We start from the raw sequence: 1,153,433 nt of genomic DNA, 5'->3' as shown, positions 1-1,153,433 counted from the left end.
AGTGAATCTGAAAGCTGGTTTGGCCTCTTGGTAGGATTCATCATCTGAATCTACCTCATCAATATAAGTAACAGGAAGCCCTGGTCTACTGGGCTCTTCATGAATCTGGGTAACTGAGGAACTGAGGGATGTGTCAGAAATCTCAAAGCCTCCACAAGGCTCTTGTTTGGAAGGTCTCTCTATAGAGGGGGATACGGATACCTCCCCCTGCCACTTGTGATTCACCTCTGAGAGAGCTGTGGCTATTTGTTTCTGAGGATCCCCTTCCTCAGCTGCCTGCAGGGCCTCACCTCCCAAGTGATTCCTGTAGGCAGGCACAACTTCCTGTGGGTGCTGGCCCCCATTTTCCAGAGGTATGTGGGTCAAGTGGCCAGACTGAGAACCAACACTGGCCTTTCCCTTTGGCTGCTCACAGGTTTTGCTCCCCACTGGATGACCAGCCCTGGAGCCTAGCACTTCCACCCTGGGCTTGGGGATGAAGACAAAGGAGTTTTTGGAGTTCATCCTGAGGTTGGCCAAGGCCTTAGCCTGGATATCCTCATCAGGGATGGTCTCCATATCTGGCTTGGGAGCAGGCTTGATTTCAAAAGAGTCATTGGTGCTGGTGGCTGCAGAAACCCACCTTCTCTGACTGGGAGTGGCACTGGCCAGGCTGTGTTTGGGAAATGTGGAAGGGGCAGATGGAGTGGCACTGGGTCCCCCATTGGCACTACCCACCGGGCAAAGGCCAGGGGAAGAGTGGAGGTTAGGTGCCTCCTCCTCAGCATTTGGCTTCCGATTGTCGGTGCCTTTGGAAGTACTGGAAGAGGATGGCACAGGCCCACCCACTGCAGGGAGGCCATTGGCAGGACCCAGACGGGGCTCCGGGGTGGCCTCGATGGCAGGTCCATTTGGTACTATCCCGCTTCCTCTGGCCAGACCCCGGGGGTGGACAGTAAAAGAGTTGCTGCCTGTCTTCTGGAGGAAGTCACTGAGTCGGGATGGGACAGCGGCCGATGCCTGCTCCCTCTGGAACCAGGCAGCTCTCTCTCCTACGCTGGGACTACGGGGTCCGGGGCTGGGCAGGGACGGGGAGGTCGCTGAGTTCCGCTGCTCGACGGCAGAAGGCTTTGGCACCAGAGGCCGGCTCCGCTCGGGGCTCCCGAGACGCCGAGGGGGAGACGTGGCCCGGGCCCGGGCCCGGGGCTCACCGCTAGCTAGCGGAGGATCGAACTTCTCCAAAAGACGGCTGACTCTGCCGGGCTCCGCGGCCGCCTCCGCGGCTGCCCGGGGCGTCTCGTAGATCACCACCTCGGCGGCCCGGATCTCCGCCACGGAGCAACCACGCTTGGCCAGTAGCTGCTGCAGGGGGTCCGGGCCCGGGCGCTGGCCGGCGGCACTCACCTCGTAGGGCCGTTGGCCGGGCAAGAAGCCAGGCTCTGACTCGATGATGAGGATGTTGTCGGCACGAATGGTACGGATGCCCGGGACGCGGCTGTAGAGCTCCAGTAGCTGCTGCACCGGCCGCCCCGTCGAGGACCGGGCCCCGGGCGCCGCTCCAAGCCCCCTCCGCTGCCGCTTGCGCTCGGTCTCCAGCCGCATGAAGGGGTTCTCCCGCAGGGGGCCCAAGCTATCGGCCAGCACCAGCCGCTCCGTCGCCGGGGCTGGCTCCCCGAGGCACTCGCCCCCAGCCCCGGCCGCGGTCCCTGCAGCAGCCTCGACTCCAGCACCAGCGTCGGCCCCCCCGGCCAAGCCCCGGGGCCCGGCCCCCAGGCTCGCCAGCTTGGCTCGCTTCCTCTCCAGAATCTCCCGTTTCCATGCCGGCAGCACGGAGCGCGAGCTGGACCCTGCCAATCCATCGAGGCCCGGCGGCCGCCGAGGTTCGAGGCTCGTCATGGTGCCGTGCAAGGCAAGGTGAGGCGAAGCCGGGCAGATCCGCCCTAGCATTAGTGGCCCGGCAACCTGCCTGGCGGGCCGGCCGGCTAGCGGACTGATGGAACGGCCCCGGCTCTCCAGTCGCCCCACCGCGGCCCGCCTTCCCGTCCGTGACCACGCCCCTATTCTCGGGGCCGCCGCCCATTGGGGAAGGCCCCTCAGGACCCGCCCCGTGTGTTTCAGGGCCACCTATGACAGACGGGGAAAGGTCATTTCGGTGCCCACGGGGGGGAGGGGGGAGGAGGAGCTCTGTTTATTGGCCAGTGACCTTTTTTGCTCCGCCCCCTGAGATAAAGCCCTGTTCCCTGGGGAATATGATCATCACCAAGGCCGGTGCTTATTGGGAAAAGACCCCAAAGACTCGCCCAGTATGTGCCCGCACCACCTATTGGGAAGACTGTGGGCGGGGCGAAAAGGGAACGCCCCTTTCCGTACCCCTCCCCCCGGAAAAGGCTCTTCCTATTGGCTAACGATTACCCTCGCTCAACCCCCTGGGGAAAAGCACCCTTAATTGGGTAAGACATCATCACCCCGGCAGGCGCCCAATTGGGGAAAGGCACCTTAGACCCTCCTCTTGGGTAGTCATGGTGTATTGTAATTACTTTCTTCCTCCTGCTATTCCCTTGGAAGACACTCTAGTATAGGCAGTAATGTCCCTACAAGGGTGGAAAAGGGAGGGTCCTGGCCCGCAGCCCAGACACTTGCATCAGGAAGAGAGCTCCGAGCTATGAATGACTAAACCAGGGTTCCACCTCGCCCTGTGACCAAGAGCCTAGTTCTTGCTGATCCAAAGAGGCAGCCCTGGTTAAACTGGGAGAAATAGGAATGAGCCAAGTCTTCTGACATGACACTAGCACAAATTCCCTCTGCTGTCTCAGGTAGAGGTGTATGTGGCTCCAGTGTGGACTCCTGGGTGGGAGGGAGGCAAAGGTTTTTGCTGTTCAGTCGTATCCTACTCTCGTGGCCCATGGACTTTGTCCATAGGATTTTCTTGGCAAAGATACTGGAGTGGTTTGCCATTTCCTTCTTCAGTTTGTCATTTTACAGATGAGGAAATGAGGCAAATAGGGGTTAAGTGTCTTGCCCAGGCAGGATGACACAGCAAGTGTCTGAGACCGAATTAGAACTCAGGTCTTCCTGACTGCGGGCTCGGTGCTCTAAGGTTAGGCCAAATTATTAAACCAGTTTAAGAAGAGTGGATCTTTCACTTTCTCGACAAACTTACCTCTTTTTTACTTTCATAATGAAATATACGCGATGACTTTTTGCACAGGTCATAAAATCATAGACTTAGAGCTGGAACAGACATTGGGTGGTCATCCAACCCCCTCATTTTACAGATATGGGGAGCTTCCAAGATCCTAATATTTGAGCAGTTCACGATGCCCTCTGGGGTCCCCTTTAATCCAGAGAAAGAATAACTTGACCAGAAATTAGGTTTATTTCCTTCAGTTACCCCAAGTGAAATCCAGCTGGGGAAAAAGCCCGGGATTGTCAACTATGGGACTGATGTGAGGGGAACCTAAGCCAAAAGAAGCCAAAATAACTAATGCCAGCTATGCTACAATGGCTAACTTTTCATCTCATTTTCTTGGAAGTCTTACCCTTACATTACAGTCAAGAGGAATTACTTATCTCCCATTCCAAAGTCCTAGTAGTAAAATGAAATGGCCACATAGTGACTTCCTAAGTATCTGTCTCCTGCCAGGATCACTGGTTGACCAGGAAAACATCCACACCCAGGGAGGGTTGCAGTAGCCTGGATGCCCTGGACCTCACCAATTTTTTTTCGAGGTTGCAGTAGTACGTTTACCTGATTAAAGTGGCCTAGTTGAGAAAAGTAATGAGACATGGAAATATTTGAGTAAAAGAAAGAGGGATTGTGAAAATTTTGGTGGACCGACATGGGATTTATATAAAGTTTTTAAGATGTGCAAAGTACTTTGTATACATTATCTCATTTGAACCTCACAACAACCCTGTAAAGAGCCATTCAGAAATATGCAAATGTACAAATATATAGAAATGCACATTATGTAATCGAAGTCATCAGTACTTTTAGTAACAAGGCTGCTGTCCTGTTGATGTTACCAACCTTTAAAATAAAGGGGAGCAAGGACTCAGCTGTTACCTTCATCTAGGATTACTGAAGGTGGATCACTCCCAAATCACACTACAATTCCCAGAAAGGTTAAGTGGGGCAACAGTAAGGGGTGAAGAATGAAAATGGGAATGCAGAAATTATGGGAGCTGGCAGGAAAATACAATTCTAATTCTAGATTAACAACCAACTAAAATAAAAACTATGTCTCACTAATCATGGGGCAAACTAATCAGAAGGATATCTAGCAACTGGAGTTCTAGGTCCCAATCTTTGCTCTAACCTCAGGAATTAGGTTTCTCCATTTTCTCTTTAGGAAGGGAGAAACAAAAAATATTATGCTTAGTAAGCTACAACCATCCAATCTTTGACCAAGTCAATTTGAGAAATGAGCTTTGCTGTCAACACATGGCCTGCAATCAGGGCAGCTTCCCTAATACAGCTATCCCTGATAAAACACCACTAACCACAATTAAATTCCTGCATTTAGCAATATAGCCGAACTACATATTCTCGCCAAGTCCAAAGAAATACTCATTCCAACAGTACATTTTATTAAAAAAGCAATTTCTAACAGCAAACTCCTTTACAGTTCTGGTGATTAAACACTGTCCAAACCAGAACCCATCTTAAATCAAGGAGAATGGAAACAAACAAAAGAACTCAAAGCAAACAAACAACAAAATACCTTTATTTAGGGCTCAGTATTTTTTTCCCACACATCTGCCCACCCGCCTGGAGTTAGGTTGAGAAAGCATGAAGAAAAGCTTAGGACGTCATAAGCAAATGGGTCTGACTCCTCTTTGTCGGAGTTCCTTTCTTTAAGTACAACGCTAGCTAGAGATAGCGTCCTTTCTTTCTCCCTCCCCTTCGAGCAGGGCTAATTGACACGACAGGCCCGGATCATGAGCAGCTGCAGAAGAATAAAGACTGGGGACATGATCAGGCCAAACCAGAGCTCTCTCGTCTGCTCCACCAGCTTCTGGCAAAGCAGCATCTCAAAAACAAACTTGAGACTGAGAATGGTGAGGATCCAGAAGAGGCGGAGCACAGCCAGTCGCTTCTCCCCGTCTTGGAAGAGGCGAACGGACACGATGGTGGTGAAGTAGGTGCTGAGCCCATCTGCGGCGAAGAAGGGCACGAATACATTCCACCACGACAGGCCCGGGGCCAGCTCATCCACACGCAGGGCCAGGAGCACAGAGAACACGAGCAGCGCCAGCACATGCACAAAGATCTCGAAAGTGGCGAAGCCCAGCCACTGCACCAGCTCCCGCAGCGAGAACAACATCGCGCCGGCGCCGGCTCGGGGGCCAGCGGGATCCAAGGCCCCACTTCTGGAAGGGCCTTGTCCCGCCTACCCGACACTGCGCAACCCGGCGGGGCCGCTCCTCAGCGGGGACCCGGCGGCGGCGGCTGCAGCTGCGAAGACAGTAGGGTCAGTGGTGAGGGGGAAGGGGGCCAGTCCGGCCGCCTTCCCCCTCACTCACGCCGTCCCAAACCTCACAGTCGCACCTGGTCCCAGTCCGCCCGCTGACAACCGAACCTCCACATCCGGTGTCAGACCTCCCAGTCGAACCCAGACCCCTGCACTCACTTCAGTGGTCCCAGCGGCTCCGCCCGCTGCAGCCGCCGCTGCCGCCGCCGCCGCCGCCATGGTGTGCCAGTCGCTCACCGATGGCGTCACTTCCACCGGCACCGGAAGTCAGCCCCTGGAAGTTGCTGATAGAGGTGATGGTCCTTTCTCTATCTCCCTTTCCTTCCTTGGCCTGCGCTCACTCTCCTCCCACCCCTACCCCCCTCCTCACCCCAACTCGTCCTTGCTTTATCCCGGCCTCCGCCTCGCCCAAACACCTGAGGTCCCACACTCGTGTCCTCCCCTAGCCCAGAATCCCACCCCTCTACCCCGCAGCCCCTCAAGCGCCTGCCTCTGCTGTCATCCCGTCTACTCTGATCCAGTTAACTTTGACTTACCCCGACTCTGACTCCACAGCTCTAACCCTTCTTCGTATCCTGCCTTCCTTCTCAACTCTGACCCTAGCTTCAGTTTTAACCCCTTCCAATTATACTGACTCCCCATAGAACACCCCCTCCCTCAATTCTGATCTTCTTCACATCTCTGACACCCTCCCATTTCCCCCAGTTCTCCAAATGTTGACCCCAAGCCTCCTCATCCTGTTTGGGAGCCAGACGGGGACTGCCCAGGATGTGGCAGAGAGGATCAGTAGGGAGGCCCGGCGGAGGCGGCTCCAATGCAGGGTTCAGGCGCTGGATTCCTATGATGTGGTGAGTAATGTTGGGAATGCCGCGTGCGCCCAGACTCCCCAGCTTTCTATTGAGCTGTGCCGCATTGCTGAAAACAATTTGTGCCCCTGCTTGGCAGAAATGGGCACAGTCCTGTACCTGGGTTTCCTATGTGGGATGATTTTTGTGTGTGTGTGAGGCAGTTGGGGTTAAGTGACTTGCCCAGGGTCACACAGTTTGTGTTAAGTGTCTGAGGTCGGACTTGAACTCAGGTCCTCCAGAATCCAGGGCTGGTGCTCTATCCACTGCGCCACCTAGCTGCCCCTGTGGGATGATTTAAAGAACTTCGGGAAGAGCACCTTAACCAAAAATCTTACTCCCTCTTAGCTGTCATGGGGCTTCAAATGACACCATTAGAACTTCATATCCTCTGCTCCTGGAAGAAGTAAAACATTAAGCCATTAGTTACCAATCCTATATCGTAAAAGTAGGTTGTCAGACTTTTCCTCTGTGATGAGTATCTGAAAACAAGCCAGTTAGTTAAACAATACAGTACAATTAAGTAAACCTTTAATAAGGGTTTTCTATGTTCAGAGGACTATACTAGGTACTGGAGGACATAAGATGCAACAAATCTTACGAATCAATAAGATGTAAAGCTTAAATCATGGCAGGATACAACACAAGTATAATAATAATACACGATATTACATTAAACAAACATTTGAAAACTGCAAAACAAAGTGTTATGTGATGTCTGAGGAGAAAGGTTTTGTGGAAGAAGTGGCATTTGATTTAGTCTTGAAGGATGGGTAGGAGTTCATCAGGTGAAGAATGGGGAAGGAATGCATTCTTGTCATAGAAAACAATATAAGAAAAGTTACAGAGGAGTGAAAGTACCAGGCAGGTTACTCACTGACAGCAACATACCATGTGTTAAAGAGAGTAATACTTGATAATGTTGGAAAGATAGAGTGGCACTCGATTGTGGAGGCCTTTGAATAATGGCAGGGAGTGGGAAAGAGAAAACATTTGGGAATGTAGGGTACTGTCTTGAGAGCTCAGGGTTGGAAGTGTTTTAGCAGTAAGAAAATAGAGCTAGAACATGGGAGATATGCTATGGGAAAAGAGATTAAAAATGAGAAGTAAGAGAATGTCAAACACAAACTCATTTGTGTTCACACCATCTGCTCACATTAATCCTCTTTTCTCCACAATAACCAGAGTGAATTTGACCAGTGAGGACAGATTAAAGAGTAACATTTAGGGACTCTTATCAATTCTTATTCTTCATCTACCTGGGCAACCAGGCCTGATTCTGTGAGTCTTGCTTGTTGAATAGAATAGGCCTTATAAGATGCCACAAGCCATGTCACAAAGCCAACTTTCTTTCCCATGTATCTACCAGAAAGGAAAGGAAGGGAAGATTTCTCATGCTGACACTATGAGAGATTCTTATACTTCTATCTTTTATATTGAGGTGAATCTGATTAATGAACCACTGGTGATATTTGTTTGTGCAACTACAGGCCAAGGAGACCCCCCTGACAACATGAAGGTAAGGTTTCCTGAATACTTGTAAATGTACCTGGGGCCTTAAGAATTTGTCCTGGTCAGTTAAATTCAACAAACATATTGTTAAAACTAGTCAGGTTACTGGGTCCATAAGACTTAAAGACATAAGAATTACCGTTCTAGGTCAAAGCTTCTTAAATTGTAGGTCGCAACCCCATATGGGGTCACAAAACATCTGACAACAGTAAAAGGTTATGTATACCTATTTTATATATCTAGATACCCAGGGTCACATAAAAATTTCTTGGGCAAAAAAGGATTTCAAGTGGAGAAAGTTAAGAAGCCCTGATCGATCTAGATCCATCCAGCCCAGGTCTATGTCTCTACTTGGGTCAATACAATGATGGGTTTGGGAGGGTCATAGGTCATTCTTCCTGACATCACTGCACAGATTAGGGACATCTGCAGCTTCTCTTACTGACCTGCTATAAGTCTGTCATCTCAGGGTTCATCCAAAGTCAAGGTCTGAATTGTATTTTTATCCCATATCATCTCTAAGGTAACAAATTCCAAGCTATTTAAATCAAGACAACTTTGGTTTGGCTTATATTTACCTCTTTCCAGCCTTATGTTATCGTAACAGACTGATTTTGATCAAGTCTGTTCTTCCTCTCCAATTCCTCCATGATTTTGTAAACTTTTTCTCATTGTTTTTCAGAGGGTAGAACTGGTGAGTAGAAGTGACAAAAAGGCAAACATAGGTTAGATGTCATTAAAACTTCTTAACAATTAGAGCTGTCCCAAAGTAGAATGGCCTACCTTAAGAGGTGGGGTGTTCTCCCTTCCTCAGAGGTCTTCTAGCAGAGCTTAGAGGACCACTTATCAGGCATGTTAAAGGTGGAGTTCTTCCAGGTGTGGGTTGGACTAGGTTCCTTCCAACTCTCAAATTCTGTGATTCTGTGATTCTAGACTACTTCCATCTCTTTTCATTCTCCATCTATGAAGACTAAAGAGACCTTATCGCCAATGATTTGTCACATGAGCCACCCTTCTCTGGACTTTGCCTGCTGTGTTATGCCAGTCCTGAGATCCAGCATCCAAAGCTGGACCCAGAATTCTAGATCCAGACACACTTTTATTGGAAATGCTTACCCCACCCAAGAGCTGAACTACATGAGTTGTGCCATATTTATCAGACCCTGACATGAAGTTTTTCTCAGGAAAAGCAAATTAACCTAGAATTCCCCTAGATGAGTGTAGCAGTCTGTTACTTGGGTGACACTTCCTAAAGTTGGAGTGTTCACCCAGACTGCCCTAACAGACTACACTATTGACTTAGACCACCTGAATCCATGTACCTGGAGCCCAGATCAGGAAGATCTGCTTGCCCTGAGGGATATGCTATGTTATGAGCTCCTCAGTTATCTGGACCTGTGGTATCTAATGAGTGATTCTAATTTTAGAACTTCTGGAAGTTTATATTCCGAAAAAACCTGCCTCCTACCTCACTCTGTCAGATGGATTATGCTGTTCTGGGTCTCGGTGATTCCTCCTATGCCAAGTGAGTAGAGTGGTTTGGAAGTGGGAAAAGATAGAAGGCAGTCTATCTTCTGAGGTTGACCCCACCCTGTGACCTACTTGTGCTCCTCAGAGAAAGATGGACTCTGTGCTAGATATCTTTGGCAAGATGACCAAGCACCCTCCTCTTACCCCCACCCCTGCTAATTCTTTGAGGTTTTCTAGCCTTCTGAAGGCCTAGAAACTGACCAAGAAATCAGGCTTCTCCATACACTGAAAACCAGTGGCACCTTACCATCTGGGATCCAGACCCCTTCTTTCTCTAGTCTTCTGACTCCTAGTCTCCGGGTTGTCTTAGCCTGAGAGTTTGCCCATTTCTTTTGTTTTGTTTTTTGTTTAAGTTTGCCTGTTATTAACACTATTACCTAGAACAGGTTTGGTGACCTGGCTCTAAGATGACTCCATTGAAATCAAACTTCATTAAAACCCCTGTCGTAGGGATTCCCTGATCATACCCCAGCAGAGAGTGCCCAGAGCATGGTAATAAGAAGAAACACTGGGCTGGGACTCATAGGTCCTGGACTCTAGTCCTGTTCTTGCCCTGACCCTCTTTGAACCAGTTCTGTAAAGATGGGAATAATAACCCCCCACACACACCCAGACTGAGACCCTGCTGAAGGAAAAGGCTTTTTCTGAATAATGATAGGGTTACCTTGTAGGGGGGATGGACTGGGAGTAGGGAGTTTTACATTTGTTTACATATGGGTTTCTTAGTATAGATTATCTCTCAATAGGTTTAATTTTGTTGCCAAGAAACTCCACCGGCGCCTGCTACAACTTGGGGGTAATGTGCTCTTGCCCATTGGCCTGGGTGATGACCAGCATGACCTGGGGTGAGTGGGAACCCCAGTGCTTCACAGACTGGGGATGATATTCCAATCATACAATGGTCAGTCAACAGGTATTTATTAAGTACCTATTATGTGCCAGTCATTGTGAATACAGACAAACACAAAACAGTCCCAGTTTTCATGGAGTTTACATTCTATTGGGGGAGACAATATAAGTATATGCAAAAAGTAGAAATCTTCAAGGAGCTTTAGATAGGGCAAGTAGTGGGTTGTCTGCCCACAGACTACTGTGCTCTAGTGAAAGGTGTCTGAGCCAAAGTTCAACTTAGACCCCAAGACATGCCTACTTGGGCCTCTTCCTTGCCTACAACTTCTCTCTTGGTCCTGTGGAGTACATAGTGTGTCGATGAGTGAGTCTTGGTTTGGGACTAGGATCAAGGGGCAAGGAAGAATGATATTGAACCAAGCTTCTAGCATATGTCAATTACACCTCCCTGCTCCCTAGAGTCCTGGTTTGAATGACCCTTAGGAAATGGTGATAGTTATAAGGCTATCCTTAGTTCAGCTGCCCTCTGATATAAAAATGAACTAAGACAGTCTTTCCTTCTGACATTGGGTATTCTAGGTAGGCCTGGCCCAGAACCAGACTAGCTTCAGGGGGAAGGAAGGGAACATAGATGGAGTTAATATGGAGTTGTTAGAAGGGAGCATGCTTGCTTACCCTGGATTTTCTTGGTTCTCTGACAGGCCTGATGCAGTTATTGATCCCTGGCTTCTGGACCTGTGGGAAAAGGTTCTGGGGCTATATCCTGTGCCTTCTGACCTTAGTGTGATACCTGCTGACACACCGTAAGGATCAAATGTTGGGGAGAGCTGCCAGCTCTTTTCTAGAAGGTTTCTATGTGACTCCCACCCCCTCTTCAATCCCTCCTGCAGGAAGTTAGCATTTCTAGATCTCCTCCATTTCAGTGGCTGAGTCTAGTATCTCCCTGCATTTGACATCACTGATCTAGGTAGCTTCAAGGCTTTTCTTGGGATGAACTCTGGTCAGGAATAAATCTGTAACTGAGACAGATCCAAACACATTTCCCCTCTGGATCAATGTAGGTACTCCCTCTGCTGGTCATTAGGGAAAAATTCATCATGAAAACTACCCCACTGCCTTTTGTGTGCTCTCTTTGCTCCCTAGCTTAGGCAGTAGGGAGAGAAAGCGTGGCATACCCTTAAAGATTCTTGGGGGGAAAGAGGGTCCTTTAGCGGCTTACTTCATTAAAATGAAGTTCTTTCCCTCCTTCCCCCTCTGCTGCTACCAGTCTCCTAATACACTGGCTTCCTTTGCCACCTTCTCATTCCCTTTTCTAGTTTACCTTCAAGGTTCATTCTGAACTTTTGTGATGAAGCTCCAGGGATTTCTTATGAGGAACAACATTCAGAGAACCAAAGGCCTGATCAGCTCCCTTCTGACCACAAGCCCTTCCTGGCTCCCATGGTCTCCAATCAAAGAGTGACTGCTGAGTCACACTTCCAGGATGTTCGGCTAATTGAATTTGATATCACAGGCTCTGGAATAAGGTGAGATGCATCTGTCCCACAGATCCAACAGAGGCTTCCCAATTTCTTTTTTTGCACACCCCAGACTTTCATTGGGATTCTCCCTTTGTCGCCCAGAGGAGATCTTGCCAAGTTGGACATTCATTCAATAAGCACTTATTAAGTATGAAATATGTTAAAGATGGAAAGAGATATCCCTTCTACCCTAATAGGTGAGATACATAAACAAACAACTGCAGTACATCACAGAGAACAAGCAATGTGTGAGTAGTGCAGATAATAAATGCTAAAGGAATTCAATGCTGGCAGAAGATTTTGTGGGAGGGATTTGAGCCTGTACCTTGAAGGTGAGGTTTGCAAAGGCAAATTTGGGTGAGGAGGGTGTTCCAAGAGGAGGAATGACAAACAAAATCACAAAGTCAGGAATATATGGGGTACGTTTGGGAGACAATGAGAAGACCGGTTTGGCAAGAGTACAAGGTTCAGGTAGGGAAAGGAATGGGGAATAAGGCTAGAAAAGTATGCAGGGGCCTACCAAGCTGAGGAATTTGAACTTCTATTTCATAGTTTGGAGCTACTAAGCAGGTTAGAGCTCTGTTTTAGGAAGAATATTCCGGCAGTGTTATATAGAATGGAGAAGCCAGGAGAGCCTTTAGGACTTTTATGCAGTGCCCCAGGTGAGAGGAATAGTAGCCTGTGGTAAGGTGGTTAGAGCTAGAAAGAGAGGAAGAAGATGGGAATGCAAGTGTTTTGGGGATGTAGAATCAACAGACTTAGTTTCTAGTTAGATGTGGAGGACAAGGGAAAAGGAGGCAAAGGTGACTTTCACCTTGACTTTAGCCCCTTGTTTTTAGCAACTCATTTTAGGGCTGTTAATTCTGAGACCCAGAATCCCAAAGAGCTACTTCTTTTTTTTTTTTTTGGTGGGGCAATGGGGGCTAAGTGACTAGCCCAGGGTCTCACAGCTAGTAAGTGTCAAGTGTCTGAGGCTAGATTTGAACTCAGGTCCTCCTGAATCAAGGGCTGGTGCTTTATCCACTGTGCTACCTAGCTGCCCCCCCAAAGAGCTACTTCAACCCTTGTCCCCTCAACTTAGGACTTTCTTGCCTTTCCTAGTTATCTCTCCATAAAGTTTCCACCTCCTGCTCCCAGTTCCCCTAGTCTCACTGCTTCTGCCTCTCTACTACCATACCCAGATGTCCTCATAGCCAGGCCAAAGGGAAGCTTCTCTGAAGCTTCCATAGGCAGGTGCCATAGGGTAACTGGAGTAGGGTCCTTTCCCTGCAGCTTTACCGCCGGTGACATTGTGATGATTCAGCCTCAGAACTCAAGCAGTGACACCCAGCAGTTCTGTCACCTGCTCAGTCTCGACCCAAACCGACGTTTTGTGCTGCAGCCTCGGGAACCAGGTGTGTGCCTCTGTTTCTCTGGCCATTTCTTCGTTTGGCTTTTCTTTTTTCCCTATCTTTCACTGCCTCTCTCCTCTATCCATCTCTCTCTTTCCCCTCTCTACACCTGGCTCTCTTTTCTTCTATCTTCTCTCTTTTCTCCCTCCAAAAACCAGAGACATTTAAGTATCCTCTCAGGGGCTTTGAGATATAGTTGGGCTTCAGAGCCTCAGCTCAGTTTCTACAGAGCCTCAACTTAGTTTCTAGAGAGAGCCAGCCTGCCCTCACCAGATGCTCCAAGATTTGGCTGTGAGTATGATTACCCTCAAAGCAAGGGTCAAGCACCTAAGGATGGTGGGACTCTGCCACCACCACCACCCCCTTTACTCACCATAACCCAAATTGGATTCCCTGCTTTTTGTTTCAGATCACACCTGTCCAGTTCAGCTGCCTCAGCCCTGTACCATCCATCACCTTGTGTCCCACTACCTGGACATCAACCGTGTTCCCCATCGCTCCTTTTTTGAGATCCTGGCTTGTCTATCTCAACACCAGATGGAACGTGAGAAGCTTCTTGAGTTCAGTTCTGCACAAGGCCAGGAAGAGTTATACAATTACTGCAATAGACCTCGAAGGACCATCTTGGAGGTGAGGGATCAGGATGAGGACCTGGTTCTAGACTCCCCAGGGTAAGGGAGGCCCCATAGACAACAAGGGATTTGGCCCCAAGGTACTGCCATGTTCTCATGCCCCCAACCTTCAGCATCTGAGAGAAGCTGACAAAAGTCAGGCTGCTCTGCTTCCATTTCTAGGTCCTGGGGGACTTCCCTCACTCAGCAGCTTCCATCCCACCAGACTACCTGCTGGACCTCATCCCCCAAATCCGGCCCAGGGCCTACTCCATTGCGTCTTCATTGCTGGTGAGAGATAGGTTCCACCCCAAGGGGTCTGAAAAAGAGGAAGGTCAGTGGTAGCGACTTTTGGGGAGGGAGGGCGGGGAGTAGAAGGCATGTCTCCACTTTGAGAAAATCCACAGACCGCTCATTAACATCAGTTAGAAGCATCTTTAATCCTTAATTCCTTTCTTGAAGCTTTAAGTGCCTATTTACAGTTTTAAAACAAACATAGTAGCATAAATAAGAAAAAAAGAATTTACTATTTTAAGTCATTCATCCATCCCTTTTCAGGAACACAGCTGTTCTCTAGAAAGGTCAGTCTAGCCATAGTCTACACACTCCCCAACCAGAGAGGTCTGAACAGAGGTATGAACACAGTAGGAGCCCTGAAGGAGATGAAAAAACAAATCCCTCCCTACCCCTCAGTCTCTTTCCCTGCCTCTTGCCCCTTGCTTCCTCCCTGGTTTTAGAGGCATATGTGACCTTTCCAATTTGACCAATAAAGGTGAGGCAGGAAGGGAGCAGCTTTGTAAATTCTGTGAAGCAGATTGATCGGCTTCCTACCCCTTAGCCCTTCCCTGTTACTCCTCAGAGCATGATGTGATCCAGCTTGTTCCCTCCCCAAGGCTCATCCTCTGCGGGTGCAGATCCTCGTGGCTGTGGTACGGTACCAGACTCGTCTCCGTAAGCCCCGTCAGGGCCTCTGTACCTCCTGGCTGGCCTCCCTAGATCCAAGGAGAGGTAAGGCCAGCAGCACACCATGCTCAGGCATAGTCTCAGGGACTCTCCCTTCCTTGCCACCCTAATCCTACTCTCCCCACTCAGCTGAGCTAGTATATCACAAGGTATGGGAAGTATTGAGGGACTCCAAGGAAGGCAGGAGAAATTTAACACAGGTGTTAAACATACCACACGCAGGCAAAACACTTTGTCCCCTCTGTTCCTCCCAATGCTAAGAGTATATCCTAGACTTGCCTTAGCCTGGGGCCACCCTGTTCTGGTGACTTTTCCCTTCCCAGCCCCCTCAGACAAGATTAAAAACTTAGAAACTCTGAGGGACTGTCCTGTTTTGGATGTCACCTCAGCTTCTTCTTCCCTATCCAGGACCAGTAAGAGTTCCTCTTTGGGTTCGAAACAGTGGGCTGACCTTCCCTTCAGAACCTAACACCCCTGTGATCATGGTGGGTCCTGGCACTGGAGTGGCCCCCTTCCGTGCAGCCATCCAGGAGCGTGTGGCACAGGGCCAGACAGGTGAGCAGGAGGGGCAGCATGGATTGGGAGGGCACTGGACAACAACTGCATATAGAAAATCTCCATGGAATATGATATTTTTGTGTCTCCCTGCCTTACTGTGGTTACTGTCCCCACCAGAATGTTGTCAGGCCTTTGAGGGCCAGATCAGGTAATTTTCATCCTTGTACCCCCAGGTACCTAGTAAGTCAGATCGAACAAGTCAAAATCCCAAACCAAAACAAACAAATCTCCCTGACTGGCCTAATGGAGAGGGATCCAGAATGATCTCCTTGGCCAGCAGGGAGGAAAGGGTCAGTGGATGAAGGTCAGCCTTAAAGTGATCTCCCAAAAGATGACCTCCGTCCTCACCCCTTCTGAATCCCAAACCATAGAGATGCAAGGCTAGAAAGATTGGGAAGGGGAATTGAAGTGGCTTTTCCAAATTTCCCAAAGGCCCTAGCTAGGGGCTTTGCCCAGGCACCAAGATCCTTCCAGTTGGCAAGTCCAGTGTACTATTGTTGTCTTCCCTTTTTCTTTTCTTTTTATTTTGGAGGCATTTGGGGTTAAATGACTTGCCCAGGGTTTCACACCTACAAAGTCTTTGAGGCCAGATTTGAACTCAGGTCCTCCTGAATCCAGGGCCAGTGTTCTATCCACTGAGCCACCTAGCTGTCCCTCTGTCATTATCTTCTTTATCCCACTCTGACCCCATTTGCCAACAGGAAACTATCTATTCTTTGGTTGTCGCCAGAAGGACAAAGACTTTTACTGTGAAGCTGAGTGGCAAGAACTCATTCAGAGAGGCTTCTTGACCCTCATTACTGCTTTCTCCAGGGACCAAGTGAGTGGGAGTTGGGAGGGGGAGTCATGGGAATAAGGGCATGAAAGATGATGGAAATCATAGGAGTTGGGGTGGGGTACAGGAGATCAAGAAGTGGGGGCTGAACCCAGCAAAGGGAAGGTGACTGCCATGGCCCCAGATGGTTGAGATAACAATGCAGCATCTCTGCAGGAGGAAAAGATTTATGTACAGCACCGTCTCCAGGAGCATGGGGCACTGGTGTGGGAGCTGCTGAACCAGCACGGAGCCTACTTTTACCTAGCTGGGTGAGCCACCCCTCCCCCTCTTTGCCTGTCTTCTCCAACAGGTCCATCCTATGTTTCTTATTCCTGTGGGTTGATAAGCCAGATTCATACTTTGGAGTAACTGGGCAGATGGGGGCCCAAAGTGGGCCTGGGAGATCCACAGGGATCCTGGAGTAACTCCCTCCCTCTTCTTTCGCTTTTCTTTCCATCAGCAATGCCAAGTCCATGCCAGCCTCTGTCTCAGAGGCATTGACCTCGTTATTCCAATCAGAGGGTGGACTCTCCAGCCCTGATGCTGCTGCCTACCTCACCATGCTGGAGCGGGCCATGCGCTTCCAGGCTGAGACCTGGGCCTGACAGACTTCACAACCCCGCTTCCCCTACAAGGGCTCAGGCCTGAGACTGACCATGTACCCTTCACTCCTTGGTCTTGAACACATTCTCCAGTCCCTCTCTACCTACCCTTCTCTTCCCCATTCTGTGACTAGATCCTACCACCTTTACCCTGTCCTAAGAGCTGGATGTTCTCCTTTGCAGCTGGGGAAGCTGATGATCTTCAGTTGCTATGAGAAGAGAATGACTGAGGGGGTGGAACAGGGTCAGGGTATTTGATTTTGTGATTAGCTGGGGAAATGGGATTGAGATGTGATAGACAAAGCAACAATAACATGGCAAACTGATCACCTGCAGGGTCCTTAAAAGGGACCAGGGACTGGGACTGGGAATAGTGGGAGAGGATGTGTATTCACACACACACACACACACACACACTCTCTCCCCCTCTCTCTCTCTCTGCCATTAGAAGTCAACATGAGGAGGGGCAGCTAGGTGGCGCAGTGGATAAAGCACCAGCCCTGGATTCAGGAGGACCTGAGTTCAAATCTGGCCTCAGACACTTGACACTTACTAGCTCTGTGACCCTGGGCAAGTGACTTAACCCTCATTGCCCCGCAAAACAAAACAAAACAAAAAACAAAAAAAGAAGTCAACGTGAGGGCCTGGTGAAAGAAAAGGCTAGAGATTGATCTAGAACTCAGGGAATTAATGATTATGAGTGTTGGCTTTGGCCCCAGAAGTCAGCCAGATAAGGGTCTCAAGCCATGGAGATCCAACTTTAGCTAGAAAAGAAAACTATTTTCCTTCAGGCTTCCTCTGAAGTTCCAGATCTAAGAGCAGCTGGCCAGTGGGACAGAGTTCCCCTCTCTCACCTACTACTGCAAAAAGGAGAGGAACCTGGGGAAATGGCCTTGGGGGGATATAGAATAAAAGAAGGGCTTCAATGGGAAAATTAAGGAACTCTTCCTGGAGGAAGTTCTTAATGATCACAAATTGATGGAAAGACCAGTTTTAATGTGGGGAAGGAGAGTGGAGGGAGAGTGTGGGTGAAGGAACCAGAAGAACCAGAACTCTTAGAACAATCACTGGTGTCTGCAGGACTCCTAGTCCCCCAAGGCTCACCCTGAGGGAACATAGGCTTTGGACAGGGAGTCAGCTCATTCTCACCTGATCCCAAATGCCTTAACCCCTGTACAGGTGTACACTGATGAAGTCCAGTCATCTGGAGTAGGGAGAGGGCACCTCTGCCCTCAGGAAAGAGCATGGTCCTCTGACCTGGGCAGGACCTTACCCGCATTCTGGTCTGACCAGCAAGTAGGGATTCCTTGCCCTGACTCAACAGGGAGGGGTAACTCCAGGAGGCCGGCCTGCTTGCCACCTGTATTCCTTCTGGGACATGATTTGGGACATTCCAGGGGCCCAGGAAACCTACTCTCTCCATCAAGCCATAGTGAAGCCATGTCTTGCCACTTGTAGGAGGTATTCCCAAATTAACTGTACCCCCAGATGAATCCCTGCTTTTTACTACCAACATCCCCCCAGTCTTCCAAAAGATACTGACAGAGTTCATTGGCATCTGCCCTCTTGTCACTCATTTCCTGGAGTCACTACCTTCTCCCCAGGCTAGAAAGGAGTCCTTACGTTTAGAGGATTCCCAGGCTTAGTCGGGGCTATTTTGTGTGAGTAGTTACTCATTATCAACTGGGTGGGTATAAAGATGAGACTATTTCAGTTTGAAGAGTCAGAGACTGGAAATGGAATCAAAATCTGTAATATCCTCACAGAATAAGAAAAGAAGCATTTGTACCTAATCAGTGCTTATATTGAGAACTTGGAGATTGAGGGATTTTTATAAATAAGTCCCAGAAAGTCCTAGAGGTCCTAGGTGAAAAGGAAGCCTCAGGAACTAAATTAGAAAGGCTATTTCCCTATCATGGCCATGCCCAGGAAGTGACTGGGACCTGGTTGGGAACAAAACTACCACCCCTTCCCCTGGGGTTCTTTGGAGCCAAGTGTCCAGTCATCTCAAAAACACTCATTGGGTAAAGGGGTAGTAATGTTGATGCCTACCTTCCCACCCTCCCAGGCCTATCACAAACCCTATCAATGCTGCCATTTTAAAATGACATCAGGTTGTAGTCTACAATTTTAGACTAGAAGGATGAGAAGGCAAGATACTACATAATAGATAAGGCTGCCCTGTTCCTCCTGACCAGGCCAGACTCCCAACTAGGGGATATTAAGCCTATTCTTACATTTCCTTTTCTGAGATATTAAATGGTCACAGCTTTATCAAAGGGTTCTGAAGGATAGAGTGGAAGGTCAAACATCCCTGGGAACCCACCAAGTTGACATTAACCATTAATGATTACTCCTTGAGTCCTACCATTCAACCAGTTTCAAATCCATCTAATTATCCTTTAGTCTGTATCATTCCATTTTTTCCACACAAAAATATGCCTTCATTTTCTTACCTCACACAGTTCTCAACCCCTTGCAATTTGGCTTCTATCTCAATCAATAAACATTTATTCAGTGCTTACTAAGTGCTAAGCACTGTGCCTTAGCACAAGAAAAGTCTGGGGGCAGCTAGGTGGTGCAATGGATAAAGCATAGGTTCTGATTCAGGAGGACCTGAGTTCAAATCCAGCCTCAAATGCGACACTTAACTAGCTGTGTGACCTTGGGCAAGTCACTTAACCCTCATTGCCATGAGGGACAAAACAAAAGGAAGCTGAAAAGTGGGGTGGGGAAGAGGAGGAGGAGTACTCAATGAGGGGGTGTTGTGGATAAGTCAATCAGAGGAGTCCCAAAGTATTACACAGCCAGGTGAAAAATGAGGAAAGAGGTGTGTTCCTTGTCCTGAGAACATGCAACTATGTAAATGCAAGTGTGACACATGAATCTAGTTGTGCATTTTCCACCCTGTCTTCCTGAAAAGTTGTGTGTAATAATCTATGTAATCATTTCTAATGGATATTTGGAATGGGTATCTGAATACTTTAGAATAGAAATCTTCAGCCCTTCTTAATACCTATAAATTTAAATGTACTAGATTTCGAGTTTTAAAAGAATCATTTGGTGCTAACCTAAGGAATTCTTGGTCATTGAATTAAAACATCTATTGAGAACCTATTAGGTTAGGGATGAGCTTAACATGCTCACAGGAAAAGTTAAATGATAACATGGTTAATGCAGGAGTTTGTTTTGTGTATCTATACATGTATTGGTTTTTATTTTTTTTATTTTCTCGGGTTGGAAAGGAGAGGGGATGAGAGAATTTGGAACTGAAAAATATTGAATTAAAGCTAAAAAAAATTAAAATCATACCAGGCATTAGTTTGATTGGTCAATGTTTAATTGACCTTGAACTTTAAATAAGTGGTCCTCACATCAAGTGCCATCGATATTTAAAAGAAAGATTACTACTTAGTGAAGGCTTTCTAGGAACATAAACTCTTTACTAGTATAATTATTTCATTCTTTGTACTTTTATCCACAGTCAGGTATATAGTGATTAATAAATGTTGATTGATGGAGAGGCAGGAATTGATATAAAAATGAAATAATAGGGGGTAGGGGGAGAGATTGAAGAAAGCTCTGAATGCCACATTGAGAAATTTTTAAAAATATATATTTCCTGGCCTGCCCAGTATAGGCAGAGGTGTCTCTAGTTTATCTTTTAGGAAATGAAAAAAGATGTACTGGCTGGGTTGGGGGAAGATCGATGTTAGAGAGGTCAATGAGAAGACTAACTTGTAAATAATCAAAGCACCAGCAACTTTGGGAAATTTTGACATATTCAGTCTGTATTCAATTTGGGTTCCCTGGCAGTCTTTAAAAACTACTCATTCGTTCATTCAGAGGGAAGAAAGAATAAAGACAAGGATCTGAAAAGGCCAGTGAATAACTTAGCATTGAATTTGGAGAGCTGATTAAGGTGTTTACCTGTCCTGTGTCACTTTCAGTCAAATCAGCTGATTGGATTACAAAGTTAATCAAACTTTTATCAAGTACCTGCTATGTGCTAAGTGCTGGAGATTAAAAAATTGCAATTTAATATTTTTAGTGACTCTCCCCCACCAAAAAAAAGAGCAGAAACGTTCTTCTGAATAACATTTCTCCCCTTTCAACTCCTAAAAAGTCAGCTCAGGGGCAGCTAGGTGGCGCAGTGGATAGAGCACCGGCCCTGGAGTCAGGAGTACCTGAGTTCAAATCCGGCCTCAGACACTTAACACTTACTGGCTGTGTGACCCTGGGCAAGTCACTTAACCCCAATTGCCTCACTAAAAAAAAAAGCTCAGAGTCATCTTCCCCTGCCTGACAACCCCCATTACTTGACCTCTAGTGCCATGTCTTCATTTTCCTAGGATGATAGATTTGGCACTGGAGGGGACTGAGAGATCCATTTTTAGGTGAGGAAGCCAAGACCCAGAGGAGTGACTTCCCAGGTCACACAGTAAGTACAAGTGGAAGATCTGGAGTTTTAAAGCAGCTCCTCCAAATCTAAACCTAGTTCTTAGAGTCTATAGTCTTACTCTCCTTTCCAAGTCTCTTCCCAACTAGACCATGAGCCTCCAAACAACAGTAGCTTTAGGTATCTTCCTGCCTTCCCCACAGAATAAGGTTGTTATAATAAGGAATTGTAACTAGGCAAGGTGTAGGGTGCCTGATAAAGGCAAGTTAATTAAATGCTTTCTCTTTGAAGGTCTTTTCTCCCCTCCTATTCTCAGAACCTGGAAATCCTGACAATGGTTTTCTAGGATTTGTGCCTTGAACAGATTCAAGATGGGGTTGGAAGAAGTCTGAAGAGGCCCAAGTGTCAGAATCTGTAGGTTTCAGGTTTTCTGGGCCTCCTCCCAGGCCAGTACTCACCTGGCTAGGGAGGGGCCTGCCCACCTGAGGCTGTCCCTTACCTGCCCCGCCCCTAGCCCTGGGAGGAGTCTGAATTCACAGTCAGCTGAGCCACTCCAGAGAGAAATACTACTAGAACCTGGGCTCCGACAGACTTCTCCCCGGCCTGCCTCATCATTTGGTCTCTCTGGATTTGGCAGGAGGAAGAACTGGATCTGGATGTGACCCAAGAACGAAGAGCTCAAAGCCAGAAATTAGGAACCCAAACTCACCAGGAATCAGGACTACCAGGAGCCAGCGCTACCCAGGTGTTTGGGACTACAAACTCTTAGAAGTTTGCTCTAATTGTGGGGGAGGGTAGTGCTGGGACTCTGGGGAGGGCCTGGCATTGTCAAGTACTAGGAGTGTGTGGTCCCCACAGGAGCCTTGGGACCCTGCCAGGCTGAGCAGTCAGGTCTACTACCAAAGTCTCACAGGAACTGAAGTAGTCAGCCAGCAAATAGTAAATGTTTTTGCTTTTTCCTTCTGAATTTTGAACTCCTGAAACTCCAACCCCTCATCTCTAACCTTTAACGCTGGTCCTGCCTTTCTAGAAAGATATGGCTGTGAGCAGCCAGGAGCCAGAGCCAACTGAGCCTGTGTCTAGGTCCCCAGATGAAGAGGAGGGAATGGAGAGCTTGACTCCTTCAGCCCCTTGCCCTTCTGAGGCTGTCCCCATGGACAGTGAGCCCCTATTGGGGGCTGGAGCCCAGTGGACTTCGCAACTCCTGGAGGATGTGGAAGATGAGTGTCCTATCTGTACAGAACCCTACGGGGTAGATGAGCACCTCTTGGTGTTGCTGAACTGTGGCCATGGCCTGTGCCAACACTGCCTAAACAGGCTCTTGGGCATAGCTCCCAGCACTGACCTGGGCCGTGTGCGGTGCCCATTGTGCCGACAGAAGACGCCTATGTTGGAGTGGGAGATCTACCAGCTGCAGGAAGAGTTGCTCCAGGCTGATGGGCCCCAACCCCCACCACCTCCCAGTCCCCCAGCCCTTCCTCCCCGAGGGACAGGGCTCTGGTCTTCCCTGGAGCACCGTTATCAACTTCATGGGAACCGAGGTTGCCTCCCCTTCTTGCCCTGCCCACCCTGCCTGATTGCCAGGCTCTGGGCCCTTCGTGAGAGGGGGCCCTGCACCCAATGCCTAATCATGCTGATAATGGTAGCCCTGGAGATGTTTGGACTGGTACTCATCTTTCTGCCCCTCCTCCTGCTTGCATTGCTCTTTATCCTGCTTAACCATTCAGGCCACTGACCCTCCAGCCAGCACTAAAGGACCTTTTGAGGGGGTGGGCCTGCTTACTACTCACTAATGATTTGCTCATCAAAGAAGTACTGAACAGAGACTGAGCCATGCCACAGCCTATCACTGGAAGGATCCTGAAGCGAGTGAAGTGACATTATCTGAGAAATCTGGGGCACAATTCTTCCAGGAGCTAATGGACACTGATTAGAGAGCTTAGACTTTGCTCACAACTCCCTCAGCTGCCCGCTATGATCGTCAGGACTGAACGGGGGAAGACAGAACTGGATGACTAACAGAAGTAAGTTTGCAACCTGGATAATTTATAGAAATGATCATTTGCATTAGTGAAAAGAAGTGGGGGGAAGACAATAAACACACTGAGATGGTGGGTATAGAAGGGGCAGGTGTGGGCAGCCTGAGTCAAAAGACAAGTGCCCTCTTGGTATGGAAGGCAGAGAGGTCGCTGGGGGGAGGGGCAGAAATGCCCTTCTCTGCCCCTCTCCTTGTCTGGAGGCCTCAGATAAGGGCCCTTCGGCTGGTCCCTGAAGGTCAGCCAGACTTGGGCTTGAAGGTAGGGAAATAGAAACTGCTCCCACCTAATTGTAGTGGAATCTCAGGCCTCAAACCAGCAGATGGGAGATCTCTGGGGGAAGAGCTGGACTCTGACCATATGAGCACCTGCCTTCTCTACCAGGGACATGGCCAACTGTGGTGAACACAGCACTTATCTGAGTGTGAAAATTCCAAGGGGTGTAAATGGACCTCACCGAATTCCAGAGTGACCCCTTCTGCAGCCACCTAAATTCTACTGGAACTTGTCTCCCACACACATACACACACCCCAGGCCACAAAGGGGAGCCCATAAAAAGCAGAGCCCACAAGCACTGGGGACAGAGACACAACAGTGCTCGACCAGAGAGAGCAGCAGTCCAAGGCTCCAAATGAAGGAGCTGGGTCCAGTTTGTACCCTGCTCTCATCAGACTACATCTTAAGAACTACATTGAGAAGGATGGTGAAAAGTTGGAGCGTGCCCAGAAAAGGGAGACCAGAGGTTATGAGAGGCCTGGAGACCATGTCCTATGAGAACTGGTTGAAAGAACTGGGTATCATCCATTGGGAAATGGTTAAACAAATGATGATACATGAATATAATGTAACATATCACTGTGCTGTAAGAAATGACCTACAGAGAAACAGAAAGATTTGCTCAATCTGATGCAGGCTGAAGTTAAGAAGAGCCAAGAAAACAATATAAACTAGCAATTCTCAAACTTTTTGGTCTCAGGACCCCTCTACACTCTTTAAGTTATTGGGGCCCCTACTGAGTTTTTGTTTATGTAATATCCATTGATATTTATTATATTAGAAAGTAAAACTGATCAATTAAAAAATATTTATTCATTTAAATAACAATAAACCTGTTACATGTTAATAAAAACTGCCTATTTTCTATGAATAATAACTATTTTACAAAACAAAAATGTAGTGAGAAGAGTGTCATTGTTTCACTTATTTTTGCAAATCTCTTTAATGGCTGGCTTAATAGACAACTGGATTTTCATATTTGCTTGCATCTTCAGTCTGTTGTAATGTTGTTTTAATTGAAATGTTTTAAGAAAATTCAGCCTGACAAAGATGTGGTTGAAATAGGGAGGAGTATTTTAATAGGCAAATAATGTTTTATTATTATTATGAAAATAATTTTGACTTTGCAGATCCTCTGAAAGGGTCTCGGGGACCCACAGATATCTGTGGATCATGCTTTGAAAACTGCTGAAATACACAATGACTACAACAGTGTAGATGGAAAGAACCACAAAACAATCAAGTGTTACAAAATTACAAAGAACAAGCATGGCCCCCCAAAAAAAGAAAAATGAAGACATCCCTACCCTACTCCTTTGCCAGAAGTGGGCTGTACTCAAGTGTGGTACACTGCATATTTTTCAGACTTTTTAGATGTATTAATCAGTTTTAATGATTTTTTTTCACTTCCACATTTCCTTTTAAAAATAGTATTTATTACAAGGGACAACCCTCCAGGAGAGGAAAAAGAAAGAGAATACTAAGAGAAATTCTGGTGATGTACAAAACCTATTGATGTATTTTGTATTGATGATTTGTATTATACAAAAGACATCAATAAAATTATTTTTTAAATGTTAGAACTAGAAAAGACTGCATTAATATCATTTAGATGAACCCCTTCATTTTTCAAAGGAGAAAATTGAAGCCCAGAGAGAGAAACTGACCATTTGGGGGGGCCATGGTTGCTATCTTGGGATGTCTAAACCCTTCTTCGGAAAGAGTTTAGGCTTACTCTGTCCAGACTAAATGTTTGAGAGAGGCGTTTTTCAAATCAATATAAGAATCTTCTAAAAAGCAGCTGTCAAGAATAGGCAATCTTTGAGGTCACCTCTATCATGGAAAGCATTTAAACAGATACTGGATAAAACCTCCTCCAACAAGATGTACAAGGGAAGGTGATTAGACTCAGTGGTCTCCAAAGTCACTCCATACAGTGAAATTCTATGGCTTCTTGGCTGCACCCAGTCTCCTTCTGCCCTAACAGATGCTCTGGTTTACACTTAAGAGGGTGCAAGATTCAACCAACTGCTTAACATCTTGGCATTAGCTTCAGGGTAGAATGTATTTTTTTTTTTTTTTGGTGAGGCAATTGGGGTTAAGTGACTTGCCCAGGGTCACACAGCTAGTAAGTGTTAAGTGTCTGAGGCCAGATTTGAACTCAGGTACTCCTGACTCCTGGGCCGGTGCTCTATCCACTGCGCCACCTAGCTGCCCACAGGGTAGAATGTATTAGGTGAGTACAATGCCTGGAGTATGAAAACCAGGCCTGGGTGCACATGATTTCCACCCTCCAGAGCAGTCATGGTCCAGCTCCATGTGGATTCCATGGCTTCTTTGTCCCCCTATGACTCCTATCCAGTCTCCCACCCTTAACAGCCCAAAGACTCTTGTGATTCCCTCTCCCTATCTGGACCCAGTTCCCGCTACCAAAAGGTAGCCGTAGGGTACAAAAAGCCTGGCCCTAGTGTGCCCAGGGATTAGAGGTGAGGTCCAGTCAGAAAGAGCTTGGCATGTATCAGCGATTCAGTTGGACAATAACCCCCTGGGGCTTCCTTTCTCCCTCTGCGATGTGATTCTCACTGGCCTTAGAACCTGTTCAGTCCACCTGCCATCCTTATCCCCAGTCATCAGAGCTGCATGGACACCTTCCACCACACCCTCCCACCCTCTTCTCCCAAGTTCAGGCACCGACAAGGTTCGAATTTTTCAAAAGGAGTCTTTACTAGGAAACTCTGGGGCAGAAGAAGGAAAGAAACACAATAGCAGAGAAGCAGATGAGTTTGAAGAGCACGCATTCCTGATCAGAGCAAATATTGGGCCCCAGAGCAGCTTATATGGAATAACTTACAGATCACCTGCTCCTGGGGGACAGCAAAGGGTAGTGGAAGAAGCGCTAGACTTAGATGATTGGGGTTCAAGTCCCTTGGGCAAGTCATGTCACCTCTGAGCCTGTTTCCACATTTGTGAAATGGGGATAATACTTGCATTGCTTACCTCACAAGGTTGTTGTGAGGAAAACGCTTTGTAAACGGTAAAGTGCTATAGAAATATGAACTGTCCTTAGGAGTTTTTGTCCTTATTCTTGCCCCTGACACTATCTGGGCTGAACGCAAATAAAAAGGTTTACCGCACGTGACCCCGGGGAAAGACGAGTTCAGTAGGTCTCAAGCACAGCAGCAGTTGAGGACCAGAGTTCCAAGAAGGGTCACCCCAGCAGGAAAGGGCTAGGTTGCTGTCATCTCTTCCTGCTGGGGAATCCTTGGCTGATGGAACCAGCCCAGACATGTCCATTTACTGCAAGGCCTCTGGACCCAGCTGTCCATGCTTCCCAGGCTCACACACAAAGCCCAACTTAGCACAGCACACAGACGGAGCCTTAGCTGCATGCTGACCTGAGACTCCAGGGGACCATGTCTTCACTGTTGCAAGAGAGAACCTGGGACGGAACCCTGGGCAGGAGGGTAAACCTGTTAGGTTGAAGGGGCTCTGGGTTGGGCCTCATGGGCCTTTCTCCCACGACTACTCTGCTGTAAGGGAGAAGAGAGAGGGGAGACTGGGGGTGGGGTTCAAGTCCACCTGGGGAGGAGGGTTGTGCTGTTGAAGATGGTTCCAGTTAGCAGTTGAAATGGCAACTTTGGCAAAGAGTTTTAATGGCAAAAACTGGCTGCAGAGGAATGGGAAGCAGCAGGGCAGGGGCGGAAAAGGCTTCTTCCTAGGGCCTAGTGTGGCCCCACTTCTAGGAGAAGCAGCTTCAGGGGGTAAGCAAACATCCAGGGAGGTCAGAGGAAGTGAGGATCCCAGGACAGATGGAGACAGGGAACATCTGGGTTGTAGTCCTTTTCTGATGAGTCTTCTAGCATCAGTCTGTGCCTGGGATCTGGGGGGACCAAGGGGAGCAGAAGTCCTAGCATGGGGGATGAGGGGGCAGCAGGTATAAGGATGGGAGGGGCACTACATGATGGCGCAGGAGGACAGCGGGTTCCTCACGTGGCAGGTGCAGGCAGCCCCACAGTACTGGCGGAAGGTCTGGTAGCAGCTGCCCTCAGCCTCGCCACCCCACTGGCCAGGTGGAGCAGTCAGTGCCTCTGGTGGCAGACGACTCAAGATGGATGTATTGACAGCAAGGGCAGCCAGCCCATAGTCAGTGAAGAGCACAGTCTCCCTGCGGCAAGTAGGGCAAGAGATGAATTTGTACTTGGGGCAGGACTCGTAAAGGATTTGCAGACACTGCTCGCAGACTGAATGCAGACAGGAGAGCACACGAGGACGCCGCTGGGTCAGGTTGTATGTGTGCCCACAGGTCGGGCACTCCAGTGGCTCCCCGGCTGGGCCAGGCCGTAACACGTATTGGTTCACAATGACCTCATCACCAGGAGCTACCCGGGGGAAGCCCAGCTCAGCACTGCTCTTCCGGGGCCTCCTGGGTGGAGGTGGTGTACGAGGCACCCCTTCGAGGGCAGGCACATCTCCACCACAGGCCTGATTGACAATGATCTCGGTGTCAGAAGGCCAGGCCCTCTTGGGGGCCAGGGCAGGAGCAGGCCTGGGGGTAGGCGTGTAGCGGGGAGTACCCGCTTGGAGCTCTGGGAACTTCTCAGGGTGGACGATCTTCATGGTCTCCATCTTGAGGATGACCTGTGGGCCCTTCAGGCAGGACATGAGGAGGCCGGGCCAGCCGCTCGCCTCGGGCCCAGGGGGCGCCGGCATCCGGCTAGTGGCACTTAGGCCGGTTGGGCCCTGGGTTGGGGGTGCTGGTGAGGACCCAGCATCGGGGACAACATCCTGGCAGTGCCAGGATTGGGATGGTCCCCGGCCGCCCCCCTGACTCCCAGGGGCGGCCGGTGGGAATGTATGGGGACAGATCTGGGGGGGAGACCCCCCCAGGAGCCCCAGCTTCCTCCCAGGGCAAGGGTCAGGAGAAGGGGACGTGACAGGAGGGGTGGATGTAGGGGATCCCCAAGGTATAGATGCCTCCCCCAGGGCCCCTGTCCTCGATCTGAGGAGGTATGCAGGCGGCTTCCTCTCTGGCCTGAGTCAGTGGTCCCAGCAGCCAGGCAGCTGGACGCCCAGGCACTTTGTGGCTGCCATGGCTCCAGGGCGGGGCTTCCCAGGGGGGTTGGTTACCCTACCCTCCCACCAGTCCTGGGGCACTAGGGAGAAGAGGAAAGAAACTGAAAACAGAGACCAAAGGGTAAAGGAGGTCACCGGGCTGAAGGAGACGTGACCCTAGAATGAACTGGCTGACTCCTGAACCACCTTCATCCCCAAAGCTGGAACCTGACCTCTGACTCCCAAACCGGGTCCAGAAACCTAAGGCCCCCTCCCCCGCCTCCGGCCCAGGTGTGTGCTCCGCCCCCAAAGCCCTTGGAGAAAAGAGGGGATAGAGAAGGGACAGGGAGGGGTTAGCAGCGTCCCCCCTCCCCCGGCAGACAGCCCTCAGGCCAGGGCAGGCGAGAGCCCGCAGGGTCCAGCCGCTATGGGTGCCCTTTCCCCAGGCCTCCCTCCGCCCCGTCTCCGGCCCCGTCTGTCACCTGGCTCGGTCCCCCGAGGCTCCGCTGCGGCCCCAGGCCCGGCCAGCCCGGGCGCGCCTCCGCCGAGGTTATCTGAAAGGCAGAGACAGGGGATGCGCCGCCCGCTCCCCGGCTCGGCCCGAGGCGGCTCTCCGGCACGGCGCGCTCCGGCGGCTGCTCAGAAAGAGAGAGGCAGGAAAGGAGGAACAGGGCCCGGCGGCGGGGGATGCGGCGGGAGGATGAAGGGGCCCGGGCCCGGGGCGGGGGCGCGGGCGGGGGGCGCGGCGCGGCTGGCTCAGCTGGGCTCGGCGGCGGCGGCGGCGGCGGCGGCGACGGCGGCAGGTGCGTGCGGAGCGGAGCGCGCTCTGCGGCGGAGACGCGGGGACCGCAGTGAGTGCGCGCTGCGCCTCGCGTTCCCCTCGCTCGCTCGCTCCGCGCGGCTGCAGCGCCTCCCCCGGCCCCCGGGCCCCCGACCTGACCCCGCCCCCAGCTCTCCCAGCCAGACCCTCCTCGCCTCCCCCGCTGCTCTGGGGTCCTCCCCACCCCAGTCCCCCACTGTTCATAATAGTAGGGAAGGTGACTCAGGCCCCTCCTGAGGCTGGAGAGTTGAGGTTCCCAGGCTGAGTCCCCACCCAATACACAAACATATTTCATGTCCCCCAATTACAGCGAGGGGCCATCAAGTGTTTCCGAGGGTCCCCCTCCCCCTCTCTCCAAGGCTAGCCTAGAGGTGGGAGGTGTCAATGGGGGTACATGCTCGTAGCAGGAGCCCTAACTGTCACAGCACTGGCTCTTCCATATTTTCTCATCATCAACGACTGCACCCTTAGTTCCATGAAAGAACAGACACACACGCTATTGGGTGTAACGAATGACACAGGAGCCCCAGCCTCAGGGACTCTAGTTCCCACTCCCAGGCAAGGCCTCAGTCCTTGGGGGTCAGCTCCAGGCTCTGGGAGCCAGGCTCTGGCACAGGAAATCCGGGCTTTCTCCTCCCAGGCCTCAGGCCCTGCTCACACACAATGCGGCCTGGGGGAAGGGGAGGAATGACTGGGGGAAAGGGGACACTTGGCCAGAATGGGCTATTAGGAATTTGGGGGTGTGGTTTAGTGGAGACAGCAATTGTATCTCCTGGGATGCCAAGCCACAGGTGATGCCAGGCCACCAGGAAAACTCGACTGTCCTCATCTGCATTTCTTCCATCATACCTGAATGATCCATTTGCTGAATTCAAACTTCCACCCTTTCTCTGCTCCCCTGGTTGTTTCACAAACACATTGCATGACTCACCATAACCCTCTATATTGATTTCTCCTCTGCAGCCTTTAAATCCAAATCTACGTTTTTTACCTCTGAACTCTGGGGCTTGTCGTTGTTGTTTGTCCTTCATTTTCACTCTATTTCCCCCCCCCCTGGTGGGGCAATGAGGGTTAAGTGACTTGCCCAGGGTCACACAGCTAGTAAGTGTCAAGTGTCTGAGGCTGGATTTGAACTCAGTTCCTCCTGAATCCAGGGCTGGTGCTCTATCCACACCGCCACCTAGCTGCCCCCTGTCCTTCATTTTCAAAGAGGACCATGACATCGGGGTGATGTCGTGACTTGCAGTGAATTGGATTTAAGTGAAGGAGGGCTGTGCAAGGTCATCAGCCTCACTCCTCCAGAGCCATCTGGGTCCAGTGGTAAGATATACATCAGGATGACTGGAGATGGCCCCTGATGTTTAAGGCAACTGGGGTTATGACTTGCCCAGGATCACACAACTAGTAAGTGTCTGAGGTGAAATTTGAACTCAGGTCCTCCCAACTTCAGGGCCAGTGCCGTATATACTGCACCACCTAGCTGTCCCTACTCTAGGGCTTAGAGACTAGCCATAGGGGAGCCCATAGATCCTAGCAGGGTGGTCAAGGAAAATGCCTTCTCTCAGGCCAACTTGAGGAGAAAGGTTTACCTTAGGAGAATTGGACCCAGGAGTCAGTGAGTTGCCTGCAGACTCCAGAATCTGAATTTAACTCATACATGGTCCATCTGGGGAAAAATAGAATTTGAACTGAGAGAAAAAGGGAAGCTATAGGAATTAGAGTAATATTTAGAGCTAGAATTATCACCTAACCATCCTCCTCCTTTTACATATAAATCTACCCCTCTCAGACACACTGCTACAAATAGAAGCCCAGAGAGGTTATGGTCCCCATCTATGGTCAACCAACGGTTCTACATCCTCAAACTTTTCAGCCAATACACCTACCCCTTTCCCAATTTAATTGAAATCAAGTTTTCCTCCAAGGACTCCATATCTCTTTCAACCATCTTCATTAGAGACACTCCTCCTACTGCCCCAAATTAGAGACCAAGAGGAATGGTCAGCATATCCCTCACTCCCAATTGCATTTCCAGAGTGTATCTCCCTACCATAAACCCCAGATGACCTCCTTTCTTCTTTCAAAGACCTTTCAATTCCCATGCACTCCCCTCTCCCATCTTGGTGACTGGCACCTTCTGACTTCCAGATCATTCTCCCAACTTTTTCAATTATTTAAAGTCCTTCTAGCGTTAGTCTCTTTACAGCTACTTTTACCTTCACCATCCTGTCAGTGATCATAATTTCACACCTTGCCCCAAACATAAGGCTCTACCTCATCTTTACCAAAGGATGCCTTTACTTCTTAGAGGAATATTATCACTTGTTTGTGTAACCCAAAGCCTATTGGCACAGGATTCTCACCTGGCTTATGGTCTTTCTAACCTATCTTCTGCCATCATCCTCAGTGATTTTAATATTCATGTTGACAATGCCACTAGGAACCTGATTTCTTAATTTCTCTACAACCTCCACGCCAATGATTTTCTCCACCCAAGAAGGACATACTTTAGACTTTTCTTCTTTTTTTTTTTTTTTTTTTGCAGGCAATAGGGGGTTAAGTGACTTGCCCAGGGTCACACAGCTAGTAAGTGTCAAGTGTCTGAGGCCCGATTTGAACTCAGGTACTCCTGAATCCAGGGCCGGTGCTTTAACCACTGTGCCATCTAGCTGCCCCCCCATACTTTAGACTTTACAATCATTCAGAATTAAACCATTTCTAAGATTCTAAGACCCTTGGAATTCCACTTTTCAAAAACAAGTTCCTATCTTTCTATCTCTCTCATTCATATTCTTCATTTTTGTAACCTTCAGTTCCTTGAACCTCTCCTATTCTCCCATTCCATATCCCCTACTCTGGTTTTATTTGCCTCCATACCCAAGCCTTGGTCCCATGATTTGCCTTGCCACTAACTACTTATCTTAGGAGCCCTTGCCTCCTTGACATTCCCTGTCCTTGGGTAACCTTCAATGTCTGGTTTTTAAATTTGTTTCATTTTGCTTTCTTGCTTCTATTCCAGAGCTGCTGAAAGTGCTTGCAGAAATTTGTGACATTTATTAGATCATAGGTTTAGTGCTGGAAGGAATCCTAGAGGTGCCTTAATCCAACACCTCATTTTACAAGATAGGGAGATGGAGATACAAAGAAGTTAAAACAGCTTGCTTAAAGTCACACAGGTAGTAACTGAGCAAGGATTTGAACTTCTTACTGCAAATCCAGATCTTTTTACTCCAAAGCAAGAGCTCTTTTCACTGCACAATTTAGTTAATTTAACCCACTAGAAAATGATGATATGTGTACTAACAAAGCTAAAGAGAACATTCCTATTGTCTGTTAAAAATTATGAACTTGGGGCAGCTAGGTGGCACAGTGGATAGAGCACTGGCCCTGGAGTCAGGAGTAGCTGAGTTCAAATCTGGCCTCAGACACTTAACACTTACTAGCTGTGTGACCCCAACCAAGTCACTTAACCCCAATTGCCTCACCAAAATAATAATAATAATAATAAACAACTTATTGTTTTGAAGGATTGTACTTTGCAGGGAATTTTTTATATTTCTTCCAAAATGTTTTGTTAAAATGTATCAATACTTTTTTTAAAAATTTATTTATTTATTTATTTATTTTTTGCGGGGCTATGGAGGTTAAGTGACATCTAGCTGCCCCCATGAATTTGTTTTTTAAACGTATTGAAGGGGCAGCTAGGTAACGCAGTGGATAAAGCACCGGCCCTGGATCCAGGAGTACCTGAGTTCAAATCCCGCCTCAGACACTTGACTAGCTGTGTGACCCTGGGCAAGTCACTTAACCCCAATTGCCTCACTAAAAAAAATGTTTTAAAAACAAACAAAAAACCAAATTCATGGTACATAATTTCAGCTGACAGTTTAACAATCCTGTTCTATCTTTAGCGACTCTTCGTTAATTCCCAGCAGCAAGTTCCTTCTATCCTCTCACCACCAACCACACTGTCACTCTCCACAATCACAGAAGATGATTTAGCCTCTTTCTCCCTTGAGGAGGTTGAAGCCATTCAACTGCCTTTCTTCAGCTCTCCTTTATTCCTCAAACCTTCCTGGCATAATTGCCTTTTCTTCTTTCCCTCTGGCCACAGAAGTTGAGATGTTTCTAATTTTCAAGATGGTTAACCCTTCTTCCTGAACCCTTGACTTCATTCTCTCCAGTTTCCTGCCCCAGCAGTCATCCCTCCCCTTTCATTCATTCTCAATCTCACATTCACGAGTGACATGGACAGATATTCATTTTAAGAATATCAACTTGGCAACTGTATAGAGAATGAACTGGAGAGGAGACTAGATGCTAAAGATGATAATCCAATAGTCCAGGTAAGAGGTGACTAGTCCAGGTAAGAGTTAATTATGTGATGAGCAGGAGGAGTTCAGAGAAACCTGGAGGGTCTTGCGTGAGCTGATGATGAGTGAGATGAGCAGAACCAGAAGAACATTGTACACAGTATCATCAACATTGAGTGTTGATCTACTGTGATGGACTATATTCTTCTCACCAATGCAATGGCACAGAAGAGTTCCAGGGAACTTGTGATGGAAGAGGATCTCCAAATCCAAGAAAAAAAAAAAAGAACTGCTGAGTATAGATGCTGAATGAACCATACTATTTCTTTTGGTTTTGATGCTGTTGTTTTTTTCTATTTTGAGGTTTTTCATCATTGCTCTGATTTTTTCTCTTATAACATGACTAATGCAGAAATAGGATTAATGTTATTTTGTGTATATATATATAACCTATATCACATTACCTGCTGTCTAGGGGAGGGGGAGGGGAGGGAGGGAGAAAAATCTGAAATTGTAAAGCTTGTATAAACAAAAGTTGAGAACTATCTTTACATGTAACAGAAAAAAATAAAATACTTTATTAATTTAAAAACAAGAGTTAATTATGGGGGCAGCTAGGTGGCGCAGTGGATAGAGCACCAGCCCTGGAGTCAGTAGTACCTGGGTTCAAATCTGCCCTCAGACATTTAACACTTACTAGCTGTGTGACCCTGGGCAAGTCACTTAACCCCAATTGCCTCACTAAAAAAAAAAGAGTTAATTATGTAGTTGTGGTTTAAATGGTGAGAAAGAGATGAATAGGAGAGAAGTTAAGAAGGTAGAATTAGCAAGATTTAGCAACTGATTAGATAAAGGGTGAGACAGCTAGCACAGTGTTGACAATTCTTAAATTTTGAATCTGGATGACTGGGAGAATGGTAGTGGCCTTAGCAGAAGTAAAAAGGAAGCATGGGTTTGGGAGAAAAGATAGTAAGATTTTTTTTTGCAGATAATGAGTTTGAGTTGCCTGTGGTCATGCAGTTGGAGATGTCCAGTGAAATTGCTGGTAGGAAGCAGTCCCAGGAAAAAGATAAGAGCTAGAAGTGTAGATCTGAGAATTATCTACATAGAGATGATAATTAAATTCTTGGGAGCAGATGAAGTCAAAGAGAGAGAGAAAAGAATGAAAAGGAGAAGGCCCAGGAGGGAGCCTTAGGGTATACCCATGCATGGCAAAGAAGGGGAATGGATAACAATTTGACAAAGAAGACTGAAGATTGATCTGTTGGGAAGGAAGATAAGCACAAGAGAGAAGTATCATAAAAACCCAGGGAAGAGAAGTACCCCAAAATAAGGGATGTTCAACAGTATTAAAGACTGCAGAAAGATCAAGGATGAGAGTGAGGACTGAAAAATACCCTTGGAAGAGGAAGAGGAGAACAAGAACAAGAACAAAGAATCATTTGGAACTTTAGAGTAGTTTCATCATCCTATAAGATCTCATCAGTCTTAGTATTCTACTTCATCACTACCCTCTAGAGGGTAGGGCTGTGAACACCAAACCTTCATTTAAGGAAAGAGAGAGCACTGCTCAGATATCTGATTTCTCATATGGCTAAACTACTTTGGTACTTCTCTCATGGACTTTTTCCATGAAAGCCCCTCAGATACCTTTTCCTCCTCCCCTTTCACCCTAATTTTCAGGTTCCTTTTGTGTTTTTCCCTCCCCCCATTAGACTGTGAGTTCCTTGAGGAAGAGACTATCTATTTTTTTTTATTTAGCATTTTACACAATGTTTAGCACATAGTAGGCAGTAGTAGGTTTATTGATTGATTAGAATCCAGTCTCAAGACTGTGCAGCTCTGCCTCACTTAATTGCAATTCACTTACAAGTCAAAGCATCACCCTCCTGATGGTTCTCTTCAAGAATGAAGGACCTGGGGCGGCTAGGTGGCGCAGTGGATAAAGCACCGGCCCTGGATTCAGGAATACCTGAGTTCAAATCCGGCCTCAGACACTTAACACATACTAGCTGTGTGACCCTGGGCAAGTCACTAACCCCCAATTGCCTCACTAAAAAAAAGAATGAAGGACCAACAACATCTACAATCTGATTGATTAAATGACTGAGTGAGTGAGTGATGGAAATAGAATCCAGATCACAAAGGTTTGAGAACTGTGTGAGGTGAGAAAGTGAAGGCATATTTTCTTGTAGAAAAGATGGAATAGGGGCAGCTAGGTGGTACAGTGGATAGAGCACTGGCCCTGGAATCAGGAGGACCTGAGTTCAAATCCGGCTCAGCCATTTGACACTTAATAGTTGTGTGACCCCAATTGCCTCACCAAAAAAAAATTATACCCGGGGCAGCTAGGTGGCACAGTGGATTAAGCACCAGCCCTGGAGTCAGGAGTACCTGAGTTCAAATCCAGCCTCAGACACTTGACACTTACTAGCTGTGTGACCCTGGGCAAGTCACTTAACCCAAATTGCCTCACTAAAAAAAAAAAAAAGAAAAGAAAAGATGGAATAATATAGACTAAAGGATAATTCAATTAGATGGATTTGAATTGGTTGAATGGCAGGACTCAAAGAATAGTCATTAATAGTCAATGTCAACTTGGCAGAACCCCAGGAATCTATGCTTGGTCCTGTGATATTTAACATTTTTACCAGTGACCTGAGTGAAAGTATAGATGAATGAATGAAAAAACATTTATTTATCACTTCTTATGTGCAGAGCACTATACTAACTCAGAGATACAAAGATAAAAGAAAAGATGGTCTCTTACCTCAAGGAACTTATGATTTAAAGGAGAAAATAATACACAGAGTGGTGGTGTTCAGGAAGAAAATATTTTGGAGCAGAAAGCTACAGGGATCAGAGACAATGAGTAGAGGGGGGCCATAAGGGATTAGATTGTCTTTATCTTTATATATATTGCAGGGCAATGAGGGTTAAGTGACTTGCCCAGGGTCACACAGCTAGTAGGTGTCAAGTATCTAAGGCTGGATTTGAATTCAGGTCCTCCTGAATCCAGGGCTGGTGCTTTATCCACTGCACCACCTAGCTGCCCCTAGATTGACTTTATTTGATCATGGTTCATGTTTCCAGAACTGAAGAGAGTAAATACACACATGACTGTGAGGCTGTTGATGAGGAGGCTTATGAAGGAAGGGGCCAAAGAGGAAAGAGAAATTTGGGTTGAGTAATGGGTTCAGAAACCAGATTGAAAGGGGTTGAGAAGTTATTGTGAAATGAAAAAATGGAGGTTTATTTAATTGTGAAAAAGAAAGAAAAATGTGGACAAACTTGTGATGACAAACATCAGTTTGGCAGATAACACAGAGATAGAAGGATTAGCTGACATGATGGATGACAGTTTAGACAGGCCAGAGCATGAATCTAATAAGATGAAATTCAAGGTACTAATTTTCTTTGCCATTTTTTCCTCCCCAACTATTCCATTTTGTATCTATAGTTTAATTTCTTCCAGATATTCTTTTAGTCCTCGTAGGGAGGGCATTCTTCTTTTTTTTCCCCTGAGGCTCTACTTGGATTTGTTGTGGTATTACCATCTTCTGGATTTTTCAGTTCCACTCTGAGTGTGGCCATCTTTTTCTAGGAGTTAGGGTGTGAAAGAGAGGAGAGACCCAGAATGATAGCTAGAAGTGATGGTAGGGTCAAGTGAAGGTTTTTGAAGAATGGGTGGGGGAAGGAATCTGGACAGGTTTGTAGGCAACCAGGAAAGAGCCAGTGAACAAGGAGTGGTTGAAATTAGGGAGTGAAAGGGAATAATTTATGGGGCAAGCTGCTGGAAGAGACAGGAGGGATGGGATCAAGAAATCGTACAAGTAGTTGGGCTGGTATTGACAAGGAGAAAAGCCACCTTATCCTGAGACTGAAGTAAGTGGGGAGAGAATAATGAATGATGTTGAAGTTATATAAAGCCTAGGTTCTTAAACTGTGGGTATAGGGTCATGTAGCTGAATATGGGAGTTGCAAAAAATTTGGCCACAGTAAAAGGTTATGTATATCTTTTTATATACCTATATACCCAGGGTCACATAAAAATTTCTTGGGCAAAAAAGGGTTGCAAGTGGAAAAAATTTAAGAAGCCCTGATTTAAAGTATAGAATTCAGAAGAAAAGGGAGCTCCCAATAGAGGACCTCACCTTTTTCACTAAAGTATATGTTTAAGTTCCCTATAGAGAGAGGGAGACAGAGACAGAAACAGAGATGTAGGCAGTGGTGTGCTGAAGCCAGCTTTAATTGTTTGGGCTAATTGCTAAATTTAAGCATTTGCACCTCAGAAATAAGCAAATATCCCAAATCAGGGATTGGTTTATTGTTTTATTATCTAGACTTAAGAAAGTGATGGAGAAAATGTAAATAAGGTAATCACTTAAGTGTCTTGCATGCTTTTTTTTTCTAGCACACTTCTGGTTTGAAACAGTCTCAGTGGGAAGTGAGAGAGAGTCTAGGTAAGACTTGATGTGCAACAGTGAGGGCTGAGATTCTAAATCTGACAAATACCAAATAATCTGTCTGTTTCTAAACTGCCTTCTGTTTTCTTCTGCATATTTTAAAATATTTCATTGATACTTCTTTCTTTTTTCTTTTTCTTTCTTTCCTCCTTCATTTCCTTTTTTCTTTCTCTTCTTCCCTTTATTTCTGCAATGCTACCACTATCGTGTGTCCTCCTCTCCACCCCCAAAATAAAAATTAAAACTCCTACCAAATTAGGAAGTCATGCAAAACAAATCCATGAATTAACCATGTATGTCTCATTTTTCACCTCTGGTCCATCACCTTTCTGTCAAGAGGTAGGAAGCATTTTTCATCTTAGTCTTATGCATCCATGGTTGGTCATTGAATTATCAGATTTTTTAAGTATTTCAAAGTTGTTTTTCTTTACAAATGTTGTAGCCATTTATATAAATTATTGTCTTGGATCTGCTCACTTCACTGTGCATTAGCTCATACAAGTTTTCCCAAGTTTTTCTGAAGCCATACTTTCATTATTTCATTTTTTTCACTTAATAGTATTTTATTTTCCCAATTACACAAAGATAATTTTCAACATTCATTTTTGTAAGATTTTGAATTTCAGATTTTTTTCCTTCTCTTCCCCCTCCCCAAGACAGCAAAGCATTCTTATATGTTATACAGTACAATCATGTTAAACATTTCCACATTAGTCATGTTGTGAAAGAAAAATTAGAACAAAAGAGGAAAACCATGAGAATGAAAAAAACAACAAAAAAGTGAAAATAATATGCCTTAGTCTTTAGACTCCATAGTTCTTTCTCTGGATGTACTTCCATTCTTTCTTTCTTTTTTTTTAAATAATAAACATTTTTATTTATAGTTTTGAGTTCCAATTTTTATCCCTCCTTCACTACCTCCCTTTCCCCCTCCCTGAGGCAGCAAGCAATGAGATATGGGTTATACATGTACCATTGTGTAAAACACTACCATATTAGTCATTTTCTACAAGAAAACCTGAATAAGAGAAAAAAATGAAAGAAAGTGAAAAATAGCATACTTCAGTCTGTGTTCCATCAATATCAGTTCTTTCATTAGAAGTAGATAGGATGTTTCATCAATAGTTCTTTGGGATTGTCTTAGATCATTGTATTGTTGAAAATAGTTAAGTCATTCACAGTTCTTCATCAAACAATATTGCTGTCTCTGTGCAAATTGTTCTCTTGGTTTTGCTCACTTCACTGTACATCAGTTCATACAAGTCTTTCCAAGCCTTTCTGAAGTCATCCTGCTTGTCATCTTTTATAGCACAATAATATTCCATCACCATTATATGCCACAGCTTGTTTATCTATTCCCCAATTGATGGGCATTCCTTTGATTTCCAATTATTAGTTCCCACAAAAAGAGCTGCTATAAATATTTTTGTACAAATTAGTCTTTTTCTCTTTTTGGGGATGTCTTTGGGATATAAACCTAGCAATAGTATAGCTGGATTAAAGGGTATGCACAGTTCTATAGCCCTTTGGTCATAGTTTCAAATTGCTTTCCATAATGTTCGGATCTTTTCACAACTCCACCAACAGTGGATTATCATCCCAGCTTTCCAACATCCAATATTTTCCATTTTTGTTATATTTGCTACTCTGATAGGTATGAGGTGATACCTCAGAGTTGTTTTAATTTGCATTTCTCTGATCATTAGTGACCTAGAGCATTTTTTCATATGATTAAAGATAGCTTTGATTTCTTTGTCTAAAAAAATGTAGGGGGCGGCTAGGTGGCGTAGTGGATAAAGCACTGGCCCTGGATTCAGGAGGACCTGAGTTCACATCCGGCCTCAGACACTTGACACTTACTAGCTGTGTGACCCTGGGCAAGTCACTTAACCCAAATTGCCTCACAAAAACAAAACAAAACAAAACAAAAAAAGACTGGTTTCCTTTGGGGCAGCTAGGTGGCGCAGTGGATAGAGCACTGGACCTGGAGTCAGGAGTAGCTGAGTTCAAATCCGGCCTCAGACACTTAACACTTACTAGCTGTGTGATCCTGGGCAAGTCACTTAACCCCAATTGCCTCACTAAGAAAAATAAAATAAAAAGAACAAGCATTAAAAAAATTTAGTTATATTTGATGAACATTTCTATTTTTTTCAAATAAAGGGATATTGTACCATAACATTAATTTCAATCCATTTCTTAAAGATGAAGCAAAAGGAATAACATTGCTCCAAGTAAGTTACTTTAAATAGGAACTTTGTGGGGCAGTGGGAAGTGCCCTAGATTTGGCTTCAGAGGGTCAGAGTGGGTCTCCTGGCTCAGCTATGTGACTTTGAACAATGCTTTTAACTTCTTGGGTCTTCACGTTCCTCATCTTTTTATGCTTCTCCAGGGTCTTGTATTTGAAAGTCACATTTTCTATTCAGTTCAGGTTTTTTCATTACAAATGCCTGAAGTTCTTCTTTTTCATTGGAAGTCCAATTTTTTCCCCTGAAAGATTATATTCAGTTTTGCTGGGTAGGTGATTCTTGGTTGTAATCCCAGTTCCTTCACCCTCCGAAATATCATATTTCATGTCCTCTGATCCTTTAATGTAGAAACTGCTGTGTTATCCTGACTGTGGCTCCACAGTACTTCAATTGCTTCTTTCTAGCTGCTTGCAATATTTTCTCCTTGACCTGGGAGCTCTGGAATTTGGCTATAATATTCCTGGAAGTTTTCATTTTGAGATTTCTTTTAGGAGATGATTGGTGTATTCTTTCAATTTCTATTTTGCCTTATGCTTCTAGAATATTAGGACAATTTTCTCTGACAATTTCTTGGGAAAATGATGTCTAAGCTCTTTTTTCATCATGGTTTTCAGGTAGTTCAGTAATTTTCAAATTATCTCTCCTGGATCTATTTTCCAGGTCAGCTGTTTTTCTAAGGAGATATTTTACATTGCTCTCTATTTTTTCATTCATTTGGATTTGCTTTATTGTGTCTTGATTTCTCATATAGTCATTAGCTTCTATTTGCTCAATCCTAATTTTTTTTTTTGGGGGGTGTTTTTGGTTTTGCGGGGTAATAAGGGTTAAGTGACTTGCCCAGGGTCACATAGCTAGTAAGTGTCAAGTGTCTGAGGTCAGATTTGAACTCAGGTCTTCCTGAATCCAGGGCCAATGCTTTATCCACTGCACCGGCTAGCTGCCCCCTCAATCCTAATTTTTGTGTGTGTGTGTGAGGCAATTGGGGTTAAGTGACTTGCCCAGGGTCACACAGCTAGTAAATGTGTGTTAAGTGTCTGAGGCCGGATTTGAACTCAGGTACTCCTGACTCCAGGGCCAGTGCTCTATCCACTGCGCCACCCAGCTGCCCCCCAATCCTAATTTTTAAGCAATTATTTTCTTTAGAGAGTTTTTGTGCCTCCTTTTCCATTTGGCCAATTTGGCTTTTCAAGCTGTTGACTTTTTTTTTTCTTAAAGTGCAATAATATTTCAGTACATTCATAAACCATAATCTGTTTAGCTATTCCCCAGTTGATGGACATCCCCTCAATTTCTATTTCTTTTGCTATAATAAAAAGTGCTTAGGACAGCTAGGTAGCACAGTGGATAGAGCACTGGCCCTGGAGTCAGGAGTACCTGAGTTCAAATCTGGCCTCAGACACTTGACACTTACTAGCTGTGTGACTGTAGGCAAGTCACTTAACCCCAATTACCTCACACACACAAAAGAAAAGTGCTTGAATAATACAATGAATATACTTGTATACATGGGTTCTCTTTCCTTGATCACTTTGGGGTACATGCCAAATACTGGTATTGCTGGGTCAAAGGGCATGTGCATAGTTAAGTGACTTTTAAAAATGTAGTTCCAACTGCTTTCTTGAATGTTTGCACCAGTTCACAGGTCCACCAGTGGTGCATTACTGTGCCTGTCCTATATCCTTTCCAACAATTGTGATTTTCTATTTTTGCTATCTTTGCAAAATTTAATTGGTATGAGATGGAAACTCACAGTTGTTTAAATATGCATTCTTATTCTTATTAATTATTTGGAGCATTTTTGTACATAGTTGTTATTAGCTTTTGTTTTATTTGTGAAAAATGCCTGTTCATGTCTTTTGACCATTTACTGGGGATTGGTCGTTGTTCTTATATATTTTAATCAGTTCCCTAAATATCTTGGATATCAGGCCTTTGTCAAGATTTTTATTTTCCCAGTTAACTGTTTCCCTTCTGATTTTAGCTGCTTTAGAGAGTTGAATAACAACACATGGCTAATGTGGAAATATGTTTTGCATGACTTTATATGTATAATGTTCATTACATTTCTTGAAGGAGGGAGAAGGGAAGGAGAGAATTTCAAACTGAAATAAAATTTTTTTTTTAATTTATGACAAAAAAGAGATCAAATTCCATAGATTTGTAGTGGACTCAGTCTGTACAGTTATATAAATTCCTCCAGTAGTATTCTAGAGAGCATGAAAGCAGGAGCAGAGAAGGTAGGTATGAGTAGTAATCCAGGGTTTGTTGCCTGGAAAGGGAGCCTGGGACAAGGAATTCAAGAGTATAGAACAGTATTAAGTTAACTGAAAGGTCAATATTTTGAATGTAGAAAAGTTAGGTTGGAAAAGGGAGAATGGCCTTGTGTGTAGTTGAGGGGGACTGAGGGTGATGATCATGGCAGATTAAGGAGGTAGATGAATTTGGAATCAAGGACTTCTAAGGGCATAGATTGTACAAAGGATAGAGCACTAGGCCTAGAGTCAGGAAGACCCAAGTTCAAATCCGGCCTTACATACTTACTAGCTGTGTGACCCTGGGCAAGTCTTTTAATCTCTGTCTGCTTTGGTTTCATCTGTAAAATGAGCTAGAGAAAGAAATGGCAAACCATTCCAGTAATCTTTGCCAAGAAAACCCCAAATGGAGTCATGAAGAGTAGGACATGATTGAAATGGCTGAACAACAACATAAAATGGGGATAACAATAGTACCTTACCTCCCAGTATTGTTGGATCAAATGAAATATTTGTTCAGTGCTTAGCACAGTGCCTGGCACATAGTAGGTGCTTAATAAATACTTAAAAAATATATCAAGGGGCAGCTAGGTGGTGCAGTGGATAGAGCACCGACCCTGGATTCAGGAGGACCTGAGTTCAAATCCAGCCTTAGACACTTAACACTTACTAGCTCTGTGACCCTGGGCAAGTCACTTAATCCCAATTGCCTCACCAAATTTTATATATATATATCAACATGTAAATTGAAGTTCCTAAGTATAAGGTCAAATGGGCTTTAGAGGAATTCTGTGAGCCAGATAATGAATTCCTAGAGAAAGCTGAGGAGCTATCATAGGCAACACATCTGGATGAAGTGAATTTCAAAGAAAAAGAGGCTACTGTTTGATGGTGGTGAGGGAAGGGCTGAGAAGTGCTTGTCAGGAGCAACAAGCACACCTTTTCCTTCTCTTGGCCTAGTGTATCATGACACACATCAGACAAAGTATATCAGTGAGACAAAGTACACCCAAGAGGGTGGCTTTCTGGGGAGAAGGGGGAAAGGAAGGGAATAGGCATTTGGATAGCACCTACTATGTGCCAGACACTTTGCTAAATCTGAGAGAGCCAGATTTCTGTGATTTTGAAGAGACAGTGTGAGAAGAAGTAGTCTAATACTAATTACAGGTGGTTTATTAACAATATAACAGGAATTCCAAAGAACACAGTGGAAGGGGAACATGGGATGGATGGAGCTAACCTAGATGGCTATGAGGGAGAAGGGAGTGGTGGTGAGGAAAGGGAGCCTCTCTAGCTTTCCTTTGATTTTGAGTCACAGGGATTCTGAATAGAGCATCAATGGTAATGTTGAGTTGTTATTTCTTAGCCCTCTTTTCTTATTATAATTTCTTCCTTAGAAAGCTCATTCACTTCCCCGGCCTTCCCCCTAGTTACCAAAACTTCAATATGATATCAAAGGGATAGCCACTGGTAAGACTAGCCTCTATCATTTTCTTAAATTTATATAATCAATAAGACAATAAATCAAGTCCCAATTTGTGGCATTTGCTGATTTCTGAGGTATAAATTTAACAATTGGATTTCCCAATTCTGTACAAGCTGGCTCCAACACACCCCTGTGTTATCCCTCCCCTTCTCCCTATTCTGCTATCTCTCTAGTTTCAGCCCTTTTTAGGGGATAGATTGGAATGGGTGAGCAAAATATAGCATGATTACTGTACCTGAGCAACAATGCAGGGTCGCCAGGGGGAAGGCCTTTTACGTGACTCCAAGGCTATAGCCAGGATACTTATTAACGAACATATTAATTAAATAGTATGCACTGAACAATGTGTTTCAGTTAAAACTAGCCATTCCCTGTAAAGAATATTTTGTTCCTGTATTCATCATTGTGAAATTTCTATGCTACATTGTTTAAGTTTGTTCCACTGCATAGGCACACTGACCATCTGAATGAATCTGAGTGTATATAAACTCAGGATCTTGTGATTAAAGTTTGTCTGCATGGATTGAGACCCCTGCTCTTCTCATTTGTGACTCTGGGAGCCCTTATTACCACTATCCTAGAATACTGAAATAGCTTTCTACCAGGTCTTTTGACCTCAACTCCCTCCCCACTCCAAAGCATTCTTTATACAGAAAAACCTGGCAGAAAAATCTTTCTTACCTATAGATCTGGTGATGTTACTCCTATGCTCAAAAATCTTCAGTGAGTCCCTATTGCTTCCATTCATACACTTCTGCCTAACAATTAACATCCATAATGCTACCTTACCTATCTAGCCTGAGATCTTCCCTGTCAGACCTCAGACAACACATAATTTTGTAAATTTTCTATGCACCATGTAACATTGTTTATTATAGCTGTGCTGGTATTTCACCCCCATATTATACTATAAATTCCTTGAGGGGAGGGATTGTGACATGTAAACTTTGTTTTTCTCCCAGTTCCTGGCATAGTGTTCAGAACTTAGTAGATGCTTAACAAATGTTTGTGGGTTTTTTTGTTAATCATGGAGCCTAGAGGCAAGACAGGACCATCTGGAGCCAGATTCTGGAGTTAGATATGATGAGTGCCAAGCAGACAGAAGTGTGTAAATGGGGTTAGGGACTAGGAGTCAGGATCCCTAGGCTCTGGTCCTGGCTTTGACACTCATTAATGATCTATCCTTCACATTGTCTGAGTATGTTTTTCCCTCTTTCAGTAAGAGTTAATACCTGCCCTAAATATCCTGTCCTCTTTTTAGGCTGGCAGGAGATGATGTAATAGGAAGGGGCTGAGACTGTCCTGAAGGATCCTCCCTTGGAAAAGGCCCAAACTCTTCATGTTCTTAACCAACTCAGGATCTTTTTCCTTACTGGTATCTGTAACATTCTGTGACTGTCAGTCAACTAGATCCAAAGCCTTTCTATGTGCCTGGCTATGCATTGAAGAAGACAGGATGAGACACAAGTTCTGTCCCTAGAAGAGTTCATATTCTTTCTGTACCAGAAATAATTCTTTCAGGAGCTCTGACAAGGAAAAGATCACTATGTGCTGAAGAAACATAATGTAGAAGGGGTGGCTAGGTGGCGCAGTGGATAGAGCACCGGCCCTGGAGTCAGGAGTACCTGAGTTCAAATCTGGCCTCAGACACTTTACATACTTACTAGCTGTGTGACCCTGGGCAAGTCACTTAACCCCAATTGCCTCACTAAAAAAAAAAAAAAAGAAACATAATGTAGAATGAATACTGGAAGACTGAATTTGAAGGTGACATTTGGACTGCTGACATTGACAGCTTCCTAGTCATATGACTGTGGGCTTTTCATTTGGAGACATCAAAACCTCCTTGTTCTGGCTCTACAACTGAGTTTCTGACACTCTGTACCTCAGTTTCTTTATCTTTAAAATAATACTACCTATTTCACAGGAGTGTTGTGAAGATAGGGTGTTTTTTTAAAACTTTAAATATAATAATGTGGACTATCATTATTCACAAAAGGGTGGTAAAACAAAAACCTTGCAGGACAGTTAGAATCTGGATAGGCAGAGAGGAAGGGGAAAGAAATTCTAGGTTAGAAGAAAATGAGTCCTAGAAAGGTTAAGTAATTTGCCAAAGGTCAAACAGTTGAGCCTCAGTCTGGGTTGAAATTTAAACCCTGGTGAGAGGTAGAGGAAAAAATGGAAAGAGAAATGAGGGGGATGCAGGAAAGACATGAGAAAAAAGTCAACAGCTTGAAAAGTCAAATGGAAAAGGAGGTACAAAAGCTCTCTGATGAAAATAATTGCCTAAGAATTAAGATTGAACAAATGGAAGCCAGTGACTTTATGAGAAACCAAGACACAATAAAGCAAATCCAAATGAATAAAAAAATAGAGGGCAATGTGAAATATCTTCTGGGAAAAACTGCTGACCTGGAAAATAGGTCCAGGAGAGATAATTTGAAAATTATTGGTCTACCTGAAAACCATGATCAAGGAAAGAGCTTAGACACTATCTTCCAAGATATTTTCAGGGAAAATTGCCCTGAAATTCTAGAAGAAGAAGCTAAAATAGAAATTGAAAAAAATCTACCAATCACCTCCAGAAAGAGATCCCAAAAAGAAAACTCCTAGGAATATTATAGCCAAATTCCAGAGCTCTCAGGTCAAGGAGAAAATATTGCAAGCTGCCAAAAAGAAAGAATTCAAGTACAGTGGAGCCCCAGTCAGGATAGCACAAGATCTAGCAGCTTCTACATTAAAGGCCCGGAGGGCATGGAATATGATATTCCAAAGGGCAAAGGAAATGGGATTACAACCAAGAATCACCTACCCAGCAAAACTCAGCATTATCTTTCAGTGGAAAAAATGGGACTTTAATGAAAAAGAAGACTTTTAAATATTTGTGATGAAAAGACCTGAACTGAATGGCAAATTTGACTTTCAAATACAAGACCCTAGAGAACCATTAAAGAAAATTAAATTGGAACTGGGGGACATACCTGGGGTCGTACAGTGGGCGACTGTCTTGTGTCTGAGGCCAGGTTTTGGCTGGGATCCCCCTGGGTCCAGGGGTGATGATTTGTGCTAGATGATAACATCTTTAGGGTTAAATTGAGGGGTGAAGGGAATTCATTGGGGGAGGGGGAAGGGCAGAAGAGAAATCCTACATGAAAGTAACAGGAAAAGGCTTATGGAGTAGGGGAAGAGATGGGAGAGGAGCAGGGCAGTAAATGAATTTTACACTCATCAGAAAAGGCTCAAAGATCTTAAACTCATTAGAGCTGCCTCAAGGAGCGACTAATAGACACACCCAACTGGGTGGAGTAATCTATTTAATCTGGGCAGTAAATGAGCCTAACACTCATTAAAATTGGCTCAAAGACCTCAATCTCATTAGATAGAAGGGAAACAGTTAACAATAGTAATCATGAAAAAGAGAAAAGGGGGGAAAATTGTACAAAAAATATTTATAGCAACTCTTGGTGGGGGCTAAGAATTGAAAATCAAGGGAATGTCCATCAATTGAGGAATGATGGAAAAAGCTGTGTTATATGATTGTAGTGGAATGGACTTGTGCTACAGGAAATGACAAACAGGATAATCCCAGAAAAACCTTGAAAGACTAATGAACATTGATGTTTGGTGAAGGGAGAAGAGCTGAGAGGACATTGTGCATAGTGACAGCAGTATTGTTCAATGAGTAATTGTGAATGACTTAGCTACTCTCAGCAGTACAATGATCCTGGACAATCCCAAGGAACTAATGAGGAAGCATACTATACACTGCTATAGAAAGAACTGATAAAAAGAACACTTGTGTAGGGGGCTGCTAGGTGGTACAATGAATAAAGCACCAGCCCTGGATTCAGGAGGACCTGAGTTCAAATCTGGCCTCAGACACTTGACACTTAACTAGCTGTGTGACCCTGGGCAAGTCACTTAACCCCCATTGCCCCGCAAAAAAAAAAAAAAAAAAGAAAAGAAAAAAAAGAACACTTGTGGATTGTACATATATAACCTGATTGCGATCTTGTGGAGGGGAGAGGAAAGGGAGGGAGGGAGAAAAAATTGGAACTCTAAATCTTATGAAAATGAATGTTGAAAACTACCCTTACATGTAAATGGAAAATAAAATAAATGTTTGTTGAGAAAAAAAGAAATTTAAACATTGGTTCTTTGACCCCCAATCTAAAGCTGATTCCATTTTGCCCCTTCATTTCTGCCCTACATCTATTATAGGGCTGCTGTGAGGACTAGTCATTCAAAAGCATCAAGCACCTACTATGTGCCAGGTACTATGCTAAGCTCTGGGGATACAAAAAGAGGCAAAAGACAATTCTTGCTCTCAAAGATCTCACAATCTAATAGGGAAGACAACCAGCAAATATGTTCAAACAAGCTCTTTGCAGGAAAAATAAGAAATAATTAAAAGAGAGAAGGCACTAGAATTTAAAAGGGGTTGGATAAAGCTTTCTACAGAAAATGGGATTTTAGATAAGAGTTGAAGGTAACCAGGGAAGCCAGCAATCAGAAGAACATTCCAGACATGTAAATGTAGTGAGCCAAAAGATGGAGTGTCTTGTTTGTGGAACTGTAGAGACCAGTGTCACTAGATTAAAGAGTATCTGTCAGGGAGTAAAGTGTAAGAAGAATAGAAGGGAATAAACTACTAGCAAAAAAAGAAGAATAGAAGGGGAAGGAGGTAAGTCACAAAGGGCATTGAACATCCAACAGAAGATTTTTGTATTTGATCTGAGGCAATAGTGAGTCACTGGAGTTACTGAATAGGAAGGTGACATTTTCAGACCTATTTTTTAGTTGTTTTTTGTTTGTTTGTTTGTTTGTTTTTGCTGGGCAATGAGGGTTAAGTGACTTGCCCAGGGTCACACAGCTAGTAAGTGTCAAGTGTCTGAGGCCAGATTTGAACTCAGGTACTCCTGAATCCAGGGCTGGTGCTTTATCCACTGCGCCACCTAGCTGCCCCAAGACCTATATTTTAGGAAAAACACTTTGGTGATTGGAGGATGTATTAGAGGCAGACTGACCAGCAGGCTATTGCAATAGTACAATCATAAGGTGATTAGAACCTGCACCATGCAGAATCAGAGAAGGGGACTTCTTGTTCAGTCATATGACTCTTCATGACCCCATCTGGGATTTTCTTGGCAGATACTGGAGTGGTTTCCCTTTTCTTTCTCCAGCTCATTTTACAGATGAGGAAACTGAGGCAAAGAGAGTTAAGTGACTTGGCCCAATGTAAGAGTCCAAGGGTGGATTTGAATTCAAGTCTTCCTGACTCTAAGCCGGGCTCTATCAACTACAACACCAAGTAGCTGAAGGAGGCTTATTAGAGAGATATTGCAAAGGTGAAATGGACTACCCTTGGCAACATATTAGCTATTAGGTGGTGACAGGGTGAGATAGTGAGTTAAGGATAACAAAATGAGATAATGGCTGCAAAGACCTGAGTAAACTGTACTATAGAAAAGTCCTCTTTCTGTTATTGACTGGCTGGCTGTCCTGGTCAGGTGTTAGGCTGCAACAAGGCTGAAATTTCAGTCCTAGAAAAGATGAGGTGCAAGGTAAACTGAGTGTGCAAGCTTCTTCCATGGTGATTTGTTTTCTATGCGAGGGATTCCTCCTCCCTCCTGCCTCCAGGGTACATACAGTACAGCACCTGGCACATAGAAGGGACTTAAAATAAATGCTTTCCCCGCCCCCAGTTCATTCCAATGCCTCTAGTAAAGCTTCCAGAGTCCAAAAAGCCTGACGAAAGAACTGCCCCCGGCGGGAACTGGTTTCCCCACCATATAACTAATAGGCCAGACTAGGATAACCTTTAAGGGGTCTGCTAAAGCTGACCCCGTCTTCCTGCCCCTCCCACGCACCCAACAGGATAGTGACCTCCCAGAAATCCAAACCCCACCCATAGTAACCGTGCCAAGGCACGGCGCAGGGCGAAGAACCCGCCCCCGCCTGGCTTAAGGCCTTAGATAGGCGCGGGCCCTTCCGCTCAGAGACCAAGGCTCGGCTCCGCCTTCCTGGCGCCCCCCCCTCCTTCCCCGTAGGCCTTTTTGTTAAGAAGTCTCCCATAGACCCCGAACCTTCCAGACCCCCAGCTTTTTTCCCCTCAGGTTGTGGAAGGGCCTGGTGCATCGGTACCAAGAACCTGGGAGCACTGGAGAGAGGGCGGGGGCAAAGGGGAAATGTGTCCTTGACAGAGTGGCTTCTGGGAAAGCGAGTCTGCATGCGCGGAGGCTTTTGGGGAATGAAGTCTCAGTCCCTGCCACTTTCCGCGCTGTTCGCGACGCTCTTGTCCTGCGCAAGCGCACAGAGAGGTTGGGGAGGGAGAGCGCCTGTTCAGATAAGTTGCAGAATTTGCATTTACCCCTTGGGGGCGGGGTGAGGCTGGGAAATTGTGCCTCCCACCCGCCGGGGGACATTCCTCTTCCTTGCCAATTTCTGTAGAATAAGAGGTCACACTGAAATTTAATTATCGGATCTCCCAATCCCGTACGAGGGGGCTCCAATTCACCCCCTGTGCCCCAGGACATACCACCCTGGGGATGTCTTTTCTTTCCCATCCCCATATCACCCCCAAGCTCTGGGTCCCTCCTTATCCAGAAAGAGTGACCTCTGATTCTGGGGCGCCCCTCTGACCCTGACCCTTAACTTTGGGAGCGATTTTCCTCTCCCTCACCTCCTGAGGCACACCCGTATTAGACCCTTATCCTAAAATTGACTCTGGAACTTACTCCTCTTACAGTGGGGCTGCACTTCCTCCCCCTCCCCACATCTTTGGACCTGATCTCTTGACCTTTAAGGCTAACCCTGGGGCTGATACTCCCTGACCCTGAAAGACCCTGGAGCTGACTCCTCTCCAATGGGGCTGCACCTTCCTTCTTCCCCCCCACCCTTTGGGCCTGATCTCTTGACCCTAAAGCTAACCCTGGGGCTGACTCCCCTGACCCTGGAGATGACTCCTACCACTGGGGAACTGGTCGGCTTGGAATATTGTGTCTGTGGGGATCCTCCCTATTTGAGCTGGGAGGATTTCCTACTGGCTTTCCTCCTTCCTCCAGACCAAGGGTGCAGACCTAAGGAGGAGTAGGTGGTGCTGAGGGTTCCAGCAGTCTATGCCTAGCCTGAATCAATCTTCCAGGGTTATGGAACCTTTGGCAATCCTAAGGGAGGTTCCTTCTTCTTTGCATTTGACTCCTTCCCTTCCTTCAGTTCTCCCCCCTCCATTCTCCCTCCCTGTCCTCCTCCCTAGTCAGCCTCTCCCATCCTTGTCTAGCTGGCTAAGCCTCATTCAATTGTCTCCTCCACCTAGAGGAGTTAACTGGGTGGGCTCAAGGGCCATGGATTGACAGAATGGCATGCCAGGGAGGGGCTGGGGATGCCTTAGAGGTGAGCCAGCTCTGTGGGTCACCAGAGACCAAGGACTTGAAGCACAGGAAACCCCTTCTGTGCTGAATCTACTCTATCAGGCACTAATGTAGGGGAAGACACTCCTGATCCCTTAAAGGACAGCTGGGAGCAGCTTGGCAGAAGAGAAGAGGAAAAGGCTCTCTTTGGGACTGCCACTAGGAATCCACTTCTGAGCCCCCCAACTCTCTATTCCTAAGATTCCTGCACCCACCTCCCTTAGCCCCACTGCGCTTCTTCTGCTCCGCCCTGGCCCAACCCCTCCCAGGACCTCCCCCGCCCTCCCCCAAAGGGAAAAGGAGGAGGCCCCACAGAGTTCAACTCAGCAGACACCTATCCTGATCCCAAGAGTGTCACACCGGACAGGACCCACAGAGAACACTTGCCTCTTTCAGCAGAAGGTAGGTTCATAAGCTAGTCTATGTTTGCCCTCCCTGGGACTCAGACCAGGTGCTTGGGGCATCCCTGGGGTTGCTAAGCTCTGAGAAGAGGGTGGCTCTGTTCTCTCTCTCTGTTTCTGCTCCAGGTAAGTGGCTGAGGACACAGGGACACAGGGACTCGGGGACTGGGGGAAGTTGCAGGTCAAGAAAAAACCTTCCCTTGGGAGCTGGAAACTCCTTGCTATGTAGACCTCACATACTGTGGGGTGGGAGGGTGAGGAGAAATGGGGGAAGCTCTCTTCTCTTTTAAAGAACCAGATGCTCAGTTAACCAACCATTCAACACAGGATTTCATTCCGTTTCTTGGTTGGCCCATTTCCCAGATTCCTAGCTCTCATCTCTGACTTCCCTATAGAACTTTACATGGAGGTAGAATGAAGCTTGGCATTTTGGGGTGCATTCCTCATTTATTATCTAACTCATACACTGTCACACCTGCATCTGTATAATCATACTCATATATCCTATCCTGTCACACTGTCACACACTCTTGCGTTGTCCAACTTTCACACACATACGCTCACATATAGTCACACGTGGTCACATGCATACCTTCTTATGCTCAGATACTTACATGATCTGTCTTACAAAGCTGAGTGGTTCTACTGAGAGACCTAAGGCTCTGATTAGGGCTGGGAGCCCTTGGTGAGCAACTTGGGACTGGCTGGGAGTTAGGTCTGTCTCCAGGTCTGGGAAGCTCTGGTCTGGCTGCCCTTCCCCCCCTCTGTACTGGGTAAATATTTGTGTCCTTCCTCAGCAGGGCCAGATCAAACTGCTCCTCCCTTCCTCCCTCCCTCCTTCCCTGCCACTTCCCAGCAGCTCCATGGACCCCCTTGAATCTGTGGTGAAGAACCCATACACCAGCATCAACATCCCCCGAGCCCACCTTCGCCCAGACCTAGAACAGCAGCTGGAACAAAGCCAGGACACTCCATACCCAGGGGCCAGGCCTAGCCCTGTGCCTGCTTACTCCCCACCAACAGTGGGTGGGTGGACCCAGGAGGAAGCCAAAGGAGGGTCTCAAATCCCGACCCAGGCAACTTGGCAACAGCCAGGGAATCCTTACGCTGGCCTGCAACAGACATCAGGGACCACAGAGCCACCTTATACGACTGTACCACCAGCACGACCCGGAGACGACATCGCCCATCACTGCTGCTGCTGCCCCTGTTGCCGTTGTTGCCGCTGCCCTCGCTGTTGCCGCTGCCACAGCTGTTGCTGTGTGGTCTCTTAGCTCCTCTGAACACCTAGCCCAGAGGAACCCAGACTGAGGGAGACCTGTCTATGCCACGATGCAGTCAGGTTTGTTGTCATTCAGGGGTAAGGAGGGTGGTTCCCTCCCTCTTGGATGTCATTAAGCCACCTCCAGCCAAAGGAACTGGAGCTCAGGATAGAGTCTGAAGTCATTAGGATTTGATGCATTTGAAATCTTCTTCCTATCTCCCTCTCCAAATCACCCATCGTGACAGGACAGAGTCCTTGGCAGAATCAAGAGCCCGGGCATCACAGAATTTCTGACCTCAAATGGACCAAAGAGATCCTAACTTCAGTCTGTACCTGAACAGAATTCTGTGATCTTGATAAATGAATATCTAACAGCTGCTGAAAAATCACCAGTGGCTGGTAGCTCACTACCTGCCACAGGAGCTCATTCTGCCTTTGGCTGACTGTTAGGAAGTTTTCCCTTTCACTGAATGGAAATTTGTCTCAATATAAGTTCCATTCACTGACTTTTATTCTACCCTTTGGGGCCAAGTAAAACAAGTCTGATCCCTCTTCCCCATCACAACTCTTCAGATATTGGAAGACACCTGTCATCTTTATTCTTTTCTTCTCCAGGATAAACATACCTCGTTTCTTCAACTGATCATAGTATGTTATGGTTTCCAAGCCATTTGGACTCTTCCTCCTTGTTGATGTCCTGTCTAAAATGTGATACCCAGACCTGAATACACTGCTATAAAATTTGGGGGTGAGTCCAAGGTCTATCGTGAGGAGCTTGTTGAGTGGGATGTCAAGGAAATCAGAAACCAAATTTGGGAGAGGAAAGATCTCTACCCAAGACTGAGGAAGGTATTCAAACCTCCCCTCAGAATTATGGCAGCCTAAACCCTGTGCCTATTGAAAGCCATCATCAGCACTGTTGATACTTATTAGTATCCACTATCTATCCACCAGAACCCTGAACCAGTGATGAGGATCAGTAGGAATGATTCCTATCCTCAAGAGTCTTATCAACCATACCCCACATCACCTGGGGCTAAGGCACCTGCATTGATGACCACCCTCAGAGAACACTTCACTTCTTCCAGTTACCTCTGTTGTTCCCTTGACAATAAACCTAAATAATTTGTTCAGGTCTGTCTTCACCGATGTTTTGTTGTGATTATCCAGAGGCCATATCTGGAGGCCATATCTGGAGGCTTGGAAGGGCTGGGCTTGGTGTCTAGGGTCTGGGAAGGTTCACTTGGGGCTTAGAGATGTGTAAGAATTGGGTCTATGGGGGCAGCTAGGTGGCACAGTGGATAGAGCATCAGCCCTCGATTTAGGAGGACCTGAGTTCAGATGTGGCCTCAGATGCTTGACACTTACTAGCTGTGTGACCCTGGGCAAGTCACTTAACCCCCATTGCCCGGCCAAAAAAAAAAAAGAATTGGGTCTATGGTCAGAGAGAAAAGAATTCTTGGGTTTGAGAAATATAGCTCACATTCACATAGCACTTGAAAACTGGCATTGGGCTTTCCTGTAAGGTAGAGTAGACCATGTATTATTGTTTTTGTTTTTGTTTTTTGCAGGGCAATGGGGGTTAAGTGACTTGCCCAGGGTCACACAGCTAGTAAGTGTCAAGTGTCTGAGGTCAGATTTGAACTTAGGTCCTCCTGAATCCAGGGCCGGTGCTTTATCCACTGCGCCACCTAGCTGCCCTCTAGACCATGTATTATTATCCCCATTTTGAAAATAAAAAAACTGAGACTCTGAAGCACTGTATCTTACCCATGGTCACATTGTTAGTGTTTGAGCTGAGAATCAAACCCCTCTCTCCTGATTCTAAGTCCCATATTCTCCACCACAGAAGCACATTCTCTAATCCCTACCCTTCAACCTTGTTTCCCATTTGGCATGGGCTGGACCAGCCTGAATGTAGAGGTGGGTTGAGAAGATGGCCAAAATTCTGTTTCATGTCATTAGGCTGAATCTTGGACCCTATAGCTCTCAGCCACCCTTTCTCTTCTACTAGCTGGCTAGGTAGTAGAAGCTCTGAGGAGGGACCCTGTTCACCTCCACCTCCCCTGCTCCATCCCCAGGTCTCTTATGCTTGTCTCTGCCTGACCCTGTGACCACACTGCCTTTGGCCTAACCTCATGACCTGTCTCTCAGCCTTGGTCTCAGCAGTGAGGAAGGGATTGGAGATTGCACCTAACCAACCATCCATTGTGAGGAATTAGTGGGGCCAGTGTCCAACCAGGGCCAGTATCTAAAACCTGGCATATGAATGTGGATGAAGAACACGTATGAAGTGTTCCATAAGTGGAGTGTCAGATTCACAAGGGACAAGTAAAGTAGTACAGGCCAGAGACCCAGGGGTCCTAGAACATAGAAGTGAAGAGTTGGTGAGGTCAGACTTGGAAGGCTTTCTGAGGGGGGTGAGTTTTGTGCCAGTTTTGGAAAGAAGCTTTTACATTGTTCTCATTAAGGTCATGAGGGAAAGAAGTTTCCTAATGGTAAAGAAGGACAGGAATTGGCAAGCAAGGGTTGAAGGACTGAGGGTGCAGAAACCAGAGTAGAGCCCGGCTAGGCCAGTGACTCATCTTCTAAATCCTCAGCCTGGGTGGAGAATGATTTCCTAGTTTCCAGTGAAACCTTGGTTTCCTCTGACCTACAGTCAAGTGGTCCCACCTACTCCCCAAAATACCCTTGCCCCACCCACCAGCAGCCTCTGCTTCATGCCCTCTTCAGTTTCCACCCTCATTCCTCCCATTCCTCCCAAAGTGGGCCTAGGACCCACTTTAAAAGGTGGAAAGAAACCTGAGAGATCAGCTAATTGAACCCTCATTTGACAGACAGAGAAACTGAGGCCAGAGAAAAGTAAAGTGATTTGTCCAAGGTCACACAGATAGTGTTAGTGGCAGAAGGCAGATTTTTTTTTTTTTGCAGGGCAATGAGGGTTAAGTGACTTGCCCAGGGTCACACAGCTAGTAAGTGTCAAGTGTCTGAGTCTAGATTTGAACTCAGGTCCTCCTGAATCAAAGGCTGGTGCTTTATCCACTGTGCCACCTAACTGCCCCATGAACCCAGATTTTAAAAAATTTCAAATCCTTTTTCTTTCCCTAGAGATGACAATCATAGGGCAAACATGCCCCCCAGTAGGTGAGTTACCAAACCACCCCTTCAGGGTTTTTATAGACATTGTGTGAGCACCCCCTTGCATACCCATCTTCATTGTAGCCACTACTCAAGAAACATGGAGAAGCACTGGGGGGGGGGGGCAAAGGGATCATGAAATCTCTTGACTCCTGCATGGTGATAGGTCTTGAACTACATCTTAAAGGGAAAGAGAGAGGGGCAGCTAGGTGGTGCAGTGGATAGAGCACCGGCCCTGGAGTCAGGAGTACCTGAGTTCAAATCCAGCCTCAGACACTTAACACTTACGAGCTGTGTGACCCTGGGCAAGTCACTTAACCCCAATTGTCTCACTAAAAAAGAAAAAAGGGAAAGAGGCAGAGAGGAAGGAGGAGATAGAAAGAGAGAGAAGAAAGGAAGGGCATTTCAGAGGGGAGAATAATAGATATTATCATAATAATAGTAATTAATATTTATATAGCACTGACTATGTACCAGGAGCCAGCTAGGTGGCTCAGTGGATAGAGCGCTAGGCCTGGAGTCAGGAAGACCTCAGTTCAAATCTGGCTTGACACTTACTAGCTGTGCAACCCTGGGCAAGTCACTTAACCTCTGTTTGCCTTAATCCACTGAAGAAGGAAATGGCAAACCACTCTGGTAATCTTTGCCAAGAAAACCCCATGGTCATTATTTGGTCCATGGGGTTATAAAGACTTGGACGGGACTGAACAACAGTTATGTGACAGGCGCTGTGCTAAGCATTTTATAATTATCTCATTTATTCCTCATAACAACCCTGGGAAGTAGGTGTTATTATTCTCATTTTATAGATGAGAAAACCAAGGCAGACAGGTGAAGTGACTTGCCCAGGGTCACACAGCTAGTACATGTCTGAGATTGAATTTGAACTCAGGTCTTTCTGACTCCAGGCCCAGCTAGATCTGATGTTTTAGGAATGCAGCGTACATTAGGGGAACATTGAGAGATGAAGCTGAATTTGGAGCCAGATCATAGAAGGCCTTGAATGCCAGACGGGAGTTTGGACTTTATGCTGTGAGCAATAGGGAGCTGCTTACATTTCTTGAGTAGTAGAGGAACACCATGGAAGTAGGATATGAGACCAATTAGTCGAACAGGACACGCAGGATGGACTGGTCTCTCCACATCTAACAGTCATCAGGAAGCAATCACTGCCCAGAGGTGCCTGGTATGTGTGAGGTATTCACTGTGTATGACCTAGGTGTTGGAATCTTAATGGATCGGGGCCCAGAAGACAGACTCATATGGCTCTGCCAACATTATAGAGAAAGTACTATGCATTCCTCCTCCCTCCACACACACCATCCTCTCTCACCATGGTCTTGGGTGCCCCTCTTCTGCCTGCCTTGCTCTGGTCCTCATGACCCACTCTACTGCCTTTCTAGGCGGGAACTCCCTTCTCACCCCCCCACCCCAAGCCCAACCTGGAAGAGAAGCAGCCCCACCCAAACTGAGCCACAAGAACTAGTCAGACCAGTTTGGGGAGAGTTTTGGGGGCAGGCTAAGGGAGGGGAAACTGGGGAGTGGGGGGGGACAAGGAAGGGGAAGCCATTCTTCCCCTTCACTCTCTGCCAAATTCAGAACAAAGTTGGCTCAAAACAACTCTTCAGTTCCCACTACAGAAATTCCTTGAGTTAAACTGAAACGCTGACTTAGAACCTGACCCTGACCTTATACCGACTGCTCTTGGAACAAGCACACTATATATGATTTGAGGAAGGGATGGCCAAGGGCAGGGGCAGGGGCCCACCCAGAGCTGACCCATGTTCACAAGCCAAGAAGTAGTGATGGTGTATTGCTTAGAATCAGAAGTGGATTCAAGCTGTCTTTAACATTGGTTATGTAATCATGAGCAAATGACTGTAACCTTTCTGAGCCTCGGTTTCCTCATCTATAAAATGGGCACGATATTGTTTACCCTCCCTCATCACCTCATGCAGCTAGTGTGAAAAAAGCACTATAGAAATGTTAGCCATGATGATGATGATTCACTATCTCACCACGTCCACATGTTAAGGGGATATGCCCCAGTCACATTCAGCTTTTACCATGGTCATACATGACCCCTCCTCATGCTCCACACCTAACTAGTGCCCACTCTGGTGTCTTCCCCATCACAACCTTGCCATTCACAAGCTCTCCCCATCCCTGCTGCATGGAGTGATCCGTGGAAGGTTCTGCTGATTGTGTTTTTCCCTTGTTCAGGGAAACAAGCAGAGGTGGGCAAGCACCTTAGACTTAGGCAAGGCCCGAAGACTCTTATCTCTCTCAGGGCCATGTGTCTGGAAGCTGTGGTGGGAGATCTCATTGCAGGGCTTTTGTGACTGAAAGCGGAGCTGGCTCATCCTGAGCTCCTGGGTGGTAATGTGAGCCCCCACTGGGGGAGGGGGAGCCCTGGGCACCTTGAGTACCCATCAGACTCCCTGGGATCTGGCCCTGGGGCTGGACACATGCAGGAGCACAAGATCCAGACCAGTGGTCAGGGAGCAGGTAAGAGCTGGGAGTGGAGCTGGGGCTGGGGGACAGGGAAAGAAAGGGAGGGAGAGAGCCTGTGAGCTGGTGTCTAGGAAAGACTGAGATGGGAGAGATAGAAGCACAGAGAGACTCAGAGGTTGGGCCTATAGTCAGGAATTATCTGGTACTATAGCAGTGCTATAGGGTTGGGCCCTGGTGTGGGGGGGATGGTGAAAGACTGATGTGAAATGAATTATAGACCCATGCCCTGGACCCTGATCAGCTTTGTAAATACCCTAGGTTAGAGAACTGGTTTGTCCAGGAATCCAGTGAATGGGCCAAAGTAACTGATGATCCAAAAAGTTTGTCTCTGAATTGGCCATGGGTGGGTTGCCTGATAGGTGAATCTCCTCTGCCCCCAGCCCCATTCTAGGCAAACCCCAATTCAGGGAAATGAGTTCAGGAACCAGAGACTCAAAGCATCAGCTGAAGGTGAAACTCTTAGAGCCAGGGTGTCACCTCTCCTGGGCAAAATTCAACAGCTTGAGGATCTAGCCCTGGACAGCTGAGAGAGATGGACTGAGCTGGAAGGTTGAGGCATTGAAGGACTAAGTGGAGGAGAGAGAGACAAAGTTCCAGGACTCTGAGGAGAACCTAGTAGTCTCACTAAAAGTGGCCCAAAGGCCAGCAGATGAGGAGGGAATCAGGTGGGAGTAAGCCCTTGGTATGTGAAGTCTTTCAGGACTCTGAGGAAGCACATGACAGAGATAGATGCTTGGAGGAGCTTCTTAAGGGAGAAGCAACTTGTTGGATTAGGCTGCAACCAGCAAGGCCCAGAGGCCACTGACAGCAGAGGGGCTCCTTATCAGGATACTACTGATATATTCTACCTCAGTCAAGGCTCACTGGCCTTCATTGTGCCATGGAACATGGGGGGCTGAGGGGACAATGGGGGTGAGCAGGTAAAGGAAAGTGCAGTCATGGTTGTCTCCCTTGGCCATGCTGTGGCCCAAGCACCAACCTCCTGGGAGAGAAGTGGAATGGGACCACTGGGGGTTGGGTCCCAACGCCTACCAAGGGAATGGAGGTGTCTACACTGCCTACATGGAGACCCATGACAAAGGCCCAGCAAAGAACTGTGAGGTATAGGAGTACTCTAGTGGGGGTGAAAGGAAAGAGGGAGCAAGTTCTCCTCTGGATGTCAAATGCCATGAAGTAAAACCCCAGTTATTCCTCCCCATGGGATTCTGTGCATCTGAATAGGGTAGAGGAAGGACCCAGAGGGGGAAGACAGATTCCAGAAATTTAATGTTAGTTCGGCATTTGGGAGAGTCACATTTGGAGACTAAGGGTTCTCTAGAGTGAATGTCAGGGTGAAGGGTGGTGATTTTGCCAAAGGTGAGAGAGGACAAAGGACTTGCATCAATCTGACCTGGGAGACAGAGAAGTGTGTTCTGGTGGGAAAAGAGGTAGAACATTCAAAAAACACATGGCAGATCAGTTACTGGCCAAGTGGAGGTCCCAACTGAGCAAAGATTTTGTGAACCCAGCTCCCATTCTCAACATGTGAATTCTCCTGAGGACGGAAGCAAGGTGGTCAGTCACCAGGACTGTGGTCTCCTCCTTGAGGACAAACCAGAAAGAGGATGTCTCTGTTCTTATCTTTCTTCATTCTACTTTCCTACCCTCCCTCTACCCCAACAAACTGCCTTTAAAATGGCTCTGTCAGAGGCTCCATAACCATTTCCTCCCCAAACTCCCCCCGCCCCGTCCCTGCCCCCCATTTTGGCTATCCCTGACCTTTTCGCTCCTCAGCCTTGCAGGACTGAACAGAGAGGAGCCGGTGGCTTTCTTTCCTCACCTCTGGAAATAAGATATCCATGGTCCCTCATCCAAGATATGTGTCTTCTAGTTGTTGTTGTTGTTGTTGTTGTTGTGTGTGTGTGTGTCCTGTGCATATCAGAGGATATAGAACTGGAAGGGCCTTTAGAGGCCATGGAGGCCACCCCCTCTTATTTTATTATTATTATTTTTTTTTAGTGAGGCAATTGGGGTTTAGTGACTTGCCCAGGGTCACACAGCTAGTAAGTGTTAAGTGTCTGAGGCCAGATTTGAACTCAGGTCCTCCTGACTCCAGGGCCGATACTCTCAAATACATCATTTAACCTCTCTCTTTTCCAATTTTCTCATCTGTAAGATGAGAGTGATTGTGTGACCCTGGGCAAGTAACTTAACCCTCATTGCCCTGCAAAAAAAAAAAAGATGGAGTTGACGCTTGTAGTGCTTCCTGTTTGTAAAAAGCATTGCAAACAGGAAATGCTATATAAAAGAATAGCGGTGGTGTTTCTTTAATATGAGTATCTTTGACTCCATGGCTGCAAAACCGTTGTCTGTACCTGTGTTCGTCCCCTGAGAACAGAGCCAGAACATAGAGATGTAGTTAGGGCTTTTGGGGGTAAAGGTCCGTTCCAGGGCAGGGGGGGGTCTGATGAAGTCAGGACCTTGTACCACCTCTCGGCAGTACCCCCTTTATTGGCCCAGGGATCCAAGGTCGCTGGTGGAATGAATCCCGGAGTGCCCAGCCTTGGTCCTTCTTTCTTTTCCCAGAATGTTGCATATGGAGGGAGCCACTGAAAGTGAGACCCTTCCCGCTAAGGAGAAGCCTTCTGAAGTAGGGGCCCGCCGAAATGACTGCATCATCTGCTATTCCTCCTATGACCTGGCCGGCCGCCTTCCACGCCGTCTCTACTGTGGCCACACCTTCTGCCAGGCTTGTGTCCGACGACTAGACACACCCGCTCACGAACAGCGATGGATCCCCTGCCCTCAATGCCGCCAGAGCACGCCCACGCCAAGGGGTGGTGTGGCCATGCTGGACCTCGATCTGGCTGCCTTCTTGGCTGTGAAGGCAGAGCGGGAGCTTCCCCGGGGAGAGCCCTGGTCCCCCACTCCCCACAAAGGCAGCCCTCCCAAGCCCGGCTCGGTGATCACCCAGCAACCAGGCAGCCACTGCCCAGCTCTGGGCCCTCAGCCCAGCTTCCCTCAACAGGGTTGCTGTTGGGGCTGCTGCCTATGCTGTGAGCCTGAGGGCACCCCTGAAGTCTAAGTCCTGGCCATAAATGTGCCCACCCACCAAACATATCCTGCCATGGAATAGTCCCTGGCCTCAAGATCCCGAAGGTCTTCATGGGGAGCCGAGGCTCCTCCTCTCCATCTAGACCCTTGAATTGGCCTGTGTTGGGGGAGGGGGGGCTGAAAGTGGGAGTTAGAGCTACATCCTATGACATGTCTCATCACAGCTCCCTCACTCTTCTCACTAACCCCCAACTCCTTTGCCAGTTGCTTCCAACCTCTTCTCAATGCTGATTCCCATCCTTAGCTTGCTAACAGGACCCTGAGTTGTGGTTGTTTGGTAAGTTCTAGTTTTTTAAGGTGGCAAAGAGCCTCTGGTTGCTAGAACCCACAGTGGCTTCCTTGGCTGCCTGGTTCCCCTAGAAAACTTGGACCCTGGAACTGAAGCTCCTGAAAGAGATAGGGCTCTGGGCCTGGTACCTGAACTTGAACTCTATAAATAGCACCTGGATTAAAGGCTATGCTGATTTGTGATCCAGAAGAGGCCACTACCTGGAGCATAAGGGTAGGGATACCTAGGACCACAACTGAGATGCCTGCAGTTTGGTATAGGGCACAAAGGCTGTGTTTACAAACATTTGTTCTGTTGTTTTTTACTAAAGTGTGACCATGTCCTCTGGTATCTGTCCCCCAATGGCATGTTTGTCTGAAGTCACAGAATTTGTTTCTGATGGCCCCAGTGCTTCACCTCATTGGGGCTCTTTTTGGGAACAAGAACCGTAAAGCCATGAATGACCCCTTCTGGCCAAATCTGCTTTCCCATCTCAGCTTCCTATAGGAAAGCTTTACTGATAGACAGGACTGGTATCTAACCTTGAACTCTAGATGCTGACCCCTTGGACCCTGACCCCTAAATCAGGACTTCTTAAACTTTTTCCCTTGAGACCTTTTTTCCCTAGAAATTTTTATGTAACACCAGGTATATGGGTATATAAAATAGGTATACATAATCTTTTACTGTTGCCAATTTTTTGTTTGTTTGTTTTTTTGGTTTGTTTTGGTTTTTTGCAGGGCAATGAGGGTTAAGTGACTCGCCCAGGGTCACACAGCTAGTAAGTATTAAGTGTCTGAGGTTGGATTTGAACTCAGGTCCTCCTGAATTCAGGGCCAGTGCTTTATCTACTGTGCCACCTAGCTGCCCCTGCCAATTTTTTTTGCAACCCTCACATTCAGTTATGCCACCCCATATGGTATTGCAACCCACAGTTTAAGAAGCTAGGCCCTAGGGGCAGCTTGGTGACGCAGTGGATAAAGTACTGGCCCTGGATTCAGGAGGACCTGAGTTCAAATCCAACCTCAGACACTTGACACTTACTAGCTATATGACCCTGGGCAAGTCACTTAACCCCAATTGCCTTACCAAAAAAAAAAGAAGAAGAAGAAGAAGCAACTAGGTCCTAGGGGACAGCTAGGTGGTGCAGTGGATAAAGCACTGGCCCTGGATTCAGTAGGACCTGAGTTCAAATCTGGCCTTAGACACTTGATACTTACTAGCTGTGTGACCTTGGGCAAGTCACTTAACCCTCATTGCCCAACACCCCCCCAAAAAAACCAAAAACCAAGAAGCTAGGCCCTAGAGGCAGCTAGGTATCTCAGTAGATGGAGCACCAGCCCTGGAGTCAGGGGGATTTGAGTTCAAATCCAGCCTCAGATACTTGACACTTACTAGCTGTGTGATCCTGGGCAAGTCACTTAACTCCAATTGCCTCCCCCCCAATTTTTTTTTCATTTCTTTTTTTTTGGCAGGGCAATGGGGGTAAAGTGACTTGCCCAGGGTCACACAGCTAGTAAGTGTCAAGTGTCTGAGGCCGGATTTGAACTCAGGTACTCCTGAACCCAGGGCTGTTGCTTTATCCACTGCGCCACCTAGCTGCCCCCCCCCCAATTTTTTTTAAAAACTAGGACATAACTGACTCCTAGACACTAACTCTCAGACACAGTGACTCCTCAGAAAGTGATCCAGGATGCTGATTCCAAGGAGGACATTTAATCAGTTCCTGTGTTGTCCAGAAGGGGATAGTACTTCCTCTCCTTTGGCAGGGCTTTGAACCTAGGTCCCAGGATGATGCCCTAGGCTGCCTGGTTGTAGAGGGGAGGGGAAGGCATCCAAGAGAATGTGCTGACCCAGGAGGGACACAGATCTGCCTCACCCACCAAGTCCAAAGTCTCATATGCCCACAGGGAACATGCAGAGAGTGGGGACTCCCCACAAGCTGGCCCCCTGGAGAGTACATCTAAACTTGACCCTGGCATGGGGCATGCCCAACCGTTGATCCTGCTGCCCCCAGATAGGGGACTGCCCCTAGAAAAGGGAGCACCTACCAGAGATGGTTCCCCAAGGTCATAGGTGAGGTCCGCAACCAGGCTAACAGGCAGTCTCAGTCAGAATTCAGTCTGTAACCAGGGTCAGGGTTCGGTCTGTGGTCATGGTTCCAAGTCAGTCAGTAGCTGGGATCAGGTCTCAGTTTGGGACCATGGTTAAGCACAGAACCATCGAATCTCAGCACTGCAAGGAACCTCAGAGACTGTTCTGTTCTAAACCTTCTTTCTCCAGGGGTAGAGAGAGACGGATTTCAATCTAATCTTGGCCCCAGCAAGACCCAGCTCTAAATCTGATGCTGACTCACTGAGGACTAAACCTGGTGGTGGGGGGGCACTGCAGGCACAGATATTCACCTCGATTTTCCTTTCCTTTCCCTTGCCCTCCTCCAAACCATAAGCCATTCTTGCCTCACAATGATCCTGGCACTCACTCTCTGATATCCTTTGCCCTCTCTTACCCCAACCAGGGCTCTGGGAGCACAAGCTGCCTCTGGTTTGCCCATCCTGCTCCCATTATCCCTTCAAGAAAGTGGCCTTGGATTCAGGAGGACCCGAGTTCAAATCTGACCTCAGACACTTGACACTTACTAGCTGTGTGACCCTGGGCAAGTCACTTAATCCCAATTGCCTCACCCACACACACACAAAAAAAGAAAGAAAGTGGATGATGCCCTTGAGTGGGGGGACAATACACAGGGAGATAGTGAGAAGGAAGGGCACACAGGCTATTCAAGATTAGGCATCTGTTTATCAACAGAGTGCCCTGAAGCAGATGAGATATGTGGCCGTCTGCCAGCCCAGAACGCAGGCACCTCACAGCTGGGGTGCCCAAATCCAAGTTGTCCTCTTCATCCAGATGTTCCAGGGTGGTGTAGGGAAAACCAGACTCAAAGGAAGAGCTGAGACTGGGACCTGGGACTCCGGAAAATCAACCCCAGCTTCGTTGGCCCTCCACCTTCCATTGGGGTAGGGGGGTAGAAGCCAAGCTCAGTGTGGTACACACGTCCCCATTGTGTGCGCTCATGATCCTGGTTATAGATATGTGTCCATTGGCTTCTCCAGGTTGGGGAAAGGGAGAAGTGTCATCAGACAGAGATGATGTGTCAGATATGGTCCAGGAGATACTAGTTTACAGGAAAGGGGAGGCACCCAAACCGAGGGAAAGTAATCTTCCCACTAAGAAGGGCTTAGGGGTAGGGAGCCTGGGCCCTTACAGGTGTCTGTGGCTGGAGTATCATGTCAGAAATGTGGTGTCCTCACCCAGGGAGTGGGGGGCAGATTAGCTCCTGGGTAAACATTAATGGGGTGGTGCTTATATCGGGTCATGTGTGAGCCAAGCTGGATCTTTGACCTGAAGCTGCTCCCCTGGGCTCAAGGCACTACCAGCTTCTTCCACAGCCTCCTAATCACTTCTCAGAGGGTGCCTCGGGGCCAAGAGGCTGCTCAGGTAGGAGTCTTCAGGGCCAGGGCTTGGGGCTTAGCAGGTCAAGGAGATTGTGTGCCGGGGGGAGAAAGGGTGGGCTGATTTTTCTCTGCCAGGATACAAGGGTTTATCCTCTCATCTCCAGCTACCCCAGTAGTTGATGGCAAGAAAGAACAACAAGGGAAGGAAGAGGTGGCCGAGGAGAAGGGTGACAGAAGAGGGGAGCAGGACATGTTTCTCCATCTCTCCTCTTCTTATAGCATCTGAGAACAAGGGTGGTGGTAACAGAGGAAGTGTACCTCCCTCCTTACTTGTAAAATCTCAGAATCAGGCAGGAGGGAGCTGCTAACTGTGACATGATATGATGTGATGTAGTTGTGTGTGAGTTGGTGGGGAGGAACTGGACTATGGGCAGGATTGGGTACCCAAGAGAACTGGAAATATTTGGAGGCAACATGGTCCACCGGAAGAGAACATTGGTTGTAAGGTCAGAAGACCTGGGATTGAATCCCACTTCTGATGCTTATCACCTGTGTGACCTTAGACAAGTCACTTAACCTCCTTGAGTCTCAGTTTCTTTATCTGTAAACTGAGGGAATTGGATTAGGAGGCCTCTGAGTTTCCTTTCAAGTCCAGATCTCTGATCTTATGAATCTTGTGGGAGTATGGAGGTTAAGCAGTTGCCTCGGGGACCAACTAGAAGATAGAAATCAGTAACTATTCTCAGCGATACAATGATCCAAGACAATCCCAAAGGACTAATGATAAGGCATACTATTCACCTCCAAAGAAAGAACTGATATTGATTGAATACAGATTGAAACATGCTATTTTTCACTTTTTTTTCCTTCAAGTTTTCTTACACAAAATGACTAATATGGAAATGTTTTACATAATTGCACATGCATAACCTATATCCAATTGCTTACTGCCTCAAGGAAGGGGGAAGGCAGGGAGGGAAGAAAGGATAGAATTAGGAACTCAAAACTTTAAATAAAAATGTTTATTTTTTTTTTAAAGAAGATCTGGGCAGCTAGGTAGCACAGTGGATAAAGCACTAGCCCTGGATTCAGGAAGACTTGAGTTCAAATCCGACCTCAGACACTTGACACTTACTAGCTGTATGACCCTGGGCATGTCACTTAACACTCATTGCCCTACCAAAAAATAAAGAAGATAGAAATCAGATTCTGGGGAAGCCAGGGTTAAGATTAAAGATGAAAAGTATGGCTTTCTTTTTGGAGGGGGATTGAGTTTTGGGGGATTAGGATCTTGGCTTTCTGGCAAATGAGTAGGGGCTCTGACCTCTAGGCTCCTTGGTGTCCCTCCATATCATTCTTTTTTTTTTTTTTTTTTTTTAGGTCAGGCAATTGGGGTTAAGTGACTTGCCCAGGGTCACACAGCCAGTAAGTGTTAAGTGTCTGAGGCCGGATTTGAACTCAGGTACTCCTGACTCCAGGGCTGGTGCTTATCCACTGCGCCACCTAGCTGCCCCCCATATCATTCTTTAGCTCTAACCTGTGCCCCTTATTGAGCACACAATCTAAGAATTGTGATGATAAACCATCACCATTCATCATCTCAAATGCCAAAGTCTAATCTGAAAGCATCTATGGTGTTAATGACACAAGATAGGATGGGTCACTGAGTTCCTTCACTCAGGGCCAAGTCCTAATGCTACCTTCCCACTTTGTTCCCCATGCCCTCTTCTCCACCCTAACCCTTGTCCCAACTTGAAGATAGCTTGATCTGACTATGTACAGGCTGGAAGAATTGGCAAGAGTAGTTTAAATAAAGGGGCATCTGGATGGGCCCAGACTCTAGGAAGACAGAGGGATGGATGGATGGATGAGGCCATGGGTTTACCTGAAGCCTCTTATTTGCCTCTTGTAATATAGCATCATCATTTCTACCATGGGTGTGGGTTCTGACTTGGAAGGGTATAATTTTAATGAACTGGAGGGGAAAAAAACACAGACCTGAGGCCAATGTAGTTATCCTTTTGTGGAGGTGAGGAGCAGACAATTCAGGATTTCTGACTCATCCATTCCCTGCCAAGGAAAGAAGGAATCCTTCCAACCTTGTCCCATTCTTTTCATTCCCCATAGCCAGCCTGGGACCTGGCCCTGCATTCACCCCTGCCTCATGTCTCACTCTCAGTCTGGCCACAGGGCCCCTGCCACAGTCAGTATCAGCCTTGAAGGCCAGAGAACTGGAGATGCAGGTACAAGAATATTCTTCTTCCATGTCCTCCCCTCTCCCTTTTCATTCTTCTCAGCTCCTTATCCCCAACTGCCGTCCTGTATCACATCATTGTACCCCCACTCCTTCTCAGCTTCTGCCCCTTTTGGTCCCTTCCCTGGACTGTCCTGGAAGGTTTGAAATTTCGGGTAGTCTTTGTCCTGGGGTGCAGCTCAGCCACCCAGCCTACCCCTGACTCAGACCCTCCACAGGGATGGAAGAATTCAGAACTCAGGTCCCCACCTGGGTCCCAGACCTGGAAGAAGAGGAAACAGATCCTTGGGCCCTCCCACAGCTGAAAGCATCTGGCCTGTCATGGAAAGGTGAATTCTGTTCTTGTTTAGTCTCTGTAATGGAGAAGGGCAAAGCCCTATGCCAGACATAGACAAGGAATTAAAAGGGGGCAGGGAAGCATCTGACAGGAGAAACATCTTGGGGCAGCTAGGTGGCTCAGTGGATAAAGCACTGGCCCTGGATTCAAGAGGACCTGAGTTCAAATCCGGTCTCAGACACTTGACACTTAACTAGCTGCGTGACCCTGGGCAAGTCATCTAACCCTCATTGCCCTGAAAAAAACACAAAAACAAAAACAAAAAAACCCACAAACAAACAAAAAACCCCCCAAGAAACTGAGGATATGGGGATGGAGTGGTTAAGGTTATTGAATTGGGGTGTGGAATAGGCATCTAGGGATTCAGGTTAGTAGATGGAAACATGAGGCAGGGTTTAGGCTTGTGAAGTCAAAACAGGGAATGGGAATAGAAAGAAATGGATTAAAGTTGATGAATAGAGGTGTGGCACAGGGGTGCAGGGATTAAATAGGGATGTCAGGATTGGGATGTTGGAATTAAGATGATCAAAGAGAGGGAAGCGTGGGAGCTCTGGACAAAAGGAAAATGTCTACTTTGTTCCCTCAGAGCTAAACTGGGCGGGTCGGCTACGCTGCGTGGTCATTGGTGTCCTGAAGGGCTTGGCACTCCTTGGTCTCCTCTATCTCTTCATTTGTTCCCTGGATATCCTCAGCTCTGCCTTCCAGCTGCTGAGCAGTAAGTGACTATGGATGTGACCAGGGGAGGGTCAGGAACCGCTCATTTAAAAAATTACATTTTTTTCATTTACAAATTAATATCCTCTCCTCTCCCCACCCTCCACTCCCACCCTCACCCCCACTGAAAAGCAAAGAAAAAAGAAACCCTTGTAATTTAAAGATGGAGAGTCAAACAGGACAAATTTCTGTGTTGGCCACTTCTGCCCTGAGCCCATCCCCTCTCTATAAGGTGGTGGGTAGCCTGCTTCATTATGGGTCTTCTGCAATCATAGTTGGTCACTGGGTGGATCAAAGTTCTTTCAGAAATCTTTCTAAGTTGTTTGTTTTCACAGAGTTGTTGCTATTGTGTACATTGTGCCTGTTCTCACTTTACTCTGACAGCTCAAGCAAGTCTTCCCGGGTCCCACTGGGATCATTTCAGGGATTGCTTCTTTAACACTGTCAGACCCTTCTCTCCCCCCCTCCCTCTTTCCCTCCCGCCCTTTATCTCAGGCAAAGTGGCTGGGGACATCTTTAGGGACAATGTAGTCCTGTCCAACCCTGTGGCTGGTCTGGTCATTGGCGTCCTGGTCACTGTACTGGTGCAGAGTTCTAGCACCTCCTCCTCCATTGTGGTCAGCATGGTGGCCTCAAAGTGTGAGTGACTCTGCCTTCTACTGTGCTCTCAGGTGGCTGGGCTTCTAGTTTAACAGAAAAAATGGATGGATGGGGAAAAGGTTTGGTAGGAGGATTGGGGATGGGGTGGGGCAGAGGCCCCGTGCTCATGACAATCTCAGGGCTGGGGGTTCAAGAAGTTGAGCTGGGTTTTCTCTTCAGTGTTGACCGTTCAAGCCTCGGTACCGATCATCATGGGAGTCAATGTGGGCACATCTATCACCAGCACCTTGGTTTCCATGGCTCAGTCGGGTGCCAGGGACGAATTCCGGAGGTGACTGGGGAGAAAGGCTGGAGAGGGGGAAGGTGGGAGGTCCAGGGACTAAGGAGGAAGAGATTGGAGCAGAGACTAAGGTTGGCGTTTCCTAGGTCCTGGGTGGGAGGTCTATGGTGGAGACTATTACACAGGGTCATGTGAACTTGATATTGCAGAGCCTTTGGCGGCTCTGCTGTCCACAGCATTTTTAACTGGATGACAGTGCTGGTGATGCTGCCACTGGAGATTGCAGCCAGAGCCCTGGAGAGACTCAGCGGTCTGGTGGTGGGAGCCTTTACTCTCAACCCTGGAGAACAAGCACCTGACATCCTGAAGGTGCTAACACAGCCCCTCACCCATCTCATTGTGCAGGTACCTTCCAGGAGAAGTGGGAGAGAGGGATCAGAATATCAGGGTTACTGGGTTCCTCTTTGAGGTTTCATTCATTTGTTAATTGGATGGCTTCCATTTCATTTTTCCTTGCCCTCCTAAGAGACTTGTAATGAAAGTAGCTTTAATTCAATGTCCCTAAAGTCAACATTGATAAAGTGCTATCTTGATTTTCAAAGAGAGAGAGAAATATTTACAATTAGGGTTACTAAGTCATTGTCTGGGTGATAAAAGAATCAGGGAGTTTCTTGAAGTTACCTTGGCTTCCATGACACTGCTCTGTACTCATTATCTTCCTGTTCATCTGAATTCAACCTCCTTTGGTTCATCTTTGTTCTCCTGTCTTCTGTGGGGGTCCCCCCCACCAAGGTTCTGTTCTTTACCCTTTTCTCTTCTTTCTATGCTTTATTCCTTGATGATTCCATCTCTTCCTGTGGCTTCAATTTTCGACTCTATGCACATGACTCTCAAATCTATATAATCTGTGTTATAGTATTCGTGAAGGTGAGAGCTATGTCATACTTCATGTCTATGTTCTTATCATCCAGCAAAGTGCCTTGGGCATAGTAAGCCTTTAACAAGTGTTTCTTGAGTTGAATTGTTTATCCAGTTCTGATTTCTTCCCTTAAGCTCCAACCCTATGCCAGCAACTTGAACTAAACATGTCCCAGACTGAACTCATCATCTTTCTCCCAAACCCATCCTTTCCCCTGGCATCTCTGCTTTTGTTGATGGTACCACCATGCTCCTGGCCAGCCAGACGTTAAACCTCAGAGTCGACTTTAACTCTTTCCTCTTTTCTACCTCCCATATCCAATCTATTTCCAAGTCCCATTGATTGGAACACTATCTTTTCTATCCATTTCCTTCACTTCTCTCTATTCCCACCACTGCTACTCTTTTTTTTACTGTCCCATTATCCCTATCTTAGGCTATTGTCATAGCCTTCTGATTGGTCACAGGTTCTCCTGTCTCCCTTCTTCACACGGCTGACCAAGGCATCTTCTTTACTTATTGCAAATGATCTTATTTCTCCTCTGTGGCATTTTCCTGTTTAGAGGATCAGATATATACTCCTTAGCCTTGGCATTCAAATCCCTCCACAAACACTATTCCACCCTACCTTTTTTTTTTTTTGGATGGGGCAATGAGGGTTAAGTGACTTGCCCAGGGTTACATAGCTAGTAAGATTCAAGTGTCTGAGATCCGATTTGAATTCAGGTCCTCCTGAATCCAGGGCCGGTGCTTTATCCAACGCGCCACCTAACTGCCCCCTACCCTACCTTTCTAGCTTTATTTCTTTTTTTTTCTTTTTTTTTTTTTTTGCAGGGCAATGGGGCTTAAGTGACTTGCCCACGGTCACACAGCTAGTAAGTGTCAAGTGTCTGAGGCTGGTTTTGAACTCAGGTCCTCCTGAATCCAGGGCTGGTGCTCTATCCACTGCGCCACCTAGCTGCCCCTAGCTTTATTTCTGTCGCCAGTATTTCTGTCACAAGCTCTAGGCTTACACAGACCAGGTTGAGGTCTAGAGGGATCCCTAAAAAGGTCATTTTCTCCTTTGGCTGATGCCACAACCCAGAATTTATTCTGGGAAAATTTCCAAATACAGCTAAGGCAGATAGGTGGCACACTGGGCTTAGAATGAGGAAGACTCATCTTTCTGAGTTCAAATCTGGCCTCACACACTTACCAGCTGTGTGGTAAGTGACCCTGGGCAAGTCACTTATCCCTGCTTGCCTCAGTTCCTCATTTGTAAAATGAGCTAGAGAAGGAAATGGCAAACTGCTTCAGTATCTTTGCTAATAAAACCCCAAAATGTGGCCACAAAGAGTTGGACTGAAACAAACCAAACAACAAAAAGGTTTGTTTGATTCTGATTTGGAGCATTATGTGAGAAGTCATCTTGTCCAGAATTGTGCTACATAGGTATATTCTGAGGGATGTCTCCGGCTTCATGCTAATTAGAAGACCTTCACCCCATCTCAGCTGAGAGATGTGCTGGCTATGGCTTTTTATATCCTCTCCTTCTTCTGAAACTGCAGCACAAGTCAATAGGTAGATGTGGCTTTCATCCAAATATCGACAGGTCAGTGAGTTCACTCTGGAACATAAGCCAACCAACTCATGAGAGACAGCATGGTGTGGTGGGGAGGGTGCTAAATTTGAAGTTGAGAAGATTGGGTTCATTTCTCATCTCTGACACTTACTAGCCAGTGGAGAACTTACTCAACCTCCCCTAAGCCTCACTTTCCTCATCTGTAAAATAAGGTCGTTGGACTTGCTGATTTCCAAGGTCCCTTCTGACTCTGTTTATTTTTTTTTTAAATCGAGGCAATTGGGGTTAAGTGACTTGCCCAGGGTCACACAGCCAGTAAGTGTTAAATGTCTGAGGCCGGATTTGAACTCAGGTCCTCCTGAATCCAGGGCCGGTGCTCTATCCACTGCATCACCTAGCTGCCCCCTGACTCTGTTTATTACAGAATGATCTTGAGGGTTGCCCCAGACACCAAAATCCATCCCTTAGAAGGCATGTAGGGGTGGCTCCAAACCAACCAACTCATTTTGGAGGCCACCCCAAAATCACTAAGACTGAATCAGAAGTTGTCTTTTTCCCTTTTAAGGTGGCATACCTCTATTGAGAGGGGTGGTGGTGGGTGTAGTGGTTGTTCAGTCATTTCAGTCACATCTGACTCTTCATGATTCCATTTGGAGTTTTCTTGACAACAGTACTACAGTGGTTTGCCATTTGCTTCTCCAGCTCATTTTACAGATGAGGAAATGGAGGCATAGACGATTAAAAGTTTAAAACAAAGCTCCTCTAGTTGATTAGTAAGCCCTCCTGATTAATCTCTTACATTTCATACATTTACATATTCTACATTCCAACAAATGGGAACACCAAATATTCCCTAACCTCTTCCTATATTTTTTTATCTCTGTGAATTTACTAAGATTCCTCCCCTACCCACTTCCAGCTCTCCCTGGAATGAGCTGTTTTTCTCAACTTCATCTGTCAAAATCCCATATTTCTTTGAAGGTTCATTTAATTTAATTTTAATTTAATTAAATTTTTTTTTTTTGGTGAGGCAATTGGGGTTAAGTGACTTGCCCAGGGTCACACAGCTAGTAAGTGTTAAGTGTCTGAGGCTGGATTTGAACTCAGGCCCTCCTGAATCCAGGGCTGGTGCTCTATCCTCTGTGCCACCTAGCTGCCCCGAAAGTTCAATTTAAATGTTACCTTCCCCATGGAGCCTTCACTCATTCCCCAGATGAAAGTGACCTTTTCTAATGAAAATTTTCTTGGAGTACTTTCTCTGAATCTCTTCTTTAAAGTTATCACATTTATCTCTTGTTTCATATTTATATGTATACCTGTCTTTGAACTGTAAGTTCTTTGAGGGCAGAAGCTATCATTTTTCATCTTTGCATCCCTGTTGCAGAACACAAGGCCTTGCATGTAGTAGGAGCTTAGTTGAATGAATGACTAAATGAATGGGCAATAGAGTCTTATTGTATTTACCCACAGGTTTATGGTTTTAACTGGCAAAACTAGATTCTTTTTTCCTCCTTTGAACTCTTTAAACAAAGTGTGATATTTGGTCAACTATGCTGGTTATCTTTCTCAAGGTTGCTGGTGGCTAGCAGGGGGAAGTTTTGGGAATCATGGTGTGTGTGTGTGTGTATGTGTGTGTGTGTATGTGTAACAGGAGAGGGAGGGGGAGGGAGAGAGAAGGAGAGATTGAGAGGAAAAAGGAAGGAGGATTGGAGTGATCCAGCAGGTAGCTGATGCTAGGGACAGGACTAAGGCTGAGGCTAGTCTGTCACTAAGCTCTCATTTATTCACTGTTCTGGCCTGGACCTCCACAGCTGGACTCGAAAGCTATCTCAGATAGTGCTACAGGCAATGTGACCAAGAGCCTCATCAAACAATGGTGCGTCACCAAAGAGGAGATGGTAAGGACACACTCTGAGTCACAAACAGACCCCTATCTCCCAGGTATCATATGTCAAAGAAAATGTACTTCCTCAGGATCCCTCTAGCTCAAGTTTCTTTTCTTTTCTTTTTTTTTTTTTTTTTGGTGGGGCAATGAAGGTTAACTGACTTGCCCAGGGTCACACAGCTAGTAAGTGTCAAGTGTCTGAGGCTGGATTTGAACTCAGGTCCTTCTGAATCCAGGGCCGGTGCTTTATCCACTGTGCCACCTAACTGCCCCTCTAGCTCAAGTTTCTTAACCTGAGGTCCATGAATCCCTAGATTTCAGGGGGTCCATAAATTTCAATAGGGAAAAAAATTACATCTTGGGGCAGCTAGGTGGTGTAGTGGATAAAGCACCGGCCCTGGATTCAGGAGGACCTGAGTTCAAATTTGACCTCAGACCCTTGACACTTACTAGCTGTGCCCCCCCTCCAATACATCTTTATTTTCACTAATCTCTAATGGAAAATATAGCATTTCCTTCTATTTAAAATACCATTCTGAAAAGATCCATAGGCTTAAACAGATTGCCACAGCTCATCCTGTCCCTTTGACCCCTGGACCCCTTCTCAGTATAGCTCTGATCCCTGACCCTTATAACCTGGCCCTCTGACTCAAGAACTCTTCCCAAACCCAGCTTTATGAACCCTGACCCTCCCAATATTGCCCTCTGACTCATTCCTGTTTTTGGTTTTTGGTTTTTTGGTTTTTTGAGGGGCAATGGGGGTTGACTTGCCCAGGGTCACACAGCTAGTAAGTGTCAAGTGTCTAAGGCCAGATTTGAACTCAAGTACTCCTGAATCCAGGGCCGGTGCTTTATCCACTGTGCCACCTAGCCGCCCCACCCCCCACTCATTCCTAATCCAAATCTATGACCTCTAACTCCTTCTGTGACCCTTTGACTTGAACACAGACTGTGGAGACTATGCCTGTGAAGAACATTAGTGAATGCAGTATGCAGCTCTGCTTCCCCTGTGGGGCCCAGCTTTGCCAAGAGAGGAATGTCACAAGCACAGTCAACGTTCAACCTTGTGAGAAACATCCCTCTTTGAACATCTCTTTGACTCTCTTCCTCATCTTCCTCCCCCTCCCCTCTTCTGTCCTCATCCCCACAGGCCCCTTTTTCAGCCCTAGCCCAGTCCTTGCTGACCCATATGTTGCTGGGGGGGGTGGGATATGCCTCTCTTAGGTCACCACCTTTTTGTGGGCTCATCCCTTACTGACCTGGCCATTGGCTTCATCCTCCTGGCTGGCTCTTTGCTCACCCTCTGCTCTGGACTAGTTCTCATTGTCCGCCTACTCAACTCAATCCTTCGAGGTCAGATTGCTCAGGTCATTCGGAAGGTCATCAATGCCGGTGAGGGGGACCTGGGATTGGAGGGGAGGGGGTAGTTGGACAGGGAGAGATGGAGGGCAGGGACAAGGCATAGAGAGGGGAGTCAGCATCACAGAGGGGAACATAGGAGGGAGAGATGGGAATTGGAAGGAGTTAGTTTAGGGATTGGAAAGAGAGCAGAAAAATCAAGGCAGCGTGGTATATTGGTAAGAATAGGGGACTTTTTGAGTCAGGAGACTTGGGCTTAAGCCTTCTGCCACTAAACCCACTCTGTGAGGTTTGGGAAAGTTACTTGACCTCTCTGAAGATCATCTGTAAGTTGGGGATGATAGTAATTGAACAATCTGTCTTGAAGGAGTTTAGTGAGAACCAAAAACAATAATGTAAAAAACATCATCAATTCCAAGGTTCAGTGTCTGGGATCATTTCTATCATTATTACTACTAATAGTGGTAATATACTGTTGCTAGTTTTGTGAATGTGGGCGTTCTCTGAGCCTCACTTTCCTCCTTTACAAAACGGGGAAAATAATACTTACACTGATTACCTAATGGGGCTGTTTTTAGGAAAGTGCTTTATAAACTGTAAAGTGCTATACTAATTGCAGATTCTGTAATTAATATTCTGATAATAACTTTGGTGTTTTCTTCCTCTTGATCCCTGCAGAATTCCCTTTCCCCTTTGGATGGCTCAGCGGCTACTTGGCCATTGTGGTTGGTGCTATTATGACCTTTGTGGTCCAGAGCAGCAGCGTATTCACTGCTGCTATCGTTCCCCTGATGGGTAAGAGGAGAGGCCTCACTGCCGTGTCAGTGATAGCACTTGGGATGGGCTGGGAGAGGCATGTGAGATTCTGGTTCCATTCAGCTCAACAAACACTAACTGCCTATTACGTATAGACACTATACTAGGTGCTGAAGATAGGAAGACAAAAGTCAGTTTTCTTTGGGCAGAGTACCCATAGGTAACGGTATGATTCTCTGTATGGAGAGAGGGAGAGAAGGGGGAAGGGAAGGGAAGGGAAGGGAAGGGAAGGGAAGGGAAGGGAAGGGAAGGGAAGGGAAGGGAAGGGAAGGGAAGGGAAACTGATTAACAGACAATAAAAGATAAAGGGACTGAAGGTTGTAGTGAGAATGAAGAATGGATTCAGAAGGAGGCAAAGGTAGGGATAAAAAGATAGAAGGTTATGTTTAGATAGGAATTTCATAGATCATAGAAGTAGCACATAATGACTGTTGAAGAAATGCTAGTTGAATTGAATTGAATGACTGTTGGTAAGATCCAAGATTTGTCCCTCCCTGTGGGTGACTGAGGTAGAGTGAAGATACAGGTGACAGAAGTTGAAAGAATTAATGATCTAGGATGCCAGGGTATTTAAAGGGGCATTAAGATATATATTGAAGTCTCTAGGTAAGAGGGCAGAGGTTGGAGTAGAAAGAAAGTGTGAACCAAGAAAGTACTGAATTCCTTTGAGGAAGCGGAGAGAAAGATCCAGAAGCTGATGGGTAATTGTGACCAGGTTCTGATCAGGGTGATATAGATAGGCCTGGTGGATGTCAAAAGGAGAAGAGGTTGTTGAAGGGATGTCTGGAAGAGACACTGAGATGTAATAAGCTTGTTTTTTTTCTTTTGAGACGAGGACTCCCTACTCGCCCAGTCTGGGAGTGCAATGGCCACTTGTGGATCTGATTCCCAATACTGATCAGGGCAGAAGCTTTGACTTGCTCAGTTTTTTCCCATTGAGCCCCCTTTCCCCACCCTCAGCCTAGTGGCCCTCTGCTCCTGAGAGCTCACTAGATTGGTACCAGACAGTGATGACACTTTAAGCTCCTTAGTATAGATTTTAGCCCTATTGCAGCCCAGAACTCCCACACTCAAGCAATCCGAGAGAATCAGATTCCTTGGTAAAAAGGACTACAGGCAAAAAAAATTAAAAAATAAAAAATTTTTTAAAAAAAGGGGACGGCTAGGTGGCGCAGTGGATAAAGCACCGGCCCTGGATTCAGGAGTACCTGAGTTCAAATCTGGCCTCAGACACTTGACACTTACTAGCTGTATGACCCTGGGCAAGTCACTTAACCCCCATTGCCCCACAAAACAAAAAACAAACAAACAAAAAAACAAACAAATAAAGGGAATGCCTAGAAAAGAAAGCATGGTTTCATCATGAACAGGTTTTGCCAGGCTAAAGTAATTTCCTTTTTGACAGAATTATGAAACTAGTAACTCCTAAATTTTAGCAAATCATTCGAAAAGGTATCTCTCAAAATTTTTTTGTGGACAAGATTGAGATTCATGGACTAGATTAGGGTTCTTAAACTTTTTTTGTGCCATAGACCCTTCTGGAAGTCTAGTGAAACCTGTGGACTCCTTCCCAGAATAATGACTTTAAATGCATAAAATAAAATATACAGGATTACACAAGAAAGCAATGATTCTGATCTACAATTAGTTTTTTAAAATTTGTTTAAAACAAGTTCACAGATTCCTAAGAATTCCTGGAAATGAGAGTACAGCCAACTGGACTCAGAATTGGTTGAATGCCTAGACCCAAAGAATGTTTCAAATAGTTTGATATCAACATGGAAGGAGGTATCTAGTGGAGGGCCTTCAGTACCTGGATCTTTGCTATTGAATGCCCCCTTTTTTCCTTTGGTACCTAGCCTTGGATTTGCAGGATGTCATTCAGGGTTGCAATTTTAGTTCCTCTGCTTTTTAAATGTGCCCAACGGCATGAAGCTCAAATAGAAACAAATCCTTTGGGGTTGTATATTGACTTAGAAAACCACAAATGAACCTTATTTTTTGGTGGTGTATTTTTATTTATTTTGTTAAACATTTTCCAATTACATTTTAATTCCGTTGGGCTGCACTCAGGAGTTTTGTTGGCCTATAGGCTGAAAGTCTGACCCCTCTGTGCTAACCCATTCCTTTCTATTATTTCTAGTGGAGGTACAATAATTGTGTATTATTCTAATTTTCTGTCCTTTATATTTGTTTTAGGGGTTTTGTTTTTTGGTGTGTCTTTTATAATTGAAGGTATTTATCTTGGCCACTTATAGAATTTGTTTGTCATTAGAATTGTTCCATTTGACCACTAATGTAAGTGTATTACAGTTTGAAGGGTAGGTTTTTGTTGTTGAGTATTTTTCTGGAGACAATTTGTGAACTCTTTCAATTGGTGCTTTGTTTTCTGTATTCAGAGATTGGGGGCAGTTTTCTTGTATTAATTCTTTCATTATAGTATTTAACATTTTTTATTTGTGGTATCCTTCAGGGAGACCTATGATCCATAAGTTGTTTCTGCATATACTGTCTTCAAGGTCAATGACTTTAGCTTGGGTGGAGATTTCCCTCCATTTCAGTATTCCTTCATTCCAAATCTGTTCAATCTTTTTTGCTTCCTTGGGGAAACTCTCCACTGTGGATTTGATTTTTTTCTAATCTGCTAATTGGATATTTTATTACTTGCATTGAGAACTATAACTTCTGTGATATATTAATTCCTAATTTCTTTTCTAATGTATTTTATTTCTCTTTTGAACCATTTTGGAATTTCTTGTTCTACAGAATTCTGTGTTTCCTCAGGCATTTCTGAGGCAGCTAGGTTGTGCAATGGCTAGAGCAGCGAACCTGGAGTCAGGAAGATCTAAGTTCAAATTTGGCCTCAGACCTTTACTATCTGTATGACCCAAGGCAGGTCACTTAACCTCTATCTGCCTCAGTTTTCTCCTCCCTAAAATTGGGATAATAATAGCTCTTGCCTCCCAGAGTTGTTGTAAGGATAGAATGAGACAATAGTTTTAAGGGGCTTTGCAAACTTTAAAGCCCTGTATAAATGCTAGCAGTTATTGGTTAACTGTCATTTGTCTTGCAATATTTATTTAGAGCTCTGTAAGCTCTTTGAGGGTTTAGTATTCATCTTTCCTTCTAGTTTTAGGCTCCTCTCTATTAAATTTTTTTCTTCAAATCCTTTAGTTTCAGCCTTTCTCCTTATAATTCCCTGCCATCTACTTTCTGATTCCTCTTCCTTTCCTAGAGGGTTTCCCATTGCTGGGATTGGACTGCAAAGGTGCTTTGACCTCCTTCTCCATGGAGGGGGGACTTAGGTTTCACTGGCCTTGGTCCCTGCTTTAGGTAGCCTTTTAGAGAAGAGGACTGACCTCAGCTAAGTTTCAGTCCCCTTTCCTCCAGACCTGGTAGAGCCATTCATACTGGTTCCTCCCTTGGCTCTTCTTTTTTCTGGCTGAGCTGAATCAATACCTTTCACTTTTTGTAGGGTAGAAAGAGGGTCTAGAGGCTGTTCCTAACAGTCTCTGTAGCCTTGAAGTATCCCCAACCTAGGTGCCACCACAAACAGAAGGTAGTAATCTTCCCCTCCTTTCCCCTTCCCTCCTCTTCATGTAGTGGAGAGAATGGGTATTTGAAGTGAAGGAGATGGGCAGGGGCCTGAGATGTGCCAGACCAGTCTCTATAGCAAGAGGGAATTCTAATATGGGCCCCAGATCCAAACCTATGGGTCAGGTCAATTTGTGTGTCCCTGCTGGGAGGGTGGAGTTTTGTGGTTAACTCTTTAAAGAGTAACATTCTCGGGCTGTAGATAGCTTTCATTTTTCTTTCTGGGGGCAGCTAGGTGGCACAGTGGATAGAGCACCGGCCCTGGAGTCAGGAGTAGCTGAGTTCAAATCCGGCCTCAGACACTTAAAACTTGCTAGCTGTGTGACCCTGGACAAGTCACTTAACCCCAACTGCCTCACCAAACAACAACAACAACAACAACAACAACAACAACAAAGAATAACATTTTCCAGTATGAATTCATAGGGATTCATGTCAAAGTTCTCTCTTTTTTTCGGGGTCCAGCTGTAGCTGCTCTGTAACTAATGTGTAATTGCTTTTTTTTTAGAATTAGTGGGGACTGAGGAAGATGTTCAGTTTGCCATCCTATTGGTCTCATGACCAGAAATTTGTATCTTTGCTTTTTAACATTTTTGCAATTACCTGAACCAAAGAATGGATGGCCTGCTTATCAGATTTGTAGACAGTTCTTCAAGCTGGGAGGAATGGCTAACACATTGGATGACAACTTCAGGGTTCAAAAAAATCCTGATAGGCCAGAACATTGGTCAAAGCTAAAAAGGTGAAATTCAAGAGGGGTAATATACTACCCAGGCAGGTAGGTGGTGCAGTGGATAGAGTACTGGGTTTAGAATTAGGAATACATTCATCTTCCAGAGTTCAAATGCAGCCTCATACACTGACTAGCTGTATGACCCTGGGCAAGTCACTTAACCCTGCTTGTCTCAGTTTCCTCATCTATAAAATGAGTTGGAAAAGGAAATGGCAAACCACTCTAGGATCTTTGCCAAAAAAATCCCAAATGGGGTCAAGAAGAGTCTGACATGACCATTATAACTGAACAACAACAATAAAAGTAAAATATCAAATTAGGGTTCACAAACCAACATCAAAAGTCTAAGACTGGGCAGCTAGGTGGCGCAGTGGATAGAGCACCGGCCCTGGAGTCAGGAGTACCTGAGTTCAAATCTGGCCTCAGACACTTAACACTTACTAGCTGTGTGACCCTGGGCAAGTCACTTAACCCCAATTGCCTCACCAAAAAAAAAAAAAAAAAGTCTAAGACTGAAAAAATGTTGCTAAGTAGCAATTCATCTGAAAAACTTCTGGGGAGTTTTAATGGACTATAAATTCAATAAGATTCCATAGTGTGATTTGGCAGCCCCCACAAAAAATAATGTTAAAGCAATCTTTTCCTGCAATAGGAGGAGCAAAGTGTCCAGGACTAGGGTAGTGTCAGTTCCTCTGTATTCTGCCCTGAGCAGAGCACATCTGTAGTACTGTTTCATTCTGAGCAACACTTTTTGTTAGGTCGTTCACAAACTGGAAAGGGTCCAAAGAAAGGCAACCAGAATGATAAGGGGTTGAGTTCATGCCATATGAGAACTGGGGATGTTTACCCTGGAGAAAATAAGACTTGGGGGGTGGAGGTGGGCAGGAGAGTTATCTTCAGGTATTTGGGCTGTCATGTGGAAAAGGGATTATTAGACTTGTTCTGCTTGAGTGCAGGCCCCAGAGTTCAGAACTAGGAGCAATGGGTGGAATCTACAGAGAAAAAATTAGGCCTGATGTAAGGGAAAACTTCCCAACAGTTATAGCTAGTCAAAAGTAGAATGGGTTTGGAGCAGCTAGGCGGTGCCGTGGATAGAGCACAGGCCCTGAAGTCAGGAGGACCTGAGTTCAAGTCTAGTCTCAGACACTTACTAGCTGTGTAACCCTGGGCAAGTCACTTAACCCCAATTGCCTCCAATTAAAAAAAAAAAAAGGAATGGTCTGCTGTGAGAATTAGTGGCTTCCCCCTTAATAGAGGGCTTCAAGTGAATGCTGGAGGACCTCTTGTTGGGGATGTTGTACATGATGTTTTTGTTTACCTGTAGGTTGAATTAGATGACCTCTGGAGGTCTCTTCCAACTCTAAGACCCTGAGACAGTAACTCTCAACTACAGTAATTAGGGGAAGACGGAATGGGAGTTTGCTAGCCTTAAGATGAGGAAAATATTAAATAACTGATACTCCCACCATCCAGTGTCTCATGATGAAGCAAGGTGGCAGCAAAGAGATCTGGTTCAGAATTTGGTCAGTGAATACCTGAGTGAGTTGCTCAGGACCCAGCTGAGCTCACACTTGCTTTGCCTGATCCCAAGGGGATGCAACATGCAGAAAATTTGGAACCTTGTGACTGAAGAATTTGAGAGTCGGAAGGTACCTCCACAATGATCTAATCATGCACAAACAGAGGGGGAGCCCGCTACACCTCAAGTCACTTCATTTGACTTTTGAACAGCTCTGAGGGGTTAGAAGCTTTTCTTAACTTTTCAGACCTGAATTTGCTTCTTTGCAGCTTCTACCTTCGTACTTCTGGTCCTGCCCTCTGGGGCCAAAGAGAACAAGTCTAATAATCCCCTTTCCACATGATAGCCCTTCAAATATTTTAAAGACAGCTATTACCTCCTCCCCCAGGTGTCTTCTTTTCTTTCGGCTAAATATTCTCACTTCCTTTCAACAATGCCCTTAGGACATGACCTAAACCTTGCTTTACCATACTAGTTACCTTAAATTGTGGCAGGTAGAACTTAACATAGCTGTGTGACCCTGGGCAAGTCACTTAACCCCAAAAGCCTCACAAAAAAAAAAAAAAAGAACTTAACACAGTGCTGGTCCAGATGAAACTTGACCAGGGCAGAGAATAGTGGGACTACTGCTTTCTTTCTTTCTTTCTTTCTTTTTTTTAGAGGCAACCAAGGTTAAGTGATTTGCCCAGAGTCACACAGCTAATAAGTTTCTGGGGCTATAATTGAACTCAGGCCTTCCTCACTCCAAAACCGGTGCTGTAGCCATTTGCACCACCTAGCTGCCCCACCAAGTTCTTTTTTTTTTTTTTTTTTTTTTGTGAGGCAATTGAGGTTAAGCGACTTGCCCAGGGTCAGACAACTAGTAAGTGTCAAGTGTCTGAGGTCAGATTTGAACTCAGGTCCTCCTGAATCCAGGGCCAGTGCTCTTTCAACATAAACTGACCAGATGAGCTCTCCTCCATATAGATTAACCAATTTATACCAATCAGCTTTCACAAAGCAACATTTACTGAGAAGGCATAACAAAGGCTGAAGTACAATAATCTCCTAAACCTGGAACACTCTCTTCTCTCTACACATCCACTCATCCCCTGGAGAGAGTGATCTCCAGCTCAATATTCAGCCTACCAAATCCACTTCTGGGCATGGCATAGATGCTGGACAAATCACTCCCTTGCTTGAAGGACATCATGTTTTGACTGTTTAGTCAATTCACTGTTGAACTGGGTCCAGCAGGTCTCTCCTCAGGGCTGGCTGCTTCACTGGACTCAGCTACTGATGCTGCTGGAAGATTCTGCTTTGGACTCCAGTCTCTGGACTTCTGGTAGCTCTTCCAACTTTCTGAAGCTCACAAGGTCATACATGAGTCAGTTCTGTCTCTGATACTTACTCACGTAAGGCGAGAAAAGAACACATAGAACAGAGGTAGAAAGAGGAGTGAGGGGCAGCTAGGTGGCCCAGTGGATAGAGCACCAGCCCTGGAGTCAGGAGGACCTGAGTTCAAATCTGGCCTCAGACACAACACTTACTAGCTGTGCGACCCTGGGCAAGTCACTTAACCCCAATTGCCTCACCAAAAAGAAAAAGAAAAAAGAAAGAGAGGTGAAACCATGTATTCATGGCAAGGTGACCATAGAAGACAGCCATTAGCAGGAGGCAGGCCAAAGCCACTAATAGACCTGCCACCTCTCTCCCAACCCAGGGGCTTACAGCAGTTTTTGCTTTGTTTGACATTAGCAAAGAGGGAGTCAGTTTCCCGACTTTTGTATGTACTCAATTCTGGCTCAGCATCCAATTAAAATGCCTTCTTTTTTTTTTTTTTGGTCACCACACAGTAAGCAGACAGGCAACAACTAAGAGGATACCTGCACATTTAGTTCAGTCATTTTCCTCTCATTTTGGGGTTTTCTTGGCAAGATCCTGGAATGGTTTGCCATTTCCTTCTCTAGCTCATTTTACAGATGAGAAAACTGAGGCAAACAGGGTTAAGTGATTTGCCCAGGGATAATATATAAGTATAATATATAGTATAGTATATAAGTCCCTATATAAAATATAAGTATCTGAGGCCAGATTTGAACTCAGGAAGATGAATATTCCTGACTCTAGGCTCAGCATTCTATCCACTGTGCCACCTAGCTGCCCTGCATACTTTGAAGCAAGGGATGGACCCCTCTGTTGTATTTCTAGAAGTAAGCTCACCATGTTAGGCAGAGATATATTACATGACCTAAGGATTTGGTTTTCAGAGCTCACTTTTTTTTTTTTAATTTTTGCAGGGCAATGAGGGTTAAGTGACTTGCCCAGGGTCACACAGCTAGTTAAGTGTCAAGTGTCTGAGGCTGGATTTGAACTCAGGTCCTCCTGAATCCAAGGCCAGTGCTTTATCCACTGCGCCACCTAGCTGCCCCCAGAGCTTACTTTTTAAAAAAATGATACTATATTCAGTTTTTGAAAATTGTCCCTGAAGCACACATCTTGGGGTGTTTTTTTTTTCAATAAAAGTATTTTATTATTTTCCAGTTACATATAGAGATAGTTTTCAGCATTTGTTTATATAAGATTTCCAATTTCAAATTTTTCTCCCTCCCCCCCTCCCCTAGACAGCAGGCAATCTGATATAGGTTATATATATATTCAGAGCTTACTTATGAAGATAATACTGAAGTGTAAGACTTTCCATATATTCCTATTGACTTTCATCTACTTTGATTCAGTCCAATACTCTAACCTGTAAAGATCTTATAGGATCCCGATGCACTCATCTATTGTGTTAGGTATCCCACCCTGCTTTATGTCACGTACATTTAATAAGCATAACATCTTGGCTATGCAAATTATTGATTAAAAATGTTAAGTAGCACAGGCCCAAGTACAGATTCCTAGGCTATTGTACTGGAGACCTCCTGCCTTATTGATGTTGACCTGCTAACAACTACTCTTTAGTCAGGTTCTCTAACTAGTTCTGCTCATCTAATTAAATTATTGTCTAGTTCACACCTCTCCACCTTCCTCATAAGAACATTACGAGTGATGTACTTTATTCAAAACTTTACTAAAATCCAAGAGAATTCCCCTCATCTACCAGGTTGGTAATATTATCCTTTTTTTTTCCTTTTTTTTGCGATGCAATGAAGGTTAAGTGACTTGCCCAGGATCACAAAGCTAGTAAGTGTAAATGTCTGAGGCCGGATTTGAACTCAGGTCCTCCTGAATCCAGGGCCAGTGCTCTATCCACTGTGCCACCTAGCTGCCCCCAAGGTTGGTAATATTATCATAAATGGAAATTGGATTAATTTGCCATAACCTGTTATCAAAGAAATCATTCTGGCTCTTTGTATTCAGTTACTGCTTCCCTCTCTAGACATTCGTTACCTTTTTAATGACATCCTCTAGAATTCTCCCCAGAATCAATGTCAGTCTCACTTAGCTATCATTTGAAGATCATTCTCTTCTATTTTTTGAAAATCAGAATAACATTTGCCTTTCTCCAATCCTATGATTCCTCTCTTATTTTCCATGATCTTTCAAGTATTATTGACCTTGGTTCAGCAATTACATCAGTAAGTTCTTTCAGTATCTGAAGATGTTCATCTGGACCAGATAATTTAAATGTATCAAGGAAAACAAAGTATTCTAGATATTAAACTAGATATTAAATCTCCTTACTTATCTTGGATATTAACTCTGTTAGCTATTTTGTTCTATCATTTCCAGTTCAAAGGTTATTTGCCTTGGCAAAGAAATAAGAATTGAGCAACTTTGCTCTCTCTTGTTAGTTTATCATCCTCCCATCCATTCTTTGATGCTCCCTTTTCTCCCAGTATGGTTTTCTTCAGCTTTCCTTGCCAACCTCAGCTCATTATGAGGTTTAACAAGTCTTGGCAGTTTTTTTTAAGACCATGTCATGTTCTTCGATCTGTCCTCTGTAACCTGGCCTTGTTTCTATCTTCTGTATATTTCTTTTTTTTTTTTTAATTAAAAAAAATTTTTTTTGGTGAGGCAATTGGGGTTAAGTGACTTGCCCAGGGTCACATAGCTAGTAAGTGTTAAGTGTCTGAGGCCACAGGACCAGTGCTTTATCCACTGCGCCACCTGGGTGCCCCTGTATATTTCTTTTTAAAATCTAAGTTGGTTGGCCAGTTCCCTGTGCATCCATATCATTCTCTTCAGATAAATCCCATTTTTTTCCTCATTGGAATCGTTTCCCTTTGTTTCATTAGATTTTATTCTTATGCAGCTTCTGTTCCTTCTGGGCTATCTTCCCCTAAAGATTTTTAGTTATCTGCACCCTTTGAGACCTGCTTTCCTAAAATCTAGGGAGCACATTAGACTATGCCCAGATTTCTCTTCCTTCTCTATCAAAAACTCTAGGAGAGAGTAGTCATTTTTCTCCAGTCTCCCCATCGTTCCCACCCCAATATTCAGTTCCTCCCTGTTAGTGAGAATCAGATCCAGAGTAAAATTTCACCTTTTTGGTTCCTCCACATTTTGATGGATGGAATCATCACCAAGGCAAGTCAAGAAGTTATTATCGTCTCTGGACTCATCAGGAGAGAGAGCTCCAGCCAAAGTCTGGATCATTTAAGTCCTATGTCACTACTATATTAGACCTCTGTGCCAAGCTTGTAATCTCTTTCCCAAACTCCTTACCTATTTACTCTTCATTTCCAGGTGGCCTATAGTCAATGACCAAATCACTCCCAGTTTTCCCTCTATTGAGGGAAATCACCCAAATACTCTTCCTTCACCCTCTGGTCTCTGGATTTCCTCACATACCTTCTTTTTTTTTTTTTTTTTTTTTTTAGTGAGGCAATTGGGGTTAAGTGACTTGCCCAAGGTCACACAGCTAGTAAGTGTTAAGTGTCTGAGGCCGGATTTGAACTCAGGTACTCCTGACTCCAGAGCCGGTGCTCTATCCACTGCGCCACCTAGCTGTCCCCGTCACATACCTTCTTAATATGCATTGCTATCTTCCACCCCACTTTTTATCTATCCTCTTTCTTTTTGGATGAGCAATCCCTTTCTAGAACCTTATTCCACACATCAGTTTCATTAAACCAAGTCTCAGAAATACCTATGAGGTCAAATGTGCTTCCTCACATTAAGACTTCTAGTTTCTCTTTTTCCCACCTAAACTTTGTTGTTGGGTTTTTTTTTGGGGGGGGTGGCAGTGAGGGTTAAGTGACTTTCCCAAGGTCACACATAAGTGTCAAGTGTCTGAGGCCATATTTGAACTCAGGACCTCCTGAATCTAGGGCCAGTGCTTTATCCACTGTGCCACCTAGCTGCACCGCTCCCCTAAACTTTAGGCATTTGTATATAGACACTAGATGCCATAGGCTTAATTATTTTTTCCTTTCTTGAATTTTGAGTCTTATGAACATCTGGGAAACTGCCATTCTTTCTTTATTATAACTTCCATGATATCTAGCTTCAAAGGTAGCCTTTTCTCTTCCCTACCACTTTTTTGTTTAAAGACCTTTTGATTAGATTTGTAAGATACCCAGTAAATACACCCTTACCAGTCTCGGTTAGGTGTACTCCATCACTGCTTGAGAATCTGTCATCCTGATATCTTAAGCAGTGGTCCAGAAGTCTCAGTCCCATTCTCAGACACCATCTTCTTGTCTAGTTATTCACTTCCCCGTATTAACTTTTCTCTTCTTCATCCTTTACCTTCAATGGCAACAGTATGGAAAGACAACACAACCTGTGCCTCTGTTGTCTTCAGTTTCTTGCCCGAGGCTTCATAATGGTTGGCAATACTCTTTAGATTCTTCTTGGCAGCATCATTTGTGCCTGTGTGAATCACCATAAGTGGGAAAGAGTCATCTGTTTTGTTAAGTCTGGGGAGGTTCTCTATTATGCCTTGGATATATGCCCTGGGAGGACAACAGATCCGTCTGTTGTTGCCCTTGGGTGCACAAACAGTGGCCTCAGGACCTCTGAGTGGGTAATCACCACATAAAACCACACTTCTCTTCTTCCTCTGGCCCTCAATGGGACCTCTCTCACCTGATGGCTTCTAGGGTTCTATGACATCATCCTTGAGAGGACATGCGGATGCTTCCTCCCCAGAGCATCCAGCTGGATCCAGCATTCTGGAAGAGCCTCAAATCTATTTTTAAGCTCTGGGCATACAGCTGTCCTTTCCCTTTCTCCTCCGTGCAACATTCCTCTACTCTAATATTCTAACAGAAGTCAAATCTTCCTTCTTCCGTCTCTGAGCCTCCACTGCCTCCAATTCCCACCCCCACCCCCCACACACACACATACAGGAAATGTTTCTTTTTCCTTTAGAAACATTTCATTGTCCCTAACAGCCTGGAGTGAGGGGACGGATTCATCAGGCCCCTTATCTTCTCCCCCAGGAGGGAGATCAGCCTTCTCTTGGAGTATGGATTATAGTCACTCAACTGGATCAGAATTACAAACATTATTTAACTGATTCAAGTCATTACACATTTTCACCTATTTTCCATTCTGGTTGAGATGTTCAGCTTTATTTTTTAAACTACTTGTGAATATTTATGTTTCACTTGATTAAAACTTTTATTACCTATCATCTCATTTTAATAACTTAACAACCCTATTAAACTTCCTTTCCTTAGTCTCAATCACAACTGCAAAACTGAACCTCATCTCCCCTTTACTCAACCTGTTTTTGGCCATTTTCCCCATCCACTAATCCACTCTGTCAATTTGCTTTACTACTGATTGCTCAGATTTATTCTGCTTACCTTTTCTTTCTTGCTTTGTCTTATACTGTCAACTACTTTCTTTTTCTTCTTGGATTTCTACCTTCAGGTCCTACTCCCCAAGCCTCCTTGATACCCTGCCTTTGGAGGAAATGCTTGGCTCCTGGTTAGGATTGGTATGTGAGGCCCTAGTCTTGAATGAGGCACTTGGAGCTTGGGCCCATGACTGATGTAGAGGGCTAAGGAATTGTTACTTACCTGACATGGTTTGGTGAAACAGGGTTGAGTTGAGTTATGTGTGGAAATAAATTCAAAAAGCCTCCAAATTCAATCCCTGTGCACTCAGTGATAATGAAGTATGGAAGTATTATTATTATTGGACGATTTGTTGTGGCTTCTAAATATAGTTCCCTCAGGAGGACAACTTCACTTTCCTGTATACTGTCAAAAAAAAAGGAAGGAAAGGGTGCTGAGCCAGGAGACTTGATGTCATGAGTAGCCCTCACTTGCCTAGGCACTTGTCTTAGAGGAAGAAGTGATGGGATAGGAGTTTTGCTGTCAGGGACAGCCTTTTCCTACTTGGGCATGTGGCGGTAATGGAAGACTGATGGAGAAGGAAAGAGGTGAGTAAAGTGAAATGAGTCGGTGAAGACCCTTCTGTACCCCAGGTGTATGTAGGGGAACACCAGGGCAGGTCCTTGCATGCTTTCTCCCAGGGATGGCAATTCTTAGGTCTAACCTCCAAGTGACTCCCATGTTCTCCTCTAGGAGTTGGAGTGATCAGCATGGAGCGGGCATATCCCCTCTTCCTGGGTTCCAACGTTGGTACAACCACCACAGCTTTGCTAGCTGCTCTTGCCAGCCCCTCTGACATGCTACTTAGTGCTGTCCAGGTATCTTACTGTGGCTCAGCCTAGGACCCTATGGATTCTCTCAAAGCCCTTCCTCTCTAGGAAAACCCTTTCCTTTAGTTTACATTCCCAAAGTAGGGACAGAATCTAGGAGGAGAGGGATACCAGTCTTACAGTCAGCAGGATGTTAGTTTACTAAACCCCCAGGATGCCCCATTCCATATTTGACATGGGCTTTCCCTATTATGTGCAGAATTTGACTGAGGAGCCTAGACATGGGAAACCCTCCATTTGTGCACTGAATTCTATCCCTATTAGCACTCATCTCTTCACCCTTCAGCATCTTCCATTTCTCTCTCTTCTCCAGCTCCTTTCCCTTGATCCTGCTACCACTTGTATTTCTTCCCCTCTTTTACCACCAAATTTATCTATTGCATATGCCAGCAGATGAGGGGCAGGAATGAGAATGAGGCCCCAGACTTTGCCCGAACCCGTCACTGATTCACCCTTAACCAGAGTCAATCCCAGTCTCATCAACCTCTTATCAGGCCCAGTTTGTCATGTTTGTCCCAGTTTATCATGAATTGATTAAGGAATTATCAGAACATCCTGCCTCATAAATATCAGGAAAAATTCTGGGTGGGGCAGGGGTCCAAGAGAAATGCCCTTAGTAACTCCTTGGCTAGGGCAGATTAAGACTAGGTAGGAGGGGCAGCTAGGTGGCACAATGGATAGAGCATGGGCCCCGGAGTCAGGAGTACCTGAGTTCAAATCCGGCCTCAGACACTTAACACTTACTAGCTGTGTGACCCTGGGAAAGTCACTTAACCCCAATTGCCTCACTAAAAAAAAAAAAGAAAGACTAGGTAGGTCTTTGTATAACCCAGTCACCAGGGGCCCCCTCACCTAATGGGTCTTTGTACTCTGGTTGGTTCTGCAAAATGCCCCCTTTGCGGTCCCTCAAACCTGGGCTCCCTGGGACAATAGCCCCTTGTGCTATCATGTGAATGCACCCTTGCCTAGAATGCACCCTTGGTCCTGGATAAGCAATACTATTCATGGAAAATTAGCTGGGGATCCTTTTGAGAGGCTTCCTCCTATTCTGTCCTAACATAGATTTCCCCCTAGGTCTCACTCATCCACCTGTTCTTTAACATGGCTGGCATTTTGCTGTGGTACATGGTACCTCTCCTCCGCCTGCCCATCCCCTTGGCCAAGAAGTTTGGGAATGTGACTGCCCGTTACCGCTGGGTGGCCGGTGTCTACCTGCTTTTCAGCTTCTTCCTGATACCCTTGGCAGTCTTTGGGCTATCAGTGGCAGGAGGTGTCGTACTGGCAGCCGTGGGAGGGCCCCTGCTTGGGCTCCTAGCCTTGGTCATTCTCATCAACCTGATGCAGCGGCATCACCCCACTTGGCTACCCCAATGCCTGAGGTCCTGGGCCTTCCTCCCCCTCTGGCTTCACTCCCTTCAGCCTTGGGACCACGTCATCACCAGCTGCTGCAAGTGCTGCCCTCAGGCCCAGGACCCACCTGCAGATCCCACAGTCAAGGAAGCCCACTGCTTTGAAAACCCTGTTGTACTGGCCTCCCACAGACTGTGAAAATCTGAGTTCTTATTACAGCCATACTGGGTCACTAAGCTTGAGGGAAGAGTGTGGAGGACATGGAGAAGTGCCTATCTTGCCAGGGTGGGGTCCACTCAGCATGGGCTCCCCATGTGCACAAATTCATACAAAAAGACTGCTCCTTCTCACTTGGAGAGGCCAGCCCTTCTCAGGGCTTCTAGGATACTACGGTGTCATATTTATACCACACACACACAAACACAACCATTCTCCACAGACCTATCTTCAGAATCCCCTTTTATTCTTACAGAATAAATGGAGCTCTGTATCATACCCTCCTTTTCCTGGCCCTAGGCTTCTGCTTTCCTGACCCTACTGGCTCCAGGGTTGGGAGGCTGTTTAGACAAGATTCGTACCTCTGGGCTGCCAGTAGCTGAATGAGAAAGGAACAAGGCTGGCTGATGCTGCCCCTTGCTGGTCACTTAGGGACTCTTCCAGCCCAGTGTAAGAGCTGCAATACTGCTGAGTCCTTAGTATTTGTAGTATGCAGCTGATGGATGACCCTGCTCCAGGAGCTGCCTGGAACCAGCAGCTCAGAGACACAGTCCCTTCCTCAGGAATTTATTGGTCCAAGGGGTCCAGGAGTGGGAAGCTGGAGATGATCTGGCAAAAGCCAGTCTAGGACTAGTGCTACTGAATGTGGAAAATCCAAGTGTTCTTGGCTAGGAACAGTTTCCTGGGTAGGTCTTTGTGGGCCCAACAAAGAAAGGAATGAGAGAGAGAGAGAGCCTTGGAATCAGGAATAGTTTCATACATGATAGTCATAAAACCATCATCATCAATCAATAAGAATTTATTAAGTGCTTACAATGCACCAGGAAACTGTGCTAAGCACTAAGAATACAAGAAAAAAGCAAAAACAGTCCCTGTATTCAAATAGTTTGTGTGGTCGATATTTATAGAAGACTTTAAGGTTTACAAAGTGCTTACATCACTGGATCCGTTCAACAACCCCATGAGTTAGGTGTCACAAACTTTTATCACTATTTTATTGATGGGGAAATTGAGACAGAGAAATTATGACAACTATCCTCAGAGGCAAGACTAAAACCCAGATCTTTCCAGATACTGGGTCCAGCATTCTCTATAATACGTACCCTAGGATCTGGAGATGGAAGAGATTTTTTCTTTTCATAACAGTATTTTATTTTCCAGTTACATGTAGAGATAGTTTTCAACATTTGTTTTTATAAGATTTCTAGTTTCAAATTTTTCTCCCTCCCTCCTCTCCCTCCCTCCTCCCCAACACAGCAATCAATCTGATATAGGTTATATATGTACAATCACATTAAACGTATTTCTGCATTAGTCATGCTATGAAAGAAGAATTAGAGCAAAAAGGAAAAACCTAAAAAAAAAAACCCCAAAAACAAACAGAAATAGTATGGTTCAATCTGCATCTAAATTCCACAGTTCTTTTTTCTGGATGTGGAGAGCATTTTCCATTATGAGTCCTATGGAACTATCTCTGACCACTATTGCTGAGAAGAGTCAAGTCTATCACAGTTGATCAACACACAATGTTGTTGATACTATGGACAATGTTCTCCTGGTTCTGCTCATCTCACTCAGCATCAGTTCATGTAAGTCCTGATGGAAGAGATTTTTAAAGACAAGTCATTGTCAAAGACTAAGTCCTACAGAGAGGAAGTAACTGGTCCAGTTTTACATAGGTAGTAAGTAGCTGAGCTAAGATTCAGACTTCGGTCTTGATTCCCAAATCCAGGACCCCCTTCGACTAATTTATTCTGAATCAGTGCACTGACTAAAACCACCCACCTTCCAGGAGCCAATTCGAGCTCTTCCCTGAGTGCTGTTCCGCCCCCCCCCCCCCGTTTGCAAATTTCCCATTTCTCTTTATGTGGATATTTACCTCATCTCCCCAGCTACATTTCTGGCTTCTCTGGACTTGCTTCCCCACACACATATACCTTTACAGTCTCTGGCCTTCCTATTGGGGGAGTTCCTCTGGGTAATATAATAATAATAATAATAATAATAATAACAAAAACAACAGCAGCAGCAGCATTGAAATAGCACTTTCTGTTGTGCTAGGAACTGTGTTAAGTGCTTTACAAATATCCCATCTGGGGGCAGCTAGGTGGCACAGTGGATAGAGCACTGGCCCTGGAGTCAGGAGGACCTGAGTTCAAATCTGGCCTCAGACACTTAATACTTACTAGCTGTGTGACCCTGGGCAAGTTACTTAACCCCAATTGCCTCACTAAAAAACAAACAAACAAATAAAAAAACAAATATCCCATCTGATCCTCACACCACCTTGGGAAGTAGGTGCTAATATTATCCCCATTTTTACAGATGGGGAAACTGGGGTTAAATGACTGGCCCAAGGTCACATAGCTAGTCAGTGTCTGCGGCTGGATTTTAATTTAGGCCTTCCTGACTCCAGGACCAGCATTCCATCCACTGAGCCACCTAGCTGTCTATTGTATGTGTTGCCAATCAGAGGTTACACTGGTACCCATCATGGGCCATGGTCAGAGAAAGGCAGTATGTTGGTTCAAGAGAGAAATTGGTGGTCTATTTTGGATAAAGTGCTTGGGGAAGAATCAGGGAGATAATCCAATCATTGTGAAGATACCCCTATTCTCTGCTGAAGCATTCATTCCGTCTGTTTGGGTGGACCACTTAACCTCTAGGCTTGTTTCTTTTTTTCTTTTTTCTTTTTTTAGTGAGGCAATTGGGGTTAAGTGACTTGCTCAGGGTCACACAGCTAGTAAGTGTTAAGTGGCTGAGACCAGATTTGAACTCAAGTACTCCTGACTCCAGGGTCGATGCTCTATCCATTGTGCCACCTAGCTGCCCCAGCTTGTTTCTTCATATGTAAAATAAGGGGTCAACATTCTTAGGTGATCTCCAAGTACCTTCCAACTCTAAATTACAGTAACACTATTATTTTTCTCTCTACCTTTGTCTTTCCCAGAGCTGACCCTCCTAGGGTCCAGGCTGTGGTCCTGAGAAGGCCATTCATCATCATGTGTAGTCTGGAATCACTGAGAAGAAAGGGTGATGCCCCCCGAGGCATTTCTTATGATCTTTCAACCCCACAGACTCTAATTTGAGGGGCTAGCATTATTCTAGGTTCCTGTTTTCCCACAGACACTAATTTGAGTAGCTAATATTGCTCCAAGTTCCTGGATTTCCCCAACAGCAGAGGGCCCCATTCTACACAAAACAAGTCCAGAGCAAATTTAGCTACATGTCTAGAAAACTAGGTCCCCAAATCAAGACTCCCTTATGTTTAACCTGTCCCTGTTCTGTCCTTTCAGTCCACCTCAATGCATCCTGTTGTGGGCAGCAAAGATTAGCCACTGGTCACAGGTCTCTGCAGATTAGGCTCTTGGGAGCTGGTTTTCTCCTTTCCTTCTGTATTTTGTGGCCATAAGTCTTTGCTGAGTGAGCTTGGAAGTTTTAACTCCCTGGATGTGTGGTCGGAGGGAGACCTTTCTGCACCTGTGTTCTCATTCATAACATAGAAGAAGAAAAATAGCCCCGTGTTCTGCCAGGCTGGAACAGCATGAGAAGAAAACAAGGTCATAAAAGGGAGAGCCCCACCAAAACTGTTGAAGGTGCTTTTAAAAAGTTTGAGAGCTTGTTTTAAATTCTTTAATCACCTCTTTTGTTTTCTCCTCTGGACTATCTTTCAATTTTCCACAGTTGGGTCCAGCACTGGAACTTTGTACCTGGTATGGGGTGTGTGGAGCTTAAGTGAAAGATGACCCTCGGATAGGGGTGTGTTAGCTTTACAACCAGCTCTCCCCCACAAAGAAAAAAATATCCATAACACATTTTAAAGTTTAATCGGCATTTTTAACATTTCTCTATCGAAAGTCTAAACAATCAACAAACTAACCAATCAAACCCTAATTGGTCATATTTGCTGATTTCTAAGGTATAATTGCTTCCACTGAAAATTTAACAACCAGCCCTCCCAAGCCCATACAAGCAGGCTTCAGCACACCCATGAGTCAGGAAAAGGGACTCCATACCATGAAGAACCAGTTCCAGATAAGTCATAATAGGAATAGATTTCCCCTTCCTCTTCTGCTCAGGTAAAGGGCTGAGGAGGAGGCTTCCCACAGTTCTCCAATCTTCCCACTGTAGCATGAAGTATGTTTTACTTAGCTATGTGCAGGTCTCTCTCCTTTGAAAAAAAAGTCAAGTTTGTCTTCAGTCATCCTCCTTTCCATCCCCCCTGGTCCCCTATGTCCAGGTCCCTGAACTACAGAGCCCTTCTTTGCCTCATCCAGACCATGTCCTTTGCTTTGGAATTTTGCCGACCCACCGCCTCCACCATCAAAACTTCCCAGTTGGGGCAGCTAGGTGGCGCAAGTAGATAGATCACCGGCCCTGGAATCAGGAGGACCTGAGTTCAACTCTGGCCTCAGATACTTGACACTTACTAGCTGTGTGACCCTGGGCAAGTCACTTAACCCCAATTGCCTCACCAAAAAAAAAACCCCCAAAAACTTCCTAGTTAATTCTATTCAGCTATTTCACATTGAGCACCTCCAGCATGTCCAGTCCTTTGTACAAGTAACCCACAGAGGGAAAAAAATCAGAGAGCAAAACAAGACAGTGTGTGATCAATCAGAAGGTGGATTGAAACAGTAGGAAGTGAGAGAGTTAGGGCTGAAGTCATTTGTGAAAGTTTTGTGGCAGAGATAGAATTTGAACCTGAAGATTTTATTGGATTTGGATCGTCAGAGAGAATGGGAAGGATGAGTTGGGGACAGCTTGAGCAAAGGAAGGGATGTTAGTGGCAGCATAGGAATTTGTCTTAGTAGAGCAGAGGAATTGTGTTCCATTCAACAAACATTTATTAATCACCTACTAAAGGCAATCAAATGAGATATTTGTAAAAGACATTGCTCAGTACCCAGCATAGAATAGGCAATTAATAAATGCTTGTTTCCTCCCCTCCACTACAGGCAAGTCCCTGTGCTAAGCTCTAGGGATAAAAGTAAAATAACTTGCTCTCAAAATGCTTCCATTCCATGGGGAGGATATAACATATATACTGATAAATAAATACAAAGTAATGAGGGAGGGGGCACTAACAATTGGGCAGGATAGGGCCTCTTATGGAAGAATGCACCTGAACTGGGCCTCACACAAAGCTAGGATTCCACGAGATGGAAGTGATGAGGGAAAACATTCAAAAAATAGGTGCAAAGACCTGTAAGTGAGAAAGGGAATGCCATGCACAGGAAGTAACAGCTTGGCCTTTTTGACTAGCATGTAGAATATACAAGGAAGGGCAGCAGAAACCAGATTATTTAGGTCTTCAAATGCCAAGCTAGAGAGTTTGTATTTTGTGCTGGAAGTAAATGAGGAGGAGGCAGCAGTGAATAAAGCATGGGTCCTGGATTCAGGAAGACCTGAGTTCAGATCCAGACTCAGACACTTGATACATACTAGCTGTATGACCCTGGGCAAGTCACTTAATTCTCTTTGTCCCGCCCCCCCCAAATAAGTAAATGGGGAGCCATTGAAGATCCTTGAGCAAGGAAAGGTTATGATCAGCCCTGTATTTTAGAAATTGTAATTTAGCCATTGTGTAGAGACCAGATTGCTGAGTAGGAAAACAATTGGGAGGCTCTTGTAATAGTCCTGGCTAATAATAATAGCTAACATTTATGTAGTGCTTACTATGAGCCAGGAACTGTGTTTATCAATTTACAATTATCTCAATCCTCACAATAACCCTGGGAAGTAGATGCTATTATCCCAAATTGCAGATGAGGAAACTGACGTTAAGTGACTTACTCAAGAGTCACATAGCTAGCAAGTAACTGAGGCTGGATTTGAACTCAGTTCTTAATTCCTGGGGCAGCTAGGTAGGTGGCACAGTGGATAGAGTGCTGAGTCTGGAGTCAGGAAACTCATCTTCCAGAGTTCAAATCTGGCCTCAGGCACTTACTTCCTGTGTGACCCTAGGTGAGTCATTTAGCCCTGTTTACCTCAGTTACCTCATCTGTAAAATGAGCTGGATAAGGAAGTGGCAAATCACTCCAGCTTCTTTTTTTTTTAGTGAGGCAATTGGGGTTAAGTGACTTGCCCAGGGTCACACAGCTAGTAAGTGTTAAGTGTCTGAGGCCAGATTTGAACTTGGGTACTCCTGACTCCAGGGCCAGTGCTCTATCCACTGTGCCACCTAGCTGCCCCATTCCAGCTTCTTTGCCAAGAAAACCCAAAATGGGATCATCAGCCATCAGTCATGCTTGAAACAACTGAACAACTTCTTGACTCCAAGCCCAACACTGTATCCACTGTACCACCTAGCTGCCCTTCTAGCTGGCTTGAACACCTGAGCACCTGAACCCAGGAGACTGAGACAAGAAATGGATGTAGAACTGACAAGATTTGACAATTGACTGGACATAAGGCCTGAGGGACAGTGAAGAACTAAGGATAACCCTGAGGTTGTGAATATGAGTGAATGGAAGGAGTGTGGGGTCTTGGACAGAAAGAGGGAAAGGTGGTAGGGAAAGAGGAAGGTAGGTTTCAGGAGAAAGATCATGAGTTGCATTCAGACATGTTGAGTGTGCTATACCTACAACAGGGCTGGGTCGAGCTGTCTGGCAGACAGCTGGTGATACTGGACTGAAACTTAGCATAGAGATGGGCGCTTTCTGTATCATCTACATGGAGATGATAATTGAACCTGCAGGATCAGAAGAGCTCACAGAGGCAGAAGGGAGATTGAGAATAGAAACCAGGATAAAGCCCCTGAGGTAAAGCCATGAGGAAGAGGTTGGAAACAAATGACAATCTAGTAAAAGAGACTGAGAGGGAGCAGACAGTGAAGAGCTAAGGGTCAGCAGCATCACAGAAGTTAAGGGAGGAGATAGTGGGCGATGACCTTGTACTAGAGGGATAAAGTCAGACTGTGGCAGGCCTGGAATAGGACAGAGCAGTTTCAAATTTGATTTGGTAGGCCATTTTAAGTTCTTGATCAGACGAGTCAGAGGGGAAAGCTGAGTCCCATTAAATATAATCAATATTTGAAGTATTGCTGAAGATTTTAACAGCTAACAACGGTTTAATGGCTAAATACCTCATCCCAGGCAAAAATCTGTATTTTTAACAGGGGTCTTACTAGTTCAAAGGTAGGGAGTTATTTGGGGATATGAGAACTTCTTATACTCCTAAAATCACATCTTTGTTTCAGGGCTATGCCCTCTACCAGAGTATGACTGGCCCTGTTGTGTGTATGTATGTATGTGTGTCTGTTTGTGTGTGTCCCTGACTGTGTGGGAGCCAGAGAGAGAGAAAGAGAGAGAGGGAGAGAGCACATACATTTATTATCCAGATCATCTCAAAGGGGGAAGGAAGTAGGAAGAGGTGATACAACATGTTTAAGGGAAGCCAGGAAGTAACCCGCTTACCAGGAGCAGAAAAGATATCCCCTAAAGGCAAAACACAGCCTAAAATCTCTTCGTGCTAGGGAGGAGAAGCAATCTCACTACTTGGGGCAAAGGCGTGCTGTGGGTAGGGTGAGGCCTTTGGGGATTATGGACTGATTATGCATCTCCTGCAAGTTCTAGATCTTTAGGAACTCTAGTGCAGGAAGTCGCCTCCTCCTTGAGTCATTACAGTAATGCGTGTGTGTCTGGGAGGGGCACCAGAACCCTGCTAGGAAGATACTTCAGAGATGACCCTGAGTACTGCTGACCACTGTTGTCCTTGTGGACCTGAGAAGCCTTTACACTCTGTGCCAAGTATGACATGCAAATTCTACGATTCTTAGAGGTATGGGGCTGCCTCAGCAGCTACAGGTGTTTGCTCAGCTATCTTGGTGGGAGTTGCTATATAGAGGGAGAACAGCAGAGGGCCCTTTGCCAAGCTCTGGGGACTTGTAGCAGCTTCTTACTAAACTGGCACTTGGGTCACCAGCTGAAAATGTGTCATTGAGTGTCAGAGGGCTCAACCCTGGGAAATCAGCCTGCTGAAGCTGGAAGGCAAGGAGTGCTGGGGTGAAGGGGGGTGAGGCTGGCAAAGGGAATGAGACACTCTATTCATTGGCAGGCCCTGAGGGCTCTTCATTCTGACTCCTAGTCAGAGCAGTCAATTTTCCCAAATACACAGTTGTGGGCATGGATAGTTGTTGTTCAGTCCTGTCCACTTTTTGTGACCCCATTTGGTGTTTTCTTGGCAAAGATCCTGGAGTGGTTTGCTATTTCCTGCTCCAGCTCCTTTTACAGATGAGGAAACTGAGGCAAACTGGGTTAAGTGGCTTGCTCAGGGTCACCTAGCTAGTAAGTATCTGAGGTCAGATTTGAACTCAGGAAGATGAGTCTTCCTGACCCCCGGCTTGGCATTTTATCCACTGTACCACCCAGCTGCCATGTTGGGGCTGGAGGGAAGGTGCAGCTTTGAGGAAGAAGCTTTCATTTTTTATTGTGAGAAATGTGGTGAGAAGACCTGCCTTCTTTAGGCAAAGGTGCATTTAATATCAGCGCTCCAGAGATCCTCTATCATCAGGGCACACAGATCATCTGCCTTTATATCAAGTCTAGTCATCTAAGATTTATTTGTGGGAGTAAGAGGCCTCTAACATTGAGAGCTTAGAACTGGCGTAGAGGGCCAAGAAATGATCTGGGGCAGCTAAATGGTGAAGTGGATAGAACATAAGGACTGGAATCAGGAGTTCAAATGATCCTCAGACACTTACTGTATGACCCTGAACAAGTCACTTAACCCTGTTTGCCTTAGTTCCTCAAATTTAAAATGAGCTGGAGAAGGAAATGGCAAACCACTACAGTATCTTTGCCAAGAAAACCCCAAATGGGCTCACAAAGATCTGGACACAACTGAACAATAATAATATATAATAATGATCTAGTACTACTAGTAATGTTCTCATTCTGAGAAATCACAAACTTGATTGCTTATAATATTTATGTTCATTAATATTAATAGTTTCACGGGTCACCAAAGCCAAGAACAAAACCAATGTTTTACATAAGAGGTGTCAAACAACTACCCTTGCTCCCAAGAGCGGCCTGAACCAGTTTAAAATGCAGTGGGAAAATATTTAACAAAATAAATTAAAAATACAGTGGCAGCTAGATGGCGCAGTGGTTAAAGCACCGGCCTTGGATTCAGGAGTACCTGAGTTCAAATCCGACCTCAGACACTTAACACTTACTAGCTGTGTGACCCTGGGCAAGTCACTTAACCCCCATTGCCCCGCAAAAAAAAAAAAATACAATAGAACATAGATAATGTTAATATGTGGATTTCTAAGTTGCTTTGCAGCTGCCGGGAACCTTATACATGGTTTAGGTACCCCTGTTTCTTTTTTAGTTTGCTTTACATCATTACATTACTTTTCTTTTTTAAAAAAAAGTTTTGATGTCTTTGTTTTTTTAATATCATTATAATTTCCCCCAGTGTGTCCCCCTACTTTCATCCCCAGCCAGCCATATAGCAAAATATTTTTTGAAGATAAAAAAATCAGCATAACTGATCAATACATTAAAAAAAAAAGTCTGAAAATATGTTTGTTGGGCAGGGTGGAGAGCCCCATGTCTCTTCAGCACCACTGAGGTGAATTGATTTGTTGTCTGTGTCCTAGGGAGCTGATTTCTAAACAGAATTCTGTTCAATGTATCACTTCCTCCTGACTGCTGAGAAAAGGAAGCATGAGCTTAAGCACTTGCTTAGATGGTAAGGAAAGAAGACAAAAGAACAGGTAGTGTGAAATTACTGAAGAAGGGTCGCTGGTTCCCCTCTGCCTTCCTGGGAGTTCGGCAAAAGCTTTCATCACAGGGTTATTGGCCAGATCTTTTGAGGCCAGGTGGTGGCAGGGCCTTGTCTGTCAGCCCCTACCCCCCTCCCACCCTCCCCTGCAGGGATAGGAAGGTAACTCACCCTCCCTTTGGGACCTCCTTCCATTTAGTAAACAGAGCTACTGTTGTGGCTTCCATAGCGCCAAATCAACAATTGACTTGCTATGGTTACAGAAATGCTGCAGGCCCAGACCCAAACCCTTAGCTACAGAAGCCTAACACTGGGGTGGTTTTTTTTTGTTTTGTTTTGTTTTGTTTGTTTGTTTTAAAGTATTTTATTATTTTCCAGTTACATATAAGGATAGTTTTCAACATTTGTTTTCACAAGATTTTTAGTTCCAAATTTTTTTCTCCCACCCTCCCTTCCCTCCCTCCTCCCCGAGACGGAAAGCAGTCTGATATAGGTTGTATATGTACAATCACATTAAACATATTTCTACATTAGTCATCTTGTGAAAGAAGAATCAGAGCACAAGGGAAAAACTTCAAAAAGAGAAGTAAAAAAAACAGTCTAAAAGTAGAAACAGTATGGTTCAATCTGCATTCATAATTCACAGTTCTTTTTTCTGGATGTTAAGAACATTTTCTATCATGAATTCTTTGAAACTGTTTTAGATTGGTGCACTGCTGAGAAGAACCAAGTCTATCCCCATTGTTCATTACACAATGTTGCTGTTACAGTGTAGAATGTTCTGTTGGTTCTGCTCCTTTCAGTCAGCATCAGCTCACTCAAGACCCTCCAGGTTTCTCTGAACTCCTCCTGCTCATCATTTCTTACAGTACAATAGTATTCCATTACATTCATATACCACAACTTGTTTAGCCATCCCCCTATTGATGGGCATTCCCTTGATTTCCAATTCTTTGCCACCACAAAGAGAGCTGCTATAAATATTTTTGTACATGTGGGTCCTTTTCCCTCCTCTGTGGTCTCTTTGGGATACAGGCCTAGTAATGGTACCACTGGGTCAAATAGTATGAACAGTCCCATAGCCCTTTGGGCATAGTTCCAAATTGCTCTCCAGAATGGTTGGATCACCTAACACTGGGTTTAATCCTGTCCCTGCTGAAAGGACTGTTTAAAAATTTCTCCCCACCCCCCTTATTATGCGATTGTGAGACCTGGATTTAAATAAATCATTGGTATTTAGACCTTTTCATTTGGGATTGTAATTTCTCAAGTGATATAGGCTATATGTATCTCCTCTGGCTACATGGTACCCCCTCCCATGAAGCCTAGCCAAAGGGCCTAACTGGGGCAATTGATAAGAAGTTACTGCCCCACCCTCAACCTAAGATTACCCTGGGTAGGTCTCTTGTCTTGGGAGATGAGCTGAAACCTTCTTTACAAAATAACTCTCCAGCAGGATAGGATGCATAGGTGACTACCCTTAAAAGTCTCCTAAGAGAACTTAGATTCCTCCAGACAGCATGGTTTAGTGCAAAAAGCAGTGAGTTTGGGGGTTTTCTACTTAATACTTGTAGGACTGGGGGGGGGGGAATTATTTGACCTTTCTGGGACTTAGTTTCCTCATATCTATATAATTATATAATCTACATTATATACATCTATATAAATAAAGAGGCAGCTAAGTAGAATATAGTAGCTAGAACACTGGAGCTTAAGTCAAGAAGATCTGAATTCAAATCTAGCCTCAGACACCTTATTAGTCATGTGATCCTGTCATTTAACCTTTGTATCCCTCAGTTTCCTCAACTGTAAAATAGATTTGATAATGGTAGGATAGCCCTACCTCCTGGGGCTACTGAGATGAGATAATATTTGTAAAGTATTTAGCACTGTGCTTGGCACATGGTGATACTTAGTGATCCTTCCCTCCCTCCCTCCCTCCCTCCCTCCCTCCCTTCCTTCCTTCCTTCATTCCTTCCTCCCTCCTACCTTTATTCCTTCATTCCTCTCTGCCTTCATTCTCTATTCTTTCCCTCTTTCCTTCTTACCTTCCCTCCCTCCCTCCTTCCTTTCTTCTTTGCTATAAAATAAAAAGATTGAGCCAGGTGATTCTTACAATCCCTTCTAGCTCTAAACCCTAAGATTTCAGGTTAAAGGAAATCAAGCATTTTCCTCAAGAACCTGGTTTTCCTCATCAGTTCTCCTCTTTATAATCAAGTTCTAAAGTAGTAAAGTAGCTCACAAACAAGGCCAGAGTTTTAGAGGGAAAAAGGGGAATCTCATTATCACCAGTTTTAGAAGTACTTACCCAGCTCATGTCAGTCAAATCAAGGAAAGGATGTAGTATATTCAGTCCCTACAGAAAGAAACTAAGATTTCTGGTCATGTCTTCACAAGTGTGCAAGTGTAAGGGAGGCTAGTGATAAATCAAACTTAAGAATTTGAAAGGATAGCTGAATAGCCAATCTGGTCTTCAGCCCCTGTGCTCCCCAGTGGAATTGCGTTTGCTATTGTTGCTTCTGAATTATCTATTAAAATTCATCAGCAAGGAGAAGAGCCCCTTTTTCTTTATTTTTTGGGGGGCAGGGCAGTGAGGGTTAAGTCACTTGCCCAGGGTCACACAGCTAGTAAGTGTCAAGTGTCTGAGGCTGGATTTGAACTTAGGTCCTCCTGAATCCAGGGCCAGTGCTTTATCCACTGTGCCACATAGCTGCGCCTCTTAATCTATTAAAATGTAAGCTTGCTCTGACCTCCTTCCTCTCACTTGCATGAACTTCTCTTTCTCCAGCTTTTTACTATTAAATATGTCCTTGCAACTCTCATCACCTGTCCCCTGGACTATTTGATCTCTGCCTCAAGTCTTTCCCTATACCAATTTATCATCTATACTGCCTCCAAAGTGATTTTCCTGTAGCACAAATCTGGTTATGTCACCCCACCTTAATAAACTCCAGTAGCTTCTTGTTACCTCTAGGATCAAATATAAACTCTTGTACAAAGTCCAAGTTGTGATACGGTTGTGACGTCTTCTTCCGCATACTCCCACCTCTGTGCCTTTGCCCTGGCTAACCATCATGCCTGCTCTCCCTCTTTGTCTCCTGTTTTCTTCAGGATCAGTGCCAAGTCCCACCTTCTGCGGTAGGTGTTTTTCTAGTTCTGTTAGACACCTGTGCTTTCCCATTGTCTGCCTTCTATGCACTGTGTATACACTTATATATGTACATCTCTTCCCCATTAGAATGCAAGCTCTATAGGAGCACTTTTGTTTTTGTGACACCAGTGCTTATCACAATAACTTTGCATAGAGTAAAATGACAATTAGTAAAAACTTGTTGCTTGAGGGGCAGCTAAGTGGTGCAGTGGATACCAGTCTCAGACACTTGACACTTACTAGCTGTGTGACCCTGGGCAAGTCACTTAACCCCCATTGCCCCACAAAAAAAAAAAAAAGAATAAAAACTTGTTGCTTGAAACTCACCTGCCCCATTTGCTTCACTTACTTATAATTCATGCATATTCTCCAATTTTTTGAGGCATTGACTTTCTTTTCTAGGATAAATGTTTCAGGTTATATTTGGTTTTGTTTGGGGTTTTTTTGGTTGTTTTTTTGGTTTTTTGTGGGGCAATGAGGGTCAAGTGACTTGCCCAGGGTCATACAGTTAGCAAGTGTCAAGTGTCTGAGGTTGGATTTAAACTCAGGTCCTGAATCCAGTGCCTGTACTTTATCCACTGTGCCACCCAGCTGACCCAGGTTATATCTGTGTATCTCAAATACTGAATAATTTTGACCTCAGGACATAACAGGGCATCGATGTGGTGTAGTAGAGTGCTGGCCTTGGAATCAGGAACACTCATCTTCCTAAATTCAAATCTAGACTCAGACACTTTACTAGCTGTGTGACTGTGGGTATGTCACTTAACCCTGTTTGCCTCAATTCCTCATCTGTAAAATGGGGTGGAGAAGGAAATAGCAAACTACTCCAGTATCTTTGCCAAGACAACCCCATATGGGGCCACCAAGAATCAGACACAACTGAAATGATTCAACAACAGGACACAGTGGGCTAATGGGGCACCTACTTTCTCCTGAATATTCCCTGCCCCAGTCCAGCCATGAGAGAAAACAGGGTTTTTTTTGGTCTATGAGAGACCACTGAAAGGAACCTCAGTGGCCAGCTAATCCGATTTATACCTAAAAGGAATTCTCATTATTAACAGTATCCTAAGGGTTCATCTAATCTCTGCTTGAAGATCTTCAAGAATGCAAAACCCACACAACCTCCAGAAGCAGCCTATTCAACTCCAGCTGTCTAATTGGACAGTTTTAATTGTTAGGTAGTTTTTCCTGACATCAAACCCAAATTCATTCATTTTTGACCTCTATCCACTGACCAGATTTTAGAACTAGAAGAGAATTAGATCACTTAGTCCAACCCCTCCCCTCTTATTAATTTTACAGATGATGAAATTGAGCTGAATAGAGGTTAATTGACTTAGCCAAGGTCACACAAGCAGGAAATAGCAGAGCCATGATTTGAACACAAGTTTTCTGATATCCAAACCCAATGCTTTTCCCACTATATCATACTACCTCCCCTCCCCACCTCACTTTTAAAAAATGCATCCCACCATTCTATTCCAGACACTGGGAGGGTGGGGATGGGGGTAAGGCAGGAAGGGCAGAGGCCAGGGAGATGGAGGAAGAGGGTCTAGAATCCTTGTGCCCCCTTCAGATCTTCCCAAGATCTGCATACTCTTGTACAGGGAACATATACTACAGTGAATGTTTCAGGGGCCCATGTCCTCCTCATATCTCTTCACAGTCTTGGCGCAAGACTTATGAAAAAAATCCTAGAATTTCTCTAAACAGTTGTGGGTCTGGGGGCAGCTAGGTGGCACAGTGGATAAAGCACAGGCCCTGGATTCAGGAGGACCTGAGTTCAGGTCCAGCCTCAGACACTTGACACTTACTAGCTGTGTGACCCTGGGCAAGTCACTTTACCCTCATTGCTCCACCAAAAAAAAAAGAGAGAGAAGAAGAAGAATAACAGTTGTGGGTCTGGTTCTGGTTGATGAAGCACAGAGTCCAAGGGTTCTTTCCCACATCATTTCCTTCTCTTAGCCAGTCCCCCTCCCCCATCTGTCTCACCTTGACCACCTTGACAGCTAGAGTGCCCAAGGGCAGAATCTCTTCCCTTTTTTTTCAAGAAGCAAGATTGGTCTGGCATTAGAATATATCAGAGATGATTTCCAAGACAGGCTCTGCCTTTCTTCCTTGCTCTTGCCTACAGCAGTGTGTGTGTTTAAATTACTGAATTCCCATCACCCGAATGTGAATTATTTAGCCTATATGCTGAGTCACTCTCCAGAGGACAAATATTGTCCAAATAAATAATTAATTTAGCTAGCTGCAATCCATTCCCAAGGTTGGAGCTGAATCTGGAATACTAATCACATTTCCTGTCAACTGTTCCAGAATAATACTCTCCAAAGATATAATACAGCCTTTTGTCCAAGGTAGGTACACATATTTCATTCGTTTCTCAGGCAGTTTCATTCTCTCTAGGCAAAGAGAAATGGAGGAACATGTATCTAAGGGATTACTTGCCCTTAATTCCCTGAGGTGGAGGTAAAAGGAAAAAATGCAGGAAACAAGCCAGTCTACCAACTGACAACAGCACGATTCTGCAGTAGTCTAATAGTTTTCCTTTATCCCTCTTCCCTCTGCTTCCCTTCTCCACCCACCCAGCTTTGTGTACTCCACAGAAGCCTGAAGGTACCAAGGTAACAGGAACCAGGCCAACAGGCTGCATAGTATACACAGACATGAGAAAAGAAGGGCTCTCTGGCCACCATGAACTGCCCAGATAGGAATCCCCAAAACAGCAGTTCCAAGTCTTGACTGGAACTTTGGTGTGATTTGCAAGTAAGCTAACCAACCAGTTTCTCCATTTCCCTTCCTGCAAAACAGGCGGAATAATCCTCTCAAGCAGCACGGGAGTACAGGGTTTTCTTCAGTTGGGGAGCAATGGAAATGATGAGTCTATTAGTAAAGCAAAGATCAGTGCAATAATCCATCAGTAATGTAGACTCCTGGATTCATCGGGCCAAGTTACAACCCACGGCTTATATAGGAGCCAGGGAGGGACAGCCTAATTTCTCTGTGCCTCCTCTAAACTTCTATTGAATTCATTTTTGCACTCATTCTATTTTGTGTAATGGTTTATCTCCCTACTACATACAAACTCCTTGTTTATCTTTGGATTTCTCTTAGCTCTAGCTGAGAGTCGTGCACAGAGTAGGCAGTTGAATTTTAAGGTAGCATCAGTGACTTGGGCTGCTCAGAAGTGCTGAGCTCTAAACAGGAAAAGTTTCTTAAGCTCAATGACATTGGCAGGGTAGGTGGGAGTTCCAATTTGTACCTCTTACAGATGCAGTTAAAAATAGCTTTCTGCAGAGGCAAGGCAACCATGGCGTAGCTGGTTACAAGCACAGCTTATTCCAAAGATCTGCATTATATTATGTGTTGGGGGTGGGGGGCAGGGAACCAGTGCTCCCTACTCTGATCCTGGTAGTCAGGAAGTAGGAGTATCAAAACCCCTTCAGGAATTTTCTCCCCTAGCTATCTTTACCCTTTAATAGACTTGTTTCTGCTGCCACCTCTATTTATTTCATGCTGTAGGGGTTTGGCGGGGGGGGGGGTTGCTGCAGGGGGTCGTGCTGTGGGGTGCAAGCCTGGAACCTCCCTTCACCTAATCCTTTTGCCTCTGGGCCCGGGTGAAAGGGAATTGGATTAGACAGCTTCCGAGATGCCCTTCCTGGTTTAGATGTCCCGCTATGCTGCCCACTTCTAGAGTGTGTGGGAGTGGTGTGTGTGTGTGTGTGTGTGTGTGTTTGTGCTGGGTAATGGGGAAAGGGTATAGGGCCAGTGTGAATAAGTGAATAAGATTACAACTTTTGGAAGAACAAGGGCTTTAAAAACAGCAGCAACACGGGGGTTAATGAGCATAGAACTCAATCTACACCCTCAGTCCTATTTCGTACTGTCTGCTTGAGTACCCCAAGGCGGCGGGGATGCTGGGGCCCACGATCAGCGACCCCCCCACACCAGGACAGTTTCCCTGACGAAGCTTCAGGACACTGTCGGGGGATGGAAGAGCTGAGGAGCCCTTCGGTCTTTGCTCAGCCTTTACTCCAGCCAGGGCTCGGCCGCTCCTAGGACCCCCTAGAATCACCCAACAACTCAGGCCAAGTCCTGGCGGAGAAGACCTTGCCGCCCCTCCAGAGCCTGGCCAGCCCCCAACTTAGAGGCCGTCTCCCCGTCGTCTCCCCCCGCCCCCGGTTGCCCAGGGCCACGCGACTCTACACAAACAGTTTCCAAGAGGGGCGCGGCCTCCGCCACTCTTCCCCGGAGGAGCCTCAGGAACCCAGAAGCAGAGCCTCCGCCCCCACACGAGGCCGAACCCGCCCGCTCCACCCTTCTGCGCGCCTCCCGCTGCAGTGCGGCGGTTACTAAGACGCTAGCCTCTATCAACCAATAGTTTGAGCCCCTCGGCGCCCTCGACTGAGTCGGCCAATGAAAAGACAAATCAATCATTTGAAACAGCCAGTGGAGAATGCACTGCAGCGCGAGGGGGGCCTCCTGATAGGTAGACGTGAAACTATCATTCACCAATAAAGAAGGGGAATCGTCAGGAAGGCGGGAATTGAAGCCGTAGATTGACACGGTTGGAACCAATGATCTATAAAAACTTGTGGCCTCGTTCTAGTTATCCAATAAATGGCGAGAGGAGGCGGGTGCTTGTGGCTATATAAGAGTTCGGCAAACGTCGGTTGCAGCAGTCTGCGCGCCCGATCTTCTTCCGCTTCTGTGTGTTTGTCTCCGTCGCCGCAGCCGTTACCATGAGGGAGATCGTACACCTCCAGGCCGGGCAGTGCGGCAACCAAATCGGCGCAAAGGTGGGTAGTCCTGGCCTAGGTGGGAGGGTTCTTGGGAGATTGGAGCCGACCCTGGGAATCGCTAAGGGTGGCGGCACCGGGAAAGATGGCGCCGGGAGGGTCTGGGCCAGCTCCGCATTGCGGAGAAGGGAAGCTGCTGCGCTTCGGGTGTATTTGAAGGGAATTCGAAGAGGGAAGGGCTGGCTGTGATTGGGGTGGGGGGAGGGCGGGTCGTGATCTCTGGGGTGCTCTGGCTGCTTGAGCTTCCGGGCCCAGCCCTGGGTGAGGCCCCTGGGGAAAGCGGGGCGGGGGCGGAGGAGAGGAAGGAGGGAGGGAGAGAGGATAGGGAAGAGCAGGACGAGGACTTGGCCTCGGCCTCCTCGCCCGCCCGGAGCCCGCCCGGGGCGTGGCCAGCTCCGCCCTCCGCTGCACCGGCTGCACCGCCAGCCCGCCCTCGGTGACTCAGGTCTAGCTGTGCTTGATCAACCCGCCAATGTCTTCCAGTTCTGGGAGGTGATCAGTGACGAACATGGTATCGACCCCACCGGAACCTACCATGGGGACAGTGACCTGCAGCTGGAGAGGATCAACGTCTACTACAATGAAGCCACCGGTACGTGGTTTAAACTCAGTGGTTCCCCTCCTCCTCCGCTTTATGGTCTTGCTCCTCTCCCTTGGTTGCTAAGGGCAGGGCCTTTCCCTTTTCCCTGGGCTGCCTTGCTCATCAGGCCTCCCTGACTAATGCCGTCTCAATTTCCAGGTGGGAAATATGTGCCCCGAGCAGTTCTGGTCGATCTTGAGCCTGGAACAATGGACTCTGTCCGGTCTGGACCTTTCGGACAGATTTTCAGGCCAGACAACTTTGTCTTCGGTAAGCAGTTTTTATTACATTTTCTTAACATCTCCCTTAGATCATTGAGCTATTAAAGCCCCTTTGGGAAACAGCTGGGTGTAGCCCCTAGCTTTTGATCTTGAGTTTAGGTTATGTGGGGAGAAAAGGGGGAGAGGAGTTGGCACTGGTTCCCCTGGTACCTGGCAACAAGCTGCATGACTCAAGTCTTTCATCTCCCTCACACCCTCCTCCCCCGTGGCATTTAAGGAATTCATAAGGGGCAGCTAGGTGGCTCAGTGGATAACGTACCAGCCCTGGATTCAGGAAGACCTGAGTTCAAATTCAGCCTCAGACACTTGACACTAGCTGTGTGACACTGGGCAAAGTCACTTAACCCTCATTGCTCCACCCCAAAAAATTAAATCTAAAAAATAATTCATAGAATATTAAAACTAGAAGAGAACATAAGAGAATCAATTTGTATATTTTATACCAGAGGGAAATTTAAGAGTCAAGTAAAATAACTTGCCAATACTCATTGGCTTGATGCCAGCTGGGTCTGTCACTTTTTCTCTAACACTTTGACAAGAGCAATTATGGTTCTTTCTAAGGGTTCCTTTTCACATTAATAGGCATCTTATCAAGATGCTTATTAATTAAAGTGACTGGGGAAGCTGGGGTTTTTTGTGCTGTAATGCTTGGATTTGGGGGGGTCAAACTTAATTTTTGACATTATAATATTTTAAACATTAGTAGCTTTTTTGTTTTTGCTATTTAAAGTGAGGTTTGATCTTAACAATGTAAAGTGGGGTTTTTGCATTGCTTTTGTTATTCTTAAGAATTGAGACCCTGATATACTTGGGATATCTCTTGAGGTAGGTAGGGTTGGGGGGGGGGAGCATATTAAGAGTTGTAGATACTAGGATGGTCTTAATAGCCATTGATCATGAAAGGAATGATTAATTACATTTCTTATTTTCAGGCCAAAGTGGTGCTGGAAACAACTGGGCAAAAGGCCATTACACAGAAGGTGCGGAACTGGTTGACTCAGTATTAGATGTTGTAAGAAAAGAAGCGGAAAGTTGTGACTGTCTCCAGGGCTTCCAGCTGACACACTCTCTGGGTGGTGGGACTGGGTCTGGGATGGGCACTCTCTTAATCAGCAAGATCCGGGAAGAGTACCCAGACAGAATCATGAACACTTTCAGCGTTGTACCCTCCCCCAAGGTATCGGACACTGTAGTAGAGCCCTACAATGCGACCCTCTCTGTACACCAGCTTGTAGAAAACACAGATGAAACCTATTGTATTGATAATGAAGCCCTCTATGATATCTGTTTCAGAACCCTGAAATTGACCACTCCCACATATGGTGACCTGAACCACCTGGTGTCAGCAACCATGAGTGGTGTCACCACCTGCTTACGATTCCCAGGGCAGCTTAATGCTGACTTGCGTAAGCTGGCAGTGAACATGGTTCCCTTTCCCCGTCTGCACTTCTTTATGCCTGGCTTTGCTCCACTGACTAGCCGTGGTAGCCAGCAGTACCGTGCTTTAACTGTGCCAGAGCTCACCCAGCAGATGTTTGATGCAAAGAACATGATGGCTGCTTGTGACCCGAGGCACGGGCGCTATCTTACAGTGGCAGCCGTGTTCAGAGGCCGTATGTCCATGAAGGAGGTAGACGAGCAAATGCTCAATGTTCAAAACAAGAACAGCAGTTACTTTGTTGAATGGATCCCCAACAATGTGAAAACGGCCGTTTGTGACATCCCACCCCGGGGCCTGAAAATGTCTGCCACCTTCATTGGTAACAGTACTGCCATCCAAGAGCTCTTTAAGCGCATTTCTGAGCAGTTTACAGCCATGTTTCGCAGAAAGGCTTTCTTACACTGGTATACTGGAGAGGGCATGGATGAAATGGAATTCACTGAAGCAGAAAGCAACATGAATGATTTGGTTTCTGAGTATCAGCAGTATCAGGATGCCACAGCTGAGGAGGAGGGAGAATTTGAGGAGGAGGCTGAAGAGGAGGTGGCGTAAAGCTGTGCATCAGTTACTCTGTAAATTATGTTGAAAGCTGTATGAACTCTTTTTATTCACTCACAAACTTGTTTTCTGATGTTCATGTCTCGCTGCATTCTGCACTTGCTGTTTTCCTGTTCTTTGACATCGAATGCTGTACAGATAACACCATTAAAGCATTTTTCATAGTGCATTGTTTCGTCTTTTCTGTTCATTTCGATAAGCTTTGCGAGTACTGCTGCCAAATGTTAAACCATAAGTTTGTCTCAAAGCTGTAAAAGAGCAGAAGGTGGACTGAAAAGATTATTGGTGATAATGTCAAGGCTTCCCAGAGCAAAATGTTTCTATGGCCCTGTGTTTTAATTGTCGGGGAGTTTCCCTAATAAAATGGTTGCTTTCCCTTAAGGGGAGATCCTCAAATGGTCATTAGTGGTGAATAAATAAGCTTTTTAGCTAATGGCAGCTAAAAGACTTGCCTGAGTTTCTTTGAAGATTTTAAAAGCCTTGTTTTAAAATTTACACATGGCTTTATGGCTTTAAGGTTTGTCATGGACCTTAATTAGCCTGCAAAGCTTTTCTCTTAGGCTTTCCCATACATGCTTCAGTCTATGGCATAGTTTACCATCTGGATTATAGTTTGAGCACAGCCTGTGTTTGTTAGATTGGCAGTCACCTATTTGGTGCAAAGTCCAGAGGGATTTTTGCCCAAAGGTTGTACCTGCTTCTTAACTCTTGTCATTGCCACTAAGAAAATTCCTTAGTAGTTCCCAAACTTGTTATAAAACAAGTGTAAGGTTCACTTTCTAATAAGCCCAAATCTGTTTATATTAGTTGAGAGTGACAAAGCTATTAATACTAAATCTTTAGTAGCACCCGTTTATAAAGATGAGCAAAACTGCTGGACCCTGCTAGGGAATGTAGATGTTTTAGGAGAATCAGTGCAAACACTACACTAGGAAGAGGGGTAGGGGCGGGACTAAGAAGTGAATGGGTTTTGTTTTTTCGTTGAGGCAATGAGGGTTAAGTGACAGCTGGTGTCAAGTGTCCGAGGCTGGGCTTGGATTTGAACTTGGGTCCTCCTGAATCCAGGGCCTGTGCTTTATCCACTGCCACCTAGCTGCACCACCCCCCCATCTCCCCCCAAATGGTGTCTTTTTTTTGTTTTTTGTTTTTGGGTTTTTTTTTTTTAGTGAGGCAATTGGGGTTAAGTGACTTGCCCAGGGTCACACAGCTAGTAAGTGTTAAGTGTCTGAGGCCGGATTTGAACTCAGGTACTCCTGACTCCAGGGCCGGTGCTCTATCCACTGTGCCACCTAGCTGCCCCCAAATGGTTTTTAAAAGGAGTTAGGAGTCAGGGACATTACTGAATCATTTTCCCATTACCCTTCTTTAATATTTCAAAACTATTAATAGGTGCAAGTCAGTTTCTTAATTCCTATATAGCTTATTTTTCTCAAAACACTTGTCATTTTAGTTACAACTTACATACTTGGTATGAATCCTGTGTAGAAAGGTATCAGTCCTTGACTGTGGTAAACTTTGGTGTCTGGCCAGTGTTGTTTTGGTAGTCTCTCTCCCAGAGCGTAAACAGGGTTTCTTATTAGAAACTGGGAAAATATTCTTTGTTACTTGCAAATGCAGAAGTTTTTCTGCTCAATAACTATTAAAGAAAGCCAACATATTTAATTAAGCTTAACTTGCCTGCCTTTTGGTAAATTGTGTTTCCTGCCTTTGTGTAAATGATAACTTGACATTAACATTTCTTTTTACTCCAAGGCCCTGTTGGTGCCAGATTCCTATCAGTCTGAGGAAATTTAACTAAAGGCAGCCTGTGGAATGCTCTCACCCATTTTGGCTGTGGTACATTGATGTTTATCAGGTTGGAATCTCATTGTCCTGCCAAATGGGAGGACAATCAAGAGTGGTGCTTAGGCCCCATTGTTAGTGGGCACCAGGTGCCTGATGGTGTCAGATGCTGCAAGGCCTGTAAGAAGTGAGTTTCTGTTCAGGTGCCATCTAGGAAGCACAATAATTCTCTGGCATCTAGAAAAGAAGGTTGGGAATAGTAGAGAAAAGAGTAGGAGCTGTCAGTTCTCTCCAACCAGCAAATTAATTAGCTGGGAAGAAAAAGGCAGTGGAATGGTGGGAGGCAGGGGTTGTCCGGACAGAACTTCAGCCATAGGGATTGAAACCTTGGGGAAAAGGAGCAATGATGTGAAACATGCAGTCTTTTGGCACTGGCATTCTCCTGTACCATCTCTGGGTGCCCTAGCTACCTGTCCTGTCTACCTGGTACAAGCATACTCCACCAGTTTTTGGCCCAGGCAGGGAAGCAATAAAGTTGTTAGTGTATTTTTCATAGGTTCTCCTAGACTTTACAACTCTCCTCAATTCCACATACCACCCCCTTTACTTCTCTGCTGTACTTTAAGAATTTCCTCCCCATCAGGGTGGAGGCTTCCACAATTAGAAAGTTTTCCCTTTCTGTTGTCTTTATGGAAATATTTAGAAGCCAAGCAACACTTGGTGACTCTCTGACTGGTGTTTTTGCAGCCTCTGCAGTTCTGACATTTCAGAAGATACTTAACTTTAGCTAAACCAATATTGCTCAAAGTCATTGGGAAAGAGGAGGGATGAGCAACTTCTCTGCCTCAGAGAATGCTGAGAAATGAAGGCCTTTTAAACTTCCTTGCTTTTGGGGTCTTCCAAGGCAGCTTAAACCTGTTATTCTAGCTCCTGTCTTATCCATGAGCTAGCTTCATATTAAGAAGCAGGCAATATCAAGGTGAATGGCAGAGTTTTTAGTGCTATTCCATTTAAAGTAGCCCCTAACTTTCCCAGAACACCAGCGATTCCATGTGTTTCCTGAAGCCAGTGCTTTAGAGAGTCTTTAGGGAGAGTAGCATCCCCGCAATTGTGGCACTGAGTAGAACTGAAGGAAGGGGGAAGATTTTCCATGAGTGTGATAGGTTCTCGTGGGGAGGCCTGCAGGGAGTTCAAGGTCCAGAGGGAAATGCACTTGCAATCCCTTGTCACCCTTCAAGGCTGTTTGCTTTTGGCTTGGACAATTTTTCCCTTCCTATGTTTTTTGATTGCTTTCAGTCCTCAGCCAAAGTCTTACGTGGCTGGTCCCAGGACCCAAGCAGCCCCAAGTAGGACACATTGCAATGAGACATGGCACTTCATTTAACACAGTGGCTATACCTGGGAAGGAGCTCTATGACTCTCAGATAGGTCTCATTTACCTGACTCTTATCGAATTCGTCCATGGCCTGCTGGACACCATCTCGATAATTCATTCCCATCACCCAAGTGAATCGTGGTACGAATCCAGCGTACCCTGCAAGGGGCAGATGAAAGAATGTCACAAATCCAGGGAATATTGAACAAGAAACCCCAACTTCACTTTTGCAACTGACTGGAACACCTTTTAACCTGCTTGTGGGATTTAAATTCTATGTGTACTCCACCCTGTAGTTTTTAACCCATTGGTACTCCCCCTATGTAGCAGGGCAATTGGAATGGAAGGAGCACTGGACCTTTTTTTTTTTTTTTTTTTGCCTTTCTTCGTATCTGTAATTATTTATTTAGCCCAGTGAAATAGAAAGCCCTTCATAATGGCTTGTTGACTGACTAAGAGTCAGGAGCCTTGGGTTTCAGTCCTGCCTTTGCCATTTGCTGGCTGTATGACCTTGGGCAAATCATTTGATTCTCTGAGCCTCAATTTCCTCAAAAGTGAGATCAGAGTGCTCCCACCTGTTCACCCCACAGTCTTGCTATGAGGAGGAAATATATGTGCAGATGTGTAAACTGCAAAGTGCTATCTTGGTAGAGTTATTGTTGATAAGCTTCAGTGCTCTCTGATAGAATGCTAGGGACACGTACAGGAGAAACAAGAGTGGAAGGTTTTGTTCAGATGTTGTTTTCTCTGCACAACACAGTGGCCTCTTGGGGCAAGAAGAGAAAGGTACGTTTTGTTAGGAGACTGAGCGTCTCTCAACATAGCTGTCGCAATCTTGTGAATAAGCCAGGTTTGGTGTTGTGATTCTCAGGAGCCAGTCCAGCAGGCAGGTGTGAAAGGATGCCCACCACATGACCCATCAGTCAGGGCTTGGCCTCCCGCAGTAGCACTTTCATCTTCCTTTTTGAGTCATCTCTCTCTCTCCCCTTCATCCACTGGCATAGTTTTGAACTCTGGATTTCCATGGAGCCAAAGTTATGTGTCACCAGGATGACAGACAGGACTTCAGGTTTTGCATATCTCTCTAGTGTGAGAGGGATGGTAGCTGGGACCTAATGCATCTGGTCTGTTCCAGGGCCTTTGGTGTCTCTCTAATACCCACTTCTGGTGGCAGAAGCTTGGAGTACACAGGAGCAATGGTCTAAGTGTGGAGGCAAAGGTGAAGCCCTGAAGGAATGAATGCTAAGGGAGAGAAAAAAACCTCTAGCTTAGAATCAGTGTATTGGTCTCTGAAAGGACCCTAAAGATCAGATAAACTAATACTTCATTTTACAGGTAAGACACTTGAGGCCCAGAGAGGTGAAGGGACTTGCCCAAAAAAGTCTCAGCAAGTTCATGGCAGAACCAGGACTGTAAGCCAGTCACGGCTTCTGGGCTCCGGCCACCCACCCGAGATGGCTTTGTGCTGGATCAGGTTGGGCTTGTCTAGCTTGGGAAGCCTCTCAAACCTGCCGACATCTAGCGTCTCCGTCTGGGGTTGCAGAGGGGGATACACATCTCTCCGGAAGTGGTGCAGCTAGAACAAGGAGGGTGAAGCTAGAGTCACCTCCTTAGCCTGGCTAAACAGGCTATTCTCCACCTCCTCCCCCATTCCCCTCTCAGAGCTCCCTTGGATACTCCCCCCATTCTCTCCCCCCCAACCTCTTGCATTTTGGATCCTTGGGGGAGGAATCAACTGAATACTAACAGGGAACCCTCTGTGTACCTGGGGATATACAGGGGCCTTCTGGAGAGAGGGTGGGGTTTTCCACCCTTCTTTTCCATATGCCAGTCGGAGACCTGGATGTCCAAATTCAGGTTCGTTGACCTTCTTGCTTGGTGGACATGGTGGGTAAGGATGGTAGGGCATGGTTTCAATGCCTGTGCCTGTCGAAGGCATGTACCGATCACTGTCTGGCATAGGCATGTTACGTTGCTCTGTCCCAAGGAATGGATAGTGTCCTCTGATCTCAAAATCCTTAAAGGGCTGGAATCCTGAGTAGACATGGAGGTGAAAAATGTGAACAGGAGAGTCCCTGAGCCAGACACAAGTGAAGGAGGTGCATATCTTAGCTTCTCACCTGTGTAATGGGGGATGTAAGGCTGGTTCGCATCCATATATTTTGCATGGTTTGTTCTACCTTGGCTATAATCCTCAATGAACTTGGGTTTGCTGAGCGGTGCCAACACAGAACATGGGCTCTTATTCACTGTTGGGTCCGTCAGCACCTGTGCAGTGGTCCGGCCATAAGTGTATCCCACCTGGTACCGTAGTTGGGGATAGAAGCCGGCATAGCTAGGGATAAAGAGATGTAGTCAGAGAAAGAAGGAGAGATACCTGGTGAACCGGACAGTGGGGGATACTGTCACAAAGAAAATGATGATAGAAAACAGCCAACATTTTCTCAAGTGAACCAAATTCAGATTTAAAAGCCTTTGGACATACGTGATTCCCCTCAATGGGGATAGGAAATGAGTTCCAGATGTGGGAAAAAAGAACAGTAATCAATACTAGAATCTCATTCATTCTTTCTAAGACATTGGGGAGGATTATGAGTCTGAAAGGAGATGGATGTAGACCAGAGAAGGCAAGGTGTTACTATGTGTGATGTTCTTCACCAGAACCTTCCCCAGGGGCTCTCAGTCATACCACTCCTCAACCAATGATAGCCTAGTTTCCCTACCTATTAATTTGCTTACCACCCAGTCTCTGACCCACCCCCACTCAACCATTTTCCCTCTCCAGTCCTCCCCACCAGCCATTTCCCCAGCCCAGGGTGCCCCAGTCCCCCAGCCTCCAAACTCCTGAGCCCCCTGTCCCCAACCCCAGTCCTTAAACAGGAGACATGGTAGAATTCTTACCCAGGAATATAGTGTGGCTCCGGTGTGAAAAGGCTGTGACTCTTAGTTGCTATCATTGTAACCCCAGTAGATCCTGAACTGGATGCAGCCTGGCCAGGACATCAGACCCTTCTGCTCAGAGGAGATCGTTACCAGGGCAACCATTGTGAAGAGATGGTACCAAGACCAGAAATAACCTCTAAAAGCCTGATGCTCCCTTTCCCCCACCTCAGATACTCAGAAGCCAGACCTCCTGGGTGCTGCTTTAGCCTTAATCTCTAAAGTCCCCAGGTTTCCGTGGCCACCTGAAAACTCAAAACTTGATTTTCTTCCTCCTTACCTGATTTCTCCTTGCACCAGAGCTACAGAATCACAAATCTCATGGTAGCTTTGGTTGGGGGTGAATGGTAGAAGAACCCCTATCCCCACCGGATATACCCCATCTTGCTTGATCGGTTACCACATGGTTCCTATCTCAAACTTAAAGTCTTTGACTAGGGGGCAGCTAGGTGGCACAGTGGATAAAGCACCAGCCCTGGATTCAGGAGGACCTGAGTTCAAATCCAGCCTCAGACACTTGACACTTACTAGATGTATGACCCTGGGCAAGTCACTTAAGACTCATTGCCCTGCAAAAAACAAAAACAAACGAACAAACAAACAAAAAGCCTTTGACTAGTGGGAAATTTATACTACCTTGTTAGATGACACCTCTGTCTGCAGCAATCAGTGATTTAGGTTTTGTGGTCAGGGATCTGCCATAACATAAGTCATTCATTCCTCTTCCAAGAAGCCTTCCTTTGACTGTTTTTAACTCTTCCTTTTCTGAATTCTTTGGAATTTCTCTATACCACCACTTACCATATACAGCATAGTATCTCACATTGTGATTTGGGCAAAAATCTTGCTATTATTATTGCAGTCGTGTCATGGGAGCAAGTTCTGATGCTTATACTGATGGCTTTGGGCAAGTCACTTCTCTAAGCTTCAGTTTCCTCATCTGTTAAACAGAATTGAACCATATATCTCTAAATTCTATGATGTTGTACTTAACCTTTGAGCCCCCAGTGGGCAGAAGACCACATCTTAATTTTCTATCTTTCCCCATAGTGTAGCCATGTACATACGGCAATAGGCACAGTCTCTTTAAGCTCACTAAGTTCCCTGAGCTACCTCCGCCCTGCCCCAGCTTTGTAGAACATTGAATTACTGCCGTGGGAGATCCCTCTGGGCGTTCCTAGTTGATGGTGCCAAAGAGGTATGTCTCCCAATGATTCTGGTGTCCAAAGGGAAGCCTGGTGTGTATAGGACAGGAAGGAGGGCAAAAGAGCAAGAGGAGTCATTCATTAAGAGACAGACTCTGGGGCAGCTAGGTGGTACAGTGGATAGAGTACTGGTCCTGGATTCAGGAGGATCTGAGTTCAAATCTAGGCTCAGACACTTGACACTTACTAGCTGTGTGACCCTGGGCAAGTCACTTAATACTCATTGCCCTGCCAAAAAAAAGAGAGAGAGAGAGACAGTCCCTGAACCAGTGAAATATATTGGTTGAGACTGACTTCCATTAATGGAAGTTCTATGTGTCATAAAGGACAAAAGAGAATTAGAAACATAAAATAGACTCTTAAGACTGGGCTAGGGTGGGGTGTCACTAGGGCGCTAAGGGTACTGCCTGGTGGGTGCCCTCCCCAAGAGCCTCTCTTCCTTTCTGCTTTTCTCTCCTCTTTTCTAGTTACCTAGTCTACTGAGTCCTCAAGATGCTCCTGAGCACATACTCCTCTAAAAAGAGAGGTTGTTGGCCCTGACCTAGATTTTCTACAGTGAAACAAGGGGTTTGGGGAGTCAGGAATCCAGGGCTGCAGTAAAAGGGAAGTGAGTGAACAAGGAAGCAACATAAAAAGAGAGGAAAAAAAATGAAGACTATTGGGACCAGGAAGAGGTGAGAACTCATTATGAGGACTTTCTTCACCCCCATCCATAGAGTCATGAGCCCAGGAAATAAGCTACAGCCCTTTAGTCAATTTTGGGATCCTATGAAGCAATTAATTGTACTCTGGAAATGAAAAAACCTTAGTGGTGAGAAAATTAGGCTGTGATTTGTATTGTTCAGCTCTGTACCTAAATCCACACCCAAGTCCCTGCATATCAACCTTCCTCCCCATCTCATTCTCTCCAGAACCAGGAGAACACCCTTCCCCCATTCTTCACCATGGCAACAACAAGAGTGTCCTTGTGATGTGACCATGATGTCTAGCCTGGGGAAAGTCTAGACTAGCCAACACGGAGGACACAATATTTAGATCGGAAAAAAGATGAATTTTGACCAGAAGGCTGTCAAGTTTTTGGCAAATTTTTATATGAATGGAGGCCAACACTGGACCCATGGTGGTATACAGACAAGGCAGCCAGCACCTCCCAGCAGCCGGTAATTGGCCCCAGATTTGGGAGAAAATTGAGGGCCATTAAGAAGGTGGTGAGGAATGGCAATGGGAAGATATGAAAATATAGGTCTTTGAGGAATCAAGGACCAAAGTGGGATTGAGGAAAAGTGGGGTTGAGAAAAGAGATGAAAATGAGGTTGGGATAATAGAGAGATGATGGGAATAAAACTGGAGTATCATATAGGGTTTGGATGAGGATGGGGGAGAATGGGGATGAAATAAGGAATGGTTGGGTGTGGAAACGAATGGGATATGTTTGGAGTTGGAAAGAGGATAGAGGTAAAGATAGGATTAATATTAATACTGCACATTATAGACCATTTTATTTATTTTTTTTGTGGGACAATGATGGTTAAGTGACTTGTCCAGGGTCACATAGCTAGTGTCAAGTGTCTGAGGTGGGATTTGAACTCAGATCCTCCAGAATCCAGGGCTGGTGCTTTAGCCACTGCACCACCTAGCTGCCCCATTATAGACCATTTTAAAGGACATATAGTTAAGATTGAAATAGGGTCATGGAGTGATGGTCCCCAGGTAAGGAGTGGAATAGGGTAATGGGACTCAGAAGGAAAGAGACTGGCATAGTTATGGATGCTAAAGTTCCATTATCTATCCTGTCCCTTGGACAGGAGGAAGTTGTCTCGGAACCATCCAGTCCTACCCATGCACCCCCAATCTATAGAAAGGTGGGAATCTATGAAGCATTCATCATCCCAGGAGCTTCAAAAACTCCCTTTGGGGGGAACCAACCTGATACAGGAACCACAACTTCGGATCAGGAATATAAAGGAATTCAGTAAGTGCAGAGCCATGTAGAATGGCAGTGGGGTAGGAGGAATGAATGGTAGCCCTACCTCCAGGTCTGAAACCAGTTCAGTTCTGACCATGTGGGAGACTCAGGGTGGTCTAGTCTGAACAGTCCATCCATTAACCCAGAGGGTGGAGTTGGGAGGAGGGTAGCCACAAGGAGAAAAGCACACACACACATGTATACATACATACATATATTTTATATACATATCATATACACATATGTCTATATGCACACACACATACTGGAAATGGGGGAGGGGGTGTTCCTGAGAAACTCAGTTCCATCTCCTGTGCCTAGGCTTAGAAAGACGACCGCCAATCCTGATAGACATGGATACTCCAGGGCCGACCCAGTACTCTGCACCTGATGTGAGCATCCGGGAGTCTTCACCACATCCCCACTACAGCATTAGCTGCAAGGCACCCACTCGGGGTACGGCCCCCCTATCCATTCTCAGCAACACTGCCCCCTCCTGAGCAATTCACTCGTCTTAAGACATAACTGCTCTCAGCCCTGAACCTTTTGCATCTGTAGGAAGGAGGCAAAGAAGTTATGCCCTCAGTTGGAGGAGAATAGGGTAGACAAGTGACACTGTGTAGAGGAAGAAAGGAGCTCATCCCGTGTGTATCGTCTGGTAACTTCCAATCCAAACAATTAAGTATCTCTTGAGTTTCTGTTTGTACAAGGGCACTTTATTGGGCACCAGTGATACACTTTTTTTTTTTTAGTGAGGCAATTGGGGTTAAGTGACTTGCCCAGGGTCACACAGCTAGTAAGTGTTAAATGTCTGAGGCCGGATTTGAACTCAGGTCCTCCTGACTCCAGGGCCAGTGCTCTATCTACTGTGCCACCTGGCTGCCCCGAGTGATACACTTATAAAATGAAGAACCGGTCCCTGACTTGAAGAAAGGTTTCCTTAGAGTGCTACATGAGTAAGCCTCAAAGGAAGCTAGATATCCTTAGAAGAGGTGATGAGGAGCAATTGTATCCCAGGCCCAGGGAATAACCTGGGCAAAGGCCCAGAGGTGGGGGATATAACAGTCCAGTTTTGGCTGGGATAGTGAGAGTATAATGTGCAATAAACTTAGCAAAATAAGCTGTGTGAAAGGCTTTAAAATGACAAACTTGAAATGAGTTTGTATTTTAGAAACTAATCGTGTGCTTCAAGAAGGTTATTTGCCAGGGGCAGCTAGGTGGAGCAGTGGATAGAGCACCGGCCCTGGATTCAGGAGGACCTGAGTTCAAATTTGGCCTCAGACACTTGACACTTACTAGCTGTGTGACCCTGGGCAAGTCACTTAACCCCCATTGCCTCACAAAAAAAAAAAAAAGGTTATTTGCCCAAAAAAAAAAGGAGGAAGAGGAGGAGGAGGAGGTGGTTATTTGGCAGCTGGATAGGAAAGGGGAAAGACTGGAAGAAGCCAGGAGTTCAGGAGTTCAAGAGATTACTACAATTCAGAAAAGAAGGGCTAGAAACCTACATTAGTGACCAAGGGAGTGGAGAGAAGGGGAATGATTCAGGAATTGTTACCAACAAAGAATCCATGAGAGTTGGCAACTGATTGGATATGGCAATGTGAAAGAGGTTGATGAATAGAAGGAAAATGGCACCAAGGTTGTGAAAACAGGCAACTAGAGGCATGGTATAGTGTATGGAGGAGTAGGTTCAAGGGATTAGGAAGAGATGTTGTTCTTGAGTAGGTTCCAGGTGGAAGCTTAGTTCCATTTTTGAATACGTGGAATTTGCTACACTTCCGGGACATCGTGAAGATATAGAACTAGACTAGCTCAAGAGAGATATTAGGACCAAATATATTCATCTGAGATAATCTGAAAAGATTGATCATTGAACTAGGGGAGTAGATGTGAAGGGCAGAGCCTTGAAGAATATCATATCCACACTTAGGGAGTAGATGAGATTGTAAAAGAGTAGTCAGCTAGGTTAGAGAATCAGGAAAGAGCAGGAAGGAACATCTGAAGGTGAGTAGGATCAAGAATGATGGTCAACACTTTCAAAAATTGCAGAGAGGTCAAGAAAGATGAGGACTGATGAAAATGTTAACTCTTGTTCATCAGTAGTCTGGGAGAGAATCAGTTTCATTTGGAATGGTGGGCGAGGTTGGAAACCAGATTGCAAGGAGTGAGTGGGAGAAAAAAAAGATGGAAACAACAAGGAGGGAGATTACTTTTTTTAGATATTTGGCCGAGTTCCAGGAAAGAGACTACAAAATTTCCTATTTCAACCAATTTTGCTTGAACTAGGCACTAGCTAATATTTGCTCTATCCAGGGCTCCCAGGACAGTGGGAGTAGGAGGAGGTGTTGTTCTTAGCCCCTCCACCACCGCCATCTCCGCTCATGACAGAATCTTAGGCATGTCTTGATGGTGAGTGAGGTCTCTAGCCCAATGCAAGAGGGTGGCAAAAGAACAGAATCTTCCCCTAAGGAGTGGGAAGGAGCAGGAACTTACTCCAACACAATTCAGACCAAGGAGATGTGAGGGGGCGTGGTGCCAACCCCCACCCTCTATATGTTTCCCTTCATACCCACAGGGTGTGTGTGTGTGTGTGTGTGTGTGTGAAGGGAAATGTAAAGGGGTGATAGAAAGGCATTGTTGCTGGCCCATTGTGGTTCTCTCCCTCTCCCAACCTATAGGTACAACCCTTATCACCTCTTGCTCTTTGGGGAGGCCCACTGGGTAGGAGCCTATGGTGGCCACCCTCAATACCAATAGGATGCCCTATCACTTCCTGCCCCTCCCAAAGTCCTCTAGGCCTGGCTGTCCCTCGAGTTGGACCTCCCTTGAGGAGGTCATGAGCCAACAGGGCCCAGGTCCCACATGGTGACAAACAGCTTGGAGGAGGGGGAAACTCCCTACACCCCCTCCCATCCCTACCTCTGTGCACAGGTACCTACCTATCACTTTCCCTATTCAGAGATTTAGATTGCCCTTGTTCCTGCTCCTGAGACCCCTCTTGGTCTCAGCTGGTTGAGCAGCACCCCAGGGTGGTGGGCCTAAGGGAAAGGGAGACAAATCTCAGATACTATAGGACTGGTACTCACATCTGCCAAAGGAGGTAGGAATGTTGGAAGTCTTAGTTAGCCCCTCCAGCCTTCACCTTCACCACTTTCCAGCCCTCAGAGGGCCCTATTGGGTATTTTATAAATTCAGTCTTGCCTGCTTGTCCCCTACTCTGGTTACCACCCTCCTCCCTGGCCTCCCCCCTTCCCAGGATTCCTGCCCCAGCTTCCTGTCCTCTTTTCCTTCATTGGGATCTGCTTGACTCCCAACATGCCCTGCAGATGGTGGTGGACGCAGGGCATGGCAAACCACCTGGTTCCAGAGTGAAAGCCCTTTCACGCAGAAGGCTGACTTCCTCAGTGAGAAGAAGGTACACATTGCTTTTTTGTCCCCTCAGTCCTAGCTCCCAGATCCCTGGCGGGACCCTGGCCCAACAGCTAGGCCTTTGCTTTGTCTAATGACTCTGCACTCAGCTAGATGGATTCACTCCCCCAGACCTTGGCCTAACTCCCCAACTGGAAACTCAAGGGCTTCTGTGGTCCTGACAGTGTGGTCCCGACAGTGTGGGATGCTCCCTAGAGCTTCAGGGTCCCCTTGTGCAGGTGTAAAGCAAATAGAGGGAAGGGTGGCAATGCAGGCTGGTGTGTGCCCAGCTCCAGCCCCAGCACCCATTCTGCTGACCTTTTGTACCCTGTCTGATCATCCCTGCAGTGGCCATCCCCGTTCCACTACACACAGCCCTGCAGTCTGGGGCCCCAGCAGCCAAGCCGGCCGAGCTTTCCCGCCTTCACCTTCGGCCACAGGAGGCTGGTTAACAAGGCCAGTAAGTGCAGCCCTATGCCTTCCAGGGGACCTCCTGCAGTAGCCTACAGTCATTCTAGTCTGGGATGGTAAGGGGTAGGGGGAAAGGAGATCTACTGGTACTTTAATGCTGTTGCCTCCAGGCCACTCATTAGACTTCTAATCTCACAGAGGAAACAAGGCCCAGCCCGAACACCTACAATGTTATCCCAGGCTTTCAGCTCAAGGGCCCTCGCTCTCCTGCCTTCTCCATGAGCCGGGCCCAGGCTCTCAACAGTTGGGTCAGTCCTGGTAAGGAGAAGGGTATGCGGTGTAGTCCCCAGGGTGAGAAGGAGGGTCTCTGGGGAAGCAGGGATCTGGGAAGAAGGGTCTTAGGGGTCAAGTGAGAGCAATGAGGTATCTGGGAATGAGAAGGGGAGGAGAACTTTGGAGGCCAAGAACAGAACAGAATTGGAATCTTTCAGGGTGATGAAGGGGGATGGGATCTCTTAAGACCAAGTAGAGAGGGTTTCTGTCGCAGAAATAGGAGACTGAGAACTTTAGGGTTCTAGTGGGAAGACTGCGGTCTCTGAGAGTTATCAGGAAGATGGAGACTTTGGAAGAATTAGGATTTCTGAGACCAAAGTAGGGGAATGGAGGTCTCTGGGACCTGAGAATGTGGAAGGAAGGTCTCCAGGGCCTAATCAGAGGGTGGCCAGTATCCAGCATCAGCTCTCCTCCTCTTTGTAGCTCATACCCCAGGACCAGCTGCTTACTATGTTGAAGATTCCTACAACTCCCGATTCCCATCAACGCCTGGAGTCCTCATCCAGGGTGAGCGCAGGCCTAAGCGGCATGAGACCGGGCCCTTCTGCACCCTCTAGAGCCTGGAAGCCTAGGCCCTTCAAGCCACACTCTTGAACCTGGATCCCCTGATGGCCTGTGCTATATACATTAGAACTCCAGAATCCCAGGGCCCTGGGCCACTCGGTAGCAACCAGAGGTTCCAAATCTCCCCTGGGTTCTTTCCTATCCTCTGGAATGAGAGGCCTCCGTCTCAGAGCCCCAGCCCTGTCTTTGGTCCAAGTCTTCTTGCCTGTCTTGTTATATAGTTATACGTTTTGCTTTTTCCTAGACTCTCTACTCCATTCATGGCTCCCACTCCACACACAGATTGACACACAACATTCAGAATAAGCAAAGAGTACACAAGAACACACTCAGCATTAAGAGCCAGTCCCACACAGTTACAGACATGATAACGCACTGGACACTACTTCCATCTTTGCTCTCCTGCTTTCTCTTTTTGCTCTTTTGTTATTTCATTCTGTCTCTGTATCAGTTTCTCTCTCTGTCTTACTCCAGCCATGATCTCTTTCTAAAGCTGAGGTCAGCAGACTTTCAGGGCGACAGACCCTCACTGAAGAGCAGAACTGCCCCGAGGGATCCTCTAGAGCCAAGGGGGAAATGACCCGACTGGGGAGTGGGCAGGATATAGCTGAGGCTGGCAGTCACACTCCACGGTGGAAGGTGCTTGCTTTATGTGCACTAGATCTAGCCCAAGGCAAAGGCCTGTATATTCCCCAGTTGGAGACACTAGATCATCCATCTTTAAGACACTATCCTTCTCTCCCCTCATGTGACTCTTCCCTTTCAGGAGACTGGTTCCCAGAGAGGTCAATTAGTTTGACCCCTGCCTCTGGCATCCTTGGGTGCTACTTTTGGCTTGGCTTGCCTTAGAGTAATCTCAAACTCCCTGGGGAGACTAGGATGGGGAACTGGGGTTTGGCTTTGCCCAAAGTAAGGGGAGGGACCTCATGATGAGGGAGTTTGTTGGTAGAAGTCTGACCTCTGTGTATGTCCATGTATGAAGTTTATGTGTGTACAGATGTGTACATAAGTTGTTGGCATGCTGTTTGTGTTCAGTATTGAGTAAAGTACACATCCATCACCCCCAAACTGCCCCTCAGGCATTATGGGATTCTGCCCTACCCATAGCCCCATATAACACTGGCCTAGCCCAGGAGAGCCCTGAAATAGACCCAAAAGGCAGCAGGCCTGCCTGCCCTCCATAGGAGAGAGCGAGGGTTTGGGGAGGTATTGGGTGGAAGTTCTGTTCTCAGCCAACACAGTCCAGACTTCTTACAGGGAATTGTTGGGTTGGTCCAAGCTCATTGGAGGCTTGTTCTGTGGACAAGGAGATCCACAATCCCTTTAAGTCCTGGTTCACCTTTCTTGTTGTGTTCCCTTGGGGGTCTGGTTCCTTGTCCATATCATCCTGTCTGACCCTGCCTGCTCTTGGCTGGGGGTGCTGCTGTGTGCTTGGGAACAGGAGTGTTCTGGGTTCTGCTGGCGTTGGATAGGTGAGAGAAGCATGGTTGGCCAATTTTGAAAAGGTTTAGGACAGCAAGACAGCAATCCTGGGGCAACCTGCCACATCTCAGTCCTGGTCTCATCTGAGGATGTTCCATCCCAAAGTGGGCTGCACCAGCCCCCTCTCATTGCCCAGGATGATAGGGAAGGGGCTCTGGAACCACTTTGATTCCCTCCCACCCTGCCTAGTGTCTGCAGGGGCTGTGACCATCACCCTCATGCTCCAAGGGGAAAAAAGTCAAAGTGGAAATCTTTGGGAGAAATGACATTGAGTGAAAGTTTATGGAAAAAGTGGATATATTTTAAACATAAAATAATCTTTTCCATTTTGGTTTGAATAAGTTATCCCCAGTGAAGCCGTGACGATACAATCTATACATATCAACTTGGGTGTAAATGGGAACCAGTTGCATCATCCATAGAAGAGACAGGGAACCTGTCAGGGGCTCCAGATTCTGGAGTTGGGGTAATAATGCTCACCCTTTGGTTAGTGGTGATCATAGTGACCATTACATCATAGACTTTGACCTGGAATCATTTTACCCAAGAGGGAACTGAAGCCAAGAGGTTGTGATTCTAGTTGCATAAAAGGGGCAGAATTGGGATTTGAACTCAGGCCATCAGACTCCATATCCAACATTCTATCCCTCAGGCACATGCATGGGGCTCACAGGCCCCTCCTAGAGTTATTAGAAAAGAGTGATCCCATCCCCCCACACACACACTGTTTTAAGAGAACATTTTGTCTTCTGAGTGGCTCTGCTGTGCTATAGAGCTCTTGTAAGGCCATCCAGTCTTACTGTGGGAAAGGTCATCTAGTCCAATCCCCCTGCATGGAATAGGAATCCCCTCTACAATATCGCCAGTGAATGGTCATGAAGGCTTTCCCTGAAGACCTTCAATAATGGGAGGGGTAGCTGGGTGGTGCAATGGATAGAGTGCTGTCCCTTAAGTCGGGAAGATCTGAGTTCAAATTTCACCTCAGACACTAGTTGTGTGACCCTGAGCAAATCACTTAACTCAGATTGCCTCAAACATCCGGAACCATCTCCAGTCATCCTGATCTATATCTCGCCACTGGACCCAGATGGCTTTGGAGGAGAGAGTGAGGCTGGTGACTTTGCACAGTCTCCCCTCACTTAAATCCACTGCAAGTCCTGACATCACCGCCCCATGTCATGGTCCTCTTTGAGATGGAAGGACCAACAACCACCGCCACCAGCAATGGGAAACCTGTAAGCTGTCCATTTCACTTTTGTCCATCTCTAATCACTAAGTTGTTTTTCTTCGTATTGAACTGAAATCTACTTTGATTTTCCTGTTTTCGTTTTGCCTCCTGAAGACCAAGCAGAACCAAGTGAATCCTAATTCCACGTGACAATCTTTCAAATACTTGCATGCGTGGCCTCCCTCCATTCCACGCTAACTATCCTGAGTTTCCATGGCTTCTGCTTTTGGCCTGGGCAGACTCTGGGCTCCCTAGCTCCATGTCCAAGTTCTATGGATGCTCTTATTTCCCCCAAGAGGCTGCCTTAAAGCCAGTCATTGCTCTTTCCACAGTATCTTTGAGGAATCCACCAAAACCCTCTTCTCCAAGGCCAAGGCTAGAATACCCCATAAGAATATATAGAATTTCTCTGCCTGAGATGTCTGTTTGCAGATGTTATAGCTCTACTGTCCCATTTCAACTCTTCTGGGCCTCCAAGGTGGGTCCTGAGTTCCCAGAGGTAACTAATCCTTTAGGGGACCAACAACCTAGCTTGACTCAGCAGGCCTGGAAAGTAGCCTCAATGTCCATAGCTCTTTGGTATGGTTGGGCCAGCTGGTAGAAAGCAAGTCCTCAGAAGGCAATACATACTTCCTATCTTGGGTGTCTTTTGGGACCCTGCTCCCAGACTAACTGTGTGACACAGATCCGCCTGTGTGGAGTCCTCTGCTAAGATCTGCAGAAATAAGTGCATAGCAGGAGCCACTCATGGGCAGTGGCAGCTGGGGAGTGGCCTGAATTGGGGCCAGACCCAGGTTCCAGGTCAATACAGGACCCTCTGGAATTTCCTGACTCTCAGGGATCTGTGAGCCAGCCTATATCTGTGCCCAGGAAACACTGTAGGGCCCCTTTCCAGGCTGAAGCCTCAAGGACAGTGACTTTCCTGGAAGGCCTTAAATATTGGATTCCCACACATTTCCTCCTTGCAAGTCTGTTCCTCTTTGGTGCTCTGGGGTCAACTCAGCAGGAATCCAAGTGATCCACTTGGAGAAGTGCTTTTATCTGATGCTCCCTGGGCTATAAATACTTCAGGGTAGGAATGAAGTCATCTTGGGAGTGGCTGGTATGGTGCTGGGAGGGGCACAGCCTTGGCTCTCCTTCCCATGCAGAAGCCCTGCATGAAGAAGCTGGAAAAGGACTGGTGGATAGAGGAGACATGGGCTGGACCCATATACTTGAGAGCTCCAAGTAGCCATCCCATAGCACAGATAGATAAGCAGATGATTCCATCCTGTGTCTACCCATTTCTATTCCACAGTCAATCCTTTCAATTCACCACCCCCCTAACCTCCAGTCTGTATGGCACCAGGGCGGAGGGTGGGGGTGGGGATGGGGAGGAGGGGGGTGTCTGGAACAGGTGCCCAGAAACAGAAGGGTTCTGGTGTTGGGTAAGTGGGAGGAGCCTGGTTGGTCAATCTTGCAAGGGTTCAGGGGAGCGAGAGAGCAATCCTGTAAAATCTTGCCTGATCTCAGTCCAGGCCTCATGGATGGACGTGTCCCATCCCAGAGTAGGGTATACCAGCCCCTTCTCAATTTCTCCACCACCAGGTTTGAACATCTAGTTACCCTGGCTGCCTCTGGGCCAGGGCTATTGCTCCCTTTGATGACTTCTGCCTTGGCCAGAACTGGCTATGTGGGAAAATGGTGTATGTACAGCCCAAATATACCTGCTCATTAGCCCCTGCACAAGCACACATATTCGTTAAGGTGCACTGTTGCTCTGATGGCTGGGCCAAAGACTAGTTTTCTCCTTACTTGGCTATGGAAAAAGAGGCTATTGTACTCTCTCCAGCTTGACCCTGAAGCTCTAGCATAAACAGGAGAGAAGAAAGGAGAGATGGGGGCAGGAGGAAGGAGGAGGGAGAGAGGAAGAGAGCGATGGGGAGAGAGAAGAGAAAATATCCAGGAGAGGGACAGGGAGAAAAGCTGTGTGAATCCTCTCAGCAAAGGAGCCAATGACTAGGCAGATTAGTGGAGATAATTGCCTGCCAGTTTGGATGTAGGTAGATAGAGAAGGACAGTCTCCTTAGTGTCTCAAGAGATAATAGATTCCTTAGAGAGAACTTGGGAAAAGCTGCCAGGGGGCGTTAATTGGATTTAAACTTGTCTCTGTAGTTTTCCTCTCATTCTCCAGGATTTTTCCCTTCCTAATGTAGAAGGAACTCATGCTCTGTGAGAGGCCATGCTCTGGGTAGCTCAGGTTGGCTTTGCGGGGCTAGGTCAGTGCTTGTGGTTGCCTCCTGAATTGTCAGCAGGGGGAAGAACATCATAATAAATATGATAATGGCTAACATTTATATAGCTCCTGCTATGTGTCAGGCACTATGTTAAGCACTCTATACTATTGCATTTGATCCTCACAACAATCCTGGGAGGCAGGTGCTATGATCTCCATTTTACAGATGTGAAAAGGGAGGCAGAATTTTAAGTGACTGCCTCAACCCTCAGGAGGCACAAGGCCAAGAGAAGTTGTGTTGACAATTGTGGGGCCCTTGGGAAATGTTAGGACCTTGCCTATACAACAGCCCTCAAGGTTCAAGGCATTTTACCTTGGGAACACTGGCAAGGCCTTGTGGTGCCAGTGGTGGAGAAATAAAGATAGACAAGCAATGTCTGTTCCCTTAGGTAGTTATAGTCTAACAGAAGAGAAAAGAATATAAAAATCAAGTTTAATTACAATGCAAGGGTATTCTGTACTATGTTAAATACCAAGCGAATGAGATGATAAATCTATAGGAGTTCAGAGGCTAGAAGAGATTTCGGCAGGTTGGGTGGTGTTGTGGAAGTAGGCCTGAACCATAACAAATTATCCAGGTCTGATTGTATCAACCAAGCTTGGAATATGCTCTGCTGAATATTTTCAGGCTGAGCTCAAGCCAAGTCCCTTTGCATTATGAACCTTGATCTAAGCTACCTATTAACCATTCTCTACCCCACCCTGCCCCTACAAAAAAAAAAAAAGAAGAAGAAGGAAAAGAAAAGGGAAAGAGAAAGAGAAAGAAATTATGAGGTTCCTCAGCTCTTGTAGAAATCCAGATCTACATGGAACAAACTTCCAGCATTGGCCATCACACACACCTCCCCGCTTCCTTCCCCAAGGGTCTTGCAGTCGGTGGAGCCACATAGATCATCTGGCTTCCTGCTCAGGCTGTCTAGAAACTACTAATTTCTGTCTCTGTCTAATTTTCAATAAAGCTTATGCAAACAAACCAATAAGACTATTTGTCAGACCTTTGAATTCAGTACTCAGACCAACACAGGTGGTCCTAGATACTTCCCAGCAGAGGTAAGACTTAAAGTGACATAAGTAGGGGCGGCTAGGTGGCGCAGTGGATAGAGCACTAGTCCAGGAATCAGGAGTACCTGAGTTCAAATCCGGCCTCAGACACTTAACACTTACTAGCTGTGTGACCCTAGGCAAGTCACTTAACCCCAATTGCCTCACTAAAAAAACCCAAACAAACAAATAAACTGACATAAGTAGAATTAAGATAAGGAATAGAACTTATACATACATATGTGTGTGTGAATATGGCTGTATGTATATCTAGATGGATGTGTATATATGCATATCTCATAGCTAATCACATATATGTATATGTTACAAAGAATGTGTATATATAATACATAACATTATATAGACAAGTATGTGGTTGGCCATGTAACATATGCCACATCTTAAAGTGGTATGGATGTCTGATCTGGGATCTATCTATCTATCCAAGGATGTGCTAGAGCTACCTCCTACCTAATTGTTGGAGTTTTGTTTGTTTTTTGGTTTTTTGTGAGGCAATTGGGGTTAAGTGACTTGCCCAGGATCACACAGCTACTAAGTGTCAAGTGTCTGAGGTCATATTTGAACTCAGGTCCTCCTGAATCCAGGGCCAATGCTCTATCCACTGCGCCACCTAGCTGCCCCCTACCTGATTGTTAAATTTTCATTGTGAGCGTCTCTACCTCAGTCAGCAAAGGCTACAAATGAGGCATTGATTTATTATTTTGTTGATTATCCATACCTAACAGAAGTGTTAATAAAGCAGATCAAACTTAAAAGTTGTCTTTTAGGGTTATGTGTTTTTTGTTTTTTTTCTGCAGAGCTGGTTGTTAAACTTTTACCAGTATACTGCTAGATCAAGTTCACCTGTCTCCAAGGGAAACTACCATTGCCACCTTTGTGGGGAACAGGAGAAAGGCTTGCTTCTTTATGTATCTAGCTCCATGAAATATACATATACACAGGTATCCATGTATTCATACTGTAAGGTGCTAAAATTCTAGTTATACTATCTAAAATCTAATGAGTGGTCACCAATAAATTATAAGCTTTAGCAAGAGTATTTAAGTGTTTAAGTATTTAGTAAAGAGCATTAGGATCAGAGAGAAAGGTAAAAATCTAACTATTTCTAAGAGACCCCATCATCTGACCCACCATGGTGAGGTCAGGAACCAAAAGAAGAAGAACACCTCCGCCAGCATCTGCTTCCTACTTCATGTTCTCCTCCCAGAAATAGGAGACTCCTCAAGTTGATTGGCTGATAGTTTTGATAGACAGTACCCACGAGCAAACATCACTTCCTGACACCAAAGAAAGGCCACATGGCTTGCCGCCAGACGCCTTCTCCCCATGGTGGGGCTTTCCTACAGTAAGTCTCCAGCAGGTGATGTCATTCCAATCTTTACAATACACATATACATAAACATATATATGCAAAAAGAAAAAAAAACATTTTTGTTCATTCAAAATTGCATACATGTATGTATATAAAAATATTATCTCGGGGCAGCTAGGTGGCTCAGTGGATAGAGCACCGGCCCTGGAATCAGGAGGACCTGAGTTCAAATCTGACCTCAGACACTTAACACTTACTAGCTGTGTGACCCTGGGCAAGTCACTTAACCCCAAATGCCTCACCAAAAAAACCCCAAACATATATATATATATATATACACACACACACACACATATATATATATGGCCATCAGAGTGAGTGGGATGGGAAGTATACCCACTGACCCCTGTAATAGAGACTCGAGGAGAAAGGAGGCCGAAGCATTGATTTTATTTCTTTCGAAAGAAAGGTGTACCACACTCACTGGGACAACCAGGAGGTGTGACACACCGGGATTAGAAATCAAGCAGTTTTTATACTTTTTACAGACATCTAATTTGAGCAAAATGCGGTAATTGGGTTCAGCAATAAATCTTTCTCCTGGGATGTTCAGCGATAAGTCTCTCTCCTGGATCAGAGTGCCCCAACCTCAGGGGTTCAGCCATAGGTTATTTTGCAAAATTTCATGTTTCAGCAACAATTTATCATATCTATATAATGTCTCGGTGCAGACCCTATGAAGCAATTTTTAAGTTGATATGCCTACATTTAGAAAGGGGGATAGTAGCTTCCCGTTATTGCCTCTCTCTAGAGAAAAAACAGAGAGAGAAATAGGGGGCTTTAAGGGGCTTTAAGACTTTGAGATCAGATCACTAGGCCGAAGGGGGGGCACTTTCCATCTCAGTGGAGGGTCATATCCATATGTCCCTCTCAAGAGCTACAATGCTCCTTTAAAGATCATGTCTATTTTTGCATGTGCATGAGGTATATACACTGTATGGACATGTATGTATATATACATGTACATATGTGAGTATACACACATATATGATATACACACATTGTTTTTATACACATATATATACACATACACGTACACATACATACATACACATATATAACTTTTTGTTTTGTTTTGGTGGGATAATGAGGGTTAAGTGACTTGCCCAAGGTCACACAGCTAGTAAGTGTCAAGCGTCTGAGGCCAGATTTGAACTCAGGTCCTCCTGAATCCAGGGCCAGTGCTCTATCCACTGCACCACCTAGCTGCCCCTGTATAACTTTTTAATTAACAAAAATCTGTTTTCCTCTCATATCTCTCATTGAAGAAAAGAAAAAAGAAAACAAAAACTGATATAACAAATATGCATAGTCAAACAAAGCGAATCTCCACATTGGCCATGTCCAAAAATATTTCTTATTCTGTACTCTGATGTTATCACCTTTCTGTCAGGAGGTGGGTAGTATGTTTCAACATGAGACCTCTAGAACCACAGCAGGTCATTGTTTTGGTCAGTGTTCTTAAATCTTTCAAAGGTGTTTATCTTAACAATGTTGTTATTGTATAGAATGTACTCCAGGTACTGCTCAACTCACTTTTCATCTGTTCATATAAGTCTTCCTACATTCCTTGAAACTGCCCACTTCATCATTTCTTATAGCACAGCACAATAGTATTGTATTATATTAATACACTATAATTTGTTCAGATATTCCACAATTAATGGGTACTCCCTTAGTTGCTGGAGTTAATATCTACTTACCACACCTCAAATATTGGTAGTCTAGGGATATAATACTTTAGAGCTCAGAATAAACACTACATTCCCTTATGACTCGAGGAAAGGGTTAATTCTTGACTTGCTATAGATAACTTAGCTCCCTCCAATAAAATGCTGGTTACATAAAAGACTATTATGAAAAGCAAGCACACCTCTTTATCAAAGTAAGAAGTAAACTGAAATCAGAGAAGTTATGTAGATTAGAATAGAACAAAGAATATATGAGTAAATAAGTCCTTCATCTTGGGAGAAAGATAAAATGCCTCAACTTAAGCAAGGAGAGAATGATCTCCCAGGAGTGTTAGGGATGTGTTTTTGGGGGTGGTGGGGAGGGAAACAGTCTTAGCAGTTTTTAGGGTTAGAAGCTCTTAAGTCAAAAGATAGATAGATGGCTTGCTCCTCACATGTCTGCAGCTTCAGGGAGATCCCTCTGCTATACAAAAGTCTGAGCTTGTTAAAATGGGTATATGATTTAGACATAAAGGGTGACATCATAAACAAATTAGAGGAGCAAGGAAGACATTACCTGTTAGATTTATGCATAGGGGAAGAGTTAATGACCAAACAAGAGATGAAGAAGGTCATAGTAGATAAAGTGGGCAATTTTGATTGAATAAAATTAAAAAGGTTTTTTTATAAGCAAAAGGCAGCAAAATTATATACAAGGCAGCCAAAATTAGAAAAGAAGCAGGGTAAACTGGGAAAAAAATCTTCGCAGGAAATTTCTGATAAAAGTCTCATTTTTAAGATATATAGGGTACTTATTCAAATTATAAGAATAAGAACCACTCCCCAATTCATAGTCAAAGGATATGAAATCAATTTTCAGAGGGAGAGCCAAGCTGTCAATAACCACATAAAAATGCTCTAATTCCCCGATAATTAGACAAATGCAAATTAAAACAATTCTGAAGCTAAAGGGGTTGTGGAAATATTAATACATTAATGTAATCTTGGTAGAGCTGGTCCAGCTATTTTGGAAAGCAATCTGAAACTTTGATCAATGTGGTGTTGTTGTTGTTTTTTTGTGGGGCAATGAAGGTTAAGTGACTTGCCCAGAGTCACACAGCTAAGTAATTGTCAAGTGTCTGAGGTTGGATTTGAACTCAGGTCCTCCTGAATCCAGGGCCAGTGTTTTATCCACTGCGCCATCTAGCTGCCCCAAATGTGTTTTTTAATTAATTGATATTACACCAGTTTTGGCAATAAGCATTTGTTATTTTATTAATACTAATCTATGTGTGTGTATGTATGTATAGGATTTATGAGTCTCATGGTCTTAGGCCACATGGTAGAGAAAGCTTCAGCAGAAGAAAAGCCCCAAAAGCCCCAAAGCCTCAAGAAGACCCAAGGGAGTTCACAAGACTTACACTATCCTAAGAGGGAGAGCAAAGCCAAAAGCTTGGGATGGGGAAGGGGGGGAGAGAGAGAGAGAGAGAGAGAGAGGGGAGGGGAGGGGAGGGAGGGAGAGAGGGAGAGATGGAGAGAGGGAGAGTCTTTTCCAAGAGTTTTTATCCTCTTTTGATAGATACATTGATCAAAGCTAATTGGTTAGCATCATTCAATTCCATTGGTTGACATGATTTGAAGGTGGTCTAAATTAAAATGAACTCTACAGATAACATCAGGGAGAAGAATGTAAAAGACCCCCCACTGAAGTTAGTCAAGGCAAAGTCCATTATCTAGGTGTGGTTTGATCAGTCCTTCTTCACTGAGCTAGAGAAAAGAATCGATCTCCATTTCTTTTATTCCCTTGTGTTTGTCCCAAATAAGATGAAGGAGAACAACAGGACTTTTAGGGGGGCGGAGGGATACTGAGAAGTTGATCTCTGCATTCCCCAAGAAATTCATTATTAATAATTATTTTCTCATACCAGAAAGATATTAAACTATGCATAACCTTTGACCTAGTAATACTACTACTAGAACATTTTTCATCATAAGTCTTTTGAAATTGTCTTGGATCACTGTATTGCTGAGAAGAGCTAAGTCTATCACAGTTGATCACACAATGTTTCTGTTACTGTGTATAATGTTCTCCTGGTTCTGTTCACTTCACTCAGTTCATATAAGTATTTCCAGGTAAAATGTAATTTTTAAGAAGTCTGAATTTGCATTTCTTGACAACCTCTCTCAAAATTCTCCAACCATCTCTTCATGATGAGACTCAGTATTCTCTCAGTCAGTCAGAAGTCACATTCCCCTACATGTGTAGTGTGGTTGTTGATAAGGGCTATTGTTAAGGATACAGCTGACAGCTTGGGAATAAAATAATATTAAAGAAGGAACTGGGAGAACACATGAGATCAGATATGGCATTAACAAAGACCAAAAAGTAGGAACGAATTAGGTTCATGTAGGGAAGCACCAGAAGCTAAAGTTGGAATGGCACAGTATGACCTAAACTACATGAACAGAAAGATAATGTCAAAAATATGGGAAGTTAAAATCCTGTTGCAGATAGGATCTTGGATTGAGGACAATTTTCATTTTAGGCTTGAGAGCAAGTCTTTACCAGAAAGGTGGGGGAGACCTATAAAGTAGGAGCTGCCATTGATGGGGAAAAAGGCAGCTAGGCTTTCCATTGGCATGTCCAGGGTTGTAGGGATGGGTACTGAGTCAAGCTCATTCCTACCTGTTTGCCAGTAAGGCAAAAGGTGAGGGTTGAAAATTATAGTCCAACACTAAAAATAATTGAGCCACATAATTAAGGAAAATTCACTAGTCTGGGATATTCTAGATTTGCCAAAGTATTTCCTCAGATAACAACAAATTCTACAATTAAGACTGAGGCTTTAGTTTTAAAATCATCCCTAAGAGTTGATGAGTCACTTATGAACTATAAAAGAAAAGTGGAATTGCAAACATTCTTCATTTTATGTGACAGATGCTGGAAAGTAACTTCTGTAAAGAAAACCCCAACTTCATAATGGAAGGGAAGCTCTATTCCTAGAAAAAATTAATTTCCCCAGTGTACTCTAGTTGAACATTTTTGGTGTAATGTATAAAAAAGTTTGAGAAAGTTTCTGGGTAATCAATCATTTTATTCATCATGCTAACAATAATTAATAAAAGGGTTCAGTGGTACTCCGGAATGCCAAAGACCCTCATGGACCTCACTCAACACTTATATGCCCTTGGAAGAGTGGATATTCCTGAGAGTATTTCTGATTGGTTAGCAAGTAATGAGAGAATGAATATCAAAATAAGAGGTGAACCTATTCTAATGAGGGGCTGGGGGATGTGACAGATTATGTCACTCATGGACAAAGAGAGACTATCTCAAACAAGACTACCCCCAGCCTCAACAATTATCCTCCTTAAGTGGAACACAAAGGGCCAAATTCATCTTAGATTGAATTCTTTGCAAGGTTCTCTAGTTGGGTGGGGGCAACAACTCATTATCTGCCCTGCCGGTCAGAGAATTAAACTTTGATCTAATCTCCAAATGAGAAAGGGAAAAATTCTTGGGTCTCCCCAGTATTAACAATTAGTTATACAGTGTCCATGGAAAGAGTGGACACAAACTAATGGTAATGAAGCACAAATGTAGAGAATATGTGTGTCAAGGGTAAAATGCCTAACTTTTACACTGAAAGTCCAATTTTCCTTATTTAAAATCTTCATAAAGTTCCCTTTAGGTTTAGCTCTCCACTAAGGGTCAGTGCCTTTTAAGAGCCCATTGTATTATGTAAAAGTAATTTGAGAGGCAGCTTGGCATAATGGATAATGAGTCGGCCTCAGTCAGAAAGTCTTGGGTTCAAATCTGACCTCTGACACATACTTCCATCATGTGCCTGGGAAAGTGACATCTCAGTATCCCCAAATAACTATCAAATATGGTAGGTTACAAAATAGGTGATGGTCTACTTTGGTAGAGTTTCCTCTGCAGCTTCTTACACTGATGAAATCATAGGTCTGAGCCCCCTCCCCCCCCACCAGAATGTATTATTCCATCCTCAACCAGTTTTCTAAATTTTAAATTTGTAACTTTTTGTAAAATTGTAAATTCTAAATCAGTAAAATGAGTTTTCTTTGATAGAGAGATACTTGTATAAACCCTATCACACTTGGATTAGGCAGATTTGGACTGAAATGACAGACTCACTGTGTAGTTCATTGTCTGAGAGTGAATAAGGTTTCCTCGGATGTCACCAGTCTTTAAGATTTCTGTCTCTGAGATCCCATGGGAGTTCCTCCATTGTCCCTGTAACTAATCCCAGACTGGAGTGGGGTTTTGGCAGCTGCCCTCTTTTGAAAGGAAAAGGGAAAGTTCTCCAGAGGACACACTGGCCAAGTAGCCTGAGAAGGGGATCCTGGAGGTATGGGCAGGGGAGGAGAGGGGGCCAGACCTTCTCCTGGAGCATCTAGCTAGTAGTGTCCCCCTGAAGAGCTGGCCCCTGGCAAAATAACCTGCCCTCTCTGTCTTCCTCCCTCTCCTGAGATTCCCCTTGCCCAGGCAATGCCGGAACTTCTGTTCACAAAGGAAAGATGTAATAAAATTAACCTGCTGGAAGGGGCTAGGAGCTGACTATCTTAAGTCCCTTAGGTGTCACTTATTAAATGGAACCTGAAGAAAGCAATGCTTCTCCCCTCAAAATGGAGATTTAATGATAGTTTTGTTTTGTTTTTTAATATATACACTAGAAACTGGTGGTTGCAGAGGATAATTCTGGGAGGAGATCAGGAAACCACCTTCTTTATACCCAGAAGTGTGCTGGTAAATGTTTAACTACCGGGGGCAGCTAGGTGGTACAGTGGGTAAAGTATCGGCCCTGGATTCAGGAGGTCCTGAGTTCAAATATGACTTCAGACACTTGACACTTACTAGCTGTGTGACCCTGGGCAAGTCACTTAATCCTCATTGCCCCACTAAATAAATACATACATACATACATACATGTTTAACTACCAGCTGTGTATGTGACACACTTTTAAGCTTAATTTGCAGTACTAACATTTTCTCTATCACATAAGTCTAGAAAATCAACAAAACAAATCAAGTCTTGGTTTGTAGTCCTATTTCTGAGGTATAAAAGTTCACCCTGAACATTTAACAATCAGCCCACACTCACCCTCTTTTCCAGCCCAGACATTTTGAGCTGGCTCCAACACATGCCTGCTTACAGCCCCCAAATATGAACCATATCCTTGGCTATTCCCTACTGGACTCAAACATGTGCATGGGTTGGAGCTTTGGGCCTGTGACTCTGCCATGCAATGTTCACAGAGATGAGGTCTGGGACAGTGAGGCTGTGTAATGTGATCAAACACAGGACTTGGAGGCAGAAAAACCTGAGTACAAATCCTGCCTGAGATACTAACTGTGGGGCCCAGGGCAAGTCCTTTAAGCTCACTTTCTACATCTAGTAAATGAGGTTGCTGGACTTGATGGCTTGTAAGCTTTCTTCCAGCTCTAAATCTAGGATGCTGCGTGCCATTAGGAGATCGAATGACCCCAGGCTGGGCTGGCAGATTTAGTCCCAGTCTTTGAGGTGTGGGTTGGAGTTTTCAGAAGGTCCTGTCTCTGCTTGTAAGGCCTCACAGGTATTTGAGCAGCTGAAGCAGGCGTGGTTATAGATTTCCGGTTTTCTTCATACTCTCTTAACGAAACAAAGAGTCACTGTGTAAATGTGCATCACTGGGGCAGCTAGGTGGTGCAGTGGATAGAGCACCGGCCCTGGAGTCAGGAGTACCTGAGTTCAAATCCGGCCTCAGACACATAACACTTACTAGCTGTGTGACCCTGGGCAAGTCACTTAACCCTAATTGCCTCACTAAAAAAAAAAAAAAAGTGGTAAATGTGCATCACTGAGTCTGTGCAGTGTTGCTCTTGACTAGGCACAGTGTGGGGAAACAAAGGGAACAGCAGATGAGATCCTTGACCTGGAATACCTCATTGTCTATGGGGTCATAGTACTCATTAAAAAAAACAGCTAGAGAATGACTTCCCTAAAAAGTCAAGTCAGTATCTGAACAAAAGTAAGATAATATAACAAAGAGGTACAAATTACAGGTCAGCTTTGAGTCTAGTTGGGATGATGAGACACCTACACAAATGTGTATCTTTCTTTTATTTATTCATTAATTGGGAAAAGTGTTTGTCCTTTAGATAGAGCAGGGCCCTATTCTTCTTATTGAGTGGAGACAGAAATGAATGGGACATAGTCCCTACCTTCAAGGAGCTCACCACCCAGAAAATAAGTAATAATAGAAGCCATAGTGGATAATACATAGAGGGTGGTTAACCCAATGTCGAAGGGCAGCTTGTACCTTGAGTATCCCTGGTGTGCACTGTTTTGCCCAAGGGCCCTACCTATTCTTACTCTGTCTCTGTACAGAATTCTACCAGAGCTTAGGGGAGAAATAGGGGGAAAGCTGTTGGTTGGGATTGGAGCTGGAGATTAGACCTCAATGATAGGGAGATTTCAATAGGTGGAGACAGAGCTGGTACTCAGAGTAAGCAAGGCACTCCATTACACATCAGGGATGGGGGATATAACAAGGAACATTTTTTCACGATTTATAGATTCAGACCTGGAAGGGCCTTTGGAGGTCAAGTCCAGCCCTCTCATTTTACATATGAGGAAACTGAGGCCCAGAGAGGGCAACTTGCTTAAAGTCACACAACTGTTAAGTATCTGAGGTAGGATTCGAATCCAGGTCTTCTCAAATTCAAGCATAGTGCTTGATCTACTGTACCATACTGCTTCTAATGTTACTAAATATACTTGAATACTTCTAAAGGTCTGAGCTGTGTGTATATATTTTTTTTGGTTTTGGTTTTGGTTTTTTTTTGAGGGGCAATGGGGGTTAAGTGACTTGCCCAGGGTCACACAGCTAGTAAGTGTCAAGTGTCTGAGGCGGGATTTGAACTCAGGTCCTCCTGACTTTAGGGCCAGTGCTTTATCCACTGCGCCACCTACCCGCCCCCTGTGTGTATATGTTTTTAAAAATAAATTGCAGGGGCAGCTAGCTGGCACAGTGGATAGAGCACTGACCCTAAAGTCAGGAGGACCTGAGTTCAAATCCCGCCTCAGACACTTGACACTTACTAGCTGTGTGACCCTGGGCAAGTCACTTAACCCCCATTGCCCCACCAAAAAAAAAAATTTTTTTTAATTGTAAGTACTGTACCCATTGATGTAGACAGCAGTCCTTCTATGTTAAAACAGACTATTTCAAGAGTTGCTATAGCCGAAAAAATTCATTATCAGGTGGCTGACCCTGTGGTTATGAGCCTCCCTCTCTTGAGCCAGCCTGATCTTCAGGCAACAGACACAATCTTTCACTGTACTGGGCTCCCATTTGAAGCCTTTCCAGCTTGGAAAAACCTGCCAAGGGTTTGCACTCCACTGACCTAAATTTCAAGAACCAAGGTCACCCATAGCCTGGCATTGGAAGAAGACTTCAGTGGAATATTGGTTTGTGGTTTCACTGGTGTAAGGAACCTCCAGTGAGGAAGCTGCCTTTACTTTGGGGTTTGTGAGTACCAAAGGTTAAAAGACTTGGCCCAGAATTTGAACACAGGTCCTGCTGACTCTAAGGCTAGCCTTCTATCCAATATGCCAAATTACATCAGTTTTGTTTTGTTTTTGACTCTTTTGAGACTGGCTCTCCCTATCTCACTCAAGCTGGCAGTGCCCAATTCTAATAATGATCAAATGAGATGCTATTTTTCTTTTCTTTCCTTCCTTCCTTCTTTCCTTCCTTCCTTCCTTCCTTCCTTCCTTCCTTCCTTCCTTCCTTCCTTCCTTCCTTCCTTCCTTCCTTCCTTCCTTCCTTCCTTCCTTTCCTTCCTTCCTTCCTTCCTTCCTTCCTTCCTTCCTTCCTTCCTTCCTTCCTTCCTTCCTTCCTTCCTTCCTTCCTTCCTTCCTTCCTTCCTTCCTTCCTTCCTTCCTTTCTTTTTTTTGGTGGGGCAATGAGGGCTAAGTGACTTGCCCAGGGTCCCAAATCCAAGGCTGGTACTTTATCCACTGCGCCACCTAGCTGTCCCAAACCAGCTTTTTTTCCACCCAGGGTTGCTTTACTCCTCTTTAGGCATCCTGACATCCTTGTTGTCTCTGGGTCTGCCATATTGGTGCTGGATTTAATACAGATACCCAATCCCATTGGTCCTTACTGCAGGGCAGAACTGGAACTCAAGCAGAGATTACAGTAAATGAGTTTACTGTAAGTTAATTGTGTCTATTAACTATTAATGGTTGAGGTACTTAAGCTATAGTTTTAAGAGTCCTAACTGATAAAAGTACCTTGAACCAGAGGTATTCATCCTTCCCCATATCAACCCACAAGTGCAAGGTGGGGGTAACCCCAAGCTATAATAGCTTATTTCATAACTTGATCAAAGGGCTCAGCTCCCATTCCAACAAGATTCTTATCTCCTGAAATTCACGTGAACCAAAATATTACATAATCTCATTACAGATATTTGCTGAATGGAAAAGAAAACAAAAGATACATCTCTAAAGCTTCCAAAAATGTGCAAATTAACCTGCTACCAGGGCTACCAAAAGTGGGTTCAGAAGTGGTGAAAACCTTTTTTCAGGCTCTCCAGCAAAGACAGAAAAGAGGAGAAGGAAGGAAAGGAAAAGGGAAATGATTAGAGGTGAGGAGAGTATAGGAGAGTAGAGGGGAGGAGAGGGGAAGGAGGAGAAGGGAAAAATAGAGGATCTCCAAGATTAAAAATGTGTACATAAGATGTGTATTGATATATAAGAATTCCAAATATTCCCTGCTAAATAGAAAAAGAAAACATTTATTTTTAGAAAATAAAAATTGTAATTAAAACACTATAATTTAAAGAAATTTAAAGAAAAATTTAAAAATAAAAATTCCATATATCACATTAAATCATACTGCATAAATACACACAAAATGCAACCTTGCAAATTGTAACTTTTTTCAAAATGTAACTCATATTTATATTTAATTAGAATTTAAATTCACTAAAAAATGGAATTACTTTTTGTTTTTCACGAGAATTTTACTTTTTATAATTTTGCCATGCGATCTTGTTTAGCTGAAAACAGAAAATACAGCTAGAAAAAATTTTTAAATATATTTTTTGATAAAATATGTAGTTAGGAATTTAACCTATGTAATTGTAGATAACTAAGATTTTAAAATACATTTTTATTATACAATATGTATAAAATATATACTTCATCATAATAAAGGAAAACTGTACTCCCAAATCCCAGGTAACAACTTTATTCATAAAAAACTATATTTTGAGAACAAGCAATTCAGGAGGAAAGTTGCAATTTCATATAGTGAGTGCACTCATACTGTCAATGAAAAACAAATGTTCATTTGCAGTTGGAGATACTCAGAAATGCTCTATTCAGAGCATAAATTCACAAATTGTTATTTAGAATTGTACTTGCAATGAAAATAATCTGAATATATAGATAAGAATTACACAGGTTGAAAAGACACGGATTGGGTGGGTCTTAAAGGAGTGATGGGAGTAAGAATACAAATAAGACTGTTGCTATACTTCACATTTCAAAAACTGTATAGCATAAAGTTTCCAAGCACTTTCATCACAGTTCAGGAAGGTAGGTAGTGAAAGTAATATTCTCTGTTTTATAAATGAGGAAACAGATTGAAAGTGACTCAGCCAGGGCCACACAGCCAGAAAGTAGCCTGTGTGTTATCTGTTTGGAGCACTTACAGAAAGGAAAAGAACAGAACCAAGACTAGAAGTAATAAAGGTCAGTGGAAAACTCCTTTTGAAAGGAATTTGGGGCAGCTAGATAGTACAGTAGATAGAGCACTGGACCTGGAGGCAAGAACTGAGTTCAAATCTAACTTCAAATACTTACTAGCAGCGTGACCTTGAGCAAATCACTTAACCTGTTTGTCTCAATTTCCTCATCCCTAAAATGGGGTAATAGCACCTACCTCCCCGGGTTGCTGTCAAGACGAAATGAAATAATAATAATTGTAAAGCACTTGGCACATAGTAAGTATTATATAAATATCAGATATTGTTATTGTTCCCATAATTTCCAAAATACCTTTCTTTCTCTCCTCCACCTCCTTTAGATTTCATTATCTTCCATCCACTCTGTATTTATCTTGTACGTTTCGATTTATTTTTTTGTCCTCGCCATTAGAATGTAAGCCCCCTGAGGGCAGGCCCTTTTTCTTTTTATTCCCACAATTAGAATGGTGCCAGGGCTTAAGAAATGCTTGTCGGGTGGTAATTCCACGGACCCACAGAATCACCAGGGTTGGACGGGGCCTTGGAAGTAATCTCGCCCATCTCGTCCCTGAATGAATGCTATGGGTGACAGAAGTGCTGGGCTAAGGGAGACAGGGAGCTCCTGTGAGTAGGAGCCCCAGTGAGTCTGGCGGGGGTGGAGGGAAAGCCAGCGCCAGAACGTTAGACATCGTCTAGTCCGACGAGGGCGTTTTGCAAATGAGGAAACTGAGGGCCAGGGAAAGGGAAGTCTCATGGGAAAGTCAGGGGGCTGAGGCAGAACAAGGAAGGAGCTCCTGATTGTTGGTTGAAAAGGTTTGGGGTAGATACACAAACAGCTTTGAAAGAAACTTGGAGTAGAGGTGAAGAGTAGGCGGAGAGTCGGTGACGTCAGAGGAAACGCCGTGAGAGGCACATCCGGGTGCTTGTGGGCGGATCGGGAAGGCCGCTCCCAGGAACCTTGGTGCCGTGGTGGCGTTTCCAGGCGGAAGCGCGGAGGAAGGACCGGAAGCTCCGAGAAGCGGGACGGAAGGGCCGGGCTTACGTGGAGCGGGCACTGGTCGAACTGGAGGGAGCCGGGGAAAAATCTGGTCCCGGGCCCGGAGCCGGGGCCGGGGCCGGGACTGCGGGTCCCCGAGGGCCGGGAGAGAGGGGTTCTGGGGCAGCGACGGCGGCAGCCGGAGGCGAACGGGCAGATGGGGCGCAGGAGACGAAGGCCCGCACGGGGACAGGGTCGGGGGCTGCGGGGGGAGCCGGGGCTGGAGCCGGGGCTGGAGCCGGGACCACCGCAGCCTCAGGGGCTGGAGCCGGGGCCGGGGCTTCCTCCATGTTCGCCGGGTTGCAGGACCTGGGGGTGGCTAACGGCGAGGACCTGAAGGAGACACTGACCAACTGCACCGAGCCCCTCAAAGCCATCGAGCAGTTCCAGGTGCGGGATCCCCAGGCCCCCCAGTACCGGCCTCTCAGTCAGTTCTTCCTCCCTTTCCAGACCCAGAGCCCAGAGCCCAGAGCCCAGAGTGACAGGACCTCCGAGGTGTAAGAGACCTCGGGGCTCAGTCTTCCGGGCCAACCAGGACCTGAATTCTCAGTACTACATAACCTAACGTGACCACCCAACCGTTGTACCTGAAGACCTGTAACGAGGAAGAACCCACTGCTTCCCTAGTCCATCCAGTGCACGTTTAGTCAGCTTTAGTTGTTAGGAACTTTCCCCCTTACAGCCTAAATCTACTTCACTTCCATTCATTGCTTTTAATTCTGCCTTCTGATTCCAAGAAGAACACACCTAATTCCTCTGATAGATGCCAGCCCTTCAGACACTTGAAGATGGTTCTGTTCCCTCTTTTTATTTTCTCCATTCTGAACATCCCCAGGGACTTCAACCAATTATTGTTATGACATCGTTTCCAGGCCTCTGTCATTTTGGTTGCTGTATGGATGCTTTCCAGTTTATTAATCCCCTTCCCAAAATGTGCCCAGAATTGAATGCATTATTTCAGATGTGATCTGACCAGTGCAGAGAGCATCATGGTATTGTCAGTCCCCTCCTTTTGGACACTATCCTTTTAAAGTAGTTTAACATTAAATTTCTTCACATTCCCTTTTTTTTCCTGCTGTGTCATAATACTGAGTTTACAAATCCACTAAAGCTCCTAGATAGTTTTCACATGTATTAAGGGGCAGGTAATGGAGGATGAGTTAAAATTAAAAAAAAAAAAAAAAGCTTGGTTCAGTGAAGTGAGGATAGTTTCAGGACAGAAATTCTATGAATACCAAAATTTTTGTGTTTTAGCTATATTGGACAAAAAAGGAAGGTCAAAGAAGAGTTAAGACTTGCTTAGGTTAGCTGCGATATTGAGCATAGAGAATAGGAAAGGCAGTACTATTCAACTCTTAGGACAGATCAAAAATTTTACTAGGGAGTTGAAGCTTGAGATGTGTAGAGAGATAGTAAGGAAGGACCAAGTTGCCCTTGTTCAAATCACAAGGCCTAAATGAAATACGATTCCAGAGTACTTAAAAACTGATAAATATGATTAAGTTACTGTCAGTGATCTATAAACAACCGTGGAGAAAGAGAAAACATGGGATTAGTGATGTCCCAATTTTTTTTTTAATGAAGATTTAATTTCTAGATAAGCTTTTTAGGAAAGCCAAGGGAAGCTTTACTTTGTTTCCCCAGAAGAGAGGGAACTTGAGGTCCAGAGATGCAGCCCAGAGCAAAGAGTTATTAGATAAAGGAATGTGTAAACTGATAGGCTGTGTAGTAGATGGAGTAGTAGATCCTGACCCCAGGCAACTCAACTTCTCTGGACTTCAGTTTGGACAGTGGCTTCCTAACTCCTGGTCGGGCTCTTAATCTATGATTATGTGCCCCAGAGCTAGAGGTTTGCTTTCAAATCGCCTTTGAAGGAAGAGGGAATAAGCCTTTTCCTTTGTAAATAGTACGACTGAGTGGCCTGGGGGACTAGATTTAGGTTCTGGTCACTTCACAAGTATGTTTGAATCCTTCCACTACCAGACAGCCTTCCTTCCTTCCTTCCTTCCTCCGCTCCCAAGAGTTCATAGTATAAAGATTGACTCATATAGAGTGTTAGAGCTTGAAGGGCCCTTAAATACCATCTAGTCCAATACCTTCATTTGGCTAATGGGGAAATTGAATCCCCAGAGAAGGGAAATAATTTCAGGGTTACACAGTTAGTGCAAATGTCAGCCAAAAGTAGAGAATCAAGTTTCCTGATTTCCAATTTGGTGCTTATTCCACCACACCAAGATTCAATGAATGAATGAACTCCCCAGGGGCAGGATTTAAATCCAGGTCTTCCTGATTCCAAGCCCAGCACTCTATCCACTGTATGACCTAGCAAATATTCATAAAGGGTCTATTTACACCTAACCTTGTGCTCAAGATTAGAACTGTGGACTAGACATTAGGAGACCTGGATTAAAATTGCAGCTCTATTACTGTTACTTTGTTATAATGTAGGCATCCCATTGTCTGTTGTTGAGTTATTTTTCTGTAATGTCCAGCTCTACATAACTCCAATTGGGGTTTTCTTAGCTAAGATACTGAAGTGGTTTGCCATTTCCTTCTCTAGCTCATTTTTACAGATGAAAAACTGAGGCAAACATAGTTAAGTGACTTCCCCAAGGTCACATAGCTAGTGTCTAAGACCAGATTTGAAATCAAGAGGATGAATCTTCCTGATTTCAAGCCCATGCTTTTCACTGTGCTATCTACTTACTACATAGAGAGCTAGTATATATAGACCTTTACATTTTATAAAGCACATGACATACATTATTTTCTCATTTAATCCTTATAACAATTAGATACTGTTAGCTTTATTTTACAGATGAAGAAACAGACTCAGATCATGACTTGCCCATAGTCCCACAGCTAGTAATACAGAAGGCAGGATTAGAACCCAGATCTCTGTTTCCAAGTCTAGTACTCTTTCTGAGTTTGTTGCTAGTTATTTGGATTATTCAACAAGTGTTTGAGAAGATTTGGGAAATAACTATTCTCAAAAGACTGTTTGTAGTTCATATTGGGTAGAGTTAAATGTATTTGTTTCTCTCTTTTTTTTTGGTACCTCCTCTATAAGATGAATTTTATTTAACACCAGCCTTTACTTTACTAGACGGAGAATGGTGTCCTACTGCCATCATTACAGTCTGCTCTGCCTTTCTTGGACCTGCATGGTACACCTCGGCTAGAATTCCACCAATCAGTTTTTGATGAGCTGAGGGACAAATTGTTGGAGAGAGTGTCTGCCATTGCTGCGGAAGGAAAGGTTGAGGAAAGGTAAAAGTCTTGAGAAAAAAACAGGCAGGGGTATATGTCTTTAGAGTCACTACTGTTGGATTGGCTATAAACACAAAAGTCTTTACTGTCTTCAGACTCTTGTTTTGGTTAACCTTGAAATCTGAGTGCAGACATAGGGAACAACTTCCATTTTATTGATTTTGTTCTGTGGTTTTACTCACAAACTAGAATGAATCTATTAAAATTTTTTTTTTTGCTGGATTTCATATTTTTTTCATTAAATATTTCTCAATTACATGTAAAAACATTTTTAACAATCTTTTTTTGGGGGGGGCAAGGCAATAAGGTTTAAGTGACTTGCCCAGGGTCACACAGCTAGTAATTGTCAAGTGTCTGAGGCTGGATTTGAACTCAGGTCCTCCTGAATCCAGGGCTGGTGCTTTATCCACTATACCACCTGGCTTCCCCCTTAACAATCATTTTTTTTTAGATTTAAATTACAAATTCCCACCCTCTCCCTTTCTTGAGAAGGCAAGAAGTTTGACAAGGATTATACCTGGGAAGTCATGCAAAACATTTCCATATTAGCCATGTTAAAAAAAAACCAACATAGACAAAAAAAAAAGTTAAAAAAAGTATTCTTCAATCTGCATCAGAGTGGATAAGTCTATTCTAATATCACCTGTGTATATTTCTAGGTACAAGAAGCTAGAAGATCTCTTGGAGAAAAGTTTTTCCCTGGTGAAAATGCCCTCTCTCCAGCCAGTGGTGATGTGTGTCATGAAACATTTGCCAAAGGTAAAAGCAAGTAGTGTACTTGTGGTACATGGTAGTCACTTCATCAGTGCAAGCTGACTGGCACGTCTTTTTACTTCTTCCAAACAGAGGGTCTCAGTATGTCGGTGTCCATTAGGTTTATGGCACAGGCCCAATTTCTCATTTAGTTTGTTTTCACTTGCTCTGTGAGAACATTTATTATTGTCTGGCTCAAAGAATGCCTTATTTTTTCCACTTCTTAAAGTAATAGGGAGGTAGAATACGTGTATTCTTGTATTTACTTTGGGGTTTTGGGGGTTTTTGGGGGGCAGTGAAGGTTAAGTGACTTGCCCAGGGTCACATAGCTAGTTAAGTGTCAAGTGTCTGAAGTCAAATTTGAACTCAGGTCTTCCTGAATCCAGGGCCGGTGCCTTATCCACTGTGCCACTTAGCTGCCCCTTGTATTTACTTTGAAAGAAAAATTACAGCTTTCCACTCCATTCTATATTTCCCTTCAGCTACGTAAAATCCAAAGGATTTTGAATTTTGGAAATTAGAAATTTGGTCTGTAAGCCTTCTGGGAACAAAAAGAAGATTATTTTAAGAAGTTCTTTGATTTTCATTTAAGAAATGGTAAAATTGCTGCTGTTATTACTGTTAGCATTATTTTACACTCTGGACACTCCACAGGTATATATGTAAGTTTTAGGAGAAAGGTTAGCAACCTTATTTGGAAATGGATTGTTGTGTCAACTGGATTCATAGTATTTAACATAAAATATGATCAAGAAAAAATGTTGGTACTTGTGTTCTTGCAGGTTCCTGAAAAAAAATTGAAACTGGTGATGGCTGACAAGGAGCTATATCGGGCATGTGCTGTGGAGGTAAAGCGACAGATTTGGCAAGATAACCAAGCTCTGTTTGGTGATGAAGTTTCTCCACTGCTCAAACAGTACATCTTGGAGAAGGAGAACATCCTGTTTAGCAATGAAGTATCTGTCCTGCACAACTTCTTCAGTCCCTCTCCTAAAACAAGACGTCAGGGGGAGGTGAGGACCAATGGGAATTGTGTATTTATGCTATAATTCCTTACCCTGCTTCTCTTCTTATGCAATACTTCCTGTGTGGTATTCTGTCCCCTGCTGTTGTCCATTAGCTTGGCCTTAAATGCCCACAAGGTAGCTTTTCTGGACCTCATTCTGAGCTAATCTGCTACACTGATTGGTGGTAATGACTGATCATAAAGCTGCTTTAACACATACTCCTCCTTTAGGGAACAGATGTGATTTTTAACTAGGAATTTGACTTGATTCAAAGGAGTGAGTCTAATTGTGGGAATTTCAGGCTCCATGCTGAACATTGGGAAAGATGAAGTAAGGTGGGCTGCCAAGCTGGACATGCTTCTGAGAAAATCCCATGGAGGTGTGTGAACAGATCACTCACTAAACCTGGAGAGGTACAGCATCCAGAATGTGGGAGGCAGTAGCCCCCCGCCCCCTGCTGTTCTCAGATGCAGACAGGCCACCTCTGGAGGGGGGTGTTGAGTTCTGGTGCCATGACCATTGATAGGCTAGACATTTATCAGAGGAAGGGACCAGGATGGTGGGGCCTTGTCTTAGAAAGATCATTTGAAGAAACTAGGGATGTTTATTCTGGCAAAAAAGAAGGTATAAGGGGGACATGGTAGCTATTTTTAAGTATTTGAAGACCTGTCATAAGGCAGAGGGATTAAACTTGTTTTATTCTTCCCCATAGGGTAGAATTAGAAACAAATGTAGAAGCAGATTTTGGCTTTTTGTTTTTGTTTTTCAAATTAATTTTTTTTTCAGTTAGAAAGAACATATTTTCTGTTTCCTCTACCACATTGGAAAAAAAAGAAAGAAAAATCCCAGCCTCAGACTGTGTGACCCTGGGCCAGTCACTTACTTAACTGCTGCCTACCTCAGTTTCCCCATCAGTAAAGTGGGGATAATAGCACCTACTTTCCAGGGTTGTTGTGAGGATCAAGTGAGATAAAGTATCTGGCTTTCATTAGGCACCATATAAATGCTAGCTATGGTTGTTATTATTATCAAAATCAGGTTTAGATCAAAGAATCTTGGAACTGGGAGGGTGTGGTGATGCCCTTCATCTTGTCATTACCTGCAAGCATTCCACTTCCTTGTCATGAACCCTGAAATTCCTATAAGATCATAACCTTTTGGCATTCCATCTTTGCCTATGTGTTAAAACCACTGACCCTGTGCTTTCTCCTCACTCTGGCTTCTTTCCACCCCATAGTTCTTTCTTGGACCCTTACCCCTGGACCAGTTACATACTCCTCCCTTCCCTCTCCTAATCCCTTGTCAAGTGAATCAGTTCAACTGTGCACTATTCTCCATACCAGTGGTGTCAAACTCAAAGAGACATATGGATTCCTAGAAACATTATTTATGTTCTATTGTATTTTCAACATTTCCCAGTTACATTTTAATCTGCTATGACACTTGTGTTCTACATTCCAGCTTCCCTGTGGCCTCACTATATGACCAGACTACCACTTTTTCTGTGACATGCCTCTTGCTAATATGTTGCAATCCATTTAAGCCTGCAGCACATTTTTCTGTTGTCCTTTGGGTCACTTCTTTTTTTTTTTGTTTTTTGAATTTGTGTGTGTGTGTGTGAGAGAGAGAGGCAATTGGGGTTAAGTGACTTGCCTAGGATCACACAGCTAGTAAGTGTGTAAAGAGGCTGAGGCTGGATTTGAACTCGGTCCTCCTGAATCCAGAGCCCGTGCTCTATCCACTGCACCACCTAGCTGCCCCGGGTCACTTCTAAATTACATGGGCATTTTTCATTTTTTCACAATCATAAAATGAATTAATAGAAACCAAAACAACCATCTATCTAGTTGATGTGAGGTAATTGAGAAGTTCAAACTTAATGTGTTACCAATGCTTGTTTACACATTAGGGGATAGAGATAATACATCACTTAGTAAACATAAAGAAATTGAGATTAGGGGGCAGCTAGATGGCGCAGTGGATAGAGCACTGGCCCTGGATTCAGGAGTACCTGAGTTCAAATCTGATCTCAGAAACTTAACACTTACTAGCTGTGTGACCCTGGGTAAGTCACTTAACCCCAATTGCCTCACAAAAAAAAAAAAAAAGAAAGTAAGAAAGAAATTGAGATTAGGGTAGTAAGAGATGTCTGAGGACAGTCTGGAGGCCTGTGTGACTCCTCCCCTGCATTGGAATGGTTCCCATTGGTAAGTGAGCAAACACAGGTAGGCCCCCTGCTGTCAGCCGCATATTATGTTGAGCAATATCAGTGACTTCTTTTAAAGGAACGAATCATTTCTTTTTCTTTTTTTTTTTTGGATGGACTTTGAACTTAGGTAGTACAGAAACTGACACAAATGATTGGGAAGAATGTGAAACTCTACGACATGGTATTGCAGTTCCTTCGGACCTTATTCCTGCGGACGAGGAATGTTCATTACTGTACCTTAAGGGCAGAGCTGCTAATGTCCTTACACGACCTGGACATCAGTGATATTTGCATGGTGGATCCCTGTCATAAGGTACCAGATGTGAACACTATGGAACCTCCATCAGTTTTATATTAATATGTCAGCACATGCCACATGCAGGCTTTTAAGCATCTGGGGGTCCTGTCATATGACCCCAAACAAGGGAGAATGCTGATACCATAGCAATCACATGTCTGATCACAGACAAGATCGTAATGACATCTGCCCTTTCTATTTCTGACTCACCAGGTCAGTAAAGATTTTCCTAGACTGATTGGACTTTCATGTCACCTTTCTTAGATCTTGGCACTTCTGGTAGTTTTAAGCTTAATGGTTATGGTGAGCTAATTAACATTGATGAGAAACAAAATCCAGTTGGGAGCCATCATTTTAGTCTTTGAATTGCCCATAAGTATTGAATTTGAAGAACACTTATGTGGGGCTCATTGCTCAGATGACAGCAGCCCAAACAGATGAGAATGATAGTTACTGGGTGATATAATGTTGCTCAAGCCAAGCCCCTGCACAGGAACTTGTTCAGGAGTTGTAGGGAAAAAGGGCCCACTGCTCGTGAAATTCTGTTAATTTTAAAGAAAGCAAGGTGTCCAGGAGCCCTTCCTAACATTTGTCCTTGGGAATCTATGCTACAAAATTTGGTTCAGCCAGTAAGAAAAGGGTGTCTTGTGAGACTTGATTACGTTTAGAAAAAGGCATGTATATAACCCTGTAATTAGAAGACATATCCTTTGAGTTTGTCTCTATGGTTTATTCACTGTACAGTTCACCTGGTGTCTTGATGCTTGCATACGAGAAAAGTTTGTTGATAATAAGAGAGCTCGGGAGCTGCAAGGATTCTTGGATGGAGTGAAGAAAGGTCAGGAGCAAGTGCTTGGGTGAGTAGAATTATGTCAGGTACATATAGCACAAACAGCATTAATAGTATGATACAGAGGAATGAATCTGAAGCCAGAAGACTTTAGTACGAATCTTGGCTCTGCCTTGTCCTACTGTGGTGATTTTTGGCAAGTCACTTAACCTCTCTAGGCCTCAGTTTCCTGATCTATAAATTAGAGGGCAGCTAGGTGGTGCAGTGGATAAAGCACCAGCCCTGGATTCAGGAGGATCTGAGTTCAAATCTGGTCTCAGACACTTGAAACTTACTGCTGTGTGACCCTGGACAAGTCACTTAACCCTCATTCCACCCTGCACCCCCCCAAAAAAAAAAAGAAAAGAAAGAAATAGATGACCTCTGAGGTTCTTTCCAGATCTGAACAATGATTCATTCAAACTCTGCTGTCCTTATAATAGTCTATGAAGTAAACTACTTCCCTCCCACACCTTTCCCTAGCATATTGTCACTCTTAATTAATAAATTTATTTATGGGGTTTTATCTTAGGCTTTACTTCCTTTCAAACAGGGACTGACAAGACCTTGCCTCTTTTTTAGAGTGTTTATCTACCTGATTCTAGTTGTAAGAAGTAGATTTTGAGCTTTATTGTGATAATTAGGGGGGTTAGGTCCAATTATGTTGCAATTCTTTGTCTTTTGCACATTTTTACAGTCTTGCAAGGGGAATTTTTATAAGGCGTTTTCCATGCCATTAAATATTCTATTAAATAGGGCGTCCTCTGTGGGACAATGCTTGATAAATGTTCACTTAACTTTTATGTTTTCCTCTTATCATGATTACTGGAAGGATTTAGAATTCAAGGTACCTAATTTTTACCTAACTTCAAACCTGGGTAAGGTTTTTAGAACCAAAGTTTGACATAGTAGGTGATCAAATTAAGGAGGTTAAGTAATTCTTATTTTTGTCTCTTAAAGATTCTTTGCATCAGTGATAGACTATACCTATTAAGATTTTTAAAAAATAAATTTCAGGAACACAGTGGGTTGGGTTTTTGGGGGGTTTTCTTTTTGTTTTAGGATAGCCTGATTATTCTGTCCAGAAATAATAATTCTAGCTGGTGCAGATGTGTTTACTTGAAGCCCAGTTTGTAGAATATAGATTAATGATTCAGAAAGAACAATGTGATGTAGTAGAAATATCTATCAGATAACCACAAGTCAGGAAATGTGTGTTCTGGTCTCAATTCTGCCATTAACTAACTGTGTGATCTTGAGCAGGTCACTTTTTCTTTGGGGACTTCTCATTGTCTTCTGTAAAAAGAGGGAGCTCTTTTAGAAACTCTCTGAAGTCCTTTAGAACAGAGGTGTCAAACACACAGGCAGCCCAGACAAGGTTAGAATACAATTGGGAAATATTTTAACAAAATAACTGAAAACACAATTTGTAATTAACATGTGATTTTCTAAGTCAATACATGACTACAGGGATCCTTATTTTTTGTGGCCCCTACTTCAGTTTGACATAGATGCTTTATAGAATAACTTTCTATGAGTCTTAGTTTAAGTGCTTTTTTTCTCCTGGGGCTGTGTTAGGACCAATAATTAAAAATGAAGTATTCTTTAAGAAGATGAATAGATTGGTTGTTAGCTCTGTGTGGGATGTCTTTAATCTGGGAATATAAATTTATCACTTATTCCTTTCAGTGATTTGTCTATGATTCTGTGTGATCCTTTTGCGATTAATACGCTGTCCTTGAGCACCATAAGACATCTGCAAGAACTGGTGGGTCAGGAAACCTTACCCCGGGTGAGTGGCAGAAACTGATGACATAACCTGAGTTAGACTTGCCCTTGTTATAAAAACCAAACTAGCTGATAGAAGCTAGTTGGCAAATGCCTACAGGGTTATTTGGGAGTAAATATTTTAGGTATATACTTCCCATGTCTACTATAGTGACTTAAAATAAAAGCCCATGTATAAAGAGGAAAAATCTTTGCAGCAAGTTTTTTCTAATAGAGGTCTCTTTTCTAAGATATATAAAGAACTGATTCAAATTTAAAAGAATAAGAGCCATCCCCTAATTGATAAATGGTCAAAGTATATGAATAAGCAATTTTTAAAAGTTGAAATCCAAGCTATCAAAAGCCATATAAAAAAATGCTCTAATCACTAATAATTAGAGAAATGTAAATTAAAACAGCTTGAGGTTCCACCTCACCCCTATCAGATTGGCAAAGATGACCAAAAAAAGAAAATCACAGATGCTGCTGGGGCTATGAGAAAACAGGTACATTAAGGACTAGCTTCAGGTGTATAACTGAATGTGGGAGTCACAAAAAATTTGGCAACAGTAAAAGGTTATGTATACCTATTTTATATACATATATACCTGGGGTCATGTAAAAATTTCATGGGTGAAAAGGAAAAAGTTTAAGATGCCCTTCATTAATGTACTGTTAGTGGATCTGTGAACTGATCCAACGATTCTAGAAAGCAATTCGTTACTCTGCCCTAAAAGCTATTAATCTTCCCTTTGACCTAACAATAATATTACTGGGTCTGTACCTTAAAGTTTACTAAAAAATAGGAAAATCAAAATACTTATACTAGCTCTTTTTTTGTGGTGGCAAAGAACTGGAAACTGAGGGTGTGTCCATCCTTTGGAGAATGAACAAATTATGGTATATGAATGTGATGTAATATTATGTTTTAAGAAATTATGATAGGGACAGTTTCTGAGAAACCTGAAAAGACATGTATGAACTGATGCAGAGGCAAGTGAACAGAACCAGGAGAACAATTTATACCATAACAAAAATATAAAAGCAAATGACTGGGGCAGCTAGGTGGTGCAGTGGATAGAGCACCGACCCTGGAGTCAGGAGTACCTGGGTTCAAATCCGACCTCAGACACTTACTAGCTGTGTGACCCTGGGCAAGTCACTTAACCCCAATTACCTCACTAAAAAAAAAAAAAAGCAAATGACTTTGGAAGATTCGAGAATTCTGATCCACCCAATGATTAATCACAGTTTTAGGGGACTCATGATGAGACATGCTGTCTACTTCCTTACAGGATTTAGTATAGACTGAGATAGATTTATTTTTTGAACATGATCAGTGTGGGAATTTTGCTTGATTATACATATATATTATATGTTTTTCTTTATCTTTCAATTAGAGGCAAATAGGAGGGAGAGAAAAAGGATTTTTGTTAATTGAAAAACATGTAATAAAAAAATGAAAGCTCATATAGAATAATTCACCTGACTTGGTTGAAAGGTTGATTTTTTTTTATTGAAATAACCAGTGCATGTGAATACAGGGTGAAGCTGACACTTTTTTGATTGAACTGAAATTTTTTCTTCTTAATATTATTATCACTTCCCAATGATACCTCCTGCCTCTTGAAGAATGTTCCTTTATAACAAAGAATTGTTGTAGTTAAGCAAAATTGAAAGGACACATTGACCTTGTCTGACAGTAGTACCTCATTAGTCTTCACCATCACCTCTTTGCCAAAAAGTGGGAAATATATTTCCCTGTCAGTCTTCTGAAGTCACTCTATTGATTAATGTTTGGATGTCTTTCATTGTTGTCATTATATTATGTGGTCAAATAGACTTGTTTTCTTAATTTTAAAGTTTTTTTCTGTCTTTACAGGAAAGTCCTGATTTGCTTTTACTGCTAAGAATGCTCTCCCTTGGACAGGGGGCTTGGGACATGATTGACAGTCAGGTCTTCAAGGAGCCAAAGATGGTAATTTGTTTTAATTTAAAAGTTATCTTAGTCTTCTCTTTAATTAGGTTTGGGATAGGATAGAAAGAATACTGCTGGGATTTAGGAGACTTGTGTTCTAGTCCCAGCTTTGTCTAGTTATATGAGTTTGAACAAGTCACTTCCCTTTTCTAAGGCTCTTTAGCTCTCTCTCTCTCTCTCTTTAAATCTCTTTCATGGGGGCAGGAGGTTAGAGTAGAATCACATCATCTTTAAGGTCTCTTTTAGCTATAATATTTTGAGTCGAATTTTATGACTAGCGTCCTGATTGGGCCCATGGTGGGGCATGGGACAACTCTGCCTTTGGAAGTTGATTTCTCTCTCTCAGAGGACAGAACTTAGAGTAATGGAGTGAAGTTGCAGAAATAGACTGGCTTAATAGAAGGAGCAAATTCCTAACTATTAAAACTACTCCTAAGTGGAATGGGCTGCTTCCAGAAGGAAGTAAATGTCCTATCACTGACTGCTTCAAATGGAGGCGTGCTGACCACTTGTCAGGGATGGTGTAAAGGAGATCACCATTTAGGTGCGGGTTGGACTAGATGGCTGCAGTAGTCCTTTCCATCACTCTGTGACTTTTGTAGAATGGTTACCACATGTATAGGCCCTTATTTACAGTAAGTTGTCTCTCTGAGTAACAAAGGAGATATTGCTAAGTGGTTAATCCTTTGAACTTCTTGGTCAGGCAGAATCATTCTTTAATCAATACACTTTCTAGTGCTACCATTCATGTTGAGGATGGCTTGATATGAGTACCATTTGGAATTTTTGAAGCCCCTTATATTAGAATACAACATTTCATCAAAAGAAGAAGCCCATTTATTCTAAAATGAAACTTGCACTTGATCCCACTCTGCCTTCTTGGCTTTTCTGTCAGCATAAAGCAAACAGTTACCTTGGTATTGTGCAGTTATAGTAATAAGTAATGATAACAATTGAATTAATTATACAACGAGTATTTTTATAACATAATTTTGATGTTTTAAAATTATTTAAGTATTTTTGTGATTCTTTCTATGAACCATTTAAACAGAAGTTGGCTCTGTCCTCATTTATGAAATGTGAAAACTGAACCCTTGAGAAATTAATTATCCAAAGTGACAAAGTACGTTGCCGGCAGAGACAGGTTTTGAACTCTTAAATTGTTTTGCTGGTGGGCTGCTTACTTGTGATTACAAAGCATTGTTTGTTCCTTTGAACGTGTTTGTCATACATAAAATTCTAATTTGGACAGTATCAAGGGAGCCTGCATTAAAAACTTACATAAGGGGCAGCTAGGTGGCACAGTGGATAAAGCACCGGCCCTGGATTCAGGAGTACCTGAGTTCAAAAACGGGCTCAGATACTTGACACTTACTAGCTGTGTGACCCTGGGCAAGTTACTTAACCCCCATTGCCCCACCAAAAAAAAAACAAAACCAACCTTACATAAGCATAATTTGGATCTTCTTTATAGTCAGTTTTATTTTGTAAAATTAACATTTAAGTTCACTTTAATCTTAATTGTGCTTTGAAGAAGTCTTTATTAAGCATTTATTATAAGCTGTGCCTTGTGGTATGCTGTTATGAATTCAGAGATGTGTGGCTCTCTGCCCTGCTCTCATAGTTCACAGTTTTGCTGGGGTTTACTACTCCCACAAAACAATTAGAAAACTTTCAAATACCACATACGTGGTCCTGGAATAAGGACTTTAGGAGTGCAAAAATGAGACAGCTAGAGTATTCTGGGAAGACTTCCTGGAATGAATGTGGTTTGTGTCTGAAGGATAAGTAGAATTTGGGTGGGAGTGGCATAAAGGGGAAGACATTCTAGATAGGTAGCAACAAGGTACTTGCTGATGAGAAACCAGCCTGAGTGGAAGATATGTGTTAGGAAAAAATAGAAAATAAAGTTCTGGGGGAAAGGATGGAATGAGATGGAAGATCTTCAATGCCTGTGTGGGGAGTTTGGACTTGAAAAGGATTTTGCTATATTTCATTTGGGCTGAAAAGGACCTTTAATCTAAACCTTTCCCTTTCTTCTCCAGGAAGTAGAGCTGATCACTAGGTTTTTGCCAATGCTTATGTCTTTTGTGGTGGATGATTATACTTTCAATGTAGATCAGAAACTACCAACAGAAGAGAAGGCATCAGTCACGTATCCTAATACCCTTCCTGAAAGCTTTACCAAGTATGTCAATCAAATGATCACCAATGTTGAAAAGAACATGTGTATAAAATAATGATAAGTTTTTAGGCAATAAGTCTTATAATTATTCATCTTTAAAGGCATCTTAAAAATCAGCCTTTTAAAAATATACTTAAAGATATGGGGGAGGGGCAGCCAGGTGGCGCAGTGGATAGAGTACCGGCCCTGGAATCAGGAGGACCTGAGTTCAAATCCAGCCTCAGACACTTAACGCTTACTGGCTGTGTGACCCTGGGCAAGTCACTTAACCCCAATTGCCTCACCAAAAACAAAACAAAAAGATATGGGGGAGATGGAGCTATTCTTTAAGTGGATTCTAGATGGAAACGTGTTGTAGTGATTAAATTCTCTAGTCCTAAAGATTCCCTAATGCAGTTATTTCATATAACTTGTCAGAAACCACAGAAATGTAATCTCTGTAACCAATAATATGTTATATCATTGGGTATAATATAATATGTAAGGTTCGTTGGGTATCACTATGGACAAATGAATCAAGGTATTGATGATGTGATCTCTTGGTTGATATCAGGTTCTTGCAGGAGCATAGGATGGCCTGTGAAATGGGGCTTTATTATGTCCTTCACATCACAAAGCAAAGGAATAAAAATGCTTTTCTCCGACTTCTGCCTGGATTAGGTGAGTCTTAGCTTGTTCAAAGTATTATAGGTGAGGACAAAAAGGAATTTGGATCAGAGACTGATGTCAGAGGGCTCTAATGGAAGGTACATTCTGGGATAGGGAATAGCACATTATGAAGAGGAAGAGCTGACATTTATAGTGGTGTAGTGGAAAGAGTGCTATGGACTTGGAATCAGGAAGCCTTGAATCCTACCTCTAACGCTCGTTGATTACAGAGTCTCATTTTCAAAATCTGAAAAATGGGGATGATAATACCTGTAGTACTTACCTTATGGGGTTCTTGTGAGGATCAAATTAAATAATGTATGTAAAGTGCTTTGTAAATGATAAAGCACTATATAAATACCAATTAATATTATACAGGACTTTGCTTGTAACATTGGCAGTGTACGTATTATTTTCTCTTATTTTACATAAAATAAAACAGAGGCTCACAGAGGTTTGACTTGCTCAAGGTCACACAATATTAAGTGGCAGAATCAAGACTTGAAACCTTATCTTTCGATTCTTAAGTTCAGCACTCTCCACTATATACTATTGTGGAAAGAAGACTCAAGGAGAGAAGAGTACAAGGCCACGACTCTTGATATCAGGTGCAGAGGTCGTGTCCTTGGGGTCATGCTTGATTTGGGGTTTGTGAAGTCATGAGGAAGGGGGGAAAGGGAGCAGCACTGGTGTCTGAAATGTAGGTACTCTTGAATATCTGGTACCAGCTATTCAACCCAAGGTAAGGCAGAATTTATCTTTATTTTTTTTTGGTGAGGCAGTTGGGGTTAAGTGACTTGCCTAGGGTCACACAGCTAGTAAGTGTTAAGTGTCTAAGACTGGATTTGAACTCAGGTCCTCCTGACTCCAGGGCCAGTGCTCTATCTACTGCACCACCTAGCTGCCCTGCATTTATCTTTTATTAACACTTACTATGTGCCAGGCACTTTGCCTAGTACTAATACAAGCAAAAAGAAAGACATTTCCTGCCCTCAAGAAATTTTATATTCTAGTGAAGGGACATAACACAACAAAGGTAACTGAAAGTGGACTAGGGTGGGAAAAAAGGCGTCCAAGTTGGGGCAGGAGTGTCAAAGTCTGGAAAATCAGAAGTAGGACCAGAAGGGAAATGAAGATTGGCTAGACTGGTTCCCTCAGGGCAGATGAATCTTCTAGGATTGAGAAGCCCACAGGAGCAGGTGGATTTTCTAGAAAGTCTCAGGCAGTAAGAGGAGTTTCAGGGTGATACTGCAGCTGAGGTACATTTCAAAGTCTAGACAGTCAGAAGCAGAGCCTGGAAGGAAAGATAACTCACTCTGACTTTAAAGACTTTTTCTGCCATGGGAAGGTTGGGGGAAGGGATATAAATGGATATTATGCAACCTAATTAATTTTCTGCTTATTATAGAGTAATTATTAAGAATTAGTCTCATAGATTTTTGGACATGACCAATGTGGGAATTTGTTTTTCTTGATTATGATATTTATTATAAAGTTTTATTTTTTCAATGGGGAGGGGTGTTATGGAAATGGGGGAAGGATTAGCAGTAGGAAGGCTTTTTTTTTTTTTGGCAGGCAGTGGGGGTTAAGTGACAGGGTCACACAGCTAGTAAGTGTCAAGTGTCTGAGGCCAGCTTTGAACTCAGGTACTCCTGAATCCAGGGCCGGTGCTTTAACCATTGTGCCATCTAGCTGCTCCCAGAAGGCTTTTTTTTAAAAAAGCAGCAAAAAAGGGCCATTGAAGCAGTTTTTTAATGCACAGAAGGAAGTTTAGAAGGAAACAGACAAAAAAGTTGCATGTGGAATTTATTATGGTACTTAAAAGGAAAAGTAGGGGCAGCTAGGTGGCGAAGTGGATAGAGCACCGGCCCTGGAATTAGGAGTACCTGAGTTCAAATCCGGCCTCAGACACTTAACACTTACTAGCTATGTGACCCTGGGCAAGTCACTTAACCCCAATTGCCTCACTAAAAAAAAAAAAAAAGGAAAAGTAAGCTGTGTACAATAGAGAGGGTCAGTTTTGTGTATAATCATCTTTTTTTGTTCTACTTTACATGCAAAAGTATTTGTTTTCTTTGGTGTTTGTTAAGTTCAGAATTTAAAATTTATTTTTTATAGAAAGGAATTGATTTCTTGAAGACTCTCTGGTTGATTAACCCTCTGTTACTATTGCAGTGGAGACATTTGGAGACCTGGCCTTCAGTGATATATTCCTTCACCTACTTACTGGGAACCTTACTCTGCTGGCAGAAGAATTTGCTGTGGAAGAATTCTGTACCAGTTTATTTGATGGATTCTTCCTAACCTGCCTCTCAAGGTAACTTAGTTGTAGAGGTGTTTCTAGAAAGCTTTTCCAGAAAAGTTCATATTGCGTCCTTTTCAAGATCATTTGTATCATCTGGCATAATTCTTTTTTTTTAAATTCTCAGTAATTTATAATTTATGCTACCAAACTGGTTTTTAAAAAAAAATTTTGTTCTGTCATAAAAGTATTTTATTATTTTCCAGTTACATGTAAAGATAGTTTTCAAGATTTGTTTTTATAAGATTTCTAATTCCAAACTTTTCTCTTTCCCTTCCTCTCCCCCGTCCCCAAGACAAAAAGCAACCTAATATAGGTTATATATGTACAGTCACATTAAACATATTTCTGCATTAGTCATGTTGTAAAAGAAGAATCAGAAAAAAAGGGAAGAACGAGAAAAAAGAGAAAAAAAGTAGAAACAGTATGGTTCAATCTGCATCCAGAAGCCACTGTTCTTTTTTCTGGATGTGGAGAACATTTTCCATCGTGAGTCCTTTGGAATTGTCTTGTATCATTGTATTGCTGAGAAGAGTTAAGTCTATGACAGTTGATCATTATACAATGTTGTTGATACTGTGTACAATGTTCTCTTGGTTCTGCTCATTCCCACTTAGCATAAGTTCATGTAAGTCCTTCCAGGTTTCTCTTAAATCCACCTGCTCATCATTTCTTACAGCATAATAGTATTCCATTACATTCATATACCACAATTTGTTCAGCCGTTCCCCAATTGATGGGCATCCCCTCAATTTCCAGTTCCTTGCCACCACAAAAAGAGCATCTATAAATATTTTTGTACATGTGGGTCCTTTTCCCTTTTTATGATCTCTTTGGGGAAAAGACCTATTAGTGGTATTGCTGGGTCAAAGGGTATGCACAGTTTTATAGCCCTTTGGCCATAGTTCCAAATTGCTTTCCAGAATGGTTGGATCACTTCACAACTCCACCAACAATGCGTTCATCTGCCATAATTCTGATTGGTTTTAATTCAACCTGTTGAATATTGTTCATCTAAAATGCCCTTATAGGACTCTTTTCAGGAATAATACTTTTTTTAGATATTTGAGGACTAGAAAGAATTAATACCAATCAGTGTCATTGAAACATGCCTTTCATGAGAGACTCCAGAGTTTGCCAGAGTGTGAAGAGCAAGATGTTTCTGAATAGAGAAAAGTGCAACAGACAGAAGCAGCCCCATATTAGGTAGCACAGGTTTTACTTCCATTCTTCATTTTCCTGAAAAGTCAGCCAGTCTGCCTTCACTTTCTTGGATGCCTGCCTAGTTCAGCCACCTATTCCATCCTTTGGGGAGGAGAAATGATACTTGGTTCTTTTTTCTCTAGAAAGGAGAATGTACACCGCCATGTTCTCAGGCTCCTGATTCACCTCCATCACAAAGTAGCCCCTGCTAAATTGGAGTCCCTCCAAAAGACTTTGGAACCTACCAGTCAGGTGAGCCTGTTCGTCTGCCCTTTGTTAATTATGTTTTTAAAAGCTACAAGAAAAGTGCTTTTAGACTTGAAATCCAAATCCTGTCCCCAGGCTCCTGCTAAATGGAGAAAGTCTGCTCTATTTAGATAGCAGCTTCTGAAGTGTAATTACTTTCAGGTTTTAATTAGATCTTAAGCACATCTCAGTTGTCTGTGTTAAAACACTTGGATAATAATAAGATTTAGTGTTTTTAGTAGTAACAACCTAAAACCCAAAGTAGGACTTTTATCTTCTCTTACTTCTTTTTCTGCAGAGTGGCGAGGCTGTGAAAGATCTTTACAACCAGCTTGGAGAGAAACTGGAACACCTGGAACATTGCAAGCCCAGTCCAGCCCAGGTGGCGGAAGCTCCTGCTCTAGAGCTACCTCTTCCTGCTGTCCCAACCCCAGCAACACTTTGAGGTGTTCAGAGCCCGGGCTCGGCCTTGCTTATGGTACCCGATGACATCCAGCTTTCTATAGCCCTTGGAGCTGGGGAATTATTTGTCATCACTACACTGTGAAGGATTTCCTGAGGACTTTAAATGGAACGCTGAAGTTTTGTTAGTGTTACAAAGTTTGTGCTAGCAGATCCTCACTTCACTGAGGCCGGTGGGAAGGGTCTGAAGAGAGTGTGTATGTGCCTACATGGAAATCCAAGAGGTTCCCTCCTCATTAGGGAATGACTTGATGGAAGAGCAGAATCATTCACCTCTCTTAGTCTGAGTTATTCAGAGTGGTCATGAGGGTTGCAGTGGAATGCTGCGTGAGTGTCTGTGATAAAAAACAAAGTGCCAGAGGGTCTCCATGAACCTCTTGGATAGATGAGTATAGAACTGAATAATCCTGTAGTCTTGGCTTAGAGGGATTGGAATTATTTGTTTAGAATTCTATTCATTGTTCCATCTCTGGCCTACTAGGTAACCTTTTTATAGGCAACCTCTGTGCCTTAGTTTCTCCATTAGTGAGATGAAGATGATAATGTGTGCCCCTTTAGAACTAGGTCATTTCTTTTAGTGGCTGATGGATTTAGAGAACTCCCCTCTCTCTGACACCCTCACCCCCTTTTTTTTTTAATCCTGAGGAGGCTTCTCAGGTCAGGAGGAAAGTATTTCAAGAATTTCTTACCCCCACCCCCAGTCTTACTATTGCTGCTGGATTTCTTGAGTTGTTGGGTCATAGTACCAGAAGATACTTTAATTTTTCACTCTCTGGCAGATCTCTTTAGACCTCAGGCTTGATGTTGTGTTTTTAATTTTTAGCCTCAGAAAAGGTTTGGTTTTTTCCTTTTTTTTGTTTGTTTGTTTGGGTTTTTTGTTTTTGGGGTTTTTTTGAGACTTGATCTCTCTGTCTCACCCAGGCTGTAAGAACAGCAGCCATTCACAGACCTTACCTTGCTGCTGATGAGAATGGAAATTTTGACCTGCTCTGTTTCCAACCTGGACTGATTCACCTCTCCTTAGTCAGCTCTGTGGCTCTCTCCTTCCAGGGACTCACCATATTGGTGCCAGACTTAGTGCAGATACCCATCAGCTTTAGCCCGTCCTACTGCAGCTCAGAATTCTGGAACTCAAGTGATCCACCAGCCTCAGCCTCCCCAGCAGCAGGGACTATGGGTGGGTGTCATGGCGCCCAGCCTTTCAGAAGTCTGACATATTTTCTAATATTTTTAAATGCCTTGGAAAACATCTTGGCTCCTATTTGCTTTGTTGTTTTTTAATTACTGTAATAAAGGTGAAAGAACAGTAGTTACATTGGTTAAAAAAAAAGGCAGCTTCTATTTTGAGCAAGAGTAGAACCAACTATGTGCTCACACAGTGACCTCCATCTTGGACATGCTTCCTTTAATGAAAGAGGATTTCAATTCTTAGGCCTCTCTAGAAGGACTTCCCTGAGAACTGTACCCTGCCTCCTGAATCCCCACGTTAGCAGCTGAATGGGACTATTCCAATCTCATTCCTCAAGTGAAAGATAGGACTTTGGAATTCACAGTACAGTCAAAACACATTAGTTTGGGTGGGGAGTATGCCTCAAATTAGAGAACATTCAAATTATATATTCTATCAAAGAAATAGTCTAGTATTTTCCAGTAAATACTGGAACTAGTGCTAAATTTTGAGGCACTGGTAAGATGGTCATTAGGAAATTATTTCTATAAAAGCAAGTGTTTCTATAATAATTGAAAACAATTTGTTCCCAGTTAGGTTGGTCATCTCTCTCTGTCCCTACCAAACAATCTTTTTTTTTTGGCCCCAATAGTTTGCTCAGAAAGTCCTTCAAAGGTTCTACCAATTGATGTATCATAGGCTTCATTTCAGGCCCAGTCATCCCAAACAGAAAAGGCCTAAGGCCCAAGTGACTGAAGTACTGTACTTGGCAGCCTGTGCAGTCACGACAGCAATTCTGCTGCCAGTTGTAGAGCTAAAAACAGCCTAGAAGCTGCTTTCCTGGGCTGCCTGTGAAGAAAATCGGAGTCTAAATGACTGTACCAGAGGCTCTGGATTTGTCTGAGCTTGCACTTCTCTGTGCAGTTGCTAGGCCACCTGTGTCCACCAGACGTGTGGGAGGAGCGGTAGCAGAGAGGGAGTGGGGGGGCTTTCCACCATGAAAGGTGGCAGGACAGTGACTGCTGGACAGGGGCTCCTGGGGGAGGGAGGGCAGTGAGGCAGAGCTTGGTGGACTTAAGAATATCAGGTATCCCCAGGAGCAGCCACTCTGCTGCCCATGACCAGATTTCCTCTCACCTTTCAGATTCAGAAGCCCTCAAAGCTCCATCCATTTGAGGCTTTACTATCTTGGCTTCTGCCCAGAGTAGTTCTCCTGCAGCAGTGTGTTCCCCGCAGCCACTGTCTGCTTTATTCCTAGGCCTGAGATCCTGATAGAGAGGACTGGACCTTTGATGTCATGGGATAGGGAACCTCAGGTGAGGAGACTCCTACCAGGGCAGGTCTGCCCCTTCTCTGCAACTTCTAGAATTCGAGTCACCTTCAGCACTGACAGGTTCAGTGACATGTTCAGGGTCACACAGCCAGTAAGTGTCAGAGGTAGAACTTGAACCCAGGTCTTCTTGGCTTTGAGGTCAGCACTATCCACTATACCACACTGCCTCTAGAGTTCCAAGTACACACTGTAAAAGCTGAAATGCTTATTCTCTCCCAGCCATGTAAATGGATGTTGATGTGGTTTTATTTTAAAACCCTAATCAGCAAGGCCACAGGAGAAAATATACCAAGTATATTCTTTACTTTGACTTTTTAGATTGTTTTGCACAGGTGCCTGCTGTGAATAAATAAGGGCTTCCCCTAATGTTCTTGTGGCATCTTGTGTAGATGATGAGACAATTTTCTGAGGGGAAAGTTGCTAAATTGATTTTTTCATTTATGGAGATAAACGTCATTTTAGTAAATAACCTACAGAAAATGTTTTTTCTTAGGCATGATAATCACATCAGACAGGAAAGCCAGATGTTTTGGGGGAAAGAGGACTGGACCAGTTTCTAAGTGACTTCCAAGTTCTGGGCCTGTCACTGCTTCTCTGTGATCTTTGGTCCTATCCCTCTAGTGCTCTGGGCCTCAGTTTCCTTTGCTAAAAAGTGATATTGGATGGGGAGGTGGAGCAGGTTGAAGAGCCCTTCCAGCTTGGACATTTTATGACCGTGAGTTGGAGAGTTTGACTGTGGCTAGCAGAAATTCAAAACCAAACTAAACCAAACCTAGGATAGCCCTCTAGCTTGCATATAGTGGTTAAATGCTATCATGTAAACTATTTAAAGTGTGCCTGTGTTTGTAAGTGGGCACGTGCTGGCTTGTGCATGTGTGATTATCACCCATCATTAATAGTTCCTTCCAGACTGCCAGGGTCTGCATGATACATATTTTATTTTTCAAGACAGCCAAAGATTCTAGTCCCTAAGAAGGCAGACTACAAGGGAGAATCTCAGTTCTTTCCATGATAGTTGTGGGGGAAAAAATTTTGTGAACATGGAGATAATTTACTTTTTGTTTGTTTTTGGCGGGACAATGAGGGTTAAGTGGCTTGCTCAGGCTCACACAGCTAGTAAGTGTCTGAGGCCAGATTTGAACTTGGGTCCTCCTGGATCCAGGGCTAGTGCTTTATCCACTGCACCACCTAGCTGCCCCAAATAATTTACTTTTTAAATTAAATTTTTAAAAAATTTTTATAAAATGCTTTTCATGAAAAAAGACAGCATGTAGAAATACATATCCAAAGTCTTAGTACTACCTTGTTTTAAACAAATAATACTGTCATTACCACTTTAATTAGGCTTCCTCCAAAGGTCGTGAGCCCCCAGCATTAGAACTGTTCAATCAAAGCCTGGATTCCTGGTTCACCAGATGTTAAAGCTAGAAGACCTCTCAGAAATCTAGTCCCTCTTCTTTGTGCTTTGTCCAAGGTCACACTTCTAGTAAGTGGTGGAACTGAGATTTGAACCCAGATGTCTTCTCTACTATAGCACCCTTCCTGGTTGGGAAATTTAAGGGAGGATTCCCACATCCAGGTAGGAAGGAACTTGGGCTGGATGGTGTGGTCCTGTGGGATTCGGTGTTGCTAGTTTTATTTCTTTTTTTTAACTCTGTGTGTGTGTGTATGTGGCAGTTGGGGTTAAATGACTTGCCCAGAGTCACACAGCTAGTAAGTGTCAAGGGTCTGAAGCTGGATTTGAACTCAGGTCCTCCTGAATCCAAGGCCTGTGCTCTATCCAGTGAGCCACCTAGCTGCCCCCCAGTTTTATTTCTCTTAAATATCACATGGTGTAGACTGCATGAGTGACCAAGAAGCTTTTCTTCACCCCTACCTGATGATAGAAAGAGCATGTGGCTGGCTTGCTAGTGGCTGGAAGTCTGTCCACAGGACATTCTTCATTTTAGAGGAGCTACACAGTCAGGTGATTGTTAACTGATGTTGCTAGTTAGAACAACAAACTTCTTCCCCTTGGGAGAAAACATGGAGCCAGCATTGTTGGCGGTGCCCTTAATAGTCTTTACCCTGAGGCCTTGCTCCTCCTTGATGTTCTCTTGCCGTGCGATGTGCTCTCTGCCTTTGCTTCCTGATCTTCACTTGTGATAAGTCTGTGAGACGCCAAACTGACATGAGTATAAAGACTTCCCGTTGTCTGGATTGTGTGAGCATAGCAGGTAGCCGCCCTGCTACCTCTTCAGGGGTTCACTGTAGGACTTAGCACTGAGAAACAGTTTCCCACTGTCTTTCATAGTGCCAAAAATTACCACCATTAGAAATTTGTTGCTTTGGGTTAAGACTGCCTGCCTTCAGGAGTCCTCTGTTAAAATGCTGGCCAAGAGCAACTGGGACAGAATGAAAGTGCAAGGGCTGGCTTAAAGGGTGGGAATGGAGGAGGTCTAGGACATGGGCCAGTACCCTCAAGGGAAACAAGCATAGGATGAGGAAACCCTGGTGTGATGCTAGATGCTAGAAGGGAAAGATTGGTAAGAGGGAAAAGGGCTATTGAGGATGAGGTCAAAAGATGTCAAAAATAAATGTAGACGCCCCCTTCCCCTCCCCAGTTTTGCCTCTAACCATATGGAAAATGGGTTTCCTGTCCATGTGTGAATAGCATGGTATGAGCGGAAAGAACTCTGAACTTAGAATCAGGACCTGACCTGGACTAGAGAACCGATTCTGACACTAAATTGCCATATGACCTTGGGTACATCACTGACCTCTTTGAACCTCAGTTTACTAATGTTAGTATTTGTACTACTTATAGGATTGCTATGGGGAAAAGCACTTTGTAAATCTTAAAGCACTACATAAATGTGGGTTATTTTCTTACTCTTTATGGTTGAAACAATTATTAGAATGTATATAGCAGTAAAGGTGTTTGAGAGTAGCACAAGGCATTATTGCTTTAAATATCTGGATTAGGTATAGGGCTATACTTTCCTGAAGATCCAGCCTTACCTTTAGTCCCTCTACCTTCAGCAGTGCTTTAGAGTTTACAAAGCACTTCAGTGTCACCTGGTCTCAGACCCAAATAACCAAACAATAAATTGGTAAGGCAGCTGGCATTATCCTCATTTTACAGATGAAGAAACAGGCTTGGGGAGTTTGTAGCTTGTTCAAGATCAAATAGTAAGTGGTAGCACTGTGACTTGAACCCAAGTGTCCTGATTCCATGTCTGGTTCTCTTTTTGTTGTTGTTGTTGTTGTTGTTTTTGTTTTTGTTTTTTCTTTTTGTGGGGCAATGGGGGTTAAGTGCCTTGCCCAGGGTCACACAGCTAGTAAGTGTCTGAGGCCAGATTTGAACTCAGGTCCTCCTGAATCCAGGGCCAGTGTTTTATCCATTGAGCCACCTAGCTGCCCCCATATCTGGAGCTCTTAACTGTCATTCACCATCCTTGGGTAGAAATTGACTGGGGAGGAGATTGTCACTTAATCAGAAGAGAAAACTGCCTGAAGAACTCATTGCCTAAGCATTAATTAGGACAATGATAACTGTCTTGTTTCTGTATGCCCTTTGCAAAAAAATGTATCATTGAATTCGATGCTAAGTCCTTAGTAATGAACATCTCACAAGGAACAGAACTGGAATGACTGACTCAGAGCTGTTATTGTCTACATTCACTCATCCGCCTTCAGTCTTTTTTTTTTTCCTCGGAGCAATGAGACTTAAGTGACTTGCCCAGGGTCACACAGCTAATAAGTGTCAAGTGTCTGAGGCTGGATTTGAACTCAGGTCCCCCTGAATCCAGAGCCAGTGCTTTATCCACTGGGCCAGGTAGCTGCCCCACCCCCTTCAGTCTTAATGAGGACTTGTGGCACAAGTAAGTCAACCAGGCCTTGGGCCATTGTTGCTGTTGCAATCTTGGTTACAGTGTCTGCACCTCTTGAGTTACTCTCACTTGTTCATTCATTCAGCAAACATCTACTGACCCTTCTATGTGCCGGGACCTCTTATAGGCCCCAGGAGGGGTTTAGAGATAAAAGCAGGGCATTCTGTAAAAATCATACAATATATACCAAGGAAGATAAGACACACATGTCAAACTTATTGAGGCACAAAGGACTAGGGGTATCTAGTAAGACCACTTTTAACTGGGGACATTGGCAGAGATCATAAAAGAAGATGCAATTTGAGTGCTGGAATTGGTAAAACAGGCAGAGATAGAAGTAGGGAGCTGGATTCTACATTCAAGGAAGAGCAGGAGCAGAGTCAGCAAAGAAATGGGCATGACCCGAGAATGTGAAGAAATAAGTGGAGGGTTCATGTAGGGGAACAAGTCTAAGGAGGTCAATAGACAGTGAAAAATGTTCTCTATCTTATGTCCTTTTGTTGACTAGCAGTTCATAATGTCAAAAGTGGGAGAGCACTCCAGATAATCTAGTTGCCACACCTCTATTTTGCAAATCAGAAAATGTCACCAGAGAGGTCAAGTGATTTGGCCATAGTCACACAGGTAAGGCAAGTCATGCAATCTGTTTTTTCATGTGTAAAATGAGTTATCTGGATTATTTGCCTTCTGTATATGACAAGCAACTTTATATAGTTGAATAAATACTAAATTTGTATTCAGGAGACCAGGATTCTGATATCAGTTGTGAGCTCTTATCCAAATCACTTCATTTTGGGGGTTATTTCCTCATTTTTTTTTTGTTGTTTTTTTTTTTTAAGTGAGGCAATTGGGGTTAAGTGACTTGCCTAGGGTCACACAGCTAGTAAGTGTTAAGTGTCTGAGGCCAGATTTGAACTCAGGTACTCCCGATTCCAGGGCCGGCGCTCTATCCACTGCACCACTTAGCTGCCCCTATTTCCCCATTTGTAAGGTGGGAGCAATGCAGAAGTCTGATAAATAGCTTCCACCATCCTCCCATTCTCCTGGGCTCACAACCTAGGTGTCATCTTCAAATGCTCACTATCTTCTCTCCTCTATCCACCCCCCAATCATATTCAAACTGCTGATTTCACCTTTGCAACCTTTCTCAAATATGCCCCCTTTTCTTTTCTGACACTGTCCCCACTCTGGTGCAGATCCTCATCACCTCATGCTGGTGGGTCTGCCTGCCTCAAATCTTTCCCCAGTGCAGTCCAATTTTTTTTTACTGTTTTTTTTTTTGGGGGGGAGGGTCAGGGCAGTGAGGGTTAAGTGACTTGCCCAGGGTCACACAGCTAGGTAAGTGTCAAGTGTCTGAGGCAAATTTGAACTCAGGTCCTCCTGAATCCAGGGCCAGTGCTTTATCCACTATGCACCTAGCTGTTCCCTGCAGTCCATTTTCTGTTCAGCCACCAAAATGATTTTCCTAAATTGAAGATCTGACCTTGTCACACCCCTAAACTCCAGTGGTTCCCTATAATTTCGAGAATCAAATACAAAATCTTCTGGCATTCAAAGCTCTTCATAACTGAACCCCCCCACACACACACACACATATCCCTTTCCAGTCTAAGACTCTACACCTTCCCACCATGCATTCTTCAATCCAGTGACACTGGCCTCCTGGCTGTTCCACAAAAAAGAAACCCCATCTCTCAGCTCTGAACACTTTCACTGGCTCTTCCCCATGCCCGGGATGTTTTTCCTCCTTGTCTCTGCCTTCTGGCTTCTATAGCTTCCTTCAAGCCCCAAATGAAATCCTGTCTTCTACAGAAAGCCTTTCCCAGTCTCTCAATTCTAAAGCCTTCCCTCTTATTTTCTATTTAATCCTGGTTTTTGTAAATATTTTTTTTGTCTCCCCCATTAGACTGAGTGAGCTTCTTGAGTTTGTCAAAGGCTGTCTTTTGTTTCTTTTTATATCCCCAGCGATTAGCACAGGGCCTGACAGATCGAACCTTAATATAAATGTATTGCCACCTCCAGTCCCTGGGCCCCCAGCCTCAGTCAGGGATAGTATTTTTTAGGCCTGGAGAACAAACCTGTTGATCTTTCCACTGACCCATCTTGCCTCAGAGGGGTCTTTATGGAAATTCACACTTCTTCTGGAAATGTTCCCTAATCTCTTCAAATCAGAGCTTTGAGAAAGAGCAGCTACCTCTTATGATCTAGCTGTTGGGGGAGTGAAGAATGGAGGATTGACTTCTTGGTATATGACTTTTGGCCTGGGTCCCACTAATCAAGTGGCCAGCTGATGCCTCCCTCTGCCAAGATTATATATTTCCAAAAAGGGTTTGTGTATTAGGTGCTAGACATTAAAAGCTGGAGCAGCTTCTGGTTTTCTATGGCAGTAAATGGGGACTGGAAACATCTATTGTTTTAGATGCATAATTCTGAGCACCAGTAATCTTTGTGGCTCTATTAAATGCAGAATCAGATGTGGGCCATAAATGGCCATGGGTCTTAAATGCCAGGTATTTAAAGGAAATCTTTGTATTCACTTTCGTAGCACCCATACTAAAGGATATCCTTTTTGGTCCCTAACCATCATGGGCTAGGGAGTGGGGCTGAGAGATTTCCCTTTCTGGATGTAGTCACTGCCAGAGATAGAATACCTTCCCCTGTGCCCTCTAGCTTTGAAGAAAACACAGGATGAGGTGGAGTGGTGTGTAGAGAAAACTGTCTTCTCAATTCCATGCTTCCCAGCCAAGAAAATGACTGGTTCTTTTTCCCTCGCTTATGTTTTCATTACACATATATATTCTCCATCAGAAAGACACACACACCAGGCACTGGGATCTAGGGGCATAATGGATGCTTTTCCCCCCTGCTAAGGCCTTGACCTCCGGCAGAAATCTCAGTCCTGGTTTCTCTTATGGGATATAGTTTCCATTCCTCTAACCCAGCTCAGAGCCAAGGACCAAGATCTGAGTTTAATTTGAATTGCTTTGGGGCCTATTTACTGGAACCAATCCCATCCCCTTGCATCCAAACAACAGCCTCTGTTGCTATAACAGCTACTTGTCCCTCTACTTTCTTCTTGGGCACACAGGAGGGTCGTCACAATTCCACAGGTGTTATCAGGCCAAGCTTAGCTGCACAATTCTGAATTCTTGGTCCCTGAAAGTTGAGTTTCATGGGATAGTCCCTAGCTTCCAATCCCTGCTATGCTTCTGTGGGACTTTGGGGAAGCCACCTTTTCCACATCCTCATCCGTAAAATGGTGGGTAAGGGAGTGGGACCAGATATTCTCCAAGGCCCTTCCAGTTCTAACATTCTGTATTTCTAGGTTGCAACCATCTGTAACCAAGAAAACGCACGGGCAACGACGCCCTTTGGCTGGTCAGTTTGCAGATTTGGCGGACCTGGGGTCCAGAGAGTAAGGAATCCACGAAGTTTGAAATCGGACACGAGCTATCGCTGTTCCTTGACAGCTGGGCTGGTAGCTCAATACCGAGCCGGGTCACAGCACCGGGAAGGACTCCCTCCAGGTTCGCCAGGGCGTTACGCATGAAGAGAGCGCGCACCAAGGAGGGTAGTGTGGGATGTTGGTGGCGCGTGCGCGCGCGCAGACCAAGGCGAGTTCCTGCGCCAGCATCCTCTGCTGTGGCTGCAGCGCCCATACCCTCCCCTTCCCCCCTCCCTTTTCCCCGGCACCCCCTTCCCCTTTCAGTGGGCATCTCCAGCCCCAGCGGCCATGGAGACGGAGGTGCCCCGCATGGACCCCCGCCTCCTCCTCCTCCTCCTCTACGCAGTGATCCTTCAGGAATTGCTCTGCGGCTGGATGGAGCTGCAGCGGCAGCGGGCCAAGCCCAAGAAACAGGCGGGGCCCTTGTGGTCAGCCAGGTGGGGGAACGGCATTGCGGTGGGAGGGAGGGGGGGAAGGCGCTTCCAGGGGAACAGGGCCCCACTATCATCCCTCAATTTCAAACTTCCCATACGGGGATGGATGGCTCAGGGCACCCGGGCATAATTTGAGAGCTTTATGATGTGAGCTTTCTCCGAACGTGCTTTGAAAGATAAAAGCCTAAGAGGAGCTTACTCTGATAGAGGATGAAGGGAGGAAGAGGAAGATAGAAACCGAGCCCCCTTTCTGGGCGAGGGTACAGGGAATGCTCTCGAGCTTAAGAGAGAAAGACCAGATGCGGTCTCTCTCTGGGTGTGCTGTTACCCTCCATCTCCTCATTTGGTGGAGTAGTTAGTGAACAGGTGCAATTAGAGCACTGTCTCATTCATTATTTTGTTTTTAATCAGGGATTAGGATGAAAGCATGAAAAGCTCTGATGGTTTAGCAGATTTGCAAGTGCCCGCAACCTGGGGGCAGACAGGCAGATGCTGGATGACAGAATCCTTAATCTGGAATCGTAGAAAATTTAACTGGAATAAATCTAAAATCCTGCACCCAAGTTAAAAAAAAATCAGCTGTCCCAGTGCAGGATGGGAAAAATGGACTAGACAGCAATTGGTATGAAAAAAGACTTAATTTATCATAAATATAATTGTAATTGAATGTGCATTATGAGGAGGCACCTTAAAAAAAGCTAATGCAAGCAGATTCCATTCATAGATATCTAATGTGCAAAATGATCATTTTTGTTGATTTTTGCCCCAGCCAAACCCCAGCTGGAGGATTGGGTCCCTTTTTGGACACCACATTTTAGTGGACTGTGTCCAGACCAGGATCATGAGGGTAATGTGAACCTATGTCATACCCAAATCAGTTGAAGGTATCAGAGATGTATATCCTGAAGAAGGGACAAATTTGGGGATGACACAGTTATCTGCAAAGGTGTGAAGGGCTAGTATGGAAGGGGCACAGACTTGTTTTATCTGACTCCTAAAAACTGTTTCTTTTTAGCCTGCCCCTACCCCCCTTCCTGGCACAAGTTCTATCAGCTCTATCCGTTAGGGAAAGTAGGAAGTCGGATAGTGCCAAACTTATTCCTGTCAAGCTTCAAGGGCTCCTCAGTTCTAGTGTCAAGCAAGGTCTGAGAGGACAAGCTCTTATTCCAACCCCTCCTCCATCCTGCCTGTGATGTTCCAGTGATTGATCTTGCCCCCTCTCCCCACATCAAAGAAGCAGCACCTTGTCCACCTGTCTTCATGTGGTCATTTCCACAGCCAGCTTCATCCCTCAGTCTCTGTGGCTGTTGTTCTGAGACCTTCCCTGCTTTGTTGGTTCTGGCTCCGAGTGTATTCCACAGATCTGTGTAGAGCAGCACCGTTGCATGTAATATAAGGGGAGAAAGATATTTCTGCCTTGGGGGGCTCAATCCTACTACGGGATACAGAGTGGTTTGAGAGGCATAGAGACAAAAGGAAAAATTAGCAGGTATAGACTTTGTTGGGCTCAAAAAAGTTGCCTAAGTGCAGTATGGTGGTGACAATATAGCATGGTAAGGCAATTTTTGAGGAAAGGGCCTTAGGGTTTTAGTGGACCCACTCAAAGCCGAGGATGAGGCCCAAAAGCTTTGGTTTTAAGATTCCTGAACCAAAGCAAAGTGTCCAGGACAAGGGAGCTGGTTGTCCCTCAGTTCTCTGGCCTGGTCAGACCCCCTTTTCATTATTTTGTTCAGTTCAGGGTGTCATATTTTAAGAAGGAAAACTAGAGCACGTCCAGAGTAAGGTAACCAGGATGGGGAGGGAAGACATGCTGTATGAATATTGATTGATTGATTGTTTACCTTAGAGAAAAGACAGTAGAAGGAGCCATCTTCAAGTATTGTGGGAAGAGATTAGACTATTTCTCCTTGACATTGGAGGACAGAAACAGGACCAGATGGGTAGAAACTTCAGGGAGGCAGATTTTGGTTTGATGTAAGGAAAGACTCCCCAGCACAGTTGTCCATTAATGGGATAGTTGACCCTGCTAGGTAGTAAGTCTGCTGTCTCTGGTGGTGTTCAAGTAGAGAGTACCGCTTGTTGGTGATGTTATACAAAGCATTCCTGCTTTGGGTAAAAGCTGCCCAACATTCTTTAATGAAAGGCACAGTGGAAGAAAACAGAGCATGTCATAGTTGGCATTTCTATAGCTGCTTCCTGGTTTACAAAGGGCTTTCCATTCACCTTCTCCTTAGATCCTCCCAACAACACTGGCAGATGGTTGCTACTGTTATTTTACATATGAGGAAACCTCTCAGTTTACAAATGCCCGAGGCAGGATTCAAACCCAGAACTTCCTTGATTCTGAGTCCTGTGAAGCTCTATCTCTCTACACCAAACCAAAGCCACTTGGGAGGCCAATTGCTTGGCTTTAAAGGCTTTGGGGATTTTGGGTGCTGGAGGACGCCCAGTGACTGGGTCTCTGTCCACTGCAGCTTTTCTAGGTCTCGGTCAGGTCGACCTGGTTTCTCTCGGCCGCTGGTGTATTCTCTGCGCAGGGAGCGGCTGCGGGACTGGCGGAAGGCTGGCAGGATCATCCGAAAGGCCTGAGGGACTCCCCCCCAGTGCTTCCAAGAACCTGCATGTAGCTTCCCCGGGCCTGACGGAGGATGATGAGGCCTGGAGCCCAAGAAGAAGGCTGTTCATGTGGAGGATGAGTTTACCCAGAGAACAAGGCCCTGCCCCGTTAAGGAAGCAGAGACAGCACCTTCCCCTCCCCCAAGTCCCTGTCACCCACCCCAGGGCTGGTATCCATTGGCCCACAGGCCTTTGCAAAGCAAGAGCTTCCTATCTTCATGGAAATGCGCAAGCACCTGGTATCTCCTGGAGTTAGTGTTTTGGGGGAGGAAGGAGGTTGTCCTAGACATGGGAATGGAGGGACCTGAGACTTTACTGTTCCCAACTAGGAGGGAATGTGTATGGAAGGTCAGGGGAGGGAAGGGGAGGAGAGGAGAGAAGAAGGCTCAGATGTGCTTACCATCCTGAGTCTTAATTTGGAAAGCTGGGAGTGGCCAGCTCAGAAAGATATGGAATACTGGTCCTTCCTTCCTCCACCAATCTGGGTCAAGGTCTTCAGACTTCTAGATTTGTGGTCTTGATCTTATGGAATGGGGGAGCGATCTTGGGAAATGAACTGGGAAAGACTAGGAGGAATGTCCAATGCAAAGAAAGGAAGAGTTGGGGTCTAGATATGCCCTACTCCAAGATCGCCGGTTCTGTGAGGAGATAGTGGAAGACCAGACCTAGGCCCTGCCCTCAGGGAACTCACAGTTCTTGGGAGATAGGAGGAAGCCCACACTGAATCTTGCCCCAAGGGAGATCTTCCGTGAGGTGAAATATAGATTCTATATATTCATGCAGCAGACTGAGTTGTGTACCCCATGGTACTGACATATCTGTTGCACTAAAAACAATTTCTATAATGTTTAGTAAATAGTCCTATTTATGTGTTAGAGAAAACTTAAAACCTGTACTAAGACTTTTGGGACACCATATCTCATTATTATTTGTTTTTGTTTTTTTGAGAGGCAGTGGAGGTTAAGTGACTTGCCCAGGGTCACACAGCTAGTAAGTGTTAAGCATCTGAGGCCGGCTTTGAACTCAGGTCCTCCTGAATCCAGGGCTAGTGCTTTATCCACTGCGCCACCTAGCTGCCCCTTGCTATTATTTCTTTATATATGCACACACATATATATGAGCACACATACAATATTAGACCCAGCCCCCAAACTGAGGTTTAAGATCAAGAGATCCTCCTCTCAGGTGTTCCCTGTCCCCAATCTCCTCTCCCTACCCCCATGGATTGATCTAATTTAAAGGCTAACCACTGGCTCCTCCCTACTTTCACCTCTCCCTTCCCCCCCCCCTAAAAAAACCAACCACCTTTCAATGTTTCCTTTTTGCATACAAGATAAAGTCTGAACTCTACTCGGTCTTTTGTATTCCCCACCCTCTAGCTCACTTCTACAGCCTTATCACCTAACTACTTTTCTATACCACTCCCAGCAAACCTAGCTCCTCACTTTCTCTCTCTCTCTTTTTTTTTTTTTTTTTGCGGGGCAGTGAGGGTTAAGTGACTTGCCCAGGGTCACACAGCTAGTAAGTGTCCAGTGTCCGAGGTCAGATTTGAATTCAGGTCCTCCTGAATCCATGGCCAGTGCTTTATCCACTGCACCACCTAGCTGCCCCCTGTATTATCTCCTTTAATCCTCACAGTGACCCTATTGTTCCCATTTTACAGATGAGGAAACTGAGGCAGTCAGAGGTTGGGGCCTGCTCAGACTCACGAAGCTAATAAGTGTTTGAGGCAGGATTTGAATTCAGGTGACGTGTTGTGAGAAATTTAAGGAGGAAAGAGGTTTTTTGTTTTTTTTTTTTACAAGGGGCTGATGTTTGGGAAAGACTTCATGGAGTATGTAAAATTTGAGTTGGACTATGAAAGAAAGAGTGAGGAGTCGGGTGTGAAGGCTTATTCCAGGAATAGGGGAGAGTGTGAATAAGGACACAGAGTTGGGAGAGGGAAGGGTGGGGAACAATGGGACAGAAAATTGTCTGATTTAGTAAAATTTAAAGCATGTGAAAGAAAACAACATTTAGAAAGGTAGGTAGAAGCCAGACTGTGAAGACCTTCAGATGTTAGGATCGGGACTCTGTACTTCACTTGTTAGGCAATGAAAGTTTTGAGTACTGACAGGATCAGTGTTAGAAAGATTATTGGGGGCAGCAATGTATAGGATGGATTGTCAGGGAGACCAGTTATCTATCACAGTAGTGGAAACAAGAAATGAGGGACTGAATTGAGGTGGGGGCAGTGGAAATGAGGGGGATGGTTGTGACAACTGAAGCGCTTTCTCACTCACAGAACTCTGGAACCCTTAACGTCTGTGCTGCTTATTGTGACTTGCCCGGGCTCACCCAGCTGATAATTTTCTTTGGCAGGATTCGAACTCGGGTCTTCCTGCCTCCAAGTCCAGCATTCTCCTCACTGTTGTCTGTGCTGCTTATTGGATACCTAGCACCATTACCTTTTGTCATTTTCCCCCCATGTGTTTATGCCGTGTCTCCTCAACCAGATTCAAGGGCAGGAATCGTCTTCTACCTGTATGTATCCCCACTGCCGCCTACAGCTCCCTATGTGTGAAAAACACTAGAGAAACATTTCTAGCGCAGTTAAGTCTACTTTTCCACTGCTGGGTCTCGCTGGCTTGAGATGTTAGGGTGGGGAGGGAGGGATGGGACCCAAGAAGGAAACAGCTGCTGTCTGGAGGAGGAGAAGGAACCGCTGGTTCTATATTATCAGCAGTGTCCAGGACTGGGTGGGATGGGGTGCAGTAGGGGGGTGGGGTGGTAACAGCATGCAGACTATATATAAACAGACTAATGGAGTGAGTTCAAGAGCAGTCTTTAGCCAGCTTATAGGAGTGCTTCCCTTTGGGGGTTAATAATAGAGGCCCCTTCTTCAGTTACTAGACATCTCGTCTGTGGCACCCATCCTAACCCTGGTCCTATCACTCATAGCAGGGACTAACAATGATATTAATATTATTATGTCACACTTTAAGGTTTGCAAAACACTTCACAAATGTCTCCTTTTTTTAACCTCACAACAGTTCTGGGAGGTAGGTGCTATTATTGTATGTATTTTACAGATGGGGAAATTAGAGACAGAGGTTAAGGGACTTGCCCAGGGTCACCAGGCTAGTTAGTGTCAAGTGTCTAAGGCCAGATTTGAACTCAGGTCTACCTAATTCCAGGTCCAGCTTTCTACTTAAACTAAATCATCCAGCTGCCTCCTGCCTAGGATTTTTGGGTATAAGGATGAACAAAAATATCATTGTGGCCATGGTAGAGATAGAACCTCAGCTGAACTTTGTAGAGATTTAGGGTCTAGAGCAGTAGAAATAAGAAGGGGGCATTTCATGGAAAGGACAGGGCATGAAGAAACAGAAACAAGTACGGTCTGTTTGGGGCAGGGGGCGGGGAGGCGATGAAGAGAGCAGCCTTTCTGGAGGAAAGAATTTGTATAAGGAAGCCCTTGGGAGATATTTGATGAAGCAGGGAGAGAACCTGATTACAGGGGCCTTGAATGCCAGCCCGAAGAGATCTAATAAAGAATAAGGAGTTTGCTAAGCAAGGGAGTGAGGCGATGGAAGAGGAATTTTAGGAAGACGGGTCTGCCAGCAAGAGAGGCCGGGTGGCTAAGGGGGTAAAGAGCCAGCCTTGGGGTCAGGAAAACGGGGTCAAGTCCTGCTCCATCGTTTCAAGGTTGTATGGCCCAGGGCACACCACAGCCTCTCAATGCTACCAGCAGCTCTCTGAATTGCAGGGCAGGTACTGACTGCATAGGCAGACCCGGCTTCTTCACTTGAGTTCTCCTAGTCAGTAGAATCAAAAATCCAGTCCAAAACCAAAATAAAACAAAAATCTGTCAGCATCTTTAAGACAAAGTGGGGAGGGGGTAGGGTTAGGAGGCTGCTGAGGCTGTGGTCTGGGTGAAGGGGGGTGATGGCCAACAAAATGGAGGACAGAACAACGGGAGAAGAGAAAGAGGAGGAGGGAGGGGTGACACTGGCTTTTCCATCCAGGGGACTGGGAGGGGTGGGGTGGAGGTGGGGGTGGGGGTGAGGACACTACCAGGAACAAGGAAGTTGGGAGAGCTATACAGTTTTCATGGGGAAGGTCATGACTCTCTTTCGGGGCATGTTGAGTTCCAGGTGATGATGGAGCCCATGTTCCCGAGGCAGCTAGCCATGTGGGGCCCAAGTGCTGATACAGAGGTGATGACATTCGGAACAGCTCACTGGGAAACTCCCAGAGGGTCAGGACCCTCCAGCTCTCAATACCATGTGGCCCAGAGGTAGGTGTAGGGCCCTTCACTGGCACCTGATGTCATCAGCACTGGTTTGGTAAGAACTACCCAAAGGACATGGGGTTATTTGTAGAAAAGCAGGTACTTCCTGGTCTTCAGCCTAAATAAAAGAATGACAAGGAAGTTGGGAGCAGATACATTTTCTAAGGTAAGAAGCCTGGCTAATTCATTGATAAACTGGAGACTATCCATTGGAAGAAATGGAATGCTGAAGAGCCTTGATTTAATGCCTTAGGAGGATCAACTGAAGGAGCTAAGGATGCATTACCTGGGGAAGAAAAGATTCCCTGGGAAGCCCAATAGCTGTCATTAAGAACTTGAAAAACCATCTAGTGAAGGAGGATTAGATTATTCTGCTTAGGCCCAGAAAGCAGGAGAACTATGGGTAGAAGTTACAAAGAAGTAGATTTAGGCAGGATAAAAGGTAGAGTTGGCCCAAAGTAGAATGGGCTGCTAGGGAAGATTGTGGTTTTCCAACCTTGGGGATCATCTAGCAAAGGATGGATGACCACTCATCATTCATGTGGTAGTGGGACCAGGTTTTTTTTGAGGGGGGAGGGAGTTTGGCTTATACAAGATGGCTCAAGGTCTCTCTCAACTCTGAAATTGTTATTCCTTGACTGTATGGAGAAGTGCAGTGGTTTTGGACTATCTTACAGAAGTCTAGGATGACACAGGGCTCGGCAGAGGCAGCCACATGAATAAAGACCTGGAGCCAAAATGGCAGCTGGTGTGGGCTGGGCATGATGGTGAATCTGGCTTGGCAGAACTGAATGTATCAGACAGAGCCAGGAGTTAGTGAAAACAGGAACACACCTGTGTGTGGTGCTGCCCTTTTTTGTGTGTGTGTGAGGTAATGAGGGTTAAGTGACTTGCCCAGGGTCACACAGCTAGTAAGCAAGTGGTACTGGGAGAACAAATCCAGATCTCCTGACTTTGAAAGCCCTGAGCTTTACCCTAGTGCACATGCCTCAGTGAGTATTTGTTGACTGAAGGGCTGAGTGTCGGGGCTAGTTTGTGGAAGTTGTGAATATATATGACCTAGGAGATGGGGTGATTCCCTACTGGGCCTGGGGATCTGGCTCCCCCAGGGCTCCCCTTACCGCACAGTAGAGGACCCACAGACTCAGGCACCTGCCGAGGCAGAGAGGGGAGGAGCTCCTTTCAGACAATGGAGGGGGTAGAATGAGGTGGAGACTGGAGTGGGGCAGGGCCAAGAGAAAGGGAGGGACAGAGGAACAGGTGAAGAGCCAGAACAGGGATGGACCTTAGATGGTAGAAGCTCATAGGAGAGGACAAGGGAATGAGAGAGAAGGGGAATAAGGGGGTCGAAAGACAGAGATAGAGACAGACAGAGAGACAGAAAGACTGAAAGAGAAAGGGAGGGAGGAAGGGAGGGAGGGGCAAGCCAATGGAGGGAAAATGGGGGGGGGGAATCCCTGAATGATGCCCGCCCACTGCCAGCCCCCTAGAGGCAATAGCCCTTGACCTTGACCTGTGCAGGAGGAAATGTCCATGAATCCCACGGCCGGGGGGGGGGGGATCACAGTTAGGGCTCTACACTCTCCTAGACTGTAGACAGTGTGGTTCTTGCCCCCCTCCCCAAGTACATGACTTCTCCTTCCTGACCTCCTTGGAGGGGGGAGGGAAGTGGGAGAGGCTGAGCCAGGTGTGGGGGAGTGGTCTCAGGGTGTCAGGGGAAGGTCTCCAAGAACATCCCTGGGCCAGAGAAGGAGATGGTGAAAGGAGAAGCCATCCCATCTGAACAGACGGGAGTGATTCCCCAGGGACAGGGATGCCTCCTCCCTCCTGAAGTGAGGGCTCCGAGGCCTCGGTTCATTCCTCTGCGTCCTGCCCGCCCCCCCTGACTCACTTCCTTTGCATAGAGGCGGAAGCCTCTTCATCAGCTTCCTCTCCCTCCTGGCTCTCTCCCGACAGGCAGGTGTCCTGGTCCTGGGTCTTGGCTGGAGATTTCCTGAAGCCCATCTCGCCTGATGCCCCTGAATGCAGTCTCCTGACCTTTTCCCCTAGAGCTCTCTCCTCCTTCCACAAGACGGCCTGGGAGCCCCCAGCCCAGGGAGGCTTTGGCATTTCCTGCTTCCTGAGCAGCTGGAACGACTGGCCTCTTGGGAGGAGGGCAGAGCAAGGGGCCAGAGCTCCCTGGGGTGGCTGGCTCAGGGCCTGACATTGATCACACAAGGTATGGACTGGTTGGGGCTGGGGAAGGCCTCGTGGCTGTCTTGTCTCTTCCCCAGCTAGTCTCTTGCTGTCTGTGTGTGCCTCTTTCTCTGTCTGCCTCTCTTCTGTCTCATTCTTTCTTTACATCTCATTCTGTATCTGCCTCTTTCCTTGTATCTGTCTCAGTCTCTCTTTGTCCTCTTTTTTTCTTTGTCTCTTTTTCACCTCTCTTCCTTTTTTAATCTCTGTATTACTCTGTCTCTTTCCATCTCTCTCAGTCTCTCTCTCCTCTCTCTCACTGTCTTTCCTCTCTTCATCTCTCTCTCTCTCCTTCTCTCTCCATCTCAGTCTCTCTTCTCTCTGTGTGTCTTTCTCATTCTGTCTCTCCTTTTCTCTCTCCCTCTCTCTGTTTCTCGCTGTGTCTCTCTCATTCTCTCTCTGTCTCTCCCCTCTCTCACTCTGTTTCTCTTTCTCCATCTCTGTCCCTCCTCTCTCACTCTCTCTCTCACTCTGTTTCTGTTTCTCCATCTCTGTCTCTTTCTCTCTCACTCACTATCCTCTCTCCATCTCTCTCTCCCCATCTCTTTCTCTCTCACACTCTCTGTGTGTGTCTCTCTCTCACTCTGTCTCTCTGTCTCTGTTTCTCTCTCTCTCTCCATCCTCCCCACTGAGCCTGGCTCTATGTGTCTGTCTCTCCTCGTAAAGTAGTGTCTCCATCTCTCTCCCTGTGTCTGCCTCAAGTGGGGGGTGGAGGAATTGTGTAGGATTTCTCCTACCCTCAGTGTCTATGAGTGTGGGAGGTCCAGGGGATTTCAGGAGAAGGGTCTGTCCTGGGGGTGGTTCAGAGCCCCTCACACTGAGGTAGCAGATTAGATTGCATCCCTGCCTTCTTCTAGGCTCAAGAAATGCCCTAGGGTCTTTCTTCCCCACCCCCTAGGTCTAGGTTCTCTGGAGTCTGATTGTGGAGGAGCTAATATTGTTCTCCCAGTGACTATGGTCAAGGAAGAAGACCAGTTTAAGCAGGAAACCCAGGGAGACAGTGCTGGATCATCCAATTTATAGGAGTTGGGAAGCTGGAACTTTCATGGGAAGGGAGTTTGCAATGTGGTTTTAGTCCTGGGGCCTTGCTGCCCTCTTTCCCCCTGTCTATATGCTACCTCCATGCCCCTACCCCAAGCCATGGACCTCTTTCCTAGAAGCCCAGTAATCATAGCCCCGGATGGCCCTGGATGGGAGAGGAGTTGGGGTCAAAACCTTATCTGCTCCTGGACCCTGCCACTGACCCCTCTCTCAGGAAGCCCTCTAGGCTAGCAAAGCCACAGAACCACCCACCCCTCCCACTGTCAGGCCTGGCCACTTCCTCATTCATTAGGCAGAGCTGCATTTATTCCCTTCTGACCTAAAGGATTTGCATGTGGGGCCCAGGCATCCCGATGGTGTGATACCCACTCCCACCGCACCCCCCTGCCTTGCTGAGAGACTAGTGGCCTCCTCTAGGAAGGACACTGCTGCTTCTCAGGATAGCTCTGGGAGATGATCTGAGATCATTTGTGATTTCTAGGAACAACGAAGGTTACCTGCTCTGCCCAGTTCAGGAAAGCCTGGGATTGGGGAATTTGCTTATCCTGTCTGTCCAGTGGAAGGGGCCTTAGAGATTATCTAGTCCAATTAACCCTATCATTTTACAGAGAAGGAAATCCAAGCCCAGATAGGAAAATGAACTTGTTCAGTGTCTTCAACAGGAGAACCAGGATTGGAACCTAAGGTCCTCCTTATCCAAATCGAATTCTCTAGAACCATACCACTTCTTGTAGGAGGAATAGCAGGGGTCAGGGACAAAAGAAGGAAAGAAACAAGCTTAAATTAAGCACTTACTATGTAGCAGGCACTGTGCTAAGTGCTTAACAAATATTTCAATCAGCTGTATGACCCTGGGCAAGTCACTTAACCCTCATTGCCCAGCAAATAAATAAATACATAAAATTTTTAAATTAAAAAAATAAACATATTATTTAATTTTAACTTCACAACCATTTTGTGAGGTCCGTGTCATTATTGACCCCCTATTTTACAGTTGAGGCAGACAAGTTAAGTGACTTGCCCAGCGTTACATAGCAAGTAAACATCTGAGGCTAGATTTGAACTCAGACCTTCTTGCCTCTAGGCCCAGGGCTATATTCACTGTGCCATCTCCCTTTGAAATGTCCTTCTCTGCTCCCTTCCTCTCTACATCTGGGGTTTTGGAAAGATGGGATCAGGTTGGGGTGATTCGAAGTGAGAGCTAATGATCTTCAAATTCCATCACAGTTCTTTCCTGAGCCTCCCTTTAGTAGATCTGTTATCTGTTTTCCCATTGGTTGTGAGCTGTATTCCTGCACCTAGCTATGGAGCTGCTTAGGGATGAGATGGTCAGGAACACAGGGTACAAGGTACCAGTGTGACATCTTGAGATATCCGTGGCAGGCCTCTGAGAAGGCTCTTTTTTTTCCCCAATCTTAAAAGTATTTTATTATCTTCCATCTGAGAAGGCTCTTGACGTGATCTTCCTGTTCTAGGAAAGACAACCTGAATGGTGTGTCATCGAGAGCGATGGAAGGAGGTCAGCCAAGCCCCCAACCTGCCCAGGTTCCCTCAGGGGGCATGGTGTCCTCACAGGTGAGGGCTGTCATTCGCCTACGACGGAAATTCCGGATCCTGCGTAAGAGCCGCATGCGATCCAACCTTCCCCCCGGGGAGTCACCCCTGACTCTGACCCCATCCCCATCGAAACTGCTGCAGAGACAGATCTCCCTAGACCGGGCCAAGCTGAGCGGCGCCCCCGTGTCCCACCTCTACCACCGCAGCAACTTTGAAAAGCCCCAGTACTTCACCTTCGAGCCCCCCGTGGAATCATCCTTCCGGAGGAAGAAGAAGCGCCGTAGATCCCGCGTCGTGCTGTACCCGGAGAGTTCCCGGAAGTACCTCCCGACCGAGCAGAAGAGCAAAGCCAAACGCTGCCTCCTCCTGCTGGTGGCCATCGTCTGCTTCCAGATCCTCAACGCCATCGAGAACCTCGATGATAACCTGCAGAAGTACGACATAGACGGGCTGGAGAAGGCCCTGCAGCGGGGCGTGTTTGGCCAGAAGGCTGCCATGGACAGCGTCATGGAACTGTTGCGGGATTATCTGGCCACACACATCCACAGCCAGCCGCTGGTCATCTCGTTCAACGGCCCGAGCGGAGTGGGCAAGAGCCACGTGGGCAGGCTGCTGGCGAAGCACTTCCGCTCAGTGATGGAGGGGGATTTTGTGTTTCAGTACTATGTGATGCATCACTGCCCAGACCACCAGGAAGGCCTGGCCTGCCAGCAGGACCTGTCTGAGAGGATCACTGACATGGTCACCCGGGCAGAGGTGGAAGAAAAGATTCCCGTGTTCATCCTGGATGAGGTAGAATTCATGTCCCCTGGCCTGCTGGACACTCTGCACGGCTTCCTCCAGCCTCGGCAGTCCAATGAGTTCCTCAATGCCATCTACGTGCTCATCAGCAGCATTGGCGGCAGTGAGGTCACACGCTTCGTTCTGCAGAATGGCTCCAGCGAGCTGACCCCCCAGCGCCTCAGGGACGAGCTCAGCCAGTCCCTCCACACCCTCCTAGCGGGCACCCACCCACTCTGGGAGACTGCTGAAGTAGTCCCCTTTGTCCTGCTAAAGAAGTGGGACATCATGAACTGCTTCCTGGATGAGATGGTGGGGGAGGGCTTCTACCCGGACCAGAGCCACATCGAGAGCCTGGCGGGGCAGCTCAGTTACTACAACACCAAGGGAGGGGAGTTTGCTGTCACCGGCTGCAAGCAGGTGGTGGCCAAGGTCAACTTATTGTAATGGACACCTTGCTCTTCCTGTACCCATTCTAACCTGTCCCCTTCACTCTTCGGTGGACTTTGAATATACCATAGGGCATGGTACCAAAGGGCTTGGCCAGTCGCCCCTATCCTCCTCCAGGCTCCCACATTTCCTGCCTTGCCGGTGTGGTTCCCGGCTTGGACAGTGTTCCCAGGCTTATCCTCAGGAATCCTGCATCTCAGGATTTGGGGGAGTCCAAAGTACTGCTCATAGGAGGAAGGCCAAGGCCTCTATTTATACACAGGACTTTAGAGCCACTTCCTCGAAGGTTTTCCTCTAGGCCAGGGCAGCAGGCATCTACATTGCTGGCTTCTCTGCTAAGGCATGGGACATGTGAAGGAACTTCAGGAGCAAAAGGAAGGGCTGGTGCTGGAGGCTGCTGGTCAGATTGGGGGAACTCTTCCCTATGCCCCCTAACCCTCCACCTCCTAAGACTGACTTTCAACACCTGCTTGCTCACAGTGCCAGATGTTCTGCCCCACAAAACACCAAACCATGTGGAGGTTATGGAAGGAGAGATGCTTCCTGGAAGCTGAAGCCCCGGGGAGGGGGGTGGTTGTCCAGACTCTGCCATGGCCTTCAAGATTCCTAATAAATGTCTGCCTGGTTATCTGCTTGATTATGTGAATGATATACATGGCTTCAAACTTCCACCTTCTTTCCCTAGCCGCACACTTTGACCTAAGCCCCACTACAGATGGATCTGACCCAGCTAAAGAGAGACCTGTAAACCTGACCACAGACTAACAGAGAACCCCTCTGCCCCTAGGCTGATCTGTAACCTCAGTCACAGACTAGCCTTGACTATACATTGAATCCTGACTGTGATCACAGCCTGGACCCCGACGCTAAATAACCACCTCTGAGTGGGGTGAATGTCAGAGTGCAGTCTGTGCCCACTCCCTGACAGGGGTCAGCAGTAGTAAGGGCATCTTCATTAGCCAAGGGTGGATATGTGATTCAATGGGCTATTGGTAGGTCTGGAAGCCTTGAACAGGGTCACAGCCCTGTACTCACATCATCCTTCTAATTCTCCCTTCCACCCTGACAGATGAAGGCTATGCTGATCCATAGTCAGGCAGTCAATCAACAAGCATTTATGAATCATTGTGTTCTGGCTCCTGTGCTAAATTGGGAATACAGAGAAATGTAAAAACAGCGTCCCTCCCCTCAAGGAGCTTACAGTTTTTTGGTTTGTTTGGTTTTTTTTGCAGGGCAACGGGGGTTAAGTGACTTGTCCAGGGTCACACAGCTAGTAACTGTCAAGTATCTGAGGCCGGATTTGAACTCAGGTCCTCCTGAATTCAGAGCCAGTGCTTTGTCCACTGAGCCACCTAGCTGCCCCTGGAGCTTACAGTTTAACAGGAGACAACATGCAAACACCTATGTGTATACTTTATACAGGAAGCTTTCCCCAACCCTTCTTAATTTTAGTACCTTCCTTCTGTTAATTATTTATTACTTATCCTATATATAGCTTGTTTTATATGTATTTCCTTTTCTTGCCATTCGATTGTAAGCTCCTTGAGAGAAGGGACTGTCTTTTGCCTCTTTTTGCATCCTCAGAGTTTAGCACAGTGCTTTGCAATACAAAGGCATTTAATAAGTGTTTATTAATTGACTGATCATTTGATTCATATATACAGTGTAAATGGAAGTAATGTTAAAGGTAAGAGGATAGGGGGCAGCTAGGTGGTGCAGTGGATAAAGCACCAGGCCTAGATTCAGGAGGACCTAAGTTCAAATCCAGCCTCAGACACTTGGCACTTACTAGTTGTGTGACCCTGGGCAAGTCACTAAACCCTCACTGACACGAAAGGGGAAAAAAAGGGTAAGAGGATGGAGGTCAAGAAGGGGCCAGGAAAGATACCCATCCTCCTGATAGTGGGATTTTAGCTGAATCATGAAAGAACAGCCATGTGAAAAGACAGAGCAGGGAGACTGAGGGTTGTGTTGGAGGAACAGCAAGTAAGCCAGTGTTTATAATGTGGAGGGAAGTAACATGTAAGAAGATTGGAAAGGTAGAAAGGGTTTATGAAGGATTAAAATGCCAAAGTGTTTTATAGTTGATCTTGGAGGTAAAAAGGAGCCCCTGGAGTTTGTTAATTATTTATTTCATATTTTCCCCCAATTAGATATTAAAACAATTTTTTAACATTTGTGGGTTTGGTTTTTAAGTCTTTAGTTCCAAATTCCATCCCTCCCTCCCCATTCCTGAGATGATAAGCAATCAGATATAGGTTATACGTATGCAATCATGTGAAACATCTCCTGGAATTTATTGTGAAGGGGTGACATATAGCACTTCACAGCTAAGTAAAGTATGAATGACTAAGCTGGGGCCTGCCCTGACCACAGTCATGCCCATTTGGCCGGGCCATATGTGGTAGTGGGTTACTGAGATCTCCTCAGGTACCTCTGGGACCTTTCACAAGCTTCTTCAAATATAAGCCTCAGTTTCCTCATCTGTAAAATGAGGGATAGGTTTAAATGACTTCCAAGGCTCTTTCTTCTGCTCAAACTTTGTATCTCTTAACCTCTGCCTGCCTCCCTTTCCTTAAATGTGAACTGGGGATAATAATAGCACTAACTGGGAGAACTGTCGTGAGGCGCAAATGAGATAATATTTGCAAAGTGCTTAGCACAGTGCCTGGCATATAGCAGACACTTTAATAATCTGTCCAGAAGCTTGTGGGGGAAGGGCCATAGGCTTCACTGAGCAGGAGGCTGGGGACTGGAGGAGTGGGGCTGGACCCCTGGCCACTCAATCCCCTGCTTTGTACTTTCTCTCTGGATAAGCTGAGCTGGGCGAAGTGGGGATGGAGTGGAAACCTTTACCTTTCCGAAGGAGCAACCTAGGGAGGCCAAAGCCATTTTCTGGAGCCCATCCTACTATCCAGGACCTGGCCTCCACCCATGGGGAAGCAGCTCTGCTCCCCACACATCCTCCCACCCCCACAGTAGAGTATCTGGTGGCCCTCCCCACGCACCCCCAGCAGCGCCGTGTCTGCTGTCCGCCCCCCATGCCCCCTCCCCAGCAGTAGCATCTGATGTCCTCTCCCCATGCACCCTCCCGCAACACCGTGGCAGCTGTCCATCCCACCACGCACCCCTCCCCAGCAGCAGCATCTGACATCTCCTCACGCACCCCCACTATGCACTCTGAAGGCAGCAGCTTGTTTTCAAGTGCGTGCGGATGCCTGGGCTTCAACCAGGACTTTCAGCGAGACCGGAAGGGCAAACTTCGCGTAGCCCCTTTCTCCCCCACCCCCCACCCCCACTTTTATCTCCACTTTGAGCCAACTGGAAAGACGTCGGGAGCCAAGTCCTTAGAGGTGTAGCCTAGATGGAGGTCAATAAAACCTGGGCCACATTTCTTCCCCCTGCTATGGGGATGGGATGTCGGAGAGTCGACTTGCTCCGGCGCCCCGCTCCCGCCCCCCGAGTTTTTCTGTTCGCGTCACAGCTGCACCCGCTGCTCCAAGAGCCACGTCTCTGTTTAAACCCCCGGATACTACTTGGCTTCTCCCGGTCTGGCCCACTCCTCACCCTCACCTCTTTGCCCCTATAGACGCTTCCAGGCCGAGCCCGAAGGTTGGGTGTGGGGGAAGGGCACTAGTGAAGCTCGGAAGAAATGAAAGAGTCTAGTAAACACTTAATGATGTTCCTCTTTCTGTCTAAACCACCCTCGCCTCTTAGGCTCCCCCGGGGTACGCAGATCCACTAGTAACCTTGAAGGGATGAAATCTTTGTAGTGGCTACTCCGGGTCAGCACTCTGTGGGTCAGAAAGGGTGGAGATGGGTAGGGTTGGGGGAGTCAGAGGCTCTTAGATGCTGACTCTGGCAAAAAGTGGACACTATCAGATCCTACCAAACATGAGGGAGGGGAAAAAAAAAAGGAAGCATGCATTTATTAAATGCCTACTATATGCTATGCACTCTACAAATATTACCTCATTTGATCTTTAGAACAACATTGGGAAGTAGGTGCTATTATTATCCTCATTTTATTGTTGAAAATGAGACGGACAGCTGTTAGGCACCTCCGCCTAGGATCATATGGTTAATTAATGTCTGTTAATTAATTAAATGTCTGAGGTCGAATTTGAACTCAGGTCTTCTTGATTCCAAGCCTAGAACTGCAGCACATAGGTAGGCACTGTAGTTGGAAAAGGACAACCACAGTTCTCACAGTACCCACGGGGGTAGCCCAGAGCCCTGAACAGGGATATGGAACTAAAGACAGAGAGGAAGTAGACACTTGTCCAGATAGAGAGGGAACCAAACATATTGTAGTTTTTTGGGGTTTTTTGTGAGGCAATGAGGGTTAAGTGACTTGCCCAGGGTCACACAGCTAGTAACTGTCAAGTGTCTGAGGCTGGATTTGAACTCAGGTCCTTCTGAACCCAGGGCTGGTGCTTTATCCACTGTGCCCCCCAGCTGCCCCCAATAGTGTTGTTGGTTTTTTGTTTGTTTGTTTGTTTGTTTTGGGTTTTGTTGTTTTTTTTTTCTTTCCGTAAGGCAATTGGGGTTAAGTGACTTGCCCAGGGTCACACAGCTAGTAAGTGTTAAGTGTCTGAGGCCAGATTTGAACTCAGGTCCTCCTGACTCCAGGGCCGGTGCTTTATCCACTGCGCCACCTAGCTGCCCCTAGTGTTGTTTTTAAGAGATGGAAAGTACCTTAATGATCATCTAGCCCAACTCCCATATTTTACACATAGGGAAACAAAGGCTCAGGGAGGTTCAGTGGAGCCTTAATTTGAACCCAGGTCCTCTGACTCTAAATCCAGTCCTTTTTCCATTGGACCATATTGCTTAGACTTCTTAGGTAGGTCAGAGAAAGCTTCAGGCTGGGGAAGGGCTATCCCTAGGACTTCACAAGTAACTTTAGGTCAGTGCCTCCAGATTGAATTCCTTGATCATCACACTCCTGTACCTGCACCCCACCCTTATAGGACAGGTCTCATCTTGGAGAATACTGGGTGAGATTCTGCCAAATAAGCTTTGTTCTCTTTCCCCCAAAGGCTTTGATGCCACCTTAATTTTGCAACTTGACCTAAGGACCAGGTGCATCCATGGTAGGACCGAAGCAGGGTGGGGGCTGGCAAGCTTCTCTGAGAACAGACAGTTCTCAGTTCCCTGGGAGGGGTAGGGAAGACAAGGACAGAGGATCTATCTGGGAAAGGTTACCTTCAAATCTTCAATTTCACTGATGCTGATGGAGTCAATCAGTCAATCAGCAAACATTTATGAAGTCACTCATTGCTGAGCAACAAGAAGGGTGGATAGGAAGATCCTCAGAGCATAGGTACAAGAGTGGTGTGACCTTACCACCCAGGTCATCTCTCTGGCTCTATCATTGAAAAGAGGCCAGGATGTTGTGCTATCTATCTCCCTCATTCAAAGTCAAGTCAGAATCAGAGGCTTGAGAGTTAGAATGGACTTCAGAAGCTGTCCAAGCCAACCTAGACCTGACCAAGAATCCCCTCTGCAACTTACCTTTGCTTGAAGATTTCTAGTGAGAGGCACTGCATTACCTCCTAGGGCAGTCCCATTCCAATCATTAGAGACAAGGTGGTACAGTGGCTAAAGTACTGAACCCAGAGTCAGGAAGACCTGAGTTCAAATGTGGCCTCAGATACCTAATAACTTGACCCTGCACAAATCACTTAACCTTAAGACCATAAATTGACTAGCTATTATTAATTTTATTTATTTTATTTTTTTATTTTGCAGGGCAATGAGGGTCAAGTGACTTGCCCAGGGTCACACAGCTAGTACGTGTCAAGTGTTTGAGGCTGGATTTGAACTCAGGTCCTCCTGAATCCAGTGCTGGTGCTTTATCCACGGTGCCACCTAGCTGCCTGGGCCTGGTAGTATTATTAACAAGATTTCATTTACATTAAGCCTAAATCTACGTTGCTGTAAATTCTATCCATTGTACTTTAGGGTTAAAAAAAATAAGCCTAATCCCTCTGCCACAAAAATCCTTCAAATGCTTGAAAACAATTATCATGCTCCCCTTAAATCTTGTCTCCAAATTAAATGTATACATTTCTTTTCCCTATTTCCTTCAACTCCAAAGTGCAAGTCAGTAGACATATGGCTTAGCAAGTTTGAGGTAAAGCCTCTGGTATCACTCCTAGTAGCTGAGTGTAATGTGAAACTACATACCTGCATAAGGAACTAACAGAGCTTCTTGGGCAAGAGTTATGTGTATTTTCAGACACTTCAGATGGCAAGAGAAGCATCAGACATCTAGGGGCCCTTAACTCCTCAGCATTCCAGTTTGTCTCCTGGAGACTGTTAGAATAGACCTCCTTGAGCAATTTGGAACTATGCCCAAAGGGCTACTCTGCATACCCTTTTTTTTTTTTTTTAGTGAGGCAATTGGGGTTAAGTGACTTGCCCAGGGTCACACAGCTAGTAAGTGTTAAGTGTCTCAGGCTGGATTTGAACTCAGGCACTCCTGACGCCAGGGCCGGTGCTCTATCCGCTGCACCACCTAGCTGCCCCTGTGCATACCCTTTGATCCAGCAATATCACTGCTAGGTTTATATCCCAAAGACATACAAAAAAAAAAAAAGAGAGAAAAGGACCTATTTGTACAAAAATATTTATAGCAACTCTTTTTGTGGTGGCTAAGAATTGGAAATCAAAGGAACAGTTGGGGAATGGCTGAACAAGCTGTGGTATATGATGGTGATGAAATATTATTGTACTATAAGAAATGACAAGCAGTGAGTTCTGGGGTGGGGAGGGAGGGAGGAAGAGAAATTGGAACACAAAGTTTAAAAAATTATGCAAAAATTTGTATTTTACATGTAATTTGGGAAAATAAAATTCTAAATATATCTATATAAAAAAGAAATAACAAGCAGGATGATTTCAGAAACACGTGGAAAGACTTATATGTATGAATTGATGTATAGTGAAGAGAGCAGAACCAAGAGAACATTGTGCACAGAGACAGCAATATTGTTTGATGAAGAACTGTGAAGGACTTAACTATTCTCAACAATACAATGATCCAAGATAATGCTAAAGGACTAGCGGTGAAACATGTTATCCACCTCCAAAGAAAGAACTGATATTGCTGGAACACAGACTGAAGCATGCTATTTTTCAGTTTCTTTCATTTTTTTTCTTTTATTCAAGTTTCCTTACACAAATGACTAATATGGTAATGCTTTATGTAATCATACTTGTATAACTTATATCTGATTGCTTACTACCTCAGGGAGGGGGAGGGAGGGAAGGAAGGATAAAAATTGGAACCCAAAACTATAAATAAAAATGTTTACTACTTAAAAAAAAAGACTAGATCTCCTTGGGTAAGATCAATTCCCCTCTCTTGGCTTGAGCTGAGATGTTATCTCACTCTAAACTGAAGGCCTAAGGCCTTGTGTATTTTCTTTTTTTCTTTTTTTGTTTGTTTGGGTTTTTTTGCAGGGCAATGAGGGTTAAGTGACTCGCCCAGGGTCACACAGCTAGTGTCAAGTGTCTGAGGCTGGCTTTGAACTCAGATACTCCTGAATCCAGGGCCAGTGCTTTACCACTGCGCCATCTAGCTGCCCCCCCTTGTGTATTTTCTGATGGGTTTTAAAATAAATTTTTTTTTCTGATGGATTTTAATCTATAGAACATCTTCCAATTTGTGTCTACTGTTTTGCTTAGATAAATGGATTTATTTGCTATTAACTATTTGAAATGGTCTTTCGTGTAACTGACATTGGTTGGGAAGGTGCTAAAGTGGTGAGTGTAAGCTAAGGGCTCCTTTCCCCCTTAAGAGCAACCAGGGAAATGACTAAGAAAAAAAACAAAAACAAATTCAGACTCATACTTGCAGACCAGAGCTATTTGGGGAGGAGGGATGAAAAAGATAGACATGATTTAGCCCAATAAACCCTTGAGGCAAATTCAAACCTAGGCAGGACCAACCTCCCTTGGAGTGGCCTGGGGTATCAGGAAGCTGTCCCACTTGAGATTTAAATGTGCAAGAGATCTTAGAGGTCTTCTAATTTAACCTCCTCATTATACATATGAGGAAATTGAGGAATAGAGAGATTACGTTACTTGCCCAGGGTTACACAGGTCACAAGTAGGAGAGTCAAGATTTGAATCCAGATCCTCTGATTCCAAATATAACATTCTTTCAATTACCTGAAAAAAAAAACCAAACCAAACAAAAAAAAAAACCCAAAAATCAATTACCTGAGGGATATATACATTAAGTGACTAGCCCAGGGTTATACAACTAGGGGCAGAGGTGGGATTTGAACTCATGTCATGCTGCCTGCTCATGAGAACAGCAACCAAATTGCACAACCCTCTGATGTTTATAAAGCATCTTTCTCAAAACCACTCTGGCATATTAATCAGGCTGGGTTTCTTTTGTTTTTTGGTTTTTTTTGAGCACCTGGTGTTTTTTTATTCCAAAAATACACATTTTTCCTGGGTTTCCATCAAGAAACTTTTAATAGACTGCAGGCTGCCAGGGAAGTATTGTCTTTTAATCTGTCTCTCTCCACATTTTCCTAAAGCCTACACTCTGTCCTCCTTTTTTTCTCTAACACTGAACCTAGAGCTGTCACTCTGGCTCACTCTCCCACAAGAACATGGGGGTGAATTAGCTGTGACACTCCCAGTTAGGTCCTGCACTGGGAACCCACTTATGATGGGACAAGAACAGATCTTTGGTGACCCTGATGAGAGCAGGGTCACCTAGAACTATGGGAGGCAGCTGATTATTTGGGTTTAATGAGGGAAGGAGCACTGCAAAATACAGACAGCAGGTGAAGCCTCTAATCTACTCAGTCATATATGACAAAACAGGATCCTCTAATTCCCTTGATGAGTGATGCAGCCATGGTGAAAGGTATTGACTGATGGTGACCATTGAAGAACAGAGGCATCTAAACTAGCTGTGACAGCTGTGCCCAGGAACACTCCATATATCCCCAAAATTAACTTTGCCTTTTAACAATATGCCTTTTTGGGGCAGCTAGGTGGCGCAGTGGATAGAGGACCGGCCCTGGAGTCAGGAGTACCTGAGTTCAAATCCAGCCTCAGACACTTAACACTTACTGGCTGTGTGACCTTGGGCAAGTCACTTAACCCCAACTGCCTCACTAAAAAAACAAAAACAAAAAAACAATATGCCTTTTTAATTTTAAAGTATGGATTGTTCTATTATGCAATAAATGTGCAATTGTATAATATAGGTGTTATAAAAATGTATAGTCTATTTGTTTTTAGCATTCATTCTCCCTACTACAGTGCCATATTATCATTGATCTTCCCCTTCCCTTCCAACTATTTTTCTAGAAAATTATTTGCAAATTAACTTTGGCACTATTGTTATTTTTATTATATTGACATGGCCCAGCCAAGAGCACCAAATATTCCTCCAGCTATTTGTTTTTGTTTTTGTTTTTTGCAGGGAAATGAGGATTAAGTGACTTGCCCAGGGTCACACAGCTAGTATGTGTCAAGTGTCTGAGGCCAGATTTGAACTCAGGTCCTCCCAACTCCAGAGGCAGTGCTTGAGATTTAAATGTGCAAGAGATCTTAGAGGTCTTCTAATTTAACCTCCTCATTATACATATGAGGAAATTGAGGAATAGAGAGATTACGTTACTTGCCCAGGGTTACACAGGTCACAAGTAGGAGAGTCAAGATTTGAATCCAGATCCTCTGATTCCAAATATAACATTCTTTCAATTACCTGAAAAAAAAAAAACCACCTACCTTCCCTCTAGAAAATTATTTGACCTATTTGTTGTTTTGTTCAGTCCTGTCTGACTCTTTATGATCCCATTTGAGATTTTCTTACCAGCTCATTTTATAAATGAAGAAGAGGAGGCAAAAAGGTTTAAGTGACTACCCCACACAGCTAGTGTCTATTTGACTTATAGAAGCATATGTTAAGTACACCCAGTGAAGTGTCAGGTTTGTAATCTTTATCACATGTACTCCCTGAGATAACATAAGTTCCTATCTTTATATTTTTATTCAATTACATGATTTGCCTTTTCAATTTTAAAATATGGATTGCCTGTTAGAAAAAGAACAGATAAACTGAAATGTAATAAATGTGCCAATAGTGTTGTATATACCTCAGATGCCTTAATTAAAGATTTATGTGATAATGCTGTTGCCAGTTCTGAGTGAAATAAACTGAGTTTATGACCAATAGAAATACATTTTTCTGTATTTTTTTAGGCAATTGGGGCTAAGTGACTTGCCTAAGGTCACACAGCTAGTAAGTGTTAAGTGTCTGAGGTCGAATTTGAACTCAGGTCCTCCTGACTCCTGGGTCAGCACTCTATCCACTGCACCACCTAGCTGCCCCTATCTTTTTCTTTTTAAAGGTTTTTATTGACATTTTCTGTTTCTTACATTGTTTTGTTTTTGTTTCTTGTGGGGCAGTGAGGGTTAAGTGACTTGCCCAGGGTCACACAGCTAGCAGGTGTCAAGTGTCTGAGGCTGGATTTGAACTCAGGCCCTGAATCCAGAGCCAGTGCTTTATCTACTGCACTACCTAGCTGCCCCTGTTTCTTTCTTTCTTTCTTTCTTTCTTTCTTCTTCTTCTTCTTTTTTTTTTTTTGGTGAGGCAATGGGGGTTAAGTGACTTGCCCAGGGTCACACAGCTAGTAAGTATTAAGTGTCTGAGGCTGGCTTTGAACTCAGGTCCTCCTGAATTCAGAGCCAGTTCTTTATCCACTGCACCACCTAGCTGCCCCCTATAATAAATGTTTAATACCTAAACTGTTAAAACTGTTGTCTTAGCTAGCTTTCCCCACAGAGGGGACAGGTAAAGTGACCACAAACATTTAGTTTTACCCATCATATCGTTACACATAAAATCTACAGTACCATAAATACTGTACAGCAAATACATTTTTTTCTTGGTAGCATTTTGTTTTATTTTCTAATTCCATGTAAAGATTGTTTTCAACATTCATTTTTGTAGGATTTTGAGTTCCAAATTTTTCTCCCACTCTCCCTTCCCTCCACCCTCCCCAAGACAGCAAGCAATCAGATATAGGTTTTAGATAGATAGATATAGATATAGATATAGATAAAGATATAGATATATACACATACATACATATGAACACACACAAAATCACGGTATACATATTTCTATATCAGTCATGTTATAAAAGAAGAATCATAACAAAAGGGGAAAATCACAAGAATGAAAAAATAACAACAACAAAAGTGAAAATAGTATATTTTGATCTACATTCAGATTCCATAATTCTTTTTTCTGGATGTGGAGAGCATTTTCCATCATAAGTTTTTTTGGAATTGCCTTGGATCATCGTATTGCTGAGAAGAGCTAAGTCTTTCACAGCTGATTATCACACAGTGTTGCTGTTACTGTGTACAATGTTCTCGTGGTTCTGCTCACTTCGCTCAGCATCAGTTCATGTGAGTCTTACCAAGTTTTCCTAAAATCTTCCTGCTCATCATTTCTTTTTTTAATATTTAGAATTTTATTTTCCCAAATTACATGTAAAATACAAATTTTGACATCAATTAAAAAAAATGTTGTGTTCCAAATTCTCTTCCTCCCTCCCTCCTCCCCCAAGAACTCAAGCAATTCAATATAAGCTATATATGAGCAGTCATGAAAAACATTTCCACATTAGTCAGGTTGTGAAAGAAAACAGACAAAAACAAAACTTCAGATAAAGGAATTAACAAAAAAATTATGCTTCAATCTGTATTCATATGCCATCAGTTCTCTCTCTGTAGATAGATTGCATTTTTTATAAGACCTTCAGAGTCATCTTGGATCATTGCATTGCTGAAAATAAACAAGTCATTCACAGCAGATCATCTCACAATATTGCCGTTATTTTGTATACAGTACATTTCACTTTGCATCAGCTCATGCAGGTCCTTTCAGGTCTCTCTGATAGCATCCTGCTCATCATTTTTTTTATAGTAAACTACATTTATATAGTACTTTAAAAAGAAATTTCCTTACAATAAACCCATGAGGGTGATTATTGCAACAACAGTAAGAGACAACATTTATATAGAACCTTATACCTGACAAAGTAAACACCACACATTTTGTCGTCATCATCAATCATTCATCATCCTCCTCAATCAATTCTCCTCCTCTTCCTCCAATCATCATCAATCCATCAGTCGTCTGCTCATCACTTCTTACAGCACAATAGTATTCCATCACATTCATATACCACAGCTTGTTCAGCCATTCCCTAATTCTTCAGCAAATAAAATTCTTAAAACTAAAACATTTTTTAACCTGAATCTCACCTTCTACTGTGTCAGATGGTTATGTGAAGGCATTGTACTGTATACTATACTGCTGTAAACCTCTCTACCATAGCCACTCTCTGAAAACCAAGGGAGAGGTTGCTGGGGCTTTTGTCACTGCTTTCGGAAGATGTGGAGACTGGCATGGTCCCAACATCGCCTTAGAACTTAAAGGACTTGCACTACACTTTCCGGGTATACTTGCAACATAAAACTTGAGTTTTAAAGTCAAACAATGAAAACATGCAATGAATGCATGGAGAGCTCTTAACCCTACAACAGTAGGGTGAACAAGACCCCAATGAAGTGCCTGGTAGAATACCAGCTGTTCCACAAACTTGCGCTCGTGGTGCTTCTCATTTTTAACTGTATTGCTCATACCCCTGAATGTGTGAAGTTGCCAATTGAAAGTGAAAATAAGGTTACTAATAAAAGCATGGGAACGCTTGAATTCGTGAAAGTTAAATGCACAAATGTTAAGGATTGACTGTATTCCATTACGTTCATGTACCAGATTTTGTCAGCCATTCCATAATTAATGGGTATCTTACCTTGTTTTTAATTTTTCTTTGTTATCGCAAAAATGCTGCTATAGGGGTAGCTAGGTGGCGAAGTGGATAGAGCACTGGTCCTGGATTCAGGAGGACCTGAGTTCAAATCCAGTCTCAGACACTTGACACTTACTAGCTGTGTGACCCTGGGCAAGTCACTTAACCCCAATTGCCTCAACAAAAAATTTTTTTAAATGCTGCTATAAATATTTTGGAATATGTGGGGAATTTTATCTTAATGATGGGTTCCTTGGGGTATCAGTCCAGTAATGGAGCCTCTGGGTCAAAAAGGTATGGACATTTTAGTCATTTTCTTTGCATAATTCCAAATTTCTTTCCCAGTTAGCTGTGCCATTTCATAGCTTCACCAACAGTATTAGTGTGTCCATCCTCCCATAACCCCTTGAACATTATCTATTGGCATTTTGGGGTAATTTTTGCCAATTTGCAAGGTGCAAGGTAAAGCCTCAGGGTTGTTTTGATTTTCATTTCTCTTATTATTGGTCATCTAGAACATTCTTTCATGTGGCTGTGAATACATTGCAATCCTTTTTTGGAGAACTGTTTGTTCATTTCTTTTGACCATTTATTTATACAATTTTTCTCTTAGTTAAGCTCAATGTAGTTCCTATTCCAAGCCATCTGATGATGCAATTTGTTATATTCCAAAAAACAGATTTGACCACTAGTTTCAATTATCTAAAAGTCCTAACATCCTAAATTGAGTATATTTCCTTGAAGTAAAATAGGGAATCACAAGTTTTTGGGCTGATTGGTATGAAGAGTATAAGTGGCTAATATAGAGTTCATCAAACAACAAAGCATTTTGCTTTTACAATTTCTTTTCCTCTAACGATACAGCAAAGGTCACATTAATCCAACATGTACTAACAAGTAATCCAGAAACTGGCCTTGGGCTAATTGGTGTTTTAAGAACTAACAACTGTCAAAATTTAATGTGTACTGGAGTTCTTCATGAAAAGTTTTAATAAGGTCAAAATATTCATGTATTAATTAATGAAGGCAAATAGGCCTATCTGCCTAAACTAGAAGAATGATACTATAAGCAAAGAAAAAAGGAGTAACTGATTGATCTTGTTGGTATGTTTGGCAAAAGGTAGGACATTCAAGGGTCATAATAAGCAAATTTACAGTTCTGAGAAAAGTTTTTTTCTAAATCTTTTGAATATGCTCTAAAAAATAAGATCCTATTAATGGCAAAACAAGTTCAACACTCTCAAAAATGCAACCTGATTAATCAAATCCAAAATGGCTTAATTAGATCTTTGAATAATATTGTGTAAAAACAAGGTTGTATCTCCTGGAAAGACTTAAAGTGGACTGATGCTGAGTGAAGTGAGCAGAATCAGTAGAACATTGTACACAGTAACAGCAGCATTGTGTGATGATCAACTGTGATAGACTTGGTTCTTCTCAGCAGTGCAATGATCCAAGACAGTTCCAAAGAACTCATGATGGAAAATGTTCTCCACATCCAAAACAAAACAAAAAAAAGAATTGTGGATTCTGAATGTGGATTGAACCATACTGTTTCTATTTTTGTTTTTGTTTTTTCTTTTTTGAGGTTTTCCCCTTTTGTTCTGATTCTTCTTTCACGACATGACTAATGCAGAAATATGTTTAACATGATTGCGCATATATAACCTATGATTGCTTTCTGTCTTGGGGAGGGGGAGGGAGAAAAATTTGGAATTAAAAATCTTATGAAAACAAATGTTGAAAACTATCTTTCTATGTAACTGGAAAATAATAAAATACTTTTGATGTAGGAATTTTTTTAAAAGTCTGTATCTTCACTAAATGGAATAATTGTTTTGATAACTGCCAATGGTATTACTGTAGACGAGACTAATGTGTTATAGTATTTCTTTTTTACTTTATTTTATTTTTTGTTTGTTTTTGTGGGGCAATGAGGGTTAAGTGACTCGCCCAGGGTCACACAGCTAGTAATTGTCAAGTGTCTGATGCTGGATTTGAACTCAGGTCCTCCTGAATCCAGGGCTAGTGCTTTATCCATTGTGCCACCTAGCTTAGTATTTCAAAAATGAAAAAACAGATTTGTTGAACATTTCATATATATTCAGAGACTATTTGCAACTGAAGCTCAGCCCATTTTTGACCAGTTAAATGCCTGTCTGTTTTGATGGCATGTCTGCTGTGTCTGGATATACTGGGGTGAAAAAAATTAAATGCAAAGAAAAATATTAACATGCTTTTTGTGTAAATGATGTACATCATTTGAACCTCATCCTAGGAAGGAAAGAAGGAAGGCAGGCAGACAAGAAGGAAGAAAATCAGCATTTATTAAGTGCCTAATATATGCCAAGCACTGTAATAAGTGATTTACAAATATCTCATTTGATCCTCACAACAAGCCTGAAGGTTGTTCAGCTATTCACTCATTTCAGTTGTGTCTAACTTTTTGTGACCCTTCTGGGGTTTTCTTGGCAGAGAAACTGGAGTGGTTTGCCATTTCTTTCTCTAGCTCATTTTACACAGGAGGAAACTTAAGGCAAATAGAATTAAATGACTTGCCCAGGGTCACACATTTAGGAAGTGTTTAAGGCTGGATTTGAACTCATGAAGATAAGTCTTCCTGACTCCAGTCCTTGCACCATTTAGCTATTATCATCCTCATTTTACAGCTGAAATTGTAGCTGAAGCTCAGTGCATAGACTTCAAGTAAACACGACAGAATTGTATTTGATTTTGGTGTTATTCAGACTCTTCTTGCCTTTAGAGAGGGCAGTCACATGTGACATGTCTTAATGTAGATTTCACAAGTAGGATTCCAGTTGAAGATCCACTGCTAGACGTAAGATGGATGCAGAGAAGAAGCGGTGCCTGCTATTTAACAAAACCACTCCATCACTTCATAAGTTTTATAAGAGATTATTAAAACAACTCACTTTGCTGATGCTGAAACAGAAGTCAGGGGCCCTATCATGGATGAAAATCCTTTAAGTTTAATTTTGTCCTTCACATGATGAACTCTGTTCCCCAGACTATGGTAAAAGTAGGACTCTTCAAACTCTAAATCTTAATTTGATGTTACGACAAAAATGAAAAGTTGACGTAATTCTTTTATTGTGATAAGATGTGGCCTAGAATATGTTCTTTTTATAAAATTAAATTTTGTTGCTATCTTTTTTTATATTGCTTCAAATCTCCTTTGCATTTTCTCCCATTCCCAGAGAGCCATCCCATACGACAAAGAATTTTTTAAAGGAACAAAAAAAAAAAAGAGAGAGGAAAACATCAGCAAAACTGATCAATACATTAAAAAAATCTGGAAACATTACAATGTTCCACATAAGTAAAGGTGGATTACATTAGGTCAGAAGGACTGAGTGTCCCCTTGATTCAGGACAATATCTCTCTATATGGTAATCAATCCAAAGAACTCCAACCCTACCCAGTCTGACCCAACACTTGGGCTACTATCTGGGTGTGGTTCTGAGGGGGACAGTGAATCTGGCTGACAGCAAGTAACAAAAAAGGGAATCTGAATTTCCTCATATACTGGTCATCAATAATTATTTTCTCACACTTACTAGCTGTGTGACCCTTGGCAAGTCACTTAACCCCAATTGCCTCACTGAAAAAAAAAATATTTTCTCACGACTTACAAGTCAAGGCATAATTCTTGATGCCTTTGGAGAACAGAGGACAAACAACAACTGGAGAGAACACACTAGAACAGGGGCTGAAGCAGATAGCACTAGAGAAGAACCCCATAATCCTTCAAGGTACCCCTATAACTCTGTGTGTGCAGAAATATAGCGAGCTGTAACCCCTCTGGGGACCTAACTCCAGTGTGAGAGGGAGTTGGGTTAAGGGCTCCCGAATTTATAATGCTAAATATTGATTCCCCAGTTAAGAGAAGAAGATCTACTCTTGTTGATGACACATTTGAGTCTCAGCTTTACTTTGATTAAAAAAAAATAGGAGCGGGGACAGCTAGGTGGTGCAGTGGATAAAGCACCGGCCCTGAAGTCAGGAGGACCTGAGTTCAAATCCGGCCTCAGACATGTGACACTTATTAGCTGTGTGACCCTAGGCAAGTCACTTAACCCCAATTGCCTCACCAAAAAAAAAAAAATAGGAGCAAGAGAGCATAATTTCATTTTACCACTCCTGGACTCAATGATTACTAGCACTGACCATCAATTTGAATATGAAATTAGTAAAATTGTGATTGCAGTGGAATGGTTGCAGGGACTATCAGCAGGAATGATATTTGAATTGTTGCTGCGAACTTTAAAATGTCCTTAGATGAATAAGAAACTGAAATTGAACTGCTTTGAGGTTAAGATAGTTCTGTCCCTAAAGGCTGCAAGCATTACAGACACCAGCAGAGCTGACTTGACAGCTCTGGGATGAACCTTTCCCATTCCAGGCTTTTGACAAATCTACTCAATGCCCAGCAGTCTTACCTGTTGAGAAAGTTGTTCATGTGAAAGTGCATTTTTTTGAAACTAGTAGATGTGAAAAACAAAGTACAATGTCCCAATCGCTCTTCAGTTCTCTAGTGATGTTGCATACTGACAAAATGTACTTTGCTAAGTACTGTGATTCACTGGAGGAATTTACGTCCATAATGTCTGGCAAGCAACATCTCGTTCTTCAGGAGAGAAAGATGAAGACACCTTGATCCTGTTTTGGTCAGTTTAGGTTAGTGTTTTATCTGGTTAAAGATAAGGATCGTGCAAAATGAGATAAAAAATCAAAAAGTTAAAGGACCTATATGTATAAAAATATTATTGGCAGCCTTTTTCTGGTACAAAGAATTCGAAATTGTAATGGGGAAATGGGGTACGGGTTTGGGTTAGGGGTGGGGTTCTTAGGAATTCCTCTTTAAAAAATTACACCCTCTTGCACACAAAAGTAGTTAGAAGGGGGCAGCTAGGTGGCGCAGTGGTTAGAGCACCAGCCCTGGAGTCAGGAGTACCTGAGTTCAAATCCGGCCTCAGACACTTAACACACACTTACTAGCTGTGTGACTCTGGGCATGTCACTTAACCCCAATTGCCTCACTTAAAAAAATAAAGTAGTTAGAATAAGGTGGTGGTTTATTTAGGAGCAAGGGAAGGGAAGAGGGGGGGGAGGGAAACCATGAAAGAAATCCTTGGACTTCTCATGGGGAGAAAGGCACAAAGCACATGGCTCAGAGGTACCAAATCTCCTCGAACAGGAGACTGGAAGGTACTTTTATAGAGGACTGATGGGAGTGGACCATCTGCCCGTGAAAAGTTCCTTTAGTGAGGGAGGACCATCCCCCACTGGTGGTAGCTGGGGGAATTGGGTGAGGAGTAGAGGACCATCCCCCACTTGTAGTGACTAGAGGAATTCGGTGAGGGGTGGCTCTCTCTTCAGGACCCAAAGGCCGCAGCCACACCCAAGGGAGACCAGAATGAAGAGTAGGAATCCGAAGCTAGCTCAGTCCGATTTGGTTCTGCTTATCTCTAGGCGTTATCTGCCCTCTGGTTTAGTTTCTCAAGGAGAAGATTCTTTGATGTGCCCCAGAGAACTTCTGGGGTGCTCTGTACCCCATGACAAAATTGAGGAGATGCCCATCAATTGGAGAATGGCTGAACAAATTGTGGGATGAAATTATGATGGAACACTATTATGCTGTAAGAAATGATGAGTAGGATGCCCTCGGAAAAACCTGAAAGACTTACATGAGTTGATGCAAAGTGAAATGTACTGTATACAAAGTAACAGCAATATTGTAAGATGATCAGCTGTGAGTGACTCGGCTATTCTCAGAAATGCTATGATCCAGGACAACTCTGAAGGATTTATGAAAAATACGATCCAACTCCAGAGAAAGAACTGATTGTGTCTGAATACAGATTGAAGCATATTTTTTCTAGTTTCTTTTTCTTGTTTTTCTTGTCTGTTTTCTTTCACAATCTGACTAATGTGGAAATGTTTTGCATGACTACACATGTAGAACTTATATTGAGTTGCTTGTGTTCTTAAGGTGGGGGAAGGTTGGAGAGGGAGGGAGGAAGAGAATTTGGAACACAAAGTTTTTAAAAATGGATGTTAAAATTGTTTTAACATGTAATTGGGGGGGAAATACAATTCTAAATAAATGAGAAAAAATAATTTGTTTTAAAAGATAAGGATCAGGAAAATTGATTGCACCTTTGTATATGCGTGGTAATCACTACAGCAAAAGTATTTTATATCTTTTTAAGCTTGTTTTTTTTTGTAAAGTTTAGGTGCTAATTTAAAAGATAGATGAGTTAAATTTTTGTTTTTTAAGTTTGTTGAATGAATATAATGCTCTTTATGATTGAGAATTCAAAAATGTTTCCCTTTAAAAAGAAGAAATAAAATGTATGGGGTGCATAACCTAATGGAATGGGCTACCCACACCTTTTGCTGAAAAGGCAAAGGACTTCGATGTCTCATGAGGCATGCTTGGGGTACCTGGGGAGCTCATGTGGAGCTGGGAACCTAGGGTCTGCAGCAGGGATGGAGGGGCTTTGGAAGGTGGGAGGGTATGAATGTCTGGAAGTCTTAGGATAGGGGATTAGCAGGTCCAATGGGGGGTGGGGATGGGAAGAAGACAAGGCAACAGGGAAGAAGGTTGTGGTGGGAGAATTGGGACTAAGGACTGAATTTGATACCTCAGGAAGGGAGCAGAGCTGTGCATTGGCCACATGGCATGTGATGTGGCATTTGTATGCCCTCCTTTTCCCTCCCCTCTCCCAATCTGGTTCCAACCATCCTCTCCTCTCTTTACTCTTTTCTCCATCCACTCTCAGTTCCTGTCAAATTATCTCATCTCTGAGAAGGATCATGAAATCCTAGATCCTAGACAGCAGATGAACAGGCTTCCTGATCAGCTAGGTGGCTCAGCCGATAGAGTGCTAACCTTGAAGGCAGGGAGACCCGAGTTCAAATCCTGCCACAGATGGTTATTAACTGTGTAACTCTGGGTGAGTCGCTTAGTCTCTCCCAGTTCCAGCTTCCTCATCAGTATAAATGGCAGGAGTAATAGTACCTACCTCATAAATGAGATAACATGTAAAGTGCTTTGTAAAACCTTAAAGTGTTGTTATTATTATTATTATTAAACATTCACTAGAATTGGAAGAGACTTCATCTAACAACAACAACAACAATAATATACATGGTCCCAGGGTAGGTAGGCAGGGACTGTACCAAAAAGGATTAAGGACCGATCCAGGAAAAGCTGACCTCAAAATTGGCAAAGGCATGAACACCGTCCAGACAGAAACCCATCTAGAAAAGGTAAAAGACTCCTTGGGATACACACATAGCAGTAGTGATTGTTTACTGGGATAATATAAACAGGTGTTATGGGTGGACTCCCAATAAAAAGAAGTAGAGAGGGGCAGCTAGGTGGCACAGTGGATAGAGCACCAGCCCTGGAGTCAGGAGTACCTGAGTTCAAATCCGGCCTCAGACACTTAACACTTACTAGCTGTGTGACCCTGGGCAAGTCACTTAACCCCAATTGCCTCACCAAAAAAAAAAAAAAAAGAAGTAGAGAAAGTAAACAGTGGTCCAGAATTGGCATTGGAGAGCAAAGAGCAAGCCAATGGCTATAGAAGTAACAGAATAAAATTCAGTTAGATCAGAAAAGAAAGTCCTAACATTAAGGGTTGCTTGACCAGGGAATCATTCGGGAGAAGGTGTGTCCTCTAAAGGGAGAAAAATCATCTGTCAAGAAAGTGCTTAGGTAGGTGTAGCCTGAAAGCAGGGAGAGGGACCAGGTGACCCCAGTGCTTGGAGACTCAGTCAACCCTGAGATTTTTCTCACCCCTGGCATCCAGTTCTGCAAATGTTCTGACGTCTCTTCTGCTTGTCAGCTGGTATTTGAAAGATTGGAATTTGCAACAGAAGAATTAAGGTACAAAGCCTTTGATACACTTCTAGCTTTCCCCTCCTAATCCTTTGTACTTAACTTTCTCCTGCCCATTCTAATGTATCGCACCCACAAAGCCCTCCTTGGTTTCTCAGAAGGGAACCCCAGAAATGACTTTTTGGGAGGTTAGGGGGTGGTGGAGGAAGGAAAGTTTGCCAATCAGGAAATAATGGGAATTAAAGGTGATTTTCTAATCCCTAGGCACTTTGTGGCTAGAGGCTTGGGACAAGGTTATGTATTTTGGTCGCTGCAGTAAGGAAGTTCTACAATAGATGAAATGCCTATGTATTCTTTTTTTTTAAAAAATGTTTGGTGAGGCAATTGGGGTTAAGTGACTTGCCCAGGGTCACACAGCTAGTAAATGTTAAGTGTCTGAGGTCAGATTTGAACTCAGGTCTTCCTGACTCCAGGGCCTATCCACTGTGCCGCCTAGCTGTCCCTATGCCTATGTATTCTAATAAGCTCTTTGTCCTGTATTACTAAAGAGCCTGTCTCTTGGTAGCTAAAAACCTCCATTTCCTCCAGAAGAAAAAGCTATTGTAGGCCTGTCCTAATTCAGACCTGTCTGATGATGGTACAGGTTTGGAATTGGGATGAAATGAGACACTGGTAGATCTTTTAACAACTACAAAAAGAAATGTACTTAGCCATAGTATTGAAAGGCCACTCAGCAAAGATATAGCTTTGATTTGCTAGAGAAGGGTTTTCCTGCTTCTTTGTGAATAAAACAGGCTCATAGAGCAATGACTACCTCCCCTGGGGCTGGCTTTTGTACTTAGGTCACCCGCAAGCTACTTCAGTAGCCCAAACATTCCCCTGAGTTAAATAAATGTCTAAGACAAGTTTCAATACCTTTTAAGAAAAAAGTAGTCTATCTTATATAACATATATTGCTCCTAACACAGCTGTTGTCCCCTAGTTCATTGACTTCGTGTCTGTATGAAGACCCAACCTTTCCAAAACAGCTGATCCTTATTCTCTAGGCTCTGAAGAGAGAAGGCAAAGCCCACTCCTCTCATTATGGGGAAGAAAATAGCCCCTCAGCTACCGGTATAATTGAAGACCCCTATGCTGGAGCAGTAAAACTGTCCAAGCAGTGGAAGGGAGAGGAATAGCCCAGAGGCATGATACAGCACCCAGGAGGGGGCAGAGGGAACATGGTGCTCAGCAGGCGAGTTGGAGAGCAGCAGTGATAAGGTGCCCAGTGAGAAGCAGATCTAGGGAGAGGAGTGTGGTTAATGTCACCAGAAGGAATCAGCAGCTCATAATATCAGAGGCATGAGTTGCCCCTCAGCAAGTGTGCCACTGGACACACATGTTCTCTCATACAAAATAAAACAGAATTTTAGAGTTGGAAGGGATCCTTACCCAACCCAGACCCCAGAAGGAATCCCTACTACAATATATCTGATCATTCAGCTTCTGCTTGAAGACCCCCCTGCCCAGTGAGTAGAAGCCCAAGGCCTAGCAACACATCCCATTTCCCTTATGCTTCACCCTAATTGTTAGGAAGCTTTTCTTGATATATAGATATTTTGATGGGGCTATGGAAGGTTAAGTGACTTGCCCAGGGTCATACAGCTAGTAAGTGTCAAGTGTTTGAGGCCGGATTTGAACTCAGGTACTCCTGAATCCAGGGCTGGTGCTCTATCCACTGTGCCACCTAGCTGCCCCCAGCTTTTCTTGATATTAAACCTAAATTTTCTTCTTTTAAACTTCCTCCAAACAAACAAACAAACAAAAAACTCCCACTCCTTGTTCTTGGGTTATACTTTCTGGGGTCAGATGAAACAAGTCTGATTCATTTCCCATATGACAGCCTTTCAAATACTTTAACATAGCCAGCACAACCCACCCCACCTCCAGTCTTCTCTTCATCCAAGCCAAACCCTTCCCTGTCCCCTTCCTGTTCTGTCCACTGATCCTCTTACACATGGACTCAAAGCCCTTTACCATCCTGATTACCTTCTTCTTGGGTGTTCTACAGCTTTTAAATATCCTTTCTATACTGAGGTATGTAGAAATGAACACTTAATACTCCATCTGTGGTCTGACCAGGGAGGACTCACTATATATGGCAGGACTGTCACTTCCTTATTGCTGGAATCTATGTTTCTTAATGCAGCCTCAAATCTCTTTAATTTTTTTTGGATGCTGTATTGACTTATAATCCACTAAAAACCCATAGTCCACTAAAACCTCCGGATATTTTTCAGACAAACTACCATCTAATCATGCCCTTTCTAACTAGTACTGGTGAAGCTGACTTTTTAACCCAAATGTAAGACATTTATCCTTAATAATTTCTATCCTTAGATTTAGCCCAATGCTCTAAGCCTGTCAATATCATTTGGGGTTTTTGTTTTTATGACAGTATTTTTAAAAATTAAATTTATGTTTTTAAATGATTAAGCATATATATATTTTTTCTCCTTCACACCTGCACTGAAATAAAGAAGAAAAAAAAATCCTTGTAACGAAGAGGCATAATCAAGCAAAACAAATATCCATGTAGGATATATCCAAAAAATGTATATCTCATTCTTCAAATTTAGCCCATCCTCTTTCTGTTAGGAGGTAAGCAGCATTCTTCATCAGTCTTCCGGAACTGTAATTGATCATTGAATAGATTAGTTTTTAATCCTTTCAAATATTTTCATTTTTACAATGTTGTTGGTATAGTATAAATTTTTTTTTTGGTTCTGCTCACTTCACTCTACATCAGTACATATGAATCTTTCCAGGTTTCTCTGAAACTCATAATTTCTTATAGCACAGTAGTACTCTATTACATTCAAATGCTATCAATTTCTCTTTGGACCTGGATTCTGCCATCTAGCATATTAAGTCTCCTTCCTATCCCTATGCCATCTGCAAATTTAATAAATCTGTGCCTTTATCCAAGTCATTGATAAAAACGTCAGGCATCACAGGACCCAAGCAGAGATCCTGGGACACTCTACTGTAGCCTTCTCTGACAAGTTGATATCAGATCATTAACAACTACTCAATATGTCTGTGTGTATGTCTGTGCGTGTGTGTGTGTGTGTGTGTGTGTGTGTATACACACATACACATACATACATATATAATTTGGCACATATTCTTATATGGATACTTTCTCTGACTTCCGTTTGCTATCTAGGCTGTTGATTATGAATAGAATGAAGGGAACACATGTGAGATGTAAAGATAGAAATGGCAAGGTCTGACAACAGATTGGATTTGTGAGGGGCCCAGGATAACAGGGAGTGGAAGGATAGTGGTGCCCTCAGCAGACTCTTGCTGTGTGATCTTCTATGGGTGATCCCATTGTTTGTCTACTCATCCCACTGATAGGGTAGATATTTGTGGGTGACAGTTCACTAAGTTTATGAGGGTAAAGAATGATCTACGGATACTTTTCTTACTATGTCAGAAAAGACTTCTGCTTTGAACTAATTGTGTCCTCTGGATGACTAGTAAAAGTAAATACATCAGGGGGCAGCTAGGTGGCGCAGTGGATAGAGCACCGGCCCTGGAGTCAAGAGTACCTGAGTTCAAATCTGATGTAACGATTGGAATGACGCCACCTGCTGGATACTTACTGTAGAAGAGTTCTGCCCATGAAGCGAAGGTCTTTGAGGGCAAGACCAGGAGTCTTTTCTTTGGTGGGAGGAAGTGACGCGGACTAGTGGGAGGAGGAGGAAGGAAGAGACTGGCGCTGACTCTGGGTCTCTTTCCTGAGGACGCTGGCGGAGAAGGGAGCTAGAAATGTGCTCTCCCTTTAATAGATAGGAATCTAGGCCTTTTTCTCTCTCTTTACCAAATTCTTATTCTCCTTAATAAATGCTTAAAAGTCTAACTCTTGCTAAAGCTTATAATTGATTGGCGACCACTCATTAGATATTTTAGACAGTTTAGCTAGAATTTTACCCCTTAACACCGACCTCAGACATTTGACGCTTACTAGCTGTGTGACCCTGGGCAAGTCACTTAACCCCAATTGCCTCACACACACACACAAAAAGTAAATACATCAGCAGGGATTTGAGTTGTGCTTTTGAATGGGTGTGGGCCCACAGAATATATTGAACCTCAGGGTAGTTTTTCTGTGGGGCCCATATGTGAGGAGAGCCCCATGTGTAAGAGGGGGAGCTCCACGTGTGAGAGGGAGAGCCCTAGGCTTTACACATATGTAGGCCTCCTATTTCTGCCCTACCGTACCCAGATCAGAAATACACACATGGCGAATAGAGACAGAAATGTATAACCCCTTTTGCCCAACTCTTCTTCCTCCTCCCTACTCTCCCACCTCATGTCCCCTTCATTCAGTCAATCAATCAATAAGCTTTATTAAGTGTCTACTCTGTATCAGGCACTGTGCTACATGCTGGGGATACAAAAACAAAAGACAGTTCCTGCCTTCAAGGAGCTCACCATCTAATGGGGAGATGACACGCAAGCAACTATGTATGAACAAGCTACAGACAAGACAAATAAAAAAAATCAACAGAGGGAAGGCAGCAGGATTAAGGGGGAATCAGAATAAACTTTCTGTAGAAGGTGGGGTTTTAGTTGGGGACTGAAGGAAGCCAAGGAAGGAAGGAGGCTTCCTTTGTACATTATAAATAGGGGAATGGGGATGGAGGTGGTGCTGGGAATTAACTTCCTGACCCTCCCACCTCTCTCCTGAACCCATCAACACTCTATGTCTACTTTTTTTTTTTTCCAGGGCAATGGGGGTTAAGTGACTTGCCCAGGGTCTCACAGCTAGTAAGTGTCAAGTGTCTGAGGCCAGATTTGAACTCAGGTCCTCCTGAATCCAGGGCCAGTGCTTTATCCACTGCACCACCTAGCTGCTCCCTCTACGTCCACTTTTTACCACTGCCATTCCACCTTCTTATCCCCACTCCATCCCATCTCCACTCCTCCATGCTTCCTGCCTCCTTTGGGGAGCATGGTGATGAGAGGTAACCCGAAAGCTCCTTGTACTTTTACCTGTGGGCATAGCTGACACTGTGCCTTTGGTGCCTAGGCATAATAAGCCCTGCTACTCAGCTTCTCATTCAATTTATGTTGGACATCATGTGTGCTCAGCACTGAGGGGAGCACAAAGGAAGTAGGAAATAAATTCCTGATTCTTAGGGAGTTTACCTTGGGGGAGGTATGACAGATGGGACAGCTAGCTGGTGAAGTAGATAGAGTGTAGAGCCTGGAGTTAGGAAGACTCATCTTCAGGAGTTCAAATCTGGCCTCAGACACTTACAAATTGTGTGTCTGTGGGCAAGTCACTTAACCCTGTTTGCCTCAGTCTCCTCATCCGTGAAATGAACTGGAGAAGGAAATGGCAAACCACTCCAGTATCTTTGCTGAGAAGACCCCAAATGAGGTCACCAAGAGTCAGACATGACTGAAATGACCCAACAACAACTACACAAGGCATGACAGACACAATTAAAATAAAATGACTTTAATTTAATTATTCAACACACATCTCTCTAGAGGCCAGGCCAGTGGCTAGTTGGTCTTACTCCCCTTGGAACTCCCTGGAAAAACGAATGAGGAATTACTCTGGGGCAGCTGCCCTTGAGCACAGGGCACAGAGAGCTTCGGGTTGAGCCATTAGTGTTCAGGCAGCCCACCAAGGGACAGACACATTACTATAAATTGCACAAAACCTTCAGGCAGGCACGCACCTTGGGTGGCCCTGGGAAAGGCAACACCCACCGGGCTCTGTGGGTGGTAGTGCCTTTGGGGTACAGTCAGGGTAAAGATTCTAATGCTAGAATTTCTTTCTGGTGAAAGCAGATGAAACAAAACGCTTTGGGATCTTTCATTTTATGTCTTCCCCTCCACTTTTTCCACTCCCGGTGGCTGAGGAGTCACTGAGGCGGAGGAGAAAAGCTGAATTCTATTTCTTTGTTTCCAAATGGATCCTACCTCCTCCTCACCTTCCCTCGCTAAACTATAAATTCCTTGAACGAAGGGACTGTCATATTTACTGTCTTCTCTCTCTCTCTCTCTCTCTCTCTCTCTCTCTCTCTCTCTCTCTCTTTCTCTCTCTGTCTCTCTCTCTTTCTCTCTCTCTCTCTCTGTCTCTATCTCTCTCTCTGTCTCTCTGTCTCTCTCTGTCTCTCTGTCTCTCTCTCTCTCTCTGTCTGTCTGCTTCCCCCCCTCCCCCCTCATAATTAAGCACTGAGCTTTGCATATAGTAGGTACATGGTACTGAGTCTCATATTTCACTGAAAACGTTGGGAGGCATGTGCCAAGGGCTGCCCCTTTTCCTGACTCCTCATGACTTAGATGCCTCCCCCCACCTTCTCCTCCTTTAGCTCTATCTCACCAAGGCAAACCCCTCTCCATGCACAAGTGATCCCATTCCATCCCGCCTTCTCTAGTAGGTTTCTTCATCTGTCACCGCCCCCCCCACCCCTCCCCGCCTCTCTCTCTCTCTCTCTCTTTTTGCAGGGCAGAGAGGGTTAAGTGACTTGCCCAGGGTCACACAGCTAGTAAGTGTCAAGTGTCTGAGGTCGGATTTGAACTCAGGTACTCCTGAATCCAGGGCCGGTGCTTTATCCACTGCGCCACCTAGCTGTCCCCCTACTCTCTTACTAATCTTCAGTCTTCTCTCTGTGTGCTGCTTCCTTGTTCCTATAAATATACCTATGTCTCTCTATCCCCCCAAAACTCTCACTTGATCCATCCATCTATCCCCATTAATTATCCTCCTGTATTTCTTCACCCTTTCATGAAGAAATTCCTAGAGTCTACACTACTGTCTATGGTAGGCTGTCTACACTAGCTGCTTCCACTTCCTTTTCTCTTAAAGCTTTGCAGTCTGGCTTCTCATCTCATCTTTCAAAACCAAAACTGCCGAAGAAGCCTTAGCTGCCAAACCTAATGGCCTTTTCTCAATTCTTGTCTTTTTTGTCCTCTCTGCAGATGTCAATCACATTTTCCTTTTTGATACATTCTCTTTTCTCTGGGTTTGCATAACATTCCTCGCTCCTGTTCTTCTCCTACCTATCTGACCATTCTTCAATTTCCTGTGCTGTATCTCTAGTCAGGTTGCACCTGCCAGCCAAGAGTGTACCCCAAGTCTCTATGCTGGGCCCTCTTTGCCCTCCATACCATTTCACTTTGTGATATCGTGAGCTCCTTTGGATTCAATGATCATTTCTGTGCAGATAATTCTCAGATCTAAGTATCTAGCCCTAACTTCTCTCATGATCTCTAATCTCATATGTCTAATAGCTAAGTGGCACCTGTGGATAGAGTGCTGGGCCTGGAGTCAGATAGACCTGAGTTCAACTCCTGTCTCAGATATTTATGAGCTGTGTGACCTCTGGCAAGTCACTTAACTGCTGTCTGCTTCAACTATAAAATGGGGATAACAGCACCTACCTCCCAGGGTTGTTTTAAGGAACAAATAAGATAATATTTGGAAAGTACTTAGCACAGTATTTGGTACATCTTTCCAAAGGTTTGTCATGCCGGGGTGAGAGTGGGGATAAGCTCCCACTCTCTATAAAATGCTCCAATAGCGTGAGTCTCAAATAGCCTCTGACAATCGAAGCCCAACTCCTGGCCTTCTCGTGATGGAACTGTTTCCACTAACAGGAGAAGGGGCGAAGGCTAGTCACTGGCGCCTTAAAAACCAGTCTCTTCGGGCAGGTGGGGCTCATTAGCCTTGGCAGGCAACCCGCCTAGGGGAAGTAAACCCTGATTTTAAACCTCCGCTGCCTTGAGGCTATACCCATATATGGGAAAGGCTTCGGGAGTTAACCCTGAGGAAAAAATCAGGAGTCGGAGTCCCTTAGGCAGTTGGATGTTGGACATCACATCCCTCTGGCAACTCCTGCGGTGGCACTGGTGCCAAACTGTACTGGCTCTGCCTCTCCTTTGGATCTACCAATGTCGAGGAGAGGGGAAACCTGCTGCATGGGCAACAGCTTGTTTTCCATATTGATCCGCCCAGGCCAGCGCCCTGGAGAGGACACTCCAGCTACTCCTCATGGTGTAGATACAACACAGGATGCATCAGTTACCAGTTATAAGTCACTCAGGAGCTTCAGCTCCCATATCGGGCTGCACAGCCACACTGTGGCCTGTGGCTCTTCAAGATGCTGATCCATGGTCGTCCAAGACTGGTGGAGGCCTACCACTACTATTCCCTCCCCTTCTCCTTACTCTTCCCCACACTCAACATCTTGAACTGAATGTCCCATAGACATATTAAACTCAATATATCCAAAATGGGGGGCAGCTAAGTGGTACAGTAGATACAGCACTGGCCCTGGATTCAGGAGGACCTAAGTTCAAATCCGGCCTCAGACACTTGACACTTACTAGCTGTGTGACCCTGGGCAAGTCACTTAACCCTCATTGCTCAGAAAAAGAAAAAAAATATATATATATATCCAAAATGGAACTCATCTTTTCCCCAAAGATCTCTTCTCTTCCTTACTTCTGATGATTGTTGAGGGCACCATTATTCCTGCCCCATCTCTCTCACCACCCCCTTCTCTCATATCCAATCTGTTAAGTCATGAGGATTCTACCTTGGCAAGATTTCTTTAGAGCCCCCTTCTCTCCTCTGACACTCTAGGTAGGCCTTCATCACAGGCAATAGCCTGTCTTAAATCCATTCTCCACTCAGGTATCAAAGTGATCTTCCTGAAGCACAGGCCTGATAATGTCACACTGTGCTCTGCCCCTATTCAATAAATTCTGTCAGCTCCTTATCACCTCTAGGATTGAATACAAAATCCTCTGTTTGACTTTGAAAGTCTTTCATACCCATGCTATCCACCTTCAAATAGAGAGTTGGTAGACTCAAACTACAAATTAAACCCATTCATTCTTTTTTTGTTGTTGTTGTTGTTTTTTGGTGGGGCAATGGGGGTTAAGTGACTTGCCAAGGATCACACAGCTAGTAAGTGTCAACTATCTGAGGCCGGATTTGAACTCAGGTCCTCCTGAATCCAGGGCCAGTGCTTTATCCACTGTGCCACCTAGCTGCCCCCAACCCATTCTCTTTTTTTAAAAAAAATTTTTTTTTGGAGATGGCTAATGAGGGAATTTGTTTTCTAAGACTATAATATTTATAATAGGTTTTTCTTGCCTTCTCGATGAGTGGGAGAAGGAGAGGATGAAGGGAGAGAATTCAAAACTCAAAAATAAAATAAAATGGAATTTAAAATATAAAGTCCTTCATAACCTTGCCCCCTCCTACCTGTCTAGTCATCCACCTTATTTGCCCCTGTCTTCTCTGTGGTCTAGCAGCATTGGCCTTCTTGAGGCTGCTTATATAAGACACTCAATCTTCCGACTCCTGATGTTTTTATTGGCTCTCTCCTCTACTTAGAATTCTCTCCCTCCTCATCTTTACCTCCTGGTTTTCCTGCCTCCGTTCAAATCTGAGCTAAAATCTTGTTGGTATTGTTTAGTCATTTTTTCAGTTGTGTCCAACTCCTCAGAACCCCTTTTGGGGTTTTCTTGGCAGAGATACTGTATTGGTTTGCCATTTCCTTCTCCAGCTCATTTTACAGATGAGGAAATTGAGGCAAACAAGATTAAATGACTTGCCCAGGGTAACATAGCTAGTAAGTGTCCAAGTTCAGATTTAAAATCAGGTCTTCCTGACTCCCCCAGCTGCCTCAGCTAAAATCCTACCTTCTGCAAAAAGCCTTTCTTTGTCCCAATTAATGCTACTGCCTTACCTCAGATTATCTCCAATTTATCCTGTATATATAGATATATATATATAGAGAGAGAGATAGTCTGTCTATAATTTGGGGGGGGTGGGGCAATGGGGGTTAAGTGACCTGCCCAGGGTCATACAGCTAGTAAGTGTCAATTGTCTGATGCCGGATTTGAACTCAGGTACTCCTGAATCCAGGGCTGGTACTTTATCCACTTTGCCACCTAGCTGCCCCTTTCCATAATTATTTGCATTGTTTCCCCTATTAGATCATAAGCTTGGGGGGGAGGGGCACAGCTAGGTGGTGCAGTGGATAAAGCACCAGACCTTGATTCAGGAGGACCTGAATTCAAATCCACACTCAGACTTGACTAGCTGTATGACCCTGGGCAAATCCTTAGCCCTCATTGCCCTGAAAAAAAAAAATCCCCAAAATAAAGAGGTATCCTGAAATCTGTCTACAGGACCCCAAATTAAAAACCTTTGCCTTAAGGGATTGGCTGCTATTACTTCCTCACCAACTGTTTTTGCCTGAAGATATAATTCCTAGTTTCAGCTTTACTTATTTCTTTTACTTCCCCACCTCAAGATAAGAAATAGATAGGCTGCCAGAAGTACACTTTAATGAGGCTGGTAATGTCCAGATTTGGATCCTGGAACCACTATTGTAACCAAACAACAGTAATAATGACTGACAATTATATAGAACTTTAAAATTTGTAAAGCACTTTACAAATATTATCTCATTTGAACTTCAAAACTTTATTAGATTGGTACTAGAAGTATAATTATATACATTTTACAGATGAGAAAAACTGAGGCCCAAAGAGATTAAATGATTTGAACATGACCACACGGTAAGTGTCAGCGATGGAATCCGAATTGAGACCTTCCTGACTCCTAGTTCAGAATTCTTGTCAGTTCAACATCACCTGAATTTTATAAGATAAAACAAATTATAGAGAGTGTTACCTGTAACTCCTGAGGCCTTTTCCCTGGTACCCTTGGGTCCTAGGTTGGGTATGATTTTCCTTAAGTCTATTAACAGATCGCACATCATTATAGTAATTATTCATCAAAGGAATGCAATATCTGATCTGACTTGAAACACCAGCTGGGTGTCCATGTGTGTATCCTCGCTAAACCTTACTTTAAAGCTGCAGTCTCTCCTGTAGTCACTAGAGGGCAGTCAGCCTGGAAAAATTTAGGCTGCTCCCTCCCAGGTCTGGAATTAATCTAAGGGATGAAATGGAGTCTTTCTCAGACCATGGAAAAATGAAATCTAGGGTCTGTACACAGTTCTAGCCCATCACCCAGTTTGCTGCCCATGGCGAATATTCCCTGAGACACATCCTGGTGATGGAGGGAAGCTCAGATGTCCTCTGGTGTGCCCAAATCGTCAGAAGCAGCGTTGCCAATCTCTCTGTCCCTGAATCATTAGCCCTCCAAGCCCAGAGGAAGGTGATACTTTGAAAAGATAAGATGTGGGCACCGGTTACAGAGGTATTTTTGTTTTCAGGAAAGGATTAGACAAAGTCCACTCTCTCTACTCCAGTTAGCCTAACTGCCCCTGACTGAGTAGGTATCTGAGCTAGTGCTGCCACTTTGTGGCTCTAGGTAGGGATTGCATCCTCCCAGGGACATCGAATACCTTGACAACAATCCCATTACTCAGCATGGACCTGATCTGGCGCTGCCGTTTTACTATTCTGTGCTGCCTGTGGAATTTGCGGAGTCATAGGGTTGAGGGGTGGGTGCAAATGGGAAACCAAAACCTGCCCACAGAAATAAATATGATACAAAGACCTGGCAGAAACAGATATGTACATTCGTTGCTTGTGGCATTGCAAATTTGTAGGATATTTTTTAGAGAGCAATCTGGTATTACACCATATTCAGTTTTAAAAGCCCAACATTTATTGTGTCCATTATGTTCCAGGGAAGGCAAAAGATAATCCCTGCCCTCAAAGAGCTTACATTCTTTTTTTTTTTTTTTTTGCGGGGCAATGGGGATTAAGTGACTTGCCCAGGGTCACACAGCTAGTAAGTGTCAAGTATCTGAGGCCGAATTTGAACTCAGGTCCTCCTAAATCCAGGGCCGGTGCTTTATCCACTGCACCACCTAGCCACCCCACCAGAGCTTACATTCTAATGAGGGAAGACAACACACAAAAGGAAGCTGAGGGGGCAACTAGGTGGTGCAGTGGATAAAGCACTGGCCCTGGATTCAGGAGGACCTGAGTTCAAATTCGACCTCAGACAGTTGACACTTATTAGCTGTGTGACCTTGGGCAAGTCACTTAACCCTCATTGCCTGGCAAAACAGCAACAACAAAAAAGAACAAACCTCCCCCCCAAAAAAAGGAAGTTGAAAGGGGGACAGGGAGGAAGGAGTCCATTGGAGTGCAGCCAGGTGGGAAATGATGAGTTATCTTGCCTGGGCACTCTCCTTAAATGGAAGTTCTGGGAGGAACTATTCATTTTTCCAATCAGGAGGAGCACCAAGGGCAGAAGGTACTGATGAGGTGTGAATTCCAGGGCTGAAGTGACCTTCTAATATGTAGAGGTTCCTGGAGCATGATGGAGTAAATGCAGAGCAGTACAGCTGGATGGGAAATTTTGTAAACCTAACAGTTACAAAAATTATTATATCCTTTGACTCAATAATTCCCTTGTTAGGAATATGCCCTGAAAGTATTGTCAAGAATGACTCAAAAAAGAGCTATTTGTTCATAGCTGTATTAAATATATTTGCAAAAGAACTGGAAGCAATTTAAATGACCAACAATGGGGGAATGGTTAAATCAATTATGGTACATTAATATAATGGAAAACTAATGCAATTAAGATGTACAAGTATGAGTAATTCAAAGAACTTTGGAAAGACCTTTAGGAAATAATTCAAAGTAAAGAAAGCAGAGACAGAAAAACAAAGTAAACACTAACTAAGACCATATAAATGGAAAATTGAATGAGAAAGAATAGACAAAAAAATCCTGATGAGACTTAAGAGTGACTGAAAAGTTTTAAAGATACTTAATGCATTGACATTAATTGATTTAAATTTGTTTTCTAGTTTAAAGTGGATGATTTATTCAAAATAAAGAGGAATCTGAACATTGATATAAATGGTTACTTAGTTTAGTTGTTATTTATATCCAATATTATTTTGGGTTTTTTGTTGTTGTTGTTTTGTGGGGCAATGGGGGTTAAGTGACTTGCCCAGGGTCACACAGCTAGTAAGTGTCAAGTGTCTGAGGCTGGATTTGAACTCAGGTCCTCCTGAATCCAAGGCTGGTGCTTTATCCACTGCACCACCTAGCTTCCCCCTATATCCAATATTGTTTTAAAGAAAAAAATTATCAAAAAATCTTTTAAAAGTGTATGATAGATTCTAAGTGGAAGCTGGAAAGTGACAGGCGTTCTGCTGCATATTCTCAGCTGATTCCTGGGCGGTGGTATTTTTTCAGGTATTATAATTTCCCTTTCCCCATTTTATTTCCTTTCCCTTGATCCTACTGATCCTGTTTGTGTTTTTTTTTTTTAAGTTCGTTCTTGTTAAAATAAATCTTGTTCTGTTTTGAGGGAGGCTAAAAAAAAAGAAAAGTGTATGATAGAAAGAAGTATATACCATAGATGACTGGGTGGTTGGAGAGGATGGCACTATTCCCTTCCTTTTCCAAGTCTCCACCAGACATCTAGATCCATACATTTCAGAACCCCAAACTAGAGTCATATGTCCTTTGGTTCTGAGTAGTAACAGCCAGGAAATGAGTTGTCAGGGAGCTCCTTGCTTCCTCTCTATTCTCCCACTTTCAGTCCAGGGTCCTGGTGCTGAGAATCTGCTCTAATTCCTCAGCAGCCTCCCAGTACATCAGGCCCATTACTTCACAGTAGTCTTTGATTCTTCCCTCCCCCTCATCTCCTGCATCCAAACAGTCATCAAAATAACAGATCAGATCAAAATAGCTCCTTTCTTTTTCATTCTCATTATTTAGGCTTCATATCTCACTTGGCATATTGTTTTGTTGTTGTTTAGTCATTTCAGTCATGTCTGACTCTTGGCGACCCCATTTGGGGTTTTCTTGGCAAAGGTACTGGAATGGTTTGCCATTTCCTTCTCCAGTTCATTTTACAGATTGGGAAACTGAGACAAACAGGAATAAGTGACTTGCCCATGGTCACACAGCTAGTGAATGTCTGAGGTCAAATTAGAATTCAGGGGGAGCAGCTAGCTGGTGCAGTGGATAAAGCACCAGCCCTGGATTCAGAAGACCTGAGTTCGAATTCGGATTCAGACACTTAACACTTACTAGCTTTTAGTAAAGACTAAATGATCATTTGCCAGGTATGTTAGAGAGCTGACCCCTGTTCAAGTATGGGTTGGATTAAATGTCCTCTGAAGTCCCTTCCAACTGAATTTCTATGATTTTGTAATTCTTGTTTGGTTTTCTCAATATGGCACCCATCAGTTAACATGTGGCCACCAATCAGAAAGTAAAGAACACACCAGACTAATTTGTTCTGCTCACTCCTGCTTCCTCAGCATGGGTCCCAGGAATCTCTGTATAGCCTATTGGGGAAACTCAATGTTCCCCATCCTCCTCACCCTTTAAATTTTTTTTTTTAGTGAGGCAATTGGGGTTAAGTGACTTGCCCAGGGTCACACAGCTGGTAAGTGTCAAGTGTCTGAGGCCGGATTTGAACTCAGGTCCTCCTGAATCCAGGGCCGGTGCTCTATCCTCTGCTCGGTGGCCCTGGATTCAGGAGGACCTGAGTTCAAATCCGGCCTCAGACACTTGACACTTACCAGCTGTGTGACCCTGGGCAAGTCACTTAACCCCAATTGCCTCACCAAAATAAATAAATAAATAACAGGAAAGGGGCAGCTAGGTGGTACAGTGAATAAAGCACCAGCCCTGAATTCAGGGGGAACTGAGTTCAAATCCGACCTCAGACACTTGACATTTAATAACTGTGTGACCCTGGACAAGTCACTTAACCCTCATTGCTCTGCCCCCCTCCAAAATATTATAAGACACAATTTCAAACTATCTCTACAAGTAACTGGAAAATAATAAAATATTTTTATGGGAAAAAAAACAGGAAAAAAGAAACAGAAGAAAATGTACTTCATTCTGCACTCCAACTATATCAGCTCTCCATCTTGAGGTAGAAAGCATCATGTGTCCTTTGGAATTGTAGTTGTTCGTTGTGTTGATCAGAGTTACTAAGTCTTTCAAAGTTAATTATGTTTACAATGTCGCTATTACTGTGTAAATTATTCTCCTGGTTCTTCTCACTTCACTTTGCATCAGTTCATATGTCTTACCATTCCCCTCCCCCTGAAAAAAACCCTACTGATGGGCTTCTTCTCTCCAATTCTGTGGCACCACTAAAAGAGCTGCTATGAATATATTTCTGTATATAGATCCTTTTCCCTTTTTAAATTTCTTCATACTATAAACATTGTAGTAATATTGCTGGGTCAGAGGGTTTAATAGTTTAGTTTAGTCAATTTAATAGATTTTTGGACATAGTTCCAAATTGCTTAAATTGCTTTCCAGAATGGTTGGGCTAATTCAGAGCTCCACCAACAATGCATTAGTGTACCTATTTTCCCATATCTCTTCCAGGATTTGTCATTTTCCTTTTTCCATCACCTCAGCCAATTTGGTGAGTGCTTAGTTTGCATTTCTCTGCTGGTGAATTAGAGCATTTTTCATACGGCTATTGACAGCTTTTATCTCTGAAAGCTATTTATATATCCTTTGATCATTTGTTAATTGATGAATGACTTATTCTTATAAATTTGACCAATTTCCCTATATATTTTAGAAATGAGACCTTTATAAAAGAAACTTGCTGCAAAAATTTATTCCCAGTTTCCTGCTTTTCTTCTCATTTTAACTGTATTGGTTTTGTTTTCAACAAGCATTTATTAAGCAACTTCTATGGGCCTGGCACTGCGATAAGCATTGTGTCTCTTCCACATGACAGCATAGCAAGTATGTTAAGACACCTATCATGTCTTCCCTAAGTCTTCTCATCTTCTCCAATTCCTTCATTTGATTCCCATACAGCATGATTTCAGGGCACTTCACCATTCTTTAACCCTTTTCGGGATGTCCTCCAGGTAAAGGAATTGAATTTAGTCAATAGGCATAAGGAAGTCACCAAAGACTTCAGAGTAGAATAGCAAGACCAGATCTTTTTGTAAGAATGATTATTCAGGAGAGAGAACCCGGATGAACCGGAAGCTGGTGTCGGCGTAACCTGGTAGGTGAGGAAGTGGGACTCCCAGTGGAGGGGCTGACATGGCGGAATTGGCGGAGACCGATGAGGCTGAACTGAAGTGTTTGGTGGCGGCAGAACAGCAGAAGGCGCAGTTCACTGCACAGGCACACCATTTCATGGATTTGTGCTGGGATAAACGCGTTGAAAAACCAAGAAGCCGTCTAGATTCTTGAACTGAAAATTGCCTTGCCAGTTGCATGGACCAATTCATTGATACTACTCTTACCATCACAAGCCGATTTGCTCAGATTGTGCAGAAAGGGAGCCAGTAGGCTAACCCTTAACACTAACCCAAGTGGGGCAAATGAACGGAAGAACAAAAAGATCTGTAACTGGACAGTTGATATACCATGGCAGAGGTCTTTTGAAAGGGTGAAGAATATATAACCAGAAATAACTTTGGGCTGTGGCCAAACCTAGTGTTTAAAAAATAACAAGAGATGTTCGACAAGTAAAATTTATTTATTTGGAATTTGAGGTTTTGGAATTCCAGATTGTATTACATCATTTGATAAATATGACTCCCCCAACCCTGGTCTTAATTACTTTTATTTTTTTAGTGAGGCAATTGGGGTTAAATGACTTGCCCAAGGTCACACAGCTAGTAAGTGTTGTCTGAGGCTGGATTTGAACTCAGGTCCTCCTGAATCCAGGGCCGGTGCTCTATCCACTGTGCCACCTAGCTGCCCTTGATTACTTATTTAAAAAAAAAAATTCTACCTCAGGATTTAGAGAAAAAAAAATGATTATTCAGGGCAGCTAGGTGGCGCAGTGGATAAAGCACTGGCCCTGGATTCAGGAGGACCTGAGTTCAAATATGACCTTGACACTTAGTAGTTGTGTGACTCTAGGCAAGTCACTTAACCCTCATTGCTGCGCCAAAAAAAAAAAAAAAAAAAAGAATGATTATTCAATACTATTGTGCTATAAGAAATGATGAACAGGCAGATTTCAGAAAAACCTGGAAAGACTAAAGTGGACTGATACTGAGTAAAGTGAGCAGAACCAGGAGAACATTGTACACAGTAACAACAACATTGTGTGATGATCAATTGTGATAGACTTAACTCTTCTCAGCAATACAGTGATCCAAGACAAATCCAAAGGACTCATGATGGAAAATTTTCTCCACATCCAAAAAAAAGAACTGTGGATTCTGAATGCAGATTGAACCCTATTGTTTCTACTTTTGTTTTTGTTTCTTTTTTGAAGTTTTTCCTTTTTGTTCTGATTCTTCTTTCACAACATGACTAATGCAAAAATATGTTTAATGTGATTGTGTATGTATAACTTATATCAGATTGCTTTCTGTCTTGGGGAGGGGGAGGGGAAGAAGGGAGAAAAATTTGGAACTAAAAAAATCTTATGAAAATAAATGTTGAAAACTATCTTTACATGTAACTGGAAAATAATAAAGTACTTTTATGATTTAAAGAATGATTATTCAAAGGAGACAATGAGTGTAAATGTGCTTTGGAAATTCCAAAGCACTGTAAAATGTAATATTTTAATTCAATTTAATTCAACAACCATTTATTAAGCACTTACTGCGTGTCAATCACTGTGCTAGGTGATGGGAATACATAGACAAAATTTTTTAAACACCTCAAAGTGTTTACATTCTATTGAAGTATAATGTACATGATATATTAGTAGAAGCAAAATACACTTTAAAAAATTGCCCAGGGGGGCAACTAGGTTGTACAGTGGATAAAGCGCCAGCCCTGGATTCAGGAGGACCTGAGTTCAAATCCAGCCTCAGACACTTGACACTGACTAGCTGTGTGACCCTGGGCAAGTCACTTAACTCTCATTGCTGTGCCCCTTCCCCAAATTGCCCAGAGGGGAGGGGGAAGAGGGAGGGTAGGTCAGCGATAGGGCACAATTCTATTATGAACCACAATTTGCTAACAATAGAGCAGGGATCTATAAGGTTCAAGGGAAAAGAGGGAAGAATAGTATTGAGATGTGGAAGAGATGGGGATGCCTCAGATGTATATGAGGGAGAAGGGAGTGCTGTTTAGGGAAGGGGGCTTAGGCTTATGACACCTAAAGTTTAGAAGCACAATGATTCTGAATAGTACCATAGTATCATATGCTTCATGATTGCCATGGTAATATTGGTTTAATTACCAGTTCTGGAGAAAGAGGTGATAGGGAGGGAGTATCACACAGTATCAGAAATGGGAATTGAACTCAGGTTCTCTGCCTTCAAATCAGGCCATCTTTCTACTATATTATGATGCCTCCTGCGGTGTCCTAGAAATATGATAGGCCACATGAATACTCAGCTTTTCTCTCTCTTTTTCTTCCTATATAGTCTTGGGTATTGTTGTTGTTGCTGCTGCTGCATCCTTTTTCAGTCATGTCTGATTCTTCATGACCCTATTTTGAGGTTTTCCTGGTAAAGATACTGGAGTGGTTTGCCATTTCCTTCTCCAGCTTATTTTACAGATGAGGAATCTGAGGTGAACAGGGTTAAGTGACTTACCCAGGGACACACAGCTAGTAAGTGTCTGAGGCCAGATTTGAACTTGGGTCTTCCTGACTCCAGGCCTATCATTCTATTCATTGAGCTACCCAGCTGCTTCATAGTTTGAGATACAAAGGGTGTAAATGAGCAATGTACCCCAACCCTCTACTCCAACTAGTCTCCTAATAAGGATGATGCTCTAAGCCCAGCTCTGCCACTTACGAGCTATGTGACACTAGGCGATTCTCCTGTTTGGGTCTTAGCTTCCTTGTTTGTAAAATGAAGGGGTTAGAATAGAACCAGTTCTAAATCAAGGATGCTATCACAAATTTTCCTTTGGACTACACCATGAATGCTGTGTCTACTTCATGTCTAATTGATTCTCTCACTCTCTTCTTGGGAGATTCTAGTCCAAGATTGACAGTGATCCAAAGAAAGAAGAGGAAGAAGAAGGTTAATCCTAGAAAGACCAGGTCTTGAAGCAAAAATATTTTTGGTTCTTCAAGATATTCTGGTCCTTCTAGTGAAGAAAAGGTTTTTAAAAGTAGAAGGCTAGGATAAGAGAATCTTCATGTTAGAAGGGACCTTAGCAGTAATCTTGTGTGTCCAATAGCCTGATTTTATAGATGAGGAAATTGAGCCTCAGCAAGGGGGAGCAACTTGCCTAAGGTAACACAGCTAGTGACATAGTCAATACTAGAACCCATCATGTTTTTTGTTTGTTTGTTTTTTGTTTTTTAGTGAGGCAATTGGGGTTAAGTGACTTGCCCAGGGTCACACAGCTAGTAAGTGTTAAGTGTCTGAGGCCGGATTTGAACTCAGGTACTCCTGACTCAAGGGCCGGTGCTCTATCCACTGCGTCACCTAGCTGCCCCCCCATCATGTGTTCTGACTCTATGTCCAAGAAGAAGAAAAAAAAGTACAACACAACAGCACAATAATGCACACACAGCAGCAGCACAACACATTCTCCGATGAAGCAGATCACTGTACTAAGTTTTGGGGAAGATAAAGGGGAAAACTTGAAAGGAGAGGGGGGGAAATGGAGAGAAACTGGAAATCCTAGAAATTGAGGACAGCTCGCCCCTTTGCAACCCAAGGCTCTCCTGGGGGGAGTGTCATATATAATTTCGGCCACGAGATGGCGATATTGTCCACCCCGTCCCTGACTGGGCGCTCCCTCTATTGCCCCCTCTCGGTTTAAGGTATACATGACACCTTTCTGGCTCTAATCCCCGAGGGATCCACCCTGGGGAAGCCGAGGGTGTGAGAACATCAAGGCGGAGTAAGCAAGTCACCGCCAGGTCTGAGTCCTTAACAGTCACCCATTCAGGGGCCGTAAATTTAAATTGTAGGTCAAACCAACCAATTGAGAACAGGAGAAGATGTCACAGCCAGGGAGGCAGTAGCCAATGAAAATGGGAAGGGGCGGGGCGGGGGAGGGTTTTTTTGTTTGTTTTTGTGTGTGTGTGGCTTTTTTAAAAACAAACTCCTTAGAATATTAGCAGATCTTTTCAAACCACCCTAGTTCTGCCTGAGATCCCTTCTGTTCTCTGTGTAGCTTCAGTTCTAGCTGGACATTTCCACTGGCCACCAGGAAAGCCCCATCACTTCACCTTGAACTTGGGGGGGGGGGGCTGGAATTGGAACTGAGAAATTTGCTGTTGCAGGAGCCAGAGGTTGAAATTTCTCCATCTGAGGGTGCCAGGGTCACCTGGACAAATTTAGGACCCTTTACTCGGCCCTTCTTCTCCAATGCTGGCTTGCAGAACCTCCCTGCTCCCGCCCCGGACTGGTCTGTCTGCAAGCTTCCATGGCACTACCTCCTTGCAACACACACATAACCCAGTGTTGAAGCACCCTCTACCTCTGAGGAGTTAAACCCCATTCCTGGACCCGATAAAATCTAACCATTCTGCTGTCGCAATCGGGGGACCTACCTCAGAACCGCCTTAGCTTTCTTTTGTAGACCCCCTCCCTTCCCAAGTCAACGTTTAAGTAACCCAAACCACAATTTCTATTCTCTTCCCCAAAAGCCCCTTAACCTGAGAAGGATGGGTTGGGGGTGGGAACGTGGGACTACGGAGGCGGGGATAGTGGGCGAAGTTTTTCGGTTAAACGGAAAAAAATGAGAGTTCAGGTGAGATGGAGCTGAACTCTGCGTTCTGTCTGTCTGTCCCCCACCCCCATCCCCCTCTTGCTTGGACCCTGTTTATACATTCCAGCAGGAGGGTCCAGGGCAGGGGGGGAAGACTGGATGCTGGTCTATTGCCTATTTGGGTTGGAGACTTGCAGCTATTTTCTTTGAGGCTTTGAATAGCCCTGTTTAATGGATTTGAATGTGAAAGGGTGCTGGTGTTGGGGGAAAAGGGAGGGGCTCGGGCTGGAGACCCCCTTTGTCAGAGAGGGCCGCCTCCTCCCTCCATGGGGACTTATTCAGCATTTGGAGAGCTCTGGGCCTTTCTCTCCTGGCTCCTTCTCTTTCTCCTCTGGGTTCATTAGCATAGCAGCTGCTTCCCGAGAGGGGACCAGTCAAGGAAAAAAGGGCAGAGGCCCCTGGGAATGAATAGGGAAAAAATAGCTTTAAAGGAAAAAGGAGAAAGAAGAAAGAATGAGGAGACTGAATTGGGGAGTTTGAAAGAAGGGGGGGTAGGTGAATGAGGAGGGGGAGGGGCCTAAAGGCGGTCTCTGTAGCTCTGCATTTGGTAAGGCCCAGTGGCGCAGGGTGGGCCGGAAACTCTCAGGGGGAGGTGGGAAACCCGAGGCCCAGGTAATCATAGTGTGATATTACTTCAAGAGACTTAACTTTGGCAGGGACTTCACAGAACCAAACCTATTGCACTTTATTGTAAGAATAACAGAGTTCCGGTGAGAAGGGAACAAACTGACTCAGGTAACGCAGGTAAGTCTTGGCTCAGAGACCTTCAACCTGCCTTGCGTTTATAGTCCTTCACTCTGCCCATCCTGCACCAACCCATCCTGCACCAACCCCTCCCTTTCCAACCTGACTATTTTGACTCATTTACCACTTACACCTCCACTCTCCAAGGGAATTTCACAGCTGGCTCCACCCCTTTCCGTCATTGGTCCTCCTTCCTATGACCACACCCATTACCCTTCTGTTTCCTCCCATCTCTAGGCTAGCAAGTCTCCCAGCCTTTAGTCCCTTAATGTGTAAACTCCCCCAACCCTACAAAGACAAAGTTTTCTGCCTCCCCTACCACTTGTTATAGTATTATAGATCCAGAACTGGAAAGGACCTTAGAGACAATCTAGCTCATTTTACAAATGAGGAAAGTGGGATTCAGTGGAGTTAAGTGATTTGCTCAAGATTGCACAGGCAGTGAGAATGCTACAGACTAGTTATTTAGAATCTGCTTTCTTTAGCAGATGGATACTTAGGAGAAAGGCCAAGAGCATTTTGGAACAAGGAATGGGAACAATGACCATGAAATGGAGTAAAAACTTAACTTCCACATTTTCATACTGACTGTGATCATAGGACATTTTTAGCTATATAACATTTTTTACATCAAATTTTTAAAAAATTAATTTCTCAACTTAAATAACACCCATCTCCATCAACTGCGTGAAGGAAATAGAGGAGTTTGGTATCAGCTCATTGGATAATGTTCATCAATCTGTCCTGGGAATGTAGGGTCAAAGATACAGAATTGGAAGAGACTGTTCAGGAAATCTAGTCCAACTCTATCTATCACTTTACAAATGAGGAAACTGAGGCATAGAAAGATTAGGTAACTTTCCCAAGGTCAAACGGGTATCATTGGCAGAGCCAGGGTTCTTTTTTTTTTCCTTTTTTTTCAGGACAATGACAGTTAAGTGACTTGCCCAGGGTCACACAGCTAGTAAGTGCCAAGTGTCTGAGGCTGGATTTGAACTCAGGTCCTCCTGAATCCAGGGCTGGTGCTTTATCCACTGCACCACCTAGCTGCCCCCACTCCCACCCAGAGCCAGGATTCTAATGTAGGTTGCAAGACTCAAATCCTCTACTGTTTCCACTTCTCCCTGCTACATTTAAAGAAAAGTTTCTTAAACTGTGGGTTGAGACCCCATATGGGGTCATGTAACTGAATGTGGGGGGGTCATGAAAAATTTGGCAGTAAATGTTTGATTAGTATATCTATTTTATATAATACCTATATACCGGGACTCTGTAAAAATTTCTCTGGTGAAAAAGGGTCATGAGTGGAAAAAGTTTAAGAAGCCCTGATTTATAGAACCCCTAACAAGAGCAAATAACCATACCTTTTCCTCTTCTATCCCCCTCACATATACACAACTATATATACTCAAAAATCCATGCATGCACATGAAATCACACCCGCCCTCTAATAGCAGATGAACATTGTAATCACAACCCAGTACTGGCTCTCCTTTCACTTAGGGAGCATGCATATCAGTCAATAGCAGTTTTTTCCAAAATAGAGACCATTTCTTTCTTTCTTTGACCAGATTGTGCCCCAAAGTGCTGCTTATATGGGAAGTCTGCATGTCCAGAGCTCTGGCAGCTAGAGTGCTTCAGCAGAAGCCCTAGGTCTTCATCACCTGCTGTGACTGTTGCTCCTGCCATGGTTGGCTGATTCCTGTCACTCACTGCAGGATGCTATCCCAGCAGCTCCCAAGGTGACCCCTCTGCCTTCCAGGGTTTCCTGTTTTCCAAAGGACATATATATTTGAATGGGGATGCCTGGAGAGGTTGGCAGTTCTTTGGAAATAAAAACAATTCACACAGAATTAAGAATTTGTCAGGATGTGTGGGGGTTTTTTTCTCTGATGTAGGACTATGAAAGGAGAATTAGAACAACTCTAAAACGTGCGCATAGGGCAGTGTGATTATTTCTTTCCTGAAGAAGGGAAAATCATTCTTAGCCATCTGCATCTGCATGAAAAGAAAAGAAGTGAATCCTTCAAACTCAGAACTTTCATCTACTGTATAAAAACACTGCCTTTTATCATTTAAAGCAAAAGCATCAGTGGAGAGAGTTTTCTCAACTTCAAACGCCAGTTTCACAATATTTTTCCATCAATAGGAAAATGCTGAGGACCGTCCCTTCCTCCCTCCACCCCACAAGAAGAAGAAGAAAAAAAACATCTTTGTATCACCCCCCCTGAGAGGCACAAAGGCTTTCTCAGTCAAATGTGTCTTTCAGAAAAGAAAACTTAATTAAAGGAGATGCAAATAAGTCTATTGTTTTGAGATAAAATGACTTGGGGTAGACCCCAGATAGAAGCCCATCTGCCAGGCCCTTTCTCCTTTCTGAGGTGCTGAGCAAGAGACCAGGGCTGCCAGCTCTCATGGCCTTGCTAAGATGAGACTCTCAATGGAAATTCTCCAGAATAGGATATATGTAAGGGGAATCTAAATATGAGTTTGACCTAGGAATGATTGAACCCAAATTCCCTTGCTACCTATAGCACAGCATCTTTTACCCATATCGGCTTCTTTGGTTGTTGTTTATGAGAGGCAACTGAGGCAGGATGGGAAATGTCAGGATTTTAGTGCTAGGAGGTACCAAAGACTTGATCATTTAGACTAGTTCCCTCATTTTACAGATAAAGAAAGAGAACCCAAGAGGGGAAATGCTTTGCCTGTGGTCATTGATCTAGCTAGTAACAGAGCTAGGGTCAAAACTGGTGTGGACAGAACCAGAGTTCCTGCTTTGGAGTCAGAGGACATGAGTGTGAATCCTGACTGTTACCTACTACTTGTGTGCCCTTGGACAAGTCACTTAATCTTTTGAGTCTTCATTTTCTTGAGTGTAGAGTAATGAAGGAATTGGCTTAGTCAATTCTAAGGTTCTTTCCTTTCTAGCTTAAATCTATGATCTGGTGAGATCACAGGCCTCCCTGAGTCCAGGGCTTTGTCCTGTATCCAATTACTGTCACTTGGGCCAGAGGCATTTGAACTAATGACATGTTTAGATATGGTTACTAACTGGCCACAGTGAGGACATTTTCTCTTTGCACAGAAGTCTATTTTCACATAATAGTTAAATCTCTGTAATCTCCCAGTAAAGCCCTATGAGAAATGCATGTGTTAAGCAATCTGTTTTTGTATATTTTAGTTAGTTTCTTTTTCCTTTCCAGAGCAAATCCTAACTTTTTAAAATTTGTTTGCCCTAGAAGGGAATAGTGTAGAACAATGCTCACTGAATATCTTCAATGTTAAAAAGGATAATAGGGATATAGATTTAAAGCCAAAAGAGGTCATAGAGGCAACTGAGTTTCTAACTCCTTCCTTTTAGAGATGAGAGAACGGAGTCACTGAATGGTCAAATGACTTGCCCAGGGTCACACAGCTCATAATTGTCTAAGGACAAGATTTGAGCCCACATCTCCCTGACTTTAGGTCCAGAAAACCCTATCTATGACATCATGCTTCCTCTAAAGTCTCTCAGTCACTCCGTAAGCATTTATTAAATGCTTATCATGTGCTGGGCACTGTGGATACAAGAAAGAAAAAACACTTTCCTTGACCTCAAGGTGATTTCATTCTAATGGGGGAGACAACATGCACAATTATGAGCACACACACAATATCTATATCTAATGTGTATATGTATACACACACAATATCTATATCTAATGTGTATATGTATATATACATGTGTGTGAATATATATGTACATGCACATGTTTATATATACACATACCTATGTACATATATGTGCATATATAAAACAACTGAACAACATTAATCCACACACAGAGTAAATGGAAGGTAATCTCAGAGGGAAGGCTTTGTGGGGAATGGGATGAGCAAAACTTTCTGCTGAAAGTGAGATTTGACCTGAATCTTGAATGAAGCCAGAGAAGCTGAAGTCAAGATGAAGAACAGAATATTCCAGGTCTGGGGCACACTCAGTACAAAAACAGAGAGGAAAGAGTGAGGGTCATGTGTAGATGAACCACATGTAGGCCAGTGAAAGTAGATATCAGAATTTGGGAAGGGGAGTAAAGTGTAAGAAGGCTGGCGAGGTGGGAAGGGTTCTGGCTATGAAGGATTTTCAATTCCAATTTGTTGTTCAATAATTTCAGTTGTGTCTGACTCTTTGTGACCTCATTTGGGGTTTTCTTGGCAAAGATCCTGGAGTGCTTTGCCTTTTCCTTCTCCAGCTCACCTTAACACATGAGGAAACTGAGGCAAACATGGTTAAGTGACTTGCCCACAGTCACAGCTAGTAAGTGTCTGAAGCTAGATTTGAATTCAGGAAGATGATTCTTCCTGGCTACAGGCTATGTACTCTACTGTGCCACCTAGCTGCCCTATTCAGCTCCAGACAGAGGACTTTTTTAATCTTAGAGGTAAATACAAAGTCACCCAAGCTTTTTTTTTTTTTTGGTGAGGCAACTGGGGTTAAGTGACTTGCTCAGGGTCACACAGCTAGTAAGTGGTAAGTGTCTGAGCCAGGATTTGAACTCAGGTACTCCTGAATCCAGGGCTGGTGCTTTATCCACTGCGCCATCTAGCTGCCCAAAATAAGCAATTCCTGACTTCCAGAAACTTTTTTTGGGGGGGGGGGGGGGCAATTGGGGTTAAGTGACTTTCCCAGGGTTACGCAGCTAGTAAGTGTTAAGTGTTTGAGGCTGGATTTGAACTCAGGTCCCCCTGAATCCAGGGCCAGTGCTTTATCCACTGCACCACCTAGCTGCCCCTGAGATATCTCTAACAAGGCACTAACCCCTCTATTCTTTAAGGGACCCCATTCCATCCCATTTAAAAGATTGCCTCTTCTGGGGCAGCTACGTGGCGCAGTGGATAGAGCATCGGCCCTTGATTCAGGAGGACCTGAGTTCAAATCCGGTCTCAGACACTTATCACTTGCTAGCTGTGTGACCCTAGACAAGTCACTTAACCCCAATTGCCTCACCAAAAAAAAAAAAAATGCCTCTTCTGTCAACCTCACTCTTACTTATTTTCAATCTCTCTCTGTCTACTGGCTCACTCCCTATTGCCTACAAATATGCCTTTGTCTCCCCCATCCTAAAAAATCTATCAACTGATTTTTCTATCTCCACTAATTATCATCCTATATCTCTTCTGCCCATTGTAGCTCAACTCCTCAAAAAATATCTTCAATAGGTGCCTCTACTTTCTCTCCTCTCATTCCCTCCTCAATCCCTTACAATGCAGCTTCTAGACTTATCATTCATTCCACTGAAACTGATCTCCTCAGAGTTACCAATGATCTCTTCATTGCCAAATCCATGGCCTTTTCTCAATTTTCATTCTCCTTGGCCTTTCTGTAGCCTTTGAGAGAAATTAGTATTATACTATTGTATTAATAACTAATTAAATTGCAATCCAGGCTTTGATCCTTCTATTTTCTCTCAAGGACCAGATCTTTTAAAAGGTCAGTCTGAATACCACTACTAGGTGTGTATCCCAAACAGATCATAAAAAAGGGAAAAGGACCCACATGTACGAAAATATTTCTAGTAGCTCTCTTTGTGGTGGCAAAGAATTGGAAATTGAGGCGATGCCCATCAACTGGGGAATGGCTGAACAAGTTGTGGTATATGAATATAATAGAATACTGATGTGCTATAAGAAATGATGAGCAGGCAGATTTCAGAAAAACCTGGAAAGACTTAAGTGAACTGATACTGAGTGAAGTGAGCAGAACCAGGAGAACATTGTACATAGTAACAGCAACATTGTAAGATGATCAACTGTGATAGACTTAGCTCTTCTCAGCAATACAATGATTCAAGACAATTCCAAAGCACTCATGATAGAAAATGCTCTCCACATCCAGAAAAAAAAAAAACAACTGTGGAATCTGAAAGCAGATTGAACCATACTGTTTCTTTTTCTTTTTTTCTTTCTTTTTTTTTTCAGGGCAATGAGGGTTAAGTGACTTGCCCAGGGTCACACAGCTAGTGTCAAGTGTCTAAGGCTGGATTTGAGCTCAGGTCTTCCTGAATCCAGGGCCAGTGCTTTATCCACTGCACCACCTAGCTGTCCCCATACTGTTTCTACTTTTTTTTGTTTTTGTTTTTTGAGGTTTTCCCCTTTTGTTCTGATTCTTCTTTCACAACATGACTAATGCAGAAATATGTTTAATGTGATTGTACATATATAACCTATATCAGATTGCTTTCTGTCATGGGGAGGTTGGAACTCAAAATTTTATCAGAACAAATGTTGAGGGGGCAGCTAGGTGGCACAGTGGATAAAGCACTGGCCCTGGATTCAGGAGGACCTGAGTTCAAATCTGGCCTCAGACACTTGACACTTACTAGCTGTGTCACCCTAGGCAAGTCACTTGACCCTTAATGCCCCACAAAAAAAAACAAACAAAAACAAAATAACAAATGTTGAAAACTATCTTTATGTGTAACTGGAAAAAATGACATGTTTTTACATTGAATTTTTTAAAATAAAGTTTTGTTTTGTTTTGTTTTTTTGGGTGAGGCAATCGGGGTTTAAGTGACTTGCCCAGGGTCACACAGCTAGTAAGTATTAAGTGTCTGAGGTCAGATTTGAACTTAGTTTCTCCTGAATCCAGGGCCGGCGCTCTATCCACTGCACCACCTAGTTGCCCCAATAAAGTTTTTTTTAAATAGAAAATAAAAAAAGGTCAGTCTGTCTCTGAAGGACATGACTTGATGAGATTACTCCTAGGCTGCAAGGAACATGTTAGTCGATCTTGGGCAGGACTCCATCCAACTAGGAGACCTATTTTCTGTTTAGAGTATAAAGAGAATCCAGTTTGGAAGAGCCTTTGCCCTGCGGGAAGGAACCCCTGTCCTTGTTCCCCTCCATTAGAATTTAGGGTGACCCAGCTCATGAAGGAGAAAACCAGCCAGAGAGGTTAGATGGAGATGGATTCCCACACCCAGATTGCTGGAGCCTAAGGAGTCTCATGATCAAACCCCACTCTCAGCAGGAGGAGCTGATGACTTTTAGGCCACCTCCTCATTAAATGTCCACTAATTAGGAGTGATTTTCACAAGTCAGAGGAATTTCCTTTCAGAAGGGTTACTTAAGGCTTTCAGGGTCTCCTCTGGGGGTCTTGGCTTACCAAGAGAAACCACTGATTATCAATTTATTGATTTTTAGCTAGTTTAATTAATAAACTGATTATTAGTTACCCAGAAACCCCATCTCTTGTGGTTTTCATTAGTCACACCTTTGACACTGTTAACCACTCCCTCCTACTTCAGGCTTTTCTCTCTAAGTTTTTGGGACCCCATTCTTTCCTGGTTCTCCTCCTACCTGTCTGATTGATTGTTCCCTCTGTCTCCTTTGCTGAATCCTCTTCCAGATCATTCTCTCTAACCCTAAGTGTTCCTCAGGGTTCTGTCCTATGCTCTGGGTTTTTTCTCCCTCTATAGTACTTTATTTGGTGAGTTCAACATCTCCTATGGATTGAATTACTATCTCTATACTGATGAGTCTCAAATCTGCCTCTTCTGCCCCAAATTTTCTGCTAAACTCCAATCTCTCATCTTCAACTGCCTTAGTAGGCATCTGAAACTCAACATGTCCAAAACAGAACTCATTATCTTTCCTCATAAGCCCTCTGCCCCCTACCTTCCCTTGTTACTCTAGAGGGCAAACATCACCTTTCCAATCCCTCAGGCTCATAACCTAGGAATCATCCTGGATTCCTCCCTATCTTCTACTCCCCTTAGCTAATGTGTTGCCAAGGCCTGTTGATTTCATCATCTCCAACATCTCTTTAATAAGCCCCCATTCTCAAAAAAATAAATAAACCCCCATTCTCTCCTTTGACACTGCCACCACTCTAGTGTAGGTACTCATGACCTCCTGCCTGCACTATTTTTGGGGGGAGGGGGTGAGGCAATTGGGGTTAAGTGACTTGCCCAGGGTCACACAGCTAGTAAGTGTCAAGTGTCTGAGGCCAGATTTGAACTCAGGTCCTCCTGAATCCAGGGCCAGTGTTCTATCCACTGTGCCACCTCTACCTGCATTATTTGTAATAACCTGCTGGTTGATCTGCCTGCCTCAAGTCTCTCCTCAATCCATCAAGTACTCTATTTAGCCACTAAAGTGATTTTCCTAAACCATGTGTCCAACAATGTCAACCCCCTATTTAGCAAACTCCAGTGGCTCCCTATTGCTTCCAGGATCAAACACAAAATGCTCTGTTTGGCATTCAAAACCCTTCTTAACCTACTCCCTTCCTACCTTTCCGGTCTTCTTACACCTGACTCCCCAACACATATTCTTCAATCCAGTGACACCAATCTCCTGGCTGTTCCATGAACAGCTCCAGTCATTTTCTCTAGCTATCCCCCAACCTTGGAGCACTCTCCCTCCTTAGCTCCACCTACTGACTTCCTTCAAGTTCCAACTAAAATCCCATCTTTTATCACAAGGCTCCCCTAAGCCCCCCCCTTTTTTTTTAAGTGAGGCAATTGGGGTTAAGTGACTTGCCCAGCATCACACAGCTAGTGTTAAGTGTCTGAGGCCGAATTTGAGCTCAGGTACTCCTGACTCCAGGGCCGGTGCTGTATCCACTGCGCCATCTAGCCCCCCAAGCCCTTTTAATCCCAGTGCCTTTCTTCTGTTAATTATTTCCTATTTACCCTGTATAAGCTTGATATATGTGTGTGTATATGTATATATATATATATATATATATATGTGTGTGTGTGTGTGTGTATGTATGTATGCACATGTGTATATATGTATATGTATGTATGTACCTGTCTCTCTCTCTATACATATATATATATATATATATATTTGTTTTCATATTGTCTCCTCCTTTAGATTGTAAATTCCTTGAGGGCAGCTTACAATAAACCAAGCTTACCTAGGGGATTTTAAAAAAGTTGATAAATTTGGATTGAATGACCTTCACAGGAGTATAGGTTGCCAAGATTGTAGAGTGAGAGTCTGGAAGAGGATCAAAAATAGCATTCTCACTCCCCTATGATCCAGAGTGTATGGGAATATGGATGAAAGTGTAGTCTACACTGGAAAGGGGGGTGAGGGAAGAAGTGTGACTAGGAGGGAGTCAGTTCTCACTGAGTGCCAGAAGATGAAAGAACTAAAAATAAAAATAAAAAATAAAAGATTTAGGATGAAAGCAATTACTTCCTCTACAAATCCACTTATTCCAATCTCTTCATTTATAGATAAAGATGTTGAGGCCCAGAAATGTGAAATGTCTGACAAGGTCACACAGAAAAAGGCCCAGATCTAAACCATAGTCCTCCAATTTCCAACACACATACACACACACACACACACACACACACACACACTCAGTTCAACTCCCCCTGTTTCCTTGGATCCTTCCAGGGAGGTCTGATGAAAATACTAAAAAAAGCACACAAACAAAGAATACCATATAAAAGAATACCACACTTTACATTTGATTCTAAAATAACAGCACAGGGAGAGCGATGGTAACTGACAGGAACGTGGTCTGGAATTCCAGAAATACTCTGTGAAATTCCATCTCTGGGTAAAGAGTCTTGGATCCTGGTCAACAAGAACAGCATCTGTTACTTACAACTTAGGAACTTCTGAAAACAGACAAACTTGACAAATTACAGGTATATTAGAGTTATCAAATCATACAAAACCTTTAAAATTATTACATTAAAATGTGTAAATTACCCAGAAAAACTAGACTGTTTCTTTAAATCAGTACCAGAGCTTGGGGGGGGGGGGTCACTAGTGTATCGATTCCTCTTTAATCTAGCTAGGTAAAGCTCCAGAGATGGATAAATTATACATCAATATAAGGCATGACAGGATTAAGGCCAAGTCCTCTCTTGGAGTCCTGTTTCAGATTTATATGTTCAACTTGTTCCCAGGGCACCCGGGGAAGATACTCTTTGGAAGAGCCTTTCAACCCAAGTCTACTGTGGGTTAACCGCTGGCTCACATACACAGTCCTCTTATGGGTCTAACTATAAGAGAATGATAAGTTTCCTGTTATCCACTCTGCAGAATCAGAGCTTCTGGGATCAATCTGAAAATCATTTTGATGGTAGATCCTTGAAGTTGTTTGTGGCTGGGGATCTTCCTGGTTCAAATATAACTGTCTTCAATATGCAATTTCCCAGATGTTTGGGGTCTTACAAGACTAGGGAAAACCCTTCATGTCAGCCCTGAGTCTCAGAGCCCTTTTCTGTTTTCTATTAAAACACAAATCCCTCTTTTATGTACTTCCTCTAGACAAGTGTATACTGCTTACTTTTGTTCCCCTTGAGGCCACTGAGCTTGGAGGGAGTCAGTGAACTACAGGCTAGGGTAGCCTCAGGCTTGCTGGCTGATGATTCTAAGAATGTGTAAAGCCCTAAGAAAAGTAGAGCAATATAACGTGCTTTCTGCAAGGGACCTCATACAACAATACAGGTTTGCTATGGGGTTTTTAAAGGCAGAAGTTGTATGCAGGAGAAATAATAATCATTATCTGCCTAGTAGTGCAAACTGGGAGACCGCCAAGTCCTTAGCCATAAGACTTCTCTAGTGGTTTGGAAAATCTTTTTTCTTTGTGTTGGGCAAGTTACCCTGGGTGTCAAGCTCATTTGGCTCCTCCTTAAATATATATGTGTGTATATACACTTATATGTATATATGCATATATTTTCCACACACATATGAAAATATAAGTTGCTCAAGAGAAGTAATGGTTTTCAAATAATCCCTTTAATATTTAGAAATAGCACCTTTGTAGTTTGTTATTCTATCCTTCCCCACCCCCACCCTCAGGTAAGATCCCATTTTAAGGTTTAAAACCAGACAATGTTGGGGGAGGGGAAGGAACACACCCCAAAAAAAGGCCAAACTTTTTTTTTATAAAAAGATCAATGAAAAATTTATTTATAAATTTTTCACTCTGGGACTACCAGTCTATATCATACACTCAGGAAGATGCTGTGCTGTACAGACTTCATCCAGTTAGAAATGATCATATAGTGACCCATATACAGCTTCAATATAAGCCTAAAATTCTTAACATTAATTAACATAATTAAAAAGGTATTCGCATCTAGAGAAAAAAATCTACAGAAAAACTCCTTTCTGGAGCAATCTGTGCATCAGCTTTCAATGTCTGCTTAACTCACTGACATTATCTTCTTCCAAAATAAAATCACCAGGGATGACTGCCAAAGATGACCAGTCATGCACACACACAAAAGCCTCCCTCCACCTGTCTCTTCTCTCCTACCCCTCATTTTGGCATGAAGGGTCAAGCAGCACTATACGCCAAATAAAGGGGAAATCTCATTTAAATTTGAATTATTCACCATCCCTTTTATTTCTCAGAATCAAAACAATATGGGGTGTGGGGTTGCATAGAAAATTGAAACTATAGGGACTAGGAAGGGCAGCAGCTTTTCAGGACAGAAGTGATGCAAAAAAATACATCAGCTCATACATTTTCAGAGCAACCCCCCCTCCCCCCCTTCCCGAGGTCTAATTTTCCATTTCTAATCAGGTCTACAAAGCTCCAGGAGGCTGAAGAGGAACAATACTTTTCTTAAAACTCACTCAGCAATTAACACAAGAGATTCACAGTCTTATAGGTATTTTATAAAAATATAAATATGGGTTAACATGTTGTTTTCACAACACTGGACACAACTCCCTTAAGAACTGGGTTTATAACCAAGATTTCTTTTAAAAAAAATCATCTAGAACTTGGCTTAATATATGTTCATATTTTATATTATGTCATAAATGTTATGACATTTAATTGTGGCAAATTCATTTATCTTTTAAAAATGTGCAACCATCTGGTAACTATAATAAAACTCACTAGAAAAGATATTGTTCCCCCCTCATCACTACAAAAGAGAAGCACCAAAATGCTGGAATCGTCTCCACTGCTCACACAGAAAGTTTGCAAACCAAAAAAAAGTTCAGGTAAATTACAGCATTAAATGAGAGATGCTTCCCAAAGGTTTTTTTTTTAAACTGGAGCTTTTTTCATTATAGCCAAAGTTTTCCAAAGAGAAAACTGCCCGTGAAAGCCATTAGCCAAAGCAGTGTTCAGTGCAATGAGAAAAACCGGCAGACTCAAGTTTTTAGTTTAAGACTAGAAAAAAAAATGCATATTTTTCCCACAAACCACATTGACCACTCACAATATTTCCAAACAAAAACCAGGCTCACAAACCTCACCCACAAATATACAACATACAAGATAAATAGTTTATAACAATTTTAACACCTCCCCCCCAACCCAGTACATAGCTATTTTGTTCCTTTAATCGTCATGGTTAGGGCCAAAGGAATAGTGGGGGGCGGGGGGGGGGGAAAGAAAAGGTTATATAGCAAGGAGATGGCAGTGATCTATCTCTTCTCTTAGTGCAGACACTCGGGGTGAACACACACACACACACAAAACACACGGCAGGGGGCCCCAGTTTGAATTTCTGCCTCCCCGCTGTCCTTGTGCCAGGGCAGTTAAGAGCAGCATTGCCAATTGGACGTGCAGGCCACTTTCCCAAGGCGACGGAAGGTGGTTTCTTCTTTCCTCCTGTTTCAGCGTCAAAGAAGAACGATCCCAAGTCACCAGATGGAGAAACCCATTCATTCGCTCAGGGCTTCCAAGCTGTTTGCGAAAGCATGGGCAGTAGGGGGAGCGCGTTCCTTGCCGAGTGCGCCAGTCTCTCCTCCTCCTCCTGTCTTCAAAGTCGGGCCCACTTCTTCCTTCCAGCCCCCTTCCCCCGTTTTCCTAACCCTGAATTCAGTTCCAGGACTTAACTAAACCCCATTGGATTTTTTCCCTCGGAATACATTTTAAACTTTTTTTTTAAGGAGGACCTGACTTCGCTTATGTGACTTCTTGCTAAATTCAGGTGTACTGACTGGGGAGGGGCTGAGTTTTACGACCCTCCCCCAAGATAACGTCCAATCTCCCCACCCCAACAACTTAGATCCAGAATCAGAGATCCCAGAGATTTGGATGCTGACGATGGAAAGAGGGTGCCCTAGCCCTCCAAACATACATACTATAATCAAGGAAAGTTCTTGGTCTTAAGTTTTAAACCGTGGGAAAAAAAATCTTCCAGGTGGAAGCCACCCGCCCCGTGGACGTAAGCAAAAGATGCAAAATCCTGTCTCGGTTTTAGATCCTAGGGAGGATTTTTGTTTCTCTTTTACATTTTTTTAAAAGGAAGAAAAAACGAAACCCTGATAACAGCGACCAGGAACGTTTAAGTGTGGAAATGGGATCAATCTCTGTGCCAGAATACTTTATAAAAAGGACAACATCCGGGGCTGGCTGGCCGGAGCCTCCCCCAGCGAGTCTGGAGAGCGAGAAGAGCGGGTGGCGGGAGAGGGGGCCACTCGCGGCAGCAGACGGAGTGTTCCCAGGAGGCCGAGGGGAAAGTCCATTTTTAAAGCATCTGACCAGATTTCTAACTGAAACGGCAATTACTCCTATGCTAGCACAGCCGAGGTAGATGGCAGACAATTTTACAGTAGAAAACAAAACCAGAGTCCAGCCCCAGACACCCGCCGAAGAGAGGGCTCCAGACGCAATCGCGGGTCAGTCACCAGGGGGATGGATGGGGAGTGGGGAGGGCGTCTTGGAAAGGGAGAAAAAGGAGTCCAAGCAGCTTTTGATGTTTAAAATGAAAATATTAGGATTTTTTTTACAAAAAAAAAAAAACAAACAAAAAACCGACAAAACACAGAGAAATTCCCTCCCCCCTCCCCCATGTCTCTTGCGCGCACACACACTCACGCACGCGCATGCACACACACACTCACACACACTGAACGCTCTTCGCTGAGCCACAGCCTGTTCCGCGACCTCGGACCCCAGGGGGTCCCCTGGGCGCTTGGCTTAACGGATGTGGCCCGCGGGCCTCCAGCTTTCCTGTCCCCTGCTCCCAGTGTGCCTGCGCCCTCCCGGAGCCGAGTCGTGCGAGAGAAGAAGGGCGCAGAGGAGTTGCGGACAGGCGCCCAGGCGGGTGGAGAGTGCAGTGCGCGGCGCCTTCCCCGGTTCTGCCCCCGGCCGGGCGGCGCCGGCCATCACCGGCCACTGGCCGAGTACTTGGCCTTGGTGATGAGGTATAACACGATGTCCTGGTGACCCCCGAAGGCGGCGATGTGCAGCGCGCTCCAGCCGTCGCGATTGGCCAGGCGGATGTCGGCGCCGAACTTGACCAGCAGCTTCACCAGCTCCAAGTTACCGTCGATGACCGACTGGTGCAGCGCCGTCTGGCCCTCGGGCCCGAACGAGTTCACGTTGAACTCGCAGTTCGTCATGTTCTGTAGCAGTGACTGCAGCTCCTTCGTGTTTCCCTTGCGCACCGCCTCTTGGAAGATTCGCTGGCTCTGCGGGGCCGAGCAGGTGGACAGCTCCGCCTGGCTCATGCTGCCGGGCCGGGCCCTGGGGCCTGGGACTGGGAGGGGCGCGGCGGCTGCGGCGGGGCCCTCCTCAGCTCCGGGGCGCGCGGGCTGGGCGCGGCCCCAGCAAGTCTCCAGGGCCGGGAGCTCGTTCAGGCGGGTCGCGCTTCTCGACCCTGCGGCTGCTGTGACTCTTCCTGTAGCGGCGGGTGGCAGCGGCGTCGGTGGTGGCGGTCGTGGCCCCGCAACTCGAGGGCTTCGGCTTCGGCCCCTGTCTCCCTCTCGGGATGCAGGGGCGCATGGAAGAACCCCGCCACTCAGCGCTGTCGTCCTGGACACGGGCCCCCGGCACCGGCCGGCGCTGCCCGGGCCCCTGCGTTTGGGGGCGGGGGCCGGGCTCCCAGCCGGCTCGCGCCCGGGGGGAAGCCGCCTCCTGCCTCCACGGGGACCCGCCGCTGCATCCAGCCGCGCCGGGGGCCGAGCGAGGGGGCTGCTGCCGGGCTTCGCTCGGCCGGGAGAAGTCTAGTGGGGCCGGGAAGGTGGGGGCAGGCTGGAGGGGAAGGCGCCTCCTTATTACAACGCGGGGAGCATGTCCTGTCGGGTCAGATTCAGATACAGCCCCACGCGGCCTCGGCTCGGCTCTGTCGCAGAGATGCAACCTCGGCGCCTTTTAGGCTGCTTATATTTGCATAACAATAGTGCACCCGTGACGCGACCGCCGGGCTGGGAGTGGGGCTGCTTATTGGGCTGCGACCCACGTGGGGGTGGGAGCAGGGGGCGGAGGGAGCGCGGTTAGCCTTTGGGGGGCGGGGTCACCCCCCAGACTGGCGGCTGGCGGGGAAGGAAGGAACGAAAGTGGAGATCTTTTAGGGGGTGGGGCTGGGCCCGGAGGCGGGAGAGGAGACCCCCCCCCCCCAGCCCCCAGTCCTAAGGGCCGAGGAAGCATGTAGCCCCTGCGCCGGTCCTGCCCTTCCTTGCCAGACCCTGGGGACCACGACCCCTAAGTTGGAAATGGCCAGAAGATTGGCCGCTGCCCAGCTACTCGGGGTGTCAAGTCCCTGGATGCAGAAAGGACAAGGGTCCAAGAACTGCGGGAAAACCCTCTGGTGTCGATTTCATTTGCGCGCTGCACAGGCAGAGGGAGCCAGTGAACAAGACAGCGGAGCGGGGCGGACCGAGGTCCCCCAGAAGGAGAAACGAGTGTGATGAAGGTAAAAAGAAGTCCATTTATTTACCAGGCTGAGGAAGTTACACACGCGCACGCGATACACACACACACACACACACACACACACACACACACCTTCTGAAGTTGTATGCCTCTTTCTGATATTTCCTCGCAAATCAAGCAGAGTGAGTGGGAAAAGCCACATTTTGGCGTTTTACCTTTAGATGCTCACAAGATTGGTTTGTGTTTGATGATCTAGTGTCCTGTTGGATCCTTATGAAGTCAGAGGATGAGGTCTAGAAGTATTGAGGGGAAAAGGCCTAGTCCACCCACTCTTATAATGTTCAGTAAGAATATATTCTGAGGCAGGAGGAAGGAAGGGAGAAATGCAGGACAGGTTGGGGAGAGGTTTACTTCATTAATGAGTAGCATCGTTTTTATTGGGTAGGGAATCATGATCTAATTAGCTTAGCTCCATTTTGAGTAAGGAGGTATGTGTGCAAGTGTCTAGTGTAGGTATGATTCTGAAATACCTATCCCTGGAAAATGAACAAAAATAAGGAGCCTCTTCCTAAGAGGCAGTTTGGCAAATTGGATAGAGAGCCAGGAAGAACCTGGATTTGACACCTAGTGACTTTGTGACCCTGGGCAAATTACAACTTCTCAGTGGCATAGGGCCTAGATTCTGGGCTGCTTTTTTTAGACCTCTAAATTGTAGGAAAGGTTCTTTGGCCTACCTTCAGCTGGTAGTTCTTTGTACCCATGAAATCATAGGTCCAGTCTCAGTCTCTATTGACTCCTAATTAAGTCTCTGAGATTAGAGGACGTTGAAGATTTTTAAAGCATGCAAAAAGTGGGCCTGTAGGGGCAGCTAGGTGGCGAAGTGGATGGAGCACCAGCCCTGGAATCAGGAGTACCTGAGTTCAAATTTGACCTCAGACACTTAACACTAGCTGTGTGACCCTGGGCAAGTCACTTAACCCCAATTGCCTCACTAAAAAAAAAAAAGTGGGCCTCTAGTCCTAGGCCCTAGAATACTTAGGCTCCAGGCAGGCTGACCTGGAGTCTATTTTGTCCAAACCAAAACTGAACCCATTGCCACTGGAGCTAAAAGCATCATCCACTTTTCTCTGTTGAAATTTCTTTCTCAAGGTAAGTCCAGAGAAAATGCTTACGGGTGAGATAGAATTCTGAAATGACTCATTTCTAAACAGTTTTTTTTAACTGACCAACATAACAGTCAACCTATTAAAACATGTTTGCAGGAGGAGACATTACCTGTCAAATTTTCTCATTAGGTTTTTACAGTTTATAGCTTGTTCTGTGGTCGCTGGAAATTAAAAAGGAATAATTTCTCAGAGTTTACAGAGCAAGATGCAGTCCCTTAATTGTCTGACGAGTTGTAACTTGTGTTCACTTTGAAGCCAGTTCTGGAATTCATCTTAACAAGGTACCTCTCAAGTCCCCTGTGGGTTTCCTAAGACAACAATTTACACAATGGAGGAGTCGTTGCAGAGGATAGGAAATATAGGAAAGTGAACATTTTTGGTGGATCCTGAAGCCAGCATTCAGAAGAGCTGGGAAAGGAAGCAGCTGGTGTGTGCAGGCCAAGGCCTGGTTTTGGCTCAGTGCTCACTCACTAGCTTCCTTCAACTGTGTCCTAATTTAACTCTCCTGATGGTGAAATTGAGGAGGAACTCAGTGTAGTTCTAGAACCCAGTGACTTCCTGGGTGAGGTGTTATATAAAGTAGCATCTCTAGGGAAGATTATTTAAGAGCTCGTCTGAATATTGACCCTGGATCCCAAACTGCCACCATCTTGTCTGATCTGGGATACATACAACTGATTTGCAAAGACCAGGGAGAATTCCTCTGGGATTTTGCAGGAGGATGCAATAGTGTATGCATGGCAAAAGATTGGGTTCATAGATTTAGAGTGGGGAAGGGACCTTTGTAGTCATTTAATCCAACCCCTATGGATGCTGATAAATGTTAAATGACTTGCTCAGAATCAAACAGTGATAACAGAGGAGAACCTAGGTCATGACTGCTGCACCATTTTCATTGTACTACAATGCCTGCTATTGGGTTGCATGCATTCATTCATTCATTAGTTCCTTCATTTATTAAGCACTGACCAAATGTATATAGGAAGACTTAAAAGTATTGCCTGATAGATAACTTTCACTAATACTTCTTATTTCTGGTGTCCATGTCCCAATTAAATAATTCAGACTTCACTTGGGGGCCCCCTTTCTTCAGAACAGAAGTGGAGGATAGGGGCAGCTAGGTGGTGCAGTGGATAGAGCACTGGCCCTGGATTCAGGAGGACCTGAGTTCAAATCCGGCCTCAGACACTTGATACTTAACTATCTGTGTGCCCAATTGCCTCTCTCTCTCTCTCACACACACACACACACACACACACACACACACACACACACACACACACACACACCAAAAAAAAAGGAATTAGATGGTAGTCTAAGACCAATGTCTATTCAAAGGATACCCCTGAAATAATAGTAATCCCATTTTTGATGTAAAGACCTCTTTGCCATTTTGCACTAAGTCCCTTAACCTCTTCAGGCCTCAGTTTCCCTTCATCTATAAAAGGAAGGGGTTGGACTTGGTGGCTTCTGAGGTCCTTCCAGCTCTTTAATCTGCATTTTTAGCCTTCTTTTCTAAGCAACATCCCATCCATTATCTCAATTGATATTCAAAATGTGAAGAAGTGGACAAGGGTTGAATGACCCCATTTAAGTGAAAATCAACCTCATTTTACAGAAAAGGAAATTAAGGCTCCTGTGGAGAAATGTCTTGCCTTGCCTAGGGTGAATTCAACTGAGTCTGTAACAGAACCAGTACTAGAATTCAAGTCTTCCAGTGACTGAATTTGCAAGCTATACAGAAGAAGCAATATAAAATAAGGAACATGAAAGAAAGGATAGAAGAAGGAATAAAAGGAATATAAAATTGCATCAGGGCAGAAATGTCAGAATAAATGAAATGCCTAAAGAGAGGACACACTAAAGGTGCCTCCCCTCCCTCCCAGAGTCTCTGACTTGGGAAACCATCTCAGCATGTGGAAATGATGTATCAGGCCTTGGTCCAAAAGGTGCTGCTATGTTAGTTTTCTAGCTTTTTCTGTCCACTACTGGGGGTTGGACATTTGCCCTGGGGAGAAGGATGTATCACCCCTGCTCAGATTTTAGCTGGAGGTGAGGGTCTAGGACCAGCCTGTTTGTGGCTCTGATTGCAAAAAATCTGCCTGGAGGGATTGAAAGCTTGTGGACCACAGGGTTCTCTCATCTCTTGCCCCTCTCCCTACACCTCAGGCCCTTAGGGTTGAACAAATTCTTGTGAGGCAGTGTGGTGTGGTGCAAAGAGTACTAAATCGGAACTAAGAATATCTGTGTGACCATTGGCAAAGTCACTAAATCTCACTGGGACTAGGTTTCCGTATCAGTAAAATGATCTCCAACATCCCCTTTAGCTAAATCTAGCTATTTATGTCCCCACCAAAATCCAGGGACAGTGGGGGAAGCCAAGAATCTAGCTGGAGAAGGGATCCCAAAATGATTTGGCAGGTCAGACAGAAACGCCCTGTCTCTGATGTATTGGAATGTTTCTGATACAAAGGTTGGGGTGGAAGGTAGTAGGATACTGAATGAATGATTTCCCTCTACAAATTTCAGAGGTCTGTGGGGTGGCAATAGGGTCCTTTCCCGATCACCACCCAATATGGAGGCTTGATGCCTTTCTCTCCCCGCCCTTCCCTCCCATCCTCTGCCTCCCCCCCCCAATTTTGAGAAATGACCTGTCTTATACAATGTGAAAAGGGGGGGGGTTCCTCTATCTTGTGCACTTCTTGGTGAAATATAACAAGCCTTTGAGACCTGGCCCCACCCCATTAACTAACTCGTGGTTAATCTGGGATAAATGTGAGAATGAAATGAAGAAGTCATGACTGAGGTTTTCTAAACTCAGAGGGAACCCAGCAGGATAAAGACTTTCAAATTTAGTCCTGACCACTGACTCTCTGAGCTCTTCGTGCACTGTCTTTTCAGACGAGCAGGAGAATTTGCCTTCTAATTAGTTCCCCTTCCCAGGGCCAGTGCTTGGATTATCTTGATGGCCAGTAGCTACTTCATAGGAAAAATTCTCTTCCCAGCCCCGCCCCCTTCCCTCCATCCCATGTCTGACCAATTGAAAATCGCCTCCATCAAGTCACTGCAGCTTCTATCTGTGCTTGGCCAGAACTAACCGCCTTCTAATAGTTTTGAATGTTATTCCTCTAATCCTTGTTACTAACCTATGGACCACAATGGCCCCAAGGGCAGCTCAAGCAACACCTAGTGGTTGAAACAGTAGCCAACAATAGACACTTTGGTTGGACCAAAGGAGATATTAGTGAAATTGGAAGCTACAAAGTTTTCTACTGAGCAAGTCACAGTGGTGCCTTTATTGCTTTGAGTTGGCAGAATGTGTTTTGTGAATTATTCCTCACACAAGCCTTGTGTCTCTGCTAAACCCTTCTCTGATGGTTGTCCGTGACATGGATGGGAGCCTGGCCTCTTAAAGGCTCTATCTCAAAATACAACATCTGGCAGTGTCTACCAGGCTGGAAGGGCTTCCTTTATTGGCTCTACAATAGAATGGGATAGTGTATCTGAGGACAAGCCTCGATAAAGAGTGGAGAAGCTGCTCTCCAGAAAGTTAGCCACCAGGGGATATTTTTCTTTTGACCACAACAGGCCATGAAATTGCCTACAAAGATGTGTGTGTGTGAGAGAGAGAGAGAGAGAGAGAGATATAGAATATCTCCCACACCTGTCAAATCACAGAACTTGGAAGTGAAAACCTTTCAAGATTGAATTTTATTATTTAATTTGATTTATTTTACATTTTATTCTAGTTGCCCCATTTCACAGATGGGAAAACAGACTGGGAAAGGTGAAAATGTTCACACCAACATAATGAATCAGAGTCAGAACCAGGACTTGAACTTCCTTCCCATTGCCATGCTTTTGTATTCTTTGAGTCCCAGTCCAAGATTAGAGGAAAAGGTTAGCCTTCATAGAACCAAGTAGGAAGTGCTTCTGTCTAAAGAAGGCCACAGATTAGTAAGTAGTGCAGCAAAAGGGCCTGCAGGCTGTCTGTCCTGCCCAGTGCTGCTGGACACTGAAATGAGCTACAATGATTTGGTGGATGTGGCTTTCAAATTGTCACAGATTCCTGCCTGAGTCATTATTTGATGATGGAGGCACTGGGAAGAAAGAGATCAGACCCTGAGTGACCCAGATGCCTTCTCCTGGGATTGTCCACCCAACAACAGGAGGATGAATTGTAAAACTCTTAAACAACCCAGGATGATCCACCCACCTACCCACCCCCAGCCCTCTGAACCCCACAGCACTCAAGTGAATCTCCCAACCAGGCCAAATGGTCACTGAACAACTGGCAAATGAGGACAAAAAGAAGGCAGTGTGGTCAAATGGCTATTAGCATAGGTGAAAGAGGACTGAATCTTCTAAGACCTTGGAGCTATTATGGGAGTCCACAGACTTTCCTTGCAAATCTCTGAAACTGTCCCTAGAGTTTGGCTACTGTATTAAGAACTATGTTTCTGATTGGGAGCATTTTTCTTCTTATTTGGTAGGGTTTCCTTGAACTCAAAGAAGACTCATGGGTTTAGTAGGGGCTGATAACCCACTGAGTGCATTCCCAGGGGAGTGAGTTAGAGAAAATCATCTGGTTATTTAATTTGTCAAGGGGCCCATGAGTGAATGTAGAAGCACTAGCTATGCAGAAGACAGAGGGAAGAGCCTGTTAATAATGCAGATTAACCTAAAAATGTGTTGGGTTACTTCAGGGTGCACACCTATGAACATAAAAAACTCCCACTGGTATAGGCACTGAGGTCCCCTTGGAGTCCACTGATTATCTGGCTGCTAAAGAAATTACTTCAGCTATTTAAAGTCTGGGGGCGGGGGGCAGCTAAGTGGCACAGTGGATAGAGCATTGGCCCTGCATTCGGGAGGACCTGAGTTCAAATCCGGCCTCAGACACTTGACACTTACTAGCTGTATGACCCTGGGCAAGTCACTTAACCCTCATTGTCCCACAAAACAAAACAAAAAATAAATTCTCCAGGGCCATGGTTAGTTTACTTAGTTAGCCAATCATCTTATTCCCTTCTTGACCCAACCAAAGAAAGAGGTTTATATCTTATAAAGAGACCACAGGGCAAGTATCATGTTACATATTTAAAACTTCATCATACCCTGGTTATTAGATTTCTCTGGCTATTCGATAACAAAAATACTATAGTTCTCATTTTACAGGTGAAGAAACTGAGGCTGAGAAAGATGGAGTGACTTGCCCAAGGTCATACAGCATAGTAGTAGTTGTGAGTCTCAGGTTTTTCTCATGACATTACATTGCTTCTTATTACTTTGTAAGAGGCTCACCCAATTTCTCTGGATCATACTAATAATTGAAGTTTAAATACTTTTTTATGTGGAAGCTAGGTGGTGCAGTAGGGAGGGTGTTGGACCTGAGTCCATGAGTTCAAATCCTGCCCCAACATTTAGTTGTGTGCCCCTGAGCAAGTCCCTTAAACTCTCTCATTCTGAGTTTCTTCATTTGTAAAATGGGGATAATAATAGCACCTACCTCTCAGAGTTGTTGTGAGGATCAAATAAGTTAATGTATCTAGAGCTTTTCCAACCTTAAAGTGTTATATAAATGCTAACATTCATTATTGTGGTTTGTTTTTATATCACATTTAATTCCAAATATAGCCTTTCATCCTCCTCTCTTTTTGTAGCAAACAATAAAAAAAAAGAAAAGAAAAGAAAAGAAACAGGGAAAAAAAAGAACTCAGCAAAGCACATTAGCTGAACCTGTCAGTCTATGGGACATTACACACCCAGAATCCCCTACCTCAGCAAATAAAGGAGGAAAGTGAACATTCTGTGATCTTTGGGAGACAAGCTTGATCATTATTTACATTTAGTTTCTTTTTTTTCTTTCCATTTATAGGTTAGGCATCATGAATATTGTTTTCCTGGTTCTGTTAACTTCACTTTGCATCTGTTTACCTCTCTCTTCCTGAGCTTCTTTGCATTCTACATATTCATCATTTCTTACAGTATTCCATCATGTTCATGTACCACAATGGATTTATTTGCCAGTGTCTCAACTGACGGGCATCTACTTTGTTTCTGTTTCTTTGCTTCTAATGTATAAAAAGGTCAGCCTCCTGTTATTATAACGGCTAACACTTTATATCACTTTACCCACATTATCTCATTAGATTTTCATGACAACCTTGTGAAAATAGGTGCTAGCCATATCCTTAAATTACAGATGAAGAAAAAAATTAAATTAAATTTTAAAAATTAAAAAAAAATTACAGATGAAGAAACTAACACTAAGACTTGCCCAGGGTTACAGAAATAGTAAGTTTCTGCGATGAGTGGTGGGATTTGAATCCAGGTCTTCCAGGGTTCCCAGGTCTTCCCATCCCTTTTTTTTTTTTTGCAGGGCAGTGAGGGTTAAGTGACTTGCCCAGGGTCACACAAGCTGGTAAGTGTCAAGTGTCTGAGGCTGGATTTGAACTCAGGTCCTCCTGAATCCATATATGTATTATCCAAAGCTGGTGTTTTGTTCACTGTGCCACCTAGCTGCCCCCTTTTTTGGGAGTGGGGTGGGACAGTGAGGGTTAAGTGACTTGCCCAGGGTCACATGGCTACTAAGTGTCAAATGTCTGAGGCCATATTTGAACTCAGATCCTCCTGAATTCAGGGCTGGCACTTTATCCACTGAGCTACCTAGCTACCTCCGGGGTTTTCCCATTCTTATGGAAGCCCTTTGAAAGCAGGGTCTGTTTCTCTTTTGCCTTTTGATCCCAGCATGTAGCACACTGCCAGGCACATTGTAGCTGCTTAATAAATACTTATGGGACATCTACCCATTACCACCTTCTGCAAAAAGCCTCTCCTTAACCCTCCTTAATCTTAGTGCCTTCTCTCCGAAATTATCTCCCAATTTATCCTGTCTGTATCTTATATGCACACAAATGTTTTTGCATGTTATCTCCCCTTATGTGAGCTCCTTGAGAGCCCGAATGGTTTTTGTTTTTTTTGGTTTGGGTTTGGGCCTTTCTTTGTATCTCCAGTGCTTGTCACAGTGCCTAGCATATCATAGGTGCTTAATAAATGCTTCTTGCCTTGCCCTGCCTTGCTACTAAGCTTCCCATAACCAATCAGATTGTCCTTGCTAGGTGTGGGAAAGGCCAAATAGTAAAAGACACAAGAAATATGGCACAAAAAGGCAAAACTAAACACTTGGACAGCAGACAGACCAGGAAAACGTGTTCAGAATAATGTGTATTAGGCTTGAGATGAAATAATGGCAACATCTTCTGAAATGAACAAACAATAGTCATTTGAAAATATCTAGCAGCTATGAACTTTATTTTTCTTGCAGGGCTAGTCACGTCATTTTACACAATTTACAAAGCAAGTAACAAACACACCACAGAATCTAATACTACGGACAAGTGAACTCAGCATTCAGTTTGAACAAAGGTCATTCTCACCAGGAGGAGGACACTCTGGAAGACTCTTCCTAAGGGCTTGAGTGAAAATTGGGAAAGGGGAGAAAAACTCCATTTAGGTCCATGCTGGGGTGGGCAGAATTGGTGCCTGCAGACAAAGGCTGTTCTGTGATCTCAGTGTGGGAAAAAACTGTCACTGACAATTACAGAAACTCAGGCTATTAAATCAGTGAGGTCTCCCAGCTAAAGTTCCTTGGCTCTGGCATGCAATAGTTAGGGGCTTGGCTCCTGGATGCTCCTGCCTGGCCCATCTGTGAGAGCCCACACAGCCTGGGTGAGGGCCTGGTGGCTGGTTCATATAGATCCCTATAGATCCAGTATCAGTGGTGAAAGATGAAGACATGATCAGCCCCTCTGCCAATGACTGATCAGTAGCTACTCAGAGATGATGATAATAATGGCTGACATTTCTATAGAGCTCTGCAGTTGACAGAGCTTTCTTTGAAACAGGCCTTTGAGGTGGAGGATATATGTATTGTTGTCCCCATTATACAGAGGAGTAAACTGAGGCACAGAGCATAGCTAATAAGTGGTGGAGCAAGGATTCAGATTAGGTCTTTTGGCTCTAGATTCAGTGCCCTTTCTCCCTCTGCACAGCTGTGACCCAAGCAGCCAGCTCGACAGGATACTCTGTTCCCAAGTGCCAGTTGGCCACAGCTGGCAGAACCCAGTTCCTGTCCCCAAGGAGCTGGGTTGTAGGATCACAAATAGCTACAACATAAGGCCACATAAAATATATGTATATTCACCTAAATAGGTAGCTTGTCTGATGTGGGTGGTAAGAGGGATTCAGACAAAATGCTCTGTTCCGAGGAGGGAGGTCAGGAGGCCTTCCCAAAGGTGGTGACATTTGAGCTGGTCCTTGAAGGGTGGGTAGGACTTAAGTTGGGGGTGGGAGAGTGGGAGGCCAGGGAAGGCATTTCAGACAGAAGGAACAATGTGAACAAAGGCAGGCAGGAAAGCATGAGTGATGTTTAGGGAATGGTAAGATTATAGTTGAGTGTGGGATGTGTGTGGGGAGCAGCGGGAGGCAGAGCTGGAAAGGCAGGTTGGGATCACATTGGGAAGGGCCTCGAATACTAGGCCAATAGGTCTGTGCTTTACCCCTTTGCTTTCCCAGTGCCTAGTACGCGTTACTTAATAAATACTCGTTGAAATATTATACTTATCATAAGACATGTACCAGATAAATAAAATGCATTAAACAAAACAAAACACTTGTTGAATTTAATTAAAACTTGTGGGCAATGGGGAGTCATTGCAGTTTCCTAAGCAGGGGAAGAATATGATTAATCCAGCAGCCTGGGTATGGGATAGATTGGAAGTGGATGGAGATGCTCAATGAGTCTCTCCCACTGGCTCCCTGGTCTGCCTCCTTGGGTAATGCATTGCATTTCTCAGCTTCTAACTCTTCAGTAGAGGGTCCCATTGTTCTTCGGGGCGACTATGTTTCCAAATCTTCACTTCTGATTTGTAATCTTGGGCTGGTGGAACTCCCCAGCGCTTGGATCAAACAGCCTTTGATAAGCTTTCCCTTCTCAGCTCCCCACACCTGGATTTTCCTGCCCATCAGACACTATCAGCAACCACTCAGGAGAGGCTAGAGGTGAAGAGTACTCCATATCTGGGGAGCCTCAGATCCAAAGGAAAGACATTTGTTCCAAAGGCATGGGCACAGGCAGGTGTACCTTTTATTTGCTTTTTCACTCTTTGCCCTTCAGTCTTCTAGGAATCCTGATTAATTTGCCAGCCTCAAGACAAAAGAACATCAACAACAAGAGCCCCTGTGGTGTGTGTGTGTGTGTGATATGGTGGAAAGAGGACTGGTTCTGGGGTCGGAGGAACTGGTTCAGATCCTAGCTCCACCCATTATTACCTGTGTGTGATCTGGGGAGGTCACTCCCTTCTCTGGGCTTCCTTTGCTCTTTCGTAAACTGAGGGTGGCCCCTAAGCTCCCTTCCAGCTCTAAAGCTCAATGATCCTATGAACCCCAAACATATTGTGGTGTTTTGTTGTTGTGGTGGGGGTTTTTGGGGGTTTTTTTTGTGTGTGTGAGGCATTTGGGGTTAAGTGACTTGTCCAGGGTCACACAGCTAGTAAGTGTTAAGTGTCTGAGGCCGGATTTGAACTCAGGTACTCCTGAATCCCGGGCCAGTGCTCTATCCACTGCGCCACCTAGCTGCCCCCAAACATACTGTTTTTAATAAAGAAGAGTTCAGTGCCACATTTTAGGAAGAATATTGGTGTGTCCAGAGGATGGGGGCCACAGTGATGGTGCAGGAGCTCAGGCTGAAGCCTGACATCCTTTTAGACCTGGGATGAGGAGGAAGGACATGCCAGCCGGCTTCCAGCACTTGAAAGGACCTCTGTCCCAGAGAGCAGAAGTAGGAATGACAAGGGGAGAAGTGCAGAGAGACAGTACTTTTTCAACAACCCTGTTGAAAAGTGGAATCGGCTGCCTGGAAAAATAATAACTTCCCCATCAACGGGCTATGAAGGAGGGAGCTATTCTGGGGGTGGGGAGGTTTCTGCTTAGGTAGCCTGTGGGGATGATGCATTCTGGGATTCCAAGAGTGATTCTTTACTGCTCGGCAGAAGCAGTTTTACCTCTGGGGCTGCTGAAAAATGGAAGAACACCAGACTTATTGCCCAGGAGCCCCAGAGCAGAAGGACATTGAAGCAAATCTCAGCTGTGTTTTCAGGGGCAGGTTCCTTATTCAAGAAATCTTTTATCACAGCTGAGTTCAGAACAGAAGGTGAACCCAGAGGGTGAAAGCTCTTGTTCTTTCCCTACCACTTACTAAATATTTAACCTTCACGAAGTTGGGGGCTCCAGTTATGAAATTGGTTGTGTCCTGCCTGACGTGGGGCAGATATTTTCTAGATGAAGTTTCCTTCCCTTAAGAGTTTGTTTGTGGTTCCTAAAGATTCCGGTTTGGTGACCTCCCCCTTCTGTAATCAGAGACATCCCTGGACACCCCTGCTCCACAAATGCTCCCTTCTCACTGGAGATACTCCTTTAACCCATTTCTTCCTGTGCCCTCTCCCTCACAAGGGCCAGGGGCAGCAGGAGGTACAGGTAGTGTTGGGGAAAATGTATTCTCTGATAAAGTTTGTATAAACAAAAGTTGAGAACTATCTTTACATGTAACGGAAAAAATAAAATACCTTATATGTAAAATTTTTTAAAAAAAGAAAATGTATTCTCTGAGAGGCACCAAGTACAGGAAAAGCAGCCAGCAAAGTGGATTGAGGGCTAGCCTAGGAGATAGGAAGACCTGGGTAGTGCCCGGCCTGGCAAGTCAGTGAACCTCTCAGAGAGTGCTCGGGCAAATTTCTAAGACTCCTGAGTTACAGATGAGTTGCTAGTCTGCATGTGTGGAGGGAGGTGCTGCACCAGAACTCCCCACACTGCCCAAACTCCCGCTTTCCACACCTTTGGATTTATTAGATTGTAAGCTCCCTGAGAACAGGGCTAAAATCACATGTTTGTACCTCTACAGTCAGCCTTACACATTGTAATGAGCCTTTAATGAATGTTTGTGAAATTGTTGTTGAATTCTCCTCATGCCCAGACATATGCCAGTGGCCCACAGCCTCGGGTAAATCAGGCGCCACAAGGGGTGGGGGGAGTGGGTGGGAGCGGAATTCTGCAGAGCAAACCCCTGGAAACCCAGAGAACAGGCCGTCTGTGCTGAGGTTCTGGAGAAGGGAGTACCTGGAAGGTCTTTTCCTCTGATTACTTTTTATAATTCGTAATTCAGTTTTGCCAAAACAACTGTTCAATTTGATGAAAATTGCCTTGTGAACCTAGCACCCTCCCTCCCCTGGTCTGTTTCCCTTCAGCAAAACTTCATGCTCAGACCACACAGACAAAAACCAGCCCCGGAGAAGAGAAGCCGGACAAGAGCCAGGAGCGAACAATGAGGCCTGCAGGCCACCTTAAAGGATTTCTGCCACTGGGGGAGGGGCCCGAGGCTGCCAGGAGGGGGCGGGGCTTCCAGTTAATTCATTAAAATGTGTCGGGGAGCGTGGGAAAGAGGAGAGCTTTTCTTCCCAGCAGCACAGAAACCCGGTAGAAAAGGCCGAGAGAGGATAGAGATCAAATAACAAACCGGCCCAGCTCCGAGCGGCAAACCCGGAGAGGAAGAAGAACTGGACGAAGATGTGGAGCTGGGGCAGACGATCCCTGCCTGGCCAAGTCCTGCCCCCTGCCCTGTGCCCCCAAAGCCCAATCTGCCTCCCTCCCCCCGAGTCCCACCGCTGGCCGACCCTCCCTGTATGGCCCACTGCCCCTTGGGGCTTAGCAATAGAAATCGGTTCTAAGATGATGCCCCTGTGCCTCTAGGGACATTCCTTCAGTGGCCTTTAGGCTTGTAAACTGTGAGCATTCATTTCGCGCCTTTCCAGGAAACAGGTCCAGACAGAAGATGAACTCCCGGACCCTGTGAGGGTGCAGAGGCTGGAAAGGCTTGAGGCTGGCAGCCCTGGGCACTCTGGGATTGAGCCCCCAACTGAGAGAAGCCAGACTGAAAACCAGCCCCCGGGCCCAGCCCTGACCTCCCAACCTGGGTGTCAGATCCAGATTTCACACTTGTAAATACATTTCAGAAAACACCGAGTGTGGGAGGGAAGGCTGGACGAGAAGAGAGGGGCGCCAGCCCTCTGAAGTCCTGCTTTTCCCATGGCAGGAGGCAGGCTCTAATGAGAAGGATTCCCCACAGCAACCAAACTAGCTTAGAGGTGACAGCTCTGTGGGCTTTGTCATCATCAGTGCTCATATTTACAAGCACTTTCCTCATAGCAGCACTGTGGGAGTAGGTAGGGAAAGTACAGTAAGTATCATCATCGTTTTACCGATGAGGAAACAGTCTCAGGCAGATGAACTGACATCCACCATTACACAGTAAAGATCAGAGCCAAGACCTGATATGCAGATCTGACCGTGTCAGCTCCCTACCCCCATTAGATAAATTCCAGTGGCTTCCTACTGTCTCCAGAATCAAATATTAGCTCTTCTGTAGGTTATTTGAAGCCCTTCACAACCTGGCAACCCTCTCCTACCTTTCCAGTTTCTTATACCTTACCCCACGTCTTCCTCTCACGTACTCTGCTTGCTATCCAGTGAGTCAATGACACCAGCCTCCTTGCTCTTCCTCCCACAAGTCACTTCATCTCCAGCCTTCAGGCATTTTCACTGACTGTCCCCTCCCAGTGTCCCCCAACTCTCCCATCTCATCTCTGCCTCCTGACTTCCCTGAAGTCCCAGCTAAAATTCCATCTTCCACTAGCGCTTTCCTATTGATTATCTTCAGCTTATCTGGTATATATCTTGTTTCTACATAGTTGTTTTCAGAGTCTCCTCTATTAGGCTGTGAGTTTAAGAGTAGGGACTGGGGGCCGCTAGGTGACACAGTGGATAGGGCACCAGCCCTGGAGTCAGGAGGACCTGAGTTCAAATCTGGCCTCAGACACTTAAACACTTACTATCTGTGTGACCCTAGGCAAGTCACTTAACCCCAATTGCCTCACCCCCCCAAAAAAAACAAGAGTAAGGACTGTCTTTTGCCTTTCTTTTTATCACCAATCCTTGGCATGGTGTCTCACACATAGTGGGTGCTTAATAAATGCTTACTGACTAACTGACCAAATCTCCTGACTCTTAACATCTAGGACTCCATCACACCCAGCTGCCTGGGCCACACTGGCCTTGGGGAGGCAGCTCCATGGTGTTTTGTCCAGTGATGGTCCTGTGAAGAGGCCATGATTTAGCCGTCTAAGAGGGGTGTGTGAATGTGCTCATGTCTGTGGGAGTGTATATGAAGCTGAGTATGTGGATGTGTGGATGACTGTATGGGTGTGTGTGAGAGTATATCGGTGTAGAAATCATGTATGTGGGGAGTAGAGTGCGAGGGGTATAGCACAGGGTTTCTTAAACTTTGTCCGCTCTCAACCCTTTTTCACCTGAGAAATCTTTACGTGACCCAGGTATATAACATAGGTATACAAATCAAGCATTTACTGACAATTTTTTTTGCCACCCCCACATTCAGATATGCCCACACTTTAAAAAGCTTTGGTCTAGCAAACTGGACATAGAGTCGTCAGAGAAGTTAGAATCCCACCATTCAAAAGTCCCTTAATGTCTCAGATTAAGTCCTTGTATAGAAAGCACTGTCTAAATGTTAGTTATTATAAATGTGACTGGATTGCATGTGTGTGAGCACAACTGTAGAGGCACAGACACCATGTAGTATGAATAGATGTGCTGCTAAGTGGTCCAGAGACCTGGAGTCATGAAGACCTGAGTTCAAATTTGACCCCATAATCAATGATCCTGGGCAAGTCACTTAGCCTCTTTTTTTTTTTTTTTTGGCGGGGCAATGAGGGTTAAGTGACTTGCCCAGAGTCACACAGCCTCTTTTTTGCCTCAGTTTCCTCATCTATAAAATGAGGATAATAATAGCTCCCATCTCCCTGGGTTGTTGTGAGAATCAAATGAGAACATATTTGGAAAGTACTTTGCAGACCTCAAAGAGGAACAAAATACTGTGTTTAGAGGACTCCAGTCAAAGAGTAGACTGGCTGGTCACTCTAATTTCAAGGTCAGTGTGTTTGGCTTCCTGAACACCTCAACCATCCAAAAATGACAGTAAAACATTCAGCTAGATTGAGAAGAACCTTAAAGCTAATTCGACTTCTTATTGCTGTTGATAAGAATTCACTTTTAGATAGCACTCTAAAGTTTTTGAGGGGTTTTCTTTACAACAAAGCAGTGGTGAGTGTGTAAATAATTCATGTAGTTTATCTCCATCTTACAGATGAGGAAACTGAGAGGTCATGGACCAGACTAATTAGACTCTTGGCTCATTAAAACTAGAAAGGACCTTAGAAGTCAAATCCAACTGTCATTTTACAGATGAACAAAATGACAGTGAGCCAGTTCATGCCCTTCCCCTCCCCCACATTGCACAAATGAGGAAACTAAGGCTCACCCCCAGCCACAGCATGGGCAGGTTTGGAAGGCAAGGCTAGGCCACGTTGAGAGCAGGGACTTTTCAGGATGCAGCTGGGGGAAGTTGACTTTTTTCTACTCGGTTTTGTTGGCCATTGCTGTTGGGAATGATTTTAAGTCCAATTTCCTCCTGATATTCGTTTGGTCAAGGAGCTATTTCAACAGACAGACCTTTCTCCTCTCAGAAGAGAAGAGCTGGAGCATAAAGGTTTATAGCTGGAGAAGCAGCATTCTGGATTAAAATGTTACAAGTCTCTATCATAAAGAGTGTACTCAGGTCAGAGTCCAGACTTGGAACTAGAACTTGAAATTTTAAAAAATTAATGTTAAAATGTGCTTTTACATGTAATTGAGGAAAAATAAAATTATATACATGTATATGTGTACATAAGCATGTGTGTGTGTGTGTGTGTGTGTGTGTGTGTGTGTATTCCAGGAGTGATGTCCAAAGAACTCAAAATGGTAAAAAGATGAAGCCAGAATTAAGGATAAAACAAAACAAAAACTTCTTTCAGGGAGAAAAATTAGAAGCTTAGGACAATTCTTACATGTGTGTCTTTTCTAAGGATGACTAAGTCTAAGATTAGGTGAAAATCAGCTCAATTGGAGAGTGATTATGTGTTATGCTTGCATACTGGCATACGTGAGTACATATGGGGACTGCCCCCACCAATGCACTTGGGTTTTATACTATTACCAACATTCTACCCTGTCCTCCCCTTTCCCTCCGCCTCTTCTTTTAAATATCTTCCTTGTCTCCATTTCCCTTCCCAGGGGAGTATGGGATTACTCACCATGAGCTGAGGGCTGAGGGGTCAGACTACATCTGGAATACCATGTTCAGTTTTGGGTACCAGGTTTTAGGAAGGACACAGACGGAAGCAAGTTCAGAGGCCAGTGGCCAGGAAGGTGAGGAAATTGGAGACCATTCCATAGGAAGTTAAGCTGAAGGAATTGCCCTTGGGAAAGACCCTTCCTGCCTTCATTAGGAGGAAGCAGGGCGTAGTATACAGGATCGGGGGAGTGAGATGGCCTGGGTTTGAAGCCTAGTACTGCCACCATTGTTGTTTGTCCTTCATTCTCTAAGAAGACCATGACAACACCCTGATGTCATGACTTGCAGTGAATTGGATTTAAGTGAGGGAGACAAAGTCACCAACCTCTCTCTCTCAGAGCCATCTAGGTGGCAAGATATAAATCAGGAGATATATATAGCTCCAGACATAGATATAGATATAAATATAGATATAGATGGAGATGGAGATGGAGATAGAGATAGAGATAGAGATAGAGATAGAGATAGAGATAGAGATAGAGATAGAGATAGAGATAGAGATAGAGATAGAGATAGATGTCCCTGGATGTTGCAAAAGGCAATTGGGGGGAGGCTAGGTGGCGCAGTGGATAGAGCACTGGCCCTGGAGTCAGGAGTACCTGAGTTCAAATCTGGCCTCAGACACTTAACACTTACTAGCTGTATGACCCTGGGCAAGTCACTTAACCCCAATTGCCTTTTTTTTTTTTTTAGTGAGGCAATTGGGGTTAAGTGACTTGCCCAGGGTCACATAGCTAATGTCTGAAGTTAGATTTGAACTCGTGTCCTCTCAACTTCAGGGCTCTATCCACTGCTCTATCCACTGCACCACAGTGCTCTATCCACTGCACCATGCAGCTGCCCAACTACTCTCTGTATGATCTTGGACCAGTCATTTCTCTGGGCCTCCATTTCCTCATCCATAAAAAGCCCTCTGGGACCAAATGACTGCCAAGGCTGCAATTTAGGCTTCTCTAGATCACTGATGTTGAGGGAAAATTCCTTAGAATTAGAGCCATCTAAAAGTAGGGTCCCTCTGGAGATGAGAGGTTCTCCATCCATGGGTGCCTGTACTTGGAGGCTTGACATGCTCTTGTAGAGGAGATTTTTGTTCAGGTATGGGTTGGGATTAAGTAATATTTGAGGTCCCTTCTAATTCTGAAATTCTGGTCCTTAATCCTGGATCTCGTGTGAAGGTGGAAGAAATCTCTCTCCCTGGACTTGAATGGGGTTGCTGGCAAAGAGAAGTCAGTGTTTGTCTTGTCTAGAAAGAGCGACTGTACTTTCACTGCTCCTAATAAGCAGGTAGGATGGCAATCTGACTGAAATGAGGCTCAAGTTTATAGTGTAGTGGAAGGAGTACTGGACTTTTCTCCAGTGTACTAGTTGTATGACCTTGGGCAAGTCACGTAAGTAACCTGGGCCTTAGTTTTACCATCTACAAAATAGGGATAATGATATTTCTACCACCTGACTTATGTAATATATGAATTCTGGTTTATTAGTATTAATAAACGATTGGGTTAAGCTCATCCAGTCATTAGCCATGTTGGGAATGGGAACTCCTGATAATCTAGGGGCACAGGGCTCTAACCTTCAGGTTCTCTTGTGGATGGGGCCTGAAGGAGGCCTCTAGTCTGGTACACAGAGGTGTATCTGGTGCTCAGGTAGTCTTTGCATTCATGGGGATGAGGGAGAGCAGTTAGGTGGTGGGAGGAAGGGACCCTCCTCTGCCCCTACATACACATTCATAAATGTGGAGCTGAGCCCCACACCTGAGAAATCTTGCTTAGGAAAAAGACCACAGTTCATTGGGAACATCAGCAAGGGAAGTGCTGGCCCTCCCTCTGTCTGGGTCCCTTGAGAAGCAGCTGAATCACGGAAGGTAACTTCAGGCCGAGCTATTAAGCCACTGACCCAACAGAAAGCCAAGAGGCTTTCTCCCCCCCCCCCCTTGGGGAGCCAGCCAAGTACACAGTGAGGTTTGTTTCCGATCCAGATTACACCAGGAAGGAAGTGTGCCCGGAAAGGGATGTGTGGGGAGGGGAGAGGAGACACATTCCTGGTGGATGAGAAATGGTGCTTGTACATTCATTTGTAAAGTGCACTGAGAATCAGTGCCAAATCCTGCTCAAGGGGAGACCTTAGGAGGGGAGGTGCGTGAGGCAGAGGCAAGCTCATCTGGACAAGCAGTTCCATCCCTGTCACCTTGGAAAGTGACAGGCAACTGGGAGACCCCTCCAGGCAGAGGATGTGTTTCCTGGGCAACCAATTTTCCAGCATCTCTTAGATTCTAATAGACGGAGTCAATCCCTCAGAAAACAAACACAGAAAACCTCTTGCAAGCACAAGGTAGTTTGCAAAGACACATTTCCCCTCTCGCTTTAGGCTCAAAAAGCATCTCTTAAAATAGCTGATGATTCTTCAGAGACCCAGAGGGTATCACAGCCACTGAGAAGTGTCTGTGATGGCAAGGTGTTCAGTGTAAAGAGCATCGGAGCGATGACTAATCACAAATTCAGAAGACTGAAGATAAAGCAAGCCTCCGGGTCTTTCAGCATTAGGGTGGTGGACTGTGAGTAAACCAGGAGGCGTCCATTCTCAGATCTGGGCAATATACTAATTGTTAAACTTCACTTATTTGTTACAAGAGAGGGTTCCACTTAGGCTGGGAAGGAGGGAGTCATTGAAAAACGACAGTGATTTTTTTTTTAAGAGCATCAATAAAACATTTCAAAGAAACAGCATTGGATTGGAAAGTCTCTGCTTGCATTTCAGGCCTCATTCATAGAATTCACATAGAGAGCTACAATGGATCTTAGGGATCATTTAGTCCAACTTTCTTTGGCAGTGTAAGAAACTTTGGTCCAGGGAAAGGAAGTGACTTGTCTAAGGTCATAAAATGCCCCAGTGCAGACTTAGGTTCTCTAAACCTCAGCTTTCCCATCTTCGAAAGCAGACAATAATGCAGTTCTTGTGCCATGGTGGGTTTAAAAAGCGCTAAGTAAATCTAAGCAATTAATATTATTTTACACTGTCCCATTGAAGGCTTGATGCCTTTATATGAAAACAAACAAACAAACAAAAACCCCTAAGGCCTTGAATTAGAGTAAAGCAATCCCATCCCACCAACATTAGACCGATTAGGGAGGGAGGCTGATTCCCTTTGATGTTTACCCCTTATTCAAATCTAGACAATTTATTACTTCCTTGAGGACGATCAAGGCCAAGTTTCCCGGCTCTGGGCTTGGGCGCCCTGTTTATTGTGGCAGATAATGGGAACCAGGCACTTACTTCTGACGAGCCGCCTAAAGGTGGGGCCCTAACGAGAAAAGAACTGAGCTCAAGGACTTAGACAGGTCAGGGTGCAGCTATCTCCTTCAGTGAACTGTTAGAAAATAAATGATACCTCAGGTCTTTGGGCAGGCTAGAATGGCCCGGGTCTTCCATTTTCCACAAGGGGAGGAGAAATAGGAATGTGGTACGGTGGGGAAAATGCCTGATCCTTGAGTCAAGAGACCTGGGTTCACATTTGAACTCTGATCCTTGACAGTTGCGTGGCTGCAGGCAAGTCCTCCTGGATCTCGGTTTCTTCACTGGTAAAATGTGGATTAATCAACCAATGAGCATTTATTAGGTACTTGGGTGATGGGGGATCTAAAGACACAAATGAAACTGTGCCTGTCCTCCAGGACCTTACATTCTGGTGGATAATAAGCCATCTCACAGGATATTTTCGGGGAAGTATTTTGTTAACCTTAAAACATAAGATCGTAGATCCAGAGCTGGAAGGGGCCTGGGAGACCACTTAATCTACCTGGCCCCACCCTCAGTTTGCAGATGAAGAAACCAAAGATCCAGGGACTTAATTAACTTGCCCAGTATCACACAGGTAATGAACTTGGTCTTCTGACTCTTTCCTCACTCCTCCAAATACTCTATTATTATTATTATTATTATTTTTTTTTTTTGCGGGGCAATGAGGGTTAAGTGACTTACCCAGCCAGGGTCACACAGCTAGTGTCAAGTGTCTGAGGCTGGATTTGAACTCAGGTCCTCCTGAATCCATGGCCAGTGCTTTATCCACTGTGCCACCTAGCCGCCCCTACTATATTATTCTTAATCTGGGGAATCCCCTCCCACAAGCCCCAGTCTGACTTTGTTTCCCACAAATGCTACACTCCAGTCTAGTTATAGTCCCCAAAGTCCTTGGAACAAACCATGTTAATGGTAATTTGTATCTTTAGGCAATTCTTCATTATCTATGTGTCCTTCCCCTACCCCAAATCTTTCCTTGCCCCCCCCAAATCCTTCTAGACTCTTACTAACCCCTAATTGTGGTGGTCATAGTCTGGTTCAATTTATTTCCACAAAATCTTCGAGAATTTATAAACATTTTATAAAATTATAGAATTTTAATGTAATTTCAGAGCAGGAAGTCATCTAGTCCAAATCATGCCTAAACAGGAATTTCCTCTGGCAATATCCTCAGCAAGTAACCAGTCCCCTTCCCCACCCCCCCACCCCCCAAGAAAAACCTCCTGAGATGGGAAATCCACTGTCCTCCCAAGGCTACTTCTTTTACCTCTGCATGACTTAAATTGTTAAGACCACCTCCTCTGCCCTCTCACATATCAGTTTATTTCTTTATTTTATTTCATTTTGTTTTTGCCTCTCCAAACAGGTTAGTTTCTTTCACACATTTGATGGAGATGGAGAAATTTGAAGGAGGTGACAACCAAAGAACAGTCCAGAGACTGTGTTGTGCACAGGCCATGTGATAGGCTGCCATCAGGCTTCAAGAAGGGTATATTTGGGGGCAGCTAGGTGGCGCAGCACTGGCCCTGGATTCAAGAGGACCTGAGTTCAAATCCAGCCTCAGACACTTGGTACTTACTAGCTATGTGACCCTGGGCAAGTCACTTAACTCTCATTGCCTCCCCCACTCCCCACAAAAGGAAGGGTATATTTGGCAGAATCGGATTGCCTTCCTGGACCCAATGCCTGAATGTGTTTTCTATTTTGCAACTTCTGAAAGGGCCTTTCTAAATTCAAAGTCTTAAGCTGCTAACTTGTTTGTAAAAACCAGTCAAATGTGTAGGACCAGAGCTTATTGAACTATTTTCTTTAGATGTCTGCTTTTGAATAAATGAAAACCACACCCTCTCTCAGGTGGGGTAATCTAACACAAGCAGTCCAGTGTAAGCAAGCTTCTGAAGGTCAGGGACTATTTGGTCTGGCCTTTGTATCTTCTGAAGCCTACCATAATGTCTCAGTCCCCATCCGTTTTTTAACTTGTCTGCGGTATTTAACACTTTTCACCACTTTTTCTTCCTGGATACTCTATTCTCTAAAAGAGTTTTCAGGACACTGGTCTCACTTGGTTCTTCTTCTGTTTATCTGATTGCTCCTTCTCAGGCTCCTTTGCTGGATCATTATACACATTGTGCGCTCTAACTGTGGGCCTGCTCCAAGGCTCTGTCCTGGGGCCCATTCCTCTCCTCTCTTCTCTTTCTACTCTCTCTGGTGACCTCATCAGCCCCTGCCCCTAAATTTGATTATCTTTTTTTTTTTTGCTGCTGACTCCCAGATTTATACATCCTGCCCTTGTTTTTCTCCCAAGCATTATATTACATTATAACCATGAACCCATTTGCCATTTTGAGCTGGATTTCCTGTGGATAAAGCATCGGTCCTGGATTCAGGAGGACCTGAGTTCATATCTGGACTTAGACACTTGACACTAGCTATGTGACCCTGGGCAAGTCACTTAACCCTCATTGCCTCCCCCCAAAAAGACCTATTTGAACTGGATTTCCTGTAGGCAACTCAAATCCTTTATGTCCAAAACCAGATCTTGTTACTTTTCCCCCAAGACCCACCTCTCTTCTGCATGCCCCTATTTATTTCAAGGACAGTGTCTTTTCTGTTATCTGGGATGCCTCACTCTTCCTCAGTTGCCAAGGCTTTTCAATTCTTCCTCCAAGTCCCTTGCATATGTGCCCCATCTCACTACTCCCATGGCCACCACCCCAATTCAGGCATCAGTTCTTACCTGGGCTAAGGCAGATTTCCTAGCCCCCAAGTCTCTTCCTTCCATCCATCTCCACATAGTGGTCAAAGTGATTTTCCTAAAGCATAGATCTGACAAAGTCTTCCTTGCTCAACAAACTCTAGCAGCTTCCTATCACCTCCAGGACCAAATAATACTAATTTTGTATTGGCTTTAGGACCTTTCATGACCTGGCTCCCATCTATCTTCCCAGCCTCTTCATACATTCTGCCCCTTCATGCCTTCTATCCTTCCTGACACATTGGCTGTCTTGCTTTTTCTTACATAGGACCCTCTGCATGCTCCCTGCCTGGGTAGTCAATCCCCCACTGACTCTCTCTTCATTTCCTGGCTGTTGCATGAACAAGACACTCCATTTCTCAGCTCTGGCATTTTCTCTGGCTGTCCTCCATTCCTGGAAGGCTCTTCCTCCTCCACTCTGACCACTGACCTCTAAGGTTGCCTTCAAATCCCAACTAAAATCCCACCTGCTAACCCCTCTTCATTCTAGTGCCTTCCCACTTTTAATTATTTCCTATTAATCCTTGCTTGCTGTAATATATTTGCTTGTTGTATATATATTGTATATGGTTAGTGTATTATTTTGTGTATAAATTGTATATCGTTTGTGTATCGTTTTGTGTATATATCATATATAGTCTGTGTATTGTTTGTATATATATGTAGCGTGCTGTATATATACTTATTTGCTTGTTGTCTCCCTGTTAGATTGTAAATTCCTTGAGGGCAAGAACTGTCATTTGCCTCTTTTTGTACTGCCAGTGTTTAGCACAGTGCCCTGCACATAGAAGGTACTTAATCAATGTTTACTGAATTGAATTGAAATTGAACCTCTTAGAATTCCTAGTTTCCAGTACTTGCCTGATCTCCTCAGTTGCTAGTGCCTCCCCCCTTCATTATCTTCTATATTTTTTGCATAGATTGTCATACTATATGTTACTGTCCTTGATAAAATATAGATTCCTGGAGTTAAGGGACTTTCCTCTTTGTCTTTCACTGCTTGTTTGCTTGTTTGTTTGTCTTTTGTGGGGCAATGAGGGTTAAGTGACTTGCCCAGGTTCACACAGCTACTAAGTATCAAGTGTCTGAGGCCAGGTTTGAACTCAGGTCCTCCTGAATTCAGGGCCAGTGCTTGATCCACTGCACCACCTAGCTGCCCCCTGTCTTTCACTGCTCCTGGCAAATGTAGGCAGGTAATACACATCTAGTATGTGCAGAGGCCTGTGCAGAGGGGACACAAAGTTTAAATGAGACATAATCTCTTCGCTCTTGAAGCTTAATGTCTGCAACTGAGCCCTAAAGTGGCCAGAGACTGAATCTTACTCTTGACTACAGGCCACAAACATTGATCCCTAACCCTGGCAACAGACTGACTCCCTGACCATGCTACAACTCCTACCACAGACTGACTTCTGAGCCTGCCCACAGCCCGGGCCCTAGTCCTGACCACAACCTCCCCACGGTGCACCAACCTCAGCCTTAGATCGACTAACTTGTGGACAAATAATGATCCCTCTTTGACTCCATAGACCCTTTCCCCTCCTGGAATGTATGCGTCCGCCATTCACCAAGTGCATCAGAGGATTTATACAAAGTGTTTCCTTTATGTTCCCTCCCCCTATCCTAGAATGACAGTCTCCCCTGACTCACCCTTCCTTGGCAAATGGCTGAGTGTTTCCCTGTGACCCAGAGACAGCCCATCACCAAGAGCAATAAAGTTCGGAGACGGCAGTCTGGTCTCAGCTTCTTCCCAGAGGCATGGAGAACAAATGGACCCAATAAGGCGATGACCCATAGCCAGGGAAACATATGGTGACATTCTACCTATACTGGCTAATCCAAGTGGTCATTAGGGGTGGTCGATTAGCCCTTTTCCTGCCTGCCCCTATTGTCGGGGACTATAACATGAGTATAACCGTGGCTTGACCTCTATTATAGGTCTGCTCGATGATATTAACCCAGGAGGGGTGGGGGGCTCATATCTGCAATGGTTCCAGGTTTTTATTTCAGGCCTCAGTAGTGGCAGAGCAGCCTTTACTTTTCCATAGATTTAAGGGCCCTCTCTTGGAGGGAGAGGTTGTGAATTGGTTCTCTCGTAGATGTGGCAGAATGTGCCAAACATGCTGGGTTTCTGGGAGTGGAAGTGAGCAATAGGAGGGACAAGGAATCTCTGAGGTCTGGGAGAGGGTGGCCAAAGAGACGGTGAAAACGAGGATGCTGTCTGTTCCCAGGGGTTTTGCGTCATTTGTCACAAGTTCCGGGACTTTGATGCCTAAGAGATCTGGGCTTTAGATAAATAAGACCACTGCCAGTTTTACCACAGAGCCTCAGTGTTCCTTTGGACCAGGGAATCTGGTGGGCTGGCTGGCCTGGGGGAGGGTGGTGGTGGGAGCAAGCAAGATTGCTAAGGTCAAACATTACCAGGCCATTTCTCCATAGATGTTTTTTTAAAGATCTGGCTAGTTTGTGGGCCATCCTATTTGGAGGGGAATGAGTTTGCTTTTGGACATAGTTCATAGCCGGGAAGAAGTGTAGACATCTAGTCTAACCTCACTTTAGAGATGAGGAGAATGAGGTCCAGAGTGGATCATAGAGTAAGTAGCAGGGCCACACTGAGCCTGTGGTGACTGTGGAACATCCAAGTAGAGGTGTTCTGGTGGCAGCTGGAAATATGGACCGTGGTCCCAAGGAGAGATCAGGGTGGGTGCATTGCCTAAAAAGAAGTGGGAGCTGAAGCTGGGAAAACTGAACTGAGGGCCAAGGACTGGGCTGTGTGAGATGATTCGCAGATGAGAAAAAGTCATCAAAAGATTGGGGGGGAGGGAACAGAGGTACTGTGTGCCAAGCCAGGTGCTAGGTGCTTTACAAATATCTCAGCTTGATCCTGGTGATTGGCAAGATGGGTCAGAGAGAACCAGGAGGGAGGAATGTCATAGAATCTATCGAGTCCAAGAATATCAAGCAAGGATTGGGGGGAATAAGTGAATAGTGTCAAACACTCTAAAGAGGTCAGAAGGATGAGAACTAAGACAAAGATGGTGGTCACCTTGGAGAGGGCATAGTATCTGGAAGAAGAGAGGTGGACAGTCCTAGCAAGACCATCACCTTTAATTCTGGATGCCATATTTTAGGAAGGCCATTGGTAAGTTAGGAAGTATCCAAAGGAAGATCGCCAGGATGAGGAAAAGGCCTTGAGATCTTGCCATATGAGCGACTAGTAATGTTTGACCTGGAGGAGAAAACACTGGCGAGGGGATATGATAGTTGTCTTCAAGTATCTGAAGGGGAAAAGAATCAGATTTGTCTTCTTCAGCCCCAGAGGAAAGAAGCAGAAATGACAGATGAAAGTTACAGAGAGACACATTTAAACTAGATGTCAGGAAAAACTTCCTAACAATAGTTTTTCAAAAAGTAGGTTCCCTCTCCCTAGAGATCTTTAGGTGAAGGCTGGATAATCACTTACCAGGTATATTTTAGAAGGATTTTTGTTCAGGTACAGATTAGACTTGATTGTCTCAGAAGTCCCGCCCCCCTTGTCCCCCCCCAAACTGGGAATCTATATGAGAGAACAGGTTAGATTGATTGGGTGGGGCTCAGGCCAAGTCCCTCTGTGTTCCTTCCATCTCCAACATGCTGTGAGGGAAAGGGAAGAAGGTTTACCATAGGAAAGAAGAGGGGGAAAGGAGAGAGAGGAGGAGAAAGAACTGTACTGAGATTGATGAGGCTGTCCTGCCGGGTCCTGTAGATGGGGACACTTGGTTTCTGTGCTGATGAGTAGACCTGTGAGATGTGGGGGCACACGAAGACATTCGCTCTGCCACACTCTTTTTTTTTTTAGTGAGGCAATTGAGGTTAAGTGACTTGCCCAGGGTCACACAGCTAGTAAGTGTTAAGGTCTGAGGCTGGATTTGAACTCAGGTACTCCTGACTCCAAGGCCAGTGCTCTATCCACTGCACCACCTAGCTGCCCCTGCCACACTCTTTTCACATCTCTCACTCTGTGTGCTGGAGAGAAGTGTTGATGTCTATGGAAAGGGAATGGGTGCTCAGAAAAGCAATGGTCAAATCAGTGGTGTTCATTTAGGTAGATTTAACATAGGGTGACTCTAAGATAGGATGGGCTCCTTAGATTGAAATTCCTTCTAAAAAGAGGCAAAACCTCTTTTTGAAACCAAACCACCAAACCCCAAAGTCACTTTACAAAGGCCAAGGACAGCAAGTCCAAGGCAGCCCAGACTAGAGGATAAGCCCTGTCTCCAAGGTGGCTGAGGGAAAGGTGTCAGGCCAAGGGAGCCAGCAGGTCTGGGGTATACAGCCCAGCAGGGGGCAGGAATCAGGGTCAGTTCTTCCAAAGGAGAATGTTAAATAAGGGGTTATTAGTGGGCAGCTAGGTGGCACAGTGGATAAATCACCGGTCCTGCATTCAGGAGGACCTGAGTTCAAATCTGGACTCAGACACTTGACACTTCCTAGCTGTGTGACCCTGGCTGGGTAAGTACTTAACCCTCATTGCCCCGCAAAAAAAAAAGAAAAGAAAAGAAGGGGTTATTAGAAAACACTACCTAGAAATGTCAGATCTAGTGAGAGGCTCAGTCTTTCAGCTCCCCTCAACCTGGGGCCTGCTCAGGACCAGGCAGGATGGGGCTGTTTCACTAAGAGCTTCCTCACCTGTAAAGCAAGCTTTTTTCAAAGACCAGCTTAGGTACCACCTCAGAATGCGGCCTTTCTGGATCTCTACCCACTTCCTCCCCCCACCTTCACCATAGTTAATAGTAGTAACTCTCTCTTCTTGGATAACTTTGTGCTTGTTTACTTGTACATATTCTGTATTTCTCCCCATTAGAATGTAAATTTATTGGGAACAAAGACTGGGTTTTTTGTCAGGGTGATCCCAGGCTAGCACAGTCCCTTGCATACAGTAGGTATCTAATAAATGTTTGTTGAATTGAATTATCTCCCCTTCCCTAATACATCCTTGGGGAAATGCTCTTACTTTGTGGTTCATTTCAATCATTCAGACCACAACTGATCTTGGATGTGGTCAGTGGAAGGAGTGCTAGACTTGGGAGATCTGGGTTTGAACTGAGGCTTCGGCAACTTATTAGCTATATAACCTAAGGGAAAGATGTTCCCCTTAGCCTCAGTCTCATTTGTAATATGATGATGATAATATTTGCCTTACCTATCAATAATGCTTCTATGAGTATGTTGTAATGAAAACAAAATTCTATATAAATGTGATTATTATAACCACACTCATAGTATAGACTTAAGAGCTGGATAGGATTTTATTTTATTTTGGGGAGGAGGTGATTGGGGTTAAGTGACTTGCCCAAGGTCATACAGCTAGTAAGTGTCTGAGGCCAAATTTGAACTCGGGTCTTCCTGACTCCAGGGCCAGTGCTCCATTCACTATGCTACCTAGCTGTCCCTGAACAGGACTTTAAACGCCACTGAGTCCACCTTTTGTTTTACAGATGAAGAAACTGAGGTAACAGAGTGGTGAAGTGACTTGCACAGGGTCATAAAGGTAGTAAGCATCCGAGGGAGGATTTGAACTCAAGTCTTCCTGTCCTAAGCACTATCCCCTACACTAGTGCTAGCTAGCTCTATTCATTGTACACTGGGAGGAATCCCTAAGGGATCAGAGATCCCCCTTTTTTTTTAATTTTTTAGTGAGGCAATTGGGGTTAAGTGACTTGCCCAGGGTCACACAGCTAGTAAGTGTTAAGTGTCTGAGGTCGGATTTGAACTCAGGTACTCCTGACTCCAGGGCCGGTGCTCTATCCACTGCGCCACCTAGCTGCCCCCAGAGATCCCTTTTTAACTTTCCCTTCCAACTGTTTCCTCACCTTTGTCTTTTCCCTTTCTCACCTGCTCCTCTTGCACTTTCCTCTGCTTCCAAATCAGCCTCTTCCCTTCCCATGCTCCCTTTGAGCAAACTTTGACTGTGCTCAAAGAAAGACTCCTAGAGTTTTCCTGGAATCAGAAATCTGTCCTCAGGTGAGTGAACCCAAAGCAAAGCCTGGAGGCAGAAAGAGGCAGGCCGACTGTAGCATTCTGTGCTGTGGAAACCCTAGACCACACCATTCACCTTGTCTCTACTCCAAGGAGACTCTTCCAGAGAGATGAGCCAAAGCAACTTAGGCTTTGGTCAAAAAGGCCTTGTGGGAAACCATAACAAGGGTCCGTGTTAGCATTCTATTTTTTTTTTAATAGAATAAGTGTTTCATAGAAAGAGTCCCCTCTCTAGGGGGTGTGTTTTACCCAGCATGTGCCATACACACACACACACACACACACACACAAGGCAGTATTCTTACACCACATAGCTTAAAACGAATAGCAAACCAAACTTTCCACCTTGTACCCAGGAGCAGAGTATGACCAGGAGAGGACAGGACAGGACAGGACAGGACAGGACAGGACAGGACAGGATGCAGTTCCCTCTGCCTGGGGCTCATCTGTCTCCTTCATAGGGAGGGTTAAAAGGCTGCATCTGTGTTTGGTGGCTCACTCCCACCAGGGAAGGAAGCCACACTCGGGCCTTCCAGCCCAGCCCAGCTCAGCTCAGTTCGTAGAAGCTCTGTGTCTGTGGCTCGGAGCCGTTTAAGATCTCCTGGAACTGAGAGACCACCCGCCCAAAGTGGGAGCCTTCCCAGAAGACTTTGCCGCACTGGGTGCAGCAGTAGAAATGGGACAGGTTTGTCTTCTCCAGTACCCCCAGGGGGATGCTTCTGATCTGCAGGGTGGTCCCATTTTTCAGGGTATGGGACCCTGCATGCAGGTCTGAGTCTCCCAGCCAGCGGCAGTTTGGGTTATAGGCGCAGCCTGACAGCTGTTCTGTGATGGTGTCTGCTAAGGCTGAAGTCTCTGCCTGGGGTTGTAGCTCCCACTCTTCTTCAGGGCTCTCTGGGAGGCCTGTAGAAATAGAACAAAAAATAAATCAACTTGGGAAATGACTCACATCCAAAAGGCTCCATTTAAATCCCACCTTCTCCAAGAAGATTCCTTGAGCCCAAGCCTCCATCATCCTCTGCTCCTGGACTATTGCTTACTATTACTATAATTACTATTGCCTTTAACTGCTTCCCTCCTTTTCCCATCTTTCATATGCCACCAAAATAATCTTCCTAATGCACATAGGGCTGATTAGGTGATTCTCTTGCTCTAAAAACATTATGTTTTCCCCTATAGGATAAAATACAAATTCCCCGTTTCTCCCAATCTATCTCTAATTTTCCATCCTTATTTTGCTCTCTTGCCCCTGACATATTCTATGACCCAGGTAAGCTAGTCTACTTAGCTCTTCTGGGAACTCATTCTGCTTTGTTCAAGGCTCTGCTCAGCTACCAGCTCCTCCAGGAAACACTCTCTCCTTTTAGATTCCTCTCCCTTTTTCAAATCTTCCTGGAGCATTTGGCTAAATCTCTCCTTTCCCCCCATCCCTCTCTAACTGGTACTATTCTCATGTGTATTTATGTATATCTCATGTGTATTTTAATGTATTTATCGTATCTTCTCTAGAGTAATCAATCAAACATTTACTAAGGGCTTATAATTCATAGGCATTGAGTTAGGTGTTAGCTATATGAAAACAGCACCTGCCCTCAATGATAGATATGCACAATATGGAAAGTGGACTTAGAGGGAATGAAGCTAGCAGCTGGGAGACCAGGAAAGGCCTCATTAATTTTGCTTGTTATTTATCATCTATAGTCTATCTATCTATCTATCTATCTATCTATCTATCTATCTATCTATCTATCTATCTATCTATCTATCATCTATCTATCTATCCATCCATCCATCCATCTATCTATCTGTGGGTGAGTAAGCTCCCTGAGGGCAGGTACTCTTTCATTTTGGTCTTTGTGTGGTATTTGAGCTGAGTTCTGAAGGAAGCCTTCCATTGTAAGAAGCAGTGATGAGGAGGGACAGGGGACAGTCAGACCAGAGACACAGACTCCTGAGCACTGAGGCTGGAGGAACAGCAAGTAGGTCAGCGTGGCTCGACTACAGATTATGTGGAGGGGAATAACATGGGGAAAAAAAAGGCAAAGGTAGGAAGGAGCCAGGTTGAGGAGAACTTTAAATGACAAGGATGATGACAAGGCTGACAAGACCTTTTATTTAATCCCAGAGGTAAGGGAGCCACTGGAGTTTATTGAGTGGGGTCAGATCTATGCTTTAGGAAAATCCCTTTGACAGCTGTGAGATAAACTGGAGGGGCCAGTGACTTGGGGCAGAGGGCCCAATTAGAAGACTATTTCAGTACTATAGGTGAGAGGTGTTGAGCACCCGAACTAGGGAGGTACCTTCGTGAATGGAAAGAGTGGGACTTCCTCGGACATGTAGACATGACAAGATTTGATGCCTGATTGGATATGGGGTGAATGAAAGTGAGTGGTCAAGGAGGATGCCAAGCTGGAAGACCTGGCTGGCGAGGACAATGGTGGTGTCAATAATGGTAATAAGGATTTCGGATGGGGGGTGGAGTGGGCAGAGTCAGAGAGAAGAGAATGAATTCTGTTTTGGACATATTGTAAATTTCCTAAGGGCTAGCAGGGCTGTGCCGGTTTTCATCTTTGCATTCCTAGTGCTGGTGCACAGTGCCTGGCACAAAACAGTTATTTAATAAATATCTATATGCAAATTAAAACAACTCTGAGGTACCACCTGACACCTATCAGATTGGCTAAAATGACAAAAAAGGAAAATAATAAATGTTGGAGAAGCTGTGGGAAAATTGGAACACTAATGCATTGTTGGTGGAGCTGTGAACTGATCCAACCATTCTGGAGAGCAATTTGGAATTATGCCCAAAGGGCGATAAAGCTGTGCATACCCTTTGACCCAGCAATACCACTTTTGGGTCTTTTTCCCAAAGAAATCATGGAAAGGGGAAAGGGATCCACATGTACAAAAATATTTATAGCTGCTCTTTACGAGGTAGCAAGGAATTGGAAGTTGAGGGGGTGCCCATCAATTGGGGAATAGCTAGACAAGTTGTGGTATATGAATACAATGGAATACTATTGTGCTGTAAGAAATGATGAACAGGAGGAGTTCAGAGAAACCTGGAGGGTCTTTCGTGAGCTGATGATGAGTGAGATGAGCAGAACCCGAAGAACACTGTACACAGTATCATCAACATTGAGTGTTGATCTACTGGGATGGACTATATTCTTCTCACCAATGCAATGGTACAGAAGAGTTCCAGGGAACTCATGATAGAAGAGGATCTCCAAATCCAGGGAAAAAAAAAAAAGAACTGTGGAGTATAGATGCTGATTGAACCATACTATTTCTTTTGTTTTGGGTGCTGTTGTTTTTTTCTATTTTGAGGTTTTTTATCATTGCTATGATTTTTTCTCTTAGAACATGACTAATGCAGAAATAGGATTAATGTTAATGTTTTCTCCCTCCCCCCTCCCCTAGACAGCATATACATACATAATGTTAATGTTATTATGTATGTATATGCTGTCTAGGGGAGGGGGAGGGAGGGAGGGAGGGAGAAAAATCTGAAATTGGAAAGCTTGTATAAACAAAAGTTGAGAACTATCTTTATGTGTAATGGAAAAAAATAAAATACTTTATTAATTAAAAAAAATATCTATAGAACTGAACTGAAGTAGAGGTGAGAGGGAACCTCAATGGAGAGAGCATCTCTGATGACTTGGATGCTGGGACAATGGCAAGAACACCTTGGCTGTGGATTCTGAGGACTTGGCTTCAAATTCCCTCCTTTGATACGCGCTACCAGTGTGACATTGGATGAGTGACTTTACCCCCATAGGCCTCAGTCTCCGCATCTGTAAAATCAGGGTGTTGGACTAGGTGGTCTCTGAGGTTCCCTCCAGTTTTGGAGCAATGATTCTCTGATGGCCCCTCTCATCCTCTATGGGCAATGGTATTCACACGGCTACCCCTCCTATTCGTCTTCACTCCAGATATGTGTTTAGCTTGCATATGTAAACTCATATGTGTTTATAATGTTAGTACTTCTAGGCCTAGATGCCTGTATTTGCTCCGCATTTTTATTGGTTCTATTTATTTGGGTTTTATTTATTTATATTCATACATCCCCCTACTGGACCTATGTTATACTTAGTCACAACCGCTGGTGCCTGGCATAGTTTTACTTTGATATAAGTATTGGGCAGCTGGGTGGCCCAGTGGATAAATCACTGGGCTTGGATCAGGAGGACTCATCTTTCTGAGTTCCAAATTGTCCTCAGACACTTACTAGCTGTGTGACTCTGGACAAGTCACTTAACCCCGTTTGCCTCAGTTTCCTCATCTGTAAAAGGAGCTGGAGAAGGAAATGGTAAGCACACCAGTATCTTTGCCAAGAAAACCCCAAATGGGATCACAAAGGGTGGACAGGACTGAACAACAACAAAGTGCTTCATGGTGAGTCCTTTGAGAAAATGAAAAAGGCAAAGGTAATTAAGGAAAGTACATAATGAAAGTGGCAAGTGTTTTCCCCTTAGATACTCCCACCTCAGGGCAGCAGGCCATTTATAAGGACTCCATGAGGGAAAGTTAAAAGTAAACTGATGAGGACTATTATCACAATACAAAATTTATAATTTCGCTCAGGAATGTTTGTAGCCTGAGGGGATTTAAGATAGGCTAAAGTTATAAACTTCTTGCTAATTAACCTCAGACAGACCAGCTCAGTCCATGAAAGAAATTTTTTGATAACGACTTCAGTAGAGTTGGTTTTCCTTGTAATCCTTTGTATTTTATTTGATGCATCTAAGAACATTATTCTGAGAAGGGGTCCAAAGGTTTTACCACTTCACTGAACTGCCACAGGGATCCATGACATGAAAAAGGTTAAGAACTGTTATAGACTTAACTCTTGGTTGTAGGTAGGCAAAAAAGACAAAGACCCCTACGGTGGGACTGCTGAGTCTTGGGAAGTAGTTTCAAACGAGGGCACATTCAACATTGCCTCCATGCAGCTCAGAAAATCTCCCTTCCCCTTCCTCTCTATCTGCCCTCATCCTAAATTATAACCATCAGTAGGCCAACACACAGGAGTTCTATTCAGAGTGATACTGGGCTGGGTAAGGGTAGTGGATGCCAGGGTGGGATCTAGGGGAAGCCAGTGGTCCTCCACTGACCAGCACAGCTTCAAGATTCAAGGGCAAGGGGCAGCTAGGTGGTGCAGTGGATAAAGCACCGGCCCTGTTTTCAGGAGCACCTGAGTTCAAATCCAGCCTCAGACACTTGACACTTACTAGCTGTGTGACCCTGGACAGGTCACTTAACCTTCATTGCCTCACCCCAAACCAAACAAGATTCAAGGGCAGAAGCACCATGCTCCCAGTCCAGACCGATCCCTTGGGAATCCAGAGAGACAACCATGGGAATCAGATGAAGACCCAACTCTCCAGTCTGGGTCTCCAGCAGGCCCCTGGTTTTAGAACAATGACAGCAGAGCCAGGACCTGAAGAGTTAACTTGGCTAGGATGCTTTGGGGGCCAGGGCTCTTTCTGGAAGGGATGGCTCTCACCCCCTGCACAGAGCAAGTGCCTGTGTTCTGTGCCTCAGAGCTTCCAGGAATGCTTGGTATGTTTCTCTCTTTACACTGGGGCTCCCCATTCTCTCCAGTCCGTCCTGGTGATTCCTAATCTGAAAGAAGACGAGCTACTTCACAGTGCTGGCCCTGCATCTCCCTCTGGGACTCCTCACACCCCGCCCCACGCCCCCTCCCTCTGGAAAAGCCCACAATCCTTTCCAAACACTGTCGGAAAGGGCCGTCTGTGTGTCCCGTCTGTTCCCAGCCCCGGCTCAGTCTTTCCCTGCTCCGGCTCTCTACTCTGAGCCCCCCTCACCTCCCTAGTTCTCTCTTCAGGCCTTTCCTGGCTCTTCTCCTTCCTTCTGGCTCTCTCCTCTCTCCTCTCCTCCCCTTTTCTCCTCTCCTCTCCCCATCTCTCCTGTCTGGCCTCCTATAACTCTCGGCTCAAGTGCTGGCCTTGCTGAGGCTGAGCTCCCGTTAGGACCTGCCCGGCCCCTTTCTCCCGGCCATTCCAGCCGGCCCTCACAGCCTGAAGCGAAGTCCAGCTCTTTGCCCTTCCCTCCCGGCCCCCTTTAATTGTATGCTTCAAAGGGTAGAAAATGCAACATCACTTCAAAGTAACCATTTTTCAATGGGAGCTTGTAAAACTTTTTCCCTCCTAGGACGGGATCCTTTTGAAAGGCTTTTGAAGACACCCGCCCCCTGGTCCCAGCGGTTTGAAAAGGCCACAAGGAGCCCAAGAGCAGGGTGCCAACTAGACAAACAAGCTTACAGCGAACACAAAAGTTGCTGTGAAAAGGTCATCAGTCCCTCGGGGCCCAGCCCCAGAGGGCGTTTTAAGTGGGGGGCGGGGGTGGGAGGGGAGGAAGCTGCCTTATCTATGGGAGCTAGGGGAAGAGCATACTACACAGTGGGGCCTTGTCGGGAGTCAAGGCAAGGTGAGCTGGGGTGCCTGGAATGTGGGCACAGGAAGGGGCACCCGCCCAGCCCAGAGGGCAAACTGGCACTGACACTGGCATTGCAGCCCTCCGCTGCTTGCCTCCCCTCCCTTCACCTCCCCTCCCTCCCACACTCCCTCAGCCTCGTTCTCTGCCTCACTCACACACTTCATCCTCTCACGCACCCTCGGTCTCTGACTCCCCTCCTTTCTCACATTTGGCCATACTGCTAGAAATGCACGTACTTGCTGTGCCACAGTCATAGGACAGGATCACCGCAGAGGAAGACAAGAAGCAGTGGGCAGATAGTGGAGTGACCTCCCTGACAGACAAAGCCCGCCTGGGGGAGTCTCCACTTGCTTGGGGGTTCCTGGAAGGGAAACCCTGAAGAATGCAGGAGCTCTTAAGAAGCACCCAGAGCAAGGATTTGTCGCTCCACTAAAATGAAAAAACCCCACATTTAATTCCCAGATTAATCAGAGTCTGCTTTAAAAAAAAATCCCCCAACCTTACACAATACCCTGCCCCAACTCCTGAGAGGGCCTGCTTCCCCAGACACAGGGTGCTCCGGGGAGAGGCCCCTTTGGCCGGCCACATGTGTCTGCCCTCCTCCTGTTCCCACACCTGACCAGTGCTGAAGCAAGTGGGCAGGGGAGGAGAGGGACAGACTGTGTGACTTTGACCCCAGGAATACTTGGAACTGAGTTAGGGAAGTAGCAGAGAGGGGAGCAAGGTCTGCAAGGGAAGAGAAGGTCCACATCGTCCCAGCCAGAGTAAGAGCTATTTGGGTAGTATCTACGCCCCACCCGGAGCTCACCCCTTGCACCTTTGCTGCTGGCTAGTGGAGGGCAGCCTCTGAGACTGCAAGGTGAAGGTGAAGCCAAGAGGTGAAATCAGGACTGCCAGAGGACCCAGAAAAAGACAAATGGGAGGATCTAGGGAAAGCCCTCTGCAAACCCGAACGTGCTGTATAAATGCTATCCCATCATTGTGGTTATTCGCCTCTCCTCTTCAGCTCTCCAGAGCTCTATCCAGCCTTCTAGGTCCAGCCTGAGTCTCACTTCCTCTAGGAACCCCTTGCAGCCTGACCCCAGGACACATCCATCTCTAGTTCCCCTTACAGCTCAGTCTGAAATATACCTTTCAGCCCTGGATCTGCATCAGATTCACCCCTGGCCCGGGAAAGCTTTAAGCTGCTCCTCCTGCTCCTTGGCTCCAGTTTCTTTGCTACCTTTATTATAATTCTGTTAATTTATAAAATTGTACCTTCTTGATACCTAGGCCTTAGGGCCCAAGTGTGGCATTCAATATAAATGGACTTCAAAAGGTCCCAGGTAGAACAGACAGCATTAAAAGGTTGGTTATAAAGAGCTGCATTTTGCACTGTGCCCTGGGGGAGTGGGGAGGGGCATCAACTGGATGAATCTGCCTCCCTGGACCTTCTCTCCTGGCAGGGGTCAGCGCAGGGGTCATCTTCCTCCCCAGGTGTGTTTGCCCTCTTCTGCCTCAACTTCATCTCTGTGTATGGGTTCCAGCCCTGCAGTGGAGTGTTCAACCACTGTGTCTTTTTTTTATCTCGACTGCCTTTCACATACTAATAAACGTTGAATCGAATTTAATATTAGCTTTGAACTGGTTGAATTAGACCATGGCGCTTAGAAGACCAACATCTGGGGGCTGATCCCTATCCAGGCCCTCAGAGCTCCTCTCTGAGGAGGTGTGTAGTGGAAAGAAGAGAAACAATAATAATAATGGTGATAGCTAACGTTTATATATAGTGTCTTCAAGTTTTGCAAAGTGTTTTATATATTTTAATCTTGGTTGACCCTCAAAACAATCCCGTGAAGTAGGTGCCATTATTATTCCTACTTCACAGACAAGGAAAGTGAAGCTGAGAGACTTGGTGGGGGTTGGGGGGGGGGGTGTTCTAGCCACTGAGCTCTCCTAGCTGCCTCTAAATCCTCTGATACTAATCATGGCCACAGACTGAACCTTAACTCTGTCTTAAGACCGAGTCCTTATCCTGGGCCAGAAACCAGAACCAATTCTGGCTGACCTGTTACTTTTGTGCTGTTTTTTTTTTTTTTAAAGTGAGGCAATTGGGGTTAAGTGACTTGCCCAGGGTCACACAGCTAGTAAGTATAAGTGTCTGAGGCAGGATTTGAACTCAGGTACTCCTGATTCCAGGGCCGGTGCTCTATCCACTGCGCCACCTAGTTGTCCCTGACCTGTTACTTTAACCCCACCAGCCTCTGAAAAATGTCTCCAAGAGAAAGAGGGAATCACAGAAATGATCATAGGTTTAGTGCTGGAAGGGACTTCAGAAGACATCTGTTCTGACCCCATCACTCTACAGGTAATGAAACTGAGGTCCTGGACAATGACTTGCCTAAGGTCATACAGGTTATATGTTGGGGATCCAGGAACGGAACCCAAGTGTTATGACTCCAAATTTAGTGCTCATTCCACGGTATCATGGTACCTTGTAGCTACCTCCATGGAGCTTCTTACCACGGCTAAAGACACAGCTTAGCCCCCATTTCCTGCTGACTGGAGTAGGAAAGTTGGCATATTGTTATCCTTGAGGTGTCTTGTGCACTGACAGGACAGTGGGCTCCTAAGGCTTGCTCTGGCTGCCCTGTCCCTGCTGAGGCATGTGGCTAAGACCCCAAGGACCTGCACAGTGGGACAGCCTAGGGAATGGGGAACCTGTCTCCATAGTTCTCCCTGGATCCTGTTGTGCCCACATGTCCCTAAGAACCCTGGCAAGGACTTGACCTACTTGGGTACTCCCAGAGTGGCAGAACCTGGACTATAAAAGACTGTATAGGTTGGAAAACACACCTAAGGAACGTTCTTGGGGCTCAAAGGTCTCTGGGAAACATGTTCTTGGTTAGAGATCTGATGATAAGGAAAGTTACAAGGCTGAGAAATTGTCCGGGCTACAGGGAGGCAGGGAAGGTGGCTGCTATCTGTCACAGATACTCCAGATAAGACAAGGAGGACAAAGGAACAGGATTATGCAACACCCTGACTGGGGAGAGGAGAAGAAAGGGGGCAGGCAGAGATCTTTCAGCAGTTCTCAGCTTGGGCCCAGGGCAGGATAGGGTAGGGCAGGGAGGACTTGGGGGGGGCATGTAGCATACTTAAACCTCACTAATTCTGATGGAAGAAAAGTCCAGTCTGAGATAGTGAAAAATTAAAACTATCACAGGACATCTGTGAAGAAATTGTTTCAGGGGCAGCTAGGTGGCACAGTGGATAGAGCACCGGCCTTGGAGTCAGAAGTACCTGAGTTCAAATCTGGCCTCAGACACTTAACACTTACTAGCTGTGTGACCCTGGGCAAGTCACTTAACCCCAAATTGCCTCACCAAAAAAAAAAAATTTTTGTTTCAGTATTTCCAAGGAAATCCAGTAATGCAAAATAAAAAGCATTAGCTTGTCTGCTTTAGTGGCTCTTTTTGCACACACATGGGGTGCTGCTATAAATGATGGAAAAGATTGAAAACAGTGATCACCAAAGCAGAGGAGTCAATTCAGCTGAGCTCCAAGGGGCAAGAAAGCAGCAGACGCGGCCAAACAACCTTGAGGCTTGAACCAGCCTCATTTCAACTCAACAAATATTTAATAAATACTATGTTTAAGGCACTAGAGCCACAGAGACAAAAAAGAAACTAGCTTTCCTCAAAAAGCTTATGTGATGTTTTCTCCCATGCTGGGGCTGGCTGTGATTCACATGAAAGTTCAGGGAAAAATGGGGATTTCACTGCAGGGGAGGCCCCTAGTGCTGCTAGACAATAAGGACCTGGGGCGGCTAGGTGGCGCAGTGGATAGAGCACTGGCCCTGGAGTCAGGAGTACTTGAGTTCAAATCCGGCCTCAGACACTTAACACTTACTAGCTGTGTGACCCTGGGCAAGTCACTTAACCCCAACTGCCTCACTAAAAACAAAAACAAAAAACAAAAAGACAATAAGGACCCGTGTGCAGGGGAGATGACCGACCACTGGAACAGCAGGGAAGCACGGCTGCCTGGGTTTACTGGTACCTTCCCCTTCTGGGTACATGTGTGTTCTACCTGAACTCCTCTTGTCAAGGAAAGGGTGACCAGTGGGATGGGTCCTGTGTGTTCCTGGGGCTTATTTTGTGTGTCTGTGACCAATCTGCTCTAGCATCCCAGCCCAGAGAAGGCACCTGGGAAATTAGACTCTGATGATCTGGTGGCCAGGTTCTGAGGGCTGCATCCCTGCCCATGGGCTGCTACAAGGACCCTCACCATCATTGTGTACCTGTGGAAAAGCTAGCCAAAGGGCCCTGTCAACATTTTCTCCTCATTATTGTTTATGCTATTAATTTTCAAATCAAACTTTTTTCTATCCTATATTACAAATATAAACTTTTCTCCACTGTAAATATTACTTCAACCGTGGGTCAGAATTAATAAGGTTTTGTCTTTTTTAACTGTGGTAAAAAAATATGAAAGTTTTTTAACAGTCGGTTAGGATAACTGAAAGACGCCAGTTTTGTGTTTTTTTTTGGGGGGGGTGAGGCAATTGGGGTTAAGTGACTTGCCCAGGGTTACACAGCTAGGAAGTGTTAAGTGTCTGAGCCGGGATTTGAACTCAGGTACTCCTGAATCCAGGGCCAGTGCTTTATCCACTGCGCCACCTAGCTGCCCCTAGGGCAATGAGGGTTAAGTGACTTGCCCAGGGTCACACAGCTAGTGCCAAGTGTCTGAGAAACTAGAAAACCAGAAGCTTCTTCCATTTACTAGTCTGGGAGATAAATTAAGGGAAAGGTTAAAGAGGGGAGATTTATGATCTAATATCCAATTTTAAATCTTTCATTCCTACTGAATACTGCATACCACCTATTCCCTTAGGCCTAGACTACCGAAGGAATATCCTGACTGGTCTTAGGGACTCTATCTAGTCTCTCCTCTTCCTCTTCTTTTTTTTTTTTAGTGAGGCAAATTGGGGTTAAGTGACTTGCCCAGGGTCACACAGCTAGTAAGTGTTAAGTGTCTGAGGCTGGATTTGAACTCAGGTACTCCTGACTCCAGGGCGGGTGCTCTATCCACTGCTCCATCTAGCTGCCCCTCCTCTTCCACTTCTACAATTCTTCCTACATGATGCTGTCAGACTCATCTCATGATAGAGGCTGGAGGGTTGGACTTGGCTCCAAGTCCCTTCTCAGACATTTACTAGTGGTGTCTTATTTGAATCTCCATTTCTCCATCTGTAAAATGAGATGATAATAATAGCTGTACCTCATAGGGTCATTATGAGATTCATGAATGATAATGTGTGTAAAGTACTTTGCAAACTTTAAAATGCTATCTGTCACCCATCATCATCATCATCATCACCCTCCTCCACTGTTCAGAAACCTTCTATGGCTCCCCATTACCTAATAATAATTCCATATATTTGTAGAGTGCTTTGTAGTAATTGAGCACTTTAACATCCATGATCTCATCTGACCCCTACAAGCAAGGGCTTATTATTATTTCTTTTTACACATGAGGAAACTGAGGTTCAGGAAGAAGTGACTTGTCAGTAGTCATTCATTTCCCTTTTGGAGAGTGCTTCAGGGCCTCTACCTGAGTCAGACTCTGGCCTGTGACATCCATAGGCTGTGTATGCCATGAGGGCTGAGGAGCCAAGTGGAGATTCCTCTCTCCCTAAGGGAGGATGCTGCCTCTCTAGCAGACAGACTGACTTCACAGATGCCAGGGACAAGACTCAGTGCCTAAGGGGGGCTAAGTGCCATGGGGCAGATAGAAGGCCCAGGAGAGCCAAGGAGAGGACAGCCGAGGGGAGCAGATTCCCAGAAGTTCCTGTCTTCCCAGTTTTGGGTTGAGACAAACCTTAACCACAAGTTAGAACTTGCTGTCTTATGAGCCTCGTTGCAAATTAAACTGCCATCCTTGGGAGCCAAACCAGTAAATACACTGACTGACAGAGGTAACGTGGGCTGCCTTTTCCTAGTTTTAAAGTGGTTTGTGGGCTGAACTCCTGCAGAGACCCATCAGTGCAGGGCTCTTGGTAGGAGAGGAGGGAAATGACACCTCCCTGAAGGCTGCCATCAGGAGAAAGGGGTGCCTGTCCTGGCTCCCCAGGCTCTGCACCGAGGAGGCCTATGTGGGGTACAGAAGAAATGGGTGGCCCAAATGGTCCAAGGACCGGTGCCAGTGGGGGATGTTCTGCTGGGTTATATGCCCAATGCCCAGCCATAAGGGGCTAATAAGCTTCTCTCTCAACTGGGTCATACAGTATGCATACTGTGTCAAAGGTATTTACGATAGATAGGTAGATAGATGATAGCAAGATAGATAAATAGAGATGATAGATAGATATACAAATATTCACATTATATAAATTGAAATATATGAATATTTATAGCAAATCCTTTGCAAACCATAAATATGTAAATATGAGCTACTATTTTTACATGATTTGTTAACACAGGACATGTGTGTATGTGCATATGTTGGGATTTGAACCCAGGGTGAAGCCACACTAGCCCAGAGCTGAGCAATTTCAAAATGAGAGGAAACAGAGACGGAGGGATGAATGAATGAATGAAAGCAAAGCGGTTAATGACAAAGGCCGCACAGCACAAAGACCCCTGGATTTGGACAAGGAGGGTCAGGGCTGCCCAGCCAGGCCTGGGAGTACAAAAGCCTTGTCCTGGAACCAGCCTGTTCACAGGGGATGGTGACAAGCATCAGGGAGTGTGACCTATGCCCTTCTGACAGCCTTGAGAATGCCCACAGCTCACTTCCCATGGACCTGCTCCTATCCTATTATTAACTGACAAAGCGTTTCTGGTAGGAGCTGGGACTAGGATTTGAAAACTATGGCTATGGAGGAGACTCTGGTGGCTTTGGTTGGGAGGAAGAGGATAATCTAGTTTGGGCAGAGGCAAAGAGGAGGCAGCCATTAGCTAACCCCTTCCTATGTCCTTGCCTGGCCTTCCTTCCATCCCTAATCAGTCACCTGCCAGAGTAGCCAAGAGATCACAGATTGAGAAGCCTTCTAGTCCAGCTCCCTAATTTTTCATATAAGAAAACTGAAGCCTTGAGAGGTTAAGTGACTTATCCAAAGTCACAATGTGTTAAGTTGTTGTGAAACTGGGAACAAGGATTTGAACTCAGGTTCTGACTCCAAATGTACCTCTCTTTCCGCTGTATCTAACCCCTTCAATGGCCCCTGCCTGAGAGAATTTCAGTTTGGCTGAAAGTCTGCACTCACCAGGCAGGCTTAGCCCAGGCCCAGGCCCAAGTCAGCCCCAGGGAGAAGTACATGGGAAAGAGGGGTGGGAATGATGGTGGGGATGTCCTCCCTCCCAGCAGGACTCCCTTCCTCTCCTCTTTTGTTATAGCCCAGCCCAGTCTGGGACTCTCAGGAAAAGACTGGGGACAACTGTGCCAAATGCAAAGAAACAAATGGTCACCCTGGGATTGCCAGAGGGACCCAAATGTTCTTTGTGTGGAAACAGGACCTGTGGGGTAGTGTGGTTGAGGGCTGGAGCGGGGCGGTACTGAACATTCGCCCTCGGATAAACCCAGTATAAGGTGCCACCGCTCTGGATGCATGAAACCTCCCTTCCTCCAACTGCCTGACTTATGAGGGTTACAATCACAACTTCCTGGGACTTTGAGTCTATTCCTTTTTCGCTGTGAGTGAGGTTTGGAGGAAGGCTCAATCCTGTCTCACCTTGCTCTTCCCCTGATGTTTTGGACGCAGCCTGGGAACTGAGATTCTCCCTGTCTCATGAAGGTGCAGTTCAATAATGTGGCAGAGAAGTGGCTCCCACGTCTCCACAGTGAGAGGAGTTAGGAGTGGGTTTTCATTTTTAACTTTTTCAAACGGCTTCCTCCACAACACCTGACAACTGCACTCACACTCTTCCATCTTACCCAGAGTTCCATTAGGAATGTTAATATGATAGCTAACATAATTTAAGGTTTGCCAAATGCTTTCCATGGAAGAGCCCCTGGTAACTCCCAGCAGACCCTAGTTTTCCACTTTTTATTAATGTGCTGTTGTTTTTTTATCCTTTGTTCTTTTTTCGTTTTGTTTTGTTTTTTGTGGGGCAATGAGGGTTAAATGACTTGCCCAGGGTCACACAGCTAGTAAGTGTCAAGTGTCTGAGGCTGGATTTGAACTTTATCCACTGCACCACCTAACTGCTCCCTATCCTTCGATTCTCCATGAGGACCATGACATTGGGGAGATGTTATGACTTGCACTGAATTGCACTGAAGTGAGGGAGGGTTGTGCAAGGTCACCAACCTCACTCTCTCCTCCAGAGCCATCTGGTTCCAGTGGCAAAATGTTCATTAGGAGGACTGGAGATGGTCCCGGATGTTTAAAGCAGTTGGGGTCACACAGCTGCTAAGTGTCTGAGTTCAAATTTGAACTCAGATCCTCTCAACTTCAGGGCCAGTACTCTATCCACTGAGCCACCCAGCTACCCCAATTCACATGCAGTGAGCTACTTTCATCTTTTTTTTTCAAAGCAAGATGGAGAGTGAAGCAAAGATTGCAGTTGGTATCTGGGGACTTGGTTTTGAATCCCAACATTGTCACATAAATACTAATTTGTGTGGTCTTGGGCAAGTCACTTTTCTTTTGGCAATGGTTCTCTTCATCTGTCAAATGAGGGGATTGTCCTGTAGGATTTCTAAGAGATCTCCTAAGATTCTGTGATCCATCAGCATCCAGGATAGAGTCCAGATCAGCAGATCTGGGGGCCCAGGCACAGAGTTAAAGGCAGTACTAGAGAAGAGATTCTCCTAGCTCTCCTCTATCCAAAGCCTACACTTCTCCATCCCCCAGACCCTTGATTGGACCACCATGATAGGAACTCCCTCCCTCAAGCAGAGCTGTCTGGGCTTGAAGACTTTCCTAGAGAATGAGCACAAGTCCAAACAGCCAGGGTGGAAAGTGTGCCCCAACCCTGGGAAAGCTCTCAGTGCCCCAGGTGCAAAATGCAAATGAACGATTAGACAACAATTAATTGTCCCTTTAATAACACACCAGCCTAGCCATAAAACAAAGGCACTGGAGCAAGGGTAGGAGGGCAGCCTGCCTAATCTCCCTACCTGGCCTCTTGGTCCCCAACTCCTTGGCAGTCCAGACTCAGTGTTGGGACAGCCAAGTCACTGGTGGAGCTACGGGAGAAAATGGGCCACAGCTGGAAATGGCCTAATGGGCGGCAGCTGGGGAGAAATTTCTATCTTTCACCAGACTCACCCACTCTTGTCCCAGTCCTTATCTGGGACAGAATTTGTCTTAGGAAGTACTAGGCTCCCTATGAATAAGGCTGGGGTCCTAGCCCCTAGTAATGGGGCAGTAACAGTCATGGCAAGGGTTCCCACCTTCCCTTCCTCTCCCATTTAGTTAAAAACCAGCAGCATGGAAGGTTTGGGTTTAGTTTCAGTTGGAAGGTGAATTATGTAGAATTTCTTTTTCATAGGGGAAAAAGGCAGTTACATGGAGGCCCGGGGCCTATTCACTGAAATGGAAATAATTTAGTTCCTAAGTCCCTTCTCTCTAATCATCCTTCCAATTCAGACTCTCCTGGAAGTAGATCAGAGTTCAGACCTGCTCTTCTCTAGAATCTCCCCAGACTAGAAGGCCCTCAGGCCTGCAATGGGAGAATTTTTGGAGCAGGTCACAGTCCTTGTTTCAAACTCCCTGCGCCCCCCCCCCCACCACCAAGTACATCTCTACCTTGGGAAAGTGCCCTTCTGCCCCCTCTACTCCCCACTGCCAAACTATGGGAGGAGGTTTGCACGGGGAACACACCAATGCTTTCCAATTCTGATGATTAGAATGAGAAAGCCTTTCATTTTCAGTGTGATCAACTCAAGCATTTATTAAGTGTGGACAGGCACTGGCTATCACGACAAAGTAGGCTGCCCTCCAGAAGCCTGCTCTGAACTAGGGGAAACCACATTTATAAATGGGTCAGACAATACAAGGTGATTTGGGGAGGGCTAGAACACTAATGGCTAGGGAGATCAGCAAAGGTTTCTTTTAGGTTACACATGAGTTGACCCTTGCAGAAAAAAAGCTAAGAATTCTGAGAGGTGGAGATGAGGAGAGAGAGGGCAGGCGTGAGAGATGGCCTTTGTAAAGTCAGGGAGGAAGCAGAGGAACGCTGAGTGTGCCTGTCTGCAGGAAGGGGAGGGAAGGGCAATCCACCTGCAAAGGGAGGTAGTGTGAAGGGCTGCAAGTGTGGATGAGTTTGTATTTTAGCCCTCAGCAAGAGGAATCCACTGACCATTGGTGAGCAAGGGAATGAGAGACCTGCCCAACTTGAGATAGGTTATTTGGGGAGTTGGGTGGAGTGGAGAGAGACTGGAAGAAGGCACCTGAGAACAGGGCCTGAATTTAGATGGTGGCTTCAGAAGGAAGAGAAGAGCACAATATGGGAGATATTGTGGAAGTCGGATCAACAAAACTTGGCAATTAATTAGATATGGAAGGGGGAGACTCATGAGGAAGAGAGAAGAATATAAGATGACTTTAAGGTTGCAAACCTGGGCGATTGGAAAGATGGTTGTGCCCCAGCAGAAATGGAAGTCTGGAGGGCAGGTGGGTTGTAGGCGAGAAGATAATGATTTCTGTCTTAGACTGCTAAATTTGAAATGCCAAAGGGACCTTCTGGGAGAGAAGTCTAGCAGGCGGTAGATGAAATGGGATTAGAATTCAAGAGAGATCAGAGTTAAGTATATATATTTTAATCAATCGATCAATATATATTTATTTATCACCTACTAATTGGGGGTGAGATACAAACACAACAACAAAAAAAGCGTCCCTACCCCTCAAGGAGTTTGTAATCCAAAGGGGAAGACAACACACAAAAGGAAGCTGAAAAGTGGGGGTTGGAGGTAAGGGTTAGAAAGGTACCTTGGGGTGGGGCAGCTAGGTGGTGCAGTGGATAAAGCAGCGACCCTGGATTCAGGAGGATCTGAGTTCAAATCCGACCTCAGACACTTGACACTTACTAGCTGTGTGACCCTGGGCAAGTCACTTAACCCTCACTGCCCCGCAAAAAAGAAAAAAGAAAAAAAGAGAGAGAGAGAAAAAAGAAAAAAGAAAGTGAGAAGGAGCAGAGAGGTAGAAGGAGAACCCGGAAAGAGAGAGAGCAGTTTCATGAAGCCAAGGGGGTGGAAGTGGGGGATTGCTGAGAAAAGTCCAATATCAGTTTTAGCCATGAAAGGATTTTTGGTAATGCTGGAAAAGATCGCTACAGTCAAATGGTGGGGTCAGAAGCTTGATAGTCAGGGGTTAAGAAGTGAGGGAAGGTGATTAAGTAGGGACTAAGAGTGGAGAAAGCTTTTTCTGGTAGTTTGACTGTGAAAAGGGAGGTGAGCTCTTGCATAGATAGCCCGAGGCAATGGCAGGGTCAAAAGGTTTTTTTAAGGGCAGGGAGTGACCTGTGAATGTTTATAGGGTGAAGGGAAGTAGGCTGAGGATGAGGAGGGACTGAACTTCCCACACCTCTTCCTCCCTCCACCTTCAGCTAAAGACTTAGACTCTTACTTCACTGAGAAAATGGAAGCCATTTGCATTGAGTTTCCCTCTTCTCTGCTTCACTTCTCAAAATTCCTTGATGTCATCCCTGAATCTCTCCTCCTTTGCTCCATTTTCTTATGATTGCCAAGGTCAATTTCTGCATGTACCCTTTACACTCATCCCTTCCTGTCTTCTCCAGCAGATTGCTCCTTCAGTCATTTCCCCTTTCTCAATCTTCAGTCACTTGCTTTCTTTTCTTGCTGCCAAAAAACAGGCCCTAGTCTCCCCCATTCGTTTTTTTTTTTAATTTTTAGTGAGGCAATTGGGGTCAAGTGACTTGCCCAGGGTCACACAGCTAGTAAGTGTTAAGTGTCTGAGGCTGGATTTGAACTCAGGTACTCCTGAATCCAGGGCCGGTGCTCTATCCACTGCGCCACCTAGCTGCCCTCCCACCTAGCCCCTCCCCCATTCTTAAAAAAATTAATCAGGGGCAGCTAGGTGGCGCAGCGGATAAAGCACCGGCCCTGGATTCAGGAGGACCTGAGTTCAGATCCAGCCCCAGACACTTGACACTAGCCGTGTGACCCTGGGCAAGTCACTTAACCCTCATTGCCTTGCAAAACAAAAACAAAAAAATTCATCAGACCCTACCACCCCTGGATGCTATTGTCCTATACATTAACTACTTTTCACAGTCAAACCCCTAGGCTATGCTCATTGACTCTATTTATTCTTCTCTGGGTGCAGCTAGATGACTCAGTGGATAGAGGGCTAGACCTGAGTCAGGAAGACCTGAGTTCAAATCTTGTTTCAGCAGCATACTAGCTGTGTGACCTTGGGCAAGTCACTTAACCCCTAGAGAAGGAAATGGCAAACCACTCCAGTACCTTAGTCAAGAAAAACCCATGACCAGAATGGTCTACAGGTTCAAAAAGAGTAAGATAAGACTGAACAACAACACTCTTCTCAGACAGCTCAACCTTTCATAATCTGGTTTCCAACATCACTTAACTGAAACTGCCCTCTTCAAAGTTACCAATGAATGAGCTCTTCATCGCCAAATCCAATGACCCTTTCTAAGTCCCCATCATCCTTAACTTCCTTATTTCTGCCTCGTGGCTTCCCTGGCTTCCCTTCCATCTTTGACAAGAAGCTTTTTCTGATCCCCCTTTAATGCTAATGCCTTCCCTCTGAGATCACTCCCAATTTTGTACTTTATCCGTTTGTATATGGTTGTTTGCATGTTGTTTCCCTCATTAGACTTTGAGCTCTTCGGGAGCAGGGGCTGTTTCTGCCTCTCTTCACATCCCCAATGGTTAGCACATAGTTGGCACTTAATAATTGATTGTTGACTGACTGTAGATTGGGAAACTGAGGTTAACAGGTTAATTGTTGAAGTATTAAAGTGTTCTCTGCTTCCTCAAACTTTCCTGGGGCATATTGCATCCAGATCTTTCCTCTGTCCCTTTGACACCATGCCTTGGATTATGCTTATTTGTGTATGGGTTGAAATATTTTTTTGTGCCTTGGTGTTCTCATTAGTAAAATGGGCATGAAAATACTTTCACTGCCTTGTAGAGTTTTTTGGAAAGCACTTTTACAACCACATACTTGGTGCTTTCCCCAGCCTTCATGAGGGTCAATAACTGGCTGAACTGAGGCTAGGAGACCATGGCAGGAGTGTGTGTGTGTGTGTGGGGGGGGGTTGTCAGTCTCACAGGGGCCAATAGCACAGAGTGTACCCAGGATGCCATCCAAAGCTTGCTGTCTATTCACCTGTGTCATCTTCCCCTGACAGGTAACCGCTGATCTTCATCAAGTGTCTGATCTTCTCTTTGGAGATTTTCAGGTACTTATCACAGTTACACACCTAAGGAGACCAAGACAGAGGGGTTAGATGGGATTCCAAGTAAAACGTGTGAGCATTGTAGATGGCAGACAAAACCACAGGCTGAACCACCCACAAAACTAACTTGCCATTAACAGTGGTCACTTCCCCTTTTGGAGCCTCGGTTCCCCCATCTGTAAAATGGTGGGGGGCTAGCTGAGAAAAATCTTTAAGACTTTGTCCAGCTTTAACAAGCTATGATTCTACTTTGAGTTCCTTTAATGCTGTATAGTGCGTCTCTATTACTCTAGCCGGCCCTCGGTTCAGTGAGGTTGTTTCACTGCATTCTATCCCATTCTATTCCCTTCCCTTTTAGGATTCCGTGGCCCCTTCTGTGTGGCCTGTACTGACTGCTCTCTGCTAGTCCAGGAGGAGTCCTCTAGGTTGGTCTCTGTTCACAAAGCCTCCACCGCCTCCTTGTGCAGGTGCCTGTCTCCTGGCGCTCCAGCCTGTCTTCAGGGTCCCACAGACTTAGTCACTACTTGGTGTGGGAGGTCAGGGTACATAGGGCTGAGTCATCTCAGGGGAACCAGATACGATGGCAAGGGAGCTAAATGTGGAGCAAGAGGGAATGGAGGAAGGAGATAACCCATAGGTACGATGCATCACCAGTGCTCCTCAATGACACCGATCTGAGCTGGACCATCGGGGGCACGTGTGTGCTGGGGAACACGCGCACATGCTGGTTCTTGATTGTAATCATTTTGTAGGTCAGAGCTCTGCTAGGAGCAGGCAGGGAATTAGCCAAGAGGAGGTACTCAGGAAGGGAAATTCCCCACCAAGAGAGGGAGAAGGATTGAGGGAGGGGTGTGATCACATGGAGTGAGCCCTGCTGGCATCTTCCTCCCGTCCTTTGGGACCTGGAGACGCTGTTGCCCCTCTGTGGGCAGGGGGATTTCATGGAGGAGGAGGGGAAGCACCCCAGAGAGTGGAAGCCCTGGGCTGCCCATGTAGAGAGGAGGGGGTTGTGGGCCCTCACTTCCCTGCCACACCCTTCTCCCACGGGCCCTAAGAATTGCAACATTTGTGATGCTGCTTCATTGTGTGACCGTGGAACAGTGTGACTTACTGATGCAACTGGCCACCCACACACTCAGGGGCTGTGGCAGCTTTTTCAGGGGAGAAGGAGAAAGGTAGGGAGCAGCTGGGCTGGCACTTCTGGATTTCACCTTCTGGTTAAGGGACTGAACAAGGCCCTGCATTGTGTATGTGGGGGCCTGTACTAGGTCCTCTGGCTTGCAGCCTTCCCTTCACCTCCTGCTAGGACCTGTGGCACTGCACAAATTCTGGGGTCTGCCTCCTACTCTGTTGTACACAGGTGCGACCACAGGGCTCCTAAGTAGCACTTTCAATTAGGTCCCTTCCCTGTTTGGGCCCAAAGTGGCTCCTCGGTATTTCCCCTCTCCCACCATAGCTACCAGGCCAGGGGGGTTGGTAGTCCTCCTTTAGCTTGCTGGCCAATCATTGCTAGGAAGCAGCCGGTCAAGCCTCCTTTGGCCCCGTCTGCTTTAGCCAGAGAAGCACAGCTGGATTCTGCCCCCCCCAACCCCCCAGGAGCACTGAGATTGAGCTGGCTGCTTCCAGACCCGTGACCTGTTAATGGGGTACATTGCAAGGGGGACCCATAGCTGATGAGGGAAAGCCAGACCCTCCATGCCTGAGCCTTACTGCCACCCCCCCTCCCGTTCCACTAAAGGGTTTGTTTTCCCCTGAACTGTCATGTTAAGAAGAAGAGTGGGGGTGGGGAAGAGGGGGAAAGGGCTCTAAGAAGGAGGTACTGATACAATTAACACCAAATTCATGGGAACATTCTTCCTTTTCTTGTTAAGGATGATGACACAAAGCCTTTTCGGTGGGAAAATATTTGAAGGGGGCTGGGAGACACCTCCCAGCCCCACGGCTTGCCAGTGGCTATCCAGCCAATGGGGAGTGCAGCTTGTATCTGAATACAAATACAGTGCAGGTGGCAAGGCACAGGTTGCAGGTGAGGCAGAGCTGCCCGTACCCCCATACTCCAGCGCAGCTTCACCCTCAAAGCGCTCAGCAGCAGGGTCAAAGCCAGACCATTTCTTTCCTCCCTCCCTGGCCTCCTCCCCCTGGTGACCTTCCTGGCATTGAAAGAGTTCTATGGGCAGAGCTAACAGAGCATTGTTCTGGCAATGGTGGTAATAAGAGCTAAGGCGAAAGGGGAACAGGGGTGGGGAGCCCTGATGATGATGATGAGAAGGGAGTGGGGGGGAGGGAGGAGACCAGAGCTTCCACGCCTGCCCTTTCACAACTGGCCCCTCCGCTGTGAGAACCCTCTCTGTGGGGGGGGTGTTCGATCCCCTGGTCAGGCTGAAGGTCTCCAGCATGGCCTGGCAGGCCAGAGGTGCCCTCAGAGGCTGAGCACTGCTCCGCTTCAGCCCCGACTCAACGATGGCCCAAGGGACTGAAATTAGTTGGTCAGGGAGAGAGAGATCTAGCTGTCGTCGTGTGCCAGGGGAGCATGCTCCTGGGGGAGGGGCCACCTGTACCAGCTCATACTGAGTCACCAGGAGCTCCTAGACGAAATACTCATTGCCCATTCTGAAATGGATTCTGGCTCAATCATCCCCACCCCTCGGGAATTACAGGTAGTGGTTTTCCCACGGCAGTGCCACTGTTGGCCTGGGAGTGGGAACCAGCTGGTCCAGGGATGTTGGCTGGGGGACTGGGGTCAGCCTGGCCTCAGGTGACAGCACTGTGGGTTTGGGCCCGTACCAGCCAACTGGCAGCTGAGATCTCTTTCAAAAGCTTGAAAAGCAAGTTCTGCCCTGCTCAGAGCCTTTAATGGCTCTTTTCCTGACTTCCTCTTAACTTTCACACCATGACCCTGCTGCGGGTGGTGGGAGAAGTCTTGTCTAGGGGGTGCTGGGCCAGTTAGTTCAGAAACTCACCTGGAGACTGGGGTGCCTGTTTTTTGCCTATCAGTCTGCACACCTAAATTGCTCTTCCCTTTGGATGACATTCAAGCCAGGAGGATTCACAATGACTCCTGGACAATGTCTCACTCTGAGTACTGCCGTGGGAGACTGCCCCACCTCCTCCACTCCGTGCCTCCTGTTTCCCTCGATGTTGTCTCTCTCTATTTTCCCCATTCTCGATTCAATTTAGCAAACCTTTCTAAAGTACCTATCACGTGAAAAGACACTGAGTCAGCTCTACAAACCTATGTCTTATGGTCAGAACAGGAACAGTTGCAAATGAAACATCACAGATCGCTGGTTCCAAAGAAGAAACAAGGAAATGTCATTGGTGTTTGCAACTGGCAAAGCCTATGCCAAAGGATGGCCAAAAAGTTTTCTTTCCCTACTGGAAATCTAGACTAGTAGGAGCCCAGAAGATGATTCTCACATCAGTGAGAAAGGGAAAGGGTATGATTTCTCTAACAAGGAAGAATTCCACACACCCTTGGAACAAGTACTTAGACCCCCTGCTTTATAAGAGTGGAAGTCACTGTCTTCTAGCTCAGCTACTCTACTGATCGATTGATCAATAAACATCTCTTAAATGCCTGCTATGTGCCAGGCATTGTGCTAAGCACTGATCACCCTCAAAGAACAACAAAGAACTGCAACTCACATTTCTACGGTGCTTTAAAGTTTACAAAACAGTTATTCTTACAAAAGCCTAATGAAGATAAACATAGCAATATCTCTATTTTACAGATGAGGAAACTGAGGCTCAGAAAGGGTAACTTGCCTATGGTCACACAGTGACAATGTTATGGCTGAGATTTGAGCCCAGGTCTCCTGACTCCAAATCCTGTACTTTTCCCACTATGCCTTTCAGTAGCATAGAAGGACTCTTCTCTAGGAATAATATACCTGGAGTGCTTGTGGGAAGGGTGCTGAGGTCACCCCTGGGCATCAAGGGAATTGAAATGAAGGGTCACATGGCCCTGTAGCACCTATGCCTTGACCATCAATCATCCTATCTCCCAAGAGAATCATTCTCTCCCTTCCTTCCTCCCTGTTCTCTGATTCATCCTTGGCTCTTCCTCTTTCTCACCAGGCAGGTGGGGTAACCAGAGCTAGGAAGGGCGGGCTGTTCCAAAGCACCTGAGAGCCTGAGCCATGAAGCAATCTGGCCTGGGTCTCAAAGAATGGGCAGGTACTATTCCCATGAATACTTCATCATCCCTGCTTTGTTCCCTGCTTCCTGCACGGCTCCCCAGGGAGACTGTGTGCTTCCTCATGGCTCTCTATCTGCTCTTCTCCCATCTCCCCTACTGTACGCCCCATGATGGGGCTGGGCACATAGTAGGCACGACATACAAAACTGCTGAAATGAATTGACTCTAAGGGTAAAGATAGTGATGGTGGGCAGACGCATGACTGACATTACATCATACAGATGACCCTGGCAAGCATCTGGTCCTCTCTGGGTGACCCCAGATAAAGAGGCAGGTGAGCTTCTGGGAAAGAATCCTCAGTCTGGTGGTTCTCAGGCCATGTGTCTGCCTGCCTTGCTCCCAAAGTTCTCACGAGAAGGCAGCAGCACAGAGCTCTCGAGAAATGATGCAGAAAGCAGGACCTTATCACCAGCTGCTTCCTGACCGGGGAAAGCCCCGGTCTGAGGCTGGAGGCCCTGGATTCTCACCCACCAGGGACACCCCAGCAGATCCAGAGAGCCAGGGCAGGGCTCTTCCAGGGTCCTGCTACTCCCTTTTTGGGGACTGAAAGGAGCTTAATAAGAAAGATCAAGCCACGGTTTTAATAGGAACCGCTTAGGAAAGGGAAGCCTTTCTTTTCAATCCCTGTCCTGTGTTATTATATCAGTCTCAGCTATGTTTGCTCCCCTTCCTGTGACCACCTCTTTGAAGGGAGTGAGGCAATGGGATGGATGAGATATAAAGTAAAATGCAAATAATACATATCTGTAGTCTTTGAAAGTTTACAAAGGGCTTTTTGAGCAGTAATTCTGTGAAGTAGGTAATGCAAAGTACTATTACAGCTAGGTGGCACAGTGGATAGAACCCTGGGCCTGGAATCAGGAAGACCTGAGTTCAAATTTGACCTCTGACACTGCTAGCTGTTTGACCTGTGGCAAGTCACTTAAACTCTGTCTGCCTCAGTCTCTTCAACTGTAAAATGAAGATAATAATAGCATTTACCTCCTGTGAGGATCAAATGAGGCAATATTTATAAAATAACACAATGCCTGGCACATAGTAGATAATAAATGCTTGTGGTTTTAAAAATATTTCCATTTTATAGAAGAGAAAACTGAGGCTCACAGCATTTAAATGTTTTGTTCAAAGTGACGCAGTTATCAAGTGTCTGACTCTAAGATCCAGATCTGGTTCCTACTGGACTATAAATAAGCCTGTTAAGTTCCTGGAGAGTAAGGAATACATCTTATCTCAATAGATGTCTCTCTCCTTAAGTCTAATTGGTCTACAAACAGTAGGCACTTAAAATATTTTTTCTATCTAAACCACAGGACAACGGAGGGCCCTTTTCACTCTGAAAAAAAGTACATCTTTTTAGTCTGAAATAATCGCACGTGACTATACATATTACTTACAAAGACTGTGCTCCCAGCACCCCATCTCAAGGGAAGAGGATGGGAGGATGAGGGAATAGGGATGGGGGGGAGGCAAAAAGAAAAAAAGTCTGAAATCCAGGGCAAGTTCCTGCTCCTCTCAACACCCACACTTTGTATTCACTTCTAAAATGTGATGGATCCACTCCCAAAGATGAGTGAGAAGCTGAGAGATGCTAGGGACCATGATGCTGTCTGAAAGTCTTTCCTTGGGACATGGGAAGGCGCGTGAGAACAGCAGGGATGACACTTTACATCCATTTCCTTTGGATTTTAACAAGCTGCTTGTTTCAGGTTCATGGCTCCTGAAGGGGTCCCACCCAACCAGTGCTGCACAGGAGGGCCCGAGGGATGAGCAACCTGACCTCAGGAGGGGTAACATGCAACAGCACCTTCTGAAAACACAACTAGCCTGGGAAACACACCCTTGAGGAGTGTGGGAAAGTCCTGCCACACTGGGCTGGGGCTGCTGCCCAGGCGCAGGGAGGCCCTGCTCACACCTTCTTTCTGAGTCATAACTAGAACTTTCACATCAGCTCACTCACCTGTGTGAGAAGAAGGGGAGGAGGAGGCAGGGCTGGGGTGGTGTGTGGGAGGCAAGGAGAATTGGTCCCAGGCAGGGAGACTGACAAACAGGCCAGTGCTGCAGGAGAAGGGAATGAGGGAAGGAATAGATGGAGGGACGGAAGGAAGAAAGAAAGGGAGGGAGGTAAGGAAGGAAGAAAGGGATGGAGGGAGGGAAGGAAGGGAAAAAGGGAGATGTGGTTAGCTGAGGGAAAGGTGACAGGCTTTGGAGGAACATGGGAGATTTCAAGGCTCAAAGGGAAAATACCAAGGGGTATCAATTCTGTCCAATGGCTTCTCCAAAACTATTATATATGTGTATTTGTGTGAGTGTGTGTGTGAACAAAGTGGGAAGCTGGGCTATGCCCCTTATAGAATTGGAGAGAATCACCCCCTGGAGGGGGAAGTGAAGGTGGATCAGAGAAGGTAATTCCCAAGGGAATGGGGTACTGGTTTTTGGCAAAAGTTTAAATTTGGACCCTTGGTTGGAAAGGAGCCGTAACAATGGGCCACAGACTGGTGAAGGTTTGTGTCGATTTAGAAAGGAAGGACGGTGGAGGTGGGGGAGAGGTCTTCTGAGCCCTGAGGGCTCAGTCGGGTGTCACACCGAAGGGGTCCAGAGGGGCCCTCAGCCGACCGGGGATGGCCTCTAATCTCTCCACCACTCCACCCCTTCCTCGGCATTTCTGCTTTGCCAGTTCACACACATACCCTGGTCCTCCAGCAGTAGCCATTTGTCCATGGGGAGGGGGGTGGGGGGGAGGGAGGGAGGGAGAAGACTGTTCCCAGAGTTTAGCTCCGAGAAAGAGAGGCAGGGGGCGGGCCAGGGGGCGGGGTGGGGGTGGCCCAGCTCTGGGAACTCACTGGAATTCCCAGCAACGCCCCTGCCTGGGGAGAGTGAGTCTGATCGGAGAGAAGAAAAGAGAAGGGAGAGGGGAGAGGAAAGGGAGGGAGGAAAGGGGGGAGGGGGAGGGAGACGGCCAAGAGAGTCAATGTGTGATTATGTATATTTGAATGTAGTCTATATGCTCTTTGAAAGACTTCAGAGCAAATCAAGAGAGAGAGCTGAGAGCCCTTCCAAAACCTTCCTGCCTTGTCATTGTCCTCTCCTTAGTTTCTCAGTCTATAAAAGGGTCTTTTACCTTAGAGATCCTTGGGGGTGCTCCTTTATGCAAGCTCTCTGCATCTTTGTCAACCCAGTCTTCTTCTGAGAGTTAGTGTAACATTTCAGAAAGAGGATTTGGATTCTGTAGGGACCTGGGTTCGAATTCTACCTCTGACATTTACTAGCTAAGTGATCTTGGGCAAGTCACAATTTTTCAACCTCTTATCTGTAGAATATTTGTGCTATATACCTCACAGTTTTGTTATGAAAAAGGCATTTTGAAAACCTTAAAGTGCTACATAAATGCTAACTATCCTATATTTTTTCCACTGAAGGCTAGTTCTTTTTAGTTCTTATGGCTCTCTGCTGGTCACAGTTTCCCTGTTATTCCTTCAACAGGATTTAACATGCACACAAATACTTAAATGCACTAAAGGAACTTTGCTCATGAACAGATATTGGTCTTTTGTGAGTTGAACTTTGTAAGTCTTAGTATTGCAGTTGGGCTAGCTTCCCTGAGTCTGGGAAGCTTGTTTCTTGTGTCTGTCTTCCTTTCAGCCTATGGCTAGGCACACAAGAGGCATCAGTAAGTTTCTACTGATGGAAAACTAGAAGGTAATGGAAGGTATCTTAGATTCAGAATCAAATGGTCTGGGTTCAAATTCCAGCTCTTCCATTTACTACCTTTATGACTTTGGTTAAAGTAGCTTTATCTCTATGCTTCAGTTTTCTTATCTGCAGAATGGGCTAGATTATCTCTAAGGCCCATTCCTATTTTAAATCCCTTAACTACACCATCATGTTCACAGACAGTCAAAGGACTGGGGAATTGGTCCGATGGGGACCCCATCTGTAGAAAGGTGAAGTCTCTATATAGCTTCTGCCTCCAGAAGTCCAGATGAAAGGATTGGGTAGCCTGTTTACATGTGGCTCTGGGACCCCAGTATATTAAGAGAATGAGGGCAAGGAGGGTGGGAATGGGAGGCAGGAGATAACATTGAAAAGGTCATCAAAAAGGGCAAGAAACCATATAAGCAATCCACTTGTGAACTAAAAAAGAACTTTGTGAAACTTGACCGCATACAAACTAGGTTAATTTAATAGAAAGCTGTCACTTTTGTAAGTAAAATGTAGGGCAATAGCCAGTACACATAAAACAATAGTTTGGTCTTTAACTTAGACTTCTCTGGCAGGACCCAGCAGAACCCATAGAGGCCCTTACAAATCCAGCATTCATCCCCCAAAGCCACCAAGAATTCAAGAAATAATCTGAAAAAAAAAAAAAAAAAGAAAAGAAAAGAAATAATCTGGCTTCAAGTGAGTGAGATGCATCCTTGGCCTGCTCTTCCAAATGGACATAAAATGCTATTGTCATTAGTAAATGAATTAGGGTAAGCAATTTGAAATTCTTCCCAAAGGGGTTCTCCCCCATTCACTGAGTCCTCCTAAAAGAAGGGGCCCTGGGAAACTGTGCAAACAGGAAAACAAAGAACTCAGCCCAAGATGGAGGTTTCCTGGAGATATCCCCATAGATGTTCCCCTAGACAGTAAACTTAGCTCACTCCTTCCCCTAAGAGTTAGGAAAGGTTAGGAATATAAAAAGGCTTGTACATTGAGTCAGGTCCCTAGAATACTAAGCCGATGTAAATTAAGAGAAGCTTAGGCGTATTTGAGGATCACTATGGACTGTGAACCATATCTGAGAGGACTACTCCATGTCCCAAACCCCTTGTGGGCACCCGTTTCCAGCCTGCACATCTCCACAACATTAGTTCTTCTGTTGATACAGTAGAAAGAACGAAGGAAACAGCTCTAGACAACTGTTCTCATTTCTAACTTGAGACCCCTTCCAACTCACATGGAGGCCCTTGAGCCCACTAATAGTGCAGCATCATTCAGATTCAGCTTGGGGAATATTCTGATCCAGTTTTGTTTTTTTTAAACCATAGTATCTATTGGCCTTTCGTAGAATTTAGAACTGGAAGAAGAACCCTTATAAGTTGTCAAATCTAACTTCTTATTTTACAGGTGAGGAAACTGAGACCTAGCAAGGTGAAGTCCTTTGTTCAAGGGCACAGGGATAATGAATAAAAACATTCTGATGAAACTACAGATCCTCTGACCCCACCTCAAGGGCTCCGGAGAGGTGTGTTGTTGTTAACTGATTTTTGGAGAGTGTTTTCATCAGATTAGTACATTTACCTTTAGTTCTTGGTTTGACTTAAATCAAACTTTGTCTGCAGCCCCATTTCCAGAGCTTGAGTGACAGTGAAGGTTGTTGGTAATTCGCCTGCTGTTATATGGGTGTTTTTAGGGTGGTTGCCACCCAACCCTTTTCCTCTGCTCTGTCTGACGGCTCCCCACCAACAATATGAATATCTGTCAGCTTTATTCAAGAACTGATAGCAGTCCTCACAGGTCAGTGACTCCCTGGGTCAGGAATGGCTGTCTGTCCGTCTGCTATCCCCAGCTCCCTCAGAGCATCCATCAACATCCCCCACCTCAACAACGGATTGTTGGCCTACTATTCACTCCCATTCCACAGCTGTTGATTTATTAGTCTGTCTGCCCTTTCCCCAAAGGACTAAAATGTCAAACAGGTGTTGGGGTTGATCCTGGACCAAAGGGCTGGGGATGAAAGACAACGCTCGGCTCATTAGGCCCAATGGTTGGAGCCAAATGCTCCCCTTAGCACCTTGGGCAGCACCTCTGGCCTGGGTTAGGTGGGATCCAAAGGAAAGGAGGCAATTAGGAGGTGTGTGAGAGAAGGATTGAGGAGGAGAGGGGAGGGGACACAGGAGGTGACTGGAGCTGAGTTAGAAGTAAACCTGTGGCTGCTGAATCTGAAATCTTTGGGAACATCCTAAAGCCGAGGGATGGCTCTGGTGTCATTATCTTCACTGGTCTCCCCTTCTAGGAACTCTCAACTGTTCGTTGCTCCTACACCACTCCTTTACCCACGCTCATCTCTAATGCACCCAGAGCCCCTGTCTCAGGAAGACCTAGGTCATCTCAGAGATGGAGAGAACGGCCCCCTAACCCCCCTTCCCGATGACTGTGGTGGGCAGCACCATCCTGGATTCCTCACTATCTCTCATCCCCATATCCTAGCTGTTGTCAAAGCCCCTCTGTCATTTGCCAAGAAGTAGAACAATTTCCATTTTGAAAGCCTGTTAACAGTTTACAAAAGTGACTTCTGGCTAATGCTGGGTGTTAGATACAACAAGTATTGAGCCTTGGAGAAGTCAAATGGCTTATCTCTGTTTACACAGATAGTAGGTGTTAGGGCTAAAATATAAACCTGGATTTTCAGACAAGAGTTGTGGGGTCACTCACTAGCAAAGAGAGTCAAAGTGTCTTTGAATCCCCTCATTTGAGAAAATGTTCCTTAAAATAAAGTGAGATTACATCAGCTAAAATGTTGTGTTAGAGAGACTGCCTTGATCTGACTTTAGTGAACAAATCTGTTTGCTCAGACAGCAACTGGATATCCCCGTCTCACATGATGAATGGCCTTATTCCTTACTAAGGCTAACCCCCTCTACTTGTTCAAGCAACCCTCTTCTATCCTGTCTCCTCTAACAGATTCCCCCCTCTGTCATTCCCACTCTTTCACTTATTTCAGTCTCTGTCTTCTGGCTCATTCCCTACTGCCTATAACCATGCTCATGTCTCCCCTAGCCTGAAAAAAACTCTAGCTTAATCCTTCCATCACTGCTAAAAATTGCCCTAAATCTCTTTTACCCTCCCCTATCTAAACTCCTCAAAAAGGCTGTCTGCAATAGGGGCTTCTACTTTCTCTCCTCTCACCCTCTTCTTAACCCCTTACAATCTGGTTTCTGACGTCATTCCACCAAAACTTCTCTCTCCAGAGTTACTGATGAACTCTTCGTTGCCAAATCCAATGGCCTTCGCTCACTCCTCATTCTCCTTGACCTCTTGACAGCCTTCAGCACTGTTGGTCCCTCTCTTCTCTCTAGGTTTTCAGGATACCACTTTCTCCTGGTTTTCCTCCTAACTCTCTGACTGCTCCTTCTCTGTCTCCTTTGCCGAATCCTCTTCCAGATGATGCCTTTAACTATAGGGGTCCCACAGGGTTCTCTCCTGGGCCCTCTTCTCCCTTTATGCTACCTGGTGATCTTATTGGCTTCCATGGCTTCCATAGTGATGAGTCTCAGATCTGTTTATTCTGCCCCAAACTCTCTGCTGACCTCCAATCTCGCATCTCCAGCTGCTTTTCATCTAGAACTGAATGTCCAGCAGATATCTCAAACTCAATAGGTCCAAAACTCATTATTGCCGGCCCCCTAACCCCCCTTCCCGATGACTGTAGTGGGCAGCACCATCTTCTCAGTCTCTTAGCCTCACAACCCAGGAGTCATCCTGGATTCCTCACTATCTCTCATCCCCATATCCTAGCTGTTGTCAAAGCCCGTTGATTTTTACCCTTGCAGCATCTCCTGAATAAGCTCCCTTCTCTCCTCTGATACTAGTGCAGGCCCTCATCACCTCACACCTGGATGACTGCACTAGCCTGCTAGTGGGCCTGCTTGTCGCAAACCTTTCCCGCTTCCAATCCATCCACCATCCAGCCATTAAAATGATTTTACTAAAGTGCAGCTCCAAGCACATCAGTCCCTCTCCATCCCCTCACTAAGCTCCAGTGGCTCCTCATTACCTCCAGAATGCCACGCAAAATGCTCTACTTGGCATTCAAAGCCCTTCCTAACCTTGCCCCCTCCTCCTTTTCCAGTCTTCTTACACTGTAGCCCCTGACATGTACCCTTTGATCCAGTGACACTTCCCTCACCCCTGCCCCCAAGCTGTTCCACAGACAACATGCTCCAGCTCCAACTCTAGACTCTGGCCCTTTTCTTTGGCTGTTCCCCCCTGCCTAGAATTTTTCCCCTCCTCCACTCTGACTAGTGACTTCCTTTAAGCCCCAACTAAAACCCCACCTCCTATGAAGCCTTCCCCAACTCCTCTTAATTCTAGTGCCTTCTCTCTGTCAAATAACTCCTATTTATCCTGTAGATAGCTTGCTTTGTATGTATTTATATAGATGCTGTGATTAGACTGTAAACTTGAGGGCAGGGACTGTCTTTTGCCTCTTTTTGTATCCCCAGTGTTTAAGCACATTGCCCGGCACACAGTAGGTACTTAAAACATGTATATTGGTCCACTGAACGATCATCATAACTCAACAAACTATTATTATTAACTATCTGCTACTTGGTAGGTACTTTGCCAGGCATTGGGGATACAAACAATTATTGTTCTGGGAACGTATATTCTAGCATCACTTGTTCACATATGAAATGGATTTGGCCTCTTTGTTGTAGTTTGTTTGGATGGACATTCAATTCAACAAATACTTATTGTTTATTTGGACATGAGCTTGACACTGGAAATAAAAGGATAAATACAGTGTCTGACCTCAGAAAATTTCTAATCTAATATGGGAGTCTGACACATAAATAAGTAAGTCCTGTTAAAAGGTAGAATTTTTCAAGGGCAAAGATGGGGTTATACAAAATACCAGAACAAATAGCAAGAGGGAGAAGTCCTTCTCAGCTGGAGATGATGGATGAGAGGTCAGGGAAAGTTTCACAGAAGAGGTATCAAATGCAATGAGAAAGGTAAGTGATTTACCCAGAGTTACACAACTAGTATGTTTCTGAGGCAGGATTTGAACTCAGCTCTTCATGACACTGAGTCCAGTGCTCTAGCCACTGTGCCACTTAGGAAGCACAATTCATCCTTAGCCTTCTGATTGTTTCCTTCATTGATAAGAATTCTTAACTCTTTTTTTTTTTTTTTTTGGTGGGGCAATGAGGATTAAGTGACTTGCCCAGGGTCACACAGCTAGTGTCTGAGGCTGGATTTGAACTCAGGTCTTCCTGAATCCAGGGCCGGTGCTCTATCCACTGTGCCACCTAGCTGCCCCCAATTCTTTTTTTGTTTGTATGTTTTTGTTTTTGTTTTTTTGGCCAGGCAATTGGGGTTAAGTGACTTGCCCAGGGTCACGCAGCTAGTAAGTGTCAAATGTCTGAGGCCGGATTTGAACTCAGGTCCTCCTGAATCCAGGGCCGGTGCTCTATCCACTGCGCCACCTAGCTGCCCCCTGCCCCCAATTCTTAAGTCTTTTAAGGTTGTTTTTCTTTTGAGTATTGTAGTAACTGTAGTAATAGATTGTTCTCTTAGATCTGTACATTTCACTCTGTATCACTTCATTCTTCCCAGCTTTCTTTGAAATTGTCTCTTTCATCATTTCTTACCGTGAAATAGAAAAACAGGGTCTGCTTTGTCTTTGTCTTGATATTCTTAGCATCTAGGACAATGCTTGGCACAAAGTGCTCCATAGCTCATAGTTAAAGCCTGGAGGAGATCTCAGAGACCATCTACACTAACCCGCTCCTTTTACAGATAAGGAAACTGAGGTCCATTGAGGCTAAAGTAATTTGCCCAAGATCATATAGACAGTAAGTATTTAATAAATGCTAACTGAATGAATGAATAAATCCTGATTGAGAATAGGGCTACAGTGAGTCCAAAGGGACACTTCACTCCCAGAGTCATATGTTAGTGGACTAGGGAAAAGAAATATTTTCTTTGTTAAGTGCTTTGAGTTCCCTTTTTGCATGGTTAAGATTCTGAATTTGTATTCTAATCATGTCACTTTCCTCTCCAGCTGGCTTCCTTGGGAAAACACCCATTCCCTTGAGCAATGGGGAGCCTTTAAGACATCAGCTTTAAATCTGAACCCAGAGCCAAGAGAAAGAGCAATTCTAGTGATGTCATGTCCCTGGCACAGGGATGAAGAAAGCAATGATTTCATCTTGATATGGTGATGAAAGGGAAGTAGGGGTAAAGAAGGCCCCAATTAGCATTATGCCCCCAAATCTTCACTATTTTGGAGAGTTATGGGGAAACCCACAAAGGCAGAAAAGACAGTGCTGTTTAAGACAGTGTTGGTTAAGTCATATATTTTTTTTTAATTCAAGGTATGGATCAGATCACAGTTCATAGAATCATAGAGCTGGAAGAAATCTTAGGGGTCCAACCCCTTTATTTGATAAAGGAGGAAACTGAGGCCCATAGGAAGAAAGTGGTAGGTAGAAGAGGGACCTGAATTTCGGTATTCTGATCCCAAATCTTGACAACTTCTATTAATTCACAGTGACCACACCAGCATCTCTTTTGGAGTCCGTTGTCCAGGAATCCTGTCTTTCTTCCTCATTTGGCTTCACAGCACCCAAATGAAGAGGAAAAGGCATTGTTTCTGAGTTACTCAATGAATCTCTCAGGATTAAGAGATCAAAGAGTTTGTGATCTGACACAAGTGAGCTAGCATGGGAAGGGATGGTGTGCCTTGGAGGTATACATTCCTCAGAAGTGACTTCAGTGGGGTCTTTCGGCAGAGTTCTGTGAATCCTCCCTTCTTGCCAAGAAGAGTGGTAAACTGCTTTAAGATGAGACCAGCTTCAATTGAGAATCACAGCCTACACTGAGAGGCTACATGGGTTGGTGAGAGAACAATAGACCTGGAATCAGAGGCCCTGGCTTCCTGATTAACTGTGTTTTTGTTTTTGTTTTTTTTAATTTTTGCAGGGCAATGAGGGTTAAGTGACCTGCCCAGGGTCACACAGCTGGTTGTGTCAAGTGTCTGAGGCTGGATTTGAACTCAGGTCCTCCTGAATCCAGGGCCAGGGCTTTATCCACTGCGCCACCTAGCTGCCCCCCCCCAATTGCATTTTAATCTGATGTACTCTTCTGACTTAAGGTCATTGGGCTTCAAGTTTGACAGCTCTGGACCGGGTAGATAAGAAGGTCCCTGCCAGATCTAAATCAATGACCCTATGAAAGACCCAATTTGTCAGCGTCCTAATTATGTCACTGAACCTGTCCAAGCTTGGATGGGCCCATGTGTGCAATCGGAATGCGGAGATTCTCACTGGTGAGAGATAGAGGCCAGGTGCTTGGGCCCAGCAGCTTGTCCTTACTGTACACAGTAGAGGCAGATGATATGGACACCCTGAGCAAGAAGGAATTACAGTAGGTTTAGGGATTGAACTGGTGGGAGCAGGGGATCCCAGGCCTGAAGAGTATCTTAGGAAAGTCATTCTGTCCCTGTTTGTGATCAGAAAAAGGGATTTGTTGTTTCTGGTTTGGAGCACAAAAGAAGAAAAAGTCCTGAGATTTACTATTTTTATTTCAGAGCAATTTGTAAAGCCTCCGGGGCTTTAGGACAATATTCTTGGGCAGGGGTGGGGGTTGGGGGGGTGGATTAAAGGAAGCTGAAGCAGTTAATCTGGCTCATACACAGTCACAGGGGTCGGAGAAAACCCTTTGAACCAAAAATAAGTGTAACATTTGAACACATAGAGATGAAATATGCTGGGCTGAAAGACTGAGCCCCTTCCACTGCATGCCCCAGTGTGGGCATCCTGTCTCCTTGTCTATATGAATTCACACCTCCGAGGCCAACCTATTCAGCCTCCCTGCTGAAGGAAACACTGATTCCTCAAGTCTCCTTCCCCTCTGGGACAGTGCGTGTCCTCCACCCCCTTCCCAGCCTATCCTGCCACTGTTTCTTTCTTTCTTTCTTTTTTTTGGCGGGGCAGTGAGGGTTAAGTGACTTGCCCAAGGTCACACAGCGAGTAAGTGTCAATCGTCTGAGGCTAGATTTGAACTCAGGTCCTCCTGAATCCAGGGCTGGTGCTTTATCCACTGCGCCACCTAGCTGCCCCTATAGGCTAGCCCCTTGTCAAGGGAGTCTCTGGAGTATGTCCCACCCCCCACACCTCAAGCTATTCCTTCAGTTAGTCCATGTAGTAGAACAAGCATTGCACCTAGTGCTGAGAGACTTAGGTTCAGTTCTGCTTCTGACACATCACAAAATAATTTAGTAGCTATATGAGCCTGGTCACGTCCTATAACTTCACTGACTCACATTTTCCTCATCTGTAAAATGAGGGAAATAGAGTGTCCATATCTCTCCAAGAAAAGTGCTTTGTAAGCTTCAAAGTTACATAGAAACACCACTAAGTGTCATTTCTATTTCCTTCAGAATGGCTTTCCTTTTTTTTTTTTTTTTTTGGTGAGGCAATTGGGGTTAAGTGACTTGCCCAGGGTCACACAGCTAGTAAGTGTTAAGTGTCTGAGGTCGGATTTGAATTCAGGTACTCCTGACTCCAGGGCCGGTGCTCTATCCACTGCGCCACCTAGCTGCCCCATGGCTTTCCTTCTTGCAACAAGTTCCATCAAGCTGTAGGGAAGAAGGAAGGGAAGGGATCCTTTCTCAGCAGTCTCTCCACAGCCGGCCTCTCTGTCTCTGTCTCTCTCTCTCTCTCGGGGCTAGGCTCCCTGGGCTCCCACATCCTCCTCTTCAGTAGGTGATCCACTTCCATAAGAATTCAGCTCCCCCCCCCCAAGTGGCCTCTCCTCACACACAGCATCTCTTCTCTGAATGCAGCAGGAACCCAGCCCCACCCAGAGCCAGCTCCAGCTACCAGGTGCCCACACTCAGCCAGCTGACCCAGTTTCTCTTCCTGTCTCACCTACTTACTAGTAGCAGAAGACACTTTCAAACCACAACAAACTCCTCCCGTGCATCCTTGTCCCACTGCACTGTCTCCTCCCTGCCACAGGTCTCCATCTCCCTTTCTGATGCTGGGCTGAACACTTTCCTGAGAATCTCCTGAGATGGTTGGCTTCTCAGCTGTCTCTGAGAGATCATCCCAGTCTGTTTGTGGCTTCTTCCTTCCCGCAGGTGGGGGAAGAGAATAGAGATGGAAGAGAGATGGAATAAAGAATAGAGGGTCAGGGGACAGCTAGGTGGCGCAGTGGATAGAGCATGGACCCTGGATTCAGGAGGACCTAAGTTCAAATCCAGCCTCAGACACTTGACACTAGCTGTGTGACCCTGGGCAAGTCACTTACCCCTCATTGCCCCGCCAAAAAAAAGAAAAAAAAAAAAGGAGGGTTGAGATGAGCCTGCCTCAGTGGATTCTGAAACACCTTGAATATCAGGAGCTTTCATAAATACATGTTTAGGGTCTGGCTTTTTGCTTACCAAAGTGACAGACAGACAATCTGACAAAATCATCTCTTTTAATGTGTCTTCTAGTATTAAGGATTTAGCTTCCATGACTTAACCTATTACTGCTCCTGACAATACACTAACAGGGACCTCTTGGAGATACACTGCCTTGGCTAAAAGAAAGCAGAGTTACATATTTGAAATCACACTGGATTTGGAGTCAGACAACCAGGTTTTTGTTCTGGCTTTGCCACCCCCTGTGTGACCCTGAATGAATATCTCTGGGCCTCGGTTTCCTCATCAGTAAAAGGAATGACTTGATCTCTAAGGTCCTGCTCAGCTGTACATTGATGATCCTATAAAGTCGATTTCCTTTCCACATGGGACTCGTTTTCCTCATTTGTCCAATGAAGTCGCTGGACTATGGTGGTCTCCCGAAATCCCATCTAACTCTTCGGTCCTGACACATATAGCAGGGTGCCCTGGAAAACAATGCTGCATATGGAGCAGGAGGACTTGGCACTTAGGATCACAGATCTAGAATTGAAAGAGGCCTCAGAGGCTGGCTAGTCCAACCCGATCGTCCTACATATGAGGAAGCTAAGACCTAATGGGGTTAAGTGACTTATCTAAGGTCACACAGCAGAGACAGGATTTGAACCCAGGTTCTCTGATCAGTTGCAACCTCTCTGGGCCTTAGTATATAAAACGAAGAAGTTAGACTCATGATCTCTAAGGTCCCTTTCAGCTTGAACTCCATGATCCATATCATTCCCCCTAAAGTCCAGTGGCTCCCTATCACCTCCAAGATCATATATAAAATCTTCTGGCATTCAAAGCCCTTCAAAACCTAGCCCCCTTCTACCTTTCTTCCACTTTATTCCCTAACATGTACCCTTCAATCCAGCGACACTGGCCTTTGGTGGCTCCCCAAACAAGATCCTCCATCTCCATACTGTAGGCATTTTCTCTAGTGGTCTCCCATGTCTGGAATGCTCTCCCGTCTCATCTCTGCCTCTTGGTTTCCTTCCCGAGTAAATCCCATCTTCTAGGAAGCCTTTCCCAACCCCTCTTAACTCTAGTGCCTTTCCTCTCTCAATTATTTCCTGCTTTTCCTTCATATAGCTTGTTTGTATACATTTGTTTGCTTGTTGTCTCCTCCATTAGACTGTGAGTTCCTTGACAGTGAGGACTGTCTTTTGTCTCTTTTTGTAACCTCAGAGCTTAGAACAGTGTCTGACACACAGTAAGCATTTAATCAATTTACCGACTGACTTTAATGTTATGAGCGACTGACAGAGGGACTTTCAGGTCTCGTAGAGGGCCCAATTGGGGAGGGACAGGAAGAGGTGATGGAATTTTCATCAGTGGCTATCTTCTTGGTCTTAGATTTTTATCCCAAATGAGTTCTAGGTTACTGGCGCACTGCTGCATGCAGAACCAAGAACATGCACATCTGACGTTTCTAAATTGCACCAAAGGCTTGTCTCTAAGCCAGGGTGAAACAGAAGCTTCTTTCACCTCAGGCCTGGCAAGGTCCCAAGGGGCTAAAGCCTGTAGGAAGAGCCTAAATAAACACTATCTTGCTACACTGGCAAGACTGTGGCTCTGAGGAACAGGAGCTGGTTAGCAGACCAGCGATGGGTCCCCACATTGAAGGACCATGGGCCACAAGGAAGGTTACCTATGCTTTGTGATGGGAGGGCTGAATGCAGATATTTTCTTTAGCCTGCTTGAAATCTGTACCCTTTCAGAGAAAGAGAGAGAAAAGAAGGAGGATGAGGAAGAAGAAGAGGTGGAGGAAGGGAATAAGTAGGGAGGGGAGGGAGGAGAGGGAGATGAGGGAGACAGTGAGAGAGTGTATGGCATGGCAAGCTTTGTACCAGGGAAGACAAGTCTGACACTCCTTTGCTTGGCTTTCAAGACTCCAAACAATTGGCTCCTGACCTACATTTCCAGTCTTTTCCAGGTACTCTACACTCTAGTCATATAGTACAGGACTACTCACTGTGCAGAGCTCCTCACAAAGTACCCTTGGCTCTGCCTCTATGTTTTTGCCCATGCTGTCCCCTCTGCCTGGGATGTTTCACTTGTCCTCATTTTCTCTGATCTGCCTTGTGTGGTATGGATCTTCTCTTGGAACTCCCATAGGTTGTTTTTTTTTTAATTTCTCTAAGGCACTTAGTGTTGTTATGATATACATAGAGTTATCTGCATTTGTGGTTTATCTACTTGCTAGACTGTAAGCTCCATGAGGGTAAGGCTCATTTTTCATCTAAATTTATATCAATTCATATAAACATCCCAGCATTTACAACAGAGCTCTCCACACAGCTAATACTTCAGACGTTTTTGTTGAATGAATGGACAGGACACTGCAGGGGGTGGAGGGATGCTGAAGAAAACTGTTGCCTGACAGTGCTGGTCAGGGTGCCTCACAGGAAGCAGACAGTGTAGGGCTGCCTGTTTTTTGGGGTCTAGCTCCTGGTACCTCTGTGACTGTGACGTGGCTGTGAGCTGAGCTGGGGGCCTGAAAGAGAGGGCTTCTGAGGCTAACAATAGCTCTTTTCTGTCCCCGTCAATAGAGATCATGATACATGCTGGGTTGATGGGACTTGGCCCTACAAAAGCCAGTGTCCAAGGGAATCTCCCCCGGCCGGCGGGCATGGCTCCTGCTCCGGCTCTCTGTGTGACCTGGGGTTAGCCCGGACCCTTTTCCCTGTGTCCTGGATCTGGTTCCCACGGAATCCAACCTGCTCCTCTATTTAGCAGGGCTATCCCCTAATCCCCTTTGTCAGGTCTGATTCAAGCTCTGGACAATGTAGTAGGGGGAAATATCCAAAAGGGGAGTTGTGGGTAGGCAGTGGGGAGGGGAGAGAAAGGTCACCCAGTACCTTTTCTGGGCCCTGGCTGGGGTGACTGGTGGGCTTTACTTCCTGACAACTTCAGGGACAATATGAGTTTGGGAGGACCCTGAGGTTGCTCTCTAGATGGGAGGGGTACAATCTTAAAAGAAAATGGATTATCTCCTTAATGATTTTTTCACTGGGTCATGTAGGCTGAGTAAGGATCTCTCCTGCCCTGTATTGAATGAGACAGTGTATTCTCAAAATCAAAATGACCTGGGACTTTAAGATGTACATTAAGCTCTCATAAAACTGTGACTCCTCCTTCCAAGTTAGGGAATGTAGATATAACATTGAGAGACTATATGGCAGAGAGGCAGAGACAGGGAATGACAGGGGAAGGGAAGGAGAGGAGAGGAAAGGAGGGGGGAGGTAAAGCAAGCCAGGGCAGGGGGGGAGACAGAGAGACAGAGAGAGAGAGAGGAGGAAGAGGGAGAGAGGGAGTAAGACAAGTAGAAAGGGAGAAAGAGAGGGAAAGAAAAACAAGGAGAAAGAGAAAGTCAGACAGCAGGAGAGAGAAAAAGAGTAGCGGGAGGGAGGGAAGAGAGGGAGAGGGAGGGAGGGGGAGAGAGAGAGAGAGAGAGAGAGAGAGAGAGAGAGAGAGAGCACAAGTCATGTGCTGGTACAGTGAGCAGTCTGGAAAATTCTTAAGGTGCCAAACCTGCTCTTTCAGAGAAGTTTTTGGTGGGGCCAGGGATTGCTTGTTTACTTTAGCTCTAATAGACACACATGCAGGAGGGAACACCACCATCAGAAAGCAGTTTACCCTTTTCTCACTGATGCCATTCAGTTGAATGAACACTTATTTAGTATTTACAGTGTGTATGTGTTTGCTAGGATACAAAGATGAGACAAGGCAGAGTCCCTGCCCTTGAGAGGCTTACAATCTCATACTCCATCTGTGACCATTTCTGCACTAGGTGCTAACAGGGCCCAGAGAATGGATTCCCTGATCTTAAGGCCCCAATTTCCCAGCAGCTCCTGAGCTCAGAAGACCCAGAGGTCCCCAAGCTGACATCGGAGCTTCATTTCTAGCAGAGAGGATAGGGCCCTCCCCGCTCCCCCTTCCCCAGCAAATGAGGTCTGGAGCCCATTGTGAGGACCCTAATGCTGTTTTCTTTGCAAAGCATTCAAAGAAAAAAGGGGAAAGAGACAGAACTCCTTCAATGCTAATCTTGTTAGGTTAAACTGTTCTCTAAGCAGATGGAGATAAGGCAAAGGCAGTTTTGTCTTTCCTGGCCAAGGGTTAGGTTTATAGGGCGCAGAGGTCAGGCCAGAGACCCAGCAGCACTGGGCTTTGTGTCCCGAAGTGAGCAGGGAAAAAAAAAAATTATGTCCCACATGTAGAGCTAAACCTAAAGAATTCATTGAGACAGGGTTGAATCTTGGAGAAAAAAATAAAACATGAAGTTACTTAGTGTTTCTAATCCTTGGTTCCCTCTCACATCCTCCATGGTTTGGCTTCCTTAGAGAGGATCCAGAGAAATGGCCACCAGCTCTAGGAGAGGTAAGGAGCTCTTGATACTGCGAGTATTTCTACTCTGCAGATTGCTACCTCTCTGTTTCACCATTTGAGAAGCTAAGAAATGGAAGCCTCAAAGACAGATGAAAACCAAAAAGACACAGCTGATTCTGCACTTTTATTCTCTGTGCCCAAAGGGTAGAAACAAAAAAAAAAAAGAGAATTCCCAGGAAACATCACTCCCCAACTTTTGGTCTCATGTTATGGTCTATTTCCTAGCTTCTTAAAACTGTGGGTCGCAACCCCACATGGGGTCATGTAACTGAATGTGGGAGTTGCAAAAAAATTGGCAACAGCAAAAGGTTATGTATCCTTATTTTATATACCTATGTATTTCTCAGGTGAAAAGGGGTAGGGAGCAGAAAAAGTTTAAGAAGCTCTGGTCTATTTCACAATATACCTCATCCAAGAGAGAGTCCACTGAGGGGAAAGGCAAGGTCAAGACAGGTCCTGATAATACTAATAATTTACATTTTTATAATTGCCTTAAAGTTTGCAAAGTGATTTAGATAACATTATCAAAACTTCAATCTGGAGAGACAAGTACTACAGGTATGATTAGCAGATGGGAAAACTAAGGCTCAGTCAGAGTTAAGTGACTTGCCCAGAGTCATTCCCAAGTATGTGCCTGAGGTAGGATTCATATCAAAGTGTTCTCAATTTCAAGCCCAGGGCTATTTATTCATTATACTAGGAGTTTATTCAAAAACCCCAAGTTTAGGTTGTTTTCCCCGGTCAATGCATATGTAGTTAAATTTCCCACACCATTTATACTTTCCTACTATTGAATCTTGAGGCCCTAAAATAACTCTTTTTTTCCCTAGGGCAATGAGATTTAAGTGACTTGCCCAGGGTCACACAGCTAGTAAGTGCCAAATGTCTGAGGCTGAATTTGAACTCAAGTCCTTCTGAATCCAGGGCAATAATATTAAGTCTTTTTTTTTTGCGGAGCAATGGGGGTTAAGTGACTTGCCCAGGGTCACACAGCTAGTAAGTGTCAAGTGTCTGAGGCTGGATTTGAACTCAGGTACTCCTGAATCCAGGGCCGGTGCTTTATCCATTGCGCCATCTAGCTGCCCCCAATAATATTAAGTCTTAAAAGATTTTCTCATGGTCAGCTGGCAGAATGAAATGGGAAAGGAGCCCAAGACATTTTAGGACAATTTTTGACTATAAGGGATGAAATGAAAGGGGCTTTTGGGTTAATCCACAGCTTACAACAAGACTATAAACTCTCTGACATCAGGGGTCATGCCTTATAGAAGCACAGAAACTTGAATGTAGAAAAAAGCCCTCAGAGGTCACCGAGTCCAACCTGCGCTTAATTAAGGAGGCATCCCTTCTGCATCGTCCCTGGCACAGGGTCATCCAGTCTCTTGAAGACATGCCTCTTTCTCACTGCCTCTCAAGGCCACCCATTCTACCCTTGGATCACTTGAATTCCTAGGAAGTTCTTCCCTCTGTCAAACCTAAATCCACCTTCTATCCAGCAGGTTCTGCCTGCTCCTTCTCTCTTCCTCTTTCCTGGCTTAGCAGCTCATCCCTCTCCCACATGCCGGCGCTTCAAGTGCACAAAGAGCTTTCGTCCACAGTACCTGTCCTCCCTCTGCACAGGAGGTGCTCACCATTTGCAGATCAGTTGCCTGACCAGACAATTCAATTATCCAGTGAGCCCCTGGCTCCGGTTTCTCAGGTTTGCTGCTACAATATTCCAGCCTGAGTCTGACAGTAAAAAGATGAGAGGTAAAAAAAAGGGATTTGTCCTGGATAAGCTGGTGGGTATTCTTGGCACTAGCCATGGGCAGGTAGATATGGTAAGCTCAATTATTATTATTATTATTATTTTTTGGTTTTGGTTTGTTTGTTTTTGGTTTTGTGGGGCAATGGGAGTTAAGTGACTTGCCCAAGGTCACACAGCTAGTAAGTTTCAAGTGATCTGAGGCTGGATTTGAACTCAGGTCCTCCTGAATCCAGGGCTGGTGCTTTATCCACTGCGACACCTAGCTTCCCCAGTAAGCTCAATTTTAACCATCTTGATTTCCATGTGATTTTCCTCCTTTTCCTACTTTCTTTGTAATGGAATAGAGAAATAGCCATATTCAAGCATATTGTGTAATAAACTTTTGGAATCATCTAGTGTATTTTCCTTTAAACTGGGGTATGTGAACTTGTTTTACAAATTTTTTGAAAAATTGGTTTGCTTATGTATTTTATTTTATGCATTTAAAAATATTATTCTGCGGGGCAGCTAGGTAGAGCAGTGGATAAAGCACCAGCCCTGGATTCAGGAGGACCTACATTCAGATCTGACCTCAGACACTTAACACTTACTAGCTGTGTGACCCTAGGCAAGTCACTTAACCCCAATTGCCTCCCCCCCCAAAAAAAAATATTCTGAGGAGTCCACAGGCTTCCTTAAATTACTAGAGGTGTCTATGGCACAAAAAAGGTTAAGAACTCCTGGTCTAAATTCTAAGTGCTGCTCCTGATGTCCCTAATACTACCCCCTGGTCAGTGCCATCCTTGTGGGATGAGCTGGGCAACTATAAGAGCTAACCCTTCTGATATGTGCACCTCTTGTCCCACCCTCTCTCATGTGTTTGTCTTGTTTTTGAAAATACACAGCTTTGTGGAGTATAATCTCAACTGGTACTTGTGATTCATGGAAGTTTGGAAATACAGGGTGTGGGGGATCATGTTCCAAGTTTCCTGAAATTTCTGTCAAGTCTCATGGAGGAAGATTGTACCATCTCTGTTTCCAAAAAGTGGCTGTTATTTGAAGGGAGAAGGGCAGGAGACTGAAATTTTGAACTTTGTAAGTCGGTATAGTTTGAATCACTGTTATTCCTTCTCCCTAACTCCCCCCCCCCCCACTGTTAATTATATTTCCAAACTCTCTAGGTAAATGTATGCTTCTCTCTTGCAGTATGTGCAGTTTTTGCAGAAAGACAGGGGTAGAGGAAAAGAAGAGAAAGGTAAGAGGAGAGGGGAGGGGATAGAGAAGAGAAGGGGGAGAGGGGAGGGGAGAAGGAAAAGGAGGAAAAGAGAAAAAGGAGAGGAGATGGAGGGGGGGAGAGGAGAAAAGCGGGGAGGAGAGAAGGAGCAGATATAGACAGCTGGATTCAGAGCTAGCCATGGAGCTCAAGGAAGAAAGATGAGAATGAAAGAGAAGTAGGCAGAGAGGCATCGAAAGGAAGCCCCGGGTCCTTCTAGAGAAGGAGGGGGGGCAAGTTCCCAGACTTGGGGAAGCTGAAGGCCGGGCAGGCCTGCCTGCTTGCTTAAGCAGACTGGGCGGCCCTTGGGGGGTGAGGTGAGGGGGGAGTGAGTGTGAGAACTTGCTGATTGCTAAGCAGTGTGGGAAAGTGGGAGGATGGGCAGGCTGGCGGGCGGGCAGGCAGGCAGGCAGGCAGGCAGGCCGGCGGGCTCGCTTTAGTCACAGCAAAGGCAGTGGGAAACAAACAGCCTGAGAGAGCAAGAGTGAGCTGGAGAGAGCCCGCCCAGCCAGGCAGGAAGGAGGGGCTAAGGCTGGGAATTTCTCCGAGTGTGTGAGCCAGTGCCTAACTGCACAGAGAGAGATGGGCATTTGAAAGAGGGGTACTCAGATGAGAGTGATTAAAACAGATTCAAAAGGAAGCACTTCATTTGCCCCTTAGTGACTGAAGCATCTCTATCCTTTAGGGTCCCCGGGCTCCACACACTGGGTGGGGGCTGCCTCCAGCCTGGCTACCTGGGATGGGAATTGGTTGCGACACCATTTTTTCCCTTGAAAGTGAGACACCGCACTCTGCCAAGGGCTGAGCCTGCGGGAGGGATGACGTGGTACCCCTTCCCCACCCCCCACCCCTGGGGTGCCATCCCAGACAGTGACATCTACCCGAAGATGGCCAAACAGAAGCAGGGAAAGCAAGCTGGCTATGCCCGTTTAAATCTCCTCCCTTGATTGAGGCTGCAGTGCCAAGGGTGGTTTGCTTCCCAGTCCTCCAAGGCAGTGTTTACACAGGGGACCAGAGACCGCCTGAACCATAGGGCAGGTGGGGGACTGCACCCTAGGAAACATGGGAGCCAAGCAGTAGAAGCTGATCTTTTGGAAGATGAGGGAAAAACACTGATTTGGGCAACAAAGGTGGGCTGAGGGCCTGAGCCAGTGTCTCATTTTACTCGGAGGTAGCCTTAGGTCACTTGCCTTTTTTCCTGGTATAGTGATTCTAGGAAGATTGTACTCACTAGGAGGGATAACTTGGAGGGCGAGAAGGGCTGCTGGGATGATGACCAGCTTTGGAACCAGACAGCTGGCCCCTTAGGGGAAGAACTGCAAATTCTTCAGGAAAGGAATTCAGTCCAAATGGTAGGTAGTCTGAGAAGATCCTCTGACTTGGGGCTTAGCCCATCAGCCAGTTCTGTACCCCTGCAAACAGGGCATGGACTCAGACCAAGTGGCAGAAAAAGATGCTGGAGATGGAGGGAAATGGCATTCAGGGTCCAGTGCAGATGGGGAAGTTGTGTACACTCAGCCCAACCTTTCTCCTCCTCCATGGCAGCCCAGTCTACAGAGAAGCCTGTGTGTATGTGGAGAAGACAGAGATAGAGAGAGATAGAGACAGGGAGACAAAGAGAGGGAGACAGGGAGGGGGCAGAGGGGCAGAGGGGTCGTGGAAATGCTGCCTGCTGTCTGTCCCAGGGGCCAGGCCCTCACACAGAGCGTCTAGGCTGGGGCCTCACACGCTAAATGGCCGAAGACAGGCTGTCCTTGGGGACTGGGGCCATGGCTATGGAGAAAAATAGCCCAAGGTGATGCTGAAAAAAAAAAGTGGCTTCCTTTGAAAAGAAAGACCACAGGGCCCAGGCAGGCAGGCAGGCAGGCAGGCAAACCCTCAGGCAATGCCCAATGTTCCTGAAATTCCCTATTTTGAGGATGACATCTTTGTGCACTAGGTAGACAGTGGGACTTTCTAGGCTTACTAGGTTTATCTGCTGGGTTTGCCTTGTCCTTGCTATACTCGGGCCCACATTTTCTCTAAGAGAGTCCATACCCCTATAGCAACTGTGCTTATGGCACAGACTCCTTTAGATCTTTCATAAGTGATATCACCAGTTTCTTTTTTTTTTCCCAATTTTTTTTTCTTTTTTCTTCTTTTTCCCGGGGCAACGAGGGTTAAGTGACTTGCCCAGGGTCACACAGCTAGTAAGTGTCAAGTGTCTGAGTTCAGATTTGAACTCAGGTTCTCCTAAATCCAGGGCTGGTGCTTTATCCACTGTGCCACCTAGCTGCCCCTTCCCTCAGTCATTTTGCACTGTAGGCTGCTGTCTAAATAAAGGCCCAGCCCTCTGCCAAGCCTGACAAGTGAGGGATTTTTTTTTGGGGGGGGGTTATGTGTGTGAAATTTATACCTAGCTATTTCAGAATATTGTTTAGTCACCACTTGGTGGTTTTTGTTTCCTACACTAAGGGGCTGAGAATTGATAGCAGCAAAATTGTTCAGAGCTCAGAAAAGGGACATAAGGTTAAAATCACTGCTGCGACTCCTCTTGGGAGAGGCAATCCAGATGTGATATCTGGGAGCACACAGAACCTTACAGGTGCCCAATGAAGTCTTCTGAATGAACACCTGAAACTGGTGATGGAGAGGGCCCAAAGCAGCAGAAGCAGTGATGGAGAATGAAACAGTTTTTCCCTCTGATTTGAATGTGGGTGCTCAAACCCTGCCTTAGATGCTGTGTGACTGAATAAGCAAATCCCTTAACCTCTCTCTGCCTCAGGACCCTCTGGAAAATGAGGGGGTTGGGCTCTCTAGGGTCTCTTCTAGTGTTAAATCGATGATCCTGACTTATTATTCCGGTGGCTCTTTGTGGCATGAATGTGACCGTAGCTTCTTGAAGGCTCAAGGGAATGAATTGTGGCAGGTCCCATCAAGCTGGGAAGAATTCCAGTATGGTAGAAGCCTGGTTATATTTTTCATCCAAGCACCAGCTCAGCTAGTTTCAGAGAAACTCATCAAAGGTTGACCACAGGATGATGAATTTTTTGACCACAGCAGCTCACAAAGACTGCCTACCAAGGAACAGAAATGCTGTGGTCTGTGCTGTCAGAGGAAGTATCCAACAACTATGAAATCACGGACTCATGAAACACTGAACACGGGACACTAGTGACATAGAGGGGAGCAAGGTTTTTCACCCTTAGAGCTAAGAGATCATTTGAAAGGCCAGCAGGGAGAATGGTGGGAAGGAAAGAGACAAAACAGAGAGTGTGGAATTTCATTAAAGAGGTGGGAGCGAGGAGCATTGCTATGTGTCAGTGGGCCAGACTACGTGACATTAAACTAATCCCGAAGCGAATACTCTGAAGCTAGTGGGGTGAGAAAAGCTGTGCTCTCCACTGGTGGCTATCCCTACCATTGTGATAAAGGAGAAGACAGCCTGGAGGGACCAGAAGGGGTACAACTTGAGCAAAGCTATGGAACACACAACAGACTATATGTCCTCCTATATGGAGGTGGGGGACAAGAGGCATTCTGAAAGTAGACTTGCCCATCCTTTCCCCACTGCTCTGCCCATACCTTGAGTCCAGAAATATGATAGGAGAGTGTTCATTTGGCACAAATCCATATTTTAACATTTCACATTTATATCTTACTTTAAGATTTACAAAGCACTTTCTTCCTAATAGGTATGTAGCAGATTTCTAGGTTCAGGGAGATGCAGTGATTTACCTGGTCACAACAGCCTAGGATCTGAACCCAGGTTTCCTGACTCCAAGTTCAGAACCCTCCCATACTTCCCTTCTACACCTCTCTGCCTTTCTGGTTTGTTTGTTTGTTTTGTGTGTGTATGTTGTTTTTTTTTTTCCAGGGCAATGACTTGCCCAGAGTCACACAGCTAGTAAGTGTCAAGTGTCTGAGGCTGGATTTGAACTCTGGTCCTCCTGAATCCAGGGCCAGTGCTTTATCCACTGTACCACCTAGCTGCCCCTGGAGGTTTCTTAATGTCCTGACTGAGAGGGCTCCAGCAACAGTGGGATCCCAGTAATGTAACGGGGAGAATAAGCCAAGGAGGGTATAGTAATGAACTAGCCTGGGATGGGCTACACACCATGTTTTATCTTCAACAAACAAAGCCTCTCTACCATTTCTGGTGCCTCGAAAAAGACAGACATTATTGTCTTATTAAATTTATTGTTTTCCTCACTTGCCTGTGTTTTCCCAGCCTGGAAAGCAGAAGTGGTCCCTGAGAACCAAACTAGGCTAGACATCAAGCCTTGGACCAGAGGGAAGGTCGTCGGCCCCAGCCTTTCCCCGACAAAACCCCAAAAGGGGAATCAAGTCTGTGTACTTCCCGGACCACTTGAAAAGCATGGTTGGGGTCAAGGCAGAGGGATTCTGAGTGTGGGTGTGGAGGCCATTCCTCCTCTGACCTCACAAAGCACTCTGCTTGCCTTTCTAATGTTTGTGCCAGTTCTGTATTATGGTTCTTGGAATGTGTCTTATTTAGACTATTAGCTTCATTAGGAAAGGGCCCTATGTCTTATCTAAACTGTATTTACCCCTAACCCAATCCAGTGCTTTGTACAAACAGGTGCTTAATAAATGTAGACTTGAAATTAAACTGAATGTCATCCTTCAATTTTTTTCAAGACTCCAAAACCCCTTGCTTTCAACCCAAGGGAAAGTTGCTTAGGTTGGTTCACATTCCATTCCAACAGTATTCAAAGCTCTTCAGAGTCTGCTGTTCCTCACCTATCCAGCCTTTTTGATAACCTAGGAATAGCCATGCTTTCTGTCTATTCAAACCCTACCCATTTTTCAAGGCCCAATTCAAGTTCTGCCCCTCCTGGAGGCCTTACAAGGCCATTTCTGTTCAGACATCTTGTCCTGCCAGGGGCATATGGGATTTATGGTCCAAAATACTAATTTAGCCATTATTTTAGGGCAGCTAGGTGGCACAGTAGAGTATCAGGCTCGGAATCAGGAAGATCTGAGTTCAAATTTGACCTTAGACACTTACTAGCTATGTGACTGTGGGCAAGTCACTTAACCTTGTTTGCCCCATTTTCCTCATCTGTAAAATGAATGGGAGAAGGAAATGGCAAACCGCTCCAGTATCTTTGCCAAGAAAATCCCCCATGGGGTCATGAAGAGCCAGACATAACTAAAAAATGACTAAACAACAAAAACAAGCACTTATCTACTGCTTTGTGACTTTTCCTCATTGTTGATAAATATTCTAGGTTCTCCTATCTTCCTTACAAAGACTGTGAACTCCCTGAAGGCAGAGACCCTGCATTTTACTTGTCTGAGACTTCTCTGTGCTATGCATGCACTAGAAACTTCAGCATCCCCCTTAAGGAAACAATTACTTTGAGAAGAGGAAAATGATCAGCTCTATACCATACACAGCCCCTGGTGTCTCACTCTTGTTTATGTTACTGTTAATCTCCAGTCCCTGTGCCTTTAATCCTCTATGCTCAACTCCTGCCATCAGATTAATCACTTTAAAACACTCATCCTGTCACTCTCCTGCCTGGGGCATCCTCAGCCTCCTATTTAAGGCTATTCAGAATCTGCTGCTCTCAGTCCCTCCAAACTCCAGTCTCCTGGATGGCCCAGGAATCCACCACTGTTCTTTCTCACCTACAGTTCCCCCACCCCCATCAGCTACTCCCCTTTATTCCCAGCGTTCCTCTTCCCTTTCTGTCTTCCCGGTTTCAAAGCCCAATTCAACTCTCACCTCCTCTTGTGTCCAGAGATTCTTAAAGCATGAATCATACAAGTTATTATATGTCTTCTTTTGTTCACTGTTTTAGGTGCTTTCCCAATTAAACTTCAAGCTCTATCTTTTCCTTATCATAAATTTAGAGCTGGAAGGTGCCCTCAGACAGGGTCAAATCCAACATTCTTCATGTTACAAATGAACAAACTGAGACACAGAGTAATTAAGTGACTTGCCCAGGGTCACACTGTAAGTGTCTGAGGAAGGATTGGAATCCATGTCTTTCTTGCTGTAATCTCGAAACTCTATCCACTATACCATGCTGCTTCCTGGCAAAAGAAATAGTGGCAAAGACCTGTTCAATCAATATTGGCTACATTTTCATTGAACAAAACTGAATCAGGGTAAAATCAGATTCCCTTCTCTGCCATTCTCCTAACCAATTTCCCGAGGTCTCAGGTCCCCAGACCTTCTTTCACTGCACAAATGGCAGTCCACAACTTTCTATACCCTGCCGGGGTCCCGACTCCCTCATCCTTCTCCTCCACCTCTTCCTGGTCTTGGTGTGAGATCTAGCACGACTGCCCAGGCCCAATTCCCCATTCTGGGCTTTGGTGGAGCTCAGCCTCCACCCTGCTTCTCAGGCACCACTTCTGCTTTCTGGGCTGGGAAAATGTACCAAGAGAAAAATAATAAATTTCAGAAGACGACAGTTTCCATCTTTCCCAAAGGTAGAAAATAAACTCATTGTTTGGCTTTCTGGCAATCCTAAAGATGATTTAAATATGCCAACCTGTCCACCCCACCCTTTCTAAACAGAGAGAAACCACCAGGCTGGTAGTTCCTTCTATATCCCCTTCTTCCCCTCCCAGACCACTTATTCTGGGGGCAGACAAGATGAAGCGAGGAATCCCCACTGGTGTATGAAGGGCCCCTTACTAAGGGATGTGGTATGAGTTGATGATTTTTTTGGGGGGGAGGGCAGATGATGGGCATCAGACTTTGTAGACTAGTATCTTCAATGCCCTTGGATAATAACAGAGCATGTCAGGATGTATGATAGTGTGTCTCCTGGGCAGATTTTTGGCTATAGAATGAAGACTGGTGCCTGTGGCGTTCCTTACTAACAGGGACTGTCAAGGTTTAATCTGGTGAATTTCCTGGGTAGATTATAGGATCACAGATGGAGAACTGTAAAATGTGGGGCTCTGGGTTGAATGGATTGGCTTCCTGCTCTGGAAGCTGTAAAAAACATAGAGATTATTTGAGGAGAAAGTGCTGAATAAATCAGGCCAGGTCTTCTCTAAGATGAATTCTCTACCTCTTTCTTTCTTTCTTTTTTTTGGTGGGGCAATAAGGGTTAAGTGACTTGCCCAGGATCACACAGCTAGTAAGTGTCAAGTGTCTGAGGCCGGATTTGAACTCAGGTCCTCCTGAATCCAGGGCCAGTGCTTCATCCACTGAGCCACCTAGCTGCCCCTCTACCTCTTTCTACAGATAAATATCCCAGCTCAAGAAATCTGACCCCAGGATGATCTAATGAAATTTACATCTAACCCTCCTAACTTGCCCTGGTCTCCACCAATTCTCTTTCCTTTCACTAGAAGGATAAATGAATGGTGCTCTGCCTCAGCATTCCCCCACCTGGACTGAGGGTGGAAAAGCAGGTGCTCTGAGTAGCAGAACACTTTTTGGCCTTACTTCGTTAGTCTGTAAAATGGGAAAACAATGTTAACCCAGTTGGCAGGGCATTTCTAGGGATATCTAGAAATAAACAAAGCACTTCACCAGATGTTCAAAGACATGGTAATGCTCAGATGCTGGAAAAGACAGGTAGCATCACTCTGACAACCCCAGGAAACATTTAAACCAGTACACGTGGCTGTGTCTTCTCCAAGGATCTCTGGTACTCTGGTAGAGTGGATGGATGATGTATTTAGTATCAAGACCAGGGTTTGAATATTGGTCACCTGTGTGACCTCTCTGGACCTTTGCTTCCCCCTCTGTAAAATGGGGGAATTACTATAGATGACCACCAAGTTTCTTTCCAGCTTCAAATCTATGGTTCAGTGACCCTATTAGTCAGAGACAGGGTCAGCTCTGTGTGGCTGGGGCCTTTGCTCTATGACCTTACTGTTCAGTGACTCAGTGGTCAAGCCTGGGGGAATGAAGTCAATTGGCCTCAAGCTCAATATGAGTCAACAGAGTGACATAGCACTTAAAAAACCTGAAATGATCTTAGATTGCACAAAGTCAGGTGTTTAGAATGTGAGAGGCGATAGTCCTCCTGTATTCTGCCCAGTCAGACCACATCTGAAGTCTAGTGTCCAGTTCTGGGTGCCTTGGTGTAGGGCAGGCACCGATCCTCTAGCACATGCCCAGAGGAAGCTGACCAGGATGAAGAGGGGGCCTGAAACTATGCCATATAAGGATCAGTTGAAGGAACTTGGGATGCTTAGCCTGGAGAGGAAAGATAAGACATGTGTGTGTGTGTGTGTGTGTGGGGGGAGTGCATAAGAACTGCCTTAAAATAATTGAAGGGTTGTCATCTGGGGCAAGAGTTAGATGTATTCTGTGTGGCCCCAGAGGACAGAACTAGGATTAGTGGGTAGATGTTACAGTGAGTTAGATTTCAGTTCAGTATAAGGAAGTTTGTTTTTAAACAGCTAAGAGTTGTCCAAAAGGAGAATGGATTGTTCAGCAGTTGGTGAATTTTCCAATCACTTGACACGTATGGAGAGATTGAACCTGTGGGAAGATTGACTGCTGGAAGGGCAGAAGAAATAACAGAAAGGAATGCTCTGAACCTAGGTGTGACTCTTTGGATTATAGCCTATAAAGATTTCAGGTAAATTGTGTGAGGAAGGCTTAAATTTGGCAGACAGGTTTGGGATACCCAGGGTCCATCATGCATGTTATCTCCCACTACTCAAAGCCCCTGTGGTCTTCACTGTTCCTGTTGAGGCCATGCCTTACACCTGCAGGTTGAATATAGAATGATAGCTAGCATTTATATAGGTTTGAAAAACACTTAGCAAATATTAGTTCATCTTATCTTCACAATTCCCTTAATGATGTAGATGCTATTTACTCAAGTCTATTTTATAACTAGGGCAGGGGGGCAGCTAGGTGGCGCAGTGGATAAAGCACTGGCCCTGGATTCAGGAGGATCTGAGTTCAAATCTGGCCTCAGACACTTGATACTTACTAGCTGTGTGACCTTGGGAAAGTCACTTAACCCTCATTGCCCCACCAAAAAACCCCCAAACAAACAAAACCAAAAAAAAAAAAACAAACCAAAAACCCAACACCCAAATAAATAGGGCAGGCAGGCTAAGTGACTTTGCACAGTCAGGGATTATTTGAGGCAGTTTTTGAACTCGGCTTCTGACTCGACATTCAATGTTTTTGCTACCACGTAGTGTCCACAAGTCAAACCCAGACTGGTGTCTTCTACCTAAGGAGCCCCTACGCTAAAACAAGTGTTAGTCTTCAGAGCTTATCCAGCTTAGCTCAGGCATTTTAAGATTTTAAAACCCAGTCTAGGTTACATCAATAGCTTTTCACTGAGAGCTGGGCAACAAGGTATGAGAACAGAAGTTATCAAAGGCCTGACCCACTGGTTTACCCTGGACTATTATATTGACCTTCTAGACTGGACCGCTCTGAACTTAACCTTTTATCATGGTCTGCTGTGACATTCCCATCTCTTGTCCAGATCTCTCCTTCATCTTCAGGGCCCTGTAGCTCGTCATCCACATGCCTAATCGGGGGGTTCTGATAGCCAGCCCTTTCAGGGACCCTCCACAATCTGCTACTTCCTTTCCTCTCAGAGAGATCCCAGACGATGTCTAACATAGTCGGTAGGTCCTATGCTTCTGCAGGGCCAATAAAATGGACAAATCTAATCTTTTAGCAGCAGCAAATTGTAGCCCGGCCACTATCAGGGAGCTGGCTGTTCTGGGGAGCTTGTCAAGACCACGTTGTTATCTTGATATACAGCTGACACAGGAAGCGAAGTTGGCTTGATTTTAATGAGCAGATTCTAGGCCATGGGTTTTCTGCCTCATAATTTGAAGCTACTCAGATGTGGAATTCCTATTTTAAGAAGGACACTGATAAAGTGAAGTCCCCCCCAGAGGAGGGCAGCTAGGATGGCAAAGAGCCTGGCAAACAGACTCCCTGTCACTGGAGGTGCTCATGGAGAGGCTGACCACCCATCAAGGGTGCTGAAGAGTGAACGCCTGCCCTGGCTAGGAGGCACAGATGACAGAGCGCCATCTGAAGACCCTCCCAGCTCTGAGCATATGATTCCAATATGCTAGATTCTCTACTCTCAGTGAAAACCAACACAGGTACCTAAATCCCTAAGTGCACAAAACAAATAGGTAGGGGCAGCTAGATGGCGCAGTGGTTAAAGCGCTGGCCCTGGATTCAGGAGTACCTGAGTTCAAATCCAGCCTCAGACACTTGACACTTACTAGCTGTGTGACCCTGGGCAAGTCACTTAACCCCCATTGCCCTGCAAAAAAAAAAAAAGAAAAAAGAAAAAAAAAACCAAATAGGTAAATTCAGGCTGGGAAGGTCTCGATCTAGCTCAGATTTCATCCAGCATTACCGCAGGCAGCTGAGGACCCTTGCCACTCAGTACCTACACACACAGATGCAGAATCTGGGCTCTCTGTGGCAGAACGTTGGTTTGCGATTCCCTATAGTCTTTAGATGAGGTCATGGATGGTGGGTTACGGGACAGATAGTTCCAAGCTTCAGAGCACAAGCCTTTTGAGGAAGGAGGATCACTGGGGAGGGAAAAGTTCTAAGATGGCATAATGAGGTAGCTGTGTTGGGTCCTCCCACAGTACAAACATCCTCCTGATCATTGCCCAGCATGACTGAGGAAGAAGGGCTCTGTGTTCAGGTCTTTAATTGGCTGGAATTTTAAAGATGCTCCCAAGGGTCTGAGTAATTGATTCCCTTCTAATTATGAGAAAATAGGATTTGCCAGATCACAGAACCTGAGAACTGTTCCTGTTACTTTAGTCACAGCCTATTACTTTGGGCATCGCCTGGTAAGGAAGAATACCCATCAGATAGGTGCTGTCTGTATAGGCAGCAAGATAAGTTCTTACTGAAATCAAGGCTTCCTATGATTCTGAAGTAAAGTATCAGTGAGCTGGAAAACACAAAGAAGCTGATGGTGCGGGGGATAGAGTGCTGGGCCTGGAGTAAAAAAGACCTGAGTTTAAAAAAAAAAAAAAAGACCTGAGTTAAAATCCATCCTCAGACTCTTTATTAGCTGTGTGTCCCTGGGCAAGCCACTTAACCTCTGCTTATCTCAGTTTTCTGAACTGCAAAGTGGGGACAATAACAGCACTCAACTCACAGGCCTGGCACAGAGCAGGGGCTATATAAGTGCTTATTCCCTTCCCTTTTTCTGATTGTTCTCCCTGCCTCAAGTTCCTCCTCACTCCATTCCATCCCCCACTCTGGTCACTGACTTTTCAGTATGGGTCTGACCATGTCACCCTCCCTCCCCCTATTTAGTAAACTTCAATAGCTCTCTAATACCTCTAGGATCAAATAGAAAATCCTATGTTTGGCTTTGAAAACCTTAATACCTGGCTCCTTTCTACCTCTCTAAGCTCCTTATGCCTCATCTCCTTCCACTTACTGTGGGATGCAGGGACACTGCCTCCTTGCTGTTGTGCATGTCCTACGTTCCATCTTCTGACCACAGGCATTTTTACCCCCTCGCTGGAACCCATCTCCACCTTCTGGCTTCGCTGGCATGCTTCAAGCTCTAGAATCCTAGACCTCTGTGGCTCATCGTTCAGGTTTTTGATGGTTTTAGAACGAGTGTAAATAACAATCATCTTCTGTTCTGGCCAGAAACTCTAAGAGTCTTCCCCTCCCAGATGGATATTTCTGTGTTGGTAAATTAGGTCATCTTTTGTCTCAACCCTTACCCAGCCCTTAGTCGTTGAATGGGCAAGGCCTGAGACAAACTGAGACCTGGGAAAGACCTTAATTTAGAAAGGCCAAGGTCCCCCGCTGCATCCTGGGTCATGGCCAGTCCATTCTTTTGTCTTGCCACTGGACTTGGATGACTCTGGAGGAGAGGGAGGCTGAGGACTTTCTGGAGCTCTGCCTCACTTAAGGCCAATTCAGCTCGAGTCATCACCCGCGGGATGTCACTGGTCCTCTTTGAGGATGAACAATGACAACAACAGGATGAAGGAGTTATGGACTAAAGGAGACAATGCTTCCTATAACTTGAGAGAGAAGGAAAAGGCAGTTGCCATTTAAGAAGCCAAGATCCAGGAGCTAAATACTGGCTGTTTCTCCTGTGACTTCTGGTCCTGAGGACTATTGAAAACAGCCAGATTCCTGAAACACTCTGACCAGGCCAAAGCTTGGATGGACAGCTGTCTATGGATGTGTGTGTTATGTACATGCTTGTCAAGCTTAGTCCAAATCTCACCTAGCAATGGGGCTGCCAGCAGATGGCAGCTCTTAGACCCTCGGGGCATTCAGAATCACACTGGGGGTGGGCATAGTGCAGGGTACTGCTCTGACCTTCTGTGAGGCAGGCCTCTAGAATATGTTTCCTAGGATTATCTAGGTATAAACCTGCACCCCATGTTGGTGCTCTAGACCTTGTGTTCCCACGGTACTTCCAGGACCTGCCTGAGTTCCTACAGTATCTTCCTAGGGTTGGTTGTACACATAAAACTATGGAGTGAGGACAGAGGGACTAGGGTAGGGGGTTGCAAGGAATGAAAGGAAGTCTTTGAGTGAAGGCTGGATGACTTTATGGGGAATGTTGTAGACAGGCTTAATCATTTGAGAACAATCTGTGAGGAACCTTCCAACTTGCAAGGAGTCATTCATTGCTATTCTGAGTCTAGGGATCCAGGGAAAATGACTACTTAAAGCAGCATGCAGAGTCTTTTAAATCCCACCCCAAATTGGTAAAATAAGCCATTTAAAACTCATTCTACTTATATTTATTTGAATATACGTCCACATTCTGCGTGCCCCCCCCAGCAGACTGGAAAGCTGGTGTCATATTTCAACTTTTTCTCCTTACTGCAGAACTGTGAATATAGAAGGCTCTTGATAAATGTTTGCTTAATTGGACTGTATTGAATGAATGGCCTCCCAGAGTAAGAATGTCAGTGCTTGGGTTTCAACCAATGCAAAGTGTTTAGTAAAAGCCCCTAAAAGAGGTACAGGACACAAGGATGCCTCCTGGCAGGGAGTAATTGTCCCAGGATAGCCCACCCAAGAGAAGGAGGCTCCCTGCAGAGGCCACCATGGTCTGAGAATGGAATGGAAGAGGTCTCAGAGACATTGACCAAAGAAACAAAACTGAGCACACCGGTCAGAGCTGCTCTTTGAAGTGCCTCCTGGCTTTGGCCCAAGAAATGAGCCTTCCTTCTCCAGGTTCTGCTAGAGAGTCTTGAGCTGGGACTGAGGAAAGGAAGAGAGAAGGCCCGGTGCAACGGGGAGGCAGCTGGGCCGGTTGTTGCTACTATGGCACATATGGTCCCAGATCACCCCCATGGGAAGGGGAGGGGATCAGGCTTTTGGAGTAAAACAACAATGCCCAGAAATGCAAGGGCCCTAATTGTGAGTCTCCTCCCTTCTCCCACCATCACCCCAGCTCAGGAATCACACACCTTACGGATTTAGCAGATTCCTTCAAACAGAGAGCTCTTGGTGAGCAGGACGGGATGGAGAGGGCCAGATGGAGGCTAATTGAGGAAAGGGAGGGAGAGGTTGAATCTTGGTACAAACAGGAAACCAGAGGCCAACCCCCTCCATTAGCACCTCCTCATATTAACCCTTAACAATGCTTCTCTTCCTACCTTCTCTAAGAGTACTTAAGAATTGGGTGGGAATCAAAAGGTCCCTCTGTCAGGAGCAGCCCAGTCCAGCTTGCCTTCTCTGTGTTCCCACAGCCCACAGGGTCACGAGAGTCTAATTCTGTATACATTTATCAGGAGCCTATCAGAGAAGACCTAGGGAAGGATAATCATGAGAATCACTCACATTCTGTATAGCATGTAAAAACCTTACAGCAGCCTTGTGAGGTAGGGAATGAAAGAACTGTTATCCCCATTTCAGAGATTAAAAAACCAGAGGTTCAAAATGACTCCTCCATAGTCACTCAGCTAAGTATTAGTGCCAGTCAACTCCTTTTTGACTCCATAATGTGCTTCCCACTACAACATACTCACTGCCTTTCTTACAAAGATGAATGAGGGTAAATGCCCCGCCAATCAGGAACTTGCAGTCCAGTAGGGGAGATAAGATATACACACATATCACTATAACACAAAGCAGTATAATAAAACTAGTAACTCAGATTTATGGGGTGCAGAGTAGTCTCCTCCTGACAACTCTGTGAGTATTTTTTTTTGGTGGGGCAATGGGGGTTTAAGTGACTTGCCAAAGATCACACAGCTAGTAAGTGTCAAGTGTCTGAGGTCGGATTTGAACTCAGGTCCTCCTGAATCTAGAGCCAGTGCTTTATCCATTGTACCACCTAGCTGCCCCTCTAAGTCTGAGTATTATTAATGCTGTTTTATGGAAGAGGAAACCGAGGCATGGAGGGGACTGGGTCAGAGAAGGGGCTAATACCAGGGCTCTTTTCCTGCCCTGAATGCTGCCTTCCACCCTTAGCACAGTGTGTGGTAAATGCAGTCAAGAAAAGGACGCATGGTGGCACTTTAGAGTACCTTTGGAGGCTAATGTGTTGGAGCTCCGGGGAAGGAGCTTGCGTTCTGGGAGCAGGTGGAGAAGCTGGTGTGGCCTGAGAGCTCATTTTAGGCTCCATCAGTTCTGTTAGAAGGGGAGGGCGATGGTATTCAGGTACCAAACAACCCATGTTCCTGGAAGGGCTGAGGACTGGGTGGTATAGCCCGATGCTCTCGAGCAAAGACACCGAGCATGCCCCAGATTCCCAGGGGGAGCTCAAGAAAGCAAGTGCCAGATCTCAGAGGCTCTTCATTGCTTTGGTTAGCTGAGATCAAGCCGCTGCTGGGCTTTGCAGTGAGTGGGAGCAGCTTGCTCTCTCTAGCAGGTGATGCCATGGTAATTAGAGAAGGCCCAGTGTCCAAGGCTGAGGGTGGCAAGATGCCCAGCTTCCAGGAGCCCTTTTCAAAGGCTTAACACTTTGTGGGCTTCCCAGGCAGGCTTATTCAAAGGCAAGGGCTCAGGCTTGGCTGTTCAAGACCAGAAAGGGGTCTGCAGCATTATTGTGACTGCTTCTCGGAAGCCCTGCCTGCCTGCCAGCACTCTCTCAATCAGGGTTGAAGGGGTCTGTTAGAAGGCTGGGCATGCATGTCCTGAGTGGAGAGCTGGGGCATCTTGCAAACACCCATTCTTAGCAGGCCTGTTGGGAAGGAGTCTAGGCTTACTGAGGAGGAAGGGGGAGGGCACTGAAGGACACAGAGGACTTGGGAAAATGGCTCCTTGACAAAGTTTTCAGCAGACTATGCAGGGCCTAGCCCAAGAGGTGACTGTGCGAGGATCCAAGTGCAGTAAGACTTTCTCCCGCTTGGCTCCTGACAGGTCTTTTCCAGTTCAAGGACTCTGGAACTTGTCAGGAAGGAAGTACTTAAGGAGACTGACCATTCTGGTCCTTGCCCTTGGGGAGCTCACAGTTTTAGCTGGAGAGATGACACACACAGGGAAAGATAAGGGAACAGCAGAGTCCAGCATATGATTAAGGGAGAGCCAGTATGGTTTGTTTGGAGATCAGAGAATGAAAGATCAGTGTGAACTACGCAGGGGGAAGCCAGAGAAAGCTCAAGGAGCTGGGCTGGACCTTAAAGTTTTAGTACAATTTAGAAAGAGAGGAGAGGGGGGCAGCTAGGTGGCACAGTGGATAGAGCACTGGCCTTGGATTCAGGAAGACCTGAGTTCAAATCTGGCCTCAGACACTTGACACTTACTAGCTGTATGACCCCGAGCAAGTCACTTACTCCCCATTGCCCTAAAAAAAAAAAAAAGAGAGAGAGAGAGAGGAGAGGATAGGGCATTCCAGGAAGGAATTTACAATTTGGAAGGAGTAGTAATGACCATGGCAGCTGAGAGCAGCTTGGTGGGACAGAAGGTGCATGTACGAGAGCAGAAGAATAATTCTTTGAGTAATAGCTTGTGAAATAGAGTGTTAAGACTGGAAGGGACCTAGATAGAGATCATCTACAACCCCTGAATTTTATAGATAAAGAGAATGAAGTCCCCAAAGGTAAAATGACTTTTCCCCCATCATGGTGAATTAGCAGCAGAACTATTAATTCTTGACTCCTTAGTCTTTTCTTTCTTTCTTTTTTTTTTTTTTTGCAGGGCAATGAGGGTCAAGTGACCTACCCAGGGTCACACAGCTAGTAAGTGTCAAGTGTCTGAGGCTGGATTTGAACTCAGGTACTCCTGACTCCAGGGCTGGTGCTCTATCCACTGCGCCACCTAGCTGCCCTCCAGTCTTTTCTATTAGACCACAGATGGTCAGTAGGCCTGCTCTGGCTGGATAAGGCAATCTGCAGCATGTACCTAAGCAGCCCTGAGACAGTAGTAATATGACTGGGCCAGACCAGACTCTGGTAGACAAACTCCCAGCAGATGAGGTATATGTATTGCTAGTGGAATGCCCTTTATGGCAAACTCCAATGCTGGGAAAACCCAGGGACTCTGAGGTCTTAGAGATATGCTTCTGAAAAATAGCTCATTACCCAGGGGACACCAGAATGAGGCCTTGTCTCTTTAATTCTAGGATCTCAAAGTTGACAGGACCTGTTTGGAGGAGGGAGGCTTTGACCTTAGGAGGAACAGCAGCCATGGCCATCTCTGCCAAGACAGGGAGAGTAAGTGGAGTGTGGCTGACGGCCAAGCAAAAGCCAGTATGCAGGTAATTCTTAAAAGATGAACCCTGTCCCTTTCCCCCTCTTCCCCTCTGCCCCCGGCAGCCATCCCTGTATGAACAACCACCACAGACTGCATTCCCTGATTTAGGTGTGGTTTGAAACTGAGGGTCTATACTAGCATCACTCCATGGACAGGCCTAGTTGCAGCAGACCCCACTGTCTGCAACCTCTAAAGTTAAGTCTGTGCATCCTTCCAGGAGGGGTGGGACTCGGCTTTCTGTAGAAATAGCTGGATATTTTCTGACCTGGGATTGACGAGGCTCAAATGGATGGGGAGAGTAGGAGGAATGTGCATCTTTACAGGATCCCTTTCCAGAGTCCAGCCCTGTGCTCGGCTGGGCTGTGGGGAAACAGCAAGGGAGAAGACCCCCGTGGACCTCAGTCTATGTGGAAAGACAAAGTTCATGGATATGAAACAGAATGATGCCACACACTAATAATCCTATGGGATGTTATATAGCTCTGGCTCTGAATGTACCTGGAGGTCAGAGAAGGACATTGGTGTGGGTTGGGGCCATTCTTGTGGAAGAGAGATGCTCCTCACTCTCTTTCCCACCATCAGGGAGCATTAACAGAGCTGAAAGCTTGGCCTTTACTCAGAAATGGTAGAGTTGGACTTCTTAGTGACTCCATGGTGGGAAGTTGGAGAGAAGTAGTCTGCTTAATAGGAAGAAAAGCAAAGGGTCATAGGGACTGTAGCACTTTCCTGTTTTGTCAAGGAAACACTCTGTGTTCCTCAAAGAAACAAAGGGGGGACTGTAACGATTGGAGTGATGCCACCTGCTGGAGAGTTACTGTAGGAAAGCTCCACCATGAGGAGAAGGTGTCTGAGAGCAAGCCATGTGGCTTTTCCTTGGGGTGAGGAAGTGATGTTTACTGAAAGCTACCATCCAATTAGCTTGGAGCTGTGTGTGCATGTGGATGGGATGTTTCCAGTTTCATAGGAGGCTTCTGGAAGGAAGGAGGAAGTGTTGGGTCCTTTTTTTGGTTCCTGACTTTGCCATGGCAGGTCAGATGATGGGGTCTCTTAGAAATAGTTAGATTTTTACCTTTCTCTCTGATCATTAGATCCTAATGTTCTTTAATAAATACTTAAATACTCTTGCTAAAGCTCCTAATTTATTGGTGACCACTCATTAGATATTTTAGATGGTATACCTAGAATTTTAGCCCCTTACACTCTCAAGGTGACCACAAAGCATTATGGGAAAGCCTTTTTAGGATTTTATCTGGACTCAGTGGATGGGGGCGAGGGGGGGCTGGACTCCAGGAACTGCCAATGAGCATTCACTGAAGCAGGGCTGGCTACAAGGGCCACGGGACACAGATGGCTGTGCAGGTAGATGAACACCGTGGCTTACACTTAGTCCATGATTCTCTGCTGCTCTCACCTGTTTTGTGCCCAGAACGTCTCTGGTTGTCACTGTTGTATAGATAAGGCACTCTTGTGATTAGAACAAAAGGCTGCTAAAGCCAAAGCATAAGATCTATACCTGCCTATACACACTCTTCCATAGCCATAAGCTAACATTTAACCCTGCCCACAGACTGACCTTTGACCACACAATGAGTCCTAACCCAAGCCACAGACTGACTTTTTTTTTTAAATTTATTTTATTTTTTTAACAGGGCAATGAAGGTTAAGTGCCCAGGGTCACACAGCTAGTGTCAAATGTCTGAGGCTGGATTTGAACTCAAGTACTCCTAGATCCAAGGCCAGTGCTTTATCCACTGCGTCATCTAGCTACCCCCCACAGACTGACTTTTAATACTGAACGGGGTGGATCAGACAATCTCTGTGGTCTCTTCCAGCTTTAAATCTATGCTCCAAGAATCTATGAACTGATTACTGGGAACAAAATAAATCAGCTGCCATATGTGGGACCCATTTCCTGGGAATAAAAGTGGATGTTTGCGGAGCAACATGATTTGTAAGGTCCCTAAGACAGTGACTCCACATGCAGCTCTATCTGCAAGGTTTATGGGACAATTTGAACGGGATTTATGGGGCTCACTCACAAAACTTTTTAAATGAGCAAACAATTGGTGGTTTAATACCTATGATCTGTAGCCACTGAAGTTTCATATTTAACAGAAGTTACAGCATCAGAGAATTTCATAGCGAGGCGGGGCCTTAGTGGAAATCTAGCCCAACCCACCCCTGGAAAACAATTCTTTTTACAACACACATCACAAGTGGTCACAAAGTCTTTGCCTCCAGATATTTAATAATAAAGGGAAGAGGTCGCCCCACCACTTCCCAACCCAGCCCCTTATGCTTCTGATCAGCTCTAATTGTTACTAGTTTTTCCTGACCTCAAGCCTAAATTTGCCTCTTTACTGCTTTTCTATTGTTTTAAAATTCTGCCCTCTGGGGCAAAACAGAACCAGTCTAATCCTTCTTCCAGGTGACAGCCTTTTAAAGGGTTGAAGTAAATAGATAAAATGTGATTCAGGATGTTGGCTGGAGAGGACTGCCACCTGAATTGTAGGTTGGGAGGGTGGTGTGTGGAAGCAACATTTCTAGGCCGCAGGCCAGCATGGTCCCTAGGAGCCTATCTCCCAGAGAAGATGATTACTGTCCCAGTGGGACAGTGCAAAGGTACTTAATGCCTATGGAAAGACTGAGGCAGGCAGGAGGGTTAGCAGAACTTCTGGGGGCACTCAGAGAGACGCTGCTAACAGGCTTTAGTGACCAGCAAAGAATATGCTAGGTGGCTCCACCTCCAGGTGGTATATTTCAGAGACAGAGGGACAAGAGGGGGTGGGGAGCCTTTCTCCCCTGCGCTCTTCAGGACCCAGGCATCAAAGCTGGGGGGATGCCTGTTCTGTTCCCTAGCTAAGACAACAAAGGAAGCCAAGATAGTTTCTTGGGGAAAGTTAATAGTGTAGAGGAAATGGATTTGCAAAAATTGAGAAGGGGACACAATCCTTTCCCAGCTGACAAAGCAAAGCATACCATTTCTAAAATGTGCCTCCCCAAGGGAGTCCCCAAGGGAAATGGTGATCCAGAGCAAGATCAGGCCTAATCAGGAACTTTCCCAGGTAAGCCTCATTTAGGTAACTGATAGGCAAAGGACGCTTAGCTCAGTTTGGGAGCAGGGACAAGGGACTTTGAAGGAACAGGGTCTTAGGACACAAGTGGAAGGAGACCCATTTGATTGACAGCACCAGTCACTTAGGAGAAGATGAACTGGACATGCCCAGGGTAGCTGAACTGATGGAGTCTGAGTGAGGGCTACTAGTTAATGATGGGAAGTACAAAAATGGGACCTGAGAACTCTTGTAAGCTCCATGTGCCCTTGCTCTGGCCTTATTATTTCATCAATGTAGGGAAACTCCAGTGAGAAAATATTCTCTACAAAAGCAGATCTGCCATTGTTCTGTGGCTTATACAGGGTGGGCCAAAAGTCACGAAGGGCTCTCATGTTTTAATAACTTTCTGAAAATTATTTTTTCTTTATTTCCCATATATATATTTATTTCTTATATAAATGTATGTGATGCTATGGTACTGTAAATTAAAAAACAAAAAATAAAGGAATTATGAAATCTCTTCATGACTTTGTGACTTCTGGCCCGCCCTGTAGTTTCAAAGAACTTCCTGGGATACTAAGAGATTAAATAACTTGTCCAGGGTCACACAGCCAGTGTTTTTATCAGAGTCTGGGCTTGAACTCAGGTCTTCCTGACTTTAAGCTGAAAAGGAGATAGGGGACAAGGATAGAAATAGTCTCTATGTCCAACTTCCCCTTGTTTCCCCTCCAACATTGCTGTCCTGATGGATTTAGCCTGTGATATATTCAACACGGGGGTCAGGTAACATTAATGTCATTTCCTAAAACAAACCATTCCCCACAGAGCCAGGGTCAGGAGACACAGGAAGGACAGGGGGACGGTTATGTCAATAATGAGCAGGGTGAACTTCCTCTGAAATGGCCTTGTCAGTGGGATTTGGACTTCGATTCTGGATCTCCAATGTTATTTCTAGAAGTTTGAAAATACCCAGGGAGCCACTTTCTCTTTTATCCATGTGAGTTGTTACTGATGAAGGTGAGGAAGGGAGCCAAAAGAGAGGAGGTACCGGCCCAGTCAGGGTTCTGAGCACAGCCCCTCGTCCGCTTTGATTGCCAGGCCTGGTTTGGAGGGTGGCGTGGGAACTGGTGGGCCAGCCGGGAGTGTTGGAAGATTTGGCCCACACTGACCTTGAGATGCTGCCAGCCTCAGAGGCCACAGGAACAGGTCACAAGCCAAAGAGTACATTTGGAGTGGATGTGGGAGTCCTACACTGCTCCCTGAAACCACAGAGTAATCCAGGGAAGACTTCTCAGTACTCAAACTGTCTCAAGTCCACCCAGGTTTCTCCTCTGCTCAGCATCCTAGCTTAGGAATTGAGAGGCTGACTGTATTGGGTGATCCATAACATCTCTCTATTGTCCAGCTGGGAACTAGCCCAGGCATAGCTTTGTCCCAGCAATGAAAAGGTCTGGGATGGATGGGCAAACAAATATATCTTGTGATTCATTTAATAGAGAGCTGTTCTATATGCCACATACCCATTACAGATTTTCAAAGAAAGAGAATACTATATGATAGCTTCAGACTACAGCTATGAAAGTATACTTATATCTTTCTTTTCTGATCCAGAAGGCACCTCAGAAGTTTCAGGACCTCCTTCCTTCCTTCCTTCCTTCCTTCCTTCCTTCCTTCCTTCCTTCCTTCCTTCCTTCCTTCCTTCCTTCCTTCCTTCCTTCCTTCCTTCCTTCCTTCCTTCCTTCCTTTCCAGGGCAATGAGAGCTAAGTGACTTGCCCAGGGTCACACAGCTAGTAAGTGTCAAGTGTCTGAGGTCAAATTTGAACCCAGGTCCTCCTGAAGCTAGGCTTGGTGCTTTATCCATTGCACCACCTAGCTGCCTCCATTCAGCACCATTTTTGGGGGGAACTTCAGTTGTCATTATGCTATAAATGTGAAAAAGTGCTGGTCCTAGTGTTCTGGGTGACAGAAGGGTACTAGTTAAACTAGTTTTTGCCTTATCAGATACTTAAGCCATGTCTGTAGCCACTTTTTTACCTGACACACTAAGCCATCCAGGAAATTCACTGAAAAATATTAGACAAATTAGCTATTTCAGTGTAGGCAAAATAGGCTGAACTGTTTCATTTTTCAATCCAATATTTTGTGCTGATAGATTTAATCTCTTATTGGACTTCTGTGCCTGAGAGGATGATAATGTAGAGGAGCTGGGGAAGGGAGGTGAGTAGACAGGTACAGGGGTAAGTAGTCAAATTTACAGATGGATTTAAAGAGACCTTCACAGACAAGGTTAGGGTCTTGGGAGTTATATGGGTTGGAAAGGACTTAGAGGAAAGGTCCATCCTGGGGGGTGGGGGTTGAGAATGGTGCCTAGCTATTCACAAGCTCCACTGAGGATAGAGCAAGAGGAAATGAGCTCATACTTCAGCAGGGGAAATGGGGGTCACAGATAAGAAATAACTTCACCTCTGGAGAGCAGAGACACATCTCTGGGGACTATGTTGAGGCAAGAGGAAGCGCTGTGATTCTGTGACCTCATGAAGGGGCATCCTGGGTTCTTTCTTTTAATTCTTTGATTAGGAGGGAAGGGGAATGCCTAAGAATGGCCTTCTAGAGACCTCAGAAATTGAGCAGTGATGCAAAGAGCATTGCAAGGCTGCCCAGTGAAGTACATGCTGGTAAAGGATTGTATGCTTAGAGGTGACCGAGGGGACCTTAACTTAAAAGGCATGACCACAATCTTGGGCACAATTCTCTAAGGCTTAAAATACTCATACTTAGGTCCCGGGCTCCATATAGAGTTGACTTCCAAAAACTCTCTTCCTAGGAAGTCAATTGTTTGGAGGCTAATCCTAGAGCTTGATTCCAAGGATGCTTTTTTCTTTCAAGGCAGAGGATCCTGCTCACCACTCTGACCTAGGATATCTGGTTATGCCCCTGGTCCAGAGGTGTGCTGGTAAATTATTTAATAACAGCATTCCAAAAGAAAAAAAAGTCCATATGACATACTTTTAAGTTTAATCTGCACTATTAATATTTTATCTATCACTTCCTCAAGTCTAGACCATCAACAAATTGATAAATCAAGCCCTGATGTGTATGTAATATCTGCTGATTTTTGAGATGTAAATACTCACACAGAAGATTTAACAATCAGCTCTCACAAAAGCTGGTATGAACAAGTTCCAGCACATTCCTGCCTTGGTCCCATTTCCCTATTCATTGTTCTGTTTGTCTGCTTGGGCAAGAGAAAAACACCTTGGGAGAAGCTAGGGAAGGAACTCAGTTTGAAGTACTTACTATGGATTAGTAAGAGCCTGTCTCTATCCAGGGTAAGGGAATAACAACAATTTGATTGGTTGTGAAAGTTTTCCAGAATGGTTGGACCAGTTCACAGCTCCCCTGGCTTCCCATGGCCCTTCCAACATTTTCCAGTTCCATCTTTTGGTCATCCTTGCCACTATGATGAATGTGAGGTGAAATCTCTGAGTTGCTTTAATTTGCATTTCTTTTATTATTAATGATTTGGAGAAATTTTTTCATATAGTTGTTGATATTTTGCATTTCTTCTTTTAGAAACTGCCTATTCATATTCTTTGACCACTTATCTGGTGAAGACTCCTATTCACTTATATATAATTTGTACGGAAGTTTTATATATATGTCTTATCCTTTCATTTTCAGTCTTTGGTTTGCATGTTCCCTGAATTGCTTCCACGGTATATGATTTCCTATGCTCAATTCCAAATAAAGAGGTTTTAATTCTGCTGCATTTGGTTGGTTTGTTTATTCTGGTCTACTCTGTTCACATTTCTATTTTCTGCTTAGTAATAACCTTTCATTGGTTTGGAGGGTGCGCATCTTGTCTCCCTAGTCAAATTGTAAGCTACCCAAGGGCAGGGGCCTCATCTGCTCCTTTTTTAGCCACCATCCCAGGGTAGCCAAACATAGGACTTGACACACATGGGACTCAGGACCCGAGGAGGAAACTTTGGGGGGGGGCGGGGCAATGAGGGTTAAGTGACTTGCCCAAGGTCACATAGCTAGTAAGTGGCAAGTGTCTGAGGCTGGATTTGAACTTAGGTCCTCCTGAATCCAGGGCCAGTGCTTTATTCACTGTGACACCTAGCTGGCCCCGAGGAGGAAACATTTGGAAGCTTATGTACAGAAAGCAGAGAAGGAAATGAGATATTGCTGCCAGGCAATGGGGGCATGGGGAGAACACTCCAACAGAAAGAAGCAGCAGCTTTAGCTCCTTTATTTTTAAAGGGCATGACCAAGGTTATCTTACGACTCCCAACCCTGCCTTCCAGATCCTAGTGCCTTTGCCTGGCTCCTGGACTCTTGCCACCTCAGCCTGGAGACTTAGCCCTCTCTTGTTCCCAGGGAACACCTAGAGACACACAACTTTGGGAAAGCTCAAGGCTCCACACTAACAAGCCACTCTTTCTACCACCTCCCCCCACCTCTCCCATGGCTCACACCCCCAGCACCCCTAGCACCTACTATTCACAATTTTCCCTCTAAAGCATCATTTGGGGGAGGGAGTGATGGAAGGAAAATGGCTAAAATCCATGGAGAAACAGAGTCACAGAGGAAGAAGAAGAAAATGAAGACTGCCTCAGGAGAGGAGGGAAGATTAACGAGGGGGGTGAGCATAGGGGATAGGGAAGAAGGTCATCTTCAGTGTGAGAGTAAGGTAGAGCCAATAAAGCTTGGGTTAAAAAAAAATGATTGTGCTGCATCTCCTCCTCCTCCTCCCTCCCTCCTTTCCCCTTGCAACCCCCCACCAAGCTAGGGCCGGAGAGCACAGCAACCCCTTTTGTGTCTCCTGTGACCCAGGAATTATGAGTGTGGGAATGAGGTCTGGGGGGTGGAGCCCTCCCCTAGCACTCCTCCCTGGGCTGGGGGGCCTGACAAAAGAGGGAGAGGAGGAGGCAGGGGAAGAAAAAGCCAGCGTGAGAACCATTCTCAGCAGAGTTTTTAGAAAAGGAGAAAGAAAGAGAAGCAGGAGGAAGAGAGAGGTCAGTTGGTGAGGCACAGACATGTCTTGCTTTTGGCCTCTCTCCATTTTTAGGTCATATATTAGAATTACAAGTGTTTCAGAGGCAGCACCAGACATAAGAGGCAAACAAAGGGGGAAATGGGCCTCCCACCTTCCCCTTCTTCCCAAACCCTGCCCTACTGGTGGGCAAAACTCCTGGGCTTTGGGTGACAATGCCATTCTTAATCTCTGCACCCTCAATTTGGGAATCCGATCACAAAGTATGAGGACGAGTTTTGTTAACTTTAAGAACATGCAGTTTAGTCCTGCAGGAGAATTGTAAAATTCTCTTCTCTGGGTCCTAGGAGTCATTGGAACAGGTTTCCATTATCATTTTCAAAGTTGCAGACCAAGAGTTCCTCGAAATCCTTTGCTGTCTCCAAGGTAGAAGAAGGGAGAGAGTATCCCAGGGGCTTTTTCAGCCTTTTCATCCCCTGGCCCTTAGCCCGTCCTGGTCTGGAACATAAGGACAAGAGGTATACTATCCATAATCACTCTTCTTCTTTTTCTTTTTCTTTTTTTTCCCCCCAGGGCAATGAGGAACAGCTAGTAAGTGTCAAGTGTCTGAGGCTGCATTTGAACTCAGGTCCTCCTGAATCCAAGGTCAGTGCTTTATCCACTGCGCCACCTAGCTGCCCATAATCACTCTTCTTTGGTCCCTGGGGCCCCCATTTAGCTATAGAACCCTCACCCTTGGCTATTCATTCCTATAGAAGGTGGGATTTTTTTTTTAAGTGAGGCAATTGGGGTTACGTGACTTGCCCAGGATCACACAGCTAGTAAGTGTTAAGTGTCTGAAGCCGGATTTGAACTCAGGTACTCCTGACTCCAGGGCCGGTGCTCTATCCACTGCGCCACCTAGCTGTCCCGGCTATTCATTCCTGTGTGGGGCTGCAGAGATAAGAACAGCCAGAATTGATACTGCTTCCAAAGAGGATGGGACATATGAATTTGCCTTCAGTTAATTAGCTATCTTAAACAAGGTTTCTATCCTATCTCCTATTTTCCTCTCTCAATCTTCTCTCCTTTCCTGTTCCTCTTCTTTTCTCCCTTCTCCTCCTCTCTTCTTCTCCTTCTCTCCTCCTCTTCCCTTCCCTGGCCTTCTTTCCTCTCTTCTCTTCCTCTCCCTTCTCCTTTGCTCTCATCTCATCTCTCTCTGTGTCCGAATAAACTAAAAGGAAAGAGGGAAAGCAGAGGAATCTGTGCACTTCGTGGGCCATGTTCTCAGGAATTATGGTTGGAGAAAGGAAACATGATCTGCATACATGTTGGGAAACAGTTCACATATAGCCATAACCAGGGTTTGCAGATACTTTCTTCATTTTCCGCACAAATTTCCAGCTCTCTATTTTTAAAAGCCCTGTCATAGGGGCAGCTAGGTGGCACAGTGGATAAAGCACCGGCCTTGGAATCAGGAGTACCTGGGTTCAAATCCGGTCTCAGACATTTAACACTTACTAGCTGTGTGACCCTGGGCAAGTCACTTAACCCCAATTGCCTCACTAAAAAAAAAAAAAAGGAAAAGCCCTGTCATATACAAATTACCAGCACCCTCACTGAGTAATCAAAGAATGGGCCAGGAATCCAGGCTCAGACCTTGGAGGGAGCTGTCAGGGTCTCTTTAAATGGTCCAACTGCCCATCAGACCACTCAAAAATAGAACAACAGAGCTGAGTGACTGACTCATCCACCTGCTTCTAAGCTATATGTCTATGCTATTTGGCAAAATTTCCACAGAGGAGGATTCCTGAGCCACTCAGAAGAGATCAGAGTGGTGGAGAGGAAAGAACCCTGGATTTGTTGTCAGAGAACCTGAATTCAGACTTTGGCACTATTCTTACTATCTCTGTAACCTTGGGAAAAACATTTCCTCTCTTGGTGCCTCATGAGGTTTTTCCTCTATAAAATAAGTGGGCTGGATAAGATAATCTCTAAGTCTTTCTTACAAACTTTAGATCTGGAAGGGTTTTAGAGAGAATATGATAATAATAGCTAACCTCTATAGAGGTGCTTACTACGTGCCAGGCACTGTGCTAAGTGCTTTACAATTATTATGCATCTCATTGGGTCACACATAGTCTAAGTCATTTTAGAGATGAAGAAACTCCCACAGAGGTGAAGTGATTACTTGTTAGTCAATGTTGGAGGCAGGGCTGGAACGTGGCTCTGTCTCCTGTCTCCCAGTGCTGGCTCTTCCCACTTCAGCACGTTCATTTTATCTTCTTCCTTCCTGATATCTCCCAGGGTCTAAAAACTAGGCTCCTGGGAAGTTCACCCCAATTTAACCCTAACCTCAATTCCTCTTTACAGTTTCAAAACACGTCCTCTAGCCCTTCTCAGTGGAAAGGAACTTAGCAGTAATAAGAGCTCACATTTTTACAGTAGTTTGTGGTTTCCAAAATGCTTCTTCATGACAGGACTCTGAGCTCAGTTAGTACATTATCATCCTTAATTTGACAGATGAGGAAAGTGGGTCTCAGAAGTGAAGGGATTTGTCTAAGGTCACTGAGATGGTGACAGAAACCAGGATTCTGAATCCAAGCCCAACTTTCTTTTCATTTTAACATGCTATTCCCCATCTAGTGCCAAGGAGGGATTCTGGCAAGTAGATCCAGAATCTCTATCATTAATTCTTCCTGCCTTTCCTCTTCTCTTCTTTCCCTGGGTATGTATATACACACACAACACACATACATACATACACACATACATATGCATACACACATACATACATACATACATGTGTGTGTGAGCTAGGTAGTGAAGTAGGTAAGAGTGCTGGACCTAGAGTAAGGAACACTTAATCTGTGTGAGTTCAAATTAGACCTCAGATACTTACTAGCTGTGTGACCCTGGGCAAGTCATTTAACCCTGTTTGCCTCAGTTCCTCATCTTTAATATGAGCTGGAGAAGGAAATGGCAAACTATTTTAGTATCATTGTCAAGAAAAGCCCAGGGCGGCTAGGTGGCACAGTGGATAAAGCACTGGCCCTGGATTCAGGAGTACCTGAGTTCAAATCCGGCCTCAGACACTTGACACATACTAGCTGTGTGACCCTGGGCAAGTCACTTAACCCCCACTGCCCTGTTAAAAAAAAAAAAAGCCCAAATGGGGTCACAAAGAGTTGGACACAACTGGAAGGACTGAATGACAACCACATATATATGTGTGTATACATACACATACACATACATACATACATACATACATACATACATACATACATACATACAATACAAACGCCTGCTTCCACAAGTACAAACAGTAGAGGAGGAGGAGGGGAAGGAGGAGGAAGAGGAGGTGAAGTTCATTCCCAGGTAATGTTAGGTCAGGACTGGCCAATTAGATAAGAGTATAGCTCTCATTGTCAAAATGGCATCATAAGGGGCAGCTAGGTGGCGCAGTGGATAGAGCACCGGCCCTGGAGTCAGGAGTACCTGAATTCAAATCCGGCCTCAGACACTTAACACACACTTACTAGCTGTGTGACCCTGGGCAAGTCACTTAACCCCAATTGCCTCACTAAAAAAAAAAAAAAATGAATGTTAAAATGGCATCATAAGCTCCTTCCTGTCTGCTCCTTAACCTGCACAGAGGGAACCATTAGACTCTCCAACAGAACCTCACATGCATGGTTAGAGACCCAGTGTCCAGAATGATCTTCTCTGCCCGGCTCATCTCTGGACTGTGGTGTTCAGTTTGGAGCAGCACATTTTAAGAAGGACATTAACAAATTAAAATTGTTTCAGAGGGATATGACAAGGAAGATGAAGGGGCTGGAGACTAGGCTAAACAAGGATCAGCTGAATGAATTGGGAACATTTAGCTTGAAAATGAGAAGACTTCAGGTCGTCTTGTGGATTTATGAGACAAATTTGTGGTTCTCAGTGTAAGAAAGTCTCTCTCTATAACTTGGACAGGATTGCACATACGGTGTCAGGCTCCCCATCTAAGTTTCCTAAGAAGAAAAAGCCTCTGGTAAGAATGCCTTCCATGCCAAAGTCATGCCTGGGAAATAGCTATGGCAGGCTTCTGGGATCTCCTAGTCTCTGTAGGGTCACCATCTACCAAAGAACCACAAAGGGCCAGTCGCTCTCAGCAACAACAACAACAGCAACAGTATACACACAGCAAGGAAAACAAACTCATTTGGAATGGACCTATGCCATTCAGGCCACATCCTATGCTGAATGGACTAATTATTTTCCAGCTCGCTGTGTGCTGGAAGTTGATATTTGGATCATTCATCTAAGAATCATTTCATTCTTGTTCTATTCAACATTAACTAAAATACTGGGAAAATAATGGCACATGGTCCTGAACCCTCTTTCCTCTCCATTTACTGGTATGCTTTGCACTCTTTTAATTTCTCCTGGGCAATCTGAGAATTTCAGGGTGACCTCAGACTGCACAGTTTGGTAGTCATAATCTGAGCCACATATAATGGCACATACAAGGAGAAGAGTGGGCATAAATTCCATAAAAGAAAAGGATCTGTTAAAACAAAATTCGTGATTCCCCCCTAAAGCTGACCACAGTGCTCTGAATATAGTAGATGATTAATAAATGTGTGTAGCACTGAATTGGATTGAGTCTTGCTGACATTTCAGCCCCCTGTGCCAATGATGTCCCACAGTAATAGCCGAGGTGGCCTACCCAACCTCTGACAGTTGCTTGGTGGGCCTGGCTACTCTGGTAGAATGATCAGGGGCCATGCTGGCCCATTCCTCATTGCCAAGGACTGATGTAGCCCGTATGAGAGTCTCAGCAGCACTTAGCTAGGCTTTGGGGTACAATTGGGAACCAAGATCCTGGTGTTTGGCTAAATCTGTCCTGTTCTCAGAAAACATCACCTTGAGTAACCGTAAACATCCCCTGCTACATGCTGATGTTTGCTTCTTAAGCATGCTGCCTCTGACCTCCAGTACTCCACTCTGTCCAGGATACACAGGGTTGATGGTGTGTCCCTTTGCCTCCTTTGGTACTACAGTGTTAAAGAAGGCCACAGGCCTGATACCAGGCTAGGGGAGGAAGGGGAGAATGGCAACCTCCTGAGTTCCATTAGGAAGGTGCTGGGTGTGTTTACTTGGCATCACCTGACTTTGGGCCCATATCCTCAGCTGCAAAGCAAGGGTAATGAATGTTACCATGACACCACTGTTATTACCAGTCCCCTAGTTCAGGCTCCTACCGCCTCAAATTTGAGTTATTACAACACACTCCTGCTCTCTCTGGTCTTTCCTGGCCTCCCTAACTTCATTCTCTTCCCACTCCAACCCACCTGGAAAAGCTGTCAGAACAAACTCCCTAAATACTGCTTTCTTGTCATTACCTTCCACTGCCTACAACAAGAAGTCAGAAGCTTTCAGAGCAGTACTGAAGGCCCTCCTTCATCTGGTCCATCCTCCTTATCCAATTTCATCCTCATGACAAATTCTGACATCTTTTTGTTGTCTATCACTCATGCTCTATTAATTCCCACCTTTGTGTCTTGATTTCATGCCTTTCTACTCACCATCTCCTATGGATCTCAATCATACTTGGCTTTCTTGGAAACCTGGACCATAAAATTCAGCACTAGATAACAATCTTCTATCTATCACTGATTGTTCAAGGGTGTGAGGCTTGTTTTTCCCCCCAGGCTCTGACCTCCTTGAGGGCAAGGACTCTGTCAACTTGTTGGCTGGGTTTGCTATAGAATCTTGCTGAAGCGAACGGTAATTGCCAATCAATCAATCAATCAATCAATCAATCAATCAACAAGCATTTATTAAGCACTTACTACAAGCTAGGCACTGTACTAGGCATACAAATACAATGAATGAAAGAATTACTACTTGGAAAGAACTTTCATTCTAAAAATCCTTGAAAAGCACATGGTAATTAGGAACTTGCAAATACAGCTTGAGAACACAGCAGGCTTGTGGAATGATCCAGGTTTGAAATCTCAGTGCTTGCTCTACTTGCAGGTATCTTCTGGGTGTGCCTCATCACCTGATACCTCCCTCCTGCTGAGTGGGGAGTCTGAACACCAGTTATTTATTGACCTAGATAATATAGCTAGCATTTATATAGCACTTTGAGATGCGCAAATTGCTTTCCATGCATTAATTCATTTCATTCTCACAAAAGTCTATGATGTAGGTGCTATTATTATCCCCATTTTGCAGGTGGCCCAGAGAAGTTGACTTGCCCAGGCTCACACAGCAAGCGTCAGAGGCAGGATTCAAACTCAGGTCTTTCTGATTCCAAGTCTTTTGCTAGCTTCCAGATGTGTAGACAGAACTACATGCTACCTCCATCTGTTGCCAACATCCCCAGGTTCCTGGTATTTGGAATGACCAGCTATACTGTAGAAGCTTTTACTCCTGCCCTCGCACTAATGCCAAGCTCAGTTATCATAATACACTGGAGAAGGAGACCCCAATCAACTGGTTCTTGTCTTATCCTATAGTGTTTAAACAGCCAGGTTCTTGGTCCTATTATTCCTGTGATTTTGTCAACAGATGAGGTGAAAATCCCTCCCTCCTTCGACTTTTCCACTTATTTTTGCCCTTATTTACCTTAACTTTACTCTTCTACAGTCTGTATTCTCTACCTCCTTTCTCATTAGAATGTCTTATCATTCCATCTCTTGCTCTGACTCCCTCTTCTTAAATCTGGTCTTTGCCCTCACAGTATGATCCACTCCCTCCACCACTGCCTATTTTCCCAGGCTGTCATCTCTGTTGTAGTCTCATTTTTTTTTTCTCTTTACAATACTGATCCTTTGATTGACCAGTTCAACTATACCTTATCTTGTAATCTTGGACCACTGGACTCTTGGTGTTATCACCACTCTCACTTGCCTTTGCTGATTCAATTTGGCATGCTGCTGAAAGTCTAGCAACATTACTACCTAGATCAGTGATCTATTTTAATGATCTAATCTTATTTGTTTGCATGATGCTGCATAACAATCCTTTTATTCTCCTCTTATTGATTCTCTATCATATTCTCTCAGTAGCAGTTATTCCTTTTTTTGGGGGGGGCAGGGCAATGAGGGGTAAGTGACTTGCTCAGGGTCACATAGCTAGTGAGTGTCTGAGGCTGGATTTGAACTCAGGTCCTCCTGAATCCAGGGCTAGTGCTTTATCCACTGTGCCACCCAGCTGCCTACAGGTATTCTTTTATTTTGGTGAGGCAATTGGGGTTAAGTGACTTGCCCAGGGTCACACAGCTAGTAAATGTCAAGTGTCTGAGGCCAGATTTGAACTCAGGTCCTCCTGAATCCAGGGCCGGTGCTTTATTCACTGCGCCACCTAGCTGCCCCCAGGTATTCTTTTAAAAAACATTTTTTCCTCACTTTGAACCTAACAAATACCCAATAAGAAAAAGTCTTTCAATGTACAAAGCAGGAGAAAAAGATGACTATACACGAAACTGAAAATCTGTACCATATACACTTTGCTTCTCTCTCCAAATAACAAATTCTATATGCTATTTTCAAAGCTGTCTTGACTTTTTCCTATGTCTGCTGTTAGTTTGGATTATTTTGAGAACTGCCTGCTCATATCCTTTGACCATTTGCCTACTAGGGAATGGCTCTTATTCTTACATATATTTGAACCAGTTCCTTGGATATATATCTTGGATATCAGACCTTTCTTTATCAGAGAAAACTAATACAAAGGTTTTTTTCCCTGTTAAATGTTCCACTTGTAATTTTAATCGCATTAATTTTATTTGTGCAAAAATTTCCAAATTTATGTAATCAAAATTAACCTTTTAATCTTGTGATCCTTTCTATCCCTTGCTCTGTTAATTTGCTTATAATGTGAGCTTTATATATATATATTTGGAACTAATACTGGTATAAAGTATAAGATATTGGTCTATAAACCCAATTCTGAGACTATTTTCCTGTTTTCCCAGCATTTTTTTGTGGAATAATGAATGGGTCTTTATCCCAATAGTTGAGGACCTTAGGATAACTGAACATTATGTTTATCTGTTTCTGTATATCAACTGCCTTTTCTACTCTTTTTGTTGTTGTTTCAGTTACACTTCATTCTTCATGACCCTATTTGGGATTTTCTTGGCAAAGATACTGGAGTGGTTTGCCATTTCTTTTTCCAGCTCATTTTACAGATGAGGAAACAGATGCAAGCAGGGTTAAATGACTTGCCCAGGGTCAACTAGTAAGTGTCTGAGGTCACAGATGAACTCAGGTCTTCCTGACTCTAGGCCTAATGCTCTATCCACTGCGCCACCTAGCTGTCCTTTCTATTTTTTAACTAGTACCAGTACCAAATAGTTTTGCTCTACTGCTGCTAGACTGCTTTGTACCAGTTTGAGAACTGGTACTACTGGGCTCCCTTTCCATTTTTTCCCATTATTTCCATGATATTCTTGACCTTTGTTTTTCCTGATGAATTATTTTTCCTAGCTCTACAATTTAATCCTTTGGTAATTAAATGGTATGATACTGAATAAGGAAATTAGTAAATTACTACTTGGGTAACATTTTAATTATATTAGCATGGACTAATCATGAGCAATTAATGTCTCTCCAATTATTTATATCTGTATTTCTGTAAAAACTGTTTTGTAGTTGTATTCATAGAGTTCCTGTGTGTATCCTGGTGTGTAGACTTCCCAAAATTTTATAGATTGTATACTTATTTTGAATAGTGTTAATTTCTTTTTATATTTCTTCTGGCTGGATTTTGTATGGAGAAAAGTTGATTGGGGGAGAGGAGTATTTTATATACTGCTAATTTGCTGAAATTATTTTTCAATTAATTTTTAGATTGACTCTATATGGTTCCCATAGTAGTTACTCCAAATGTTCTCTCTTCAAGCTCCCTATACCATTCTTTTCCTCCTTTCAGCAAAAGTTTTTGTTGTTTACTTTAATTTAAAAAAATAGAGGCCATCTGTTGCCAGTTTCTTTTCTCTCATATTCCACACTTCAGAATGTTTCTACATTGTCTACAAGTTTCTCTTCTTTGTTTCAGTCAGAAAGATAGACCTTAAGGGGCAGCTAGGTGGCACAGCAGATAAAGTATGGGCCCTGGATTCAGGAGGACCTGAGTTCAAATGTGACCTCAGATGCTTCACACTTACTAGCTGTGTGATCCTGGACAAGTCACTTAACCCTCATTGCCTGACCAAAAAAAGAAAAGAAAGAAAGACCTTCTCCTTGCTAAGGCCAATCCTTTTATTGCCCTGGATCTCATCCCCTCCTGTCTCCTCTAGAAGCAGGTCTCCTATATCATTATTCTTCTCTCTCATCTTTATTTTCTCTTCATCCAGGGTCTAGAGTTAGAGTTGATAAATATTTATTAAGTGCTTACTATGTGCCAGGCACTGTACTGAGTCCTTATATATCCTTCTCTGCTGTCTAAAGACAAGTTGTTCATGGGTTTGTCCCAGTTCTTAACTTTCATACAAATGACAATAATCAAAGTTGGTCCAAGAAAAGAGATGAGAAAATTAATCTCTTTTCTTTGCAGAAGTGAGTAACTGTAAGTGCTGAACACTGCATATAATTGCCAGATTCCATCAATGTGTTGGTTAGTTTTGCTGAACTATTTTTTTCCTTCCTTCCTTCCTTCCTTCCTTCCTTCCTTCCTTCCTTCCTTCCATTACATGGGATAGCTCACTAGGTAGAGAAAGAGAAATAGACACATTCAGAAATGAAGGTGATATTAAAACAAAAGATACCAATAATAACAAACTTTTTTTTTTTACTTAAACCTCTCATACATTTAAGAGATTATCCTATATATCTTCTTTTCGTAGCTAAATGAGAAAGAATTGGGGCAGGTAGGTGGCACAGTAGATACAGCACTGGTCCTGGATTCAGGAGGACCTGAGTTCAAATCCGGCCTCAGACACTTGATACTTACTAGCTGTGTGACCCTGGGCAAGTCACTTAACCCTCATTGCCCTGCTCCCCCCCTCCCCCCCAAAAAAGAGAAAGAATTGTATACACAAAATAGGTCATCTTCTACTTACTTCTTGACACATTACAATTAGGCTTCCTACACCTTTTACTCTAATGAGACTTTCCAAGGTTACCAATGATTGCTTAACTACTAGATCCAATGACCCTTTCTTAACTGTCATTCTACTTGAGCTTTGAGCCCTCTGCATCTTTGGACACTGCTGCCTATCACCACCTCTTGGATGCTCTCTTTTCCCTTAGCTTCCACAATTCTGCTATTTGCTACCTATTGGCCTCTTGCTTCTCAGGCTCCTTTGCTGGATTGACCACTAAGACTAAGTGTCCCACAAGACTCTGTCCTAGGCCCCCCTTTCTCCTATTGTTATAGTCTCTCCTTTGGTGACATATATGTTTGTATGAATATATTTGTGTACATCTCCCTCCTAGATGCTAGTCCTATATCACCAACTACTTGCTGAACATCTCTACCTAGATGTTCCTTAAGTAATTTAGATTTGTTGTTCTTTACAATGTTTTTATTGTATAAATGGCTTTCCTGCTCCCGTTCACTTCACTCTGCAATAGTTTATACAAGTGTTCCTAGGTTTGACCATAAGTATCTCAAATTCAATATATTCAAAATGGAACTTACCTTTCTCCTAAACTTCTTTTTCTAACTTTTCTCTGCCAAGCGTACCATTGTCCTTTCGGTCAGTCAATCAACAAGTATTTATGATGGACCTACTATGGGCCAGACAGTGTGCTAAGTGCTGGAGATACAAAGAAAAGCAAAAACAGTCCCTGCCCTCAAGGAGCTCCCAATCTAATGAGGGAGAAAACATGTCAACAAGTAGGTATATAAAAGATACATGCAGAGCAGATGGAAGGTAGTCTCAGAGAAGGCTAGTGCATTTGGCAGCACTAGGAAGGTCTGCAGGCTCTGAGTCATCCTGAATTCTCCCTTCTCCCTTCCACCTCAATTTTAATCAGTTGCAAAGTCTTAATTTTCTCTCCACAATATTTCTTTTCACTAACCTTTCTCTTTAAACACACAGCCACCATCCTGGTCACCTCTTACATGACTACAATACCCTTTTACTTGGACTTTATTCTTTCAGTCTCTCCCCTCTTCAATCCATAGCTATCAAATTAATATTCCTAGTACACAGGTTCAATCACATTACTTCTTGCCCCAAAGTCTTTGGTGGTTCCCAGTGGCCTTGAGGTCATTGGGAAATAAAAACCCTTTAGTCTTAGTAAGTGGTATTACAAACCCTCTACAATCTAGCTCCTACCAGTCTTCAAATTATTACCATTTACCCATGCCACATTTCAAGCCAAACTTGCCTACTTGCCAATTTGGCATTCTGTCCCCATGCCTGTGCACAGTGGTTCCCTCATCCCTGGGATTTGCTCATTCTTTATCTCTGCCTCTTAGAATTTTTTCAAGCCTAATCTGCAGGCCTTAGAAGCCACCTTCTATAGGAAGCCTTTCCCAATCACTCCAGATGTTAGCATTCTCTCCTTTCTCAAGTATCTTGACTTAACTGTGTACATATTGTTTCTCCCAAGAAAACACAAGCCTCTTGAGGGCAGAAGCTAGTTCACCAATTCCTAGCATAGTGCCTTACACATAGTAGGCCCTTAAGAAATGTTGGTCAAGGGGCAGCTAGGTGGCGCAGTGGATAGAGCACTGGCCCTGGAGTCATGAGTTCAAATCCGGTCCCAGACACTTAACACTTACTAGCTGTGTGACCCTGGGCAAGTCACTTAACCCCAATTGCCTCACTTAAAAAAAAAAAAAGAAAAAAAAAAGAAATGTTGGTCAAGAAAGGCAGTGAGCTCCCAAACTCATGACATGATCACTCCAAAAAGCATCCAAATAACGCCATAGGAAAATGCCCAGAGCAGCAAAACTCACAGAAGAATGTGCTGAAATCATCTTCTAACCAAGAACAGCTTGGAAGGTCAGAAGGAGGGAGCTGCTGTGCTGAGACAGGAGTGGAGCCCAACCCCACAGTCACCCTGACACAGATCCAGTCCCAGAAAGGCCTCACCAGAGAAGCAGACCCCCCAGAGCCTCTGAATCAGCTGAAGCACCAGTGTTGTCTGGAACTAAGCTCACAGTCTGGTGAGTGGGCTGAGCCCTGGGCAGGGGGGAGACTACATGGGTCTATGCTGGTGCTGAGGCAGAACTTGGATTTTACACCCCTGCTGAGAACCAGGAGGTAGGCTCAAGTAGCAGTGGCCCAGTTAGGGGAGGGGCACAAGCTCGTCGGAGCTAACAACCACAACACACAAAGCTGGTTGATTAGCAAGTTAGTCTGGGATTATCTAAGGACCAGGGAACAGGCCGGGTGAGTGAAGAACCTGATTCTCCTTAAAACATACCACCTGGGACTTCTTCTTCTTCTTCTTTTTTTTTTTAGTGAGGCAATTGGGGTTAAGTGACTTGCCCAGGGTCACACAGCTAGTAAGTGTTAAGTATCTGAGGCCGGATTTGAACTCAGGTACTCCTGACTCCAGGGTACTTTATCCACTGTGCCACCTAGCTGCCCCATGTGTTGTTTTTTTGTTGTTGTTGTTGTTGTTTTTTTGGTGGGGCAATTGGGGTTAAGTGACTTGCCCAGGGTCACACAACTAGTAAGTGTCAAGTGTCTGAGGTCGGATTTGAACTCAGGTATTCCTGAATCCAGGGCCAGTGCTTCATCCACTGTGCCACTTAGCTGCCCCCACCTGGGACTTCTTAAGTTTGGGATACTGCAGCCTGGAAACAGTGCCCCACTTTAAGGAGCTAAAAATCAAGTAAAAGAAAGGCAAGATGAGCAGACAGAGAAAGGGGAGGACCATAGAAAGTTTCTTCAGTAACAAGGAAGACCAAGGGGCACCCTCAGAGGAAGATGTCAACATCAGGGCCCCTATATCTAAAGCTTCCAAGAAAAATATGAATTGGTCTCAGGCCATAGAGGTGCTCAAAAAGAACTTTGAAGATAAAGTTAGAGAGGTAGAGGAAAAAATGGAAAGAGAAATGAGGGAGATGCAGGAAAGACATGAGAAAAATGTCAACAGCTTGAAAAGTCAAATTGGCCAAATGGAAAAGGAGGTACAAAAGATCTCTGATGAAAATAATTGCCTAAGAACGAGGTTTGAACAAATGGAAGCCAGTGACTTTATGAGAAACCAAGACACAATAAAGCAAATCCAAATGAATAAAAAAATAGAGGGCAATGTGAAATATCTTCTGGGGAAAACTGCTGACCTGGAAAATAGGTCCAGGAGAGATAATTTGAAAATTATTGGTCTACCTGAAAACTATGATCAAGGAAAGAGCTTAGATAACATCTTCCAAGATATTCTCAGAGAAAATTGCCCTGAAATTCTAGAAGAAGCTAAAATAGAAATTGAAAGAATCCACTGATCACCTCCAGAAAGAGATCCCAAAAGGAAAATTCCTAGGAATGTGATAGCCAAATTCCAGAGCTCTCAGGTCAAGGAGAAAATATTGCAAGCTGCCAAAAAGAAAGAATTCAAGTACTGTGGAGCCCCAGTCAGGATACCACAAGATCTAGCAGCTTCTACATTAAAGGACAAGAAGGCATGGAATATGATATTCCAAAGGGCAAAGGAAATGGGATTACAACCAAGAATCACCTACCCAGCAAAACTCAGCATAATCTTTCAGCAGAAAAAAATGGGACTTTAATGAAAAAGACTTTCAGATATTTGTGATGAAAAGACCTGAAATGAATGGCAAATTTGACTTTCAAATACAAGACTCCAGAGAACCATAAAAAATTGGAGCTGGGGGAACATACCTGGGGTCATACAGTGGGTGACTGTCTTTTGTCTGAGGCTGGGTTTTGGCTGAGATGTCCCTGGGTCCAAGGGTGATGCTTTGTCCACTGTGTCACTTAGCTAGGTGATAACATCTTTAGGGTTAAATTGAGGGGTGAAGGGAATTCACAGGGGGAGGGGGAAGGGCAGAGGTGAAATCCTACATGAAAGAAACAGGAAAAGGCTTATGGAGTGGGAGAAGAGATGGGAGAGGAGCAGGGCAGTAAATTAATTTTACACTTATCAGAAAAGGCTCAAAGACCTTAAACTCATCAGAGCTGCCTCAAGGAGGGACTAACAGACACAGCCAACTGGGTAGAGTAATCTGTTTAATCTGGGTAGTAAATGAGCCTAACACTCATCAGAATTGGCTCAAAGACCTCAATCTCATTAGAATTGGCTCAAGGAGGGAATAATGTACACACTCAATTGGGTGGAGTAATCTCTATAACCCTGCAGGAAAATAGGAGGGGAAGGGGAGAAAGAGAGAGGGGCAAAAGGAGGAAGGGCAGAATGGGGGAGGGGACAGACAGAAGCAAATCCCTTTTGAAGAGTGATAGGATGAAAGAAGATGGATAATAGAATAAATATCATGAGGAGGGAAACAGTTAACAATAGTAATCATGAAAAAGAGAAAAGGGGGAACAATTGTACAAAAAATATTTATAGCAACTCTTGGTGGAGGCTAAGAACTGAGAATCAAGGGAATATCCATCAATTGAGGAATGATGGAAAAAGCTGTGCTATGTGATTGTAGTGGAATGGTCTTGTGCTACAGGAAATGACAAACAGGATGATCTCCGAAAAACCTGGAAAGACTAATGAACATCAATGTATAGTGAAGTGAGCAGAGCTGGGAGGACATTGTGCATAGTGACAGCAGTATTGTTCAGTGAGCAATTGTGAATGACTTAACTACTCTCAGCAGTACAATGATCCAAGACATTCCCAAGGAACTAATGAGGAAGCTTACTATGCACTCCTATAGAAAGAACTGATAAAAAGAACACTTGTGGATTGTACATATATAACCTGGTTGCAATCTTGTGGAGGGGGGAGGAAAGGAAGGGAGGGAGGGAGAAAAATTTGGAACTCTAAATCTTATGAAAACGAATGTTGAAAAGTACCCTTACATGTAACTGGAAAATAAAATAAATGTTTGTCGCTGAAAAATAAAAAAAGAAAGAAAGAAATGTTGGTCAAATTGAATTATGTTTCCAGAATACAAGCACCAAACTTATGCCTAAGCACACAGTAGGCACTCAGATTGAATTGAATGGACTTTATTAGTTAGATTATTAATAAAATAAAATAAATTAATCCAACTGAATTTATTCAGTTTCTTAGATCCCCAGTGTCTCAGAAACAACCAGGAAAGTGACTATTATTAGATACTTTCAAGAAAGTTCAGTCCTACCCTCTTATCAATGATGGTATTTGAATCCATGTTCCTTCTGGGTTTCAGTATGTAAATGCTAAGGGGAAAGGAATCAATGGCTTATTTGTCTGGAGCCCTGGGATGTACCTTTCCCTGGATTTGACATCACTGTACATTTTGGGAAATTTGAGTAATCTCACTACTATGAAAGCTGCGGCATGCCACTGGCCATGGTGAAGAAGGAGCTGAAGGAGCTAGAAGAAAAATTAAAAATAGACATTATGTGGTCCTGTGTCAAGGGTTCATGTTTAGATTTTTTTAAAACCCAAGTTTCTTTGATAAAGTATTTTCCCATGCTGAAAATCACTGGGAATGTCCCCTTCTAAAGGACATTCCTACTTGATGATCCCCAATTTCCACTGCTCTTCTGCCATCTAGCTTGTCATCCTGACACGTTGCCTTGTCAGTCCCCTCACCCCCAGCCCCCACCTTCCCAGGGATGGAGTTGTGAGTGGCTGTGGGTCATGGGAGTGCCTAATGCCAGGAAGGGATCAAAGAATTCTTAGGCATGTCTTTTTCCTTTCAGGTAGACAGTCCTTACATTCTCACCCATGCAGTTTTGGATCAGTTTTTCAACACTCATTCTTTTTCTTTAGGATGATGACATCAATAAGGGAAACAGAGGAAAAAGGGAAGAGAGTTCAGGAAGAAGTCTTGGGGGACACATGTGGTTAGTGTGCACAACCTGGATGATGATACAGCAATGGAGACTGAGGAGTGGTCACATAAGTAGGAAGAGAACCAGGAGAGAACAGTGTCATGAAAACTCAGAGAGGAGAAAGGATCAAGAAGAGGGTGATCAACTGTCAAAGGCTACAGAGAGGTCAGGAAGGCAGATTAAGAAAAAGACACAGGATTTGGCAATTCAGAGATTATTGGTAATTTTGCTTCTTCTGTTTCTACCATAGCCCTCAGCAGAGGACTGGACAAGTAGCAGATGTTCAATGAACACTTACTAATTGACATTAATTTGTTGGGAGTACATTTAGAGTTTGTACCCCTAGCTTTCTTTTCCTGGGGTTCAAAGAAAAATGATTACTTCAATCTGACATGATTCTGCCACCAACAGTGGGGCTTGGGCCTTTAGAAAGACTCCTATCCCCTTCTCTGAAAAAACAGGGATCTCTTCAGGAGATTACTAAAGTTAGACCTTAGAAGAATTTTTTTTTTTTTGGTGAGGCAATTGGGGTTAAGTGACTTGCCCAGGGTTACAGGGTCATACAGCTAGTAAGTGTTAAGTGTCTGAGGCCGGATTTGAATTCAGGTCCTCCTGACTTCAGGGCCAGTGCTCTATCCACTGCGCCACCTAGCTGCCCCCTTAGAAGGATTTTAAAGCACCATTAGGGAAGATAGAATAACCCTGTTATAGGCTAGGAGCCTTCGGTAGAGGAGAAAGCTGTGGTTCTCAGTAACCATGCTGCCTCAGCAGCTGAGGTGTGCTGAAGAATCACACCAAAGGACCTAGAAGGCTTGATCAGTAAAGACTCTTTCTTAAGCTGTCTAGATAGTTGCATTTTAAGGAGAAAAGTAAATGTTTTTAGCCCAAAGACCTGATTTTGCTTTAACGCAGCATATTGATTTTTTTTCTGCCTTCCTCACCCCTTCCTTTCTTTTTATTTCATTCCATCCCATCTCAGCCACCCTTACTATCTCCTAATCCAGAGGTGTCAAACTCACTGCCTGCAGAACTCCCCAGCCAAACCAGATGAAAATGTAACTGAAAATGTTTAATGAAATAAGTAAAAACACAGCACAACATATATAATGTTAATTTGTGTTTTTCTAAGTCAATATGCCACAGCAGGGATCCCTATTTGAGTTTGACACCACTGCTTAGTAAACCAACAGAATTCCATCTTGGTTTTGCTGATGGGAATCCTTTGCAAACTAAGTAGATTTCCCACTGGAGAATATCACCAAAATAACAGAAAAGGAAAACAAAGTGGAAGCTAAGTTTAACTTTGTCTGGAATCCTCTAGGGAAAAACAACCTTTCCAGTGATGACTCTCAGAAACAGGCTTACTCCTCTTGGCTAATATAGTTTTGAGCAGCTCAGCAGCAAAGAAAGACACTTTGGGGGGGGGGGATTTTATTGCCCACAATCATATAATGTTCCAGCTTATCAACTCTTCTCTTTGCATATGGCTCCAGGGCCTTATCAGGTTACTAAGACTTGGGGAAGCTCCCCTGTTACAAAGGGAGGCTTATATCAACCCATTAATGGAAGAGGGTTTCTATAGGATTGGCTGAAACACTAGGAGCTTTGAGAGTCTAAGTTCTAGGGATGGGATTGTGGGAGAGAGGTGTACAAGGCAGAGGGGAAGATGGGGAAAGAGCAGGGGGGTGAGTGAGCCTTACTCTCATCAGAATTGGCTCAAAGAGGGAATAACATATACACTCAAGTGGGTATAGTAATATATTTTGCCCTGAGGGAATGTGGGAGGGGAAGTGGACAAGGAAGAGAGAGGCAAAGGAAGGGAGGGCAGACTGGGGGAAGGGGCAGTAAAAAGCAAAACACTTTTGAGGAGAAATAGGGTGAATGAAGATAGAAAATAGAGTAAATATCAAGGGGAGGGAATAGGATGGAGGGTAATACAGTTAGCAATAATAACTGTGAAAGAAATGATGAGCAGGATGCTATCAGAAGGACATATGAAAAATGCAAACCAACAACAGAGAAAGAACTGATGGTATCTGAATACAGATTGAAGTACAAGGCAGTGGGTTAGGATGGTACCATTTATAGATCTTTCCTCCACCAGGTACCACCAGGGTCTGAAATGCTTATTAACAGCGCTGAGGAATGGAAGAAAGGAAACCTTCAGCTCTGGTTTGGTTCTTGAAATATTTCTTGATCATATTTATTATTATTAATTCTTTTGTTCTTATTTTTTTCAATGGGATTCATGTAGAAACAGTTTTGGAACAAACCAGTCTCCTGTAGTTATTCTTTTATTGTTAATATTGAAAAGGCTAATATACAGGTGAATAAAATAACAAGGCAACACCATGGTATAGTGGAGAAAGGAAAGGCCTTGGAGTCAGGAGGACCTTGGTTCAAATCTTGGCCCTGCTGCTTTCTAGCAGTATTAACACTAGAAAAGTTACTCTTTCATATCAGTGACATGAAAGGGTCAGACTACATGGTTTCCAAGGTCCCTTCCAGTTCCAAATCTGTGATCTAGTCACTGTCTTTTGTTTTTCAATCTTAATAGTATTTTATTTTTTTCCAGTTACACGTAAAGACAGTTTTCAACATTTGTTCTTATAAGATTTTGTGTTCCAAATTTTTTTCCTCTCCCTCCTTCCCCAAGATAGCAACCAATCTGATACATGTTTTGTTTTGGGAGGTGGGGTGGGGCAATGAGGGTTAAATGACTTGTCCTGGGTCACATAGATAGTGTCAAGTGTTTGAGGCTGGATTTGAACTCAGGTCCTCCTGAATCCAAGGCCGGTGCTTTATCCACTGTACCACCTAGCTGCCCCCTGATACATGTTAAACATACTATTTACCATCTTTTGAGTCTGAATAAAAGGATTAGTACTCAAGCTTGTTCTCTATAAGGCTCACAGAAAATATTCTCAGTTAAACTCCAGTAGCACTCCGGATGTATGAATTTTATCCTTTCCTTTCCTTTTTTTCTTAAATTATTTTTCATAGGCTCCACCTGGAGGTAAGCCACTTTTGGTTCTATTCAACAAATCCAAGGGTTTATACTTATTATTTGGCTATACTACTATCAGTCGGCCTGTCAACAAACATTTATTAAGCACCTACTAAGGACTGTGCTTTTTTTGTACTTAGGGTACAAAGAAAGGCAAAAGATAGCCCCTGTTCTCAAGGAGCTCACAGCCTAACTGAGGGAGCAACTTGTAAACAATATGTACAAACAATGTGTATACAAGTTAAATTGGAAATAATCAAAGGGAAACACTAGAATTACTGGGGATCGAGAACAGCTCCTTGTTGAAGGTGAGATTTTGGTAGGGACTTGAAGAAAGTCAGGAAAGCCAGTAGGCAGAAATAAGGAGGGAGAACATTGCAGGCATAGGAGACAAGCCAGTGAAAATGCCCAGAACTGGGAGATGGAGTGTCTTGTGCATGGAACATCAAGAAGGCCAGTGTCACTGGACCAAGCATATGTTGGGGGGAGGGCAGGAGAAAGTATAATAAGACTGGAAAGGTGGGGCAGTGGCTAGGTTATGAAGCATTTTAAAAGGCAAGCAGAGGGAGCAGCTAGGTGGTGAAGTGGATAAAGCACTGGCCCTGGATTCAGGAATACCTGAGTTCAAATCCAGCCTCAGACACTTGACACTTACTTAGCTGTGTGACCCTGGGCAAGTCATTTAACCCCCATTGCCCTGCAAAAAAAAAAGGCAAGAAGAGGATTTTCTATTTGATCCTGGAGGTGATAGGGAGCCACCGGAATTTATTCAGTATCAGGGGGTGATGTGGTCAGCTTTAGGAAGATCACTTTGACAGCTGAGTGGAAGATGAACTAGAGTGGGGAAAGACTTGAGGCAGGGGACCTATCGGCAAACTACTGTAATAGTCCAGGTATGAGATGATGAGGGCCTGCACTCTGGTGGTGGCAGTGACAGAGGAGAGAAGGGGGCATACATGAGATATGAAATCAACAGGTCTTGGAAACTGGTTGGATATATGGAGTGAATGCAAGAGAGAAGTAGAAGATGACACCTAGGTGGGGAGCCTAGGTGACTGGGAAGATATTGGTACCCTCAATAGTAATAGGGAAGTTAAGAAGAGGGGAGAATTTGGGAAGGGGGGAATGAGCTCAATTCTGGTCATACTGAGTTTAAGATGTCTACGGGACATTCAGTTTGAGATGTTTAATAGGCAGCTGGGAGATATGAGACTGGAGGTCAGTGGAAGGGTTATGACTATATAAATAGATTTGAGAATCAAAGGCATAGAGATGATAATTGAATCCCCGGGCACTGATGAGACCAGGTGAAATAATATAGAGGGAAAAGGAGATCCCGGACACCCATGGTTACTGGGCATTAATGGGATGAAGAACCAACAAAAGAAACTGAGAAAGCATAGATAGTCATGTGGGTAGGATGAGAACCAAGAGAGTAGTGACCTGAAAACCTAGAGAGGAGAGAGAATGAAAGAGGGTGATTGACAGTGTGCAAGGCTACAAGAGGGGTCAAGAAGGACGAATAAATGTCATCAAATTTGGCAATTAAGATATCAATAGTAGCTTGAAGAGAACAGTTGGTACACTGATGTCTATTTGTTCCAAAAATATTTCTGCAGGTTTTTGACCTGTTTATCATGTTCCTTAAGGAATGTATATTAAGCCTTTCCCATTTTTTCTGGACAGGAAGTATTCATCTTTTTGAAGCTATCTTAGCGGGATAATCCCTGTGTTTTGTTTATATTATCTGGGTTTTTATTTACTTTTTCAAATCTCTTCTGGTCTGTTTTGTAGTTGCAAAAATGTACATTAAGATAAGTATTAATTGATTTAAAGATGCGTTTTCCATTTAGCTTTAATTTCATAATGCCAGTAAGTCTCTTTAATATACTTAACCATGGTCTTCTCTTTAATATTTTCATGCTCAATGTGTTTTGACTAAGGGAGACCAATATATGTATGTAGGTATCATCTCTCAACATAGTCTCAACAGATTCAAGCTTGAAGAGTTCAATCTCTATCTTTCCTTGGAATATGTTGATAATTTAACACTTACTGAGTCCAAAATGACATTTTAATGTCATTGGGGAAAAGTTCTGTGGGATGAAGAGGCTGCTTAATGTGTTTTTTATTGGAGTCACATAGCATATAGTTATACGTGTCAAATAATTAATAAAGTGTCTTTGATTTAATTTGTAATTCTGAAGCTGAAGTTAAGTTTTACTTAGGAGAGATGATCATAAGGCTAAGCATAACCATAATGGCCTGGAGCTGAAACAAAACTGAACCAAACCAAACCAGAAACTATGACCCGCCCCCTCCTACCCCCACTGTGTTACATCAACTGTTCTTGACATTAAGTTGGTTGCATGTTTTAGAAAGAATCATTTTTCCATGTGAAAATCAAATACTTTAATGGCCTCAACATACTTGGGGCCAATTTATATATTTGTAGTGCAGGTTTTGTGAGAATGAACAAAGAGAGTTTAAACATTACAGTGCTTTTGGGCGGTTTGTTCAATAACTATCGGATCAAATTGTTCTTTATAGCCCCGGGCCGTTTTGGTATACTCCTTATATTCCTTGGTCAATAGGTTGTCTTTTTGCATTTATAGATTTTCTAGTGCACGCTCTGCATAAAGTACATAAACATGTAGCTCATATCAGGAGAGGCTACTGGTGTTCTCAACAATAGTTATACAGTGACTTCTATTAAAAAAAAAAGTTGAATCAGGCTAATGTGTGAGAAGAGCTGGTAGAGTATGAAATAATACAAGGTCTCCAATGAGATCCATATCCATTCATAAGAAATTAGGATAACAATCCACATTTAAAAAACAACAAGAACAAATGGATAAAAACTGAATATTGCCTAGATTATGAAATGATGTTGGCTAAGGCAGGCATCTGAGTTATTCCATTATTACAAACATCTTGGATAGGTACTATAGGTTGACAGCAGAATGAGTTTAGAATTGAATGTGAAGAAGTGAGTGGATGGAATAGTATTTGGGAAATTATGTAACACCTTCAGTGATCTCAGATTTCTCCCTGACACAAAACCCTATATTTTTTAACAACAATATTCTCCTTTATTAACTCTTTTTTTTTTTTTTTGGTGGGGCAATGAGGGTTAAGTGACTTGCTCAGGGTCACACAGCCAGTAAGTGTTAAGTGTCTGAGGCTGGATTTGAACTCAGGTACTCCTGACTCCAGGGCTGGTGCTCTATCCACTGCGCCACCTAGCTGCCCCCTCCTATTAACTCTTAATAAACTTAAGTATGACTTCAAAATTAAAAAGGGAGTCAAACCAAGACACATTATTAATCTTTTAATGTACATGACATCAAGCTATATGGCTCCACTAAAAAAACCCAACCACATTAAATAACCTCTTTATTGCATGGAATCTCTCCCCAGTATTATCAGAATTGTCTCAGTAAGTGAGATGCTCTATGGTTGCATATTATAGAATACTATAAAAGCTTCAAAAAAATTAAAATTGTGGCTAACTAAAAAGGCAATAGAAAAATGCATGGTGGAGTAAGTATATCACAGCACATAGTTAGAAGTAACCTAAAAGATAATGTCAAAGTAATGTATGAACAGAAAAGGAGGTGGTCCAGTAGTAAGCAATAATAGATGGACACCCAAAGTGCTGTACTGGGACCTTCAAAATGCCCCCAAACCCTGAGGAAGACTTTCAGCAGGGTGGCTAACCCCTCTATGAAGGATCTAGGAAAGTACATGTCTGGGAATCACAAGGGATGAACAGGTATGGGGGGGGCAGGGGTGGTGGACTTTGAACTGCCTTGGTAAAAAATGTACATAGGAGGGGGCAGCTAGGTGGCACAGTAGATAAAGCACTGGCCCTGGATTCAGGAGGACCTGAGTTCAAATCCGGCCTCTGACACTTGACACTTACTAGCTGTGTGACCTTGGGCAAGTCACTTAACCCTCATTGCCCTGCCTTTAAAAAAATTTACATAGGAGCACAGAAGAAATCATGTATTCATCAAAGTACTAAAGTACAAATGTATTCAGATGAGGTTTTAAGGTTTACAAGGTGCTTTATGAAGAGCCTTGGCTCTGACTAGCTACAGCAATATCAGACCTCTGAACTGGGATATCAGCTAGCTCCAGGGGGAGTGCTCAGAGGTCTTCTCCAGAGATCCTGCCCAGTGCTTACTACATCAACCAGCGCCTCCTGGTCTTCTGCCCCTGTAGGCAAGCCACCATTCTGACTGCAGTAACACAACTACTATACTAACATTGGGCAGGAACCTTGTCTTATTTAATCATTCTCCTTTATTATTTAGTACAGTGCTCTCTAGCCAGCCAGTCAGTAAACATTTAGTAAGCACTTACTATGTACCAGGCACTGTGTTAAGTGCTGGGGATACAAAGATAGGTAAAAGATCGTCCCTGTCCTCAAAGAGCTCACAATCGAATGGGGAAGACAAGAAGCAAAGCAGTATGCACAAATAAGCTATATACAGGATAAACAGGAAATAATGGAGAGGAAAACCAGTAGAATTAAGAAGATTTTCTTTTTCTTTTTTTCAGGGCAATGAGGGTTAAGTGACTTGGCCAGGGTCACACAGCTAGTAAGTGTCAAGTGTCTGAGGCCGGATTTGAACTCAGGTCCTCCTGAATCCAGGGCCAATGTTTTTATCCACTGCGCCACCTGAATTAAGAAGATTTTTAAAAGGTTTTCTATAGAAGGCAGGAGGTTAGTTGGGATCTAAAGGAAACCAGGGAGATCAGCAGATAGAGTTGAGGAGGAAGAAAGAGCATCCATCCCATGAATGGGGCATAGCCGGAGAGAATGCCTGGAGCATAGAGTGTCTTATCTGTGAAACAGTCAAGGGGCCAGTGTCACTGGATCCAAGAATAGGAGTTGAGGTAGAAGGTATAAGAAGACTAGAAAAATAGGAGGGGGCTAGATTATGAAGGGCTTTGAATGCCAGAAGATTTTGTATTTGATTCTGGAGTTGATAGGGAACCACTGGAGTTTACTGAGGGCCTGCGCTAGTGTCAGAGGAGAGAAGGGGGAACATTTAAGAAATGTTTTGAAAGTGAAATGGACATGCCTTGGCCACAGATTGGATATGGAGGAGTGAGAGACAGAGAGGAATCCAGGAAGACTCCTAGGTTGTGATCCTGAGGGACTGGGAGGATGGTGTTGCTCTTGACAGTAAGAGGGAAGATGAGAGGTTTTAGGGGGAAATATTGAATTTAAGATGTCTACTGGACATCCATTAGTTGGAGAGGAGAGATTGGAGGTTAGCAGACAGATTGAGGCAGGAAAGCTAGATTTGTGAATCACTGACATAGAGATAGTAATGAAATCCATGGGAGTGGATGAGATTGCCAAGTGAAGCAGTATAAAGGAAGGAGAGAAGAGGGTCCAGGTTAGAGGGTGTGATCTGGAGGAGGGTCTAGCAAAGGAGAATGAGAAGCATAGATCTGACAGGAAGAGAACCAGAAAAAGAGTGGTGTTTCAAAAACCTAGAGAGTAGAGAATATCAAGGAGAGAGTGATCAGTGCTGTCAAAGGTTGCAAATAGGCTAAAGAGAATGAGGATTGAGAAAAGGCCATTGGATTTGGCAATGAAGAGATGGCTGGTCACTTTGGAGAGAGCAGTCTCTGTGGAATGATAGGGTTGGAAGCTGGGTTATAAGGAGTTAAGGAGAGAGTGAGAGGAGAGAAAGTAGAGATACCTTTTGTAGATGTCCTTCAAGGAGTTTAGCCACAAAGAGCAGAAGAAATAGAAGAAGATAGGGATGGAAGGATTAAGTGATGGGGTTGGGGGAAGACATAGGCATGTCTGCAGGCAGTAGGGAAGAAAACCAGTAGACAGAGAGAGACAAGCTAAGTGGCAGTGGTGATAAGAGATGGGGCAATCTGTTGGAGAAGATGGGATGTAACTTGCTTGTATAGGTACAGGGGTTAGCCACAGTAAGGAGTAAACCCATCTCTTCCTGTGAGACAGGGGTAAAGGAAGAGACAGTAGCAGAAGGTACGAATGAAATAAGTTTAGGAAAAGGGAAGGGGGAGCTCGTGGTAAATGGTCCCAATTCTTTCTTTAAGATATGAGGCAAAGTTCTCAGCTGAGAGGGTGGGGGAAGGGGAGCTATGGGAAGTTTGAGGGGGGATGAAAAGGTTCAGAAAAGCTGCTGTGGAGAGTGGGGTGGTGAGTTGGTATAGTAGGATTGCCTAGTAGCCATGGGGGTCCAGATGGCATTGTGCAACGTAAATCACAATGGTTGTGTGACTTTCTTTACTTCTGTTTTGCAGCATAAATGTAGACGTGAAGGCAGTGGATGGTGGGAGTAATCCAAGGCTGATGAGGATAGGCAGGGTGCAATTAGCAATATGAAAAGGGGACAGGGACTCAAGAGAAAAGGACAATGTAGAGCAGAACTGGTTCACCAACGGGTCAAGATGAAGAATAGAGTGTCCAGTGTAGGAATGATGGCCTGGGAGAGAACCAAGGGGTCAAAAATTGAGGGTTTGGTTAGTGAAGACAGAGAGGAAGAAATTCAATTGATTATGGTCTGATAAAGGGATTTTGGGATTTTTTCCCCCATATAAATATTTTATTATTTTCCAGTTACATTTAGAGATAATTTTCATTTCTTTTTTTTTTGCAGGGTAGAGATAATTTTCAACATTTGTTTTTATAAGATTTCTAGTTTCAAATTTTTCTCCATCCCTCCCCTTCCTCCCCCCTCCCCAAGACAAGTAATCTGCTATAGGTTATATATGTGCAATCACATTAAACATATTTCTGCATTAGTCATGTAATGAGAGAAGAATCAGAGCAAAAAGGAAAAACCTCAAAAAAGAAAAACAATGGTAACAAAAACAATAGAAATAGTATGGTTTGATCTGCATCCAGATTCAACAGGTTTTGGAATTTTTTTTAAACAAGAAAGTGGTAGGGGGGCAGCTAGGTGGCGCAGTGGATAGAGCACCGGCCCTGGATTCAGGAGGACCTGAGTTCAAATTTGACCTCAGACACTTAACACTTACTAGCTGTGTGACCCTGGGCAAGTCACTTAACCCCAATTGCCCCACCAAAAAAAAAAAAAAGAGAGAGAAAGAGAACAAGAAAGTGGTACGTCTGTGGGAGATGGCAAGATTAAAGTTATGACTGTCTATGTATGGCTGAGGTGGGATGAAGGAATAGCTCATGGGAAGTGAGTAGGTTAAGGAACTGAGTGGTTAAGGTGTTTGAGGGAGAATCAATACGTATGCTGAAGTCCCCAAGAATGGGGGCAGGAGTTGGGAAGGAGAGAAAAACTGTGAGCTAGGTATTGAAGTCATTGAGAAAGGAAGGGGAATGAGCTAGAGGCCTATAGACAAACAGTTACTAGGATTTTGATTGGGTGGTAGAGATGAATTGCATGAACCTCAAAGGAGGAGAGTAATAGAGGTAGGGGGAGAATCTAGAAGTGGCAATGGGGAACAGGGAGTATTCCAACTCCCCTGCCTTAACCAGTGAGCTGAGGAGAATGAGAGAAGGTACAGACAAGTACTGGAAAGGGTGGCCAGGGAGGCTGTCACCAGGGGGGAAGCCAGATTGCAGTAAGACCTAGAATACAGACTGTATGTGGGGGGAGGGGGCGTGTTTAATTAATGTTGTTGAATGATTGAGTCAGAGGACCATCTTAACACTGTCCATCTCCCACAGCCTCTGAGTTTGGGTGCCTATCTATCCTCCCATATGCCTTTTGGGGCTATATTATGTTCCAGTCTGCTGGAGGAGTCAGTGCCTGGGGCTGGGGTCAAGCTGGATTTTGTTTTGTGGCACTTCCCACCTCTGCCATCACAGCTGCTAATTGCATTGCCCAGATCTGCCTAGATCTCCTGGCCTGGCCCTTCCTTTCCCCTGGCCAGGGGGTGGGGGCAGCCCTGAGGGGTAACAAAGGCCTGGTAGCTACGAGCCATCAGATACTTCCTCTGCTCCCCCAGGTGCCAAGAACCTTGCTCTTTTCTCCAGTCCCTTCTCTGTAGTCACTTATCCCTTTCCTCCTAAGTCCTGGCACCACGTTGATGGAATCCTACTATAATGCTGGTCTGAGATTGGAGAGCACTATGAGGATGAAAAGCAGGGTTTAGGGTGGCAAGGCAGAGGGAAAGGTGGAATGATAACTGATTAGGATGAGATAAGGGAATTTCACAGATCATGAACATAGAAGTGATACATTTTGTGGGTGATGACTGGATCAAACATATGACTGTCTTTGTGTAGAGGAGTAGAGTAGTAAGTTGAGAACCCAGGAGGTTATGATGTTTGCAGGAATATCGATATGTATTTTAAAGCCACCTAGTATGAGGCAGAATTGAGGAGGAAAGGAAGACTATGTGTTAAGCAATGAATTTCACTGAGGAAAGAGGAGCTTGGTAGACAACAGCAATCAGAATTTTGGTTGGCAGGTGGATATGGATCGAGTCAAGGGGGAGAGGTTACTGATTGATGGTGGCAGAGAAAAAGCCTAGAAACTGCAATGGGGAAGCAGCTGGAAGGGATGGCCAGCGAGTCTGTGTCATCTAGAGGCATCCAGGTCTCAGTGAGAACCATAAGATGGAAGGAATGGGAAAGATGTGAGATGAAAGCAAGTTTGTTTCCTATGGAATAAGCATTGCAGAGAGCAGAGGAGAAGGGGTAGGTAGCTTTAGAGTAGAACACTGAGTGGGTGGGGGATGGTGGGGTGCATCCAGGATACTGTGGACTACTATGAGGATGTTAAAAAACCAAAAGGCATCAATAAGAACCTGAAAAAAAGGGGGCAGGTGGTGGTGAAAAAGATAAATCACACCGCACTTTACCAAACACATCCATGGCCACAGTCACCAACATCATTACTGGCAGGGAAGCAATGAAAGCACCTCAAGTGGGTATAATATATTCCTTTCTAGTCTGGGCTGCTTTCCTCTGAAGATTCAAGTCTGCTGTTGACAAGACCAGATTTAGAGTTTCCATTTCTATATGGCTGCATGACCAAAGTTCTCAGCACTCTGGGAAAGAACTGTTCTCTGATGGCAGACTGGTCCCCTAACTCTGGCCAGTCATCTCACAAATCCGTGCTGTCGGTACCTGAGGACAGGGTAACAAAGAGCTGCTCAGTGCTATTCTTTCTTACTCTTGGAGACACATCTCATTGTCAAGTCAGTTCAATTAGGTAAGGACAGCCGTCTGATTGTTTTCTCTGTGCACCTCTTGGCGACTCCAGAGAGAGGGTTCTCACTGATGGGCTAGCCTAGGCACATAGAACACTCATTGGCTGGGAAACCTTCACCAATGAGAGACCTCCCCCTGCAAGGAGTCCAAAAAAAATCCCAGGAGTCGTTCTGTGAGAACATTCTCAGAGGGCAGCGCACTTTGTATTTGAAATAATTTTCCATTCCATTTATATATATAACAGGAGGCAGCTCTGGGGTCCCAGTTTTCCAGGATTTCATTTCTCTGCTGAAGGATGACCCCATGTCAGCTGCCCTAAGAATAACAGACAAAATTTCCAGGGAAAAAGCAGAAAGGAGGAAAACCATGCCCTCCCAGTGCCCCTGGGGTTGCTTGGCCAGTGGCTCTGCACGCCGGGGCAGAAGAGGCCCAGCTTGGTGCACAGTGTTGGCTCTGCAGCAATGCTTTATTTCAATACCTGCTCCCTCAAATCTCAGGGAAGGATATGAGAACCCTGGGGTGCTATGGTGAAGTATTTCCAAAACAGAGGTATCTTAAAGTGGGTGGCCACATCTTACTATATGGAGGTAACCAACCACTTCAGACATATATACTAGTGGAATGAGACTTAATCTCATTTAAGCCTTGATTCTCAGGATGGAAAGTCTGTGGCCAGAAATGAAAAAGGGTTGAAGGTAGCTGCAGGACTATTGACATCTTCATATTGGATTTTCTTAACTAATATTTAATAAATTGGGGGGACTTAGAGATTTTCCCCTTCTTTCTTTTCTTTTCTTTTTTTGGTGAGGCAATCAGGGCTAAGTGACTTGCCCAGGGTCACACAGCTAGTAAGTGTCAAGTGTCTGAAGCCCAATTTGAACTCAGGTACTCCTGACTCCAGGGCTGGTGCTCTATCCACTACGCCACCTAGCTGCCCCCTTAACTTATATTTAAAATCTTCCTGGTTTACTTCCAAGGCCTCTAGGCAGAGAGCTTCTTCAAACTCTAATAGTCACACAATCAGCTAGGCGGAGCAGTGGATAGAACACTGAGCCTAGAAGCAGAAAGACCTGAGTTAAAATCTAGCCTCAGATACTTACTAGCTGACTAGTAACTAGTAAGTGACAAGCTTATTAGTGACCTGACTGGGCAAGTCACTTAACCTCTTTAAGCCTCAGTTTCCTCATTTGTAAAATGGGGATAATAATGGCACCTCCCTCCTAGGGTTGTTGTGAGATCATTCCAGGAAAGTGATTTAAAAACCTTAAAGTGTTATACAAATTCTGGCTATTATTAGCTACATGGTGATTAAAGTTTACAAAGTGTTTTCTTCACAACCACCAGTCAATCAGCAAACACTAAGTGCTTACTGTTTGCTAGCCATTGAACCAGAGATGTTAAAGACTTGCTTCAAGTCTCATAGCACAGCTAGCATGTTTCAGAGCCTAGATTTGACCCCAAGCCCCCCAACTTCAAGCCCGGCATTCTTTCCACTATACTATCTGTTGCCTTGCCTAACATCAAAGGTAGCAGTCATTGGAGATGTCTGTGGAAGGCTGCTGGGGTTCATACCATGTGGGTGACTTTTTTTTCTGAACCACTCCACATGTGGTGTGGTAGGAAAAGTGATGAGTTGGGGGTAGAGGATCAGGTCTGGAAACCTAGTTTTGCCTCTCATTACCAATGTGATCTTGGACAAATCACTTCCCCTCTCTGGGCCTCGGTTTCCTCTTCTGGAAAAGAAGGGAAGTGAATCAGCTCATCATCCAGCCCTAAATCTAAGCCTCATTGTTTCAGGATTAATTCCATCCCCTGAACTCCCCCTTTCACATTCCCTTAGGGAAGTCCCTTTGTAAGGGACTTTAAATTGATCATTAATATTCTGTAAAAATTAATATCACAGGGGGCGGCTAGGTGGCGCAGTGGATAAAGCACCAGCCCTGGAGTCAGGAGGACCTGAGTTCAAATCCAGCCTCAGACACTTGACACTTACTAGCTGTGTGACCCTGGGCAAGTCACTTAACCCCCATTGCCCCGCAAAAAAACCAAAACAAAACAAAAAACAAAACAAAACAAATTAATATCACAAGATAATAGAATTATAGACTTGGAGCTAAAAGAGTCTTTAGAGGTCCTCTTGCCTGCCTCACTTATTTCACAGATCAAGAAGCAGGTTAAGTGATATATCTAAGGTCACACAGGTATTAAGTGACAGAACTGGGATTTGAATCAAGGCTCTCTGACTCAACAATTCTCTTTCCATTGAACCATATTCCCTGTGCTTTTTTTTCCCTGCTTTGTTAATAACCAAAAATAGTTCACTTTTACATAGCACTTTCCTGACAAAAATCCTGTGAGGTACATGTAGTATTCTCATACCCTTTTTTTCCATAGGAGGAAACATTCCCAGAGAGTTCAGCCTGGCTCCCCTGATTCCAGGCCCAGGACTCTTTCCACCACACTATTCTGCCCACATAGGAGCTCTGGGCTGTGTATGGGATAGGACCAGGGGATATGACTTTTCTCTCTTCTAAGCTTTTCCTGGAATTTTGATGGTCTCATGTCATTTCATATATTCAATAAACAATGCTGAGCTACAAACTCATCCCTACTGTTGAACACTCCAGGGGAGATACAAATAGGAGCAAACCTGCCTTCAGGGCACTTAGAGGGTTGAGAAGATGTATTGATTCTTTTTCAGATCTGAAAACTCCCCCCATCTGCCAATCATACAGCTCCTCCCCTCTCTCTAGAGCTCTGCTTGAGTATCATGTTATCAATCTGTTTTCAAAGCCAAGTATCCCCAGTTGGGCCCACTTTGGCCTTAGCCTGGCCCCCTCCCCTGCTTTATTTCTCCATAGCCTCAGCTGTTTTCTAAGAGGCCAGAGTGGTTCCAGGTTATAAATTCAGACAGGCTTGTAGCTGATCACCCATGAGATGGAATTTTTGCTTCCTAATGGGATTGCTCTGGTGTCTCCCTCTCAAATCCCATGCCTCCCATTCCCAGTTGTTAACTTGGCCTGGACAATTTCCATGTTGTCCAGGCCAAGTTAGGCATGGAAGTGGACTGCTCTGACGGTTCTGCCCCTGTGTTATTTGGAGCAGACCACCAATTCCAGGCGAGTGAGGAAGGCAATCTGGACATTCCTACCCAGGGCCAGCTGGGGCAATGGGGCCTGTGGTCTGTGGTCTGAGAGGGAGGGGGAAGAGACCCCAAAGCATACTGTCTTAAGTCCTCTGGGAGAGCAATCTGTGGGAAGCCTATAAGGACCTACTCCTTTTCACATTTTCTGCCTCAGTTCTCCCACATGAATGGAGGCTTCTTACTAATGAACTGTTTAAATACTCCTCAGAGGCCCCTGCTAGATGGACAGAGCTATCTTGTGGGTACCAGGAACATAGAGAAAGGCCTGATAAAAGGAACAGAGTCATTTTCTCTCCTGGGATCTTGTCCAAAGAGCAATTATCTCCTTGGTGTCAGGCTGCTCAAAAAGGAGTGGATTGAAACAATCTTTTACAGTGACTGGAGATGGATGGACCATTTTCTTGGGATGCAACAAGGAAGACAACGATTTTCTAGGCGCCTGAGAGGTGAAGGCCTATCCAGACGGCAGCTATCAGCTCTTTAACACACAACAGTGAACAGTGGCCTCCCCAAACAGCCACCTCCTTTTCCAGTCTCCTGACAGGCACTGGATCTCTTCTCTGGTTGGTTTCCCCTTCCCCTGGGGCTCAGAGGCTCAGTCTAGGGGGAGCCTGAAGTCTTGAGTGGAGAATCTCTTGTGAATCTAGACTGGGAATGAGTTAGGGTTCTTGCATTCCAGTCCAGAAGAGTTCAAGGCAGGGGCATGGGGGAGAGGGGACCAGGGGTGAGTCAGGGGGTTTAGGGGTACCAAATTCAGAACAGGGAGGCTGAGCCTGGGTCCAGGTGGTTGGAAGGCCCCCCCTTGCTCCGACAGTTCTGTATGTCTTTCCTTTTGGGGGTTTTGTCTTGCTGGTGAGTTGAGCAGGCAGGAAGGCTAGAGGTTATCCATGCTCATGTAGACGGTGCCTTAGGGTTTATGGCAAACTCACCTCAATTTAACCAACACTCACTAAGTGCCTAACTCCCTGCAAGGGACCCTTCCAGGTGCTGGGAAAGCAAGGACAAAAACATCCCTCCAGGAGCTTATATTCTACAAAATACTTTCTTCACGACAACCCTGTAGAGGATGTAGAAAAACAGCATGGGCCTTATTTTACAAATAAGGAAGTTAAGAGCCTCGCTCCAAATTGCCCAGCAAAGAAGTGGAGAAGCCAAGACTCTCTCAGCCACCTCTGCCCTTCCTTGGGAAGCTTCCTCACTCAGTCCAGCCTTGCCAGGAATCTTCTTGAAAAGGCCTAGCAGGAGGCAAAAGCCTGAATTAATGTATTCAGGAAATATCAAGCACCCGCCATAGGCACGGTCCTGTGCGGGCACTGGGCAGGCCAAGAAGGGCCAGCAATCCTTTCGAGGCTCTGCTCCTTCCCGCCACTGAGGGGAGTCATTGGCAGCATACACAGCTCCTGTGCAATGGTAGGAATCAGCCCTGGGCTTCACACAGCACTTGTGCAGACACCGAGGCTTCTCTGCAGGAGATGACCTAATGCCAAATACACCGAACCCTGACACGGCTCGGAAAACCAGGAGGAAAGCAAAGATGGAAGGCGGGAATAGGGTCCAAGCATGTCTGGGCCAAAGCCAGCTGATCCCCAGGAGGGCAGACAAAATATACTCAGAGAGGTGCAAAGTGGGAGGTGGACAGGCCTTGGGTGTAAAACAGATTGGGGGGGGTACAGTTTAGTTGACTGGGGGAAAAATCCTTGAGACTCAACATCAAAGTGATGTTTCCACAGAAGCCAAAAGATTTCATTCCTGAGAAATGACTCATGAGAGGTTCCTCTTTGGCACAGACAGGGCCCCACTTCCACTCATAGTAATGCCAAGAGTCCCGGGGTCTCCACCCTGAGCTGTCCTGCCTTCTGGGCATGGATGCCACAAAAGGAAAGATTCTTTTATCTATCTTTAGGGGGCAATGGCATGATGGGCTGAGTTGTGGGTCCCTCCATTGCTGCTAGACCATTCAGGGTTTCCCTACGGTGTCCCACATTCTTTCTCAACCACAGTCCAGCCATGCCCAATCCAGAAGAAATGCAGATGGGAGATTTTATGAAGATCTGGGCTCCCATATTTTGTCTGATTTCATCTCCGGTGAAACCACTAGACACCCACTCTGTGCAACCAATTAAACCCGTGGTTTTGTGAGCTGGAGGATCCTGGTGACTAAATCCTCTATCAAAGTGGCAAGCAGCCAAATCCCCTGTACAGCTGCCTGTTGCTCCCTGGAGAGACAGGATGGCCCCAGGAGAGAAGTCTTAGAGCACTGGCCAGAGTAGAAAGAGAGAAGAACTGGCAGAGGGGGCCAGCATCTTCTCTAGGGAAAAAGTCACAGCTGATGAAGAAATCTAACAGAAGCGGTCTCAAGCCAAGGCTACTGAGAGCAGAACACAGCGAACCAATCACCAGCCTACAGCATTCACACTTTCTGCCCTGTTGATCGCCCCTCAAAAGTACTTCCAAATCTACTCAGGGAACTATCAGTGAGACGCTGGGAAGAGGAGATCATGGATGGGGAAGAAGAGACAGCAGACGTCTCTTCTACATTCAGAGGTCCACAGAAATGAAGGGATAGTGCTTGGAAGGATGTAAGCATTACTTTACAAGAGTAGTTTAATGCAGCCTACAATTTCATTAACTTTTTTTTAAAGCAGCCATGTCACACTGCTGAAATTCGTATTAAGCTTGTAATCAGTTAAAATTCTGCATTGGAGGTTGAAAGAACTGGCAGCTATCTAGGCGTGATCTCACTTTTGATGTGTACTTAATGTATGCCCATGGGCAAGTTCTGTAACCTCTCTGAGCCTCAGTTTCCTCATCGGTAAGATAGTCCCTACATACGGACATGGAATCACTGGGAAAATTTCTCTCCTTCCCTGCTGTGCACCCTGGTTTGACTTCTTGGCAGTAGAAGAGCACAACTCTAGTCTCTTCCACTGAGCATCTCTCATCTTCTGACCAACGAGGTCAGGAGTGAAAAGCACAGGAGAGAACTGGTGAGGTCAGTTGCACAGACTGCCCGAGTCCAGGGGTGAGTATTTGGACTGGCAGGAAGCCAGCATCTTGGAGAAGAGGAAATGCTAGCAGATCTGAGACCACAGTTGATAGCAGCTTCTTGTTGGACTTCCCAGTGGCTGACCCCAGGGTACCAATGTTTACTCATGGCCTTCCTCTTAAAGAGCTTGAGCAGCTCTCTAGCCAGACACACACTGTTTCTTCCGGAAACTTCTTGCACCTGTGGAGCAGAGGAAAGGGACTGCAGAGGGACCACTGTTACCATTCTCCCTCTTTGTTGGGAAGTCTGAAGCATGGGTCAAGGTGAGAGAATCACACCTAAACAGGAAACAGCTCCCTCCAGAAAAGGCATCCCCTACACTGAAGGTTAGTGTAGACAGAAAACAGATCCGTCCTCTGCCACACTGTGGGCTCACTGAGAGTGAGAGCCAGTAAAGGAGAAAGATGTAACAGCCACACTGTATTCAAGTACTAAATACATGCTCTGGCTGCAGTCCACTGACAGAGCTGCCGCCTCTTTTTCCAGAAACAAAACCTCCTGGTCAGAAACCTAGAGAGCCGGACTGAGGCTGTCAAACTGCCACCTTTTAAAAAAAATTGTATTTATTTTTTTTGGTGAGGCAATTGGGGTTAAGTGACTTGTCCAGGGTCACACAGCTAGTACGTGTTAAGTGTCTGAGGCTGGATTTGAACTCAGGTCCTCCTGAATCCAGGGCCAGGGCTCTATCCACTGCAGCACCTAGCTGCTCCCTACACTGCCACCTTTTATTATCAATGCCAATCGTAATGTTTCTATAAACTTGTTTAGCGTGTCTTAAGTGCTCTCCCATTAGTTCTTGCAGCCTTACAACAACCAGCCTTGTCAGTGCAGTATGGGAATGCTGGATCTGGAACCAGAGGATCTGAGTTCAAATCCTAGTTCTATCATTTACTATGTGCATGACCATAGGCAAGTCATTTAACCTTCCTGGGCCTTAGTTTCCTCATCTGTAAAATGAGAGGGTTGGACTAAATGACCTCTAAAGACTTCCTAAGAATCAAATAAGAAAATATTATAGAAAGCGTTTGGCACAGTGCCTGGCACTGTAGCAGGTGCTACATAAATATTTATTCCTCCCTTCTAAGTTCCCTTCCAGTTTTCTTTTTTTTTGCGGGGCAATGGGGGTTAAGTGACTTGCCCAGGGTCACACAGGTGTCAAGTGTCTGAGGCTGGATTTGAACTCAGGTATTCCTGAATCCAAGGCCGATGCTTTATCCACTGCGCCACCTAGCTGCCCCTCCCTTCCAGTTTTAAATCTATGAACTTTGTGATATTAACAGGTGATTAGTATTTTTCCCATTTGGTATATGGGAAACTGGGGCTGACTCAGATACTGGCAAAACTAGGACTAAAACTCAGGTGTCTCGACTCACAGTCCAAGTCTAGAGAAATTGGACAACGTTTTGGTCATTTAGTTCAACCTTTTTCACTTTACAGTGAAGGGAACTGAAACCCGGGGAGGTTAAATCTGGCCTGAGGTCATGCAGGTAGGAAGCACCCAGTACATCTAATTCTAGAGCCAGCATTCTTCCCCCTGTACCACTCTCGCTCTAGGGATGGCCACAGATGACCTATAATACCCCACTGCCCATTTCCCACACTCCTTAGAGACAAAGAGGATCTGAGATGACCTTCTGTAGTCTCTTCTGGTTTAGGAGAGTTTGGGGCTCTTCCTTTCTTGTGAGGCTAAAGGCTCCTTTGGAAATAACACACTAGCTACTAACTACTGTCTAAGCTTCCTTTCTCCCAAGAGTCTCCTGTGCAATGCTTTTTTTCTCCTTCCTACCCTATCTCCAACACCACTATTTCCTCCTCATTTAGTCTGATTCATGCTTTGAAAAGTGATTACCTTCCAAAGTCACTAAGCTAATTTCAGTAGCCAGCACACATGCCCCTTTTCCTTTGTTTCCTTAACATGTTAAGGAGCCACTTCTGGGAGGATATTTGTAGAACACAGCTAAAAGATGTGAGATTTATACTTCTGTGAAAGCACATGGCATTATAAAAGTCATGATCCCTTCCTAGCCAAGGGCTAGCAGTATTAGCGACTGGTATTGGCTGTGACCTGGATGGCTCTACGGTTAAGTCACTCCTACCTCAAATATTTCCCTCTCCTGCCTCTATTTTTATTATCACAAAGGGTAGCTAGCATCTGTGTGACAATTCTTGTTTGTTTGTTTTTTTTTAGTGAGGCAATTGGGGTTAAGTGACTTGCCCAGGGTCACACAGCTAGTAAGTATTAAGTGTCTGAGGCCAGATTTGAACTCAGGTACTCCTGACTCCAGGGCCAGTGCTTTATCCACTGCACCACCTAGCTGCCTCGATTCTTGGGTCTTTTCATTGAGGCTGCATTTCCATCTCAAAACTACACATGAGGTGAATATACTGGAGAAATAGGAGTATCTCTGAACTTGCTCAGGTTGGCCTGCTATGCTCTGACCTGTCTCCCTAGGCTGGATAGGGCATCAAATTCCACATAACAGGAGTTTTCCCACATGGTTTAGGGGTTGTGCCCTGGGTTGAATTTTCTTCCATCAGCAGGACTGGTGTGGGAAAAAATTACAATGGAGACGATTAGGCTAGAATAGATCCAGGCCCTTCTGTTCTCCTTGTTGTTCTTTATTCCAGTCCATGGAAGACGACTCCAAGAACATAGCTCAAAATGGAGGGAGCCTGTAGTGGGTGATCCCTCACTGGCTCGGGGTGAAGATGAACTACTCATAGCTTTGGGGCTATGCTAGCCACTAGGGTTTTGTAGTTTATCAATTGTTGGCTTGGCAGTGGAGTGACAAGACTCAGTGAACCAGCTCAAAGAATTAACATGTGTTTGGCTGTGTAGATGTCTACGAACTGTTAAACGTCTCTCTGTACAAGGCTTCAGGAGATGGACAACTGAATGAGGCAAGTGAGAAGTGTTGGGAACTTCTAAGTGTCACAGAGAAAGTCTGGACTGAGCTGTAGGGACTACGTATTTTCCTACCTAGACCTACCCAGGGGCTTTGTGAGGCAGTTGTCTTTTGGGCTAGGGTCCCCTGGTATTTGGCAGGATCTCTGTGAGAAATGAATCAAGCACCTAACCCAGTGCCTTGTGCATAGTAGGCCCTTAATAACATGTTCATTGAACTGAATCAAGGCTTTTCTAACAGATATAAAAAAGAGGCTGAGAGGATGTGAACCAAGAAAAGTGAAGTGTGGCTAGGGAACGGCTCTTCTCTTTGCCCTCCTTTACCCTTTATTCCAGGAAGAGTTGGGGTCACTAGGGAATGCTTCTAGGGTCCACAGTGCAAACGGTTTCTCCAAGAGCAGAGGAGGCTCCCACAGAGCTGAGCTAAGAGCTAGCAAACACAAACATGTATTTTTAGAAGCATCACATTGTGCCACTTAGAGAAGGAATATTTCCATGCAGGGTTTTTTCCCTCTTCCCTTATCTCAAATGAGGTATTAATAGCGTGAGAACTCTACCTCACAAAACGACTCATTCACAGGATGCCTCATGGGGTTCTGGAGCCCAATTTGAGACATGACCCATTCCTAATATTGCACTCTGTAAAGAGGCACTCTGCTGGTCAGGCTGCCCAGGGTTAAATGGCATGGCGAGGACTATAGAATCAGGAGGCAAGAAGCCACACATCTCCCTACAGAAAGGAAAGGCCTGTCCACACAACAGGTTACTAGGACACTGGAAACACTTACGCCCTTTATTTGGGAGACAGATTCCCCCCAAAGGTTATCCAGTCACTTCTCTATTACCTATAGGTGAATGAATTATCCATTCTAATTTAATCCAATAAGCACTTGTTAAGTGCATTCTAGTACAACAATAGGTAGAATTTATATAGTGCTTTAAAGGTTTGCAAAACACTTTACATATTCTCTTTCATTATCACAACAACCCTAGAAGACAGATGCTCATATTATCCCTTTTTTATGTATGAGAAAATTGAGGCAGAAGAGGTTAGGTGACTTGCCAAGGGACATATAGTTATTAAGTGTCTGAGGCCAGACACTCCAGGAAGTCTTGTACTGATCCAGATCCAGTGTGCTGTGAACTATACCATCGAGCTGCCTATGTATGACTATGTGCTAGGCACTGGGGATATCAGGACAAAAGAGAAACCCTCCCAGTTCTTAGGGAGTTTACCTTCTAAAAGGGGAGAATGTACACACATAAATATATGCAAAATAAATACGTTGGTTTTTGGAGAGAGGGCACCAGCAGCCAGGGAGATCAGAAAAGAAAGGTAGGACCTCAATTGAGTCTTTTTATTTTTTTGGCGGGGGAATGAGGGTTAAGTGACTTGCCCAGGGTCACACAGCTAGTAAGTATCAAGTATCCGAGGCTGGATTTGGACTCAGGTCCTCCTGAATCCAGGGCTGGTGCTTTATCCATTGTGCAACCTAGTTGCTCTCCTCAACTTGAGTCTCGAAGGGAAACCAGGGATTCCAAGAGGTAGGGGGGAGAGGGCTGTGTATGCTGGGCATAGGGGATAGTTGATGGGAAGGCACAAAGATGGGAAATGGCATACCATATGTGAGGAACAGGAAGAAGGGAAGTTTGGCTATACCATAGAGAGTGTAGGGGGTAGTAATACGTAGCAGAAAGCTGCAAAGGTAGGAATGGGTCAGACTGTGCAGAACTTATTCAAAAAGTGGAGTTTATTGAGTAAGACAATTTGATCTGTGCTTTAGGAAAAATCACTTTGGCAGCTGTATAGAGGATGGATTATAGAGGGAAAATATTTGATACAGGGGAAAAAAATGAGAAAGCTACTAGGGTATTAGGAGTGTGAGTAGAGAGAAGGGGATAGATGTGAGAGACACGGAGCCAGAATCAATAAGATTTGGCAACTGTTTGGATATTGGAGGTGAGGAAGAGTGAAAAGTTAAGGGTGATTCTGAGGGTGTGAACTTGGGTGAGCAGAAGGCTGGTGGGGACCCTTCACAGAATTAGGGAAGTTAAGAAAAGAGATGGGTTTGAGGTGAAAGAGAGTTCCACTTTGGACATGTTGAGTTTTGAGGTGCCTATGGGCACCTCAAATGTCCAGTAGGCAACTGGTGATGTGGGACTGAAGCTTAGAAGAGAGAATACAGCTGCATATACAGATCTGGGACTCATCAGCATAGAGATTACCAAGTGAGAAAATAGAGAGGAGAGATGGGAGTCTTGGACAGAGCCTCAGGACACACCCTTAATTTGGGGGCAGGATATGGCTATTGACTTAGCTAATAATAATTTTTTTTAAAAAGCAGAGAAAGAGAACCAATAGAGTAGTGTTATAAAAACCAAGAGGGGAACAAATAGGAGAAGGTGATCAGTGGTGTCAAATACTGCAGAAAGGTCAAGAAGAATGAGAACTGAGAAAAAGCCATCAGATATGGCAAGTAAGAGATCACCAATAAGTTTGGAAAGAGCAGTTTTAGTTAAGAGGTCAGATGGAAAGGGGTTGAGGAATGACAGAAGAGGAAGTAGAGGAAATGAATGTAGATTTTTTTTTCTAGGATTATGGCTATGAAAGGGAGGAAAAATATAGGATTATAACTTAAAGATGTGGTAAGGACCAGTAAGAGTTTTTGAAAGGTGGGAGAGATGTGGGTATGTCTGTAGGCAGCAAGAGGGGGCTGTTGGAAAGGGAGTAAAGATTTGGGGGAATGACTGTGGGAGAAGCTGCTGGATAGAAGAGGGGATGAAATCAGGATGTCCCTGAAGGTAAGAACCTCCTCTTCATCAGAGGCACAAGTGAAAAAGGAGTCCCCAGGTCCATGTCTGTTGCAATGGACTCAGAGTCCAAGGATTCAAATAAACCACTTTAAAAATAAATAATATCCAACAAGCTCTGAGGAAAAGCAATTCCCAACATGATTAAAAAGCAGTTCATGGAGGTAAAAGCATATAAAAGCTGCCAGCAGGGAGCCATTGGCGGGGGAGTTCCCTGAGGTCTCAGAAGCTTCCTGACAAAATTCTTAAATTTTTTTTTCTTTCTTTTTTAAAAATATCTTTTCCCCCCAATTTTATTTTAATTTTTTTCCAATTACATATACAGGTACTTTTTTGAGTTCCAAATTTTTCTCCCAACCTCCCTTCCCTCCCCACTCTGGTGGCCAGCAAGCAATCTGATATAGGTTATACATTACAATCATGTTAAATGTATTTTCATATTAGTCATGCTGTAAGGACCAGAACAAAAAGGAAAAAAACCGCAGAAAGAATAGACAAGAGGGGCAGCTAGGTAGCGCAGTGGATAAAGCACCGGCCCTGGATTCAGGAGGACCTGAGTTCAGATCCGACCTCAGACACTTGACTAGCTGTGTGACCCTGGGCAAGTCACTTAACCCCCATAGCCCCGCAAATAATAATAATAATAATAAAGAATAGACAAGAACAATAACAACAAAAAAACATAATGAAAGTGAAAATATTATGCTTCAATCTGCATTCAGATTCCACAGTTCTTTTTCTGAATGTGGAGAGCATTTTCTACCATAAGTCCTTTTGGCATTGTCTTGGATCATTGTATTACTGAGAAGAGTTAAGTCTATCATAGTTGATCCTCACACCAAAACTGTTTTTCTATCTTCCTTTGCAAAAGTCTATAGAGGGGGGCAGGTAGGTGGCACAGTGCATAGAGCACTGGCCCTGGAGTCAGGAGTACCTGAGTTCAAATGCAGCCTCAGACACTTAACACTTACTAGCTGTGTGACCCTGGGCAAGTCACTTAACCCCAATTGCCTCACCAAAAAAAAAAATCATATATATATAATATATATTATATATATATATATATATATATATATATATATATATATATATATATATATATATATATATATATATATAAAAAAGTCCATAGAAGGGTCCAAGATCAATCCACCTAGGGACAAAGTTAATTCTAACTGGCCCAAGTCTGTTCCATAAAATCTTGACTTGTCAGAGTGCTTGTTGGTATTATGAGAGTATGGAGGTTAGTTCAGGCCTTCCCAATTCCACTCATGTTCTAGCCTATAATGAGGAGAGAATGGTGGGTGATCTCAATGAATTTGGAGATGAAGAGTAGGGGAGGGGGTGAAAGCTCTTTGCAAATGGACTTTATTTTCTCAGTCAAGTATGAGGTGAGGTCCTCTGCAAACAGGGATTATTATGAGTCTGTGGCACTAAGAGAGAGGCAGTGTTCAAAGTAGATAATGAACTGGCTTTGGAATCTTTGCAGAGGTAGGAGACTCTGGGTACCGGATACTGCATATATTGACAGATTTGGTTGATTTATTGCTTTGTTCTGCTGAACTGCTTTATAAAAGTTCTTTGTTATAAGGGATTGACTGCTAAGGAAAAGAGAGATCTGTTCAGAAATGAAGGTAATATAGGGGGCAGCTAGGTGGCTCAGTAGAAAGAGCACTGGCCCTGGAGTCAGGAGGACCTGAGTTCAAATCTGACCTCAAACACTTGACACTTACTAACTGTGTGACCCTAGGCAAGTCACTTAACCCCAATTGCCTCACCGAAAAAGAGAGAAAGAGAGAGAGAGAGAGAGAGAGAGAGAGAGATGAAAAGTAATATAAAACAAAAGATATCAATAAAATAGTATTTAAAAACACAAGAAAGATGCTACTAATGTATTGCAGAGGAGATGCCATTTCTCCTACAAGGACCAATTTTATATCTTTATTAAAATATCCCAAATCCCAGGGCAAGTTCTTATTAATAATAATATTCCTTAGCAATGGATAGTCTTCTACCCATTTTACTGGCACAAATTTTTTTTTTTTTAAAGTGAGGCAATTGGGGTTAAGTGACTTGCCCAGGGTCACACAGCTGGTAAGTGTTAAGTGTCTGAGGCCGAATTTGAACTCAGGCCCTCCTGATTCCAGGGCCAGTGCTCTATCCACTGAGCTACCTAGCTGCCCCTACTGGTACAAATATTGAAGCACAGCCTGGGAGATGACCTGATTAAGGTGACTAGCAAGGATAGAATGAATTAGGAATGGATGTCTGACACTTTAGATGACAGAATTTATGTCAATCACATTTGACTTTTGGATACCATGATAAAAAATGAGCCACAATGGGGACAAATTTATTTTCAAAACCAGTTTACATTTTTTTTTGTACAAGAAAGCTTTAATAAAAGAAAAAAATGAAAGAAAGTGAAAAATAGCATGCTTCGGTCTGTGTTCTATCAATATAGTTCTTTCTTTGGAGGTGGATAGTATGTTTCATCAATAGTCCTTTGGGATGGTCTTGGATCATTGTATTGTTGAGAATAGTTAAGTCATTCACAGTTCTTCATTGAACAATATTGCTGTCTCTGTGCACAATATTCTCTTGGTCCTGCTTACTTCCCAATACATCAGTTCATACAAGTCTTTCCAAGTCTTTCTGAAATCATCCTGCTTGTCATTTCTTATAGCACAATAATATTCCATTACCATCATATACCACAATTTGTTTAGCCATTCCTCAATTGATGTGTGTTTCTTTGATTTCCAATTCAAAAAGGATGACTTCAAAAAAGCTTGGAAAGACATGTATGAAATGATGTATTGGGAAGTAAGCAGGACCAAGAGAACACTATACACAGAGACAGCAATACTGTTCAATGAAGAACTGAGAATGACAACTATTCTCAACAATACAATGATCCAAGACCATCCCAAAGGACTATTGATGAAACATACTATCCATTTCCAAAGAAAGAACTATATTGATGGAGCACAGACTGAAGCATGCTATTTTTCACTTTCTTTCATTAAGTGACGAATATGGTAATGTTTTGTATGATCATATACATATAATATGTATAAATATATATTATATATGATATATATAAAATATATATCTTATATAATATATAAATATATATATAAAACCCATATCAGATTGTTTGCCGCCTTGGGGAGGGGGGAGGGGAGGCAGGGAAGGAGGGATAGAGATTGGAACAGAAAAATATAAATAAAAATGTTTAACCTGAAAAAAACCCACACAATACAATGATCCAAGACAGTCCCAAAGGACTATTGATGAAACATACTATCCACCTCCAAAGAAAGAACTGATATTGATTGAACACAGACTGAAGCATGCTATTTTTCAGTTTCTTTCATTTTTTTCTTTTATTCAAGTTTTCTTATACAAAATGACTAATATGGTAATGTTTTACATAATCATGCATGTATAATATATCTGATTGCTTATCGCCTCAGGGAGTGGGAAGGGGAGGGAGGGAAGGAGGGATAAAATTGGAACCCAAAATTATAAATAAAAATGTTAATTACTGTTAAGAAAAAAAAAGAATCCCCAACTCTGAAATGTTCTTTTCTTGCTTTCTATTCCCATATCCTAACACAAGATACTTCACATTCAGATATACTGATTGCAGCATCTTCATTTGGAACACTGAGTTTCACGGTGTGTGTAACTTTCCTGATATCAGAAGTGATGGTTTGTTCAGTGAAATGGTAATGGCTGGTATTAGTGTAGTTAAAGAAAATTCCCTTCCCCACCATAAAGCTCTCTTGGTAGGGTTCACCCAAGAAAGTCATAATGAAACTGTAAGTCAACAGACTTCCTGGAATTTTCTGGAATAGGATGTTTGCTTTGCCAGAGAGAAATTGCCTATCAGTAGGAGTTCAATGTGGATTTTGGCTGTGACACTGGCTCAACCTCTGGATCCAATTGGGAGAGGAAAAAAAAAAGAAAAGGGTAAAAGAGAACAGAATATGCTGGTTCTCATGTAAATCATCAGGGAGGTATGAAACCATGGGCAGCAGCAGGGCCAGGGAGATAATAAGACACAAACATATTCTGTCTGTCTAAGCAAGCTCATGGGACAATTTCTTTGGACAGCCTTTACCCTGTACAATTTCTCCCACCTCCTGCTCCCTCTGGCTGATTTCACAAGGGTCAGCAGGGCCCCAGCATGTCCTGGTAATGGGCTAACATTCTTCACACCTATTCCATCCATGGTGCTAGTTTACTGTCACCACAGCAATGGCCAGTACTCCAAACAAAAGCTGTTATCTTTTGATTTTATCTCTCACCAGATGTTCCTCAACAGTGATTGCAGACAAGATTTGAGCCCTGTCACTAATGCTGGAGTCCAACGAGGCAGTCTATCTATTACCACCATGCCTTGGGGACCTGCAACAAGTAAAGCCTAGTTCATGACCATATGGAAGCATTGCCAACTCTTCTTATTTAGGCCTTCCTTTCCACAGTGAGGCTGATTCTACTGTGTCTCTTTATGTTCATCAAACCCTAGCCATGTTTGGGAATTCAGCCTCAGTGCTCTTTATGGTTCAGTGAAAAGACACAAACAACCCCCTTACCCCCCACCAATAAAAAGAGTAGATTTGTCCATGCTTCATTTACATTTAATTAATCACCCATAATGTATTCACCAGGTACTTTATTCCCCTTGCACTCATTTCCTGCCCACAAAGAGCTGAGAGTCAATGATGAGAGACAAGATTAACACATATGAAACAAGGTGCAAACTTCGATATAATAAAACATGTATAACACATTTAGAGATCAGGACAGCAAATAATAAGGTGCTAGTTATGTGGCATAGGCTGTAAGTATAATTGGATTTAGGGAAGAGAAGGAGTGAGGTTGAGTGGAGGCATTAGGAAAGATTTCTCAGGGGACATCTCTATATGAAACCTTTCCAGACTCCCTCCCATTCATATTTCCTTGTATTTATTTTGTACATACTTACATATGTATGTGTTGTCTCCTCCCAGCTGAGCTCTTAGCTGAGAAACTTGCCTTATTACTTTACAAAAAAAAAAAATGAGGCCTTTCTCACAAGTTTTCCCTTCCCCCCTTCCTCCTCAGTCTTCCTCTATTATCTCCTCCAATCTGGTCTTTGATGGAAAAGTGGCCTTTCTCCTTGACATGGCCAACTTCTCTATATGCAGCAATGATCCCATCCATTTCTGTCTTTTCCAGAAGACTGTCTCCACTATCTTTTTTTTTTTTTTTTGGCGTGGGGCAATGGGGGTTAAGTGACTTGCCCAGGGTCACACAGCTAGTAAGTGTTAAGTGTCTGAGGCTGGATTTGAACTCAGGTACTCCTGAATCCAGGGCCAGCGCTTTAACTACTGCGCCATCTAGCTGCCCTAGACTGTCTCCACTATCATCTACACACACTTTTTCTCTTATCTCCAATCTCTCCCTATCAGGGCATCTCCTTGATGCCTATAAACATGTCCATGTCTCTTCTATCCTTAACCTTCTCTCCCCTTCAACCCCCCCACCCCATGAACCATCATCCTATATCTCTGCTCTCCTAGGCTAAATTCCTTGAAAAAGCCATCTATAATTTGTGCCTCCACTTCTCCTCTCTCTCTCTCTCTCTCTCTCTCTCTCTCTCTCTCTCTCTCTCTCTCTTTCTCTTTTTTTGACAATCTGGGGGGGTTTATTCCATAAGCGAGTGTCCGACTTAGGGCTATGTCCAGGTCAGGGTTTATTTGCCCTTTTGGGCCTTGATCTTTCTCAGGTAGAACTCCAGCTCTTTGCCCTCCAGCACGTAGCCATTTGCTCAGCCACCCTGGCCCAGCCTCGAAGCGATACAGGCAAGAAGCTTGTCCCGCTGAAACTGCTCTTCCAGAAGAGAGCTGATCTTGGCATTCTTCTTCCGCTCCTCATATTTCTTCTGGATCTTTTTCGACCGCTTCTTATTTAAAATTTCTTCCTCCTCAGGAGTCAGCTTTGCTCTCTTCTTCCGGCCCAGGGGCAGGGCATAGCGGGACTCATACCACTGGCTGTATGAGGTGCTGTCGATGAGCACAATGCAGTTCTTCATCAGTGCCTTGGTCCGGACCAGCTTGTTGTTAGATGCGTTGTAGACCACATCAATAATCCTTGTTTTGCGGGTGCAGCACTCGGAGCCCCAGGAGAAGTTGCCCACGTCCAGCCTCAGCGCCCGGTACTTTTTGTTGCCTCCTCGGACGTGCACGGTGTGGATGCGGCAGGGGCCGATCTTGGTGTTGGCGGGGGTCCAACTTATACTTGGCTTCTTGTGGTAGGGCTTGCACTTGCCCCTGGTCTTGTGGCGCTTGTGCCAGTTGTCCCGGAGATTCCCATGGTCAGCATGAGCTGCAAAGATAAACCTCTCACTCTCTCTCTTTTTTTTTTTTTAGTGAGGCAATTGGGGTTAAGTGACTTGCCCAGGGTCACACAGTTACTAAGTGTTAAGTGTCTGAGGCCGGATTTGAACTCAGGTACTCCTGACTCCAGGTCTGGTGCTCTATCCACTGTGCCATCTAGCTGCCCCTCTCACTCTCTTTTAAACCCTTTGCAATCTGGCTTCCAACTTCAGCCTTTGACTAGAATTGTCCTCTCCAAAGTTGTAAGCAATCTCTTAACTGTCAAATCTGATGGTGTTTTCTCAGTGCTAATCCTTCTTGATCATCTGCTCCTGGATACTCTCTGCTCTCTGGGTCTTTGTGACATTGCTCTCTTCTGGTTCTCCTCCTAGCAGTCTGACCAGTCTTCCTCAGTCTCTTTGGCTGATTCATCATCTGATGCTCACTTTGTGTATTCCTGAAGGCTCTGTCTTGGGCCCTCTACTCTTTTTCCTGTATGCTCTCTTGGTGATCTCATTAGATCCCATGGCTTCAACTGTCATCTCTATGCAGGTGATTCCCAGATCTATTTATGCAGCCCTTGTTTCTCTGCTGACCTTCAGATCTGCATTACCAATTGCCTCTTAGGCACCTTCCCACAGGAATCTGAAACTTAGTACTGAAAAAAGAACTCATTATCCTTTGCCCCAAATGCTTCTTTCTTTCAAACTTTCTTACTACTGTCAAGGGCACACCATCCTCTTTATCACCCAGGCTCATTCCTTTTATACTCACCCCTCTCCCCTATATCCAATATGTTGCCAAATGTTTTTGCTTCTCCTTTCACAACATCTCTTGTATATCTTGTATATATTCATACAGCCACCACCCTAGTTCAGGTCCCATAAACTTTTGCCTGGACAATTGCAAAACCCTTCTAATTGGTCTCCCTGACTCAAATCTTTCCCCATTCTAATCCATCAACCTTTCAGCTAAAAAAGTGATTTTTCAAAAGAAATATAGATCTGATCATGCCAGTTTCCTGCTCAATAGACTCCAGTGGCTTCTGGCTACTACCTCCAGGATCAAATATGTAGTCTTTTGTTTGCCATTTAAAACTCTTTAGAATAAGAGGAGGTGGAACCAAGATAGCGAAATAAAGGTAGGGAACTCACGTGAGCTCTCCCAAAGTCCCCTCCAAACAACTTTAAAATAATGCCTCAAAATGAATGGCAGAATCAACAAAAAGATAGCGTGAAACAATTTTCCAGTTCAAGACAACTTAGAAGGTTGGTAGGAAAGGTCTGTTTAACTGGGGTGAGTACAGTGCAGTCCAGCACAAGCCATGCTCCAGGAAGCCAGCAGTAGGCCTTGGGGAAGTGATGGCTTCCAGAGCTCTCAGCCTACAGATGGTAAGGGGGTTGGGCAACTAGTCAGAATGATATTATAAAGAACTCTTTGCTGGCACTGTGTGTAGGGCTCTGTTACATTGCCCATAAGCAGTTCTGGGTCAAAGTCCTAGGGAGAAAAAGTATACTCATAGACCAGAGCACAGGCCAGGACAGAAGTGACCACACTTCTCCTTAGATCATACCAAATTGGAAAAACTGAAAACTTACAGACCCCCAGAACTAGCTCTGAAAACATATGCAAAAAAGCCCTGAAGCTTGGGATAGAAAGTTCCCTCCACCCCAAGAGGAGAGTTCAACTTTAACATAAAGTTAAAAGTCAAGAAATAAGCTGGAAAAATGAGTAAGAACTTAACCATAGAAAGGTACTATAGTGACAGGGAAGACTAATATACAGATGTAATGTCAAAGAAGACTAATATACAAATATAATGTCAAAACAGCTATATTCAAAGCCTCAAAGAACAATATAAATTGGTTTTAGGTCTCAAAAAGAATTCCTGGAAGAGCTCAAAAAGGATTTTCAAAATCAGATGAGAGGTAGTGGAAAAACTGGGGAAAGAATTGAGAGTGATACAAGAAGACCATTAAAAAAAGTCAATTGTTTGGTACACACACACACACACACACACACACACACAACCTGAAGAAAATGACACCTTAAAAAACCAGAATAGGCCAGATGGGTTTTTTTGAAAGGCACAAAAATCCATTGAAGAGAACTCCTTAAAAAGCACTTTTGGCCAGATGGAAAAAGATGTACAAAAGCTCACTGAAAAAAAGAATTACTTAAAAACTAGAAATGGCCAAATGGAAAAGGAGGTATAAAAGCTCACTGAAGAAAATAATTCCTTAAAAAGTAGAATTGGGAAAGTAGAAGCTAATGATTCCAAGAGACATTAACAAACAATAAAAACAAAGTCAAAAGAATGAAAAAAAGGAAGAAAATCTAAAATATGTCATTGGAAAAACAACTGACCTGAAAAATAGATCTAGGAGACATAATTCAAGAATTATTGGACTAGCTGAAAGCCATGTACAAAAAAGGAGCCTAGATATCATATTTCAAGAAATTATCAAGGAAAACTGCCTTAATATCTTAGAACCGGAGGGTAAAATAGAAATGGAAAGAATGTATTGATCACTTCCTAAAAGAGATCCCCAAATGAAATATTATAGCCAAATTCCAGAGATCGCAGGTCAAAGAGACAAACAGCTAGAAAGAAACAATTCCAATATCAAGGATCTACAATCAGGACAACAGATTTAGCAGCTTCTACATAAAAGGCTTGGAATATGATATTCCAGAGGGTAAAGGAGTTAGGATTACAACAGAATCACCTACTCAGCAAAACTGAATATAATCCTTCAGGGGATAAAATAGACATTTAATAAAATAGAGGACTTTCAAGCAAACCTGATGAAAAGACCAGAACTGAATAGCAAATCTGACTTTCAAATACAAGACTCAAGAGAAGCATAAAAAGGTAAACAGGGAAAGAGAAATCATAAGGGGTTTAATAAGGTTAAACTGTTTACATTCCTACATGGGAAGATGATACTTGTAACTCCTAAGAACTTTATCATTGTTAGAGCAGTTAGAAGGAGTTGACTATGATGGGATGATATCCAAAAAAAATAAAATTAAGATGTGAGAAATAAGAATGCACTGGGAGAAGGAGGAAGGGAGAGGTAGAATAGGGTAAATGATCTTACGTAAAAAAGGTGTGAAAGAGCTTTTACAGTGGAGAGGAAAATGGGAGTGGTGGTGGCAGGCAATGTTTGAACCTTACTCTTAATAGAATTGGGTCAAAGACAGTAACATATACACTCAGTTGGATATAGAAATCTATCTTATTCTACACAGAAGTGGAAGGGGTGAGACATAAGAGAGGAAAGAGGCTGATAGATAGGAGAGAGTATTTGGAAAGGTAGTGATCAGCACACTTTTGAGGATGAAAGGAGAAAGAGAAGGAAAAACAGGGAAAAATTAGGATGAACGTAAATATACAGTAATCATAACTGTGAATATGAACGGGATGAACTCACCCACAAAATGGAAGTGGATAGCAGAGTGGGTTAAAAACCAGAATCCTACAAAAACTGGGAACATTTTTTCACAGTAAATTTCTCTGATAAAGCCTTATTTCTCAAATATATAGAAAATGGAGTCAATTTATAAGAATAGGACTCATTCCCCAATTGATAAATGGTCAAAGCATATGAATGGGCAATTTTCAGGTGAAGAAATCAAAACTATCTATAGTCATATGAGAAAATTCTAAAAATCACAATTGATTTGAGAAATGCAAATTAAAACAACTCTGATGTACTAGCTCACACCTGTCAGATTGGTTCATATGATGGAAAAGGAAAATGACAAATGTTGGAGAGGATGTGGGAAAATTGGGACACTAATGTACTGTTGGCAGAATTGATCCAACCATTCTGGAGAACAGTTTGGAACTATGACCAAAGGTCTATAAAACTGCATACCTTTTGACCCAGTAATATCACTAGTAGGTCCATGTCCCAAAGAGATTTTTTGTTTTTTGGTGTTTTTTGTTTCTGTAAGGCAATGAGGCTTAAGTGACTTGCCCAGGGTCACACAGCTAGTAAGTGTCAAGTGTCTGAGGTCAGATTTGAACTCAGGTCCTCCTGAATTCAGGGCCAGTGCTTTATGTACTGAGCCACCTAGCTGCCTTTCAAAGAGATTTTTTTCATAAAAGTATTTTATTATTTTTCCAGTTACATGTAGAGATAGCTTTCAACATTTGTTTTCTTTATTTTTTTCAACATTTGTTTTTATAAGATTTCCAGTTTCAATTTTTTCTCCCTCCCTCCCTTCCCTCCCCACTCTTCAAGACAGAAAACAATCTGATATAGGTTATATATGTACAGTCACATTAAACATATTTCTGCATTGGCCATGCTGTGAGAGAAGAATCAGAGCAAAAATGAAAAACCTCAAAAAAGAAAAGCAAAAAAAAAAAAAAGAAATAGTATGGTTCAATCTGCATTTAGCTTCCATAGTTCTTTTTTCCTGGATTTGGAGAGCATTTTCCATCCTGAGTCTTTTGGAACTATCTCTGACCACTGTATTGCTGAGAAGAGTCAAGTCTGTCACAGTTGATCAACACACAATGTTGTTGATACTGTGTACAATGTTCTCCTGGTTCTGCTCATCTCACTCAGCATCAGTTCATGTAAGTCCTTCCAGGTTTCTCTGAAATCCACCTGCTCATCATTTCTTACAGCACAATAGTATTCCATTACATTCATATACCACAACTTGTTCAAGCATTCCCCAACTGATGGGCATCCCCTCAATTTCCAATTCCTTGCCACCACAAAAAGAGCAGCTATAAATATGTTTGTACATATGGGTCCTTTTCCCTTTTTTATGATCTCTTTGGGGAAAAGACCTAATAGTGGTATTGCTGGGTCAAAGGGTATGCACAGCTTTATAGCCCTTTGGCTATAAATTGCTCTCCAGAATGGTTGGATCAGTTCACAGCTCCACCAACAATGCATTAGTGTTCTAATTTTTCCACAGCTTTTCCAACATTTATTATTATCCTTTTTTGTCATATTAGCCAATCTGATAGGTGTCAGGTGGTACCTCAGAGTTGTTTTAATGTGTATTTCTCTAATCAATAGTGATTTAGAGCATTTTTTCATATGGCAATAAATAGATTTGATTTCTTCATCAGAAAACTGCCTGTTCATATACTTTGTTTTGTTTTTGTTGTTGTTCATATCCTTTGAGCATTTCTCAATTGGGGAATAACTTGCATTCTTATAAATTAGATTTAGTTCCCTATATATTTTAGAAAAGAGGCCTTTGTCAGAAATGTTGGCTTTCTGACTCCCTTCTAATTTTGGCTGCATTGCTTCTGTTTGTACAAAACCTTTTGAATTTAATGTAATCAAAATCATCCATTTTGCATTTCATAATATTTTCTATCTCTTGTTTGGTCAAAAACTGTTCTCTTTTCTATAAACCTGAGAGGTAAACTATTCCTTTCTCTCCTAATTTACCCATGGTATCACCTTTTATGTCTAAATCATGTACCCATTTTGACCTGATTTTAGTATAAGGTGTAAGATGTTGGTCTATGCCTAGTTTCTGCCATATTATCTTTCAGTTTTCCCAGCAGTTTTTGTCCAATACTGAGTTCCTTTCCCAGAAGCTGCAGTCTTTGGGTTTATCAAACAGTACATTACTAAAGTAATTTACTACTGTGTTTCCTGTACCTAACCTATTCCATTGATCCAACACTCTATTTCTTAGCCAGTACCAAACAGTTTTGATGACTACTGCTTCATAGTAGAGCTTCAAATTTGGGACAGCTAGCCCACCTTCCTGTGCATTTTTTTTCATTACTTCCCTTGATATTCTTGACCTTTTGTTTTTCCAGATGAGTTTTGTTATTATTTTTTTCTAGCTCTATAAAATAATTTTTAGGTAGTCTGATTAGTATGGTGCTGAATAAGTAAATTAATTTAGGTAGAACTGCCATTTTTATTATATTAGCTCAGCCTATCCATGAGCATTTGATATTTTTCCAATTATTTAGATCTGATTAGATTTGTGTGAAAAGTGAAAAGAGATTTTTTTTTAAAAGGGAAAGGACCTATCTGAACTAAAATGTTTATAACTGTTCTTTTTGTGGTGGTAAAGAACTGAAAATTGAAGGAATCAATTGGGGAATGGCCGAAAAGTTATGGTATGGGATTGTGATGGAATACTATTGTGCTATGAGAAATGATGAGCAGGATGCTTTCAGAAAAATCTGGGAAAATGTAAATGAACTGATGCAAAGTGAAGTTAGCTCCAGCTCCTGGGATAGGAACTCAGTACAAAAACTGCTGGGAAAACTGGAAGATAATATGGCAGAAACTAGGTATAGACCAACATCTTACACCATATACCAAAATAAGGTCAAAATGGGTACATGATGTAGACATAAAAGGTGATACCATAGGTAAATTAGGAAAGGAAGGAGTAGCTTACCTCTTAGATCTATGGAGAGGAAAACAATTTATGTTCAAATAAGAGATAGAGAATATTATGAAATGCAAAATGGATGATTTTGATTACATTAAATTCAAAAGGTTTTGTACAAACAGAAGCAATGCAGCCAAAATTAGAAGTGAGGCAGAAAACTGGGAAATAATTTTTATAGCCAGTATTTCTGACAAAGGCCTCATTTCTAAAATATATAGGGAAGTAAATCAAATTTATAAGAATGCAAGTCATTCCCCCATTGAGAAATGGTCAAAGGATATAAACAGACAGTTTTTTGATGAAGAAATCAAAGTTATCTCTTGCCATATGAAAAAATGCTCTGAATTACTATTGATTAGAGAAATACAAATTAAAACAACTCTGAGGTACCATCTGACACCGATCAGATTGGCTAATATGTTTTTTTGTTTTGATTTGTTGTTGGTTTTTTTGCGGGGCAATGAGGGTTAAGTGACTTGCCCAGGGTCACACAGCTAGTGTCAAGTGTCTGAGGCCAGATTTGAACTCAGGTCCTCCTGAATCCAGGGCTGACACTTTATCCACTGTGCCACCTAGCTGCCTTCCAGATTGGCTAATATGACAAAAAAGGAAAATAATAAATTTTGGAGAAGCTGTGGAAAAATTGGAATGCAAATGCATTGTTGGTGGAGCTGTGAACTGATCCAACTATTCTGGACAGCAATTTGTAACTATGCTCAAAGGGCTATAAAGCTGTGAATACCCTTTGACCCAGCCATACCACTATTAGGTCTTTTTCCCAAAGAGATCATAAAAAAAGGGAAAAGGACCCACATGTCCAAAAATATTTATAGCTGCTCTTTTTGTGGTGGCAAGGAATTGGAAATTGAGGGAATGCCCATCAATTGGGTGTAAAAAAAGATATTAACTATAACTGCTAATCTAAAAAATATATTAACTGTAAGCTATATGAAAAATTATATCTGGGCCATAAGTCCCTTTGTGGTCACCATTCAATGTAAAAATATATATTTTAACTAACTGGTGCTAATCTGTGGACTCCTGGCTGGCTATCTGACTGCTTTTAGCTGGTAAAGCTATAGCTGGCTATTAGCTGTCTACCTGCCTGGGGGTTTAAAAATTCCCCCAGGTTTGTTAAGCCCTGTACAAGGACCCAACCTGCAATGGCCTGCCCCTTCCCCTACTGCCTCTCCAAGCCTGATAAGAAAAAAAGGATTAAAATGCTGTGTTTAATTAAAGCAAATACGGGGTTTATTTAGGTGAATAAACTTAAAAATAAGGATAACACAAGAAATACGACCTGACTGCGTTTTAAACTTTCTCTCCTGCTATTGAGTCTCTTGCCTGAGGGTATGCTGGCTGCTGTTGCTGCAGCCATGTCTCCCTTGGACAGGTTCACCTTCAGTCCTCTCCAACTTTCTCAGTCCTCTCCCTTTCACTCTTTTTTTTTTTAGTTTTGTTGAGGCAATTGGGGTTAAGTGACTTGCCCAGGGTCACGCAGCTAGTAAGTATTAAGTGTCTGAGGCTGGATTTGAACTTGGGTTCTCCTGAATCCAAGGCCAGTGCTCTATCCACTGTGCCACCTAGCTGCCCCTCCCTTTCACTCTTTAACTTCTCTCTCTGTAGCGACCCCCTGTGTCTCCTACCTTCTCGCTAACTCTCCTCCCTTGTCTCTTCCTATGTCCCCCTCTTCTAACCTCTCTCTCTCTAGTGACCCCCGCTTCACCGTAGTGACACCCCAGTGTCTCTGCCTCCCAGGCTATATATCCCTTCTTTCCCCTCAAACCTCGGGCTGACTACAACCCCCCACGCCAAGTTAATTCATTGGCTATGCCCAGGGTTCGAGGGGGCTGTGCCCCCCACTGTGTACCAGGGGCTGGCTGGGGTGAGCCCAGGATCTCCAGGGTATATCCCCTTAGGGTGGAGGGAGTTGGGGCTTTCCCCAGCCATCCAGCCAGGCTGGCTGCCCCCAAAGGTTCCAAGGCCCACGGGGCTTCTCAGCTCAGCCCCTGAAGTGAAGGGGGAGGGGCGCCAGCCTGGCTCAGAGAAAAAAACCTGAGAGCCTGGGGCTACTTTTAGCTGCTCACATGGGGAATGACTAAACAAGTTGTGGTATGTGAATGAATGCTATTGTGCTGTAAGAAACGATAAGCAGGTGGATTTCAGAGAAACCTGGAAGGACTTACATGAACTGATGCTGAGTGAGATGAGCAGAACCAGGAGAACATTGTACACAGAAACAGCAACATTGTGTGATGATCAACTGTGATAGACTTGGCTCTTCTCAGCAGTGCAATGATCCAAAACAATTTCAAACAACTCATGATAGAAAATGTTCTCCATACCTGGAAAAAAGAACTGTGGATTCTGAATGCAGATTGAACCATACTGTTTCTACTTTTTGGCTGTTTTTTTCCCCTTCCTTCCTTCCTTCCTTCCTTCCTTCCTTCCTTCCTTCCTTCCTTCCTTCCTTCCTTCCTTCCTTCCTTCCTTTCTTTCTTTCTTTCTTTCTCCCCCCTCGGGGCAATGAGGGTTAAGTGACTTGCCCAGGGTCACACAGCTAGTAAGTGTCAAGTGTCTGAGGCCATATTTGAACATAGGTCCTCCTGAATCCAGGGCCAGTGCTTTATCCACTGTGCCACCTAGCTACCCCCTGTTTTTTCTCTTTTATTAAGTTTTCCCCTTGTGTTCTGCTTCTTCTTTTACAATATAACTAATGCATAAATATGTTTAATGTGATTTTACATATATAACCTATATCAGATTGTTTTCCATCCTTGGGGAGTGGGGAGGAAAGGGGGGGAGGAAAATCTGGAACTAAAAATCCTATGAAAACAAATGTTGAAAACTATCTTTACATGTAACTGGAAAATAATGAAATATTTTTGTGATAAAAAATAATAACACCTACTTCCCAAGGTGGTTGTGAGGCTTAAATGAGATAATTGTAAACTGCTTAGCATAGTGCCTGGCATGTAGTAAGAATTTTCTGTTCCTCATGTTTGGCATTCCATTTTCCACCTCCATGTCTTTTCCCTATCTGTCTCTGATGCCTGAAATGTTTTCTTAACTCACTTCTGCCTTTTGCTTTCCCTGACTTCCTTCAAGACTCAGCTCACATTCTACCTTCTTTAGGATACCGTTCCCAGTCCTCTCAGGTATTGAGTTGTGCCTTGAGATTACCTCCTATTTATATCTAGTTATTTTCATGTTTGTCTTTCCCTAATCCTTGAGGACAGGGACTGTTTTTGCCTTTCTTTGTATCCCTAGTGCTTAGCACACAGTAAGCATTACATACAGGCTTGTTGATTGACAGATATGCAGATTTCAATTGGGTATTAGAGTACAGGGAAAATATGTTTAAGAAGAGAGCAGCAGAAAGGAATCCTGGCTACAAGGAGCGCCAGGAATAAAGGTACAGAGGTGGTAGTGTGCACAAGGATCAGAGATGGTAAAGAGGTGGTTCTGATTGAAGTAGAGGGGGTCATCTTTGGGAATAGTGAGAGAAAGGTGGGTTAAGTAGGTTGGTGCCGAATTATAAAAGGTCTTGAATGCCATTTTAAGGCACATGGCCAATTTGGAAGTCAATGTGAAACCATTCGAGGTTTCTGAGCAAGGGAGTGGCATGATGAAAAGAGTGTATGAGGAAGACTCTGGCAGGATGGGCAGGTGAATTAGAAGGGGAAAGGTGATTAGTGAAAACACTAGTTAGGAACCTACTGTGGTAATTCAGGCATGAAGAAATGAGAGTCTGGATTAGGTTGGATGTCATGAGAATGGAAAAGAGCCTGAGGGACACTGGAGAAATAACCAATGGCACTTGATTGGATTCAGAGGGTGAAGTAGAAGAATAAGCCAGAGATGACTGAGGATTATACCCAATTACAGTAAGAATGGTAGGGCCATTGACAGAAACAGGAGGCTAGAAAGGGGGCTTTGCCTACCATGACTCCATACACCTTACAACAACAACAATAGGTAACATCTATACAGTGCTTACTATGTGTCAGGCACTGTGCTCAGCACTTTACAAATATTATTTCATTTGATCCTCACAGAAACCTTGCAAGGTAGGTGCTATTATTATCCCCATTTTACATATGAGGAAACTGAGGCAGACTGATTAAGTGACTATTCCAGGGTCACACAACGATCAAGTGCCCGAGACTGGCTCTGGACTCAGGTCTTTCTGACTCCTGCACTATAGCACCTTCTATCTGCCCTTTCTCTTTAAAGCTGGGTCTTTTCCCAGTCCCTCACATTGTTCTCATGGGGTGTGGGGACCCTAGCTCTTGTTTTTGACAGCCTCATTTAAATTTTTTTTGATGACTATAGAAAGGCACTAATTTACTTCTCTGGGACACAATTTCTTTAATTGTAATATGAAGGCATTCGACTTGATAACCATGAGCATATTTTTAACTATTATTACCCATAGTAGCCATTATTATTTGCAAAGCCCTGTGCTTGGAGTTTGGAATATAAAAAGACAAAATAAACCCTGCCTTATATGAGCTTACAGGGTTTCTTTCAATCCTGAAAGTCTAGGAATCTATGGCTTTCCAAAATTCTATTTCTTCCCTGGAACAGATGAACTCATCTTTATTGAGAAGCCCTTGTCCCAGAGACCTTGGAAATAAACAAATTCCTGCTCATTCCTTCTCTTCGAGATTTTTTACTTCATCCCAGACTAAAGGAGGAGACTGTAGCAAATGAAGGCAACCCTGCTGTAGAAAAACCACCACTGTATTTTCCAGGAAGTGTTTCAAACGTTGAGTAGCAGGCTCTGTAAGAAGACATAGAGCGGTGAGCTGGGGCTGGCCAGATCACTCATCTAAAGCAAACATTTCTGTGAGGCACTGCCAGGAGAACCAGGCCCCCTTCCCTCCCTGCTCTCTCCACAACTGGAAGCAACAAACAACCACAATAAAAAGGGGAGCTTTGTGCCAAACTTTTTCCTCCCATGTCTGCGGCCAAGTTGGCTGCAATGCTACTCGACTTAGGCGCATTATGAATGGGCTGTCCTTCCAGATGCAAGGATCCTGGCACCAGGCTGCAAGCATACTGCACGAATCCAAGAGAAGAAACTGAACTGGAATGGGTGAGCCAGGAAAAGCAGAACTGTAATCCTGTTGAAACTAGAAGTGGTTTTTCCAAGTTACTGAAGTACACAAAACTTCAGGAGGTAGGCAGGTCCCAAACTGGAAGTCACTGTGGGGATCTGCATCTATGCGTTGCTCTAATGAAGCAGGACTGCAAAGTAGCTTCAACATCTAAGGATTTTGGAGTTAGAAGATCGAGGCTTGAGTCCTCACACCAGTACTTGTTAAGCATGTGATCATGGGTAAATCTCTGAACTTCAGAGAAGAATGTAGTTTGTAAACTATAAAGTGCTATATAAAAATGGAAGCTATTATTATGAGAGACTGTGAGCAAATCTCTGATCTGGGCTTATTGTGGGGCAGGAGCAAAACCATAACCTTCTACCTAGTCTGCGGTACAATGGAGCACATTTCAAAATATCAGGAGGGCAGAAATTAAATGTAAATAGCAAATTACCAAGGGTTTTACTTATCCTATATTAATATCAAGTCCAATATGTAACATATACAGCATATTACAATCTGGGAATAAACATTTTCCTCATAAAAGATACCACCAAGATCTTCATGGATGGGTAGGTTAGTTTCCTTCTCTATGGGTACTTGTGTGGCAGCATTCGTTCATGGGAATATTTCAGTTCTTACTGGTCAAATGAAACAATCTGCTCAGTCCCCAGTCTCAGCTATCTCCTGGCTCAGCACCTATCTGTAGTGGGACACTTGCTCTGCCAAGACCAATTCCACATCTTCTTTGTCAGAGACCTTCAGTTACAGCTGGTTATTAGGATCCCTTGGCTATGGATTGAATGTCTTCAGAAAACAGGATGGCACCCATAGCCTGCTGAGTTGCTAGACTCTCTGTCATCAGGTCACATGGGCCTCTCATCTAGTCCCACTCAACTCCTCTGGAAATGGGTAGTGGGTCAGATAAAGGTCTGCCCACTTGGCTGGAAACGACCACACTGCTGGGGAGGAACCTCAGGATATGATGGGGAAAGACCTTTTGGGGGTAGAGGCCAGTTCTGCTAATGTTGCCAAAGGCTTCACAAAGTTGGTCCACACAGTTTGAAGATCTTAGATGTTACACAGTCATGAGAAAGAGGGTGCAATGTTTGGCATAAAGCTTCAGAGCTTCCCACATCTTCAGCATACCTCCACTAAAAAGCCAAGATAATTCAGAAGCCTGCAAACAGGTAACCCAGTGACAGGTGACCTATGGCTACTGAGAAGATTATGCAAAAATGGCCTATGGACATATAACTGTTTACAGAGATGTCATCTATGTATATCTGATGCAGAACAAGGGCCAAATGAGCCTCTGCTCCAACATTAATGTATCTTCAGTAGTTTACAAGTATAACAGGAATCTATGAAAATGATTTTGAAAAATACATATAGGCTTCTCACCAATGCAATGGTACAGAAGAGTTCCAGGGAACTCATGATAGAAGAGGATCTCCAAATCCAGGAGAAAAAAAAAACAAGAACTGTGGAGTATAGATGCTGAATGAACCATATTATTTCTTTTGTTAAAAAAAATTACATATAGGGGGCAGCTAGGTGGTGCAGTGGATAAAGCACTGGCCCTGGATTCAGGAGGACCTGAGTTCAAATCCAGCCTCAAACACTTGACACTTACTAGCTGTGTGACCCTGGGCAAGTCAATTAATCCTCATTGCCCCACCCCCCAAAAAAAAAACGAAAAAGAAAAATACATATATATATATATATATATATGTAATAAATGAAAGGTACACAATAAAAGGAAATAAATGGGATACCTGACCCATGGAGAGAGGGATCTACAGAGACATAATTCATAGAAACATAACTTGTGGAGCTGAGCCCTGTTATAGATGCTCAGCTGTTCCCAGGAATGAGTTTATGAGCCTCCATTGGCAAAGCCTGATAAGAGTCATGTTGCCTGGCTGCTGGCTTAGTTCAGATGGGGTTGAAGAGGAGGGAGAAAAACAAGACAGAAGAGAAAACACTACTTAATCCATGGCTTCATTCTTGGCCTATTTCATGCAGTACTTTTCTCACAAAGCCTACTGGGCCTAAAGTTATGAGGTTCATTTAGTTTATTTAAGGGAACTGACCCAATATTCAGGAAATCTGATTAGAGAGATTGACAGAAGATCCTCTTGTTAGATAAAGACTTGAGAGGTCACCTAAGTAATTCACTTCCCTCCACCAGTTGGGCAGACACTTATTCTTTTTTTTTTTTTTTTTTTTTTTTTTAGCAAGGCAATTGGGGTTAAGTGACTTGCCCAGGGTCACACAGCTAGTAAGTGTTAAGTGTCTGAGGCCGGATTTGAACTCAGGTACTCCTGACTCCAGGGCCGGTGCCAGACACTTATTCTTTCCCAGAGAGATCCAAACCTGTCATTTTAAATAACTCTCTAAAAGGAGACTATACTCATCCCTGATCGGCTATTCAGTGCACTACCATTTTCTCCTTATTTCTTTTTTGTTTGTTTGTTTGTTTTGTTTTTTGTTTTTGGCGAGGCAATTGGGGTTAAGTGACTTTCCCAGGGTCACACAGCTTGTAAGTGTCAAGTGTCTGAGGCTGGATTTGAACTCAGGTCCTCCTGACTCCAGGGCCAGTAGTGTATCCACTGTGCCACCTAGCTGTCCCTCCTTATTTCTTTTTTGAAGAAAAAATCTCTAGACTTTGAAGTTCACACCTCATTCCTTTTTCTGTGACCTTAGGGTTAATTGATGGATCTGAAATTAATTCTGTCCCTTTGCTCTTACACTGTATGAGAAAGTTAGGCTTCCAGCTGTTGCCAAAACTCTGGGGAGAAGGGGGATACCTATATTATTCCCTCAGCTGACTGGTTTTGGTGAGCCTTTACCTTTAAAGATAGAGGGGCTGAAGTATAAGTACAGGGGAGCTGTCTGTTCAGAACAAGGGAAGACATTAATTCACATTGGAATGCTCTGGAGAAGGGTGAGATGGGAGGCTTCTCCTACAAAGCCCAAGCTGATAATGCCTGAATTCTGGCCGGCAGGCAGGCAGTGCTAGGCAGAGCTGCAGAAAGTCAGACCAAGACCAAGTATCTCTTGAGCAGTGAGGTACTGTTCTCTCAAACTCTAAGTTCTTTAGGAGAACCAGGCAAGGAACCGTCACGGTGAAGAAGTCTGCATTACATGCAAGCCCTTTGACCCAGGAGTTCTATGCTCCTTCCCACAGCAGATAAGAGAACTCAGTTTCATGGCCAGTTCAGGCCTGACTGGGTATGCTATGATGTGTATCAAAGGGATAAGAGTTCGTGTTCTGCAGGGAACAGAAAATACCTGATGATTGACATTTCCACTGATTCTAGCAGTGGGTTTCTGGAAGAGAGGTGTCTGATCTGCAAAAGGAGCAATAAGAAGGTTGCTGGTCGTCATTTCCAGGAAGCGACTGAGTGAATCTGGAACTTGGGAGAGATTCAGGCCTTTTGTTCTCTAAGCATATGACTTCTCCTTTCATTATCATGTGGTGTCTGGGGAACCAATATTTTGTGACTGAGATTCTCAGAGTCTGTCTCCAGCAGGGCAGAAGTCTTGTTGCCAGCATTTGAAGAACCCACCCCACCACAAGGCTATCTCGGGGGATTAGAGTGGGCTTCCTCTCGGCCAACTCAACTTCCTGTTTTCTCAGGAAAAAAAAAAAGAGTAAGTCAAAGTTCTGAAAAGCTCATTAAAACATCTCCCAAGGCGTTGGGGACATCCTGGGGTCTTTATAATGCTTGCTGGTTTTAGTGCAAAGAGATACAAGGAGATTAAAGTTCTGTCAAATTCTGGAGGGGAAAAATAAAATTTTTAAAAATCACAAATGTATTTCAACCTTAGATGCTCAAAGAATTCCACGTTTCTTTCATGGAAAGTACAAATAGCAGCCTATTAAGATGTAGTGACAGACTGGACCATTATCAGAAATCACCTGTAGGAAAACTTTCACTCACCTGATTACCCTGTAGGATAGGAAGTAGCACTGGGCCTGTCTTTGAGGAAGCCTTTATATTAAGCTCCCTAAAGGTTCAAATGAGGATTTTACCTGTAATTCCCCTCATGAGTCTGGGATAAAGGCACAGACAGGGTGAGACATGGTTGCAGTGTGAATGCCTAGTGCCCTGTTCTGCTCACGCTGAGAACTTAATACAGGTATACCTTTGTATTTATTAAGCTACTTTAAAAATTATGTGTAATGTGAACTCTCATAGTATTAATCCTTGTTTTTTTTATGATTTTCATTATGAGATAGGTTTGTATTTTGAAAATCACTAGTGAGAGATAAAGTCTGATCATATGTCACAATAGACAGTGGTGAATTCTGTAAGTGGTTTCCTGCTAGAAAGTGGTTTCTACAAGCAGTGTACTCCAGTTTCTGAACAGTAGTTAAAATAACCACTGCCAGAAAAGGACAGGTCCTTACCCATAGTAGGTACTCATTAAATATGTATTAAGCAGAATAAAACTGGAAATATTAGTAATAATGATAACAGGCACAACAAATTTGGTCTACCAGATCAAGTAAATCATGGGCTAGCCTGAGCCTCAGAGTCTTATAAGTATGATATCATTATCTCCATTTTAGAGATAGGGAAATTGTAATTTTGAGAGGTAAAGTAATTTACTTGTAGTTACACAGATAAGTATCTGAGGCAGAATTCAAACCCAGGTTTCTTGATTCAGAAATTAGTGGTTTTTTCCTACAATACCATGCTGTCTTTTTTTTTTTTTAATTTTTTTTAGTGGGGCAATTGGGGTTAAGTGACTTGCCCAGGGTCACACAGCTAGTAAGTGTTAAGTGTCTGAGGCCAGATTTGAACTCAGGTACTCCTGACTCCAGGGCTGGTACTCTATCCACTGCGCCACCTAGCTGCCCCAATACCATGCTGTCTTAAAGAAAATTCCAAATGAATTTGGGAGAGACCTAAGGCATGAAATGGGGACAATTCCCCTTCATTAGTTTCTTCATTTTACCCCCAATCTTGGATCCTCTATTTCCAGGAGCACAAAATTGGTCATAGTTTCTTCTGCTCCAGGCTCAGTGACACCCCAGGTTGCCCTAGGTCAAGATACCCTGTTTGGTCCCAGACCTGAACCTTGAGGGAAAGACTGTAGAGAAACATGGGTTTCTTTTACTCTGGAATTTCCCCTTGGGGATAAGAAACTTTCTGAATAAGGTTTGAGGAAATGACCCTGGGTTGAATGCCTGGGCACATGTGAATCATAGCTGAATTCAAGGAAGACTAGCAGATCTCTAGATCCTCAGCTAGGAATCTACCAGCCCTTCTTATCTTGGGGGTCCCATTCACCTTGGAAGGGTCTTTAAAAATGGAGCAAATATCTCTCTGTCTCCAAATAATTTTCCAGCGAGATAGTTCAGTCCCTTCTTTCTTTTTTTTTTTCCCCAGTCACTTATTTCTACGGGATGGTCTGCAAAACAGCTGCAATCAGCGTTACCTGACCACGAACTGCTAACAGAAGGAGGAAAGAGGGAGACCCTAAGAGTATATGTGGTCTGCCCCACTGCATCTCATGATTCACTCCAATGCTGCGTTGCTGATGTATGTACAAATCCGCTACTGGGGACTACTGAAGGTGATTACAGGTGGGGCTTTGGGGTGAGTGATCTGAAGAGAAATAGTTGACAATCTAGTCTGCTTAGGGACAGATGGGATGTTACGGAGGGTCAAAGGACCCTAACTGAGGAACACATTATGTACGTGTGAAACTCCATCTAGCATTCTCAGCCTCCCAAAGTGGAAAGAGCAAGCCTAGAACCTGAGGAAAGCCTTTTTTATCCATGGGAAATCACAGAATTCCTCTTAGGCCACTTGGAGACATCATTATCCAAGGCCCTACTGTAGTTATTGTAACCTGAATCATAGAGATGACTTTCTCCACAGATCTCTCAAGATCACTGAATAGGGCATCTGTTTCCTTCTTTTTTTCTGATTTAAAAGAAACTATATTTCATTTTTCATTACTCTTATTCTGCTATGTACATAGTGTTTTGCTAAGCAATATGGAGCAAATTGTGCAGGCATGTTCCTTAATCTCAGGGAATAAAAAAGTAAAATGTGAAAATATAAAATATAGATTCAGGCACAAAGATAAATTGATATTTGAATGAACACTAACAATCTGATAATCTAAATACAATTTTCCACTGAGACGTTGGACAGCTTGTCATTCTGATGTAGGAAACTGAATTGTCAGAAAGAAAACCAGTAAGGATATGGGTAACTAGTTCAAGCTTTCCCTACTCCTGCCTGTGACCTTGACAGACTGACAAATATCCAAACAATTGTCTGAGGTTCTCTCACAGGTGAGTGAAGGCTACGGATAACCTCTGGCTACTGGGGGAGATGAGCAGTAGTTGTAAACTGCATAATTCATTTGCTAAGTGCCTACTATGTGCAGAACATTCTGTTAGGTACTTTAGTAGAGTTGGAAAAAAATTTTAGATAAGACATACTCCTTGACCTGGCAAAGCTCAAATCTAGTAGGAAAAGAACATACAAACACAGATGACCATGATCCAGGATAGTATCACATGAGGCTTCCTAACAGAATCTTTAGAAACACACATTCTCCCTAAGTTACATCATTCAGTCCATTTGCACTACACCTCACCTATTGAGTTGACCAGGAGATTTGCCAAGGTTTCCATATTCCCAGACCATAGAGTTCAGAGGAAAAGTTAATTAGAAATCGGTATTTCTGCTGATCTTTCTAAACCAGAGGAGAGTCTAGATGAGAGAAGGAGGATGACAGTAGGAACAACCTAGAGGATATGAAACATCAGGAAATAGTAAGCCAACAAGGATTTCACAGCATGAACATCAATGCTGTTGATGACACCACTGGAAGGTTCTGTTTGCGTCTCAGTGTCTTCACCCTTCTTGGTCCTAGACAATTTGATAGCTCTCCTTCAGGGGTATGTATACTGAGCCCTTGCTATAACACTGGCTTTATATTTTATTATGCTGAACCACTTGTAATGTGGTCCCTTGGGGATTTCTTTAATCAAACCGTCTTTGCAGGGCCCTATTCTGAATCTGGCAAGGTTCTACCCTAGAAGTACACCTCCTTCCTGCCAGAAACAGACGTTATCAGTTCATCCAACTAACGATGTCTCAGTGCTAGACACTGATAGTGGCACTCAGACTTCTTATTCATGCACTAAAATAGCTGCAAAAAGATCAGTGAAGTTTCCAGGTCGGATCATGGGGGTGGAGTAAGAGAGCAATAACAGTGACAGATGGTTGTGAACAGGAATAACAATGGGGAATCACATTAGAACATGACTGAAGAAATCCAACTCTAGCTCTGTCCTAGAGGGGGAAAAGTGTGTTTCGGATACTCTTGGCAAAACTCCCTATGATGAGCCAGACCTGCTGTCCAGTGATGGTGTTAGTCTCTGTGGGAGAAACTGGGTCATATCAACTTAATGTCTAGTGACTTACCTCTGCTCTGTAGAGAGCAGGTCACTGTGGGACTCCTTAGCTGGGGCCTGGTTTTTGCTAAGCAAGCACTGAAAGCCAGGATGCTCCAGGAAGGAACAGAAACCCAGAACCCAGGAAAGAAGAATCAGGTCCTCAATGTGGCTTGATTTAGAGGATCCAGTTTTGAAGTGAGGAGTGAACACTTTGCTTCTGATTCAAGGAGGGGCTCTGCCCACGAATAAGAGAAGGTCAGCACCTTCCACAATGAGAAGCTCTTCCAGCACACTAAACGATGGTTACAGAGGCAAGGGGCATCACCATGCTCAAGGTCTTGGGTGGTACAGGAGCACTGCCAATTCTGAGATGGGGGGATCTAAACAATTCCTTGCACTGAGTCACACAGAACAGTGCAGGGGCCATTTATTCAAAAATCCTGTCCAAGTTTTATTGTCACAGACATAGGGAGACTTCTTTTTCCCCTCAATGCCTGCATGCTAATTGAACAGAAAATCCTGGGGAGAAAAATCTCTTCTTTTCACAAAAGGCAGGATGAGGTCACTCCCCAAAGCACATCGCTTTATGCCCCCCAAGTGGCTCCAGAATGATCAGGCAGTGAGAAAAGAGACACATCCTCCCATGGGAGAGGTAGGGGCCTATGTGACAGTGTTGCATTGGTGCAAATTCTATACCTCATTCTGAATGATGTCTGTCTACCTTGGGCTCCCCTCTGCTGGGGATCTTTGAAGAGGATGACAGCAATGATAACGACTGCTCTGTGTGACATTTATGCAGCCCTTTAGGGTTTGCAAAGTGCTTTGCATATATTATTTCATTTGAGCTTCACAACAACCCTGTAAGACAGGCACTTTAAGTATTACTATCCCTATTTTACAAATGAGGAAACTGAGGCTCCAGAGAGGTTAAGTGACCTTCCCACAGTTACACTACTAGTGTCAGAAGAAAGACAGGAAAACAAATCTTCCTGACTCCAAGTTCAACACAATATCTACTATTTCACAATGCTGCAGAAAACTTTGGACCCACCTTCAAAACTGAGAGCAAGTTTCTGCCATTATTTTATCCATTTGCAATTCCTTTCACGCCATTCTTTTTTTTTTGTCCTCTGGGTCTGCTGGAAAAGGAAGCCAAGAGCACGGCCTGACTCCCAGGAATAGGCATGCTTCTGGCTTCTTTTCCCCAGCCAAAAGGCAGAGGGGCTGTCTGAGAGGAAAGCTTTCCTCCCCCTCCTCCCCCAATCCCCCCCACCATGGCTCTGGGACCCGTGACATTGTGAGTGAACTCTGACCTTGGTCCTAGGGGCACAGGGGGACGAGGGTCTCCGAATAGGGAAGGGATAAAAGCATTACTCAACCTTGACTGTGCTACAGCTGTTACTCACATTAGCACTCGGCCCGAGTAACATCGGCCATGGGAAAGTGCCACTGACCGTTTCTCTGTGAGGCCTTTCACATCTCCCTTTAGCATAGAGTTCACTAAGTCTCCTGTCCCCTGTTCCCCGCTAAGAGCCATGTTTCCACCCCCACAGAGTGCCACACAACATAAACACTGGTGCTCTTTTCTTCTGCCTAAAGGCTCTCTCCTCATTTTGCTTTTTTTTTTTCTTCTTGGAAATCAAAGAATTCTGATCTTCAGGCAAAGGGTCTGATAGAGGTTCATAGACTGAGGGCCACAAAAGGACTCCAATAAGAAATTCAAAATCCCCATGTATATAGGGCAATGTTCCTGGTGAGACCTTCAGTCTGCATGAGAGCAGAGGGAATCTTATCTGATTAAGAGCATCTCTCAGGTCAGTTTACAGGGGCTGGCAGACTTAGGACAGGCTATGTTCAAAGATGATGGGACTAAATAGACATTTCTAATAAAATGCAGAGTCCTAAGGAAGATATGATAGTCAAAAAGCCAATCGCTCTTTCCCCCTCCTACTTGTCAAGATTAAGGAAAACAAGAACATTTAGGGGTTTGGGGTGGGGAAAAGATCTAAAGCACCTTCAATTATGCTATTTGTTAATCACTTTCCATCCTGGTGAATCCTTTCCTTCATAAATTTCTAAGCAGCAGGACCCACAGTGAAGAGATTTCTATATATGGTTTTTGGTGGTCATAGGCACTTTCACACCAACCAACACACGATGCTGGTTGGGGCTTCTTCTACCAACCACAACTCTGCCCATCGGCTCCAGTCACTCCTGGGATGAAAAGATAATCAGCTCTTTAAGAGCAGTGGCCCTACCAATTAGGAGGCATAAGATAAGATGGGACCAGAGAGGGATGGGTTAAATTAGCCATATCTCTTACTTTCCTCTTTCCTGGGCTCTGCTAGAAAAGAACATGGTTTAAGTACACCAGAGAGAGATGAGGGAACAGGAAGGGAAGATTGGTGAGAAAGTAGAGATATGATAGGATCCTAGGACACTTCCAAATAATTTGGCTAGGAATGCTTGGCTACTATCCCAAGTAGGAACTGAAGACAAGAAAGAGCCTACTGAAGTATCTCTTGGCCTCTTAAAGAAAATCCAGCCCAACTCCCTTATTTCACATAGGAGGAAACTGAGGCTCAGAGAAGATAAAAGACTTGTTCAAGGTCACACAAGTAGGAAACAGGAAGTAGAAGAGCTATGACTTCAGTTGGGAGTCATCTTTTTCCTGCTAGACTCCGATGGCCCATCTGTGAGCACTAGAACAGTCATTGTTTGGAAACCAATACCTTTAATTTGGGGCCGGGGTGAAGCACCCTGATGTCTGAGATAAAAGGTGGGGCCTGCGAGTTCTGAACTGCAAGTTCTAATCCTTGCTCTCTTACCACCTTGTTCTGGGATCCAAAGCATCTCCTGGTCTTCTGGGATTCCAATTCTCTTTCTACAAAATGGGGTCAACCTTGGGCAGAGACTCTGGATTTCAGTGCAATGAGAAATTTGGGGTATGTGTGCGTGTATGTGTTGTCCCTGAACAGGCTGTCAATTCTGTGAGAAACAACTATATATTATCTAAACTTTGTTAACATCCCTAGCAACTGAATGAAAAAGCATTTATTAAATTCTTAATATGTGGGGCAGCTAGATGGCACAGTGGATAGAGCACTGGCCCTGGATTCAGGAGGACCTGAGTTCAAATCCAGTTTCAGACACTTAACACTTACTAGCTGTGTGACAGTGGGTAAGTCACTTAACCCCCAATTGCCTCACTTAAAAAAATTAATTAATTAAATTCTTAATATGTACCAAGCCCTGTTCTAAGCACTTGGGATACAAATATAAAACAGGGCCACCAAGAACCTTACTTAGAACGTGGAAGACAAGACATAAAGCAGAGTTGGAGCCAGAGAGGAGTGTTTTGGTTGGGAAAGTATCAGGGATGGTGAATGCAAGACAGGGAAACTAACTGACATGCATTGCTGCAGCAGCAATGGCAATATGGATTTGAATATGGTTTCCCATAGAAAGAGGTAGAAGGTTGGGAGAGGGCACAAGTTGGCAGCAGGGTTGGGTGGCCAGATTTCTGCCTCATATAGCCCTGAGGTCTCTTCCGCTCCAGGGCTGTTTTTCTACATGAAGCCTGTTCTGATCCTCTTGCTGCAAGTACACTCTTCCTACCATCAACCCCAAGTCCTCTTATTATCTTCTTTTGTATGTATCAGAGACTCATAGCTGCACAGGGACTAACAAAACTCTAGAGTGGGGCACAACTAGGTTAAAATGCAAAGAGGAAACCTTTACACAATAAATAAAAATTCAATACAATACAGATAATGTTAATTGTGTGGTTTTCTAAGTCAATATGCTGCCCACAGGGATCTGTTTCTATTTGGGAAATGAGAGGATGCAGTGAATAAACTGAAAATCCCCTCTTTCATGCCACTACAATATCGTACTTCTTTCTCTTCTTCCTTCACAACAATAAATCCCCTGCCTCTGAGGTGGGAGGTTCAAGAATCATATAAGCTGTGTGACCCTGGGCAAGTCACTTAACCCCAATTGCCTTACTAAAAAAAAAGAAAGAAAGAAAGATAATGAATAAAAAAATAAATAATAACAAAAAAGAATCATATGAGCTCATGTCTTAGGAGTACTTCAAGGTCCTCTTAGGAAGGCCTCATATAAACAAAAAGTGTTATGATGATGAATGTTGGCTCTATTTATTGCTCTAAGACCTTCCAGACCTCCTCTTTCTATGGGGGAAAGAATCCACCTTGGACCTGGCTGTTTTTTGCTCAGATGCCACCTAGCCCTGATGGCTGGAAAGAGACAGGTGCCCTAAGCAGGCTCTCCCTTGGTGACCATAAGGAGACAGAGTCATTGTCCTTGTTTCTGCCCACTGAACTTCACCATCTCATTCTGAGAGCTGTGTCAGAAGCAGGTGGCACCCAGGATGCCTAGTGGGGTGCACATGAGAAAAGCGGACTTCCCTACACTGGTCTTTGTACCAGTGTTTGCCCTGTTGTGCAAAAATGGACGATAACACCTTCAAGGTCAAATTTCATCCAACGGCTTCAGTTGGGCTCTTAATGAAACCACATTCTGGCACGGCTCTAATAAGCTCTTGCCACCTGTGCCAAAAGTGTCTGATTTCTTCTCTTGGCAGGGGTATCAGTCCAAAGTCTCCTGAATAGCAGCCAAAGAAACTTGTGGTCAAGGTCACAGATGGTACTGCAGAAGGAGTACTTGGTACAGTGTAAAGTCAGGGCAGCAAGTTAGGAAGCTGAGTTCTAGTACAGGTTTCACAATTATCCTGCAACAGTGTAAGCTCAGGCAAATCATTCGTGACCTCAGCCTCAGTTTTTCTCTATCTATAAACCGAGTGGTTCTTAGTAGCTTTAAAAGTCTATGAGTCGGGGCAGCTAGATGGCGCAGTGGATAGAGCACCGGCCCTGGATTCAGGGAGGACCCGAGTTCAAATCCGGCCTCAGACACCTGACACTTACTAGCTGTGTGACCTTGGGCAAGTCACTTAACCCCATTGCCCCACAAAATTAAAAACAAACAAACAAGTCTATGAATCTTCAATTTCCCATTCATGAAGCTGGCTCAGAAATAAAGCCTCAGGATTGACTGTCCATGAGGGTGGGTCACAGATGAAGTTCTGGCTTGGATATTCATGAAGACAAGACCCATACTAAAGCCAGGCTCATCTGACCTGTGGTGGATGCTGGGTAGACATAGCCCAATGAGGCTACATGTTTGCTCTAGATTTCAGGATGAAATTTAGTTTGAAAATTCACATAAAAGAAAGACTATAGAGTCTATAGTTATCAGATTTAAGGGAAAGACTAATAAAGTATCCAAAGGCTCCAAGCCCCAGAGTCTTCCTTCCTCTCCCGTTTCCTCCCTAGTGCCTTCCCCTGGGGGCAAGGGGTTCTCAAGAAACAGGGGGAGGTAAGTGTTTCCCAGAATCAGCTGTTTGTGTGTAATGGGGTCCCCGAGCATGGCCAGATTGTCTAACATGCAGTCACCCCTAAGAAGGCTTGCCTGGACATGCCCAGATCTCCTAAGATGGAGACATTAGTCTTCCCCTGCCACATGGGGAAGGTACAGCCTCTTCTGAATGGTTTGCATGACCAGAACAGGCTTTCTTTTTCAAACTATGAGACTTGTGAGATTGATCCCATAGCTTTTTCCTGCCTGTTTTTTCTTGAGACCTTTTTTCTCCTGTGTCCCAATCACAGTTCATCCATCACCTAGGTCCTATGACCTATGCCAATGGAGAGGGGAAGGACTTTCTCCCTTGCTCTCTTTTACCTCAGTTCTAAGAGAGGAGCCTCGAAGGGTTTATTATGTTCTGTTCCATTTGTCTTCAGTTTTAGGTCCTGAAAGTGATACCCACTGGACGTAGGAATTTGAGCCCTAGCGATCCCAGAGCCAGTCTGTCAGAGAAGGTGCAGAGGTCAGGGTGTCTGACACTCAAGGCCACGGTTCAGGGCTTGGACTGCGAATTGGGATTGTGCTCTGTAGGAACTGAGCTAAATTATGGACCTAAATACCTTTCCTTCCCCAGAAAAGGAGATGGTATTAAGGGAGGTGGGATGGGAGTAAAGTATGCTTCCCACATGTTGGGGGAATAACATTTGTGATTTTACCTTCTGAAGCAAATATTTCTTTGTAAAAGCTAATATGACTGTTAGTGGCTGAATGGAACTGGGATTCAGAGGACCAACCCCTACAACTGGGGGAACAACATTGGTGGAGACTGGGGCACCATTGGCACAGAGCCTAGATATACTCTCTAACCTCTTGAGGATACTGAAAATCTTGGGGGAGGGGTCAGATATAACACACCTATCAGGCTCCATCTTAGGTGATCTGGGCATGCCCAAGCAAGCCCCCTACAGAGTGCCTCCATGTTTGTTAGATCTAGGCAGGCTCCACGGGCCCCACTGCATGGGTTCCATTCTCCCTAACTTTTGTCTCCTTTTTAATCTCTTCCCCTTGAGGAAAAAAAAAAGATCAAAGGCATTGGGGCTGATGCTTCTGAACTCGATGCCATGGGAAAGTTGGGCCACAGACACCAGACAAATGAGGGGGAGCAATCCTTTCCCTGGGAAATCCTTTTTCCAGGCCCTGACCTCATCCCTTTTAAGGGACATGTTACCACAGAAGCACCACACCAAGTGTATTCCAAATTAGGCAGGAATTGCTGAATTAAAAACAGAAAGGTTAACATAGAGAAGGGGACATTTTTGTCTAGGGGCTTTCCCCACTGAAAGCTATGCAATCTGAGAACTAGAGGTGGCCTTAGATCAAAGTTTTAGCAGTATGTCAATTAGGGATCAGTCTGAAAGGATCCAAAGCTCAGAGGACTTTGAGTATGGGGCCAAGCTATAGTCTCAAGATCAAAGTCTAGGAAAGGACTCCTTGTTAGTAAAATAACCAGTGGAAGCAGAAGTGATCAATGGCAAAGGAAGGGAGCCTCTTGGTGGAAGGGGCACTTGGGTGGTTTTGTCACAGTTCTACAAAGTTCTGCACACAGTGGATACTCAAGCTCCCTGATTAGCTAATTTTCTGGAATTTGTTCCACTTTCATGAAATTATAGGTCTATGATGAAGAATGCTACCCACCCCCTGACAGAGCTGATGAACTAAATATGTAGTATGAGACACTTTTGAACATGGGCGATGTGGGAATTTGTTTTGCTTGACTAAGCATTACAAGGGTTTCATTTTCCTTTTTTTTTTATCATTGCAGGACTAGGGTGTGAAGAGGCATTAAGGAGAAGAAATAAATGCTTGATAATTGAAAAAATTGAAAACAAAACCAAACAAAAATCCAACATAGGTCCCAGTGGTAGCACAATCCCTGTGTTTTACAAACTGAGTATTTGAAAGTCTTTTTTTATCCCATTGGGTAGGCAAGAAGAATCTTTTGTTTCACCATTAAGCCTTGAACCTTTCACGTACAGATTTCCTAACTTGCTGATAAGACCACTAACTGTGTATATGTGTGTAGGAGTTAAAACCTGAATTAAAGATGTCTGCCCCAACTGGGTTTTCTTTCTAGCACAGGAGTTCTTAGTCTAGCTCTTTTGTAAATAAATCACAATCAGGAGGAACACTTTTTCACTTTTTTCCTATAAAAACATTATGAAAAATTTTGTTGAACAGTTAAATTGAATTTTTGCATTATAAAACCTGCCATATTTAAAGAAGGGCTTCTACTTCCCCAGCCCTGCTGCTTTGGTTACTGGTCAAGTTGAGGAAGTTGTCACTTGGTGTTTGAGAGAACACCATCATTTCTGAGGTAACAGGTTGTGCACAGCAAGCAGGCAGTACTCAGGGCTGTGACACTGATGAGGGCAAAAAAAAAAAAAAAAAAAAGGCTGTGGGGAAGAGGAGAGTTAGATCAAGTATCTCCTTGAATGAGAAAGAGGCTTTAATAATCAGTCAATAAACATTTATTAAACACCTACAACATGCCAGATATTGTGCTAAGCACTGAGGACACAAAAAGATCGTTTCTGCCCTCACGAAGCTCACAATCTAACGGAGACAACATGCAAACAAATATGTACAAACAAGCTATATACAGGATAAACAGGAAATAATTAAAGGGGAAAGAACTAGAATTTTGAGAGGTTGGGAAAGGCTTCCTATAGAAGATGGGGATTTTAGTTAGGTCCCGAATCACTTTAGAGGCTGAATGGAGGACGCAATGAAGTGGGGAGAAACATTTGGCAGGTGGATCTACCAGCAAGCTATTACAAAAGGGCAGGTGTGGCGTGATCAGGGCCTACATCAGAGTGGTGGCGGTGTCAAAAGAGAGGAGGAGGAATATTCAAAAGGTGTTACAAAGGTGAAATTTTCAGGCCTTGGATATTGGGGTGAGGGATGGTGATTCTCAGGTTGCAAGCCTGAGAGACTGGGAGAATGGTGTTGCTGTCAACAGTAATAGGGGAGTTTGGAAAGTGGGGAGGGTATAGAGGGAAGGATAATGAGCTCAGTTTTGGAATCCTGTTGTGTTCAAGATGTCTACTGAACATCCAGGTCGAGTGTCTGAAAGGCAGTTGAAGATGTGAGACTGGAGGTCAGCAGAGAGTTTGGGGCAACATGTGTAGATTTGAGAATCATGAGCATAGAAATGGTCATTAAATCCATGGGAGCCGATGAGATCACCAAGAAAGTAGTATAGAGAGAGAATAGAAAAGGGCCCAGGACAGAAAATGCAGCAAAGAAGTCTGAGAAGGAGTGGTTGGCTAGGTAGGAAGAGAACCAGGAGAGGGTGGTGTCCCGAAAACCTAGAGAGAAAAGAGTATCAAAGAGAAAGATGTTGATTAATAGTGTCAGAAGCTGGAGGGGAGAGGTCAAGGAGAAAGAGGATTAGAAAAGATCATTAGATTTGACAATTGGGGCAGCTAGGTGGTGGCAGTGAATAGAGCACTGGCCCTGGATTCAGGAGGACCTGAGTTCAAATTCGGTCTCAGACCCTTGACACTTACTAGCTATGTGACCTGGGCAAGTCACTTAACCCCAATTGCCTCACAAAAAAAAAAAAAAAAAGATTTGACAATTAACTGTAACTTTGGAAGCAGTTTCATTTGAATGATAAGTTCAGAAACCAGACTGAAGAGGGTTGGAGGAAAGAAAGTAGAAACACTTATTGTTGATTCAAATTTTCAAGAGATTAGCCACAAAAGTAGGAAGAGATAAGGGATGATAGTGGGTATGGAAGGATTAAGTGAGTTTTTTGAGGATGAAGGAGACATGGGCATATCTGTAGGCAGTACGGAAGGAGCCAATAGACAAGGAGAGATTGAAAGTAGTGGAGAATGACAAAGGGGGCAATCTGTTGGAGGAGATGGGATGGGATGGAATCACTTGTGTTGGCAGAGGGTAAGGAGTAGACATCTCTTCACGTGAGCAGAGGTGAAGGAGGAGATTGTGGCAAAAGGCATCTGAGTGAAATGAAATAAGGAAGAGGGAAATAACTCGTGGTGAATGGCCTTAGTTTTTTCTCAGTGTTTAAAAGATCCATGACCAGCACAAATCTTTAAGGATTCTGTTTTCCCCCAAAACAAGAACCAGCCTTAGGTATGTTTATTTTCTGGGTACTACATAAGGCCAGGTAAATGAAGATGATGCCACACAGAGACACAATGGGTATAAACTGGAGGAAAGAACATTCTAGACAGGACAGCAGTCAAAGGCTCCCTAGGTGGAATGAATAGTATCCATGCAAAACTGGCTTTCTGAAGGGTGAGTCTGAGGCTGGAGATACCCAGGTGGATGGAGGGCAGATGAAGGTCTCTGAAGATCAGGTTAAGTGGCTAGATTGGGTAGAATGTGCATTAAGGAGCAGGAAAGTGACCCTGGGAAAATACTTGCTTTCCCTGCTACTGTCCCACTATGAAATGCCCCAGGGCTCTGTGGCTTTATGAAGAACAGGAAGCCCTGACTAGCTGTCTTGCTCAATAAGGAGAGTATATGTATACTTGGCATCCAGTGGGTAGAGGGAGGCTCAATTCTAGGCCAAACCAATCTTTCATAGATCAATGTAATCTGCCTTATTATCACAAGCCTCCAACAAACTACTCCCTTATTTCCTGACTTTAAATAAGCACCAATTTTTCTCTCTAATTCCAAATCCAATGAAATCTACATGCAATCCACAGCTCTGACAGTTTGTGACTCAGTGAGTCTTTTGCTTGGCTCCTGTGATTTTTCTATCTTGGCAATAAGCAGTAAAAAATACAGGGAGACAGAGTCAAACACGGAGAAGTGACATCTTTTATTTCTGCCTTTCATTTTATTTTGCTACTACATATATAGCCTAATTTTGAATTTGGCTCTTGTTCCCTTATAACATCATTACTTGCAAAGGCAATCTCCCCTTGGAGACTTTCAATGCAAAAAAAGTCCTTGTTTCATCTATGACAATGTGAGTGCACAATCTCAGATAACCTTTCAAATACTGAGTGCCAAGTGCAAACAGCAGCCATGGGAACTTGAAGCAGAGAACTTTCAGCTCCTCTAGAGAGAAGGAAAGGGTGGTGTTGTTGTTTGTCTTTCATTCTCCAAGAGGACCATGGCATTGGGAGGTTATGTCATGAAGGAGATCTGTGCAAAGTCACCAACCTCACTCTCTCCTTCAGAGCCATCTGGGCCCAGTGGCAAGATATACATTAATATGACTGAAGATGGCCCCAGATGTTTAAGGCAATTGGGGTTAAGTGACTTGCCCAGGGTCACATAGCTAATAAGTGTCTGAAGTGAGATTTGAACTCAGGTCTCCCAACTTCAAGCCAGTGCTCTTTACACTGTGCCACCTATGTTTAGAAGTAGTATGAGAGTGGAGTGGGGGAGAGAAGAAGTGTTATTTGCTCTGGATAAATGAAGTAAATTAAGGATGCTGTTGTCTCCAGCATAAGCATATCGAGTCCAATCCAGTAGAGACTTGGCTTTGACACAGCTGTGTGATCACAAGCAAGTCCCTTACCTAAGCCTCAGTTTCCCTTTCTATAAGATGGGTATAACTTCCTACCTACCCTGATCAGGTTGTTGCAAGGAAAGTACTTTGTAAATGTTAAAGTGCTATGTCCCTATGAGTTATTATTATTGGGGTTCTATGGTATTGTGGAAAGAGGACTGGGTAGGGAGTCAAGAGACCAGGATTTACATCCTGGCCTGGACACTTACTTGGCTAGGTGACAAAAGGCAACTCTCATAGTTTGTCTGCACCTCCATGCCCACCTTACAGTGTTGTTGTGAGAAAGCCTTATGTCAATGTTGCCATTATTATTTTTATCCTATCCTCCCAAAGGAAATAGTGCTGTGTAGGATATCCAGAAATCTCAAACTGTTCTCAAAGGAAGGAACTGCTGAAAAAGCTGATGCTGACAGCTTACCCAAGATTGTACCCTTCATTTGATGGCAAGGCCAAGACAAAGGACAAGCCACCAACTTTTGGGACCTGTGCAGAGGCAGCGGTTCCTGAACCTCTTTCCCAGAGGACACCGTGCAAGGGGATAAATGAGGAGTTGGAGATCTACTCTAGTGGACTATTTTGGAACATGTTTGCTAGAGAAACCCATGTGCTTAAAAGCAATCTCAGAAGTAATTTCCTATGCTTCTAATATCACTGAGAAAATGCTTCCTTAGCAAAATTGGTACCATTTGAGAGGATGGACTCATTCAACCACATTAAGGGAGGCTGCACTCCTCTGGGAAAGTAGGGAGACTAGGAAGGCTTGAAAAATTATGGAATGGTTGGAAAGAGAGAAGAGGCAAGGAAAACACTACACAAGGTGTTTCCTGTCTGTCCAGCATGGTGGACTAAACTAAGTTAGGTTTAGTTTTCTTGTATCTCCTGATAAGGCATTTTAAAAATCATATCGCCTCAAGGCACCGAGGCTAAATTAATTGCTGTTACTTCCTCTCTCTACTAATACACAGTGAACTCAGGTCCTCAAGAAGTGATTATTTTACCTTGCAACCTGGAGGAAAGGTGGGATCATTGTTGTAAGCTCACACTCTGGTCTTTTCTTTGCTAGTGCTCCATTTCTGGAAACAGTTCCTTACTTTGGCCATAATCCCCATCTGAATCCCTCTGTATGGTGACTATAGCAAACTTAAACATTAGGATCTTGGGTTGTTTTTTTTTCTGCTTTTGCATTTTGGAATGTCATGGATTTTCTTATTTTGGTTGAACTGAGTAAGGTTGGTAGGGAATTTACTCAATAACCAGACAGTGCCTTGCACACAGTAGGCACTTAATAAATGTTTGTTGAATTACATCAATTTTCCCAGGTAGAATGTGAGCTTTTTGAGGTAAGGACCTATTTTTTCTTTTTTTTGTGTCTATATTCCTGCTATTTAACAAAGTGTCTTGTACATAGTGGTGCTTAATGCATTTTGTTGAATTGAATTAAATTTTCATCCCCTGATCTAGTTACATGATCAGCTACTTTCTCTCTCTCTCTCACTCACTCTCACTTTCCCTATCATGTAGTGAGGTTTGTAAAGCATAGCAGACAGATAATCCAAGTGGTACAATGGTAACCAAGACCTAGAGAAAGGCCTTTAAGGCACTGAGAAAGTGCATTGGAAGGGCATGAAAGAGAATTGCTTAGATGAGTCAATCATCTAATCAACAAGCAGTTACTAAGTGCCTATTATAGGCCAGGTACTGTGCTAGATGCTACAGATATATATATAATATATATATATATATATATATATATATATATATATATATATATTATATATAAATGTACCAAATTAAAGAGAACAGATACTAATTAATACAAAGTCATACAGAAGGGAAAGGACTAGCAGGTGGAGAGTTTCAGCAAACAGTTCATATATTGGGCCTTGAAGGAAGAGTTGGGGATGAGGAGGAAATGCATGCCAGGCACAGAGGAGGAAGATGGACTTTCATGTGTGAAGAGTGAAGAGAAATCTGGTTTGGCCAAATCATAGAGCATGTCATGTTCAATGAAGCTGAAAAGACAGGTTGGGGAATAGGTTGTGAAAGGCTAAAGCTAAACAGAGTTTATATTTTATCTCAGAAGCAACAGGGAGCTATTGAAGTTGGCTAAGGGAGTAAAACTTTCAGATCAGTGCTTAAGGACAGTGGCAAAAAACTTAAGACAGGAAGACTAATCCGGAAGTTGTCCAAATAATACAGGATAAGATGGTAGTTGTGTGAGCAGAGAAAAGGGGTCAGATATAAAAGATATCATGAAATAGAAATGGCAAGATCTGACAAGTAACTGGAGGATGCTGAGGTTATGAACTTGGGAGACTAGAGGTGGTATCTTTGACAGAAATCGGGATGTTTGGAAGAGGGGAAGGTTTTGGGTGAAAGATAATGAGTTAAGTTTTGGACATGTCATATATATACAATTTTTTTTTTTGCCAGGCAATGGGGGTTAAGTGATTTGCCCAGGATCACACAGCTGGTAAGTGTCAAGTGTTCAAGGCTGGATTTGAACTCAGGTCCTCCTGAATCCAGGGCCAGTGCTTTATCCACTGTGCCACCTAGCTGCCCCCTGGACATGTTGTATTTAAGATGTATCTGAACATTCAGTTTGAAATATCCATTAGGCAACTAGTGATGCAAGACTAAAACTCAAAAGAGAGATTTGGGCTGGCCAGAGAGATCTGTGAGTCATCTGCATAGAGCTGACAGTTAAACCTGCAGGAGCTGACAAAGTTACCAAGAAAGAGATTTTATAGAGAAAAGAAGGCCTAAGATAGAAACCATGGGCTCCAACCACAGTTACGGAGCATGATATGGATGACAAGCCAGCAAAGGAGATGGATGAGGAAAGGTCAGACAAAACAGGAGAAAGCCAAGAGAACAAGTATCACCAAAAAGCCAGAGAGGGTGAGTAACCAGGGGAGAGAGGGTAGTCAAGAGTGTCAAATCTAGAAGATAGGTAAAGAAGGAAAAGGGGGGCAGCTAGGTGGAGCAGTGGATAGAGCTCCGGCCCTGGAGTCAGGAGTACCTGAGTTCAAATCCGGCCTCAGACACTTAACACTTACTAGCTGTGTGACCCTGGGCAAGTCACTTAACCCCAATTGCCTCACTAAAATTTAAAAAAAAAAAAAAGAAGGAAAGGGAAGGTACCTTTGGAAAGAGCAGATTCAGTTGTCTGGCCAAACTGCAAAGGGTTAAGGAGAGAGAGGAGTAGAAGCAGAGGTTCCAAGTGTAAATCATTTCCCCCTCTAGGATTTGGCTGAGAAAGAGAGGAACAATATAGGATGATAACTTGAGGGGGTGGTGGGGCATAATGCAGGATTTTTAAAGGATGCTCTTCATGGCAGGGAGGACAGCAAGATGAATGGGGTATAGTGTATTCTAGTGACTTGAGGCAAGCTGGATATAGTAGGATAGATATCATGGTCCAAGACAGGACTGCTGGTCTGAGGGTCAGGCAGAAAAGGCTACTTGGGATAGGTTAAGGGACTCTTGAGGTCAGTCTGGACACCCCAGGGTCAGGCCAGTCAGTAGAATACAGGTAATTTGTCCAGCCACCTTTAATACACAATTGTTGTCTGTACACCCTTGTCATTCTACAGACAGAAACTGAAGGCAATTGTTGTTGATGGTTAAGAAAGGACTTTCAGTGGCTTTGGGTCCTCTGCTGTGCTGCTGGCAGCAAGCACCCTGGGATTTCTGGATCTTCCAGGAAGATTTTAGCAGGGTTTAGAGGGGAGACACTTCCTTGAAACACTTGCTGGTCTTTTTTTTTTTTTTAAGGAATAAAAGAACAGGTTTATTGGGGTACAAGAGAAACTGGCCGGGAGGAAGGTTTAAAAAAACGCTTTCCTCCCTGACTAGCTTGGGGAGCACCTTTTTATAGGGCTAAGATGGCGTAGGTAAAATGTCCCTTATTAGGTGATGGGTTGGAAGTCGTCTGGCAGTGGGTTGGGGTAGTTTGATGATGGGTCATGGGCAATCTGGTGATGAGCATTAACTCCATCCTGGTGGGTCTGAGCAGTCTGCTGGTGGGTGGTTTCTTTGTCCTCTCCTGGTGCAGCCACGCCTAACAGGATTTACCTCACCCAGGTGGTGAGGAGGACTGGAATGTAGGGTGGTGGTCCTGGAATTTGCTGCTTATCTCTTTTGGGTGTGTCTGTCCTTTGGCTGAGTTCAAGGAGAGGCCTCCTTGATCTCAGGGGAAAACTCCTGTGGTTTCAAGGAAAAAGTTCCTTGACCTCCCCAGACAACTTCTGGGGTAACCGGGGCCCATAATCCTCCCATAACATTCCCCACTTCTCTATATCTAGGGAAAAAGGGCAATGGTCATTTTTTTGGTAACTGCTTTGAGCTGATCATGGATGTAGAGCTGTCCCTGAATCATTGGGGGCATAGAAGAAGTCTTATGGGCCTGGTCCAGGAGTAAAGAGGCATGTAGGCAGGAGTAGTGGCTGCCATGAGGTTGAAAGCCTCAAGTCTCCTCCAGGTGCTTATATGGCGAGAAGAGAGGAAGATCCCGTACCCAGCCATGCCGAAGTGCTAAAATGATATGAGGAGAAAGCACGTGAGTCCTTAGGATTCCTCTGTAAAGAATTACACTCTTGCGCAAGTCCAACGGACCAAAAGTGAATTCCAAGATGGCACTGTCCAGGAGCCTCCTCTGTGCTTGACCTTTACTCTCTTTTGATAGAGGTATCCTTGATGGTCTTTTTAATGTGGCTTAAACTAAAAGGTTTTTTGCATTTCTAGTAGGGTCTGTTCCCAGGAAACTAGGGTATGAGGAGTGGGTAGGGGATATATGTAACAAGTACCATTTATGCTGCTAAATGGTAATGATGCTCCTCAGGTCACAGCAAGTTTATGGACACTGCTTGGTGTATCAAAATTTAGCCTTGGGAACAAAAGATCAAATACAAATTGGTTTCCTGGTTGACAAACAAAAGTCATATATTGCTGACTTCCTCTGTGGGGCTGAGATAGTTACTACTACATATATCTAAACTATGATCTGCAGTGAAATAAATTCACATAGAAAGCTTTAGCAAGTAGCTTTCTAGATTAGAGTCTTTTGTGTGTGGAGGGAATGGAAATGTTTCTAGATTTCTAGATTGTAAACTACCCACCTAGATTAGAAGCTTCTTGTGGCTAAGATCCCTGTCCTATCTCAACTTTCAATCTCTCTGAATGCCTAGCTCAGTAAAAATAATAGCAGCTGAAATCTATATATCGTGTTAAGGTTTACACAATGCTGGATACAGATTATTTCATTTGATCCTTACTACAATCCTATGAAGTAGGTATTATAAAAATCATTCCCATTTTACAGGTAAGAAAAGAGAGGTTTAAGGAGGGCAAGTCAGTGGCTTGTGGACACATAACCAGTTAAGTGCTGGAGGTGTAATTCCAAACCCAGGTCTTTCTGGGTTTTTTTTTTCTTTTTCTTAATATTATTTCCCCCCAGTTACATGCAAAAAGTTTTCAACATTTGTTCTTATGAGATTTTTGAGTTTCCAAATTTTTTCTCTCTCTCTCCCTTCACCCCGCCCCCCACAAGACATCAATCAATCTGATATAGGTTATATATGTACAATCACGTTAAATATATTTCCACATTAGTCATGTTGTGAAAGAAGAATCAGAACAAAAGGGAAAAACTTCAAGAAAGAAAAAAAACCAAAAGCAAAAACAGTATGGTTCAATCTGCATTCAGATTACACAGTTCTTTTTCTGGATGTGGAGAAAATTTTCCATCATGAGTCCTTTGGAATTGTCTTGGATCATTGTATTGCTGAGAAGAGTTAAGTCTATCACAGCTGATAATCACACAACGTTGCTGTTACTGTGTACAATGTTCTCCTGGTTCTGTTCACTCCACTCAGCATCAGCTCATGTAAGTCTTTCCCATTTTTTCTGAAATTTGCCTGCTCATCATTTCTTTTCTTTTCTTTTTTTAATTTGGAGAGGCAATTGGGGTTAAGTGACTTGCCAAGGGTCAGTAAGTGTTAAGTGTCTAAGACCAGATTTGAACTCAGGTCCTCCTGAATCCAGGGCTGGCACTCTATCCACTGCGCTACCTAGCTGCCCCATGCTCATCATTTCTTATAGCACAACCAGATCTTTCTTTCTTTTTTTTTTTTAATAGGTACACCTAACCTTTTTTTGTTTGTTTGTTTGTTTGTTTTTGGTGAGGCAATTGGGATTAAGTGACTTGCCCAGGGTCACACAGCTATAAGTGTTAAGTGTCTGAGGCTGGATTTGAACTCAGGTCCTCCTGACTACAGGGTCGGTGCTCTATCCACTGCGCCACCTAGCTGCCCCCAGGTCTTTCTTTCTTCTAATTTTTTTTTTTTGGCAGGGCAGTGAGGGTTTAAGTGACTTGCCCAAGGTCACACAGCTAGTAAGTGTCAAGTGTCTGAGGCTGGATTTGAACTCAGGTCCTTCTGAATCCAAGGTCAGTGTTTCATCCACTGTGCCACCTAGCTGCCCCCCCCCCCCAGGTCTTTCTTAATTGTAATCCAGAGCTCTTGCCATACCATGCTGCCTAACATATGTTAATTACTTGTACAGGCAATATTAATTTAGTTAAATATTAAAGACAAGTAACAAATGTAAGCATCATTGGTGCACCTGCATCACGTGAGGATTGGATAAGAGGTGATTATTTCAGCTCCTCCTGGTTCTGACATTCTAGCAACAGAGTAAAATGACCAACAAGTTGGGAGGACTAGACACTCTGATCCTTATGATCTTTCAAATCTCTCTCTCTCTCTCTTTTTTTTTAAGTGAGGCAATTGGGGTTAAGTGACTTGCCCAAGGTCACACAGCTAGTAAGTGTGTTAAGTGTCTGAGGTCGGATTTGAACTCAGGTTACTCCTGACTCCAGGGCCGGTGCTCTATCCACTGCGCCACCTAGCCTGCCCCTCAAATCTCTTGAAAATAAGAATTAGATATAAGAGATGAAACAATTTCAGTTGTGTCTCCACTCTAAGACACTCACCCTAATGAGTTAACAACCCACTGAAAATACTACCCAAACAGCCCCTTCTGGGGCATCAATCTATCAATTAATCAAGAAGTATTTAAGTACCAGACACTGTACTAGGTTCTGAGGATACAAATAAAAATAATGAAGCAGTCTATACTCAAGGAACCCACAGCCTATTAGGTAGGATAATGTATACATTATAAACATAAACAAAAAATATATATACACAGTAAAAACAAAATAAATACAAGGTGGTTAGGAAGGAAGGAGATCTGAGATGGGGATTAAAATTGTTGAACCTACAATAAAAGAGATGAAGCAGAGCCCAGAGCCAATTGTTGTTATTGTTGTTTGTTCTTCACTATCCAAGAGGATCATGACATCAGGAGGTGATGTCATGACTTGAACTGAATTGGATCTAAGTGAGGGAGGGATGTGCACAGTCACCAACCTCACTCTCTCCTCTGGAGCCATCTGGATCCAGTGGCAAGATATACATCAGGAGGGCTGGAGATGGCCCCAGATGTCTGAGGCCACTGGGGCTAAATGACCTGCCCAGGGTCATTCAGAGATTAAGTGTCTGAGGTGACATTTGAACTTAGGTCCTCCAGACTCCAGGGCCAGTACTCTATCCACTGTGCCACCTATCTGCTCCTCTGAGCCAATGGCACTATATTAAAGGATCCATGGTTCCCTCTAATGAAGTGGATCCCAGATTTTTCTCATAACCTGAGATGCCCCCTTCTTCTAGGGGCCTTGTCTTTATAAGATTTAATACCTAAATATTCCAAAGAGGGTATACAAAATACAGAATCCATTGGCTGATAGATCTTGCTTCACAGTCCAAAAAATGATGCATCAGCTAGAAATGGTATGTCAGCAGGGGGGTCTTGGGTTGGGTGAAGCATAGGGCATCTCCACTGACTAAGTGGTCATGAGATGGTCACTCACTCATGTTAGATAAGAGAGAGTGGTCAAGGGGTACAAAAATAAGTTGGAGGACTTTCCATATAATTAACTCATCTCTACCACACTGGGCTTGGTCACCATGACAAGGGAAAACAAGGGTGGAGGCCCTCTATTTAGCTTCCTATGATTAAGCAAGTGAATTTACAATCTGCAGCTCACAGCTCTGGGGCCCAATATATAGAACCTATAATTGCTACTCCTGTGGAATTATATTAAATTGATTAATACTTATTGGAATAGAGTAGGGGTCCAAATGAATTATTTCCACACTGGGAAGGATTTGTATAGAAGGTGGCTCTGTAGCTATATCTTGAAGAAAAAGAAATTTTATGAATGGAAATCAAGAGGGATAAAAAGGATGATATTAAGGGGAGAATTTTTTTTGGAAAACTTTCCATTTAGTAATAGTTGAAGTATATGCAGACTTTGTGTGAGGGCAGGATGAATCTAAATCTTTTGAACCCAGGACCAGGGTCATGTCCTTTTCATCAAAATAAATGGAATACGAGCAGCTAGGTGGCGCAGTGATAGAGCACCAGCCCTGGAGTCAGGAGGACCTGAGTTCAAATCCGGCCTCAGACACTTAACACTTACTAGCTGTGTGACCCTGGGCAAGTCACTTAACCCCAATTGCCTCACTAAAAAGTAATAATAATAAAATAAAATAAAAAATAAATGGAATACAATCTTTCTGGATGGGTATAAGCAAGCCAGAGCAATAGTTCCCAAATGGAACTATTGTGACCAGTCTTGGATAAACCCATGTGGCTCAAGATGTCTCGTGCCCTGTAATGGAAAACCAACATTTTGGTATATGTGTATGTGTGCTAAGACTGGAAACCAGGAGCCATATTTGTTTTTGTTCAACCTTTTGTTCCCAAGTCCAATCAGATATATTAAGAAACCCTAAAAAGGGCAATGGGAGTCATGTAAATGAGCAAACCATTAGACTGACAAAAGAATGGTCCGGAGAGACACAATCTCCTACTTAGAATGCACAATACTGCAACTCTAGAGGAGTTTTCCCCTTCCCTGTCTTTCTCACCTTGCCCTAAGTTAGGAAAATAAACCTGGCTCTAAGGCAGGCTTAGTTCTAAGCTGAGAATACTTCTACTTATACCTGCCCTAAAGATTCTCAGTGGGTTCAATGGCTCTCTATTGTCTGGGTCCTTCTCAGAAGAATGGCTTATTGCTTATATTCATAACTGAAGAGAATGATCAATTTGGTTAGAGGTTAGTAAAAATAAAGATGTAATTTTTTCCCCCAACCAAGTTCATGGGCTCCCTGAAATCTAGTTTGAAAACCTCTGGTCCTATAGCAATTATCTCCTAAGTGTGGGCCCTGGTCCCTTTGGGTCCATGGGCCTTAGTCCCTCAGGGCTGTTATAAACTAAACCTGACCAGGCACTCAAAGCAGCAGTTGGATAGGTACTAGGGGCAAGATTCCCCCTTCTTCCTAAGTATACCCATCCCTTGTTCACAGATCACCATGTGGCTGTGGCAGGCACTTCAAGGCAGTGACTGATGAGTAAGAGCGCCTCACCCCTTCCTTTTCCACTCTGAGTGTGAGTGAATGGGATGAACACGCAGTAGTGGGTTGTGAACTACACTGCACAGCCCCTTTGTTATCTTCCCCCTCAAAATCACCCTTCTTCCAAACTTCTCTATTTCTGTTGAGGGCATCATCACCTCTTTAGTCACCAAGGTTTATGACCTTGAGATCATGCTTGACTCCTCATTTTCTCTCACCCCACATATGGAAGCAGTTGCCAAATCTTGTGGTTTCTGTCTCTACACTCCTTGTCACAAATCTGCCCTTTCCTGCACCCACAGAGCCACCACTCCAGCTTAGGCTCTCATCAGCTCTTACCTGGACTCCTGCAAGGGCCTTCTAATTGTTCAAGTGAACAAGGGTTTATTAAGTGCTCGCTCTGTGCCAGGCACTATGTTAACAGTTGGGCCTCAAGGCTTTGTCCTCCTCCCATCCATTTTCTTTTTTTCTTTTTTTTTTTGCAGGGCAATGGGAGTTAAGTGACTTGCCCAGGGTCACACAGCTAGTGTCAAGTGTCTGAAGCCGGATTTGAACTCAGGTACTCCTGAATCCAGGTCCGGTGCTTTATCCACTGCGCCACCTAGCTGCCCCCTCCCATCCATTTTCTACACATCTGTGATATTCCTAAAACACAAGTCTCACTATGTCTCCCTGCTACTCAATAACATCCAGTGGCTTCTTATTCCCTCTAGGATAAAATGTAAGCTCCTCTGTTTGGCATTCAGAATCCTCCATAACATAGCTCCAACCTACCTTTCCAGACTTATTATGCTTTACTCCCCTCCAGGGACTTGTGCCACACATTCATAACAAAACACAACTAAAATATCCAAACATGAATAGAATCTGATTGGTGTACTGCATGTTTCAATAAAAAAAATAACCTAAGAAAAAATAAAATTATATGCTTCTCTGCTCAATTCACATTAATCAAATTAATGGAATAATTAATTACTAACAAATTGTTATTTACAAGTCTACACTATCTCCCAAGGCATACACAGGGATTTAAAAAAATAAGGAAGCACATTCAAACACATTATTCTCCAGAACAAGACAGATTTTTTGTAGTGCTAATAAGTAAAATGTTAAAATTTCACTTATTCAATCATTATCTCCTTTTAAAATGTCTATTTTGTATGCTTTATAATACACAAATTAGATCAATGTGATAGCACTTACACATAGTTTATAAATACATAGAAATATGATGGGAGTGCTCAAAACTTTTTGACTGATAGAGACATGACCAAGAAGCTTGGATGCCACTGGTCTGGGGGGAAAATACAAACTCTTTTTGCCTGGTATTGAAGCTATGTGAAGCCAGTCTACCTTTCTAATTTTAGTTCATATCAATTCCCCTCACACACTTGATGGTACGGAGTGACTAGACCATCTGATGTTCCCGATCTCAGCCTCTCACCTATGGTCTTCGTGCATCCCGAGCAGACTGACCTTAAGCCTGGAATACAGCCTATCTTCATTTCCACCTGTTACAACCCTTCATGGCTAGCCTCAGGTAGCACCTCCTCCATGAAATCTGCCCTGACCCCTCCAGGAATTCTCCTCTTCTTTTCCCAGAGCCCTTGGTATGACTTGATGTTTGCCCCATCATGTGATACTGTATGAGGCTGTGCTCATGATGTAGTACTGTTCCTGTAAGCTCATTCAGGAGAGAGACTACATTGTTTTTTCTTTTTTTTTTGGTCTTCTTGGTACCTGGTACAATGACTTGTGCACAGAAGAAACTTAATATATTTGTCGAACTGAACTGAATTAAATTGAGGTCACCTAGGCCTGTCCAGGAAGCTGGGCTCACCTTCATTCCTTATGGGGATAGGCCTGCCTCCCTGTGACAGGTTACTATCAGCTTATGGTCACATGAAGTAATAAGAATTTAAACCATGAGAAAGTCCTAGGAAGACATGAGTTCAATTCCTGCTCCAGACACTTACTAGATGTGTGAGCCTGGGCAAGTCACTTAACCTTTGCCTGCTCCAGTTTTCTCATCTCTAAAACAGGGATAATAACAGTACCCACCTCACAGGGTTGTGAGGATCAAATGACATAATATTTGTAAGGCCCTCTGCAAACTTTAAGTGCTATATAAATGTTAGCTATTATGATTGTCATTAACAATGCCTGGCACAGGGTGCTAAGTCAAATCCTTTTGTTTCCTTCTTTGGTAAGAGGCCCATTTTGCCATGGTCTGTCTTCCAGTAGTGAGTGACCTCAGTTAACCATCTGGATTTTCTGGGTTTTTTGTTTTGCTTTTTTTGTTTTGTTTTTAAACTTCCCAATATCTTCACTAGCCCAGGTAAAAGTATCATATCAACACACAAGCTGGAAACCTGGAGTCTTTTTTCTGAGTATAACCTTTCAAGTTCACACCTCACTGATCACCTGTAAGAAATCCAATATACCTGGTGATGCTTTGCATAACTGCTTCTTTCCACCAAGTAATCTGAGATAAGAACTTCTGAGGCTAAGGAGACAATCATTGTGGACCCCTGCACTCAGCTCTGGGGCTTTCTCCTTTTCTAATGTTGCTGCTTCTGTTAATTATGAGTGACCCAATCTGCAAGGCCAGGTGAAACACAATCACAGAGCCAGGAGTGTTCCTGGTGTTTCCTAAACTAGTCTAGACAGGATAGAATCATCACTAATTCATTAATGCATTTGTTGATGAATTCACTTACACTTGAAATGTTTATTAAAAACCTATTAAGGGGGGGGCAGTTAGGTGGCACAGTGGATAGAGCACTGGCCCTGGATTCAGGAGGACCTGAGTTCAAATCTGGCCTCAGACACTTGACACTTAACTAGCTGTGTGACCCTGGGCAAGTCACTTAACCCCATTTGCCTCAACAAAAACAAAACAAAAAAATACCACCACGACCACCGCCACCAACAAAAACCAAACAAACCAAAAAACCCTATTAAGTCAGGAGACCTCTAAGATAAAGAAGACAAGCTCCTGGACTCAAGAAGCCTATAATCTAGTAAAGCAGTTGGTCATGGTCACTGAGCTTGTGAGGAAGTCCAGCCTCGAAGGGTCAGTCGTGCATTTTTCTAGATTATCTATTCAGAATTTCCAGATGGGGGGTAGGGGGAAAGGAGAGGGAGAACTGAACCCTTCCCTTTTCATTTCTGGGCTGCCAAATGAAGTGTTTGGCAAGTTCAAAGAGAACTGCTTTTAAAGGACCTCTGCTTTCTTTCTTTTGGTGCTATCCCCCCACCCCCACCTTTATGCAGAAACGCCCCAAATTTTTGGCATAGAATCAGCTACTTCAATTTTTAAAATGCTGTTTTGTTTATTCATTTATTTTATTCCCATACTTGATTTATTTTTGTTGAATTGAATTGAAAATCAAATAGCTCATCAAGAAATCCTCAAGGGGGCAGCTAGGTGGCGCAGTGGATAAAGCACCAGCCCTGGATTCAGGAGTACCTGAGTTCAAATCTGGCCTCAGACACTTGACACTTACTAGCTGTGTGACCCTGGGCAAGTCACTTAACCCTCATTGCCCTACAAAAACAAAAACAAAAACAAACAAAATATAAAGAGTACATATTATGTAAGGGGGAATAATTTTATTTTGATGTCATCAATTTCTGTGTCAGTCATTGCTTAAATACATACATGATATGGGGAAATATATTTGTGCAAAGGCATCTCTTACTTTTTTTTTTTTTTGCAGGGCAATGAGGGTTAAGTGACTTGCCCAGGGTCACACAGCTAGTAAGTGTCAAGTGTCTGAGGCCAGATTTGAACTCAGGTACTCCTGAATCCAGGACTGGTGCTTTATCCACTGTGCCATCTAGCTGCCCCCATCCCTTAATTTTTTTTTTTTTCTCTCTTTTTTTTTTTTTTTAGTGAGGCAATTGGGGTTAAGTGACTTGCCCAGGGTCACACAGCTAGTAAGTGTTAAGTGTCTGAGGCCGGATTTGAACTCAGGTCTTACTGAATCCTCAGGTACTCCTGACTCCAGGGCCAGTGCTCTAGCCACTGCGCCACCTAGCTGCCCCCATCCCTTACTTTTTGAAAAGTGAATTCTATCCAAGTTAACTATAAAGTGAGTTTCAGTAAAGTAAATCTTATTCTCCCACTGAATTTATTTTATAATTGTTTTTAAACAGATTTTTATTGATATCTTTTGGTTTCACAATACCTAGACTTCCTCCTGTATCTTTCTTCTGCTTTTTTCCCAGACAGCCATTCCTTATAACAAATAATTTTTTAAAAAGAAGAAAAAAAATCAGCAAAACTAATCAACATTTAAAAAAACCCCCAAATTATATATAATACTCCATACCCATCCTCCCCAACCTCTGCAAAGGAATGGAGAGAGGTCTCTTCTCATGTCTTCTTTGGAGCCAAGCTTGTGTGTGTTTTTTAAAAATAGTTCTGTAGGGGCAGCTAGGTGGCGCAGTGGATAAGCACCAGCCCTGGAATCAGGAGTACCTGAGTTCAAGTCCGGCCTCAGACACTTAACACGTACTAGCTGTGTGACCCTGGGCAAGTCACTTAACCCCAATTGCCTGACCTAAAAAAAAAAAAGTTTTGTGACTTTTATTTTCAATTGTTTTGATCTTGTACTTTCCATTTACCCTGTTGTTGTCACTGTCTTTTTCAAAGTCTTCCAACATTATCTATCTATAACTTCTGTCATTTTTGCTAAATTGATAAGTGTGAGCTGAAACCTCAGGTTTGTTTTGATTTGCCTTTCTCTAATTAGTGATTTGGAGTATTCTTTCATATGGTTGCTAATAGTCTATAATTCTTTTTTTGAGATCTTCCACTGATGTTCATTGTAAAAATAAAAATATATTCTCAAAGGAAATGGTCATGGGGAAAAGGGCAGAAAACCTTTGGTGGGGCAAGCTGAAAATTTTTTAGTAAAGTAAGAGGTCAGGATGGCTAGCCCTATGACATGCTGGTCACTATGCCAGCTGGGAATTGTGCTACTAATGTAAGAATTTTTCCATTATATGTTTTGACATTCTGAGACCTTCCCTATGCTACCCTTTTCTTCCTGAGGCTACCACTCTCATCTTTCCCAATGCCTTACACATAGCAGGAACTTAATAAGTACTTGTTGAATCATCTATTTCTCCCAGGAGAAAGAAAAGTGCCAGCAAAGAGTCACAAAGCTGGTCACAGCAACCTGCACTCCTGGGCCATTCACAATGAAATTAATAAGCAACATCCTAAGAAGCCTTTGCTAACGTAAAAGTGCCTTGGGAATGTCTATTTCTAACAGTAAAGATGACCCTGCTGACCTGAACACTTCCTAAATAGACAGTAGATTCCATGGGATGCCCTTGTGACAGTGAAATCATCCCAGTCCTAAGGAATTCTGTCAGCATGCCATGGAGACTAGGACATTTTGGGGATGAAGAAGTTGTCATAATTTTATTCTTAGTGCAGGACAGTATGAGAAATGAAGTTTCATGTGAACTAAAGAAAATCTTAAAAATAACATTATGATCCTCACGTAACATGAGCTGACCTTTTAGATTTCCATTTTAGCTCAAACGCCTACACTCTCCTTCTGGTTGTTGGGATATTTTTTTGGCTACATAATACATGCAATCATGGAAATCAGAGATTATTCTTGGGTACAAAACTTAGTGTGATAGTTAAAATATGAGGTCAATCTTACTGTATTGGCCACTGAGGGTTAAAAGTCAGAGAGAATACTAGTAAAGGCAAGGCAGTTATCCTAAAGATGAGCATAATAATTTAAAGTCAGGTAATCACTCCTAAACAGTCTTACAAAGTGCTAAAACAAACTGAAGAAGAGTCTGAGTAAACCAGAAAAAAACAAGATGAATGAAAACCTGGAATGTTTTTAAGTGTCAGTCAGTCAATAAATATTTATTAAATACCTACTACATGCCAGGCAGTGTGCTAAGAGCTGTGAATACAAAGAAAGGCAAAAGAGGCCTTGTTTGCAAGGAGCTCAAGATCTAATGCAAGAGACAACATATATATACAAATAAGTTAGACAAATAGGAAATAGGATAAGGAAGGCACTAGAATTAAGAGGATTTGGGGAAAGCTTCCTGTAAAAGGTAGGATTTTAGTTGGGACTTGTAGGAAGCCAGGAAATCAGGAGGCAACGATGAGGAAGGAAGGGATTCTAGGCAAGTGGGACAACCACTGAAAATGCCTGGGGCTAAAAGATGGAGTATCTTGTTCAAAGAATAGTGAGAAGGTTAGCGTCTAGATTTAAGGGTATATTTAAGAGAATCAGAATGGGCAATGAGGTAAATAAAACTCTTTTTACAGATGATATGATGATACGGTTGAAAAATTCTAAAGATTCAATTAAAAAGTTAGTTGAAACAATCAATAATTCTAGTAAAGTAGCAGGATGTAAAATAACTCATATAAATCATAAGCATTTCTATATATCACTAACAAAACTTTGCAAGAAGAGATAGTAAAAGATACCCCATTTAAAAAAAAAAACTGTAGGCAGTTTAAAATACCTGGTAGTATACCCACCAAAACAAAGCCAGGAATTACATGAACATAATTACAGAACACTTTTTAAACAAATAAAGTCAGATTTAAATAATTGGAGAAATATTAATTGTTCATGGGCAGGCAGAGGCCAATATGATAAAATGATAATTTTACCTAAAGTAAGCTATTTATTTAATACCATCCCAATTAAATTACCAAAAAATTATTTTTCTGAGCTAGAAAAAAATAACGAAATTCAGTTGTAAGAACAAAATGTCAAGATATCAAATAAATTAATGAAAAAAAAAAGTAAAGGAAGGAGATTTAGCAGTATCATATCTGAATCTATAAGGTAGTAATTATCAAAAAACTATTTGGTCCTGGCTAAAAAACAGAAAGGTAGATCAGTGAAACAAAAAAGACATACAATACATAATAGCAAATGACTATAGTAACCTTGTGTTTGAACAATGTAAAGACTGAAACTTCTGGGATAAGAATTCATTTTTTTGGCAAATATTGTTGGAAAAGCTGGAAGGCAGTCTGGCAGAAATTGGGCATAGACCAATACCTTAAACCATTCATAAGATAAGGTCAAAATGAATATATGACCTAGATATAAAGGGAGATATCACGAGAAAATTAGAAGAACACAGAACATATTATCTATCAGACTTATTGATAGGAGAACAATTTATGAATAAACCAAGAGAGAGGGAGCATTGTGAGGTATAAAATGGTTAATTTTGATTACATTAAATTAAAAAGGTTTTATACAAATAAAACCAAAGCAGCTATGATTAGAAGGAAAGCAGAAAATTGGGGGAAAGTTTTATAGATAGCTTCTCAGATAAAGGTTATATATCTCAAATATATAAAGAACTTTGTCAAATTTATAAGAATGAGTCATTCTCCAATTGATAAATGGTCAAAGGATATAAACAGGCAGTTTTTTGAGGAGGAAATCAAAGCTATCTACAGTCATATGAAAAAATGCTCTAAATCATTATTGATTAGAGAAATGCAAATTAAAACAACTTTGAGATATCATCTTATACCTATCAGATTGGCTAAAATGATATAAAGGGAAAACAACAAATGTTGGAGGGGATTTGCAAAAACTGGGACACTAATTCGCTGTTGGTGGAACTGTGAACTGATCTAACCATTTTGGAAAGCAGTCTGGAATTATTTCCAAAGAGTTATAAAACTGTATACTCTTTGATTCAGCAATACCATTATTAGGTATGCCAAGGTGACTAGGGAAAAAGGAAAAAGAACATATATGTTTTGTTTTTGAAAATTTTTTAGTGAGGCAATTGGGGTTAAGTGACTTGCCCAGGGTCACACAGCTAGTAAGTGTTAAGTGTCTGAGGCCGGATTTGAACCCAGGTACTCCTGACTCCAGGGCCAGTGCTCTATCCACTGCACCATCTAGCTGCCCCCTATATATGTTTTAAAATATTTATAGTTGTTCTCTTTGTGGTGCCAAAGGACTGGAAACTGAGGAAATGCCCCTCATTTGGGGAATGGCTAAGCAAGTTGTGGTATATGATTGTAATGGAGTACTACTGTGCTAAAAGAAATGATGAGCTAGTTGATTTTTAGAAAAAACGTGTAAAGACTTGCATGAAATAATGAAGAGTAAAATGAACAGAACCAAGAGAACATTGTATGCAGTGACAACAATATTGTTCTAAGAACAACTTTGAATGACTAAGTCATTTTGAGTATTATAAATACTCAAATCAACTACAAAGGACCTATGAAGGAAGATGCTATCTATCTCCAGAGAAAGAACTGATAAACAGAAGTATGTATAGTATAGTTTTACATACACACACATTTGTGTCTAATTGTAATCTTCTCTGGAGCAGGGGAGGGAGGGAGAAAAAAAATAAAAGTGAACAGCAGAGAACAAAAGAAAACTTGGAAGCACAGAAAAGCAGGGCAGTTTTGAAAATGATGTGTAGTTTATAAAAAAACTAAACCGTGTGAAATGGAAATTCATGGTTTTATGTTGAATCTTCTTATGTTGTGCGGTGTACATGAAAATGTTCTTTTTTGTTTTTTTTATGTTTGAGTTCAAAATGAATAAAAAATTAATAAAAAGAAAAGTAAGGAAAATTCAGGGGGAAAAAGAGTATATGGGAGTGGTATAAAGTGTAAGAAGACTGAAAAGGTAGTAGGGGGCTAGATTATTAAGGGCTCTGAATATCAAACAGCATATTTGATCCTGGAAGTGGTAGGGTGCGCAAGAGTTTATTGAGTAGGGGTATGATATGGTAAGACTTGCACTTTAGAAAAGTCATTTTGAGAATAGTAGAGAATGGGTTGGGGAGAGACTTGTGCCAGGCAGACCAACAAGAATGTTATGGCAATGGTCTAGGTGTGAGGTGATGAGGGTCTGCACCTGAGTGGTGGCAGTGTCAGAGGAGAGAAGGGATTATATGCAGAGGTGAAATTGACAGGCCTTGGCAACAGCTTGGATGTGGGTAGTGAGAGATAGTGAGAAATTCCGGATGGCTCCTGGGTTGTGAGCCTGAGGGACTGAGAGAATGGTGGTGCCTTTGACCATAAAAGGGAAGTTTGGAAGGGGGGAGGATTGGAGGAAAGATAATGAGTTCAGTTTTGGACACATTGAGTTTAGGATGTCTCTTAGACACCCAGTTCAAGAAAGTCAGCAGAGAGTTTGGGGCAGGATAGGAAGATTTGAGAAGGACTGGCATAGAGGTGGTAATTAAATCCATGGGAGCTGATGAGAATGCCAAGTGAAGTAGTATGGAAGAAGGGAAGGGGATCCAGACAGAGCCCAGGACAGTGTTCTTATCTGCAAACTCTTGAAGCCTTCCATGTTGGACACAACAGCCAGGAACTTCCTGTATATCACTCCTCAGACCATCAGAACCAGGGCTGTGGACAGCTGCCTCACATTACCTCCTATGGTTAAAAAAAACTGTCCAATAACAATGATGATAACAATTCATATTAAAAGAACCACTCAAAACCTAGATTTAGAGTTGGAAGACCTGTGTTTAAATTTTGACACCATCTGTGTAACCTTGAACAAGTTACTAAAACTCAATAGTATCAGTTTCCTTATAAATAAAATGATGACAATTTCTAAGGTCCTTCCAACCTAACTCCCCCAGATAGATGCTCTTAAGTATTGTCATCCATATTTTACCAATGCTATTTTACAGATGAGAAGCTAACTTAGGTGATTTGCCCAGGGCCATCCAGCTAGTGAGTGTCGGGTGGAATTCGAACGCATGTCTTCTATCAAGTCCAACATTCTTTCCACTTCACCGCACTGCCTTTCTCTATGATTTGTTTTTCTCTATGACTTTTGATTCTGACTTCTTCCACTATACCACTGATGCCTCTCTCCAACCAAATCTGTTGCAAACAAATAACACTGAAGGAAACACCAGCTAATAGACACTGGGAGGTGGTTTGGTTTGGTTTTGCAGATGCAGGCCAACTTGATACCCTTAAATGTAAGAAAATGCTGAATGGATTTTCTAAGCTAATTATCTTTATCTGCTGCCAGTTTGGCATCTAAAACATTATAGAGAAGATGCTTGGTAAGAGAGAGGTATTTGCCTGATCACTCTTAGCCATGACCCCCCACCAAAATCTTCTTGTTATGCCTCAACATGGAGTTGAGGTAGCCTTGAAGGTTGTGCCAGAGGACAGCAAAGCTGCAGAATAAGCCTGAGGTCCCAAAATACTTTGTGTTTGTTCATTCTGAGCCCTAGTAGACAAGCCCAGGGAAGCTCATCATCAGAGGCTTAGGCAATTCTCACTCTACCCCCGTCCTGCTCCAGTGGCATCAGCTCATGAAGGCTGCTTACTACAAAGGCATGGAAGGGATGCAATCTGCCACGAAAGGTATCACCACTGATGAAATCACAGATCCTTAAAGTACTGGAAGAAAATTTATCCATGTAATAAAGTAGAAATAAGAGAGAAACAGTGCCAAGCACAGTGGCCACAGGTGCATGCAATCAGCACTCTGGAAAGGCTGTTTAGTTAATGCAGAAGTAACTCACTTGGCAGTCAGTGCCACTAGGGTTTGGAAGCAGGCAAATGAAGACAATGATTGGTGCCATATAAATAGGGAGTTTCTAATATTGCTTATAATGCAATCCCATGTGTTCTGAAGATCATGAAAGATGGGGAAGGGAAGGGGAAGATGAATGCACTGTCAGTTGATCTTCCTATGGGAATTCTACAAGGGCCAGGGAGACAGGCAGTCTTCTGCCTATCTGGGGGTGCCACAAGAGGTAGTGAGCTACGGTGATCTTTCTGCTGCCTGCCCTGGCAGGGCATGCTCAGCAATGAGAAGGCACCAGATAATTCCTAGCCACTGGTGCCCTGACAAGAACGAGATGGCAAGAAAGAATATTTCAAGTGTAAGAAGCAGGAGTAGAACATGATGTATGCCCCCTGACCGTTTGCAGCTCAAGTTTTCCTGATCACCACCCCCAGGGGCAAGTCAATTCACTTCTCTAGGCCTCTATCTCCTCACCTGCAAAACAAGGGGTTTGGATAAGACAGTCTTAGGTTCTCTTCTCACTCTCATGCTCCCTGCTAACTTCCCTACGATGGCACCAACGTCCTCCCTGTCACCCAGGTTCACAACCTAGGTGTCATCCTCAACTTCTCTCTCTCTCCCCTCACCCCCTATCTCTTAGACCTTCATAATACCTTTAGTATCCACCCTTTTCTTTCCTCTGATACTGCCCATGCCCTCATTTAAGTCATCGCCACTTCAGGGCTAGACTACTGTGACAGCCTCTACATTGGTCTCCCTGCTTCAAGTCTCCTCCCACTCCAGACATCCTTGACTCAGATGTCAAACTGATCTTCCTAAAACCCCACAATCACACAATTCCTCTGATTTTCAGAACCCTTCATAACCCGGCAGCTTCTTACCGTTCCACTCTTTTTATACCTGACTCCCTTTCGTGTACATTGCAATCCAGTGACACAGGCCTTTTTGCTGTGTTTTGAATACCAAATGATCCCCCATGCCTGGCATTTCCTCCCTCCTGCCTCTCCACTTAAGTCCCACCTTCTGCAAGAAGCTTTCCTCAGGTCCCTCTTTAAGCTAGTCCTTTGAGACTGTGTGTTGTCTCCCCCATTAGCCTGAGCTCCCTGAAAGCAGGGCCTTCCTTTGACTTAGAACAGTACCAGGCACATAGTAGGTGCTTAATAAGTGCTTTGTGACTGCTGGTGAGGCCTCCTGTTAGTGAGGTTAACTAACACACTGGTCCATGGATTCTCTGTTCTCCCCTCCAAGGCTTGCTCAAGCCTTCTCAGTGTCTCATCACAATTTACTTCCTATTCCCCTATTTCATTTCTCTAACAAATCTTCATTTGTTCGGTTTGTTTACTGACTTTTTCTTTCTAGCGGTAAAGTTCCAGCCCTCACTCAAGTATGAAGTTTCCATTCATTCCTGGATCACCGAAAGTATCAGGAGCACAATGGCCAAAAGAGAGATTTTTGTTTGCAAGCTAAAGAAGTCTTCATGTGAGAATTCCATTTCAGGTGTCTTTATATACATTTATACACATACAAAAGTACCTTCTGGGTGTACTGGCAGAGCCATAATCAGCCCGTTACACCTGGGGTGGGGAACAGCAGAACAGAGGCCAGTCCCACCATGGGTGTGTTTGTGCTAAAAGGGGTCTGCCCTGCAGAGAACACAAGCCTTCGTCCTTGGTGGAGGGAAAGGAGGTCAAGCAGGGAGCCAGGCACTGTATGTATGTGGCTGCCAGAGCCAATCGGGCTTCATGTCTGCTGGAGGAGCAGGAAATGAGCCAGGAGGACAGCAGTCACTTTGGGGAGGAAGTCTGCCTCCTCCAGGGGTCAGTGCCCTGGGGCAAAACACTGTTCTTGCCATGCTAGTTTTGTCTCAGTGTGTTGGGTGCAATGGGAAAGTGTTATCAAGGGAATAGTTCTACTCTTTGCAAACCTCCAGAATACAGCCAAGGAATGAGGTGAAAGAATCAGGAGTTAAGGGAAAAAGAGATTGGAGTTGATCAGAAGATATGGCCACAAAATATCACCCTCAGGTTGTTTATTTATTACAGGCTTCAGCAACCTAAAGGGCTGCAGGTTTTGTAGCAAAATAGCAGAATCTTCTGTGTAAGCCAAAAACAGTTGGACCTTAGTAGCTGACACGGTGTCAACACTCTCACACTTTAAGAAACAACATAACAAATAACACATGTTCTTTCCGAAGAGTTTAAAATATACCTACAGGCTGCGAGTGAAAACAGAGAAAAGACAGATGTATAAAAGAAGGCTGGAATGCACCCCATGCCTGTCAACCTGGCTAAATGACAAACATCTCTGGGAGAGAGCCTGGTGCTGCAGGGAGAACAGCACAGAACAGTCTTGCAGACAGGGCCTAGCCACGCCACAACATCTCCATGCCTGGCATGCCCTTAGTCTGGGCAAAAGACAAACTTCATGCTAACCCTAGGCAAACAGTCACTAGCAAGGAAAGACAGCCATCAGCCCTGAGCTGGTGAGAGGGGGGAAAATCCCAGGCTCTCAGTCTTCCCTGACTGTGACCTTCATGCTCCACTGGATTTCTGAAGATACTGAAATCTTGGCAGTCAAGTACACAGTCTGTGGGAACGAGGAAGTCTCTGATAGGCCTGCTGGTGAGAATCGGGACCAGCCAGGCAATTTTGGGGCCCTGTGAAATCCTAAGGAGACAGACAAAAACAGCAGTTTGTGTTTTGTGCTGGGAATTAGGAGGAACCAATGGCCAAACTGTGGCATGTGAGCCATGTGAAGTAACTGGACAATGTGGCTCATGGAGTAGCAACTGGATGGCCACTTTTCCTTCCTCAGAGGCAAGGACAGCAGTCTCCTGGCCTCTCTTGGGTAGCTGCATTCCAAGTATTAGAACCTGATTCTAGAGGATCAGGGGTTAGAACATCCAAGGCCAGGTTTACAGAGCTCAGATTGCAGGAGAAAGGCTCCTTTCCTCCCTCATAGGCCCTTAGACTGGGTCAAAGAGAATGACAGAGACAGAGAGATGGGCTGATAGACAGAGGCATATACGTATCAGGCTATGTGCATATGAGGACAGAGCACATTCAAGCCATGTAATTAAAAGCTCATTGTCTTCTGCAGCTTTCAGAAGCTGCATTTGGATATTTTTAGTTTTTAACTCTCTTGAACACTGAGTGTGACAATGACATAAATGCACTGGAAGAAACACAAGTACAAAGGAAGAAATGAGGAAAAAGTAAAGGGAGAGAAAGACTAAGTAAGGCTCACCAGAACTCACAATCAGAAGAGCTAAGGAAAAACTACTGCAGAGAGAGTGGTACAGTGGTGGTGTAGAAGTGGGAGTTCAAATCTCAGCTCTACAATCCACAACCTGGGCCAAATCATTTGGCCAATAAACATTTATTAAGTGCCTACTGTGTCCTGGGGATATAAATATGAAAAAAAGGAAGACAGTCCCTACCCACAAGGGGCTGACAATCTAATGGAGAAAGACAACACACAGAAGGAAGCTGAAAGGAGGAAATGGGGAGGGTGGGGAGGGTTAAATGTACCCATAAGGTAGAGAAGTCAGAGAAATCCCAGAGGAGTGTGGTTGGATGAGAAATGAAATGTTCCAACCTGAGCTCCTTCCTAAAATGGAGGGTGTGGCGTTCAAGGCCCCATCATTCTTCAGTCAGAGGGGCAGAGAGGAGCAAGGAGGGGGAGGCCCAAGGTGGATGGGATTTTGCAGGATGATGAGATTTTCCCAGGAATAAGTTTTCTCGTATGGTGAAGTCGCAGAACCTGTTTCAGCCTCAGTTTCCTAACCTGTATAAAGAGGGAGTTGGACTAGAGAATCCAACCAGCACTTTAATCCCAAACTCTCCTCATTAGCTCCGGATGTAAATAATGCATCCATGCCAGCTACTCATTGTGCTCAGTGAGGACGCTAACTCCACAGCTGAAGCTACTTTCACTGTACCATGGAATATCCCTTGGGATCTTGGTCCGTACTTGTTTCCAACTGCAGTGTGTAGTTTTTTAGTCATCTAGGTCTTAAAACAGGTTCAGTGAACTATTTTAACCTCGGGCAGATGAACTATGGATAATTTAAAATCCATCTATATTATCTGGTCATTTAAAAAATCGATATTATCCAGCACTTGCAAACTCAAATTGGAAAAGCCAGGATTATTTCTGATCTCAATTATTGAGTCTATAGCTATAAGAAGAAACCAAAGTGTCTAGAAGGAGACATTTCCCCTTGTCGAGGGCAGGACAAGCTCATTCCTGAGAATCAGAGAGAAAGATCACAAACTTGAGGAAGACAGAGGTAAATTACAAGGACGGCTTGATGATTTGGGGGCTGGGTTTGAAGACTTGCAGGGCTTGAGTTCTTGCTTCATGTCTCCTGAAAACCCTTTCATGATTGCTGGCTCTAATTCCCAAAGCTGCAAGTCGCTGAAACATCTGTTGGAAAAGTGGAACTTTTAGAACTGAATGCTGAGGTGAAAAGTGGTGAAAAGCAAAATCCCAGCCAGGTGGGAAGAATTAGGAAACATTTCCTGAAGGACCGGTGTTGAGAGGACAGTTTGGAAGGATGGGAGAAACGGGGGTTGGCAGAGAGGCGGGGGGGAAGGGGGAATACATGAGCAAAGGCACAGACGTGGACATGAGACGTCATGTATATGGGATGGTGTGCAGATGTTCTTGCCAGAGAGGAATGTGCTGAGAAGTGACAGGAGGTGAGGTTGAAGACATGAGGGGAGTCTAAAAACCATAAATGGATTTTCATACTATTGTTTGGACCCTTGACTTCCAGCCGTGGCCTTTCTGGTTGCTGTAGCAGCCATGGATGGACACCAAAGCTTACCATCAGCCAGCAACTGCTACCTAAAGACAGGAAGCAGAAGAGTGGGAGATCCTTCCTCTCCTCTTTTTCGATGGTCTTTCTGATGGTGACTTGGGTAACTCTGATCACTGATACTTTGAAAAACAATACACCATACCAGAGCAGTACAGGATCTCCTCAATGAAATCTACAGTTATTCATGAGATAGCTCTAGCAATCAAGACAGGAAAAACCAAGTTGATAAAGAATGCTTATCTCACAGATAATGACATGAAGTTGGGTGAAGAGCTGATCAGCACAAACGTCTTGGACAGGCATACCAGAGGAGATAATAAACTGGGCCTAGGATTGAATAAGAGGTTAGCAGACACCCAGGAAATTACATAGTCCTTTCACAATAATCTTAAGCTCCCTGCTCCAAAAGCCCAACTGTTTAATACCAATATTCTTTTGATGATGCTATATGCCTGCAAGTTAGGGAAAAATCAGCCTTAGAACAATCAAAATTGCAGATGCCCCAAAGGGAATGCGTACTAATAGACTGCAGAATATTATTAAAGATGACATGCATAAGAAGTGACATAAAATGTATCATCAGACACACATGGCTAGAAAGGGAGATAGCAAGGTCTTACAGTGAGAGAAAGATAGACTAAATGCTATACTTCTATCCATAAAATATTAAATGAATAAAAGGAAGATATCTAGGGTTTCTCTGTCACTTAAAACCTTTTTCAACTTGGCCCCACCTTCTTACACATTACCTTGTCCTTACACTCTTGGGGTTCCTCACACATAATATTCCATCTCCTCTCAGGAAGCCTTTCCCTTATGCCTGGAAGGCACTCTGACCTCACTGGAACCTCTTCAAGTCAAGAAGGATTTATTAAGTACCTACTATGTGCCAGGCACTGAGAATACAAAGAAAAGGCAAAAACCAAACCCCCCCCCAAAAAAGAAACCCCAGTCCCTGCTCTGCTCACAGTCTGAGATGGAAGCAACATGCAAACAACTACGTAAAAGCAAGAGAGAGACAGGATAAATTGGAAATAAACTCAGAGGAAAGGCACTAGCATGAAAGGAGATTGGAAAAGGTTTCTTGCAGAGGGAAAGATTTCAGCTGAAACCTGAAGGCAATCAGAGAAAACCAGGAGCCAAAGATGAGGAGGGAGAGATTTCAGGCATGGGGGACAGCCACTGAAAATACTTGGAGTCAGATGGGGTGTCGTCCTCTGAGAGCATTGAGGGGAGTCAGTTCTAAGAAAACTGGAAAGGTAGGAAGAAGCCAGGTGATGAAGGCCTTGAAAGCCAAAGAAAGGATTTGATGTTTGACTTAGGAGGTGATAGGGAGCCACTGGCATTTATCGTATGGTGTGTGTGTGTGTGTGTGTGTGTGTGTGTGTGTGTGTGCATGTGAGGTGTGATGTGTGTGTCTGTATGCCATTTTCAGTCCCTGAGTGGAGGCTGGACTGGAGTTTGGAGATCTGAGGTAGGCAGATCCATGAGGAGGCTATTTGGAAGGAGGTGATAATGGCTCCAACAAAGGGGACAGCAGTGTCAGAGGAGTGAAGGGGGCATATACCAGAGTTGTTATGAGGGTATTAGTGACAGGACATGATCACTGACTGGATATGGGGTGGTGCTGAGGAGAATGTGCAGAGTTGAGGATGACACCTGAGTTTTGAGCCTGAGCATCTGGAAGATGGCAGTGCCTCCAACAACAATAGCAAATTAGGAAGAGGGGAGCAGTTGAAGGGAAAAATAATACAGGTTCATCTCAAACACCACTTTTTCTATGTGATGCCTTTCTTAATTCCCTCCCTAAATGGCCTTTTGTTTCTATTGAGTATATTTGGTGTATGCAGATAAATCTATTGAAAGACTGTGAGCCCCATGAGGCACTGCTTCATTTGGTTTTTATGTTCTCAGCACTTAGCACAGTGCCTGGTATGTAGAAAACCCTTAATGACTCTTTGTTGATTGACTGACTGAAGATCCTGGGGTAGATCCTGGATGGTGGATCCATGGAAAGATAGAAAAGAACTGCAGTGAATGGGAAGCCATGGATGAGGCCGCAATTTGCCCCAGTGTAGGCAGGGCATACTCCTATCAAAAGGATCAAGTGTTTATCCAAATATGGCTAGAGTCTTTCATTATCAGCAAATAACTACTATGCAACAACTGGGCACTCACTGTTATGCTGTGAGGGTGAGGGGGATTGAAGCAGGGAACAAGCCTTAAGTGCCTACTATGTGCCAGGCATTGTGCTAAGCGCTTCAGAAATGATCTCACTGGATCGTGTGAGGTAGGTGATATCCCCATTTTATAGATGAGGAAATTGAAGCAGATAGAATGAAAGGGACTTGCCCAGGGTCACATGGCCACTATGTATCTGAGGCCAAATCTAAACTCAGGACTTCCAGACTTCAGGATATCGACTAACTGCCTGGGAAAATAAAGAAATGATGTACTGCCCTCACTGAGTTTACAGTCTAGTTGGAGTGATAAGACACAAGCCAAAACAATTACTGTACGAGGCGGTGTGTGGTTAGGGCTAAATTTATACCTACACACAGGCTAAGCCATGTTGCCTAACCTGTTGGTTGGCAATGGGACATAGAAAAGAAGGGTCAAGGAATAGCTATATTTGCAAACTACACGCCTAATCATGAAACTGTCTTTGTTCCCCAAACACCATCCCTTCTGACTATCCCCAGCTCCTGTCCTCCTAGTTACTTGGATAAGAAAATTGCAGTTAGTCCAGCACCTAACTTCAAAGCTGGGCTCAAAGGGTAGAACAACGAGGCCTTATTCCCCTCATCTACCACTTTGGGCCTGGGGAGGGCAGGGGAAGGCAAAGGCAAGAGAGAACACAGGAAGGACACTCAGGTCTGTTTACATACCGCAGAGGGCTGGGAACGTTTCTACAAACAAAAGAAGCGCTAAAAATCTCTAGCTTATTATCAAGGCTTCCAGTATTCAACTCAGATCTGCCCACAACAATCACCATGCTTGGGGGAAATACAGGGATAGCTTGGAAATCAGAGGGTACTTCCCAGGCTACTCTATGGAATCAGGGGCAGCCCAGCACTCTGGAGGGGAAACTCACAGGGGATTAGGACACAGAAGCCATAGGGCCGACAGGCGGGCTCTCAAAGAGCCCAGGCAGAGGTGGGCCCCGCCTTGGGAGCAGTGAGTCTCCCTCTGACGTCCCAGGGTGGGCTGGAAGACATAAAGAAAAAGACCACAGGAACACCACCTTTCACAGAAGATGAACAAGCCCCAAGCAAACCTCAGGCTACATGGATGGCAGACCCTGGAGGTCAGGAAATGCTGCTAAAGGCACGCACAGGTTTGCAGCTCTCGAGTCTTGACTGTATACCTCATCCCCCCAAGATTCTTTGACAAATGTCAGCCACAGATTCAATGACATGTCTCTTCTCTGACCACAAAGAGACTAAAAACAATAACATAGGTTAAAAACAAAATGAATTCAAAGTGTGAAAGAGATCCCAGGTCCCCAAAAGGATGTCTTATTGACAAAGAAGAGCATGTTGTGTTAAAGGTGGTGGGGTCTTGTTCGCAGCACGCCTGCCTTGGGAGGGTTTCCTGACTGGCTAGGGCCATGGTCTCTTTTGAGGTCCTGATCTCTAGGTCCATCTGTATACAGGAATGAACACAGTCACTTATCTTAGGAAGCTTTTTATCTTGGGCACCCCACCCAGCTAGCCCCACAACCTGGGCTCTGATTCGCATCGGGAGGGGGAGGTTGGGCTCTCGTGCTCCTTCCTTCGTGAGTGAGAAAGGCAAGAGCTGCGAGTTCTCAGCTCCATCTGCATTGACGTTACAGCCACATGAAAGGAGCCCAAGCCTGCTGTGCATACTGTGGGCACAGAGGCTTTCAAGAGGCAGGCTCGTTTCCAGCCTAATCGACAGCTCGAGGGATCTCTATTACTAATCACCCACCAATACTGCCCGAGTTCCCAGGCTGACTTCAAAGCTCCTCACGTGGTGCCCCCAATGGAGGGCTTTTCACATGGTCAGAGTGGTGCCCACCTCCTTCCCATCACATGGACTTCGGTGACATTTCGGCTCTGCCTGCATCAGTGTCCACAGGCATATGCTGTCCAAGGCAGAGATTTTTTTTTTTCCCTCTTAGATTTCAAAGATGGTAAAACTCACTTGGAAACATGGACAAAGCTCTGTAATCTCAATTTCAAAGTGTACCTTGTCAGTTCTTGGGTTTTTCCATCAGGCTGCCTCCTTTCATTTACTTTAGATCATACTGTGGCTAAAGATTTTTGGAAGCTTCAAAGGAGAAATCAACCAGATCAATAGAAAGAATTAAAGTCAGCTGAGGGTCACACCCTCTAATGAACAAAGTTTGGTCTTCAGGTAAAAGAGGACAGCAAGAGAGGCGAAGGTTTTTGGGGATCATGACTCATTTAGCAGGAAAAGCCATCTGTCTGAACTCTATAACGGACAATAACATACAGCGAGGAGTTGAAACCTGGGAAGTATGAAGAAGCTTGCTATCAAATTTAAGTTTCTTTTTGTTTTTAACAGGATTAAAAATTCAGTGAAGCCACAAACTCAAAGCTGCAGATGCCAAGCAGAAGACATAAAATAGTATTTAGCAATAGTACGTTTTGTTACTTCTTGTAGGAGGAGAAATCCCCCCTCTCCCTTTTCCTTCCTCCAGCCCCTGATGTGCCAGGGTGTCCCTCACAGATAGGGGTTTTTCTAATGATGACCCATTCATTTTTTCAGCTCCCTCTTGACCTCTCCATGACTGTTATATTTAATGTTCCTTTTCTGTTCCTGCTTTTATCAATAATATTTTGATACAATGAATGAGAAATAGCACATTTAACATTCTCTGTACAGCTCTTCAGAGCAGATACTTAAATGTGGTCAACAAACAATAGGAAAACTTACAACAGATCCATGCTTACAGAACACATCAATGACAAATGTCCCTGTCTCTTCCAAAGAGCAGCAGCCAAAAAAGTATGGTCCATGACATCCTCTTAGCCAGGATTTCCCTTTTCCCCCCCAGGGCAATGAGGATTAAGTGATTTGCCCAGGGTCACACCACAGCTAGTAAATGTCAAGTGTCTGAGGCTGGATTTGAACTCAGGTCCTCCTGAATTCAGGGTTGGTGCTTTATCCACTGTGCCACCTAGGTGCCTCCCCCCCAGGATATTCCTTTCTAAAGTTTTTCTATTTATTTTGCCATAGTGCTGCTAAAGGTCATTGATCTGGCTAATATGCCAATCTGGTCTATATGCCAGATCGATCAATATACACTTTGTCTTGACAGTCAAGACCAGAACAATTAGAAACTTTAAGATGAGTAACATTTTTTCCTACTTCAAAACAAACTTGCATGAACGAGCACTTGTTAAAAAAGCAGCAACAACGATTTAATCAGATTATAAATATCCATCCTTTAAAACAGGTAGTGTTTCTGCCCTTAAAACTGATTTCCTTGTCATCTGAAACAACAGAAATTCCAGTAAGAAGAAATACGCTTAAGACATGAGCTGGCCATCTTATACCTAGCTCAGAATTTTGCCTTCAGTGCCAACAGCATTCTGGACTAATCCATCAAGTAGCTTAGTTGTACCACAAAGACAAAAATGAAACTCCCTGCTTCTAATGACATTGCATTTATTTTATCCAGTAAACAAAGTGTATACAAAAGCATATGCAAAATACATAGAGAGGAAATCCAAGGGAGTTTGGTTGGGCAGTGTGAGGGGGGCTCCTCAAGGCTGGGAGAAGAAAGAAAAGCCTTATTATGCAGGAGGCAAGACTTGGGCTTTGGAGGGACTGTGATCAAGTCAGATTTGATACAGATAGGATGGGAAACAAACAAAACAACTAACCAGCTTCTCTTAGCCAGAAAAAACAAGAGGAGCCACCTGTAAAACAACACCTGCTCATCAATGCCTTCAAGATACTTCTCTATATAATTAGCTAATATTAGCTGATTTAAATCAGAATCGTATCTGACTTACCTTTCAATCAAGAGGGAGAGGAAAGGAAAACTCAAGAAAGTTTGCTTCTGGGACCCACCTATTTCTCCTAACCCATCACCCCAGCAATTTGAGCCTTTCTGAAATCAGGACGTGAGCCTCACCACATTTGCTGCATGCTGTAGTGTACTTCGCCCCTCAATCACTCTGCTCCAAGTGTGGTGTGTGTGTTTATTTTTCCAAAGTAAAGTGATTCATATTTAGTTTGCTTTGACAAATTTTGAGGCAAGCATTTCATGACACCCCTAGAGATCTCAAGGGATGCCTAGAGGGCTGTTCAGCTGGGTTAAGAACGATTGCATTATTCTCTGGGAACATTCTATTCCTTCCTAACCGAAGCACCACCCGAAGGTCTACAGAGCCCCAAGAACAGGAAGAAACCACAGGGATGGAAGCTATATATAGCTTCAAGCAGGTGATGCTGGGAGCCCAGGGCCTACCTGGCAGCGGCTGAAGATGTCAGTGAGTGTGACACGGACATTGAAGTGCTTCAGGACGCTGAGCGCTTGCTGCTTGGCCTTGTCAGAACAGTTTACAGAAAAGCATCTTCCTTCCCCGACCTGGGCCTGCAGCTGCAAAACACAGATACACAGGGAGACCTTAGTTGAGCTTGGTGGAAAGAGGATCATTCTTTCTTCCATAGGCTGGGCTTGTTATTTACAACAATCTTTCTCCTAAAATTCAGAGAGGACCTGGGTTCTGCCCCTACCTTATAGGACAGGCATGTAAAATTGTTTTGAAAGCTGTATGCCTGTAGTGGAGGCCGTGGATGGTATCCTTCCTCTGGGCAGGTTGCTAGGCCTGGCAATCCAGGAGGTCCCTACCACTCCTAGTAATCTGTGAAAATCCTTAGTTGCCAGTCTTCACATCTAATTTCAAGTTTGTGATGATTCCTGATTTTTAGAGGGGTTGTACCAGGCCCAACAGGGAGCAGGGCAGGGACTGGGATCTTTGAGTAACAGGAGAGGAGAGCTGACAGCTTACAAGTTCTTAAAGAGCTATGCGAGGGATTATCGTGTTAATAAAAACCAGAACTGAAGAAGGCAGGAACTCAGCCCTGTGAGGGCAGCTGGGTGTAAGCACCTATGGTTGAGGTGCATTGGCTCTGGGGACTCTCCTAGGAAAACAGAATCAGGGGATTGCCCCTTTCCATTCTGAACTAATCTCCACAGCAGACCTCATGCAGGTGGCTGGCATGAGGGCAAACACCTCTGGAAATGGGAACAGAAACATGGTGAAGGACTAAGACTTTCCCTTTCTCAAAATCAAGTATTTACAAAGTCAAGGAGTAGAGAAAGCCTGAGCAATTGAGAACTTACCTTCTGATAGGGCAATCCAGAGGTCAGTATGATCCTCCCCTCCTTTCTGGCAATCTGAAGGCAGAATTTAAGTCAATATGAGTTAGTTGTGGGGAATGACAGATAAATCAGTGTCTTATTTGTCCCTCCTCAGAACAAAAAGGAGATATTACTTCCGGAAAAGGTGGTAGTGTGGAAGAGGGGTGTTTGTTTGTTTGTTCTGTGGGGCAATGAGGGTTACATGACTTGCCCAGGGTCACACAGCTAGTGTCAAGTGTCTGAGGTTGGATTTGAACTCGGGTCCTCCTGAATCCAGGGCCAGTGCTTTATCCACTGTGTCACCTAGTTGCCCCCAACCACTGCCTTTAAAAACAAACAGGAGGCAGCTAGGTGACACAGTGGATAAAGCACTGGCCCTGGATTCAGGAGGACCCGAGTTCAAATCCAACCTCAGACACTTGATACTTACTAGCTGTGTGACCCTAGACAAGTCACTTAAGTCTCATTGCTGTCCCCCCCCCCCAAAGGCAGTGCTCTGACCACATCAGTCAGCCACTCAATAAGCACTTATTAAACACCTACTATGTGCCAGATGATTTGCTAAGGACTAGGGATACATGTAGAGGCAAAAGTCAGTTCCTGCCCTCAATGAGCTCACAATCTAATGGGGGAGACAACACATAAGTATGCACAAATAAGCTATATACAGGATAAACAGGAAATAATCAAGAGAGGGAAGGAACTAGAATTAAGGATTGAGAAAGTCTTCCTGTAGACAATTAGATTTTTTTTTAGCTGGGACCTGAAGGAAGTCAGGGAAGACCAGAGGTGGAGATGAGGTAGAGATGATGCATTCCAGGCATGGGGGATGGCCAGAGAAAATGCCTGGAGTCAAGAGATGGAGTATTTTGTTTGGGAAACAACAAGAAGGCCAGTGTAACTAAGTTGAAAAGTATAGGTGGGGGGCAGCTAGGTGGTGCAGTAGATAGAGCACCAGTCCTGGATTCAGGAGGACCTGAGTTCAAATCCAGCCTCAGACACTTTACATACTTACTAGCTGTGTGACCTCGGGCAAGTCACTTAACCCCAATTGCTTCACAAAAAAAAAAAAAAGAAAAATATAGGTGGGAGTGGGGTGTAAGGTACTAGAAGACTGAATAGGTAGGTGGAGAGCAGGTTATAAAGGGTCTTGAATAACAAAAAAGAGGATTTTGTGTTTGATTCTGGAAGTAATAGGTTGCCCCTGCAGTTTATTGAGTAGGGGGCTGGTGTGTGTGCATGCGTGTGAGTGCATGTGGTACATGTGTGTGACCTGAGTGGATCTGACAAATCAAAATCAGAGTGGCAGCCGAATGGAGGATAGGCTGGAGTGGGCAGAGATTTGTGTCAGGCAGACTAATCAGCAGGCCATTGCAAGAGTCCAAGTATGAGGATGAGGGCCTGTAGCAGGGTACTGGTAGTATTAGAGGAGAGGTGGTATATGCGAGAGATGTGACAAAGGTAAAATTAACAGGCTCTGGCAATAGATTGGCTATGGGGGATGAGAGTGAGAAGCTGAAGATGACACCTAGGATTCAAGCCTCTGGGGCAGGGGGGCTGGGAGGATGGTGGTGTCCTCGACAGTAAGAGGGAGGTCTGAAATAGGGAGGGGTAAAGAGAATGAGTTCAGTTTTGAACATGTTGAATTTAGGATGTCTCCTAAGCTTCCAGTTGGAGATACCCTATAGGCAGTTGGCAATCTGAGTCTGGAGGCCAGCAGAGAAATTAGAGACAGATAGGTAGATTGAGAATCATCAGCAGAGAGATGATAATTGGATCCATTGGAGCTGATGAGATCACCAAGTAGTATAGAGAGAGAATAGGGCCCAGGACACACAGGTGCTGCTGTTGTTTGTCCTTTGTTCTCAAAGAGGACCATGACATCGGGAGGTGATGTCGAGACTTGCAATGAATTGGATTTAAATGAGTGAGGGCTGTGCAAGGTAACCGACCTCACTCTCTCCTCTGGAGCTATCTGGGTCCAGTGGCAAGATATATATATCAAGATGACTGGAGATAGCCCCGGATGTTTAAGGCAGTTGGGGTTAAATGATCTGCTCAGGGTCACACAGCTAGTGTCTGAGGTTAGATTTGAACTCAGGTCCTCCCAACTTCAGGGCCAGTGCTCTATCCATCCATCGTGCCACCTAGCTAAGATCAAGTGTAGCACCCAGGACAGAGTCCTGTGGGATACCCATGGTCAGTGGGCAGGATCTGGAAGAAGATCCAGTGGAGACTTGGAAGGAGCAGTCAGATAGGTAGGAGGAGATTCAGGAGAGAGTGGTGTACTGAAAACCTGGAGAGAAGAGAGTATCAAGGAGAGGAAGTTGATTGACAGGGCAGTGGCTACAGAAAGGTCAAGAAGGATGAAGATTGGAGACAGACCACTGGATGTGGCAATGAAGAGATCACTGGTAACAGCAGTCTCAGTGGAATGATGAGGCTGGAACCTGGATTACAGAGTTAAGAAGAGTGAGAGGAGAGGAAGTGGAGACACCTGTTGTTGACGGCCTTCTCAAGGAGTTTAGCCACAAAGGGTAGAAGGGATATGGGATGACTGATGGTTATTGGGGATGGAAGGATCCAAGGAGAGATTTTGAAGATGAGAGCGACAAGGGCCTGTTTGCACCCTCCACTCAGTAAGTTCCAGTAGCTCCTTGTTCCCTCCAGGATCTCATATAAAATCCTCTTTTTGATTTTTAAAGCCCTTTACAACCTAACACTTGCCTACCCTCCTAGTCTTTTTACACTTTACTTCCCTACATTCACTCTACAATCCAGTGACAGTGGCCTTCATGATATGGTTAACATTCCGAGGCCTGGCTCCATCCCTTTTTACTGGTTTACTCCCACTTCTTCCCCTTCTCCCTCCCCAACCCCGACCCATGAGAAGAATGCTGTTCCCATTCACCCTCTGGGGCCTCCTGGCTTTTTTCCATCCCACCTTCTGTAGGAGGGCTTTTCAAACTCTCTTACTGATAGTTCCTCCCTTCTGGGATTGCCTTCCATTTATACTCTATATAACTTGTGCAGACAATTTTTCTGTATGTTGTTTCCCCTACTGGAATATGAGTTCCTTGAGGGCAGGGGCCTGTTTCTGTCTGTCTTTATATTCCTGGCACTTAGCACAGTGCCTGGTACATAGTAGGTGCTTAATAAATACCTTTTGATTGAGTGACTAGGATCAGTGATTACATGTATATTTTGCTGTTTTTGATACCTAGGATTTTCTAGGTATCCTTTTGATCCTTTTGATAGCCCCATGCAAGGTTACACTAACAAATCCTGTTGGCAGATATGTGCACAGTGCAAACATTAGAAAGTGGAAAGATCGCTCTAGTCTACAGTTTCATCATAACCATTCAGTCAGGGAATAAATATGCAGACAGTTGAGACAATCTTTTCAGGGCTGTCTCTTCCTGTGACCCAACAGCCCCACCTCCAACATATTCAGTCACTGCCCATCACATTCTTGATGCTGTTTAAATCCCAGAGCATTGAGTTTCCATCACCACAAAGAATAAAGTGAACCCTGCACTCAGAGTGAACTCCAACCTGAATGTGTCAAAAATGCTGGGTTGGTGTGGGAATGCAGGTCCTCCTGGGAGCCACCCCACCCCAGCTCCATTCCCTCAGGGAAGGTAAGAGAAGTGACTGATGAAATTACAAGGCCCCAGTGGCCTTTCCACCCCCTCAGGGACTCTTCAGTTGTCCTGCCCACATTGGGGCATCAAGAGTTCAGCTCTTGCTCCTTAACCCACCAAGACAAACCTAGTACATTCCGTGAGAAATCAAGCTACCCACGATCCATTGGGGGACCAATGTGACATTCTTCTACACTAGGGTAACTGTTATTCAGTCTTAACTACCATCATCTATTGAAAGTGGTTTTAAGAATGTCTGGAGTTAAATGCTTGTCTCATAAATATTTTCTTTCCCTCCTAAGTTTTGTTTTTCATAGTATGTTGCCAGATCAAAGTGATTTTTTTTGCACTCCAGGTTTTACGGTTTCTCTTACAAATCTGATAATGAGATTTACCCACAATGGGGAGAAAGAGCTTTGTGAAAAATATAGAGAGTACTGGATTTGGAGCCAGAACACCTGAGTGTGAATCCTAGCTCTGTCTTTTACCACCTGTGTGACCTTGGGCATGTCATTTAGGCAGCTAGATGGTGTAGCAGAGAGAGCGCTGGGCTTAGAGTCAGGAAGACCTGAGTTCAAAAACAGCCTCAGACACTTACTAGCTGTGTGACTCTTGACAAGTCACTTAATACCTGTTTGCCTCAGTTTCCTCAAATGTAAAATGGGGATAATAATGGCATCTGCTTCCCATGGTTGTTGTGAGGATCAAATGAAATCATTGTAAAAATGCTTAGGATGGGGCCTAGCACACAGTAGGCATTTAATAAATGCTCATTCCTTTTCCTCCCCACCCTCCACTTCCCTTTTAATTTCTGTGGGCTTCAGTTTCCTTATTCATAAAAGGAGGTTGTTTGGACTCCATGACCTCACAGGTCCCTTTTCAGCTCCAAGTCCATGATCCTATTCCCTTCCCTTCCTTGCTTCATAAGTCCCTCCCATTTCTTTAGATACTTCAAACACACCCTACCTCTTACCTTTTCTCCTCTCACAAGAAAATAACGACTAAAATTTTTCATGAAGTTAAAATTCTAATCCCATTGCTATTTTGCAGTGCTATTGGGGGGCATCCAAGTTCTTTCTCCAGGCAAGTTAAAGAAGTCAAAGGGATGATTCAACACAATAGATGGGATGGTGCTCTGGGACTGGGCCCTCTCTTTTGGCTGGGACTTTAAAAAGTACTTAAAAACCTCCTGGGTCAGCCATTTAGATCCTGAAAAATGCTCAGTTTTGCCACAACTACTTCATGCAACTAATTGTCATAGTTTTAAAATTTGAACTAATTGATCAAATAAACCTGAAACTTGAAATGTTTAAAGTTGGAGCATTTCATACTAGACAATGGAATTTAGGAGATGTGACATTAGAGCCCACTGTATCAGACAAAAGGAGAAGCTGGGAAGCTAAGTTCTGGGATTGATGATGTAAAATTAGAAAATCATTAGATCTCTAAATCATTCCTATCTATGTCCTGGAGTAAATTAACATATTAATCTAACTTTTTAATCAGCCAAAACTTTCTGCTCAATTGATTTCCCCTGGGTTATCATATCTACTTTTCTAATGGAATTCAATGAGAAAAAATAATTTGTTTTATTAAGTTCACTTTATTAGGACAGACCTATTTTATAAAGTACATGTGTGTATGTGTGTGTGTATCTAAATCTGTAAAATGGAAATACCTTGGAGATTAATCTTGAGATCACTTCTTTGAATGGGACCAGGGCATGTTCTAGATGGTAACTCACAGGCTTTCATAATCATGAATGATGCAATTGTGGCAGGTCTGACGGGCATTGAACAGGTTTTCTCCCCTTGGTTTTTGTGGTGACTGGATGATGAAGGAGATATCTCAATCTCACTTCAGTTGAGGTGGTGAGGACTCAAACATTTTGCCTTTTTAATCTATGCATATATTTAATCTTAGAATATTTTTCTGAGGATTGCTTGGAATTACCCCCCCCCCAACTTCCACACCCCAGTGTTGATCTCTTCTCTTCATATGGTCAGGTATTAATCCAGGTGGTATCTTTTCTCCCTTGGGAGGCCTGTCGGTTCTTCCAGATGGGCAGTAATTCCTGTTTACACTCCCTTCCCTCTGCCCTGAGAGCAGAAGCACTGGGAGAATCCCAAAGACTTACCTTACCCTCAATCCACATTGTGGTTGTGGGTAAATTGTTCATGAGGGGCTTGAGAAGTCATTTATTTGATGAATGCTTATTAAGTGTCTGCTCTGTGCAAATGTGCTTGATCTCAGGTGAGATAAGAATGTAAGAAAATGATCTCTGCCTTTTAGGACCAAAAATCAGTGGGCTACACACTGCTGAGGAGTCATGGAGTTATTCTAATGAGTCCACAAATCCCTATTAGTATCAAGTATTGTCATTTAGGAAGTTAGTTCCAACGAACTATGCTGTGTGCCTCAATAATATGAATAAGAAATAACATTGCTTCTCTAACATGAAAAATATAATGACTTGTACTTACACACACACACGCATTACTTTTATTATTATTATTATTATTATTTTTTTTTTTGGTGGGGCAATGAGGGTTAAGTGACTTGCCCAGGGTTACACAACTATTAAGTGGCAAGTGTCTGAGGCCGGATTTGAACTCAGGTCCTTCTGAATCCAGGGCCGGTGCTTCATCCATTGTACCACTAAGCTGCCCCGAATTACTCTTTTAAAATACATTTATGTGCTACTATGATTACAAAAAAATTTTATTCAAATTTAATTTTCTGTCATCATAGATTTTCTTAATTAGTAGATGTTAATAGTATCTAATACTCTCTACTGCCAAGTATGGGGTACAAAATTTTTTGACATTAAAAAAAGAAGTCCTTATATTTGAAGGTTGGGAACCATTAATATAGCATATACCAATATGATAACATCTAAGAATATGTATTTGTTTCCACTGATGGGAACACAGGAGGTGCTCAGTAAATAATCGTTACTTGACCGAATGCCTGACATTTTTGGGTCTGGTTATTTGGAAAGCTGCCAGTGTGTTCATGGCTGTGACTCCCCATCAAAAGCTCCCTGGGCTCTGGCTTCTGGTTTTTGCCTGTGATTGACAGTGCAGGCTGAGCTGGACTACACCAGCACACTGCAGGCCCTGAGAGAGCATCAAAGCTGAGGCATCCAAGTGGTGACATTACAGGGCTCAGGATGTGTGGACAGCCCTGCTTATGTGCTAGTCCAAGGAAAAGTCAGAGTTCTGAGATGCTGAATCCTAAGTAAGTGTTGGTCATAGACCTCATGTGCATGTGTTAGAACTGGCTTCACTGGCACTGGCAGACATAAAGAAATTGGAAAATATCCCGCTCAAAGCAGAACTCTCCAAAGATACTGGAGGGTAGGGCTTAGCTTTGCTTTATAGGTTTTCGGATCTTATCATGAGCTCTGGGAACATACTGGCTGTAACTCATGGTTTGCCTTACTTCGACAGTCTGAGATTTCATGAGTGGGAGGCCTCCCTCACCAACACAGTCACAGATTCCCCATGACTTGATAATGGGTCTTCAAGGGTTTGAGTGACTGAAAAATGCATTATTCAGGAGTAAACCTGGTGAAGGGCATCTTCGAAGTTGGTTAGGCTTGGAAGGACTTGCCACAGCTTGCACACCACTGGCAAAGCTTTTGAGAACCCAAGATCACCTCTATACCATGATGAGGCTCGGAGAAATTTAAAGGTACTATCTCTAAGCCTGGGTGTATAATATCATCTGGGTTATAGGGGGTCATGTTACAATGGGATTCTTCATTGTACTTGGAAATGACCGAGGACTTCTTGGTTTCCTGTTGGTCTCTATCTAAGAGAGGCAGCTGTGAATTGAATGGGAATATTTTGGATATGTATGTGAGAGGGCATGGTCCATGGGGGGCGGGCGGAGAATGGCAGTGGGAGGAGTAAGGGGTGTCAGAAAAATGATACTCCAAATGGGGGAATCCTCTTTTTCCTAGCCAAGGAAGGACAGAACACTAAAAGTTGAGATGCCAATTACTGGAGACCCATAGGTCCTAAGGGACTGACACCTTAATTTTAGTTGTATTGTCAACTTTTTAAAAAATCTTTTATTTCTTTGTGGGGTTCAGTATTTCTATGAGAATAACAATGTTCTGCACTTCTTCACATGGAAGTATGGTGGTGGGAAACAGGAATATTTGCCAAGGTACTATGGAAGAGTGTGTCCCCATCCAAGTTTCTGGATGGAAAGGCACCTGCCTTTATGTATTAGACGTCATCTGAGAAGGAAAAACCATATGGTCTTGGAGCTAGTGGAACCAGTGGGTCAAGGGTTAAAGTTTCATTATGAATAAGTAAAGGGCTAAGACAAAGGGTGTCATGGGAGCTGTACAGCTAGACTGGCCGAATTTTGGGGAGAACCTTCTTGTCTCCCAATTAGTCAGGGAAGACTTCCTAAAAGAGTTCTTGGAATGCAATAAAAGAAAAGGTTTGGCAAGATAGTATAGAGGTCAACTTAGGAAAAGGTTTAGAAGCAAAAAAGTGATTATCAACCAGAGGGTATTTTGAATAAATCTGTCTAAAACAGAGGCATGGGAGCAGGAAAATGGCATTTTCATGAAGACAAAAGGACTTTCAGGATCTGTATGTCAAAAGCTGCTTGGAACCCTGTCTGCACACTGGTCACTTCATCTAGGTATTCCCAGTCAGCTGCCCAACATCATGTAGTCAATGTATGCTGGGATTGGTTTCTGTCTCCCAGAGAACCATATAACAACACTGAGTATATAACAGAAAGGCTATCATTATTATCAAGACTCTTCCTTGTTCTTAGTATCTTCCAGCTGCCCTCTTGGCTCCTACAAATCCTGAAAACCTGGTTTCTGACCATTTACCTGGAGTTTGTGCCTTGACCCTATGTCAGTGTCTTTGTCCTCATGGCTCTTATCCTTCTGCCTGACCTCTGACTCTACCTGTGTCTTGATTTCAGCTTGCCCAGGTGGTTCTGAGCTATGATTTTGCTCTGACACCATTGCAGACTGCTCCTCTATTTCCACCCCATGGCTCTGCTTTCAGTGCTGGCTTCTAGGCTCTACTCCAAGCCTTGGGCCTGTCTGACTCTATTCTTCATTTCCATCTTGCCCCAACACTCTGTCTATAATCAATGACCATGTCCCCAGTACTAAGCGGGATCACAGGTTTAGGGAGGGCTCTTTCCACACAGCTGCTCTAGCTTTGGCAAGTGTGGGGAGGAGTAAGGAGAGGTTGCTACAGAGAAGGGGAGAGGTAGAGTTAGGGAAGAAGATATATCACATTCTATTTCTCTCATGTCCAAGTTTAGAACGCCTCCCATCTTCACCTCCAGACTTCTTTTTTTTTTGTACTGTCAAGTTGGGAGGCTCCCTGATAATGACTTAGGGTTTTTGACAGGACCAAGATGGCATATGAAGTCCTTTCACAGAGGCTATACAGCAGCCCAAGTGTTTGTTCTTTGTTATATCCAATAGTCTCTGCTGGAACTTCTTTTCAGATGATGAGCATGAGTCCTCTGTGCAGCCCACTGACCCTAAATAACCACACTTGCTGAAGGCCAGTTATTGGGGAACTGTTATTCTGGAGACAAATGATACCACTCGTAACCCCATTCTCTCACATCTTAGAGAATGAAATATAAAGGACACGGATGCTTCAAGAAGAGGGACTTTTGTAAAAGGAAAAAGGACTGGCTGCCTTCTCCATTGACCTGACTCTTCCTTTTCCTCAAAGGCAATGGCACCGACATTCTGAAGTCTACCTTCCCCCTCCCCAGGGCATTACCGTGCCAGCTAGCCACACAAGGTGTGCAGATCACAATCATTCAATCAATCAAGTTTTACCTAGTGACTACTGTGTTCAAGGGTCCTATGCTGGACCTTCTCCTCAGCTGTCCCCAATCTTTAAATGGTCAATTTTTTTTTATTTGTTTTTGGGCAGGGCAATGAGGGTTAACTGACTTGCCCAGGGTCACACAGCTAGTAAGTGTCAAGTGTCTGAGGCCAGATTTGAACTCAGGTCCTCTTGAATCCAGTGCCGGTGCTCTATCCACTGTGCCACCTAGCTGCCCTCCTGTCCCCATTCTTTAGAGAGAACTAATCCTCTGAGTTGCTCCCAGGGGACATCAGGGACAAAAGGCTGCTACTGGGGGTACATGGTTCTACCTCTTCTGGGCTTCTCTTTTTGGGAGGCATTAGTCTCACATGGTAGAAAACAAGATCTCAGATAAAAAAATCAACTATAGTAAAACTTCTTTAACTCAGACTTTATTAATTTAGATTCTGTCATCTGTTCAAAGGGGTTGAAGCTCAACTTTTTTTTTTCCCCTACTACTGAAACCCCTTTATTACAAACTCTATAAGTTGTTTCACTGCAGTGGGATTTTGTTATAATGAAGAAAATGAAAAATCATATTTCCAGTCCTCAAGACCCAGCAGAAACTGAACTACCCAGTGATATATCAGCAAGTACTCAAAAGCACCTTAAGCCTGGTAGGGGAAGGATGGAGTTATTAAAATACAGCCACAAGGGGCAGCTAGGTGGCACAGTGGATAGAGCACCAGCCCTGGAATCAGGGGGACCTGAATTCAAATGTGGCCTCAAGACACTTGACACTTACTAGCTGTGTGACCCTGGGCAAGTCACTTAACCCCAAGTGCCTCACTAAAAAATAAGATTAAAAAAAAAAGAAATACAGACAGAAACACACAGACACAGACACACAATGACATCCTAAAGATCATATTGTGTATTGAGTTATATTATTTTGGTGGGAGGCAAGAAATCAGAGGAGTCCAGGGTCTGGGAGCCAGTGATTCTTATTGAAGAAACTGAAGGTTATACCAGATGTAAGCCTATAGCAGAGCGGAGGTCTGCCTTATTAGATGGCTAATGATGAGAAGTCAGCACTGCTAGTATTTTCAGTATATAGAGCAGCTGGGAACTTAGGCAAGAAAATGGACATCAGTTAGGTTATAACAGCAGTTAAGTTACTTTCCACAGCATCTCTCTTCCTCATTTTTCAGGCTCTTGTCTTCTCTTTAATTTTTCACCTTTTCCTAAACACTAAATTTCTCTACCCTCTCTGAACCATTTGGCTCCTTTAACAGGAAAGACAGAAGTCTTTTTTTTTTTTTTTGGTGGGGCAATGAGGGTCAAGTGACTTGCCCAGGGTCACACAGCTAGTAAGTGTCAAGTGTCTGAGGCTGCATTTGAACTCAGGTCCTCCTGAATCCAGGGCCGGTGTTTTATCCACTGTGCCACCTAGTTGTCCCCCGAAAGACAGAAGTCTTTTCTAGTTTCTAAGTGTATGGGTAAAGTTAATACAAATTCTCAGAAAGTTAAAACTCTTAGGCTACTGAAAAGTTAGTTGTCATTACTTTTCATGTTTATTTCTGAATTCCTAAAGAAAAAGAATTTACTACATTCAGTAATCACTAAGCCATTCTGAAATTACATGTATAAGAAAAAATGTTCATAAGCACTTGACTTCTATTTTTATTTGACACTCATAATCACCAAAAATGGCTAAACCAATTTTCTTTGAAAGCATAGGCAAGTGTGCTTCAAAATTTGAGACCTTATATGGGTACCAAAAGCCTGCTTCCAATTGTTTGGAAGCCCTGAAATTGTAGGTATTAGGAACATGGAAACATTGGCCATAGTCACCCACTCCTCATCTAACTATGGTCAGTTCTACCAAGCCACCTGCATCCATTCATCAAATGCCTGAGAATTGAGCAGTCACCATTTCACATGCAGAAGAAACCAGTTTCCAAACCCCAGGCCCAGATCAGAGCCATGGCTGCTGTGAATTTGTGGAGGGAAGGAAGCAGGTAGCGGAGCACAGGCTCTCTCCTCATTTTCCTAGTAAGGTTAGTCTACCATGGTCCAATAAAGCTGTGGGAAACTGAAGGCTCAGTTAGTGCTAGGGAAAGGTTCTGTCTGAGGTCCCAGACCCAAACTGCAGGGAAATGCCAAATATCCGTTTTCTGTGTATATAATCTTCACTCTTCCTACACCTACATTTCCAGACCTACCACCTCATTTCCATACCCTTTTCCAGGCGGATAAGATCCACAAGGGGAAGGAGGCCTTTCCCGAGAGCAACAATATTTACAGTTGCTTTAGCAACTGAGGGCTGAAAAAGACAATGGGAACCAAATTTTAAATAATTCCAGGATCTCTGCCTGAATCAATTCTCCCTCCTTCAAGAGATGGTACAATGACCTTGTAGTAACCGGAGTCTTCATTTCCTATATGGTCCATATGGAGCTGATGATAACATGGTTGAATAATGCAGGGGGGAAAAAACCAGCCTAACTACTCACATGCAATAATGGGTGGTCCCTTCTAAGCACAGTCAATTATCTCTATGTGGATTATCCATGGCAAAGTATTCTAAACTGGTTTCCCCTGCTCATGATGCCCCAAACACTCTCCCCTCCTAGCCAGCTGGTTGGGTTTGGGTTTTTTTAGGGAATGCAAACAATCCAGGCTAATGGTAAGCTGAAGAAAACACAATTAAAAAGGAAAACCTAGTGAAAAATAATGAAACGTGATATTACACAATTTGATTATCTGCTGTTTCAGGTTATCTAGGCCTGCATCCTCAATGTCATGTGGCTATTTACTATACCACAGTGACATTCCAGTTAAATCACGGACAGTGGCTGAATAATACTGGAATGCCTTCCACAAGTAGTGTTGTAGCATCATCTTTAGGAAATTTTACTTGGCCTTGAGCTCCAGCTCCAACACTTTATCTATATCTATCTATTTATTTAATTAAAATGAAACAAAACAAAACAAAACAAAAACGGGGCAATGAGGGTTAAGTGACTTGCCCAGGGTCACACAGCTAGTAGGTGTCAAGTGTCTGAGGCCAGATTTGAACTCAAGTCCTCCTGAATCCAGGGCCAGTGCTTTATCCACTGTGCCACCTAGCTGCCTCACTCCAATACTTCAGGAACTTCATGATTCTATGCAAGTGGCTTCATGTCTCTGAGCCCCAATCCCAGATAAAACTTCCCAGGGGAAATTCAACAGGCAATTCTAAGGTTTGTCAATTGTCTTTGGATTGACCGGAATGTCACTGGGGTATTAGGAATAGCCAGAGTCAAGCACATAAAATGTGAGTGACACATACTGCCTACCTCACAGTGTTGTGAACATAACACTTTCTAAACTGTAAAGTGCTGTGTTTTGTGTTTCTTTTTTTTTCTTTTTAAATTAAAAAATGGGACAGAGTTCCTATCAATCTGGATGGGATAAATCATAGTCCTGAGGAAGAAAAGCAAGAGGGAAGAGATCATAGGATTCAAAGATGGAAAGTACTTTGAAGCTCCTTTGGACCCCTTCATTTTACACATGAGGAAACTGAACCTAGACGGGAAGAGACTTGACTACTGAGGGCCTCTAAGTTTCATAATTAAGTCACAAATAGAAACCCAACCCTGTAAACAGGACAATACAGAAAACACATGCATAACATGGCTCCTTTTGTCCTGGCAAACACCCTCATATTCAGATCTCATCATTTCCTAAGGCACCGATTTTTAATGAGTTCAAACAACAAATGCTTGTGGAGCAGCTGCTGTTTGTAAGGCACAGTAATAAACATGAAAAATCAAAGTAAGGGAAACACTTGGGGATATGTACCCTGTGGGACTTAAAGGAGTAAACTCTCCAATGAGGTACCTTTGAGGAAAAAAAAAAGGTGGTTCAGAGGCTCAGTAATCAATGGGACCTGCCATTGTTCCTGTTCCACCCTGGGGTGTGGCCTACTGATTCACTTCTGGAACCTGGTGAGTAGCATCCCTCATGAAAGGAAAGGTACAATCACAGACTTTCAGAGCCGAGAGAGACTTTAGAGGTCATCTTGTCTCCTAACTGTAGCAGAAATCCTTTTTGTTTGTTTGTTTGTTTTTGTTGTTGAGGCAATTGGGGTTAAGTGACTTGCCCAGGGTCACACAGCTAGTAAGTGTTAAGTGTCTGAGACCAGATTTGAACTCGGGTCCTTCTGACTCCAGGGCCAGTGCTCTATCCACTGTGCCACCTAGCTGCCCCAGAAATCCCTTTTAAAAGTTTTTTTGGGGGGAAAAAGAAAAAGAAATTGGTGTTGGCTATAGTAAGGGTGATGCAAAAGGAGCTGAATTTAAGCACAACCAATTTCATCAAGGTATGCCTCTGGAAACCGTGTTGTATCACAACTTGAAGCAGAGTAGTAAAGGCAATATTCTATAATAGGGGAGAACTATATATTTCAGAACAGCCAGTCTGAGGTCTAGCCAAAACTAATTATAAGAAAACTGACCTCAGCTGCTTGCCGGTGGTCATCTGTGTTCTCAAGCACACGTACATCCACTCCCAGGCAACGAAGATAGCGAGCCAGGCCCTGCAGCATAGTGTCACACACCACGCTGAAGTCTTTGGCAGATATCTCAGGAAAAGCAGTGGCAGAAAGTGTCTCCCCAGCTGATGCCAAAACCTACAATTCAATTAATTACATTAATTTAACACAATTTGATCAGTTATTTCCCAATCAGTAGGCATTCCTTAGTTTCTAGTTCTTTTTCTTTCTTTCTTTTTTTTTGCTGAGGCAATTGGGGTTAAGTGACTTGCCCAGGGTCACACAGCTAGTAAGTGTCAAGTATCTGAGGCCACATTTGAACTCAGGCCCTGAATCCAGGGCCAGTGCTTTATCCACTGCACCACCTAGCTATACCCTGGCACAATCATTCTTATTCATATAAATTTGAAATAATCTCTTCTATCTTTTAGAAATCAGACCTTTATTAGAGAAACCTTTCACAAACTTTTTTTCTCCAGTTAACCTTTTTCCCTTGGTTTGTGCCTTTTTGTTTGTGTAATCAAAAGTGAACCTTTTATCTTCTGTGATTCTCTTTATCCCTTTTTTGATAATGAAGTTTTCTCCTAACCACAGCTATAAAAGTATTTTTTCCCTTGCCCTTCTAATCTGTTTATGGTGTGATTATTGTAACTAAGTCATGTATGCATTGGTAGATAATGTGGGACGCTGGTCTGTACCTAATTTCTATAAGACTGCTTTACAATTTTCCTAATAGTTTTTAAATTCAATTCACTTCAGCAAATATTTATGGATCTACGAAGTGCAATGCACTGTGCTAGTCATTGTAAGCACTAAGATGAAAAGTGACAGGATTCCTGCCCTGAGTCTATAAGAGGAGAAATATCCATGTACACAAATAAGTGTAAAAGAAGGTCCAATGTGACAGAGTTAAAGATGGGGAAATCCAGACAAAGGACTTTCACGGTCTTGGGTCTCCCAGCTCACCTGTTCCAGCTCTTGTTCTTTATGTACAGGTTCAGGTTCTGCTACTAGCAAATTATCCATCTGGGCAGGGATCTTAAGGGCTATTTAGAAAGCAGAGAAGAGCACTAAAGGACACATGGACTGAGCTTTCTAAGAATACAAGAATGTCACAAATGCTCAGACCCATGGTTCATCCAGACCCAACTCTTTCTCTATCATGGGAGACCATGAAAAAGGTTACAGCTGTGCTCCCTGACATCAACCTTCAAAATTAAGGCTATACTCTCTCTTAATAACTGATTATGAATTTATTAGTCATGGACTCATCAAAATGTTTTAAAAAGGAATTTATATCGCCAGTCCATTTGGGGCAGCAACAGGTTTTATATATCCCTTGTCATAATGGATTCTCTAGGTCTATTTCCTCCTGTGTAAAGCTGTGCTTCCTTTCTTCTGTCCTAAAATTACTACACACACATATAATATATATATACTATCTATATAATATACATATAATATATATGTAAAATACTTTCCACACTTAATTTAAAGTACTATATAAATGCCACTTGTTTTAAATCTCCTTTGAGTCTTCATCTTTCTAGGACAAAGAAAATGATTTCTAACGAGTGCCCCAAAAGGCCAAAATAATTCCTTTCAGAGAAATGTTGGAAGAGCTAACTTCTGCTAACCTGAGCATGGAAGTAGGCCATTCACTGGGGATGAGAGGCAGCTCGGGAGGCAGGGGCCAGGCCCTGCATCAGCACATCATCATATGCCAGTGACACAGACCTAGGTCTATGACACATCTTGGAAGATTTTGACCAACCTGTTTAGAAGGGGATCGTGTCCTTTGCTTGCTAAGTGGTTTCTTTGCCCTCGGTTTTGTACTCTGTTTGCCTCCAAGACTCTCCTTCAGGTTTGCACTCAAGCCAAAGTGGGCTGGGTCTTTACAAAGAACCTCATAGACTTCTAATAAGCAGTATGCATCTGAAGCTGTGAAGAGGGAAGAGACGAGGGTGGGTCATGAACTCCTCCAGAGAAGGAAATAGAGGTGCTGGTCTTGGGGCAACATGCAAATAATTCCTAGTGAATCCATCTGCATCACTCACTTCAGATAAGTTGATTTAGATTTGCTTAAGAATGTTTCATGGAGATCATGTATTCTGAGATTCTGAGGTTAATGAGGGGAAACAACAAGGACCATCATATAAGGGAAAAAGTCCACTAACATTTCTATAGCATTTTAAGGATTACCAAGTTCCACTGCACTATGTTCTACAGTATATTGAGTACAGGCTGATAGTCTAGTGCTCATTATGTTTTCTTAGTGAGCTTTGCACACCTACAATACAGTACCCGATAATGAAAAGAGAACACTGGTCTGGGAGTAGGGACTTGGGCTCTAGTCTTGGCACCACTCCTGATTCACCGAATGGAGGCTAGGCAGATCACTTCACTTCACCTCCCTGTGTCGGTTTCCTCATTTTTAAGATGAGGGATAATGATCTCCACTTTGCCTACCTCACAGGGCTGTTGTGAAGATCTAAAGAGATAATGGATAGAACAATATTTTGAAAGCATAAAGCATTATACGAATAGGAGGTATTATTGTTGTTTTTCTTATTATTCACCCAAAAGAAATCAATTATCCAAATGGATGAGTATTTCACTGGAGGGATTGAGTTGTCTTTATGAATGAAGTCACTGACTTTGGACTAGATGAGCATATTTCCTCCCTTATTCCACTGTCAGTGAGGAGAAAAAAAATAAAGACATTTCCTTGTTCTCTGTGATGTTCCTCTTGCTAACGTGTGGGTTAATACCAAAGCCAGTTCACAAGGCAGTCCTCTTCCAGTTTTTCATCACTTGAACCTTCATTATTAAGTTGCCCCGAAGTGGATAATGAATGAGCAAATGAAACCTGGCTCAAGAGCTCACTGACACAAATTCTGAAACTGGTTCAGCTGTTATCCTGAATGCGAAAATGGAGGCCAAGGAAAAGGAGGTAGATCAAGACTTTATCAATATGGCAGAAATGTCTTATTCTCTTGGATTTCTGCTCAAAATACTCTTACAAATGCAGACAGCAAGGCCACTGGTAGCGCACATTATAAACCTTCAAGGAGTTCAGATTTCTTGAGTGTGAGGGAGGAGCAGAGAAAGCCTGGGGGATGAGAGATAACACTGGATAGGGGAAAGGACTTGAACTGAGGAAAGACATAGCTGGCATTTAGTATGATGCTAATCAAGAAACTCAGAGCCTCATAGCGCTCATCTGAAAAACTGGTGTAATAACATTTGCCCTACCTATAGCACAGATTTGTTCTAATAAAAGGCTTTGTAAACCTTTCTGTGTGAGCTGCCATCACTCTCATCGTCCTCATCATCGTCTTCCTTACCATCACCAACATTGTGATTAAGGACTGGGTGAGAGCAATGGAGAAGGAAGTATATTTCTCTTCCTAGTTAAGATAAATTTTACTGGAGAGGATTCCACAAATGATAATACTTTAATTAGTGTCTGTCTGGTGTTGTTTTATGTGTATGTGTCTTGCATCTTCAACTAGACTGAGAGCTCCTTCAGGATGGGGAGCATGTCTATACCATCTCCATTCTCTCCTACAACATAGCTGACTATAGAAAAAGGCATGAAAAGGAAGGAATAGGGGAGTTAAATCTCAAGTGTTTGATCAAGCCAGTTCTGAAATTGTCTCCCCAAGTAGAATGTGTGTTCCTTTTTTTTTTTTTTAAGGCACTCAGGATTAAGTGACTTGCCCAGGGTCACACAACTAGTAAGTATCTGAGGTTAGATTTGAACTCAGGTCCTCCTGACTCCATGGCCAGTACTCTATCCACCATACCCCTAGAATGTGTATTTCTAAGGGTAGGGATCGATAAATACTCACTGAAAGAAATCATTAAAACAACACACATGTTTTTGTAGCCAGATTCACATGAGGATGGGCCAACCATACTGTGGTTTTATAGGCCACTGACCAGATGCTTTGCTATTAGACATGTGTTATTGACAAGGGTCAGCTTGGGCCTTTGGCTCTGCTGCTCATCAGACCTGCATAAAGGATCTGCTCCTCCCGGAGGGGCCTTTTCTCCCAGTTTGAAAGCTGCTCTGTTTTGTCCAGTGGTTTCCCCAGGAGATTGTGCACCAGGAGGCTGAGTCCTTTTTCTGCGTGCCTGGGACTTCTAGTTATAGAGCTTGGTTCTTGACACAGGCTATCCACGACTGTGTGATGCTTCTTCCACAACCCAAAATTTTTCTGTAACTATAAGCAACAAAGATAAAACATGATGTCACACACAACCACATTAGGAAAATAGTGTTTTGCTATTTTCAGTTAACGAAAAACATCTAGGAAGCAATGACACCTATTACATTATCATTTTGACCCGAGGATTAAAGACAAGAATGAGCTATGACTGAGCTAATAAAAAGTAAAGCCTTAAAGGGGGCAGCTAAGTGGTGCAGTGGATAGAGCACAGGCCCTGGATTCAGGAGGACCGGAGTTCAAATCTGACCTCAGATACTTAACACTTACCAGCTGTGCGACCCTGGGCAAGTCACTTAACCCCAATTGCCTCACCAAAAAAAAAAAAAAGTAAAGCCTTGAGACATGAGAAGTTTGTTTGCATGGCTTCCTCTGCATCCCACAGTCTTCAGAAACCCTTCCCTCTTCAGGAATCCAGAGCTCATTGCTGAGGTTTAATGGCTTCTTCCTTCCAGGAGGGGATTTGTACTTTTTAAAAAGAAGTCTGGAGGGGCAGCTAGGTGGTTCAGTGGATAGAGCACCGGCCCTGGAGTCAGGAGTACCTGAGTTCAAATCTGGCCTCAGACACATAACACTTACTAGCTGTGTGACCCTGGGCAAGTCACTTAACCCCAATTGCCTCACTAAAAAAAAAAAAAAAGAAGTCTGGAGAGGGTAATGCTCATCCCAAAGTAATGAGTCTCTCTTGGTGGGGTTTTAGGATCAACTGGGCAGAAATTTGGGGGGTAATGAAACCTTTCCAGTACAGCCTTTAAAATGTTACCACAAGGGTTAAGTGCCTGATCTAGGGACAGCCACAAACCCAGTCAATGAATAATAAACCCTGTTTTTATATTTTTATCACTTTTTAGATCTTAAGCTTAAAAAAAAAAAGGAAAGCCTGAAAGACATGGGGGGGGCACAGCTAGGTGGCACAGTGGATAAAGCACTCGGCCCTGGATTCAGGAGGACCTGAGTTCAAATCCGGCCTCAGACACTTGACACTTACTAGCTGTGTGACCCTGGGCAAGTCACTGAACCCTCACTGCTCCACAAAAAAAAAAAAAGCCTGTACTGATCAGGGGAAGGTAGGGGTGGTTCTTGTAAGAGTATAATTGGAAACCTTAAGGACTGACCAAGACCTTTTATTTATTTATTTTTGGTGGGGCAATGAAGGTTAAGTGACTTGCCCAGGGTCACACAGCTAGTAAGTGTTCAAGTGTCTGAGGCCAGATTTAAACTCAGGTCTTCCTGAATCCAGGGCTGGTGCTTTATCCACTGTGCCACCTAGCTGCTGCCCTAACCCAAGACTCTTTTTAAAGTTCCCTTTAATTTCTAACAGAAAAGTGATTTCTCTTTGGATTGATACCAGATTTAGTGTTTGTAGTAAACACTTCCTCTTTCTCCCATGAATGCAGTTCCCTTTTAAAGAGAAGTTCCTTTCTCTGCAATGTAGGAAAAGAAGAAAGGATAATCTCAAAGGTCTCTTCTAGCTTTAATAGTTTATGTTTTATGGACTTTTTACTTATAGCAGAAAATTTGAACTTTCCAAGGTATATCTTTCCTTACATTTCCCAATCACATATATTAGAAGACAATTCTCTCTACTCTGCAGAAGCAGTTTTGTATAAAAATGTTCCATGCATGAAATACTAATGTTTTGTGTTTTAAGTAAGTTAGCCCTGTAGTTCCTATCCTATTATGTAACATTCTGAACAAATTCTAATTCTTTTTTTTTTTGGCTACGTTTTCAATGGATTGTCTTAAATTTGTCCTCATTCATTATTTTCTCTTTTAAGGGAAAGCAAAGGCAACTTTCCAAGAAGCTTATAATTTTTTTTTTTGGCATTTTCACATAAATTACATACTAGCTTAGTAAAGAAAGAACATGCAAATACATGAAAATGTTGTTTACCTGGAACTCATTTCAACTGAACAAGCACTTGTTAAAGACCTACTGGGGGCAGGGCATTATGCCAGGTGACTGTAGAGATATATAGTTTAGATAAAACATGGACTTAAATGACTCAACTGACTAAAACCTTCAATTATCCAGAACTCTCCCATCACACATTGAATTTTCAGAGAAAAGCTAAAAGTCTTCACAAGGCAAACTCACATATAAAGGATTTGCTGGGAGGAAAAACTAAGTTGGAGGCTCTGTCCTGGGGCCAGTACATATTTCAACACAATCCCCTACATCTTCTGTAGTTATAGTATCAGCATGTTAGGTGGCACTATGGATAGAGTGCTGGGCTTAGAGTCAGGAAGTCCTGAGTTCAAATCTGGCCTTGGACATTTACTAGCAATAGGACCCTGGGTTAAGTGATTTAACCTCTCTTTGTCTCAGTTTTCTCAACTGTACAATGAGGATAATGACAGTATCTATCTCCCAGGGTTGTGGGGAGGGTCCAATGAGATAAGCTGTAAAGCACTTAGAACAGTGCCTGGCACATGTAAAATGTTAGCTATCAACATCATCATTATTATGACTATAAAACCACCAATCATAAAGAATACATTTGATTTATAATGCATTATACTTAAAAAAGAAATTACACTTGCTTAAGAAAGATTTTCAGGACAAGTTTTCCTAGTTAACTCTTAAGTAAGCAAAAAATTCACTTAATTCTAATTTTCCATTCCTTAAGCAATATGATTCATGAAAGTTTTAGTATCTAACATAAAGATTTTCAAAAATTATCCTTGAGCACTAAGTAAACATTTTTATGTTTGTGTATTCACTGTGAATTTAAACATGTCACTTATAGTCCTATCTATGTAAATTAATCCATAGTTACCTCATATTTGTGCGTCTCTTGATATGGCTTATATTTAGAAAGATTCCTTATTATTTGCATAGTAATAATTCCATTTGGGATCATAGGACTTGAGTTCAAATTCTAACTTTTCTTATTATTATCTGTGAGACTTTGGGGACACGTCATTTAACCTCTATGGGTTTCATCTATAAAATGAGGGGATTGCAGTAGAGAACTAAGTTTCCTTCCAACTCTAAGTTCTATAATTCTAGATTTTATGGTCCCTTTCAACTAGTAACAGTTGATAAAATACTAGATTTAGAGTAAGGAGACCTGGATTTGAATCCTGCCTTAGACATATAGGAGGTATAAGACCCTGGGCAAGTCACTTAACTTCTCCTAAAATCTGGACCTTCATCTATAAAATGAAGATAATACTTGCACTATCAATCTGACAGTATTGTGAGGAAAACACTTTGTAATCCTTAACGGGTTATATAAATGTGAGTTGTTATCATTATCATTATTGTTGTTGTTGTTGTTGTTGTTATTGTATCCCTTGCTATAGTATTCTGTGTTCTATGATTATTTCTCATTTACAGCACTGTGCTACTTGTAACCAAACCAAAAAATCATTCCCCAAAGTCAAATGGATCATTACGATTTAAAGCTCCTCTCCAAATGAGCCCATTCTGTGAATTGGCCCATGGCTTTAAATCATGTCTGCACAGCCCAATACATCACTCACTGTCTAAAATGGGAAGAAGCTGTGAGGGTAAAATAATAATATTAATAGTTACTCACATTTATATAGTATTTGTTTCAGTCCACTATAGTGCTGGACTTGGAGTCATGACATTTAGTCTTGAATCCCACTTCTGACACTTAAACTAGCTGTGTAACCATGGATAAATCACTTATCCTTTCTAAGACTCAAGTGTCTTCATCTGTAAAATGGAGAGTCAATTCAACTCACTCAGTTCAATTCAATAGCATTTGTTAAGCACTTTCTCTATGCCAGACACTGTGGTAGGCATTCAGGGGACAAAGATGAAAATGAAAATCGTCTCTACCCTCAGGGAGCTTACATAAAAATAAAATACCAAGCAAAACAAAGTAATTTCAGTCATGGTCTCCTGAGGAGTGGCCATTGGGCTGAAGCCCTGAGAAGACCTAGGGGTCCCAAGAGGCAGACATGAAAAGGGGAACTCTGCATCATAGCTTTGCTGCTGTTGCTGGCCATACAGAAGCCCTGAGACGGGAGATGTCAAGTTTTGTAGGGAAAACAGCCAATGGGCCAATCTAGTTGGAATATGGAGGGCACAGCATGGGATAATATATGATTGGCCAGGAATGAGAGTTTAGAGCCAGATTGTAAAAGGTTTTAAATGCCAGACAGAGGAGATGGTATTTTATTCTAGAAGCAATAGGGATAGATCAAAGCTTCTTGAGCAGGGCAGGAGCACATTCCCGATGCCTGTACTGGTTACTTCTTAGGGTTGTTGTGATGTAATGATATATGTCAAGCAGTTGTGCAAACTTAATGAGCTAATGAATGTCAACTTTAAGGTTTGCAAAATGTTTTCCCCATAATAACTATGTAAAGTAGGTAACACAAATAAAATTTTCGCATTTTAAAGAAGAGAAATTTGATGCTTAGAGAGCAGAAGTGACTTAGCCATGATCATACAACTAGGAAGTTTCTGAGGCAGGATTTGAACTGAGGTCTTCTGATTCCAAGTCCACGAATGACAAAGCATGACAACATCCCCTGGCACAAGAAAGAACACCTATCTGTTTGACCCACCGTTGACTAGTGAGGAATGAACCCACTTCCTCACCTGTTTGTCCACCTCCAGCAGGTCCAGGATTCCTTGTGCCTGCTTTTCCATCTCTCTGAGGGTTGGGTATGTAGTTGATAAGCTGCACAGATCTCCAGACATTCCATAGCCTAAAAACAAGTTTCTAAAATTATAACAGAAAACCCTGGCATGTGTTTCATGAAGTCTACTGTCTTCATTACACTAAGCCTCATGTTCAGGTAGAGATGGAAAAACCATACCTGTGCCCAACTGTGAGAACATCCTGACCCCCTCTTTCTAAATGTCTATAGCTCTTTAGGCTCAAAGGAGAGAAGGGGAATCATGGTAAATAATACCTTTATATACAGAGAAGTTAGGATGGTCTAGGACTGCTCTAGGACCTAGTGAAGGCCATGTAATGATTAAAGTAACTGAAGCTTCCCTGAACCACAGAAAAGAAGCTAAAAAATGGCCTAAGGTTAAAGCCCAGATCTGATCTAGTATCTCCTGGCTGGCCGAACAGGGCGGAAAATCCAATACAATGATGTTCTCATGGAATCAGAAATAGAGGAGAAAACTTCTCCTGGCCACCCCCAGCCCCACCCTTCTCATTATAAGGTAGACCTGTGAGCCCTGCTGGTTTAGGGAATTATCTAATAGTTTCAGCAGATGTGAATTGGCTAAGGGGCCACTTCCACAGTTAACAGCCTTGCAAAAACAGATTTTCTTCTGTAAATGAATGGCCAGTCTTGAGTACAGTCCTAATATCTATACTTATCTATTATTCTTTCTTTTATAGCCAAGAAAAGGAACTCTGGTGGTATCTATCCAACCAAAAAGGTACAAGCCTAGGAATTAGAATGGGTGGGTAGAGAAGATGAGAAAAGTAAAGAGTATATTTGGGCAGTAAGTTAGATAGGGAGTTTTCAGGAAATAAAGGGAGAAAACACCAACATTACAAAGCTAGACAGAGTGCAAGCCCCAGGGCTACTATTACCCAGTTTTATAATGGATGGATCCGAAAAGAGCTTCCAGATGAAATGACAAAGGTCCTTCTCCTTTTCCTGGTCCAGTTTTGAGAACTGCAGCAGGTCCAACAGGTACACTTGTTCCTTAATGGCAATTTGGAGCACCGACACCCGTGGCCTTCCTACCAATCCAAAGGAGGGTCTCCACTCCATGTCAATGCCGACTACCTGGCCAGGCTGCACACCCAGAGATAAGATAGAGTCTGAAGAGAACAGTCAGGAATGAGGGGAAATCCCATCCCAGGGCCCTGTGGGACCAGCTAGGCACTAATCAAAGGCCTTCCCACCAATGAGATCTATAGCCCTTTTCCTCCAAAGAGCCCAAGACACTGTATGACAGAAGAATGCAAACCCTGGAAGGTTCTACCATGCTGGAAAGACTTTGAATGTGGTCCTAGTGACGGACTAGGTTTCCAAGGATCATCCCTACTTAGGGCTAGAGAGGTTCTTCACTGCGGGACGGCTATTAGGTAACCTATGAAACAGAGAAGTACAAAATGGTGCTGATTCTTGGACAGTGACAGCCGCCAAGCGAGAGGAGAAGGGAAGAGAGAGATGAAGACTCAGCCTGTTTGGAATGTGGACAAACAGGACACATGTATAGTATGTTAAAGGAAGTGATTTTATCGGTGCGGGTTCTCTCTCCACTGATGCAAGTTACAACCCTTCTACACCTTAGTAAATGGTGGGAGGTTGTGAATGGCTGGGGTGAAAAACATCTACCACTCAGTTATTAACCTGCTGAGCAACTGTGAATTTCACTAGGAACGTACTTGATGACAGACAAGCAATTTATTGCCAGGGTTCTCCATGAAGCCCTTCTGGGTCAGTAGGACCTGCCAGAGATTATACTTTGTGGGTACAGCCTTCAAGAGCTCAGAGTCACTCCCATGTCAAGATGAGGCATCAGGGTCAGGCCTTTAATGAATTCCATCATTAAACAGGAACTTTAAACCAGGATGGCTGGGTAGAGAACAGGTAGGGATAAAAGGGGCCTCCAGCAGATGCAGTGGAGGTGGGGAGGCACGGTTTTAGGAAAAGCCAACAGGAACGACAATAGAATTGAAGGTGGTAAAGCCAAGGCCTCTTCTCTGAACAAGGGAGACTACTCTTCACCTCAGTGGGGCTGGGGCCAGGCTACATCTCCACTAGTTGAACTTGGCAGAGTAAAGAGACAGCTGTGCACAGCCACAACAGCAGAACTGGGCTAGGTGAGAAGGGGTCTGAGGAGGGTTATGCCAGCTTATACCACGATTCCCACAAAACTGGGAGTTGTGATATACAGTCTCCTCTTTTGGTTTAGCAACATCTCCTTTGAAAATTGCATTAAAGCTCTACCAGTATTTACTTTTAAATTAAAGGGAATTAAAGTTAATTGTACTTTGAGAATAGCCCAGAGATAATTGGTGAAATACACCCTTGAGATAACTGGTGACACCCTGGGGAAACTAATCACTGAAAAATCTCTCCACAGGAATAGGAACTCTACTTGCTAAGAGAAAAAACACCCCCCTCCCTGGCACTGAGCTATTCAGGGCTTTGTTAATGCATAACAGAGAAGAAGAAACCTGGTTAAAATGTAAATGGATTCTGAGGAGCAAATTTGTATTAAAAAACCTAAGAAAGTCATCTCTGTAAGCTGGTTTTGGTTTTTTGCTCCCAGCTATTTTCTGTTTGCATCCTGGCATAGATGGGGCATCCCTGAGGTCAGAAGTCGTTAACCTGGGTTCTATAAACTCCTTTATTTATTTATCTTCTGATATTTTGATAACTGTATTTCTTTTTTCTTTTTCTTTTTTTAGTGAGGCAATTGGGGTTAAGTGACTTGCCAGGGTCACACAGCTAGTAAGTGTTAAGTGTCTGAGGCCGGATTTGAACCCAGGTATTCCTGACTCCAGGGCCGGTGCTCTATCCACTTGCGCCACCTAGCTGCCCCTTGATAACTGTATGTCTATATAATTGGTTCCTTGGTAACCCTATGTATTATGATTTATGGGTTTAAACACACTATTCTGAGAAGGGGCTTTTAGTCCTCACCATACTACCAAAGGGATGCATGGATCTGCACAAAAACAGGTTAAGCTTCCCTGTCTGGGAGCAGAGTTTTTGTTTTGTGGCGCCCAGATTTCATAAAGAGTTTTGGGAAAGTTAAAATCCCTTTACCCTAAGACATTTGCAATTGGAAATGTCCATTGTAAAGCTAGCAAAACGCAAACTGCAATTGTAGGTGAGGATTAATTTCTGTATTCAGAGATTTTCTTTATACCTTGAAAAAATGTCATATTAAAATATGCTTGAAGAATAATGCCACTCCTCTTCCAGGAATCCTGCATGGCAAGTACCTCATAGACATCATGATAGAGCCAAACTGGGTCTATCTCACGCAGGAAATCTCTTACTGAAGCCCCTACCCAGTTCTGTCTGCCTTAGTAAGGGCCTTTCTAAAGCTCTACCAGGCTATGTGTTCAAGAGTATATGCATTCATCAGTTTCCATTCCTTCCTGAAACTTAACATTTAAGCATTGAGAGAAATGATGGTAACAACACAAGATTTAAGCATGAGTTTCCATCTTGGCTCTCATGCCACTAAAGTGTCAACTTTGGCTCTGTCATGGCCTGAAGAATGGCTTACCTGAAGTACCACATCCCTGCATTTGACCACTTCCTCCCAGGTATGCAGGAAGTGAATACTTTCCCTGGCTATGGGCAATTGATAATAATAATCATTCTTTTTGTCCATTTTGGAATCATAGGTTCTTTCCTGAGTCACTTCCACCCTGTAATGTAAAGAAAATAAAATGGTGAACTAAGCATCCTTGAATTTCCCACCTTTGAATTGTAAAAGTCATAAGCAGATTCCTAATTGTAGTGTAGAAAGGAAGGAAAAGAATTTAAAATACAACTGGTCTTTAAATTATTCCCCATGGTACCAGTGGTGGTATGAAGGACACTTGAAATATTAGTCATTTAAATTTTAGTCTTATGTGCTCAAATTGCTGCTTCAATTACAATTTTTTTTTTTTTTTGGTGAGGCAATTGGGGTTAAGTGACTTGCCCAGGGTCACACAGCTAGTAAGTGTTAAGTGTCTGAGTCTGGATTTGAACTCAGGTCCTCCTGACTCCAGGGCTGGTGCTCTATCCATTGCGCCACCTAGCTGCCCCTTCAATTACAATTTTGCTGCATTTTATATTATCTCAGTAAGAAATCAGTAAATTAGACAGCTCACTTGGTGAAAAAGTTTTATGAATCTTCCTGCTCTCCTGAAGCTAAAAGTGGATGTTGACTTGGGTCCTTAATATAAGGGTCTTAGAACTGCTTTTAGTGTATATGTGTGGAAAGATAACATAAACTGTTTGGATGGAATCCATTTCATGTAATTCCTCATCAGAAGTCATGGAGGAGGGGGAATTGTAAGTTCCACTTTGTATTCCCCAGTAAAGCTTCTCATTCACACTCATCTTTCTTTTTTGTTTTTATTTTTGGTGAGGCCATTGGAGTTAAGTGACTTGCTTAGGGTCACACAGCTAGTAAGTGTCAAGTGTCTGAGGCTGGATTTGAACTCAGGTCCTCCTGACTTCAGGGCTAGTGCTCTATCCACTGCGCCACCTAGCTACCCCTCGTCCACGCTCTTCTTGAAACTCTCCTAACCTGTTTCCTTTTACTAAATGTCAACAAACAAGATTTAAGGTTAAAAGGGACAGCATGGTTCGATGGGTTCTCTAGTCAGTGGGCTGGCTGGCCACATAATTCCACATCAAGTCATATGAAGGTTGACAAAGTCTTTAAGCCAGCAGATAAAGACCTTGGAGAACAGAACTAAGCTAGGGAGAAGTTATAGACCCAGACCCAGTCACATGAGAATGAGGTGACTGGAAGATGAGTTAGAGCAAGAAGGTGGGTCAGATCAGAGATATTAGGACCTGGATGGAAAGTAGTAGATTGGCAAGTCACAAAATATGACCAGGGGAGCTATAGTGGCTAGTAAAGCAAAAGAGTATGTTAGTTATCCACCAAAAAAAAAAAAAAAGGATTTACCAGTTGTACTTTTTCAAATATATTCTCTATCTTTAGAACAGAGTCCAAGGAGAGTACTGGAGGATGGCACATGGGTTGCCTAAATTAATATTAGTATAAAATGTTTCATTAAGATGTGAAATTGCACACCTCCTGCTCCCTGGGATTTACCTAGCTTCTGAATGCATGAGGAATGACCCTTTTACTGACAACTGTCATAAGAGGAACACTGGACTTGGAGGTGGATGCCCTGGATGTAAGTCTTGGCTCCTTTACTTCCAAGCTGTGAGACTTTGGGCAAGTCACTTACACTCTCTGTGAAATGGGAATAATAATGCTTGTACTACCTAATTCTAACCTCTCAGGGCTATTGTGCAAAAAGGACTAGAAACGCTGTAAAGCACAATGGAAATGTGAGTTATCTTTACTCTCAGAAGGCAGTGACATAATTCTTTTTTTTTTTTTTTTGTAGGGCAATGGGGGTTAAGTGACTTGCCTAGCTTGACAGCTAGTAAGTGTCAAGTGTCTGAGGCTGGGTTTCAACTCAGGTAGTCCTGAATCCAGGGCTGGTGCTTTATCCACTGCGCCACCTAGCCGCCCCTAGTGACATAATTCTTTTTTTTTTTTTTTAATTTTTTTAGTGAGGCAGTTGGGGTTAAGTGACTTGCCCGGGGTCACACAGCTATTAAGTGTTAAGTGTCTGAGGCCGGATTTGAGCTCAAGGTACTCCTGACTTCAGGGCCAGTGCTCTATCCACTGTGCCACCTAGCTGCCCCGTGACATAATTCTTAATCCCTAAACACTGAGGGGAGACACATCAAGTAGGAGGCCCCTGACCCTAAGAAAGAGATCAGAGCCAGGACCACATTATACTGCATTTTAGATGTGGCCCTACCTGGAAACACTACATTTAACCAGTGAGGATTCTTTGAACCAACACGTTTCTTCATTTTTAAACAGTGAGTACTGTGAGCCTGAAGAACCCCCAAATTTCTACATGCTTGTGAATCCAACCTGTATTCATTAAAGGAGTCCAAGCTCCACTGGTCAGGTCTAGTTTAAGGCCTTCTCTTTAATAGACGAATCCCCTTGAATTGAGTGTATTTTTCAAGGGTATCTAGTTAGCAGGGACCGTCAGGTCTAGCATGGCTAGAGATCACTTTCTAATCTGGAACAATGGCTCAGGGCTTATTTGAAAGTAGAAGTTGGATGAACAATTATTAGTAATTTTGTAGGCAAGGTTTATGCCTTGAATAAACCCTTCTAATTTTGTAATTTTCAAAATTATGACTTTAAGCATGTGAATTTTCTCTTATGCATACTGAAAAACCAGTTTCACTATTCTTTTTTGGGTTGTCTCTTATTTTCATTTATTTTGTTAAATAACTCCCAATTACCTTTTATATTTTTATTATATTTAATTTTTTTGTGAGGCAATGAGGGCTAAGTGACTTGCCCAGGGTCACACAGCTACTAAGTACCAAGTGTCTGAGGTTGGATTTGAACTCAGGTCCCTCCTGAATCCAGGGCCAGTGCTTTATCCACTGAGCCACCTATCTAATCCCCCTCCCCCAAGTACCTTTTTATTGTTGTTGGGTTTTTTTTGTGTTTGTTTTTAGTGAGGCAATTGGGGATAAGTGACTTGCCCAAGGTCACACAGCTAGTAAGTGTCAAGTATCTGAGGCTGGATTTGAACTCAGGTCCTCCTGAATCCAGGGCCAGTGCTTTATCCACTGCGCCACCTAGTTGCCCCCAATTACTTTTTTAAAAAATAAATTTATCAATAATTTTTAACATTCATTTATTTTTTTATTTGAAAATAAATTTAAAAAATTTTTGTTTGTTTGTTTTGTGGGGCAATGAGGGTTAAGTGACTTCCCCAGGGTCACACAGCTAGTAAGTGTCAAGTGTCTGATGCCGGATTTGAATTCAGGTCCTCCTGAATCCAAGGCCAGTGCTTTACCCACTGCACCACGTAAGTGCCCCAGGATAATAAATTTTTAACATTTTTTTTTTCAGGCAAAGAGGTTGAGTGACTTTCCCAGGGTCACACAGCTAGTAAGTGTCAAGTGTCTGAGGCCGGATTTGAACTCAGGTCCTCCGGAATCCAAGGCTGGTGCTTTATCCACTGCTCCACCTAGTTGGCCCCAACATTTATTTCTAAAAAATTTTGAGTACTCTCCTTCTAGTCCCTTCCCCACTCACTGAGAAGGCAAGCAAAAATACCATATCAATTATACCATGTAAAATCATGCAAACTGTATTTCAATAATCTGCCATGTTACCAAAAAAAGCAAGAAAATTAAGAAAAAATATTCTTCAATCTGCACTCGGTATTTATCAGTTCCCTCTCTGGAGGTAGGTAATATTTTTCATGATGTGTCCTTCAGAATTGTCTTAGATCATGGTATTTATAATAGTAGGAAAGTGTTTTACAGTGATCATCATTACAATATTGCTGTTACTGTGTACAATGTTCTCCTGATTCTGCTCACTTCACTCTGCATCAGTTCATATATGTCTTCCTATGTTTTTCTAAAACCATCTTCCTTGTCATTTTTATAGCATTACTCTTTTAAAAAAATTTTCAACATTTGCTTTATAACATTTCTAGTTTCAAATTTTTCTCCTTCCCTCCCCTCCCCAAGACAGCAAGCAATCTGAAATAGGTTATATATGTACAATCATATTAAACATATTTCTGCATTAGTCATGCTGTGAAAGAAGAATCAGAGAAAAAGGGAAAAACCTCAAAAAACAAAACCAAAAAAAAGTAGAAATAGTATGGTTCCGGGCCAGGCTTAGGTGGCGCAGTGGATAAAGCACCAGCCCTGGATTCAGGAGGACCTGAGTTGAAACCCAGCCTCAGACACTTGACACTTACTAGCTGTGTGACCCTGAGCAAATCACTTAACCCTCATTGCCCTGCCAAAAAAAAAGAGGAATGAAAGAAATAGTATGGTTCAATCTGTATCTAGATTACACAGTTCTTTTTTTCTGGATTTGGAGAGTATTTTCCATCATGAGTCCTTTGGAACTATCTTAGACCATTGTATTGCTGAGAAGAGTCAAGTCTGTCACAGTTGATCAACACACAATGTTGTTGATACCGTTTATAATGTTCTCCTGGTTCTGCTCATCTCACTCAGCATTAGTTCATGTAAGTCCTTCCAGGTTTCTCTGAACTCCTCCTGCTCATCATTTCTTATAGCACAACAGTGTTCCATCACAATCATATACCACAACTTGTTCAAGCATTCCCCAATTGATGGGCATCCCCTCAATTTCCAATTCCTTGCCACCACAAAAAGAGCAGCTATAAATATGTTTGTACATGTGGGTCCTTTTCCCTTTTTTATGATCTCTTTGGGAAAAAGACCTAGTAGTGGTATTACTGGGTCAAAAGGTATGCACAGCCCCAAAGCTCTTTGGGCATAGTTCTAAATTGCTCTCCAGAATGGTTGGATCCGTTCACAGCTCCACCAACAATGTTCCAATTTTCCCATAGTATAGCATTCTTTTTTTTTTTTTTGTGGGGCAATGAGGGTTAAGTGACTTGCACAGTGTCACATAGCTAGTAAGTGTCAAGTGTCTGAGGCCAGATGTGAACTCAGGTCCTCCTGAATCCAGGGCCAATGCTTTATCCACTGTGCTACCTAGCTGCTCTAGCATTACTCTTGATGCATGGAACTACTGCTGATCAGTCTACCCAATCGCTTTCTTCTCCTTCTGATGCGCTATCTTTACCCTGTTTGCCTTCCAAGTTCACTGGCCAGCCCAGATCCACTCTTTTTTCTTGTCCCATTTAGCCTCTCCTTAAATGTATGGCTCTTCCACTTGCTAATAGAACTCTTCTCACCTGAATCTCCAATCAGCTATCCTGGTTCCCACACCCAGACCTAGAGCCACTTGAATATTTCCAAATTTTTCTCCTAGCTCCTGGTTTCCCCCTCTTCTGTAGGTTTCATACCATAAAACCCTCCCATTGTCCAGACACTGCTGTTGTTAAACATACATTTTATTTTATTTTCTCCCCTCTAATTTTAATCACCCCAAAACACAGACTACTGAGAAGAACAAGGAAAATGAAATCAAACGGAAAGGCAGAACAAATTAAACCTCCTTAGGTCTAAGAACAAGGGCATTGCTAATCTTATGGGCCAGGCCTAAGCATTCCATTTAAAATCTACTTTCTTTTTTCAAACCACAGTTGGTGCACAGAGATAGCAACAATGGTACCTAGGGAGCTAAGAGAGCCTCAGCAACTTCCTGATGCCCTGGGAGAATCCTTTATCAAGTAAAGTAAGATATATCGGGGCGACTAGGTGGTGCAGTGGATAAAGCACCAGCCCTGGATTCAGGACTACCTGAGTTCAAATCCAGCCTCAGACCTCTGACACTTAGTACCTGGGCAAGTCACTTAACCCCCACTGCCCTGGCCCCCCCCAAAAGATATATCCATCCAAAGAAGTAGGTGTCTATTGTGGAAACAGATGCCTCAGTGATCTAAAAAGATTTAGCTTGACAGAGGTATGAGTGAAGGCGAAGGCTCCTGGGGACTTGAGACCTAATGCTTATTCTCAGGACAACTTTGTACAAGACACAGAAACAAAGTGAGATAAAAGCCTCACTTCTCCTGGTGCTGGAGTTCAAGCATCTTCTCAGCCACTTTGGCAGGCAGACAGTCACCGGTAAGGTGGTAGGACAGAGCCCACTGGGCAGCTGTGGCAGCATCACAGTAACTGAACAGCAGCTGGATTAGTTGTTCCTGCAGCCACAAATTCTCCCCTACCATGTTCTGAAACAGAAAAGGATTAGAAGAAATTCTTGCATAAAATAAGCTGAAGTTTAACAAGCTTGGTCATTTTTTTAAAAAGGGTCGGGGGAGGTCATAAAGAAGGAACCCATATGAAATGATCTCTATTGCTAGATGTTTGTTGTTGTTTGTCCTTCATTTTCGAAGAGGACCATGACATCAGAAGGTGATGATCATGACTTGAAGTAAATTGAATTTAAGTGAGGCAGGGCTATGTAAAGTCACCAACCTCATTCTCTCCTCCAGAGCCCTCTGGGTCCAGTGGCAAGGTATAGAACAGGATGACTGGAGATGAGCCCCAGATGCAGTGGGAGCCCTTGGCCTCTAAGACAACACTGAAAGCAGACCTTTCCAATCTTTGGCTGGTGAAAGAGGCAAGGTACACAATGGGATGTCAAAAGCGCACTATTCATCCCAGATGAAAACTAAAGTGACTTTGGCACTGGATAGGCTCCCTATTAAGTATCAAAATGAGACTGCCTCAGTCTGGACCAGAGACTCATGGTATCCAGGTTCCTAATACCTATTGCTTTTATACAGTTCTCCAAGTGGCAGCTAGGTGGCGCAGTGGATGGAGCACCGGCCCTGGAGTCAGGAGTACCTGAGTTCAAATCCAGCCTCAGACACTTGACACTTACTGTGTGACCCTAGGCAAGTCACTTAACCCCAATTGCCTCACCATAAAATAAAAAAATTCTCCAAGTACCCCATTGGAAGTGTACAAGAACAATAAAGGAGTATGATTACAACCTAGAAAGAAGAGCCCTGTTGATGACTACATGTTGGCTATTTCTGCAAAATTCTGGGAGTCCTGGACAAGTCACTGCACAATTCATAAATACAGCAAGTGTTTCTGAAGGGCATTCATGTACTTTCTTGTTTTTTTTTTAATCAGAAGCATTTCTTTATTTTAAAAAAAATAAATTAAATTAATTAATCATTTATTTATTTTGTGGGGCAATGGGGGTTAAGTACTTGCCCAGAGTCACACAGCTAGTAAGTGTCAGAGTTGCAGGCCGGATTTGAACCCGGGTACTCCTGAATTCAAGGCCCGTGCTTTATCCACTGCACCACCTAGCTGCCCCCCATGTACTTTCACTAAGGAAAGCCAGGCCACCTGGGGAGGCACTGCGGCAAAACTAGGATTAGACAGTACATGGGGACAGTACCGACCAGTACCGACATTATTCAGTTAGTTTCCATTGATACCCATTATGTGCTCTCTCTCTCTTTTTTTTTCCGGGGGGGGGGGCAATGAGGGTTAAGTGACTTGCCCCAGGGTCACACATCTACTAAGTGTGAAGGCCAGATCTGAACTCAGGTCCTCCTGAATTCAGGGCCAGTGCTTTATCTACTGCACCACCTAGCTGCCCCCATGTGCTTCTCTGACCTTCTTTGACCAAAGAACTGAAAGCCTTGTCAGTCTCCTCCCAACTGGGTCATAAAACTAGATCTCCTTTGTCTTCTTTTCTTTGACTTTCTCACTGCCTTGGTTTTCACTGGACATGAGAGCTTGTGGCTTTCCCTCGGCCTAGTCATTCCCATTCTTATCAAGGAATAAGGATACCACTCTTTCCCTGCCCCAACTCTCTCTTCATTTCTCTTTCTACATCTCTCATTTCTCTATCTTTTTCTCCCCATTTTTCTCTTCAGCTATCTTTCTTCTTCTCCTTTTCCTTCTTCTTCTCCTTCTTTACAGGTTAGGGGGAAAATATGAATGAATGATGCCATGTGAAGAAGTCATGTAAACAGGCACCTGTTTATATGGAGCTGGAAAAAGCAAAATCCATCCTGTATTTTTTAGTCAGTTACTCAAAACATAAGAATCTATTCCATACAGAACATAGTGTGACCTTGGGTAAATCCTGACACTTTTCTGGGTCTTGGTTCCCTCATATGTGAAATGAGAAGGCTAGATTAAGTGATCCATGCAGGATCTTTCAAATTTTGATACTCTGCAATTTTAATGGGTATTATAGGGAAATCTAGAATATGGTTCTGCCTCTTAATGTTCCTTATAGTTGAATATGGAGACAGGATAGCCACATATGGAAAAGGTTGAAAACTTGCCCAACTAAAACAAGGTCAAACTACCCTGGTGCAAACTCTGCATCCATCAGTGCCAAGGGAAACTGAGGAGCAAAGTGATCAGAAATGAATGGGGCGGGGCGCAGCTAGGTGGCGCAGTAGATAAAGCACCGGCCCTGGATTCCGAAGGATCTGAGTTCAAATCCAGCCTTAGACACTTGACACTAGCTTTGTGACCCTGGGCAAGTCACTTGACCCTCATTGCCCCGCAAAAAAAAAAAGAAAAAGAAAAGAAAAGAAAAGAGTGGGGCTAACCAAGGAGGCATGTGAAGAAGAGGTATACTTTAAGCAGGGTTTTGTTTTTGTTTTTTTAAGTGAGGCAGTTGGGGTTAAGTGACTTGCCCAGGGTCACACAGCTAGTAAGTGTTAAGTGTCTGAGGCCGGATTTGAACTCAGGTACTCCTGACTCCAGGGCCGGTGCTCTATCCACTGCGCCATCTAGCTGCCCCCATAGCAGGTTTTTAAGGAGGAAAAGGGTATAGATTGACACACACAAAAAGAAGAGAAAGAGCTCAGTTCAGGATAGAACATATGATATTTCACACAGATGGGAGAGGGAAAGCATGGAGTTGTAAACAAACTGAAAAGTATTTTGCACTGGAAAGAACCTTAATATTATGTCAGAGGATGATTAGAATCAGAGTTCTTTCTGTGCCTTATTTTTTGCCTCTATAAAATGGAGAGCCTGGACTAAATGATTTCCAAGACTTCTCCCAGCTTTAAATGAATTTTCCAATGATCCTCGTTGTGATGGAACACCCAGAAAACACAAGGGTAGCAGGCAGGATGAAGACAATCCAAAGGGGGAAATCAGAGATCTGAGGGTGAGAAGAATGTGGGGGAAGGGTAGAGAGAAAGGGGAAAAAGGTAGTTTGGGGAAGGCTTTGCAGCCTACGGGGGAATCTGATACAAGGGACAATAATCCCTGGTAGGGTCTTGAGGAGGGAAGCAACAGGAGAACAGGATCATTGTGGCTGCCCTTTCCTAAACTTGATTTCAGGTCCATTCTTGTCCCGAAGGATGGTGACCAAAACTGTGTTCTTGGTGGGAGATGACGAGGTCCTTCCTGGTGAGACGGGGGTAACTGAGATACAAGTAATTAGATTGGACTGAATTTCTCTCTCAGGCTTCTCTCACCAGGTAATCAACTTTTAAAAACTTGTCCTCATTAATCAAGGTTTCCAACATTTTCAATCTTTACTGCCTGATTTCTGAAACTCTTCTTCATAATTCTTGTCATCTTTATGTTTAAGAGCTCTTTTGGTACCATTATCACCCTTTTCTGCGAATCTGAAATATCCACTTCACATTACCCTCTTCATTGCAGAACTTTTATGCTTATTTCATTATGGGGCTTAGTTCCTTCTTACTTAAAACAACCTCTCATCTATTCACAGCATTGGTTTGTTTTCTTCAGTTCTGTCTAAAATGCTTTTAATTTGTGTGTAATTTTGTATGTTGACTTCAGGATGACAATGGGCTTAGAGTCGGACAGTCTGGTTGAGGGCAGTTGTCTGAGGGGGTTTACAATAAAACTGCTTTTGGCATTTCTCAAGGAATAGTATTTGGTACAGGATACAAGGTGAAAAATGTTCCGCAAAGTATTGTTCTATAAAGTTGTACTGAGTGTAATACAGACACTGTCAGCCTGGGACTTTGGTGCACTGACCTGTCAACCAAGAACAGTTATGTGCTCTCTATAAGCTATTTTTAAGTAAAACCACATCCAGCATCTCTTCCCTAATTACTGGGTACAAATCCTAATCATTATGATGGATGCTGTGACTTTAGATCAGTGAAAGAAGAGACATAAAAACAGGAAGCATTTTTCTGAAAACATTCTGAGTTATGCAGATTCTACATCCAAGGTACAGTAGCTTAGTGCTAGCCAAACCCTGCTGGTGAAGGAGACATTAATCTTGGAGGATCCTGTGATCAGGCGCCCTACCCTGCCTTCTCACAAGTGCAAACAGAGTTTGAATGTTTGGAATGTAGCCAGGGCCATCAACTTGAATTCTTTAGATTCCTGCAGTGATGGAAAGGTGAGAAGTTGTCTTCAAGCTAGACACTCGGGATCAGATCAGGAAACAAATCTGTTGGTGGCCCAAGGAATTTTCTTAGAAGAGAGAAAAAAGCCATACAAGAGTGCATGGAGATAAGGGTTGAGGCAGAGGGGAAAAGACAAATCGAGTTATATGAAGGGTCTCCAATGGACTAAATATCATGCCCAAATCTTGCAAAACTTTGTGATATACAAGAATGGGCAGAACGGAATCAACTGATCAAGTTAACCTTGATAGATGAGAAGCTTTCTGCCTTAAGCCCAGAAAATTTATATCCTTCTTCCCCTATGTTCATTCATTCCTCCATCCTATTTAGCTCAATTCAAAACATTTATTAAGCACCTATTATGCACAAGATGTTAGACTGGCATAGGACACAAATACAAAAATGAAATGGTCCCTGCCATCCAAGAAGCTTATAGTTTACTGGGGAGGGAGGGGAGGAGAGTGCCACATACAGACAAAAATAATTATAGTATGAAGAAAACTGAGAGGCAGTATAGGATAGGAACAGAGTGCTGAGCATGGAGTTAGCAAGTCTTACTCTGACACATAATAGTTGTATGACCATGGGCAAGTCACTTAACTTTTCATTTATATTTTTTTGGTGAGGCAATTGGGGTTAAGTGACTTGCCCAAGGTCACACAGCTAGTAAGTGTTAAGTGTCTGAGGCCGAATTTGAACTCAGGTCCTCCTGACCCCAGGGCCAATGCTCTATCCACTGTGCCACCTAGCTGCCCCTCAATTCACTTAACTTTTGAGCCTCAGGCAACTACCTAAGACTTATCTATCTACTAAGTTATAGATAGGATAGAGTCAGCATTGGTAGAAAGTTCTCATGACCCCCAAACCACAGATATTTGGCATTAAGGGACAAAATAATAACACTGGGGGTGGGGGTTGGGGGAATTAAGGAAGACTTCATGGAGTAGACAGTGCCTGAAGCAGAGATGAGAAAGAAATGCATTCTTGGAAAGGGGAAAGGCTTGTACAAATGCATGAGGACAGGAGACAGAGTATACAAAGAGTTCAGTGCTACTATTATCCTAATTTGAGGGAACTGAAGCCGCTGACAATGGTTAATGACTTTCAGGGTCACACGGCTAGGAGTCAGGGTCTTCCTGACTTCTTGCACTGTACCACTGAGTTGTCCTGAAAAGATCCCTGGAATATAAGTAAAGAGACCAAGGGGTCGTGTGCTAACACTAACTCCCTGAGGATGACCTTGGCGAAGTCACATTCCCTTTGTGTGCTTTTGTTTCTTATCTGTAAAACAAGAGGACAGAGCAAAGATCATCTCCAAGGTCCCTCCCAGCTCGGAAATCTATGCTCTAGCCTCTTTTGATATCAGAAGCCCACTGACCAGGTGCTGATTTAAAAAAAAAAATCAGGATGGTTGATTTTCATCTATTTAACAAGGAATACAACTGTCTGAATAATACGTTTTTCTCAGACTGCAAAACAAGTCTCTTTCTGTGCTGGTCACATGCTAAAGCCCTGGCAAAGTGCTGTTGGCACTTTGATAATTGCTGTCTCCTTGTCTCATTCATGTGTGGCACCTAAACCACCTCAGAGAAGATCCCCTGGGTTGGCCCCCTCCCTTGGCTGTCTTTTCCATCCTCCAAACAGCCTTGAGCCTTTCCAGGCTCCCTCCTCCCAGGGGTCCCGGGTTCCCACATGGACTACAATACATGGAAACTCCCTCACATTCTTCAGGATATCCTTTGCCCTTCCTGTCCCACCTCTGCCTTGGCACCAGGAGGCAGCTGGCTATTCTGCGAGTTCTCTTTCTCTCTGGTTGAGAGCGACATTCTTTTGCACTGAATCACCGGCCCACTAGGTCTCTGGTCCATTCCCCTGAAACAGAAGCCCATCTCAGCTTCAGTCCTAGGAGAGTCCAAAGCCAGTCCTAATGCCAGATGTCACTGCTATTCTGAATGGTCTTTACCTTCCATAAAGAAATGGGAGCATTTAATTTGTGATTTACTCTTGCTCCTTACCAGGTTATTTCAAGAAGGCTAGTAACCTGTTCTCTGCCAGTCTATGACTAAATGAGGTTTATTGAATATACATTCTTTATTTCATATGCTAGTGCTTTCAATGACCTGGGGCTGTTTGCTGTCTTAAATCAACCCAAAAGACCAATATTTTCCTGGCTTTGTTACATGTTGTCAATAACAGAATGTTATGATCAAAGCTGGCTGGTGATGCAATGGTCAATAGAAAGACATATGATGGGCATATGATGGGTAAGCTGTAAGATGTTGCCAACAATGATTAATGGCATAATAGAAGGTATAAGAGATAGCAACAAAACATGTATAACTGGAAAATGAAGTAGGCTGGTAATGAAGCATGAATGAGGGTTAACAAATGGATAGTCTGAGTGCTGACTTGCTATCCATAAACTATTAAAAAAAAGAAAAACCAAACAGAGGAAGGTCTCCAGGATTTGGAGTATGAGCTCTTTGGAGAATCTGTGGAAAGACATGGACAAGAATCACACAAGATGAGTGGGAATGATGTATTATGAACTGCACTGGCAGAGGATGTACCAATATTAATGCGATCATGTATTTGTAAAAAAAGTGAAATAAGCATGAAACAAAAAAGAGCCATGTTTATATGGCCACATTTTAGGAAGGTTACCCGGGACATGTCCAGAAGTAGGTGATCTGAGTGCTAAGGGCACTGGAAACTATACCATACAAATATCAGTTAAAAGAATTACACGTTTGGCCAGGAGAAGAGAAGACTTCACAGGGCTCTGATGGCTGTATTCCAACAGGCTGCCATGTAGAAGGAGTGCCTAGGAAGCAATGGGTGGAAGTTGAAGAAAGGCAGATTTGTGCTCAATGGAATGAAAAGTTTTCTAAGAATTAGGACTGTCCAAAAATGGAACAGACTGTCTTGGGAAATAATAGGTTTCCCTTCAAGAAAGGTCTTTAAGAAAAAGCTGGATGACTTTTATCAGAAGTATTGTAGAAAACAGGGGTACCTTTTCTGAAGTCCTTCCTAATGCTGTATTCTGTAGTATGTCACATCACTATATACCTTGTACTCTATGTACAAATGACCTTGCCTTTGCCCTCTATCAATGAACTTCAGCAAATATTAAGCACCTATTATGCAAAAAGCATAAAAGGACAAGGAGGAAAGGAAAAGGAGGAGGTTAGAATGTTTCACACCAATTGTCAAGATAGATACCAATGGGCAATAACCAAATAGATATGAGACATAGTCAAAAGTTGACATCATAAACAAATTAGAAGTACAAGGAATAAATTAACTTTCACAGCTCGGGATAGGAGTGTGGGGGACATACCAGTGAAAATGCCCAGAGTTAGGAGGTGAAATTTCTTGTCAAGGAACAGCAGGAAGGCCTGTATCACTGGATTGTAGAGTACATGGGCATGTATAAGGTGTGAGAAGACTGGAAAGGTAGGAGGGATCCGGGTTATGAAGAACTTGAAAGCTAAAGAGAGGATTTTATATTTGATCCTGAAGGTCACAGGGAACCAATGAAGTTTATTAAATGGATGGTTTTGTGACATGGTCTTTAGGGAGACCATTTTTATAGCTGGAATGGAGGGATGAACTGAAGTAGGAAATAACCTGCGTCAGGGATACCAACAGAAAGGCTGCTGCAATAGTCAAGTGTGGGGTGATAAGGGCTTACACTAGGGGATGTTTAGGGGGGAAAGATAATGAGTTTGGTTTTAGACATGTTGAGTTAAAGATGTAATGAGACATCTAGTTCTACATGTCCAATAGGCAGTTGGAGATGTAAGAATGGATGAAAAAACTGACATTTTGATTATATAAAGTATAAATTTGTTTATGTACAAACAAAACCAATGCAGTTAAATTAGAAAGTAAACAGTTAATGGGAAAAATCTTTACAGTGAATCTCTCTGATAAAGGTCCTTATATCCAAGACATATAAAGAACTAGTTTAAAGTTAATAAGAATAATGCCATTCCTCAATAGACAAATGGTAAAAAACTGAAGGGACAGTTTTAAAAGGAAGAAATCTAACTATCAACAACTATATGAAAGAATGTTCCAATTCATTAATCATTAGAGAGATGGGAATTAAATCAATTTGGGGTTTCCACCTCATTCTACCTTTTATTAAATTTACAAAAGAGGAAATATCAATTGTTGATGGAATCTTCCAGAAAACAGACATAATTATACACTGTTGGTCGAACTAGGAATTGGTCCAGCCATTCAAGAAAGCAAAAAGTCATGAAACTGTGAATGCTCTTTGACCCAGTGATACCACTACTAAACAAATGCCCCAAAGAGATCAAAGAATGAGGAAAAGGATCCATATATACAAAACTATTGATAGATCTTTTCATAGTAACAAAAAACTGGAAATTAAGGGGGTGTCCACCTATTGAGAAATGGCTAAATACATGACAATATATGAATGTAATAGACTATTATTGCTTCATAAGAAATGGAGAAATGGATAGTTTCAGAGTAAGCCAGGAAGATGTCTATGAATTAATGCAAAGTGAAGGGAATAGAACTAAGAGAATGATTTATACATAATATTATGAAGGAAAAAAAAACCTCTGACATACTTTAGAACTCTGATCAGTACAATGATAAAATATGATTCCAGAAGATTGAAGATGAAGATGTTAGCCACTTCCTGCCAGAGAGATGGATTACAAATGCAAAACAAAACATTCATTTTTATACATGGTCAATGTAGGAATCAGCTTTATTTGAATTATGCATATTTTTTATGATGGGTTATTGGAGGGAATGTGGGAGAGAGAAATATTTTTTGTTAATTGGCAAGATAAATATTTTTTTAAAGAGAAGGGAGTTTAGGCATCAATACTTATCACCAAGTTTATTAAGAAATAATGTTCCAGAACTCTTCATCAAGGCTAGGCTGAGATCTGGGAATAATCCTTTCCAACCTGGAGCCCACTCTGCACCACTGTTCAGGCTGGTTTCAGTCAAACCACCTACTGAGTGAGGACAAAGTTCAAAAGCACAATCTAGAGGCTCTGAGATACGTGTCCATATGGGTTTCTCTCTGATCTCTAGCTATATTCCAAAACCAGTTAGATAATTTTGAACTATCCATTGTCTTTTGTATGTTTGTTTCTCTTCTTTTTAATCATCTAGACCTCTTTTTCTTCCATCAGCGTGGGTAGTTAAGAGTTAGCACACATCTCTGGTTCCTCCCATGGGCCATCTGACCCAGAATTCTGTTACTGACAGGTGAACCAAAGGACATGTTGTAACAACTGGGGAGCTGCCTTCTTAGAACCAACTTCACAGGTTAGGGGAGACGCCCCTAACATCACTGGCTTCCTTTCAAAATCTGATCTTTTACCCCAGGAGTTTCATTCAATCTTTTTGGAACCCACATGCATATGTGTTGGCAGCCACACTACAATGGGCTAATCCTCATATCTTCCTGGGTTTCAGCTGACATAAGTAGGTGAACAGCTGGTTAAGAAGACAATAAAACGAGACTGGGATTTCTGGACTACAGCTTAAATCCAGGAATGACAATCTCCCAGCCAGGATAGACTATACCTAACAAAGACTGGTAAGAATGAATTTGCTTAGAGTTTTGAAATTCTTATCAATAGAGCTTTAAATTCTTATCAAAAGATAGTGTGGGGGGGAGCTAGATGGCACAGTGGATAAAGTGCCAGCTCTGGATTCTGGAGGACTGAGTTCAAATCCAGCCTCAGACACTTGACACTTACTAGCTGTGTGAACCTGGCAAGGTCACTTAATCTTCATTGCACCACAAAAAACCCCACAACACAAAACAAACAAAACAAAACAAAGATAGTGTGGTACACGGAGAAGAGCCATAGAGCTAGAGTCAAAAGATTTAGCTACAAAACTACCTGTTATCGCCTACCGCTTGTGTGAGTCACTTAGGCATTCTAGGCTTTTTGTTTTCCCATTTGTTAAACCGAGAGGGTTGGACTAGGCAGCTCCTAAAGTCCCTTCTAGTTTTAAATACATAACATTGGAGACCATCATCCTTAAACTATAATTTAGTTTATTTCCCCACTAATTGTGTTACCTTGTATGTGCACACACCAAACCTAACTGGCCTCTTTCCTGTCCACTATATTACTTTATAAGAACTGCCTGAAATTTATCTGTTGGGCTGTGTGACCTTGGGTAAGTCACCTACTTCTCTGGGCCTTAGTTTTCTCAACTATAAAATGAAGAGGTCTGATTAGTGACTTCTGTGGTTCCTTTCAGCTCTCAGATTCTATGATTCTAGAGTTCAGCACTGAGTTATACAAATGACCTGCAGTACCATCTATACCCCCCATGTTTTTGATTAATATCTCCAGGCTGCCTTTAATATGTACAAAGTCTCTAAGTATATTTCAGTTTCATTTGCTATAAACATTTGGATTCTGAATAGCTCTAGTTTGAATTTTTTTTTTAACTAGTGACTTGAAACCTCTGCATGCATCTGAAATTGTGAGATGGTCCACAGAATCCCATTATGTATTTTTTTTTCATTTTCTAACACTAAACTGACTTGAGATTCTAATTATCTTTGGCACCTGGAGAATGGCAGGACTGCACTGTGGCCCTGCTGATGCTCCTCTTCAACACACGAGAGGGGTTTAGGTTACAACTTTTCCATGTTTTCCAGGTTCTGAGAACTCATCTGGCTCTGAGCCAAAGCAGCCTGAGTATGTTTGCAGGATCTCTGGTGAATGGAAGTACCTGCAAGTGATTTTCTCTCTACTTTAATCCCTCTTGGTGCATTTTCAACTCCGGCTTCTTTCTGTTCCGGTGAAGCAATGCTTGAGAGGCAGAGTGAATTAAATCTTGAAATTCACACTCTGGCAAACTGGCCTGATTTCCTAAATCCATAATTACAACATTCCTAAGAGAGAGACATTCTTTCAGAGAGAACTGTGAAGATTAGTTTTCTATTTCTTACCATTTATATGACTTCTCAGTGAAGAGAATCTCTCCCCACCCTGGACACTCACACTTTTTTTTAAAACAATCATTTGGCTCTCTTTCTGGCACTAAACTAGTCAAGCAATTTTACCTAAATGCACAGTGGGGACAAAGTATCCACTACAGATAGCCCACACTCCTTTGTGAATACTGGGTACTTGCCCAATCCTCACAGAAGCCAATGTGTATCTTGTAGCAGCTCTCAGACAGGTACTGATCCATTTACAGGTTATTTAATGAGTCAGGATAATTGCTGTAGAATTGGATTGCCTGATTACCGCTGAGAGGAGAGAATGCTGAGCAGGAATTGTTGATGTGATTACAAAAGATTTATGACAGAAGTATAAACTGCTTTGTAAAAAACATCACTTCTACAATTAATTCTTTTTTTTTTTTTTAAGTGAGGCAATTGGGGTTAAGTGACTTGCCCAGGGTCACACAGCTAGTAAGTGTTAAGTGTCTGAGGTCGAATTTGAACTCAGGTACTCCTGAATCCAGGGCCAGTGCTTTATCCACTGCGCCACCTAGCTGCCCCAAAAAACATCACTTCTAAGCACATATTAGTTGAAAATATTTGAGGCCCTTTCTACACTGGCCATGATTTAGAAGCAATAATAGCCAAGCCAGACACCTGAAAAAGGATTCCAAAAACTAGTCCAAATTAGTATTGGTGATGGGACAGGGGCCATTTATGCCCCCTAAGTCACTGTGGCATCAAACAGATTTGGTCTCTCATCAGGTTTTTTCTGGCCTACAAACTCTTAAGCTCCTTAGTGTGCTTTCCCTGAGCTCTGTGATACTTAGACCATTCTAGAATTATATTCCTATAATTATTATTATTTTTTTTAGTGAGGCAATTGGGGTGAAGTGACTTGCCCAAGGTCACACAGCTAGTAAGTGTCAAGTATCTGAGGCCGGATTTGAACTCAGGTCCTCCTGAATCCAGGGCCAGTGCTTTATCCACTGCGCCACCTAGCTGCCCCTCCTACCAAAATTCTTAAAGAGAGTATTAAAGAGCTGGTTTATGAGTACTTAGAAAGAAAAGTAGCCATCACTAGTGATTAGCATGGGTTCACTGAGAATAAGTCACGATAAAACCACCCACATTTTCTTTTTTGAAAGAGTTACTAGGGTAGTACCAAAGAAAGAGTGTATCTGGATCTCAATTAGGCACTAAATAAACTCTCTCATAGTAGACAAAATATTTAAATGTGAGTGAAATGATAGTCCAGTTAAGAGGATTTATAGCCAGTTAAATGACACCTCCAATTATCATTTGTAGCATATACATCACTTACTTCGAAAAAAAGGAGAAATGAGCAATGTTGATACTAGACAAACAATTCTACTTCTAAAAAGTACACACAGTGAAGTAGATAGAGAAAAGAAATGAGGGAGAGAAGGGATAGAGAGGGGGAGGGAGAGAACATGAGAGAGAGAGAGAGAGCAAGCGAGCAAGAAAATGAGCACATACATTTAGTAAACACTGTGTACCAGGCACTATGCTAAATGCTGGGGATACAAGTGTAAGCAAGCAAGACAGTCTCTGCCTTCAAGAAGTTTACATTCTAATTAAGGAAGACAACACATAAATGAGAGCTGGAAAGCTAGGGAAGGGTCTAGAGCAGGTGGCCTGGAAGTGAGGTGGAGGCTTAATTCTGGGCAAGAGCCCAGTGTGGTTCCCAGGGTGGAGTCCAAATTTCTGATGGGGAGGATCTGGGGATAAAGCAAAGACTCACCTATCAAAGTCTCTGGTGAACAGCATGGACAACATTTTCTTCATTAGCTCATAAACCCCCCATGAGGACAAATAAGCTAAAATGGGTTGACAAGCTCATCACTGAAGGCTTGCAAAGAGGTATGTGAAGAAGAAAGTTAAGATATTTTGTCTATTTGCTGATCTACCTCTAAAGAAAGAGAAACATGTAAAATTATAAATATGAGGAATGATGTTTAGGTATAGAGGAGAAATTCAAAACTGAGAGTTTTTAGATCCACGACTGTATGTCACCAAAGGAAGCAGTGAGGTTTGAACTTGAGATCCCTAACCTCCCAACATCTAGCAAGTATGCCTCCACTCTTGCCAGCATGGGATGATCTAGCTCTGTTACTCCCTAAAAAGAGTAAAAATGACCCTCAAAATCCCCTTCTGATGATTCTATGATGCCAACAAATGACATATTTTCACATCTGAGGTTCACATCTGGCACAATTTACTTGCAACTGAACTAAAGGTTTTGTGGGAATATGGTTATATGTTTCCTACAAATTGCTGGCATCTGCCCCTGGAGCCCTCTGCTGAGAACAGGGCTCATGTACTAAAATCATTTGATTTTCATGGTAAAATCATTTCAAGTAGAAAAGCAAACAAATCCATAAAGCTTCTGACTGACAATAGAGAAGACAGAGGAGAGGCTCTGAGGCTCCCCAGTGCTGAGCTGGGTTAGCAGCTGGCTTTTGCAGGAGGCCTTCACCACTACAGCAAGGATCTGCTGGGGCATGAGAGGTCAGCAGCCTGAGTGATGGGGCTGGTCTAGTCAGGAGAAATAAGGGCCTGAGCCATAGGAGGTCAGGGGCTAGTTCATGCTCCGAAATGGAATTCCCATGTGAACTGGGCAGGACAAATATGTTACCATTTGCACAGAAAACGGGAACAGGTGTTTAGGATGCACCTTTGGTCCAAGTCCCAACGCACTCTTAAGTAATATTGAACAACTTCATGACTCCCATGTAATCACAAACAGCAAAGCTCCCTATTCTACATATGGAACTGAAATGGAGAGCATCCTGGCAAAACTCCAAGTAAAGGGATTGCATTCGGCCAGAGATTCCCCTCGAAGTCTCAATTGGATGCGCTGTTTTTCTTCACTTTGAGTCTTAAATAGTTGGGCAGGGTTCCTATACAGCTGTTCCACAGCTGCTGGGGTACAACGCAGAGATGGCTATATTCCAAAAGCACCTGAAGAGAGTCAGTTAAGATAATGGTCAAATGTTTGGGTTTTTTCTTTGTTACTAGACTGGAATGTGGAAGCATTAAGAGTAGCAAAGACAGCTTTGCAAGCAAAATTGCTGGGTTGTCCTTCTGTTCCAAGGAGCAAAGCCTGCAGGTCACACATGCCTCATTTCCCCAAGCAGGAAGGAGACATTGAGTGTGGGCTCTGATTCTTGTCTCAGCCAACACTGTAGCAACAAAAAAAATCTCTGCATAACAAAAGATGTCCAAGGCCCTGCTAACAGTTATTTTAAAAGTTATTTTAAAATAGGACCAAAGTTTGTGGATGGTCACAGCACTAAGAGCTGAAAAGAAACTTCAAGACCCTCTGGGCCAACCCCTCAAACTGACAGATAAGGAAAACATTGAGATCCTGAAAGGCTGTGTTTTTACAAGGTCACATAGGTACGTCAAAGAAGGGCCGCCAGAATTCAATCTCAGGTCTTTTGGATTTCTTCACAACAACTTGATGCCCCTTGACATTTACGAGATTTTAAAAGAATGGAATGAGGGGAGGGTATTCCAAGAAGAGGGAAGGTTACAAAGGCAAAGAGGTGGTAAAGAGTGCTGTGCCCTCCTCTTGACTACCTCTGTGCCTCTAGCAGTGTGAGGAAGAGAATGGAATAGTAAATTCAAGTAATATCACAAGAGACCCTGAATGCCAGGCTGAGAAGGTCAGATTTAATTTCGCAAGGAGAAGCTTGTTCATTTCTGTGTTTTTTCCCCCAAGTTGTCAGACATTTCCTCAATCATTTCCCTAATGGTACTGTAAGGCATTTAGGGGAATAAGGGCTGACTGCTCCTCCCACATTGCAGTCCTAACACCACAGTGCCAGAGAAGAAACAAGATCTTTTCTAAACCTTGTTTGTCTGCCACAGTCATTGTCATCTTCTCTGTCTTTGCTTTCAGAGGAAGAGCTGGAAAACTCAATATCTAATCACTACTCTAGATCAGAGAAGGCAAGGCCAGGGGGCATCATTAGGTATCCTGGGGAAGACAGGGATCTTCAGAGATGTTTCACAAGTTCCTTCTTTGGGATCAATGTTAGTGCATGCCTTTCTGCATCTACAGATAAAAACCAAGTAAGAGCTGCCAGTATATTATGACTGGGATCACAATTACTCTGCTTTGGAGATCCCACAGATGACTTTTGTTGACACCATTACATTAGTCTTGCTAATTCAGATGACACCATGTAGATGTTACCCAGTAGGCTGTGCCTTATTACACTTAATAATTTATTAATCACTGGGAGACTCAAGGAACAAAACCCAGGCCTTTGTTCAGCCCGGTGAGTTTCTGACATTGTCTCTTATTAAGGCCTTCATGGGGTAAAAGCCAAATTTTCAACTTTCTATGAACCCAGAAGCATTTATTAACCAGTACTTCTGTTGAGCTATCATATATGTATAAATGAAATTCATAATTGTGACTTTCCAATTGCTTTTAGAATCAGAGGCTAGTTTATGTTCAAATTTAGTTTTAGTGTTATATACATTTAATTTTTTTTCTAATCCCCAAACATGCTAAGGGATATAGTATAAGATTTCTACATCCAGTGAAGAGACTGTTTTTCCTCTCATATAATTCTCTAGACCTGTATGACAGTTGGTCAGTAAGCCAACAAGCATTTATTAAGTGCTTGCTATGTGACAAGCACTGTGATATACAAAGATAGGCCAAAACATAGCCTCTGCCCTCAAGTAGCTCACATCCTAATGGGGAAGACAACATGTAAACAACTGTGTACATACAAGATTATAAATATAGATATCTGTGTGTTTTGAGAGAGAGAGAGAGAGAGAGAGAGAGAGAGAGAGAGAGAGAGAGAGAGAGAATGAGAACAAGAATGGAAGGTAGTATCAGAGGGGAAAACACTAGCAAAAGACTGAAGGTGGGAGGACCGGGAATGGCCTCTTAACAAGAAGGAATGAATATAAGTCTTGAAGGAGCCCAGTGAAGCCAGGAGGTGGAAATGAAGGGAAATAGCTTTCTAGGCGTGGAGTGTAGCCAATGGAAAGACACAGTCAAGAGGGTGAAGTGCTGGCTTGACCCCCAGACAGAAGGGCAGTGAAGTTAATTGTAGTGTGTATGGAGGAAAGTAAGATGTGAGAAGACTGGGAAAGGGTAGGAATGGTCCAGGTTCTGAAGGACTTCAAATGCCAAAGAGAGAAATTTCTATTTGATCCTCGATTGTACGGAATCACTGAGGTTTACTGAGCAGGGAAGTGGAGTGGCAGGATCAGACCTAGGCTTTAGGAAAATAACTTTTGTAGCTGAGTAGAATATGAACTGAAAATGGAGAGAGATGAGAACCATGTCTGTGCAACTCTGGTAAACCAACCCCTAAAGAGAAAAAGTTCTATTTGTACAAAAAATATTTCTAGCAGCTCTTTTTGTGGTGGCTAAGAATTGGAAAATCAAAGGAACGTCCATCGATTGGGGAATGGCTACACAAGCTGTGGAATATGATGGTGATGGAATATTACTGTATTATAAGAAATGACAAACAGGATGATTTCAGAAAGGCCTCGGAAAGACTTGTGAGAACTGGATGTATAGTGAAAAAAGCAGAACCAAGAGAACATTGTGCACAGAGACAGCAATATTGTCTGATAAAGAACTGTGGAAAGACTTTACTATAGCAACAATATAATGATCCAAGACAACTCCCAAAGGACTATTGATAAAATATACTATCCACTTCCAAAGAAAAAACTGATAACTGATGGAACAACAGACTGAGCAGCTATTTTAACTTTCTTTCATTTTTTTTTTCTTTTATTCAAATATCTTGTACAAAATGACTAGCATGGTAATGTTTTACATAATTGTACATGTCTAATCCATATCTGGTTGCTTACTGCCTTAGAGAGTGGAGAGAGGGCAGGGAGGAAGGAAGGAGGATAAAAATTGGAACTCAAAACTATAAATAAAAATGTTTATTACTCCCCCCCCAAAATAATTAATCAAGAAAAAAAGAAACCCAACTCTGGTAAACCAACCAGAAGGCTATTGCTTCCTATTAATAATTCAAATGTGAGGTTAATGACGGCTTGCACCCATGGTAGATGCAGTATGAGTGGATAGAATGAGATGTATCCATATAAATATTATAAAAGGTAGAAATGCCAAGCCTTGACATCAGACTATATATGTGGAGTGATTGCCATTTAGGAGTCAAGGATGATATTGAGGTGGGGGCTGGGGACCTGGAAGGATTGGTGGGGCCCCTTGATAGTAACAGAGAAGTTAGAAGAGGGAAGGATTTTGAGGAAAAGAGAATGAGTTTTGGTCATGTTGACTTTGAAGATGCCCAGAGGATATGCAATTCAAAATGTCCAAGAGGCTGCTGGTGACTCAAGATTGGACCTCAGGTGAGAAAAGAGATTAGGATAGATATATAGTTAGGAGAATAATCTACACAAAGATGATCATGGAACCCATGGGAGCTGACGAGTTTACCATCAGAGAGGATGCGGAGAAGAGGGCCTGGGCCTGAGCCCTAGGGGGAAACCCATAGTTAGTGGTAAATTTGAGGCCATATTAAGCTTCACAGGCAAACCAATCAGTCAGTGTGATTTTATAAAGGAGCAGAGATCATTGCTTACTTTACCTTTTGCTTTGTCTACACAGCCTACCCATGGAAAGAGAAACACCCCTGCCTATGTAATGATTTATTTCTGATCTCAGAAGTTTTAGAAGGTATTATTTCCTTTGTGTAAGGCCAGAGGAACCACTTCCCTGTCAAAGTCGGGGCTAGAACATATGAGAGAGGAAATTCCTTGTAGGATTTAATAGGGACCTTGTGCTGATTAGAAAATCGCCATAAGGTACACACATTACATCACAAGATTTGTCAATTGTCTTTCTGCAGTCACTCCAAATGGAATACATGGTCCAGTGGTTTTTTGTGAAGATGAATTTACTTTTGCAGCCTCCTTGTGCAACATACAGAGAACTCTTTATTTCATTTACCTTTCATTTGGGTTGTTGTGGAATGTGATTTATAAGGAACTTAGAATATTACCTCTACATTCATCTAGTAACACCTGCACCTCATGTACAAACCCACGGCTTGAAAGGAGGTATTGCTCTAATTTAGTAGCTACCCTCAACCTGATCATTTAGCATGAAGTTACAGGCCTTTCTTGGTAATGGAGCCAGAACTAAGCATGAGTTTGCACAAGTCCAATGCACCTACAGATATGGCTGCAGTAGGCCTTAGCAGCCTCATTTCAAAGCAATGTTATCCTAACAAAATTTTGAAGAGTGTGTGAGTGTGTGTGTGTGTGTGTGGGTGTGTGTGTGTGTGTGTTGTGTGTGTGTGTGTGTGTGAGAGAGAGAGAGAGAGAGAGAGAGAGAGAGAGAGAGAGAGAGATAGAGAGAGAACGAACCTGTAGGTTGTGAGTTGAGGATATGTCAAGACCCTACATAAAGCAAATGATTTATGTGTCCAGAGGCAGAGTCTGGACCTGCAGAGAAGAGTTTTATGATGGTTATGCAGAGAGAAGTATGACTATAGGCTTTTATTTATGGCTTGTAAAAACCATTTCAGTTAGTAACAAAAAATTTCAATGAGTTAAACAGCAATAACGCGTTTTGTCAGCTTTGGGAATTCAACCAAAGTTAAAAAATGAACCTCGTGCTTGTTCAGCCCCTGATTCAAGCTTTCTCCTCCATGTAGGCTTTCTGCTAATATTCAAGATGGACCAGGACAAATCTAAAAGGGACCGATTTGTGCCTTATGATAGATGTGCATAAAAATCTGCCTCTCATCTTATAATTTATATTTTTACATCTCTAAGTAGGTTTTTAGTCTCCTCTTGCCTTATGTATCTTCACAGTAATAAATATACATCATAATGCTTACTTCTATCTATCTGAATATGCCTACAAATCGAGAAGGGACCACATATCTACCTTGGCCAAAGTGGCCAGGCTTCTAGGAAGCTGGCAAGGTTCCTTTACTGTACATTATGCACTTCAGAATCCCCCAAATCTTTTTCTTTTATGGCCTCCACTGCTTAACTTAACAAGTCAAAGAGAGTTTACTCCTAGGCTTCAAGCTTAGTGTTCATACATGTTTAGAGTGAGTTAATTACTTAGAGACAGAGAATACATTAAACTCACCTGAATGTGATCTTCCCAATTCTCCTGGGTCATGCTTTTCTGAAAAGCAATTAAAACAGAAATATAACTATTTTCTTAAATAAACCCTCTGGTGTAAAGGCATTAGACATAAAGGGGAAGACAGTTCTTCCACAAGATCATAAGATTTATAGTAATTGACTTGAAATAAATTACCTGACTCATTTTCTATTGTCAACACTCAAATTCTAGCCATAAGGACAACATATCTAATTCAAAATATACCCAGTGAAATTTATTTTTCCTTTAGAAGAGTGGAACATAGGAACTCCAGCTTCCCAAACAGATCTTTCCATCTCACCAAGGCTGCTCTGATTATTGGCTGATGTCTGGTTATTCTGGTAGGAAGAAGACAAATTCCAAATGAAACCTTAACTCAGGTGTGCGCATAATACATTGGAAAGAGCTCTGGATGTAGGTACAGAGGACCTGAGTTCAAATTCTAGGTTTTCTATTTTTAATTGTGTGAACCTGGACTGGGGCCTCAGTTTCATTAACCATAAAATGAGGTGGTTTAATCAGATGATCTGTGAGGTCCCCCTCCAGCTCACTAGCCAGTTGTTTTCTCATAGGCATTCTGTGGCCTTCATTGTGGCCTTTTCGCATAATTGTGCAAATGCACCCTGGGTTGTGATTTGGATAACACAGCGAATAAGCTTAAAGATGAGTAAAATGGTTCTGATTTTTCTAGGATTTCATCTAACATTTATTTTTTACTTTTTTTTTTTTTTTTACCATAAAGAGTATTGGTTGTGATGCAGTTACACATGCACACACACACATGCACAAAATCACTACTCCACTATATAAAGTGGGTCTATTGCCTTTTGGTGAGTCAATATTTTCATGTGACTCGAATCCAAACCTACCTGTTATGTGAGATGACAGACACTCACTAAGGAGATTAATGCTGCATTAAAGCCAAATAGCATGTTCTTAGCACATAACAAGGAGAAGCAAAAGTCATTAAATTGTTTACTTCTCGAATTTTTTAAAAATTTGGTAAACGTGAAGGAATTCAATCTGTTTTTTCTTTGTCTTTACCCACATTCATCATGGGAAAAACACAATTACTTTTTTATACTACATGCACACTTCTATTGTACAGGAGAAGCTGTGAGATGAATGGAGACTCCCTGGGGAGATTTCTAGTCCTCTAATTAAAAAGTCACTCACCCTCTAACACATGTAAATGATCCCAACGGCCAGAGGATTCAGATTGGTTTCCAGTCAAAAACCATCAGAAGAGACCACAAGATCATAGACATGGAGCTGAAAAAGGGACCTTAAGGAGACCGTACAGTCCCAACCCCCCACAATTTATAGTTGAGGAATCTGAAGCTCATGGAGGTTAAGTGACTTGCCAAGGTCACATTAGTATCTGGGGTAGGATTTGAACCCAGGTTCTCTTACTTCAGAACCAATGCTCATTCTACTGCACCACATTGCCTTCCTCCACCCTTGTCCTGGAAAGGATTCTGAGCTACCCACAGGGAGCACAGGGTTATTAGAAAACTATATACTTTCCCCAGGAATATAATGTCCCTCACAGGCAATGGACAATGGCTTGGAGAACCTTTTCAATAGGATTGTTAGCTTTACAACACCTTCAAATTGGCTTGTTGGCAATGACTCTGTGAAAAGTGCTGTCAGCTTTCCTTGGTGCCCTTCTCTTTACCCAGAATGTGGACCAATTATTAGGACCTGGGTTGTCTTATCTTCCCCCTATTCAGAGGTCGCCCTGACGTGAGCTCCTGTGAGACCTGCTGGGGCAGGGGAGAGGGCACACACACACGCCACCTGCACATATCCCTTGGCTCATTTGGCTTCCATTCATGTGCATACGTATTATCATCATTAGCTTATCCATGCCAAGAAAGCAGGAACCAAGGCCATTGCTCAACTCATGGACTGATAAAGGTGGCTTATCTGGTCCAATTGCTTGGTTTTACCGAAAGGATGCTGAAGCCCTAAGAAGTGAAATGATTTGCCTGAAGTCACACAGCTAGGAGCAGAGCCAGGAACTCTGAGTCTATGAGAATGGACAGGGAGAATGGCCCCTGGACTCTAGGCATTTGCTCTCTAAAGTGACATGAGACACAGTCATGGACATTTTTATTCATTTCACCTATGCAAGTGTTCAACCTTTTGTTCAATCGGAAGGGAGTGGAAGTCCAGATATGGCTGTGCTGTGGGAAGCAGAACAGAACACCGTCTTTGAAAATCTGCACCCTTGAATCCAAGTGGAAAGTGCTATCCCAAATAGCAGGTTACAGTGCAGATGATGCAATCTGATGTACATCAGAGGGAAGGATTTCACAGGATTCCAAGGACAATTTAGCAGAGTATTAAATGCTTATGATGGACTGACTAAAGTCACTGATAGAGATTACAGGCAAACTGCAAACTGTATTTCTCTTCCATGTTCTTGATGACTTATCAATCAGTCAGCAAGCATTCATTAAGTGCCTACTATATATCAGGCACTCTATGTCCAATGGTCAGAAACATTTTAAATCGAACTGCGTTGTATTTCCTTAGAAGTACAGAAGTAGAGGTCCTTCTTTTTGACATAGACAAACCTTCTTAGCAATAAATATCTTGCGTGTGCTATGCAGGCATACCTCGACAAACCTCTTGTAGAAGAGGTACCTGAGAGTTCCAAGGTGTCGTTGGTTCATGACATTTGGGCAGAGTGCTGAAACAAAGGGAAAGAAAATAGCTTAGCTGTGTGACTTCAGTCATTAGTGGTCTTCTTTTGTGTTGCTTTTGCTTTCTTTCTTACCCTGGGAGTTGGTGGTAGGGAATGGGAAATCACATTGTCACAAAGTGACAGAATCATCTTGTGCATATTTCTCCCCCAGTGTTTTTGTTTTTGTTTTTGCAGGACAATGGGGGTTAAGTGACTTGCCCAGGGTTACACAGCTAATAAGTGTCAAGTGTCTGAGGCCAGATTTGAACTCAGGTACTCCTGACTCCAGGGCCAATGCTTCATCCACTGCGCCACCTAGCTGCCCCCTCCCCCAATGTTTTAACAAATTCTGTGCGTCCCTCTATAACATACCAACAGCCCATTCTCTTCCCCATCCTGGTAGTAGCAGCCCTCGTTTATGCTGTGGTTGCTCTAAGCTGAGGGCTAGGAGCTTCTGCCCAAATTGGAGATCCATACTTTAAACCTCCCATTAGGAAGGAAATGACATTCCATTGCACTCCCTCCATTAGTCCTGGTAAAGAAAGAGGGAAACACCATCTCCTCTGGTTCCCATTCTACTGGGTTCCTGTCATCGGCTGCTGGAGTCCGGCCTTGTACAGGGACCTCTCCTCCTTCTAGCTTTCTGGCCTAATGCCCTGACAAGATTCTACACCAAGGTTCAATGCTTCCAGATGTTGATGCCTACCTGAACTCATTCCTCATAATTAACAACCAATCAATCAATCAATCACTTATTAAGCACCCCCATGTCATACCGTCATCATCTTAGGTGATTTTGCAACCTCAGCTGGCATTGTAAAAAACTCCATTCTTTCTCCCCCACTGCTGCTCCCTTATTCCTATCCCCTACTGTCCTACTCTAAACCTGTTTCTTCTTCCTTCCACTGTGCCTTTTAAAAGGCTACTCCAGAGGATTGTCTCTTGCTCCTTCCATTTTCTTGGCACTAAGACTTGGCTCTCTCCTGAAGACACAGCTACCCTGGTCATCCTCTCCAGCACCGGCTGCACCTCCCTCAACCTCCCAGCACTCACTGGTTGAGTTAGAATAATCCTTGCTCCTCATCGCCACTTCCTGGCTTTATCTCCATCACTCTACCATCATCACTCAGGAGTGATGAACCCTCCTTTAAGGTTTACTCAATCCATATTTACTACCCAATCAAGATTTGGGTAGCTGTCATCTATCAACCTTCTGGACACTCTCCTTTCTTCAACCAATTCAATACCTGGCTCACAGTCTTTCTTTCCTCCCCAACTCCTACCCTCATACTGAAGGGACTTCAATATACATAAGGATACTCGAACACCCTAAGGAACCGTACAGTTCCTTAACTTGCTCATTTCATATGACCTAACCCTCCACACCACTCCAGCTATATATATACCCTTAGCTGCAGTGTACTCTAAGTCTTGCTGTTCGGTTGTAACTGATTCTTCGTGACCCCATGGGCCATTCCATACTGATACTGTTCGTGAGGTTTTCTTGGCAAAAGGCAGTGGAGGGTTTCCCCACTTGGTTCTCCAGTGGATTAAAGCAAACAGAGGGTAAGTGGCCTTGCCCTGGGTCACACAGCTAGTAAGTGTCTGAGGTTAGATTTGAACTTAGGTCTTCCTGACTTTAGGCCTGGTGCTCTATCCACTACACCACCCAGCTGCCTCCTCCCTAGATCTGAAAACCACCCATAAATGGTGGAAAACACTTCCATCTTCTACGTTCATGAACTCTGAAATTGCCCTTTATGATCACAATCTATTGTCATTTTACCTCTTCCTCTCCTTACAAGCCCAAACCCTGTTTTTTAACCACACTGTGACCTTCTAGCACTCTGTTTACCTTAGTTCTTTCCCAGGCTAACACCCTGCACTAGCCTCACTCTCTTCCTTTTCCCCATTTGGCCCCTGGTGAACCAATTCAACTCTATTCTGTTCTCTTCTCTAGAGTCCCTTGCCTCCTCATACTATCAAAGATCTTGCCTGGAGGCAGCTAGGTGGAACAGTGGATAAAGCACCCGCCCTGGATTCAGGAGGACCTGAGTTCAAATGCACCTTAGACACTTGACACTTACTAGATGTGTGACCCTGAGCAAGTCACTTAACCCTCACTGCCCCCCGCCAAAAAAAAAAAAAAAAAAAAAGAAAGATCTTGCCCTCTCAAACCAAAGCCTTGGATTACTCCACCACCTGCTGCCTTCTAAAGTTGGGTAAGATTAGGGGCAGCTAGGTGGCGCAGTGGATAGAGCACCGGCCCTGGAGGCAGGAGTACCTGAGTTCAAATCTGGCCTCAGACACTTAATACTTACTAGCTGTGTGACCCTGGGCAAGTCACTTAACCCCAACTGCCTCACTTAAAAAAAAAAAAGTTGGGTAAGATTTTAAAAGTTAAAAAGAGGATTTTACATTTGATTCTAAAGGCAACAGGAAACCACTGGAGTGAGTATAGGAGTCACCTTGTCAGAGCTGCACTTAAGGATAAACACTTTGGCAGCAATGTGAAGGAGAGACTGGAGTAGAGAATCTTAAGGTAGGGAGACCAATTAGCAGGCTATCACAATAATCTAGGGGAGAGATGAAAAGGGCCTGAATTTGAATACAGAACAGGGTTTGGATATCAGACATGTTGCAGAGGTAGAAATGGCAAGGGATGGCAATTTGATCCATGGTTGTGAGAGAGGCTCGAGATTCAAGGATAATGCCGAGGTTACAAACCTTGGAGACTGGAAGAAAGGTGGCTCCTGTGACAGAAATGGAAGTTTGGAAGAGAAGTCGTGATCTTCCTTGACCCCATGTAGTATCTAATGCTGCTGACCACTGTCTTGTGGATATTCTCTCTTCCCTGAGTTTTTGTGACACTACTGAGGCTTTCCTTCGTCTTAGAAGCTGAATTTTCTTTTATGTGTTGTCTCTCCAAATCAAAGTGTGAGATCCTTTCGAGGTTTTATCCCCACGGCTTAGCATAATGTTTGGCATGTGTGTTTAATAAATGCTTTCTCATTCATACACACACACACACACACACACACACACACACACATACACACACACACACACACACACACACACAGACACACACTCATCTTGTTCTCCTACCCATCTGACCATCCCTCACTCTCTTTTGGTGGTTCATCTTCCTTATCAAGTCTCTTAACTCTGGATACACCCGAGGCCTTATCTATGACTCTTTCCTTTTCTCTCTCTACACCCTCATTTGCTAACCCCATAGGTTCACATGGGTTTATCTTCTCTTTGTATGTAACTCTCAGAGATTACTACCCAGGTCCCTCTTTTGAGTTTAAGTTCCACATTACCATTTACCTATTAGATGTCCTTTAGACATATCTGATTCATGCCCCCAAAAGAACTTAAATTTCTTTTCCCCTAAAATCACTCCTTTTCCAATTTTTTTTCTATTACTTTTGAAGGTGACACTATTCTTCTTTTTGTCTCCCAGGGTTGTAACTTCTGCTATTATTGACTTGTTACTTTCTCTCACTCTATGTATCCAACCAGCTGTCAAGTCTTGCTGTTTCTACTTCCACAACATCTCTAGCATCTGACCCCTTCTCACCACACTCACCACCTTAATTTAGGCCACATTGGTCTTCCTTCCTTAAATTTCTGCATATCCATTCTCCATTCTCCAGAGAGCTGCAGTGATAAAGTGTAGAACGGACCAAGTCACTCTCCTACTCAATAAACTTGAGTTGCTCCCTCTTGCCTCTAAGATCAAATATAAACTCTGGTTTGCAAAACACAACGCAACCTAGCCCCAACCTATTCCCCCCCCCCCCATACACTATACACCTCTTGGACTTCTTGCTTTCTTTGTCCACAGCAATCCACCTCTTATCACCATGGCTTGCACTGGTGGTCCCCCATACCTGGATTATACTTCCTCTTCATGTCTGTTTTATAGAATCCTTTACTTCTGTCAGGGTTCAACTCAAGTACCACATTCTACATGAAACTTTGCCTGATTCCCACAATTAATAGTCTTTTTTTTTTTTTTGGTGAGGCAATTGGGGTTAAGTGACTGGCCCAGGGTCATATAGCTAGTAAGTATCAAGCTTCTGGGGTCGGATTTGAACTCAGGTCCTCCTGAATCCAGGACCGGTACTCTATCCACTGTGCCACCTAGCTGCCCTAGTGTCTTTATTCCAAAACTATTTTATGTTAATTCTATGAGAGACTATAACATGGTGGGTAGAGCGCTGGCTGGGAAGACTTGGGTTCAAATTTAATCTCTGACATGCTGGCTGTGTGACCTTGGGCAAGTCACTTAACTTCTCAATGTCTTAGGTGTCTTTTGAAGTGTAAGTTGCAGGGGAGTGTTTGTAAGTTGCAAGAAAGGTGCCAGTCTTTTTGTGGACTGCATTTCCTCATCTGGGAGTTCTTTATACCAATGAAATTCCAGGTTCCATATCTATCCTATTTCTTTTATATATACTTAGATATGTACAAATTCTCTCTCCCTGCCCCCCCCCTGCCCCCCCCCCCCATAGTTAAGCTCTCTGGAAGGCAGGCTGTTTCATTTTTTGGTCTTTGTAACAAAAGTGCCTAGCTCAGTGCCTGGCACCCTTAATAGCTGCTTGCTTGCTTGATAACATAATAACCATGTCTTTGCTTTTGTCCTTTTTAGAAAGCAACAGGATGCAGTACAAAGGATTCTAGACTCTGGGACAGTGAGAAGCCTTGCATTTTAGTCCTAACTTGGCTATAAATTTTCTGGGTAACCTTGGCCAAGTTTTTTTCTTTCTCTTGGCCTTAATTTCCCCATAAGTAAAATGAAGGAGGTGGATTAGATAGTCTTTGAAATATTTTCCAGTAGTGATGATTTTCTGACTCTAAGGCCTGGCAGTTCAGAGATCTGATCAACCTCCTCTGTCGTGACAGCTCTTTCATTATTTACTTGGCCTTGCAGACAAGCCCTGGACTAGCCATCTTAGACAAGTCCCTGATAGGCATGGGATGGGCCGGTGAGGGAAGAGGAAGGGAGATTGATTAAGAGGGCATTTTGGCACCCAAATATCAAATAATCAGGGCTAAGAATATGCCAGTAGCTAGACAATGTTCTGTAGGACACACCATGGAAGTTCTCTGACCTTTTCAAACGTCCTGCATAAGTGTAGTATTGTGTATTTCTACCCAAATGCAGAGAAAGCCAGCTTTCCTAGCAGTCACTGTGCTGGAAGACACCTCATAGTTATCTTGACTTGATGATAGCTTTCATCATGCTACTCTCTAGGGGAAAAGCATCTGTCTTTTCATCAAAATTTCAAACTGGAACACATCATCCCTAATAAGAAAATTATTCCAGAATTTAACCCACTGAACCCAAACCCATTAGTCAGGCACATGCGAACACTGCCTGGGATATCTTTCTCAAGGACAAGTGCTGTTGGAATGACAAAAAAGCAAGAGTATCTTATGGTCTGCACATGCTTACAAATAGGAGTAAAACTTAAAACCCTTGCTTCTTCTTGACGTTTCTTGCAAGGACAGATTTTCTCAAGGCACCTTCCCTCTAAAACAAAGGCAGTCATCCTCCCGGCTTGGCATGGCCTATTCCCCACCAAGGCTGCTGACAGCAGTAACAAGGATTCCCTCCAAGCTCTTCCAAAGGCAAAAGCAGTGGCAAACTTGCTGCTGCTGCTACTACTACTGACTGCCTGTGCTGGCTATTGGCCATGGTGAATTGGCAGTGGCTTGGGAGGCTGCCACTGTGACAGTGAAGGGAACAAGCCAGGAAGGGAACAAGCATGCCAAACACAGAAAAGCACAACGTGAAACTTTCCTGTTTGGGGCAGGAGCCTGATAACAGCCTTCAAGCTCAGGAAGTCTGGATTGCCATGCAAAAGATGGGGCTAACTGCTTTCCCTCTTTAGGGAGGGAATAGTAAGAGGGAGAATGCCCACACTGAAATAGGTAAGATTTAGGTGAGAAGAATTCTATGGCCAGTGAGGAGCTCTTGTAATTAGAAACGCGGGTAATCTTGTCTGGGTATCTTTCTGCTTAGAATGGTTTCTCATGGTCTTTAAACCTCCCTTTCCTCTATGAAATCTGCCCAATGTCTGCAGTCCTGATAGCTCTCATTTCTAAGCATACTTATAGTAGTGAGATATGTAATCCCTGTTGCTGTAGGCTGCCGAGGGTTCACTGGAGCTACAGGAGGGCTAAGGACAAGCAGGTGTCTGAAGTAAGGCCAGAACCAATATGGTGACCCTCCAGGAATGGGGCTCCAGGCTGTCTTGGGAAGGCTGAGATGGCCTAGGTCAGAAACAGAGCAGGTTGAAGTTTCTGCGCTGATCAGTTAGTGGGATTTGAGCTGTGGTGGTAGTTAGATGCTGCACTTCTAGCCTGAGTGAGACAGGAAGACCCAGTCTCTTTCCTCCCCCAAAAGCAGTACTTACAGTTTAAAAAACTCCAACTAGTCAATAAAATAACAAGCATTAATTAAGAATAAGAGCTAGCATTTATGTAGGTCTTTTTGTTTGTTTTTGCAAGGTGACAATCAGGGTAAGTGACTTGCTCAGGGTCACACAGCTAGTAAGTGTCAACTCTCTGAGGCTAGATTTGAACTCAGGTCCTCCTGACTGCAGGGCCAGGGCTCTATACTCTGCACCACCTAGCTGCTCCCTATGTAGGTCTTTGGCGTCTGCAAATTATTTTACATAATTATATCATTGGATCCTCACAACAAACCTGTGAGCTATTATTATCACCATTCTGCAGATGAGGAAACTAAAACTAAGACAGATTAAGTGACTTGCTTAGGATCATACAGCTAGTAGGTGTTGGAGACAAGATTCAAATTAAGGTCTTCCTAATTCCAAGTCCAGGGCTCTATGCCCTGGGCCACCGAGATGGGTGCTGGGATTATAGACCAAAATAATCCATGGTCTCAAGGAGCTTATCGAAGGAACTAACATATACACATATAAGTAAATATAACACTATATACTCAATAAATACAAAGTAATTTTATGGTGGGAAAGCACTATTAGCTGGGGCAATTAAGAAAGGCTTATGCAGGATAAAGTTAAACTTTAAAGAAAGTTGTGGACTCTGAGAGGCAGAGATGAGGAGGGAGCACATTTCAGGCTGGCGGGGGGCAGCCAGTGCTAGGGCATGAAGATGAATGAATGATGAAATCTGATGTGAACAACAGTAAGAAAGCCAGTTTGGCTGGACCATTAGAGTGCATAAAAGGAAGTAAAACATAATTAAGGCTGGAAACAGATTGGAAAAGGCTTTAAATACCAAAAAGAGGAGCTTATATTTGATCCTAGAGACCAGAAGGGCTGCTTGGGCTTTCTGAGAAGGCATGTGATGCAGTCAGGACTGTGCCTTGCAATAAAGCTGACAATTGTACAGAGTGAACTGGAGAGGAGAGAGACAAGGTGGAAAGACCAATCAGAAAGATACTGAGAAAATCCTAGGGGAAAACATTATTAGGGAAGAGGTAATGAGGGCGATGATGGATATGTGAAAATATATAGATGTAGAAACTGTAAGATCTGGCAACTGATAAGATATGGAGGAGGGGAAACTTGAGGAGTAGAAGATGACTCTGAGGTTGTGAACCATGGTGACTGGAAGGAAAGGAATGGAGAAGCTTAGAAGTAGAGTGGGTTTGGGAGTAGGCAAAGAGAATAAATTCTATTTTGAACGTGTTGAATTTTGAGATGCTTATGAGATACATCCAGCTGAAAACGTCCATTAGAAGTAAGTGATATGATCCTGGAGCCCAAGAGAGACACTAGGGCATGACAGATAGATTTGGGACTTATCTGCATAGGGATGAAAATTGAAACCAACAGCTGACAAGATCACCAATCACAAAACAGAGAACTTTATAATTTTCTCTCTCTAATCATTTTAAGAGTCTGAATCTTGTCTCCTCCAAAATAGTATATACCCAGCTAGGGGCACAGAGCAATTCTCCTAGGTTTCTTTGTCTCTTGCAAATAAATACCTGTTGACTGGTTTATTTTTTTTAACTTTTAATTTTTTTTTTTTTTTTTGCAGGGCAATGAGGGTTAAGTGACTTGCCCAGGGTCATATAGCTAGTAAATGTCAAGTGTCTAAATCCGGATCTGAACTTAGGTCCTCCTAAATCTAGGGCCAGTGCTTTATCCACTGCACTACCTAGCTGCCCCTTGTTGATTGGTTAAAAAGACAAAATAAGGTTGGACAAACTCTTGTGTTCACTTCTAGTTCATGGAGTCTGCTTCTTTGTCCCCAGGCTGGAAAGGAAGCTCATAGTCAGCTAGCGGAGGTGATCTTCCACATGTTCACCCAGTTAAGAGAAGAACAAGTTGTAGGGAAATGTTTTGTGAGTAATACAGCTCCCTACTAAGGAATAACCTGGGAAGTTTCCTGGGCAGGCATGTAGTAGAAAGCCCTACATTCCTGCCTACCAGTAAATAAGCTAAATAAAAGACTATGGGGGCAGCTAGGTGGCACAGTGGATAGAGCACCGGCCCTGGAGTTAGGAGGACCTGAGTTCAAATCCGGCCTCAGACACTTAACACTCACTAGCTGTGTGACCCTGGGCAAGTCACTTCACCCCAATTGCCTCACTATAAAAAAAAAAAAATTAAAAATAAATAAATAAATAAAAAGACTACGGAAGGAGAGAATGAAACCTTTTCTTCCCAGTCCACTTAGAGAAGATATAGACTTGCTCCAAATAAAATAATTAAGCTAAGTGTTTATCCTCTCCTTGCTCATTTTCATATAGACAGAAGATACATGACATCAGCAGTGCATTAATTAATGTGGGCAGCCTGGAAAGACTTAATAATTATCCTCTGATGATGAAAAAAAAATTTCATGGCATCAAATGTCAATTTGGAGGGGAACTATGACACTGCCTTCATTAATCACATTTTGAAAAATACAGAAATATTCCCCAGGTGATAAGTCTGTGAATGCACTTAGGATTCCCCAGGCCCTCAGCAAAGCCCCCTCTGCTCTTCTCTGGGATTCTGGGATTTTGCTCAAGGAGCTTTACTGTTACTGTTGAACCAGAGAAAGTGCCCATTTGTGCTTAGAGCCACCCTGTGGGCCCTCACAGTATATATTACTGATTGATCAGCACTTGCAAATATATCCAGATGGCTCTGAACAAGTTCTTATTTCCAAATCCAGGTTATCAGAATATTAAGACATTTATCTGTCCACATTTTCTGCAGCTCCATGTATAAACTAAGTCACCTGGCTGATTTCTAAGAGCAAGCCGCAACTCTGCAAAGGGCACAATGATGGCAACAAGAATATGATGTCCCAGGCTGGGAGCTAAACCTGAGGGAAGAGATGCTCCTACTTTACCTGAGGAAACCCTCTGAATCCTGTATAGTCCTCTTCTGCCCTCTGCTGTTTTCATTTCATCATCCTCTTACCTGAGAAAGATTTCCTCATGTGTAGGCCTATTAAGTTCTAGAGACCAGACCTAGTCCAATACTCTGATTTTACAAGAGAAGAAAATGAGGTCCAGAAAAAGCAGGGGATGTGTCCAACTTAGTTAGTTACAAAACCAAGGTTAGAACCCAGGCTTCTTGATTCCCTAGTTTAGAGATACCATTATATAATTTAAGCTTCCCAATCAACCACTACTTTCACTTGATAATATATCCACCAATCACCATACAGTCTGAGTCCTAGTATATCAGAGCTTAGAAGGACCTTAGAGATCTAGTTCCACATGTTTTCTACCACTTCCTGTCTCCTCACTCCCTACTGCCCATGGGGTCAAGGTCAAATTCATTAGCCTGGCATTCAAGGTTCTCTATAACTGGTCCTCAAACTACCTCTCCAACTTAATCTCACAATACTCCCAAATACAAACCCTTTTCTCCATTCAAATCAATTTTCTTAATTGTCCCTGAAACACACTAGACTCACTCAAGTCTACACCTTTGCTTACACTGTTTTTCCAGATGAGAACAAAGTCTCTGCTTAGTGTTCATTTATCCAAATCCTATATGTCCTTCAGAGCCCAAATCAAATCTATGAAGCCTCCCCTACCTAGGCCAGCCCAATGATCTATTCTTCTGAGCTCCTAGGTACATGTGAGTTGAACTACATAACAATAATAATTCATATTTATGTGGTGCCTTAAGGTTTACAAAGTACTTTACTGGCAAAAATCCTTTAAGAATTTGATTCAAAGAGAAGATAACATAGACACTCATTTGGGTATAGAAATCTATCTTACCCTATAGGGAAGTAGGAGGTAAAGGAGATAAAAGAAGGAAGTAAGGCTGGTAGAAGGGAGGGTGGATTGGGGGAATAGGTAGTTAACACTTTTGAGGAGGGACAGGGTGAAAGAGAGAGAACAATAAACAGGGGGAAAATAGAATGGTGGGAAATACACAGAGATCATAACTGAGAAAAAATTTTATAGCAAGTTTCTCTGATAAAGGTGTCATTTCTCAAATATATAGAAAAATGACCCAAATTTATAAGAATACAAGTCATTCCCCAATTGATAAATGGTCAAAAGATATAAACAGTCAGTCTGAAAAAAAAATCAAAGCTATCTATAGTTATATGAAAAATGTTCTATTATTACTGCTGGTTAGAGAAATGCAAATTAAAACAACTCTGAGGTACCACCTCACACCTATCAAATTGGCTAATATGGCCCCCAAAATGATAAATGTTGGAGGGGATGTGGGAAAACTGGGACATAATGAACTGGAATTGTGAACTGATCTAGCCATTCTGAAGTGCAATCTGGAATTATGCCCAAAGGGCTATAAAACTGTGCATTCCCTTTGATCCAGCAATACCACTACTAGATCTGTATCCCAAAGAGATCAAGAAAAAAGGAAAGGGATCTATATGTACCTCTTTTTTGTGGTGGCAAAGAATTGAAAATTGAGGAGATGCCCATCAACTGGGGAATGCTTGAAGAAGTTGTGGTATATGATTGTGATGGAATACTATTGTGCTATAAGAAATGATGAGCAGGATGCCTTCAGAAAAACCTGGAAAGACTTACATAAACTGACGCAAAGTGAAGTGAGCAGAATTAGGAGAACGGTGGACTTCAGTAACAGCAATATTGTACTATGATAAACTGTGAATGACTTGGCTATTCTCAACAATACAATGATCCAAGACAATTCTGAAGAGATTTGCTAATATTCACCTCCAGAGAAAGAACTGATAGAGTCTGAATACAGATTGAAGCATACTTTTTTTTTTTAGCTTTCTTTATTTTTCTCCTTTTGGACTATGTTTTCTTTCACAATATGACCAGTATGGAAATATATTTTTGCATGACTGCATGTGTATAACCCATATCAAATATCTTGAAGGGGGAAGGGGGAAAGAGAATTTGGAATTCAAAATTTTAAAAAACAAATGTTAAAAATTGTTTTTACATGTAATTGGAAAAAATAAAGTCCTGAAATAAAAATAAAATGACAAATCACTTAAAAAAATCCTTTGAGAGAGATAATATAAGTAGTTTCATTCCCATTTTGAAGAAAAATAAAGTAACTTGCTCAGGATCACATACAAGTGAACCATACCACTCTGCACTTAGTCACTTATTGAGTCTCAATATCCTTTGTTTCAAAAAACCAAAATAAATCTTCTCTCTCCATGGAATTGTCAGCAGCTTGAATGCAAGGAGAGAAACCATGGGTATACCAGCATTTTGGAAGTAGAAAGTACTTTATCAAGTTGTTGGTCTGTCTTACATCTGTTTGTACCCCCACAGCATCTGCTTTTGAACCAGCCACACAGATGCTTAATAAATACTTTCTGAATTGAACTGAATTTTCTCTCCTTTACTTGCCTATAGGCAAGTCAGAGCCTAACCCCAACCCTTTGAAGTAAAGCAATTGGCCTGGGGTAAACAGAGAGATGATGAGTCTGGACTGTTACCATTAGAGAAAAGAGGACCTAATTGAGGACAGGTAGTGAGTGAGTCCACCATGCTGAACTCACTTCTATTTAGCAGAGAGCACCAGAAGCAATGTATGGTGATTTTGTAATAGATGCAATAATGATAGTGGGAGTTGATGGAGTGCTAGAATGTGCAAAAACCACTTTAATACATTATTTGATTTGTTCCTCACAACAAACCTGTGAGGTAGGTACTGTTATTGTCCCCATATAACAGTTGAAGAAACTAAAGTACTGTGCTCTGCCCAATGCCACACAACTAAACAATGCTTCAAATCAAGATTCTAACCCAGGCCTTCAAGATAGAATTCAAAAATATTTTGGGGTGGCTACAAGCACACACTTGTTCCCATGCATCTCCCACACTGATATTTCTATTCTTTTTTTTTTGTTTGTTTTGTTTTTTTAGTGAGGCAATTGGGGTTAAGTGACTTGCCCAGGGTCACACAGCTAGTAAGTGTTAAGTGTCTGAGGCCAGATTTGAACTCAGGTATTCCTGACTCCAGGGCCGGTGCTCTATCCACTGCGCCACCTAGCTGCCCCCTGATATTTCTATTCTAAAAAAATGAACCCAATTTCTCAGGCAAGGATCATGAATGTAGAATGGGGTAGAAACACATAGACCTCGAGAACCAAACTTTTTATCCTTTTCACAGTATGATAATACAACCCTGGAGATCCATAATCTTTCTTTATGTAATTCTAGAATCTGTTTTTGAAAGTGAACATCTAGAAAAGGAAATGATTATCACCAGAAACCATCATATGTTCATCAAGAAGAAGTTGGGCCAGCCTAGTCTCATTTGGTCTTTTGGCAGAGGCACCAGGCTAGTGAAATGAGGGAATACCATGATGGTAAAGTTAGATGGATCTGGAAGTGGTTGAGAGGCAACATTTGAAGCATTGTAACCACTGGTTCAATGTCAAGCTGGAAGAAGGTCTTTAGGAAAAGGTCCCAGGGATTTCTGCTTGATCCACTTTTATCGATGACATGTACAAAGGCAAATGGTGTATTTATTAAATTTGTAGATGATGTGATGCTGAGAGGGAGAGCCAACACACTGGATGGCAGAGTTAGGATTTAAAAAGATCTTAAAAAGCACAAACATTGGGCTGAATCTAAATGGAATTAAATAAGGATAAAGATTTTACCCCGGGATTCAAGAAATCCATTTCACAAATACAAGACAAGAGGAGACATAAAAGTTCATTTGAAAAATATGCGGCGATTTTAGTGGAAGGCAATTTAAGCCACAGATATCTATCGCATCTCCTATAGTGTAAGCGTGTTCAGTTCCTTCAGCCCTTCAGTGTACAGTATGTCATGATTTCCTGATTCTTCACCACCTTAGCTGTTTTCCTCAGTACACTTTCTAGTTTACCAATGTCCCTCCTGACATGTCCAGAATTAAACATAATGATCCAGATTTGGTCTGACCAGGACAGAGGTCAGTGGTGCTATCGCTTCCCTCCTCCTGGATGTTAGACTTCTATTGATGCAGCCTAAGATCCCATTCATTTTTTTTAGCAGCCACATCACATTGTTGGCTCCTGTTATGCTAAACAACGTGACTGGGTCCCATGGCTAACATCCAAAGCAGGAAGTGATCCTCCCCTACTTCCCTCCCAAGTGCTCAGTCTTCATAAGCACCTGGACACCCACTCACTCCCAGCAAAACTTGCTGTGTTTACATTGTTCTGGAAAGCACTTAGGAGCTATAGCAACCCATGCTACATAAACAAATACTAGGAATACAGAAGACTAATAAATGCTCTAGATCAACATCTGGCCATTAGGAAGCAATTTGCACCTCCCTTAATTCATTAGTTCTGGAATCACTTCATTTATTCATTCAACATAAATTTATTAAATACCTACTATGTGTATGGTCCAGTGGTGGCACTTAGGCCAAGAAAACAGAAATACAACAGGAAGTGGCTGCCTTCAAAAGTCTTGGCAGTAATGCTAGGGAAACACAGCATAGCCATGAAACAGCTAAGTAACAATACAAGACAGTCTGTGCTAAGTGCCAGAGTCAGTGGTATGGACCAGAAACACTGTAGGAGCTTTGAAGAAGGAAGTGGTCAGGGAAGGCCTCGGGCAGAAAGAGGGACTTGAGCTGGGGCCTAAAGAATCAGGAGGGCACAGGGAGAAAGGTTCCGGAAAGACATTTTGAACTGGCAGTAGGAGGTGGGGAAGGCAGAGAACACAAGATGAACAATATTCTTCTGAGTTGGAATGAGCAGGATGTGTTTGGAGGATGCTGTGTGCCTGACATGGTAGAAAGCACCAAGTACAAACACTGGGAAAGCTGAAGATAGGGCTCCAGTCTCTAAGAAGTGGACAGGACGTCCCAAAAGTTGTCATGCAGGTGTAAGATTTAATAACTTCAGAAGTAGAAATGCTACAAGCTGACTTTAAAAAGTCTGAAAGGCTAATTGCTTAGTGTTTTAAAATACTGATACATTTTGTCGATTTTTTAAACTTCGTAAAAGCTTTCATCAGCTATTGTTGTGACCAAAAGGATGCATTTATAATCCTAGACTTAAGATCACCCGAAGAATGAGGTTTTGGTGCATATGTGGCAGTTCTGACATGACCCCATGAAAAAAAGTCTATTGGAAATAGATCAAGTGACCAAAGTCACCAAGCAAGAGGATTTCCTCTATCAATCCACTATTTTGAAAATGTGTCATCCAGAAAGTATCACACACACAATTCATAATAACTAGGCACATCGTCTTTTTAAATTGAAAAGGTATCATTCAAAATTCACAAAACTAAATAACTATAAAGGAAATTCAAATAATTTAGTTTTCAGATGACATTTTTTTTTTTAGTGAGGCAATTGGGGTTAAATGACTTGCCCAGGGTCACACAGCTAGTAAGTGTTAAGTGTCTGAGGCCAGATTTGAACTCAGGTACTCCTGACTCCAGGGCCAGTGCTCTATCCACTGCGCCACCTAGCTGCCCTGATGACATTTTTAAAGTTTGTACCTTTGTAGTTTTGAAATTATTAACACTTAAAACTTCACTGAGACTTTTGGGGACACTTTGTATATTCTACAGTAATTGGGGATATAAGATATGCATCCAATCTTTTTTTTTTCAGTGAGGCAATTGGGGTTAAGTGACTTGCCCAGGGTCACACAGCTAGTTAAGTGTCAAGTATCTGAGGCTGGATTTGAACTCAGGTCCTCCAGACTCCAGGGCCAGTGCTCCATCCACTGCGCCATCTAGCTGCTCCTGCATCCAATTTTTAAAAGCCAAAGAACTGCTTTAAAATAATAATGAGATAGTATAAGCTAATGTGGTCCGTGTTTCACAGCAAGGGTCAGATATTCCAAATAAAATAAAGATCACTGTGGAATACTGATCTTATAAAGCTTCCTAAAGGTGTGTCTTTTTTTTTAGTGAGGAAATTGGGGTTAAGTGACTTGCCCAGGGTCACACAGCTAGTAAGTGTTAAGTGTCTGAGGCCGGATTTGAACTCAGGTACTCCTGACTCCAGGGCCGGTGCTCTATCCACTGCACCACCTAGCTGCCCTAAAAGTGTGTCTTGAAGGAAGTTTAGGGTTTTGACTGGTGACAAGGAGAAGCAGGGCATTCCAGAAAGGGGGGGAAAGCATGAGCAAGGTCACAGAGACCAGAGTGAGATTGTCCTAAATGGAAGAGAAGGTCAGAGCTTGCCAGATGGATGGCTGATTTTTCTCCTAATGATGCTAATGGCCACAGTGCGCAGTGGGTATGGGCTCTCTTCTGGCCTCAATCCGTGATATCCTGCTGGTTTTTAATGAACAGTATGGAAAAGAAGTCTTTAGATCCCCTTAGGGAAGTTAGTTTTTTAGAACTGACAACAGGGACTTTGACACCAGCAAAACTGAAGCTTTGAGCCAGGTTCTTTGCTCTGGGTCTGGGTAGAATGGACACATTATTTTCTTGTGGGGAAAAGGAAGAGAAGATAGGATAGAGATGCAGACAGGGCTGAAGAATGCACCCAAGTAAACTCTACTAGCCTTTGGCAGGAAACCAGCCTGCAGAGACATGCTTCCTTCAGCTCCCTTTATGGGGAAGAATGGTACGCTGCTCTCAGAGTTAGCCAAATTCCCTCAGTCCCCCAGGAGTTCAGAGGCAGGGGAAGAGGAGAAGCATACAACATCCCGTCTGCTTGACCAAGTGGCAGTGAATGCAGACTAGGGCCTGCTGAGTGACCCTGAGGCTCCTGCTGGGAACCTGTTCCCTATTTCATGTCCCCTGCTTCTCCAATTGGAATACAAAGCAATGTAATGAACAGATTGGAAAGAATAGCCTGGGACTGAAGGGGAAGTTATTTAAATGACCCCTCTGAACACCATAAATTCTGTTTTGTTTTGTTTTCTAAATGAGTTGCAAGAGTAGTATAAATATCCTTTAACTACAGACTCCCTCCTCCAACAAAATTCAAGATGGACTGTTGCCATGTTTCTTTTCTCTGCCCTGGGTGAGCGCTTCCTCATTGGAAGCCACAATGAGTTATGGGTGGCCTATTCCATTAGGAAACAGAATGATAGCTCATATCTGGACATCAGAATCCAGTGACTTAAGCTCTTTGGAGGTCAGGATTTCTTTCATACCACAGGATGAAACAGCACACTACTAGTCACCAGCATCTCACACAGACAACAGAAGTGACTATTTCCATAACTGATAGGCTCCACTTGGAGATAACATCAATTAAGTTAATGGGTCAATTGCTCAGGACTAGCTCCTGATTACTGCTGCCCTAGAAGGAAAAGCTTCTTTGGGTTTATAATTTTTTTTTAAATAAAAAAGAAATCTGCAGGTGAAATGATTTGTAAGAAAGCCACACACACACCTGGGTCTAGGTTGTACTGGCCCAGCAGCCTGAAGACAAGTTTGCTCAGCATTTTCTGGTTCAGTTTGTCTGCTCTTGAGGGTGGCACATTTTGATACTGTCTGCAAGAAAGAAGACCAAGCAAGTACGTCATCACAGGTTTCTTCCATGGTTTGCTCTTTTAATAACATTATTGGCGCTGTGTCAGAGCAGAAGAGCATTAAAGACAAGGGGTCTGTGTTTCCCTTCACTCTATTCTTCAGCCAGGCCTGTGAGATGGTTACAGGACCATGAATCTTCACAGAGAATTCTAGTTCATTTAATCCAATACACATTTATTCAGCATATATATAACAGGAAAGGCTAATATACCATGCATGGGAGAGAAAAAAGATAGAGAAAACATAAGTCCTGCTCTCAACGAGTTTTGGGTTTTTTTTGTTTTTTTGTTTTTTTGCAGGGCAATGAGGGTTAAGTGAGTTGCCCAGGGTCACACAGCTAGTAACTGTCAAGTGTCTGAGGCTGGATTTGAACTCAGGTCCTCCTGAATCCAAGACTGGTGCTTTACCCACTGCACCACCTAGCTGCCCCCTCTCAATGAGTTTTTAATCTAATGAGGGAGAGTAGTGCAGGACAAACATACAAATTAATAATGGTGATGATAATTATAGCTACAAACATTTATATAGATAGTGTTATGTGCCAGGCACTATAGTAAGCACTTTACACTCATTATCTCATTTAATAATGACAATAATATATATATATATATATATATATATATATTTTTTTTTTTTTTGCAACAAAGATTGATTTTATTTTTTCCAGTTACATGTAAGGGTAGTTTTCAACATTCATTTTCATAAGATTTAAAGTTCCAAATTTTTCTCCCTCCCTCCCTCCCTCCCTCTCCTCCCCTCTCCACAAGACATCAACCAATGTGATATAGGTTATATATGTACAATCTACAAATGCTCTTTTTATCAGTTCTTTCTATGGGGGACAATAATAATTATAACTAATATCTATACAGTGCTTACTGTAAGGGGCTAAAATTCTAGCTAGTCTGTCTAAAATATCAAATGAGTGGTCACCAATAAATTATAAGCTTTAGCAAGAGTTAGACTTTTAAGCATTTATTAAGGAGAAGAAGAATTTGGTGGAGAGAGAAAGGCCTAGATTCAGCTGTCTATCTCAGGGAGCCAATGTCTCCAGCTCCTCCCCGCTGAGGTCCTCCAGAAAGAGACCAAGAGAGCAAGCCTTGCCTCTTTTATAGACAGTATCCACGAGCAAATGTCACTTCCTGACGCCAAGGAAAACCACATGGCTTGCCCTCAGACACCTTCTCCTCATGGTGGAGCTTTCCTACTGTAGCTCTCCAGCAGGTGGCGTCATTCCAATAGTTAATTACTATGTGCCAGGCACTGTGTTAAATGCTTTACAATTATTATCTCATTTGATCTTCACAAGAACCCTGCAAGGTAAGCTCTAGTATTATCCCCATTTTATAGAAGAGGAAACTGAGGCAAACATAGGTTAAATGACTTGCCCAGGGTCACACAGCCAGTAAGTATCTAAGGCCAGATTTCAACTCAGGTCTTCCTGACTCTAGGCTTGGCATTCTATCCATTTTGCCACTTACCTGTCCTTATACAAGGGAGAGAAATAAATGCAAAGAGAGCCAGGCAAAGTGCTATAAGAAATTTGAGGAAGGAATTGCTTCACTCCTCCCCAAACTGTGTATAATCCTCAGGAGTAGCAACCAAGTCTGAAGTAAGAGGGAGCTAGAACAAGGAGTCATCATTGCCACATACACATACACCCCATCACAGCAGACATAAGGAAGCAACAATAGCACGCGCACACACACAAAGCTACACTTTCCCAAGAGAAAAGAAAACCATGAGAAGCTGCGCTCAGCCTCTCTGGCCTCTGTTGGTCTCTCAGCTCCATCAACAGAGATCATCCCTTAAAGTCTACACACAATGAATCCCACCACAGCAGAATCTCTGCACACATCTTGTGGCTGCTGGGAACATAATCAGGTGTTAGGGTTAACTTCCAACACAGGATGACACAGATCTGGGTGTGCAGTCAGAGGGTGTAGGTTCCCATGCTGCCTTGGACATCTCTTAGCTGTGTGAGTACAGGAGGGTCGCTTAACCTCCAGGAGTTCTCAGCTTCTTCATCTGTATATGGGATTAATTTCTGCACCATCCCCCTCACAGGGTGATTGTGAGTAGGCAAAAACTATAATGCAGTATATAAATGTGAGGAGAAATTATTAGCTCCTGGGGCAATACCCAGAAAATTCTTCTTATCCTGATTAAAGAAATGTGAAGAGTTAAAATTGTCATTTATTTCTTCTCCAAGGAAGGGTAATTTTCCAAAGTGTCTTTGAAGAGAACACAGATGAAGGAAATCTCATTCGTTTGTGATTTATCAATTCCTTGTAATTGTTTAGAGTCTTCTTGGGTATGTGGCCCTGAAACCTGCTAAGGTAACCGCTGGCTCTAAAATTTCCACTCAGGATTCTAGAACCCACTGAGGTGCCATGTTCTCTGTTTCTCAGTTGCCTGGCTTAGATGCCCAAGTCTAGAGAGCAGAATTGGACCGCAAAGAACCTCTCCATGGCATCTTTGTATTACTCACCTGGCAATATCTCTAGCATTAAAGGTGGGATGACACCATGTGTCCATGATCTGTAAAAGCTGGCTCTGGAGGTGTGGATAGTCGGCCACATAGTCCTCAACAAGATTTGCTTTATCCTGAAGAAGCAAGGGTGTACACATCTAGAGTGGAAGGAAGAAAACCATGTGCACATCAACAATCGTGTTATGATGAACACTTTGCAATAATAAATAGAGTAGCCAGGCCTGAGATCCAGAAAGTGTGAAGAAGCTATGAAACCCAGGAAGGGGAAAGCTCTGAAATCAAAACATGACGGTGACATTAAATGCTGAACTTCATGCCTATCACCTAAGCCAGGGCTTCTTAAATTTTTTCCACTCATGACCCCTTTCCACCCGAGAAATTTTTAGGTGACCCCAGGCATATAGGTATATAAAATATTTACCGTTGCCAAATTTTTCACAACCCCCACATTCAATTACGTGGCCCCATATGGGGTTGTGACCCACAGTTTAAGAAGCTTTGACTTAAGCCACTGCAGTTGTATTATGGGCCTCAATACCTGATAGGTTCAGACCTCAGTTAGGAAGCAGAGAGAACCTTTTACATTTAGGGTGAGACAAGGACACTTAGAGTAAACAGAACAAAAACATATTTGGGCCTCCTTAGCTCTTTTAGGTTTGAAACAAAAAAACAAAAAAGGGTGGGGGGGGGAAGCAGTCATGTAACTGTAAAGAAAATAAGCTGGCCTCAATGCGTTGGGTGAATGTCAGGGTTAGTTTCTTAGAGTAGTGTTAAGTGGCCACCCAATGGATTTTCTCATCCTTGTTTTAGATTTCTGACAATGGTGGGAGGAAAGAGACTACACTATCCCAAATTTCTTTTGATCAATACAACCCCCATTCTGACCCTTGCTAAGCCTGACCAAAGAGCTTTTTTCTTGACTGATGGATAGCATCCTCCTTCCAGTTTTCCCTCTGGACTCTCTGCAGAGTTAGGCTGGAATCCCATCCCTCCCTACCTCTGAGTCCCCCAGCAGAATTTTCACTACAAAGAAGGAAAACTGCACTATGTTGAAGACAGCAGTTTGGGTCCTGATTTTGTTGAAGTCTGACTCTAACACATGATGTATGCAAACAAATGACTCACCTTTTCCACATCCAATTCTGGCTGTAACTTTAGCTTTGTGCTTAGTATGACTGCCTGGAAAATACAGAGAAGAGAACCAATTTTTTCATACACATATTTGAAAGAAACCGGTAAGGTTAGAAAAAGAATAAAACATTCAGGATGATCTTTCTGATATTTCTACTTAGAAATGTGAGGACCTGTGTAACATTAAACCATATTTACCTGATTCCTTTTGACAAACTCAATGGGACCCTTTGCATGACACAGGGTTCCTGACCTGACTGGCCTACAAAAGAGGAACCACATGGTTCAGGAGGACACCTGGAGGGTGGAGCTGCCTTCAAAGCAAGACCCCTCTGTGGTCCTGTGACCACTGATTTTTTAAGTGTGGAGAATTAGAAAAGCACTAACCAGACCTCCTGCTACCCAAGTGTCCAGGTTCTGGGACAGAAGCTGATGTTGAAGCAAACTCTGTACACAATTTGCTCTCCTCATTCTCTAGCCTTTTCCCCCTAAACTTTGCTTACTCCTTTATCTGCTCCCCCTAACCCCCTCATCAATATCAACATTAAGTGCCCAACAAATGCTAGTCCCTTCCCTACTGATAGCCTGAGTTTGGTTCTAATAGCTGATCACAGCTTTGTACAACCCAGCTGGGGTGGGGAATCTGAGGAGCTAGAGGCAAGGCAGTGGCTCTCTTGTGGTTCCATCATGGCTCCCCAACTATGGAACTCTGGCCCTAGTCCTCCGCCAGCACCCAAACATGCATGGGGACTGGGATGAGGAAACATTAAACATACTCTGTTGCCCTGGACCACAGGTCATTCCTATGTGTATTAGAACAACTCTTGGAGAATTTGTCCTTTAACTGTTTGGAAGGTGAGGAAGAAAAGGAGCTGATTATCTCCTTAGAGTAAGGGCTCTTAACCTGAGGGTCCATGAACTTTTGAATACTTTGATAACTGTATTCCAATAGAATTGGTTTCCTATGTATTTCATTTTATGCATTTAAAAACATAATTCTGAGAAGGGGTCTATAGGTTCCACCAATCCGCCAAAGGGGTCCACAAAAATGGTTAAGAACCTCTGCCTTAGAATAAATTAGCACCTGCCAATGTTTTGGTTGACAACCATTCTTTCTAGCATTAAGGCATATCAAATTTCCAAACCCAAACTGCTTTTCAGGAATGGATAATTCTATTCAATTATTAAGAAACCCAATTATGACTGAACCAAACCAGAATGCTGCACAATAGTTAATCTGAAGCCAATTCCATTTAGACGTTCCTGATTTTCAACTTGAAAACTCTTACCTCAGAGAACTCGCCCATAAAAGAATACACTTCCCCTGGGCAGTGTTGCCTCTTTTTCTAGAGTCCTACACAGGATTTCTCCATGCCCACAATCCACAAGAGAAAACGTTTTCTCTAGCCCTGACTACCAGCACGTACTGCTGACTTTTTTGGTGCTATTAATAATTCCCATAGATCGAGCTCCCATTACATATAAAAATAACAGGCATGAACAAACATACAGACAGGCATACAGGCTACATTAAGCTATTCTCCCATCTTCCCATCCCCCTCTTTTTTCACAGCACGGATCAAAATAGAAGCATGGGAAAGGTTCTGGTCACTTCTTCCAGTTCCCTTCCCTACCCTATAGACTGCATTCATGGAGAGATGAGAGGGGGTGGAGTAAAGGGTAGGGGCAGGCATAAGCATCAAGAAGCCTTTTCATCCCTCTGCCAATTGGTCTGGTCTCCATGTAGCCAGTTTCCTTCATTCTGATTCTTGACCTTTGCTAACAATTCCTCTTTCGATGGGTTCTTCTCAAATCTGATAACCGTCCTAGAGGTTGAGCAAAGTGCAAATCTCTGGCTGAAATCCAACCAATAATAAGAAATGTCTCTGAGGATCTTCTAAGCAGGCACCTTCAAGGATAGTGGTGTCTCACAGGAGTGAGCCTTTATGGTGCTTAGATCTATTTTCCTTATCGAGAATTGCTCGAAACAGCAATATGATCACTGATCACTGGACTATATCGCCTAGAAAAATGCTAAGTGGGACTAAAGAGAAAGCTTTGGAAAACATTTTCAACATGTCTAAACAGAAGTCTGACTTATATTTGCTTGCTCCAGAAAATTAGGCTTCTAAGGGCAATAAAGAAAGCTACTTTTCTTCAAGTTGAAACTGCTGTAGTTTCTACTTGGGAGACAGGACTTGTAGCTATTCACCTTTACTCAGCTATACACCTTTACTGATGGCTTTGGACAAAGATTCCCCAACGCCTCGGTTTCTCAACTTGTTAAATTGGGGCTACAAAGAATTAACACTCCCATAGGAATATAAATACTGAATCATCACTTAGTCAACTGAAAATTTGATAAAACTACAGCATAAGGGAGAATGCTTCATCTTAGATGTCTATGTTTAACACATTCTATAAGCAAACTGTATTTCCAAATACTTGGCTTAGAAAGAAAAAGTGGAAAGGTTACAACGTGGAAAAATGGTGAGAATAAAACAAAACATCTGTTACAATAGTAAAGGGGAATGCTTCATTAGCCTGAAATGCACAGGGGAACATGATTTCCTGATTATCATTCATTGAGCTTTTGTATGGACATGCAATATGAATATGGAAAGAGAACTAGAAACTCCATAAGCAAGAAACCTTCCTTCTGGAGAACATGTAATCAGTAACAAAAGGAGACATCCCACAGAAAAGACTGCATCGTGTTAAAAAAAAAAAAAGACTGCATCGTGCAGGGGAGCTTTCAGACACTGACAGAGTCAACAGCTGCAGCACCTAGCTCACAGCTACCTTGGGACCTCCACATCTGCCTCTAAAAAAAGGGAAACACAGAGGAGCAAACAGGCTCAACTTAAAGCCAGGAAACAGGACAACCGGGTTGTCATGTATATTGTATTTCCTTATAGAACCTGATGCTTTTGAACTAGACAAATCATTTGTTTTCTGCTAGTGACACCCAGTGTAAAATACAGGAAAGGAGTTCCCAGATGGAGGTAATGGCAGGAGATGCTAAGCAGGAAAAAAGAAAACAGATTCTGTTGCCAGGAAAATGAAAGAAGAAAGACACAACAGTAGTAACCATACTTCTTTCTTACCTGGCATTATGTTAAAGAGAACCCAATAAGAAAGAAGGAGATTCAATAGACAAATTTCACCCTTGGCTCTCTAGAGGTAGATTTTCTTTATAAGCTTTTTGTTCCCTCTTTCTTTACAGGGTTTGGTATCTCAGAGACCCAGAGGTAATGGGGTATAATGAAAGGAACACTGAACTCAGAGTCAAGAGAGCTGGGCTCAAATTCTTGCTTGGCTTCTTACTGTGTGACCTTGAACAAGTCCCTTTACTCCACCAATTTGCTCATCTATAAAATGGAGATATTAATACTTGTACTACCTGCATAAACAGTGTTACAATGAGAAAAGCACTTGTAGATCTTAAGGCACTACATAAATGTGAATGATTATTGTTGCTATGTTCCAAACATGTCAAACTAATTCTGTGTCACACGTATTACAAAGTTCAGTGCACAGACCTTTAGGCAGGGATTAGGAATCCTGGTTCTAATTCTGATTGCTACCAAATAGTTACCAAGTATGATCATGGACAAGTCACTTCACATCTGTGGGCCTCAGTTTCCTCATTTGTAAAACGAGAGGGTAAGACTAGATAACCTTTAGATTTCCTTTCAGCCCTAAAATTCTTTGTTTCTAAGCCAAATGACCGGCTAATGTTCTGGGTTTCATTACCAATAGGAAAAGAAAAGCTGGGAAGGGAAAAGGAATAAGGATTTGTATAGTGCCTACAATGTGTCAGGCACTGTGCTAAATGTTTTTACAAATATGACCCTGCTAGATAGGTGCTATTATACCCCCCGCCACCCCCACCCCGCCACCCATTTTATAGTTGAGGAAACTGAAGCAAAGTGAGTTTAAGTGACTTGCTCAGGGTCACATAGCTAGTAAGTGCCTGAAGTTGGCTTTGAACTTAGGTCTTCCTGACTTCAGTGCAGTGCTCTATTTCTCTGTGCCCAAAAGGTCTTGGGTTACCTGACTTCTCTGTGCCTCAGTTTATACATCTGTAAAACTTGATATTACCATAGATCCTGATTCCTAGACATCCAAGAAAGAGAGGTATAAGAGTCCTGGTCATGGATTTGATTTTCTCTGTTGAGAGGGCCATGTGACAAGACCCAGAGGTAAACCAGGTCTACTCTAGATACAGGAAGTCTCCCGCTTTTTTGTTCTGACAGAGACAGTATGACTAATGTTCAAATGACTATAGGATCCCAAAGGACCCCAGAAGTCATCTAGCCCAACTCCCACCTTTTATAACTGAGAAAACTAAGGCCCTGTGCGGTTGCACAGGAAGTAAGTGGGAAAGTGATATTTGAACTCAAGCCCTCAGGCTCCAAATGCAATGCTCCTCTTCCACTTTGCAATATGATGCCTTTCAAAATGTTTTCTTCTTAGGTTGCTATTCATGTTTCATGCACAGGTAATTTCCTAATCTCTTTTCCCTTGATTTCTTACCTTCTACTAAGCCCCTAAATCATTCACTATTTTTAAGATAACATGTTTAACACCACCAGTTCTAAGAATGATGGCTAACTTTTATATAGTGCTTAAAGGTTAGCAACATACTTTACTTATGTTTCATCTGGGGCTCACAACAACCCTTTGAGGTAGGTGCTCTTATAATCCCTAAATTCCAGATAAGAAAATTGAGGCTGAGAGGTTAAACAATTTACCCAGGGCCACGTAGGAAGCATCTGAAGCGGTATTTGAAGTCGTCTTCCTGACTTCCACATCCAGCTCTCTATCACCTATCTATCTACATCATCTAACAGTCTCCCTCAAATTTAATTAGGCTAAAGGAAAACAGCGCCAGAGCCTCCCCTGATACTTTAGCTTATCCATATCCACAGGCAATACAGTACTCTAGAGATAGCTAATAAATGTATATCGCATTACATCATATTCCAATACAAATTTATTTCTATCTCTAACTCTAAATTCTCCAGGTAATCTTTAACATCTCTTTCACCTCCCCCCGCCCCAGCATAAGATCAACTATCAAAACCCCTTTCTTCTCCATTTACCTTACTCAAATCCACCTGTTCTGCTCTGGCCCCAGTGCCCAAGCCTATGTCAAGACCCTGGTTAACTTAACACCTGCTTAACCCAGGTGACTAGACAGGCCTTCTCTCTTACTCACCTCTTCCCAGCTTTTGTGAACTCCAAACCATATTTCATATTGTAGTTGAAATAATTTTGTATACCTGCTCTCTAGACCAAGTTAAACCAAAATTCACAGTCTTATAGTAGTTTTCTATTAGTTTCTGGATCAGATGAAAACTTCTGTTGATTTCAAGCTTGGTCCTATTCAGTCTCCCTTCTCTCTCTTAACAACTGGGCTGTTCTCACCTCCTGTTCCTCTCAGCCCAGTTCTCCCCTCCCACCAAGTTGAGTTTAATAGTAATCAAGCTATACATCTACTGTCGTTGAGAGAAAAAAAATGCTTTTTGAGACAGAGAGCTGGTTTGCCAGGTTATTTATGGCTGGGCTGGGAGCAGGAAAGAGACATGCAGCTAGGCAGTGGCCCAACTCCTGTGACAATTACAATAATGCCCTCAGGACAATTATACTTTAGGAGAAACACAACAATCAATATATGTTGCTTAATCTATTTATTTATGCAGTTGGTTCTGCTTGAAGGATGGATAAAAAGGATCAAAAGTAGCAATCTAAAAAAATAATGAAAACAGCACTAGTTTTAGGAATAAATTTCATAACAGTTTATTTTCATTAATCTAACACTAACATTATTTTGTATTCCTAAATATACACCAACTAATAAAGTGCGAGTTGGCCAAGCAATGTTCCAAGTGGCCTGTGAAAGTCTGTTTGAGGTAAAGGCTTATTCCTGAAAATTCACAAGGCTAGTAATTCATAAAGAAATAATCCAGAGATGATTGTTACATCTGTTTGTCTCAGCTCCCCATTAGACTGTAAATTCCTTGGGATTATGCCAAACTCATATCCATTCAAGGCCCACTGTCCAGTATGGTGTCACAGTACAACACAAGCTAAGGGAAAGGATAAAAATACCCAGTTTTGCAGAATAACAACATATTTTCAAGATTGCAAAATTTTCTGGATTTTCTAAGATGTTTTGAAATGAAACAGCAAAAGAAAATTCAATTCAGACTCATGATGTATCTTGTGTAGGAAGGAAGGAAGGGAAGGAAAGAAGGAGGTAAGGAAAAGGGGAAGAAAGGGAAGGAGAAAGGGAGGAAGGAAGGAAGGAAAAGAAAGAGAAAAAGGAAGAAAAAAGGACAGAAAGGAAGAAAGAAAGAGAAAGAAAGGGAAGGGAAGGGAAGGGAAGGGAAGGGAATGGAAGGAATGCAACCTGAGTAAAAAGCTGGAGTATAAGATGAAATTTTAGGCCAATTTTTCCCAGAAAAAAAGATTGCACCCTGTGGTCTAATAAATATAGTAGTTTAAAGGTGATACAGAAAGCACAAGAAGCTAGTGTGAAAGCTCAGTCACTGCAGGAGGACAGGCCCATAATTTTTGAGAAATTAGAGAGAGCAGTGGGAAGGACTCAGGTATAACTGAAGGCCTGTTTTATGGGCAGGAGCCTGGACCCCAGCTGGTATCAGAACTAAGACTAGGAAAAATGTCACCTATAACATATACCCACTGCTCTATGTAATGTGTATCATCATTTCACCCGAGTGTTCAGTGGTGATGTTTCAGAGTTTAATCAATCCAATGGCAATCACATCAGACTCTTGGGCAGCTCTCTTAACCTATGTGACTGAGGAAAGCACCAAGGGCACCAGGACATGAGTGTGAGGGAAGCAGAAACAGGCAGGAGCACAAAGAGAAGGCAGACTTGGTGCTTCAAGAATTTACTAACAGATGATGTGAAAACATGTTCCAAATCACTAGTGGAAAGAGAAATGTAAATTAAAACAATTCTGAGGGTTTCTTTCACTTTATACCATGCAAAATGGCAAAGATAATAAAAGATGAAACAGTGAATGCTGAAGAGGCCGTGGGATGATCAGCACTTTGGTGCACTGCTAATGGATCTATAAAGTGGTTGAACCATTCTGGATTTCAATTTAGAATTACTCAAGGAAAATCATGATTGTCCATAACCCTTGTAATCCTACCTCCTACTAAGGAAGTAAAAAAAAAAAGCCTAAAATATACCAGAATTCTCAAAGTAGCACCCCATGGTAACAAAGAACTGGGAACAAAGTGGGTGCCCATCAGCTGGTGAATGGCTAAAAAAACCCAACCTATGGCCAATAAATGCAAAGAAATATCATTGAGCAATAAGAAGTGATAAATATGAAGAATTCAGAGAAATGGAAAGATCTGTATGAACTGATAAAGACAGAAATAAGTAGAACCAAAAGAAGACTATAAAATGACTACAATAATAGAAACGAAAGGAAGCTGAACTTTGAATAATGGGGAAGTCAATGAAGGTCCCAGATCAAAGATAATGAAATAGACCTCCTTCTTGGTGGCAGAGCACTAAGGAACTACTTGTACCCAGTAGGGTACACATTTTCTGACACAGTCTGTGTACTGGATGCTTTTGTTTAATTGGCTTTCTTGGTCAAATATGAGGGTCCTATGAGGAATAGGGGATTGGGGTAGGAAATGAGTGTAACATACAGACAAAAGGCATCAATAACATGTATTTTTTTAAAAGAATTTACCAAGAGTTGGATGCTACCTTAGCATCGAGAGATGGAAAACAACTGTAGCAGGCAGTCTGCTCATGGAAAGTCTTCAGAAGCAGGTGGCCTTGTTTTAAACCAACAGGCAGACTTGACTCTGAGGCAAAGGTGGCTCAACAGCAAAAGAACCAGTAGCAGGGTCAGTCTTGGTCCAATCTTGGTCCAAATGACAAACCAAATGGCAAACCAGTCTTGGTCCAAATGACAACCTGTCTTGCTACTGGAGTGTAAGGAAATGAGAATGACAAACTGGTTATTAGCTCTCACCTGGTACCCAGACAAATCATTTTTTCAGAGGGGAGCATCTCACTGAATTGTACTCATCTAATCCTAATTGGTCAGCAGGAGAGATAGGAGGCAGACGCTTTCACAAAGAAGCACTTGCACACAGTGGAGTAGATACTAAAGGCAACAGGAGAATACTACAGCTTCAAAGACAGTGGAAAGGGAGCAGAGAAAGGGTTTGCTCTGGCACACATCTTGGGACTCACCAATAAAGCAATGGGACCTAAGCCCGCTTGAGGAACTATATTCTGCATCATTTGGACTTTTTTTAGGGAATGAAGGCATCAGCAGAGGCCCAAGTACTTGCAAACATTGCTTAGTGGCCTTGTACAATGAGATTGTATCCAATTTACTTTGAAGACATCATCTGACCGAAGAAACCTCTACCCCTTCCCAGAACATTATAGTGACAGCATACCCAGAAACCAAAAGAACAGAGGTCACCTAATGTTTAAGAGAACCTTCTGTCTGCCAATATATGCCCATCACTTTCTTTAAGATATCCCTGAAAATTCCTCTCCTCTATGAAATCTTTCCTGACTAATCTTACCCCACACATTGATAATTTCCACTTTGTGTTTCAAAAGATTTCTCTTTGGTATGCACTTTGCTGTTTACAACTTGATAATGCTTTCTAGCTGTGTGTGTGTGTGTGTGTGTGTGTGTGTGTGTGTGTGTGTTTTCAAGCAGTCTGTGAACTCCTTCACATCATGAAACACTGTTTTTTCCTGTATCATGCTCAGTACCTAGTCCAAGGTTTGGCACACATTGAGCAATTGTTGAATTTAAAATGTTGGCACCACGCTGTCTACAGGTCTCATCATCACACAAAATTGCACAATAACCACACCTTAATGCTGGTGAAGAGTCTGGGCTATGCATACATGTCTTCATTTTATGAGCACAGGGGCTGTCGGCTCCCTCACCAGAGGCAAGAGTGGACATTAGGATGGGAAGAATAGCTTGGTCAGCCAGTAGAGAGGCAACAGAACATGAAAGTGGAAAATTACTCTCCCCAATTAAGAACCAATGAGATAGAATCATGAAAGGGATGAAAAAAACAATCACTTTTCATATTTCAAATTTTAGGTAATCCATGTATGGTTCTTGGGTGCCTTCCTTAATCAGCTTCTATAAAGAATAGTTCTTTTGAGAATAATTCAACTCTACAGTATGATTTTTTATTATTATGAGCAATAATTACCATGTGAATACCAACACAAAGCCAACCTTCCAATCAAAAGGCGGTAGAGGTGCCTGTCTCCAAAAATGGGAAACCACCCAGATCTTCACCCAGATGTGAACATCTGACATACAAAAGTAACTGTCCCAGTTTCCTACTCAGGCACTTTGCTTTTACATAAAATTGAAGTGATGCAGATAAAGAAAGAAAATAATGCCTTGCTGTGGAAAGAAGCCTGAGGGTCTTTTCTAGGTCAGGAATATTTCTGGTTGTGACAGGCTAAAAAGATTATTTATTGTTTCTTTCCTAAATGCAGTCCACTGCCACCTGTTCTGAATTGAATATAAAGCTGTTAAACAAGACCAGAACTTTGATGCTGATTGTGAAAACAAGTTTCACTGTATCTGACCTTAGAAGCATTTACTACTTGGTCCTGAAGCAAAGGAATTTGATTTTTTTTAAAGCAAAGCTATTTTTTTACCTTGATAAGCTGTTTAAAAAATGTAAATAAAATAACTCAGTGGACAAAAGAGGGCATTCATCCCACAGAAAGACAGCCGCCACCCTTAGACATGAAATATCGCAGCACATTAAGTCATGAGACCCTGCTAATCAAAGCTGACAGGGTCCTGAATGTGATTTCTGCTGAGACTTAGCGATATCATGGGGCACTGAAGCATGCACAGCCTGCCAGGCTGCCCCTGTTCATGTGACAATGGCTTTTATTCGAAAAAGGGGCCTGTAAGGGACAAGAGTCCCCTTTGTCTTTAGATTCCTGCATTTGGAGTGCAAGAGAGGTTCATTCAACCAGCCCCAGACACTCTTTGAAAGGCTGAAGTGTAACATAAGATGACCATGAAACACTAGCTTGCCTTCTGCCTACCCTTCATTCTTTTAAAGCACAGCCTGGCCTATTCAGAGTCTCTTCAGAGAATAGCATCACACTATATTAGCCGCTAGTCTGCTGAATTCCATCATTGTTCAGAAAGGACCAGCAGCCATCTTGGTTTCCATAAAGCCATTCACCAATGCTGAAACAGAGAGCTCAAGAAAAGGTTTCTGAAAGGCTACAATGCCATCACCGGCTTCGAGCCCTGCAAAACACATGGTGTATACTTCACTTGGTCTAGACCTAGTTCGAGGACGATGCTGGAGTTCAAGATAGTAACTCTGACAGTCATATTTAAATTAAAATACAAGTCACCTTCAGAGAACTTCATTCACTGAAGGATGAAAACATACAATTCAGGGCTACAATTATAATGGCATCAAGTAAACTCTTTAGATTTCTGCAAAGCTCACTCCTCTTAAGAATCGAGCATGTCAGTCCAGACACTGCATAGAACTCCATTTAAGAGACCAAATAAGACAAGGCAGGATTCCTGCCTCTACCAACAGTTTGAGGAGCCTGAGAATGGGGTGACTAACCACAGGGATGCTGCTAAACACCCTAAATAGCTCCTGCTAAGTTTCTGCCTCTATCTTTAAGCATCATCCTTATTTATAGTCAGAAAAATGTAGCTTTAGCACCTCCTGTGGAGCAACTGTGCCATCAAGTGGCTGGGAATGTGGGGCTCAGCTGTGAGATCCTTTTGCTCATCCCTGGGAACAGCTATTGCTACTCACTTCTGTCACAAGAATTAGTCAAGTCTGTATTAACTCTCCTTAGAGCTGGCACATCTTTAACTAATTTAAAAGGAAGGCACATACAACAACAAAATGCTGTGGTGAGCAAGTTGGTTTGGAGGGCAAGAGAGTGTTTGCTTAGAATTTTTTTTTGAATTCTAGATATCTTTTTAAAAACTGTTCTGTCTCTTAAATCTACAAGTGAAGAAAAGGGGATCCTGGAAGGGATGCAGAAGATCCAAATTCCTCTTGGGTTTTCATATCATGCTAGCCCTAAAAGGAGGCAAAAGCTATAGAAATAAAAACCAGAATTAAGTGATAAATAAGAACCATGAAACATTCCTTCTTTTTGCATTTTTCCAGATGAGTGGAAAGTTGGTAGTGGTAAAGTCACAAAAGAACACTGGAGAGAGTTAAAAACTATCAATGGGCTTCTCACACAGACTTTTTGAAAAAATTCCAAGTTTCCCAATTTAAAAAGGAAGTTGTGTGGAAATTACAGGAGACTTTCTGATTCTGTGCTCATTAAAATAATGAGTGAAGCTTAATGCTATTGGAAAATCTGACAGGAGCACTTCTTGACAACATATAAGTTATTTTCTCTCCCATTAGGATTTCTGGTATCACCATCACCTTCACCAAATGTTTACTGAGCACCTAGTCTGTGAAGAACCCTGACAAGTGCTAGGGCTACTCAAGAGGTGCAGATACTGTCCTGGTTTTCAAGGAGTCTGCAGCTTGGTTGGAGAAGCAGGACATATACATAAAAAGATAAATAGCACTCTGCTCTGGTCAGAATACATTTGGTAAACTGTGTTTTGTTCTGACTACCACATTTTAGGAAGGGCATTGAAAGACTTGAGGACATCAAGAGGAGGTATGGGGCCCTGAAATTATGATGAGAAGATCCGGTAAGGAAGCCGGGCATATAAAGATGAGAGCAAAACAGACTTAGGGAGAACATAAGAGTTGTAATCAAACATCTAAAGGTTCATCATGTGAAACACTTACTCTGTGCTGCTCCAGACAACAAAACCAGGATCAACAGAAATAATTGACAGGAAGGGAGATTTTTGGCTTTATAAAAGAAAGAGCTAACAATTGGAGCTGTCCAACAATGGAATAGGCGGCTTTGTGAGGTAGTGAATTCCCTGTCATTAGCAATATCTGTGAACAAATTGAATGACCCCACCATGAATTCTGTACTGGAGGTTGTTGTATTATGGAGGAATAGATGGACTAAAAGTTTCCTTCTAATTGTGATATTTTATGGTACTATATGGCATAATGTCCCATGCATATATTTTACAACGTCTAAAGTGCTTTCACATATATTATATCATTTGATCCCCACAACAACCCTGTGAAGTAGGTGGTGTATGTATTTTTATCCCCATTTTATAGAAGAAGTAACGAGGGCTTATGTAGTTTAAAGTGACTAGTAAGTGGCAGAGTTGGCACTAGAATCCTAAACCTACTGTCTTCTCTGACACTTCCTCTAACCCAGGGGAAAGTGTCTGTACATAAGAGATTTTTTTTTAGAATAATAATGATCCCCAGAAAGGCAACTGTGACAGAAGAGTTAGAAGCACTGTGCCTCCAGCCTTGGAGCCCGGTACATCTGACATTAAGGCCCATCTCCTACACACACTATGGGACTCTGGAAAGTCACTTAAGCTTTCATTGCTCTGGACAACCAGATATAAAGAAGGTGCAGTAGACCTACATTGGAGAGGGGTTTCCTCATTGTCTAGGAATCCTCTCTACCAACAAAATCACAGGTCTAGTTTCAGTCCCAACCCAACGATCCACAGTAAGCCCTGTAGATGCTATAACATATGATTAAACAATGTGGACCCATTAATAGTTCACAGGCATAGCATCTGCTCCAATGAGAACAAATTGGCCATCAATAACTGTCTTCTACCCTTCTCATACCTTGTACCTTAAAGAAGCTTCAGTGGCCTCCAACAACACATCTTCTGAGCAGATCTAAGCAAAAGGCAAAGTTGAGAAGCCCATGCACAGCTGCTGCTAAAGAAGGTAGCTCTGGATTTCTCCAGCCCTTGACAGTTCTTAGAGCAGCAAAAACATCTAGAGTGCTCTAGCTGCCAAGGAGCAACCACCAGACAGGCAACCACCAGGGTCAAGTCAGCTTCTGGTTACCTCCATGCTTACAGTACAGGAGCCCCAAAGGTATTTGTATTGTGTCATGTAGTCCCCCAGTGGTGGGTCTACCAATTTGGGGCAGTATGTAGATCTATGAAGATGTTGTATGGCTGCTCCACCCACTAATGAAGGTAAATACCGACTGATATCTTAGTAGACGGTTTCATTCGTTGTTGTGGCTAAAAATATTTATCACCTAGAGGTTAAGCTCTCTAAGTGATGAGATTTCCCAAGCTTGGCTAGATTGATCCATGGATGACTGAGTCCGTTACCAAGAGTGTACTTGAAACCTTTTCAGAGTGGTAGGATCTTCCAGAGCTTGTGCCCCATTAGCATAGCCCTCTAGAATCCAGGGTCACCTCCATGCTTTGAGAACAACTTTAGTAGAGGTCAAAGGATTCATTATTAGCTTTATGATCAGCAAAATTTAAATGAAGTTCTATCAGGAATATCAGAACTAAAAAATGTAATAGCCCCCTTTAAAAATAAGAATTCTTAAATATTTAATAAGATTCCCTTTTTTCTCCAAAATGATCTGAAATGTTGACATGTCATAGGTGATATGGTACTGGATTTAGAGTCAGAAAAACCTGGGTTTGAATCTCACATCTGCACTTATCAGCTGTCATTTCAGCTCTCTGAGCCTCAGTTTTCTTGTTTGTAAAGTGGGAATAATAATACCTGTAGTTACTGTGAAGATCAAATGAAAGAGCCAATGTTATATACCCTGAAACCTTTAAAACACTATGTATAACTGTCAGTTATCATCATCATTTCATGCTGGTGAGATTCCCAAGACCATCAATCAGATCAGGGCAGAGCAGGTCAAATTTTCCTGTGGCTGACTTTCTAAACTCTCTTGTAACTGGAAAAAAGATTTAGTTCCAATTGGAAAGGGAATTCACTTTCATTTCTCATTCTCTTATAATGACTTCTTTCCTTCTCTAATGAAAAGATACAGACTTGGAGGCAAAGGAAGTAGTAACTATGTTGCGGCTACAGTATGTTACTGCCATTAGGAAACAGAATTTATCCCTGGGGGACAAGAAATTAGATGGATTTATTTCATTCAGAGCCATAGTCCTGGATCTGAAAACCACATGAAAAAGTCATACTCACTTCTTTGTACTTTCCCTTATGGTAAAGATGATTGACATTTCCAAGCAAAATGTTCCGGTCGGCTTTCTGCAGCTGATAAATGCTGATCAGGGGCTCTAGGAGATTACTCTGGTTCTCGGCAAGAACCCCAAATGCTCGAGCCTGCAACTTCTTCAGCTTCAAGCCAGACTAGGGAATCAGATACACATAATTTCGATTTAATAGTATGCACTGTGCTTATGAAATCCTACCACCAGGCCAGGAGTCCTTAACCTGGGAGCTAGGAATTTAAAAAATATATATTTTGATAAGTGTATTTCAACAGAATTGGTTCCTTTGTAATCCTATATGTGTTATTTTATGCATTTAAAAATAGTATTCTGAGAAGAGGTTCATGGGCTTCATCAGAGTGCTGTAAGTATCACCACCTCCACCAGACAATCCCCCTAGAGATGTCCAACACAAAGCATGGGAGATGGGGGTTCAATTTCCATTACACTGAATCACAGAATTCTAGGAACTGGAAAGGCCCTCTGAGATCATTAATCTAAACCTAAGGTTTTAGAGATAGAATAAATGAGGCCCAGAGAGGTGGGGAATTTGTCCCAGATCACATAGGGAGTGTCAGAGCTCTCAGAAGCCATAGGTACTGAAAGGCAAACGTGAGCACAGAACATCAGATTTCAGGAGAACACACTCTGGACAGAGGTGGCGATGGGTTCAATAACTAAAGCCTTGAAAATATAAATTCTAAAGGTGTCACAGGTATTTTAGGCGTCTGTTCTAATAAGCTATATGCATCATGATGAGTTATAATTTTCATAGATCTCAAGGCTACATTTTTCATAAATCTCAAGGCTACATTAATTTCTCCAAATCACAGAGGGACACAGAACCTCAAGTTGAGAGCCCTGAGCAGTTTCCTCAGAGCCAAAGCTAACAGTCTATAGTATCATAACTATTATAAGAAGCCATACAGATACAAGATGTGGGTTCTGGAAACAGGAACACCTCCCATCTGGGCTTTTTGGCCCTGACCTGTGGCTCCCTAGGGTGCTCCTTCAGCCAGCGAGCTAATTCATTGGTGATGTAATATTCCAATGAGTGTCCTTTCCCCTTCCAGCCTTTATAGCTCTCCAGCATGTCCAGAAGGCCTGAGAATGGGTCTTCCAGGGTAGCGAATCCCTGCCTGGCTACTTCCCGGAGCTGCAGAGACACAAAACCCACATTGTCAGGCATTCAAAGGTTCCTGTGGCACCCCTCCCCCATTCTCAACACAAAGGTTTAGTTTTTTTTTTTTTCCCTAAATTTAATCTATTCAGAGAGGTAACTGTTGCTATTCAGCCACCATCTTCGTCCCCACTGACTTTTCATACCACTAAAGATTCCTTTCTGGTCCACTGCACCCCAAGCCCAACAAGGAAAACAGCAATTGTCCACACTAATTATCCCATAAAGACAGAGAGGTTGTTCTGCAGGGCAGACAAAGGGGCTTGTTTTTTATTTGGAAGGTGGTGATGGTGAAAGCAGACAGGTTTACAAGCTGCTTTATCTGCAGCCCCAACATACCTGTGCTGAGCAAGGAACATAAATAAAGGTCGCTTTCTCTTTACTCTCCCCAAACCCAGACTTATCATGGACTTGTTGTTGCCAAGAATAATGAGCATAACACCTAGGAAGCACAACTGGGGGGGGGGGCAGGGAGAGCAAACAAACTAGAAGAACAAAACAAAGAGCCCAGCAAAGCTGAACTTAAACCAAGTTCTCTTTCATCAAAATGAAAGATGTAAGAAACGACTTCTGCTGTCTCCAGCAACAGTGATTTTTTTTTTATGCACAGCTTTCCATTTCATACCATTAACAGAATAAGGGATTTAAAAACAACAGCGTCAGAATAAGAGAAAACACTGTTAAGCTTTGAATGAAAAAAAAATTTTTTTAAACTGTGGGAGTTGGGGGTTTAAAGCACAGGGAGAAGATGGAACATTTATATGGCAGATTTTCTCTATCTAATATATGTGACCCCATGGCAATTATTTTAAAATGTTTACATTAGTGGGTATTTCCAAGTTTAGAAGGGTTGGCATGGCATTCTTTAATACCCACTCAGTGCCCCATATCTCATGGTGAATGGATTAGAGGAAGTATGATGAAAGGGTAAGAGAAGTCCCTACCAACAGCCACTACCTCTCTTCTAGTTCAATTATAAACTCCAGAAGATGCTTCTTATCTGCCTTTAACCAATATTCTTAATTTATTGTTTGTCAAATTCCCAAGGGTAGATCACCATTTTAAGTTAACCAAAAACACAATGAAGGAAAAGGATAAATGATTGTTTTAAAAAGCATGGGGGAGGGGGCGGCTAGGTGGCACAGTGGATAAAGCACCAGGCCCTGGATTCAGAAGGACCTAAGTTCAAATCTGGCCTCAGAAACTTGACACTTACTAGCTGTGTGACCCTTGGCAAGTCCCTTAACCCTCACTGCCCAACCCCCCCCCCCCAAAAAAGTTATTTTCTGTATCCTTTCTACATGTCTGCAAACTGATGCTTCTATTTAGAAAAATGTCACTATATAAATTCTAAATCTATTTTCTGCCTTTTAGGGTTTTACTAATATCCAAGGTAAGAGGGCTTTTTAAAAATTTCCCTCAGCAGCTGGGATCCTTTCTAGCTCAGTAATTTGTATACCAAAGTATAATTCAGAAGGCCTCGGACTAGTTGCTTTTGACCACTGGGCCCTTAAGAACATTCAGAGAGTCATTCTCCCCATCTTCACACCTTGAACTTCATAAACATTTTACCATCAAGAGAGAAGGAATATGTATCTAGGGGGTATAATGGATAGAGTGCCAGGCCTGGAGTCAGGATTCATCTTCCTGAACTCAAATCTGGCCTCAGACACTTACTAGCTGTGTGACCCTAGGCAAGTCATTTAACCCTTTTTGCCTCAGTTTCCTCATCTATGAGAAACCAACTTTTTTTTTTTTTTGCAGGGCAATGAGGGTTAAGTGACTTATCTAGGGTCACACAGCTAGCAAATGTCAGGTGTCTGAGGACAGATTTGAACTCAGGTCCTCCTGAATCCAGGGCTGGTGCTTTATCCACTGTGCCACCTAGCTGCCCCTTCCTCATCTATAAAATGAGCTGGAGAAGGAAATAGGAAACCAGTTCCAGTACCTTTGCCAAGAAAACCGCAAATGGGATCACAAAGAGCTGGACTTGGCTGAAACAAGAAGTCATAGTTTTCTGTGCTTAGCACATATACCTTCCCTGATCTGGAGGAAGGTACAAAAAGTTGTATGACATTTTCTAAAGCTCCTTAGGACCAGCACCTCTCTTGATTTCTACAAGATAATCCAGATTTCAAAGGACAATGACATGGAATTATATAGGAGCATTTTAGCTTTTGAACAATGAAAGGGGAACCATGCTGGAAAGGCACCAAAATTGAACTAAAACCCCCTGTTTTTGTTCTCATCTCCTCTGGTGGCAGCTGTTTTAGTACATGGTTTATATTAAATTAAAAAAAAATCATGGCTCTGGTGAGCCATATTCTCATTGTCTGTTGGTTTTTTTTTAAATTGTGTTTGTTTTTTTTGTTTTGGTTTGGTTTTGTGGGGCAATAAGGGTCAAGTGACTTGCCCAAGGTCACACAGCTAGTAAGTGTCAAGTGTCTGAGACCGGATTTGAACTCAGGTCCTACTGAATCCAGGGCCACTGCTCCACCCAGCTGCCCCTGTTGTGTGTGTGTGTGTGTGTTTTTAATGTATTTCTTCAACATACTAGCTCATGCTTTCTTCAGGGGCAGCTTTGTGACTGAGTCTGAAAAGAAAAAGAAGCATGACTGGCAGCAGCAATGGTAATGGTAGCATTATTATCAGGTCATATGTCAATAATATTTTTCCTTTAAGGGTCTCGAATCATGGAAATCTCTAGAGGGATTCCCTAGGACTTCTAACCCACTCATCTCCAGCAGCATCCTGGGATCTGGGTTGTTGTTTTGTTTTGTTTTGTTTTTCAGGGCAATGAGGGTTAAGGGACTTGCCCAGGGTCATACAGCTAGTAAGTGTCAAGTGTCTGAGGCCACATTTGAACTCAGGTCCTCCTGAATCCAGGGCCAGTGCTTTATCCACTGCACCACCTAGCTGCCCCAGGATCTGGGTTTTAATACAATATATTTCTAATAGTTGCTGTCTTTAGATGAGAGCTCTAAAGTAGGGAGAAATTTTCTGCAGAGACCTTGAAGTCATGTGCATTCAAGTAACAAGCCCAAGAAAAACTGGCTGGGCAAGCTCCGGAAACTGAGTCAATTAGTCAGAAAGATCCTTTTAAGTTTTGGCTCTCCCCTGGGGCCTCCTATTCCCTTTCCATCAGAAAGCCTCCAGCTTCACATAAAGCATAGAGCTCAGAGAGTGATTTGGAGATATAGCCCAAGGCAAAGGCCTTCCCCAGCATCATCTAATTGCTCTAACCCTCCATTCTGCAATCACAGAGTCATTTTGTTTTCTTTCTTGCTTCAGTGGTATAAATTGTCTTCACTTACAAAGAAAATGGCCTTCCTACTGTCACAGCATGACTGAGTGAGGAGTAAACCATCTTTCGTCAGACCCACTGCTCCTATAACCAAGAGGATCTACTACTACTACCCATGGGTCTGAACCGTCCTCTTCAATTCTCCAAGAGATCCAGTATGAAAAGTAAGGAAGATATGTCTAAATGGCACTGGATAAGATCTTATTTAAAGTATACCTATAAAGTGCTATGTCTGATATTTAACAGGCACGGAAAGGAGATCACAGAGCCTTAGAGCTGTGGCCATGATCCCCTTGGACAGACAGACATTAATGCTGACAGTATTCCAAACACTCGTCTCCAGTATTCCTGGGGAAAGGGCATAATAGGGAAAGGAACTAGAGATAGTGTATACTATTTGTGACGATGTGAGTGTCATGAAGTGGTTGTCTACAACATATGTTTTTGAATATACTCTGAGGTTATAAATCTTCATATTTTATAAGCATATCTGATCTCTAGAAATAGTCAGAAGTCATTTTGAGCCAAATCTGATGAAAATGTAAGCAATCAAACTGGATACTAATTGTAACCCAAAACGAGCTGCAACTATATAGTCATAAGACATTAGTGGGTGGTTTGCAAACTGGCTCTGAAAACAATTCGAAAAATGACTTGATTCACTCATTTATTCAACAAATATTTGGAAAATGCCTATGATGTACTAAGCCTTACTAGACAGCATTAGTCTCACTTGAATATGTACAGCCTTCCCAGATGACTACTTCTGTGTCCTCACAGCATTACTCACTTCTTCCTAGTATAATATATAACAAGTTTCCTAATTTTGAGTTCTTTTCTTCATAAAGGACCTTGTCTTTTTATCACTACATTCATCTAGTTTCTGTGACATGGTGTTTTGGATGCAAATCTTATTAAGAGCCTACTATGTGCCAGATACTGTGCTACATGTTGGGTATATAAAGAAAGGCAAATATTTTTTTCTACAATGTATTATGCCTTTTTTTTTTCTTTTTTACGGGGCAATGAAGGTTAAGTGACTTGCCCAGGGTCACACAGCTAGTAAGTGTCAAATGTCTGAGACTGGATTTGAACTCAGGTCCTCCTGACTCCAGGGCCTGTGCTTTATCCACTGTGCCACTTAGCTGCCCCTATAATGGCATTTTTGTACTTATTTTCCCCACCAAATTATAAGTCCCTTGAGAGCAGAGTTTGCGTCTTATTTCATTTTTGTATCACTTACCCCAGACAGGGTACATAGCAAAAACCTAATCAATATTTGTTTCAATGAATAAACAAAGTCATTTGGATGTATAAATTTTAGTATATTTTAAAATATCAGTCACTTCACTTTATTGTCACACCTTTTACATATAAATTATTTCTCTTTTTCTTATATAAATTCCTTAAGACATTTTAACTTTATTAGTTGTAAAGATATTTCTCAGTTTATTCTTTCATCTAGATTAAAATATAATTATATATTCTTCCTTCTACTAGAAAGCCCAGAGATTAGTGTGTGTAGCGGGTCAGGGGGGAGGGGAAGAGGGGGGAGTGGGTTCTTTGATCTCTTACACTCCTCATTCCTTGGAGCTGATGGTGGACTTTCTTGAAGAACAGAGGAACAAAGGTAATATCAGGACTATGGGTTCAGGGTTGGGCAGCTAAGATATAATAAAGGACTCCTTCTGCCTCTTCTTCATATTGATAAATCTTCTTCCAATCCAACCTTGTCATTGTACAGTACTAAGTCTGAAGGATCCTTTTCTTGTGTTCTTATTCATTATTAAGATTTGCATCCAAAACACCACATCACAGAAACTAGATGAATATAGTGATCAAAAGACAAGGTCCTTTATGAAGAGAAGGACTCAAAATCAGGAAAATTGTTATATATTGTACTAGGAAGAAGTGTTGCCTCAAGTTCCCAGGTTCAGGAATCATATTTCTTTCTTTTTAAAAAAAGTTGGATTAAAAGCTTTATATTGAACATTAAATAAATATGCTTATTATCAATTATAGCTGAATTAATTTCAGTGCATAAAGTATCAGAGCAACTCTTTAGTCATTCCCTCTAAGGTCTTTTTTCGTCCATTCTCATTAGGAGTTATATTTCTATACAATTCAGCAAAAGTTGCAAATCCATTTATTTCTTTTATTTTAAGGGAAAGTGGTGGTGAGGGAGGAATGGGATTCTGGGATATCATTGGCATAGGACAATGGTCTCTGAATGTTTTTGACTGGGCACCACAGAAAAAAAATTGAATATGAACCTTCAATATGTCTATATTTACTTATTCATAAACCATATATGCATATTATTACACGAATATGACAATAACTAACAATACATATGCATAATCATCAAATATCATATAACTTATACAATAGAATTTTTAAATGGATGAATAAAAATGAAGTCATATTTGATATTGGTGTTGACAGGGAGCCACTAAAATTTATCATATAGAATGATGACATAGTTAGACTTTAGCTTTAGGGAAATCACTTTGCAGCTATAAAAAGGATGGAATGAAGAGGAGCTAGACTTGAGGCATGGAAACCAATTAGAAAGCTACAGCAATGATCCGGGAGAGAGGTGCTAAGTTTCTGAAAAAGGGTAGAGGCTGATACAAAAGATATTGTGGAGGAGAAAAACAAGATTAACCAACTGAATGGATATATGGAGTAAGAGAGAATACAGAGCAGAAGATGGCACAGAGATAGTCCACATGGGTGACTAGAAGGGTTTACTGCCCTCAAGAGTAACAAGGAAGTGTGGAAGAAGGTAGGTTTGGCAGAAACCATAGAGTTTGCTTCAGGTGTGTTTAGACTTTCCATTCATTTCCTTACCATGTTGCCTACACTATAGCCAGCATCCTTGTCTCCCTCTAATATCTAATATCCCCCTAATTCTTTTTTTTTTTCCTGCTGAAATCTATTTGTGATTTAATGACTCATAACACAGACGGCTTCCCCCATCATCGTCCACTGCCCACCCAGGGGAAGGTCCTCTCAGGTATGAGGTGTCCAGCTTGTACTTTTCTCCACAATGACCCTTTACAAAGGCTGCGCCTTGGCCCCATCTACTGCTTTCGAGAGGTAGAAGGTAGTAGTCCCTTCGTATTGTTCCTGGATATGCTGCACGGCTGTTATCACTGCCCCTGCCTCCAGGAGGGTGACCGTACAGCTGCTGAAGCCACCTCCAGTCACGAGACTGTTGTACCTCGAGGGCCAGTGTCACCAACTGATTCAGCTCAGGATGGCTCACTTCAAAGTCATCCCTCAGGGAGTTGCGGCTTTCCACCATGAGTTGGCCAAAAACTTTGTAGTTACTTGTGCTTAGATCAGTCCCACCCTCCAGTGTGCGCTGAATTTCACTCACAACATGCCGTACCCGCCAGTATTCCTCCTTGGTCAGCAGCATCTTCTCCTGCCTCTAGCTCTTTCATGTCTACTTCTCGGAAACTCTTCTTGCCCAGTGCCTCGGCAGCTGATTGACACTGATGTCACTGTATAGGATACTCAGAGGAACCCAGTGAGTGACGAACACTGGAGTTGGTAATGAGCAAGGCTACCCCTGGGTCTGACAAGGGCACCAGGTGTGTCTCTAGGGACCTGCAGTCAATGAGCAGTGCGTGGCCCTTCTGCCCAAACAGTGAGATGAGCTGGTCCATGATGCCACAGGACACTCCTGCAAAGCTGTGCTCTGTCCGCTGACACACGTGGGCACGCATGGCTGCTGCCCAGAGTCTGGGCAAAGCTGCTGCAAAAAGGTATAAGTTGCTACTTCCAGGGATGCAGTACTGGACAACCCATCCCCTATAGGCACTGAGCTGGCCACCACTGCATTGAAGCTAGGGAGGGGACCAGATGCTGGATAATACCGTATCACCCTCTTCACATAGTTGGCCCAATGAGGCAACCCAGGTTCCAGAGGCTGCTCTGCAGTGGGTACTGGCATCTCCCCCTAATTCTAACTCAGACTTCCCTCCCCTTCTTCTCCCAACCCACCAATCCTAAAATCCATTTGGCACAGTCTCCTGACTCTGAGCTTTTGTCTTATCTTGCTGGTAAGTAGGCCTGCAAACCAGTTCCTGACATTTCAGTACCACACCATGCCACTGTCTATGATATAGCCCTACCCCAGTTTCTGGTGTTATTTCCCTCCATTAGAATACAGGCTCCTTGAGGGAAGTAACTGGGTTGCTTTCTTGTATTTATATTCTTGGCACCACTTAACATAGTGCCTGACACACCTGGTGCTTAATATTTAATGATTTCTCTCCCTCTCTCTCTGTGCTTGTGATTACATCTCATCCATGCTTGCTCAAACAGTGTAATTTGCTCTGTCCCACCCAAATGAAAAGGGGAGGCCTCTTACTCCCTAGCCATCTTTTGAGGGAGAAGCATGCTAGAGCCAAGAATTATCTAGAAGGCAAAGGATGAGTAGGGAGTGGGGAGAGGAAGGATTTTTTCCCAATGATAGTCCCAAACTCCTGTTTGCATGCCTCGCTAACAGTTAAGTTATAACTGCTCTGAAAGGCCTACTTCTCCCTCAGAAGGGGGAAAGTTGAAACTTGCATCGCAGAAGGAAGTGACAAAGTAGAGGAATGTCAGGGGCTATAGGCACCTACAATTGTGTTGGAGATGAGCCTCATGAATGGCTATTTTGGAGAGGACACACTGCAGGCCAAAGGGGTCTATCTCTTTTAGTCACTCCGCAATTCTACTTTAGAGACTATTGCTCAGGAAGTTCTCATAAGGAAATTTCCTTTCCCAATGGAGATCAGCTCAAACTCAGCAACTCACAGTCTTAGAGGGTGGCCTGGAGTCACTGACAGTCACAGGACCTGAACTGGGTCTCCCAGACTTTGTAGGTCAGCTCTTTCTCCACTGCAGTGCTGCCTCCAGTCATTTCTCAGTAATGGCATTTTGACAAGTTTGCATATGCTTATAGAACATGCAACTCAAGATTTTGTTTACAGGTGATTTGTGTCTCTCTAGAGTGTTGAATTCTTACAAGAATGTTTTCCATTATTTTCCTCAAAGTGTGTTGATTACTATTCCATTCCTCCCATTTCCTCACCTTCTCTTGGTTTTAAATATACTGTTATCTGGAGGAAAGCAAAGATAACAGTGAATCAATTATACTTCCAAAATCATGAAAAAGTAGAGTGTGTGACTTTGGGTTTGCCCTATGTTACTCAAGTCTCTAGATGATGTTTTTAGTTACATGTGACTGTAGAAACAGATCTCCTGACTGGTACTTCCTTAACCACTAAACTGAACAAAGACCAGCAGGCCACAGTGAGCCAGGAAGGGGGCATGGAGACCTTCAAGCAAAGGTTATCAAGGAGCTTCATGGCATTGGCTTTTCAAGACCTGCATCTTGAAGTTAACTTTTGTTTAAAGTTAATTTCTTATCAGAGTAAGTACAAAATCAAATATTCAGTGTCCTCAACTTCACTGAAAACTTTCAACAGATCTTGTCATCCCACTGTTCCCAAACTTCTGCAAATCTAAGATCCCAAAACAAACTTCAAAAAACGATCTTGGGGCAGCTAGGTGGCACAGTGGATAAAGCACCAGCCCTAGATTCAGGAAGACCTGAGTTCAAATCCACCCTCAGACACTTGACACTAGCTGTGTGACCCTGGGCAAATCACTTCACCTTCATTGCTCCTCCAAAAAAACAAAAACAACAACAACAACAAAAGATCTCAAACTTCAACTGGAAACCTTTTATCATTAACTTTACCTCCTAACCCCAAACCATCTCAGAATGTTGGTACTCAAGTTGTATTGTTTTGTAGTTGCTGAGATGACATTTTAAAGTTTTCTTAAATTATCTGGATAAGTGTTGAGGATGCACTTGAGAATCCCAGGAGCTGCAGGTGAAACTGGCAGAAGTTCCCTGTGGTGTCTCAGGCTGGGCCAGCTTTGACAGCTGTGTCGGAAATGATCATCACTGTTCTGGACTAATGATCACTGTATTCAGGGGAGCAGGTGATAATATGTAAAGTCTTGGAATGCTGTGTGAAGAGCATGGAATCCTATATAGAGCCCTAAGGTACTCCTATGGTCAGCAGGCAAAGAAATGCTACTAATAACCACCAAGGTAGGGTAAGAGTGAAAGCAGAGCTGGAGGCACTGGTTGTGGAGTTAGCTACATGTAGTTGGGAGCTGAAATCACATGGGCTTTGGGGGGGTAATTCCTGGTCCTTTTGTTCTAGTTTGATGAGGTTAAAGAGAAGGAGGAAATGTATACACATATGTATGCCTTTTCCCATCCAAAACCCAGAATAGGTGAAGGGCTTTGCAAAATATTGGTGATTATCTTTAATATTATTAACTTCTCTCTGATAGAGGCCCCTAAGCTACATACATGGGAGGCTTAAAAAGAACCTGAAGCCTGGGATCTCCAAAAGCAGGCATCATCCCAAGACAAGGAACACTTTCTGCCATGGAACCAGCGTGCCGAGGAAAACTAATTGTGGCTTGTCTATTTTTCAAAACTGATTTGCAAGACAGAGCTAAGCAGAGACTGGATTGAGAGGAATAGCAGCCCCAGCCTTGAGAAGATGGGCACTATCCATCTGTTACTTCTCTGTTTCTAAAGAAAATGAAGATAATCATCCTTGCTCCTGAGCTACTGCACTAGAGTGCTGTGAAGGTTAATGAGGGTAAAGTACTTTGACCTCTACCAAAGGTGCTATTTAAGGACAAAGAATTACAACATGCTTCATGGATCCCAAATTGGTTCCCTCTGGTTTTGTGCTGAGGAAGAAAAAAAGAGCTGAAATTTTAGGCTTCCAGCCCCTTTGCCTTAGTGTTGAGGAATTCTCTCCTTTGTGCCCCAGGTCTGCCGAGAAGCAGACAGACCTGCCTCCTCCCCCAGCCTGCCAATCGGCAGGGCTTTCCCCAACACAATCACAGCCCTGAGCCCTGCACTGGGCTGGACATGCTCTGCATACAGCGAGGAGCTCCATTGTGCAGGGGGCAGGCTCCAAGAAAGGGACTTACCTTCTGCAGCTCTCTCTTTGTCCACAGAGTTTGAAGGGTTTTCAGTAACAGGAGTGGGTCCTGGCCTAGGGACAGGGGAGGGGAGGGAAGAAAGAGGGGGGATGGAGGGAGAGGAAAAAACAAAACAAAACAGATTTATTGCTTCTGTACAGGCAGCCTAGACACACTGGAGCATTGTTCTAGTGGAGAGAAATGGGGCATTCCAGGCCACTCTTTTGGAAACCATTAACCTCCTAACTGTCAGTCAGGATTACAGCGTCAAAAACCTCCCTCTGGAACCCAAACAAACCTAACAACAGACATCACTTCTGCAACACTTTAACAAGAGCAAGAGGGAAGATTCATACTCATTCCTTCAAACAAAAAACTCTAAGTAGTAGATTTACAACCAAAGTATTTTTATCACTACAAATCAGTGTTCTGATGTGTCTCTCCTCTTCCAACCAAGCTCTAGAACTTTTGAGATTCAAAACTTAATGGACCCCTGTTTTTGACTACAGCATAACAACCTAAAATGAAGCTAAGCTTTTGACCTTTTTTTTTTTTTAATCATTTTTAAGCAAGAGAGACACTAATATACAAAGCTATGGAAATCAGCCTATGTCCCAGAATTCCAGGGGGCCAAATGAGGACTAGGTTTAACAAGTCATGGACATGCTTTCAATAATGCATATTGATAATAAGGGGTTGGCCTATTAATACGTTCTGATATGCCAACCTTGATGGTATAATTTATAGCTACAAAACATTCCAAGTCTATGGAAGGATGTCTGCAAAATGTTAAATGAAAAGGGCTGAACAGAAAATATGTACACAGTAATTATAATTAGGAACAGGTAGGTGGTACAGTGGATAAAGTGCTGAGCCTGGAATCAGAAGACTCATCTTCTTGAGTTCAAATCAGCCCTCTGACACCTACTAGCTGTGTGACCTGGGCAAGTCACTTAACTCTGCCTCAGTTTCCTCATCAATAAAATGAGCTGGAGAAGAAAATGGCAAACTACTCCAGCATATTTGCCAAGAAACTCCTCAATGGGGTCACAAAATGTCAAACATGAATCTGGAGAGAAGTAAATAGTTTAATGTTCATTAGTTTCATTTTTTGGGGTATAAGTTGTTCATTCATGAGTTTTCTCAAATAATAATAACTGTCCTACCTACCTAATAGAGTTAGTTGTAAGGATCAAAGGAAATAATTTCTGAACATAAAATACTATTTTATTTAGAAAGTGTTATATAAACATGATCCTTTATACTTTGAGAAGCAGCATGATATTAGAGGAGAGAGCAATGGACAAAATACTGAGAAAACCTGGGTTTAAATACTACCTCTAACACTTATTGACATTTGACCATAAGCAAGTCATTTAACTTGATTCTTATTTTCCTCAGTTGCAAAATGGGGATAATAGTTCCTGTAATATCTAACAATAACAATAGCTAGCATTTATAAAGTACTTAAAGGTTTGCAAAATACTTTATAAATATTATCTAATTTTATCTCTGGGATATAGGTGCTATAATTATCTCCATTTTATGGATGAGGAAACTGAGGCAGGCAGAGGTGAAGTAATCTGCCCAGGGTCACATAGTTAGAATATGTCTGAAGCTGCATTTGAACTCAGGTCTTCATGACTTCAGATCCAGTACTCTATCCACTGTGCCAATCCTAACTCATAAAGTTGGTGAATATGGCTAAAATGAAATAATATATGTAAAGCACTTTGTAAACTTTAAACTGCCATGTTAATGTCAGTTATTATTATTATTATTATTGTGTTTGGTAACTTGGCAAATACATTTCTGAAACTGTGGTATTGTGCAAGTCACTTAATTTCTCTGTGCCTCAATTTCCTCATTTGTAAAATAAGGATAATAATACTCCATATGAGAAAACTGCCTTGTAAAACAATATATTACAAAAATATAAAGCAATATATATGGTCATACTGACTATTAACAATATGAATATTTTGAGAGACCAGTACTTAATAATATTTTATCCACAATAATTTAAGTTCCTCTAAAACCGGGATCATATTGTCTGCTTGTTTTGGATCCTACACAGCACCAAACTTGGTGGTAGGCACAAAAGAAATAATTAAGGTATTGCATGATAGTGGAAGGAATTCTGAACTCATAGTTAGGAAACCTGGGTTGAAATCTACCTTGGATACATATTATCTGTGTAATCAAGTCACTTTAACACCTTAAACCTCATCTTAATCATCTTCAAAATGTGTTTAATATTTGTACTACATATATCACAGGGTTGAGGGGAAGAAAGTATTTTGTAAGCCTGATAGTGTGGTGTATAAGATGATGAGGAGAACTTCATATATCTCCTTATGAAATGCTTTTTGGTCACCCTCCTATCCAAGCTAAAACTTTTTCCCCAGTTTATACATCACTGGTGGGAGGTGATACTTCTGTTGCCTCCTATATACAGGAATTACAGACCAGGCTACATGAACTCCATGAGGCAGGAGCTGTGGTCCAGGCAGGACCATTAGACTTTTCATTGCATAACTTCAACCCAGGAGATAAAATATATGTAAAGAATTTTCAGAGAACCAGTGGAACTCAACCTGCCTGGGAAGGACCTTTTCAGGTGTTATTGACAACTCCTACTGCCATTAAAATTGGTGAAAAGCAGGACATTATAAATTTTGCCTTGTTATAGTTGATCAGCTCACTCGGTGGGTGGAGGCCTTTCCCAGCCCCCGAGCCACAGCTGCCTTTGTTGCCAAAATTCTTCTTAAAGAGATAGTACCTCGTTTTGGCCCACCAGCCCGCATCGATTCTGACAAAGGCACACATTTCACTGATTCGATTTTATCCCAAATCTACTCTTTCTTGGGAGTGACTCCAAAATTCCACACATGGCCTGATGTTCTACCATTGGCATTATTCTATCTACGAAGTAGACCAAGTGGTCTACTTGCTAAAAGAAGATTATGTAATAATGTCTAAAAGAAGATTATGTAACAATGTCTAATATAATCAGCTATTTACATTCGTTTATTATTTATATGTCATTATACTCTATCTAGAAAACCAGAAGCTTCTTCCATTTACTAGTCTGGGAGATAAATTAAGGGAAAAGTTAAGTAGGGGAGATTTATGATCTAATATCCAATTTTAAATCTCACAGTGGCATGATGGAGAGAGGGCTTATATCAGTCAGAAAAAACTAGGTTCGATTCTTTCCTCTGATACACACTCACAGCATGTTCCTGGGAGAGTCACTAAATTTGCATTGACCCAGACAATTTTCTAAGACACTAAGTTGCAGATTGGTACATCCACACTGGTAGAGAGTATCTTTATTAGGCATTCTTGGAAACCAATGAAATCAAAGGTTTGGAGCTCAAAAAACCGACCCAAAACTCTAGTTCTGATGACCCCCCTATGATATGGAGTAGATTGTTAGTTCCAAAAGGCTGGACCAGAAAACAGTAAACTCAGGCAATGTTTAGAATATTTAAAAAGCCTCATTAGTAACACATAATATCTGATTTCTGAAGACCAGCTGATCTAACTAGGGAGAGGCTCATTACCAATGGAGTATCCACCAGGGGAAGACTTCCTGGAAAACAGGAACCCATGAAATAAAAAAGAATACAAAATGTCTGTCAATCCTGTGCAGTACACACTTTGGTTCCTACAGTGATGACAACAGAGAGGTGGTTAAGAAGGCAGAGGGTGCCAAGAATTCAGCTTTGTTGAATATCAATAAATCAGAATTTATCGGCTAGGGCTTTAAATGTGAGGAACTGTGTCTACTGACCAAGTAAACATATTAATAAAGGAAATAAATCATATCAATATTAATGTTCAAAACAGCCATGGAATCATGAGATAGAAGGTAGGTGCAGATAAATGACAGGATGGTTCTCAGATAGTCTTTAGAATGTTAAATATGGGATTAAAAAAAATCATAGGCCCAAAGGCAACAAGAAACACCACTGCATAGGACACTTGTACTACAATGTTCATGATGAGCATGTTATCAAAAGATCACCATGGATAAAGCACCTGCCCTGGATTCGGGAGGACCTGAGTTCAAATGCGGCCTCAGACACTTGATACTTACTAGCTGTGTGACCCTGGGTAAGTCACTTAACCCTCATTGCCTCACCAAAAAAAAAAATCACCATAAAAATAACTCAGCTTATACACCAATATCTGTTGTAATAGGTAGAGAAATTCTGAGAATAACTTGAGAAGATGATCCTATTAAATCAACATATAACTCAGTGCTCAATGATATCAATACAAAGATGGGTGAAGAGGAAGATAATAAAAATATACTTAAATTATAGCCTGTGGGTCAATAAATTAAATAGACCAAATGCTTATAGACTGCACAAAAGTTTCACACATGTATATCCTGGATGCCTTCTTCAAGAAAACAATCAGGAGGCACTGGGTATTGTGAGACTCAAATAACATCAGTAAAAAGCCCCAAACAAACCCCAAACCTGAAATTGCCAAACTGTTTTTGTCTTAACAGGCAACATCTGGTTACCATGTATAAATAATTTCCAAATCAGCTCTGGTCAGGCCATTTACTTGTTAGAGAAAGGACCAAAATAAACACCAAATTAGAAGGGGGAAATATATAATGGGAAATTAAAATAACTCCAATCCTGATACAAAGTGAAGTAAAAGCAGAAAAACAATATGCAAAATGAGTGCAACAATGGAAATGGAAAAACTAAAAAGGACTACATCAATCAATCATTCAATCCAAAAACATTTATTAGGTTCTTATTATGTGAAAGTGCTGTGCTAGGCATAATGATGCCAAATGCAATAAATGAAAAATCACTCCTTGAAAAAAGCTTACTTTCTAATGGAAAAAAGAAGCACATATTAAAAATATATACAACATAAAAGTTAATTAATACAAATAAGGACTTAAAGTAGTGAAATACAGTGGCTGGGGCAGTAGAAGTTCAGGGGATAAGGAAAGGATTCATGCAAAAGCTGGTGCTTGAACTAGGTCTTAAAGGGAGATAGGGGCCACATAAGGCAGAGTTAGGAATGGAAGGTATGCTAGGCACAGGGGTGGGCAGGAATGGGGGGGGTACAAAGGCAAAGAGACAAAAGATGGATGTCTTGGATGAGGAACGTAGAGAAGATCTGTTTTCTTTAGGTATCAGAGAGAAGGAAAGAGAAGACTGTTCGACAGGGCTGCAAAGACCTGTTGGGTTTAGGTTGTGTCAGGCTTTAAAAGATACACAGAAGGTTTTATATTTTATCTTATAGGAAGCCATTGAGTTGGTTGAGTAGGGAAGTGACATGGTTAGATTTGTCCTTAAGGAAAATTATATCTGCAGCAGTGTGTAGGCTAGATAGATTTGGACAGGAAGACCAATTAGGAAGCTGTTTCAATAACCTGGGCGAGAGGTGATAAGGGCCCAAATTAAGATATTATGTGTTGGGGCAGCTAGGTGGCGCAGTGGGTAAAGCGCTGGCCTTGGATTCAGGAGTACCTGAGTTCAAATCCAGCCTCAGACACTTGACACTAGCTGTGTGACCCTGGGCAAGTCACTTAACCCCCGTTGCCCCGAAAAAAAAAAAAATTTATGTGTGTATGAGTGAAGAGAAGGGGTCAGATACAAGAGATGTGAAGATTAAATTGGCAAGATTTGATAACTGCATGTATGTATGGGGTTAGTGAGAGTGAGGATCAAGGATAATGCTGATGTTAAAAACCTGGGAGACTAGAAGGAAAGCAGTATCTTTTGTAAACTTAGAGAAGGGGGGCAGCCAGGTGGCACAGTGGATAAAGCACCGGCCCTGGATTCAGGAGTACCTGAGTTCAAATCTGGCCTCAGACACTTGACACTTACTAGCTGTGTGACCCTGGGCAAGTCACATAACCCCCACTGTCCCACAAAAAAAAAAGGGGGGGGGAGGGTTTGTGGGGAAAGATAATGATTTCGGTTTTGGAAAAGTTGAATTTCAGATGGCTTTGGGACATTGTGTTTGAAATGTCAGAATAGAAGCTCAGGAGAGAGAGTGGGGCTAGATAAAAAAAATCTTTGAATCATCTGAATAGAGATGATAGGTAACTCACAGGAGCTAATGAGGCTACTGAGAGGAGTGGGAGCCCTAGGAAAAAATCTGAGGAAACACCCACAGTTAAGGGCATCATATGAATCATGGATGAGACAGCAAAGGAGACTGAGAAGGAAATTTCAGGTGGAAAAAGTAGTGTCACAAAAATTTGTAGAGAGAGAATGCATGAGGAAAGGTGGTAAATAGTGTTGAATAGACCAGACAGGCTGGGAAGGATAAGGACTTAGAAAAGACCATCAGATTTTAGCAATTAAGCGATCATTATAAATTTGAAGACAGCATTTTCAGTGGAGTTGGAAGCCAGATTGAAATACAAATGAGAGAAGTGGAGGCAGAGAGTATAGACAGCTTTTTAAAAGGAGTTTGGTTAAGAAAAAGAGAGATATAGGATGATATCTTAAAAGAATAGTGGGGTCTAGTGAATTTATTAAGAATGGGAGAGGGGGCGGCTAGGTGGCGCAGTAGATAAAGCACCGGCCCTGGATTCAGGAGTACCTGAGTTCAAATCCGGCCTCAGACACTTGACACTTACTAGCTGCGTGACCCTGGGCAAGTCACTTAACCCCCATTGCCCTGCAAAAAAACCCCAAAAAACCCCAAAAAACCAAAAACCAAGAATGGGAGAGATGGGAGCCAAGACAGAGTAGCAGGAAGAAATAAAGTCAACTCACATACAAAACTCCTGTGAACAGATCTAGAAAATTCATCAGACCAAATCTTGATGGAGAAATTCAAGAAAAAAAAAATTACAGTTAGCAATTTTTTCCAGTCCAGGTCAGCATAAGGCAGTAAACACTAAGTCTAGGGATACTGGGGATAGGGTGTGGCCAGGAATACCCAGTATGGAGCACTCTACCACAAGGAGAAGCTATGCACCAGGTATAAAGGAAGTCTAAGACCCATTCCAGGGCACCATAATCTCATTCAGGGTACAAGAACAGATATCCACTACCCAATACTTTGTTGTTCACTACCTTGTTCCAGGTCACAGATTTAGAATAAATTGAGAAGGGAATCTGGAAATAGAATATACCAGTCACTTCTAAAAATGAATACCAAAAGAAAAACTCCCAGGAATATTATAGCCAAAATCCAGAACTTCCAGATCAAAAGAAAAAAGACATCTTGCAGGCAGTCAGAAAGAAAGAAAAATACTAAGGAAACAACATCAGGATTGCACACAGTTCAACGGTCACCACCATAAAAGAGTGAAATGCTTGGAACACCACATTGCAGAAGGCAAAGGAGAAAAAGCTTACAATCATAATTACTGACTCAGAAAAACAAAGTGTAATCCTTCAGGGGGAAAGTAGTTCTTTGATGAAATAGAGGACTTCTAGGCATTCTTGATGAAAAGACTAGAGAGTGCAAACACAGGATTCAAGAGAAACATAAACAACTAAACATGAATAAGCAAACTTAAGGGCCAAAAAACTCCAATAAAATGTTTAGATGGCAATATGGGGAACTGATAAATATGTCCTCCTCAGAACCCTATTATCATCAGAATTCATAAAGTCTATAATTAGACAGAGTGCATAGGAATGGTTCTGTTATCTTTTGATGATCTTAAAAGAAAAGAAAGTGAAAGGAAAAGGATTACATTATGGGGTGGGGGGGAGGGAGAAGAATTATGGGGGAAATTATCCACCATTAGCAGAGTATGTAAGAAATCTATAGAAATAAAAAGGAAGGGAAGAAGGAACAGCTGACACTCAAACCTCACCTGAATTGATCAACACACAGTTGGATACAGAAATATATTTCACTCAACAAGAAATAGGAGGGAAAAGGAAGAAGCGAGAAAGGAGAATTAGAGGGAGGGTGAATTAGAGGAACGGTAAATTAAGGGAGGGATTAGACCTAAACAGAACAAACTAATTAAGAACGTATAAAATATTTGTAGCTTATTTTGAGGTAAAGAATGAGAATATAAGGGGATGTCCATCAATTATGGAATGGCTGAACAAGTTATGGCTAATAATAATAACAATAAAAACATTCACATAGCACATTAAGACTTGCAAAGTACTTTACAAGTATCTCATTTGATCCTCACAACAACTCTGGGAGGTAGGTACTATTATTATCATCCCCATTTTATGTATAAGGAAACTGAGGCAGAGGGATTAAATGACTTATCCAGGGTCACACAGTTAAGAAACTACCTGAAGACATATTTGAACTCAGGTCTTTCTGACTTTAGGTCCAGTGCTCTCTCCACTGTGCCACTGAGCTGCATGTGTGTATATGTATTTGTGTAGGTGATGGAATACTATTATGCTTCAAGAAATGATGACGGAGATAGTTTCAGAGAAAATGGGAAGACTTGTATGAATTGATGTAGAGTGAAATGAACAGAATTAGAAGAATTAATACAATGACAACATTTCTAAAAGACAACCATCTAGGTAGTCACTAGAACTGACTCCTGCATACTTTGAACTTTGAACTTCCCATATTTGTAGGAGAACACTGTTCTCTGGTTATTGACAGTGACTCCAACAAGGAGGGAGACACAGGGCCTCTGGCTAGGTAGAGAGAACCTTGTCATGAGCACTGGTACAATGCATACTTACTGGGGCTTTTAAGAACAGGTAGGTGATGTAGTAGAGGAGATATTATATACTACAAGGTAGAGTGTGATAAGTACCTAAGAGCAAAGGCTTTCAGAATTCAAATGAGGGAGACATCCGTTTGAAGGGGAGTGGAGATTGTGAGGTAGGGGAATGGGAAGGAAAGTCCTTCTAAGGTAAGGGTCCAAAATGAATCAAGGTTTAGCAGCAGAAAAACAAAACAAAACAATACAGAACAGAACAGGTGGGTGGTCTGTTCCAAAAACAGCTGATGTTTGTATTGTTCCATAGAAAATTGAATGCTGTTAATAAAGATTGATTGCATGCAAAAAATAAAAAACAAAAGAATGGAAGAGACTCAGGCATATGTGAAGGCGGCAGAGAAGAAAACACTTAATGAGAAATTGAAATTCTAAAGTATGACTGAAGATTCAAACTGCTAGAGAAGATGGAATCAAAGGTACATGTATCAAAAAAGCGGGGTGCAGCTAGGTGGATTCAGGAAGACCTGAGTTCAAATTTGACCTTAGACACTTGATACTTACTAGCTGAGTGACCCTGGGCAAGTCACTTAATCCTCACTGTCCCCCCCACCACCAAAAGGCACATGTATATGGCTAGGCTGTGACAATAAAATAAAAATGACAATACTACCCAAATTAATTTACACTTTTATTTATTTATTTATTTATTTAGTGAGGCAATTGGGGTTAAGTGACTTGCCCAGGGTCACACAGCTAGTAAGTGTTAAGTGTCTGAGGCCGGATTTGAACTCAGGTACTCCTGACTCCAGGGCCGGTGCTCTATCCACTGTGCCACCTAGCAGCCCCTAATTTATACTTTTAAAGCTAAACCAATCAAATTGCCAAGGGGATGCTTTATAGAACTTGACAAAATAATAACAAAATTCATTTGGAACAACAAAAGATCTAGAATATCAAGGGAAAAGATGAAAAGAACAAAGAGGGTATAGCACTTCCAGACCTCACAGAAGTGAGCAGAAGTGACCAATACTAACTGTTATAAGTTAAAGAACAGAGAGATGGGGCAGGTAGGTGGTTCAGTGAATAGAACACTGGCCCTGGAGTCAGGAGGACCTGAATTCAAATTTTACCTCAGACACTTACTAGCTGTGTGACCCCAGGCAAGTCACTTAATTCTAATGGCCTCCAAAAAATAAAAAATGACAGAGAGATAGATCAATGCAACAGACTAGGTTTATTTAGAAGTTATAGAACTCAATGTTTGATAAAGTAGAAAACATAAATTACCTAAGGAAAACTTCTGATTTGATAAAAACAAAAACAAAAAAACTCCTGGGAAAACTAAAAAGCAGGCTGGCAGAAATTAGACCTAGACCAATATCTACCACACTTCGCAATATATTCTAATGGATATGTGAATTTAATATTAAAGATCACACTATAAAAAATTAGAAGAGAAACAGATCAAATGCCTTTCGTGGCTACAGGTGGGAAGTATATTCTTAACCAAACAAGAAGTAGAGGCAATTAGAAAAGATAAAATATATGACTTTGACTATTTGAAATTGAAAAGCCGGGGAGGGGGGGGGTCCCAGCTAGGTGGCACAGTGGATAGAGCACTGGCCCTGGATTCAGGAGGACCTGAGTTCAAATCCAGTCTCAGACACTTGACACTTACTAGCTGTGTGACCCTGGGCAAGTCACTTAACCCCGATCACCTCAACAAAATGAAAAAAAAAATAACAACAACAATAATAATAATAATAAATGAAATGGAAAAGCTGCACAGAAAATATTAACGTTAGTAGGGCAAGAAGGGAAATGGCCAAATTGGAGGAAAACCTTTGTATCAATTTTTTATGATAAAGATTTGACATCCAACATATATAAACAATTAATAAATATATAAAACTAATAGCCATTCCCCCAAATTTAAATGGTCAAAGGATATGACTGCAAAGCATTAAAAACCACATGAAAAAATACTCCAAAATACTAATAATAAGAGAAATTAAATCTAAATAGCTGAGATTTTACATCACACCCTGCAAACCGACAAAAATGAAAAAAATTGGCAAAAAATAGCAATAGTCAATGTTGGAGGGGTTGTTGGGTGATAGGCACACTAATTGTTGTTTGTCCGTTTTTGGAGAGGACCATGACATCAGGAAGTGATGACATGATTTTCAGTGAATTAGATTTAAGTGAGGCAAGACTGTACAAATTCTCTAGCCTCACTCTCTCCTCAGAAATCATCTGGGTCCAGTGACTATGATATATAGCTTGGGAGACAAGATGGCATACTAATACATTGTTGGTAAAGCTGTGAAATGGTACAATCATTTTGGAAAGCAATTTGAAACAGGTCTATTTTTTATATCAATGTTCTTCCAGTGATGGTATTTGGCAGTAAATCAAGGAATACCAATTTATTAAGAATTAGAGTTGCAAGTGATCCAAAGGGGTGAAAATAAGCTACAGAATATTATTAATAATTACCCACTCATTAAAAGCAATATATAGGATATCATCAAGGGAATATATGGCCAAAAGAGAAAAGGATCCATAATATAAAAGCCAAACATAACAGATGTCCAGCCCTTATGTTCTATTTGTTGTTATTGTTGTTCAGTCATGCCTAACTCTTCATGACCCCAATTTGGGGATTTCTTGGCAAAGATATTGGAATGTTTTGTCATTTCCTTCTCCAGCTCATTTTACAGATAAGTAAACTAAAGTAAACAGTTAAGTGACTTGCCCAGGGTCACAGAGCTTCTAAGTGTCTGAGTCTGGATTTGAACTCAGGTCTTCCTTACTCCAGGCCCAGTGCTCATGCACTATCAAGAGAACTAAAGGAAGGATTTTAGTACACTGTGTAGATTCCCTATATAGGAAATATAGGAGACATGGACAAGAGTAGAATGGCAAAAGATGGCATGTGTACAGAGGGATAATGCCACAACAATGAGGTACCCAGAAACAATGAAACAACCACAAGAACCTCCAGGGTGGGTTAGAATATCAATACAAAAATTACTTGTAAGAGTACCTACATTTATGAGACCTCAGGTTCAATGAAGTAACAAAGCATGAAATCTAGACCTTTGAATTTATTGGTATATAGAACCCCCTAATGAGAAAATTCTACCAATGAAAATCTCCATCTTCTCTGCAACTTGCATTCTCAGAGAATGGCCCAGGACACTGAGAGGTTAAATGACTCGCACAGTGTCACAGCCAGTAGATGGCTGAGGCAGGATACGAACCCTGTTCTTCCTAGCTCTGAGGCCAACTTTCCACCTTGCTACTTTCAACCCAATCTAACATGGCTAAAAATATGTATTTTCTTAAATTGATGCTTAAAAGGTTAAATCTCAGCTATTGAAATATCTAAGGCTTCAGAAAAATTATTTTCAGGGCAGCTAGGTGGCGCAGTGGATAAAGCACTGGCCTTGGATTCAGGAGGACCTGAGTTCAAATCCAGTCTCAGAGACTTGACACTTAACTAGCTGTGTGACCCTGGGCAAGTCACTTAACCCTCATTGTCCTGCAAAAACCAAAAACCAAAAAAAAAAAAAAAAAAACCAGAATAATTATTTTCTGGATAGTCAGGGTCTATGATATTGTATAAAAATCAGTCTATATGAAAAGATTTGCTTAAAGTGGGGTAGATCTATACAACATTGACATTATATACAGAAGTACATTTTGTTAAATTATGGCAATTTATGTTCAGAGTACAACTGAAGGACATTCACCACCATTCTTTTAATTTGGTGAGAAAATCTTCCGAAGATAGGGGTTAGTGGTTTTTGAAACTTCATAATTGGTTGGTCCTTTTATAGCAAAGGAAAACCCAAGAAAACTATCTTTTCTCCTAAAAACACTGTTGTGATACCCTGGCAGTTCTTTCTTACACTCTAGAACTAAGCAAAGCATTGGCTCTTTAAACTTCCATCACTACTTTCATTTTCAAATGCCCAGGGTGCTCTTTCATACAGACACAAATGTCATTGGCAGGTAAGGAATTGAACTGGCCTTGTATAGGCCTGACCCCAAGACTTGCCCCTCAAGGAGCAATCAAGTCACATTCAATGTAATCTCTGTGAAAAGTAATTTTTAATTAGGCTCATGTTTTACTCTCTCTCAATAATGCCATTTTACAAGTCTCATTCAAGTCCTTTTGGCCTGGGAATACATTTTAATGCCATGGAAACCACTGGCCACAGGAGAATTCATAAAACTTTTTTCTTCTCTTTTCCTCTTTCACACAATCCAAGAAGCACACACTGAGACCCTAGCTAGAGCTGTACCCACAAGTTGCTGGGGGCAGACACTGTCTTCTGGACTTTAGGCATCACAAAATTGAGTTATGTTATTTCACCAATCTTGCTGAAAATGCTGGAGAAACTAAATTCATTTTCAAATTAAAAACACTTGTTACAGCTGGCAAAAGGAACATCAGAAATCAAGCCTGGAAGGAAAAATTTACTAATAAAATCCTCCATTTTTTTTGCAAGAGCTTTGTTAAATACCATGTGGCTCAGGATCCACAAGGCTTAATTTTGGCTAATTAATGATAGATGTTGCAAAGAAAAGGAGTGAGCTCAAATACATTTACCTAGCCCTAACTTTTCTCCAAACCTCCAGTCTCATATCTCTAATTGCTTACTGCACATCTAGAAATAGATGTTCTGTTCACATCTTAAAGTCAACATGTCTAAGACTGAACACATTATCTTTCCCCCAAGCCTCTTCCGTATTATTGGGGTTGTTTGTTTGTTTGTTTTGTGGGGCAATGGGCGGTTAAGTGACTTGCCCAGGGTCACACAGCTAGTAAGTGTCAAGTGTCTAAGGCCAGATTTGAACTCAGGTACTCCTGAATCCAGGGCCAGTGCTTTATCCACTGCGCCACCTAGCCGCCCCCTCTTCCATATTATTGTAAAGGGCCTAGCTTCTTAAACTGTGGGCTGTAACCCCATATGGGGTCACATAAATTAATGTGGGGGTTGTAAAAAATTTGGCAACAGTAAAAAATTAGGTATACTTATTTTATTTACCTATATACCGGGTGTCATGCAAAAATTTCTCAGATGAGAAGGGGTTGTGAGTGGAAAAAGTTTAAGAAGCCCTGGTCAGGGTGCCACCATCTTCCTAGTCACCCAGGCTTGCAACCTAGGTATCATCCTTGACCGCTTTTATTTTTATTTATTTATTTATTTTTATTTTTATGGGGCAATGAGGGTTAAGTGACTTGCCCAGGGTCACACAGCTAGTAAGTGTCAAGTGTCTGAGGCCAGATTTGAACTCAGGTACTCCTGAATCCAGGACCGATGATTTATCCACTGTACCACCTAGCTGCCCCACATCCTTGACTTCTAACTCTCTCTCTCTTCTGCCAAGGCCTGTTGATATCACATTAATAAAATCTCTAATATATATCCCTTTCTCTCCTCTGATACTGTTACCACCCCAGTACAAATCCTGCTGATTGACCTCCTTACTTCAAGTCTCTCCCTATTCTGGTCCATCTTCCGCTCAACTGTCAAATTGATTCCCAAAGTGCAGGTCTGGCCATGGCACCCTCCTATTCAATAAATTCAGTGACTTCCTATCATCCCCAGGATCAAATATAAAATCCTCTACTTGGCATTCAAAGCCCTTCAAACTGGCCCTCTCCTACTTTTCCAGTCTTCTTACGCCTTATTCTCCCCAGCCTCAGCCCACCCACCTGTTCTGCAATCCAGGGATCTTGACTTCCTTGCATCATCATGGGCTTTCTCTCATGCTTGAAACTGTCTTCCTCCTCATTTTCTCCTTCTGGCCTCTTTCAAAGTCCAGATAAAATCCCACCTCCAACAAAAGCTTTTTGTCCCCCTTCATGCGAGCACCTGTCCTCTGTCCATGAGTTCCTGTTGACGTTGTGCATAACTTGTTTGTACAAAGTTATTTGCATGTTGTCTCTCCCACTGGACTGCAAGCTCTTATGGGCAGGGACCGGTTTTTTTTTTTTTAACACCTAGTGCCCAGCACAGTGCCTGGCACATAGTAGGTGTTTAATAAATGCTTGATTGAGCAAAGTCAAGGGACAGCAAAAAGTGGAAGATATGAAATATTTACCGTAAAAACAAATGATCTGGAAAGTAAGGTACAGGGAGATAATCTAAGACTCAATGGGCTCCCTTAAAAAGACAATATGATGGCCTGAATACCACATTCCAAGAAAACATAAATAAAAAACTAGAAGATTTACACTTTTCAATTAGCATTCTATCAGTGTCCTTGGGACACTTCAGTGACTGGCAATAGAGTTTTCATCAGGAGCAAAGAACAGACTGGACAAATGGGGAAGGGGAGACTTAAGGCTCCAGAAAGGAGCCCAGGACAAATGCTACACCACACCTAAAAGGCACATCTTGATGATTCCAGGGGGGAAAAAGACTTCTAGTAACTGTGAGTGACCCCTTTATCACATGTTCCCAAAATTTGAGCCCACTTTCCTCTGGATTCTTAATGTAATGGTGGGAGAGTGCCACAGACTTAGCAATTTAGTAAAATACTACTTTCTAAAAACTAGTTGTCTGGCTAAATAATTGAGATACCAATTATGGCAGGATAATCATGGCAGGACATACACCAGTGGGGAAGTGTGAGTTACAGCATCAGAGAAGATACTCCCTCCCCACCTTTCAGGTTACCCCTAGAGTACTGAAGGCGTGCAGAAGCCATACTCTAGGGACACGATTTGTTGGTGCAGCTGGGAAGTAGAACAGTAACACCAGACTACATCCTGTCATAAAACATAATACAACCAGCTACCCCTTTCCTGACAGAAAGGTGATAGACTCAAAATGTAGAATGAGGCATATTTGGATATGGTCCAAGTGAGAATTTGTTTTGTTTAACTATGAATATTTGTTACAAGGGTTTTGGGTTTTTTTCCCTCCAAATATGGAAAGTGGGAGAGAAAATAAATTTTTATTAATTGAAAAAAATTAAAATTAAAGAAATTCTTGATCTAATATGAATGAGAAATCTTATCAGTATTCCTTTATCTATCAATTCTGAAATAATATCCTGTATTGAAATCTTTTCACATAATTTTTATGTAGGTCTTTACCCATTTCAAAAGGAGAGGCTTGGGGCAGCTAGGTGGCGCAGTGGATAGAGCACCGGCCGTGGAGTCAGGAGTACCTGAGTTCAAATCCGGCCTCAGACACTTAACACTTACTAGCTGTGTGACCCTGGGCAAGTCACTTAACCCCAATTGCCTCACTAAAAAAAAAAAAATTAAAATCAAAAGGAGAGGCTTGATCATTTCAGGAAGGACTCTTCCCTGAAACTGATTAGAGTAATGATCAGACTAGAGCAAGAATATCTTTTATTCAATACAATGAAGTACTTCAATTAACAGATGCATCTGTTTAAGCAGGTATTCACATTTAACCAGGCTGAAAGGAGAATCCTTAGATGGAGTGTTTAAAGAATAACAAGTCTTACAAGTCTACAGGGTGACCAGTTTGATGAAAAAAAAAAAAAGCTGTTAACTAACTGCTTAGTATTCTATTCTAACAAGAGTTAGTACTCGTGTTTAACACTGACTATGGAATTTTGTTTTTGTTCTTGAACACTAAAAATTGCAACTAAAAATAGCTCAAGTCAGAGAAAATTTGAAAAGGCAGAATGAATCTCTGATCCTTTGGATTTTTCTGTCTAATTCTACACAGAGATTCTTTCATATTAAAATTTAATTAATAAATGTGTCTCTGATAGACTTCTAGCCTAAAAAGTCTGGATTTGCACTCAAGTCTTCCTGACTCCATGAAACCCTAGGCAAGTCATATAATATATCTGAGCCTCAGTTTCCTTATCTATAAAATGAAGATGTTGGGATATAGAACTTCTAATATCAGTTCCTAATATAAATTTGTGATCCTTCTCTCACAAGTGAGAACAGGGGAAAAGATAGAAGAAAAAGTTCGGGAATAAGGTTCAGGAATAAGAAACAAGAAAAGCCCCAAACCTATGTGTGCTCTTCTGCCCTTGCGCTCGCACACTCGCACGCTCTCTCTCTCTCTCTCTCTCTCTCTCTCTCTCTCTCTCTCTCTCTCTCTCTCTCTCTCTCCCTCTCTCTCTCTGTCTGTCTCTGCCCCCCTTGTCTCTCTCTATCCTGTCTCCTCTCCTCTTCTCTTCTCCCCTCCCATTCAGATTCTTCCAGAGCATTTTGATCTCTCCTACATCTCACCTTGGCATTGTGGCAAGAGCACTGAACTTGGAGTGCCATCTCTACCACTTCCTAGCTGTATGATCTTGGGCAAATTCCATAACTTTTTTCTTTGAATCAGTCTCTTCATTTGTAAAATGATGGGGTTGTTCTAAATGGTCCCTTTCAATTCTGGATCTTGATACTATTCCATTTCAAATATTAATTAAACACCAATAAAGTGCTATTTGCTGGGGGTACAAAGACCAAAAACAAACAAAAAACACAACAACAATCAATCCTTGCCCTCAAAGAGCTTACATTCTCCCATAAACTGGAATAATTGTACTGTACTCTTCAACAGTCCAACGGATCTCATCCTCCCTCCAATGATACAGATTGCAACCCATCCATGCCTGCCTATCCCATCATTCTCCTATGTGTCGTTTAAATTAATCACAGGAGTATTCACCCAACATATTGGAACCTTTCTTGTATTCTTTTGACATCAAGTAGTTGCCCACTGGGTCCATAGTCTTTCTGAAAAAATTTCTGAAAGTTATCCCAAGTCACCTATTCTTCTTCAGATGGGACTATATGATTTTTTCCTCCAGTACTAGGGCTATTAGGTCCCCTACTTAATCCCCACGTGGCTTTCCCAGAATTTTCATTCTTTACCCTAAGAAGCATTTTCAATCCAAGGTGTCTCTATGCTCCACACACATAGAGCATAGAGCCCTAAGTTCCTATGGTAGACGGGAGAATCAGAAATTGCCTGGTTACAGCTACAGCTGACGCACATTTCAAACAATCGTTCCCTTCCTGTTCGTATGACATAAGAAAAACAGGATGTTGAGAGGTGTTTATCTGAATGAACAAGATAAGCAAGTTATTTGACATTTTTGAAAGCTTTAAGATTTCAGCAACAAGAGGGTGTAGATTATCTGAAATAATGTATATGAGGAAATTAAATAGTCTTCTCACAAGTCTTCCAGATGAAATATGATGCTATGTGGTTGATAAATACTTCAGCTAAACCCCAAACACACAACAATTTGAGGAAAACAAGCAGAGGTGATTCAAATTTTCAGCACAAGGATCCACTTGTTTATAAGGAAACCTCACCTGTTTTTAGTAAAGGAATAAAGGACTGTATATAGGGCAGGCTTGAGAGAAAGTAGGGGGAAATCATATGTCATACTTGTCATTTTTAATGGTAATTTCAAAAAATTAAATTTAATCCAACTAACAAGGACCATTAAGAAAAACCACTACTTCTCCTTGCTCACCCAGGTTTCTATTCAAATGTTAATTTCTTTGTGCCTTTTTCCACCACAGCCTTTTAGTTAAGAAAATATTAAAATATCCAACTTAAGGCAAGTACATTTAACTATTTCTTTTTGTCTATTCTGTTTTTCCTTCACAATCATAAACACTAAGAATTAACTCTTGGGTAGGCAATTCTTTGGTGGATACATTTATGCTTAATGACCTCAAGAAATACCCCAAATACTAAGTGCTCTACTGGAACCCCTGGTGTGAGAATGGACAGGGCCTTTTGACCCAAGCCAGACTGGAAATAAGAAGAAGAGAGAAAGCCAGTTGTTCTGAGATATTCAACAAGTCCCTTGGATTCTTTGTGCCTGAGTATTCCTTCCATCTGTCAAAGGCGAGGGTCTTGTGATACTCAGGGTGAATAGACAGATATTCATGGTGAGTTTTACTATGTCGCTGTATTAAGGTTAGTTGGAGTAGATAGAGCACTGGCCCTGGATTCAGGAGGACCTGAGTTCAAATCTGACCTCAGACACTTGACACTTACTAGCTGTGTGACCCTGGGCAAGTCACTTAACCCCAATTGCCTCACCAAAAAAGAAAAGAAAAGAAAAGAAAAAGATTAGTTGGAATTGCCAGAAAGAAAATTATATTTTAGTAAAAACAACAACAACAACAAACCCTACTTCTTAGGCTAAACTTCCAATTTTCTATGTGTGGATTCTAAGTTTTGCCCTTGGTATAGGACCATGGTCTCACAGTATGAAGGCTCCTATTGGTTCTTCACCCAGCACTTCTTGGGTGAATTTTCTAGATGTTGTTCCTAATCTCATTCCTCACACATTAATGTACACTTTGCCATTCAAGAATGATAGTGCCAGCATCAGTATCAACACTGGAGGGAGTAGAAAAAGCAGGTAATACCACCCTAGAAGCAAAGAGAGGAAGGGATGGCACCATCTTGAGTTGGCTTTGTTATTAACTTGTCATATGATTTAGAGGGAGTCAGTAAACCCTCTGTGTCTCACTACTCATCTGTTAAATAGTCCTGGTGTCATACTTTCCTGTATTATTGTAATCATATGGCAGATCCTAGAGCATTTATGGATTCCTTGGCCACATTAGGATATGATTTTTGAAAGAATTCATCTGAACCCATGTTTTGTAAATCAATACCACATTCCAGGGGTAGTTAAGTGCCAGTAAACTTTAGCTGCTTACAGACAGTTCCAATCATGGAACTTCATCTGCTACTAGCCAGGCCTCAGCTTCTTTTTATTCCTGCAGAATCCCTATCATTGAAGGGAAAATTCTAATAGTAAGGGAGACAAAAGAATGATGCCATTAGGAGAGAACAAAAGAGGTCCAAGCTATGTGTGAGGAGCTAGAAAACAGAAAAGAATGAGTCGCTGGGCAGAAAGACAAGGCATCCACACCAGTCTAGCACTCTTTCTCAGAGAGGGAGCCATCAAATCAGGGAAGGATAGTTTCCTGGACAAACGTGATCTCAGATTCAATCTTCTCAACCCCAAATCTTTTGGTCAGAATGTGTGTGGGTTTGCCAGAGCTAATTCCTACTATGGAATAGAAAGAAGCTCCTGCCTGAGAGGAGTTGTAAGGTCACACAACGATCAGGCACATCACTCATTCTAGCTTTGCAAATAGCCTACTTTCCTGTGAGTTTGGTTAGCACTCCTGAGTAACCTAAATGCAACTAACAACGGAGCCCAGAGATGATCAGAGCTGAGATGCCATCAGGTACAGGATGAGAGATGACCACCCCAGGGTAAAGTGCTGTTCAACCAAACTGTTCTTGCTAATTGACTCTCATGCTACAGCACACTGTAAATTTCCACTACACCACACACTCTTTTTTTAGACTTCCCTCTTCCTCAAAGCATCATTATTTTCCATAGCTCACTAATCTCTCCTCATATCATTTCAGTCTCTTTTTTGTCTCTTATAAATTCCATTCCTTCAAATTAAAAAAAAAGTCCAATATGGAAACATCTCTGAATATGAACTTTGTGAAAATATGGAATATAAATAATGACTAGCCATTTGTCTAATAAGAAACTGTGGGTCCTACATAGCAAAAAGACCTTTTCTAAATCATCCATGCTATGACCTTTTCTCAGTCATCTACATGTATTTTCTATTACTGGACAAAGGGCTCTAATAGTTAGACAAATAACAATGACATTTTCCACAGTGTAAGCCTGATTCTAAGATTCTGCCTGGGAATACAAAATAGTTTGGGTGTTGGTAAATGGGGAACGTGCCACAAGTGGGGAATGAACCTACCATGTGAGAAACTGGATTTTGTCTCTCTATCATGACGTAGATTTTGTTTTCCCATTTGGAGCACGTATCCAACTCTCTATCAAAGGAACAAAATGGAAACCCAGTCATTGTCTCAGACTTGGCTAGGTTACAGATCAGAGCTGAGGGTTTAATTCTAGGAAGTGAGTAGCCACGAATTCTTATGACAACCAAAGGCCCCCTTCTTTCATTTGGATTTGCTGTTGGCTTTGGACATAGCCAAGCTGCTATTGTTTGATCCAGAATGCAATGAGTGTCTAGGCAGAGAGAGAGAGAGAGACAAAGAAAGAAATAGATGAGGGGAGGGAGAAGAAGGGGAGGGGGGGAGAATAAGGGAAAAGGAAGGAGGGGAGGATTGGCGGCTGCATGAAAGAGGGAAAAAATGAAGGAGTAACTCAGCCAAGGCAAACAAAGTTTTCCTTGAGTGATTACATCTGTTGGAGAGCCCCCAGCTTGCTCTCTCATTGCTGAGAAATTATTTTAATTCTGCTTACAAGGTTTCCAAAATTCCCAAGGAAGGCTTCAGTACAATCATGAATTCTTTGAACAGACTGAACTTTAGTTACACTGAATTTTTTACTTTTCATTTTATTTGTTAATGTAAAGGCTGGTTTTAAGGGGCTGGGGTTAGAGGGGGAAATGTTTTTGAGCTAAGTTGACATTTCAATAGGAAAATACTTTCCTAGCCCTAGGGAAGGGGAAAGGAAGGAAGAAAACACATTTTATCCCCACCCCCCAATTACTGCTCATTACTACCGGTATAAAGTGCTACAATGGAATGAAAGGGATGTCCCTTCTAAGAGTAGAGTGAGAAAAATTCAAATGGATAGAAGTAATCTTTTGAAACAAATATATTATTTGTCAAACCCAAAGGTAAAATTAAGACTATATACCAACATTTTTCAAATTGGAGAAGGACTCCCATGGGGAAAATGAAAGAATTTCCAGGGTCAAGGAGAGTCACAGAAACTGGAGATGAAAGGTAAACTATGGGCTAACTTGATCAACGCCAGCCTCATCTAGTCACTCTTAGGATAGCAGGCCATAACTATAAATCCTCTTAGTTTTCTTTCCAGACTCCTTCTACAGATTCTCTAATACAGATTCTTGTTGGGACCAGTGTTAGAGAGCTTGTCTTCATTATGACTCAAACGTACAGTCAGTGACTTGTGGGATCTGAATTGTGGTCTGTAGGCACCAAACAAAGAAAATGAACCACTTGTCGCTTGCCTCTGCTGAATCCTAAGGATGCTTTGGGAAACAGACGCTTATGGGTAAAAATAACTCCTGGCCTTGAGTTTTCCAACACTTCTTTTTTAAACTCAAATGCTTCATTACAGTATGGAAGTAATCTTGTGTTGCCAAAGGATATACCAGTAGAACAGGAGCTTTGGCAGGTCCTAAACCAAGCTAAAAAGTATGTGAGAGTGAGCACCAAAACAGCCTGAGTTTGCTGTCTGAAAACTGGCCAAGTTAAGTACAGAAAGGTTTGGTTCTTCAAGAAAAGTCTAACCACAAGGCACACCAGAACTCACAAAAACGATATTCGAAGGTATGGAAGGAGTAAAGTATCCAAAATGGTGAAAGTCTAAGATGTAAGGAAGTAACAGGGTGTAGACCCATAGGAAGAATCACAGGACAGTCGACTGGAAATCACTCCTGGATTCTCATGGCTGTCCTGCTCTCCTTCCTCATTTCCACCTCTTGGAATCTCCAGTTCCTCTTAAGACTCAAAGTGCCACCTCCTATAAAGATGTCTTTCCTGACCCCTCCCCAGTTAATGTACCCCCCAAAAAATCCCTCTGCATTCATTTTGTATATATTTGGCTTCTATTTATCAGAGGACCATAAATATAGAACTGGAAGGGTCCTCGGAGACCACACAACCTCCTCACATTATTATATTACAAGGTTTAGCTCCCTACACTTGCTCCCTACACTGGTTAATTCACAACCACTGGGCCTCAGTTTTCTCATCTGCAGGTAGGTGGCATAGTGGACAGAGCACTGGGCCTGGAATCAGGAAGACTTGAGTTCAAATCCGACCTCAGACGTTTACTAGTTCTGTGACCCTGGGTAAGTCACTTAACTGTTTACCTCAGTTTCTTTATATATAAAATAAGCTGGAGAAGGAAATGGTAAACCACTCCAGTATCTTTGCCAAGAAAACCCCAAATGGGATGAGGAAGAGTTGGACAGGACTGAAACAAATGAACAACCTAACATTATAGAAGAGGAAATGGAGGACTGCAAAGGCTAAAAAACTTTTCCAAAGTCTCAGAGGTAGTGTCAGAAGCAGGAGCTGAATGCAAGTCATGTGATTCAAGTATTAGTCCCACATTTCATTATCCCATACTATTTACATGCTGCTCATGAGAATATAAGCTCTTTGAGGGCAAAAACTATTTTATTTTTTGTCTTTGTATCCCCAGCACCTTGTCAGGTATCTGACATAGATTAAGTATGTAATAAATACTTACTGAATTACACTGAAATGAAAAGAAATTCCTTCTACCACTTACTAGTCTTTTGCCAAGTGACAGATGAGATATTGAGAAGTACATTAGCATCTTCAGATGAACCTCCTCCTGTGATTGTGCCAGCTTATTCCTGACCCAAGGCCCAAGGAATGAGTGCTCAAGGATGGCCTGTAGTACTATTCCATAAAAGTATGTTCTGTGGCATTATTCATTCATTCAACAAATATGTGTTAAGTGCCTCATGGAGGAGATAAAAATTGTATATAAGACACAGCCCTGCCCTAATGGAACTTATAGTCTTGGAGGGGAGGGAAGATGTCAACAAATAAACAATATTAAATGTTAAACACTTTAAAGAACTACAAAACAAAGTTCTACATGAGGCAGCAAGACACAGTAGGAAGAGTCAGAAGGCAGGTGGTTATGTAATCAATGCCTGCTGATTGAAGACATGAGTTCCCACTCAGAGAATCATGGAATATCAGAGTTCAAAGGGGCCTCGATGGCCTTTAATACAACATACCTGCTTAGTAGTTATCTAGCTTATGCTTGAAACCCTCTAATGAGGAGGAGTACATTACCTCCAGATAAGGAGCCAACTATACTCTAGGAGAGCTCTAACTGTTGGAGAGCTTTTCCTGAAATCAAGCTCAAATGTGTTCCTTTGTAACTTCCACCTACTGCTCCTAATTCTGTCTCAGAGGCCAAACAAAACAATCTAAGCTCTCTATTGGGAGTAGACAGCTATCATGTATGTTCCCTATGAATCCTCTCTTCTTAAAGTGGAACAACTCCAGTTTCATCTGCTAATACTTAATGGCATGGACTTGAGGCCCTTCCCCATCTTGGAAGCCCTCCTGAGGATATTCTCCAGATTATCAGTGTCTTTCCTAAATGGTGGTATCCAGAACCAAACAGAATATTTTAGATGCGATCTGACCAGGATACATTGCCTTATTTCTAGGAGCCATGACTTCCACCCCAAGACTACATCAACTTTTTGGGCTGCTACATTATGCTGTTGACTCATATTGAGCTGCTAGTCTCCAGATGTTTTCCAGACAAAATATTATCTCTAATTATGCTTCCCCCATTTTGGACCTACAAAGATGAAGCCAAATGTAAGACTTTGAATTTATCCCTATCAAAATGTCATCTTTTTAGATTCCACTCAATGTTCTTACCTGTTATGATTTTAAAAAAAATGACTATATGGTCAATTACCAAGATAAATACTTGTTGAATTAAAATGAATTGAATCCAGATGTTCAACCAGATCTTGCTAATCATACTATCATCTAGCCCACATCTCTAGTATACTGCATATCCAACCAGTTGCCAAATCTTGTTGTTTCTGACTCCACAACATTTTTCACATATGCTCACTTCTCACTCACATAGCCACACCACTGTAGTTCAGTCCTTATCACTTCTCACCTGGACTATTGCAATGGTCTCCTAATCTATTTCTCTTCTCTAAGCTTCTCCCCATTCCAATCCATCCTTCATGAAGTAGCCAAAATGACTGTCCCTGAACAGAGGTATGGCTATGTCATTCCTTTACTTAATAAAGATAAACTCCTCTTTGGGGCTTTACACCCTTCACAATCTGGCCCCAACCTACCTTTCCAGCCTCGCTGTATATTGCTCCCTTTCCCATACTCTAGAGTCTAGCCTCACACACAGCACTCTAGATGCCATCTCCATGCCTTTGCAGAGGCTCCATGCCCTATGTCTGGAAGGTTTTTCACCCTTATCTTTGCTGACTTCTTTTAAGTCTCAGCACAAGTCTTACCTACTGCATGAAAGCGATGCTTTTCCTGACCCCTCCAACCACTAGAAATCTCTCCAACTCCCTCCCTCTATGACCTTGAATTTTTGTGGTATTCTGTACATATTTGTATCCAGATGTGTTGTCTCTTCTGACATAACACGAGCTCCTCAAGAGCAGAAGCACTTACTTTCTTTTTGTCTTTGTCTCTCTAGCCCCTAGCATGGTGTCTGGCACATAAGTAGGTACTTAATAATTGCCTGTTGACCAATTCATCAGAAAGTAGCATCTTACTGTGGGAAAAGTGTTAGATTTGGAGTCAGAGGTCTTGGGTTTGAATGTGACCATGGATAAGCCCCTTTCTGGGCCTTAGTGCCCTCTGCTATAAAACTGGGAGATTGGGGGAAGGGAGAAGTGGTTTGTACTAGATGTACTCTAAAGTCCCTTCCAGCTGTACATTCGCCTTACCAGTGATTGGTCTCTCTATATTTCCTGCAAAAAAAACACACAGAAAACTGTATCAAAAGCACTGCTAAATTCTACTTTGGTTAAATCCCAGATCTGCCACTTCAATCAGTGAATCAATAAGCATTTATTGTGCTAGGAACTGTGCTAAAATCTGGGGAATACTAAGTCAAAAGGGAACGGTCTCTCTACTTAAGGCAGCTAGATGGCACTGTGGATAAAGCACTAGGCCTGAAGTCAGGAAGACCTGAGTTCAAATCTGACCTCAGATACTTACTAGCTTTGTGACCCTGGGCAAGTCATTTAAGCCTGTTTGCCTCAGTTTCCTTACTTGTGAAATGAGCTGGAGAAGGAAATGGCTGACTCCAGTATCTTTGCCAAGGACATGACTAAAAAACAACTGGACAATGACAACCTATATTGAAGGATATTATATGCTATGAGTAGACAGTATGCATATATAAAATATATGCAAAATGAATAGAAGGTAGTTTTTTGAGATGGGGACAAGCTGCTGATAGGATCAAGAAAAGATGTAGAGTGGGGTGTTTGAGCTGAGTTTTGAAGCAAACAAGTGACTTCAAGAAGCAGAGGCCTTAACAGTGTGGCATTTCAGGCATGGGGGGAGGCAGGAGCTAATACAAAGGCACAGGAAATTAAGATGGTCATACACTTGCTATATACACTGGGCAATTCATAGCCTCTACAGTTTCCTCATCTGCAGTTAGGTGGTGCAATGAATAGAATGCCAGGCCAGAATGGAATCAGAAAGACCTGAGTTCAAATTTATCCTCAAATACTTATTAGCTATGTGACCCTGGGCAAGTCACCCTCTGTTAACCTCAGTTTCCTTAACTGTAAAGTGGGGATAATAATAGCACCTACCTCCCAGGGGTGTTGTGAGAATCAAAAGAGATAGTATTTTTTTTTTTGGTGAGGCAATTGGGGTTAAGTGACTTGCCCAGGGTCACACAGCTAAGTGTCAAGTGTCTGAGGTCAGATTTGAACTCTGGTCCTCCTGACTCCAGTGCCGGAGCTCTATCCACTGCACCACCTAGCTGCCCCCAAGAGATAGTATTTGTAAAGCACAGTGCCTGGCCCATAAGTAAGCACTATATAAATGTTAGCTATAGTAACAATCATAATAATTATTATTATTTTTAAAATGAGCATGTGGGACTTCTGAGGTTTCTTTCAGTTCTAATTCTATGACTAATGGGAAAAGGAAATAAAAGTTTGTCTGGAATGACTTGTTCTTGTTGAAAATATGCTGGCTCTTTGCAACTACTACCTCCTTTCCTAGAAGCTGATCAATCATCTCTTTAATAATGTTGTAAGATTTTTGCCAGGAATTGAAGTCCAGCTCACTGGCTCGTAGTTTGCAGGCTTTATGTTTTTCTTCTTTTTGAAATTCAGGACATCTGCCCCTTTCCAGTCCTTTGGTATCTCCTGCCTTCTCTTCAATATTTCAGAGCTGATTGACAGTGGCTTGCTGATGACCTCTACCAATTGTTTGAGTACTCAAGATGTTTACCTGGGCCAGGTGACTTGCATGTATCAAGGACAGTTAAGTGTTCTCTTATAATCTCCATATTTATCTTGAATCATTAAATTATATAGTCATTTTTGTGCTGTCACTTCCAGTCCAAAGATCAATGTCCTTGGCAGAAAAAACAAAAGCAAAAACTGAGTTGCTCTCTCTTCTCTCTAGTATCTTTTGGCATCATCCATTCCACATGGAGCAGATGCCTGACACTGTCTTTGAGCTTCCTCTTTTCCCCAGAAGAGGTTTTTTAAAAGCAACCCTTGGGGCAGCTAGGTGGTGCAGTGGATAGAGCACTGGCCCTGGAGTCAGGAGTACCTGAGTTCAAATCCGGCCTCAGACACTTAACACTTACTAGCTGTGTGACCCTGGGCAAGTCACTTAATCCCGACTGCCTCACTAAAAAAAAAGAAAAAAAAAAAGAAAAGCAACCCTTTTCGTTATCTTTAGCTTTCCTTGTTAGCCATAGGTCATTCCAAGTTAATGCTCCTATCTTTTCTTTTTTTTTCCTTTTTTTTTTTTTGTGAGGCAATTGGGGTTAAGTGACTTGCCCAGGGTCACACAGCTAGTGTTAAATGTCTGAGGCCGGATTCGAACTCAGGTATTCCTGAACCCAGGGCCGGTGCTCTATCCACTGCGCCATCTAGCTGCCCCTCCTATCTTTTCTTATAGGACTATGCCATGCTTTTGTAGACATCCTCTGTCGCCTGCCCTTTCTTCCATCTCCCATATAAATGTTTTTGTTTTTGTTTTTTTAACAATCTAAGTTGACTTTTGAGTTCTCTGTGTATTGACATTTGTTCTCTTTAGAAAACTTCTATTTTTCCTCCTCAAACATTTACTTAGCTTGGAGATCATGGGCAAGTCACTTAACTTTTCTCAGTCTCATTTTCCTGATCTGTAAAATGGCCATAACAATACTAAAACTACATCACAAGACTGTCTTGAGTCTTAGCAGTATCTGATCTCAGACTATACTACAAAGCAGTCATCATTGAAACTCTCTGGTACTGGTTAAAAAACAGAGTTTCAATCACTGGAACAAATTAGATATAAGACATGCAGAAGTAAATTAATATAGAAAAATGTTCAATATAATTAAAGAAAAGTGTTCAATAAAACCAAAGACTTGAACTAAGATTCACTATTAAACAGAAATTGCTGAGAAAACCAGAAAGTAGTTTGGCAGAAATTAGGTTTAGAGGAACATTTCATACCTTATTGAGAATGGACCCATATGGGTCCAGTGCTTTGACCAGAAAACACTGTTATTTGCTTCTCTGTGTCTCTGCTCAGTATGTCTATAGTTAGTAACTGCCTGATTCCTGCCTCCCCCAGTTAAAAAGTCTTCTGTGAAGGCCTCTGAAAACCGTATGGGTAAATCAAGGAGGATGCTTTCCTCTAGGTGAAAGAAAGGTCTTCAGTTTATTTGAGGCCATCATAGATTTGACTTGTTCTCATGAAGACTTCTGCATTACTACACAGGTCATAAAGTTTCATAGAGGGACTATATATGTCGCTCTTTGAGATGGTATTTTCTTCTCATATGCAAACTCCTTTCATCAGTGTTGCTAAGTTGTGCTTTTGGGCCACAAAGATTAGCATCCTTGTGGTTTCTCCAGGAATAAAATTAATATGTTTAACATTTGGAAATAATGGAGAAAACAAGCAGACCTAAAGAATGCTGTGCAGGTATAAACAGACTTTCTCCTCCTTTGTTCTCTAGTTCTGCAACACTTATCTTATTCTCAGCTAGTGCAGTTCAGTAAATGACTATAAAAAGGTTTTTGGAAAAGGGCAGGATATGTACCTCCCCACCTTTGTTGTCATCATCAGGATTCAGACTGGTATCTTTGGTGGCTGGATACTGGCAAAGGGAGTCCATTCGTGGATAAATCACACAAATACTATTGAATGTTGTGCCTTAACGGCTAGAGAGAAAAAGTTTCACAATTTTCTTAGCATCCTACAAGGAACCACTGCAATCACATTCACTCAACAGTAGTATCAAAAGTCTGCCTGTTTACCTTTTGAATTACTAGCCATTCCTCCTTAGAGTCCACATTTCTTCTCTTAGGGTCAAAGAGGATAAGAGACAGAAGAATCCTATACTCCACATGGTCTAACCTTAGGCATGAGGCCAGTTCAAACTGGAACAGAAATCGGCAATTTAGGTGACTCTGAAGTCCTTCAACCTGTTTCCATAAAGTAATTTACCGCATACTGTAGAGCTAGTGAAAGAGCCTGGAGTAAGCTTGATTCCATTAGGCAGGTAGGTAAAGACCATATAATATGAAGGATTCTGGATGCAACAAAGGTAGGACCTAGTCAGACATCCATGGCACCTCTCTGGAGAATAAGAAATGAGTGTGACCCAAAGATGAATGGGTTGATAAGATAAAAACATTTCCAAATAAAACATGAAGACATTTGACCAGATCTGTCTTCAAGACAATATAGAAAAGAACACAGCAAGAATTCCTTAATAAAAGTACTTGGAAGAGTACTTAGGAGTATTTTGATAAAGCAATAAGTAATATTTTTATGGGGCACCAAGATATTATCATGCAAAGAAAGCTATTGTCCCCAATCAGTCCACAGAATACTACTTCCCACACTGTGCTATGAATTACTTTACAGAAACAGGTTGGTTGGTTTCAGTCACCTAAATTGTCCACTTCTGTTTCAGTTTGAATTGGCCTAATGCCCTAAGGTTAGACCATATAGCCTGTAGGATTCTGCTGTCTCTTGCACTCAGATGACCCTAAGAGAAGGAATGTGGCCTCTATTCCCATAAGCCCAGAGTGAGAACATCATAAAAGCTGAACTTTAGCCCCCTTTTGGGGTAGGCAGCACAATAGCAAGGAGGATGCTGTTACTCCCCAGAGGCTGAAGGCAGTGAAAAACATCTCTGAGCTGAAATAAAAGGTCAGTATTTACTTAGGATCGCATCTCTTGTTTTCTTCAGCTTTCTTCCTCCCTCAAAGGAAAACAGTGAAACATTCTTCACTACTGCCCCCTTCGCCCCTACCACTCTCCTCAGAAAATGCAGGAAGGAAGTGATAGGAGAACTTTCATAAACACACACATACATTCAGGCTTAGCCCAAACCCAACAACCTGCTTGAAACCTAGACAGAATTCCAATCCTATTTTCCTTTAGGGAAGTTTTAGTGGGAAATAAACACATTCTACATTCTCTTTGAATGGCCCTTGTAACAAAACTTAGGTTCAGATGTGGGGCAAATGATCCCCCTAGGAAAAAAAATCTGCAATACCATGCTCTTCTCCTAATGTGGCAAAACCTTGAATTTATCTCTAGCTTCACTCCCCACCAAAAAAGCTCTGGGAGCATTAAAGAACACTGGATTCAAAATTGGTCAAGTCTCAGCTGTTGCTATGTAACTTTGGGATAGACAGACAGACAGACAAAAGCACTAAGAGCTTATTATATGCCAGACACTGTGCTAAGCTTTAGGATACAGGGATTGTTCTTACCTTTCTTTATATCACTAGCAGGTGCTTAATAAATGCTTGTTGACTTGACAAGCAAGACAGTTCCTGCCCTCAAGGAGTTTACGTTTTAATAGGAGAGGACACCACATAAAGGGACTAGAAAGGGAGAGAAGGGGCAGTATGGCATGAAAATGGTTAGGAAGTGGCATGGAGGAATGGTTCTGGGCAACAGAAGGCCAAAGCTCACCTATTAGAGCTGGGGGGGGGTAGGGTGAAGAAGACAGGGCAGAGTCCAAGGAGGGAAGGGATGAAGATGATGTTAGAGTGCAGGCAGTATGAAGAGAAGATGACAGAGAACTGTTTTGTGGAGGGCTGGTTCCCCCCAAGATGAGGGAAAAAGCTTTCTTATCAGATCTGGGAGATCTAGGGCATGCTGAGGCAAGAAGGGAGGTGAGAAGTAGGGAAGATATGGGGAAGAATAGAAGGATGCTGGCTAGAGTGTAGGCAGCATGGTAAAGAGATACAATACAAGAAAAATTCCCAACTTCAACTAAATCAAAGTTATAAGAATCCAAGTCATTTCCTAATTGAGAAACGATCAAAGGATATGAACAGGCAGTTTTCTGATGAAGAAATCAAAGCTATCTATTGCCATATAAAAAAATGCTCTAAATCACTATTGATTAGAGAAATACAAATTAAAGCAACTCTGAGATACCACCTGACATCTATCAGATTAGTTAATATGACAAAAAAGGAAAATCACAAATGTTGGAGAAGCTGTGGGAAAATTGGAACACTAATGCATTGTTGGTGGAGCTGTGAACTGATCCAACCATTCTGGAGAGCAATTTGGAATTATGCCCAAAGGGCGATAAAGCTGTGCATACCCTCCAACCCAGCAATACCACTTTAGGGTCTTTTCCCCAAAGAGATCATAAAAAAGGGAAAAGGACCCACATGTACAAAAATATTTATAGCTGCTCTTTTTGTGGTGGCAAGGAATCGGAAATTGAGGAGATGCCCATCAATTGGGGAATGGCTGAACAAGTTGTGGTATATGAATGTAATGGAATACTATTGTGCTATAAGAAACAATGAGCAGGCATATTTCAGAGAAACCTGGAAGGACTTACATGAACTGATGCTGAGTGAGATGAGCAGAACCAGGAGAACATTGTACACAGTATCAACAACATTGTGTGTTGATCAACTGTGATAGATTTGACTCTTTTCAGCAATACAGTGGTCCAAGATAGTTCCAAAGGATTCATGATAGAAAATGCTCTCCAAATCCAGAAAAAAAAAAAGAACCATGGAATCTAGATGCAGATTGAACCATACTATTTCTATTTTTTTGTTTTTCTTTTTTGAGGTTTTTCCTTTTTGCTCTGATTCTTCTTTCATAGCATGACTAATGTAGAAATATGTTTAATGTGATTATATATATATATATATATATATATATATATATAAAACCTATATCAGATTGCTTACTGTCTTGGGGAGGGGGGAGAAAGGGAAAAAATTGAAACTAGAAATCTTATAAAAACAAATGTGTAGGGGGCAGCTAGGTAGTGAAGTGGATAAAACACCAGTCCTGGATTCAGGAGTACCTGAGTTCAAATCCGACCTCAGATACTTGACACTTAGTAGCTGTGTGACTCTGGGCAAGTCACTTAATCCCCATTGCCCCACAAAAAACAAAAAACCAAAACAAAACAAATGTTGAAAACTATCTCTACATGTAACTAGAAAATAATAAAATACTATTATGAAGAAAAAAAAGGAAAAAAATAAATCTTAACACCCATCTTGAAAAAAAAAAAGAAAGAAAAAAGAAAAAATTCCAGCTTGCAAGAGCTTATGTGCCAATGGGAGAGATAACAAGGACATATATAAGTAAATATTTAGAATACATATAAAAATATGAAGTAGATTAATACAAGGTAGTTTAGGCAGGAGTTGAAAGGATTAAAAAAGGTTTCAAGCAGAAGGTAGTGCTTGATTTGTATCATGAAGGAAGAAAAAGATTCAAGAAATCAGAGGTAAGGATGTAGTGCATTCCAGGCATGGAGAAAAGTCAGTGCAAAGGCAGATGGGCTATCTCTGATAAAATCTACTTCACAAAGATCTTATGGGCAAAATGATGTGTAAACCATAAAGTGCTTTTTAAAAAGCATATTACTGGGGCAGCTAGGTGGCGCAGTGGATAGAGCACTAGCCCTGGAGTCAGGAGGACCTGAGTTCAAATCCAACCTCAGACACTTAACACTTACTGGCTGTGCGACCCTGGGCAAGTCACTTAACCCCAATTGCCTCACCAAAATAAATAAATAAATAAATTTTTACGAATTAAAAAATAAATAAAAAGCATATTATCATATGTATCCTTATATCTTCAATGGAAAAAGAGAAAGGAAAAAAGTAGCATTTCCACATTATAAATGGGAAAACTGAGCTTCAGAACACGTCATATTATGGGTCACATGGCTGGCTGCTAGTAAACGTAGAAATATAGCATGACATGCTTTCCAAGTCTTGCCATAACAAATTCCTCCTCCTCCTCCATATATCACCTTCCCCCAGGCCCAGCCCTCCTCCCCCTGGGGCGGGCTTAGATTGATCTCAGTGGAAGATGTGTCTGGACTCAATTGTGAGCATAGGAAGTGGAACCAGAAACATGTTGGGAAAGGGTTCTAAGGTGCTGTATGCACATGCTCATTGCCAAACCACCTGCTGCAACTTTTATCTAATCCTATCTCCTTTTCTCTTTCCCTTCCTACTCGGCACTCCATCAACCAGTACTTATCTAATACTCTATGCTAGCACTGAGGATATAAGTACAAAGAATGAAACAATCCCCACACTTACATTCTAACAAGAGAAACAACTTCATATAGAAGCATATTCAGAATAAATAGAATTATTGTATAGGAACAACATAAAGATATACATTTTAAATGGTTATTTTCAAAGAAAGTCTGTTCCTTTTATTATTATTAATTTTTTTTTTTGGTGAGGCAATTGGGGTTAAGTGACTTGCCCTGGGTCACACAGCTAGTAAGTGTCAAGTGTCTGAGGCTGGATTTGAATTCAGGTCTTCTGAATCCAGGGCCGGTGCTCTATCTACTGCGCCACCTAGCTGCCCTAAGTCTGTTCCTTTTGATGATACACGAGGCCAATATTTTTAATGTTATGTCTATGAATCATCTACCTTCCATGTCGTCAAGGGGCTTTGGTGAAAAAATGAAAGAAAAAAATAAAGACAACTTGTGTTTCCAAAAGCAGCAGGGAAAGGCAGGTCCTGGTTACTGGAGGTGAATAATATTCAGCTCTAGATTGATATCTCTGTTTGAGAGTAAGTCAGCAGTGACTACCTGCCAAGTGCCATTAAGTTAAGTTACTCATTTCTGAAGAGCTTAGAAAGTGCTGGCATTCAAACATCCTCAACCCCCCTAGCATTTAGCATTCTCTCTCTCTCTCTCTCTCTCTCTCTCTCTCTCTCTCTCTCTCTCCCCCTCCCCCCCCTTCCTATGTATGATATGGTTCATTATGTCAACAGTGCCATCCCTCATGGTACATATTTGTACCCCCACATTGGAGTACATGTTCTTCTAGGATAAAAATGGAATCCACATACTTCAGTCATTTCCAAACAGGTTACCTGTAGTTTTCAATCATATATGACAATGTTCATTGGCACAGGTAATTACCCATGCCAAGGCTATTACTGTTGCAGTTAGTCAGGAGTTCACTGCACTACCTCTGTAACCCTTCCCAGTACCCAACTGCACTGCACATAGTGGGTTCTTACTCACTAAGAAGCTCTAATAAGCAGGGAAAGTATCAGGGGGCTAAGATAACAGGAAGTTTAAATTTGATTCAGAAAGTAAAAGGAAGGAACTGGAAAGCCCTAAAAAGGACAATGACGCTGTTAGAGCAACAAAAGAGGAAGATTACTTTATAGACTTGCACGTGTCCAACTGGAGAGGAGAAAGGCTGGAGATGCAGATGGTGTAAGCACTAAAAGGGGGAGTGGCCACTGTACAGAAGTGCATTCCTGCAGCAGGAGTGGAGAAGAATGAACAGTCAGCATGTGCAAGCCATGCTACACAAGGATCAGAAGCCACAGGAAAATGGAAGAACTTACACAAGAAGGCAAGGAAATACCATCCCCCAAATATTGCAAATCCAGGGAGGAAACTGGATCACTAACAGTCTAAAGAAGGTAGAAGGGTAAAGGGTAAGAACAAATAGACCATAACACTAAGTTCAAGATAGAAACATGCCATCAGTAGGCAATACCAAAACAAGTGGAAGACAGAGGCTAACTGTAGCAGAAATATTTGGGGAGAGAAAAGTAAGTTTAGGCACCAACCAAATAAAGACTATCTTAAATGTTACACATAGATTAAACCTCTACCAAAGCTATATAGGTCCAAAGGAAGATCTACATTTACTTGGTGTGGGTATACCCTGGGCAAGTACCAAAGGGTCACTATTAAACTTCCTGGCAGTTTTTTTCCTTTCAGAATTAATGTGCTGCATGGCATATGTATAACCTATACTGATTGCTTGCAACTTTGGGGAGGAGAGGGATGGAAGGAATAAGAGAAGGATGGAATTTGGAACTCAAAACTTTAAATAAATGAATGAATAAATAAATAAATATATTAATTAATTAATTAATTAATTAGTAAAAAAAAGAATTATTTTGCCAGGGAAAAGGAAAATATTATGGAGATTAAAATGAAAGGTCATGGGGGCAACTAGGTGGCTCAGTGGATAGAGCACCGACCCTAGAGTCAGGAGTACCTGAGTTCAAATCCGGCCTCAGACACTTAACACTAGCTGTGTTTGAAATTTGATGGTGTTTTTGATGAAAAAACAAAAAAACACTATTAAGAAAGAATGTTGGGTTTGGAATCTGGATCTGAATCCTGCTTCTAATATTTACTAATTATGCAGCCATGTTTGTTAAGTCAATTAACCTCTCAGCATCAGTTTCCTCATCTGTAAAATGTATATAATACTATTTATCATACTTACAGAATTGTTATGAGGATCAAAAGGGATAATATATTTATACAAAGTGTTTTGTTAAATTTAATGTGATGTAAGTGTGAGTTATTATTAACATTGACTAAGGGATGTTTCCTTACTCATTAAGTTGGTTAGATTTAAATTGTTAGGCTCAGGGCAGCTAGGTGGCGCAGTAGATAGAGCACCGGCCCTGGATTCAGGAGAACCTGAATTCAAATCCAGCCTCAGACACTTAACATTTACTAGCTGTGTGACCCTGGGCAAGTCACTCAACCCCAACTGCCCCGCCCCCCAAAATTGTTACGCTCCATACAAAAAAAATCATAAGGGGTCTTCTTAGCAGGGTTCATATCAAAGATTATAGATATTAAATATTATCTATGCTTTGTTAATAGCAAAAACAAATCCCTAAACTCCCAGAACTCTAGCAGAAAACCTAGTCCCTCTTCCACAAGTAATAATTATGTAATAATATCTTTCCACTCAAGGGAAGTGAGAAACAACCTAAGGTTTCAGATAGGATGCTGAAATGGGAGACCCACCTGTAAAAGCCCACGCAAGAGTTAGGGTCTGGTTTCCCCAAATATTCCAAAGCATGTGTATGTATGTATATGTGGATGTAGTAGGAGAAGGTATGGGCCCTTTTAAAATTCAAACACCCCTGGGGCAGCTAGGTGGCATAGTGGATAGAGGACCTGAGTTCAAATCCACCCTCAGACACTTAATACTAGCTGTGTGACCCTTGGCAAGTCACTTAACCCCAATTGCCTCACAAAAACAAAAACAAAACAAAATTCAAACACCCCACTCCCAGACAGAGGAAGCCACTCTATGTCTCAGCAAAGAATGAGGCATCATGCACATTTGGGAACAAAAACAACTTTCACAATGGGGACTGTAACAGTTCTATTTTTAACATCATTTTATTGTAAACTAAAGGTTCTCTGTCCTATACTCAGTACTGAATATGGCAAAAACATCTTTTCTATGAAGTGGCCTAGTTCTTGTACAGTTTCTTATACACTCTAGGGATTTGGGCTACTTGAGACCTATGATGCAGTTTCAAGATAGTTTGTCATGTCCAAGCCATAGAAAGCCCAGTCCTAAGCTGAATCCTGCTAGAACCATACAGTTATCCTTACCTGACAATGCAAGGCAAAGATTCCTGGAAAAAAAACCAACAGGGATGTACTAATTACATAGAGGAAAAAAAGAAGCTTATTCAGATTCTTATGGTTGGTTCTCAGGGTGCTAAAGTAAGAAAACATGTGCTTGGAATACTTAAATAAGCTTCTATGAGGGTAAAGGAGAACTATTTTTGCATCCATAGTTGGACCCTTTATCAGTCCAAAATAAAAAAATCTTTGAATTCCGCTATATAAAAAGGGAAAGCTATTAGAACTACTCAGGAAAATTGGAAAAAATGCTCTAAAAACCTAATAATTAGAGAAATGGCAAATAAAAACAACTCTGAGTTACCATCTCACACCCATTAGGATTTACAGAACTGTCAAAAAAAGGAAAATGACAAATGCTAGAGATGCTGTGGGTGAATTAGTTCAGTCATTCTGAGAAGTAATTTTTAACTATGCCGAAAAAACTGGGCATACCCTTGGACCTAGTGATACCACTATGAAGTCTATACAATATAGAGATCAAAGAAAGTTGAGAATATTATGTTTGAAATCTAACTGTGATGACTAAAGAAGGACCCATATGTACAAAAATATTTACAGCAATTCTTTTTGTGGTTACAAAGAATTAGAAATTGAGGGAGTAAACATCAATTAGAGAACAGCATATGAATGTGATGGAATACTATTGTGCTGCAAGAAATGAGGAAGGGGGAGGGGAAGGGTCAAGATAGTAGATTAGAGGCAACCCAGCTGAACTCTCTCAACATTCCCCTTCAGACAACTTTAAAATAACTCCTCAGATCACATTTTGGAGCACCATAGCCAACAAAGGTCAGGGTGAAACATTTTTCCAGTTTAAGGAAACTTAGGTCATTAAGAAAAATGGTGTGACACCAGGGTGGAGGCCTGTCTGAAGCCCACACAAGCAGTGGCAGCAACAGTGGCTACAAGTAGTACCAACAGCTTCAGGAGTTCTCAGCTCAGAGATGGTAAAGGAGTCAGACAACCACTCAGATGCAGATTACAGGGGACCCTTTGCTGGCATTGGGTAGAGCTAATGCTGATTGGCAACTCTTTTGCCAATATACAGTTCTGGGTTAAAGTTCCAAGGCAGAGAGGAGTGCTGGGGGTTGGTCACAAGGGAGGAGAGGCCCTGGCCACAGTATCAAAGCAGAGAAGAGGACTAATGCGTGCAACTGTAGAAAACCAGGTACCCTTCCTTTACAAACACTAGAGCATAGACCAGGAAAGCAGTGACTACACCTTTCCCAGGATCACACTACCTTGGAAACACCAAAAACTTGCATATGTCCAGAAATATTCTCAAAACAGCAGCACAAAATAGCCTGAAACTTGGGACAGTGTCTCTCCACCTTGAAGTGAGCAGAGGCCAACTTTAATATAAAGTTCAAAGTCAAAAAATAGGCGGGGAAAAATGAGCAAACAACAACAATGAAAAAAAAAAGAATTTGGGCATAAAAAGTTACTACAGGTAGCTAGGTGGCACAGTGGATAAAGCACTGACCCTGGATTCAGGAGTACCTGAGTTCAAATCCAGCCTTAGACATTTGACACTTACTAGCTGTGTGATCCTGGGCAAGTCACTTAATTCCCATTGCCCACCCTAAAAAAAAAAAAAAGTTACAAAAGTGGCAGGGAAGACCAAGGCATAAACTTAGAAGAAGATAACACTACGAAAACAGCTACCCAAAAAAGCCTCAAATAAAAATGTTAATTCGATCAAACATAACAAGATTTCCTGGAAAAGTTAAAGGAAGAGATAGACTGGTAGAGGAAAAATTGGGCAAAAGAAATGAAAGTGATACAAGAAAATTATAGAAAAGTTAAAGGAAGAGATAAGACTGGTAGAGGAAAAATTGGACAAAAGAAATGAGAGTGATACAAGAAAATTATAGAAAGACAATTAACAGCTTGGTAAAGAAACATAAAAAAATACTGAAGAAAAAAGCACCTTAAAAATCAGAATTGGCCTAATGGTAAAAGGAGGCACAAAAATTCATCAAAGAAAGAAGTCCTTGAAAAGCAAAATAGATCAAAGGGAAAAAGTGGTACAAAATCTCTCTAAAGAAAATAATTCCTTAAAAATTAGAATTGGGCAAGAAAGCTAATGACTCCATGAGACCCCCAAGAAACAATGAAGTAGAGTAAAAGAAAAAAAAAGGAAAAAAAATGGAAGAAAAAGTAAAATATCTCATTGGAAAAACAACTGACCTAGAAAAGCAATCCAGGAGAGATCATTTAAGAAGTATTAAACTACCTGAAAGCCATAATCAAAAAAAAAAAAGAGCCGTGACATCATATTCCAAAAAATTATCAAAGAAAACTGGCTAGTACCTTAGATCCAGAAGGTAAAATAGAAGTGGAAAGAATCCACTGGTCACTTTTTTAATGTAATAAACATTTTTATTTATAGTTTTTGGTTCCAATTTTTATCCCTCCTTCCCTCCCTCCCGTCACTCCTACCTGAGGAGGCAAGCAATCAGCAAAGGGTTATATATGTATGATTATGTAAAATATTACACTGGTCAATTCTTGAAAGAGATGCCAAAATGACAACTCCAGGAATATTATAGCCAAATTGCAGAAATGTCAGGTCAAGGAGAAAATACTTCAAGCAGCCAAAAAGAAACAATTCAAATACCATGGATCCACAGTCAGGATCACACAAGATTTAGCAGCTTCCCTGTTAAAAGAGTGGGAGACTTAGAATATGATATTCCAGAAGACAAAAAAGCTAAGATTACTACCAAGACTAATTTACCCAACAAAACTGAATAGTCTTTCAGCGGGAAAATAGATATTTAATGAAAAAGAGTATTTTCAAGCATTCCTGATGAAAAGACCAGAGTTCAATAGAAAATCTGACATTCAAAGAGAAGCATGAAAAGGTAAACATGAAAGAGTAATCATAAGTATCTTAATAAAATTAAACTGCTTACATTCCTACATGGGAAGATGATGCATGTAATGCTTAAGAATTCTATCATTATTAGGGCAGTTAAAAGAAGTTTACATAGAAGGCATGTGTGTAAGTCCATTATGTTAAAAAGATCTCAAAAAAAAAAAGGGTGAGAAAGAGGAATGCACTGGGAGAAGTGGGAAGGGAGAGATAGAATAGGGAAAATTCTCTCATGTAAGAGAGGTGCACACCAAAGAGTTTTTAGAATGGAAGGGAAAATGACTGGGGTGGTGGGGTGGTGGCAGGCAAATGACCACTCTCAATGGTGGGGATATATATATATGTGTGTGTGTGTGTGTACATATGGACATACTCTCAGTTATGTATAGAAATGTAACTTACCCAATAGAGAAATAGGTGGGAAAAGGGATAAAGAAAGAAGTGGGGGATGGGAACAATAAAAGGGAGGACAGAGTAAAGGAGGCAATGGTTAGAAGTGAAATAGACAAAAAGAAAAAAGAAAAAAAAGAAAAGAAGTGAAATAGACTTTTGAGGAAGGACAGGATAAAAAGAGAGAGAATAAGAAAAGAAGAAAATGGGATGGATAGAAAAACATAGTAATTCAGGGGCAGCTAGGTGGCTCAGTGGATAGAGCACCAGCCCTGGAGTCAGGAGGACCTGAGTTCAAATCTGGCCTCAGACACTTAACAGTTACTAGCTGTGTGACCCTGGGCAAGTCACTTAACCCCAACTGCCTCGCTAAAAAAAAAAGAGAAAAACACAGTAATTCTAACTATGAATGTGAATGGAATGAGTTCACCCATAAATCAGAAGTAGATAGCAGAATGGATTTTAATATGTTTCAATTAAACTATAAAGAATCAGGAGTAATAATCATGATCTTAAACAAGCCAAAAGCAAAAAAAGACCCAATTAAAACATACCATAGACAATGAAGTAATATCATAAAAAATTTATAGCAAGTTTCTCTGATAAAGGAATTCTCAAACATATATATTGAATATAGATCTGAGTCAAGTTTATAAAAATAAGAGCCATTCCCCAAGTAATAAATGGTCAAAGGATATAAACAGGCAATTTTCAGAAGAAGATAATCAAAGCTATCTATAGTCATATAAAAAAGCTCTAAATCACTATTGATTAGAGAAAGCCAAATTAAAACAGCTCTGAGGTATCACTTCACACCTATAAGAAATGACAAATGTGGAAGAAATGAGGAAAAAACAGATGGAGTAGTGAACTGGTCCAACCATTCTGAAGAAAAGTTTAGAACTAGACCCAAAGGACTATAATACCATTCCTACCTTTTGAGCCAGCAATACCACTACTAGGTGTATATCCTAAACAGATTAAAAAAAAAAAAAAGGAAAGGACCTAGATGTACAAAAATAATTATAGTAATTCCTTTTGTGGAGGCAAAGAATTGCAAATCAAGGTGATGCTCATCATTTGAGGAATGGCTGAACAAATAATAGCATATGATTATTATGGAGTACTATTTTGCTATGGGAAATGACAAGGGGGGTGGTTTCAGAAAAACATGGGAAGACCTATATGAACTAATGCAAAGTGAAGCGAGAAGAACTGGAAGATCACTGTGCACAGTAACAGCAATGTTGTAATGATGATCAACTATGAAAGACTTGGCTCCTCTGAGCAACACAATGATCCCAGACAATTTCAAAGGACTCATGATGAAAAAACGCTATCCACCTGAATTTTAAAATCAAAAAAGAGCTACACCAGAAAGAATTAAATCCCCTTTCAATCTCCCCTTATTCTCCCTTGTCACTGAACAATTGGTGGGTCACAGTTTCAGAAGCAAAGACTTCATCCTCCAAAGAGGAGTTCCCTCGAGGACACTGTTGACCAGATACTACACAGAGGCTGCAAATCTGGGCTAAGTTTGGCCTGTGGCCCTTTGTGTTCTGAATAAATAAAAATGATGTCCAAAATTGCTATTCCCTTTTTCCTTTCTGGCAAGATTATTAAAAAATGCTATTGTATCGAGACCAAAAATGTCTGGTGCTACTGGGGCAAGATGACTTATTGTGGTATGTAACTTTAAACTATAAAGAGAAAAAAAAATGAATTCCTCCTCAAGTCCACCCACACCATATTTTTTAATCTGTATTTCTCCATCCTCATTACAGATTCTCTGAATTGTTTGTTCCAACCCAGTGAAATTCTCCATCCGATTCACTACTTATGGGACTCCTGAACCAACCTAACAGCTAAAGGAAAGGAAGGACACTATAATTTGGGGAAAGATTAAACCATTTTTCCTGTAATAGAGCTGGCCTGGTGACATTTTTCTCAGGATAAAGGAAAGCCAAGGTTGTTGCCCTCCCTCTCCCTCTCTTGTAGACAGGAAGGAAGTGCTGGCAGAGACCCCTCTTGGCTTCCTGTCCACTTCTGAACACATTTCCAGACACTACCTTCTCCATCATCCATCACCCAGTCCAGCCAAACAATAACTACAAAATGAAGGGGAAACACACATTTCACATAAACACCTCGAGGCCACAGGATCCCAAACTACTACAATTCACATAGTTAAATTTTACTGTTAAACTCCATCTAACAAGGTTTTATTCCAGGCTTCTTTTTCCTCACAATTAAATAACAGCCTCTATAATTCATCTTCCCAGATACACTTTTGAAAAATTAAGAACTGATTTCAATTTTACTAAATGGACCATATTGAGTATGTGGGAGTATTGTAGTCAGGAAGAGGAAAGGAGGGTGGCCATTTTTAGTGAGAATGGAGCACTACCAAGAAGTCAAAAGTTGTAGATGTCAGTCTTAGTTTCCCAACCCTTTAGATGAACTACACATCCTCTCGCTTTATGCTTCTCAGGTTCAATGGTACGACTGACTACAATAGAAGACATGAGTTATGGAAATAGGAACAAGAGTAGAAGACATGCATAGCAATTCAAAAGGAGAAGTGGGAAGAGAGCTGGAAAGAACATTTAGGACCTCAGTTATCTATATACGAATGTTTGCAGATAATAAAAAAATTTGAAGTTTTAACATAGGATATAAATATGATCTCAGAAGTATCACTGAAATTTGGTGGGATGGGACTCATAACTGGGATATACAATGAAGAGGTGACCTTACTTAAAGGAAACCTATCCAACAGAAGGGACATAGTAGCAGCACATGTAAAGAAAATAAATACCTGCATGGAAATTCAAGTAAGAGTTCATTGGAGAGTATTAGGTGAAAATAAGAGACACAAACAGACATGTTGTTATGCTAGAAATATCCTACTGTCTGACCAGATGCAGGATATAGATGATATTTTCCTAATATAAATGATAAAAACTGAGACAGAATCAAGATATTGTAGTGACTGGGGGACTTCAATTACCTTCAGATCTACTATAAGTTTCAGAACATCTGATAAATTCTTCGCTTGTCCTACTGACAATTTTATCTCTCAAAAGGCAAAGGAAGTAAGAAGGAGAAATGCTATTCTGGATTTAATTCTGACCAAGGAAGAATTGGCTGGCAAAATGAAATCTTGCAAGAACTATGTCATCTTAAGAGTTTATAATAGCCAACGACAATTATACTAGGTACAGTCTGGCATGTGCTTTTTTATATTTTTGAGCAAAAATTTCAAAAGGTTCAGAAAAAAACAAATGGATGTTTCCATCCCCTCTCAAAGGGAAAATGGATCAAGAAGAACAGGAGGCTCTCAAAATGAAATTCTGACGACTCAAGTCATTCCTTCATTTGACAATAATTTATTAAGTATCCTACTATATGCTAAGAACTGGGATACAAAGACAGATAGAAGAAAGGAAGGAAAGAAAGAAGGAAGGAAGGAAGGGAGAAAGGAAGAGAGGGAGGAAGAAACAAATAAATGAAAGAGCTCCTGTGGTCAAGATACTTACACAAGAAAGGAAAATAACATGAATACAGATAAGTAAATGAGATAATATCTATAAACTGCTTGACACAGTGCCTGGCATAAGAGGTGCTACATAAATGCTAGCTATGATAATAATAATCATTATATACAAAATATATATGAAATAAATAAAAAGTAATTTCAGAAATCCTAGTACCTGGGGGGACTAGAAGGAAAGAATCAGAATAGGTCTCATATAGGAGATGTCTATTCTAAGAGGCGAAAGTTAGAAGGGTATATTTCAGTCATGAGAGATCACCAGATCTAAAGCTTGAAGATAGGAGATGGAATGTTGGGTAAAAGGATCAGCAAGAAGACAAGTGTGGATATAAAACAGAACTAGAGAAGGAGATTAAATGCAATAAGTCTAGAAAAATAGGCTGGAACCAGGTTGCAAAGGGCTTTAAATGTCAAACAGAGGTACTTATATTTTATCCTTTGGGCAAATAGGAGCCCTTGGTGCTCCTTGAGCAAGGGTGTCACATAGTTATAAATATGGATGCACAGGAAACTCTTTGATTAGTCTGAAAAAGCTAAAAGAACATGGACAAAAAAATGGAAATTAGGATTCATAACTAAGAACAACCAAATAGGATCATTAGACTAACAGAGTAGGGAAAAGACAAAGACAATACCTGATTTTCAACAAGACATTTGACAAATTGCCTCATGATATCCTTCCTTACAAGCATGTCATCTGTGCATGAGGAAATGAATGTCACATCTATTTCACCAATTTTGAATTTATTTTATTTTATTTTCTTAGATTTAAAAAAATCTACACTGTCATTTTTTTGATAATTTAAACTCAGCTGGTTTAAGAACTAAATGATTGTTAATTACAGTATAATCCAATCAATCCAATCTCTATGAAATTATAAAATATTATTCAGTGTGATGTTGTCTCTCTTGCTGTATGTACGTCCTCATATACGAAAATTGGTTTCCTAAATGGCTCCTGAATGGCTACATCTGTAAAATCTCCTCTGCTCCAGTACTCAGAACCCGTTTGTATCCAAGCTCTACTCAGTTCCAATGTATCACAGATTTAGATTCTTATGTGGGGTGGTGTTTTTATTTTTTAATTAGCTAAAGCTGTGTTTATCAGCACTTTCTTATAGAAAGCAGGCCAGAAATTGTGAGATCCCAATCCAAGTCTATTAATGACTCCCTATGAAAGTCAGAGAAAGTTAACTTGACCCCTATGTTCTACAAGTACTACATCTCTATTTGCTTATAGAGGCTAGTAAACTTTCATAGTGAAGAGAATGTTTCCTATTTTCCCTCTTTGAACTTGGATTGAGGATGGAAGGAGCAGAGTGAAGAGGAGGAATTATGATATAACATTGGTAAACACTTAGAAGTAAAAATCAGCAGCCAGTAGGCAATCCTCTCTAAATGAGTTTGTCTAAAGTAACTAAAGCATTTGTTCACACACATTCCTGGATACTGATATAAATTAGTGATCAAAAACTCCAACCATTCAGACAAACCTCTTTTAAAAAATGAGCAAAGTTTTCCCCATTCTTGATTCATAATAGAATATTTTATAGTCAACCAGCCAATCACACTTACTGATTATATACTGTATACAGAGAGTGATGTCTCAGACAAAAATGGGGTGTGAACTAACAGGATGAGAGCCCTCTGAACAAATAAAAAGAGCTATACAAAAGCAAAGCATCACTATTATTCAAAAGAAACAAAGAATGGAGCAGGCCCCTCCTCTCAAGGAGCTTACAATCTAGTTGGGGGAAAATTATGTCTCCCACACAAGAAAAAACCTTAAAAACATTTACAAGTGAGAAGATTAGTACAGAAGAGAAACTTACCCACACTCTCTCTGGTACTGCTTTCCTGGTCCATTGGTATGGTGTGCACCAATGCAAAATGGTAGTATGCACTTCAAATAAAAGACTAGGAAAGAAAAAAAATACAATTATTTCCCTTCACATGCATATACATGCAAAGAAAGGCCCTTAAGTCTCAAGCAAAGTTTATGTTAAGCACCTCTCAATCCATTAAAAACCCAAGTTGGCTCCCACTCCACCATAGCTAAAGCTTTCAGAGATCCTACACACTACCGGTGAAACAGTAATGCTACAATGTAGCACAATGTCAATCAACAAGTATTTATTAAGCACCTACTATATGCAAGGCACTGTGCCAGGCAAGAGGGAATAAAAATACAAAAATGAAGCAGTCCCTACTCTCACGGAGCTTACATTATATTGGGAAGGCAATAAGTACATGTATACATATATATATATATACACACACACACACATATATACATATATGTATACACAGAACAGAGAGAGACAAAGAGAGACAGAGAGAGTAAATACAAATAAATACAAAATCATTAAATAATAAAAATGGCTAGCATTTATATAGCGCTTTATGGCTTACAAAGTACTTTACATATGTTATGTCATTAGATTCTCACAAAAATCCTGTCAGGTAGATGCAATTATCATCCCCATTTTACAGATGAAGAAACTGAAGCTGAGAGAGGTTAAAAAACTTGCCCAATGTCACATTGCCCATGTCTACAGAAGGATTAGAACTCAGGTCTATCTGATTCCAAGTCTAGCACTCTGTATACTACACCACCTAGTTGCCTCTATACAAGATAGTGTGAGAAGAAAGGAACTAGTAGTTTGTAAAGATTCCCCAAAGGAATCATGTAGATGATGGTACTTGGGCTGCATCTTAAAGGAAGAGAGGAATTCTGTGAGGCAGAATTCAGGAGGAAGTACATTCCAGGCATGGAGGTCATCCAGAACAAGGACATGGAAATAGAAGAAACAGAGAAGGCCAGTTTGGATGCATCAAAGAGTGTGGAAGGGAGAGTAATGTACAGGAGAGTTGGAAAGATAGATTGAGATGAGGTTATAAGTGTCTTGAAAAGCTAGACAGAAGAGTTTGTGTTTTATCCTAGAGGCAAGAGAAAGCCTTTGAAGTTGTGTAAGAGGAGTGACAAAGTCAGATCTATGCTAAAGGAAAAAAATCACTTTGGCATCAGTGTGGAGGATGAATTGGAGTGAGAAGAGATGAGACAAAGAGACCAATTAAGAAACCATAGCTATAATTAAGGTACAAAGTGATGAGAGCCCAAACTATGTTGGCAAACCTGTGAATAGAGAGAAGGAATTGGATGCAAGAGATATTGTACAGGTAGAAACAGCAGGATTTAGTAACTGACTGGATATTTGGGGTGAGGGTAACCCAATCCTATTACTCCCTAAATGTTGAATCAACATTAATGCAACATGGAATGTCACAAAACTCCAATTTGAAGGAATTTCAGCTAAAATATGACTAATGTTGCTTATGATTGTGATGACTGGTTATAACTTTCTGTCTTAGTCTGGCAAACTCGGGGGAAACAAGGATTTTGCTGCTGTCAGAGGAGATGGAATACAAAATGCAATGGGGAACAGAACATTAAGAACAGACTCAAAGTAGAAAAGGGAAGTTAGAGAATAGCTGAGATCAGAAAGCTTTCTAAGAAGCTAGGCAAAAAACAAGGAATAAAGTATTTCCCAGTAGGTTACTTTCAAGAGCTGTTTCCTTCCTCAGTTGGCTACACTGTGGGAGCGAGAGAAGACTGTCATTGCCTCTAAAAGGAGTCTGTTTCAGTTCAAATGCTGCTGAGGATAAAACCCTTTCTACAATGTTACTTGGAAAAAGCTTCCTGACTAACCTCAGCAACTCTGCTAATTTCCCAGGCTGCCTCCCTGTCCTGTGGCTACCCACACTTTATCAGAATTGCTCATCCTTTGTTTTTCAACCAGGAAATGGAGGAAGAGTCTGGGGAAAGTCGGGGGAAGGATTGCTGGTCTCAAGCTAGAATTTTATAAAGACTCAAATAGACGAAACAGGTAGGAATACCTTAATTCTGAGCTTTAAAAGATTAGGAGGGAAATGAAATGCCATCAATCCTCGACTGTGTAGATGTGAGAAGTATGATAGTGAAGTAAAAGGAGCAAACAGTTCACAATTGAATTTAAAAGAGTCAAAGAAGTACTAAGTTATTTCTGAATGCATGAAGGCTTTTTCTACTATCTCACTAAGGAGGTGCGAGTCCTCGAAGTGGTCCAGTAGTCAAGGCTCACAGATTAAGAGATGTTGGATATCCTGAATCCTCCTGGAGTGTTAGCTGCAAATGGCTAAGATGAGATTGGCCATGGTTAATGTCAGGTCTCATTCATATCAACTATGAAGCTACAATGCCATCAGAAGTTTTGCCTCCTTGGTTAACCCCTCCCCAATCAGATCCTGCCTTTACTCTGTGTAACCTAAGCCTCTGGACACTCTTTTACTACCCCATACATGTGTTTTCATCAATATACTGCTTTCTAAGTTTTCTTATATTCCAAATCCACTATAATTCTCCCTGTTCTGTAGTCAATCCATATTTTTTCATCTTGTTTCTACAACAAAACTGTAAACTCCCTGAGAGCAAGGACTGAACTCTTTCTTTTTTGATCTCTTCCAGTGTCTAGAAATATTTGTTCTCATAAAAAACTAACTTAAAACAAAACAGAACCTTTTATAAACTCAACAGAACCATAAAACACTAAAATCTAATGTTAGATTCTTTCATATTAGCAAATATCCTTTGGCTGAAAACTCGCACTAAAAGGAACCAGTTGAATGGTGTTTTGAAATCAGAAACGGAACTGGAGCAGCTCTCCACTCATCACCTCTTTAGCTGCTGGTCAGAGCCCAAGGCTCCAGTCCTAACATCTGTCTGAGCACAGCTCCAGGCTCCACCAAAACTGAAGATATTTTTTCCTTAGCAAGTAGCCTACCCTGTTTGCCCTAGGTAGCCCATCAATGCCTTTGTTTCTAGTCATTGGCTAAGAGTTCCTTGCCATTGGTTAAGAAATCTAATTCCAGGATCTTTCTTCTTCAGATTGTCAAGGTTTCTTATAAAACATAAAGAGAAGAACTCAAAAATTATTTGAACTGGGGCAGCTAGGTGGCTCAGTAGATAGAGCACCAGCCCTGGAGTCAGGAGTACCTGAGTTCAAATCTGGCCTCAGACACTTAACACTTACTAGCTGTGTGACCCTGGGCAAGTCACTTAACCCCAACTGCCTCACTTAAAAAAAAAATATTTGAGCTGAAATGTGTTTTCTTACTTGTTAACCAATATAGGAAATTAGAACGTTGATTTTGGTATGCACAGATCACAGCATCATAGGTTTAGAGCTAAAATGGACCTTAGAAATCAACTAATTCAGTCACCTTATTTTACAGAAGAGGTGTGAGGCCAATAAAGATTAATAAATATTATGAGGCCACTTAGGTAGCATGTGGCAGCACCAGAATGGTTAATATGCGCAGATATAAGCGTCAATGCCTCAGTCCAGCCAAACTGGGGAACGGGTGTCAGGGCAAAGGAAGAGAAAAGGGAGCCAGTTCCCTTCCTTAAGCTTCACAACCCTGAGACTAATAGTAGATGTCTACGTCAATGCAGGAGGAATTGGCTACTGGTTTCCGTGTTCTTCCCCCTTTCCTGGAGTGCCGAGACTAAGCCCTCAATGCAATAACGTGGAAAGAAGGTAAACCTGGATATCCTTATCCAGGGCTATGATGAGCCAATTTCACTCCAGAATAAAGTGGCTGGGATAGAGAGGCCTTTTCCTAATGGGAATATATCCAGGTTTAAAGATATAGGACAGCTACTAAGCAATATTTTAAACTTACTTATGAAATACCACCAATTATCCAGTATAGACAATTAGACAAATTTTGTCCATGTGCTATGCACAAAATCTCCTTGGCCTTCAATCAAGGGTCTGACTAGTACTTTTGTCATAACACCTGTCTACCGAATTTTGTTTTTTAAAAAAAGAGGCTATATTCCCTAAAAACTTCTAGCCGGGGGCAGCTAGGTGGCGCAGTGGATAGAGCACTGGCCCTGGAGTCAGGAGTACCTGAGTTCAAATCCGGCCTCAGACACTTAATACTTACTAGCTGTGTGACCCTGGGCAAGTCACTTAACCCCAAATGCCTCACTAAAAAAACCCAAAAAACTTCTAGCCTAAAAAAACTTCAGTCTAAGATGGTACTAAGTATAAATAATAACAGTGCTAATTTAAATAGTTTTATATTTAGAATGTACATGAGGGCTGGCTGATAGCAGATAGTAGAGTCTCTTGGCTCTCAGAAGCCCCTTTGTCAGGAAAGGAAGGAGGACCAAGGCAAAGTCAATGGTGATGGTGTCGGGGTTCAGCTCAGAGAGAGCTCTTTAACTAATCATAGTTTTCCCCATGGTCCTAGCTTGACATTCTAAGGAATGCCACTTATTGTTCAGTACTGTTCCCCTCCCCACCCAGCCCCCAGTCATTCTGCAGTTTTTCAAGTCACTGACAATAAACTGTTATGTCTCATAATTCAAGAAATGGAAAGATTCTTGGCAGAAGGGAATTGCTTTAGGCACCGCTCCCATTTTTGAAAGTAGCAAAAATCGTAATTTCTCTTTCTTTATTGTTAGTTTCCTCCCCAATTCCCTTTTTAAAAAGCCCACTTGTGTTGTTTTTTTACATCACATTAAAGTAGCTCAAGTTCCTGATAAATGTTAAATTTAGCTCAACAATTTAGTATGAAGTGGGTCTTCTTTCTTTCTTGTTTTCACGTCTGCTGGGTTTATTTTGGTATTTGAATTGGCTATAGCTGTTTAGAGTGAATGTGTATCAGGGGACACAATCAGAAGCTGAGTCTTGTAACTAAAGAGAAGTAGGTAAGTTGCCAGCTGTTTCAACAGACCTAAATGCCCTTGATCTTCCACCAATTCAGCACTTCAAGACTTTATATTACTTAGGTAAGTGAAAGGAGGCATGTCCCTACTCTGTCCCAAGGACTCCCAGAGGAATGGGCCTAAAGGTCAGCAGTAGACATCTTGTAAAGTTAATTTGCAGAGGACAGCACAAGAAAAGCAAAGGAGCCAAAAGATGTCTCATCATATTATTTTAATAATCTCTCAAAACCATTCACATTCTACCACCAGCTACTAAACAAGTGTCAAGTTTCCCAGATCTGCCATTACAACAGTGTAGTTCCTGCCATAACAGGTTTGAGGCTCCTAAAAATAAATAAATAAATAAAACAAAGCACCACCCACATAAAACCAGAATACGTGGCACAGTATTTATTTTAATGGGCTCTTCAGAAATCTAATTAACTGCAGCCTTCTGAATAATTGGCTTCGCTACTTCTGATGTAATAACTAAACCACTTACTTTAGAACTGGATCAAAATCAAGCTAACTTTCTGTGGACAGGCAGGCTTTTTATCTGCCAAGGCCTGTCTGATTTCCAAGATGCAATGGTAGCCGGCATACCAGGATGGAGGCAGTCTTCTCGAGCACTCTGTTAGAGGATCTGTTTTATGCTTTCCACTTGAACAAGGGAAAGCCCAAACTCTTATGTGACTCCAACACCAATCCATTCCCATTTCCTACACTGGGTTTAGATCTTAAGTAGCTAACATTTCTACTAACACATGAGGAAAACTTTTTCTAAGTTTCACTTCCAGTAAACTTATACAAGTAGTTCAGTTACACTTCCATGGCTCTTCATTATCTATAGGATAAAATATAATGCTCATCAACATGGCATTGAAGGTCTAGCCCCGAACCACCTTTCCAAGTTTTCCTCTCCTCCTTTATGTGCCCTTCCTGCTAGCCAAAATGGTCTATCCAGACCAACACATTTCACTCCAAACATGTTTTGTGCCTTCACACCTTAGGGGCTTTGATCAAGCTATTCCTTCTACTTGAAATGCCCTTCCTACTACCTCTCTATATAACTCCTAAAATCAATTAACAAGCATTTATACTAGCTGTGTGACCCTGGGCAAGTCACTTAACCCCAACTGCCCCCCCCCCCACACAAACAAAAAAACCAAGCATTTTTTAAGTTCCTACAATGTTCCAGGTTGTGTTAAGGTCTGGGGATACAAAGTAAAAAATGAAATACTCTCTACCCTCAAGGAGCTTACATTCTATCAAGGCCGACAGCGTGCACATAAACATGCAAAATAAATATGAGATCATTTTGGTCAGGGGGCACTAGTCACTGAGAGGATCAGGAAGGGTTTACCATTCTAAGTGACAGTTGAACTGAGCTTTGAAGGAAATTAGGGAGTCTAGGAGGTGGAGGTGGGGAGAAAGAGGCCTATGTCTCTTAGAGACAACAGATCAAGGGAAACATGTAAGGAACAGCAAGGCCATTTTGTCTGGCCCATAAGGAGTAATGTCCCCACCTTAAAGGGTCCAACTTAAGTTCTACTATTCTTGTATGGTATTCCCTGACTAACTCAGGCCAAAGAGATCTTTCTCCTCCTCTGAAACCCTACAGCCTTTGCTAGTTGTACGAATCATTGTGCTCTTATGTTACTCTATATAGTTAATTATCTTTTTAAATGTGTCTGTGAATCCTCTACCCTAAGCAAGCTATAATGTCTTTGAAAGACAGAACAATGGTTTATATATTCACAGTGCCCACCACAAGGTCTTGTACATGGTAGGTGATCAGTAAATGTTGATTAAACTGGGATGAATTATGGGGGAAAGAGAGAAGAAAAAGAAAAGATATGAAAAGTTATTGGATGCATTTCATATGAATCATCTTGAAAAGGACAGACTGATCAGCATTTTTTTCTTTGATTAATCTCTAATTAAGAAGAGCATAAACCAAAAAGCTAAATAGCACAATCCTTTCTACTGAAGGTCTGATAGGAAATACTGTCTAAGATTTCACAAGCAATAATCAAGTGTCCACTAGAAATACAACCTTCTACTGAGTATGAATAAGTGTTGTTCAGCTGAATGACTTTTCCTTTTGAGGAGAGGATTAAGAGGCCTGCGCTACAGAGGAAAGTCCCAGAAGAGATGTGCTCCAACCCAGATGGTCACTTACTTGTGGCAAGAGGATATCTGAAGGCTTGCTGATTTAAAGCTGCATGTTATGGAACAGAACACTTCATAATTACACAGCTATTTTCACGTATTTTATAATTTACATGAAACATTTGCTTTTCTTTATAAACTAAGATTCCCCTACTCTGTTGTCACTCCTGTCAGTAAGAAAAAGGACTTGAGCTGTGTCTCCAGTCATGAAGCTGAACTGTACTGACCCATTCAGTCACATTTTCATCCACTGCTGTGAGCTTGGGAGTCATGATAGAGTGAAAAGAGAACTGGGTCTGGAGTGAGAAGACATGGTTTCAAATCCTGGCCTAATCTATTATAAGCTATATATAGGGTTGTTTGTTTGTTTTTGGTTTTTTTTGCGGGGCAATGGGGGTTAAGTGACTTGCCCAGGGTCACACAGCTAGTAAGTGTCAAGTGTCTGAGGTTGAATTTGAACTCAGGTACTCCTGAATCCAGGGCCAGCGCTTTAACCACTGCGCCATCTAGCTGCCCCAAGCTATATGTATTTTAACAGAGATTTGTGTACACACATACAGATTCAAATGTCAAGGCAGAGTGGAAGGGACACTGGATTTAGAATCAAAGGAGCTGGGTGAGAATTCTGACTAAGCTTTTGACTTCTCCAGATACATAGCATGTCACTTAAGCCTGCTGAGCTTGCCTTTCAATTGTAAAAAGAGAGGGTGGGACCAGATGATATCTAAAGGTCCTTTTACCTCTAAATTCTGTGATTCTATTTGAAACTAAACCAACAAATGAGAGAGTCTTATGGGCATTGAGACTTTGAGGAAGTCCAAGTATAACATTTTAAATAACATGAGTTGTATTTGCCCCATAGGCATGGATATGCTACTGCTTTGGTACAAAATACAATGTATATTTCAGTGAAGGTGAAATAATTTCAGAAGCATCTGTTTTTTATAGGAAGTTACATACATTAGAACATTCAGTTTAGAGGAATTTTTTTTTTAAAAGACCTTTTTGTGGTGCAGTGCTAGGTGGTGCAGTGGATGGAGCACCAGCCCTGGAGTGAGGAGGACCTGAGGTCAAATCCAGACACTTCATACTTACTAGTTGTGTAACCCTGGGCAAGTCACTTGACCCCAATTGCCTCACCAAAAAGAAAAAAAAAAAAAGACCTTTTTGTAATTAAAGTTAGGCCAAAAAGAAAAAAACCCAACCAATAACAAGGAGATATATTTTCACTAAAGGTGTTGGCCATTGTTAGGGAGGATATCCAGCTGAGAGTCCAAATAATTATAGTTAGTGATGTCCTCTAGATGTTCCCATTACGAACTGAAAGCAGCTATCACTACTAAAAGAGGTCCATCGCTACTAAAAAAGAGTTCAGCCTAACTATACACACAGGCAAAACCAAGTCGATGAAGATCACTTATTATGATATTCAGTCCAACACACAACTCTTGGAGCTGATTCATCAGAGCACATATCAAGGACAAACACTTTGGAAAGATAATGAGTTGGGCCCAGAACTGAATGGGAGAAACAGTGGAGGCTGCACTAATTTTGGTCAGTTATACAGTGCTATTAATGACCCTAAGCTTCTCCCTGAAGCAAAGCTCATCTATTCAACAACAATATTTTTCCAGTGATGCTATATGGCTGTGAATCATGGAATACCATAGTCTCCAATGAATTAAAATAGTGGCCGCCCAAAAAACAATGAAGAGATTCATTGTGGGTGGGAGAAGTCTATAATACACTACCAATAAAAAATTGTACAAGATAGCAAAAAGGATGTCAAAAGTGCGGTGTATGAGCAGAAAAGAAGATGGACCAGCCACGCAGCAAGAATGAAGGATAACTGATAGCCTACATGCTCTGTCAATAGCCATGCAAAATTGAGAAATGAAGAAGAAAGCCCATAGATCACTTGGTACACCCCTTGTGGAGCATTTACAGGAAGAAACAGACAAGAGTTGCGCAGGATGAGAAGTTGTGTTGTGATTTGCATCTTTAGGGGGAGTACCCACATCCACGACATCACAAAACCATTTAAGTATGGAAGTAATTAATGTGGAGAGCTAAAAATCTTTAAATCAACCATGCAGTTATCTATCTTAAGGCACAATGTGGGACTGCACTCCAAGTTATAATTTTCTGGCAGTGTGTTCTTCTGCAAGTGTCACAAAATGATAGAAAGCAGCCCATGTACACAGTTGATTTTGAAGTTGTTTGGTTAACAACTGGCAATTTACAAGCTAAAATGTGAATTCTGAGAACAGTAACATATGCACACTAAGCCAAAGCAGTGGAATACTCCCAGATGCTTCATTTAGAAGAGAAGTGATGTCAAAAGTTCATCCTCCTCAGTTTTTCCAAGAAGAGACAGATACTTTGCTGATAGTGCTGTTAAAACGATGAAAATAATTTAAAGTCATTATATGAGTTTGTTGTTGTTGTTGTTTTTTTAGTGAGGCAATTGGGGTTAAGTGACTTGCCCAGGGTCACACAGCTAGTAAGTGTTAAGTGTCTGAGGCCGGATTTGAACTCAGGTACTCCTGACTCCAGGGCTGGTGCTCTATCCACTGCACCACCTAGCTGCCCCTGTTGTTTTTTAAAGGAAGGGGTTGGAAGAAATGTAAACACAGGTGGTGAGATTTCTCTTTCCCTGTTCTACCAAAGAGACAGCTCTGATTGGGGAACTCTCTAAACAAGAGGCTACACTAAATTCACCATCAAATAGGCAAACGAATGGGAAAAGTTAGGGCACAACATGCCCATCACCACCAGTCAACAGTGTTAAGTGGTTTGACCAAATCATTAGCAAATTGTGTAGTCTGGTCCAAGCACTGTCTGGGATAACTAACCAAAGGTTTCAACCACCTTTACTCTTCTCACTTTCTCAGTGACCCGTCTGGTATGCTTTCTCTTTTATAAATGTGAAATGCAACCAACACTTTGCTGCCTGCTCCCTATCCCTTAAAAGTACATTTACTTTCTTATGAACTTATTTATTCCCTTAACCATTGCACAAATATTTACTCAAGCACTTACTTGGGAAATACCTTATGCTAATTACTTAGGGGGTTATTACAAAAATGAACAAGACTTTACCCCCACTCTCAGAGAACATATAGGGAGAATATCTTACAGGTAACATGCACAAATATAATAAATCAAATAAAAAATCCTTATACAATAAGTACACAAGAAAAGTGCAAACAAAGTGCTGAAAATTCAGAGTTGGGATGGATCACTTGCTACAAGGGGAATTAGGGAAGGTTTAATATGCTAAACTACGAAACACGTTAGTCCTTAAAAACCTTGGGCTAATGAGATGGTACTTGAAATCACAGGTTCTAAAAACCTACTTCCTAACTTTTATGGCATACTTTAAGACACACATAAAAGAAGCGCAGAATATAACCATAATGAAGTGAGATTCAAATTGTGAAAAGAAAGTCTTGAGAAGTTTCCTTGGAAAAATAAACTTAGCAGTTGGAAGCAGGGGAGAAAAAAGTAAACACAATGGAATCAGGAACATGTCAGTTAAAGGAACTTACAAATTCAATGTGTTACAGCTTTTTGAGACTACTTGGTTTGGCTCAAATAAACGTGTGCAATAGATGAAAAGACAAAGGGGAAAACATGGTAAATTTAATTATCAGTGAATGGACAGAGATGCTAGAAACGGACATCTAATATATAATAAACTCCTCTTAATCTAGAAACAGAACTTCTAGTTGTTCTGAATGGTGTCAAATGGGGAGGGGGAAAGGAAGGGAAAAAGGATTATTTTTTTAAAAAATGGGGGGGGGTGGGCAATGAGGGTTAAGTGACTTGCCCAAGGTCACACAGCTAGTAAGTGTCAAGTGTCTTAAGGCTGGATTTGAACTCAGGTCCTCCTGACTCCACTGTGCCACCTAGCTACCCCAGGGAAAAAGGATTTTTATAGCACCTACTATGTGCTAGTCACTGTGCTAAGCAGTAAAAAACAACAACAAATATTATCACATTTGATTCTCACAACCACTCTGGGAAGTAAGTGCTAGAGTTGAAGAAACTGAGGCAGACTGTTTAAGTGACTTGCCCAGAGTCACAAAGTTAGTAAGTATCTAAGGCTGGATTTGAACTCAGGTCTTCCTGACTCCAATGAAGTACTGCAAAGGACTATCAAAGGAGATAGAGAGGTAGGCCTGGAGTAAAATGGGGAGAATAATAGCATCTACCTCCCAGGGTTGTTGTGAGGATTAAATGAGAGGATAATTATAAAGCTCCTACCACTGAATCTGGCCTATAGTAAGCGATATAGAAATTTATTATTTATTATTTATTTATTTATTTTATTTATTATTATTATTATCTTATTGTATTAGCAATTCCTATTAGCCCAAGTGCTAAACTCATGATAAGGGTCCATTCCCTAGCCAAGTTGCTCCTTCCACTGCAACCCATTCAGGCTTTCTCTTCCTGTGCAATTCTTCTTATTCATGTCCTTCTCTAACTTCTCCATAGAGAATCTACCTCTAGTACATGAGACCACCCTCTGAGTCTTTTAATATTTTGTTGATACAATGGCAATATTCAAGGCTATTTATATGTTATGCCTCACTCCTGCTACATGGCTTGTCCACATTCTTTCTGGTCATACCTGTCTTTCTTCTTACACACAAGTCACTGATGTAAGTGTGCATGGAATAGTACAATATCAGAAAAATCAAGATTTCAGGAGACTCAAAGGTCAATGTAAAGATGAATGATAGATGTATGTCCACAGGAGCATATATTATGAAAAAAAAAGATCGAGAGGCCATTAAATAATGAAAATAATCCAAAGCATTCTCAATTGTTAGTAAAGTTTTCTTTGTTTTTTTGGTGGGGTTTTCCCCCCAAAGCCTGAGTTCATAAACTTCAGTTATCAACCACATCACACCCGAACTTTCCCTAAAAAGAGAATAAACCACAGTAAAAACTAAGGATTTTGACAGCACTAGTTGTACCACATAGTACTTTGACCTGAAGGACCAAAGTTCATTGAGACATTAATTTTGACACCCCAGTCCTCAGGAAGGCATACAGAACCCTACCAAGAAGGTGTTGGGGCCTCCCTGCAGCCCATTAGTCAGGCAAAGATAATTCAAGGCTGTCCTGAGACACAGAAAAGGGAATATAGGAACAATATAATGCCCATTTTCCAAGACTCTTCTTTAAGTCAATGAACTGAATTCTTACCACTCAATGTGAGTAAAATAGTAATGATAATTCACTTTTGGAAAGCATTTTCACTTTTGTTTCAATAATGCTATGAAGTAAAGAGGGCTGGCATCACTATATATAATTCATAAACACAGAAACTGACATTCAGAGAGAACAGCGACTTGCCCTAATGGCAAATCCCAAATAGCAAGGGACAAAAAAGGAGTTGAATCAAGGTCTACTAATTGCAAGGCCAATCTCTTTCCATTGCATAATGGTGCTTCTCTGGGAAAAAAGTAATGAAATAACCTGCAAATTTCAGTATACTCAATTTTCAGAATTTGCCCCTTTCTCTGGAATTCATCCAAGGACTAAATCTCTAAACAGCATGGGACAACAATGAGGTCTACATAGCCTCCTAGTCATAATTTTTATAGTTGCAGCAACCAGAGAAAGGAGGGGGAAATCAGCAGGATAGACTTAAAGTCAAGAAGGATCTTAAGAGTCTACTGAGTCCAACCCCATTATTTTTCCAGATAAAGAAACTGCTAACAAATATTTGTGATCCAGTTCTCTTCACTAGTTTCTGACTGGACTCTGATCTCCAATACTCATTCTCAATCTTGAGATCAGGCCAGAATGAAGGATAATAATCTCTCTATAGGTCTCTAGGCCCCTCTACTGGTGGAATCTTCCTGTCACTTTTCAGTCAAGAAAGTACATCTGACATGGGAAAATAAAGGTTATGCTGTATCTCTCTCTCTCTCTCTCTCTCTCTCTCTCTCTCTCTGGATTTCTACTTCATCTCCTAGCAGCTGCTTTGCAAAACAATGAAAACTACTCCCAGCTCTTCTTTAAAAAAAATTCTCATTTATTCCCTGCAGAATTATTACTACTTAATTTTGTGTGCTTCTACATCCAGGATTCAGGGCCTATTATTACACTAAGGTATATGTACACCAGTGGTATGCACCATCCTATGATTAATCATGTATCCTAACCAGGCAGATATACTCTTCAGAGCTAGGACTTCTTGGCATACCTAATAAAATCTCAGAACGACAGTATTTCATCTGCTCAATTTTTAATCTCTCTCCTAAACTTCAAAATAAGCTGCCTTTCTCTATAAATGACTAGTTAATTATAAGTGCCTGGTAAGTATAGGATAATTTTAATGTCAAAACAGTTGTCAAAGTTAGTATGGTCTTTATTAAGGCCCACAAAAGGATGTGTTAATATCAAGAAAGTATATATGTCATCTGTGGAAATATACACACAGATCCATCACCTACTGATGGTGTGTTTCACACTCTTTAGTGAATAAATTGCAGTGTACCTGTCCAGTTAAAAAAAAATCAAGAAAGGCTTCTGTCTTGTAAGCAAATTCCATTTATTTGTCAGACTTCTATTCAGTCTACAATGAATAAAAGTAGTAGGTTCCTTGTGTTTCAAACTTTCTTTGTAATTTGTCTGATTTGCAAAACATGTCCATGGTTTAGACTAGTGCTTTTCAAAGCATGTTCCAAATATACTCCATCGGTCCAAAAGGGTCCCCCAGTGGTCTACAGAGAGATCTATACCACCAGAGTTCACAATGGGTCAAAAGTGTGAATGAACTTATTTATTATATTTAATAAAACCAGATGCCACCTAATTGTTACCTTGTTAAAATAGCATCACTCATCCCTGTTCATTATAGTCATTTATGTTTATCATGGAAGGGAAGTGGAAGGGTCTCTTGTTCTACCAAAGTAGTTTGCAGTCAGAGGACATTTAAGTTTCACTACTCTATATTAAAAGGGGAACAAATGCCTTAAGAGTAGTGATTGAAAATCAGTCAATAAAAATTTATTAAGCATCTATTATTTGCCAGGAACTGTGCTAAGCACTGGGAATAAAAAAAAAAAAGGCAAAAACAGTTCCTGACCTTAAGAGGCTCACATTTTAATGGGGGAAACAAGATAGAAATAACTAAGTATATACAAGATATATGGAGAAAAATGAAAGGTGATCTCAGAGGGGAAGGGACTATCAGCTGGAAAGACCAGGAAAGGTCTACACAATGTGAGATTTGGGCTAAAGGAAGCCAGGGAAACTAAACAGTGGAGGGAGGGGACATGGGAGTTCAGCAAATGCAAAAGCGCAGAGTCCAGGGACTGAGTGTTGGGTGAGACAAACAGCAAGCAGTCAAAGACATTAGACTGTAGAACACATGGAGAAGAGGTCAAGTAGACTGGAAAGGTAGGAACTGAGCTAGGTTGTAAAGAGTTTTAAATGCCAAACAGAAGTGTTTATATTTTATCTTGGAGGTAAAAGTGATCCCATTCCATCCCATCTTCTCCAGCAGATTGCCCCCTTTTTCATCTTAACCTTCACACTTCATGCCCATGTCTGTCCCACAGGATCCTTCTATCCCTGATAGCTATTGTAGTTAAACTCTGTAAGAATGTAATCTACAACAGGTGCCATTACTTCTCCTTTCATTCCTTTCTTAACCCTAATGGTCTTTTTGCAAACCTCATCCTTCTTGAGCTCTCTGCAGCCTGTGACACTGTTGATCACCCCCTTCTCCTTGATATTCTCTTTAGGTTTGGGGGACACTATTCTTTCCTACCTATCTGCTGCTTCTCAGTTTCCTTTGTTGGATCTTCATTCAGGTCACGCTTGCCAACCATGAATAGGGGTCACAAAAAATTTGACAGCAATAAAATGTTATGTATATCTATTTTATGTACCTATTGTTAGGGCCAAATTTAGTATGGGGAGAGTTAATTGGGCGGCTCACCGCAATATTGGGTTCAGAAAATAATGAGAGACCTCTAGGTCCAGAGTTTCCCCTTCTCCAAACTGCCTCTTTTTCAGTTATGTCTCCCAGACTGATAAGAAAGGAGATTAACAGCCTCTTTTCTACAAACAAATCAGGTTTTATTAATGGAAACAAAATTTACAACACAAGTGGAGTTAATAAAGCCAGAGACAATGAGAAAGGGGATAGAGAAAAGGAAAAATATGACCCTTTTCCCAGATGGCTAGAATCTAAATCTCTAGGGTAAAAATGCCCCCCAGTTACCTCGAATAAGCTCTACTTCCTCAGCTACTCAGAACAGCTTGGGTCTGGCAAAAACTAACTCAAGCTCTAAACTTGTTTCCAACTCAGCTGCCTTAACAAGCCAGCCTCTCTTCAACAACAGGAAGTCACCACCACCTGGAATCTGTAGTTCTAAGGAGAACCAACTTTGTAGTCTCTCCCTCTCCCTCTCCCTCTCCCTCTCCCTCTCCCTCCTCCCTCCTCCCTCCCCCCCCCCTTGTTTCTACTTCTTGTATTCCTTGGTTTCTTTCCAAGGTCTAGTTATAATCCCCCCTTCTACAAGAAGACCTTCCTAATCCCTCTTTTTGTTTGTTTGTTTATTTTTGTTTTGGTTGGGTCTGGTTTGGTTTTTTTGCAGGGCAATGAGGGTTAAGTGATTTGCCCAGGGTCACACAGCTACTAAGTGTCAATTGTCTGAGGTCGAATTTGAACTCAGGTCCTCCTGAATCTAGGACCGATGCTTTAACCACTGCGCCACCTAGGGGCCCCCCTAATCCCTCTTAATTCTAGTACCTTCCCTCTGGTGATTATTTCCTATTTATCCTGAATATAGCTTGTTTTACATAGCTGTCTCATATCATCTCCCCTATTAGATTGCAAACTCCTTGAAGGCAAGGTCTATCTTTTGCTTTTCTTTATATCCCTAGAATTTGCACAGTCCCTGACACATAGTAGGTGCTTAATAAATGTTTATTAACTAAGAGGGAGCTAATGGAGCTCTTTGAGGAAGTGAATGACGTGGTCAGACCTATGCTTTAGAAAAATCAACTTTGTAGCTGAACAGACGAGATATGAAAACCATTTTATAAAATTATTGTAAATGTCCAAAGAGAATTGAGGACTTCAAGTGCAATGATAGTTGTGTGAAAGGAGCAAAGGGGACATATATAAGGGATATTGTGATGGCAGAAACAATCAGATGTAACAAAAGAATGGAAATGTAGAATGCATGAAGGCAAAGATTCAAAGATAATATTAAGGGTGCAGGCCTGGATAACTAGGAGGATTCCAGTGCCCTCAAAAGTAATAAAGAGATTGAAAAGAGGGAAGGATTTGGGAGGAAAATAAAAGTGTACTGTAAATGTTAAGTTAGAGGTGCCTATTGAATATCCAGATTTAGATGTCCAAAAGTTGGTGATAAGGTATTAAAGCCCAGGAAAGAGTGTAGATAAAGCTATAGAAGTAAATCTTGTCATCATTAGCATATAAGTGATAACTGAATCCATGGCAGCTGATGAGTTCAGCAAGCAAGACTGTATTGAGGGAAAAGAAAAAAGGGGCCAGGGGCAGCTAGATGGCGCAGTGGATAGAGAGAGCACTGGCCCTGGAGTACCTGAGTTCAAATCCGGCCTCAGACACTTAACACTTACTAGCTGTATGACCCTGGGCAAGTCACTTAACCCCAACTGCCTCGCTAAAAAAAAAAAAGAAAAGAAAAGAAAAAAGAAAAAAGGGGCCAGAACAGAGCCCTGGGGAACGCCATGGTTAATGGACATTACATGGATAAAGATACAGCAAAAGGTGGTGCAGTGGATAAAGCATGGGCCTTGAATTCAGGAGAACCTGAGTTCAAATCTGGCCTCAGACACTTGACACTTACTAGCTGTGTGACCCTGGGGAAGTCACTTAACCCTCATTGCCCCACACCCCCCAAAAAAATCCAGCAAAGGTGAATAAGAAGGAATGGATCAGGCAGAAAGCAGAACAACTGGGACAGAACAGAGTCATGAAAACCTGGAAAAGAGAGAGTATCCAAGAGGAGGTTGTCAACAGTGTCCATTGCTAAAGAGAGGTCAAAAAGTACAAGGCTTGAGAAAAGGCCTTTAGATTTGGCAATTAATAAGTAATAGGTAACTTTGGGGAGGGAAGTTTCACTTGAATGATGAGAGTAGAATCCATATTACAGAGGCTTTGGAAGAAATTGAGAGATAAGGAAGTAGAGGTACCTGGAGAAGAAGGCTTGCTCAAGAAGTTTAGCCACAAAGGAGAGAAAAGATAAAGAAAACTATCTAATAAGTATGATCAAATGATGTTTTTTTTGTTTGTTTGTTTTGGGGGTTTTGGTTTTTGTTTTTTTAGTGAGGCAATTGGGGTTAAGTGACTTGCCCAGGATCACACAGTTAGTAAGTGTTAAGTGTCTGAGGCTGGATTTGAACTCAGGTCCTCCTGACTCCAGGGCCGGTGCTCTATCCACTGCACCACCTAGCTGCCCCTCAAATGATGTTTTTTAAGGACAGGGAAAGACCTTAGTACATTTGTAGGCATCAGGGAAGGAACCAGTAAATAAGGAAAGACCGAAGATAAGAGAGGGTAGGGATATACTTTTTTTGTGACATGCTTTTCACAGAAATTTTATTCAACTGACTAATTTGTTCTCATATGTTCATACATACTTTCTCATGCATTTGTTCTCTAAACACCCAGAATTCTATTGTGCTGTAAGAAATGATGAGCAGAAAAAGAAAAAGAAATTATGAGCAGGATGCTGTCAGAAGGAATTATGAAAAATGCAATCCATCTACAGAGAAAGAACTGATGGTATCTGAATACAGATTGAAGTATAATTTTTTTTTGTTAGTTCCTCTTTCTAAAGTTTTTTGTCTGTTTTCTCTCACAACTTGACTGATGTGGAAATGTTTTGCATGACTGCACATGTATAACTTATATTGAATTGCTTGAGTTCTTAAGGGGCGGTGGGGAGGGAGGGAGGAAGAGAATTTGGAACACAAAGTTTTAAAAATCAATGTAAAAATTTGTTTTTACATGTAACTTGGGGAAAATTATAAACAAACAAATGAATGAATGAATATAGAAACACAAATACCTTTCCACTACTTTAATGTTTAATCTTTTAATACAACTTTCTCTTTTGTGATTTTATTTTCTACTTATTTGATTTGATGTCTATATCTAGTCATGACTAGCTGCTAATTTTGATGTTTGAGGAAGATATGAACAACAAGCTATGTGTCACATCTATGAAATATTCATTTGAATAATGGAGTGTCCTGCATAAGGAGCACTGGCAGCTGGTTCAGAAAGTACCTGAACCAATGTGCCCAGGCAGTCCTCTCCTACTCCTACCAGAGGTAGTCCTATTTCTCAAAAGTAGCAAAGCCATGTAAAACAAGGTCTCTTTGATGATTCCAAAAGGCTAACCCTAAACTCTACATACACTCAGGGAGGATAAGAGGAGAAAGGTTCTCCAATCCAATTATCCTTTACCCTAAAAAGAAAAAAAATCATTTATTTTTGCCCATTCTTTATTAAAAATCCTAGCCATTAAGAGGATTCTGATCATCTCTAATAAAAATTCCACTTGTCCATGTCTTCAAATTTCATATAAACCTCCTCGGAATGTGAGCTGTCATTAAAACTATCTTATTTCTACACTCTGTTTTCTTCAGCATATTCTTATCCCTTGCTTGGGAAACTAGAGTCCAATTCTGGCATTTCTTTCTATCTGGCTGAAGTAAAGAGCCATGAATTCATGTTTACTTCTTTAGTGAATAATTTATCTTTACAACTTTAGACACACTGAAATCCCCTACGTAGGCCTCTTGGTTTCTAAGTAGTGAACTTAAAACACAAATCAATAAAGATGTGTTAGTAGAAAGAGGTAAAAGTTAATATTACTACACTCCCCACTGTGGAGAATAAATTGAGAAGACAATTGTGATATTAATTTAGAAAATAATTTTTATCTTTGTTTCATCACTTTTTGCATCATCTGCCTAATTAATTATCCTCATGCCATTATGAGAAATTAAAGGACCTAATATAATTCGTAGCAGATGTCAAGGCCAAATCCAAAATTGTATTTATCATGACACCTGAGATAATTATGGGGGTTACCATAAAAGAGCAGAGTGGAAACTGTGTCAGGCTTAATCAGATGCATAGGATAGAGATGTCCATGACATCAGGCATATAGGAGGGGGAATTCAAGTGAGGTGTCAAGGTAGCAGAGAACTTAACTAGAAGCTAGGAAACTTGGTTTTAATTGCCAGGAACACTCCATACAAGGAAACCTCAGGGAAATGAAGCATAAATTTACTGTTTTTAATTCCTTCATTGGAAAAACATGCAAACCATCCTAACTTCAGAAAAGTGACAGTGAAGTATTCCTCAATCAACTAGCATTTATTGAGTACCTGCTCTAGGCCAGGTGCCATGCTAAGCACTGGGAATTCAGATACAACAATTAAAACAATCCCTAGTCTCAAGGAGCTTACATTCTAATAAGGGGAAACAACAGGTACATATGTCAGTATAGAGAGAACAAATACAAAGTAAATGGTAAGTCATTAAACACAAGATGGGAAAGTAGGCACAAGTGTTAGAGATCAGGGAAAGTTTCATATGTAAAGTGCCCCTAATGACTTTCTTTTTGTAGCTAGGCTTTGATTTTTCCTCCTTTGTCTTTCTTGTATTTCTTCCTCTTCCCTGGTGTCTCCCTACCTACTTAAGAAATAAACCCGTTCCTCTTGCCATTATCTCCAGACTGAATTTGTTAACCGTAGAGAGAACAAAAAGAGGGGAAAAAGTCCCCTAGCATTCCCCAATAATCACTCAATCAATCTCAATCTCTTGCTCTCTCTCAATCTCTCTCTCTCCTCTTCCTCCTCCTCCTCTTCCCCTTCTCCATGGGCTATGATGAAAAGTTCCCAACTGTGGCTTTTGAAGTTTAGCTCTACAAACTAGTAGACAATCTCAGTTCTAGAACAATAAACCTGTTGATGATTTTTTTAAAAGTACCCCTATCCATAGGGAGGTGGTAGATGATAAATACATAATTAGGCTTATGTTTTCAGACATGGTTAATGGGTTGATTTGTTTTGTTTAACTGTGCTTCTTCATTATGAGGGAGGAGTGGGGGGGGGTCAGGTGTTGATATGGATACAAAAGTATCAATAAAACACATTTAAAAAAGAAAAAAATGAGTGTGAACCCTAGTTGTTCCTATCCATCTTAGAGAAAGGCTGAGAGAATTCCTGAGAATATGTACTCCCCAATGAAGACATTCTTGGGGGGTAGCAAGGGTGAGCACAAAGAAGGGGTGAAGATGACTGAAGGAAAACTTGGAACAGAAGCAAACAGGCAAGAATTCATAAATGTAGAGACCACATTCTAGAATAGAAGTTCTTAATCTGGTGTCTATGAACTTAAAAAACAAAATCGTGACAAAAGTATTTCAATATAATTGGTTTCCTTTATAATCTCACATATTTTATTTTATGTATTTAAAACCATTACACTGAGAAGCAATCCACAGGCTTCACCAGATTGCCAAAGGGGTCATCCATGACACAAAAAAGGTTAAGAATCCCTTCAATTCTGGAGGAAGTGAAAAGACTGTTAGGTTCCCACTGTCACTGACAGGAAGGACTCAGAAGACAGGCAGCAGGTGACAATGGAGAAATTGAAGCCTAGCCTAAGAAAGGAAAAGGGCATGAAACAGCAGCGATAAAGACCACTGACATGACAAGAGCTACAATTCCATGGAGGAAAATAGACAAGTCCACAGGAAAGACTGAGAGAGAGAGAGAGAGAGAGAGAGAGAGAGAGAGAGAGAGAGAGAGAGAGAGAGAGAGAAATCAAGGAGGAAGAATGAAAGAATGAATTTTTTGAAATAAATAAAACAACAATTTGCTGCCTATATAAGGAGCATATTTAGTATAGACACATAAGAGAGTAAAAATAAGGGGATGAAACAGAATCTATTTGTTTTAGATAACTAAAAAGACAGGAGGGGTAATCATGATTTCAGATAAGGCAACAATAAAATGTAATGATGTCCAGAGAGACAATCAGGAGGAAAATTACATTATGTGTAAAAGAACCACGGACATGGAAAAAAATAACATTATGAAACAGATATGAGCCAAGCAGCACAGTACCTAAATTCTTATAAGAAAACTTAGGTGGACTACAAAAAGACATTGAGAGAAGCACAATAATAATTGAAAATGCTAATTATCTTTTTTTTTCCTTTCAGCTTGATGAATTCAACAGAATAAACAAGAAAATACTGAACAATTCATTGGGAAAATTATATTTGACAGATTGTAGCAATTTTTAAATGCGAAGATTAAAGAATACACATTTTTAAAGAATCCTTCAGTATACTTGCAAAAACTGATCATGTTTTAAAGCATAAACAAATGTTGTGGGGAAAATGGGGTGGGGGCTTGGGTAGGGGATAGGGATAGGGGTTTGGGGTCCTTAGGAATTCCTCTTTAAAGAATTACACCTTCTTGCGCACAAAAGCAATTAGAATTAGATAGTAGTTTATTTAGGGGCAAGGGAAGGGAAGGGAAACCATGAAAGAAATCCTTGGACTTCTCATATGGAGAAAGGCATGGCACAGAGGGTGGCCCTGAGATACCAATCGCCTTGAGCAGGAGATAGGCAGGTACTTTTATAGAGGACTGATTGGGGTAACCATCTGACTATGGAAAGTTCCCATTGTGAGGGAGGACCATCCCCCACTGGTGGTGGCTGGGGAAATTGGGCGAGGGGTGGCTGAGGATCTCTCAAGCCATCTCTCTCCTCAGGACACAAAGGCAGCAGCCACACCCAAACATCTCCCCAGGGTTGAGGGAGACTAGAATGAAGGGTGGAGGTCCAGAAGCTAGGTCAGTCCAATATGGTTCCACTTATCTCTTTAGGTGTGTCTGTCCTTTGGTTTAGCTTCTCAAGGAGAAGGTTCCTTGATGTTGCCCAGAGAACTTATGGGGTGCTCTGGGCCCATAACACAAAGGTAAAATGCAGAAGAAATATATCTTCTGACTTCCATGAACTGATGCTGAGTGAGATGAGCAGAACCAGGAGAACATTTTACACAGTATCATCAACATTATGTGTTGATCAACTGTGATAAACTTGATTCTTCTCAGCAATAAAATGATACAAGATAGTTCCAAAGGACTCATGATGGAAAAAGCTCTCCAAATCCAGAAAAAAAAAAAAAAGAACTGTGGAATATGGATGCAGACTGAACCATACTATTTCTTTTGTTTTTGGTGCTGTTGTTTTTCTTCTTTGAGGTTCTTCCTTTTGCTCTGATTCTTCTCTTATAACATGACTAATGCAGAAATATGTTTAATGTTATTGTGCATATATAACCTATATCAAATTACTTACTGTCTTGGGGAGCAGGGGAGGGAGGAGAGGGAGTGTTAAAAAATTTGAAAACTAGAAATCTTATAAAAACAAATGTTGAAAACTATCTCTACATGTAACTGGATAATAATAAAAGACTTCATAATTTTAAAAAAAGAAATATATCTTCTACAGACCACAATGTATTAAAATAGTAATCAATAAAGGAAATACAAACAAATGATAAAGATATCATGAATGCAAGTTAAAGAATAAGCCAAAGAAAAAAATTACATTAAGCAAAATTATGACAGAGGGAAATTATTCCAAAAATTAAGGGACAAAGGTAAAGCAGTCCTCAGAGGAAAATTTGTGTCTTTGAAAATTTATATTGGCAAAATAGAAGATGGAAGATCAACCAAGCATGCAATTTAAAAGAAACAAACCAATAATACTAAAGGAAGTAAAGACTGAAAATTATAGGGGCAGCTAGGTGGCACAGTCAATAAAGCACCAGCCCTGGATTCAGGAGGACCTGAGTTCAAATCTGACCTCAGACACTTGACACTTCCTAGCTGTGTGACCCTAGGCAAGTCATTTAACTCTCATTGCCCCACAAAAAAAAAGTTTAAAATCTTCAAGAAAATTATAGAAGAAATGGAGAAACATGAAAAATTTAAAGTGATTAGTATTAAGACTAAGAGCATATTTTTTAGTAACACTAACCAAAGTAAGCATGATGGCCCACATCCATAACTCCAGCTATGAGGGAGAGTGAGGCTGATGGATCTTCTGAGCTTAGAAGTGCTAAACTTCCACAGGCTATGTCAAGTGGGTGACCATGTCAAGTTCAGCATTAACATGGCAAGCTCCTGGGCGCACGAAGCCATGAGATTATTTTAGGAGAAACAAATCAGTCCAGGTTGGAAATGGAGCTGGTCAAAGCTCCTTTGGTAATCAGCAGACCCATGAGTAGCCTCTTCATTTATAACACAGGTAAGGTGGGGAGACCTAGTCTTTAAAAAATAAAATAATACTAACAGAATAAATAAAACATTAGGGGGCAGCTAGGTGGTGCAGTGGATAAAGCACTAGCCCTGGATTCAGGAGGACCTGAGTTCAAATCTGGCCTCAGACATTGACATTCACTAGCTGTGTGACCTTGGGCAAGTCACTTAACTCTCACTGCCCTTGGGTGTGTGGGGGGGGGGAGAATATAATATATATAAAACATTAGCTAACCTGATTGAGAAAAATAAAGTAAATCAAATATCATAATTGAAACAAGGCAAATTGACAACAAAGAAGGAAGAAAGTAATTATCAGAAATAACTATATACAATTCTATGCTAGTGAAACTAAAAATTCAAAGAAAATAGATGAGTACCTAAAAATAAGACAGAGAACTTAAACAATAAAATCTCAGAAAAAGAAACCAAGCAAGCCATAAATGGGCTATCAAAGGAAAAAAAAACTTCTGAGCTATATGGGTTTATAAGTGATTCTATCAAACATTTACAGACAAATTAGTAATTATGATGAAAAAAATATTCTTAAAAATAAAGAAAAAGTACTGTATCAAAAATCTTTTATGAGATAAATATGGTCCTTAAAAAGCAACTAAAAAGAAAAAAGGGAGAGAGAGAGAGAGAGAGAGAGAGAGAGAGATTGACAAGTGACTGGCAAAATTTTTCAATAAAATCTTTACAAAAAAAGATCACAGCAATATATCTAAAAATAATTTACTATGAACAAGTTGAATTTGTATTATGGATACAATGAGCATTCAAGACAAGGAAAATAATTTGTATTAATTAATCACAGAAATAATAGAAATAACAAAAAACATATGATTATTTCAGCAGATGCAGAAAAGGCTTTTGATAAAATATAGCACACCTTTGTGTTAAAAAACTCTAAAAAGTATAGACATAGAAAGGCCTTTCTTTAAAAAGATAAAAAACATATTATCTGGGGCAGCTAGGTGGTGCAGTGGATAGAGCACCGGCCCTGGAGTCAGGAGTACCTGAGTTCAAATCCGGCCTCAGACACTTAACACTTACTAGCTGTGTGACCCTGGGCAAGTCGCTTAACCCCAATTGCCTCACTAAAAAAACCCAAAAAACCAAAAACAAAAAACATATTATCTAAAACCAACTGCTAGCAATACTTGTTTCTTTTTCTTTGGGTAAGGCAATTGGGTTTAAGTGACTTGTCCAAGGTCACACAGCTAGTAAGTGTCAAGTGTCTGGGGCCAGATTTGAACTCAGGTACTCCTGAATCCAGGGCCAGTGCTTTAATCCACTGTGCCACCTAGCTGCCCCTAGCTAGCAATACTTGTAAGAGAAAAACATTATAAGCTATTCTAGTACAGACAGGGTAAAATAAAGAATGGTCATTCTTCCCACTATTATTTAACATCGTTCTAGAAACGTTAGTTACAGCAATGAAAAAAGCAAAAACATCCACAAGGAGGAAAAACAATCCTTATTAACATGTAATAGGATGGAAAATGGAGGAGTAGAGAAAGATTCAGTTTCACTCTTCCAACATTCCCCTCCAAATTGAATCCTGGAATGGCAGAGGCAACAAAAGGTCACAGTGTTCTAGCCCAAGACAACAGTGGAGATTGGGAAGAAAGATCTGTGACATAGAGGTGAAAGCCTGCCTGAAGCCCATGTGGATGAAACACCAGTGGTGGGACCAAGTGGTAGTAACAGAGACAGGCAGAACTTTGGGGGCTGTCAAGTCAGAGATAGTAAGTGAATCTGGCAACTGGTCAAAAAGAGATTACAATGGATCCCTGTATTAACAATGTATGGGGGGCGGGGGGGGCGTCTAGGTGGCACAGTGGATAAAGCACCAGCCCTGGATTCAGGAGTACCTGAGTTCAAATCCAGCCTCAGACACTTGACACTTACTAGCTGTGTGACCCTGGGCAAGTCACTTAACCCCCACTGCCCTACAAAAAAAAATGTATGAAGGTACTAAGGGGCAGACCCAAGATGGCAGAGGAAACACCTTAAATGCACAGAGCTCCTGACACAATTACCCCAAAAACAGCAAAAAAAAAAAAAAAAAAGCCCTGGAGCTGCAAAACCCACAAAATGATGGGCTGAGATTATTTTCCAGATTAAAGGGGGCTGTGCTGGGCTGTGAACAGAGTCCAACCCTGCAATCACACCAACACAGACCCCAGACACTCTGCACAAGAGGAACTTACTCCCAAGCCTCTGAATCAGCTGCAGCATCAGCGTCTTCTGGAACTAAGCTTATAGTCGGGTAAGAGGGCTGAATGGTTGGCCGCAGGTGGAAAACACAGGGGTGTCTGTGGGACCTAAAGAAGAATTCAGCTATCCCACCTCAGCAGGGAACCAGGAAGAAATCCTGAGAAGAGGAAGGCCCAAGTTGGGGGGGAGCACAGGCTCGTTGAAGCTAAAAACCACAGCACACATAGTTCTGCTGGCTGGTTAATTAGCAAGTTGGCTTGAGGTTATCTTTGGACCAGAGAACAGGCCAGGTGAGAGAAAAACCTTCCCTCCCTCAAAGCAAAACACCTGGGACCCTCTGAAGCTTAGAAGTAGGGCCCCACTGTAAGAAGGAGTTAAAAGTCAAATAAAAGATGGCAAGATGAGGAAGCAAAGAAAGTTGAGAACTACCGAAAGTTTCTTTAGTGACAAGAAAGATCAAGGTACACCCTCTGAAGAGGATAGCAACCTCATGGCCCCTACATACAAAGCTTCCAAGAAAAATATGAATTGGTCTCAGGCCATGGAAGCCCTCAAAAGGAACTTTGAAGAGAAAGTAGGAAAGAAAGAAGGAAGATTTAGAGAGGTAGAGGAAAGAATGGAGAGAGAAATAAGAGCAATGCAGGAGAGCCATGAGAAAAAAGTCAATAGCTTGAAAAGCCAAATGGAAAAGGAGATAAAAAAGCTCTCTGAAGAAAATTATTGCCTAAGAATTAGGATTGAACAATTGGAAGCTAGTGACTTTATGAGAAACCAAGATATAGTAAAGCAAATCAAAATGAATAAAAAAAAACACAGGGCAATATGAAATATCTCCTTGGAAAACAGCTGACCTGGAAAATAGATCCAGGAGAGATAATTTGAAGATCACTGGACTACCTGAAAACCATGACCAAAATAAGAGCTTAGACACCATCTTCCAAGAGATTGTCAGGGAAAATTGCCCTGATATTCTAGAAGCAGAATGCAAAATATAAACTGAAAGAATGCACTGATCACCTCCTGAAAGAGATCCCCAAAGGAAAACCTCCAGGAATATTATAGCCAAATTTCAGAGCTGCCAGGTCAAGGAGAAAATAATGCAAACAGCTAGAGAAAAGGAATTAAATACTGTGGAGCTACAATAAGGATAAAATAAGACCTAGCAGCATCTACATTAAATGACCTGAGGGCATGGAATATGATATTCCAGAGGGCAAAGGAACTGGGACTACAGCCAAGAATAATGTACCCAGCAAAACTGAGTATAATCTTTCAGAGGAAAAAATAGGACTTCAATGAAAAAGAGGACTTTCAGGCATTTGTGATGAAAAGACCTGAACTGAATAGAAAATTTGACTTTCAAATATAAGACCCTAGAGAAGCATCAAAAGGTAAAGAGGAAAAAGAAATCATGAGGGATATTAAAAGATTAAACTATTTACATTCCTACATGGGAAGATAATACTTCTGACTCATAAGAACTCTCTCAGTATTAGGACAGCTGAAAGGAATACACTTAGACAGAGGGCACAGGTCTGAACTGAATATGAAGGGATGATATTTGTAAAGCACTTATTTTTTGTTTATCCTTGTTCTTTGTAGGGCAAACAGGATGGGGTGTCTTATATCTGGGGATGGATTTGGGCCCAGGGCCTCCTGGGTCCAGGGCTGGTGCTGTGTCCATTGTGCCACCTAGATAACCCATGATGACACCTTTAAAATAGGGTTGAGGGGTAGGAGGAATGCACTGGGGGAGGGGGAAGGGGAGAGGTAGACTGGGGAGAGGAAGTTCACAGGAAGGAAACAAGAAAAAAGCTTATGGAGGGGAGGGGAAGAGAAGGAAGGAGTGGGGGAGTGAGTGAACCTTACCATCATCAGAATTGGCTCAAAGAGGGAATAACATACATACTCAAGTGGTATAGTAATATATCTTTGCCCTGAGGGAAAGTGGGAGAGGAAGGAGATAAGGGGTGGGGGGGAGGAGAGGGGAAGGAGGGAAGGGCAGGTTGGGGGAGGGAGCAGTGAAAAGCAAAACACTTTCCAGGAAGGTGAAGATGTTCTGCATAACTGCACATATATGACTTATATTGAATTGCTTGATTTCATAGGGAGGGTTGAGGAGGGAGGGAAGAAGAAAAATTTAGAACACAGAACTAGCTCAAAGACTTTAATCTCATCAGAGTAGGCTCAAGGAGGGAATAACATTCACACCCAACTGAGAGGAGTAATCTATTTAACCATACAGGAAAGTAGGAGGGGAAGAGGTTAAGGAGAGAAGGGTGAAAGAAGGGAGGGCAGAGCAGGGGAGGGAGCAGTCAGAAGTAAAACACTCTTAAGAAGGAATAGGGTAAAAGAAGATGGAAAATTGAGTAAATATCATGGAAAGGGAATAGGATGGAGGGAAATAGTTACGATGATTGACTATAATGACAAAATGTATGGTACCTACTTTGCTGGTCTATTGGGAAGAAAATTCTTTGTCAAGTTTAAGATGCAAAAAAAAAAAAGTTTAAGGTACTATATAAAAGTTATGATGAACAGGATGCTATCAGAAAAACCTGGAAAGACCTATATGAACTGAAGCAGAGTGAAATGCACTGCATACAGAATAACAGCAATAGTGTAAGATGATCTGCTGGGAAGCACATGGTTATTTTAAGCAAGGCAACGATCCAATATAACTCTGAAGGACTTATGAAAATTGCAATCTATCTACAGAGAAAGAACTGATGATATCTGAAAACAGATTGAAACACATTGTTAAAATTTGTTTTTACATGTATTTTGGAAAATAAAATTCTAAACAAAAAAAACACACAACAAAACAAACAAACAAACAAAAACAATGGATGCAGGACCAGACACTGTTTGGCAACTCTATTACCTGTACCCACTTCTGGCTCACAGGTTAAGGGTGGAAAGGAGAACTTTCTATAAAGAGCGGGGGGAAACCTAAAGGGGCAGTCTCACTTCTGGCCCCAAGGGATCAGGAACCTTGAGAACAGTATCATTTCCAGTCCCAAAGGAAAAAGGTTCCTGAGGAGCAGTATCAAATGCAATCCCAATGAATCAGGGTGCCTTTCTATGTAAGGACCAGAGAGTACAGATCAAAAGAGCAGTGATCATGCCTCTCCCTAGATAACAACATCTTGTAGATACTGAAAACTTCCAAATCTCCAGAACTGGCTCTAAAAACAACAGTGTAAAACAGCCTGAAGCTTGAAATAGAGCCTCTTTTCATCACACACATCCCACACACACTGGAGGGGTACATACCCCTACACTGTAAACAAAATCCAACATTAACATGAAGTTCTAAATCAAGAAATAGGGTGGAAAAAATGAGCTAAGAAACAAACAAACAAAAAAGAACCTGACCATAAAAAGCTACTATGGTGATGGGGAAGATAAAGACACAACTCAAAAGAAGAAAATGGGAGTAGCTAGGTGGGGCAGTGGATAAAGCACCAGCCCTGGATTCAGGAGGACCTGAGTTCAAATCCAGCCTCAGACACTTGACACTTACTAGCTGTGTGACCCTGGGCAAGTTACTTAACCCCCACTGCCCGGAGGAGGAGGAGGAGGAGGAGGAGGAGGAGGAGGAGAAGAAGAAGAAGAAGAAGAAGAAGAAGAAGAAGAAGAAGAAGAAGAAGAAGAAGAAGAAGAAGAAGAAGAAGAAGAAAATGAAGTCAAAACAGTTACAAGTAAAGGCTGAGAAGGAAAAAGAAATGTGAACTAGACACAAGCCCAACAAGAATTCCCAGAGGAGCTAAAAATTATTTTCAAAATCAAATAAGAGTGGTAGAAAAAATTAGGTAAAGAAATAGAAGCAAATTATGAAAAGACAATTAACAACTTGATAAAAGAAGTATAAAAACTCACTGAAGAAAATAACTTCTTATAAAGCAGAAATTGGCAAATGGAAGATAATGACTCAAGACATCAAAAAACAATAAAACAGTCAAAAGAATGAAAAAAATGAAGAAAATGTGAAAACAACTGACGTGGAAAATAGATCCAGAATACATAATTTAAGAATTATTGGACTACCTGAAAGATATGACCAAAGAAAAAGTTTAGGAATCATATAGGAGGGGACAGCTAGGTGACACAGTGCATAAGGCACCAGCCTTGGATTCAGGAGGACCTGAGTTCAAATCCAGCCTCAGACACTTGACACTTACTAGTTGTATGACCCTGGGCAAGTCACTTAATCCCCATTGCCCTGCAAAAAGAAAAAGAAAAAAGAAAAAGAAAAGAAATCATATAGGAAAACTACCCTGATATCCTGGAACTAGAATGCCAAACAGAAATTTAAAAAATCTATCAATCATCAACTGAAAGAGATCCCAAAATGAAAACTCCCAGGAATGTTTGTAGTCAAATTCCAGAGTTCCTAGGTCAAAGAGAAAATACCTCAAACAGCCAAAAAGAAACCATTCAAATACTATGTCACCACAGTCAGGATCACATAAGATTTAAAAGGTACCATATTAAAGAAACAGAGGGCTTGGAATATTATATTCTAGAAGGCAAAAGAACTGGGATTAGGACCAAGAATAACCTACCCAGCAAAACTGAACATAATCCTAATGAAAAGAAACCATTCAAATACTATGTCACCACAGTCAGGATCACATAAGATTTAAAAGGTACCATATTAAAGAAACAGAGGGCTTGGAATATTATATTCTAGAAGGCAAAAGAACTGGGATTAGGACCAAGAATAACCTACCCAGCAAAACTGAACATAATCCTAATGAAATATAGTACTTTCAAGTATTCCTGATAAAAAGATCAGAGTCGAATAGAAAATCTGACTTTCAAATACAAGACTCAAGAGAAGCATAAAAAAGTAAACATGAAAGAGAAATCATAAGAGACTCAATAAGGTTAAACTGTTTATCTTTTTTTATGAGAAGATGACATATATATCTTAAAAGTATTTTATTATTATTAAGACAGTTAAAAAAAGACAGAAGGATTCTACGTACAAGTCAATTATGTTGGAATAATCTAAAAAAAATGAAAAGGCAAGAAAGAAGAAAACCAAACTACTAGTATCAAACACGAAAAAGGTGACTGCACCACCAATGAAGATCAAATTAAAACAATTGTTAGGACTTATTTTGTACAATTATATGCCAACAAAACTGACAAATCTAAATGAAATGGATGAATATTTATAAAAATATAAACTACCCAGATTAACAGAAGAGGAAATAGAATACTTCAATAACCCTATTTTAGAAAAAAAAAGTTGAACAAGCCCTTAAATGAATAAACTTGAATAAATGCAACCCCCCCACCCCCCAAGGAAAAATCCCTAAGACCAGATGGATTCAAAAGTGAATTCTACCAAAAATTTAAGGAACAGTTAATCCCAATGCTATATAAACTATCTGGGGGGAGGGGGGAGGTAAAGAAGGAGTCCTACCAAATTCTTTTATGACACACAAATGTTCTGATACCATTGAAAGAAGCAAACCAATTCCATTTTGTATTACCACTCACATTTTGTACAGCAGAGTTAAGTCATTTTCCTGCAAATCACATAAATTCAGAGAAGTCATTTATCACTGTATTACTAACTTTTGCATAATGCAGGTGGACACAACCAATCAGAGTCCCTGAACTCTGAAAAATCCCTAAATCTAAAAATAGTAACACTGAAAATAGGAACTTTACTATAAAAACCTTTCTAAATCTCTCTTTGGGGTCCCTGTATCTGATGAGGGGCCCTGGACCCAATTTATCTGCAACTACATGCTTTGCCAATGAATCACATACCTTGGACTTTGTTTCCTCAGTTATTATTATTCACCCACAATAATACATAACCCAAGGACAGCAAAAACATAGAAAACTGTAGACCAATTTCTTTAATAAATATAGATGTGAAATTTTTAAATAAAATACCAACAATGAGATTATAGCAATGTATCACAAAGATGACACACTATGACCAGGTAGGATTTATACCAGGAATGCAGGACTGGTTCAATATTAGGAAAACTATCAACCTAACTGACCATATCAATAAAGAAAAGAACAAAAATCATGATCATTCAATAGATGAAAAAAGCCGTTGACAAAATACAACACCCATCCCTATTAAAAACACTGGAAAGCATAGGAATCGATGGAACTTTCTTAAAATAAATATTATCTACCTTAGTCAAGAACAAGCATTATCTGTAACAAGGATAAACTTGACTTCTTTCCAATAAGGTTAGGAGTGAAGCAAGGATGTCCATTATCACCCCTATTATTCAATATTGTACTAGAAATCCTAGCTATAGCAACAAGAAAAAGAAATTAAAGCAATAAAAATAGGCAAAGAAGAAACAAAATTATCATTCTTTGAAGATGCTATGATGGTATGCTTAGAGAACTCTAGAGAATCAACCAAAAAATTAGTTTAAATAATTAACAAATTCAGCAAAGTTGAAGGATATAAAATAAACCCACACAAATCAATACTTAACAAAGCTGAGCAGCAAAAGATAGAAAAAGAAATTCTATTTAAAATAACTACAGACAATATAAAATACCTGGGAGTCTACTTTTCAAGACAAACCCAGCACTTATATGAACACAATTACAAAACACTTTTCACACAAAGTCAGATCTAAACAATTGAAGAAATATTAATTGCTCATGGGTAGGCCAAGCCAATGTAACAAAAGTAACAATACTACCTAAGTTAGTTTGCTTACTGAATGCCATACAAATCAATCTACCAAAGAATTATTTTACAGAAGTAGAAAAAATAGTAACAATATTTATCTAGAAGAACAAAAGGTCAAGAATATCAAGGGAAGCAATGAAAAGAATTGGAAAAGTCAGAGTGACATTTTTCTGACCTAAGAAAACTTAAAAGATAGGCAAAAATGAATGGAAAAAAATGAGCAAACAACAACGACCAAAAAAAATTGGGGCATAAAAAGTTACTACAGTGGCAGGGAAGACCAAGGTATAAACTCATTAGAAGACAACAATGTGAAAACAGCTACCCAAAAAAGCCTCAAATAAAAATGATACTTGGACTCAAACAAAACAATAATTCCTGGAAGAGCTAAAGGAAGAAATAAGACTGGTAGAGGAAAAAGTTGGAAAAGAAATAAGAGTGATACAAGGAAATTATGAGAAGACAATTAACAGCTTACTAAAAGAGGCACAAAAATACTGAAGAAAACAATACCTTAAAAACCAGAATTGGCCTAATGGTAAAAACAGGCACAAAAATTCACTGAAGAAAAGAACTCCTTAAAAAGCAGAATAGACCAAATGGAAAAGGAGGTACAAAAATTCTTTGAAGAAAAGAATTCCTTAAAAAGCAGACCAGAACAAGTAGAAAAGGAAGTATAACAGTTCACTGAGGAAACAATTCCTTAAAAAAAAAATGAATTGGTCAAACGGAAAAACAGGTACAAAATCTCAATGAAGAAAGTAACTCCTTGAAAAAGACCTATCTGTACAAAAATATTTAAAGCAACTCTTTTTGTGGTGTCTAAGAATTGGACATCAAAGGAATGCCCATCAATTGAGGAATAACTAAATAAGCTGTGGAATATGATGGAATTATTGTGCTATAAGAAATAACAAGTAGGATGATTTCGGAAAGGCCTGGAAAGACTTGTATGAGCTGATGTATAGTGAAAAGAGCAGAACCAAGAGAATGTTGTACACAGAGACAGCAATATTGTTTGATGAAGAACTGTGAAAGACTTAACTATTCTCAACAATACAATGATCCAAGACAATCCCAAAGGACTATTGATGAAACATACTATCCACCTCCAAAGAAAGAACTGATATTGATGGTACACAGACTGAAGCATGCTATTTTTTCACTTTCTTTCATTTTTTCTTTTATTCAAGTTTTCATATATAAAATTATTAATATTTTACATAATCATACATGTATAACCCATATCTGATTGCTTACTGCCTTAGGGAAGAAGAAGAGGGAGGGAAGGAGATGGGGAGGGAGGGAAAGAGGGATAAAAAATGGAACCCCAAACTATAAATAAAAATCTTTATTACTTTAAGAAAAAAAGAAACTCCTAAAAAGTTAGAACTGGGCAACTGGAAGCTAATGACTCCATGAGACATCAAGAAACAATGAGACAAAGTCAAAAGAATGAAAAAAATAGAAGAAAAGGTAAAATATCTCACTGGAAAAACAACTGACATGAAAAATAAATCCAGAAGAGATAATTTAAGACGTATTAGAGTACTCGAAACCCATGATCAAAGAAAGAATATAGACATCCTATTTCAAGAAGTTATCAAAGAAAACTGACCAATATCTTAGATCCAGAGGGTAAAACGGAAATGGAAAGAATTCACCAATCACCTCCTGAAAGAGATCCCAAAATGAAAATACCCAGGAATATAATAGCAAATTTCCAGAGCTCCCAAGTCAAGGAAACAAGCAGCCAGAAAAATATGATTCAAATACGTGGAGCCATAGTCAGGATCACACAAGATTTAGCATCTTCCACATTAAAAGAATGGAGGACTTGGAATATGATATTCTAGAAGATAAAGGATCTATGATTACAACCAAGAATCACCCACCTAGCAAAACAAAGTATAATCTTTCAGAGGAGAAATGGATTTTTAATGAAATAAAGGACTTTCAAGCATTCCTGATGAAAAGACCTAAGTAGAATAGAAAATCTGACATTCAAAGAGAAGTATAAAAAGGCAAACATGAAAGATTAATCATAAGGGTCTCAATAAAGTAAAATTGCTTACATTCCTATATGGGAAGATGATACATGTCACTCCTAAGAACTTTATCATTATTAGAGCAATTGAAAGGAGTTTACTTAGACAGAGGGCATGGGTGTAAGTTATGTTGAAACGATTTCCAAAAGAAAATAAAGGGGCGAAAAAGAGGGATGCACTGGGAGAAGGGGAAAAGGAGAGGTAGAATGGGAAAATTATTTTCTCACATAAGAGAAACCCACAAAGAAGAGCATTTACAGTGGAGGGAAAAAAGGGAGAGGATAGCAGGCAATACTTAAACCTACTCTCACTGGAATTGGTTCAAAGAAGGAAGACTATATATACACACTCAATTGTGTATAGAAATGTAACTTACCCAAAAGGGAAATATGAGGAAAAAAGAATAAGAGAAAGGAGAGGGGAAGGATAATGGGGAGGGCAGATTAAGAGAAGCAGTGGTTAGAAGACTTTTGAGGAGGAACAAGCTAAAAAGAGAAGAGGGAGAAACAGCAAATAATGGGATGGAGGGAAATATGGTTAATAAGCATAACTATGAATGTGAATGGATAAGCTCATCCATAAAATGGAAGCAAACAGCAGAATGGATTAGAAATCAGAATCTAACAATATAATGTTTATAAGAGATACACTTGAAACAGTTCTTCGTTAAACAATATTGCTGTCACTATGCATAACATTCTCCTGGTTATGCTCACTTCACTATATATCAGTTCATATACATCTTTCCAGGACTTTCTAAAATGATCCTGCTTGGCATTTCTTAAAGCACAATAATATTCTATTAAAATCATATACCAGTTTGTTCAGCCATTCCCCAATTGATGGGCTTTCCTTTTGATTTCCAATTCTTAGCCACTACAAAAAGAAAAGCTATAAATACTTTTATACAAATAGGTCTTTTTCTCTTTTGGGGTATATCTTTGGGATATAAACCTTGCAGTGGTATTGCTAGATCAAAGGGCATGCAGTTTTACAGCCCTTTGGACATAGTTCCAAACTGCTCTCCAGGATGGTTGAATCAGTTCACAACTCCACTAACAGTGGATTAGTGTCCCAGTTTTTCCAGTCCCTCCAACATCCAACATTTGGGGGGGGGGGGGGCGGAGCAATGAGGGTTAAGTGACTTGCCGAGGGTCACATATCTAGTAAGTGTCAAGTGTCTGAGACCAGACTTGAACTCAGGTTCTCCTGAATCCAGGGCCAGTCCTTTATCCACTGTGCCACCTCGCTGCCCCCAACATTTTCCTTTTTGACTTGCCCAGGGTCACATTTGCCATTCCATCATCAGTGGTCTTGACTTTTGTCTTGCCACTGGATTTCTATGGCTCTTGAATAGAAAGACTGATGACTTTATGCAATTCTGTCTCAATTAAATCCAATTCTCTTTGAAAACAAGGGGCTAAGGGAGCAGCTTAGGTGGCACAGTGGATAAAGCACCAGCCCTGGATTCAGGAGGACCTGAGTTCAAGTCCAGCCTCAGACACTTGACACTTACTAGCTATGTGACCCAGGGCAAGTAACTTAACCCTCATTGCCCTACAGAGAAAAAAACAACCACCCAAAGGGCTAAGAACAAGAACCCCAAATAAGGTATGTACCTCCAGATATTTTTATTAAAGCTTCAACAAAAAAAATGAAATAAGGTTCTTGGAAATAAAAAAATAATAATAACAATAACAAACATTTATATAGAACTTTTAAGGTTTGCAAAGCCCTTTACATATGTTAACTTATTTGATAAACTATAAATACAGTGCTATATCATGCTTTAAAAATTCTACTTTGACAGCAAAAGCTCCTAGCTAAAGCTTGGACATTAGCTGATATAGTTCATATTTTTCCAAATGAATATAATGGTTGAAAAAAGGTCTTTCTGAATATTGTTTTTTCTTTTTCTTCCTCAGTTTTAGATAGAATTCCAAAGCCCAAATCTACATATCTTTTCCCGGTATCAGTATGACTAAGAAGAGAGTGAATGGATATGTGTAGGAAGGAAAGAAACACTACAGTGGAAATTAATACCAGCTGTGTTTTCTAGCCTATGTTTGGTCATACCCATTGAAAAGGAGCATTTGGTCTAACACCTCTAAGTGGCCAAACCACAACACAAATTCATCATTTCCAGAATGGAGACTACCTAAGATTAGCCAAGAAGGAATTACAAATACTTCTGGGAATATGGAGTAGAGACTCATCTGATTCTATTTTAATGTTTGAACACTTTGGAAGGAGGAGGGAAAGTGCTTGCTCTCAGGTAGGGGTAGCAGGTGGGGAAACATGATGGAAATGTTCATTTGCTCTTGTTCTGGCATAACAGGAGATGGAGAATACCTATTAAGGATACTCTTTGTAAAACTACTTGGAAAATTTAAAATCAAAGAGTATTGGAGGTGGAAATTATTTTGAAGGCATATATTCCAACCTCCCTCCCCACAACATGACAGGTAAGAAAACTGAAGGCCATAGATACTGAATTACTCAAAGTCACATAGTTTATAAACTCAAAGAATGAAAGATGGCAGAGATGGAACTAAAATGCAGATATATTTATTACCATGTTCCACTTAGTTATTTTAATCTGATTATGCCCTTTGGTTCCTATCATCAAATGATGATAAGGGCTTCAACCTTCATGGTAAGTTCTTATATTTCCCTCCATCCCATTATTTGCTGTTTCTCCCTCTTCTCTTTTTAGCTTGTTCCTCCTCAAAAGTCTTCTAACCACTGCTTCTCTTAATCTTTAATCTTTAAAAAGTCAACATCAAATACAGCTGAAGGTTATTTCAATGTCATATGGAAGTTAATATATCCCAGCATCATCTTAATTTTTTAAACAACAGCATCAAACTACTTATACTACCATCTCCTCCCTTTTTTGGACTGTTACTAGAGTGGAATGAAGAAAAGCAGGGTACAGAAAGATATATTCAGACTCACAGAATCTCAGAGCTAGAGAAGATCTTCCATTTCTTATAGGCCCAATTCAAGTTCTCCCTCCTCCATGAAATCTTTCTTGACAACCCAGCTGGAAAATCAGTTGTCCCCCCTCATTATTCTTGTAGCACTCAGTCTAAACATCTCCTCTGTACTTACTGCATTCTCTGTTCCACGTTAGTTCTTTGCATAGAGGTTACTTCCTTCCTATTGGATTATAAGCTCTTTGAGAGCAAAGCCTTTTTCCCATCTACCATAGCAGTCAGAGGCAGCCCAGTGTAAAAGTATAAGTATGGCACCTGGAATCAGGAGGCCAGCATCTGAACCTGATGCTCATATTTACTAGTATTGCAATCACACATAAGTCATTCGACTTCTTCGTGTTCACCACCTGTAAGATGAAGAGCATGTCCTACCTCTCTGATAGGACTCTGAAGGCCCATTGGTAAGCCTTACCAAGTTATGTAAATGTATGCAGCTGTTGCTATTGACTTTTTTTTTTAATTTTTGCAGAGCAATGAGGGTTAAATGACTTGCCCAGTGTCACACAGCTAGTAAGTGTCAAGTGTCTGAGACCAGATTTGAACTCAGATCCTCCTGAATTCAGGACCGGTGCTTTATCCACTGCACCACCTAATACCCCCTGCTATTGACTTTTTCTTTTTCTTTTTCTTTCTTTCTTTTTTTTTTTTGGTGAGGCAATTGGGGTTAAGTGACTTGCCCAGGGTCACACAACTAGTAAGTGTTAAGTATCTGAGGCCAGATTTGAACTCAGGTCCTCCTGAATCCAGGGTTGGTACTCTATCCACTGTGCCACCTAGCTTCCCCTGCTATTGACTTTTTTTTTTTTTGGTGAGGCAATTGGGGTTAAGTAACTTGCCTAGGGTCACACAACTAGTGTCAAGTGTCTGAAGCTGAATTTGAACTCAGGTCCTCCTGAATCCAGGGCTGGTGCTCTATCCACTGCGCCACCTAGCTGCCCCTGCTATTGACTTTTAAAACAAAATTAAATTGTTGACTTTTTAAAACTAAGAAGGAAAAATAAACTTCCATTCTATATTATGGACTATTAAGAAAGGGATGGAAGGGGAAACAGTTGAAAAGAAAAATGAGTATGCACAGGGGCGAAGACAGAAAGACAGAAAAACCACAGTGGAATAGAGACATCATTATATTAAAAGGTGTAGTGTACACACATGCAGACACCCATGGAGATAGACACAGAGAATGACAGAACATAGAAAATGACAAAAACATATAGAAAAGAAAGTGTCTGTTCTTTCGGGAAGGGCGGGGTGGATAAGAGAAGAAAATCCTCTAGATAGGAAACATGGGTAAATTTTCAAATTTTGCTATAGAAACATCTAAATTTCAACTCAAAAGTTTCAAAACAATAATATTCTGTAAAACCTCCCAAAGTGGGAAGTATCACAGTTTTGTTTTGTTTTGTTTTTGAGAAAGGAATTTCTTCTAATGTAAAAACATCCCTCTCTTGTGGCATTTAAAAAAACAAAAACCTGCTACTAAAGATTTCTAAAACCATGTTGCATTTTCACAACAATAGACATATCATAGCATATCTTGCCCCACAGACCAGATGAAATTAAACCGAGGGTCAGTTCCAGACCACATACAAGGGTTCGGCAACTACTAGTTACTGTTTCTTTGGCAAGAGTACATAAAGATTATCTTGAATTCTCATCATAAAAAATTCAGTCTTTGTTCCCATGCATAGCTTAATAAAAAGGGTGCAGTTTGTATTATCTATAAATTATAAATTGAAGAAACACACTAAGAGCTAATGTATTTCCGAGAATAAAAACAGCTGGTAAAGACAAATGCCAAATTCTCTCCACTGCTTGATTTCTTTTTAATTGACCTTAATGTAAAATGAGAACAATCTGCCTGGAACCCAAATAGTCTCTAGTTGAAAATGTGGTGTCTGGTCTGAAGAACAGAGGCTGCTGGTCACCATGCCAAGATGAACTGTATTCCCAGGGACCTGGTCTTTCTCAAGACCTTACTGGGGTTTAATTCCTTTTAGTGGTTTTGGGATTGCTATTTAAAATGAACAATCAACATATGCAATTAATTTAAGTTTCTTCATTTAAAAAAAAAACTTAACTAAAGCCAAATTATTTTTGTGAGCCATTGCAATATGACAGAACATCTGAGCAAAACAGAGCCTTGTTTACCCTGAAAGAGACCACTTTCCAGTTGAGCACACGAATGGTACCTTGGATATGACCTACTGCATTACCAAATGCTACCTGAACAAAAAGGGCTAAAGATGCTTGACGACTTTATGCCCAGAAGAGTAACAATATGCTTCCATGAAACCAGGCAAATATGTCCCCAGTTTCTGAAGAGACTGCAGATCAACCTCAGTTTCATTCATCCTGAGAATCATTAGGTCCCCTGACCTAATGAAGAAATTCCTTGGTGCCTATGACCTTTTCATAGCATTTAGGTAGACAGATGGAATTATGAAACAGCAGGCAAGGAAAAGTAGTAACCTGAAAGAAACTAGAGGACCAAGAGCACACTGGATAAAGATAGTTGGATGCAAAAAGCCATTAGGTGACAAAATAATCCAAGTAGCCTGTTCTATATAACACCCCAAATGCCCACTGCTAAATAGTTCTAATGTCAGAGTAAGTTGAAGATGAGAGAGAATTTCATTTGCCCCTAGATTACTATCTAGTCAAGTAGACCAAGATCTCAAGCCTCAGGACACCAGAAGTATTTGAGGGCCTTCATGGAAGGGTCTCATATTCATCATAGATCCTGAGCTTCAAGGCCTTAAGGTACTAGAAGGCCTATGCTTCTAGGAACTCAGGTTTGAGTACCTGTTCCACAGGGAGGAATGAAGCTACCCAGCCAAGAGCCAAGCCTAAAGTCAGCCTCGTTTGGGATCCCATACATCATTTTTTAACTGCCCAAGAAGCCCAAACAGAATTAACTATCTATCTAGACCCACCAGCTACACTCCACTTACCCTATATTCAGAATGACTAGCAGTGGAAACTGACACTGCTACCTCCACACCGACTCAGTGCTCACTCATCACAGAACCCTGATGGGGACTCTAGTTAACTGGTTCTTCTATCCCTTCTGTTGACTCACCTCCTCCATCCTGCTCTCCTTATCCTTGTGATTCAGAACTGCCTGTTCTGAAATGAGCATTTCTTTCTCTACTGACTCCTCTTGTATTATTAGCATTCCTATGAACCTCGGCCTGACCCCTTCATGGCTGATATCCTTCTCTTTCCTACTGTTTAATTATGACCTCTGGAAGACCCTAAAACTCTGGAAAAACTCTAAAGTTTAAAAACTCCCCTTCATCTTACATCTCTTCACTTCATGCTCTTTCTGTCTTCTGGTACTAGGTGGCATAGTAGATAGAGCACTGGGCCCGAAGTCATAAAAACCTAAGTGCAAATCCAGCCTCAGACACTTCCTAGCTGTGTGGCACTGGACAAGTCACTTACCCTATTTGCTTCAACTTCCCCATCTATAAAATGGATATAGTAAGAACACCTAGCTCCTGGTGTTGTTATGAGAATCTAATGAGATAATAATTGTAAAGCACTTAGCACAATGCCTAGGCATACAGTAAGTACTATATAAATGTTAACTATTAGCATTATTATTATTATTAACAAATCTGGCTTCCTAGTTTAAGATTTTGCATCCCATGGGGCAGCTAGGTGGTACAGTGGATAAAGCACCAGCCATGGATTCAGGAGGACCTAAGTTCAAATCTGACCTCAGACACTTGACACTTACTAGCTGTGTGACCCTGGGCAAGTCACTTAACCCTCACTGCCCTGCAAAATATTCCTTTTCCCATGGCCCCTGCCACATGGAACCAGAAGGCATAATCCTTGCTTCTTGATGCTATGTCCAGACCTCTCTTTTGCCATCTTTCATCAACAATTTGTTTGAGGATCACTCCGTCTCTATATTACCCAATCTAAATACCTGTAACAGACACTGACTAACCTCCTGGTTATGGTTCCTCCTGTTTCAGGGAATTCAGTATCTGGTTCACAGTCTTCACATTAGGGTTTTTCAAAACATGCTGATGTTCCCTGGAATAATCTGGCCTCCAAGTTCAAGAACCTGTATGTTAACTCCAATTCAGCCACCTATAGAAAGAGTCCAATCCTAGATCTCTTCATCACCTATAACTCTGCTAATGACTCCATGAGGCTGAAACCTGCCATTCTTCTCTCTGATCATAACCTCCTATCTTTTCATCTCCCCCTCTGCCTCACTTCTCCTAAACCTTATCTGATATCTAATCTGAACTGGACCTTCAATGTTCCATGGCAATCTTTGTATTCTTCCCTGATCAACTCTCGCGGTCCCCATGGTAGTTATTTCAAATCTGCTCTTTTCTCCCTCAATTTACTACTCACCATTGTCTTCACTTTTCCTCTCAACAGAGAAACATGTATCCTATTTTACAGAGAAAACTGGGGGCATCCATTGTGAACTTTCTTTTCTCCCCTACCCCACCACCTGAAAAGCTTTAATTCTTTCCTTTTTTCAAGTCTCTGAGGAAGTGGCCCTTCTTGTCAAGGAGAAACCTCTGCTTGTGACTTTGATCTCATCTTTTCTCATTTCTTCAAGGAGTATGACCCTCTCTCCCCTTCCATCCTCTTCCCCAGCTTTAATCTGCTACCTATAAACATGAGCAAATTTTCTCTATTCAAAAAACAAAAACAAAAAAACCACTTGTCCCTATTATCCTGTTTCTTTTCTCTCTTTCACAGCCAAACTCTATTTTCTCAGCTCTCACTTACTTCTGAATTCCTTGCAATCTAGTTTTGAACCTACCAAACTATGGAAAATGCTTTCTTTCTACAAGTTTATCAATGAGCTCTTAACTGCTAAATCTCTAATAGCTTTTTATTAGTCTTAATTCTATTTAGTTCTCTGGAGCTTTTAACACTGCTGATTACATTTTCCCCCAGTATATTCTCTTCTGCTTTGTTTCCCTGACACGTCTCTCTTTTTTTTCTCCTTATGGCCATGTGACCTTTAAAAAATTTATTTACTGAAACACAGAGGCTTTACTTTTTATGTCCCAAACTCTCCTCCTCCCCCAAGCAATTAAGTAGGCAAGAAAAACAAAGCCTACTACAAATATACAGTCACACAAAATAAATTTCCACATTAGCCATGTTAAAAAAAAAAAAGAAGAGAAGAGAAAGAAGTGAAAAATAAACATACTTCAATCTGTACTCATAGTCCATCAGTTTTCTCTCTGGATTTGGATAGCATGTTTCATCATGAATACTTTGGAATTGTGGTGAGTTATTGGGTTGATCAGTTAAGTCTTTCAAAGTTGATTATCTTTACAATATTGCTGTTACTAAGTAGATTGTTCTCCTGGTTCTGCTCACCTCCCTTTGCATCAGTTTATACAGGTCTTCCCAGGTTTTTTCTCAGACTATCCTCTTCATCATTTCTTACAGAACAATAGTATTCTGTCACATTCATATACCATAACTTATTCAGCTATTCCCCAATTGATAGGTGCCTCCTCAGTTTCCAATTCTTTGCTACTGTGATGAGTAAAACTAAATGTGTGGTCACCTTTTCCTGCCCCCAGTATGGGGGGTGGTAACTAGCTAGGAATTACTTATAAATTAGGAGCTTCAGCAACAGTTTAGGCATTAAACATTTATTAAAGTATATTAGAAGTTAGTAAAGAGCACATGTCTCTGAAAGAACAGAAAAACCTAGCTTAGATCTATGTGAGAAAGAGAGAGAGAGAGAGAGAGAGAGAGAGAGAGAGAGAGAGAGAGAGAAAACCACCTTCACCCACCAGGTCATGCTTCCAAAAGAGAAAAAGCCTCAGTCAGGGGGCAGACCACACACACACAGCTCCAAGGTAATTGGCTGGTAGCATTCAAGTCCATTGATTGACATGACTTAAAGGTGGTCCATGAATTGTGAGACAACTTCCAGGATGCCAATTCAACCTTAGAAACCTCAGAAAGGTTACCTCATGCTTTCTCAGCAGAGGGCCCTGGAGAGTAATATTCTCACACTATCACAAAAATAGACTGCATAAATATGTTTGTATATTTGTATATAAGACTCCTTTTCCTCTTTCTTGGATCTCTTTGGGTACAGCCTTAATAGTGGTATTGCTGGGTTAAAGAGTATTCAGTTTTATAGCCCTTTGGGTTCCAAACTGTTTTCTAGAATGGTTAGAGCAGTTCACACCTCTACCAAGAATTCATTAGTGTCCCAGTTTCCCTGTATCCCCTCCAACATTTATCACTTTCCTTTTCTGTCATCTTAGCCAGTCTGATGGATGTGAGATGGTAACTCAAGAGTTGTTTTCATTGCATTTCTCATTTTTAGTAATTTAGAGCATTTAAAAAAACCTGACTATTGATGATTTTAATTTTTTTCTCTTGGAATGCTTCCTATTAATATCCTTTGACCATTTTCCAATTAGGAAATGGCTCTTATTTTTGAAAATTTAACTCAGTTCCCTATATATTTTAGAACGATACCTTTGTCAGAGAAACTTGTTGCAAAGATCTTCCCCCCAGTTTATTCAATTATTTTTATAGTTTTCCTAATAATTGAACCAGCCCTACATTCCTGGTACAAATCCATCCTGTTATGGTGTATGATCTTTAGAATATATTCCTATAATTTCCTTGGTATTTTATTTAAGACTTTTGATGCAATATTCACTAGGAAAATTGGTTTATTGTCTTCTTTTCCTATTTTGACTCTCCTTGGTTTAAGTATCAAGACCATATTTTTGTCACAGAATGAATTTGGTAGGACTCCTCCTTTAAATATTTTTTCACACAGTTTACATATTAATGGAAATGTTCTTTAAATGTTTTGTAGAATTTGTTTGTAAATCCACCTAGCCCTGCAGTTGTTTCTTTTGCTGTTGCTTTTGAGTTGTTTTCAGTCATGTCCAACTCTTCATGACCCTATGTAGGGTTTTCTTGGCAAAAAATATTGAAATGGTTTGCTATTTCCTTCTCCAGCTCATTTTATAGAGAAGGAACTGAGGCAAACAAGGTTAAGTGACTTGTCCAGGGTCACACAGCTAGTGTTTGAGGCTAGATTTGAATTCACAAAGATGACTCTTCCTGATTCCAGGCCCAGCATTCTATACACTATACCACCTAGCTGCCCTTTTTTCTTAGGGAGCTATTTTATGGCTTGTTTAATTTCTTTTTCTAAGATAGAGTTATTTAAGTTTTGGGTTTCTTATTCCATTAATCTGGGCAACTTATGTAAATATTCACCCATTTCATTTAGTTGTAAGTTTCCCCAGCATATTATTAGGCAAAACAGCTTCTAATAGTTGCTTTTATTTTCTTTTCGTTGTTTTTGAATTGACCTTTTTGAGTGTGTGTGTGTGTGTGTGTGTGTGTGTGTGTGTGTGTGAGTGTGAGAAGCAATTGGGGTTAAGTGACTTGCCCAGGGCCACGCAGCTAGTAAGTGTCAAATGTCTGAGGCCGAATTTGAACTCAGGTCCTCCTGAATCCAGGGCTGGTGCTCTATCCACTGTGCCACCTAGCTGCCCCTACCTTTTTCATTTTTGATGCTTTGGTTTTCTTTTTTAAAACAGCAGATTGGCCAATGACTTATATATTTTAAAAAAAAAAATTTTTTTTAACAGCTCTTATGGCACAGTGGATAAAGTAACGGCCCTGGATTCAGGAGGACCTGAGTTCAAATCTGGCCTCAGACACTTGACACTTACTAGCTGTGTTACCCGGAGCAAGTCACTTAACCCTCATTGTCCCACAAACAAACAACAACAACAAAAAACCAGCTCTTAACTGTGAATGACTTGATTATTCTCAACAAGACAATGATCTAAGATAATCTCAAAGGATTGTTGATGAAACATACTATCCACCTCCAAAGAAAGAACTGATATTGATGGGACAGAAGCATACTATTTTTCACTTTCATTTTTTTTTCCTTTTAATTAAGTTTTCTTCTACAAAATGACAAATATGGTAATGTTTTACATACTCATACATGTATAACCCATATCTGATCACTTGCTACCTCAGGGAGAGGGAGAGTTCCAAATGTTTTTCCCTCCCTCTCCCCTCCCCAAGACAGCAAGCAATCAGGTATATGTTTGATATATATACAATCATGTTATGCATATTTTCATATTAGTCATGTTGTAAAAGAAGTGATTATAATATTCTTGAAAGTTTTCATTTGAGGGAATTCTTTCAGGAGGTGACTGATGGATTCTTTCAATTTCTCCTCTGCCCTGTTGTTCCAAGAAATCTGGGCAGTTTTCCTCTACAGTTTTTTGAACTGTGATGTCTAGATATCTAGGTTCTTTTTTGGTTTGTGTTTTTAAAAATGATTCTTAAATTGTTTCTCCTCAATCTATTTTCCAGATCAGTTGTTTTCCCTATGAGATATTTCAACATTTTCTTCTATTTTTTCTGTCTTTTGACTTTGATTTATTCATTCATGATGTCTGTTGGAGTCATTAGCTTCCATTTGGACAATTCTGATTTTTAAGGAGTTATTTTCTTTGGTAATGTTTTATAACTTTTTTACAAAGCTGTTAACTCCCTCTTCATAACTTTCTTGCATAGCTCTCATTTCTTTTCCCATTTTTTTCTTTACCACTCTTATTAGGTTTTTAAAAAAATCTTTAAGTTCTTTTTTTAAAATCTCTTTAATTCTTCTAAGAATACTTGTTGGGCTTATGTCCAATATACATTTTTCTTTAAGGCTTTGCTTATAGATGTATTGACGTCATTGATGTCTTCTGTGTTTTTGTCTTAAGCTTCTTTATTGCCACTGTAGGTCTTTATGGTTGGGTTCTTTTTTGGTTTGCTCATTCTTACAATGTACTTCTTGGCTTTGGACTTTAGTATTGGAATCTGCTCACTTCTGTCAGAGATGTCTTTCCTGAGCTTCTGTCTTTCTATGTACTTCTGATGTTTTCACAGCTCAGTCTGGTGGCCTAAAGTTTTCAGTGCTTCCAAGGTGTAATGATCTAGGGAGAAGTTTGTTGACTGCCCTCCTGGAATTAACTCTGTAAATTCCTGACCCAGGTTTAATCTGTTAGATAGTGTGTGATTGAATTTCAGTAGACTGCTTCTGGACTCATTTACTGTTTGGTTTTTGTTTTTTGGTTTTTTTTGGCAGGGCAATGAGGGTTAAGTGACTTGCCCAGGGTCACACAGCTAGTAAGTGTCAAGTGTCTGAGGCCGGATTTGAACTCAGGTACTCCTGAATCCAAGGCCGGTGCTTTACCACTGCGCCATCTAGCTGCCCCCGACTCATTTACTGTTAACCCAGGGAAGTTCTGCAGGTTCAGAGAGACTGAATTGATGGCTTCCCTTTGGTCTTGTTTTCCTGATCCAGTTATTCTACTTTAGGCTTGTGTGTAAGCCTAAAGATTAGAAATGTATTCCTGGGGCAGCTAGGTGGCGCAGTGGATAGAGCACTGGCCCTTGAGTCAGGAGGGTCTCAGTTCAAATCTGGCCTCAGACACTTAACACTTACTAGCTGTGTGACCCTGGGCAAGTCACTTAACCCCAATTGCCTCTCTCACACACACACACACACACACACACACACACACACACACACACAAATTGTATTCCCCCTCTGCTCTTGAACTCATAGCCACATAACTAAGTTTTTAGAACTTCTTTCTTGTTCTGTACACAGTTAGGGCTTCCTTTGTTCAAGATCATTTCTCTTCAGCCTGGTACTGTGACCCAGCACCACATAATGGGCAACAGAGCTGCCAGATGGTTACTATTCCCAATGCTAGTTCAAGGGTCCTCTGAGATCTCTTTCTGCCCTGGTGTGTCCAGCTCTGGTATTTAATCTTAGCCCTTCTACCATCTCTGAATGCTAGAATGTCCTCCACCATTGCCACTATTGCTCTTATTGCCTTCACTGCCATTGTGCTGAGCTCCTGGCCAGCCTCCACTCCAGTGTCTACACACCTCTCTGTCTTCCCAAATTTCTCTGGGTAAGGGAAAATGACTCACTGTGACTTTTTCTTAGCTTTCCTGAACAGAATTTGGTCTGACACATTTTTTAGGTTGTTGTGGAGGTGGTATATTGAAAGAACTGGGCAAAAATGCTGACTTTAATCCATTATCTTGACTTATTCTCCACCTGACCTCTCCATCTCAATCTCCTTTACTAGTAGTATATCATCCATCTCCTGCTCCCTTAGCTAATACTCCTTCTACCCTATGTTCTAGGTCTCCTTCCTTTTGACTTTCTATATACTCTTTTGGTTTCTCAAGAGCTCCCATAGGTTCAATGATCACCTCTATGCAGATGATTCCAATTCCACAACTACCTGTTGGACATCTGCCTGGATTTCTAACCAACATCTCAAACTCAATATGTCCTCCCAAAACCTATCCCTCCCCTAAACTTCCAATTTCTATTAGGATATTTTCAACCACCTTCCCATCTCCCAAGTTCATAACCTTAAAATGATCCTGTCTCTTTCTTCTTTCTTACCACCAAAGTCAATTACCATGTCTTGTCAATTTAACTCCAAGTATCTTATATCCATTCTCGCCTCTTTTCACTCACACAGCCACCACCCTAGTTCAAATCTTCATTAGCTCTTGCATGGAGTATTGCAATATCCTCCTAATTGGTCTCCCTGCCTCAACTCTTTTCAATTCATCTTCCATTGTGCTGTCAGATTAGTATTCCTAAAAGATCAAAAGAACATGTCACTTCCCTGCCCAAAATCTTCAATAGTGTCCTACTGCCTGTAGGCTAAAACACAGACCCCTCAGCCTAACATTAAACTCCTCCATAATATTGCTCCCAACTATCTTTGCAGACTTATTTCATAAAACCACACACACACCGCCTAACAAGCTATAATTCTAGCCAAACCAGCATATTAGCTGTTCCCTGAGCTCACTCTTATGTCTCCCACGTCCATGTCTGTCCACCATAGAAGAATGCACACTCTCTTCATCTCCACCTCTCATTCATTGACTTCCCCCAAGGCACAACTCAAGTGCCCATCTCCTTGGTCAGGCAGTCAATAAGCAATTATTAAGTGCTTATTATGTACCCAATAGTGCTAGGGATAGAAATAAAAGATAAAAAGACAGTATCTACCTTTAAGGAGCTGACATTCTAAGAGGGAAGACAGCATATTACAAAAATAAAAAACTGAAAGGGGGAAGAGGTAAAGGGAATTGTACCTGGCAAGAAGGCATGATGAAGAAATCCAGAGGCGTGAAACCTGGCATGAAATGAAGAGAGGACTGGCCTAGGAAACCTCTAAATGAGGGTCCTGAGTGAAATTCTCTGTATTCTAATTAGAAGCACAACTTATTTTCAAGGTGTGAATTCCAGGGCATATGTGATCTTCCAGGATGGAAAAGTTTCTTGGACATGGTAAAATATTTCCTGACCCCCCCCCATTAGTTATATTTGTTAGTAATGTCTCTCCCTCTCTCCTTAAATTATCTTGTATTTACTTATCTATGCAACATCATATCAATTCCAGTAGAAGGTAAGTTCCTTGAGGGTAAGGGCTAGTTCTTTTGGTTTTTTTTAATCCCATAGTGCCCTGCACATATATCAAGGATCTTTAATTTTACCTTAGTGGAGAATCTTTACACATGTCCTGTACATAGCATATACTTAGTAAATGTTTGTTGAATTGAACTGAATTGTCTTCCAGTTAGATAAGACAAGACTAATACATATAATACTCCCATATGGCACAAAGGCCAACATATTTAAGTGCACAAATATGTGGTATGGACAATAAGTACCACATGAGTTCATAGAAGAGAGATCATTGTGGGTCATATGAAGACTCTATAGAGGAGGAGGCACTTGAAATGGATCATTCCACTGTTTGCAGCACACCAAGCTGATGGTGACTCCCACATCTGGCCCAATTGGTACTAAAGTCTTTTCTAAAAGACTAAGGTTATTTTTGGTTCTAAACAGAGAGTGAGAAAGGACCCTCAGAACAGTCAGCACCAAAAGGGCTGAAGGTTATTCTTGTCTCATTCTAATGCGTGTTTATTTCAAGACTAAAATATTTAGACAGATGGAGGGGCTCCAGTTGCTGGTAGGATGCAAGCAATCAGCAACAACCTTACCCTCATCCAAAAGCATCTATTAATTGCCTGTTTGCGCGTGGAGTCATGCAGCGTTGGGCACTCTAAGACATCTGCTCCATTCAAGGCAACAAACAGTGAAAGGATTTCAGGTCCGCCCCAACAAAGAGGACGCAGCTGCCAACCCCCCTAAACACCATCATTTCTGAATCATTGATGAAAATCTCCAGAGGAGTTATTAGCAGTTGCTGATGCCAGGATGCACTTTCTAAAAGAAGAAACACAGTCAGCAGTCTGGAGTGACAAGTGTAGAGCCCGTTACAAACTGAAGCTTGGGGTTGTTCTGGTCATTTAAATCCCTGCCAACAGGGAGAACAATGAAAAGCAAGTCTCTGGAGAAACCCTTACCCTCCTACTCTACACCCTGGATGCTTACAGTGAATCCATGAGAGGGAGAAGGAAATTTCTATCCTGTCAAGGCATTAGAGAAATGGCATTTACAAGTGACAACATGTTTCTAGAGTACTGAAAGTTATTACTCAAAGATTCTGTTTCACAGTGTCTATAAAGTCTAAACAAATCAATCTCCCTTCCCTTCATTCGGTTTCTTCAGAATAATAGGCAGTATGGAAATGGGTCAGTTGTGTTTAGATATCCTTATCTAATTCAGAACACAGCCTGAATTATACTTCCTATGGGTAATATAATTCAAAGCTGGAATGTATTTTGAAGGGAAAAAGAGCAGAATGCTAGGATTTTCTTCTACTGGGCTGCTGCAAAGTTCCATTAGTTAACCAAGTGGACATCCCTTTCCTATATAAAAGAAGTATGGCTTTGAAGTGTCTTTAAATAATGGTACTAAATTGAGCCTGAGTTTCACAGGAGTACCAGGGCTTTCCTCATGCCACAGGTCTAGGAATTCATTAATCATATACATGGTTACTGATGTTCTATGTCACACTCATAACTGGGGAGATTCATACATACATAATAGAAAAGGCAGGGACACCAGTAGATGTTGTTCATAAGAAACAGTTCTGTTTTATAATTATTTTTGTGGATTCACAACTCTGAAGGATCAAGAAAGCAGAAATACAATAAAAAGATACTTTATGAGGGGCAGCTAGGTTGCACAGTGGATAGAGCACCGGCCCTGGATTCAGGAGGACCTGAATTCAAATCCAGCCTCAGATATTTGGCACTTACTAGCTGTGTGACCCTGGGCAAGACACTTAACCCTCAATGCCCCACCAAAAAAAAATATTTTATGAGATTTCAGTCTGAATCCCAAATCCCACAGAGATTATCACATGCAAAAGTAAAAAATGATGCACATATATTTAACATTCACTTAGACCACCTCTAATTCCTAATCTGAATTTCTATCTTTTCACTTGATTAATGAATCACTGAATCTTCCATTTATCTGAATATTCCCTTTCTTTCAAAGCATCCAAAAAAAAAAAAAACCCTGAACTTTCCTTATCTTTGTTTTACCTATTAAAATCTTTCACTTTCTTCTGATTGACAATCAGACACTTCTCCATAACACTTGGCCTCATCTCAACCCAAACAGGATGTCCTCTTATTTACCCAGTACCCCAAGAAACATCTTAAAACAGTAGAGTCAAACCCAAGTGGGAATGTAGAACACTAAATCATACATAAAGATTCCTGTGGGAAACACATTGACTTAATCTTAAAATATAATATGGGGGTAGCTAAGTGGCACAGTGGATAAAGCACTGGCCCTAGATTCAAGAGGACCCGAGTTCAAATGTGGCCTCAGACGCTTGACACTAACTAGCTGTGTGATCCTGGGCAAGTCACTTAACCCTCATTGCGCTGCCCCCCCCAAATGTAATATTATCTATGTTTTATTGTATTTTTATTTATTTTGTTAAATATTTGCCAATGACACTTTAATCTGTTGTGGGCCCTATGTTTGACACCTCTGCTTTACAGAATTAGTCACCATTCGCTGCTGACATGCCTTGTCTTCTTAATAGAACTATTATTATTGGTGTTCATTCCTGCAATGGGCTTACAATGAGATATCTTGGCCCCAAATTATGCTGGTGAGATAAGACTACCTACCAGTCACATCCCTTCTCTTAACATCAGTAAGATCAAGAGAAGACTAGAGCTAGTCCTTCTGTCTTGCTGGGTAGGTACAGTGACTTCTGTGCAAATCCTTGGCCAGGTCCCCAGGTTTCCTGGTTCTCAGTCTAAACTCCCTCCACAGGATTATATATGTGCCATTTGAGTCTAGCAATGCCAAATGAAAACAATACTTCCTTTCTACATGGTTTCTGCCACTTTGTTTAATAAGCATTGCACATTATAGGTCTTGAGCTCCATTACATCAAAATTAATTCACAGTGGTTCTAATTTTGGACATCATAGCATGTCTTTAAAAAAAAAAAAAAGGCCCTTCCTTAATTCTCACGCCTACTGAACTATGCAATGTGCACAAATTAATGGCATTCTTCTCTAGTTACTGCCAGCATGTCTTAAAAGAAAGTGACTATAGGAGACCCACCCAAGTGTGTAGCCAGCCCTGGGCATAAGTAAGCATAAAAAAATAAGCAAAGAAGCCCAGAATGGATCTAGGAATCCTGCTTTTCTACAGATTCTTCTTAAAACTATCATTCTTTTTTTTTTTTTTTTGCAGGGCAGTGAGGGTTAAGTGACTTGCCCTGGGTCACACAGCTAGTAAGTGTCAAGTGTCTGAGCCTGAATTTGAACTCAGGTCCTCCTGAATCCAGGACCAGTGCTCTATCCACTGTGCCACCTAGCTGCCCCAAAACTATCATTCTTAGATTATCCCTAAGGGATAACTATAGACCTACTGAAGAGAGGTATATGGAAGCAGAACTTAACTTCTTCAGTCACCAAGGATCAATGAAGGAAAGAAAAAATGATGAAGGTTTTCACCTTAGGTTTCTCTTAAGCACTACCATGCCTGTGTTTTCTGTCTATCAGTCTTCTCTGGATGCTACTGTTACTTCTCCTCTACTAGTCCTTACATTTTCATGGATCCCTCTGTAAGCTGTGCTGGACATGATGAGAATCTTGAGAGTATACTACAGAGTGACCGAAAGTCTTCTTAACAGAGCATTGCCCTGTTTTGTGAGTCAGGGTTGTGACTCAATTTTTTATTTTACAAAATGAGTAAAATACTTACATTTCTATCATTTCAAGGCACAGTTATAAGCAAGCCTTACCCAGAGTACATATGAGATATGTGAAACCCATAGGAAGAAAAACACCACAAACTGAATTTTCTTACCCTCACGTTGTACTTAGTTTGGTTTTTATTAAGTATGTCTTTTTAAATTTCCTCGTCTGGGATTTTTCTGTCATTAAACAAAATCTTACATAAAAATGTCTTCTGTCTTCTACAGGAAGGACAGGATAAATATTTGCTTTGCTTCCTTAAACACACTTAGTTAAATGGTATTTACTCAGATCTGTACCTGGCAGGAAGATGATCTGAAAAGTCATAGCTATTTCTAATCCCCAACATATACTTCCTGATTTAACTAATTTTTTTTTTAAGAAACTATGGTGCTGGTAGAACAAGCTATACCTCTCTAGGGTGACTAATATTTATTAATTATTAAAATTATGAAAGTTTTCTTCAAGCTTTACAACCACTAGATACTATAGAATTTACTTTTACATCATATTACATAGACATCATAGAAATACTTCAAGAGAATTCATCATTGTGGAAATTCCCTCTATTGTACTTATCATGACTTATGCATGCCTTTTCTTCCTATGTAATTCTTTTCCATATCTTTCCATAAATCATCCATACAGGAGTTTTCCAAAATATCAAAGGACTTCCTCTCAGTCCTTGAACATTTTGAGGATACCAGCCCCACATTCAGGAAGTCCATATGTTATCCCTCATTCTCACTACAAAACTGGCCCACCATATTCCAGTCAAACACGTAAGAATGACAATACTGATATGGTTTAGTTCCTCTAGTAACATATCACCTTACTGGCTATTTTTCCAAGTTCTCACATTTAAAGCACCAACAGTTAAAAGACTTGTAGACAATCTGTAAACTGCAGAATTCTTAGGACATTTTGTTTACTTTTCTGCCACTCCACCACCATCATTGCAAGAAGGAGTCACACAGGACTGAGGGCTATTTCGAAGTTTGTTTTTCCTTGTTTCATCATGAGGCATCACAGCCAAAGAATTCATCACTACGGGCCAAGCTTCTAGAGAGGCATCTTTTCAATTTTACCTTGGCTAGCCTGAACCCAGAACCACTCCAACTTGGTAAAGGCTGACAGGGATTATATTTTGTTGGCATAAACTTTGATAACCCACAATCATCACCACACAATGATGAAGTATCAAAGAAGTACTTTTGTGAAGGATCACAACAAGCCCCGATTTCATCTGATTGTACTAATAAAAATACCTAAAATAACTCTATTTTATATGGAACATAGCCATTTACAAAGCACTTTCTGTAGATAAACTCATTTGAACTTACGAGCAACCTTATGAAATAACTATTTCAAGTACTATTGGCTCATTTAACACAAGAGAAAATTAGGCACAAAGGAGTTCAGTGAAATACCTAAGGTTCAGTGCAGCTAGGTGGTGCAGTGGATAGAGCACTGGCCCTAGATCTAGGAGGACCTGAGTTCAAATCCGGCCTCAGACACTTTACACACTTACTAGCTGTGTGACCCTGGGCAAGTCACTTAACCCCAATTGCCTCACCAAAAAAAAAAAAAAAGAAATACCTAAGGTTCCACAGTTAATAAGTAAAAGAACTAGGATTCAAACCCATGGTTGTCAAATGATTCCAATGATCTTTCCATTAACTATAGCTATCTCATGTAACCTTGGATTCAGAGGTGCTAGGAGGTTCAAATGAGATAATGGATATAAAGCATCTTGTGAACCTTAAAGTGTTAGAGAAATGCCAGTTATTATTATTAATATTATTATCACTGATCACCAAGCCTCCACTCTGGTGAAGACTTCAGTCCCTAGACCTCCTACTGCACTCCTACTGAGCTCAAGTTGTGTTTATAAAGTAATTGGGGGAGTTCTAGTAAATATTTAATAGCCAGGCTGAAAGAAGAAGCAGGATACTCTGAAGTTTAATTGGATGGTATTGGATGGCATTGGATGGTAGTGATTGTCAATTTCTGAGGTCTAAATACTTACAATGAAAGTTTAACAATCTCTTACAAGCCTGTAAGAGCTGGGTCCAGCACACCCCTGCTTACATATCTCCTCTTGCTTTTATTATTGGCACTTTATACTTCTACCTATGTCATTTCTGTTCTCTGTAACCTCCTAGAGGGCAGAAACTTTGTCTACGTAATTGTATTTGAGAACAGAAACTCCATAAAGTTAGGCCCTTAATAAAAACTTTAAAAGTTTTTTTCAATCAGCAAAAATTTACCTTCTGTCCCTCCCACTCCAACTACCTCCCCCAATAATTAAGAATGAAAGAAAAACAAAACCCCTCTTATAAACACGCATAGTCAAGCAAAACAAATTTCTGCACTGGCCAAGTCCAAAACAATATATGCTTCATTGTACACCATGAACCCTTCACCTCTACCAGGAGATGTGTGCAATGTTTCATCCTTAGTCCTCTGGAATTGTGGCTGGTCAATATAATGATCAGAGTTTCTAAGTCTTTAAAAGTTGTTTGTCTTTACAACAATGTTATTATTGTATAAATTGTTCTCCTGATTCTGTTCACTTCACTTTGCATCATATACGTCTTCCCAGGTTTCTCTTTTTCTTATAGAACAGTAGAATTCCATGACATCCATATACCATAACTTGTGCCAGCCACTCCCAAATTTATGGGCACCCCCCTCAGACTTCCATTCTTTGTCATATAAAAAGTAGCTACATGTATTCTTGTACATCAGTTTGTTTTGCTCAAGCCTAATCCCTCCCTTAACTCTTCTCTAATTCCCCCTTCTCCCCTTTCCCTCCTATTTCCATGCTGAGTGAGATGTATTTTTACAGTATGTAGTTATGGGTGTCCTTCCCTCCTTTGACTAGTCCAGATAAGAGTGAAGTTCAAGTGTCAGCTGCTCCCCAACCCCCTCTTGCTTGTTTATAAATAAGATATGACTATATGAGATAATTTTCCCTAACCTTCCTTTCCCTTCCCAATGTATTCCTCTTCCTCTCTCTTTCCATTCTTCTCTTAAGACTATCAAGACATTAACAGAACCATTTCCAGACCTTCAGTTTAACTATTGTTGTTCTTCAGTCATTTTCAGTTGTGTGCTACTCTTCGTGACTCCATTTGGGGTTTTCTTACCTAAGATACTGGAGTAGTTAGCCATTTCCTTCTCTATCTCATTTTACAGATGAGGAAACTGAAGCAAACAGAGATAAGTGACTTACCAAGGATCACATAGCAAGTAAATGTCTGAAGCCAAATTTGAACTCAGGAAGATGAGTCTTCCTGACTCCAAGCCAAGCACTCTATCCACTGTACCATCTAGCTGTCCCTCTAATTAAACTCCTTCTACAACCCCAGATGATGATAGGATTCAATGGAGACACTTGTATCACCTTCCCATATTAAGTGGTCTGCTTTTTTTTTTTTCAGTCCTTTATCTTTGTTCATTAAGGTTTACCTATTTATGTTTGAAGTTTCTCCACAGCTCTGGTCTTTTCATCAGGAATGCTTAGAAGTCCTCTAATTCATTAAAGAGTCATCTTTTCCCTTGTAGGATTATACTCAGTTTGGCTGGATAAGTTATTCTTGGTTGTAAACCTAAATGCCCTCTGCCTTCCAGAATATGGTATTCCCAGCTCTTCTCTATAGTGTAGTTTTAAAAATGTGTGTGATCCTGACTGTGACTCCTCTATATTTGAAATTTTTTCTTTCTGCCTGCTTACAGTACTTCTTTGACCTGCAAGCTTTGGGGCTTTGGCTATGACGTTCCTGGGAATTTTCATTTGGGGGTTTCTTTTAGGAGTTTACCAATGGATTGTTTCTATTTTTGCTTTTCTAATAGATCTAGAAAGTTTTAAAATTTCTTAAAATATAATGCTAAGGGGGCGGCTAGGTGGCGCAGTAGATAAAGCACCGGCCCTGGATTCAGGAGTACCTGAGTTCAAATCCGGCCTTAGACACTTAACACTTACTAGCTGTGTGACCCTGGGCAAGTCACTTAACCCCCATTGCCCTGCCCCCCCCCCAAAATATATATATAATGCTAAGCTCTTTTTTCGGTCCTGGCTTTCAGAAAATCCAATGATTCTTAAATTTTTTTTCTCTCCTGTTTTCCCATTCAGTTGTTTTTGCAAAAAGATAGCCTACAAGAGGACAGCTAGGTGGTGCAGTGGATAAAGCACTGGCCCTGGATTCAGGAGGACTTGAGTTCAAATCCAACCTCAGATACTTGACACTTACTAGCTGTGTGACCCTGGACAAGTCACTTAACCCTCATTGCCCCCCTGCAAAAAACAAACAAAAAAAAAGATAGCTTACATCTTCTACTTTTTTCAGTCTTTTGACTTTGTTTTCAATATTCTTTGTTGTCTTATGGATTCATTAGCCTAGTCTAATGTTCAGAGAGTTTGATAGTTGGGCAAGGTTTTGTACTACTTGTGCCAGTTAATTCCCTTTCCAATTCTTTCTTCCATTGCTCTCATTTCTTTTCATTTTTTTTTCCTCTAGTGCTCTCAATTCATTGACAAAAAATTTCTAACTCTTGTTTCATCTCTTCCAGGAATTCTAGTTGAATCTGTGCCCAAACTGTTTTTCTTTGAGGTTTTGCTTGTAGATATTTTGGAGTCATTCTTTTCTTCTGGGGAGAAAGTCCGAGTTGATCCTGTTGATGCTTTCTTGTGATATTAAGTGTTGTATTATTCCAGGTTCTTAAAGATAGCTCAGGTAGGGGGTATGGAAGCTTTCAGTGCTCCCAAAATGGTATAAAATCTCATTTCTGCCCCTCAGTCTAAGCTCTGCAAGTTTCTGATGTGGGTTTGGGTCTAAGCAACATAACTGGCTGCTAGACACAGTCACTACCAGCCAGTTGGGAAATTCTGCTACTTCAGAGTGATAGAACTGCAGGCTCCCCCATAGGTCTATGATTCTTGCCCTGGCTATTCCTCTGTAGGTTTCAGGCTGGACTCTGCTCCTAGGATCTGAGCTATATCACTACTACTTGCTTCTTAACCTGCTTCTTTCTTAATACACAGCCCAGAATATGCAGAAGGTGGGGAGAAGAATGCAGGTTCTCTCCTCAGTCTGTCCTATATCTGTGACCCTAAACTGGAAACGGGGTGACAAAGCTGCCAAGTAGCATTTGTCCCCCTTGAAGTGCCCTACAATGAGTCTGTACTTTCACTTGTCTTGGTGCAAAGCCTTTCTGCAAAGTATGTGCAGACCTTTTTGTCTGTCTCCCTATACCAACCAGGGATGGGAATTTGACTTCTTGTTGGATTTCCCCATCAGGATTTGGTCCAGTATATTTTTTAGCTCTTCTGGGAAATTGGGGTGGGGGGAGGGAGGGACAGGAGGAGAATAATTCATTATATTGCTTACTGCTACTCCACCATCTTGGCTCAACCACTAATAAAAATTATGATAATGACAAATTGAATTAAAAATATCAATTCAAGGGTACCCTTTAAAGTAGATTTCAAATCAATGTTTTCTTTTATTTATTTATTTATTTTTGCGAGGCAATGAGGGTTAAGTGACTTGCCCAGAGTCACACAGCTAGTAAGTGTCAAGTGTCTGAAGTTGGATTTGAACTCAGGTCCTCCTGAATCCAGGGCCACCTAGCTGCCTCCAAATCAATGTTTTCTTAACTGTTACTTCCTTTTTTTTTTTTTTTTAAAGTGAGGCAATTGGGGTTAAGTGACTTGCCCAGGGTCACATAGCTAGTAAGTGTTAAGTGTCTGAGGCCGGATTCGAACTCGGGTACTCCTGACTCCAGGGCCAGTGCTCCATCCACTGCGCCATCTAGCTGCCCCAACTGTTACTTCTTTTTTTTTTTTTTTTTTTTAGTGAGGCAATTGGGGTTAAGTGACTTGCCCAGGGTCACACAGCTAGTAAGTGTGTGTTAAGTGTCTGAGGCCGGATTTGAACTCAGGTCCTCCTGACTCCAGGGCCGGTGCTCTATCCACTGCGCCACCTAGCTGCCCCGAACTGTTACTTCTTAACAAGTAAAACTGGCATGTCATCAGTAGGAGGTTTTGGTGAACTCTCATGTAGCAGTTCACTGAAGGCTGTTGGTGAAGAACCCATCTTCACTGAAGAACAGGTATATTGTCTGCATTTATAAAGTATCTGGCTCTTTCATTCCAAAAGCATTTCAGAGGTTTTGTGGAATGGTTGAAATACCTCAAATAGCCAAACAAGCAAAAGATACGAACAAATACATCACAACCTGATTAAATTAATTTAGAGATTTGGGGTTATGTCAGTCAAACTACCAAGGGGTCATTTTATAAAACTAGGAATGAAGGGGAAATTGCACTTAGAGACTTCAAACTACACAGTAATCATTAAAACCATCTGATCATCATTTAAAATAGAAAAGTTGATCAGTGGAATAGATTACTTAAGCAAGCATCAGAAACAACTGAACTCAGAAAAATAACTGATAAACTCAAGAATGTAAACTATTTCCAGGAAGACTTACTTTAGTCAACAAGTACTGTTAGCAAAACTATAAAGAATTTCTGCATTAAAAATACAGACAGATGGATGGATAGATAAGATAGATAGATAAACAAATAAGTAGGTTTATACCAGCATCTTATACCACATAGCACAATAAGCTCCAAAATGGATATATAAACTAATCATAAAGGGTCATATCATTAAAAAAAAATGAAAAGAAACTGGAAAGAAGTAACTTTCATAGCTATTAATAGGCAGAGAATGTTTTTTAATTGGAGGAGAATTCTTTTTTTTTTTTGGGTGGGGCAATGAGAGTTAAGTGACTTGCCCAGGGTCACACAGCTAGTAAGCGTCAAGTGTCTGAGGCCAGATTTGAACTCAGGTTCTCCTGAATCCAGGGCCAGTGCTTTATCCACTGTGCTACCTAGCTGCCCCCTGGAGGAGAATTCTTAACCAAAGAGGAGATAATGGTTTTTATAAAAAATTAAATAGATACTTTTGACTAAATAACATTTTAAAAGCTTTAGTACAAATAAAACTATACAACTAGGGTAAGAAGATAAGCTTTCAACTGGGAAACACTGCATCAAATATTATGACAAGTCTCATTAAAGATGTAGAGAGATATAATCTATGATAATATGTAATATATACATGTTTAAATATATTAATATAATAATGTATGTAAGTGGTCAAAGGATATAAAAAACAAAAGAAATTTTAAAAGAAGAATGTCAAAAGAATTATAAACTATTGATAACCATATGAAAGTTTACTCTAAATCATTAATAATAGAGAAACAAATTAAAAATTAAAACAACTCTGAGGTTCCACTTCAAATGTATCAAATTGCCAAAGATGACAAAAGATGAAAATGGTTCATACTGAAGGGGACTGCAGGATGACAGGTACACTAACATACTGTTATAGAAATGTAAATTGGCCCAACCATTTTGGAAAGCAACTTGAAATTATGCAAGAAAAGTTACTAAGCTATCCACATCCCCTTTGACTCAGTGATTTCACTTTAGGGCACATCCTGCCCAATAACATCAGACAGCAAGAAAGGTCCTTCATATGCCAAAATATTTGTAGCAGTAACTTTTGTGATTAAAAAATAAGTGGGGGGGGCGGCTAGGTGGCGCAGTGGATAAAGCACTGGCCCTGGATTCAGGAGTACCTGAGTTCAAATCCAGCCTCAGACACTTGACACTTACTAGCTGTGTGATCTTGGGCAAGTCACTTAACCCCCATTGCCCCACAAAAATAAAAAAATTTAAAAATAAGTGGGTCCTCATGAACTGGGGAATGACTGAACAAAACTGTGGCATATGAATTAACTACTGTACTGTTAAGAAACGAGGAATTGAGAGAAATATGGGAAGATTTGTATGAACTGATAAGAGAATCAGGGAAATCAAATTTATATAGTCACTACAATAAGGAAAATAAAAGAACAATAAAAGAAAGTCCAACACTGGGTAATTATAATGACCAAGCTCGACCCTGGTTGAGGGTAGAAGGGGAGACTGGATGTGGAATATTGCAGAGGTGGTCAAATCAGATAGTTTTTCTTTGTTATAAGGGAATATCCCATGGATATGAGGGGTAAGAGTGGTATATCTAGAGAAGACTGTGATGTAAAAACAAAATACATCAACAACAATTTTAAAGTAAATACATAAAAATATACTGGAATACAGTATACTGATTTGGAGTCAGGAGACCTGGGCTTGAGTACCTCTTCTAATAATATAGATTGACACTTACAAATAACCAAGAGCAAATAACTTCCTCTGAGTCTCATTCTCCTCATCTATAAAAAGAAAACAATAATGCTTATACGGCACCTCACAAAAGTATTGTGAGGAAAGAGTCTACAAACCTGTAAGTGCAACATAAAAGTGAGTTATTTTCAAAAACCTACTGCCCAGCAATGTTACCATTGGAGTAACCCTGTCAAGCAAGGTCCAAAGAGAAGATGCTTTAATATCTTGGCCCAAGGCTATAGAACAGAAAAAAAAAAATCAAGAGAATAGTCCATGTGATTCAAATAACTCAAAGAAATTGGAAAGAAGCACAGAGTTGCGTTGAATAACTTACTAGATGTATTCTTAAAAAACTTGCCAAAAATAAAAAAAAGCTGTCTGTAAACCTTATGTTTCTCACTAACTCATACCCCAAAAAACTGGAAATAGGTTTCTATAGCAAAAAACTTAGCAGCAAGTTATAAAAATTCCACATAAAAGTCATGCAGGTTGTTGAAAAGCCAGAAATGTTGCCTGCTAGAGAATGTAGTTCCCTCTTTACCATAGTTATTACCTTATTTCAATAAGGTTATTGTTCCTCCCCCACCTCAGTTGTCTCAATACAGGGTTAAATAACCTGATTTATCTCCTAAGTTTCTCCCACCTGGAGGCCCTGGGGATATTCTGGTTTGGGTGCCAGGGAAGCTGTTTCAGCTGTTTGGGGCATACTTCTTAGGAATCAAGTTTCTTAACATTTTTTTAAAAGCAAAAATATCCCTGTAACATGGCAGGAAGTCCCAAGTCTGGACTCTCCATGCTGTCTTTGACTGCTCCCACCCTAATGTGAACTACAATTGCACTTGAGGAAAGCAATGTATTCTAAACAATGTTTTAACAGCTATTTTTAGCCTGGCCCTGGGTTATAGCAGGCCAAGGCCTGAGGCCAAGATGGCACAGAACCACTGACAGAGAAGCAGAAACAGGTGCAAGGCACTATGAACTAAGAAAAACTCAAAATGTCAGAAACATACATTTAAGGCAAAACAGCAAATTCAGTCTTTCAGTTCCATTAAGTTCACAGAATCTTAGAATTGAAACAGACTTCATACGTCATCAACCCCTGCCTTAATCACAAATCCTGTTTACAAAAACCTATAAGAAGCAGTAAGACATTATTTGGAGGTCTCAAGGTAAGCCATTTCATTTTTAGATGCTCTAACTTCCTAAAAGAAGCTTTTTCCTCAGGTTACACTGAAATCTTCTTCCTTAAACCCACTGGTCCCAGTTCCATCCTCTAGAGTCAACAGAACAATCTGAATTTCTCTTCTTCAAAACAACTCTTAAAAACTTAAAAGCAAGTTTTATCATGTCTCCCTTTAATGTTTTTCTTCTCCCGGCTAACAAGGCCCCAATTGTGTATGGTACAGTTTCAAGTCTCCTCAGTCTCTAGGTCTTCCTGTGGATATACTCCAATTTGTTAATGTGCTTCCTAAAATGTTGCACCCAGAACCAGAGACAACACTCTATCTATGACTAGGGTATGGTGCGGTGAAACTACTTACCTCATTCTGGGTATTATAATAGCCATATGAAGTTTAAGGAATCCACAATTAGGGTCTTTGCTCAGCAATAGCTTTTGATTTGCCCTGGATGTCAAAATACTCTGATATCATCCCAACAACATATAGAAATACAAATCCTAATTATTTGCTTTGGCTGGTAGCTGGTTTTCAGTGAGCTATATAATATTCTACATCTTTGCTCTTGGCACAGCCTAGAACAGAGGTTCTTAACTTGGGGTCTGTAGGCTTATGTTTCCTTTTTTAATATTTTGATAACTACATTTCAAAAGAATTGGTTTCGGTCAGCTAGGTGGCACAGTGGATAGAGCACCAGCTCTGGAGTCAGGAGGACCTGAGTTCAAATGTGGTCTCAGACACTTGACACTTACTAGCTGTATGACCCTGGGCAAGTCACTTAACCCCAACTGCCTCAACAACAACAACAAAAAAGTGCAAAAGAATTGGTTTCCAGTATCATCAACATTATGTGTTGATCAACTGTGATAGACTAGATTCTTCTCACCAATATAATGGTACAAGAAAGTCCCAAAAGACTCATGATGGAAAAGGCTCTCCAAATCCAGGAAAAAGAAAAAAAAAAAAGAACTGTGGAATATGGATGCTGATTGAACCATACTATTTCTTTTGTTTTTAGTGCTGTTGTTTTGCTTTTTTGAGGTTTTTCCTTTTTACTCTGATTCTTCCCTTATAGTATGACTGATGCAGAAATATGTTTAATGCTAATATATATATATATATATATATATATATATATATATATATATATATAACCTATATCAGACTACCTGCTGTCTAGGGGAGGGGAGGAGGGAGAAAAATTTGAAATTGGAAATCTTATAAAAACAAATGTTGAAAACTATCTCTAAATGTAACTGGGAAAAAATAAAATATTTTTATTAAAAAAAAAAAGAATTGGTTTCCTTGGCAATCCTATGGATTAAATAGATGCATTTAAAAACATCATTCTGAGAAGGTTTCACAAGACTGCCAAAGGGGTCCACAACACAAAAATGGTTAAGAACCCCTGAGTAAGAGTGTTGAGGCAGGGATGAATACTCTTTCATATTTTGTGTGAAATTCTCCCAGAGATACTGAGTATCCTGAGATGGGCAATAAATAAATCTGTAGTCAAGTACTGCAGAGAGCTTTAGAAGATTAATTACCCATGAATTGATTTACAAGGCCCAAGTGTATAATCTTCCAGTGTGGCAGACACATGCTGTTTGTTTCAGCTCCTTTAGGCCCCCTTTCAGAGATGATAAGTCATAACTGTCGTGTTTCAAGTGTCTTCTATCCCCCATTGCCCCTTGAGATCCCCTCTATAAGACTGACCCAGGAGATGGCATAAAGCCACTGCCAGGATTTTTCCATCTGACCTGACTTTGAGGTATAAAAATCTCTTAAATTAAAAAAAAACAAAACACACTTCTTCTCAAGGGAATTTTAGGATGTCTTAGCAATGAGGCAGTGTCCTGAATATAATGTGATATCAGAAGTGCCTGAGGGGGCAGCTAGGTGGCACAGTGGATAAAGCACCGGCCCTGGATTCAGGAGGACCTGAGTTCAAATGCGGCCTCTGACACTTGACACTTAACTAGCTGTGTGACCCTGGGCAAGTCACTTAACCCTCATTGCCCCACCAAATTAAAAAAAAAAAAAAGAAGTGCCTGAAACATACCTTAGAATACAGAAAACTGAGGCTTATGACCACTTCAAGACTAGTGGGAATGAATCCTGGGACTACTGATGTCTGCTTGATCATCTTTGTGTAACCTTATTAATAAGCATATCTAGCCTTGTAAGTCCTGATTTAAATCATTTCCAGCATCCTGTAAGTCAAATTTGAACACTGATAAGCTGTTCCAACAGCAGTATTTCTGGTGAAACATGAAAAACCTGGTTCATCTGTAAATAAACTGGCCAAGTGTAGAGAAAAGCTTTTCTTAGCAACTAAAAAAGCTTAAGTTAATGTTTTAAAAACCTCATTTTAACTGTTCTTTTAAATTGCCTGAATTTCTTCCTTTTCATCTTATTTCTTATCCAGCAACAAGCATTTATTAAGCACCTAATATGTACCAGGAACTATGTCAAACACTGGGGATCTAAAGACAAAATTCAAATAGTTTTCATTAAATAAGTTTGTTTTTACTATTTGTCTATTAAAAGTAAAGTTTGTTTTTTAAAATATTAATTCAATTGCTATGTAACTCATAAAGCACTTTTTAAATTAATTTTATTGTTGTAAAGTCCTGAGTCAAACTTTTCTCTGAATTTGGGTGAGGCTCATCTGCCAATCTGAAGACAGGCCAAATTCTGCAGATGGGCCTTGTTGAATATATTCTACCACTGAGTAACAGCAGGAATCTAACAAAGTTGTATTTATATTACTAAGTTACACTTAAGTCCAACCTTTTCTACTTCCCAGCCTCCAGAAAACTGATCCAGTGAACAAGTTCTCAGCAGTCCCACAGAACAAGCAGTTCCAATTTCCACTCTTCAGCTCTCCTTCACTTAACCAGCTCTGCAGTCACCAATTTCTTTAACCAAACATAACATATCAGGTTACTGGCAGAAAGTGGTAGTAGCAAAGCTGAACCAGATGGCTCAGAGTCCTATTTTTAAACTGCATACAAGTTAGGCAGAACACAATCCTAACCGGACACTGACATTAAATAATGTACAAAATGAGAACAGAGGTGATATACTACACTTAGTCACTAAGGTACAGTATGGCTTTTCTAGCTTTTCTTTTTTATTTAACCCATAACTAATTGATAATTTGGTTAAATAAATATTCTAGGGCAGCTAGGTGGCGCAGTGGATAGAGCACCGGCCCTGGATTCAGGAGGACCTGAGTTGAAATCCGGCCTCAGACACTTAACACGTACTAGCTGTGTGACCCTGGGCAAGTCACTTAACCCCAATTGCCTCACTAAAAAAAAAAAAAAAAGAAATATTCTAATATAAATGATCATAGAATCTTAAATTGGGAAGGATCTTCAGAGTTCTGGTCTGAACTTCTATTCAAAAATGAACATTCTTATATAGCAAAAGAGTGTTGGGAGTCAGAGTCAGGGGTCTTTAGTCTAATTATCAGCTCTGCCATTTACTACCTGGGTGATGTTGGACAAATCGATGACCCTTCGGGTCTCGTTCAGTTCTAAGTCCTATGATCCCTGACAGATGTTCAACTTGCTTCTACTTCAAATCCCCAGTGACAAGGAGATCACTAATGTCTGAGGCAATTAGGAAGCTATGCAGTAGACTGGAAAGAATATAAGATCCACCTCCAGATCAATAAGATGAAGCAAACTAGACATTTTCTCCAATCCTTGAGACCTCTCAAACCTCTCCAAAACAGAAAAAATGTGCCAAAAATAAAACAACTTTAGCTGTCTCCACAGGTAACTCATAACTTTAAATGTGAATGGATTAAATAACCCAATAAAATGGAAAAGAGTGATAGAATGGATAAGAAAACAAAACCCTACAATCTGTTGCTTACAAGAAACACATTTAAAAAACAAAGACATACAAAAAATAAAACTGAGGAGATGGGGAAAAAATTATTATACATCATGTGAATCCAAAAAAGTAGGAGTTGCCATCATGACATTTAACAAAACAAAAACATTCAAGATATAAAAATCAATAAACATGGAAACTATATTATGCTGAAAGGAAACATATATAACAAACCAATATGATTAATAAACTTATATGCTCCAAATACCTTTGCATCCAAATTCATTAAGGAAACATTATCTGAGCTTCTAGATAGTTACACAATAGTTGACAGGAGACTTCAGTATCCCTCTATTAGTTTTGTATGTCTAACAGAAAAATAAACAAAAAAGCAAATATGGAACTGCATAAATTTCTAGAGAAGCAAGAATTAGAAGACTCATGGCTCATTCTAAAAGGAACAGCCAAGGCATATATACATTTCTTGATGCCACATGGAACTTTTACAAAAATGGACTATGTACTGTACCATGTACATGGCAGAGATATTACCAAAAAAATGTTAAAAAGGCAGAAATGGTTAATAAATCCATTACAGACCATAATGTAATAAGAACAGAAATTGGTTAAGGGACCACAAATAAAACATACTGACCCAAATGGAGACTTAACAATGAAATCTTAAATAATGAGTGGGTCACAGAACAAATCATAGAAACAGTTTACAATTTTAAAGAAGAAAATGATAAAACAACATACAAAAATTTCTGGGAAACAGTTTAAACAGTCCTTGGGGAGAAAATCATATCCCTACAAACATACACTAAGTAGAAAAAGAGAGGACTAATGAACTGAATATGCATTTTGAAAATTAAAAAATCAATAAATAAACCTAAATTAAGTACAAAAGAAGAGATATTAAAAATTAGAGGGTAAACAGATAAATTGAAAACAAAAAATCCCCACAGAAATAATGAATAAAACTAAAAGCTGATTCTTTGTAAAGACTAATAAGATTGATAAACTCAACTAATCTGATTAAAAAGGAGAAAATCAAATCAAGCAAATAGCAGATGAACAAGGTGAAATCACAGTAAAACCAGAATGATTAAAAGAATAATCAGGACATATAATACATGGTTATATGCTAACGAAACTGAGAACACTGAGTTAAGATGTATATTCCTTCATCCACATCACCAATCAAAATAGTGAATAATACAGTACTAAATCCAGATCCCTGTGACAAACCGCTAAAGATTTTCTAAGTCTGATGTTTCATTATACACATTTCAAGTGGCTAAGCATAAACCAAACTTTCTAGCATCCAGCCTAGACAATTAAATATGTCAGCTTTATGTGTAATGAAATCATGGAAATATTTCACTGAAACAAAAAAAATCTTTATGAAAAAAATTTAAATCACTTTAGTTGCACCGAATCTGGGAGAATTAGAAACTAATCCCTTGGCTTGGAAAGGATGGCAAATATCCCTTCATTTATTAATTTTTAATTAACTTATTAAATTTCCTGAAATATCTTGTCTCTGAGTATTATTTCTATCCGGCTCCAGAGCAAATTAAGATGGCAGAATGAAGGTGGCACTGACAGTTCTATGTCCATTTTCAACAAGCCTGATTCCCAGGATAAAACTGTAAAGGTCTTGGAAAAATATAACTTTAAGAAATCTGAGAATATTTAAAACAATAATTATAGTGTATTGGAAAGATTACTGAACTCCCAGGAGTCAGAAGGCCTGGATTAAAGTCTCAGATTTGACAATTATTAGCTTTGTGACCTGGGGCATGTCGCCTCATTTCTGTGGGCCTCAATGTAGTCACTAATAAAATGAGAGTTTGACTAAATGATTTCTCAAGTCCCACTGAGTTCTAAAATTCTGTGAAATTCGTTCACTACTCTGACAATTGTCATATAGCAAATCTTATGTTGAAGTTACTTATAATAAAAGGTACCTGCAATAATAGTGTCGGCTACTGGTATAAGAAGCCTCTCCTACTTAAGATCAACTTCAGAAACAATGAAAAAGCTAGGCCTTCAAAAATAAAATGTATATTTTTTGGAATCTGATAAAGAAATTTCCACACTATTTGAATAGACATGACTTACTTTCAACAACGTTAAGCAAAGCAGTCATATGTTGTTTCTTGGGTCTGCTATAATGAAAGACACATCTCGGAGGCTGAAAATACAATATTAAAATATATTGCCTAAATGGTACCAAAATTATCAGAAAAGGTTGTCTTTCAAGCTAAAACTGTCTGGTTTAAACAGAAATCCTAAAATATGTACTTGAAACATATTAACTGTAAAAATCATTGTATAGGAAATGGAGTCTGAACAGAAGGAACATATCAGACACTCCATTCCGTCATTATCAGTATACCAGCCTTTGCAAGACTACCCTAAATAAAGTCTAAATTGAAAACAGATTGCTGGGAGAGCCAGCTGGGCTCCATCCCCTCAGCATATACTTGGCAAAATTTATGGTCTTACAGTTTCTCCTTTAGCAATTTAGTTGTTTGCTGAAACTTACTAATATTCTAAATTCTCCATGTTTTGAATTTCAAACATCATAACTGGTTACCAAATCCCAAGCAGATAAAAATCTAAGTAGCTTGAAATATAAAGGGGTAAGTCAGTCTTTTCAATAAGCAAATTTTAAAAGCTATTTTAGGGTCTTCCTAGGAAGATATCTCTTACAAGCAGCTCCAAATTATTCTAGCAGTTCCTGGAACCTCAAGCAAACCAGGTACCCCTGAAAATCCCCGCTAGGGGTGATTTGGAGCCCCTAGGTGGAGATAGGAAACTCCCTCTTTCCCATGATTCCCTCGTCCCCGACCTCAAGGAATCAACCCTGGCATCAAAGGTTAGGGTCTCCCCCGTGAACATTGCAGCAAAGGGTTATTAAAGCAGCAGGACTAAAATAAAAACTGTCTCCACGCCAGTGCCATTCTGAGAATGGAAAAATTAGGCCCTCTTCTGATAAACAACTAGTGGTCGTCCAACAACATAAAAGTTCTATTCATTTAGCATTAATAAAAAGTTCTATTCATTCAGTATGTACATTAAGGTGCTAATAATATAATAAAGAGCATACTAGTTCAGAAATATGAGGACCAAATCTTTGTGACCTTTAAAGCACTATGTAAATGTCAAGTATTACTATTATTATTTCTCCTCATAACATCTTCAGAATCTTCCTCCAGAGCTAACCTCAGTCCAGGGCCTTTATTTTTTTTTTGGGGGGGGGCAATGAGGGTTAAGTGACTTGCCCAGGGTCACACAACTAGTAAGTGTCAAGTGTGTGGGGTCAGATTTGAACTCAGGTCTTCCTGAATCCAGGGCTGGTGCTTTATATATCCACTGAGCCACCTAGCTGCCCCAGTCCAGAGCCTTTATTCTATTCCCCTTTCTCTATTTCCATGCTCTACATGCTTAGTTTCTTCCTACAGATTGGTTAAAAATTCTGTAGCCAAAATAGTCACTTTCATTTCATTCACAAAAACTCATTATTTGCTCTTTACCACAAATTCAGGATTTTAAGATATAGCCAGAGGGAGAGCATAATATAGTGGAAAAACTTATTATCAGTCTGAGTTCAAACACCTCCTCTGTGATTTGGACAAATCATTGAAACTCTCTGAATCACAGAATCATGGATTCAGATCTAGAAGAGCCCTTTATGGTTATCAGCTTCACCCCCCTTATTTTATAGATGAGGAAACTGTAAAACTCAGGGACATTAAGTGACATAGATACTAAGTGTCTGAGATGTGATGTGAACCCAGTTCTTTCTGAATAATGTTCATCACTATCTATTATACCACACTACTTCTCACTATACCATGTTATCTCTGTTAAGTTGGGATAATAATATTTTATATGATCTATCTCACTGCTGTCGTGAAGGCCAGATGTGAAAAATTTACATAAAGTACCAAATAATTGTGTAACTATAATTGTAAATTGACAACGTACCAGTCTATGTTATTAAATCTATATTATGGGGCAGCTAGGTGTCGCAGTGGATAAAGCACTGGCCCTGGATTCAGGAGGACCTGAGTTCAAATCACACCTCAGACACTTGACACTTACTAGCTGTGTGACCCAGGGCAAGTCACTTAACCCTCACTGCCCTGCAAATAAATAAATAAATAAACAAACAAACAAACAAACAAACAAATAAATAAAATGAATGAATGAATGAATGAAAATGATACCTCAGGAGGTCAGCTAGGTGGCACAGTGGATTAAGCACTGGCCTTGGATTCAGGAGTACCCAAGTTCAAATCTGGCCTTAAACACTTGACACTAACTAGCTGTGTGACCCTGGGCAAGTCACTTAATCCCCATTGCCCTGCAAAAAAAGAAAGAAAGAAAGAAAGAAAGAAAGAAAGAAAGAAAGAAAGAAAGAAAGAAAGAAAGAAAGAAAGAAAGAAAGAAGGCACAGCAATCATTGAGGTAGCAACAAGGACTGCAAGGCATTGTTGTCCATAAGCTAATTTGCGTGTGAATGTTTTTTAGAGTTTATAATTCACAAAATTATAAATCAAATACCTTTTGGGAGACTATAGGAAGATTATATAAAGATTATTGGGTTCATTGGGACTATGAGGTGGTACAGTGGAGAAAATGCTGGGCCTGGAGTCAGGAAGACTCACCTTCCTGAGTCAAATCTGACCTGTGGGACCCTGGAAAAGTCACTTAACCTTGTTTGCCTCAGTTTCCTCATCTGTAAAAAGAGCTAGAAGAGGACATGGCAAAACGCTCTAGTATCATTACCATGAAAACCCCCAAAAGAGGTCATGAAGACTTGGACATGACTGAAAAACAACACAACAATAAATTGGGTTCATACTTGACATAAAGATATATTTCATTTATTTTTTTATTTAAAGTTTTGAGTTCCAAATTCTATCCCTCTCTCATTCCCTCCCTTAATAGTGAAAGAAATTCAAATCAAAACAACCCTGGAGTTTCATCTCACACCCTACAAATCAGCAAAAATTACCAAAAAAAATGGCAATAGGCAATGTTAGAGGAATGGAAGAATAAGCCTATGAATAAAGGGTTGGTGGGGCCCTAAAATGGTACAATCATTTTGGAAAACAATTTAGAATTATGTAAAAAAAAAATGACAAAAAGGTTCATTCCTTTGAATCAGAGTCTCCATTACTGGGATTATACCTAAAGGAAGCCATCTATAAGAAGAAAGTCCTCATATTCCAAAATATTTATAACAGCACTTTTTGTGATAACTAAGAATTAGAAACAATATAAATACCCATCAATTAGGGAATGAGTAAGCAAATTATGGTATGTGAATGTAATGGAATATTACTATGCTATGAGAAATTATATAAGTAAAAAGTACAGAGAAGCATGGAAAGATCTATATGAAGTGATGCAGAATGAAATAAGCAGAGTCAAGAAAATATACACAAGTAACTACCAGAAATTCAAATATAAATGTAGGGGCAGCTAGGTGGTGCAATGGATAAAGCACCGGCCCTGGATTCAGGAGGACCTGAGTTCAAATCCAGCCTCAGACACTTGACACTTACTAGCTGCATGATTCTGGGCAAGTCACTTAACCCTCATTGCCCACCCCCCCCAAAAAAAAAAATATATATATATATGTAACAAAATTTTAAAGATCCAGCAGGATTCAAATTGAAGATATATGAGAGGGCATTCCCAACCCACCCACTCATGGAGGTGGGAGGCCCATAGGTACTCTACATTGCACATATCAAATTTTTTCAATGCATTGATTAGTTGTGCTGATTTTTTTTTCCTCTCTAAAAAAATTCCTATTTTTAAATGAGATGGCTCTCAAGAAGACAAGAGGGAGGAATAGTTGAGATAACTATGATGGCGTAAGAAATATGGAAGAGATATTTGAGATAACTATGATGATGTAAGAAACAGAAGATATCAATAAAAACTTATTTTTAAAAAATGAATCATTAGACTGCTTTAAAGCCATAACCAAAAAAAAAAAAAAAAAAGAACCCAGGCATCATATTTCAAGAAATCTTAAAACTACCTAGATCACTCTCTTAGAACCAGATGACAAAGTGGAAATTTAAGAATTTACCAGTTACCTCATGGAAGGAACCCCAAAATCAAAACTCCCAAGAACATCACAAACAAAATCTAGAACTTCAGAGTTAAAGAAAAAATATGGCAAGCTGTCAGGAAGAAAGAATTCAAGTACAGAGGAGTCACTGTCATGATTACATACTGTGAGATTTAAAATTGGATACTAGAGCATTAACCTTCCCTTTTAACTGTTTCCCTTCTTCATCTCCTAGACCAGTAAATGGAAGAAGCCTCTAGTCTCTAGTTAGAGCTTTTATTGTTTGGAAATTACAAGGTGATGTTGATTAGAGGGATAACAATTTTTCAGCCATCAGTATAAAATAGTAAAGACCTTAGAATACCATATTCCAGAAGGCAAAGGATATAGGTTTACAGCCAAAAACAACTTAATTGACAAAATTAGGTACAATCTTACATGGGGAAAACATGAACCTTTAACAAAATAGAAAATTTCCAAGCATTCCTGATGAAAAGACCAGAGCCAAGCAAATTCTGAAGTGCTAAAAGGAGTCAAAGGGCCAGCTAGGTGGTACAGTGGATAGAGCACTGGCCTTAGATTCAGGAGGACCTGAGTTCAAATCTGGCCTCAGACACTTGACACTTACTAGCTGTGTGACCCTGGGCAAGTACTTAACCCTCATTGCCCATTAAAAAAAAAAAAACAAACCAAGAATTACATCTTCTTGAAGGCAAATCCAATTAGAATAAAATCGTCTTTGGGGCAGCTAGGTGGCACAGTGCATAGAGCACCAGCCCTGGAGTCAGGAGGACCTGAGTTCAAATCTAGCCTCAGACACTTGACACTTACTAGCTGTGTGACCCTCGGCAAGTCACTTAACCCCAATGGCCTCACCCCCCCCAATCAATCAATCAATCAATCAATCAATCAATAAAATAAAATAAATAAATAAATAAACAAACAAACAAATAAATAAATAAGAGGAGTCGAGAAACATGAAAAAGTTACCAGAAACAATCGTAAGGGACTAAACAAGTGTAAATTGTCTACATTCTAAAATTAAGAGAGGATTCATGTACTTGAAATTAAAGACTGAAAGTCAAGGGCAGCTAGGTGGAGCAGTGAATAAAGCACCAGCCCTGGATTCAGGAGGACCTGAGTTCAAATCAAACCTCAGATATTTGACATTTACTAGCTGTGTGACCCTGGGCAAGTCACTTAACCCTCATTGCCCCTCAAAAACAAACAAACAAAAGACTGAAAGTCATATGTAAACATCTAGGAAAACATTAATTGCTCATGGGTAGGTCAAGCCAATAAAATAAAAATGACAATCAGAAAACTTGGAACTCAAAATGTTATAAAAACTAATGTTGAAAACTATCTTTCCATGTAACTGGAAAAAAATAAAATACTATTAAGATTAAAAACAATAATAATGACAATAATAATAAAATAAAAATGACAATCCTACCTAAAATAATCTATTTATTTAGTGCCATACCAACCAAACTATCAAAAAAAAATTTTATAGAGCTAGAAAAAATAGTAACAAAATTCATCTGGAAGAACAAGAACTCAAGGGTATCAAGGGAATCAATGAAAAAAATGTACCAGATCTCAAATTGCATTGTAAAGTTGTAATTATCAAAATCTGGGGGCAGAGCCAAATGGCAGAGGAGAGGCTGTGACTCCTGCAAGCTCCCAATAAACCCATCCACTCACTCCCAAATAATGCCATTAAAAAAAAAAACCAACAGAGCAGCCTAACTCACATAAAAACAGAGTGAAACTATTTTCCAGCCAAAGATGGCAACTGGGATCACCTGCTGATCAGGCTAAGAGAGGAGCTCAGCTCATAGTCCGGACCTAGCCAGGAACAGACTGTGCCTCTAGCACCTTGGAGTCTTTGGCGCCAGCAGCTTCTTCTGAGGCTCAACTCGCAGACCAGTGAGGGGGTTCAGCTGTTGGCCGGGGAGGAGAGTCATGAGAAAAAAGTCAACAGCTTGAAAAGTCAAATGGGAAAGGAGATACAAAAGCTCTCTGAAGAAAATAATTGCCTAAGAATTAAGATTGAACAAATGGAAGCTAGTGACTTTATGAGAAACCAAGACACAGTAAAGCAAATCCAAATGAATAAAAAAAAATAGAGGGCAATATGAAATATCTCCTTGGAAAAACAGCTGACCTGGAAAATAGATCCAGGAGAGATCATTTGAAAATCATTGGACTACCTGAAAACCATGAACAAAATAAGAGTTTAGACATCAACTTCCAAGAAATTTTCAGGGAAAACTGCCCTGATATTCTAGAAGCAGAAGGTAAAATAGAAATTGAAAGTTGTAATTATCAAAACAATCTGGTACTGGCCATGAAATAGAGTGGCTGATCAGTGGAATAAGAATAGGCATGAATTACACTATAGTAAATGACTACAGTAATCTAGTATATCCAACCTTTTGGAACAAAAATTCATTCTTTGACAAAAACTGCTGAAAAACTGGCAGAAACTAGGCATAGATCAACATCTCACAATGTATACTAAAATAAGGTCAAAATAGGTACATGATTTACACATAAAGAGTGATACCGTAAGAAAATTAAGAGAGCATGAAATAGTTTATCTATCAGATTTATGGACAGGGGAAGAATTTAGGACCAAAGAATATATAGAGAGCATTACAAAATGTAAAATAGATCATTTTGATTATATAAAGGGTTTTTTTTGTTTTCAGGGCAATTGGGGTAAGTGACTTGCCCAGGGTCACACAGCTAGTAAGTGTTAAGTGTCTGAGGCTGGATTTGAACTCAGGTACTCCTGAATCCAGGGCCAGTGCTCTATCCACTTCGCCACCTAGCTGCCCCAATTATATAAAGTTTTAAAACTTTTACACAAACAAAATCAATATAACCAAAATTATAAGGAAAGCAGAAAAGTGGGGAAAATTTTTTTTACAATTTTCACTGAGAAAGACCTGATTTCTCAAATATATAGAGAACTGAGTCAAATTTATAAAGATACAAGTCATTCCCCAACTGATAAATGGTCAAAGGATATAAATAGGCAGTTTTCAGACAAAGAAATTAAAGCTATCCATAGTCATATTAAAAAATGCTCTAAATCACTATTGATCAGAGAAATACAAATTAAAACAATCCTAAGGTACCACCTCGTATCTATCAGAGTGGCAAATATAATGAAAAAGGAAAATGCTGGATGTTGGAGGGGCTGTGGGAAAACTGGGACACTAATCCACAGCTGGTAGAGTTGTGAACTGATCCAGCCACTTTGTAGAACAATTTAGTACTATGCCCAAAAGGCTACAAAACTGTGCATTCCCTTTGTTCCAGCAATACCACTGCTAGGTTTATATCCCAAAGACATCCCAAAAAAGAGAAAAAGACCTATTTGTACAAAAATATTTGGCTAAGAATTGGAAATCAAAGGAATGCCCATCAATTGGGGAATGGCTAAACAAGCTGTGGTACGTGATTGTGATGGAATATTATTGTGCTATAAGAAATGACAAATAGGATTGCTTACCACCTCAGGAGGGGGGTGGGAAGAGGAATAAAAACTGGAACCCCAAACTACAAATAAAAATGTTTACTACTTTAAAAAAAAAAAGGCCTGGAAAGACTTATACAAATTGATATATAGTGAAGTGAGAAGAACCAGGAACATGTTGGACACAGTGACAGCAATATTGTTTGATGAAGAACAATCCAAGACAATCCCAAAGGACTAATGATGAAGCATGCTGAAAGAATTGATATTGACTGAACTCAAACGGAAGCATGCTATCTTTCACAAAAAAGGTTAAGAACCACTGCTCTACATAATTTTTTTAACTTTATTTTTTTTGAGGTTTTTTTTGGCGGGAGTCTGATTTCTTTCACAACCTGACTAATATGGAAATGTTTTGCATGACTATACAAATATAACTTATACTGAATTGCTTGCCTTTGTAAAAGGGGGGGGAAGGAAGGAAGAGAATTTGGAAGACAAAGTTTCTTAAATGGATGGGGTTTTTGGGGGGGGTTGTTTTGTTTTTTTGTGGGGCATTGGGGGTTAAGTGACTTTCCCAGGGTCTTAAATGGATATTAAAAATTGTTTTTACATGTAATTGGGGGGAAATAAAAGTCTAAATAAACAAAAAAAAAAGAAAAAAGGAACCACTACCCTAAATAAACCACATCACCCACAAATAGAAATAATTTTACCTATAATTTGTTTATTCTTATTCCCTCAACTTGCTTTTATTACTAAAGCTAACATTTCTAGAATTATATCAAATAAGAGCAATAAACAACAATAATCTTTGCTTGATCTCTGATCTTACTGGAAAGATAGTTCTTCATTATAATGTTGGGTCCTGGATAAAAATAAATATTATTTACTATATTAAAGAAAAATCTATTTATGTACTTTTTAGTATTTTAACCTAGATGAATGCTGTCATATCAACAATTTTTCTCTTTACTGATAATTATGTGATTGGCGGAAGAGGGAGAAGAGAAAAGGATGTTTTCCAGAAGTTGGATAATCCCTACATTCCTAGTATAAATGAATTTTTGTGAATTTTGTGAATTTTTAAAAATCTATTGCTGCAGGAGGTGGATTTCAGGAAAACCTGAAAAGATTTATATGAACTGATGCTGAGTGAAATGAGCAGAACCAGGAGAACATTGTACACAGTAACAGCAACACTGTATGATGATCAACTGTACTCTTCTCAGCAAAGCAATGATCCAGGGAAATTACAAAAGACTTATGATGGAAAATGTTCTCCAGATTCAGAGAAAAAGGAGTCTGAATGCAGATTGAAGCATACTATTTTCACTTTGTCATTATTCTTTCTTTCTTGTAGTTTTTCTCTTTTGTTCTGATTCTTCTTTTATAACATGACTAATATGGAAATATGTATAACATGATTGTCCAAATATAACCTATATCTAATTGCCTGTTGTCTTGTGGAGTGGGGAGGGAAGGGAGGTAGAAAGAAACATTTCAAACTCAAAATCTCACAAAAATAAACATTAAGGGGCAGCTAGGTGGCGCAGTGGATAGAGCACTGGCCTAAGATTCAGGAGGACCTGAGTTCAAATCCAGCCTCAGATACTTGACACTTACTAGCTGTGTGACCCTGGGCAAGTCACTTAACCCCAATTGCCTCACCAAAAAAATAAAATAAAATAAACAAACATTGAAAACAATCTTTACATGTAATTGGAAAATAAAATAAAATACTACCCATAAAAAGATATTGCTGCAGACATTTTACTAATGGTTTTATTCAATATCTTTGTATCAGTGATATTAGTTTATAGTTTTTCCTTTTCTGCTTTATCTCTCTCAGGTTTAGATATCAGGACCTTACTTGTCTCTCTTTTTTTTTAAAGAGTTTTTTAGTTTATCAAACACTGAGTTGTATTTGTATTTGCTTCTGAATATTATTTGTCTAGTCTGTTCCAATGATTTGCTTTTCTATTTTTAATTAGTACTAAGTTTTGATGACTACCAATTCTCAAGTTACATTATAAATTAGTAATACTAGGAAACGTTTGTTCCTTCAAATGATTTTCATATTCTGTATAGCTCTATAAAATAACCCATTAGTATGATCAATATAGTGCAAAATTGATAAATTAATTTAAATTGTATTGAATGATGTTTATCACATTGGTACAACCCATCAATCAATAGTGAGTGTCTCTCCAATTATTTAGGTCTTCCCTTATGGCTATGAAGGGTGTTTTGCACTTGTATTTATAAAAATTCTAAGTATGTCTTTGTGGGTTGATTTCTAAATATTTCATGCAATTTGTCATTACTTTAAATGGAATCATCCTTAACTTTTCCTCCTCCCTCAATTTCTGTATCCAATCAAGTTGTCAAATCTTGTAGATTCTTTCTCCACAATATCTTAAAAATCTTCGGGGATTCCCTACTGCCCCTAGAATAAAGTACAAGTTCCTCAGCTTGACATTTAAAGAACTCCAAAATCTAGCTTCTACTCATTTTTCCAAACTTTTTTCATCTTACTTCCCTTAATGTACTCTACATTCTAGATAAATTGGTTTGCTAACTATTCTCTGATCTCAGTATCCCCTCTCTCCAGCTATCTGGCTTTGAATGCACTCCCATCTCATATCCCCCCTGAGAATCCCAAGCTTACTTCCAGGCTCAGCCCAGGTGCCACCTCCTATAGGAGGCCTTTCTTGAACACCCAATTGTTAGTGATCATTCCCTCCTAAAAATGCTTTGCATTTGTTTATCTGTGGACAGATGGATAATGTGTACTCAAGGATAATGAAAGTTCCTTTAAGGAGGGGACTGTTTCATTTTGATTTTGTATTCACAGAGCCTAGTACAGTATCTTGCTTGTAGTAGGTGCTTAATGAATATTTGATAGATTTTAAAAGTAGATCCAAAAATGTGGTACACTATTAGTTCAATAGTAGCCTACCTATGCTATTATGCCTTTATGTCTACTACTTACTTCATTGTTAACTAAACTCTTGGTAAAGACTTTGGATTAACATATTTTGTAAGGAAGAGATGATACTTAATTCTTCATAAATATTACTAGTTTTCACACATTATAAAAACATAATACTCCTAAAAAGGAAAATATCTGTACCCCATAGAAATGTTATAGTTACATCAATTAACAAGAAAATCAAAGTTAAAGTTGATATTTTGTCTTTGATTCAAATGATTATTCCAAGAAAAAATAAAAATTTTAAAAGCATCAATGGAGCATCTGTCTTTTTTTCATTTCCTGAGCCTTTTGCTGGTTTAGTCATAACTTTATTCTCTTTTCTTCTTCTTCTTCTTTTTTTGGTTGGGGCAATGAGGGTTAAGTGACTTGCCCAGGGTCACACAGCTAGTAAGTATTAAGTGTCTGAGGTCGGATTTAAATTCAGTTCCTCCTGCATCCAGGGCCAGTGCTTTATCCACTGCACCACCTAGCCACCCACTAGTCATAACTTTATTATTCAAATGTGGTTATGGGACTGACAAAATTCCAAACTTAAAATGATTTTAAAGTAATAGTACAGAAAAATGTCAATGCCTGACAGGTGATTATAACCAATGCACTTTGTCAAGTAATTGAAAATTTCCTATCATTCCCTTGGTACTTAAAGAATGTATTGATTCTACATTGTCTGATATTGTTCTCTAGTCTCTCCTACAATCCTGTACATGAAACCGCAGGGCTTGATAAAAACGAATGTCAATATGACACACAATGAGGTTTATCCCTGAAAAACTACACCTTCTCCCTTAAGATCATCACCTCCTTTCATTCGCTTAAATCCTCCATTGTTGTTCCCACTGCTTCTGTTAACTCTTACATGGCATGGTGCCACCAAAGGGCTAGAAAGCAAGGATATGTGAGGTTCCCATTCCCACACTCAGAGAATGATGGTCTGAAAATGACAAGGCCTATGTGTTAATTTGCTGTGCTTATTACAAGGAAAGGGGCTAGGGGCGGCTAGGTGGTGCAGTGGATAAGCACCGGCCCTGGATTCAGGAGTACCTGAGTTCAAATCCGGCCTCAGACACTTGACACTTACTAGCTGTGTGACCCTGGGCAAGTCACTTAACCCTCATTGCCCCACAAAAAACAAACAAAAAAACAAAAAAACAGACTTATAGGTTGAACTACAAAGTGTGTGGAGAAGAGTAATATGAAAGAAGAGTAGAAAGTAGAAAGGGGCCAGGTTGTAGAGCACTTTCAATACCAAACCAAAGAGTTTCTATTTGATCCCAGAGCTAATCGGAAGCCACTGGAGCAGGGAGGGAGTTTGGTCAGGCTTACTCTTTGGCAGATATATGGAGGGTAGACTGGAATGGGAGGAGATGTACACCACAGGGAAACCAACTGGGACATTACTGCGATAGTCCGGGCAAGTTGGAATGAAGACCTGAACCAGGCTAGCAGCTGTGTGAGTGGAAAAAGGACACAGAAGAAAGATGTAGAGAAGGAAAAGATAAGATTTGGCAAATGATTGAATATGTGAAATGAGTGAGTGAGAAGCTGAGTTTGACACCAAAGTTGCAAACCTGGGTAACTGTAAGGATGGTGGTAAAGAGTAATAGGGAAGTTAGGAAGAAGGGTAGGTTTGAGGGAAGGGTAATGAGCTGTGTTTCGCACATGTTAAGTTTGAGGTACCTATGGGACAAGTAGAAGGGTTAAAAAAATTAGGAAATTCTATACATTAGATTGACAAGTGATGCTTCTCGTACTTGAGATAGAATGGGAAGGAGAGTAGCTTCAGGTTTACATGACCAACAATATAGAGAACTACACATTTTCTCTGGTCCCCACTACCCTTTTTTGTTTTTGTTTTTGCTGAGGCAATTGGGGTTAAGTGACTTGCCCAGGGTCACACAGCTATTAAGTGTTAAGTGTCTAAGGCCAGATTTGAACTCAGGTCCTCCTGACTCCAAGGTCGGTGCCCTATCCACTGCACCATCTAGCTGCCCCTTTCCCCACTACCTTTTTAAAAAAGCATGTGCCAGACATGTAGAACAACCAGCTGAATCTACAAGACAAAAAAAAAAAAAAAAGAACCTTGTCAAGACAACTGTCTTAAGAATTAACACTAGAGATTACTAAACCTTAAAGCACCTACTTAGCATCCTAATTCTATTGGCCTCCATGCATCTGCTAGGCATGTACAAACTAAACTGACCTATCAGCCTATGCCAAGGACCCAAAAAGGCGATCCCCTCCTGCTAGAAAGAATAACAGCATACCCCATCCTGAAAGTCAGACATCATTTCCTCCAAGTCACGTAAGGAAAAGAGGAAGAAGCAGCATGGGACTCTGTCTGGAGCAACCTGAGGTCATGGGACTCCAAGGCTGCAGGGATTCTGTCTGGAATGCCCTCCTCCAACCGTGTAAAACCTGGCAAACAGCCAGAAAAGGAAAGAATAAGAACCAGGGAAGGAATTGGGACAGGAAAAGTATCAGTCTTGTCCCCGAGGAAGATGCTTAGGGTAGAGGCTGAGGCCAGTGAAAACATGTCTCCCAACACAGAAGAAGGCTGAGGTAGCTTTGCCGGTCAATCCCACTGAATGATGTATCCACCATCAAAGGAGAAGGATTCAGAAAAGCAGTGATGAAGGACTACTACAAAAAACAGCTGAAACACCAAAGATTTCAAGAGGAAAAAATGTTCATTAAAAACCTAAAGCACAGAATATAAATTAACCTGAGAAATTCTTAAAAATACAAGAATGAATACTAAACTCTCAAAGAAAGTACAAAATTCTCCTAATAAATGTTATAAGACAAGAGAAAGTGCGTGCTGAAACATAGAATCTTGAAGAATTCCAAGAGAAGAATCCACAGGTCTCCTCCAGAAAAACAAAACAAAGCACTACTTTAAATACAGTGACTAAACTGAATAACTCCAAAGACAAACAACAAATTTTGCAAGTCTACAGAAAAAAATAACTTCAAACATAAAGGAAAGGGAATTTTAACAACAAAACATCCACTAGATAACATAAAACAGAATAAAATACATTCCAAAAAACAATAGAGCTCAAGATGCAATACAAAATAACATACCCTACAAACCTGAGCTTAATCATCAATGAAAAAAGATAGGCATCCAAAAAGAAAGGCATTCCTGGGGTAGCTAGATGGTGCAGTGGATAAAGCACTGACCCTGGATTCAGGAGGACCTGAGTTCAAATCCCGCTCCAGACACTTGACACTTACTAGCTATGTGACCCTGGGCAAGTCACTTAACCCTCATTGCCCCACTTAAAAAAAAATTTTTTTAAAGAAAGGCATTCCTAAAACATAGACACATACACACACATAGAGGAAGAGAATGTTCAAATGTACCAAACTACAGAAAAAGAAGAAAGGTAAGCATGTATAATTACCAAGAAAAGAATAAGTATTAAATAAATTACTCCATAATTTTTTATTTATTTTTATTTTTAAGTTAATTTTTTTAAAGAGAAAGAATGAGAAGGACTGAGTTGAAGATATCAGTATGAGGAATATGAACAGCCTTTCTAATTCCCCAAAAGTCACAACTTCACAATGCGAGATCTCCATTTCATTTCCAGTTCTGAGTTATGCTTCAAAATAAATATATCTGATCTGGCAAGCACACTAGGCAAATATAAACAATTTCTGGATCACCTACTATTTTAGCCCTTTCACACATCATTTTTTCTATTAGGAAAAAAAAATAAATACTGGAATGATATATTAGGAAAGACTGCCCTCTAGTGAAATCAGCAACTGATTTTTTTTTTTAAACCACCAAAGAATAATGGATTAGATAAGGAAGAAGAAGCAAAGAGTAAACTCAATAACTAGTGTTCAATAACCCAATTACATAAATTACTTGGGGGAAATTTTCATATTTAACAAGAACATCTGAGAAAAATGGAAAGCAATTTGGCAAAAATTAGGGTTAAAGAAACATCTATCATATAACCTCAAAACTGATACATAATCTGAATATTAAAGAGCACACCATCAAGAAATAAGAAAAGACTCAAACCAGGCCACTTTCATAGCTATGACTAGGTGTGAAGTTCTTAACCAAATAAAGAATAGAAGCAATCACAAAAGATAAAGTAAATAATCTTAATCACATGAACTGGAAAAGCTCTTGCACTAGCAAAATTAATGCTAATCCTCAACTAGGATAAAAAAGGAAGCTGCCAATTTGAAAAAACTGCAATAAAAACTTTGATAATGATCTGATATCCAAAATAGATAGATGTGTGTATAGATAAATATATATACACATATATATGGGGGTATATACATAGTGAAAAAATAATGGGGGGGACAGCTAGGTGGAGCAGTGGATAAAGCATCGGCCCTGGATTCAAGAGTACCTGAGTTCAAATCTGGCCTCAGACACTTGACACTTACTAGCTGTGTGACCCTGGGCAAGTCACTTAACCCCCATTGCCCCGCAAAAAAAAAAAAAAGCTAATTGAAAATATAATGGGTTTTGGGGATCCCAGAGGCACCCCCACTTGAGGGCCTAACTGCCTGACCTCTTTTAAGGCCAGCCCAGAGTCAGTCTAGTTGGACCTTGGACTGTGAATAGAGACAATAGCTGACCAAAGGTGCACGTAGTTATTAATTAATGTTGGAGAAGATGTGGGAAAATAAGCACACTGATACCACACACAATTGATGGATCTGTGGATTTGTCCAAACATTCTGAAAAGCAATTTGAAAAAGTAACTAAAATATTCATACCCATTTACAAGATGTCCAACTGTTTTGAGTTGTTGAATTCTTTCAGTCCTGTCTGACTCTTCATGACCCCATTTGGGGTTTTCTTGGCATTAGTTTGCCATTTCCTCCTCCAGCTCATTTTACAGATGAGGAATTGAGGCAAACAGGGTTAAGTGACTTGCCCAGGGTCACATGACTAGTATGTGTCTGAAGCAGAATTTGAATTCATGAGGATGAGTTTTCCTGATTCCAAGCTCTATCCACTGCACTACCTAGCTGCAAACATTCAACAACCAGGCATTTACTCCAAGGAGGTTAAAGACAGAAAGGCTCAAAATATTCATGGCAGCATTTCTTTTGGGAGCAAAGAACTAGAAACAAAAAAGATATCTACCAACTGGGAAATGACTAAATAAATTATGGTACATGACCGTAACATAATATTATAATATTATAAGAAAAGAGAAATATGAAATATAGAGAAAACTGTAAGATTTATATGAACTGATAGAGTAAAGAAAGCAGAACTAGAAAAACAGTATACTTCATAATTTTAATAATGTAAATGGAAAGAACAAAAGGAGATGAAAAAGAAATTGAAGACTATAATTATGACCAAGCTTATCCCCCCAAAATGAGAAAATTCACCTCCCTCCTCTCTTTGCAGAGTTGGAAGATAAATGAGTTTGGAATACTGTATGTACTACCAAACTCAGTTAATATACTGAATTCTTTTCTTTTTAAAAAATGTTTGTTACAAAAGATGACTCACTGGGGAAGAGTAATGTGGGAATTTATTGTGATTTGGGGACCCTGCCTTTGGGCTGAGATTAAAAAGCCTTAGGCCCTCAGAGTTTTTCTCTGTATAAGATAGGCTGCTGCCCCTCCCCCTCCACTTCAGCGGGCTGGACAGCTGGGGAAAGCCCCAGCTCCCTCCACCCTGAGGGCACGGACAGCCGGTGCAGAGGTCCCAAGTGTGCAGCAGCGGGCACAGCCCCTCGAGCCCTGAGTGTGGTACCCACAGCTCACTCGAGCCCCTGCCGCAGCACTGGCACAGTCAGCGAATTCGCTTGGCGTGTTTGGGGGCACAAGGAGCCCGAGGATTGAGGGGAGAGAAGGGATATATAGCCTGGGAGGCAGAGATGCTGGGTCAGGGTCTTCGCTATGGCTGACAGAGAAGAGATGGAGAAAGAGCTAGCAAAAAGGTAGAGAGATGCCAGAGAACCGAGGCCGCTAAGGGGCTTTTCAGGGGGGTCGACAAAGTGAAGGGGGCTTGGAGTGAGAAGAAAGGAGTGGAGCGGTGGAGCGGTGAAGCGGTGAAGCAGAGAAGTTAGACCGTAAGGGTGGACGCTAGAAGGAGGTTGATTTGTACAAGGATGCTAAGGAGACTGAGGAATGGTATGGAAAGAAAGGCAAGAGACACTGCTTGGGGGTAATAAGTGCAAATAGCAGCAGCAACAGCAGGAGAGAAACTTTAGCAGTTAAGTCCTATAACTTTGCATTTCTTTGCCCTTATCTCTTACATTTATTTTTATAAATAAATCCTGCTTTGATTATTTAATTAAAAGTGGCATTTGCTTATCAATTTGGGAGAAGCAGTTGTGGGGGAAATTTTAAATGGCCCTAACAGACTGGCTTAGGAAATTAATAGCAGTCAGATAGCCAGCCCGTCAAAAGTCCACAGATTAGGCCCAGTTAGTTAAAATATTTTGACAGTAAAAAGAGGGATCTATCTTAAAATGAAGGTAATGTAAAAACAAAAGAAATTAACAAAAATGTTAGAATGATAAACAGATGAAAGGACAAGAAAAACAAGACACCATATTAATATCTTTAGTTATCATTCCTATGACTTTTTATTTGTTCAAAACAAGTCAACAAAACCTTTCTATATAACATTGCCCTGGGGTTAATGCACTGAAACTATCTTAAAAGTGAAATCAAATTATAATGAGCAATTTGGCTTGGTCTAAGATCTCCCTACTGAACTCACTCTCTTGGGAAGAATATTGTAGAATGGGTTCTGCATCCATCAATACTTTGGCAGGGGGCAGCTAGGTGGCACAGTGGATAGAGCATCGGCCCTGGAGTCAGGAGGACCTGAGTTGAAATCCGGCCTCAGACACTTAACACATACTAGCTGTGTGACCCTAGGCAAGTCACTTAACCCCAATTGCCTCACCAAAAACAAAAACAAAAACACCCCAAAAACCAATACTTTGGCAGATTCTTGAACTCAACAGAATGTGGGTATTCCCACCATTCATTCAACAAGCATCCATTAAGCTTTGATTATGTCCCAAGGACTAGTGCTAGGTGACAGAAATACAAAATCAAAACCAAATAGTCCCTGCCTTCAAGAAGCTTACAATCTACTTGGGGAAACAGCATATATACATAGAACCCACCCAAATAGATCTATGATATCATTAATTTGAATGTTCTCTTCAACAACAATGCAGATCACAACCCATCCATGCTTGCTCATCATGTGTAACTTTTCTCCACATTCTCCCATAAGTGGGTCCAACCATTGTACTTTGGCCTTTCTCCATCTATAAAGAAGCAAAAGGCAATAGCATTGAAAGCACGCAGGATCTCTATACAAGCCAAAGTCACTAACCTCAAAAAACAGGACGAGCACAAACAACTTAAGTTATCCCAAGTCTCCTTAAAGAAAATAACAAATCAAAATACCTTAACACCATAATGCCAAAAATAATACAAGAACACTGCCCTGAACTTCAAAGCACAGAAAACATAACACTGATCAGAACAACCAACTCTGCAAGTGATTAGATGTACATGTCATTACAAAGTCATTGCCAGGGAGGAGGTAATGGTAAATGGAGCCATACTGGGCTTCATGACAGAAGTGGCCTTACAGCAATACTGGGAAGGAAGCTGGAAGTGCTAAGAGATAGAGGCAAGGAGGGAGGTAAGAAGCTCTTTAACAGTGGAGTGATATGATCAGACTTGTATCTTAGAAATATCAATTTGAAAGCTATGTAGAAGATGGATTAAAGAGAAGAGAGCCTTGAGGTAGGAAGACCAATTAAGAAAATATTGCAGTAGCCTAGGCAAGATGCAATGAGGACCCAGACTAGTGTGATGTTTAAAATCTATGTTGTGGTTGCCTTAAATTAGATGCTTCAGCACCAGTCTTAAAGCATACAGGTATTCACATGGAGTTCAGAAAGTTAAGAAAAAGCCTATCTAGCCTAGAGTTCCAGCCTGGTCTGGTTCTTCCTCAAGTCCTCTGCCAGGAGCCTGCTTCAACCATGAATTCTCTAGCAAGGTGATTGTGGAAGCTTTTTATAGGTCTGGAACAGAGGCGGTCCTTACACACTGCTTCTAGCTGATTGGTTGGTGTCCTCCAAATCCATTGGTTCACTGAACTTGAAGGTATTCTCAAGTTGAGTTCAAAGTCTAGCTTCTGAGAACAATACCTTCTTTTTTTTTTTTTTTTAGTGAGGCATTTGGGGTTAAGTGACTTGCTCAGGGTCACACAACTAGTAAGTGTTAAGTGTCTGAAGCCAGATTTGAGCTCAGGTACTCCTGAATCCAGGGCCGGTGCTCTATCCACTTCGCCACCTAGCTGCCCCTAAGAACAATACCTTCTTAAGGGCTAGCCAGGTGTGATTACAATGCAGTTAACTTGAAGTAAGCTAATCAGCAGTCAATCACTCTCACTTGATACAATCAGTTTAGATTAATCTCTAGGTGGGTCTTTGAGTATCTGCTAAATCCCATTATTTTATCACACTAGGGTGATGGGCATGTGAGTGAAGAGAAGAGGAAAGATAAAAAGTTGTGGAGGAAGAATGGAAAGAAATGGCAAACTGAATGGATATGGAGAGTAAAGAAGAGCGAAGAGTCACGGATTACTCCCAGTTATATAAATTTGGGTGACTTGAAAGAATGGTGGCACCCTGGACAAAAATAGAGATAAGGTTAGGAAAAAGGGTAGCCCTTAGGAGGAAAAGGTAATGAGTTCTATGTTGGCTATGTTGAGTCTATGGGACAGTCAGTCAGAAACGATGAATAAGCAAATGATGATACAGAACAGGAGCTCAGGAGACTAGGGATACATATATAGTTCTCAAAACACAAAGATAAGTGAATCCATGGGAACTGATGAGATCACTGAAAAACCACGTAGAAAAAGGCTCAGAACAAAGCTGTACAGTTCAGGAGCAGGGCATGGATGATCTAGCAAAGTAACCTGAAGAGTAACCTGAGAGACAAGAAGATGATTGTGAGGGAATAATTATTAATAATGTATTTCTAGAAGAAACCCAGACATATTAGTGTTAGCTTGCTCTCTCCCCCTACCAGGAAACCAAACTGGGATGAGCCTTCAGTTTAACAAAAGGAATGCAGATTGATCCTGGTGATTAGCTAGAGGAAGAAGCACACCTAGATGGCTGAAATTTGTTCTCTAGACCACCCCCTCAAGTTATGTCAATCAATAGAGCTAAAAGATGCTAACCAATTATCTTAGATCAATGTGTCACCACACAACTCCCCTCTACCAAAAAGAGGATAAAAATCCCTGGGGACATGAGGGTCACGTGCTCTCTCCTCACTAGTTAATGTAGGGCTTGGAGCCATGTGCCCTCTCTCACTCTCTAGCTCTTACTCTTGGCTCTCTCTCTTCCTGGGACTCTTACTCTCTCCATGCTGGGTATGTATTTACTTAAGCCTGTAACTAATGGGAAAGTCAGGCAGACACGTGGTTAATACTTTATTAATATGTGATCTTAATTAATAATAAATGATTACTGCCCAAACTGGTGCAATAGCCTTTAATTTATAAGTAGCAATATTTTAGAAACCCCAACCTAGTCACACAATATTTTAAATAACACATGACTAATAAAGCAAATTGTCACAAAAATCAAGAGGCAGTAGTCTACAGAAGGAAGGGATGGTTAACACTATCAAATACTACAAGGGGATTAAGGCGATTGACTAAAAGGCAATCAGATTTAGCAATTTCTAAAAGGCAATCTAATTCACTCTTTTATTTTTATTTTTATTTCTAATTAATTCTTTTTTTTTTTTTTTTTTTTTTTTAGTGAGGCAATTGGGGTTAAGTGACTTGCCTAGGGTCACATAGCTAGTAAGTGTTCAGTGTCTGCGGCCGGATTTGAACTCAGGTACTCCTGAATCCAGGGCTGGTGCTTTATCCACTGCACCACCTAGCTGCCCCCCTCTAATTAATTCTTAATTCATTTTCCATCTGCAGTCCCAGAATGTAGTAGAAAGAATATTGGGTTTGTGGGGGCAGCTAGGTGGCACAGTAGATAAAGCACCGGCCATCTAGGAGGACCTGAGTTCAAATCCGACCTTTGACACTTACTAGCTGTGTGACCCTGGGCAAATCACTTAACCCTCATTTCCCTGCCCAAAAAAAAAAAGAAAAGAAAAGAACATTGGGTTTGAAATCAGAGTTCAAATTCTGACTTTGCCTTTTCCTATATATGTGCCTTAGGCAAGTAATAATCTTCTACGTTTCAGTTTCCTCAGATGTTAAAATTCAAAAGGATTGGACTAGATGGAAGATTTTACCATATACATGGAAGTCCTCTCTCTCTCATTTGGACTGTACACAGAAATACATGCTCTGACTCTACAGCTCCATGATGATAACAAATGCCCTTGGCAAATGTGCTTCTCCTTGTTTTATGCCTTGATGTTAAAAAACAAAAGGTCACTAAAAAGTATTGTACAAACTTTGAAAGACTTAAGAACTCTGATCAACAAAATGACCAACCACAATTGCATGGGATCAATGATAAAACATACTGCTTGGAACCAGGAGGACATTGTACACAAGTATCAACAACATTGTGTGTTGATCAACTGTGATAAACTTGACTCTTCTCAGCAATACAGTGGTCCAAAGGACTTGTGATGGAAAACGCTCTCCACATCCAGAAAAAAAGAACTATGGAATCTGGATACAGATTTGTTTTTTCTTTTTGTTTTTTTCTTTTTGCTCTGATTCTTCTTTCACAGAATGACTATTGCAGAAATATGTTTAATGTGATTGTACATATATAACCTATATCAGATGGCTTGCTGTCTTGGGAAGGGGGGAGGGAAGAAAGGGAGGGAGAAAAATTTTAAACTAGAAATTTTATAAAAACAAATGTTGAAAACTATTTCTACATGTAACTGGAAAATAATAAAATACTTTTATGAAAACAAAACAAAACAAAACAAAAACATACTGCTCACCTCCTGACAAAGCTCTCTTTGTTGGACTCGAGATACAAAATGGGACATATTTTCTAGAGATGATCAATGAGCAAATTTGTTTTTCTTAACGATATACATTTTTACAAGTGTTTTGTTTTTCTTTTTTTTAATGGGGGATGTTGTAGGAGGGAAAGAAAATAGATTTTTTTTTCATCAAAAAATTATTTTAAAAAAGGCAAAAGACTTATAAAGTATATATTTAAATTTTAATAATCTGTTGATAAGTTAGATATTAGACCCATTTCACGAGAAGGGCTACTACTGAAATCCAATACCTAAAGTGCTCTACCCCACGGAAGTCTGATTTTCAAAGTCCCACTTGGATTATAACTCAAATAATTATTCTGCTTCACGTGCTTCAACTACCAATACCTATCTTTAGTACCAATCATCGTACTTGGATGCTCTGCCAGAATGTCAAATGCATGTCCAACACTGGCTCAGCTTAAAAACCTGCTGAGCATGTTTTGTTTTGTTTTTGACAAATCAGATGCAATGACTGGCCAGGTCACCTTTTATTAGGGATCATTTTAGCCTTGCCTGGAACCACATTACGACTGAAAGCATCAGCCCTACTAAGCCACCAAGGAGCCCAAGTTTAACATGGTTTTTACTCCTTTGAGTTAAAGCAATAAAGCCACGTAAAACTGCAAATGTTATCAGGGAGAAGTAAGAAATTGAGCTATCACAAATCATTAATTTTTTTATTTAAAAAAATTTTTTTTTTGCAGGGCAATAGGGGTTAAGTGACTTGCCCAGGGTCACACAGCTAGTAAGTATCAAGTGTCTGAGGCCGCATTTGAACTCAGGGTACTCCTGAATCCAGGGCCGGTGCTTTACCCACTGTGCCACCTAGCTGCCCCCATAAATCATTAATATTTTACCTTGAAATAATTTATCTGATTAACTATCCCCAAGTCCTCAAGCCAGGTGGTGAGGAAATATGCTGTGAAGAAAATGGTCAGAAAACACTGTAGCATAAAATACTGCCTTAGAAGGTGGTTCTTGGAAGTCTTCATCATCAGGAGGGGGAAAGGGCAAGAGAAGAGAGAGAACATGGAAATGGGGAAGGAGGGAAAAATTTCACAATTTTGCAGAGAACCTACCCGAATGACAAGTACAACCCTCAGGCCTCCATGACTAGCAAGCAGTTTTCCAAAAATAAGGGACATAGGGGCAGGTAGGTGGCGCAGCGGATAGAGCACCGGCCCTGGAGTCAGGAGTACCTGAGTTCAAATCCGGCCTCAGACACTTAACACTTACTAGTTGTGTGACCCTGGGCAAGTCACTTAACCCCAATTGCCTCACTAAAAAAATAAAAAAATAAAAAAATAAATAATAAATAAATAAATAAATAAATGAATGAATGAATGAATGAATAGATAGATAGATAGATAGATAAATAAATAAATAAATAAGGGACATAACCATACATTTCCATGATTGGTCCCACCCAAAAAACACTTACTTGTGAAAAGGTGCTGGATCTCTAACAGTTGTGCGATCTCTTCTGTTATTCTACAAAATAATAACAAAGAGAAAGAGGTCATTATCTGCATACCTCAGAATACAGAATCAAAACCTGTCTGGCACTAACAGAATAGGCAATATAAACTCCTGCTTGGTAGATAGTGCTATCCTCCTTAGCCCTTTTCCAGCTCCGGTCATGCCTAACGCCACTAAGGCCATTTAAGCCTAGCCTATGGAAAGCTTATCCAGACTTGACACACCCTCTACGCCAGTGTTCTTTCTTTTGCAGTCAATCGGTCCATCGGTGTTTACCAAGTGGACTATACACAGAAAGTACTCTTCTCTTTCGCACATAAATTTATATTTCATACACTTCTTGGTATTCTTTCCCTTGGTGACTTCACTGACACTCTTGGCTCTGGAAAAAAAAGATGGGCCAGTCACAGGGTGAAAATGAGGGTTAAGCTACAGATAGCTCTACTGCTATCTAGACATGCCAAAAGATCTAGACAAAGTCCCCAAGCATTTTTAAGGAAGGGTATTGTCAAGAGTCACGCAGAATGGATATGCATTGATGGGTTAAAATCTGAATTATTAGAAGTAACCACATCCATGAAGCCATAGAAGCTTCAAAATATTCAATTATGAGATGCATTCCAAAGTGCTATCTTCAGTACCAAGCATCTTACCTGGCTGCCCTGCCAGAATGTCAAATGCATGTCTAAGACTGAGCACATCAATCTTCCCACAAAACCTGCCCCTCCTAACTGTCCTGTTGTTAATGCCACCATTGTCTCAAACAAGCAGGCCTGCACCTTTTGAGCATTTAAGCATTAAAGCACCTTTCAAGTATTTCTCAAGGCTTCTCTTATCCATCCTTAAAAGAGCTATCAAAATAATCTTCCTGTGGACACTGCTCCCTTAATCAAAAACCTTCAGTAGTTCTCCATGACTCAAAGGATACAAACAAACAACTTAATTTGGTGTTTAAGGCACTTCCCAATTTAAGCCTTTCTAGTCTGATTTCAAGTGACCCCCTTTTACATGCTAAATCAATCAATAAACATCTATTAAGCACCTAAAATGCCAGGCAATGTACTAACCTCTGCTGATACAAAAAGAGGTAAAGGCCCTGCCCTCAAGGAGGTTACAATCTAACTGGGGAGATAACATGCAAACAAATATATACAAAGCGAGCTACAAATAGGATAAATAGAAAAATAACAGAAGGAAGGGATTGGGGAAGGCTTCCTGTAGAAGGTGGGATTTTAGTTGGGAATAGGATCAATTATCAATCAATCAATAAACATTTATTAAGCACCTAGTATGTCTCAGGCACTGTGCTAAGCTCTGGAGACACAAAAAGAGGCAAAAGACAGTACCTGGCACAAGAAGCTCACAATCTAATGGGAAAAACAATAAACAAACAAGCCATATATATGGGATAAATAGAAAATAATTAAGGGAGATGGCACTAGAATTAAGAGGCATTGCAAAAGAGTTCCTGTAGAAAACAGGATTTTAGCTAGAACTTAAAGGAAGACAGGGAAGGTAGTAAGCAGAGCTGAGGAGAGAGCATTGCAAGAATGAGGAATAGCCAGAGAAAATGTCCAGCGCTGAGAGGTAGAGTATATCTGGTTCCTGGAACAGCCAGGCCAGTGTCACTGTTGAAAAGTATGTGGTATCAGCATGGCTAATGTGGAGATATGTTTAGTGTGATTGTACATATATAACATATATCAGATTACTTGCTGTCTCAGGGAGGGGGAAGGGAGGGGAGGGAAGGAGAAAAATCTGAAACTAGAAATCTTATAAAAACAAATGTTGAAAACTATCTCTACATGTAACTAGAAAAGAATAAAACACTTTTTGTTATTTCTTTCTTTCTTTTTTTTTTTTTGGTGAGGCAATTGGGGTTAAGTGACTTGCCTAGGGTCACACAGCTAGTAAGTGTTAAGTGTCTGAGGACACATCCGAACTCAGGTCCTTCTGACTCCAGGGCCGGTGCTCTATCCACTGTGCCATCTAGCTGCCCCAAGAATAAAACACTTTTTAAAAAAAGTATGTGGGCGGCAGCTAGGTGGTGCAGTGGATAGAGCACCGGCCCTGGAGTCAGGAATACCTGAATTCAAATCCAGCCTCAGACACTTGACACTTACTAGCTGTGTGACCCTGGGCAAATCACTTAACCCCCACTGCCCTGCCAAAAAAAAAAAAAAAAAAAGTATGTGGTGGGGAGTAAAGTGTAAGGAAACTGGATAGGTGGAAGAGGGCTTTGAATGCCAAACAGAACATTTTGTATTTGCTTCTGGAGGCACTAGGAGGTCACTAGAATTTGAGGCAGCATAACATGATCAAACCCTGTCTTTTAGAAAAATCACTTTAGTGGCTGAATGGAAAAAGGATTAGAATAGGGAGAGTGTTGAGGCAGCAAGACCCAACAGCAGATTGTTGCAGTAATCAAGGTACTAAGTGATGAGATCCTTCGCCAGATTGATGGCAGTGTCAGAGGACAGAAGGGGTTGTATTTGAGAAATGTTGCAAAAGTGAAATCAACAGACCTTTGTAACAGCTTGCATATGGGGAGTGGGAGACAGAGAGGAAACCAGGATGAGTCCTAGATTTGGGGCCTGAGGGACTAGAAGGATGGTGTTGCCCTTCATTGTAATAGGGAAGACAGAAGTGGGAAAGGGTTTAGGGGGGAGTTCTATTTTGGACATGTTGAATTTAAGATGTCTACTGGACATCCAGTTTGCGACGTCTAAAAGGCAGTTCGAGATGTGAGACTGGAGGCTGGCAGATGTTCCGCATCCATGTTCATGATCTCTGAAATTTATCTGATCTGCTTTCATTCCACCTCTCCCTCTGCCTTCTAACACCCCACACTCCTCCCGCACTGTCCAATACCTTCACCCCTCAGATCTTTCTCAGGCTATTTCCTGCACTGGCTACGCTCTTTTTTCCATCCCTTAGTGAACCAGCTCAACTCTACACTCTTCTCAGTTTGCCCTACTAAATGCAGGCCTTGGATTACTCCGACCCTCTGCTGCCTTACTATTCATAAACTGTTCAGTGAAGTTAGAGAAGATCACAAAGCCATGCTGTCTGGGTCTAAAACAAGCTTATGCTAAATAATCTCAACCTGGGCCCTCACTACACCTTTTCAAAAAACAAATTTAATTTTTCTAGGTAATAAACATTTTTATTTATAGTTGTGAGTTCCAGTTTTTATACCTCTTTCCCTCCCTCCCTCCCTTCCTTCCTGCCCCGGCAATCAGATATGGGTTAGACATGTACAATTATGTAAAACATTACCATATTAGTTATTTTGTACAAGAAAACCTGAATAAAAGAAAAAAATGAAAAAGTGAAAAATAGCATGCTTCAGTTGTGTTCCATTAATATCAGTTCTTTCTTTGGAGGTGGATAGTATGTTTCATCAATAGTCCTTTGGGATTGTCTTAGATCGTTGTATTGTTGAGAATAGTCAAGTCATTCACAGTTCTTCATCGAATAATATTGCTGTCTCTGTGTACAGTGTTCTCTTGGTTCTGCTCACTTCACTATATATCAGTTCATACAAGTCTTTCTAGGCCTTTCTGAAATCATCCTGCTTGTCATTTCGAATAGCACAATACTATTCCATCACCATCATATACCACAGCTTGTTTAGCTATTTCCCAATTGACGGACATTCCTTTGAATTCCAATTCTTAGCCACCACAAAAAGAGTACCTAGAAATATTTTTGTACAAATAGGTCTTTTTCTCTTTTAGAGGATATCTTTGGGATATAAACCTAGCAATAGTATTGCTGGATCGGATGAAAGGGTATGTACACTTCTATAGTCCTTTGGGCATAGTTCCAAATTACTCTTGGTTGAATCTTTTCATGTCCCAGCTTTCCCACATCCCCTCCATCATCCAATATTTTCCTTTTTTGTCATATTTGCCACTTTGATAGGTGTGAGGTGATACCTCAGAGTTGTTTTAATTTGTATTTCTCTGATCAATAGTGATCTAGAGCATTTTTTCATATTATTATAGATAGCTTTGATTTCTTTGTCTGAAAACTGCCTGTTCATATCCTTCAATCATTTATCAATGGGGGAATGACTTATATTTTTATAAATTTGACTTAGTTCTCTATATAATTGAGAAATGAGGACTTTATCAGAGATATTTGTTTCAAAAATTCTTTCCCAGTTTTCTGCTTCCCTTGTAATCTTCGTTACTTACATTAGTTGTGCTTGTGCAAAACCTTTTTAATTTTATATAATCAAAATGATCTATTTTACATTTTGTTTTACTCTCTATATCTTCTTTGGTCCTAAATTCTTCCTCTGCCATTAAATATGACAAACAATTCCATATTTTCTTAATTTGCTTATGGTATCATCCATTATATAAAAATCGTGTACCCATTTTGACGTTATTTTAGTATACAGTGTGAGATGTTGGTCTAGACCCAGCTTCTGCCTTACTGTTTCTTTTGTTTTTCCAGTAGTTTTTGCCAAATAATGAGTTTTTGTTCCAAAAACTTGGACCTTTGGAATTACCATATACTAGATTACTATAGTCACTTACTATAGTGTAATTTGTACCTATTCTATCCCACTGATCCACCCCTCTATTTCTTAGCCAGTACCAGATTGTTTTGATAATTACTGCTTTATAATACAGTTTGAGATCTGGTACTGCTAGACCATCTTCTTTCTTTTTTTTCATTGATTCCCATGATATCCTTGAGTTTTTGTTTTTCCAGATGAATTTTATTATTTTTTTTAGATCTATAAAATATTTTTGATAGTTTGATTGGTATAGCACTAAATAAATAAACTTAGATAGTGTGTTGTTCATTATTTTAATCACGGTAGGATTGTCATTTTTATCATATTGGCTCAGCCTACCCATGAGCAATTAATATTTTTCCAATTATTTAGATCTGACACAAATGAGGCAACAAACCTACAAAACCACATTAGAAACCTTAAATATAAATGCCAGCTCTTATTTAAACCCCTCTAGTGTCTTCTCTACCCCATCATCACAGTGCCTTCTCTAAATCTTTTTCATGCTTCCTCAAACCTTCCATAACTCTCCCTCCCCTACCCTCTCAGCTGAAAAAAATTGAGGCCATTCACCAAGAGCTTTCCTCTTCTCCTCTTTACATCATCTCACATCACTAAGACACCTTGCGCCACTATCTCCATCTCCACTTGTCTCACATAAAGAAGTGGCCCTTCTCCTTGCCAAGGTAAGCCTTTCTACATACACAAGTGATCTCATTTTATCCTCTCTTCTCCAGAAGACTGCTGTATCCATTATTCTTCTCTTCCTAATCTTCAACTCCTCCCAGTTTAACAGCTTCCCTACTCCCTACAAATATGCCCATGTCTCCCCCAACCTCAAAAGGCCTTCATTTATTCCCCCTCACTATTATCCTATGCCTCTCCTCCCCCTTGTGGATACACTCTTAAGAAGGTCATCTACAACACATGTGTCCACATTCTTCAAATGACACTGAACCATTCTGGAGCAAGTCTTTATCACTTCACATTTGTGCTATTACAATAGCTTCCTAACTGGTTTCCCTGCCTCAACTCTTTCCTACTGAAATCCATCCTCAGTCAGCTGTCTAATTCATTTTACCAAAGCATAGGTCTGACCATATCACCCTGCTAGTCAATAAACTTCAGTGAAATCCTCTTTTTTTTGGCTTTTAAGCCCTTCCTTGCCCCTTCCTATCTTTCCCGTCTTTTTACACCTTTTTCCCTCCATTTACTTTTTTTCCCCATATACTCTTTATTCCAGTGATACCAGCCTCTTTGCTCTTCCTCACTTAAGACATTCTATCTCCTGACTTCTAGCATTTTCATTGGCCCTCATCGATGCCTGGCATGCTCCCCCTCCTCATCTCCATACCCAAGCTGCCCTAGATTCCTTTAAGTCAGCTAGCTGCCTCTAAGCCCTGGCTCTAGTAGTTACTAATTGTGTGACCTTCAGCAAGTTCTATTTTATCTCTTTATGCCTTAGTTTTCTCATCTATAAAACTAGAATAATACTACCTCTACTACCTACTGAGTCATAATCATGAAACTATTTTGTAAATGGTAAATGCTATATAAATTTTATTAGGAACTACTGTTCTCCTTTTGGGGTAAACACATCAGAAATGAACAGGAAAAATCAGTGCCAAGAAACGTCCCCTTAAGCTGTTTTACATGTACTATATTTAGCCATGATTTTAAATATTTGTTTAGAGTTGGAAGAACTCTCAGAGATTACCTAGTACAATAGTTTTACTGAGAAGCAATAAGGTGAAATGATTTATACCCAAGCCTGCCAGTTAAGTAGTAGACTAGAACTTCATTCTTCTGCCTCCCACATACAGTGTTCTTTCCGGTATATACACACAAATTGCTTTTTTAAGTCTATTAAATATTCTTTCTGTGATCTTTAGAATCAGAGAGCCTAGAGCTAGATAGGATCATAGAGACATCTAGCCCAATCTTATTCTTTTATAGATGTGCTAGTGACCCAGAGAGTGACTTGCCAAAAGCTATACAGAAAGGCAAAGGAAAAGACAAGCCTAAAGTTTGAGTCAGCTGACTCCCAATTCAGGCCTCTTTCAACTAACCCATTCAGCCACTCTTAAGAGAACTTGCCAACAAGCATTTTTCTTTATGAATAGGGCTAACGCAAATTTCTGGTCAGCCTAAGTATAATGGAAAGAGTCCCATATCTGAACTCAAAGAATTTGGTTCAAATATTGGTCATCACTTACTATTCTGCAAGCCACTTAACCTCAGTTTACTGATCTGTAAAAAAAAAAAAAAAAGGTGGGGGTGTGGATGGCCTCTGAGGTCTTGCGTCTCTCTAGATCCACGACTGTATGAAATAACTAGAAATCCTAAATTACAATAGTCTCGATAGCTTCGTTCTGAATCATTTCTATTGGCGTTAGTAAAACCTAAATAAAATGTCCAGAAATGCTACAGCACATTTGTACATTTAATTGAATCGTACAGCACCTGCACTTTAGGGACAGAAGCAGTGATTGATCTGTACCTGAGGTCCCATAGTTACCCTAACAGTAACCTAAACCACTTTCCTCTCAAGACTTCACTGACACCTTATGGCCAAACTAAATATTACAGTCACGCCGGGACCTGAATTCTCATTCACCTCTCTATGCTCGGTGTTACCCCCAGACCATTTCTTTTCAACAGACATACAAACCAAACGCCTACTAGAGGCAAGGCTCTGTTTTAGGCTGGAAATAGAATGAATAACGCAGTCCCTGCTCTCAGGGAGCTTTCAATCTAGCAGGTAGGAAGAGACCCAAATGCAAATACATAAATACAAATCAGAATGTGGTTAAGCGATGGGAGGGGTCGAACAAAGTATCCAGAGAAATTAAAGCAGGAAGGAAATTAAGACTTGGGAAGAGGGGGGAGCAGGGGAAAGGGGGATTGGGAGGGATGGGAAAGCAGGTAGGGAAGCAAGCGTTCAGGGAAGGCTTCATGGAGGAGGTGGCTCTTGGGCTAGACCTTAAAAAAGGAAAGGACCTCCAATCAAGGGTGCATTTGGTTGATGACTGCCCCAGAGCATGCTTGGAGTCTGGACGCTCCCTTTGGGAGGTCACAGGGGTCTAGGAATTTCGACTTCGGCCCAGGTCCCGGGGGAAGAATGAAGGGGTGGGGTTCAGGGACCCCGGTACAGATCCCCATCCTATCACCGCATCCTGGCCGCCCCGACCCCCACCCCCATTACTCGATCCCCCAGGCCCCTCCCTCCGATGCCCCCCACCTACACCGCCCTGATGCTCCCCATCTCTTTTACACACGAGCCCTCTCGGGTACCAGAGCCGTGATCTCTGGACCAGGGCCCTCCCAGCCCCTGGGGCCCCGTGTCCCCAAGTCCCAGTGTGCCCGTGGCCACTCACGTGGAGCCGGCGTTCGGAGCCCGCGGGGCGGCGCCCTCTCCCCTCCCGGCAGCGGAACGTCGGCAGCGGGGCGGCGGCGGAGCTGCGCACCGGAATGGCGCCGGACGGCTTTTCCGGGGGCACCGAAGCCAGCCGGGCCTGAGCGCTCGTGAGGGCAGGGAGGCCCCAGCGGCTCCCCAGGCTTAGGGCCTAGCCTGTGGGCGTGGACCGCCCCGGGTTGTGGGGCCCTGTATTCCCAGCGGTGGGGTGGGGCCCTCCGGGAAGCGGCCGACCTGGTCACCGCTCGGTGCAACGCTCTCAGGGGACCCCCCACATCCTGTCCCTTCAAAGTTTCTCCACACTGTCCCCCTCAGCGTCTCCCCACACTGTTCCCCTTAGTTCCCACCCTTCCCTCAGAGCCCCCTCATATCCTGTCTCCTCACAGTCTGCTCCTCTAAGTCCCCCCATATTGTTCCCCTCAAAAACCCCCATATCTTGTTGCCTCAGTCCCCCACACTCTATTCCCAGCAGAGTCCCGATACATCCTCTTCCCCTCAAAGGCCCCCTGACCTTGTCCCCTCAGAATCCTTCCACATTCTGTCTCTGATCTTATTCCCTTGAGTCCCACCACACACTACTCAGTCCCCCATATGCTGTCTCCTGTCACACTATCCCTCTAAATCCACCATATTCTGTCCCCCCAGATTCCCTGTACTGTCCTTCTAAATCCCCCCATATCCTGTCCCCTCAGTCCACCACACTGTTCCCTGCAGTTCCCCCACATCCTATCCCATTCAGTCTTCCCTAAAGTCCCTCAGCATTCTGAGTCCCCTATATCCTCTTTCCCCTCAGACTCCCCCCATACTCTGTTCCTGTGAGTCCACCCCAGATCCTGTTCCCCTCTGAGTCTCTCTTCTAGGTCTCAATTCCCTGAAAGAGTCCTCTGTGCTCCCTTCCACAATCTTGGTATTTCAGAGATACCCAGAGCAACTCCTGAGACCCCACACTCACACCTCAGAGCTCTCCTGCCCCAGGTCCCTGGGGAATCCTAGGCTAGGATCCCACCTCTCATGCTTACTAGCTCTGACCATGGGCCTACATGACCTCTCTGAACCCCAGCTCCCTCCTTTGGAAAATATGAATGATGATACCTATAGTATCTGCCTCACAGGGTTGTAAAGATCAAGTGAGACTATATGTAGAAAGCACTTTGTGAACCTTACAATGGATAGATAGATAGATAGATAGATAGATAGATAGATAGATAGATAGATAGATAGATAGATAGATAAAGGATGGATGGATGGATAGATCAAGTGAGACTATATATAGAAAGTACTTTGTGAACCTTACAATGCATATATATAAGCTATTATTATTATTAAACCCCCTCATATATATACATACACATATATACATTTACATGCATATACCCACACACACACCTATTTTCTCCCTTATAGGGCTTCCCACAACCTCTTTCCTTATTAGACATTTCACTCTAAATCCCTAATTGGTCTTCACCAACCCAGGAACACCACAGATACACACACACACACACACACACACACACACTTTGAGTCCCTAATGTGCCCTATCCCCCTCAGAGAGAAATGGTGGGGGATGGGGATGAAGAAAGGAATAAGCATTATATAGCCCCTACTATGGGCCAGGCACAGTGCTAAACACTACAAATATCTCATTTGACCCTCACAGCAATCCTGAGAGTTTGGTGCTGTTTTATTTCCCCCTTACAACTAGGGAAAATAAGACAAAGAGAAGTTAAGAGAGTCACACAGCTAGTGTCTGAAGCTGTATTTGAATTCAGGGCTTTGTGACTCCAGGCCCAGTGCTCTGTACACTGTGGCACCTAGCTAACCAGCTAGAACATTATGGACTTACTTTGTTCTGGGCACTGCACTAAGCTTTCAGAATATAAATACAAGTAAACAGGACCCAACCTCAAAGAGCTTATATTTTAATGGGGAAAGACTATTATATAGAGAAACTGAAAAGGGAGGGGGCGGGCAGGAAGAGAGTCCCCAGGCTGGGGTAAAGGTGGCTGTTGAGATAGCTAGGGAGGAGGTAGAGAAATGCAGAGGTGCCTGGAGTGAAGTGAGAATGGCTGGGGCCCCAAATGAAATAGTGGTTCTGGCTAGGGACTCAGAAATCAGCAAAGTTGTCATCAGAGCAGAGCTCTCTCCAGTGTGAGATGGCTAGTGATGAGAAGGTGGAGAATTCAGAGAGTGAATGGAGCCAGAAATAAAGAGAGCATGGCTGGGGCCTCTTATAAAATAAAATCTGAGCGAGGAACTCAGCAGTCCTCAGAAACCTCTTAGGGCATCAAGACCTCCCTGAATTTACACAGACATAGGCCCTGATTCATCCTCATACACCAGATTCCTCTCAAAATATCTCTCCTTGTCACACCCCTTATTTCAGAGAATCTCCCCTATACCATATTCTTAGTCTACAGGCCCTTTCAGAGAACCTCACCCTCTTGAGGTCCTCACCAAATGCATTCCTATTGTCTGCCCCTCACCCCAACACACACACACACACACACACACACACACACACACACACACACACACACACACACACACACACACCTCTGCCCTCAGAGATAATCTATCTCCCTTCTCTCCCCTCACCCTTCCCACCCCAGCCCCATCCCTATGCACAATTCCTCCCCAACCCATAACCAACTTCAATCTGATTGTTTTCAAATCTAAGCCAAGTCTTTAAAATACCCTTAGCTCATTCATCCAGTGACTTAGATATGGGGGAGGACAGGGGCAGTGACTATTGAGACTCCTCTGTCCTTTAGACCAGGGCTTCTTAAACTTTTTCCACTCGAGACCCCTTTTCGCCAGAGAAATTTTTACACGACCCTAGGTATGCAAAATAGGTGTACAAATCAAACATTTTCTGCCAAATTTTTCACAAGCCCCATATTCAGTCGCAACCCACGGTTTAAGAAGTTTTGATTTAAAAATGGGGCCAAGACCCTCCCACACACCCCACCCCCCAACACAGCAGCTTGATAGCAGGTGTCCCATCACTCAACACAGCCACAGAGAAATATTACAGGTGAGTCTACACAGGATATGAAGTTCTGTCTAAAAGCAAGACATTTTATTATTCTTCATACCCCACCCAGATAATAGGCACTGGGAACAGGACCTTTTCTCTAGATCTAAAAGGCAGGTGTTGCCAAACCTCAGCAATTGAAAGATCCTTTCAACCAGCCCCCTTTTTACTCCCTCTCCACACCGCCCCCCCCACAGCTGCCTCCACCTCTAACTTAGGTAAATAAAAAGGGGCTTTACTTCCTGCTTAGCCCAGATTCTCCTACCCGTAAGGCTGCCTTCAGGGGAGTGTCAGCCACACTCCTCTCACAACCTTGCAGCTGGAGGTTGTTGAGCCTCTATCTTTTCAAAGAGCTCTTTATTTCCCACAAGGTAGCTAGGCCAGCTCCACTTCGGGGGTCATCCTTAATGTCGTACAGAGATTTACTGAAGGGCTGGCATGAAGCTGTCCAGGCTTTAGATAAGAAGGACTGGGGTTTGGCCTTGGAACTGTTTTCCAGAATTGAGGAGCCTTCTTCCAAGATCTGCTTCAACATGGGCTGTGTGCACCTGCTAACTGGGAATCCAGAGGCAGCCCTGCAGGTGAGTGGGCAAAAGAATGAGGGGTCGGGGTACTAGCGAAGCCTAGGATTATACCTCAAACCTTATAGCTCAGACACACAAAGCCTGGGATCAAGAAGAATTAATCAGCACCCTAATCTCCTGAGCATCCTATAACCTCCAGGAAGGATGGGGTCCTGGGGATGTGAAAGGAGGGAGAAGAGAGAACCTGGATGAGGAGAGAAGGCCATTCATTCAAAGCACATCCCAACAAGGGACACAAGTGTATTTCCCAAGTCACAAGTCCCAGAATTGACTTCTCCCAGCTCTCCCATCCACTAAGGGCATAATTTGGGGTAAAGAAAGCCAGACCTAAACTAAAATGCAATTACATGGAAATGTGTTTTGCATGACTACACATGTATGACCTTTGTCAGATTGTTTGTCTTCTTAATGGGGAAGAGTGGGGAGAAAGGGAGAAAATTTGGAACTCAAAATTGGAAAAAAGAATGTCAAAATTGTTTTTACATGTAAGTGGGGAAAAATAAAATATTAAAGCTTAAAAAAGAAAATAAGGGTCTTACCAAAAAAACCCACTAAAATGCAATCAGGCCAAGTATTTCTTTAGGTTGAACCTGTTAGCACCTGAGCTTTTTGCTTCCTTTTGAGAGAGGCACTGACTCATCTGTGGGCTCTGCTGATGAGGTCAGTTTGGAAGACAAATGTAAAGCTCCGTGCCTAGACCAATAGATACTTAATAAATGTTTGGTGGGGTTTTTTTGTAGGGGCAATGAGGGTTAACTGACTTGCCCAGGGTCACACAGCTAATAAGTGTCAAGTGTAAGAGGCTGGATTTGAACTCCGGTCCTCCTGAATCTAGGGCCAGTGCTTTATCCACTGTGCCACCTAGCTGACCCTCAATAATCATTTCTTAATCAAAAAGAACTCATTAAGAATTTATTATGTGTCAGACACTGTGCTAAGCTCTGAGGATACAAAGGAATGCTTAAAAAAAAAATTCCTGCCCTCAGGAAACTTACATTTTAATGGGAGAGTCCCCATGTAAATAAGTACATCAATAAATCAGTTATATTAAGTGCCTCTATATGCTAGAAACAAGGAATACAAATACAATAAACTTTTAAATACTTGCTAGAAGGAGCTTACATTCAAAGGGGTGAGGATAATGCCATATATAGGTATATACAGAAGAAATACAAAGTAGATAAATACAAGGAAGCTTGAGGGAGTGGGCAGCTTGAGATGATCAGGAAAGACTTCATGCAGAAGGTGACATTTGAGCTCCATCTTCAAGGAAGAAAAAAATTCTGTAAGGCAGATGTGAGGATAAAGTACAGTCCAACTGGGGGTACAGTCGGTGCAAAAAGCATGGGAAGGGGAAATTAAGTGTCCTGGTTGAGAAACCAAGAGAAGGCTAGTTTGTCGAAATCACAGCATAGAAGAAGATAAGTTCAATGAGGCTGAAGAAATAGGTTGAAGCTAAGTAATAAAGGGTTTTATAAGCTAAACAAAAGCATTTATACTTCTTTTTTTTTCTTTTTTGCAGGGCAATGAGGGTTAAGTGACTTGCCCAAGGTCACACAGCTAGTTAAGTGTCAAGGGTCTGAGGCTGGATTTGAACTCGGGTCCTCCTGAATCCAAAGCCAGTGCTTTATCCACTGTGCCACCTAGCTGCCCCCGTTTATAATTTATTCTTTTTTTTTTTTTTAGGCAATGGGGGTTAAGTGACTTGCCCATGGTCACACAGCTAGTAAGTGTCAAGTGTCTGAGGCCGGACCTGAACTCAGGTACTCCCGAATCTAGGGCCGGTGCTTTAACCACTGCGCCATCTAGCTGCCCCCCTAATTTATTCTTAAAACAATAGAGAGCCAGAGGAGTTGACGGAGCAGGAGAAGTGTCATGGTCAGAACTATGCGTAAGGACAATCTCTTTGACAGCTATGTGGAGGATAAACTGAAGTAGAGAGAGACTTGAGATAGGGAAAGACCATGGCAATAATTTGGGTGAAAGGTGATGAGGGCTTGAACTAAGGTGGTAATTGTATGAGAGAAATGTTATTGATGTAAAAATGACAAGATTTGGTAGCTGATAGGATATGTGGGGTGAAGGAAAATGAGGAGTCATGGATTATATCAAGATTATGAATCTTGGAGACTGGAAGAACAGTGGTGCTTTCAACAAAAATTTGACAGTTCAAAAGAGGGATGGGTTTAGAGGGGAAGAGAATTGAGTTCTGCTTTGGGTAAGTTGAATTTGAGATGTCTAAGAAATCCAATTTGAAATGTCCAATAGGCTAGTGGGTGATGCTCAGGGGAGAAACTGGGGAAACGGGCTGGATATATAGATTTGTCATTCATCTGTATTATTGTTCAGTCATTTCAGTCATGAACCCCCATGTGGGATTTTCATGGCAAAGATACTGGAACAGTTTGCCATTTCCTTCTCCAACTTATTTTACAGATGAGGAACTGAGGTAAACAGGATTAAGTGACTTTCCCAGAATCACCCTGCTAGTAAGTGTCCGAGGTCAGATTTGAACTGAAGAATATTAGTTTTCCTGATTCCAAGCCTAGTGCTCTATCCACTGCCCCACCAGCTGCCCCATTCATCTGCATAGAGAATCTAATCAAACTCCTGGGAGCTGAAAAGGTCGATGATCAAGATCATGAGTGTTGAAAGAGAAGAATAGAGGGACCTAGGACAGGACCATGGGGGGAAACCCACAGTTAGAGGAAGTGATCTGGTTGATGAACTAGCAAAAGGAGACATTCATTTTTTTTTAATTGAGTTCCAAATTTTCTCCCTCCACCTTCTTGAGAAGGCAAACTATTTGATATAGGTTATACACATTCAGTCATGCAAAACATATTTCCATGTTAGTCAAATTGTGAAAGAAAACACAGACCAAAAACAAAAGCTACCAAGAAAAATAAAGAGAAAATATGCATTCAGACTCTATCAGTTCTTTTCTCTGGAGATGGATAGCATTTTTTCATCATCAGACAATTCATCAGAATTGTCCTGTATCATTGCATTGCTGAGAACAGCTGTCATTCACAGTGCATCATCATACAATATTGCTGTTACTATCTACAATGTTCTCCTAGTTCTGCTCATTTCACTTTGCATCATTTCATGTAAGTCGTTCCAGGTTTTTCTGAGAGCTTATCTGCTTATCATTTCTTATAGCACAATAATATTCCATCACAATCATATGCTACAATTTTTTCAGCTATTCCCCAATTGATGGGCACCCCCTTAATTTCTAATTGTTGCTACCACTAAAGGAATTGCTATAAATATTTTATACATATAGGTCCTTTTCCTTTTTGTTTTTTATCTCTTTGGGATATAGGCCTAGTAGTGCTTACTTGATCAAAGGGCATGCATGGTTTTATAACCCTTTGGGCATAGTTCCAAATTGCTCTATAGAACGGTTGAATCAATATACCATTTCACCAACAGTGTATGATGTCTCAATTTTCCTACATCCCCTCCAACATTTATCATTTTCCTTTTCTGTCATATTAGTCAATCTGATAAATGTGGGATGGTAGCTTAGAGAATTGTTTTAATTTGCATTTCTCTAATCAATTATGATTTAAAGCATTTTTTCATATGACTATATATAACTTTGATTACTTCATCTGAAAACTTCCTGTTTATATCCTTTGACCATTTATCAATTGAGGAATGACTCTTATTTCTATAAATTTGACTCATTTCTGTACATATTTGAGAAATAAGGTCTTTATCAGAGAAACTTACTCTAAAATTTTTTCACAGTTAAGATTACTATGTATTTCCATCCATCCTATTTTCTTCCTGTTCATCCTATTGTCTCTCTCCTTTCACCCTGTCCATTTTCAAAAGTGTTTAGCTTCTGATTTTTACCTATTCTAATCCATCCTCCCTTTTCTCCCTCCCCCTACTTCCTCTTATCCTCTTTCTCCCCTACTTTCCTATAGGGTAAGATAGATTTCTATGCCCAACTGAGTGTATGTGTATATTATTCCATCTTTAAGCCAATTCCAATGAGAGTAAGGTTCATATGTTCTCCCCCCTACTTCCTCCATCTTCCTCTCCACTGTAAAATCTCTTTTATGTAAGATAATTTACCCCATTCTACCTTTCCCTTTCCCCTTTTCCCAGTGAATTCCTTTCTCACCTCTTGATTTTATTTTTTTAAAATAATCCTTCCATCATATTCAGATCATACCTCAGCCCTCTATCTATGTTTATTTCTTCTAACTGTCCTAATAATGCAAACATTTTGTTACAAATATCATTTTCCCATGTAGGAATGTAAACAGTTTAACCTTACTGAATCCCTTATGATTTCTCTTTCCTATTTACCTTTTTAGGCTCCTCTTAAGTCTTGTACTTGAAAGTCATGTTTTCTATTCAGCTCTGGTCTCTTCATCAGGAATGCTTGAAAGTCCTCTATTTCATTGAGTATCTATTTTTGTCACTGTAGGATTATACTCAGTTTTGCTGAATACGTGATTCTTAGTTGTAATCCTAGCTCTTTTGCCCTCCAGAATATCATATTCCAAGCCCTTTGAGCCTTTAATGTAGAAACTACTAAGTCTTGTGTTATCCTTACTGTGGCTCTATAATATTTGAATTGTTTCCTTTTGGCTGCTTTCAGTATTTTCTCCTTGACCTTGGAACTCTGAAATTTGGCTATAATATTCCTGGGAGTTTTCACTTTGGGATCTCTTTCAGGAAACGATTAGTGAATTCTTTCAATTTCTATTTTACTCTCTGATTTTAGAGTATTGGGGCAGTTTTCCTTCATAATTTCTTGAAAGATATCTAGGCTCTTTTTTTGATCATGACTTTCAGGTAGTGCAATAATTCTTAAATTATCTCTCCTGGCTCTATTTTCCAGGTCAGTTGTTTTTCCAATGAGATATTTCATGTTTTTCCTATTTTTAAATTCTTTTGATTTTGTTTTATTGTTTTATTGTCTCATGGATTCATTAGTTTCCACTTGCCCAATTCTAATTTTTTTTTTTTTTGCGGGCAGTGAGGGTTAAGTGACTTGCCCAGGGTCACACAGCTAGTAAGTGTCAAGTGTCAGAGGTCAGATTTGAACTCAGGTCCTCCTGAATCCAGGGCCAGTGCTTTATCCACTGTGCCACCTAGCTGCCCCCCCCATTCTAATTTTTAAGGAATTATTTTCTTTTGTAAGCTTTGGTACTTCTTTTTCCATTTGGCCAATTCTGCTTTTTAAGGAGTTATTTTCTTTGGTGAATTTTGTACCTTCCCTCTTTGCCCCATCCCCAAGTGTGGCCAATTCTGCTTTTTAAGTAGTTCTCTTCAGTGAATTTTTGTATTTTTCCATTTGGCCAGTTCTGCTTTTCAAGGCATTCTTCTCTTCACTGGATTTTTGTTCCTCTTTTACCAGTTGGCCTATTCTGTTTTTTAAGGTGTTTTTTTCCTTCAATATTTTTCTGTGCCTCCTTTACTAAACAGTTGACTCTTCTTTCATTGTTTTCTTTCATCATTCTCATTTTTCTTCCCAATTTTTCCTCTGCTTCTCTTACTTGATTTAAAAAATCCTTTATGAGCTCTTTAATGGCCTGAGACCAATTCATATTTTTCTCTGAGGCTTTGTTATCATCTTCTAAGTTTGTGATTTGATCTTCCCTGTCACCATAGAAAGCTATAGTCAAGATCTTTTTCTGTTGTTTGCTCATTTTTCAGCCTATTTCTTCACTTTTAACTCTATGCTAATGTGGATTCTGCTTCTATAGTGGAGGAGGCACTGTCCCAAGCTTCAGATTTTTTTGTGCAGCTATCTTCAGAGATAATTCTGGGAACCTGAAAGTTTCAAATATGGGCAATGCAATAGAGTCCTGCCCCTGGTGTCAGCAAAGGGATACCTATAATTGTTTCTGACCAATTGTCTGACTCCTCTGCCCTCTTACCATCTGCAGGCTGAGGGGGTCTAGAAATTAAGAATACCACCCAGACTGATTCAGTTCTCTACCCCACCCCACCCCAACCCTAAGGCCTACTGCTGGGGCCCAGCCTATACTGAACTGAGCTCCACATTCACCCCATGGCAACAGATCTTTCTTGCTGACCTATTAATTTATCTTGGGCTGGAAAATTGTTTCACCCCATGGGTTCTGTCATTCCAGAGTTTGTTTTGAGGTGTGATTCAAAGTTTGGAGGGAAAATTTGGGAGAGCTCAAGCAAATCCCTGCCTTTTCTCCACCACCTTGGCTCCACCCCAGGAAGTCTTTTAAGTGTGGAAATTACTTGAGCATATTTGAAGGAAGTAGAAAAGGAATTAATAGATATTGAAGAATAGAGAAAGGGGGAAATGATTGGGGTTGCTATCTGCTATAGAAGATAAAGGACAAATATAGAGGGGTTGGCCTTGAGGAGAAGAATCTGCTATGTCTAAGATACTGGAGATCCAAGAACAAAAACAAAACAGTACCTGCCATCAAGAATCTTATATGAGGACATACAACACACATACATACAAATCTAAATGTAGCTTGGGATATCACGTCCCCATTTGCATAAAACTCTCCTTGCTGCTGAAGACTGAATAGAGGAAATGGTTCCAGATTCTCTTTCAGAAAGTTACATAAGTATGGTAGAAGAAAAACTGAGGACAAAGAGAGCACAAGCAATTCAAAATAGAAGATGGAATAATGAGGTTGAGGAAAAGAGTAGGAGGTCAGTTTAGCTAGAATATAGAATTTATAAGGAGTAGAATAAAATATGGCTGGAAAAGTAGGTTGAGGCAGATTGCGGTGGACTTTTTGGTCAGGCTTCCTCTTCAGGAAGATTATTGGGCCTGCTATGTGGAGTATGGGTTGAAGAGGGGAGAAATTAGAATCAGAGTGATCAATGACTTCTTTCAGTAGTTCAGGTGAGAGGTGATAAAGATCTAAATATAAGAGACTTTGGAGGTAAAATATATAAGACCTGGGGGGAAATGAATACCTCTGAAGGGATAGACTAAGAATTATTGTGGGATAGTGGATAAAAAGACTGCCTAAGAGGCAGGAAGATGTGAATTCATACCTTGTCTCTGACATATGTATCTAGGCAACTTTCTAAGATGATAATAAATATCATTAAGCATTTACTGTGTGTGCTGAGAACTTTACAAAGTAGGTTTAGAGACAGTTCCTACTCTCAAGGAGAAGGCAACTCTAATTGATTAAATAGATGTGGAAGGAAATCCCTGATGGACATGGGGTATATGTTGAGTCATCTTTAAACCAAGTTAACTAAAAATGGCAATATTAGTAATTTGGGACACTCCCAGGAATATGCTGAAAACAGCTCAATTTTCAGTGTAAATATTTACATCTCATAAATTGACAAATATTAGAAATCAGGGCTTGATTTATTATTTTGTTGATTATCTAAACTTTAAAAAATGATCACTAAAATTTTAAGTTGCATGCAGATTAAAATGAAGTTTCTTGTGTACATTTTTTTTTAAAAGAGCCAGTTGTTAAACTTTTACCAGGGCATCTATGAACACTGCCCATATTATGATAGAGAGACTAAAACAAAGGCATATGCCTAATCTGAAACATCCTGATACCATCCTGAAATGAAATAATGTTACAAGATAAAATTCTAACCAAAGACTTTGTAGACATTGTCAGTCATGCCCTCGTTGTCTCATGCCCAGATTCATGATCTCCACACTGATCTTTTTGCTTTGTCTCTTCTCTAGCTAATATTGCTTATAGCAACATTCTTTGAATATTGTTTTATCTCATAATCCCACTGATTAAGAACCTGTAATTGCTCCTTATTGCTTACAAGTGTGGAAGCTCAATTTTTCAGCCTAGCATTTAATACCCCACAACCCTTGCTTTTCAGGCTTATCTACTGTAATTTCCCAATATAGTCCATCTACTCCTATCAGATTCATCTGCTTGCTATTCTTTGGATATATCGTATTTCTGTATCTATCTTTGAACCTGCCATTTTTCCTAAACCTGACATATCCTCTCCTCCTCTTCTCTGCTTGAATGTTCATCATTCAAGATCTGGCTCAAAACTTCTCTTGCGGGGCAGCTAGGTGGCGCAGGGGCAGCTAGGTGGCGCAGGGGCAGCTAGGTGGCACAGTGGATAGAGCACCAGCCATGGAGTCAGGAGTACCTGAGTTCAAATCTGGCCTCAGACACTTAACACTTACTAGCTGTGTGACCCTGGGCAAGTCACTTAACCCCAATTGCCTCACTAAAAAAAAAAAAAAATTAAAAAAAAAAACTTCTCTTGCCCAAGAAATCTATTCCATTCTTATCTCTTCTTTTCTCCCTATTTCCTCAGTACTTACAGAAACTCCCCAGTACTTGCAGCATCTCCTCAGTACTTACAACATATTCAATTTCATAGAATTTTAGAGCTAAAGCGTACTTTGGAGGTCATTTTAGTAGAATTCTCGTTTTGTAAATGAGAAAGAGGAATCTCAGAAAGGGGAAGTGATTTACCCAAGGTCATAATCAGGTCTTAAACTCATGACTCCTGAATCCCAAGTACAATGTTCTTTTCATATCATGCTGCCTCCCTTATATAATGACCACAGTCAGTAGTTACCAAATTAATTGAATCAGATTTTTATTGACAATTATTTTCCTCAACTAGCTGGATTTATTTATTCAATTGGTGGCTTCCGTCTTCATTAAAGGAACATTCAAATGAATATTTGAATCTGGAAAAAGGATCAATTGTACCTACTTTACAATTTGTCACTTAAACCAAATGGTAAATATTTAGTTCCAACACTATGTTTTTTAAACATCTTCTTGATGTTGTAAAGGAAATATGTGGAGTTGGTGTGCAAATAAGAATTAAACAGTTCATTAAGCTGAAAACAGGACTACTAGTACAGATAAAATCTGATTAATTTGAGGAATGAAACCTATACCTATACATTAAGCTGAAGCATGTTACCAAGAAAAAAATATATAAAAGATAAGTATAAAAGAAAATCTTTAAAGAGAAACATACTTCCCTTTTGTTGGTAGAGAGATGATGAATTATGGGTGTGTAATGTTGCACACACAATCATACCTGGTCATTTGGTCACTCCATTGGTTGATTTTGCTTAGCTGTTTTAACTTGTTATATAAGAGAGGCTTCTATGGGAGGGATTGAGGGGGCATATACACATAATACAAAATGACAGACTTAAAAACAATATATTGACAAAAAATTGTTTTAAAAATAATTTCATGAAAGCTATATGATGGGAAAAAGAAAGGTGGCTGATCTTGTAGCAAAAGTAAAAAGTAACCAATGGCCAATCCACATACTGCCTTTTCAAATTAATGTCAAAGAACTAGAAAGAGGGCCCCTAGCATTCTGTATAGATCCACTATCAAAGATTTAGACACAAGTTGTACAGGATGAGAAGGCATACTAGTTTGAGATAGACATCATTGAAGGGAGTACCTATAGAGTTGTGCAAATTTCTGAAATGACCTTATGGTGTTTTTTTGATATGGCCTATAGGAGACTGATTTCTCTGTAAATTTTATGGAAATTGGTTGCATTGTTTTATAAATATGCCATGTTATATTTACCAATATACCAAAACAGGGCAGCTGTTTTGTGGAGCTTAGCATTTTGATGCCTTGTCTTTGATCCTTAGGCATTGGATCTAACAGTGACTAAAGACTCTTGTCTGGCTGTTGGCTTCTTCCTGAGAGGAGTGATTCACTTTCAACTAGAAAGGTGAGTACAAAGTCGCCTTGTTTCTTTTCTTACAGCCTTTTGTTCCCAACATACCTTGTTCTTGCTCCTCCTCCTTTCTCACTTTTCAAAATTGGCCTACCTTACATGCCACTCTGCTAGTCATGGTGATGACTGTGGTCTCTCTCTGTCTTTTCAGAGCTTACCAGATATATTGGTGAGACCAGTATGTAAAGAGACCTTAAGACAACATCATAATCTTTTACTGTTTCTCCTCTTTCAAGGGAAGTTTGTATAGTTAAAGTTCCCAGGAGGTCTGGAAATAATCATTGTATAAAAAAGGTATATATAAAACAAACATAAAGGAGATATAGATACTCAGTTCAATTTAAACAAACATTTATTACACTCCCACTATGTACAAAGCACTGTTCTAGGAATTGGGTATGTAAAGAGAAAAATAAAAATAATTCCTATTTTGAATGATTCAGTAAAGGCAAAGAACTCATAGTAAAATACACAAGGTTATGGTCAAAGAAATAGCAAGGAAAGGAGCTGTAGGATTTCCATGTTCAGATAGGTGAGTCAATTAGGAAGTCCCTAGTGTTTAAATCATTTCAGAAAATTTATTGAAAGAGGTAGGATTTCTAAATGCTTCTGGGGGTAGAGGGCAGGAGTGGAAGAACATGAATCTCAACACTCAGAGGTACAGGAAGATCAAGCATAGAAGGGTTTCAGTCTGAGGTAGGCAGACTAGAAACTAGGAAACTGAATAGATGAGATCATCCATGGGACCTTGGGGTCTTGGAAGCACAGGAAGAGGATCATGGCCTTAACTTTTAGAACAATAAGAAGCCTTGGTAAGACTCCAAGGAGGAAGGTGGCCCAATCAATGTGACCAGAAAAGACTGTTTTAGAATAATCAAGCACAGCTGGAGACTGGGAGGGATAGTGTCTATGAGAAATGACTAGGGCTGTGGCATTCTGGATAGAGGGCAGATATGGAAGCTATTGAAAGGAAGCAGTGACAGCATTTAGCAATAAACTGAAGCTGGATATTTATGTTAAAGATATTTTCTGCTCCTGCCATTTCCAAATAAATTAATCAGTTGCTCCCCTCCCTTTTATTTTCTTGGTAAGAGTAAAGGGAAGAGAAGAAGCTCGGCCTTTTCTAACTTTATTATTGTTGTTATTGTTAGCTACCTTTTTGTTACAGCATTTCCTAACGTTATTATTCTAACAGTTGTCTTTTATTGCAAGGATTCACCAGCTTTTCCACTTGCCCTTAAGCTCGAATGGTTCTGTATATAATTCCTACCTCCCTACTCCTTTTCCCCTTCTCCTAACCAGAAATGCTTTTTAAAAACTGGGACCATATTTAAAACAAGATGAAATTCAATGTAACTCTGACTATGCTTGGTACCTTACCCATTTAGTTATCACAGTATCTCCCATATATATCTGCCTTAGTCATGTTTCATCCAAATTCTCATTGTTTGTTCTGTTCTCTGTCTACCACTATGCTTGATGCTAAGGCTATCTATCCTTTTCTCCTGCCACCTTTGTCCTTGGGGTCCTCCTGTAACTCGCTGTTGTTCTAAAGGTTAAGTCCAAGAATCCTACCCTCTGCTTCAAAGCCTTTCACTAAGCAACTGAGTCACTGAGGGCCCAATCATAGAGCTTCCTGTATGTTTCTAATAACCTTTGAGTTGTAACTGATTCTCTTCTGGGCCACAGGTTCCCAGAAGCTCTTTCTGATTATGTCCTGGCCTTGGCCAACCTCAGAAACAATACCTTCATTGATTATAAACAACTGGGTCTTCGGTACAAGTTACAAGCTTGGGAGGTAAGTGTTAAAAGGAAGAGGGGAAGTTGCCATACTAATGATGACAGTGTTGGGTCTGTTTCTCCACATCCTTCTGAGGTTTATAGTCTAGAGCGGTGTACACATTGCTTATGGACAGCCCCAAGATGATTTGGAGTGACCCTACTGTAAGGAGTAGGATTTGGGAGAGGCAGGGGGATTCTCCTCCTCCTCCTCTTCCTCCTCTTCTCTTCCACAGCAGCAGCGTTGCTAGGAATTATATATCTCTTTAAGGATTGCAAAACACTTTGGACATGTTAACCTATCTCATCCTCACAACAACTGTGTGAGGAAGCTGGATATTTATGTTAAAGATATTATTCTCCCTATTTTATAGATGAGAAACTGTGAGGCCAAGACAAGTTAAATGACTTGTCCAGGTTTACATAGTTAAATAACTGTCTGAGACAGGATTTAAACTTAGGCCTGATTGCAAGTCCAAGTCTATCCACTGTACCACCCAAATGCTCTGTACCTTATTTCCTTCCACATACTTTTTGTGTGTGTGGGGGGGGGCAATGAGGGTTAAGTGACTTGCAGGGTCACATAGGTAGTAAGTGTCAAGTGTCTGAGGCTGGATTTGAACTCAGGTCCTCCTGAATCCAGGGCCAGTGCTTTATCTACTGCACCACCTAGCTGCCCCATCCCTTCCATATATTTTTGGTCCACTAACACTGGCCTCCTTGCTGTTCCTTGTAAACAACACTCTCTATCTCCCAGCTCCAGGCATTTTGGAACTCAAATGGCTAGTCCTGATGCCTGGAGCTCTCTCCCTCCTCATCTGTCTCCTAGCTTCTTTGGCATCCTTCCAATCTCAGTTTAAAGTCCCATCTTCTTCAAAAAGTTTTTCCCAGTTTCCCTTAATTTCAGTGTCTTCTCTCTGAGACTATTTCCAATTTATCCCAAATGTATCTTTGTACATGGCTATTTGTATGTCGTTTCCTCCATGAGAGTATGAACTTGAGAGGTGGAATTGTCTTTTGCCTTAGCACAGTACCTGGCACATAGTAGGCACTTAATAAAAGTTTATTGAGTAATTTAAAAATAAGAGTATCGATACTAATTTTTAAAAGTACTTGTTAGATGGGGCAGCTAGGTGGTGCTGTGGATAAAGCACCAGCCCTGGATTCAGGAGAACCTGAGTTCAAATTCAGCCTCAGACACTTGACACTTACTAGCTGTGTGACCCTGGGCAAGTCCCTTAACCCTCATTGCCCCACCAAAAAAACCCCCAAACAAAAACCAAACCAAACAAAAAAGACTTGTTGGATTAGATCGGAAACTATGGTCTATAGAAATAATCTCTTCCTTAGGTCCCCAAACCTTCTGCTAGTGTCCTCTAGTCTCTGTTTCTATTACTCCCATGCTCCAACTAAAAGTCCCTTTTCCAACTCTTACTCCAGGTACAAAAATTCTTAGTTATGGTGCTCCAGAGGCATAAGAATATTCTGAGGACAAAGTATAGTCCAGTGTTGCTGAGGCATAAAATGAGTAGAGAGAATTAATATAAATCTATAAAGGTAAACTGTTACTAATTTATGGATGGCCTTGAGTGTCATGCAGAGGAGTGTAAACTTTGGGGACAATAGGGAGGGGTTTCTTTTAAAAAATTTATTTTCCCAATTAAATATAATCATTTTTAACATTCATTTTTTTAAAATTTGGAGTTCCAAATTCTCTCTTCCTCCCTCTCCTCCCCCTTCTTGAGAAGATAAGCAAATTGATAAGATTATACATATTCAGTCATACAAAACATATATTTGCCATGTTGTAAAAGAAAACGCCAACCCAAAAACCCCCAAGAAAAATAAAGTTTAAAAAAAGTATACTTTTGGGGCAGCTAGGTGGCACAGTAGAAAGAGCACCGGCCCTGGATTCAGGAGTACCTGAGTTCAAATCCGGCCTCAGACACTTAACACTTACTAGCTGTGTGACCCTGGGCAAGTCACTTAACCCCAATTGCCTCACCAAAAAAAAAAAAAAAAACCAGAAACAAAAAGTATACTTTTGGGCAGCTAGGTGGCACAGTGGATAAAGCACCAGCCCTGGATTCAGGAGGACCTGAGTTCAAATCTGACCTCAGACACTTGACACTTACTAGCCGTGTGACCCTGGGCAAGTCACTTTAACCCTCATTGCCCTGCAAAAAAAGAAAAAAGTATACTTTCATCTGCATTCAGACTCCACCATTTCTTTCTCTGGAGATGAGTAGTATTTTTCATCTTAAGTCCTTATGAATTGTCTTAGATCATTGTATTGCTGAGAATAACTGTCATTCACAGGTGATCATACTGAGGGATTTCTGAGTAGTTGAGTGATATGACCAAATTTATACATAACAAACACTACTTTGGAAGTGGTTTGAAAGATGTCTTGGAGTAGGTGGAGCATGGAGGTAGGAAGATCTATAAGGACACTATTACAATAGTTGAGGCAGTTGAAAATTGCCAGTCCCCATATGGTGGTAGTGGGAGCTAAGAGGAGAGTACAAGGAGGGAGAGATTTTGAAAAGGTAGAATTAACAGAACTTGATAACTTATAGGATATGAGATGCAAAAGAGAAGGAAAAATCAAAGATGATTCCAAAAGATTAAGAACATTGGAGAATATATAGATGGTGATGACGGAGAGAAACAAGTTAATAAGCATTTCTCTTCCCATCTCCTTCCAGCAAACCATCCCTTGTTGTAAACAATTTTTAAAAAGCAGTTCAATAAAACTAACCAACACATAAACCGAGTTTGATAGTATATATGTGTGTACATGTATATATACATAAGTACATATGTGTGCATACATGTGTGTGTATATACACAAATATACACAAGCTTGGTCATTTTAATTAGTGTCTAGTTTTAGGCTTGTGGTTGCTTTTGCTTTCTATTAACATTGTTACAGTCATTGTTATGTGGCGTTTTCCTGGTTCTGCTTACTTTACTTTGTATCAGGCTTTATGTCAACCTCCCCCCCCCCCATGCTACTGTCATCATTTTTTTATGGTGCAGTAATATTCTATTGGTACAGCTAGATGGTTCAGTTGATAGAGTGCTGGGCCTGGAGTTAGGAAGACCTGAGTTCAAATCCAGCCCCAGACACTTACTAGGTATGTGACCCTGAATAAGTCACTTAATCTCTGTTTGCCTTATTAATCCACTGGAGAAAGAAATGGTAAACCACTCCAATATCTTTACCAAGAAAACACCATGGACAGTATGGTCCAAGGGTTCACAGAGTCATACACAACTGAACAACAATATTCTATCAAATTCACATACCACAATTTGTTTAGCCATTACCTAGTCAATGGGAATCTAATTTGTTTCCAATTCTTTGCAACCACATAGAAGTACAGCTTTGATTATTTTAATGCTTAATGGAATCTTTTTGTCTTTGACCTAAACATTTTATTAAGCAACTTCTATAGTCAGAATTCTATGATAAGTTCTAGAGATACAAAGACCAAAAAAAAAAAATTCCCTGCCACTCCTTTCCCCCTTACATTCTACTAGAGGTTGGGAGGGGTGGGGGGGGGAGTATAATATGTAAATAGATAAGTATATACATTTCATGAGAGAATACTAATGACTATGGGCTCAGGTAAGACTTCCTATAGCAACATAAGTTGAGCCTTGATAGAAACTATTGATTCTAACAAGTGCAAGTGAATAGGGAAGATAATTTTGGCAGCCATGTAGAAGATGTTTAAGAGAGAATAGGGGGGCAGCTACGTGGCATAAGTGGATAGAGTACTGGCCCTGGATTCAGGAGGACCTGAGTTCAAATCCAGCCTCTGACACTTGACACTAGCTGTGTGACCTTGGGCAAGTCACTTAACCCCAATTGCCTCACCAAAAACACCCAACAACAACAAAGAGAGAATAGGACATTGAAACTAGCAGTAAAATTAGGAGGCTGTTGCAAAAGTGAGGGATGAGGGGGCAGCTAGGTGGCGTAGTGGATAGAGTACCAGCCCTAGATTCAGGAGGACCTGAGTCCAAATCTGGCCTTAGACACTTGACACTTACTAGCTATGTGACCCTGGACAAGTCACTTAACCCCAATTGCCTCACCAAAAAAAAAAAAAGTGAAGGATGAGAAGTTATGAAGATCTGATTGAGGATGGTGCCTATATGAGTAGAGAAAAAGAGACAGATGTGAGAATTGTTGTAAAATTTAAAGCAACAAAACTTGGCATATGGAAGTTGAGGAATGGGAACAAATAGAGGATGATGTCATTGTTGCAAGCCTGGGGAAAGTTTGGGCAGGTGGAGTAGAAGAAAAAGAATGAATATGGACATGATGAATTTGAGATGCCTGTAGAATGTCTAATTGGAGAGAGTCAGTTGGTGATATGGATTTGGAGCTCAGGGGAATGATTAGAACTAGTTATGTATGTCTGAGAGTCTTCAGCAGATGAGAGTCGATAAGATCAGGATGGGGGAGAGGATGTAAAAAGAAAAGGGAAGAATGCCTCAACACACCCCAGGGTACTGAGGGTGAGCATGATGATCCAGCAGAGGAGACGGAAAAGCAGGTCAGCTGCAGAGAGGGCAAAAGGGAAGGGACTAAGAAAAGGCCATGAGATTTAGCAGTCAAGACTTCCTTTGACAACTTGAAAAGATCAATTTCTTTTGAGTGGGGATGTTGGAATCAGATTGTAAAGAGTTAAGAGGTGAGTGGGAAGAGAGAAAATAGAGGCAAGGAATTTATAAAGCTTCTGTTAGTTTGACCGTGAAAGGGAGGATAGCATGATATTCTAAATCATTATTTTTGTTAACTAGATACTAGGTAGGTGTGATCAGGATGGCAGCTTGGATGGGAGGGGGAGGGAAGGAACACAGTACTCTTCACCCAAATGCCTCTCCTCTTCATTAACCACCATTCCTGTATAAATGAAGGCATTTCATGAAGGTCCAAGCACACATCTCATCTTTTCTGTGCTCACGATAGATAAGACCCAGCCCCAAATAAGCAATGGCAGAGCATGGGAAGGACTCACCAAAGTGTGAAGATGTGGAAAGCAGGACCTAGCCTAACCACCCAACACAGGCCAAACAGATTGTGCCAAAATGGCCTCATCCCCACCTTCTGTAAACAAGGTGGCAGAAGGGAACCCAGAATGGACTGTCTATGCCAACCTATACAACCATCTCTTCCTCCCAGTATTAGAGAAACCCAGAAGCTATGGAAAATGACCTAGATCCTCCAGGGTGGGAGTGGGTGGGGGCTTATTATGGCAGGCACCCTTGATGCCTGTAAAATAAACTGTCATTGCTCACCCAGCCCTACCCACAGAATCCCAGAATTTGACAGCTAAGAAGGACCTCAGTGGCCATATAGTCCAATCTGTATATGAAAAGAATTCTCACTATAACATACCCAACAAGTGGGGTTGTACACCCCACCCAGGTGTCAGGTTGCCAATGCCCTTGAGTCTTCCTGACTTGTGTCAAGTCCAAGCCTTGCATCACTCTGGATGGGGCCCATCTTAGAGCAGGAACAACTCCATGCTCCCTACCTGGCTAGGCTCCAGCAGGGAGATTTAAAGACTAAAGACCAACCTCCATTCCCATTCCTAGCCCCAACGTCCCTGCTAGGCTTGGGTGGGAAGCACCCAGAATGTTGTGACATTCTGTTGTAACAAAGTGCTCCTGAAGAAAGAAGAGATGTGTGGTTCTAAATTCTCAAGACCATGGTGGAGAGGCAGAGCCCAGAGTGTTAGCTGTGCTACTCATTCCATATTCTCCTCCCTAATTTGGATTAGAAGGTCCAATAGCCCTAACCCACCCACAGAGTTTACAGGGCTAGTTTGCACCTTCGAAATTCAACCATGCCTGGGACAAATCCCTGCTTGCTCCAACCTGATGATGTCTGTCTCTTCCTTTGCTCCTTTTCACTAAGATATCCTTCTCTTCATTTGTTTTTCAGTTGAATTCCTTCTTATTCCTTTTTTTTTTTTTTAGTGAGGCAATTGGTGTTAAGTTACTTGCCCAGGGTCACACAACTAGTAAGTGTTAAGTGTCTGAGGCTGGATTTGAACTCAGGTACTCCTGACTTCAGGGCCGGCGCCACCTAGCTGCCCCTTCTTATTCCTTAAAGTTTAGTTTAAATGCTATTTCTTCTTTAAAGCTTTTCTGACACTCCCTCAACAGCCTCCCTGCCCCTCCCAAGACTTCATATAGCACTTACAGTCTTTGATATACTTATCATGTAATATTGAGTCTCATCACCCTATTATTGGTGTCACCACTAGTGGGCTGTAAACCTTACAGAAGCAGGGATCCTCTCTTATCTTTGCATAAACTTTGGATGAGCACAAGACTCTGCACAGGTGCTTAATAGATATGTGTTATCAAACCATTTGTGCACGTGTTTGAATTTCATGCTTCTTACATTTCACTTCCTTGTCCTGGAATCTATCTTAAGACTAATAATAATATGAGAGCAGGGTAAATAAAACCCTGATTCATGATCTGCTAATGATTCTTTCCTGCTGAAACATTAACCAGCATTCCACATCATGCATGGTTCACAAAAATTATTGAGTAATGTGCAGGATGTAGGGAAATGCCCAGTTCTTGACCTTTCAAAAGGCTAAAGTCCTAAAACTGTTGTGATATAGTCAACACCCACTCAGACTATGTTTTGTCAAATTGTTCCCTTTGAGACTGAGAGAATTTTTTTTTTGCATGCTTCAGTTGGAGGAAGGGGAAAGAAGGTGGCAGGTGGAAAGAAGTATGGGGGCAGGGAGAAAAAGAGTAAGCAGAGTAGACAGGGATGGGGAGTATAAATACCACCCATCAGAGCTGGTACAAAGCATTTATGGGTCCTAAATGGAAGCTGACTTCACTGTATGAATACTTTCAGACCATATTGAGCAGAATTTCTTGCTATTGAAAATATGTACATTTATAAAAGTAATATTAATAGTAACCCTAGTTGCTTCTCCTATGGAATGCAGCCTGGAGTGGGTGAGGGGATGGGGGTGAGGGGTTTCTTATCTGTTTACTTCTGTCCCCAACTCTGCAGGCTCCTCCTATTACAAGCTAAAATTGCTCAAAGTACAAATTATATAAACAAAGCTCAGGATCATTATTGCTGTAGGCTCTGGGTGCCTTATTTTAAATGTCCTTGAAATCATCCAAGTAGGCTGGAGGGTTTGACTTCACCCTCTTCCACTCTCAACAACAGGAACACAGCTGAGTGCTGAATCTTGCCCTGTCCCTATGCAGCCTGACTGTTTTCCTTGCTTGTGGAACACAAAGGACAACATTCAGTTCAATTCAGTAAGCATTTCTGATGCCACCTGTGTGCCCATCCCTGTGCCAGGAGTGGTGGAGAAAACAAGTAACGACCTACTCATATATCTATTTGTCCTCTAAGAACGCTGACCTGCCTGATAAACTCAGCACTTTTCTTATTTTAAGTTTGGTTGATAACTTTTGTTTTTATTCAAGTTCTGCCTCTTGATACATACTGACTGTGGGACCCTGGGCAAGTCATTTAACCACACAGTAATTTCTAGTTATATGGCCTGAGCCCTAACACAGACTATTTTCTGTTCTTTGTGACAGAGAAAAAGCAAAACAAATTGACACAGCAGTGATACCCGATGGTATATGTAATATTCTATACCTACAGTTCCCTTTCTCTCAAACAAAAGGGATATACATTTACTTGCTTCAGTAAAAAAACCCTACACATCAACAGTGTGATAGTATGTGCAATATTCAGCACTCAAATAGCCCCTACTTCTACACAGAGAACAAGAGATACATTTTCTCAGAATGTTCATATGAAAGTCATTATTTACAAGCACTTCTGGTGACATAGTCTCATTCTAATGAACTTAATGTACATCAAAATTGTTATGCTGTTACATATTGATTAATTTATTAAAAATCCAACTTAATAGACCTCAAAGCCTTTAGCTAGAGTTTTTAAAAGGATACACTATCTAGGTTTTCTTTTATTTGTTAAAATAAAGCAAATGTTTGTATTACATTGCAATTTTAAATAAGTAAGCAGGGGGCAGCTAGGTGGTGCAGTGGATAGAGCACCAGCCCTGGTTTCAGGAGGACCTGAGTTCAAATTCGGCCTCAGACACTTGATACTTACTAGCTGTATGACCCTGGAAAAGTCACTTAACCCTCATTGCCCTGCAAAAAAAAAAAGTAAGCAGGTGTTGGTGAACAACATTCATGGTGTATGAAGTGAGTTGTCTAATACAGTATGTCTGGAATTTATAAAAATGGCTCTGAGAAGACTCATTTAACTCCGCTTACTAAGAGATTAATTACTGTATGCCAGTTACTTTGCTAAGTGCTTGGGGAAACAGAAAAAAGTGAAAACATCCCCTGCCCTCAAGGAACTTACATTCAAATGAATAAGACAGTTTGTACATCTGTGGATATAGACAAGGTTTATTCCTTATAACATATGAAGTGGACACAAGATAACTTTAGAAGAAAGATACTAGCCTTTGGAGTAACAGAAAAGCCTACTACAGAAGGCAGCACTTGAGATAAGTCTTAAAGAAAGCCTGGGATTCTAAGAGGCAGAGGTGAAGAGGTAAGGAGGACATTCTAGGCATGGGGACAGCCAGTGCACATGTGTAGAGATGAGAGATAGATTGCCATGTGTGAGAGATGGCAAGTAGGCCAATGTGGCAGAACTGTGTAGTGCTTGGAAAAAACAAATCCTCCTTGGCTTCCATTTATCTTTCAGATTTAAATATTTGTCAAATATTTAAATATTTAGTTTTGGTTTAGTTTTATTAGACCTTTGATTTCATTGGTATAGGGAACTTCTAGTAAGGAAATGCTGTTGACCAATACCTTGCTTTCAACTTGGTTTTAGTCAGTTGCCTAGGATACCCAGAGAGAGGGTGACTGACCTTCAGTCATAGTATGTATGAGAGGGAGGACTTGAAACCAAGCCCGCTCTCCACTAAGCCATACTCCCTCTTATATTATAAATTATAAATGTAAATATATATTATGTATAACAAATACAAATATAATATTGAACATAAAGATAATATGAATAGTTATAAATTTTAACAAGTTTTTCAAAATGCTTTGTTGGATTGGAGGGGTATTCTGTGCCTTTTTAAAAAAATATTTGGTGGATTAGCTAGGTGGCGCAGTGGATAGAGCACCAGCCCTGGATTCAGGGGGACCTGAGTTCAAATCTGGCCTCAGACACTTAACATTTACTAGCTGTGTGACCCTGGGCAAGTCACTTAACCCCAATTTCTTCACCCCCAAAAAAAAATTTGGAAGAGAGTGAAGGGGGACTTCTGGGCACAAGAGGGTTATAGACTAGAATATTAGGAACCACAATTGACTTCCTTTCCTCGGATCTGCTCCTAGTATAATTGGAGAGATAGTACTGGGATCTCAGAGGAGCCAGAAGGATGAAAGCAATAGATGGGAGTGAAATGAATAGTGGAAAGGAGCAAGATAAAAAGAAGCTGAGGTAACCTAAGAGATAGTAGAGTTTCAAGTTATGAGGGCAAGAAGAAGGGTGGAGATGAGAGCTCAAGGCAATATGGATTCTAAGGCTTTGGAAGGGGTGAGAGCTGGGAAGAGCAAGGCTAAGAGCTGTCAGGTTCTTGGCCAGGTTTTACCTCAACCTGTGTAATATTAAAAATATTTTAATTTTATTTATTTATTTATTTATTTTTTTTTTGTGAGGCAATTGGGGTTAAGTGAGTTGCCCAGGGTCACACAGCTAGTAAGTGTCAAGTATCTGAGGCCGGATTTGAACTCGGGTCCTCCTGAATCCAGGGCCGGTGCTTTATCCACTGTACCACCTAGCTGCCCCAATAGTTTGTTTGTTTGTTTGTTTTAAGAAAGAAAAGGTGGGGGCAGCTAGGTGGTACAGTGGATAAAGCACCGGCCCTGGATTCAGGAGGACCTGAGTTCAAATCCGGCCTCAGACACTTGACACTTACTAGCTGTGTGACCCTGGGCAAGTCACTTAAGGTCATTGCCCCGCAAAAAAAGAGAGAGAGAGAGAGAGAGAGAGAGAGAGAGAGAGAGAGAAAGAAAAGGTATCCAGCAAGAAATTGCTGCATACTACATATTCCAAGTATCTTTCAGTACAAATCTGAGCCACTGGATAAAGTTCAGTATTCAGAGCTGTAGGTTTGATTCCCATGCAGCCTAGTTAGCTTCCTCCCCTGGCTGCCATAGTTATGTCCTCGGTCACAAAGAAAATCAGAAGAGATTATGGATGGCTCAGTGTTATTCATCTACCCCCCTGATATAAAGTTCAACACAGACACCCTATTCAGGAGAAATTCAGAATGTCTTCTCCATGTTCCAAGAACAGGATGTATGTTTGCCAAAAAGACTATTTTATGGAAAACTTGCACAAGGCAAGTGCCCACACAGAGGTCAGAAGAAGCAATATAAGGACACTCTCAAGGTCTTTCTGAAGAACTTTGGAATCTATTGAGACAGGGGAAATTCTAGCATAAGACTGTCCTGCATAGTATGCCTGCATTAGAGAAAACACTGTGCTCTATGAGTAAAGCAGAATTGTTGTTTTTCTTCAGTCATTTTTCAGTTATGTCCAACTCTTCATCCCCCCATTTAGGATTTTCTTGGCAAAGATGCTGGAGTAGTTTGCCAGTTCCTTCTCCAGCTCATTTTACAGATGAGGAGACTGAGGCAAACAGGGTTGAATGACTTGCCCAGGATCACACAGCTAGTAAGGGTCTGAGGCCAGATTTGAACTCAGGAAGACTCATCTTCCTGACTCCAGGCCTACCTAATTGCCCAGGTGGGCAGAAATGCCTTAAGCTGAAAAGAAATATGAGATGTCCAAATTTAGAAACATCTCCATTCCAGGTGTTCATACGTACTATTTGTGGCCCACCTGTGATAGAGCCTTTTGAGCTTGTCATGGTCTGATCAGCCATAATTGAATTGACCCCAACATAGTGATGTCATTTTGGTCCTCTTCAAGTATGAAGGACAACAATCAACCAGCCAATACCTTGCAGGAATTTGGGTAGAGCCTCTGAGTTTCTTTAAAGTTTTCTTTGGGGGGCAGCTAGATAGCACAGTGGTAAAGCACCGGCCCTGGATTCAGGAGTACCTGAGTTCAAATCCGGCCTCAGACACTTGATACTTACTAGCTGTGTGACCCTGGGCAAGTCACTTAACCCTCATTGCCCTACAAAAAACAAAACAAAAAAAAAGTTTTCTTTGTAGATGTGCTTCCTGCTGATACTTTGGGATGAGATTTATTACCTCTCTTTCCCTTACCATCCTCAGGTGTTGTACAACATGGCAGCTGTGCAGTGCCATCTGGGACTTTGGGAAGAAGCCACCAGAAACTTAGAAAAAGCCATCTCCAAGACACCAGAGAGGAGTTCAGCAACTCTAGATGCTGCCCTGGACCAGGTACAGGTGAGTCAGGCAGGTGAAGGACATCACTGGAACCTTATCCTTGAAGATAGGGTCCTGGGAGAGCTGGTGAGATCTTTGGCTGGGCACTATCGTCTCAGGTGAACTGTCTCTAGGCCAGGGACTTCTGAAATAAATAGTAAAGTAAAGCAGTCTTGTTTCTGTTAAGTCTTTGGTGCTTTGTTTATACAGAGATTCATCTAAGGACATCATTCCTTCTTTCTTCTACTCTGTAGCCAAATCCTTACCTTCTATTTTGGTTTCTCCCATTTAACATCTAGTCTGATAGTCATACTTTCAATTTTCAGGCACATGATGATTAGTGTTTGTAGAAAGAAGGGATGGTCAGTGGATTAAATAGTTGTATTGACTTTCTAACCTTTCCAGAAACAAGGGAAAGAATAAGATGACCTTAAGTAGTAACATCTAAGCTAAGGAATCAAAGATTCTTGTAGTATTGTAATTCTATAGCAGGTCCCAGAAAAGGTACCTGCTTTACCTTATTTCTGCCTAAAGTCACCAAGCCATTTGTCAGAAATCATTTGCCTCTTCTTAGAAACAAATTTTTCTGGACCTTCTGCAATTTCCCATGGGTGAGATCTTTCGCCCCCGGAAGAAGGATGTAGAACAGCTGAATTCCATGGATTTCCTGGGGAAGCCCAAGGTAAAGCAGTCTTGTTTACACTAAGTCTCTAGGGCCTTGTTTATAGAGAGATCCTGGAAGCTGTAAATTCTTACCACTTGGATGAATCAGCAAAACTTTCCCTAGAACAGGACTGGGCTGAGATCATAGTCTATGCTTGGTGCTAATGTTTCAGGCTGTCAGTTTAGATTTCAAAAAATCCCTGGGTTTGGGATTAGCAAGACCTTGATCTGAGATCCCAGAAATCTCAGAGAGAGGGACTGGGAGGTCAGGGGTAGAAACAAATGATAGTCTTGATTTTTAAAGTTTGAACCTTGAGGGGAAAGACAGAGAGAGAGAGAGACAGACAGACAGACAGACAGAGACAAAGGGGGGGGGGGTGTTAACCCTAAGCAAAAGAACCAATCCTGAATACATTCTTTCAAAAATGAGAATAAAGTCTGAAATCACAACAGAATTTTGCCTGCTTTAAGTTAAATCTTGCTCAACTAGAGTCAAGTAAGGTGTTACATCAGGCAAGTGGTGAGAGCTTTCATTCACCCACCTGTTACTAGGTGATTAGTCTTGGGCTTACCCAGCTCACTCTGTATCAGGGACAGACAGCAGCTACATAAGGTCCTGTCCCAATAGTAGTGGAAAGAGACTTGGGGATGTGAGCACTTTGGGATGAGAGTAGGGTAGGGGTGAAGTGTGGGAAGGGCTGCTGAGAGGATTGAGGAGAAGGACAAGCCGGTGTGGAAAAAAAAGGCATGAAAATTGTTGTAGGTGAGGCCTTAGCTCTCCCACAGAAGCCCCAGCTGTTTCTACTGTTTGACCTAATTACAGGGAGGATAGTAACTAAAGTGAATGTTAGCCTATATTCAAAGTACTTTACATCAGAAACATTAATTGGCAACCTTGTATGATAGAAAATGAGCACCACAGATCTACACAGGATAAGTAGGTTATGTGGTAAATATGTAAATAATAGCTAAGTAATGTCAGTGAAGAATAAAAACTCACAGAAGCAGCTGTTTGTCATTCTGGCATGCCCAGTCATGGAGTTGTGAACCTCACCAAGATTGTGTCTCTTTTTTTCTTGTGCTGCCCCAGGTTATTTCATCTATCAATCCTAATGACAAGTACATTGGTTTTGAGCCTCTAAGGCCACAGGTGAGAAGGCACCTTTCCCACTGGGTCACTTTCCCTTTCCTTGGGAAATGATTCTCTAGCTAAAAGTTATAGACATGGTTGTTCTTTTTATGTCAAAGAATAAGGGCTTCTATGAAGCCCATCCAGTGCTCTGGGGGGTAGGGACTGTTGTGTGCTTTTTCTTATTTTACTTTTAATTTCCATTTAGAAAGTGGTATCTATAGTATCAATCAATCAACAAACATTAATATCTACTATGTGCCAGGCACCTTGACAGGCAATGGTGTAGACCAAATATGTTAATTAAAATACTGAGATTGCATGTTTTCATAATCATGTCACCTAAACTTAGGGAGCTTTATAATTTTCTGAGCACTTTCACTTATAGTCAAAGGGCTTAGAGGTCATTTAGTCCAACCACCTCATTTTACAGATGAGAAAACTGAGGCCCAGGGAAAGGAAATGACTTGCCTAAGGTCATACAAAGGGTAAGTAGCAGAGTCAAACTTCAAACCCAAGTCTTCTGACTCTAAAGCCAGGATTTTTCCCACTGTACTACATTGGCTTTCTCTGTTGGCTGATTTAATGTTAGCTAACAATCTTTTGAGTTCTATGGCTGAACTCATTCTTCCCCATTTCACAGATGAGGGTATATATGCACAGATTTGTCTAAAGTCACATAGTGGCAAAGACACTAGTTGATTAGTGCAAAATTGGGTAGTCCCAGAATTCTTGGGACCTTGGTCTAGTCTTTTCCTCATATCAGGGTGATACAGTCTGGGAAAGAGAAATGAGTTTGTGTAATTGTTGCCATAATTTCTTACTCCCTTGTCTGGGATCTATGGTATGGGGAGTGTCCTTGCTGGTGTCTTGCTGATGCACTACAGAAAAGCCTGAAAAGGTTCTAGAGTTGGCATTGGCATTTAAATTCAGTGTTAAATCCCTGGGGGCAGGGCGAGTGTTAAAGAGAACTGTGTTTACCCAGCATGGAAAGGAGAAGGCTCAGACTCTCTCCCATTAAGGTTATCTATCATAACTTTCTTGGTGAGAGGGACTGGGAGAATGATCTGACAAGAAGAAGGGAGGCCCATATACTGAAGAGCTATTTTCTGGTTTTCCCTGTTTCATGGGTTGTCATAGTCAAAATGTGGCCAGTCTAGTAGTAATGTACCTCTCCTGGCTATAGTTGAAGACATGCCCCTGGATATAGAAAGGGCCTGGAGTTGACCCTGAGTGGATGGGGGAATGGATAGGAACCTGGAGTTTTGCCTGTTGTTTTTTTTCCCTGAAGTCAGTCCCCTTCCCTTTTCTAACCCTAGGAATTGATCCAAGAAGCAGTTAGGGAACTGCTGCCTCTCTCCATCACATGAAATCAAATGTGGCTTTTCTGCTTGATCTTTTCTCAGAAAATCCATCAACCAGTCTCCCTGGTGGAGCCTGTCAATCCCCTGAAAGTGGACAAACCGGTGAGACTGAAAAGCACTATGGAGGGAAATAATGGGGTAGGAAGAATAGACGAATGGGAAAGGCCCTAGTAGGCTCATCCTGTGACTTATAGGACTAAAACAAGGGTCGGTCCTTCCTGAATGACCCCTAAGTGAGGAATCCACCAAGAGCCAAGTTGTTGGCTTTTTAGTAACCTAATTCTCTTCCAGGTTTCTTTCAAAAGCCTTGATCAGGACTTTAATCTTTTGTTTACTATGTTTACATTAAGAAAAGTCCAGAAAGTTTAAAAGCCCAGGTCTTCCCTGGGTATAGGAAAATGTTAGGCCACAAGCTGCCCAGCATGGTTTCAATATGCCTTTACCAGAGCAAGGTTTTGGACCCCTTTGTTTATAATATAGAAGGGAATACTTCTCTGGGGCCATGTCAGACAGTGTTAGTGTTTCCAAATCTCTCTACTTGTCCCAGATTCTGTTAAATAACAATGAAAACAAATAAAGGAAAATTAGTGCCTTTTTCTGAGAGTGTCAAGGTCATTGGACCCTTAGTTAATATAAATTATGCCTTAGAAACAAGATCCCTCCAAGCCACTGGTGGCAGGTAACTGGGGCTAGGTAATTTGGCTTTTTCTAAAATTTCTATTTGTAATGAACTAAAGGAAGCAAAAGAAAAAGATCCTTAATAATTATGCTACAAAAATTTCAGTGCTTCATCTTTCTTCCTTTGTCACTGAAGAATTCTGAGGCAGATAAAATTCCTATATATTAAATATATACTGTAAAATCACTTAACAACAACAACCAAAAATAAGTATAAACAATGCCATCCATTTGGTGATGCACACACAACTAACTACATGTAGAAGGGCTGTCTTTGCTAGTGAATGAGTACTTTGACTTTTTAATTTGGCTTCCTTGCAGGAAAATCACAATGGAATCCCATGTTCACTGACAAAAGAACCTCCTAAAAGACTCTATTTAGACCAAGTTGGGGAACCAGTTTCTCCACTTCAAGGTAAGCTGACTCTCAAGCTCCCAGCCCCAAAAAGAAGGGTTCTCTGTTGGTGGGTCACAAGGGTGCATTGCTACCAGCTCCTTCCCCTAAAAATTGCAACTGGAAAAGCCATCACCATAGGATATCTCTTGAGTTAGGTTATTCCTCATTCCATTTCCTTTTTCTGCAGGACTCCCTCCTTCTGAGGAGATCAGCCTGGGCTCTACAATATGTGGTGAAACATCGGTAAGAGTCTGGCAGCTATTTCAGGATGTCATTCCTGAACATACTGAGTATCATAGGAGCATAGATTTAGAGCCAGAAAGAGATCTTAGATGCCATGAAGTCAAACTCCCTCATTTTACAGATGAAGAAACTGAGGCACAGAAGAGTTGTGACTTGTCCAGGGTGTCACACAGCTAGTAGTTAGGGCAGTATTTGAACCCAAGTCTTCCTAACTCCAAGTCTAATACTCTTTTCACTATTCCATATTGCCTCTGTGTGGAGTATTCATTTGGCAACTTTTTCCCACACTTGAAGAATAGGTAGGGAGCAAGTACAACACTAGAACTGTGATAATTCCTCCTTCCCCTGTCCTCCTAATGTCTTTCTCACAGTGTCCTTGTAAAAACTCAAAACTAACTTTTAAACTCTTCAAAGGGCAGGGCCATACATTATCATCACCATCATGATATGGTGGGAAAATGGGGTATGGGTTGGGGTTGGGGTTCTTGGGAATTCCTCTTTAAAGAATTACACCCTCTTGCACACAAAACATAGTTAGAATAAGGTGGTAGTTTATTGAGGAACAAGGGAAGGGAAGGGTGAGGGGAGGGAAACCATGAAAGAAATCCTTGGACTTTTCATGGGGAGATTTGGCATAAAGCACATGGCTCAGAGGTACCAAATCTCCTCGAACAGGAGACTGGAAGGTACTTTTATAGAGGCCTGATGGGGGTGGACCATCTGCCTGTGGAAAGTTCCTTTAATGAAGGTGGACCATCCCCCACTGGTGGTAGCTGGGGGAATTGGGTGAGGAGTGGAAGACCATCCCCCGCTAGTAGTGACTAGAGGAATTGGGTGAGGGGTGGCTACGGATCCCTCTTCAGGACACAAAGGCCGCAGCCACACCCAAACTTATCTCCCCAGGGTAAGGGAGACCAGAATGAAGGGTAGGAATCCCAAGCTAGCTCAGTCCGATTTGGTTCCTCTAGGCGTTATCTGTCCTCTGGTTTAGTTTCTCAAGGAGATTCCTCGGTGTGCCCCAGAGAAATTCTGGGGTGCTCTGTGCCCCATGACAATCATAATCACCATTATTGTTGTTCTCATTCTTCTCATCTTTTTTAATGCAGTTCAGATAGAAAACATCCTGGCACAAATCACTATTTTGCTATTATTCTCTTGCATCTAATGTTCTATGGACTTCTTTTTGTAGTTGAATAAAAGTATTAAGATGTCAGTACACTTAGAGTACTGAAAGCATACTCGGCAAACTCCAGTAGTGCACAAGATGATGGGAGTGACAGGTACCTCATCCTATTCGATCAACAAAGCCTGTGATTTCTCCTTTGCAACATCTCTAAAATATGTCCCCTTCTCTTCTCTGACACTGCTACCACTCTGGTGCAGGCCCTTCTCACCGCATGCCTGGACTATTGTAGTAGCCTGCTGATGAATCTGCCTTCAAGTCTCCCCATTCTAATTCACCCTTCATTTGGCCTAAGGTGATTTTCTTAAAGTACAGATTCAATCATGTAACCCTCCCACCCCTCTACTCAGTAAACTCTAGTGGCTCCTATTGCCTCTAGAATCAAGTACAAAATCCTCTGCTTGGTGCTCAAGGCCCTCCATACCTTAGCTTCCTCCTTCCTTTCCAGCCTTCTTATACCTTATTCCTCCCTACCACATACTCTTCAATCCAATGACATCGACTTCCTTGCTGTTCCAAGAGCAAGACACTCCATCTCTTGGCACTGGGCATTTTCTCTGGCTATCCCAAATGCCTGAAATGCTTTCTCCTCAGCTCTCCCTATTACCTTCCCTGGCTTCCTTTAAGTCACAACTAAAATCTCATCTTTTACAGGAAGCCTTTCACAATCCCTCTTAATTCTGGTACTTTCTCTCTGTTAAGTATTTATTTGGGGGGCAGCTAGGTGGCGCAGAGGATAAAGCACCGGCCCTGGATTCAGGAGGACCTGAGTTCAAATCCGACCTCAGACACTTGACATTTACTAGCTGTGTGACCCTGGGCAAGTCACTTAACCCCCATTGCCCCACCAAAAAAAAAAAAAAAGAAAGAAAAACACTTCTGAAATTTCTGATAACAATGACCTATAAACCTTCTTTAATTTTTAGTAGCAATAACCTAGTCCTGAATTGCGCTATTTGCTCCATGCTACTTTGTCAACATATTTTTTACGAATTTCATGTAGCTATTATGGTCTATGGAAGGCCTTTTGGTTCTGTTCCTAGATCTTAGCCATTTTATAGATTTTATATTTTAATTACATTCAACAAATGAAATGGCACATACCTGTTTGACAGCCTATACTGTTACTGGGTGAAATGATGTTTACTTATCCCAAAAGTATAACTGTAGGCTTTTTAACTGTTAATGATGTTCTGTAAGAGGATTGTCAATCCTCTTGCTCTTTTTCGTGAGGAAGTGTTATTCTGTAATTCTTTCTATAGATGCCTTAGAGTGTGTTTTGTTAATGTTTTATGGGTATATTTTTCCAGATCTGTTATATCTGAAAGTGAATTGGCCTATCCTTGAACAGATCACTAGTGTTTTCACCTTTTGGTCCTAAATGGAATCAGGCTTACCTATTATTGGAAGTTAGAAAAGTGCTTTATTAATAATTCGTGTCACTGTGAATTGAGTCAATAATTACGGATTTTATGCAACTCATTTGGCCCTATCACTTTCCAATTTGAAGAGAAGCTAGAGTCTCAGTACCTTCCTTCCCTATTATTCATTATACTAATAGTGTACCAGCTTCTTGTTTCTTGCTCAAGCCAACTTGCATTTTTGTTATGTCGGACTTCTTGCAACCACACATACATATTGCCAAGAATTTTCCATGTTCCCCTTCTTCAGGTATTCCCTTTACCCTCTGAATTTTTAATTTCTTTTGCTTTCAATTGCCAATTAAAGGAGTCTGGATTTCTAATAAATTTTTGTTCTACAGGTTCTATTCTTCATATTTCCTTTTTTGTTGTTATTGTTGTCTTCAGTTGGGCAATATTGCATTCAAGTTTTCTGTTCTATGTACCAACTAAATGCTGGTGTTATCTTCCATAGATCTTTTTTTTCCTTTGCCTTGCCTTTTTTTTTTTAATTTTACATATAAGGTATTTTATTTTTTCCGTTACATGTAAAGATAGTTCTCAATTTTTATTTATACAAGCTTTACAATTTCAGATTTTTCTCCCTCCCTCCCCTCCCTCCCCCCTCCCCTAGACAGCAGGTAATCTGATATAGGTTATATCTATATATCTATATAGATATAGATATATCTATACACACATATATACACATAATAACATTAATCCTATTTCTGCATTAGTCCTGTTATAAGAGAAAAAATCAGAGCAATGATGAAAAACCTCAAAATAGAAAAAAAAAAACCAACAGCACCAAAAACAAAAGAAATAGTATGGTTCATTCAGCATCTATACTCCACAGTTCTTTTTTTTTTTTTCTTGGATTTGGAGATCCTCTTCTATCATGAGTTCCCTGGAATTCTTCTGTACCATTGCATTGGTGAGAAGAATATAGTCCATCACCGTAGATCAACACTCAATGTTGATGATACTGTGTACTTCCATAGATCTTTAATAGGTCTCTCAGGTCATTCCTGCCATGATGGCATTTGACACCTGTCCTTAAGGTTATTTCTTGATAGCTCCTTCTTTCTTTTTATGGTTCTTAACATGGCAAGGCTGCTGCACATGCAGGTGGGTGCAAGTTCTGAAATATTTTTATACTTTCTGTCAAATACTATGGAAGAATGCCTTCATTCATTATGGTTTTAGCAGATGCCAGCTTTTTGGAATGTCTATTTTAGTATAAATGAGCCAGTAGTTGAATTCATGCAATCAAGTTCAAAAGGGGCTTTTAAGAATTCCAGTCTAAGTATATGTATCTCTTTTCCAAAATCATTTGAGATGTTGGTTCTGTTCCTATCATTTATTTTGTTATGAGATATAATTTTTTAAAGTTTCCATCACTTAATGGTTATTTTTTATTAGATACAATTTTTGAGGTTTGCATTAATTGAATATTTTTGACTACCTAAGCTTCTTTTTTTCTCTATTTCATTTCTCATCTCCTCTAAATTATGCTTAGGAATGAAGTTATTTTTTATGATTGCCTGCATTGAGTGTACCATTGATAAAAATGACATGTAGCCTTTGCCTATATAATCAGTGAAATGTATCTAATTTTGTTTCACATTGTTATGATGTAGTGCTGGTCCCTTATGAAAGTATTGGTGTCTTCAGCCCATTTCATGTGTACACATGATTTGCATCTGAAGGATGTCTATGGGATCTTGACATTTCCAATTGGTATTACGTTGCCTTCTTGTGGTACTGGAATACAAAATCATCTCCCTCATTCTACTATTCTCTGTACCAAGCAGATCATTATGATGGCTTTAAGAAAGGCCAGCTTGCAGTACCTCTGATAAAGGCCTCATTTCTAAAATATATCGGGAAATAAATCAAATTTATAAGAATGCAAGTCATTCCCCAATTGAGAAATGGTCAAAGGATATGAACAGTTTTCTGATGAAGAAATCAAAGCTTTATATTGCCATATGAAAAAATGCTCTAAATCACTATTGATTAGAGAAATGCAAATTAAAACAATGCTGAGGGGGCAGCTAGGTGGCACAGTGGATAGAGCACCGGCCCTGGAGTCAGGAGGACCTGAGTTCAAATCCGGCCTCAGACACTTAATATTTACTAGATTGGCCAATGTGACAAAAAAAGGAAGATAATAAATGTTGGAGAAGCTGTGGGAAAATTGGAACACTAATGCATTGTTGGTGGAGCTGTGAACTGATCCAACCATTCTGGAGAGCAGTTTGGAACTATGCCCAAAGGGCTATAAAGCTGTGCATACCCTTTGACCCAGCAATACCACTATTAGGTCTTTTTCCCAAAGAGATCATAAAAAAGGGAAAAGGACCCACATGTACAAAAATATTTATAGCTGCTCTTTTTGTGGTAGCAAGGAATTGGAAAGTGAAGAGTTGCCCATCAGTTGGGGAATGGCTGAACAAGTTGTGGTATATGAATGTAATGAAATACTGTTGTGCTGTAAGAAATGATGAGCAGGTGGATTTCAGAGAAACCTGGAAAGACTTGCATGAACTGATAAGTGAGATGAGCAGAACCAGGAGAACATTGTACATAGTATCAACAACATTGTGTGTTGATTAACTGTGATAGACTTGATTCTTCTCAGCAATACAATGGTCCAAGATAGTTCCAAAGGACTCATGATGGAAAATGCTCTCCACATCCAGAAAAAAAAAAAGAACTGTGGAATCTAGATGCAGATGAAACCATACTATTTCTATTGGGGTTTTTTGTTTTTCTTTTTTGAGGTTTTTACTTTTTGCTCTGATTCTTATCTCATAACATGACTAATGCAGAAATATGTTTAATGCGATTGTACATATATAACTTATACAAGATTACTTGCTATCTTGGGGAGGGGAAGGAGGAAGAAAAATTTGAAACTCGAAATCTTACAAAAACAAATGTTGAAAACTATCTCTAAATGTAACTGGAAAATAATAAAATATTTATATGGAAAAAAGAAAGGCAGCTTGTACCTCTATGCCCTTACACGTATTTTTTAGATTGATAGCAGCAGTTTCATCACACTGACTAATATGTTCATCCATGCAGTAGTACTGACAGAGCTCAGCTAGATAGTGTTTCAAGGTTCCTGTCAGGCCTCCACAGCTACTATAATTGTCTCAGGTTCACATGGCGTCCCTGTTACACATCATTAAAACTCTGGCATCTCCTAATTTTGCTACTCTGTCCCTTCCCCAGGACATGCACAATGGGTTGGATTTTAAGGGAGCTAATGATGATGATGGTATTGCTGATATGGATAAACTACTTTCCATTTGGTGTGTTATAAATAAATGAATGGAAAAAGCATTTATTAAGCTCTTTTTATTTGCAAATCACTGTGTTAAGTGCTTGGAATATCAATAGAATAGTCCCTGCTCTTGAGGAGCTTGAATTCTAACAGTAAAGGGGGAGACAACTCCTATGGAAAGTTTCAGCTTCAAGTCAGATGGGAAAATCCTATGGTCCCTAGAGTGTAGTGTCAAAGCAGATATTAATGCCTCTTCTTTAATGCCATTTCCACTGATAAAATTATATAATTTTCTGATGCTGACCCATTTAACAACACCTAGACTTTGGTGGCAGAAACTTTAATTTCTGGGTCTTCAGTAGCCTGTGGCTGTAGCACTTGCAGGAGCAGTTATATTTTCCAAAGAATCTTCACATTTGATTCTTTTTTGTTGTCTGATAAAAGTATTTTATTTTTTCCAGTTACATGTACAAATAGTTCTCAACATTTGTTTATACAAGCTTTCCAATTTCAGATTTTTCTCCCTCCTTCCCCTCCCTCCCCCTCCCCTAGACAGCAGGTAATATAGGTTATATATATATATATATATATATATATATATATATATATATATATATATATATATAGGTTTAGGTATATGTTATATATATTATATATAGGTCTGATATAGGTTATACATATATATAATAACATTAAACATATTTCTGCATTAGTCATGTTATAAGAGAAGAATTGGAGCAATGAGGAAAAACCTTAAAATAGAAAAACAGGGGCAGCTAGGTGGCGCAGTGGATAGAGCACCGGCCCTGAAGTCAGGAGTACCTGAGTTCAAATCCGGCCTCAGACACTTAACACTTACTAGCTGTGTGACCCTGGGCAAGTCACTTAACCCCAATTGCCTCACTAAAACAAAAAAACAAACAAAAAAAACAAAAAAAAAACAAAATAGAAAAACAACAGCACCAAAAACAAAAGAAATGGTATGGTTCAATAAGCATCTATACTCCACAGTTCTTTTTTTTCCTAGATTTGGAGATCCCCTTCCATCATTAGTCCCCTGGAACTCTTCTGTACCATTACATTGGTGAGAAGAATCTAGTCCATCACAGTAGATCAATACACAATGTTGATGATACTGTGTACAATGTTCTTCTGGTTCTGCTCATCTCACTCATCATCAGTTCATGCAACTCCTTCCAGGTTTCTCTGAACTCCTCCTATTCATTGTTTCTTACAGCACAATAGTATTCCATTACATTCATATACCACAACTTGTTCAGCCATTCCCCAATTGATGGACAACCCCTCATTTTCCAATTCCTTGCCACCACAAAAAGAGCAGCTATAAATATTTTTGTACATGTGGGTCTTTTCCCCTTTTTTATGATCTCTTTGGGGAAAAAGACCCAAAAGTGGTATTGCTGGGTCAAAGGGTATGCACAGCTTTATAGCCTTTGGGGCATAATTCCAGATTTCTCTCCAGAATGGTTGGATCAGTTCACAGCTCCACCAACAATGCATTAGTGTTCCAATTTTCCCACAGCTTCTCCAACATTCATTATTTTCCTTTTTTTGTCATATTGGCCAATCTGATAGGTGTCAGGTGGTATCTCAGAGTTGTTTTAATTTACATCTCTCTAATCAATAGTGATTTAGAGCATTTTTTCATATGGGAATAGATAGCTTTGATTTCTTCATCAGAAAACTGCCTGTTCATATCCTTTGACCATTTCTCAATTGGAGAATGACTTGGATTCATATAAATTTGATTTCATTCCCTATATATTTTAGAAATTAGACCTTTATCAGAAGTACTAGCCATAAAAATTGTTTCCCAGCTTTCTGCCTCCCTTCTAATTTTGGATGCATTGCTTCTGTTTGTACAAAACCTTTTAAATTTAATGTAATCAAAATCATCCATTTTGCATTTCATAATATTCTCTATCTCTTGTTTGGTCATAAACTGTTCTCCTTTCCAAAGATCTGAAAGGTAGACTATTCCTTCCTCTCCTAATTTACCTCTTATGTCTAAATCATGTATCCATTTTGACCTTATTTTAGTATACGGTGTAAGATGTTGGTCTATGCCTAATTTCTGCCTTACTATCTTCCAGTTTTCCCAGCAGTTTTTGTCAAATACTGAATTCCTATCCCAGAAGCTGAAGTCTTTGGGTTTATCAAACACTGCATTACTAATGTCATTTGCTACTGTGTCTCCTGTGCCTAGCCTATTCCATTGATCTTCCACTCTATTTCTTAGCCAGTACCAGATAGCTTTGATGACTGCCGCTTCATAGTAAAGCTCCAGATTTGGTACTGCTAACCCACCTTCCTGTGCATTTTTTTTCATTATTTCCCTTGATATTCTTGACTTTTTGTTTTTCCAGATGAATTTTATTATTTTTTCTAGCTCTATAAAATAATTTTTAGGTAGTCTGATTGGTATGGTGCTGAATAGGTAAATTAATTTAGGTAGAATTGTCATTTTTACTATATTAGCTCTGCCTATCCATGAGCAATTGATATCTTTCCAATTATTTACATCTGATTTGATTTGTGTGAAAAGTGTTTCGTAATTGTGTTCATAGAGTTCCTGGGTTTGTCTTGGCAAGTAGACTCCTAAGTATTTTATATTATCTACCATTACTTTAAATGGAATTTCTCTTTCTATCTCTTGCTGCTGGACTTTGTTGGTCATGTAAAGAAATGCTGATGACTTATGTGTATTTATTTTATATCCTGCTACTTTGCTAAAGTTGTTAATTGTTTCAAGTAATTTTTGAGTTGATTCTCTAGGGTTCTCTAAGTATACCATCATATCATCTGCAAAGAGTGATAGTTTTGTTTCCTCCTTGCCTATTCTAATTCCTTTAATTCCTTTTTCTTCTCTTATTGCTAATGCTAACATTTTTAGTACAATATTGAATAATAGAGGTGATAATGGACATCCCTGTTTCACCCCTGATCTTATTGGGAAAGCCTCTAACTTATCTCCATTACATATAATGCTTGCAGATGGTTTTAGGTAGATACTGCTTAATATTTTAAGGAAAGCTCCACCTATTTCTAAGCTCTCTAGTGTTTTTATTAGGAATAGGTGATATATTTTGTCAAAAGCTTTCTCTGCATCTATTGAGATAATCATATGATTTTGATTAGTTTTCTTATTGATGTGGTTGATTGTGTTGATAGTTTTCTTAATGTTGAACCAGCCCTGCATTCCTGGTATAAATACCACCTGGTCATAGTGTATTATCCTGGTGATCACTTGCTGTAATCTCCTACTAATATCTTATTTAAGGTTTTAGCCACATTTGGTTCTTACAATAACCATGGTTGGTAGATCAGGTATTTTCATCCCTATTTGGCATTTGAGGATACTGAGGCTCAAAAAAGTCAAGTAATGCGTCCAAGACCAAATTCATGTTACAACTAGGGCTAGAACCCTCAGCTGCAAACGCTCCATGCAGTGCATCTGTGGCTTAAGCCATGGTGGTACAAGAAGTAATAAAAGCCTAAGAAAATGTTCTGGCCCTTTGGTCTCAGGTGTTTAAAAAACTGATTGTGGGGGCAGCTAGGTGGCGCAGTGGATAAAGCACTGGCCCTGGATTCAGGAGGACCTGAGTTCAAATCTGGCCTCTGACACTTGACACTTACTAGCTGTGTGACCCTGGGCAAGTCACTTAACCCCCATTGCCCCGAAAAAACAAAAACAAAAACAAAAACAAAAGGACTGCACAAATAATCAAGCCAAACAGATAAGTGAAAAACAACCTATTAATTCCCCCCAAAATAACAATTCACATTTATGTGGATTTAGGGTTTACAAAGACTTTCATCCCAACAACCCTCCCCCCCATCTTCCCAGGTTACTATTTTGTCCAGTGTTTCTGGATAGGTTTACTGAAAGCACCTTTCCCTATCCTTCCCACAGAGAAGCTGACATCCCATTAGATCAAGCTGCAAAATCTTTTTTCTGAAACTTAGCATCAGTTCTACCCTCAGAGAAAGGGGGACCTAGGAAAACCGACTGAGTCTACAATCTTTTGTATCTATCATCTCAAATTTGGGGAACCAACTGCTCTCTTTCCTATTGCTAAATATTCCCAAGATATAACCTTTCTCATCCCCCTGGGAACACTTGGTTAATGTGATTTTGCCTAAACCCAGCCCATCTCCATTCTGTGCCCTGTCAGGTCCCATCATCCCAGGGAGAGGTGTCCAGCAGCCCAGACACATCCATCAACCTCAGTGTGAATTGTACTTTCACTGTGACCTTGGAGGTGAAGAGGGGAACATCTGTACCTGTCCTCAGAGCCCTGCTAAGAGACAAGCTGCTGCAGCAATTAGAAGGAGCACAGCTCAGGTACGGATTTTGTGCTGACCCTAGGAGGACACAGGGTATCCCTCTGTAGGATGGTGAGCCCCAGAATGCATATACCTGCTAGAATGAACCATGCTATTCACCTCCTGACAGATTGATGATAGACTCAGGGTGCAGAAAGAGACGTGCATTTTTTTTTGGCCACAGCCAATAAGTCAATTTACTTTGCTTGATTCTACATATTTGTTTTATGAAGATTTAATTAAGAGAAAAAAAAACGCTGATCCCAAAGAAGTTGGTCCATGGGCAAAGGGAGAATGTAGGGACATTTATAGGATGAAATACTGAACAGCACTGATAATGGTCCCAGACTCAGCTCCTGGAGCTATAGATTCTCCTTTTTTAAGGGAGAGATTGAAAAGAAGGGTGATGGGGGCAGCTAGGTGTCGCAGTGGATAGAGCACTGGCCCTGGAGTCAGGAGTACCTGAGTTCAGATCTGACCTCAGACCTTAACACTTACTAGCTGTGTGACCCTGGGCAAGTCACTTAATCCCAATTGCCTCACTTAAATAAAAAAAAAAGAAAAGAAAAGAAAAGAAGGGTGATGGTTGTGGAGTTAATCTGGAGAAGGAGAGGGAGAGGGAGAAGAGGGAGGAGAAGAAGAAGAGGGAGGAGAAGAAAGGGGTGGGATCAAGGGGTGAGGGACCACCTTGTTATCGGACTGGAGTAGAGGATAGTCAGGCATGATATCAAAGGGTTTTAAAATGTAGAGAAGAGGGAGCTCATGATGAATACCCCTAATTTCTCCATAAAATATAAGTCCCTCATCCCTTTTCACCTCCTTTCTACCTACTGAGGGACTTCTCATAATTAACCTCTTTGTTTCTTCCTTACCACCAGCCCCTTCTTTTCCATCTTTGAACATGCTTGGGTTGCTCTTGTCTTAAAGAAAGCTTGGCTTAAGCTCAGTACTTCTTACCAAATATCTTTTCTGAAGCCTCCAGTGATCATTCTTCTGAGAAGCTGGATTTCACATGGGGGAAACTATCCACTATTTCTACTTCCTCATCACCTTATTCTTTCCATGACTTCCTCCAATCCATCTCCTTCACCTGTCCATCATAAAACTGTGTGACATGATGGTGACATAATGGCATGGTAAAGTTAGGGTTACTGGACCCCTGCTGGGCACTGGACTTGGAGTCAGGAAGACCTGGGTTCGAATCCTGCCTCAACCACTTACTAGCTGTGTAACAACAGACCAGTCACTTTAAGCTCTCTGTGCCTCAGTTTCCTTATCTATAAAATGAGAGGGTTGGAATTAATGGCTTCTGAGGTCCTTTCCAGCTCTAAATTTATGACCCTGTGATTCTGTGTCCTCTGAGTCAAATCCAGCAAATAAAAATCTTTATCTTCCTTCACAAGTCATAGGCTCTCCTAGGATCAGAACTATGTCTCCTCAGTTTCCTGGCTCATCCCCACCCTCCAGGTGATGACCTCATCAGCCTCACCTCTCACATTTATTTCTTTATCACTCTTCCTTATTCTCTGCCCAACCACATTTTATCTGGGCACTGGGCCATCCTGAAACTCAGAAGTTCTTGTTTCAGTTTGGACCCAAGAGGGACAAAAGACATCTTAGCATGAGAATAGCAGTTTGGGGTGGGCACATTAGGAACAGACTGGGGAATTCCCTGGGAGCCACACTTCTGTTGGCTTTTCTGAAACAATACAGTAAGCTTTGCTAATATGGACAGCATTATGACAACAATCAGTTGTTAACATTCCACTGTATTCATGAAGGATTTGACCTTCATAGGGTTTTGATCAATCAGCCATAATTGATTATGTACTATATGCCAGCTACCAAGCTAGGTGCTGGGAATATAAGGGAAGGAATAAAAGAAACAGCTCCTGCCTACCAGAAGCTTACATTCTATTGGGGAGAAAACACATACTAATAAGTAACAGGTAATTTTGGGAGGGAGGACACTAGCAGCTAGGGAGGAGGGTAGAGATCAGGAAAGGCTTCACACAAAATGTGATGCCTGATATTTGTTACAAGGGTCCTTTTTTTCCAATGGGGAGAGGGAATTGAAAGGGAAAGAAAATAGAATTAATTAAAAAGTTAAATTACTAATAACCCCAGGTTCAAATTTTATTTAAAAAAATTAATGTGGTGCCTGAACTGAAGGAATAAAAAGAAATTCTGTGAAGTAGAGGTGAGGAGAGAGTGTATTACCAGTATGGAGGGCAGCCGGTACAAAGGAGACCTGAGTCTCTTTTGTATTATGTGTTGTGATGTTTAAAATCTAAATTGTGGTCACCTTAAATTAGAAGCTTTAGCACCAGTCCTTGGGCATTAAACATGTATTAAAGCATACAGATATTCCCATGGAGTTCAGAAAGTTAAGAAAAAAGCCTATTTAGCCTAGAGTTCCAGCCTGGTCTGGTTCTTCCTCAAGTCCTCTGCCACAAGCCTGCTTTAATCAGTTTGCTCTCTGGCAAACTGATTGTGGAAGCTTTTTATAGGTCTGGAACAGAGGCGGTCCTTACACACTGCTTCAAGCTGATTGGTTGGTGTCATCCAAATCCTTTGGTTCTGAAGGTGTTCTCAAAGTGTGATTACAATCCAGTTAACTTGAAGTAGGCTAATCAGTAGTTAATCACTCTCACTTGATTCAATCAGTCTAGATTAATCTCCAGGTGGGTGTTTGAATATCTGCTAAATCTCATTATTTCATCACAGTGTCATATGTGAGAAACAGTAAGAAGGTTAATTTGCTTGGACCAAAAAGTAGAAGAAAGGAAAGGCAAGTCAGAACCAGGTTGTAAAGGGCTTTAAATGGCCCACAAAGGAACTTAATATTTGGTCCTACAGAACCATTGAACTTCATTGTCATATGTCCATGCTCTGTGGGCCTTCAAGACACCTATCCCCTTGTAGACCGTGCACATAACATGAAATGAACACCAGGTGACTAAGTATCCATTGCAGTTACAGCCACCAGGACAGTGGGAAATTCATTACCATTTCTGGGGAAGATGCATGTAAAAAGATGTGGCAGAAAGCAGCAGCAGACAGAAGACTGAAACTCCAGTGCCAAGTAAGAATCCCTTAGGTATCCATGGAGCAGGAACTGACCTGGAATGTATAGCAACCCTATTGAGGCTGCTCTGCTTCCAGAATCCAGGTTCATCCTTTATGTTTCTGTTCAGGGGTATCTGGGTACTTCTCTACCCATTGGGCCTTCTGTCCTTCCTGTTGTCTATCCATTCATACCTGGACTCAAGCAAGCTTCTTAAACTGTGGGTCACAAACCCATATGGGGTTGTTGTGTAACTGAATGTGGTGGTCATGAAAAATTTGGCAGTAAATGTTTTATTTCTATACCTATTTTACATACCTATGTCATGGGGAAGAGGTGGTGGTCCTCAGGTATTCCTTAGTAAAGAATTACACCTTCAGGGGCAGCTAGGTGGCGCAGTGGATAGAGCACTGGCCCTGGAGTCAGGAGTACCTGAGTTCAAATCTGGCCTCAGACACTTAACACTTACTAGCTGTGTGACCCTGGGCAAGTCACTTAACCCCAATTGCCTCACTAAAAAAACAAAACAGAGAATTACACTCTCACCTACAATCCAGTTAGAATTAAAGTGGCCTTTTATTTGGAGAGATCGAGTGGGAAGTCAAAGACTTTACCCCTGGGGAGGAGGGCTTAGAAACATTCTCTTCCTCCTCCAACAGAAGGAAGGCAAAAGTTTTTATAGAGGATAGATGGGCTGTCCACTTGAAAACTGGAAAGTTCCCTTTTGGGGTGGGGTGGGATAATCTTGAATGCTTGTCATATCTCTGAAGGTCCAGGGGGATTTTTTGGAAATGATGGTTCTGACCTTTGGGGTTATCTCTGTCTCCTAGCTCTGGTCAGGTAGTAACCATGTCTAATTGACTTTCCTGCTCTAAAATTTTTTCTCTCCTTACTCCTTTGGTATGTCTGTCCTGACAGCTAGTTGGCCAATCTAAACTTTAATAGTCCCTTGATTCCTTGATATGTCTGTCCTGTTATCTAGTCATCTTTGGTTTTGCTTCTCACAGGAGAAACTTCTGATTTATCCTAAACCCCATGTCATCTATATACCCTGAGTTGTGTAAAAATTTATTGGGTGAAAAGGGGTTGTGAGAGGAAAAAGTTTAAGAAGCCCTGATCTAAAGAAGCAATAAAGCCAGAGCTGCTGGCCTTCCATGCAGCAAGAGGGTATAATTATGGTCAGGTAGGATCTATAGGATAAATACATATTCACTCACCTGAACTCCCAGAAAGGCAATCCTTTCCCTAGATTGTGAAAGCCCTCTTCAAGGGGTTACCAAAGGCCAGGTGCTGTGCAGGAGTTTGTAAGCAGGAGAAGTCTTCAAAGACTATATTAACTACAGTGGATGTGTCCTGGCTTGGAGACACCATCCGGGTTTACTCACTGCTCACCTCATCTCCAGTCTGAGGCCCTGTATCCAGAGATGTGCTGATAAATTTTTAGCAATGGGCTCGCTTTAAAAAAAAAAAAAGTACATTTTAAGTTTAATGTTCATTATTAACATTTTCTCCATCACTTTCTTTAAGTCTAGAAATCATAAATAAAAACTGCAGGATAAAAATTAAATTGGCCCAACTTTTTGAGAGAAAACAGTAATAATAATATAGATAGAAATAAAAATTTAAAAATAAAAATCTAGGCCCCAAACACCAATAAAGCTTTGAAAAAAACAAGCTTTTAACAAGCCCATTGTGCTTTAAATAGAGCTACTAGACTACTTTCCTTGAATAGCCAATAAAATAGCCCTCAACCCAAGCCTTTGTGGTTCATCGTTTAGGTTTTTATGGCTTTAGGAAGAATGTAAATAGAAATTGTTTTCTGTTCTGGCCAGAAACTCTAAGGATCTTCCCCTCCTAGACTGATAGTTTTGTGATTGGTAAATTGGGCCATCATCTTTTGTCTCAATTCTTACCTAGCCTTTGGTCATTGAATGGGCATTGACTCAGACTGAGACCTGGGAAAGATCTAATTTAAAAAGTCCAAGATCACTCACTGCATCCTGGGCCTTCATCAGACATCTTGACTTTTGTCTTACTCCTGTACTTTGATGACCCTGGAGGAGAGAGTAAGACTGAGAACTGTTCAGCTCAACCTCACTAAAATCCAACTCTTGTGCAAATTAAGACACCACCCTATGAAGTCCTCTTTGAAAACAAAGGAAGAACAACTCTAGAAATCATCAAAACAATCAATCAAGCCCTAATTTATAGTTGTGAGAAACCCCATGTAAAAATTTCTGGGACTCAGTGTTGGAAAAGTATCAAAGGTCTTTATACATTCGTGCTGGAATGGGCCAGCTCCCTAATGGAAATGGCCGAGAGTGTGGGACTTGGGAGCCCTTTTATCTCAATCCGGCTGGCCCCTCCCTTTTTCCCCAGCCACAATCTTCTTGACAAGACACTGGCGCCAAACACTAGCCAGTTGGAATGCAGTACAGTCAAAGGGGCAGCCCTCTAAACTCCTCCCCCATGTGACCAGCATTGGGTCTCTCTCATCAAGTGATCCTGATTGCTGGGGATGGGGGAAGGAAAGGAGCCATTAGTAAGTACCCTTCTCCCAGCAGAAATTCACCTCCTAGACATTAATTGTTCCCCCAGACAACTTCAATCAGCTTTTGAGGGGGCCCATATTTTCCCACAATAGTGTTCACCAATTTCTGGAGAAAAGCTCACACTGAAAATTTAACAATAGATTTTTGTGCTTTAGGTCAAGCTAACTCTAGAACACCTCTGCTGTATCCATAACCTGTAACACTCATTCATTGGCCTCCCAGTCCTTATTACAGATTCAGGTCTGGACCAAGTGAGAGATTGCCTTTCCAAAGCTTCATGACCTTTCCTACCAATTATTCTCTCTTCTGTTAGCTAATTACCTTTAGTTCTTCTGATTATTTTGGGTGTCCCGTTCTCTTCTGATCCAGCCTGGCTCCCATCCCTTCCTTTGACTCAACCTGACTCTCCTCTTCTGACTCAACCTGGCTCTTCTCTTCCCTTAGGGAACAGAATGCTATGGAGGCCAACGACGGGTCCTTTATCAAATGGTTGCTCAGCACAGCTACTCTGCGCAGGGACCTGAAGACCTAGAGTTCCAGAAAGGGGATACCCTGGACATTCTCTCTGAAGGTACTGGTCTTTGGGCAACTGCTTTTGCCAAGGCCAGTCATTAAAGACTTGTCATGTCTAGGCCTCCCTTAGGGCTGGAGTATTCCTGCTGCCCCCATGACTGTATAAATGAGGTTCACCATATCACAAGATCTTAGACTCTAGAAGTAGGGACTTTAGAGGTCATCTCGCCCAAGCCCCTCATTTTAAAGGTAAGGAAACTGAGGCCCCAAAGAGGTTTCGTCCCTTCACGTGGTTAGAAGTGGGGGAGACAGGGTTCAAATGCAGGTCTTGTGACTTCCAAGAAAGTCCCCTTTCTAAAAGCTAAGATTCAACAAGGCCAAGTCAGAGACTAGAGCTCTGTGAGCCTGGTTCCTGGCCACAGATTGAGTCCTGTGATAAGTCAGGTTGAGAGCCTAGTCTTGCCCCTGTGAGAAACCATCTCAGATGAAAGGCAAGACAAAGATCCAAGTCTGGTGTGAAGCAGGAAATCCATTTAATTACAATCTTGCAAGAAGAGACACACATTTTCAAAGAAGTTGTGTGCCTTAAGCTTGGCACAGCAAGTTTTTATCCTATGCCCTAAGCAGATTTCCCTCCCCCTTTTCTCCATTGGCTGGATACTCCAAGTGCACACTCTTTGTGACACTCCTACTTCATACAAACTCCTTGCTATGTTCCCTCTCCCGTGTCATATGACATGTCTCATTATAATATTAAATCTGTTGGATTATATGTATGAGGTTCATGAATGCTCATCAAGCAAGCATAGTAAGGGTTTAGGGTCAGTTAAAGGATACTGAAAGACTTGTTTGAGTCAGTTTGGGAGGTCTTGTTAGTTTTTTCCTTTAGGGGGACAAATTTTGACTGTATGGAATTCACTGGGTCAACATTCTTATTTTTTTGTGACACTGAGGAGGACACAATATACTCATTTCTCTCAGCCCCTCAGACCCGTAGTGTTTCTCTACCCCTGAAGTATGGCCAGTTTCTCTAGTTGTTTTTCCCTTTTTTAAGCTTCTAATATTTCACTGGATAGAATGAAAATATTTCTGGTCATCCCTTCATCTCCCCAAACCTAATAGAAATGTTAGGAATCTCCACACCTCTGCTCCCTGTTGTATGAATGATTTAGATCTGGCTACTTCTAAGAATTCCTTAGACTTTGTTTCTGAAACTTTTTGGTTTCTGATTGTCATTTCCTCTATTTTTTTCAGTGAATGACCAGTGGCTGGAGGGCCATTGCTCAGGTCACATTGGCATTTTCCCCAAGCGTTTTGCTCAATTGGTTAGTGTGGCCAAAGAAGATACTCCAATTGAGCTATCCATGACTTACAGCTTCTGAAACATTACCCAGGAGAATAAAGACCAGGAAGTGCAAAAGAACCAGGCTTCTTGCCATCATTGGAGTTCCCATTCCCACAGTCAGAATGTTCCCCAGGAGTCCCATCTACATGAAGATTCCCTCAAAAAAAAAAAAAAGACCCCTCCCCACTTCCTTTTTTTAAAAAAAATTTCTGCACTTTGTTTCCGTAATTCAAAACTGCACTAAGACACTTGGGACACCCTGCATATGCAATCACAACAATATTACCAACCCCAGTAGGTGCCACAATAAAAAGTATGCAATGGCACAATGAAAAGATTGGCAGGGATTTCCTAGGACATATTTTGGGATCTTCTTGTTTACAATCAGCTAGATTTTTACTCTACAATCCTGTGAGGAGGAAAGGGAATAATTGGACCTGTGATTTCACTGGCATAGGGACTCTCAGGTGAGGAAACTCCTATCTGTGCAGATATTGTTTGTAATCTATGGTCTTAGAAAGTTGCATACAAAAAAAAACCCAAAAAACAACCAACAACAAAAAAAGAAAGATGCATAGAGCTTTGAGAGTTTGAGTAACTTGGCCAAGATCATATAGCCAGTTTGTCCCAGGCATCTAGCTCCTGGGAAGGAATCACTTCCTAGGGCATCAGTTTCCTGACTAATAGAATCACAGGATTTGGAACTGGGAAAAGGAACCTGAGAGGTCACTGAATCTAACCTGCTCATTTTATATCAGGAGAAAATGAGTCTCAGAGAAGAAATGACTTGCCCATGCTCACAAGGCTAAGAAATAGCAAAACAGAGATCTGAACCTGGGTCCTCTTCCTCTAAGTCCACTGTTTTTTTCACCATGCCCAGTAATCATTGAGGTAGAAAGAAGGTAGAGGGCAGCTAGATCATTCCTGACGACTAGCCTCAGAAACCCAGGATTCCAGACACCTCACCCAACGGCTTCATTTTTCAGATGAGGTCCAGAGGGGAACTCAAGGTCAAATAGTGGCAGAGCCTGGACTATGCTTCTTCCTCCAAAAGGGAAAAATACTTTATGAAAGATATTATTACAAATGTTATCTATCATATAGAAAAAAATGTAGCCCAATACCCAATTCAGGTCAATAGTTAATGAAATAGCAACACTTTTGTGGTATTATAGAAAAGGTGGGGAAACAAAGTAGATGACCATTGATTCAAGGAATGGCTAAACAAATTGTGGTAAATAAATTTAGTGGAATGTATGCAGTACAAAATTATGAAGAAATCAGAAAAATGTAACAAGGGGAGATGGATCTGTGCATCTTGTCTATCTCTAAGGGGATTTACCTGTGCTCTGACTCAGGCCTGAAGGATTTGTACTTTGAGGTGACACAACAGACTCTAATTGGTCCCTGTGACTGGGGGCATTGTCAAAGAGGATTGGCAACTAAACCAGGGAAAACCCCTGAATCAGTAGGTTTTAAGAACAAAGAAAGGACGTCCAGCATCTTTAGGCCCTGTCTGGTTTAGAACACAGATCTCCCTTGAGTTTCTAACAATCCTGGGGGTAGGGAAGAGAATTTATCTCTCCTCCCCCAACCCTTAGCAGCCATAGCAGCTAGAGGTACATGACAGAAAAAAACAAGAGCTTGCTTATGTGAGCCAGAGACTGAACCCTAACTATCTCTTCTGTTTTGAATTTCTTTCTGTGAGTACAGATAACCAGAGGTTTTCAGAGATGAGCATTTCCCTTCCTTAGCCTCTACTTATTGAGTATGAGACATTAGGAGTCACTGAGTTAGTGCTGGTCGTCCAGGAGATGATGTGAGGGGAAGGGCACTACTACCAAACTTCAGCAGCTAAGGGATTAAAGCTAGAGCCCTTCCTAGACAGACCACAGATTAAACAGCATAGGCCTGAGGTAAAAGTGAAATGTTTATTCAGTAGTCCCACAAATTACCTTTACCTTTGAAGAAAGTATACAACATATAATGGGTTATATTGTTTATGTTTTCGGTACACTTATGGCTCTTTTATGTTTTAAGTATGTTTTTTTGTAAGGGGAAATAGACCTGATATCTGCTTTTTATATTGAATACCTTTATTAGAAGGAACAATGTTGGGGCAGCTAGATGGCGCAGTGGATAGAGCACCGGCCCTGGAGTCAGGAGTACCTGAGTTCAAATCCAGCCTCAGACACTTAACACTTACTAGCTGTGTGACCCTGGGCAAGTCACTTAGCCCCAGTTGCCTCACTAAAAAAAAAAAAAAAAAAAAAAGAGAAGGAACAATGTTAGGGACAGCTAGGTGGCGCAGTGGATAGAGTACCAGCCCTGGAGTCAGGAGTACCTGAGTTCAAATTTGGCCTCAGACACTTGACACTTACTAGCTGTGTGACCCTGGGCAAGTCACTTAACCCCAATTGCCTCACTTAAAAAAAAAGGAACAATGTTAATTCCTTTTAGGGTATACCCTAGACATGAGCTTTACCTAAGTTTTGTTGTAGAAATTGTCCTTAGGACTCCAGTGTGGGTATATAATAAGCAAGAAAAAATGTAAATCCTTGGAGCTGGGGCATATGCTCAGCTCCAATGCCTGTTAGAGAAACATGGGAAGAATTACACGAATAAATGTGAAGTGATGTGATAAGAACTAGGAAAACAAGATACACAATGACCACAGTCATGTAAGTAGAAAGAATGAGGAAATAAACCAACCATAATTATGACCAAGCTTTGCCCCAGGGAAGAGATAAGAAAATGTATTTCCCTTCTTTGCAAAGGTGGCAAACTATGAGCATGGAACAATGCAGTGCCTGGCACATAGTAGGCACTCTTTAAGTGCTTGTTCCTTTCCCTTCCCCCTTTTGGTTGATAGTCTTGCTAAGCAAACCTTCTTTCTCTTTTTATCCTCTGTTACAAGGGGATAACTTCCTGAGACAGGACCTTTAGTCCCTGGCTATCTCTTCTGTTTTGTATTTCTTTCCCTGAGCACAGGTCGGAGAAGAATACATTCAGAAATGAAGTTAGTATGTGAAAAAAAGTTATCAATAAAAAATGTTTAAATTAATGGAATCCTAGCAGTACTTTCCATAGTAACAAAAAATTAGAAACAAAGGAGGTGATGGTCAGTTGAGAAATGACTGAATAATTGTGGTATATTAATATCATTATACTTTTTTTTTTTTGGCGGGGCAATGGGGGTTAAGTGACTTGCCCAGGGTCACACAGCTAGTAAGTGTCCAGTGTCTGAGGCCGGATTTGAACTCAGGAACTCCTGAATCCAGGGCCGGTGCTTTATCCACTGTGCCACCTAGCCGCCCCCATCATTATACTTTTAGGGAATGAAGAATTCAGAAAAACGTGAGAAGACTTGCATGAATTGATGCAAAGCAAGCATAAGACTATTCACAGTTACTATAATATAAATGAATGCAACACTAAAAGGCAGCCAAATTCAGATTAATTGCATTGTTGACCAATATTGGTTCCTAGATACCAGGTGATGAAATACTTGTCCCTTTTTAAAAATAGAGGTAGGAGGTTTTGTGAACATAGTATTGCATATATTGTCAGATATAATCTTTTTGTCAGTTTTACTTAGCCATCTTTCTTTATTACTAAGAAATAAAGTTAATGAAAGACACCTCCCTCTCCATACTGTCTCCCTGAAGCATTTTGTTCTGTGAAATTGTTATTATATTTGCCCTGTATGTGGTTTGAATCTACTTATCCGTGTTCATTCCCCAACCTCCCCAAAAAAGAGAATGCAAGTCTTGTGGATGAGGACTATATTGCCGGGGGGAGGGGGGGCTGGGGGAAAGTTTGCCTTTATTTCTATTCCCAGGGCTTAGCATGGTGCCTGGTAAAGTCAATCCTGAATAACATCTTGTTGAAATGCATTACTCTTCTCTCGCCCAATCTCAAATGTCAATCTAGAGACTTGGGGGGGGGGGCGGCAGCTAGGTGGCGTAGAGGATAGAGCAATGGCCCTGGATTCAGGAGGACCTGAGTTCAAATCCAGCCTCAGACTTAACCCCAATTGCCTCACCAAAAAAAAATTAAAATTAGAGACTTAGGACAGAAGAGGATGTCTCTGGAAAGCTATGTGATAGAACAAAAGCCTACCAACATAGGCCAAAAGAAACTTCTGAGGTCTAGAAACCAACCTGGGGATGAGTGGAATTTTCATAAGAGTAACGGCACATTTCCCAAAGCTTTGAGCCATCCAGAGGAAGGGGAGAAGCATGCCTGGGATACCTATCAGGGTTTGAGGCTTGGGCTTTGGAACATAGAGTGGGAGCTGTGTCCCTGGGACAGCAGCCAGAATGAAGCAGCTTGGATCCCTAGTCAGTCAACAAGCTTTTATTAAGCACCCACTATGTGCCAGGCACTGTGTTGAGAGCTGAGGATACAACAAAAGGCAAAAGACAGTCCCTGCTCTCAAGGAGCTCACAGTCTGATGGGGAAGACGATATACAGAGATTAATGTACAGAGGTAGAATGGCAGCTAGTGTCAAAAGGCTGGGATTTGAAGACTGAGAGGGAAGCAAGGTGAGCAAATTCTGTAGGACAAGTTCAACCAGATCTAGATGGGGAGAGGAGTACACACAAACATCCTCAACCTGGAACTCTTTGACTGGGGCTGCTCCAAGGCAAGAGAGAAGCCGGAAGCAAACCCAGGGATGTGGCTGTTGCTAAAGAAGCTGCGCACCTCCCGCCTGTCTTTGGTGGCTCGGGCCCACCTTTGATAACAGCACGAGGGCATATTCCAGGGACACTTAGTTGTCTCCAAATTCCCTTCTGGAAAATCGGAGCTTTCAATCATTCTAGACTTCAATGATCATCTAGTCCAAACCCCCCTCATTTTACAGATAAAAAAATAACACAGACTCCAAAAGAGAAAATGACTTGCCCCTGGTCACACAACTGGTTGATTGCAGAGGCAGCAGTAGGACTTAGGTGTCCTGAATCTTCAATCAAATTCTTTGCTCATTACACCTTGCCATCTCTCCTCTTCTCCCAGTCCTCTCCCTCCCAACAGTCACACTCCCATACCCCAACTTCAGCCCCTAGACTTTCACTCTTTCCCTCAATTGATACTCAAATACCATCACCCCAAGCCCAGTCCCTTCCTGAGAACTGACTGAGGCCTAGAGTTACCCACAGAAAACATATATATATAAACACAATGGTCAGGATATCCAAAAGGAACTTCAAAAGTCTGTCAGACAGAAGTTCCCCACCCTAGACCTTGAGGTCCCCAGGCTGGGATGGAGTGGGTTCCCCCAGGATTTAAATGAGCCAGTCTTGGGCTTATCAGAAGCTCAGAATCGGGTTCCTTTTGGCCCACCCCAAGGATGGTCATCACAGTGATTTAAGTCTGAATCCTAGTCAGGGCTCCAAAAGCAGTAGATGACTCCAGCCACAAGGCTTATTACAATGGCCAGGACAATAAAGAAGACACCAGTAACCCAGACACCATAACTTTCTGCCCGATAAATGCCTGGCGCCTCAGCCGGAATCATGTTGGTCATATTCAGCATGTAGCCCAGGGTCCAGCCAATGTCTGTACCTGCAGCCTGGGAGAAACACAGAAAGGGGCTTGGTCAAAGATGTCTAGTAGCACACAAAATGTACCCTTAGGATGACTGATTGAGGCTACACACAGCCTACTTCAGTGGCACTGCTGAGCAGATGAGATTTATTCAGAAGTCGGGTAATCTATACCACTGTTTGCTACCTGTCCCCCAGTTCATAGCTAAACCTAGGCCAGTGGAATTCCTGCAGGTGATGGAGGGACATGGTAGCATGAAAAATAAATGAGGCTTATTTATTAAAGCCCATGAGCAGCACCCCATCTCCAGGGGCTGGCACTGACCTTGTGACTGCACACATCTGAATAGAGAGTCCTATGGGTATAATAAGAGCGCCCATGTCACACACTTGTGATGATCCAATGAGGAGATATTTGTAAAGTGCTTAGCACAGTGCCTGACACAAAGTAGGCATTATATACGTGCCTATTCCTTTCCTTTCTCTACTTCCCTAAAAGGAAAGGGAACAAGGGGTGGATGACTGAGTAGAATCAGCCTTTACCTGGAAGCGGGGATGAATAGACTAAGGGGTAGGAGCCCTCACCTGTTTGTAGAAGTGGATGTTGTTCCAGGTTTCACTATCAAATTTGTAGCCATTGGTCAGGAGGATGAGGATGTGCATAGCATTAGTACAGTAGTTGTGTAGCCTTTGTTTCTCATCAGGGTAGCTGGCCTCGACCTACAGGTCCCATGGTTAGGGGAAGGAGAAAACACTAGGTTCAAGGGCCTGCCTCATCACCACCACCCACAACAAGAGGGGCTAGATGTGTCATGAGGAGCATGGATGGGGAAGGAGAGCTCCAAGGAATTGAAGCTGCCACTGGGAAAGGAAAGCAGGTGGACTCCTGGGAGTCTTCTTAACCTTGGAGCTTCCATCCCTTCCTAGATGGCTTTTCTCTCATCACATCTACACTGACTCAAGTAAAAAGAACATCAAGGGGGGAGGAGGGGCGGCTAGGTGATGCAGTGGATAGAGCACTGGCCCTGGATTCAGGAGGACCTGAGTTCAAATCTGGCCTCAGACACTTGACACTTACTAGCTGTGTGACCCTGGGCAAGTCACTTAACCCCCACTGCCCTGCAAAAAAAAAAAAAATCGAAGGGGAATTTAGCGACCTTCAAGGCTCTGGAGAAAGAGCCTCAAAACAGTTGAGCTAAATGGAGGAGATGGAGCCAAGATGGTGGAGAGAAGCCAGGAATTTGCCTGAGCTCTCCTGAGTTTCCCTCAGAAACAACATTGAGTCAAGCCTCTAAATGGAATCTGGAGCTACAGAACCTACAAAAAGACAGAGACACAATCTTCCAACTTGAGATAATTTAGAAGACTTCAGGAAAAGTCTGTCTCAGGTGAGGGAAAGGGTAGTGCATCACAGCTCACAGCAGCATTGGAGGGGGTCTGGACAAGTCAGCAGGAGGCTCTTGGCCACAGCACAGATCAGCAGCTGAGGGCCCTTGGTCCTGGCTTAGCAGACTGGTGGCACAGCAGTCCAGTTGTGAGACTCCTCCAGCCCTGGCTGAGAGGGTGAGCTGCCAGCTAGAGAACCACCCACAGGACAGGTGCGACTATGCCAAGCTATCCCAGCGCATGAAGCAAGGCCAGAGCAATGAGGAATCTGCAAGCCCCAGAGGCTTCAGAGCAGAAAGCCAGTAATCAGGCTCCTATCCCCAAGCACAAGAAGCTTGCAACAGTGGCCTCTGTGCCCCAGGAACAGACCTCAATTTTAAAAGTCACAAAATAGGCTAAAATATGAGCAAGAAACAGAAAAGGACCTTACCATAAAGAGCTTCTATGGCAACAGGGAAGACCAAAACACAACCTCAAATGAAGACAACACTATCAAAATGCCTGCATGTGAAGCCTCAAAGGGAAAGATGAATTAGCCTCAAGACCAAAAAGCCTTCTTGGAGGAGCTCAAAAAGGATATTAAAAATCAAATAAGGGGGCAGCTAGGTGGCGCAGTGGATAAAGCACCAGCCCTGGATTCAGGAGAACCTGAGTTCAAATCTGGCCTTGGACACTTGACACGTACTAGCTGTGTGACCCCAGGCAAGTCACTTAACCCCCATTGCCCCGCAAAAAAAAAAAAAAAAAGAAAAAAAAGAAAATAAGAGAGGTAGAAGAAAAATCGAGAAAAGAAATGAGAATTATGCAAGAAAATTATGAAAAGAGAGTCAGCAGCTTGGAAAAGTAAGCACAAAAATTGACTGAAGAAAACAATTCCTTAAAAAAATATTATTGGCCAAATGGGAAAGAAATCCATTGAAGAAATCAACTCCTTCAAAAGTAAAATTGGCCAAATGGAAAAGTAGGCACAAAAGCTTATGGAAGAAAATAATGCCTTAAAAATTAGAATTGAGCAAATGGAAGCTAATAACTCCATGAGACTCAAGGAATCAGTCAGAAAGAATAAAAAGAATTAAAAAATAGAAGAGCTGGATGGCCTCTGGGGACACATAAGGAAAAGAGACTGGAAAGATAAAAGACTGGGATCAGATATAAAAAGCTTAGACTGTTAAGACTGAAAGATTCATGCCAGCTAGGTGGCACAGTGGATAGAGCACTGGCCCTGGAGTCAGGAGTACCTGAGTTCAAATCCGGCCTCAGACACTTAACACTTACTAGCTGTGTGACCCTGGGCAAGTCACTTAACCCCAATTACCTCACTTAAAAAAAAAAAGACTGAAAGATTCTATAGGGATTAGCAAAGGATAGCCCTGTTTTAGATGTGAGGAAGAAAGACCAATGTGTCTGCCTGAATTAGTTAGGTACCAGCCTGCTGATAACAAGGGGGAATGGATTAGGTGGACTCCTTTAGAGAGCCAATGACACTATGAAGCTGGCTTTTAAGTCCTGATCCTAGATAGGGATTATGATCTAGAGGCTTGACCATCTTCAGCTAATATTCCCTAAGTGCCTATTATGTCCAAAGCACTAGGTCAATTTTCTGGGGAATAGGAGAATAAGGTCTAATCCCTGCCCTCATCAACCTTGACAAGAATACAGCTCATTCCAATGCATAGCAGAATGTGTTAAGTACATATGAAAGGCACCAACATATTTAAGTCATAGTGTGAGATTAGTGGTTGACCCAGGGAGCAGATTTTCTGGGGCAGAGAAATGATGGTGGAGGAAAGGCAGTAAGCTCTCAGAACTCATGACATGATTACTCTAAAAAAACCTCCAAATAATACCATAGGACAATTCCTGGAAGCAGCAAAACCCACAGAAGAATGTGCTGAGATCATTTTCCAGCCAAAGACGGCTTAGAAGGTGGGCAGGAGGGTGCTGCTGTGCTGAGGCAGGAGTAGAGCCCCACCCCACAGTCACACTGACACAGATCCAGTCCCAGGCAGGCCTTTCAATAGCTTGAAAAGCCAAATTGACTAAATGGAAAAGGAGGTACAAAAGCTCTCTAAAGAAAATAATTGCTTAAAAATTAGGATTGAGCAAATAGAAGCTAATGACTTTATGAGACATCAAGACACAATAAAACAAATCCAAATGAAGAAAAAAATAAAGGGCAATGTGAAATATTGCCTTGGAAAAACAGCTGACCTGGAAAATAGATCCAGGATAGATAATTTGAAAATTATTGGAATACCTGAAAACCATGATCAAGGAAAGAGCTTATACATCATCTTCCAGGAAATTGTCTGGGGAAATTGCCCTGATATTCTAGAAGCAGAAGGTAAAATAGAAATTGAAAGAATCCACTGATCACCTCCTGAAAGAGATCCTAAAATGAAAACTCCCGGGAATATTATAGCCAAATTCCAGAGCTCCCAGGTCAAGGAGAAAATATTTCAAGCTGCCAAGAAGAAAAAATTCAAGTACTTTGGAGCCACAGTCAAGATAACACAAGATCTAGCAGCTTCCACATTAAAGGATCAGAGAGTATGGAATATGATTGATTATAATCTTTCAGGGGAAAGAATGGGACTTCAATGGAAAAAGAGAACTTTCAGGTATTCATGATGAAAAGACCTGAACTGAATAGAAAATCTGACTTTCAAATCCAAGACCCTAGAGAAGCATAGAAAGGTAAACAGGAAAAAGAAATTAAGAGGGATCTTAAAAGTTTAAACTGTTTACATTCCTACATGGGAAGATGATACATCTAACTCATAAGAACTTTCTCAGTATTAGGGCAGATGATAGAAATAAATTTAGACAGAGGGCACAGGTGGGAATTGATTATGAATGGATTATATCTATAAAGTATTTATTTTTTGTTTATCTTTTTTTTGTGGGGTGGTTAGAGTTGGTGACATGCCTGGGGTCACATAGTGGGTGAGTGTCTTGTGTCTGAGGCTGGATTTGGGCTCAGGTCCTCCTCGGTCCAGGGTGGGTGCTTTGTCCATTGTGTCACCTAGCTGCCCCATGATGACATCTTTAGGGTAAAATTTAGGGGTGAGAGGAATGCATTGGGGGAGGAGGAAGGGGAGAGGTAGAATGGGGTAAAATACCACATGAAAGAAATAGGAAAAGGCTTATGGGGGGGGGGGGAGATGGGGGAGGAGCAGGGCAGTGAATGAACCTTACACTCATCAGAATAGGCTCAAAGACCTTAATCTCATCAGAGTTGGCTCAAGGAGGATTAACATACACACCCAATTGGGTAGAGTAATCTATCTAATTCTGGAGGGAAATAGGAGGGGAAGGGGATAAGGAGGGAGGGGTAAAAGAAGGGAGGGCAGATTGGGGGAGGAGGAAGTCAGAAGCAAATCCCTTTTGAGGAGGGATAGGGTGAAAGAAGATAGATAATAGAGTAAATATAATAGGAAAGGGAATAGGTTGGAGGGAAGCAGTTAACAATAGTAACTATGAAAAAGAGAAAAGGAAAAAATTATACAAAAAATATTTATAGCAACTCTTTGTGGTGGCTAAGAATTGGAAATTGAAGGAATGTCCATCAATTGGGGAATGACTGAACAAGCTGTGGTATATGATTGTAATGGAATATTATTGTGCTATAAGAAATGACAAGCAGGATGATTTCAGAGAAACCTGGAAAGACTCATATGAACTGATGTATAGTGAAGTGAGAAGAACCAGGAGAACATTATTCACAGTGACGGCATTATAGCTCTATGAGCAATTGTGAATGACTTAACTATTATAAGCAATACAATGATCCAAGACAATCCCAAAGGACTAATGATGAATCATACTATCCACCTCCAGAGAAAGAACTGATATTGATTGAACATAGACTGAAGCATGCTATTTTGTGCTCTCTTTTTTACTTGAGTCTTTCTATGTAAAATGACTAATATGGTAATGTTTTACATGACTGTACATGTATAACCTATACTAATTGCTTGCAACCTTGGGGAGGGGGAAGAGTAGGGAGGGAGGGAATGAGAGAGGGATAAAAATTTGGAACTCAAAACTTTAAATAAATAAATATTTTTTTAAAAAGAAGAAGGGGCAGCTAGGTAGCACAGTGGATGGAGCGCCAGCCCTGGATTCAGGAGGACCTGAGTTCAGGTCCGGCTTCAGACACTTAACACTTACTAGCTGTGTGACCCTGGGCAAGTCAACCCCGATTGCCTCACCAGAAGAAGAAGAAGAAGAAGAAGAAGAAGAAGAAGAAGAACAACAACAACAACAACAACAACAACAACAACAAGAAAGAAAGAAAGAAAGAAAGAAAGAAAGAAAGAAAGAAAGAAAGAAAGAAAGAAAGAAAGAAAGAAAGAAAGAAAGAAAGAAAGAAAGAAAGAAAGAAAGAAAGAAAGAAAGAAAGAAAGAACCAGGGAGCAAATGAGATCTTGGTACTAGTTACTATCCTACCACAAACTAGTATGACCGTGGGTTGAATCACTCAATCTCTAAGTTTCAACACCTACAAAAGATTTCTAAAATCTCCTCCAACTTTCTATGATAATGATTCAGTGTGCATTCTGCTCCCAAAGAAAGGTCAGGTCCCAGAAGACAAACTTTGTGAATTTGCCCAGAGGGGTTGCAAGTAGCAGGTCTCACCTGTTTCCAGGACTTTTGGCAGAATTCCCAAATGGTCACATTCACAGTGTGCAAAGACTGGCCGCCTGTGAGGTTCAAGAAGTTGAAAGTGTAATAGAATCCAGCAAATGCCTGGGAGGAAAAAACATTTTTTTTCAAAACCCTCCTGCTTCCTCCATGCTTCCTGTTCAAAGTGGACTCCAGAGTCCCGGATGGTCTAAGCCAGAAATTAGGGAACTCTCAAATCTCGGGTCTGGAAACTCAGCGTGAAGCACTGGATCAGGCAAACTCAAAATCTTTCTCCACTATCTTCAATCCTAGTAACTATCAACCTTTCTTTATTGCTTCTTCCCTCCAAGAAATTTGCTTCAAGAAATCTGTCATGATGTGAAGGGCATGTTAAATGATTAAGAGAAAGCTGGGATGGTTGGCCTCACCAGAGAACAAGTAAGCACCAATAGCCTCCAACATACAGAGAGAGTCTCTCTGTGAATCAAAGATATTGTGATCCAAATATCCCTGAGAGTTACTCTTTTATTAACTTAGGTCTTCTTCCAACATAGGATCATAGATTTAGAGCCAGAAGTGTTCTTAGAGGTCAGCTAGTCCAACCTCACCAAGGTCACAGAGGTGGTAAGTAACAGAGCTGAACATACTTATGAATGAAAATGGTAGGGTCAAGAGAAGGGTCCAACCTAGCTACCTCCAAAAATGAACATCCTCCCTTCCTGGATTTCACTTCCTTTATACATCCTTTGCAAGTACCATCAAATTCTCAGAGTGAATGGCCTTGGTGCTAAGCAGTTGAAAGCTAGGAGTTCTCCTTCCTTCCCTATAGAAGTTTTCTTGTTTTCTTTCTTTCCTTCTTTCTTTCTTTTGTTCTTTCCTTCTTTCTTTCTTTCTTTCTTTCTTTCTTTCTTTCTTTCTTTCTTTCTTTCTTTCTTTCTTTCTTTCTTTCTCTTTCTTTCTTTCTTTCTTTCTTTTTCTTTCTTTCTTTCTTTCTTTCTTTCCTTTCTTTCTTCCTTCCTTCCTGTCTGTCTTTCTGTCTTCCTTCTTTGCTTCCCTCCCTCCTTTCTCTTTCAATACCTTTCTCTCTCTTTCCTTCCTTCCTTTCTTCTTTTTCTTTCTTCCTCTTCTTTCCTTTTTCCCCTTCCTTCTGACTTCCTTCTTTTCTTCTCTCCTCCTTCTTCTCTCTCCTCATCTTTTTCTCTGTTTCCATGTCCCTCTCTGTGTCTTTTTTCTTCCCTTTGCTTGTGCCATGAGGAAGTTTAGGGTGGGAGTTGGGTGTGGTTGTGGGGTGGGCGGGGGGGGGGGGAAGGAAAGGAAGGGGGATCTTACATAGAACTGGCCATGCTGCTGAGGCTGGTAGATGCCATCAAAAGCACAGTTTTCCCGGCCCAGACAGGTAGAGAAGTTGAAGAGACTATAGATGGCAGAGTAACAAACTTCTGGGTTTCCTAGCCCCTCCACCTTGACGCTCTGTGTGGGGTGAAAGTTCTGGGAGTTCTTGATACAAGGCGTGTCATATAGGTCGGCCAGAGACAGTGTAGTCTCATATCCAGCATGATAGCATGGGTTCCGGACCACTTCAGAAGAACTGGTCTGGAGAGAATGCAGTCATTAGCCCCACTCCAGATCATTCACCACCTTATCACCTAGATCCCACCATGATCTAACTTTGGTACTTATCTCTGCTCTCAGCTGGCATCTAAAGATGAAAGTAAAGGTCCCCCTTCCTTTCAAATTTCTCCCCCTCTACTTGATGATGCCTGAAATGTTGACCCCACCCCAGTTTCTGAACCTGTCCCTGTGTCCCACACTCTATCCTCTCTTCCTGTGCCCTTTCATCTCCCAACCCCATACACACCTGCACCAAATGTGCCAGGAGCCGTTTCTGCATCTGGTTCTGCCCATAGCACAGATAGCTGTGTGCATAGACACTGTAATTGTACCCATAGAGGTGGAAGGTGGCCTCAGTGCTTGGGTCAGTGATGGGGTCAAGTGGAAGGAAGGTGATCTGTGTTGAAGCTCCACCCAGGTCTAGGGCTCCCACCATCTGGGCCATAGGAGGTTGGATCCACTCCCCTGAAAAGGTATACTGAGCCCCCAGACACCAGTGATTCAGACCATGTACACCAGTGACTCGGACCCCCAGTCACCAGTGGCTCTGGGCCTCTGGGATCCTCCCCTCCCAATTTCCCAAGGCACCTTCACCAGGGTCTCCAGGACGTAGTTAACAGTGATCCAGCCAAAGGAGCCTTCTTCATTCCCGGTCAGGATTTGGGCCCCCTGGAAACTGACAGGGAACTGGCCCAGGACCTTGCTGATTTCTTCAAAGATCCGATCTGCCTGGGAACTATTCTTCTCTCTGAAGGTAGTGTGGGGGTAGGGAGTGAAGCCCTAGCTGGCTGCAGACCCCTTCCACAGAAAGATTTGTCTTTTGATCTAATAACTCCCATTTCCGGAGTGCTGTATTTTCCTCACAAGACTGTCAGGTTAGGGAGCGCTAAGCAGGCACCTGAGTTGGGATCCAACCTCTGATACTAACTAGCTATGTATTCCTGGGCAAATCCCTTAATTTCTCTGAGCTAAGGTTCAGCACACTAAGGTGTCCTCCTCTATAAACTGAAGATAACAATTACCCCTTCTTCACATGCTTGTGGTGAGGATCAAATGATAGAAATTTGAAAATGCAACATAAATGCCAGCTGTTATTATTAATCCCCATTTTATAGATCAAAATGGGGAAATGACTTGCCCAAGGTCATCCAACTAACTAGTAAGTGTCAGAGTTGGGATTCAAACTTCCCATTCTACACCCTTGCCATACCAGGTGAAGGCTAATCAGGTTACATTTACTGGATACCCAGTCTGAGATGAGTGAATAACTGTGGCTTAAACAACCACACAGTTATCAGGGGCACACTAAGCGAGTGGAGGTACAGAGAAGGGACCGTGAAGGAATTCAATACAGAATTGGGACAAGGTGGGGTGGGGTCTGGAAGAAGCAGCAAGGGAATCTCCAGGTTCCTGCTACTTTCACCCAGGGGCAAGCCAAGAGCTTGACAAGGAGACGTCTTCCATTTATCATTCATCCAAGGCTCTCTGGAGATTCTCTCTCTTCTCCCTTGTTGCTGCCCGCCCCCGCAAGCCATTCCTCATCTCAAATTCAACCACTTTTGCTCTGTCCCCAGGGCTGATTTGAAATGCCCTTCTATAATTCTGTCTCCCCATCCTCACCATTTGGTGGTATCTCCCACCCTGCTCCCCACTAACACCGGTACAGGGTCCCCATCCACCTCAGAAGTCTCATCCCTGCTGTGGCCCCAAGGAAAGTGGGAGTCTCCTCATGCTTGTCTTCTGGGATCAGGGCCAGCGCCTTCTCCATACAAGGCCTCAAGCTCTCCCCAGCATTTGCTGGGTCATTGACGTATTGAGAAATCCCAGGCCCTGAAAAATAGCCACCATAAAAATTAGGACCTTGACTAGAATTTAACCCTTTATTCCTGCTTTCTGAAAGGGTGATGGCAGACCTCTGCATGTGTTGGCTTTAGAGCTTAAAGTGGGAAAGAAAGATACCCCTTGGAGGGCCAAGACAGATCACAGGACAAAACTGAGAGGGTATGAGATGGAGACTGAGATACAAGGATAAAAGTATGCAGAGAGAAATTGAAATAGAGAGAGACAGAGACAATGATAGGGAGGAGAGGGGGCGGGGAAGGGAAGACAAAGACAGTAGTGAGAGACAGTGACAAATTGAAAAGGATAGAAATAGGGGGATTCAGAGTCAGAGAGAGAAAGTAAGACAGAAATACAGAGAGAAACTGATAAAAGGACACAGGGAAAGGGACATATAGAAAGACAGATAGGGAGAAAGAGAGATAGGCAGAGAAAAAGGAAGAGACAGCAACGTGTCCATACTATGCGTTAGGGGTTTCAGAACATTTTCCACACAGTGCCTCAGCGTGGTATTGTTAGTCCCATATTACAGTTGAATCTAAGAGAGGCTACTTGACTTGACTAGAACCAGACAGCTGGTAAAGACTTGAGATCTAATTTGGAGTCAAGTCCAGGACTCTTTCCACACTACATCCTACTTTCTTGCCAGAAAGAGGTAGCTAAAGTGGTACAGTAGTAGATAGAGTTAGGAAGACCTGAGTTCAAATGTGACCTCAGGTACTTCCTAGCTGTGTGACCCTGGGAGAGTCATTTAAACTGTCTACCTCAGTTTCTTCATCCATGAAAAAGGAAAGGGAATGAGGCATTTATATAGCACCTACTATGTGCCAGGCACTATGCTAAGCACTTTACCCCTATTTTCCCATTTTATCCTCATAACAATACTGCTGTTATTAATAGCACTTACCTCCCAGAGTTTTTCAAGAATAAAAAGATATTTGCAAGTCTTAAAGTGATATATAAGTGCTAGCTATTGTATATGGATTTGGTTTTGTTGTTTGAGGGGCAAAAGGAGTTAAGTAACTTGCCCAGAGTCACACAGCTAGTAAGTTGTCAAATGTCTGAGGTCAGATTTGAACTCAGGTCCTCCTGAATCCAGGGCTGGTGCTTTATCCACTGCACCACTTAGCTGCCCCATGTAAATGTTGTTTTTTTAAATCCAGAAAGAAAAAAGAGTGCTTCCCACTGCTCTCCGCCCCCCCCCCCCACCATGCCACAGACTTGATAGTTTCTCCAGCCCAGGTTCCCTCCTATGATGAGGTGACTTGAAGCAATTTGAAGACAACCATGATAACCTTCCTTGGGTCACCTTTCATCACCTCACAAGTCAGGAATGTCCACAGACATTCCTTAGTTTCCTTTTTGCAAGGATCCATTTTATATGCTACCTGGATCTGCCTGGATGAGTGGATAAAATGCTGGACTTATAGAGTCAGAAAGCCTTGGGTTAAAATTCTCCTGACATGTCTAGATGTGTGTCCATGGGCAAGTCACCTCTCTGAATCTCAAGCAACTCTCTAAGACTGTGAAGTTACCAATTGTTTGGGATCTGCATTCACATGGGCAGTTATTACCATTATACCATGGACTGGTTCTTGACATTGACATGGGGATCTCTCATTCAGGGATGCATCTAAACTTTCAGTTTCTTTATTTTTCATCTTCCACAACCATTACATTATCATTATGGTAGGAGGGGATGTTTCACAGAGTTGTCAGTCAATGCTTATAATCCACCTTTCGCATGCCATCCCTTTGGCTTTTGAAGACTTTTCTGTCTTTAAGCAGAAAGAAAACTTCCTAGGGCAGCTAGGTGGCGCAGTGGATAGAGCACTGGCCCTGGATTCAGGAGGACCTGAGTTCAAATCCAGCCTCAGACACTTGACACTTACTAGTTGTGTGACCCTGGGCAAGTCACTTAACCCCAATTACTTCACACACACACACAAAAAAAGCAAACTTCCTTCAAAATTCAGCTCAATTTAACTTCTAAACTATTAGAGCTGCCTTAAAATGGAATAAGCTGCCTTGGGAGACAGGGGGTGTTCCATCATGAGAAGGTGTTCAAGTAGAATTTGAATGATCCCCTCATCAGGAAGTAGTAGAGGAGAATCCTGCCCTACTATATTTTGGACCAGAACCTTTTGCCTCTGAGTTTCTATGGGGTTCATAAAATATTCCTGAAGAGTCATACTATGACTCTTTTGGTTCCGAATCCATCATTTTGATGCTTGTGTGTACAGCCAAAAACTGACCTTCCACGTTACAGAACAGAGCCTGGCTCACGATGCCGGTGTCATTCTCTTTGCCTGCTGGCCACTTGTAGACGAACAGAGACGTGTGCGAGGATCCAGCATCAAACACCATCCCATACTGGTGGAGCCATGAGATACAGATCACTTAATGCTTTGGTAAAAATACTGAAATCCCCTCACAGGGGCCCCAAAGATAGAAACCCAATGTGAATGAGTGTGTGTGTGTGTGTGTGTGTGTGTGTGTGTGTATGTATTTTAAGGGGATGCAGTAAAATAAGGGGGAAAAGGGCATGGTAGAATATGGCAGGATAGGGCTTACCTTGGTCTCTGGAGGCAGGAAGATGTCTGAGCCATCCACAAGAAAGAGGATGAGGGCAATGACTCCTGATAGTACTGTGGCTCCCAGGAGCACACTGAAGGTTATGTCTCTCTGGGAGTGCCCCATGTTTGCCTGGAATCTGGAGGTACAGGAAGCATTGAAGACCCAGCCTAACCTCTTCTCCCTGGGGTTCAGCCACCCATGTATTCTAACCACATAGGACTTGCCCCTCTCAAGCCTTGGACTCCCCCGGAGAATCTCCCCCTCAACTACTGTTATTCAAGCCCACCCCTTAAACTAAATCCTGAACTTGCAGATTTAGAAGGAACACTGGGGGGGCGGCTAGGTGGCACAGTGGATTAAGCACCAGCACTGGATTCAGGAGTACCTGAGTTCAAATCTGGCCTCAGAAACTTGACACTTACTACCTGTGTGACCCTGGGCAAGTCATTTAACCCTCATTGCCCCGCAAAAAAAAAAAAAAAAAGAAAGAAAAAAATCATCTGATAGAAGGAACACTTGACAGGCCAGCTGGGAATCGCCTTACCTTCAGGCTGATGGATATATAGATGAGACTGGAGACTTTATTGCCTGAAATAGAGAATCATCTTTCTTTACTGAATATCCTCACATCTTATGGGCAATCCCAATTCTACTACCATGGACCACATTGCATTTCTACAACTACAGGTATGTATTGTGAGGTTTAAAATCTAAATTGTGTGGTCGCCTTAAATTAGAAACTTTAGCACCAGTCTTTGGGCATTAAGCATTTATTAAAGCATACCAGGTATTCATGTGGAGTTCAGAAAGTTAAGAAAAGGCCTATCTAGCCTAGAGTTCCAGCCCGGTTTGGTTCTTTCTCAAGTCCTCCACCATGAGTCTGCTTTAATCAAGAACCCCCAAACTGAGTGTGGAAACTTTTTTATAGGTCCAGAGCATAGGAGGTCCTTACACACTGCTTCAAGCTGATTGGCTAGTGTCATCCAAATCCATTGGTTCACTGGACTTGAAGGTGGTCTTGAGTTAAGTTAAAAGCTTTTCGCTTCTGAGAACAATACCTTCTTAAGGGGTAGCCAGATGTGCTTACAATCTAGTTAACTTGAAGTAGGCTAATCAGCAGTCAATCACTCTCACTTAATTCAATCAATTTAGATTAATCTCCAGGTGGGCCTTTGAGCTATCTGCTAAATCCCATTATTTTATTACATTCCCCACTTTGTTTCTTTGAGGAACACAAGTGTTTCCTTGATGAAACAGTATATTTCCATTAGACCTTTTGTATCTATCATCAGATTTTCTGGGGGTGAAGTTCAAGTTGTCTAGGAGTTATGTGGATCCATGAAGTGAGTATTGGTTCACATAGGAATTAGAGCAGTGTTGGAAGAAATGTGTATTGTAGTGGAAAGAATGCTGGATTTAGTCAGACAATTGGTTTCAACTGGCTTACCCTGTGTGATCCTTGGGGGAAACTCCTTTGCCTCTCTGGGCCTCATTTACAAAAGTAGAGGGTTGAATTAGATGATCTCTAAGGTCCTTCCCAAGATTTAACATTCTAAGATTCTTTTTCCTTAAGGATTCAGGTACAGAAAGGCCCTTGATAGAAATGCAGGGAAACTCAAATTGCCTGCTTTGTTGACAAAGAAGAAACTACTATGTGCTGGTCTTCAGGGAAAAGGCAATTAAGTCTTATTACTCCAACCTGAAGCACTTCCCAGCTGGCTTGTTGTTAGCCCTGAGCATGCCTCTGAGCTTCCCTGGACCTCAGTTTCCTAATCTTATTATTATTCCAAAATGGCAATCATAAACCCTACCCTGCTTCCTTCTTAGGGAATTGTGAGGGGTGAGGTGACAATGGAACTTTGGGTATACTGGCTTTGGAGCCTGAGGTCAGTCCATCAGTCAAAAGTCATTTACTAAGTACCCACTATTTTCTAAGTGTTGGGGAGACAAGAGAGACTAAAGACAGTCCAACCTCTCAAGGAGCTCACAGTCTAATGGGGAAGAGAACATGCAAACACATACATCCAAGAGAGTAGACTGGAAGTAGCCTCAGAGGGAAAGCACAAGTGTTGGGGGGGATCACTAAGATGGAATGCAGAAGGTGGGACTTTAGCTGAGACTTGAAGGAAGCCAGTAGGTGAAGGTGAGAAGAGAATTCCTGGTATGGGGGACGGCCAGTGAAAACTCCTGGGGCAGGGAGATGGGTGAACAGCAAAGAGACCTGTGTCACTGATCATCAACTATATGAAGGAGAATACAATATGAGAAGACTGGAAAGGTAGGAAGGGTCAGGTTTTTGTAAAGGGACTTAAAAGCCAAAAAGAATTAGGAAAATAGGACTTCTCCTGAAGGGCAGAGATCACAGAAAGAAACAGAAAAAGTAAGATGACAATGAAGAGACAGTGATTGAAGGATGCCCAGAGAAACTGTACAATAGTATTCCATTACATTCATATACCACAATTTGTTCAGTCATTCCCCAGCTGACGGGCATTCCCTCTATTTCCACCACAAAGAGAGCTGCTATAAATGTTTTTGTACATGTGGGTCCTTTTCCCTTTTTTATGATCTCTTTGAAATATAGACCTAGTAGTGGTATTACTGGGTCAAAGAGTGCCCAGAGAAACTGAAATAGAGATGGGGAAGTGTGTGTGTGTGTGTGTGTGTGTGTGTGTGTGTGTGTGAGAGAGAGACAGAGACAGAGACAGAGAGAGATAGAGAGAGACAGAGAGACAGAGTAAGTGTTGTGCAAGAAGGAGAAAAACACAAAGAAACAGATAGAAATAAACAGAGATAGAGAGCCAGGAACTCAGAAAGATTGAGAGAGAGAAGAGATTACAGAGTGAGAAAGAAACAGAGAAAAACAGGAAGACCAAGAAAAATTTAAGAAAGAGAGGAATACAGAGGGAGAGAAACTAGAAGATACAGATGGATGCTGAGAAAGAATGAAATGGAGGCAGTGAGACAGTGACAGAAGGCTGTGAAGAGAAAGAAGCTAAAAGGGGGAGACCCCAAAAGATATAAACAGAATGATATGGAGTGAAAGATACAGAAAGAGAAGTTGATACAGAGGAGACAGAGAAATTCAGAAATTAATGGGAGGGGGGCAGCTAGGTGGTACAGTGGATAAAACACTGGCCCTGGATTCAGGTGGACCTGAGTTCAAATCTGACCTCAGACACTTGACACTTACTAGCTGTATGACCCTGGGCAAGTCACTTAACCTTCATTGCCCCGCTCCACCCCCTAATAAGAGATTAATGGGAAAGGTCTCTGGAAGAATGAAAGAATTATAATGTAAATTGTTATTTTTCAGTCCCACATCTAATTTCCTACCTTTCTAATCAAAATTTACCTTTTTCCTTTTTTTAGGCAATCAGAGTTAAGTGACTTGTCTAGTGACACAGCTAGTAAGCGTCTGAGTCTGGATTTGAACTTGGGTCCTCCTGACTCAAGGGTCAGTGCTCTATCCAATCACTGTGCAACCTAGCTGCCCCCAAATTTACTCTTAAATGATTTGTTTCTTAGAGATTTCTGAAACTTCCTGCTCTCTAACCACACAGCTTTGGAGAGAAATTGTAATCTATTTAAATTCATCCTGCTTCACTAGAATCACTGAATTTGGTAACTGTATGGGGCTTTTCCTGTTATGATAGTTGCATGGTTTTGGGTTTGGGTCAAGGCTTGTGATTTCATTGGTATGTGAAAATTCCAGTATGGAAACACCTTCCATCAATGATCAATGCAGATCAGCACCATTTCTGTCCTTTCTTGTTTGAGAAAGTCACCTAAGGCCCAGAGAGATTAAGTAATTTGCCCGTGGGGCATCTAGGTGGCCACAGTGGATAAAGCACTGGCCCTGGAGTCAGGAGGACCTGATTTCAAATCTCACCTCAGACACTTACTAGCTGTGTGACCCTGGGCACGTCACTTAACCCCAATTACCTTAAAGCATCCAGGGCCATTTCTAGTGGTCCTGATGTATATCTTGCCACTGGACCCAGATGGCCCTGGAGGAGAGAGTGAGGTGGATGACTTTGCACATCATCCTGATGGCATGGAACAATTTGCTTGTACTCACACAGAGGCAGACCTTGAGCCCAAGTCGCCATAACTGCAAGGTCAGTTTCTCTATCTACTGTGATGCCTATAATTATTGGACTGAATGCTGACATTGGGGTTCTCAGAAATGTGGATTTTATTGTCACTCTGAAAACCTAGCACAGAGAGCTTGACCTGCATTGATGTCCACCTCAGGGAAAGATCCAGGACTCAGGAAGGCTTAAATCTCTACTTGCCTAGGCTGGCCTTCTGGTAAGGGGCTGAGCAGACTGAGTTCAGATGAGAACCAGAGAGGAAACTTAGCTCAGGCAGCCCAATTTTGGATTTTGTGTGTCCCTGTCTCCTGCTCCCCATATCTGGACATAATAGAGGGCTGGAGTAGCTTAGTTTTGTCTATGTTGTAATCAGAAATGAAATTTTAGGCTCCTTATTTCTAAGAAATTCAACTTCCATTCATTCTCCTGCTCCTGGACACTGTTGTTGAACATTTCTAAGGTGGGGGGGGGGGAGCAATAGTCCAACTCCATTTCCTTGCTTTTTAAATAGCTAATGACCCAAAAAGTGGTTTGGTTTTTTTTGTTTTTACTTTCATGCTCCTGGGGCACATTAACATCTATGCCCTTCTTAAAGATCTCCAAGAGCCAAGGCCCCAAGGTCTTCCTCAATTATGCATTGTAAAGTTTTATCCCCCTATGAACTGGAAAGGCCTTCCTTGACTGTAATTGAAATCTCCATTAAATATCAATTTGTGCCAGTCTACTCTTTCTTGGGTCCTCTGTGAAAGTAAAGGATGGGGGGCAGCTAGGTGGCACAGTGGATAAAGCACTGGCCCTGGATTCAGAAGGACCTGAGTTCAAATCTGGCCTTAGACACTTGACACGTATTAGCTGTGTGACCTTGGGCAAGTCACTTAACACTCGTCCCACAAAAAAAAAAAAGAAAGAAAGAAAGCAAAGGATAACTGGTGAAAGTCCTTCCCCTGCACTTCATAGGTGCCCTCAGATTTATGGTCTCCTGTCTCAATTGCTACCTTTAGGCCTGAGAACTGAATCTGTGATTTCATTGGCATAGGGAACTTTCCACAAGGAAAAATGTCTCTATTGATGCAGGTTGACGCCCTTTCTGCTACTTATCTTGGAGAATTGCTTCTTCTTGTAGTTTGTCCTTCATTCTCGAAGAAGACCATGATATCGGGGTGATGTCATGACTTGCAGTGAATTGGATTTAAGTGAGGCAGGGCTGTGCAAGGTCACCAACCTCACTCTCTCCTCCAGAGCCATCTAGGTCCCATGGCAAGATATACAGCAGGATGACTGGAGATGGATCCAGATGTTTAAGGCAATTTGAGTTAAGTGACTTGCCCAGAGTCACACGGCTAGTAAGTATCTCAGGTGAGATTTGAACTCAGGTCCAACTGACTCCAGGGCCAGAGTTCTATCCACTACCCCACCTAATTGCCCCCAGAGAGTTGCTTAGGGCACAGTGAGACTAAGTAATTGCTCAGGGTCAATTTAGTCAGTATGTCCCCAAGTCAAGCTGTCTATTCACTACACCTTGCTGCCTTTCTGGCAATTCCTTTTATTTGTTATTTTCCAAACATGAATTCTTCATCCATGCCTCCCTTCTCAGCATCCCCTACATTCTTTCTTTTTCTTTTTCTTTTTTTTGTGTGAGGCAATTGGGGTTAAGTGACTTGCCCAGGGTCACACAGCTAGTAAGTGTTATGTATCTGAGGCTGGATTTGAACTCAGGTCCTCCCGACTCTAGGGCCAGTGCTCTATCTACTGCACCACCTAGCTGTCCCCCCCCCCACACACACACACATTATATCTAAAGCACAGGAACCAGCTTTAGCCCATGCTTCTGCATCATTCCAGGCTGCAGCATTCCAAGCTCCCCAGGTTTCTGCAAACCCTTCCCCATCCCCAGCCCAGCTGAGGCAGGGAGTCCAGAGACCCTGGAGTTTGTTCCCCCTCGGTCAAACCCTAGGAAATCAGGGCAGAGCCACCTTGGTGCAAACTCTCGTCCCCTTGCTCTGGAATTATTCCAGTACCCTTCTGGATGGTCTCCCTGCCTCAAATCTCTCCCCGTCAATCCAGCTTCTCACTCAGCTGCCATGTCAGTCCATTGCTCAATGAGGTCCTGTGGCTACCTCTTACCTCTGGGATCTAATATAAAGTCCTGCTTGGCATTTAGAATGCTTCCTAAACCAGGGCCTTCCTCCCATTCCAGGATTCTTACACTTTACTCCCCTCTGTACTTCGTGAGATGACTCTCTGTTCCTAACACACAACCCATCGTCTCCCACTTCCTGTGCCTTTTCAGAAGCCTAGAATGCGTTCTCTTCTTACCTGTGCCTGCCGGATTCCCTGGCTCCCTTCAAGACTCCAATCCTATCCTATCCTCCTCTTTGGGAGGCCTTTCTCTAGCTCTCCTTCCCCCTCCTCCAATGCCTTCCCCAGGGTGATTATCTCCCATCTAATCTGCCTATATCTTGCTGGTATTTAGTTGTTTGCATTTTGTTTCCCTCATTCCTAGTGGGGAGGGATTGTTTTCGCTTCTCTTTGCAACCTCAGTGTTTAAGGGGTGCTCGGCACCTAGTAAGGGCTTAATAAAATATTTATTAATTCACTGTTGGCTGGCTGGAACCCATGTAGACCATTATCCAGCCCCCATTCCCCATCTCCCACCAGCCAATTGCCTCTTTGCTTCCCCCATAACTCTCTTATCCCAAAGACCAAAACATATAACACCCACCCCTTCTGTTGTACCTATGGAATGCCTGCTACATAGGCAACAAACTTGCCTCTATCTTAAATCTTTTCCTTTCTCACTCCTTCCATCTTCTGCCAATAACAGAGACCTGGCTCCCCCTCTGACAACACAGTCTCCCTAGAAACCCTTTCAATACTGGTTGTACTTTCACTTATTCCCCTTGGCTCACTGGTCAGAGTGAGAGAGTTGGAATACTCCTTGCTCCCCAGCCACTTCCAGGTTCCCCCCCTACCACCACCACTCACTAGACTCTCATTCTTTGATATCCATACAATCCCCATCTTCTACCCAATCAAGATCCTGGTAGTTGTTGTCTACATACCTCCACAACAATCCCCTTCCTTCCTCAATGAGTTCAGTACCTGGCTCACTTCTGCAATCACTACAACTAGATCCACTATAAATTTATGTTATACAACCTCAACTGAATCCTTGGCGATGCTAGACAATCCTTCCACACTTCCCTTATCAACTCACCACCTCATTATCAACAGCAACTTCTACATTTTTTTATCCCTCCTCAAAAGTCCCATGACCCCTTCACCCCACAACCTCTCAACTGAGAACCTTGTCTCATATTTTACTGAAAACATTGAGGCCATTCATCGAGGGCTCTCCTTTCTCCCTTCCTCTTTATCTAACATCACTCATATGCCTTCTACCACTATCTCTTTCTTCACCCATGTCTCACACAAAGAGGTGGCCCCACGTTTTGTCAAGGCAAACCATTCTACCAGCACAAGTGATCGCATTCCATCCTGTCTCTTCCCACAGATTGCCACCTCTGTCATCCCCACTCTATTACTTATCTTCAGCCTCTCCCCGGCTTAGGCTCCTTCTCTACTGTTTACAAACATACCCATACCTCTCCCATCCTCAAAAAACCCTGATTTGATCCTTCTGTCCCTGATAACTATCATCCTAGATCTTTTTCTGCCCCTTATGGCTAGCCTCCTTAGGTGTCTTCACTTACTCTCTTCTCATTCTGTTGTTAACTCCTGATTTCTCCAAAGTTACCAATGATTTTTATTTATTTATTTTTTTGGCGAGGCACTTGGGGTTAAGTGACTTGCCCAGGGTCACACAGCTAGTAAGTGTTAATTGTCTGAGGTCAGATTTGAACTCAGGTACTCCAGACTCCAGGGCCTTGCTCTATCCACTGCACCACCTAGCTGCCCCACCCAATGATTTTTTGATTGGCAAATCCACTTGTCTTTTCTCAGTCCTCATTCTTCTTCACCTTCCTTTGAAACTGCTGGTCACCTTCTTCTCCTTGATACTCTCTTCTCTCTAGGGTTTTGAGATAACATTCCTCGTTCTCCGCTATTTCTGACTGTTCCTTCTCATTCTCCTTTATAGGATCCTCATCTAGGTCATGCTTACTACTCAGAGTCCCAAAGGGATCTGGCCTGGTTCTTCTCCCTCTCTACTACTTCACTTGGTAATTTTAGTAATTTCATCACTTCCCAAGGATTCAACGACCATTATGCTGATGATTCTCAAATCTACTTATCCTGCCCCAACCTCTCTGCTGACCTCCCTTCTGGCATCTCCAACTGCCTTTTAGATGTCTTGAACTAGATATCTAGTAGACATCTTAAATTCAACATTTCTAAAACTTTATTTCTTCATTATCTTTCCCCCCAAACCTTTCCCACTTCTAAACTTCCCTATCACTGTCAAGTGAACCACCATCTTCTTAGTCTCAACTCCTCTCTTTCATTTCCCATATCCAATCTATTTCCAATGCCTATCAATTTCATCTTTGCAACATCTCTAGAATACACCCTCTTCTCTCTTCTGACATTTCCACCACCCTGGTTCAGGATGTCATTACCTTACACTTGGACTATCATGATAACTTACTGGTTGTCTGCCTTTCACAAATCTCTCCCCACTATAGCCCATTCAACTACAAAAGTGATTTTCCTAAAGTTCCAATCCAATCATGCCACCCTTCCCACCCTCAATTCAATAAACTTCCATGGCTCCCTATCACCTCCAGGATCAAATACAAAATCCACTATTTAGCATTCAAAGACCAGCATACTACCTGCTGTCTAGAGGAGGGGGGAGGGAGGGGAGGGAGGGAGAAAAATCTGAAATTGGAAAGCCTGTATAAACAAAAGTTGAGAACTATCTTTACATGTAATGGGAAAAAAATAAAATACTTTATTAATTAAAAAAAACAAAACAAAAAAACAAACAAAGACCTACATACACCTGGGCTTCCTCCCCCTCACCCCACCACCTTCCCAGACATCTCACACCTTCTTTTCCATCTCATACTCTGATCCAGCGGCTTTGGCCTCTGGGCTACTCCATTGACAAGACATTCCCTCTCTTGGCTCTGGGCATTTTCTCCAGCTGTTCCCCACTCCTGGAATACTCTCCCTCCTCTGCTGTAACTACTGACCTCCCTGCCTTCCTTTAAGTTTCAACTAAAATCCCATCTTCTAGAGGAAGCCTTTTCCAATTCCTCTTAAGTTAGTGCCTTCCCTGGGTTATTTTCTATTTATTTTGTGTTTGCCTGTTGTCTTCCTCATTAGATTGTGAACTCGTCAAGGACAGGGACTGTCTTTTGCCCCCTTTTTATATCTTAGGTGCTTCATAAATGCTTATTAACTGACTGACTGACTGACTGACTAACTGACTGACTGATGAACAGCCATTGTGGGTTCTGTCCCCTGCTAAGAGCTACAACTGAGTAAGACCAGCCAGCCTTGAATTCACAGGACTCCTGGCTGGCCAGTCAGAGGTTCTGGGGAAGTCTTTAGAGTCAGCTCCTGGGATGGTCCTTCATATTTCACACGCTGGCTGGGCACTAAGCCATCCCTTTCCAGAGGGTCTGACTGAGACCTGAGTTGGGAACCTAGGATATAATACTCCAGGCTGAGCTATGGATTTAGGGGACACAGCCCTTTCTTTCTCATGCATCATATCTTCAACTGAACACTAGATAGTGTATAAGAAAACAGCCTATTAAGACTCTGGTGTTGGGAATGATCCTGTTATAATATTGGTGTCAGGGATATAGAATGTTGGTGAAAGGCTGTATGGACTAGTGCATAGAGAGCTGTCCTCAAAGCCAGGAAGACCTAGGTTCAAATCTTGTCACTGACATATACTAGTGAGTTATTTTACCTGAGTGCTCTAGGCAACTCTCTGAGACCATAAACTGATGGGGGTCAGGAACAATTGCTATAATCCTGAGGCTGAAAATAACTTTTTAAAATAACATTTGGGGGGGGGGGCACAGCTAGGTGGCACAGTGGATAAAGCACGGGCCCTGGATTCAGGAGAACCTGAGTTCAAATCCGGCCTCAGACACTTGACACTTACTAGCTGTGTGACCCTGGGCAAGCAACTTAACCTTCATTGCCCCGCAAAAATAAATAACTAGATAGATAGATGATAGATAGATGAAATAAAATGATATTAGGAGGCAACTAGGTGGTACAGTGTTTATAGTACCAGCCCTAGTGTCAGGAGGACCTGAGTTCAAATCCAGTCCAGATTCAGATACTTACTAGACTTTGACCCTGGATAAGTCACTTAACCCCCATTGCCTCAAAAAAAAAAAAAAGGTAGTGTTTGGAGAGGCAGGAAAGTACAGAAGACAGGGCATGGAAGTTGGAGTCAGAGGACCTGGGTTCAAATCTTGATTTCACCCTAGGTAAGTTACTTCATGTCTAGGTTTCCTTATCTGTAAAATAAAGATGGGGGAGAGTGTTTGGACTTGATGACCCCAGTGATATTTGCCAGATATAAGTCTCTGATTTTATCAACAGTGTTCTAAATAATATTGGAGTCAGGAATAGCCTTGAGTGGTGGCCAATTTTTTTTTTTTGGTTGACACTAGTGATTTTACTGGTTCTCCCAAAGAGGAACACTCTCTTACAACATAGATCTGTATTTCTGCTCTGTGATTTACAATCTTCTAGAGTGGCATGGGGCCCTGAAAAGTTAAGTAATGCCCAGAGTCAGATGCATATCAGAGGTGGAATCTGAATTCAGGTATTTATTCCTAACTTAGAGTAATAAACCCCACTGGCACTAAGGGGGCTGCAGTGAGGGTTTTTTTTTAGTCTCATTCTGTGATATCATCAATCCAAGGATCTACCAATGTGGAAACTCCTTGAACCAAGGCAAAGTGGCAGATCCTAGCTACCTTGTAGGCTTAGAGTTACCTAGAGTACTGAGAGGTGGTGACTTATCCATCATTAAAGAGCTAGTATGATTCAAAGACCCAGTTCTTCCTGACTCCAAGGACGGCCCTCTGTCTACCAAGCTATTTTATGTTGTCTAAAATAACTCTGTTACGGGATTTAGGGGTCTGGGAAGGAAGAAGTATCCAGGATGACACTTGCACTTCAAGCTTCCTCTGCTTGTAAGGAATGTGCATCATTGTATAATAATAATAATAATAAGTTAGCATTTGTATAGGGCTTACTATGGGAGGGATAGTTAGATGGATCAGTGGATAGAAAGCTAGACCTGGAATCAGGAAGACCTGAGTTCAAATCTGGCCCCAGATATTCACTAGCTGTGTGATCCTGGGCAAGTCACTTAACCTACTTGCTTTAATCCACTGGAGAAGGAAATAGCAGGGCAGCTAGGTGGCACAGTGGATAGAGCACTGGCATTGGAGTCAGATTGGAGCATCTGAGCTCAGATCCAGTTTCAGAGGTTTACTAGCTATGTGACCTTGGACAAGTCACTTAATCCCCTCACCCCCAGGGGAAAAAAAAAGGAAATGGCAAACCACTCTAGTATTTGCCAAGAAAACCCCATGGACAGTATTGGCATGCTATGATCTGTGGGGGTCATGAAGAGTTGGACATTACTGAATAGCAACATCACATGCCAGACACTATGCTAAGCACTTTACAATTATTATCTCATTCATCTCATTATTCTCTCCTATCTTATTATTTATTATCTCATGATTTCCTTTGATCCTCACAACAACCCTGGCGGTAGGTGCTATGATTAGCCCAATTTTACAAATGGGGAAACAGAGGCTTCCTGACTCTGGGTCAGCCACTGGCTCTGAGGAAATATATGTTCTGTAAATGAGTAGTGGGCAACCAAGGTCCCTTCAAGCTGTGGATCTATGAAATCACTTATTTCACTGTCAGGAAGACAGAACTTCACCATCATTTTCTTTCTTTCTTTTTCTTTTTTTTTTTTTTTTGTGGGGCAATGGGGGTTAAGTGACTTGCCCAGGGTCACACAGCTAGTAAGTGTCAAGTGTCTGAGTCTGGATTTGAACTCAGGTCCTCCTGAATCCAGGGCCGGTGCTTTATCCACTGCACCACCTAGCTGCCCCTTCACCATCATTTTCTACCAAAAGTCTTTTTCATTGTCCATCACTTAAACAGGCAGGCTAGTGTTGACAAGGGCCACATAGTGCCCTCCGGAGCCACTAGTGACCTGACTTTTCAAAGTTGCCTGGATAATCCAGATGATATTTTGTTTATCTTACCAGTAAACAAGAAGTCACTAGCAATTTGGGAATCTGTTTTGCATAAACAGGCATATTTATTACAAAGGTTTTGTTTATTTTTTTTCCCAAAGAGGTAGGAGGAGTTAGGAGAGAGAAAATAAATTTTTTGGTAATTGAAAAATTTTTAGTTAAATTTTAAAAATTAAAACATTGACAGAGGATACATGCCTAAATTAACATGGATATTTGTGAAAGGTTGGGCTACCTTGGGTCCAGACAACCACTATCACTACCCCCCAAACAACCAGCATTTAAAGTGTTTATTTAATAAAGTATGCTGAAGGAAAAAAACTTAAGCGGTACTCTGGGTTTGGGTACTAGTCTGCCAGAAAGTTTTATTTAATTTAACATTAGTCTATACCTAAGCCATTTCTACTTTGGAGAGAGAGATGTCCAAACTCACCCAGTCCTCCCAATCCTTCAAATGAGTGCATTTATTTTACCAAATAAAGTTCCTGTAACTTCAGGTACTGCCATGATCAAGTTACATCTCTGGAGAGATTGAAATCCAGTTTGAGAACTGCTGCTCCACAGCCCTGCTTGCCCAGAATCCTTCAGATCAGAGCTTCTTAACCTTTTTTGTGTTGGGGGTCCCTTTGGCAATCTGATGAAGCCTGTGGACCCCTTCTCACAATCACGTTTTAGAATGTATAACATGAAATATGTAGGATGCCAAAGGAAACCAATTATTTTGAAATAAAGATGCATTTTTTTTTCTATCCAGGCTTACAGAACAGCTCACCACCACCCTACTGCCCTAAAATCAAAACTGATCCATGAATTCCTTGCCTTGCAGGGGTAGGGGAGACCAATGACCCTCAGGTTAAGTTAGAAGTCCTACAGGTTAACTAAATGTCCAGACCCATTGGGACAAGTATTTCATTTCAAATTTGTTGAATAACCTAGAAAGATCCCTTTATATGATGGGGCCTCTAGTACACTCATCCTAGGATCTGTCACGATGCACGTGTTTAATGCAATTTCTCTAAAATGGTTAAGTGAACCAGTCCTATCTCATACAGCTGTGCCATGCAGATGTGAATTGTTATAATTATCATAATTGTTGTTGTTGAGTCATTTTTCATGTCTGACTCTTCATGACCCCATTTGCGGTTTTCTTGGCAAAGATACTGGAGTGGTTTGCCATTTCCTTCTCCAGCTCATTTTACAGATGAAGAAACTGAGGTAAACAGGGTTAAGTGACTTGCCTAGGGTCATATAGCCAGTAAGTGTCTGAAGCCAAATTTGAACTCAGGAAAATGAGTCTTCCTGACTCCAGGACTAGCATTCTGTCCACAGCGTCACCAAACTACCCTAATTATTATAATACATTTTCTCAAATATGGTGTCAGAAATTGCCATCCCCAAGAAGCATGACGATGCCTCCAAAATTAGCATATCTTAAATAAAAACTGTCTTCATGTAGTTTCTAAAATAATCTGATCTAAATGATATAATGAAGTTCAATTCAATCCGGCAAAGGCTAACAAACATTCACTGTGTTTAAAGCATAATGCTTAGAAGTGGGGGAGATTCAAAGTCTAAATGTAGACAGCCGCTCTTGTCTTCGCAGACCTTATTTTCTCAGAGGAGGGATCTGACACACACACAAAACCACAATTCAGATTCATACATAATAATTGTACTCAAGAGAGCTACAAAGTGCTATGTGAGGTCTGAGGAAGGTGAAGTCATTTCCCACTGTGGAGATCAGGGAAGGCTTCATGAAGGAGGTGGCCCATGAAGGATGGGTAGCTAAGTGTCCTTGAGGGGAAGGGAGAAGAAGGAGGCAAGGAGTGCAGCCATAGAGAGTAATGAACGAAAGGTCCAGGCTGTGTTTGAGGGACAGTAAGCACTCTGGATTGGCTAAAACATGGCATCAGTGGAGAGAATTCATATGAGAGGTTTGAAAAATAGGTTGGTGCCAGATTGAATATCAAGCAAAATAAATGAAACTTTGCTTAATAGTCTTGTAAAAGATTAGAGACAAACTACACGATATCTAGCTGGCAGAGTGGATAGAACATTGGGCCTGGAGTCAGGAAGACCTGAGTCCAGATCTGAACTCCAGCTCTATGACTGGAAGCAACTCACTTAACCTTTGCCTACCTCAGTTTTTTCATCTGTAAAGTGGGGGTGATAATAGCACTTGCTTCCCAGGGTTGTTGCAAGTATCAAGTAGGATAATATTTGAAACCCTAAGACACTATATAAATGCTAGTAATGAATGTTCACAGGGATCTGCTAAAGACTTTTGGGAGGGGGCATGGAATGACCAGAGCAATAACATTAGCTAACATTTATATAGCACTTTAAAGTCTTAAAAGCATTTTACTTATATTATCTCAGTTTCAGTCTCATAGCAGATAGAAATGATTATCTCCGAAAAGGCAACCTGGCTAGTATTGTCAAAGGTAGGATTTGAACTCAGATCTTTTTAACTTGTAAATTCAGCACTCTATACACTATGCTTCATTGTCCTTGGCAATAATGGGTTGGGTGGGAAGGGTTTGAAAGAGAGAGAGAATGAAGTTAGACACTTCTAATCTCTAATCGGCCCAATTCTTCAATGCTAGCAACCCAAACACCATCTTCTTCCATGACTCTCCTCAGTCCCCAAGATATCAAAGCACTTGCAGTGACAGAAGACCTTTAACTGTCCTCTCACCCATCCCAATGAGTTCAGTCAACCCAGGAATGCCCCTTTGATATCTCTGCCCTTTTTGGATGAACCTCATTTACTGACCCCACCCCCAGCCCGGTCAAGGCTGCCAACAGGTAAGAGAGGAGGAGGGGTAAAAATTCTAGGTCTATGAAATTCTGGGCACTCTGAGAGTGACATCAAAAAGACTGTGGACTAGGGGGCAGCTAGTTGGTGGAGTAGATAAAGCACCAGGCCTAGATTCAGGAGGAGCTGAGTTCAAATCCAGCCCCAGACACTTGACACTTACTAGCTGTGTGACCCTGGGGCAAGTCATTTAACCCTCATTGCCCTGCAAAAAAAACCAAAACACCACCCCCAAAAAACCCAACAAAGACAAAAACAAAAGACTGTGGACTCAGGATGGAACTGATGGTGGACTGATATGGAAGAACCACCAACTTAAAGATTAGTTTCCTGGGCTTTCTAGGGGCTGAGCAGATGGGCTTTTCTATTAGTAAACTGGGGTTTCCCTCTGCCTTTCCCCTGGCCTCCCTAGAACATAGCAGGACTCTTGGTACTGACTTTATCCCTCTCTCTTCTTGCTCCTCTTGGAGAGATGGAAGTGGGGCATGTCTTTTCCTTCACCTATGCTGATCTTCTGCCCATCTCAAACCTATACTAGTTCCATCAACTAGTACCTGCTGGTTTCATTTGCCTCCTCCCCATGCCCACCCCAGAATGCATGACTTACATAGTACCTCCTCTAGGAAGCCATCTCTGTGACCCTGGACAGTATTACCAGCAAATGACCATGCAGGAATGCTGGCTTTGAGATCAAGGTAGCCCTGGTGTACTCTGGCTGATCTGGAAGGGATGGGAGGAAGATGGGGTTTGAAAAGGACTGGGCTGGGGACAGCTAGGTGGCATTCAGGAGGACCTGAGTTCAAATCAGGCCTCAGACACTTAACACTTACTAGCTATGTGACCCTGGGAAAGTCACTTAACCCCAATTGCCTCACCAAAACAACAAAAAAAAAAAAACCTGAAAAGGACTGGGCTGGGGGTGTGGAAGCCAGGGGAAGGGTAGAATCCTAATTCAGCCAACTGCAGCTCCTGTGAAGGGCACCTGTGGTTCTCAGCTCAAGGCTAACTGTCCATCTAGCTGTTTATCTGCACTGTCCATCCTTACCAGTGCATATCATAGTCAAACCAATGAACCCAGGCCCTGTGCAGATGCCATACATCTGAGCTAGCAACAAGGGCCTGGTGCCCATCAGGAAGGGTACTTGCTGTCTGGAAATATCAAGAGACAACCCAGAGCCCAGCCTGAACTATGCCCTCTGCCCTCTCCCCCAAATATCTACAGGGGGTCTGTGCCCGCTGGAGTCAAAATAATGCTGCTCCCCCCTGCCAGGCACCTGCCCTCCTTGTTTCCTTCAGGTCCACCCCGACCTCCCCCCTCCCATGCCCCACCCCTGCTCACCTGGACTAGACCGTGGGAGAGGTAAGAGGGTTTCATAGGAACTTGGAAGAGAACATGTTTGCCAGGCAGGACAGCGGGTCTGGGACAGGACTTGGGACAGGATGGCTTCTTTATCAGCTACGCAGCTCATTCTGATCCCAGTCATCAGTCTCCTCCAATTCCCTCCCCTCCCCTCCGCCTCCCCAGGGCCAATCACCTTTCTGGTGACAGAGGCCAAGCTAGAGTGTAGGCCCAGCCCTCACGGGAGACTAGTGGCCTGGACTCACCCTTCACATGGCTATTTACTCAACCAGGCCCTCCCCCTGGCCCCAAGTGGAGGGCCCTGGAATTAACCCCAGGTGTGCCAGGAGATGGAGGTGAGAGGTGGGAGAGAGGCTGATCAGTGGAGAAATTGTCACCTAGAGGAGGGTGAGGATGCACCCTGGGAGGGGAAGTAGGGTGGCATTTATTACCCAGGAACTGCTCTCAATCAGCAGCCTAGGCAATGAAGCATACTAGAAAGAGAGATGGATTTGGCGTTAGGGGATCTAGGTTCAGATCCTACCTAGGCTATTCTGTTATTTTGAGCAAATCATTTAATCTCTCTAGGCCTTAAATTTTCTCATCTATAAAATGAGGTATTGCCCTGGATTCAACTTTGAATCTTATGAATTTCCCAGCTCTTCTACCTCCGCTAATCTGCCACCCTTCCCTTCCCACCTGGAGTCTCACTTGTGACCTCTACCTTCTAAAGTATCCACTGGCTAATCTGAGAAACTAAGACAGATTCTTGTGCTAGAGGAAGAGGGCTAAAGGTCTGGACCTATTCCCCTCCCCTTTCCCCTCCTCCATCCCCAGGTGAGAATGGAATTGAAGTTCTGGGTTAGTGCGGCCTCCTAGGAGACCCAAGACCCAAGGAGGTGCTGGAGGTCCCATCAGACTTCTGCTGAAGGGTCTTGATAATCCTGTCTGCCGCTCTCACCAGATTGAAGGCAGCTCCTTGGCAATCTCCCCATCTGCTGGAACCCTGAACTCCCTGTTCCTTCCCGCTGCTCAGGAGCCCAAGAGCTGGTACTTGGCAAAAGCATTTATTCTCTTGGCCACAATGACTGTTGTGGTCACAGCAGGGATAAAAGCATCCGTTGGAATCTGGGGGTCTTGCATCAGGTCCAGGGAAGTCATTGCTCCATTTCCTGAGCCCCTTCTCTAAGCAAGAGACCCCATCACCCTCACCCTCAGGGGATGCACACCAGACACCAGGTGGGGCTGAGGAGAGCCAGGCAGTTACACCCCATCTCTACCACCACCCTCCATCTCTCCAGAGCCCAAGGGTTCCAGGGGCTAGAAGCAAGCAGAGGAATTAGAATCCCAGGAATGACATTTTAGGACTTTTTTCTCAGTGATTGTGAAAACAAAATAATCTGAAATGAAGATCTCTCCCCTTTGCACATCTGTTTGTGCCTATGCTCAGAGCCTAACCTGTACAAGAACGCCCGCACCCCAACCACAGGACCCAAAAGGGAGGCTTTTGTATTTTGAGGTTTCTGTACCTTTTACCCCAGCACCAACATAGAGCCCAACTACTGGATCCCCCCTGGGAGAGCCCAGAACCTTGATTTGAGTATCAACTTTGTTATTGTTATTCACTTGTGTCTGATTCTTTGTGACCCCGTTGGGGTTTTCTTGGCAAAGATACTGGAGTGGTTTGCCATTTCCTTCTCCAGCGCATTTTACAGATGAGGAAATTGAGGCAAGCAGGGTCAAGTGACTTGCCCAGGGTCACACAGCTAGTAAATCTCTGAAGCCAGATTTGAACTCAGGGAGATGAATCTTCCTGACTCCAGGCCTAGCACTCCTAGCTGCCTCTAACTGTTGAGTATCAATAGGGCCTCTAAAATGGAGCCTTCTACCCCTATTCTACCTCCCCTTCAAGGCTGTCTGCTGTCTCCCAATGCCTCTTGCTTCCCCCTGCCCCCCCCCATTTTTCCTCCTTATCTTTTTCTTTTTTCTTGTTTTGTTTTGTGGGGTTTTTTTGCAGGGCAATGAGGGTTAAGTAACTTTCTCAGGGTCACACAGCTAATAAGTGTCAAATGTTTGTGGTTGGATTTGAACTCAGGTCTTCCTGAATCCAGGGCCACCTAACTGCCCCCCCTTTCTTTTTTCTTTACCACCCCCTTCCTGTTCTCCTCTTCTGGGAGGAGTCTTACCCTGGCCTCTTCTCTCCCTCCCAGTGCTTGACTTTTGTGATTCAGGTAGAGAAAACACCACCTGTTTCTGATATGGGAAACCCGGAGTCCTTCAGAAGGGAGGGAAAGGATTGGAGGATCATGGATTTAGAGCTGAAAAGGAAGGAACCTTCTGGAAATCAAGCCGATCCCCTCACTTTATAGTTGAGAAAACTGAGACCTGGACAAATAACTTGTCCCAAGTCACACAACTAGTAGAGAAACACCACTAACAAAGTCGTATTACAATGTGGGTGCTCTGGATTCCCTAGGGTACCTCACCGCCTCTCATTCCATGGAAGGGATGGAGGAAGACTCGAGGGGACCATCACACACATATCCACATACACACACAAGGTCCCATCAGACTCCTTGGGTTCAAGAGCACAGGATGGCCCCATGCTCCACGGGGGTGGAGAGGTTCATTGCACGCAGAGCTCAGTGTAAGCTGAATCGTGGTTGGTTTGTCTCTGGCCTCAGCTTTGAACTCTGGGCTGACTCAGGCTACTGGGCTCTGGGTTAGGCTCTGAATTCTGGGCTAGGCTGAACCAGGAGACAACTACAGGAAGCAATAGACCATAAATTTAATTAGTGTCACACATCTTTCCTGATTGGAGACAGAAGCAGACTCAATCAGGATTGATTTTGATCCCATCCAGTCTTAGAAATAAACTTGAGGGGGTGGGGGTTGGGGGAGAGAAGGGGAGAGAAGAGGGGAAGGGAAAGGAAAGGAGAGAGAAGAATCTTTCCGGTCTGGGATCAACAGTAAATATTTCTTGATGATAAGTATTTTCCTTCTGGGGTAGGGCTTGTTTGCTCATTGTAGTCATGGCCCATCCTTTGTCCATTCAAATTGAACTGACCTTTCTAATTAACTCTACCACCTAGGTGAGGAATAAACTGAACCCTTCCCACTTTACATAATATAGAAGAGCAGAGTAGGTAGACGTGGGACTGGAGTGAGTGACACTGTTCCTTTAAGGTCCAGGTTTATCGCCCAAGAGTTTAGAGTTCAGGGCCACCCCACCCCTTTCTCTTTCTGGGGAGAGGTGACAAGTGGTAGAGAGGAAGGGGAGGGAAGGGGAGGAGAGAAAGGGCTGGAGGGAACCTGGTCTGGCTTTTAGGAACTGGGGGGTGGGAACCTTTTTTCTCTGGCATAGTTCCATTCCCCACCCTCAGGCTTGGATCACCCTGGCAAGCTAAATAAGGAATTCCCTCTGCTCAAAGTTCCCTCTCCTCCCCTCCCCTCTGTTCTGAGAGCAGTTGGCTATCTCCTTTTCTGGTACTAGTACTGAATATTGCCAGTAAATTTCTTTTTCTTTCTTTGTTTTGTTTTGTTTTGCAGGGCAATAAGGGTTAAGTGACTTGCCACGTAGATTTCTAATAAATAGTGATGTTCTTCATACTAATTTCTGCAGTTTTTCACACTAAAGCTTCATCTCCTAGATAACAATAATGTCTCTCAGGGCAGCTAGGCAGCGCAGTGGATAAAGCACCAGCCTTGGATTCAGGAGTACCTGAGTTCAAATCTAGCCTCAGACACTTGACACTTATTAGCTGTGTGACCCTGGGCAAGTCACTTAACCCTCATTGCCCCGCAAAAATAAATGAATGAATGAATGAATAAACAAACAAACAATAACGTCTCTGTATCTATGTACCTATCTATGAGGCAGCTGGTGGTACAGTGGACAGAGTGCTGGGCCTGGGGTCAGGAAGACCTAAATCAAAATCTGACTTCCAATCATTTGTATGACCCTAGGCAAGTCACTTTATCTCTTCAGCCAAGTAATAAACATTCATTAAACATCTACTATGTGACAGACAGGCAGTGTGACAAGCTCTGGGGATCTAAAAAGAGGCAAAAGACAACTCCTACAGAGCAGCTAGTTGGCACAGTGGATAGAGCACCAGCCCTGGATTCAAGAGGACCTGAGTTCAAATCCGACCTCAGACACTTGACACTTACTAGCTGTGTGACCCTGGGTAAGTCACTTAACTCCAATTGCCTCACCAAAAAAAAAAAAAAAAAAAAGACAACCCTGCTCTCAAGGAGCTTACAGGTTTTTGGGGGGCTTTGGTTTTTAATTTTTTTGCAGGGCAATGAGGGTTAAGTGACTTGCTCAGGGTCACACAGCTAGTAAGTGTCAAATGCTTGAGGCTGGATTTGAACTCAGGTCCTCCTGAATCCAGGGCCAGTGCTTTATCCACTGTGCCACTTAGCTGCCCCCAAACTTACAGTTTTTTAATGGGGGAAACAGCAAATAAAAGAATCTACACTTGAAAAATGGGAAATAATTAACAGAGGTTGAGAAGATTTAGGAAAGGCTTCTTATAGAAGATGGGATTTTAATTGAGACTTCAAAGAAGCCAGAGAGGGTAGTAGACAGAGATGAGGAGAGGAGAGCATTCCAGAAATGAGGAAGAGCCAGGAAAAAATGTCTAGAACCAAGAGATGGAGTGTCTTGTTGCAGGAGCCAGGAGGCCAGTGTTGTTGGGTTAAAGAGTTCCTGGTGGGGAATCAGGTGTAAGAAGACTGGAAAGATGGGACGGGCTGAGATACGAAGGACTTTGAATGGCAAACAGAGAATTTTGTATTTGATCCTAGAGGTGATAGGGTGATAGTCACTAGAGTTTACTGAGTAGAGGGGTGACATGCCCTTTAGGAGAGTCACTAGCCGCTGAATGGATTGGAGTGGGGAGAGACTTGAGGCCAACAGAGCCACCAGCAGTCTATGGCAGTAGTCCAGGTGTGAGGTGATAAAGGCCTGTGTCAGACTGGTGGCAAGTGATACAGGAGAAAATGGTATTGGACAGTGGGGTGAGGGGGGTTGTTGTTTGTTCTTCCTTCCAGAAGAGGACCATGACACAGGTCATGACTCGCACTAAATTGGATTTAAGTGAGGGAGGGCTGTGCAAGTTTACCAACCTCACTCTCTTCTCCAGAGCCATCTGGGTCCAGTGGCAAGATACATATCCGGACAACTGTAGATGGCCCAGGATGTTTAAGACAATTGGGGTTAAGTGACTTGCCCAGGGTCATGCAGCTAATAAGTATCTGAGGTGAGATTTGAACTCAGGTCCTTCCAACTTCAGGGCCAATGCTCTATTTTGCCACCTAGCTGCCCTTTGTTGGGGAGGAGAGGGAGAGATTGTGAGGAGTGGAGGATGACTCCTAGGTTGTGAACCTTTGGACTAGAAGGATGGTGTTGCCCTCTACAGTAACAGGTAAGGTGGGGAATGAGGGTTTAGAGGGAAAGAGAATTAGTTCAGTTTTGGACATGTTGAGTTTAAGATGTTTATTGAATATCCAGTTTGAGATATCTGCAAGGCAAGAGTGTGTGGGGTGTTCAAGGAGGACTAGCACCTCATGTGTGAGGGCTTGTTGAATCTTTTTCAGGGCTGCTCATCTATCTTTGGTGTCTGTCACCCAACTCTCACCCGTGGCTCCAAATACCTGTAGCATAATCAGCAGCCACACCCTCAGCTGGGGCTAAACAAGGTTGATGGTAACCAACAGGCTTCAAACTCATCGGTGAGTTAAGAGGATGTCTACTCCAAACATGTGAAGACATAAATGGATGAGAACACTTTGTTCCAATGGCCAATGAAGGGGGCTGGAAGCAGGCACTGCATCCTGGGGCCATCACCAGTGACTGGAAGAGAGAGTGTGGGGCTGATGACTGTGCAATTCTGCTTCACACTGTGGTCATTTGTCTCTGAAAAGGAAGGACAAACAACAGCTACAAGGCAGTAGGAGATGTGAGACTGGATGTTAGCAGAGAGCTTTGTTTCAGGGTAAGTAAATTTGAAAGATGTCATCATAGAGGAGACAATTGTATGGGAGTTGATGAGATCACCAAGTGAAGTAATAGAGAGAAGAGAAGGCCCAGAACAGAACGTAAGGGACAGCTATAGTTAGATTTTGTGAGCTGAAGGAGGAACCAGCAAAGGAGAGAGAGGAAAAGTCAAATAAGTAGGAAAAGAACCAGGAGGAGAATGAGGGTAGATCAGTGCTGCAAAAACCTAGAGAGAAGAGAGTGTTGAGAAGAGACTGATTGATAGGGTCAAAGGCTGCAGAGAGCTCAAAGAGACTGAGGATTGAGAAAAGACTCTTGGATTCGGCAACTAAGAGATTATTGGTAACTTTAGAGAGAGCAGTTTCAATGGAATGATATGATTGGAAGCCAGATTTTGCCACAGTTTCCTCAACTGTAAAATGGGGATAATCTCAGAGTTGTGAGAATCAAGTGAGATGATATTTTTAAAAATCACTTAACACAGCATCTGACACATTGTAAGCACTATATAAATACTTATCTGTTATTTTAGTCCAAATAACAAATCCAAGAACAAAAAGGGGATATTGAGACAATTACTACAAGTATTATTACTATCACCCCCCTTTATAGGTGAGGAAACTGAGGTTCATTGAGTGAAGTCCTAGCAAACTCAGTGAGAAACATGGTCTCTAGGAATATCAGCCATGTTGTAAGCCCCATGTCCCTCCTGCCCATCTCCTTGGTGATGAGAAGACCCAAACTAGGGTTGTCATCCCTGCACAGGTGAGAAATATCTCTAAGCCTCTCTAGTTACTGTTATAACCCATCAAAGATCTGTGACTCTTGGCATACCTAGAAATGTCAAGAGCCATTGTGTATTCTCAGCCTGCCGCTGCTCCAGAGAGCAAGATACAGCAGCTATTCTTAGACGGGTGAAGTAGAACAGCCTGAGATGTATGCCCAAACTACCCCCTTCCTTGAGTATGATATTCAGGGACCAACCACATAGGTACAACTTTCCCCCTCTCTCTTCTCCTATTTCTCCCCAGACTGAAGAAGCCTCACTTTGTCCAGTCCACATCTACCACACTCCCTATTTGTATCTTAGAGCTGAGAGTAGATTTGAGAGACAGAAAGATCTCGACAGAGACTCAGCGGTGGGGTGGGGTGAAGGGGACAGAAAGAGAGAGGGGGGGGAAGGGGCAGAGAGGAAGAAAGAAAGAGGAGAGATGAAGAAAGAGGAAGGTGGGGGAGAGAGAAAGGGAGGGAGGGAGAGAGGGAAGAGAGGGAAAGAGAGAGAGAGAGAGAGAGAGAGAGAGAGAGAGAGAGAGAGAGAGAGAGAGAGAGAGAGAGAGAGATGAAGCTTCAGATTAAAATCTTTCTCCTTGGGTTGGCCAGAGGCTAAAACTCTCAAATCCCATGCCTCTCCTATCTTTTACTATATCGGTCCCAGAATTCCCCCTGAACCAACCTCAGTCACCTATGTTCACAACCTCCCAGAGTGTCTTTCCAAAAATCCAGGGCTGTGCATTCTGGGAATTCTTGTATCTGAAAACAGAATTCCTACTTACTAAAGGATATGTGCAAACAAAGATACTTATACATAGCTATAGTAATAAATAAGGCTTCTATTTCCTTGTTAAAATCTTTGCTTGGGGGGGCAGCTAGGTGGCCCAGTGGGTAAAGCACTGGTCCTGGATTCAGGAGGACCTGAGTTCAAATGTGACCTCAGACATTTGACACTTACTAGCTGTGTGACCCTGGGCGAGTCACTTAACCCTCATTGCCCCATCAAAAAAACCAAAAACCAAAAACCAAAAATAAAATCTTTGCGTACTAGAAATTCATTCCTTCTCTTCAATATGTTTCTTTTTTTCCTCCCTAGTGTGAACATTTGGGTTTACTATAATATGATCCATTTGGAAAGGCATTGGTCAACAAATGAAGACATTCCAATGAATGGGAGAAATGGAGCCTTCTTGTTTTAAAAATCCTTTCTAACCAGCAGGTATAGCTATAGAGTGAAGAATTTTGCTAGGGAGAAATTTGCCTTCTCCCTTATGGGCTGATTACTCTCAAACATACCTGTCTCCCACTATGGGCCAATTTTGACTAGCTTGTTCTTTCCTGGAAGTTCTTGCCTAAGGCTCCCCAGTTTAACCAGCCCAGCCTAGTTACATTTTTTTCTTCTATGACTATAGGCAAAAGAAAAAAACCCAGTCTAATTTAAGCTTTGCTTTAAGAAAGGAAAAAAGAAAGGAAGGAAGGAAGGAAGGAAGGAAGGAAGGAAGGAAGGAAGGAAGGAAGGAAGGAAGGAAGGAAGGAAGGAAGGAAGGAAGGAAGGAAGGAAGGAAGGAAGGAAGGAAAGAGAAAGAAGGAAAAAGGAAAGAGAAAAAAAAGAAAGAGAAAGAAAAGAAAGCTTAAATTTAAGCTGTTTAGAATTTTATCAAAACTATTAGTAAAACCATAACCATAATGCTAGTGCCTTACCTCTGAGATTACCTATACACTTTACCCTGTATTAATCTTTTATGTTCAAAGATGTTTTCATGTTTGTCTCCACCATTAGACTTTGAACTCTCTGAGGAGAGGGATTGTCTTTTGCTTTTTTTAAACCAATACTTGGTATATATTAGGCACTTAATAAATGCTTGTTGATGATTAAATCCTGCCCCAGGCGCATAGCTCATCAAGCCCATGAGTCAGAATAATTTGTGACCACTAGAACAAACTTATATCTCCTGACCTATGTAAATGTTTATGTACTGAATGTAGCCAAGGTCCATCTCTCCCTCCTGCCCTCCCCCTTCTCCCTCATTTGCACTTGCTCCAGACTAAGCCAAAGACAGAGATTCAGGTAACATTGCTATCTATCTAGGGAAAGCCTGCCATAAAGAACTATTGGAAACAGCTCAAAAGAAGCAGAAATGTAAGATTTAAGTATCTCCCTTTTCAGACAGAAAATGAGGGAAAGACAAGATGGCGGAGGAAAGGCAGTGAGCTCCCGAACTCATGACACGATCGCTCCAAAAAACATTCAAATAATGCCATAGGAAAATGCCTGGAGCATCAAAACTCACAGAAGAATGTGCTGAAATCATCTTCTAACCAAGAATGGCTTGAAAGGTCAGAAGGAGGGATCTGCTGTGCTAATACAGAAAATGAGGGAAAGAGAGGGAAAGAGGCACCCTAAGAGTCTCTGGGAATCTTGTGGGAAAGTCTGTCACTTCTAAGGAGGGTTCTTTCAATGAGTAAAGCAGTAAGCAGAAGTGGAGGTCCCAGCCACTCAATATTTGCTTCTTCAAATAAATGTCCTCCATTGCTCTCTCTCTGTCTCTGTTTCCCTTAGTCTCTCTCTCATTAAAAATTTTTTTAAAAAATTGTCCATTACAGGGGGCAGCTAGGTGGCGCAGTGGATAGAGCACCGGCCCTGGAGTCAGGAGTACCTGAGTTCAAATCTAGCCTCAGACAATACTTACTAGCTGTGTGACCCTGGGCAAGTCACTTAACCCCAATTGCCTCACTAAAAAAAAAAAAAAAAAAAATTGTCCATTACAGTGGAAGACTCCTCCCTCCAGCTTCACTCAGCTCTGCTTTCAATATTGAGGCCTTGAAGCCTTCATAACACTTACTGCAGTGAGTGATCCTAAGTGAAGTGATGATAGACCCAAGTTCTGCTCTGACAGCAGAGGAGGAAGAGAAAGTCAGGAACTCTCTGTAACCTAGATACCTTTCTTTCAACTCTGGCCAGCTTCCCCTATCTTCCCCAAATCCTCAGCCTATCATTTCTCAAACAGTGTAACCAGAAGCTACAGTCACAAAGCTTGAAAGTTAGACCCCCACACCTAAAAGGAATACTCATTGCAATGTATCCAAAAAGTAGTCACCCAGACTCTGTTTGAAGAACCCCCACCAAGGAGGGGGAATCCACTATCTTTTTAGGTGTAGTAGATAGAACACTGGCCTTGCAGTCAGGAGGACCTGAGTTCAAATCCAGGCTCAGATACTTGATACTTACTAGCTGTGTGACACTGGGCAAGTCACTTAACCCCAATTTCCTAACACAAAAACAAAAAACCCCCAATTGGATTGTTTGCAACTTTCACCCGTCACTCATGGTTCTGTCCTCTTAGGCCAAACAGGACAAATCTAGTCTCTCCCTATACTTGAAGATGACTATTATGTGCCCCTGAATCTTCTCCAAACTAAACAATTTCTTCAGCTGACTTTCATATGACATGAACTCAAGGCCAATCAGCCTCCTGTTCCACTTTATCAATGTCCCTAAAACTGAAACTGCCATATCAGAAGAGGTCTGAGCATCCAAGGTGTCCTGACATGGAGGCTGTATCTTCAAGAAATGTGTTTCCCATCAGTTTAGCAGAGACTAGAGTTTTTCTGGGATGTTCTAGAGGGAAGTAACGCTTCAGATACAGGTTGGACGACACGGCCTCTGACGTCCACCTTGTCCTTCTAACTCTGTGATTCTAATCATCTCCCTGACTTGGCTGTCCCTTCTGAGCATGAAGGTGCCGAGGCAGAAGTAGAAATGTAGAATACAAGGGGAGAGGAAATAGGGAGAGCAGTTGGCACGCTGCTAATTGCTCCCTGCTCTGGGTGGCTCTTGCTCAGCTGGCCCACAGGTGACACCCACATAGGGGACTTCTCCGGTGTTGGTGGATTGGGGGACTTGTAAAGAGAAAGTTTTTTCCTCCACTTGCAATATTGTTATTGACCACAGGATGGTAGCACAAGGGTGTTACATTGTTGTTCAGTCCTGTCCTGACTCTTAGTGACGCCATTTGGAGTTTTCTTGGCAAAGATACTGGAGTGCTTTGCCATTTCCTCCTCCAGCTCATTTTTTTTTTTTTTTTGGTAAGGCAATTGGGGTTAAGTGACTTGCCCAGGGTCACACAGCTAGTAAGTGTTAAGTGTCTGAGGCCCGATTTGAACTCAGGTCCTCCTGAATCCAGGGCCAGTGCTCTATCCACTGCGCCACCTAGCTGCCCCACCTCCAGCTCATTTTACAGATGAGGAAGCTGAGGCAAACAGTGACTTGCCCAGGGTCCCACAGCCAGTAAGTGTATGAAGATGTATTTAAACTCAGGTTTTCCTGAATCCATGTCTAACACCATTCACTGCACCTAGCTGCCCTAGCGCACACAAACACCTGTTAGACTATTTATTTTATTAATTAATTTAAAATGTTCAGTTCTAAATTCTCCCTTCTCTCCCCCCACCACTTGCCCCATCATATATATGAAGTCATGCAAAACAGGTTTCCACTAGGAGCTTGTTTTGAAGGATGTAATCCTGGATTTTGACCACACGGTGACAGCACAACACTGCTTCATAGATTGGATTTAGAGGTGGAAGAGTTGGAAGTCCCCAGGGACATTAGGTGACTTCATGTAAAGTGATGGGTACGTCTTGGAAAGTCGTGCATATGTCGCGCCATCCATACCTATGGTGCACCGCCATGCTGTGTCACGTGACAACACGCACACACGATAGCCACGTGGTTCGGTCACAGATTGGCAGGCGCACTGGGTCCCAGTGCTGCGTGATGTCGTGCGTACACATGCCATGTTACACTGTCACATCATATCACGTATTTGTTGGACATGTGTCTTACCATACATTTATCATGACATGTTTATAATGTCACTGTGCAGTGTCATGTCGTGTGCATGTCACACGTGCGTTATGCTTTGTCATACCTGTGGCATTACATTCTGAGTCACATATGTTACATTGTAGAATTGTGTGACAGGGCATGGCATGATGTGACATAGGCATGACGTGGGTGTGACATGATATAGCACACATCCTCTTTGTATCCTTTGGTAGTAGACAATCTCAATAAATGACTCACTGGGATTTTGTTTTCTTGAATTTCATGACCGGCTCTTAGTCTGGTATTGATTTCTAAGTTTGTGTAGAAGAGTGGTGGGGTAGAAGTTCTCTGTGCTTTTTCTTTTCTTTTTTTTTTTTTTTGCGGGGCAATGAGGGTTAAGTGACTTGCCCAGACTCACACAGCTAATAAGTGTCACATGTCTGAGGCTGGATTTGAACTCAGGGCCTCCTGAATCCAGTACTTTATCCACTATGCCACCTAGCTGCCCCTATGCTTCTTAAGGCTACTTTCCAATCTCGGCTCTCAATATCATTTCCAATTGGTGCTAATTAGGCAATGCTAAGGTTAGAGGGAAGGATCTTGATGGGGAAGGGGCTGAGCCATTATGACCACCACTCAGGGCCCCCCAGAATAGGTGGACTACAGATAGAACTCTCTCCAAAGCTGCTTGTTAAATTTTCAGTGTGAGCATTTACACCTCAGAAATCTGCAAACTATCAATCAGGGTGTGATTTATTGTTTTGTTGAGTGTCTCCACTTCTTTAAAATGTGATGGGGAAAATGTGTTATTAATAAAGCAGATTAAACTTAAAAGTGTGTACTGTGTACTTTTTTTTTCCTTGACTGCCACACAGCTAAAACTAAAGATGAGTACCAAGAGCAAGATTGTAGATGGGACCCTCCTATGGGCCGGCCCCGGGCCCACTTCACTTCTCATTCCAGTACTACTGTTCCTCTGAGTCTCTATAGCCTGCCGTCTCTTCAAATTATGAACCCAGATGGCTTTTTTCTTTCTTTCTTTCAGGCTGAGTAGTACGATGGCTGAAGGGGGCCTGTGCTTCCTGTATAATCTCACCATTCTCAAATGGACTCTCTGGGCTTGGAGCCTTTTTTGTCATGTGATGTCAGGCTATCTGCCCTTCTGGATCTGTACCACTTCTCCTCTGAGGTTTTCTATCAATATACTCCTCATGGAGGCCGCTGGGGGCGCAGTGAATAAAGCACCAGCCCTGGATTGAGGAGGACCTGAGTTCAAATCCAGCCTCAGACACTCAACACTTACTAGCTGTGTGACCCTGGACAAGTCACTTAACACTCATTGCCCCCACACACACACACACACACACTCCTCATGTCTAGGTCAGGGGCCTGCCACTTTGCAGTAAATCTGCCACAGAAGTGATCCAAGCTTCCTAAAACACTTTCCCAAGTGGCTATGGTTCTGTTCCTGAGAACATGCATCTGAGGAGGATACTGCCAGGCTTCTGCAAGCAAAGAGACCTATGGTCCAACTGTGCATGTGACTCTTACAGCAAACACTTTTCCACTTTTTGACAAACCTATGTATGAGACATGCAAGTGTGCCGCTGCAAAGAGAGATTGCTGCCAGGAAAGCTCAATGTTCTCCAACTCTGAAACATCCTCTAATGTTTGGTCCATAGAAATAATGAACCCAGTTCCACTATGAACCCAGATTCAAAGTATGGAAACCACAGTAAATCCAGAAAGAGATAGAACTGTGGATAAAACCAGGCTAGCCTATTATTACTACATTATTATATAGTACTTGCAGGTACTGTGTTATCTGTTGTTGTTCACCCATTTTTCAGTTATGTCCAACTCTTTGTGACCCCATTTGGGGTTTTTCTGTCAAAGATACTAGAGGAGTTTGCTATATCCTTTTCCAGCTCATTTTACAGATGAGGAAACTGAGGCAAATAGGGTTAAATGACTTGCCCAGGGTCACATAGCTAGTCAAGTGACTGAGGCCAGATTTGAACTCAGGTCTTCCTCTATCCACTGGTGGATGTAGATGCCCTTTGCACAGTGTAGGTGCTTAATAAATGCTGACTGATTGACTATGACATCATTACAGTGCTAAATTCCTAGAGGTAATGAGTTGTTGCTATTGGCTCTAAGACAACAATAAATTTTTGAGTGTTTTCCCCTAAAGACAATAAGAAATAGAGGAATGTTTTGGTTTTCCTCTAAAGAAGAACAAAAAGAAAAAGATAGGACAGGGGAAGGAGGTGGTTTGAGGCCTTGAAAAGAATGAGCATGACCTCATCACCAGTCATGTATGGATCTATTCTACCTATACTCCCAGGACCCTGACTGAAAATGACAGTGGAAACTGCTGGTGTGGAATGCAGTGGCCTGTAGACCTGTGAATCTGTATCAGTCTGTTCTTGGCTCCTAATACCAACAATGCTATCAACTGATCTGAGCATGCTGCTGGAATACTGATAGGAAGATAATAAGAATTCCAAAATCTTCTGGACCCTTCAAAGCTCCCAGGGTCCTCCTCTGACCAAGGAGGGAAGGGGAAGGAGATTTGGCTAAGGCTACAATTAACCCTTCTCCCTGCCATTATGGGAGCATGATGCTTGCTCCAACATCTCAAACGACCCTGGCTAGAAACCACCCTGACAATTGATAAAGGCATAACCAAGTTTTCTTGATTTAGTGGAATTCTTCTTCCAGTGTAATTTCATGCCAATTCCAAGTACTTTTGGCATGTAATATAAAGCCTATGGAGGCAGCTAAGTGGTACAGTGGATAGCATGCCTGGTCTAGAGTCTATAAGACTCATTCTCATGAATTAAAATCCAGCTTCAGACACTAGCTGTGTGACCCTGGGTAAGTCACTTAATGCTATTTGTTTCAGTTTCCTCATCTGTAAAATGAGCTGTGTGAAATATTTTTGATGACTAGCCTAATTTGGGGGGCTAATCTGACTGGAGGACTAATCTGGGGACTTTTGACTATTTGGCTATCTGACTGTGTTTAATTTAATATGGGCCGTTTATAAAGTTCCACCACACTGCTCCCAAACTGATAGACTAAAAATTAAGAAGCCTCTTAACCAAATAATCCAAGCAGAGTTTATTTATGAGATACTATTTCAAATTAAGAATACAGGGAAATAAAATGTACAACCTGACTGCTTTCCTGCGGTCTCTTTCCACCACTTCTCTTTCCCACCTGCTGCGATTCGAACTTCTTGAATACAATAAGGGCCTTAGCCACCTCCGGCCTCAGGGCACGTTACACTTTCCCTGGTTTGTATTAAGGCCTGTAACCTTGTCAGCCCGGTCTCCTTTTCCGAACTGAACTCTCCTCCGTCCTTGTCCGCGCTCCCCTCTAGTCAGCCCCTCTCCTTAATCTCGTCTCTCTATCTAGTCCGTCCTCGCTCCTTCTTTTCCGGTCTAACTCCCAGGTCTATATATACCTTTCTTCTCTCCACTCAAATTTCGGGGCTTCCTTCACCCCCACAGACCAAGCTAATCCACCTGCCAGAGCTGCAGCTGGTGGGGGGGGGGGGGTGCTCTAGAGCCACATGCCTCAGTACAGGCATGAGATTCAGATAGCTCCGCTCAGGTCGGAGGGAGCTGGGGGCTTTTTTTTTTTCCCCCAGCTGTCTGACCTGGCGTGTTGTATAGCCCACGGGGCTTTTTCTCCTCAGCTGAAGTTGAGGAGGAGGGGGAGAGACCCTGAGGGCCTAAGGCTTTCTAATCTCAGCCTAAAGGTAGGGTCCCCAAATCATAATAAATTTCCACAGCTGGAAAAGGAAATGGAAAACCACTCCAGTATCTTTGCCAAGAAAACCCCAAATGGGGTCACAAAGAGTCAGACACAACAGAAACAAATGGACAACAAATAAAGCCTAGGAGTGAGATCTATTGATTGGGCATCATATCCATTATTTTAAGTAGGGTGGGGTACCTTGATTGGTAAATTAATCCACCTTTATACTGGAACACAAGTGATACCTAAGAAGAGGTAGAATAATCTAAGAAGACTCAGCTCTCTTTATAAACAGGGGCAACCACTGGCGTTTGCTTGTGCACTTATTAGGAATAGAGTTAAGAGGAACCAACTAAGGAGAAAACATGTCTAGAGAGAGATCTAACACAGGTATTTTGCTGGAAGGGCTGTCACTGTCTGGGACTGGATAAAGAGATGCAGAGAAGAGAATTATAGACCCTTTGATACCACTTCCTAGAGGAAAGAAGGAGTTTTCATGCCAGGAAACCCAACTTGGCAGGCTAGGAGCACATAGGAGGGGTCAAATAACCTTGATTGCCACACCATCCCTTTAGAGCCAACCTCTCCTACCCTTATAAGCATTCCTATGATTTCTGGAGTTTCGGCCCTCAAACTTTTCAAAGAGACTTTCTACCAGATTGTACTTTTTTTTTTTCCAGCTGCTTGCCTATACCATAATCTTGCTTTCATATGACCAGTCCAGATTTTAACTGGTTCTTCCCCAGAGGATCACAGATCCTTTCCCAAGACGATTCCTGGCTCAGGCCTATGATATCCTTGTGACACTGGAGACCTAGACTCAGCACTATTTGTGGATGAGGTATTTTTTTTCCCTTCAACAAAACTCTGCTTTTCCATTGGCAAGTCTTCTTTCCCCCAAAAGACTGAAATTTTTAACTATCTCCTTATCCTCAGAATGGGGACTAGTGATAAATTTCCAGGTACTATCACCTACTGTCACTATATCAGGAATTTTCAAGTAATAAGCTATATCTGGTAATGCACACACACACACACACACACACACACACACACACACACAAAAGAGACCAAGTGGTGTCTCCCAGTATAACCCTGCTATAGGTCACTGTACATTTATCCAAATCTTTTGCAAACCTTTTTAATGTCTGTATTTTTATGCTCAGGGATTGTTCCTATGATTGAGAAACACTTGGGAGTTGTCGTACCTATTGCTTCACAAAATTTCCCCCAAATTTTGGTTTCCATTTCATTCAAGCATTACTTAAAATTGTATTCAGAAAATCAATAGTGCAAAATCAAACAGCATATATACAGGAATTCAATGCAAATAAAACTTTAAAACAAATAGGCAATTACTGTAATATAACCCTGCTAAGGTTCTGTTCCTCACACATCATTCTTCATCTCTTGTCTCATCTATCCCATTCCTGGAATGGTCTTTCTCTTCACTCTTGCCTAGGGGAAACCCTGGAAAACTCAACTATAGTGCTGCTTTATTCAGGAGCTCCTTCCTGGTCCTCTCAGCAGCTTGAATTGTTCCCTTTAAGGTTATTGAGTTTTACTCCTGATGACCCCATTTTGGAGTTTTCTTGGCCAAGATACTGGAGTAGTTTGCTGTTTCCTCCTCCAGCTCATTTTACAGAAGAGGAAACTGAGGCAAACCGGGTTAAGTGACTTGCCTTGGGTCACACAGTCAGTGTCTGAAGTTGGATTAGAACTCATGAGGATGAGTCTTCCTAGTTCTAAGCCCAGTGCTCTATCTCCTGTGCCACCTAGCTGCCCTTTCCCTTTAAGATTACTTTGTATCTCTTTTGTAGATAGTTTGCTTATGTACAAGTTCTCTCCCAAATGAGAATGAGAGCTCCTTGAGGGCAAGGACTTTCACTTTAGTCTTTATCTCTTTGGTGCCTAGCACCTAACAGATGTTTGCATAAATGCTTGCTGATTGAGTCTTTTTTGTGTGTGTGAGGCAATTGGGGTTAAGTGACTTGCCTAGAGTCACACAGCTAGTAAGTGTCAAGTGTCTGAGGCAGGATTTGAACTCAGGTCCTCCTGAATCCTGGGCCAGTGCTTTATCCACTATACCACCTAGCTGCCCCAACGATTGAGTCTTTTTTTTTTTTTTATGATTGAGTCTTAATCGAAATGCATATGACAATTACTGGGGCAACACACTTCAACAGGAAGTTTTGCATAGGCCAACAATATGCAATTCTACACGTAAATGAGCAGCAACTTAAGACCAATAGAAGTCATAAATGTAATGTTTTGCAATCCTATGAAATACAATAGGTCCATCATGATGTTTGCATAAATACTTGCTGATTGAGTCTTTTTTTTTCCTTTTTTTGTGAGGGCCAATGAGGGTTAAGTGGCTTGCCCAGGGTCACACAGCTAGTAAGTGTCAAGTGTCTGAAGCCAGATTTGAACTTAGGTCCTCCTGAATCCAGGGCCAGTGCTTCATCCACTGTGCCACCTAGCTGCCCCCTGGTAGCTTTACTTTTAACAGTCACCCTGGGGACATATTTGCCTTAAAGCAAAAGCATTTCCTAAGATGAAATCATTAAGAACAATAACTACAAAATGTTCTCCGCATAAACCTAGGGCAAATTCTGCCACAAATGCACATAGCAGCAGTGGTTAGAGGTAAGCCTAAAGCCAGCACCCTGTTAGTTCAGGTTCAATGTTGGTACAAAATGTGGCATTCAAAGGTCATTGAACAGGTAACAAAAGGAGGTTTACTTTGCCCCAACAAAGCAAGGATATACAAGGATAGAGAGACACTTAGTTTCTCTGGATAGAACCCTCCTTGTCTCCCTGTGGAAATTTGTCAGTTAACAGGGTAGGGTGTGGTTACTCTTGTGATCTTAGGACATCTATCAAGGCTGAGGGGTCTTAACTCCACATAGGTGGGACTTTTTAAACTCTCAGGTGAATCAAGAGACTCAAGAACTAATCAAGTCCCCGGGGACAACTTTGTTGCCTTTTAGGGAAGACTAATCCTCATTGGGGGCAAACAAGGAAACTCCTGTCCTGTCCTAAATAGGAAGAGCAGGCATATACATAGAATACTGTGGTTGAGGGGCACATACTTAAGGAACAGAAGTGTCCAAGGCAATTCATACCTCTAGTATGGAAAGGCCCTGACGGCCTGTGTCTTCTTGCAGTATCCTCATTCTCCTCCCCCTCGGGCTCAGTGCCTCTGTGGGCAGGGTCGCTCCTTTGGACTCCCTGGGCTTTTCCTCTTTGCAGTTCAGTTCCTAATGGCCAACACTAACACTCTCTCTCAACTCAAGAGGCTCTTTCTATCCTATATCTTGTCTGACTGGGCCTACTCTTCTGCTGGGCCTGTGTCACCTACTGGACAATTAATTTTTTTAAAAAATTTTCTTTTTGGTGGGGCAATGGGGGCTAAGTGACTTGCCCAGGGTCATACAGCTATTAAGTGTCAAGTGTCTGAGGCCACATTTGAACTCAAGTACTCCTGAATCCAGGGCCGGTGCTTTATCCACTGCACTACCTAGCTGCCCTGACAATTAATTTTAATACAAGATGTCAAAGCTGATGGAGGGTGGGGAAGAAATTCCTTTCACCCAGGGAAGCAAGTAACGATTCTCTCCCAAGGGCTGAATTTTTCTTCCATGGCTGATTCCCTTTTTAGCTCATGGAACTTCCACTCCTCAGAGATGCCCTGCTTTGTCTTCTGCTTTGATTGAATTTCTATAGACTGTCTGGCCAGGGTTCTGACCATGACCCTGGTGTCATCCAATCAATGGCTAACTACCCTCCAATTCCATCAAATTTAATCTTCACTTCTTCAAAACTCATTAAAGCAGTAGCGAAGTTTATACTCTTATTTAAAAGCTTAATGCCTCATTGTATCTGTTATCTCTACATTATATTCTATAATATATACACATACATACATACATACACATACACACACATACACAATACACACACACATACATCCATATATGCATGCATCCATACAAAATCTGGATTGGAAAGAAACAATTCCAGTGAATAAACAAGAAAATGTTTCCAAAAAAAGGAAAGGAAATGGAAAAAATCCCCCCAAATAGCAAAACCCCAAACCTTAAGTAAAATTCAACTCAAAATTTTAAATCATTTAAAAATATTCTCAAGAGGAGGATCCTCAGTGTGACTTTTGTGGTCAATGAGAGACTTTCTCAAAAGAAAAATAACACAAGAAGGGAAAAAATAGATACAACCCAAAATATCCTAGATGAGAAACCCGACATGTGATAGGTCATAGGAGCTAAGTCTACACTTCATGGCTGCTGATACTGCAAAAGTTTACTAGACCAGCCTTATTTCCCTGTCTTCTGCAATTAAGAGAAAAGTAGGCTGTCACTTTTTAAATTAACCAGTAAGGGAGTGTAGTATATAATTTGGCCACTATGTGGCACTAACCTCAAACTAACAACCAAGTGATTTCTTCATGCACTATTTAGTGTTTATATAATGGTTTCCCAAAGGCCAAATCATTTCTATACTCACCACCAACTGCTCCCCCTATAAACTCTAGATCACTCTACCTCCCAACACCAGAGGGCTCATGGGACAATGCTGACCAAGTTCAAACTTTATCTAGGGATATGGAAACAAGAAAATGAAGAATTTACTCTGAAATAAGAAAATGATAGAAATCTTGATTTGGCTTTCAGCCTCCAAACCCACAACTGGGAAATCTTGTGCTCTCATTCAACCAATCTCATTCACAACATCTAGAAAACTGACTTTCTGGTGGCTGCACAATTTATTTATGCATAGTTACTTTAGTAACTGGAAAGAACTGCAACATAGCAAAACCATTAAGCAATTGCTTCATCCTATCATATTTTCTGCTGCTCTTCAGTCTTGCTACTGCTCCCAGGCATGAAGAAGAGATAGGGAGCTGGGAAAGAGTTGCAGAATTGCATGACTCATTGCCATCCCCATTGGTTCTGCCAACAATCAGAAAAGATGGGAGACTGCTATGAGTCTCCTGGCCCAATTTCACCAACTGCTAAGGTTATGTGGTCTCTCTCCTGGTCTCATCCTACCATTCAGCATTGCTCTCTGGTTGCTGTGACGTCCTGAACCCATCTCTGTTTTTCACTCTAGCTCTCCAGGATCTATCCTGGTTTGCTCTTCACAGAACCTGGCGCTATCTGCAGTGGGGGACTTGTCCTACCGGTGGTAAGGACAGAATGGCACCTAGAAGGTTTCCTCAAGGAAAAAGAGAAGAAACTAAAAAATGTTGGTAAACAAATGTCTGCCTACAATTCTTGTGTTTTCCATTTGATCTGTTTTCATGCTGATCTGTTTCCTCCAAGCAACTTCCAAGAGATTTTAACATTATCTTTTTTTTGGGGGGGGGGAGGGAGCAGGGCAATGAGGGCTAAGTGACTTGCCCAAGGTCACACAACTGGTACGTGTCAAGTGTCTGAGGCCGGATTTGAACTCAGGTCCTCCTGAATCCAGGGCTGGTGCTTTATCCACTGCACCACCTAGCTGCCCCCAATATTACCTCTTACACAAGAAAGTTCAAACACATTCAAAGCCTTTCACATTCTGACTATATCTGACTTTTCTGATTTTATGCATCTCTCCTCTCCTCTCTATGCTTTACAATCCAGCCAAACTGGACAGCTCATTGTCCCATCTCCACATTTTTGCTTGTGTTGGTCATTGTGTTTGGAGTGCTTCTTAACATCTCTACCTCCCTATCTTTGACCTATTGAAATCCTAACCATCCTTAAGGCTCAGCTCAAATGCTACTTTCTCCATGAACCCTTCCCTGATTCCCTTAGACATGAATCATACTAGGCAGCTAGGTGGGCCTGGAGTCAGGAAGACCTGAGTTCCAATCTGACCTCAGACATTTACTCACTGTGTGACTTAACCTCTGCCTGCCTCTGTTTTCTCAACTGTAAATGGGGATCATAATAGCACCTACCTCTCAGGGTTGTTGTGAGGATCAAATAATACTTGTAAAGAACTTAGCATAGGGACTGGGGAAAAAAATCAAATAATATTAAGATTTTTTAAAAATGCTCTAAATCACTATTGATCAGAGAAATGCAAATTAAAACAACTCTGAGGTACCACCTCACACCTATCCAGTTGGCTAATATGACAAACAAGGAAAATAATAACTGTTGGAAGGGATGTGGGAAAACTGGGATGCCAATGCCCTATTGGTGAAGCTGTGAACTGATCCAACCATTCTGGAGAGCAATTGGAACTATGCCCAAAGGGTCACAGAACTGTGCATACCCTTTGATCAAACATTACCACTGACATCCCCAAAAAGAAAAAAGGATCTATTGGTACAAAAATATTTATAGCAGCTCTTTTTGTGGTGGCTAAGAATTGGAAATCAAAGGGATACCCATCAACTGGAGAATGGCTAAACAAGCTGTGGTATATGATTGTAATGGAATATTATTGTGCTATAAGAAACGACAAGCAGGATGATTTCAGAAAAACCTGGAAAGACTTACATGAACTGATGTATAGTGAAGTGAGCAGAATCAGGAGAACTTTGTGCATAGTAACAGGAATATTTTTTGATGAAGAATTGTGAATGTCTTAGCTATTCTCAGCAATACAATGATCCAAGACAATCCCAAAGGATTAATGACAAAGCATACTATCCACCTCCAGAGAAAGAACTAATATCGATGGAACACAGACTGAGGCATGCTATTTTTCACTTTCTTTAATTTTTTTCTTTTATCTGCCTTATACAAAATAACTAATATGGAAAAGTTTTACATAATTGCATATGTATAATCTATATTAGATTGCTTACTGCCTCAGGGAGCATGGAGGGAAGGAACAGAGGGAGGGATAGAATTTGGAACTCAAAACTTTATATAAAATGTTTATTATTATTATTAAAAAAGAACATAGCATAAAGTGCATAGTAGGCACTTAAAAAATGCTTGTTGCTTCCTTCCTTCCTCCTCAGGATGTCACAAAACTTCTGACTGGCCCCTCTCTTGAGGATTTATACTATATGTGTTGTACTTTATACTACACTGAAGATTCTACCGGGGTGGGTTGTGTCTTATATGATCTTTCCCCCCCACCCCCTCTTCCTCTAGCACCCTGTACAGGGCTTAGCACTGTGTAATAGTGCTTTAATAAGTGTTTGTTGAAATTGAAGTTGACCTCTGAGGGATCTGTCAGGAATGATTTCCTCTTATAGAAACTACATTTCTATCCCCCTACCAAGTTGTGTCTGTTCAAATGTTCAGAGATCTTCCTTATGATCAAATCATAGAGCTACAGATTTTGAGAGCTCTGGGGAGAAGAGACCAGGCATCTTTTTCTATCAAAAGGTTAAAAGGTGCTCCAAGGGTTTTTCATCAATCCAGGGAACAGTAGAAATTATATAGGATAGATTTTTTTCAAAATTATATTTCCCCTGAAATTCATATTTTCCTACAGAAATAAAGAAATCATAATCATTGCATCCCTTCAAAATGATTAAAAACCTTTTGTTTGTTTTTTGCGAGGCAATGAGGGTTAAGTGACTTGCTCAAGGTCATACATCTAGTACGTGTCAAATGTCTGAGGCATTTACAATCTGGCTCCAGTCTACCTTTCAAGGCTTATTACTCACTATTCCTCTTCACACATTTTTCCTTCCCACAGCCCTGTTTGTTGTTCTACATACATAACATTCTGTCTCCAGCGTCCATGTCTTTACACAGTCTGGGTCCCATGCCTGAGATGCCCTCCTTCCTCCACTCTGTCTCTTAGAAACCCTAACTCCTTTCACAGCTTTGACTACAAATGCTACCAGTCAACTTTGAGAGCCCCATCCTCTTCAAAAGTACTTGGTATATTTTGTAGTTGGGTATTTATGTGTTTTTGTAGGAACTGTTTTGTTATTATTGTATTATTGGGGATTTTTATTCCCAGTGCTTAGCACACTGCTGAGCATATAACAGCAATAACTGCTTGTTGATTAATTATTAATCAATCCTTGTTTTCTGCACTGGGGCCCTTCTTCAACTGGTCTTCCAGCTGAGAGTCTGTCAGTTCTGATAATTGATGCATTTTGATTCAAGGAATGTGTGAGAATAGTGATTCATAAGAAAGCTCTCACAGAGCATGAAACCCACTTTAAACAGTAGCCCAGTTTTACTGAATTTCTTTAACTGCCTTATAAGTCATTGCTCTGGTGGGGGGAAAAAAGAGAGTCTAGTTGTTGCAAAAATTCCAGGAAAATTAGAACATTTTACACAATTCTAAGCCTATAGTCAATGCTTGAAAGATCTCTGATTCTATTCAAAAAACTCCAAGGCTGCTAATTGCCTTTAGGATAAAGGACCCCTGTGTTTGGTATTTCAAGCCCTTCACACACACACACACACACACACACACACACACACACACCCCTTTATCCCTTTCTTTGTAGAGTTGGGGGAACCATAGATCTGGAACATTGCATTTGTCAGACTTTTTCCATGTGTTCATTAGTTCTGCTGAACTCTTTTTTCCCTTCTTTTTTTATTCTTTGTTTTAAGGGATGCCTCTCTGGGAGGGACCAAGGGAGGGATAATATGCTGAGAAATGAGAGTGATTTAAAAATAAGACATTGTAATAAGAAATTTTAATTTCTTCACAGTCTGAGGAGATTCTAATATGCTTTAGTCTTTAAGAGCTGCAAATTTGCTAAGGCCAAAAAAATTATAACCCAGTAACCAGGTTGGTAGTGAGCCTCTCCAAATTTAACTACAAGAGTCCTACAAGAATGTAGGCTCCTACTTGAAGCCTTTCCTTCTTGGGAGAACCTTCTAAAACTTTTCCTCTACTGTCTCAGCTTTTGAGAACCCAAGGTCTCCTCCAAGCTCCAATGAGGCATCAAAAGAGAACATTAGGGGGCGGCTAGGTGGCGCAGTGGATAAAGCACCGGCCCTGGATTCAGGAGTACCTGAGTTCAAATCCAGTCTCAGACACTTAACACTTACTAGCTGTGTGACCCTGGGCAAGTCACTTAACCCCCATTGCCCCGCAAAAAAAAAAAAAAAAAAAAAAAAAAGAGAACATTAGGGAAATCAATCTTGTGGAGTTGCACAATTTCACAGAAAAAGATCCATATTACTATTTAATTCTAAGGCCATAATTACAGTGATTAAAATCACATCCCAGGTTGTGTGTCACACAATCAATGTATCAGAAGTGAGATTTTAACCCAGGTTTTTCTACCTCCAGGATGATCATAAAAAGGTCTTACTGACAGTCACAGAAACCTGCATGGATTCCCTACCCCACTAATTGATTCAGGTAAAGATGAAGAAATTGAAGTCCAGAGAAGGGAAGTGGCTTGGCCAAATACTATCCAAGACTATTGAAAGGTAGCAGGACAGAAGGAAAAAATAGTATTGTGAAGGCAGGGAGGGATAGGAGTAGAATGGGGGCAGGGATGGGAGTTAGGGAATTAGGTTGGATAGAGTTCAACTAGAGAAGAAGATAGCTATGAAGGTATGATTGACCCCTCTTCTCCCTACAAAAAAAAAGTATGCATAGTACAAGGTAGGGATGAAGTAGGCTATAGAGGTTTCATAGCTTTAATTTTAATTCATATTCATACCTTAAAATTTAAGGAAATATTATATTTCCCCAAGAATTTTAAAGGGGTAAATATAGAAGCAAGACTTCTATAGCTGCACCCTTTATGTTGCATGCTTTTGGGGAAAGGAAGTTTGACCCTATTCCTGTGAACATTTCTGCAATTCTGGGTCCCATATCCTCTCTGCTCAGGATATACAAAATTCAACTGAAATTCATTCAGGTCTGAGCCCACACCAGCATCGATTTCAAAGTTCCAACAGGTACTCTCTCCCTCTCTTGCCCGTCCCTCAAGCACCCCAGTCAGTTCAGTGGTGGGCCTTGTAGACATCAAAGGGAATGGACTCTATTCAATCGCACAAGAATTATTAACATTTATGGTATGCTCAGTCCCCATTCTGCATGCTGGGGGTGGGGTGGGAGGAATACAAGAGAAAAAGATACAGTCCCCTGACTTCAAGAAGCTAACATTATGCTTGGGTTGTCTCACCCAAGCATACAAAACAATGTTCATTTTTTAATACAACAACTAGCTACCAACCATCTACTATGTTCGAATCACCAAGGGGAGACAGAAGTGGGTCCCTGCCCTTGAGGAGCTTACAAAAGGGAGAATAAATCAGACATAGATAGCTTCAGTATCAGACAGTATATTCTCAGCATGAGAGGCAGCCTGACTGCCTGAGCCCTAGGGCAGGAACCTAGGAAACCAACTCCCTAGGTGGAGCCAAGGGCCAATAAAGCACATCCCCTTCTATTTCATGTGTCATCTTCAGCTGAAAACTGTAGGCAGCTAAAGTAAAAACCAACAGCCCCTTATGACATGGATGTCAAGGATAATCCTGTTATAATATTGATGCCTGGAAATTGGGGACACATGTAGGGATGTTCTGGTCAATGTTTACCATTTTGTTCTCTGAGGGGGAAAAGTACACAGGACTCTTAAGTTTAATATGAATTATTAATATTTTCTCCATCACTTTCTTTAGTCTAGGCAACCAACAAAGCAATAAATCAAGCCCTGATTTGGAGTGTTTGCTGATTTCCAAGGTGTAAATGCTTATATGGAAAATTTAGCAAGAAACTAGAAGCCAGTTGGAGCTGGTTCTAACATATCCTTGGACACAAATATCCTGGTGAAAGGCAGTGGAATAGTAGATAGAGAGAACTAGCCTCAAGCAAGGAAGACCTGAATTCAAATAATACCCTAGGCAAGAAACCTTCTGAGACTGAAAATTACAAAGGGAATGACTTGCCTTCTTTGAGGGAGTTCTCTTACTTGGGAGTTCTCCTCATCAGTGGAATCATGGGTCTATTGCCAAATGGAGGCATAGAGATTAGGGGAGGTAGGTAGCATTTAAGCTGGCCCTTGATGGAGACGTAGGATTTTAGTAGACAGAGATGGGGCTGGAGGGAAATTCTTGGGTGGAGGATCTGAGTTAGTGCTGTTGCCTTGTGGTCATGAGTGATATTGCACCTCGGAGGCGGGGTGGTGTCAGAGAGCACTCGTTCCTCCCTTGTTCTTACCAAAGGGTTACACACAGCAGATGTGTCATCCCTCCCCAGCCCCAGTGGAATGAAAGGTAAAGAGGAGAGAAGAGGAGATCAAAGCCACTGATCTTCCCACCTTCTCCTGTTCCTGAAGGTATGATTGACCCCTCTTCCTCCTCCAAAAAAAAGAAAAAAATGCTGTCCTGCCAGTACCCTGGCTCCTAGGTCTGAAGGAAGTCAGTCTCTGAATGAAGCCCCACAAGCTTAGAGGAAGCCTATTATAGTGTTAAGAGCCCTTGCTGGCTCTGTCTGGTCAAAGAACCTGGGTTCAAATTTTGCTTTAGAGATTACTTCCTGTAAATTCTGGCCAAGTCACTTCAGATCCCCAAGCCTCTGTTCATTCATTTGTAAATTTAAAAGACTGGACTAGATGGCAAGTCTGTATGTTGGGCACTGCGGGGATGGGGAAGGATGTAGAGGAAGGAGAAGAGATAGCCGCCTCTCCCTGTAGCTCCTCATCTGAGGTTGAGGCCTCCAATTCCTATATTTCTAGCAGGCTGATAACGATCTCCATGTGCTTATTTATCCTCAAACTCAACATGTTGAAAACTGAAATCATCACCTTCCTTGAAACCTGTCCCTTCCTTCAATTTTAAAATTTGTGCTAATAGCACCAATATCGTCCATTCCCAAAAATTCTCCTTAGGGATCCAGTTTAATAAAACATTCTCTCTTTTTCTTTCTAGTTTTCTAAAGAAAACAAAGGTGGGAAAAGCAGGCAGACTGCTAGACCAAGAATAAACAGGAGGTTTGTTCTGGAGGGGACACAATTTCAAAGGATTTTTAGGGATTAGATCTTAGTGTATCCATAAAAAGGGACGATACTGGGGCAGCTGGAGTCAGGAGGACCTGAGTTCAAATCCAGCCTCAGACACTTAACACTTACTAGCTATGTGACCCTGGGCAAGTCATTTAACCCCAATTGCCTCACTAAAAAAAAAAAAAAAAAAAAAGGACGATACTAATGATGTGTAAAAAAACATCACATCTTATTATTATCCCCCCAAAAGATACTGAGAGAATATTATTATTATCAATATTATAATATTGACTACTACTATCAGAAATGAGGACAAAGATGATTTCAAAAAGACATGGGAATAGTTGAATGAAGCAATGGCAATGGAGTCTATAGAACAATAACAATTTATAATATCACAGTATAAAAATGAAAAATTTTGAAAGACTGGAGAACACTGATCAACTAAATTATCCATCATGATTACAGAGGACCAATAAAGAAAAAAGCTACACACTTCAGGACAAAGAGATAATGGCTTAATATGCAGAATAAGAAATTTGTTTTCGGTTGTGATCAGTATGGGAATATGACTTGCTTGACAGTGCTTTTATAACACAGGGGCTCTATATTTCTTTCTTTGTTTTCAGTGAGTGGAGGGAGGTAGGAAGAAAAATATACCTACATGATAGTTGAAAAAAATAAAATAAAACTTTGAAAAATAAATATAAATACAATTACCTACCTTCCCATCTCTACAAAACTTTACACACACACATAGAGGGCATGTTTGATCAGAGAATGAGAAATGAACAGACAATCTTTCACAAGTGATATTCCACAACAGATTCTATCTTTACAATCACACAATTGATTGGAAGCCATAGAGAATACAATATCCCACTGTGCTTATTGTTTATTGACAATAAAAATAGCATTTGCTCCAGTAGAGGGAAATGTTTGCTTAAAAGATACAACAAGCATGTAACAAAATTACATAAGATTTTTTGAAAGATATAACCACAGAAATAACTGTCTACCCAGTGATTATTAACATCAAGCAAAATATAAAACAGGGAAATGTATATTCAACAAAGACTTTTTCCACTGTCATGGAGGATCTCCAGCATAGAATCCAAATTGAAGAGGGATTCCCTATAGATGATGCAATGGACTTTGGTGAATTATGCAGTTCTTTTAGTGACTCCCTTTTCCTCCAAGCTTCACCCTGTGACAAAGGTCATCCTCAATTTTAATTATTTAGAGAATAATAATAATGATAATGAATATTATCTCATTTTTTCCCTATAACAACTCTATGAGGTGGGTACTATTATTACATACAGTGAACAGAGCACTGAACCTGTAGTGAAGAAGACCTGAGTTAAAATCCTACCTCAGACATTTCCTAGCTGTGTGACCCTGGGTAGGTCACAACTTCTATTTGCCCCAGTTTCTTTATCTGTAAAGAGGGTCTGGGGACAGCTAGGTGGTACAGTGGATAAAGCACAGGCCCTGGATTCAGGAGGACCTGAGTTCAAATCCAGCCTCAGACACTTGACACTTACTAGCTGTGTGACCTCGGGCAAGTCACTTAATCCTCATTGACCTACAAAAAAAAAAAAAAGAGGGCCTAATAATAGCATCTACCTCCTCAGGTTGTCATGGGAACAAAATGAGATAATAGTTGTAAAGGGCTTTGCAAACCCTAAAGCATTATATAAATGCTAACTTCATTATTATTATTATTATAGTTGAGGATTACCCAAAGGTAGGCATGAACAAGCTGCAATATATTACAAATGAAAAATTACGCAGGAAAAGCAGTATATGGAATGTCACAATATATGATTAGAATATCAGATGGGTTGGTCACTTAGCAAGGGTATGAGATGACTGATGGACAGTCTAAATGCTCTGGTGGTATCCATTCATCATTAGGAGAATGAAAGATGAAAGAATCAAAGCAGGATCAGGCTCTGTCTTGTTCATGTAATCAGTTCTCCAACCTTATTTGTGATGATTCTTTCTATGTGGGAGCCTGAGCTTTGTTTTTTTTTTTTAATTAATAAAGTATTTTATTTTTTTTCCGTTACATGTAAAGATAGTTCTCAACCTTTGTTTATACAAGCCTTACAATTTCAGATTTTTCTCCCTCCCTCCCCTCCCTCCCCCCTCCCCTAGACAGCAGGTAATCTGATATAGGTTATATATATACACACACACACATAATAACATTAATCCTATTTCTGCATTAGTCACGTTATAAGAGAAAAAAATCAGAGCAATGATGGAAAACCTCAAAATAGAAAAAAAAAAAACAACAGCATCAAAACCAAAAGAAATAGTATGGTTCATTTAGCATCTATACTCCGCAGTTCTTTTTTTTTTTTTCCTGGATTTGGAGATCCTCTTCCATCATGAGTTCCCTGGAACTCTTCTGTACCATTGCATTGGTGAGAAGAATATAGTCCATCACAGTAGATCAACACTCAATGTTGATGTTACTGTGTACAATGTTCTTCTAGTTCTGCTCATCTCACTCATCATTAGCCCATGCAAGACCCTCCAGGTTTCTCTGAACTCCTCCTGCTCATCGTTTCTTATAGCACAATAGTATTCCATTGTATTCATATACCATAATTTGTCCAGCCATTCCCCAATTGATGGGCACCCCCTCAACTTCCAATTCTTTGCCACCACGTAAAGAGCAGCTATAAATATTTTTTTAATGTATAAGGTATTTTATTTTTTCCATTACATGTAAAGATAGTTCTCAACTTTTGTTTAGACAAGCTTTACAATTTCAGATTTTTCTCCCTCCCTCCCCTCCCTCCCCCCTCCCCTAGACAGCAGGTTATCTGATATAGGTCATATCTATATATCTCTATACATATACATATAGATATAGATATATACACACACACATATATATACACATAATAACATTAATCCTATTTCTGCATTAATCCTGTTACAAGAGAAAAAATCAGAGCAGTGATGCAAAACCTCAAAATAGAAAAAAAACACAACAGCACCCAAAACAAAAGAAATAATATGGTTCAATCAGCATCTATATTCCACAGTTCTTTCTTTTTTTTTTCTTGGATTTGGAGATCCTCTTCTATCATGAGTTCCCTGGAACTCTTCTGTACCATTACATTGGTGAGAAGAATATAGTCCATCACAGTAGGTCAACACTCAATGTTGATGATACTGTGTACAATGTTCTTCTGGTTCTGCTCATCTCACTCATCATCAGCTCACGTAAGACCCTCCAGGTTTCTCTGAACTCTTCCTGCTCATCATTTCTTACAGCACAATAGTATTCCATTGTATTCATATACCACAACTTGTCCAGCCATTCCCCAATTGATGGGCACCCCCTCAACTTCCAATTCTTTGCCACCGCGTAAAGAGCAGCTATAAATATTTTTGTACATGTGGGTCCCTTTCCCCCTTCCATGATCTCTTTGGGGAAAAGACCCAAAAGTGGTATTGCTGGGTCAAAGGGTATGCACAGCTTTATCGCCCTTTGGGCATAATTCCAAATTGCTCTCCAGAATGGTTGGATCAGTTCACACTGAGCTTTGTTTTTATGAAGATATATTAAGAAGATTGTACGCGAATCCTGTCAGGGCATGGGGTGTCAGCAAGTGTTCCCCTTCCTGCAGGGGCTCAACTAAACTTCCCTGTTCTTGCAATTGCTCTACCCAGCTCAGCTAAATATAATTCCTCATTTGAGTTTAGGATAAAAAAAATATATAGTCTTTCCACATGATGCTAAGATACTAATGAGGTCAATAGCCTATTAATCAACAAGTTTTAATAAGGGTTATACAATGTTTTCTATTTCTCCATTCCCAGAAACTCTTAGTTTGACTAGAAATTATAAAACTCTTATTGCATATTGTTATAGTATCCAATTACCTTGCTTTAATATTGTCATGTGGAGTCAGGAAAGTCCCCAAGGCAAATCTTACAAATCAACCTACTTTCATGGTCTCATGATACTTCTCCATTCCGGCAAATGTCATGAATATGTATTAGATCCTATGAATATGTATTAATCACATGAATATGTATTGTGATTAGTTCCTCTTTTTTACTATAAAAGAAGCTTGTCAATCTCATTCAGGGGCTTTGGTTTTTGAGAGGTCATTGACCTATTTATTGGTAATTTCGAGCTTGTTAATAAATTGATTTTGCTTGGAAGTCAGTCTCTCAAATTGTTATCATGACAGTGAGGAAAATTCCCAGGAGAGAGAGAGGGAGAGAGAAAGAGAGAGACAGAGAGACAGACAGAGACACAGAGAAAAAGAATAGAGAGACAGAGAAGAGGGGAGAGAGACAGACAGACAGAGGCAGGGGGGAGGAGGAGAGAGAGAAAGAGACAGTGACAGAAACAGAGAAAGACAAAGAAACAGAGACAGAGACAGAGGAGAGGAGCAGGGAGAAAGAGAAAGAAAAGAGACAGAGAGACAGGCAGAAACAGAAAGACAGAAAGAAACAGAGAGAGAAGAGACAGAGAAAGAGGGAGGGAGAAAGAGACAGACAGACAGAGACAGAGAGAAGGGGGAGAGAGAAAGAGAGAGGGGTAGGAAGAAAGAAGGCTCCTGAAGCAAAAGGGATGGAATAGGATCAAGGGCATAGGAAGAAGAACCACTTCTTTAGAGACGGGAATATAGGAGGAAAGGATGGGTGAAAATGTCATGCTCAGATCTCCCTCATCCTTAAAAAAATCAACCTTCACTCAAGCTACTACCCTATACCTCTCCCCCTTTCACTGCCAGATTCCGATAGAGTGGTCTACCCTTTCTCACCACCAACTCACTACTCAGTTCCCTGCAATCTGGTCTTTCATTCCACTGTTGTAATGAAACTGTTCTCTTCAAGATTTCTAATGTGCTCTTCAATGTTAAATCCAATGGTGTCTTCTCAGGTCTCATCCTTACTCATCTTTCTGAAGTCTTTGACACTGACCACTGTCCTCTTCTCCCCCAAACTCTTCCTACCCTTGGCTTCTATGATATCGTTCTCTCCTAGTTCTCCTCCTTACCTGTTTAACCTCTCTTCAGTCTCCTATATTAGATTTATCATCCACCTTTGGTCCTCTAACCAAGAATGCCCCCCAGTGCTCTGTCTTGGTCCTTCCTCCTCTACATTCTCACTTAGGGATATCACTAGCTCGCTAGGCAGACAACTTCCACATCTGTATATCTAGCCCTCATCTTTCTCCTGAACTCATCTCCCATATCTACCTCCATGCCAGATATTTCCACCTTGTGGGAAGTCAGTCTGATTTAGGCCATCCTGGAGGTTCAGATTTGGAATTGGAATGAAATGAAGTGAGATACTCATAGACTATTAGACAGTAAATAAAAGGAGAGTTATGTAGCCATAGCCTGGGAAGGAAAATCAGCCAGGGTACAGTGCTGGTTTGGGTAACGTGTCTAATCAAAAGAGTGTGTTAGGGGCGGCTAGGTGGCACAGTAGATAAAGCACCGGCCCTGGATTCAGGAGTACCTGAGTTCAAATCCGACCTCAGACACTTGACACTTACTAGCTGTGTGACCCTGGGCAAGTCACTTAACCCCCATTGCCCCGCCAAAAAAAAAAAAAAAAAGAGTGTGTTAACTGGCAGAGCAATTGGCTATCTGTCAAATCTGAAGAAGTCCATGGGCTTGCCTTTTTATGCCTTAGCTAGCTGAGAAGCCCTAACAGTGACTCAAACCCCATTCCCTTAGAGCATGCAATTTTAGGGTATAGTTTCCCTGCCTTTTTTTTAAAGTGAGGCAATTGGGGTTAAGTGACTTGCCCAGGGTCACACAGCTAGTAAGTGTCAAGTGTCTGAGGCCGGATTTGAACTCAGGTACTCCTGACTCCAGGGCTGGTGCTCTATCCACTGCGCCACCTAGCTGCCCCATTTCCCTGCCTTTTAAAGAAAAACTGGCCTAGTCTACATATAAGGGTCACTATTAGATGTTACTATTATAATATACATGGATGTCCTATAGATATCTCAGAGTTAATATGTCCAAAATAGAAGACACCCTCCCCACAAACCCTTTCCTCCTCCTCCAAAATTCCCTATTTCTTGTGAAAGTGTTACTACCCTTGCAGTCATGGGGGTTCATAAACTCAGAGTCATCCTAGTCTCTTCTGTCTCTCATCCCTCATAGCCAATATCAATTTTTTTTCTTCACATATTCCTCACATCTATCTCTTCTCCTCCGTCCTCCTCTAGACCTTCATTCCATGTCTCCAATCTAACAGGCTCCTGATTGGTCTCCCTACCTTCGATTTCTCTCCTTTCCAATCTGTTCTCCACACATTTGCCCAAACAGTCTTCTTCTGCCACAGGTCTGACCATATTTGTCCTTGTTAACGATTTTACTCCAAACCTTGCATGGTTCCCTTTCTTCATAAACCGGCCCACCAAGCCCTCCACAATCGAGCCATACCCATCTTTCCAGTCTTATTTCAAATTATTCCCATTCACTGTGCCTTCCAGACAGACTAGACAAACTCATTGGACATTCTACTTCCTGTCACTCACTGTGTATTCCCCCCTCCATTCCCCCTCCAATCATTCCCTTCTCAACTCAGCCTTTTAGAATATTATTTTCTGTCAAAGCTCAATTCAGTCAACATCTCCTCTGTAGACCCCATCGTGATCCCTTCAACACTTGTGCTCTTGACCTTCTCAAATTACCCCCTCCATTATGCTGTTCTGCACATGTGTTATGGCCACCCAATAGAACAGACAGGATAGAAGAGAAAGGACTGTTGGTTTTGACTCTATCCCTAGTGCTTAGCATACACAGTGGTATGTGCTTTTAAAAAGTCTGTTGAAATCAATCCATCAAGTCAGTAAGCATTGATTAAGTTCATACTATGTGCTAAGCACTTGGGGATACAAAGACAGAAGCAAAACAATTATTTCTCCCTTCAAAGATCCTACATTTTATTTATTTGTTTGTTTTTTAAATCATAAAATTTTTAAATTATTTTTCAGTTACATGTAAAGATAGTTTTCAACAAGATCCTACATTTTACCAGGAAAAACAAAGTTATGCATGTACACACATATGTAAATATTACATATGTTTATAGTGTATATAATAATGCATGTATTGCATACATATATGTATATTTATTACAAAGTACATATAGAGCAGATATAAGGTAATAGACACACACACACACAAATAGTGTGTGGGGAGGGAGATGGGGGAGGCATTGGCAGCTGGAGGACCAGGAAAAGCCTTGTGTATAAGGTACTTGAGCAGAGTCCTGAAGGAAACCAGAAATTCCAAAAGGTGCATTCCAGTCCTGGGGAGCAGCTGGTGCTAACACACAGATGGATTATTGCCAGTTTCTAAACTTTGAACAAATGAGAATATCTTTAGGAAATCTTGAAAGTAAGTCAATTCTATTATGTTTTTACATTGTTTCTTTTTCTTTCTTTCTTTTTTTTTTTTTTGCAGGGCAATGAGGGTTAAGTGACTTGCCCAGGGTCACACAGTTAGTGTCAAGTGTCTGAGGCCGGATTTGAACTCAGGTCCTCCTGAATGCAGGGCTGGTGCTTTATCTACTGTGCCACCTAGCTGCCCCCTTTACATTGTTTCTAAGAGGCAACCTGATATAGTGAATAGAAGGCTGACCTTGGAGTCCGGAAGGCCTGGGTTCGAGCCCAGCCTTAGATAAATTCTAGCCGTGGGACAATGAGCAAGACACTTAACTCTCAATACCCCAGGTGACACTCTGAGACGAAAAGTTAGACAAGCTGCCAACCTGCATCACTGGAGGGAAGTTTCCCCCTAGGGGCTCCACCTACAAATGAATCACACTTGTACAAGAAAATTATATTGTGAAGTAGAGTAAATGTGTAGAATGGGTTAAAAGCAGTAAAGAGCTCTTTAACTGATAAGTATTATAAGTATAAATCCATTATCCACAATCTAAGCAGAAGACAGAAGCAATCATTTCAATTATGTGCAAGGGCCTCTTTGTGAGGAGTGCTAATTTTTGTAAATTTTATAGTGTTCAGGCACTTGAAGAGACCAGAAAGACTCAAAGACCTTTGAGTTCACATTTGGCCCTTTTTCAAGGACCACTTGATAATCAAGTGGATGTAAGATGATATCTCTGACATTCAGCTCTCTTGGCTATTTTAATGAGAGCGTTTGCATAGGAGATTTGTAAAATCCCTTCTAGCTGCAAAAATCTAAATTTGTGGTTCTGCAAGGCAGAGTTCAAGAGTGGCAAGTTTAATGGTGATGAAGTCAGTAGAGATGGGGGTTTTATACCTGGCTCTGCTATTAATTCTCTGCCTCATATAATCTCTCTGGGTCTCAGGGGATGTACTACTTAAGCCTTTCCCAATTCCAAAGTTTTAAGTATACATCTCCTTTAGCCTCAGTTTCTTCATCTGTAAAATGAGGGGGCAGATGGCCTCTGAGGTCCCTCAGCTCAAGATCAATGATCTTGAGATCACTTCCTTACTAGATAGTTGGTTTGTTGTTTCTTTACCTGTTTGGGAATGCTACAGGCTAAATTACCTTAATTCCCACTCCACTGACCTGTTGCTTGAAGATAAAGACTCTGCAAGATGGGTGGATAAGGTAGACTCTCAGGTCCTTTCCAGCTCCAGAGCTCCAATTCTGTGAGTCTGCAAAGATCTAGTTTGCAAGCCAGGTAGGTCTTTTGGAGGAGCCCAAGTTGATATAGTCATTAAAGCCCAATGAAATTTTTATGGTATTGATTTGAGAAAGGATGTTGAATATTGAAAAGGCAGCTGGGTGACACAGTGGATAGAGTTCTGGGCATAGAGTCAGGAAGACTCATAGTAATTTTTTGTTGTTCATTTATTGACTTAAGAAAGTGATGGAGTGCAGTTTGGGAGAGTATGGGGCAGGAGGTATTGACACAGATTAATTGCTTGTACATGGGGCAGCTGGGTGGTACCAGGAAAACCTGAGTTCAAATCCCTCCTCAGACACTTACTAGCTGTGTGACCCTGGGCTAGTCAATTAACCCCGTTTGTCTCAGTGTCCTCATCTGTAAAATGAGCTAGAAAAGGAAATAGCAAACCGCTCCAGTATCTTTGCCAAGAAAATCCCAAATGGGGTCATGGAGAGTCAAATATGACTGAAAATGACTGAACAATAACATTGAACTGGAAAAAGTGAGGAAACAATAAGAATAGGGATAAGGACTGCTCTGTGATCTCATTGGTATAGAGAGTTCCCAGGGGAGAAAAATTCCTGCTACCAACGCAAGTCAGCACCTACTCTGCAACATAAAAGTTTGCAGAATTGCTTAGAACACAGAGAGGTTAAATGCTAGTCTCCAACTGTGACCCTTGCCCAGTGTCACACATGCACTATGTGTCGGGGGCGGGGGGGGGGGGGGGATGTAAGTTTAAAAAAACAAAAACCCAACAACTTTCAAGAGCAAATTTTTTTTTGCCATATCTTTGAGGAAAGCATGAATAGTAAGTGATCAATCCCTTTTACCCTGTAATTCCCTCATTGAAATTATATCCTAAGTGGCACCTAGGTAGTGCAGTGGAAGAAGCACCAGCCCTAGAGTCAAGAGGACCTAAGTTACATTTGGATCTCACATATTTACCAGCTGTGTGACTCTGGACAAGTCATTTAACCCCAATTGCATCCCCCCCCCAAAAAAATTGTGAATACACACACACACACACACACACACACACACACACACACACACCCCTAAGCAAACAAGTAATCAGGAGAGAAAAAGCCTCTGTATAAAGATTCTTACAGCTGTGTTATTTGTAATAATGAAGAACTGGAAACAATCTAAATTCCTAATAGTTAGGAAATGTCTGAAACTGGTAGTTAAGTGTAATGGATAAAATATACAAGCAAGAACAATAAATATAAGGAATACAAAGAAACATGGAAAGACCTATGTGAAATAATACCAAGTGAAACAATTAGAACTCAAACAGTATACACATTGACTACAACCACTTAATAGTTAAAAATATATATTCTTCCTACATGAATGTATAATGAAAGAGAGTAGGAGATTTAAAGGGAGCTCCTGGTGAGTTGTTATTTATGTTTGTAGGCTTTGGTAGTGAACAAAGAGCTATGTTTATTGAATTGAACCATTTGTTGAATTTTGTTGTAAATAGTTGTGAGTTGTAGAGGAGGAGTGCCCATCCACCCTGGCTGAGAGATTTTCCACAGAGGGAGTCTCTTATATCACAGGCCTAGACAAAAACAAGCAAGCAAAAAACACAATAAGCTCATAAAAGAAAAACAAAATTTAAGTCTATGCCATGCATCATGCCACCACTGTTATGTTTAATTTCTAGGAGCTATTCCAATCTTTCTAGATGATTTGCTAGAATACGTTCACATGGTACTAAGGGTCATCACAAAATAGAAGGAACCCAGAGTCGGAAGAAACCTCAAAGGCCATCTAAGCCAACATGGATATGAAAAAAAAAAAAGTCTTTTCTACAATATCCCCAACAAGAAGTCTTCCAGTGAGGAGAAACTCGCTGTCTCCCAAGGTGGCATATCCTACTTTTGGACAGTTCAACTTATTAGGAAATGTTTCTTTATATGAAGACTACATTCCTCTGCAAATTCCTCCCCATTGGTCCCAGTTCTGCCCACAGGTCCATGTAGAACAAGTCTAATACATTTTCTACATGATAGTCCTTCAAATAGTTCTCATGTCAGCCAGTCAGGTCTCCCCTAAGTCTGTTCTTCTCCAGACTGAATGTTCCCAGTTCTTTCAACAGACACTTATAGAACAACTTTGTCAGTTGTCTAACCATCCCTATCACCCTCTACTGGATACACTCCAGTTCAACTCTGTCATTCCCAAAATATGGTGCTCTAAAATGAACACAATAGTCTAGAAGTGGTCTGACCTCAGCCAAGTATAGTAGAACTATTTATCTTCCTCATCTTGGTTATTATCCTTCCCTGAATACTATCTAGAATATCATAGTTCTTTTGTTTGTCACACGAGACTGTTGACCCATGTTGTGCTTACAGTTCACTTAGACCATGAGATCTTTTTCACAGGAACCATCATCTAGCTATGTCTCCTCCAACCTGTGCTCAGGAAGTTAATTTTTTTAAAGCCAAGTATAGAATTTAACATTTATAACTATTAAAGTATACCTTAATAAATTTGATCCTTCATGCTTGCCTGTTGAGATTTTTAAAAATCTTGTTTCTGTTATCCAACACAGTAGCTATCTATTATTCCCAGCTTTATGTTATCTACAAATTTACAAGAATGTCTCCTATACATATCTCTTAATTATCAAATCTAATGGCCATTTCTTAATCCTCATCTTTCTTGATTTCTCTGGAAACTTTAACACTGTCAATCACCCTCTTCTCCTTGATTCTCTCTTCTTTCTAGGTTTTCATGACACTGTGCTATTCTGGTTCTCTTCCTACCTATCAAACCACATATTCTCAGTCTTCTTTGCTGGATTTTTATCCAGGTTACAAATGCTAACTATGGGTGTCTCCCAAGACTGTATCCTGGGCCTTCTTTATCTAATTTTTTTCACTTGGTGATCTCATCACCAAGCCTCAGAAAGCTAGGTGTGTCAGATTTGACTCCACAATCTCTCTCACCCCACCTCCATATCCAATCTGTTGCCAAGTCTTGTTGATTCTATCTTCATGATATCTCTTATATACATTCCCTTCTTTCCTCTGACACAATCACCACCGTGGTATAGCTCCTCATTTCCTCATGCCTAGACTATTGCAGTAGCCTGCTCTCTGGTCTCCCTGCCTCAAGTCTCTTGTCACTTCAGCCAATTCACCACTCAGTTATCAAAGGGATCTTCCTAAACACTCATCTGACCATGTCATCTCCCTATTCGATAAATTCCAGTGGCTCCCTGTTACTTCCAGGATCAAATATAAAGTCCTTTGCTTTGTTTAAAGCCTTATTTCCTCCTAGATCTCCAGTCTTCTTAAATATCACTCTCCTCTGTGAACTTTGTGATCTAATGACACTAGCCTCCTTACTGTTCCTTGAACAAGGTACTCCATTTCCCAACTGCATGTCTTTTCCTCCATACCTGGTGTCCTTTTTCTCCTTCCCTTCATCTCTTAGCTTCACTGGCTCTCTTTAAGTCTCAGATAAAATTCCATCTTCTGTAAGAAACCTTTCCTTTGAGATTACCCCCAGTTTATCATATATATATATATATATATAAAATTTGCAAACAGTTATTTGGGCATTGTTTGTCCTATTACATATTGAGCTCCCTGAGGTCAGGGACTGTTTAATATTTAATTTAAATATTATTATTTCAAACTGTCCAAAATATAATTTATCTGTAAGCCTCAACACTTAGTTTAGTGCCTGGCAAATAATAAGAGCTTAATATATGCGTGTTGATTGACTATGTCTTCCTTTAAGTCACTGATAAATGATGAACAGGACAGGGCCAAGGACAAATCACTAAGACAATCCATTAAAGACCTCCCTCCAAGTGGGTATCGATCTATTAAAGACTACTTTTTGAACATAGTCATTCATGCAGTTCTGAATCCATTCAATTATACTATAACTAGCCCATTTTATCAAAAAAAAGTAGCAGTAGGACTGTCAGATGTTTTACGTAAGTATGTGATGTCTGTACCATTCTCCTAATCTACCACTATAGTCACTCTGCCAAATAAAAGTCAGGCATGACATATTCTTGATAAAGCCATACTAGCTATTAGTAATCACTGCTTCCCTAAGTGCTCACAAACCAACCCTTTAATAATATGTTCTAGGGTTTTTCCAGGAATAGAAGTTAAGTTCACTGACCTATAATTTGTAGATTTTAACCTCTTTTTTTTTTTTTTTGGAAACTGAGAAAATATTTGCCCTTCTCTAATTCCACAGCATTTTCCCTATTCTCCATGATCTTTCAAAGAACACAGAGAGTGAATCATATATGCCAATTCTTTTATTACACTCTGATTCCACTTAACAAATACTTAAGTACCTACTGTGTGAAGATCAGTGACCTAACCCCAAGAAAAACAAATAGGACACTGTCTACATGGAGATTGCAGTCTAGTAGATGGGGACCTGGCCTGAAGATCTCACCGACCACCTCCTTTACATTTTCCTTCACATGCCATTTCTCTCCTCATCTTCCTCTCTTCAAAGTCATGAAACACCTGCTCTAGTTCCACTCTGACCCAATCCTGGTACAGCTCACTTATCCAATTCAATCTAATCCAACATTCACTTATTAAATGCTTGTTTGTAAGGCATCATGCCAGGTGCTAAGGATGCAAAAAGTAGTCCTTGTCCTCAAAGACATTACATTCTACTGAAAGGATAAACCATGTTAAAAAGAAGAAGAAGAAGAAGAAGAAGAAGAAGAAGAAGAAGAAGAAGAAGAAGAAGAAGAAGAAGAAGAAGAAGAAGAAGAAGAAGAAGAAGAAGAAGAAGAAAAAAGATATACATACACATAACAGTAGCTGGAAGCTGAGTTGTTTGGCTGAAGAGGAACTCTGACTATTCCCCATTTTTGTGTGGATTGAGCCACTTTTTCCCAGTTCCTTCCTTTAGCTGGTCCATTGGACACAACTTTTCTTTTAATCAATACTCACTCCACCTCTCATGAGGGATTTGAACTTGTCACAGAAGAAAACAACAGGGAAAGGAGTCACTAGGGTTAACTACCCCAAAAGAGCATAGAAAGCAAACTTCTCTTTCCCTCTTTTTCCCCCTAATGTGACTATTTAGCTCGTTCTTTGCCCAGGAGAATCCAGGATCTGGGGCAGATTTATTTTGATTTCTGTTTTGGGGAAAATTAATTATATGGTTTTGATAAAAAATCTCTTTGGTTCAGTTTGAGCACCTAGCTGACACTGCAGCAATTTAAAAGGAGAATTTACTTTTTTCTCTCTCTGTAGCCAGCCCTAGCTTCCTGTTTAACTGTTTTTTCTTTTTTCTCTAAGGTCACATGAACACAACTGAGTGCTATCTGAGAGAAATCATCTTTGAAGACACATGAAAAATACAGACCGTGAATGTACTCTTAGTAGAGACAAGGAATGGAGTTGGGGGAGGGGGAGAAAATTCACCTCTTGCTTAAAAGAACAAGAGGTACAGAAAGGAAACAGAGGACTGGAATAGGAATCAACAGCTCTATTATCAGTAGTGTGATACATATAATTCCCTGTATTGGCTCTGTCCAGCATCTTTCAGTACTGGTGTCACGAAAATTTCTAAGTCTGACAAAGAATAAGAAACAGTGAAGTCTCCAAACAGTAGAAAGATAGGTTTATTGAGAGAGGGGAGAAAGAGAGAGAGAGAGAGAGAGAGAGAGAGAGAGAGAGAGAGAGAGAGAGAGGAGAGGGAGAGAGAGAGGAGTCTGGGACCCAAAGATCCCTAGCAGTACTAGGAGATGGTATTTATACCCCACAGACTCCTCCCATTGCACACGCAGAGAATTGCAAATGGTACAGAAAAGGATACATTGAAACTTGAACATTATCTTTAGTGACAAAGGCCATCTAGCCAACTAATCACAAGAGGGAAACAGTCCTGAAGCATATTTCTTTTTTTTTTTTTTTTAGGCAATGGGGGTTAAGTGACTTGCCCACAGTCACACAGCTAGTAAGTGTCAAGTGTCTGAGGCCGGATTTGAACTCAGGTACTCCTGAATCCAGGGCTGGTGCTTTAACCACTGCGCCATCTAGCTGCCCCTGAAGCATATTTCTAAAGCAACATGATCATAAATCTCAATGCTGATTGGTTCCTTCAGCTTAGAAGATACTATTTTAGGGGCAGTGGTGCAGTGGATAAAGCACCGACCTTGGATTCAGGAGGACCTGGGTTCAAATGTGGCCTCAGACACTTGACACTAGCTGTGTGACCTTGGGCAAGTCACTTAACCCTCATTGCCCTGCAAAAATTTAAAAAAAAAAAGATACTATTTTAAGTGTTGTGGTTAACCACAATACACCTTTTAAAAAGGAACATCTCTACAAAGCTGGTACCTAACCCATAAGAAGACTAGGTTGAAATACAAAGAGAAATAGGTTACATAACTAAAGAAAAGTAGAGAATATTTAAACATATTAAATTAAATCATTTGTCTCATACTGATTATTAGCACAGTTAAATCACTTATATTTAAGTGAAGGGGAAAATCTCACTCACACTGGGCATAAAATAGTTATTTCAGTGGCTCAGCATCCTCTGGTGTTTCTGGTCATGGCTTGGCCATAGAAGCTATGGTAGGGGCTGGGCAGCAGCTAGGGATTCTAAGAGATGGAAATGAAGACAGAATGCATTACAGGTATGCAAAGGCAATGAGGTAGGAAATGTAGTGCTAAATTTAGAAAACAGCAAGTAGCCCAGTTATCTAGAATATAGAGAAAGAAATATCCAGGAAGACTGAAAAGGCAGACTATAGGCATATAGTGAAGACCTGTACATGTCAAACTGAGAAGTTTATATTTTATCCTAGAGGGAATAGACAGATCTTAAAGACTTTTTGTACCAGAAAGTATCACGGTCATATTTGTGTTTTAGAAAGAATTATTTTGGCAACTGTCCAGAAAATGGACTGTAGAACAGAAGGGCTGAAAGACAGGAGTCTAATTTAATTATTACACTTTTTTCAATATTCCATGAGAGATAAACCAAACTAATAAGATCAAAATTATAAGAAAGCAAAAAACTGGGAAAGAATTTTTGCAACAAGTATATCTGATAAAGGCCTCATTTCTCAAATATATAGAGAGATGAGCTAAATTTATAAAGATAGGGGGCAGCTAGGTGGCACAGCGTATAAAGCACTGGCCCTGGATTCAGGAGGACCTGAGTTCAAATTTGGCCTCAGACACTTGACACGTACTTGCTGGGTGACCCTTGGCAAAGTCACTTAACCTTCATTGTCCTGCAAAACAGATAGATAGATAGATAGATAGATAGATAGATGATAGATAGATAGATAGATAGATAGATAGATAGATAGATAGATAGATGGATGGATAGATGAGTGAATGAATGAATGAATACATTTATATACAAGTCATTCCCCAACTGATAAATGGTCAAAGGATATGAATAGGCAGTCTTTAGACAAAAATCAAAATTATCTATAGTCATATGAAAAAATGCTCTAAATCACTATTGATCAAAGAAATGCAAATTAAAAAAGCTCTGAGGTACCACTGCACACCTATAAGAGTGGCAAATATAACAAAAAGGAAAATGTTGGATGTTGGAGGGAATGTGGGAAAACTGGGGCACTAATGCTATGTTGGTGGAGTTGTGAACTGATCCAACCATTCTGGAACTATGCCCAAAGGGCTATCAAATTGTGCATACCCTTTGATCCAACAATACCACTGCTAGGTTTATATCCCAAAGATATCCAAAAAAAAAAAAAGGGGAAAGGACCTATTTGTACAAAAATATTTATAGCAGCTCTTTTTGTGGTGGCTAAGAATTGGAAATCAAAGGGATGCCCATCAACTGGAGAATGGCTAAACAAACTGTGGTTTACAATAGTAATGGAATATTATTATTTTATAAGAAATGACAAGCAGGATGATTTCAGAAAAACCTGGAAAGACTTACATTAACTGATGTATAGTGAAGTGAACAGAATCAGGTCAACATTGTACACAGTGACAGCAATATTGTTTGATGAAGAACTGTGAACGTCTTAGCTATTCTCAGAAGTATAATGATCTAAGACAATCCCAAAGTACCAATGATGAAGCATGCTATCCACCTCCAGACAAACAACTGATATTGATTTAACACAGACTGAAGCATGCTATTTTTCATTTCTTTAATTTTTTAATTTATCTTCTTATACAAAATGACTAATATGGAAATGCTTTACATAATTGAACATTTCTAATCTATATCAGATTGCTTATTGCCTCAGGGCGCAGGGAGGGAGAGATAGGATTTTTTTTTTTGGTGGGGCAATGAGGTTAAGTGACTTGCCCAGGGTCACCCAGCTAGTAAGTGTCAAGTGTCTGAGGCTGGATTTGAACTCAGGTCCTCTTGAATACAGGGCCAGTGCTTTATCTACTGCACCACCTAGCTGCCTCCCCCCTGCCCCGCAAGGGATCCAGGGATAGAATTTGGAACTCAAAACTTTAAATAAAAATGTTTTTTTAAAAAAATATTCCACATGAAAGGTCATAAGGATCTGAACTAGGGCCTGAACATAAATGTGGGTATAAGGTTATGTGGACATTTTGATTAATGAAAAGGGGAAAAAAGGGAGGAATTGTATGGAAAATACTAATGATATCAGCCTAAGAAGAAATATAGTCCATCAGATAAAAGTTCTTAAGGGGAAGCACAGCCTATCCTGAGAGGGCCAAACAGAGGACAATTTATTTTAGGGACAAAGGCCCTGGCTGAAAGGGGATATGACTGCAAGGCATTCTTGTCTACCAGTTTATTCACATATAACTATTTTCAGGGTTTTGAAGAACATGACTGAGAAACTATAACTCTCAGACCTGTTTGGAGAATGTAGGAAAATATATGTAGCTATTTAAATTTTACTGAATAGAACTGTGAATGTTGAGTTTTTCAGCCTGAGTTAGAGATAGGTCACAGCTCATGGGGAGGCCCTGATTTGAAGCCTGATTAGAAGAGCAAGAGAAGGGGCAGCTAGGTGGTGCAGTGGATAAAGCACTATCCCCGGATTCAGGAGGTTCTGAGTTCAAATTCGGCCTCAGACACTTGACAGGAGAAGAAAAAGGAGAGAAAGCAGGAGAAGTTGAGCACCAGAGGAGTCAGAAGTAATGGAGACAGAAAAAACCAGAAGGTTAAGAGAGAAGATGCTTATAAAAGGCTGGCCTCAGAAATGGATAGTAGTTGAGTACAATTGACAAGCTGATTTTGCAGCTAATGCAAGAAGCTATTTGACTAGAGGAAAACACTTTAGCTGCTGAAAATTGGTTGGGGGAAAACAGAATTCCCACCCCATGTCAAGAATTGATTGGGTTTATTGTCTTTTAGTGCCATCTATAGTCTAAAAGACTGGGGATTGACTGTATTGCTTTTTACTGCCCTCTGCAACTTGAAAGGGAAAAAAGGGGGTGACAGAAGCCTTGCATCTGCTTTGTTTTGAGCTGTTCAGGTATATTTTTGATTAAGAAAATATTACAACACTTTCTCAGTTCCCTACCAGTGGTGGCTATGTTTTAAAAGAACTTGACACTGTTTCAGTGGCCCAAGAAGAGTAGAGAAATAGTTTTGCCCAGAAGGAGAGCTGTGAAGACCAGAAGGAAAGCATATAGCAAAGAAGTAGTTTTGCCTACTATATGGCACATGGTGCCGACTGTTCCCTACAGTACAGAATTATGAGTTATCCTCAGCATATGGGTTTCTCTCACATATCTCCCTGCTAGTTTTCTAAAAATACATAAACACTCTTCCCTTATGAACAATGTGGGCATTGGCTTGTGGATGGATCATGATATTTTAATTATTCATGCATTTGCCTTCTAAAGAATAAATATCCCACAAAAAAAGAAAAGAAAAAAATAAAGAATAAATATTATATTATGGTTATTTCCTTTTCTTCTCATAAATAATTTGTTTAAGAGTTAATGGGGAGGGGCAGCTAGATGGCACAGTGGATAGAGCACCCGCTCCAGAGTCAGGAGTACCTGAGTTCAAATCCTGCCTCAGACACTTAACACTTACTAGCTGTGTGACCCTGGGCAAGTTACTTAACCCCAATTGCCTCACTAAAAATAAATTTTAAAAAAAAGAGTTAATGGGGCATCTAGGTGGCACAGTGGATAAAACACAGGCCCTGGGTTCAGGAGGACCTGAGTTCAAATCTGGCCTCAGACACTTGACACTTACTAGCTGTGTGACCCTGGGCAAATCACTTAACACTCATTGATCTGCAAAAAGACAAAAAAAAAAAGAGTTAATGGTATCATTATGACTAATTTTGTGTAAATTGGAAGCACACTGGTAGGGGCTTGGGAGCTACAGTTTTTGAGTAGCAAGAATGTATTTCTCACCCTCCTTTCCATATACATACATTTTAAGGTTGCCCCTAGGGAAAGTTTGAGTAGTAACAGAATGTCTGCTCTTCTAGGAACCACCCTGATCTGCTGAAGTGGGTGGAGGTGGCATGAGAGAGCCAGCTCCAGCCAGCCCAGAGAGAGGGAAAGAGAGTACAAGTGTCATATCATGCACCATTAATGAGCTACATGGGCATCCCTCTGCAATGCTGATTTCAACCCAATTCACTCCACATGATGATAGAAGAAAAGATAGTAAAGAAATGCAACTAGTATATTAAATATATTTTTAAAAGAGAACAAGATAGGGACATTATTTAGAGAAATCATTGAAAAGTAGAGCTTAAAAGACAATAAACTACAGGAAGACTGAGTCTATTTTTTAAAAACCCTTTTTAGAAGTCCAGGAAAAGTGTAGCCCAGGAATAAAAATACCAAGTGCTCGGAAAAATCCCAGTTTAGCCAAAAAGGCAGAGTCAAAGAAACTTTTACAGGGAAAAGGCATCTTTCCAAATACGGAGTCAGGCCCAAGGGAGGAGAACAAGAAACCCGGAAAATATGAAGGTTATGACAGGATGGGTACAAAAACCATTAAAAAAAAAACCACTTGAAAAACAGGCCAAAAAGAATTCTAAGGCCATTACTGAGAATCAGTGGCATTCACAATGATAAGGATGCATTCAGGGATAAGATAACAGACACATAGAATAAATCATTTGCTTCTGGCCCTAGAAGTTAAGAGGATTAGAACATTATAATAAGTTATAGTGAAAAGCACACTAACCTTGGTGTTGGGAGATCTAGGGTCATATATTGGCTTTTACGTGTACTAGTTAGGTGGTCATGGGCAATTCACCTCCTTTCTCCAGTTCTCCTTTACTGCATCCATAAAATGGCAATTATTATACTTGCAACTCAATTCGAAAAACATGTGTTAAGCACCTACTATGAGCAAGATACCATACAAGTTGCTCAGATAAAGATACAGAACCTGAAACAACTCCTCCCAAGGAATTTACATTTTCCTGGGGAAAGGCAGCATTTCTGCAGGTAAGTACAAGATGACTCAAGGAAGGCAAGAACTCTAACATCTGGGGAGTGAGGGAGAAATGAGAAAGGCTTCATATGGGAAGTGTCACCTGAGCTCAACCTTAGAGGAATCTAAGAGACATAAGAGGCTTAGGAGAGAAGGCAGGGCATGTATATCATCACATTCAGGTGTACCTGTAACTAGGGTGAAGCAGCTGGGATGCTGATCTAGAAACACTGAATTTAGAAGGTGCTATTACTTGAATATGCTTGAGTAAACTCCTTCTCCTTTCCCTTCTCTCTCCTCCCCCTCAGCAACAGTTTCAAGCCAGCATCAGTGGGTCTCTGTCTCTTCTTACATGCAATAATCTTCCCCAGGGATATGATGGAGCTAGCTTGGGCTGATTTAAGACAGATGATTGTTAAATTTTCAATGTGAGCATCTATACCTCAGAAATTGGACGATGCTCTAAATCAAGACTTAATTTATTGGTTTGTTGATTGTTCAGACTTAAGAAAGTGATGGAGAAAATGTTAATGACTCAGATTAAACTTAAAAGTGTGTCCTGAGTATAATTATTTTTGCAGAGTCACTTGTTAAACATTTACCAGAACATCTCTGCTTTTCTTCCAACTGAGGATGCCATTCTCATCACTTGACCCTGGTGCAAAAATTTCTAGTTATAGATCTTTGTTCAGGGAATAGATAGAAGACTATTTTGATTGGAAATCTGTGAAGAGAGCTAATAATATGAATTATGTTTGGAAAGCTAGTCTTACAGAGTGGTTGTGGGGAAAGAGCTTTGTAAGAGAGAAAGCACTATAGAAATGTTATGATGACTATGATATAATCAATCATCAATAATTATTAACAATAACCATTAATTAATAATAAACATTTAGGCAAATGCCCATGGAATGAAAACCAACATGGCTTCTGTAAAGGGAAGTGACATTTGACCAATATCTTAGATTTATTTGAATGAATAAATATGCAGTGATAAAAAGGAATCTGTGTCTAGATTCTAGTTAGAATTTCAAATAACTTTTGTTGAGGTTACATGCATGACATAGACTTTTTTTTTTTTTTGCAGGGCTATGAGGGTTAAGTAACCTGCCCAGGTCACACAGCTGGTAAGTGTCAAGTGTATGAGGCCAGATTTGAACTCAGATCCTCCTGAATCCAGGGCCGGCGCTCTATCCACTGCATCACCTAGCTGCCCCACACCATAGACTTTTCTTTCTTTTTTTTCTTTTTTTTAGTGAGGCAATTGGGGTTAAGTGACTTGCCCAGGGTCACACAGCTAGTAAGTGTTAAGTGTCTGAGGCCGAATTTGAACTCAGGTCCTCCTGACTCCAGGGCCCGTGCTCTCTCCACTGTGCCACCTAGCTGCCCTACCATTGACTTTTTAAAATGAGTCATGATAGGTTTTGCAGTCGTCTTTTTCACAGATAATACAACTGGTTTAGAGACAAAAAACAAAGAGCAGGGATAAACAGGCATTTCTCTAAATAGAAAAATGTAAACTACGTTTGCTAAGTTTGCGAATGATGCTGAGTTCTTCCAGACCAATGTCAACAGGATAAATTTCAAGGAGATCATTTAAGGCTACATGAGGAGTCAGGAAAAAAGCTAGCCATGCCTCTGTTCAGGTGAGGAAAGCTATTAGGGAAAAAAGAATCATGGGCTCTAAACTTTCATATACGAGCCAGGAAAGAAATCTTGAAATTTCTTTTTTTGGGAGGTGGAGGGAAGGGATGCAAACAAGGGTAAATGACACCCAGGGTCACACAGCTAGTGTCTGAGACTGGATTTGAACCCAAGACCTCTTGACTTGAGGGCCAGTGCTCTATGCACTGCACCACCTTAATTTTAGAGTTTCCGTAGTTTCCTAAACACTAGATTCCAGCCCTTAAAACTGGAGAGAGAAAGACAAAGATGAAAGAGAATGAGAGAGAGAGAGAGAAAGAGAGAGAGAAGTTAGGGAAAAAATTCCTACTTTAGACCATAAGAAGGCCATGTGCCTCAGCCAAAAGTCCTCTCTACAAACACTAATACTCTGTCTGGACTGTCTCCTTAATGGTCTGCTTCCTCCCAACCCATCATACACTCCTCATGTCAGAGATTCTTTACCCCCAGCCAACAAAGTACAAACCTGTTTCCAGTGTCCAATGTCCCCCTGCTCCCATCTGCTTCAGTCCTCACCCTCCACTATTTCTATACCCATTCCACTGTGGCCTCTGGAATTCCTGATCTGTAATTAAGAAACTTCTTTGCATCCCAAACCTCTTCCTTTCTGATTCCTTCTATTTTCTGGTATGCCCTGAGACCCAGAATGACACTATGCTTCTCTCGTATCTCCTAAAACACTAGTCATGATGGGGGAATTAGAATTCTCTTTCCTCTATATTACTTCTTCTGGATTTTACCTAATATTTCTTCCTCTCTCACCATCACCCAGGAAGCTCTTCTCCTTTGAGGTAGTTATTTAAATTTATTGCTCAATCTAGATCCTGATGTTTGCACTCCTTCTCTCCCAGACATGTTCCTTCCTCAATGAATTCAGTGCCTGGTTCAGTCTTTTTCTCATCCCTAATTCCTGCCCTCATTCTAGGAGACTTTAGAACGTATACTTTTTTTTTTTTTTTTTTGGTGAGGCAATTGGGGTTAAGTGACTTGCCCAGGGTCACACAGCTGGTAAGTGTCAAGTGTCTGAGGCTGGATTTGAACTCAGGTACTCCTGACTCCAAGGTCGGTGCTCTATCCACTGCACCACCTAGTTGCTCCCATGAGGTCGGATTTGAACTCAGGTCCTCCTGAATCCAGAGCTGTGCTTTATCCACTATGCCACCTAGCTGCCCCTGTACTTCATTTTTGAAGAGGACCAGTGACATCACAGGGTGATGTCTTGACTTCCTAGTGAATTGGATTTAAGTGAGGTAGAGTTGAACAAAGTCATCGATCTCAGGGCAGCTAGGTGGAGCAGTGGACAAAATACTGGCCCTGGAGTCAGGGGGACCTGAGTTCAAATTGAGCCTCAGACACTTGACACTAATTGTGTGTTCCTGGCAAGTTATTTAACCCCAATTGCCTCCCCCCACCCCCCAAAAAAAGTTGTCAATCTCTCTTCCAGAGTCATCAAAGTTCAGCATCAGGACAAAAGTCAAGATGATTGGTGATGACCCAGGATTCAGTGGGTAACCCTGGCATCTTCCATGTCTGACCAAACTTCATAACACCTACATTAGACGCCTTCATGGCCATTAGAATAAATTGTTCTCATCTGCCCATTCTGCTAGGAACTCTTCACATACTTGGAGTAGACATCTCCCTGACTCACCCATGGGTTTGAGGTCTATTGGTTACCCTCAGGTTGGTTTAGCCCATGTACCAAGATGGTTTTGATGGAGTGTGGCTGTTGCACATGCTGAGTGCCAGGTAGATACCAAAGGTGGATGAGAAGCCCTAGAAAGGGTACTAGAGGTGCTAGCCCTCCTTGAACACCCTATACACCCTATCTTGACCCTTTGTTGAACCTAGTCAACTGTATACTCTCCTCTACATTAATTTCCTTTTTCCAATCTTTTTTTTTTTTTAGTGAGGCAATTGGGGCTAAGTGACTTGCCCAGGGTCACACAGCTAGTAAGTGTTAAGTGTCTGAGGCCGGATTTGAACTCAGGTACTCCTGACTCCAGGGCCCGTGCTCTATCCACTGTGCCACCTAGCCGCCCCCCAATCTTAATAATATTCTATTTTTTCCATTTACATGTTTTTTTTTTAATTTTTGCAGGGCAATGAGGGTTAAGTGACTTGCCCAGGGTCACACAGCTAGTAAGTGTTAAGTGTCTGAGGCCAGATTTGAACTCAGGTACTCCTGAATCCAAGGCCAGTGCTTTATCCACTGCGCCACCTAGCTGCCCCCTCCATTTACATGTAAAGATAGTTTTCAACATTTGTTTTTATAAGATTTTGAGTTCCAAATTTTTCTCCCTCCTTCCCTTCCCTCCCCCCTAACCAAGACAGAAAGCAATCTGATATAGGTTATATATTCTACATTACTTTCCAATCCCTTGTCCTGTCATCACTAACAACTCCAACCCTGTATTACCCCCACCATCTGTTTCCCCAACTATTCATATGCTCTTGATTAGAGCTGAAGAAAATCACTGAAAACATATTTGTTATTTAATCTCACTGAATCACGAGTGCCCTAAATCATTCTATGCCCTCCTAAACATTCCCCATAGTGACTGTTTCAAATCTTCTTGTCTTCCCCCAGATCTTTCATAGTACCTCTCCCCTCACATGCTCAGCTGAAGGCCTCCCATTATTCCTCCCCTAAAAAATCAAGACCATTCTAAGCACTCCTTCCATCCATCTCATCTCAACATCACTTTGACATCTTTCCTCACTAACTTCATTCTAGTCTTGGTTCCTTTTCTTGCCAAGGTCAATCCACACACATACATACATACATACATATAAATAAATGTATGTATATACATGTGTATATATCTATATCTTTATCTATATATCCTTGGTTCCATCTCCTCTTTCTCTTCTCTAGTAAACTGCCTGTGCTGAGATTAAGTTTGTTGTCTGGACATAACTGATTTCATTTTGTGTTAGGTCACCAATTTGTGATGGACTTTTTTGACGATTTTTTTTCCATACTTTTTTTTTTTTTTTTTGGTGAGGCAATTGGGGTTAAGTGACTTGCAAAGGGTCACACAGCCAGTTAGTATCAAGTGTCTGAGGCTGGATTTGAACTCAGGTCCTCCTGACTCCAGGGCCGGTGCTCTATCCACTGCACCACCTAGCTGCCCCCATACTTTGTTTTTCAACATTGATAATCACATTGTAGTATGAGTTAGTAAGCAACATAGTTGTGTTCATAAACAACTAATACACACATAGGACTCCCAGACAGGATAGATTACCAATGGGAACATTCAGTAAACAACCTGATTATTAGTTTCTGTCATCAGACATCAATCAAATTAATTGGTAAATAAATTGAGGCCCTAACCTCTAATCAGAATCTGAGCATAATCAGCCAACACCATTATCTAGAACTATAAGAAATCCCCTGGATACCCTCAGCCTCTATCTTGACCTTGGGTCTCAGTGGAGGCAGGTCCTGCATTCCCCACACTGGAGACTCAAACAGCATCTATGTTTGCTCGAGTGCTGTGCTAATTGACTAATCAAGATTTGATGACTTGCCAAGCAATCACCTTGGAGGGAAACACACAGGCCTCTGGCTGGGCAGAGAGGGAACCTTGTCATTGTGTACCAGGAGAAGACAGGCCTGCTGGGAGGCCCTGGGAAATCACGTTGGTGGTTTGTTCCTAGTGAGGTTAATATTTGTGCAGCTTAATTAAGAACATGAACTGATGTTTTCATGCATTTGGTTAATCCATTTTGATTTTTGGCATTGAGAAGCGTAAGTCCAATTAGTGATTCCATTGCATTAGTTAGTATAATAATGGTAAATTGATTTTGCATATGTATCATGCATTACAATGCTCTATCATTCCAATTTTCTTTTATTATCTTCTGTCTCTCCCTATCTCCAGGCTTCTTTCCTGATGCCTACAAAACACTCATGTCTCTCACATCCTTAAAAAAACCCTCACTTGATCCTACCATCCCCCATGGTCCTAAATCTCTCCTCCCAGTCATGACTAAACTCCTTGAGAAAGCCATCTAGTCTCATTGCCTACTCTCTCAAATCCTCTGTAAACTGGCTTCTGATCGGATCATTCAACTTGATGTGGGATGGAATTTGGGTCAAATTAATAGTGAGTCGTCCCAAAAGAATTACAAGACTCAGTGACTCAGTTTCCCAAGTTTTATTGCAATACTGTGGGTGACCACAGGGAGAGAACCAGAATAGTGGAAAGGTATCTCTCGAATAGTGAAAGAAAAGACAGTTATATTTATAGTATGGATAAACTGATTATCAGTCTCATTATAATAATCGCTACCTTGGGGTGTTACAAGGGAGGGCTTGTCCTAATTTGGAGTTCCTGCGGTCCTAAGCCAACCCCGAGGCGGGCACCTTTTTCAGTGAAGTTGTGTTTTGGGGGTTTACATGTCATAAGGTGAATCTGGGGACAAATGTGGCCTTTTCTGCGCACGTCTCTTTCTGGTTCCCGTGGCTAGTTTCAAAATATCTCCATTTTTCATTAGAATTTCTATACCATTGTCATTTAGTCTAAGGTCATCATGGCCTCTCTCCCTCTTTTCCCATTATGGGCACTGATTTCTGTGGGTACAAGAACCTTACATTTCGACTTGTAAGTTATCCATTAATTGGGGTCTAACTCCCTTTTGGAGCTAATATCTGAATTAAAGCTTGGCTCTTAGGTTTTTCTATTAACCCCTTTTTGCCTCCTATGTCAAACTGAAACTATTCTCTCCAAAATTACCAATGGTCTTTTAATTGACAAATAGAATGACCTTTTCTCAATTCTCATCTTTCTTGATGTCTCTTCAACATCTAATGCTGGTGATCACCTCTTTCTGAATACTCTCTCCTCTTTGGGTTTTTGTAGCATTCAATTTTCTTGACTCTCCTTCTGGCTTTCTCACTGCTCCTTCTCAGTTTCCTTTGTTGATTTTTCATCTATATCATATCTACTAACTCTGATTTTCCCTCAAGACTCTGTCCTGAGCCCTGTTCACACTAGGCTTGGAATCAGGAAGACTCATCTTCATGAGTTCAAATCTGTCCTCAGATACTTACTAGCTGTTTGACTCTGGGCAAGTCACTTAACCCTGTTTGCCTCAGTTTTCTCATCTGTAAAATGAACTGGAGAAGAAAATGGCAAACCACTCCAGTATCTTTGCCAAGAAAACCCCAAAAGGGGTCACGAAGAGTCGGACATGACTGAAAACAACTCAACAACAACAACAAATTTATTTGTGTGTTTATGTATATATGTATGTGTGTACATACATACATACATACATACATACATACATACATACACGTATATAACCCTAGCCTTTCTCTTGAGACACAACTTCACATTGACAACTGCCCTTTGGACATCTTGTACTGACTGTCCCATAGTCATCTCAAACTCAATATGTTCAAAACAGAACTTATTACCTTTCTGTCCCATACCTCTCCTCTTCTGAATTTCCCTGTTCTTGTTTTGTTTTGTTTTTTGTTTTTTTTTTAGTGAAGCAATTGGGGTTAAGTGACTTGCCCAGGGTCACACAGCTAGTAAGTGTCAAGCGTCTGAGGCCGGATTTGAACTCAGGTACTCCTGAATCCAGGGCCGGTGCTTTAACTACTGTGCCATCTAGCTGCCCCTGAATTTCCCTGTTCTTAACAAGGGCAATACTATTCAGCCAGTTATCAAGGCTCATATTCACAATATCATCCTTGACTTCTCATTGTCACTCACCCCACACATCCAATCTATTGCCAAATTTTGTCAATTCTACTTTCACACCTCTTCTATATCTCCCCTTCACTCCACTGATATAACCACCACCCTGCTACAGACACTCATTAATTCTCAACTGGATGGGGCAGCTAGGTGGCGCAGTGGATAGAGCACTGGCCCTGGATTCAGGAGTACCTGAGTTCAAATCTGGCCTCAGACACTTAATACTTACTAGCTGTGTGACCCTGGGCAAGTCACTTAACCCCAATTGCCTCACCCCCCCCCAAAAATATATATATATATATATCAACTGGACCATTGCAGTAACCTTGTCATTGGTCTCTCTGACTCAAGTCTCTCCCTGCTCCAATTCATCCACAACTCAGTGACCATGTCACTTAGTAAACTCCAGAGATTTCCTTATTACCTCTAGGATCAAATATAAAATTGGTTGGAGGGGGGCCTGACCCCCTCCTACCTCTCCAGTCTTCTTATACTTTATTCCTTTTTCTACACATTCTTTGATCAAACATCATTCAACTCAGGCCTACTTGCTATTCCTTAAACACAACATCCCATCTATCTTCCTGCCTTTGCATCATCTGTCTCTCCTGCCTGATGTTCTCCTTTCTGACCTTGGCCTCTTCATTTCCTTGGCTTCTTTCAAGATGGGCTCAAATTCTACCTTCCATAGGAGCCCTTTCCCAGGCTCACCAGCTGCTTGTGCACTCCTCTCTGAGATCATCTTCTATCTGCCATACACACACACACACACACACATACACATTTACACATATATGATTTTGCAGTCTATTATTGTGTGTATATAGGTGACTTTCACATTCTATTATTGTGTGTATAACTAATTCCATTTTTGTATGTATATATGTATATGATTCCATTTTGCATTCTATTATTATATATGTATATATGCAACTGATTTTATTTTGCATTCCCTTATTGTGTGCATATGTGTATGTATACACACACACACACACACACACACACATATATGTGTGTATATCTTATACGTACTCAGTTATTGGCATGCCGTCTCTCCCATTTGAATGGAAGCTGGTTGAAAGCAGGAGCTGTTTTTGCCTTTTTTTGTGTCCCCAGCATTTAGTCCAGTGCCTGGCACATAGTAAGTGCTTAATAAATGCTTGTTGACTGACTGACAACTTCTTAGTGCTCTAGACAACTCTCTAAGACTTTTAAGTTGTACCAACCTTTGTGATAGAAAAAGTTCAGCACCAGTAGTTCCCTATGCTAGTGAAATCATCAATCCAATCTCTATTTGTGTTTATTTGTTACAGGGTTGATTGATTGTCTCCACACACACCTGCCCCCCGCCCATTTGGAGTGAATCTCAGTGGAATAATAATAATAACACTAACATTTATATAGTGCTTTAAAGTTGCACTATATAAAGTTCATTTGATCCTCACAACAACACTGAGGTAAGTGCTATTATTATCATCTCTTTTATAGATGATGAAACGAAGGCTGAGAGTTTTAGTGTCTTACCTAGGATCACACAGTTAATAAGGATTTATGGTAAAACTCAAACTCATATCTTCCTAACTCCAAATCCAGCACTCTTACTCACTGTGTCCCTGGGTTGTGGGGGAAATTAGTAATAGGGAAAAAGAAAGAAGGAAAGAAAGAAAGAAAGAAAGAAAGAAAGAAAGAAAGAAAGAAAGAAAGGAAGGAAGGAAGGAAGGAAGGAAGGAAGGAAGGAAGGAAGGAAGGAAGGAAGGAAGGAAGGAAGGAAGGAAGGAAGGAAGGAAGGAAGGAAGGAAAGGAAGGAAGGAAGAAAGAAAGAGAAAGAAAGAAAGAAAAAGGAGGGAGGGAGGGAAGGAAGGAAGATTGAAGCATTTTTTTAAAATGCAGAGAATACAACAGAGAGAAAGTTCAGGAGGAATAGTTGAGCAGGGCAAATTTGAAAGTAACAGAGTTTCACTATTTGACAAAAACTGATGAGAAAACTGGAAAATAGTATGACAGAAACTAGGCATAGACAAACCTCTTACAACATATACCAAAGTAAAGTCAAAATGGGTACATGATCTAGACAAAAAGGGTAATATCACTGGCAAATTAGAAAAGGAAAGAATAGTTTACTACTCAGATCTATGGATAGGGGAAGAATTTATGGCCAAAGATGAGATAGAGAACATTATGAAATGCAAAATGGATCATTTTGATAGCATTAAATTAAAAAGGTTTTGCACAAACTAAACCAATTCAACCAAGATTAGAAGGAAAGCAGAAAGCTGGGAAACAATTTTTACAGCCAGTGTTTCTGATAATGGCCTCATTTCTAAAATATATAGAGAACTGGATCAAATATATAAGAATACAAGTCATTCCCAATTGAGAAATGGTCAAAGGATATGAACAAGCAGTTTTCAGATAAAAAAAAATTAAACTACCTACAGCCATATGAAAAAATGTTCTCAATCACTAATGATTAGATAAATGCAAACTGAAACTATTCTGAGGTACCACCTCACACCTATCCAATTGGCTAACATGACAAAGAAGGAAAATTATAAATGTTGGAGAAGATGTGGGACAATAGGAACACTAATGCATTGTTGGTGGAGCTGTGAACTGATCTAACCATTCTGGAGAGCAATTTGGAACCATGCCCAAAAGGCTATAAAACTGTGCATACCCTTTGACCCAGCAATACCACTACTAGGTCTATATCCCAAAGAGATCATAAAAAAGGTAAAAGGACCCACATCTATAAAAATATTTATAGCTGCTCTTTTTGTAGTGGCAAAGAATTGGAAATTGAGGGGATGCCCACCAATGAATTGCTAAACAAGTTGTGGTATATGAAAGTAATGGAATACCATTGTGCTGTAAGAAAGAATGAGTATGTGGATTTCAGAAAAACCTGGAAAGACTTACATGAAGTGAAATGAGCAAAACCAAGAGAACATTGGACACAGTGTCACCAACGTTGTGTGATGATCAACTGTGATAGATTTAACTCTTATCAGCAATACAATGATCCAAGACAATGCCAAAAGATTCATGATGGAAAATGCTCTCCACATCTGTTTTGTTGTTGTTGTTGTTTCTTCTTTCTTGTGTTTTTTTCCCCTTTTGTTCTGATTCTTCTCTCACAACTTGACTAATGTGGAAATATATTTAACATGATTGTAATATATAACCTATATCAGATTGTTTGCTGTCTTGGGGAGGGGGGAGGGAGAAAAATTTGGAACTCAAAATCTTACAAAAATGAATGTTGAAAACTATCTTTACATGTAATTGGAAATAAAATACTATTAAGGGGGAGGGGGAAGAAAGTAATGGAGTTTTAGTTTTAGTTTTGTTTTATTTTTTTAAAACAAGCTGAACATAATAGAGATTCTTAGTTTTGTATACCTACCACCCCCCACCACCCTCCAAAATGCTAGGTGAAATCTTGTTGAAGGGCACCTATGCGATAGAGGGGATCAAGTACCTGCCCTGGATTCAGGAGGACCTGAGTTCAAATCCAGTCTCAGACACTTGACACTTACTAGCTATGTGACCCTGGGCAAGTTACTTAACCCTCATTGCCCTGCAAAAAAAAAAGAAGAAAAAAGAAAAGAAATCTTATTGAGGACAAGACCCAGGATTACTGAAGTATGGGGATTAGTTAGAGAAAGATGGGAGGAAAATGGTGTCTGTGTTCTGAGCTCTGTTATTCTCTCCAGTTCCTGTATTGAAAAGATGGACTCTCGAAACCTGCCCAGAGTTTCAGTGATCCTCCATTTCCATCACTAGAGCCTAATGTTCCTGAGAGCTATAGCAAAGTTTTTTATTTCCTCTCTGTGATTAATTAGCCCCTTCAAAGTGTGTTGAGGGGACAGAATGGTTATTTGAGAGCTGAGACTAAGGCTCCCTAGGAGACACATGCGGAGGTGGCAATTATTCAGGAATGAGTGCCAAGAATGTATAATACCTGATTTAGTTCCCTATTTTAGCAAAACTATTCAGTTTCATTAAATGTCAGAGAAGGGAGCCATATTGAAAGCCCTCAGGTGCTACTTACACGTCTCCCTAGTGGCAACATAAACACCTCTCCTAAGGGTTCTCAGGCACGATTCTGTGTCTTCTTCCTCCACATCCAGGGTGAACCCTCAGACACAAACCTTAGTCCAAATTTCATTGTTTCTTGAACAATCTCTAGGATTAAAAATATCTGCCATTAATTGCATGCCATCATCAAAAGATTGTTAAATGCTGGGGCAGCTAGGTGGCACAGTGGATAGAGCACCGGCCCTGGAGTCAGGAGTACCTGAGTTCAAATCCAGCCTCAGACACTTAACACTTACTAGCTGTGTGACCCTGGGCAAGTCATTTAACCCCAATTGTCTCACTAAAAAAAAAAATTAAAATTAAAAAAAAAAAAGATTGTTAAATGCTCTCTGACCTACAAGTGGAAGATTATAGCTGAGAATAGGGTTTGGAGTGCAAATTTTTGTCAGAACTACTAGTTCTTTGTTTCTGAGCCTTATGAAAGCACTGTGGATTGTTAAAATCTCAGATAGATAAGAATTACTAAACTAATCATTTTGCTGGAGACATCAGGAAAAGATTTATGTGACAGTCCCACCCCTTTCCCTATTATCCTAGGCTCCTTCCCCCTTCCCACCCCATACACACATTTAGATCCATACGGGGGGAGGGGAGGGGGCAGATTGTGACACAAAGAATTTCCAGTTGGATCTCTAAGTATACTCTATTTCAGCTGCCACCTTCAGCTGAAGGTGATACACTAGCATGGGAGAATTTCCTCATAGCTGGAAATAGAGAGTCCTTTACCCAAAGTCATGGGGAAAATCTATTTATAAATCCTTGGATATCCATAGTGAGGGATCACTCTTTGCCTGGACTGAGAAGAGGGAGAGGCATGAATATTCTTTAAGCATTGACTAAGCTCATATCACAGACTGACCCTTAATTTGCTTAACAGAGTGAAGCTTTAACCATAGATACAGACCAGCCCCCTGGGTAATGGGAGTATGATTTATATCCATTTTACAGTTGAGGAATTTGAGGCCCAGAAGTTTAAGTAACTAGCTCCTGGTCAAACAGCTAATGTCCAAGCCAGAACTCAAATTCAAGTCTTACTCCACAGCAATGCATACACAGTGAGATATGCATAGGTATATAAATACAGATGTAGATGGATATACACACTCACAGAGTGATGCACACAGAGATAGATTTAATCTGACAGAGACACAGCTGGACCATCTCTGACTCTGTCTCTGTCTCTGTCTCTATCTCTCTCTCTCTCTGTCTCACACACACACACACACACACACACACACACACACACACATGCATGCACGCATAATTTCTATTGAGGACAAAACAGAGTATATGAAACTAAACAATTTATCAGGGCAGCTAGGTAGCATAGTGGATAGAGTGCTGGGCCTGGAGTCAGGAAGACTCATCTCCCTGAGGTCAAATCTGGCTTCAGACACTTATTGGCTATATGACCCTCTGCAAGTCACTTTATCCTGCTTGCCTTGATTTCCTCATTTGTAAAATGAGCTGGAGAAGGAAATGGCAAACTACTCCAGTATATTTGCCAAGGAAACCCCAAAATGGGTCACAAAGAGCTGGGCATGACTGAAAACAACTGAACAACAATTTATTAGATTCAACAAGCTTTATTTCTCCTATTTAGTAAGACATTTCCTGGGACCTTGGGTCGGGGATCAGAGCCAGAGAGTTCTGGAATACATGCTGTTTGCACATGTTCCACACCTTACCCAGGCCATCCTCCGCCCCCCCCCCCGCCTCCCCCCCCAAATCCTTTGGTTATGCTGGACAATGAAGAGCCATGCATTCACAGAATTCACTCTATCCTCACTCCCATCCAGGAGCCAGCCTCCAGGGGGTGCAAGGATGCAGTCCAACCAGCCAGGTGGTGCTTCAAGGACTGCAAACACTCCCCATCCAAGGCAAGTCATATCCCATGGAGGAAATAAGATCCAGAGAATTTTAAATGACTTCTTCAAATTTACCCAGCAAGACACAGTGAAGCTTACTAGGCAGGCTTCCTGCTTTGGACTCCCCACATCACCCCTGCTCTGCTCAGATAGCTCTTGCTTGTTCACTGTCCCATGAAGAAAAAGCTAGCTGGGGTTTTCAAGGTGACAATATTGGGAAAGACAACAATCCACAGGAGTACACACTACTTTGCTCTGTGGAAAGTACAGGGGGAAGAAGAAGCTGCCACATGTAAACAAACATTAGACACCCCTCCCATGTACTTAGGCCTCTGGGTGATCAGGTTGCTGGGGTTTTGCTTATGAAAGCACCTGCTCCCAGAGACACACAAAGGGAATGAGATGAGACTCAGGCAAAGGGATGAGACACCTAGCTAGAGGATGGTAGGACACAGTGCCTTGCAAAGGTGGGAGGGAAGAAATGTAAATAAGAGTGAATATCCAAAGGGCAGCTAGGTGGTACAGTGGATAGAGCACCGGCCCTGGATTCAGGAGGACCTGAGTTCAAATCCGGCCTCAGATACTTAACACTTACTAGCTGTGTGACCCTGGGCAAGTCACTTAACCCCAATTGCCTTGCCAAAAAAAAAAAAACAAAAAAAAAACCCAACAACAACAAAGTGAATATCCATCTATGGGGGTGTGTAAATCCTGGGAGAGATAACCATGCTGTTGTTACCCATAAGGAAGGCTTCTGAATTGACTGGGCACATCCTCTGTAGCAATGAGATGATTCCAGGCTCAGGAAAGCTCATCTCCAGCTTTTACTGCCACTTCCTCTCAAGGAGGTACCCAGGTCAAAGGATGGAGGGGGAGTAGAGTTTGGCTTTTTATACAGCTCTCCCCTCCTCCTTTCAGTCCTCTTGGCTTTCTCAAGGTCAGTCAGAACTGAGACATCAAGTTTGGGCCCTATGGCCACAGGCCCAAAGGAGTTGGAAGAGACAAGAAATGCCTATGATCTTGAGATGGTGCCTACTGATCCAGTGTCTCTTCCCCCATGGCTCAGGAGCTGCTTACCCTAACTTCCCACATGTATACAAATACAAAAAGTAAAGACAGTCCCCGGCCTCCATGATCTTCCATTTTAACAGGAGAGACAACCCACAAAGAAGAGCAGTGGCGAGGAAAGGTCACTTAGGTAGGGAAGGTTAGAGAGACCATCATGAGGTCTAGGGGTCTAGAGGAGTTGACTGAGCTTCAAGAACACTGCCAGAGTTCATTTGATCATGACTCATGGTTCCAAAAAGGGAATGGAGAGGAGAGAGAGAAGAGGAGGAAAGGATCCTCACGAGGAGCGACCAGAATGGGGGTAAAGTGAGGCATAGCTGGGGCTTTTCTTGAAGTAGTGAGTGGTCCAGAAGAGGAAGTCACCAATCAGGGAAGCAGGGCCCAGGGTGGACATTTCTCCAGGGTTAGAAAGTAGCTGGAGAAGCTATGGAAGGAATTGGCTAGAAACTCCTGAGTTTCAGCTCCTGCCCTCGACTGACTTTTAGCTCTGGCCTAGTAACCTCTCCTTCCCCAAACGGAGTGTTGGCCCTTGGTTTGGGAGGTTCCAGGGTGTCCAGGATGGAACCCACAGGGAAAAGTAGAATTCTGGCACCTGACCATCTCTATCCATCCTCTGAGCACTTCTGGTTATTTATATTACAAATGAGTCTTTTAAGTCTTTTGCTTCAAAAGAGCCCAGAAAATGTTCCCATCTGAGTTATTTCTGTAATAACTCTCTGTATCTCTCTGTATTATCTGCTGAACTCCTTTGTCACCAAATCTTCTGAGAAAACAGCCGGCGGTGCAAGCACAACAAGTCCATGAAGGTTGAGGCAGGGAATTGTCCCCTTCTGGATCTGCTTATGGCTCAGTCACATGGGGAAGCCCTGTCTGTCCCTACAGGAGGGTCAGGGGGAGCAGGCACCAAAGTCCACACCCCAAAAGCTAACTGGCTGTCTGGGAGTCCAGGATCTCGGCCATCTCCTCCAGTTCTTCCAGCAGCTCTGTGAAGGATGGCCGCTTCAAGGCTTCCAACTGAGACATGGGAAAGAGAAAAAGAATAGGATCACACAAAACCCCTGCTGGAGTCCTCTACCCAGGTCTCCTCTGTCCTGAGGGACTGACTCCCTTGGCTGTCTCCAGCAATGGGCTGGGTGTTAGAAACATCCACCCAGGGGCAGCTAGATGGCGCAGTGGATAGAGCACTGGCCCTGGATTCAGGAGGACCTGAGTTCAAATCCAGCCTCAGACACTTGACACTTACTAGCTGTGTGACCCTGGGCAAGTCACTTAACCCCAATTGCCTTACTAAAAAAAAAAAAAGAAAAGAAAAAAAAGAAACATCCACCCTATTAAGGGTTATTTGTTTTCCTGAATTTAAGGGTGGGGACAAGGACTACCATACAGGTAGGCCCTAGACTAGAACCAGCCTGCTTGAGTTTCCTGAGCTTTCCCTTAGGGCTGACCCATGAAGAAGAAAAAACAAAAATGGCCAGCATTTACATAGACTTTAAGGTTTACAAAGTGCTTTCCAAAAGTTATTTCATTAGATCCTCCCAATAACCCTGTGAGGTAGGTGCTGTTATTATCCCCATTTTGTAGATAGGAAACTGAAGGTGACCTGGCTAAAGCTGACACCCATTTCCTGGATGGCCTCTGCTGAAGCCTAGTGGGATAGGGAGACAGTGGGAGGGTGGGAAGACAGTGGACATACCCGGCAGCAGCTGGCGGCCAAATCTAGGATATGTGAGGGGCACTCACTGACCATCCCTTGGAATGCAGCCACATCTAGTCCATAGTCCTGAGAAAGGAGAAAGGTCAGTAGTAAGCCGATATCCAGCAAGGAGGAAGCTCTTGCAAAAATCTGCCCCATCCCATCCCCAAACATATCCACAAAGGAAAAGGAGAGAACCCACAATTGAACCTTCCCCCTTTATCTTGGGTGCCAGTTACTCGTCATTATTATGGCCACCCCCTCACCTGACTCCTACCCAGCTCAATTTCCCCAAGTTCTCTTAGCCTAGCAGCACCATAGGGGCTAGTTGGGGCTTCTTGCCTGGAGTATTTCTTTATAATTACTTCATCACTTAACTCCTGAAGTGACCAAGACATCCTCCCAGAACCCAGCCTATAAAGAGATTTCTGGGAAGGATGGGGTGGGGAACCCTCTGGAAGCAATTACCCCAGGCTGTTTTACCGAGGCTTTCCCAGTCCTTTCCCCCATTCACAGAACTTCGACTCACTCTCCGGGGCTTAAGGGAAAATTCAATTCAACTAACTTTTATTAAATACTTGCTGCTTGCCCTAGGGGATGCATAGATATATATGGGATGGTCTTTGTCCTCAAAAAGTTGTGGGGTTCCTATCCAGAGTTGTGGAAACTCAGGCCTTTAAACTCCAACACTTGTCCCCCCCCAGGCCTTCCCACCAACTCTCCTCCCATTCTTAGCCATTCAGTGGGCAACTCAGCTTCACTTGGGGGTGGGGGGGGCCGTGGAGATTTTTTTTTCCTTGTCCTGGGCAATAGAAAAGGACTGTTTCTGGTCTGAGCCAGGGGGAGTCCTTTGGCCGGTCAGTCACTAGCAAGCTCATATATATGTTAGAAATACTCCTGAGAGCCTGAGGGGAAGCCAGTACAGTTCCCTGAGTTTATGGAGGTGATGCACATATAGTTTCAATACTGGGCACTAAAATGGTTCCTTTAGAATATCATGTAGCAGGGGCAGCTAGGTGGTGCAGTGGATAAAGCACTGGCCCTGGATTCAGAAGGACCTGAGTTCAAATCCGACCTCAGACACTTGACACTTACTAGCTGTGTGACCCTAGGCAAGTCACTTAACCCTCATTGCCCTGCCCACAAAACAAACAAAAACAAAAAACAAACAAGAATATCATGTAGCATTTTTTTTTTTTTTGCGGGGCACTGAGGGTTAAGTGACTTGCCCAGGGTCACATAGCTAGTGTCAAGTGTCTGAGGCCGGATGTGAACTCAGGTCCTCCTGAATCCAGGACCAGTGCTTTATCCACTGCACCACCTAGCTGGGTTCCTTTAGAATAGTAATTCAAATGATGTTTGTGTGACTCACCTGTGTCCGCGGAAGAACCTCAGGGTCAGCAGGAATCCGACCCAGGATCTCACAAAGGACAATGCCAAATGAGAACACATCTACCTGTCAAGGCCAAAAAACAGGGAGGAGCTGGGGCAGCAAGGGAAACAGGAGCTGCACTCCCTAAACCTCAGGGAGAGGCCTTCAGGGATAGGAGGCAAATTTCCCTCCTAGAGGTTTAACCTCACCCAAACGGAATTCTACCCTTTGCCCCCCTCAGCATTTTGGAAACAGTTCAACGGATACCAACACCACCTTCTATTTCCTCACTAATCTGAAACTCTCCTCTTTCTCCTAGTGTGCATGTTTGTGACTAGTGTAGGAGGGATGCACAGCCTCCACCTCCCCACCACATTTTTGGGAAAAGAAGAAAATGGGTGTGTCTCTCCAAACATGTGTCCAAGATCTCATCCCAGAGGCTCCCACACCCTGTGGCTGGGGCAAGAGCACTCTGGCTGCTGCGTTGCATAATAGCTGGTCTCAGAAATTCCATCTATTTGTCCTTAATATGTATTTAAGCATATGGTTTTGCTTCTTAGAGATCTGCTAACTGCAAAACCTCTTCTTGCTCATTCCGAGGAATATGAATGCATCAATAATGCTCACTACAGAATATATGCAAGCATACCCACTTTTATACTTATACACACACACACACACATATAATTTTTTTTTTTGCAGGACAGTGAGGGGTTAAGTGACTTGCCCAGGGTCACACAGCTAGTAAGTTTCAAGTGTCTGAGATCACATTTGAACTCAAGTCCTCCTGTCTCCAGAGCCAGTGCTCTATCCACTGTAGCACCTAGCTACCCCCTTAGTTATACTTATAATGATAATAGCTTATAACAATAGCTCTTACTATGTGCCAGGCCACTTAGTGCTAAGTGCTTGACAATTATTTCATTTGTTTCTCACAAAAACTCTGGGAAGTTGGTGCTATTATTAGTCCCATTTTACAGTTAGGAAATTGAGATAAACAGAGGTTAAGTGACTTGCCCAGGGTCACTTAATAAGTGTCTGAGGCTGAATTTTAATTTAGTTCTTCCTGACTCAAGGTCCTACTGTCTATCCACTGGGCTGTCTAGCTAACCATATATATGTAAGGCCTTAACCCCTTGTTAGGATGTTTCTATATTAAGAGTTTATTTCCTGGGAGGCAGCTAGGTGGTGCAGTGGATAAAGTACTGGCCCTGGATTCAGGAGGACCTGAGTTCAAATCCAGCCTCAGACACTTGACACTAGCTACATGACCCTGGCAAGTCACTTAACCCTCATTGCCCCACAAAAAAAGAAACAAAGAAACAAAGAAAAAGAAAAAAAGAATATATAAGCATCTCCATAAGACCTTTGATTCCTCACTTGAGTGAATAATTAAAGGACATTTCCAGTATCCTGCAAGTGTTAACTGTCTCTTCCTTTTGGGCTTCCATCCCTAAAGCCAGACAAAGTTCCCCTCTCTTTTCCCAATAATAACCTCATAGGTAAGCGACCATCTGGGCCCAGAAGGCCTCATAACACCTAACATCATAGATGAAACCCTCCATATGTCAGACTCTGCTCTCCCTCAACCAATTCCTGGACTCAGAGATTCCAAAGAGTAGTTCTGGAAGTGACGCTAAGCAGATAATACCTTATTCCCCAGCAGTCGCCCTCCTGGAATCCCCCCAAAAGAGGGAGCACCCCAAACACTCCAGAGAGGGATTTTTCCTATACAAAAACAGGAGAATGCTGGGAAGCCATATCTAGAGCTGTAGCAACAGTGTCCCAATTGGATTTGGAGGGTGGCTGCCCCCCCCCCCAGCTCTAGTTGACCATTCAGAATATCCTTTAGTAAATCGCCTTTGGACACATAAGTCTTGTGTGCCTGTTTACTTTTCCCCACCCTTGTGCAATTGCAGGATTTTACTATATAATCACTCATTGGGAAGGCACTGAAATGGGTGGGAGAAACTGATCTTTGATTCCTTTTTATTTCTAAATTTCTCAAGCTTAGAGAGCCCTCATTTCACTTTGCAGAGTGGTCCTAAATATATACCCTTTCATAAGTTATGTGTCTACTCAAGACCTGGCCTCGGGAGGACAAGAACATCAGGCCGTACCTTCCGGTCATATGGCTCCCCCCGGAGCATCTCAGGGGCCATCCAGAAGGCAGAGCCCACCAGGGACAGCTTCCTCTCAGGGTCTGTGGCAGGCATCTCCACCACTTCCCGGGCCAGGCCAAAATCAGTAACCAGGGCCTCCCGGCCCCGAGGTGTAACACGGATCAGGCAGTTCTGGAAGGAGAACCTGGGGTTGGAAGACCTGGTAGATCTTCTGTGGATCACGGCCCAGACCACCACACCCTCCTTGACTTATCTGGCCCAGAGATTCTGGGTAACTGTGCCCCTCTCTCAAACCCCACATGCTTAAGAGTCCTCCCCTTGTGGAGCACAGCTGTGAAGAAAGGTGTGGCTTCATCACTTCTTCCCTCCCTCCCCATCCTTTGGATCTTAGAACCACCCAAGCATTATGTGATCTTAGAAGACAAAAGGTAAGGGGGTGTCGGGTGCCCTCTGTGCTCAAGTATTCCCCTTGGAATGATGGGAGATAATGCCACCCAGATAGAAGACAGTCCCAGCCTAATGTTCATGGCTCAAATGGGGCTTCTGTTATGAAGAATGAGTTGGACTTGGGACTTAGCCTTTCCTTTCTGGAATAAGGGTAAATGAGGAAAAAGCAATAACTAGGTCTAGAGTAGGTGTAAGGTAGCAGGGTCAAGGCTTCCAACCAACACAGGAGAGGAGGAGAGAGATTGGAGTTTGGGAACTAGGGCTGAGGGGGTGGGGAGGAGTAGGGCTGTAGTTGTAGCACTTGCTGATTCGGGGCTTGGAGCCAGCACGTGGGTTTGTCCTCAGCCTCCACTCGCCCCCTACCTTGGAGTTTAGGTCCCGATGATAAATATTCTTGGAGTGTAGATACACCATGCCCCTGGTTATGTCACAGGCCAGAGCCACCTTCTCCTTCCAGCTCAGAGGTACCTCGGGCCGGGCCAGCAGTTCTTCCAAGCAGCCACCATTTACATACTACATACAGGGGAGAGGAAAAGGGAAGGGCACTCACTCAGTAGGACTTAATAAGAGCCCTGGGGATCCTGGGCTAGACCTGGCTCACCTCCCTATGCCTCCTCATCACAAAAGGGCCCAATTTCACTCCTGGTAGCAGGCAGAGAGAGAGGAGCTTTAGAGATCCATTGACATGCTATGGAACCTCGGGCTAATCACTTCCTTTTGGGGGCCTCAGTTTCCCCCATCTGTAAAATTAGGATGTTTGACTCAATGGTCTTAGTTTCTAAGCTCCCCTAAGTTCTGACATTCTGAAACATCCATGGCTGGCTTCCTGGGAACCCCCAACTTCAGAGAAAGCAACCGGAAACTCAGAAGCCTGGGTTTCCTTTAAACATTAGCTTCTAGGGGGTGGCTAGGTGGCGCAGTGGATAAAGCACCAGCCCTGGATTCAGGAGTACCTGAGTTCAAATCCGGCCTCAGACACTTGACACTTACTAGCTGTGTGACCCTGGGCAAGTCACTTAACCCCGATTGCCCCGCAAAAAAAAAAAAAAACACAACAAAAAACATTAGCTTCTATCTGCTGTCTGGCTATGTCCAAACCAAGTGCCCATCCAGATGAGGGGTCTGAGGCTTTCCTCCTGTGGGGGCTGCTATCACCAGAAATAGTCTCGCTAGTCATGCCTGGGTTGGAGGAGTCCCGTGGGAGCCGGGGTGATAAGGAGCTTCCCCACGCTCACACTCAGCTCAGCTCTAGCCTGGGCTCTCCTTGGCTCTCACCTCCAGGATCGGATACAGCTTCTCATCCCTCACACAGATGCCAAGGTACCTGCGGATGACACGGTCACAGACTTGGAGTCCTCTCCCATCCTCCCCCCAGGTCCCCTAAGCCCAAGCTCTGACCCAGATAACCATGGCAGCATATGAACACCCGCAACATGGCGCTGCCAACAACACACCGATGGCTGCGTGTAATGAGACGCTGCCATGTAATGTGACACTGCATGTAGCCTGTTGGCATGTCATGTTTTGCTGCATTATTATTGAAAGTGTGCCTGATAGTGACAGGTAGCTGCATGTAACATGAGGCTCCCTTTGACAGGGGGCTGTGTGTAATATGAGGCTCTCGGGGACACGAGGCAGAGTTTAACACGAGGCAGCTTGTAGCCGGTGTCTGCGCCTATCTGGACAGGGTGGAGAAACCTTAGAGCTGCTGGTTCTGTTACCAATAGCAGCTAGGGGGAGGGGAGAGAGTATCTACATATGGAAAGCAATCAAGATGAGCAAAGCAGACCCTCCCGGGGATTTGGCGCTTCTGTATATGGGAGAGACAGACAAGCAGAGGTACTAGGCCAATAGATGTCTGCCCAGATAGACCAAGACGAGGGTGGGCTCAATAGCATGGGCATCTGATTGCTAAGAATTCAGAACCCAATGGGCATGGCGGCAGCAGCCCAGAGATGGCACAGAAATAAAACGTGGGACCCAGCTTCCCCCCACTTCTCTCTGTAACTCAGCCAAGAGAGAACATTGGCTAGGGAAGCAGAGCTGGAGACTGTCAGACAGAGCTGGGGCATCTGTGTGTGTCCCTGGGACTCTACCCCCACCCTAAAGCTCTCTGGTCACATAGCCCCTGTTCTTGGCTCCCACATCCCCAGAACCGGCACCTACCTGACAATGTTGGGGTGGGACAGCTTCTGCAGCAAGCTGATCTCTCTCAGGATGACCAGTTGATCCACATCATTCTTATAGATCTTCACCACCATCACCTTGCAGGTCGCACTTTGGGTCACCTGGGGGAAACATTGGGTCAGGTCCCTGGGCAATGTGGCAGTGGCCTCCTCCCCCAGACCAGGGTTTCCCATGTGTCTATCCCTCTTCTCATTCATACCCTCAGCAAACATTTATTAAACACTTACTGGGGGAAATGGAAAAACATTTGGGGAAAACACCGTCCCTCCGTTCATGAAGCCTACAGTCTTGGAGAAGGATTGGAGTCAGGTGTGTGATGGAGCCAGCCCATCCTGACTCTTGCGAGCCAGGTGTTAAATCTTCACTGTGAGCATTTACACCTCAGAAATTCAAAAAGGCCACACACCAAGGCTTGATTTACTATTTTGTTGACTGCCAGAAGGTAAGAAAATGATGGACAAAATGAGGATATGTACCTTAAACTTAAAAGCGTGTGCTGCCTTTTCAAAAAACATTGACCAGCACCTCCTGGATAGCACCCACAAGCAGGTAAGTAAAATACAGAGCAGTACATGATATGTGCACTAAGTAGGTCTAAACAAAGTGTGTTAAGTCCCACGGCCGAGAAGCTGCTAAAGCCCATGGAGGCAGTCAGAGGGGGCCCTCTATGGATCTCTATTCAGCAGGGGGAGCTGAGGAGGTTCCAGGAGCCATAGCAGATGGCACCCCCACCTTCAGATAAGTGGATCTGTCTATGACACCAACCTCATCAGAATGCCCAGTCACCAGATCCAGAGATGGCCCCTCAGGGAGCACTGGGGAAACCAAGGAGGACAGATTCTCAGTCATGGTCACTTAAGGTCCCTTCTCTGGCCCCTGACACAGCTGACCTTCCTTATGACCTTCCTCTCCTAACAGACCTATGAGCCCCAAGGAGCCAGAGGCAGGGCAACAGAGCCAAGTGACCCCTACCTGGCTGTCATATATTCATGAATGGAGAGGAAGTTTGATATAATAAACTAGGAATCAGGAAAGACCTGGCCAAGTTCAAATCCATTCTCCTGTACTCTCTGGCTTTGTTATCACAGGCAAGTCACTTAATCAATCAATAATCAACTAACATTTATTAAATTCCTACTGTGAGAAATGATTCCTTTGGACCCCTACTCTATTGCAATCAGTATTAATCAGTTTGATATTTTACATAAATCATAAAGGGATAATTAGATAAGATAGGTTCTTACAGCAGGCCTTTATAAGGGACTACAAACTTTAATGTAATGTTCGTACTTGTTTACCAGTTCGGAAGCCCACTTGCGCAACCACAGGAATGCTGACCAAGTATCTCCATCCCGTTTTACTCAAATTCCACATCCAAACCCAGCGTGGGTGGGATGCCTTGATGCTTTGGAAGGTCCCCCAACTTTTTTTGTACCTCTGGACCATTCTCTTTTAGCCAACACGAACAGGTGACCATCTTGTGACCACTTAGTCAGTGAAGATGCCCTCTGCTATTTCCAACTTGTGACCCCCTTGCTAATAGGTCATTTTTGGTGCTCAAGAGCAAGGTCTATCAAACAACGATAATCTGTATTTCACCATGCCTTACTATTTGGTGTCAAACCCTGTAAAAGCAAGGCCCTGGAGGAAGTGAGCATCTCAGATCATGAGGAAGATTTGAGGTCCACTTCATTAGAAAGGACCATGGACCCTTTAATAAAGTGTCATTGGGGGGCAGCTAGGTGGCGCAGTGGATAGAGCACCGGCCCTGGAGTCAGGAGTACCTGAGTTCAAATCCGGCCTCAGACACTTAACACACACTTACTAGCTGTGTGACCCTGGGCAAGTCACTTAACCCCAATTGCCTCACTAAAAAAATAAAAAATAAAAAAAAATAAAGTGTCATTGGCTCAGAGCTCCACCTCAGTGGTTTTTCTTGCAGATTGGGCAATTATAATCCCCACACTACTATATGCAAAGCCCATACCGGGCACTGAAAATACAAAGGCTAAAATGAAGAAGGCTCTTGCATTCTTGGGGGCGGGAGTGGGTAAGATCACAGAGAGGACACCATATGTACAGTACAGTGCTTTGATGGAGCTGTGATATCAGCAATGTCAGCAACCCTTCGGACAGTACAATTCACAATCGATTGACCTATTCTCATCTAGCAGGACTCTTGCTTGCATCCCCCACAGGGGACCCATCTAATATTCCGCTGGAGCTCTTGAAACTGCATGTCTACCAGTGGGGCACAAAAGCTGGTCACTGACTTATCCTTTGTTCTTGCTACAGAGAGCGAGCCCATCTCTCTCTGCAGTCACACCTCCTGCTGATGACACCCCTTTATGCTACTTCTCTTGAACAATTCTCCATTGATAACCTGGCACATGGTTGTTGCTCAGCTATTCAACTGTGTCTGACTCTTCGTGACCTCGTGAACCATACTGTCCATGGGGTTTTCTTAGTAAAGATACTGGAGTGGTTTGCCATTGCCTTCTCCAGTGGATTAAGGCAAACAGAAGTGAAGTGACTTGCCATGGGTCACACAGCTAGTAAGTATCTGAAGGTAGATTTGAATTCAGGTCTTTCTGACTCCAGGCCCAACATTCTATCCATTGAGCCATCCAGCTACCTAAAGTGGTGGATAGAGGCTGGCTATTACTATTCTGACCCATTTTTCACCTCTCTGTTGGGTGACCCACAATTTTTTATTCTTCAGAGATGAAGAACTGTCACCATATGTCATCGTCATTGGAAGGAGATATATATGGCAGCTAGGTGGTGCAGTGGATAGAGCACAGACCCTGGAGTCAGGAGGACTTCAGTTTAAATCCCACCTCAGACACTTGACACTTACTAGCTGTGTGACCCTGGGCAAGTCACTTAACCCCCACTGCCTCACAAAAAAAAAAAAAAGGAAGGAAGGAAGGAGATATATATACATAGGCACATGTGTATATATATACAATACACACACATGTTATATGTAACCATATATTATATATGCATACACACATATATATATGTATGTACATATATGCACATACACATATAAACCAAATCTGTGATTTCACTAGTCCAGAGAGCTAGTACTTGATGAGGAACTCCTTCCTACACAGTTTAGCACCTGCACAACAACTTACAGCCTTATAGATACTGAGATACTGAGAAATTAAGTAACTTGCTTCAGGTGACACAAAATGTGTCCGAGGTAGGACCTGAACCCAGGATCTCCTGATTCCAAGGCCAGCTCTCTGTCCACTATACCATATTGCTCTGAGGCAGCTAGATGGTGCTGTAAAGTATTGGGCATGAAGTCAGGAAGATCCAAGTTCAAATTTGACCTCAGGTACTTACTAGCTGTGTGACCAATGGCAAGTCACTTCCATCTGCCTCAATTTCCTCAACAGTAAAATGAGGCTAATAAGAGCACCTGCCTTCCAGAGCTGTTGTGAGGAACAAATGAGATAAAACTTGTAAAGCCCTATCTAAATGCTTACTCCTTTCGCTTCTCCTCCCTGGCCTCTCATAACTGGAGGAATATTGCTTCAGGTTGAAGCTGAGGGTCATTACAAGCACTATCCAGTTTCCCACTAGCAATCTAGACTGCTCTCCTCCTGTTCAATTCCAGGCCCAGATGATTGTGCATTTGAGTGTCCAAGCAAGATATACATACTGACAGCCCGGCAACAGTCTTGTCCGTCATATTCCATATCACAGTCTAAACCATAAGTAATCTTCATCCACCTGGTTTGCTAATCAGATTCAATTCTTTTGCGTGATTACAGATCTCATTTGGGAGGCAATGTTTCAGGGCTTGATGCCCTCAGCACAACGTCGTCTGCAAACAAGCAGAGCTCACTGTGTTGGACGTTGTCCACATCAGTGGCAAACAACTTTGGTGAACAGATGTCTTTCCATTGTATGCTTCATTTCACATTAATACCCAGAGGCTCATCAAACAGAGTTTGAGAAGCAGGGTAATGTGGTACAAAGAACCCTGGATTCAGACTCTGAGAACCTGGGGTGGAGTTCTGGTTCTTCCACTTATTGGACTAGTCACTTAATCTCCCTGGGCCTCGGTTTCTTTATCTGGAAATGGAAGGAGTCGGACTAGGTGACTTTTTAAGTTTCCTTCCAACTCCAAAGCAGGTATTTGTTTTGTTTGACTATATGTGTTTATAATTGTTTTTTTGGGTTTGGGTTTGGATTGGGGTTTTTTGTTTTCCCAGTTGGGGGCAAGGAATATGGACCTGAAAATAAAATAAAATTGAATTTGAAATTTTTTTTTTATAATTTAAAAAAGAATCCCTCAACACTTTCATAATTATTGCCTCCAGCATGAATACTGTCTGTGCATACTTAGTCTAGACCAAGTCTAGTCTTATACTAGTCTGTGCATACTTAGTTCTTTGGCTGCTCAGTTGTTTCAGTTGTGTCTGACTTTGTGACCCCATCTGGGGTTTTCTTGGCAGAGATACTGTAGGAGTGTGCCATTTCTTTCTCCACATCATTTTACAGATGAGTCAACTGAGGCCAACAGGGTTAAGTGACTTGCCCAGGGTCACACAGCTAGTAAGTGTCTGAGGTTAGATTTGAACTTATGAAGAGAGTCTTCCTGACTCCAGGGCTTCCACTCTATCCCAGGGCTTCTTAAACTTTTTCCATTCACAACCCCTTTTCACCCAAGAAATTTCTACGTGACACCAGGTATATGGGTACATAAAATAGGTATACGTAACTTTTTACTGTTGCCAAATTTTTTGCGACCTCCACATTCAGTTTTTCAGCCCTCAGTTTAAGAAGCTTTGCTCTATCCATTTTGACACCTAAGCTGCTCCTCCTTACTCCCAGTTCCTATCTTTGTTTTCTTTAATGCCACTTTTACACCCTCATGAGTATATTGTACACTGTGATGCATAAGGCTACATGTGGTATCTCTACTGCTGTCAAGAAGAGAGAAAAGAGTTTATTATGAAAAATCTTCATAGACCTTTTCCATTGTTTACCTTATATGAGATGTTTTTTTCTTACTTGGAATCCTGCCAAGCTTTCTTGGCAATATTTTCCCTTCTACTGCTTCTCAATGAATTGCAAAGTGATATTGTTTATACTATCCCATCATCCTTCTCCATAAGATTCCACAAATGAGCTATGTCATACTTTTGTCCATCTTTGAAATGAAGCCCCTTAGGATTAAAGTATATGTGCTATTTGATTTTGGAGGATCTTAACAAGATATTTTTCCCCCCAAGCAATGAGGGTTAAGTGATTTGCCCAGGGTCACATGTGTCAAGTATCTGAGGTCAGATTTGAACTCAGGTTCTGAATCCAGGGCCAGTGCTTTATCCACTGTGCCACCTAGCTGCCCCTGCTGCATTTAATTTCTTAATGTATTTATTTTTTTATTTTTTTGCACAGGGCAATGAGGGTTAAGTGACTTGCCCAAGGTCACACAGCTAGTATGTGTCAAGTGTCTGAGGCCGGATTTGAACTCAGGTCCTCCTGAATCCAGGGCTGGTGTTTTATCCACTGCACCACCTAGCTGCCCCCTGCATTTATTTTCAAAGTAGGTTTTGTTTTTATTTTTTTTTTAAACAATTGCAAAACTCCTAAGTACTAAAATACATGATGAACAACTCTCCCGTGAAATTCTGTCTCTTGTTTCCTTTGGATACAGGATGAAACCAACTCCATCAACTCCTTTATTCACTTCTCCAAGGAGAATCTATGAACCATCTTCCCTTCTAGCCAAAATTTTCTTTTGTCTTTTCATTACAGTCACAGTGGGAATGTCAAACACTAATTTGATTCATAACCTATAGCAATCTATCCACTGTATCTCATACATGGGATACTGGGGGCAGCTAGATGGCGCAGTGGATAGAGCACCGGCCCTGGAGTCAGGAGGACCTGAGTTCAAATCCAGCCTCAGATACTTAATACTTACTAGCTGTGTGACCCTGGGCAAGTCACTTAACCCCAATTGCCTCACCAAAAAAAAAAAAAAATACATGGGATACCAACAGCTAGGTTAATGCTTATAGGTGGTCCAAAAACTATGTCATTCTTGTCATTCTCTAGTTCTTTTCTTTTTAAAAAAATATTATTTTAATTTATTTTTGTTTTATTAAAACTGCTTCCTTCATTAAATAAAGCCTCCTTCTAGATTTGTTTGTGCATTTCTACACTGTTCCGAAGTGTTACATCCATGGTGTTGACAATCACTGAAAAGTTTCATAAAGCAGATGATTAAGGTGACTATAATGTTTCATACATATTACCCATTTCACATACAATCAATACATCTCTATAGGAAATTAAGAAGTCTCCCCATGTCCCAAAGTAAACATCTGCTTAATGATCTTCCCTGGCTTAGAAACATAGGAGCAGCAAAGTTTTGACAGATATACAACTTAAGATATCACAAGCCTCCTAGCTTGTCAACATGTGTTGTCATTTTCATCAGCAAACCAAGGTACTACAGAGGTATAATTTGTTTTGTATAACAATTTAGTGTACATAAAGGTGTTGCACATTCACTGAAGAATGCATTGTGGGGGCAGCTAGGTGGTGCAGTGGATAGAGCACTGGAGTCAGGAGCACCTGAGTTCAAATCCGGTCTCAGACACTTGACACTTACTAGCTGTGTGACCCTGGGCAAGTCACTTAACACCGATTGCCTCACTGCCCCCCCCAAAAAAAATGCATTGTGATTCCCGAATGAAAGATTAATTCATCAGAACAAAGTCTTACCACCAGTGAATGGAAGAGCTTTACTACAGGTTCAAGGAGTTGCTTCCTATGTTCTATGTACTTCAAATAGTGCTTTGAAAGATTAGTTTTCACTATTAATGTGCACAATTTTAAGATAGTTTTTTATCTTAATAGTATTTTTTCAGTTACATGTAAAAATAGTTTTCAACATTAATTTTTATAAAACTTCGAGTTCCAAATTTTTCTCCCTTTCTCCTTTTCCTCCCCCTTCCCAAGATGGCAAACAATCTGACATAAATTATATTTGTACAATCACATTAAACATTTCCACATTAGTCGTGTTGTGAAAGAAGAATTGGAACAAAAGGGAAAAACCTCAAAAAAGAAAAAAAAAAACCACAAAAAGTAAAAATAGCATGGTTCAATCTTCATTCAGATTCCACAGTTCTTTTTCTGGATATGGAGAGCATTTTCCATCATGAGTCCTTTGAAATTGTCTTGGATCATTACATTGCTGAGAAGAACGAAGTCTATCATAGCTGATCATCACACAATGTTGCTGTTACTGTGTACAATGTTCTCTTGGTTCTGCTCACTTCACTCAGCATCAGTTAAGGAAGTCTTTATCAGACATTAACTGTTCAAGTAGAGACAGCCTAATGATTTACCTCTCTATTTAGTGAATTAATGTTGGTTATTGAATTTTTGAGGAAAAGTGCTTTCCATTCATTCAAACCCTTAAAGCCAGTTTCTATTTAGCTCAAGGAAGGTTGTTTATTTGTTAGGGTTTTTTTTTTTGCAGGGCAATGAGGGTTAAGCGACTTGCCCAGGGTCACACAGCTAGTAAGTGTCAAATGTCTGAGGCTGGATTTGAACTCAGGTCCTCCTGAATCCAGGGCCAGTGCTTTATCTACTTCGCCACCTAGCTGCCCCTGTTAATTTGTTTTAATGGGCCTAAATTGCTATCAGATTATGACCAATAGAGTAATCAAAGGAGAGATAGTAACTATAGAAGTTACAAACATGTCTATTAATTCTTCAATCTATCCTTGTAGCCACTTTTTTTGTTGTTTTAATTGTATAATTAAAAATTCTGAACTTAAACAATAATCTTAAAGCCAACTTGCCAAATAGACTGTCAGCTAGCAAAAATTTAATTTACAACCATGAAACTTTAGACTCGAGATTTATTTAGGGTTATTTTATACAGGTTTATATAATATCTAGTTTAATCTAGAACAAGACAGCTCCCCCTCAGTGAAACCCTGGCCTAAATATATTTGTTTTACATTTTTAGCAAAAAGATACATTAAACATGAAAGCTTTTCAGCTTGTGTCACTGAATGTCCATCTACACAGGACTTCCTTCAAAAGCTGTAATTAAAGATCCTCCTAGTTTCTCAGAAACACAAGCGCAGTTGAAGTCTTCTGGCCCATTTGCTTGACATTGGGTTTTAAATTTCTTTTTGATTGCATCCTTGGAGCTTGCATAGATCATTTTACTTTTAAGAAGTGCTAGTTCTGGGGCCCATAGAAAAAACGTCAGTTCTTCTATTCTTGATTCCTCTGTTTCAAAGCTTGCATCACATAAAGCGTAGGAACAATCCCTTTCAGGAAGCGTTCCCACAAAGTGCTTGAAAGGATCTGTAATGGTTACACCAACATCTCTCCCACTAAGGTCTCTTTGCCTTCTTCCACAATGATGCATTTTTTGTCAGCACTAAGACAAAAGATAATTGCCTTCTTTCTTTTCTTGATTTCTTCTGACGTGGAACATTTGGAGCCTTTGCATCATAGAAAATGTGGCTTACTTCATTCATCAGCTACTTGCACCCCTGAGGCCATCTTTCCAAAGACCTCGAGCCAGAACCTGGTCAGGTTCTGTTGGAGGCAGAGAGGAGGGAGAGCCAAGATCTCCAACACTGCTACTGTCAAGAGTGTGGAGGAGTGCACCAGCCCCAGATTCAGGAGCACCTGAGTTCAAATCCAGCCTCAGACACTTGACATTTACTAGCTGTGCGACCCTGGGCAAGTCACTTAACCCTCATTGCCCCAAGGGGAAAAAAGAGAGGGGGGAGCATTTTCCTCTAAGAAAGAGGATGGAGGTGACACAGAGGCTGCCCAGGACATCTGGCTGGCGAGCGAGTGATCCTCTCCCTCTTTTCCACCACTCTGTCGCTATCACTGCAGCAGTAGAAAGAAGCTTCACAAGAATGAGGACCACTTTGTACCTGCCTTTGTTTGATGGGTTGCTGTGGCCAAAGAATTCATCACCCAGCAGTCAACCTAATGAGCCTCTCTTTATGTGGCTATGCTAGTCCTGGAAAAGTAGGGCACATGCACATGGATAAGTATAATGCAAGAAGAGGAATGAAGGGAGGGGGAGGATGTGAGAGAATGGACAATGTGTCACAGGAAAATCCGAGGAAGAAAAATGGACTAACTTAGCTGACCCTGGGAGACTTCTTAGAGGCAACACCCAAGTTGATTCTCAAAGGAAGAAAAGATTTTTGAAATGTAGAGTTGAGGTAAAAGTGTATCCCAGTTGTAATATGAGTTGTGTAGGTCATGCGCAAATGTTCCCTGCCCGTTTCTAGCTGATCAATCAATTATTAAACATTTATTGCATGCCTACCATGTGTTATCACATGTTAGAGAATGTTTGAGTGTAATGGAAATAATGAACTCCCAGCAGCTTCCGACTTTGTGGCAACTCAATGGTGAAAGGAAATTTTGGTACAACATGGCAAACCCTGAATGGACCCTTGGTCCTCTCTCTGGACTCTCACCAGCCTTTCCCTTCCAGGCATTGAGGAAACTGGCATTGTCCTTCAGGATTATAATTCCTAGAAGGCCCTGCAGCCAGGTCCCAGAGCCTTTCCCTTTGCACAGGGAGAATAGGTCTGAATACCTGGTTACATAGGAATATGGGCACAGCTTGTAGGGATGCACAAAGAGATATGGAATGTTGAGTTCAGGCAATAGTTTAGTGGTCCTGTTTGGCTGCAAAGTAATGCTGATGGTAACATAGACCTTGCTTTCAAGTAGCTTATAATTTTCATGAGGGAGAATACATTAACATCTGAGTGGTGCAGGAATTCTTTCCATGAACACACCTGACTTACAGGGGCACTAGAGGTGGAAAGGCAAGTAGGTGGGAGCCTTGGTGACTACATAAATCACTAGGTAACAACCCAGACTGCAGCTGTTCCAGCTCCCAGACCCGCTTCAGTTTCTCTCTGGCATGCAGAGCAGGACCCAAACCTCAATCTGGCTTCCTGCAGTTTTCATCCCAGCTCCCACCTAGTAATCAACCAACCAATCAATAATCATGTATTAAGTGCCTACCATGTGCCAGGCTATCCCTCTGTGTATTCAGGAACAGACTAGCCTAGGTTCCTCATGGCTCCTTGGAAATCAATCCAGATTGTATATATATATAACCTATATCAGATTGTTTTCTGTCTTGGGGAGGGGGGAGGGAAGGGAGGGAGGGAGAAAAATTTGGAACTCAAAATCTTAGAAAGACAAATGTTGAAAACTATTTTGATATGTAACTGGAAAATAATAAAATACTTTTAAAATTAAAAACAAAGAAATCAATCCAGATTCATTTAGTCTAGGGTTGGATACATAAAAGTGATCCCTTTCACTTTATCAAAATGGAGCTTAGACTACAATCTATTAAGATTCTTATTTCCTTCCCAACTTTAGGCAACCCAAAGGACTAGATACTCCCATTAGACATAGAATATTTTTACCCAATGGAACAAAAATAGAAGATACAGCTTTAAAATCCACAGGTAGCCTTAGCAGACCCACTCCAGGAGGGGTGAAATCTGAAATCTCCAGTCTCCTCTGCTTAAGTTCTTTGGCAGAGGCTTCACTTCTGCCAAAGAAGCAGCCACACCTAGAGGCTAGCTGCAGAGGAGGGTGATCAGACATCTGTAATATCAAAATCCAATTTCAAAGTCACAAAAAGAGGAAAGAGAATAGTCTCATCACCTGACAGATGAGGATCCCCATATATCCTGACTACTGGGGGAAGAGCTTTTGCCTCCTGGCTCATCACCAGGTGATATCTGGACTCCCAAGACTACTTGGAGGATGTCTCTGGTACATTTGACGTCACCTTCTTTTGCTCCCCCCAGACCTAGAGCCCACAAGATTGATCGCAGTAGGCTGGAGTCCTTCTGCCCATGTAGCATCTCAGGCAAGTTCTCTGCAGGTCTTCTTTGGACTTGTTTGCCATAAAAGAGTTGACCACCTTCGTTCTAAATGCCTTTAGCACAGCATGATGGGATCTTCACGACAACTCCATTCACATTAAGCCCCTGAAACTACACAAACCACCATGGCCCATCCCCTTGGCACCATTAGGATGAGTATAATGCAGGGGAATGCAAAGAACAAAAAGTCTGGAGCAAACCCAAGCTGTTTAGACTATGAGGTCCATTCAGCCAAGATCTAAACAGAGAATGAGAGTTGGATCATCCTCCATATCCCACCCTTCAAGTACCCAAAGGTTCTGTCTGGCTTTGGTTTTCTTTTCTTCCTATACCCTCTCTCTTAATGATCTCAGATCCCAAGAGTTCAATGATTATCTCAATGTAAATGACTCCTAAATCAATAAATTTAGCCCTAATTTCTTTTCTGAGTTTCACTTCCACATCACTAACTGCCTGCCGGACATCTCCGACTAAGCCTGTTATAGTTGTCTCAAATTCAACATATACAAAACAGAATTTATTATCTTCTCTGTTAAACCCACTGCTCCTCCTTCAAACTCCCCCTTTCTGTGGAAGGCAGAACTATCCTTCCAGGAATTTATGATCCTAACCTCAAAAAGGTCGTTGATTTTTCACTCAATCTCACTTCCCACAGGCAATCAATCAGTTAACAAATTTTGCTGCTTTTCCCTCCACAAAATCTCTCACTTATTTCCCCTTCTCCCCACTCACATAGCTACCTCTTGTGTTTCATAACCTCTTCATCTCCTGCCAAGATTACTACAATAATGTCCCAGTTGGTCTCCCAGATTCCATTCTCTCTCCTCTCTCCCCCACATAGCAGCCAACAGAATCTTCCTAATGAAGGTCACTTCCTTGCTCAAGAATTTTCAGTGATTTCCTGTTGTCTCTAGAAGAAAATGCAAACTCTTCATTTGACAATTAAAGCCCTTCATACATTAATTATAATGACCAAGCTTGGCCACAGAGAAGACACATGAGAATATACCTCTTCACAAAAAAAAAAAAAAAGACTATGCCTCTTGCTATTTTGGGTTTTGTTTTTGTTTTTGTGGGGCAATAAGGGTTAAGTGACTTGCCCAGGGTCACAAGCTAGTAAGTGTCAAGTATCTAAGGCCAGATTTGAACTCAGGTCCTCCTGAATCCAGGGCAGTGCTTTATTCACTGTGCCACCTAGTTGCCCCACCTCTCACTTTTTTTTGCAGAGGTTGGGAACTATGAGTGGACATCACTGGGTATAACATCACACTTGGTTGATGTGTTGGTTGGGGGGTTTTCTTTTTTTTAAGGAAGGCATGTTAGGTGGGGGAGGGGAGCATATTTTTGGGAAACAATGGTGCTATAAAAACAAGATATCAAAATAAATTGTAAATTAAAAACACTAAAAAATTATCAACAAAAAAGAAAACCCTTCAATCTATCTTTCTAGACTTATTATTCCCCTTCACACATTCCAGTGTGCACCAGTCTACATACTGGTCTATGTGCTCTTTCCCAAATTGGGCATTCTATCTCTTGCCTTGGAATCTTTGCACAGACTGTTCCACAAGCCTGGAATGCCACCCTCCCCCCTTTCCTCTCTTTCCCCTTTCCCTCCCATACCTCTTCCCTCCCCCTCTTACAATACAATCCCCAGATGTCTTCAAGGTTCAGCTCAGGTGCCATCTCCGGTGAGAAAGCTTTCCTGGTCCTCATATCGCTAATGCTCTCATCCTCCAATAAGAGTATTTGTGAAGTACTTAGCACCGTCCCTGGTACACAGCAGGAACTAAATCAATGCTTGTTCCCCTCCCTTTCCCCCTCTTCAAGTTATCTTGTATTGAATTATCAAATAAATTGTCCACGTAAACGTTATTATCCTCCCCACCCCACCCCACCCCCCAGCTCTAAGCTCCTAGAGGGCAGGAAGTATTTTCTGATTTGTTTTTGCTTCCCTGGCCCCCAGCATAGGCCCTTCCTCAGATTGATTTTTCACTCGAGGCAGTTCTTTGGAGGGCAGCATTTCCCCCGGAGTGGATGCTCATTGAATGAAACTGTCAAGGAAGTGATTTGAAAAATCTGAAATAGTAGAAATCAGGTTCACCTGAAGGGTTCTGGGAAGGCTTCATAGAGAGAGGACTCTCAGTGATCTTTGAAGAAAGGGAGGAATGTCCATGGAGTGACATAGTATTGGGTTGAGGAGGGGTAGGGAACACAAGTCATTCTAACTGGAGAAGGGGTTATTAACCTTTTCTGTGTCACAGACCACCCCTTGGTTGGTCTATGAGCCCACCAAGACAATGGGCCCCTTCTCAGAATGTTTTTGAGCAATTGAAGGAAATGCTAAATTTCAGGTAGAGGTTAGTGAAAACAAAGGTGTGATTTTTTTCCATTCCAAGTTCACACAGGTCCTGAAATCTATCCATGGACACTTCAGGGGAATCCAAGGAGCCCATATTAACAACCTCTGAGTTAGAAGGTCATTTGCACAGAAGAGATGATTGGCAGTTTCAGGAACTGGTTAGCTGGAAGAAGACCCCTTGTGAGGGCTGATGGCCACCAGAGGTTGAGGGCTCCCAAGAGTCCCACCAACCAAAGCCCCTTTCTGGTCTAGGGGAGAGGATGGAGCAGAGATAGAGAGTGGGTATTGGGCTCCCAAAAGTCCATCTTCACCATCCCTGACATTCCAGGGGCAAATCCTTTCTTGACACATAATAAGTATTTAATAAATGCTTATTGATGGGGGCAGCTGGGTGACGCAGTGGATAGAGCACCGGCCCTGGATTCAGGAGTACCTGAGTTCAAATCCGGCCTCAGACACTTAACACTTACTAGCTGTGTGACCCTGGGCTAGTCACTTAACCCCAATTGCCTCACTAAAAAAAAACAAAAACAAAACAAACAAACAAAATGCTTATTGACTGATGTAACCACTTTGTGTATGTGTGTTGACCTATATAAATTGTTCTCTTTCTTGGTCTCTTCTCTCTTACTTTCCCCGTTCTGAATTGTTTCCCATCTGAGCCACTCAGCTGAGGTTAATGCTGAGGCCTATCTTTGCTCACACCTCACCTGCTACAAAGGCAAAGTTGCAGGGAAGTAGAGGGGGAGGGAACTTTGTGTTCAGGGACTTTTAGGCCCCTTCCTGTGGTTTTGTCGACTGTGAATGTGGGGGTGGCAGGATGAGGGGGGAGTGTAGTGCTGCTGAGACATATTGGAAATGAGTCATTAAAGACAAGTGAATTAAAGAAGAGAGAAGATTAGGGTTTGAGGTATTAGTCAGGGAGGGGAGAAACACCCACCCCCACACATACACAGGAGGAGTCCAATAGATGTGACCCATCTCCTGGGAAGGGACCCTTCATTTATAATTGGCATATGATCTAAGAAAGAAGCCCCCCCCCCATTTCTGTTCCACCTGCAGAAAAGAGAGAGACATAGGATTCTAGATTGGGTTTTGGAGAGGAGAAGGGGAACCACCCTAGAAAACTCCTTACATGTAGTCAGGAGGGCCCTGGATAGTTCTAGAAATAATTGACACTTCTGACAATGTGCTTGCCTCAAGGTGGTGAGTCACTGGTCTCTCTCTTGGCCCTAGATACAGGGATTCTGTTAACCTGGGGTCCAAGAATTAAAAAAAAATATTTGATAACCGTATTTCAATACAATTGGTTTCCTTTATAGTCCTATTTTATTTTATTAACTTAAAAATGTTATTCTGGGGGGCAGCTAGGTGGCACAGTGAATAAAGCACTGGCCTTGGATTCAGAAGGACCTGAGTTCAAATCTAGCCTCGGACCTTTGACACTAGCTGTGTGACCCTGGGCAAGTCACTTAACATTCATTTCCCCTGCAAAAAAAAAACCCAACATTATTCTGAGAAGGGGTCCATAGGCTTTACCAGTCTGTCCATAACATGAAAAAGGTTTAAAAACTCAGCAATGGAAGCTCAGGCTCCTTGACTGTTTTTTGACTCATGCCTTGTGAGCTAATGTGGGCCCAGGTTTTTCCCTTCTCTGCTTTGCCCTTCTGCTGACCCTACTCAGTATCTCCATGACAGAAACTACCTGGCTACTGGTGCTATAAAGAATGTGCCCAGTTGAGCCACATTGTCCTCCTGATCCTCTTCTCCAACCTGAAACCCTGAAAGATAGCTTAGCCTGATGTCTTACCCCATGCCGGCACAGACATTCACGGATGGGAAGCCTAGAAAGCAGCAAGATTATCTTGTACAGTTGCCACGGTTACCATAATAGCAATAAGAACAAGCACCTCTTAGTATCTTCTGCCTTCTCTCCAGGAGAAACAACGAAATGGGAGAATAGATAGAACTCTTCTTCCTCTTCCAGTTTCTTTGTCTCAAGGCACCAGAAGGCTAGGCCCCAGGGAAGCTGCTTCACAACAAACTCTCAGGGTAGGCTGTTCCCTTCAGGCTGAGATGTTTGGTTGTGTTGATGAAGAGCATGGCACTAACAGTGTTGCCGCCTGTGCTGGGCTGGTCCTGTACCAGAGAGGGCCGCCAATATCTGTCTCCTGGCACTGGCTTCCCCCTCCCAAACTATTACCCCTCCAGGAAACTCCCTCCTCCATGATTAGGACTCCTGCCTTGGACCCTTCTTTTGGGGGACCAGATGGGGGCCTATTCTCCAGCTTTTACCTCCTGTCTTCCTTTGAGGCTCAGTGCTCCTGGGCCCTTCTAAATCTTCCCCACATAGAGGAGCATGAAGGTGATCAAAGGATCAAAAGACCTTAGAGGAACCAGGGTTACAAATGGTAAGTGACTTGCCCAGGATCATACAGCTAAGTGACTGAGGTGGAATTTTAACCCAGGCTCCTGTGACCCCAAGTCTAATGTTCTATCCACTACACACCTGGGGTGGTTAGGTAGCACAGTGCATAGAGCACTGGACTTGAGGTTAGGGAGACGAGTTTAAATCATATCTCAGATACAAGCTGCATGACCCTGGGCAAGTCATTCAACCTTGGTCTGCCTCAGTTTCCTCATCTGTAAAATGGGGATAATAATACCTATACACACACATCCTGTTGTTGTGAGGATAAAATGAGATAATATTTTAAGTGCTTTGAAAACCTTAAAGTTCTATGTAAATGCTAAATTCTTCTAATATTATTATTATTACTTTACATCGCTTTTAATGGTAATCAACCACATCAAAGGTGATGCATCCTCCGCTATTTCTGGAGCCAAGAGTACACAGCTTGTCCAGGTCAGAGATCAGAATACAAACCCCTTGCAACCCAGCCCAGTGTCGCTCAGAGGGCAGGCAGGGCCTTCCATGCAGAATCTGGATGACAAAGGGAGTGTTTGGGAGAGACCATCTGAAGAAGGTGGGGTTTCAAAGAGGAGCTGCATGACTCCAAACACATTCCTCTCCCTGGGACATTTCCCCTCTAGAGAGTAAGTAGCCCATCAGAAATGAGAATATGGTGCATCACCTCTTTTCTTTTGGGTGTTCCCCTCAGCCCAGATCAAAGGAAATAATGCCACCACGTGCCTCTAGAGACTGTCAGGAAAACTAAAGAAATCTCACAGAAAAATCTCCGCAGCAGAAGCCCCCACCCCCACCCCCACCCCCAGCCATTTATCTGAGATCTCAAAAGCCCCCAGGCCCTACCCTAAATGGCAGAATATCAAAACTCTACAGACCATGGAGGCCAGGCCAGCCCCTCCCCTCACATTCCAAGTTGGGGAGGTGGCTCCCCAAGGTGGTGAGGAGGAGAATAGAAAACTCCAGCTGTGGGGCTTAGGGATGATTGAATGATTCATTCTTTGTTCGGATAGAAATACCAAGGGGAGGGGGGCACAGCTCCCCTGATAAAAGCTAAGTAACAGCTACAACTGTTACCATAGTGACCAAGAGTTGAGACTATAGGCTGAGGAGCTTTGTATGGCGTTGGGAGCTGCAGAAAAACTGAATTGGTTGGGAAAGAAGGAGGGGCTCAGGGGCCAGGGAGTATCCTCTTGGGTGGAGCATTCCGGTGTCATTCTCACCAGGAACCCCATAATCTACCACTGTGGAGGAGAGGGGAAGGAGGTGGAGAATGCCACTTCCTACCAAGGAAGTATCTGCCCGGGTCTCACCTGGGTGAGCTCTCTGGGTTAGATGTGGGGTATATGTGGGAGTGAGATAAGCATCTGCCTATCCTGCTCTGGATCTGGGGTCAGAGGATCTTGGGTACAAATACCAACTTACTACCCATTCTACTTTGGGCAATAATAGTAAACAACAACAACTAGTATTTATGTAGTGCTTTAAGACTTGGAAGGGGCAGCTAGGCGGCTCAGCGGATAGAGCACTGGCTCTGAAGTTTGGAGGATGTGAGTTCAAATTTCACCTCAGACACTTGCTACCTGGGCAAGTCATTTAACCCCAACTGCCTTAAAAAAACCATCTGGGCCATCTCCATTGCCATTGGACCCCGATGGCTCTGGAGGAGAGAATGAGGCTGGTGACTTTGCACAGCCCTTCCTCATTTAAATCCAATTCAGTACAAGTCATGACATCTGTCATGGTCCTCTTCGAGAACAAAGGACAAACAACAAGGCTTGGAAAGCTCTTTGCAAATGTTACTTCATTTGGCCCTCATAAAAACATTGTGAAGTAGATGCTATGACTATGACATTTTACAGATGAGTAAACTGAGGCTGAGGTTAAGCGACTTCCCCAGGGTCACACAGCTAGTAAGTATCTGATGTAGGATTCAAACTAACAGGATTCTTCCTGACTCCATGTCTAGAGCTATAGCCACTGGGCCACCTAGCTGTGTCCAAAGTCAGCTAACTTCCCTGGGTCTCACTTGCTTCAACTATAAAACTGAAGTGCTCTAAGGTCTTTTCCAGGCCTAGATCTATGATCCTATGACCATCGAATTCCCTGTGCTTCCTAAAAGCTTCTCTGACCAATGTCCGCACTGCAAAGCTTCCCACCTTTCAATCCCTAATTGTGAACCTTCAAGCTGTTCCCCTACAGATATAAGAGACCCAGACTCATTGGAAAGTGGCTGTTTGGGTCTTGGTTGTCATTTATTCTCTCCAGGTCACAGGGAGGAACCAAGAGCTCATTAATGAATAAGGCTCACCTCCTTGGCAAGGTGTGGGCTCCCACCAGCACTTCTCCATCAGCTCCTCAGCTGAAGTATAGCCCCCCATAGTCCCAGAGACAGGGTGAAGTCCCCACACAGCTTAGCTGAGCCTAGGAGGCAGGTGGAGCACATCTGCTCATGCCTGAGCTTCCTCACTCCCCCTAATAAACCTGTCTTCAGCCCCAACCTCATATCAAACCAAGTGCCCAGGTGCCGCCAATCAGTGTGATGAGAACATGCCTGGAGAAGAACAGTCAGCACTGTCCTCCCACTGCTCATCAGAGCCATTTATTCCCTCCCCCTCCCCTCACCAAGAGGGCCACTGATAGATTTCAGGGGCTCTAAGAACTTGGGGGAGAACAAAACTGCATCTTTATTTTTGCTCACCTCCAACTGAAATTGAACATTTCCTTCCTTTATAAAATTGTTTTAAAAATCAATACATTGGGGGCAACTAGGTGGTGCAGTGGATAGAGCACTGGCCCTGGATTCAGGAGTACCTGAGTTCAAATCCAGCCTCAGACACTTGACACTTACTAGCTGTGTGACCCTGGGCAGGTCACTTAACCCCCATTGCCCCACCAAAAAAAAAAAATCAATACATTATTTTGAGGCAGGGTTCACTAGACTGCCATGACATTAAAAAAAAAAAAGTTAAGAGGTCCTGCTGTTGAGGAATTGGCAAAAATCAGGACAGCTGAGAAGTCCTGCAAGGGGACAGGGCTATAAAACAGAGGAGGCTCTCCAGAAAAGAAAATGGGGGAAGGGAACACATATTTATTATGTACCTACTAAGTGAAAGACACTGTACTAAGCACCTCACAGATAGGATTCCCATTTTACAGTTGAGGAAACTGAGGTAAACTGACTTGCTAGTAGGAATCTGGGGCAGGATTTGAACTCAGTATTCCTTATTATACCAGGCCCAGTGCTCTAACCATTGTACCACCTAGCTGCCTCCAGGGCAAAGGGAAAATAGAAGGACTAGAAACTGTGAGAAGCTTGTGTCTAAGGTGCTAACCTGACACCCCTCCCCCTTCTGCACCAAGATATTAAATTTATTTATTTATTAAGTGCATCCTATGAGCAAGGTGCTATGTTAGGTGCCAAGACTGCAAAGAGACAATAAATGTCCTATTCTCAAGGAGCTCTAGCCAGAGGAATGAGGGGGGCCAAGTACACCAAAAGCTGTGATATAAGGGGGAGGAAGTGCTATGAAAAACATGAGGAGGGAGAGATCGCTTTTACCTGGGTGTGGATGGAAGTGAGGGAGGGGAGCCTGGGAAGGATTCACCCAGGAGGCATGTGAGCTAGGCCTTGTAGGGAAGGACTTCAATGAACAGAAAGAGGCTCAGGAAGGGCTACATTCTAAGGACCACAAAGATGAGAACCATGGAATGTGGAAAAGGTAAAGGGAGATGTGAATCTCAGTTCTCCACTTTACCCCCATGTGACCTTGTCTCTAAATCTCTCCCCATTCGCACTTTCCTTATCTTTAAAGCTGAGGTGACTCCAAAGGCCCTTCTGCTCTAAATCTATGCTTTTATGATCTTAGGAGAGATTCTGGGGCAAATAGGTTGAGGTCATGTGGCAGATGGCCTTGAATGCCAGGATTTGGCATTTATACATAATTTAACCTCCAGTGGGGAGTCACTGAAGATTTCTGGGGAGAAGAGGGATATGATCAAAGTGTTGCATTAGGAAAATTACTTGGATAGCAGTGCAAAGGATGGAGTGGAAAGGGAATAGACCACAGGTAGGAAGACCACCCAGGAGGATATTCTAATAGTCTGGGCAAGAAGAGAAAGGGCCTGAACTGCAGCATTTGCAGGAGCGATGAAGGCAAGGGGACATGTGATGATATTTTGAAGGCAGAAATGAGAGGATTTGGCTGTGTGGAAAGAAACAAGAGGGGCAGCTAGGTGGTACAGTGGATAGAGCACTGGCCCTGGAATCAAGAGGACCTGAGTTCAGATCTGGCCTCAGACACTTAACACTTACTAGCTGTGTGACCCTGGGCAAGTCACTTAACCCCAATTGCCTCACTAAAAAAAAGAAAAAAAGAAAAAGAAACAAGAGCCAAAGGCACCTCCAAGGTCAAGAGCCCAGGAGACTGGGACGAGGTGCCATTAACGGGTAGAAAGGTTAGCAGGAAGGGCAATTTTAGGGGGGAAATCAGATTTCCGGGTGGGCAGTTCCAACTCCATAGGTCCATCCCTGCTCCCGACTCTCCACTTTACTCAGGTCAGGCAGGGCTAAGGAGGAGTTGGGACTACACGACTTAATATCCCTCTTCTCTAGACACATAAGAACAGGAAAACACCACCATACCTCACTTACCATAACTATGGATCCCATTTATGTAATAGAGCCAGTTAAGGTCCCCTTGCTGCCTCCCCTCCCACTTCTACCCCCAAGTACATACAATATTGATCTCTCCTTGGAGTCTTACCTTGTAGACCTGAGAGAAGAAGCCACTCCCGATAAGTTCAGCATCAAAGTTCTCCCAGAATTCTAGCCTGCGGACAGCTGTGCGTAGTCTCTGCCAGCGATCAACCTGGAGATATGTGTCTGAAGACTCCCCATCATAGGACCCCGGGCTGGATGGTTCAGGGGCCATCGTGCCCGTCTCACACATGATGGGGACTGCTAGAGGACGATAAAGCAGACAACCTGGGACCTGAGGACAGATGGGTATATGTAAGTGTTGGGAGGGTAGGGATTTGCAAAGTCAAAGGTCTCCCAATTGGGACCATCAACATAACTGGGACCCAGCCAGACTCTGATGCCTAACCCAGCCTCGTGGACAGAGATGCTCTTGTCAGTACCAATTGTGTGATCTTGGGCTAGTCATAAGATCATAAAGCTAGAGCTGGAAGAGACCTCAGAGATCATGTAGCCCAGCCCCCTCATTTTACACATGAGGAAACCTAGGGATGTTAAATAGTCCAATGAGGAAGAAATGAACCCAATGGGGAAATGAACCCAGGTCCTCTGGGTCATCTTTCCATTGTACTGTGAATTTTTGTTTTGGTTTTTTTTTTGGTTTTGGTGAGGCAATTGGGGTTAAGTGACTTGTCCAGGGTCACACAGCTAGTAAGTATTAAGTGTCTGAGGCCGGATTTGAACTCAGGTCCTCCTGAATCCAGGGCCAGTGCTCTATCCACTGTGCCACCTAGCTGCCCCTGTACCGTGAATTTTAACTCTCTCAGCCTCAGTTACCCCATCTGTAAAACAGGATAATCCTTTCACTCCCTGACTCAGAGGAAAGTGTTTCTAAATTTTCAAAGGTTATAGAAATGAGAGCGGTTAGTGCTGCTATTGCACAAGTCCCTTTTATTCCTTAGACCTCAGTTTCCTCATCTGTAAAACAGGAACAATAGTGTCCTCAGCCTTGCGGTAAACCTTAGAGCTTAACCCAAGTAGAAGTGAATATCATCACTGATAGTTTTTGTGTATAATAGCCAAATTCCTAGACAGATTTCTGGGGTCAGTGTCTGGAACATTTTTTTTTTTGGTAGGGCAATGAGAGTTAAGTGACTTGCCCAGGGTCACACAGCTAGTAAGTGTCAAGTGTCTGAGGCCAGATTTGGACTCAGGTCCTCCTGAATCCAGGGCTGGTGCTTTATCCACTGCGCCATCTAGCTGCCCTCCCATCTGGAACACTTTTAGCAGCGCTTGTCCCCCAGCATCCTTTCCCCCACTGAACCACCTTTTGGCACATGAATGGTCCCCTCCAGCCCTCAGGATTGGTGCCACTGCTCCCACCCCCAGCTCTACAGATGATGCTGGACTTGAGCGGCCCAGGCCCCAGCCCTTCCCTATCAGGTGGCGCTCTAGGCTGGGGGTAGGGCCCATTCCTGTTGTTGTTGTTGTTGTTCTGGGAGCTGTTTCTGGAAGCCACAGCTCCCAGGAGAGCAAAGTAATTGCTTCAGCATATGCTTCTGACAGCTCAAGGAAGAGCAGGGTAAGCTGGCCTCCAGCCCAGCTGGAGCAGGGGCAACACCGGCATGTTTGGGAGCAGAGGTGGTGGTGGCAGACACACACCCACAATACCCCAAGAGACAAGAGGCTCCAGGGATAGACACCACTCTGCTTCTGCTCCTAAGGATCTCAAAGCACTTTCTACATAGCACCAAGCACAGTATCAACGCTGCTCTACTTGAGGCAAACTGAGCTACCCAGCGGCTCTGAGGCGATCCCCGGCAACCTCTCCCTGACCTCCACTCCCTGCCAGTACCCTCCCCCTGGGCGTCCATTTTATCCTCATAACCATCTCTCCTCTGAACCCCAGTAACGGTACCAGGAGCTTGACTGTTCACAAAGTGACTGCCTCTCCTTTTACAAATGGACATGTCTCCCCACTGGAGAGCCCCCTTCAAGCCCTGCCCAGCCTAAGACTTCCCTGGGGTCTTGCTAGAAGGAAACTCTATTGGGCTCTCCAAGCTGCAAGGGACCTCAGAGGCCACCCAGGACAACTCTCCACTCACTTAATGCATGAATCCCTTCTACAACAGCCTTTTTACTTGAACAGTTCCAGTGATGGGGAGCTTACTCCTTAGTAGAACAGTCAGTTCAAATGTTGGACATCTCTAGTATAGTTATCCCTTCTACTTTGTGGGGTTTAGAGGGGCCCTGGCAATCTCCAAAACCTGTGTAAAATCCGTAGGGTAGACCCTTCACCTTCACTTTCCTTGCATGATGCCAGAGTCTACTGAAATGCCTTTAAAAAAAAATTTATTGGAGGGGCAGCTAGGTGGCGCAGTTAATAGAGCACGGGGCCTGGAATCAGGAGGACCTGAGTTCAAGTCCAGCCTCAGAGACTTGACACTTACTAGCTGTGTGACCTTGGGCAAGTCACTTAACCCCAATTGCCTCACTTAAAAAAATTTATTGGAATTAACCTTTTAGTTACAAATACAGAACTTTATTAGAAGTTATAAACTATGGAAACTTGTTTTTTTCACTACTGTATTACATACATACAGGGGTTTTTTTTTGGGGGGGGGGGAGACAATGGGGGTTAGGTGACTTGCCCAGGGTCACACAGCTAGTAAGTGTCAAATATTTGAGGCCAGATTTGAACTTAGGTCCTCATGAATCCAGGGCCAGGTCTTTATCCACTGTACCACCTAGCTGACCCCTGGAATGCCTTTTTTATAGCAATTCCACATTTCTGAGTTTCTAAACTTTTCCTGTATTGTCTGCTGGCCTTCTCCTGTCATCTGTGGCTTCTGCAAACCTCCCCTAAAATTCCCATTTAATTTCTTATGCCAATCCTCGAAATACCAGAACCGTGCTGGGGAAAATGGGGAGGTGGAAGGGATAACTGTCGTTGGAAACATCTTCAAATTGGCTCCCAAATTATCTTCCTACAAGCCATCCCCTTCCTTTCCATGGTCTCTAGTTCTTGCCTTCTGGAGAGAAGAGGTACAATCTAATTAATCTGTCTGCCATAGAACAGGCCTTGAAACACTTAATGAGAATGATCATGTCTGTCTTAAGCCTTCTTTTCTCCAAGCTAAACACCCCCAGTTTCTTTCATATGACAAGGTTTTAAGACTCTTCACCCATCTAGGAGGGAGGAGGGAGTGGGGAATCAAGGGAGAACTCAGTGGGGAAAAGCTTTTTCAGCTCTCTTCTCCCCCACCCCAACATACTCCTCCCCTCCATTCCCACGCTGGCAGGCCCCTGCCAGCCAGCCAGACTGTTCTTCAATAGCTCTCTGTGTGGCTGCTGGGATTCCTGGAGGAGGGCAGGGCTTTCAATCTCCAGCCCTCCCTCAATGAGCTGTTTGTCCTCTGCCAGGGGTGGCCCCTTCATCTGACTTAAGGCCCCTCACATACCCCAAGGCTGAATGAAGGCAGCTCATAGCTCTCTCAGGAAGGGGAGCCGGAGTGGTGGGGAGGCAGACAGATGTGGGGGGCACAAGGCAACAGATCGGGAAAAGGAAAGTCCTTACTTGTTCTAAATCCACAGAGAAAATAAGAAAGGATTTATCAGCAATGAAGACTGTCAGAGCCTGGGACCATGGGTCCTGATGGGTCAGAGCGGCATCTCCTCTGAGATTTTTAAGGACAAATCAGCTGTCAGTCTGTCTTTGGGGGGTTAAATGCATCCCTTACAGTGCCTCAATGGCCTCTCCAAGTACCTGGTATGTCCTAAGAACCTAGTATGTCAGCAGGGGCTGGAATACAGGGTCAGGATGGTGGAGGTGCTCAGAATCACAGCATCTGAGCTGAAGGGGACCCTGGAAGCCAGCTAGGCTAACATGTGCCCAAAGAACACTCCCCACTCCAATATACCCTAGTGATTGCTTCACTTTGGGTGGAAGGCCGTCTGTGAGGAGGATTCACAGCTCCGAAATCTGCAAAAGCTACAAATCGGGGCTTGATTTATTGTTTTGTTGATTGTCTAGACCGCACCAAGTGACAGAGAAAATGTTAATAATGCAGATTATTTCCTGAGCACATCCTGCTCCACCCCACCCCCCCCAGCCTTTTGATAAAGAATTGCCAGCACACCCCTGGGAAGAACCCATTACCTCTCAGCACAAATCATTCCATTCTTGGATAGCTGATTCTTAGCATGGGTTTCCTTGCATTCAAGCCTAAATCTGCCTCTTTGCAACTTTTGCCCACTGTGCCAACATCTAGCCTCTGGGGTCAAGCAAAAGAAGTCTAATCCCATGTCCATGTGACAAGCCTCCCACCATTCACCCCTAACCCTTGACCTAGTCCTTTTTTTCCCCAGGTTAAACACACCCAGTTCTTTCAATCGATCAAATCCTTCCTCTTGGGCTGCCCTCCTCTGGACACTCTTTGGCTGAGCAATATCCTTCCCAATCTGTGGTACCCAGAAGTGAATACCATATTTTGGATGTGTTCTGACCAAGGCAGAGTACAGTAGTACTAATACCTACCTTGCTCAGGTCACTATGATTCTATCTGGCCTAAGGTTACATTAAGCCTCTGATGTTATTAATTCATAATGAGTTTCCAGTGCATTAAGACCTTCAGATCTTTTTCAGACAGATTCCTGACTAGCTATGCCTCTCCTAGCTTGTGTTTGTGAAGGTTTTTTTGGTTGTTGTTTGTAACTAAAGTGACAGACATTTATTCCTGTAAAATTTCCTCTCATCAGATTTGACCCCACAACTTTAGACAGACAAAGGGATCCAAGAGTGGAAGGATAAGTCAGATGGGGAAGGAGGAAGAACTCTAACAGTCATTTCCCAAGGTTGAAAGGGACAAGCAAATCCCCCAAACCAAGGCTGGGGCAATACCAAGTGACCAGGAAGATAGAAAGCAGGCTGGCCAGGTCGAACTAGGTCCTGACTTATGTGCCTAATGCTCACCAGGTATTGTGTCAGGAGCTGGAGATATAGACAAAAATGAAATTGTCTCTGTCCACAAGGGCTTAGACACTGTTGGAAGAAACAGCAGATACAAAAATAAGGATATATAAAGCAAATACAAGGTGCTAGGGATGTGAGGGAAAGTAGATGGGGAAGCTCGAGAAAGGCATGATGTCAGAAGTGCCACTTGAGCTAAGGATTCTAAGAGGCCAAGGTGAGGAGAGAAGGCATTCTAGGCATGGACCCAGCATAGGCAAAGTCACATAGGTAGGAGATGCAGTAGGAATATATGAGGAATAGTCAAGAAGGACATTTTGGTAGGACTACAGAGTACCTGAAGGGGAGTAATGATAAGTCTGGAAAAGGAGATTAGAATTGTGAAAGGCTTTATAAAGGCCAAACAAAGGAGTGTGTGCTTGATTCTAGAAGCAACCGGGAATCCCTGTTGATAACTTGGTAAGGCCCATTCTTCAGGAATGTCACTCTAGCAGCAATGTGGAGGATGCACTGGAGAGGGAAGAGACTTGGGGCCAGGTGACCAAGAAGGATGGAATCATATTACCTTCTTTCTAAGCTCTCTGCCATCCTTTTCTGGGTCCTCAATAACAGTGCCTGAATCAATCGATCAATTGATTAGAGGCAATCTGGGTTTAAGTGACTTGCCCAGGGTCACATAGCTAGTAAGTGTCAAGTGTCTGAGGTCACATTTGAACTCAGGTCCTCCTGAATCCAGGGCCAGTGCTTTATCCACTGCGCCACCTAGCTGCTCCCTGAGGTCACATTTGAACTCAAGTTCTCCTGACTCCATGGCCAGTGCTCTATCCACTGTACCACCTAGCTGCCCCATAAATTAATTCTTTAATGCAAAATGTAACCCCCTGATCTGAGATTGCAGGGTCCTGGCCTGGATAAGGGAAAAGATGGGGTTCACCAAAAATGAGGCCAGCATCCCACCATACTGCTCAACACAGACTCTGGGTCCCCTTGAGACTGGGGTACATTTCCCTATTGTTGTGAGCATTGCTGGCCCCCTGGGCCTCTGGAAGGACACCTCCCTTTGCAGCTCTTCCTGCCCCCAACCTAACATCTACTCACCCACAGGCTTCACCAGATTTGTGGCAGCCCCTCACTGTGCACTGACTTCTTTGGCTCCTGAAGGAGCATGTGAAGGAGGAAAGGAGGGGGCCCTCCTCCTGAAACATCCCCCAGAGTCCTCTCAACCCTTGGAATATCTCAAGGACAAGGAAAAAGGAGGAGGGCAACACTTCCCCTCCACTAACAAGCCACTTTGAAGCAGGAATAGAAGTTCCCCAAACAGGCACTTCCTGCTAATTAATCTCAGCTTTGGAAGGAGCCCTGCCCCTGCTTAGCCTGGAAGTTGAGGGGTAGTCACTGGTGGGGTGAGAAAAGATTGGAGGAGAAGGAAGGAAAGAGAGGCAATGGGAGTTCCATTGACGACGACCTTGGGAGATCTGTGTTTGAATCACCACACTGCCTCTTAGCTAGCCATATCACCAGAGGTTACACTGCCTTTGGGGACCCGGATCTGTAAATAAGGGAGTTGGATTGAATGAGCTCTAAGGTTACTGTCAGCTGGAAAACTCTAAAACACCTTCATTTGTGCCCCAGAGAGCCCTGGCTGCAAAAATAGTTTCTTTTTGAGTATGACACAGAGCTTGGAGGAACATATATACACTCCCCCACTCCCCAACCAGCCCCATAAACCAGGCTTTGCTCTGGGCTCTGCTGATTGTGGGGAAGTGATACCATCAGACCTCAGAGAATGCCCAGTCACTCTACTGAAAGGGAAAGTGAGTCCAGACTAGCTACCAACCCACAGCCAGCCACAGGTCTGACTTCAGTAATCTGGGGGCCAGTGCTTTGAATCCACCCCGGAGTCCATAATAAAAGCACAAACACACTGTCCTGTTGTTTGCCCCCACTCTCAATCACCATCTTTAACAACCAGAGAAGAGGAGCCAGGCACACAGTTCTGCTGGGCACAGTGTGGGTGCGGTATGTCTAGGCTTCTCCAAGGAGCCATGGTGCCCACTGGCAAGCTGGCTCCAGGCGCCCCCACCATTCCAGGCCTCTTACCACCTCTGAAATCCCAGACCTGAATGTGATAGGGGGAAAAAAAAACCCAACCCTTCCTGGCAGCTTCACTGCACAGCATCAACAGAAATTCCTCACCCCACCTCCCCAAGGCAAAAAGCCAGCCTTCCTCTCTACTCCACTAGAGGAAATGGTTTGGGTTAACCTTCCTCCCTCCCCTTCCACCCCACCCCCCCTCAGCCTGGCTTTTCTTGACACTTCAGGTAAAATCTAGATGCCCTTGTGGCATAGCAGAGGTTGGCCCCTGGTAGGCCAGCATATGGAAGAAAAGCAAAGATGTCCCTCCTTCTGTTTTCCACAAGGACAGTGGCAGCTTGAACCTGGCTTTCCGCACTTCCTAAGGGGGCATTTCTGGAAAAAGGAAGACATTAATCTCTAGGTGCAAAGTGAATGTCCCAATGCATACCCAAAATGTGATTCTCTGCCACCCCACGCCACCCCACCCCATTGTCTAGGGATCAGGCAGCCTCCATCTGAGGAGATAATTACCAGGCAGGAAGGACCAGCTCTCTGCCTCCTGCTCTTCCAAAAGACTTAGTCACTCCTGAATAATTGGGATGGGGAGGGAATGGGCCCAGGGACTATTACTCACTCAAAGGTCTTCAGTGACACAGCTACCATCACTCGCATGGACAGAGAGAATTCTAGATTGAAGCATCCTACCTGCTTGGGCCAGTCCCATGCCTCCACTTCCTAACTTTATCCAATATGTCTTGACTCTCGGGGATCCAGCCTGAGACAGTCTGGGATAATTTCTTATAATGGAGGAAAAATTCAAGGAATCCCTGTGACTCTCCCTCCCCACCCTGGGGAAGGGGCCTTCTTTGAGGATCCTGCAAGTGTGTCTGACAAGGGAGACCTGGAAGAACCCTAAAGAAAAGAGGCAAGCGGGGCAGCTAGATGGCACAGTGGATAAAGCACCGGCCCTGGATTCAGGAGGACCTGAGTTCAAATCCGACCTCAGACACTTGACACTTACTAGCTGTGTGACCCTGGGCAAGTCACTTAACCTCTCATTGCCTTGCAATAAATAAATAGATAGGTAGGGGCGGCTAGGTGGTGCAGTGGATAAAGTACTGGCCCTGGATTCAGGAGTTCCTGAGTTCAAATCTGGCCTCAGACACTTGACACTTACTAGCTATGTGACCTTGGGCAAGTCACTTAACCCCCATTGCCCTACAAAACAAAAAAACAAAAACAAAAATAAATAGATAGGTAGATAGATAGATAGATAAAGGGGCAGCTAGGTGGCACAGTGAATAAAGCACCGGCCTTGGATTCAGGACCTGAGTTCAAATCCGACCTCAGACACTTGACACTTACCAGCTGTGTGACCCTGGGCAAGTCACTTAACCCCAATTGCCTTACTAAAAAGAGGCAGCCATGAAAGGCCACAGGCCCTCTCACCCACCAAGCTCAGTGCTGACCTCCCAGAGGCAAAGGCAAAGTTGGGCAACCCCCATGTTTGCAGGCCTGCAAAGGATCCCCATTTCCTGAGCACTTAAGTTTGAGAGCACATGTGTGTGAAGTGTGTACCTGTGTTTAAATGTGTGCTGATGAATGTGTGTATGAGCACATGTGTGTTTGCGTGTGTTGAGTACATGTGTGCGCCTGTGCGTGCCCACCCCCAGATCCAGGCACCTGCCTTCTGTTTACAGATGTGCCTGTCAGATGCTGCCTCCGCACACAGCTCCATGCCTGCTCAAAACGCCCGCTTTCACCATTAGTTTCTATGACACCAATTTCCAAGAGTTCTGTCTTGTTGAAATGTCTGCTTTTTCATATACCTTGAAGGGGTGTGCCAGAGATCGGGGCAGGGGTGGGGGGTGGGGGGCAGAGCCGAAGGCTGAGGCCAACAAAGGATTATGCTACCCAGGGATGTTCTTTCATCTCCCCGGTTCCACTGAATAAATAGCTAGTTTCAGATTGCACCAAGAAGAGTTAAAGTTAGACATGAATTGCTTCTTGGCTGCAGAAGTTACTAAGGAGGTGAACAGGCATGAGCTTTTACCTCCTAGAGGCCTTGAATGAAAACTGGAAGGTCTGGCATCTGTCTGGGATGATGCAGGTGTCCGCTCTCGGGATGGGAGATAAGGGAATACAGGAAATGGTGTGTGAAGGCCATCTTCATGCCAAGGTCTTTGTCTTTGTCCTGAGTCTTCAGGCAGCACTTGATTTGACAGGTCATATTTCCTAAGCTAGGAAAAGGCCCATCCTTTAAAGTCAACAAATCCAACCAGAGCTGTCCGTACATAGAAGTGAGGCAGAGCGCTTCCCCCAAGGATCACAATTCCTCCACCTGCCATGACATGATGCTGCCCTCTCTTACCTGCACTGAAATTGCCACCATTTGAGTCACTAACAGGTCACTACAAGGACAGGGATTCTGTCTCTAGGAGGCCATAGCAAAACCCCCAAATTTTGCCTGGAAGTAGTCTTTTTTCATTAATACAAATGCTTATCTCTCATTAGCAAAAATGTTTATCAGATTAGATCATCCTGGGTCTGACAGAATGAGATACAGGAGCACAACTTTGGAGCTAGAAGGAATCTTAGAATTCATTTGGTACAACGTCATCATTGCTCTGATAGGGAAAACTGAGGACCAGGGAAGGGAAAGTGATTTACCCAAGGTCCCACCAATAAAGGCAGGCTGCATGGCTAAAAGTCTGGAACTAGAGTTAGGAGACCAAGGTTTTAATCTCAGGTCTGTCACTAACTGGTTGTGTGACCTTGACCAAGTACCTACACCTCTGGAGCCTGTTTGTTCATTTGTAAGACCAGGGAGTTGGACTAAATAATCTTTAAGGTTCCTCATATGCAGTTTGAATTCATTCATTCAGAAACAATGGGAGACAGGATGGGGAGAGATCCTAAGAGGAATTTTGAAGGTACATGAAGGAGAAATGACAGATGAAAGGTTTGGAGGTACCTTGAGAAGAACTAGGGAAGAAGTGCAGGGTGGGGAGGGAAGTTACGGTTTCCCCAAGAAAAACTCCACCCATCTTACCATAAAGAGCGCTCAGGCTTCCAGATTCAAAAATAACCAGTAATGATCACATGCAGTTCATTCTAATGTACCAATGCAGACACTCCCTTTTACAACCACTTGAGACCACAATCCCTCCTATCTCTGCTTGCTTAGACCAGGCTATAAAAATACAAGGCAGAGCTTCACAGGGAACATAGCTAATTCCAGACTCAGGGATCAGACCACTGGGACATCCCCAGGGTATGACAAAAAACCAGCTCAAAATCTTCCTTTCTGCATCTCTTTTCAGAGAGGTCTTCACAATCTCCCTCCAGATGATCTGAAGTCAGCCTGGGCAGCCACCCAGCAATGCCATACCCAATCGATAATGACATAGTTGATAAATAAATGCTGGCAGAGAACCCCGAGGAACATGTGTTAAAAAACGTGACGATGACCAGGCAGCCAGCCTCCTGGGGCCATTCAGGTACCTCAAAAGGGAAAGAAAATTAACACCAAGTATTAAACCAGAACAGGGAAAAGCTGGGCCAGGATACAGCCTTTCCAGCATTTCCTTGGGAAAACAGGCCCTTGCCTAGTTTACAGAGCAGATGATTCCCAGTGAAGTTAATTTCTAAAAAGTGAATACTATTTCCCCATTGATTTCCATTATAAAATCAGAGACGTGTTTGGATTGTATCTATCCTCATGGTACACTGGGCCTAAGCCACAATGCTGTGCCCATCCAGATGGCTATAGTCCCTTTACTTTTCCAATGTCTAACACAGTTCCTTAATAATGTTTGTTGAATTTAATTAAATTCTTCCATAGCACTTTCCCAATTAGGGACAATCTTGACCACTGCCGTTCATGGGAATTTCTTCAGTTCATGAGGGTATCCTTATTCCATGGCTACGGTCCCTAGAACATGATTCCTCTTCTTTTTCTTCTGTTTGAGTATTTATCCTCTGGGTATTTGTTGTTGTTCAGTCACATCTGACTCTTTGTTACCCCATTTGAGATTTTCTTGGCTAAGATATGGGAGTGGTTTGCCACTTCCTTCTCCAGCTTATTTTGTAGATAAGGAAACTGAGGCAAACAGAGTTAAGTGACTTGCCCAGGGTCACACAGCTAATAAGTGTCTGAGGCCAGATTTGAATTCGCAGTGGAGTCCAATCCCAACACTCTATCCACTTTGCTAATAGCTAAAATGTTGGGCTAGGAAAATATTTCACTAATCTACATTGCTGCCATGAAGCTTAAAAATTCCATAAGTTTGTGGCTTAATGTTCTATAAAATGAGTTCGTCCTGCTGCCAAAACTGTAAATTCAAAGTCAATCTGGATTACTTGTTTACCCACTAGGGATGAGGTAACTAACTATCTTAAGTAAAAAGTTTTCTTAGGCTAGGGGGTTCCCCAACCTCTTCCTGATAAGGAAATATTGATTTCTCCCAAGCTTTAAGATCACTTACAGTCAGAAAGGGGTTGGAAAAATCCCATAGAGCTCTGGAATGGTAGGTAAAGTGGGAATAGCCAACTTGGACAGCAACCAGTAAGACTTTAAGATCATCTGGTTGGTCATGTTGCCAACCTGCCAACTCTTCAATAGTGGGAAAAACAGATGGGTCATTCTCATTACATCTCCTGACAGCCCAAAAGATACAGCAAATAAGTATTCATTTATTCAACCAACACTTATTAAGTGCCAACTGTATACAGGATATTCCCCTTGAGAAACTAATGCACAGAGATGGAGAGAATCCCTTACTGCACCCTCCCTGAAGTGATTCAGAAAACGACTGCACCAGATGTCTTAGGCTGGTGCAGAATCAGTGGACTACCTTTCCTTGACCTCCATTAGAGTACCAATGCCTGATTTAGGAGTCAAGGCTGAGAAGGGAAAAAATCCAAAATACAAGTCCAGTTTATGAGAATGGATAGGGGAGGGAAAAAAAAGGGAAGCTGGCCTTCCAAAGATGGGGGGGGGGAGAAGAGAAGAAGAGGTTAAAAAGCATTTATGGGACACTAAAAAGAGAAGACCTAAAAGGCCACTGACCCACTACATGTGTACCCATGGCATAAGCCATGAGCCTATCTATTCATATGCCACATGTGGCACCTCAGCCAATTCTTCCAGTTAGCCAGTCAACAAAGAACATCAACTGACTTCTGAGAAGAAAAGTATATATCCCTAAGAACTACCACTCCCAAGAACAGGAGGGTAGAGGAGGAGGAGGAGGAGAAAGCTATCATTTATGTGGTACTTTAAGATTTACAAAGTGTTTTATAAATGTTATATCATCTCATTTGATCCCTGCAGCAATATTGTGAATAAGTACTATTATTATTCCCACTTTACAGATGAGGAAACTGAGGCTGAGAGATTAAGTGTCTTGCCTAGGGTCAGCTAATAAGTGTCTGAAGCAGGATTTGAATTCAGATCTTTCTGACTCCATGTCTGACACTGTTCACTGTACCTGCTAGATGCCTTGGAGATGTCCTCAGTTCATTTCCTTTTTCAGGGCTTCTCTAGGCCCTAGAATGAAGCCTTTACCACTAGGGACCTTCTTGGCTTCTCCCTTTCTCATTCAGTTTCCCAGATCCTCCTCTAAGGGGCAGGCAGGCAGAAGGCTCCCCAGTACCTCTAGTGTAGTTCAGGCAGGAGCTCTAGACTAGGTCTGGGAGTCAGGTGGGGTGGGTTCCTATGTGAGCTCCACTGTTAACTGGTCATATGACCTCTGGCAACGCATTCATTTTCTTCATTTGTAAAACAGGGATAAGACTCACACTAACTACCTCAGAGTGTTGATAAAGGATCAAGTTCTTAGTAATGTTCTTTAGAGGGTCTCATTGTACCACTGAAGAGAAATGTTTCTCAAATCCCAAGACCTGGCATTCCCTGGACTAGGGCAGATGGAAATGTCTGTGTGAGGCCCTTTCGTTCCATATAGTTGTAGAATCATCCTAGGGCTCCCTGAGGGGGACAGCTGGAATGGGGTGCAGTTCTCATCCATTAGGCAGCTGTGTATGTGAGAGGGAGGGAGGAAGTTCACTGCCTCCCAGAGCCTGGCAACTCTTGAACTTCTCTGAAGGAGCACAGAAACCAGACCATATGCCCAGACAAAAATAGGTGATATTAATTAACATTTAGTTTTCATAGGGCACAAATGTGTAAATAGAGGCACTGCATGCAAGAGTGTGAATGTATCTATCCATCTGTGTTGACACAGGTCCTCAATGCCAGATTTCACCCCACCACCACCACCACATACAAATACATTGCAAATGGGAAAGAGAAACCTAGCTGCTGCATAGGTCCTGCCCCAACTCTCAGAAGAACCCCAGACCTCACAGCATCTCCTAAGAGACCGAACCTTGGGGGGAGGGGCTGAGAGGAAACCCACCAAGGACTGTTTGTAGCTATTCTGGCTTTGAATCTTCTCCCTGAAACAGGACTGGAGGTGGCCAGGGATTTGCCTGGGCTGTTCCCTTTTCTGTAGTTCAAACTCAGAGGGCGTGCTCAGGTGGGAGAGGGCAGAAGCTGAGGCACGGAGGCAAAGGTTTGAAATAAAACACCCTCTTTTTCTTTTCAGGGGGAGACTGTTTTGATGGCTGTCCTCTGCGGTACCGGTTCTCCTTTGCTGAGATGCCCTGGCAGACTGGGGTGGGAGCTGGCTGGAAGGGGCACTTGTTCTGGTGTTAGAGGACCCGGGTTCAAATCCAACTTGCGGTGCTTTCTACTTGTGTAACCTTAACCTGCCTGGAAGTAACTTAACTTCTCCGGACCTCAGTTTCCTCATTTGTAAAGTGACTAGATGGCGTCTGAGGTCCTCTCCAACTCTAGAGCAATAACCGTTCAATCAAGAATCCCTAGAGCCGGCTCATGACTGGCACAGGGAGGGTCAAGGGAAAATCAGGGGGCGCTTCTAGCACCCCGATGGCAGAGTCCCAGTGCCCCGCACCAGCTCTGGCCGGGCCATTCCGCTAGGTTAGCCTCCCTTCTCCCCCGCTAGCCCGCAGGGATGACTGGCGCCCCGGTCCGGTGGCGCTAGCACAGCCAATCCCCCGGGGGCTCGGCGCTGCCCTCACCTGCTCTCAGCGCAATCCCAGGCTCTCGCGTCTGTCTGTGAGTCCGCTGACGCCCCGTGCCACGGCCGGGTCCGCGCGCTGCGCTCCCAGCTCTGGGCCAGGCTGTGCCAGGAGCGCTGTGTGCCCGCCGCCCACGGGGAAGGCTGGGAGGCGGGGAGCGTCGGGGTCCCTCCCAGCGTCGGCCCAGGGCCCGCCCCGCCCTCAAGAAGTTGCTCCGGGGGAGGAGGAAAAGCCCCTGTTCTGTTTTAGGGGAGACAAGGAGCCCCAGATGTAAGGAGAAAGGGAACCTGGAGACTACAGTGGCCGCCAGTACCCTTATGCGTCCCGGGCCCCCGGGAGGATGCGAAAGTGCATATAGATGAAACCGGAGGCGCGGCGGCCATAGGGAAGAGGAGGAGGGCAGGAATCTATAGTCCAGGTTTGGACCCTCGTCTTCTTGCTGTGTTCAAGGAGGAGGGAACCCTAGGGAAGGAATCCTGGCTCTTTTAAAAGAGGGTCAAAAACCTGCGTGAGTAACCATTCTCGGTGTGCGCAGCCGGCCAGAGTTAAGATGAAGGAAGTCTGCCTCCAGATTTGTCGTTTGTGACCTGTATGAGCATGAATGAGGCATTTCCACTCAACCTCCAACCCCGCCTCAGTTTTAAATTTTTTTTTATTTTGGGGGCAGGGCAATGAGGGTTAAGTGACTTGCCCAGGGTCACACAGCTAGTAAGTGTCAAGTGTCTGAGGTGGGATTTGAACTCAGGTCCTCCTGAATCCAGGGTCAGTGCTTTATCCACTGTGCCACCTAGCTGCCCTCCCTCAGCTTCCTTAATTGTAAAATAAAGAAATAAGACTAAATGAACTCTAAGACCTTGCCAGCCCTAAATCCTGTGAGCCAGTGACTCAACTGAGCCCTCTCTGTGATCTTGGGGTGGGGAAGGCAAGTCCTGTTCCTTCCTCTCTTCATCCAAGGAACAAATTGATTCCCTGTTACCCTTACACCCTCTCCTCCCCATCAGCTCTCAGAGATGGAAGCAGTTCCTATAGAATGTAATAGGAAATGGTAACACTGAGTCACTGGGGAGAGGACCCATACTGAAGCTGGGGGTGGGGTGGGGGGTGGGAATGGAGCCTTCCCCCCTCCACTCTTCCTGTTTCCCTTCATCAGAAGCCTTTGTACTCAGTATCCAGAACCAAGGACCCTCAGTGGAGTAACTGGAAGCTGTGGTGTGAAGGATGTCTTCCTGTTACTTGATACCACCTTTTCTCTATACTCCTCCAAGCTGCTAAAGAGGCTCACAAGATGATTGGTCCTGTTAAGGGGCTAAAATTCTAGCTAAACTGTCTAAACTATCTAATGAGTGGTCGCCAATAAATTATAAGCTTTAGCAAGAGTTAGACTTTTAAGCATTTATTAAGGAGAATAAGAATTTGGTAAAGAGAGAGAGAAAAGCCTAGATTCCTATCTATTAAAGGGAGAGCACATTTCTAGCTCCACTCTCCACCAGAGTCCAGAGGAAAGAGCCCGAGACTGAGCGCCAGTCTCTTCCTTCCTCCTCCCACTAGCCCGCATCACTTCCTGACTCCTGGTCTTGCCCTCAAAGACCTTCCCTTCATGGGCAGAACTCTTCTACAGTAAGTATCCAGCAGGTGGCGTTATTCCAATCGTTACAGTCCCCCCTGTTGTTCCTCAAGAAACAAAATGTTTCCTTGACGGAACAGTAAAAAGAATATAATAACTATTGCTAACTAATAATATGTGAACAACAATATAGAAAAGGAAGAGAGGAAAGTTTTGTCCAGAGGGGTGATTTTTTTTTTTTTGTCCTCATGAACCGACGCTTTGACATTGGTCTTGCAAAGGGAGGGCCTCTGCAGAGAATACATGTTACAGATGGTGTATATTATAACAGAAAGAGAAAAAAAAAAAAACAACAAAAACAACAAATCAAAACTGTTCATTTAAAGTCTCTGAAAGTCTTTTCTCAGATGTCCTCTAGGTGTAGTCGTGGAATGGAAGTCTTTTCAGGGGTTGATGTGTGGATGCTGGTAATCAGCCAGGAAAATTTCCTACAAAATTGAGCTTAACACAACTTTAAAATAGCTTTGTCAATAATCAAATCAAACAATGAAAGTTCTCAAAAACATGTCTAAGGGAATTCATAATCTTAGTTGTTACACATGAAACATATAATAAAACAAAAATTGAACCATTCTTTAAAATTATATTATTATTATAGTCCCCCTTTATGGAGGGTAATTGAGAAGACAATTGCTGCGATATTAATTTTTAAAAATAATTTTTATCTTTGTTTCATCACTTTTTGCATCATCTGCCTAATTATCCTCATGCCATTATGAGAAATTAGAAAATCTAATATAATTGGTAACAGGTGTCAAGGCCAAATTCAACACTGTATTTATCATGACACCTGAGATAATTATGGGGGTTACCATAAAAGAACAGAGAAATGATGGGATATGAGCATTCCCACACTTGAGCAATATATACTGCCCATACAGTATGCCAGGCTTAAAATAGGTGGATGGAATATACGTCCATGCCACCGAACATATTGGAGGAAACTGAGTCAGACTTAATCAGATCCATGGGATTAAGATGTCCATGGCATCAGGCATATAGGAGGGAGCATAGAAGCCAGGTGTAGAAGTGAGATGGGTGGGATGAATACTTCCAGCCATCTGTACAATATTGTGGGGAAAAATAAAATAAAATATTAAACCAAGAGAATCCAACCTCAACATTTGTCAAAAGCCGTTCTCTCGGCCATACCTTGACTTCACGCATGTCTCCCCTCATGTGACAGTTCAGTGTCTGCTCTTGCATGTATTCCTCTTGTGATTGGATGGCACCTTGGCCAACTGGCATCTGATAACTCAGAATAAAGGTAATTAGTGTCTTAAATGATAAGTTCCCATAATCCAAGTCTCATATGGATTTAAAAATTGAGGATAATAAATGATTGCAAAAAATGCGAATACATCTTGACTCAGAACACAATATATAATTATGCAACAATTTCAAATAATACCCCTTTTTTTAACTAGTATACAATTACTTTTTTGAAAAATCTGAACATATTTAAATACAAGTTAAAGCACAACACAATCTCAAAGAAAACTTTTACAAATGTTCCCCTCTTTTTTTTTTTTTTTTGGAATATGCTTATCAAAAATAATACTTCTAGAATCAATTTACACTTGTCGTTACAGTCCCCAGTTCCTGGGGCTGGCCCTGTGTCAACTAGTGTCAAATACTGTCACCCTAGGGTGTCTGTGCCCAAGGTGGGGGTGGGGGTGGTGACTACAGAGACTTGCTTACAACTTCTGCCTGGACTAGGACACAGGACACCATGGGACGATGACAGATTGCAAGCTAGAAGGGCCCTAAAGCTCAGAGAGGCAAGTAAGTAACTTCTCTTCATAAAGGTGTATATGTAGTAAAGCCTCAGGTTCTCAGACTTCAGAAATATTGACTTTGCCACTAAATTGTGTTGCCTGCTTGTGGGGCTAGAAGAAAGGGAAAAGGGAGAGGGATTGGTGAGGAAGAGAGGAAGGAAGGAAGGAAGGAAGGAAGGAAGGAAGGAAGGAAGGAAGGAAGGAAGGAAGGAAGGAAGGAAGGAAGGAAGGAAGGAAGGAAGGAGGGAGGGAGGGAGGGAGAAAACCATGCCTTGTTTCTCCACCTCAAGTCTGGTATACATAGTATCAGCCTTGTGGTTATACTGTATTTGTACACCCTCTTTTGGCCTTGGCCTCAACATCTGCCCTACCCCTGGCCCTATCTTACTCTCTGCTAAAGGAATTCTACCCCATGCCCCACCTTAAGAGCCCAGCCCGGTCGCAGAGTATGGGCAGGGAGTCCTTGGCTGCTCCACAGAAACTGAGTGGAACACTCAGGGGTCAGCAAAGAAACTGAAGTACAGTCTGAGCTAGGCAGAGGTTTGTGGGCCAAGTGCTTGAACCACTCAGAACCAGAGTATCAGTGTATGAGAGCAAGAAGAGACCTTAAAAAGCACCCAGTCTAGTGCTCTCATTTTACTGATGAGGACATTGAGGCCCAGAGAAGGGAAATAAGTGGCAGAGCAAAGCTCAGAAGCCACCTTTTCTAACACTGATTCCAGAGCTCTTTCCACTATTCCAAGCTTCCTTCTCTCAACAAGCCCCTCAGTGGAGAACAGAAATCCAGGCAGGCGATAATGAAGTGTTGCTCTTACAGCCTCACCTGTACTCTTCTCTATGTGATACCTGGAGTGAACTCCATCCCTCTTCCTCAACTAGTCCCACCAGATCATTTCCCAAGGGCTGGCTCTTCTCCCTTATAGGCCTATACCTCAGATTATTATTATTATTATTATTATTTTTTTTTTAGGGCAGATGGGGGAATTCCCCTCTGCTTTGTGACCACAACCCAGCTCTGGTCACTGGCATAGCCAGATTCCATCTTGCCCTTCCCCCAAGCTAGGTGGGGAACAAAAGCCATTCCCCTTCACATCCTACATGCTATACCCCAACTCCATTACAAACTGTCAGCTTCACTCTCTTTCATCCCTCACCTTCAACTGAAATAACCCCTTCCTTCATTCCTCCTGGGTAAAAAAGTTCTCTTTAAGGCTTAAACCCCCTTTCTTAGTCTAGGGAGGCCTATGGGCCCCTTCTAGAAGTGTTTTTAAATATAGAAAATAGAATACTTAAGATTCTAAAAGGAAATCAATCTTCAAAATGTTGAGAAACAAGTTCAGAACCCCCAGCTGAGAGTATATACCATCTTTATCCTGCATAGATTATCCTATCCACCTCCCATAGCATTTTACACACATTATCTAATTTAATCTTCTCTATTACTCGGTGGGGCAGCTACGTGGCATTGTGTGCATAGAGCAAAAGGGGCTGGAGTCAGAAGGAACTGAGTTCAAATTTGATCCCAGACGCTACCAGTTGTGTGACCCTGGGCAAGTCACTTAACCCAGTTTCCTCATCTGTAAAATGAGCTGGAGGAGAAAATGGCAGACCCACTCCAGGATCTTTGCCAAGAAAACCCCAAATAGGATCACAAAGAGTTGGTCACAATTGAACAGCAACAACATTATACTGTGAAGTAGTAATAGCTAACATTCTACTATAATGCAAAGCACTTAAATATTATTTCTTTGAGACTCACAACAACCCTAAAAGAGGCATATGCTATTATTATCATCCTTATTTTACAGATGAGAAAACTGAGGCAAATAGAAGTGAAGTGATTTGCTCACTAAGTAACCACTGAGGCAGGATTTGAACTCAGGTTTTCCTGACTCCAGGCCCAATGGGCTACCTAGGGTACTATCCAGCTGTCTCTCTCTCTTTTTTTCTTTTGGTGAGGCAATTGGGGTTAAGTGACTTGCCCAGGGTCACACAGCTAGTAATTGTTGTGTCTGAGACTGGATTTGAACTCAGGTCCTTCTGAATCCAGGGTTGGTGCTCTATCCACTGCACCACCTAGCTGCCCCAGCTGTCTCTTTAGTATTCATTCTAGGAATTTACCATCCCATATTACAGATGAGGAAAGAGAGATTCAATTTGCCCACATACAGGATTCAACCTCTGAGCTTCTTGACTCCAAATTCAGCTTTCTTTCTACTACATCATGCTGTGTCTACTGTAAAGCCTTTGAATTCCACCCCACACCCCAATAGATCTCTCCTCAAATTTCCACAGTGTTTTTGTCTGTATGTCTTTTGCACCCATCACATTCCACCCTGTATTGTATTTATATCTCTGTGCAGGTTGCAACCATGTAATTTTTCATCTTTCTATCCCCAGTGTGTAACAAAGTGCATATTCTGGTAGACGGTTAATAAAATGTTTAATTGAATGGATCCTTAGACCAAAGGAGATTCAACAGGGTTAACAATGAAATTTTACTAGACAATTATTAAACATAATTTACTTGAAGGGGTAACCAGGGGCAAGTCACTTAATTCCTTTGAGCCCCAGGCAACTCTCTTAAGACATTTCCTAAATTATATGTGGGATCAAAGCAGATTCAGAGGATTCTTGAGGTCATCTCATCCAACCTCCTCTTCTTTCAGAGGCCAAGACACTCCTGCCCAAGTCACCCTAATCCAGTCTCTCCCTTTTATCCAATTTATCCTCCAATCAATCACTCAAAATTTATTAAGCACCTATTAGGTACCAGGCATTGTGCTAGGCCCTAGAGACAGAAATATAAAATCCCAGAGGGCTTGACAGGAGGCAGTAACTACATGTGAGCTGTCTGGGAAGATAAAGTGGGGCCAGATTGTCAAGGTCTTTAAAGAACTGGAATTTAAGAATACCTCCAAGAACCAATATACCCAAGTACATTTTTTTATCCATAAGACAAAGAAAATAAAGATAATAGGATGAAAATTTTCATTTCAAAGTAAATCTACTTTTTATTTTGTATTTAAAGTACATTTGTATAGATGTGTAAAATTATAGTAAATTATAGTAAAATTGGGAAGCTAGGTGATGCAGTAAATAGAGCACGGGACCTAGAGTCAGGAAGACCTGAGTTCAAATCTGGCTTCAGATACTTACTAACTCTGTGACCCTGAGTCACACCCTTAACTGTTTGCCTCAGTTTCCTCATCTGTAAAAATGAGCTGAAGAAGGAAACGGGAAACTCCGCTGGTATCTTTGCCAAGAAAACCCCAAATGGGGGGGGGGGGTCACAAAGAGCTGGATATGACTGAAACAACTGAACAACAATAACAACATAGTAAAATAATTTTTTTAAATTGGCATCAATGGGGCAGCTAGGTGGCGCAGAGGATAGAGCACCGGCCCTGGAGTCAGGAGTACCTGAGTTCAAATCCGGCCTCAGACACTTAACACTTACTAGCTGTGTGACCCTGGGCAAGTCACTTAACCCCAATTGCCTCACACACACAAAAAAATAATAATAAATTGGCATCAATGTCAATTAATAGGCCTAGTCCTTTTCTCATTAAATGCCAAACAATGGAATATGCACTTTATCCTGAAGGCAATAGGGAGCCATGGAAGCTTCTTGAACAGACGAGGTCAGACCTATGCATGCTTTAGTAATATCAATCCTAGCTGCGTCTAGAGTCAAATACAAAGTCTCTGGTTTGGCATTGAAAGCCTTTCACAGCCTGGCCCCAACTTCCCACTGCAGCCTTATCATACATGACTCCCCATCATATGCATTATGGTCAGGCTGATCTTTCCATCTTGCTATTCCTCACATACAACACTCTATTTCTGCATCTTTCTCTAGAGCAGACTCTTGTAACCTAGAACATACTCCCTTCTCACTTTAGCTTCTTGGAATCCTGACTTTCTTTCCAAAACCAGCTCATATGCTAACTCCTATAAGAAGCCTTTTCCTTTCTTATCTTTTCTTTTTCCTTTTCTTTTCTTCTTTTTTCTTTGTTTTTAAGATTGGGTCTCCTCATCTTACCCAGGTAGAAGTCCAGAGGTCACTCATGAGCCAATCTGACTATTGATCATCGTGGGAGCTTTTATCTACTCCAATCCCAAGGTGGGCCCATTTGCCCCTCTTTAGGCAGTGTGGTGGTTCCACCCTGCTCCCAAGGCCTCACCATTTGGAGAACTGATTTAGAGGACACACCTCCTCTGCAAAGACCACTGTAGTTCAGAACTCCATTCAACTGAAACTTTTCTCTCCAAAGTTACCAGTGGGGGCAGCTAGGTGGAGTAGTGGATAGAGCACTGGTCCTGGAGTCAGGAGGACCTGAGTTCAAATCCAACCTCAGACACTTGACACTTATTAGCTGTGTGACCTTGGGCAAATCACTTAACCCCAATTGCCTCACCAAAAAAAAAAGGGGGGGGAGGAGAAGGATGCAGTGGGAAACAAAAGTGATCTAAAAACAGTTACCAGTGATCTCTTAATTGTCTGATCTAATGGTCTTTTCTCAATTCCCATCCTTCTTGATCTTTCTGCAGCCTTTAAAATTGTTCTCACTCTCTTCTCCTTGATACTTTCTTTTTTCTTTTTTAACAACAAACATTTATTTTTATTTTCCAGTTACATGTAAGGGTAGTTTTCAACATTCATTTTCATAAGATTTAGAGTTCCAAATTTTTCTCTCTCCCTCCCTCCCTTTCCTCCCCCCTCCACAAGACAGCAACCAGGTTATATATGTACAATCCACAAGTGTTCTTTTTATCAGTTCTTTCTATGGGGGTAGATAGTAAGCTTCATCATTAGTCCCTTGAGATTGTCTTGAATCATTGCATTGCTAAAGAATAGTTAAGTCATTCACAATTGCTCACTAAACAATACTCCTGTCACTATGCACAATGTCCTCCCAGCTCTGCTCACTTCACTATACATCATGTTCATGAGTCTTTCCAGGTTTTTCTGGGATCATCCTGTTTGTCATTTCCTATATATAGCACAAGACCATTACACCACAATCATATAGCACAGCTTCTTCCATCATTCTTCAATTGATGGACATTCCCTTGATTCTCAATTCTTAGCCACCACAAAGAGTTGCTATAAATATCTTTTGTACAATTTTCCCCCCTTTTCTCTTTTTCATGATTACTATTGCTGTTTCCCTTCCATCCTATTCCCTTCCCCATGATATTTATTCTATTATCCATCTTCTTTCATCCTATCCCTCTTCAAAAGTGATTTGCTTCTGTCTGTCCCCTCCCCCAATCTGCCCTTCCTTCTTTTGCCCCCCTCTCTTTATCTCTTTCTTCTATTTTCCTGCAGGGTTAGAGAGATTACTCCACCCAATTGAGTATGTACCTATTCCCTCCTTGAGCCAATTCTGATGAGATTGAGGTCTTTGAGCCAATTCTGATGAGTGTTAGGCTCATTTACTGCCCAGATTAAATAGATTACTCCATTCAGTTGGGTGTGTGTGTTAATTCCTCCTTGAGAAAACTCTGATGAGTTTAAGGTCTTTGAGCCTTTTCTGATGAGTGTAAAATTCATTTACTGCCCTGCTCCTCCCCCATCTCTTCCCCCACTCCATAAGCCTTTTCCTGTTTCTTTCATGTAGGATTTCACCTCTGCCCTTCCCCCTCCCCCAGTGCATTCCCCTCACCCCTCAATTTAACCCTAAAGATGTCATCATGGGGGGCAGCTAGGTGGCGCAGTAGATAGAGCACCAGCCCTGGAGTCAGGAGTATCTGGGTTCAAATCCCGCCTCAGACACTTAACACTTACTAGCTGTGTGACCCTGGGCAAGTCATTTAACCCCAATTTCCTCACTTAAAAAAAAAAAAAGATGTCATCATGGGGCAGCTAGGTGACATAGTGGACAAAGCATCCACCCTGGACCCAGGGGGATCCCAGCCAAAACCCGGCCTCAGACACAAGAGTCACCCACTGCACAACCCCAGGTATGTCCCCCAATTCTAATTTTTTATGGTTCTCTAGGGTCTTGTATTTGAAAGTCAAATTTGCTATTTAGTTCAGGTCTTTTCATCACGAATACCTGAAAGTCCTCTTTTTTCATTAAAGTTCCATTTTTTCCTCTGAAAGGTTATGCTCAGTTTTGCTGGGTAGGTGATTCTTGGTTGTAATCCCAATTCCATTGCCCTCTGGAATATCATATTCCATGCCCTCTGGTCCTTTAATGTAGAAGCTGCTAGATCTTGTGCTATCCTGACTAGGGCTCCACAGTACTTGAATTCTTTCTTTTTGGCAGCTTGCAATATTTTCTCCTTGACCTGAGAGCTCTGGAATTTGGCTATAATATTCCTAGGAGTTTTCCTTTTGGGATGTCTTTCTGGAGGTGATCGGTGGATTCTTTCAATTTCTGTTTTAGCCTCTTCTTCTAGAATTTCAGGGCAATTTTCCCTGAGAATATCTTGGAAGATGATGTCTAAGTTCTTTCCTTGATCATGGTTTTCAGGTAGACCAATAATTTTCAAATTCTCTCTCCTGAACCTATTTTCCAGGTCAGCAGTTTTTCCCAGAAGATATTTCACATTGCCCTCTTTTTATTCATTTGGATTTGCTTTATTGTGTCTTGGTTTCTCATAAAGCCACTGGCTTCCATTTGTTCAATCCTAATTCTCAGGCAATTATTTTCATCAGAGAGCTTTTGTACCTCCTTTTCCATTTGGCCAATTTGACTTTTCAAGCTGTTGACTTTTTTCTCATGTCTTTCCTGCATCACCCTCATTTCTCTTTCCATTTTTTTCCTCTACCTCCCTAACTTTATCTTTAAAGTCCTTTTTGAGCATCACTTTGGCCTGAGACCAATCATATTTTTCTTGGAAGCTTTAGATATAGGGGCCCTGATGTTAACATCTTCCTCTGAAGGTGCCCCTTGGTCTTCCTTGTTACTGAAGAAACTTTCTGTGGTCCTCCCCTTTCTCTGCCTGCTCATCTTGCCCTTCTTTTACTTGACTTTTAGCTCCTTAAAGTGGGGCACTGTTTCCAGGCTTCAGTATCCCAAGCTTCAGAAGTCCCAAGTGGTATGATTTAAGGAGGATCAGGTTCTTTACTTGTTTGGCCTGTTCCCTGGTTCATAGATGACCCCAGACCAACTTGCTAATCAACCAGCTTTGTGTGTTGTGGTTGTCAGCTCTGACAAGCCTGGGCCCCTCCCCACCTGGGCCACTGCAACTCAAGCCTACCTCCTGGTTCCCAGCAGGGTTGACAAACCCAAGTTCTGCCTCAGCACCAGCATAGACCCCTGTAGTCTCCCCCCCCTGCCAAGGGCTCAGCCCTCTCACCAGACTGTGAGCTTAGTTCTAGATGACAATGTCACTTCAGCTGATTCAGAGGCTCTAGGGGTCTCCTCTGGTGAGGCCTTCTTGGGACTGGATCTGTGTCAGGGTGACTATGGGGTTGGGCTGCACTCCTGTCTCAGCACAGCAGCTCCCTCCTTCTGACCTTCCAAGTTGTGTTCTTGGTTAGAAGATGATTTCAGCACATTCTTCTGTGTGTTTTGCTGATCCAGGCATTGTCCTATGGCATTATTTGGATGTTTTTTGGAGCAATCGTATCATGAGTTCAAGAGCTCGCTCCTCCTTGATACTTTCTGTAGATTTTCTTGACAACTGCTCTCTCTCTCTCCTGGTTCTCTGTCTACTTGTTCCTTCTCAGTCTCCTTTGCTGGATCTTCATCTAGATTATGCTCATTAACAATGAGTGTCCTTCAACCCTTTTCTCTGGGTCCTCTTCTTTTCCTTGTCTTGTTCAGTCATAACCAACTCTTCATGACTCTGTATGGGGTTTTTTTTGGCAAAGATACTGGAGTGGTTTGCCATTTCCTTCTCCAGTGGATTAAGGAAAACTGAGATTAAGTGATTTGTCCAAGGTCACACAGCTAGTGAGTATCTGACTCACTAAATTTAAATCCAGAGATTTAAACTCGTTTCTTCCTGACTCCAGGCCCAGCACTCTAAATTCTGTGCCACCTAGCTGCCTTCTCTTCCACTTCTATACTATTTCACTTGGTTATCTCATCAACTTCCATGGATTCCGATCTGTATTTCTATGCAGAAGATCCTCAAATCTATTTATCTAGCCCTAACCTCTCTCTCTCTCTCTCTCTCTCTCTCTCTCTCTCTCTCTCTCTCTCTCTCTCTCTCTCTCGGCTCCTAGTCTCTCATTTCCAACTGCCTATTGGACATCTTGAACTGGATGCCTCATAGACATTTTGACCTCAAAATTTCCAAAACAGAAGTCATCATTTTCCTTCCACTCTGCAGTTCTCCCATAACTTCCCTATTATTGTCCAGGATCCCACTTTTCTCCCAGACACCCAGGTTAGCAACCTGGTTGTTGTCCTCTCTCTCTCTGTCACCCTCTATTATCTAATCAGTCATCAAGCCCTGTTGTTTCTACCTTTATAACATCACTACATCCTCTTCTCTCCTCCCACATTGCCACCATCCCGATGCATACCCTCATCACCTAAGAGCCTGCTGCTTGGGCCTCCCTATGTCATCTCTCCCCACTCCAGTCCATCAGTTGTCAAAACAATCTTCTTAAAATACAGGTCTGACCATGTCACCCCCCTATTCGATAAACTCCAGTGCTTCCCTATGACCTTTCTTTGGCTTTTAAAGTCCTTCAGGACCTGCTCCCTTCCTACCTTCCCAGTCTTCTTTTTTCTTTTCTTTTTTTTTTTGGTGAGGCAATTGGGGTTAAGTGACTTGCCCAGGGTCACACAGCTAGTAAGTGTCAAGTGTCTGAGGTCGGATTTGAACTCAGGTCCTCCAGAATCCAGGGCCGTTGCTCTATCCACTGCACCACCTAGCTGCCCCCCTTCCCAGTCTTCTTAATACCTTATTCTCCTTGACATACTTGGTGATACAGTGACGCTGACCTTCATGCTGTTTCTCAAACTCAACACAAAATTTTCACTGACCTCCATGCCTGGAGCTCTTCTCCCTCATCTCTGCTTCTGGGCTCCCTCGCTTACTTCAGATCTCAGCTAAAGTCCTATTTTTGGCAAGAAGCATTTCTCAGTCCTCCTTAATCTTAGTTCTTTCCCTCTGAGACTGTCCTAAATTTCCCTATATATCTTCTTGGTATGGACATTTAGGTGGTACAGTGGATCGAGGGCCAGGCCTGGAGTCAGGAGCTAGCTGTATAACCCTGAGCAAGTCAATGAGCTCATTTTGCCTCAGTTTCCTCATCTGTAAAAGAGCTGGAGAAGAAAATGGCCAACCACTCTAGGATCTTCTTCCACTGCCCTTTTCTTTTCTTTTTTTGGTGGGGAAATGAGGGTTAAGTGACTTGCCCAGGGTCACACAGCTAGTAAGTATCAAGTGTCTGAGGCTGGATTTGAACTTCTACTGCTTTTTTTTTTTTTTGCACTCCAGGATCTTTACCAAGAAAACCCCCAAATGGGGTCATGGAGAGTCAGACATGGCTGAACAAATTTTCTTTCTATATAGTTACTTGCACATCTTTATGGAAGGCTCTGACCTTTGCTCTCCATTCTCCTTCAGCAGCTCTGCTTGATTTCAACTCCATGAAATATCATGCCACTCCTCCATGCCCCAGCCTCCCTTACCATCTTGCTTTTCAGTTCTCTTTTGTGTTGTCTTCTCCTATTAGATTGTAAGCTCCTGGGCAGCTAGGTGATGCAGTGGATAAAGCACTGGCCCTGGATTCAGGAGGACCTGAGTTCAAATTTGGCTTCAGACACCTGACACTTACTAGCTCTGTGACCCTGGGCAAGTCACTTAACCCCAATTGCCTCACCAAAAAAAAAAAAAAGAAGAAAAGAAAAAGATTGTAAGCTCCTTGAGGGAAGGAACTTTCTTTCTTTCTTTTTTTATTTGTAGCCTTATCGCTTAGTGGCTGAGTGCCTGAGACATAGTAGGTGTTTAATAAACATTTGTGTTTGGCAGCACAAGAGATCTGCCAGCCTCTGCCTCACTGAGTGCTCCAATGCCTAACTGAAGTCTTTCCCACTCTGCACTTCTCAAACCTCCCTACTTACCACCCCACCCCCCAAGCTGCAGTGGCTTCCCACCAAAATTCCTGTCATATTTCTTTTGCATATATATATATTTTTTGTTTGTTTGTTTTGCGGGGCAATGGGGGTTAAGTGACTTGCCCAGGGTCACACAGCTAGTAAGAATCAAGTGTCTGAGGCCTGATATGAACTCAGGTACTCCTGAATCCAGGGCCGGTGCTTTATCCACTGTGCTACCTAGCTGCTGCCCCTGCATATATTTTTAATGTGCATGTCTTCCCAGAAAAAGATACATTTCCTGAATGTAAAGAATGTGTTGATTTAGTCTTTGTATCTCCAGTGCTTTGAGTTGTGGATAGAGAGTAGGGGAAAAGGAAAGGAATAAGCCCTTATATCATTCCTACTGTGTGTAAAGTGCTGCACTAAGTATTTTTACAAATGTTATGTCATTTGAGCCTCACAGTAACCTGTGAGGTAGGTCCTGTTATTACCTTCATTTTACAGCTGAGGAAACTGAGGCTAACAGAGGTTAAGTGACTTGTCCAGGGTTACACAGGGTCACATCAGTGAGTGTCCATGGCCAGATTTGAATGAGTCTTCCTGACATCAGGCCCAGAACTCTAATAGATAACTGCCACCAGCTGCCAGAAAGCTGCCAAATGAAGAGTCCAACACAATTGAAAAATGACTTAACAATACGTCCTTAGCACTGGTGGGGGTCCTCATTACCACACGAGTAAACTAATGCTCTACCTTCCTAACAAGTCTTCCTGCCTCTACCTTCTCTCCCATCAATCAAACCATCAACCCTTCAGACCAAGGCTAGACTAATTAGCCATATGCAGAGGGTGGGTCTTGTCACTCCTTTAAAAAGATGGCCAGTGGCTCTGTTGTCACAAGCCGAGTTCAGACTCCCCTGTCAGGGGGGCAGCTAGGTGGTGCAGTGGATAAAGCACCGGCCCTGGATTCAGGAGTACCTGAGTTCAAATCTGGTCTCAGACACTTGATACTTACTAGCTGTGTGACCCTGAGCAAGTCACTTAACCCCCATTGCCCTGCAAAACAAACAAACAAACAAACAACAAAAAAACAAAAACAAACTCCTCTGTCAGGCATTCAAAGCCCTCCATGATCCAGAGGGCCCCCCCCCCCCCCCTGCAGTGAGGGAAAGCGCTGGCTGTAGAGACAAAGCTCTGAACCAGGAAGCGGGCATAAAAATATCAAAGGGAGACGAGCCCTCCCTTTATCCTATTATATAGGCATACCTCAGGGATAATGTGGTTTCAGTTCCAGATCACCCCAATAAAGCAAATATCAAATTAAGTAACACAATTGTTGTTTCCCAGTGCATATAAAAGTTTTTGCTTACACCATACTGTAATATGCAATAGTATTATGTCTAAAAAAACTAATGTATATTCCTTAATTAAAAAATGCTTTATTGCTAAAAATGCATTTTTAATCTCCTTCAAGAACTTCTCCTTTGCATTCACAGCTTGGCTGTTTGGTTCAAGAGGCCTAGCTCTCAGCCTATCTTGGCTTTCCACTGGCATTCCTCACTTAGCTTAATCATTTCAAGCTTTTGATTTAAAATGAGAGACTTCCTCTCACTTGAACACTTAGAGGCCTTTGTACGGTTATTAATTGACTTAATTTTAATCTTGTGTCTCAGGGAATAGGGAAGCCGGAGGAAAGGGAAAGAGACAGGGAACAGCTGGTCAGTGGAGCAGTGAGAACATACACAATATTTATGATGAAGTTCCCAGTCCTACTTGGGTGTGGTTAGTGGTGACCCAAAACAATTACAATAACAACATCAAAGATCGCCATAGGAGATATGATAATAATGACAAAGTTTGAAATATTGCGAGAATTACCAAAATGTGACACAGAAACACCATGAGTGCATGAGCTGTTGGAAAAATGGAGCCGATAGACTTGCTCAGCACGGGGTTGTTACAAACCTGCTATTTGTAAAAAACACAGTATCTGCGAAGCTGATAAAATGAGGTCTGCCTGTACCACCTTTCTACAGATACCAAGTCAAGAAGTATTTATTAAGCACCTGCTATGGGCCAGATACAAAGAAAGGCAACAGAGAGTCCCTATTGTCAAAGGGCTCACAGTCTAATGGGGGGGAGATAAAGGACAAGTGACTACACACAATCAAGATATAGACCAGATAAATTGGAGATAATCTAGAGGGAAGGCATTAAGATCTTGGTAGCTGGGGCCAGCTAGGTGGCGAAGTGGATAAAGCACCGGCCTTGGATTCAGGAGTACCTGAGTTCAAATCCAGCCTCAGACATTTGACGCATGCTAGCTGTGTGACCCTGGGCAAGTCACTTAACCCTCACTGCCCCATCCAAAAAAAAAAAAAAAGATCTTGGTAGCACTTTAGGTGAGATCTAAGGGAAGCCAGAGGGAGAATTCTGGGTAGGAGGTTATATACCTCAGGGATAATGTGGTTTCAGTTCCAGATCACCCCAATAAAGCAAATATCAAATTAAGTAACACAATTGTTGTTTCCCAGTGCATATAAAAGTTTTTGCTTACACCATACTGTAGTATGCAATAGTATTATGCCTAAAAAAACTAATGTACATTCCTTAATTAAAAAATGCTTTATTGCTAAAAATGCATTTTTAATCTCCTTCAAGGTTATATAGCTAGTGAAAAAGTCGAGTCACAGATGGAGTATCTTGTGCTAGGAAAAGCAAGGCCAGTTACTGGAAGAATATAAATGGCAAGGGGCAACTAGGTGTCGCAGTGGATAAAGCACAGGCCCTGGATTCAGGAGGACCTGAGTTCAAATCAGGCCTCAGACACTTGACACTTACCAGCTGTGTGACCTTGGGGAAGTAACTTAACCCCTCATTGCCCCATCCAAAAAGAAGAAGAAGAAGAAGAAGAAGAAGAAGAAGAAGAAGAAGAAGAAGAAGAAGAAGAAGAAGAAGAAGAAGAAGAAGAAGAAGAAGAAATGGCAGAGTGTGAGAAGACTGGAAAGGTAGGAAGGGAAGGGGAACTTGTGAGGTAGGTGGTTTACAGTCGAGGAAACCGAGGCAAGCAGAGGCTAAGGAGGTGCTGAGGGTCACACAGCTAGCAAGCTACTCAGGTAGGCTTTTGACGTCAGGTCCTCCAGACTCCAGGCCCAGCTCTCTGCCAAGTCTTTCTGCCAACAGCTGCCTCTGAAGGGAGCAAGTTATGAAACCCTAAACAGGTTTACTATGTGCCCCTGGAGATGATAGAGAAGCCACCAGAGTTTACTAAACTGAGGGAGACACAGCCCCATCTGTCCTTGAGTGGTGGACAATGGGGCGGCCGTGAGTCTGTCCCGGAGGAAGTCCTGCCTTCCCCAGAGAGGGCAGACTCCACAGCTCGCCGCGGCGCTCGCTCCCGGCCTGGGGAGCCGGCAGCCCTGGGTTCCAATTCTGATTTTGCCGCAGGCTGCGTGGCGGGAGAGCCCGACCCGGGCTGCGCGCCCAGCCCTTAAAACGCTATCGATAGGGGCAGCTAGGTGGCGCAGTGGATAGAACACCAGCCCTGGAGTCAGGAGTACCTGAGTTCAAATCCGGCCTCAGACACTTAACACTTACTAGCTGTGTGACCCTGGACAAGTCACTTAACCCCAATTGCCTCACTTAAAAACAAAAACAAAAACAAACAAACAAAAAACCCGCTATCGATAGAGATGCCGGTCATCGCGATGGCTTTTCGCTATTGCTGTGGTCACTGTCCTCTTTATTGCTGAGCCTCAGTCTCCTCAGCTGTGAAATGAAGGCGTCGGCCTCCGGCCTCCCAGGGCCGCGGCACTGCCCGAGATCCAAAGTCGCCGCCCCAGTTTTTCTATTGGTTGGGACTTGGGCTACGGGACCTTGGAGGTTCTAACACCTGAAAGCTCCGCCGCAAGGCAGTGAGGACCCAGAATCTCCATTCACTCCCGCACCCCCCCACCCCCAACCAGGAAGGAGCGAACAGGAGGCGCTGCACCCATTGAATGGATGGGGAAACTGAGCCCACGGGTACTGCACCCACTGAACAAACGTGCAGCCTCCGTCACCCCGGAAAGAAGAGACGGGAGTCCGGTGCTCCCACGAGGCTCCGCTCGTCCCGTGACCCGCTTCCGAGTCCGTGGAATCACGTGGGCATCTGTCATGTGACAGCCGGCTATGTTCATATCTGGGCGGGCTGCTCGGAGGAGTAGAGAGGGCTGCACTTAGAACACTTGGGATCATGAGTGCGGGGGTCCCCGTGTCCGCCGCCCGGCGGGGCCCCAGCCTCGCCTTGACCCTGCTGCTGCTGCTGGGGCTGGGGCTGGACCTGAGCAACGGTGAGGCCTGGGGTGAGTGACCCCATCCCCTCCCCTTCTCCAAACCCAGCCCCACTCTCGTCCCAAGCCCCCTTCTCCGAGTATTGCCCCCAGTTCCCAGAACGTCCCCAGAACCCTGCCCTTCATGCCAGCTCCCAAACCACACCCTCCCCCAAATACGTTCCCCAATCCCCGCCCCAGGGCCCGCCCCCCATCTGACTCCCCTAACTCTAGCCCCTTCCCCATCTTCACTGTGGCTATTCCAAACCTTCCCCTTCCCCCTCTCGGAGTGGACTTGACTTCCCACTGCACCCGAGCAGAGGGGCTGCTCTCGGGACGTTTTAGGCTAGTGCTGGAGGTACAAACACAAAAGTAAACTTCCTACAGCCAGGCCGAGGGCCACCTCTACTTAAACCTGGCCCGATCGCTGCGCTGCTGCCCCCCCCCCCCGCCCCCCGGCTTCCTCTTTACTTTGTATGTTCAGAGAGACACGGAGCTCTTCTTAAATATGATGCAACCTTCTTGAGGGCCTGTTGCATTTTTGTATTTCCCCATGCTTGGCACAGCCCCGGTATATAGTAGGCACTTAATAATTGCTTTTAAAAAATGCCCTCAAAAAAAAGGGGGGGCAGCTAGGTGGCGCAGTGGATAGAGCACCGGCCCTGGAGTCAGGAGTACCTGAGTTCAAATCGGCCTCAGACACTTAACACACACTTACTAGCTGTGTGACCCTGGGCAAGTCACTTAACCCCAATTGCCTCACTAAAATAAAAAGTTTTTTAAAAATTGCCCTCAAGGAGCTTCATTAACCCTCATTTTCTCTGTCTTTGCTGTAGTCTCTAATGAAGAGATGGGCCTTCTTCTTGCCAGGGCCCTCCTTCCATTTCACTCCAGATGGAATCCCCAGCCATTTCTTCTGGAAGCTTTCAGGATCAATCATTCCCTCCCCCAACCCCCCAGCTTCAATCTCTCCATATCTACTGATTCCTTCTCCACTTCTTATAAACATACCCAAACTCCTCCATCCTTGTTCACTTGACTCTGACATGTTCTCAAAATCTCTCTCTCTCTCCTCCCCTCCTCTGTCCCCCTCCCTTCTCTCTGTCTCTCTCCCTCTCCCCCCCTCTCCTCTCTCTCTGTCTGTCTCTGTAGCTCTCCTGGCCCCCCTCCCCACCCACTCCTAGAAAGGGTCATCTAACTTGTCTCCATTTTTCTACTTGCCACTTAATCATTTCTTCTCTGGTTGCTTTAAACCTCTCACTTTGCTTAAGTCCAGTTGCCTTTTCTAAGGGTTCATCCTTGGACTCCAGCATTTAAGACCATCAACCACATCCTATTCTTGAAAACTCCCTGGGCTTCCATGACATGTTCTTGGTTCTCTTCCAGTTTGACCAGTTCCCCTTTTGCTGGCTCATCATCTGTGTCCCACCTGATAGTGAATGGATAAACATGCATCGACTAAGCCTTGATTGTGTGTCAGGCACTGGGCTTAGTTATGAGTGTACAAATAGAAAAGTGAAACTGTTCCTGCCCTTAAGTAGCTTACAGAAAGAAAGGAGAGTGGTAGCCAAGGAAAGGAGCCTTGGTCTGTGTAGTGACAGAGACTGAGTGAATATGGCATATGGCAATTGACAGATTTGATGACTGTTTCTAGAGAAAATGATTAAAAAAAAAAGGAGAGGGCAGGGAGTTAGGGGAGAGCAGGGCAGGGCAGATGAAAAGATCTCAAGGAGGCATTTATTTTCTGGCAGTAGATAGTTGATTGGATGTGAATTGTGGTCTGTGGCCAGTTAGGTATAGACAGCACTTAGCTGGTGCTTTGGGGTTTGCAAAATGCTTTACCTGTCACCTCATCTGCTGCTTACAGCCCTGGAAGGTTGGTGCAGTTATTAGCCCTGTTTTACAAATGAGGAGACTGAGGCCAAAAGAGGTTAAAAGTGACTTGCCTAGAATTACACAACTGTTTGAAGCAGGATTTCAACTGAGGTCTTCCTGACTCCAAGTCCTGCCTTTTTTACTGTGCCACCTAACTTCCTGAAGATTTTATGTTAGCTGATTTTGTTTTTACTTAGCAGGACCTGTCAGCTGGAGGACAGTTTCAAAGCTGAGCAGATTAATTTGGGGGGCGAGAGTGCCAAGGGAGGGAGGGAGGCTGGCTTCTGGAAGTTCCATCTTGAAGCTGGCTGTTCTAGGTGGGGTGACATCTGCAGGGGAGGTAGCAAGATGCCCAGATAGACCCAGGTTTCCTGGTGGTGGATTACTGAATGGGAGATCGACATCCTTCGAAGCTCTGTACTGTGACCTCCTCTCTCCTTCTCTCTCCTTTGATAAGCTACTCATGGCCTTCTGGTGGTGGAACTGTTTCCACTAACAGGAGAAGGGGCGAAGGCAAGTCACTGGCGTCTTAAAACCAGTTGTTTTGGGCAGGTGGGGCTCGTTAGCCTTGGCAGACAACCTGCCTAGGGGAAGGAAACCCTGATTTTAAACCTCTGCTGCCTTGCGGCTATACCCATATATGGGAAAGGCTTCAGGAGTTAACCCCGAGGAAAAATCAGGAGTCAGAGTCCCTTAGGCAGTCGGATGTTGGACATCACATCCCTTTGGAAACTCCTGCGGCGGCACTGGTGCCAAATTGTATTGGCTCTGCCTCTCTTTTGGATCCACCAATGTTGAGGAGAGGGAAAACCTGCTGCATGGGCAACAGCTTGTTTTCCATATTGATCCGCCCAGGCCAGCGCCCTGGAAAGGACACTCCAGCTACTCCTCATGGGGTAGATACAACACGTGATGAGGCAGTTACCGGTTATAAGTCACTCAGGAGCTGGGGCTCCTCTATCGGGCTGCACAGCCACGCTGTGGCCTGTGGCTCTTCAAGGTGCTGATCCACCGTTGTCTGAAACTGATGGAGGCCTGCTACTACTACTACTAGATCTCATTGCTCCTCATAAGTTAAATTATCATCTTTATGGACCTAATTTCCCAAATCTCTGTCTCTATCCACACACACACACACACCCCTAATTTCTTTCCAGAGCTCTGGTGTCATGTTACCAGCTTCCTACTGGACAGTTCTTGGATCTCCCATCAATATTTCAGATAAAGCTCGGCCAAAACAAAATTTATTCTATTCCTCCCAAACCTTCCCCTCTTCCAGATGTCTTTATTTCTGTTTAGGGCACCAGTGTTTGTGACCTTCTGCTGTCTCTTAACTCTCATTAAAAAAAAAAATCTTAACCTGTTTTAGGATGTGTGTTTATAAATTTATTTATATCTATTTATCTGTTTGGGTTTTTGTTCAGTTGTTTTTCAGTGGTTGTCCAACTCTCAGTGACCCCCTTTGGGATTTTCTTGGTAAAGATACAGGAATGGTTTGCCATTTCCTTCTCCAGCTCATTTTACAAATGAGGAAACTGAGGCAGACAGGATTAAATGATTTGCCCAGGGTCACACAGCTAGTAATGTCTGAGGCCAGATTTGAATTCAGGGAAGATGAGTCTTCAGTGGCACAATCAATGGGCATATCTTGTCACTTTTCCCTCAGCAAGCTCTCTCCACTCATGCAACTCATTACTACTCAGGCCCTCGTTAACTCTCATCTAAACCAGTGCAGCGGCCTCCTCAGTGGGCTTCCTGCCTTCTCTAGATCATTCTCCAAACTGTTGTCCAATGGAGACTCCTAAAACAGAGGTGACCATCTTAGCACCCCCCCCAACTCAAGAATCTCCTATGGTTCTTTATTGCCCTGGGACAAAATAGTAAATCTTCAGCCTGGTATTTAAGATCTCCTACAAGCCATCACCTGCATTTCCAGTATCCGTATTACTTCCCTCTGCTAGCTGTTGCCTGTATCCTTATAGCATCTCATCTCTCTCCTCCATGCCTTTGCCCTGGTGTCTCCCCTCTCATACCTGTTCTCTAGGATCTCTAGGTTCCTCCACGACAGCTCAGATCTTTCTGGAGTACCTCAGCTTTATCACTCTCTACCTTTGGAAATGTCTTTTTGCCTCCTCTGTACCTAACTTGGATCTGTGGGTGTTATTGCTCTCCAGGAGACTGTAAGCTCTTGGGGGCAGGACTGTTTCATCACTGTATCCCCGGCACTAAGCATGGTACCTTGCATCTAAGCAGACCATGTTTGTTGAATTGAATTGAACCTCCTTCCCCAAACCTTTCCCACAAACTCCTTCACTCAGGACCTTCCCCAAACTTTGATGAGGTGGTGATTTCCTAGGACTATTAGAGAATTTAGAGGTCAGCCTCCTGGCATCTCCACCAAAATACATTTTCTGAACCTCCCTGAAATCCCATCCCTGCCCCGCCTCCCCATCTTTCCCTGTATACACATAGCCTTGCACTCAGCTCTCCCTCCCAGGTTATCTCCTTTCTTCTCCTAGCCCCTCGGGCTCTCCGCCTGTGCTATCACCACACGCCTCCCAGCTCTGGGTCCCAGCTCCCTTGGCTGGAATAGCTACTAACTCAGTGTGACTCTTCCCCAGTTCAGGGAGCCCCCAAGGTGGACTTCCAGGAACGATACTTTGAGCAGATTTTGGATCATTTCAACTTTGAGAGCTACGACAGCGATACATTCCTTCAGCGATTCCTGGTGACAGGTGAGGTCTGGCAAAGAAAAGCAGGAGCGGAGGACCCCAGCAGGAGGCCCTCCCCACAAAAGTAATTACCATATATATTTTGTTTGTACATACATGTACACATACACCTTGGTTAAGTAGCTGAGGGCCATTGGCAGTATGGGCAGTGGAAGACTCACTCCCCAATGTGGCTTTCTGCCAAACTGCCCAGCCAGGGGAGGCTCATGGGTGGGGAAAGCATTACTCCGGGGCCTTTAGGTAGAGCCCTGGGCTGCCCTGTAGAACATAAGCCCCTTGAGGGGAGGGACTCCCCTTCAACTTAGTCTTTTTCTTTTTTTTTTTTTTGCAGGGCAATGATGGTTAAGTGACTTGCCCAGGGTCACACAGCTAGAGGCCGAATTAGGTTTTTTGTTTTGTTTTTGTGTGGCAATGAGGGTTAAGTGACTTGCCCAGGGTCACACAGCTAGTAAGTGTCAAGTGTCTGAGGTGGGATTTGAACTCAGGTCCTCCTGAATCCAGGGCCAGTGCTTTATCCACTGTGCCACCTAGCTGTCCCCAAGCTTAGTCTTTTTTGAAGTTGATCAGTCTTGGGGCTTCTGGGAATGGGAGTGAGAAAAAAATCAGCTTCTGGTTTCACATCCAGATCTGATTTTGTTAAACTACAACACTCCCTTTCTGTGGAGGGGACAACCCAGGGTGTTTTCTTTGATGGTTAGAGAACGGCCTCTCTCTTTCTCTCGGTCTGTCTTACAGAAAAGTTCTGGAAGAAGGGAACAGGACCAATATTTTTTTACACGGGAAATGAAGCTGATGTCTGGGACTTTGCCAATAACTGCAATTTCATTCTGGAGCTAGCATCAGTTGAGGAGGCTCTGATCATATTTGCTGAACATGTGGGTATAATGTGCCTGTTTCTGGGGCTTGGGGCTTCTTCCTGGGGCAGGTAGCAGGAGGCTGACTCGGCAAGGAGAGGAAGAAATTGTGCCCCCATTCTCTCCCTTTGGTGTCTGTCTTGCTTCACATTCCAGCAGCTCTGCTTTTGTTTCAGCACATTGGCCACTGGGCCCAAGGACAGTCTCTTGTTTGGCCCACATTCAGACAGCCCTGATGGAATCTGCTTTTACTTGGGCTTTAAAAGAAAAGTTGCACCTTTAGTTATTTTCACCCAGCTCAGAATAAGATAGTTCTGTTTTGTTTACAATTAGAATGAAAATATTTTGACTAGTTTCTGGCACTTGAAGATGTAATCTGGCCCCTCGTGTTCTCCATTCCTGCCTTTTTCATATTTTCTTTCTTTCTTTTTTTTTTTGTGGACAGTGAGGGTTAAGTGACTTGTCCAGGATCACACAACTAGTAAGTGTCCAGTGTCTGAGGCCACATTTGAACTCAGCTCCTTCTGAATCCAGGGCCAGTGCTTTACCCATTGTGCCACCTAGCTGCCCCCTTTCTCATCTTTTGACATGCATGGGGCTGGCAGACATACCTCTGATGCTCAGGAATGAGGTTGAGCCACCCCTGTGCAGCGACTCTGCCAGTGACCCAAGTAAGAGACCTAGCAGGGAGCTGGGCTGAGATAGGATCCTCGGGGTTGCTCTGATTTCTGTTCTTACTCTACAGCGCTACTATGGAAAGTCCCTGCCATTTGGGGTCCACTCCACCATGAAAGGGAACACAGCCCTGCTTACAGTGGAGCAGGCCTTGGCCGACTTTGCTGTGCTGATCCAAACCCTGCGAAAGACGTACAAGGCAGAGGACGTGCCTGTCATCACCTTCGGAGGCAGGTACGGCCCTGCGGATCCACAAGTACCTAAGGGGCAGTGGCTGTTTCACCAGCTTAGCCTTTGGGGCAGATCTCAGAAGAAGATTGACTTCTGAGGTCAGCCCCACTGTCCTTCCAGCCTCAGATTTGTCCTCCATGTCCTCCACCGTGTCTGAAGTGGTGTCTGAGTGCCTGGCTCACTGGACATTTCCAATAGAGTAGAACACTAAGGAACAGTTGAGGGCATGTGCCTTAGCTCTCCAGCTTTTCCTAAACCACCTGCTGTGGTTTGGGTTTCTTGGGGATAAGCCAGACCTTCCCGGAATGAGTTTATACTCCCAGTCCCTGCCACCTCTCTGCCAATTGGTGACAGTTAATAGTAATGAATTTCGTGGGGCAGCTAGGTGGTGCAGTGGATAAAGCACCGGCCCTGGATTCAGGAGTACCTGAGTTCAAATCTGGCCTCAGACACTTGACACTTACTAGCTGTGTGACCCTGGGCAAGTCACTTAACCCTCATTGCCCAGCAAAACAAACAAACAAATAGTAATTAATTTCCTGTTGGACATTTTGAACTGGATATGCCACAGGCATGATAAACTCAACATGTACAAAACAATTATCTTTCCTCCCAAACCTTCTCCTCTGCCAGTCTTCCTTATTGCTGGTGAGGACATCATTGTCCTTCCAGTCACTTAAATCCAAAACCTTGCTCCTCCTTGATGCCTCCCCCTTCCCCTCACACATCCAGTATCAGTCCCTTTCTCTCCACTAACACAGCCCCCATCTCAGCTCAGACTGTCGTCCCCTTTGCCCTGGATTATTGCAGTTGCCCCCTTTGGAATCTTCCTGCCTTAAGCCTCCTCTGCTCTAAGCCATCCTTCCACAAAGCTGCTAGTGATTACATGCTCCTTTACTCAAAAAATTGCAGTGGCTCCTCAGTGCCCCCAGGAGCAAATATAAAATCTTTTGTTTGGCTTTAAAGATATTCATGACCTGGCTCCAGCCTGCCTTCCCTGGCTTATTACACTTTACTCACCCTCACATTCTCTCCATTCAAGCCAAATAGGCCTTCTTGCTATTTCTCATGCATGTCTTTCTGTTTCCTCTCTCTGGGCCTTTGTCCTGGCTCTTCCCCATACCTGGAGCACCTTCTCTCCCCACTGTTGCTGCTGCTTTTTTTTTTTTTTTAAGCTAGTGTTTATTTGGTGCTTTAAGGGGTTTTTGTTGTTGTTTTTTGCAGGGCAATGAGGGTTAAGTGACTTGCCCAGAGTCACACAGCTAGTAAGTGTCAAGTGTCTGAGGCTGGATTTGAATTCAGGTCCTCCTGAATCCAGGGCTGGTGCTGTGTTCAAGGCTCAGTTCAAGCACCATATCATACATGAAGCCTTACCTGATCCCTCCAGCTATCACTGCCTTGGCTTCAGAATTCTCCTATGGGGCAGCTAGATGGCGCAGTGGATAAAGTACCGGCCCTGAATTCAGGAGTACCTGAGTTCAAATCCGGCTTCAGACACTTAACACTTACTAGCTGTGTGACCCTGGGCAAGTCACTTAACCCCGATTGCCTCACAAAAAAACCCAAAAAATCAGAATTCTCCTATAACAATTCTGTCTCTACCTGCCCATGTACATGTGCCCCTCAACAGCCCGGCTCCTCCACAGCAGGGGCTTTTAATACACTTCTTGGCCCCAAATTGGTGCTTTATGAATGCTTATTGATTGACTGATGATACCTGCCTTTGGAGAATGATTTGTTTTTCTCATGATGCATCATTTTATTTAATCTTCCCAATACTCCCCTGAAGGGAAAAGAACATCCCTGTCTCCAGATAAAGAAACTGAGGCCCAGCCAGGCTAAGGAGACTTTCCCCAGGGTCAGAAGCACTTCTTCTTGGTTCTAAAATTCTCTCCTGGGGGCCACACTTCTGCTGCTCTCCCAGGCTTGGGGGATTAACTGCTTTCCAGGCATGGAAGTGGAAGAATATGTATATGGCACAGATATTTCTGTGGAGTAGGCCTTGAAGGCTGGGTGGAATTTAGATAATAATAGAAGCTCACAGTTCAGAAAATCATTTCCTCCCCCTCATTCATTGAGGTAGGTACCACAAGTATTTATAACCTCTGTTTTATAAAACTAGGGTTGGCCGGTGGGATTGAGCCTAGTTTTTCCAGTGGGATAATAAGGGTCTGGGCCTGGCAGGAGTAGGAGTGGATAGAGTGTGTTAGAGGGAGATGAGCCTGGTGAGGTTCCAGAGGCAGGCGTATCTCAGGCAGAGCCTCCTCCTGTCGCCTCCCCAGTTACGGAGGGATGCTCAGCGCCTACATGAGGATGAAGTACCCCAACCTCGTGGCTGGAGCACTGGCTGCCAGTGCTCCTGTGCTGTCCATCGCCGGCATTGGGGACTCCAGGCAGTTCTTCAGAGATGTCACTACGGTAAGTTGGCCCTTGAGCAGAGGCTGGCGCCTCCTGGCATCCTGCAGTCAGCAGCCCTTGAACGACCACATATTATACTCATCTGCGTACTTGCAGTATCCCATGTGCTAGCATGTAAGCTCCTTGCAAGCAAGGACTGCTTAATCTTTGCCTTGAAATGTTGGATTAAATTGAATTGGAGTTCTCTTTCACAGCTCACCTCTGTGTCCTGCACTGCCATGAGAAAGGGCACAAGGTTTGGCTTGTAGCAAGGAATAGAGGGGGGGACTCACATGCTCTGGGGGTTTTTCCTCCAGGACTTTGAGAACTACAGCCCCAAGTGTGCCCAGGGAGTGAGGGAAGCTTTCAGACTGATCAGAGACCTGTACCTACAAGGAGGTAACAGTAATCATTCCTCATGTCTCTACTTTCTCATCTACTAATCTATCTGGTCATCAAGCATCTCTGAAATAGAGGCAGAGCAGGTGCAGTTATCCTCATTTCACGGATAAAAAACCCGAGGTCCCATGTCACTTGCCCAGGGGGACAGTGAGTGGGTGGTGCCAGTCTTACGTCCTGATTCCTAGTTCAGTGCTCCTTCCCCTGGACTGGACTGCCATAGGCTTCAACAGACCTTCCTCCATGTAGTGAGGAAACTGCCCAGGAGTCAGGAATCCCTATCTCTCTCTCTCTCTCTCTCTCTTTTTTTGGTGGGGCAATGGGGGTTAAGTGACTTGTCCAGGGTCACCCAGCTAGTAAGTATCAAGTGTCTGAGGCCAGATTTGAACTCAGGTCCTCCTGAATCCTGAGCTGGTGCTTTATCCACTGTACCATCTAGCTACCCCCAGGAATTCCCATCTCTCTATGAGAATGTTGCTGCCTGGACTTTGAGCCAGCTGAGGGGAAGAGGTGTGCACTAGACTCAGAGTGTCATCCTAACTCCTTTTTGCTCAGCAACAGTATCCCCTTGGGATGCGATGACTAGCACATGCCTTTTCTTCTCTTCAAAGCCTTTGACAGAATCAGCCTGGAAATGGGGACTTGCACCCAGCCCTCAAATGACTCAGCCATTACGCAGCTGTTTGAGTTTGCCCGAAACGCCTTCACCATGATCGCAATGATGGACTACCCTTACCCCACTGATTTCATGGGCCATTTTCCAGCAAATCCTGTTAAGGTAAGGTATCCCAGGGCCATTGGATGAGAGTGTGGAAGAACTTCTGCCAGCGCTGATCCCAACCTGAGCTGGGGACTCTTGTTCCTAAATAACAAAATCCCAGCAGATGGAAGGAGGCAGGGAGAAGTGGCCTGGCTGAGCCTTAACAGTCTTTGAGCCTGTGGCAAGATGCTCCTGAATAGGTCTGGGGCTACAAGAGTTTTCCAAAACAAGGTTAAAAAAGGACAATGGGGTACAGCTAGGTGGTGCAGTGGATAAAGCACCAGACCTGGATTCAGAAGGACCTGAGTTCAAATCCAGCCTTAGACACTTGACACTTACTAGCTGTGTGACCCTGGGCAAGTCACTTAACCCCAAATGCCCACCCCAAAAAATTAACATTAAAAAAAAAAACGGACAATGAATCCAGGCTGACACCCAACCACTTGAAAGCTCAAAACTTAAAGGATTGAGAATTGAAAGGAACCTTATAGATCATCCATTCTTAAACCCTCAATTTTACAGGAGAGGAAACTGAGGCCCACAGATGTGAGATGACTAGCCAAGGGTTACATAGGCAGTAAAAACAGAGCTGGGATACGAACCTAAAGCTTTTAAATAAGAAATATCTGTTTCATTTGTACAATCACTTCTCCCATTGCCTTCATAATAATCCAGGGTATGAGCCATCCCAGTTCTATCCCGGGGACCAAGGTTCCCTCCTGTGTCACTAGAATTATCCTCCCAGTTTGTGCAGGAGACGATGAGAGGAAAGACCGTGGTCCTGGAAGTCTTGTGTCCGAACCTCAAGAGTTCCTGAACTCTGCTCTCTGCTGAGATAAGTAGGGCAACTGACCAGCATGTCTCTTACCAGGTGGGGTGTGATCGGCTACTTGGAGCACAGAATCAGATCCAGGGGCTCAGGGACCTGGTTGGTAAGTCTTCAGATTCCCTGTGGTGAGTGAGGTCTGGGAGGCAGCTGGGCAGAGGGGAATCTGGCCAGTCTCCTCCCTCAGTAACCAGCAATTTCAGACGTAGGTTGAACGGCCTGTTACTGGCCTGGTGTTTTTGGTATTCTCTAAGAACTCAAGTTCAGGGCTGGCTTAGAATTTCATGTTCCTACAGCAAAGGAATGTGAACAAGAAACTCTGTTTCATGGTGGAATGCCGGCACCTTCTGGCAAGCTGTTCCTGGGGGCCCGGGTTGTGGGCAGAGTCTTTCTTTACTGGCACCCCCCTGCCTGAGAGGCCCAGCAGAGAAATGAGGAGAAGAGGGCAGAGTTGATGATAAGGTGGGTGAAAGAGGAGCAGTAAGGAATAGGGAAGAGTAGAGAGAATCTGGCTCCTGCCTCAACATGGAGAAGAGCTGACCTCATCAAGAGACTGGGTCGTGCTGGACAAGACCTCATAGCACCTCAGTGGTGCATAGAGTGCTGGACTGGGAGTCAGGGAGACTGAATGTTCAAATACTCCTTCAGATACCTACTAGGTGTGTCACCCTGGGCAAGTCATTTAACATAACCTGTTTCCTCATCTATAAAAATGGGAATAATAGCCCTTAATTCATGTGAGGATCAAATGAGGGAACATATGAAGTGCTTGCAAAACACTAAGTGTTATATCAGTATTTGCTGTTAATACTAGCACAGATCATCCTAGTCCTGCCCCATCATTTTAGAGAGGGGCAGTGATTGGCTCCCATCTCACCCTGATGGCTCGCAAGTCAAGGGAGGTACATGTGTTGGCACTGTCTCTGGTCACGTGGCCCTGAAATCCATAGGGAACGTCAGATGGGGTGATGACCCTTGGCCTCTCCCTCCGTCCAGGCCCCACGGGTCTGATGCTGTGCCCCAGCCTGCCCCTGTCATCTCTGTTCTGGGTTGTAGCCCTGCGGGGCTAGTGATGCCAAAGCCCAGGACTCCCCCCTCTACATGGCCTGCTCAACAGCTCCACTAATGCATCTGGATTGAATTGTATTCATCTTTATTCAGTAGTTCATTGGTGCCCAGGTGGGCACACTGATGGTCAGAGAAGGGAGGCCAGATTAAGGTGGGCAGCCTTTCTCACCCACCTACTGTAACTTTCCAGTTTGCCTCATCTGCTCTTCATTGGTAACTGGAAGGTTCAGGCTGGGTTTCTCTCTCCTGTGGGGCTGGAACTCCATGGGAGGTAGAGCAAAGATGCAAGAAGCATGATCCAGCAGTGGCTGTGGCAGGAAGCCCACCTCCTGCCAGGCCCAGCCTGCTGGCTTGGACACCAGGACTGTGGCCTCCTTGGTCCTGGTGCCCAGAGAGCCTCCACCTGTGACATAGAGCTGGTCCTCATGCCCAACCATGCTCAGCTGACAGCGGCCCAGGGAGATGAGACGCAGGACTGTCCACTGGTCTGTGCTTGGGTTGTAGCACTCAGTCTCAGCAACATGGACCCATGTCCCTGCCTGTGCACATGAGTGGTTGTCAGCCATGTCTAGCTGCCTGTCCTTGGGAGTGCTACAAGTTCCCAGTTGGGAGACAAGGATTCTCATGGCCTTACACCGTAATGGGACTAAAGCACTGGCTATCAGGAGACCTGGGCTCTGGCTCTGCCATGAGCTATCTGCATGGTCACAGGCACTCCTTTGAGGCCTGTTTGTTCACCTAGAAGATGGAAATGGATTCGGGGTTGGGGTGGGTTACAGGGCTTCATGGATGGCCCGCTGTGCACCCCTTGCTCAGTAAGTTAAACTCAACCTTCCTCCACCCCCCAGCTTCTCCCCATGACACTCACTGGGTTGAGGGTCCGGCCTCCAACACAGAAGAGGGTGTTTCTGGAAGCTGCAAGGCTGTGTTCACAGCGGGAGAAGGTCAGTGGGTGGTTGGGGACCCAACGGTGCAGACGGGGAAGGTAACTGCTCAGTAGGTTTAAGGTCTTACCTGAAGAGAAGCCACCTTGGGTAGGGAAGGAAAGAAACAGGCGAGGCAGGATAGAGAAAGTCACATAATTCCCACCCTCCGGGGCACTCTAAACACCCCACGTTTTAATAGGGCAGACATTGCAGCCTGTCCTGTCTCCCAGATTTATCATCTGCTATAAATGCCATGGTTTATATAAACCAGGAATTCTCTCCCTCCTTGCCTTCTTGCTTCCTCTTCCCTCCATCCATCTGTCTGTCTGTTGGCATATATATACATACACACCTATATATGTATATAAAGGGTTTCCCAAAAGTCTTAGTATCAAGTGCAGTTTTAGGTAACTTTCAATATGATGAGTTTCCTTTAATCTTTTTTTTGTTTGTTTGTTTGTTTTGTTTTTGGTGAGGCAATTGGGGTTAAGTGACTTGCCCAGGGTCACACAGCTAGTAAGTGTTAAGTGTCTGAGGCTGGATTTGAACTCAGGTCCTCCTGAATCCAGGGCCAGTGCTTTATCCACTGCGCCATCTAGCTGCCCCAATTTCCTTTAATCTTTTAAAAAAATTTTACATTAAAAAACCATTGTTGGGAGAAAGTATGCATAGGCTTCACTAGGGGTCCCTGATAAAGAAGGGTTAAGAGCCCCTGATCTAACCAACCCCACCTGGGAGCTTGCTTTATGTTTTCAGACGATGCCACCTTTTAGAAAGTGAATTGCTTTTGTTTCCCACTGGTAAAGAAAGGCTGGTGTGTGTTTGGTCCCCAGACTTGTTCAAGCTCCCATCAAGGGTCAAAGTTTGGGCAGTGTTCCTGTCTGAGCTTGGCCTCTTTCTCTCCACCCATCCTTCTGCCCTCCCCTCCCCCTTCCACTCCTCAGTTTCTCCAGCTGGCCAGGGAAGGGGAGCCATTTTTCAGTTAGCTCACCTGCTATATAGAGAAGGCCTTCGTGTGTGGTTCCAGCATGGTCAGCCACAGGCACAGGGAAAGGCACCAGCCATTTCCAGCTGTCTCCAGTGGGCTCATAAGCCTCCACAGTACTAGTGAGCTTCCCCAAAAGTGTCCCGCCGCCTACAGCCACAATAGCCTCACCCAGTACAGCCCCATGGAATCGGCTTCTCCTCTGTAGCATGCCAGCTACCTGCAGCCAGGTACCATGCTGGGGGTCAAATCGAAATACCTAGGGGTCCAGGGAACACTGTGAGCAGGGTTTGTGTTCCAAGGGATAGCCCTTCTTCCCTGAACCCTCCCTCCTTTTGGATGCCCATGTTCACCCACTCAGAAGGGAAAACAAACCCCAGTTATTGGCCGGAGGGACCGCTTGGATTTCAGGCAGAACCTGCAGTATAGAACTCCCCAGGCCTGGGATCCCCAGCCTGAATGACCAGGAAGTGACTCATGGTGAGTTTGGGGGATAATGAGGAGGGCATCACTGGGCCCTGACTTCCCCTCTCTCCCGTGTCAGGCTCCCAGCCAGAGAAGCCCTGCAGTTCGGTGACTAGGACTGCAGAACATCCCTGCTTGGGAAAGTCCTTCACCTTAGTAAAGGCCAGTGGAAGGGTAGGGAGGTCTCCCCAGGACGTTGGATCCTGGCTCTCTCATGCATGTCTCAATGTTGCTGGAATCACACTCTCCAAACCAGGGCTGTGTCCACCTCTGCTTCTACTCTAGGGCCTCATGCAAGGCTCTCACCTCATTGGATGGATGCTGGCCAGCTGGGTCAAACTTGGATTGGCCTCCCAGGATATAAAGGAAGCCACTGAGCACAACCACAGCATGATTGTATAGTGGTGTGGCCAGCTTCCCCATTTGCCTCCAGGTCCCATTAGCCAGCATCATGGCCCACACATCCCCACTGAGCTGGTTGTTGGGTCCACGCCCTCCCAGGACAAGCAGAGTAGGGACATTGGCTTGTGGGCAGCCATGTTCAGTCTGCAGGGCTGGCTGGGCACCAGCATGCATGTGGTAGCTCAGGGCCTTGGGACAGGTGAGATCAGTCTCCATAGTGGATGTGGCCTGGACAGGGCCTTGTAGCTCTGTGGGTGACATCAGTGGAAAGTGGAGCCACCCCAACATCCTGGTGGCCTCTGGGAATCTTACAGGGTTTTTCCCCAACCAACTCACAATCAACTCAAACACTGTTGGCTCTTCAGCCCCCTGCATCCCCATCCTCTCCAGCAACTCACTCAGTGCATCCTGTGGCAACTCCTGGACATATTGGTCATGCTGAGGGGCTTCAGCGACCTTTCCAGGTGGGGCTGTGGTGGTGCCTTGGAAGGCGTAGCACAGCCGAATGGCTTCACGAACCAGTAGGACCTCAGCCGCCTGTAACGTCTCCCTGAGGTTGTCTGGTGAGAGGTGCAGCTTCCCGGAGTAGATAAAGTTGAGTACGTTCTCCAGTGCCCCAGGCTGAATGCCCTGCAACTGGACGGTGGCCTCCAGGCCTGCATCATCCAGGAAAAGGGCCCGGCAGTAGCCACTGGCTGAGGCCAGGATCACTCGGTGGGCAGGGAAATGGACACCACCAGCTTCAAGGGTCACATCACACAAGACCCCCAGCCGCCACATATCTCCAACACCTTCTAACAGCTTCTGGGGGTATGTGGCTGACACCATGGGCTGAGCCGCTGACATGGTCCCCAAGATTGTGTCTGACTTTGCACTCTCCAAGCTCCAAGCCTTCTGGGGAGTTCTTGTCAACAGAGGAGAGAAAAAAGAGGGTCCCGTGACTGCCTTTGGCTTGTTTCAGCCAGGGACTTAAATGTCCTCGGGCAAGCCTGGACCTGTCTCCTCTTGCTAGGCATCGATGGATCGGGAGAGGCAATGTGCCTGCCTCCAGCAGTGAGCAGAGCAGAGCAAATTAGCATTCTGGGTGGGGGGTGGGGGGTGGGGCCTTGAGGAGCATAGCCTTGGAGGCTGGATGGTCTCTGTTAAATTCATCTGTAGCCAAGGGGGCTGGGAGGTGCTTCATTTTGGGGGTATGAAATTGACTTCCAAGACTTTCCAGTCCGGTACTTAAATTCTACTTAAGAGAGGTAGCCAGGGCAGGCAGAACTCTTGAAACACCACTTGGGAGGGTGGGGGGAACCTTGGATGTGCAGTAGTACTGAAGTTAGTGGGAAGAAAAGAAAATGTAATGAGTCTTGTCCATTAAATTATTTGAAATGTGAAGTTCTCTTACAGCTCTTAACACCCATGGGGCCCAGGCACTGCATGCATGTTCCAAATTCTTTTCATCCTCTTAGGGCTGCTTTACAATGCTTCCGGGACAGAGCCATGTTATGATATCTACAAACTTTACCAAAAGTGTGCTGACCCCACAGGCTGTGGCACAGGCCCCAATGCAGAGGCCTGGGATTATCAGGTACAATCTGGAGGGTGGGTGACTGGATGGAAACTCTGCCTATAGTGACCCTACTCTGATCTGTGTTTTGGGATGGGACATTTTTCAGGCCTGCACTGAGATCAACCTTACCTTTGACAGCAATAATGTAACTGACATGTTTCCTGAGATCCCATTCACCAGTGACCTCCGAGAAAAGTACTGTTTTGCCAGGTGGGGTGTCAGGCCCCGGAAAAACTGGATGCAGACCAACTTCTGGGGGAATAGTAAGTCACTGGTCACCTCTCACCTACTCTGTTCAAACTTGTAGAGGTAACATCAGTTCATATTCCATGGGTTGGTTCTGTTTTACCCTATCATAAGTGCCCCAGCCTACTTGAGGCACCCCCCCCCAAAAAAAAAGGAAGGAGATGAAGAAACCAACTATAATTCCTCCAGGCATGCCCCTGACCTCAGGATTGTGCAATCTACCACTGGGATTTTCCTGACCCCTAATATGCAAATAGACTTTCTCTTCCCAGTGTATTAGTTTTATCCCTCGCTTCTTTTGCTCATACCCTGTCTATCTCATTCAGATCTCAAAGCTGCAAGCAACATCATATTTTCAAATGGAGACCTGGATCCTTGGGCAGGGGGTGGGGTAAGTATCTGGTAAGCCCAAGCTTCCACGTTCATGCAGGATAAGCCATCCCCCTTCCCTCTACAAGGTTGGCAATAGGGCTAGGCACCAGTTTCCACTATCCTCAAGTACTTTTGCCATTGATCTAATCCAGTGACAGGCCTAGCTTGCCTAACCCCCTTCAACTCCCATTTGCTCCCATTGTGGTAGGAACCAAACAAGGCAAGCTCAGCGTTCCCCATAGGACTGACACATAGGGCTGTGGACTGAATGAACCTCTTTTGTCTTTCTTGACCACCTTTGCCTGGGTGTGGAAAGCACCCCAGAGATTTGGTGTTGTACTGCCTTGTATGTCATTAATGCCAGTCCCCATCTTTTTCTAAAAAATCTACAACTTTACAGTGGGGTTTCCTTCTTCTGAACAGATAAGAAGTAACCTGAGCTTGTCCTTGCTCTCTCTTACCATCCAGGGCGGAGCTCATCATCTAGATCTCAGGTAAGGGAGCATGGGCTTCTTGAATTTCTTCTCAGTCTATATTCTACCCACCAGAGGGAAATCCTATCCTGAGGAGAATTTGGAGAATCTGTCTAGTTTCTAGGGCCATGGTGGATGATGCCCAGGGGTCAGCTCAAAGCAAGTGGGTGTCTAGATCTAAACGTTCAAAACCAACAGATTTTTATAAAACATTTTATTCAACTGATCCAACAAATAACTAAGAGCCTATGATGGGCAAAGAACCTGCGAGAATGCACACAAATAAAGCAGTTTTGCCTTCAGGGAACTTTAACAGGCTGACTAAAATGACAGTATACAAGGCTTCTTAAATTTTTTCCACTTATGACCCCTTTTCACCCTAGAAATTTTTACTTGACCCCAGGTATCTAGGTATATAAAATAGGTATACATAACCTTTTACTGTTGCCAAATTTTTCATGACTCCCACATTCAGTTACATGACCCCATGTGGAGTCAAGACCCAAAGTTTAAGAAGCTGGGGTATAGTACAAAGTAGAACAAAAGTTTCACAAGAGATGAGAAACTGCATGGTGTGTTAAGGAGACAAAAGTTTACCTGGAGTCAAGAAGTCCTGAGTTCAGTTGTGCCTCCTACATCTGTCTGGGATAGCAGCCAAGTGATTTAACCTTTTGGTGCCTCAGGCATCCTCTTAAGACAAAGGGGCAGAACAGTTGCCATTCTGCTTGATAGAGTGGTTTTCCTACACCAACAAAACCACTAGTCTGGATTCCTTCTCATTGTCCCCCTTTCACCCCCAAAAGAGATGAAAGGTGCTTGCAGGCAGGGGATCAGAGAAGATTTCATGGAACTGACATCTGAACAGGATAAGGAGGGTTAAGACAGGACAAGGTAATGGCTTCTTCAGTAGGTTGAAATAGATCTTGGGCACTTAAGTCAAACATCTAGTGGATGGTTATTATGTGCAAGGCAACTTTGCTCAGCGCTGGGGATACATACACAACAGAAACATGGTCCCTGCCATCAAGGAGCTTGTATTTGAAAGGAGGGTTGGGGAGGGGGGAAACAACACAGAAGGTGCTCTATGGGAACATGGTAGTGATGCTGACTCTTGGCCTTTCCTCAAACTGGAGGATCCCTGGAGAAGGGAGCCAAAGGGCAGCGGGAAAAGGCAGCTGAAGCAAGGTGGCAAAGTCTGGAGTGTGAGTCAGTGGTTAGAACATGAAATAAAGGGGGCAGCTAGGTGGCGCAGTGTGGATAGAGCACCGGCCCTGGATTCAGGAAGACCTGAGTTCAAATCCGGCCTCAGACACTTGACACTTACTAGCTGTGTGACCCTGGGCAAGTCACTGGTTAACCCTCATTGCCCTGGGGAGGTAGGGGAGAACATGGAATAAAGCCAAAATCACTAGATTGATCCTAGGGTTTTGGAAACACTCTCAAGCCACAGCCTCTACCCTTCAGTTCTACATGACTCTTCATAATCCTATTTCCCCTTTTCTTACTAATCCCTGAACTCACTTTTCCTGTCTTGTGTTGCCTGTTGCAGAGGGTCCAATCCAGCAGACCCCATCTCTGTTATTGAGGTTCGGAAGCTAGAAGCTGCATATATCCATGAATGGGTGAAAGCAGGAAGACATTAACAGTAACATGACCTCTAAAACTTGGAACCAGCCGCCATCATATTGTGTGGGACTCTACCTTCAGTGCCAGCCAACAGGATGATTTCTAAAGCCAGGCCTAAAGTGGGAGGTTTAGATGTTCATTCATACTCAGGGTTAAACTTTCAAAGTCCTAAGATTGTGTCAGACAGGGACTACTGCTTGATAAGCTCAGCCCGCTGTGATTTTTTGTTTGATATTTTGCTTTGTTAACTCCCTGAGCAGTATTATCACAAGGCTTGGCACGTGATCTCCAATAGTCCTGTGGCATCTGGGCTGTAAAGAAGTAACTGTACAAAGGGTTCCCTCCTAGCTGTGCTTAACAAAACCTCCCTTCCCTGCTGCTCCCATACAGCCTGATATTCCATTTTAGGGAATCTGGGGGAGGAGAGGTGAGTCTTTCCCTTTTTGTAACCTGTAAAAACAGAAAAAAACCACAAAAAATCCTTAACCTTTACTAGGGTAAGCTTTTTTTTTTTTTGGTGAGGCAGTTGGGGTTAAGTGACTTGCCCGGGGTCACACAGCTAATGTCAAGTGTCTGAAGCCAGATTTGAACCCAGGTCCTCCTGAATCCAGGGCTGGTGTTTTATCCACTGCACCACCTAGCTGCCCACTAGAGTAAGCTTTTACATTATTCTGGTACCCAAAAGATAAAGGAATTTGAAGTTAGCCCTGGGTATCCTCTGCCAGCTCCATCCCACAATTGAAATTGAAAATTTCTCTCCCCCACTTCTGAATAACAAATAGTACCATGCTGCTACAGCAGCCTAAGCAAGAGTGAGGGTTCAGGACTCAGGAAACATTTTACCTAAGGCTAATGGGAAAGGAGTCATGCCACATTGTCTCTGTGTAATGAAGGGCAATAAAATTTCACCTGGGTTCTAGCCTGACCTGTGTGCTCACTGTTCATTGATCACTCATACAATGTGCCAGGCACTGCCCTAGTAAGGATATGTTTTCTACAACTCTATGTGGGGTACCCCAATAGTCAGTGTAGCTTTAAAGTTCTAAAGCTTAAAATCACGCTTTCAAATGAAAGAAATGAGGACAACTTAATGGAAGCCAAGGATTCTTTGAGGTTGAAGTGATGAGGGAGTATTCCATGTATGGAGATAGCTAGGAATACACAGAGGAAGATGTCAGAACAAGTTCTGGGGAACACCTACAAGTCCCTCTTGGCTGAAACATGGGTGCTGTGAAGGGGAGTACTGAGAAATGAGGTCAGAAAAATATGGTATCCAGGGGCCAGACAATGGAAGTCCTTAAATGTCAGTCTAAAGAGTTAATATTTTATCCTGTAGGCAATGGGAAGGAACCCCATGTGCTCCAGAACAAGGAAGTAACCCAAGTGGGAATGAGGAATGCCAAGACCACCCAAGGGACTTAGGGCACCTAGAGAATTCTACCAATTCTTGCATTTAGACTTATTTCTATGACTAGAAATATAAACACCTGACTCCCTTTCAACCATTTAAATCCTTTAAGATTTACGAATTAGACAGTGGCTTCAGTGGTTTGAAGAGGAGACTGTGGAAATAGCTGGCTTTGCAACATACAAAGTCATTTTCTCAAGTTAGAGAATGGTGTGCATATGTGTATGTATGGCTTTGGTTGGCACATCATCTTGTGCCATCCTAAGGAACATCCTATGGTTTTCTATGTTAAATAAGCCTCATATACTGAGCCCTGCAGATGCTGCTGCTATCTCTTTCCCTGATATGCTGAGCCTAACTATAGCACATATGGTCAGATAAGTAGATCATTTTAGCAGCTGTGTGAAGGATGAATTGGAGAGTAGAGAAACCAATGAGGTGCTAAATAATGACAAGTGATGAAGGCCTATAAGAGGGTGTTGACCATGATGGGATATAGATGCAAAAGATGTTGTAGAGATAGAATTCACAAGACTAGGTAACTGGATATGGAAGGGAGGAGAAATGGAAAAGTTAGGGAAAACTATAAGGTCACAAACTTGGAACACTGGGAGGATGCTGCCAACCTCAACAAAAGATAAGGAAGTTTGGATAGAGGACAGGTTTAGGAAAGGGTGATAAGATATTTCATTTTGGGACCTATTGGGTTTGATAAATCAAGCCTATATGCAAAATCTGATACCTGATAGGCAGTTGACAACATGTGACTATATCGGGACAGTGATGAGGGCGAGCTCTATAGACTTGGGAGTCATGTGTGTAGAGATGACCAAATTGTCTTCTCTACTGACTTTTCTTTTACCTAAATGGGACTTGGCTTTTGACATATGGGTACAGATGATTCCCATCCCAGGAGCCATCCCCTACTTTTCTAAATTCACAAAGGGTGATCACAGAGATAGCTACCTTCCAGTATACCTAAGTACATATAAGTAAACAAGCAAAAGCACATATCCAATCACTACCAAATAGTGAAAAATATGTAACAAAGAGGGATACTTGAGTTGGGGAACTAGAATTCACCAGAACAAATGACCAGAAAATAGGTGTTGAGGCTTTCAAAGAACACACCACACAAGCTCTTAAAATAATTTATAAGTTTAATAAAATGTATAATATAGAACTCCATTATTTGGTGATTCAGAACGTAGAATAAAATTCTCCCCTTTCCCCACAAGACCTAGAGTTTCTTTTGCACATTAATTTCTGGGTGACAAGGTGTAATAGAGTACACTGGCCTGTGAGTAAGGAGCCCTGGGTCCTAGCCCAGGTCTTTTGATTCTAAGAAATTCAATGCTTTTTACATTCTGTAAATCTACTTTTAGCAGCATCCTCCCACATTAAGGACACCAGGGCACATTCTCTCCCTTTGGTTGAAGATGAGGGCACTGGAGATCAGGATGCCACCCAGTCATTTAGTTTTACAGCCAGAAGGGACCACAGAGATCACCTAGTTCAATTCCCTCCACCGAGAGCCAGAGACCATGTGCCTTGCTCAAGGTCAAATGGATACTGGCAGACCTGAGGCTAGACCCCATTTCTCCAGACTCAATCAGATTTTCAGTGTTCTTTCTTCACCATGCCGCCTCCCACCTGAATGGTCCTTAGGGAACAGTTCTGGCAGGAGAAATTAGGATGGGCTTTGTTGATAGAAGTAAGAATTAGGAGCTTATCTGCAGAACTCAAGATACCATGAACTTTCTTAAAGTTTACATAAAAATAGCAAGTATCTTCCTCACTAATTTCCTCCCCAAAATGAAACACTGAAGTGAAGGAATACAGAGGTATGCCAATCTGGTTCAATTCAGGCTTATTTTTGAGGAAGTCATCCAGGGAAAGGGTGCTTTCAATGAACCAAGAAAGATCAGAATCAATTCTGCCGGCACCTCCCCTCTGACACAAAACACAAAAGAAAAACCAACCCAAGTAAGCAACTGTTCCAGGAAACAGTGGTGGTGATAGGATGAGTTAGGGAAAAGTCATGTATTTATGTAAAGAAAAGGAAAAGACACTATTCATCTAACCTCCCACATTCTAATAGCACTTGGCATGTTTTTTTTCACAGTGTACAAAAGTCCCCCAACATAGACATAAACCAGACTTGGTTTGCAGCTTGACTGAAAATGGCTTCCATGGTCCAGCCTCTACACCTCATGGGAAAATTCATATCATTCCCAGGGCCTACCTATTTGTAAACCCCCATCCTTCTTCCTAAGATTTTAAAAATTGGAGACCACATATTATCTATTCATGGCAAGATGTCCCTAACTTCTACCATCAAGGGCTTTATGACATGTTCAAATAAATTCTATTTACGGCAGAGAGGACTTTACACATGAGCTATTGTCACAAGGAATGATAAAGTGTTGTCAAAAATTACGTGTGGTCCCACATAGTTGAACAGTTTCATCCAACTAGGGAAGAAAGCTCATGCCTACTTAATGACAAATAAATATCAAATGTGGCAAGCTGTTTCCCAACTTGCAGAAAATTGCTATTTTTTTGGTGAAGCAATTGGGGTTAAGTGACTTGCCCAGGACCTCTCTTTCCAAAGAGAAGACTGCCAAGAAATTAAAAGCCTCTTGGTTCACAGGACACCTGCTACCACAATACTCCCCTTCTGGGGTACTGTGATCTTTTCTCACTTTTATGTCAGCTACAATTCCTATTCAATCTATGCACCTTTGGGGGAAAGAATGCTTTAAAAAACTCATTTGAGGATTCCATGGTTAAATTATGTAATTTCAACAAGTGAACCCAAAAAAGAAATTGTCCTTTAGAGGAAATGTCCTTTATCCCATTTACACAAGCAGACCTATTAAAGGAAACAACCTAAGCAAACAGACAATCCTTTCAATATAAATGAGTAAGACATTACAGGTTACAGGAATTTACAAAGGCCTGGATTAAAGCCTGGTGCACCCCAGTGAGGGGATATGGCAAAAGGAGAGAGGAAAGTAAGACAAGGCTGAGTTAAACTAACTACGCCCTCCTAGCTCAGCACCACAAAGCAGCCTTTCCAGTCAGAATACCTGAGTCTAACTGATGCAAATACAAATGTATGAGCAATTTTTGACTTTGTTTCACATTGAGTCTTACATGTTAAAAAAAAAAAAAGTACACAGCTCTAAAATTATATACCACGGAGCCAAACCAGCAGCAATATCCATACTTAACTTTCCACAAGGATCTCCATGTCCTTCACAGATACATTCACAGTGCTTCCTGAATGATACTAGAAATGCTTCTTAAGCCATTTCCCTTTTCAAATGACCACACTGTTTTGTCTCAGTGGAGTGAGATCAGAGTGCCTGGAACCACTGCTGAGCACACTGTAATCATCTGGTGAAGGTGGAATGACTTCCTGCTTATTCCATCTCTAGGTCAAACCTTAACCCAAAACTATAAGTTTCTGACTTATTCTTTCTCATTTTAGCTGAATCTATGATCTGAAAACCTGAGGGGAAAGAAGCCCCTAAAGCCAGTGTGCACAATCCCCTGAATCAGGGACTCCTAAGGAAAATGGCACAAGGTGACTTAGGCCCTGGTGGTCCCTTTAGACCAGGCCTCCCACCTCCCACTACTTCAGCCCTGAGTCGGATTTCATCTGGCTCCCAGCAGCTGGGTGCAGCACACACTTCACGGCTGGATTTCTAAGAATGGCTGATTTCTCCAAAGTGGAGAAAGGCTTTCCCATATTTGGTCCTCCAGGAAGGCCTGAAAATTGTGCTGTGTACGACCCCTGCTCACCTGGGAAAGGCCCCATGACCAGGAGAAGTTGTCCCCCCTCCACCAGGGTCTGTTTCTCCTGGCTTTCTGTTAAGCTGGGGCCCAGATGGGAAGAGGATGAGCCTCTGTATTAAATACATATTGGTCAAGGTTGATGAGGTCCATATCATCAGAAAAGAGCAGAAAAAAATACTTGAGGGTTTCTCCCAGAAAGAAGCTTTCCATCTTATCTCTTGGCTGTGGGTTGCTGGGATTCTGGACATTATCGATAGAAGAATAACCACCTGCAGGAACCTGCAAATAAAGAGTCGTGGTGTTGTCACTTTCACCACAAAACCCAGACCAGAGCCATAATAAAACAAAAGTGGGCAAAACACCTGGAAGCTACTGCTAAGCTAAGAGGTTCATATTTACACTATGGAAACCTATCTAGGAGTTATCTCAGATATATGCAAATTAACTTTCTGCCTAGGCTAGAATGGGAAGTCGTCAGGGGATCAGAAAGAGCTTTGGAAGGGAAAAACAATCCTCCAGAGTGTGAACTTATAACCAACACAATCCACACTCCCTCTCTGAAGCAAAGTTTAAAAGCAGTCATTTCAGACCATAATACACTTTACAGCAGGCATTTTGCAGTGTTTCAGAAAGGTCACTAGGGAAGAAAACAGTGCCTTGGAGATGAGCCCAAAAGGTCAACATTCATTCAACTATAGACCTTAAAAATGCCAATTCACCCAACAAAGCCAATGTAAATCTTCTGTGAATTCATCAAAAGTTTCCTTTTTGGGGGCAGCTAGATGGTGCAGTGGATAAAGCACCAGCCCTGGATTCAGAAGGACCTGAGTTCAAATTTGGCCTCAGACACTTGGCACTTACTAGCTGTGTGACCCTGGGCAAGTCTCTTAACCCTCACTGCCCCATTAAAAAAAAAAAAAAGTTTCCTTTTTCAAAAAGAGCCACCCATCCAGCAATCCCTTCCGAAAGATCATTCCAGGGAAATTCCTTTTACCCCAAATTATGGAAAACAATAAAACCTCTCCTGGCCCCAGGATGTCCCAGAAGCCAGTGGGCTGCAGCAGGAAAACCCTGCCATTATTGAGGTGGGATGAGGAAGGGAACAAGCATCTATTAAGCACCTTACTATGTGCCAGGAACTGTGCTAAGCACTTCACAAATATGGTTCATTTTATCTTCACAGCAATCCTGGACCCTTTGAGGGAATGCTAACGAAGCAAGAAGTGTATTTTCCAGTAGAGGAAACCGAAGCAGACTAAGGTTAATAATGTAACTTGTACAAGGTCACAAAGCTAGTAAAAGTATATGAGGTATTTCTCCACTTTGAACTCAGGTCTTCCTGACTCAGGATCTAGCACTCTATTCTCCTACTTTTCTCTGAACCCCAAAGAACAGACCATATACCACAATGTTAGCTTAGTCACATATCACATTAAAAAAGACAAGCTCTACCTCCTTAAAGAGAAGTGACAGACCTCAAGATGCAAAATGAGACATACATTTCTGGCTGATTTCAGACATACATTTCAGCTGATGGGGGAATTTGTTTTGCTTGGCTACACATATTTGTTAAAAGGATTTTTTCTATCTTACTTTCTTTTTTTTAACCAAGAGGAATTGGGAAGAGGTAGGAGAAAAAAAAAACGCTTTTTAATTTTTTTTTTAAGTTCAGAAAAAACCCTCACAAAACAAAAATAAAGGTCAAGGTCTAAAGGGAGCTTTTTCTTCTTGACACTTGGAAATCCACCCAAAAGCAGAAATGGGTAATTTGACAAACTGCACTCCTGTACATTAAAGAAAACCAAATAGATTTTCATGGAATGAAAGTTTAGAAACAAGTGGTTAGAAATAAGCACTAGAGTGTACAAAGAACTAGAATGAGGCCGATAATCTCCCAGGCATACCCCAAGACCATTCTGGTAATGTATCTGCTATCAACTTTCTACAGAAACTATGGAAATTGCCTGAAAGGAACTACAAAGCTCATTGCAGGTATAAATCATAACAAATATAATTAAATTTCTTATATTTATATAATGTTGAGTAAATTAAGATTCACTCAACATTACATAAATTATCCCCTCCCCAGACTTAATAAGGGGATGAACACCCCCAAGGAAGCCTCAGAACATGGGGCCTAAACCCTTTCCCATTAAGAGTTCAGAGAACTGGGGGACAGCTAGGTGGCAAAGTGGATAAAGCACCAGCCCTGGATTCAGGAGGACCTGAGTTCAAATCTGGCCTCAGACACTTACTAGCTGTGTGACCCTGGGCAAGTCACTTAACCCCCATTGCCCTGCAAAAAAAAAAAGGGGGGGGGGGCGGAGAATTCAGGAGTTTGTAAATGTGGCCTCACCCTTGTGTACTTGTTGAAGTTCTGCAAGATCTCCCAACCCCAATCCTGGTATTTCTTGTCACCAGTAAACCGATACAGATAGAAGAGGCTCTCTATTGTCTCAGGTCGAAGCAGATTATGCCTATCTGAAGACTGAAGAGGAAAACAAAAATTATTAATTTAGGGAGAGTTGGAAGAAAAAGAAAAGTGAACCATTGTCTCCTTTGCCAGAGGTTTCTAGATCAAACCATCATCTATGGGGCAGCTAGGTGGCACAGTGGATAGAGCACTGGCCTTGGACTCAGGAGGACCTGAGTTTAAATCTGGCCTCAGACACTTGACACTTACTAGCTGTGTGACCCTGGGCAAGTCACTTAACCCCAATTGCCTCACTAAAAACAAATAAACAAACAAATAAACCATCATCTTACCTTGACCTCCACATCTTTATGGCCTTTCTGGGGATGAATGTTGAAGTACACAATCTCTGGGCTCAGGCCAGTCTCTATCTGATGATACATCTGGTAACAAGTCTCTATAAGAGCTTTGGCCAGTTCCATATGATCAGCTGTTAATCCACTATGAGCTCCAAGAGCCAAGGTACCAGGCAAAAAGCATACCAGGTGATCCTGAAAGTTGGAAGTTTTTAAAAACCATTGAAACCCTCAACAATGTTCAAGTGGCCATTTTGAGGACAGTCCACTAGCAGCATTCATTAGACATTCACAGGCCCAAGCACTAGTTTAGATACTAAAAATTACAATGAATGTGTTCCAAACATATAAATATATACATCGTTTCCTCTTGATTATACACATTTTGGTCTATCTCTGGCAAATCTTGTTTTCATTTTCTTGGTTAACATTACCACTTGCTCTCTTATTCTGCCTGTACAATCTAACAGGACCTAAAAGAGACCAACTTTTTAAACAAAACTACTTAAAAGTGGATACAGGGGCGGCTAGGTGGCACAGTGGATAAAGCACCGGCCCTGGATTCAGGAGTACCTGAGTTCAAATCCAGCCTCAGACACTTGACACTTACTAGCTGTGTGACCCTGGGCAAGTCACTTAACCCCCATTGCCCCGCAAAAAATAAAAAAATTTAAAATAAAAAAAATGTGGATACAGAGGGTACTTCTAATTGGGCCAGTATCTTGACATAAGTCTGAGATGAGAAATAAGGAGGATGGAGAAAGCTGGAGAATTACATTCTCCTAAATCAAATCTTTCTTTTTATTGCTACTTCATTAAGTCTTGTGGATTCCCTGATGGGGTATAGCCACATTCAAATTAAAGTAACAAAACACTTTCCAAAGCCAAACAGAAATAAAACTTGAACTGTCAAAGTCCATCTACTAATGTTAACAGCAGAGTTACAGGTGTCAGTAGCTTCCCCATCCTCCCAATAACCTATGCTGAAACATCAGCATTATCTCTGAGTCCTCCTTATAACTCATTTTCCAAATTTAGTTGCCAAGTCCCATTTCCACCACTTCTACCTTCTAAACATTTATGCCTTTCTTTCCACTCTTGCTGTCACCACTTACATCCATGCTGTCATTATTTCTGACTTTAATGAATGGAGCTGCCACACCTGCAAAATTACAATCACTCTTTCTACCTCAGTTCTTTCCTCTCTCTAATTGATCCTATGTATATCTTCCAGACTAATATTTCTCTTACACAGATTTAATTACTGATCTCATCTGATCTGAAAAAAAAGCAAAAAGGTCTCAGTAACTGCCTACTACCCATCAAATAAAGTCCAAACTTGTTAGCTTGCTTCTGAGGCCCTCCACAACTTGGCACTGTGTCTGGTATCGTGCACAGAAAACTGGATTTAGAGGACCTGGGCTTAAATCTCACCTCTGGCATTTACTATCAGTGTAATGTTGGGCAAGTTTCCTCATGTGTAAAATGAAGGGGTTGGAGTACGTAACCTTTGAGGTTCATTCCAGTTCTAAAGCCTTGATATCATGATCCTACCTTTGCAGACTTATTTCCCATCATTCCCCTTCATGTACCATTCACTTTTCAAACACTTCCCATATTTGCCAATCATCTCTATGACTACTCAGGCTGTTCCCCACATTTGTTGTTGCTGTTGTTGTCGTGTCTGACTCTTTCTGACCCATTTGGGGTTTTCTCGGCAAAGGTACCAGAGTAGTTTGCCATTCCCTTCTCCATACAGAGAACAACATCCCCAGCCCATTCCCCCCAATTTTTGCCTATTTTTAAAAATTCGATTTTAACCCATATCAAATGTGAACATTTTCCTATGCAGGAGAGAAGCCATAAACAGTTTGCTTTTCTCTTTAAGCATAAAATAAATTCAGCACATTAGTTCCAAAGCTACCTGTTCTTCCTCCTGACCTTCATTCTGTTCTATGCATTTTAAAAATGCTTCAATGACCTGCAATCCTTGTCATCCCCCTCCCCCAACCATTTGGATAATCCCAACATTGCTGCTGGGTTCTGTCCCCTTCCACTGTCCCCACCTCTCCTCAAATTGAAAGAAAACTAAAATCACTGTAGCAGCTATCCATAGTCAAGCAAAATAAATCCCCACATTGGCTATATCTGAAAACATCTCATTCTGTACCTTGAGTTCATCATTTCTGTCTGTTGGTATAATACTCATCCTTCAAGCCCCAGCTCAAACACTATCTCATCCATGATTCCCCTCCCCTGCACTGACAATGATGCTATTCTCCTGAGTTCCCACACCACTTTATATCTCTTTTGTACTTCTTTATATACTATTTTGTAACTGTCATTTGGAGTACATGCTCTAGGGCCTCTTCTAGAGTAGGGACTATGTCCTATTCACCTTCATGTCTTCCTTGGACTAAGAGGCCCAAGGATAGGATTATCCACAAAGATGGAGAAATTAGAAATTGCTCCAAGGTAAAATATTTAATGATTTAACAGACCCTGACAGAGCTTGTACTCCCCGCTAAGGAGAGGAGAAAAGGCAGGGGAGGCTGTCTAAAGAACAAGTGAGGTACAGAGACAAGATAGTAAGAGTAGTACTGGATGTAAATGAATGAAAAAGCACAGAAACCTGGGAAACTTGTAAGTGAAGTGAGCAGAACCAGGAGAACATGTTATGCAGAAATATCATTATAAAGGAAAAGCAACTTTGAAAAATTTGTGAATCTCATCAATGCCCAACCACAATTCCAGGGGACTGATGATGAACCTCTTGACACAGAGGTGATGGTCTCAAGATGCAGAGTAAGATATACATTTTCAGACAGACAACGTGGGAACTTGTTTTGCACGACTAAACATTTGTTATAAGGGCTTTGTGTTATCTCCTTTTCCCCCCTCCAACAGATGGGGTGGAGGAGGAGCTGAGGATATAGATAGATCAGAGGGAAAAAAAGATAGAAGGTCATGGAGACTTTTTTTTTAAATTTAGAGAAGAAAAGGAAGGCAGAAAGAAATAAGACAAGCAGAACAGCTTTGAAAACTACAGGTTGAGTTTATTATATATTTTAAAAGAAAAGCAAGCTATACAAAAATAGAGATGTGTACAAACTGTAGTTTCATGTACAATTAATCTTCTTTCTTCTGCAATGTATATGGAATGTTCATTTTATTTGGCGGTTGTGAAATTCAGCAAGTAAAGTTTTTTAAAATAAAAAATATTAAATACTTACTATATGCCAAGTGCTGTTCTAAGTGCAAGAGATACAAATACAAAAGGTGAGAGGAACTTGCAATTCTACTAGAGGAAGACAACACAGGAAGAAGTGAATTTTGGTCTCATAAAGCCATCCAAGGTGAGAGGTAGGGAGAGATGGGCTGAAGGGGGAAGAATGGGGAGAGGATGCAGATGACAAGATGGCTGAGGTAGATAGCTAGTTGGAAGGAAAGCATGAGCAGCTAGATCTAAAACTAGGTGAATTTGCACTCACACACACTTGGCCCTAGTATGGACATTCCAAAGCTGAATGGATTAATCATGCCTCCTCTGAGCAGGGAGAGAGGACAGAGGCCTGACTCTGGATCAGCAAGTCTCTAAGAGTAGCTCTTCAGAAGTGCAGCAGCAACAACCTGGCTGAAAAAAACTAGAAAACTAACTCTGGGCCTGTTTCCCCCTCAATAAAATAAAGGAATCGGACACGGTGGTCTCTTAAGGACCCTCCCAATTCCAGTCTTATGAGTCTAGGAGAGCTGGGCCATCTCCACCTTAGTTCTGCCTCCATTTCAATAAAAAATGAATAAACCTCCTTTAAGAAGTTACTGCCTCTCTCTGAAGCTTCAGCTTCTTCCTCTGTAAAAATGAAGGAACTCGACTGATGATTCCCCAGGTCCCTTCTAGCTCCAAACTGCCAGCCTGAGGGGGCTTCCAAATCTCCTTTCGGCCTCCCTCCCTCCCCAAAACATCTCTTTTCAGTTTGGCAGGAGGATTACCACTCTACTGGCCCCACCTGCTAGTAATGGGGGGGGGGGGGGGTTGAGAGAGAAAGACTGCTTCCTCTTTATAGTGGGAATGGTGAGGCCACCACCCTTCTTCTCTGTTGGCCTCCTCTTGTCTAGGAGCCTGCTGTTCATCCTAGGCATAATTTGGGATCCTGGCCCCAAATTCCTAGTTAGAGCCCTGAACACATCTTGCACATAGCAGGCCCTTAATAATAGTTGAATTGCTGAGCAGATTGCATGATTTTATTTGCAACCTTAAGATATCCAGGAGAAACAGAAATAAGATTTTTGGGGAAAAGATAAACAAGCTGTATTATTTATTCAGGGATGGGGAATGCACCACTTTCTGAGGCAGCCAATTCCACTTTTGAACAGCACTAACTTTTCCTTTGGGATTCAGTTCCCTTATCTATAAAATGAGGAGGTTGAACTAGATAACCACCAATGTCCAATCCAGATCTGAATCTATGATCCTGTGATTCCAACATCCAGCAGAAATCTGTCTCTTTGTGGTCTCCATCACTATTTTTAGTCCTCAAACTGAGCAGGGTAAGTCTGCCCTCTTCTGTACAATGGCATGTGAGTTACTCAAACTTCCCCCATACTTCTTATTCAGGACAAACACCCCCAATTTCTTCAACCCATTTGTGTACTTCTTCTGCATGGCCTCCAGGCTCCCTTATCAGTCTTGTAGGCTTTTTTTTTTTTTCCAGATTTTTTCAGATATGTCAATGTTCATTTTAAAACAACAGTGAGAATCAAACATCATACTACAAATGACTAGGGACAAACTAACACCTCTTGTTCTGGCCATTATTGCTTCTATCAATACAACTAGGCTACATTCATAGGTTTGTTCTGAACAATAGTTTTTTTGTTGTCATAGTCATTGATCTATTTTTGGAGGTGAATGGCAAATAGCGGAATCTCAAAAATCACAACTTTCTTGTCAGCTTTACTGCACACTACCCTTCGGGATATAACAGGGAAGATAAAACCCTATTTCCCCATTGACAACACTGGCTAAATTAGCCACATTTCAAAATCAAGGCTGAAGAGCATATCCAAACCCAGCCAAGAGGATAACACTGGGGCTGGAGGAAGAGAATTGGCTGTAAGAGCCATGATATTAGCATACTAAGTTAGAATTACTTTCTAGCTGAATACCCAAACATAGACAACTTAAATTCTACCAAAGCCTCTATCCTTTCTTTTCTTTCTTTCTTTTTTTTTTTTGGTGAGACAATTGGGGTTAAGTGACTTGCCCAGGGTCACACAGCTAGTAAGTGTTAAGTCTCTATCCTTTCATAATGGGATACTTAAGAAAAAAAAGGGTAAGTAACTTTTTAACAGAAAAAAAATCTCAAAGCAATGAATGGTATAAAGAGTCTTGGACACTCCATTAACTCCTTGCTAACAAGCTCAACTTGACATATCATGACACTGGATAAATGCCAGCCACTCTTTACTGAAACTAATTTTGAAGTTTTTCTGCTGGCCATAAGTCAGTGGGAGTCTATAGATTTTTACTGGAGAGAAGTGGGAAAACCTGTCTAAAAGGAGAGAAATGTCTTGTGGTCTACCTGCAGCCAAGTTGTTTGGTACAGAAAACTATGACTCAGAAGATCTATTTCTTTGAATAAGAACACATCCCGCCATAATGACTAACACTGCAGCATTAGAACTTTGTGAAACATCTACTTGAAGGTCTGTCTGGGTTAGCATCAAGGTCTTCTCTCCCTCCTGATTTCAGTGGGTCAGAGCCAGGCATTTTCACATTCTTTTCATGATAGTTAAGAACTCATCTTGGGCATTTAATCTTATACGATTTTGTTCAGCTGGCCTCAATAAAGTTCCCTACTCTTGGAAAATGTCACCACATCCATAAAGCAACAAAGGGTACACAGAAACTCACCATCTTGGCCCTGAAGCGGCCATGAGAAAGTTCACCCACAAAAGTCAGCTTGCTGGGCTCAGATTTCCGAAGTAGATGTCTTTTGACCCCTTCTATGGCATTAATATACTCTTCCAGCAATCTGTTAATTAAAACAATTTCCCAATTTTATACACATAGACATCTGCATTCCTATGATCCATGTCTGAGCTTCATCTAAGGACAAGGATTGGAGGGGGAGACAGGGTGAAAGAAAACAAGACCTGTGATTACACTTGTACAGAATGCTTGCTCCTAAGTAATGTCCCACTACCAAAGCAGATCAGCACATGCTCTGCATCTCTAATCTTATCAAGCTGATTTGGTCATTAAGAAGTTAAGTAACTTACCCAGGGTCACGAAGCTAGCATGTGTCAGAGGCCAGTTTTCTATCTACAATGCTGCACTGCCTTTTCAAGGACACAATAAATCTGTCTGGTCTTCCCTATAAATGATTTTCTAGCATGTAGGAATGCAGAACTTTTTTTTGGTTTTGGGTTTTTTTGCAGGGCAATGGGGGTTAAGTGACTTGCCCAGGGTCACACAGCTAGTAAGTGTCAAGTGTCTGAGGCCGGATTTGAACTCAGGTACTCCTGAATCCAGGGCTGGTGCTCTATCCACTGCGCCACCTAGCTGCCCCGGAATGCAGAACTTTTGAAGGTGACTCAGAAGGGTTGGTGGATGATATGCCTTCACTTACATACAAATGCAGCCGAGTGTTGATATTAAAAAGCCCTCAAAGACCTGGGATCCAATTTCATCTTAAGCTAGCTACTGTATCCGCATGGATAGGTTATTTCACTACCCTGAACCTGAAGCAACTCTTTTAACATTTTAAGTTGTGATCTGCATTAGGAAAGAGAGTTTCTGAACCAAGGAATCACAAGGACTAATATAATATAATAAACAGATTCCTACAGTGCTTTGCCAAGTGCATTTTCCAGCAGTACCGTGTATATCACTCTCATTTTATGGATGAGGAAACAGAGGCCCAGGGAAGTTATTTGCCCAAGGTTATATGACCAGTAGGTTAAGTGCTAGAACTGGGACTTCCAATTATTCTAAGACCAAGGCCAGTGTTTTTATTTATAACAATAAGATTTCAAATTAGACTTTGACAGTAGATAGAGCAGCAGCCCTGGAGTCAGGAGTACCTGAGTTCAAATCTGGCCTCAGACACTTAACACTTACTAGCTGTGTGACCCTGGGCAAGTCACTTAACCCCCAATTGCCTCACCAAAAAAAAAAAAAAAATAGACTTTGACAAATCCTAGTACAACTTTTTCTTTTGTCCATAAAGATACATGTTTTCTCTTCTTTCTTACCTTAAAAAGATTATATAAAATCCCACAGTTCTCTCAGTAAAGTCAAATTCACTTGAGGCTTTAGCTTACAGACCTTATAACAATGAAAATGTCTCCCACAATATCTTAAATATTTCTTAATACAACAAAGTTAACAATATTCTATTAATCCCAAGTGAAACAGAGATGGCAACATAAAGTTTGATTTAAACTTCAAAGAAAATTACAGTAGAGAGGATCAACAAAGTTTTTATGGCAAAGGTGATCTAGATTTCACTTTTCCCCCATGAGTTAAACTAGTTTGTTTTTTTTTAAATCAACATTTAAACTGTTCAATATAAACTTGTCGTTTTTAGGATAGGAAAAAAGTTTTTTTAAAAGATAGGAAAAATTTTTTTTTTTCAATTACATGTAAAAACAATTTTAACAATCATTTTTAACTATCTTCCAAATTCCAAACTAGTTCCAAATTCTCTCCCACCCTCCCTCCTTAAGATAAAGGTTATAAATGTGCAGCCATACAAAACATATTTCTGTATTAGTCATGTTATGAAAGAAAACACAGACCTAAAAAACTCCCCAAAACGAGAAAAATAAAGTAAAAAACAAAGCAGTATGTTTCAATCTGTATTTATATTTCATCAGATTTTTCTCTGAATGTGAATAGTATTTTTCTTCCTAAGTCCTTCAAAATTGTCTTGGATCTTTGTATTGTTGAGAATAGTTAAGTCATTCACAATTGATCATTGTACAATATTGCTGTTACTGTATACAGTGTTCTCCTGGTTCTGCTCACTCCACTTCACTTTGCATCAGTTCATGTAAGTCTTCCCATTTCTGAGAGAATCCTGCTCATCATTTTTATAGCACAATAGTATTCTATCATAATCATATGCCACAACTTGTTCAGTCATTTCCCAATTCTTTGTCATCACTAAAAGAGCTGTTATAATTATTTTGTACATATAGATCCTTTTCCTCTTTGTTTTTTTATCTCTTTGGCATACAGACCTCGTAGTGGTATTGCTGAATTAAAGGCTATACAGTTTTATAGTCCTTTAGGCATAGTTCTAAATTGCTTTCCAAAATGGCTGGATCAATTCTCAACTCCCTACCAACACAGCATTAGTGTCCCAATTTTCCCACATCTCTTCCAACATGTCATTTTCCTTTTCTGTCATATTATAAGCTTGTCTTCTTAAGAGTCTGAAAAGTCCTACTGTTAAGACTATTGGTGTTTCAATGACCTACTATAAGTCTAGAGGACTCCCAGTAAAAAATACTATTTTGGGGGGCAGCTAGGTGGCAGAGTGGATAGAGCACTGGCCCTGGATTCAGGAGAACCTGAGTTCAAATCCAGCCTCAGATACTTGACACTTACTAGCCATGTGACCCTGGGCAAGTCACTTAACCCCAATTGCCTCACCAAAAAAACCCCAACAAACTATTTGCCACCTGATAGAGGCACGATGTACTCAAGAGTCCAGATTAAGACAAAAATTTTTGGATATGGCCAATGCAGAAAATTGTTTTGTTTGATTACACATATTTGTAACAAGGGCAGGAGGTTGTTGGTATTTTCTTTTACAACATGGGGAAAAGAGGAAGTGAAAGGGAGAGAATGCAGACCTAAAATTAAAATAAAACAACTTTAAATAATGATGGGTGAAGAAATGAAAAACCTTTTTTTTTTGTATTTTCAAGGCCTGCATTTCCAACTGAAAAACAGCCCAGCAAAGTAGACGCCTGGTTTTGAACTCAGAACAACCTCAGTTCAAATACTACCTTCTCATTATGTGACCATGGTTAAATCGTTTAAGTTCTTAGTGTCCTAGACAACTCTCTAAGACTAAGTTACAATGGAGCTATTAATACAAATCAGCAGAAGGAGTTTTCTACATGGTTACTTCCCCTAAACTGATGACATAACAAATCTAGACCTGTCTACAACTACCTACAGGACATCTCCGCCTGGACATCCTATCATCATTTCAAATCTAACATTTCCAAAACCAAGCTTATCATCTCCTTAAAAAACAAATTCTAGTCTAATGTCATTATTCCTGTCAGTCATGTTTAAAAGCTTTGTGTTATCTATTATACAAACAGAACTGACAGAACTTGGTAAATGACTGGATATAAAAGGGGAAATCAATTAGTCACCAACTCCAATTCTACTTACACAACATCTCTTTGATCCATTCCCACTGTCTTATTCCCATTATCACTACCTTCCTAAGACCCTTGTTAACAGTTACCTGGATAACAGCCTCCTTCTGGATCTTCCTATCAACTGTCTCTGCCCACTGATCCCTTTATACTGCTACTAGACTAATCCTTACCCAAGATATTCAGTCATATCATTTTTCTGTTAAAACTCTTCCTTGGGGCAGCTAGGTGGCACAGTGGATAGATAAAGCACCGGCCCTGGAGTCAGAAGTACCTGAGTTCAAATCCGGCCTCAGACACTTAATACTCACTAGCTGTGTGACCCTGGGCAAGTCACTTAACCCCAATTGCCTCACTAAAATTTAAGGAAAAAAAACAACAACTCTTCACTGGCATACTACTGTCTGAGTAAATTTATAATTTTTTAGCTTAAAATTCCTGTGGCCTGAGGCAGCTAGGTAGTGCAAGTGGATAAAGCACCGGCCCTGAATTCAAATCCAGCCTCAGACACTTAGCACTTACTAGCTGTGTGACCCTGGGCAAGTCACTTAACCCCAATTGCCTCACCAAATAAATAAATAAATAAATGAGAATTCCTGTGGGCCTCCATATAGTGGCAGCATGTCTCTCCTGCCTTATAACTCCCCTCTACGTATTATGACACTCCAAACAAGCTGTACTATTTATTATCTCCTGAATAGACACTGTGCTTCCCCACTGTTGCCTTTGCTCATAAGTAGTACCCCTGTGCCTAGATCTTACCCTAACCCCACATCTCCACCTGTAGACTTCTTATCCATCCTGTAAAACCCAACTCAAATGTTAATCTTCTCCAAAAAGTCTTGGATGGTTCTCCTATTTAGTAATTAACTTTCCCATTCAGAACTCGCTTTGCTTGTTTATTCTTAATGCAATTATGTTATTACTTTGTATTATACTTGCATGACACAGAACCATAGTAGGAAATGAAAACCATGTGGTGCAGAAACCATGTCTTATCCAGAATTCATCTTTTCCAGTGCCTACCCACTGTTCTGCATACAGTAGGCACTTACAAAATGTTTGGTTAATTATATCTTAGAATGCCAGTAGAGGGCTATGGCACAAATTGAATTCACAAAGACCTTATTTCAAAAGTAGAGAAAATAGAACTCACTCATTTTCTTTCTTTCCTCCCTGGATCCACTGCTTCAGCAAATATTCATAGTAGCTGTCAGCTCGGGCACCTAGAGTATAGACTCCCAGGTGAGTAAAGAGGCCACTGTTGGTATTGATAAACATGGGAACCAAGCCATCATTCTTCCCTGATAGGGAATGAACATGTTTCATCACTTTTTCCACAGCTGTCTGTAGCATTCAACAGAGGAAACAGGGAAAAGAGAACAAATATGTGAATGTCATGGCTCTAGAGCTAAGCAAGAGGTCAAAGTGAGCTAGATGAATCTCTGAACATCCAGTCTGCCTCACTCAACTTTATTTCCTAATTAAGGTTGGCAGAATAGGTCATCATGAAAAAAGCCAAATGTTGCCTGGCAGCCTTCATTTCCCATAACCAAACAGCACCTGGCTGGAATTTAACAAAGGCTTAACTCAGAATATAAACCTCTAAATGAGGTTTATAAAAGCAATTCAGACACTGGTACACAATATTAAAGTAATTTAGGGACCAACAAGTTGCTGGCAGGTTTTCTCTGATACGGTAGAGAAGAGCTTAATTTACCTTCCTAACAATTCTCAAGTCCCTAGTCAATTTTTATTCCACCTAATGACTACATAGCCTTTTATTCTATAATATGCCTGCCACTGACCAATGGCTCATATGAAATGATTAATAAATCTTTGTTGAATTCTGGGTGAATTTTATTGACTCATATAGCTTCCTGGAAGGCAAAGGAAAAACAAATCTGTTTTCAAGCTTCATTATGACCTTTAAAAGCATCAATTATGGGGGATGAACTAGATTATCTCTAAAGGTCAGTCTAGTTCTAAGCTTCCTTGAATCCATGCACCTATGAAATAGCTTCTAAATTACATATTCAAAGTAGTAGTAGCTCACCCAGAATAGATACATGAACTGTCAACCCAAACTGGAGTCTGTAAAGGGTTGAACAATCCCACAAGTTCAGATTTTGAAACCTAAAAGCTGTTTTGTTTTTAAAATAGCAGAGAATTCAACTGGGAACCACAATAAGGAACTGACACAAAGGAATAAAGGCAATTATTTGCCTCTTTTAATAAATCTATGGGATTTAAAGAATGTGAAAGAGAAATGACTTCCATCTTTCCACCTAAGGGAGAAACCCACCCCAACCACGATTTTCCTTCATGAAGACCTGTTAGAACCAAGTCAATGAAAAGCAAGCCCAAAAAACTTAGCCAGATGACTAATTTATGATGGTGTCTGCTAAGTTAGTTTTATACTCTTTATTTGGGACTACAAACAGACTTCTAAGCTATTAACATTTATTTTTGTACAACTATTGTAGCACACTATAAAATCAAACCTCTTGCAATAATTAGCAAAGGATAAAGGTAAAGAGAGGGGACCATAAGTAGTTTAAGTCCTCCCTTATTATAAAAGTTTCCCTTTTCCTGAGAGGGAAATATCTAATTAACTATTTGGTTTATACCTGGAATCTCATATCTCCAGTGAGCCGAGAAAGCTCTCTAAACTCCAGCTGGATACTTGTAACCTCTGCCACAGTGCTATCAGAGGTCCATCGAGGAGGATGGGCAACACCACTGCCAATGTTTACATCAGAGTATGGGATCCTGGAGGGGGTGTTGAATGCTGGCATTAGCCGATTTCCAATATCTTTCTAATAAAAAAAAGGAGAAGATTCAACAAAACATATAAAAGTCCTTGAGATTACTTTTTTTCAGGTAAGGGCTGCTTGGTGAGATACTAAGCTGCAACCATAGAAATGCCTAAGGAAACAGCTTCAGGGGAAAGAACACTAGAAAAAGGCTCAAAAGACCAAAGTTCTGTCTTTGTCCTGTCACTAACAGGCTGTGACCTTGGCTGGGCAAGTCACCTGACCTCTTTGAGACTCAATTTTCTCTTATGTAAATGAAGGATAATTCCTATCTCACAGGACCATGAAAAAGGCTTAAATAAGATAAAGTACCAAACTAGAAGGCACTATACAAATGTGAGGAACTGTTATTTGCATGTACCCAACCAACTCAATATAAACTCAAATACAACTTGTAATTATCACTGAATTACATTTCTTTAAAAATTATAAGTGGGGGCAACTAGGTGACGCAGTGGATAAAGCACCAGTCCTGGATTCAGGAGGACCTGAGTTCAAATCTGACCTCAGACACTTGACACTTACTAGCTGTGTGACCCTGGGCAAGTCACTTAACCCTCATTCCCTCACCCCACCCCCCAAATTATAAGTGGAAGAAGCACCAATTGCCAACCTCATATTACAGACAACGATCTGATTAAGCTGCTAGATGACTCTAAAAGAGTACATTTTAATAAAATTAGCCCCTCCCTTAGCCTAAACATGGCAGTAACAAAAATCACAAAAAAGAAATTCTAGAGTTCTAGAAAATATCAATTCAGTGACTTTAAGGGGGAAAGAAAAGCACCTTGAATTGGGAAACTCAGATAGATCACTTACTGCCTTCTCCAGAAAAAGACTATCTCCAGATAAATGGTAGGTACTCAGAAGTCCACCCAAGATTCGGATAGTACTCTCAAATAGATTTACATCCACATTTTTTCCAAAATTCAATTCCGTCTTCACCCATGCCTTGGCTTCTTCAAATTCTATGTTGCAAAACAAAAAAGGCCAAAGGGACCGAATTGATAAGTATATTACTTGCATATATTTTAGATCCCCTCTAGCTCTAAATCTATGATTCTATGGTCATGTTTGAAAATCTAACCATATCACCTAAAAAATTATTTCCATCTAGCAAATGAGTTTTCCATGTCAAGCCTAAACCTGGGATTAAAGGGAATACCTAAGCAGGACTCCAAATAAGAATAGTTAAAGACACTAGTTTCTCAGTGGCAAGGGGGAAGGGGAAGTGAAAAGGAATAAGCATTTATGTAGTGCTTATGTAAAGCTGGGCACTGTCCTAAGCACTTTGCAAATATTTCTCATTTGAGATGGCCAAGATATAGCCAAACCACAGCAAATCCTCTAAGTTAAAAACAAAAACACACGACAGTTTTAAAGTATCTAGAGCACATCCTTTGGGTGGGGGGGTGGGATGGGGAGAAGGGGCAGAATTTTAAAGATATATTGCCCATAATCTAAGTAGGACCATAAAGTTTAAAATTTAGATGGAGAAGAAATACACTGGAAACAGGACATGTATACGGTAGACCAGATCTGTACTAAGATTAGATATAATAATCTTTCACAAACTGACAGCTCTCCTTATGACTAAAGAAGACACAGACTTTAGATTTGACAAACAAATGGTACCAGCAACTTATTTTAAAGCTGTCCAAACTTAAAGGCAGCTGAACTCAGATTAAATTCAATAATTAAAAAAAAAATCAATAATCAATCTTGGTCCTAAAGTATAGCTGATAAAACACAATAATTGCCTTAACTTAGTAGAGGTCAGATAAAATGTCAGATATGGGCACCTAGAATATTGGTCAATTTGTTCAGGTATTTTTCTTTGTTGGGGGAGGATTCATTTAGGGGTAAGAGGAATATAGTTAAAGGGCTTCAATCTAAGAAATGTGTAAACAAAAGGCACCATATAAGACTTGAAAAACTACAATTAAATTAAGCTGTACAGTAGAGGGAGCTCTACTTCAGCTGCCCAGACTTCTTTTTTACAACCTAGAGCAGCGGATACAAGCAGAAAGTGATAGAGGCTAATATGAAGAGAAACATAAATTTTATATATGATAGATATGTAAATACATATGTGTGTGAACTGTGATTGTTATAAACCATTAAAACAAAAAAGTACTTTTATGCCTGTGCAAATGTTAAAGTACCTATGGAAATCTCTGCTTTAAATACATATATATATATATATATATATATATATGTGTATATATATATATATATATATATATATATATGAAAACAATAGCCTCATTTGAGAGCACCTTCCCACCACTTACCTACTTATGTATCTAAAGAGATTCAGGAGCATTATTTCATGAGTGTTTTGAAAGAACACAAATGGAAATAAGCAATTTTGATAGACATACAGAATAAATAATTAGGAGTACTATAGATCAGTTTTGGATTTTTTTTAATGTACGGAATACAGCAATGTGGATAAACTATAGCGATGTATACTATGTCTATACTGTACAAGCTAATAAGATAGTATAGTTTCACACAGTTGGACAAAACCTTAAAATGTTCTACCATCAGGAAACATTTTCTCCAAGAGAAAACAGTTTATATTATTTATTATTATTATATTATTGTTGTTGTGTTAAGAATTTACTAATACAAATAACACATTTTCTTAAAAGATTAGAAAGTACTTTCCTCACAAAATTCCCATGAGACAGAGAGTGCAAGTATCATCCCCATTTACAGATGAAAAAATTGAGATCCAGGAGGTAGACTTGCCCAGCCACAGCTATTAAGTGTTGGAGGTAGAACATGAAACAGGTCTCTACTGACTTTAAGTCTAGCACTTTTTCCATTACTCTATACTGTCTCTCTTTAAAAAGGTTTCCAGAAAGAAAATCCTGTAATTCCAAGTATAGACACTAATAAAACATGGGCATTTATTTAATGGTCAACAGATATTTAACCACTATTGCCAACAGGCGAAAGAAACACCCAAATATCTGTACCTGTGCCACCAAAAATGCTTTTTCAAGCTTTCATTATGTTTCACTTGGACTATGGCAATAAGAGTTGTCTCCAACATCCCAAAACAATGAAGGGAGCAGCACATAGGACTCGTGATTTTGATAGCCAGACAAGAATATGCAGGAAGGGATACTGAATACTACCCCTAAAATGTTTTTAAGTTACACATACCAAAGCTTCTTTTTTTTTTTTCAAAGCTTGTTAATCTATGGGTTGAGACCCCATATGGGGTCATAAAACTGAATGTGGGGGTTGTGAAAATGTTGGCAACAGTAAAAAGTTATGTATAGCTTTTTATATATCTACATACCCTGGGTAAATTTCTCGGGTAAAAAGGGGTTGCAAGTGGAAAAAGTTTAAGAAGCCCTGATGCAGACAACCTTCGAGAACAGCATGGCATCATATAACCAGAAGACTTTAACAGATAATCTAGTCTAACCCCTGCCATTCCATTCTACACATCATTCCCAATATGGGTCTTCTGCTCATGTTTGCTCAAAAACTTGTAATAGCTCGCCACTCCTTATGATATGAAGCCTATACTCCTTAGTCTGACATTCAAGGCACTCCACAAACTGGCTCCAATTTATCCCTCATCTCCTCTTCCTCCTTTATGTATTCTATAATCTAGCTAAAACGGATTATGGATCATCCCCCATATACACTTTTCCACCTCTGTCCCTTTTACTCACAGTCTTTCCATCTGGAAAACCTTATCTCCACTTGCTGGCATCCCACCTACACTTCCACCGCCAGCTAAAATGCTACCTCCTCCATAAAAGCATAGTTTTCTCCTCATTTGATCACATCGCATTTTATATTTCTTTTATGTACTTAACATATTCTAACTTGTAATATTTCTGTTTACAAGTCTTTCCCCCTTCTACTCTATAAAGTGAATGGACTATGATTATCTTTCTATCTCCTCCAACTCCAATATGGAACATAAATATTTGTTGACTGAACAAAACAAAAGGCATCAAGTGTTTGGTATGCTACTTTGGGATATGTTTAACAAAGTACACTTTCAAACAGAGTTCAACCAGAAGATTTGAATAATAAATAGTACCTTCTTTTAAACCCAAAATCCACATGGTATCCAAGGCATCGATTAATGTCAGACCAAGTCCAAACCACTCATTGAATGAATGTGTCAGTGGCTTCAGCTCATCATGTCCCCAGGCAAACTTTTTGTATCCTTTCCATGCATGGCGGAATGCTTCTATCACAGCCTTTTGCCTTTCGTTGATGAGAACTATTAGGTTAAAAAGAACATTGTCTTTCAATATGGTGAAAACATGGAAGATCTGACTGAATATAAAAACAGGTCTTGAGCTCCTCAGGAGGACCATCTGTTACTGTGGAGTTATGGTTGCTATGGACACTGCTCTCTAAACCCCTACCATTCAGAGTCAACAGTGGGAGACATTGCTTGTCATAACCAAGATTAAAATAAGGTACTTCACTTCTACCTCAGAGCTCAGAGGGAAAAAAAGAGAGGAAAAGAACCAAATTAAAGCAAAGTAAGGGTTATTACCAAGAATCTGGCAAGAAATTTGGTTGCTCAGGAATTCCACAGAAAGCTTTAAAATCCCCTAAGACTACTATGGCAATATGGTAGAAAGCAGTTCTCAAACTGTAGTCCCCAAGACCTTTCAGGGGGTTCACAAGGTCAAAACTATTTTCATAATAGTACTAAAATATTAAAAAATTTAAAGGGGCAGCTAGGTGGTGCAGTGGATAAAGCACCGGCCCTGGATTCAAGAGTACCTGAGTTCAAATCCAGCCTCCGACACTTGACACTTACTAGCTGTGTGACCCTGGGCAAGTCACTTAACCCCCATTGCCAGCCCCCCCACCCCCCCCCCAAAAAGGAAAGATTTGTATAAAAAATTTAATATAGTAAATGTTCATAGACATAATCTACCTAAACAAAAACTCTTGGAGGAAGGGGTCCTCAATAGTTTTTTATTTATAAAAGGATCCTCAGACAAAAAGGTTTGAGAACCATGGGCAAAGGGGGAAGAACATGGCATTTACAACCTTAAGACCAAGATTTGAATTCCAGCTGTGTCACTTATTGACAGTTAACTTTGCTAGACCTATCTCCTAAGTCTAGAAAAACGAGGGCATTGGAACAAATAAACTCCTTTCCAACTCTAATCCTATTACACTTATTTCCTGGTCACCATAACCTTCCTTCTGGTTTAGACTACCCTGCCCTCCGTAAGATTAAGGGTTGCAGAAGCTAGGACACTCATAGATCTAAATGCCCTTTCCTCCTCTCTAGAAGTTATAACCAAACCAATTATACCATAAGGTACTAGGTGCCAAAGAGTTTTCAAAACATAAGCACGCCTATTTTAGAAATGCCTATAGAGAGAGATGAACAGAGACACTAACACCACTCCCCAGTTACTACTAAACTTACCTGTAACTGACAAAACCTCAAACACACACACAATCACTTGCCAGAATCTGCAATTTTATAACGCTTGTGAACTTTGATAGTACTACATTCAATTAGCAATGTTTCAAAAACAAAACAACATCCCCCTTCCCTTTTTTCCCTGTAATCCCAAGGATTAGGATATGTGACTTTTCCAGGAATACTATAGCAAATGGCAAAGCAAAAATTAAAGTCTGAGCCCCTGAATTCTTAGTCTATTTCTTAAGTCATGTTACAACTCAATAATTTAAGGAGCAAAATTGTTACTTCTTGTTACCTCTTTCCATATAATACGTATCTATTCTATTCAGTTGAAGGAAAGTCTTTAAGCATTTAATAAATAAATATGTGTACCTCTGTGCAAGGCACTATGCTAAATGGTTAAAAAGATATCAAAAAAGATACCTTACCCTCAGGGAGTTAGTAATATAAAAATAAAAAAAGACACGTACACAAATAAACTATGAGACTATATAGAAGTATCATTTGAAACATACAAGCCAAGTTATAGAAATTCAAAGTAAGGAGAAATAACAGTGGGTGGGAGGGATCATTTATTTATTTATTTATTTAATTTTTTGGTGAGGCAATTGGGGTTAAGTGACTTGCCCAGGGTCACACAGCTAGTCAGTGTTAAGTGTCTGAGGCCGGATTTGAACTCAGGTACTCCTGACTCCAGGGCTGGTGCTCTATCCACTGCGCCACCTAGCTGCCCCCTGGGATCATTTATTTTTAAATCATAAAAGTATTTTATTATTTTCTAGTTACAGCAATTTTTTTTCTGAGCAATGAGGATTAAGTAACTTGCCCAGGATCACACAACTAAGTAAGTGTCAAATATCTGAGGCCAAATTTGAACTCAGGTCCTCCTGAATCCAGGGTCAGTGCTTTATCCACTGTGCCACCTAGCTGTCCCAGGAGGGATCATTTCAATAGGGTTTTTGAAATTTTTTAGATTTTTGATAGTTTTTGTCATTTTAAATTGTCATTTAGCCATTTAAAAATTATTTGATGTACATCAAAAGCATACGCATCTGGGCTCTGATACTTTTATTTGTGAATTTTAAAAAGGCATCTTTCTTTCATAGATGAAATAAATATTATTTCATTCTCATCATTTTTATAGTCCCTTTTTTGTTTTAAGTCTTGCCTAGGTAGATTTAATAAGGTATATGATAGGGGTGTAAATTCATTTTTTTACCTAAATGCTACAATGTTCCCATATACTTCTATGAAATAATGAATCATTTCTCATTTTTGTTTCCTACAGATTTATCAAACACAAAAGTTTTATGCATATTTCGCTAGGTATGTGCTGAACAAATTCTATTCATCAATGTTTCTCCATTTTTTGTTCAACACCAGGTAGTTTTGATAATAACCACTTTGTTTTAAAGAATGAAAATACACAGTTGTATGACCCTGGGCAAGTCACTTAACTCCCATTGCCCCACACCCCCCAAAAGAATGAAAATACAAGATCAACTTAATCAGCATTTTAAAAAGTACACCCCTTGATATTCTTGTCCATTTGTTTTTCCCTTATGTCATTACGATCTTGTGTACTGAAACTGCATTAAATATAGAAATTAATTTGAAGAGTAGTCACTTTCCTATATTTTGATTCAAACATGAATAGTAAATATCTTTCCAATTACTTAGATATTCCTTTATTTCAGTTATTGTTGCTTTATAGTAGTCCTTGTGGGGGCAGCTAGATGGCACAGTGGATAAAGCACCGGCCCTGGATTCAGGAGTACCTGAGTTCAAATCCAGTCTCAGACACTAGGCACTTACAAGCTGTGTGACCCTGGGCAAGTCACTTAACCCCTATTGCCCCACTTAAAAAAAAAAAAAATAAATAAATATAGTAGTCCTTGTACGGATGTTGTATATTCCCATGTAGGTTAATTCCCAAATAGTTTATGATTTTTGTAATTTTTAATATATGTTGCTACTAAGTAATAATGCAAATTATACTTTTGGATTAATCATGTGCCCTGTAACTTCATCAAATCCATTTATTATCTCCATTCTTTTTTTGAAGATAGTTGGATTTCCTTAATAAATAATACCACCTGCAAATAATGATATGAACCCTGGCTGACATCAATGAATACCTTTTAAAAATATATTACAGGGGCAGCTAGGTGGCGCAGTGGATAGAGCACCGGCCCTGGATTCAGGAGGACCTGAGTTCAAATCCAGCCTCAGACACTCGACACTTACTAGCTATGTGACCCTGGGAAAGTCACTTAACCCCAATTGCCTCACCAAAAAAAATATATATATATAAAACAATACTCTACTAACCAATATTTTATTTAGTATTTTAGCAACTACATTCATTAGGAAGATACTTTTTCTAAGTTTTCCTTTTTTTTTTAGTTTTATTTTCGCCAGGTTTAAAAATCAACACCACATTTGGCTCATATATGGTGCTAGGTAGTATTTCATTTGTCTATTTTTTAGTTATCTATAATATATGGATTATACCATCTTAGAAAATTTTAAACAATTTATCCATGAGTTCATCCAGGCAGCAAGAGAAAACTTTGTAGTTAACAAACAAAATGCATGAAATAGAAAATGAAAGAACAGTTGAATGAACAAAACAAGACCAATAAAATTGACAAATCTAATGGAAAAAGAAGAAAAAAGATGCAAATAAGTGAAATTCCAAACAAAAAAAAGGAAGAGATTACAAAACAAAAGAAATTAAGTCTGGGGAACACAAAAACAAAGCAATAATCTAACATATTGGCAAATGAAAAGTAAGTGGTTACCTAAAAAAATAAAATTACCAAAATGACATAGTAGAAAATTAAATACATAGGCCTATCCTGGCTGAAGAGATTTTAAAAGTAACCCCCCAAAATTACACAACTAAAAAAACAAAACAGAAACCTGGCATGGAAGGATTCACAACCAAATTCTTTTTTTTTTTAAATAAAAGTGTTTTAGCCAAATTCTTTTCAGTTTTCCAAGAATAAGTAATACATAAATATCACAGATTATTTATACATAAAGACAGAATCTTATCCAATTGCTTTTATAAGTAAATATGGCACCAATCAAGATAACACTCAATTTCACTAAAATGTGTATTCTCTTTTTACCCAATGATACTTTTACTAGGTCTACACTCCTAAAGAGATCAAAGAATGAGGAAAAGAACTCACATGTGCAAAAATAAACTAAAATGCAGAATGCACATTTTTAGATACAGCCAATGCAGAAATTTATTTTGTTTTGCTTGCTTGTATATGTATGTTAAAAAGATTTTGTCAATTGAAATACACAGAAAGAAAAAGAACAATTTCCCTTATACATGCAAAACTACAAAAATATTAGCAAATAAATTACAACTCAACTTTAATGTGAGAATAAATACCAACAACATAGAAAGAAGAGAGAGCTACCTGGTTTCTTCTGGCTTTTAATTTCCGCTGTTGAAGACTTATGACCTGGCTCTTGCATTTTATTGGAAGGGGGTTCTGTCCCTTGGTCGGGCTCAATCACTGCTCCTCTCCAGCTGTAAGAGAAACATCAAAATGATTTGAGAACATAAAATTTATCAAGTAGTTAAGCACCTATTTGTTTAGCTCTCCACTAGCAGCTATAGCATTAGTCTCTACATCAAAGAAGCTTAAGTCTTATTAAAGAACACAGGGAATAATACAAGACAGTTAATATATACTAAAGTATGTGGTATGATGCAAAGAAGACTACATGGAATAGGTTGTAGATAGAGATTCCCTAGAGACAGCAGCTCAGGATGATGATGTCTTTGGGGAATAACAAAACAACAACCTTTCAATGAGTTGAATCAGTAACTTCTGTGAACTGATCACTCTTAAGGGTGAAAGGAGAGCTAGTAGGAGGATCCCATCACAGTCTTGACCATAACAACCATAATTGTTGCTACTAATTATTTTCACCAAGAAAAAAGGAGAGTCATTAAATCGTTCTGATCCAGACAAGAAGGTTTTTTTGTTTACTAAAATTTAGTGAGCCCTACCAATTAGGAAAAGAACTCTATGACATAGCTAGGAGGGAGGCAGTATTTCTACTGACCAAAAGGAAGCTAATTACTATTTTGATAAGCTACAAACCTAGAATTCTATTTTTTATGCCAATGTTGGGGGCAGGCTTACTGTACCAGAAATGGAATTATTTTGCTATTGTTTCAACAGTGCTGGTTTTTTTTTAAATTTGAAAACATAGAAGACAGTAAAATTGTTTTTTACTGTGCAGCTTTAAAAAAAAATATCCCTAGTTATATTTAAGTAGCAAGCAGACTTTCCTAGATTTTTAGAACATTCAACATAGCTAAAAATCCCACAAAACTTGCCTTCTTATGGTACAGTGCTAAAGGGAAATATCTTCACAAAATAATTTTTACATACAAATGTAGTAAACAATAAAAAATTTTTAGATATTTAAATATTGAGTTTAAAAAAATTCTTCAAGTCAAATATATTGAAGAATAGTACATATATCTCACAGCCAAATTCCAAGCACTAAGAAGACCTATATAACATAAGGGTTTCCCACATATATTAAAAAATGCTGCCAGGTAAATGCTACACACAATCACTGTGAGAACTGGAAACAACTTACAACTGCCTAGAAGTCCCATGCCTCGATCACTCAAAGTGCTCCACTAATGGGAAGAGAATGCCACCTCCACAACTCTCATGGCAACCTAAATGGCAGGAAGCTGCCAATAACTCAAAGCATTCATCTCAGGAGAGTAGCTCTACTCACAAGACAGAGGAAAGACAGATTAAATATTTGTCAATCTGTTTGAAGGCCCCATTCTATCTAACTTTGACTCATTGTCCCCACTTCCATCCTCCCCTCCACAAACAAAACATAACAAAAATCCACATTATTCCATTTCAAAATGTAGGAGCTAATGGATTTAAAAGGGGAAAAAACTAGTCAAGTTTAGGGGGGGAGGTACAAAAAGTTTTATCACCAAGACTTCACTTTGCATTCTGGGAAAGGCTTCTAGACTAGCTGTTTCTGATTCTTATTTTTCATTTAACCTGCATAATTACTAACCCATAACAGTGAAATCAAGAGATAATATATAGTCTGGACAAGGCAAAAGATATGGTTTAGTTGGGGGCAAGGCGGGGGTGTCAAATTTTCTTTCCAAAAAGCAAAGCTCAAACCAGCTATGTTGATCTTATAACAAGATATTGTTTTAGTACCTAATAACAGTCCTCTCAGATTTGTTTTCCTTGCTAGCCTGGCCATGTTCCTCCTCAAGCCTCTTGGTGTCATCATCATGTGACCTTTCCTTCAGATCTTCCTGTGGAGCTTTGATTTGTAGATTCCCAGGCCTCCCTTGATGAGGATTTCGGGTTTTCTGTTAGAGATACAAGCATTTCCCATGAAATTAACTGCATATACTCTACTGGGGCTTTTTAATATCCCTACCTCAAGCACAGTAAAGTGGCTTACATCAAAGAAAACATGAAAATTATTAAAACAGAGTTTCAGGTGCTCATACAGCTTCAAATCCTTGTTTCTATGACATGGTTAAAAACAAAACACAAACTATCAGACTAACCAACACAGCTTGAGAGAAGTTCTAAAGACCTCCCTTGATAACTTCCTGCATGAATGTAGTAAGCTATCTGCTGACAGCCTGGATACCTACAAACAGTAGCCTAGCAGATACAAAGTCCCAACCCCAAAGGCTCTGAAGGCCAGTATCACAAATGTGAAATGAGAAGTGTTTCATTCATGAGAAAAATGTCCACATTAATTTAAGTATGAATGACCAACTCCCTGAAGGGACATTAAAGTTGCTATGGACCCCTAGATGTAAAAAGACTTAGATAATGTAGCAAAGGTGAAGAAGGTGGCAAAAGAATGCTTCCAGACCTGTTACTTCAGACCCATACATTTCCTTCCAGAACTGGAATTGCTTCTCTCAGTTTTATGTGGATCTATTTGTCCCTTGCCCTCATATAACTCTACCTGGACTTTTAGCTCGTCAAATTTGTCAGGCCCTTTTCCTCCTACCCCCAGGTCCCTTGTAATAAAGGGTCAACAGGGGTTAGGGCAGTCATGATGACTGTTGGAGTTCAAACTATACAGATTCAGTGTAATGTAGAGCTAGCTGGGGCTGCATGTAGTTAACTCTCCAAACTAAAAATGATGACATTATGGTGGTATGTTAGAGAACAGGGAGAAGGACCCATCCTTTAAAGCTTTACCCTCTGACTCTGAACCCAACCTCTGATAGCTGTAGGGTAAGAAGCATCCTTTTGAGGAGACATACTATCCTTAATAACAAGCTATTTACAAAGACTGCTACAAATCTACAATAAATGGGGGGGAAAGAAAAACAACCACGACTAAAGACCTCTATGGAACATAATGTCCCATTTAAGTTCATTTTTTTACATGCAAAAAGCACTGAGAAAATGTAACTCTTGCAAATAGAACATATGAAAGAAAGCTCATTTCCTGCCATACCGCCCCCTCTACATTCATCCTCCAAATGACTTCCAGGAGATTGGCTTATATAATGCTTTTAAGCAATAAAAATGTACTTGCAGAGGGGGGAAAATCACATGTTCCTTTCATAAAATTACAGAGCATTAATGGACAAAAATGGGGCCAATAAAACCAATGATGTGCCTTTCTCCTTTTTAAAGATGACAATAAGCTCAGAAACATATTGTACCCTTAGAAATCAACAATATGGGTTTTTTCCCCAAACACACAAAAAAGAAGGTACTTATAGGCATCAATGAAGCACTATGCCAGTCTCTTTTAGTAGTTTTTATATAACCTCACAAATGTTTCTTCCATTAAATCAACTGTACTTCAGAAGCTACATTAAACTTCAAGAGATCATTCTTAGGAGCTGCACAAAAGGGTATATTCTGAAAGCTCAAGGTTATGGATTAGGTAAAATTAACTAAGTAAAAGGTACTCAAACTATACTATATAAATCTCCCTGGACTTTGACTTCACACTGAAGAAAGATTCATCACAGCTGTGCTCTTTACATTATAATTCCTGAAGTATGTTTATGGGTTTGTTTATAGATTTGATTAAGAAAAAGGGTAAAGGAGGAAAAACATTTCTAACTAAAGCCTTAGGTAAATAAAATGTAGCATTTTTTAAGTACTTTTGAATTAATCAATGGGAAAATTGATTTAAATAGAAATAAATGTAAATAGACATGACTTTTTTTCTGAGACTGTCTACCTACAAATCTAACTATGAAGTCCTATACACTTTGGACAAGCTACTTGGCTTCTTTGGGCCCCAGGGTCTTTATCTGTAAAACAATGATTGTTTTTTTTAAATTAGATTTTAGAAGCCTCTCCCAGCTCACATTCTAGTAACTACTCTGGCATTCCTCCTAGTCTTGCTCTGAAAATCCTGCCCCCCCCTATCTCCAATTAATTCTAAGGTGTTATCATGCTATCATCAAAATACAATTTTAATGCACTTTAAGAAACAATGGCATTCTTAGCACCTTTGGGAAGTGTACCCTCAAACTTCAAACAAACTTAAGGGAGTAAAGTGCAGAAACAAGAGCAAGTGATGTTACTCTAGAACAAGTTTTTAGATGAACTAGAGTGAAGGTGGCACAGTAGATAGAGGGCTTGGCCTGCTATGCGGAAGACTGAGTCCATATGCAGTCTGAGACATTTACTAGCTGTGTGACCCTGGGCAAGTCACTTAAGCTATTTGCCTCAGTTTCCTCAACTGTAAAATGGGAATGATAGTAATAATATCTACCTCCCAAGGTTATTGTGAGGATCAAATTAGATAATATTTGTAAAGTGTTTAACACAGTGCCTTGCACATAGCAGGTGCTATAAATACTATTACTGTTGTTATGTTTATTATTATTTACACTATTATAGCTAACTACATGGTTACCACAGCTTCCATTGTAACAAAGTCTGTAAAATACCTGAGGCAATATCTCAGGAAAGTCACCCTGATTAGCATCTGCTTTCTGAGGAACTGCTAAAACAGCTGGATTTAGTTCAGGAATGTCAAGTTCTATCTTCTGTTCTTCTGATGATCTGCTGGTGAAGGCTACATATGAAAGTACATCTTAGTATATAAAATGCTTTGAGGAGTAACATTGATTAAAAAGCATTAGAAAAAAAATCTAACATTTATTACCCATATACAACAGAAATATATTCTCCCAGAAAAGTCTCTATAAAGTCAAGAAAAGGAAGAGATGAATGGTAATCACTCATCTCCAAAATGCTTGACAGTTTTAAATCTTTCCTCATACCAATCTGAGTTCACAATATTTTGACAAAACTATTACTTTCCAAAACCAAATAAAACATAAAGACAAGTCAGCAATTTCTCCTGGAAAACTGGAACAGATTTAGTCTCTCCCACTGAAAGTGACTTTTGTTAGAAAATTTAAAAGGGATCTATCTAATACCTTACTAGAATAGGCTTCTACTATAAATTCAGAATATTAAAGAACTGTAATTTTGAATTAAGATCAAATTGGTTTTCTTCAATGATCTCTACCCTACAACACCCAATTTCAATTTAATTTAAAATGGAATGAATAATAAAAAGACACTAGGAAAGTGACCAGATTCTGCCAAATCAACATCCTGACCTTTTCCATTGAGCCAATGAGGCAAGCAGTCTGGCATCTCTATTGACCTTGATGGTACATCATTCTGGTGCCATGCCATGCTATCCACAGGCTCATAAATTCACTCCAGAGCTCACCTTCTGCTTAATCAACATTCAACACAAACATAACTTTTAGATGCAAATGGATATGATACCTCTCCCGTGGTTAGCCATATTGATGTAGGAAATGAGTCCACAGACAGCGAGAAAGGCAAAGAAGAAAAGAATTATATTCCGCTGTAATCGTGATAACTGTTTCCATTTCTAGAAAGAAAGAGATAAATACATTTTTTACTGAAGATAATACAGTAACTGAGTAGAGCTATTGAAAAATCTCTACATTCCAAAAATAGTAGGGAAAAAGTTCTGTTGTTTACTTTGAACGAGAATAAATTATTTCTGAACATGTTATACCCTGCTCAGATAAGGACAATAACATAATGTGCTGGCGCATGCCAGATGAGAATAAAGAACTTATTCCAAAATTCTTTCCATCCAAACTCACTGGGAAAAGAACCATCAGGTTCAGTTACTGAGGGAAAAAAAATTTTTTTTTTTTGCTTTGTTTGGTTTATGTAAGAGTTTTAAATCAGTCATGTTTCTCATTAGGACTCTAACAGGGATATGTGAATCTGATTACAAAAATTATTTGTGGGGGCAGCTAGGTGGCGCAGTGGATAAAGCACCAGCCCTGGATTCAGGAGGACCTGAGTTCAAATTGGCCTCAGACACTTGACACTAGCTGTGTGACCCTGGGCAAGTCACTTAACCCCAACTGCCTCACCAAAAAAAAAAAAATTTATTTGTGTACATTTCTGGACCCCCATACAGAGACAGTTACTGTGCCTTGGTATAAAGTCTAGAGTATTTTATATATATATATATACACAAATATATATATACACACACACACATATATATATATATATATATATATATATATATATATATTAGGTCCTAATTGTTGTTTAATTTGATCAAACAAGGAAGCATTTATTTTAAAATTTATTTTGTATTTATTATTTTATTTTTCCCCAATTACACATAAAACAATTTTAACATCTATTTTTAAAATCCTCTCCCTCCCTCCCCCACCTCCCCTGCTTTGAGAAGGCAAGTAATTCAAGGTTATACAACATGTGTAGTCACGCAAAACATTAAAGAAACATTTATTAAGCATCTACTATGTACCAGGAAATGGCAGCACAAATTTAAAAGATAGTCCTGGGGGGCAGCTAGGTGGCACAGTGGATAGAGCACCGGCCCTAGATTCAGGAGGACCTGAGTTCAAATCCAGCCTCAGACACTTAACAATTACTAGCTGTGTGACCCTAGGCAAGTCACTTAACCCCAATTGCCTCACCAAAAAAAAAAAAAAAAAGATAGTCCTGACCCTCAAGGACTTTACAGCCAGTAATAATGTATTTACTCAGACATGCCATCCTTTAAGGAGAATATCACAGTTAACTAGAAGAGACAGGCCAAGGAAATAATGGAAGTCAAGCTAAAGTACATCTCTAACTATTGTAAACAAAGTTGCAGTAAAAAACACTCCCACATATTTTTCTTGGGACATGGGATTTGTGTTTCTTACTTTCTCTATTGGAGATGGGGAGGAATAGGAGGGAGGTAGAGGTATATCTTCACTTGAAAAAAAAAATTTTTAACTTTAAAAATAAAAGAAGCACGGGGCAGCTAGATGGCACAATGGATAAAGTAACAGCCCTGGATTCAGAAGGACCTAGGTTCAAATCTGGCCTCAGTCTCTTGACACTTACTAGCTGTGTGACCCTGGGCAAGTCACTTAACCCTCATTGCCCCGCAAAAAAAAAATTATAAACAAAAATAAAAGCAGATAGTAGAACTTGAGCAGAAGTGGGAGATAGTTTTAAAAAAAATAAACCCCAAACCAAAAACAAAACACTTTAAGCCTGGGGTTGGGGGGAGGGGCAAAGGTTGAGGTTTGGAGGGGTGAGGAACGATATTGTGTAATAAACAGAAATGAAACTAGAAGCTTCCTCACACAGTATGCTAAATGACCCAAAGTAGGTGTTCAATCTGTCTCTGTCCTAGAAGCAGTCTTTCAAAACCCTCTTATTCCCCAGAAGAACTTGCCAGCTCCATCAGTCTCTCAAATATCTGACAATGGGGCTGCTCAGAAATGTGGCTGGATGCTACTGTGGGCATCAGTTCAGAGACAGGTTTGTCTGTCAGCACTCAACTTTAAGTAGCAGGGTCACAGGTGGCAAAGGAGCACAGCCCAGTAGAAATGATAGAATTCCTGATACCAATGACTCCCCACCAGCTATCTTGCTCTTATAGGTGGGGCAGCAATGTCAGAGAGAACAAGAAAATGTCCCTGTCCCCTGAAAAGCAAATATACCTCAATCCTAATCCTAGTCTTTAAGGGCACTGAAGGAGGAAGAAGGGGGTAGAAAATTAGGTTTGTGGGGGGAAAAAAATTAGGTTTGGCTTCTCCTAACCTAGAACATAAACAATTTCCCTTTTACCCACCAAACTCAATGCTACTTCATTTCTTCTGTGTAACTGGTCTTGGTCCAATCCTCTGACAAATGCATTCTTTGAATTTCCTCTTCTTTCCACTCATATCACCCTGGGGCCCCTTTTCTGCCTGGCCAGGTCCCATCTCTCAACAGGCCCAAGTCCAGTACTGTTTCTCTCTCGACCCCTATCACCAACATCAGTTCTTCCCAGTGGTTACTAATCTTACCAGTAGGCCACAACAGTAACTAAGTATAGGAAGGGACCGACCCTTCCCGTACTTAGGGTCGTCATTATTTTTACTATTCTTGCTATTGTTACTGCCACTTATATTACTAATACTACTACCCCTGCCCTGCTACTGCTGCTACTACTACCAATAATAATTAGCAACTACCACATATATGGTACTGTGATGTTTGCAAAGTGTTTTACATTCATTTCATTTGATCCTCAGCATAACCTTGTAAGGTAGGTGTTGTTATTCCCTCGAATAAAAATAAGAATCCTTAGGTTCGGAGACAGATGACATACTTTGTCCAGATCACAGCACTAGTAAATGTCTGAATTTTATTTCAAATTAACCTAGCTGTGTGACCCTGGGCAAGTCACTTAACCCTCACTGCCCCACCAAAAAAAAAAATTCAAAAAAACAAATTAAGATCTCACAGTCTCCAAGTCCAGCACTCTGTTTACTAATCAATGGTACAATCAAACACTACCAATCTACTACAGGCAATAGTTCCTTGCTGTATTCATGCAATAATTTTCTTAGAAGATATTTTGTCTGGGGCAGCTAGGTGGTGCAATGGATAAAGCACCCACCTTGGATTCAGGAGGCCCTGAGTTCAAATCCGACCTCAGACACATGACACTAGCTGTGTGACTCTGGGCAAGTCACTTAACCCCAACTGCCTCACCAAAAAAAAAAAAGAACATTTTGTCTTCTTTTCCATGCTTTATCTAATCTTACTCTCTAGCTATCTCTGTATTATGTATTTTATATCCTGCTTCCCCCCAAGTATGTGTTATATGTGGTGGGACAGCAAATTCCCCATCTTTCCTGGAGAAGGTACAATTCCTTGGTGATTCCCCTAAGAAGTCCACCTTTTGGTAGGTCTCAAAGGAGTGGGTAAGTTGACAGTATAACTGACCATGAGGGCAGTAAAAAGAGAATAGAACAAACATTACTATTTATTGAACTAGATTAGATATCCCTGTCTTCTACTACATACAGCTTTCTGTTCTTTCTTGACTCCTTCCCTCCCCACACAGCACCCTGGCCTGTCCCCACTTTCAACTCTCCCACTTCATACAGTCAAGAATTTACTGTCCTTCCAACACCCCTCAGTAGTTCACTGTCTTCCACCGATCAATCCTCCAATCTACCAAGATTCTAGTCTTTCCTCAAAATGACAATAAAAACTCAAATCCACATAGTTTTATGCCTAAATGTTATTGTCCCTATTTCATAAATTAAGAAACAGGTTCAAAGAGGTTAAGGAACTTGTTCAGAATCAAAACCCCTCGATCCCCCCACTTGTCCCCCAGGTCCTTAATCCCTTCTTCCTTCTCCATGGCCCCAACCCTATGACTACTTTGGGTCCTCCCCAGCCCCGCTGTTGCCCCAGAACCAGGACTGGACTATAGTTCTTTCCTCACTCTTACCACCTGTTCCTTTACTCTCCTAGCCCTCTCATCCTAGGCCAGCCTCACCAGCTCTGTAGCTCTGTCTCAGGCCTCACTCTCCGACCTCACCTATGCCTCAGGCTTTACCTGTAAGAAATGCCCAGGTCAGTTCCCAACCCCAACTTGATCCCCAGCCTTATTCACCAACTGGAACTTTATTTCTCCATCTTTTAATCTGACCCCTCCATATCCTTCAGCCACCAGCAAGCCCTCCTTGTTTAGCATAGTGCCCCCAACCCAGGGTCCCATTCTCACCAGCTCGCAGAAACTCTTTACTCACACCTACCCCCCTCAAGGCCAGGATCCTTGCTCCCTCTTCCCTCCCCGTGCCCCGACTCCAGGTCTTCCTCAGACCCGCTGCTGCCCGCGTTGCCCACTCCCCAGGACCCTAGCTGCTTTTCCCCCTCCCCTGGCCCCCAACACCACAGAGTCACCCCAGGTTCCTAGGTCCTCCCTGTTGCCTCGTCCCCAATGGGGGTCCCTAGTCCCTTCTTCCCTCTCTACGCCCCTGGGCCCACTCCAGGCCCTCCCCAGCCCCTGCCGAAGCAGCTGTGGCTCCGTCTCCCGGGCCCTTCTTCCGTGTCCGGGTTCCCCGGTCCCGCCGCGGCCTCTGGCCCGGGCCTCACCCGCCAGCAGAGGCGCCGCCGCCTCCAGTACTTGCTCCCGCCGCTGCCACTGTCACCGCCGCCCTGGGACCGCTCCCCCAAGTTCAGAGTCACCGCAAAGAAGTCTTGCCTCGGCGACGGCGGGTACATGGCAGCGGCCGGCCCGAGCTAGCGGCCGAGACACGTCAGGAAGACCGGCTGGGAGCAATCTCGAGCTCACCGCCTCCGCGCCGCCCACCGCCAACCGCCATAGCCGCGATGCCGCCGCCAGCTGTCACCGCCCAAACCCGCGCAGCAGAGGTCACATCCGGGGGCGCGCGGAAACTTCCGGGGCAACTCCATAATGACAGCTCTAGCCCACCTGCACTCTATGGCAGTAGCCATAGGAAGGGAGCGAGAAGCAGGTACCGGAAGTACCTGAAGCTAAAACCCGCCCCCATCCCTGGATCAGACAAGCAGTCATCCATGTCTAAGTACACCCGTCTGGGTGGAGGTGGACAAGTTTGGCGGAAGAGTGAACAAGAGAAAACCACAGTATGTTAGAGCTGACATGATTTTAGTGATCCTTAAGGCTAACCTCACCCATCCATTTTACAGTTGGAATAACTAAAGCCCAGAGAAAGAAAACTATCCCTGACCCAGCCTGAAAAATAGATAGCTGAATTCTCTGTCCGAAGCTCAGTCCCTTACTAGGGCAACATGTCAACAAGCATCTAGGCTGTGCCAAGCACTGTGCTGAGTGCTGGGGATTTAAAACAAAACAACAGCAAAAACCCACCACCCTGCCCTCAAGGAACGCACAGTCTGAGGAGGGAAACAACATGAGAACAACTATGTACAAACAAGGCACAGAAAAAATCGGGGGTAGTCTCAGAGGAAGGGTACGGGGATTAAGAGAACTGGAGAGGTTTCCCGTATAAAGTGGGACTTTGGCTTAGGCTTGAAGGAAGCCAGGGAAACCAGGAGGTGGACATGAGCATGGAGAACATTGTTGGGGGACAGACAGAGAAAACAGCCAAGAGTTGGAGAGGAAGTGTGTCATTCAAGGAATGGCGGGGAGGCCGATGTTGAAGAGTGCATGGGATTTAAGGGTGTAAGAAGACTGGAAATGTAGCAAGAGCCAGGTTATGTTGGGCTTTAAAAGCCAAACAGTGGATTTGATATTTGATTCTAGAAGCACTGGGGAGCCACTGCAGTTTGAGTAAATGGGTGGCATGGTCAGACCAAGGCTTTAAGAAGATCACTTTGAAGGGCAGCTAGGTGGCATAGTGGATAGAACACTGGTCCTGGATTCAGGAGGACCTGAGTTCAAATCCAGCCTCAGACACTTGACACTTACTAGCTGTGTGACCCTAGGCAAGTCACTTAACCCCAATTGCCTCGCAAAAAAAAAAAAAAGATCACTTTGACACCGGAATGGAAGAGGACTGGAGTGGGAGAGACTTGAGGCAGGTGGGGGTGAGAAATGTTACATATTAGAAACAATAGGACTTGATAATGGATTGACTATGTGGACAACAAGAGTGAGGATTTGAGAATGATACCTAGTTTCCCATTCTGGGTGGCTGGGAGGATGGTGGTACCCTCAACAGTAATAGGGACATTAAGAAGATTTTGGGGGAAAGATGGAAGAGTTCAATTTTGGATATGTTGAATTGAAGCGATCTACAGAACATCCAATTCAAAATGTCCAATAAGTGATTGGAGATGCTAAAGTGGAAGTTTAGAGAGAAATTAGGGCTGGATAAATAGATCTAAGAATCATAGACATAGAGATAATAGTTGAATCCATAGCTAATGAGAATCACTAAGGGAAGTCTAGATGGGAAACAGCATGGTGTAGAGGAAAGAACATTGGATCTGGATTTAGGAGACTAAAGAATGGTTCCCAAGTCTCTCTGTTGTTGTTGTTGTTGTTGTTGTTGTTGTTTGGCCTTTGTTCTCGAAGAGGCCATGACATCAGGGTAATGTCATGACTTGTGGTGAATTGGATTTGAGTGAAGAAGGGCTATGCAAAGTCACCAGCCTCACTCAGTCTCTGTATAACTGTGAACAACATAAGTTAGCCTCTAAGCCTCAGTTTCCCTATCTGTAAATTGAAAAAGTTTGACTAGATGATCTCTAAGTCCCTTCTACAAATCTGAAACCTCTCCAAATCTAGAAAATCTCAGGCCCTGAAGATGTGATGCAGGTCTATAAAAATCTGTACCTTGGACTGGGTGTGGGATATGAGCTTGCTCCTCCCACCCAGAATAGGGGACCTCTCCCTCAATTTACAATGAGGTAACATTTCTCTATTGTTGGGTACTCTATAAGCAGTGGCAAAGTGCATAGTGTATTAGACTAGGACTAAGGAAGACATCTGAATTATACCACTGCTACTGTATAACCTTGGGCAAGTCACTTAAACTCTGTCAACCTCAGTTTCTTCACCTACAAAATGGGAATAATAATAATAACACCTAACTCCCAGGGATGTTGTGAGAAGCAAATGATGTACATAAAGCCCTTTACAAATTTAAATCACTAAATGAGTGTGAGCTATTTTGGCGAAGTAGATAAAAAGTGCTAGGCCTGGAATCAGGAAGTTTCATCTTCCTGAGTTCAAATCTAACCTCAGACACTAGCTGCATGACCCTGGACAAGTCACCTAACCCAGTTTGCCTTGGTTTCCTCCTCTGTAAAACGAGCTAGAGAAGGAAATGGCAAACCACTTCAGTATCTTGGCCAAGAAAACACCAAATAGAGTCACAAAGAGTCAGACATAACTGAATGAAAACAACAACAAAATTATTATTCCTTCCATGTCTTGGGTAGAATTTTGTGAATTGCTGTATTAAAGAAAAAAATCATCACTTTTTACCCTTCTATTAATAACCTCCTTGCCCTTAGTTTGGCTTGATCCTCAGATCATAGACAAATTCAGTATCCCTGGCCTATGCACAAAACCTTCCCAGTTTGGTAGGTCCTGTTTGTATACAACTGTGTGTTCAAGATGATGAATGAATGAATGAAAAATAATTTATTAATCACTTATGTTATGTTATGGGCCTGGGTACCTCAGAAGTTTTCTGGAGGAAATCAAGTAACCTCCTTGAGAAACTAAACCAAAGGACAGACACATCAAAAGAGATAAGCAGCACCTGATCTGGACTGAGTTAGCTCCAGGACCACCACCCTTCATTCCAGTCTCCCTGCCCCACGGGGAGATAAGATTAGGTGTGGCTGCTGCTGCCTTTGTGGCATGAGGGGGACAGAGATGGCTTGAGAGATCAACACTCTCTTTCACCCAACTTCCCCCATCCACCACCAGTTGGAAATGGTCCTCCCCCAATAAGGCAATTTTCCACAGTCAGATGATCACCCCATCAGACCACCATTGGTCCTCTATAAAAGTATTTGCCTGTCTTCTGCTCCCAGAGATAGGTATCTCAAAGAACCACACCTCTGTGCCATGCCTTCTCCCCATGAGAAGTTCAAAGACTTTCTTGGTTTCCTTTCCCTAGCACCTAAATAAAATATTATTTTATTCTAATTGGATTTGTGTGCAAGAGGATATAATTCTTTAAAGAGGAATTTCTAAGAACTCCTACCCCAAACCCCCACCAATTTCCCCTCTAACTTTTTTTTTTAAGTGAGGCAGTTGGGGTTAAGTGACTTGCCCCAGGGTCACACAGCTAGTAAGTGTTAAGTGTCTGAGGCCGGATTTGAACTCAGGTACTCCTGACTCCAGGGCCGGTGCTCTATCTACTGTGCCACCTAGCTGTCCCCCCATAATATTTTATATTAAACTTATTATGACATAAATGTTGTTTATAAATGTGCTTAGCACTGAAGATATAGGAAAAAACTAAACAGTCCCTGTCCATAAGTAGCTCACATTCTTATCAGGGGAGACAACACATAAATCATAGGCCTTCCTACTTAGGATCATAGATTTAGTAGCAGAAAGGACCTTGAATGTCATCCTGTTGAACCCTCTTCATTTTATGCAGAGAGGTTGAGCGAGAACCAGGATTTGAACTTGATGCAGGAGGCAAAAAAAGGGGTTAACAGAAAAACCTAAGATCCAAGCGCTAATTCAGATATTAGCTCCAAAAGGGAGTTAGACCCCAATTAATGGATAGCTTACAAGTGAGGATGCTAGGTTCTCTTACCCACAGTGATCAGTACCCATAACAGGAACAGAGGGAGCTAGGCCAAGGAGACCTGAAAACTATAACAATAAAGGAATTGACAAGACTATAGAAGCTTAGACCAGAAATGAAAAATTAATATGTTTTGAAACTAGCCATGGGAAACAGAAAGAGACATGCGCAGAAAAGGCCAAATTTGTCCCCAGATTCACCTTATGATGTGTAAACCCCCAAAACACACCTCAACTGAAAAAGGTACCCGCCTCGGGGGTTGGCTTAGGACCCCAGCTACTCCAAATTAGGATAAGCCCTCCCCTGTACCTCCCAAAGGTGGAGATTATTATAATGAGACTGATAAATCAATTTATCTATACTATAAATATAACTGTCTTTTTTTTCACTATTCGGGAGATACCTTTCCACTATTCTGGTTCTCTCCCTATGGTCACCCACAGGTATTGCAATAAAACTTGGGAAACTGAGTCACTGAGTCTTGTAATTCTTTTGGGATGATTCACGTTGACCCTATTTTCAGTCCACATCACCAAACTTAGATCTGCTAATTCCAAGTTCAGCATTCATTCTTCTGTTGTACCACGCTGCCTCCCAATATGTCCTTTAGGAAGAAAACTTAGGTAATTTATTCCTTAAGAGATGCCATACAGGGGCAGCTAGGTGGTACAGTGGATAGAGCACCAGCCCTGGAGTCAGGAGTACCTGGGTTCAAATCCGGCCTCAGACACTTAACACTTACTGGCTGTGTGACCCTGGGCAAGTCACTTAACCCCAATTGCCTCACTAAAAAAAAAAAAAAAAAAAAAGAGATGCCATACAGGGGCAGCTAGGTGGTGCAGTGGATAGAGCACCAGCCCTGGAGTCAGGAATACCTGAGTTCAAATCCGGCTTCAGACACTTAACACTTGCTAGCTGTGTGACCCTGGGCAAGTCACTTAACCCCAATTGCCTCACCAAAAAAAAAAGAGAGAGATGCCATACACTGGGAGTTAGCTTGGAGGACTTGGATAAATTCCCATGTTACAGATCCATATGGCCCAAAACTTAATACTGATGCTATACTCTGAGATTTAGGCTCAAGTTCACCCCAAAACAAGTTTTAGTTTGTTTTAACATTAATCTATATCCAAGCCATTTTTAGACTAGAAAGATGTCCAAACTGGTATAGTCCCCAGTGTGATCTTGATGTGGGCTGAATTTAGGGTGGTCAAATTGATCTTGAGGCGTCCCAAAAGAATTACAAGACTCAGTAACTCAGTTTCCCAAGTTTTATTGAAAGACTGTTGACCACAGGGAGAGAACCAAAAGAAATATAGAAAGGTGTCTCTCAAATAAGGAAAGATAGAAAGTTATATTTATAGTATGGATAAATTGATTATCAGTCTCATTATAATAATCTACACCTTAGGGAGGTACAGGGGAGGGCCTATCGTAATTTGGAGTTCCTGGGGGCTTAAGTCAACCCTGAGGAGGGTACCTTTTCTGTGGAGGTGTGTTTTGGGGGTTTACATGTCATAAGGTGAATCTGAGGACACATTTGGCCTTTTCTGCACATGTCTCTTTCTGATTCCCATGCCCAGTTTTCAAAATATCTTCATTTATCATTATTGCTAGTCTGAGTTTCTATAGCCTGTCAATGTATTTTATAACCTAAGATCTTCATGGCCTGCCTCCCTATGTTCCCATTATGGGTACTGATTTATGTGGGTAAGAGAATTTAGCATCCAGACTTGTAAGTTATCCATTAATTGGGGTCTGAATCCCTCTTAGAACTCATATCTGAATTAGAGCTTTGGTCTTAGGTTTTTCTGTTAACCCCTTTTTTGCTTCCTACATCAATCTGATGAGGTATTGCCCCAAGAAAATTTCACATAACAGGAATCTTGAACAAGGAAAGAATATCTTACAAATACGTTTTGAGTTCACATTTCAGAATTGAGCAACTAAGTCACTCTCTAATTCCCTCTCATACCACACTATTTTAGCTCAAGTAATTAAACTAATTGATGTAACCAATATTGTTTAAATCTTTCCTCTGGAGAAAGGTGGATCCTAGAATCAATCACTTCATGGGGTGGGGGGAGTGGGAGGGGCAAAGAAATGAATGACTGGGAGTTAAATTTGGTTATCATTATTTATCTATTCACTTTATAAAGAGCTTTCCTTTTTTCCCTTTTGTTCTGGCCTATCCCACCTTTCCAAGGGACTTTTCCCAGGAATCTGGAAAAGGCTTCAGAGGAAAATATTATTTCTTAATATTTTAAGTTTTACTAAAAAGGTTTTTTAATGTTTGGATAGTCCCTTTCACTTCTATGATCCTATCCTCCACCAAAGGTGTTCTGCCCTAAGACCCTCTCAGAAATTCAAGCCCACAGACCCTGCCCCATTTTCCCTATTCTGCTTTATACCCTTCCTTACAGGAGGACAGCTCGGAGCTCACCAAAAGTCTAGTCTATGGCATCCTTGAGGACAGAGGGTCAGTATTATTTATCTTTATATTCTTTTCAGAAAACACAGCAATGGGGCAGCTAGGTGGCACAGTGGATAAAGCACTGGCCCTAGATTCAGGAGGACCTGAGTTCAAATCCAGCCTCAGACACTTGACACTAGCTATGTGACCCTGGGCAAGTCACTTAGCCCCAATTGCATCACAAAAAAGAAAGATAGAAAGAAAGAAAGAAAGAAAGAAAGAAAGAAAGAAAGAAAGAAAGAAAGAAAGAAAGAAAGAAAGAAAGAAAGAAAGAAAGAGAGAGAGAAAGAAAGAAAGAAAGGAAGGAAAAGGAAGAAAGAAAGAAAAAGAAAACACAGCAGTACAAAAGGATCCCTCTCTGGTCATATTACTGGCATTATAAAAACAACTGTTACACTGAGATTAGCTTTACCCAACTTCTCACGTTTTATTTAGGCGGTGGTTTGGTTTAACTTAACTAATGATCTTCCCAGACCTGATGTTTTAGAGCTCTATAGAATCATAAATTCACAGAATGAATGTTTCAGCTGGAAAGGACCTTGGAGACTCATCTTGGTTTTGGTCATTCCAAAGTGCTAGTCATTTTAAATTCTAACAATCTCCAAAGTACCCTCACACTGGGGTTAGGATGATGCTCAGCCCACTTGCACTTCTGATGAAGAGTCCAGACACTAAATTATCCCAGCAGTTCAAGCCAAACTGATTCAACCAAGCAGAAGGACTTACAAGGATCTGGATAATATTTACATACAATTTAAACAAGATAACCAGTTTCAATGTAGGGCAGTTCAAAGATTAGCAGGCATGCACATAAACATAATCTGGGCAGGTAGGTGGTATAGTGCAAGGCTTAAAGTTTTTCTATTCCAGACCCTTTTTCTTTTCTTTTCGTTCCAATTAGAGTAAAATAATAGTTTATTTAGGTGCTAGGGAAAGGAAACCAAGAGAGAAGTCCTTGGACTTCTCATGGGGAGAAGACATGGCACAGAGCCATGGCTCTCTGAGATACCTTTGTCCTTGAGCAAGAGACAGGCAGATATTTTTGTGAGGCCCTTTTTCACCTGAGAAATTTTTACTCAGGCCCAGGTATATAGGTATATAAAATAGGTATACATAATCTTTTACTATTGTCAATTTATTTTGCAACCCCCACATTGTTACTCGACCCTATATGGGGTCACAACCCACAGTTTAAGAAGCTTTGGTATAGTGGATAGAGTGTCAGGCTTAGAGTCAGGAAGACCTATCTTCCTGAATTCAAATCTAGCCTCAGACACTTAGTAGCTATGTGACCCTGGGCAAGTCACTTCACCCTGTTTGCCTCAGTGTCTTCATCTGTAAAATGAGCTGGAGAAGGAAATAGCAAACCACTCCAGTATCTCTGCCAAGAAAATCCCAAAAGGGATCACAAAGAGTCACAAAAACACATAAACATAATAAAGGCAGGAATTTGGAACAAAATATTAAAGTGGAGGAGACAGCTTCAGAGAGACTCCATCTGGTTTTTGTTTCTGTATCCATCTTCTTCCTTCTATTTGTATAGGTAACCCAAAAGACTGTGGAGAGCTGAGAAAAACAGCAGCACCTCAGATTCAAATGGTTCTTTATATTTTGCTAGATGATAGGTCCAGAAATTATTGAACGGATGCAGGTTGGCAATCACAAAGTAAACAAGAGCCATCAGTATTTTCTAACCTTAAGTCAGCCAAAGGCTTGGGACAATGACATGAATCCTACTAGCAGGATGAAAAGTCAACAAGAATTTGTGAAGTAACTACTATGTGCCAGGGACTGTGTTAAGCATTGGAGATGCAAAGTAAAGGTAAAAGTTAATGCCTGCAGTCAAGGAGCTCACATTCCAATGGAGGAAAGACAACATGCAAACAACTATGTACAAATAAAATATAAAGTATAAATTGAGCTAATCAACAGAAGGAAGCCTCTAGCATTAAAGGGGATCCAGAAAGGCTTCTTGCAGAATATGGGACTTTAGCTGAGACTTGAAGGAAGTCAGGGAAAATGCCTGGAGTCATGAGTCAGAAGATGGAACATTATTTAAGGAACAACAAAGAAGCCAGTGTCCCTGGTTCTCAGAATATGTTGGAGCGGGGGAGCAGGGGTAGTAAGGTATAAGGAAACTGGAAAGGCAAAAAGGGGGTGGATTATGAAAGGCTTTAAATGCCAAACAGAGGATTTCATATTTGATAGTGGAGACAATAGGAAACCACTGGAGTTGATTAAATAGAAGAAATGACCTGTGCTTTAGGAAGATAAATTTGATAACCTCAGATGGAATGTAGTGAGGAGAGATTTGAGACAGGAAGACTAAACAACAGGCCATTGCAATAGTCCAACTATGAAGTTGGACAAGGATGGTAACAGTGTCAAGAGAGAAGAGGTTTCAAAAACAAAAACAAAAAACAAGAGAGAAGAGGTTTCACATTTGATGTTGAGAGAGAGAAATAACAGGCATTGGCAATTTATTGGATATAGAGTGAGAGAGTAAGGAGATAAAGATGACACTTATGTTGAGAGCCTAGATGACCAAGAGTACGGTGGTACCCTCAAAACTAATAGGGAAGATAAGAGCAGAGTGCTTGGGAGGAAAAATAATAAGCTCAGTTTTGGACGTGTTGAGTTTAAGATGGTTATGGAACATCCAGTTTGAAATGTCTAATAGGGAGTTGGAATGTAAGGTCAATGAAAGAGGTTATGGCTAGACAAGTAAATCTGAGAGTCATCTGTATAAAACTACAGCTGAACTATGGGAGCTGATGAAATCAATAAGTAAAATAGTACAGAGGAAGAAAAACTGAGGGACCAGGACAGGACCTTGGAGGACAATCCTTTGGATAAAACAGGTATGATTTGGATGAAGAACCAGCAAAATCAATTGAGAAGGGACTGATGGGTAAGAAAATGAGAAAATAGAAGTATCATGAAAACCTAGAGAGAAGAGAGTATCTGGTAGAAAAGGGTGATCATCACTGTCAAAGACTACAAAGAGAGGTCAAGAAGAATAAGTGTTGAGAAAAGGCCATTAGATTTGGCAATTAAGAGACAATTAGTGGGGCAGCTAGGTGGCGCAGTGGATAGAGCACTGGCCCTGGAGTCAGGAGTACCTGAGTTCAAATCCAGCCTCAGACACTTAACACTTACTAGCTGTGTGACCCTGGGCAAGTCACTTAACCCCAATTGCCTCAGTAAAAAAAAAAAGAGAGAGAGAGACAATTAGTAACTTTGGAAAGAACAATTTCAGTTGATTGATGGGTTGGGAAGCCAGACCGCAGAGTTATGAAAGGAGTTTGAAGAAAGGAAATGGAGTCATTGACTATAGAAAGAAAAAGTTCAAAGGCAGATCAAATGTCTGAAGTCTCTAATTGGTTGGTTCTAAGAGAGTTTGGCCCTTGACATTTAAGACTTTTTTTCCCTATTGAAAGAAAAGTAACATATGATTCTGAAAACTGATAGATCTCTCTTTTTGTGAAGTGAGAAGCTGTTGATGTTTTTTTCCTATTCTGATGGTAGGGTATGTGAAGGTCTACATTCCTCACCAAACAACAACAACAACAAACAAACCCTAAAACTTAGACTTGGAGTCTAAACTAAAAGAGAGTTGGCATAACTTAGTCCTGCTAAAGATAAGTAACATCTCAACTAAATACCAGCAGGTGGCAGCAGCAAGAACAGATCAGCACAAAGGATATGAACAATATTAAAAATAGAATTATAAACTATTAACAACCATATGAAAAATTTCTCCAAATCATTAGTAATTTAAAAAAATGCAATTCAAAATATCTCTGAGGTTTCACACTCAAAAAATTGGAAATGATAACAAAAGATGGAAAGGCTGCTGAAAGGCACCCTAAGAGACCCTTGGGAGATTTGTGAATTGGCCTATCATTCTGGAAAATGATTAGGAATTATGCTTTTAAAAGTGATTAAAGATGTCCATATCCCTGGACCTACAGATCCCACTCCTAGGCATTTACCCCAAGGAAGGCAGAACACAAAGAAAAAGGTATCAAAGACAAAAAGTATTCATAGTGGTGTTTCTTGTGATAACAAAGAATTGGAAATGAAGTAGGGACATTCCCCAGTGACTGGAAAATAACTAAACAAATTGTGGTCAGTGAATGTAATGGAATAATTACTGTACCATACAGAATGACAAAGATTAATTCAGAGAATCAAGGAAGGCTTATATAAATTGATGAAAGTACTATTTTTACTTTTGTTGTTTTTTTTCTTTTTTGAGGTTTTCTCCTTCTGTTCTGATTCTTCCTTTACAACATGACTAAAATGAAAATATGTTTAATGTGACTGTACATATATCACCTATATGAGATTGTTTATTGTCTTGGGAAAAAGGGAAGGAAGGGAAGGAAGGAGAAAAATCTGGAACTCAAAATCTTATAAAAATGAATGTTGAAAACTATCTTTACATGTAACTGGAAAAAATAAAATACTCTTAAGATTAAAAATATAAATTGATGCACAGAGAAATAAGCAGAATGAGGGGGAAAATGTCTCAATATACTTGGAAGAAACAAAATCAAAACTGAATGATGTGTAATTATAAGTAATTATAATCAAGGTTGGCATTAGAGATGAGGAAAAACATCTTCCTCTTTAAGATATGGGATATATTTATATCATATATATTTTTGCTACAAAATTTGTAATTTAATAAATATTACAGTTTGTAAAAAAAAAATAAAGATATGGGGCAGGGGTTCTATGGGTGTGGAATACTGCATATACTGTCAGACCAGGTGGATGTGTTGGGTTAGTTTTGTTGAATAGGTTTTTTTTCTTTCTTTTTTCTTATTCTTCGTTAGAAAGGATAGGTCTCTGGGTAGGGGAGGAAGAGGGATATATTTGAAATTTAAGGTGATATAAAACCCAAAATGTCACTAGGGGGAGAGAAAGACAGAGAGATACAGAGACAGACAGACAGACAGACAGACAGACACACACACACACACACACACCATCATAAAGAGGTTAAGAAGCAGCAGAAGGGGGGGGGCAGCTGGGTGGCACAGTGGATAAAGCACTGGCCCTGGATTCAGGAGGACCTGAGTTCAAATCCACCTCAGACACTTGATACTTGCTAGCTGTGTGACCCTGGGCAAGTCACTTGACCCTCATTGCCCTGCCCCCCCCAAAAAAAAATCTTAAAAAAAAAAAAAAAGAAGCAGCAGCAGGATATGATAGCCACCATGGAGAGCAGGCTAATGAGATAGGATGATTATACCACCAGAAGATATTTCTAGACTTACAACATCTGAGGTGAGTTGCCACTCCACGTTGTATGTACCCTGGCCACAGGTTCCCTACGTGTCTATTTCTGCCATTGTTGGTCCCTGGGTCCACATATACAAATAGTCTGCTTTCCACTTATGGTAGCTATATTTGCAGAAAATTCTCTCAGGTTTATGCAGAAAAGTTTAATTGCTATTTTTCTTTGTATGCCATTTCATCAAGTGCCTTTGTAATTGTGGCCTCTGGCTGATTAATATTAAGGATTGATCAAGGGACTTCTCTAATCAATTTGATGAGCTTACAGAGAGGTGAACCTTTGTTTAGATATGATTATCACCTCCTGTGGAGGTGGTGTTGCCCTTTGGCACCTCCTGGAAAATGTTTCAGTGATTAAGATTGCCTACACGATGATATTCAGTGTTGTGGGACAGAAACCATTTTTTTAATGCTGGGTTTTCTTCTAGAGAATTGGGGGAAGGGATTGAGATTCCTCTCCTCCCATCTCTATTCCAGAACCATTGTGGGGCAGAAGCCCATGGAAAATTACACATGCTTAAGCTTAGACTATTATGGCTCAAGAGAATTCCTGATCCACAGGGCTAACAAACCTTCCAAACTCCTAGTACCAGAAGATAACATCCAGGGCAGTAGTGAAGTATCAAGAGCTCCTAGAGGAACATGGCTGAGGAGTCAAGTGCTCACCCATTGTGTAGGAACTATTCTCTCAGGCTAAGTCAAATTCCTGGTCCCTGTCTTAAAGAGGCAGTGCATAACCTCTCAACTACATCTCTGTTGTGGACAAAGGAACCATGTAGACAATTGGTAAGAGTTTGTGAAAGGTGCCCCTCTAGTATAGGCCTCAAATCAAGTCTCCAAATCCAGCCTTCTAACCAAAGAAAATTTGGAACCTAGTCTTTTAGCAAAAGACAGGGTATTTCTTGGACAGCAACAAACTTGGGGTTACCTTAGGAGTAACCCCAAGTGTGAGAGTTCAAGGATCTGGCTTTCTATTGAAAGGTGAATTTTCTGATCATGCATTTGGCTCATGGGACTAAGGGGAGCAGCCCTATAGGACAAAAGCCATGAAATGGAGGGAACAAAGGATTTAGACCTTGCCCTGTATCCTTATCATGTGTTATTTGAATGGTATCGGTCCAGAAGTTACCTATTTAGCAATACCAAGTTTACTTCCCAAGGAAAATCCAGACAATAGGGCACTGCTATGAATCAAAGGACTTTAAGATTGTTAAAGAGATACCCCACAAAAGAGGAAGAAATGTTGGGTTGGGTTTTTTTGGTTTGGTGGAACCTGTAAATACCTTCTTGTACCTCTTACTTAGCTTGAATGTTTGTAAGTGATCTGGGGGGGGGGGCAGCTAGATGGTGCAGTGGATAGAGCACCGGCCCTGGAGTCAGGAGTACCTGAGTTCAAATCTGGCCTCAGACACTTAACACTTACTAGCTGTGTGACCCTGGGCAAGTCACTTAACCCCAATTGCCTCACTAAAAATAAACAAACAAATAAGTAAATAAATAAATAAGTGATCTGGGGGTTGCTTCTGCCCACATCTGTGGAAATTTAGACACAAGTTAAACTGGGAGAATTCCTCTGCAGTATACATCTTAAGAGCAAAAGAAAGTGATGATTTGCCATCGCCTTTAATATTGGACCAAATCCAAGTCGGGGTGCTCCTACAGCAAGCACTGTGGATGCCCAAAGGGTTTCCCTTCTGTTTCTCATGTTACCAGGGTCTCCTCTGAGGCAAGGAGACCTACCTGGGAAACCAAATTAAGATCGTAAAGACTGCTTGCAGAGAATATGTTGATTTCAAGTAATATTTCCATGTTACGTTAAAACATCATAAACTATTCTCTCACTAGGAATCATATAGAATTGTATGTTCCAGGATCATGGTACAGCCCCACAGCCATCTTCTTCCAGGGTCGAAGCTTACTTCCTAGGGCTAGTTGATTATTATCTTGTTCAAGCACCTCTCTCCCAGGGCAATGCTGGGATCACACCTGCAATTTTCCCTCTTGCTGTTGTTGATGATGAGTAGATTCAGTTGTGTCTGACTCTCCATGAGCCCATTTGGGGTTTTCTTGGCAGAGATACTGGATTGGTTTCCCATTTCCTTCTCCAGCTAATTTTATAGACAAGAAATGGAGGCAAAGTTAAGTGCCTTGTCCAGAATCACACAGCCAGTAAGTATGTAAAGTCAGAATTGAACTCAGGCCCTATTGACTCCAAGCCAGGAGCTCTAGTTTCCCTCTTAGTGATAACACTAAATGTGGTAATTTGCCATTTTATGTAACACTTCATCATTTACAAAGTGCTTTACAAAATTATCTCATTTGATCCTCAAGAAAACCCTGTAGAATACTCAGGGAAAGTATTATTAAACTCCTTTTACAGATGAGATACCTGAAATTCAAAGGCTAAGTTACTAACCAAGTTCATACATCTAGTTAAGAACCAGAGCCCAGATTCAAAACCAAATGCCTTTCCCACCATATCACAGCTTTCCCAAAGTCTTTTTCCAAGAACTATCCCAAAATGTTCCTTACCATATAATTCCACCATTTTATCTTATTCCTGTTAGCTTTCAGTTCCTGCCTTTTGTGATCACATCTTGGCACACTGGTTTAGGTTAATTTCAATCATAAAAGCTCTTCTTTTCTTTTTTTGACCTACTTTCCCATATAGACAGGATTCTTGTAAGCCTTTGACCTTTTCCTCCAGCAAGCAGATTAATTTGTCTCTGCTTTTCTCTGAGTCATCCTATTATACCACTGTTCTCTGTCAAAGCCACTCTAAAACACTGTGGTTAGGTAGGTAACTGGAACTGGTTGCCGTGGGAAACCGTGGTTCAGAAGCAAGCCGAATTGAGAGACAGATGTGAAGTGGTATTAAGAGAGCAACATGAAGTGGTATTAAGAAAGAGATGTGAATTAAGAGGTTTGAGTGCAGTTGTGACGTGAGGCAGAGGTAATGGACAGATACTGGAAAGGTTCTTTCCAGCTACATGACTGATCGATGACTACAGCTTGGTAAAGTTCACGCTCAGCCCAACTAATGCCATATGTGGGCTCTCTTTCTCCTACTGCCTTTAGTTTGATAGAGCCCTAGATCCTGGAAGGAATAGCAGTTTGCCGAGCAGAAGGAAGCAACAAAAACAAAGGAGGCACACACACCTAAATCGAGGACTAAGAATTCTACAACCCAGGTTCTCTGTCACCACCCAGCACGCTCTAGTCCAGAAACTACAGACAGCATTCTGGCAGAAATAATAGCACTGTCTTTATTATCAAAGACTGGCATGTTCAGAATAAAAACAAGAGATAAAGCAATCTGCTTTTTAAGATTCACACTTGGCTGTGATAGAAAAACAAAACATATGAATAAAACATTTTTTGAAAGATTCATAGTTGATAACAGGAAATTGACTGAATTTACACATTTATACAGAAAATGATATATGCAGTTATTTGGGTTGGGGGTTGGAGGTTTGTTGTCATTAAAGCTTATTTCAAAAAAACCCACAGCAAAACCAAAAAACACAACCTTCTCCAGAATGCTTCAACAATGGCTGCAATCCAGAGTGTATTCTCTTGTCTGATGTGGCTCGCAGGTGCCCCAGGCTTAGAGACAGCAGCTAGCCTGGAACCTCAGGCATAGAGAACACAGGGACTTCCCCTTCCCCTACCAGACCCCAGGATTCTAAAGAGAACCACAGAGTAGCCAGCCTCCTTTGGAGCTTCATTACTAGTAATGCCCAGCTTGCTCAGGGTTATGGAAAGGAGAGGGGGATTTTGAAAATTCCCTAGCATTCCAAAGGCCTTCCCACAGGGCTTTCATCTTTCCTAACACTGTCTGTCTCCCTGTTTCTAGGCTAAGCCTTCACACCCATCCCTTGCGGAACCACCAGAGTCGAGAGTCAAGACCTGCTCCATTCGTGATGATTTCCTTCCACTGGGTAAATTGATTAGAAAAGGGAAAGGCAGTAATTAGCTCCTGTCTGAATGAGCCTAAGGCACCAGGCAGGAATCAGGCACTGAACAAAACACCAGGGGAAGGTTTAGCAAGGGAAAAAAATGGAAAGGGTAATTAAATAGTGCTGTTTGTAGAGGGTTTATTCTCTTTTTTATTCCTCACAACAGCTTCAAGTAGTAAATAGCACCATCCCCTACTTAGAGGGGAAGAAGACAGAATACTGGAACACCAAACAATTTGCCCAGGGTCACAAGGCCAGATACAAAGCTGCTTCAGAGCTCAGGAACCTGCTCACAGAGGCGGAAAAAACAACATCCACCCAGTTGACTGTTTCATAGCTGAAGAGAAATGAGTTAGAAATGTTTCTTGATTTCTAAGAAGGTCTTATGAAACCCAGATATTGCAAAGCTTTTAGGGACTTCTAGGCAGTGGGAGCCCTCACTCGACACTGGCCTTGCTTCCTCGATGTTCCAGACATTTTCCTTCTGGGCTGAGAACCAAAGCCAGGCCAATAGCAGCTGTCTTCTCATTTGACCCCGGTTTATAGATAAAGAGGAAGGCCTATTGGCCCACAAGGCACCATGAGCCAGGGGCAAATGCACCCAAAGAGTGATATTCATGAAATTAATCTGCAACCCAGTACAAGGACAGAGGGCAGCCTCTGAGCTAGTGAAAGGTATGATAACTAACATCAGTAAGTAATAACATCAACACAGTATCATTTTGCCTTTAGGACCCAGCACTTTCTTAGGAGCCTGGATCTGCTCCATTGATTGCCTGAAGGAATGTAGCAAACATTCAGAAATATAAAAAAATGTCAACAGAATTGATCAGCAGAGCAAGATTTTAGCCTCAGGGAGAAAAAGAGGCAGGAATGAGAGAGGAATATATATCTGATTTTTAGCTTTATATTACTTATTCCATGTTTCAACAAGAGAAGCAGTAGCACAGGACTCAAGTAATCAGTCCTAGATGATGGAAGCCAACTGAACTTGGAAAAATAAATTTTAGCATTTATATTTAATCATAAATATATTTCCTACTAAAGTCTAGTGCCCAAGGCTGAGCAGCGCTGCTTCCAAAAATATTCATGTCTTATTCAAATCAAAAACCAATTTCATGCCGGGTGGACCGAAGGACAGATTTGATTTGGTCTTGAAATGAATCAAGCCTTTTCCAGCAGCTTTGCCTTGTTTTCATCAAGTATGAAAGGTGAGTGGATATCCTTATCCTTCAGGTATGCCTCCAGACCCTGCAAGAACAAAGGCAAAGAAATGTCTTTTTTCCCAACCGGAGATGTATCCCCCAATGTGATTTACTAATCTCAAGAATCTTCATAGAATGATTTCAGAAACACTTCATATAGTCCAAGGAAGACAGCAGGATTTGACAGGAAGCTACTTGAATTGGGCAGCGAATTTATTGGCACAGTGACTGACTTCAGATTGGATCCTACTGTCCTGTTTCCCTACTGCCACTTCATAGGCAGACCACATCCTCCCAGCTCTCCTGGTTAGGCTTGAAAGAGAAAGCCTTAAGGGAAAGGAAGAGCTTTCTGTTAAAAAAGGAGGCCCCCACAAGCCAAGTCCAATGTCACAGCATCATAGACTGTCACAGGTGGAAGGGACCTTTGGGATCATCTAGCCCAGCTTCCTCATATTACAAATGAAGAAACTGAGGCTCAGGGCGAGGAAGATACTTGCTTGAGGTGAATTATAGTAGTGACAGAATAGAGAATAAAACCCAGTAAGACACCAATGGCATCAATTTAAAGAACCTCAAGCAAAAGTTTACAAAGTCCTCTAACAATGTCTTTTTTTTTTTTTTGGTGGGCAATTGGGGTTAAGTGACTTGCCCAGGGTCACACAGCTAGTAAGTGTCAAGTGTCTGAGGCCGCATTTGAACTCAGGTACTCCTGAATCCAGGGCCAGTGCTTTATCCACTGCGCCACCTAGCTGCCCCAACAAAGTCTTCTTTTGACATCCTTCCAAGCATTGCAAGGCTGTGTGTTTGTGTTTAGGGCAAAGGTCAGAAACCAAACTCAAGGGGCAGCTAGGTGGCACAGTGGATAAAGCACCGGCCTTGGATTCAGGAGTATCTGAGTTCAAATCTGGCTTCAGACACTTGACATTTACTAGCTGTGTGACCCTGGGCAAGTCACTTAACCCCCATTGCCCCGCAAAAAAAAAAAAAAAAAGAAACCAAACTCAAGATTATCTCTTAGAGAAACCAAGACACCATGTGGTTCAGGAAACTGAGAAAAAAAATTCTTGTTCAAAGGAAGTGGAAGGGAGGTCACATTTCATATAGCATAAAATATTAGGGGTCCTTTCACTATTCAATGACAAAAATAAATCTAGGGCTTGGCACAGGCTTTGTTCAGATCCCATAATCAGCCTATACCCCGTGCAGACTGAATCTCTCTGTCATCACTAAATCCTTCCCACCATGTCCTGAGAAGGTCCTCAGGAACTCTATTTAGTGTCCACGTTTTAGGTTGGTAAATGGATGCAGTTGAGAGTACATTCTGCCCAAGGTCAGTTAAAAGCACCATTTGGTTCTTACACCTGCAACATTCATACTAGTTTCCAGGGTCTCCAGCCCCCAGCCCTATAAGGCCCTGAAACTGAGAAAAAGGCTCTCACCTCCCCAAAATAGGACACTAGTGGCGAAATCTCACAAAGAACAGGAGGGTTTTCAGTTCCCAGAGTACTGTAAAAGAAAAACCTGTGTTAGCACCTGCTTAGTATACAGCTCCTCCTTAGCAGGACTGTCATTCCTTGAGAGGGGTCTCAGACTTCTCTGGAGGCTTGGATTACATGGGCTGACATGACCTACAGCAGTTTTTCTTCAACACCATAAGCCCAAACTCTCCTTCCCCCAACAGAAAAGTCCTTGCCTTGGGCTGTAAAATATTTATATTATAAAAGGCTTCAAAAGCCTGGCTTTGGGGACATTCAGATTTCAGCAGTTTGCGTCAATGAGGAGTGGAAAAAGACATCTAATTTCCTTTCCCTTCCTGGTTCAGAAAAACAAAACGACCCATGCCATCTTTGGAATATCATCACTCAGTTCGTGTTTCAGAGTTTATTAATATATGGATGAGGGCTTCTAAGGGACTGTCTCTTGCTGGTATTCTGAGCAGATCTCACAGGCTCATTAGACAGTCTAAAAGCTGTTCATCTGTGACGGGGAGAGATCTTCATAATCATCCTTAGAAGGACCCTCCTAAGCCTAGAGCCGAGCAGGAATTCCCCTCTACCGGTCCCCTGACAAGTGATTAGAAAGCTTCTACTTAAACACCTCCACTGACTTAGAACTCACTACCTCCCAAGGTAGCTGGCTCATTTCCCTCCAGCATGACTTATTATTAGGAAGCATTTCCTTACTTAGAGCCTAAATCTGCTTCTATAAAACTTTCAACCCACTTCTCCCAGTTCAGTCGAGTAGAACAAGTCTAACCTCTCTTCCACAAATACCAGATGGCACCGTTCAGATCCCACACATCCAACCCAGTCCTCCCACCTCCATGGATTGCTAAAGCGGTACTGAGAACCAACTGGGAGCAAAGGTCTTGCTGTTCCTGGCCCCCTAGACACAAGGGTGGTTCTATGGAGGCACTTGTCAAGAGACCATAGACAACAGTGGGCTAAAGGGGGCCGACCCCTTTCTCCTCAGCCCCAGCTTTCTACATTGGCAAGGGGAGGGAGGCGAACATGATATCATACTGGGACAAGAATTATTTAGGATAAGTAGAGGAGAAATAGTGGCTTAGTAGTTGTCTAGGAAGAAAGGGGAACGTTGGGGTAACAGTTGACTAAAATGAATAACAACTGCTTAGGAAGTGGGGAGACACACTGGGGAAAGTACATTAGGGCAACTGCTGCCTAGGTTTCCCAGTCTCTATTTTTTCCCTGTTGCAAGTCATCCTTCACATGGCTGCCAACAAAATCTTCCTAAAGGATAGGTCTGATCACATTATATCCCTGCTCAACAGCCTTCCGTGATTCCCTATGGCCTCCAGAATAAGTCACAAACTCCCTGACCGGACATTTAAGGCCCCTGATGCTCTGAGTCTAAGATACCTTTCATACCAACCCCGCTCATATACTCCATGTTTCAGGTGAATTGTACTACTAGCTGCTTCCAAAACTTGTTTTACCATCCCCCTTCTTCAAGTATAACTGGCTATCTTCCATAGCTTCAAGCCAACCAACCAACCTCCCTCCTGATTTCTCTTTAAATTAGAAGCTATTATCCCTGTGTGTGTGTGTGTGTGTGTGTGTGTGTGTGTGTGTGTGTGTATGCCATGGTCTCCCTTGGCAGTGTGGTGAAGCCCATAGACTCCTGAGAATAATGCTTTTAAATGAACAAAACAAAATGAGTCAGGTTACAAAGGAGACTAATTATACTGAAAGAGAGGTAATTTTCCACTTCCAAGTTCATGGACTCCCTGAAATCTATCCACACACCCCAGGTTTAGAAGTCCTGCTTTAACTCCTTCTCCACCTTTCCAGGTTCAGTTCAGATGCCACTTCCTCCATAAATCATGTCCTGATTCTGTCCCCAGATGAAAGTTGTATTTTCCTCCTCAAAATGTTATTAGAACATTTTGTCTAAATGTCACATTCTACCTTACATTCTATCTGTGTGAACTCAAAATGCTATTTTCTGCCTCTTAGAGCTCACGCAGTCCCTTATGCCTGAAACACACTCCCTCCTCAACTCCCCCTTGCTAAATCATTTTATTGATTCCGGTTTGACTGAGGTACCACCCGCTCTGCTTAGATTTCCCATTCTGCCAGCTGTTAGGGCTCTCTCAACTCAATGAGAGGTGAAGTGAGCGCTTCAGTTGAATTGAATTGGATTCAGCAAACATTTATGAAGCTCTGCCTGCCCAAGGAACTCTGCTAGAGCCTAAGAATATAAAGATGAAAACAAAACAGTCTCTGTTCTGCCCTCCAGGAATGTCCTATGAGTAGTCAAGTTTGGCTGGAACATAAAGTATGTGAAAGGGAGAAATGTGAAATGAGGCTGGAAAAGTCGGCCTCAAATGCCAGGCTGGGGAGGAGTGCTTTACCCTGGGGATGAGAGATATCTGTGGAAATGTTTTTGAAGAGAGGAAGGTTATTTGGTATCTGGGTGGAGGACAGACTGAAGAGGGAAGAGATGAGAAGTTAGGGAGGCCCATTAGGAGACTATTATAGGCCAGGTGAGAGCTGAGAGAGTAATGGCCCTATGAATAGAGAGGACAGATGTGGGAGCAAGAATAGAATGAATAGAATTGAGCCCCTGATTAGGTAAGGAATGGGGAAAGAGAAGGAAGGATGACATCATGGTTATGAACCTGGATGACTTGAATTGTAGTGCCATTAAAAAAAGACGTTTGGGGCAGCTAGGTGGTGCAGTGGATAAAGCACCACCCCTGGATTCAGGAGTACCTGAGTTCAAATCTGGCCTCAGACACTTGATACTAGCTGTGTGACCCTGGGCAAGTCACTTAACCCCAATTGCCCAGCAAAAAGAAAAAGAAAAAGAAAAAAAGAAGTTTGGACCAGGGGGAGACTTAACAAGGGCAAGGGAGGGAAGGGAAATAATGGGTTCCATTGTTCACATGCTGCCTTTGAGATGTGGATGGGACATCCAGGTTTGATATGTCCAGCAAGTTTGAAGTCATGGGGAAAAGTTCAGGATGGGCATCTTTGTGCTGTCAGAAATGATGAGGGACAGCTAGGTGTCACAGTGCATACAGTGGGGCAGCTAGGTGGCGCAGTGGATAGAGCACCGGCCCTGGATTCAGGAGGACCTGAGTTCAAATCTGGCCTCAGACACTTTACACACTTACTAGCTGTGTGACTCTGGGCAAGTCACTTAACCCCAATTGCCTCACCAAAAACAAACAAACAAACACAGTGCATACAGTACTGGCCCTGGAGTCAGGAGGGCATGAGTTCAAATCTGACCTTAGACACATCACCTACCAGTTGTGTGACCCTTGTAAAGTCACTTAACCCTGATTGCCTTGCCAAAAAAAAAAAGAGAGAGAGAAAGAAAGAAAAAAAAAGAAAGAAAGAAATGATGAGCAGGTTGATTTTAGAAAAAACATGGAAAGACTTGCATGAAATAATGAAGGGTGAAATGAACAGAACTAAGGGAACATTGCATACAGTAATAGCAATATCATTCAAAGAATAATTGTGAATAACTGAGCTATTCTGAGTATTATAAATATTCACATCAACTACAAAGGACCTACGAAGGAAGATGCTATCCAGCTCCAGAGTATGTTGTTGTTCTGTCATGTCTGACTCCTCACGACTCCTTTTGGGGTTTCCTTGGCAAAGCTACTGGAGGGGTTTGCCATTTCCTTCTCCAGCTCATTTTACAGATGAGGAAACTGAGGCAAATAGGGTTAAGCGACTTGATCAGGGTCACACAGCTAGTGTGTCAGTGTCTACCCACTGTACCACCAAGCTGCCCCCAAACAAAGAACTGATAAATGCAAGTATTCATAGTATGGTTTTACTTTAAATGTAACCAAAACATGAACACAATTTTTAAAAAAATAGGCATCTTTGATTTGGGAATCATCTGGGCAGGGTTCATCGTTAAGCCCCCATGGAAGCAAATGAGATCAAGAGAGCGCATAGAGAGAAAAGAGAAGGGGCGGGTACAGGGAAGAGTCTTGGGGGACCTTCATGGTTAATGGACTGAAGATGATGACCCAGAAAAGACAAGCAGGAAAAACTAGACAACTATGTGCACTCTCTCTTTTGTGCCCTTCACTCCTTACCCTGGATCATGCTCTTGTGAGCACATGGAGTATCCCCCACCCCTTTCCTAGATTGCTTTGTTTTTTTCTTCCTATTCCAAGTATCTAACACAGGCCTTTGCACATAATAGACCCTTACTCCATGTTTGCTGGACTGGATAGGCTGGAGGGAATAAGTAGGGGGAGCACTGGAGTGCTGGCAGCCTAGAAGTGGGGCACACTGGGGTGAGGGAGTGGGGGAAAAGAAACCCCAACCTTTGGGAGAGGGCTGTTCATCAGATGCTCACCTGGGCTGCTCTGGGATCCTGACTCCATTTTCATCCACGAAGTGGGCACCAGCCCGCACAGCCCAACGGTAGTGCTGAGCCAGGAGGGCCTGCCGGGCAGTGGTGGGGCAGTCTTTGTTTGCTGTATCTGAGTTTTTTAGGGGAGAGAATTCCTCCTCCCTCAGGACTTCAAATGCAACAAAGTTTCTAGTGGCAAAAGAGATGGGATCAAATGAAGCCCCTGTCATGTGTGTGGGAGTACTAGGGGAAATGGGGGGAGGGGTGGGAAGAGACAGGGATTGGAAGGATACTGTGGCCAGACTCTGATTTCAAATGGGTTCAACCTTACTACAACGGGTCTGTTGTGGTTTTATAATTCTACACTTCTCTCTCCAAAAATAATAAAGAAAAAAATCATCAGGTGTGTAAACTCTGTGGTAAGAAAGGAGAAAGGGGTAGCAGAGGGTCACTTGAAACATCTGCACCTTCTTCTATTTATGACTCTGATGGGCAGTGCTACTTTATACTCACTGGCTCTCACATCATCTTCTCCCTAACAATAGCTGCATACTCGTAGGGTTTGAAGTTACTGATTTATCATGATCTCCCTTCCACTCTTAATGTTCCAGGGCCCTCTGTCCCCTAGTGCCTCTGGAGAAATGTGAAGCATTTCTACACTGACTCCTTAATGAGAAGATTAGGTGTGGTAGGCTTGCCTTATCTCAGCCTGGACCCCTCTGGGAACCTGCTCCCTGGGGACATGGACCATATGTTTTAGAGTGGGAAGCTTAGAGCTCATCTAGTCTAACTTGCTCATCTTACAAATAAAGGAAACTGAGGCCCAGAGAAGTTACTGTCTATACTCATATAGGTATCAAGTGGCAGAGCTGAAATTTGAACTCGGGTCCTCTGACTTCAAATCCAAGGCTCTTTGCACTGCATCTTGAGCCTCCACCCTTTCCTTCCTATCCCAATACTAAACACACAATGATCCCAAATTTCCTAGTGTTCTGGGAAGTACCATGCCATGGAAACTTTAACCCAAGCAAGGGAGAGGCAGTCAGGGAGTGGGTGGGCTGAGAGGGGAATGATTGATTTCTGCCACTAACTTGGAGAACTGGAACACATCAAACACGAACTTCTCCATCTTTATACCATTCGGTTTGAGCGGCTTGACAAGATTTCCATCCTCATCCACAAACGGGACCTTCTTAATGGCAACATGTGACTTCAGCAAAGGCTCAAATTCCCTGTAGGGGGCAGAGGACAAAGGGGAAGACATAAACCTCATTTCATTCTAGAGTCATCCTCAATAGGGTACCACAGGCTAGGGAGGAGCCTGGAAAAGAAGCCTCCAAAAATCTCACCAGGAACTCTTGGCCTTCCCATGAGCTGAGCAGATACGGTAGACAAGAGGCCCAATAGGCAGGGCCAACACTCACATCAGCAGGGAAAAATGAACATAAATCTGAGGACCCATTGTATGAAGCGCCAGGAGGCTCATTCTGAAGGGCTTAAATGGAAGGAAGCTTGGATCTAATACCACTGACCACAGATACTGAGAAGAGAAAGACCTGGGAAAGGTTTCTCCAGTTTGCCAGTAGGCAGAGAGCTGGTGCATTTTCCAGGCTACTCATATCCATGCAGCTCAGTGTGAGACACGGCATCTACTTACAGTCAAATAGACAAAGAAAATCCCTCTTGAGGCTTCCCTGAATCTGGCCACCCTGTTCCAAAGATGGCTTCCTTCATGAAGGAGAAAGAGGAGGAGGAGGAGGACAGGGACCTTCCTATTCTCTCTAGTGCCCCTCTAGCATCTTCCTTAAGACTCCAGGAAAAATTACCCTTGTAGCTGAATATTAGGGGTGGCTGGGGGAAGGAGGGGGAGGGAAGGAACTGAAGGGCACCAGCACCCAAATCCCCTCCCCGACCATTATTCCAGCCAGAAAGGTGAAATTGTCCTGGACTGCATAGTTTTACCCCATCACTTTACTCTTCCATGCCAGTCTATTTATTCTGGAGAATGTCAGGGAAAAGATAAAGAGGAAAATCCAAGAAGCTCAAGGGAATGTCTCCCAGATATTTAATAGGCATTACTGTGTGCAGAGTATTGTTTTAGGTCATAGGGAGATAAAAATGTTACATAAGAATTGGGTCATATACATAACCTAGTAAAGAGATAAGATAACGGGGGTATTATGTACATAAGTACTATTTTTTAAAATTTAATTTAATTTTTAATTTATGGAACAAAACAAACATTGTCATAACAGTATGATAAAAAAGGAGACTGCACATGAAACTACAAATCTACTATGTACAACTTGCTATTCTTTTAAAACATATAATGAAGTTACCATGTCAATTTCTTTTTTCCCTTCCCCACTCCATACACTAGAGATGGCTACCATTAGACAGAAATAGGTATATGTATGTAAAATTATTCTATACATACTTCTATTTATCAGTTCTTTCTCTGGATGCAGATAGTGTCTTTCTTCATATGTCCTATATCGTTCATTTGGGTATTTATAATAGTTAAAATGACTTATTCGCTCAAATTCATTCTTTTTAATTTTTAAATTTTTTTTTTAGTGAGGCAATTGGGGTTAAGTGACTTGCCCAGGGTCACACAGCTAGTAAGTGTTAAGTGTCTGAGGCTGGATTTGAACTCAGGTACTCCCGACTCCAAGGCCAGGGCTCTATCCACTGCGCCACCTAGCTGCCCCCAAATTCATTCTTAATATAATATTGCTGTTACTGTATACAGTGTTCTTTTGGTTCTGTTTGTTTCCATCTTCATTATTTTGTTCAAGTCTTTCCATGTTTTTCTAAGATCATTAAGCTTATCATTTCTTATAGCATAGTAGTATTCCATCACAGTCATTATACCTCAACTAGTTCAGTCACTCCCCAGTTGATGGTCATTCCTGCAATTTCCAGTTCTTTGCCACCACAAAGATAGCATAAAGAGAGCTGCTATAAACATTTTTTTTAAGTGAGGCAATTGGGGTTAAGTGACTTGCCTAGGGTCACACAACTAGTAAGTGTTAAGTGTTTGAGGCCAGATTTGAACTCAGGTACTCCTGACTTCAGGGCCGGTGCTCTATCCACTGCGCCACCTAGCTGCCCCTTGCTATAAACATTTTAGAACAGGTAAGTGTTCTTTTCCGTTTTCCCTAATCATCCTTGGAAATAGTCCTTGTAGTGGTATTGCTGGGTCAAGGGGTATAGGCAGTTTAATAACTCTTTGGGCATAATTCCAGATTATTCTCCAAAATGGTTGGATCATAAATACTATTTTAAGTCAATTACATAATTTTTCAAAACACAACTAAGGGCTATGGGGGAGCTTAAGGAAATGATAAGCACCAATGGAGTGGGAAAGTATGAAAGTATTTATGGAAGGGGAACGAAGTTGAGTTGCTGGGAGGCACCCATTATAGATGGCAGAAAAGGAGTTGAGAATCTGAGAGTCAAAAGGATGCTGTCCATAAGGGGCACTGGAATAAACTCAGAAAAGGAAAAAACTAGGAAGTTCACTGAAGGTGAATTTACTATAGATGAATTTTTAAAACAGGCTGGTTAATATTAATTCCTAGGAACTACAATGGGTTTTTGTTGTTGTTGTTGGTTTAAGCTGAAGGATTCATTCCCAATATGAGAAAGAAGTTATGGTTCAGGTTAGATAAAGGTCTGGACAAAGGCCTGGCAGAGAACTGGGAAATGGGACACTAAGGCAAACCTCCTTGAAAAGGCCTTCTATATTCCATATATTCTATATATTCTAAAGTGGATGCCTCCACTTCCTTCTGTCTCATTCTCTTAACTCTATAATCTAGTTCCCAAGCTCTTCATTCAGCCTGGTTCTCTCTGATGTTAACTGATGATTTCTTTTTTTTTTTGGTAAGGCAACTGGGGTTAAGTGACTTGCCCAGGGTCACACAGCTAGTAAGTGTGTAAAGTATCTGAGGCCGGATTTGAACTCAGGCCTTCCTGAATCCAGGGCCGGTGCTCTATCCACTGCACCACCTAGCTGCCCCAACTGATGATTTCTTAATTGACAAATCCAATGGTCTTTTCTCAATCCTAGACCTCTCTGCAGTCTTTGACACTGTTGATCACTCTTGGGACTTCTTCCTTTTAGGACATTCTTTTCTGTGGGTTTTCATGACACTGCTCTCTCCTTCTCCTTATGGGTATCCTATAGATAGCTATACTAGGATATCTAACCACTCCTTCTCAGTCTTCTTTCCAAATCTTAATTCAAGTCACACCCAATAATGGTGGGTTTTGTCCTCCATCAATGGTACTCTACATAGTGATTTCACCAGCTCCCATGAATTCCATGATCACATCTTCCATGACAATTCTCAAATCTTTTTGTCCAGCCCTACCTTCTCTGCTGATTTCTAGTCCAGCATCTCCAACTGCCTACTGGACCTTTCAAACTAGATTTCTCATAGATACCCTAAACTCGACATATCCAAAACTGAACTCATTATCTTTCCTCCTAACCCCTCTCCTCTTCCTAACTTTTCTATAATGATTCAATGTACCACTATCCTGGTCACCAGGACCAGGACAGCCTAGGTGTCATCCTCCACTCTTCACTCTCCCTCACCCCTCCTATTTAATCTGTTGCAAAGACCAATCATTTCTTCCTTCAAAACATCATCACTGTATACTTCCTTCTCCTCTCTGACACTACTACCATCCTGATACAGGCCCTCACTACCTCATAGTTAGCCTATTGCACTAGCCTGATGCTTGGTCTGCCTGCCACAAGTCTCTCCCCAATCTATCCTCCATTCAGCTGTCAAAATGTTCCTAAAGCACATGTCTGACCATGTCATATAAAATGTAATGACTGGCCCCCTCCCCACCTCATCCCCATTCCTGGCAATAAACTCCAGTGACTCCCTTCACCTCCAAGATTAAATATAAAATCTTTGATTGTCATTCATAGACCTTCAAAGACTGTCCCCCTCCCCATCCCATCCTTACAACTTTCCAATCTTTTTTTTTGGGGGGGGGATTAAGTGACTTGCCCAGGGTCACACAGCTAGTAAGTGTTAAGTGTCTGAGGCCAGATTTGAACTCAGGTCCTCCTGAATCCAGGGCCAGTGCTCTATCCACTATGCCACCTAGCTGTCCCCCTTTCCAATCTTCTTACAACCTCTCACATGTTGCAATCCAGTGACATTGGTCCCCTTGCTGTTCCTTGCAGAAGACATTACATCTCCAGCCTGCAGGCATTTTCTCTGGCTGTTCCCCATGCCTAGAACGCTCTTCTTCCTCATCTCTGCCTCCTGGCTTCCCTGGCTTTCTTCAAGTTTCTACAGCAAGGCTTCCCTAATCCTCCTTAATCATAGTACCTTGCCTCTATTGATTATTTTCAGTTTGTCCTGACATCTTGTTTGTACATGGTTACTTGTACATTTTCTCCATTAGACTCTGAACTCCTTAAAAATAGAGACTGTCTTTTGCCTTTTTTTTTGGATCTATAGTGCTTAACACAGTACCTGACACACAGTAGGCACTTAATAAATGTTTATGTTTATTGACTTATTGGGCATTCCATACCCTGTAACCCACAGAATCCAATAAAGACAGTTAGCCATTTTGACAAAGACACTGTCCACATAGAGAGTCCTAGAGGCCCAAGTCAGTGACTACTAGCTTGAGGTAGGAAAGCTCACCTCGTAACAGTCTGGAGGAAGTTCCGGGTGAAGAAGTGGTTGCAGATGTTGCCTGCATTGAAGACCAGATTGCCGCTTTCATCTCGACGCTGCACTGTCTCTACTTCCACCTCACTGTACTCTACCACCTGGTAAATGCCATCCACCTGGCACACCACACCCACAGGCTCTGTGGGGTAGGCCTTCTCTACTACCTACAGACAAATTATAGAGAAAAAGGCATGGGCTTCAGGAAGTGAGTTATCCCTGGAGACCAGTGGACAATGGAATTCCCTACTCTGTATCCCTATCGCACCCACAAGCTGATCCTCAGAGGCATTCAGATACTGGTCATGGTCCCCTCCTAGATGCTAAGATATTTTTTTCTTTTGCAGAGCAATGAGGGTTAAATGACTTGCCCAGGGTCACATAGCTAGTAAGTGTCAAGTGTCTGAGGTTGAATTTGAACTCAGGTCCTCCTGAATCCAAGGCTGGTGTTTTACCCACTGTGCCACCTAGCTGCCCCAATGCTAAGATATTTTAAGGAACTAGAGTACAATGAAGGAAATAACCCTGGACTTAAGAGCAAGATGATTTGGGTTCAAATCCTCCATCTGCCCAACTCTGTGTCACCTTAGGAAAGTTCATGTTAATGTCTCTGGGTTGAAATGAGGGGGTTGGAATAGAAGACCTCTTAGGTTTCTTTCAGCAGCAAACCTGTGATCCCATAAGAATAGCCCAGGAACCAGAATTAGAGTCCAGGTTAGATAAAGATCTGCCAGTGGCTTGGGGTGAGTATCTAGGCAGGGAAAAGAGAGCATGCTGACCTTGGCCCCACAGTCTGCACCCTTCAGCACACAAAAGCCAATGAAGAGAGGGTCAGCCATCTTAACAAGGATATTATCCACACAATACACATGGACATACTCTACTCCACGGCGCTCCATGTCTTCCAAAATCCTATTGTCCACAAGGGCTCGGTACAGACCACCATTGCCATCTGAATATAAAAGAAGAAAAGAGGGAAGAAGAGGCTCAGCAAGAAAGGTGTCCTCGCCTTCACTCAGGCTAAAAATAACAGGAATGAGCATGAATAACCCTAAGCTAAGCCTAAAGCCCCCACAGGGAGTGCCACTCTGGGGTTATCCTCCCACCAGAAAGTAAAAGCATCAAGTTAACATCACTGCTACCGACCTCCAACTTCAAAGGGTCTCCTGAGCTCGAACCCAAAGACTAACCATCAGCAGTGTCCACTGGGATTGACTGTAGGCCCAGGTGATTACATTGCCTCACTGCAATCCTCATCCTAACCTTGGAAGACACTTAAATACCCCCACTGGACAAATGATGAAACCAAAGACCAGAGAAATTTAATGACTCGTTCATGGTTACACAAGTTATTAGCAGGATGGAATCTTACATAGCACTTTGTTCTTTACCTCGCAGATTCATTTATTGTTTGATATTCTATATTATACTATTTATGTCTAATTCACTCCTATTAGACTAAAAACTCCATGATGGCAAGGACTCTGTCCTTCAAAACTTTGTTTCTTCCCTCGTACAAAACACAGTGAAGTCAACACACTAAACACTTTTTAAAAAATACTGAATGAGGGGCAGCTAGGTGGCGCAGTGGATAGAGCACCAGCCCTGGAGTCAGGAGTACCTGAGTTCAAATCTGGCCTCAGACACTTAACACTTACTAGCTGTGTGACCCTGGGCAAGTCACTTAACCCCAACTGCCTCACTAAAAAAACAAAAACAAAAACAAACAATAAAAAATACTGAATGAACAAATAAACCAGAACCCAGGTCTCCTGATTCCTAACTCAAATCTCTATCCATGTCTCTTTTCCTAATCTTCTTTGAACCACCAAGTACCCAGAAGGCAGGTCCAGGCAGTATACCTGGGGCCATTGCAACCTTGTCCTTCCTCTCCAGGATGGCCTGGCCATTGAAGCTCACAGCTGGTAACATCCTCTGCTCAAACATGATCACATTGTCTGGGTCCAATTGGAAGAAGTTGTTTTCCTTGAAAAATTCAACTGTTGGCTTCAGAGTGAACTCACTGGTCATGATGTACCTAGAGGAATAAGGAAGGAGGTTGAGTGGGATAAATGGGTCATATCCCAAACACTAGGAAAAATGGAAAAGGAAAGAACTATTCACTTGAAGCTAAAAACAGGCACCAGTCAAAGGATGGATGGATATATTGGGGCTAGTGATAAGCAGTGGATCTCAGCAAAGGCATATTGACCTGAATACTATAGATGCAAAAAAGAAAAATTTCCAGTCCCTTTAGAGTGAGGAAACTTCATTCCCAGGGATAATAGTCATCTCTGTGCATCCCAAGAAGAGGGGATACTCCAGGAGGGAGAGGAGAGAAAGGGGAAGAGGAAGAAAGGGGGCGGGGGACCTAGATTGGCAAAGAACAGGGAAACCCACCAGGGAACAGAGCAGCGCGTATTATGTCTGCGGCCAGCCAGCTGCTCCACTCGGCAGATGCGCTCAGCCTGGAGTTCATACAGTGTCTTCCCACTAGGTAAGCCCACCCGGTACATGCCTTTAGGGTAGGTCACTCCTAGGCGAGTGCCTTGGCCCCCAGCAAGTAACAGGACAGCCACCTTGTTCTGAGCAATCTGGTGGAAACCTGTGGGGAAAGAAGAGTTAGGAACCATGAACCTTGAACTATACTTTCCATTCAAGGCCACATGCATGTGCATAGCAGGATGTCCGCCATAGATCATCATTCCTATGTTTTGTATGACTTCACGTATATAATTGTATCATATTGCTTGATTTCTCAGTGGGTGGGAGAGAGGCTTGGAGGGAGAGAATTTGGAACTCAAAAGAAAAATTTAATGAATTTCGAAAATAAATTTTTTTTAGAAGATCATCATTCCTTAGGAGACTGGAACTCTCTTTACACACTTCAAGGTGAGAACGGGCATTGAATAAATGATTCTAATAGTGGGAACCCAGAAGTTCCCATTTAGCTACTCTCCCTCTGCCAGCACCCGCCACATAGTTGTTTGTTTGTTCTTTGTTCTCGAAGAGGACCAATGACATCACAAGGTGATGTTTTGACTTGCTCATGAATTGGATTTAAGGGAGGCGGAACTGCACAAAGTCATCAGGCTCACTCTGTCTTCCAGAGTCATCGACGTCCAGTGGCAAGACAAAAGTCATAAAATGACTGGATGACCATGGCATCTTCAATGTCTGACCAAATGCTAAGCTCCACAGCACCCGCTTCAGCCACCTTCATGGTTTTCTTTCAAAGGAAGTGGTTGGGAGGTGAAGAAAATAAGTGCTCGTTTTTTGTTTTGTATTGTTTTGCTTTAAAAGAAAAATAAATAATCAAAATGAAGGCACTGGACTAGATGATACTTAAGGTTCCTTCCAATTAATTGTAAATCTGTCATTCCCTGATCCTGTTTGTACTCTGGATGTAGGAGTAGGAATCTCTAGTATCCAAGGGGGCAGCACTAAGCATAGCATGACTACTCAATACCGGGCTTAGAGGACCTGAGGAGAGCAAGAGCCTGGTCTTGACAAATATCCATCCTAACCCTTCATTTTGTCAGGATGAGCTAATATACAAGAATTGATCTTGGTTTCAGTATAATCCCAACAAGAAGAATTAAAATCAATTAAGAACCTGGGACCCTCGGCCCTGCCTCTTCTCCGAAGAAGCGCCCATCCACTGTCACCAAGAGCCAGTACTGTCCATGTGCAGAGTAAAATCTCAGGGAGTCAGACCAATATTCACCATCAACTGGCAGTGTCTAGGTTGAAGTTTCCTTATGCGCAATGTGCCAAGTGTTTCATAAGCTCATCAGCTGTAGAAATAAGAATGCTTTTCTTTTAAGTTAAACATTCTGCTTTTGAGAACATAACTATATCATACAACTAATGACCTAATTGTAAATGAAATGTGTCTATTCATTCCTCCCCTAGGATCTGACTGTTGCTTCAGCAAGGAAGAGAGACCCTGAGTTGCCAAGATTATGCCCAGGGAGCACAAGCTCAGACAGGTCCTGCCAACTATGACAGACTTTTAGAGTAGGGGTGGATGTGGGTTATGATGAATGTTCTTAGCCAGGGGGAAGCATTTCTATGATCCCATGTCAAGAAAATTTATGGGATACCTTAGAGCAGTGGTGTCAAACTAAAATAGAAACAGGTCCCTGCCAGGTGCATATTAACTTTAAAAACCACAAATTCACATTATCTATGTTGAATTATTTTTCAAAGTTATTTTGTTAAACATTTCCCAATTACATTTTTGTTGTTTTTTAATCACAAAAGTATTTTATTATTTTCCAGTTACATGTAAAGATAGTTTTCAACATTTGTTTTCGTAAGATTTTTAGTTACAACATTTTTTCCCTCTCTCCCTTCCCTCCCCCCTCCTCAAGACAGAAAGCTATCTGATATAGGTTATATGTTTTGCAAGCAAAACATATTCCTGCATTAGCCATGTTGTGAAAGAAGAATCATCCCCCAATTTTTAAACATTTTTATTTAAAGTTTTGAGTTCCAAATTCTATCCCTCTCTCCCTGCCCCCTCTTCCTGAGACAGTAAGTGATCAGATATAGGTCATACATGTGTCCCAATTACATTTTAATCTGATTCCTGCCACACTCAGGCACTTTGATATCTGGAAACCAAGAGTTTTGACATCTCTACCCTCGAGTACAGATCCTCCACATTTCAGATTTACACTGATCCTTTCAAGCTGTCTCTCTCAAGCCTAGTGGCACAATCCTTGCCAGACAACAACAGTATTTGCCCCAATTCCCTTTGGAGAGAAACTCTTTCCTCTGCCCATTCCCCACCCCCCCAACACTGACAGAGAGGCCAGCCCAGGGCCTAGGAATATGATGATACTTGGCAAAGGAAGGGGAAGGGGAGCTCCAGAGCCCAGAAATCCTATTCTGAAACTCTCTGCTTCTGTTTTCAAAGAAAGCAATGAGGGAACTAAAGGAAAGCTATGCCATTATTACTGTGCCTATTCATCTCTTAGTTTTGTAATAAGATTTTAAAGTATTTTCACATTATCTCGTTTGATCCTTACCACAGTGGGTAAGGCAGACATTATTGTTCTCATGGGACAGATGAGGAAAGTGAGTGAAACTCAGTAAGGTGAAATTATTTTTATCAGGTCACAGAAACAAAAAATGGCAGAATTAGGAATAAAACCTGGAGCTAATGTCTCCTTGTTCAGCATTCTTGTGCTGGTACTGACTCTCTGAGGAGTCTGGTTCTTCCTCCTTTTCCTTGAAGGAGGGGCCACAGGCCCGGGATGACCCCAGGATGGGTCAAGCTCTAAAGAAGAGAGAGAATGGAATGGAATGGAAAATTCTGTTCAGCCTGGTAGAGAGGAAAGTGCACTGGATGATTTGCTTTACAAGGTTTCAAAGTATATTATAAAGTAGCAATCATAAAAAAACTGTCTGGCACAGGAATAAAAAAATAGAAAGCTACCTCAGCAGAACAAAGAATCCGGAAATAAAACCTAGTGTACATAGGAGATTAGTGTTTGATAAGGCTAAAACTAAAAAAAAAAAACAAGCAAAACAAAAAACTGTAGGGAATAGACCAGCTATTCATATCAAAATGTTGGAAAATTGATGAAAGCATGGTGAAAAATGAGTTTAGAGCCACATCTCCTATGCCATAAACTACAAGGAGCTCCAACTGGTTCAACACTCTATAAAAAATGCAAGGAATGAATTAATATTTTTATGTCAGTAGTGTAGGGAAGAAAAATATTTATCAAGCACATTGTGTTGAAGGTGAATTGATTTAATTATGCAAAAATCAAATGAATTTGCATGTTGCAAGCAAGATATTTTAAAAGGAGAAATGGATTGGGGGAAAAATCTTTACAGTAAATATGTCTGATAAAAATCTGATCTCTAGCATCTATAAGGAACTAGCATAACTATATCAAAGTAAGAACTTGTCAAAGGACATTAGTTTTCTTTTTTTGTTGTTGTTGGGGTTTTTTGCAGGGCAATGAGGGTTAAGTGACTTGCCCAGTGTCACACACCTAGTAAGTGTCAAGTATCTGAGGCTGGATTTGAACTCGGGACCTCCTGAATCCAGGGCCAGTGTTTTATCCACTATGCCACCTAGTTGCCTCCAGGACATTAATTTTCAAAACAGGAAATGCAAATTGTCAAAAGCCATTTAAGACACCACCTTGCATCCATCAAATTGTTAACAATAGATTAAAAGAATAAAATGGAATAGCCATAGGAAAATAGACACTGTTGGGATATAAACTGGAGCAAGCTTTTTGGAGAGTAAACTCCAAATTAAGAGTTAGCTTTGACCAGGTGGCCCCACTGCAGGATGGTTAATAACATCCTACGGATGTTATTAAAAGAGGGGAAAAAAAGACCCAGCTCTACAAAAATTGTCCCTTGTAATATCCATTTGAAATAGCAAAACACCGGAAACAATGTACTTGTTCAGAGATTGAGGAATGATTGAGTAAATTGTGGAATATTAGGAGCATACATTTAGGATGCTAGATTTAGAGCCAGAAGGGACCTGAGAGGGCATCTAGCATTTTTTTTTTTTGCCATAAAAATGACAAATAGGAAAAATACAAAGCTAGAAGAATGACACATGAAGTGATTCAACCTGAGGAAAACAGAATTAGAACCTAAACAGACACCATGACTATATTTTAAAAATATAGTCATCCAGAAACAGTAAGTACAGAACAGAATGAGAGAACATAGGACAAATAAATTGCTACCATCTTCTTAAAGCGTATACAAAATGTTACATGAGTCTTGATGCAATTTTAAGCTATTAAAGCTTTAAACTGAAATAAGACTTTTAAGACACGGTATATGTGTTATATAATTACATATTCTATGTGCTACATATTATACAATAACATATAATGTACACAGATATTTTAATTATATTTTTATTTATTATATAAATAGTTCTGATTATATTTGGGGTCTAATTCCATATTTTATTTGTATTTGTTGACCTAGGTTTAAATCCTGCCTCTGACATTTCTTACCTAGGAGATCTTGGGCAAATCACTTAACCTCTTGGTGCCTCAACTTCCTCATCTGTAAAAAGGAGGGGGTTGGGCTAAATGACTTATGAGGTTCCTTCCACCTCTAAATTAAGAGAATATTAAGTTTATAATAGTTTGGGTTTTTTGGCTGGGCAATGAGTGTTAAGTGACTTGCCCAGGGTCACACAGCTAGCAAGGGTCAAGTGTCTGAGGCCGGATTTGAACTCAGGTCCTCCTGAATCCAGGGCCAGTGTTTTATCCACTGTGCCACCTAGCTGCCCCCAATAATAGTTTTTAATAAATTTTTTAAACCATTGGATTTAGGAGTCCAAACAGTTGAATCCCAATCTGGCTTAGGTACTTATTAGTCATGTGACCCCTTTCATAAGTCATTTCAATCAGTTAGCATGCATTTATTAAGTACCTACTATGTGCCATGTACTATGCTAGTTACTGTGGAATGGGAAAGCGAAGACAAAAATTAAATGGTCCCTACCCTTAAGGAGCTTACATTCTATCAAAACAAAACAAACAAACAAACAAAACCCTCTAATCTGTATGCCTGTCAAAAGGATATGACATAATTATATATGTGTGTATGTGTGTGTGTTTACATATGCACACACACAAATAAATTAAATGAATGGACAAATGAATATAAATGAGTGAATGAATGAAGAATGAATGAATGAATGTAGGGGCATTTCAAGGAGTGGGAGAGGTGCTAGCAGCTGGAGGGGTCAGGACAAGCTTCAAGTAGGAAGCCATGCTTGAGCTGAGCTTTGAAGGAAAGTAGAGCTCTAGCTTCCCTTCTGCAGGTCTGTTTCCACATCTATAAAATATATATATATATATATGTATATATATATATATATATATATAAAATTTACCAGCTTTGAACTCAGTTGTTTAGTTAGGTCCAACTCTTTGTGACACCATTCAGGGTTTCTTTTTTCTTTTTTTTCCCCCCTCCATTCTAGGTTTCTTAGCAAAGATACTAGAGTGGTTTGCCATTTCCTTTTCCAGCTCATTTTACAGATGAGGAAACTAAGGCAAACAGGAAGTGACTTCCCCAGGATCACACAGCTACTAAGTGTCTGAGGCTAGATTTGAACTCAGGAAGATGTCTTTCTGACTCCAGGTAATCTATTCACTGCTCCACTTAGCTGCCCCAGCTTTGGCCTTACTGCCTGCCTATCTCTGCCCTGTGACTCTTCAGCAAAATCCAGGAGATCTGAATGAAATTCAATGAAATTTTAATGAAATCACAGATGGGATAGAAATAAGGAAAATGGAATTGTTCATCAAACCCTGATCACTAGAACTACAACCCTTAAAGTCTAGGTATCTCAGTGCTATGTGCTGGACTTGGAACTTGGGAAGAAGACCTGAGTTGAAAGTATTCCTGACTCTGGTGAAAATCTGTGAATCCACTGCGTGCCTCAGTTTCCTCATCTGTAAAATGGGAATAATAATAGCACTAACCTCATAGGGTTGTTGAGAGGCTTGAATGAAATATCTGTAAAGCACTAACTGCTTGTTTATTGTGGTTGTTGTTATTCATCTAAAGGCCTCTTGGAAACTCAGTGATAATGCAACCATCCTATTTCATTCACCTAGCAAGACAACAAAGGATCATAAAATTATAGTTATAATGGTTCTCAGAGGTCATATAATCTAATGCTTATTTTACTGATGAACTTGGGTTCAGAGAAGTGTTTTGCCCACAGTCACAGAACTAGTCATCTGCAGAGCCAAAGTTCAAACTAAGGTCTTCTGATTCTCAATTCAGGGCTCCTTCCGGTATACCACAATGTGCAAGACTCATGGTACCAATTACTGGAGAAGCTTCTATACAGGATGGGAAAAATCGAGGCAGCAAGATGGCACAGTAGATAGATTAGAGGCAGAAAGATTTGACTTCAAATGTGGCCTGTAACACTTACTAGATGAGTGACCCTGGTCAAGTCACTTAACCTCTGGTCAGTTTCCTCATCAGTAAGAGGGAGATAATGATAGCATCTATTTCCTAGTGTTGCTGTGAGGACCAAATGAGGTAATAACTGTAAAGTGCTTAGCACAGTGTCTGGGCACATGGTAAGTCATGATAAGTACTATATAAATGTTAAAAAAAATAATGTAGAAATATGTTTTGCATGACTTCATATGCATGACGGCTAATGTATTTCTTGCCTTCTCAATAGGTGGAGAAGGGGTTAGAGGGAGAGAATGAATTTGAAACTGAAAATAAAAATCTTAAATTTAAAGGATTGGAGAAATCTCTAGATAATAGATCTATAGTAGATCATTATGAAATGAGGTGGGGGGCAGCATGGAAAAGGTTTAATATTGCCCAAAGGGCAATCAAACTGTGAATACCCTTTGATCCAGCAATACCACTACTGGGTCTGTATCCCAAAGATATATAAAAGGGGCGGCTAGATGGCACAGTGGATAAAGCACCAGCCCTGGATTCAGAAGTACCTGAGTTCAAATCCAGCCTCAGACACTTGACACTTACTGGCTGTGTGACCCTGGGCAAGTCACTTAACCCTCATTGCCCTACAAAACAAAAAAACAAAAACAACAACAAAAAAGTGAATCTTGAAAACTATCTTTACATGTAATTGGAAAAAAATACTATTTACAAATATGTGTATGTATGTGTATATGTACATACATACACATACATACCCCCTAATCTTTGAGTTGATTAGAAGAGGGTAACCATCTTTGTCTCACAATCAGGACCCCAACACAACAATGAGGGAGTGTTTCTGATGGATTGAAGTTTTCCTGTGACCTACAGGACAAGCAAAGGCCACTAAGTTTGGCCTTCTGGGTCTGGTACCCTACCCACTATTGAACTTTGTAAGGAACAGAAATTTATACCAAATAATAGAGCATGCCGATAATGGTGCAGGGATATGACTCACTCATTATTCCAAGTCAGTTCAGAGTAATTAACCACCCACTGGTTCAATGATTCTGCCAATCAATCAACCAGCATCACCCATGCAGATTTCTAGAACACAAGAAGTCATCCGTGTTCAGAGAAGAGCAAACCCACAGCAGGGGAGTGAGAAAAAACGACAGTGTCAAATTTGTTTCTAAATCTCTCTATAGTTCCAATCAGAGATGTTTTCCTCTTAAAATGCTTTTGATTAGAAATATTAAAAGCGGTTTCAATGTAAGAGCTCAAAGATACAACCATAGAACAGAGATTACAATTTCAAACCTTGGTGCAGTCAGGGCTCTACCACTAACTCTGTGTGACTGGATTGTCCAGGGAATTCAGGTTCCTGCTTTGTAAATGAGCGGCCTGGATGGAAAACATGATTGATCTCTTCCACATCTTAAATTCCTTTTTCCAGCATTCTACATTTTAGGGCCAAAGTGCAGCAATACTGATATTCTGTGACTCTATGTCCATCGGATGACAGGATTTAGAGTTCGGAGGAATTTTAGAGAACATCTCATTCAGGGGTTCCCAATCAAATGTATGGCCAGTGCTATGCTGGTAAATATTTAACAATTCCCACCCCTCCCAAATATATTCAGGATATACTTTCGAATTTAATCTATATTATAAACATTGTCTACATCACTTTCTGAAGTCTAGACAATCAATAAAACAATAAATCAAGCCCTGATTTGTAGTCTTTGTTGATTTCCAAGGTATAAATGCTCACACTGAAAATTTAACCATCTGTTCTAGCCAGCTGGCTCCAGTACAATCCTGGTACCCATACCTCTTGGGGGGAACATGATTGTCAAGGAGTGAGTATGAGGACTATTTGACAAATAACTATATTATCCTACTGATATAATCTCTATTTTTTTTTCTTATGAACAGATGCACAACAAACTCAATACTTTATTTCCTTTCATATTGGCTAAAAGCCAAGAGATACAGGTGTGTGTGTGCGCATGCGCACGCACACACACACACACACACACACACACACACAAAAAAAAAATTAGGAACTTTTTATTTAGTCCAATTACTTTCTATTCTAACATTCCATTCTAAGGTGCATCTCCTTGGGGTACTTATTTGTATCAATTGGGTAGTGCCCTAGGCCTACAGTCTGGATAGCCTGGGTAAAACTCCAGCCTCCTACATTTACTATACTAGCTGTGTGACTGGGCAAGTCACTTAACCTCTCAGCTTCAGTTTCCTCAAATTTACAAGGAGATAATAAAAGTGGCTACCTTATAAGGTTGTTGTGAGGAGCAAATAAGATAGCATTTATAAAGCACTTTGCACAGTGCCTGGCATATAGTTGTTACGCAAATTCTTTTTCTCACTTCTCTTCCCCAATACAACCCCAGGCACCTTGCTCACTCAGCAAGGTGCAAACAAGTCAGCAATGTATTTAGCAGGTATGATCAATGAGTGAGGACTGGTTTAATCAATGAGTGGATATTTTAAGAGTCTGGTTTTTTGTGGGGGTTTTTTTGGGGGGGGCAGGGCAATGAGGGTTAAGTGACTTGCCAAGTGACTTGCCCAGGGTCACACAGCTAGTAAGTGTCAAGTGTCTGAGGCTGGATTTGAACTCGGGTTCTCCTGAATCCAGGGCCAGTGCTTTATTCACTGCACCACCTAGCTGCCCCCTTGCCTGTTTGTTTGGTTTGTTGTTGTTTGGGGTTTTTTTGGTGAGGCAATTGGGGTTAAGTGACTGGAGTGGGGAAAGACTCTTGGCAAGAAGACCAATCAGCAGGGTATAGCAGTAGTCCAGGCTCAAAGAAATGAGTCTGCACCAAGATGGCAGCAGTGTCAGGGGAGAAAAGAGGGCATGTTTAAGAGATATCAGGAAGGTCAATTTGATGGTTCTTAGCAACTGAATGCATAAAAGCAGGTGGTGGTATGAGAACTTGAGGAGTTAAGGATGTTATTAGACCTAGGGTTTAGGTTTGAAAGGCTATTTCATTCATTGCACTGGTCTATCCCAACAGTCTTTTGCTTTTGACATAAGGGAAAAAACACCATTGCATAGCCCACTTATCTCCTGCCTGGTCTCTAGTCTCTCAAGGGAAGAGAAATACCATTCCATCATGCATCAGTCTCCTGCCTTTGAGGATAGGGGAGAAAATGCCATTCCATCACTCCAGGTCTCCTGCCTGGTTTCCAGTCTTCTTTTGTGAAGAAGACAAAAGCTATTTCATCTAGTACCAGACTCCTTCTTTCCAGGGAAGAGGAGAAAAGCCATTCCATCAAGTCATATAAGCATTTATTAAGCACCTACTATGTATGTAGGTACCAGGCACTGTGTTAAGTGCTGGGAATATAAATAAAGCAAAAGCAAAAAAAAAAGTCCCTGCCCTCAAGGAACTTACAATCTTTTTTTTCTTTTTCTTTTTCTTTTTTTTTTAAAGTCCCTGCCCTCAAGGAACTTACAATCTTTTTTTCTTTTTCTTTTTTCTTTTGGTGAGGCAATTGGGATTAAGTGACTTGCCCAGAGTCACGCAGCTAGTAAGTGTCAAGTGTCTGAGGCTGGGTTTGAACTCAGGTACTCCTGAATCCAGGGCCAGTGCTTTATCCACTGTACCACCTAGCTGCCCTGGAACTTACAATCTAATGGGGGAGACAACATAATACAAACAAATATATACAAAACAAGCTAAATACAAAATAAATGGGATATGACAGAGGAAAGGCATTGGGATTTAAGAGGAACTGGGGAAGGTTCTCTGTAGAAGGTGGGACTTTTAGTTGGGACTTAAGGGAAGCCAGGGAGGTCAGTAGTTGGAATGGAGGAGGGAGAGCATTCTGGGCATGTGATACAGGTAGAGAAAACATTTAGAACCTAGAGAGGGTCATGTTTTTGGAACAGCCAAGAAGCTAATGTCACTGAATTGAAGAGTATGTATCAGGGAGCAAGATTTAAGAAGACTGGAAAGGTAGAAGGGATCTAGGTTATGAAGGGCTTTGAATGCCAAACAGAACATTTCATATTTGCTCCTGGAGCAAAAGGAAGCCACTGGAGTTTAGTGAGTGGGGAGGTGGTGGGAGGAGGGATAAAAGAGAGGCTTGACAGGGACATGGTTGGACCTGTGTTTTAGGAAAGTCACTTTAGTGGCTGAATGGAGGATAGATTGGAGTGGGAAGAGACTTGAGGCAGACAGACCCACTAGCAGGCTAATGCAATAACCCAAGTGTAAGGGGGTGAGGGCCAGCACCAGCGTGGTGGCAATGTTGGAGGAGAAAAGGGGGCATATTCAAGAGATGTTGCGAAGGTGAAATAAGCAGGCCTTGGCAACAGCTTAGATATGGATGGTGAAGCAATACCACTATCAGGTCTGTATTCCAAAGAGACATAAAAATGGGAAAAGGACCCACATGTACAAAAATATTTATAGCAGCTCTTTTTGGTGGGAAAGAATTGGAAACTGAGGAGATGCACCTCAATTGGCAAATGGCTGAACAAATTGTAGTTTATGAATGCAATGGAATACTATTGTGCTATAAGAAATAACAAACAGGAAGATTTCAGAAAAACCTAGAAAACCTAGACTTACATGAATGAGCATGACCCTGGTTGGCTGATAAGCAACATCAAGGTCTGCAAGATGATATGCAGGATATGGATGGATGCTACATATCCTACTGATACCCCATTATTCAAAGATCCCCTCACAGTTATCTTGTTTTTCCCTCCCCTTTGTTTTGTAAAAATACAAAAGACCAGGTCTTCTCTTACTCTAGTGGGACAGTTTTCCATAGCGATCTGTCCTCTGACCAAATATTCCTCTCTCTTACTAAATTTCTCTTTTTTGTTTTTTTTGAGGCAATTGGGGTTAAGCGACTTGCCCAGGGTCATATAGCTAGTAAGTGTCAAGTGTCTGAGGCCAGATTTGAATTCAGGTACTCCTGACTCCAGGGCTAGTGCTCTATCCACTGCACCACCTAGCTGCCCCTCTCTTTTTATTTTTACAAGATTCCTTATGAGCCTCCAATTCTTTGGGTGAGCTAACCACCTCTCCCCGCCCCCCATCCCAATCCAGGTTGCAAGTCCCCCTAAAACTTCAGGTTTTTTCTGAACAACTTTACTGATGAGATTTAGCCTGTGCCAAACCACACCTAGGAGGAAACTATTGTGCTCAGATCAGCTTAGGTAAGGTCTACATTCCTTTTTTTTTTGGTGAGGCAATTGGGGTTAAGTGACTTGCCCAGGGTCACATAGCTAGTAAGTGTCAAGTTCTGAGGATGGATTTGAAGTCAGGTCCTCCTGAATCCAGGGCCGGTACTCTATCCACTGCACCACCTAGCTGCCCCCCCAGGTCTACGTTCTTAATCTAATGACCTTTTTTTTTTTAACCAAGATTTGAGTGACCTAAGTCTTGTACCCATCCCCCCGCAAGCCTTCATAACTCACCTCCAATCATGTCAACCAATTGGATTTGATTGCTGTTGGGGCAGCTAGATGGTGCAGTGGATAAAGCACCGGCCCTGGAGTCAGGAGTACCTGAGTTCAAATCCAGCCTCAGACACTTTACACTTACTAGCTGTGTGACCCTGGGCAAGTCACTTAACCCCAATTGCCTCACAAAAAAAAAAAAAAAAAAGGATTTGATTGCTGTTGACCCACTAGATTTGATGGCTAACTAGTGGATCACCCACAGTTAGAAGAGCATATAAGCTGTGACCTCACAGCCATTAGGGGTCTTTGGTCTGAGAGAGATGGCCATTGACAAACCTTTTATTAATAACCTGATAGCCTATTAATAAAGTGTTTAAATTACCCAGAAACTGTCTTTCATATTTTTAATCTAATCATCACAGGGTACCACCATCCTCCCCATCATAGAACCTACATCTTATCCTCACACTCTCTTACCTCTGATATCCAATCCGTTTGCAAAAATCTTGTTAATTTTACCTTAGTAACATCTCTTTTTTCCGCTGACACTGCCACCAGTTTGGAGCAGGCCCCCATCACTTCATGCCTCTCCACTGCAGTACTCTGATGGTGGGCCTCTCCACCACAAATCTCTCCCCACTCCAGTCCATCTGCCCTTCAATTGCCAAAGTGATCCTTCTAAAGATCAAGTCCAACCACGCAACCCTGATACTCAATAAACTCTAATGCTTTCCTCTTACTTCCAGGTTCAATATAAAATCTTCTGATGTTCAAAACCCTTCAGAAAATATTCTCCCGGGGCGGCTAGGTGGCGCAGTGAATAAAGCACCGGCCTTGGATTCAGGAGTACCTGAGTTCAAATCTGGCCTCAGACACTTGACTTACTACCTGTGTGACCCTGGGCAAGTCACTTAACCCCCATTGCCCAGCAAAAAAAAAAAAAAAAGAAAAAGAAAATATTCTCCCTACCTCTTCCATCCTTTTGTTTGTTTGTTTGTTTTGGGGCTTTTTCTTGTTTTTTTTCGTGGGGCAATAAGGGTTAAGTGACTTGCCCAGGGTCACACAGCTAGTGTCAACTGTCTGAGGCCAGACTTGAACTCAGCTCCTGAATCCAGGGCCAGTGTTTTATCCACCTAGCTGCCCACCTCTTCCATCCTTTTTATACCTTATACCATCTACCCCCACCCCTGCCCACTCTGTACTCTAAGACCAAGTGATACTAGTCTTTAAACAAGACACTCCATGCCAGACTCCAGATATTTTCACGGGCTGTTCTCCATTCTTGGAATGTTCTCCTTCCTCATCTCTGCCTCCTGGCTTCCCTGGCTTCCTTTGAGTCTCAGCTAAAACTCCATCTTCTTTTCTTTTCTTTTTTTTTTTTAAGTTTGTTCAAGATAGCTTAGCAACAAATAACAGACATTTATTTTTATTTTCCAGTTACATGTAAGGGTAGTTTTCAACATTCATTTTCATAAGATTTGGAGTTCCAAATTTTTCTCCCTCCCTCCCTTTTCTTCCCCCTCCACAAGACAGCAACCAGGTTATATATGTACAATCCACAAGTGTTCTTTTTATCAGTTCTTTCTATGGGGGTGGGTAGTAAGCTTCGTCATTAGTCCCTTGGGATTGCCTTAGATCATTGCATTGCTAAGAGTAGTTAAGTCATTCACAATTGCTCATTGAACAATACTGCTGTCACTATGCACAATGTTCTCCCAGCTCTGCTCACTTCACTATACATCAGTTCATGAGTCTTTCCAGGCTTTTCTGGGATCATCCTATTTGTCATTTCCTATAGCACAAGACCATTCCCCCACAATCATATACCACAGCTTCTTCCATCATTCCTCAGTTGATGGACATTCCCTTGATTCTCAATTCTTAGCCACCACAAAGAGTTGCTATAAATATTTTTTGTACAATTTTTCCCCCTTTTCTCTTTTTCATGATTACTATTGCTAACTGTTTCCCTTCCATCCTATTCCCTTCCCCATGATATTTATTCTATTATCCATCTTCTTTCATCCTATCCCTCTTCAAAAGGGATTTACTTCTGTCTGTCCCCTCACCCAATCTGCCCTTCCTTCTTTTGTCCTTCTCTCTTTATCCCCTTCTCCTATTTTCCTGCAGGGTTAAAGAGATTACTCCACCCAATTGAGTTTGTACCTATTCCCTCCTAGAGCCAATTCTGATGAGATTGAGGTCTTTGAGCCAATTCTGATGAGTGTTAGGCTCATTTACTGCCCAGATTAAATAGATTACTCCACCCAGTTGGGTGTGTGTGTGTTAATCCCTCCTTGAGGCAACTCTGATGAGTTTAAGGTCTTTGAGCCTTCTCTGATGAGTGTAAAATTCATTTACTGCCCTGCTCTTCCCCCACTCCATAAACCTTTTCCTGTTTCTTTCATGTAGGATTTCACCTCTGCCCTTCCTCCTCCCCCAGGGCATTCCCCTCACCCCTCAATTTAACCCTAAAGATGTCATCATGGGGCAACTAGGTGACACAGTGGACAAAGCATCCACCCTGGACCCAGGGGGATCCCAGCCAAAACCCGTCCTCAGACACAAGACAGTCACCCACTGCACAACCCCAGGTATGTCCCCAAACTCCAATTTTTTATGGTTCTCTAGGGTCTTGTATTTGAAAGTCAAATTTGCCATTTAGTTCAGGTCTTTTCATCATGAATACCTGAAAGTCTTCTTTTTTATTAAAGTTCCATTTTTTCCTCTGAAAGGTTATGCTCAGTTTTGTTGGGTAGGTGATTCTTGGTTGTAATCCTAATTCCTTTGCCCTCTGGAATATCATATTCCATGCTCTCCAGTCCTTTAATGTAGAAGCTGCTAGATCTTGTGCTATCCTGACTGGGGCTCCACAGTACTTGAATTCTTTCTTTTTGGCAGCTTGAAATATTTTCTCCTTGACTTGAGAGCTCTGGAATTTGGCTATAATATTCCTAGGAGTTTTCCTTTGGGGATTTCTTTCTGGAGGTGATCGGTGGATTCTTTCAATTTCTATTTTACCTTCTGCTTCTAGAATATCAGGGCAATTTTCCCTAAGAATATCTTGGGGGGGCAGCTAGGTGGTGAAGTGGATAAAGCAGCAGCCCTGGATTCAGGAGGACCTGAGTTCAAATCTGGCCTCAGACACTTGACACTTACTAGCTGTGTGACCCTGGGCAAGTCACTTAACCCCCATTGCCCCGCAAAACAAAAAAAGAAACAAAAACAAAAAGATCTTGGAAGAAGATGTCCAAGCTACTTCCTTGATCATGAAAACCCCACCTTCTACAGCAAGTCTTTGCCTGTTGATTATTTCTCACACATATATGTATATGTGTATAAGTACACATATATATACACACACAGAGAAGATATACATATATAGAGCTTGTTTGTACATAGTTGTTTGCATGTTGTTTCTCCAATTTGACTGTGACTGCCTTGAGAGTAAGAACTATCTTTTACCTTTCTTTGTACCTAGTACTTAGCACAATGCGTAGCATGTGTTTATTGACTGACTGAGCTTAGGTGACTGGGAGTATGGTGGAACCCTCACTAGTAAAATGGCAATTAGGGAAAGAAAAGGATGTAATTTTGAACATGTTGTATTTAAAATGTCTATAGGACATCTTGTTTGAGATACCCAATAGGCAGTTGGAGATGTGAGTCTGGTGGTTCAGGAGAAAAGTTAGACCTAGATAAATAAATCTGAGAATCATCTGTATAGAGACAAATGGTAATTGAATCTATGGGGGCTGACAAGTTCTCCAGAAGAAATAATGTAAAGGGAGAAGATAAGAAGGCCCAGGATAGGACTCTGAGGAACATCTGTTTAGCAGGCATGACCTGGATGAGAACCCAGCAAAAGAGACTGAGGAGGGGCAGCTAGGTGGCGCAGTGGATAAAGCACCGGCCTTGGATTCAGGAGTAGCTGAGTTCAAATCCAGCCTCAGACACTTGACACTTACTAGCTGTGTAACCCTGGGCAAGTCACTTAACCCCAATTTGCCTCACCAAAAGAGAACATTAGTAACTTCGGAGAGAACAGTTTTGGTTGAATGAGCCTGGAAGTCAGACTGCAAAGAGTTAAGAAGAGGATGGGAGAAAAGGAATTAAAGATGCCAATTGTAGGTGTCCTTCTTAGGAAGTTTAGCCATGAAAGGTAGGAGATATAGAATGGTAGATGGTAGAACCACCTCAGAGAAAGAGGGGCAAGAGGTGTCTTCTCATCTCTTCTTTAGGGCCAACCTTGTTCTTCATAATTTTGCACCATTCAGTTTTGATTGTTTTATAATTGTTGCTTTTTTCATTTACATTGTTATAGTCATTGTGTATATTGTTTTCTTGGCTCCACTCACTTTACTTTGCATCAGTTCATATATATCTTTCTGTTCCTCCTTGTACATACTATGTTCATCACTTTTTTTTTTTTTTTGCATAGGGCAATGAGGGTTAAGTGACTTGCCCAGGTTCACATAGCTAGTAAGTGTCAAGTGTCTGAAGCCAGATTTGAATTCAGATACTCCTGAATCCAGGGCCGGTGCTTTATTCACTGTGCCACCTAGCTGCCCCGTTTATCACTTCTTACAACAATATTTAGATGTAATATTACATTATGATCATGTAAGACAATCTGTTCAGCCATTCCCCAATTGATGGGCTTTGATCTTGAGTCCAGTTCTTTGATATAATAAAAAGTACTGCTCTAAATATTTTTGGAATTTATAGAACCTTTCATTTTGTCAGTGAACTCACTGTGGCATAGGCCTTGCAGTGAAAGCTCTCGGCCAAAGCTATGGGTATTTTAGTATTTATTTACATAATTCTATACTGCTTCCTAATTTGTTGTACACAACATCCTATTGATTCACAACTCCACCAACTATGCATTAGTGTGCCAGTCTTTTCACAATCCCTTCAGTATTGATTATTCAAGTTCTCTGTCATCTTTGCCTATATTCTGAGTGGAAAGTGAAACCTTGAGGTTGTTTTAATTCATTTTTCTCTTGTTAGTGATTGAAGTATTCTTTCATATGGTTGCTAGCAATTTCTACTTTTTTGGAAAACTGTTTATATCTTTGGATCCCTTACCTTATTGTAGAATGGCTTTTTGTCTTATTTATTTTTATCTTTGTCTTTAATTTCTTTCTCTTTCCTTATTGCTAGTGCTACCATTGCTAGAACTATATCAAATAACAGCAGAAAGCAAATATTATTTTTTAAGTAAAAGTTCTATCAGCCCCTGCCAATCTACTCATCCACACTGAGACTGACTTTCAGCCCACCCCTCCACCCCAAACTTACCCCAGAGCACATGAACTGACTATTTATTTTTTTCTTTTGCGGGACATTGAGGGTTAAGTGACTTGCCCAGGGTCATAAAAGCTAGTAAGTGTCAAGTGTCTGAGGCTGGATTTTAACTCAGGGCCTCCTGAATCCAGGGCAGGTGCTTTATCTACTGTGTCACCTAGCTGCCCCATGAAATGACTTTAACCATTAAAGTTTTATGAAGGGTCAGATCATAGAATGTCAGGGCTGGAAGAGATATTACAGATGAGAAAATCAATCAGTCCATTTATTAAGGGCCTATTACATGCCCCACTAGAAATGACTTGTCCCTTATACCACCTGCCTCACTTCTGAGATTCAATGCATTTTCAAAACCCTATTCCAGGTCCCTAGGGATGGCAACCTGAGCTCCTCCTTACCCTCTAGGGGGCAGGGAGGTGGGTCCACAGATTTGAAAGAATTCATTGCTAGGAGGCTCATATAAAGAGCAATGGCCAGCCTGGTAATACCTCCCACTGCTCCAGGGTACCTCTCCTACCTAGCATTCCAAAATGCCATAGGGAAATAAGGGTGCCTTTTTTTTTTGTGGGGCAATGGGGGTTAAGTGACTTGCCCAGGGTCACACAGATAGTGTCAAGTGTCTGAGGCTGGATTTGAACTCACGTCCTCCTGAATCCAGGGCCAGTGCTTTATCCACTGCACCACCTAGCTGCCCTAGGGTGCCTTTTTGTCTTAATATTTATTAGCAGTTAATTTATCTTAGAAAACAAACACTTATCAGAGATGTTTAATATGGACTTTTCCCTGAAGGATGGCTTCCTTTCTTGTATATGCATTAATTTCCTTCATGAAAAAGCTTTTCAATTTTATGTAATCAAAATTATCAATTTTATCTTTTTGTAATTGTGTCTATCCCTTTAAGAACTTACCCCCTAACTCATAGCTGTGAAAGATGTTACCTGCTTCTCTTATAATCTGTTTTATAATGTGATAATAGTTAGATCATGTATCCATTTTGAATTTATTGCAGATATTGTAGATATAAGATATTGGTTTAATCCTAATCTCTACTGAACTGCTTTCTAATTATCCCAGAAGTTCTTATCAAATAAGGAATTCTTTCTTAGGTGATTCATATCTTTAGATTTATTGAACACTGGGGTATTGGAGTTTCATTATTTCTGATGCTTCCCTGTCTAATCTTTTTCATTCATCTATTTTTCTATTACTTTATCCAACACCAAATGGTTTTGATGACTGATGCTGTATAATAAAATGAGACCTAGAAGCGCCATTCTCCATTACTAGCCATTTTTATTCATTATTCCCTTAGACATTCTAGATCGTTTGTTCCTCTAAATTAATTTTGTTGGGGCAGCTAGGTGGCGCAGTGGATAAAGCACTGGCCTTGGATTCAGGAGGACCTGAGTTCAAATCTGGCCTTAGACACTTGACACTTAACTAGCTGTGTGACCCTGGGCAAGTCACTTAACCCTCATTGCCCTGCCAAAAAAAAAAACAAAACAAATTTTGTTATTGTTGTGTCTAGCTCTGTATAGTATCCCTTTGACAATTTGATTGGTATAGAACTAAATTTGTTAATTAATTTTGAAAGTATCATAATTTTTATTATATCGGCATAACACAACCATGAGTATGGAATATTCCTACAATTATTTAAGTCTGTGTTTATTTCTTTAAGGAGCATTTTGTAATTAAATCCACACAGGCATTGAATGTTCTTTGGTAGACCAACTCCCAAATGGTTAATACATTTTGTAGTTATGTTTGTAGGTTTATTCTGTAGTTTTCAACTTTGCTGATGTTATTTTCTCAATTAGTTTCTTTGCTGATCTATGTGGTATTGGGTATTTTTTTTAAGAGTAACACATGCTGGGGGCAGCTAGGTGGCACAGTGGATAAAGAACTGGCTTTGAATTCAGGAGGACCTGAGTTCAAATCCAGCCTCAGACACTTGACACTTAACTAGCTGTGTGACCCTCGGCAAGTCACTTAACCCTCATTGCCCTGCAAAAAAAATAATAAAATAAAATTCAATTTAAAAAAAGAGTAACACATGCTTTTGGGCAACTATCCCCAACTTCCACTCCTACTGACAAGCTGGGTTCCCCCAAAATGACTACTATGTCCCCCTAAGTGATCTAGAGGTAGTCCAGAGAGCATGAAGAATATATTTCTAATACTGTATAGCTCATGAGCCCCCAGAACCGTTTCCTCTACAATATTGTCAGCTGATTATCGTTTAGTCAGCTAGATTGAATTAGGCTTAGAAATGGGTATTTATGGGGGCAGCTAGGTGGAGCAGTGGATAAAGCACCTACCCTGGAGTCGAGATTACCTGAGTTCAAATCTGGCCTCAGACACTTGACACTTACTGGCTGTGTGACCCTGGGCAAGTCACTTAACCCCCATTGCCCCACAAAAAAAAAAAGAAATGGGTATTTACTAAGGTGATATCATAGGAACAGTTGGCATAAAACATCTCCCTAAATGTCTGTGGCACTCTCTCCCACAAGTATATTGGCATAACACAACCATGAGTATGGAATATTCATACTTAGAGATCACATTTAGCAAAGGGCTTTCTGAAAGCACTTTTGCTGGAGTCCTCAAGATGTTTCCCTCCTATACCAAGTAGCTTTTCTTCTAGGTTCTTTGTAGATCCTTGAATCTTAGTCCAGTTTGGGGTTGACTCCCAATGCAGACACTATAGCTATAACTATAAGCTATATAGCTAGCATTTACATAGCAGAAGTGCTTGTGTGAGGGAAAACAATCCTCTTCTCATAATTCTCAGGAATTCAGCAGCAATGTGACAAAGGCTCTTTTATTTCCTTCTCCTGAGAAGAAGGGACCCTAGTGTGCAGCTAATGGGTACCAAAAAAGGGGGCTCAAAGGCCCTGTTTTAAACCCTATTCGTTAATGAGAATGGACCCTCCCCTTTTTCATCATTGGTCCAAATACTCAAGGGTTACAATCTACCACAAAAACAAGCTAATTGGAATGCAGTATTCCCATCTCTCTTCCTTATATGGGCATAACTCAGGAGTGAACCTTATTCTTCCTTATATGGACACAACTCAGAAGCGGACTTTATTGAGACCAGGGCTTGTTGAACCATGTGATTTTTTTTTTTTTTAGTGAGGCAATTGGGGTTAAGTGACTTGCCCAGGGTCACACAGCTAGTAAGTGTTAAGTGTCTGAGGCCAAATTTGAACTCAGTTACTCTTGACTCCAGGGCCGGTGGAACCATGTGATTTTGTTAGCCAGAGGGGGAGGAGGGGATCTGAGGCCTTTGTCCTAAAAACAGGTTAGGAGGAGTTTGATTGACTGTTATATCCTCATTGAAAAGAGACAACTACCCATTTTCTCACACTTGTGCTTTACAAATATTATCTCACTTAATCCTCATAACAGCCCTGAGAATTTGGTGCTATTATTTTCATTCCCATTTTATAGTTGAGGAAACTGAGGCAGGCAGCAAGCAGTTAAGTGACTTGCCCAGGGTCAAACAGTGTCTGTTTCAGATCTGAACTCAGGACTTTCCTAACTCCAGGCCCAGTGCTCTATCCACTGCACCACATAGGTTTGTTACTGTTCAGTCATTTCAGTCATGTCCAACTCTTTGGGGAACCCGTTTGGGGGTTTTCTTGGAAGAGATTCTGGAGTAGTTTGCCATTTCCTTCCTTCTCCAGCTCATTTTACAGATGAGGAAACTGAGGCAAGCAGGGTTAAGTGACTTGCCCAGTGTCACATAAGTATCTGAGGCCAGATTTGAAATCAAGAAGAGTAGTCTGGGGCAGCTAGGTGGTGCAGTGGATAGAGCACCAGCCCTGGAGTCAGGAGTACCTGAGTTCAAATCTGACCTCAGACACTTAACACTTACTAGCTGTATGACCCTGGGCAAGTCACTTAACCCCAATTGCCTCACTAAAAAACAACAACAAAGAAGAGTAGTCTTCCTGACTCCAAGTGTTCTACACTACTGAGCCACCTAGGGGCCCCAAACCACATAGGAACCTAAGTAGTTACTAAGTAGCTACTGTGTAGCAGGCACTATACTAAGAGCTTTAAAAAATATTATCTCAGGGCAGCTAGGTGGCGCAATGGATAAAGCACTGGCCCTGGATTCAGGAGGACCTGAGTTGAAATCCAGCCTCAGATACTTGACACTCACTAGCTGTGTGACCCTGGGCAAGTCACTTAACCCCCATTGCCCTGCAAAAAAAAATATATAATAAAAAATATCTCATTAGATCCTTACAACAATACTGATCCCAGTTGATTCAGGAGCACAGCTAAGATGGTGATGGGAAGATGTAAAGTCCTTTAGTTGTCTGAAGGTCACAAAGTCTAGAAAGAGGGTAGAAACAGATATAGAGAGCAACACCTCTTCCTTCCTCACTAATCAATTGTTTCTCTGGAGTTTAAGTGGAACTTTTTTCCTTTCCCCCAAGTTCCTAGGTTTTATATGGAACCTCCTAGTTGCCTCAGGGAATCTGAAAGCTCTTCTGGGGCAATGTCATTCCAGTCTGATTTATTTAGCCTAAAAACTATGACTTCAATTGATTGGTCTTACTTGGTTATGGTAACAAGGCATGCCATTTACTTGAGTGGGATAGGGGTGCCTTGATTACTTTATTCAATCAATATTTACCCTTACATAAGTAAGCCATCATATTAGTAACTAGGGATAGTTTTGTTATCTCTTTGCCTATCTTTAAGTGTTTAATTTCTTTTTTCTATTGCTAGTACTATATCAAATAACAGCAGGCAGCAAATATATATATGTATGTATATTTATATGTGTGTGTGTGTGTGTGTGTATGTATGTATATATTTTTAAGAAAAAGCTCCATCACCCCCTGCCAATCTACTCATCCACACTGAGATTGGCTTTCAGCCTACCCCTCCACCCAATCTTATCCAAAGCACATGAACTGACTTTAACCACTAAAGTTTTAAGGAAGGGTCAGTTCATAGAATGTCAGGGCTGGAAGAGATATTACAGATGAGAAAAACAATTAGTCAATCCATTTATTAAGAGCCCATTATGTGCCCCACTAGAAATGACTTGTCCATTACACCACCTGGCTCACTTCTGAGATCCAATGCGTTTTCAAAACCCTATTCCAGGTCCCTAGGGATGGCAACCTGAGCTCCTCCCTACCCTCTAGGGGGCAGGGAGGCTGGCCCACAGATTTGAAAGAATTTATTGCTAGGAGGCTCAGATAAAGAGCCCTGTCCAGTCCGGTAGCAGCTCCCACTGCTCCAGGGTACCTCTCCTACCTAGCATTCCAAAAGGTCATAAGGAAATAGAGGTAGGGCTGAAAGGGCCTTTCCAGACCTTCTTATCCAAATCCCACCATTTTACAGTTCAGGAAACTGAGGCCCAGAGAGATGAAGTACTTTGCTTAAAGTCATAGGGGTAGTAAGAGGATGGAGATGAGAATGGATCATGAGGGGCAGCTAGGTGGCGCAGTGGATAAAGCACTGGCCCTGGATTCAGGAGGACCTGAGTTCCAATCCAGCCTCAGACACTTGGCACTAGCTGGGTGACCCTGGCAAGTCACTTAACCCTCATTGCTCTGCAAAGAAAGAAAGAAAGAAAAAAGAAAAAAAGAAAAGAGAATGGATCATGAGTTCTCAGAGTCCAAACTCAGTGCTCCCTCTGTCCGCTGCACCACATTGCCCCAGGCTTGAACTGTTGCCTAAATTAAGGTCAAAGAGGGCTCCCAGGTCCGGCTCCTTCTTCCACTCTACTTCCCTTTCAAGCTCTCTGCCTTGGGCCGGACTACCCCACCCCCGATCTCTTATCCTGGTCTTACCTTCCTCCTCCCAGAGCTGCAAGGTCTGCGGGTCGCTCTTGCGCACGCTGCCCAGGAACTCGGGCTGCACCGGTTGCATTCTGGCATCCAGGCGCTCCAGAGGACCCTGCTGCTCCTGGGTGCAGGCCGCGGCCGCCCGCTGGCAGTGCTCCCTCAGCTCGTCGGGGTCCAGCAGGGCCAGTTCGGTGAGCAGGGACGCTCTCCCAGCCGGTTCCAGCTCTGCCCAGAAGCGCAGGAGATGGGACTGGCCGGCCTGCTCCAACCTGGCTCGTATCTCCTCCTCCGACACCATGTCTACGCTACAGACACCAACCAGTACCAGCACCAAAAGCAGAAGACAGAGTCTGTGGAACTTCCCCGGGAGGTAGCGACTGGTCTGGGACGTCGTCTCCCGCCTTAAGCTTGCATAGAGCACTCGTGACCGGTCCAGGAACTGACCTAATGTCACGCGCTCTCAGAGCCAGGCGATCTATAGGCTTCCAACTCCAGCAAATATTCTCCTCTAACCTGTGGGCTGGGCCTCCCGGCCCTAGGACTGGGTCAGCTATAGGGTCTTCCTCCCCGCCCCTTTCCATCCCTGAAAAGTTTCTGGCACGCATGCCCAGTACCATTCTCGGAGAGGCGTGCTAAGCGTCTACTGGGCTTCCTAGTGGAAGTAGCCCTGGACTTTACTATCACTTGGATAACAGGGGGACGAGGTGGCACAGGGTTAAATCCTAAGGTCCGGCTCCTTCCTGTCCCACGGGGGAAATTCTGCTGCTTTACCTAGCACTTCCTCCAGAGCCTCTGCTCCAGGGAGGAAGGTTCAGCTTTTTCTCACCCTCTCACTGGCCAGGGACTTTTAAGAGACTGGAAAAAGTTGACACTGCAGTAGGGGGTGAACGTGAAGGAAGACGGGATGCTCGTCCCATCTCTTAATCCCTCAACATGTACAAAAGCTTTGGGCTTATTTATTTGTCCTGAGCCTCCCCCATTGACTTCCAGGGAAGGCTAGTTATGATTCTCCCCCATTTTATGGGAGGTAGAGAACTGAGGGACCTGAGTCAAACTGAGTGCTAGGGCACTGGTTCTGTGAATGGAAGGTAGTCGTTCCTGGGCAACAGGTTACTAGGACTGGCATGGAGGAAGAGGAAGAGGAAGAGGAAGAGGATGAGGATACAGAGGGGACTTGAAGATAGCTGAATACCTGGCTCCACATCCCAGGCTATAGAAGAAATCCTCGAGCTTTCCACTCCCAGCTCATCTTAGTTGGTAATGCAAAGGGGATTTAGAGCCCCAAGGAGCGTAGCTAAAAAAAAAAAACAACAACACACGACTGAGGAGTTCAGAGAAACCTGGAAGGACTTGCATGAACTGATGATGAGTGAGATGAGCAGAACCAGAAGAACATTGTACACAGTATCATCAACAGTATTTGATGATCAGCTGTGGTACACTAGATTCTTCTCACCAATACAACAGTACAAGAAAGTTCCAAAGGACTCATGATGGAAAAGGATCTCCAAATCCAGGAAAAAAAAAAAAAACTGTGGAATATGGATGCTGATTGAACCATACTATTTCTTTTGTTTTTGTTGCTGTTGTTTTTCTTTTTTCGAGGTTTTTCCTTTTTGCTCTGATTCTTCTCTTATAACATGACTAATGCAGAAATATGTTTAATATTATATATATATATATAATACAACCTATATCAGATTACCTGCTGTCTAGGGGAGGGGGGGAGAGAGGGGAGGGAGGGAGAAAAATTTGAAATTGGAAATCTTATAAAAACAAATGTTTAAAACTATCTCTAGGGGAGTGGCTAGATGGTGAAGTGGATAAAGCACCGGCAGTGGATTCAGGAGTACTTGAGTTCAAATCTGGCCTCAGACACTTGACACTTACTAGCTGTGTGACCCTGGGCAAGTCGCTTAAACCCCATTGCCCTGCAAAACAAACAAACAAAACTATCTCTACATGTAACTGGAAAATAATAAAATACTTTTATTTTAAAAAAAATAAAAATTAAAAAATGACTTTGTTCTTCCATTCTCCCCTTCCCCTTCCACCTTCCAACGTCTCCTCCACCCAACCTCCAGTATTCTGATCCAGAGGCATTGGCCTCCTTGCTGTTCCTCCGATAAAGTGGGCTCTGGGCATTTTTACTGGCTGTACCCCCATGCCTGGAATGCTTTCCCTCTTCATCTGGCTTCCTTCAAATCTCAGCTAAAATCCCACCTTCTAGAGGAAGCCTTTTCTAATCCCTCTAAATTCTAGCACTTCTGTTGATTATTTCCTATTTATCCTGCATATTGCTTGTTTGTATGTAGTTGTTTGCATGTTTCTGTCCCATGAGACTGTGATCTCTTGGAGGGCAAGGACTGTCTCTTCTTGCCTTTCTTTACATCCCTTTGCACTTCAATGGCAGGGACAAAGTGAGTTACTTCTTATTCTGTGTGTTCCCTTGCAGTGTCTAAATTGGTATCAGGTAATTTTGATTATATTAATTTTTTTCTTTTTTTTTCTTTTTCTTTTTTTGTTTTTTTGCTGGGCAATGATGGTTAAGTGACTTGCCCAGGGTCACACAGCCAGTAAGTGTTAAGTGTCTGAGGCCAGATTTGAACTCAGGTCCTCCTGAATCCAGGGCCAGTGCTTTATTCACAGCACCACTTAACTGCCCCTGATTATATTAATTTAAAAAGGATTTGTACAAACAAAAACAATTCGACCAAGATAAGAAGGAAAGCAGAAAGATGGGAAACAATTTTTTTTCAAATGTCTTTGATAAAGGACTCATTTCTCAAATACATAGAAAAATGAATTAAATTTATAAGAACACAAATCATTCCTCAATTGATAAATGGTCAAAGGATAGGAACAGGCAGTTTTCAGACAAAGAAATCAAAGATACATATAATCATATGAAAAAATGCTCTAGATTACTGTTAGAGAAATGCAAATTAAAACAACTCTGAAGTACTACCTCATACCTATTAGATTGACTAATATGACAGAAAAGGAAAATGACAAATGTTGAAGGGAATGTAGAAAAATTGAGACCAATGGAGTTATAAACTAGTCCAACCATTCAGGAGAATAATTTGGAATGATGCCCAAAGGACTATAAAACTGTGCATACCTTTGACCCAGCAGTAGCACTACTAGGTCCCAAAAAGATCATAAAATTTGTATCCCGAAAAGATCATAAAAAAAGAGAAAAGGACCTACATGTACAAAAATATCATAGCAGCTCTTTTTGTGGTGGAAAAGAATTGGAAACTGAGGAGATGCCCATCAGTTGGGAAATGGCTGAACAAGTTGTGGTATATGAATGTAATGGAATACTATTGTGCTGTAAGAAATGATGAGCAGGCAGATTTCAGAAAAATCTGGGAAGACTTAAATGAACCAATGCTGAGTGAAGTGAGCAGAACCAGGAGAACATTGTACGAAAGTAGCAGTAACATTGTATGATGAGCTTTAGCTCTTCTCTGCAATACAATGATCCAAGACAATTCCAAAAGACTCATGATGGAAAAATGCTATCTACAGTCAAAGAACTGAGTCAAAATGCAGATCGAAGTATACTATTTTCACTTTTTTCCCTATTTTTTTTCCTTCTGTTCTCTTCTTTTACAACATGACTAATATGGAAATGTGTTTTACATGATTGCACATACATAACCTGTATCAGATTGTTTGCTGTCTTGAGGAGGGCAGAGGGAAGGAAAGGAGAAAAAAATGTGGAACTCTAAATCTTATAAAAAATGACTGTTGAAAATTGTCTTTATATGTAATTGGAAAAAATAAAGCACTATTTACATTAGATAGATAAGATAGATATAGGATATATAGATGGGTAGATGGATAGATGGACACATGAATGAGTGAATGCATGAATGAATGAATGAATTGGTATCAGACCCATGCTCAACACTCAATAAACAGTTGCTGACTTCCGGAACTGTAGCCAAGGCCCTTATTGACTCTTTACCACACACCTGAGGTTCCCCAAGGGGTCACCTGATGCTTAGGGAGTGACTTCCCTCCCCTGCCACCCCCAAGATTCAACAGCTAAAAAGAGCCTTGTTCTCCTTAAGCAAATGCTCTATAGTAACACAAAGCTCTCTTGTCCCAGGCTGGTGCAGCTCTCAGCTGTGGCTTCCTCAGCTACAAAAATGTTTCCACTCATTTCAATGATGTCTGATGTCATTCCTGTATTCCCTTGGACAAACCCCTGCTTTATTCCCAAACAGATTTGCAGCACAGTCATTGTCTGGCTAGATAGCCCTCAGAGTTTACTGACTGAGAAACGTCTTTCTAGTATGTTGGGGCAGTGCTGTCTTAGGTATTATACTCCGCCCCTGTTTCCAGTCTCTGGACCTGGCTGGTTCTTGGAGAATCAAGAGAGAAAGGGGCTGTGGAAGGCTAGCAGGTAGAAGTGGAGAGATTGGCTTTCATATTATCTTCTCCCTGGACCCTGTCCAGCTGGCCTTATCCAGGCAAGACTAGTGTTTAGAAAGTAGCAGAGAGCAAACATTCATAACAGGTATTAGGGGCAAAGGTCAGCAACACACTCCTTTCTAGTCACATAAAGGAATAAAGATCTCAGATGATATAACAACCTGAGATGATACTCAGTTTCTAAAATCTAAGACCAGTTTTTTTTTTTGGGGGGGAGGTGCTAAAACAGAGGCCACTATAAGAACCTAATCAATGTGTTAAATGAAGATTAAGATGGATTCAGTGAATAAGTTGTTTACTTGTAAATTATGCTTCATTTTAACATGTCTGCTCAAAGATTTCTTACATTGTAATAAAGTCTCTTTTTACCTTAAATGGTAAACTTAGCCTACAAAGGAGGGAGACAAGTGAAAGTTAAAAGGGAAAGGCCACCATTCCAAGGTTACAGAATTGAGGAAAATACCTAGATCTTGCTCTCGGCAATAAAAGTTAACAGCATTGGATTCTTTTTTTTTTTTTTTTTGGTCGGGCTATGGGGTGTTAAGTGACTTGCCCAGGGTCACACAGCCAATAAGTGTCAAGTGTCTGAGGCCGCATTTGAACTCAGGTACTCCTGAATCCAGGGCCAGTACTCTATCCACTGTGCCACCTAGCTGCCCCCCAACAGCATTGGATTCTAAGGAGTGATCTATTTGAGGATGTCCAGACCAGTAGTGTCACAGTTGGCCACAAGAGATGAAAGTTTGTGCTTTGTGATTCCTTGAAGTACATCCCACTGTTAGGCAAAAACACCTCAGGGTTCTCTTTGTCCATATCATATGATTTCTTCTCTTCTCTTCTCTTAGACATTGTTAGATATTGGCACCTCCCTTGGTCTGGCTCTGACTTCTCTACCTTGGTATTGTCGTGGGAAAAATGGGGTATGGGGTTTGGGTAGAGGTAGGAGTAAGGGGTAGGGGTTTGGGGTTTGGGGTAGGGGTAAGGGTCCTTAGGAATTCCTCTTTAAAGAATTACACCCTCTTGCACACAAAAGCAGTTAGAATAAGATAGTCATTTATTTAGAGGAAGGGGAAGGGAAACCAAGAGAAATCCTTGGACTTCTCATGAGGAGAAAGGCATGGCACAGAGAGAGTGGCTCTGAGATACCAATCTCCTCGAGCAGGAGACAGGCAGATACTTTTATTGAGGACTGATGGGGGTGACCATCTGCCTGAGGAAAGTTCCTTTAGTGAGGGAGGATCATCTTCCACTGGTGGTGACTGGAGGAACTGGGTTAGGGGTGGCTGCAGATCTCTCAAGCCATCTCCTCAGGACACAAAGGAAGCAGCCACACCTAATCTTATTGTTCCAGGGTTGAAGGAGACTAGAATGAAGGGTGGGGGTCCCGCTCAGTCCAATCTGGTTCCACATATCTCTCTAGGCCTGTCTGTCCTCTGGTTTAGTTTCTCATTCATTTATTTATTTAGTTTCTTCATTCATTTATTAAACATCTACACTGTGCAAGATACAGTGTTAAATATGGGATAACCCTGTCCAGTGCTGAATATGATTTCTGTAGCAGGCCAAAACAGCCCTTTAGAGCAAGGTCTGTGTCATATCTTATCTTCATATTCCGTACACAGTGCCTTCCACACAGTAAGCACTTAATAAATGCTGATTGAATGAATCAAACTAACCAAATGCCAGAGCTGGAAAGGACCTTAAAGATCATATAATCTGACCCTCACATTAGATAAAGAAAATTAAAACAGTGAGGCATAGGCAGCATTATGTAGTGCACCAAGCATTGGACTAGGAATTCTGCCTCTTATTTGCAGTGTGACAAATTACTTGCTCAGCTATAAAATAAGGTGGTGGCTGAACTCAAATGATGTAGGCTGACAGCTTTGTGCAGCTCTGCCTCTCTTAAATCAAATTCCCTAGCATGATATCTTTGGTCCTCTTTGAAAACAAAGGAGAACAACAACAACAACAACAACAATATTAGTTCAGACAATACATTTCTAGAACTCTGGAGATTTGGATTTGAGTCCCAGTAACCTGAACGAGTCATAGGGTCTCACTGTTCTGGAAGGCTCATCTAATGCAGCACCTTCTTTTTACAGACAAGAAAAATGAAGCCCAGAAAAGTTATGACTTACCTAAAGTCTCTGCTTCTCCCTGGCTCAGTTTTTCCTCTATTAAAAGCGAATGGGGAGGGACAGCTAGGTGGCGCAGTGGATAGAGCACCAGTCCTGGATTCAGGAGTACCTGAGTTCAAATCTGACCTCAGACACTTAACACTTACTAGCTGTGTGACCTTGGGCAAGTCACTTAACCCCAATTGTCTCACTAAAAAAAATAATAAATAAAAATGTGTTTCTTATTTTAAAAAAGCGAATGGGGGAGGGGCAGCTAGATGGCACAGTGGATAGAGCACTGGCCCTGGAGTCAGGAGTACTTGAGTTCAAATCCGGCCTCAGACACTTAACACTTACTAGCTGTGTGACCCTGGGCAAGTCACTTAACCTTGATTGCCTCACCAAAAAAAAAAAAAAAGTGAATGGGGGAGGGGAGCTAGGTGGCACAGTGCATAAAGCACCAGCCCTGGATTCAGGAGGACCTGAGTTCAAATCTGGCCTCAGACACTTGACACTTACTAGCTGTGTGACCCTGAGCAAATCACTTAACCCTCATAGCCCTACCAAAAAAAAAAAGTGAATGAAATAAGAGAAGGGGAGGGGTGATTGAAGGGAGAGCAAATTGGGGGAGGCAGTAGTCAGAAGCAAAAGTGAATGAATAATAAATTCCTGCCTTCATCACAGAGTGATCCTTAGGTTCAAATAAGATAATTATCTATCTGTGGGAAAACTAGGATGATAATCCACTGTTGGTGGAGTTGTGAAAAGCTCCAACCATTCTGGAGAGCAATTCAGACCTATGCCCAAAGGGCTTTGATCCCGCAGCAATACCACTGCTAGGTTTATATCCCAAAGACATCTCAAAAAAGAAAAAAGGGACAGCTGGGTGGCGCAGTGGATAGAGCACTGGCCCTGGAGTCAGGAGGACCTGAGTTCAAATGCGGCCTCAGACACTTAACACTAGCTGTGTGACCCTGGGCAAGTCACTTAACCCCAATTGCCTCACTAAAAAAAAAAAGAGAGAGAGAGAGAGAGAGAAAAGACCTATTTGTACAAAAATATTTATAGCAGCTCTTGTATGACTTGTATGAACTGATGTATAGTGAAGTGAGCAGAACCAAGAGAACTTGTGCAGAGACAGCAATATTGTTTGATGAAGAACTGTGAATGACTTAACTATTCTCAGTAATACAATGATCCAAGACAATCCCAAAGGACTAATGATGAAGCATACTATCCACATCCAAAGAAAGAACTGATATTGATTGAACACAGACTGAAGCATGCTATTTTTCACTTTCTTTCATTTTTTTTCCTTTTATTCAAGTTTTCTTATCCAAAATGCCTAATATGGTAATGTTTTACATAATTGGACATGTATAACCCACATCTGATTGCTTACTGACTCAGGAAGGGGTGGGGGGGAGGGGAGGGAGGGAAGGAGAGATAAAATTTGGAGCTCAAAACTATAAATTAAAATAATAATTATTTTTAAAAAGCCTTAAATTAATTTCTGACCACATTGATTAAGATTATCAGTCATAAGAAGTCTGACATTCTGAAAAAAAAAAGATAATTATCTACGGGAGCACTTTGTAAACTAGAAAGTACTATAAAGTGTTAAACTCTGAAACTCAGAGAATGTCAGAGCTAGAAGAAACCTCAGTACAACCCACTCATTTTACAGATGAGGAAACTGAGTCCTACAAGAGATCAGTAACTTGTTCCAAGTCTCCCAGCTCTACTATACAGGGTGGTAGTATTAAGAGTAAAACTCAGGTCTCCTGGATCTCAATTCATGACTATGTAATGTACATACATGTCTTATTCTTTTGGTGCACTGAAACCTTCACAGTGATGGGAACAAAATCACACTTGTATTTGTACTCTCCTGCCGTCCCCACCACTATACTGCTTCAAGGCCTTGCACAAACTGACACTAGGGAGGAGCAGTCAGTCAATCAATAAGCATGCATTAAGCACTTACTATATGCCAGGCCCTATGCTAAGTGTTGGAGGTACAAGGAAATTCAACAGTAGGTGAATGACAGAGTAAAGTCTCCTAGCTAGCTGCCACTCTCTGATGTTCCACTGAACCACCCTTCTACCTCCTCCCCTCAGAAATCTTCCCTTTGCTAAGAAAAGAGGCCAGACCAGGAGGAAAGTTTATGAAATTAACCTAGGAGGAATGGCTAAGATGTTGGATGACATAATCAGGACCTAAAAATATGTCAACAGGCTACAACGTTCTGAGATTAATAAGATGAACAAATGTGAAGTTTGTGTGAAAAAACAAAAACAAAAGACAAACTGAGTTGAGAAAGGGATGTTCATGGACTCTAGGTTCAAACTGGGTGAATGGTGTGAAATGACAAGCAAAAAAGCTAATGTTATTGCTAGCCTGCTTTGAAATAAGCATAGGATCGATCAGTAAGAGTGAGATGCTAAGTCTGAACCAAGGCATACCTATCTGATCAGATTACTTTAGGAGCACAATTTTAAGTTCTGGGTACCACATTATGTACATTGACAAGATGGAACATGGTCCAGAAGAAGTAGATTGGGAGACAGGTGTTTGGAGATCTTTTGAAGAAACTATGGCCATTTAATAGAAGGGCTCATCTGTAAACTGAAATTTTACTTGTTCTATTTGGTCCTGTGGGAAACAAACGGGAGCAATGGAAATTGTGAAGACAAACATTGTTAGAAAATATTAGGGGAGGGGGCATCTAGGTGGCAGTGGATAAAGCACCAGGCCTGGATTTAGGAGGACCTGAGTTCAAATCCGTCCTCAGACACTTGACACTTACTAGCTGTGTGACCCTGGGCAAGTCACTTAACCCTCATTTCCCCGTTTTAAAAAAGGGGAGGAGGGGCAGCTAGGTGGCGCAGTGGATAGAGCACGGGCCCTGGAGTCAGGAGTACCTGGGTTCAAATACGGCCTCAGACACTTAACACTTACTAGCTGTGTGACCCTGGGCAAGTCACTTAACCCTAATTGCCTCACTAAAAAAAAAATGAAATGACAAAAAAAGGGGGGGGAATCGGTTTAGAGTGGCACCAAAATTAAATGGGTTGCCTCCAGGTGGGTCCCCCTACATTGGAGGTTTTCAAGTAGAGATTCAATGACATCTTGTTTCGAAAATGGTAGAAGGAATTATTGATCACGAACAGGCTGGACCACATCCTCTGTGGTCCCTCTTAAAATTCAAATTCTGAGATTCTGTGTTCTTTCTAAAGGAGGAAACAGAAGAGCTGCCAGAAAAGTGGGGGCTTAAATACAGAATGGAGAGCTAGGACTGCGCTACGTTTAGGGGTATCTATGGGGTACTCCAGGAAGGGGACCCCAGTTCCAATCCCTTCCTCTCTTTAACTTCACCTCCTTCCCTACATCCCGAAGGAACCAGAGGGTTGGGTCTGCACCTGCGAGGAGGAGGAGCTTTGGACTCAGCATCTGCCCCTCGGCATTTCCACTCCGTTTCTCTTTTGGCTGGAAAATCAAACCGGTTCAGTCTGTTTCTTAACCAATCCAGGAAGAGATGGTGCCCCTCCTGGCCAATGATTGTTGAAAGTGCTAATGAGCTGGTGACGTAAGCGAGGAAGTCCCTGGTTCAAAAAGAAGAAACTATTGTAAGCTCCTTTCCCCGGTTGTCCTGCTCCCTTCTCTCCCTCTCCCCTCCCTCCCCCCTCCCTCCATCCTTATGCTCTTCTTTCCCGGGGCTTTGGAACGTTGTGGATTGTTTGGAATCTGGGGACCCTCACTGCTGGCCCATGGCTGTGATCGCTTCTGACCATAGCCGGGCACTGCCCACAGCCCCAGAGCAGGAGTTCAGCACCGAGGGGCTACCCCGGGCCTTCCTGCAGAGCCTGCGTACTCTCTTCGACATTCTGGATGATCGACGGCGGGGCTACGTCCACCTTTTGGAGATTGAGTCCCGGTGGCAAGGCGCGGACACGCGAGAGCTTCCAAGGGGTGTACTGGAAGGTTTGAGGAAGGTTGCCCCAGCCAGCGGGTACCTGACCTTCGAGAGGTTTGTAGTAGGGCTGAGGACTTCGCTGTTGAGTGCTGAGAATGGGGCCCCCCATGCCAGAGCCCCGCCGGGGTCACGGGGCCAGGCGTCCCAAGCCAAACTACTTCCCACGGGTCCCGGGATTTGCAAGGCTGGTGCGGGCCAGGGCCGGGGCAAACTGGCCCACGAAAAGCACCACCAGCGGCTCATCTTCGCACCCGCAGACGAGCCTCGGACGCTGCTGGAGAAGAAACCTTTGTCCTTGGGAGTTCGCTATCCCCACGCGGGATCGAGCTGCTCCTCCCGGAGCCTGGAGAAACTCTCCAGCCCTCAGGAAGCTGGGTGTTACCCCGGGGATTTGGAACGGCCCAAGAGCCAGGCTCCTCAGAGCCCTGGAGGACTGGTCCTGGAGCGAAGTCTGAGTGGAGACGCAGGTGAGGACTGAAGGGGTTTAGAAATGGGGAGGGGGCGGTTCCTTTGGGGACCCAAAGTTGATGAGGGAGGGAATATCTCAGGTAGTCTACAGAGAATACCTGCCTCTGCTTCCTAAATTTGGTTCTTCCCTCCTTCCTCCTTTCCTTCCATTCCCTCCTTCCTCCCACCCAACAGCATTGCTGACCATGGTCTATCTTGGGGACCCTGACCCCTCTGCTCTTTCCTGTCTGGATACTCAGCCCCCTTTCCTGCCAGTCTACTTATTCTTCCCAGTCTCAGTCCCTACCATGGATGAGGATCTTGTCTGTGAGGACAGGCGTCAGACTGAGTTACGCTAGCCACAGGAGGACCTTGGACTCCAGGAGTAGGGGGTACAGAGCTTGGGGAACCACCCATTGGGATAGGCTGACTTGTTCCCAGACCATTCTCTTCCAAGTTTCCTCATTCCCTGGATTCGGATTCATTTTGTTTAGGGTCTTAGTTCTTTTTTTTTTTTTGTGGGGCAATGAGGGTTAAGTGACTTGCCAAAGGTCACACAGCTAGTGTCAAGTGTCTGAGGCTGGATTTGAACTCAGGTCCTCCTGAATCCAAGGCCAGTGCTTTATCCACTGAGCCACCTAGCTGCCCCCCAGGGTATTAGTTCTTTAGTGGGGTACTTGACCACCTGGACAACCCCAGGGGTTGAGGGACTCCAGCAGGGAAATGGTCCTCATGTTCTCAAGCCAATTGGAAATGAGCCTACCTTTTCCTCCTCCCACTATCCAAAATGGGGCATCCTAGGAGTGTTCCTGAGGGCATTTCTCCCAAATGCTGATGAAGAATTTTTTTTGAGGGATTACACAGATACAAGTCCAAGCCTGAGAAGAAACGATTCTCCTCAGCTACATAAACAGCAGGGCCAAACAAGGGACTTCAAGGGCCCCAAAGTGAATTTTTGGTCTAATGTAGACCTGCCCTTGGAGAGAAGACCCAGGTAATAATAATCATAATGATTACACTTTGTATTTATTAAGTATTTAAATTCCATTATCTCATTTTATCTCTATAACATCACTGGGAGGTAGGTAAGGCAGGAACTATTTCCCCCATTTTTATAGACAAGAGAGGGACAGAAAAATCTTGCCCAAGGTCATACAAGCATCCAGCCAGTGTCAGGATTAGAACCTAGATCTTCGAGTTCCTTTATGATTCAGGATTTGGGGGAAAAAATAAAAAAGAATAGACATTTTCTTGAAGGTGAAGATAGGTTCTTAACAATTGCAAGCCTTGTGCTCTCAGCCAAAGAATTGTGAACTTGTTCATTGATAGTCCAGGTGGATATCTGTTTGAGTTTAGAAACTCATTGAGAGCACTCAGACTTGGTTTGGGGGTGGGGATGGGGAAGAAAGAGTCTTATCGGACAGACTTCCTGGGCCACTAGCAAAGGCTGGAGAGAGCTGAATGCCCAGCACTGTCCATTCCCTCAGACCCCCTCCTTAGGGAACAAGTATCTGGATTATAGGTTAAGGCATGGGCTGGGCTCCGAGATCGGCTGATGGTGCTACTGAAAGCCAACCTCTTTGGCCTATTCAGCCTACACACGTGCCCAGGCAGGTGCAGAATTTCCATTCAGCAGAGTGCTTCCGATCTCTGCTGCACTCCCAACCTGTATCATAGGGGGAGGAGGGTAGGGGAACAGAAAGGGGAGTGAGAGGAATAAGGGCTCTGAGCCTCCAGGAATGTTAGTTGAGAGTTTAATAGGTATAGGGTTTAATAAGTATAGGGTAAAGATAGGGAGTGAGGGGGAAGGTGACTGGAGGTTAAGAACATAGGAGAGAGGGGGCAGCTAGATGGTGCAGTGGTTAAAGCGCTGGCCCTGGATTCAGGAGGACCTGAGTTCAAATCCAGCCTCAGACACTTGACACTTACTAGCTGTGTGACCCTGGGCAAGTCATTTAACCCCCATTGCCCCGCCAAAAAAACCAACAAGAACATAGGAGAGAGAGCAGGCTGCCTTTTTTCTTCTCCACGTCACTCTTGTCTGTCTGCTTGTCCATTCATCACCAGCAGTCATGTGGCTCAAAGCCCCTTTGGAAATCATGGTGACTACACAGTTGCTGGTGCCATGCATTGGTCACATTCAGTCTTGGATGTATGCCCTATTTATTGCCAGGGGCTTTGTGCCCCACTTCCCAGACATCCACTGTCCCAGGGCAAGTCAGAGTGGGACCCTCACCTCTAGGGAGCAGAGAATTTACTGTGATGACCTCCTGGTGAAATGATTTCCTGAGCCAAGCAACTTGTGCTGGTACCAATAAGACAGCATGTTGAGACAAGAAACGTAGGACCTGACTCAAGAGTTGCTTTGCATGGTGAAGGGTGAGAAGGGTGTAGATCTGGCACATGGGATGTCTTTTTTTTTTTTAATTTTTTTTTTTTGCAGAGTGATGGGGGTTAAGTGACTTGCCCAGGGTCACGCAGCTAGTAAGTGTCAAGTGTCTGAGGCCGGATTTGAACTCAGGTACTCCTGACTCCAGGGCCGGTGCTTTATCCACTGCACCACCTAGCTGCCCCCAGCACATGGGATGTTTTAACCAGCCCTTCCAGGCACCAAGATTCCAGGCTTGGCACCACGAAAAGAACCTTCTCTCTCCACCACCCCCCCTTACTATATTCCCTCTATTTTCCCTCATCAATTTTCCCCACACTGTTTGGACCCTAGAATGCCTTAACTTGTCCTGCTATGCCTGCTGTGCTGAAAGGTCTGCCGTTGCTATACCTTTGCCAACTTTCCCTTCCCTACTTGCCTTGAGCCCAGGAGGCCTATGCCACTCTGGTTTGCCCTGAGTTTCAGGCCCCCCAATTGGCAGAGCAAGGGTCCTCTGATCACCCCATTAGAGGCTGGCCTGCTCCCCAGAAGTGAGGAGGATCTGAACCCCAGGACCATAGAATCATACACTTAGAAGCAAAAGAGACTTTGGATTACTAGCTGTGTGACCCTGGGCAGGTCACTTGACCCCAATTGCCTCACCAAATAAATAAATAAATGAACAAATAAACAATTAAACAAACAAACAAACAAACAAACAAACAAATAAATAAGCATTTATTTAAAAAAAAGAGAGAGAGAGACTTTGGAGACCATTAAGTCCAATTCCCTCATTCTACAGATGAAGAAACTGAGGCACAAAGAAGTTAAGTGATTTGCTCAAGAGCATACAACTAGTAAGTATCTAAAGGAAGATTTAAACCTCAGGTCTTCCTGACTTCAAATCTAGCACCTAACTGGTATCCTTGGTCATCCATCACTAAAGCCCCACAGTGGGCATTATGAATAGACCTCTCAGGGGGCAGCTAGGTGGCGCAGTGGATAAAGCACCGGCCCTGGATTCAGGAGGACCTGAGTTCAAATCCAGCCTCAGACACTTGACGCTTACTAGCTGTGTGACCCTGGGCAAGTCACTTAACCCTCATTGCCCTGCAAAACAAAAACAAAAACAAAAATGAATAGACCTCTCTTCACGAAGTCTGTGTCTTCCTGAAACATTAGTTGCCAATGAACTATTTAGGTAAATACTGAGATATCTGATCCATAGGAGGGTAATGAAATCTGGACATCCCTGACCTTTGTGGTGGCATCAGGGAGGCTAGCCATAGCTTCCCCCAAATGCCTCTCTCAGATACAAGATCCCAGTCCACTTAGAAGAGTCATAAGAGTAAATACAATAGGGGCAGCTAGAAGGTGCAGTGGATAGAGCACCGGCTCTGGATTCAAGAGGACCTGAGTTCAAATCTGGCCTCAGACACTTAACACTTACTAGCTGTGTGACCCTGGGCAAGTCACTTAACCCTCATTGCCCTGCAAAAAAAAATAAAATAACACAAGCCTATTTTCTTTTCTTTTCTTTTTTTTTTTAGTGAGGCAATTGGGGTTAAGTGACTTGCCCAGGGTCACACAGCTAGTAAGTGTTAAGTGTCTGAGGCCGGATTTGAACTCAGGTACTCCTGACTCCAGGGCCAGTGCTCTATCCACTGCGCCACCTAGCTGCCCCAACAAGCCTATTTTCTTTAAAAAAAAAAAAAAGTAAATACAATAAACGATTTTTCTTGAAATGAAAGGAAATCTTGAAGACATGGGGAGGGGCTGGAGATAGACTATTTAGGAGAAAACCTTAAAGAGGCTTTACCCACTCACTTAAGACTTGCTTCAAGTCTCAGGTGCACTCGTTGTACTTGTATCCCCAGCATGTGACACATAGTAGATGCTTACTAAATATTTTTTGATTTATTGATTACCCTCATACCTGCTTTTTTTCAGTACCCCCTACGACAAAAGTTATTAACCTAGAATCCCTGATTTTTTACAAATATATTTTAGGGCAGCTAGGTGGCATAGTGGATAAAGCACCAGCCCTGGATTCAGGAGGACCTGAGTTCAAATCTGGCCTCAGTCACTTGACAAATCTGGACTCAGACACATGAAGAGTTAGACATGATGATAATGCTGATATGTTATCCAAACCTTAAGTGTTCTAGAAGTTCCGAGAAAGGAAAAGCTCTTTTATCTAGAGCAGGTAAAGTGGACTTCATAGATTAACTAGGATTTAAACTAGGTACATAGTGGAGGGGGAAAGGTATGCTAAGTTGGGAAAATTGGGATGAGCAAAGGTACCAAGATAAAATGAGTAGTATGTGTAAAGACTCACTGGAGAGACTAACCTGAGGGAGTAGAGTTAGAGGGTAGGTCTAAGGAAGTCTAAGGAGACAGTCCTGGCGCAGTAGATTGGTGATAGTGGAAAGCTAAATTATCGTCAGCAAAGCCTTCAAGTAGGAAAAGCAGCCAAATTCATATCAAGCAGATATAGAAATGTCTATTTCTTTTACTAACCTGACTCTGAGTCAGGGCCTACTTGTGAGAACAAGAGAAATGAGGGACTGAGACACTCATGGAGTGAGACTATAGAAGATCTGGAGAGTGAGATTAAGGGAAATAAATTTATATGACAAGAAAAATCTGGGTGGGGAGGGAGCCTAACTGGGAGATGAGATAGAAAGAACTTCTAGAAGGAAATATGTAAACTTAACCACTAAAAGTTCCCAGGAAGAGGGGGAAATTCTCCCTATAAGTAACTCAAAAGGTTGGCTTACCTTTCCCAGCCCCCAGGGAATGCAACCTTCTCTCCAAATTTCTTCTTTGCCAGGAGGGTGGGGGCAATTTCTCTGCCTCACCCATGTGCTCTCTGCTGGGACTCGTTTTCACAACCCAGATGATGTGAATGAAACAGGTCTAAGGGAGGGACCAGGTCCAGCCAGAGCCAAGGATGGGCATAATTAGCTGCTCTTAGCCTTATGGAGGCCAAGTTGAGAGCTAGTTTCAGAAAGAGCTGGGAAACTACCCACATCTCTCTCCCTTGCAGGCACTGATGTCTGGACTGTGGGACGGTGCCATAGTGAAAACTGTGCTGCAGGCGGGTCTGGGAGGCATTCAAGGGGCCGAGGAGAGCAGCGGCGGCATACTATCACCAATGGAGTGGACTATGACATGGTAAGGTGCTTCCCCTCACCCCCCCTTTCATGGTAGATAAGAAGTAACAGCTGGACGAACCAAGGAGCATACACCAGAAGTGCTGCCATCTATTTCCCCCTGGCCAAGGAGGTAGGGCATCAATGTTGGAGGAATAAGTAAATGAAAAAATCATTTCTTTTTTGGGTAATTTTTCATTAAAAATTAGTTCATTACATATTTCCCAATTGCATGTAAAAAACTTAACATTCATTTTGGAAAATTTTGAGCTCCAAATTCTCTCCCTCCCTCCTTCCCCTCCCCCACTCTGAGAAGGGAAGCAATATGATATCAGTTATACGCACAAAACATATTTGCATACTAGCCTTGTTGCAAGAAAGCTTTTCTTTATCACCTACTAAGTACCAGACTCTATGATAGGTAAATCCCTGCTTTCAGAGACTTTGCATTCTTTTAAAGGGATACCATACATAGAAGGGAGTGGGGAGTCCAGAATGGTGTTTAGTCTGAGGAGTTCCAGGGGTTGTAATTAGAGTCACAGGGCAGTTGACTGTCCTCTTTCCAAAAGCAATGGTAATATTGGTTTGGTTCTTGTTCTCAGAGCAAGAGGCAGAAAGGGGGCAGGGCACAATGTCATACTTTCACAGATCTCCAGCTCTGGGGTGGCTCCAGGACTTCCTGGTACATGGGTCTAGGTTGGAAGACTCTTTGAGGACACTTTATCTCTTTCCTAACTCGAAGACCCATTCCTCCAAGGACATCGAGGTGAGAAGAATCCTCCTTCCACCTTCCAGGAACTTGGACATGATAGGGAAGGGCCTGGGAGGCTGGTGCAATGTGGAAAAGGCATGAAGCTTGGGGAAGGTAGAGGCCTTCCATCCAATGGGCCCTCTTGTGTGAATATGCACATGGGTTTGCCTTTACTTGGTATACACATATGCTTCTGTCTCGGGATGTATTGCAGCTGAAGCAGATGAAGGAGCTGGAACAGGAGAAAGATGCACTCCTACAGGGGCTGGAGATGATGGACCGAGGAAGGGACTGGTACCACCAACAGCTCCAGTGGGTACAGGAGAGACAGCGCCACCTGACTAAGAACAAGAAGAGCACAGTGAGTCCCCCTCCCTACCTGCTTCCCAGATAGCAGCACCCATCCCTATGCTTGGCAAATATTTCCTAGGATCCTCCCTCTGCCCCAGAAGCAGCTCTGACTTCTGACCTTAACTCTCCTTGCAGGATTTTGGGGCTGAGGGGAGCCCCAGCCCACTAGGTCAGCTGTTGCCCAAACTGCAGGAAGTTATTCGGTGCCTAGGGGAGCTCTTAGCTGCTGCCTGTGCTGGAAGGGTGAGTGTTCCCTCCCTGAACCCCTTCCTAAGGATTCCTAGATGCCCTTCCCAAGGATCCTCAGTTCTAGGCCCACTGAGTATCCTAATCCTGGTCCCTACCAGAGGTAAACTGAGATCATAAAATGATAGAATTGAGATATCTGAGTTGAAAAGGACCTTTGAGATCATTAAATTTGGTCCTCTCATTTTACAAATGGGGAAACTGAGGACCACAAAAGGGAAATAACTTTTTCAATGTCACCTGGGTAGACTGAAATATGGATGTCCTGGCTTCTAATTCAATACTGTTTTCACTGCACAATATTGCCTCTCAGGGTCATAGTACCTACCCATTTCAACTCAGATTTGAGATGACATTCTCTTTGAGAAGGAAACAATGGGCTTCTCCAGGACTTTGAACTCTTACTCTCCTTCCTCATGTCCTCACACAGGCCCAGGCTGTTCCCAGCCCTGTCTCTGCCACCCCCACCATATCCCCTCTCTCTGGGAGACATCAACAGACCATACTCATGCTGAAGGAACAAAACCATCTCCTAACAAAGGTGGGGATCAGAGGTGAAGTGGAGGGGATGAGGGGGTGGGATGGAGATAAGGGAGAAAAAAAGGGCAGTGGAAAATGGAAAGAGGAGGCCAGGCAGTTGTTGATTTCTATGACCTCCTCCCCAGGAGGTAACAGAGAAGAGTGATCGAATCACGCAGCTAGAGCAAGAGAAGTCGGCCCTTATCAAGCAGCTGTTTGAGGCTCGAGCTCGAAGCCATCAGGAGACCAGCCAGCTAGACTCTACCTTCATCTAACCCTGCTGACGAGAGTGCAAATGCCATGGACCGTCCTTTGCCCTTGTGGTGGGCCTACTCTCTTCATAGCCCCTGCCCCAGCATAGGCACACACTCTGGGCATCCTCTGCCTCAGTATGGGTAGAGATTCAGCAGACTGACTCTGCCATAGTCAGAAACTCAAGACGGCCCCTGCCTCTGATGGTATTCAAGGACATGGCCTTCTCCAACCACTGAGCATCCCTGCCATGACCAAGGCAGGAGGACTTCCCCATCCAGGCTCTGGGGAGAAATATCTATTAGGACAATTTTCTTAGCCATCTCTGACAGGAAGGAAGCTTCTCTCTGCCAGTCCTGGAGAGCCTAGCCTTATCTCCCTCTCTCCACTGCCCCCTTCCTCCTTTGGTGAGCATAGCCTTGTGTTGAAGGCATGTCCCTCCTTCTTGCTACATGTGTGGCCTAGACCAAATCACTTCATTTTCCTGGGTTTCCATTTCCTCCTCTGTACAACGAGGGGCCTGGAGTGGATAACCTCATAAGGTCCCTTCCAGCCCTAATTATATAATAACCTGAGCCGGGTTGTTTTCTCAGTGCCCCCCACCAATCCTAGTCTGTTCTCCTCAAGGTAGGGGCTGGTTCTCAAAAGAACATGAACTGGGGGCAGCTAGGTGGCACAGTGGATAGAGCACCGGCCCTGGATTCAGGAGGACCTGAGTTCAAATCCGGCCTCAGACACTTGATACTTTCTAGCTGTGTGACCCTGGGCAAGTCACTTAACCCCAATTGCCTCACCAAAAAAAAAAAAAAAAAGAAAAGAACATTAACTGTTAGGAGTAACCTTGAGGTGGGGGCATCCCTTTCTCAGGACTTGGTATATTGCACCCTTACCCACAATAGCTATTACTGGAGCAAAAACTATGGAGATGAAGATGAGCTGGAGAGGCCTTTCTCTGGTAGGAAATGGGGAATGGTCAAAACCCACCTTCTTTCTTCAGCCACCCTCAAAGTGTTTACAGGGACAATTCTGGGGCATTTAGGTAAGAATGTTTGTTTGTTTGTTTTTAATTATGCTCTTTGCCCTACCCCTAGGAATGTGTACAGCTGCTAGCTCTGTAATAAACATACACATCAGTCCAGATGTCTTCTCACTTTCTCCTGAGCTACTTCCAAGTCTGAGCATTGAATTCTGAGGGGAAGGAGTGTCATTAAGGAAACAGCAGGGGGAGTTGGGGTATGGGAGGTACCTTAGAAATTTTTAAGGAGGTAATTCCCCACTGTGCCCCTAGAGGGCAAAATAGTTAGGCCAAAGTCCCCAACAGTCAGTCAGAAAGTGTTTATTAAGCACCTACTATATTCTAGGCAGTGAGGTGGCACAGGGAATAAAGTGCCAAGCCTGGAGTCAGGAAGACCTGAATTCAAATCTTGCCTTAGATACTTAGTAACTGTGTGACCCTGGACAAGTCACTTAAGCCTGTTTGCCTCAGTTTCTTCATCTGTAAAATGAGCTGGAGAAGGAAATGGAAAGTCACTCCAGTATCTTTGTTAAGAAAACTCCAAAAGGGATAATTAATGAAGAGCCAGACACGACTGAAAAAAAAAATGATTGAACAACAAATAGTCCAGGCACTGAACTAAATCCTAAGGACACAAAGAAAAACTACAGAGTCCTTACTCTCGATCTCAAGGAGCACATTTCTAAAGGGGGGGAGGGGGGACATACAAAAAACTACAAGCAAAATATGTACAGGATCAATTGAAGAGAGGAAAGAACTGGGTAAGGCTTCCTGCAGAAGGTGGGATTGTAGCTAGGACTTAAAGAAAGCCACCCGGTTGAAAACAAGGAAGCATTCAGCTCCCTCCCAGGACTGGACTAGGAGACTTCACCTCCCAACTTGAGGACAGAAGGGCAACCAGGCTTGCTTCCTACAGGAGGTGTTAGGGGGACTTATGGTCTGGATCACCCAAAGAACTGGAGGCTCAACCCGAATCTTATAAAATAAAGAGATTTATTGGGAGAAAGAAATATATAGCAGGGGGACAGATCACTATGGAAAGCTGTCCCATAGAGTGAAAGAAGACCAGATCTTTTGTATGTTTACAAAACAAAGGAAGGTGAGGGAATTACAAGTCAGTAAGATATGCAGGACCCATCCATCTTGCTTATCATGTTGCATACCTTGGTATTGCTTCTCAGCCTACCAGGGTCAAGCTCCCCAACACCCGTTCCTGAGGTGGGAAACAGCTGCTTGGAAAAGTTTTAAGTATTCCTTGGGGGTTGGGATCTTTAGGTTTCTTGGGGTCCCACTGCATTCCCACAACAGAGGTAGCCCCTTGGCCCAGGCTATTATAACCAGGCTCCTTTCTCCCGATCCCATCTCCCTTCTAGTACCTCTTCCTTTACCCCCCTTCCCCCACTTCCATCTAGGACTCTCCAGATGCCCTCTAGAAAGAGAGGCCCTGCCCCCTCCTCAACCTTCACCCTCCTTGTTTTTCAACCAAGGTCTTGGAGTCTGTTGCCAGGAAACAAAGGGGCCTCTGAGTTGCTACATGCAAACAAATGTCATTCAGAAACGGCTCTTTGGCAGGGGTTTAGCAGATTCCCCCTCAAGAAACTAGTGCTCTTACTTCACACAGCCAATGCTCCTTTTGGACAGAAGGATAATAACAGGATAATAGGCTAATAACAGCCTACATTTCAATAGCACTTTGCTCAGAACAGCCTGGTGAGGTAGGTTGTGCAAGTATTTTTGTCTTCATTTGGCAGTTTTGGAAACTTAGACTAAGTGAGATACAAAGTGACTTGCCTGTGCGTGCATGGCTAGTAAGTATGTCTCACTAAGTATTTATTCAAACCCAGAATGGGAGACCGACTGCCTGTGGTGGTTCAGGTTTTGAGTATTTATCTAGGGGGTGACCTCTCTCTGTCCTTCCCCAGCATAGGAGTGAGCCATTTTCCCTGAGAGACTTTGATGTTCCTCACCCCCAGGAGCCCCAACTCAGGTTCCTGGTAGGGAAAGGACAGTGGTGAAGGGATCTGAGCCTTGTGGTATTACAGGCACCTCCAGGCCTAAGGTCTGAGACCAAAGCAGTAGCTGTTAGGGAAATGGTAGTATTTATGGATTAGGCATACACTGGATGTTGCCTGTTTTCCTGGAGTAGCATCTCCCTTCCCCATCTCTCCTCACATAGGTAGAGAACAGACAAAAAAGGCATGAAAGGTTTGAGTCCTATCCTGAGCTCAGCCCTGGGCACCTTGCTTCCTGGAGATATCACCCCACCTGTGCCCTTTGGAATCAGAAGAGATGGGTTTGACTCAACTCTGCTATGTGTGACCTTGGACACACAACCTCTCCGGGACTGTTTTCCTATCTGTTAAATGGGAATGGTGGAGGACTTAACCTCTGTGACTCTATGATCTTAGGAGTTGGTTGGCAGTGCAGTTAGGAAGATTTAGGTTAAAACCATACCATGATGTCTAGCCCTGTCCTGTGCTAGGTTTCCAACCAGCCTCTATCCTACCTTGAGACAAAAAACAGAGATCAGAGAAGGTATTTTCTCCTGCAGCTTTTTCACCGACCAAGGAAGGGGTAAAACCCCAGGCCAGTCCTTACCCCAGGAGACACAAGAGCAAGATGAAACAATTTGTATGTTGGGGGTGGGGGGGAGGGAGCAGCAGAGAGGGGCAGCCAGAACCCATCTCCAGGACTAATCCCAGTCAGCTTTTGTTCACACAGGTTGGACAGGTTTGGTGCCTACTGCTTTTCTGAGATTCCCCAACCAACGCAGGATTTGAAGATAGAGGGTATGGAACAGGGCCAATTGACTCTTTATTTTCACTTTCTGATCCAGTTAATGTGGTGGCTGATTTTTCCATAAGTTAATACTCACAAGGTCACATGTTGGCTTTACATAGCAATTAAATTTCCTGTCAACCCAGGTAACAGATTCATTTGGTTCCCTCACCTGGCCCACAGGCTGAACATATTTTGGTATTGCAGAGGTACAAGTAAAAGAGTACAAATGTCCCAGTGTTGCTCTTCCCTGTCACCAAGGACACAGCTCAGAGTCCAAATCAGCCCAGGGTGAGTCGAGAATGTCATTCCTAAATCAGAGTTGGAGCCAGCAGAGGATGGATTGAGACCAGGGTTAGGGAGGAGGTCAGAAGAAGAGTGAGTCAAAGCAATAAACATTTAAGTGCCTGTTATTGTTGAGTTGTTTCAGTTGTATCCGATTCTCCTGTGACTCCATTTGGGGTTTTCTTAGCAAAGATACTGGAGTAATTTGCCATTCCCTTCCCTAGCTCATTTTAAAGATGAGGAATTGAGGCAAGCAGGGTTAAGTTACTTGGCTAGGGTCACAGAGCTAGTATCTGAGGTTAGATTTTAACTGAGATCTTCCTGACTCCAGGGCTGGCTAGCTGCCCTATTAATTGGGGATACCAAGGGAAATGAAACTCTGCCTTCCAGGAGTTTATCTTCTATTAGGAGAAACTACATGCAAATAAAAGATAATTTTGGTGAGTTTGCATTATTAGTTAGGTTCTGGATAGGTGGGAAATCATGAAAGACCATGTAATAGTGAACTGAGCTTTTTAAGGAAACTATGGATTTTAATAAAAATTAGGAGGGAATGTATTCCATACCTGTGCAAAGGTACAGACATGGGAGATGAAATGTGTATAAGGAACAGGGAAAGGCTTTGAATGAACCTTCCAGTATATTGGGGGGAAAGTAATATATAATAAGCCTGGAGAGGTAGGTTGGAGTAAGGCTGTGAAGGACTTTAAATGGAGTTTACATTTGATTCCAGGGGCAATAGGGAGCCAGTGGAGTTGATTGAATAAGGGAGTGACTCCATCTGACCTGTGCTTTGGGAATATCACTTGGACAGCTCTGTAGAAGGTTCAAGAAGGTCAAGAATCAAGAAAAAAAAATATGCATGGGGGGGCAGCTAGGTGGCGCAGTGGATAGAGCACCGGCCCTGGAGTCAGGAGTACCTGAGTTCAAATCCGGCCTCAGACACTTTACACACTTACTAGCTGTGTGACCCTGGGCAAGTCACTTAACCCCAATTGCCTCACTAAAAAAAAAAAGAAAAAAATATGCATGGGGTCATGGACCAGACTTCCTTTAATATCTTCTTTTATACTAGTCCTAAGCAAGGTGATTGGGTTGCGAAGTTCACCAGGTTCTCTAGAAAGCATGAGAATGGGCCCTGGAACTGATAACCATACCACCAAACCCTTCTGAGATAATCTACTTAGAGAAACTTCAAGGCTAGTTTCACCCTCCCTATATGATCAACAAGCACCTTGGAAGCCCCATGAACACAAATCTTAATGGAAGGAAGGGATGGCTGCCTTTCATATTCAGTCTCTTCCTGCCAGTCCAGGACCTGGCATCCCTAAGAGACTGAGAGAAAGGGTTATTGTGGTCTTTGGACACATGTACTGTCTGGTCTGTTCTAGGGAAATAGAGGGGGTAGAAAGGTGGGAAGGGTTCCAGCCAGTGCACAGAGAATTTGGCTTGCCTTTTAACCAGCCTAGGGTGTTTCTTTCTATTCTCCAACTAGATGGGTCCCTCATGAATCAACCCTTATTCTGAATGCCTTCAGCTCCCCTAGGGTCTGGCCTAGAGACCAAGGGCTCCAGTTTTTCCCCCAACCTGCCCCCTCTTCCACCCTGCATCAGGGGGCCACATCATGAAAATGAGTGGTTTGTATAGAATGAAAAAGAGAAGTTGGAATAACATGATATATCAGGTAATCTAAAAAGGCAGGAGTTGTAATCATGCTATCAGACAAAACAAAAATGAAAATTCACATCATTAATAGATAGGAATAAGGAAACTATGTTATGCTCAAAGGAACCATAGATAATGAATCAATATCAATTCTAAACTTATGTACCAAATAGCACAGCATTTAAATATGCAAGGGAAAAGTAAGTTGAATTGTACAAAAGTGTTGCCCTGAACTAGGCCTGATTCAGCCTAGTCCTCTGGTAATTTAGGTTCAAAATTGAAATAAAATGAGACACTCTTAGGTTATTTAACAGTTGACAAAAGGAGATTTGCTTAACCAAACCAGAAGGATATCCAAGAAGTTTAGGCACTGAGGATACCTTGAGTTGATTCAGTTGAGCAAAATTCCTTTACCTGAATTGCCCATTATTTTCTAGAGAGATCTAGAACTCTTTGTGGGTATTTTGTACTTAGGAGAATAGGAAGTGATGTCAACAGCCTGAGCCTTAAGCCAACCAAATCTCAAGGATGGTCTCAATACCTTTTTTTTTTTTTTTTTGCAGGGCAATGAGGGTTAAGTGACTTGCCCAGGGTCACACAGCTAGTGTCATGAGGTCAGATTTGAACTCAGGTCCTCCTGAATCCAGGGCCAGTGCTCTATCCTCTGTGCCATCTAGCTGCCCCCCTCAATACCTTTTTTTTTTTAGGACAGTGGGGGTTAAGTGACTTGCCCAGGGTCACACAGCTAGTAAGTGTCTAGTGTCTGAGGTCGGATTTGAACTAAGGTACTCCTGAATCCAGGGCCAGTGCTTTATCCACTGCGTCATCTAGCTGCCCCCTCAATACCTTTTAAGAAGAATTTGGCTTAATTTGCATGGGAACATGGGATAAAGATATTGCTCTCTCAAAAAGAATAAATTACAAAAATTACAGGAGATATGGATAAATTAGAAGACAAAAAGGCTATAGAACTGATAAAAATAAAACTAAAACCTGTTTATTTTGAAAATACTTTAGCTAATCTAACAGGGAAGAAATAAGAATGAATAGAACCATCATTCTTAATTCATTATTAAAAAGTATTTGGGGGGCAGCTAGGTGGCACAGTGGATAGAGCACCAGCCCTGGAGTCAGGAGTACCTGAGTTCAAATCTGGTCTCAGACACTTAACACTAGCTGTGTGACCCTGGGCAAGTTACTTAACCCCAACTGCCTCACTAAAAAAAAAAAAAAAAGTATTTGGAGCAGCTAAGTGATGCAGTGGATAAAGCACTACCCCTGGATTCTGGGGCACCTGAGTTCAAATCCAGCCTCATACACTTGACACTAGTTGTGTGACCCTGGACAAGTCACTTAACCCTTATTGCCTTGCAAAAAAAAAAAAAGAATTATTTAAAGTCACATGCTAATAAAACTGAAAATGCAAAAGACAGAGCAGAGAGAAGTTCTTAACCTCTTTTTTGTGTCATGGACCCCACTGGAAATCTAATGAAGCCTTTGGACTGCATTTCAGAATAATTTTTTGCATGTATAAAAGAGATTTACAATGGAAACCAATTATATTGAAATATAGTCATTGATTTTAAAAAAAAGTCATGGAGCTCAGGTTAAGAACTCTTGATAGGATTATCAGCAAAAATATAAAATATATATAATAACAAAACTATTAAATGAGGAAATTGGAGAGGTATCTATCATGTTTTGGTTTGGTTTTTTGCGGGGCAATGGGGGTTATGTGACTTGCTCAGGGTCACACAGCTAGTAAGTGTCAAGTGTCTGAGGTCAGATTTGAACTCAGGTACTCCTGAATCCAAGGCCAGTGCTTTATCCACTGTGCCACCTAGCTGCCCCCAGAGGTATCTATCTTAGTTTAGTGGAATGAGTGCTGGTTTTGGAGCCAAAGAAGTTTCAAATCCAAGTATTTCTCCTTAGTAGCTGTGTGACCTAAGGTAACTCACACAATTTCTCTGGGCCTGTTTCCTGTTCCCCAAAAAGGGGGTTGGAGTAGGTGACTTCTAATGTCCCTTCCACCTCCAAATCTGTGTTATGACTAGGTGATTTCTAAGGTCTCTTCCAGCTCTAAGATCCCATGATCTGATTATCCCTTCTATCCCCTTGTCCTTCCTTCTCTTAGGTGCAGCAAAAGAAGAGACCAGCTAAACCAATACTAATCAAGTCTGGGAATGGGGATCCTAGAGCGATAATATAACCATGCAGTTTATGCTTTACAGAATAAAGGAGATGACTGCCTAGACAATTTTCCCATCCACTTCCATCATAAAATGAAACATATATCACTACAGAAGGAAATTCAATTAAAGACTGAATTGAAAACATTTGGTAGGGAAACAGTTAATATAGTGATTGGTCCTGTGACACATTGGGCAATACAGTAGAGCAGTCACCCAGTCCCTGGTGGTAGTTGTAGTCCCCAAGGTAGAAGTTCACTTTTCTTTCTCCTGTTTACAATATTTTCCCAGCTCTGAGAGCTTTCTTTTACCATCCACACTCCATCATTTCCTCTTCCCATTGTCCCACTTTGCACTCCCTCCCTCGCTCAGCCCTACACCCTTCCACCCACCAAAGCTAAGGAATTTCCTTCCCCTGCTTTGGGATTAGAGCTAGCTCCCTCTCAATTATTATCTTGGACATCAAGAGCAGGGCTGCAATACAACTCTTAGCCAGTAGGAGGTATACTGCATTCAACCTGGTAATGCCATAGGTTTAAGACTTTGAATGAATTAGTTTCTGACTTACATTCTATGTATTGATTTTACTTAAAATCAGGAAGATGCATAGGTGGGGCTTGAAGGGTTGAATGTGAGGTAATCAAAAAGTAAGTTTCTCATCATGAGCAGTGTCCACCCAGCTGCAAATGGATGGCTCAGGGGACTTCTATGAGCTGGCTCCAAGCAGAAAGGGGGAGGAAGAGAGGGAAGAGAGTGGTCACTAGATCTAGAGCTTTTGGTACTTTGAAGAAAACTAGATCTAATCCTTCAAAGAAGATTCTGGGCTACCCCGAGAGTTAGGCTTGGAAGGCCTTCCCCACCCCTTTGAAAAGCCAGACAGGGGTATGGGTTGCTCTCTCTTCCAAACTCTGAGGAAATGTTCTCTCTACTAGATTTGCTTTCCCATCAAAATGAGGTCTCCATCTTAGGAGTGATTAGTTCTTTCACAAAAGTCATCTAGTCCAATCCCCTCATTTTATAGATAGGGTAAATGAAACCCAGGGACATGAAGTAAATTGTATAAGGTCACACAAGAAATAAATAACTGACCTAGGATTTGAACCCAGAGTTTCCAAGGCTAAAAAGCTATTGTCTTTCTACTGTAGTATAGTGTAAAAGTAAGGGAGGAGGGAAAGGGTAGGAAGAAATCAAAAGAGAAATTGAAAAAAAATAAAAAGGAAGCTATCCTCCCAAAGGAGGAAGAGACCTTGAGTTGTCTAGAGTTCAAACTATAAGGGAATAGTAGAAGCTTAGAGAGACAAAGCTACCATCCTTAGTGATGGAAAAAATGGGATGGGGCTTAGGCAGTAATATGGAAAAAAAGCCACTGTAATTGAGTAAGTCACTTGAAAAATGATCTCTGATAAAGCTTTATAGACCAACAGAAAGAGACTGTGGTTTCTAAAAAGGGTCCCTCCATATAGCCAGCCCCAGGCCCTAAACTTTCCTCAGGTCTTGAGAATTATCTGACTTGCACTGTGTAATTTGCCAAACTCATTGAAAGGACACATAGAAGGGAGAGATAGTCCTTAAAAATATGTATTGAACTGAGGGGAAGTGAATTGGATGGCTAAATTGAGCTGGTGAGACAGAGACTATACAGGGCCCAAGCAGGACTTTTTTTTTTTTCTAATGGGATCAAATGTGAGTAATGAGGAGAGTCCTGGGTGGTTACAGGATGGGTTACTAGGGAAGGAGAAATGATTTGAATCAGGGACCACCTTTTTTGTTTTATATTTAGTATCAGTGGGGCAGCTAGGTGGCGCAGTGGATAGAGCATTGGCCCTGGATTCAGGAGGACCTGAGTTCAAATGCGACCTCAGACACTTAACACTTACTAGCTATGTGACCCTTGACAAGTCACTTAACCCCAATTGCCTTGTAAAAAATTTTTAAAAAAATATATTTAGTATCAGTTAGAAAAGACAGGTAGGTGGTACAGTGGTTTGATCGCTGGGTTTGAAGTCAGGAAAATTTTTCCCAAGTTCAAATCTGGCCTCAGTCACTTACTAACTGTGTGACCCAAAGCAAGCCATTTAACCCTGTTTGCCTCAGTTCCTCACATTTAAAATGAGCTGGAGAAGGACATGGCAAACCACTCCAGTATCTTTGCCAAGAAAATTCCAAATGAGGTCATGAAGAGTTGGACACAACTGAAATGACTCAACAACAAACAGCCAGGAAGTCAGAATAAGTCCAGCTGCATTGGATACAGGCCCTGAAAACCCAGAGCATGGAAGAGGATTGGTCATTCAGGCAAAGAAAGAATAGAAGAATCCCTGGAGACCTCTGGGAGGTTCACTCAGGTACAACAGAGGTCTTACCCAGGTCAGCTCTGTTTTCCTCCTCTTCTGGGGAGGACCAGGAAAGAGAAATTGTAGTCAGAGACAGAGGTCTGATGTGAAAAAAAAAAAAAAAGTCCTGGGAAGGATTGATGGGAGCCAGAGGAGTTGGTGATCCATAGGCCATGAAACATTCTTTCTAGGGTACTTGTCCTTTAGTGAGGAGGAGTGTTGCCTTCCTCTTTTCAGTGGTTATAGTATCTTGCTGACTATAGAGGAGGCAAATAGTTTTGGATTTCTAAGCTTTCGCATCCTCATTTGTACCATAGCATCCGCTAAAGGGACATATCAAGCTTATTGTATTTTATAAAGTGTGAAGACAAGTCTTAAAGAAATAGAAGTTATCATCATTGCTGTTGTTGATGTTAACCTAGAGGTCTTAGATTCTCCACTTTTAGATCTCAGTTAAGTCAAGTTAGTACAGGGAATTAGTTGTGACAAGGATCTGTGGTTTGTTCCTCCAGCCAAGGCTGCCCCCCCCCCCCATTCAGTACTCAGTGCCTTGAGTTTTTCTAGCTGTAGCAAAGGAAAGGGTAAGGGTAGGCAGTGCTGAGCTGTGGGTCTAGTGACCCTGGATAGGAAAAGCATTTTGTTGGCAAGAAAAGGTCTAGCCCATGCTGTTTTCATTAGGGGGCCCAAAGGAAACCCCTTTTTTCTCCTCCTCCTTCTCCCCCCAGGCTTTTCTTTCCTACTTTGCCAACAGGATAAGAACTTCTTTTCACTGTGTGAAATTCTTCCCCCACTGGAAAAAGAGAACAAAACAAGGCTCTGGAAGCATGTGTTGCACATCTGGGGTCATGTGGTTCCAACCTATAGGATACAGGAATCCAAGGGGCCCTTCTTTAACCCTTAGAGGGTTTGTAGAGCAAAGTGTTAGTGCCAGAGTGAAAGGAGGGGCTGGGTCTGTTCTCCCTCAGTCCTCCCCCTCCCTTCCTGGCCAGGCCTCCCCAACAACTGAAGTACTTACTATCCAAGAGTACACAAACACGGACTTCCCAGCACAACACTTCTCCCAAGGGTTCTGGGAGAACAAGACATCCTAAAATAAACTTCGTTTATGCAGTATACTCTGTAATGCCCTTCCCTTCATCCCCCTTGCCTTTTTTTTTTTTTTGCAGGGCAATGAGGGTTAAGTGACTTGCCCAGGGTCACACAGCTAGTAAGTGTCAAGTGTCTGAGGCTGGATTTGAACTCAGGTCCTCTTGAATCCAATGCCAGTGCTTTATCCACTGTGCCACCTAGCTGCCCCTCCCCTTGCCTTTTAAGTCCTATTTCTCCAGTTCCTTCACAGGCCCAAACCAAGGCCCACCTCCTCTTTGAAGCCTTTCCTGACTATCTCAGGCTTCAAGGATGCGTCTCTTTCTTCTCTGAGTAATCATGGCAGTCATAGTTCATACCATTCCTCTCCCCTCCCTCCCCGCCAAAGAATGCTTGATTATATTCTAATTATCCCATGTGTGTGTATGGAGATATATTTTTTCAGTTCTATGTGAAGAATTGCAAAATTGATATTATTGAAGCAATGGTTTGACCATATCCCTTCCTAGCTCAATGAAAACTCCAGTGGTTCCCTATTACCTCTAAGATAAAATATAATCCAGGATTAGTATTTAAAACCCATCATGACTTGGCTCCAACCTACCTTTCCAGTTTGGTTATAAATTACTCCCCTTTACTCACTCTACAATCCAATCAGACTAGCTTTCTTTCTGTTGGTCACCCTTGGCACTTGATCTCTTATCCCTGTGTCTCTGCATGGGCTGTCCCCCCATGTCCAGGATACAATTCCTTCTCACTACCACTCCTTAGATTCCCTCATTTACTTTAAAAATCAGAGTACTACCTTTGATATTGTGGGGGAAAATAGGTGGTGTGGGGGTCCTTAGGTATTCCTCTTTAAAGAATTACAAATTTGGGGGCAGCTAGATGGTGCAGTGGATAGAGCACCGGCCCTGGAGTCAGGAGTACCTGAGTTCAAATCCGGCCTCAGACATTTGACACTTACTAGCTGTGTGATCCTGGGCAAGTCACTTAACCCCAATTGCCTCTCAAAAACAAAAAACAAACAACAAAAAAAGAATTACAAATTTTTCACACAATCCAATTAGAATAAAATGGTCTTTTATTTGGGCTCTAGAGAAAGTGACCAAAAGGGAAGTTAAAGAAAGACTTTGCCTCAAAGGGGAGAAAATGGCTCAGAGACAAAATTCTGAGATACATTTCTCCTCTAAAGGAAGAAAGGCAAAAGCTTTTATAGATGGTAGATGGGGTGACCACCTGACAATGGAAAGTTCCCTTTGGGGGTGGGGAACACTTCCTGAAAGTTAGGGGGATTTTCTTTTGGAATGATAGTCCTGACCTCTGGGGTTATCTCTGTCTCCCACCTCAGGTAGTAGCCAGCCCTAACTGACTTTCTTACTGTAGAATTTAATCTTCCCCTACTTCTTAGGTGTGTCTGTCCTGATAGCTAGTTGGCCAGTTTAAACATTCATAGTCCCTTAATTCCTTGATATGTCCCAACCCCATATCATGTATGAAAGGTTTTCTGATCCCTTCCTCTGCTATTGCTTTTTCCCCCAAAATAATTACTAGGTGTTTGTTTTTGTTCATGCTTATATATACATATAAATACACACATGCATACAGATACATATACATAAACATATACATCATATATGTATATATATGTGTATGTATGTATGTATATATAGCCTCTTCCATGTAATATAAGCTTATTTAGAGCAGGAATCATTTCATTTCTGTCTTTCTATGTCCAGTGTCAGCCTAGTGCCAACTATTTAATAAATGCTTGTTGATTGATTGGTTCTTCCCTGAGTGGTGAATCTAAACCCTGGCAACTTTGGGAAGTGAAGGAGGAGCAGAGAATTGGGCAGATGGGAAAACTCTTGAAATGACAGCATTGGTTCCTTGATGGGATGCCCCTCCTTCTCCCTCCCCACCCCTTGTGGTGCAGCTTTGTGGGGACCAGGCCACCCATGGTTTTTCTCTGGCCTCTGACAGGCCCCCAGAGCAATGAATTACAATGAAAACGTGCCTTAAAGTTCCAGCAGAACATAGTGCCTGCCTTTGTCCGAGGCTGGGATCATATGGGATCTTTCTGCACTTTTATGTCTCAGGCTCAGGCTTTTGGTGTCATGCTCAGGGGCCTCAGCCTGGGGCACTGCAGGCTGCCTTTGTCTTCTCTGGATGCCCGTCTGATGTGGTGAAATCCTTTGCCTTCTTGTGGCCATAGGCCCTTTCAACTCAGAAGAAGAAAGGATTTGTGGTGAGGATGTAGAAGGGGAATAGGGTTGTAAGAGACAGCCTGGGGGAGAACTCCATGGATAGCTGAGTCTGGCACAGCTCTGGTCTGTTCAGTAATGTCCAGTAGCCTGGTACCTTGTGTCCTCCACCTCCCCCGCTGAGCTCAGGGCTGGAACTTTTGTAGGGAGGGCTTCCCGAAAAGTTTCTGCTCCATGGGGGAGGGGGTAGAATGGAGAGGGGGAAGGAAGCTTCGGACATTGAGTGAGAATAAAGCTGCCTTTGCTAATTCTTCCAGACCCTCAAAGGCATGGCACCCCACTCCACCCTTTATTATCTGAATTAGCCGATTTGGCAAAGAAAGCTTGTTTTATGTCTCTGTCCTGGGACCGGGGCCAAGATCTGGGTTGCTTTCTCCCTGTTATCAAAGACAGCCCTTCTCTCAACTTCTCCCCTCTCCCCCCCCACCTCGGTTGCCCCACCTTAAGCCTCCCTTACAGAATCCCTGGGTATTTCTATTGCTGGCACATAGTTGGAATTCTTGAATGTTCTCTCCTTGAGGGTTCCTCCAGGTTCTTCCATTTCAAGATATTTGGATTCCAAGTTCTTTATTTCTCAGTATCAGGATCTGTCTGTCACTCTGGCCCTGGGAACAAAGGGCAGTAAAGGGGAAGAAGCTTTTCTGAAGGAAAACATGAAAGGGGTTAAGGAATGGTCCCCTAGAGATGGGCTATTCGAATGACACACACGCATTCCTTTGGAGAGGGCTGAGGAAGGAATGGACATCCTATCTCAGATGTAGGGGCTTCTGAGGACACTGGATAGAAGGGCTTGGGGTGAGGATTGCAGATTAGATGGTTGTTGTTTTTTAACCCTGTCGTAGGGGTGAACTTGTGAGAGCACACCACTGAAGTCCTGTTGGATAGGTCCTGAGGCACAAGGTGAAGGAGCTAATGTCTCCTTCCAGCCCCAAAGCCCCTGGCAGGTGGATGGAGCAGAAAGACTGTACAGTGTCCCATCTACCTCCCAAATGCCTTCCCATTGGTTTGCCCTCACAAAGCCATGAAAGCCCCATCCTGAGACTAATTGCAAGGTGAAACAATAGATGTGCATTGCCTTCAGAGGACCCATTCAAAATGCAAATATAGGGGGCAGCTAGTTGGTGGCCCTGGATTCAGGAGGACCTGAATTCAAATCCAGCCTCAGATACTTGACACTTACTAGCTGTGTGACCCTGGGCAAGTCACTTAACCCCCATTGCCTGCAAAAAAAAAACCCCAAAACCAAAAAAACAAACCCCCCAAAAATGCAAATGTAACCTGGTAAGAGAAAAGACAACTTCCTCAGAAAAGACTGAATTACCAGAGTAAATTAGTCACTTGTCTCTTTGGACACTGTAGGGTATAAAAGGTGATGAAAAGAAGTGGGAATGTGGAGGAACTACCTGTTAGGGATGGATCCAAGATGGTGCCTGAGAGACTACAGGATGGTGATAAGCTTTTCCTAGGTTCAATAAAGGTGGACCCTGGAGCTAATGTTGTTCTGGTCTCAACTCTATATGTGAGGAAACACACTTGTCCCTGTCTTCTTGGAGTTTCCAGTTTTTTTGAGACCACTAGGGAAGGACTCTAGAATGCTTGACACAGCAATGCCCTACTCTTCAGCTAGTCATTCAAGGACCTTCAAGATCTGGCTCCATCTTACTGATTCAGTCTCATCTCCAAGCCACTCAATCATCCATCCCTCTGGTCATATGGGTCTCCTTTGTACAATGGACAAGTGATACCCATCACTACTTCCGTGCCTTTTGACCCTTTTATCTCTGTCTAGGATAATCCACTTCTCTCCCACACACATCATCCACTCATAATTCAATTGCCAGTAGGATAAAATACAAAATCTTCACCTTGGTATTTAAAGCCCTCCACAATCTGACTCCCACATATCTTTCCAGATTTGTAAGCAATCTCTTCCCTTCACACATTTCCTCTTTCAGTCAAACTGGTCTGTTTGTTGTTCCCCACACATAAAATTCTGTCTTCTCTCCATGCTTTTGCACAGCCTTTCCCCATGACAAGAATGTACCTCATCTTCCCCTCTGCCTCTTAGAATGTATCAAAGCGTAGTTCAGATACCACCTCCTACAGGAAACCTTTCATGGTCCCTGCTCTTGAAATGATTTTGTACATATTTTTGTATTTATCTGTGAGAAAATAATTATGAATAATGAATTTCTTGGAGACCCAGATATCAATTTCAATCTCACCCCTCCTCCCCCCCCCCGCCCCCCACTCCAGAGAGACCAGTTATTGAGGAACTTCAGCAAATCTTGTCTGGGACAAACCCAAGGGAATAAAAGAAATGGAGACAGACTCTTTTGTCTAGCTCGGTGAAGGACCATACCTACAGTTCATTTTAATGTAGACCACCCTCAGCTCATGTCAACGAATGGAATTGAATGATGCTAACCAATTAGCTTTGATCAATGTATAATGACCCACCTGTATCGAAAGAGGATGAAACCCTTGGTTGCTCTCTTGGCTCAGTCTTGCTCTTGACTGGTGCCTGGAATGTGCTCTTGGCTTGGCCCTCCCTCTTAAGAGAGCATAGGTCTGAAGGCCTGAGATGTTGAGAAGTTAGGGAGACATTCAGTCAATCCTTTACTGATATGTTATATTAATAAAATAATAATATGCTTACTGCCCAAACTGATGTAATGACAATTAAAAAACTACAGTAGTAGCCATAAATTAAAAATAAAAAACCAAACATATCTGTGTATTATCACATGTCCCTAGTAAAAGGTAAGTTGTCTGAGTGTGAGAACTGTGTCAATCAATCAATCAATTAATTAATGATTGGTTGGCTCTGGTTTAGTATACACTCTGGGGGCTAGAGATGAAGTATCTGACCAGACTCAATCAGAAGCCCTGAAAGGGACAAGTCAGTCTCTTATCCCAAGCCTCTGCATACAGTCTAGTAGCTCACCAGATAGGGTGATATGGTAGGGGATAGATATTATTGAAGAAAATAGAAGGCAAGGTTGTGGGGGAAGCTTGGCTCAAAGGACTCCCCATATCAAAACTGAAAGTTGTGAAATTGTAATAATCAAATTTAGCCCCAAAAAAGAGATATGAGAAGGCAACTCCCTCCCTTTTTTTGCTAAGGTGAAGGTCCATGGGAATGGAACACTGAATATAATGTTATACCTGCTTAATATGTTGGTCAGTTTTTAACTTTCCCCCTTCTTTTTGTTATTTTTTGTTATGAGAGATGACGCCTTGGGAACGGTAAGAGAAAAATATATTGGGAAAAATAAGTGATTTTAAATTGAAATGCATTAGGGGTTCATGAATTAAAAAAAAGGGGGGAGATAAAATGAAACACAGGGAGCTGGATTCAAAGTTAGGAAGACCTGGATTCAAATTCTACCTCTGATATACATTGGCTGTTATACTCTTCGAAAGCTACTTACACAATACCTGGAGGCAACGGTTTAAAACTATAAATTACTTCACAGTTGCCATTCAGCCTTCATAAAACGAAGTTCCCTACATGAGTGAAATCACAGATCTGAAATAATTTTACCTCCCCCCTCCCCCCTTCCCAAAGGGAGAAGGATGAGTAGGAGGCTAAGAAAAGATGAACAAACCTAGCATAGGAAGCAGATAAGGGCAGAGTGTAATGGAAGAGAAGCAAGAAAAGGAAAGATAACAGGAAAGGGAAAGAAAGGTTCGGGAGGGTGTTAGAGTCAGGTAGCAGAAACTATAGGAATGGGAACTAATGGAGTGAGGTGGAAAGGAGGCAGAGTGGAAGAGGGGATGAGGGGTCTGGAAGGGGGATAGGGAGCTCAGGCCCCGCCTGGACGCTCTGGGGTGACTCAGCCATGCAGGTTCTTTTCACCTTCGCGCCCCAGAGATTGAGGGGGGGAAGGGGGAAGGGACGGGTTGAGGGGCAGGGAGAGGGCGGGGCTAATCATCAAGGATCTTGTCCAATGGATTGAGCTCGCCCCACCCCCCCAGCCAGAGCTCCGCCCCCTCCCATGCCTAGACAGCTGCCGCGAAACCGTGCTCCCCAACCCAGACGCAACTAACACCCCTTGCCAAACCCTCACTCGCGACCTGCGGGAGGTCTGGAGGGTGGGATCATGGCCGGGAAGTTCCTAGCGGTCCTGCTGCCTCTGCTACTGTGCCTGGCTGGCCTCGTAGGCCTTCTGCTGCTCTTCATCCCCACCAGGGACGTCCGGGAGCCACCAGCCTTCAAGGTACCTGTCCCCGGTCCTGGCCTCTTGCCTTCTCGGGCGGCTGTCCTGCAGCTGCCTCTGTGGAGGAGCGGTTTACGTTCGTTCAAGGCTCGGGACAATGAAACAACCACTGTCATGAGCCAGCGGAGCGGAGTTTTGGGTGGCAGGGGCAGAGCGGAGGAATGGGGTCCCCCACAAGCCCACCAGGTCGGGAGCAGCTCTGGGATCCTTTAAGAGTCCTGCCCCAAGATGCAAGTCTGTTCCATATTGCAGGACTTTTGGTGGGGGTTGTGGCAGTTCCTCCTCCCTCAACCCCCAGACCCTCGAAAGAATCATTTAGGCCGGGTACCAAGGTTCTTCCCACACACAGACAAGGCTGGGCAGGACTGCCCGGGGCTCCCCTCCTCCCAGTTTCTGTCTTTGCTTCCGGGAGGAGCAGAAATGATTGAAACAGCAAACTGGCTGCCAAGTTTTCTTCTGGGAGTTTCCTTGGGGTCTGTCCCCCCATATATGAACAAAGATAACGGAGTTCTGCGTATGTCCGTAAACAGAGTGGGAGGCCTGGACACTCTCATGGCCATGACCAAGACCACCCCAGTTCTCTGACAGTGGATGTGTGGGCCAGGTCATAAGGCTTATTATGGTTTGGTAGCCCAGTTCCTTGTCTCAAAACTAGTTTGTTGCCGGTGACCAGACCCCCTAAGTATCTTGGAATTTGAATGTGGAATGAAGAGGTACTTTTGGTTTTCCTATAAAACAAAATGGGAAGTGCTGTAACCAGCTCTGAGAATGACCACAGTTTTAGCTAATGTTAACATGGCCCAAGTCAATCTGGCAAGCACAGGAACCGTTTTCCTTATGTCAATCTTTTTTTTTTTTAATTGGATCCAAAAGACCAAGGTGAAGAGTGAGCTCTTCACCAGACTGGCTAGTGAGAAGCTCTGAAGGGCAGGGTTGGAGGGAGAGCAGATTCACCTTCAGATTCTGCAAACTTCACCTTTAACCCTTTGCTGGATTCTCCCCCGCATTCCACTGTCTTCCAAGTGACCCAGGTGTTGGGCTGTGTAGTGGGAAGGATTCCAGGATGTGTGTGATGTTTGGATGGGTCACAAACTGTGTCATGAACTCCCGGACAGTTGGGAGTTGGCTGGACCATGATCTGGATTTCCTGATTTTTTTTTTTCTGGGAGAGGAGTTAGGGAAGACTGGGGGCTGGAGATATAGAGGGGAAGTAGAGAAGAGTTCTTCCCAGAGCAGGTGGTTTGGGAGTGACCCATGTATTCATTTATCCTTCTTTGGCCTCCAGGTACACCTTCTTTTGCCTTTCTCTGGGTAAGGGCTCCTACCAAAGAACAGCACATATTGGGGAGGGATCCTGGGGATAGATGGCATATTTGGCATAAGTGGGCTTCCAGGGGCAGTTAGGTGGCTCAGTGGATAAAGCACTGGCCCTGGATCCAGGAGGACCTGAGTTCAAATCCGACCTCAGACACTTGACACTTACTAGTTGTGTGACCCTGGACAAGTCACTTAACCCCAATTGCCTCACCAAAAAAACAAACAAAAACAAAAACTAAGTGGGCCTCCCTTTTTCCATCTGTACAATGGGAATATTCATCCACAGGAGATGACACCTAAGGCTGTATCCACAGTGGTCAGTATTTTAAAATTGAAATTATTTGATCAATTCTTTATGAATTACCAATAAAACAGTTTAGGAAGCCTGTTTTTCCCCATGTGTGTTGCCATAGTTTCCTTTAGCTAAAAGAGTAGGAGTCAAGGATGCTCCCAACCCTAGTCCTTTGCCCTTAACTTTTAGGAGTCTACAGATCCAAGGTAGGGTGAATTTAGAGTTAGGGACCACTTCCATTTTCTCTAAATCCCTCATTGGTTCTTGGTAGTTGGTGGCCTATGGAGCTGAGGATACATAGATTGTGATAGAATCTTGTCTTCTTTCCCTAGAGTCCTCCTGAAATAGCAGTGAACTATAGCCCCACTTCCTCTGATGACTTCCAATTTCTCATCTTCAAAATATGTTGACATAAAAGAAGTTTTGGGGCCTAAGAGAAGCATGAAGGAAGGAAGGAAGGAAGGGAGTGGCTTTGAGGTGACAACACTCAAGCACAATCCTCTCTCAAATGCCACCCCAGTTGCTAATCTTTACTATATATTCCCTTGAACACCTATAGCATGGGAGCACATCTCTGCTTTCTTCCAGCTCATCACTCCCAGGTGGCTGTCAAGGAGAACATCTGGTTCCAGAGCCCTCAATCTTAAGGATACCCCAGCTTCAGCCCATTTCAGTTGCCTATGGAAGTTGGGCTCATGCTCTGTCCTAGACGGGTATACTACTTCTAAACTAGCAAGGCATCCTGCCAGGGCAAGCCAAAACCTGAAACCCTGGGCCACCTGCACCTCAGTCCTGCTGGCCCTACTCCTAGCCACGATCCAAGATACTGATACTTCTTAGCTTTCCAACTGTCCCCTTCTGGGGTGTGGCTGTGTGTGTGTGTTTGTGTGTGTGTGTGTGTGTGTGTGTGTGTGTGTGTGTAAATGGTGGGAGGAGATATTCTCTCTTCCAGGGCCATTTTGAGGTCTAGTTGCTTCCAGGACTTGAGAAGTTTGTGAGCTGGGAGAATTCCCCAGGAACCTCCTGGAACTAAATTCCCTACTCATATTCTCTCCTCTCTCCAGTATGGCATCGTCTTAGATGCTGGATCTTCCCACACAGCTATGTTTGTCTACAAGTGGCCAGCTGACAAGGAGAATGATACGGGCATTGTGAGCCAGCATAGCATGTGTGATGTCCAAGGTAAGGTTGAGCTGGGCAGGGAGTGGCCATGTTTTTTGTTTGTTTTACCCTGGGGTGGGGTAGATTGAGGCACAGTGGAATAGAGATCTAGAGAAGAAGACATGAGTTTGAAACCCAGGAGTCAAACACTTAGACCCCTCCATCCTTGAGATTTTTTTGAAGTGATTTTCAACACTGGATGTTTAAGTTAGAAGATATGGGAGAGTCACTTGTGCAATTTCCCTTCATAAATGCCTCTGGTTTTCTTGAGTTATTTGTGAATTCAGGCTCTGACACATTTAGAGGTTTACACATATGTGTAATAGGCAAATTCTGTTTGATTTCATGTATACTGTACTCACAATATTCCATATGTTGGGTAAATAAGTTATAGTAAACAAAATTGTTTTAAATTTTCTTTTACCCCCCCCCAATTTTTTTTCTTTTATCTGTAATACCATGGCATTCAACATTTTGCAACTTACGTATCAAAATCCATGGAACACACATTGAGAACCACTAGTGTAAGGTCATGGGGTGTCTAAATTGGAAAAGACCTTAGCAATCTGGTCCAATCCTTTCTCATTATATGGAGAGATAAACCTAGGGCTCAGTTACACAGCAATTTAGGGGTAATATTAAGATAATGACTCTGGTGAGACATATCTCTTCTCCCTCTACATCTCCAGTTCCCTCATCCTTAAGACTGAGGATTGGACTAGATGACCCATTTCTGAATCCTATAGGTACCACAGGGACCCCCAGGTTTTGACTTTCAGACCTTAGCCTGAAAGGGGTGGGACTACTGGGAAAATAGGAGAATTGAGAATCTGGGAAAATATATACTGAAATGGAAAGAGGGTAATGAATGAATTAATGTAAAAGTATTTATTCAGGGATATATGCCAGGTACTTTATCTTCTTTCCCCGTCTCTTCCATTCTCATGTGAGCACAGATAGAAAACAGAAGCTGTGAAAGTCAGGGCCTGTCGTCAGACTTAAGGACATGGTTTCCTTCAGACATTGCCCTCCTTTGCCCCTTAGTGTCAGAAGACTTCTATCTCTGCCACTGACTAAATGTGTGACCTTGGACAAGTCACTTCATCCTTTGCTGGGGGGGGGGGAGCATCAGTCTTGTTATCTGTAAAATGGGAGATTTTGGCTTGATGACCTCAAAGTTCCCTTTATAGTACAAGATCTTCTGATCTAAACCAAGCGGATAGAGATGATTAAATTGTGGCATTATGTGCACAGGTGGCACATCCAGACGTGCCTAGGACCTTTTTTCCAGTGTAGGGTGGGGTAGGACAAGACTGGGTGTATGTGGGGGGGGATGGAGGAGTGGTTAGATCTGAACTAATGCTATCCCTAGCCCATGCTACCCCCCACCAGCAAACCTTCTTTGTCTGGACACCTGTGTTAATACTCACCTGGGAGGTGGTATTCAGTTTCTTTGTGCTTAAGGAAAGGAGTGGTTCCTTTGCTTTTCTCTTTTTAAAAAAAAAAAGTGCATTCTTTGTCTTTACATCACCTATGTTTCCCAATATATCCCTTTCTTCTTCCCCTGTCCCACTTAAAGAGCCATCATTTATAACAAAGACTTTTTAAAAGCAAAAAACCCACAAACAAAAAACCAAACCACAAAACCTTTATTTTTTTCTTCAGCTAGACATTGCTTTTCCAGGGATAGGGGCAGATAGATGAAAGAAAGAAGTTTGCATTAGACTTGTGGGCTCTCATTGTCTCTAGATAAAGCATCTCTATGAATGTGACATGGGACAATTTTCTTGCTATGCCAGTCTCGTCTGGGAAGTCTCTCTTCCTCTCAGATTGTGCCCCTTTGTGCTAGTTCTTAACTATACTGTGCCCATTGGGCAAAAAGAAGGCACTACCCCTTCTAGGGTATGGGTTTACAAGTGTTTGATAATCTTGCCACAAGAGAATCTAGGAGGGAGCTTTGCTAGGTGGGCGCATGGTCACCATGCTCCGAGCTAAGGGTTTGGGCTATAGGAGGAAGCCACAGTTTCTAAGAAGACTTTGGAGGTCCCTCCAAAACATATATTCTTCCCTCTCCTCCTTCACCACATGATCTTTATGTCTGTTTCCTGGCTAGAAGAAATCTGGAGGCAGAAGAGAGGGTACAGAAGAGGGGGCAAAAGAGATTAGGAGGCATTTTTATAATGCAATTGAACCTTAAGTTTTAAAATAGTTTATTGACTGTGTGACCCTGGGCAAGTCACTTAACCCCAATTGCCTCACTAAAAAAACAAACAAGGGCAGCTAGGTGGCGCAGTGGATAAAGCACCCACCCTGGATTCAGGAGTACCTGAGTTCAAATCCGACCTCAGACGCTTGACACTTACTAGCTGTGTGACCCTGGGCAAGTCACTTTACCCTCATTGCCCCACCAAAACAAACAAACAAACAAAAAATAAAATATTTTATTGAATTTTCCAAATATATTCTCTCCTTGCCCTTTCCTTATGACAAAAACTTTAAAAAGAGGAGGAAAGGGAGCAGCTAGGTGATACAGTGGATAGAGCACTGGTCCCGGATTCAGGAGGACCTGAGTTCAAATCCAGCCTCAGACACTTGACACTTACTAGCTGTGTGACCCTGGGCAAGTCACTTAACCCTCATTGCCCCACAAAAAAAAAAAAAAGAGGAAAGGCAATTTAGCAAAACTAATAGCCAACACATGGAATAAGTCTGTTATTATATGTAGCATTGGTAGAGCAGAGCCAACATGGCAAAGTTAGGAAATCACCTGAACTCTCCCAAATTTTTCTTCAAGCAACCATAAAATAATGCCTCAATATGAATAATATGAGTTCTGGAGCAGCAGAAGCAACAAAAGGATGGGGAAAACCAATTTTCAAGCCCAAGGTTAGAAAAGTGTGTTTCACTCTGGTAAAAGGGGAGTGCATGCATAAAAGAAGCAAGAAAAAAGTTTATGCAGTGGAGGGGAAAATGGGGGAGGTGCAGGGGAGTAAATGAACCTTACTCTCATCAGAATTGGCTAAAAGAGAGAATAACATACACACTCAGTTAGGTAAAGAAATCTATCTTACCTTCCAAGAAAGTAGAAGAGGAAGGGGATAAGGGGGGGGGGGTGTGTGTGATAGAAAGGAGGGCAGATTGGGGGAGGGGGAAATCAGAAGCAAAACTTTTCTGGAGAGACAGAATGAAAGGAGATAGAGAACAGAATAAATGGTATAGGGAGCAAATAGGATGGAGAGAAATACAGTTAGCAATAGTAACTGAAAAAATCTTGGAAGCAAGCTTGTCTGATAAAAGCCTCATTTCTCAAACATATGGAGAAATTAATTAAATTTATTAAAAATAAGAGCCATTCTCCAAGTGATAAATGATCAAAAGATATGAACAGTTTTCAGGTAAAATAATTACAGCTAACTATAGCCATATGAAAAGAAAAGAAAGATGCAGGTCAAAACAATTCTGGGGTATTAGCTCCTACCTATTAAATTGGGTAATAGGACAGCAAAGAAAAATGACAAATACTGTAGGGGATTTGGGGAAAATGAGACATTAATACACTGTTGGTGGAGTTGTAAACTTATTCAACCATTCTGTAGAACAATTTGGAACTATGGCCAAAAGGATAAAAAACCATGCATACTCTTTGACCTAGAAATACCACTACTAGGTTGTATACCAAAAAAGGTAAAAAACAAAAAGAAAAAGATCCTATATGTACAAAATATATTTATAACAGCTCTTTTCTGGTGGCAGAGAATTGGAAATTGAGGGGATTCCCATCAATTGGGGAATGGCTGAAGAAATTGTGGTATGTGATTATGATGGAATATTATTGTGCTATAAGAAATGATGAACAGCATGCTCTCAGAAAAAGCTGGAAAGATTTACATGCGCTGATGCAAAGTGAGATGTACTATGTACAAAGTAATAGCAATATTGTAAAATGATGAGCTATGAATGACTTGGCTATTCTCAATAATATAATGATCCAAGACAATGCTGAAAGACTTATGATGAAAAATGCTATCCATCCCCAGAGAAATAACTGATGGTGTCTGAATACAGATTGAAGCATAATTTTAAAAGGGGCGGGGGTGTCCAAAACAGTGCAGGTGGCATCCAAGCAAGCCAGCAGTGAGACCCCATGGCCCCAGCACAGTAGGCCAATGGTGGGGCCCCACTCCCCCAGCACAAGAAGCTTGAGACAGTGCCCAGCTTCACCATAGGAACAAATACCAACATTAATATAAAAATAAGTCATAAAATAGGCTGGACAAATGAGCAAAAAATCAAAAAAACAAACCCTAATACAGAAAGTTACTATGGTGACTGGTAAGATCAAAACAAACTCAGAAGAGGACAAGTCATAATGACTACATGTGAAGCCTCAAAGAAAAATGTGAATTGATCTCAGGGCCAAATTAATAAATTTAATTGAACTCCTAGAAGAGCTCAAAAATGATTTTAAAAATCAAATAAGAGAGAAAGAAGAAAAATTGGGAAAAGAAATGAAAGTAATGCAAGAGAATCCTGAAAAAAAAAGATTCAACAGCTTGGTAAATGAAGCACAAAAAAAATGGACAGAGATATACAAAAATTCACTGAAGAAAAGAACTCATAAGAAGTAGAACTGGCCAAATAGAAAAGGAGGTACAGAAGTTCACTAAATAATTCCTTAAAAATTAGAATTTGCGGGGCAGCTAGATGGCACAGGGGCAGCTAGATGGCACAGTGGGTAGAGCACCGGCCCTGGAGTCAGGAGTACCTGAGTTCAAATCCAGCCTCAGACACTTGACACTTACTAGCTGTGTGACCCTGGGCAAGTCACTTAACCCCCATTGCCCCGCCAAAAAAAAAAAAATTAGAATTTGTAGGGCAGCTAGGTAGCACAGTGGATAGAGCACCGGCCCTGGATTCAGGAGTACTTGAGTTCAAATCTGGCCTCAGACACTTAACACTTACTAGCTGTGTGACCCTGGGCAAGTCACTTAACCCCCATTGCCCCGCCAAAAAAAAAAAAATTAGAATTTGTAGGGCAGCTAGGTAGCACAGTGGATAGAGCACCGGCCCTGGATTCAGGAGTACTTGAGTTCAAATCTGGCCTCAGACACTTAACACTTACTAGCTGTGTGACCCTGGGCAAGTCACTTAACCCCCATTGCCCCGCCAAAAAAAAAAAAATTAGAATTTGCAGGGCAGCTAGGTAGCACAGTGGATAGAGCACCGGCCCTGGATTCAGGAGTACTTGAGTTCAAATCTGGCCTCAGACACTTAACACTTACTAGCTGTGTGACCCTGGGCAAGTCACTTAACCCCCATTGCCCCGCCAAAAAAAAAAAAATTAGAATTTGCAGGGCAGCTAGGTAGCACAGTGGATAGAGCACCGGCCCTGGATTCAGGAGTACCTGAGTTCAAATCTGGCCTCAGACACTTAACACTTACTAGCTGTGTGACCCTGGGCAAGTCACTTAACCCCAATTGCCTTGTAAAAAAACAAAAAAAAAAATTAGAATTTGTGAAGTGGAAACTAAAGACATCAAAAAACAACAAAACAAAGTCAAAAGAAAGAAAAAATAGAAGAAAATGTGACATATCTCATTGGAAAAGTAAATAAATAGAAGAGAGATAATTTAAGAATTATTGGACTAAGGGCAGCTAGGTGGTGCAGTGGATAGAGCATTGGCCCTGGAGTCAGGAGTACCTGAGAGTTCAAATCCGGCCTCAGACACTTAATACTTACTAGCTGTGTGACCCTGGGCAAGTTACTTAACCCCAATTGCCTCACTAAAAAAAAAAAAAAAAAAAAAAGTATTTTATTATTTTCCAGTTACATGTAGAGATAGTTTTCAACATTTGTTTATATAAGATTTCCAATTTCCAATTTTTCTCCCTCTCTCCCCTCCTCTAGATAGCAGGTAATCTGATATATATAATAACATTAAACATATTTCTGCATTAGTCATGTTATAAGAGAAGAATCAGAGCAAAAAGTAAAAACCTCAAAAAAGAGTAACAACAGCATTAAAACCAAAAGAAATAGTATGGTTCAATCAGCATTCATATTCCACAGTTCTTTTTTTTTTCCCTGGATTTGGAGAGCCTTTTCCATCACGAGTCCTTTGGAACTTTCATTTTAAGAAATTATTAAGGAAAACTGCTCTGATATCCTAGAACCAGAGGGTAAAATAAAAATGGAAAGAATCCACTGATTACCTCCTGAAAGAAATTCCAAAATGCAAACTTCCAGGAATATTATAGACAAATTCCAGAGCTTCCAGGCCAAGGAAGAAATACTACAAGCAGTCAGAAACAATTAAAAGATTGTGGAGCCACAGTCAGGGTTACATAGGATTTTGCAGCTTCTACGTTAAAGGTTTGGAGGGCTTGAAATGTTATATTCTAAAAGGCAAAGGAGCTAGGGTTACAACCAAAAATCACATACCCAGAAAAACTGATTATAATCCTTCAAAGTGGAATTCAATGAAATAGAGGACTTTTAAGCATTCCTGATAAAAAGACCAGAGCTGAACAGAAAATCTGATTCTCAAATACGAGATTCAAGAGAAGCATAAAAAGGTTAACAGGAAAGAGAAAACATAAGGGATTCAATAAGGTTAAACTGTTTACATACCTACATGGGAAGATGATACTTGGAATTCTTAAGAACTTTATCACTTTAGAGCAGTTAGAAGGAGTATATATAAACAGAGGGTGTGGGTGTAAGTTGACTTTGATGGGATGATAGCCAAAAAAACAAAACAAAACAAAATTAGGAGTGAGAAAGAGGCATGCACTGTGACAAGAGGGAAGGGAGAGGTAAAATGGTGTAAACTATCTCATAGGAAGAGGTGCCAAAGACCTATTACAGGGGCAGCTAGGTGGCACAGTGGATAGAGCACTGGCTCTGAATTCAGAAGGACCTGAGTTCAAATCCCACCTCAGACCCTTGACACTTATTAGCTATGTGACCCTGGGCAAGTCACTTAACCCCATTTGTCTCACCAAAAAAAACCCAACCAAACAAACAAACAAACAAAAAAAGACCTATTACAGAGGAGGGAAAGATGGGGATGAAGTGGACAATGCTTGAACCTTCCTCTCATTTGAATTTTCTCAAGGAGGGAATAACATACACTCTCAGTTGGGCATGGAAATCTATCTCACCTGGTAGGGAAGTAGGAGGGGAGGGAGATAGGGGGAGGCGGGGAGCACTGATAAAAGGGAGGGTAGATTGGGAGAGGTGGTTGTCAGAAGCAAATCATTGGTGAGAAAGGGCAGGGTGAAAGGGAAGAGAGCCAGAGAAAGTCAGAGAGAGAAGGATAAATTGGGGGGAGATAGGATGGAGGGAAATTCATAGTTACTCATCATGAATAACCATGAATGTGAATGAGATGAACTCACCCATAACACAAAAGTAGATAGCAGAGTGGATTAAAAACCAGAATCCTACAATATGTTGTTTACAAGAAATACATTTGAAGCAGAGAGACACACACAGAGTAAAGGTAATGGGATGCATCAGAATCTATTATGCTTCAGCTGAAGTTAAAAAAGAAATCAGGTGGGTCAGCTAGGTGGTACAGTGGATGAAGCACTGGCCTTGGATTCAGGAGGACCTGAGTTCAAATCTGGCCTCAGACCCTTGACACTTACTAGCTGTGTGACCCTGGGCAAGTCACTTAACCCCCATTGCCCTGCAAAAAAAAAAAAAAGCAGGTGTAGCAATCATGATTTCAGACAAAGCAAAAGCAAAAATAGAACTAATTAAAAGAAATAAGGATAAATAAACAAAAGAGATAAGGAAGGGAACTATATCTTGTTAAAAGGTACTATAAACAATGAAGTAATAATAGGACAAAACATATATGCACCAAATGGTATAGCATCCAAATTTTTTGACTTAATAGTATTTTGTTTTTTTCCGATTACATGTAAATATAGTTTTCAACATTCATTTTTGTGAGATTTTAAGTTCCAAATTTTTCTCCCTCCCTCCTTTCCCTCCCTGACCCCTTCCCAAGACAGCAAGCAATTTTTTTAAATTTAAAAAAAATTTTTTTTTTACATATAAGGTATTTTATTTTTTCCGTTACATGTAAAGATAGTTCTCAACTTTTGTTTATACAAGCTTTACAATTTCAGATTTTTCTCCCTCCCTCTCCTCCCTCCCCCCTCCCCTAGACAGCAGGTAATCTGATATAGGTTATATCTATATATCTATATACATATACATATACATATAGATATACACACACACACATATATATATATATACACATAATAACATTAATCCTATTTCTGCATTAATCCTGTTACAAGAGAAAAAATCAGAGCAGTGATGCAAAACCTCAAAATAGAAAAAAAAAAAAGCACCCAAAACAAAAGAAATAGTATGGTTCAATCAGCATCTATACTCCACAGTTCTTTTTTTTTTTTCTTGGATTTGGAGATCCTCTTCTATCATGAGTTCCCTGGAACTCTTCTGTACCATTGCATTGGTGAGAAGAATATAGTCCATTACAGTAGGTCAACATTCAATGTTGATGATACTGTGTATAATGTTCTTCTGGTTCTGCTCATCTCACTCATCATCAGCTCACGTAAGACCCTCCAGGTTTCTCTGAACTCTTCCTGCTCATCATTTCTTACAGCACAATAGTATTCCATTGTATTCATATACCACAACTTGTCCAGCCATTCCCCAATTGATGGGCACCCCCTCAACTTCCAATTCCTTGACAGCAAGCAATTTGATATAGGTTATATATGTATAATCATAGCATCCACATTTTTTTTTAAGTGAGGCAATTGGGGTTAAGTGACTTGCCCAGGGTCACACAGCTAGTAAGTGTTAAGTATCTAAGGCTGGATTTGAACTCAGGTACTCCTGATTCCAGGGCTGGTGCTCTATCCACTGCACTACCTACCTGCCCCTAGCATCCACATTTTTAAAGGAAAAATTAAATGAGATCCAAGAAAAACTTGACAATAAAACTATACTAGTGGGGGGTTTCACATTTCCTCTCTCAGACGTAGATAATCTAACCAAAAAATAAGCAGGAAAGAAGTTAAGGGAGTGAATAGAATTTTAGAAAAGTTAGATATGATAGATCTCTGGAGAAAACTGAATAGGGATAGAAAGGAATACACCTTTTTCTCAGTGGTACATGTTATCTAAACAAAAATTTACCATGTATTAGGGCATAAAAAAACCTCACAATCAAATGCAGAAAGGCAGAAATATTAAATATTTTTTAGATCATAATACAATAAAAATTATATTCAGTAAAGGGTCATGAAAAGATAGGTTTAAAATGAACAAGAAACTAAGTAATCTGGGGGCAGCCAGGTGGCACAGTGGATAAAGCACCAGTCCCGGATTCAGGAGGACCTGAGTTCAAAACTGGCCTCAGACACTTGACACTTATTAGCTGTGTGACCCTGGGCAAGTCACTTAACTCTCATTGCCCCACACACACACACACACAAAGAAATATATATAAAAGAAACTAAGTAATCTAATTCTAAAGAATGAGTGGGGGGCAGCTAGATGGCGCAGTGGATAAAGCACCAGCCCTGGATTCAGGAGTACCTGAGTTCAAATCCGGCCTCAGACCCTTCACACTTACTAGCTGTGTGACTCTGGGCAAGTCACTTAACCCCAATTGCCTCACCAAAAAAAAAAAAAAAAAAGAATGAGTGAGTCAAAGAACAAATCATAGAAATAATAATTTAACTAAAAAGAATGACAACAATGAGACAACATACCAAAATTTATGAGATGTAGCCAGAGCAATACATAGGAGAAATTTTATATCTCTGAATGCTTACATCAATAAAAGAGAGAAATGGTAGATCAATCAACTGGGCATACAACTAAAAAAAACTGGAAAAAAAGAACAAATTTTTAAATCTCCAAGTAAACACCAAATTGAAGACCCTGAAAATGGAAGGAGAGAGTAATAAAATTGAAAGTAAGAAAACTATTGAACTAATAAATAGAACCAGGAGTTGGTTTTGTGAAAAAAACATTAAACAGATAAACCATTGGTTAGTTTGACTTACAAAAAGGAATGAAGAAAACCAAATTCCCAATAGAAAAAATAAAGAGAAAATTAAAGTAATTATTAGGGGCTATCTTCTTTAATGCCAATATATCTCGCAAATCTAAGGAAAACGGATGAAGATTTATAAAAATATAAATTGCCCAGATTAACAGGAAAGGAAATAGAATACTTAACCCTCTTTTAGAAAAAGAAATTGAACAAGCCATCAATGAACTCCCTAAGAAAAAATTCCCCAGGGCCAGACAGATTCACAAGTGAATTCTACCAAATATTTAAAGAATAATTAATTCTAATACTACATAAACTATTTGGTAAAATAGGCAAAGGAGTCCTACCAAATTCCTTTTACAACACAAATGTGGTTTTTCTAATGACTTATTTTTTGGGTTTTGTTTTTTTTTTTTTTGCTTTTTTGCTCAGGGCAATGAGGGTTAAGGGACTTGCCCAGGGTCACACAGCTAGTAAGTGTCAAGTGTCTGAGGCAGGATTTGAACTCAGATCCTCCTGAATCCAGGGTCAGTGCCTTATCCACTGCGCCACCTAGCTGCCCCAACAAATATGGTTTTGATGTCTAAAGTAGGAAGAGCAAAAATGGAAAGAAAACTATAGACCAGTTTCCCTAATGAGTATTGATATAAAAATTTTAAATAAAATACTAGCAAGAAAATCGCAGTAATATATCACAAGGATAATATACTATGACCATATACCAGAAACACAGGGCTGGTTTCCTAATAGGAAAACTATCAGTACAATTGGCCATATCAATAACAAAAGCAACAGAAATCACACAATTAGCTTAATAGATGCAGAAAAAACTTTTGACAAAATACAGCACCAATTCCTATTAAAAACACAAGAGCATAGGAATAAATGGAGTTTTCCTTAAACTGATAAGTAATAACTATCTAAAACCATCAGCAAGCATTATCTATAATATGGATAAGCTAGAAGCCTTTCCAATATGATCAGGGGTGAAGCACGGATACCCATTATCACTACTATCATTCAATACTGTACTAGAAATGCTAGCGATAGCAATAAGATAAGGAGAAATTGAAGGAATTAGAATAGGCCATAAGGAAACAAAACTATTTTTCTTTGCAGATGATATAATGGTATACTTAGAGAATCCTCGATAATCAACTGAAACACTAGTTGAAATAATGAACAACTTTAGCAAAGTTGTAGGATATAAAATAAACCCACATTAATCATCAGCATTTCTGTATATTATCAATAATCCAGCATCAAGAGTTAGAAAGAGGGGTGGCTAGGTGGTGCAGTGGATAGAGCACTGGCCCTGGAGTCAGGAGTACCTGAGTTCAAATCCGGCCTCAGACACTTAACACTTACTAGCTGTGTGACCCTGGGCAAGTCACTTAACCCCAATTGCCTCACTAAAAAAAAAAAAAAAGAGAGAGATAAAAGAGTTAGAAAGAGAAATTCCATTTAAAATAACTGTAGACAATATTATATGCAGTGTTCCAAACTCAGCAAAAAATTGAGGCAGGTGTATTCTCATATCTTTTCTTTAGGGCCAAGCCTGGTCAATATAATTTCATAATATTCAATTTTAATTTTTCTGTGATAGTTCTCTCCATTTACACTGTTGTAGTCAGTATCTATATTGGTTTTCCTGATTCTGCTTACTTAATTTTGCATTAGTCCATATAACTCTTGTTTTTGTTTTTGTTTTTTTGGTGAGGCAATTGGGCTTAAGTGACTTGCCCAGGGTCACACAGCTAGTAAGTGTCAAGTGTCTGAGGACGGATTTGAACTCAGATCCTCCTGACTCCAGGGCCAGTGCTTTATCCACTGCGCCACCTAGCTGCCCCCCATATAACTCTTTTCAAGTTTCTCTGTATTCCTCATTTCATATAACACAATAATATTCCATTCCATTCAAGTAATTTTTTTAAGCCATTTTGCAATTAAGGAGCATCTACATTGTTTTTAGTTCTTTGCTACTTCAAAAAAATCATGATATAATTATTGCTATATTTTGGTGTAGAGGACCTTTCCTGAGGTATGTTGAAATCATTTCTAATAGTAAGGAACTAATTGTTAAATTTTTAGTGCTAACTAAAGTTAAAGCTAAAGACACCTCAGATATCTGCAACTACACATGAAAGCTTGTTTTATGGTTTTGTTGATTGTCTACACTTAAGAAAGTGTTAATAATTCAGATTAAACATGAAAGTGTTTTGTGGTTACATTTTTTCCCAGAGAGAAGGTTGTTAAACATTTACCAACATATCTTTGGACCTTTTTATATATACATATATATACATACATATATATATTTATTTATTTGTTTGTTTGTTTGTTTGTTTGTTTGTTTGTCAGGGCAATGAGGGTTAAGTGACTTGACCAGGGTCACACAACTAGTAAGTGTCAAGTGTCTGAGGCCAGATTTGAATTCAGGTCCTCCTGAATCCAGCACCAGTGCTTTATCCACTGTGCCACCTAGCTGCCCCTGGACCTTTATTTTTTATCACTGAATTCTTTGAGTTATAGGCCTACAGTGAAATTTCTGGATCAAAGAGCATGGGCATTTTAATGAGCAAAAAGCCTTTCATCACCTTTTAAACATAATTTCAAATTGTTTTTCACTCTGATTATACCAATCTATAACTCTACTAACAGTGTATTAGTGTGTCTACCTTTTCACAAATCTTCCAACCTTAACTATTCCCATACTTTGACATGTTTGCCAACTTACTGAGTGTGAGATTTGATTTTCATTTTCCTTCTTATTAACAGTGATTTGGAGCAATCTATCATATGGTTGTCAATTGTTTGAAATTCTTTTGAGAATGGTTTATTCAGTGCAACTAGGTGGTACAATGGATATGCCACAGGCCTTGAAGTAAGGAAGACCTGAGTTGAATTTGACCTCAGACACTTACTAGCTGTGTGACCCTAGGCAAGTCGTTTAACCCCACTTGTATCTTGAGAGAGAGACAGAGAACTGTTTATTCATATCCTTTAGTCACTTATCCATTGAGAAATGGATATGTGTATGTGTATATACATATATACAAATAAATAGAGACATATTTGTTACCAACACCTGTCGATTATACCTTTGCAACATATCTCAAATATGGCCCCTTCTCTCCTCTGACACTGCCTGTGCTTCAGTGCAAGCCTTCTCATCTTACTCCTGGACTATTATAATAACCTGTCAGTAGGCCTGCGGGCCTCAAATCTCTTTCCATTCCAACCCATTTGTCATTTAACCATGTGATCTGATCATGTCAATCCCTTACTCAATAAACTCCAATGGCTTCCTGTTGCTTCCAGAAGTCAATACAAAGCACTGTTTGGCATTCAGAGCCCTTCATAATCTAGCTCCCTTCTACCTTTCTAGGCTTCTTTTTTGGTTTTTGTTTGTTTGTTTTCAGGGCAGTGAGGGTTAAGTGACTTGCCCAGGGTCACACAGCTAGTAAGTGTTAAGTGTCTGAGGCTGGATTTGAACTCAGGTCCTCCTGAATCCAGGGCAGGTGCTTTATCTACTGCACCAGCTAGCTGCCCTCTAGTCTTCTTATACCTTACTCCTTGACACAGACTTTTCCATCCAATCACTCTGGCCTCCTAGCTGTTCCACAAAACTGACCCTCCATCTTTCTTTTCCAGGCATATTATCTGGCTGTCCCTCATGCCTAGAATGCTTTCCTTCCTCTACTCCAACTACTTACCTCCTGGCTTCCTTTAAGTCCTAGCTAAAATTCTACCTTCTACAGGAAGCCTTCCCAAACTCCTCAATTCCAAGGTACTTTTTTTTTTTACAGGGCAATGAGGGTTAAGTGACTTGCCCAGGGTCACACGGTTAGTGAGTGTCTGAGGCTGGATTTGAACTCAGCTCCTCCTGAATCCAGGGCTGGTGCTTTATCCACTGCGCCATCTAGCTGCCCCCATGCCTCTTAATTCTGATGCCTTCCTTCTTTTGATTATTTCCTGTTTATCCTGTATATATCTTGCTTTATATCTATTTGTTTGCATGTTGTCTCACCTAATAGGTTATAAGCTCCTTAAGGGCAAGGAATGTCTGGAATGTCTTTTACTTTTTTTTGTTTCCCCAGTGCTTAGCATAGTGCCTGGTACATAGTAGGTGATTAACAAATGTTTATCAAATAAATGAATTTTATATACATACATAAATATCCACTTTGCCAAGCTACCACCTGTGTCTATGTATGTATTGTGTGTGTGCATATGCATGCATGTATGTGTGCATATGTATAAGGCAGCTTGGCATAGTGGCCTGGGTTCAAGTCCTACCTCTTACACATCCTGGTTCTCAATACTCTAGGCATTTCTTTAACACTCTAAATTGCAGAGAAGTGCCAATCTGCATTAGTAGAGTGAGTTTCTTCTCCTGGAAATTCTCTATACCAATTAAATTATAGGTCTAATCCCCATCCCTATATTTATTTAAGTTCTTAAATATAAAACCTTTATCAGTGATATTTAATGTAAAAAATATTTTTCTAATAGTCTTCCTTCTTATCATAGTTGTGTTTATTTTGTTGGTGCAAAAAGCTTTAAATTTCATGTAGTCAAAATTATTAATTTTATCTTTGTGATCACTTCTGTCATTTGTTTGGTTAAGAATTTTCCAAGTTCTAGGTGGTGCAGTGGATAGAGCACCAGTCCTGGATTCAGGAGGACCTGAATTCAAATCCAGCCTCAGACACTTAACACTTACTAGCTGTGTGACCCTGGACAAGTCGCTTAACCCCAATTGTCTCACCAAAACCCCCCCCAAAAAAAACAAAAAAAAGAATTTTCCTCCTAGGGCCACTAGGTGGTGCAGTGGATAAAGCATAGGCCCTGGATTCAGGAGGACCTGAGTTCAAATCTTATCCCAGACATTTGACACTTACTAGTTGTGTGACCCTTGGCAAGTCACTTAACCCTCATTGCCATGCAAAAAAGAAAGAAAGAAAGAAAGAAAGAAAGAAAGAAAGAAAGAAAGAAAGAAAGAAAGAAAGAAAGAAAGAAAGAAAGAAAGAAAGAAAGAAAGAAAGTAAGAAAGAAAGAAGAAAAAAAAATTTCCTCCTAGCATTACCTGATCTGGTTTTCTTCTCATTTTTTATGTCGGGATTTTTAATATTCACATTATATATCTAACCATAAATTGTTGTAAGTGAAAAGTACTTTAGGAACTATCTAGCCCAATCCCCTTCTTTTATAGATGATAAAACTTGGACCCAGAGATGGGAAGTGACTTACCAAAGGTCACAAAATGAGTTTATGATGTATGATGGAGCCAAGGCTAGAACCCAGGTCTTTTGACCTGTCAACTATACCATTTTGCCCTACTCAAATAGTATAGAAATTGGAATCCTTGGTTTTGTGCATTAATTGGGAAAGGTTAGGAGAGATGGATTTCAGTCCATCTTCTTAAGGGCATTGGGCTATGTTCCCCTCTTCTTTTTCCTCATCTGTCTTGCTTCTAGGCGGTGGTATCTCCAGTTATGCAGAGGATCCCCCTGGGGCAGGTCAAAGCTTGGTAGACTGTCTCAACCAAGCAATGCAAGATGTGCCCAAGGAGAGACACTCAGTCACTCCCCTCTACCTGGGTGCCACTGCCGGCATGAGACTTCTAAAGTAAGTTTGAATCCCTCCCTCTTCTGCGCTCTGCCTACAAGTTTGCCATTGGTGTGCCTTGGCACTAGAGTTGGCGTGGAGCTCTGTATCTCTATCTTCCTCAGTCAACCATTCATGCAGCCAAGTCTGGCTTTTTGCTGATCCATTCTGGGTAAGAAATGGCAGAATCTATTCCAGAATTTCCCTTCAATCAACATAGTACTTTTTGGTCTACCTGAGGGACACCTTTATCTGTTGTAGAACTTTCCTGGGCTTCTGGTGAAAGAAAATCCTGGTCTTGATTTTTCCAGGACTGAATTCTGGTTACCTGGTGACTATGTACATTTATAAAATCAAAAGATTATAGATTTCAAGATGGAAGAAATCATAGAAGTCACCTGGGCTAACGCTCTCATTTTATAGCTGAGGAAACTGAAACCCAAAGAGATTATATAACTTGCCCAGAATCACACAGGTAGTAAGAGAAAGAGCTTTGGGTTAGAACTTAGGTCATCTGGCTCCAAATCCAGCATTCTTTTAACTATTCAAGGGACATTAGAAATCCCCTAGTCCATGGGGCTCTTGATATAGGATCCATGGACTCCTGAGGGGGGTCTGTGGATATTTTCTGGGGGTCCGTGAACTTGGATAAGAAACAAATTATATTTTATTTTCACTAACCTCCAACTGAAGTTTAAAATTCCTTCAGGGGGTAGCTAGGTGGCACCATGAGGAAAGTACTGGCCCTAGATTCAGGAGGACCTGAGTTCAAATTTGTTTTTTTGTTTTTGTTTTGTTTTGTTTTGTTTTTGGCAGGGCAATGGGGCTTAAGTGACTTGCCCAAGGTCACACAGCTAGTAAGTGTCAAGTGTCTGAGGCCGGATTTGAACTCAGGAACTCCTGAATCCAGGGCCAGTGCTCTATCCACTGCACCACCTAGCTGCCCCCTGAGTTCAAATTTGACCTCAGACACTTGATACTTATTAGCTGTATGACCCTGGGCAAGTCACTTAATCCTCATTTCCTCACAAAAAAACAAAAACAAACAACAATAAACTCCTTCAATTATTGAAAGACATTAGTCTGAGAATGGATCCATAGGCTTTTGCAGATTCATGATACACAAAATATGAAGAATCCCTACTATTGTCCATCCTCCTCATTTGATAGAGAAGGAACCCAAAGTCCAGAATGTTATATATCTTGTCCAATATCACACAGGTAGAAAGTAAGAGAATTACGTTTCAAACATCAGTCCTTTGAGTCCAAATCCAATTTTTAAAATAATTTTTATCTTTTCCCCAATTATATGTAAAAACAATCTTTAACACTCTTTTAAAAAGTTATGTGCGGGGGCAGCTAGGTGGCGCAGTGGATAGAGCACTGACCCTGGAGTCAGGAGTACCTGAGTTCAAATACAGCCTCAGATACTTAACACTTACTAGCTGTGTGACCCTGAGCAAGTCATTTAACCCCAATTGCCTCACCAAAAAAAAAAAAAAATTATGTGGGGGCAGCTAGGTGGAGCAGTGGATAAAGCACTGGCCCTGGATTCAGGAGCACCTGAGTTCAAATTCGGCCTCAGATACTTGACACTAGCTGTGTGACCCTGGGCAAGTCACTTAACCCTCACTGCCCCCCCAAAAAAATTTGTGTTCCAAATTCTCTCCCTCCCTTTTACCCTCTCCCCTCCTTGAGAAGACAAGTAATTTGATATAGATTGTATCTGTACAGTCATGCAAAACATTTCTATATTAGCCATATTATAAAAGAAAACAGACCAAAAACAAAAGTCCTCAGACTCAGTTCTCTCTTTATAAGTGGAAAGCATTTTTTATAATAAGTTCTTCAGGGGCAGCTAGGTGGCACAGTGGATTAAGCACAGGCCCTGGATTCAGGAGTACCTGAGTTCAAATCCGGCCTCAGACACTTGACACTTACTAGCTGTGTGACCCTGGGCAAGTCACTTAACTCCCATTGCCCCGCAAAAAAAAACAAAAACAAAATAATAAGTTCTTCAGAATTGTCTCAAATCATTATATTGCTGAGAATTGCTAAGTCATTCACAGTTGATCATCCTTACAATGTTGCTGTTACTGTGTACAATGTTCTCCTGGTTCCACTCATTTCACTTTTTTTTTTATATAAGTCTTCCCAGGTTTTTCTGAAAGCAGCCTGCTTATCTTTTCTTATGGCACAATAGTATTTCATCACAATCATATACCAGTGCTTATTTAGTCATTCCCAAATTGATGGGCATCCCCTCAATTTCCAATTCTTTGCCACTAGAAAAAGAGCTACTATAAATATTTTTGTACATATAAGTCCTTTTCCTTTTTTTTTTTTTTAGTGAGGCAATTGGGGTTAAGTGACCTGCCCAGGGTCACACAGCTAGTAAGTGTTAAGTGTCTGAGGCCGGATTTGAACTCAGGTACTCCTGACTCCAGGGCCAGTGCTCTATCCACTGCGCCACCTAGCTCCCCCAGTCCTTTTCCTTTTTAAAAAAAATTTCTTTGGGATACAGACCTAGTAGTGATACTGTTGGATCAAAGAATATGCACAGTTTTATAGCCCTTTGGGCATAGTGCGAAATTGCTCTCCAGAGTGGTTAGATGCATCAACAATGCATTAGTGTCCCAATTTTTCTACATTCTTTTCAACATTTGTCATTTACCTTTTCTGTCATATTAACCAATTTGATAGGTGTCGGGTGGTACCTTGGTTGTTTTTACAAATCCAATATTTTTGATGCTGTACCATACTGCCCTTTTCTCAGCCACCTCCATGGGCAAGGTTGATGAGGCTGTCAGGAAGAACAGGAAATGATATTAAGGGGTTTCTATGTTTCCTGTAGCCTGACCAGTCCAGCTGCTTCAGACAGTGTCCTTTCATCAGTGACTGACACATTATCCCAATACCCCTTTGACTTCCGAGGGGCCCGGATTCTGTCTGGCCAGGATGAGGGAGTCTTTGGCTGGGTGACTGCCAACTATCTCTTAGAGAACTTCATAAAGGTAGGTTTTGGTGACTGTTCACCTTTTCTGAGGCCGCTATTTCCTCATATCCTATCTTGCCACCAAGTGGACAATGTCCTATTTGTCCTAAGATATACAGGGACAAACTAGCCATTCCCCTGTGCCCTTGTTGCTGATACTGGTTGGACCTTAACCCATCCCTCTAAGTCTATATACCATTTACTGGCCCCTGACCATACCCCTAACCCAGATGATACTCAAAAATGTCTATGACTGCTACCACTGGGGCCTCACATGGGTAGACTGGCTGCTGGGTCCTTTGGTGGCACCTGGCCCCACCATTGAATTCCTTGTTCATTTGGATAAGAAACTCTTCCCCTAAGATACCAGTGTTTATGACATGATTCCAGTATGGAAACGCCTTGGGGGAGGAGGGTTGTAGACCTGAGAGAGCAAAGTCTTTGACACATAGTTGGTGCTTAATATATACTTATTGGATTGTTTCTCTTTTCTCCCTGTGCCTCTCCTTTTCCCCTCTCCCTCTTTCTTCCCCTTTCTTATAGTATGGCTGGGTAGGGCAGTGGATCCGACCAAGGCAGGGGACAGTGGGGGCCATGGACCTAGGTGGGGCATCCACCCAGATCACCTTTGAGACAGCCAGCCAGACTGAGGACCCTGCCAATGAGGTCAAGTTGCAACTCTATGGCCAGAGCTACAGAGTCTACACCCACAGTTTCTTATGCTATGGTAGAGATCAGATCCTTAAGAGATTGCTGGCTGGTGTGCTTCAGGTATGGCTAGTCCACTGCAGGGGAAAGTCCCCTGGAGACCCCCATTACTCACTCCATCTGATCCTCCTGCTATCTCCATGCTACTTGGTATCTATTCTTATGATTGCCAGACTCTGGTGTCAATCTTTTGTCTGGGTGGGCTGGTTAGCTCTCTCCTTCCTGCCTCCCTCACCTTGCCAGCTCAAGATGAGAACTTCTACACTCTTCACTGGTTCTGTGAGCAGGGAGAAGCAGGGGGAAGCTCTACAAGCCCTTTACTAAGTTCCCAGGATGCCTATCTTGTGAAGGAGATAAGAGGAGCTGCAGTCTTTGTTCTCTTGGAGTTCATGGGATGGTTGATGGGGAGATGAGAGGCATCCTTCCATCCATCCCTCATCATTGCTACCATTTATGCAGTGCATTAAGGTTTACAAAGTGCTTTACAAATAATATCTCATTTCATCCTCACAACAACCCTGGGTGGTAAGGTTTTATTATTATCCCCATTTTAGAGATGAGGAAACTGAGGCAGAGTGTTTAAGTGTCTTGCCCAAGGTCACATAGCTAGTATCTGAAGCTAGGCTGGATTCAAATTCAGGTATTTCTGACCCTAGGTCCATCATTCTGTCCAATTTGTCTCCTAAGTACCTCATTTAAGAGTTAGACATCAGGTGACCCTGGGCAAGTCACTTAACCCCCATTGCCCTGCAAAAAAAAAAAAGAGAGAGAGAGAGTTAGACATCGGGCAGCTAGGTGGCACAGTGAATAGAGCACTGTTCCCCTGGATTTGGGAGGACATGAGTTCAAATCCAGCCTCAGACACTTGACACTAGCTGTGTGACCTTGGGCAAGTCACTTAACCCTCATTGCCCTCCCCCCAAGTTAGACATCAATAAGAGAAAACTTCATAGAGGAGGTAAAATTTGAATTGATACTCAAAGGATGGGTTGGTAAAATGTAGATGGGCAGTGAAAAAAAGATTTCAAATGGGGGAAATAGATTAAGCAAAGTATGAAGGCAGAAAGACACCTAATATATGTAGGAGTCAGTGATGATACAGGCCTAGCTGAATGCATGTGGGGAAATGATAAGATCAGAGCAGTCATTTCAGAAATGTGCAGACCTTGAAAGCCAAGCAGAGAAATTGAAACTTCATCTTACAGTCAGTGAGGAACCAATAGGAGTTCTTCAGTAGGGAGAGGACATGATAAGAAGTTAGGTTTGGGGGCAGCTAGGTGGCAGAGTGGATAGAGCACCGGCCTGGACTCAGGAGGACCTGAGTTCAAATCCGGCTTCAGACACTTAACACTTACTAGCTGTGTGACCCTGGGCAAGTCACTTAACCCCAATTGCCCTGCAAAAAAAAAAAAGAAGAAGAAGTTAGGTTTGAGGGTGATTAATCTGGTTGGTGTTTCAGCTGGGGCCAGGCTAAGATCAGGAACACGGGGGTCTGCTAGTGGGGAGGATGGGGCTAGACTACAAACTGCTAGGAGTTTCTGAACCTGATTCTCTGCATCTTCCCTATTCCAGAGTCATAGTTCACATCCTTGCTGGCCGGTAGGCTATACAAGGAAATTCTTCCCAAAGGATGTGTACACATCACCTTGTACTTCAGCTCAGAGACCTCGGCACTATGATGTCAATACCGAGGTGACCCTTTCTGGGAGCGGCAATCCTATCCTCTGCCAGCAGCTTGTTTTAGATCTTTTCAACTTCTCGTCCTGCCCTTTCTCCCAATGCTCCTTCAATGGCATTTTCCAGCCTCCTGTGGCCGGGAACTTCATTGTGAGTTGTGGGGCATTATTTCAGTTTGGGACATGAAGTGGGGCTATTAGGGATCCAGTAATCATTTTGTAGGTAAATCCCATCCTACCCACAGGGTTAGGCCTGTGTCTTACCCTTGACACAGGGGTTGGGACTATGAAAGTTTAAACTAGCCAACTAGCTAGCAGCATAGACACACCTAAGAAGTAGGGGGAGATTAAATTCTATAACAAGAAAGTCAGGCATGGCTACTACCTGAGCTAGGAGACAGAGATAGGACTATTATTCCAAAAGAAAATTCACCCTGACTCTCAGGAATCTTTCCCCCACCCCACCTCCAAAAGGAACTTTCCATATTCAGGTGGTCACACCTTCTGTCTCCCCCATCATCTGTCCTCTATAAAGGCTTTGGCCTCCTTCCCTGTGGAAAAGAAAGGTGTCTCTAAGCCACCTCTTTTCTCCTTGGGGTGAAGTCTTTGACTTCCCTCCAAATAAAAGACTATTTTGTTCTAATTGGATTGTGTACAGAGAGGTGTAATTCTTTAAAGAGGAATACCTAAGGATCTCCACAACCTATTTCCTGTGACACCCTCCTGGACTTTATCCCAGATATTGATTCTTCCACCTGTAACTTGGGAGAGAACAAGTGGCCCTTAGTTCAGCCCAGACACCAGACACCCTTCAGCTGAGGGAATTAAATCACCCATATAGAGGTGGCCCTGAAGGTAATTGGCTCAAGATGAACAGGAATGGTATATAGGGGAATCTCAGAGAGTAGGGACATAGTGGGCTTGGACAGTGATGGGGGAATGAATGTAGTAGCTCAGGGCCATTGAAAATTTAGGAATCAGGGGAGCTAGGTGGCGCAGTGGATAGAGCACCAGCCCTGGAGTCAGGAGTACCTGAGTTCAAATGAGGCCTCAGACACTTCACACTTACTAGCTGTGTGACCCTGGGCAAGTCACTTAACCCCCATTGCCCCGCAAAAAAAAAGTATAGGAATCAAGATCTAGTGACAAGGTGGGGTGGAGATAAGAACTGAGGGTAGGCAAGCAGAAGGATGAGGATCAACTGTACCCTTGCCAAGGATCTGGAACAGTAATGGTAATTTCTGTGTCCTTATCCCTATTCCTGTATCCTGTACCTGACATTAGGCCTTCTCTGCATTCTACTATACTGTGGACTTCCTTCAGAAGGTGATGAAGCTACCTGTGACCTCTCCAGGGGAACTGGGCACTGCAGCCAATGCTTTGTGCAAGGAGTCATGGGTAAAGGTAAGAACCTTTTGATATGTAATGATTGGAATGACACTACCTGCTGGAGAGCTACTGTAGGAAAGCTCTGCCATGAGGAGAAGGCATCTGAGGGCAAGCCATGTGGTCAGTTCCTTGGTGTCAGGAAGTGACATTTGCTCCTGGGTACCGTCTATCAAAGCTACCAGCCAATCAACTTGAGGAGCCTCCCATTTCTGGGAGGAGGACATGAAGTAGGAAGTGGACACTGGCAGAGGGGTTCTTCATCTTTTGGCTCCTGATCTCACCATGGTGGTCGGATGATGGGGTCTCTTAGAAATAGTTAGATTTTTACCTTTCTCTCTGATCCTAATGCTCTTTAATAAATACTTAAACACTTAAATACTCTTGCTAAAGCTCATAATTTATTTATTTATTTATTTATTTTTGGTGAGGCAATTGGGGTTAAGTGACTTGCCCAGGGTCACACAGCTAGTAAGTGTTAAGTGTCTGAGGCCGGATTTGAACTCAGGTCCTCCTGAATCCAGGGCCGGTGCTTTATCCACTGCGCCACTTAGCTGTCCCCTAAAGCTTATAATTTATTGGCGACCACTCATTAGATTTTAGATAGTATAGTTAGAATTTTAGCCCCTTACAGATATCTGCACAGAGGGTATAAGATTGTGTGTACAAGATCTTGTGACTGTTAACAAGGTGTTGGGCACATATCTTTGTCGATCATTCCCATCTCTGTCAATCATTCTAACTTCCCAATCCCATCTTGTCTAGAATGGAAGGCCATGAATGGGAGACTAATACTTCTGGCCCATCCTCCTGCTCCCAGTCCTTCACCCCATTCATATGAGAGCCAACCAGAAGTTCTTAGTCTTGCCCAGACACTAGATATCCCTCAAATGAAGGAATGGAATCACTTTTCTACATGTAGCTCAGAAGAGGAACTGAAGGAGCAATCCTCTTACTCCCAGTGGTCCATGGGATGCTTTATCTCTTCTCTCTTACTCAATCTGCAATTTGTTAAGCACCTCCTTTGTGCTGGAGGCAGGACTAAGTGGTGGCTTTGCAAAGGCAAAAATGTAATAGCCCCTACTCTCTGGGAGCTTACATTCCATTGAAAAGATAATATGTACATGAATCAGTATATAAAAAATAAATAAAATGTAAATGGATGGGAAGCCTTTGGGGGAAGGATGGTCATCTCTGGGGTAGGGAAGGGGAATCTGTAGCTTTTTTTTTTTTTTGGTGAGGCAATTGGGGTTAAGTGACTTGCCCAGGGTCACACAGCTAGTAAATGTTAAGTGTCTGAAGCCAGATTTGAGCTCAGATACTCCTGACTCCAGGGCCGGTGCTCTATCCACTGCGCCACCTAGCCGCCCCTGAATCTGTAGCTTTTCGCTGAAGGTGTCATTTGAGTAGAGTTAAAGGAAACTAGGGAATCTAAGAGAAGGTCAGGTAGGAAAAGTTGTCCAGGCATGGGCGACAGCCACTGTCTGGGAGATTTATGGAGTGGTATGTGAAGGACAGAAGGAAGATCGATTTGGCAGGGCCATGGAATATACATAGGGGAGTAATATACAGGGGGTCCCCAAAGTCTTAGTGCAGTTTTAAACTAATAAATTTAGAAATACAAATGTAAAAACTTACAAAATTTTTTTCTTCAGTTGTTTTTGACTCTTTGTGACTGCATTTGGGGTTTTCTTGGCAAAGATACTGGAGTGGTTTGCCATTTCATTCTCCAACTCTTTTTTTTTTTAATGTTTTTTATTTGTGTGTATGTGGTTTTGTTTGTTTGTTTTTGGCAGGGCAATGGGGGTTAAGTGACTTGCCCAGGGTCACACAGCTAGTAAGTGTCAAATGTCTGAGGCTGGCTTTGAACTGAGGTCCTTCTGAATCCAGGGCCAGTGCTCTATCCACTGAGCCACCTAGCTGCCCTCTCCAACTCTTTTTGCAGACAAGGAAATTGAGGCAGACTTGGTTAAGTGACTTGCCCAGACAGACCTAGTCTGAGACCAGATTTGAACTCAGGAAGATGAGCCAGCACTCTATCCACTGTGCCACCTGGCTGCCCTCAAAAAAAAATTTAGAAAGATTAATTGTTTCTATTTTTAAAATATTGATATGTTTCTTATTAAAAATTTAACATAACCACCATCCTTTACTATATATGTTGCACTAGTTGATTTTCAAGCTTGGTAGAAACTTTCATCAGCTGCTACTCAGTGACTGAAACAAAGCCTTGATGTCTTGATGACAGGTCTGATGTGACTTCCCCAAGGAAATGTCTAATGGAGATAGATCAGGTAACCAAGGTGACCAAGCAAGAGCATCACTGGTCTGGCTTTGAGAAAGTGTCATACAGAAACTATTACACACAATGTGTGTCAAGGCTGGATGCCCTATCTTCTTAAAATAATTAAAAATTGATTTCAAAATTCATAAAACAAAATAAATATAAAAGATATTTAAATAATTAAGTTTTTTAAATGATGCTTTTGTAAGCTTGTAGCCTTTATACTCCTGAAGTTATTAAGCTATATCACATATATATATACATATACACATACATATACATATATACATACATATATAGCCTCTTTGACTGCACTAAGACTTTTGGGACATACTGTATAATAAGATTGAAGGAGTCCAGGTCATAAAGAACTTTAAAAACTAAATAGAGAAGCTTATATTTGATGCTAGAGGCAATAGGGAGATACTGAAGTTTATTAAATTAGGAAATGAAATGGTCAGATTTCACTTTAGAAAAACACTTTGGTAGCTGTGTGTAGGCTAGAATGCAGAGGAGAGAGACTTGATAAAGACATTTAGGGAGCCACTGCAGTAATCCACGAAAGAAATAAAGTGAAAATAGTATGCTTCGATCTACATTCAGCCTCCATCAGTTCTTTCTATGCAAGTGAGTAGCATTTTTCATCGTGAGTCTTGGATCATTATATTGCTGAGAATATCTAAGTCATTCATAGTTGGTGGTTGTATGATGTTGTTAGAGTGTACAATGTCCTCCTGATTCTGCTCACTTTACTTTGCATCAGTTCAAGTAAGTATGAGAAAGGAATAGTTTTGAGAGATAATTTGTAGGTTGAAGTGAAAAGTTTTGGTGAGAGTTTGGCTATGTGAGGTGAGGGAAAACAAGCAGTCAAGGATAATGACAAACTTATGAGGTAACTAGAAGGATAGTTGTGCCCTGGACAGAAACAGTGAGATTCTGAAGGGGATGAGTGGGAAAAAAGAAAACAAGTTCAATATGGACATTTTGAGTTTCAGATGGGATGTCTAGTTTAAAATATCCAATAGGCAGTTTGAAGGTCTAGTTCTCAGGAGAGACCATGGCTGGATTTATATATTTCAGAGGAAAGATCGTTAAATCCATTGGAGCTAATGAGGTCACCAAGTGAGAGAGTGTAAAGAGAAAACAGAAAAGGGCCCAGGGTAGAGCCTTGGGGTACCCCTATAGTCAGGAGCTATGGCATAGAAGACGAACCAACAAGAAAGACTGAGAAGGGTCCAAACGAGTAGGAGGGGAACCCAAAAGGAGAGAACATCGGTGGTTAACGGTGCCAAAGAGAGAAAGAAGGCTGAAGAGTGAGAAGAGATCATTAGATTTGTCAGTCAATGAAGAGATCTTTGGTAATTTTGGAGAGAATAGTTTCAGCTAAGAGAGGGCAAAGAGTTGTTGTGTCACATCCAACTCTACTTGGCCCCATTTGGGGTTTTCTTGGCAAAGATGCTGGAGGGGTTTGCCACTTCCTTTCTCCAGCTCATTTTACAAATGAGGAAACTGAGGCAAGCAGGGTTAAGTGACTTGCCTAGAGTCACATAGCTAGTAAGAGTTTGAGGCTGGGGGCAGCTAGGTGGCGCAGTGGATAGAGCACCGGCCTTGGAGTCAGGAGGACCTGAGTTCAAATCCGGCCTCAGACACTTAACACTTACTAGCTGTGTGACCTTGGGTAAGTCACTTAACCCAATTGCCTCACTAAAATTAAAAAAAAAAATTAAAAAAAAAAAAAGAGTTTGAGGCTGAATTTGAATTCAAGATGAGTCTTTTGACTCCAGGCCCAATACTTTATCCACTGCACCATCTAGCTTACTGAAGCAATAGTTTTAGCTGAGTGAGGCAGCTAGATTTTTGCAAAGCATTGAGAAGTGAGTAAAAGGAAAGAAGTGGAGGCAAAGAGTGCAAATAGCTTTTTCTTGGAGTTTGGTTTTAAAAGGGAGGAGAGATATAGCTTGAGGCTATGATAGGGTCCAATAATGGCAGCTGGGTGGCACAGTGGATAGAACACAGGTCCTAGAGTTAGGAGGGCCTGAGTTCAAATTTGACCTCAGACACTAGCTTTGTGACCCTGGGCAAGTCACTTAACCCGGTTTGCCTTGGTCCCTCATCTATAAAATGAACTGGAAAAGGAAATGGCAAACTACTCCAGCATCTTTGCCCAAATGGGGTCAGGAGAGTTGGACACAGAAAGGACTCAACAAAGAGGGTGTAGTAAAAGTTTGTTTTTGGAAGGTGGAGGCTTAGATGTTTTTGTAAGCAGCCAGAAAGGAATCAGTAGTTAAGGTGAGATCAAAGATTAGTGGAAAATGATTGTGTGGTTGATCTGTTGGAGAAGACTGGAGAGGAGGGCATTGAATATATGTAGAGGGATTGGGCTTGTTGACAGGAAGGGTCACCTCTTCTCCCCAGGCTGAAGAAAGCAAAGGAAGATGTGCAGAGGTTTTGAGATATAGAGAAGAGGAAGCCATTGGTAAATGGTCTGGGTGGGGTTTATTTTCTCAGTAAAGTAAATCTTGAAGTCCTTAGCTGAGAGGGAGGCAATAGATGATTTGGGAGGCTTAGGGAAAGAAAGTTTGGGACAATTTGTGTGGGACTGGATGGAGAATGAGTTAGGGAGGAGTAAGAGGATTCTCTTGCTGAAGGATTAGATAATATTAATTTGTAGTGAACTCTGTTGGTTTGATCTTCTGATTTCCTCCTGCTCTGTTCAGCAGCACATGAATAGGAGTGGATGAGGTACAAATGGCATAATTCAGGGACATTAGTATTTTCTCAAGCATTTTGATTTGTACCATTCCACTGGATCTTCCAAAGGGATGTGAAGACACATGGGTCTGCTTCATAGAGGAGCTAACTGAAATTCATAGAGGTAGAATGACCTGAAGAGATTCAGATTTCAGTTTATGGATGGGACTAATTGACCTATAATGCCATTTCTTTCTTCCTTCCTTCCTTCCTTTCTTTCTCTCTCTCTCTCTCTTTCTTTTTTTTTTTTTGCTGGGCAATGAGGGTTAAGTGACTTGCCCAGGGTCACACAGCTAGTAAGTATCTGGTGTCTGAGGTCATATTTGAACTCAGGTCCTCATGAATCTAGGGCTGGTGCTTTATCCACTGTGCCACCTAGCTGCCCCCTCTCTAGTGACATTTTCATAAAGCACTGGCCCTGGATTCAGGAGGACCTCAGTTCAAATCTGACCTCAGACACTTGACATTTACTAGCTGTGTGACCCTGGGCAAGTCACTTAACCCTCATTGCCCGGTGCAAATTAAAGAAAGAAAGAAAGAAAGAAAGAAAGAAAGAAAGAAAGAAAGAAAGAAAGAAAGATCTAGTGTCTAGTGCCATTTTCAAATTCTTGAAATTCTGCAATTTTCTTAACCTGTCCAAAACTATACAGTGAGTTAATATCAGAGCCAGGATCAGAAAAAACTCAAGTCTCCTGACTCTCAGACAAGGGCTTTTTGGCCCTATACTACATTTTGTGGTTAATTAAATTGCAACTGATTATTATTGCACCAAGACTGAGCTAGCATTGGGTGGGTTAAAAGATCCTTCTAGACCTTTTGGGTCAGTTGAAAATACATCAAACCACCCTTTGCTCAAATTGCTTTGTAAGTACTTTTTTTTTGTTTTCTAGGAGGCCCAAACTTCCTCTTTTCATTAAAATGTTAATTTGCTAGCTGAGCCCTTCTAAATCCTCCCCACCCCTTCACCAGGCCCCAGCTTGAAGGGAGGAAGCCTAGCACACAAATGTTAATGTACACCGGTCTCTCAAAGTCAATCTGGTTTAACTCTCTAGAGGTGGGCTCTGTGGCCTCCTTTAGTCATGGGCAGACTTCTGACTGGTTTCCTTGTGGCTTATGGTTTAGTAGAAAGAAAGGGGAAAAAAAACACCTGAATTTGGGAATAAGGATACCTGGGTTTTGTACCCCTACCTTTAGGGATAGCTAGGTGGCACAGTGAATAAAGCACTCGCCCTAGAGTCAGGAGGACCTGAGTTCAAACCCCACCTCAGACCACAGATTAGCTATGTGACCTTGGGCAATCACTTAAATTGCCTTAAAACATCTGGGGCCATATCTTGCCAATGGACCCAGATGACTCTAGAGAAGAGAGTGAGGTTGGTGACCTTGCACAGCCCTCCCTCATGACATCTCCCCAATCATCAAGTATTAGTCCTTTCTCTGGGACTCTGTGTTTCCTTATCTATAATATACTGGGACTGGGAGGGGTTCCCTTAAGCTCTGATTCTAAAATAAGACATTTTTTTGGGAAAAGGGGTGGGGAGTCCAGACTGGACCATGGCACTGCTGAGAGTTCTTCTGTACCCTATCCCCAGCTACTGGAGCGAGCCCCTAGTCAGCAAGCCCGCCTGGCAGATTACTGTGCCTCTGCCACCTTTGTATACCAGCTCCTTGTTCAAGGCTACAAATTTGATGACCGTACCTTCCCCAGTATTGCTTTCCAAAAGAAGGTATGTGCTTGGATGGGGGGGTGGAGGCAGGAAAGGTTGAAAGGGAGAGAAGGGGAGAGAGTAGAAGAGAGAGAGGATGAGAGGGTGGAAGGAAGAGGGAAAGAGAGGTTGGGAGGGAGGGAGAAGAAGGTGGGCTTTCTCAAGGTTGGCCCCTTGGAAGGCTGGGCATCACCAAGCAGACCTGGTATTCTCTGGCTCATGAGCACCTGAGCCCCCATGCCACTGTGACCCTTACAGTCTTCAGCTGCTTGGGCTCCCTCTGAAAGTATATGTCCAGAGACGGGTGGAAAAAGAAGTTAGGGCTGGAGAGAGGGATAGAGCTCAGTAACCCAGGCCTCTGATTACGGCTTCTTCATCCTTCTTCTCTAGGCCGGAGACACATCTATTGGCTGGGCACTGGGCTACATGCTGAACCTAACCAACATGATTCCACCTGACCAGAGGAATTTCCGCAAGGGCACGGACTATGGTTCTTGGGTCGTCTTAATTCTGCTTTTCATCCTGGTCATCCTTGTGGCCTTGGCCATGCTTTTCTGCTTTGCTCGCTCTTCCAAGTCACAGAGTGCCATCTAAATTAGGTGCCTGGTTGGCATGGGTCAGGCCCTGTCCCCTCTATGGCCCCCAGCACTGCTGTCCCCTCCTACTATTCTAGAAGCTGCAGGACTGTGTCCCTTCCCGACATAGGCTTCATCAGGACGATTCACCACCTCTCCCTGGCACTGGGGGCGGTGGGGTGGGGGTGGGGGTGTATGAAAGGATTGTAAGGAAAGAAGAGATTAGAGCAGAGGGATAACACTTGGGGTTTCCCTTCCTCAGCTTGGGGAAATCTCTTCTCATTACTGGTTGATTCATTGAGCAGGTTGAACTATATGAAAAGTAGAGCCTGGTAGAGGTGATGACAATGATTCTTACCAAATCTAGACTAAGGCCTCTAGAATTGGAGATCCCAGTAACCCAGAATGTCCCCTAAACCTTGCTCCACACATCTAGCAGTGAGCCGGTATTAGTTGGCCTACCAATGTTACTGGCTTGGGGCAACTTGACTTCCAAGAAGGCTTGGGGAAGACACAGTCAGAACCCAGATTTGGTAATTAGTTAGAAGCCCCACATCTGATGTGTGTCATGGAGTAGCAAGGTCCCAGGCTTTAGTCCCAGTTCTCCAACTGATACTCTGGCTTGGGCTAGAGGCTCCTTCTGCCCTTCTCCTCCATCTCTGTCTTACTAGAGTCAGACCCTTGTCTTACTGTGGCTCCTGGCATTCAGGGGTAAGGATATTGACTGAGCTACTCAGGTAGCCCTACTCTGTGGCATGGGGATGGAGTCTGATCTCTCCTTGGAGGGCAGCAGTCCTGTTATCATGGAGAGGCAGATAAGGCTTGATTTGGGGATGGGGAGTAGAGATTGGGCTCAGTGGAAGGGAAAAAAAATCCTGTCCTCATTTCAAACTACAGAGCTGCCCAGTATGCTTATGGTTCTCACTGTGGTTCTTGTATAACTCAGGGGGGTGTGTGGGAGGGAGGTGGGTGGAGGAGAGATAGAGAGAAAGACAGAGACACACCATCTGCATCTCTCTGTACCTGCCCTCGAAGAGCCATTGGCATTCATCACTTGTATTAAAAAAGAAAAAAAAAGTTTGTAATAAAATGTATCCTGGATAACTAGCCAATGCTGATGCTCATTTCTCCCCGGGGTAAGTCCCTGGCTGATCCCTGACCCATATGTACATTGCAGAGCTATGGCGGACAGTCCCAGGAACAGAAGTGCTTAGGAGAATGCCAAATAGATGAACAGCCTCCTTGAAAGAGGGGCAGAGGCATATGTGAAGAGCATCCCTTATGGAAACCTTCATGGAAAAACCCACCTCAAGAAGATGGATTATTTTGAACTAGATTTTGAATGAGTAATGAGTGGAAGTTGTATAAAAGAAGAAAAGCAGAGAGGTTCAAATCCATCATTCCCCTGACTTAATTAAGAATCAACATGGGGGGGGGGCGGCTAGGTGGCGCAGTGGATAGAGCACCAACCCTGGAGTCAGGAGTACCTGAGTTCAAATCTGACCTCAGACACTTAACACTTACTAGCTGTGTAACCCTGGGCAAGTCACTTAACCCCAATTCCTCACTAAAAAAAAAACAAAAACAAAAACAAAAAAAAAGAATCAACATGGGGCAGCTAGATGGCACAGTGGTTAAAGCACCGGCCCTGGATTGAGGAATATCTGAGTTCAAATCTGGCCTCAGAAACTTAACACTTACTAGCTGTGTGATCCTGGGCAAGTCACTTAACCCCCATTGCCGGCAAAAAAAACCAAAAACAAAGAAAAAAAGAATCAACATCACCTTTCCCAGACAGATGAAATGCATGAAGACTTTATAGGAAGGACTGATATCTGTGGGACTGGACTATGGGTGTGTGTGCCTGCGTGCATGAGGAGTCTTCCCTCATCACCTGTACCAGTATTTTATTACCTCCATGAGGAGCTTTTCCTCCAATTTAGGCTTTTTCTCTCACTCTGCACACGCTGCTGCTTCAGCCTGTCTCCTCTAGTTTCCCCTGGGTAGAGAGGGAGTGCCATGGAGTCCCAGTCCTCAGTTAGTCTGCAGGAAGCCGCAATGCACATTGGCCTGAGTCTCTGTAATCTCCACCCAGGCAGATGTTTGGCTGGTGCTTGGAGGGGGGGGGGGGGGAGAGAGGGAGGAGAAGCTGTTGTCACTGGTGACTCAGGGTTGATATGCAGAAGGGAGAGGAGAATGGAGCCAGCACACCCATAGAGATCTGATGTATAGGATGCTCAGCTTCAGACCAGTTCCTGGGGGAGGCCACCTTTATCTTTAAATAGGGACACTCTTTGACAGGATTACCTTCTGGAAGAGACTTCCAACTATTAATGTTTAGGACGGGTTGAATTTAAAAAAAAATATATATGGATTGATGCCAGTCTTCGGTGTTACTACATGAGTTATCTATCCCTTTTGAGTCCAAGAGGAGATGGACACACCCAAGTCTGCAGTACAGCGGGCAGACAGCCCTCTGTCCACCTCCTCCGGCCAGGATTACACTCAGCCAAAAGCCTCTCTCTGTGTCCCCTGCAATGCAGTTTAGGCCGTGTTCAAGATCCTGAACACCATCAGCCTGGCTTGCCCTTAGGGGTGTTTTCTGTGCTTCTGACAAAGGCTGTGGGACTGAGCCCCCATTTTCCTAAACCTTGAAACAGGTATTGTAATTCCTGTCTAGACTATTGCCCTGGGGGTTGGGTGATTGGGTGGAATTCCTAGTTAAGTGTAAGAGACTGTGAATAATGTTTAAACAAAAAAAGGCCTCAGCCCCAAACCCTAACTTGTTTCCCCAAATTTTAGAAAATAGAAATGGCCTCTGCTACTCCTGGGCATGGATGGATAGGGCGTTGTTTGCAGTTAAAATATTTGCAAGGCTAGGGTGTATGCTACTGGACCAAGAGACTAGAGCTAAGGATGATCCCCTGAGAGGCTTCTTTAACTAGAATGGATTTCCTGAGAATCTACAGCCGGACTGGTTCCTTGCAGTGAGTCTCACTCCTAGGCCTCACTCCCCCCTCCCCGCAATTGGAATGATTCATCTTAGACTCTCCTGTCCTGTCTCTCCCCCTACCCCCCCCCAATTTCTGGGAAATGAGCTCAGATGCTATTTTTGTCTGGTCAGGGTGACCTTCATAGATGGGAAGGGGAGGATGCAGTGAGGAGGGGGCAGGCTCTAACAAGAGTGAGCCCCCACCAATAACCATGATTCTCAGACCAGGAAAGGTGGCCAAGACCATCCCTGCAGTGTGTTTCCTAGCCAAGGAGACCTGCAGTGTGGGGGACTGGGGCTACACCCTTCTCATAGTCAAAGGCATAAGAGTAGACCCTTCCCCAGAAAAAATACTTCCTGTTTAACCATACCAGCATCTCCTATTGGGAGACACTGGGACAGTTATAACAAGGTGGTTCTGGGCTGTAACAGTGGGAAAACTGTATTATAAGGAGACACAGTGTGTTATATCAAGGACATGGAGAGAATAATAAAAGGAGACCCATGGAGCTTTATGGGACTACATTATGGAGTATTATAACAAGGGCACTGAGAATATTACTAGAAGGGGATTTGAGTGTAGGGTAACAAAGACATCTGGAATTGTAATAGGGAGGGCAAGGTTAGTTGTGTTCTAAGATAGGAAGCTTGAGGGCATTGTAACTAGGACCTTGAATTCATTATCTGGAGAACACCAAATGTATTTTACTTCCTAGTATTTTTATCCTAGAGGCAGGCTGTTACTGGGAGCATCTCTGACTCTGGCTGAGTGACCCTGGACACGTGACCTTTCAGAGCCCCAGGCAACTTTCTAAGACTAAAATTTTCAGAGGTGCACATCTTCTTTGTTAAAGGGAATGGCCTCTTTAGAAGGCCATTCATGTATCAATGGTCCAAACTCAGTCCCATTTATCCCTTGTAAATGTACTGTGTTCAGGCCAGGGGAACGTGATTTTACAGTAGTTGAGTAGAATGATAGATTTAATGTAAGAGAACCTGTGTTCAGATCCTGGCTCTGCCACTTACTAAGCATGTGGTTTTAGGCAAATCACTTAACCCTTCTCAGCCTTAGTTTCTTCTTTTGTAAAACAGGAGGAGGGAGAAGGAGGTTAGACTAGAGGACATCTAGGGTCCTTTTTTTAAAAAATTATTTTATTTTTAATTTATGGAATAAAACAAGCATTTCCATAACATAGTTCAATAAAAAAGATGATTGTGGGGGGCAGCTAGGTGATACAGTGGATAAAGCACTGGCCCTGGATTCAGGAGGACCTGAGTTCAAATCTGGCCTCAGACACTTGACACTTATTAGCTGTGTGACCCTGGGCAAGTCACTTAACCCTCATGGCCCTGCAAAAAAAAAAGGATGATTGCATATGAAACTGCAAATCTACTATGCACAACTTGCTATTCCTTTTAAATATACATTATCATGTAAGTTTCTTTTTTTAATTACCTGTCTCCCCCAAGATGGCTACCATTAAACACAAATATACATATATATACATATATATGTAAATCATCTTATACATACTTCTTTTTATCAGTTCTTTCTCTGGATGCAGATAGCATCTTTCTTCATATGTCCTTTATAGTTAATTTGGGACCTTCTCAATTCTGTCATCAAGGCTTAACTCATTCATCACCTCTTGTAGGAAGCCTTTCCTGATGTCCTAATTGTTAATCTTCTTTCTTTCCTAATGATAATGATGATAATAATTGCTAAAATTTATGTAGCTCTTTAAGGTTTAAAAAGTACTTTATACATATTGTCTTATTTGATCCTCACAACAACCCTGTGAGGTAGGTGTTATTATTTTCATTTGATAGATGAGGGAACTAAGGTTAAGTGATTTGTCCACGATCACATAGCTAGTGTCTAAGGTAGATAAATGGTATCCTCTAAATCCTGCTCTAAGACTCAAGTACTTCTTAGTGCAAGATTTTGGGGACACTTTATATGTATTTTTAAAACATGTTGTATCCGCTCCAGTAGAAGAAGCTCCTGGTTTTGTCTTTGGAACCCCCTTTTCCCTAGCACAGAGCCGCTCTCTAATGAATGTTGGATAGAATTGGGTTGGATTACAAACCCAATGGGACATCCTCGCCCCCTAGTGGTTGCAAAAAGAGCCCGCTCCTTTGGCTATCTCTGGTAGCCTTCCTAGGGGGGTCTTTGTGCAAGATTACATACATGTGTATATGTGCAATGCAGTTGGGGTACCCCTTATTGAGGGAACTCAATGATGAGATATGGTTAGGGGCAAATACTGAGCAGAAATCACCTCTCCGGGACTCTGACCCTGCTCTCATGCTCATAAGTCTTCTCTAAGACTCAGGATTGGGGCGTCTAGGGGCGGCAGGGGGTATGAGGGCAGTCTTCCCTTTTCACTCAGGGGGCCTAGTCTTGGTTTCCCCAAGTGACTACTCCACTGGATGTAGAGGTGGGAATTGGAAGGGGGGAGGCGAGGTGTGGGAGGAGCTGCAAACACGGAGGGGGGCGGGTCCAGGGGCGGACCCCAGGCCAAGGGCACCGCCCCCTCCAGCTGCTCCTGCGGTCACTAACCCAGCTCACGCAGTTCGGGGCCCAGCACCCGCCGACTCCAGCAGCTGTTCTGTCTGCTGCGGTTTTTGTGCCTCCATTTCCGTTTCCACGCGGTGCGGATGGTCGCAATACTCCTCAGCCAGTTTGGTGCGATGCTGCCCCGCAGGTGGTGAAGAATGGCGTACCCGACCCTTTGGTTTCTGCTCTTCGGAATTATCCTCAGTGGGGCCCTACGCAGAGCAACTGCCATCCAGCCAGGTGAGAAGCCCTGCTCCTCAGTCCCCCTAACTCCCATACTCTCTGCTCCCCCCGCAACTTTGGGCTCCACTCTCGTTTATAATATGCCCCCCCCCACCACTTAGTCCCAACAATTGGGTAATACCAGCCCCACCATGGTAATACAGCCTGAGACCCAGTAATGCACAAAATTTTACCTAGCCTTGCCCCATTTTCTAATGCCGCCAAATCCCCCATTCCACTAACACCACTAGCCCCCCTCCATTTTGTAGTACTACCAAACTCTTCGGACCACGCCGTCCCTTTCTACTCCCTGGTAATAACAAGGTCCTTCTGTTGCCTAATACCGCGAGACCCTCCCTCACGCTATTACCGATTCCCCGCCATCTGGTCAAGGGCGGGGGGAGAGGGGGAAGGGGGAAAGACCCTAATCTCTCTTCACTAATACCCCTCCCCCAGCTATCTGGTAAAATCATGAGACCCTCCTTCCCGCTAAAACGGGTCCTTCCATATGCTAAAGCCTTGAAACCCTCCTTTGCACTAAAAACGCCATAACTCTCCCCCCCCCAACCCACTAACATCTGCTAAAATTACAAGATTCTTATTCCCCGATTATACGCTTCCCCGTGTCTACTAACCCTCCTTCCCTTTAATAACACATTGAGAACCCCTCCCCACTAAAATAGGTCTTTTCAACTGCTAATACCATGAGACACCCCCTCTTCCGCGTTAAAATGGGTCTTTCTATCTTCTAACGCCGAAAGACCACCACCACTATCATCCTTTTTTATCTAACATAGAGACCCTCACCACTAACCAGCGCCTTGAAATTTACCTATTGCTGAATTACGCGGTGGAACCCTCCTAGCTAAAACTAGTCTTTCCGTCTACTAACGCCACGAGACGCCCTCCCTTTCCCTGTAATGCCATAAGACACGCTAAGACGGAGGGTCCCTCTATCTACAAACGCCAGGAGACCTGTTTTCCCCGGAGACCTTTTAAGTCCCGCCAATATCTAGGATCCTTCCATTCTTCTGCCACGAGATACTCACCCCCCCCCTTTCCCTGTAACACCATGAGATCTGCCAATTCCGAGAGTCCCTCCATCTACTAACACCTTTTGAGACCCCCATTCCTAGACCACGAGAATCTCCAGTTCCCTCTAACGCCTTGCGCCAGTAGTGTGCCTCCTCCTTTCAAGGCAGTGACCGCCATGAGACCCTCCTTCCTAGCCATTAGACCCCTCCCCTTCCCTCTAACGCCATAAGACCCCACACACACACATGTCCTTCCTTCTATTAAAGCCATGAGGACCCCCCATTCCTCCTTCCCGCTAAAATGAGTTTCCATTTGCTAACGCCATGAGATGCGTTTTCCCTGTTAAATATTGTGCCCTCCCTCCATCCGCTAACCCCATGAGACCCTTTTTCCGCTAATACGAAGGTAGCACGTAGTCGCAGTCAAAGTCGCAGTCGTAGTAGTCGGTCGCAGTCGCTGTGAGACCTTTCGAACCATTAATACCACTGGTCCTTCCATTTGCTGCCTTTCTTACCTGCTAAAGCGCGCCTAACGCCATGAGACCCTCCTTCCCACGAATATTGATCCCTCTATCAGTGCCATAAGAACCCTTTTTGTTAATCTCACATCCCTGTCTGGGTAATGCTCTAAGATCTGCTTCCCCACTAATACTGTTTCTTTCCATCTGCTAAGGTAATAAGACTCAGTCTACCTATTGTAGCCATTCATCCTGGCCTAAAATGACAATTTCTTCATTTAGTAATGCCAGGATACTCTCTTTAATCACAAGCATTCTCCTATCTTGTGCTATAGAGCCGAGACTATCTCAATAAATTGCCGAAGGGAGTATGCCCCTCCTTAAATACCGGGGAGTCTTCTCACTAATGTGGATGCCCTTTTATATGGTAATAGAGTTGAGACGCTCCGTCCAGTAAAAGTGGGGAGAGGAGCGGTACAGAGGGGCAGGGGGACTGGCAGATTCCTCCACCTGGTAATACTGAGATCCTCCCAAACCCTCCCTCCCTGCAGAACCGCGCCCCTCTGCCCCTGCAGTACCACACCCCTAGGTCCTATAATACCTCTGTCTTCCATCCCTCTATCCTGCAGTACTCCACCCCCTCCTTGTAATACCGCCCCCTACATCCCTGCAGTACCCCGCCCGTCCGCCCCTTATAATACAGTACCCCACAGTCTGCAGTACCACGCCCCTCCATCCCTGCAGTACTGACCGCCTCCCTTTTGAACACTCCCCGCCTTCTTGATTCTTTATAGGTTTTTTCTTTACCCACCTCCTATTTTCTACCAATACCTTCTCCCTGCATGGACTACCACCTAATCTATAATCTACCTTCTCTTGATAGATAATGCAGATGCCTGCCACCTATACTAACTTATCCCAACACAAACCAAATCACCTACCAATATTGATTCATCAATGTCCTGAGTTCTCTGAATAGCTTTTTCTGAAACCCTGCTGGCAAAATCTTATATTCTCTCCTCAGCCTTCTTTTTCTGGAAATATTTAACCCTTATTTTCTTCTCTGGATACATTCTATGAATATCAACCTTCACCTATACCAACTTCCTCAGTTCTCCAGATACATTCTCTAACACCACTATTAAGTTTCACCATACCATGAATAGAAGCGGTATTCCTGCGGTGGGGAGACTCTCAGGGCAGTGGGCTAAAAAAGTAACTCAATTCAGAAGAAACAAACGGTCAACAAATTCTAGGTTTGGGGAAAATTATGTGTGGATGGGTCACCTTCTAATCTCCATTGCCAGTTGCTGCTCATGACAGGAAGCCATCTTCAAAAGCTCTAGCTCAAGATAAATGACTCTTCCTGTAACTTCCCCGAAGGGTGGTCTCATGTGAAGGAGGAGGAGCCCAGGGTATGGTTGTGTTGTGCCTGTATCTAAGTGTGACTGACTTACACCATAGTACGTGATACATGTAACACATGAAACGTGTATTATAGGTATTTGTGTACAAATCTTACCTTCATGAGATAACATTAGGCATTTATAAAATACCTATTATCTTCCAAGCATTGTGCTATTTAACGGAAATGCAAAGACAGATGTGAATAGTTTTTCCCCTCAAGGAGCTGAGGATTGGGACAACAAACATGTACAAATATTTTGTTGTTCAGTCATTTCAGTCATGTCCTACTCTTCATGATCCCATTTGGGGTTTTCTTCGCAAAGGTATTAGAGTAATTTGCCCTTTCCTTTTCTAGCTCATTTTACAGATAAGGAAACTGAGACAATCAGGATTAAGTGATTTACCCAGGGTCACACAGTTTAGTGGTAAGTGTCTGAGGGCAAATTCAAACTCAGGTCTTCCGGACTCAAAATATAAATCTATACCACCCACCTCCCAAAAAATCAAGGTAATTTTGATGGGTAGGACAGCAGTCAGGGAGATCCTCATGTAAGAGGAGGAGAATCCCAAGAATGGGGGATAACCTATACAAAGGCAGAGATAGAAAGTGGAATGTTGTCTTAGGGCTAGGAAGAAAGCCAGTTTAGCAGGCCAGAGGACATGTGAAAGGGACTAATATATATAATAAAGCTAGAAAGCTTTGAGTAGCATCTTGCACTTAATTTAAAAATCACTTTTGCTACAACAACCCTGAGCGCTACATCAAGTCATTTTAGCCCCATTTAACAAATGGAGAAACCTAGGCTCAGGAATGAAGGACCCATGGTCACATCAAGTTCTGTTTTCCTTCCATTCCACCATACTGCTCCTGCACCTTGGACACAGACTAGGCACTTAGTGAGTGAATGAATGAATGTAGACTGTGGGGCACAGAAACACCTACCTGTATATCTTCATCACTGAAACTACCTGAGAGCAAATTTCTTCACTTTGGTCTCTCCAGGCCATCTCTAGCCACTTTTGCACAAATTGTCCCCCATTTTTGGACCCTCCCTCCTCATCTCTGCCTATGCCTATTGAATTTCACCATCAAGATTCATGTAGCCTGGGATTGGTACATATTCCAGTCTTTACTAGCCATGGGGATAAGAGAGATTTTGTCCCTATTAATCATAAGCTTATAGAATTTAGAATTAGAAAGGCCTTTAGAGATCATGTGGTTCTACTTTTCTTTTATGGATTGAGGAAAAAGGCCCAGAGAATGATTTGTCCAAGGTAACACATAGTATCAGAATTCCAAGCTTAAGACCTATTACTCCAAATCCAGTTATAATAATAGTCCTATTATAATTTAGATTAAAGAACCTCAGCCTCCATAGATAAGTAGATGGTTGGGTGGATAGAGCATTGGGCTGAAACTCTGGAAGATCCTAGTTTGAATTCTGCTTATTAGACTCTGTGACCCTGGGCTGTCTGTTTCCTCTTCAATATAAAGTGGATAATGACACCTTTCTTTTAAGGATCAGATGAAATAATATCTGTATAGGATTTTATTAAACCTTAGAGTTTATATAGGTATAATATAATTTTGATGATGATATTCATGGAAAACTGGGCCTGGGCAGGGAAGTAATTCTTCACTTTCTTAGTGGCCTTTTTTTTTTTTTTAATTTTTTTTTAGTGAGGCAATTGGGGTTAAGTGACTTGCCCAGGGTCACACAGCTAGTAAGTGTTAAGTGTCTGAGGCTGGATTTGAACTCAGGTACTCCCGACTCCAAGGCCAGTGCTCTATCCACTGCGCCACCTAGCTGCCCCCTTAGTGGCCTTTTTAAAAGTAGTTTATTCTTCATTTAATAACAGTTCTGGCCAAAAGGAGGGGATGGGGTGGGGGAAGAACCCATTAGAAAATTCTGTCAATGGTGGCTTTTCAAGAAGACTCTTGGATTTGTAGTTTACATTTCTTCTCCAAAGAGCTTAACTGGAGAGGGTTTGTCACCATTAATCTAGCTCAGGGGGCTGGTAATCGGAAGAATCTTCTGGGTCTAAACTAGGAGGTGAGAAAAGAAAGAAGCACTTGTGGAAGACAGGTTCTGTTCACATGACAATCTTAGGAACAAAGAGATGACATAATAGACCCAGAGAAGTGATTAACCCAAGGTCATATAGATAATATAGTATTTTAAAGTAGATTAAATACCAAATTCAATGTCCTTTCTAATTACTACAGGCTACTTCTTGTGAGAAAATTGATCCTGTCTAGTTAATAGCAAATTTGGGGTCAATATCAGATGTGGGATGGACATGAGTGACAGTGATACCTGGCTACCAAGAGGAAGGAAGCAGTACCATGGGAGAGTCTTCACCTGTTGGAGTGAAAGGGAGAGAGTATTGGGATCTTGAAGGAGCTTGACACTTCAGAAGAAAAGGAATGTAAGGTCAGCTAGGTGGCACGGTGGATAGAGCACCAGCCTTGCATTCAGGAGGATCTGAGTTCAAATCCGGCCTCAGACACTTAACACTTACTAGCTGTGTGACCCTGGGCAAGTCACTTAACCCCAATTGCCTCACCAAAAAAAAAAGAAAGAAAGAAAAGGGATGTAGGATCTAGGAAGCAGCAGAAGCAGCAGGTTTCTTGCATGGTTACCATTGCAGTACCTGCGAGTTGTTAGCATTTACATTTTTTCTAAGTATTTGGGGGTGTTGGGCTAAGGGTGATGAATAGTCAGATGGCCCCATGATGGCCAAGTCCTAGGAAATTGGGTAGGTTGACTGTCATTCTTGCTGGGGAAATGAATGTTCCATCAGGTCCTGGGATAATAACTACACTCATTAAGACCCACCCTGGTCCTCCCCAGGTTCTAGAAGGATGAGAACAGTGACCAGATCCAGGGGTTGGGGGGCCTGCACCTCTACGTTTCCCTGTTTCTAGGCCTATGCTGACCCTAGAGTATTTAGATGGAGAATTCCCCCTGCCTTGTTAATGTTACCCCTTTGCAATAAGAGATTTCTCAGTGTCTAGCCTGGTATTTCCTCCTGGGGGGGGAGGGGTGTTAGGGAGGGAAGAAATAATGGGACTCAGGAAATGGCCCGGTGTTCCCCAGTGTTCCCCTCTCTGGAGCATTCAGATTGCTTTTTCTACAGATCTCTCCAATTCTACCATTGCCACCTAATGACTGGGATATTCCCAGCACCCCAAACCCTAGAGCAGCATAGTGGCCATTTAGCACTGCCTTCCTTACCCTCTTCCTGCTTGCCTCCCACCAATTGGTGTCACCTCTGCTCTGGGTTCCTCCCGTTCTGTCAACAATGCTTGGCAGTCAGTAGCTGCTCCCAAAGCCTCTGCAGGAGAGATCCCTGAGGGCCTTCTGAATTTGCAGTTGGTGCCAGGTTGTAGGTCTTATAATAAAAGTAACGACAACAAATAGCTGTCATTTCTATAATACTCTTCATGTTTGCAAAGGGCTTGCCTTAGAACAATCCTGTGAGGTAGAACTATCTTCCTCACACAAGTAATATCGTCACCATGTTGTAGATGAGAAAAACGAAGTTGTAGAAGATCAAAAAGCTTGTCTGTAATCGCACAACTGGTAAGAGTTGGAGATGAGACTCCAATACAATTCTTCTGACTGCAATTACACTGTTTTTTTTACTACAATGGAAAAATGAGGTGGTTAGATTTAAGGTTGGTGGGAGTTTCTCTAGTCTCTCCAAATCTCTTTCTGTGTTAGCATCAGAATTAGGAGGGACCTTGAAGATCTTTGAGTCTAATCTGTTCATTTTATAGATCAGGAAACTGGTCTGGTGGAAAGGAAATGATTTATCTAAGGTCATGGGGAGAGCTAATGATAGACATTTAGTGGCCTGCCTGAATCTGAGGATTATAGTATTGTGATTGTTATCACCATCATGACCACCACCATCATCAAGCTCTGGAAATAAGTCTAAGTCATTAAGTATCTACTCCCTCTTAGGCACAGTACAGGAGATACAAAGAAAGGCAAAGGAGCTTTCAATCTAATGGTGGGGAGACAACCTGCAAAGAACTGTATATACTAGATATATACAAGCTAAATTGGAGCTAATCTTGGAGAAAAGGCACTAGCATCAAGGGGAAACTGAAGGCTTCTTGTAGAAGGTGGGATTTTTAGCTGGGACTTGAAGGAAAACTAGGGAGGCCAGAAGGTGGAGGTGTGCCAGGAGAGTTAGTCCCAAGCATGGAATACTGTCTTATAATGTTGCTGGTATGTATGTGGCACTCCATTTCCTCTCTTTGGGCCTTTAAATTGACTATCCCTCATGCCTAAAATGCACACCCTCCTCCCCTCTCAATCTATTTGAATCTAGTTTCCATTAAGACCAATAAACCTCCACCTTCCACAGTTAAGCCTTTCCTAATCCCCTTCAACTCCCTACCTCCCCAAACTAACTACCTAGTATTCATCTTGTATACACCCTCCTCTTTTGAATGTATGTCAGGTCCTAGAGGCTAGGAGTGGTTCACTTTTCTCTTTGTTTCTCCTAGGTCTGGCACAAGCTAGGACTTAAACATACTGATTGTTTGGTAGTCAATAAATGCTTGTTGATGAATCAATTCTAGCTCCCCATCTCAGGGCAATTGAGCTGACTATGGTCAAGGGCTAAAAATTTAGAAAGACTTGTTGGGCTCTGTGGTGCTAGGGTGATAGAAGGTAATTACTGTTTATTGTAGGGCCAGACTCTTTGGCTAGGAATTAACAAAAACACTGAGTCAGAATAATCTAGCAGAAATTGTGCCCATTGAGAGGGGTGGTAGGTTAGGTGGAGGAAGTGGGTGTTTTGAAAAGAACAGGAGATTTATAGTCAGAATGGATTCAAGTCCTATCTCTAACACTACTTGAAACTCCATAAGCAGGTTACTCCTCAACTTCCCTGAAACCTCATTTTCCTTATTTGTCAAATGAGGATAATAATCCTGAAACACTTCACAGGTTTGTGAAGAAACTACCTAGTGAATTGTACACTAACATATACATTAGGTGCTGTTATTGCCTCTTTCTACCCTGCCTGGTATTTAGGTAGAAGAGCATCATCAGCTAGGGAAGGCTGCTTTGAGCTCAGATCTAGCTATAGGGGGCCTTTGTAGGAGTAACATTCATCATAGAATTTATATCTGGAAAGGTCCATGGATCATTTAATCCTATTCCTACAACGTGTCATGGTCATTAGAAACAGAATTCAAATCTTCTTAAACTAGGTCCAGTGTTTTTCCTACTAGATGCTGCCTGCCTTGTCTCATGCAGGTTATCCTAGGGGCTAAGTATGGTGTGTGTGTGTGTGTGTGTGTGTGTGTGTGAGAGAGAGAGAGAGAGAGAGAGAGAGAGAGAGAGAGAAAGTTGGTGATTCATATGTTACATTTTGTACCTTCCATAAAGGCTGTCACTGTGGTCTTAACCGTTCTCCATGAGGGATAATGTTGGGACACATTCACTTCCTAAGTTTTTGTCCTTTTGTTACTAAATTATCTGGAGTGTAGATTTCCTAGGTGCTTATTTTCCCTTCTCCTGATCTTGTGGTTACAGTTAATTCTCCATTATCCCTGAGAATGGAAGGGGAGAATGGTATGAGTAATACAGAATAGTCAGGAATCCAGGCTTCTATATGCTTGTTTTCTGTCTTCTCTCCTTAACTCTGGGACAATCAGCTCAGATGCCAGATGATCAGATGGTGACTTGAACTGTACCTACTGGTCTCTGGCTTAATTTTTAACCAGCCTGAACTATACTGGCCCTGGATGGGGAGAGGAAGGAAAAGGAGGGGAACTTGTACCTGTGGGAAATAGCCACCTGGGCACACTGGACCTTGCTGACCCAGGAGTACCCCAGCCTTAGGCATTTTGCTGGCTTGAGACATTGTCCGTACTTAAGGGTAGAGTCTATTTCAGCCTGGATTAAATCAAATGAGATAATCATGTAAAGTACATTTCAAACTTTAAAGTACCAAATTAATGATGAATCTTTTTTTTCTTGGGCCCTCTTATGAGTGTCTACCCTGGGTTGACTGATAGAAGCATAAGGGTTCAGTGCCCTGAAAAGGAGGTACTACAGGAACTTCCTTCTGGAGTCAAATCAACAAACCTCTATTAAGTACCTACTGAATGCTTTAATAAATAAATGCAAAAAAACAGTCCCTGCCTTCAAGGAGCTCATGGTCTAATGGGGGGAGACAACATGCAAACAAGTATGTATAAATAAGCTATAAACAGGGTCATTTGTAGATAATTCCCAGAAAGAAGATGCTAACATTAAGAGTGACTTGGGGGGGGGGGGCAGCTAGGTGGCTCAGTGGATAAAGCACCAGCCCTGGATTCAGGAGTACCTGAGTTCAAATCTGGCCACAGACACTTGACACTTACCAGCTGTGTGACCCTGGGCAAGTCACTTAGCCCCCATTGCCCCACAAAACAAAAACAAGAAAAAAACAAAAACAAAAACAAGAGTGACTTGGGGGTGGGGTGGGGCGCAGTGGATAAAGCACCAGCCCTGGATTCAGGAGTACCTGAGTTCAAATCCGGCCTCAGACACTTGACACTACCTTTGTGACCCTGGGCAAGTAACTTAACCCTCATTGCCCAGCCCAAAAAAAAAAAAAAAGAGTGACTGGGTTTTTTGCAGAAGTTGGTATTTTAGCTAGGACTTGAAGAAAAGCCAGGAGACGGACATGAAGGGAGAGCATTCCAGGCATGGAGGAGAGCCAGTGAAAATGCATGGAGATGGAATGTCTTGTTTGAGGAACAGCAAGGAAGCCAATATTATTGCTGAATCATAGAGTACATGGAAGTGTTGTTGTTAGAGTTGTTTCAGTTGTGCCTGGCTCTTTGTGACCCCTTTAGGGTTTGTTTGTTTTTTGGCAAAGATACTGGAGTGGTTTTGCCATTTCCTTTTCCAGCTAATTTTACAGAGGAGGAAACCGAGGCAAACAGGGTTAAGTGACTTGCCCAGAGTCACACAGATAGTGTCTGAGACCAGATTTGAACCTAAGGCCAGGCACATTATCCAGATTTTACTAGTAATTCTGAAAGTAATAGGGAGCCCCTGGAGTTTATTGAATTGGGGTGAGGGGTGATGTGGTCAGATCTGCACTTTAGGAAGATCAGTTTGATAGCTGACTGGAGGTTAGACTAGAGATTTGATACAAGGGAGACCAGTCAGAGATCCATTGCAATAGAAACACATAATGGTAGATGACATCTAATTTAACTGAAGAAGATAAATAGTGACCCAACTACAGCCTCTGAAATGACCAGGAGCTAGGGAAGAATGGGAACTGTGGGAAAACCCCCCTTTGCCATCAGCAAGTTGGTTATCCCTGGGTCTGAATATGGGAGTGAGGTCCTAGGAGGTTTACAACCCTGGGCTACAGATTGTGTATCATGCTTTGGGCCAGACAGATGAGATTTAAGGAATATGAAGCATAGCAAGGTGCTAGGTGGTGGGAGGTCCTAATGCCTCCAGTTTCACCGCAGCCTTGCTGAGTAGGCTTGTGAGGAATATAAATAGCGGAGAACCTAAGTCAGAAAAATAAGAAAAAAGGCTTCCAGCAGCCATTTTGTAAAGATGGCAGCTGTGGATTCTGTGTCAAATTCTGCTTGATTTCCTTGCTTGGCTTTTTTTTTTTTTTTTAACGGGGCAATGGGGTTAAGTGACTTGCCCAGGGTCACACAGCTATTAAGTGTTAAGTGTCTGAGGCCGGATTTGAACTCAGGAACTCCTGAATCCAGGGCGGGTGCTTTATCCACTGTGCCACCTAGCCGCCCCTCTTGCTTGGCTTTTAAAATGAATGGAAGTTACAATGAGGGAAAATTAGGCTTAACAGATGAAAGTTTTTCTAAAATTTTACTAAAACTCTCTCAGAGGTTATAAGTAAGACCAATAGGTCTTGGTCTTGAGGCAAAGGCTGATTGCTTTTCCCAGGGCATTCTTTTTCTGATCTCATACACTTGATATTTACTAGTTATGTGACCCTGGGCACCTCAATTGCCTTAAACATCCAGGGCCATCTCCAGTCGTACTGATGTATATCTTGTTACTGGACCCAGATGGCTCTGGAGGAGAGAGTGAGACTGGTGACTTTGCACAGCCCTGCCTCACTGAAATCCAATTCGCTGCAAGTCCATGACATCATCTCCTGATGTCATGGTCCTCTTTGAGAATGAAGAACAAACAACAATATATGGGTTGGACTAGGTAGACTTCTGAGGTTCCTTCCAGCTCTGAGATTTTCTAATACTATTTCTTTGCCCTATTTCTTTCTCCTTTGTGGTTGTATGGTTGTGTGTGGGTGCTCTTGTGCCAGCTGCCTTGGGCCCTTTCTTCTGAGAAGGAGAGAAGGCAGGTTTCATTTTCCTCAGTGACTGTGTTTGAGAATAGAACTGTAGAATTCAGGCCATTTACCTCCTAGCAGCTGTTTTGGGAAGAAATGACATTTTCTCTGGGTTTCTAGTTCCCTCTGGTGTACCTTATCCATCTTCACACTTTCCATCTCCCATGAACTGAGAGCCAGGATACATCAGTCATCTTCCACCTAAGGCCATATGTGGCTTGTGTCTCTTTAATCCTGGTTGATAATCACTGTGGTTAATGCTTTTCTTTAGCAAATCTCATCTTCCTTGCTGACCAGGCTGGGCCTCTCTAAGCAGGAGGGCCCCATGCATGGGAGCCTTTGGGGGGCCAGAACTCCAGGCTTCATTAGCACAGGAGCCAGCCTTTTGGGATCTGCTGTTTGTTTTGTGTTAGTCCTGGCGGATGTCTTCCCTGTTTGTGTATTGGCAGTCCCAAGGGGGAAGAGCAGGAGGGAGGAGGGAGGAGCAGGTAGTCAGTACAGTGAAAAAGAGTCCTGGCTGCAATATCAGAAGTCCAGGCTCTAACCCTAACCAGACTTAACCTCTCCCAGACCTTGGGAAAATCACTTTAGCTCTCTGGGCTTTGCTGTTCTATAAAATTACAGGATTATTAGATCGGATATTTTCTCATATACTTTGCAGTTCTTATAGTCTCTTCCTTCTGAAAAGTGCTGGGCTCTCCTACGCCATGTCTGTAAAACATGAGCCAGATGTGCCATGGTTCTAAACAAGAGAAGGGAAGGGGGTCTGCAAAGCCCCTGAGACACAGTTTCCTGCCTTGGGGAGGACCTTGTTCAGAAAGGCTTCTTCCTGCTCCCAGCTGTGTGTCACTTTTGAAACTAATGAAACAGAGAACAATACAGAACACCAAGTGCTCTTTACACAATAGGGGGCCAGAGGAAAAAGAGATTCTGTGTGGGCAGCTAGATGGCACAGTGGATAAAGCACCAGCCCTGGATTCAAGAGGACCTGAGTTCAAATCCAGCCTCAGACATTTGACACTTAATAGCTGTGTGACCCATGGCAAGTCACTTAACCCCTACTGCCCCGCCAAAAAAAAAAAGTAAAATTTAAAAGAGAGAGACTGCAAAGCAGTGAGGATGGAGAAGGCCTCTCTGAAGAGGTTATAGTTAAGCTGAGCCTTGAAGTACAGGGAGTATTTGGAGAGCTGTCCAAGAAGGGGCACTGCATGGGAATTCTAAGTGGGAGGAATATCCTCAGTAAAGAGGAGAATGAGCATGGGGTAGGGAGAGACTAATCTGACAAAGAAAAGACCAACCTGTGGGGATATGAGGACCCTTTTTGGGTAACAGCAGTGGGCAATGGTTCTGAAGAAAGGAGGGACCAGATTTTAGAAGGCCGTGAATATATCAGTCTGAGGAGTTTGGACTTTATTTCAGCAGATGGTGAGGAATCATCGAAAGTGTTTGAGTAAGGAGGAGGTGGGAGTGACTCATTTTCTTCTAATAGCAGTCCTATGGGATTTTTCCCATTTGACAGACGAGGAAACTGAAATCGGAAGAGAAAAAGTGAGTGGAAACCTTGGGTAAGTTAATGTAGACCCAGGGTTAAAATCTAGGTCTCTTGATTCCCAGCCAGGGTAGGCTAAGCTCTGGAAGGCAGCTTTTGTATGAGTAGAGAAAGTTCGTCCCCAAAGAGATGGGAGCTCCTTATCTCCTGGGCCCTAGCCCTAGTTTCTTGGTAATGTCTAAATTACCTGAAGCTTTGGTTCAAGGATACTTACCAGCCTAAGAGGCACAGGGAACATGATGCCCTGCATTTTCCATCTGGGGAAAATTGAGACAAGAGGAGACAGGGCCTCTTGGAGCAGGACATGGGTAATTCCTGTGATGGTCTACCTCAGGGATTCTGAATGTCCAGAAAAGGAAGTAGACACTCCAAACTGGTGTCCATCTTTTCTGGCCAAGCTCTAAAGCCTCAGTGGTCAACCAGAACTCAAGCTGTGCAGTATGTTAAAGGTAGGGAAGCCGGTTCTGATAAATAAATGTAGTCCTGAGAGCAGGCTAGTCTTTATTTGACTTCCTCATTCTTCCTCCTCTGTTTATTAATAACTCTGCTCAGGACAGGCTTTGGGAAGGAGACATCCCAGGGTCTTTGCCTCCATTGGTTGATAGCTGATCAAAATGGGCTCTACAGGTTTCTTGTCCTTTCCTAGCAGTGTTGGCTAATTGTCCAGAATCCCTCACTCCTCCATAGGCCCATTCCCTACCACCAGATGGCACTGCTGTATTTAGTTTTGGGGTATCTACCCTAAGTGAACCCTTGGTTAATTAAGAGTGATCTGGTTCTCCCACCATGACTCTTTCCCCACCCCCAGCCACCAATGCTATCACATACAAACTCCAACTCCCTTTATGGGGAAGGAAGGGCTGGGTCTTCTAAACAATGACCGGATATAATTTTGAGCCAACTTTTTGCTTCAGGAGAGGAGCCTGAATAGGAGGTAGATTTGAAAGTGACCAGCTGGGTCCTAGGGCCTTCGGTGGGCACGGCTGAGTCCCAAGTAAGCAAGCATCGGGACTCCTGGGTTCCTACCTGATTGGCCAAAGATCCTCTGGGTTCAAACCTTTGACTTCACGTTAGGCAAACATCTTCTACTCTCTGCTTCCTCTCAGGGCCCCTCCTTTAAGTTTATCCCATAACATTGATCGGGTAACCTGGTGGTATTTTCCCCTTACCCTTTTAGGAAAGAGAGCCGTGGTATGAATCCCCCATCCTATTTCTCAGTGGTATTTTGGTCACCAGATACCTGGTATTTGAGAAGGCTGGGAGGGCAATTTAGGAAAAGACTTCCCCCTGTCTCTCAGCTTCTTACCACATTTCTCTTTTTTCCTCCAGAACTTACGTCTTTGTCTATGCCTAGGCAGGCCCTCAATACCTCTGGTAGAGTCCATGAGTTTGGGGGAGGGGAGGGAAGGAAGATTGGTCCTCAGAATGACCCCTTTCTATTTGGCTTAACCTTTTTATCTTCCCTCCCCCTCAGGTTTGACCTCTAGAATCTATTGGACATGAATCCTGGGCCTTACAGCTCATAGCTTTAGCTGGACATGGCCTTGGGAGGTGTCTGGGTTATCTCACCAATTCTGACTTCTTTGTTTCCTCCCTAGATGCTGCCTGCCCCCGAAGCTTGGATTGTACCCTGAGAAGGAGGGCCTTGTGCCCACCAGGCTCTGGTGCCTGTGGGCCCTGCCTCCGACCCTTTGTGGAGGATGACCTTGGCCGCTGTATTCCCAAAAAACAGCTACCAAGAGGTACATGGGACCTGGGGGAGGGCAGGGAGGGAGGTGTGTGTGACCAGATTTCCAGGGTTCTAAACCCCTCTTGGTGTGGCCTGGATGGCAGGAATGAATGAGGGATTGAGTTGAGATAAACCGTCTGCCTTTCCTCACTATGAGCCCTGGGACTGCTCCCAGCTATGCACACACATGCACAGATAAATGCACAGAGACAACTAATACATGCACAGACAGACGTGTTTGGGGAACATGTTGTTCTGGGTTGGTTTTTTTCCCCCTAACAGCTTACACGTCCCTGGAGCTAGCACTGAGGATTCTGGGTGAGGACCATGTGGGTGCTCTGGGTGCCAGGAGAATGGGCTCTGCTGCTGCTTTTGTGCTCTTTGCCATTCCTTTGTTGTGTCACCAGACCCAATTCTTGCTTAAGTGAAGTGGTTTCTGTGTGTTGGGGTCTGGAGCGGCAGTGTTGATGTGTCTTATGTTTTTGCTGTTTCATCAACACCCCCGTTAGGAAGTTGGAGGAGAAAGAGGAGGAAGAAATAATTAGGGGGCCAGGCAGAGGCGGTTGGGGGGCTCAGGTGCATGGGTATGTGGGTGCATCTCCTAGCTGTTTGGTGAATGTGGTGGCTGTGACTCAGCTCCTTAGGCTGCCTGGCCTCAGTCTTCTCCCACTCCCTCCTTCCCCAGCTCTTCCAAGACAGGGAGTAAAGGGGTTTTGTTCCTGTTTTAAAGGTTGTTTAAAAACCCTAACTCTCATTCCACAAAGCTTTTTACCGCTGGTGCCTGCCTGCTCTCCCTGCTTCCCCTTGCCATTATCTCTGAAATACCCAGAAGCTGTTTGCTTGGGGTAGGATGACATGCAGAGCTCTCTGATGTTTTTCCAGCTTTCCCCTCCATTAGGAAGGAAGGGGGGGTGGGAGGGGCAGCTCTAACCAGTGGGCATGCCAGGTGTTCCAAGGTGAAAGAAATGTTTCTGTGTGTATGTATGTGTGTACATGTCTAATTACATGTCTGTGCACAGATGCTCTTTGGAATCTAGGGAGCAATGGAGAACCAGGCTTGGGGAAGAGCCAGGTAGGGGTTGGGGGTGGAGGGGTGGGGAAGGGAGGGCCTGCTTGTCTCCATGCATTCTGGGGACCCGTGGCTTAGTACACAGCCTTAGCTTTGGGAGTCCCTATCCTTGATCTTTTGCAGCTCGGGGCAGTGACAGGTGGTACTGGGTGTGGGGAGAAAGTGGAGGTGGGGTGGATTTGATACAGAATGGAAACTTGTGACTATCTCCATAGTAATGCCCTCTGAGCTCATCACTGTGTCAGTGCTGGAGGTCAGGGTGAGTTCTTACTTAATGGGGTAAAGGAGAGATGGAATAAGTAGCTGGTAGCATGATCTTCTGAATTCTCTTCCCCAGGTTTCTTTGGTTTGTTTTTGTTTGCTGCTTTCTCCTCTGTGCCTCAGTTTCCCTCCCCAGAAGGATTCTCCTGGGAAGCTGGTGGTTTCTTTTTTCAAGTAGTGTTTCCCCAGCTATGGCTCTATGTCATGGAGATTCCATGAGAAAATGTTGCTATTGGTTGTGATTTTCCCTATAGAATTCTACATAAGATTTTGTAGGTATACAAGAACACCTGTGGCAATTTTTCAGAATGAAAATAAGCTCAGTTTCCATTTCCAGACATGCCCCCTCCCCCCTTTATCCTGGGGACATTCTAGAGCCCCTGGAGTGATCAGTGTTTCTGGGTTCTGTCAGTATATTTAAAGCTCAAGTGTATTTGGTGGCCAAATCAGATTGGAAAACACTAGTTTATAGATAATCAAGAGAGGAGAGGGCCTGGGGCAGTCGAGAGAAGGTCAATAATTTATGATCAGAAGCTTAATCTCTAAGTTTCTGCCTCAGTCACATAGTTACTCTCTACCCCCCACCTCCAATTAGTGGGTTTTTCCTAGGAGCAGTTCTCTGAGATGTTATTGCTCTGGTGGTCACCATGGCAACCCCCAGTTGATTTCTAGAGCAGAGGGAAAAAAGACCTGGCCTGGCACTGTCCTTCCCTGGAGGTTTGGGGAAGTGTAAGGGACTAGAAAATGTTCAGAAAATGGGGATTGAAGGAGCATTTTCCCTACTCTGAACTCCCTGACTCCCAAAGAAACACATCTCCTTATTCCTTGTATTACAGGAGGGCCTTAATTGTCATCTTAGTGCAGGGGACACAAGGAGGCTGCCCCAGATCTCTGGTGCACCTTGGGATGTGGGCATTGAGCAGAGATGGAATGGAGCCATTGATCCTTATCCCTTATGGCTGTTCTCTTGAGGGTTAAAGAAAGGACTTGGGGTTTCGTTGTCTACACACACACACAACTATTGGAGCCTAAACCTGGCTCCAGCAGATGTCCCTAGTACTCAGAGAAGTGTTTTGGCCTGTTGGAATGGTCCTCTGCCTGCAGAGGTCTCCATGTAAAATGGAGTTGTATTAAAATTAAGACCCTTCCGGCTATGGGTTTTTTCAACTTTCTCACTTCTCAAGTGGCCTGAGAAGGATGTGGTTGGCAACAAGGCCTGTGGGGCCCTCTACTACAATCTACTTCACAGAACTCACAGAAAAGCATTTTGTAAACCTTAAAACAATATGTAAATGAGTAATAGCAATAGTTGGAGTTGTTTGTGTAACTACACTAGGAATGGAGCTAAGGGGGCAGCTAGGTGGCGCAGTGGATAAAGCACTGACCCTGTATTCAGAAGGACCTGAGTTCAAATCCAGCTTCAGACACTTGACACATACTAGCTGTGTGACCCTGGGCAAGTCACTTAACCCTCATTTGCCCCGCCAAAAAAAAAAAATGCTAGGAATGGAACTAAGAGAACAGGGTTTGAATTCCTACTGCCAATAGTCATTGGGTAAGTCACTTCACCTGTGAGCCTCAGTTTCCTCATATGTAAAAAAGAGGGCAATGAATGTAATTTCTCAAGCTTTAAAAGTGCTCTCTAAATGTAAATGTTCCTGTGCCTCAGCCTCTAGGTCCTGGTAGTGGGAGGAGTGTTCTTAAGGAAGGGAAAGGTAATGATTTATTTAAGCTTATTTAAGCGCCAGGCATTATGCTAAGTGTTTTTACAAACATCTCATTCTATCCTCACACCAACTCTGGGAGATAGTTGCTATTATTAGCTCCCTTTTACAGTGAAGAAACTGAGCTTAAGTGACTTACCCAGAGGCACACAGCTAGAGAGATCTGAGGCTGGATTTGAACTCCAATCTTCCTGACTCTAGGCTCAGCCCTCTATTCCCTACACCACCTAGCTCTCTTAGGATTCAGGGTTAATCTCTGTCCCCATGTGATCCCCTAACTTTCCTCTTTCACTTTAGCAGTAAACCTGATGGCCTATAGGATAGAAACCCTAACCTCAGACCTCATTCCCCTGGGGTCCACGTGTATGTCCATATTCTAAGTCTCCTGCATGTACATCCTCAAGGCCTGAGATATCAGGAACTATTCTAGTTGGCTTTATTAGTGAAATCACTGTTTGGTAATTGGGGAGATGGGGTGACACCAAACTCCTTAGCTGGCTGCAAGGCAAGAGGCCATGGGGGCAGTATTGGGAGGGGGCCGTGTTGACACTTCCCTGACTTCCTTGGCTTAGGGGATATCTTGGTCTCTTCCATTTAATAAGGAGGGGTGATATTCAGTCTTATCCTGAAAGACTTCTAACAGAGCTCAGCTGTGGTCATATTATGAAAATTGTGGTACATTGAGAACTGAATGAACAGCAGGGGGTGGTATTGACTCAGAACTGTCCAAGGAGTTGGAATTCCTGTGTCTTAGTCCCAGAACCTCTTCTCTTTGTGCTCTGGGGACTTAGTTTGCCTCAGTTTCCTGTCCTCAAGATAGGGACAAATGAATGAGGGAAAAGGAGATGGAAGGCTGGGTATGATTTCTCTTTAGCCCCCAGCCAACTTTCTGGAAAGCCTCGGTGTTCATGGATGAATATACGTTAGTAGGGATGAAGGATTGTTCTTCCTATTGCCCCTGATTTTCCACCTTCATGGGAAATGAGCCAGATTTCCCTTCCCTCTCTCCCTCCACGGCTCCCCCAGCTATAAAGGGAGTTCTGGAAGGTGGTGGGGGGGGTTGTGGTGGCCTGTAAGCTGCCTGTTGCAGATACAGTTGTCACTGGAGAAACTGACCTAGCTGGTCCCTTACTGCTTAGCTCCCAGCATACTTGAGCTATCTGCCTGCTCTTGGAGGTCCCCAAAGGGCATCATTGTGGACTCTGTGTCTCCTTATACACACACAAATAGAGGAGTCTGAGTACTGGCTGGGTTTTGGCTTAAGGCACATTTTTGTAGCTGGTGCCTATTGACTGAATGAAATCCAGACTTTAAAGCTCTTTATAAATGTTAACTATTGTTATTACTATGTAAATACACTGTAAACTCCCTAAATCGAAGTTTTGGGATGTTCTGTCTAAGAAGGGATGCTTGAGAAATCCTTCCCCACCCCCACTCCCATTGGGAGCTGCCCTCCCTTTCCCTTTCCCAAACCTTGTGTCCTGGGGGCTCTGGCTGGGTCTGACTGCCCCTTCAACCCCCTCAGGTAAGATGCAGCCCTGGCCCAACCTGGAAGAAGAAATCGACTTACTGGCTAACATGCTGGCCCATCAAGACACTGTCCCCCAGCGCCAGGACACTGTCCCCCAGCGCTTCCGCTGGCCTGGTGAGCTCCCCCAGATCGTATCCCAAAGATCGTATCGTATCCCTCCAATGACACCTGACACCCCAGTCCAGTTGATGACCATGAGTCCCTTTCCCAATTCCCCAAGGCCCCTTTGCCCCTCATGACTCCCTGGCCAGACTTCTCCTCTTCCTCTTCAGCAGCCACCCTGGTGTCCCCAGGACAGGAGCCCGATACCCCATCCCCTCAGGGAGTACAAGTTCCCACGATCAGAGCCTCCCATTCATCTTCGAGGCCTGTGGAGATGTCACCTGTGGATCCCCCACACCCATCCAATGACGTCCTTGTTCTCAGTAGGTAGTGGTGGGGTTCTGAGGGTGGTGGGAGGCCCCAAGGTGAGGGAGAAGGGAGGATTCAGCCTCCTTTTGATGGGAAGCAGTGTGGCGTACTGGAATGAGTAAAGTCAGGAGAGACTTGGGTTCAAATCCCTGCTCCAACCCTCACTAGCTATTTGACTTTGGACAAGGCCTTTAAGCACTACCTCCCTGGACTTTTAGCAGGAAAGCACTTTATAAATTTCAAAGCAACATAAATGTTGTCTTGGGCCCTGTCCTTGTCTACAGTGATGATCGTGGTCTGTGCAGTGGCTGGGCTCTCGGCGCTGGTTGTGGCTGTGGTCTGCTGGTGCAGGTGAGACCCTGGTGAGACCCCCCACCTCCTATGGGCCTACACCATGGAGCTCCCAGTGAACATGAAGCTGTCTTGAGCATGTGGTGGCCTTTGTGTCTATACACAAGTGTACACGAATTGGGTGTTGGAGCTTGGGGTGGGGGCTAGTAGTGTGGTCTGAATCTTGTTGGCTTTGGGGATGGATAATGGCTAACTTAGAGGTAACAGTCTTGCCCCCACCCCAATTAAGTCTCTCAACCAGGCTTCCCACTGATTGAGACAGTGTGAGGGGGGCCTGGGCCTGGTGTCAGTGAGACTTATCTTCCTTTCAGGTTACAAAAGGAAATCCGCTTGGCTCAGAAAACAGAGTACTCTTCCAAGTCCCAGAAAGGATCTGGCTCCCCAGCCTTCTCCAGAAGCATGGTAGGGGGGAGGGAGAGCCTTGGAAGGGGAAGAAGCTATTCCGCAGCAATTCAGTGGCAGGTTAGAGATGGAGGGGGTTAAGTCATGAGGGCCTGATCTTCAGCCATTGCCTTCATCACACCACACTCAACCTTGAACTCACAGTTACTTCTAGCCAGGGACTCCTTTGACAGTCTGGGGAAAATTGTGGACCCTTTCTTAGAATAAGGTGGTTTTCGTTGTTTTGGGTTTTTTAAATTCATCATTGAAGGAAATGCTAAATTTCAGTTAGAAGTTAAATTAAAATAAATAAAGTTCACAAGTTCACACACAGAGACCCCGAAATCTCACTAGACTCTAGGTTAAGAACTGTGCTTAATGAAGAAACTGCTATGCCTTATGGATTTAGTTTCAGGGGGACCTTAGACATCAGTTAGCACACAACCCTTACTCATTGGACGGATGAGGTAACTGAGGCCCAAAGAGTTTTAAGGTCACACCTAGTTAAGTGACCGTCGTCGGGATTCCAATCCAGGTCCCCTTGATGTAAGTTGTTATGGGAGGTTTTTGTGGGGATGGGGAGTGGGGAGAGGTATGAAATACTCTGGGTACCTTTGTTGCTCTTCCCACAGCCTGGGGACAAGAAGCTTGCCCAGAGTGCCCAGATGTATCATTACCAGCACCAGAAGCAGCAGATGCTATCACTAGAGAAGTGAGTAGTAGTTACCAGGTGCCATGCAGTCCCCCCAGACACAGGGCTGGGGCGGGATCGAGGACGCATACTGTGCCCCTCACCAGGCTCCCAAAGGACATCCTCGGGGAGAGGAGTGAAGCCTGATCTCCCAATCTGGGCAGAAAACCCAAGAAATCCCCTGCAGGGATCTGAGTCTCCTCACCCCAGTCAATAAATCAATGCGAGTTTATCATGTAGAAAAGACAGAAGAAAGAACCCAGACAGCTCCAGTCTTGCCCATGTTCCCCTCTTCTTTATTTTGGAGTCACTGAAGATAGTGGTGCAGTGGAGGAAGAATATGTGTCCTCTCTCCCCCTTGGGGGCATGAGGAAGGGACATGTTAATTGAAAATGAGGTTCTCAGGCTGTGACCTTGACAGCCAGAGAGGTCAGGAGCCAGAACTGGCTTGGGGAGAAGATAAACTCAGGTTTCAATGCATTGAGCTGGAAAACTAAGGAAATGATGAGGTTGTCCCCCCACCCCCTTACTCCCCTTGTCTTAATCTATGGTTCTCCCAATCCCTGCCTTCTGTCCTTTTCTCAGGCATAAAGAGCAGCCTAAAATTATGGACTCTGGGTCCTCGGAGGAAGAAAATGAGGATGGAGACTTCACTGTCTATGAGTGCCCTGGCCTGGCCCCTATGAATGCCTTGGTAGGGAACCCTTTCTTGGGAGTTGGGGATGGATGGGAGGCTGGGGCACATAGCTGCTGGCTCCTGGGAGAGTGGAGACAGTGGAAACAAGGCTTGTTCTATAGTGGAGTCCTTGGGAGAGCTGCAGGTCTGTCTTCCCTTCCCCCCATCCCTAGCCCTGAGGGAGGGAGAAGGGTCTTTTCTTATGGAAGTGGTCTTTACAGGCCCATTAAAAGGTCATTTATCACTTGTCTACCCCTCCCCCCCTCCCCCATTGCTGCTCCTGGTTTGAGCTTCTCCTCAACCATTTCCTCCCCCAGCAGGGTGCAAAGAAGTTTTATCTCAACCCTCGAAGCCTCTGCTTCCTGTGGGAGCCCCTTCCCATATAGTATTTTTGGGGTGCTCCTCTATGGATTGGGGATCCTTGTTGGTTTTTTCTGGTCTGGGTTCTGACTCCCCACTTGTTCCCTCCCCTCCAGACTGGAGAGATGGAAGTGAAGAACCCCATGTTTGACGACTCAGCTCTAGTGGGCCCTAGTTCCCGTGCTGCCTCTAGCCCTCCAGCCAGCAGCTCTCCATCTGGATCTGGTCCCCGTGTCAGTTCGGGCTCCCGAACTAGTGGGTCCCGGACTGGCCCCCGCCCCAGCCCTCGGCCTCTCCGGCTGATGGCCCCCAAATCTCACCAATGACCAGCCGACTGCCTTCTCCTGGCCAGTGGCTCCAGCCTGGGAAGGGGAGCTCTCAAGGGGCTGGGGATGGCCAGGGGTGGGGGTGCTAATATTAGAATGTTTACCCCTATTCAGAAAAAAAAAAAAAAAGGCAAAAAAAGCTCTGAAATCCCAAGTTTTGCTGTTTTCAGTGAGTGCTGGCTCCTCTCCTGTTCTCCCTGTCCCCTTCCAATGTTGGGAGATGAGAAGGGAGTGAGTAAGCCATGAGCTCCCCTCCCCATCGTCCCAGAAGGAAGGGGGTCTTTCTGTCTCCTCCCTAATCCCCTTCCCTCCCTCAACCTTTTGGGGCTGGGATTCCTCTAAAAGAAGATGAGGAAAGCCACCTTGTAATATTCCCTTCACCCAGCCCAGGGCTCCCTATAGCCAGGGCCCTGGCTATGCTGGGAACACCTTAGTCTCCAGGTGCCTCTCCCCATAGCCTCTGGGACAGGGGATGAGGCCATTTTCCACTCCCCTCTTCTCCCAGTGGCAGAGCCCCGAATATTTTCTTGGCCCATGTCGTTCTGCCCTCCCAGTTTCTTCCTCCAATCCCTGCCAAAGTGATTCTAGCTCAGGATCCAAAACTGGATGAGGTGGGCATTGGTGCCAGGGCCTGGGGTGGGCATTAGGGCCAGGGCCTGGGGCAGACACCTGGAAGTTTTTCAGTCCTCCAGGCCTGTCTTCTCTGTGCCTGTGTCTTTACCTTTCCCTGTGCCTGTGTCCTTTCCTTGTCTGCCTGTGTCCTGTCCAGTCCCTGTCCTGTCCAGTCCATTCTTGCACCTGATTCTCATGTGAGACCTCCTTTCCTCTCCTTTGCTTGTGGCCGGGATTGTATCCACATTCATTTTGAAACAAATTCAATTTTATTAAAAACAATATTTCACACCAGCTGGGGGGGCTTCTTTGGTTGTCTGTCAGGGACTCTAGGGGCTCTGTGAGATTGTCTTTCATCTGAAGGGGGTGGATTTAGAGTCTGGCCTGTGGAATAGAAAGAAGTCTGCGCTGTAGGAGACAGATCTGGAGGGGTTTAGTCAGAAATTCTGGGCCCTTATCTCTAATATGAGTGTCTCTTGTCGGGTCTGTGGTCTCTGTTGGTGGAGTTTGGGGGAATATGGTTTAGTAGGTGTTGGAGTCTGTGATCTTTTTGTGTCTTGTGTACGGTTTGGGGATTCTCTAGGCTCCTGGGGTTTGAATCTGTCTTGGGGTGGGCTAACTGCTTTGTAATCTTAAGCGGTTTTAGGATCTCTTGGTAGACTTGGGACTTTTCTAGGCTGGACTTCTGGGGGCCTGACCCATCCCATCTTGGGTGGACAGGCCCTGGGGGTAGAGGGGAGTGGGATAGTTATCATGCTAATGGCCTCACTGGGGGACCAGGGGAAGTCCCATAGCCTGGCTGCCTTGAAGTGCAGCCTGGGATTAACCCCTTCCCCCAGGGGTGGGCTAGGAGCCCTGAGATGGTCTGGGAGGGAGTGGGGGGGAAAGTGAACTTCTTCCCTTAAACCTGTTTGCTCCCACCCCCACTACTTGGGGAAGGGAAGAAGAATTTAAACCCTTTTTTTTTTCCTTTCCTGTTTTGCAGCCAGAAGTAGGTATGGTCAGGACCCATAACCTAGAATGTTGGCCCTCGGCCTAAACCCCTAGACAGTACCCATCAATCAGGCAGTTAGCAGGACAGAACCAGCTGGCTCTGAGACTGGGGAAGTCAGGTATATTTGGAGGAAACAGGGCTTAACTTGGCCTCCTCCAGATATGAAAGACAGTCCCTAGGCTGGAGGAGGCAGGGATGAAAGGGGGCTCCCTAGGGTTTGTGAAGGTGGGGGAGGGAGTTGAGATCCAACCTTCAAAGGCCTAACCTTATAGTGTCAGGGATTGAAAGGAGAAGCTTCTAGTTTTTGGTGGAGACTTGAGGAGGTGGGGCTGCTTCCTAAAATCTTTCCTTTAACCCTGCCCCTTCTGGCCTCCCCCCAGGCAGACACTTCTAAAAAGGTGGCATTGTGGTCCATCAGGGACCTAATGGTTTCTTCTCTATGACCTGCAACCCTGGTGTGGGAGGGCCCCAGGGTCTCTTTAAGCCCTGAAGTACTCTTAGGGCAGGTACCCAGAGATTGGACAGAAAAGGCTTCAGGGACAGGCATAGACTTTGAGAGATGCACCTCCCTTCACAGTACTGGGACGAGAGAGCTGGATTAGTGCTATTCAGCAACTTACATTTCTATAGTGCTTTTAATATTTACAAAACACTTTCACGGTTTCTCCTTACTGCCCTCTGATATAGTTAATGCACCTATTGTCCCTCCCCTGAACAAACAAGGGGCTTAGACAGGTAAATGACTTTCCTAAGGTCACATGGCTCCTCTCTCAAACTACACTACAATTTCCACTACACCAAACTGCCTTCCTCTCAGGGGTGGAGTTGGGAAAGTGTAATAGGAGATCAAGGTGGGGGATCAGTGTGAACCTGGGTGGTCAAGGAATGCCTGCTGGATGAGATAGGACTTCAGCTCAATCTTTGAAGATGGGAATGATTTTGATATGAGATTGGGAGGTGCAAGGCTTTCTGGGAGAGAAAGTAATCACCTGAGACTCCGGCAAAAAGCAAGGTTTTGTAAGCTCCTGGAGGGCAAGAACTGTTTTTTGAATCTCCAGTGCCTAGCCCAATTCATTTGCACATAGCACTTAATATAAATGCATGAATTGGATCTAAACTGACACCTCTTACTGCTATTATTCTGTATTACAGTTAGGTGGGTATGAGATACCTCCTGCTTTTATAGGCTTCTGACTTATTTAAAAAACTTATCAGCTTCTCAAAAGCTAGAGTTCTGCTCCCAACTAGGCTAATAATTTTCATTGAATGAAGTCACTTAAGGGATATCAAATAGATCACTTTGACTGGGGCACCTTGCTGGTATAGGAAAACAGTGAGAAATCTGGGGCCAATTCCTGGGAGACTTTGAAGATTTGGGTGGTTGTCCTGGGGCCACTGTAGGTTTTTAAGAAGGGGAAATGATGTAATCAAAGCTATGCTTGAGGAGGATTAATCTGGCACCCCATACAGTGTAGGGCAGATTGGAGGGGAAGGCCTGTTTAGGAAGCTTGCCTCAGGATGTCTATTAAGTTTGAGGCAAGTGATTAGATGGAGGGGAGCAAAGGAAGAAGAAGGCTCAAAGATAACTGGCTTTGAGTAGAGATAAGGTCAGGTGGCTTGTGTTGGGGGGGGTGATGAGGGAGTGGGTTTGGGACATATTGACTGAGTAGGGGTCGTCATCCTATGTAAACATCCAGCAGACATGACTAAATGCTGCCCTGAGCTGGGGGGGCGGGAAGCTGAGCCTGCAGAGATGGAGATGGTCTTAAAGGAATAGGATATTTATTATAAAAGATCCTGGGTTTTATGGTCCCTAGAGAAGTATCGGAGGATCTCTGGGGCCCACAGATTTTGTGTCTGGGTCTTCCTCCACCCCAGGTTAATGATTCTGAGATTTAAAGGAACTTTATCAGCTGCGTGTCTGGCCTCTGGCTGGAGAGAAAATCTGGGAGGTGGCCAGCCCCACCCAGTCCTCCCTGAGGGAGAAGGATGTATCTGTTCTGACCTGCCCCTCCCTCTAGCCACCTCACCTTCCCTCCCATTCTCTGTCCCTTAATGCCTGCCTCCCCCTGACCTTTTGATGCCCCTTGCTCTCTCTTGCCTCAGTTTCCCATCTTGGCAGGGGGAAGGGAAAGGACAAGGGGGAAGAAGGACCTCCTTTATCAAGGAACAGGAGTCCTTAGGTTCTGAAGCTTTAGTACTAATCAGAATGGGGAAGGATTATAAGAAAGGTCATGTTGATTGTATAGGTCTCCATAGGTGGGTGTTTGTGTGTGGCTGTGTCTGCTTGTAGGTGTCTGAGAGTTTGTGCGTGTGGGTTTCCATGAAACCTGGGGATCAGTGCCTGTGTATATGAATGTGTGCTTTGGTCTGTGTTGTACGCATGTGTTTTTGTACGTGGGTCTGTCTTGTCTGTGTGGATGTTTGTGTCTGTATGGCAGTGTCTGAGTCTTTGTGTGTCCAATCCACAAGTGGTAACTGGGCCTTTAGCACACGTCATCCTACCACAGACCCCCAAAGAGGCCCTGGGCTTTTTCTGATTTTATATTTATTTTTGGGGGGGGGGGGGAGGAGGTCGTTTTGAGTTCTCACCTCCCAGGTCAACCCCACAACTACTCAGGGCCATTAGACAAATTGTTATTTGCATTAACAAGTGTGTCAGGGTGTCAGGGAAAGGCCGGACGGCCCCAGCAATTGTCCCTGACTGGCACTCTGGCCTTTATGGTGGGGCTCCTGGAGCCTGCATTTTTAGGAGCCCTAAGTCCCTAGGGGAGGCCCAGTAATACTTCACACCAGTAAATGATGCCTCCTCCTTGCCTCCCACCAGTGCAGAGGCTGGGTGGGGGAGGGGGCGGGGTCAGAGGTGGAGTTAAAAGCAAGTAAGTCCCCTACCCGATGAACCTCTACCCCCACCCCAGCCAAAGGATACCCAAGTTCATTCTCAGTCCCCCCCCCCTATTGTTTTAAAGGGCCAATAGCTGGGATGCTATTAACATACTGATTGAAAGCTCTTGGGCCCTGGGTGGGAGGGGAGAGGTCAGGCTTGTCCCCCAGCACTAGCCTCAACCACCGAGTCTACTCTTCAAAGTCCGAAGGGGCATCGCCCCACTCCGAGCCATCGGTCAAGTACCAGTAGCTGCGGCTCCATATCTGTGGCCAGCGCCAAGAAGAGGCAGAGGAGTGCCATCATCCCATCAGAGGGGAGGTCTGGGTCCCATCTGCAACTGCAGCTAGTAGCCAAGTCAAGCTGGGCATGTTCAACCACGAGGGGCTACCTCCAGGCAACTTCAGCCTGGGTCCGGGCACGATGCCTGATGGGTCCTCCCACTACGGTAAAGGTGGCTACATCGGGGGAAGCGCCCCAAGACCATCCCAGCCGCCAGCCCAGACCTTCTTTACCTTCCCATCAGCAGTGAAGAGTGAGTACAACTTGGAGGGACCCTCTGCCCCCGACTCCAGCCAGACCAAGGGGTGGTACACCTTCTCTGTACCCCAACCCCCAGCTGAGGCTGGGCAGGCCAGCACCTCCCACAGCCTTCACCTCATGCCACCCAAAGAGGAAGACTCGTCCTGCTCTTCCCCTTCTTCGTCTTCTGGGGGTCCTGAACGGGACCTCAGGGAGACCGGCATCCCTGAAGCGAAGTACTGCGCCCATCCGGGCCCAACCTACTATACCCCTGCCTGGACGGGGCCCTTCTGGCCGGGCTTGGGGAGCAGTGGCTCGGTTCCTACCGGGGCTCTACCAGGTCCCCCTCTCCCTCCCCATCCTCTCCAGGCTCTTGGGACCTTTCCGGGTCCCAGGCCCCTTTACCCAGCCCCTCTCCAGCAGCCCCAGTCTGGGCTGGGCGGCAGTAGTGGAAATAGCAGCAGCAGTAGCAGCAGCAGCAGCAGCAGCAGTGTCAGCAGCAGCAATGTCAGCAGCAGCGTCAGCAGCACCAGTGGTTCAAGCGGGGCAGCCAGTGAGGAGGGCATCCCGTCTAGCGATAGTGGAGAGGAGGTAAGAAGACATCTCCAATATGGATTTCTCTCCAGGTTCAATCCTCAGCTGGCTTCTGCTGGGGGGGGGGGGCGGGAATCGAAATCTAGTTGACTAGGCTTATTCAGTTAAGGCCTCTCTCAGAAGGGGAAGGGAGGGATCCCGGGCCATTCAGGATTGTAGGAGGACCCAGGGAGATATTATCTCCCTTCAGGGTCGAGTCTTACCTGGGAAAGAGAAGCCCCTGAGAGCATCAGATTGTGGAGCCTTTGCTCAGCCCCGTAGAAATCACAAAGTCCACCATCCCCAAGACTAAAGATTCCATCTAGCTGGCCCCTCTCCTCCCCCCCCCCCCCCACGGCATGGTAGAAAGCTATCATGGGTTTTCCTTCCCGGGTCACCTGGGCCAAAAAAGTTCCCAGCTCTCCAGTTAGAATTGTCACTTGAGATTTCTTCGAACTTCCTGGGGATCCTAGCCTATATAACCTCAAGATCCACTAAGCGGATCCATGAGAGGTATAGGACCTTTGGCTGGATTTATACTTTGTTAGCTCTAGAAGTAAACTGTTCCTGTCTGGGATATATTAGGGCTCTTAGCCTTCCCTCTAGATAAGAGGCTGGTCTTTTGTCTCTTTATAGAACCATTCTTCAGTCCCTTTGTCATTTTTCTTATATTTGCACCCTTATCTTGTCCAGGGATATATTGACCCAGAAGAGCCTAAGCTGGTCCACGTAGTTTAGTGTAGAGAGAAGGAAAACATTTTCCTTCTGTTCCAATCACCATCCTGATTTTGGTCAGGATATTCTTGGTCTTGTTAACTAAATGGTGCACGGTGTTCCAGCTGGTCTTTTTCCCTTGATTACTAGCCTTCTGACCTTGAGCAAATAATTTCATTTTTGTTTCTTCATAAAATGGTAGAGGTTGGTAAATGGGATTGTCCTTTAGTTTTTGTATTCTGTAAATAGTCACTTTGTGAGCCTTGGATACACATTTTAGGCTAAGAGTTCCCCAGTTTGGACCCTTAATTCCTTTAAAAAACACTGTGATCCATCTTTCCAAAATAAGGGGGTTGATGATTGGCCTTGTTCTGTCCCAGAATTTGAGGCTTCTACACATCCCTGAAACCGTTTTGGGGGGGGGGGTGGAGAGAACATAAACAAGGGTAAGTTACCCTGGCCATTTGACCAGGACCCTTTTCCTTAAGCCACCAAGTTAGTTCCTCAGACTTCATCCACCCTTTACCCTCTGCAGGACACCCCAACCTCTGAGGAACTGGAGCTGTTTGCCAAAGAATTGAAACACAAGCGCATTTCCCTGGGTTTCACTCAGGCCGATGTGGGCATGGCCTTGGGCACACTGTATGGTGAGAAGTGAACAAAGGTGATGGGATGGGAGGGGGGTGATTGACAGAGTTGGCTGTTGTGATCCAGGAGCAAGTAAGGATGAATGGGACCAAAAGGAGGCAAGAGGTAGGTTTAGGTTTGTCTCCTGGGCTTTGGGAGGTAGTGATAGGAAATGCAGAGAGCAGTGCCACCCATGTCCAGAGCACAAAGTTGAGCACCCACCTTTGCCCTCAGGGAAGATGTTCAGCCAGACGACCATCTGCCGGTTTGAAGCTTTGCAGTTGAGCTTTAAGAACATGTGCAAATTGAAACCACTGCTTCAGAGGTGGCTGCAGGCTGTAGAGAACACTGACAACCCTCAGGAGGTAAGCTGTCCCCCTCCCCATGCCATCAGATGCTTCTCGGGAGGCAGCCTCCTTACTGGTGGTTCAATGGAGTAGGCCCCAAATGTGGGTTGGAGACACATATCTAGATTGAGTGGGGGGAGGATGGGGAAGGAATGGGGCTTTCAAAGCCCAGGATGCACTTTCCCCAACCCCAGGCTCTAGCTGTGCCCTGTCCCCCCCAGATGTGCAGTATGGAGCAAGTGCTAGCCCAGGCTCGAAAGCGTAAACGTCGCACAAGTATTGAGACCAGTGTGAAGGGGACCCTAGAGGGCTTCTTCAGGCGTTGTGGGAAACCCACTCCACAGCAAATCTGTGACTTGGCAGAAGAGCTGCACCTGGACAAAGATGTGCGTGGTCCCCTGAGCGTGGGCAGGTTATGGGGCTGGGGTGGGAAGGAGGTTGAACAGTAGATAGCAATGAGGGGGGCAGCGTTACCATACTCAGGGAGAGAAGATGAGTTTGGAGGCAAAGGGCCTGACCCGAGTTCCCTCTCTGACCCTTCTAGGTGGTTCGAGTCTGGTTCTGTAATCGAAGGCAGAAGGGTAAGCGGCTTCTTCTGCCCTATGGGGAAGACGGCGAAGCATTGCCTTATGAGCTGGCCCCAGGCACTGCCCTTGTCCTGCCAACTGCTGCTGTGCCCCAGAACTATGCAGCACCCCCGCCACCTGTGCCCCCTGCCCTCTATATGTCCACCTTTCCTAAGGGCGAGCCCTGCATCCCAGGCATGCCCATGCCTAATGGGGGCATCTGAGCCAGGATCAGCATTAGAGGAACTCACTGGGGCCTCAGGATGCCTCTTGCTTTCCCCTTCCTGCCCTTGCCCCATCCTGGTGACTGGCCATTGTCCACTATTTGAGATATAATGGTCAGACCTTTTCCCAACCCATCTTCTCTTTCTGCCCCCCCCCCCTGCTGCCCCCTTGCCCATATCTAGGTTTTGGGGCATCTGAAAAATAATATTCAGATCTTTTTTTTTTCCTCCCCCTTCTTTCACCTCACACTCCCAAACTTGTGATGGGTTTGGGAGCCAGTTTGGAAATAAAAGTTGGGTGGTAACTAACTGGACTGGTCTCTGCAACTGATTGGGCATGGGGCCATGCTTGGGATAAGGGGTTGGGGCTGGCTAGTGATTCTGGCCGACTTGAGTTGGGTGGGAGATGGTAAAGGAGGGTCCTGTGAGCCTGGAGCATGGTCTTGGAGGTAGTGAGCGCTTCACTGCCTGCCTGTGCGTGTCTACCCTAAGTTCCACCAGGGGGCAATCTCTCCCATTCAATCCTGCTTCTGCCTGGTTGATTTTTGTATATGCTTTTATACTGTCAAAGTGAGGGTGATAAATTTTTTTCCCAAGTGAGAGGAAAGACCATCTTTTGCAGCTTAACCCCTTTTTGGGGCTTCTCTACCGTCAGTTCATGCCTTAAGAATTCCTCAAAGGTTTTAGATCTTCTATACCAATCTAGCTTTCTGTCCTCCTTGAGTCTTTTTTTGTTGTTGGTTTTTTTGCGGGACAATGAGAGTTAAGTGACTTGCCCAGGGTCACACAGCTAATAAATGTCAAATGTCTGAGGAGACCTGATTTGACCTCGGATCCTCCTGAATCCAGGGCTGGTGCTTTATCTACTGTGCCACTTAGCTGCCCCCCTCCTTGAGTCTTAATTTGATGCAGGTGTTTTCCTCCCTTATTAGAGACACTCTCATCATCTGGGAGTGCTTATATATTTTGTATCAGACTACATGTCCCTTCGCATCTTCCATTCTTTTACCCTCCCCCCCTGCCATTTTCTCTAAGGGCTGATGTTTGTGCCTCTTGGGGTACTGGTTGTCCTGGAGACATGTCTTGGTGTTCCTGCCCTGTGTCTGTGCGTGCCCCCCCCCCCCCTTCTCCACACAACTGATGCTCTAGAGGTGCTCTCTCTGTAAGCAGCCTTCAGGACTTAGAGCATGGAGATTAAATTGCACTGGGAGCTTAGAGAGGACAGAAACTATCTTTTGCCTTTCTGTGGATCCCAAGTGCTCAGCAAAGTGCCTGGCACATAGTAGGCTCTTAATAAATGCTTCTTAACTGACCGAGAAGAGGTGGCATTCTTTTTCTTACCTCTGCCCAATGAAGTTATGAGAAATAGACACTTAAAGGCTTATTAGGTAATCACAAGGACCAGTCCAAAAAGTAGATGACTGGGCTTTGTGGTCTGCATTGCCTTCCTCTTCTGACTCAATCTCCTCCCCTCTCTGGCATTGTCTCATTCTGACCCATTTCAGAACCACATGACATTTACCCCCAAGTCTGAATTTTCCCCTGTGAACTACTCTTATGTATGGAGGTGCACATAGAAGTCCTAGGAACCACCAAAGTCATTGGTCTTCCCAATTTTGGGAGTGAGTACATGTGGGACTTGAGTTGGAGCAAAGGCCAAGGCAGCTAGCCCTGAGTTAAAGATAAAGGAAAATGTAATTTTCTCTCCCCTCCTATACTAGGACAAGACCTATGGAGAACAAGGAGCTCTAAAAATGCATTCTAGCTCCAACTGTGTTTGTGAGGGGGGGAACCAAACGGAAAGCATTTAAGTAACTGCTGTGCACTAGGCTGCTTAGGCGCTGTACTGAGGCTTTTATAAAGATTGAATTTTTGCAACAACTTTGATGTTAGCCCTATCTTACATTTGGGGAAACCGAGGCAGACAGCTTAAGTGCCTTGTCCAGGGTCACAGAGGTAGCAGTCAACGTCTGAGATCACATTCAAACTGGCCTTTCCTGACTCCAAGCCCAGCACTATGTATCTTACCACCACCTAGCTAAGGGGCCACTTCTCTGGCCTTCAGGAGCTTGTCTGCTCTGCTGCTGACCCCCTTCACTATTCTAGAGGCTCTCAAGATGATAAAAGCATAGTTTCCCTTTCTGTGCCAAGGCCTGAATCTATTCAGGGGCCCCTCAGGAAATGTTTGCTCACTGATCTCCAAAAGGCTGAGGAGCAGGGCGTGCCAGGTTAAGAGGCCAGGCTGTGGGTATAGGGTGGGGCCTGCGGGAAGCACCCTGTGCCTGGTTGGCAGCACAAACAGGAAGAATACCAGGTCTAGTAGCAAGAAGCAAGGTCCCCAGTGGGCCAAAGACAAGACAAGATAGGTTGAAGTTTTGGTGGCGGTGGTTTTCCATGCTTGCTGCACTGCCCCTTTGGGAGTAGAGGAAAAGCAGGGGCCTCCTAATTGGTCTCCCTGTCTTGTCTCTTTCTAATCCATCTTTCCTACAGCTCCCAGTGTGGCCAGGTGATCCTTTGGTTCAGCAAATTCCATTGGTTCCCAATGTTCATAATATCTCTAGGATCAAATACAAACTCCCCTGGCATTTATAAACTTTAACAATCTGGCCCCAACCTACTTTTCCACCACATTCATTGTGCTAGCCAGAATTTTTTTCCTCCTCTCCCTTGGATTGGCCCCTTCCTCTGCTTAGAATGCATCCCATGTGACCTCTGCCTCTTAGAATTCCTAGTTCCTTTCAAAGCTCACCTCAAGAGTAAGCTACATATCTATAACCTATATCAGATTGCCTGCTGTCTGGGGGAGGGGGGGAGGGAGGGAGAAAAATCTGAAATTGGAAATCTTATATAAACAAATGCTGAAAACTATCTCTACATGTAACTGAAAAAATAATAAAATACTTTCATTTAAAAAAAGTAAGCTACAACCTACAGGAGGGCTTGTTTTTTTGTTTTGTTTTTTTTCTAACTGATCTTCCCTACTGACACCTAGTGACTTCTCCAGTGAAATTACCTTAGGATGGTTTTGTATACACCTACATGTCTCCCAGTAGAATGTAAACTTGAGGGAAGTCTTTGTATCCCCTGTGCCTGGAGCACAGTGAGCACTTAATAATTGCTTAGCACTTAATAATTGCTTATCACTTAGGTGCCCAGCCTGTTTAAAGAGACAGGATGCCCGCCCCCCCCCCTTTTTTTTGCAGGGCAGTGAGGGTTAAGTGACTTGCCCAGGGTCACACAGCTAGTGTCAAGTGTCTATGGTCGGATTTGAACTCAGGTCCTCCTGAATCCAGGGCTGGTGCTTTATTCACTGTGCCACCTAGCTGCCCCCTCTCTAGTGACATTTTCATAAAGCATCCCTACCTTTACAGTAACAGCACCCACATTCTTAGGCTTTGAGTTCCTTCTTTAGAGCTGCTGTGAATTCTCCCTTTTTAGCCCTGAAGACAGATCCCATACCAGGGACAGGGTATTTAGAGATACCTCCTAGCTACGCCCTTAGGAGACTGCCCTGAAGGAGCTCTGGCAAAGGATTGTGCTAGCCTCCCATGGGAATAGTCCACAATAACCCTTTCTCTCCCTAGGTTTAGCTTCAGGCATCTGATCTTTGTACTCTGTTATTTCCTTCAACTTCTTGAATTTTTTTTTTTTGAGATATTTCTCTGACCTCCTGCCTAAAAGATGAAGGTACTTGGATTTCCCTTTGGCTGGGGTGGAAGAGAATCCTTAAGACTGGAATTGGGAGGAGTAAGACAGAATCATAGAATATTAGATCTGAAGGCAACCTTAGAACGCTTTGGGTCCAAATGCCCCCATTTTACAGATTAGAAAACTGAGACCCAGATAAATTAAATAACTTGCCAAGGCTTGGGATTCCAGAACCCGGTTCACCTGACAGTCCAGTGTGCAAAGGGAAGGGGAACAAGTCAGTCCTAGCTGCCTCAGATGTTAGACTCTAGCAAGGTCAACAAAACCAACTGCTTACTACTCTTTATAGATCTATACCCTAGTTCATAATGTATATATGATTATGTCTCAAAACTACAAATGCTATCCTAGTGAATGATTGCTTACTAAGAAAGGTGTCAGGAGAAAGCTGTAACTAACTCCTTGGAGACTTAGCTCACTATACCTAGAGGAACAAGCCCCCAGGCTGTTCCCCTTGGTTTTAGTTGTGCTAATTAGACACAGAAATCGCTTACAGATACTTTGATTGTTTTTCTTTTACCTATACAATTTATTACAATTACGCCATTTTGCCTTACATTGCTAAATTATTGTGAAGATCGTTCCCTGTTTGCAAAATTATGATTCTGCTCTGCCCCAGCTCAGATGAATTTTTTTCTCTGTAGCACCCTGGTTCCAGTAGATAACAGATCTTCCACATCCTAGGGTAGCAATGTGGTGTTATGGATAGCTCTTTGGTTCTAGGTTCGAAAGACCTGAATTCACATTCAGCCTCTACACTACCTGTGTGACCCTGGGCAAGTCATTTAACCCCATTTGCCTCAGTTACCTCACCTGTAAAAGGGAGATAATATTGGCACTTACCTCCTAGGGTTGTTGTGCGGATCAAATGAGAAAATTGTAAAGTGCTTAGCATGGTGCCTGGCGCATTAAAAGCATCATATAAATATTAACGAATATTATCCTAAACAGAAATAAGAAGGATAAATCCTCAGCTCCCTCTCACCATCCCGTTTCAGAAAGTCATGCCCTGGAATCCTTGGGAACTGAAACATCGGAAATATCTCAAAAATATTGAGGTAGTGCAGTAGGTGCTGCCTTGGACCTGGAGTCAGAAAGACCTGAGTCCAAATCCTGCTGCTCATCCTTTATTCCTCATTCACTGTGTCACCCTGGGCAAGTCACAGAACCTCCCTCAGTTTCCATTTCCTCATTTGTTAAATGAGGATAATATTAGCATCAAACTCAGAAGGTTGTTTTGAGAACCCCAAAATAGAACATATATAAAAACCACTTTGCAAACCTTAAAGTGCTATGTAAATGTCAGCCATTAAAGGTGGCCTTGGTTTATAGAAAAAAAAGAAAGTTTGAAAGTCGTCTTTGCTGTTAACACTTTGGGATGCAAACACCCAGCCATGAATTGCTCCCTTCCTTCTCAATAGCCATCAGTACTGACACCTGCTAGATACTTGTCCCTCCCCCACCCCCACCCCTTGGCTGATTGCAGGTTTCTTGACTGGTGAAAAAGCTATCTTTGGTTGCAGAAACCCTTCAGAGATCTCTGAGGGATACCAAGTATCTCCCCACCAGCCATTTGTATCCTTCCTCCTCTTCTCCCTGATGACAATCCTGAGATTGCGGGCATCTGTGGTCTCACTCAGATAACTAACAGACTAAGGTGGGCACAGTGGTGAATGCCTGAAATTCCTGCTATTGCCGGAGGCTGATGGTTTGCTTGAGCTAGGGTGTTCAGAACTGCAATTGGACTAGTGTCCATTGGGTATCTTCCCTAAGTCCTGCTGATGTTCATCTAGTGAGCTCCCAGGACCAGAAGCTGCCTAAAGAGGGTCAAATTGGTCCTGGGAAGAGAGGGAGCAGGCCAAAGCTTCTGTGCTAATCAGGAGTAGGATCAGGCCTTTGAGTGCTCTATGCACGTACCCTTGGCAGGGATAGACAGAGCCAGTCTCCAAAAAAAAAAAAAGGGAAAAAAGACAGCCCCAAGAAGAGTCCCAGGGTAGTGATAGACTCAGGAATATGAGCTTCACCTGGGAGGAAACCCAAAGCAAGTCAAAAACTGTGGAACCAAAGCAGAACTATATGGTCAAGGAATTAATGCCTAATCTTGGGAGCTGAGCAGATGGCCTTAGCCCAAGTCCTTTTGCCCGGTGTTCTGCTCTCCTGATGCTATCCTGAAGTGATTAACTCCAAGAATTTCCAATCATCCCCACTCCAGAAGTGGCACCTTCAGGTACCCAAAACCTTCTTCTGCAGACAGTGAATGAATAAATAAAAGAGAGGCAGCTAGGTGGCACAGTAGATAAAGCACTGGCCCTAGATTCAGGAGGATGTGAGTTCAAATTTGACCTTAGACACTTGACACTGTGTGACACTGGGCAAGTCACTTAACCCTCGACCTGGGGGGGAAAAAAAGCTATTAACCCTTAATAAGTATCAGACATTGTGCTAAACATTAGGGTGAAAATAAGCGCTTACTATGTTCCAGACACTTTGCTAAGTGCTTTTATCTCATTTGATCTTCACAACAATCCTCTGAGGGAAGAGCTACTGTTATCTCCATTTTACAATTGAGGAAGCTGAGGCAAACAGAAGTTAAATGACTTATTTAGGGTCACACAGCTAGTAAGTATCCAAAGCTGGATTTGTTTGTGGTTTTAAAATTTTAATTAAATAAAATTAATTAATTAATTTTGTTGTTTTTATAGGATTTTTAGTTCCAAATTTTTCTCCCACCCTCCTTTCCCTCCCTCCTCCCCAAGATGGAAAGCAGTCTGATATAGGTTATATATGTAGAATCACATATTTCTGCATTAGTCATCTTGTGAAAGAAGAATCAGAGCACAAGGGAAAAACCTCAAAAAAGAAGGAAAAAGAAAAACAGCTCAAAAGTAGAAACAGTATGGTTCAATCTGCATTCATAATCCAAAGTTCTTTTTTCTAGATTTTGAGAACATTTTCTATCATGAGTTCTTTGAAATTGTTTTGGATCGTTGCATTGTTGAGAAGAGCCAAGTCTATCACCATTGTCCATTACATAATGTTGCTGTTACTGTGTACAATGTTCTCCTGGTTCTGCTCCTCTCAGTCAGCATTAGTTCATGTAAGTCCTTCCAGGTTTCTCTGAACGCCTCATTGCTTCTTTGTTTGTTTGTTTTTTTATATTTGGCAGGGCAATGAGGGTTAAGTGACTTGCCCAGGGTCACACAGCTAATAAGTGTCAAGTGTCTGAGGCTGGATTTGAACTCAGGTCCTCCTGAATCCAAGACCAGTGCTCTATCTACTTCACCACCTAGCTGTCCCCAAAAGTGAGACCATGTTTTGTTTTGTTTTTTGTTTGTTTGTTTGTTTTTGTTTTTGTTTGTTTGTTTTGGGTGAGGCTTTTGGGGTTAAGTGACTTGCCCAGGATCACACAGCTAGCAAGTGTCAAATGTCTAAGGCTGGATTTGAACTCAGGTCCTCCTGACTCCAGGGCCAGTGCTTTATCCACTGTACCACCTAGCTGCCCCCCTGCTCATTCCTTCTTACAGCACAATACTATTCCATTACATTCATATACCACTACTTGTTTAGCCATTTCCCAATCGATGGGCATTCCCTTGATTTCCAATTCTTTGCCACCACAAAGAGAGCTGCTATAAATATTTTTGTACATGTGGGTCCTTTTCCCTTTTCTGTGATCTCTTTGGGATACAGATCTAGCAATGGTACCACTGGGTCAAAGGGTATGAACAGTCCCATAGCTCTTTGGGCAAAGTTATAAAGCTAGATTTGAACTCAGATCTTTTTTTTTTTTAATGTAGGACAATGAGGGTTAAGTGACTTGCCCAGGGTCACACAACTAGTAAGTGTCAAGTCTGAGACTGAATTTGAACTCAGGTCCTCCTGAATCCAGGGTCAGTACTTTATCCACTGTGCCACCTAGCTGCCCCCCAGGCCCTGCTCTTTGTCCACTGTACTACCAGCTTGTCTCTAGAGATAAACAAATATAATAGAGATATAGCCTCTACCCTCAAAGAACTTACATCCTAGTGGAAAAAACCACTTATTTAGAGGTCTTATTTTGGTTTAGGATGTCAGAGTGATGGTGAGTAGAACCCTAGGGTAGTTAGTTTTTTGGTTGTTGTTGTTGCTTTGTTTTTTTAACACACCCTTTCTAGATGTAGTCATGATATTGATTTGATTGCTGTTTTCAGTGGGTGGGGGAGTGTTGGGGCATGACTGTTGGTGTGGCAAGATGATTTGGGTGAAGCACGGTTAGGGACGTGGGGCTGACTAGTTATGATAAATTCTCATGAAACAAAGCAATCATGGCCTCAGGTTGGAAGTCAAAGCGGAGATGTTGATGACTTAGCATAACCGGAAGGAAACATTGGATGTCACTGCTGTACAGTATGCCTGTAGAGGGTTAGACAATTTGCTCAGATCAGTGCCAAAAGATTGGGGTTGTTGTGATGAAGTTTAATGTATGGCACCTTACTTCAGGGTATCTAGGTGTTGAAGTGGATGGAATGCTGTCAAGGAATCAGGAAAACTCATCTTCCTGATTTCATATCTGGCTTCAGATACTTCCTAGCTGTGTGACCTTGGGCAAGTCACTTAACTGTCTGCCTCAGTTTCCTCATCTGTAAAATCAGCTGGAGAAGGAAATGGCAAACCTCTCCAGCATCTTTGCCAAGAAAGTCCCAAATGGGGTCACGAAGAGTAGCACATAACTGAACAACAATAAAACCTTACTTGACCTAATGACTCTCCTGCCTTTTAACAGAATGTGATTAAGGATTTCAGTGGAATGAATGATTCCCCTACTTTTAATCTATTACAGGTCCTATTCTATAATTATTTCTTTTAATCCTTTAAACTGGAGAAGGAAATGGCAAACCACATCAGTATCTTTGCCAAGAAAACACCAAATGGAGTCATGAAGAGTTGAACATGCCTGAAATGACAATGATATGAATGAAGCCCCACTCTTCTAGTTCCTGTTTCTGTACCCCTAGTAGCTATATGCTCCATTTGGAGTGAATTAGAGCCATTATCTCTGATCTTGCACAACACATCCCTGGAAGCGCTTGAATCTTCCGGACAAGGTGTTCTTTTCTCAAGGGGTAGAAGGTGGTGGTGTTCAAGAGGACTGGAGCCAGCTGGGTACCATGCCAATAAAATCTCCCTGAAGGGAAAGGTTCCCTGTGGGCCTGGTAAATTTCACCTAGGTAATTAACAGGGGCAGGGACAGATGGCAATTGTGTTCACGGCTTTTGTTCAAGGTCTTGCTTGAGTTGCACATCACTTAGGTTGAAGGGGAAGCCGGTCTATGATTTCTTTCACTTATCAACCCCCCCATCCCAAGCATGATGGTACCTCTTCCCTAGAGTTTCAGCAGATGGGGGAGACCACCCAGCCTTGGACCAGGTCACTGTTGGCTGGGAGAGGAAAGGGAAAGGACCCTGTTTCTCATCTCCGGCCTAGGAGATCCAGGAGTATGCTGGTAAATGTTCAACAAGTGATTATTGGGGGCAGCTAGGTGGTGCAGTGGATAGAGCACTGGCCCTGGATTCAGGAGGACCTGAGTTCAAATCCGGCCTCAGACACTTAGCGCTTACTAGTTGTGTGACCCTGGGCAAGTCACTTAATCCCAATTGCCTCACCAAAAAAAAGAAAACAAAAATTAAACAAAACAAAACAAAACAAAAAAAAACAAGTGATTCTTGGTGGGGGAGCAGGGGGAGTGTACACTCAACACACTTTTAAGTTTAATCTGAATTATTAACATTTTCCTCCATCACTTAGGGCAACTAGGTGGTGCAGTGGATTGCCTTGAGTCAGGAAGACTCACCTTCCTGATTTCTTTCTTTTTTTTTGATGAGGCAATTGGGGTTAAGTGACTTGCCCAGGGTCACACAACTAGCAAGTGTTAAGTGTCTGAGGCCAAATCGGAACTCAGGTCCTCCTGAATCCAGGGCCAGGGCTCTATCCACTGCACCACCTAGCTGCCCCCCATCTTCCTGATTTCAAATGTGGCCTCAGATACTTACTAGTTGTATTATGACCCTGAACAAGAACCCTGTTTGCCTCAGTTTCCTCATATGTAAAATGAGGTGGAGAAGAAAATGAAAAACCATTCCAGCATCTCTGCCAAAAAACCCCCAAATGGGGTCATGAAGAGTCAGACATGACTGAAACACTGAACAACAACTAAACAACAACAACCATCACTTTAGTCAATTTAAAACAAAAACAAACAATAAATCCAGCTGATTTGTAGCCTTTGTCAATTTTAAAGGTGTAAATGCTCATGCTGGGAAATTTAACAATCAGCTGTCCTGTAGCAAATGGCTCTAGCACACACCTGGAGGGAGCTTAGGGGATGGGAAGGGGAAATTGACAGGTAAGGAGTTACCTTTCCCAGTTTCCCCCACCCCATTCTAGCTTTGTCTGTCTGCCTTCTGGTGTAGGTTGATAAGGGTGAAAAGGATCTGAGAACCTTAGCTTTTGTTGGGGAGTTGACCAGTCCTCCCAGATGGACAGCCTCTCAGGCTGACCCCTGCCTAGCTGGCTGCAGCTCCTCCATCTTCTGCAGGCTTTAGTAAGAAAGGAAGCCATGGGGCAGCTAAGTGGCACAGTGGATAGAGCACCGGCCCTGGAGTCAGGAGTACCTGAGTTTAAATCCGGCCTCAGACACTTAATACTTACTAGCTGTGTGACCTTGGGCAAGTCACTTAACCCCAATTGCCTCACACACACAAAAAAAAAAGGAAGCCATAAAAAGGAAAGGAACCGGGGGTGGCTAGGTGGCACAGTGGCTAAAGCACCGGCCCTGGATTCAGGAGTTCCTGAGTTCAAATCCGTCCTTGGATACTTGACACTTACTAGCTGTGTGACCTTGGGCAAGTCACTTAACCCCCATTGCCCCACAAAAAAACCAAAAAAAAAACCAAAAAAAAAAAAAAAGGAAAGGAACCAGCATGCTGGTACAGTGAAAAGAGCCCTGAATTTAGAGTAGGAGGAGGACTTCAGTTCCAATCTTGTCTTTGCCACTCAGGACTCTGGAAAAGTCACTTAACCAACCCCTCTTTGCTTTAGTTTCTTTCTCTGTAAAATGGCCGGTTGAACTAGCTCACTCCTAAGGTCACTTCCAGCTCTAACTCTATGACCTTGAGAGGCAGCCTGGTATAGTGGATAGGGTCCCAAACTTGGAGTCAGGAAGATCTGGGTTCAAATAAATGCCTTAGGCACTAGGTGACCCTAGGTAAGTCACTTTGTGCCTCAGTTTCCTCATTTCTAAATTGAAGAGATTGTATTTGATGACCTCCAAGGTCCCTTCCAGTCGTAAGTCTCCTATCTTCCTGAACTTTCCAGACCTTCAATCTGTGTGTGTGTGTGTGTGTGTGTGTGTGTGTGTGTGTGTATGTGTGAAAGGCTCTTGTTTCTGAGATAGGGACAAGGGGACAGAGACAAGAAGGGAGAGTCTCCATCTCAAGAAACAGAAGAGAGGGTCAGCAATTACTGGTTATCTCTTACCATCTCCTTGGCATAGGGCCAAGGGGTCAGCAGTTTTTCTATTTTTTTCCCCCTGGGAAGTTTTGGCAGGACAACTGGGCCCCTCAGTGCGTCACAGGGACAGAGTGGCTCCTTCCCCTTCCCCAGCTTGGAAAGCCCCTGAGCCTTGCAGCCCCCTGAAGAATAAGCAACATGCCTGAGTCATTACTACCATCTTCCTAGTCTGAACATTTGCCAGCTCTCCCCTACCCCTCCAAGATCTGAGCTTTCCTATGTTTGATGGTCTTGTGTGGCCCTAGAGGAAAGTGGGGGTGGGAGTGGGAATATGGAGATCCAGAGAGAGAGAGAATGCACACTTTTTTTTTTTTTGGCTGGGCAATTGGGGTTAAGTGACTTACCCAGGGTCACACAGCTAGTAAGTGTCAAGGGTCTGAGGTCAGATTTTAAATCAGATCCTCCTGAATCCAGGGCAGGTGCTCTATCCATTGCACCACCTAGCTGCCCCAAGAGCACACACATTTATCAAAACAGGGAATGGGAACTCAGGCATTGCACTAAATGTTGCAGGTGCAAATACAAGCAAGGTAGACAATTCTTCCCCTCAAAGACCTTCCATACTAATGAGGAAAGGGCACCCTTAAAGGAGAGCTGGAAAAGGTAGGGGGGAAGGTGACAACCAAGGTCATATGGTCTGTAGATGGAAAAGGCTCTTGGACATTTTGAGGGACTGGGTCAGTGATCATCTAGTCCCAGTCATTTTACATATGAGGGAACTGAGATCCTGAAAAAGTAAAGTAACTTGTTCAAAGTCATGTGGGTCAGGGCCCCTAGGTGGTGCAGTGGATAAAGCACTGGCCCTGGATTCAGGAGGACCTGAGTTCAAATCCAGCCTCAGACCCTTGACACTTACTAGCTGTGTGACCCTGGGCAAGTCACTTAACCCCAATTGCCTCACCAAAAAAACCCAAAATAAAACAAAAAGTCATGTGGGTCACATAAGAAAAGCCAGGGTCCCTGACTGTAAATCTCATACTCAGTTATGGGACTTGTGAAGCTGGTACCTTTTTCCCATCCTGCATTGGGTCCTCACATTCCAGGACGTTTCCTCCATTATAATATTCAAAATTCCTAAATCCGGTTTGCCCTATGGGGCATTAACCAGATGCCACCCTGTCAGTCTCATGTGATACCTCTTGCTTTCTCTTGATTCTGAACCATACCAGAGTCATTCAGGGATGGGAGGACTCCCCTGGAATTTTCAGGGGCATGACTTAGGTATGGTCATTCACAGCTAGGTGTCTCTAGGAGCTCTGCTGGGAACCACAATTGAGGAGGCAAGGGACAGCTCTTCCAGTTCACAGATGCAGGGTGCTGGGGACTTTTCCCATTGGCACTGGGTAGGCTTTTGAATCATATCTACCATGATGCACCTAGTCATTGGATTCTGAGAAGAGAGATAAGCATGTCTTCTGCCTAATCCCTTGCTCAATATATGCACTGCAGAGGGGGGTGGGGTGGGAGTAGGAAACCTTTGCTCAAAAGGCATTATGGTATAGAAAAAAGAGCCCCAGATTTAGAGTCAGAGGACCTGGGCTCACATTCCACCTCACTCACATCAAGGCCACTTTGTGACCTTGGTTGGGCAAATGACAACCTCTCGGCTATAGTTTCCTGATCTGTAAAATGAAGTTGATTGGACCAGATGACCTCTGAGGTCTTTTTCAATTCTAAATCTATGATTTGTCATCCCAAATAAGGCAGTGTCACCCTGCTTGGCTCTTCTGTGTTCTATGGGACACTTTCTGGGTGGGAGGCAGGGCAGGGGCTAAGAGAGAGGAAAACCGTTGTTGACCTCTTAATAGAAAAGCAGAGGGTATGTCTATGGGAACCCACAAATGGGGGAGGAGAGGGAAGTGGATGATGAAATAGTAGAAGGAAGAAGTAATCAGGGGCTGAGCTTAACGGGAGGCTCTGGTGGGGTGGAGGGATACTATCCTCCCCCTCCCTGAGGGAGGTCCCAGCAGGGAGAGGGGAAGGTGAGTACCAGGAAAACTATGGGTGCTCTCATTTCTGATTAGTGCTCTCTACCCCAATCCTTGCCATGTTGTGATAGTTGCCCTGGCCTGGAGGACAAGCAGAGAGCTCTGGGGCCAAGCCTTTACAGACCAGCTTTCAGAGAAGCATTGGCAGGCTGAGTCAGCAAGCTGTGCTTGCTCATAGGACTTCCTTTGACAGTCATGGACACTTGTGCCCATCTCCGTTGGAGCTTGACCTACTCCACGACACAGTCCTAGTCCCAAAGTAGTCTGGGACAGGATACAAGGGACGGTGGTGGTGGTGTCATCCTCGATCAGGCTGCCGGAAGGAGGGATGGCAGGAAGATGGGAAGGTAATTCCTCATTCCTTCTGCCCCCTCATCCCCTAACTAACCCTTCCCCAAAGTCTACACTCCGAAGTGTACCAGCTAGAGCCTTTCCCCTGCCTACCATGGCCTTGTTGGACCCCTGGGAAAGGAGGATGGGGGATGAGGAGGAGGTCAGGAAGGGATAGATCTCAGGTAGGAAAAGCCAGAATCTCCTCAGGCAAGGGCCCCAGGTCTGCCTGGAGGAGAGACTGGGGGCTAGAGCCCAGGAGAAGGGGTTCATTTCCTCACTGAGCCATCCTGCTCTCAGAAGGCACCTCCCCCCCTTCCTCTTCATTCCAAGTAACAGCCATGCAGGGTCCTGGGTAGAGCTGAGGCGTGGCTGGGGTGGGGGGGCATGGAGGTGTGGCCAGAAGGCCGAGGGGAGTGACTATCACTAAAGGTGACTCTATTCTAGTATCTGGCAGGAAGGTGACGTCCACTCCACCAGCAAGGACCAGGAATGATAGGCAGCAGGCACATCTTAGGCAGGCAACAGTTTGGTAGGGCTGTGATTCAAGACCACAGTGATTCTGAGACGGCTGTGATTGATTTCAGGATGGCTGTGATTGATTTCAGGACGACTGTGAATGCACAATGAAAGTGAGTCTACTGGTCCATTCTGTTGGGCAAAGCACAGCTCAGCCAGATCCCAAACAGGGTTCTGGATCAGAGTGGTAATTTTGGGAGGGTGATGGGAGAGGGGAGACAAGACTGACATGTGGAGAATAATTAGGATGCTTGGCTAGGTGATGTCAGGGCTGCCTTTGGAAGGATGATAGGAAAGAATTAGTTAGGGGAAGGGGCAGGGTGTTGAGGTTGCAGCAGACATTCATGGGAGAGGCTCCTGGGTTAGGGAAGGCCATTACCTCAACTCCATCGCCTACTTCTACTCTGTCTTTTTTTTTTTTTTTTTTGGCGGGGCAATGGGGGTTAAGTGACTTGCCCAGGGTCACACAGTTAGTAAGTGTCAAGTTCCTGAGGCCGGATTTGAACTCAGGTACTCCTGACTCCAGGGCCGGTGCTTATCCACTGTGCCACCTAGCCGTCCACCTACTTTGTCTTAATGTCGGTAACCAGGGTCAGGTATCCTCTCTCCTTTTTGGACCCAGGTTTCTGGTGGGGGGGACATTCATGGAGCTTCTCACCTTCTTTTCCTACCCCTAGCTTCTGGGAGCCTAAGGACAAAGGTATATCAGAATAGTAATAACAACTCATATTTATATAGAGCTTTATGTTTTCTAAAATACTTTTCTCACAATATCTCTGTGAAATTAGTGATGCAAATATATATATATATATATATATATATATATTTTTTTTTTTTTGGTGAGGCAATTGGGGTTGAGTGACTTGCCCAGGGTCACACAGCTAGTAAGTGTTAAGTGTCTGAGGCCGGATTTGAACTCAGGTCCTCCTGACTCCAGGGCCAGTGCTCTATCCACTGTGCCACCTAGCTGGCCCCCTGCAAATGTTATTATCTGCATTTTACAGATGAGACTGAGACCTCAGACTAGGACCCTGGTGTCCTGATTTAGTCGTATCTATTTTCTACTGCCCTTCTGTTGCTTTAGTCACAAAGTTCCTTTCCCCCCCCCCAAATAACTTCCATGGGCCCACACAAACTATGACCTTCTGTTCTAGAGACAACTAGGAGTCAGATGGGTTCAAGACGCTGCCCAGGCCCAGGCCCTAGACCATGCCCACGTACAGACTGTTCTCTCATCAAGCCATGGCTGGGCTGGCACTGCTCACAGCTCTCTGGTTCCTGATATATCCTCTCCTGTCCTCCAGCAGGGCAAGGGGCCCTGGTATGTGGTCTCTGAGTGAAACTTTCCAGCCCCAGTCTAAGCTCATGGTCCTCATCTGGCACTGGCCCTTTGACAAGTCCTTGCCTTTAGATGGTGATGTCTGTGCTCACTATGGTGTGGCCAACTGCTGGCTCAGTGCCAACCAAAGCCTCCTCAGCCAGGCCAGCGTAGTTGTTTTCCACCACTATGAACTCCAGAGTGGGGCCGTCAGGCTTCCTTTGGCCCAGCGGCCCCTTAGGCAGCCCTGGGTGTGGACCAACCTTGAGTCTCCAAGCAATACTCACAGGCTTTCCCATTACCAGAACATTTTCAATTGGGTCATGACCTACCGGCGGGACTCAGACATCTTTGTGCCTTATGGAGAGCTGGTGCCCCGGGATGGGCCTGCTCCCCCTGTGACAGCCAAGAACCGTACGGCCGCCTGGGTCATCAGTAACTACCGGCAGACCCAGAAGCGTGTGCTGGTATACAAGCAGTTGTCTAAACATCTTCAGGTGGATGTGTTTGGCCGTGCCAACAGGAAGCCACTCTGCCCTGACTGCCTCTTGCCTACCCTTGCTCCCTACCGATTCTACCTGGCATTTGAGAACTCTCAGCACCGGGACTACATCACTGAAAAGTTATGGAGAAATTCTCTGGGGGCAGGGGTTGTGCCTGTGGTGCTGGGCCCTCCTCGCTCTACCTATGAGGCATTTCTGCCAGCTGATGCCTTCATCCATGTGGATGACTTCAGCTCGGCTCAGGAACTGGCCACCTTCTTGAAGAGCATGAATGCCAGTCATTACCAACGCTTCTTTGCATGGCGGGAGAGGCTAGCTGTGCGGCTCTACAGCGACTGGAGGGAGCGCTTCTGTGGCATCTGTGCCCGCTATCCCCACTTGCCACAGGACAAGATCTATGGAGACTTAGAGGCCTGGTTTAAATCATGACGAGTGAGGTTGACCTGGTTAGCTGCTGAATTCTTCCCTGGCCATAAAATGAAATGTAGGGCTGCCATTTGGGACTGGAAGTCTGCCTCTATAGTCTTTTCTTATATGCACCCCTGGATCCCTGGGTACTCCTTGTGAGATCATGAGGAGAGATAGAGGCTGGCCCTGTCCTCTTCTCTCTACCCTACTCCTTATTCCTGTTCCTCTTCCCTGGATATTTCTGTTAATTAGCCAGACTCCTGAAAAATAACACTAAACCTGGGAGTCAGAAGATTTGAGTTTAAGTCCAGGCTGGATCACTGACTGTACAGGTGCCCTTGGGCAAGTCACCACTTCTCTTTGGTGCTCAATTTCCCCATCTGTGCAATGAAAAAGTTGGGATGAGATAGTTTTTAATGATTCTCGCTGCTCTAATATTTGAACACTGAGTCTTCCTGTGTGCATGTGTGTCTCTGTGTGTGCGTGTGTCTGTCTGTCTGTGGGTGTGGGTGTGGGTGGTGATGGGGGACTCTGTGGTGATTTTTACCAGCATCTCTGCAACTGACTGACATTGCTTTAAAATGAAAACTCGAATCCTCTGTGTTAATGGCCTTGTGAGGAGCTTTTAAGGGAAGATGGATTCTCAGTATGAGATGTTGAAACTAATTCATTGGTGTCATGCCCACACCTGCCATGCAGTGGTAAAGGAAATACAATGTATAAATGAAAACCTCAGACCTTGAACCGAAGCCTCAGAGATTTTCCTGGCAAGTGCTTCGTCAACAGGGAGGGAACATGGAGGAAGAGGGTAAGGTGGGGGAGGGAGGGGTTGAGGGGGTATGTGTGGCAAGCCGTGATTCTTGCCCTCAGGAAGAATGCTGTCTACCAGAAAACAACAGATCTACTGGGAAATGTAACCATGGGGAAGAACCTTCCATGTCCCAGAACCTCATTTTCCCTGTAAACAAAATTAGGGTTTGGACTAGATGATGCCCAAGATCACCTGACACAGACGAATGACAGTTTAACATCTTTCTGAAGTTATCAAAGGAGTTTGAAGCTTGGAAATGGGCCCTTGCAGAAGTGTGTTGGTTGGGGATGGGGTAGCCAGAGGAATGGTGGCACAGCTAGATACAGCAGGGCTTCTTAAACTTTTCCTACTAGCTACCCCTTTTCCCCTGAGAAATTTTGATGTGACCCCAGGTATATAAGTATATAAAATAGGTATACATCACCTTTTACTATTGCCAATTTTTTTTGTGACCCCATAAGGGGTGGCGACCCACAATTTAAGAAGCTTTGGGATAGAGTACTAGATCTGAAGTTAGGAAGTCCTGAGTTCAAATCTAGCCTCAGACACTTCCTAGCTGTCTGACCCTGGGCAAATCCCTTACCCTTTTTTTTTGCCTCAGTTTCCTCATCTGTAAAATGGGGATGATAATAATAGCAACTACCTCCCCCAGGCTTATTGTGAGGATCAAATGAGATAAGTATAAATTGCTTTGCCAGTGCCTGGCACATAGTAGGTGCTATATAATGCTACCTATTGTTATTAATAATAATGTAACTGTAGTAACAGCAATAACAACAGCAACAACAATAATAACTGGGCTTAAAACCAGAAGACCTAGATTGAAATCCAAGCTCTACTAGCTGTGTGACCTGGGGCAAGTCTCTGATTCTCTTTGGGCCTCAGTTTCTTCATGTCTAAAATGAGGGGCCTCTACTTAACTAGACTATCTCTAAGGTCCTTTCCAGTGCTAATGTCTTATGATTCTACAGAGAGATCACAGGAAGTTGGCAGATTGAGTTATGGTTTCTGTGACTGGAATAGATTGGGAGGGTGTGTGGGAGAGGGTTGGAGGAAGAGAATGGGGAGGGAAGAGGGGATTGATGGGCTGTGGGGCCTTCAGTTACCGCTGGCCCCCCTTGTCCCCCTTTCCTGGGTAGTAATTATAATTGGAACCAAGAAGAGGAACTGGGTCTGAAAACCAGTCCTGGCCACTGAGAAATAATACTAGGGAGAGTAGGTAAATGTGTGTGTGTGGGGGGGATTGTGTGGAAGACAGAGGGTCCAGGGACTAAAATGATTACACAATCTCTGTGGATGGTAGTGGGTCCCTGGGTCCCTGGGTCTCTGGGGGGTACTTGAATGCTCCGGGAGGTCCCTAGTAGTTGGTAGAGACAGAAATGGAGATCCTACAAGACTTTCCTTAACAGCCTGAAAACATTCTGGGGCTTCCCCTCTGAGGGATGGAGTATATAGCTATACTGAGAGTGTAGAGGTGGTGGTGGGAGTGGGCTGGGCCAGGCCCTCACAGTAGCCAAGGGGAAGGATTGAAGTGAGGACAAAATGGATGCCTGATATTTGGTATGGCAGGCCTGTTAACCATCCTGTCTGTGGTCTTCCCAGGAATGAACAATGGAAACTTAAGTGCACCCCATCCCTTAGAGGCACGGAAAGATAGAGGCCACAGCAGGAAGTAGGAAACAACTGTGGAGGGGCCCCTCACTCCTAGGGTGGGTAGTGTGGTTCTTTGTACCTGGCATGGGGCATGGGGTAGAGTATTCATTTCTGTACATCCACACGTATGTTCAGGCCCCACCCCCCTCCCCAATGCCAGGAGGAGTAACAGGTTTCTTAGAGGTTTCTCTTGGGAGTGGAGAGTATAGAGGTCTTTACTTTGTTCAAGTGCCCCTGGTGCCTCTACTTTATGAGAGAGAGAAGGGGTAGCAAAAGCTAACACTAAGGCCTGGACCCTACAGAAGTGGGTGGGGGGGGGTGGGGGGACCGTGGTTCCTGTTTGTTTGAGGGTAGTAAGAGCTGATTCTTTCTATCCCATTTCCCCTCCCCATGAAGATTCCTCAGCTGAAATGACATCCATTGCCTTGGAAGCTCCTTGTTACCCCCAAAAGTGAAAGCTGGGGAAACTAAGGCTAGAGACTCTTGGGGAGATGGGCATATCTGGGCTGGGGTCCAGTGAACAGTAGGAAGAAATCTGCAGACTTGAAGGAATGGAGCCTTTGGGAGGGCAAGAAGGGCCTCCTAGACTCCTAGGTAGGAGGCTACCCCAAGCCTACGTTCAGACAACCCCAGCTGACACCCGAAGTCCCACAGAGTGGAGCCAAATGAGACTCTGAGCCCAGACTACAGGAGATAGATAACCCAGAAGTCGGCTTCTTTGCCCTTCCCTCCAAGCACCTCTCTCCATGCTCAGCTTTGCTGAGCTCTAGTGAGCCTGCCCTGCCCTCTGGTGGCTAGCATGGGAATTGCCCAAAGTTTTACTGTAGCCTCCACCTTTTCCTTTCCTCCCCATGACGTCCCCTTTGGCACCCCCCAGACTTGGTTCTAGAGTCTGGTATGTACCCGCTGGAGAGGGGAGAGGCCCTGGAGAAGCTAGGATGGATAGGAACCTGCCATCCTTCATCCTTGCACCTAGAATGCTAGGAAACCTGTTTTCTTCTATGGGCACATATCAGGAGTTACCAGGAATGCATAAGGGCATCCTCTCCCCCATCCTCTCACCCCAAACAACCCAACCTTTTCTAGGGTATGGGTGATATGGGGGAGAATCTGTCCCCCACTTTCTGCTGTGGCCTTGTCAGCTGTCTCAAAGGGATAAGGAGTAATGGGTAACTAAGGAGAGGAAAATGATCCTGGCAGAGTCCTAAGGTGGGTCAATAGGGCAACTAATCCCAAACTAACTAACCTCTGCCCCCTCCTCTTCCTACACAGTAGATAGCGCACTGGGTCAAAAGTCAACAAGGCCTGAGTTCAAATTCTGCCCCTCTGCCTCTTTTCCCTTCCCCTCCCTCCTTACATATAAGACTGGAAGTTCTGCTTGTACAGGGACTCTAGGAACTAAATCCCAACCTCGATGAGACAGGGTTGGGGAGGAAGGAATGTCAAGAGTCCTTGAAGAAGCATATCTGCCTTGTGCCAATGTGCACACCTTTGTCTGGTCTGGGAGGAGAGCCTCATGGACAAGATCTTGCCTCTTAGTTACAAAGGGGGATGTCTGAATCTAGCCCTGTAGTCAAAAAAGGGGCATTTCCTGGGCAATTTTAGCTTTAGATGTTGTTTCATGAGTAACCCCCAAATTCTAGAGTTTGAAGATATATAGAGAAAGGGACCCTGTGTGACCCTGGGTAAATCACTTAACCTCTGTTTGCCTCAGTTTCCTCAATTCTAAAATGGAGATAACAACAGCACCCAACTTCCAGGGTTGTGGTGAGTATCAAATGAGATAATATTTGTAAAGTGCTTAGCACAGCCCCTGGAGCATAGTAGGTACTTAATAAATGTTTGTTTCTTTTCCCCCTATCTGTACTTGATATGCATTTATTATCTTAAGTACTTCTTAGGGAGTGGTTACCCTTTCTGGGTTGTTGTTGTTTGTCCTTCCTTTTTATTTTCCCCTAAAGAGGACCAATGACATCACTGGAGCTGTCAGCTTCTCTCTTCCAGAGTCACTGAAGTTTAGTGGCAAAACTCAAGTCTTGGAGACCTGTGATGGCCCAGGGTGCAGTAAATGACCTTTATGTATGATGTCTGACCTAGATCTAAGCGCTCCACAATGCCTAGCTTCAGCTACTTCATGATGCTTGAAACAAATTATTGTCATCTGCCTGTTTCACTGGGAGAAATCTTCACATGCTTGGGGTAGACACCCCTTTTACTCACCAGTGGTTTTGTGATACACTAGTTAGCCTCAACTTGGTTGAGCCATCTGCTGATACAGTTTGCCAGCTACTGCATATGCTACAGCTTCCTGGAGCCACAGGTGAGAACTGAGCACTAGGTAGATACAAAGGTGGATGAGCAGCCCTAAAAAGGGGGCCAGAGGCGCTAGTCCTCCCTGAACACCCACATACCCCTTTCTGGGTAACACATTGGTGGAAACCTAGAAACAATTTATGTGGGAGCTATATTTGGAGATTTCCCAGAATAAATTCTGTGGGGAAGCAATGAGCCAAAACCCAACCACCAGGGACCTCTCAGAGCATTCATTGATCTTTTAGGGCTCCCCCTTAAGACCTGACCTGATCCATATGAGTCCAGAGCTTAGGGGGCCCAGGACCATCAGCTATACTAGAAAATAACTCCCTCCATCTCCAGAGCCTTCTTCCTTTCACCTTCTATGGAATTAATAATACAGAATAATAGTTGATATTTATATAAATGTTTACAATTTCCCTTTTTAAAGATATTTATAAATCTGACATCATCAACAAATCCAAACATTTCAATGGGCCTTGTGTTCTAGGGTATTGAATATGAAAACATTAACTTGTTACATATTTTTAAAGTGTATATTAACATTTTTTTTTCAGGGCAATGGGAGTTAAGTGACTTGCCCAGGGTCACACAGCTAGTAAGTGTCAAGTGTCTGAGGCTGGATTTGAACTCAGGTCTTCCTGAATCCAAGGCCAGTGCTTTATCCACTGTGCCACCTAGCTGCCCCCTAAAGTGTATATTAAATTTAGTTCACATCAACAAGCCTATATTAAAGGCTACTTAGTTCCAGGCACTGTGCTACTGGGGATACAAAGAAAGGCAAAAGATAGACTCTGTTCTCCAGGAACCCACAATCTCATGGAGGAGATAACACATAAACAACTATGTACAACCAAGATATATACAGGATAAATAGGAGATAATCTATAGGATGAAAGCACTGTCATTAAAGGGGGTAAAGAAAGGATATAGAAGGTGAGATTTTAGCTGGGATTTGAAAACAGCGGGGGAATGGGGAGAGGGAAAGGAAAGGGGAAAGAATTCTAGGCATGGGACAGTCCAAAGAAGTAACAAAATTGCCCGGTTCATGACTCCTTCTGAACTTTTAGTTTTCTCCTTTGTATTTTATTTTATTTTTTGTTTTGTTTTTGTGGGACAATGGGGGTTAAGTGACTTGCCCAGGGTCACACAGCTAGCAAGTGTCAAGTGTCTGAGGCCGGATTACTACTAATTGGGCAAGCCAGGTTAGAAGGCTTAGAATTCAGCCTTTAGCTCACACACTACTCCCTAGAAAACAGAATCCACTTTTCACAGATTTTTCTGAAAAGCTTAAAAGCTTAGACCGTAGACTAGGAGGAAGCTTAGGTCCAGAGACCCTGAGAGGCATAACTAAAGGTCCACAGCAAGTTATACCGGGGTTATGTCTGGAAGTCCTAAGTTTTTTCAGCTGAGCTAAGAGGGCCTATCAACCCTGGTTCAGAATTCAACTCCTTTCTAAGGACTGAACAGGAAAGAATGATTTAAAAAAAAAATGGGGTTAACTCACAAAGGAGGCAGGATATTTTCTTTCTATATATGAATAGATCTGTTCTCTTTTTTCAAAACTGCCCTTTCCTCCCTTCCTCTTTTTCTCCTTGCTGCTGATCCTTGTTCAAACTACTTTGTGGGGGCAGCTAGATGGCGCAGTGGTTAAAGTGCCAGCCCTGGATTCAGGAGTACCTGAGTTCAAATCCGGCTCAGACACTTGACACTTACTAGCTGTGTGACCCTGGGCAAGTCACTTAACCCCCATTGCCTGCAAAAACAAAAACAAAAACAAACTACTTTGTGGCCAGACTTGACCATGACCTGTTAGCTAGAAGCATAGTAATTCCCAGTCTGGAGTGTCCATTCTATGTGGTAGCCTTCCATTTCTTTTTTTTTTTTTTTTTGGCAGGGCTATGGGGCTTAAGTGACTTGTCCAAGGTCACACAGCTAGTAAGTGTCAAGTGTCTGAGGCCGGATTTGAACTCAGGAACTCCTGAATCCAGGGCTAGTGCTTTATCCATTGCGCCACCTAGCCGTCCCAACCTTCCTTTTCTTATTGAGATTCTCCTTCCCATTTTACATATGGAAAAGCTCAGGCTGGTGACAGGCTGAACCTCTCACAGCCACCCAATGGATCTTTTCTATAGCAGAGCTTTTTTTTTTTTTTTGGCAGGGCAATGAGGGTTAAGTGACTTGCCCAACGTCACACAGCTAGTAAGTGTCAAGTGTCTGAGGCTGGATTTGAACTCAGGTCCTCCTGACTCCAGGGCCCGTGCTTTATCCACTGTGCCACCTAGCTGCCCCTATAGTAAAGCTTTTAAAACTGTGCATCCCCAAAGGGGTTGCATAACTGAATATGGGGATCACAAAAATTTGGCAGTAAATGTTTGATTTCTATACCTATATACCTGGGGTTGCGTAAAAATTTCTTGGGCAAAAAGGGGTCATGAGTGGAAAAAGTTTAAGAAGCCAGAGGAAAGCTATGGGAACTTGGTCCCCAGAGTCTCCCCCTCCTTACCCATTCCTGCTTATGTTTATATCCAGAAAGGATCTGGGTCTGGCTTTTATTTTTAAAAAATTCCTTTTTTAGGCACTTCTGTGAGGAGAGGTTTCTGAGTCTCATAAGACTAGGACTTTATAGATGGGTAGTGCTCCCTCTTTCCTGATCCCCCCCACCCCCAAATAACCACAGACATACAAAGGCACACCTTATTTTATTGTGCTTTGCCTTATTGCATTTTGCAGATGTTGTGTTTTGTTTTGTTTTTACAAAGTCAAGGTTTGTTGCAACCCTGCATTGAGTAACTCTATCAGCACCACTTTTCCAACAGCACATTATCATGTGCTCCTCTCTGTGTCATTTGGGTAATTCTCACAATATTTCAAACTTTTTCATTGTTCTAGCTGTGATGGTGATCTGTGATCAATGATTTTTGCTATGATTATTGTTTTTTTTTTTTTTTTAGTGAGGCAATTGGGGTTAAGTGACTTGCCCAGGTTCACACAGCTAGTAAGTGTTAAGCGTCTGAGGCTGGATTTGAACTCAGGTACTCCTGACTCCAGGGCTGGTGCTCTATCCACTGCGCCACCTAGCTGCCCTGTTATGACTATTGTTAAGTGTCTTAGGGTGCCACCAACTGTGTCCATATAAGATGGCAAACTTTTTTTTTTTTTGGTGGGGCAATGAGGGTTAAGTGACTTGCCCAGGGTCACACAGCTAGTAAGTGTCAAGTGTCTGAGGCTGCATTTGAACTCAGGTCCTCCTGAATCCAAGGCCAGTGCTTTATCCACTGCACCACCTAGCTGCCCCCAAGATGGCAAACTTTTGATAAATTTTGATAAATGTGTGTTGTTCAGACTACTCCCTTGACCCCGGCACTGCAAATAATCCTACCCAGGGCCTCTAAGTGTTCAAGTGAAAGTAAGAGTCAATGGATGCAGCAAACTTCACTGTTGTTTCATTTTAAGAAATTGTCTCAGCCACCTGAACTTCAGGGACCACCACCCTGATCAGTTAGCAGCCATCAAACATCGAGGCAAGACACTCCACTAGCAAAAAAGATCACGACTCCACGAAGGCTCAGATGATGCTTAACATTTTTTAGCAATAAAATATTTTTTAGGTTAAGGTATGAACTGATGCTGAGTGAAGTGAGCAGAACCAGAATGTTGTACACAGTAACAACATTGTACGATGATCAATAGACTCAGCTCTTCTCAGCAATGCAGTGATCCAAGACAATTCCAAAAGACTCATGATGGAAAATGCTCTCCACATCCAGAGAAAAAACTATAGAGTCTGAATGCAGATCGAAGCATACTATTTTCACTTTTTTTTTCCTTGTGGTTTTTCCCCTTTTGTTCTGATTCTTCTTTCACAATATGACTAGTGGGCAGCTGGGTGGTGCAATGGATAAAGCCCTGGAGTCAAGAGGACCTGAGTTCAAATCTCAACTCAAACACTTAGTAGCTGTGTGACCCTGGGCAAGTCACTTAACCCCAATTGTCTTAAAACATCCAGCGCCATTTCCAGTTATCCTGATATATATCTTGCCACTGGACCCAGATAGCTTTGGAGGAGAGAGTGAGGTGGGCGATTTTGCACAGCCCTCCTTCACTTAAATCCAATTCAGTGCAGGTCATGACATCACCCTAATGTCATGGTCTTCTTCAAGAATGAAGGACAAATAACAATGTGGAAATATGTTAATATGATTGTACAGATATAACCTATATCAGATTGCTTGCGGTGTCAGGTGCGGGAGGGAGGGAGAAAAATTTGGAACTTAAAAAAATAAATGTTGAAAACTATTTTTACATGTAATTGGAAAAAAATAAAATACTATTAAGTGAAAAAAAATAGACTACAGTATAATATAAACATAACTTTTATATGCACCCGGAAACCAAAACATTTGTGTGACTTGTTTTATTGGGATATTAGCTTTATTGTGGTAGTCTCAAGGTATGTCTGTACCAAGATATTCCATCTGAATTACACCTCCCCTAAGGGCTACAGTCAGCACCCTTCAAATCTCCGATTTGAACCACAGCGATACCTGTTACCTGAGTATCTACATTCCTCCCTCTGCCCTCCTTGTGAGAGGGCACTCAGGAACCCAGGTCTTATCAGAGTAGGTATCTTCTTCCTCTCATTTGGGTTTATTCTTTTCCCTTTTCATTTTCTATTTCTTCAGTGGGGGGGGAGGGGGGAAGAAAGCCATGTTCAGGCAAGAGGAGATGGCAGGGTGAAGGTGGGGTGAGGGGTGGAACAAGGCAGTCAGCAACTACCAAAATAAACATAGAAAATGAGGTTGTAATTGAGTTTGGAAGAAACCAGAGATGTAGTGTGAGGAATCTGGTCAGAGGCCAAGTACACTGGGGAGGGGTTTGGAGGGGTGTGGGGTCATTATAGGGAAAGGAGGCTTTTTTGTCCCCCAGCTTCCCTTGCTCCAAGGTCACCTATTCCTTGCTCCCTGCCAATCAACCCTGATATGGTCATATTCTGAAGCACCTAGAAAGACATAGAATGCAAGGCCTAGTGTTGAAGAGGAAAATTCAACGAATGATTCAATTGAACAAAATATATTGGTTACTAATTGTAAAGCAGTCAGCCCGGTACTTTGGTCTGGGGAGGATACAAGTAGAACAAAAAATGGGAAACAAGACATTGAAAATAAAGATAAATGAATTGAAGGAAAGAAAAATCTCCTTGCTTTCCTTAATTAGTTCAAGTGACCAAGAGGGCAGGAGGTAGAAAAAATCAGAACTCAAAAGCTTATAAAAAATGAATGTTGAGGGGCGGTTAGGTGGCGCAGTGGATAAAGCACCGGCCCTGGATTCAGGAGTTCCTGAGTTCAAATCCGGCCTGAGACACTTGACACTTACTAGCTGTGTGACCCTGGGCAAGTCACTTAACCCCATTGCCCCGTAAAAAAAAAATTAAAAAATAAAAAAATAAATAAAATTTAAAAAAAAAAATGAATGTTGAAAGGGGCAGCTAGGTGGCGCAGTGGATAGAACACTGGCCCTGGAGTCAGGACTACCTGAGTTCAAATCCACTTCAGACACTTAACACTTACTAGCTGTGTGACCCTGGACAAGTCACTTAACCCCAATTGCCTCACTAAAAACAAAACAAACAAACAAAAAAATGAATGTTGAAAACTATCTTTACATGTAATTGGAAAAAATAAAATATTATTTACCAAAAAAAAAAAGTTGACTGAAAGAACTGGAAAAAGATACTGATCGTTCTCAGAAACCTTCAGTTGCCCCTCATTACCTACCAAAACTCCAGATCCTGGCATTCAAGGCCTTTCACAATCTGGAAACCTATTCTAGCTTTATCTCGTACTGTTCTCCTTCACTAATGTGATGTGGGCAGCTCTGTGTAATTCCCTTTTATTTTATCCTCTCCTATACCTATACTTTTGTGAGGTCACGAAATCCTCTTCCTGGAAAGGATAATGCTATATATATCACACGTAAATGATAAAACATACACAAAAGAGAAACTTAAAAAGGATATGAAAAAAATTAAAAATAAAATAACAATGTAAAATATTTATATAAAAATTAATTTATATAAAATTTAATTTATTAAAGTTATTTAATTTAAAACAATTTAAAATGTAAAAAAAAAAAGAATAAATGAAGCCCAGACAAGGCTGTGATAGCCACTTTGGTTGCAATATCCGGGCAAATAATAATGCTCCAAAGCTCTAAGCTTACCAGCTTCCTCCCTGGCATAGGCAGGTGTGTGCTGGAACCAGCTCTATGGCCCATGAGAGCTCTTTGTAAATTTGGCAAAAGCTACAAATTGGGACTTAATTTATTTTTTTTGTTAATTTTCTAGACTTATGAAAGTGATAGGGGGCAGCTAGGTGGCGTAGTGGATAAAGCGCCGGCCCTGGATTCAGGAGTACCTCAGACACTTGACACTTACTAGCTGTGTGACCCTGGGCAAGTCACTTAACCCCCATTGCCCCGCAAAAAAAAAAAAAAGGAAAAAAAAAGAAAGTGAAAGAAGGCAATTTTGGAGAGTATGGGGCAGGAAGTATTGGCAGATAAATTATTTATATATTGATCAGTGGGGGTGGCTAGGTGGCACAGTGGATAAAGCACCAGCCCTGGATTCAGGAGTACCTGAGTTCAAATCCGGCCTCAGACACTTAACACTTACTAGCTGTGTGACCCTGGGCAAGTCACTTAACCCCAATTGCCTCACTAAAAAAAAAAAAAAAATTATATATTGATCAGTGGATAAGGCAGCTAGGTGGCGCTGTGAATAGAGCACCAGGCCTAGAATTAGGAAGACCTGAGTAGAAATCTGGCCTCTGACATTTACTAGCTATGTGACCCTGGGCAAGTCAATTAACCTTGTTTGCCTCAGTTTCCTCATCTGTCAAATGAGCTGGAGAAGGAAATGGCAAACCAGTCCAGCATCTTTCATCTTTGCTGAGAAAACACCAAATGGGGTCACAAAGAATCGGACACAACTGAAACGACTAAACAACAACTATACATCAGATTCCGGATCACATTACAAGTCTGCAGCAATATGCCCTTACACTTCTAGTAAGAACTGAAGTCTCAGCATTTCCCACCCAATCTTTTTGCTCTTCAGTTGTTTCAGTTGTGTCCTATTCTTTGTGACCCCATTTGGGGTTTTCTTGGCAAAGATATTAAAGTGGTTTGCTATTTCCTTCTCCAGTCATTGCATTTCCCAGCTACATCTAAATAATGGGGGGTTTTTGGAGTTTGTTTTAGGAGAAACCATCTTCACACCTTGCTTTTCATGTCTCATGAGGAAAGAAGGGGCTAGTCTCATGACCTTCTGCTCATGGTGAAGGCTCACCACAGCTGATGCTTCAAAAGGATGATTATTAGATATTCTGGGGTCTGGAAGAAATTTTTTCCCAGGGACTCCTGATGTGTAATGTCCCATTCCTATCCCTTGTTCAGCATACTACAGTGTTCCGGTGTGTCTAGCATTATCTGGTGTGTTACTACTGCTTTTGAGGGGTCCTAAATCAAAACAGAGTGAGCTCACCTGCAGGCTGCCTGTTCCCATATGTATCTTGAGAACTCTAGATGCACACAAGTACATATACAGAGTATGTATACAAATATACACATAACATGCATGATCTGTGCACATGTAAACACACACACGTGCATGCATGTACATATACATACACACACAAAATAGAGACAGACTAGATGGAAAGTAATCCCAGAGGGAAAGGCAAAAGCAGCTGCAAGGGGGGATGACCTTTCCAATAAAAAAAACCAGATTCTCTTTCAAATGTCCTTCTCAAAGTGCCACAGAGAACAACTTCAGGCCATTGCCAGCAGTGGTCTTTATGTTAAAATGCCTTGAGGTTCTCCCGTGGCACTGCCTATAGTAAGTCAGGTCTGACACAGGTTGGTTTGGGACCTCAGGTTTGATTGGAATGAAATGGGGCATTCATTAAACATGTGACAATTAAGAAAAGGGGAGTTGTGTTTTTTGGATATAGCAGGGTAAGGATATTCAGATCACAGAAAGGATATTCATCTAGGATGTAGCATTGATTTGGCTGAGTCCAGTTTCTCTGAACCGGTGTTGCACTTAACAGGCTTCTGGTCAGAAGCCTGAGTGAAGGAAGAACCGGGTATCTACTTTTGTCCTGGGTTTTGTACTTAAGGAACCATGAATTGACATCATTGATTCAGGTCTTTACTTTCCTGAGCATGTTTCCTGTACCTTTTAAAAATTAATTTTAATATCTATTCTGAACTTAACAGACATCAAAATAGGATGGGCATTTGCATATGTATGTAACACACACACATATATATGTATATATATATATATATATAGAGAGAGAGAGAGAGAGAGAATAGAAGGGGAAAAGTAGATTACATGAGAACCTACAGGGATTTATTATGTACAGTTTGCTTTTCAATATCTTTTAAGGAAAAACCAGCCTCATCTGCATGAGGCAAGGCCCCATATTGCTTCCATCACACCCCACGCCTTGCTTGAAAATTCTTCTAGAGTAAGGCAGTGGCAGTCCTAAAGGCATAGCTCAGGCCTCAGAACCGCAGTGCCGTGGGCCCCAGCAGCAGCAGCAGCAGCAGCAGCAGGTAGTGAAGAGGGCTCAACACCGACTTTCCTTTTGAGGCAATGGTGCAGATGTTCCAGAAGCATGCCCAGAGGTGAGACAATAGGGACACATCCAGACCAGCCAGTATTTCAGAATTAGAAGAGAACTTGTCAGGAGCTACTTCTTGGGGTACTGTCGAGATGCAGGGGCCAGGTCTTTATTCCCATTTCTTTCTTTCTTTTTTTTTTTTTTTGTGAGGCAATTGGGGTTAAGTGACTTGCCCAGGGTCACATAGCTAGTAAGTGTCAAGTGTCTGAGGCTGGATTTGAACTCAGGTCCTCCTGACTCCAAGGCCCGTGCTTTATCCAATGTGCCACCTAACTGCCCCTATTCCCATTTCATTTTACCCTCAGCCCTCCTTCCTCCCAGTTCTCCAGAATCCCAGAGTTTTAGTATTGGGAGAGCCCTCAGAGGATACTGAGTCCAAACTATGTGTGACTCAGAAATTCCTTTATAACAGCACAGACAAGTGGTCATCCAGCTGGCCTTGAAGACCTCCATTGATGGGGAGCACAATCTCCCAAGGCAGCCTATTCTACCTTGGGGCAGTTCTAATTATTTGGAAATTTTTCCTTGTGTCAAGCCTACATTCTCTTCTCTGTAATTTCCACCACACTGTTTCTAGTTTTTCCCTCTGGACCAAGCAGGATGGTCTAATATTTCTGTGCTGTAGCCTTTCAACTTCATCATGACAGCTATCATGTCCCCCATAAGTCTTCTCTTTTTTAGGAAGACTTCTAGGGAAGGAGTTACTGACATGGTCTCCTCCTTCTGAGATTTTTGCTGTGAATATTCCCAGTTCCTCTGACTAATCAATGAATGTATGACACCATACCCAGTCATATTATCCTATTTGCCCTCTTCCTGACACATTCCAACACTACAGTGTCTACTGAACCCAACAAGTAAGCTGTGGCTTGAACAGGGCAGAGTCCAGTGGTTTCACTTATTACAGAAACCATTCCTACCAATCAGATATGGAGAAGATTAGTTGGGATAGGTTTTTTTGTTTGTTTTGGCTTTTGTACCATTCTGTTGATTCATTTGAAACTTGAAGTTAACTATACTTCCTGGATCTTTTCCCACCAGCAATGTTAATTTACCTATAGCTTCCCAATCTAGTAACTATGATTATGAATTTTTGAGCCCAAGTATAGAACTTTACATTTATTCTCATTAAATTTCATCTTGTAGATTAAGCCCATTGTTCTAGCTTGTCAAAATCTTTAAAAAAATTTTTTTTTTTAAATTTTGCTGGGCAATGAGGATTAAGTGACTTGCCCAGGGTCACACAGCTAGTAAGTGTCAAGTGTCTGAGGTCAGATTTGAACTCAGGTCCTCCTGAATCCAGGGCCGGTGCTTTATCCATTGCGCCACCTAGCTGCCCCATGTCAAAATCTTTTTGAATCCTGATGCTGTCATCCAATGCAGGAGTTACCCTTCCCAATTTTATGTGAGCTGTAAATTTGACAAGCAAGCCTTCATACTTCAACCCTAAAATCATTGAGAGAATTGTTGAACAGCATAGGGCTAAAGGCACATGATTCCTTAGGCTTTCAATGTACTATCATCTGTTTAGAGGTGTTAAACACATGACCTGCATTCAGCCTTCAGTGCTGCCAAGTACAGCTTGAACCAAATTAAAATGTAATTGGGAAATATTTAACAAAATAAACAAAAACATAATAAACATAGATAATATCACATTCTAAAGCAGATAATATTACTTTTTTTTTTTTTGGTGACGCAATTGGGGTTAAGTGACTTGCCCAGGGTCACACAGTTAGTAATTGTTAAGTGTCTGAGGCCAGATTTGAACACTCAGGTCCTCCTGAATTCAGGGCCAGTGCTCTATCTACTGTGCCACCTAGCTGCCCCTGATAATATTACATTTTAAAATATAATTGGGAAATATTTAACAAAATAAACAAAAATACAATAAATATAGATAACATTTTAAAACAGATAATATTGCATTTTAAAATTAAATCAGTATGCGGTCTTGTTATTCAGTTGTGTCTGACTGTGTAACTCCATTGAGATTTACTTGGCAAAGATAGTGGAGTGGTTTGCCATTTCCTTCTCCGGTTCATTTTACAGGTAAGGAAACTGAGGCAAACAGGGCAAAGTGACTTGTACAGGGTCACACAGCTAGTAAGTATCTGAGGCCACATTTGAACTCAGAAGGATGAATTTTCAAGACTCTAGGACTGGCACTCTATTCACTATATCAGGGCTTCTTAAACCTTTTCCACTAGTGACCCCTTTTTGCCCAAGAAATTTTTACTCATCCCAGGGAATATATAGGTATATAAAATAGGTATACATAACCTTTTACTGTTGCCATTTTTTTTTTTTTTTGCGGGGCAACGAGGGTTAAGTGACTTGCCCAGGGTGACATACCTAGTAAGTGTTAAGTGTCTGAGGCTGGATTTGAACTCAGGTACTCCTGAATTCAAGACCTGTGCTTTATCCACTGCACCACCTAGCTGCCCCTGTTGCCAAATTTTTCATAACCCCCATATGGGGTTGAGATCCACAGTTTGTTTGTTTTTTTAGTTAGGCAATTGGGGTTAAGTGACTTGCCCAGGGTCACACAGCTAGTAAGTGTTAAGTGTCTGGGGCCAGATTTGAACTCAGGTACTCCTGACTCCAGGGCTGGTGCTCTATCCACTGCGCCACCTAGCTGCCCCAAGACCCACAGTTTAAGAAGCTTTGCACTAAACCATCTACTTGCCCTAGCATGTGGTCTACTGGGATCCTTTGGTATGATTTAGTGGCCCCTGTTTCTTTTTGAGTTTGATATCACTGACATAGACCATTATTGAATGCTAGAGCTGGAAAGGATCTTCTTAGAAATCATCTAATCCAATCTCCTAATTTTGCAAATGAAGAAACTGAGTCACAGAGTGGTTAAGTGACGTGTTCAAGGTCAGACATGTGGTAAAAGAGGCAGGGTTTGAACCAAAGTCCTCTGCCTTCAAATACAACATTATTCCCAATGTGTAGCATGGAGAGGAGAAGAATTGCACTGGCGGGGCAGTGGTGGTGAGGAAAGGGGAGACATACTAATTGTGTTCAGGTATTAGAAAAGTCATGTGGAAGAGAATTAGCTATATTCTGCTTAGTTCAGAAAAACAACTTCCTAAAAATTACAGTTGTTTAAAAATGGTATGGGCTGCCTCAGGAAACAGTGGCTTTTCTTTCACTAGAGGTCTTTAAAAAGGGGCTGGGTGACCATCTGTGATATTGTAATGGAGATTCTCAGTCACAGGGACTGGCCAGGATGTCTCTTTCTGCTCTGAGATTCTACGATTTCCAGACCTATCCCAATTATATATGGATGGGTGCTCCTGGAAAAGGGGGGCATAAATAAAGCTAAGACAGATACCCAATACCTTAGATAATCTAAAAAGATCTTGACAGGCTAGAATGATGGTCTGAATTTAACAACATGAAATTTAATATCAATAAATGAAAAGTCTTAACCTTGGGTTACCAAAACAACAACAATAACAACAACAACAAAAATCCAACCAGGTTTTTATTTTGTTTGTTTTGTTTTGTTTTGGTTTTTGCGGGGCAATGGGGGTTAAGTGACTTGCCCAGGGTCACACAGCTAGTAAGTGTCAAGTATCTGAGGCCATATTTGGGAACCTGCCCCCAGTCCAACCAGTTTTAAAGGCTAAATGGGGGAGTAGTGAATAGATAACAGTTTATGGGGAAAAAAAGATCTAAAGGTTTTAGTGAACTGGGAATTCAATCTGAATCAGTAGTATGACAGAACAGACAAAAAAACCAAAACAACAAAGTAGGTTGGGGGCAGCTAGGTGGCACAGTGGATAAAGCACTGGCCTTGGATTCAGAAGGACCTGAGTTCAAATCCAGCCTCAGACACTTGACACTAGCTGTGTGACCCTGGGCAAGTCACTTAACCCTTATTGCCCCACCAAAAAAAAAAAAAGTAGGTTGCATTAATAGTTCTGCACGGTGCTCAGGATGGGTAAGGTTTTCTACCCTTGTCAGATTCCATTTTGAGAGTTCTATTCAGCCACCCTTCTCCTAACCCCATCCCTTCCCATCCTATCTTCTTCCTATCCTTATCCCAATTTCATATCCATACCTGTCTTAACCTATTTTATCTTCTGTCTGTACCTTTCCAACCCAGAGCAATACAACATATTTGCAGGGCACTTAAATGTTTACAAAGTGCTTCTTCCTCCCATCCCATCTCCACCTTCCATCCCTATCTTTTTCCTATCCCTTTCACTGGTCCCTTCTCAATCATATCCCATCACCTTCCCAATTACATACTAAACCTTAAATCACGCGGCCCTCTAGGAGGAAAGTTACCCTTCCTCAAAAGGGCCCTGATTTGGGGGTCCGGGTCAGGCCCTGGAGGGGCGTTCACGGAAGGAGAAAGAGGACCACGGGATAATTGCACGCAGGGCCCTCTTAACTGATACTTGCTTATTAAGCTGTTGGTTCACTTAAAGGGAAGAATGCCTGCAAGTGGATTTGGGAAGAGGACAGGGGTCTGGACCCCCAAGGGGAAGGTCCTGGAAGAGAGGGCTTTAGCCTGGGGCTTGGGGCGCCCTCTGGAGTGTAGGGGGGTGTGGGTTGATACGTCTCTGCGCCTTTAAGAGGGGGCGGCCTCAGCTGAGGGGCGGGTCGTGCTCAGCTCGGA

At 42.9% G+C, this 1,153,433-nt stretch overlaps 26 protein-coding genes and 3 pseudogenes across 44 annotated transcripts in view; 17 read left to right on the top strand and 12 right to left on the bottom strand.

The window, feature by feature from the left end:
- The window catches only part of TPRN (taperin), a 37,568-nt gene extending 35,553 nt beyond the window's left edge, over positions 1-2,015 (bottom strand). The window contains exon 1 of the mRNA XM_043980923.1: positions 1-2,015. This exon is cut by the window's left edge and continues 333 nt beyond it. Within this exon, the coding sequence (XP_043836858.1) occupies positions 1-1,926 (1,926 nt within the window). The 5' untranslated portion in view covers positions 1,927-2,015.
- A 2,663-nt stretch (positions 2,016-4,678) lies between these two features.
- TMEM203 (transmembrane protein 203) lies at positions 4,679-5,698 on the bottom strand. 2 transcript variants are annotated; one of them, XM_043980927.1, is made up of 2 exons: positions 5,613-5,698; positions 4,679-5,437 (listed from the first exon to the last, which is right to left on the bottom strand). In XM_043980927.1, exon 2 carries the CDS (start codon positions 5,304-5,306, stop codon positions 4,896-4,898), a length of 411 nt encoding a protein of 136 aa, XP_043836862.1. In that variant the 5' UTR covers positions 5,307-5,437; positions 5,613-5,698; the 3' UTR covers positions 4,679-4,895. The 2 variants fall into 2 exon arrangements, with proteins under 2 accessions (XP_043836862.1, XP_043836863.1); XM_043980928.1 differs by having other exon boundaries at positions 5,531-5,646.
- Positions 5,699-5,719: 21 nt separating this feature from the next.
- On the top strand, positions 5,720-17,085 carry NDOR1 (NADPH dependent diflavin oxidoreductase 1). Of its 2 annotated transcripts, XM_043980918.1 has the most exons (15): positions 5,720-5,746; positions 6,159-6,301; positions 7,740-7,817; positions 9,238-9,335; positions 10,087-10,185; positions 10,891-10,992; positions 11,506-11,715; positions 12,982-13,103; positions 13,510-13,730; positions 13,895-14,002; positions 14,605-14,719; positions 15,083-15,229; positions 15,934-16,052; positions 16,224-16,318; positions 16,510-17,085. In XM_043980918.1, exons 2-15 carry the CDS (start codon positions 6,167-6,169, stop codon positions 16,652-16,654), a joined length of 1,794 nt encoding a protein of 597 aa, XP_043836853.1. In that variant the 5' UTR covers positions 5,720-5,746; positions 6,159-6,166; the 3' UTR covers positions 16,655-17,085. The 2 variants fall into 2 exon arrangements, with proteins under 2 accessions (XP_043836853.1, XP_043836854.1); XM_043980919.1 differs by lacking the exon at positions 5,720-5,746 and having other exon boundaries at positions 6,163-6,301; positions 7,789-7,817.
- A 2,188-nt stretch (positions 17,086-19,273) lies between these two features.
- On the top strand, positions 19,274-25,911 carry LOC122739066 (RING finger protein 225-like). 2 transcript variants are annotated; one of them, XM_043980921.1, is made up of 4 exons: positions 19,274-21,092; positions 21,688-21,795; positions 21,909-21,989; positions 22,081-25,911. In XM_043980921.1, the coding sequence occupies exon 4, from the start codon at positions 22,087-22,089 to the stop codon at positions 22,783-22,785; it is 699 nt and encodes a 232-aa protein (XP_043836856.1). In that variant the 5' UTR covers positions 19,274-21,092; positions 21,688-21,795; positions 21,909-21,989; positions 22,081-22,086; the 3' UTR covers positions 22,786-25,911. The 2 variants fall into 2 exon arrangements, with proteins under 2 accessions (XP_043836856.1, XP_043836857.1); XM_043980922.1 differs by lacking the exon at positions 21,909-21,989.
- A 154-nt stretch (positions 25,912-26,065) lies between these two features.
- On the bottom strand, positions 26,066-29,036 carry RNF208 (ring finger protein 208). Its single transcript, XM_043980920.1, has one exon. It carries the CDS (start codon positions 28,071-28,073, stop codon positions 27,318-27,320), a length of 756 nt encoding a protein of 251 aa, XP_043836855.1. The 5' UTR covers positions 28,074-29,036; the 3' UTR covers positions 26,066-27,317.
- A 22,388-nt stretch (positions 29,037-51,424) lies between these two features.
- CYSRT1 (cysteine rich tail 1) lies at positions 51,425-54,208 on the top strand. Of its 5 annotated transcripts, XR_006354910.1 has the most exons (3): positions 51,736-51,812; positions 52,609-53,153; positions 53,691-54,208. XR_006354910.1 is itself a non-coding variant. In XM_043986376.1 (2 exons), the coding sequence occupies exon 2, from the start codon at positions 52,675-52,677 to the stop codon at positions 53,083-53,085; it is 411 nt and encodes a 136-aa protein (XP_043842311.1). In that variant the 5' UTR covers positions 51,425-51,812; positions 52,668-52,674; the 3' UTR covers positions 53,086-54,208. The 5 variants fall into 5 exon arrangements, 4 of the variants coding, with proteins under 4 accessions (XP_043842311.1, XP_043842309.1, XP_043842310.1 ...); XM_043986376.1 differs by having other exon boundaries at positions 51,425-51,812; positions 52,668-54,208; XM_043986374.1 differs by having other exon boundaries at positions 52,609-54,208.
- A 7,085-nt stretch (positions 54,209-61,293) lies between these two features.
- On the top strand, positions 61,294-61,791 carry RNF224 (ring finger protein 224). The gene has a single exon (XM_043981661.1). The coding sequence runs from the start codon at positions 61,294-61,296 to the stop codon at positions 61,789-61,791; it is 498 nt and encodes a 165-aa protein (XP_043837596.1).
- Positions 61,792-67,707: 5,916 nt separating this feature from the next.
- Positions 67,708-91,267, top strand: SLC34A3 (solute carrier family 34 member 3). The gene is made up of 12 exons (XM_043987579.1): positions 67,708-67,786; positions 68,016-68,126; positions 68,721-68,849; positions 69,344-69,487; positions 69,668-69,779; positions 69,938-70,133; positions 74,019-74,105; positions 75,041-75,158; positions 75,317-75,484; positions 76,130-76,246; positions 89,583-89,707; positions 90,794-91,267. Exons 1-12 carry the CDS (start codon positions 67,708-67,710, stop codon positions 91,265-91,267), a joined length of 1,860 nt encoding a protein of 619 aa, XP_043843514.1.
- A 17,554-nt stretch (positions 91,268-108,821) lies between these two features.
- TUBB4B (tubulin beta 4B class IVb) lies at positions 108,822-112,006 on the top strand. Its single transcript, XM_043986146.1, has 4 exons — positions 108,822-108,979; positions 109,463-109,571; positions 109,719-109,829; positions 110,773-112,006. Exons 1-4 carry the CDS (start codon positions 108,923-108,925, stop codon positions 111,831-111,833), a joined length of 1,338 nt encoding a protein of 445 aa, XP_043842081.1. The 5' UTR covers positions 108,822-108,922; the 3' UTR covers positions 111,834-112,006.
- Positions 112,007-112,026: 20 nt separating this feature from the next.
- Positions 112,027-117,953, bottom strand: FAM166A (family with sequence similarity 166 member A). The gene is made up of 7 exons (XM_043986147.1): positions 117,898-117,953; positions 117,117-117,331; positions 116,762-117,030; positions 116,446-116,572; positions 115,061-115,155; positions 113,301-113,422; positions 112,027-112,087 (listed from the first exon to the last, which is right to left on the bottom strand). The coding sequence occupies exons 1-7, from the start codon at positions 117,951-117,953 to the stop codon at positions 112,027-112,029; spliced, it is 945 nt and encodes a 314-aa protein (XP_043842082.1).
- A 2,235-nt stretch (positions 117,954-120,188) lies between these two features.
- On the top strand, positions 120,189-125,816 carry STPG3 (sperm-tail PG-rich repeat containing 3). Its single transcript, XM_043986148.1, is given in 7 exon segments — positions 120,189-120,301; positions 120,947-121,140; positions 121,429-121,563; positions 124,434-124,522; positions 124,864-124,975; positions 125,125-125,244; positions 125,683-125,816. Coding segments are annotated over 7 exon segments (897 nt in total).
- Positions 125,817-145,658: 19,842 nt separating this feature from the next.
- On the top strand, positions 145,659-168,510 carry NELFB (negative elongation factor complex member B). The gene is made up of 13 exons (XM_043984627.1): positions 145,659-146,101; positions 148,818-148,981; positions 149,641-149,740; positions 150,517-150,747; positions 153,078-153,263; positions 153,993-154,105; positions 155,767-155,869; positions 157,727-157,822; positions 159,868-160,010; positions 160,561-160,667; positions 162,831-162,972; positions 164,304-164,412; positions 164,705-168,510. The coding sequence occupies exons 1-13, from the start codon at positions 146,000-146,002 to the stop codon at positions 164,849-164,851; spliced, it is 1,743 nt and encodes a 580-aa protein (XP_043840562.1). The 5' UTR covers positions 145,659-145,999; the 3' UTR covers positions 164,852-168,510.
- Positions 168,511-184,088: 15,578 nt separating this feature from the next.
- Positions 184,089-188,709, top strand: TOR4A (torsin family 4 member A). Its single transcript, XM_043983218.1, has 2 exons — positions 184,089-184,227; positions 186,761-188,709. Exon 2 carries the CDS (start codon positions 186,795-186,797, stop codon positions 188,067-188,069), a length of 1,275 nt encoding a protein of 424 aa, XP_043839153.1. The 5' UTR covers positions 184,089-184,227; positions 186,761-186,794; the 3' UTR covers positions 188,070-188,709.
- A 36,095-nt stretch (positions 188,710-224,804) lies between these two features.
- On the top strand, positions 224,805-225,125 carry LOC122738977 (annotated as a pseudogene).
- A 16,001-nt stretch (positions 225,126-241,126) lies between these two features.
- LOC122743256 (NOTCH regulated ankyrin repeat protein) lies at positions 241,127-245,144 on the bottom strand. The gene has a single exon (XM_043988078.1). It carries the CDS (start codon positions 244,668-244,670, stop codon positions 244,326-244,328), a length of 345 nt encoding a protein of 114 aa, XP_043844013.1. The 5' UTR covers positions 244,671-245,144; the 3' UTR covers positions 241,127-244,325.
- A 29,431-nt stretch (positions 245,145-274,575) lies between these two features.
- Positions 274,576-697,080, bottom strand: EXD3 (exonuclease 3'-5' domain containing 3). Its single transcript, XM_043985843.1, has 22 exons — positions 696,967-697,080; positions 689,018-689,067; positions 597,999-598,083; positions 552,955-553,019; positions 542,433-542,600; positions 541,416-541,583; positions 527,259-527,312; positions 526,131-526,270; positions 523,500-523,600; positions 506,636-506,709; positions 503,994-504,032; positions 484,547-484,713; positions 478,533-478,677; positions 475,870-476,077; positions 474,912-475,021; positions 470,116-470,326; positions 467,872-468,038; positions 466,062-466,235; positions 452,083-452,136; positions 451,204-451,335; positions 294,129-294,222; positions 274,576-275,260 (listed from the first exon to the last, which is right to left on the bottom strand). Exons 3-22 carry the CDS (start codon positions 598,030-598,032, stop codon positions 274,905-274,907), a joined length of 2,661 nt encoding a protein of 886 aa, XP_043841778.1. The 5' UTR covers positions 598,033-598,083; positions 689,018-689,067; positions 696,967-697,080; the 3' UTR covers positions 274,576-274,904.
- Positions 389,373-410,472, bottom strand: LOC122742287 (annotated as a pseudogene).
- Positions 697,081-700,445: 3,365 nt separating the features above from the next.
- NOXA1 (NADPH oxidase activator 1) lies at positions 700,446-745,767 on the top strand. The gene is made up of 13 exons (XM_043987568.1): positions 700,446-700,619; positions 710,245-710,327; positions 712,023-712,131; positions 723,438-723,572; positions 724,126-724,233; positions 725,305-725,364; positions 726,750-726,809; positions 727,707-727,800; positions 727,970-728,025; positions 738,103-738,272; positions 741,230-741,338; positions 744,317-744,443; positions 745,640-745,767. The coding sequence occupies exons 1-13, from the start codon at positions 700,446-700,448 to the stop codon at positions 745,765-745,767; spliced, it is 1,413 nt and encodes a 470-aa protein (XP_043843503.1).
- A 4,307-nt stretch (positions 745,768-750,074) lies between these two features.
- Positions 750,075-779,925, bottom strand: ENTPD8 (ectonucleoside triphosphate diphosphohydrolase 8). 3 transcript variants are annotated; one of them, XM_043986819.1, is made up of 12 exons: positions 779,796-779,918; positions 779,064-779,176; positions 763,867-763,910; positions 763,320-763,458; positions 763,001-763,118; positions 760,586-760,736; positions 759,495-759,654; positions 759,154-759,384; positions 758,625-758,888; positions 757,308-757,418; positions 751,866-752,000; positions 750,075-751,306 (listed from the first exon to the last, which is right to left on the bottom strand). In XM_043986819.1, the coding sequence occupies exons 4-12, from the start codon at positions 763,443-763,445 to the stop codon at positions 751,115-751,117; spliced, it is 1,488 nt and encodes a 495-aa protein (XP_043842754.1). In that variant the 5' UTR covers positions 763,446-763,458; positions 763,867-763,910; positions 779,064-779,176; positions 779,796-779,918; the 3' UTR covers positions 750,075-751,114. The 3 variants fall into 3 exon arrangements, with proteins under 3 accessions (XP_043842754.1, XP_043842755.1, XP_043842753.1); XM_043986820.1 differs by having other exon boundaries at positions 779,071-779,176; XM_043986818.1 differs by lacking the exon at positions 779,064-779,176 and having other exon boundaries at positions 779,796-779,925.
- Positions 779,926-840,387: 60,462 nt separating this feature from the next.
- LOC122738021 (dual specificity testis-specific protein kinase 1-like) lies at positions 840,388-884,117 on the bottom strand. Of its 2 annotated transcripts, XM_043980061.1 has the most exons (9): positions 883,997-884,117; positions 869,915-870,142; positions 849,389-849,510; positions 848,498-848,546; positions 847,586-847,735; positions 846,773-846,946; positions 844,653-844,736; positions 843,281-843,367; positions 840,388-842,601 (listed from the first exon to the last, which is right to left on the bottom strand). In XM_043980061.1, exons 2-9 carry the CDS (start codon positions 870,098-870,100, stop codon positions 842,512-842,514), a joined length of 942 nt encoding a protein of 313 aa, XP_043835996.1. In that variant the 5' UTR covers positions 870,101-870,142; positions 883,997-884,117; the 3' UTR covers positions 840,388-842,511. The 2 variants fall into 2 exon arrangements, with proteins under 2 accessions (XP_043835996.1, XP_043835997.1); XM_043980062.1 differs by lacking the exon at positions 844,653-844,736.
- LOC122738022 lies at positions 857,481-857,974 on the bottom strand (annotated as a pseudogene).
- Positions 884,118-901,409: 17,292 nt separating the features above from the next.
- DPP7 (dipeptidyl peptidase 7) lies at positions 901,410-921,518 on the top strand. Of its 3 annotated transcripts, none has more exons than XM_043988250.1 (14): positions 901,410-901,756; positions 906,220-906,333; positions 907,066-907,205; positions 907,930-908,093; positions 910,373-910,508; positions 910,805-910,886; positions 911,498-911,664; positions 912,518-912,578; positions 914,389-914,484; positions 917,776-917,894; positions 917,983-918,139; positions 918,449-918,513; positions 918,918-918,988; positions 920,517-921,518. In XM_043988250.1, the coding sequence occupies exons 1-14, from the start codon at positions 901,648-901,650 to the stop codon at positions 920,608-920,610; spliced, it is 1,575 nt and encodes a 524-aa protein (XP_043844185.1). In that variant the 5' UTR covers positions 901,410-901,647; the 3' UTR covers positions 920,611-921,518. The 3 variants fall into 3 exon arrangements, with proteins under 3 accessions (XP_043844185.1, XP_043844186.1, XP_043844187.1); XM_043988251.1 differs by having other exon boundaries at positions 901,411-901,744; XM_043988252.1 differs by lacking the exon at positions 914,389-914,484 and having other exon boundaries at positions 901,412-901,756.
- A 1,625-nt stretch (positions 921,519-923,143) lies between these two features.
- Positions 923,144-959,957, bottom strand: MAN1B1 (mannosidase alpha class 1B member 1). The gene is made up of 13 exons (XM_043983534.1): positions 959,726-959,957; positions 955,064-955,172; positions 954,208-954,335; positions 951,473-951,630; positions 949,673-949,785; positions 944,871-945,056; positions 941,615-941,763; positions 940,610-940,798; positions 939,136-939,326; positions 934,489-934,609; positions 928,572-928,769; positions 928,162-928,293; positions 923,144-926,084 (listed from the first exon to the last, which is right to left on the bottom strand). Exons 1-13 carry the CDS (start codon positions 959,852-959,854, stop codon positions 925,881-925,883), a joined length of 2,007 nt encoding a protein of 668 aa, XP_043839469.1. The 5' UTR covers positions 959,855-959,957; the 3' UTR covers positions 923,144-925,880.
- Positions 959,958-974,917: 14,960 nt separating this feature from the next.
- On the bottom strand, positions 974,918-1,014,375 carry UAP1L1 (UDP-N-acetylglucosamine pyrophosphorylase 1 like 1). The gene is made up of 9 exons (XM_043985830.1): positions 1,013,870-1,014,375; positions 990,758-990,962; positions 990,220-990,395; positions 989,137-989,309; positions 988,331-988,524; positions 983,738-983,878; positions 982,650-982,835; positions 978,236-978,302; positions 974,918-976,842 (listed from the first exon to the last, which is right to left on the bottom strand). Exons 1-9 carry the CDS (start codon positions 1,014,159-1,014,161, stop codon positions 976,756-976,758), a joined length of 1,521 nt encoding a protein of 506 aa, XP_043841765.1. The 5' UTR covers positions 1,014,162-1,014,375; the 3' UTR covers positions 974,918-976,755.
- A 9,728-nt stretch (positions 1,014,376-1,024,103) lies between these two features.
- Positions 1,024,104-1,033,607, top strand: SAPCD2 (suppressor APC domain containing 2). 2 transcript variants are annotated; one of them, XM_043986979.1, is made up of 6 exons: positions 1,024,104-1,024,876; positions 1,030,274-1,030,401; positions 1,031,345-1,031,491; positions 1,031,617-1,031,724; positions 1,032,158-1,032,268; positions 1,032,403-1,033,607. In XM_043986979.1, the coding sequence occupies exons 1-6, from the start codon at positions 1,024,204-1,024,206 to the stop codon at positions 1,032,427-1,032,429; spliced, it is 1,194 nt and encodes a 397-aa protein (XP_043842914.1). In that variant the 5' UTR covers positions 1,024,104-1,024,203; the 3' UTR covers positions 1,032,430-1,033,607. The 2 variants fall into 2 exon arrangements, with proteins under 2 accessions (XP_043842914.1, XP_043842913.1); XM_043986978.1 differs by having other exon boundaries at positions 1,032,393-1,033,607.
- Positions 1,033,608-1,050,111: 16,504 nt separating this feature from the next.
- On the top strand, positions 1,050,112-1,083,947 carry ENTPD2 (ectonucleoside triphosphate diphosphohydrolase 2). 2 transcript variants are annotated; one of them, XM_043980153.1, is made up of 9 exons: positions 1,050,112-1,050,336; positions 1,053,010-1,053,127; positions 1,068,642-1,068,792; positions 1,071,626-1,071,785; positions 1,072,310-1,072,537; positions 1,074,047-1,074,301; positions 1,075,435-1,075,554; positions 1,082,164-1,082,298; positions 1,082,668-1,083,947. In XM_043980153.1, exons 1-9 carry the CDS (start codon positions 1,050,220-1,050,222, stop codon positions 1,082,869-1,082,871), a joined length of 1,488 nt encoding a protein of 495 aa, XP_043836088.1. In that variant the 5' UTR covers positions 1,050,112-1,050,219; the 3' UTR covers positions 1,082,872-1,083,947. The 2 variants fall into 2 exon arrangements, with proteins under 2 accessions (XP_043836088.1, XP_043836089.1); XM_043980154.1 differs by lacking the exon at positions 1,074,047-1,074,301.
- A 4,426-nt stretch (positions 1,083,948-1,088,373) lies between these two features.
- NPDC1 (neural proliferation, differentiation and control 1) lies at positions 1,088,374-1,111,848 on the top strand. 3 transcript variants are annotated; one of them, XM_043983411.1, is made up of 9 exons: positions 1,088,374-1,088,644; positions 1,103,031-1,103,174; positions 1,107,741-1,107,860; positions 1,108,022-1,108,171; positions 1,108,442-1,108,508; positions 1,108,820-1,108,970; positions 1,109,522-1,109,601; positions 1,110,166-1,110,274; positions 1,110,733-1,111,848. In XM_043983411.1, exons 1-9 carry the CDS (start codon positions 1,088,563-1,088,565, stop codon positions 1,110,940-1,110,942), a joined length of 1,113 nt encoding a protein of 370 aa, XP_043839346.1. In that variant the 5' UTR covers positions 1,088,374-1,088,562; the 3' UTR covers positions 1,110,943-1,111,848. The 3 variants fall into 3 exon arrangements, with proteins under 3 accessions (XP_043839346.1, XP_043839345.1, XP_043839347.1); XM_043983410.1 differs by having other exon boundaries at positions 1,088,376-1,088,644; positions 1,108,019-1,108,171; XM_043983412.1 differs by having other exon boundaries at positions 1,088,378-1,088,644; positions 1,108,019-1,108,171; positions 1,108,820-1,108,910.
- Positions 1,111,849-1,111,990: 142 nt separating this feature from the next.
- On the top strand, positions 1,111,991-1,119,296 carry LOC122740756 (POU domain, class 5, transcription factor 3-like). Of its 2 annotated transcripts, XM_043983408.1 has the most exons (5): positions 1,111,991-1,116,545; positions 1,117,777-1,117,888; positions 1,118,103-1,118,233; positions 1,118,437-1,118,601; positions 1,118,760-1,119,296. In XM_043983408.1, the coding sequence occupies exons 1-5, from the start codon at positions 1,115,802-1,115,804 to the stop codon at positions 1,119,003-1,119,005; spliced, it is 1,398 nt and encodes a 465-aa protein (XP_043839343.1). In that variant the 5' UTR covers positions 1,111,991-1,115,801; the 3' UTR covers positions 1,119,006-1,119,296. The 2 variants fall into 2 exon arrangements, with proteins under 2 accessions (XP_043839343.1, XP_043839344.1); XM_043983409.1 differs by lacking the exon at positions 1,118,437-1,118,601.
- Positions 1,119,297-1,132,363: 13,067 nt separating this feature from the next.
- On the top strand, positions 1,132,364-1,135,575 carry FUT7 (fucosyltransferase 7). 2 transcript variants are annotated; one of them, XM_043989556.1, is made up of 3 exons: positions 1,132,364-1,132,596; positions 1,133,167-1,133,211; positions 1,134,253-1,135,575. In XM_043989556.1, exon 3 carries the CDS (start codon positions 1,134,308-1,134,310, stop codon positions 1,135,346-1,135,348), a length of 1,041 nt encoding a protein of 346 aa, XP_043845491.1. In that variant the 5' UTR covers positions 1,132,364-1,132,596; positions 1,133,167-1,133,211; positions 1,134,253-1,134,307; the 3' UTR covers positions 1,135,349-1,135,575. The 2 variants fall into 2 exon arrangements, with proteins under 2 accessions (XP_043845491.1, XP_043845492.1); XM_043989557.1 differs by lacking the exon at positions 1,133,167-1,133,211.
- Positions 1,135,576-1,153,433: the final 17,858 nt, after the last annotated feature.

This window comes from Dromiciops gliroides, chromosome 2, assembly GCF_019393635.1.
Source record: "Dromiciops gliroides isolate mDroGli1 chromosome 2, mDroGli1.pri, whole genome shotgun sequence".
Taxonomy (NCBI): Eukaryota; Metazoa; Chordata; class Mammalia; order Microbiotheria; family Microbiotheriidae; genus Dromiciops; species Dromiciops gliroides.
Note: the sequence above shows the minus strand (reverse complement) of the source record. Positions and strands in the feature narration are given on the sequence as shown.

Coding starts and splice junctions, on each gene's coding strand:
- LOC122738021 (XM_043980061.1), bottom strand. CDS start 870,100: ATGTGTGAGACGGGCACGATGGCCCCTGAACCATCCAGCCCGGGGTCC. Junction 849,511..869,914: donor TCTTCTCTCAGGTCTACAAG/GTAAGACTCCAA, acceptor TGTTTCCCCCAG/GTGACCCAAAGTGCGACCTG. Junction 842,602..843,280: donor TGGCCGCCAGCTGCTGCCGG/GTATGTCCACTG, acceptor CCCATGTCTCAG/TTGGAAGCCTTGAAGCGGCC.
- DPP7 (XM_043988250.1), top strand. CDS start 901,648: ATGAGTGCGGGGGTCCCCGTGTCCGCCGCCCGGCGGGGCCCCAGCCTC. Junction 910,887..911,497: donor AGACCTGTACCTACAAGGAG/GTAACAGTAATC, acceptor TTCTCTTCAAAG/CCTTTGACAGAATCAGCCTG. Junction 912,579..914,388: donor GGGGCTCAGGGACCTGGTTG/GTAAGTCTTCAG, acceptor TCCACCCCCCAG/CTTCTCCCCATGACACTCAC.
- FUT7 (XM_043989557.1), top strand. CDS start 1,134,308: ATGCCCACGTACAGACTGTTCTCTCATCAAGCCATGGCTGGGCTGGCA.
- TOR4A (XM_043983218.1), top strand. CDS start 186,795: ATGGAAGGAGGTCAGCCAAGCCCCCAACCTGCCCAGGTTCCCTCAGGG.
- NDOR1 (XM_043980918.1), top strand. CDS start 6,167: ATGTTGACCCCAAGCCTCCTCATCCTGTTTGGGAGCCAGACGGGGACT. Junction 7,818..9,237: donor ACCCCCCTGACAACATGAAG/GTAAGGTTTCCT, acceptor TTCTAATTTTAG/AACTTCTGGAAGTTTATATT. Junction 16,319..16,509: donor GCCTACTTTTACCTAGCTGG/GTGAGCCACCCC, acceptor TCTTTCCATCAG/CAATGCCAAGTCCATGCCAG.
- LOC122743256 (XM_043988078.1), bottom strand. CDS start 244,670: ATGAGCCAGGCGGAGCTGTCCACCTGCTCGGCCCCGCAGAGCCAGCGA.
- FAM166A (XM_043986147.1), bottom strand. CDS start 117,953: ATGATAGCAACTAAGAGTCACAGCCTTTTCACACCGGAGCCACACTAT. Junction 117,031..117,116: donor TTACATCCCCCATTACACAG/GTGAGAAGCTAA, acceptor ATGTCTACTCAG/GATTCCAGCCCTTTAAGGAT. Junction 112,088..113,300: donor ACAGGATTCATACCAAGTAT/GTAAGTTGTAAC, acceptor GCTCTTTTACAG/CTTTGAGACAAACTTATGGT.
- RNF224 (XM_043981661.1), top strand. CDS start 61,294: ATGTTGCATATGGAGGGAGCCACTGAAAGTGAGACCCTTCCCGCTAAG.
- NOXA1 (XM_043987568.1), top strand. CDS start 700,446: ATGTCGTACAGAGATTTACTGAAGGGCTGGCATGAAGCTGTCCAGGCT. Junction 724,234..725,304: donor ATTTCCTGGGGAAGCCCAAG/GTAAAGCAGTCT, acceptor GTGCTGCCCCAG/GTTATTTCATCTATCAATCC. Junction 738,273..741,229: donor TTAGAAGGAGCACAGCTCAG/GTACGGATTTTG, acceptor TATCCATTGCAG/TTACAGCCACCAGGACAGTG.
- MAN1B1 (XM_043983534.1), bottom strand. CDS start 959,854: ATGTACCCGCCGTCGCCGAGGCAAGACTTCTTTGCGGTGACTCTGAAC. Junction 928,294..928,571: donor ATAAAGATGTGGAGGTCAAG/GTAAGATGATGG, acceptor TTTCCTCTTCAG/TCTTCAGATAGGCATAATCT. Junction 926,085..928,161: donor ACTTCAACAAGTACACAAGG/GTGAGGCCACAT, acceptor CTTTATTTGCAG/GTTCCTGCAGGTGGTTATTC.
- ENTPD2 (XM_043980153.1), top strand. CDS start 1,050,220: ATGGCCGGGAAGTTCCTAGCGGTCCTGCTGCCTCTGCTACTGTGCCTG. Junction 1,050,337..1,053,009: donor GGGAGCCACCAGCCTTCAAG/GTACCTGTCCCC, acceptor TCCTCTCTCCAG/TATGGCATCGTCTTAGATGC. Junction 1,068,793..1,071,625: donor GCCGGCATGAGACTTCTAAA/GTAAGTTTGAAT, acceptor TGTTTCCTGTAG/CCTGACCAGTCCAGCTGCTT.
- SLC34A3 (XM_043987579.1), top strand. CDS start 67,708: ATGTCTCACTCTCAGTCTGGCCACAGGGCCCCTGCCACAGTCAGTATC. Junction 74,106..75,040: donor GCGTCACCAAAGAGGAGATG/GTAAGGACACAC, acceptor ACTTGAACACAG/ACTGTGGAGACTATGCCTGT. Junction 89,708..90,793: donor TGCTACTTAGTGCTGTCCAG/GTATCTTACTGT, acceptor ATTTCCCCCTAG/GTCTCACTCATCCACCTGTT.
- LOC122740756 (XM_043983408.1), top strand. CDS start 1,115,802: ATGTTCAACCACGAGGGGCTACCTCCAGGCAACTTCAGCCTGGGTCCG. Junction 1,118,234..1,118,436: donor ACACTGACAACCCTCAGGAG/GTAAGCTGTCCC, acceptor TGTCCCCCCCAG/ATGTGCAGTATGGAGCAAGT. Junction 1,118,602..1,118,759: donor AGCTGCACCTGGACAAAGAT/GTGCGTGGTCCC, acceptor TGACCCTTCTAG/GTGGTTCGAGTCTGGTTCTG.
- RNF208 (XM_043980920.1), bottom strand. CDS start 28,073: ATGCCGGCGCCCCCTGGGCCCGAGGCGAGCGGCTGGCCCGGCCTCCTC.
- CYSRT1 (XM_043986376.1), top strand. CDS start 52,675: ATGGACCCCCTTGAATCTGTGGTGAAGAACCCATACACCAGCATCAAC.
- TUBB4B (XM_043986146.1), top strand. CDS start 108,923: ATGAGGGAGATCGTACACCTCCAGGCCGGGCAGTGCGGCAACCAAATC. Junction 108,980..109,462: donor GCAACCAAATCGGCGCAAAG/GTGGGTAGTCCT, acceptor AATGTCTTCCAG/TTCTGGGAGGTGATCAGTGA. Junction 109,572..109,718: donor CTACTACAATGAAGCCACCG/GTACGTGGTTTA, acceptor CTCAATTTCCAG/GTGGGAAATATGTGCCCCGA.
- NPDC1 (XM_043983410.1), top strand. CDS start 1,088,563: ATGGCGTACCCGACCCTTTGGTTTCTGCTCTTCGGAATTATCCTCAGT. Junction 1,088,645..1,103,030: donor AGCAACTGCCATCCAGCCAG/GTGAGAAGCCCT, acceptor TTTCCTCCCTAG/ATGCTGCCTGCCCCCGAAGC. Junction 1,108,971..1,109,521: donor CCGCAGCAATTCAGTGGCAG/GTTAGAGATGGA, acceptor CTCTTCCCACAG/CCTGGGGACAAGAAGCTTGC.
- ENTPD8 (XM_043986818.1), bottom strand. CDS start 763,445: ATGGGGCACTCCCAGAGAGACATAACCTTCAGTGTGCTCCTGGGAGCC. Junction 763,119..763,319: donor TCCTGCCTCCAGAGACCAAG/GTAAGCCCTATC, acceptor TGGCTCCACCAG/TATGGGATGGTGTTTGATGC. Junction 760,737..763,000: donor TCTGTTCTGTAACGTGGAAG/GTCAGTTTTTGG, acceptor GCTATTTTTCAG/GGCCTGGGATTTCTCAATAC.
- TMEM203 (XM_043980927.1), bottom strand. CDS start 5,306: ATGTTGTTCTCGCTGCGGGAGCTGGTGCAGTGGCTGGGCTTCGCCACT.
- LOC122739066 (XM_043980922.1), top strand. CDS start 22,087: ATGGCTGTGAGCAGCCAGGAGCCAGAGCCAACTGAGCCTGTGTCTAGG.
- UAP1L1 (XM_043985830.1), bottom strand. CDS start 1,014,161: ATGGTGTCGGAGGAGGAGATACGAGCCAGGTTGGAGCAGGCCGGCCAG. Junction 990,396..990,757: donor ACGCGCTGCTCTGTTCCCTG/GTGGGTTTCCCT, acceptor TTATTCCTCTAG/GTACATCATGACCAGTGAGT. Junction 978,303..982,649: donor AGGATCCCAGAGCAGCCCAG/GTGAGCATCTGA, acceptor TTTCTTTTACAG/TACTCTGGGAACTGAAAACC.
- SAPCD2 (XM_043986978.1), top strand. CDS start 1,024,204: ATGGCTGTGATCGCTTCTGACCATAGCCGGGCACTGCCCACAGCCCCA. Junction 1,024,877..1,030,273: donor AAGTCTGAGTGGAGACGCAG/GTGAGGACTGAA, acceptor TCTCCCTTGCAG/GCACTGATGTCTGGACTGTG. Junction 1,031,725..1,032,157: donor CTGCTGCCTGTGCTGGAAGG/GTGAGTGTTCCC, acceptor GTCCTCACACAG/GCCCAGGCTGTTCCCAGCCC.
- EXD3 (XM_043985843.1), bottom strand. CDS start 598,032: ATGGACCAGGAAAGCAGTACCAGAGAGAGTGTGG. Junction 526,271..527,258: donor CAGAATTGGATGTGGAAAAG/GTGAGTCATTTG, acceptor CTTCCACTCTAG/ATGTGTACACCCTTGCTTCT. Junction 476,078..478,532: donor GCAGGGATGTGGTACTTCAG/GTAAGCCATTCT, acceptor CTGGGTGTGCAG/CCTGGCCAGGTAGTCGGCAT.
- NELFB (XM_043984627.1), top strand. CDS start 146,000: ATGTTCGCCGGGTTGCAGGACCTGGGGGTGGCTAACGGCGAGGACCTG. Junction 148,982..149,640: donor GAAGGAAAGGTTGAGGAAAG/GTAAAAGTCTTG, acceptor GTATATTTCTAG/GTACAAGAAGCTAGAAGATC. Junction 164,413..164,704: donor CTTTGGAACCTACCAGTCAG/GTGAGCCTGTTC, acceptor CTTTTTCTGCAG/AGTGGCGAGGCTGTGAAAGA.